The sequence below is a fragment of the Rhinatrema bivittatum genome, chromosome 4 (genome assembly GCF_901001135.1).
Source record: "Rhinatrema bivittatum chromosome 4, aRhiBiv1.1, whole genome shotgun sequence".
Classification (NCBI taxonomy): Eukaryota; Metazoa; Chordata; class Amphibia; order Gymnophiona; family Rhinatrematidae; genus Rhinatrema; species Rhinatrema bivittatum.
Genome location: NC_042618.1, coordinates 205,553,380 through 206,528,554, shown reverse-complemented (window position 1 = coordinate 206,528,554; position 975,175 = coordinate 205,553,380). Strand labels below are relative to the sequence as shown.

General features: G+C 44.0%; 5 protein-coding genes across 10 annotated transcripts; 2 read left to right on the top strand and 3 right to left on the bottom strand.

Moving 5' to 3' along the window:
- The first annotated feature begins 259 nt into the window (after positions 1-259).
- LOC115090470 (ETS domain-containing protein Elk-3-like) lies at positions 260-64,460 on the top strand. The gene is made up of 6 exons (XM_029599603.1): positions 260-401; positions 48,617-48,688; positions 48,952-49,163; positions 55,521-56,339; positions 58,477-58,578; positions 61,997-64,460. The coding sequence occupies exons 3-6, from the start codon at positions 48,960-48,962 to the stop codon at positions 62,093-62,095; spliced, it is 1,224 nt and encodes a 407-aa protein (XP_029455463.1). The 5' UTR covers positions 260-401; positions 48,617-48,688; positions 48,952-48,959; the 3' UTR covers positions 62,096-64,460.
- A 4,148-nt stretch (positions 64,461-68,608) lies between these two features.
- LOC115090469 (cyclin-dependent kinase 17-like) lies at positions 68,609-503,328 on the bottom strand. 5 transcript variants are annotated; one of them, XM_029599597.1, is made up of 18 exons: positions 503,185-503,328; positions 458,287-458,434; positions 387,603-387,764; positions 244,976-245,109; positions 232,915-233,040; positions 204,318-204,374; positions 194,633-194,747; positions 176,169-176,263; positions 162,220-162,282; positions 145,598-145,721; positions 143,592-143,712; positions 136,385-136,482; positions 135,561-135,666; positions 128,464-128,506; positions 121,888-121,978; positions 115,187-115,264; positions 78,598-78,717; positions 68,609-71,787 (listed from the first exon to the last, which is right to left on the bottom strand). In XM_029599597.1, the coding sequence occupies exons 2-17, from the start codon at positions 458,411-458,413 to the stop codon at positions 78,632-78,634; spliced, it is 1,626 nt and encodes a 541-aa protein (XP_029455457.1). In that variant the 5' UTR covers positions 458,414-458,434; positions 503,185-503,328; the 3' UTR covers positions 68,609-71,787; positions 78,598-78,631. The 5 variants fall into 5 exon arrangements, with proteins under 5 accessions (XP_029455457.1, XP_029455458.1, XP_029455459.1 ...); XM_029599598.1 differs by lacking the exon at positions 78,598-78,717; XM_029599599.1 differs by lacking the exon at positions 387,603-387,764.
- Positions 503,329-524,171: 20,843 nt separating this feature from the next.
- BORCS6 (BLOC-1 related complex subunit 6) lies at positions 524,172-557,350 on the bottom strand. Its single transcript, XM_029599595.1, has 4 exons — positions 556,861-557,350; positions 541,202-541,350; positions 532,326-532,409; positions 524,172-526,775 (listed from the first exon to the last, which is right to left on the bottom strand). The coding sequence occupies exons 1-4, from the start codon at positions 557,177-557,179 to the stop codon at positions 526,650-526,652; spliced, it is 678 nt and encodes a 225-aa protein (XP_029455455.1). The 5' UTR covers positions 557,180-557,350; the 3' UTR covers positions 524,172-526,649.
- Positions 557,351-588,137: 30,787 nt separating this feature from the next.
- LOC115090467 (semaphorin-3A-like) lies at positions 588,138-791,060 on the top strand. Its single transcript, XM_029599594.1, has 17 exons — positions 588,138-589,377; positions 657,269-657,423; positions 706,808-706,870; positions 709,189-709,308; positions 714,564-714,657; positions 721,495-721,614; positions 724,901-725,046; positions 730,164-730,278; positions 743,868-743,937; positions 750,693-750,837; positions 753,347-753,566; positions 770,384-770,472; positions 772,348-772,389; positions 773,406-773,563; positions 777,162-777,217; positions 786,644-786,786; positions 788,724-791,060. The coding sequence occupies exons 1-17, from the start codon at positions 589,260-589,262 to the stop codon at positions 789,177-789,179; spliced, it is 2,310 nt and encodes a 769-aa protein (XP_029455454.1). The 5' UTR covers positions 588,138-589,259; the 3' UTR covers positions 789,180-791,060.
- Positions 791,061-798,883: 7,823 nt separating this feature from the next.
- On the bottom strand, positions 798,884-838,140 carry LOC115090465 (5-aminolevulinate synthase, nonspecific, mitochondrial-like). 2 transcript variants are annotated; one of them, XM_029599593.1, is made up of 11 exons: positions 837,990-838,140; positions 836,656-836,867; positions 821,809-822,015; positions 819,648-819,797; positions 818,732-818,951; positions 811,250-811,434; positions 803,640-803,819; positions 803,130-803,294; positions 802,186-802,454; positions 800,895-801,057; positions 798,884-799,147 (listed from the first exon to the last, which is right to left on the bottom strand). In XM_029599593.1, the coding sequence occupies exons 2-11, from the start codon at positions 836,843-836,845 to the stop codon at positions 798,987-798,989; spliced, it is 1,890 nt and encodes a 629-aa protein (XP_029455453.1). In that variant the 5' UTR covers positions 836,846-836,867; positions 837,990-838,140; the 3' UTR covers positions 798,884-798,986. The 2 variants fall into 2 exon arrangements, with proteins under 2 accessions (XP_029455453.1, XP_029455452.1); XM_029599592.1 differs by lacking the exon at positions 837,990-838,140 and adding an exon at positions 837,842-837,864.
- Between the last annotated feature and the right edge of the window lie 137,035 nt (positions 838,141-975,175).

Below are 975,175 nucleotides of genomic sequence, written 5' to 3'. Positions count from 1 at the left end.
GCCTCCCTAGTGAGAGAAACACCTTTCCAAGGCATTGACCACAGCAGATTCTTCTGCCAGGTTTTAAAGTGTTATCTTTAATGAAGAGGGGCTGAATTACAGGAGTTCCCCTGTATTTTACAATCTGCCATCTTCTTGCTACTCAAACACTAATCTTTTCACTGTCATTTTTATTGGCAGACAATCGAGAGTAATGAGTGTGTGTGGGTGTGTGTGTTATTACGCAGGAGCCATAGTGGGTCTAGGGGAGGAGTTGGTCTTCATGTGAGCTGTGACCTCCTCATACTGTATACAGTATGGACTAAGACAGTGCTGTATGGGGACAGTGGCAGTAACATTTCTCCACATGCTGAGCAGCAGGAACCTTTCATGTACAGATGGAGAAAAGGCAAACAGCCCAGGTAAGTGACCTCTAACCTGGCAGTCTTTGGAGCTGGAGGATGATGGAGGGGAAGCATCCCAAACTGGTCTATGTGTCTCCAACTCCCTTCATTAGTAACTGAAAACCCTAAAATGGTATCAGGGTCTAATTTCTCTCTCATTAACCTTTTATTTGTCTTTGGGTGCTGTAATTAGAAGTGATTTTGAGTCCTTGTGTTAGGGATGCTGCACCAAAATTCAAACGAGTCAAAAATAGTATAAAAAGTGAACTTGAGCTAAGTGCAGTAAGAATCAACTTCTCGTCTTTTTTTTTTTTATCTGCTAGCACTGAGCATTTCCTTCCTACTGAAACCAACTCGGCGGCGGCAGCAGCTGCTCTGTGTGTCTCAGCCCTGCAACGAACAAAACTAGACAAATGAAAACTTAATGTACCAGGTCCCCAGCATTGGATCACAAGCCTTTTAACTTCATAATTCAGGCCTCAAGAGGCAGGGTATGACTGTGACCCCAAAATTATACGAATAAATTTAAAACAACAAAGGGTAAAGTGGACTGTTTTAAGGCGAAAGGGCCAGATTTTTCTCGCTCGTCCTACCATTACCCACTGATGAAATGGGCTAGAGGTAAATTACCGATTAGCTTTCTTAATTAAGCACGTTAACTGACTAACTACATTACATATGTAAATTTCAAATCAAAACCAAATCATACAAATCCAGGACAATGAGAATTTGAATTCTTAGTTCACCTTTAGGGTACCCAGATTTATGAGAGGCACTATTTAAATTGTATTTACATATTTATTTAACTTATTTGGATTTTTTTTCTCACCTTATTCAAAACAGTATTGCTCAAGGTGTGTTACAACTAAAAACGTGTAATACAACTGTGTGTATATATATATATATATATATACACACACACACACACACACACACAAAATGCCACCACTACAAGCATAAATCACATCATAAATAAGTTACTTTAAAAATTCACAAATCCTAGCCACTGCTTCACAGTAGGATAGACCTGGGTTGCTGTAGGCCATGGTCACAGTGATGTTTTGGAGTATCTCTGATTGTATTGCCCTACAACCCCTTCTTTGATGACCCTTTTTAAGGGAGAATCATGAGCATCTAGCAACAGGTTTTTGAAAGAGTATTCCTAGTCTCTTAGGCAATGGTGTGAGTCACAGCTCTGGATATAATCCAGATAGATGTCTGCTGATCTTAATATTGCATTTTATTATTTTATGATTTGGTCCAATTTATTTTATCTTGTATTCTTCATTTTATGTCTTTTATCTATTGTTTGGTTATGCACTATTGTACCCATTGTAAACTTTTGTGATAGTCTTTTTTTTTTTTTAATTTTTATTTATAGAATTTTTAACCTTCCATACAGGTAAACTTATGAGAAAAAAATACAATGGATTATGCAGTTTACAATCTTTAAACAAATAAATATTTAAGAAACAGTATTACTACATTATAGTTAAAGTGAGTTAACTGCAACATTTTTCCATGTAATATTAATGAAACGCAAGACAACTCCTATCTTGAGCGATCAAAGAAATTTAGAAATCTTATCTGTTGTAATATTGGAAATAGAGACATTAGTGGCATTTATCATTTTCAAACTGTAATTCAAGATATACCTTGATTTGGACTTACCAAGGAACCTGAGTTTAAAAAAATTTGTAACTGATCAGGTTCAAAAAATACATTCTTAACCCCTTGTTTATTCACTATACATTGGCATGGGAACCTAAGACTAAACTTGGCTCCCATGCCGATAACTTCATTTTACAATGAAAGAAATCTTTTCCTACGTTCCTGAGTGGAACGTGTAACATCTGGAAAACCCCATATGGACTGTCCCAAAAAAGGTATCTTTCTATTGCGGAAAAAAGCTTTTAATATCATTTCTCTGTCTTGTGCAAAAACACATTGTATAAACATAGTTCCTCTTTTAGTAGGTTTTATTTCCCCTGATGTTTCTAAGAATTGTGTCAGATCCAAGTCTAAATTAGGCACTTGATCAGTTGATGTTATAGAAACAGTTTTTGTCATATAAATTTTTGCCAATGTAGGCATCAATTCTTTAGGAATTTTTAATACTTCCATCAAGTATTTTTTGAACATTTCTAAAGGAGAAATCTTTTCAAATAAAGGAAAATTAAGTATACGAAGGTTCAAATATCTAATTGAATTTTCAATATTCTCTAGCTTTCTTTGCTGAATTGTGTCAGACTTAATCAGTTGTACTTGATTAGTTTGTAAAGTAGAAACCTTTTGTTCTAATTGAGCTATATTTTGCGTGTTTGTGGAAATACTTAATTCCATGGGGTGAATTTTCCCTGCCAAACTAGAGGTGACATCAACAAGAGAAGATACTGACTTTTCTAAAACCATTATTGCAGTCCATATGGAGTCCATGGTAATTTCAGTAGGTTTAGGAATAGCTGGGCGCAATATAGTAAACTCAGTTCGTTGGGTATCCACAAGATTACTTGATTCCCTTGATGTTGAAATTTTCTCTCTAGGAGTAGAGGCTATGATTTCAGGGGAAGTCGATACTTCGTTCCCCCGCATAATGCCCTCCGTGAACCCAGCAGCTCCGGGATAGAGTCGCTTATGACTAGAGAAACTTCTCTGTCATTTGTTTGTCTTTCTGGTGTTATTAATACTCCTGAGGGAAAAGGGGGGGTAGACGGCGCTCCGGGACTTAAGCTGACTTGTGTGTCCGGCGAACAATCCACACGCTCCTCTGGATTGAACGCCAAGGACTGCCGCGCAGTTATCGAAGCCACTGCTGGAAGCATGAAACCTTCAATCGTAGGTTGCAAGGTAACTGGGGTCTGGGGTCCAACCCCCAACTCCCTAATCCTTGCTTTCCTTTTCGAGTGTGGCATATGTTTTCTAAACTTATTTATTTCAAGGTTTCTACCTTCCCAGAGTCTCTTAAATCCAATAGCTGCTTATAGGAGTTGTCTAATGAGGGTACTCAGAGAGGAACAGAGAGAGAGAGTTTTTTGGTTAAGAATAGTACTTACGATTGGTGGAAAACTGAAAAACGTTTGCCGAATCTCAGGCAAAGCCGTGCGCCCCTTTGGCGCGCGTGGCTTCGGCAGCGCGCCGGCGGCAGCTGCGCACCACAGAAAGGGGCGGTTTTAAGGCCTACCGTCGCCTTTCTGATGACGTCAGAGGTAAGTCCAATCAGGCCGGGACGTATCCTCACCTTACAGAAGCAACAAATTTAATCAGGCCGGGACGTGTCCTCACCCTCGTAAGAGGCAAATTCCGCTGTTCAAACACCTCTCCGGGTCCTCTCTCTTCTCTCCTTCCCCCGAAGAAGTTACAGAAAGGGGCGGTTTTAAGGCCTACCGTCGCCTTTCTGATGACGTCAGAGGTAAGTCCAATCAGGCCGGGACGTATCCTCACCTTGCAGAAGCAACAAATTTAATCAGGCCGGGATGTGTCCTCACCCTCGTAAGAGGCAAATTCCGCTGTTCAAACACCTCTCCGGGTCCTCTCTCCTCTCTCCTTCCCCCGAAGAAGTTACAGAAAGGGGCGTTTTTAAGGCCTACCGTCGCCTTTCTAATGACGTCAGAGGTAAGTCCAATCAGGCCGGGACGTATCCTCACCTTGCAGAAGCAACAAATTTAATCAGGCCGGGACGTGTCCTCACCCTCGTAAGAGGCAAATTCCGCTGTTCAAACACCTCTCCGGGTCCTCTCTCCTCTCTCCTTCCCCCCGTGATAGTCTTTTCAGACAACAGTATATACATATTTTTTAAATAAATAATAGTGTGGAAATGTCTTATGCCATGGGTCAAAAGGGGTGAGGATAGCGCAAAAAAAGAACAGGAAGCTGCACGGCTCTCAAAACATGGCATGAAAGAGAGAAAAAAATATTATGAATCATACTGAAGTGAGATGATCATTTCATAAAGTAATATGAGTATTGTTCCATAATGCCATAATGATTCAACTCAAGATAGTCATTCGTAGCCATAAAGCTTTTGACACCATACAAGATATAAACCAATTTCAATACTATTTTACTTCCACAAAGGAAAGGATTTGGTAACAACCAACTATTGTGCATTGGCCTAAGAGTGACCTCACTTGCCAGGGCGTACCATACAGCTAGTACCCTCGTCAAACACTTAGGCCTTAACTGTTACGAACACAAAACAGCATAAGAGGCAAAGAGACATACTTTGCTTTCATGTAGAAAATTAATTCAAATCTCAGTATACTTCTTGGTTTTATACCAGCTAGTCGTAGTAATTTGAATTCGGGAAAAGTCAGGAAGTCTTTCTTTTCACAGAGAGGGTGGTGGATCCCTGGAATGCCCTCCCAGGACTTCAAAAAGTTACAGGATTAACACAGAGGATCCCTTTTGCACAAAGTGAAGGGATAGCATAAGCACAACCTGTTGACGCCACAAGCCATGCAGGAAACCTGAATGGCGTGGCAGTTAAGACCTAATTTGAGTGGTTTGGCTGTATTGGGCTTTCAAGAAGGCTTTGGGGTAACCTGCATGTGGTTAAAAGCCATAATTGGACAATGGCTTTACTCGTTTTGGTGTCTGAATTATTAGAAAACCTGGAAAAAACAAAACAAAACATGGAAAGAGACCTAGATAGATGTTAGATTTCGTATTGGTCTTATATGAATTACAGAGATAGACGCCAAGGCCTGAAGTGGCCTACCAGTGGAGATCAGCACTTTAACAGATTTTGGGCTGCTTGGGATGAATGTGGAGGGCAGTGGTTGGGAAAAAGTTGAAAGGTCACGTGAAAGACAAGCTGGGGGGAAGGGAAATGGACATTGAGTTACATATGATAATTCATATGCTTATATATCCCAAGTGGAATTATCTGAACTGGGCAAACTGGATGGGCCAAATTGGCTTTTCTGCATCGACAAGCAGGGCTGAATTAGCCATGAGATGTGGGTGACATCACCCAACAATGCCAAAAGAACCTTTTTCTCTAGCTCAGTAAAGTTTTACCACTGATCCTGCATGACAGTTCCTGCATATGCACTGACTCTTGAGCCTCTTAGTGTTTTTTTTGTTCAAGCTTCCGCACGGATGTGTATTCTTTTTTATTCTTTCTCTGTTTGTTTTTGCGGTCTGTTTTTCGTTTTTTTTCTATTTGCCTTGCTACCTCAGCAGCCCCTCAACAGAACATTTCAGTGTTACCCAAAGGAGAAAGAGAATGTCTGGTTCCAAGAAGGCCACACACCGTGGCTTCAAGGACTGTAGGTGGCCTTAAAATATCCATCACAGATGGCTACATCTGCTACAGATGCCTGGGACCTGACCACAACTCCACCAACTGCTATGATTGTGGGAGGATGTCATTTAGACCCAGCTGGTCAGGAGCTGGAGCCATTCCTTCTCAGGCTCCCTCCTGCCTGAGTTAAGCAAGGGTTCCTCAAGCAGGTGCCCCTGACTATGGTACTGGGCTCCAGATCCACTGTAACCCTAGGGTTGAGCAAGGCATGGAAGCACCAGGCACAAGAGCTGGTATGTTCCAGGGTGCACTCTGAGCCTCATCCCCTTCTTAGGACTCGTTAATACTAAAGAAGCGCCAGTTGCAGTCAACATTCCTGTGGTCCTTGGAGCTGTTAACATGACAGCCCTTGGCACAGGCAACACAAGTCTGTAGAGCAGCCAATGCCATCAATGCCAATGGTAACCCAAATTCCAAAGGGCTCTGAGGGGGATTCTTCTCAGGTGCTCTCTTCTTTTTTGGCACTTTTATTACTGTCTTCTGTTTCCTTCAATCACTGGGATTTATAGTCAGTTTCACCAATTCAAACCTCATCCATACCCAGAGAAACAAACTCATTGGGACATGGATAGAGCCACTACAGGAGAAAATGTAATTGGAAATGGCAGTCTACAAGCACTGGTCCAGAACCTGCTACAGCAAGATCACGTCGCAGACCGAGCAGTTCTGGTAGTCCTCGGCCACATGGCAATTCATGCGGCAAAGAGTCCCACAGCATAGGAACGGCCATTGAGAATGCTCGCTCTCTGGTGCCAATCAGACATACTTGCCACACAGACGGCATGTCCACGAGGCCTCACTAGGGTGGGATTATATATTCGCAATAGAGTATTAGTCCAGGGAACAGTATGTAAGGATACATTGTAAACCAATGCCACTATCTTATAGTTTATCTTTCACTGGACAGGAAGCCAGTAGAGGTCAAATAAAACAGGTGTTATGTGATCTCTTATACTGGGACCAGAAATCATTTGCACAGCTTCATTTTGCAGCAACTGCAATGCTTTTAATGTATTCATTGGCAGGCCCTCGTAAACTGAGTTACAATAATTTAATGTTGGTAATATAATGGCCTAGAAGACAAAACGAAAATCAGATGGTTGCAAGAATGGTTTGAGACCATAAACAACAGATACATTTATCAGACTAAAATCAACATCAAAATCAGACCTTATAAATACATTTTGGTAAATATCGTAAATAGCCATGTATAGTCGATGTCGTGGATAGGTGGAGGACATCTTTTGGGCCACAAAAGTAAGAAAATTGCTGTGACCCCATGGATAAGTCTAAGGTAAAACCTAGAGGGTTTATGACTCTCCCCGGTGATTCACTCCTCTCTCTCTCCCCACTGCCTATCCCTGGTGGTTTACTCCTTTCCTTCCTCCCCCATGGATATCTACAAGTCAGTGCTAGTTTCCTCCTCCCCCCTCCCCCCCATAATTATTCTGACGATAATCCCCTGTCCTCCCTCCCCAATATCAAAAACCAAAACCAGCCCCAACCAATCAAAGCCCACCACCCTTCTCAACCCCCCCAGACTCACCAAAGTCCCTAGTGGTCCAGCGGGGCCCCAGGCACAATCTGCTCCCAGGCTATCGGCGGCCCTTTGCCCTTACCATGTGATGGGGCTACTGGTGCCATTGGCCAGTCCCTGTCACATGGAACAATGGAAGGCACTTACCATGTGACGGGCCAGTCAATGGCACCAGTAGCCCCTGTAACATAGTAATGGCAAAGGGCCCCCGGTGCCATTTTGATTGCTGACAGCCAAGGGCCCAGAAGCGGGAGATCACACCCAGGCCCCCCACTGGACCACCAAGAACTTCGGTGAGTCTGGGGGGCTTCGGGAGGGAGGCAGGGATTGAATAGGGAGAGCAGCTATGGGGGGAGGGAGGGATTTACTGGTAGCTGATGGCCCGGGAGTAAGAGATCACCCTTGGGCCCCCTGCTGGACCACCACAGACTTTTGGTGAGTTTGGGGGGGGGGGGGTCAGGATGGTGGGGGGCTTTGCACAACACGCATATAGTATGCCTGTATAAGTCGAGCCAGCTAATTTTTGCCAATGTTTTGGCATGAATTTCTCAACTTATACACAAGTATATACAGTAACCAGGTTTTTCCATCGATAAGTAGGGCTGACTTCACCATGATCTGTGGGTGACGTCATCTGATGGCACTGAACAAATCTATAGGAGTTTCCCCGTGGGCATTGCCTCAGGGCCTCCTCAGTTTGTTTTTGTCCATGCTTTGCACAGAGGGTCCTTCTGTCTCTCCTCAAGTTTTTCTAAAATCTTAAAATTTTTCAACCGGCGCTGTTTCCAGTAACTCGCAACAGCACATTTAAAAGTCTTTAGGCTTTATATAAGCAAAAGAAAAGTTTTGAGGTGTTGCCTCGAACCTTCACAAACAAGGCCACTATGAAAATTATCAGCGACTTCAAATCATGTTCCTGTGACCAAATCATGTCTATAATAGATGGCCATGAACAATGTTACATCTGTCTGGATCCAGATCATGTCCCTGTGTTCTCAACGATCTCAAGCCATGAAGATTGTGAGCCTCCGACCTGAAAGCATGAGTAGGTCTACTTCCAGAAGTCACCACTCTTCTTGGAGCCAACATAGTACATCTTTGCCTGCAGCTTTGTCTCACCATGATGACCCAGACTAGACAACCCCAGGTGCGTTGAATCCTAAACATCCTCATTCAACCAGTCAGACTGCTTATTAAGGCTAAGCAATGAGACTCATTGATGCACTCTGTGTATCTGTACCAGTAATGTCAAAGAAGAAAAAATTACATGACACAACATCAGGCAAAGATTGTGCCCTCCAAGAGGACATACTCCATGGAAGACAGCAAAGCCATCAATGTTCAGTAAGCAAACTTGCTTTTTGAGATGTTTCCAAAACTTCTGATATTCTTTTTAAAATCACAAAGACAAAGAAAAGAGTTCCATAAGGAAGGAACAAAAAAGGTAAATACCATTACATGAGTATGTTAGAACAAGAACATAAGAACATGCCATACTGGGTCAGACCAAGGGTCCATCAAGCCCAGCATCCTGTTTCCAACAGTGGCCAATCCAGGCCATAAGAACCTGGCAAGTACCCAAAAACTAAGTCTATCCCATGTTACTGTTGCCAGTAATAGCAGTGGCTATTTTCTAAGTCAACTTAATTAATAGCAGGTAATGGACTTCTCCTCCAATAACTTATCCAATCCTTTTTTAAACACAGCTAATACTAACTGCATTAACCACATCCCCTGGCAACAAATTCCAGAGTTTAATTGTGCATTGAGTAAAAAAGAACTTTCTCCAAAACAATTTCTTTTGGTGAGGGGAGTTTTAATAATTCAAGCTGAGAGGACCAGAGACAACTAGTAGATTGGTATGGAGTGTTTAAATTGAAAAGATAAGATGGCGTATGAAATAAAGCTCTAAAAGTTAAAGAATCTTGAATATGAGAGAAAATGGGAAGCCAGTTACGTTTCTGAAGATGGGTAGTCACGTGGTGATACATATGTTTATCAATGATGAGTTTGGCAGCAATATTTTGCACTAATTGAAGTTAATGAATTGAATGGGAAGTCAGACCATGGAAAAGAGCATTACAGCAATCGATGCAACTAAAGGTCCATCAACACAACATCCTGTTTCCAACAGTGGCCAATCCAGGCTTTAAGTACCTCGTAAGTACCCAAAAACTAAGTCTATCCCATGTTACTGATGCTAGTAATAGCAGTGGCTATTTTCTAAGTCAACTTAATAGCAGGTAATGGACTTCTCCTCCAAGAACGTATCCAAACTGTTTTTAAAGCCAGCTATACTAACTGCACTAATCATATCCCCTGGCAACAAATTCCAGAGTTTAATTGTGCATTGAGTGAAAAAGAACTTTCTCCAATTAGTTTTAAATGTGCCTCATGCTAACTTCAGAGAGTGCCCCCTAGTCCTTCTATTATCCAAAAGAGTAAATAACTGATTCACATTTACCCATTCTAGACCTCTCATGATTTTAAACACCTCTATCATATCCCCCCTCAGCTGTCTCTTCTCCAAGCTGAAAAGTCCTAACCTCTTTAGTCTTTCCTCATAGGGGAGCTGTTCCATTCCCCTTATCATTTTAGTCGCCTTCTCTGTACCTTCTCCATCGCAACTATATATTTTTTGAGATGCAACGACCAGAATTATGCACAGTATTCAAGGTGCGGTCTCACCATGGAGCGATACAGAGGCATTATGACATTTTCCGTTTTATTCACCATTCCCTTTCTAATAATTCCCAACATTCTGTTTGCTTTTTTGACTGCCGCAGCACACTGAACCGATGATTTCAATATATTATCCACCATGATGCCTAGATCTCTTTCCTGGATGGTAGCTCCTTATATGGAACCTAACATCGTGTAACTATAGCATGGGTTATTTTTCCCTATATGCATCACCTTGTACTTATCCACATTAAATTTCATCTGCCGTTTGGATGCTCAATTTTCCAGTCTCACAAGGTCCTCCTGCAATTTATCACAATCTGCTTGTGATTTAATTACTCTGAAAAATTTTGTATTATCTGCAAATTTGATTACCTCACTCGTCATATTCCGTTCCAGATCATTTATAAATATATTGAAAAGCACGGGTCCTAGTACAGATCCCTGAGACACTCCACTACCCACCCCCCTCCACTGAGAAAATTGTCCATTTAATCCTACTCTCTATTTCCTGTCTTTTAACCAGTTTTTAATCCACGAAAGGACATCGCCACCTATCCCATGACTTTTTACTTTTCCTAGAAGCCTCTCATGAGGAACTTTGTGAAATGCCTTCTGAAAATCCAAATACACTACATCTATCGGTTTACCTTTATCCACATGTTTATTAACTCCTTCAAAAAAGTGAAGCAGATTTGTGAGGCAAGACTTGCCTTGGGTAAAGCCATGCTGACTTTGTTCCATTAAACCATGTCTTTCTATATGTTCTGTGATTTTGATGTTTAGAACACTTTCCACTATTTTTCCTGGCACTGAAGTCAGGCTAAATGGTTTGTAGTTTCCTGGATCACTCCTGGAGCCCTTTTTAAATATTGGGGTTACATTAGCCACCCTCCAGACTTCAGGTACAATGGATAATTTTAATGATAAGTTACAAATTTTTACTAATAGGTCTGAAATTTCATTTTTTAGTTTCTTCAGTTTGTCAATCAGGCCTACCACATCTTCTAGGTTCACCATGATTTGGTTCAGTCCTTCTGAATCATTACCCATGAAAACCTTCTCCGGAACGGGTATCTCCCCAACCTTCTCTTCAGTAAACACCGAAGCAAAGAAATCATTTAATCTTTCCGCGATGGCCTTATCTTCTCTAAGTGCCCCTTTAACCCCTCGATCATCTAACGGTCCAACTGACTCCCTCACGGGCTTTCTGCTTCGGATATATTTTAAAAAGATTTTACTGTGAGTTTTTGCCTCTACAGCCAACTTCTTTTCAAATTCTCTCTTAGCCTGTCTTATCAATGTCTTACATTTAACTTGCCAACGCTTATGCATTATCCTATTTTCTTCTGTTGGATCCTTCTTCCAATTTTTTAATGAAGATCTTTTGGCTAAAATATCCTCTTGCACCTCACCTTTTAACCATGCCGGTAATCGTTTTGCCTTCCTTCCACCTTTCTTAATGTGTGGAATACATCTGGACTGTGCTTCTAGGATGGTATTTTTCCAAATGGAGAAAGGTCTTTAGTGGAATGCCCCGAGGGATCTGTATCAGAACCTGCACTATTTAGCATAATTCATAAATGATCTGGAAAAGAGAATCGCAAGTGAGGTGACCAAATTTGCAGATGACACAAAATTGTTTTGAGTCGTTAAAACAGCAATGAATTGTGAGGAACTGTAGAAGGACCTTGTGAGACTAGGAGACTGGGCATCTAAATGGAAGATGCAGAGGTCACGTGATGCGGTGAGCCGGACAAGTCGTGCTCGTTTCAGCTCCAGGTGCTGCTCCCCCCAATAGCGGAAATTAAAGCGGACACAGAAGCTAAGTCCAGGAGAACAACTTCCAGCTGCAACAGATCAGTGAGTTAAAAAGAAGACATGACCTCAAAACCAGTCAAAAAAGACAAAATAAAAAGCACAGAGCAAGAGCCCAAGATGGCCGACCAGCGCGGCGGACGAACGGTGACTCGACTCACTGAATCGGTACTACAGGGGCTTGAGATTAAATTCGTTGGTATAAATGAAAATTTTCAGGCCCTTAAAGAATCGCTAGGTGATATTGGGAAGCGCATAGACATAGCGGAGGGGAGATTATCCGCAGTAGAAGAGGACATGATGGCGGTTACCATGCGGGTGTCAAGCCCTCGAAACCGCGCTTCAAACGGCGAAAATTAAACTAGAGGAGCTTGAGAACAGAGCTCGGTGTAATAATCTGAAATTTCTTGGACTTCCAGAAAGCATCAGCGATGGAGAGCTTAAGGCACTACTTGAAGAATGGCTGCCGAAAGCACTTAGCCTCCCGAGCTTAGAAGGCAAACTAACTGTGGAAAGAGCTCACCGCCTCGGCCCACGGCGAGATTCAGACCGCAGACCACGCCTAGTCATAGCAAGATTCCTGGACTGGACACAAAAATCACTGATACTAGCTGCTTTCAAGAAGCAAAGGGAGCTTAAATTCCAAGAAAATAAAATAATTCTATTCCAAGATTTTTCAGCGGCGGTGGCGGCAAAACACAAGCTCTTTTCCCCCACCTGCACAAATCTTGTCAACAAAAATATCCAGTTTAATCTCCAATTTCCAGCAACTCTGCGCATTTGGAAAGATGGGAAAGTTTTCTCATTTGATGCACCGGACCAAGCAGCGGGCTAGCTCAAGAACCTAGCTGATCAGAACTGATAAATACCCAAAGGGAACAAGATAATATATTCCAAAGTTGGTATGATTAAGGCTGGAACACTGGTGAGCAACCAGGCAGGTATACCAGTGTAAATAGCCTAGAAGACTGATATCTATGCTATTGGGAGTTTCCCCAATGTTATTGTTTCAGCTAATACAGGTTATAAGTTGCATATATAATATTGCATATATAATGTTCTCAAACTGGCTATACTTAGATGGGGGAGCAGCGCCCGAGCGCATATATTCACCGACCTCTAGCCCCGGTTCTTAGGGGCCTTCCAAATCCTTAGTGTTAAGGAGGGGAATTACTTAAGTCTCTTTCTTTTTTTTTTTTTTTTTTCTTCAGGGGAAAAGAGTTGTACTGTATGCAGGGGGGAGGAGGGAAGTTAGAGGGGATTGTTCTTAAACAAAACCACCATAGCGGAGTGATAATAAAAGGGGTTCTAGGAAGCTATCCATGTTCGCAGAATCTATGTTTATTCTTGACAAAAGTTCAGGAAGGAAAGCAGCTGGGAGTCCAGGCTGGGAGACTCTCCAGCGGGCCAAGATACAGATTGACATGCTGGAATGAGTACTTCTGGTACATGGGATAGGAAGCTTGTGATTTAGTTCTTGGCATGTGGGAGGGCTTGGAACTCCAATCAAACAACAAAAGGTATTAAGTGCACTAAATAGACAAAAAACGGACATAGTTGGGCTGCAAGAAACACACTTATCCGAGCTTGAGAGTAAAAAACTCAGACAAGGATGGGTTGGTCAGTGTTTCTATGCTCCGGCAATGGGACGTAAAGCCGGCTTGGCGATATTAATCCATAAAAATTTTCATTTTGAATTGGCAAAGCAAATCTCAGATGATGAAGGCCGAATCCTAATTATTCAAGGTAGGCTACAAGGGTGTGAGATTACCATCTGTACAGTATATGCTCCGAATGTATACTCACACCTTTTTTTTCAAAAATTGGTGGGATTACTGCTTCCTGCACAGAAGGGTCCCCTTATCCTACTTGGGGATTTTAATTGTGTACATGAACTTGGCTTAGACAAATCTCATTCAAATCTACACATGATGGATAACCAGGGCAAAGGGATTGCTTACCTATGTGCGGAACTACATCTTTTGGATATTTGGCACACCCTACATCCTACAGAAAGGGACTATACACATGTATCAAGGGCGCATGCAACCCTGTCAAGAATTGATTATATTCTTATCTCAGAATCACTGTTCCCGGGGGAGCAAAGAGAAGGGAGGAGGGGTTTGCTTACCCTCTGTGTCTGCCGGTAAAATCGCCGAGAGAAAAAGCTGAAGCAGGAAGAAATTGCCTACTCTTCCTGGGTTCCTGAACCGGCCAATCAGTGGAGGAGCCCTGACCACGTGACCCGGACCCTCAGCTGAGTGACACCAGCTGAGGAACACTGCCGATATAAAATCAGCGGCAGAGCAGCGCCCCGCAGCCGCGTCGCCTAAGTCGCGCGCGCCGAAGGGGCGCGCGGCTTGGACCGGCTTAGACTGGGGGAGACCGGGAGCCGGCTAGAATTTTTGTGTATCATCTTCAATGGGTAAGAAACGGAAGGCAAAGATCATCATTACCTCCTCCCCATTGCAGCAACAACGTATAGGCCCCATGGATCAACACGTCGTGAGGGGCAGTGACGTGTTGGAAACGCCAAAAGAGGACAGTTTGGGAGGTATGTCGTTAATCTCCCTTAGTCCTGGCGCAGGACATTTAACCCCACCACAGCCAAAGCCTTTTACATCTCCTGTAACATCCAATGAACTGGTAGGGGCAGCCCAGGGAGGTGCAGAAATTGAAATTCAAATGGCACCTCCTCGGGCCGAGAATGGAAGTATTCTTTATTTTGGTGTGCAATTATTACCTCCAGTTCATTTAGATAGTAATATTTGTTCGATGGTAGTACCCGACAATGTTACTATGGCTGACCTTGGTAGAATGATAATGAGATTAGATAATAATGTTATAAAAATGAATGAATCATTGATGACTGCTATTAATACTAATAGGAAGTTAATTGATGATCAAGTGAAAATTGTAGAAAAACATGAGAAAGATATTCAGAGTTTAACTAATAAGATCCAGTTAACTCAGAATTCTGAAAATGTATTTATACGAGATAGTATTACAATGCATAAGGAAGTAGAGTATATAGAAAACTTGTTGCGCTCTAAGAATATGAGAATTATAAATTTTCCAATCACTCAGCTGATGTCCCCTTGGGAAATGTTTAAAAAATTTCTCAAGGAGATATTGTTATATCAAGATGAGGAAATACCCAAAGTTTCAAAAATTTATTACCTAGAGAAAAAGGCCCCCAGAGTCACTGGTGAGCAGACTGGTATTGGGGAAATCCCATCTTCAGTGGGGGTGTCGACCTTCTTAGAGGAGTCAATCGACATCATTAATAAAAGAGCAACTCTCTTTATATCATTTATAGCCGAGCAGGATAAAGAAAATATATTTAAGAAGTTTTTTAGATTAAGGAATATGTTATTTTGTGGGCACAAGTTACAAATATTTCCAGATGTGGCTAGGGCCACACAAGCAAGAAGAAAATACTTTCTTTCATTAAAAATGCGGGTACTTGCAACAGGTGCCACATTCTTTTTGAAATTTCTGTGCCTATGCATAGTTAACTATCAAGGTAATAAATATGGTTTTGTGGATCCTACACATTTAGAAACATTTTTACTAGATAAAAGTCAACCTGAGGTATAGAGGGAATAATGTCCAGAAAAATAATCAATCTCCCTTCTCTTTAAATTATTTTGTATATACATATTAGAACAAATTGGTAGAATACCTTTTGTTATTATATGTAAGATTGCTTAAATATTTGAATGGTATAGATCTCCCCCAATTATGGGATATGTACTCAATGCAAATAATGATTTAATATGGGTTTTTGTAAAGTAGTTGTGTTATGTTGAAGTACACATTTTCTAATTTTCATGATGTATATAATTGTGAAAATTCAATAAAAATTAAATTAAAAAAAAAAAAAAAAAAAAAGAATCACTGTTCCCAAGAAGTAAACAAGCACACCTAGGTGATATAGCAATATCTGACCATGCTATTATATGTTTGGATATCACGGATGGGAGAGATGAAACTAGACCACGGTTATGGCGCTTCCCTAGTCAGTTAGCAGATGATCACACCTTTCAAAGCTTTCTACGAGATAAATAGAGAGACTATGAGCAACATAATCAAGCGCACAGGAAAGACCCATGTCAGTACTGGGAAGCTAGTAAAGCAGTTCTGAGGGGGGAGATTACGTCATACTTGATCGCAAAATTGAAGGCAATACATAAGAATATCATACTCCTGGAGCAGAGCCTTACACAGGCCAAAAAAACGGCTGGCTCAAAACAATACTAGTGCATGCCAAAATGAATATAATGCGATCCTTCACACCTTAAATACTATGTTACATGAAAGGGAACAAAGATATCTGAGCAGAGGAGCCCACAAGCTATTTAGATATGGCAATAAGACAGGGAAGCTACTAGCTAACTTAGTGCGTTTACAAAGAGGGAAAACTTTTATTGATAAACTGAAAGACGAAAGAGGCCTTCCTATAACGTCTAGCTATGAGGTGTGTTCCAGATTTAAGCAGTTTTATGAATTGCTCTATAAACATGACAGGATAGGGGGTAGTAATGATGAAGATGATTTTTTTGCAGGGCTCCAACTTCCACAGGTTTCTGAAGCCCAATTAACTAACTTGAATAAACCAATACAGTTAGAGGAGTTAATAGCGGCTATAAAGGAGAGTAAGCGTCATAAGGCCCTCGGACCAGATGGTATGAGTGCCGAATACTATAAAATCCTGTTACACCAGGCCTCTGAGGCCCTATTAAAATGTTTCCAAGAGGCACAAAAGAAGCGGCAGTTCCCAGAAGGGGTTACGAGAGCCTACATCACGGTATTGGAAAAACCAGGCAAGGATCTTTCCTCTCCTGGGGTGTATCGCCCTATCTCTTTGTTAAATTTTGAAGCCAAATTATTCGCAAAAATTATGGCAGATAGATTGAGTGCCGTTTTCCCCATTATAATTATGGAACAACAGGCAGGATTTGTCAAGGGACGGACTATTAGTGCGCATTTGACTAAACTTTTAATTTCTATGGAAGAATGTCAGAAGCGGGGTCAAGGTGCGTTGATTGTAGGCTTTGACTCGGAAAAGGCCTTTGATAGGGTGACATGGCCTTATCTCTTTTCAGTTATGAGCCGGTATGGTCTGAGGGGAGAGATAGTACAGAGCATTGCCATGTTATATCATTGTCCAAAATCCGCAATCATTGCGAATGGCCAGGTCTCTGAAGACTTTAGATTATACAGGGGGACTCATCAAGGATGCCCTCTTTCCCCATTACTATATATATTGTCCATCGACCCTCTTCTCCGTAAGATCGAGGTAGATCCGCAAGTACATGGATTTACTATGGGGAAGCAAGTTTTTAAAGTGTCTGCTTTTGCAGATGATGTCTTAGTCTTTCTGACCCAACCTCAAACATCACTGCAGCAGGTGCTAAATCTGCAGATGCACTTTGGCTCCTTTGCCGGTTTAAAAATCAACACTGATAAATCGGAGGCAATGGCTTTAGGAGCTGGAATTCAAGAAACCTGGGAAGGGCCATTCCCGCTGAAATGGGTAAATTCTGAAATGCGATATTTGGGAGTGCGATTGACCAAGGACGTGGCGATACTGCATAAAGCCAATATAGACCCTCTCTTAAGGAATATGGACCAAAAATTACAGACATGGTCCAAGCTCCCTTTATCTTTAACAGGAAAAATTTTCTTGCTAAAGATGATGGAACTGCCGAGATGGATGTATGTATTGCAGCAACTGCCCCTTTGGTTTACAAAACCGGAGATATTAGGAATTAATCACCTGGTACGGGCATATCTCTGGGGATCACATAGAGTTAGACTACCACTTTCTATATTAATGAAGCCTAGAGCAAAGGGGGTTTTGGCATGCCCTAATTGGAGGGAGTATAATCTAACTTGCATCTTAAGACATGTATATGACTGGGTAAATGGTACTAAAGTATGTACTCCTCTCTCTTTTGTCTGTGAATGGCTCAGTCCATATCGGCCAGGTAACATTATCCAAATTCCAAGTTCACAGATCCCAAAGCAATGTGTCAACAGCTTACTTAAGCTCTGGGAGAGAGGCGTGGAGATATTTATGCTTGACTAAGTTAGACCTGAAGAGTACTCTTACACCTTACTTAACTTTTCTGGGTAATCCACACTTTCCAAGCGGAACGTCCTCTTCTATTTTCAAGCATCGGGCATCTCTGGGACTAGACAATATTCAGCAGTTTCTAGAACCCCGCTCATATTTGATTAAAAGTTTTCAAGAGATTATGAATCAATATGGTATAGCCTCCAAAGACTTTTATCGTTATCTACAGCCACGACACTATATACAGTCAGTATTGGCAGGAAAATTGGAATCCCAGAAAGTAGAGAAATTGCATGATTTTTTCCTGCCAGTGGATCACAAAGCTAACTCTAGTGCATCCTTCTCAAAAATACTGAATAGTTTACCCGATCAGATGGCCTTGACAGTTATTAAAGAAAAATGCAATAAACAGACAAATATATCCTTAACTGAAGAGGAAGTTGCCAGGGTTCTCAACGGTTATCAAATTTCGGAAAATATTAATATGAGAGAAGTAGGATATAAAGTTTTGCATTGTATGTATATGTCCCGTGTATGGATGTATGCAGCGAAATTATGTGATTCTGATATATGTTTGAAATGTCAAGTAGGAAAAGGATCCTTTTTCCATAGCTTATGGGAGTGTGAAGTGATACAAAAATTTTGGACTGAAATATTACAGGACTTGTGGCATATCATAGAACAACAAATACCTAGAGACCCGAAAGTTTGTCTCCTTCGACTCTTCAGTGATGGACTAGAATCAATTCCTGAACCTGATCAACAGTTTCTGGGCAAGGTATTGATGACGGGTATGCAGACTATAATGGCTGGCTGGATTACGGTTGATAAGCCACAATTGGCCCATTGGAAGAACCGTCTGACTATGCTATTACAGTTTGAATTCATGACAGCGGCTGTCAAATCGGTGCAGGCAAAAAATCACTGTGAGGCAATTTGGCAGAGATACTGGCAGCAGTTACCACATTCCATGAGAGACTCCATCACGCGTCTTGTTGATACCACGTATGTAGCAACATCCCGAACAATACCAGCCTAGACTCCGAGATTATAAACTTACTCCGCTTGTTCTGGGGGGAGGGAGGGAAATCAGGCCATTAGATTGGTACTGATAGGGTGAATGCTATAGACTCTATATTTTAGTGTTGATATACCATATGTTCTATTGTGTTTGTATAACTCAAAAATCCAATAAAGAAATTTACAAAAAAAAAAAAAATGGAAGATGCAATTTAATATGGACAATTACAACGTAATGCACATAGGGAAAAATAATCCCAACTAAAGGTACACCATGCTGGGTTCTGTGTTAGTTGTCACCATCCAGGAAAGGACCTCGGAATCCATCTGGACGATACCTTGAAATCTTTGGCTGTGTGCAGCAGGGGTCAAAAAGGTAAATAGAATGTTAGGAATTATTTGGAAAAGAATAGAGAACAAAACTGAAAATATCATATAACGCCTTTGTGTAGATTTATGGTGTGACTGCACCATGAGCATTGTGTGTAGTTCTGGTTGCCCCATTTCAAAAAATAGTAATAGACATAGAAAAAGGTATAGAGAAGGGGAACACAAATGATAGTGGGGATGGAAAGGATAAACAGTTTAGAACTCGTTTGCTTGGAAAAGAGATAACTGAGAGGGGGAATAATTAAGATTTATAAAATTATGAGTGGGGTGGAATGAGTAAGTAGGAAATGGTTATTTACCCTTTCAGATAAAGCTAGGACTAGGGGACACTCCATGGAACTAACAACTGGCAGATTTAATACTAATTGTAGGGAGAACTTTAACACTCCGTGCACAATCAAGCTATGGAATCTATCATCAGAGGACAACTAATCAAGGCAACTAATATAATTGGTTCAAAAGAGGGTTGGTTGGACAGGCTTCTGAAGGAAAAGTCCATAAACAGTTATTAGCCAGGTAGGCTTGGGAAAGCCACAGTGAGGTACAAGGAATAGATCAATTATTGAGAATCTGCTGGGTATTTGTGATCTGGACTGCTCACAGTCGAAGACAGGATGCTGGGCTCAATGGATCTTGGTCTGACCCAGCATGGCACTTCATAGGTTCTTAAGCTGCATAATAACCAATTTAAAAACCAAAGCATAATTTAAAAATAATCAATAACCTTGCATAATAGAAACTATGAGTAAAAACCACTGAAAACCTATATATCTAACACAAGATATAAATTCCAGGAAAACCTTCATCCCCCAGAAAGCCTATGGCCACACACACACAAATAATAAAAAACAAAAAACAAAAAAAAAACCCAACTACAAAAACACTAAAAACTAAATACCACATCCAATAAACCACTACAGAAGCAATATCTTCCCCATCTGGTAAAACATTAACATACACATACATAAAACTACATACAAACATAAGACGGGTCATGCTGGATGGGACCAAGGTCTATTGAGTCCAGCATCCTGTCTCGGACAGTGGCCAGTCTGGGTCACAGCAAGTACTCTGCAGATCCCCAGTAGTGGATCTAGTTCTTGTGTGTCCTAGGATAAGAGCAAGCTTTTCCAAGTTTACCTGGCTAATAACTGTTTATGGACTTTCCCTTCAAGAACTTGTCCAATTCTCTTTTGAACACTATTATGTTAATTGCCTTGACTATGCCCTGTGGAACTGATTCCATTGCTTGACTGTGCGCTAAGTGAAAAAAATACTTCCTGCAGTTTGTTTTAAATTTGCCAGTTGCAAGTTTCATGGAGTGTCTGCTAATCCTAGTGTTGTTTGAAAGGAAAAATATGTGTTCCCTATTTACCTGTTCCACCCTACTCATGATTTTATTAATCTGAAATACAATATTTATTTATTTTATTTTATTTAACTTCTTTTACTATACCGACACTCAAGACCAGGTCTTATCGTACCGGTTTACATTAGAACAAGGGGAAAAAACCAATTAACGTATAAGTGGAAATGAGAAGTTACATTAAAACAGGGAGAGTAAAAACATGGATGTCAGAAGATAGGACAGAATTAAGTAATCAAACAATAAGTTAACAAAAATTCCAAACTATAAATTAACATAAAACAATAAATTAGTAGTACAGAAACATGGATTATAATCAGCGGAAATATACATGGAAATATATATATATGGAAATATATACAGCTGAAATATACATGGTATGTCAAATGGGAGGAGTGGCGGGGGTGAGGGGAAAGGGTGGGTTGAGGTTGCTGGGGGAGAAGGGAAAAAGGTTGGGAGTGCGGGGAGGGAGAAGGGTGGGTTGGAGGGTGAGAGAGAGTTGGTTAAAATGGAATCCTTCAACGATAGGCTTGTGTGAACAGCCAGGTTTTAAGTTTTTTTCTGAAGGTTAAATGGCATTGTTCCTGGCGTAAGTCTTGAGGAAGCGAATTCCAATGTAGGGGACCTGCTGTCGAAAATGCTCGCTTGTGGATGGAGTTGTGAACTGATGATTTGTTGGGAGGGGCCATGAGCTTACTTTTGTAGGCAGTTCTTATCGGTCTTGATGATGTATGTAGTTCCAGAGGGAAGGTGAGTTGGAGAGAGGATTGTTGGTAGACCGATTTGTGGATGATAGTGAGAGCTTTGAACAGTATTCTATGTTGAATAGGGAGCCAATGTAAGATTTTTAGGATAGGTGTGATGTGGTCCTTGCGCCGTGTGTTTGTAAGGATCCTGGCCGCTGCGTTTTGCAGCATCTGTAGAGGTTTGGTCGAAGAGGCGGGGAGACCGAGTAGAAGAGCGTTGCAATAGTCAATCTTTGAAAACAGTATTGCTTGAAGCACAGAATGGAAATCCTGGAAGTGTAAGAGCGGTCTTAGATGCTTCAGGACCTGTAGCTTGAAGAAACATTCTTTAGTTGTAGCGTTAATGAATTTTTTGAAATTCATTCTGGAGTCAAGGGTGGCCCCAAGGTCTCTGACATGGCTTGCTAGTGGGGTTATTGTGTTATTATTATTATTATTATTATGTTCCCTCCAAGGCCGCTCCGATTTCGGAGCGGTCTTGGAGGGAACAGGGAAAGCCATCGGGGCTCCCCTCAGGCTCGGCACACGCAAGGTGCACATGTGTGCACCCCCTTGTGCGTGCCGACCTCGGATTTTATAACATGCGTGCGGCAGCGCGTGCATGTTTTAAAATCGGGTGTAGATTTGTTCGCGCCGGGTTGTGCAAACAAATCTATGCCAGCGCATAAGATTTAAAATCTGGCCCAAGGTGCACAATTGTGCACCCCCTTCTGTGCACCGACCCCTGATTTTATAACTTGGGCACGCCTGCTCACCTTTAGTCACCTGTTTATGTATACCTTAAAAAAAAAAATCTAGTAAATTGGTAAGGTCAGACTTCCCTTTGCAAAAATCATGTTGACTCTCCCCCATTAAACCATGTCTACCTATGAGGTTGGTAATTTTGCTTTTAAGAATAGCTTCTAGGGAGGAGGCAAGATGGCCGCCGAGTAGGAGGCTGCATCAGGTCTCTCACCACAAGCTCTTTTCCTTTCTTACAAGTTTCTTCAATATGCCACATACTAAAAGAAAGGGGAAACTTAGGGGAGTGAGTGTTGGCTCACCCTCTATCGACTCCCAGCAACCTCGCATTGAAGGCTTTTTTGCAGGAGCAGCAACATCGTCACTGGAAAGCTCGGTCGCTGGGGGGGGACACGATGGAGCGTACCCTGTCCCCTCTGACCTTTGATACTACCTTGAGTCCCGGAGAACCGAACAGGCCTGCCCACCCAGGACGAGCCGACGTGCTTTCCCTAACATCGTAGGCTGTTGGAACTTCCGTAGCGTTGTTACAGGGAGAAATAAGATCAGCTGGCCGGAGTGAGAGCCCGAAGGAACGTCCGCGGTCTCGAGGAGAGGGTAGAACGAGACCCAGAGGAAGCACAGAGGAAACTGAACAAGATTTCTTGTTGGAGGAGAATCGTGCAGCAGCAACAATTTCAATGCAAGGTACTGGGGTGAGCATGAGTACCAATGTGGAATCGGGAGGAGCTCAACCTAATGTTCTGATTTCAGGCCTTAATACACTGCGACCTGAAAAAATAACTTTAGAGGGAATTTGGACAGCTTTGAAGTCAGTTGAATCCTCGATTATATCTCTGTCTCAAACAACGCTGGAAACAAAAAATCAAACTGTATTAAATACCAACTTGATTTCTACATTTATTAAGAAAGTGGAAAATTTAGAGAGCAGGATTACCACTATAGACACTGTTCAACAAAAACTTGTTCAATCAGATTTAGTTGTTAACAAAAGGTTAGAAAACATAGAGAATGCACTTAGGGGTAGATTTTATAAATTTACGCACGCGCGTACTTTTGTTCGCGCACCAGGTGCGCCTCCCGCCCCGCCCCGAAATTCGCGCTGCTCACCCGACATGCCCCCTTTGCAAAGCCCCGGGATTTACGCACGTCCCGGGGCTTGCGCGCACCGCCGAGTCTATGCAAAATAGGCTTGGCGCGCGCAGGAGCCTTTTAAGAGGGTTTCACGCATAACTTATGCGTGTAACTCTTTTAAAATCCGGCCCTTAGAGCACATAATTTTAGAGTGTTAAATTTTCCAGTAATAAGTATGATTTCCCCTCTTGAGTTGTTTAAATCATATATACAACAAATATTAAAAATACCTGAGTCAGCTATGCCGGTAATTATTAAAGCTTATTATTTACACCAGGCTGAACAAGCAGAAGAAGGAGCTGCGAGACAGATACCAACAATTAACATCTCACAGATACTGGAAATGTCACTAGATATGGAGATTAATCAAAGAAGACCATTGTTAGTTTCTTTTGCCTTCTTGTCAGACCTTAATAATATATTGAAATTCTTTTTCTATGGCCATCAGATTTGGATTTATCCAGATGTGATTAAGGCTACTCAATTATGTCGAAAAATTTTTCTAACAATGCGATCTGAAACACTCCAATTAGGTGCCTGATTTATTCTTAGATATCCGTGTAGATGTTGTATAATACATTTAAATGTCAACTATGTGTTCCTTGAGCCTGAACAACTCAGAGCATTTTTGGATGCGCATACCCGAGAAGTATCCAATAGTGGTTCGGTATAAGTTATGGGGCAGATTTTCAAAGGGGTACGCGTGTACCCCCCGAAAACCTACCCGAAGCTCCCCCTGCGCGCGCCGAGCCTATGTTGAATAGGCTCGGCGGCGCACGTAAGTCCCGGGGCTTTCCTGGGGGGCATGTCGGGGATGTGTCATGGCCAGCGCATCATCGGGGGCGTTCCAGGGGCATGGCCGCGGCCTCCTGACCAGCCCCTGGACCGGAACATGGCGCGCTGGCAACCGGCCCATGTGCGCAATTATGCCTGCTTCGGGCAGGCGTAACTTTTGGAATAAAGGTGTGGGGGGGAATTAGTTAGGGTCGGGGGGGGGGGGGCGGGTTAGTTAGGGGAAGGAAAGGAAAGATGGGGGGCGCCAGAAAGAAAGTTCCCTCCGAGGCCGCTCCGATTTCGGAGCGGCCTCGGAGGGAAAGGAGGCAGGCTGTGCGGCTCGGCGCGCGCAGGCTACCGATTTTGCGCAGCCTTGCGGGCGCAGACCCTGGATTTTAAAAGATACGTACGGCTACGCACGTATCTATTAAAATCCGGCGTACTCTTGTTTGCGCCGGGTGTGCGAACAAAAGTATGCACGCGTGTACTTTTTTAAAATCTGCCCCCATATGTTGTGTAACTACTCGATGTGACCTGTTTTTTTTTTTCTTAGTTTCTCTCTTATTTCTGCCTGTCCGTATTTCTTATATCTCAGATGCGGATAATTTCTAAAATAAGGTTTATATTTCTTTTTCTTCTATGGGATATATTTTTTTGAAAAGCATCGATTTTTTCTGTACAAGATTGTATTCTTGGGAAAAATTTAATAATTTTGAAAATAAAATATTATAAAAAAAAGAATAGCTTCTACAATTTTGCCCGGCACCAGTGTCACGCTCACCAGACTATAGTTTCCCGGATAACCTCTGAAGCTCTTTTAAAACTTGGCGCTTCATTGGTAACCCTCCACGTTTTTGGTACTATGGCTGTTTTAAATGATAGGCTGCAAATCACCAGAAACAGGTGTGCAATTTCATGTTTGAGTTCCTTTAGAATTCTAGGGTGAATACCATCCAATCCTGGTGATTTGTTATTCTTTAGTCTGTCAATCTGATTTATTACATCTTCCAGTTTCACAATGATTTTGTTTAGTTGGTCAGAGTCATCATCATCAAAAAATGTTTCTGCTGTGGGTATGACCACGAAATCTTCCTCAGTAAAGACAGAGGCAAAGAATTTGTTTTGTTTTTCTGTTATTTCCTTGTCTTCCATGACTACCCCATATCCCTCTCAGTCATCTAGCAGCCCAACTAACTCCCTCACAGGTTTTTTGCTTCAAATGTACTTGAAAAAGTTTTTATTACTTGTTTTAACCTATATAGCAAGCTTCTTTTCAAATTCTCTCTTTTCCTGCTTAATTACTTTTTAACATCTAACTTGCCAGTGTTCATACTCTTCCTTATTTTCCTCATTTCAGTCTGCCCTCCATTTTTTTGGAACGATGCCCTTTTGCCTTTAATTGCCTCTTTCAGCTCACTATTAAATCACGCCAGCAGTCATTTGGCTTTTTTTTTACTTTTTTAATGCATGAAATGCATTTTAGCTGGGTCTGAAGGATGGTAATTTTAAATACATCTCCCTCAAGTTTTTAACCTTGTGAATTGTTCCTTATAGTTTTTTTTTTTCTAACAGATTTCCTCATTTTGTCATAGTCTCCCTTTTTGTAGTTAAATACTACTGCAGTCATTTTCCTTAGTATTTACCCTCCAGGGTTTATGGCAAATTTTATTGCATTGTGATCACTGTTTCCAAGTGGATCCATCCCCTTTATCTCTTGCACCAGCTCTTGCGTTCCACAGAGAGCTAGATTTAATATTTCCCCCTCTGGTTGGAGGGGGGAAGCAGTCATTGATGGCATCTAGGATCTTTACTGCCCTTGCATGTCCTGATGTGAATGTATCCAAGCAGTACTCAGATAATTAAAGTCTCCCATTTTTAGTGTTGCCCATTTACTAGCCACTCTAATTTCTGTTAGCATTTTACAGTCTGTTTCCTCATCCTGGCCAAGTGGCCATAATATATCCACACTACTACCCTTTGAGATTTCTGTCCATAAGGATTCAGAGTGCAATTTGTTTCCTGCAAAACTGTTATCCTGTGCCATCCATAACATATAGTGCCACCCCTCCAGACAGTGTCGGAAATCCAATGGATTGCAAGATGTGAGGCAGCATGGCTTTAACAGAGTCTAAAAATCAGTGCCCCAAGTCTCAGCTGTGGCCACCACTAAATTTTATTTCAGTTCCCCCACTGCTTGTGCTCTGTTGAGATCTTACTCCCTGTCAATTGAGGAGATGAAGCTGCTGCATTGCCTTGGCCCTTGTGGTTAAAGCCACTGCATCAAATGGGCTGAATTTAATAAGAGGTTGACACATCTGCTGGTTGCGTGGCCGAAGAGAGGAAGCTGCTGCACTGCCTGGTCTTGCGTGGCCAAAGAAAGGAGGTTGCTGCTTCGGCCGGGCCTGTGCTGAACTTAAGAATAGGCTGATGTGTTGTCAGGCCACATAGCAGAAGAAAGAAAGCTCCTGCTGCCTGCAGGGCCCAAGAGAAAAGGCTGCTGCTGCCTGCGCCCTGTCTATTCCAGGGAGAGAGAAAGTATGTGTGTGTATGAGAACATGTGAGAGAGAAAACATGTGTGTGAGAGAAATAGCATGCATTTGTGTGAGCATGTGAAAGAGTATATGTATGTGTGAGAGACACTGCACAAGCCCAAGGAGGAGGCTCTTGTTGCCTGCACATTCCAGGGCGAGAGAGAGCATGTGTGAGTGTGTGAGAGAGTATGTGTATGTGTGAATGAGAGAGAGAGCATCTGTGTGTGAAAGACACATTGCATGCCCAAAGAGGAGGCCACTGCTACTTGTACGTTCTGGGGAAAGATAATATGTGAGAGAGCATGTGTGTGTGAAAGCATGTGTCTGTATGTGTGTGCAAGAGCATATATGTGTGCATGTGTGAGAGATCATGTGTGAGTAAGCAAGTATGTGTGTTGGAGAGTGTGTGTATGTAAGAGAGAAGAAAGTTTGTGCATGGCTGCCTCCCTCCCTTCTCCCAATTCCACAACAATGTCAAGGTGATTTGAAATCAAACATTCCCATGTATGGAGCGCGGGGAGTTTTTTTTAAACCTTTTTTATTTTAATTATTGCATGTCATTTGATGTGTCTGCTATTTTGAAATATTTTATTGGTGTTTGGGAAATGTTTAAACATTTTATATGAGTTTTTAATTATTGGATAGTTTTTTCATCAGTTGTTTTGAAATATTTTTTCTATGAGTGTGGTTTTACTATTATGATTTATATTTCTTGAGTTTATCATTAAGTGCTTTATGCGGAATGGTTATGTTTCTGTTTTTCCATTGTTGCATGGCATACAGAGTCTGACTTCTTGTGTTTTCTGGTTCAGTTTGTGTCTGCATGTTTCTGTTTATATTTTATCATGTCTTTATTCTGTATTTGGTGATGGTCTGTATGTCTTCTGCATGAGTGACCAAGATAAGCTACAAACTTGCAGTTTCTTTCTAGGGATCTATAGCAGCTTCATTTGTTCTGTTTTCATAATAGGAGATGTATTGGTGTTTTAGGGTCTGGGGTAATATTTGCAGTATCGCTTTTCATACAGGGGCGGTTCTATCATGAGGTAGGGTGAGGCAGCCGCTTCAGGCAGTAGAATTTTAAAGCAGCAAAAAGTGCTGCTGCCTCACCCTTGTCTCCAGAGTCAAACATCAGATCGGGCAGGGATAAACCAAACCCCTGCCCGATCTGCTCAGTAGCCACACATGACCATAATCCCGGGCAGCAAGAGTCACGTGTATCCCGACGTCATCTGCTGCATTCCCAGGGATGGAGAGCACGGCATTTTTTTTTGTCCTTGTCAGTTTTAATTATTGGATGTGATGTGTGTGCTGTTTTGAAATATTTTATTAGTGTTGGGTAATATTTTAAACATTTTTATGCATGTTTATAATTGGCTGAATTTATCAGCAGATTTGACATTCTTTTATTAATATGTTTAATGTTTTATATTTCTTGATTGTGTTTGCATTGCTTACAGAGTTTGGCTTCTTGTAATTTCCAGTTCCGTTTTTGTCTGCACGTTTCCATTTATATTTTATGTTCTCTTTATTCTGTATTTGGTGAGAGACTATCTGTGTTCTCCTTGTGTGACTGAAGCTTTAGGTATTCTGCTAGCATGTAGTTTCTGTGTAGGGATTTACAACAACCTGGCTTTAATCTGTTTTCCTAATAGGAGGTGTATTGGTGTTTAGGGCCTGATATAATATTTGCAGCATGACTTTTTCATAGGTTGAGTGCTGGCAATTATGATATGGAAAGCTGACTATACTGGAATTGTAGTTCAGTTTATTCCTGGCTTTCTGTGGGCCAAGTCCACACCCAGTGCCCTTTACCATAGGCCTGATACCATATGAGATCCAGTAAACAACCTTGATTACTATAAGAAAGGTATTTTATTAAGTCTATTAAACTATTATTATTGAAAGTGTGTTTATTTGCAGTGTATGCCTACAAAATATATATGTAGTTGTAAGTGATATTTTTACTTCAGAAGATTGTACTTTGAATGTCTATTTTCCATATGCAATCTGCCTTTTTTGGTTGGGGAAGTTAATACATTTTAAAATGGAAAAGAATGCATAAGTTTTAATTATGTAGGGAGGGGAAGAAAGGGGGAATGAAAGGCTGTAAGGTTTGTCTAGAGCATCTAATACCCTCTTAGCTCTAAGAGAGAGTGTGTGTCACAAACACACACAGACTCCCACCATTCACCGACCTCTCACACCCCCAGGGGGCAGATCCTGGAGAAGAGTGGGAGGCAGGGAATGGAGGAGTCCTATTTCTAGACCCACCCCATTAAACATTTCTCCGGCTCCCTCTAGTGCGGACACTGAAGACTGAGAACAAAAAAATAACAGGTCCAAAAACTGAGTGGTTAGAGCAGTGGACTGCAAACAAGGGAAGCCAGGGTTCAAATCCTATTGCCATTCCTTGTGACCTTGGGCAAGTCACTTCACCCTCTATTGTCTTCCCCCTGCCCTGGCCCTCATGAGGGGGGGGAGGGGGGCACCATTTCCTCCTTCTCCTCAGGCAACAGATTGCCTTGAGCCACCCTTATTTTCATAGGTAGGGTTATTACTGTTTTGAGTGCTGGCAATTAGTGCTGTTTTGGTACGGGAGGTTTACTATATTGTAATTGTAATTCATTTTTGCAGGATTCATTGTCAATTTGCTTTAAGCATCAAATTAAAGATAGCAAAATGTTTAAATGTCTAAGATACTGTAACCCAAAGGCTCTATGTAAAAGTGGCTGTGTACTGTGTTGTGTCTGGGTCCCTCAGCCAGCTGTGGGGACACCTTAACAAGAGATCAGTGAAGGATGTGGATGACTGATGCACTGATGATCTTTCTATAACTTTGGGAAAAATGAGGTGCATCCACAATAAACATGTATGCACACAATTAATGGAATGTACGTATCTGTGCAGGCCATGCTCCGTCTTTCTTATGGTGGTTCAAGTTGATTCATGAGTGCATCACTCATCATTGATGGCCTTGTTGATCCATTGGTAATTGTTTATTGCCACTGTCCTGGGGATGCAAGAACTGAAGGAACAGAGGGAGAAGAGAGAGGAGACAAGTTCAGGGGCAGTGGTGGCAAATGTATGCAAATGAGAGAAGGGGAGGGGAGAGTCCCCTGCCCTAGTCCTCAAGTGTCCAGTCCTGATCTATGGAAAAGTTGGTAGGGTGGGGGGAGAGGGGGGAGAGGGGGCAGGGGAGGAAAGAACCTGTGGGGCTCATGCCCCAAATCTTTGAAGTACCTAGCAACGCCCCTGGAGGATGAGCTTGTCAAATGAATCTGATCAATTTCTTTGATTTTATGGCCAGAGTTAGATCAGGGAGAGCGCTAGATGTAGTAATACTTTGACACAGTTCCGCATAGGCAGCTTATAAACAAACCGAGTGTGCTGCCTTTGAACATTTCCTTCCCGAGGGTCCGACTGGAGTGAGGCCCGCGATATATTTCTTGTTTTCTTTGGCGAGCCCACCTGTTGAGAGGCCCGCAGACCGCAGACAAGTGTTTTTTCCAAGCAAATGATGATTAAACATGTGAAACATTGGCCTATGTATGAGCTTGCGGGGGTTTTTTCCCCCACTTGTTTACAATAGACAAACTAAAGGGAATTAATATAGGACTCTTTGGTATTATCATTATTGTATTCGTTCAATGCCATACTTTCTAACTCTCCAGTCTTATTTTGTATACTTCAAGCATTCTCATATGGACGTTTCAATGTATTCCTTTTATTGCTGTTCATAGCCTGCTTCTTACTAGCAGTTGATTCAGATAATTTAGAATCACATTTGTCTGCTCTTCAGTTCTGTACATTTCTTTGTTTTTCGGTATTACTTTATGTACTAAAATATCTTGAGAGGTTGGTAAGATTTCATCCTGTAAGGGTGTGTCTGCATAGATAAAGAGTGAAAGCAGCCGAGGCGTGCGGGACATGGGTACATCGGTATAGCAGCTTTCTAGCACCAGGACAACATGAAAGTGACTCAGAGCAGTGGCTTGTTACTTTCTGTAAACATGCCTCCGGTGAGAGAGGGCACAGCCACAGTCTGCTTCCTGCGGGGCTTCCTGGCTGCAGGTGCTCTTCGTGGCTGGTTTATAGGTTTTACTCGCTGCAGACACAGAAGCTGAAGACAGTGCCTCAGCCATCCCCTCCTCCCCAGCTCTCCTCACTCATAGTTCACTTTTCTCTCCATCCCATGGAATTAGCACATCCAAAACGCACTTCCAATTGAGTGTGCAGTTAATAGAGCCAATCACATATAAATTCATGTAGATGAGGCTATTAGGCATTTCCCTGCAAAAAATGACCGTGCACCCAATTTGCCCTGGGTTGGCATGAAATCATTCTGCACTTAAGGGCTCAACAAAAATAATTACTTTCTGTGGTTCCCTCTACAAAGTATTGTCGTGATACTAAGTAGGAGGAACCACAGAGCCCAAAAAAATGGCTTGACAGGGAAAAAAAATGTTTTTCAGGTCACACAATATACATGAACAATATACGCAGTCCAGGCCATGTATATTGTGCGTGTATATTGTGCCGGTAGCCGGGAGAAAACAGACGTTCATATTGAGCATCCGTTTTCCTAATCCGCACTTACAGCCACCTCTCCCGGGTGCCCATTCCCGAGGAGGCACTAGGGTCACACAATTTCCCCTAGCGCCTCCTTTTTAATGCGGCAGCTAATTTCCCTATTGCATCGCGCACCTGGAAGATGGGCGCATGTTAGGAAAATGGGCGCTCAATATGAGCGCCTGTTTTTAACACGCCCACATTGCATCGGCCTATTTACGTGATTGGAAAAAGGAGTCAGTGTGCACCAGGGGTGGCCAACTCCTGTCCTCAAGAGCCACACACAAGCCTTTTTTTTTCAGGATCTCACAATGAATATGCATGAGGTATATTTGCATACAGTGGAGGCAGTGCATGGAAATCTCTCTCATGTATTTTCATTAAGGATATCCTGAAAACCAGCTGTTTGTGACCCTTGAGGGCCAGAATGTGCCATCCCCGCAGTATGTATGACTTTATCCGTAAACCGTGTCATCTGTGGAAGTCGGTCTACAAGGGCGGGCAGTAAGCAGATGGCACACACGGTGTTAAAAAGCATGCCCCGCACTATCTGCTGTGTTCTCTGTGTGATTTTCCACCTCCACACAGCACTGGTGTCTGAGTACTGAGTACTAGAGGAAGAGTACACTATATATGTTGTAAGAATAAATCCCTCTAGGCAGGCCTAGTGATTGCTTCACTACATCAAATTCCATCACGGCCCAGAGTGCAAGAGGTGGACGTACGACTCGGAACAACAATGGGAAAGGTACAGGAAAAATGTTTCCTAGAAAAGGATCTTGGGCAAGCACAAATACTAGTAGCATTACTGATCGGCATCTCTAATGTGGAATGCTCTCCCATTAGATTTACAAACTGAGCAAAGCCTGTTTTTTTAATCATGATTTTAGTTAATTTATTATTGCTGTTTTAGTAAGTGGAATTTTAAGGAGAGACTTTTGAGATATAACAACATTTTTAGAGAGGTAGATATTGGGGGTTTTTTGCAGCAATATTTTGTTTGTATTTCTATTGGTTTTTTTTTTTGTTTTCAGTATATAAAAATAAATGTATTGTTACCTTTACTGAGAAGACCAGGACTCCCATAGCAAGACAGAAACATAGAAGTGACAGCAGAAAAGGACCTAATGGCCCATCCAGTCTGCCCAGCAAGCTCCCATAGTTATCAGTTTCCCATACTTATCAGTTACTCAGTCTGCCAAGGTCAGGGCTCTTGTTGGTTACTGTTTGAGTCCAATTTCCTTTCACCCCTTGCCGTTGAAGCAGAGAGCAATGTTGGAGTTGCATCAGAAATGTAGTACCAGGCTTTTTGGTTAAGGGTAGTAACCACCGCATCAAGCAAGATATCCCCATGCTTATTTGTTTTCCCAGACTGTACAGATCAATGTCCTTGTCGGTTGCTGTCTGAATCCAATTCCTCTTTTCCTCCTGCCGATGAAGCAGCGAGCAATGATGGAGTTGCATCAACATTATATGAAGGCTTATTGGTTAAGGGTAGTAACCGCCACACCAGCAAGTTACCCACATGTTTCTTACTTCATTCATCTCTCTCTTGCCTTTATCCCATACCCTTCTGAAAACTTGCACTGTCTTTGTCTTCACCACCTCTTCCGGAAGGGTATTCCAGGTTTCCACCACCCTCTCCGTGAAGAAATATTTCCTGACATTGATTCTGAGTTGTTCTCCCCAGAGTTTCATTTCGTGACTTCTATTTCTATTGGTTTTTTTCCAGCAGAAAAAGTTTGTTGTTGATTGTGCATTATTAAAACCTTTCAAATATCTGAAGGTCTGTAACATATCTCCTCGGCTCCTCCTCTCCTCCAGGGTATACATATTTAGGTCCTTCAACCTCTCCTCATAAGTCATTTGATGGAGACCATTTTGGTCACCATTCTCTGTCTCTGTCTCCAGAACTGAACACAGTGCTCCAGGTAAGGCCTCACCAAGGACCAGTAGAAGGGGATTATCACTTTCTTTTTCTTACTAGATATTCCTCTCTCTATGCAGCCCAGCATTCTTCTAGCTTTAGCTATTGCCTTGTCACATTGCTTCACCATCTTTAGATCGCTAGACACTATCACCCTAAGGTCTCTCACGTGTTCCATGCACAGCAGCGTTTCACCCCCCCATCGCATACAGTTCCTTTGGATTACTGCATCCCAGATGCATGACTCTACACTTCTTGGCATTAAATCCCAGTTGCTATATCTTTGACCACTCTTCAAGCTTCCTTAAATCACGTCTCATCTTCTCCACTCCTTCCGGCATGTCCTCTCTGTTGCAGATCTTAGTATCATCTGAAAATAGACAAACTTTACCTTTTATCCCTTCCACACTGTCGCTCACAAAGACGTTGAACAGAGCCGGTCCCAACACTGATCCCTGCGGCACTCCAGCTAACACGTTCTCTTTTCAGAGTATGTTCCATTTACCATCACACACTGTCTTCTATCTGTCAACTAGTTTGTAATCCATGCCACCACCTTAGTGCTCACTCCCAAGCTTCTCATTCTGTTCATGAGTCTTCTATGCAGGACCGTATCAAAGGCTTTACTAAAATCCAAGTAAATCACATTGGGTGCTCTTCCCTGATCCAATTCTCTAGTCACCCAATCAAAGAAATCAATCAGATTCGTCTGACAGGACCTTCCCCTGGTGAATCTATGCTGTCTTGGATCGAGCAACCCACCAAATTGTAGGTAGTTCACTATCCTTTCTTTTAGCAGAGTCTCCATTAATTTTCCCACCACCGAGGTGAGGCTAATCAGTCTGTAATTTCTAGCCTCCTCTCTGCTCCCACTCTGGTGAAGCAGGACCACCACCGCTCTTCTCCAGTCACTTGGCACCACTCCCGTTTCCAGGGATCTATTGAACAGGTCACTCAGCGGACTCACCAGCTCATCTCTGAGCTCCTTCAGTATCCTAAGATGAATCTCATCAGGCCCCTTGTCCACTTTCAGTTTTCCTACCCTTCCCATACATTCTCTTCTGTAAACGAGCTTTCATCAAATCCACCCCCATCCACAGCTTTGTTAACCAGCGACGGTCCTTCTCCAGGGTCTTCCTTAGTGAACACCAAACTGAAGCATTTGTTTAATATTTCCATCTTTTCTTCGTCTCTTTCCCCACATTGATCCTTTTCAACTTTCAGTTTCATCATACCATTTCGGACCTTTCTCCTTTCGCTGATGTATCTGAAAAAAGTTTTGCTACCTCTCTTTACCTCTTTGGCAATCCTTTCATCCGCCAGACTTTTTGCTTTCTTGATTACTTTCTTCGTCTCTCTCAGTTTAACCAGATATTCTTCCCTGTGTTCCTCTTTATGGGATCTTGTATATTTCTTGAACGCTGTTCTTTTTAGTTTTATTTTATCAGCCATCTCCTTTGAGAACCAGAAAGATTTCATATTTCTCTTGCTTTTGTTTACTTTTCTAAAGTAAAGATTAGTTGCCTTTGTAATTGCTCCTTTTAGTTTTAGTTTGGCCCACAGTTGTTCCACCTCTCCCATTTTCTCCCAGTCTTCAAGTTCCATCTCCGGGAATTTTCCCATTTCAGCAAAGTCCATATTTTTGAAATTCAAAACTCGGATCTTGGTGTGATTCTCTGTTTCCTATTTGCAATATCAAACCCTACCATTTGATGATCACTTGTGCTAAGGTGGGCCCCCACCTGGACATTGGAGATGCCATGCCCATTTGTGAGCACTAGGTCGAGTATAACTCCCTCCCTTGTGGGCTCCATTACCATTAGTTTGAACAGGGCCCTTGCAGGGCATCCACTATCTCTCTACTTCTGGTAGATTCTGCAGAAGGGATCCACCAATCTACATTTGGCAAATTAAAATCTCCAACAATCAAGACATCTCCTTTTCTTCCCACCTTTTGGATGTCTTCAATCAGCTCTCTGTCTAGTTCTTCCATTTGAGGCCGAGGTCTGTAGACCACTCCAATAAAAATGGATGCACCATCCTCTTTTTTTTTTTTTTTAGGACGGCCCATAATGCTTCTTCTCTACCCCCTATTCCTTGCAGTTCAGTTGCCTGGATATTGTTTTTGATATAAAGAGCTACTCCTCCCCCTTTTCTGTCCTCTCTGTCCTTCCTTATCAAGTTATATCCCGGTATGGCCGTATCCCAATCATGAGATTCCACGAACCATGTCTCCGTAACAGCAACAATGTCCAAGTCCGCTTCCACCATTAGGGCTTGCAGGTCTGGGATTTTATTGCCCAGACTACGAGCATTGGTGCTCATAGCTTTCCAGTTTCTCTCAATCCATTTACTGCTTTTTTTGGTCTTGTTTTTGCCTTATTCAGCTGACTTTTGTTATCCCCTTCACCCTTTTCCCTTGTTTTTGTTGTTACTGGGGGATGACATTCCAATGTCTTCCTGCCACCCCCGTCATTTAGTTTAAATGCCTTATGGCATAAGATTTGAATTTATCCCTTATTATCCTTTTTCATGCCACAGATAGATGTAATATCAATAAACAAACCAAAAATCAGTCTAGCTCGAAATCAAAAGGATTGTATGTGATCGAACTGGGGAAACCTCATAAAGTGCCAATACAAGGCTAAATCAAATGCCTATTTGGCTGCTTATTTTGAGGGTCTAACTCCAACAATGTGGTTGTTAGATAGAGTTTATAATCATTGGAAACCCCAGCCGAAAGATGCTTAATAAATATTGTGCCATTAAGCTATCTTATTAGTCCAGTTCAAATCCACTGTTGTAGGAGTGAAATATGGTATACAGACAACTGTTATACCAATAAAACACTCACTGTTATGACACCAAGGTACTCCGTGGGAAACTTCATGCAAACAGTGTATCGATCCCGACACTGCAATGTTTCGAATAAACTATCTTCATCAGGGAATCACCTTTGAGCATGGAGTGTACTTGTATATCTCAGCTGTATAAACGCACCTGGAACAACATACAATCTTTAGAATGATGTAAAAAACATCTATTGAAGAGGCAGCAATGTTCAGAATGTTTAGGACTCACTCTGTAAATGATGGCGAGTATGCTCCTTCATTAGAGTGCTATGCGTGCACTGACGATGTAACAGTGACTTTGGTGGTCGAAGTGCTTCTTCCTCTTTAGGACTAATAAATGCATAAAATAAGAGGCATGTCCGTGGAATAACTTACATCATGTTAACAAAATTAACCTAACGTGAAAAAAACATGGATAAAATACACTCACTTGTGCGACTGCGATCCGTTCGTTTCGTTGCTGTAGCACTGACAGTCGGCGGCCTGAAAACGCTAGGCTTTAAACAGAAAGTTCCCGCCGATTCTGATAAAGAGGAAATTCTTCTGACTGACTCCTGGATCTGACCTCTGCATTGCCTGACTACGCTACTGATCTTCTTCGAGCCATGACCTCTGCATTGCCTGACTACACCTTTGCCTCTCTCTAAGCCCAGACCTCTGCATTGCCTGACTATGCCGTTGCCTCTCTCCAAGCCCAGACCTCTGTATTGCCTGACTACGCCATTGCTTCTTTCCAGTCTAGGTCCTGGACATGGCCTACTCAGGCTTCGGCCTGTTCTTACCTGGGCGCCCCCTGTCTGACTTTGCTCTATTGGCGCCCGGGTCTCTGCCTTGTCCCATACAGACTTCTCCATTCCACAGTTGCTGTCTCTGTGCTGACCTCTCTGTTCTCCCATCAACGACGACATATGAAGGCCCACCTAAGTCCAGCCAGCCCTGGTACCCAAAGGCTCAACCTGCGGGGAACGAGGGCTGGTATTAGTGAAGCACCCATCAGCCTCCGTTCTTCAGCCCACTCCGCCTGCTGACGGTGGGGACCCATAGGATCCCTCCTACAAGGTAGTGTCAACCCCGCCTCGGTCCAAGGGTCCACCTTCGGTGCAACAATATATCCAAAACTTTGTTCCTTACACCAAGTTTTGAGCCATGTCTTGAATTTATACATATGCCTTAGTCTTTCTTTCCCCTTTCCATGAACAGGTAACACTTCTGAAAAGGCAATAGTCTTTGCCATGTGACTAATATGCTTCGCCAGAGACTGGAAGTACCACTTTGATATTATCATCCATCTGGGAACCAATGACCTTGCTAGAAACACATCCATTTCAGAGTCCTTGATTTCTTCTTTGATCGCTTTGACTATTTGAATAGTGTTTCTACTGGCCAATGATTCCGGAAAGCTTTTAACTATAGTGTTCTCCTCGAAAAGAGTTCCCAGATTAGTGCCTCTGATGACTGAGTCACCCAGCACAATGAGTTTGGTCTGATGATTATTGTTTGTATTTTGGAATTTTTACGTGCATTGGGTTTCTTCTTTCTTTTCAGATGCCTCTTCGATCTCTGTCGCTTTAGCTTCTTCATTATGTAATACAGAGAAGACATTTTGAATTTGTGTCACTTGAGATGGTGTGTGTGTCTCCTCATCTCAGGTCTTACTCTGCCACAGCCCACAGTAATCCATTTGTTCCTGGGTTGCTGTTTGCTACTTGTAAGTTAGGGGGGTGGGGGGACATGTGGACTGCACACTTGTGAAGTATGGGTGTCTTTGGGACTCATGTCTTGTCCTACCTGTGCCCACTGTAAACCACTTTTTCATGGGCTTTTGAGTTCTCCTTGGAAATGGTGAAACGATTCCTGAATTATACTGCAGTGTGGGTGTGGATTTCTCGTTAGTTGCTGATATTTTCTTTATTGCAGCTAATTCAGCTTTAATGTGAGCCAATTCCTCTTTCAAGGAAGAGAGTTCTGAACAAATGGGGCAAGCCTTAAGTTTTCAAATGATTTGCCTCAAAATAAAGGCTCCACAATTGTTACACTGGATAGTCTTCATTTTGTTCAATTCATTTGATAGAGAACACCTAAGGAATTGCTACATTTCTAAAATTTCTTGTTTCCAATTCTCTATCCAGGTGGACTATATTAGAAGAATAAGCCTAGGGATGGATGGGTAGGTAGAGGGGTAGGGTGGGAGGGAGGGAATTAAACAGTGGGAACTTTAGTTTCAAATTAGATTCAAAGCACCCCCAAATCTCTTGTAGAAACTAGTATTCTGAGTTCCACAATTCAATAACAGACTTGGAAATTAGAATAACTAGCAAATTCTCACTACAAAGCACAGAACAAAAATTAAAGTAAAAACTAGCACATATCATTCCACCTTTTTTTTTTGCCTCTTGTAACTTAATACCACATACTAGTCAGCAAAGCACAGAACAGAAATTAGAGTAAAAATTAACAAATATTATTCCAAGCTAAAGAGAGATTATTTTTGGCAGGAAGAAGCCAGAAGCAGGGTCGAGCAAGAAGCTCAAATTTGGAAGAGCATCTGCCACCTGCTTCCACTGGCAGCTCTGTTCCTATGGTACATGGGCACGAGAAGTCAGAGTTAGTGGAGGGTGGCAACAGCAATGGAGGGGCAAGGGTACTAGGAGCGAAGCACCAAAAAGCATCACAATGCTAGTCAATGTTTCCTCTTGAGCACTGTCTGTGGCAGACACTGGAAGAAAGTACCGACTTTGAGAAGCCATCACATGATTCATCTGGCACAGAGAGGATAAAGAACTTGCAGTAGCTCAGGAGGGTTTGGGGAATCTAGTTATCAGCATGCTGTCCTCTAGTGAGCAGCTACAGACGGCAGAAAGCGATACTGCCTGGCCAGAAAGAGCAGGTGGTGGAGAGCGCGAGAGATGCCTTCAGCCTTCTGCCTCTTGGTCTGCCCTCAACCCCAACCTCAGCCCCAGCTGCAGCACTCGAGCACCCTGAGGAAGAGAGAAGATCCCACAGGATGTCAGAGGTGTGGAGGCACGTTAGAGTTAGGGAGGACCAGCATTTTGCAAGATGCATTTACTGTTTTAAGGCCATCAGTAAAAAAATAATGGGCCATCTTACAAACTGCAGCATGCTGGGGAGCCTATCACTTACAGCAGCAGCAGGAACCCCATAGACAAGGGGAAGTCTCCCAGGTGATGGATAACTGCCATACTTCAGTCAACATCTTAGGAGCAATAAGAAAGATGATGGAGGGCCAGCAACTAGACCAGAGAGATAGGACTGTTGGTTCCTATTTTTTTTTTTTTGTTACAAACAATGGTGCAGACATGAAAAAGGCATTGGAAAATAGGGGCTCTGATGGGAATGTTGTTTTGCACACTTTCTACAATACAGAATACCCTGGGGGGGGGGGGGGGCAAGGAGCAATATGACCGCTTAGTCCTGAAGGAACTGGTAGAGGTGTAGGGAAAATAGTGGGGCATTTTTACCGAAGGATGGACAGCAGCTGTGTAAGAAGCGGTGGGAGTGCCTCTGCACTGGCTCATTCAGAATGAATCGGCATCCTGCTCCTCTTTTGATGCCTTGGGCTGTTCATACCACAGTTGATGCCATTTGCCCCATGTTTGGAGCTATCTCTGTTAGCATGTTCCAGTTTTACTCCTCTCTTGGTGCATTGGAGTCTTTTTGTCACTGTTAGTGACTTCTACCCATCTTTTAGATCATGGGGTGTTCTTCCCATTTTTGGTGTTGCTTTGCCTCTCTCACAGTGACTTAGTCTGTTTTTGATACTGTTCATTTTGATTTGCACTGTGACAGTGCCTTCGTCTATTGACGACACTCGTATGGGTCAATTTTAAAAGCGTTGCTCATGCAAAAACGACCACATACACGCATATGTGGACCTCACATGAGCAACGCACATTTTAAGAAGCCGCGAAGTGCACACGTACGTAACTGTGCATGCGTCAAGAAGAAGGAGGTGGGTAAGGGGCAGGCATGAGCATTTCCAAGGCGGAACCAAGACTTGCACGCGCAGGTCCACATTTTTAAAAAGGTGACCATGCCGTGCACCAGCTTGTTATCTGCGTAACTTTACTTCTGGTCCTGATGAGGAGCAAAGCTGGAGATCTTGAGTTTTAGGGCATTTAGCACAGCGTGAGGGTTTGGGGTCAAGTGAGGGGCTTGCAAGATGAAGGACCAGAGGGAGCTTGAAGATCTCAATATGAACTGGTCAAACTGGTGGACTACTAGGAAAAACTGGGTTTTCCTTCATGCAAGCATGTTTTCAAATCCACGTGTACGTGAGCACAATTTAAATTTGTAGCATCTCTCTGCTCGTGCACCAAGATACATGTTTATGGGTGCACACGTGTTCCTTTTAAAATCACCCTGTTATTGGCTTGGAATGTTCTTCCTTCTGCTGCCGGTGTCTGCCTGCAAGTTTCATTAAGCTTGAATAAAACAACCTCACATTTTAAGCCCAAAATAGGATGCATTGCTTCCTCCAAGACCATATTGGAAAATGAAATACCCACATAAAAAAAAATTAATTTGAAATGAACAAAACAAATCATGGAGGCCAACAAACTGAACCAACATTTTCTTTGTACACATCCCTAATATTTGAAGGGCTGCCTATTCCTAGGTAGGTTTGTTTCTGTGTGTTTTAACATGCTGCACAGTTGATGAGTGTGTATTTTGCAGGGTTTTGTATTACTTGAAAAAATTGCTGATAGTGGAACAAGTTTGTTTCTGTGTTATAGAGGTGACTACAGAATATGTATTTTATTTTTTGTCTGGTGAGTAGTAAGGGGAAATGTCCTAGTTCTGCTCTGCACCCATTGGTGAGGTGTTTATGGACACAGAGAGGGCAATATTCAGTCACTAAGTGACCCAGCTAGTTAGCCGGATAAACATTTCTGGTTAACTAGCAGGGTATATTCAGCGGTGCAGTCACACCACTGAATATATCCAGCTATCTTAAAGTTAGCCAATTATGTATAATCAACTAACTTTAGGACACCCCTAAGGCCTGAACAGAGGTAGCTGGATAACATATCCGTCTAACTCTACTCCTTCCCAGAATGCCTCCTGCGACCCTGGAATACCCCCAACTTATCCGCCTAAATTCTAACCAGATAACTGTTTACCTGGCTAGAAATTAGCCAGATAAGTGATCAATATACCCGGTTTAGCCATTTAGAAGGATAACTTTTCAGTTATCGGTTAAATGGCTTTTGAATATCGCTCTGAGTGTGTTTAAGTCATAGCTTTTTCTATCAGACCACCATCTGTGATCTCCCTGAAGTCAGCAATGCATACAAAACAGCAGTAAGAAAGAGGACAATCGGCATCCAGGCCAGTGTCAGAGAGATCAGATGGACAGTGGCTTCCTGCTGCCTCGTTCTCCATAGAACTGATAGGGCTCCCTAGTCTATTTCCAGCAGATCTCCTCTTTGCCCTTTCTATACCCAGGTTATCATTGTTTCCAGCACTTCACTCCAGAACCCTAGAAATAACCAAGCTGCTTACCTCATTTAATACCTCACAGCATCATTGATGAAAACCAGATCTTTAAACATTTGCTGCTTTTTTAAAAGTATGATTTCTATCCAGGTATTTTGGTGGCTTTCTTTCAACTAAACTTATCACAGCCTGGTGTAATCATAAGTTCACCCCCACAGTCTACCTTTTCTTTCTTACTGTCTACAATACGCTGCTTATTTATTTATTTATTTAATATTCCACATTTCAGGCCCTTCAGAGCAGATTGCATTCAGGCACTGTAGGTACCTTCCTTGCCAACTATTTTCATAATGACTTCAGTCTGTTTACATCAGCTGTCTGCACCTTTGTTCCTCTTGGACTAACACCATCAATAGTTATCATCCGACCCTCTTTTCCTGTCATAATAAAGAAAAAGGAAAGAGTATGTCCAGGAAATGCTTTCATGCCCCATGTCAGAAGGAAGCAATACAGAGGTGCTGGCTGTCGAGCCGCAAGGCCACAGTGCCCCTACTCTGTGGCAGAAAGGAACAGTCCAGGGTATTTCTAAGTGAATGTGAGAACAAGATGTGTCATTTCTGACCTGTATGTATCACTACCCGTTTTCATTTTTTGTTAGATTTTTTAATTGCTAAAATGCCATTGACTGCTGTACAGTCATTCCCAAAGTACAACAGGCAGAGCTGTTCAAATGCTGCTGACACCTACACATAGAACAGAGGATGCTCGGTGTCTATTCCTGAGCTCTGGATTCAACGCTTAGGGTCAGATTACAAAAGGGATTTTCCCATGTGGTGTTTGTAGGGCACATGTTGTTTACCTTTAGGCCTTGAGCTGTGTACATTTTTTTGCTGATAAGTTAGTGATGTAGGTTGGAAGATGACAAACTTCTCACAGTTCATTCTGTTACATGACAAACATACTAACTCAATACATTTCTTGACTAGCTTTCAAGAGCTAAAACTCAATTCTTCAGAATTCAAATGAGCAAAATATGACAGTAACAGGAAATATGAAGTAATGTGGTTGCAACAAGTGATTCATAAAAGGCTTTCCAGTAATAGATTGAAGAAGTAGTAGTGGAGGGCAGGTCCAGATTTAGGCATAAGCAACGAAGGCAAATGGCTCCACCAGTGCCAAATCTTGCTAGGCACCAGAGCAAGCCTGCATTCCTTTCTTCTTCTGGGTCTCTTCTCTGCCGTAACAAGATCTTCCGGTAAACAAACATGCTCCCTAGCAGGCCCCATGGCGCTCCAACCCTTGCATGGGTTGCCCTAGGACCAGAAAGGAAGCCTATGCTGTAGCAGAGGGCGGAGTGCCGCAGGGTCTGCTGGGAGGTGCACGCACTATTATTAGAGGAAGATCTTGTCGCAGTGCTGATGGCTGCAACCTGGAAAGGGTTGTAGGCCCCAAGGTGAGGGGAGATGTGCTGCAGGACAGCAAGGGAGAGAAATCAGGGAAGCAAACCAATTTGGCAGTGCAATAATAATGGGAGATTTAAATTACCCCAATATTGACTGGGTAAATGTAACATCAGGACTTGCTAGAGACATAAAGTTCCTGGATGTAATAAATGATTGCTTCATGGAGCAATTGGTTCAGGAACCAACAAGAGAGGGAGCTATTTTAGATTTAATTCTTAGTGGAACGCAGGATTTGGTGAGAGAAGTAACGGTGGTGGGGCCACTTGGCAACAGTGATCATAACATGATCAAATTTAAACTAATAACTGGAAGGGGGACAATAAGTAAATCTGCAGCTCTAACACTAAATTTTAAAAAGGGAAACTTTTATAAAATGAAGAAAATAGAAAAAAACTGAAAGGTGCCGCTGCAAAGGTTAAAAGTGTTCAACAGGCTTGGACATTGTTTAAAAATACAATCCTAGAGGCGCAGTCCATATGTATTCCGCGCATTAAGAAAGGTGGAAGGAAGGCAAAACAATTACCGTCATGGTTAAAAGGGGATGTGAAAGAGGCTATTTTAGCTAAAATAAAATCCTTCAAAAATTGGAAGAAAGATCCATCTGAAGAAAATAGGATAAAACATAAGCATTGTCAAGCTAAGTGTAAAACATTGATAAGACAGGCGAAGAGAGAATTTGAAATGAAGTTGGCCATAGAGGCAAAAACTCATAATAAAAACTTTTAAAAATATATCCAAAGCAAGAAACCTGTGAGGGAGTCGGTTGGACCATTAGATGATAGAGGGGTTAAAGGGGCTCTTAGGGAAAATAAGGCCATTGCAGAAAGACTAAATGAATTCTTTGCCTCCGTGTTTACTAATGAGGATGTTGGGGAGATACCAGTTCCAGAGATGGTTTTCAGGGGTGATGAGTCAGACGAACTGAATGAAATCACTGTGAACCTGGAAGATGTAGTAGGCCAGATTGACAAACTAAAGAGTAGCAAATCACCTGGACCGGATGGTATGCATCCTAGTGTACTGAAGGAACTCAAAAATGATCTAAATCATCCATTGTACCTGAAGACTGGAGGGAGGCCAATGTAACCCCAATATTTAAAAAAAGGCTCCAGGGGCGATCCGGGTAACTAGAGACCAGTGAGCCTGACTTCAGTGCCGGGAATAATAGTGGAAACTATTCTCAAGATCAAAATCATAGCACATATAGAAAGACATGATTTAATGGGACACAGTCAACATGGATTTACCCAAGGGAAGTCTTGCCTAACAAATCTGCTTCATTTTTTTGAAGGGGTTAATAAACATGTGGATAAAGGTGAACCGGTAGATGTAGTGTATTTGGATTTTCAGAAGGCGTTTGACAAAGTCCCTCATGAGAGGCTTCTACGAAAACTAAAAAGTCATGGGATAGGAGGCGATGTCCTTTTGTGGATTACAAACTGGTTAAAAGACAGGAAACAGAGGGGCAGATTTTAAATGCCCTGCGTGCGTAAATCCGGCCGGATTTACATGCGCAGGGCCCTCGCGTGCCTATTTTGCATAGGCCGCCGGCGCGCGCAGAGCCCCAGGACGCGCGTAAGTCCCAGGGCTTCGTAAAAGGGGCGGGGAGGGGGCGTGTCGGGGGCGTTCCCGAAATGACGCGGCGTTTCGGGGGCGTTTCGGGGGCGTGGCGCCGGCCCGGGGGCGTGGTTGAGGCTTCCGGAACAGCCCCCGGGTCGGGTGATGGCGCGCCAGCAGCCCGCTAGCGCGCGCAGATTTACATCTGCTTTTAGCAGGCGTAAATCGTGCAACAGAGGTAAGGGGGGGGGGTTTAGATAGGGCCGGGGGGGTGGGTTAGGTAGGGGAAGGGAGGGGAAGGGTGAAGGAAAGTTCCCTCCGAGGCCGCTCCCTTGCGCACGCCGAAGCGAACAAAAGTACGCGATCGCGCAAATTTTTAAAATCTACCCCAGAGAGTAGGATTAAATGGTCAATTTTCTCAGTGGAAAAGAGTAAACAGTGGAGTGCCTCAGGGATCTGTACTTGGACCGGTGCTTTTCAATATATATAAATGATCTGGAAAGGAATACGACAAGTGAGGTTATCAAATTTGCGGATGATACAAAATTATTCAGAGTAGTTAAATCACAAGCAGACTGTGATACATTACAGGAGGACCTTGAAAGACTGGAAGATTGGGCATCCAAATGGCAGATGAAATTTAATGTGGACAAGTGCAAGGTGTTGCATATAGGGAAAAATAACCCTTGCTGTAGTTACACGATGTTAGGTTCCATATTAGGAGCTACCACCCAGGAAAAAGATCTAGGCATCATAGTGGATAATACTTTAAAATCGTCGGCTCAGTGTGCTGCAGCAGTCAAAAAAGCAAACAATGTTAGGAATTATTAGGACGGGAATGGGTAATAAAACGGAAAATGTTATAATGCCTCTATATCACTCCATGGTGAGACCACACCTTGAATACTGTGTACAATTCTGGTCGCCGCATCTCAAAAAAGATATAGTTGCGATAGAGAAGGTACAGAGAAGGGCAACCAAAATGATAAAGGGGATGGAACAGCTCCCCTATGAGGAAAGGCTGAAGAGGTTAGGGCTGTTCAGCTTGGAGAAGAGACGGCTGAGGGGGGATATGATAGAGGTCTTTAAGATCATGAGAGGTCTTGAACGAGTAGATGTGACTCGGTTATTTACACTTTCGAATAATAGAAGGACTAGGGGGCATTCCATGAAGTTAGCAAGTAGCACATTTAAGACTAATCAGAGAAAATTCTTTTTCATTCAACGCACAATAAAGCTCTGGAATTTGTTGCCAATTTATGTGGTTAGAGCAATTAGTGTAGCTGGGTTCAAAAAAGGTTTGGATAAGTTCTTGGAGGAGAAGTCCATTAACTGCTATTAATCAATTATACTTAGGGAATAGCCACTGCTATTAATTGCATCAGTCACTAACCAACCTCTTTCCCTTTTCAAAAATACTCCAACATGAACATGTAAGGGAATAATTATATAATACTCCAACATGTTCATGTTGGAGTATTAATTGCATCAGTAGCATGGGTTCTTCTTAGTTTTTGGGTACTTGCCAGGTTCTTATGGCCTGGATTGGCCACTGTTGGAAACAGGATGCTGGGCTTGATGGACCCTTGGTCTGACCCAGCATGGCAATTTCTTATGTTCTTATGAGAGGGCAAGATTTGGGCAGGGGCTCTGCACCCTCTAATTTAAAGTATGGGGGAAAAGAAAGATAGAGCATTCTCCCCCCATTCTGAGGATTTCTGGCAGCAAGTTCCCTCTGCCCCGTACCTTCCAGGAATTTCTGGGGGGTGGGAGAACTAACCCCTCTCAATCCGTAACCTTTAATGATTTCTGGGGGCCTATGAGTGCCTATTTTGCAAATCCACTCCTGGTGGAGGGTGAAGGGGAAGGTTTGTGTGATCAGAATGTGACAGGTAATATAATTTTAGGGTTCATAATGTATTAGGAAATCTAAGTCTTTATGGAGTCCTCTTGGCTTTCCCCAGATATTCTCACTTGCCTTCCTCTTTCTGTGATCTCTTGAAGTTTATGAATGTTAACCTTTTCCCCTTTCTCTTATAGCCACTTCCTTAGAAAACCGTAGTGATTGCCATTTCCTTTTATCTTTGTTTACTTTTCTAACAAAAAAAGCTTTGATGCCTTTACAATACCTTAAAAGTTTTTCCTCACTTTTGAATGAACCCATCCCTGGCTGTGCCCTAATACTGAACCACACCATCTGGCGATCACCCTCTTTGAGGTCAGAACTACTCTTCTCATTTGTAAGCACCAAGTCCAGTACTGCAGCCTCATGCGTGGGCTCCATTAGCAGCTGCCAGAACAATTCTTCCGGCAGAGCTTCCAGGATCTCCCCCTGCCTCTAGATGACCCGGCAGCCAGGATGTCTCCATCAACATTCAGCAGATTGAAATCACCTGGCAATAGCACCTCTCCTTTCAGAGCAATTCTGAGAAGGTTCACCATGAAATCTCTGTCCCCTTTTCTTCCGCCTGTGAAGGAGGTCCATATGTAGCACAGTTCGTGATGGCAGTTAGACCAAAATGGTCCATTCAGTCTGCCCAGCAAATTGCTTGGGATGATGACTGCCGCTCTGAACAGGTTAGCCTTATGCCTTCTGTTAAAGGTAATAATTGCTGCTCCATGCAGGCGCTCCCATGCAGAAATGTAAATTTGGGGTTTAATAGAGGTCACGCCATGTCTTCATTTCATTTCCATTCAGATCTCTGTGACTCACTTCTGTAAATGGGGTTGTATCTGCCCCACTCCCATCTGTACTCTTGCTAATTTAGCAATGGTCCTTCTCCAAGGTCTTCTTTAGTGAAATATTTGTTTAATATTTGTCTGGTTTCCTCATCTTTCTCCACACCTTGCTTATCGTCTCTTTTCTATCATACAGTGCTACCTCTGGCTTTCCTCCTTTCTCTGCTATATCTGAAAAAATGCTTTGACACCTCCTCACTTTACCTCTCTGTTCCTTTGTACTTTTTGAATGCTGATCTTTTTGCCATTTCCTCTCACTTTTATTTACTTTTTAAAAATAAATGCTCTTACCTTTATTATAGCTCCTTTTAATTTGGCCCACTGTTGTTCCACTTCCCCATCTCCTCCCAGCCTTCTAACTTCTCCTCGAGGTACATTGCCATTTTACCAAAGCCTGTGCTTTTTAAAGCCAGGACTTTGCTCTTTGTGTGACTTCTCTCTCTCTTGGCTGTTCTATGAAACCACACTGTCTGCTGATCACGGGCGCCCGGTCAGGCACCTACGCAGGCATTTGAGATACTGTCTCCTTTTGTGAGTACCCGGTCCAGTATCGCCCCCTCTTCTTGTGAGTTCCATCACCGTTCGTCTGAGCAGAGCCCCCTGAAGGGCATCCTCAATCTCTCTCCTTGCAGATTCTGCAGCAGGGATATGCCGACCCACATTCGGTAGATTAAAATCTCCATCGAGCACCTTTTGGGTGTCCTCAGCCAGATCTCTGTCCAGTTCTTCTGTCTGATTTGGAGGCCTGTAGACCACACCAGCTTAAAAGAAAGTTTCATCATCTTTCTTTCTTTTTTTTTTTTTTAAACAGCCCACAGTGCCTCTTCCTTTTCCCCACACCCCCTGCATTTCAGTGGCTCAGATATTGTTGCTGACATAAAGAGCTACTCCACCCTCATGTCACATCAATATATCTTTTCAGATTAATCCACACTGACTCCTTACCTCATACGCCTTGCAGTTCTGTTTTAATATTATTTTTAATATATAGTTACCAGCAACAGTGCAGAAATAGAGCATTTTCCAATGTAGTGCTTGTACTACGAAATGCTCTGCCAGTGAATCTATGGCAATAGGTGGACATTAAAAAGTTTAGCAAAGACCTTAAAATCATGTTGTTTCAGGAGGCATTTGGATGTTGATATTTTGACAATCATTACCGATAATTATGCTGCAGATTTATGCCATCTGTGTAATAGACTGTCTTATTGTTCTAAATGTTGTATTGTATTTTTATATTATGTATGCTGAATATGTAATGTGCACTGGATATACATTTTTATAGACGTTTGTGGAATACAAGATTTTAATAAATAAAGTGCCACTCCTTCACCCTTTGTTATCCTTCCTAGAGAGACCTTAGCCTGGTATAACCATATCCCAAGTCATGGTTCTCTGTGTACCACATCTGTTACCAGTACTGTATCCAAGTCTGCCTCTTCCATGACTGCCTCCTGATCTGGGTCTTTATTTCCCATACTCGGAGCATCACTATACATAGCTTTCCACATACTGACATTTTTTTCCCTTTGCTCTACAGGTGTTAAATGTTTTACTTACCTGAGGGCTTTGTCCACTCATCCCTGGTGATCCTAGTTTAACGTCCTCCTCGGTAGGTATTTTCTTGGGTAAGCAAATACTTATTATGCCTATAATATAACTCGCCTTAAGCCCAGGTTTGGAAGCATAAGTAATCAAATTCAAATCCTTGCACGTGCTCACTAAACAGAGCAGAGCTGCAAAAGCCCCTTGGAAAGACAATGGCAAGATCTCAATGCGCACATCCCCTGAAACTGCAGGGGATGTTCGCAAGACCTTTGTGGAGCTTCTCTAGAAAGGCAGTGTTGTGTTTTTAGCTCTCGTTTTTCTCTGCAGCTTCAATCATGGACGGCTCCATTACTCTCTGGCAGTTCCTGCGAGCGCTGCTGGATCAGAAAAAGGAAGACCTCATATGTTGGACCTCCAATGAAGGAGAGTTTAAGCTCTTGCAGGCTGAAGAAGTGGCCAAATTATGGGGCCTTAAGAAGAACAAAAGCAACATGAACTACGACAAGCTTAGCCGGGCTTTGCGGTATTACTATGAGAAGGTAAGGAGACAACGCAGATATAGCTACAAAGATTCCTGGAGCGGGAGCTTTAATTGAAACTGTCACTGACTTTCTGTGTGACCTTGAACAAATTGCGTTGGCTCAGATGTACTAAAGGGTTTTTCACATTTGGGTGTGATTCACTAAGGCTTTTCTCTTATTATGGGCCCTTAATACTAATGAGCATTAGTATTAATGCCTAAGTTAAATGCATGTTAAAGCAGGCATTAGCTAACGGGGACTTGTAATAAATGTGTCAACATGAGTTATTAGGATGTACTGCTTCCTTGGCATTAACTCATAATAAACTTTCTCTAAACCTTTCAAAAACAGAGATCATGGTGCTTGGCTGCTCCACTCCCTATAACATTCCTTCATCAGTCAATTTCCAAAACTGTTCGAAACCTTGGTGTCATTATCAACCCTATCCTGGATATGAAGGCTCAATCATCAGATCTGTCATACAGTTCCTCTTATGCTAAACTAAGGCTACTATGGCACTGTAAACCATTTCTAGAATTTCATGACTTTCACACCGTCCTACATTTGGCTTATTCTTACAGGTACTGACTACTGCAATTCTCTTTACTTTGGTCTTCCCCAAAGCACAATCAGGACTCTTCAGCTCATCCAAAACTCTGCAACCTGCTTCCTCACAAATACCAGACGTTAAGGTCACATTTCCTCACCTCTGAACTCTCTACACTGGCTTCCTGTCCAAATCTGAATTAAGACAGCCTCTATTACTCATAATCTTCTTCATAATGTCTTCATAATGTCAATAGTCCCTGGATAAGTTCTATTTTGCCCCTTTACGTCCCTGTTTGAGACCTTAGATCAGCTAAACAATTTCTAGTCACAATTCCCCTCCCCCAAGCAGGCCAGACTCTCCATGACCCATGAAAGGGCTTTCTCTATTGCTGGCCCTACAGCCCGGAACTCCTTGCCTCTTGCTATAAGAGCTATTGCCAATGCCAAGGACTTCAAAAAGGCACTAAAATCCATTCTGTTTAGACATGTCTTTCAGGATTTAGATGCTACCATCTCATCTCCTCAGTGATGACAGCCTTACTTGAGCAGTGTTCTCTGTCCTTTGATTTGTTTTTAATCTGTATGATTTTACTGTTACCTGCCCCAAACATTGGAAGATGTGTGAAAAAAATGCTTTCAAATAAATAACACTAACATGCATGTAAATGGCCAGAAGTGAAAAAAAGGTAAATTACCTCATTAGGTATTAACATTGGATTTACTAATCCAGAGTTAATACCTAAGAGACCTAATATGTCCTACTTAAGACTGCAAAAGTTAACTTTATATCAGATGAATGTCGGTGGTGCCAGTTTGATTTTGGCACCATAGACACGAAGAGGCAAAAGTGATTTCTTCCTGCTAGTGAAGATTAAGAAGATTTTAGGGGTAAGCTAGGTCTGGGGGGATGGAGGGCCTGGAGGCCTGATATTGTCTTTGGGGGATGGGATGATGCAAAAGCCCATATTTGAGTTTGGTGATTGTAAGTAAGATTGCCAACTCTGAGGATTAAACAATCCCCTCCCTTCCTCTTTTGTCTGCCTCCTCTCTTCTTGGATGCTGTCTCCATCCCTCTTCCTCCTACACTCTTCCTCATTGTCTTCCTTGTACTCTTACCTCATTCAATTCTGTGCTTGATCTTCTCTCATCTTTCTCATGTAATTCTCCTCTTTTTTTCTCTTGCTGTTTTTCACTTTCCTCTACTTTCTCTCCTACTGTCTTGTCTTTCATTTTCTCAACTCTCACCACAGCAGGTTAGCCAGGATCCAACTTGAAGGCTGCTGTTTCTTCTTGTAAATATGGATGGGGAAGACGAGCAGGACTCCCATTTCAGAAGAGCTTGTCTTCTCAAACCCCTTCCACTCATGGACATTCTTTCTTCCACAATCCCCAGTGAACCATCTCTCCTTTGCAAACCCTACAGACATTCTTTTCTCAGTAAACTCCACTGCCTATGGTACCTTCTCTTATCTACAACCCCTCATGCCTACAGACCATCTCTCTTCCACAACTACCCATAACAAATTCTCTCTTTTCCACAAACATCTACCCCACACATGTAACCCCCAACTCAGGTGAAATACAGGGAATCACTGGGCTCCCACGCAATTCCAGGGCTACGTCTCTGTCATTCCTTTCTTGTCCCAAAGGGTGGAAGAGAAACCTCCAAGGTCCAGGGTGTTCTATTCGCTTTATCTTTTAAATGCAACAAACAAGCATGGACATTTTGTTGGTATTCCCGTCATTATCCTTGGATATAATATGAAGCTTCCCTGGATAACTGGAATGGGTACTCGTACTCTTAAAGACTTCCTTTAAAATACCTGGTATCCAGTGGTTGCTCTTGAATTCTCCATACGTTCTTCTCTTCATCTCTCATGTACCTTGTAGGTACCCTCTTAGTTGTTTGCCGTTTGTGAGCAACAGATTGTAGCTCAGTTCCTTCTCTCTCCTCCTGGATTCTGGAACTGCTTGGATATCCACTCCTTCAACCAATTGCTGGATTGAGGGACACCAAGATAACTAAGAAAAATCATGTTCTCTTCATTGTTCGCCCTGGGTAGGAAGGGTTGATAAAATCTTTCTTCCAACAAAAATCACTTAAAGAGTAAACTACAAAACAAATAACAGTTATTTATCAACCAGTGGGTGGAAATTAATCTCTTCACTTTCTAAGATTCCTAAGCCAGGGCTTTGTTATATATCATCGCAACGGTTTACAAATAGGCACATAGACTAAGGTAAGTAAATGTAGGATATCTTACATTCTAACAGGTGCCAATAAAGTTCGGTTACAATTTCATAAATAAAATCATTATTTGAGTAATGTTGGTCAAGTCCAGGTATATTATTGAGTTACCATCGCTGTGAAATATTACTTCTTAAAAGTAGGATTGATTAAATTCATTCTCATCTGCATTACCTTGTACTTTCATTCTCTACCCTCCACACTCTTTAGTGAAGGCTGTTTTAAAGAGCCATGTTTTTAGATTTTTCTTAAAAGTTTTGAGATTATTCTGTAATCTGAGTTCGGGTGGCATCGTGTTCCATAGTATGGGCCCAGCCAATGATAAAGCCCTTTCTCTCACTTGGGTTAATTTTGCTGACTTTACTGAAGGGATTGTTAGTAGTGCTTTGTTTGCTGAGCGGAGTTTTCTTTGTGGAACGTGTACTTGTAAGGCTGTGTTTAGCCAGTCTGCTTCTTTATCATATATTAGTTTGTGTATGGTACATAAGGCTTTGTATTTTATCCTGTATTCGATGGGTAACCAATGTAAGTCTGCTAGAGTTTCGGTTATATGGTCCCTCCTCTTTTTTCCCGTTAGTATTCTAGCTGCAGTATTTTGAAGTATCTGGAGTGGTCTTATCGATGTGCTTGGGAGTCCTAGTAAGAGTGCGTTGCAGTAGTCAGTGCTAGAAAAGATAAGAGTTTGCAATACTGTTCTGAAGTGGGCAGGTGTGAGTAATGGTTTTAATCTTCTGAGGACCATAAGTTTTGCATAGCCTTCTCTTACTTTTATAGATATGTGTTGCTTCAGGTTGATTTCTGGGTCCATTATTACTCCCAGATTCCTTACTTTTTCGGATAGCTCAATTTTTTGGTTATTTCTTAGGGTTATCGGTGTTTGAATGATATACCCATGCCAGAACTGATATTCAAAGGTGATGAGTCAGAGGAACTGAAACAAATCTCAGTGAGCCTGGAAGATGTACTAGGGCAAATTGACAAACTAAAAAGAGTAGCAAATCACTTGGACCAGATGGTATACATACCTGAGTGTTGAAAGAACTGAGAAATTAAATTGCGAAAATGCTATTGGAAATTTGTAAACTATCATTAACATTGGGCCTCATTTTCTAAGCGGCTTGCACATGAAAAGTCCCTTATCGCGTGCGATACCAGGATGGGGGCGGAGTCAGCCCCGGAAGAGGGGCGTCACCGGGACCGACTCTCTTTTCGCTGCCTATTTCACGCCCAATAACTACACCTTCTATGGTGTAGTTATTGGGTGCGATGCCGGCAGTGATCGCACCGCGGAGGTGCGATTGCTGCTGGACCGCCCCCCCCGCTAGCGCGATTTTCTAAAGTATCGCAGGCCTGCGATACTTTAGAAAATGAGGCCCATCGTCTATGGTACCTGAAGCCTAGAGAGTTACCAATGTAATTAATTTTTAAAAAAGGGATCAAAGGATGATCCAGGAAACTACAAACCAGTGAATCTGATGTTCGTGCCAGACAAGATGATAGAAACTATCATAAAGAACAAAATTGCTGAACATATAGATAGGCATAGTTTAATGGGCCAATTCTTCCCTCAAAAATCTGATACATTTTTCTGATTGTGTAAATAAACATGTGGATAAAGGTGAGCCAGTTAATATATAGTGTATATGGATTTCCAGAAAGCATTTGATAACATACCTCTTGAAAGACGTTTTAGGAAATTAAAAAGTCATGGGATGGGGGCAGTGTCCAGAGAGTAGAATTAAATGGTAAATTTTCCCAATGGAAAAAGGTGAATAGTGGAATGCCCCAGCGATCTGTTCTGGAACCACTGTTTTTTTAAATATATTTATAAACGACCTGTAAATGGGAACAAGTGAGGTGATCAAATTTGCAGATGACACAAAATTATTCAAAGTTGCTAATCACAAGAGGATTATGAGAAATTGCAAGGGGACATTGAAAAACTGGGAGACTGGTCATGCAAATGGCAAATTAATTTTAATGTGGAGAAGTGCAAAGTGATGCACTTAGGGAAGAGTAACCCAAATATTAACTACATAATGCAAGGTTCCACATTAGGCGTTACCACTCAGGAAAAGGATCTAGGTGTCATCGGTGAAAATAGGTTGAAATCTTCTGCTCAGTGTGCAGCAGTAGCCAATAATGCAAATAGAATGCTAGGAATTATTAGGAAAGGAATGGAGAATAAAACAGAGAATATCATAATGTCTCTGATTTGCCCCATGGTGCAACCTCATCTTGACTACTGTGTGCAGTTCTGGTCACCACATCTAAAAAAGATATAGCAGCATTGGAAAAGGTATGGAGATGGCCGACCAAAATGATAAAGGGGATGGAACAATTCCTCTATGAAGAAAGGCTAATGAGGTTAGGACTCTTTAGCTTGGAGAAGAGATGGCTGAGGGGATATATGATAGAGGTCTATAAAACAATGAGTGGAATGGAATGAATAAATATTAATCAGTTTATTCTTTTGAAAAGTACAAGGACTAGGGGATACACAATGACGTTACTAGGTAATACATTTAAAACTAATAAGAGAAAATATTTTTTTATGTAACGCAAAATTAAGCTCTGGAATTCATTACCAGAGAATGTGGTGAATGTTGTTAGTATAAAAAAGATTTGGACATGTTCCTGGAGGAAAGGTCCATTAACAATTATTAAGGGAGAGTTGCAGAAATCCACTGCTTATTCTTGGGATAAGCAACTTGGAATCTATCTACCTCTTGAGATCCTGCCAGGTACTTGTGGTCTAGCTTGGCCACCGTTGGAAACAGGATACTGCGCTTGATGGACCCTTGGTCTGACCTAGTATGGCAAGTCTTATGTTGATATGTACCTCCTCCTGCTCCACTCCATGTGCTACTTTGCTCCTCTCTCTCTACCCAGTACAGCATCCCTTCCAACACCCTTCCCCTCTCCACACTCTTTTTCTCTCTCCCTTGCCCTCAGCCCCTCTCTGCTCCCTCTGGCTTTCTCTCATACACCCTTTATCACCATCCCCTTCTAGCTTTCACACACCCCTCAATCACCCCACTGTGTGTGTCTCTCTCTTCCTTCCCAGGCTCTCTCTCACCCCTCCACATCTCTGGATTTCATTATGCCCCCTCCCATCACTAAGTCTAGCTCTGTTATCCTCATTCTCTGTTATCCACCTCCCCCCCACCAATGACTCTGAAGCCTTTCATAATTCTTGTGTTTTAAGGTTACTACCTTTTTCCATGAGTGGCCTGAAGGTGGATTACAAAACAAAACGAGTCAAAGATTTAAGTTCCTGACCTCCCATCTTGAGGTTCAAGTTCTAATCCAGGGTTTGGCCAGCGATTCTCGGCAGTGCACTCTTTCGCCATAAATATACACATGCAGGAGAGGAAAAAAAGGTGCTCATCTTATCCAAGAAGACAGAGCAGTAGAGCAGAGTTTAAGAGCATATAGAATGTCCCCAGCAGGAATGGAGAAAGCATTTGTACCTCTGTGTCTATGCCATCCTTAACTTATATAACCTACTATATATGTATCTAGATAAATATGTTAATTGTTCTTCAAGCAAAACATGTTTTTGTTTTTTTACATAGAACATCATAAAGAAAGTCAGTGGGCAGAAATTTGTGTATAAATTTGTGTCTGCCCCAGACAGCATCAATCAAGAGCCTGTCCCCTGTGATGGACCAAAGCTAAGTGAAGAAGGGGCTTCCTGTGAGGCAAAGAGCTTTCAGCCCTCTACCCGCATGTCAAGCAGGAATGAATACATGCGATCAGGGCTGTACACCTCATTCACCCTCCAGTCACTGCGCGATTCGAGCATCCTGTGGCCCACGCAAAAGAAGGAAATTGCAAATCGCCTTCCGGAACCCAAAGGATACGTTTCATCAGGAAAAGAGTCTGAGAACTTCAGGACTAACTGCAGAGTGAGCCCGCAGGCAGATGATTACCCCAAAGAGCAGGGGGGAGACACCAGGGAGAAGGAAAAGACAAGGAGGAGGGGGCACAGGCAGGAATGGGAATGCAGAGACACGGGGTGCAAGGAGGAGAGGGAACGTGTCGGGGGGCTGGGACTCTGGAAGGAGACAGAGTGCGTAGGGGAACTGGGACACAGGGAAGAGGGGGCAAGCAGGAAGGAGAGGAAATATGCAGCAGAGTTAGGACACAGGGAGGAGAGAGCGTACCCAGGGGAAAGTGGGACAAATGCTGCAGAGGAATCCAAAGTCGCACATCCAATTCAACAGAACACAAGAGCTAGTCACCATCCAAAAGCTAAGAAGCCCAAAGATCTGGCACTGAAAGCTCCATGTGTGTCAGCAGAAGTGGCCGCACCTCACGCACCGGAAGCTGATGAAATGCTGGACCCTAAGGTCAGCACGGCACCCTTCACAATGATCACCCAGCACATCCAGGTAAATCTTCCCAGAGCTGCATGATCAGGGTACACAGCACTGTGCAGTTGAAAAGATTATTAAATGCAACGGGAGATAAAGGTAGAAAGATTCTTTAGTCAGAGAGCCTGCATCTCCTGGAACAGCAGAGAGAGGAAACATCAGATACATGATCATTATTTCAGGGTCATAAGTTGGATGTATAAACTCATGGTATTTATCTCAAGTTAGCGACTGTTTTCCTTGCAATTTACCTGCACATGTTGACGACCTCAGAACTCTTTACCATTTGTAGCAAAATTGTGCATGAAATTTTTCCATGCATTCCCGGCTGGGATCTGGGAACCACTGTGTGGATTTAGAGGGGCCACATGGCCCCGGTGAGCATCTCCCCAAAGTGTAACAAATTTCCTGGTGGTCATAGTGGCTCCCCCCCCCCCCCCAACCCCCGAATCCCAAGTCTCTCATGGGCCATAAAGGTTAAATTTAAGCTCCCTGCTCTCTCATCCCCCGAAATCTTTCCCCATCAAAGGGATGGTCTGCTGGGGGTAGAAGCAATCCTTACTCCCTCCTGCCCCACTGGTGCCACTTGACCTTTGACTTGTGCAAGGAGCTTCATGGAGATTTTCATGCAATTTGGGAGGAAGGGGACAGGGTGAGACTTCCCTAAGGGGTTTAACATTTACAGCCTGCAGGGGGTATGGGGATTGGACTGGAGGACCACTACGACCACCAGAGAATTTCTGATATACTTTGGGGCTGACTGGGAGGGGGTGGAGGGCTAGTGCTCACATGGCTGCGAGTCCCCTTTAATTCTGCAGAGTTTCCTGGGCCTATGTAAATGTAGTTATTTCTTTGTGAAAATGGGTCTGTCAAGTCTCTTGCATGCCTGTTTTGCAAAACTCCCCAGCAATGAGCTGCTTTGCATGATTTAGCATTGCAGCATGGGAAATTTCAGTAAACTTTCACGTATAGCAGGCCATGTATTAAAGTCCCCTACTGCAAAGCTGACTTTTGCAAAATTTTCCATTGGAGCGCACTGTTAGCCTGCGATTGGCTGCACGTTTTCGATGCGCTATTTTTACCCCTTATACAGTAAGGGGAAATAGCGTGTCAAAAACGCGCGGCCATCCCCTGTGCCAAGCCGCACATTTTACTTTCAGAATGTCTGCCGGCACTGGGAAAGTGTACAGAAAAGCAGAAAAAACTGCTTTTCTGTACATCCTCCGACTTAATATCATAGTGATATTGTCTGAGGCCCCAAAATTTAAAAAAAAATTAAAAATCGGCCCGCGGGTCGGAAGACGGACGCTCAATTTAGCCGGCGTCCATTTTCTGAACCCACGCCGGTAAAATTGAGCATCGGCTGTCAAACCCGCTGACAGCCGCTGCTTCTGTCAAAAAGGAGGTGCTAGGGACGCGCTAGTGTCCCTAGCGCCTCCTTTTACCGCGGGCTCTCATTTAAATACTTGATTGCGTGCCCAGAAGAGTGGCCTGGGTGCATGTTGGGTGAGCAGGCGCTCTCCTTGGAGCGCCGGCTCTCCCGTGGATTTTATTGTATCGGCCTGTAGGTTTGCAACCTGGCTTCATGTCCTAGGTAACTGCTAAGCCAGTTTTATTTGACTGTATGCAGGGACTTGCAATTCAGATTTTCTTAGGTAGAAAAAAATGTGGCAATCAGAGCTGCAAGTAAATGCGATATATAAATCATTTTAAATAAATAAATAAAATACATCCTTGCATGCTAAATCAGGACTGAATTTATCTGTTCCTTATGTAATGGAGCCAGGTGGCAACCTTACTCAGGTGAGGGGGGGGGGGGGGGGGTAACAAGGGTTTGATGCAGGGTAAAGTTGCCCCCTGCTGCCAAGTTTGGGGGCTGCTGTGCAGTTTATTTTATTATTAACTGCTTTGATGTATGACTACGGGCGGTATATGAAATAATGTACCTAAGTATAGGGGACCCCTGTCACCATGGACTGGGGTTCCCATTGGAGGATAGGGGCTCTCTGGTGGCATTTGATGAGCCTGATAAGGAATGAGTACCCCCAGATGCCAAGGTTTGGATTCCCTGTGGAGGACACAAGTGCCTCAGTGCCAACGTTTGGGGGTACAAATTTTGCACTGAACTTTTTTCTTCTTGCTGTTTTGCCCGCAGACTCCTCTGATTCTGACCCCAGGTGCCTTCCCGTCTGCCATTCACTTCTGGAGCACCCTGAGCCCCATCGCTCCAGGAAGTCCAGCCAAAGTCTCCTTTCAGGTGAGATGCTGAGCCAGCAGAATTTAAACCGAGTTCCTAAGGTGCAGGTTTATGTGACACGTGGAGGGATCTAATCTCATTATATACATTTTTAGTTTTCAAAATAGTGAAACAGCTGTACAGCTTATGAGAAACAAAAAATACTATTCATGTTGATCCATGGGTCCAATAACATTGAACTCCCTGACCCCATGCCATCAGAGGACTGGAATCCATTTCAGGCTTTCTAACGTCCCTTCCCATGATTCCCAAGCTCATTACATTGCTTAGTCTGAGTCAGTTACAATGGTCTGGCAATATGAATTCACTCAAGACACTAAAAGGGCAATACATTTTACTCTGTTTACTTATATTCCACTTTTCAGTCGCTTCATAATCAAACTGCCTGCATAAGTGCAAATACCATGGGTCTTTTTTATCCATGGGGTTTGAAACAACAATCAAAGCTAAATTACTGACATAATGCCCTGGGAAGTGCCTCCTGTCAATGCAGGCAAAAGTGTACACATTGTAGAATAAGGTGAATATTTTTACCCACATTGAGGGTGAGCTATTTAAAAAAAAAAAAAAAAAAAAATTACCCTGGTAAAAAGCATGTTGTCTGCAGAAATCAGCTTTCAAAATTTCCCTCTTAATTTCCTGGATGTAATGGTAAAGTCACTGCAAACACAAATACCCCCAAATCAGTCACTTCATGGGTTCCACAGAGCTGAGTTTGTTTAGGGATCAAGAATATTAACCAGCTGGATTTTTACTCAGAGTTTAAGGACTCAGAGTGTACTGATACTGCCCACATACATGACCATAGAAAGGCTACCGAAGCAGCTGTCAAATATTTGCTATGGGTGCACACTATACCAGCGTGTATCTGCTGCGGTTGTCAAATTTGAAAAATAAAATGGCCAGCCCCAAGCCTCTCTTGACTTTATCTCACTGCATTCCATATGATTTGATGCAAGTAATGATAAAATATTTGATTTCATTATTATACCCCCTTTTTTTGTTTTATTTTGAGCACCTTCGGTTGGGGTTTGGCTTCTTGTTTTTGTAGTTGTCACTTCTGATTTTACTGACATTCTCCCCTCCGGTCACTACACTGATGAGCATCCTAGAGTCAGATTTAAGAAACTTTATTGACATGACAACCAGTACACATTGCCCAAGTCATACATAAAGTGGTAAAAAGAAAGAATTACATAGTAACATAATAAACTATGGCAGATAAAGACTAAAATGGTCCATCTAGTCTGCCGTCATATGTTTAGGGTTGTAACTTCTGCCAGAGCCAGAGCCATAGCCAAGCCTATGGACAGTGGAGCCATGTCCATAGGTGACACTGTCCTAAGGGTGCTGTAATGCTGTGCCACCCCATAGGCCCAGAATTTGTTGGGATAAGGGGAAGGCAGAGGAGGGAGGAGGTGCCCCTACCCTAGACATCATGCCTCTATGGGCATCAGCAGGCTGCTGCCCCAATTCCAACGTGGCCCACGAGGTCAGAAGCACAATGCACTGCTAGCATTTCACCCACCTGATCCAAATCACATGAAGCTGACTGATCTGCCGCTGCCACCACAGCCAAAAATGTGAATCAGCTGCTGATGCTCTTTCCTCCTCATCGCCCAGCGCAAGCCAGAAGAATGGAACTGGTTCCTTTCCATCCCTCCCGCATGGTTCAGAGGCTTAAGAGATTTCTAAGGATCTCCATGTGGTTCAAATAATAAGATGCACCTCACAGTTCAAATTGCTGCTTAATCTGTGAACTATGGGGGAGGGAGGGGATGGCACCAGCTCCATTCTTCTAGCTTGAGCTGGGCCCATAGGGAGGCAGAACCGTACCTAGGGCATTTGGGGGAAAGCAGAAACTGGGGGTTTGGAAGGGGGAAGAGCAACACCTGGGGGAATAGAGAATGGGAGAGGGAAATGCAGCACCTGGGGGGAGAGTGGGGACTAGGAGATTAGTGGTGAGAGTGGAAGACTGGGATGGATGTGTTTATGGGGATGGGATGAGGGGTGAGCAAGGACTGGGAATAGCAAGACTGGCAATTAAGGCACGGGGAGGGACTGGGCGATTTATTGGGGAGAATAGCACTTGGAGTTTTCAGGTGGGGGAGCAGCAACTGGGGAGTCGGTGGCTGGAGAATTTGGCAAATGGGGGAACTGGGATGAGCTGAGGTTGGTGGAATTGGGATGTGTGGATGAGCAGGTGGTGTGAGTAGGGGATATGATTAGCAGCTTAGGGGGTGTTGGCAGTGAGGAATAAGCAAGAAATGGTGTGAAGGACTTGGATGACTAGGGTGAGGGGGGAAATGGGGGGGCTGAGGAAGGGGTGAAAGACAGGAGGAAAGGGAAGCTAAGGAGGACATAATAGATAGAAGGGACTATAGCCAGGAGAGAAAAAGCTTGAAGGGGGACAGTTAGGGCAAATGAGTAGATAATTCGAGAGTCAGCTTTGGGATGGTGAGAGGTGAGAAAGCAAAAAGGAAGTAGCAGTGGGGATAGCCGGAGATCAAGTGAGGGAGGGATAGAGGACTGAGGAGGAATGAAAGATAGAGTTGGGGAAGTGAATAGCAGGGGGGGGGGGGGGAGAACTGGAGAGGAGGGGTGAAATCTAGCTATCAGATCTGAATCTAGGCATAGGCAACTGCCTATGGCACCAAATTTTGGTAGGCACCAGAGCATTGCCTGCTGTTAAGCCTCTGTCCAGGCCTGTCTCCCAGCCATTTATCTAACATGGCAGTCTTTAACCTGCTGTTAAAGCAGCAATTAAAAAAAAATTAGCAGGGGACCTGTAGCCCCCCCCCCCTCACATGCTCAAGGCTCTACTCCCTCCTCCCACGCGGGCTTCCTGTTACTATGGAAACTCCTGCACGGAGCAGGGCTTTAGAAACATAGAAACACGACAGCGGAAAAAGATCTGGAGTATGCAACAGGTGGCTGTAGGCCCTGGATGGAATTTGTTTTTTTTAATTGCTGTTGCTGCAGGATCAGGATCCTGCTTGTTTAGGTAAACAACTGGGAGTGCCCCCCCCCCCCCAATTCAGTTGGGGGAGGGAGTGTCTGCCACCCCACCCCTGCCTATAGGTGCTGGAAGTGCAAATCCGGTCCTATGAGTGAGTAGAGAGGGAGAGAAATGAAATGAAAGGAAAAGATCAATCTTCAGGTGTAGCAGAGGAAAAGAAATAAACAGCAGAAGAGAAGAAACAGAAAATTAAAAGGACACCCTGAAAAGAAAGCTTTGCAAACATGGAAAAGAGGAAGGCACAAGAGGAAAGAAAAAAAAAACAAAAACCCCAGGACCAAAGCAGTGAGAAAAAAATAAAATGCCTTGATAGCAAAGGTAGAAAACAATGAATGTCAGCTTTGGGAAAGTGCAACACCTTCATCCTTTCTTACTCACTGCTCTCATTTTCTTTTACAGTTTCCTTCCTCAGTGAATGCTCAGATCCATATTCCCGTCACTAACCTGGATGGGTTGTCAACCCCTGTGCTGTCATCTCCTGGACTTCAGAAGCTGTAATGGCAGCGACTGTGGCATCCAGCTTACCTTTTCTCTTGGTGGTGGAGGCAATCCTCTTGCTCAGAAGTTGAGTGAAATTTGCGGGTGGAAGAATCAGAAGGAACTTCCCAGTGCCTTTCTGTACTTAATCTGAGGAGCAGCTGCTGGTTAGGTGGAGACAGATGGGCTGTATCTGGGAAACCTGTCTGTACTTCTGTTACCCTGTACGAAATAGCAGCCGGGCATACAATGCTCCTCAGTCATTTCAAGCCCTATACTCTAGAGATACTTATGTAACCGCATCCCCAGAAGCGCACTGTACTCTGATGGGACCATAAAAGAATTTGACTGTCTTTTCAGGGCTGGAACCACTCTTGGGCAGCTGATACATACAATCTCTTCCCCCCCCCAGGGTCTGGAGCCTTTATTGGTGGGAGGAAAGAATTTTCAGGGCCCAAAGTGACAAGGGTGACTCTTTTAACACTTTCTTGTCCCTGGGAGAGGGGTAATTTTCCTTCAATATGTGTGCTGTAACTGCTAAAAAAAAATAATAGATTGGAGCCACAGATTGTGTGTCCAAAAATAAATTACTGGAGATAAAACAGGTGAAATCAGTCCTCAGCAGTCCTTTTAGTTATAGTCTGTTTCCTATCTGTGCATGGGTCTTCTCTGCACCAGTACAGGGGAATCTCTCACCCTCCAGGTTTTGGCTAAGCGAAGTTCCCAAGTGGGCAGGATATCCATCCTTAGATGGGCAGGAGAAACTCTTCCAAAACTGGCAAAAAGTCTAATGTACAGAGTTCAAAATCCTCTCTCTCTCTCTCCAGGGGCAAAGACTCCAGATGGGTTTCCTCAAAGATCTCAAATGATTTCTTACTCACAGTTTGGTGATGATTTACTGTTTTCTCTCTTAACTGAATCCCGATGGGAGGGATCCTCTCAGGAACCTGCAGCTCTCGTGTTCCTCTTCAGGCAGGAAGGGGCAACAGAAACCTTTCTCCTGGATCTTACAATCAAAACCTTCCTTTTCCCCCAAAAATGAAGTTAACACCAGAGTTACTCCTTGCCATGGGTCACCACTCTACCACCTTCCTCATTAAATGTGCAGAGGGGCAGGTCTTCCCTAACCTGGACAGCCCCAGACACAGGGCTCCCTGTGCCCTGAATCCAGGTAGTAACCCAGGGTCTCAGAAGGCTCCTACCACAAAAATCCTGAAAAATAACCCAGAGGGAAGCCCAGCCAGCTAGTTAGTGGACTGGTAGGAACCACCTCCTGCCCTTGCTTAGGATCCCTAGGCAGGGTGTGCCTGGATCCTCCAAATAGGCCTGAAAATCCAACAAAATAAATGCTCCTCACTGCCACCTAACTCTCCAAAATCCTAAAAGCACTGTCCCCAGTCTCTCTGTAGAGAGCTGCTTATAAATCCTACCCAGGGGGAGCAGTCATTCTAGCACCCTCAAAGGGAGGAGTTGCATATGAATGGTGCCTCCCCACTTACCTAACCAGCACTGCACTAGCTAAGATGATCCCACAAGCGGCTTAAACAAAGAGCAGAGATGCTCAAAAAGACCGTGGGATGGTATGAAGGTCTATAAACTACTTGACTTGCACTTAATGTATAAACAATGTCATTCTGTTTAATGGGATCTGGTTCTTAAAAATTTGATCTTTTGAAATATTTGAACAAATTGATTGTTGACGTAGAGTTTACAATTATTCCATAATAGTCGTCGACTTTGAAAAAAGTGAGAGTAGTTACAATATAACTTGTGTTAACAAACATTACAAAATTACCCCCTATAAAGTCACACATTACTATATGGTCAGCTTGCTCTATGTCTGGAAACCGCTTATGCCCTCTGTGCCATGGAAAATGGAAATCTTCGTAGGCTGAGACCTTTTCTTTCAGTTACAAAGATTTCCGTTTTATCAGGACCAATAACTCTAGTAGAACTTTGCATCGCATAATTGATTTAAAGTCATTAAATATATTTTGAAGATTTTCTCATCTTATCAACTTTCTTTTTCCTTTGCTCCTCTCTTCAGAATCCTAAGAGCTGAAGATGTGCTCCATTTTGTATTTTATTTTCAGTGTGCTGTACCAGTATTAGGAACATAAGAAGTGGCTTCCTAAGTCATTGAGCTCACCATTCTGTCTCCAACAGTGGCTAGTCCAGGTCCCAAGTGCCTGGCAGATCCCCAGAATTTTATTTATTTTTTGTATCTCACTCCCAGGGATAAGCACTGGCTTTCCCAAGTCTACCTGGCTAATAACAGTTTGTGGACTTTTCCTTCAGAAACTTGTTTAACCCTCTTTTAAACCCCACTATCTTAGCTGCTTTAACCGCATCTTCAGCAACAGATTCTATAGCTTGATTGTGCGCCGAGTGAAAAAATACTTACTATGAGTTATTTTAAATCTGCCAGTTGCTAGTTTCATAGAGTGTCCCCTAGTCCTAGTGTTGTTTGAAAGAGTAAATAACCCTTCTTTGTTTTCCCACTCCAGGCCACTCATTACTTTATAAATTTCAATTATATCTCCTAAGTCATTTCTTTTCCAAACTAAAGAGTCCTAATCTGTTTAGCTTTTTTTTTTTTTCCATAAGGGAGATTTCCATTCCCTTTATCATTTTTATCACCCTTCTCTTTCTATGTCCGCTATGTCTTTTTTGAGATGGGGTGACAATACTTAAGGTATAGTTGCACCGTAGTTATACAAGGGAATTATGATATTCTCACTTCTGTTCTTTATTTCTTTCCAAATGATTCCTAACATTCTATTTACCTTTTTGACCGCTGCCACACACTGAGCCAAAGATTTCAAGGTATTGCGGTCCTTTTTCTGTGTGGTGACTCAACACAGAACCCAGCATTATGTAATTGGGATTCTTTTTCCCTATATGCATTACTTTGCACTTGTCCACATTAAGTTGCATCTGCCATTTAGAAGCCCTGCCTCTAATCTCACAAGGTCCTTCTGCAGTTCTTCACAATCTGCTGCTGTTTTAACAGTTTTGGATCTGCAAATTTGGTCACCTCATTTGTCATTCCTTTCTCCAGATCATTTATTAATAAACTAAATAGCACAGCTCCCAAATTAGACCCCTGGGGCACGCCACTAGCGACTTTTGGAAAACCGACCATTTAGTCCTACCCTCTGTTTCTTGTCTTTTATCACAGGGGTGGGCAAACCTTTTTAAAACAGGGCCACATTACTGGTGCTTAATCGGAGACGAGGTACCCTTATACCTTGGGTTGGGTGTGTATGTGTGAAGCAGTTACGGCAGCAAGTATACTTCATAGTGAGAGGACCAAAACAGCAACCATACCAATAAAAATAATTCAACACAATTAACAAATAGAATAACATCAAAAAGTTAAAAACTCAGATAAAAATGTTCCAAACACCCATAAAATATTTCAGAACAGATACATCAAATACTACCCAATTAAAACTAGTAAGGATTTTAAAAAATTCCAGATGCCCTGAGATTGTCATGGATTAGCAGGCAAAGAGGAAGGGAGGATTGTTGCACACATGTGCTCGCCTTCTCTCACCCTCACCCACATGTTCTCTCTCATCCATACATATACACACACAAATGCTTTTTCAACCACATACACACACTCTCTCTTACCAACATACACACATGCTCTCTCTTACCAACACACCCACATACACACATGCTCTCTCTTACCAACACACAATGGTCTCCCACCTACCCACATACACTCATTTCACTGGCTCCCTGACACACACACACATGCACACACTCTCATTGGCTCCCTCACATACATACGCACTCACTCTCACTTACTCCCTCACACACACACACAGCCCCAGGTGAGCTCCTGTTCATTGTATCACACACTCATAGACCCCAAGGCAGGCTCCTACTCATTCTCACACAGAGACCCCCAAGTAGGCTCCCATTCATTTTCACACCCACACCCGCAGGCAGGCTCCCATTCATTCTCACACACAGACCCCAAAGCAAACTCCCATTCATTCTTACACACACAGACCCCCAGGCAGGCTCCCATTAATTCTCACACACACACACACACAGACCTCAGGCAGACTCCCATTCATTCTCACACACACAGAGACCCGCAGGTAGGCTCCCATTCATTCTCAACCCCTCTCAGGCAGACTCCCATTCATTCTCACACCCACACACAGACCCCAGGCAGACTCCCATTCATTCTCACACCCACACACAGACCTCAGGCAGACTCCCATTCATTCTCACACACACGCACACACAGACCCCAGGCAGACTCCCATTCATTCTCACACACACAGACCCCAGGCAGACTCCCATTCATTCTTACACACACAGACCCCCAGGCAGGCTCCCATTAATTCTCACACACACACACACAGACCTCAGGCAGACTCCCATTCATTCTCACACACACAGAGACCCGCAGGTAGGCTCCCATTCATTCTCAACCCCTCTCAGGCAGACTCCCATTCATTCTCACACCCACACACAGACCCCAGGCAGACTCCCATTCATTCTCACACCCACACACAGACCTCAGGCAGACTCCCATTCATTCTCACACACACGCACACACAGACCCCAGGCAGACTCCCATTCATTCTCACACACACAGACCCCAGGCAGACTCCCATTCATTCTTACACACACAGACCCCAGACAGACTCCCATTCATTCTCACACACACAGGGACCCGCAGGTAGGCTCCCCTTCATTCTCAGCCCCTCTCAGGAAGGCTCCCATTCATTCTCACACCCACACACAGACCCCAGGCAGACTCCCATTCATTCTCACACACACATACAGACCCACAGGCAGGCTCCCCTTCATTGCCACCCCCTCTTAGGCAGGCTCCCCTTCATTCTTACACATAGACCCCCAGACAGGCACTGATTCACACACACCTCTATGGAAAGCTTCTTTTCAAATTCTTTCTTAGCCTGCTTAATTACTTTTTTATATCTAACTTGCCAGTGCTTATGCTCTTCCCTATTTTCCTCTTTTAGGTCTGCTTTCCATTTTTTGGATGCCCCTTAGGTTTTAATAGGCTTTCACATCACAATTACATGCACAGAATACATTTTGTCTGAGCCTCAAGTATGGTCATTTTAAATAATGTTCATGCCTCCTGCAAGTTTTTAACCTTGTGGAGTGCTCCTTTCAGTTTTTTCCTAACAAATTTCCTCATCAGTAATTTTTCCATAGTATTCGCTCTCCAGTGATTGTCATTATGATCACTGTTGCCAAGCGGATCCACTATCTTTATCTCTTGTACCAGATCCTGTGTTCCACTGAGAACTAGATCAAATATAGTTTCCCTTCTTGTTGAGTTCATGACCAACTGCTATATGAAGCAGTCATTGATGGCATCTAAGAACTTTACCTACCTTGCATGTCCTGATGTGCAATTTACGCAATCAGTACTCAGATAACTGGCATCTCCCATTATTATTGTGTTACCCCTTTTATTAGCCAGTCTAAATCTCTGTTAGCATTTTGCAGTCTGTTTCTTCATCCTGGCCAGGCAATCAGTAAAATATATATATATATATATATATATATATCCATCCCCATTACTATGCTCTGAAAGTCATAACAATGCTATCAGTTTTCCTACCTATGGCTAATTTCTTAGTTTTTGGTGGGACAAACAAGGCATTTTGAACATTTATTTCATTATCCCTGAAGGTACACTGATGCTCTGTATTGCTCTCCTTGACTACTCTAACTTTCTAGACCTATGATGACATTTCACTGTTCTGGTAAGCTTGGACCTGGACTAGTTTTTATTTTTATGATTTATATTTATTTTCCTGTATTTGATATATAATGTATTTTATACTGGCTGTACCTCACCTAGGGTGTTATTGCAGTATTACGAGTCTCAAATTTAAACAAAGATCCTTTCTTTTTGAAGAAAAGATGTGGCATTTACTCATTATTAAGGACATGAATACTTTACATGAAATGTCTAGTGAATTTTGCAGGTGAGGTGATAGATCTTTGTAAGTAAGCCTGAATTCTCTCTGGTTTTCACATGTTATAGAAAGTTTTGGGCATCTGGTTATGATGTTGCTCCAGACTGAAACCGGCCCCTTCCAAGGCTGCATATATATCCAGTGCTGGGTCCAACTTTGGAAATGGTGGAATTTTGGTATAGCCTGTCACTTTTGTGCTCTCAACTCCAAATGCCTACCATACTAACACTGCTGGTTTCGATGTTTGATTGTCCTGTGTTTCATTTTATAAACAAATCTGTCCAAACATTTTGGTTCCTTCCTGCAGTGCACAGGTGGGAATTCTCACTATATTCAAACATTTCTTTTTTTCACTAAAACCTTTATACACATTTCTCAAACCTGGCAAAACCACATAGTCCTAAATGGCACACAACCCATGACATCTGCCAGATTAGTCTCATCCACAGAAAAGCCAGAAAAACATGACTCCCTGTCATGTGGCAGTCTGACCCCTGTTCATACACAGAACACCACTTTTATTTGAATAAACCAAGCAAGGACAATAATCAGGTTATCCATTTATGTTTGGTACTGTATTGTAGAAAAAAATACAAGTAAAACAAAACGGATCCAAATTTAAATAGTTTGCTTTCAAAAGGAATGAACATCTTACCCCTGCATCTGTAAATGCCCTTACAAGCTCATTCCAATGATATAAAGCTATACAGGCTTTATGTGCATGTTCTGAAGTTTCAGTACGCAGCTTGGTATTCTGAAGAACAGCTGTAAACTGCTCCTCCCACAGCTCCTGTACCTTCTGCCTCACAAATGGAGGGAACTCTGAGAACTTCTCATGTGTAATACAAAGCCTGAAAGTCTATTCATTTGCTTTTCTTTTACAACTCATGAAGCACTTCACAATTTTATAGCAATTACCATAATGAATGGGGTAGATCACGTGGAGAACTGCCTGTTATGCCAATGGCTCAGTCTGAAAGGTGCCAGTTTACCTCAGGCCTGCTGCAGTGCCCATGCTATGCACCTGAAACTACTCAATAGTGACTGGAGAGCAGCAACCTAATAAAAAGCCAGCAAAACTTACCTCGAGAAATTGAACAAACAAAAAAAAAAAAATAGAAATGACTTTCCTGAAAAAAAATAAAAACTACAGAAAAAGGAAACATGGTTTGGATTTTTTTTTCTAACTTTATTTTACTTTGCTGTTGTGTGCACCTCAATAAACAGACCATCTGATTTTTTGAAGTAAATTTTCCCCCAGTTTCAGTTAAAAATATGAATGAAATAATTTGCAGCAAATTCATTTTTGAGGGTCACATTTTTTTAAATGGTAGCTTGAGGTTGACTGTTTGAGCTATCTCTGTGCATCCTTATGCCTGGGTGTCCTATGCCCAGCTATTCACAGGAGCCTGTGAGACTCTATGCCCAGGATTCTCTGGAATTCTGCACTCTGGCATCCACTGTGTATCACGTGGCTCCATATATATGTGGGTGCAGATGGGGCCCTGTGTTTGGCCACCTGTAGTGCAGTATGAGGAAGAATGGGTCGGAGAAATCTCTCTCAGTTGGATTTGCAGGTACTTAAATTTAACTAAAACCAACTTATTTACAAACCCAGTAAATCAGACAACACTCTGGTGTACTGGGACTGGTCCCTGTTGCAGGCATTCACACTTAATCCAGTATTTGCCATAGTAGCTAGCTCTGCCGCTACCTTCCCCTCTCCCATCAAAAGCATCAAACAACTTTTCTCATCCACTAATTCCTAACATATTCGGTTGTGTTTGTCATTATTTCTCAGTTGGGTGTTATTTAATAAACTTGTTCTTTCTACTTTCTTGGCATGGGAGGCGGGCTTATAAAATCGGCAGTCTGTAAAACATCTGTACATCCCCAACTTTTCAGGTTTACAAAACTGAGGCAAGACACATGTGAAGAGATTGTCTTCTGCCCTTCCTGGTCATAAAAATAAAAGAGATGCACAGAAAGTGGAAGAAAAATGCTTGTTAAAGAGATTTAGACAGTGACACAAAGTGCTGAAAGTGAGGTAAATGCGGGCTTCAGGTGCTGGCAATGTTGCATGCGCTCCTGCTCCTGTGGTTCCTGCGCCGCAGCATTGCTATGGTGTGATGAGAAGCAGAGAAGCAACATTTCAGCACAGCTCACCAAAACATCAGCCATGCACCCATGCAAATCTACAGTGTTATTAGGCAGTACTAAATATATCCTACTAGAAAGTACTTGTGCCATACTTTAGGGGAATTCTAACATGCACACAAAAAAATTGCAGGGAAAATTTCTCTATTTTAAGTAACCTTTTCCTTAGATGGGTTTACATAGCGTTATACTATCCTATCCTGCTATAGACCCGAGTCTTTTCATGGTCAATCTTTAGTTGGCCATCTTGAAACGTTGCCGCACGATGATGAAAATCTGGCAGCAAGGGATGCCTATATTTTATGTCCAGGCCACATTATGCATATCGTGTCATAGCACCACTAGTATGATTCCACATGCTATGTCAGCAGAAGGTGTGAATGAAGATGTGTGAGGTACTGTCCCCCCTGCCAATGTTATATGCATCCTTCTGGCTAGGCTACATCGCTCAGAGATGTACAAACAAGCTCACAATACACCAGGAGGAGAGTCTTGAATATTATTTCTCTCTCGTCACATTTGCAGTTATTTGACTCCTTAAATGTAATCCCATTGCCATTTTGATCCCTTGCTTTGGAAGACCGAACTAATTAATTTTGCTTCTTCTTAAAAAATACAAGGACATTCTGCTAGAAATCTTAACCTTAAGTATTACGTAAGTGTTCAAAAACCGAAGCTCAGTATTCTCCCAAGAATTCACGCTCTGCAGGAAGAGGAGGGTTATGTGAGTGGCTGCTGTGCGGCAGATGTCGGCTCTGTGAGGTATTCTGTCGCTGTCTGCTAACTGAACTGTGAGATAATACTCCATCTGATGTCAGGAGTGGCAACAATTGTCCCCTTCATTAAAAGTAACATAGTTCCAGCCGTGGAACATTACTGGCTTATTTCCATAGGACTTTTAAAATCTAACGACTCTGTGCATATTAAAACAATGGCTTTACTTGGATACAAAATAAAAAGCAAGAAAATAACCCCCTAAAGTTTTTTTTCCCCATCAGCACTTTTGAAAGTATTAATACTTTTCCGCCTCTCTGGGGTGCCGCCTTGTTCTCTGGAATACACATACCATGTCAGTGCTGAATGGGCACATGGATATGTTCTATACTGTTTCAGCATTACATTTTGCTGATTTGGAAGGTTCCTCTTGATATTGCATTTCTGCCCAAGCAGAACAGGGTATAAGACTAGGACTGTGCAAATCAGACTGGACTCAAAATGTCACAATTTGTTTTAGTGTTATGGAGCGATGTGAGCAAGCTGTCAGACACACAGCACAATGTGTTACGCTGCTGGCTGTAGTGTTAAGATAATGCGAACACTGGACCTGCACAAGGTCCTCAAACGTCACCTGCAGGTCAGCATCAGCTCCACTACATTCCATGGAGCGGCACAGGGCTTCCTCTCTCCCAGAAATGCCATGCAGTCAGCTTGATGGATCCTCCCAATAACATCGCAATAGCCTATGACGTTTCCCCACCATCTGGTCTTCGTAATCACTGGGCCAGCAGTCCGGTGGAGAGTTTCTCAAGTTTTAAAACAACATGCTCTGTCGCCTGTTCTTCCCATTGGCTGCAGAAACCAGAACAGAACATTAGAAGTGCTTCATAATAATATGTCCAAAGATACTATGTATGGTAAATTGGCATGCTCGGTTTCTGTTTTTTTGCTATGGGTTCACAAAGGGACAGAAGAGTAGAAAGATTTTATAATGGGGCCAGCACTGAAGACCTAGCTTTAACTCCTTGATGTGACTCCTACAGGGGCTGGGAGTGCTGCAGAGGCTGAGTGCGCTGTGCAGGCTTCAACTCCTGAGGCTGGGAGAGATACAGATGCTCTTGGGCTAGGAGAGGCTCCTGCTGATGGAGCTAGGAGTGCTGCAGAGCATCCCAAGGCTAGTAATACTACATAACAAATAGCATATGTTAGGAGATATGGACTAGTTGGTAAATTGTCTGCTCAATTATCGCTGCCTACAAGGCTCTAGGTAAGGATAGCTTTCAGCCTGACTGCCTCCAGGATATTGCACCATATTTAAGCTATTTTTGTCATTTATCCTTTTTGATCTTCTTCTATTCTGGGTAGATGTTTCTACATCTACCCAGAACATGTTTCTAATCCTAAACCAACAACCAGAGACCCCCTCCCCCCCAATCTCTCCCCATTCCCGTATCACATATACATAGCCTACTACAACAACAGAGAAGGACCATTAAGCTCTTTTAGTCTGCTCAGTATCATTCCTGGTGCAATGCCACAGATCCCTGTTCTTTACACTATCCTGGGTCTGTTCAAGCATGTTCAATTTCCGTCACAGTTTTGATTTCCACCACCTCTGCTGGTATGCTGTGCTATGAAAGCTCATGCTCTTGGGGCTGGCAAAGATGTGGGGGTGGGTGGGGGTGCTGAACGGGCCAAGGAGACGTCTACATCTGGGGTTGGGAGAAGGGCCGGACTGAAGATTACGGTGCCCAAAGGCAGAATACTTGGGCTGGGGGATTTCATCTCCAGATATAAAAGAGCAGTGGGGCAGTCCTAGTTTTTGGGTGCCTTCAGATTTCGGTGCCCTAGGCGCTTGCCCATGTTGCCTCTGCCTGAATCTGGCCCTGGCTGGGAGTGTTGTGGAGGCACCTGCTCTTTTGGTTGGCAGGGGCTGGGAATACTGTGGATGTTCTGGGAAATATAGAATATGACAGCAGGTAAGGACCCTAAGGCTCATCGAATTTGACTACTTTAATTCCTAGTACATGCCACAGACCCTAGCTTTTTTCTGCTGTTCCCTTTACTTATGATTCCTTGAATTCTTTTACAATTTTGGCCTCCACCACCATCACTGGGGAGCTGATGTTCAACAGATACCTGTAAAGTGGCTCTAAGGATCATTTAAACCAGGTTTTGAAAAGAGCTGCTTTTTATGCTCCTTAGATGGAAGATGACTGCTGCAGTGCCCAGACAAGAAGGTAGCAAGGCTGCCATCTGTTAAGAAATGTAAACACTACACGCGTAAAAATAATTTCAAGCCACTTTAAATGTCCTGAGGAATGAGCCTATGTCTCTGGTGTTGTGGGATCAGGATCTGCAAAGGCTGCATTACTCAGAAGTCAGGGACCATGCCTTGGTGCATAGTAAGTCCAGCTGTACACAGCAGGGCAACGATAAAACATGTGTCCCTAAAAAAAGTTAAATCTGGAACATTGTTAGTAATAAATATTTTAATTCGTTGGTAACCATGAGAGATAGTGACTAAAGAGGAGAATAACCTGGCTATCAAGGAAGGCCCCTAATGCCTCAAGTGTAGATCTCCTCCCTCCACCATAAAACAGCAGTAAAGCAGGTTTGAAGAGGACTGTGACTGGCCCAGAAACCGAGGAGTCAGAGAACATTTTGCAGAATGGACAAGAAAATTCAGCAGTTTTTAACACTGTAAATAAAAGCAGAAAAAGACCAACTGATCCATCCAGTCTGCTCAGTTATTCCTATCCTAAGAGATATTTAATATTTATTTTAGATTTAGCTTACACCTTTTCATTGGTAGCTGAAGGCAAGTTATATTCAGGTACAGTAGGTATTTTTCCCTATCCAGAGAGGGCTTACTGAGGCAACAGAGGGTAAAGACACTTGCAGCTCACAAGGAGCATCATTGGGATTTGAACCCTGGCTTCCCTGGTTCTCAGCCCATCCCAGCTGCAGCCATAATGTGTGACCACATGTAAGATTTCACTTCTTATCAAGGATAATTTTTGTCATTTTCCTTATTTGTATTTTAATATCTTGGATAGATGAGCATCCGAGATTCCCTATTTAGTTCTCACCTAGTTTGCTTCTCTTATGTCTAATAATAAAGCTTTGTAAAAATATAGCTCATGTAGCCTCATATGATCATGTATTAAACTTTCATGCTGTTCGTGCATCACAAGGAACTAATCAACTTCAGCAATGGCTGAAAGCCCAATGTACTCCTGCTTCACTGAAACCTCAGTTGAGGCAGCAGAACACGCAGTCAAAACTAAGATAAAAAAAACCCTAATCTATTGTTTTAAAAATAAAATGAATGTTTTTATTGCACCCTGAAGAATTAAGCAAGCTAGACATTTGTTGAATAAATAAATACAATGTGGTAGCTTGGTCCAAAAATGCAAGAATCTGATGCATTCCCAAGAGCTGAAGGCACTCTGAGTTTAGTCATCAGTGTGCCCCCATACATGTACAAGAACACTGGAAGTGTGACAGGCAAGATCCTCCATTCCTCCTGCATACGTTACTTATCTTGGGAAGAGACCCATTGTACAGAATGGAAGCCCACTGGAATAGTGTCTACAATCTACTTCATATGCTAGTAAGTTTGCTTCTTTGACTTAATTCAAGTCTTTCTATACTCCTTCCACAGGAATGTGCACATATGGTGCTTCTGAAATAATACATTTGAGGAGCAGAACAGCTTTGTCCTCATTCCAGATTTCAAAACAGATTAAGATAGATAAAGTGGTTTAAAGACATTAAATTAGTTCTCATACCACAAGGCTGCTCCAAAAATTCACAAGAGCTGCTCTCAAGGCTTTGGCTTAACTAACAGGTCGATACTGTAAGACCGCGGGAGAGCGGACGAACGCCCGCCTGGCGCGCGCACCGGCTCTTCGCCGGTGCGGGCGATTCAGTATTTAAATGAGGTGACGCGGGAAAAAACGGGGAAAAGGAGGCGCTAGGGACACTAGCGCGTCCCTAGCGCCTCCTTTTTGTCAGGAGCGGCGGCTGTCAGCGGGTTTGACAGCCGACGCTCAATTTTGCCGGCGTCGGTTCTCGAGCCTGCTGACAGCCACGGGCTCGGAAACCGGACGCCGGCAAAATTGAGCTTCCGGTTTTCGGCCCGACAGCCGCGGGCCGAATTCAAATTTTTATTTATTTATTTATTTATTACTTTTTTTTTACTTTTGGGGACCTCCGACTTAATATCGCTATGATATTAAGTCGGAGGGTGCACAGAAAAGCAGTTTTTACTGCTTTTCTGTGCACTTTCCTGTGCCGGAAGAAATTAGCGCCGACCTTTGGGTCGGCGCTAATTTCTTAGAGTAAAATGTGCGGCTTGGCTGCACATTTTACTTACTGGATCCCGCGCGCATACCTAATAGGGCCATCAACATGCATTTGCATGTTGAGGGCGCTATTAGGTGCTGCGGGTGGGCCGCGTGTTTTCCTCCCCTTACTGAATAAGGGGTAAGGGAAAACACGCGTCCAGAGCAGGCTGACAGTGCGCTCCGACGGAGCACACTTTACTGTATCGACCTGTAAGCAAGGATGAACTGAGCTGATTAACTGAAACAGTCATAGAGCGGTTTGTGAGGGCAGTTCTGCAATGTGGTTTAGAAAGGTGTTCTGTAACCTAGTTTATGAAGGGGGTCCTGATCTGAAAGTGGTTCTGCAGCATGTTTGATGAGAACAGCCCATATCACTGTTTATAAAGGTATCCTGCAATATGGCTGCTGAGAGCGATGTGCTGGTTCATGTCTTATGAAACTAAAGTAGATTTTTTTTAAATAGTTTCTTTCTTTTCATTCATTTCTTTAAAACGTTATTTTTCTATTGTTATAGTTTGTGATTGCTTTGTTTTTTTGGCTTCAGTAAAATGATTAGCCTGCAGTGCATTGATTTTATTGCTGTGAGGAAGTGATAGCATTGAGATGTTTGCCCCTGAATTTCAGAGAACCCTCATTCTCCAACAATGAGTGTAATGTGAATATTATGGCTACACATTTTAAGGGATATTTACAGGAATCAATAAGCCTTTTTCAATATAACTCTTTTTCAAGAGAACAAAATCACTTTTTAATTAGGTCTGGTGTATTTTGTTGTTTGCTGGATATTTATTACCCAAAAAGCTCCAGTTTGCTTAGAGGTTCTCTGATATCAGTTATATCAATTGTAATCACAGAACACATTTTCTTTCTTTACTAAAATTTGTGCCAGATTGACTGCACTGGAAACTGAAGTCTGCAATTTCTCCACAAAGCACCAGAAAGACAGTATCAGCAGTACAAGCTTTCCCTACGCAGAGACACACTGCTCCAGCATAGAACAGGTACAAACAGGCAGCAGCAGTGCAAACTTTCCTCATATACACTAGCCCCATCACTGAAAAGGTAAAGCACAGGCAGCAGCAGCACAAGCTTCCGTCACATACGCTAACCCCTTCATAAAACAGGTACAGCAGAGGCAGCAGAAGTGCAAGCTTCCCTCACTCACACACATGCTGCTCCAGCACAGAAGTAGTACATTAGGGCAGCAGCAAGGCAGTGATTCACATGCACACACACTGCCCCACTGCAGAACAAATAAAGTACAAGCAGCGGCACTGCAAGTTTGCTCAGACACACATGCTGCCGCAACACTGAACAGGGACAGCGTATACAACAGTAGTACAAGCTTCCCTCTTTACCCCACCACCGCCCTACCACAGACAAGGAACAGCATGGGCAGCTGCAGTGCAAGTTTCCTCTGCACACACACAGACGGCCCCACCACAGAACAGGGACAGCAGTGCAAGCTTCTCACACACACAGCTCACCACAGAATAGGAACAGCATGGGCAGCTGCAGTGCAAGTTTCCTCTGCACACACACAGACGGCCCCACCACAGAACACACAAGCTTCACACACACACATACTGCCCCTACCACAGAGCAGGTACAGCACAGATAGCAGCAGTGCAAGCTTTCCTCACACACATCCCCACTACAGAAGAGGGGCAGCAGTGCAAGCTTCTCATACACACGATTCAATTACAGAACATGGACAGAACAGGCAGCAACGGTGCAAAGATCTCTCATACATGTGCACACTACCCCACAACACAGCAGGGTCAGCACAGGCAGCAGCATGCAATATTCCCTTACACTGTCCCATAAATGTGCTTTAAATCCTATTCTAGAGAAACCACCTCTAGCAGAGAAGTGGGCATTCATTGTCTATGCCCATCCAGTTTGTGGCCTCTTTGATGAGACTGCCAACTTTCAGGCCGATACAGTACAGTGCGCTCTGGCAGAACGAACTGTTAGCCCGCGATTAGCCCCGTGTTTTCGATGTGCCATTTTTACCCCTTACACAGTAAGGGGTAATAGCGCGTCGAAAACGCGTGGCCAACCTCCCCGAAACTAATAGCGCCCACAACATGCAAATGCATGTTGATGGGCCTATTAGTTATTCCCGTGCCATACAGAAAATAAAATGTGCAGCCAAGCCGCACATTTTAATTTCTGCCGGCACCAGGAAAGTGTACAGAAAAGCAGAAAAAACTGCTTTTCTGTACACCCTCCAACTTAATATCATAGCAATATTAAGTCGGAGGCCCCAAAAATTTAAAAAAATTAAAATGTGCCCGTGGCCGGAAGACGGACATTCAATTATGCCAGCGTCCATTTTCTGAACCCGTGGCGGTCAGCGGGCTAGAGAACAGACACCGGAAAAATTGAGCGTCTGCTGTCAAACCCGCTGACAGCCGCCACTTCTGTCATAAAAGAGGCGCTAGGGACGTGCTAGTGTCCCTAGCTTCTGCTTTTACCGTGGGCCCTCATTTAAATACTTGATTGCGCGCCCAGGAGCGCTGGCTCTCCCACGGATTTTACTGTATCAGCCCAAATGTGCTCTAGTTACTGCTACTTTAGGGGCCAGTTTTCACACTGTATTGAAGTCAGCTCTGCACCCATTTTCAAAGTGAAAGGATGTGTCTCCTTTCACTGTGAAAATTGCTAAGGGTACAAAGAACCCAGAGACATTTCCATCTCTTTTTCTGAGGGTACTTTTCATGGAAAATATTGCATACAGATTTGAAAATGCAACCTATGTGCAGTATTTTCCTCCCTTGACATATACATGCCCCTTGAGAATGCCTCCTCTTAATACAGCTGAATGTGTGTGCACGCAGTTTCAGCCAGGTTAACAATGGTGGATGGGTACATGGCTTTTGAAAATCGCCTTCTTGCTTTTTATGCTGGAGTTAGCACTATGAACACTTGCTCATACCTAGCTGGTGAATATTATGTAGATAAGACTCTTTAAAGGGACTATTCAACCTAACAGGGAAATTAATTAGATGTAAAGAATTCCTGTACCATAATTGCTAGATACAGGAAGGGTGTCACAGAGGATTTATGCTATCTATGCCCTATTTCTTCCGCTAAGCACCTGTTGCTTGCCAATGTGGGGGCAGGTGCTAGGCTAAATGGACCCTTTGTAGTACACACTTTGGTACTACTTAGGTGATTAAGAGGAGTTCTTGGTTACCACTTTCATTGGTTCAACACAGAAACCATTACATTAATGTGAATAGCTTCCTAGCTTAAATAACCAACTTTCAACCTAAAGACTAAGAGAAGCAAGAGAGATATTTACCAGAGAAGAAGCGATATCCCTCAGTGAAGGGAGGTTAACAGAGAATGTGGTCATGATTTACTGCAATCTGAGTGCTTGTCTGCAAATACTCAGACGAGGCAGGCGCTGTCTTGTGACGGACTGAACAGAGACAAGGAAAGAGAGAAAAGGAACAAGTAAAGAATTTAAAGAGAACAGGAGTCGCAGAAGCAGCTGAGAATGCTAAAAGGGAAGAAATAAAAGTAAATGCAATCACATCAGAAAAGTGAGGCAGAAGTGAAAAGAAAAGTTAGAAATATGTCTTGCAATGAACTGAATTCTATTGATGACAAATGAGATCAGAAGAGTTTCAAATATAATAAGGTGAAAAAAATCAGATGGCAATTCTCTCAGTGCAATGCAAATTTTTGAAGGGAGAAATGTGCATGTTTATTTCTATTTCTAAATTTTAGTGCATAGCAGAAAGTTATCAGAGATGTAAAATATCATCACTGAATACAGGGCATATCACTGTGATTCTGGATTCATTCATTTCCCCTCTTGCTTATGGCGATCTTCAACATAGCACCCAGCTGCCTTGATCTCCACAACAGATTATACACACTTTGGGAAGGAACACTGAACATAAGAACATACTGGGTCAGACTGAGGGTCCATTAAGCCCAGTATCTTGTTTCTAACAGTGGCCAATCCAGGTCACAAGTATCTGGCAAGATCTCAAACAGTAATCAGATCCCATGCTGCTAACACCCAGAGATAACTAATGGCTTTCCCCAAATATACCTGATTAATAACAGTTTATGGACTTTTCCTCCAGGAACTTGTCCAAACCCTTTTTAAATCCAGCTACACTAACTAGCTTTACAACATCCTCCTGCGATGAATCCCAGAGTTTATGTACTGATTGAAAAATAAAATTCTCTAATTTGTTTTAAATGTGATACTTACAAACTTCAGTGACCCCTGGTCTTTGAAGTTTGTTTTTTTTTTTAAATGGTAAATAAATGATCCATATTTACTCATTCTATTCCCCGCATGATTTTATAGACCTCTATATCATAACCCCCTTCATCTACCTCTTCTCTAAGCTGAACAGCTCTAAATTTAGCTTTTCCTCATAGGGAAGCCATTCCATACATTTTATCATTTTGGTTACGCTTCTCTGTATTTTTCCAGTTCAATTATATCTTTTTTGAAATGTGGTGACCAGAATTGCACACAGTACTCTAGGTTTGATCTTACCATGGAACAATACAGAGAAATAAAGACATTCTCTATTTTATTCTCCACTTCTTTTCTAATAATTTCTAATATTCTGCCTGCTTTTTTTGATCACTGCCACACACTGAGCCAGGGATTTCAAAGTATTGTCCACAATGATACCCAGATCTTTTCCTGGATAACTTCTAATATGGAGCCTAACATTGTGTAACTAAAGTGTGGTGTATTAGCCATATGGAGAGAGAATGGGAAGACATCTCAGTGTTACGCAGGAGGATCCAGTAGGCTCTCCTGGAGATTTGCACCACACTATCAGGTCGATACTCTAAGGCCGCGGTAGAAAGAGTGCGGCATTGCCAGGCGCACCCTCGTTCCCTGCACGCACAGTTCTCTTCACCTAGCGCTCGATACTCTCTTCTAATTGCATGCAAATGCATGCTGCGGCTGCGAAGCCTTAGGCAAGCGTTAGGCCCGTGCAACCCATTTTACTGTATAGAGCGCCTATACAGTATCCTGGGTTCGCGGGCCTAACGCTTCACGGCCGCGCTGGTATCTGTCATTTCAAATGACATTTCAAATGACAGGTACCAGGAAGTGGACAGTTATGTTCCCCGATGCTCGGCAAACTTTCCCCCAGCCCCCGCACACCTGCCCTGGCCCCGTCCGGTCTCCGGTGCAGCCCCAGTCTGTCTCCTCCTCCCGAGGTAAAAAAAAAAACAAACCCGAAAAAGTAGCAAGGCTCGGGCCTGCTACGAATAGTCCCTTCTCCTTTCTCCTCTCCTCCCGATTTCGGCGCTCAAGGCGGCCGGGTGGGCGTGCATTCATCCAGGCAGAGGGAGCCGGCGGCGAAAGCGGCCTCCGGCTCCCTCTGCCTGGATGAATGCACGGCCCCCGCCGGCAGTGAATGAATGCCCGTGCAATTTCGGCGCTCATGCCTTGAGCGCCGAAATCGCACGGGCATTCATTCATGCATCAAATTCCTTATAGGAAAACCTCTTTCTAACAAATAAGTTGATCTCCAGCCTTTTTTTTTTTTTTTAAATCAGAAAAAGACCACTGAACCCTAGTCATAATGAAAATAACTTTGGCTCCTGAATGGGCAACCGATTAGACTGGGATAAACAGAAACAATGCCCGTGCGATTTTGGCGCTCAAGGCATGTGCGCCGAAATCGCACGGGCATTCATTCACTGCTGGCGGGGGCCGTGCATTCATCCAGGCAGAGGGAGCCGGAGGCCGCTTTCGCCGCCGGCTCCCTCTGCCTGGATGAATGCACGCCCACCCGGCCGCCTTGAGCGCCGAAATCGGGAGGAGAGGAGAAGGGAGAAGGGACTATCGTAGCAGGCCCGAGCCTTGCTACTTTTTCGGGTTTTTTTTTTTTTTACCTCGGGAGGAGGAGACAGACTGGGGCTGCACCGGAGACCGGACGGGGCCTTGAGTGCCGAAATCGCCCCCATTTTTTACACTTTATTCCCGTTTTAATTTTCTAACACCACACTAACACCAAGTAGAGGGTGGCGGTAAACTAACAGGTTAAGGACGCGGCAAAATAGCGGGTTACAAAGGAGATAATCTGAGCGCGCGTCACAGTATCGGAGGGGAATAGCTAATTCCTTCATTATACAGCTAATTCGTTCATTTACATATCATATACATGCTGCGTGCGGAAGGGGTTATGCGTCTGTTTTAAGAAGCGCTAAGGACGCGTGAAACTGGAGACTGTATCGCTGGATCGCCTTACGTGTCCGAATTGTGCGCTCCCAGCTCGTTTCAGACGGGAAATCCTCAACCGCACGTTACAGTATCGACCTGTATATTACTAGGTCTTAGGGTCTAGCAGGCTCCCATAGTATACTGCACCAAAGTATGCTATGGTCCAAAGAATATTAGGATTCAGCAGATGCCCAGGGAGAAAATATATTATGGTCCATGAGGTGCCTAGGGAGATTTACACTAAATAACTGTAATGTTTGGGACCAGATGTTAAACTGTGCACATTGTGATGTTCAGCACATAGCAGAGAATGCCAAATAGCTAAGATTCTATAGATAAGAAAATGGTGGGGTGAAACAAGAATCTACAAGGAAGGAAATTTGGCAAAAACAGACAAAAAAAGACTATGAAAAAGGAGAGGAAAATGGTATAAAAGAAATCTTGTAAATACTCCAATTTGGTATAAATGGACGTAGATGCTCAATGCATGTCTTATTCTGGCGCTGATGGTTCCCAAGGGGGCGGATTTTAAGAGCCCTGCTCGCGTAAATCCGCCCGGATTTACGCGAGCAGGGCCCTGCGCGCCGGTGCGCCTATTTTACATAGGCCTACCGGCACGCGCAGAGCCCCGGGACTCGCGTAAGTCCCGGGGTTTTCCGAGGGGGGCGTGTCGGGGGCGGCGGGCCCGATCCGCGCGGCGTTTTCGGGGCGGGACGTAGCGTTTCGGGGGCGGGTCCGAGGGCGTGGTTACGGCCCGGGGCGGTCCGGGGGCGTGGCCGCGCCCTCCGGACCTGCCCCCAAGTCGCGTCCCGGTGCGCTAGCGGCCCGCTGGCGCGCGGGGATTTACGTCTCCCTCTGGGAGGCATAAATCCCCCGACAAAGGTAAGGGGGGGGTTTAGACAGGGCCGGGGGGGTGGGTAAAAGAAAGTTCCCTCCGAGGCCGCTCCGATTTCGGAGCGGCCTCGGAGGGAATGGAGGTAGGCAGCGCGGCTCGGCGCGCGCCGGCTATACGGAATCGGTAGCCTTGCGCGCGCCGATCCAGGATTTTAGCGGCTACGCGCGTATCTACTAAAATCCAGCGTACTTTTGTTGGCGCCTGATGCGCCAACAAAAGTACGCCAAATCGCGCGTTTTGAAAATCTACCCGAAGGTGAATAACCTGACTGCTCTGCTGGATATCTAGTGGGAACGCATCCAGGAAAGTGCAGATTTAGAACTAACTGAACTGTAAGCATTATATATATATATATATGCATATACTTTTTACATCTTATTTACTCTGTGTCTATTATATTTGTAATAATATAATATATTTTGCACATCAAAGTGGATTTCATTCAGGTACTTTTTAGTTATTTCCCTATTCCCAGAAGGCTTACAGTCTAAGTTTATACCTGAGGCAACGGAGGGTAAAGTGACTTGCCCAAGATCACAAGGAGTGGCAGTGGGATTTTTAACCCTGGTCTCCCTAGTTCGTAGCTTGCTTCTCTAAACACTAGGCTACTCATTATTATTCTCATTACACATTCTCATTATTTCTCATTATACATTACCAGTTGTAGCAATACATTCTAAAATGCTATTTATATGGTGTATTTGTGTATGTGTTCATTGCAAAGAGTAAGAGTGCCACATCTACTGGTTTATTACATGTAGGTTACTTTTCCGCTATGTGCATTATTTTGCACTTGTTCACATTAAATTTCACCTGCCATTTGGATGCCCAATCTTCCAGTCTCCCAAGGTCCTCCTGCAATTTATCACAATCTGCTTGTGATTTAATAATTTGGAATAATTTTGTCTCATCTGCAAATCTGATCACCTCACTCTTCGTTCCCTTTTCTAGATCATTTATAAAAATATTAAAGAGAGACACTTAAAAATGACCTACCTTTCCCTTTTAAATAAGCACACAGCTAAAGATTAATTTACACAACAATTTCACCTCCCCCCCAAACTTTGGCTTAGATTCATCATTTTGCTATAAATTTTGCATGAATAGCGCCCACAATAAAAAAAAAAAAGAGGCGTGGTTAGGGTAATTTCTGAGTTACCAGAAAGTGTGCTATTTTACTGCTTCGCATAGGTATTTTACCACAGTGCGCATTAAATTTATTGCATCCGTGATATTTTCACTTTGCAAACTGTGAAGTGCCCAGACAAGCATTTCCATGTTTTGGGCTGCTGAGAGAGAGAGAGAGAGACAGACACTTTTTTTTTTAAGGCTCTCATATTAGTTAACTATATTTATATATAACTCTCTATCTAGTTGCTACCAAGCTAGGTGGAGAGTACATTGTAAAATTCTCATCTTTCCTCATTCCAAATCACTTCAGAGCTTCAATGATGTGTACTGTGCTGTTCATACTTCTGACTGTGCATGTAAAGTTGCCTCCCAAACCCTAGACCACCACCAAAACCTCACCTTGAGTTACTAGTTGACCCTCATACAGTGGTATATAAATAGTTGACTAATATGTGTGCCACCCCAGAGGTTCTCTCTCTCCACTCCATTCCTCCCCCTCTCTTCCGAAATTGGATTTGTGATAAATATTGCAAATCCCAGTTCAGGCATATTGCACAGCATAACGCCAGCAAAAAAGGTGTAGTTATTTCCAGTGTTAAAACGTGCAGTAACATGTATTACGCTATCACATGCAACATCAAATACCCTCATTTTCATAAACTCTGCCCAAACTCCTCCCCTTTGACTAAATTTTCAAAATTTGTATATATATCTCGTGACGCGCTATTTATCGCACGCGTTATGGTGTTATCGCGGGCATTAGGGCCCTAACATGATTTGATGAATGACCCTGTTTAAATTCTTAAATTACCCATTCTTTTCAATCACCAGCAAAATCTTCTGCTCTCAATACTCCCTCAGGACTGAGGGTTACTGAGCTTTTCCTCTGCTATATATACAGTATGTTGTGTTTATCAATTAGTTTGCTAGAGTGACCCTCTGCAATTGATCCTGTTAAAAACTTTGATACCTAGTCAAATTAATCACACTTCTCTTACACCTTTTCAATGCAAGTTACCTAGCTTTCCTTTCTTTAATCAGGTATAGACACTAAAAATTACCTAGCTTTCCTGTCTTTTAATCAGGTACACACTATGTATACTGATAAGGCAGTTGCTGGACAAAATGGTGCCCTGGGCTGTTTTTGGTTTTCACACCCCGCTTCCTGTCCAGGATCGTATGCTCACAGACTCATAGACTGACTCAAAAGGGTGATATGGCACCCGGATGATCACCCTTCTTGCCCACCCTTTGCAATGGCCCTGCTGATGTTTCAAAGTGTTCCTGTTCGGCAATTGATATATTTTAATCCTTAAAATACGTTTCATACAATCTCACACTGCTCCCTGGAGTTTATGACACCCCCCCCAAACTTGCATGAAACCATTTTCCCTTAAGGTTTATTTTGAAAAAGATTCCAGATGTTTTAGTGGGATATGGGGAATGGGATTTTTATCCTAATAGTAGCTGTAAAAGATCCATGAAACCAGTCTTGAGTGGATTTGTTTGAAAGAAATTTCTTGTGCCTGGGTTGAATTATGGTCTTTTCTGACATTTTAAAAGGGATATTCAGGAGACATATTGTTTTTTTTTTTTACATTTCCTTTTCTGCTCTAACTCTGAAACCGTAAGGTGGAAATGCTTACAATCTGACTGAAGTATCTGGGCATTTAAGAGTGAGCTGTACTACCACTTCAGCTGTGATATGGATGATCTGGATATTGTGGGGTAGGACATGCCAATATTTGGGCCAAGTTAAAAACAAATTAGTGCAAGTATGAGATGTGAGAAACACTTTATGCATGAAGAGGACAAATAAAGGTAAAGTAGTGATAGAATTTCCTAATCAACTGTAAATGGACTTTCGCAGTGGGTAAACACCCATTTTATCTGTGGAGAATTCCTTTGAAAATCATCCCCTCTGTGATGCCCACAAAGAGAGAAACATTTTCTAATTATTCTGTAATATTATGTATGAAAATTCTGAACAGAAATGGAAAAAGGACTGATCCATAAGGCACTTCACTGTTATCTTTGGATGCCATTTACCACTACCCTCAGGTGTCTATCACTCAACCATTTTTTTTTTTACCTGACAGTTTCCACTTGCTCCTCTGTACTTCCAGCTCAACTGGACCCAGAGCTGGAATCTAGTGCCATGTGCCTTCATTTGGGCCCTGAAACCTGCCTCCAGGTATCACCCCTTAAGCAATGACCATGACTCCCTTCCCCCTTGTGAATGCTGTTTCTGCAGCATCCCGGGGAACAGAAGACATGACTCAGGGATCCAACAGGGGACCTTCAGCAAGGCACCTGAGCTGTCCCACTCAACCACTTTCCAATCCTGTTTAAGGATTTAAGATCCACTCCAAGCTATTCAGCATATTTACGATTTTCCTGTGTGGAACATTACTTTTACTAAAATCTAATATACCCCATCCAGCACTCACCCCGATCTAATTCTTTGGTCACCTGATCAAAGAAATTGATCAGATCTGTATGACAGGATCTCTTTCTGGTAAAAACATACTGCCTTGGATCCTGTAATCTGTTGGAGTCAAGATCCACTATCCTTTGCTCTAGTTAGTGACACCACTAATTTCCCTACATTGAAGTCCAAAGAGGAGAATAATAATAATTGATAAAACAAAAAAGCTGCTGTCAGCTCTCTCTTCAATGTCCCCTCAGACACCAAAATGGGATACTAACATGGGAAACTGAAGTGATAACCGACACAGCTGCTTTTTTGTTTGAGAGCAGTCAAAATTGCAGTAATTGACTAATTTCAGTTGTGGGTCTCAGCATTTTGAGCATAGCAAGTTCCAGTATTTACAGAGTTGTAAGATAAGTAGAATCTGTTTTATTTGCAAACAAACGTCTTTAAAAAAAACCCAAAAAAACAAAACAGGTGTTTTGGTATAAAAAGGACCAATGATTAAGTGCTTTTAATCTCGAGTTACAGTCAGAGCCATAAGTGATGAATTTAGCCCTTCTTTATGGAATTCCTAATATGACAATATTAAGCAAATCTGATGTCACAGTGTGTTCCCTTTTAAGTATAATCTGACAAGAGTGGATTTTTTTTTAAACAGAATTATAGTATGGCAAATTGAGGAGTGTTTTGTTTTTTATTTTGTTGACAAAGAAATTACTACTTACCCGTTCATTTCCTTTTCTTTAATAAGGATAGGTGTGGGATGGCTGTAGATTGCTCATGGCCAAGTTCACCACCCATCCTAGTTCGTGTAGCAAGGAGATCACCTTGGGTGAGACCTGAAGGCTCTCTTCCAGATTCCTGGCCCAAATCAGCCAATCATCCAAGTACGGGTGAATCAGAATGCAATTCTTTCTCAACACTGTCACAACCACCACCATAACTTTGGAAAAGATTCTGGGTGCGGTGGCCAACCCAAAAGGCAGTGCTCGAAACTGATGTTGTTGCCCCATAACAGCGAAACACAGAAACTGTTGATGCTCCAGATGGATGGGAATATGAAGGTATGCCTCTGACAAATCCATTTATGTACACTGTTCCAAGTTTCATAACCTTGTTCTATGTAATGCCTTTTGGCAATTTTCATGTTCTGTTTCAATGTAAACCGATGTGATCTTTATTTCATATAGGAACACCGGTATATAAAAATCTAAAAATAAATAAATAAATCCAGGGATGTCAGAGACTTCCCCGACTGTACTGCCATTATCACTGAGCGTAAGGTTTCCATGCGAAAATGAGTCACCCTTGAGATCTAGGATGGGGTGAAAGGAGCCCTCCTACTTGGGCACAATGAAATAAATGGAATATCGGCCCATATTTTCTTGAGACCTAGCCACCAGAACTACAGCCTGCAGGCTGAGAAGTCTTGACAACGTACACTCCACTGCTTGTCTCTTCTGTGGAGAGTCGCAGCGAGTCACCATGAAGACGTCCCAAGGAACACTGAGAACCTCCAGAGCATAATCATCTCTTTATTTATTTATTTTTAATTTTTATATACCGAAGTTCTTGTGGGAATTACAAATCACTCTGGTTTACATAAAACGATGAACTGCCCAACAGCGGATGGGGGCTTTACATAGAACTGTAGAACATAAGGAACAATAAAACCGGATGTCAATTTAACATAGTAATAATAAATATAATATAATATGTATATACAATTTAACTATTTAACGTAGTAGAGATGACCTGTCAAATCTACCATATAGATACAATAAGAATAATATAGTGAACTTATGGATTCAAAAACTGATTGAGCAGTTGTGGAGTCCTGATAGTAGGAATTGGTGAGGTGTCGATAATTTAGGGATACCTAGTATTTAGGAAGTCCTCCTGTCTATCACCTCAAGAACCCACTGGTCTGATGTGATCTCGACCCACCTCCGATAAAAAAGAGAGGTGACCTCCTATCTCCTATTCCCAGGGGTGGGTCGGCACACCTTCATTGAGAGGCTAAGGGGCACAACTAGCCGAGCCTACATCCCTTCTGGGCTGCCTGGGATGAAAGGCGCAGCTACTCCTCTGTAGGGTTGAAAGCGTCTGAAACCCCTGGCATGAACTCTTGTGCCGAAGGACTGCGGCATCTGCTTCTTATCCTTTGGTAACCAAGGAACCTGGGCCTCACCCCATTTATTGGCCATTTTTTCCAGCTCTCTCTCAAACAAGAGTGATCCCTTAAAGGGCAATTTCGTCAGATTAGACTTTGAAATTGTATCAGCCAACCAATTCCTGAGCCACAGGTGACGCCTGGCCGCAATTACTGAAGCCACCCATTTTGCCAAAGTGTGAACCAGGTCACGGCCCGCATCCACCGGTTCCATCACTGCTCTGGAATTCACACCAGATTCAACAACTTCCTGAGAGAGAAATGAAAAAAAGAGCGAGCCACCAGGAAGCAACAAGAAGCTACCTGTAAATTTATTGCCATCGCTTCAAAGGACTGCTTAAGGATAGCCTCAATTCTACTATCTTGTGCATCCTTCAATGCCACTCCCTCTTCTGTGGGAGGAGTTGTCTGCTTGGTGATGGCACACAAAAGCACATCACTTTCGGAAAATGCAATTGCTCTCTCGCAGCTGGATCCAAGGGGTACAGCTCTTTCAAGGTTCGTCCCCCTTTAAAATTAGCTTCCGGGGTGTCCCATTCGAGATCAATCAATTCTTGAATAGCCTCCATAATAGGGAAGAAACAAGAGGCTTTACGCAAAGAAATCAAAATGGGATCTTTCTTTGGCTCAGACATGGAATCAGGCCACAGGATCCCCAACATCTTTAATGTCTGGGAGATCAGAGCCGGTAACTCATCTCTATGAAAGAAACAACACAGTTCTATACTGCTCTAGCCCCGGAGGATTTTCTCCATCCTCCAGGGAGTAAGGATCGGCTTCATTATCCATGCCATATGTCTCCCATTGGCAGGATCCACAGTAGGTCTAGATGTACTCCAGTGCTTACCCGCAGCACTGGTCAGGCGGGAATCCGCAGCCTACGATCCTGAATTGTTAAGAATGACTGGGGCCAACGACTGTGCCTGAAGAAAGGACTGCAGCTCTTGAAATATTTCCACCCAAGAAAAGGCAGAGAGGTCCATGCCAAATCCAGGGGGTGTCGGTCCTGCACCCTCTGAACTACCTTCCCCCACTGAAGAACCAGTTAGGGGAGTCCCAACTCCAGGCGAAACCTCTGACAACTTTTTCCATTCCCGCATCGTGCTGGGAGGACTGGGCTTAGCAAAATCAGACAGAGGCAAGTCTCCTTGAGCCTCCAAACACTGATGACACAAGTTAGATGGAATGACAGGCTGAGATGCCTGAATATAACAAGCAGTACAAAGGGTAAGGTGCTTAGGCTTTTTTGCTATCGGCGACACAGTAATTTAACAGCACCCTCTAAACAGGCATCTGAGACGTGTGCAACCAGCTGTGCTTGCAATAGGCACTTATAAAAAAAAAAAAACAGGCACTCAAAAATTAGGCGTCCAACTAGGCGCTTTTATGCGCCCAGTTAGGCACACAATTAGACGCACAGCCAGGCGTGCAAGCGTGAACCAACATACCTGAAGAGGGCAGCCTTATATGCAGAGAAAAGGCGCGCGAATGCTGCCGTGGCCTACCACATGGCGAAAAATCTAAGCCTGAGAGTGGGGCCTAGCCCAGAAGGCTGCTCAACTCGCCAAGCTGCCCGAGTCCCCCAAACTCCCCCCACGCTGAGCATGGAGACCGGAGGGGAGAGGTGTCCTTACGATCAACTCCTCCTCTTTTTATTTTAAATTTTTTTTTTTAATACTCTTTACCTGAGCTCAGCCCATCCTGGCCCGGCCGAATATGGAGTCGGTCTCCAAGTGTGGGGGGAGAGGGCATATAGCTTCACTGTGATGCTTGTCTTCCTGCACCTGCTTGTTTCTTTTCTTTTTTTTTTTTTTACAGCTAAGTCCACGCTGGCAAAAAACAGCTACAGGTCCAAGACACTTATCTGAGGGAAGAATGTGGAGAAATTATCTCAGGAAACTTGACTGCGGGATGGACCATAACATATCACTACAGGAGAGCAGGGCAATAAACTTCTTTCTTCTTTTCTCCTTCTAACTTTTAAGGCAATGCATGCACGTTCACCATCTGCTGGAGACGGAGTATACTGGTGGTCTGATGTCTGTGCAGGGTAAATATATCCCATGACGTCAATTTTGCTGCATCTCCATTTGCTAGTAGAGATGCATAACCCACTGGTCCTGGATCCACCTATCCGAATGCTAAGAAACACTAATTTCCCTACCATTGAAGTAAGGCTAATAGATCTGTACTTACAGCCTCCTTCCACTTTTGTGAACTAGGACTACTAATTGTACAGGTTATCCTACTGATAGAAACCAGAGATGTGCATTCATTGCAAATTAAATGGGACATTTTAACAAAATTTCCTGTTTTGTTTAACCTAATTTTTAAAATGAAACAAATGAAAAAACAAATGCAATTAAAAACAGAGCATCCTACCAACGAAAAGAAAAAGCCTATGAAACCCTCCCCTCAATACCTGATCCCCCTGCATCTCTGGATCTTGTTATATAGTCTTTTTTCTTTACAGGACAGGTGTGATCCCCAGTTGTTCCTCCCTTACCAGTGTTAGTTGTAAACAGCGCTAGCAGACTGAGGCCGGTACTATTAGCAATTACTTTCAGCCAAGAAATTGGCTCAGGCTGCCTGGGGTTCAACTCCTGCCCCGTGAAGACGACTTTGGGTAAGGAGATCCAGGGAGGCTGGCGGTTTTTGTTTTTCATGTCTTTTCTTTTTTCTTTTTTAACATTTTACATAAAAAAAAATGAAACAGAAAATAAAAAGATTGTGCACACACCTAGTAGAAATACTGGATTTAGATTTATATGGTTAGTGCCTATGGAACTTAGCAGCAAAATTTCTGATCCAGTATAACAAACTCAAGTATGTTTTAGACATGATCAAAGCTTTACACATAAATAAGCACACGACTGACTGTCTTTCAACTGCTATATGTAACAAAGGTAATATATTTATTGCCATCTTCAATATTATCCGAATACTTCTTCTGCATTAAGCCATAGTTCACTTTCGTCAAACCAAAATAAAATGGAAATCTTGTTTTGACTATAATTTTCTGGTTATAAGGAAAATTATCTGTAAAGTGTTACACTGATACAACCTATTCTGCACTTGTAATAAATGGCATGCTTCTGAATGGCAAACAGAGATCTGACTTCAAGGAGATTCAAAGCAACAAGTGTAATTGTACTGGTTCCATATTTAATTTCATACAAATACTCAAAAAAAAAAAAAAAAAAAGTATAGTGAGCAGACCCCTATGCTTCTTAAAGGCACCACATCTGCAAACATTTCTGTTTTTACCTCTAATTTTGAAACTGTGAGGCACATAATTGACTCATATCAGATTGGCTTTACTGGTAGAGGAAGTATGACAGGTATTAGGATTTCTGACATAATAGCAATGGATCTCATGAAGGCATATGGTCGAATTTCCTCCTATATGTATTGAAAACTTTAATTTTTTATTTGAAACATTTCTGAATCACCTACTCAACCCAAAAAAGTTACCCTATAATGTACAGTAAAAGTTCAAATCCAATAAAATTAAACATAAAATCATAAAAACAGCAGTTTTATAACTTTATAATTACTGCATGTTTTCACTAACCTAAATACTACACCACATTCTTCCTAAATACAGGCCGCATTTGTCAATTCGGATATGGCACATGCTGTTGAGCTGTATGGATATTCATTCATTCTTGTTTGCTTTTGGGGGTTTATGTACATACATTTTTTTTACATACATGAAATTCAATTTAACGTTCCCAAGTAAAACATATGCACAAAAAATTAAATTGTATGAGTGTAAAATGGCATTTACACCCATAAACATCTGAAAATGAACAGAACAAATGGGTTTTTCAGAACAAGAACCAGTAGCCTAAGGCCTGAGTCATACAAGTCTTCTAGCTCCTCATGTAGTAGTGATCTTGAAGAACTAACAAATTCATCATTCTCGACAGAATAATAAGCAGCTGTGGATTCAAGCTGTGCCACCTGCTCTCCATCAAAAAGCTGCTTTCTGCTTAATAGTGCTCTTACCACACTAATAGTGCAGATGCCATCCGCACAGATAGTGGAAGAAAAAATGTGAAGCATAATTCCTTTCGTGCAGCGCCTCCTTCCACTGGGATAGATGATTTCTTGCTCAGTGGTGAGAATCTGGTATCAACCTGTGTCTTTTGAAACAGACTTTACCTCTAAAAGGTAGAAGAGGTTACCTTGAAAATAGTATTATATGTCTATAGCCGGTCTTGAGGAAGGTCTATTCTGAAAAGAATTTAATCTCCAGATCTGCATAAAGTGGAATGGCTATGGATGCCTTCTGTGCCCCCTCTCAGAACTGAATCCCAGTTAGCAGAATTTTTCATACCTAAATTTCATACTTAAATACCTTAGTGAAAAAGATGCATTACTGAGACCTGCTATTGCTCAGAATTAATCTTTTTTTTTTTTTTTTTTTTTTACTACCTCCTCCTGATCTACAGACAGAGAGACTATTGTTTGGGGGAGATAACTATACCCTCTCAGTACCTCCTGTTACTAGATTCTTATATTTGTACTGCAGGACATGAAGACTGCATGCCATTTAACTATATATTTATCCTTTTCTTTCTTTCTTTCTTTTTAAAGAGGGAAAGGCTTTGTTTAGGATTCTTACGGATCTGGAGGAGAAAAAAACCCCAGAGGCAAGGCAGCTAGTAGTAATCATTATGCTTTTTTGTTACTTTTATCCCAGCTCATCAAGAGTTAATTATGTGCGGAACCTGCAGCAGCTGATCTCAAGATAGCAGCATTCCAAAGATAACCAAAGAAACCATTAGCTCAAAGGGTGGCCAACCTTTCATGCACCAAGAGCCAAGAAATCAGGATGCACAGTACCAAAGAGCCTTACATCTTCAAAAGATGAAGGATTGTGTGGGGTGGGCTCCCTCTTCCAACAGTCTCTCTCCCTCTCTCAATCCCGACATCAGTCTCTTTCTCAATCCCCCTATCCTGTCCCCCACCCATCTTTGTCAATCATATTCTGCTCCCCTTAAGCCTCTCACTTAATCCCCCAAGTATCTCACAAATCCTTCCAATCCACTCATCCTGTTCCCACCAGACTCTCTTCTCCCACCTTGTCCCCATCACTTTCTCTCTCAATCTTCACACCCTGTCCCCTCTTGTCTCTGACCAACATCTTTCTCTCCGCTTATGCGCTGCCCAATATCTGTCCCTCTTCCTTGTCCTCATCACTCTCTCACAGTATGCCCCAGCATAACATTCCCCAAACCTAACAAGAATGACGGGCTCAATGGATCCAAGATTAACACCTCCCTCCCACCCCCCTTCTCTCTACCACACGCATCTCCCCTCTTACACTCTCTGTCTTCCTCTGACCCCTCCCCCTTTCTCCCATACATCCTTCAATATTACCCCTTCTTGCTCTCACACACCTATCACCTCGCCCCCAAAATTCACCCCTTTTCAAGTCAATGCCCCCAGAAGTATTCATTCCTTCCTATACTTGTCTCTTTCTCAAATACTTTTCCCTCCAATCACCATCCTTGGCTCTCTTACTTCGTACCCCATCACACTTCTAACCTCCATTCTCCCCCCTGTCCCAACACTGCTTCTGGCACTGCTATCCCCTCTCCCTTTTCACCCCCTCTAGCTCTCTCTTTCTCACTCTCCTTTCCACCTTCACTACCTATGATTGTCACCCACCCTCACTCTCCCTCCCCTTTCACCCACTCTGGATCTCTCTCACACACACTCATCACCACCTCTGCCCCATCCTGACTCCATTTCTGTTTTTTCACCCTCCTCCCAATCGCCACTGCTGACTTGCCTTTCCCCTTTCTTTCAAACCCCTTCTACCCCCCATTCCTGGCTTTCTCATGCCACCTTCACGTCTCCCAAGTGACTTTCATACAACACCCTATCCTGCCCCCCCCCCCCTCTCTCTCTCCATTTCCCTCAACCAAGCCCTGGTTCCCTCACACCTGTTGGCAGGATGGACCTTGGGGAGAAATAAGATGCCAGGAAGTCCAATTTCAATGCTGACTTCAGGGAGATGGGGAAGGAAATAATATTCACCGCCCCCAATCTTCCCCACAGTATAAGCTCCTCCTCGTGTTCTCCCCTTTTCATGTCACTGCCCTTGGAACCATTCACACTTTTGGGCACCATTTCTCCTTTAAGCAGTCACTTGCTGACTGCTCCTCCAAGTATTCATTAACTACATTGACCCTGTTCTCTCCCCCTCATCCCTTTTTAGCATTCCCTCCCTTTCCCTTGCCACAAATTATTCTGGCCTGGCTGGAGCCTTGGGTGACTCCCTCCTCCCCTCTTCTGTCAGCTGAATCTCCATGTAATGGGACAATAATCAGCTGCTGGGCCTGGAGCAGTGTACACTTCAGTCCTTCCAGGCCAGAGAGGCAGACCAGAGAAGAGTCCTCTACACCGCGCAGCATGTGGTGTGGGAGTTTGGATGGGAAGTGTTGGAGCAGAGAGCTGACTGGCTCTTCTTTGCTGTCTTGTCAACTCCAACCTCACCCCCTCCCTGTCCTCCCACTGTTGCCGAATGCAGATGGAGGTGGGGCTGGGGAGAAGCAGCAGGGTGAGTAGTAGAGCAGGGGTAAGCAGAGAAAACTCTTTTGATCCACTGTCAGGTCAGGAGGGGGATGGAAAGCTGGAGCAGCATGGCTCTTCTCTGCCCTGTTCTATTGTATGTGCTTCCTGCTCCAGTGCCTGCCCTGTTATTCAGTTGCCAGAGGGCAAGAGCCACATCTTGCACATGAAAGCGCCACAGGTTGGCCACCTCTGTGGTAGCTATTCTCTCTCTGGTTATGTCTCTATGAGTTTAAAATATACTTTTGCAGTAAGTTTGGGCTAGTAAGACCCCAGATTGTAAGTTTGCTTTGTTTGATTTACACTCTGTAGTTTTATCATTGCATTTGCAAGCTGAACATTACATGGTGTAAGACGCTGCTGCCTTTTCAGGGTAACAGAGTACTCAGACATATGAGCTGGCACATGGCAATCTTCAGAAAATATCTCCTAGCCTTAGAAAACTGTTCCCAATACAAACTGAAAGTATCTTTTCCCTTTCTGGAAAAGAAAGTATCTTTTCCAGCTGAAAGCTCTGGTTCTTTTTCTGCATTTAACTAGATTAAAGGCAATTTGAAGAATTGTCATTTTTTTTTTTTATTGCTGAACCTATAACCACATTCAAGGCATGTGAGCCCTTGAGTTAGTGGGTTCGAGTACTGACAAGAGGCAGTGAGCTTTCAAACCGTCAACGGCAGGCTTTGCTGCAAGGCTTATGAATTGCAGGAGCTTTGCTTCCCCAAGCATTTCGGTTCAGAGGGTAAACAGAAAAAGGCCTGCTCAAACTACATATGTACTGCTCTACCAGAGAAAATGAACCCTATCAGATGGGTAGTGAGCTGCGTTGCTGTCCTAGCTCACCTCACTGCAGAGGACAATCCGCAGGACCTTGGCCCTTAAGATAAATTTGACTCAAAAATAGCTATAAAAATTCTCTTCAATTAAAAAAATGGGTTGAGGCTTGTCCACAACTGTCCATCGGATAGCTGGAGGCAGAGAACACTGGTTATATCTGGCTTCATGCACGAGATACATACAGTTGATGTCATCAAAAAAGAAAATAAACAGTGCCTCCAATTGCTGGATGAGGGGACTAAACCCACATGTTCTTGTTTGGTGGAGTAGGAGGAGGACAAGGAAACAGCAGTTTTATAACTAATGCAAATTTTCACTAACCCAAAGACTACACTACACTCTTCCTAAAGAAATGGCACATGCTGTTGAACTGTAGGGATATGCATTTGTTCTGTTTGTTTTCAGGGGTTTATGCGCATATATGTTTTACAGGCATAAGATTCAATTTTAAGTACACAAGTAAAACATACACACATAAAATTCAATATTATGAGCGTAAAATGGCATTTGCATGCATAAACTTCTGAAAACGAACAGAACAAATGGGAATTTCAGAACAAACATGGGAATTTTCTTTTGATCTAATAACAAATCAAAGGAACATTTTCTCCATGCACATCCCTATCGCACTGTGCAAGGGGCACAATATTTGGTGCAACTACTTTAGCACTTTGATTGCATTGGGCAATAACTGAAATAACGTAGGATGTGTTAAAATTTCATGCCCTCATTCAATGAAAAAGAATATGACCTGGAACTTGATGATTTTAAAGGCCTGATTCACAAAGTTGTAATCTTCAAAAGGATTTAAGCACGTAAATTCACTTTAAGCACAGAAACAGGCTTTTGAAAAATGCTACACTATATGCTTTTAAATCCTTTTAAAAATTACCCCCTAAGCTTTTTCTCACATTCTGTGTCTAGGGGAAAAGACCTTTATAAATTAAATCCTAAAAAGGCAGATTTTCCTCTGATTTGGGACAATGAAACAGTTTATTAATTTCTCCATCCAAACCTGTTCCTCTCAGTCTTTGGTTTATGGCAGCCAGGCTTCCCGTCTTCTGACTCCTACAACCCAAGGGGCCGATGCAATATTATTCGCGGAAAGCAGGCGCTGACTTTTCAGCGCCTGCTTTCTTAATGCATGCATGGCACCCGCAAGGGGGGGGCGCCATGCAATATGCAAATTAGGGGGTTGCGCTAGCAAGGAGGTGCTAGGGTTGCGACCTTAGCGCCTCCTTGCTTACGCGACCCAGTGGTTACTGGCGGTCTGCCGGTTATGAACACTAATGCTGATAAACTCGGCGTCGGTTTTCATTACTGCAGCCGGCCGGTTATGAAAACCGACGCCGAGCATATCGGCGTTGGTCTTCAAAGCGGCCAGCAGAGATTATTTTTTTCTTTCTTTTTTACTTTTAAAAAAGTACAGAAAAGCATTTTTTTCTGCTTTTCTGTACTTTTTTTCAGTGCGCTCAGCTATTAACGCCTGCTCCAGGCAGGCGTTAATAGCTGAGTGATAAATGTGCGTCTGAGACGCATATTTATTTTTTTGCATTTGGAGTGAATGAGTAATAGTCTCATTCACATGCATTTGCATGTGATGAGCTCTAACTCATTCACTCTGCATCAGACGCACGTTAAATAGGCGCTAATCCACCCCCTAATGCAATAAAGGAAAATTAGTTTCTTACCTGATAATTTTCGTTCCTGTAGTACCAAGGATCAGTCCAGGACACCTGGGTTGTGACTCCGCACCAGCAGATGGAGACAGACTAAAACTTGTGGGCGGAGCCATATATGCCCCTGTGCCAGTCACAGCCCCTCAGTCATACGTAATGTCAAAGTAGAAAACACAACCAGAGAACTAAAACCAAAACTAGCTATAAACCGCCAATAGAACGGGGAAAGAAAACACCCCTTCTGGAAACGTGCTCTCCCCCGAGAGAGCTAAACAAGCGGACAAGATTAACCCAGAACCGTGAGCGGACTCTCCGTTACTTCAGCGCAGCACTGCGGGCGGGATCCTGGACTGATCCTTGGTACTACAGGAACGAAAATTATCAGGTAAGAAACTAATTTTCCTTTCCCTGTACGTACCAGGATCAGTCCAGGACACCTGGGATGTACCAGAGCCAACTTACCGAGGGTGGGAAGCAGAGAGTCCCGCTCGGAGTACCCTCTCTCCAAATCCCACGGAATCGGTAGCCCGGACATCCAACCGGTAATGCCGGATAAAAGAATGCAACGACTTCCAGGTGGCCGCCCTACAAATCTCTTGAGGCTACACCTGAGAAGCTTCCGCCCAAGACGCAGCTGGAGAGCGAGTCGAGGGAGCCCGAAGACCCACGGGAAGTGGTTTTCCCCCGCACCAAGTACGCCGAACCAATGGCCTCCTTGAGCCAACGGGCGATCGTCGTGCGGGACGCTGCAACTCCTTACTTTGGACCAGAGAACAAAACAAACAGCTGAGCTGTGACCCGACATGGATAAGTGACCTCCAGACAGCGAAGGAGGGATCTCCGCACGTCAAGCTTCCGGAATTCCCTCGCTTCTGGATCAGAGGGCTCCCGGACCGCGAAAGCGGAGAGCTCAACCGATTGAAAAAAAACAAACATGGAAGGCCGACACCCCTTTCGGCAGGAAGGAAGGAACCGTCCGCAAATAAACTCCGGAATCAGAAATACACCAGAAGGGTTCCCTACAGGACAAAGCCTGTAACTCAGAAACACGCCGTGCCGAAGCAATCGCCACCAAGAACACCGTCTTCAACGGGAGATCCTGAACAGATAAGCGTTTCAAGGGTTCAAACAGCGGCGCGCATAAAGCGGAGAGAACCGAATGGAGGTTCCAAGCCGGACAGGGGAGACGCAATGGAGGACGAAGGTGTTGAGCTCCCCGAAGGAAACGGGAGATATCCGGGTGAAGAGCCAGGAAACTACCACGGACCTTACCTCGCCAACAACCAATCGCCGCCACTTGGACCCGTAGGGAACTGCAAGCCAGACCTTTGGCAAGACCTGCCTGGAGGAACGCCAGAATGTCGGAGATAGAAGCCGCAGTAGGGACCACCCCACGCTGCATGCACCATTCCTCAAAATTCACCCAGACAAGGACATAAGCCAGGGACGTCGCCTGTTTCCTGGAACGTAGCAACGTGGCTACCACCGCATCTGAGTAATCTTTTCTCTTCAGCCGATTCCTCTCAAAAACCATGCCGCGAGGCAGAAGTGATCCGCATTCTCCAAACAGACGGGGCCCTGATGGAGTAGACCCGCCATTCCCTGGAGCTGAAGGGGTGCCGCCACTGTGAGCTGAACAAGGTCTGCGAACCACGGCCGGCGCGGCCACTCCGGTGCCACCAGGAGCACGTTGGCTGGGTGCAACTCTATGTGCCGCAGAATCTTGCTGATCGGCCACGGGGAAACCACGTACAGCAGAACATCCGTCGGCCCGGGAAGCACCAACGCCTCGACGCCTTCTGCCTCCCTTTCTCGACTTCGACTGAAAACATCGCGGAGCCTTCGCGTTGTGCCACGTGTCCATCAGACCCATGTGGGGCACTCCCCACGTTTCGCAAATGAGAAGAAACGCTTCGTCCGCCAGCTCCCACTTACCGGGAGCCAGGCGATGCCGGCTGAGAATCTCCGCCTGAACGTTGTCGACTCCTGCACTGTGAGAGGCTGCTATGTTGCTGAGATGTATCCCTGACCAGATCATTAAGCGCTGAGCCTCCTCCGCCACCTGTGGGCTCCTTGTCCCGCCTTGGCGGTTGATGTAGGCCACGGTGGTCGCGTCGTCCGACAACACTCGGACCTCCTTTCCCCGCACTACCGGTAGGAAGGCTTGCAGAGCCTGACGGACCGCTCTGGTCTCTAGTCTGTTGATAGACCACTGGGCTAGCGACACTGACCATAGGCCTTGGACCGAGCTCCCTAGGCAGACCGCTCCCGGACCGGAGAGGCTGGCATCCGCGGTCACCACCGTCCAATTGGGCACCAGAAGAGACACTCCAGAGGACAGATGACTGGAATCCAGGCACCAGAACAGGCTGGACCTCGCGAGTCCCCCTAGTGGAAGCGGTAAGTGGAACTCCTCGGAAACCGGCGCCCAGCAAGATAGTAAGGACGATGGTAAAAACCGCAGATGAGCGAACGCCCAGGAAACCAGCGCAAGCGTGGAAGCCATAGAGCCCAGGACCGTAAGGCAGTCGCAGACCCGCGGCCGGCGGAGAGACAAGAAGCGCATTACTTGAGCTGGCAGCTCATATCACCGTTCACGACGTGTCGAGAACGGCTCCCAGATATTCCAAGGTCCACGAGGGTGTCCGATGACTCTTGTTGAAGTTGACCATCCATCCTAGGGACTGCCAAGGTATAGGACCCTGGTCAACTGACAACCGACATTGGTGGACTCGGGCGAAGCCCGAGGATCAATCGTCCAGGGACGGATGGACCAGGAGATCATACTGGCGCAGCCGCGCCGCCACCACGACCATCACCTACGTGAACGTGCGGGGGCTGTCGCGAGACCAACCGGGAGCGCTTGAAACTGGCAGTGCCGTCCTAGAACGCAGAACCTGAAGAAGTGCAGGAACGACGGCTGAATGCCTATGCGATGATACGCCTCCGCGAAATCCAGGGAGGACAGAAAACTCGCCGGGCCGCCCCACAGCAATTACCGACCGAATCGACTCCATTTTGAAGTGAGAAACACGAAGGCATCGGTTCACTCCACCAAGATCCAGAATAGATCTGTCCGTGCCGCCTGTCTTGGGGACAACGAAGTAAATGGAGTAACGGCCCCTGCCGTGCGGTTGACCAGAACGGAGGAGGCAGCCGAGTCTGATCACGCGGAGGACCCACTGGTCTGACGTTACACCGGCCCATCTCTCTACAACTGAAATCAACCGCGCCCCGACGTTGGGAACAGCGTGCTGTGGCTGCGGTGAGAGAGCGAGAGGCCGACCACCTTTCATTGCGAAGCTTAGGACCCCTGCGCTTGCCAGGGCTCCCTTGTTTCCCCCGAAAGGACTGCTGCTGCCATGGCGGGGTCCGGGAGGAAGAAGCCCTATACGACTGACCAGGAGACTTTGGAGGACGCGACGTCCTGGAGCACGAAAGCGGGCCCTGGCCGAAAATGAAACCGCGCCCTGAAGTTATCCTCGGGCATCATTCGATCTCCGGGAAGGGAGAGAGCTTACCCATAGCGTTCGTGACCTAGAGGTGCAAAGCCGGAGTATCCTATTCTCGATAAAGCAGGGCTGACACAGAGAGGTGAAAAGGAATGAAGCCCAGCCGAGACTACCCCCAGCGGGGTGGCGATGCTCAACCCCTCCAGGATGGCGGGAATCAGGGGCCAGCTCCTTCCTGATGAAGAGGCGGACCAAGCTCGAGTAATCCCCTTCCGAAGGCTTCGTCTGGCCCGCCGCCCCCAGCGGCAGCGTGCCATCCCCCTCAGCCCCCCTCGGAGGCGGGGAGGGCGCCTTGGAAATCTCCGGACCAGACGATTCAAACGTCGACATCTCCCTCAGCCCCCCTCGGAGGAGGGGAGGACACCTAGGAGATTACCGGATCCGATGAGTCAGAGGTAGGGACCGTGCGCAAACCAGGCGGTACGACCCGCAACAGGCGTTTGGCTATGAATCGCCCCACCGCGATCTGCGGCCGAGTACGCGTCCGGTCCTAACATGATTGGCCTCTCAGGCTCCCCGCCTGGCCAGAAGGTCGCTTGTGGGCTCTGCAGCCTTAAAGGCCCTATGCCTGGCCAAAGAAAACCAGGTACAACGAGTCCCTCAGAGTTCGTGGCGTGTCTCCCCCGGCCCTCCCCCCCCCCCCACCGCCTCCGATGGCAAACAGACCGCGGAGCCGGCGACTGGGGGGGGGGGGGGGGAACGGAAATGAGGGCAAAACCCCTGGGGCCTGCTGCGCTTGGTGTCGCGCTCGACGCCGCACCAAGATGGCCGACTTTCCCGCCAATTTCGCGCGAGAGGTCTGTGTAGATTTTTTATTTTTTATTTTTTATTTTTTTAAAATCTTTGCCCGCGGCAGGCAGAAAACTGCTTGGGGAAGGCCGCCGGACGGACCCCAACCGACCAAGGACGCCGCCAGAGAGAAATGCCGCCGCCGAACAAGCACCCCCCGAAGCAAGGCCAACGATACTGTGCCCCGCGTTTCGCCGCCTGAGGAGAGCCGAGCTCGCCAGAGGCGCGCGGTGCCGGAGCCGCAAGTCGAGCAGGCCGACCCATGCGGCCTGCTCGGAAGAGGGACGAAAAAACGCAAAATGAAAAAGAGAGAAGGGGAGGAGGAGAGAGGAAACGCCGAAAACGACCGCTGCCGAAGAGAAACAGGCGCGCTGAAAAGAAAACTGCTCCGTTTTTTTGTTTTGTTTTTTTTTTTTAATTACCTGGAGCTGTCCCTCGCAGCGGTCCGGCGGTCTGGCCGGGGCGAGGGAACCGGGCTCCCCGGTATCACCCCGGCTGGGCAGGAACTAACCCCGGATCCGCGACCCGTAGCCCAGCAAGTGCTCTAACAGGGGGGATGGTCCCCTCAGGACCTGGTAACCCCTTGGGAGCAAACGACCGAGCCGCCGGGCCGACCGAAGAAGCCACGAGGCATGCCGGCGAAATGCGGCGAACCGGAGAGCCGAGTAACAAAGGTAAAATTAAGGCGACCGACCTCCCCCCTGCCAGCAAAGGAACAGAGCCGGAAACAAAATCAACAACTTTCAATTTTTTTTTTTTTAAACAAAAAACCCTGTCACTGTCCACCGTCCTGGAGCCCTAATCCAGCAGGGGTGAGTGAACCGGGCTCCCCGGTGTCACCCCTGACGCTGCTACTGGTAAAGCCGGGTCCTCGACCCTAGCAGCGGCCTCAACCGGGGGAGGGTAGTCCCCTCAGGACCTCTCAACCCCCCTGGGAGGCAGGGCGGACGGGACGTCAGTGACAATTTAGAACGCAAAACTCAAATTCCCAAAAGAAAACACCTGTAGCCTAAAACTGGCCTAAAACTGGCCTAAAACCAAGAAAAAGAACCAACCCTGACGGAGTACCAGAACCAGGGCAGGCAGGAGCTGTGACCGCACCTGCACCATCTACTGGAGACAGAGTAAGACTGAGGGGCTGTGACTGGCACAGGGGCATATATGGCTCCGCCCACAAGTTTTAGTCTGTCTCCATCTACTGGTGCGGAGTCACAACCCAGGTGTCCTGGACTGATCCTGGTACGTACAGGGAATAGGCAATACAGTGCACAGCAGCTGACTGTGCACTGTATTGCATCGGCCCCCAAGTCTTTCCAATTTTCAGAGAGACTCCTGGGCTGTCTGCCCTCTTTCCTGCCCTAAGGTGGAGCAGAAGGCTTGGCAGCAAATAAAACAAAGCTGGAACAGTTCTGAGAGAACTGCACTCCATGTGATCAAAGTTGCTCCTTCTCCTCCTCCTCAATGCTTCTTGTGCTGTAAAAGGAAGTCCATGGAGAGAAGAGGAGAGACTGTGGGGACAGAGTGTTCGGTTCTCAAAAAATAAAAAATTGGTTATATTACTACTGCTCCATCTCCTTGTGCACCCTGAAGCCACCATACTGGCTAACTTGGTCTTGCTTCCCTTACTGTGCCCATGGATTCATGAAACCTTCTGGCAGCCATTCCAGCCACTGCAATAGTGCTCAGGCCACTGCTGGTACTCATGATACCTGCTACCAGGCCTCAGAAGAAGGCTGGCAAGAGAGAGAGACAGCAGTCAGTGAGAGAGATGGAAATGAGATGAGAGACAGGGTAACTGGAAGACCTGAAGGAATGAGAAAATAGGCAGCAGGAGGAGGGAGGGAGGACTGGGAGTAGGTAATGGAAAGAGGGGAAGAAGATGAGAGAGGGTGGGCTGGGACAGACAGGGGTGACAGACTATGAGGTAGTAGATGAAAGAATAAGACAAATGGAGGACAGAGGAATAAATAAAATATGAGATTAGGAGGAAGGAGAGATGTGAAGAGGTGTGATGGAGGAAAGTGGGGGAGAGGAAGAAAAACGATTAACATTGGAGAAGGAAGAGATGGAGAAAGGAGCAGAGGCTTAAGAAAAGTAAAAGATGAATGTAAACAAATTAAATCGTTTTTAGGTTGAGAGAGGAAAAAACATGCGTAGATTGCATTTTCAAATTTAGGCATATTATTTTCCATGGAAAATGTAGCCATAGAAAAAGCAGGTGTAAATGCCTGCGAGTACTCTGTACTCTGCAATTTTCAAAGTGAAACTACATATGCACTTTGAAATCTGATGAAAGCACCGCAAGTAAAACATATCTGTGGATATTGCAGTAATGCAGAAAATTTGAAAATTGGCATATATTTAGTTTTTTAATACCAAGTTAACTTGTCTAATTAAGAAAAACACCAGCTGCCTCTTCCCCTGCCTTGGCCTGCTAGTACTGTGCTGTCTACATCTTCAGTGGAGTGTTGTTTTTTCTTACTCTGCCCAGGTTTGGCAGGAAGCCACTTCCTTTTCCCCCACCTGGGACTCTTGTGCAGTAATGTTCAGCCTGTATGGTCCTCTCTTGCAACAGACCTAGCAAGATGAGCTGACAGGATAGGGTCTGCCACCGCATTCCTGTAGCAGTCTTCGAACCTGGTGGAATAGGTTCCACTGGGGCTCTCTCTTGCGGCCTTCTTCAGCCCCAGTGGCATGGGCTCTCTTACAGCTTTCTTTGAACCCTATGGGATGAGTTTTGCTGGGGCTCTCTTCTGACAGTCTTTGGCCTTGGCAGAATGGGCTATGTTGGGGCTCTCTTGCGATTTTCTCTAGTCTTAGTGGGATGGGCTCTGCTAGGGCTCTCTTGCAGCCTTATTCTGTCCTGGTGGAATGGACTCCACTGAAGCTCTTTTGAAGCTTTCTTTAGCTTTGGCAGAATGAGCTGCATTGTAGCTCTGGTGGTAATCTTTGGCCTTAGCTTTCTTGTGGCTTTCTTCAGCCTCATAGGATGGATTCTGCCAGGGCTGTCTTGTGGCCTTTCTTCGATTCCAGTGGGAAGATCTCTGCATGGGTTCTCTTGTAGCAGTCTTTGGCATGGGAGGGGCTTTTTGCTATGCACAATATAAAAAACCTCTTGCATTATAATTGGGCCAATATCATAGTTTTTAAGTAATGTAGCACTGTTCTATCATCATCATCTATTTATTTCACTCCTTTCCAGCCACAGAGATCAAGGCATATTGTAGATAGTATTATAGGTTACAATGTTAGGGATCATCAATATACTTATGGCAACTTAAGTATTAGAACTTTTCAACAGGAAGTTGCTACAGTTACATAACTAGAGTATAAGGTACTGAGGAATAATCAGGGGAGAATGAACCTAAATGGAATATTGCCAATACTAACGCTGAAAAGCGCTCCATCTCCATTTCAAGTATTTTAGAAAGATTCCCCACAAGTATGATTTTGACTTTTAATGATAGCAATAAATCCATACAAGCATAAATAGCCTGTTGGACCTGAACCCAAAATTGTTGCATCTTATCACAGGAAAAGAAACGATGCAGCATAGTCCCATTGTCTTGATGACATCTAGAACATACAGAAAAGGAGACCAGTTTCATGTGATATTGCCGTAGGTCTCTCCAATATGCACTGTGAAAGATCTTGAATTACATTTCTCTCAACGTCATATCAGCATATACTCTGTGCAGATCTTAAGAACATAAGAACATACTGGGGGGGTCAGACCAAGGGTCCCATCAAGCCCAGCATCCTGTTTCCAACAGTGGCCAATCCAGGCTATAAGTACCTGGCAAGTTCCCCAAAACTAACTCTATCCCATTCTACTGATGCTAGTAATAGCAGTGGCTATTTTCTAAGTCAACTTGATTAATAGCAGGTAATGGACTTCTCCTCCAATAACTTATTCAACCCTTTTTTGACACAGCTACACTAACTGCACTAACCACATCCTCTTGCAACAAATTCCAGAGTTTAATTGTGCGTTGAGTGAAAAAGAACTTTCTCTGATTAGTTTTAAATGTGCTGCATGCTGTCATAGCGTGCCCCTTAGTCCTTCTATTATTTGAAAGAGTAAATAACGGATTCACATTTACCCATTCTAGACCTCTCATGATTTTAAACGCCTCTATCTTATCCCCCCTCAGCCGTCTCTTCTCCAAGCTGAACAGTCCTAACCTCTTTAGTCTTTCCTCATAGGGGAGATGCGGCGACCAGAATTGTACACAGTATTCAAGGTGCGGTCTAACCATGGAACGATACAGAGGCATTATGACATTTTCTGTTTTATTCACCATTCCCTTCCTAATAATTCCTAACATTCTGTTTGCTTTTTTAACCGCCACAGCACACTGAGCCGACTATTTCAATGTATTATTGATTAATTTAACATCCGATTAATTTAACATCTCGCCATCATTACATAAATATCAGCCACTTCAAAGTTACTCTTTTGTAATTATCGTTAGCCATTGTTAACCTGTCCTTTATTTTTCTCTCCTCGCCCAGTTCTTACCACCCTTGTTATATGTAACTGCTTTCTTCCGCACCATAGCTCCAGTTTGAAGTTTATTATGCACCCCTGTTACACTGTGAAACAGCATGATGTGATTGCTGTCATGAATGCCGGTATATAAAAAACTTAAATAAAAAAAAATAAAAATAAATATTATCCACCATGACGCCTAGATCTCTTTCCTGAGTGGTAGCTCCAAATATGAAACCTAACATTGTGTAACTATAGCATGGGTAATTTTTTCCCTATATGCATCACCTTGCACTTATCCACATTAAATTTCATCTGCCATTTGGATGCCCAATTTTCCAGTCTTACAAGGTCCTCCCACAATTTATCATAATCTGCTTGTGATTTAATTACGCTGAATAATTTTGTATCATCTGCAAATTTGAGTACCTCATCGCATTCCTTTCCAGATCATTTATAAATATATTGAAAAGCCGGGTCCCAGTACAGATCCCTGAGGCACTCCACTGCCTACCCCCTCCACTGAGAAAATTGTCCATTTAATCATACTCTCTGTTTCCTGTCTTTTAACCAGTTTGACATATCTTCCTCATCTCCTCAGGAACAATGACTGTCTGCAGCTCAGTACTCCAAAAACTTCTCAGTTTAGATACTGCATCCGTTTGATGCTGGTGCTTGCATAGCAAAGTCCATTGAGAGACTGAATTTTTAGATTCCCCCCTATGCTTTGCATTGTGTCTGACAAAACAGATTTATAGCGAAAATCCTCCACTCCAATTTATATGAATTCCAGTAATGCAGTACTTGAAGAAATGCAAATAACTGAGTACGTGATATTTCAAATAGGCACTCCAAATCTTGAAAAGAGCAACACACCAAAAGATCATGATCAGTTACATGTGCCAACACAGAGCAGCTTTTCGCTCACTGCTAAAAAGTAGCCTTATAATCCAATCCTGGTTGAAAAGCCTTGTTGCGCAGCAAGGGAAGTAACAATGAAGCCCAGGGAGACTTCACCTCCCCCAATTACTAAACCAGCACCAAGCTTTAATAGCTGCCCATACAAGAACATTACTGGCTGCTAATTTTTCCATTGGTAAAATCATCATGCATTATATACAATGGTGACCACAGGGCCACCATGGATGCAATCATATCTTTTTCACAGAATTTATACTTGTTTGAAAGCTATTCCCCAATAAAGGCCTAGCTCACGTGGTAGTCATGTTTTAAAAATGTCGACGAGCTCTGAGTCCTTTACTGTCTCAGGCAGTCCAATTTCCCACAGGTTGTTTCTGCGACCACGGTTTTCCTGCTCTGCCTTTTGCTCCATCAGCTGGTGCTTTTGAGTTTGCAGTGGTACAACTTGCTGCTCCATCTCTGCCATTCGATCTTCATGGTCTGAGATTTTCTGCTCGGCCACATCCAACCGCTGGATCTGAACCTCAATTCTCCCCTTTATATCTTATATGCCAGCCTGTAATTTAATAAGCCTGTCATCTAGGGCAGCTGAGACTGCAGTCGATATCTGCAAAAGCTTCTCTTTTGACATGACTGTTTTCTGTAACAGCTGGTGTCACTTCTCCTGCTCACGGCTTGTCTCTAATGTTACGCCGCGTTTTTGAGCTCATATCCTCAGCTTAGTCAAGCAACGAATCTAACGTACTCACCACTGTCATGAAACACTCTCAAGGACACAATTTGCTATATTTAAAGCTAATAAAGGCAGATAATTAGCCAGAATGGAAGAATCAGCCCGGGGTTCTCTCCTCATGTGACTGATCAACCCACGGCCATAACCGGAAGTCATGGCAACATACTTACTTGGATTAAAATATTATATAATGCCCATTTGCTTATAAATCAGTGGTTCTCAATTTTTGTTTTGTGGCACACCTGCACAGGGGTCACTTCATTGTGGCACATCACCCACTTCCTCTTCTCCTCCCTCTCCCCCTACCCCTTGGTATCACCACCTTCTCCCTTCCCCCAGCATCATAATCGTGTCTCTCCCCTGGCATCATCATCTTCTTCCCTTCACCCCACCCTCATGGCATCATCATGACCACCTTCCTTCTCCCACCACCTCTTCCCCCTCCCTCACTCTCTGGCATCAACATCACCTTCTCTCTCTACCTCCTCACCTCTGGCATCATCATCACCACCTTCCCTTTCCTTCTGCCTCTCTCCCTCACTCCCTGGCATCATCATCTTCTCTATCTACCTCCTCACCCCTGACATCAACATCATCATCACTACCTTCCCTTTCCTTTTACCCCTCTTCCCACCCCTTGGCATCATCATCTTCAATTCCCTCCTCCTCACCTCTGGCATCATTATCACCTTCTTTCTCTCTCCCACCCCCTGGCATCATAATCACTTCCATCTGTCTCCATCCCTCCCCCAGGCATCACCACCACCTTTTACCCACCCACTCACATCATCACTTTCCCTCTCCCTTCACCCTCATCATCACCTTCCCTCTCCTCCTCACCCCCTGGCATCATCTCCTTCCCTCTATCCTTCTCCCTCACCCCCTTGGCATCATTACGTTCCCTCTCCCTCATCCCCAGGCATCATCATCTCCTTCTACCACCTCCTTCCCCACCCCTTGCATCATCACCACCTTCCCTCTCCCTTCACCCATCATCACCTTCCCTCTCTCCCTGACATCTCCTTCCCTCACCCGTTGGCATCATCACCTTCCCTCTGCCTCCATCCCCTGGCATCATCTCCTTCCCTCTTCCTCCACCCCTCTCCCTCACCCCCTGGCACCATCAATTTCCCTATCTCTCCATTCCCTGGCTTCATTGTTTCTCTTCCCTCTGCCTCCACTCCCCATGCCAATCACCTTCTGTTCCCTTTTCCTTCAAACCCTGGTATCACTTGCCCTCTACCTTACTTCCTGGCATCATCATCTTCCCTCTCCCTCTTCTCCTTACCCCTTGGCATCATCTTCTTCCCTCAATCCTTCTCTCTCACCCCTTGGTATCATCACCTTCCCTCTCCGTCATCTCTAGGCATCATCATCTCCTTCTACCACCTCTTCCCCATCCCTCGCATCATCACCATCTTCCCTCTCCCTTCACCCCTCATCATCTTCCCTCTTTTCCTGACAACATCTCCTCCCCTCACCCCTTGGCATCATCATCACCTTCCCTCTGCCTCCACCCCTTTCCCTCAATCCCCTGGCATCATCTCCTTCCCTCTTCCCCTCATTGCTTCATTGCTTTCTCTTCCCTCTCCGTCAACTCCCCATGCCAATCACCTTCCTTTTCCTTCAACCCCTGGTATCACTTGCCCTCTACCTCACCTCCTGGCATCATCATCTTCCCTCTCCCTCACTCTCTGGGATCATCATCTTCCCTCACTCTCCACTTCTCTCCCCCACTAACATCATCATCAATCCTCTGTTTCCCCCACTCCCTGGCATCACCATCCTTCAACCTCACTCCCTGGCATCCCTCTCTTTCCACTTGTCTCCCTCAACCCCTGGCATCATCAACTTCCCTGTCCCCCATCTCCTGGCATCATTACCTTCCCTTCCCTCCCCTCCCACACACTGTCCCTTTTCCCCACTCCATCCCCAATCCCTGAACAGCAAAAGCCTGGGAGCAGGCTTACCAAGTGCTGCTTCTTTCTCCTTTGCCAGCCTCCCTCTGCAATCTGAACTGCATGGGGCCAGCAGATCTCACAAGCCTACAGAGCCCGGTGCAGTTTCTGTTCCACAGGAGAGCCAGCAGAGGGGAAACAGGAGCAGCTGCTAATAAGCGCTGCTCTCCGATGCCCCCTGATGGCAGGAGGACATTCTGCAGGCCAGGAGGAAGGCAGGAAATGAGACTGCAGCCATGGGATACCTGCACTTTAGTCACAGCACACCGGTTGGGAAACACTGTCACAAATGACTCTGTTTCCACTGCCTTCTAGCTGTTAGGGGGAGGTTCGACAAGGTTGTCCACTTTTCCCATTATGATTTATTTTGGCAGTTGAATTCTTGGCAATTCAGTTGAGGAGATCGGGATATTGCAGGAATACAGCTAGGAAATTTGATGATAAAAATTGCCATGTTTCAGTAATCTTGAGTCCCTTTACATTTTACACTTCATACTTGCTAGACCACTGATTCGTGATCTTATTACCTACTATTTATCAATATGGTCGAGGCAACTACTATTTTAACCAATTTGATATCTACTTACATTCTTTCCATGATTACGATACAATGCCGTATCGTGGGAGAATTGCAGTTTTGATGGGCAGAGGATAAATTAAAATATTTAGGAGCATGGGTACCTTGAGACACTGGCCTTTTCTATGAATTAACATTAAAACTATTACACAAATACAATCCCAGCTAGTTACTTGGAAGGAACTTCCGCTATCTTTGATGGGGCACTGGGCCCTTTTAGTAACCTTTTGAAAATGGTTATCATATCAAAAACGCTATATAAGCTTGCTGGTTAACCCAAAAGGACCTCCTGCAGTTCATATCACTTAGTTTCAAATGGAAACCAAGCATGAGTTCTGGTAAACTGATGAAGGGCAAGGAAATGGGAGGGCTGAACATGCCTAACTTGAGATTTCACAATGCTGCCTGCCAGCTTTGTTTTCTGTGGGAGTAGCATACTGAAGTCTATGTGTATTTTCAGGAGGGGCTGGTTGACAGCATGGTCACTCCCCTGGGCTCCTGTCTCCCTATTACATGCTAAAAATGCCCAACTATCGAAACCTATGAAAGAGAATTTGTTATTATGGGCAGTCACCCAAGCCCGTAGATGGTTTAGGAAATGGGGAGAACTGTTGGTATTTCATCTGATAGCAGGCAATATGAGCTTCACTCCAGGAGTGGCAAGTAGTATTTTTCATAGTTGGCAAGCTAGGGGAACACAGTCTACTGTAGATGTGTATGGAGAAGGGGAAGTTACACTGCCATCCTTTTCTCAGTTGAGCGCTAAATTCTCCCTCCCACAACCACAATTCTTTGCATATCTACAGGTACAACACTATTTGCTTTTTTTTTTTTTTTTTTACAGTGGTCAGCGGACTCTCTTGCTAAAGAATGGAAATAGTATGAGGAGCTCCAACATTGTATTGGAATTCAAAAAAACTATTTCTAACTGGCACCATGTATGCAAACAAAATAATGGGGAAAAGAACTAACCTATTCTGTATCTGTTGTTAAAATGAAAATACTTTAAGATCCTGCAAAAGAACAATATTGAAATGAATATGAGGGAAAATCTGAATTGCTATATCATGTCTATGGATAGCGTAAAGACACCATATGGGGATAATAGCAAAACCCCTGTGCAATAAATGTACAGCTGAAGAAGGTTCAATGGTTCACAATTTTCTAATATGTTCTGTTATTAATCTCTTTCTAAGAAGTAGTACTTTTAGAGAATCAGCAATGTACTGGAGTATTGCTTTCTTGGCGAGGGGAATTAGTTTTATTAGGAGATATGTCGGATATTCAGGGGCCTGATATAGGGGTGAAAGATTGTATTGTCCTGGTGTGTTAAATGGCTTGCAAATGTATACTGACTATCGGGCCGATACAGTACTGTGCGCTCCGGCGGAACGCACTGTTAACCTGCGATTGGACGCGCGTTTTGGACGCGCTAGCTTTACCCCTTATTCAGTAAGGGGTAATAGCGCGTCCAAAACGCGCGTCCAACCTCCCCGAACCTAATAGCGCCCGCAACATGCAAATGCATGTTGATGGCCCTATTAGGTATTCCCGCGCAATACAGTAAGTAAAATGTGCAGCCAAGCTGCACATTTTACTTTAAGAAATCATAGCGATATTAAGTCGGAGGTCCTGAAAGTTAAAAAAAGTTAAAAAAAAAGTAAAAAAAAGAAAAAAAAAATTGAAATAGGCCTGCAACTCACGGGTTGAAAACCGGACGCTCAATTTTGCCAGTGTCCGGTTTCCGAACCCGTGGCTGTCAGCGGGCTCTAGAACAGACGCTGGCAAAATTGAGCGTCGGCTGTCAAACCCGCTGACAGCCATCGCTCCTGTCCAAAAAGAGGCGCTAGGGACGCGCTAGTGTCCCTAGCGCCTCTTTTTACCGCCGGCCCTAATTTTAATAAATTAAAATACTGTATCGCGCGCGCAGGAGAGTGGCCTGTGCGTGCGCCGGGAGAACGGGCGCTCGCCCGCTCTCCCGCGATTTTACTGTATTGGCCTGTATGTGGGTTGATGCTTTTCGACCTGGCAAGCAAAGATGACTGAACTCATGCAGATGGAGAGTTTAGAAGCTAAATGGTCTAAAAGGAAATTTGATGATGATTATGTAAAGGCATGGGGGATCTTTCTTTGCACATCTCAGCGGTGAAGTGCAAAAGCATTTAAAAGATTTGGGATATTCGCCACAGTGGTATTAAAAATAATGCAGGCAGACTTTCCCACTCATTTATCTTACAATATTTTTTTTCTGGTGAGGATGCATGCATGGGTGTATATGGTGGTGTAAGTGTGATGTTATGAGTTGGATGTTATAAGTATTGTTTTTATGTTTTGAAGTTTCAGTCTTTTGGAAATTGATGGCCTATGTGAATACAGGCATTACTGCTTGACAGATAATGGTCTGCTGGGTTGTTCACCTATGAGATATATATTTGTGCGGATTATTACAAAGTACATATATCTATGTATTTTGATACTTATAAACGCATGTGCTGTCATCAATAAAAAAGATTTTGAAAAAAATAAACAGCATAGGTTCTAAGTCTGGAGTTAATTGGGGGGGGGGGGAGGAAATATACAAAGATTGGCAATGTCATTCTTTACATAGAATTTTAGGGGGCAAGATACAAAGTGGGTATATGGAGACTTTCAAACAATTCTTATCAATTCAAGCTCTGTCAGCTGTTTCAGTATTGTGGTTTTAGAGGTGCATGTATCATTGATGAATACCAAATGCTTCTTCAAAAAGCCCGGTTTTCACCAGTTTCCTAAAGGGTATGAAATTAGGAGCATGTCTGATGTGGAAAGGTAGTGAGTTCCATAGTCTCAGGGCTGAGACTGCAAAGTTATTTTATTTTTCCTACTTCCAGAAAGTTTCATACTTTGAGTGATGGTAAACATGGTCGAGTTAGTGATTGCAGCGCAAGGGTGGGGATATAGAGGATCAGAGACCTCCTTGATGTAGGGTGGAGTCATATCTTTAAGTGTTTTGTAGATTAAGACAAGCAGTTTGAATTGTGGACTGTAATAAGTCAGGAGCGAATATAGGGTTTCCAGAACAGAAGTGATGTGATCAAATTTCTTTATACTTCTTAGAATGTGGACTGCAGCATTCTTTATGAGCTGCAGACGGCAGTCCAAGCTATTGGGAACTCCTGTGAAGAAGGTGTTACAGTAGTTAAAAGAATTTTAAAACTTGGGTAACGATATTGAAAGCGTTGTTGTCCAGAAAGGGTCGGAGGTGGTGAAGTTGGCATAGGTAGTAGAAAGCAATATTAGATGCTGCTTGGATGCGGGCTTTGATGTTAATTTGAGTGTTCAGGATAAAGTCTAGGCTCTGGACTTGTGAGACGAAGATTAGGAATGACTCCATTGAGGATCACTTCTGGAATGGGGTAGTTGGATTCTTTCTTCCCGATCCATAGCATCTCTGTCTTTTTCGGGTTTAGGATAAATTTGTTTTGGTTTAGCAGCTGGACATTAATACCAAACAGCTGTTGGTAATGATTGAGTCTAAGTTACTGTTAAAAGGTACCAGTAGTTCTATGTCATCAACACAGGAGCAGTATGTGATGCGACAGCCTCTGATGAGTTTGCTGAGAGGGGCCATATAGATGCTTAATAATATAAGTGAAAGGATGCAGCCTTGTGGTACTCCACAAGACAGAAATTATGGCATTGAGATGGCTGATCCTAGGGTTATAGTTTGGGTTGTTCAGAGAGGAAGGAAGTGAACCAGGACAGACTACTTCCAAGTCACTAAGTCTGGAGATGACGAGATTGTGGTTTATTGTATCAAATGCTGCTGAGAGAACCAGAAGTATTAATAATGCTCAGCGACTATGATCCAGCTTGAAGGTAGATGGTTTTGATACGTTCTAGTTCTCTTATGGTAGTATATAACAGACCTAAAAAAGTGTTCTTGAATATGGTTGCTATTGCCTTTACATGGGGTGTGGAAATAGGTATAGCTATGAGGACAAATCTGGTTGAGCAGAGGGGTATCAGCCTCAAGTGTCCAAGTTTCTGTGAGGCAAAGGATGCCTGCAGGATGACCTATTAGGCGGTCATGTAAAAGGCCAGTCTTTATGATTTTCAATTTTTTTTTCTTTTCACCAAAGTACGTAGTTGTAAAAATCAAGAGACTCCAAAAATATTCAGCAGTATTAAATGGTTGTTTTTACACAACATAGGGTACATTTTCCAAAAATGTTTGGTACTGAAAATTTACCTAAACTTAGGTACTTAAATTTAGGCCTGTAAATTATTTTTTAGACTTAGGTTTTGAGGTTGGCTACCTAGTACTGAAAAATCAATGCTAAGCACCTAACTTTTTTCCCTATCCCAACTTTGATCCTGTAGCCACCCACTTTTTAGGCATCTAAATTTAGGTGCTTAGTGATTTGGGGGGGGGGGGGGGGGGAAAGGTTAATATTCAGCCACTGGATGGCTGCAAAAATTTCCAGATAAACTTATATTATTAACTTTGACTCAGTTATATTCAGCAGTGCAACCGCACCACTGAATATAACTGAGTATCTTAAAGTTTACTGGATAAATGTATATGGCTAACTTTATGGCACGACCAGAGTCAGCTGGATAAACTCCATCTCTGTGTGCCCCATCATTACCTGGCTAAAGTTTTGCCGGATAAGTGGTGGAAATATTCAAAAGTTGGTATTTAGTTGGATAACTCTCAAATTATCCGGTTAAATGCCACGGAATATGGATCCCTTGGAGTCTCCATTTTGAAAGGGGCTAATTTAGGATGCTACCTTCTCAAGTTAGGCAACTAAACCCTTTAAAAATCGATCCCTACCTCTGGGGGTCATTTACTAAGCATTTTTCCCAAAGACACACAATAGGAGCAAACCTTTAGTAAATAGGCCCCCCTATCTCTAACCACATAGCTGGAGCCTTTTCCTTCCCCCAGAGGAAAGCTGATGTTACTAAAGAGACATACCTGTGTCTGGGAAGGAGGAAGACCTGCAACCTGGATCCTTCTGTAACTGGATCTCTTTTATAGAAAATATAGAGGCAGCTGGAAGCAAAAATGAGACGGACACAGTTCAATGAAACTAAATCTCATGATTATTGCACATCTCTCTCAGCTGTTTTTGTTTTTCCTTGTTACCAATAGGAAAATTAGTTTCTTACCTGATAATTTTCATTCCTGTAGTACCATAGATCAGTTCAGACTGCTGGGTTTTGCGCCCCCCCCCCCCCCTCCTCCAGCAGATGGAGACAGATGTTTTTAAAACAAAACTCTGCCTTATATAGGATAGTCACCAATATAATAAGGTTTCAATTAATCTAATTATCACACGTCATATAGCAAAGACATCCAGTGAATAAGTTTTGTAGGACCAATACCGAAGGGATCTGTAAAACAATCAGAACCCGTTTAGGATAGGTCACATTACTTTATTTAATATATCATTTTGAGTCTCTCAAAAGTTTTTTTGTCTCTTCTTAGGTTTATAATCCTTTCAAAAAATATTTTGCCACGGGATGAAAAATCATACTTTTGATAAAGCAAGAAACAGCTTAATGTTTAATACTTAGCTTCCAAACGGGATCAGAGTTAAAATCAGAGTTATATAGGATAGTGCCACCTACAGTCTGGCAGTATTATGTAATGTCAAAGCATGTTGGCTCCCATAAGATACCATAACTATATACAATAACTCTTGAACTAGAAAAAAATTACAACCGAGTCACTGAACTCCTCTAAGATCTGAACCTGTAGAACCACTCGAGGTTAATCAAATCAAATCTCTGTAGAAAAAAACGAGCGGACTCTCCCCCACTTGCATGACTCTGTTCGGGCGGGACTCTGGACTGATCCGTGGTACAACAGGAACGAAAATTATCAGGTAAGAAACTAATTTTCCTTTCCCTGTACGTACCCGGATCAGTCCAGACTGCTGGGATGTACCATAGCTGTTCTTACCTGGGATGGGATCCAGAGAGGCCCGCTCGCAGCACACCTTCTCCAAATCCTTCCGACTCCGCAGCTTGCACATCCAATTAGTAATGCCTTGCGAAAATATGTAGTGACTTCCACGTAGCCGCCCTATAAATCTCCTGTGGAGAAACTAAGTGACACTCTGCCCAGGACGCCGCTTGCGACCTAGTAGAGTGAGCCCAGAGCCCAACTGGGAGAGATCTACCCCATAGCAAATAAGCCGAGCTGATAGCTTCTTTCAGCCATCGAGCAATAGTAGTTTTTGAAGCTATGTGACCCCGTCGAGGACCATTCCATAGTACAAAGAGATGGTCCGACATCCGAAACTCTTTAGTAACCTCCAAATACCGCAGTAACATCCTGCGGACATCCAGCTTCCGCAATTCCCCAGACAAAGGATCCGACCGGTCCAAATCCCCGAAGGCTGGAAGCTCCACTGATTGATTGACATGAAAAGAAGACTTCACCTTCGGCAGAAAAGAAGGAACCGTCCGTAAAGAAACTCCCGAACCGGAGATCCTCAAAAAGGGTTCCCTGCAGGAAAGAGCTTGGAGTTCCGACACTCTACGAGCAGACGTAACGGCGACCAGAAAAATCACCTTCAAAGTAAGATACTTCAGTGGCGCCCTCTTTAAAGGTTCAAAGGGCGCAGCACACAAGGCCATAAGCACCAAATTCAGACTCCAAGATGGACAAGGCTGTTTGACCGGAGGACGCAAATGCTTCACTCCTCGAAGGAAACGAGCTACATCTGGATGCGTCGACAACGTTCCACCTTGCACCGAACCATGCAAACAACCAAGAGCTGCTACCTGAACTCATAAGGAACTGCACAATAAGCCCTTGGACAGACAATCTTGAAGAAAACACAGAATATCTGACACTGAAGCTCGGGTTGGCGAAACGACCCATTCTAGACAACAGGACTAAAAAACCTTCCACACTCTAACGTACGCGAGATTAGTGGATGTTTTACGTGACCAGAGGAGAGTGGAAACTACCACAGGAGAATAACCCTTGCGACTTAGGCGGCGCCATTCAAAAGCCATGCCACTAGACAGAAGCGATCGACTTCTTCCAAACAAACGGGTCCCTGGTAAAGTAGATCTGGGATCTCTGGAAACCGCAACGGACCTGCCACTGCTAGATTGAGAAGGTCTGCAAACCAAGGGTGCCTCGGCGATTCTGGCGCTACTAAAATTACTCGCGCCGTTGACGATCTATCCGCTGAAGTACTCTGCCGATCAACGGCCAAGGCAGGAATATGTAGAGAAGAATGTCGATGGGCCAGGGTAGAACCAGGGCATCTACCCCTTCCGCTCCTGGCTCTTGTCGACTAGCGTAGAACCTCGAAGCCTTGGTGTTCCGAAATGTTGCCATGAGATCTATGCTGGGACTGCCCCACGCTGCACATATGCGTTGAAAAGCATCGTCCACCAATTCCCATTTTCCGGGATCGAGATGGTGCTGACTGAGGAAATCCGCTTGCATGTCCATGCCTGCAATGTGAGACGCCGCAATGCTGACTAAATGTTGTTCCACCCAGCTGATCAACTGTCTTGCTTCCAAGGCCACCGGGTGGCTCCTGGTTCCTCCTTGGCAGTTGATGTACGCCACCGTGGTCGCATTGTCTGACAACACTCGCACTGCTCTCCCTTGTAGAAGAGGGCAGAAAGCTTGTAACGCTAACCGTATGCCCGAGTCTCCAACCGATTGATCGACCACGGAGATTCCTTGGGAGACCACAGGCCCTGTACAGATCTCCTCTGGCACACTGCTCCCCAGCCGGAGAGACTGGCACCCGTGGTGACTACCGCCCATTTGGGCACCTCCAGAGGAACCCCACGGGATAGATTGTCTGTCACCAGGCTCCAAGCTAGACTGTTCCGTGCTGCTTCCGTTAGTGGCAGAGGTAGAAGGAACAGTTTTGACACAGGGTTCCAACGGGACAGTAATGCATACTCCAAGGGTCACATATGAGCAAAAGCCCAGGGTACCAGCTCTATTGTTGAAGTCATGGACCCGAGAACCTGTAGATAATCTTGGACCCTAGGAGTACTCTTGAGCAACAAGCCTCTCACCTGGCCTTGTAACTTGGAGATGCACTCTGTGGTAAGAAAAGCTCGTCCCTGCTGAGTGTCGAAAAGAGCTCCCAAATACTCCAAGGACTGAGAGGGTATGAGCCTGCTCTTGGAGAGGTTCTCCACCCAGCCCAGCGACTGAAGAAGCTGAAGTACCCTGTGAATCGCGTCCCTGGCCAGAGAGACTGATTTTGCCTGAATCAGCCGGTCATCCAGATAGGGATGGACTAGAAGACCTTCCCTCCGGAGATGAGCTGCTACCACCACCAAAACTTTGGTGAACGTCCTGGGTGTGGTAGCCAGCCCGAAGGGTAGAGCACGAAACTGGAAATGCTGGCCCAACATGCAGAACCGAAGAAACCTTTGGTGGTCTGGATGAATGCCTATGTGAAGGTATGCTTCCATAAGATCCAGCGACGCTAGAAATTCTCTCTTTCTTACTGAAGCAATGACCGACCGTAGAGTCTCCATGCGAAAGCGAGGAACCTTTAGACATTTGTTCACGTTCTTGAGGTCTAGAATGGGACGAAAAACACCTTCTTTCTTTGGCACCACGAAGTAAATGGAGTAGCGACCCTTTCTTTGTGTCTCTGGAGGAACTGAGATGTTGGCGCATAACTGCAGAAGCCACTGCAACGTCTCCCGCACCTCTGCTCTCTTTGTGGCATACCCGCAGGGGGAGATGAGAAACTGATCTCGGGGCCACCGTGCAAAATCTAAAGCGTAGCCTTGTTTTATCACTGACAGCACCCACTGATCTGTAGTCACCTTGGCCCACTCCTCGAAAAACAGGGACAGGTCTGCCCCCTACCACCGGCACAGAGGAGTGGACCGGCGCCCCTTCATTGAGAAGACTTGGACCCTGGGGAAGGCTGAGCCGAACCAGGTCTGCTGAATCTTTGGTCCCTAAATGGCTGGGAACAATCCTGCTGCTTCGCAGGGGCAGAACGAAAGGAATAGGAGGGCGCCTTCATTGGCCAGTACCGCCGATTCCCTCTGAATCTGGCCCGAGATGAAAAAGAACCCCTCGAACGAGATCTGTCCTCTGGTAAATTATGCACCTTATTATCTCCCAGGGACTGAATCATATCTTTCAAGACCTTTCCAAAAAGCAGCTTACCCTTAAAGGGCAAAGAGCCCAATTGAACCTTAGAGGACACGTCCGCTGACCAATTTCGTAACCACAAGAGCCTCTGGGCAGAGACTGCCAATACTATGGACCTGACTGACGTCCGCAAGAAGTCGTGGAAGGCATCAGCGCAGTAAGCCACTGAGGATTCCAAACGGTTCGCCTGGGCCGTTTCCTCATCCGAGAAGCCCGCATTGGCTTGTAATTGCTGTACCCAGCGGAGCCCCGCTCTCATAGCAAAATTACTGCATATCACCACCCAAACTCCCATGACGGAGACCTCAAAAAATCCTTTTGAGCTGCACCTCCAACTTTCTGTCCTGTAGGTCCTTGAGCGCAGTCGCTCCTGTGATGGGAATCATGGTTTTCTTGGTGACAGCAGACACAGCTGCATCTACCTTAGGGACCCACAGTACCTCCAAGGCCTCCTCTGGCAGAGGATACAGCTTATCCATGGCCTTACTGACTTTTGATCCGGGGTATCCCATTCCTGGAACAACAAATCCGTAGCTGAGAAATAGAAAGGAAAAGCTGTAGCAGGACCCCTCAGGCCCAACAACACGGGATCCATCTTACCGAGTTTGGATTCCTCAGGAGGGTTGTCTATACCCAGCTTAGTAAGGATAGCTGGAATAAGCGGTGCCAATTCCTCCTTACGAAAAAGGCGTACCAGCTTAGGGTCATCACCCTCCGCAGCCTGAGAGCCTCTCTCCGCCTGTTGCGGGTCTGGATCCGGCTCATCCGCTCCATGCGGGATCTGGGTTTGGGAATCCGGATCCCCGGAATCTGTGTCCAGCCCAGAAGAATCCATATCCCCCTGCGGACCCCTTGTGTGGAGGGGACGCTTAGGTTTGACCGGCCCTGCACCTTTATGAGCTTTTGCGCGCTTGGGAGCCCGGGACTTAGGCCCTAGAGAGTCAAGCTTCCCCCCTTCCTGTAGCTTCCCTGCTTTCCTTGCTTTAAACGTTTTATGTAAAAAAATAATGAAGGAGGACTCAGAGGAGGTATCAGAAGTCCCTTCAGGACTGACCTCCGGGCCAGGAGAAGCAGGCTGTAATGATTCCCTGTCGTCAGGGAGCCTCGGCTGAGGAGAAAGCTGAGGAGGAAAAAACCCCTCTCCCATGGCTGCCTGAGTAGCAGAGCGGAACGACTGTAAAATGGCCTCTGTTCCCGCGCTTAATTGAAAAGGATCTTGTGCAGGCTGAGCAGCCCCTGCTGCCACCGAGGAGACTTGTGGTGCCCTGTTTTTTTTGCACTTTTTTTGCTTTTCCTGCACCGGAGGATCCCTCTCCCCCGTTAAAGATTCTGAGCACAAACCCTCATGTGAGAGCCACACGTGGCCGACCGCGGCATCGAAGGAGCCAGCAAGGAACTACAATTCACAAAAAAAATAAAATAAAAAAAATCAAATTTAAGCCCCCCCCAAGAGCAAAAAATGTGGCGAATCCCCCCTCCCCCCGGGATGAGAGAGAGAGAGAAGGGGAGAGACAGCCCGACCAAACCGAAAGTAAAAAACCTTTTTTTTTTTTTTTAAAATAGAGACTTGCCTGAAGTGGTCCAGGGTGCTGATCTGCCTGGGTGGAGCCGGGCTCCCCGGTATCGCACGCACGCTGCCCAAGATTAGAAATAGGGTCCCCAACCCTCGTTGGCAGCTGCCTCAAACCAGCAGGGGCTGGCCCTCTCAGAGCCTGCCAACCCTCTGGGAGGCTGACCACAGGAAAACACCTCTTTTTTTTTTTTTTTTTTTTAAGAGACAATCTCCTAAATCCAACCAGAAAATAAAAACTATCAACTAATCTGACTATCCCCAAAATTAAGATTCTGACCAGACTGTAGGTTTTGCACTTCCACCATCTGCTTGGAGACAGAGTAATACTGCCTGACTGTAGGTGGCACTCTCCTATATAAGGCAGAGTTTTGTTTAAAAACATGTCTGTCTCCTTCTGCTAGAGAGGGGGCAAAACCCAGCAGTCTGGACTGATCCGGGTATGTACAGGGAATTTTCTTTTTCTCTATACTGTTTCCTCAACAGACAGCATGCCTAGTTAGCCCAGGGGACCCTTGCTTACTCGAGATGTATCTCTTCTGCATTGCCCACTGGCAGGCAGCAGTTTTCCCTCCCTCTTTCCCTGGGCCTGAACATGCCAGTTCTGCAGTGGGCCCAGGTTCAACCGGGCTACAGCCTGAGCCATGGGACTGGCCCCCCTTGCAACTACTTTTAAAAACTGTGTATAAAATAAGTAGGCTTATGTGTGCAGTACCAATGAAACATAATTTTAAGCTGCTCTTTTAGAAATTCTTTAAGCAACAGCAAGCTTCAGAAGAACATCACATATCTAACGAGACTGGATTGTGCTTATTGCTTATTTTGTCATAAATCACATAAAAATAAGTCAACCATAGTCAACCATTCCATGTGAGGTAATTTATGACTCTATTCTGAAAAATGTAAACTGTGTAAAAGACATTAAAAAATATATACTTACTATCGGGTAACTTGAGAACTTGGTCCCCTAGACTCTTAAAATATGGATGTTTCATGGCTTCTTCTGCAGAACTTCGTTTCTTGGCTTCAAACTGTAATATGAGAGTGAGCTTGCTGTGAGTTGCTGGGCATGGTACCTGTTTGCTTATAGGCAGAGGAAGTAACCTTTTCAGAAAGATTGCCCAATGCCAGAGATTTTCTGTTTTTTATTTTACATAGTTTACCCACTTTTTACCTCTTTTTTATGTAGTGCCCCATCTTATAAGGCAACCTTAAGTAACTCAAACACCTTGTTAACAAAGATGGATGTCTACTTCAAGATTTACACTCAGTGCTGTTTCTCCTGCACGGGTTTAACTGTTCTTTTTTTTTTTCCAATTAGATTTTTATTAAACAAACAGTTATCCACATACAATGTCAAGATGTGAAAAAAAATACAAAACAGGTAAGAAATATAATGTAGATACACAAATATGGTAATAGAAAGGATCCCCTCAATGCACCCCCCCCTCAAACAGAAATGTTAATAACTTAAGCCAAAGGAAGAGATAGGATAGAGTAAGACATTATCGCGGAACCCAGCAAGTACCATAAGGAGGTACACATAGCCCTAGAACACACACAAAGTGCCTGAGTTAGAATCTGTACAGTTTTGCTTCCAGATACCAAATTGTCTCAAACGTGGTCAGAGACTTTGGCCTAACAGCAGTCAGTCTATTTAAATGTATCTTATTCAATCGTAAAATGACCTGATCCACTTTGGGAGACTCTCTCTGCCTCCAGCAGAAAACTACTTCACATCGAGCTGCCAAATAAGGGGTAGATTTTAAAAACATACGTGCGCACCTCCATGTGTGCGCGCAACCCAGCGTTATAAATTCTGGGCCAGCGCGCGGGGGGGGGGGGGGGGGTAGATTTGGCCAATTTATACGCAGCGACGAGATCAGGCCTCCCCCAGTATGCTCCCAGTCCCCTCCAATTAAGGAGGGGACTGGGAGGGAACTTTCCTACCCCCCACTACCTACCGTCCCTCCCTCTTCCCCTCTCCTCCCTGACCTCTTAAACAGGGACTACCTTTTTTTTTTCTTTATTCCAGAACTTAACGCCAGCTCCCCTCACTGTACCGGCCGCCTCCAGCTCCGCCCCTCCCCTTTTGTGAGGCCTGGCTCTTGTGTGCGTAACGGAGGTTACGCGTGTGGCCGGCCCCTTCTAAAATGTGCGCGGCATGCACAAGGCCCGGCCGTGCGCTTAACCCCTGGATTTTACACGCGGGGGAAGGGGGGTTTGAAAAAATTTGGCCGAAACTTGTAGCATCAACTGCAGCACGGAAGAAGAAAAGTCAAAATAACTAATACCCAACAAAACTAATTTAGGTGGGCAAGGCACCCTCTCCAATTACCTTCTTAATCAAACAAGAGAGGTCTTCCCAAAACTGCACAATAACAGGTCACTCCCACCAAATAAGGTAGAAAGGTAACCCTGTCCCCACAATCTCTCCAGCATGCATCAGAGACTTGTGAAAACAATTTGTGCAATTGGACTGGGGTAAGATATCATCGCAGAAGCACCTTATATATCCAGTCTCCATAAGAGACATGGATAATGAACTACTATTAGCTAAAAATGACAAATCCCATTCGGAGTCAGAAAGAGTCTCCCCTAAATCCATCTCCTACACTTTAATATGTGCAGGTTTAGTTGAGGGATCAATGTTGAGTAAAGAATACATGGTAGTAATCACCCCCTTACTCCTGTCTGCTTTTTCGCACAAAACTTCCAAATATGTCTTACCTTTTAAAAGATCGTTAAATATCCCTTTCTGTTTAGCAAAGTGCCTAACTTGGTAATAGAAAAAGCAGTCTTGCTCTGAAAGACAAATTTCTCCAGCAGAAGATCAAATGGAAGCACCGCCACTCCCCCCCAAATGTGCTGCAACCTCGCTAAAACTTTTTCCCCTTAATATTTTAGTATGCCAGGGTAGAATCCTAGGTGTAGGGGCGGGGGATCAAAGCAACAGTAAGAAAAAAATGCAGATCCGAAAAAATAGTCCTGCCTACCAACCATAACAGTCTTCCACTGAGCCCAGACCCTTAAATTATTAATAGTACAAGGTGACATCACACATATAGGTCTCCAGATTACCTTTGGCTGCCACACCATTGATTCTAATAGCATGTGACCTATAAATTCTTGTTCAATTTCCAACCATTGTTTTTCTTCTCTTGTCCTATGCCAGACTACTGTGGCACGTAAGGGTTTAACAGTTCTAAATTACAAATGATGATGTTTCATGCAGAGCAGGAACCATCAAGAGGGGCCCTTGAACCCTAAACAGCAGCATTTTTAAAATGGCTGCTTTTCCTTCTCGGCAGCCATCCCCCCCCTGGTGGGAATAAGTTGAGCTGTCAACCTTGCTGAAGCAGGACTCCCCCGGAAAAGCAATTCCAAACCCTGCCCCCTCCCCCCCCCCCCCAAAAAAAGGCACTATTGACCCTCCTTCTCCTCACACATTCTGCCCAGATGTCCTTTTGCTCCTGACAACCAGTGTGCACCACAGCTGGAGCAGAGCATGAACCTCTTTCTGTGCTCAAGGGTCAGCCACTGTTCCAACCGTCCCAATCTGGGGGGAAAAAAGGGTGAACTTGGAGAATTAAGGTAGTACTTCTCAACCTAGTCGTGACTTCCACCTGCCAGTATTCTCTAACACAGGCCTGGGGTGAGTATAAGGTTTTTCCTTAATTCAGTGCTTCTCAATCCAGTCCTTGGGGCAAACCTAGCCAGTCAGGTTTTCAGGATATCCACGAGAGGGCTTCTGCTTTTGCTCTCTTTTTTTTTCCTTGTTTTTTTTTAACTTTATAAAAAGTACAACAGGCTAAGCCAAAATAAAAAAAGGGGCAGGAAGGATCAAACTAAGTTCTCTTCTTTCTTTTTTGGGAGGAGAAATACTGTAAGGAGAGAGAAGACAGGAGAGGGTGGGCAGGGCCAACACAGAACAAGTCTGCACACCAGAGAAAAATAAAAAGAAATACTGGAAGCCCTCTGGTCCAGGGCTGTGCTCAACCAGGGCGGAGAGTACTCGACTTTCACTGCAGGAGTTGTCCTACCAAATAAATTCCTCTTTACCCAGCCTCATCTCATAGCATGGGATATGCATGCCTAGCATCTGCTGGAGTTAGAGAATACTGGCAGGTGGAGGTCAGCATGGATGCCTATAAGGGGTGATGTCAGCAAGCCTGTTAGTCTCTGTTTCCATCTGCTGGTCAGTGGGCATAACCCATTTGTCTGGACTGGTCTGACAGGATGATGAGGAAGATGATATTTATTTATTTTTATGATCATTCCAATTTTTTTCCCTCTGGCTACTACTACTGCACAGGCAGTAGTAGTGAAAGCCACTGTTCCTTTTAAGCTGTGCACGAGTGTGCGCACACGCAGGTCATGAACTCAGTGGAAGTGGCAAAACATTGTGTGCACAAGAAATTCTGATATTTGCATTATATTGGCTTGTGGCACACAAATTCAAACTTAATTTATAAAAAAAATGTCTGAGCCCATAGCGTGTCAAAAATTAGAGGAAACTGTTGAACGCTTCCCCTCACATGCTTCCCAGCACAGAAAAGGTAGAGTGCAGGTAGCAGCAGTACAAGTTTCCTTCATATACACTGTACCACCAAATACCAGAATTCCTGAAGAGATACCACAACCCACTGGGACTTTGGCTTTTGCAGACTCATAATTCTTCAAATAATAGACTAGGTACTAGGGAGATTGAAACTCATCTATATAATTCTCCTAGCTGCCTCGGCTGTAGACACTTGAGGACATCATGGCACACTGGAACTGTGGTTTCTGCCACCCCAAGCTGCTTTGATTAGTGATTTAGAAGACATGTGCCATAGGACCACAACTTGAGTTATCAACAAGACATTCTGGATACCTCAGGTCAGCACCATTTCTTTTTCTTTTTGCTTCCTATGACTCAGTACACTTCCTCTTTCTAATGCAAACCCTCCCTAATCTTATTTTCCACTGCAAGCCAATCCAAACAAGGAACCCACTGGCCTTCCTCTACAATCTTCACTCTTCTTTAGCATCAACATTTTTTTACTATCATCCAATCATCATTACTCTGCCTGTTACTGTTGTCACATATCTGCTTCACTCCTCTCTGCTAGATATATCAATCACAATTCTGGCCCTTCACGGCAACTCTAACCTCATCTGTGAACGTCAACCTGAAACCCTTCCGACATTATCCCTATCCCCTTCCTACCTCTCTTTTTCATGTTCCTTATGGAATGCCTGCTCTGTTTTCTACTTCCTTGCATATATTCATGATCTTTGACTGAAACTTGGTATTTCTCTGTGGGTTCTATGTCAGTTGCCGCTCTCTGTCTTATTTACCCCCGAATAAGTCCTTTCCTCCTTCCTCAGTGACTTTGACACTTGGTTTTCCTTTCTCCTGAAGCCATCTTCTCCATCCTTTATTTTTGGGGTCAAAGTTCCATCTGACTCTTATGTCTCAAAGCTCCTTGCTTCCTCATTTGACCTTCAACTAAACTCTACTGCCCCCACTCACCTGTATGACCTTTGTCTTATCCTCATCCTTTCCTCCAACTGCTCTCTCTCAGGCTTTTCCACCTCACTTCTTTCTCTCTTTGTACCTCATCTGATAACTTTCACCCTGAGCCATCTTACAGTCTTGTCCAGTTACCATCACAAGGCTCAAGGAACCTCCAAGCTACTGACCTTCGCATCTTCTCCACTGCTATCTCATATCTCCTTTCCAATCTTGTACTGATGATGCATGTTTTCTTACAACATTATACTTTGCTTTCTTTGGACACTCTTGCCCCACCCTTCCTCTGTTCTGCAAGGCATACCAAACCTTAACTTTGACTCACCTCCAGAGTTTGTTTTCTATATTCTTGCACCTGCGCTGGAAAAGTCTCTGATTAAAATCCTGTTCCCATGCTGATTTTCTACATTTTAAATTCATGCTGACCTTTTCCCAGTCTGCTGTTGTCACCAAGAAAGTCTACTATATTAATCTGAAAAACACCTTTGCATCCAACCCATCATTCTTTTTAAAACTGCATTTACCTTCCTCCTCAAACTATCTCCACTTTCCATCCCTTCACTCTCTATCTAGACTGTGGCTGACTTCTTCCATTACAAAGCTCACAAAGATTAATTGTTTCTCTAACAAGTCTTCTCCACCTTTCCCATTTCATTCCTCTTCCCTTTGCCCCTGCCACCCCTTTTCTTTTTTTGAAAATACAGAGAAGGAAACTCCCCATAAGTTCTATCTCCTCTGAAATCATCCCCTGCATGCCACATCCTCATGTATCACTTTCCACTGCAACTGTTTCCCACTGCCTTCAAACATGTTTTGGTAACACCATTCCCCAGAAAACTTTCATTGGACCTTCACTGCCCTTCTAAATATCATCCAACATCCCTTTCACATTGCAACTACTTGAATGTGCTGTTCACCTCCATTCCCTGGACTTTCTTGTATCTTAATTTATTCTGTATCCACTCCAATCTGCCTTTTGCTCTCTACATGCCAGGAAGACATGTTAGATTATCTTCTACTGCCATTCCATTATCGGCTGGTGAGCCTCAGGGATCTGTCCTGGGTCATCTTCTCTTAGCATTTTACACTCATTCATTTGGTGCTCAGATCTCCTCAAATGGCTTTCAGTACCATCTTTATGCTGAGTATCTCCCAGATCTACCTCTCTACACCAGGAATTTCACTAAGAATTCAGTACTAAATCTCTGCCTACTTTTCTGACATTGTTGTCAAGATGAGCCACTATTATGTTAAACTTAATATAGCTACTATGTTAATTTAACATAGCTAAAACTAAATTTCTTATCTTTTCTCAAAAACTTACTTTCCACTTCCACCTTTTTCTATCTCTATGGATAACACTGTCATCCTTCCAGTCCCTCAACTTGGATTTCTCTCATTTCTTTCTCTTCTCTTCCTTTTTAAACACAGTATTAAAACCATTATCTACTCTCTTATCACCTTCCTCTTAGACTACTGCAACCTGCTTCTTACAGGTCTCCCACTGAACCAACTATGTCTGTGGGCCTTGACTAGATTTTAAGTGCCACAAAACAGGCTCTCTTATGTGCATTTGTACAGTGCTGTGCAAGTCTAGTAGTGTTACAGAAATGACAAGTAGTAGTAGCAGCAGAAGAACAAGCTTTCCTTACACACACAGTCTCATCACAGAACAGAGACAGCATAGGCAGCAGCAGTGCAGTATTGCCTTGCACTGTGCTCAAACCCTAAACTGGAGATACCACTAAGGTGCTATTAACTGTAACAATGGCCATGGCCCAGCAGGAACTAGACTGGGGTTGGTTAGATTAAAACAGCTGTAGCTTTGTGGGAGCTAAAGAATACTAAGGATTATTACTGTTCATAATCTACATGGGAATGAAATCATTAGCTAAGAGAATGCAATGCCAAAACGTTCCATTACCTTCTTAATCCACAGAAAAATGTGAGGGAGAAGAAAAAACAGCTCTTAAAGACATCATGAAGTATTACAGTTACCTGAAGTAGTTGTGACAGTAGGTCAAGGCCATCATTGTCTAGTCTGTTAAGAAAGAAAAAGTCAAATTGTTCATGTTCTTTCTGCTGTACTTTCCTCTCTCATCAGCCCTGAGCATGAATCCCCATAACCTTACCAGCTAGTAATAAATGTGAGCTCAGGGGTTACCTGGAGCATAGGAACCAGGAACTGTCCCTGATGTTAGAAATGGTGAGGCTGGGGGGTGGGGGGCACACAATGTGTTTTCATTCCCCTCCAATATCCAGGCAAGCAGTAAGCAGTCATGTGTTTCTTCCTGAGCCCCTGCCCTAGGACAACTGCCTGGGCAATACTGGTTCACTTGCCAACCAAGGACCAGAGTCCTGCTCCTCTGAGAATTAATCATTTAGAGTGGCACTGTTGGGTTTACAGAATAGCAATTTACCCTGCCCCAAGTGCATCACCTGCCTGATAATGGACAGCAGTCTAACGCCATCCTGCTGCTTTCCTGGTTTCATCTTTCACCTTGCACTTTGAACCGCACATTTCACACAGACAGTTCAAAGTTAGAGGCAGCAAAATTGCTATTTGATGTGGGACCGGTAAAGGAACACGATGGAAGTAGGCCACTCTCTTCCTGCCATGGTCGAGGGGTTGCAGGGCACACCAGGAGTTGGATGTCCGATGCCTTAGGGCATAAGAGGGAGTGAGAGAAGTCCTGTTTTGGTGGTTCTTACTCCTTTTCATGCCAGTTCCCCCACAGCCTAAACTAACTGGCTATATTTTTCTAGAACAGAGCATGGTTGCACTGAAATGGCTGTGTTTGATTTAATGCAGCCACTTTACTTTGCAGTGTTTTGTATATAATTATTTTAATAAATCCTGTGTTAAAGTGGCATTTACCACATGCATTAAAACAAGCAGATAGTGCGTGTTTCCTGATGGCTTTAACATGCTTTAATACATAGACCCTGATGTATCAATACAGTGCTGCAACCTTGGAGAGATTCACAGCACAGTGCTCACTTGGGGACTCGCAGTCCAAGTTGCTATACCTGATGTATTCAGGAAGGCTGTATATATGCTGCTAAACCCTTATCAATCGAGAGGTAGATACTCAAAACAAAACTTTTAGGAAAGTTGGACTGATAAAACTTATCCGGCTTATCTGGGATATTCAGCAGCATGACTATGCTATGGAATATCCTGTCAAAAAGCACTACTCTGGCTAAGTTAGATCTCTCTATGGCAGGTGTAACTTATCTGATTAACTTAACTGGATAAGTATGAAAATCACTACATACTTAGTAAATAGTGCCACCCCGATCCATCCACTGCCTGCCTACTGGATATCAAGCTGACTACTTCGTTGGATAAGTGGCTTATCCGGCTACATGGTGGCTGCTGAATATAGAGGCCGCCATTTATCCGTATAAGTCGCTATTTATCCAGCTAAGTAGCATGGAATATCGGGTTCTGTGTGCCTGTGCATGGAAGAGCTCAGGAAAGTGATAAACTGTGAAGGGAAAGGGGACATACTAGGGTGATTCCTTAACTAAACAGTTCTGATCTTAAAATCCATCACAATAAGTTCTATAAAATGCCAAGATATAATTTCTCTCTTGTTTTCTCTGCCACTGCTCCCTCCCCATATAATATTCTTGATTGGCTCAGTTTTGCTAGCTTGAGGGCTGGAGGATCATCTTCTCTGAGATACACCCTTAGCAATGCTTGTTGGCAGGCAGGTCCACCTCCATAATGGCAGCTGTCTTCCCTCCCTCCCTGGGCTTGAGTTCACCAATCTCTGCAGTGTACCCAAGCTTACCCAACCCCAATGGATGGATAGGGGATTCCAGCTCAAATCTTTTGCATGACAAACTGCTACAACCTGAGCCAGCCAAGGCATCAATTTTAGGTTCTAGTGCATCACTATCATCCATTCTAATCACAGCAACAGACAGATGACTGCAGAAAAAGACCAATTGGTCCAACCAGTCTGCCCGGATATACCTGAGCACACCTCAAGAAAATAACCAGCTATACAAGTGTGACCACTTGTAGGATATTGCTCCTTATCCGAGTCAGTTTTTGTTTGCTTCCTCTTTGGTTTTTTTACCATCCTGGTTAAATGACCATACAAAATCCCATACTTAGTCTAACACTCATCTCTCCCTCAACCCCACTCCCATGTATAACCACCATACCCTGAAACAACCCAAATAGCTACCAACAATATTAAGACTGTTGCCTGAGCATCCAACTTCCTAGGATCCAATGGCCTTGTTGGACAACATCCAGCCACTACCAACATGCCAGCATGAACCTCATTTATGTCTGGGGAGTTGCAACCTGTTAGTATCAACCTGGCTACTGAAGTATTGCTTATCATGCTTCCTGTACTTGCCATTTGTTTTGTCCTTATTGCCCCCCCCCCCCCCGGTCTCTCTGCTTTTGAGGGAATGAAGGCTGAGTTGTTTGCAATATTGCAAATTCCCAACCCTGTTCCTACAACTGTAAAGGAATATGACAGTAGATAAACAGTAGGCCCATCTAGTCTCTGTCCAATTTCATTCCTGGTACAATTCACAGACCCCCTCATTTGCTTGCAACCAGGGACACACTGTATTTATCCCATATATTTTTGGATTCTGTTACTGCTTTCATCTCCACAATCTCCATAGGAGGCTATTCTAAGCAAAAAAACCTAAGGCGTTCTAAGAAATGGCTCTCCAAGAATCACTCCAATTTTCAACAATATGCAAAAATCCAGGTGCTTGCTCCATTAAAAGCTTTCATTTATTGCACTCCAAATAATTAGTTCTAGTTATACAACATCCTACCCAGAGTACCTTTCAATAATTAAAAGAATATATAACATTACATGGAAATAATTAGGGGCCTGAAAAACAGGTGGGTTAGGGACTTGGGTAAAGCTAATGTAAATAAGTCTTTCTTGAATAAGCAAGGGGTAGCGCCTCTTGGAACATCTGGTTAAAGGTTGTTAAAAAAGAGGTGGCCTAGGGATGTGTTTAACTGCTGCTCCATCCCTTGTTACATTTTTATTAAATCTCTATTGAATATGCCTGTGAAATGGAAGAGATGAGTTAGGGTTTTTCCCTTCAGAAACCTCTCACCCGTTGGGCCAGCAGTTCATTATATGTTCCAACTTCCAGTGTTGCAGGGAGCTGATGACCCTAGTGTGCCTTGCTGCGAGGGAGTGCGGCATTTGTCTGCAGAGGAAGTGTCCTTGAGCTCATTAGACCTTCGATTACTGCTGGCGCAGAGATGCAATTCTTCCTCCAGCTCCACAGCACCTACTTCTGACATGGCTGTGTGACCGCAGTGGAGGGGGCTGGTGAGATGACTGCGTTGGAACAGTCATTTTTGGGTTGGTTTCCAGGTGATGGACAAGTAGTGAGTTTAGTGGTGATTTCTCCCTCCCCTCCAGTACCTTTGGAAGTTGGGAGGTTATAAAAGATGGTGTGGGCAATTTTCCATCTGAACTGCCTTGGTTAAGTCACAGTACTCCTTCTTGTGAACTTTGCGTTATTCCAGCTTGTTCGGCAGTTGTGACACTAGATTCCCTTTGAAAATTGATGATAGGCCTTGGGAAATCCTTAAACGCTTGCAGTAATAAAACTGACTCTCTCTTTTCTAAATTTAAACAAGTAGTCACTATAAATGTAAAGGTCTCGGCTATGGAAGATAATATAAAGGTTATTCAGACTTTCAACACCATGATGGCAAAGGATTGAAATACACTTTCCAGAAGGATTGAATATTTAGAAAATCATACCAGACATTTGAATTTGTGATTTCATAATTTCCCTAAGGTTATGGGGGAAAATTTGAATGTGACTTTGAGGAAATATTTTTTTGAAGATCTGAATTTTCAACCTGACCAATTACCTACTGTGATTTGTTTACTTTTTTTTTGCTTAAAACTACCTCTGCTGCTGCTTCTCAACATATGATTTGACTGATTTCTTACAGAACTCTACTCTTGAAGTTATGGAACGTAGTACTTTATTAGTTTCATTTGTTTCATCTTTGGGTTTAAGCAACGTGATGCAGAAGTACTTTAGGAATATGTCTGTATTATATCATGGTTATATTGTCAGGACTTTCCCTGACTTAGCTAGGGTCACACAGGAGCAATGTAGAAGTTTTCTTGCCTTAAGGCAAGAAGCCATTGCTTTAGGTTGCTCCTTTATGCTTTGTTATCCAAACAAGTGTGTTTTCACAACGAATAATGATTGTTTCATTTTTGTTTCCTGAGCAACTGAAAGAGTTTTTGGATTCCAGAAGGTTTATAACAAATTCTCCAGTTTTAGGGGGCTTAGATTATTTGCTGTTAGCCACATATTTAGGGGGCTTAGCTTATTTGCTGTTAGCCACATATTAAGTCTGTTTCTATTTTGTCACTTTTCTTATTTTTCTCCCAGAGAATATTTACCGCCTCTCTCATTTTGCTTTCTATTATGAATATGGAGTTTATATGTTTTCTTTTTGCTTATTCACATAGAACATGTCTACTTAATTGTCTGTCTGGATCAAGATTCTCTTTCCCTAGTGAGAGAGAAAGCCTTTAGAGCACATAGATGACTCAGAACATAGTAATGATTTATTTTTATTTATTTTACAAATACATCATATCATATCAGTTTACAATGAACTAAGAGAAATACATCATATAGGAGAAGTACAGTGCATGGGGGGGGGGCGACAGCAACGGGGGCTAAACAATGCAAAAGGCAGATAAAGACTAATGGTCTATCTATCCGCCCAGCAAGTGACTTTTGGTAGAAACTGCCGCTTCGTGTAGGCTATCCACATATGTTCTGTTAAGGGTAGTAACTACCATTCTGTGCAGGTTACCCCCATGCCTTCTGTTAAAGGTATAGACTGCTTCTCTGTGCAGGTTACCCTCATGTGTCTGTTAAGGGTAGTAATTAAAGCTCCATGCAGGTTAGCTCCATGCAGAACTGTTACACCTAAAGTTAACATAGGTTACCCCTTTCTTTATTTCTAACCTCAAGCCTCTAGGAATCTACAGTGTTTATCCCATGTCCTTTTGAATTAATTTACTGTTCTCATCCTCACCACCTCTTCCAGGAGGTCATTCCAGGTATCCACAACCCTCTCTGTGAAGAAATATTTCCTGAGGTTGTCATCCCTCCTGGAGTTTCATAGTGTGACTCCTAGTTGTACAATTTCCTTTCCAATGGAAATGGTTTGATTGTGCATCATTAATATCTTTCAGGTATCTGAAGGTCTGTATCATATCTCCCCTGCACCTCCTCTCCTCCAGGGTTTGCATATTTAGATCCTTCAGCCTCTCTTCATAGGTCTTCTGAAACAGACCCCCATACCAGTATTTTCCCTTCCTTTGGATCGCTTCCATCCTGTCTATCCTTTTTGAGATATAGTCTTCAGAACTGAACACAGTACTCCAGGTAAGGTCTCATCAAGGATCTGTACAAGGGCATTATCACCTCCTTTTTCTTGCTATTTATTCTTCTTGCTATGCAGCCCAGCATCCTTCTGGCTTTAGCTACTGCCTTGTCACATTGCTTCACTGCCTTCTGATCACCAGGCACTATCACCCCGAGATCCCTCTCCTGATCTGTGCACATTAGTCTTCCCCCCCTCCCCCATACAGCTCTTGGATTACTGCACTCCCGGTGCATGACTCTGCACTTCTTGGCTTTAAATCCCAGCTGCCAAATCTTTGACCACTCTTCTAGCTTTCTTAAATCATTTTTCATTTTTTTTCTACTTCTTCGGCCATATCCAACTCTGTTGCAGATCTTAGTATCAGTCACAAAAAGACAAACTTTTTCTTTTGACTCCTCCGCAATGTCTCTCATGAAGATACTGAACACAATTGGTCCCAAAACTGATCCTTAAGGCACTCTACACTGTTTTCTCTTCAGAGTAGGTTCCATTTACCAATACATGCTTTCACTGTCAGTCAACCAGTTTGTAATCCACTCCACCACCTTGGCACCCACTCCCAAACTTCTCATTTTACTCATGAGCCTACTATGTGAGACTTTTTGCAGTGCCAAGTATCAGATGACACCTCACTCCGAGAAGAGGTGTAGCTTCACTGCTCTACCTCACTCTAAGGCTTCTGGCTCTTACCCAATGATGCCTTCTGCAGGGCCCCCATCTTACATACGTGGTATTGGTGAGCCTCAAGGACATCTGACAACTATATCAGCTGGTAGTGTCATGATCCAGGCCCAGACAACAATAGCAGATGGAGTGGTTGTCTAATAGACAACCATTGCCCACAAATGCAGGCCTAAAACCCACCGATTGCGTGCTTCTTGGAGTTTCTCCATTTCCTTTTTTTATTTTTTAAAAATGAAAAGTTCTGTTAAAAGTGACAAGAGAAAAAGATACAGTGAGGCAGAAAAAAATTAGGTCAAAGAAAAAAGGCCAATAAAATCATAGAGAGAGACTAAGAATATGCCTCAGATGAAGAAAGGATGAGGAGCTCATGAGACAGCATGCACATGCAGGAATTCCTGCAGATGCTTAGTAAGACTTTTACTGACCTCTGAAAGTTGGATCCATGTTGGTGCAGTTAGATGTCATCAACCGCACAATATGGCTGATTCATGCTTGTTTGTAAACCGAGAATAGGAGTGTGGAGGGACAGAATAGGGTCATGGTTACATCAAAACTTTTAAGCAGAAACAGAAAAGGGTAGGGGATGGAGTAAATAGAGAAGAAAACTAAAGATGAGAGGCGTATTGGCATATCAGAAAAGAACAAGACTAGTTTTAGAGCAGTTGAGCATGAGAAATCTAGAGCGCATTCAGGAAAACACAGTAGAGAGACGGGAGTGAAGAAGACTGGTGAGAGAAAGATTTGTCTTTATCACATCAGGATGGTAGTGGTCAACACAGCAGATGTTTAACAAATTTAAGCTGCTGAAGCCTGATAGAGATCCAGTGTTGATTATGCTATGATTTTGGTATTTTGTAGAGACATTTTTGTCATACTTGGAGGGTGATAAATGGATTATTTTAGAAAAGCAATCATCTGGATTTTTGTACACCATCTAGTACCTCATGTTTCCTGCTTTTTGACAGATAAGGCAACTTACCGAGGTGCATGGTTAATTAGAGGCTCTGGACTGTATTTGGGAAAATTATATGATTTGAACTCTTCATTTGAAGACACTACTGGCCATGTCTCTTCTGTGGGAGTTCCTACAAAGCAAGGAAACAGGAGAAAAGTATAAATGTGATCTACTGTCATCTTTCATTTCACTTCCTATGAATCTCCCTAGCTCTGTTGGTTGGTACTCATCCAGCATATTTGATGTATGCTCTGTAGGGTATGATCATACCATATTTGACCACCAGTGCTCTCTTCTCCTTCTTCCACACAGAAAGCCTTCTCATAGTGATGTCCTTAGAAGAAAGTTGCTCTCTCTAGAGCAGAGTGGAGGAGTAGCCTAGTGGTTAGAGTAACAGACTATGAACTAGGGAGACCAGGGTTCAAGTCCCACTGTTGCTCCTTGTGACCTTGGGCAAGTCACTTTACCCTCCATTGCCTCAGGTACAAACTTAGATTGTAAGCCCCTACAGAACCTGAATGTAATCCGCTTTTAAGTGCAAAAAAAAATATATCCAATGCTATGCTACAGACTGAATGGCAGCTCCTTAGACACCCAATGCCATGCTACAGCCTAGAGTTGCAGCTCCCTACAGATTGACACAATGTGATGCTACAATTAGAAATTAGATTTATCTTCCTTAAAAAAAAAAATTCTTACCCCAATCTTTGGCACAATAACCCATAGGGCTACTTCTCGGCTATTTATTAATTCACAGCCCATTAGGACTTACGATACAAGCAACAATATTTCTCACTTGACAGTATCAAAGACAAGACAATTAACAATTTGGTAGCCCTTTTTCTCACCAAGAATTTTAAATATTAGATGCAATTCATCTTCCACTGTAGAGCCAGGGAACAGGGGTCGTCCTGTTGCCATTTCAAAAAATATACAACCAACACCCCTGTGGAAAGAAGAGACAAGACAAGTGCAATCAATTAAATGTACACCAAATGACTATGAATTTTATTTTTATCTTATGCTCTCCAAATGTGATTTGTGATTTTGTGTACAAATTATTTCAAACATCGTGCCATAAACCTTTCACTCTCATAACTTCTGACAACCATCACTGACTGCAACACACTGTACATAATCAGTTCAGCATTTAAGGTCTAATAAAACAAGTCTAATAATAATTGAGAACAGTGAAAGAGGAACTAGAGTTTTCATTACAGTGCAAAACCTAGAATGGTATTCCACTTCTAGGTCAATCAGATCTGGGGGTACTATGAAGGCTGTCTCTATAGCCTCTGTGGAGAAGGAGTTGCAATCATGTTACAATACTGACACCTAGAGGCTGGATTTAGAGGCCATTACTGTAGGGTCCCAGAAGGTGGCCCCTGGGCAAGGAATTTTACGAGGATAACTGGGTTTGGTGAGTTGGGGAGGTATATAAAATGTTTGAAAAAATAATCCTTAGGTAGTTTGAATGAAGGTTCTCAGCACTGTAGACCAAAAGAATCCAGTTGTGATAAAGCTGGAAATTCAAAGAAATACAAAGAAACTGCAGCACCAAAAAAGAAACAATACAAAACAGAAATGATTTATTTTTCTCTCCTGCTACTTGTACTTCTAAAAAATTTCCCCTGTAGCTCTCAGAGTAACAGACTAACATAGTAAAAATGACAGGAATCAAGTAGTACCTTATATGCTAACCGGTTTATTAAAAACATGGCATAGTTCCCCTTTGATTACTGGTGCAAACTTTGCAAGTAAAAGTATCTGAAAAGTTTGCACCAATGTGAGCACTTTTGATTGTTCTCTTTCGGGATAATTCTGTAACTGCTGGCATTGGTGCAAAATTCACGAGTATCTTTTACTCATGGATTTGAACTAATTTTCAAAGTTAAATTACGCACATATTTTCACTTTGAAAATTACGTGGGAAAAATACCTACGCACATTTACACCTCCTAATTTGTGCAGGTAATTTTTGTGAGAAAAATTACATACACACGTCTACATTTTCAAATTATACACATACTTTTGAAAAGGCAAAAACATATATGGAAGTGTATATATCTGCCCAACTCCCCTCCCAGGAACGCCTCCTGCTACTGCAGGTAAAGTTACACATGTAGTGTTAGTATATGCACAAGTTTACCTGCATAGAGGGAAGAGAATTTTCTAAATGCACATTTCACAGGTAAAGCACTGTCTTATTCAAGAAATGGCTTTTAAATTACCTTTCATATAACTAGAAGGGAGGAGTGAGAGATATATCTAGTCTGTTTGGTCTATGATGTTATTTCTTCCACTGGCAACAGCAATTTTTATATATTTTTTTCATTTTCAGTAAGTTTACTATATAACTTATGCCATTTTTCACATTTGGTGAATACCCTTTTGTTTTTGCCAGCATACTGGGGTGGCTTTTGTCTCTCTTCAGAAAATAACCAACATGGAAAACAATATAGTGCTAGGCTGATAGGACTCCAAGCAAGACAGTCTCCTGGAAATCTGTTCTTCATTGGAAGTCTTATGTTTGAGAAGATATTCAGGAAACTTATGTCCACCAACATCTTTTGGAAGTGATTAAGCTAGCTTCCACATTTCTTTAGAATTAATGGGGGTAATTTTCATAAGGATTTACATGTATAAATGTAACTGCTATTGTAGCAATTTTCAAAAGCCATTTACTTGAGTAAAGGACACGTACGTGAGCAAATCCTATGGACAATTCATGGCATATATTGTAGCAATTTTCAAAAACCCACTTACACGAGTAAAGTGCATTTACTCGAGTAAAATCCAGTTTTAAGTGAGTAAATGCTTTTTAAAATCAAGCCCAATGGTTGTAACTTAGAAAAATTCACATGCTTACCTCAGAACTGCTTTCATCTAATGAAAGCTCCCATTCCCTTTTCCTGTATCACCCATAACGCACTTACCTAATTTCTATATGTATGACTTCACCAAAAGGCCTGCATGTTGCACTTATGTTAGCCTATACCCATGCAGTTGGGTCGAGGCAAGTTATCACCTGAGGAACATCTTCTGCGCCGCCACTCAGGCCGCTGCCTCTATTGTGGAGAGGCTGGACATGCCCTGGCTCAGTGTCCTGTGCATCCAGTAAACTCCAAGGCCTAGGTTGCACTGGGGAATTGCACCTAGGCCTGACTCTTCCAACTCCCCCACTCACACTGCCTGTGACTATCCAGATGCCTGACCAAGACTTCCACAGATTGGCCCTGGTAGACTCCGGCGCCAGGGGCAACTTTACCATGAAACACCTGGTGGAGCACCTCCGGATACCTACCTGTACTTCTACAGTTCCCCTTATACTATCCTCCATCCGAGGGGAGCCCCTACCGGGCCGAATCACCCATACCGCCGGGCCAGTCAGACTTCTTACGGGCATTCTTCATGAGCAAGTTCTGATATTTCACATTTTAGAGAAGGCCATCCATCCTATAGTCTTGGGCCTCCCTTGGCTCCAACAGCACTCTCCCCAATTTGACTGGCTGTCATTACAACTCTCCAGCTGGGGACCTTCCTGCCGTGATTCCTGCCTGAGGTCCTTACCCCAGTGATCCTGCCTAGCTACCACACTCCTTCCTTTGGGGCTTCTGCCCCAATATGTGTCTTACGTGGATGTTTTCTCTAAAGAGGGCGCGGATACCTTGCCGCCACATTGCCAATACCATAAATTTACTGCCCAGTGCAGAACCGCCCCGGGGTCGGGTCTTCCCCTTATCCTTGACCGAGACCAAAGCCATGTCTGAGTACGTGAGGGAGAACTTGTCCAAAGGCTTTATCCAGCCTTCTACATCCCCCAAAGGGCTGGGGTTCTTCTTTGTGGCTAAGAAAGACGGGACGCTATGGCCATGTATCGATTACCGTGGTCTAAATGCTATCACCCAAAAGGACCGTTACCCTCTGCCCCTCATTGTGGAGCTCTTTGACCGCTTTCAAAGGCCCGTATCTTCTCCAAATTGGATCTCCGAGGGGCGTATAATTTGAACCGTATCAAGAGGGGCGACGAGTGGAAGACGGCCTTTAACACCAGGGATGGCCATTACGAGTACTTACTCATGCCTTTTGGACTCTGTAATATGCCAGCTGTCTTTCAGAACATGATGAACGAGGTGTTTTGGGACCTGCTCTACGACTGCATGGTCATCTATCTCAACGACATCTTGATCATCTCTCGTGATCTTCAAACTCATCTTTGGGATGTTCTTCGGGTCCTTCAACGCCTCTGGGACCACCAATTATTTGCCAAGTTGGAGAAGTATTCTTTCGAAAGGGAGAGCCTGCCCTTCCTCGGCTACATCGTATCTAAACACGGATTCCAAATGAACCCAGAAAAATTCTCCAACATTCAGAAGTGGCCCCAGCTGGTCAATCTCAAGGCCCTACAAAGATTCCTTGACTTTGCCAATTACTATCAGAGCTTCATACACAACTACTCCACCTTGACTGCACCTCTGACGGCCCTGACACGTAAAGGGGAAAACCCCAGGCAATGGCTACCCGCAGCCCAGAAAGCTTTCCGTCACCTAAAAGCTGCATTCCTCAGTGAGCACTGTCTCCAGCACCCAGATCCCCAAAAGCTCTTCATCGTAGAAGTGGACGCCTCTTCTGAGGGAGTAGGGGCTGGCTTAAGTCAACACTCTTCCACCGGGACCCTGCATCTCTGCTCCTTCTTTTCGAGACGATTCCTTCCCGCGGAGAGAAATTACGGCATTAGGGACAAAGTTATTAGCCATAAAACTCACCTTGAGGAGTGGCGTCCCTGGCTGGAGGGAGCTCAACATTGCATCACAATATACTCTGACCACAAAAATTTGGAGTACCTGCACCAAGTCCAACTCCTGAATCCCCGGCAGACCTGATGGGCCCTTTTCTTCACTCGCTTCAATTTTATTTTGCGGTACCTACCTGCGACCAAAAACATCAACGCGGATGCCCTTTCCCGCTCATTTATTCCGGACGACACCCCCGAGCCACTGAGCCATATCATTGACCCCGCTCGGGTCCAGCTCATCACCACCATTATGGTACCACTTGGGAAGACTGTCGTGCCTCGCAGACTTTGCGAGAAAGTTCTCTGATGGGCCCAGGACATCCTGGGCGAGCCTGCACCTTAGCCTCTATCCAGCGGTTCTACTGGTGGCCCGCCATGAGAAGGGACGTTCAGGATTACGTGGATGCCTGTCACATATGTGCCCAACAGAAGACGCCGCCCGGTCGACCGTGGAGCTTACTGCAGACACTACCGGCTCCCAAAGAGCCCTGGATGCATATCACCACAGATTTTATTGTGGACCTGCCACTCTGAGGGCAAAACCACCATTTGGATAGTGATAGATCGTTTCTCCAAAATGGCACACTTCGTACCACTGCGAGGCCTTCTGTCCGCTCCACAACTCACGCAACTTTTTGTCCGAAACATCTTCCGCCTCCATGGGCTCCCCAAACATCTAGTCTCTGACTGTGGTACTCAATTCACAGCCAAGTTTTGAGAGCACTCTGCAAAACGTTTGATATCTCACTGGATTTCACCACCGCCTACCATCCGCAAGCAAATGGCCAATTGGAGAGAACTAACCGTACCTTGAAACAATTCCTCCGTGCTTATGTTAATCTCAAACAGAGTGATTGGGCCGCATTGTTACCTTGGGCCCAGTTCGCTCTCAACTCCGTCTCTGCCAGCACTAAATCTTCACCCTTCCAAATAGTCTATGGAAGGCAACCGCTTCCGCTGCTACCGTTACTGCTGACAGTTCCCTCACCAACAGCACAGTTAACAGTGCAGGAGTTGCATCGTCTTTGGGAACGTTGCATCGTCTTTGGGAACGTTACAAGAGGCTGGTTGCTTAGCCAAGCGGAACGCGGATGCCCATCAGAGACCCACTCCTCAATTCCGCCTGGTGACAAAGTCTGACTCAGCACGCAGTTCATTCGCTTGAAGCTTCCATCCATGCGCCTGGCTCCACACTACATCGGCCCCTTTCCGGTGCTCCGTCAGCTAGGCCTGGTGACCTACCAGCTCCGGTTACCATCATCCTTGAAAATTCACAACTCCTTCCACATCTCGCTCCTGAAGTCATTGGCCTTCTCTCCGCTACCGTTGTTTGGATTTGGACGGTGGTATTCTCTGCTCTTCTCCTTCTGCTCCACTCCGGATTCCACTTCACCTCCTGACGATTACCTTGTCATCTCCAGTCATCCCAGGGGCCCACCTAAGTCAAGCCGGCCCCGGCACCCAAGGGCTCAATCCGCGGGGAAATTGGGTTAGTAGTGGCGAAGCTCCAGCTGGCTCCTGCGTCTCTCTGGCCTCGTCTCCCGATGGTGGAGACCTGTGGGGGCTCTCCTTCTCAGGTTGCGCTAACTCCACCTCGGGCCAAGGGTCCACAATCCTATCCGGATTCATAACAGCTTTGTCATGAGAATACTGCCCTTAACTGTCACTGCACTACATGTAAGTAGTGATGATGTCATAGAAAAAGTCATGTGCTCTGTTTCCATCTGCTGGAAGGGGAACATAACCCAATCATTCTAGACTGGTGTAACAGTAATAAAGGAAAGGAAATGAACAGCTAAATTTAAATTTCTCCTTAGTCATGTATACTTTTGAAATGGACAAGGGATAAGCATTCACAACATACACACTTCAAAACACTGCCAACTGACAATTTAATTGTAAATATTAAGAATAGCCAATTAATGGGGCAGTCGTACAACTGCTGGTTGAAGCACTAGCAAGTGTTCATTCAATAAGTAATAATCTACCCCTAAATTTTTAATATCCAAAACCATTCTTAAAATACTCTATTTAAAAAGTAATTAAAAATGTTAAAAATGATGATAAAAGAAGATTACCACCAGACCCAGCACCTAACAGAAGCTGTTTTAGAAATAAGTCCTGCCTCAGGGTAAGTTATCCATTGGTATATATAGTCTTCACATTCCTTCATTATTCAACATGGCATTCAAGCAAGTGTTCAGCTGAAACAGGCCAGTTTGAAATGTTTGTTTTGTTGTCCAATTCCAATTGAACTTTTGCTTGAATGCCGTATTAAATAATGAATGAAAGTGAAGACTATTGAGGGATAACTTATTCTGAATATTTTACTGTATTTATATTTAAATTTTGGGAGTAGAGTTAAATTTTGCCCAGGTGGTTTTTCTTTTTTATGATTCTCCCTCTTTTGGAATTAAAGTGAAACATTTATCTCTTGTTATTCGAAAAGCCTATCTAGTGGGGAAGAAAGGGATTCCTTGGGTTTAGAAAGAGCAAAAATCTACTCCTCTTATTGAGCTTGGAGAAATGCACTCCATATGCTGATACAGATGAAGAACTTGGAATCATCTCAAATGCAAAAAAATGTTTCTGCCAATTTGGAACTTCTTTCTCCAATAGCTAGAAGTGAGCGTTGCGTATGTCATGTAGTGCTATAGAAATGTTAATTAGTAAAATGGTCAATTTCCCATAATATAGCAAATATCAATAATATTTTGACTTACTGAGACAACTTTAGTAAGTTTATGTAATATCCTTTGTGCTTTATAGGAAGACATAGTGGAAATAGTAATTATTTGTAGGGAAGAGGGTAGGGTTGGTTGGGTAGGAAGGGAGGGTGAATTAAGATGTGATGAGGGTTATTAATATTCTTGTATACCTTAAATTTGATTTTTATTATGTCTGGAACACTGTACAGTAGATGTTTGTTCATATTTACTTTAAAGTTTACATTTAAATTTTGGGGTAGATCAAGTATTCAGCAGACAGTTGTTTAAAATCCCCCCAATTATGTGGTAGAAGAGGGATTTGCATACACAGGCATGTCAACTTAAAACTGAGCACATGTGCGCACGGCCAGGCTATTTTATAACATGCACACATATATGCAAATATGTTATAAAATAGCTGCATCCCTGGGTGTGGGCGATGAATGTGTGCACATGTATGGAGCTTTGACAGTTACTGTCCCTGTGTTTAAAAAAAGGTGCTTACTTCTCTTAAGTCCCACCCAAGAGAGTAGCCTAACACATTATACTCACCACATATCAATTGGGGTGGAGTATTCCGTTGAACCAAGTAAGACATCTGGAGGTCGATACCACAGAGTCACTACTTCATTGGAGTATGTTTTAGTAGGTACTGACTTCGCCCTGGCCAAACCTAAAAGCATAGTACACACACAAAAAAAAGTTAACACATGCTATAAACTGAATAATGTTATTCTAGCAAGCCAGTGAGTCATAGTGAGGGGCTACTTGTGACTTTTTTTTTCCCAGACAGAAAGATGACATTTCATAGACATGCTAGAGTAATTTTGATGTTATAGAGGGTGAAGTCACTAAAGTTGAGAAAGGCAAATCTGTTTGGGACAGAGGGTGCCTGGTTTAAAATAAATGGGTCCTTGAGAAACTGGCAGGGGAGGGAACAGAAATATTGGTGGCCCTTTCTCCTGACCCCTGGGTACTGTACTGCTACGGGTATAGAAGAGGATTTGTTTTCCTCCCTATACCATGTTCTTACAGGGTTCCCTCGGATGCATTCTCTTGCTTGAACAAAATACAACACTCAAACAAGTTCACTGGAATAATTTCAAGAACAGCAAAACAGAAGCAGTTTACAAAATGTTTATCATTTCTCACATGTGAATAAATATATCTTTCCTAGTCTCTAAATTATTTGTGCGGAGGCAAAATCACTTCCCCTGCATATTTTCTTATGTATGTGTATTCTACAATGAACACAGTGTACAAAATCCCTGGCTTGTAAGGTCAGTAGAGACTAAAAAAAAGTGCCTGGCGTTGCTTGGGTTGTGTGGTCCATAACAGATCTACATTTTAAAATTGAAACAAAAGTGATAAATGATATATACTGTTGTATTTTAGTAAATAATTAACAGAAAGCATATAGAAACTTAGAGAACTTCTCTACACTGACATTTTATTAGACATCTTCTGTTGCCAGCTACCATGGGACTCCATCCTGTGGCAGCTGAAGAGACCTGGACAGCTACTGTAGTTCTCATCCTGCGGTGGCCAAAAGAGGAAAGGTGCTGCCATGGGTCCCCATCCTGCAGCAGCCAAAGAAGAAGTCAGCTGTTGTGTATCCCATCCTGTATCGGATGAAGAATGGATCTGGCAGTGGCTGAGGAAGAGTGTGAGTGTAAGTGTGAGTGTGTGTGTGTGTGAGAGAGCCTGATTATGTGTTTGTATGAGTGGGAGCCTGTATATGTGAGTCTGTGTGTGTGTGTAAGCTTGGATGTGTGAATGTGTGTGCATGGGAGCCTGTGAGTGAGAATGTGGCGTGTGGGGGAGTGTGTGTTTATGAATGTGCATGTGGGCGAACCTGTGTGTGTGAATGTGTCTACGCTTGTGTGTATGGGTATCTGTATATGGAATTGTGCCTGTGTCTGTCTACCAGATCCTGTGCCTGCTTATGCCTGTGCATGGGAGCGTGAGAGACAAGGCTTTGCAGACAGAGCATATTAGTGAAAAGTATCTGCTGTTGCTCGGGTTTTAATGTATTGCCAAATTAAGAGAAGAGCCTGACAGACAGAGCTTTGCAGATGGAGCATATTGTCTTTGCATGGTGCATCTTCTGGGTGCCACCTGGTGTCCACAGACAGACATGATAGTATGACTGACTGACCGACCATCACAAACCTTTTATAGATAGATAGAGAGAGAGAGATCAGGGGTGCCAAGTCCAGTTCTCAAGAGCCATAAACAGGCCTGGTTTTCGGCCTTTCCATAATGAATACACATGAGATATAATTGCATACAATAGGGGCAGTGCATGCAAATTTAACTAATTCATATTCACTGTGAATATCCAGAAACTATCCAGTTTGTGGCTCTTGTGGACTGGAGATGGCCACCCCTGATACAGATGATAACCTTAGTCTCTAAAGTTGCCTCAGATATGATACACTGTGTAATATATTGGGACTACTGTGGTCCCCACGGGTCTTCTGATTCCAGGTGTGGAAGTTATCAGGCTGCATCTTTCTAGAAGTGTAGAAAATAAAACAAAAAACATTTTTCCTTACCAAAGTCTGCTAGCTTTAGCTCCCCCTTTTCATTAATGAGAAGATTCTGGGGTTTGAGGTCCCGATGAAGAACTTTCCGCCTGTGGCAATAGGCTAAGCCCCGTAACAACTGGAATAAGAAGATCTGAAGACATGACAGGAGAAGAAATGTTATTAATAGGACAAAACAGTTACTACTAATGCAGAAATCTGTAAATATGCCAATTTCTTGGGTAAAAAAAAATACAGTATATACATATATATCTATAAATATTTGTGCCTTGTAAGACTTCATGCCATTGAACATTTTTCACATTCTGTTGTCTGTAAATACAAATTAAATGCATTAAAGTAAGAATTGGTTTTACTGATCTGCACAACACACACTCCACTTTCAGAATGAGAAAACAATAAAACATTCCAAATGTAATTCCTGTAATATAAAACAAAAAGTCTTGATTGCATAAGTCTTACAGCCTTTGTTGTAGCAGGCCCAAATTAGCTCTAGTTCAAAAAACTGCCTTAATAAGGCCCATAATAAATTAAATAAAGCCCGCTTATGTCTAATCACAGAGGTTGAGCTAATTTGAATACTCCTAGATGAAGAATCAAATTGCTTCTGTTGAATGAAGTGAATTAGAGCAAAGATCAAAACATGCTGAATAAGGAGCTGCCAAAAGAACTCCAGGATAACATTATTCAAAGCTACAGGTTGGGCAAGGCTCTAAGAAATGTCAATGTGTCTGAATATCCCTTTGGTCGGGTCTATCATTGTAAAGTACAAACAATTTGGCACCACCAAGAGACTGCTGTGATAAGGCTGTTTCTCCAAAGTCAGTAGCCATAAGGAAATTGCTACGGAAGATCATTACAAGGCTTATGATTATTTTAAAAGAAGTAGAGAGGTCTCTGGATGAAACTGGGGAAAACACTGAAGAAAAGCTGTTTGCTGCACAAAATGCTTGATGAAATTCAAACTACTGCTCAAAACAGCCTTGTTCAGACTTGCCTTTGATTAGCAATCTCAACCTGTCCCTTGGGCAGAAATTTACTGGCAGTAGTTTTGTTTGTCAGATGTTGTATTGCTATTCTTGTTTGTACTCTATATTATGAATGTTTAAATTGTACATTGCTTAGTACCTCATTGCAAAAGAACACTTAGGGAACACTGCATGCATGTGGAAGAAAGTTTTTGTGGTCTGATGAGATCAAAATGGAACTTTTTGGACTCAATGCTAAGTGATATGGATGCTATAAAACACACCACATATAGCCTTGTTAAAATCATCCCTACAGTAAAAGCTTAGTGGGAGAGTCATGTGATGGAGTGATAGCGTGCGGTCACACTCCTGGTTAGCTCGTCTGATAAATCATGAGAGGTCTAGAAGGGGTAGATGTGAATCGGTTATTTACTCTTTCAGATAACAGAAAGACTAGGGGGCACTCCATGAAGTTAGCATGTGGCACATTTAAAACTAATATCGGAGAAAGTTCTTTTTTACTCAACTCACAATTAAACTCTGGAATTTATTGCCAGAGGATGTGGTTAGTGCAGTTAGTATAGCTGTGTTTAAAAAAGGATTGGATAAGTTCTTGGAGGAGAAGTCCATTACCTGCTATTAATTAAGTTGACTTAGAAAATAGCCATTATTTATTTATTTATTTAGTGTTTTTCTATACCGGCATTCGCGAAAGGTATCACATCATGCCAGTTTACAAATAACAAGGGGTGTAAGATACAATAAGAACATTAACAGGTGCGGATCGAAAACGTTGCAGTTACAATAAAACAGGGAAATACACAACTGGGAGCAATGAAAAGTCGATAGGAAATTAACCGAAAGAACAAATTTACAAATGTATGGTATTTACTAAGTAATGGAGTTTCGCAATGATATTGATCATCATGTTAAGGTAAGGTCTGAAAGTGAGTTAAGGTTCAGATGGGGTCTGGAAAGGCTTTCTTAAATAACCACGTTTTGAGTCTTTTCCTGACTGTTGGAAGACAGGGTTCCTGTCGCAGATCCGGTGGAATGGAGTTCCATAGAGGTGGTCCTGCTGTGGAGAATGCCCTGTCTCTGAAAGTTATATGCCAAGAGGTTTTGGGGTGTGGTACCTGTAGAGATTCTCTATAGGACTCTCTGATGGGTCTGGAGGAGGTATGTTTTCTGAATGGGATTTGCAGGTTAAGTGGAGAGTGTTGATGGATAGCTTTGTAGATAGAGGTACTGGACTTATATATGATTCTATAGTGAATTGGCAACCAATGTAGGTCTTTGAGAATTAGAGATATGTGATCTCTTCTCCTTGTGTTTGTCAATATTCTGGCTGCCGTGTTTTGAACTGTCTGAAGAGGTTTAGTGTGAGATGAGGGTAGACCTAATAATAAAGAGTTGCAATAATCTAACTTAGAGAAGATTATTACTTGCAGGACTGTTCTGAAGTCGTGCGAGTGGAAAAGTGGTTTTATTCTTTTTAGGACATGAAGTTTATGAAAGCAGTCCTTAGTAGTTTGGTTAATAAATGATTTTAGGTTTAGCCGATTATCAATGATAGTTCCTAGGTCTCTTACTTGAGATGTCTGTAAGTTGGCTGGTGGATTTGTAGTGATGTTACTGTTTTCCGGGGATATGAGAAGGAGTTCGCTCTTTGAAGAGTTTAGAATTAAGTTTAGACTGGAGAGGAGGCTGTTGATTTCTAGAAGGCACTTTTCCCAGAATTCTAGAGTTTTTGTGAAGGATTCTTTAAGGGGAATGACTATCTGGACATCATTGGCGTATAGAAAGTGTTTTAGGTTCAGTTTGGTTAACAACTGGCAGAGAGGGAGAAGGTAAATGTTAAAGAGCGTGGGTGAGAGGGAAGAGCCCTGCGGAAATCCTAGAGATGAAGGATAACGCTGAGATTCTTTGTTATGTATTTTGACCTTGTAGCCTCTGTTCCTAAGGAATGTTTTGAACCAGGCCAGTGCCGTGCCTGTTATGCCGATGTTAGCTAACTGATTTAGGAGGATGGAGTGGTTAACCATATCAAAAGCTGCCGAGAGGTCCAGGAGGATCAGTAAGTAGGCATGACCTTTATCGAGGCCCATGATGAGGTAATCTGTCAGGGATATGAGTAGTGATTCAGTACTTAATGATTTTCGGAAGCCGTATTGAGTACGGAACAGGATTTTGTGGTCTTCGAGGTAGTCTGATACAGTTGCTATTGCTAGCAATTGTAACATGGAATAGACTTAGTTTTTGGGTACTTGCCAGGTTCGTATGGCCTGGATTGGCCACTGTTGGATGCTGGGCTTGATGGACCCTTGGTCTGACCCAGTATGGCATGTTCTTATGTTCTTAAGAAATTGCTTCTCTTGTTTTGGGGAGAATAAGCAGTATGTCCAAAGAAATTGTACAGAAAAGCCCAATCGGAAAAAATGGTCAGCGCGGAAGATATAGCGTTAGAAGATGAGGCCATCCCTGAAGCTCCCCGGCTGACTGAAATGGTCGAGGCAGTGAAGTCTGTTATGAAGCAACTGGGGGACAAAATCTATGAAAGCATAGAGGCCAAGCTGGAATCTGTCATAAACAGAGCTGGCCAATTAGTCTCTACTATGGGGGAGACGAATGCAAGACTTTATACAGTGATGGAACATATGGAAGATACAGATATGTTCCTCACCTCGGCCAGCAGGCACCTGGATGTATTGGAATGTGTTCATAAGTGGATAGTGAGGACTGGCCAAGCAATGTCCTCTAGGCTGGAACAGTTAGCACGCTGACTCCAGACAGTTCTTATACAATTTTACTTTATTATTAATTCAAACAGCAGAACAATATTCACAAATAGTGCCTACCTTGGCAGTATTCTTTCCAATTCAAACTACCCAGAGGGGGTCAGGAGCTCCTATTCCTGGAGGCACAGAGCCTCAGCTGGGCTCACAAATATTCCCCTCTATATGGTCCCGCTCTCAGAGCTCTTCCTGCTGAGCAGAGGCCTGCCCACAGAGCATTCTCTTACTAGGGGATTTAAGGTGGACCAGGCATCTAGCCTGGTCCTACACAGGTTTATAGGGGAAAATAGGGACACTCTCTCATATAGCCCTCCCCTCAGCTTGAGCCCACTGGCCCAACGGTCCTCACGCCCCCTGGAGTCTAACCAAGGAAGTGCTTTACATCGCAACTCTCCCTCATCTGGCTTCTCGCCAATTAGACTTGGGCCTGGGATTCTAGGGTCCTAAACACCCCATCTGGTAAGGTTACCCTAGTCAGCAATACAACCACCACCCAGTGTGCCATTCGCACAGTGTGTACCCCCAGTGTTTTTACTGAGTCCTTTGTTGGCTCTGGGTTCAAATTCCACCCCGACGGAACTTCTTGGACTGGCTGGAGGACATCAAGTGCTGGTTTCTCTGGTTTCAGCAGTGAGTGCTTCCTGGTATCGGGTGTCTTCTTTGCAGTGCCACTCCTTGGCTCCTCTGTAGTCCCTGTTTCTTGAGTTTCTGCAGTTCCTCCCTCTGGGGTCTCTGCAGTTTCGTCCTCTGTGATCTCCACAGCATCTCCTCCTGGGCTCTTTGTGGTTTCCTCCTCTGGGTTTTCCATAGTGCCTCTCTCTGGGGGCTCTACGGCACCTCCATCCGGGGTCTTTGCTGAGCCTCATTCTGAAGTCTCTGTGGCCCTTCCCACTGGGGTCTTGGAGGTACCTCCCTCTGGAGTCTCAGAAGAGGCTCTATCTGGTTTTTCTGCTGGACCACCCCAGGCCAATCAGTGCTGCATCCCGCAGGCCAATCTATACCACCCCCCTTCTGTTCATTCTGGATTGCCGCTTCCCAGCAAGGTTATAAAGCTCCACCATGTGCTCTCTGTTGCCTTCAACACAGTCCTTGCAGACTTTAGCCCTTGGCACTTCTCCTGCTCAGTTGCATTCTTCATTGTGGGCTCATGACCCTCTTGGTCTGCTATGGCCTGAGCTGGGTTGTTGCTTCCCAAGCTTCCTGACACGGACTCCCACTGTAGGCTTGAGCTACTGTCAGGTACATCCCTCAGCTGCTGTGCTCCTTCTGAGTTTTCTGCAGTGGCTCTCTTAGGTTGATTGCCAGTGCTTCTCTCTACTCCCAGGCAGCGCAAGCTCTCCTTTGTATAGGTGCCAAGAAGAGCATTGTGTGCTTCCAGGATCTTTTTAATTATATCCCAAGACAGCTGGCTCTGTCTGAGGCTCTCCTCATACTTTCTTTGCCCTTCCAGGAGTCTCTGAATTGCTTCTTGCAAACTTCCTTCAGTCATGCTTCCAGACTGCTGCATTCTGGTATTTTTCTTTTCTCTTCTTCTGAGCCTGAGTTTATTGCTGAAGGCCACGCCCTGTGCACACTTTAGCAGTTTCAGTTTCTGCTGGGGCCACACCTTGTTTTAGCCCTGAGCACAACTGTGGGCTTTTCTCTCTGCTACTTTTTTTTTCAAAAAGGGGGAAAAAAAAACGAAAAAAAAAAAAACCTGCATCACCAGCTCTTACTATACTTCGATTCAGGCCCTAACTTTGGCCAAAGTTTGTCTCTTTAGGCCACAGAAAATCTAAACTTGCTTCTCTCCAGGCCCCACCGGCCGCTTTAAAGGTAGTTTCACTCTTCTCTTTTCTTTTTTTCCTCTGTGTTCTGCAGTCCTAATAGCGCTGCTTGGCTTCTGTGCACTCCTTGAGCCACACCCTTTTGCCTTCCACTGCTACTGGCAGACCACACAACAAACTTTTCTTCCTTCCATCTGGAGTCTTTGGGCTTTTCTCTGCACCAGGTTTTAGAAAAGAAATCCCAAGCATGACACTTTCTGTCAGGACTGGCTAAGCAATGTCCTCTGAGCTCCAGCAGTTAGCACACTGAATCTAGCCTTTTCTTACACAATTTTACTTTATTAATTCAAACAGCAAAACAATATTCATAACAAGTGCCTACTTTGGCAGTATTCTTTCCAACTCAAACTAGCCAGAGAGGGTCAGGAGCTCCTACTCCTGGAGACACGGGGCCTCTCAATCTCAGCTGGGCTCACAAACTTATTTCCCACTATGTGGTCCCGCTTTCAGAGCCCTTCCTGCTCGGCAGGGTCCTGCCCACAAAGCATTCTCTTACTAGTGGATTTAAGGTGGGCCTGGTCCTACACAGGGCTATAGGAGAAAACAGGGTCAGTCTCTCACATGGATGGAAGAAAAATGTATGACTTAGAGAACAGGGGCAGACGCAATAATCTGCGGATTGTGGGGAATCTGGAGAAGACAGAGGGAGGAGATTCATCAGGGTTCTTAGCATGATGGATACCGGAGATGCTCGACCTGGAATGTAAAAATGGCGTGCTTAAAATTGATATCACACACTATGCCCTAGCTCCTACCCCAGCTGAAGGACAACGCCCTAGAGCACTGATACTTTAGCTTCACCGATATCACGACAAGGCCTGGGAGCTCGAGGCTTGTAGATGGAAAAAAGAAGGCTCTTACAGGCGCAAAAACTGTATTTTTTCCAGGACTTTTCATGGAAGTTCAGAAGAAATGGCAGAGTTTTGTTGATGTGAAGCAGGAGCTGCACAATTGTGGTGTCTCCTATGCTCTGCTTTACCTAGCCCGACAATGGAACATAGGGGTCCAGCCTAAATTCCTTACAGACGCAAAGGCTGTTGCTACCTTTATTCAACAAATTAAGGAATGAGAGCGAGCAGAGGCCAGTGCAGGATTTGATATGACCACACCATATATCCTTTTTGTACTTGCTCTTTTCTAAATAGGGTCTTTATAAGGCATATAAAAGGGGGGGCTGTTAAGTGCATATAATACAGGCATTTTGGGGGCTGGGGAAAAGCAGGGAGATGGAGTGGAGAGGGTCTTTCTTTTTTCTCTTCACAGAAAGTTTGTTGTTGGGCTCTTTGGGAGGAGGACAGGTGGGGGAAACTGACGGTTGAGCGGCTGTTGGCATATCCAGGGACCAGCCTGGATGTGTGTATGTGTGGGTGAGAATGGTAGCTTGAATGTGTGTGTGTGTGTGTATAAGAATGGGAGCTGTGGGGGGGGGGTTAGAGAGTAAGATCTTGTGTGTGAGTGTATTATTGAGCATGTAGAGTGAGAGCTTGTGTGTATGTGTATAGAGAATGTGAGCTTGTGGAGGGTTGAGAGATATGAGAGTGAGAACTTGTGTGTGTGAGGGAGAGAGAGAGAGAGTGTGTGTGTGTGAGAGAGAGAGAGAGAGAGGAAGGGAAGAAGACAGTAGGAGAAGAGAGACACTGAAAAGGATTTAGGAAATGAGCAACAGGGGATAACTGTGAAAAGAGACCAGAACCAACTGATTAGAAAACTACAAAGATAAGACAACAAAAGTAAAAAAAAATAAAATATATATATATTTTGAGATTTTAGCAATTTGAATATGCCATCTTTGGGAATGTGCATTTCTTATATCTTTATATTTTGTTCTTTCTTCAGTATTCTACTGTTCAGAGTCTAGTTTCTCGGGCTATTTCAGTTTTGTCTGCATGTTTCTGTTTCTAAATTATAGTTTCTAATTTGTATATTAGGTAAAGGTCGGTCTCTGTTTTGTCTGTGTGTGTATGACTGACGTGCAGTATTTCTGCTCACATGTAGTTTCTCTGGAGTAGTCCAGCTTGTTCTGTTATTCCAGCAGGTGATGTATTAATGTTCTAGGGCCTGGTGTAGTATTTGCATTGCTGCTTTTTCATAAGGTTGCTGTTATTTGAATCCTGAGAGTCAGTGCTGTGACTGTATGGAATGGCAAGATTTTAGATGTCTCTTTCTTTGCAGGAGTTTGTGTTACTTCACAAAATAGAAGTGGTGGGATAATGTTTACTGAGGTGACACCAGAATCTGAAAATTTTTTTCATGTTAGTTGTAATGTGACTTATCCTAGCTATGCTCTGCACCTACTCTGATGATTTATGATATTTTATTGTAGTTATGATGATTTCTGGCTTTCTGCAAAGAGGATTCATGAAAGAATACATACATTTTTGTTTTATTACATGATTGTTTTATTACCTGATTGTTTTTCTTTACTTTTTACCTGATATACTTGTACATTTATAACTGCAATAAATATAAAATACATTCATACAGATTAATAAGGACTTTTTAATGCTGGTAAGTGCTTGAAATAACTGAGGTAAAATATTTTAAAGTTTCATGCATGATGCATAATGGCTGTTGCAAACTACTTAGAAAACCATTGCAGGGTGCAGTATATGGCATTATTTATGAATAAGAATACAACTAGTAGGTTTCAGACCTGCATGCCCTCAGCCCACCCATGTTAACCTTGTGCCCAACGAAAAATCAATTCTGGCTATGCCACTGGGGGGAAGGGTTCTGGATGGTGGGGGAGGGAGTGGATATGTGTTTTTCGTATATTTGTTGTTTAGAAGCAAGTAAGGGTGTATATAACTATTGCAACATAGAGACTGACTGGGTCTTGGGTATTCCTCCGCCCAGTGTTACAGTGTTGGGGGAATGGGATGGAGTTTCAGGTCCGCAGTATTGACAAGGGAATGCTTAGGGGAAGTTGTGGGGGAAACCCCTTGCTTTTAAGGAAGCTGAACATTTTAGCAGGCTGCTTTGGGGAGGGAAAGTGAGTTTGGTTTAAGGGGGTAGGTTGGGTCTTGGTTCCAAATTTGTTGGTTAATAAAGTTAAAACAGGGGTGCAGTGCTGCAGGATAGTGGGTAAAGTATTGCTTTTATATGTCAAGGATGAGTAAACCTATAAATACTGTTTCCCTTAACGTGTATGGAATTGGTACCCCAACTAAAAAGAAGAGGATTTTGAACTTCCAGAAGAGACAAGGGGCTTATGATTGCCTTCTTAGAGGAAATGCACCCCTCTGACTTAGAACATACCAAACTGGTGAAGTATTGGTGGGGCAGATAGTCTTTTCTTCATTTAAAAGTAAGAGTACAGGAGTGAGTATTCTTATTCACAAGGATTGCCTGCTGGATGTCACTAAGTCTCTAACAGACCCAGATGGTCGTTTTCGTGCCCTTGAATATTCCCTTTATGGTAAGAGATTTGTGCTGGTTAATGTTTATGGGCCAAATGATGGCTGAGTTTGGAGGGGTTTTCACTGGCCCCTTACATTCCAATCCCTTTCCGCTATGAATGTCTGAAACCTTCTATGGATAGTTCCTCGGCTGGTAGAAAGGACAGGGGTCAGTTGCTCAGGGTGTAGTATTTAATGTCATCTCTGGGGCTGATTGATGTGTGGAGGGGTCAGTACCCAACCAGTAGGGTCTATACATGTTACTCTCAGCAATATGTTACCTATAGTCACATAGACTATTTTCTCTGTGCTACCGAACTGAGGGGTTTGTTTGGTACAATGGATATACTGACCTGCCAAATTTCAGAACAATACCCCATGTTGTTACCATTTAATATTCTTCAGCGCTTGAATGCTGATAGGTCCTACAGCTTTATCGCTGCTTGGTAATGAGAAAGGAAAATCGGTTCTTAACCTGTTAATTTTCGTTCCTGTAGTACCATGGCTCAGTCCAGGGTTTATGCATCCTTGCTAGCAGATGGAGAAAGTTTCACTGACACTGCTTGATAAACCCTAGTGCCACCTGCAGTTCCTCAGTATTGATCTGTACCCAAGCAATAAAAAAACAGTTGCAAAAACCAAACTAATGAAAACCTTCTTAAACTATACCAACAAAATGGCCTTCCACAATAAAAAGAACAGCTGAGCGGGTGACTCTCCACCTCCTTAAATCGGGCGGGTTCTGGACTGATCCGTGGTACTACAGGAACGAAAATTAGCAGGTTAAGAACCAATTTTCCTTTCCCTGTACGTACCCGGATCAATTCAGACTCCTGAGATGTACCAAAGCTCCCTAACTTACAGGTCAATACAGTAAAGTGCGGCCGCGGTTACCCTGCTTCTAACCCGCTTTCTACTCACTTTTCGGCCGCGTTAGTCCATCCCGCGATACACTATCCGCTTTAACCCATTCTTACCGCCTCTTTAAATCACCGGGTAACCCCTTCCACCCGCGGCATGTATATTAGATGTAAACGATCGAATTAGCTATTCCCTCCCATACAGTAACGCGCGCCCCGCACCCTATCGCTTTTTTACCCTGCCGTTTTGCCGCATGTTTAACCTGCTAACTTACCGCCTACCCTTACCCCTGCATTAGAGGCAGGGGTAAGGGTAGGCGGCAAACTTTCCCCCAGCCCCCGCTCACCTGCCCTGGCCGCGTCCATGGGTGCTGGTCTCCGGGGCAGCCCCAGTCCTCTCCCCTCCTCCCGAAGCAACGAAAGCGGAAAAAATCGAAAAAGTGAAAAAAAAATTTTTTTCGAAAAAGTGAAAAAAAAGAGTAGCAACGAAGTGGACGGTTCTCCTACGCTCGGGATTGCCAGTCCTCTCTCCCCTCCTTCCGAAGCAAGGCACGTAAAAAAGCAGCCTTGTTTCGGGAGGAGGGGAGAGAGGACTGGCAGTGTAAAGCAACGAAGCGACTTACTTTTCTTACAGCCCCCCCTCAGGAGACGGACATCGGTGGAGACGGACCGCAGCTCCCCTGCCTCCCGGAGGCAGCTGCTGGCGAAGATGGATGCCTGCATGGGTGAAAGCGGCCCCTGTGCGTGCAATTGGGCTGCTCAAGGTGTGACGTCACGACGTTTGGTGTCACGGCATGTGACGTCACGTCTTGAGTGGCCCAATTGCATGCACAGGGGCCGCTTTCGCCCGTGCAGGCATCCATCTTCGCCAGCAGCTGCCTCCGGGAGGCAGGGGAGCCGGGGTCCGTCTCCACCGATGTCCGTCTCCTGAGGGGGGGCTGTAAGAAAAGTAAGTCGCTTCGTTGCTTTACACTGCCAGTCCTCTCTCCCCTCCTCCCGAAGCAAGGCTGCTTTACGCACCTTGCTTCAGGAGGAGGGGAGAGAGGACTGGCAATCCCGAGCATAGGAGAACCGTCCACTTCCTGGTACCTGTCATTTGAAATGACATTTGAAATGACAGATACCAGCGTGTCCGTGAAGCGTTAGGCCAGCGCACCCAGGATACTGTATAGCGCTCTATACAGTAAAATGGGTTGCGCAGGCCTAACGCTTCACGGACGCTTCTTGGACGCAGCTTGCATTTGCAAGCTATTTAAATACAGTATCGAACGGTAGGTGAGCCGGACTGTGCGTGCGGCAACCGCGGATGCGCCCGGCACTAACGCAGCTCTTCCTACTGCTCCTTACTGTATCGGCCTGCCTGGGTGGGACCTGGAGAGTCCCGCTCTCAGAACACTCTTGCCAAAGGAAGTTGAACCTGAATCTCTCACATCCAAACGATAGTATCATGCAAAGGTATGTAGCGATTTCCAAGTTGCTGCCTTGCAAATTTCCTGAGGAGATACCAGCTGCGCTTCTGCCTAGGAGGCCACCTGTGAACGCAAAGAATGAGCCCGTAAGCCCTCCGGAATTTCATGACCTCCTGTAATATAAGTAGACCCAATCGCCTCTTTCCACCAACGCGCAATAGTAGCCTTAGAAGCTTTGAAACCTTGCTTCACGCCGTTCCACAAAACAAAATGTTGATCAGACCTTCTGAAATAATTTGTCACCTCGAGATAACGCAATATAGCTCACCGAACATATAACTGCTTAAGCTTCTTCACGTGTGGAGTGGATGTATCTACTGATGGAAAGGCTGGAAGCTCCACTGTCTGGTTCACATGAAATGTGGAAACTACTTTCAGCAAAAAAGAAGGCACTGTCCTCAACGAAACTCCTGAACTCGAAATTTGAAGGAAGGGGTCTCAATAGGACAAAGCTTGCAACTCCGAAATTCTTCTAGCCGAGCATCTAGCGATGAGAAACCCCACTTTGAGAGTGAAATCCTTCAGTGATGCTCTGCGCAGGGGCTCAAAAAGCGCCACACACAAACCTCGTAGGACCAGATTAAGGTTCCAGGATGGACAAACACTTCTAACTGGAGGATGCAAATTCTTTGCTCCTCTAAGGAACCTAACAACATCCAGATGAGCGGAAATAGCGGAACCCTCGATCTTACCGCGAAGGCAGCCCAAGGCCACCACCTGCACTCTAAGAGAGCTAAGAGACAAGCTTTTAGCGAAACAGTCTTGAAGAAAAGATAAAATGTCCAGATTGGAGGACTTGAGAGATCATACTTCATGAATAGAGCACCAGGAATCAAACACCTTCCATACTCTAATGTAAGCCATATTCATGGACTTTCTTCTGGCTTGCAATAAGGTGGTTATGACAGTTTTGGGATAACCTCTACTTCTTAACGTTCACCTCTCAAAAGCCATGCCACTAGACAAAATTGATGGTTTTCCCCCATTATTTCAGCTGTCTTTGGATCATTTTTACTAGACAAAAGTGAGCAGCCTGGTCAGAAAACATGCAAATCCGTCCATCCATCGCCAGGTTGATCAGATCAGCGAACCACGGACGCTGCAGCCACTCCAGCGCAACCAATACAACCTCTCTCTACGACGTTTTTCTATGCAACGGAACACCTTGCCCACACCTTGCCCGGGGGGGGGGGGGAAGACATAGAGAAGGCCCCCTTGCAGCCAAGCAGAACTAGCGCATCGACTCCTTCGGCCCTGTGCTGACATCTCCGAATGAAGAAACAAAACGCTTTGGTATTTTGATGAGTCGCCATGAGATCCACATGAGGAGATCCCCATCGATCTTGAATGAGTTGCATCATGGAATCCAATAATTCCCACTCGCCCGGGTCTAAGTTCGATTCAGGAAGTCCGCCTGAACGTTTTTGACCCCGGCTATGTGGGACACAGCTATGCGCTCCAGGTGCCCTTCTGCCCAAAGAATCAACTGTGTGCCTCCTGAGCTACTGCTTGGCTCTTGGTTCCGCTCTGCCGATTGATATAAGCCACTGTAGTCGCATTGTCTGAAAGAATCCTTACTGACTGACCTCGGACTAACGGCAGAAACTCCCGTAAGGCTAAACAGATCGCCCTGGTCTCTAACCAGTTGATAGACCAAGCAGATTCTCTTGCGGACCAAGTACCTTGGACTAAGTGCCCCTGACAAACTGCTCCCCATCCACAGAGACTGGCATCGGTAGTAACTATCATCCAATCCGGAACCTCACGGTCCATCCCTCAAACGAGATTGGAAGTCTGAAGCCACCAGGAAAGGATCTTTCTCGCTTTGCCCTCGAAGGGCAACAGCATTTGAAATTCCTCGGATATCAGCTGCCAGCGAGCCAAAAGCACCCTCTACAAGGGTCTCAGATGGGAATACGGCCACGACACCAACTCCAGGGTGGAAGTCATCGAGCCCAGGACCTGCAAATAAACTCAGACTCGGGACACATAACTGCAACAACCGGCGAACCTGACTCTGCAGTTTCAATACTCTCTCCTCTGAAAGATACACTTTGCCGACCAAGGTGTCAAACCAAGCATCCAGATACTCCGATTGTGTCAGGATCAAATGACTCTTTGCCTTGTTCACTACCCAACTGAGGGACTGGAGAAGATTGAGAACTTTGCGAACCGATTGGTGACAAAGAGCCTCCGACTTTGCTCTGATAAGCCAGTTGCCCAGATATGGGTGCACCAGAACACCTTCCCACTGCAGCGCAGCTGCTACCATCACCATCACCTTGGTGAAAGTGCGCAGGGCCGTGGCCAGACCGAAAGGAAGGGCCTGAAACCGAAAATGCTGTCCCAGAATCATGAAGCGGAGAAACATTGCAAGTCTGGATGGATGGGAATGTGGAGATAGGCCTCGGTGAGATCCAGCTAAGCCAGAAAGTCTCCCTTGTGAACCTCCGCTATCACTGACTGCAAGGTCTCCATCTGGAAGCGCGGCACCTTGAGCGCTGCTTTTACCTTTTTCAAATCGAGAATCGGATGAAACGTGAACTCCTTCTTTGGGACCACAAAATAAATGGAATATCTTCCTTTGCGAATTTCCGCCGAGGGAACTGGAATTACTGCCCTAGGCGTTGGAGACGATCTAGGGTCTCCCGTACCGCTGACTGCTTGCTCACAGGACCACAGGGGGAAATTAGAAAGTTTGCAAATGGGCCGAGCAAATTCTAAAGCGTAACAGTCTCTAACCACACTGAGAACCCACTGGTCCTGTGTAACTCTGGTCCACTCGTTGTAGAACTGAGTCTGGCGACCTCCTATAATAGGAACGATGGACAGAGACGATTTCCAGCTCCGGGGGGAGAAGGCATCTGCTGTCACCGCCGCAATTGGCCTCCTGCACCTGCTGCCTTTCAGCTGAACTAGCAGCTAAGTCCACGCCAGGAAATCCAGCTACCAGACCAAGGCACACCTTTGAAGGACCACAGAAATCGCATCAGGAATTCTCAACTGGGGGAGGGGCCTTTATGTATAACCATAGGAAAGCAGGGCTTTCTTTTCCTGAATTTATAGTTTCAAATTTCTCCCTTCAAAAAGCTCAAAGCAATCCCCATAGGGAGATGCATGTCCACCATCTGCTGGAGATGGAAAATACTGGCAAGCTGGGGTAACTGCAATGTTATATATACTGTGATGTCAGAATGCTCTGTCTCCATCTTCTGGCAGGGGAGCATAAACCCTCTGGTCCTGAGTTCATCTGTCTACACACTAGGAAAGCACCATTTTGCTGGTAGTGCCTATTATGATTGGCTAATACTTAAGGAGTCATAAACTTGTTAATGTGGGGGTTCTTATATTAGTGTTTATTGTATTTTAAAACACATTCTGCCTATAGCAGAACACCTATGCTAGGCGAATCACAGAGAAAATCTAAAAAACAAGTAATATAACTAACAAAAGAGTGAGTAACAACTGAAGTAATACCATTCAGCACACAATAACACAACTGCAAAAACCTGCACCAACTGGATCAAACTAATCAAAAATTTTCATAAACAGCAAAGTCTTAAGTTTCATCTGAAACTGAACATAGTCAGTTAGAAAACGGAGATTCTCTGGTAAGACGATCCACAAGACGGGACCTATAACTGAAAAGGTTCGATGCCACGTGTCTTTCATATTAGGAATCACCATCAAGGAAAAGGACCTTGGACTCACTGTGGACCATACACTGAAATCCTTAGTTTAGTGTGTGGTGGTGGTCAAAAAAATAAATAGAATGTTAGGAATGATTCAGAAAGGAATAGATGATACCATAATGCCTCTGTGTTTATCCATGGATTGACTACATCTTGTGTATTGTGCAGTTTTGGTTGCAACTTCTCAAAAAAGATATAGCGGAACCAGAAAAGATAAGAGATGGGCAACAATAATGATGTCGAAGATGGAACAGATTATTTATGCAGAAAGGTTAAACAGGATAGGGCACTTCAGTTTGGAAAAGAAGCAGCTGAGAGGATATATGATAAAGAGGCTTATAAAACCATGAGTGGGTTGGAACAGGTAAATAGGGAATGGTTATTTACCCTTTCAAATAGCACTAAGAGTAGCAGACACTCCAAGACACTAACAAGTAGATTAAAAAAAAAAAATTGGAGAAAATAATTTTTAACTCAACATATAATCAAGCTGTGGAATTTATTGCCAGAAGATATGGTCAAGGCATCTAGCATAGCTAAGTTTAAAAGGGTTTGGTCAAGTTTCTAGAGGAAAAGTCCGTAAACCACTATTAACTGAGTAGACTTGGGAAAACCACTACTTATCCTTGAGAATGAGCAATACGGACTAGAACAATTCCTTGAGATCTGCTGGGTACTTGTGAACCAGATTGGCCACTATTGGAGACAGGATGATGGGCTTGATGGACTTAACATGGCACAACTTATGTTCTTATGATACATATAAGGCAAGAATACAGCATAGACATCTGAAGAGCGGATCCTCGTGCCGGCATCATATGGAACAGTGCATTAAGACCATGTGGTGATTAAAGACCTGGATTTATTTTTAAAGATAAAAACTGCATTGGGCATCACAGTATGAACTCCAGCTTCAGCATAATGCTCATTATCCCCTCGAGGAAATCTTTCAATATAATGAAGTGTCAAATTAAAGTAGGCTGTGATATCAGTAGCATAAATGAGAGGCCTGCAGGAATATTTACATGTCTCTGCATTGATGCCTTCCACCTGTGCTGTAATCATGCCAGGAGTTTAAGGAAATAATTCTAAAATCAAAAAATATTTACGTTCATTTCCATGTTCTTACATTAGATTTTATAACTCAGTCTGGCACTTTCTTTAATGGTGTCAAACTGTCACTGATAACATCAATCTTGCCTCGCTTCAGAAAAACCTTCTGCAACAGCAGCAATGTCTTATCCATTGTACTTCTTTTGAACTATAAATATGCACCATGTATGAACAATATAACAGTTAATGCATGCTGTTTCACCAGGCTTCAATAAAATGAGGCATATTATACAAGACAGGGCTGATCTAATGAGTTCACTTGCAAGATCAGTCTGTATAAATAGAACAAGCAAGGGCTCTGAAGTACAAAATGATGCATGAATCACAACATTAGATAAAAATGTGGTCTTAGTGGAATGATTTTGAGATGTGTCACAAGATACAGAGCTACCTAACATTTACAGGCAAGCTGTGCAATATCCCCTATGTTTCACATACTCTTCAGCTGCATATTTATGTTCAAGTTACAGGAATTTTGTTAAGAGAAGAAAAACCCCTTCAGGCTCTCACCTTTACATTTGGAATAGCCATGATGTTTCCACAGTCGTCCATATATTGTTTCAAATCCTTTTCCTTTTGAGAGAGTCAAAATAAAAATGGGGTTTTCAAATCAGAAACAGCACAAATAATCTCTTAATACCCCCTAGCCCTGCTTTCACACAGACATCTCCTTGTTCTGTGCTCCAGAGAAATCTCTTGGCAAGCAGAGTCCTATAACTTAACCTTCAAAAACTATTTGAAATAGTTTTAAAGTAATATATTAAAATTATGGACATTCATTTTCAGTTTTTATTTTATTTTTCCTGGGAATTTCAATGTTATAACAAAAAACAAATCAGTGGAAAATTATTTTTGCACAGATTTTTCTCCTGGGTGTTATAAGACTTTTCCCACTATTTTTGGTTTTCTTATAACATTGAAATTCCTAGGAAAAATAAAATAAAAACTGAAAATGAAGGTCCCAAATTACAACGACGTGCTACAGGTAAGGACGGCTACACTCTCCAGTCCAAAACAGAATTCTGGTATATATAAATTGGTAAAAATAAACTCTGTCTTTAAGCTGGAGTAATTCATCAAATGTGGCTGAGAAAGAAAAGCCACACCACAACCAGGCTCTGTGTAAAAAATCTTGGTAAAAATAGTCTGCATCAACACTACAGAAAGAAAAGAGGACTGTTATACCTGGGAATCATGCAACTACACAGCAGTTGTGATGTGAACCACTACTATATAGCACTATACCTTCTGAAGCAGAGGTTATTTGCTCTGAGTTGCTAAATTCAGGAGGGATCACCCCTGTACTGTTTCCTCTGTAGCAATATATCTCCTGAAGCAGGGCTGATGCTAGCTTTTTTGCTGCCCTGTACAAACAATTATTGTGCTGCCCCCTACTCATTCAGGTTTTTTTTTTTTAAATCACAATTTTGTTGTTTATCCAATAACCAATACACAACAGAAACAGGCTCTGTTTCAGTCTCTTACACTTTTGCCTAGTCTCAGGCTCTATCATGGGCCCCCTTCTCTACTGAAAAAAGCCCAGCTCTCTTCAGCAGTCCAAACTTTAAAATCTGACACCCCCCTCCCCAAATTCCCATATGCCTCTGCCTACCTGCTGGTATATAAAAACGGAACTGGCTGGCCCTGTACCTCTGCACTATTGTATTGCGTACTAGCTTAGTTTAAAGAAAGTCACGAGTAAACAGAATTACAATTACAATACAGTAAACCTCCCATACCAAAACAATACTAATTAACAGAATTCAAAACAATAATAACCCTATCTATGAATAGGCAACACTGCAAATATTACACCAGGCCCTACAACACCAATACACATTCTATTATGAAAAACAGAACAAGCCAGGCTACTATAGATCCCTACACAGAAACTATACACTAGCAGAATATCTCACCTCGGTCACATATGCAGAATACAGAGAGACCCTCACCAAATACAGAACAAAGTGATCATAAAGTATGAACAGAAATGTGCAGACAACTGAACTGGAAACTGCAAGAAGCCAGACTCTGAATGCAGTGCAACAATGGAAAAACAGAAACAGTACTATCCTCATAAAACAAATAATAAAATCAAGAAATATACACCATCAATCTTAATAGTAAACTCATACTAACAAAAAAGAATATTTCAAAACAGCTGAGGAATAGAATAACATCAAATAATTAAAAATGCATAAATTTATTTTTAATTTCAAAGCAGCAGACATATCAAATATCACCCAATAATCAAAACTACTAAGGACAAAAATATTCCCCTGCTCTCCATATCTGGGAACTTTTGAGTTTGTTGCAGATTAGTAGGGAAGTTAGAGGGGTAGCATAATATTTTTCCTCTAACATACATATGCACACTTTCTCTCACACACAGACATGCGCTCTCTCGCAAACACACACATATGCTTTCTCACACAGCCAGGAGCCTCTCAGTCTCATTCCTTTGTTTCTTTGGCCGTTGGGCGGAACGAACTCTGCTGGAGGCTCATTGGAATTCTCTCTCTCTCTCTCTCTTGTGCCATGCCTAGTCTAGCAATGGTGAAGATTGCAGCACTAGAGAGCAGAGGTTGGTTGTCAGCAGCTGAAGCCTGTTTTGGTGCTCCTCTCTGTGTGCTAGCTCTATATCATGTTCAAAATTGGTGGAGCCTGCACTTCTTCTAGGTTGATCTTGTGCATCGTGAAATCAGCAGAAAGGAACTGTAAGCCACACACCAGTTTTGAATATTGCAGGGTCTGCACACAAGGAAGGAAGAGCAGTGGTGTGGTATGCGCAGCTGAGCACATGTGCAGAGCACCTTACAAGAAACACTGATTGCCACTGGCTTAAGGAGCAAAGCCTAGCCTTATTTTCGGCTGCTGGGATTCTGTCTTTTATGATGGATGGCCCTCTCCCTTTCTTCTGCCGATCTCCAGGTGTGCTGCCTTGTGCAATGACAGTTTGCACACTCAGTAGATCCAGGCCTGTCCAGAAGAGACAGACAGGCTCACAAGGTAACATAAAGGGTCCATTTTCAAAAAGCCACTTATTGACAAAGAGAGCTGGTTAATTTTAACCACTTTTTTAGCTGAATTGTCAGTTGAACCTAACTGGGTAAGTTTTCAGCTGAAAATCAGGCGGTTCAAAATTTGACCAACTATTTTTAGCACAGCTTTGTGCATCCAAACATAGCTGGTAGGGTGAAAATCAGTGCTAACCAGCCAAATTCTCTAAATAATGCCCCCCTCAGACAAGTTGTATCTACCCCCCTTCCTGGTACTCAACAGTGAAAAAAATAACACACTCAAATGTAAAAAGTTGAGACCCTCCTTTCCCATCTCCAAACTCTTCTCCATACCATTCCCCATAACACCCACCCATCAGAATCTCCCAAGTCACCAAAGGATTCACTCCTCCTTCGAACTGGCTCGGTGTCCAGTATTACTCTGATAACAAAGCTACTAGTGCCAGTGTCAGAGCAAAAGTGGACGCTGAGTTGACAAGAGGAAATAGTGAGTCCTTCAGTCAGCTTGGCTTCGAGTAATTTTAAGGGGTTCTGAGTGGCAGAAGTCTGGAGGGGAGAATTGGAGATAGATGTGAAAAAGAGGGGATTATGGCTCGGGGAATTTAAGATTTTTTTTTTTTTTTACTATAAGGTACCAGGACGTAGGGGGTGGAAGGGGGGGATTGCAAATCAGGACATTTTGGGGTTTTATTTTAGCTAGCGGGTGTCAGGAAAGGGGGAAGGTGAGTGACAGTTGGGCAGACTTAGAATGGCTATTGCAGCACTTAAATTTGTCTAGACAAATTAAGCAAGTTAGCACTGAATACTGTGCTAACAGGGTAAATGTGAAAAATTCACCCTGGGAACACCAAAACCCAGCTCCTTTTTTTGCCTGGCTAAATTTATGCGGTCTGTGAATTTGACTAGACAAATTTAGCCAATTAGAGAGGTCAAATTTTAAATGGCACAGATTTACTTGGCATACAAAAAAGGGTCCAGTACTCAAAAAATGTAACAGTCCAAACCAATCTCACAAAAGATAGACTTGAATTATAATTCTCAAATCTCAAGAGACAGAGAGTAATCTAGATTTTCCATATGAGCACATTGGTTCCACTTGGATTGAACAGAGCTAGGATGGACCATGTTTGATGATTGAATGTGTTCGTTGATGTCACAGTGCCGTCAATACAACATCTTCTATGTAAATAGATGTGTCTATAAGGGATACTTGATGCCTGGGTGGTTTATCCAAAATGGCCATGTGAGGAAGAAACATTTATTTGTGAACTGTTGCACTTTTAAGTACAGGAACCTGTACTAAGCTGACAAAGTGTAGATCTTTTTGAGAATGACTGTGTAACTTGAAATGATTAAGTTAACATCTATATAATGAGCCTTGTAGATGTATTTTTTTTTTACTTCTAGACAGCATAGGCTGGTATTTCCAATGGTGATCAAGCACCTGAAGCAGTAACCTCAAAACATGGTGTTATCTCAGGTGAAACTGATTGCACACAACATGGCTCACAAGCACACAATTGGAAAGTATTGATGTTTTCTGAACACTTAAAAAGTTAAAAAAAAAAAGTTTATATTCAGAGAGCATAAAAGTGACTGTGGGGACCGATGATTATTTATGACCAGTTAAGAGGTACAAATGTCATGTTGACTAACTAAACAGCTCGGTGTAATAATGGTCCTAAAGAAGTAAAACAAGTCCTCCATGTCTTGAGATTTGAGAATTTATTATCCAAGTGTATCTTTTGTGAGACAGATTTACTTGGCTACAGGGTTGTGGAAGCACTAGGTGAACCAAGCAGTCACCTAGAATGCCTTGGGATTCTGGGGGTGGCAGCAGGACTGGGCCAGATCAAAATCAGGCTGGCCACCGATTGGCCTCGCTGGCCAGAGACACAGTGAGTGATGGACTGGATATATCAACCAGGCTGGGCATCTATCTCCACCCCCATGTGCCAATGTCACATCTGTGTCCGAGTGATCCTCGAGTGCGCATATGGCAAGATGTGCACACATTCAAGGACTCCAGGCCAAGCAGACAGCAGGAGCAGGGCAGTGCGGGAAAGAGGAAGATGGAGACCAATTCAAGTACAGCACGCTTGCTTGTGTCCATCTTCCTTCTCAGGCCATTCATATGGAGTACTGTCTTTCCAGGCCCTCTCTTCTCTGCTCCACCTCCACCATCCTGCAGGCTGTGACTGCCAAGGAGGACTGGAAGCCAGGCTGCAGGAAGTAAGTCACTTCCTGCCTGCTGCCTGAAAAAACAAAATCAGTAGGAGTGCTGACCTATGGGGCTGGCTCGCCACATGAACTAGTGTGTTCAGCTGCTGTGTCCCATGGTGGCACTTGGCATTTAGGGTGAGAGTATGGAGGACCACTCTGTCATGGAGGAACCTTGTATAGGGTGAGTATGTGACAAGTGCTTGTAACTCACTGACCCTTCGAGCAGATGTAATGACTTCTAGGAAAAGAACTTTCCATGTAAGGAAAGTAACATCGCAGGAGTGCAAAGACTCAAATGGGGAACGCATGAGTCTTGTAAGTACTAAGTTTAGGTCCCATTCAGTAACTGGTGGCTGGAGAGGGGGCTGAAGTTGTAGTAGGCCCCTCATAAATCAACTCACAAGGGGCTGCGCTGTTATTGGGGCATCCCCATGACACAATGCAATTAGTAATTATCTTGGGACTTCTCATCCTCACACCTATAAAGCCCTCATCCCCATCATGGCTTCCCCTTTTACACAATTGCTTGGACTAACATTATTCTCATTATTTCTATTCAACGCACAATCCATCACTAAGAAAACCCCCCATTCTCAATGATCTTCTCCTAGAAGAAAATCCAGACGTTTGCGCCATAACAGAAACTTGGCTCAAATCAACAGACACTGCTCTAATTAACCAATTACCTACTCATTCATATGACTTCTTCTCCATTCCCCGACAGAAAAGAAAAGGTGGAGGAATTCTTCTTGCTACCAAAAAAGATTTGAATTTCACCCAATACTCTGTTAACTCTTCTACCAAACTGGAAACAGGCCTTTTCAAATCAAACCATCTCCAAATCCTTCTTGTATATGCTCCCCCAGGCCTTCTTGACTTAGATGCCTCTCCTCTTCTGGAACTAATAGTCTCCCACATTAATTTAGATTCTCCAGCAATTATACTTGGTGACTTCAATTTACATGTCAACAATCCATCTCTATCTACAAATGGGAAAACTTTCATTACCGCCTTGTCTGCTTTAGGTTTCAATCAGATTATCAAGAAACCCACCCATAAAGCAGGTCATATATTGGACCTTATCTTCACCAATTCTGGTATTGCTAATTCAACTCAACCGATCTGCAAACCAATACCCTGGTCGGACCACTCGCTAATCTCAACCACCATCACACTGGCACAAAAAAAACAGCACCCCCGCCCCTCCTCAACAATTCTCCTACAGGAAAATTTGTGCATCCGAGGACCTCCACAACCACCTAGTCTTAGAACTACCCCACATGGACCTTTCCTCTCCAAATTCAGCACTTCACTCATGGAATAATATTACAGAAACTGCAGCTAATAAACTCTGTCCTCTAATAACAAAAAAACTAAAACACAACATTCCAAAAAAACAACCTTGGTTTAATGAAGAACTACAAAATCTAAAACTTTCCCTCAGACGGAAAGAAAGCAAATGGCGCAAATCTCCTTCAGCGTCCACCCTTTCTACCTACAAACTTGCTCTCCACAACTACAAAAATTCCTTGCAAAAAATCAAAAGAGACTTCTATGCTCATAAGATCCATCATATGATCTTTGATGCTAAAGCCCTTTTTACCTACGTCTCTAATTTAACTCAAATCCAAACTCCTGACATTCCATTTAACAAAGCACAAGAAAAAGCAGAGGAGCTCGCTCTCTTCTTCAACAACAAAATAGCTAACCTCCTTTCTAAAAATTCGCCCAATACTTCTTCCTCACACAGCACATATATACACCATAACAAACACATCTCACTCAATTCATTTGAACCAATTACAATTTCTGAGATCCTTAGAATACTGAAAAAGATGAAACCATCGACACACCCATTAGACCAAATCCCTTCCAAATTACTCCTCCTTATTCCGGACACCATATCCAAAGCTCTGGCAGACATAATAAACTGCTCTTTATCTAAAGGACTCTACCCTGACGACCTCAAAATGGCATCAATCAAACCGCTCTTAAAAAACCCAAAGTTAGATCCAGACAACCCCTCCAACTTTCGCCCTATCTCAAACCTCCCATTCATTGCTAAAGTCATGGAAAAATTGGTTAATTCTCAATTATCAGACTACCTGGAAGACCACAAAATTCTCCACCCTTCACAATATGGCTTCAGGAAATCGTTAAGCACAGAATCTCTACTAATTTCCTTAACAGACTACCTCATCCTAGGCCTAGATAAAGGCCAGTCCTACCTTTTGATTCTCTTGGACCTCTCAGCCGCCTTTGATACTGTTAACCACTCCATGCTCCTTAACCAACTATTGAACATCGGCATAACAGGCTCTGCACTGTCCTGGTTCCACTCATTCTTGAAAAATAGAGGCTTCAAGGTAAAAATACACAGTAAAGAATCTAAATGCTACCCTTCATCTCAAGGAGTTCCCCAAGGTTCATCCCTCTCTCCCACCCTCTTTAACATCTACCTCCTCCCTCTCTGCCATCTATTAAATAATTTGAACCTTAAACACTACCTTTATGCAGATGATGTCCAGATTGTGATACCAATCAAAGAATCCATAAAAAAAACCCTCGATCTTTGGGAATATTGTCTGCAAGAAATCAACTCCCTCCTTTCCAGTATGAATTTAATCCTAAATTCCTCAAAAACAGAACTTCTTCTCATATCATCTGAAATAAGCCACACCCCCCTCAATCTTTCCAACTAATCTACAAACAATAAAAGTAAGAGATTTGGGCGCAATAATCGATAATAGGCTTAACCTAAAAGCTTTCATAAATCAAACCACTAAAGACTGCTTCCATAAACTGAATGTTCTAAAAAGAATAAGACCACTGTTCCACTTTCATGACTACAGGACTATCCTACAAGCAATAATCTTCTCCAAGCTAGACTATTGCAATTCTTTATTATTAGGTACCCCATCAGCACATACCAAACCGCTACAAATGGTTCAAAATACGGCAGCTAGAATTCTAACAAATACAAGGAGAAGAGAGCACATCACCCCGATCCTTAAAGATTTACACTGGCTGCCAATCCATTTCAGAATTCTTTATAAGTCAATCACCATAATCTATAAATCCATCCAACAAATCGCTCCTCTCAACCTACAAATCCCTTTCATAAAGCATACTTCCTCCAGACCCATAAGAGAGTACTACAAAGAGTCTCTGCAGGTACCGCCCTCCAAAACTTCCTTCCACATAACTTATAGAGATAGGGCTTTCTCCACAGCAGGACCCACTCTTTGGAACTCCATACCAACGGAACTTAGACAAGAACCCTGCTTATTGACATTCAGAAAAAGACTCAAAACATGGCTTTTCAAACAAGCCTTCCCAGACTCAGACTAAAAATAATTCTCTCTGATTTTCAAATTCCAAGCAACAATTTTCTTTTATAACCATCCTGATAATCTTCTTCTAAACTTTATAAACACCCAGTATCTTCATTACTTATGATTTCTTCTTTATTATTAAAAACTGCATTTTTGAACTGAACAACTCATTGTAAATTATACAATTAATTTTTTTTTTTTTTTTTTTTTTTTTTTTTTTTTTTAAACTTTACCTTCTACAGGTTTATACACCATGTTAAAGTTACTATCTTTTCTTCTTCTTACTCCCAGTTGCATGTTTCCTTGTTTATTGTAACTGCATTTATAATATGTATATTACATATTTGTTCTTGGTTCCGGTTATTACCCCATTGTTTATTGTAAACCGGCTTGATGTGATGTTATCACGATTGCCGGTATAGAAATTAAATAAATAAATAAATAAACCCCTGTGGTACACTGAGATGGCACTGAGGTGTACCCGTACCGAGGAAGTCTGGAGACCAGAGTCTGAAAGGTGTCAGAGATAGTCTAATAGAGATGGAGTGGGGCAGGAAAAGGGGTTGATACCTTTTTGTGTGCACCACGTGATAAATCTATTCCACTTAGAAAGATAGGATTTTCTTGTGGAAGGTTTTCGTGAAGCTACAAGCACTTGAGACCCTAGCTGAAAGGTTGACTGGTTGCAGGCTCAGTCTTTCGACATCCAGGCTGTGAGGGATAGGGTCTGAAGGTTCGGGTGGCGTAACTTGCCTTGGTTCTGAGTTATGAGATTGGGCGCTGTGCCCAGGCGAATTGGTTCTCGGATGGAGAGGTCGAGAAGCACGGGAAACCATACTTGTCGAGGCCAGTATGGGGCTATGAGTATCATTGATTCCTTGTCCTTTTGTAGTTTCACGAGAGTTTTGGCTATTAGTGGTATCGGAGGCCTGTGCTCCAGGGGCGAGCAAAGACATCCATGGCTAACGCGTTTGCTGCATGTGCAGGGAGCAGAATCTGTCCACTTTGTAATTCAGTTCGAATGCAAAGAGGTCGATGGTTGGTTGACCCCAGCGTTGGAAGATTTTGTTCACTTCGCAGGGATCCAGAGACTACTCATGGGAATGGAAACGTCGACTGAGGCGATCTGCTACTACGTTCTGTATGCCTGCCAGATAAGTGGCCCGGAGATGCATAGAGTGTGCAAGGGCCCAAGCCCAGATCTGCGCAGCTTCTTGGCAGAGGAGGTAAGAGCCTGTGCCTCCCTGTTTGTTCAAGTACCACATTGCAACTATGTTGTCTGTCTGTATGAAAACAGTCTTGTGTGAAAGGAGTCCTGGAAAACATATAGAGCATAATGTATGGCTCAAAGCTCTAGGAAGTTGATTTGAAACTGTGCTTCCAGTTGTGTCCAAGTACCTTGAGTTTGAAGGTGGTTCACGTGAGCTCCCCAACCCAAGTTGGATGCGTCCGTGGTTAAGGTCACTTGAGGAACTGGTTACTGAAAGTGTAGACCTGCCAGCAAGTTGGCTCTGTTGTCCACCAGAGAAATGATAAGTGGAGCTGATCGGTTACATGAATCCGGGATAAAAGAGGTTGAGTGGCTTGGAGCCATTGAGATTTCAAAGTCCATTGAATTACTCTCATGGATAGCCTTGCCATCGGAGTGATGAGGACGTGGATTGTGGAAGTCATGTGGCCCAGTAACGTGAGGAATTGATGGGCTGAGGTTGTTTGTATGTGCACAGAGATGTAGCCATTTTGGAGAGTATGTCCGCGCGGTCGTTGGGCAGGAAGGCTTTTGCGACTGTGGTGTCCAAATCTGCTCCGATGAAGGTAAGGAGGTGAGATGGATTGAAGTGGGATTTTTGGTAATTTATTAGAAATCCTAGCGAGTGTAGAAGATCCATAGTGAGCTTTAGAGAGTTGAGAGCTCTTTGCTTGGATTGTCATTTTATTAGCCAGTCGTCCAGGTAAGGAAACACATGTACGGTGCTTCTGCATAGATGTGCGGCAGCCACTGCCAGGCATTTTGTGAATACTCGAAGCGCTGAGGCCAGACCGAATGGCAGAACTTGGTATTGAAAATGTCTGTGACCCACTATGAAGCGCAGGTATTTGCAGTGATGTGGGGATATGGCAATATGTGCATAGGCGTCTTGAAGGTCTAGAGAACAGAGCCAATCTTCTTGCTGTAGTAAGAAAAGCATGGTGCCGAGAGACACCATCCTGAATTTTTCTTTCTGAAGGAATTTGTTGAGTTTGCGGAGGTCTAGGATGGGGCGGAGACCGCCTGATTTTTTTGGAATCAGAAAGTAACGTGAGTAGAACCCTGTGCCTCTCTGCGCCAGGGGGACAGTTTCTACAGCCCTGGTTCGCAGAAGAGTGGAAAGTTCTGACTCTAGAAGCAATGTGTGCTCTTTTCGTGCCCACAGTGGATTGGGTGGAGAGTCCGGGGGTACTGTGAGGAAGTTTAAACGGTATCCCTGGGCTATGATGGATATTACCCACTGATCTGTTGTTATGAGGTGCCAATTGTGTTGGAAGTGCTGCAGACGTCCTCCTACAGGTATTCCTAGGTTTGGGTTCATTGGCGATTGGCTACTGTTCTCTGGAAACGCATCAAAATTCGGAGGCTGGACCAGCTTGTGGGGCTGGTTGCGCTCTGGGTGCTTTGGGCTGGTGTGCATGTCCCCTTTGAGGGGCTCTGGCTGGTCTTGCTCAAGATGCAGGAGGATAGTACTTGCGTGAGCGGTAGAATGGTCCTCTAGGGTCCCTTCTCATGCTTTTGCAGAATGAGGAAGGAGCATCCACAGTGACTGTAGACATTTGACGTAGAGTTTCGTGGTGGTCCTTTAATTGAGCCACTGCATCTTTTATTTTATCTCCGAAGAGACTGTCACCAGTGCATGGGAGATCAGCAAGCTTATCTTGGACCTAAGGTCTTAAATCAGAAGCTTTCAGCCAGGCCCATCTTCTAGCACTGATTCCTGTTGCTGTCAATCGGGAAGCAGTCTCGAAGGAGTCATATACTGCTCTTACCTCATGCTCCCTTCTTTGAACCCCTTGTGGATGATGGCAGTCAGGCTTTCTTGCTGCTGTTGAGGCAAGGAGTCCGCAAAATCTTGGACTTGCTTCCATAGATTTCTTTGGTACTGGGTCATATATAGTTGGTAAGCGGCTATGCGAGATACCAACATGGAGCTTTGGAAGATTTTCCGACCCAGACCGTCCAGGAATTTCTGGTCTTTACCAGGGGGAGCTGAGGAATGCGGGCGCAATCGCTTGGCCTTCTTTTGTGCGGATTCAACTACAAAAGATTGATGAGGAAGTTGTGGGTTTTGAAGGGCATGTTGCACCAGGTATGTGGCATCTGTCTTTCTGTTAACTGGTGGGACAGTGCCAGGATGCTCCCATCCGCGATAAAGGAGATCCAATAGGACTTCATGCACTGGAATGGCCATAATTTCCTTGGGGGCATCAACAAACTATAAAACTTCCAAGGTTTTGTGACAGGTGTCCTCTTCCGTCACCAGGTTGAAGGGAATGGTTTCACACATTTCCTTAATAAAACTGGCAAAGAAAAGGTCTTCAGGAGAAGACAGCTGTCTTTCTTTGGGAGGAGAAGGCTCTGAAAGTAAGTCCTCTGACGTGGATGAATCTGTGTTCACATCCTTCCATGGATCATAGGGAATTCCTGAAGGAGGAAGAATGTCTAACCTTCCAGGGCGCATAGGCATCGATGGAGGGTGTTCTGGCATCAATGGAGGCATCGATGGAATCAATGGCATCGAGGGAAACGGAGGATGTTTTGGCCTCGAGAGTCCCGATGGACCTGGAGCTGGAGTCGGACTAGAAGTTGTGTCGTCTTCCTCTGAGGAGCCCAGAACAGGTATCGGGAGCTGCGGCGGTCACGATGGCCGACTCAGTGCCGATGGAACGGGCTGAGTCGGAAAAGCACCGATGAGGGTATTGAGTTGGTCCAGCAACGGTGCAAACATCGATGGTTCCGGGGTCTGTGTCACTATAGGGGCCGGCATCGATGGTGGCTGCAGGCTTTGGAAGGCATCGAGGCGTCCGGTTCCTCCCTGAAAGCTGGTCTGGATAGCGCAGCTACAGGGGAAGGCAGGCTAGGCGTTATTGGCCCTTCCACAGGAATTTGTGGAGGCTCAGTACCTAGCACCGATATCGGGGAACGTCTTGGGTGCAGAGGAGGATGAGGGCTCCTCTCCCCGGGCCCTCTTCGAAGGCGGCTCGATAGCCATCGATGCCGCTTCAATGTCGGTGCCGGCACCGGGCGTGGACTCACATCGGTGTCTGTGGTGATGTTTCCCTCGGTGCTCGGTCCAGTCTTTCCCCTGCATAGAGGATGATGCTATTGATGTCCTGGATGGTGTCAGTGACTGATGGTCACAGTCTCCCTGCTGCTCTTGGCAAGGTTTGTCGGTGGATGCCCATTTACTCACTGGTGATGACTGGGCCGAAGTCAATGGAGTTGGTTTTAATTTAAAAAGAGACTCCATTTTGTCAAGACGAGTCTGTCTGCCTTTCGAAGTCATTTGGGCGCAGTCAGGACACCGGCGGACATTGTGTGAAGAACCCAGGCACAGGATACACATGGTGTGCGGGTCCGTGATGGACATTGTTCGCGGACACTCTGGGCACGTTCTAAACCCAGTTGCCATGTTGAAAAAGAGCGCAAAACAGTCTGTGACGTGCGGGAACCGATTGGTAAAGCGGCAAGAACCGACCGTAGACACGGGAAAAGTACTCACCAAGCATCGGAGGGAACAGAGTGTGATGGGAGACCCCTGTTAGGGAACTTTTTAAAGAAGTAAACTTCAAATCTTTCCATGAGGAAAAAAAAAGGTGTGAGAAATCTCACAGAGCTCCTAACCTGCGAGGCAAACTGCAGCGTGGACAAAAAGAGACTGAAGGGAGACCCTTGTGGCCACAGGGATTATGGCATGCTGGGCATGCTCAGTGAGCCAGTCTAGAAACTTTGACAAAAGTGTTCTGTGACAGGGCTCTGACTGATGACATCACCCACATGTGAGGACTACCATCCTGCTTGTCCTGGGAGAACTCACTCCACCCCACAAACCTCACCCTGAGTTACTAGTGGTCCCTCTTACAGTGGTATAAATAGTTAACTTTTTTGTGATCCTCTACAGAGTCTCTCTCTCTCCATAAAAATTTAACTCGCGCTGCGAAAAATGCCTATATTTATAGCAAAATGATGAACCTAGCGTAGTTAGCTGGATAAGTCTAGCACTGCTATTTGGCAATCCTAAAGTTAGCAAGATAAATTTATCTGGCTAACTATAAGATAGTCAAGAATATTTAGTGGTGCAGCCACACTGCTTAATACCTCAGCCAAGTTAGCTGTATAAGTTTATCTAGCTAACTTGTGCAGCTGGACAGTAGCTGAATATCAGCTCCTTAAAGTATAATGCTTCACTATTGCCATGAAAATTCAGCATAACATGCCCCTTTTTCAAGGACTTCTGATCTTGTATCTCCAACCCTATTACCTTATACTTACCCACACTAAATCTTACCTATCAGTTGTCTGTTCATATGCCTAAAGTATCCAGTCCTTCTGTAAAATCAGTGGGCTATACAATATATTTACAATATGAGAGCTTGGTGTCATCTACAAAACTGGCAATATTATGTATTTCTTACTCTAAATCATTAATAAAAATATTGAACAGCAGTCCCGGCACAGTCCCTGGTAGAATCCCACATACGCCATTTACTGTGACTTTTCAGTCAGGTTCTACCTAACAATGTTATCCTTTCCCTTATATTCTGTCTGTATGGATACTACAACATGCATCCTGTACATAACAAACACTCAGCATTTCCTTCTTTACTAGTGTCATTTCATGATTCTTACCAAGTACTCAAACACCAGTGTTAGGGATTTCTCTGTGTGCACAATATCATGTAGCGTCACTATGTTGGCATGCTTCAGATCCTTTAACAAAGACACTAAAGGGAAGAGAAAACAAAAATAAAGTGAAATTGCTTACCTATAATTGTATTTCTCTAACAGCAGCAGCTCAATAGATTCACATACATGAGCCACATGACTCAGTCTTGTGCAGTGAAGGAGCATCCCAGTTGTCAATTTGGAATTTTGAAGCTTTTGAACTGGTTGCTAAGCAACCAGGTAGATAACATCTGCAACAGACCGCTCAAATCCCCAAAACCTTAAAGAACTGAGAGTGCAAGGGGAGGCAAGTGAGTTGTGTGAATCCATTGAGCTGCTGTTATTAGAGAACCACAACTACAAGTAAGCAATTTCACTTTCTCTAATAACAAGCAGCCTCTGGGACCCACACATTTGGGGGATTAAGAAACTAAGGATGTTTGCAAAAGTGTGAGGCCCATGGACATCCACAACTAAGAGGACAGCCAGGAGGAAAAAAAGAGTTGTATGCTCATTGAAGTACAATAAAAGATATTGAAAATGCAAAAACTAAATTAGAATCAAGGATATGCAAACATGATTTTATGCAAGTGCAGGTTCAGAAACCTCCTTGAACATGTCAAGCAATGAATTCAAGAGATTAACCATCAGTTTGTGGCCATAACCAAATAACACAGTTAAGAGATAACTCCATGAAGCCCAGTGAATGAATTATATAGTAATAAACAAGCATATGTATCTGTGAAGAAAGATATATATAGAGAGCAGGGGATCCAAACTATGAAGATGTGAGAGGCAAAGTAACCACAATAAACAAAGCAAAACAACACAGTGATAAATAAATAATAAATAGATGGGCACTCTAAAACCTAAATGAAAAGCTATAAAATAAAAATTTTGAAAATAGCACTCAGATATTTATTAAATATTAAAAAATATACATCAAACAAATACATAATATAATACAACCCAACACAATCATGTTTTGGCATATTGCCTGCCTCAGGGATATATATACATTTAGTTCATAAAAGGTGCTGATCCACTGTGAATGTGCCTACAAAGTAAACAGGGATATAAACCATCAAATTCATAAAACAGAAACAGAACATCCAAAATAATTTTCTACAAAAAATAAACAAATATAGCAGATATAAGAGGAACTATACTTTAAAGAAATGAAGAGGAGGTGGTGAATTTTATTCTTGAGTAAATGATACAAAAATACCTACTGTTCATAACAACAACAAAAAAAGAGTAAAAATTCAACCAAACAAAAAAAATGTGATGTATAAAATAGAACAGAAACATGAACGTACAACTCTAACCTATCTTACTGAAACAAATGAGGTCAAATTACAGTGGTAGAGTGGCAACACCTGGAACCCACCCAAGGGGTACAGCTGTGCCATAAAGGCAAGCAGTCTCAAGGTCTGGAAGTTGGAATAAAAAACTATATATATAAGGAACATAATAATATGTTTAAACAAGATAAAGATAAAAATTAATCATAATAGAAACAATAAAATGGAAATAAGAAGTTAAAAATATATATGAACAAAATAAAAATGAAATTTTTTAAATAAATACCCAGAGAGATAAAAGATAGGTACTATAAAAAACAGAAGGGGAAAAATATATAAATAAAATACCTTACACATTTTTACTACAAAATTGGTTTACTGTGTAGCTAAACCCAATACAAAAAATTGCTTCACATCCTCTCAAACACACACTAAAAAATATACAAAGGTAAAATCATGCAACTATAAAAAAACAACATACATATAAATCTTTGTAGAGTCCCTGTCAATAAGAACAACTTAAAAAAAACCCCTAAGAGCAAGACAGTACCCTCAACATTTCTTGGCTGTGATGACATATTAAAAATATATATTGCCAAAGCCAAATAGAAAAAGTCCTGTAACCATGTAAAACTGATATACCAAAAAACTATTAAAAAAGATATGTAAAATACTACAAACAAAAAACTTCTATAAATAAATTAAAAATATCACACAAAAATATATAAACATTATCAAAGAAAATAAAACTAAATAAAAATGGAAACATAAAAAATACTATCTCACCTTATAGTTTTTTATATTTAAAAAACACTGTAAAGAAAGTATAAATCAATTTGGAGAACCACTAATAAGTAAAAGAATACATAAAATACATTAATGTTTGTATTTTTAGTCCAGTGCTTCAGAGTCTGAGTACAGACAGCTTTTATTTATTTATTTTTATTTATTTATATTCTTTTATATACCGAAGTATAGCTGAGTGCCTTCACCCCGGTTTACAGTGAAACAACTTCATACAGAGAACGAGTTATACAACTTTTGTTCCTTTGTTTGACATTAAAGTTCTTTTTAATACATCAGAAAGGTTACAGTTCTCCATTCATTTTTTCTGTTCTATTTTATGCATACATCTTTTTTTGTTGTTGTATTTTTAATATTTTTTTGTTATGAACAGGTACTTTTACTCATGAATAAAATTACCTTCTTCCTCCTCATTTAAGATATGATTCCTTTTAAACCTGCCATATTTGTTATTTTTGTAGAAAATTCTTTTGGGTTTTGTTTCTGATTTATGAATATGATTGTTTGTACCCCTGCTTGCTTTATAGGCACATTCACAGTGGATCAGCACCTCATTATGAACTGAATGTATATACCCTGAGACAGGCAATACACAGAAACATTGGGTTTTAGAATATCCTTCTATTTATTTTCATTTATTCCCAAACTATGGCCTGAGAGCCAGACGCAGCCCTTGGCAGAATTTCAGCCTGCCCACTGCAGCAAAACAGGAGCTCGATGTGTCCCGCAGCAGTAGCAACAGGAGCTCTGATCTGGCCTGCAGCAGCAGCATTGCATTCCGCTATTGCCAGATCAGTTACTTGAAGCTGGGAATGCAAGTAGCTACACATCAGAGCAGTGTGGGCGGGGCCTGCCTGACTGGCTACATTATACATTACTGGCATTAGTGCTGCTTGTGCAGGTGGAGCCAACTGGGCCAAAGACAGGGAGAGAGGCTTCAGCACAGCCACAAGGAGTTTTGGCTACTGTGGAGGGTGGTGCAAGACACTTGGAGGAAGACACTGGTAGTAACAAACTGTGGGTACTGCAGAGCTGCCAGGGAAATCCAGATAAGGATGGTGGGTCCTGAAGCTCCCAAGCATGCTGCCAATCTCTTCAGAGCTGTGGGGAAGGTGGCATGAATATCAACTCTTAAGGATGTAGGCTTTAGAGATGCAGAGGCAGAAATCCTCATTATTATAATCCAGATACCAAGTTCTTGTCTTTCTCCCTGGATTAGGGTTTCCAGAGGGGTGGTTTTGCTCATATCACAAATCTGGCACATTGCAAAAGAGGGGCTGAGAAGACAGGAAAAGGGAGAAGGGGTGGGGGAAAAGGACGAGAAAGGGGAAGGAAGTAGAGAGGCAGAAAAGTATATGGGGAGGATCGAGTGAGAGTGTACACTACAAACACACAAATATCCCATCCTGCCAACCATCTACTCTCCCCACCCCTACTTCCCCCTAGGTGGTCAGATATTGGGGAAGGGAAGTAGCAGGGGACAAGATTTCTAGGGGTATGGCAGGATCATCAACTAGAAATATTGATACTATCTGCCACACTCCTGCAGGCCTGGGAATCCTATCTACTGCTCCCCCCTTCCTGAGCATTTCAAATTATTGAAAGGGCCAGACATGGTCCCCCCCGCCCCCAAACTTTCTCAATAAAGACCTCCGAGGGGCTCTCTTCCTCCCTGCCCCCCTCCCCCCAAGTTCAGCAAATTCTGAGGGGAACCCCCCCTCACCCCCCTTCTTGGCGATTTGAAATGTCCTATGTGATTCTTCTCTTGAAAAGTTTGAGGACCCTGATATAAAGGAATTATAAGCAAATTCGCAAAGAAATAGTCAGAGTTGAATAGCTTAAGTTTAAAAACACAAACATGTTGACTATGAGTAAGAAGATATGAAATACTCAAAACATAGTTGCTTCAATCAAAGGATTAGGGACTTCCTTCCTAGTTATGAGCCAGCAGCCTCTGTAGCTCATACCAGACTCTGACATCAAGGTATGAAACTGGATTTAAAGCTGCCATTGTCCAAATGAACTAATTCAGACCACTGTATTGAGTAAAATGGAATTCCAGAAAAAATCTTATATTCAGTGTTCAGAGGATTAAAACAAATCACTTTCAAAATACAAAAATGATGGAAAACAAACATTTTAAAATATTAATATTCAGCTGCAAGTGTATTCTAGGACTAAGGGCTGAATCAAAAGGATCCTGAATATAGTAAAGCAAAATTCTGCCTTAGCATTTATGAACAAAAGATGTTTAGCCTCTGATTCAGGAAGGCAAAGATGATGTCAACAACATCTTTGTCAGACTACAGTGTTAATACTTCACATTATTTGTTGAAGCACCAAGAAATTGCTCCATGTTTTGACACAGTTCACAGCTGCTAAGGGATTACTCTAAGTACAGCATTCCCATCACAGCACTGGCATAACAAAAGATTAATACAGATGTTGAAAGCCTTTTCAGGTGATAAGCCAAGCTATAGACACTGAATGACTTGTTATGGTCTTTGAAGTATACAGAAAGATTGAGATTATGGTTTCCAAATTCTGACTGTGGCAATTGGAAATCTCTGACCTCTAAGGAGAACTCCAAGGCAGGCATGCAAATGTAATGATATTCCTAGTGCCCAGGAACTCATTGCTTTTTCAATTAGTGTTCTAATGGCCTCATGGATGCTGCCTAAGAAGTGAGGAAGTATAGCTACCATGGCACACCACAAACAAAATGGAAGCCATACACAAAGTCATGAGGAAATATTATTTCTGAGAAGAGGTACAACTTATACTACCTAGGTTATGAAGTTCCTTATCCCTATGATGTAGCCTCTAAAGAAAACTAGGTGTGCGCACAGGAAAAATTGTTTCATTTTTGTTGCATTTTTAAATTTAGTTTTGTTTTGTTACTTATGCACATAAAATGCCTTTTTAATGATCAAACTCCCTCCAAATATTCTCTGAGGGGGCCACATTCCCTTACACCCTGATGTACTTGAGAATTTAGCTGTCACGATCGCCTCAAGAGATGAAAGCACTATAATGCGCTTTGAGATCTGCAAGTGTACAACACAGTTCAGAGAGCTGTAGAAGTACAATGCATCCAGACGACCGGGACTGTCATGATATATCTTATGGTCTGCAATAGCCATGACCACCCATGATGTATCTGAAGTGTCACAGCCATCATAATCAGTGATGAGTTTAGGTCTTTGTCATCTCTTCCTAGGAAGACTGGACAACAGGCAACTCAGTGGCACACTGATCAAACTGTGTATTTTTTCCATATTAAATAATGCTAATTTTATTTTACATTATAAAATAGATTTCTAATCTGGTCTGTGTGCCTGTGAAATTTATTTTGGTGTTTTTGGGTGGGAAAAAGCAGATCTCAATTAGCAGCAAAGGGAGGGATCTCAAAGTTTGGGAGAAAAGGAGAAAGGGAAGACCAGGGATGGGGAGAAGCAAAGAGAATAATAGAGGTATTGGGTGGGGAGGGGAAGTGGAAACAGGGAATTGGAGAGTGTGACCAGACTAAGCTTTTCAGCCTTTGCGGGCCACAAGGATAGGGGGCTGCGGTCAATGTTAAAGTTCTGAAAGATTGTGTGCACAAAAATGTTCTTTTTCTGCAACTTTTTATAAGCCAAGTTCAAATTTATGCACTATGAGCCAGTTGAAAGCAAACAATACCAGGATTTCTTGTGTAAAGGATCCATGACCTATGTGTGCATGCACACGTGCACAGTTTAGGGGGAACAGTGACTAGGGCCATTCAGGCTTTGGCAGGCCACATTGGAAATGGGAGGGAAGGAATGGAAGCACTGGTGGAAGCGATGGAAGTACAGGCAGCACGGCTGCACTTTCAGCCTCTGTGAGTCCATGGTCTGCCCTGAGCAGTTGGAGCTGGCAAATCTTCAACGTCATTGGCTGTCCACTGTGCATAAATTGAAAGGCATGGAAACTATGATGGGCCGCCACGATGCGTCAGGCCCTGCATGCCTCTTGGATATGACAGAATGGAAAGACTTCTAGCCTAGCAATGCTGTTAGGTTGTCATCAAAGGTATTGGTTAGTTTCTGACCTTATGGTTAGCAATATTATAGGGTTTTTGGGTGGCTATAATGTTATGTTGTTGGTTGATGATCTATGAATGATAATATTGAGCAATTTTAATATATAGAATGTTTGATATGACATAAGGTTCTTCTTTGTTGGGGACTAGCATTGCTGTGTTTCATTTTTTTGTATAATGACAGTGTCAATATTTTATTCAGGGAATTATTTGACACCAATTAATTTTATATTGATACTAAAATGGAAGGGCAAAACATCATTAAATCTGGCATACTGGAATGGGAATATCTCAGATGTGTTAACCTGAACCATCAGGTCAAATACATGGTAAACAGCAAAAGTACTACCCTGGACAATTTTGGAGTACAGGAAATCCACCTAGCATATGTAACTACTATAGACAGACTAGAAATAATTTTACATAAATAAATAAATAAACAAATAAATAAATAAATAAACAAACCAAGATGATAGCAACAAAGGTGCCTTGCCTTGCTGTTCTAGGCAGTCCTGCCCCCTTCTGCTATCATCAAGGGGCTGGTATAAGATGCACTCTAGTGTTTGTGTGTGTGGGGAGGGGGGGGGTGTCACTCTCTAAATGGCAAAAAAAAAAGAGGGTTGCCCCTTTGGGAGCTCCTTCGGGAGTGACAGGCGAGATGGTGAGCATCCATGGGAGTAAAAATTAGTTTGGGATGGGCTAGAGGTAGGGGGGTTGTGTTTTTGGTCTCTATTGTTTATGAGAGAAGGCATGGAGATAGGATTCTATTTTGATACTTTGATGATCTGTTATAATGTATTTTAAATTTTGTGAATTTTACTGTTTTTGATATTTGTGTTTCTGATGCAAGACGCGCCTTGGGTAATTTTTGGAGTAGGCTGACACATAAATGTAAAATGAAATGAAAATAAATGTATGCTGGCTGTATTGTTTATCTTTAATGTTCCAGTGGATTACAAATTGAACTAAATGAAGAGAAAAATGTTTATAAATGTGATTTTACAAAGTTGAGGAGAAAAGTTCCTTTCAGCAGTTCCAAAAAAAGAAATTAACTGGATGCTTCTGTGATGGCTGGCAACTGGTAACTGCCTGGTTTCTTTGTAAGAAATTCCAAAGCTTCAAGAACCCAAACTGTCAGCTTAAGAAGTTCCTTTAATGTAGCATAACAGAGTCACATGATAGTGCAAGTCTATTGAGGCTGCTTGTTATTAGACAATTCATAATTTCAAAATACTTAAATTATCTTCCATTAGGACAAACAAAATATAACTGTCTAAAGACAAAGTCAAGACATAAAATTCAATAGATGCCATATAAGCCAAAAAGAAAACTACCAGAAATATCTGCTACAGAACCCACCCCAGATCTCTCTCTGACTTTCATAAGAGTGGACAGGTCTATATGGACTGCTTGCAACATCCAGCTTCAGGAGGCACATTATTGTGCTTATCACACTGGACTATGATTCAGACGATATCCTCAAACATGAGTTCAAAACTCTGCCACTGACTTTTGATGTAAACTCAGATATGTCACTTTAGTTTACTGAGTCTCAGGTTTTATGAAACTAAGTTGGAAACAAGGTGTTTGCCTTATTCTGGCTTTCACAGTTAATACATTAACGTTGACTTTAAGCCCACAAGCAGCACTGAACATAAGTTGTATAAAGACAAAGTGAAAATTATCACACTCAATTTGTAATAAATGCTGGAAATGCCTATATATATATATATATATATATATATATGCATATTTACAGTAACCATTGAAAGTCTACAGTCCCATGAACATTTTTCACATTTTATTATGTCAGTTGCATATTTGCATGCATTTAAATTAGGAGTTTTTTCTACTCATTAACACACCATATCTTTCAAAGCCAAAAATCTTTTATTGGGGGACAAAGAATATGTGTATTAAAAACCCCCCAACAAATTGGATAAGTCTCCAGCCCCCTGTTAATATCTGGTGGAAACAATTTTTGGAAACAATTATAGTTGTGAGTTTGTTGGGATAGGTCTCCACCAAATCTGCACATCCAGATTTGTCAATATTAGACCTTTCTTCTTTACAAAATTATTCAAGCTTTGTCAAGTTCCTCGGGGAGCATTGAACAACAGCAATTTTCAAATCATACCACAGATTTTTAACTGGATTGAGTTCAGAGCTTCAAACTGGGCCATCTCAAGGACATTTACCTTTTTTGTTCTTAGCTACTCGAGAATAGCTTTGTCTGAGTGCTTCAGGTCGTTGTCATGCTGAAACGTGAACTTCCATCAGTTTTAGATTTAGTGTGGAGAACAGGCTTTTTCTGTACTTATCTCCATTCATTGTACCTTCTTGACCTAACAAGTGCCCCAGTCCTTGCCGATGTGAAACATCACTATAACATGACGACGCTTCACATTAGGGATGGTGTTGTCTAGGTGATGTCCTGTGTTTACACCAAACATAATGCTTTGCATTCAGGCCAAAAGGTTCTATTTTAGTTTCATTAGACCACAGAATGTTTTGCTACATGGTTACAATATCCTGAGAGTTACTTTACATACTTCGAATAGGATTCAAGGTGAACTTTCTTGTGTAATGGTTTTCTTCTAGCCACCCTACCACACAGGCAGATTTATGGAGTGCTTGGGATATTGTCACATGCATACTTTGACTAGTCTTGGCCAAGGAAGCCTGCAGTTCGTTCAAAGTTTATGCAAAGTATTCACTCAGTCATACACGGGAACTCTAAGGTGACAGATGCTACTCTAATCATAGTCTCTTCAAAGCTGCCATTGGCCTCCTCCTTGCTCAGTCATTCAGTTTGGAGGGGCAGCCTGATCTAGACATAGTAACAGTAAGTGACAGTAAAGACCAGTTGGTTCATCCAGTCTGCCCAATCTAGATTCCTCCTTTCTGTTTCTTTACCACTTTGGGTAGATAAGCATAATTATTCCCATGCTTAAAACAACACCAGCTCTGCCCCCACTCCCTCATCATACATGTCTTTTATTCAACTTCTCAACTGTTTCTACCACTGTCCTTATCTGTCCCAAGCATGTTCAAATTTGTTACAGTTCTGACCTCTACCCTTTCTGCTGATAGGCATTCAGGCAGGCCTTGTTATAGTCTTCTTTGATTCTTATAAGACCAATAATTAATCCAACACCCAGGCCCCCTTCTATGTTGTACTACCAAGTTTTATAAAAATCTACATGGCCCTCAAAATCAGTGAGGTTGTTCAAAAACACCTGGCCTTCCCATGCTCATTGTTTGGATTTTAACCATGGTTGTTCCATGTAGGTCACCCTAGCAATCTCTGATGCCTAATGTAGCTGCACTACTGCCACTAGGGCTGTAACTACTGCTCTGAGGGAATGCTTCCTACCATTGATGATATGCCAAATGCTAGATAAGGAGAGGTAATGTATGAGCATTGCACAGATAGGCTTGCAGCCGATATACTGTTACTGTAAGGGGATACTCACCCAGGCTTAAGAATAAGGTACAAAGAATGATAAAATGTTGAGAACCAAGCACAGCCATGCCTTGATTTTATCTTTTTTGCTTTGGGTTGCAGTGTCTCAGTGGTGTCATCTTGACTGTGCTTTTCAGGCAATTCAAAGCAGATTACATTCAGGTATTCCTCTGTCCCCAAAGGGATCACAATCCCAATTTGTACCTAAGGCAATGGAAGGTAAATTGACTTGCCCAAAGTCACAAGGAGTGGCAGTGGGATTTGAACCCTGGCTTCTCTGGTTTTCAGCCTGCTGCTAGGTTAATCCTCCTCCTTGGTGCCCATAGTCAGGTTTTAGTTTTGAAATGCACCATACAGCAGCAGAATCAACAGTAATTGCTGAATTTATCCTGTCATCATGTGAATCAGTACAATTTAACACAAGTGGGGACAATTCATTTGGGGTGTACTTTTAAAGATGATTGGTTACACCAGTGCTTTAAGTATTTAGGATTGCTACAGAAGGGGGTGGGGGGGGGAACTCATTCAACCAAGCTACTCTATTTTGTACTTCATTTTATAAGGAAATCTGGAAAATATTTTTCACCTGGCAGTTGTGGGATAGATGTGTGGATACATGGCACAAACACTGGTTTAATGCATTTTACTTCCAAGCTATAAGGTCGCAAAATGTAAACATTTTGGAAGAGGGTACAGACTTTTTCTAATCAACATGGCAACTGGCTGATATGCAATACAGTACAAAACAAGCAAATGCATCATTAGTTTTTTGGGAATATTTTTGGCTCCGCAGTTTTCTCTTGCCCCCTTTGCTTTCACCTCACTCAGAACCCATCTCTACTGGGCTATAGTAGCTATGAGTCTTCATTCACAACTACCCATGTTATTTTTCTCCCATATAATTTTCTCTTCCGCCTGTCTAATCACTGCAGTGACAGTCCTTGGCTAGGAGAGACAAAACATAAGACCTTCCAGAACTCAATGGGGTCGATTTTCATATATCCCAAGAACTGTCCATCAGGTATCACTGTTGTATGCTATCAGAGGATCCCCCGATCTTCCAATTCATTTCTGGTCCTCCCCCCCCCTCCGGGAGCTGTGAATGCTGCTAGAAGACAGCAAGAGCATTATTTTACCCTCTCAAACACTAGAATGTCTAATCCCATTTGAAAGGGAGATGGAGTAACAGAGCTATAAACACCTGCCTCCTGAAGGGCAGTAACCCAATATGATGCTGGTAATGACCAGCTGTTGAAGGAGCAGACATCTGCAATAGGTCTCCACTTTCAACATGCAGACATGCAATCTGTACATACTGGATGTTAGTGTATCCCAGCACATTATTAAGACTCAATATCACTCAGAGCAGTGTGTATACCAGATATTAGCATATCCCTTCACACATAACCAAAATTAAAAAACATGCAGGACATCACGTGTATACCAGATGTTAAAGTAACTCCTGGCATGTAAAACATCTTATCCAAGTAATGATTATCAAAGAAAATCAGATCAAGCACTATTACAACTGTAAAACAAAAAGTAATGAACCAAAGAATATCAAAAACAGGGAGAAAGTAAAATAAAGATTTCAAACATTTACAAGTAAGGAGCATTCATATATTATGGCTAGGATGACATGTGATTTACATGTTTTAATAATCAATTCCAATACAAATATCTGTCAATGCTTTTGTAGAAATTTTTCAAATGCAAAAATATGAGTCCCTATTAATCCAATGTGATTTAATAGAAGTGACAAAAAAGAATTGCCCAAATTCACAATTCAAGTCCTAACTAAAGTCCCATGAAATTAAAAAAATAACTTATCTAAAACTATATAGTGATTAAAGACTCAGTCTCATAATCAGCAGTACAGACCCAGTGTAAATCCTGACCCAGGTAAGTTTTAACAATCACAGCCTGCCTTGAGGAATAACAACCCACTGTAGTCTCCCAAAAACTGAGCTGAGAAAAATATGCTGAGAAAATCCTATTTTTTTTTTGTGTAAATATGACACATAGCCAACCAATCATAGCCCAGAAAGTGGCCATATGATAGTCATATGAATCAAGAGAAGTCCTAGTCACAAAAATGCTCTGAATTGTCCTCAGTGGACAAGCCGTAACTATGATTTTTTTCTTCTTTCATTGGCTCATGCAATATTACTCCCATAAATCACAGCCAATGATGCTATTGAAAAGGCATGTGGACTCTCAAAGCAGAAGTAAAAAGAAAAAAAAAAAAAAGAGACATCCAAATAATTAACCGAACTGAATAAAATTATCAGTGTCATCAGTGAGTACTATGAGTGTAAACTGACAAATTTTTCAAGCAATTCCTTTGAAAATAAATCTTTTTGACTGATTCTAAAAACAAACACAACAGAATATATCACTCAACACTGAAATGCAGTCCTGATAGCTGCACAGTATCTAACAGGAAGATCTATTTCTGTTCTAAGTAGGACAAAAGACACTCCATGTTCCCACCATGGTCAGTCACCCATGCTTGATCTAGCACAAAATAGCACACATCTTCAAAAGCTTGCTGTCTTAAACAATAACCTACCATTGGTGCTTTATAGCCAGTTTGTTCATTTGTACACAACTTATATATAATCAATCAGTCTCATAAGTAGTATTTGCTTCATCTTTCCCATACAAAAAATGAACAAGGACAATGTAGAATACACTACAAAATTAGAATTACAATCTGTTAGATGACATATTATTCCATCTGTCCTCCAAGGTTGGAATAATGACCGCACAGAGGGCTGACACCTTTGTAACCAGTTGGGAAGATCTCAGTTCAGCAGAGACTATTATGTCCCATATATTGCCACCTTGAGACAAAGCAATCAGAACAGATTCAGAAAAAACAATGTTCTCCTAGAGTATTACAGTCTTTTCTAATAATCTTGCTAAGTTTTGAGAAAAAGGTAAAACACAGGTGAACTGTGTTTTGCTAAATGCACAGGTCTGACTTTAAAGAACAGATTCTCTATTTGGTAAGAGAACTCATTTAAATGTCTGTTTCATATTATACTCAGAGTAATTCTTTTCCAAAAATCTCATTTTTAGTTATTCTGTGCTCTTTCTGTGTTCCATCGTGGAGAAGCCAAGCCTCAGTACCTTCCTGGTATGAGCTGCCACAAACAGATCATTTCAGGTATGCTTCACTCAAAAAAGATTCTGTTTATTACATTCTTATTCAAGGATTTCTCATGGAGTTTCAGGTGGTATCTGAGTCTGGCTAGACTTTTTTTTTTCTGCTGGGTACATGGCTCTAAGGGTTGTCCCATGAAAGATGACTTATTTCCACACAGATAGTTTCTAAACACTAGAGGATGGCATGTGCTCCTTTCTGTTAGTTCTGGTAGAATATGGCTACATGTTTATCTGAACAAAGACAATTTTGTTAGGCACCTGATTTCTGAAAGCCCTTAAAGTACTTAGAATTGCCTGTAGATCCACTAGATTGATGTGCAACCTTTTCTCCTGGAGTTACGAGGGGCCTTGGATGCGAAGCCTTTGTGGGTGAACTACTCAGTCTGAGCAGGAGGTATCTATAGTTAGAATAATTTGGTGAACAGGAATTTGAAAGGGTAAACCCAGAATCAAATCGAAATGTCAGAGCCGCAGGGTCCTTGGCTCAACCAGCTGCACTGCTGCAACAGAGTTTTTCTTCTTTGTTTGAACCTGAAGGGAGGTCTATATCTCTGGAGAATGCGGCACCTATACCTTTTGCTGCAACAGGAGCCCAAGTACATTCCATCCTAACTGCTACGTCTTTATCCTGTGAAACTGAGTTCTCCTTGGAAAAACCTGCAGTCTTTACACTTGAGCTATATTAGGCTATATTAGGCTTAGGCAAAGTTTTGACAAAGAAATTGCCTCTATTTCTTCGAACAATGTGATCATGGAACAAAGAATTGGAAGTTCAGAAGCATTCAGGATTGAAATTGAGAATCATCTGTCTAAGGTTGATAACTCAGTTAAATAGTTGGAGGAGTCTAGCAGGCAATCAAGAATAACGTAGTTCTTGCATCTAAGTTGGAAAATTTAGAAAATCCAGTTAGGTGCAGAAATCTATGTCTAATTAATTTTCCTCGTCTTCCTTTGGTTATTTTATTTATTATTTAAAAAGTTTTATAATCCACAATCTCCTACAATTGATTGATACAGAGTACAATATTAAATACACAGTATAGTTATACCCCTGGACATGTTTAAACGTTGTTTAAAGCTCCTTTCCACCAATTTCCAAAATATATTATTATCTGCCAGCCCTCACTAAGTGTGATGGAGTGGAACCGCACAGTGAATTAACTCCTATTTCAGAGGACAGTTTAAATTTGACTGATATTTTGGAGACGTTTGATAAAGATTTGGCAAAACCATTTACATGGATGGCAACATTTGCTTTGGACCCAGACAGAGATTGGTTATTGAGACATTTCTTTAAACATCATGGTGAACTCTTTCTTAAGTTTCGGATCAATATATTTCCAGATGTAGCTACAACTACTCAAAGAAGGAAGAAAACGTTTCTGTTAATGAGACATAGAGTTTTACAACTTGGAGCAACTTTCTCCCTTATGTTCTTATGCAAATATTTAGTTAAATATAGGAAAATTGGTTCTTACCTGCTAATTTTCATTCCTGTAGTACCACAGATCTGACCAGACTCCTGGGTTTTGCCTCCCCTCCAGCAGATGGAGACAGAGAAAGTTTTATTGACATTGCTACATAATACGAAGTACCACCTGCAGTCCCTCAGTATTGAACTGTACACTCAAGCCAGATGAAAAAACAAAAGTAATACCTTAATTAACTAACCTCTCCCGAATGAGCAGTGGGAAGAGGAAACCTGGAAACGCCAACTGTGTCGTCCCCCCCCCCCCAACCTTGTGTAGGACCAACTAAAAACCTGTGCCATTCTTCAGAGTTATCACAACAAACAGATCGAGTGGAGTCTCCAATTCACTCTTTCCTCCAGTGGGCAGGAACTGTGGACTGATGTGTGGTACTACAGGAATGAAAATTAGCAGGTAAGAACCAATTTTCCTTTCCCTGTACATACCTAGATCAGTCGAGACTCCTGGGAAGTTCCAAAGCTTCCCTAAACAGGGTGGGACTGCAAGAGTCCCGCCTCTGGGGCCTAGACATCCAAACAGTAATACCTGGCGAAGGTGTGCAATGACGTCCAAGTAGCCGCTCTACAGATCTGTGGTGAAACTTGCTGACACTCGACCCAAGAGGCCACCTGAGTAGAATGCGCCCTTAAGCCCCTCCGGAACAGGACGACCTTGACAGATATATGCAGAGCTAACAGCCTCTTTCAACCACCGTGCAATGGTGGCTCTTGATGTCTTATGACCCTTCTTTGCAACACTCCATAGCACAAAAAGATGATCCGACAAGTGGAAGTTGTTTGTAACCTTCAGGTGGTGTAATAAAGCATGCCTCACATCTAACCGTTGCAACTCTTTAGCACGAGGCATCGCAAGATCCGATGTTGAGAAGGATGGAAGGTCCACTGAATGATTCAAGTGGAATGAGGAAACCACCTTCGGCAAAAAGGACAGAACCATTCTCAAGGAAACTCCTGCATCTGAAATTCTCAAAAAAGGGCTCACTACATAAGGCCTAAAGCTCGGATATTCAGCAAGCCGAACAAATTACCACCAGGAAAACCATCTTCAAAGTGAAATCCTTCATAGTAGCTCACTTCAGGGGTTCGAACGGAGACTCACACATGCTCTTAAGGAATACATTAAGGTTCCAGGACGGACAAGGTTTCTGAACCGGAGGACGCAAATGTTTAGCTCCCCGAAGGAAATGCACAATGTTTGGATGTGCCGCCAGAGATACTCCACGAACCTTGCCACGAAGGCAGCCTAAAGCCGCCATCTGAACCTTGAGGGAATTAAAAGACAGACCTTTAACCAATCCCTCCTGCAGGAAGGCTAAAACATCCACCACCGAGGCTCATCAAGGATCCACCTTCTGCCCAGTACACCAAGACTCAAACACTTTCCATACTCTCACATATGCCAGTGAAATGGAAGTCTTTATAGGCCGCAAGAGGGTAGCGATAACCCCTTCTAAATAACCCTTAGTCCTTAATCGCTCCCTCTCAAAAGCCAAGCTGCTAGACAAAAGCGATTTACCTGATCCAAACAAACGGATCCCTAGCACAGCAGATTGGGCAGATGCACTAGTCGCAATGGACTGTCCACTGCCAGGTTGACTAAGTCCACAAATAACAGACCACTCTGGGGCAATGAGTACCACTTCACCTGGATAGACTTCTATGCGATGCAAAACCTTGCTGATCAACGTCCAAAGCGGAAAAACATACAGGAGGACCCCCTCAGCCAAGGGAGAACTAAGGCATCCACTCCTTCTGCTCCTCTTTCTCTTCACTGACTGAAGAATCATGGGGCCTTGGCATTGTGGAAAGTCGCCATTAAATCCATGCTCGGTGTGCCCCACCTTCGACAGATGATATATACCGCTTCCTCTGATAGCTCCCACTCGCCGGGATCTAGCTGATGCAAGCTCAGAAAATCTGCTTGCATATTGTCTGTGCCTGCTATGTGGGAGGCCACTAACTGCTCCAGGTGCTGTTCTGCCAAGCAAATTAACTCTCGGGCTTCCTGAGCCAATGCCAGGCTTTTGGTGCCCCCTTGTCGATTGATATAAGCCACAGTTGTCACATTGTCCAACAAGACCCTCACCGGCTCTCCTCTCACCAGGGGCAGAAATGCCTGAAGGGCTAAGTGTAGAGCTCTCGTTTCCAAGCGATTGATGGACCAATAGGCCTCCGCCAACCACGACCTTGCATAGACTAGTTCTGGCACACCGCTCCCCACCCGGAGAGACTGTCATCAGTGGTGATGATCGTCCAGGTCGGGATTTCCAAGTCCACACCCCACCTTAACTTGTCTGGCATGAGCCACCAAGAGAGACTGGATCGAGCAAACTCCGTAAGGGAAAGCAGAATCTGAAACTGCTCTGACAACGGGTCCCAGCGGAATAGTAAAGCTGACTGCAGAGGCCTCATATGAGCAAATGCCCATGGAACCAACTCCAAGGTGGAAGCCATAGACCTGAGAACTTGCAAATAATCCCATACCCTGGGTACTTGCTCCTGCAATAATCCACGAACTTGCTTTTGCAACTTGGAAATCCGGTCTTCGGTGAGGAAAACCTTCCCCACTTTGGTATCAAAACGTGCCCCCAAGAATTCCAAATCCTGGGAAGGAACCAGATGACTTTTGCTCAGATTGACTATCCAACCCAGAGAGCGCAATCAGTCGAGGACTATATCCACTGCCTTCCGACAAAGGATTTCCGACTTGGTCTGAATCAACGAGTCGTCCAGATAAGGATGGACCAGGACTCAGTCTCCGCAGTGCCACTTCCACCACGACCATAACCTTGGTAAAGGTCCTTGGCGCCGTCACCAGACCGAAAGGCAGGGCGCAAAACTGAAAATGCTCCCCCAGAATCATGAATCTCAGATGACTGGGCTGGATACGCTACTGGCAATTTTCCTGTTTATCTCCCAAGGACAGCTTTAGCGGCAATAGTGCCATGTGTGAACATGATCAGTTGGTGGAGAGTCCACTGGAGTACTAAAAGCAGAAGCACCCTTTTCATAGCCACAGCACTGCTCTCTCTGGCAGGGAAGGACCCCGGGAAACTGCATAGCTATGTCCCTTCAAAGCCGCTGCCATGCCTCTGAAGTGGCAATGTCCTGTATGACTACACAACCCTAAAGCAGCCCTATCAGCTCCACCTCAAACAGTGCCATCTACAACTCTAGGGTTGGCCTGACAGGAGAGCTGATATCTTCCACAACTCTTTGAAGATCAGAGTTGAAGGCTGTGGACTGGAGAACTGGAGACCAGCACAGTGACATCATAGTCTGGGAGACTGAGTTCACCTTCAGATGTGGCCTCTTTGGTTGTTGCAAAGCTCCTGTACCTCCATGCATTCAGAGCTGTGAAGTGAAGAAATGAAGGGCAGAGGATCGGCATACAAGAGTGGAGAGGAAGGGCATAATGCACCAATTACACCTTTTGGCTGTTCACAATCTTATAAAAACTTTGTTGTGACTAATTGCTGCAGGCTCTATGCTTTGCCCCAGCCTCACTGTCCCTTGTACTGCATGGTATCCAGGTATGAAATTTTGCTCTATATCATGCATCTCAAGATAAAAGAGAAGATGAATGTTCCATGGTAGATACAATGAATACATTAAACACAGTAAAAACTTGGAAATCTGATGTAAGTTGGTAACTGATATTTTAAATCCTTAAAAAGTGGCAATCTCAAACATGATTCTTGACCAGGAGGCTTAAAAAATATTGTATAGTTGAAAAATTGGCAGCTGGGCCATATACAACAGCACAGACCCCGCACATACCCTATGCCTCTGCAGTGCATTAGAATGCAGTTTGGAAGTACATAAAATTTCTGTAATTCAAACACCAATTTAGACTGTAAGCTCTTTTGAGGAAGGGACTTCTGTGAATTCTAATAATACTGTGAGCCACCTTGAGCATCAGTTGGAAAGGTAGGCTAAAAGTCATAAAAATTATTATTAATTACCAAAATATACATCTAATTACTATTCTACTAAGACATGTTATTTGCTATCTGGATGGATTAGGGTGTGTGTGTGTGGTGGGGGTGTAATTATGAAAGCATATACATGGTCGGAGTCATATTACCAGAACTCAAACAGCTCTGGATTAATAGTATAAGCATGTGTTACCTTCTCTGATAGCAGTGCAAGGGGCTCCTTCTTCATGCTCCAATCGAATCTCCTTCAGTGCCACCAGGTTATCAGTGAGTTTACTTTTGCCCTTATACACTGTTGCATAAGTCCCCTAAACAAAACAGGACAAATCTAATTTTTAAAAGGCAGTAGATTTCTGAAACAATACAACTCATTCATCAATAAATGCAGAAAGGATCCTTTGGCAAACTGATGAAGGGCAGTAGTTGAAATTCTGCAACACAAAATCCTGATGACAAATTTAAGAACTCATGGTTTCCCAAATAAGGATGTTCAAATAGGATTTGAAGTAAAATAAAACAAAAACAAAACAGTGCTTCCTTACTCTGTGCAGATAATGCAACATTCAGCTAGACAGCTGCTGATGTAGTGGTCTGTGGGATGCTGCTCAGAGGATTAACTGAGTAAGTCTTTGGGTTTACTTCAGATTCAGTTTAGAGTCAGGTTGCAAAGAAAGCTGCTTGATTTCTAAGAATTATATATAAACTTAAAGGGGTGATCTTGGCCAAGTCACTTCATCTTCTGCTACTTCTGATACAAACTTAAGATCTTATTTACTAAGCATTTTTCCTATAGAGATAGAATTTGGAAAAAGCTTTAGTAAATGGGGCTCTTAGAGCTGGATTTTCTAAGGTCGCAGACCTTAGAAAATCCAGCAGTAACTGGAGGCGAAGCAGGAGGCGGGCTGGCTTTCGCACCGAATAACTACATCATCAAAGGTGTAGTTATTCGTCGCGAAACTGACGGCGATAAGGGTCCTTACCTTTCGCCGCCAGCGATGTCTGCGCAGCGTCGGCCCCGGTGCCCCCCCCCCCCCCCCCCCGACTCCTCCTCTTCCGGGGCCGACTCTGTCCCAACTCTGCCCCCATTTAGTGATCGCACGCGAAAAGTCTCTTTTCGCGTGCGATCGCTTTTGAAAATGACCCCCTTAGTTTGTGAACCCTTTGAAGATAGGAAATATCTACTGTACCTGAATGTAACTCACCTTGAGATACCAATGAAAAGGAATGAGCTAAGTTTAAGAAAAAAATGTATTTATTTTTTTTAAAGTGTGAGAGCTCACTATAGGGAAAGTGATGATTGTATGAGAAGAAAGACGATGAATCCTGGATCGGCTACCTACCAGCATTCTAGTCGGATGCAAACAGTAAATGAAGTGACTGTATTCTAAGTTTGTTCTGTTCTGCTATAAAGAGAATGAATTAATGGCCCTTCCTCAGTACCACAACAGTGCTTCATAAGCAAAGGACAATTCCCCTACACCACAGACTGTTCCTTGCTTAATAAGTAAAATCTGAAGAAGAAGAAAGAAAGAAAGAAGACTAACAGCTTTGAACAGTGGGTCAAATTAAAATAATTCCGAGATGAACACTCACTAATTAATTACAGTAGTGGGTGTGGACAAATTAAAAAATACAAAATACAAAAATAGCACTCTTAATTAATTAATTTTTTAATTTTTAAATTGTCCACACGCACTACTGTAATTAATTAGTGAGTGTTCATCTCGGAATATTTCTCATTCAAGTTTTAATTCGACCCATTTTTTAGAGCTGTTATTCTTTTTTTACATTCTACTTATTATGCAAGAACAGCCCGTGATGTAGTGGAATTGTCCCTTGCTTATAAAACTTACTAAAACCCATACAAAGCTCACAAAGCTTCACGGAATCCAGATTCATTTACTCTTGGTTCAGCTGAGTATACACTGATGTCCATTAATAGCACTCTTAGTAGTTTTTTAAATATTTTTTAATTTGTCCACACCCACTACTGTAATTAATTAGTGAGTGTTCATCTCGGAATAGTTTTAATTTGACCCACTGTTCAGAGCTGTTATTCTTCTTTCCTCTTTTTTACATTTTACTTATTAAGCAGAACAGTCTGTGGTGTGGTGGAATTGTCCTTTGCTTATGAAGCACTGCTGTGGTACTTTGGACATACTTTAAGGAGGTTCGAATTTTGGCAACCACCAGTACTTTTTATTTTTTATTCAATTTATCGCTTTCATCGATTCTCTAGAGATTCTTGATATTGCACCTGAACATTTGTTTATGCTAGTTCACTAATCCACGTTCCCTAATCTCTAGGCACTTACAGCCACAGTTGCAAGGGTTGTAATAAATAATGTAGTTACACTTTGCGCATCCCGATATAATTTATTTTTATTATTCTTGCTCTTCACTGGGGTCTAAGGAAGTACATATAAGCATAGATCCTCTATTTAGATAGTACTTGATCAGTACCCAATTAAAGAATCGAGACTAGGTTATTGATAGCTCCCACTGGTTTTGTTATTATTTTTTGTTTTTTTATCTGTTGCACATCCATTTATATAAAACTAGCAACTGTACCCGTTCTACACCCGGGCGGCGAGCCTTTTTATTGGCACATATGCTCTTGTATGGAAGCGTTAGCTGAAAAGGAAAAACAAAATTGTTTTCACCCAGGGCAAGGGACGTGGAGGCACATTTGCTAAAGCCAGGGCTGGCAAAAGTTTATTTACCAAGCTGTCTCTCGTACTCCCCCACACCCACATTCTCTCTCACCGGCATCCCCCTCCCCTCATATAGGCTCCCTCTCTCTGAAACCCACACTCAAGCATCTCCCCACTCACCCTCTCTTACCTCCCATGCTCTCTCTCACACCCTTCCCACCCCCCCCTCTTACCAACCATGCTCTCTGTCACCCCCCGTCTCTCACACACACATTCTTTCTCACCGACATCCCCCCATGCTCTCTCTCACACCCTCCTGCTCTCTCTCACCCTCCCCGTTACACATTCTCTCTCACCGGCATGCTGCGGGACCCGCGCTGTTCGTGGTGAAGATGAAGGCCCAGTGCGCCATTCGCAGCGAAGATGAAGGCCCCGCACGCCGTTGGTGGCACACGGGGGCTTTCCATTTTCATCTTGAACAGAAAATAGCAGCGGAGACCTCAGCATGCCGCAAACGGAGCGCGTCCCGCGGCACATGCTCCGTTCGCAGCGAAGATGAAGGCCCAGGCACGGTGATCGCGGCACACGGGGGCCTTCCCTTTTCGCTGCGAATGGAGCACTACGCCTTCATCTTCGCCGCGAACGGAGTGTGTGCCGCGGGACGTGCTCCGTTCGCTGCATGCTGGGGTCTACGCTGCAGTTTTCTGTTCAAGGCGAAAATGGAAGGCCCCCGTGTGCCGCCAATGGTGCGCCGGGCCTTCATCTTCGCTGCAAATGGCTATTTTCTGCCTGTCCCACGATGGCCGCTGCCCTTCCGGTTTTGAATAGTCTTCCAGCGAGGGAGGAAATCGGCGAGGTGAGGGAGTAAATCTGCGGGAAGGAGGAATTCTGCACAAAATCTGCATTCCGCAGTAGCGCTGAATTCCCCCAGGAGTACCTCTTGAGGCTGGTGTTGTGACATGGTCGCTGTACGGCGTGTTTGAGCCTCCAAGGCGGCCAGGGAGCCGTCTGCGCGAGCACTGACGGACACACTACCAAGCCCGAAATATTATGGATTTATATAATTTTTAAAGAATTTGCTAAGTAAGAAAATTTCAGTAAATATATTTATTATTGATTCACTTCAAGTATGTAATATATATTTATAATTGCCCACGGGTTACTTTATTGTAGAATACAAGCCCCCAGTGTTATCTTATCTGGTTCTACTTGGATATATGTATGATTTTGACACATGACAAAATGGTGGCAATTTTAATTTTAAATATCAATTATTAAATTGCTTTATAAGCTACCGGAGGAAAGTGCTGTTTAACACCCAGATCTAGTGTTACTATATACATGGATACTTTAGTCTTGACAATATTTTTCTTGATGATGTTTATGCCGACATCTTTGTTCCTTTTTTATGTATATTAATTAAGGTAAAAGATTGAATTTGTGGATTGTTCTATGAAAACGCACAAGACAGAATTAAGGAGACTGCCTTAAAAGTCGTATTTACCATTATAGGTTTACCCTCTCTCTTAACTAATCAAGGCTGTTACCCACCTATCTTTGCAGAACCTTTTGTCTCATTTTTTATGCGTGTATCTCTGTATTCTATAAATTTGGTCTGAATGGTCTATTGATTTAATATTTATGAATTTATTTATTTGTCGAACATGTATCTTATGATTTTATATTATTTACATTATTGTGGAATGTAAACAAGTTATTCATGTTTTATATGTTTAACTTTTATGTATTATGTTTTATTGATTTATATTCACAATAGCCCCTGAAGCAGTTCGATATAAGAGCGAAACTCGGCCTGAGTTGGGCTTTTTACGACGTTTTGTGTTAATAAAGAATCCCTGGTGTTGTACCCATCTTCTACTTCTGGTCCCGACTTGGATCGGCTTCTGTTTTGTTTCTTGGGACCTTCCTCAGAGGGCCTCGATTTGACACCCATATACATAATAGAGATATCAATAGAGCTGTCCAGGCAGAAGGCTAAAATTCACCACAGAGATAGCAAAATTGCTTACCTGTAACAGGTGTTCTCAGAGGACAGCAGGATGTTAGTCCTCACACATGGGTGACATCATCAGATGGAGCCTTGATGTGGAAAACATATATCAAAGTTTCTATAACGTTGACTAGGCACACTGAGCATGCCCATCATGCCCATGCATCCATGCGGGGTCCCTCTTCAGTCTTGTAACATAGATTTAAGATTAAAAATAAAAATAGGAGAAACCCAACTCCGCAGGGTGGCAGGCGTGTTTTGTGAGGACTAACATCCTGCTGTTCTTGGAGAATACCTGCTACAGGTAAGCAACTCTGCTTTCTCCGAGGACAAGCAGAATGGTAGTCCTCACACATAGGTGAATCCCTAGCTATAGGCTGCACCTAACACAAAAAGGGGACCAACAGACACCTCTGTTACCTCTGTTACCAACAGCACCGGTGCTGTTGGTAACAGAGGGGGAGACAGCCTGAACCCAAACGGGCCATAGGTTGGGAGAGTTGGGTTCTACACCTCAACAAGTTCTGAAGGACAGACTGGCCAAACCAACTGTCATGTTGGCTGTCCCTATCCAAACAGTAATGAAATGTGAATGTGTGGAGCCTTGCAGATCTCCTCCCACAGGAATTGCATGCAAGTGGGCCACTGTCACCACACTTCCAGGTCCCCCGCTGACCCAGCTGCTCCACCTACCCAAGTGAAATAGGTCCTCCGCCCGGGCTTAATGCTGACAGCCCGGGCAGAATGCAGCAGAACAGCTAGAGTCAGCGGCACTAGCAAGCATGTGTGTTTGACATCCTGTGTGTGTGTGTGAGATAGCATGTACGTGAATGATTGAGAGTCTGTATATGTGAAAGAGAGTATGTGTGTGAGAGATAGCATGAATGTAAGTTTGTGTATTGAGAACCTGTATGTGTAAGTTTGTGATTGAAAACCTGTTTGTGTGAAAAAGTATATGTGCGTGATTGAGATCCTTTGTTTGTGAGAGAGGTCATGTGTATGTATGATTACGAGCCTGTGTGTATAAGTAAGAGAGAGAGCATGTGTGTCTGTGTGAGATTGAGAGCTGGTTTAGGTGAGGGAGCATGTGAGTATGTGATTGAGAGCATGTGTGAAAGTGAGAGAAAGAGAGAGAGAGCATATTTTTTTGACTTTTTTGACTTTTTTGACTGGGTAACCAAGGAATTGGATCGAGGAAGAGCGCTTGATATCATATACTTGGATTTCAGCAAAGCTTTTGATACGGTTCCGCACAGGAGACTGGTGAATAAAACCAGAAGCTTAGGAGTGAGGGCCGAGGTGGTGACCTGGATTGCAAATTGGCTGACAGACAGAAGACAATGTGTGATGGTAAATGGAACCTTCTCTGAAGAGAGAGCGGTTTTAAGTGGTGTACCGCAAGGATCGGTGTTGGGACCGGTCCTGTTCAATATCTTTGTGAGCGACATTGCGGACGGGATAGAAGGTAAGGTTTGTCTTTTTGCGGATGACACGAAGATCAGCAACAGAGTGGACACGCCGGAAGGAGTGGAGAGAATGAGATGGGATCTAAGGAAACTGGAAGAGTGGTCGAAGATATGGCAGCTCAGATTCAATGCCAAGAAGTGCAAAGTCATGCATATGGGGAGTGGAAATCCGAATGAACTGTATTCGATGGGGGGGGAAAAGCTGATGTGCACGGAGCAGGAGAGGGACCTTGGGGTGATAGTGTCTAATGATATGAAGTCTGCGAAACAATGCGACAAGGCGATAGCAAAAGCCAGAAGAATGCTGGGCTGCATAGAGAGAGGAATATCGAGTAAGAAAAGGGAAGTGATTATTCCCTTGTACAGGTCCTTGGTGAGGCCTCACCTGGAGTACTGTGTTCAGTTCTGGAGACCGTATCTACAAAAAGACAAAGACAAGATGGAAGCGGTACAGAGAAGGGCGACCAGGAAGGTGGAGGATCTTCATCGCATGACGTACGAGGAGAGATTGAAGAATCTAAATATGTACACCCTGGAGGAAAGGAGGAGCAGAGGTGATATGATACAGACTTTCAGATACTTGAAAGGTTTTAATGATCCAAAGACAACGACAAACCTGTTCCGTAGGAAAAAAATCAGCAGAACCAGGGGTCACGATTTGAAGCTCCAGGGAGGAAGATTCAGAACCAATGTCAGGAAGTTTTTCTTCACGGAGAGGGTGGTGGACGCCTGGAATGCCCTTCCGGAGGATGTGGTGAAGACCAGAACTGTGAAGGACTTCAAAGGGGCGTGGGATAAACACTGTGGATCCATAAAGTCAAGAGGCCGCCAATGAAGAGTGGGTGACTCACCAGAATGACAGCTACTGCCTGGAGACAATACCCTTATTCAATAAACATACACATGCTTACTGTGACTCCAACATCGCTCTAAGCTTCAACAGTAAGAGGAAATGTGGAAAAATGGATTTACACTCACAAAGAGGGGAGTAGCTGGCTTGTTACGGCGGTTACTACCCCAAACCAAATAAGCCTGATACTTCACCTTCAATGCATATACAGCATAGTTCTCTGCTTCAACGACAGGGGAGAAGAAAAAAGGGTTCGCACTCACAAAGCGGGGAGTAGCTGGCTTGTTACGGCGGTTACTACCCCAAACCAAATAAGCCTGATACTTCACCTTCAATGCATATACAGCATAGTTCTCTGCTTCAACGACAGGGGAGAAGAAAAAAGGGTTCGCACTCACAAAGCGGGGAGTAGCTGGCTTGTTACGGCGGTTACTACCCCAACCAAATGTGTCTGATACTTCACTTTCGGTGCATATCCAGCATGGCTCTCTGCTTCAACGGCATGGGAGAGGACTGATACATCACGCATTTCCAGCATAGCTCCCTGCATTTCCAGCATAGCTCCCTGCTTCAACAGCAGGGGAGAAGAAAAACAACCAATAAGGACTGTATAACATAGTCTGGGTAAAACAAATAAGCATGGGTGTAGCTTGCTTATTGCGGCGGTTACTACCCCTACTACCCCTAACTAATCAAGCTAGATATTTCAATGGTGGGGGAGGAAGGTAAATAGAACCAAGAGCTAAGAGAAACAGATAAGTATGAGAGAAAAATGTGTGAAGCTTGCTGGGCAGACTGGATGGGCCGTTTGGTCTTCTTCTGCCGTCATTTCTATGTTTCTATGTTTCTATATTTGTAAGCATGTGAATAATAGTCTGTGTGTGAGAGAAAAAGACAGCATGTATGTGTGTGATTGAAAGCCTGTGAAAAGCGTGAAAAGATAGACAGCATGTGTGTAAATTTGTAATTAAGAGCCTATATAAGTGAGAGAGAAAAAGCATGTGTATATGTGAGCGATTGAGAGCCAGTGAGAGAGAGAAAGAGAGAGGGGAAAGTTGCAAGCAAACCATTCCTCCTCCTGCTAATTCAAAACAATCTCAGGGCACATGGATATCAAACGTTCCCAGGTATGCAGAGCAAAAAATGTTTTGTATCCTTATTATTTTTCATTACTGGGTCTTTGTGTCTGCTATTTTGAAATATTTTATTGGTATCTAGCTGTTTTGAAATAATTTGTTCTTTTTGTTAGTATGGTTTTGCTGCTATTGATTTTATATTTTTTGATTTGTTTTAAAGGACTGGTGATGTTTCTTTTTTTCCTTTATTACACTGCATACAGAGATTCTGGCTTGTTGCAGTTTCCAATTCAGTTTTTGTCTGCATGCTTCTAGTTATGCGTTTTGGTCTCTTTATTCTTTGTTAGGTGAGGGTCAGCACATGTGATTCAGGTGAGGTTTTCTGCTGGCGTGTAGTTTGTGTAGGGCTCTATAGCAGCTTGACTTGGTCCATTTTCCTAATAGGAGATGTATTGGTGTCTTAAGGCCTGGTGTAATATTTTCAGCGTTGCCTTTACTTAGGTAAGGTGGTTACTGTTTAAGTGCTGTAAATTTGTACTGTTTTGGTGTGGGCTGTTTACTATTTATGCAATTTCTGTTCAGACAGAATACGTATCTTTTATTCTTAACAATAAAAATAATACTGGACCTTTATTTTTTATTTCCACCTTGAATTGTAATGAGCAGTGTGTCACACATGTGAGCGTGGTCTGTCAGATGTGTCACGATGGGAAAAAGGTTGAGAACCACTGCATTACGTTATTTAGCTCCCGGACAGAACATATTTAAATCAGCTGATCAGCATGAAAATGCATTCTTAATCAGCTCATCCATACCCTAAACTAAGCAAATCAAATAACACAAATTGCTTGAAAAACTGCAAGCCACGTTATGTGAATGGAAGTTAGTTACAACTCAAGATTGGTTCCTGATAATGACGGTGGTATATTTAAATGCTTTACAATGCTCTGTACATAGGAGATTATTTGTAGAGAAAGGCAGAGAAAGAAACTCAGAGATTGATGCAGAGAAGGACCTGTGTCTGAGTGTTTGTAGTAGCCGTTCTTATTTGCAAATTGAAAAATAATAGAAAAACAAATTGTGAGATTGTTGAACCAGTGATTATACTACGGAACTAATATAAGGCTATTGAAGGCAAGTGTCGGGTGATTCCATATTTTGTATAATGGTCCTTAACAGGAATAGCATTTCCTGTAAAACTAGGTATTATAACTATGAAATCTGTGGTATGGATCTTTAGTATAATTATTTCTGTTCTTCCTTAGTTGGATTATTTTTAGTATTATTTTTACCATATCTACCATGCCACAATTGCACAATGGCTGAAAAAATTCTTGAAGTTGCTCCTTGAAGACAAAAATGTTCTTCATTTCAATATATGGTTTCTGTGATTTTGTTCTGCTGATCTTTTCTTCTATAGTCTCTTTCTTTACTTATTCTCCATTAGGTAGCTAGAATGCACAGATTCTAGTAAGCACCATTTTTTTCATATCTGCCCACATAAAAATCAAGGACTGAAATGCCATCTTACAGCTGACAAGGTAGGAAAACAACTGTCTCTGGAAGGGTTTTCTTGCCCATCACTTAATGTTGACACAGAGATAGAACTGGTAATCCTTCCCCCAGGTTAAAGCCTTCCAAGGGTGAATCAGCTCTAGGAGGAGGGGACATGAGTCAGTCCTCTTGTATGACTGTACTGAGCACTAGAGATATCCAGTTGACTGACTTAGCTCTTAATAATTCAACTGACATGTACACACTTATTGCAATATGGACAGGATCTGTATCCATCTAGAATCAAGAAATTAAATAAAATCTTACCTCGCCTAATTTATCCAGCTTGATGTAAGTCTCTAGTTTTCCAAACCCAATTTCTGACTGCAACAAGAACAAGTTTTAAAAAATTGTTAGAAAATTGTTCAGAATCTTATGATTTTTTTTAAAACTAAAAACAGGTAAAGATGTAATTTTTTTAATTCTAATGCTAGATCAAACTTTGCAAAAGGAGATGTTTAAGCAAACAACATTCAAGTCACAGTAAAGCATTCAAACTGCTGTACCTGTGAGAAACTAGAACTTGACCAAACACTAGAATAAATCCTTCTCCAAGGTTTAAAGGTGGCAGAATACTATACTGTGTGAATGACCTAATGAAGGGATACTGAACTTGAGAGAGATGGTGGATGCGGTCAGAATCTGAGCCAAAAGAAAGATCATTAGCAAATTAATACTATCCCAAGGACACAACTGCTAATTCAAACCAGGACAGCAAAACCAAATCAAATTCAATCTTTGCTGCTCTTTATCGAGCCCTTTCTCCTGCATTAATGACAGGTTAAACCTGCAGTCTCACAGTTAGGCTATTCTGCCTGTCTGGTGTCCTGAACCTGAATTTCTGATCTCTTGACACTGTGGTGAGGCGATCACACCAGTTGGATATTCTTTCCAACATGGTTTCCAGACACTATTTAAAAGGATAGTCTTACATCTTTTAATACTGTGTCTGATGTTAAAGTCTGCAAGGTACCAAGGGAGACAGAGAGCCACACCAACTCACTGTTTAGGGCTATGGAATGGAAATGTGAACAAAGGGAAACACATGTAAAAAAGTGATTTGAAATAAAAAAAACCCACTGATATTTAGCACTAATTATATGGATAAATAAGGACTTATCCAGCTAAGTGGCAGTTTCTAAATATCAGACTATGTTCAGCGGCTACTACTTAGCTGGATAAGTATTTATCTGGCTGAGTAGCTAGCCGGATATCTTGGGGCAGGCAATGAGCAGATCAAGGCAGGGCAACTTATCCTGTTATCCTAGTCAGATAAATACCTATATTCAATTTTATCCAGTTAAGTTAACCAGATAAGTTAGATCTGCTCAATAGCAGGTCTAACGTTATCTGGAAATAACTTATCTGATTAACTAGAACTTATCCAGTTATATTCAGCAGCATTGCTGTGTAGCTGAATATTCCTAAGTTAGCTGGATAAGTTATATCCAGATAATTTACATAATTGGATATCTTTGAATATTGGGCCTAGAATGTTTCCAAATTGAATCTGGATTTTTTTTGTAGATTGTGAAAAGTTTTATGGGACTAATGTTAAGAATGATGCTAAAATTATGCTATACATGTGCAAGACAGACCACAAAAGTGTCCCTTCTTCATATGTGACCAATGTGGTTTTAAATGTTCAAGTGCATAATTATCTTTGGATCATTCTTACACTGCTCCAATAAAAGGTAACAACCTACAAAAGCATCCTATTTTTCCAGAACTAATAGTGTTACTAGAACTGTATACTCATAGAATGGAAAATGCAATCTTTACCATGTTTGTTACTAGTAATCTGTAAACTATCATTTAAAACAGCCATGACACCTGAAGACTGGAAGTGGTAAATGCGTTGCCAATTTTTAAAAAGAGCTCCATGTGTGATTTGGGAAACTACAGACCAATTAGCCTGCTATTGGTGCCAGGCAAAATAGTAGACGTCATTCTTAAAAACAAAGTAACTGGCCTTATTGATAGATATGGCTTACTGGGAAGAGTCCACAAATACCACAAAGGAGCAGGAGCTGCACTCAGCAATATAAGTGTACACAAGAAAAGTGCAGAAAACACTTGTAGGTCCGAAGATTTATCAATTCAAACATCAAATTTATTAGTAATTCTTATATGGCAACTCCACTGGGTTTATAACAACATTTCAGCGGGTCCCCCGACACAGACCCGTGTTTCACTATCAGGCTGCGTCGGGAGGGACAGACATCTTTAAACAAGCATTCGTATGCTTTTGTATATCAATACGGCGAAACACGGGTCCGTGTCGGGGGACCCGCTGAAATGTTATTATAAACCCAGTAGAGTTGCCATATAAGAATTACTAATAAATTTGCTGTCTAAATTGATAAATCTTCGGACCTACAAGTGTTTTCTGCACTTTTCTTGTGTACACTTAATGGGAAGAGCCAACATCATTTTAGCAAAGGGAAGTCTTGTCTTACCAATCTTTTGGAGTTTTTTTGAAGGTGTAAATAAAAATGTAGATAAAGGCAAGCTGGTTAATATAATGTTTTTGATTTTCAAAATGAGAGATTCCTCAAAAAATTAAAAAGTCATGGGATAGTAGGCAATGTCCTACTGTGGACTGGTAACTGGTTAAAAGACCAGAAACAGAGGGCAGGACTAAATGGTCATTTTTCCAAATGGAAGAAAAAGTCCTTAGTGGAATATCACAGGAATCAGTACATGGACCTGTACTGTTTAACATATTCATATATGATCTGGAAAAGTGAACAACAACTGAGATGATCAAATTTGCAGATGACACAAAATTATTGAAAGTTGTTAACACAACAGCAGATTGAGCGGTACTGCAGAACATAAGACCATAAAACATAACATAATGGATCAGACCAAAGGTCCATCAAGCCCAGTATCCTGTTTCCAACAGTGGCCAAGCCAGGTCACAAGTACAAACATAGCAGATTCCAAGCTACTTATCCCAAGAATAAGTAGTGGATTTCTGCAACTCCACCTTAATAATGGTTAAAGCAGAGTTGCTTACCCGATCAGGTGTTCTCAGAGGACAGCAGGATGTTAGTCCTCACATGTGTGACTTCATCGGATAGAACCCCGATAGGGCAAACTTATGTCAAAGTTTCTAGACTTTGACTTGGCACACCGAGCATTCACAGCATGCCCTAAACCACGCATCCACAAGGGGTCCCCTCTCCAGGCTTATAACATAGAATTATATAAAAACAAAAAAAGGAGAAATGGAGAAATTACTTCCCTGATAATTTCGTTTTCCTTAGTGTAGACAGATGGACTCAGGACCAATGGGTATAGGGTGCTCCTGATAGCAGTTGGAGACAGAGTCAGATTTCAATCTGACATCAGCACTACATATACCCCTGCAGGAAGCTCTGCTCTTCAGTATTCTCCTTGAAAAGCAATTGTGGATATATGTGTGTTTGAATAACTTGATTAACTTAATTAACTTGAACTGGTTGACATGAATTTTAGCTGGAAACCGCCACTGCACTCAACCGAGAAATGCCGACACCCGGTAACTATGGGTGTCCTAACTAGAGGTAAAGAGTGGCTTACCCGTGCTTGTCTTGCTCTCGGGGATTGTCACCCAAGGCTTCCGTATTCTGAGGCAGCCGTGGGCAGGATACTGAGTCCATCTGTCTACACTAAGGAAAACGAAATTATCAGGTAATTTCTCCATTTCCTAGCGTGTAGCAGATGGACTCAGGACCAATGGGATGTACAAAAGCTACTCCCGAACCGGGCGGGAGGCTGGCCATGGCCCACTTAGTACTGCCCTTGCAAATGCTGTGTCCTCCCGGGCCTGAACATCCAGGCAGTAGAACCTCGAGAAGGTGTGAATGGAGGACCATGTCGCCGCCTGACAGATCTCGGCGGGTGACAGCATCTTGGTTTCTGCCCAGGACACTGCCTGGGCTCTGGTGGAATGGGCCTTGACTTGTAGAGGTGGAGGCTTGCCTGCCTCTATGTAGGCTGCCTTGATTACTTATTTGATCCAGCGGGCTATGGTTGCCCACGAGGCCGCTTCCCCTTGTTTCTTCCCGCTAAGAAGGACGAATAGGTGGTCCGTCTTTCGTACTGATTCCGATCTTTCCTGGTATCGGACTAGGAGTCTGCCGACGTTAAGATGGCGAAGGAGACATGAGTCTTCCGAGTCCTTATGCTCGTCTGGAGTTGGCAGCGAGATGGTTTGGGTGGAAATGAGAAACCACCTTTGGAAGGAAGGAGAGGACAGTGCGTAGCTGTATGGATCTCGGTGTCAATCTGAGGAACGGTTCCTGACAGGATAATGCTTGAAGTTCGGAGATGCGACGGGCTGAACATATTGCCATTAGGAATGCAGTCTTCAAGGTCAGGAGCTGTAGGGACAGACCATGTGAAGGTCTAAAAGAGGCTCCCGCTAGGAAGTCGAGTACTAGATTGAGATTCCATAGGGGTACCGGCCACTTTAGAGGTGGTCGGATTTGCTTGACCCCTCTCAGGAAACAGGAGACATCTGGATGGGAAGATAGACTGATGCCGTCCACTTTGGCTCTGAAGCAGGCTAGTGCGGCCAGGTGAACCTTGATGGAGTTGAGACACAACCCCTTCTTCAAGCTGTCCTGCAGAAATTCCAGGATCATGGGAATTTTGACTGTCCGCAGAAGGATGCCATGGTCTTCACACCAGGCTTCGAATATTCTCCATATTCATATGTAGGTTAAAGATGTGGAAAACCTGCATGCTCGGAGCAAGGTGTCAATCACTGCCCCCGAGTATCTGCTTTTTTTCAGGCGAGTCCTCTCAATGGCCAGACTGTAAGCGAGAATCAAGTTGGGTCTTCGTGGAGGATCGGTCCTTGCTGGAGCAGGTCCTTGTGTGGAGGTAGACGCAGAGGATTCCCCTCCAGAAGTCTTCGCATGTCTGCGTACCACTAGCTCCCTGTGGTGTTCTATCTTGCGGATGATCCCGCCCAATAGTGGCCATGGCGGAAAGGCATACAGCAGGTCTTCCTGTGGCCAGGTCTGGACCAGGGCGTCGATCCCCTGGGATTGTGGTTCTCATCTGCGGCTGAAAAACTTGGGGACTTGGGCGTTGGACCGGGTTGCCAGAAGATCCATGGCTGGAGTTTCCCAGTGGTCTATTATTAGCTGGAAGGCTGTGGTTGACAGTCTCCACTCCCCTGGGTCTAGACTTTCCCTGCTGAGGTAATCCGCAGCGACATTGTCTTTTCCTTTGATGTGGGCGGCAGAGATCCCTTGCAGGTTTGCTTCTGTCCACGCCATTAGGGGGTCTATTTCCAGGGACACCTGTTGGCTTCTGGTTCCTCCCTGTCGATTGATGTAGGCCACTGTTATGGCGTTGTACGACATGACTGACAGATTCGCCAAGGAACCCAGTGATGCTGTGAGACCCGGATGGGGACCCGGAAGCCCTGCAGGCTGAAAGTGCTAGCGAGGAGAGCCGGCTAGGGAGTTTTCCATCAGGAGAAAGTGGCATGGAAGAACAGCCCGGAGGGCATGAAGCTAACTTTGGCAGCCCAGACAGAGGCGAATTGGAGCTGAGTCAACCGGGGAGCACATCCATGCCTCAGCAGTTAAGTTTAAAAATTTCCTCTTATTGTCCACAAAGACCAGGACAAATAACTCTAGAATCACTATGGGAAACTATGGTTGAGCTTGAGAACCTGATGATAAAACAGATTGAGCCACTTAAAATTAAAATTGACGACCATGAAGCTCAAATTAAATCTTTAGAAAATACGGTGAAAGTTATTAATCGTCATGAAACTGAGAAGTACTACTTGATTCTGTGAAATATAAGCAAGAACACATGGTTAAAGATAATTTGGTTTTGCTAAATAAAATTGAGAATATGGAGAACTTATTAAAAAACAAGAATCTTCGAATAATTAATTTCCCTAAAGTCTCTCACATAATACCAAGAGACACGTTTAACAAATATTTACAGGAAAATTTGAAAGTATCTTCAGACCAAATTCCACCAATCACACGAGCATTTTATGTTCCTGTGAGAGATGTTTTAAGAAAGGCGTCTGGTGAGACTCCTGGTCCTATGAAGGAACCAGGTAAAGAAAAAAATGGAGCTGTAGGTTTGAACCTTACAGACTTTTTGGAAACATCAGATCAAACCCATACTGAACCAGCTACCTTGATAGTTAATTTTGCTTTGGAAATGGACAAGGAATGGATTTTGAAGTTATTTTTTAAACATCATTCCGAAAAATGTATGGGTATGCAAGTCAGGATATTTCCAGACGTGTCTAAATCCACGCAGAAAATGAGGAAGAAGTTTATGATATTAAGGCCCCAGAATTTACAGATGGGAGCAACTTTCACATTAAGATTTCCTTGCAGATGTTTAATTAAGTTTAAAGATAAATATTTCCTCTTTTTCTTGCCATCCCAATTAACACAGTTTTTGTGTGATAATTCTGAAACATAGCGTGTTTGAGCACTCATGACTTAGCTTCAATGCCTTGATAATGTCTGAGTTAGTCCCACCTCATATTATTTAGATAAGCTCCTGCCGTTGCTAAGTTTAAAAATTTAACATATGATTATGATTTAAGATGACCACTTGGATCCCATATTGTGGACTTGAAATGTTTACATAAGATGTTGAAATTTCTTTTTATTTTTCTTTATGATAAGTTACAAAAGTATGCATTTGATTTATTGTCAAGAGAATTATCTTGATATATTTGTTAAAAATTAATAAAGATTAAATTAAAAAAAAACTAATATATACCTGCAAAAATGAGTCATTTTTTTTTCAACTGATTTTCTCCTTTTTGTTCTTGTCATAATAAACCCTGCTAAATTCCTAGGAAAAAATAAAGAACAATTAAAACCAAAAATGAAGGTCCCTACCAATGAGGAATGCTAAAGAGATTAGGGCTGTTTAGCTTTCAGAAGAGACAACTGAGGAGGAATATGATAGAGGTCTATAAATCATGAATGGAATAGAGCAGGTAAATGTGAATCAGTTATTTATTTTTTCAAAAAATTCAAGAACTATGGGCATGCTATGAAGTTAGTATGAGCACATTTAAAACAAATCAGATAAAATTTGTTTTCACTCAATTCGCAATTAAGCGCTGAAATCCATTGTTGGAGGATGTGATACAGGCAGTTAGCATAGCTAGGTTTAAAAAAGGTTTGGACAAGTTCCTGGAAAAGTCAATTAAGTGTTATTAACAAGATAGACTTGGGGAATGCCACTACTTATCCCTGGGCTTTAGTAGCATGGGATCTATCTACTGTTTGGGATCCTGCCAGTGGCTGGATAGGTCACTGTTGGAAACAGGATTCTGGACTTGATAGACTCTCAGTCTGACCCTGTATGGCAATTCTTTATGCTCTTATGTAGAAACTTAGGATGTGTGCGCAGAGCCACCCTATTATGGAAAAACTTGGTATAAGCAGATAAGTCATTATTGCCTGGAGCTCACTGATTCTGCATGCTTATGTGACTGCAACCAGAATATGATTTTCCAGATAAAGTACTTCAGCACACGGGAGTCTAGCAGCTCAAAGACAGCTTTCATCAGCTGGGTCAATACTATAATGACACAGTGGGAGGCTTCAAATGAATACCATAGCCACAAAAAATGTCACAATATCATTATATATATCTTTATTAACAAGCTTATTATTAATTATAATGTATATGTCGCATGTGTTATCTGGATTAGATATAAATTATAATGTGTATGTCGCATATGTTGGGTTAAGCATATTTTATATTTGTATAAAATAAGCTTGTTAATAAAGATATATATAATGATATTGTGACATTTTTTGTGGTTATGGTATCTATATGATATTTGTGCCCCATATTGTTACCTTTGGTGTTATATTACCGTAAAGGCTTCAAATGAAGCCAGCCCCACATGAATTGGACAACTAAAGGCTGTGCAGAGATGGGTGTACCTTCTACAATGTGGCAATAAGCATCAACTGCATTAAGATTAAGTTTGACTTGATCTTAAGACTTCACTCTGAAAGATGTAGAATGTAAACAAGAAATTTTTGTGTAAGCAACAAAAAGGATCTAAGGCTTTTTTCTAACACTAAAAGGGATCCACTTTGACCTATAGAACTTCCTTATGGAGTCCTTCCTGGAATCCAGAACACCACAAGACACATCCTCAGTAAGAGATTGTAGATTACCTTCTCAATATCCAGCCTGTGAGGGACAAAGATCTAACGATGGGATGGCCCAATCGCCCTTGATCTTGAGCGATGAGAGTTGGCAGATTCCCAGCCTGACTGGATCCCAGATGGACATCTCTGGTAGGTGTGGGGTCCAGATCTGACTTGGCAAAAAAGGGGCTATGAGGATGATAGTCCCCTGGTCTCTTCTCAGTTTCACAAGGTCTTTGTAAAGAGAAGAATTGGAGGATATGGGTACACTATACTCTGCCCACAATTCAGGGTAAAGTTTGCCTTGAGTCCCTATCCTGGAGCAGAAGAGTGGGTCCTTGTGGTTCACAGGTAATGCAAACAGAACTGTGGCAGATGTGCTCCACTCGTGGAGCATCTGGTTTGCTACCCCACTGTCCAAGGGTTCCAGGATTCAATAGGGTGTCCCCCAGAACATTCTGCTCACCTGCTAGATATGTGGCTCTGAAGACCATTCCCTGAGAGGTGATCCAGTCCCACTCGTGGAACATCTGGTTTGCTACCCCACTGTCCAGGGGTTCCAGGATTCAATAGTGTGTCCCCCAGAACATTCTGCTCAACTGCTAGATATGTGGCTCTGAAGACCATTCCCTGAGAGGTGACCCAGTCCCACATCTGGACAGCCTCCTGATACAGGAGGTACACAATCCTGTTCCTCCCTGCTTGCTCATGTAAACATCACTTCTTGGTTGTTATATTTTGGACAAGAATAACATTGATGATCCACCAGTCTTTGAAAGCCCTGAGAGCATTCCAAATAGTCTGAAGCTCTAGGATGTTTACCAGATGACGCTTTTCCTAAGCTGACTAGAGACCTTGGGTGCGGAGCCCCTCTACATGGGCTCTCCATCCCAGTTTGGATGCATTCAAGGTTAGGAAAATTTGGACTGAAGGAATTTGGAAGGGTATACCCCTGGCCAGATTGAAATGAATCAGCCACCAGAACAGAGTCCTTTAAAGGCTGGGTGATTTGGATGCTATCCCAAAGATCCTATGTGGTTTGATCATATTGGGGTTAAAGGATCCATTGGGCTCTTCTAAATGAAGGCATGCCAAGGAAAAAAACGGACTGTGGATGACAGCTGACTCAATTGTATCTTCTCCACTAAAGAAAATGTGATAATACTCTCCTGTGGGAGGAAGACACTTGCTCAAACCATGGCATCTCCCTGAGATGTGTTCTTGACCAACCAATTGCCCAAGCAAGGGAACAAATGCACCTCCAATTTGCATAGATATGCTATTACCACTGCAAGACATTTTATGAAAACACATGGGGAAAATGCTAGGCTGAAAGGCAGCACATGATACTGTAGGTGGTGATCCCCTACAGTATCATGTGCAGTTTACCTACCACAAATCTAAGATATTGCATGTGACCTTGAAATAGCTGTATGTGGATATAAGCATCCTTTATATCTAGAGACCAGAGCCAGTCTTTTTTAAAAAAGGGAATCAAGGTTCTCAGGGAAATCTTCTATTTTTCCCTCTTGAGGAACTTGTTCAAGGTCCTTAGGTCTAGGATGGAGTCCCACTGTTTTCTTTGGGATCAGGAAACAGGATCCCTGTTCTCTTTCCCTTGATGAAAAAGGCTCAACTGCATTGGTCTCTAAGAGTAAGTAGAGCTCCAGTTGCAGCAGTTCCTGATGCTGAAACATCCCCCAAGTGTGTGCTGGTGGGCAATTTGGATCAATGTACCAATAGGTGTAGTCTGAACCTTTTTTATATAATGTGTCCAAAGTTAGACTGGGTCAAAAGTTTACACAAAATCCCAGTACCTGTTCCTGAAGGCCTTCCTGCCACAGGAAGATACTCCGGCACCGGTACTGGCATTTTGATCATGCTCTCTATGATCCTGTCAAAACCACGTACCAGGTTTTGGCTGAGATGCCAGCTGTGGCTTGGGGGTTCTTTGCTGCCTAGGGCAAGCAGGACCCTGCTGTTGACAGAGGGAGGAAAACATCTTCTTAGCTGATAGAAATGTCGCTTCAGCACCCCGCTCAGGTACCTTCTGGTTGAGGAGGGTGGATCTAGAGTGGCAATGGATAGGGTTTGGAATGCTGCACAGAGGTCTTTTACTTGAGTTGCTGCTTCCCTTCACCTTATCTCCAAAGAGATTCACTCCATTGCATGGCACATCTGCAAGTCTTTCCTAGATGTCTGGTTGGATGTTTGAGGCCCACAGCCAGGAAAGTCTGCAGGCACCATCACCCACTACAGAGATTCTAAATGCCATCTCCAAAATATCAAAGGTCAATCTAATCATAAATTTCCACACTCTATATCCTTGTCCATTAGTGACTCAAAGTCACTTGCTAAATGTACTACAGACTGTACAAAACTCTGCAACATATTTAACAACAGGTTGTCCCTTAAGACATATTTCATCCAAACTTCAAGAGCTTCATTGGTTGCCCTTGGCCTTCAGGCTTAAGTTTAAACTAGTTTCCTTTATATTCAAGGCATTACATAATGCTGCACCCAGCTATTTAATTAACTTTGTTTCCAAATATTTATTTAGATATTTTACATACTGCTGTTCCATGTATAGATCACAATGTGCTTTGCGCCCCCAGCACAAACATTATCTATTCCAACCATAAAGCAAATCTGTTTCAGTCACTGGTCCAATTTTATGGAATTTACTCCCAGATTATGTATGGGAAATTTTAAATTACAAAAATTTTAGGAAGTCAAAGCTGTTTATTTTACACAGATTTTTAATGTAGTTACCTAAAGTGAATCTTAGCTGTTTTAAATGTATCTGGCATTTTTTAATTTTTAAACCTGATTTAATATGTTTTATTTTTTTTCAATTTTCTTCTTGTTTTTATTTGATGTCTTGTTTTGTATTTATTTTATGTTACCTACTATGTATGTTGAGTCTGTTATCCGCCCAGAACAAGATTTATTGGATTGCTATAACCATTCTTAAATAAACAAACTCACTCATCATGCTGCTTCTGAGGAAGCTGCTCTGCTGCTTCTTTCACAGAATGTCCTGCATATTGATATATGAAGAGCTGACAGGATGCTATATTGGCACTGAGCATAGCTTTCTGAAACACTTTGCTTCCAAGAGTGTGAAAGTTATAAGCATCCTTCCCCGTAGGCATAGAGGAGCAAAACCTGGACCTCGTAGCCTTCTTGGGAGTGGATTTGACTACCACAGATTGGTTCAGTAGCTGCTGCTTTTTAAACTTATGAGCTTTCTGGACACGATATATCACATCCACCTTCTTACTTACTGGAGCCACAGACTCCGACATCATCATCTGATGATCTTGTAGGATCTTGTACACTGGAACTGTCACAATATCTTTAGGATGGTCTGTGAACTGCACAATGTCCAACATCTTGGTTCTAGACCCTTGCTTCCCCTGTAAGATAAATGGAATGGCTTCCACCATTCTCTGAACAAAGCCAGCAAAGAGGAGGTCCTCAGGTGGAGACTGTCTCTGTTCCTGTGGAGGGGGTCAGAGGGGAGACCAGTCAATTCCACCTGATCGGAGAAGTCTTCAGATCCACAGATACCCCCAGAAATATTCCCAATCTGAGCCCAACTGGTAGGCTGGGGCAGTGGATTTGGATCTTGTACAGCTAGTAGACAAGGCCTCAGAGAGGAGAGTTTTTGCTGGTGGACCTAGACCCTGACAAACGTCTGCTTCTCAGGAAAGCTTTCTCCACCAATGAGCTAGAAATTACCATCGGTGTGGTGGCTTCCAATGTCGATAGATGAAGCCTGAGGTTTTTTCACAGCAGGGGAGATGAAAATTTGCAACCCTTGTGCTCCACATAAACTAAAGAGGCACTACAGAGATGCATGAAGGCATAGTATGCTGCATATACTCAGCAGCGCTTGCTCAAAGTTTATAGAAACTCTGATATCAAATTTCCGTGCCATGCTCTATATGATGACGTCACTTGTGTGAGGAGTGTCATCCTGGAGAATGAAAGTACAGGTTCCTCTGAGGTACAAGTCCTTGTAACTAATAATATGAGTAACATGAAAGCTGCAGGGCAAAAATTAAAGACAAATTATTCTCACTTAATAGTATTTGTTTGTCTTGTTTATGAGTTGAATTTTCTGGGAAAGGACACTAAGTGTAAATAAGATGAAGCCAATATAGGCAAACTGCAAAGCAACTGTGAAGGTATTAAACAATCATCGTATTGTTAATCAGACTTTGAAGAAATAACAGAAAGAGAAACAGGGGAAGAAAAGTACACTTATTGCCAAGTAGATGAGGCTCTGCTACAAAGTATATACATAGAGGCTGATGTAATAAGACCCATGGTGATACCAGCGCTTTCAGTGCGTAAAACAAATATATGCGCAGATAAGCGTGCTACAACGCGTGTTGAAGGTCCTATGTAATAAACTGCGCATAAACCCACATTAATGTGGTGACCTGTGATTGATTCTTTCATAAGACAGTAGTGAGTTAGTGGTCTGGGAGTGGGGCTGAAGGCGGGTAGAGCAATGTCTAACCCCTTTATAATCCATCACCGACCGCATGGGACCTATAATGGCATTCAGCATTTCTGACCTATGCCTGTTTTCTCTCAGACCTCTCTTTTGGCTTCTGCCACTTAATTTTTCTACTTACAGACAGGCGTTTACATTAACTCCTGCCCTGCCCTAGGCGCTAAAAAAAAACCCATTTAAAAAAACCCGCACTAATGCCAGCGCGGCTCTCTGCATTGCCCATGAATAGTTAATTGCCTCCTTTGCATGGCATTAGAATAGACTCTTGCTAAACCAGCCGCGGCTTTTTGAGTGGGTTTGTGCTTACATTTTTCCCCGCGCTAACCGCATTACATACACATGTAAGATTAGTGCAGAAAAATATGCATAATACCAGGCGCAAAAGCCCACTGCAGATCTACCACAGCATATTACATTGGCACCATAGTTTGCTGTGTATGACAGTTATCAAAAAATTCCTGTGAATATTTGGGAAAGTGGATTCTTGACAACCATATATTCTGGGTTTGAAACTGGAAGACAGTAAGACACAGCAAGCTAGACTGAAGTTAACAAATAAGTTCTTTTGACTCTGCTTGCAAATTTTTTTTTTTGACCCAGGAGTTTCCTACTACTCTCTTGTACTTCCACCTCAGTCGGAACCAAGGCTTGAATCTGGAACCATAAGCATTCAATCACAACTATCCATAGATTTTTCCCCTATTTTATACCTCCCCCAACATACTTAGTCTGGTTGTTGCAGTGACAATTCTGGACCAGAGGCCATGTACCAGGGTTCCTTCCAGAACCCTGAAATCATGAGTCCAGAATCTGGCACTAGGTGTTATCCTTAAGCAATGGCTATGGCTCCCCTCCCCTGCCGACTGTGAACTCTGTCCCCACAGCATCTTCAGCCCTAATTGACCAGAAGAGCAGAAGACTCGACTCAGGGAAACCCGCTTCTTTTCATCAGGTTTTGATCCATGTGCTGTAGCCAGCTTATCAGAAAAAGATAAGCTTATCATCTAAATTCTTGAACTTCTCCTTTACTACACTGACTCTGTTTCTTGCCAAGTCACTGATCCCCAACTGGACTAAGACAGGGATTCCCAACCTTTCAAGAAATACGGACCACTTTTCAGCTTCAAAAAGTTTTACGGATCCACACACACATTTCTCTTTCATTTTTTTCATGGCATAACAAAATAAACAGATATGCATAATGTATAAAGTTCATTCATAATATGTAAAGCTTTGATCTAAATTGAAAATGTAGGAAAGGCAATTTCCAAAGCTATTTAAAAATTGCCCTTATAATTGAAGATTGAAATCATTCCACCTTCCAGTCCAGCTGCAATGGGGAAAAGGAGAAATTACTACTTACCTGATAATTTCCTTTTCCTTAGTACAGACAGGTGAATCCAAAACCAGGGGGTTATGCACCTCTACCAGCAGACAGAGACGGAGCAAAGCTGACATCACAGTATATACACCCCTGAAGTAACATCAGCCCACCAGTATATTCTGCAAAAGCCAACTATGGACAAACTAACAAAACTTGATTATTAACAGATAACCATTCCAGCACTCGGCCAACAAGAAAATACTGAGCTCAGATAAGGAGTGAAATAAGATTAGTCTAGGGACTAGACTGACACCAGTACTCCCTGGAATACACCGCCACACAGGAGGGCAATAGAACAACCCGCCTGCAGCCAACAGCAGAAAGGTGGATTCACCTGTCTGTATTAAAGAAAAGGAAATGATCAGGTAAGTAGTAATTTCTCCTGTCTTAGCATTCAGACAGGTAAATCCAAAACCAGCGTGATATACCAAAGCTACTCTCAAATAGGGCAGGAGGCTGCCCGCGTCCAGCCAAAACCACACTTGCAAAGACTGCATCCTCCCAGGCCTGCACATCCAGGCGATAATGCCTGAAAAAGGTGAGTAAAGAGGACCATGTCGCAGCTTGGCAAATGTCGACGGGAGACAACAATATAACCTCCCCCCATGACACTGCCTGAGCCCTAGTAGAACGAGCCATGCACATACGTGGCCGTGACTACCTACTTAATCCAGCGGGCTATTGTTGCCCGTGACACCAGCTCACCCTGTTTACTCCCATTATGGAGTATAAACAGCTGGCCCCAACTTCTTGAGAGGTTAAGAAACCTCCAAATACATCAAAATATGCCTTTGACATCCAAGGGCCATTACAGGCTATATTCCTCCGTATCTCTTTCCCTGTCCAGAGATGGCAGGGAAACTGATTGTTTCAAGTGAAAATCTGAGACAACTTTTGGCAAAAAAGAAGCAACAGTATGCAGTTGTATCGCACCTGGAGGCAATTGTAGAAAAGGATCCCGGCAAGTCAAGGCCTGCAGTTCGGATACTCAATGTGCAGAACAAATTGCCAGAAGAAACACCGTTTTCAAGGTCAGTAGCCTCAAGGAAAGGTTATGCATTGGTTGAAAGGTAGAGCCCACTAAAAATTCCAAAACTAGATTAAGACTCCATGAGAGTACCGGTAATTGCAAGGGAGGATGAAGATGCTTCACTCCTTTCAAGAAACGGGTCACATCTAGATGAGCTGACAAGGATCCACCATTCACCTGACCTCAGAAACAGGCAAGAGCCGCCACCTGTACCTTTAATGAATTAAGGGCCAACCCTTTACTCAATCCATCCTGCAAAAATTCCAAAATGAGTGGATCTTAACCGAATGAGGGAGAACCCCTCGATCTTCACACCAAGCCTCAAACAGTCACCAAATCCACACATAGGCTAAGGAAGTGGAGAACTTTCTCACTCGTAACAAGGTGGCAATCACCGCAGTAGAATATCCATGCTTCAGGAACCAAGCTCTCTCAAGGACCATAAAAGCAAGAAAAAATCGAGTTGGATCTTCATGAAGAACAGGCCCCTGATGTAGCAGATCCCTGTACACCGGAAACCGGAGGGGAGAGTCCACCAGGAGTTTTCGAAAATTTGCATACCATGGTCTCCTGGGCCAATCTGGTGCCACCAGAAGCACCATCCCCTTGTGATACTCAATCTTCCAAATCATTTTGCCCAACATGGGCCACAAGGGAAAAAGCATACAGCAGCTTGCCCTCTGGACACTCCTGCATGAGAGCATTGTTGCCTGAGGACTTTGGATGAAGAAGCAAGGAACCTTTGCACTGCGAGAAGTCGCCAGCAGATCCAGAAACAGAAGACGAGCAATCCACTATTAGCTGAAAGTCAGCTCTTACATTGTCTTTCCTGCAATGTGCGAGGCTGAGATCTCTTGAAGATCCATTCTATAAGTTGGGCTATTTCCAGCGACACTTGCTCTTTCTTGGTTCCTCCCTGCCGATTGATATAAACCACTGTTGTTGCATTGTCCGATATTAGCTGGACTGCTCGACCCTGCAATCTGTCACCGAATGCAAGCATGCCAACTGGACCACATGGGCTTCCAGCCGATTGATGTTCCAGAGAGACTCTTCTGCACTCCAGCCCCCTGAGCTGTCAGCTCCTGACAGTGAGTTCCCCAACCCTGGAGGCTCACATCTGTTGTGAGTACTAGCCAGTCCGGTGATCTTGGGGAACTCCCTTACTTAGATGATCTGCTTTTAACCACCAACGCAGTTGAGTGCAATCTTCCATTGGCAGGTGGAGTCTTGAGACTGTGGGCTCCAACGAGACAGCAGAGTGCGCCCTCACCCACGGCACCACCTCCAAGGTCCACCCACCCACGGCACTACCCTCGGCACCACCTCCAAGGTCGCCACCATCAATCCAATCACCTGTAGATAGAACCGCACTGTTAGGCAGTTTGTGTTTGTCAATAGATGCACCTGTGCCATCAGCTTCTGAATATGGCCCTCTAGCAGGAACACCCTGCCCTGTTTCCGCTGAACTGAACACTGAGATACACTGTGATGAAAAATGAAATTTCAGACCTATTAGTAAAAATTTGTAACCTATCATTAAAATCATCCATTGTACCTGAAGACTGGAGGATAGCAAATGTAACCCCAATATTTAAAAAGGGCTCCAGTGGCGATCTGGGAAACTACAGACCGGTTAGCCTGACTTCAGTGCCAGGAAAAATAGTGGAAAGTGTTCTAAACAACAAAATCACAGAACTTATAGAAAGACATGGTTTAATGGAACAAAGTCAGCATGGCTTTACCCAAGGCAAGTCTTGCCTCACAAATCTGCTTCACTTTTTTGACGGCGTTAATAAACATGTGGATAAAGGTGAACCGGTAGATGTAGTATACTTGGATTTTCAGAAGGCGTTTGACAAAGTTCCTCATGAGAGGCTTCTAGGAAAAGTAAAAAGTCATGGAATAGGTGGCGATGTCCTTTCGTGGATTACAAACTGGCTAAAAGACAGGAAACAGAGAGTAGGAGCAAATGGACAATTTTCTCAGTGGAAGGGAGTGGACAGTGGAGTGCCTCAGGGATCTGTATTGGGACCCTTACTTTTCAATATATTTATAAATGATCTGGAAAGAAATACGACGAGTGAGATAATCAAATTTGCAGATGACACAAAATTGTTCAGAGTAGTTAAATCACAAGCGGATTGTGATAAATTGCAGGAAGACCTTGTGAGACTGGAAAATTGGGCATCCAAATGGCAGATGAAATTTAATGTGGATAAGTGCAAGGTGATGCATATAGGGAAAAATAACCCATGCTATAATTACACAATGTTGGGTTCCATATTAGGTGCTACAACCCAAGAAAGAGATCTAGACGTTATAGTGGATAACACATTGAAATCGTCGGTTCAGTGTGCTGCAGCAGTCAAAAAAGCAAACAGAATGTTGGGAGTTATTAGAAAGGGCATGGTGAATAAAACAGAAAATATCATAATGCTTCTGTATTGCTCCATGGTGAGACCGCACCTTGAATACTGTGTACAATTCTGGTCGCCGCATCTCAAAAAAGATATAATTGCGACGGAGAAGGTACAGAGAAGGGCTACCAAAATGATAAGGGGACTGGAACAGCTCCCCTATGAGGAAAGACTAAAGAGGTTAGGACTTTTCAGCTTGGAGAAGAGACGGCTGAGGGACGATATGTTAGAGTGTTCAAAAACATGAGAGGTCTAGAACGGGTAGATGTGAATCGGTTATTTACACTTTCGGATAATAGAAAGACTAGGGGGCACGCCATGAAGTTAGCATGTGGCACATTTAAAACTAATCGGAGAAAGTTCTTTTTTACTCAACGCACAATTAAACTCTGGAATTTTTTGCCAGAGGATGTGGTTAGTGCAGTTAGTATAGCTGTGTTTAAAAAAGGATTGGATAAGTTCTTGGAGGAGAAGTCCATTACCTGGTATTAAGTTCACTTAGAGAATAGCCACTGCCATTAGCAATGGTAACATGGAATAGACTTAGTTTTGGGGTACTTGCCAGGTTCTTATGGCCTGGATTGGCCACTGTTGGAAACAGGATGCTGGGCTTGATGGACCCTTGGTCTGACCCAGTATGGCATGTTCTTATGTTCTTATGTGATGGTTGGAGATTGCTCTTGGCCAGGTTCACGATCCAACCTAAACATAGAAACATACAGAAACATAGAAATGACGGCAGAAGAAGACCAAACGGTCCATCCAGTCTGTCCAGCAAGCTTTCACACTTATTTTTTTTTCATACTTTTCTGTTACTCTTGCCCCTTTAAATAACTTTTTTTGTTCTATTTCCCTTCCACCCCCGCCATCGAAGATAGCAGTGCTGGAGCTGCATCTAAGTGAAGTATCTAGCTAATTGGTTTGGGGTAGTAACCGCCGTAATAAGCAAGCTACTCCCACGCTTGTTTACCCAGCCTATGCAACTCAGTCCTTGTTGGTTGTTTGAATACAAATCCTCTTCATACCCCCTGCCGCTGAAGCAGTGAGCTGCGCTGGATATGCATTGAAAGTGAAGTATCAGGTATTTTTGGTTTGGGGTAGTAACCGCCGTAACAAGCAAGCTACACCCCTGCTTTTATGTGGATGCGAATCCTTTTTTCTACATTTCCTCTTGCCGTTGAAGCATAGAGCAATGTTGGAGTTGCATTAAACGTGTGTAGGTTTATTGAATAAGGATATTAATCTCCAGGTAGCAGCAGTAATTCCCGCAAGCCACCCCCATGCCTCTTCTCTTCATTCACATCCTCTAGACTTTATGGATCCACAGTATTTATCCCACCCCCTTTGAAATCCTTCACAGTTTTGGTCTTCACCACTTCCTTCACCACTTCCTGCAACAAGGAGATCACCTTGCGCAAGACATGGCGGCTCTCTTCTAGACTCTTGTCCTGAATCAGCCAGTCATCCAAGAATAGGTGAACCAGGATCCCATCTTTTCTCAACTTCACCGCCGCCACCACCATAACCTTGGAAAAAGTTCTGGGCTTGGTGACCAAAGCAAAAGGTAGTGCTCGAAACATGATGATGCCCTAAACCGCGAAATGCAGAAATCATTGATGTTCTAGTCAGATGGGAAAATGCAGGTATGCCTCGGACAAATCGAGAGACATCAGGAACTCCCCCAATTGTACTGCCATTATCACTAAGCGAAAGATTTCCATATGAAAATGAGTCACACGCAAATGACAGTTCACTCCTTTGAGATCCAAAATGGGATGAAAAGAGCCCTCCTTCTTGGGCACAACTAAATACATAGAATATAGGCCTGTATTTTTGTGAGACATGGGAACTGGAACCACAGACCGCAGGCTGAGGAGTCTTGACAACATATATTCCAGTGCATGTCTCTTCTGCGGAGAACTGCAGAGAGACACCATAAACACGTCCTGAGGAACACTGTGAAACTCCAGTGCATAGTCATCTCGTATTGCCTCCAGAACTCACTGGTCTGTTGTGACCTAGACCCACCTCTGATAAAATAGAGAGGCGACCTCCTAGCTCCTGTTCCCAGAGGTGGGTCAGCACATCTTCATTGGGAGGCTTGGGATGCTCCACTACCGGAGCCTGCACCCTGTCTGGGGTGCTTGGGACGAAAGGACTGAGACCTACCCAAAGGTCGAGTCTTCTCAAAGGCCGCTCCTCTGTAGGGTCGAAAACTTCTGAACCCCTTTGTGCAACCTTTTGTGCTGAAGGATCACGGAGTCTGTTTTTTTATCTTCCGTTAATCGAGGAACCGGGAACTCATTCCACTTATTGCCAGTTTTCTCCAGCTCACTCCCAAACAAGAGAGCGCCTTTAAAGGGTAACTTCGTAAGGTTAGACTTCGAGGTTGTATTGGCTAACCAATTTCTCAGACATAGCTGCTGCCTAGCCACTATTACCAAAGCCACCCCTCTGGCCAAAGCGCGGACCAAATCACAGGCACATCTGCCAAAAAAAGCAGTTGTTGGTTCCATCACTGCCCAAGAATTTACACCAGCTTCATCATTCTCCTGGGAACGTAGTAGACAAGAACGAGCCACCAGGGAACAACAGGAAACTATCTGCAAAGTCATTGTTATTGCTTCAAAGGCCTGCTTAAGGATAGCCTCAATTCTCCTATCCTGTGCATCCTTCAACGCCGCACCCCCTTCGATGGGAATACTTGTCCGCTTGGTAAAGACACACACAAGAGCATCCATCTTCGGAAAACTCAACTGCTCTCTCGCAATTGGGTCCAGGGGGTACTGTCCGACCAAGACTCCTCCTTTAAAATTAGCTTCTGGGGCACCCCATTCAAGATCAATTAATTATTGAATGGTCTCCATAATATTTATTTATTTATTTTATTTATTTAGCATTTTTTATATACCGAGGTATAGCAGAGTTGCCTTCACTCCGGTTTACATACAGAAACAACTTGTTACATAGAACGATGTATGAAGATTACAATTTAAAATTAACGATAGTAAATACAACAGGAGAATGTATAACAAGATAACACAGGATAGAACCCTGAATAGATGTACATATATCTCATGAAGCATTGAAGGGCATCTGTGTCATTGTAACAGGGAGAATGAAAAATGGCAGAATATATAAAAGAATTTTAGAGTCATTGAGTGCTATCTTTAAAAGATTGGCTGAGAAGCCAGGGTTTTAAGTCTTTTTTGAAGGATTTTAAGTTATCTTGATTGGTGAGGCAATGAGGAAGCGAGTTCCAGAGCTTAGGGCCGATGATGGAAAAGGCTCTGTTTCTGGTGGAGGATAATTTAGCCTGTGGAAGAGAGGGAATCACTAGATTAATTTTGCTGGCGGTTCGTGTAGTACGTTGGGAGCAATGGATGTGAATGATGTCATCAAAGGCGGAATAGTCGGCATTGTATATTGCTTTGTGGAGTATGGTGAGGACTTTGAATTCTGCTCTTTTTTCAATAGGGAGCCACTGTAATTGGTTGAGAACAGGTGTAATGTGATCAGCTTTTCTTGTACCTGTTAGAACTCTGGCTGCAGCATTCTGAAGGAGCTGCAAGGGTCTCAAGGAAGATTTTGGAAGGCCGATCAATAGGGAGTTGCAGTAATCCAAACCTGAAAAAATGAGGGCTTGAAGGACAGTTTTGAAATAGGGAATATATAGGGAATAATAGGGAAGAATAATAGGAAATAGGGAAGAATAATAGGAAATAGGGAATAATAGGGAAGAAACAAGAAGATTTACGCAAGTAAACCAGAATGGGATTTTTCTTTGCCTCAGACATGGATTCAGCACCAGGTACTCCCAGTATCTTCAATGTCTGTAGAGATGAGCCAATAACTCATCTCTATGAAAGAACCTCAACATAGTTCTATACAGCTCCAATACCAGAGGAATTTCCCCATCCTCCAGGGCGTAAATATCGGTCTCATCATCTATGCCATCTGTGTCCCTATCGGGAAGAACATCTCCAGGCATATCCTGATGCTTACCCAGAGCACCAGTCTTGCGGGATTTCACTGCCTGTGATGCTGACTGATTAAGATAGGCTGGGGTCGAGGACTGCACATGAAGGAAGGACTGTAGTCCTTGAAAAAATTCTAGCCAAAAAAAAGCAGAAGGATCCATGCCAAAAACAGGGGACAGCACACTCGAACGTCGCCAGGATAACAGTCCTAGCAAAACCAGGCCGCGATCCCTCCTTGTGTGGCTGTTATCGACCCTTATCCCTAATTAATCAGGATCTTAAAATATTAGCTAGAATTCTGGTGTATGATTGAATAGATATATGTCACAGCTGGTCCAATCAGATCAGGTGGGATTTATTCCCCAACGCATGGCAGCTGATAATGTTAGGAAACTGTCAACTTGATCTGGTGGGTCAATAAGGAACACATTCCCCTCAGTGCTATTGTCAATTGACGCGGAAAAGGCCTTTGACTTAGTGCACTGGTCTTTCTTATTTTCAACTTTAGAGCATATGGGTTTTGGACCTTACTTTATGCAATGGCTTCGGAAACTTTATGATTCCCCCCGGGCTAAAGTGAAAGTCAACGAGAGCTATGGACCAGATTTCTCAATAGGCAAAGGGACCAGACAAGGCTGCCCTCTTTCCCCTTTACTATTCGCTATATTCCTAGAACCCTTCGCTACTAGGATCTGGAATACTACCAACATCCACAGCATAAATATAACTCCTTTTAATTTTAAGTTATCCCTATTCGCTGATGACATTTTACTTACTTTAAGCAACCTGACCACTTCCCTTCAGACAGTAGATGCTGAATTAAAGGTTTTTAGCAATGTCTCAGGATTCAAAGTTAACTTCCAGAAATCAGAGATCCTCAATATAAATTTGCAAGCCTCAGAGGTAGCTACAATAAAAAAACGTTTCCTCGAAACTCCTGGCTACAAGTCCAAAACTTCCCTTATTCTACTCGCACAACTCTATTGGTATGAGGTCGATGGAAAGCAAAATTAGTGGGAGTCTACTCTTACTATTATCAATCTTCTCTATTTTCTAACTCCAATTTTCCAACTGGCTATCAAACTTTGCTTTTCTCCCTTTGGAAAGAGGCCGGAATATCTACCATAGGGCAATTATTATATCAAGGGAAGCCTCTATCAATGGAAGAAATTGAATACACTTATAAGGTTACCCCCATAAATTTCTTGGCCTTTGCTCAAATACAACACTTCCTGCAATCCTCATTGATGTCCTCATTGCTACAAGAGGGGCGTTTCCTCTTTGAAAACTATTTTCTGCATAGTAACCACTTAAAAGGGATCATTTCTAAGGTGTATAGATTACTCTCCAGCTATGATCCCAAACCATACCCTCATATCACTAAATGGGAAAAGGTCTTGGGATGCACATTAGGCTCTAAACTGTGGTTAAGAATTTCTTTATTAGCCAGTAAATGCTTAATTTCAGCTCAATTACAAGAGCACTGTTATAAGATGCTATTTCGCTGGCATCTCTCCCCAGATAAAATTCACAGAATATTTCCTGCTCAATCCCCGCTATGCTGGAGACAATATGGTGATAAGGGGACCTTTTTCCCACATGTGGTGGCAATGCAATAAAAACTCACCCTACTGGAATAAGGTCTTTGATTGGTTGAGCATGGCACTGGGTACTTCACGTTTACCTTCAGTGAAAGTGGCCTTGCTTAACTTGCCATTGACGGTCTCAATAATCATCAAAACAAATTTAGCATCCAGGTATTTATTGCAGCTTGGATAGTTATTGCTTCTCACTGGAAAAGCAACCAGATGCCACCTTTCTCGCAAGTCTTGGATTTATTACATGGTCATTATAAATTAGCCTCACTTATGGCTGTCAAGCAGAATAGGATCTTTTCATAATGTATGGTCATTCTATACAAAATTATATTCTCAAGGTGTTTAAGCTCTTTTCATAATATAGAAATATGCTGTCACAGTGCCTTTATAATTAATCAACTGTGGAAGCTTGCATGAATGGATAGCATTTAATCTAATTTATGCAAATTTGACTCACTTTTATTTTAATATGGGACACAACAATGTGTATTTTGTGTTTACTGTATGCTTGAGAAGCTTGCATTTTGGGTAACCCATATGTTAGGGGTTGGGGTGGTGGGGATGTGGGGAGGCATGTTTGTAGTTTCTGTTTATGCGATGTTATACGCTGTGGCCAAGAGTCTAATACTGTTCTGTGCTTTGAAACACTAATAAAACGTTAACAACAAAACAAGGGGGCAGGTGATCTGTGCTCACTGAACTACCTTCCCCCACTGATGAACCAGTTAGGGGAGCTCCAAAATCAGGCGACCCTTCTGGCAGCTTTTTTTCCATTACCGCACCAGGCTGGGAAGAATCAGACTTAGTAAAATCAAACGGAGGCAATTCTCCCCGAGCCTCCAAAGGGCGCTGCCATAAGTTAGAGGGTACGCCAGACTGAGATGCCTGAATATGACAAGCAATGCATAGGGCAAGGCGCTTAGGCTTCTTCGCTATGGGCGCCATCAGCCTGTAAATACACCCTAACAGGTGTCTGACAATAGGGCACCTAAAATATTAGGTATTCACAAATAAGGCGCACCACACTGTGCCTATGTAAAACTGAGCTCCCCCAGGATGCTCAGATAATGAGCGCAAAAATGGCACTTGCCTGTTTGTGTGTGCCCAAGTGTGCGCCCTGGTAGGTGCTCCTATGTGCCCAACTAGGCACACAAGCATGTCCCGACGGAAACTGAAGAGGGCATTCTTTGGCGCACAAAAATGCTGCTGAGACCTACCAAGCGGCGAACCAGACGAACCTTAGTGCAGGGTCTAGCCGCATGGGCTGCTCAACCTGCCAGGCTGCTTCCGTCCCCTGAACTCCACTGGAGGCGGGAACAACCGTCAGATCGCACATCAAGCACGGAGACTGGGAAAGGGGAGAGGAATCCCTATTCAACTCCCCTTCTCTTTATTATTCTCTCTCTCTTTTTTTTTTTTTTTAGATTACTCTTTACCTGAGCTCAGGCCATCCCGGCTGAGTACAAGGTTGGTCTCTGGCTACGGGGGAGGGGGGGGGAGGGTATAAACCTTCACCGCCACACTCTGCTTCCTGCACCCACTTGCCTTTCAGCAGTTTTTTGTTTTTTTTTATAGTTAAGTCTCGCCAGTTGAAAAAACAGCTACCGGACCAAGGTACTTATCTGAGGGACCATGGAAATAACCTCAGGAATTCTCAACTGAGGGAGGGCCATATGGTATCACCACAGGAAAGCAGGTCGAATAATCCATCTTTTCTCTTTTTTTTTTTTTACGCAATCCCCAGTAGGGAGATGCACATTCACCATCTGCTGGAGATGAAGAATGCTGGCGGGCTGATGTCACTGCAGGGATATATATATATACTGTGATGTTAGCTTTGCTCCGCTCCATCTGCTGGAAGAGGTGCATAGCCCACTGGTTTTGGATTCACCTGTCTGAACACTAAGAAAGTGAGCAAGTTCAAAGAAGTTCCAGGTTGGCAACTCAGAATGGCCTGGCAGAAAGTCATCCTTGGTACATGCAGATTCATAATCTAATTTTCAAAAGGAAAATGCCTGTGGAGTTTCCTTTTGAAAACTTGGGTTGTGGGGGAAAGCCAATACTTTGGTTCCTGTGTACTTTTTATCTGCTTTGAAGCAGGCACAAAGTACATGTGTGAAAGTATGCACTAAGACTTCAAAATTAAATCTCTACATTTACTTTCCCTCCCCAACCTAGCCCTGCTCCTCCACAGGTAAAAATATGTATGCTATTCATAGCATAGCTACTTTAATCCTCAGTGGTAGGGAATAGCAAATTTCAAAGGTAAACAATTGTTTATCCTTATAAAAAGCTCTTAAACTTTATCCTCCCTGAAAATGGACTCCCTTTTAGCCTACTCTTATTTTATACTTTATTATTTTATGATTCTTAAAGGCACAGACAGAAAATGAGTCACAACATAATGTAGATTTTAGATAAAGCAAAATAATAGCCTGCTTTTCAATAGGAAGAAAGCTAATGAGATCTCTATGTCTGTCTGTGTATTCCCATAAATAACTTTGGTGTTTAATGTCATATCCGCACCTGGCTGTTGTCTTGTCCTCCTACCTCCTAGATCCCTGGTGGTCATTTTCCCTTCTTTCCTCCAGGACTATGGTGATCCAGTCCCTCCCTCTCTACCTCTGTCCAGCATGATTTCAGGGGGTCCTCTTCTTTTCTCCCTTAACCAGGTCAATCATGATTCTTGTCCCCCTCATCATGCTCCCTTTCTTCATTCCTGTCTCATTCTTTCTTTCCTCTGTCTTTCCCCTCATACTGTAAACCCCAGTCCCATTTCATCCTTTCTTCCTTTGAGCCATTCTTCTCACTTTTTTGGTGCAGTGCACCTGTCCTCTCTCTCTTGTCAGGCCAGTGGCAGAACATGTGGCAGTAGTGGGAAATGTTCCTCACCACTGTGATAACCCAGCTTTCCTCTGCATGCAGCAGAGACTGGCAAAGGTTCTTGGCCTCTCTTTTCTCCACCTTCGCTACACATGTGGCAGTAGAGTTTAAGGCTTTTAATGGGTGCCCTTCTCTGACCCTCCCTCCTCCTGGTCTGCAGCATTTGGGGCCATAATACACCCCACTCTCCTAGTTTGTGGCAGTAACTCAACTATTTACAGGTGACAGCAGCCTGCTCATTTTCTTCCTAGCTAAACTTTCTTGCATCCCTTCTGGAGGATCCTCTGGGATGGTCTCACAGACCCCAGGTTGGGAATTACTGGACTAAGACATCAACTTCAGAATGGTTTTTTTTCTCTATGCTGATAATACAAAAATCTGGTTTGTATTTCTGCTAGATGACGACTTTGGTAGGCATTTAATCTTTCTTGTTTCCTGTTCCAAAGTTAATGCCTTCACTAACAGAGTCCCCCTGGAGAGGGAACTTTCAGTTCTTATAGGATCTTTTGACAATGCCTTTGGCTTTCGTGTACAGTGGGTGTACTTTTTTTGGAGTATTTGGTATAGCGGGAGGGTGTTTGTATCACTGGTCTTATCCTACCAGAACACACTGTAATCCCTTTATGCCTGTTTTTCCAGATCCTTTGTGGGAGGGGAGGCAGATTTTCTGTATGCTGTGTATGGAGGGAGGCAATTCTAATTTTAGCCAATTCCTACTCAAGCTGTCGACTTTTTCTAGTTTGCAGAAATCTACAGACAGATGGTGCAAGATTTAAACCTACAGATAGTCTGCCCATGGACTAGAGCCCCACAGTTATTACATACTTTATGATTATAATCCATGTTTTCTGTATTATTAATTTATTGTTTTATGTTAATTTATAGTTTGTAATTTTGTTAACTTATTGTTCAATTACTTAATTCTGTCCTATCTTCCGACATCCATGTTTTTACTCTCCCTGTTTTAATGTAACTTCTCTTTTCCACTTATACGTTAATTGATTTTTCCCCTTGTTCTAATGTAAACCGGTACGATAAGACCTGGTCTTGAGTGTCGGTATAGTAAAAGAAGTTAAATAAAAAAAATAAAAATAAATACTGAATACCATTGTGTGAAAGCTTTCTATGTGGAATACTTGAATTTCTGCAAGCCACAAAATCCCTGAGATTATCAATTTATTAAATTAAGCAAAGTTCCATGAAATTTGACCTTTGCACTTAGAAGACTATATAAAAAATAAATCAGGCACTGGGGTAGGTAGGTGTGGAGTAGGATGGGTTGGACTCGATGCAGCAAACCACCCTTCTTAACCAGACTAACTTTTGAGGTAATCAAATTAAACTACACAACTGAGCCATGGCAGAAATTTACTAGAGAAAAAGCAGAAGTACACAAACCTGAAAATTATTTTAGCAAATACAGTTTTAAAGGCCAGAAAATAACATTTGCAAACACTATCTTTCTAATATCTACCAAATCCTACGGATGAATTTGAAAATAATTAACATCTAAAAAAAAATTAAGTGACAAAATGTCTAAGGGGCGGATTTTCAGAGCCCTGCTCGCCTAAATCCGCCCAAAACCGGGCGGATTTAGGCGAGCAGGGCCCTGCGCGCCGGGAAGCCTATTTTACATAGGCCTCCCGGCGCGCGCAGAGCCCCGGGACTCGCGTAAGTCCCGGGGTTCTCGGAGGGGGGCGTGTCGGGGGCGTGTCGGGGGGCGGGGCCCGGTCGTCGCGGCGTTCCGGGGGCGTGTCGGCAGCGTTTTGGGGGCGGGTACGGGGCGTGGCTACGGCCCGGGGGCGTGGCCGCGCCCTCCGTACCCGCCCCCAGGTCGCGGCCCGGCGCGCAGCAGGCCCGCTGGCGCGCGGGGATTTACGTCTCCCTCCGGGAGGCGTAAATCCCCCGACAAAGGTAAGGGGGGGGTGTGTAGACAGGGCCGGGCGGGTGGGTTAGGTAGGGGAAGGGAGGGGAAGGTGAGGGGAGGGCAAAGGAAAGTTCCCTCCGAGGCCGCTCCGATTTCGGAGCGGCCTTGGAGGGAACGGGGGGAGGCAGCGCGGCTCGGCGCGCGCAGGCTATACAAAATCGATAGCCTTGCGCGCGCCGATCCAGGATTTTAGTGGATACGCGCGGCTCCGCGCGTATCTACTAAAATCCAGCGTACTTTTGCTTGAGTCTGATGCGCAAGCAAAAGTAGGCTGATCGCGCTTCTTTTAAAATCTACCCCTAACTGAATTAGGAAGGACTTTAACTGAATGCTATCCTGTTAGCATTCGGTTAAAGTGCCTGCTCATTCAGTTTCACTGTCACTTTATTTTTTTTAGATGTTATTTTCAAATTCAATAAATAAATATTCCTCACAACACACATCAAAAATGAAAAAATGTTAATATTTTTAAGAACATGGTTTTGATTATTTTTAGATTGATTATAATTTATAGTTTTCAGCTGGGGTATTATAATAATGAATTCCAATGGTTAAGACACTGTTTAGTATTAGTGGACCTGATGCAAAGACATTACCACAAAAAGCACTTTCTGTCAGTCACCATGACTCGGAAGAAATCTGTACCATTCTGTATTCTATGCAATATTTCAAAAGCACATAGAATAAGTAAGAGTACCTACACTATATGAGTTAACAGTTTTATTGCTAAGTCATTATTTCTCAAATTCATGCAGCTGCTCTCTTGCAATGTCCTGAAAACCTTTAATTAGCTATGTTTAGATCAGTGACATATTATCTCACTTAGAATGGCATCTTATTGGTTCATATGATCTCTGTTACTGTATATCATAGTCTGAATCAACTGAATATTAGGGAGTGGCTGCTCCCAGCATTGACATTAACATTTTAAATTGACATGGGGAAATTAACTTACCAAAGAGGCCCTTCGAAGTCGTCGGCTCATGGGTTTGTCAAAAGGTGGACTATTCATGGCAAACTTTTCTAAGTACCCCTCAGGTAACCTGATATCAGCAGGAAGAGAAAGTCGTTTGTTGATATCCTGAAGGACAAAAAATTAACAGATTTTAAGAAGTCCACAGCAATGCTTATCTCCCAAAGAATATATTAAATGAAAAAGTATATTTGAATCACAATAAGCCTTTAGTTTGGATTTTCTGCACATAAGCGGCATTAATTTGCAGTCTCTGGAATTTTTGCTCTCTTCACCCTGTCACACTGTGTTCTTCACCTGTGAGAAGTAATGTAACTCTGCTACAATTATGCCTGTGCATAGCAAAATCAGAGCAAGGGAGTTTGGTTAGTGTCCCTCCTCTTACTCATTGCACAGTTACTCAGAACAGAGATTGGGCATTGAATTGAATTGAAGCAACAGGTGGATACATGGTTTGCAAAAATATTACCAGAATAATATCACAGCACTGCGTATGTTGTGTAGCACTGTAGAAATGTTAAGTAGTAGATACTAAGGGGAGAAGGAATCTAAGGATTTCATCAGACTGCTGCCTTCTATCATGTGGCAAGTGCTGACACAAGGCATAACCCTTTATATTCTTCCTTTTCAGATGTTTATTCCATTTCCTAGATTACACAAGAACAAAGGAAGTGCCATGTTGGGTCAGACCAAAGGCCCATCAATAGCAGCCATTCTGGGTTACTTGGAAGGACCTGGAGGATTCTAAAGGAGAGATACAGCCCCTGTTAACAACCCCCATGCATACAGTGTATTTATTTCTATTATTCCTTTTTTACAACTATTCTAGTGTTTTAAATTAATCTGTGAAAAATTAGAATTATTTAACACATCTCAACTTGCACTTTGCATGCCTTACTAGATCTAACCAGAACAATTCATACAAAGATTAAGAAATTGCAGTATGAAGGTGAACCAGATGGCTGACATCTTCATCCAACATCCTGATGTCAGTTTGCACTAGCAGTTTAACAGATATAATACATACATACAGTCTTGTACCCATATGTGCCAACAGCAGTTATTTTTCTGGCTAGTACATAAGTAAATGCTACTGCTATAGACTAATTCAGGGGTTCTCAACCCAGTCCTTGGGACACACCTAGCCAGGCTTTCAAGATATCCACAATGAATATGCATAATATAGATTTGCATACAAATCTTATACATATTCATTGTGGATATCCTGAAAACCTGACTGGCTAAGTATGTCCTGAGTATTGGGTTGAGAACCTCTGGACTAATCTACTTGTCAAAATGCAGGTTTAGAACACCAACATTTTTATGGTAAATGAAAAAAGAAATCTTTCAAAGTTGCCATTCCTTCACAAGTAATTTAATTTTTTCCAGATTCTCTGCTCTTGCCATGCTTGGCTAGGTAAGTCCCATCACATTATGTTATCTATCACTGTGGTGTGACCAATGTCAGCCTGATCCATTGTTGCAAAGCAGCCAATTAACTAGTATGCTTCTGCTTCACTACATAGGTCAGAGCTTTCCAAACTTTTCATGTTGATGACACACTTTTTAGACATCAATCACACAACAAAACCCTCCCACACCAACTGGTGTACTCTAGTACACACCAATGTCAACAACAAAAAAATACACCGTGTACTAGTTAAACAATTAACATAACACCCAGAAACGCCAAACAAATTTTGTAAGACCCTCTATTCACGAGTAGACATATAATGTGTTCAACTCGTTTCTCATAGGGGTCACTATTACTTTAATCATTTATATACTCAATTTTTGTTATGTTTTTCAAAGTTTTTTTCAAAGTTCCTCAAAAACTTTTCAAACAATCTTTAGGCACTTGCCAATCAAAGTAAAAATGGGTACTTATCCGCACTGAAAAGGTCCCAGGTAACCCGACATGGCCATGTTTCGGACCGCTGTCCTGCTTCAGGGGAAAAGAAGGCAACCGATTCAGATACTTGTAGAAAACTTCTTCTTGCGGCGTCTTTATTCTGTGCCGGTCAATTTCTTCCAAACAGGCTGCATTTCAGCCCGCTGTGCTGCAGCGGGCTGAAAATTTTTGAGGAACTTTGAAAAAAACTTTGAAAAACATAACAAAAATTGAGTATATAAATGATTAAAGTAATAGTGACCCCTATGAGAAACGAGTTGAACACATTATATGTCTACTCGTGAATAGAGGGTCTTACAAAATTTGTTTGGCGTTTCTGGGTGTTATGTTAATTGTTTAACTAGTACACGGTGTAGTTTTTTGTTGTTGACACTTTTTAGACAAACATAATTTCGGGACACAGTAATTCAGTCTACTAGCAAACCGGAGGTTAAAGGTTAAACGAACAAAATGTATTTCGACAATTTATGTATGTTTCCTTAAATATATACATAATAAAATGTTTCACGACATAACCTATCTTGTGAAAATCTTTCATTTATATTAAAAATATATAATATTCCAAGATTAATGTTATTGTTATAATTTATGAGTAACAATAATAAAACAAAGTTATTGTGTTATTCAATTTACCTCTTTAATGAGATATATGAGCTTGATGGGATGAGCACAGCTTTTGAATATTTGGTGTTAATAAGAAAGTCCAAAGGGTCTTCTGCGTAATTTTAAAAAGCTGGCCAGTTTCACACTATAAAATTATTTGATAGCCTCCTTCAACTAATTCTATTTGGCTATGAGAGTGAAGACTGGAATTTATAGGAAGGGACAGAATGTCAATATAAATCCTGCACCTCCAGTTCTGTAACTCTGTGCATCCACTGAAATTCCCCCAAACAATGGAGCTTGAACGTTTCCCTTACAGCTCATCATACTAAAGATGTTTTCAAATTCTGGTGTCACCTCACAGTAACAGCAGCACAAACACCTTCCACTGCCAGGCACATTGTGAACGAAAATAAAACCTCGCAAAAAAAAAAAAGACACTCAAAATCTATACTGCAATCCCATCATAACATAACAGTAATAACACCAAGGACTCAAACAACAATAACCCTACCTGTGAAAAAGCAAGGGTAAATATTATACTGGGTCCTAGAATACCAATACACCACCTACTGAGGAAACAAAACAAACCCGATTGCTATAGATCCCTATGCTAGTGAATTTCTCATCATGGTCACACACACAGAGCAGAGACAGACCCTCACCAAATACAGAATACAAAATAAAGGAGCACAAATTAGACAAAACCTGAAATGGAAACCCCAAGAAGCCAGACTCTGTGTATTAATAATGGAAAAACAGAACCACCATTCCTCATAAAACAAATAAAATCAAGAAACATAAAGCATCAGTTATAATAGTAAACCATACTAATAAAAGAATATTCAATATTCTTGGAGACAATATTCAATTGTCTCCAAGTTCATTTTCTTGTTCCATGTAAGACTCGCATGTTAAGTCACTCCAATGTTATATGTAAACCGAAATGATTAGCAACATTGTTACTAGAATTTCGGTATATAAAAAATGTTAAATAAATAAATAAATTCTAGCAACATTGTTGCTAGAATTTCGGTATATAAAAAATGTTAAATAAATAAATAAATAAAATAAATATTTTAAAACTACTGATAAATAGAATTTCTATTCATTAAAATCATATACATTTTTTACAATTTCCTAAACACCAATAAAATATTTCAAAACAGCACATATATCAAATAACACCCAATAATTAAAACTAATAAGGATTTTAAAAAGCCCCTGCTGTCCATACGTGGGAGCTCTTGATTTCCAGTCACCCTGATATTGTCAAGGATTAGGAGGTTATCCTCTCTCTCTCACACATACTCACATTTCCATTCTCTCTCACACATATACTGTCACATACATACACATTCATGCTCTTATACCCGCCATAACCTCTCGCTCTCACAGACACTGACACACTCTCAAGCTCTAAGACACTCTCTCTCCCTCCACACACACACCCCCCACACAAACTCTTACTCCCCTGGATTTTCTCATACATACTCTGTCTGGCTCCCTCACATACACACAAACACACACACCCAGGCAAGCTCCCAGTCATTCTCACACACTGAAACTGACTCCCAGGCAGGCTTCCATTCAATTTCACACCACTCCCTCAGGCATGCACACATTCATTCTCACACACACAGACCCCCAGGCAGGCACCAATTCATTCTCACACACACACACATACACCACACACAGGCCGGCACCTATTCTCACACATACAAACCCCAGGAAGACACCCATACATTCTCATACACAGACACACCCTCAGGCAGGCACACACTAAAGGCAAACCCCCTCTCTTTCTTTTGCCAGCAACCTCGGAGCCTCTCTCATTCCTCTGCTGCCACTGTCACTGCTGCCGCATGGCTATTGGGGAGGCGCTGATTGCTGCTATTGGCACTGAAGCCCATTCTGCTGCCTCCTCTGTGCAGGCCCCGTGGGTTTCCACTTCCTCCATGTTGATCTCGTACATTGTGAAATCAGCATAGAGAAAGTGCTACTCTTGCACATTACCAAAGATTACATGTGCCAATCAGTAAAAAGTAATTTATTTCTTTTTTTATACCTTTGCTGTCTGATCTTAGTTTTCTAATCGGTTGGTCACAGGCTTTTTTGTTCCACCTCCCCTTTCTTATTTTTTTGCCAATTCCTTTCATATTGTCTTTTTTTCTATTTCTTTTCTCTCCATCTATCTTCTTCCCTCAAACATTCAGTCAGGTTCTCATTCTCACATGCTTTCTCTCTCTCACACACTCACAGGCTCTCTCTCATACAATCATTCATACAGTCTCTCCCTTGCACATGCTGTCTGACTCTCACACACCCAGGCTCTCTCTCACACCCACATGTTGTCTTGCTCAAGCACAGGCTCTCACTGTCACATGCTCTCTCTCATACAATCATTCATACACAGTCTCTCTCTTGCACATGCTGTCTGACTCTCACACACCCAGGCTCTCTCTCACTCCCACATGCTGTCTTGCTCAAGCACAGACTCTCACTGTCACATGCTCTCTCTCATACAATCATTCATACACACAGGCTCTCACTGTCACATGCTGTCTCTCTCACACACACACACAGGCTCTCTCACATGCTGTCTCTGCAAACATTCAGGTCCTCACTCCCACACACAATCTCTCAACTCACCTCATACACACACACAATCGCTCAACTCACCTCATTCACTCACAATCTCTCAACTCAGCTCACAGACGCACACAATCTCTCAACTCAGCTCACAGACGCACACAATCGCTCAACTCAGCTCACAGACGCAAACAATCTCTCAACTCAGCTCACAGACGCACACAATCGCTCAACTCAGCTCACAGATGTACACAATCGCTCAACTCAGCTCACAGACGCACACAATCTCTCAACTCAGCTCACAGACGCACACAATCGCTCAACTCACCTCACACATGCACTCTACGGGCCCTCAGCCTCTCTCTTACCTCTGGGCCTCCTCTTCATGGGTCGCTGCAGGATGGGCTCTGCAGCGGCCCTGATCTTCTCGGGCCGATCCGCGGTGGGGACCCTGCTACCGGGCCTCCTCCTCTTCTCTCCCCGCTGCAACAACGCTGCTGCTCCTCTTCTGCACGCGGCTGACGCTCCTCCCCCTTTCTGCCCATGTGGCTCCGGCAACATTTTTCTTCCGGGGCCGCATGGGCAGGAAGGAGGAGGAGCACCTGCACGTTTCGACGTGACCTTTTTCTTCTTCGGGCCGTGGTGAGGTGAGCTCCACCACGGCCATGCCGATCTTCCTGCTGTGTCCACAGCGATATTTCACTGCTCAGCCGCCAGTGGGATGAGCTCCACCGGCGGCTGCATTGGCTCCCACTTGCCGGTGTGTCACGTGCACCGGGCTTGCGCGACACACCGGCACACCTCAGGCGACACACTAAAGTGTCGCGACACACACTTTGGAAAGCTCTGACATGGGTGCTCCATTCTTTAGTGTAGTAAAGCTCTACTAATAAAACACCTGCCTTACTTAGCGGACACCACTTACATACAATCCTTTCTTCCACAAAACTATTCCTTTAAGTCTTTTTCTTTATTAGAACATGGAATTTGGGAATGAAGCAATCTGTTTGGCTACTGTTTAGTCAAAGCTATATAATTGTAGCTGAACAGATATTGTATCATAACCCTCAGTCCTAGATTATATAGTTCTATGACTTAAAAAAAAAAAAAGGTATAGTGCAGTTCAAAACAACAAAAGCACAGACATTCAACTGTTGATAATCTGATAATGGAGGCCTACAAGACCACATTCAGATTTCAAGAGTCAACCTTCAGCCTTGGGTCTCTGCACTACAGTGTGCTGAAATTCAGCAGTTTTTTTTAACCCACATAATAAACAAAAAAATTAACTCTGGATGCATTATGCTAATGCATAGGAAGTTGAAAGAGCACTTTAATCTAAATTAAAATATGCGCTGAGCCTTTTGTATACCCTGAGCACACATTTTAACTCAGGGGAAAAGGAGTCTCCACAGATCATGATTTATGTTAATATGTTAATAAGATCAAAAAATACATTACAACCTTTACAAATGTTACAAAACGCAGCTGCCCGCATACTCACCAACACACACCGCCACAATCACATCACTCCCGCACTTCAGTCCCTACACTGGCTACCCATTGCTTCCAGGATTATATACAAATCCATCACACTAATACACAAGGCCTTACATAACCAAAACATGCAGTGGTTCTCCGAATACTTGTATATCAAAAAGACAAACTGACCAACAAGAACTCAGCACCAGGCCAAACTGTGGATACCCTCTCCTAAACTTACCAAACGTGTATCCACAAAGGAACGCTCATGCATCATAGCAGAATCCACAATATGGAACAGTATGCCCACTGACCTACGCCAGGAACCTTGCCACAGAAAATGTAAACAAAACCTAAAAACCTGGCCGTTCAAAAAAGCATACCGATGACTGACTGGGCCCTTTACCTGCCGCATACATAACCCCCTATTCCCTTCCCTGACCCCCCTGTCCCGTCCTAACCAGCACTTGCTCACCAGAAAAAATCTATCAACTGTAGATTTCCTAAACGTATATCAATTTTGGTTCCTCTACCAAATGCTGCTGTAATCCTTGTTACGTGTACGTTAATGATATTTCATTTTAAAAACTGGTTCTAGTTCCAAATTTTGACTGTAAAACCTGTTGCATGTATTGCTTTGTTTAACATTTTATTGTAAAGCCTGTTGCTGCATTACTGTTTAATGTAAACTGAGGTGATGTTCTGAACGTGCCGCGGTATATAAAAATCTCTAAATAAATAAATAAAATAAATGTGCAAAAAAAAATCATATTACGAGCACATAAATGGTAAATTTACAGAGCTGCTGGCTGGTGCGGAGCTGGGTGACAGCTCTGAGGATACATCTTGCTCAGATCCCAAGGAGTGAGAAAGACCTTCCTCCTCTGACATCCTGGGACACAAGAACTTCCCACTCCTCAGCCTCAATTGGGCGGGAGTCATGGACAGAGGCGGCAGCACAGAGTTTCAAGAGCTCCCCAGGTGGGATGTACCAGCATTACACAGGTGGTAGGTCAGGGCTGGGTGTTTACTGTTCCTTGGGTGGATGGAGAAAGAGAGGGGGCAGAGATCCTGGCTGGGAGGTGAAGCAGCACTGGGAGGAAGATCACCAGAGCATGAGCAACACCAGCAGCAGCACAACTGGGCAAGGAGTGGCGCTCTCTGACCATTGGAGATCCCAATTAGTAGTTGCTGAACCCAAGCTGCAACTCTCTCCTCCACCACTTCCCCACACCTCTTAAATCCCTTCAGCTCTTTCCAAACTATGCTTTTATTTCCTCCTTTTTAGTGATTTTCTTGAGTTTTTTGCTCCTATTCTTGCAGGAAAAGAAAATAAGAGGGAGGAGTGCATGGGTAACACACACCAGAGCAGGCCCAGCCACTGATCAGCCCCATACACTAGCACCATAAGTTTTACTCCACCCATGGACCTCTAATTTCAAGCATACGTAGAAGATGAGTTAAGTCTACATACCTCTCTGCATTGGGGGGTAACAATGTCCTCATTACCATTAAATTTATATCGGAGGGCACTAACCTGTATGCATGTATATTGTACACAAAACTCCTTGGTGATTTGGTATTAAAGTTTGTGCACAAAAAATGTGCACACAACTGCCGATTAAATTGTATGCTCTGCTGATTATATCAGCCTCTCAGGCAGGGAAGGACATGCTAAAAATATATCACTGTCACTGTTCATTCAAGTGATTATTCCATCTAAAAACTGTTACTTTATAACAGAATGCCATTGCTTTTCACACTGGTATAGAGAAAGCTCTTTTCTTTAATAGGTCTATTCTATTAATTCAGCATTTTCCATTCCATCTTTTTGTAAGCTCATGAAAAGGCTTTTAAACAGCAGGTTCATGGCATTTATTTTAAACATTTATATATTGCTACTCTGGCTTCGTAAAAAGTTTTCTAAAGCAGTGTACAATGTAATTGCAACTTACAAAAATGCAAACAAGCTATAAGTCTCAGACTACAAAACAACACCAAACTGTTCAAAAAACTACTCAAAACATGGCTCTTCAAGCAAGCATACAAGGACGGAATAGGTTAACCAATGACTCTAATAATTACCTACATCCCTACTTCTCCTCTTGCCCTAAATACCACATTTCCCCTCCCTCTTCCTTAATCTCCCCCTCCAGACCCAACTTCTCTTCTTCCCCTCAGCTCATCCCCCTACCCAATACCTATCCAATCAACTCATTTCCTAATCATCTTAATCTTCATATCACTTGATAATGTATCGCTAACCCACTGTCTGTATTGCCCCCAAGAGTTTTTTACTTACTCTTGTTTATATCTGATATATTTGTAAATATGTTAAAATATGTCTATGTTTCTAACAGTTCTGACATACTTAGACCTTTAACAAGTGTGTGTATATATTCTTTATAACTTTAACTCTGTTACAGCTGTTCATCTGACTTCAATGTATAGCGTTGTTATAAATGTAAACCGGAGTGAAGGCCCCCGCCAATACTTCGGTATATAAAAATGTATGTATAAATAAATAAATAAATAAATAAATAAATAAATAAGCAGAGTTGCTTACCTGTAACAGGTATTCTCTGAGAATAGCAGGTTGTCAGTCCTTACACATGGGTGACATCATCCAAGGGAGCCCAGCTCAGAACTTTTATGTCACAGTTTCTAGAACTCTGATTGTGCCTCACTGGGCATGTTCAGCATGCCAACAAAGTCATGCATCCACGTGGCAGCTCCTTTAGTCTTGTACCTTAGCAATTAAAGCTGAAGCCAACTCCAAGCAAAGGCAGATGGGTTTTGTGAGGACTGACATCCTATCCTTTGGTACAGCCTATACTTGTCCATTTCATGCAGGGTCTGTTTCATTTAAAGCCTCCCTTAATTCCTCAAGCTGTGTATTGGTACCTCAACGGTGTTTTAGCTCAGCTGATGAAAGCTCCTTTTAAATCACTGTGTTCCTGTGACCTGAAGTACCTGACCTGGAAGGTCGTATGTTTGGTGCTGGTCACTTCAGCATGTAGAGTCAGTGAGCTCCAGGAATTAGTGACTTATCCACCTTACACCAAGTGTTTTAATGATAGGGTGGTCCTTTTGAACACACCCTAAGTTCCTGCTTGAGATGGTGTCAGACATCCATGTCAAGCAGCCAATCGTACTTCCAACATTTTTTCCCAGGTCTCAAGCTCGCCAAGGTGAACAAGCCCTGCACACTTTGGATCCAAGAGAGCCTTAGCCTTCTATGTGGAGCCATCAGAAGCCCATAGACAGTCCACCTGTTTTTTTTATCAGAGCATGATGGGGATTTCCATTACCAAACATAAACTATCCAATTAGCTAGCAGACTGCATCTTCTTCTGTTATGCCCAGGCGGGATTCCATCTTGGGGGTCATGTCAAGGCTCACTCTGTCCAAGCCATGGCAGCATTGATGGCCCACTTGAAAGCAGTCCAAATGGAAGAGATTTGCAAGGCTGCAAAGTGGATTCTGTCCACTCATTCACATCACACTACTGTTTGGACATGGATGGCCAACATGACAACAGGTATGGCCAATCTTTTTTTCGGAACTTATTTGAAGTGTAGAACCCAACTCTGTTCCCACCTAGGGCCCATTGTCTTTGTTCAGGCAGGCCCTTCTCTTCTATATACAAAAAAAGCCTGGTGCCAACACAAATACAGTTGTTGGTCCCTGTCTGCAGTGGTTGTCCCCCTTTTTATTGGGGGACCGCCTGTATCTAGGGATTCACCCATGTGAATGGCTCTTCAAAAATGTGTATGATTAACATAAAACGACAATTTGCAGAAAATTTCATTATTAACACCACAGATTTTGTTAGATAAATGAGCGATAATTATTAAGAGATGTAAAGGGGTAAATTTTCAAAAATTAACGCACATGGCTGGGCTTATGCACGCCGGGCCAATTTTCTTAGGCCTGGCCAAGCACGTAAGTCCCGGGGCCTCGGTAAAGGGGCGAGGCAGGGCTAGCGGCCATTTGCCACTGTGCTGGGGGATTGTGTGCCGGCAAGAGCAAACCGTAAGATAAGAATTGGGGGGGGGGGGGGGGGATTAGGATAGGGCTAGGGCCAGCAATGTTAGGGAAAGGGGTAGGAAGGTTAGTAGAGGGGATAGGGAAATTCCCTCCCAGGCCGCTCCTAAATTGGTGCGGACTGGGAGGGAACTGCGGAAGGCCGCGGTTGTCGGCACGCGCAGGTTGCACAAATGTGCACCCCCTTGCGCATGCCAACCCCCGATTTTATAACATGCGTGCACATGTTATAAAATTGCGTGTCCATATGTGCGCGCCGGGTAGCGCACGCAAGTTTTTAAAATCTACCCCAAAATGTATTAACACAACTTTCTGACTAATATGTGAAGGTAATTGAAAAGGGACTTATGTATCACAAATTACTATATTAACAATCTAATTAACATGTTCTGATGTGTTGACCCAAAATGTGAATGTTGCTTCTGTAAAACGTTGTGATCTTCTTTTGGAATGACGGTATATAAAATGACTAAAAAATAAATGTATGAGGTCTGGCATCCTGCTTGTCCTTGGAGAAAGCAGAGTTGCTTACCTGTAACAGGTGGTCTCTGAGGACAGCAGGATGTCAGTCTTCTTGAAACCCACCCACCTCCCAATGGAGCTAGGTCCCCACTTTGTGGGTTTTTTCTTATAATTCTATGTTATTAGACTGATGGGATCCACTTGGACATGTAGAATAATACATGCGTAGAGAGGCTCAGTCAAAGTTCTAGAAACTTTGACATAAGTTTTCCGTGCCAGGCTCCATCAGATGACATCACCCATGTGTGAGGTCTGACATCTGCTGTCCTCGAAGAACACTTGTTACAGGTACACAACTCTGCTGTATTCATACTATTTGGCCCCCATAGCTACCACATAAACAGCAGGTGCAAAGTATGAGTGATTTTAATGTGCGTACATTGTGACTGCTAATTTTTAAAGGGAAACAACAGGGTACGTTCCCTTTAAATACTGGCTACAATGTGTGTGCGCTAAAAGTCCACGCATAGATTATAAACAGCATGAGCAATTCAACATTACCTCTGTGTATAGAGCTGTATTCTTGGTTCATCATCAACACTTTATAGCTGGGCTGTAACAGAAAGCTTGTAGCTGATAAATCTTCATTATGAGTTGGTTTTTTTTTAAACCTTAAAAAGGTGTTTTTAGGTAGCCTGTATATTTATCTGTCCTACAAGAGAAAAACATACTGCAAGGCATCTGTTGCCTTGAAGGACAGTATATATGGACTTCTTCTGGTAGAGGGGTGTCCATATATATATATCGCATAAGATAATATTCTGAATGAGTGTTAACTGTTTATACAGATGGAATCAAAATTTGTGACCCAATCAGTATAAAAACAATTTACCTATTTTCAAAGTGCAATAATAAATCTGGCTTGAACCTGAAGACCTTACTCACCTCTGTTGAGATCCGTCGATGATGGTGGTTCCGCATACGGACTCGGACAGGTGATTGCACCTCATCAGAAGAGGTCCCTGAGGCTTGGTCACTCTCTCCATCAGACCCCATCTTCACATTCTCATGGACAATGCCTGAAAGAAGACACATTGCTTTAATATTTTTAGAACCAAAATCAGCACAAATGAAAATATTAAGCATAAATCCTTCAGAAAAAGTACCTAGCACATTACAGAGCAAGGAAGCTGTCAAACCAGGGTAGCTATGCTCTCATTCCCCAAAGTACCTCAAGAGGTTTACACTATATTCTGATCAGCTGAGTATAGATTATTCAGTTCTTCTAAGCAAACATTGGCAGCGTTGCTCACTGCAGGGATAGCTAACTCCAGGTCACAAGAGCCCTAGACACGCCTCAGCTTTTCAGAACATATGAAAAGCCATACTGGGTCAGACCAATTGTACATTAAGCCCTATATACCAACAGGGACCAATCTGGGTCGCATGGAAGAAGTACCAAATAGATCATAAAGGGGAGACCCACTCACTTAATGTTCACTCCCAGCAGTAAGAGGTTGGGTTACCCAATCCTACATAGTTAATAGTTGTTAATGGACCTATCCTCCAGAAATTTATCCAAGTCTTTTTTAAACCTGGTAATACTACTGGTCCAGACCATAACTTCCAGCAACAAATTCAGCAACTTAATTGTGTGTTGACTGAAAAAATACTCTTGTAAATTTGTTTTAAATCTACCAGTTAGTTTCATAAAGAGATGTTATAATATTCTCAGTTTTATTCTCCATCCCTTTCCAAATAATTCTTAACATTGTTTGCTTTTTGGAATGCTATTACACACTGAGCATAAGATTTCAATATATTGTCCACAATGACTTCAATATCCTTTTGTTGAGTGGTAATTCCTAATGTGGAATCCAGTTTTGGGTAACTATAGTTAAGATTATTTTTCCCTATGTGCATCACTTTGCACTTGTCCATATTACATTTAATCTGCCATTTATGTCAATTCAACAATCTCGCAGAAGCTTTCTGCAATTCCTCAATCTATTCATGTTTCAACTACTCTGAATAAAGCAGGGTTCTCCATAGACAGTAGAATGAAATAGTCATTATGTGTGGGTGACATTCAGACCCAGCTCTCAAGAGCTCAGTAAAAACTTTACGGAGCATGAGTTCCAACTCTTAGTCTCTTCCACAGTCAGCTTTAGTGAGGCAGTCAACTCTTCAGGGAGGACAGTGGATATTAAGTATGATTAATTCATCCTGCTGCCTACGGAGAACTCTGTTTACAGGTAAGCAAACTTGCTTTCTCTGATGACAAGCAAGCATGAAGTAGCAGTTACACTAGGGGAATCACAAGCTGAGGGTTCAGAGCACAGCAATTACCGAAACAAGCAACATGGACCCTATCAGTGGAGAATGGACTGCTGGAGGAACGGGCTGTGCAAAACTCCTTGTCCAAAGTTACAGACCCTTTGAGACATGTTGTCAAGACAGTAGTGGGATGTGAAGATGTGAACTGATGACCAAGCAGCTCTTTTGCAAATGTCTTCAAGGGAAGTGTCCTTGAGATGAGTCATCATGGATCTCACTTGATAAACCTTGACAGAATCTGTAATCTGCAAGGCAGTCATCTCATAACAGCATGCAGTACAGTCCACTAGCCAATTAGACAGATTTTTCTTGGCAATCTGTTGGGATCAAAGGAAACAAATATCCGAGAAGCTCAATGATGAGACTGATCACTAGAGCTCTCCTACAGTCCAAGAAGCAAAAAGCCCTCTCTCTTCTGTGTGTATGAATGTGCGGAAGATCTTAGCCTCTTTGGAATCTTGTTATTGGCAAGAACTCCCATCTATGCTCATCAGTTTTGATACTGAGAAAGCATTTGATCAGGTTAGTTGATTTTTCATGTTTGTAACTTTAGCCAAGATGGGAATTGGTGGATAATTCCAAAGAGTATTGGAGGTTCTTTAACATCAACCTTCAACCTCGATGTTAATTAATGGAATACCCTCTGCCACCTTGAGCTCCAAAGGGGAACAAGACTGGGATGTCCTCTGTCGCCATTAATTTTTTCTTATTACTTTGGAGCCTTTATTAAATAGAATTAGAGGCAATGTTAATATTAAAAGAATCGCCATAAGGCCTGAAGAGGCAGCCCCATTCAAACTGGTTTATTTCCGGATGATATCCTAGTTCATACTGGTGTCCTGGAGGAGTCTTGGGCAGCGTTGATGGGGGAATTTCTCACATATCGGGAGGTTGCAGGGTTAAAGCTGAATTTGGGGAAATCTAAAGTCATGTTCACTAAACCGGAAATGCAGACGTAGTTAAGGGAAGATTTCCTGGTCCCTAGATTTGAAGATTTCTTACCATATTTAGGAATCCTAATTCCTCAGATCCCTACCAGGATACAATCGTTAAATTATGGGGTTACCTGGATGAAGACGAGTAATCAGCTAAAAACTGGATGGATTTACTGATTTCACTGCCTGGGAGGGTGGCGCTATATCAGATGATGATTCTTCCTCAGTGGCTATATGTAATGTGGTTGGTTCCCACATATTGGTCTAGGAAGGAGTTGATGGGTATAGAAAAGCAAATGTGGAGATTTTTATGGAAAAGTTTTGAAACCTCGTATAGTTCTGGCCTAATTACGGTGTCTTAAAATGCAAGGGGGGGTTAGGATTGGCAGATATAAGAATGTAAAACATTACTTGCAATTTACGACATATAGGACACTGGATTATGGATACTAGTTATTACACTCCATTACACATAGAAAAACTTAAGAGTTAAACCCCTGCAACTACATTTTATTTTGCATAAAACAAAGCAGGTCTTTTATATCCCTCCAGAGTACAGTAAGATCTGCACATCTTAGCGAAGTGAGGGACTGGGCCATTTCGATCGCAGGGCCAAAACTGTGGAATAGTTTACCAGTAGATCTTAGAGTGCAGGACAATCTGAAAAAATTCAAGAAAGACTTAAAACCATGGTGCTTTCAACAAGCATACAGAATTGAAACCTGAGAGCTGTTGGCTAAGATAGAAGTTATCCGTGGATTCTATTTATCTTTCTTAACTATACTTTATCTTGTTTTAATGTGTAGATTTTAACTATCGTACTATTTCTTTTGAATTTTTATTGTATTTATTCCTGTTTCTAACTTTTTTATTGAATTTTATCATGTAAACCGAAAAAATAGAATTTTTGTATTCTGTGACACGGTATATAAAAGTTGCATAAATAAATAAATAAAAATAGTGTTCTGCACCTCATTTTGAGTGCGTGGCGGTGGTTTTGCCACACAATGGGACTTACTCCCCAGATTACCCATTTTTTTACCATTGCTGGGAAATAAAGATTTTAGTCCTAGGATGCACAACAAGGTGTTTTGAGACTGGTATGATAAGGGTATTCGATCTATACTTCAAGTAGTGGATGATACAAAACAGGTGCATCTATTTCAAGCACTTAATGATGATATGGCCTTAATCCAAAGCAATTTTAGCCTATTTCAAGTGTGGCCCTACATTCACTCTCTGACCTTGCCTGACCGACATAACCATGCTTGGGAACTCCTCTCAGATTTTTTAGATTTGAAAGATCCCAGTAGGCACAAGATATCTTTTTGGAACAAATTAATATGTAAGCATAGGCCTACTCCATGATGGGATGCTCTAGCAGAGGGTTGGAATAAGGAATTGTGGACTAAATTGACCTCAGCATATTACAAGGTGTGTTTCACAAGGGCTCAATCTTTATCCATTAATACTCCTCTTTTGGAACTCCAATTTAAATTCCTACACAGTAAGTTGAGAATCCCGAGATCTGGCCAGTGCCCTAAATGTGAAAATGTTAATTAGTACATTAGGTCACTAGTTTTGGACATGTCCTGTACTGAGCCGCTTTTGGATTAATGTTCATGGTTATCTTATGCGAATGAGTGGTTTCCTTTTCTTTCACGGTGAACATATTTTTATGGAATGATTTGCGGGGAGTTCCCTTTTCTAACAAATATGTTAAATGGTGGTGCAGAGTGGCGCTGTTAATAGCCAAGAAATGTATACTGCAGAAGTGGATATCCACCGACTTTGACACAACTCAGAAACCTTGTTCTTCAAACATGTGTACTGAACAAATATATTGACAAAATTGAATGGTTCAAGAAAGAGGGATTTTGTGAAATGATAGGAGATATATTTGAACTCTCTCCTTTTGCACGTGGGTTGCTTCTCAATGATTTGCCCACAGGACGATCTTAGGTGGTACTCTTCTAATATATGAGTGAACGTGATATTATATATTATATATCCATCTCAACACGGTTTTCGAAAGCACTACAGCACCGAGACACTACTTCTGTCGCTAACAGATAACATTCTAAGAGGTTTTGATAATAGTGCCAGACTTATCAGCAGCCTTCGACACAGTAAACCATAAAATACTACTAAATAGACTAAAAGAAATCGGATTACACGGCAAAACAATAAACTGGTTCAGTTCATACCTAAATAACAGTTTTTTCCAAGTTCAGATCAACAACACATTATCAGAAAAAATCAATCTCAAAACAGGAGTACCGCAGGGATCAGCCCTGTCTGCAACCCTCTTTAACATATACATGCTGCCCTTATGCCATCAGCTTGCAGGACTAGGAATCACACATTACATTTATGCAGATGATATTCAACTAATTCTACCTATAGAAGACACATTAGAGAAAACACTAAACCTGGCTAACATGTACCTAGACATTATAAGACAACTACTAAACCAAATGGAACTTGTGATTAATATTGATAAAACAGAATTTCTACACTTAGAATGGAAAAATACTGAAATCAGCCAAACACCAATAACCCTCAATAACAACCAGACAATTGAACTAGCTGAAAAAGTACGAAACCTTGGAATAATAATGGACCCTGAAATCAATCTAAAACAGCACATATCACTGAAAGTAAAGGAAGGCTATGCTAAACTCATGGTACTCAGAAAACTAAAACCACTACTAACACTAACTAATTTCCGAACAGTTCTACAGGCACTACGTTTCTCCAGCACAGACTACTGTAATGCCCTTCTATTAGGACTCCCAAACACAACATTAAGACCACTTCAAATACTTCAAAACACAGCAGCTAGAATACTGACCGGAAAAAGGAGGAGGGACTATATAACTGAAACCCTGGCGGAACTACATTGATTACCTATCGAACACAGAATTAAATACAAAACCCTATGTACCATACATAAACTAATACATGATGAGAAATCGGATTGGCTAAACACAGCATTAAGAGTACACGTCCCACACAGAAACCTTCGATCTGAAATAAAGCACTCTTAACCATTCCTTCAGTAAAAACGGCAAGACTAACCCAAGTGAGGGAAAGGGCCTTATCACTAGCAGGCCCCATACTTTGGAACACAATGCCTCTAGAGATCAGATTGCAAAGAGATCTCAAAACATTTAAGAAAAGTTTAAAAACATGGCTTTTCAAACAAGCATTTTATAAAGAGACAGGAGAATAGAAAATATTTAGAAACAGGCAAAAGAACGCCGGCGCATAGCACTTAGGTTTGTACAGTAGAGTGGTCCATGAACTCTACATCACTATAAACATAATTGTAACACTATGAATAGTGAATTTTACTGGTACAATTGGTCATGACCTAGTCCACTAAACAATTGATTGTCTTTAATGATATATTGTAACTGAACCTTTAGCGGCACCTGTTAGAATGTACTATTGTATGCCCTCACCTACATTAATTTATGTGCCTACATGTAAACCGTTGCGATGGTATATGACTTAGCAACGGTATAGAAAAGATTTTAAATAAAATAAAATAAATACTTTTATTAGTTCAGATGAGGTGGTTCAGGATCTTATAAGGATGGGGGGGGGGGGGGGGGGGGAGGGAGGGTTGGTAGGCTTGGGGATTTTCTGATTGTGTATTTCTTATTATGTTTTTCTTAAGCCTGAAGGTTTGTAGAACTCCTTTCCGACAGGCAACTGATGTTTATGACACAAATATCTGAAGAGAAATACACTGAGTTCAACAGTTATAAGATTGTTATGTGGAGCAAAAAAGAAAGAAAAAGAGCAAAATGTTATGAGTCCATGGCAGGATTATTGTGCCTGCTCTGGGCTCTCTTTTATTGTATTTTTATATGTTTTTTTTCAATAAACAGATTTAAACATTAAAAAAATCTGATAGAGGATGGAAAAGTAGAGTCTGAAGCAACAAATTCCATACGTATTACTCATTGTAAGACCATGAGCAAGTCATTCAACCTGCATGTGCTCAGATACAAAATTCACCAGAGCATGAATCATATGACTGTGCAATTTCTCTTATTTATTTTAGTATTTCTATTGCACACTAAACCAGGATGCTGTACATAAATTACAATGGTATAAGAATTATGGAACACGACTTAGTATAAGTACAGCGAATTTGAGGCAGAAACAGAAAAATATTTAGAATGCTTAAGGTGTCCATCAAAAATTTGCCAAAGAAATTTTATGTATTTTTTCTCACTTTTTAAAAAATGTTTTTGTTCTTTTGCTTAACTTTAGTTTTTCTTTTCTTAATTTGAATTGTATTGGGTTTCTTTTTCATCTTAAACTTTAACTTTATGTTCAAGGTTTGCTTATCTTTACTCTCCCTTCCTCTCTCTCCACTAGGCATTCTATTCCTTTTTCCAGGCTCTACCTCATCTCTTCCACCTTATGCTTCCAATCACTCTCCTTTCACCTCCGTCTCCTGTCAAACCATCTCCCTCCCAGCTTCTTGGCATTCTACCCTCCTTCCCTTCCTGTTTCTTTACCTCCTTCCAGTCTCTCTCCTCCTATGTAGCCTAGAAGCAGAGGGCAGACCCAGGTCACAGTGTCTCACACTGGATGAGAGTCCTGCCAGCTGGGCAGCAGGCACATTTGTCCCCAGGCTCCTGCAGCAGCAACCACATCGTTCCCTGCGCATGGACACTGCTAACAGTGGCAATAGCCATGTCTCTCCCTGTGCCCTGAAGGAAACGGTATCTTTTCCCAAACTCAGGCCCTGCCAGCAGAGGCAGCCACCATGTCTCATCCCAGGCCTGATATACCAGGAGCAGTGCCCTCAGCTGGCAGCAGAAATAGCTCTTCCTGGTCCAGCATTGGGTGCTGAATTTTAGGCATGCAGTTGACATGCACCCGAGATTTTTCCAGTCCTGTATTAAGGGATGAAAAATAAACAGTGTCAATTCCCTGTCCTCAGAGGGCTTACAATTTAGGGGGCCCCATTTACTTAGCTACAATAAAAAAGAGGTATTAACACAGAATTTTGTAAAAATAATGCATATTACTACAGACCTTTACTGTGACATTCACAAAAGCTAAAGAAGCATAGCTATGAAAGTACCACAACGTGCAGTGTTTCCTTGTACTATAAAAGCCTGTCTCCTGAAGCTATTCTTTTGAGGGTTGATCAAGTGTTTGAGAAAGAAACTAAAGGTGAGAGGAGAGAAGTTTTTCATTGATTACTTGAGTGCTTCATCTTGTATCTAATCGTTTTTCCAGTGTTTACCTTTCTCACTGTCTGTTGTCTATATCTGTGTGAAAGAAGAGTGTGTGTGCTTGTTGTGGCAGTCTTTTTTGTGTGTCCTTTCTTGTTTAGACTATGAAAGAGTACTGTGCATGCGTGCTAGGAATGAGGATGGCAAGTGGCAGGGGCATGATATGCATATGTGTGGGGTGAGTGAGGATGTGGAGGACAGGAGAGAAGAGTAGGGACAAGTGAGGAGGGCAGCCTAGAGGTGAGCCAAGGAGGAGGAGGAGGGCCAGAGTTTTAGTGGGTCCAGAAATAGTAGGTGGCAGCAGGAGAGGCACAGATTCAGGGAGGAGGGCCAGAGTTTTAGTGGGTCCAGAAGGAACAGGGAGCAGCAGAAGAGGCACAGATTCAGGAGGCATAGGAATATTAGCGGGAGGAGGGAGACAGTGAAGGGAAGGCAGGAGAGTGAGGAGGGTGGAGGAAGGCAGGAGAGGGCAAGAAAGTGGGGGTGAGAGCACACTCAGCAGAGGAGGAGGAGGAGAAAGAAGGGATGGGAGCTATGAATGGAGGTGAGAGTCAGGAAGATAGGGAACTGGCCACCCAGAAGTGGCAATCCAGCCAGGAGGCAGAGGCACTGAAGATAGGCAGTGGCTATGTGCCCACAAGATTTTCTATGAGGAAAATAAATTACTATGAGCAGCTCTTTGGGCAGCAAGCAGCCAAAACATCACAGGCCACAAAGAACCACACCTGGAGCAAATTTCCAAGATTTTCCAGCCAAGTTGGAGGCAGATTCAGAGACATGAAGGCTAGCCTGAAGACCAAGACATCTAAATATGAGCGACAGACTGGAGGAAATGCAGCATGCTCCATCACCCTCACACTTTTGGAGCTGTACTTAAACCGACTGTGTTTGAGGAAGGGGCACAGAATCTCACCAAGCTGATGAGGTGGCAGGTAAGCCTTTGGGGGGGGGGGGGGGGGTTGTCTGGGGATCAGACATTTATGACAAGTAATAAGAGTTTCACCTTTTGTAATAGAAAAGTGAGAATCTTATGATATATGAAGTTTAATAGTGTTGGCCGCTTGACTTATAAAGTCTTTTGCTTCCTTTCACAGGACCCAGCACAAAGGAAACAGTGCTGGGTGACCTGCAGAATCTTAGAGAAGAGGCAGACATTGGCGAGCTGTCTTTTCAAGTCTGCTTTCTGATCTGCCCTGGAATCCTGACAGTCCTCTAATAGCGTCAACTATCAGCACATCATGTCATGTGCAGCTGGAGGAATCCTAGTCAGGAGGAGGGACAGAAGGGGCAGCAGCCAACCTTCTGCAGCCTATACAGCGCACACCATGACACTAAGGCCCCCACCAGCTTTACAAACAGCTCGCCTGAAACCATAAGAATCCACACAGCCAGATGTCAGAATGGCCAGGTTACGGGATGACATCCATGTGCATCATGACTTGCGCAACATATGCCATGAGATACTAAGGCTATGTCAAAAACCCAGCAGCAATAAACAGCCACACTCTCACAGGGCCTGAACAATATTATGGCAGTTGTAAGTAATCTGAATTATCACAATTGTGTAGATAGTTCCAGCAGGCAATCCCCGTCCAGCATCTTCCTCAACTACCACAGCCAGGAGTAGTTCCAGGCTTTAGGTCCAAGGCCATAGCAGAGGAGCCCCCCAGGCAAGAGGCCCAGACAAAGCTGCAATCCTTGAATACTCCTCAGGAGAGATGCCATTCGACGAGTTTACTGGACAAAGCCACGCTAGCAGCTGGGCCTACCCTGGTGAAGAGCCCAAAAGGCAGTAATGGAAGACTGCCTGTTGGACCTACCCTGGCTGAAATCCCTTGTGCCTGGGGTTTTTTGAGATCCATCCTGAGGTCATACCAACCTCATGCAAGAGAAGGGTCCAATGTGCTGCCTTCTGGACCTTGCTCGACCTGGCAGAGAAGCTGATAGTAATGACTGAAAGACTGTGGTGCAGTGGACAATAGCTTTCACAAACTGTCATCCTTCTGAGTACACAGGCCTTCCTGAAGTAGGCGGTAGTAGAAGTACACTGTATGAAGCTCCCGTTTCTTGCTTCCAATCTCTTGGGACCGGCTTTTGGCCTCTGGTCTTTTTGTCTCTGTTGGGCCTCGTCTTTTCCAAATGCCTTCCCATATACATCTGCCTATACTGCCATCAGAACTTGGCAGCTTGCCCTATACGTCTGGACTGTATTGGGGTTTTTAATCACTTGGCTGCATTCAGCACACCTCTGAACTGTATTGGGGTGTTTCTCACTTAGCAGCCTGCCCCACACCTCTGGACTGTATTGGTATGTTTGTCACTTGACCTCCTGTTAACTAGATGGATGTTGGGGGTTAGATATCTTGACCTATGGACTAGTACCGTCATCTGGTCATGGTGCTTGTGGTCTATTAAATGGGTTTGCCACTTCTGCTCAGTGCTCATTGTTTTGTATTCACCTGTATACTCAAGGATAAGATGACATTTGCTATGTAACAATTGTTTGGGGGCCTACTGCTGTTGCCTGTTATCTATGGCTTCAAACCTATAATGCTTACAACAAATATTGGTTTTTGTCATTTTTCTTTTATCTACATAAGAACAGACCAAGGGTCCATAGTATCCTGTTTCCAACAGTGGCCAATGCAAGTCACAAGTACTTGGCAAGTACCCAAACATCAAATAGATCCTTTGCTACTAATGCCAGCTACTAACAATGGCTATTTCCCATTGATAAATAGCAGTTTATGGACTTCTCCTCCAAGAACTTTCCAAACCTTTTTTAAACCACATCCTCTGACAAAGAATGCGAGAGATTAATTGTTCCAGTGAGTCAAAAAAAAATGTTCTCTGATTTGATTTAAATGTGCTACTTGCTAACTTCATGGAGTGCCCCCTAATCCTTGTATTATCCAAAAGAGTACATAACCGATTCACATTTACCCATTCAAGTCCTTTCATGATTTTATAGACCTCTATCATATGCCCCCCTCCTGAGCAGTCTCTTCTCCAAGCTGAACAGCCCTGACTACTTTAGACTTTCCTCATAGGGGTGCCATTCCATGCCCTTTATAATTTTGGTCACCCTTCTCTGTACTTTCGCTGCAGTGATGAGAATTGCACCCAGTATTCAAAGTGTGGTCTCACCATGGAGCGTTACAGAGACATTACGATATTCTCCGTTTTATTTGCCATTCCCTTCCTAATAATTCCTAACAGTCTGATGGCTTTTCTGACTGCTGCAGCACACTGAGCCGATTTCAATGTAATATCAACTATGACACCCTGATCTTTTTCCTGGGTGGTATCTCCTAATATTTATTTATTTATTTGTCGAGTTTTATATATCGTCATTCGGTATCGCCATCACAACGGTTTACAAAGGATCGATTTCCACAAACATAAAATCATGCAGCAGTTTATAAGAAAAATTTTGTCATGTTAGTAAATATTCTTTCTAAGAGTCATTCAGTCATATGTATGTATGATCTGGAATAGCCGTTTGAGGATAGTGTCATTCGGGGTTTCGGTAGGCTTTAGTGAACAACCATGTTTTTAGATCTTTTTTGAAGGTTTTAAGGAACCTTGCACTTGTCTGGTTTTAAGGAACCTTGCACTTGTCTGGATTAAATTTCAACTGCCATTTGGATGCCCAATCTTCCAGTCTCACAAGGTCCTCCTACAATTTATCACAATCTGCTTATGATTTAACTACTCTGAATAATTTTGTATCATCTGCAAATCTGATCACCTCACTCATCATACCCCTTTCCAGATCATTTATAAATATATTAAAAAGCACCGGTCCAAGTACAGATCCCTCAGGCACTCTACTGTTTACCTTTTTTCCACTGTGAAAACAGACCATTTAATCCTTCTCTCTGTTTCCTGTCTTTTAACCAGTTTGCAATTCACAAAAGATCATCTCCTATCCCATGACTTTTTAGTTTTCTTAGAAGCCTCTCATGAGGGACTTTGTCAAATGCCTTCTGAAAATCCAAATACACCTGTATTAGACAACCACCAACAATGTGAAAAATCTCGGTGTCATGGGGCCAGGGCCAGTTAGGCTCCCGAAGAATTGAACCACTGACTGAGTTGTATAAATAGTGAATATATACTTTATTAAGCTTTTTGCTTCTCTTTAGTGTTAAATTCTGTCTTCTCTGAAACCTATAGGTCACTTTCCACGGAACTTTTTGAGCCAGCACCTGGCTGGGCCCCTCTGCCCTAGAACTGGAATGAATGGGAAAGGAAAGGGTAAACAGCATGATTTATGACTGAATACTGGCAGGAAAAATCAGATAAAGAACAAGATACTCTATATAAATCACCTCAAAAGACTAATACCTTTGCAATGGTGGTAATGGAAGATATTCAAAACTATATGCCACGACCAGCTAGCTGAGTCCCTGGAGTCGCTGACTGTTCTATGGCTGAGATTCATGGGACAATCTCAGGGAAGTGAGATTTGGTTTCATTATATATATATATATATATATATATATATATATATATATATATATATATATATATATTCATTCTCTGGCTTTGATTTACTTGTTCTGTGCATATAATTTCTTGTATCTTACCTTCTATTACATTTGTAGTTTTTCCCATATTTACATTATATCTTATTATGTGCATTTAGGACTAATGAGTGCAGTCAATAGTATGTAATTCATTAGGGAACTGTGCCACTGCATATAAATCTGTCTTGCCTCTGTCTTGTAAATCTGATGTGATCACGAAGGTGGCAGCGCATGACTCAAAGCATCTGGTGCAAGGACCTGAAAAAGTATTCTTGGGACAAGCCCCCTACTATGCTGACAGTTGTTTGAAAAAAGCCAGAAACCATGAAATTCAGGGGGCTCATCAAATTCACAAGGCTTGGTATGGCATGGGACCTCATTATGACAGGATCTAATTCAGCTTTGAGCTCCTCATATAAAGGCATAATGTTTATGGAGCTCAAATGGTGCCTCCTGATCATCTCTGGAAGACCCAGCAATCTGGTATAGGTATGAAAGATTCGCTCCCAGCATGCCCTTCTATGTGGTAATACTACCCAACCCCTAATGGACACAGCTAAACCTGCTCCCCATCTGCCACCTGCATTGGCCCTGGCATTGGGGACATTTTTGCTTTCCTTCCCTCTCACTGCTGCTGGTTTGCAACCTGAAGCATCCAGTGCGAATTAACATTTTGCCTGGAAGAAACATAGCCTGACAGAAAGGCAATGTAATAACCCTAGAGCTAGGTAGGTGTCTGGAAGGTTTGGACAAAAAAAATATTGTGTGGAAATGGCTGATTTTGCATGATATTTTAGGCCAAAACAAAAAACTTCAAAGTTGTAGTTATTTTTTTCAATTTTAGTAATATTTTGTCTGTTTGCACGTATTTTACCACGAGAAGCAGAGGAACTCCCTTATCTGCATGATTAGCATGAGATTTCCTATCTGCATAAAAATTAGCGTTAAAAACGTTTACCATGCAATATTGCAAATACCGCATGGTACAATAAGATACTGCGTATTGTATGGCTTTTTCCATAAGGCCATTTAATATTAGGAAATGCCCTAACGCAACTAAGTAAATGAGGTCCTAAGTTTGTACCTAAGACAAAGGAGAGTGAAGTGACTTGCACAAGGTCACAAAGAGTAGCAGGATTTGAACTCTGGCTTCCATGGTTTGCAGCATACTACTCTAACCATTAGGCTACTCCTCCAGTCCAATTTATTTTATGTTCTCCAGTGAATAACTTTGAAATGGTAATGACTACCAAACTGTCAGATGTGAACTGGCTCTATAACAAAAGACTCTCTAGGCCAATCCACTAACTAGGAAGTCTCTGTTTATTTCACAATATGCTGCAGATATTGATGATGTTCTATAAATGCTTATTATCGCAAAGAGGAGCTCTGTGAATACAAGTCAGCATGTGAACATGATACTTTCAGACTGTGTATACTTTAGTAGTAGTTTATTAGTCCAGGTGTATTTATACTATATACTTTTCAAGTTATAACACTGTTAGCCATTTTGAGCATTCCTGGAAAAGCAGAATATAAATAAAGCTGGTCTGGAATGAAGTGGATACTTGATCTAAATATCAAATCTTTACACATAAATTACTGAGCATTTAAAAATGCTCAGTATTTAGAAAGCTCAACATACACAAAGACAGAAACCTCTAAGGCAGCGATTCTCAACCAGTGTGTCATGACACACCAGTGTGTGCCGCCAAGTAGTGGCAGGTGTGTTGCGTGCTACTGGTCTCCCACTGCTCTTCCCTCCTCTTCCTTCACCGAGCGAGAGAGGGACGATCTTACACTGCTGCCATTGCCGCCCGGGCTATCAGCACGTTCAAGCCCGAATGGGAACAGCAGCAGTGTTAGTGGAGGCTGGCAGCTGGGCCTTTTCTTCTTCCTGCACCTGCCCCCCTTGACACGGAACAGGAAGTGATGTGCAGTGGGGTGCCCGGGAAGAAAAGCCATGCTGTACGAAAAAGTAGCGGTGGCAGCATAGGCCCAGAGCAGTAGCATGGGCCCGAAGCAAAATCCGAAGCAGCCAGAAATCAGGACAGGAGACAGAAGAATTAGCCTCCCGTGGCCAATGAGATTCTTCTTTATTGGCCAGCAGGGGCTAGAGGAGGAGGCTGCTGCAGCTACCATTTGTGCTGGGGGGGGGGGAGGGGTGTGTGTGTGTGTGTGCAGGAAATGAGAGAAAGAAGACAGCCAGCCAGCTGTCTGTAAGTGAGAGAATATATGTGATCGAGAGTGTGCATGTGTAACTGTGATTGAGAGCCTGTGTGTAAGTGAGAGCATTTGATTGAGATCATCTATGTAAAGTGTGTGAGAGAAAGCATGTGAGCAATTGAGAGAAACTGGTCAGAGGTGATGTGTGTATATAGGAGAGACAATGGAAGTGACTGGTCAGGGAGATGACTGGAGTGTGTGTGTGTGTGTGAGAGAAAGTGATTGTGGGAATGAGAAGCCTGTGCATGTGGAGAGACCTAGCATAGGAGTGAGAAACCTGGGTGAGTGTGAGACACAGCATGGAAGTGGGAAGCCTGTGCGTGTGTACATGAGAGAGAGAGAGAGAGAGAGACTGTTTGGGAAGGTGACTGGTGTGTGTGTAAGAGAAAGACTGGCCGGGAGATGATTGGTGTATGAAAGACAGAAACTGGTCATGGGGGTGTAACTGGTATGTGTGTGTGAGAGAGACAGAGAGACTGGTCGTGGGCCCTAAGGAAGAGGACCATGAGTACAGAGCTTCAGCCACTACTGCTTATGGTGTGTGCTACTGGCCTGCATGGAAGAGGAGTAGGAGAGCTGCTGGAGAGGGTTAGTAAAGGTGGCTTTTTAAGTTTATTTTTCTTGATTGACTGCCATTTTAATTACTGAATATTATGTGATGTGTCTGCTGTTTTGAAATATTTTATTGGTGTTTGGAGAATTTTAAATAATTTTTATGAGTTTTTAATTGTTGGATATTATTCTGTTCATAGTTGCTGTGAAACATTTATTCTGCTTATTAGTATAGTTATACAATTATTTCTGTGTTGGGATCTATAGCTGCTTGGCTAGTTGTTTTCCTAATTAGAGGTGTATTGGTGTTTAGGGCCTGATTTAATATTTGTAGTGTTGCCTTTTCATAGATAGGGCTGTTACTGGTTGAGTGCATTCCATATACAGGTGTAACTGTGTGCGGATTAGTTTATGTGCATTACTACAGATCCTGGGAATATGTTAGGTCGGTTCTGTGTCTGTTACCGAGATGAGATATTTTACTAGCATGTAAGTGTTTGTATCAGTCTTATTTGTTGTATTTTCTCAAGAGGATATGCATTGGTGATAAACTGCTGTCTTTTCATAAGTAGGGCTATTGAGCCCGGTAGAAGGAGTTTGTGTTGCTGTTACTGAGATGATACTAGAACCAGAATATCTTTTTTGTAGGGTGAGTTGTACGGGGAATGCCATAATTCTGCTTTACATCCATAATTGTGGGTCAGGGGGGTTCTTGTGGATGCAAACTATACTTTTACATTTAGCCCTAAAATGGTCATGTGTTCAGTGTGTCACGCATGTGAGAACCATCTGTCAGGTGTATCCCAACAGAAAAAAGGTTGAGAACCACTGCTCTAAGGAATGAGAGGGATCAGTAACACTAATCCCTGGACTTCGCTAAAATGGCCCTTTTTATGTTCAGTTTAATCCAACAACCTTATTTTAAAGTGTAAGAAAAAAGTGAATAACATGAACATCTTAATTCACTTAAATGTGTTACCAAATTAAGATGAATTGGTAAAATATCAGCTTACCTTTAAACCATTTTTCCTTCTTTTTCCTACAATTTGCTCTGCTGCAGCAGTATTAGTTTCCTCTCTCTACAAGAAACAGCCAGTGGGGAGGAAACAAGTGTTCCTTTAGTACAAACCCAACACACTACTAAAGGAGGGCCAATAAGAATTGGCAAATAGCCAGCATTTTATAGTACCAGAATGACCACCTCCCCCCTTTCCCCAGCACGACATAAGAACTCTGCATCAGCAGGGAGATGACATCATCACATTCACACTAGACATGCAGATAGTATATCAAGGCATTTAAATTTTGCAGACTCAAAAAATTGGCTAAGTTGTAATGACCCTTTGCATGGCACTAAAATATAGCAATTGTTGCTTACCTGTAACAGGTGTTCTCACAGGACAGCGGGATGTTAGTCCGCACATATGGGTGACATCACAGGATGGAGCCCAATCATGGAACACTTTTGTCAAACTTTCCAGAACTTTGACTGGCCCCTACTGGGCATGGCCAGCATGGCACTAACGCTGCAGCCAGCAGGGGTCCCCCTTCAGTTTTATTTAAAAGCTACAAGTAGTGCCGAAAAATAAAATAATAAAACGTTCGAACCCAACACCACGGGGCGGCGGGTGGGTTTCGTGGGACTAACATCCTGCTGTCCTGTGAGAACACCTGTTACAGGTAAGCAACATTTGCTTTCTCACAGAACAAGCAGGATGGTAGTCCTCACATATGGGTGAGTACTGAGCTGAGGATGTCCAAACATGCACAAAATGTACCCAAAGGCGTGCAACAAGCACAACAACTGGGATGGAATTTGGTAGAGGGCATCCTGAACCCCAACGGGCAGGCGGAAGGGTGTTGGTACGTCATGTTGTAAACAGGTTACGAAGGACAGACTGGCCGAAGATGGAATCTTGTCTTTCGGCTTTGTCCAAGCAATAGTGGTCTGCAAAGGTGTGGAAAGAACTCCAGGTGGCAGCCCTGCAGATGTCAGGAAGCGGCACCGATCAGAGGTGTGCTACTGAAGTCGCCATGGCCCTCACAGAGTGTGCTTTAACACAGTCTTGAAATGGAATGCCCGCTTGCTGATAGCAAAAGGATATGCAGTCCGCCAACCAGGAGGAGAGAGTCTGCTTACCCACAGACTGCCCTAATTTGTTAGGATGGAAAGAGACGAACAATTGAGTGCTCTTCCTGTGGGCAGCTGTACAGTCTAGATAGAAGGCTAGAGCCCGTTACAGTCAAGGGTATGCAGAGCCTGCTCTCCTGGATTGGAATGGGGCCTGGGAAAAAAGATTGAGGTGAAAATCCGAAACTACCTTAGGTAAGAATTTAGGGTGAGTGCGGAGTACCGCCCGGTCCTGCAGAAGTTTAGTATAAGGCGGATAGGTAACTAAGGCCTGTAATTCACTAACTCTGCGAGCTGAAGTGATTGCCAAAAGGAAAATCACTTTCCATATGAGATATTGAAGGTCAAAGGAGTGAAGACGCTCGAATGGTGATTTCATAGCTGACCCAAAACTAGATTTAAGGTCCCAAGAAGTGGCCGGAGGACGCAGTGAAGGCTTGAGGTGAAGCAAGCCCTTCAGAAAACGTGTGACAAGGGGGTTATACTGAGATAGGAACATCCCCGACACCTTTATGGAAGGCGGCTACCGCAATGACATGCATTCCGATAGAGGATGTTTTTAGACCTGACTCTGATAAGTGCCAGAGATAGTCCAAAAACTTCGTGATTGGACAGGTAAAGGGGTCAAGGGACTGAGAAGAGCACCATGACTTAAATCTGTTCCATTTGTAAGAGTAAGATTTTCTCGTGGAAGGCTTCCGCGAAGCAATCAGGACACGGGAAACTGGTTCAGAAAGGTTAAGTGGTTGTAGGATTAACCTTTCAACATCCATGCTGTCAGGGACAAGGCGTGAAGATTGGGATGGCGTAGGCACCCTTCGTTTTGAGTGATCAGAAGCGGGTCCTTTCCCAAGGGAATGCGCCTGTGAATGGAGAGATCTTGCAGTACTGGAAACCACAAGTGGCGAGGCCAGTGAAGTGCTATCAGGATCATGGTTCCCTTGTCCTGACATAACTTCACGAGAGTCTTTGAGAGAAGAGGAAGTGGAGGGAATGCATAAAGTGGACTCTGGACTCCGCAGCTATAATACTAGGAGATTTCAACCTGCACATAGACAACCCTACACTCTCAATGAGGCTTTGCTCACCGCCATGTCAGCCATGGGCTTCAATCAGATCGTCAATAAACCTACCCATAAAGCCGGCCACACTCTGGACCTCATCTTCATAAACTCTGGTATCAATCATTCATCTCACCCTGTATGCAAGCAGGTCCCTTGGTCATACCACGCATTAATCTCAGCCACCTTCACCCTGACAAAATCAAATAACATACACCACCCTCAACCATCAGTTATCTACAGAAAGCCCTGCTCTTCCAACGACTTCAGCAACCAGCTGGCTTCAGAACTCCCACACATAAACCTCTCTGATCCCAATTCAGCCCTCATCTCCTGGAGCAACATCACAGAGGCTATAGCAAATAAACTATGTCCACTATCTACAAAAAAATTCAATCCCAACTCTTCTAAAAAACAACAACCCTGGTTCAACAATGACCTTAGACAATTCAAACAGAACTTAAGACAGAAAGAGAGTAAATGGCGCAAAATCCCCTGCCCCAACACGCTCGCTGCCTATAAATTAGCGCTCCACCACTACAGGAACTCCACCTTAAAATCAAAAAGGGATTTCTACGAGCACAAGATCCATGACATTATCTTTGATGCAAAAGCCCTTTTCACCTATGTATCCAATCTAACACAAACCAACGCAGAAGATATTCCTAGCAACCAAGCACAATCCAAAGCTGACGAATTAGCTCTGTTCTTCCAAAGTAAAATCTCCAACCTCCTAATGCGACTGCCGACTAGCACTTCCTCTCCCACAAATACATATCATCTCCTAAACAAAGGCATCTCTCTCGAATCGTTTGATCCCATCACCATTTCAGAAATCCAAATGGTACTAAAGAAAATGAAACCTTCCACCCATCCATTCGACCAAATCCCTACTAAACTTCTCCTGCTAATTCCTGACACCATCTCCAAAACAGTGGCTGACATCATAAACTGTTCACTATCTCAGGGTATCTTTCCTGATGACCTTAAACTGGCCTCTCTGAAACCCCTCCTAAAAAAACCAAATTTGGATCCTAAAAATCCCACTAACTTCCGCCCGATCTCCAACCTCCCATTTATAGCAAAGATCATGGCTTCCTATTCAATATAGAATTCTGTTCAAAGCTCTCACTATCATCCACAAATCGGTCTACCAACAATCCACTCTCCAACTCACCTTCCCTCTGGAACTACATACATCCTCAAGACCAATAAGAACTGCCTACAAAAGTAAGCTCAAGGCCCCTCCCAACAAATCATCAATCCACAACTCCATTCACAAGCGAGCACTTTCGACAGCAGGTCCGCTACATTGGAATTCGCTTCCTCAAGACTTACGCCAGGAACAATGCCACTTAACCTTCAGAAAAAAACTTAAAACCTGGCTGTTCACACAAGCCTACCGTTGAAGGAATCCATTCAACCAACTCTGTCTCTCACCCTTCAACCCACCCTTTTTCCCTCCCCTCACTCCCAACCTTCTCCCTTTCCCCCTCAACCCCAACCCACACTTTTTCCCTCACCCCCCTCATCCCCCGCCACTCCTCCCATCAGACATACCATGTATATATCCGCTGATTATAATCCATGTTTCTGCATTACTAATTTATTGTTTTGTGTTAATGTATAGTTTAATTTTGTTAACTTATTGTTTGATTACTCGATCTCCAATTTCTGTTATAGTTTAATTCTGTCCTATCTTCCGACATCCATGTTTTTACTCTCCCTGTTTTAATGTAACTTCTCATTTCTACTTATACGTTAATTGGTTTCCCCATGTTCTAATGTAAACCAGTACAATAAGACCTGGTCTTGAGTGTCGGTATAGTAAAAGAAGTTAAATAAAATAAATAAATAAATCATGGAAAAATTAGTCAATACGCAGCTATTCGACTACATCGAAGAGCACAAAATTCTTTACCCCACTCAATTCAAGTTCCGTAAAGCCTTAAGCATTGAAACCCTACTCATATCCCTGAGAGACCACCTCATCATGGAACTTGATAAAGGCCAATCCTTCTTACTGATTCTCCTTGACCTCTCAGCAGCATTTGACACCGTTAACCATTCCATCCTCCTCAATCAGTTGTTAGTAATCGGAATAACAGGAACTGCATTGGCTTGGTTCAAATCATTCCTCAGTAACAGAGACTTCAAGGTCAGAATTCACAATAAAGAATCCCCCTGTTACAACTCCTCCCTAGGAGCTCCTCAGAGTTCCTCTCTATCCCCTACGCTCTTTTGCTTCTTCCACTTTGCTACTTGTAACCAACCTGAAACTAACACATTTCTTATACGCCGACAATGTACAAATTTTGATCCCCATTAAAGAATCTATTACTAAAATACTTGAATAGTGGGAAAACTGCCTTCGAGAAATCAACTGCCTCCTCACTAGCCTAAACCTGATTCTAAATCCTTCTAAGACTGAACTCCTTCTCATCTCCACGGAAAATAGTAACATCTCTCTAAACCCTCCAACCAACCCTCTCGTCACCCAAGTAAGGGACTTAGGAGTAATCATAGACAATCACCTTAATCTAAAATCTTTCGTCAACCAGACTACTAAGGTCTGCTTTTATAAACTACAAGTACTGAAAAGAATCAAACCCCTCCTCCACTTTCAAGATTTTCGGACGGTCCTTCAAGCAATAATCTTTTCAAAAATAGACTGTTGTAACTCTATCTTACTAGGTCTCCCTGCCTCCTCCACCAAACCCCTCCAGATGCTCCAAAATGCAGCAGCCAGAATACTGACCAACTCCAGGAGAAGAGACCACATCACTCCCATTCTCAAAAACTTACACTGGCTGCCAATACATTTCAGGATTATTCATAAGTCCATCACCATTAACTATAAAGCCATCCATCATCACGCTCCTCTTAACCTACAAATCCCGCTTAGACAATTTACCTCCTCCAGACCCATTAGAGAAGCTTACAGAGGATCACTACATGTACCACAAACCAAATCCACACATTATCGAGCACATAGAGACTGGGCTTTCTCTACAGCGGGACCTTCGATATGGAACTCCATTCCCCCTGATCTGAGACAAGAACCTTGCCTTCTGACATTTAGAAAAAGGCTTAAGACTTGGTTGTTTAAACAAGCCTTTCCAGACCCTAACTGATTCTTAGCATCAACCATAGAAAGACACTTCAGTATACTGTAAATAATTATACCTCTGCTGTTAATTTACTATAGCTTTGTTTCTTCTTCCCCCAGTTGAACAGCCTTGTTTATTGTAACTGCATTGTCTCTCTTCACTTGTTCAAGGTTCAAAATTATCACTCCCCCTGTTATTTTGTAAACCAGCATGATATGATTGTATCATGAATGCCGGTATAGAAAAACTCTAAATAAATAAATAAATAAAGTAGACCGGTTGCCCACGAGAGGGAGAATGCATCTCTGGGCTGAAAGTGGTTGCTGTGAATTAGAGAGCAGAAGTTGTCTACTTTGTGATTTTGAGCAGACGCAAAGAGGTCTATCTGAGGATATCCCCATTGTTGGAAGATGGAGTTCGCTACTGAGGGGTTGAGAGACCAATCGTGAGGTTGAAAGATGCGACTCAGCTTGTCTGCTAAGACATTGTCCACTCCCGGCAACCAGGTGGCCCTGAGGTACATCGAATGGGAGAGAGCTTCCGCCCATATCTGTGCAGCTTCCTGACACAGAAGGAAGGAGTCCTTGGCTCCTTGTTTGTTGATGTATCACATGGCCACCTGGTTGTCAGTCTGGATCAGGATGACTTGATTGGAGAAGCGATCCTGAAATGCCCTGACAGCATATCTGATTGCTCGAAGCTCCAGGAAATTTATTTGGTGTTTAGCTTCCTCTGGAAACCAAGATCCTTGTGTCTGCAGATTGGCCACATGGGCTCCCCATCTGAGGTCGGAAGCATCGGTGGTGAGAGTTATTTGAGGGTCTGGAGCCTGGAAGGGCAAGCCTTAGAGGAGATTGTTCTGATTTTTCCACCAGGCAAGAGATTGACAGAGTGAGATGGTTACGTGGACAATGGTCGACAGGGGCTGAATGCTTTGAGTCCATTGTGACCGTAGAGTCCACTGCATGACTCTCATGGCCAAAAGGGCCATTGGTGTGACTTGAACTGAGGACGCCATGTGTCCCAGGAGGATGAGGAAGTGGCGTGCAGTTGCGGAGTGTTGGGACTGCAGCTGGTGTGCCAGAGACACGAGCGTGAGAGCTCGCTGTCGAGGCAGAAATGCCTTTGCCTGCAAGGTGTCCAAGTCTGCCCCAATGAACGATAAGTTTGAGATGGGTCTAAGTAGGATTTACCGTAGTTGACGAGAAATCCTAATGAAATTAGAGTATGTAAGGTTAGATTGAGGGACGACTGAGCAGCTTGCTGAGTGGGAGCCCTAATTAACCAATCGTCTAGATAGGGGTAGACGTGAACACCTTGAGTTCTTAGGAAGGCTGCAACCACTACGAGGCATTTCGTGAAGACTCGTGGCGCAGACGCTAGGCCGAATGGAAGCACTCTGTATTGATAGTGCTTGGGGCCTACTAGAAATCTCAGGTATTTGCGATGAGATGGAGTTATCGCAATATGAGTGCATGCGTCCTGGATGTCTAGAGAGCAGAACCAGTCTCCTTTTTGTAAGAGAGGAAGAAGCGAGCCTAAGGTTACCATTTTGAATTTCTCTCACTGGAGGTACTTGTTGAGGGCCCGTAGGTCCAGAATAGGACGAACACCTCCTGATTTTTTGGGGATTAGAAAGTACTGGGAATAGAACCCTAGGCCATGCTGAGAGTAGGGTATGGGTTCTATTGCCCTGGACTGGAGGAGGAGGGAACCCTCCTGTTCCAGAAGGATGGAGTGATTGGATGTTCTCCACACTGGCAGAGGTGGGGAGTCCGGTGGTACGGAGAGAAAGTTCAGATGGTAACCCTGGGCAATTATCGCCAGTACCCATTGGTCTGAGGATTGAGTGCCATATGTTGTTGAAATGGCACAGTCAGCCTCCCACTGGTATGTGAGGCAATAGTGGCTGGCTGCTGCTCTCTAGGTGGAAGTCAAAAACCTGAAGCAGGACCTGGTTGAGGAGCTGCTTGCGGCTTTTGTTTCCGTGTTTGACGAGACTGGGCTTTTTGAAAAGGTCTCGTGGCACGGGATCTGGTTGGTGGCGGATAGGACTTCTTCGGCCGGAAGGACTTCTTAGAGTCCTTTCAGAAGGGCTGTTTTGAAGAGTAGTTAGAAGGTATCAGAGAGAGCTGTCTGAGAGTCTCATGATGGTCCTTAAGTTCCGCCACTGTCCATTGAATCTGTTCCCCAAATAGGTTATCACCTACACAGGGTAGGTCAGATAACCTGTCTTGTACCTCAGGGCGAAGGTCGGAAGACTTGAGCTAGGCCCATCTCCTTGCCAAAATAGCTGCTGCAGATACTCTGGTAGCAGTATCAAGGATTTCATAGGATGATCTGATCTCATGCTTGCCTGCCTCAAAACCCTTGTTTACTAGGGTTTGAAGCTGATCTTGGAATTGTTGAGGCAGGGTATCTGTCAAATCTTGTATCTGCTTAAAAAGACCCTATTATATAGGGTCATATAAAGCTGATAAGCAGCAATCCAGGAGATGAGCATTGAGCCTTGGAATACTCGGCGGCCAATGGCATCTAGAAACTTTTGTTCCTTGCCAGGGGGAAAAGAAGTGTGAGGCTCTGATCTCTTTGCTCTTTTTTGTGCGGATTCAATAACTACAGATTGGTGATCCAATTGAGTTTTCTGAAAACCAGGAGCTGCCTGCACCAGGTAGGTAGTGTCAGTTTTTCTATGCACTGGAGCAATGGAGCCAGGATGTTCCCAGTTTTTCTTGAGGAGATCCAGAAGAACCTGGTGGATAGGGATCGAGGTTATTTCCTTGGGAGCGTCCAAGAAAATGAGCAACTCCATCATCATGTAATCCTCAGACCAATGGGATGTCTGTAATCCTGTTCAGTCTGCAATTGGAAGGGAACCAATTCAGGCATTTCCTTCACAAAATTTATAAAGGAGAGGTCCACTGGAGGAGAACGCTTCCTACTTTCAGTGGGTGAAGATGTTGAAGGTAAATCATCAGTGTCTAGAGAGGAATCATCAGTCCAGGTGTGGTAGGGATCAGCACCTGTCCCTCTAGGAACTAGAGGGGGACGGGATGGTGGGATACCTGAAGGTCCTTGGTCTAGGCGCCAAAGGAATCGGAGAAATTATCAGAGGCACCGATGAAGGCATCGAAGGCTCCGGCACAGGCATCGAGGGTATCAATGGATGGCTCAGTGGCGCCAACGGACGTATCGGCACCGACGGCTGAGGCAGAACTCCCGATGGAGGGATGCGGAACGGTGTTTCTCCTCCCGATGACAATGTAAGCGGGGAGGGCACCGGAGCCATCGGAGACCCGGGGTCCATCGGTGGAAAAGCAGCAATGAGCGCTTCCATCCTGGAGAGCAGCGGTGCCAATGCTGCTGGAATCGGGTCGGTGGACGGTTCCACAATCGGTACCGGTGTCGGTGCCGGAGGAACCTGGAGTGGTTGCATTGCCTTGTCGATGGCCTCCTGAACCATCCGGTCCAGTTCTTCTCGGAGACCTGGAGCAAGCAGCCCCGGCTCCGGAACAGAAGAAGGAGGCAGATGCATAGCCGGAGGGACCACTGTTAAAGGCGGAATCGCGGCTCCAGATCCCCTGTCGGGTGAGGGTTGCCTTGGTGACCCGGTCGCCAAAAAGGTCGGTGCCTTTTCTGGACGGGGTTTCTTCGACGGCAGCTCGGACGATGGCGAGGTCGAGACTTACGGTGTCGGTGGCGATGTTTGTCTCTACGATCCCCTCAGTCCTGAGGGGGAGTAGAGAGTGTTGATGGCCGAGATGTCGTCGATGCCAGACGGTCACCGGCCAGTGGTCGATGCTGGCGAGAAGTTGACGATGCCGGTTCTGACGACGTCGATGCAATGGACGGAGTCGGGGTTTGAGCACGGAAGAGAAGTTCCATCTTCTCCATTCTGGCCTTGCGACCTTTTGGTGTCATTAGGGCACATTTGGTGCAGGTCAAGACATTGTGCTTGCGTCCTAGACACATAACACCGACTTTATGGGGGTCTGTGATGGACATGGTGCGATTACAGTCCGGGCACAGATGGAACCCCGATGCCATGGCAAAAATCGAGCCGCAAGGGCCAAACTCGACAGTAATCGACAGAAAACGGGTAAAAACTTACCGGAGTACCGCGGTCTGAAAAAAGTTAAAGGAGGGACCCCTGTGGGGCAAATTAACTTTTAGCAATTCCGTGAGGAAAATTCCTGTCAGGAATCTCTGCAGAGCTCCTTTACTGCGAGGCTACTGCTGCACAGAAAAAAGAAGACTGAAGGGGGACCCCTACTGGCTGCAGGGTTAGTGCCATGCTAGAGTTAAGTAACACCAATCTTATAGCGGAGTTAGAAAAAACTAGACATGACTTATAACACTCACCAAATAGTATTATTATGATATTATGTTACAGTATATTTGATGGCACCTGTTTAAGAGTTAGAATTCTAAACACTTTATACAGCATAGTTTTTGTGCCTTATTGTGAACCGTTGTGATGGCACCCGCTTAACGACGGTATAGAAAAGATTTTAAATATATAAATAAACAAACAAACAAATAAATAAATAAATAGGGGCCAGTCAAAGTTCTGGAAACTTTGACAAAAGTGTTCCCTGATTGGGCTCCATCATGTGATGTCACCCATGTGTGAGGACTACCATCCTGCTGTGTAAAAGATAAGAACTGTAAAGTGCATAAGAGTCTGTTCCTGGAGGGGAGGGGCATGCAGTTGTACTGAGCCTTTGTCTTAGCTGCATCTTGCTGGCAATAAAAGTCTATCTTTACGGATCAGTTGTCTGGACCTCCTTACTGACTAAAAAGAGACGGTTACACTGTGAGAAAGCATTATACATCCTGAAAGGAGAAAATAACTTTTTCCCCAGCTGCTTCTTCCATTTCAATCAGAACCTGCCCTTAACTGAACTACTACAGGTTTCTCATGTTCTATTGCTTCTCCTTCCTCCCATTTAGCTCAGTCATTATAGTAATAGTCTTCTAGACTGTGGCTCTCTCTGGAGTCCAATACAATTATGCCTTTCAATAAGCCACTAGGTGTTGCCATTGAGTGATAGCTGGGCTACCTTTCTCTGAAGCAGAGGTGCATATCCTTGGTGCTCAAGGTCTGCAAACAGATCTACTCTTCCAAGTAACCAAGCTATGTAAATTAATGAGATTACATATATGTACATGTACCCCATGAATACTTATTGTGCATATCCTGAAAATCAGGTTCATTTGTGAGCCCTCACAGATCAGGGTTATGCAACCTCTGGCTGGCTTGAGGAGTAGGAAGAGTGTTCAGAAGCTGAACTTCGAGTCTCCCGCACAGCAGCATGTTACTGCCGAGTCACTCAACCATACCCCAGTAATTTCAGGCTCTATATCCCAGGTCGGTGACACTCAAATTCCCTCTAAAAACTCTTGCTAAGTCTAGCATGGAGCTGCTATGGGTCCTCAGAAGACACCAATAACCTCAGAGGAGTGCTGAAGCACACCCCCTGGGAAGGAAACAAGATTTCCTTTGGAACAAGCCCAATACTCTATTAACTAGTTTTCTTCTTCTTTTGGAGGTATACAGCACTACAGTGCAGACCACTAAACAAAAGCAGATTTCTGAGGAAATCTATGGGTGACTTCATGTAAACGTAATGGAGCAGAAATCTTTCAGCATCCCACACAATCTATATTATGGTATCATAAATCCTTCTAGGGGCTTTCAAATTTAGTTGACTTAAGTCCAAGTTGAAATTATTTTCTGATTTAAACAAAAAAGAAAGATAACATAATTAAATCTAGTTATTTCTGATAATTATTAAATCATCAGCACGGATTTGGATTTTAGATTTAATTACTCACATCAAGGCGATTTACAACTTTAGATGTAAATCGCCTCTGTCACACAGGTCTTACATGTTTGTACCTGACAATGGCGGGTGAGGTGACTTGCCTAAGATCACAAGGAGCGTACATAGGTAAAGCAGGATATGAACCTGGCGTCTCCGAGTCTCAGTCCACTGCTGTAACCACTAGGCTACTCGTCTCCACTTGCTATATCCTATATAGCAGTATACATTGTTGCTTTGGAAGTAGCAGGTGCATAACTTGATGACATCACAATTATGTCATAATCCTGCTGATGCAGCATTTCTGTGACACGTTGGGGGTCTGGAGCTATAAAGCCCTGGACATTTTTAGCTGGTCTTCATTTAGCAGTGAGACCAATAGTAATGAACAGAACAACTAATGGAAAAAAAATGATCTTTTTTTTACCAAGTTGATGCAATGTATTTTTGAAGATGATTATTTGATTTCAGATGTTCACATTTGGAATATGGAAAATGGAAAATAAACAAGACCGACCAAAATTTGTACTTTGCATCTCTAAAAAAAAAAAAAAAGACAAATCTAGCAAAATTGTTCCATGCAAATGTGACTTTCCTGAGAAAGAGGTGTCAGCAAGCCTGATGGTGGCAATATACAACTGACCACACAGTCTACTGTGAAAACAATTCCATACCACAATTAAAACGTATAACATCTTAAAGATAAAAAAATATTTTTAAAAGTCTAAACTAATCTCAGTTCAAAAACTCCCAAGGAAAAAAACTACTAGTGTCTAAAATATATCAAAAAAGTGTAGTCCTAATGTAATCCCTGCAGAGCATGACAGCACACATTCAAATAAGTTGTTCCTCTTTCTTTATCTGGTCATGGGTCTGTGTGTATCTGTGTCTGTCTGGACATGAGGTACCTGTTTCTGTCTGGGTGTGGGGGTGTGTGCCTCGCTGTGTCCATGTTTGCGTGCAGGTGTGTGCTTGCTCTTGTCAGCAACTTGAAGAGAAACAAAATGCGGGTTTTGAGCCACTGTTTTGTTTTTTTTACTATCCACATGAGTATGTTGGTTGCCCTGGCTAACAGGCCATACCCAGTGTTATTTTTGCATTGCCTGATTTACAATAAAACTGCAAGTTTATATTATACGTCACTACTGTACTTTTCCCATTTAATATTCTGGTTGGATTTACTATCTACTTACACAATATTAGTAAAAGGGTTAATTACTCTTTTATTTTGGTGTGATAATTTTATCTGGTCTGTGGTGCCACAAGTGAGAGGTTGTTTGGGAAGGGCACAGAATTGTGGTATCAAGGTGACTGGGACACTGTCTTATCACCCACTCAGGAAGATAAATCATAATAGTGAATATAATTTCTCATGTAGTACTTCCCACCCCAAGCATAGGGGTAATTCATAGTCTGGATCAAGTGGGAGCCAAACAAGCTTTCAAGATTATTAAATTCTGATGATTTTCAGAAGTGCAAATTCTAAATTAGTCTTCCATCCAACAGGCCAATGCAACAAGGATTTTTGCGTGCAGAAAACATGTACTTCCAATGGCAGTACTGCTTAGCACTCTCACATGGAATTCCCATTGAAATGAGGGTATGAAGAATTACCTGTATGGCAGTTCAAAAAAGATATTGAAAATATATACATCATTTTTGATCTGCCAGAGGAAAAGGGAATTGATATTTAAGAGTGATGTATACAATAGATCAAATTCTTTAAAAGATTTTAGAAGATTATCTTTTTAGAAATGCTTTCCAAATCACTGATTGATTGCTAAGTATTGGTTTATGTAATTTTTTGAACACATTAGAATTTCCTTTTTTTTCTAATAATAAAGTGTAAAAAAATGTTTTCAGAATGTGAACTATTGATAAATACGAACTGTTCTAGTGAATGGTGATTTTCATACTGTGAGGAACAGTTGTGGTTCTACTAGTAGGTTCTCAATATTGGCCAAAAGGACTGTTTTCAGTTGATAGCTCAGAATTTACCATTGACCTTAGCCAAAAACAAGTTGAGTAGCTGCTGCAATCCCAGTTGGATTTGATGTATTATACAAACACAAATTAGCAAGGGTGGAAAACATTTGAAAACTAGGTACCAGCCAAAATTTTTAGAAGCCAGGGAAACTGCTCTTCTGTACACCCTCCGACTTAATATCATAGCGATATTAAGTCGGAGGCTCCAAAAATAAAAAAAATAAAAATCTTATTTAAAAAAAAAAAAAAATCTGCCCGCGGCCCGGAAAACGGAGGCTTAATTTTGCCACCGTCCGTGTTCCGAACCCATGGCTGTCAGCGGGTTTGACAACCGACGCCGGTAAAATTAAGCGTCGGCTGTCAAACCCGTTGACAGCCGCCGCCTCATTATCACGGGCCCTAATTTAAATACTGAATCGCACACCCAGGAATAGTGCCTGGGTGCGCGTTGGGAGAGCGGGCGCTTGCCTCGGTGCGCCGGTTCTCCCGCGCAGTTTACTGTATGGGCCTATTTGTCTGGAAATTGTCATGCTATATGGAGCCTAGAGTGCATGCCCTGACATCAGAGGTGGCTGCATATCTGTTTCTCAACTAGTGTGATTTTACACCATATTGGAAATCAGGTATGGAAGAAAGGAGCTATACAAATCCCCCAACTAATAGGAGAAATAATTCTTCAGCATTACTAAAAAAAAAATTCTCTAACTGCTTTCAAAAATATTACTATGTTCTTGAATGTAAATAAAAGAAATACAAATCTAATTTTTGATGTTCATGAGCTTTCACCATAGCTGACAGATTTATAGTGGAGATAATTGTGTCAGTGATCTGAGCTGCTTCAGTACTGATGTTTCCTGATTCTGTTGTAAGAATCAAAAATAGAACAGAGTAACATTTCTTTAAGATCATTTGTCATTCCTCTTAGATCAATGGAAAATTATTAGCAGTAACTTTTCAGTGATATGTGATACTTTTGACTTCCAGCTTACTGCAATACAAAAATACCTAAAAAAAAAATATGGAAACTTATACGTTTGACCCTATCGCTCAGATGTAGCAGTTTGCAGTCCAAGGGTACATTAGGGCTCAGCCATGCTGCAGAGGTGAGGGAAGATGGATGCCACCAATGTGGCAACCCCTGCCAGTCATAGATAATTTTGGAGGAGACTTCCTTAGGCCCAGCAAGAGTACTAGAATTGCATGGGCATGCTGTATAGGATGTGGAGCTTAAATGAGGAGAAAATATTAAAACAAAAATAAAACGGAGGCTTATATTGGAGGTGACCTAGTATTCTTACATCACTTGAAACAACCTAAAACAAGACAAAACATCCTTAAAAATGGCAAAAAACTTTTTTTAAAAAATCCTTTTTTTTTTTCAATCTTTATCAGAAATTGCTTTTCACAATTTGGGTGAGCCAAATTTAAAATCTGAAAGAATGTTTGCTATTTTGATTGATGGCTTTTTTGACCAGTAAGATTTTTCTTTTCTTATATGAATAAAGTATGATGATGAAACAAAAGAAGCAGCTTCAAACTACACAGCTGTAAAGAAAAACCTCTTGGAAAATCTAAAAATTCTCATCTAACATTTTATAGAAGGTTGTAGTGTTACCAGGCTTTTCTGCAGCTGTTATAAGATTAGATTAAATCATCAGAATGCCAAGGTGCCATTACAGCCTTTTTACCATTACTTTATATCATTTCTAGCGTAAACATCTAACACTAAACCTCTGGGCGGTGGCAGACGTGTCTGCTTCACCAGCATGATACTGTCTTGTCACTTTGGGTTTGTGGCCTCTGACCACCCTTTCTGCTTCATCCCCCTGAGACTATGACTGGTGCCCACCACAGGACAGGATGAAAACCTAAGATTTGCACCAGATTTCTGACATTGCTCCCAGGAATTTTTCTGATTGTGCTAAAAGGTAAGTAATGCTAGGATTCAGTCATGAGACCTTTAATAAATGAGGTTCAGAACTGATCACAATATTCCCATTGGGGTTCTACTGCATAATTACATAATCTAAATAAAAGCAGTTATGTAACATTTGCATAACTTGTCTACTTTTGTTAAAATGCTTTTATTAGAATAATTTACCACCCTCCTGTCATCTTTAATTGCTTTTACACATCATCCTACACATTTTAGCAAGAAATTTTCACTTTAATGCCAGGCTCCATTTCAAAGCCTGTCCTTTAGTTCATATGTTGTGTACTGACTTTATTATTCTACCTACAGAGCATCACTTAACTCTGAAAAACTCTACACGACTTACTAGATGTCATTGCAGCTACACAGAAAAGCTAATGACTTTAATGTTACTTGCTCCAACTCAAAGCTCACCAACTGAAACCCAGCATACCCACTACAGCAGACATAGTTTCCAGCCTTTCAAATGTGTGTGCATTCAGATCAATAAATTCAGTATTTGGGCAAGTTACTTCTCTCTCCATTGCCTCAGGTGCAAACTTAGAGCCTGATTTACTAAGGCTTTTCTCCCATTCTGCATCTATGAGAAAAATGTTTAATAAATCATGCCCTTAGATTACAAACCCACTGGGAACAAGGAAATAACTTTGGATGCAATCTGTTTTAAAGGACTAGACACAAAAGGCAGAATATAAATAAAAAATCAAATCAAATAAAAAATTGGCTGATTTTTACCCAAACACTTCCAGTAATATATTTTTTTATAAAGAATTTTGTTTTCCTTTGTTGCACATATTTTTTAGCTACTTCCACCATGTCTCTGAGATTCCAATTAAGTCTATGTCATCATTCACTGCTATACATTCTAATTCTCCCATCTTACTTCTTAGACTTTTGGCATTAGCATACAAACATTTCAAAGTGTGTTTTTTGTTTGTATTTTCATTCTGCTTTTTAATTGATAGGGATAAGTTAGAATTTTTTTAGTTCAGGTGAGTTTTTAGCTACAGGCACAACGAATGGGACAGTGCTATACCGGGGTACAAATTATATCGCAATGACAGAGAGGAGTACCCGGGAGGCGGTGTAGCGTTTTATGTCCGGGATTGCATAGAGTCCAACAGGATAAACATCCTGCATGAGACTAAATGCACAATTGAATCTTTATGGGTAGAAATCCCTTGTGTGTCGGGGAAGACTATAGTGATAGGAATATACTACTGTCCACCTGGTCAAGATGGTGAGACGGATAGTGAAATGCTAAGAGAAATTAGGGAAGCTAACCAAATTGGTAGTGTGGAAATAATGGGAGATTTCAATTACCCCAATATTGACTGGGTAAATGTATCATCGGTACATGCTAGAGATATAAAGTTCCTGGATGGAATAAATGACATTTTTATGGAGCAATTGGTTCAGGAACAGACAAGAGAGGGAACAATTTTAGATCTAATCCTCAGTAGACCACAGGATTTGGTGAGAGAGGTAACGGTGGTGGGGCCGCTTGGCAATAGTGATCATAATATGATCAAATTTTGAATTAATATATGGAAGGGGGACAGTAAGAAAATCCACAGCTCTCTTGCTAAACTTTCAAAAGGGAAACTTTGACAAAATTTATTTAACAACTTTTATATACCGGTATTAGTAGGGACATCATACCGGTTCACATTTGAACAACAGGTCTGAAAATACATTATACAGGGGGGCATAACTGGGAGGGGGAAAAACTTAAGAGCAGATTGGAAGGATAGGTTAATACAACAAGAGGTAACTCAGTAGAGACTTATGATACAGACTTGAGGAGGCGGAGTCAGGCGGCACGGGGGGAAGGTGCTATTCTGGGTAGGCACGTTTGAATAACCAGGTTTTTAACTTCTTTTTGAATTTGAAGGAGCAAGGCTCGAGTCGTAGGGAGGGGGGAAGAGTGTTCCATAGTGAGGGGCCAGCAATTGAAAAGGCACGGTCCCGTGTGGAAGAGAGGCAGGCTGTTTTGAGCGGGGGAACAATTAGGGTGCCTTTATTGGCTGTTCTGTTGGGTTTCGAGGACTGGGGTGGGTTAAAAGGCAGGTCGAGCCATTTGGAGTTGTAGACATGGAGAGATTTGTGTACAATGGTCAGCGTTTTGTAGTGGATGTGGGAAAGGATTGGGAGCCAGGGCAGCTCTTTGAGGATAGGGGTGATGTGCTCACCCTTGCGGGTATTTGAGAGAATTCGTGCTGTAGCATTTTGCAGCATCTGTAGCGGTTTTATCGTGGAGTAAGGGAGCCCAAGGAAGAAAGCGTTACAGTAGTCTAGCTTGGAAGGGACAGTTAGAAAAAAACTGAAAGGAGCAGCTACAAAGGTAAAAGGTGTGCAAGAAGCGTGGTCATTGTTAAAAAATACCATCCTAGAAGCACAGTCCAGATGTATTCCACACATTAAAAAAAGGTAGAAAGAAGGCAAAACCTCTCCTTCACTTTAATGATTTTCGCCTTGTCCTACAATCCATTATTTTTTCAAAACTCGACTACTGCAACGCAATCCTGCTTGGCCTCCCCGCTAACAGTATCAAACCCCTTCAGATGGTACAGAACGCCGCCGCCAGAATCCTAACAAACACCAATAAAAAAGAACATATCTCCCCTATCCTGAGCAACCTCCACTGGCTACCCATCAAACAGAGAATCCTATTTAAAACCCTTACCATTATTCACAAATCAATAAACAACATCGCCCCTATATCTCTCCAAACGCAACTTCGTCCACACCTATCCTCCAGACCCATCAGAAGCGCCTACAGAGGCACACTGTTCGCCCTACCAGCAACATCTTTACTAAGAAAAAGAGCACTCTCAACCGCAGGACCACACCATTGGAATGCTCTCCCCCCAGACCTACGCCTTGAACCCAGTCTGCCAGAGTTCAAAAAAAAGTTAAAAACCTGGCTCTTCAGACAAGCGTTCCAATTTACAGAATCCAACTAAGCACCTTATCCTGATTGAACCTTAAATTTATTGTTTTATATAGTTAACAATATTCAACATATATATATGCAATATTTAACTTTTTAATTATTTTAATTTAATTTAGGTCACGAAAACATTCAATGTTTAATTGTTAATTGTTATTTTTCAATGTTATTTTTCAATGTTATTTTTCAATGTTCAATGTTCAATGTTATTTTTCAATGTTCGATGTAATCAACCCCGGTCTGACCTCCCAGACTGGGGCAATCTTTTCGTTTACTGTAAACCGGACTGATTTGTATTGTATACAGGAATTCCGGTATATAAAAATTAAAAATAAATAAATAAATAAATAAAACGATTAAAAGGGGAGGTGAAAGAAGCTATTTTAGCCAAAAGATCTTCATTCAAAAATTGGAAGAAGGATCCAACAGAAGAAAATAGGATAATGCATAAGCGTTGGCAAGTTAAATGTAAGACATTGATAAGACAGTCTAAGAGAGAATTTGAAAAGAAGTTGGCCGTAGAGGCAAAAACTCACAGTAAAAACTTTTTAAAATATATCCGAAGCAGAAAGCCTGTGAGGGAATCAGTTGGACCGTTAGATGATCGAGGGGTTAAAGGGGCACTTAGAGAAGATAAGGCCAGCACGGAAAGATTAAATGATTTCTTTGCTTCGGTGTTTACTGAAGAGGATGTTAGGGAGATCCCCGTACCGGAGAAGGTTTTCATGGGTAATGATTCAGATGGACTGAACCAAATCACGGTGAACCTAGAAGATGTTGTAGGCCTGATTGACAAACTGAAGGGTAGTAAATCACATGGACCGGATGGTATATACTCCAGGGTTCTGAAGGAACTAAAAAATGAAATTTCAGACCTATTAGTAAAAATTTGTAACCTATCATTAAAATCATCCATTATACCTGAAGACTGGAGGATAGCTAATGTAACCCCAATATTTAAAAAGGGCTCCAGGGGCGATCCGGGAAACTACAGACCGGTTAGCCTGACTTCAGTGCCAGGAAAAATAGTGGAAAGTGTTCTAAATATCAAAATCACATAACATATAGAAAGAAATGGTTTAATGGAACAAAGTCAGCATGGCTTTACCCAAGGCAAGTCTTGCCTCACAAATCTGCTTCACTTTTTTGAAGGCATTAATAAACATGTAGATAAAGGTGAACCGGTAGATGTAGTGTACTTAGATTTTCATAAGGCGTTTGACAAAGTTCCTCATGAGAGGCTTCTAGGAAAAGTAAAAATTCATGGGATAGGAGGCGATGTCCTTTCGTGGATTACAAACTGGCTAAAAGACAGGAAACAGAGAGTAGGATTTAAATGAACAATTTTCTCAGTGGAAGGGAGTGGGCAGTGGAGTGCCTCAGGGATCTGTATTGGGATCCTTACTTTTCAATATATTTATAAATGATCTAGAAAGGAATACGATGAGTGAGGTTATCAAATTTGTGGATGATACAAAATTATTCAGAGTAGTTAAATCACAAGCAGATTGTGATAAATTGCAGGAAGACCTTCTGAGACTGGAAAATTGGGCATCGAAATGGCAGATGAAATTTAATGTGGATAAGTGCAAGGTGATGCATATAGGGAAAAATAACCAATGCTATAGTTACACAATGTTAGGTTCCATATTAGGTGCTACCACCCAAGAAAGAGATCTAGGCGTCATAGTGGATAACGCATTGAAATCATCGGTTCAGTGTGCTGCGGCAGTCAAAAAAGCAAACAGAATGTTGGGAATTATTAGAAAGGGAATGGTGAATAAAACGGAAAATGTCATAATGCCTTTGTATCGCTCCATGGTGAGACTCCACCTTGACTACTGTGTACAATTCTGGTCGCTGCAGCTCAAAAAAGATATAGTTGCGATGGAGAAGGTATGGAGAAGGGCGACCAAAATGATAAGGGGAATGGAACAGCTCCCCTACGAGGAAAGACTAAAGAGGTTAGGACTTTTCAGCTTGGAGAAGAGACAGTTGAGGGGGGATATGATAGAGGTGTTTAAAATCAAGAGAGGTCTAGAACAGGTAGATGTGAATCAGTTATTTACTCTTTCAGATAATAGAAAGACAGGGGGGGCACTCCATGAAGTTAGCATGTGGCACATTTAAAACTAATCGGAGAAAGTTCTTTTTCACTCAACGCACAATTAAACTCTGGAATTTGTTGTCAGACGATGTGGTTAGTGCAGTTAGTGTAGCTGTGTTTAAAAAAGGATTGGATAAGTTCTTGGAGGAGAAGTCCATTACCTGTTATTAATTAAGTTGACTTAGAAAATAGCCACTGCTATTACTAGCAACAGTAACATGGAATAGACTTAGTTTTTGGGTACTTGTCAGGTTCTTATGGCCTGGATTGGCCACTGTTGGAAAAAGGATGCTGGCTTGATGGACCCTTGGTCTGACCCAGTATGGCATGTTCTTATGTTTTTACTGTGCGAGACAAATATTTAGTCAAGCACAAGTTTAAATATTAAGGATAAAGTGCTGGTAGATATTTGCAATGTTTCTGTACTTCTGTTTGTAGATAAAAATTTCCAAAGCTTGACCACACACAAACACACAACCAGACAACATGATATGCAAATGTCATCTTTACAGACTCACAGCAGCAGATGTGCATTCTGGGCCCAACAGTTTCTTCCTACCCCTCTGTAGAAAAAAGAAATAGCAGCAGAAAAAGGCCACTTGGTCCATCAAGTCTGCCTATTTGTAATTGCTTATTGTACTGTCACAGGTCCTCCCCTCTGTCCCTAAGGTCCTTTTGTGTTTGTCCTATATGTGCTTAAATTCTGCTTCCGTTTTAGCTCTTACCATCTCCTCTGGTCATTTGTTCCAGGAGTCCACCACCCTCTCGTGCAAAAGTATTTTCTGACAATCCTCGCTGAGTGCTTCTCATTCTATGAAAAATACTGCCTTCTGGTACTTTATTAAAATGTGATAGATCTTTGAATGTTTCTATCTTTCCTTTCATTTCTCTTCTTCTAAAGTATATATTTAGCTCCTTTAATCTCTCTGGACCTGGCTTACGATGTAGAATATGCACCATTATGGTAACCCTTCTTTGAATTGTTTCCACCTTGTCAATATATTTCTCTAGACGAGGTCCCCAGATCTCAAGATGGAGTCTCAGCAGAGCCTTGTAGCAAGACAATATTGCTTCTCTTTCGATTGATACCACTCTTTATGCCCACAAATATGCTACCAACTTTCTCAATTACTTTGCTATACTAAGAGATTACCTTGAAATCAGAGTTGGTAATTGCTATTTCTTCACCTTCATAAAGGTATTTGGCCCTTGGATTACTGCATTTTTTGGATTAAAGTATAGTTGTCATAGCTTTGAACATTTTTCCAATATGTTACTTTTGAAATACATTTTCACCTATCTCCTCTGGGATGTCTATTCTCTTACAAATTTACATGTCATCTGCCAATAGGTACACCTTCCCTTCTACTCCTTCCCTAGTGTCATTTATAAAAACATTGAAAAGGCCTTGACCTAGCAGTAAAGCTTGTGGCACCTTGCTGGTCACTTTCCCATCATCAGAAGAGACCCGATTGACTACCACTTTCCGAGTCCTGTTGCTCAATCAATTTCTCACCTGGTTTATAATTTTTCTTCCAACTCCCAGATTGGCTAATTTGTTCATCAGTTTTCTACGTGAAATAGTAAACACTTTACTAAAATCAGGATAGGTTAGATGCACCCTTTATGATCTACTATTCTATTTCAACAGAGAAATTAATAAGACTTGCTGAGCAAGATTTCCCCTTTGTGAACCCACATTGCCAACCAACTTCAAGGTATTGCATCACTCAGTAGTGCTTCCCTTCCCTTACCCACTATTGATATTAAACTAACAAATCTATAGTTTTCAGCTTCCTCTTTGTTCCCTACTTTGTGGAGTAAAACTAATTCTAATTTTTTCCAATCTTTTGAAACTTCTCCTCTTTCAAATGATGAACACTGCAAAGGGTACAGTCATTTCCTCATTCAGTATTCTAGGATGTACCCCATCGGGTCTCATAGCCTTGTTTACTATCAATTGTGCAAGTACACTGAATACCTCTTCAGTAAAGAGTAATGCATTCACTCAATCTTTTATGACCTCACATTTGGTCTATAACCCCTCCTTCTAGTGTGCATACTGAGCAAAAGGATTTGCTTAAGATACTTGATTTCTCATCTATCTTTTTAATTCTTCCTATTCCCCTTTTGATCTTCCTCTTTTCACTAAATTATTTCCTGCCTTTACTGACTGTGAGAAGGCATGACCTAATGGTTACAGCAATGAGTTGAGAACTAGGGAAACCAGAGTTCAAATCCCATTTACCTACTGATATTCCTTATAACTTTGGGCAAGTCACTTTATCTCCTGTTGCTTCAGGTACCCACTGGATTGTAAACTCGTACAGGAAGGGACTTACTGTACTTGAATTACTCATAATGCTACACGCTGCCTTGAACATTATTTGGAAAGTCAGGCTAGAAATCCAAGAATTATTATAATTATTGGACAATATTTTCCTTCATTTGAGCATGTCTCTATGTAATTGTACTTCCTGTCCCCTTTGTTTCTCCTGGTATTTTTCCCTGTCCCCCTCCTCCCTCCTGTATCTATTTCCTGAATTTCCTTTATGTTTCCAAATTAATGAGAATTATCCCTTTGAACTCAGGTTTGGTAAGGCAAGTAATTAAATCCCAAAAACCAAATCCAAGAATTAGCCTCTACTTATTTATTTATTGTATAATTTATATTCTGCTAATCTGGGGAGCCCAGCTCTTGCTGGAAACCAATATAAAAACAAATACTAAAAAATGAGTGCCTGACAAATTAACAAGGTCTACACAAAAAAAGCATTAATAAAAATCAGGGATAAAAGACCATATTACAGGTGGAACTCAAGATCTGGCAGAGAACATCAGCGGTGCCAATCCACCTCATACAAAAGACAAAGGGCACTAAACCCCAAAGGCTTGTTAAAAAAAAAAAAAAAAAGATACGCTTTGGCCTTTTTTCCCTGAAAGAGTAGATAATATTTTTCAAGCTAAAGCTCCACACAAAGAGCATTCTAGAGGCTTGGACCTGCAACCTAAAGGGCTCTATCATGTTTCTGCTAGCTGTTCATTATTTAAGAGAAGGAAGGACAAGCATGGCCTTAACCACAGGCAATGCAATATCAACTCACATAAAACGGGTGCTCATGATTGAGCGCCTGCTCTTCTAACTCGTGCCCAGCCACCTCTCCTGGGTGCGCAATGCATTATTTAAATGAGGGAGTCATGCTAAAAAAGGAGGCGCTAGGAAAAACTGTGCGTCCCTAGCGCCTCCTCGGTATCAGGCACACAGGACAGGAGGCTGTCAGTGAGGGTTGGGGAAAAAGGACACTCAATACGAGTGTCCATTTTCCCCCGGCCTGGACCTTGTGCATCTATATTGGGCACCCAGAATTTTTTTTCCCCAAGACTTTTATTTTTATTTCAATCTGTTTTCTGTGGTTCCTCCTACTTAGTATTGCAACTATACTAAGTGGAGGAATCACAGAAAGCAGGAATTTTTCTTTTTCCAGTGAGCCCTTGAGAGCGGCATATCTTTTATGCCAGCCCTAGGCAGGTGTAAAATTTGCCCTGTTGCAATGGGCGCATTGTCTGCGCAGGAAATTTTTTGAATCGCGGGGATTAGCTAATAGCCTCATCTACATGGAACTTACATGTGATGAGCGCTATTAGTTCTGCACGTTTCAGACGCACTAATCCCTGTATTGCTTCGGGGGTTATGGACGTGCATCCAAAATGCACGTTCAATCGCATGTTAAGCCGTGCGCTGGCCACAGTGCACGGTATTGCATCGGCCTGCCAGTGAGCAAAGGAGGAGTGAACACAGATCTTCAAAACAGCTTACATATAGAGGGGCTATCCTCATATAGGGTCTTGAAGATGAGAACTTCGAACTTAACTCTTCAGGGGATGAGCAGCCAATGGAAGTTACTTAGGCCTAGATTTATCAAATTGCTGTAAATATCGCATGTGGTAGAAAAAGGGGTGTGTTTTATGGTAATTTCCTAATTATCATAATGTGCACTATGTTAGCACTTTGCATAGGTATTACCGCAAAGTGCGTTAACTTTTCGCACTTTGCAGTAATACCTACATAATTGCCTTTGCCTAGCTGCAAAGTGCTCATTTCACCACTGAGAGGGCGAGAGGGAGAAGGGAAGAGAGAGAGAGAATGACTTATCTACAAGGCCCTTGTAGTAGTTAGTTATTTATATCTCTATAGCACACTGCCTCTGGCCACAAGGTGTTGCGCCTCTGCAATGTTTAGGACATCTTCCTCCCCCTCCACCCCCCCATACAAGGACTATGGTACACTGCCTCTATAGCTTCCCCATCCCTGGCCAGCCTCAGAAGCAGAAGCTGGACTCAGGAATTGAAACCAGGTCTCCGGTAAGGCAGTGTGCAATACTATTGTGTACAATGATTATTGAATGTCTGCACCCCCTTTACAACAAAATGTGAAAAATGTGCATCATTACATCAGACTTGCATTTAAACAAAGATTTTTTTCCATGTAGCAACACATCATACGCCACATCTTTCAGGGCTATAAATGTTTTATTCTGGAACAAAATATTTATATATCCAAAAAACAAAACAATGCCAACAACTGGATAAGTCTCAACCTCCCTAAGTCAAGCACCTCTGGAAGCAATTACAGCTGCGAGTCTGTTGGGATAGATCTCCACAAACTTTGCATATCTAGTTTTTTTTCAATATTAAAACATTTTTCTTCACCAATTTGTTCAAGTGCTGTCAAGTTGCTTGGGGAGCATTGATGGACAGCAATCTTCAAATCATACTACAGATTTTTGATTGAAGTGAGGTTGTCGCTCTGATTGGACCACTCCAGGACATGTATCTTTTTGTTCCTTAGCCACTCCAGTGTAGCTTTGGCTGTGTGCCTCAGGTTGTTGTCATGCTGAAAGGTGAACTTCTGTCCCAGTTTCAGCTTTCTTGAAGAGGGCAGCAGATTTTCCTCAAGGACTTTTCTGTACATTCATTTCCATTCTATACTGACAAGTGCCCCAGTTCCTACCAATGAGAAATATCCCCATAATATGAAGCTGCCAGTACCATACTTCAAATAAGAATGTGTTTCCTGGGTGATGTGCTGTGTTGGGTCTGTTCCAAATGTAACACCACATTCAGATCAAAACGTTCCTCTTAAATATTATCATACTCCATATGTTTTAGTTTGCATATTTCAAACAGGATTCAAGATGGGCTTTCTTAAGCAATGGCCTCCTTCTTGCCTCCCAAACATACAGGCCAGATTTGTGGAGTGTTTGGGATATAATTGTCACATGTACACTTTGACCAGTCTTGGCTAAGAAATCCTGTAGCTCTTTCAAAACTGCCACTGGTTTTCTTGGTTGCCTGATCAGTCTCCTCTCCTTGCTAGGTCATCCAGTTTGGAGGGACGGCCTTCCACGTCCTAATACTTGCCTTGAATGTGGCTCCAAAGGATATTCAAGGACTTTGCAATTCATTTATACCATCCCCAGATTTGTGCCTTTCCACAACTTTGTCCTGGGATTCTTTAGACAGCTTCTGGATGCTCAAGATTTGAAATTCACTACCCAGCAAAGAGCACCAACAGGAACTGCTAAATGTATCCTGCCATCATGTGAATCAGTACAATTTAACACAGATGCGGCCAATTCACTTGGTGAATGCTTTTGAAGGTGATTGGTTTACACCAGAGCTTTGTGTATTTAGGTTTTCTACAAAAGTACAACAGGGATGGACACTTATTCACCCAAGATATCCCATGTTTTTATTTCTTCTTCATATTACAGAATTCCTTTGAAAATATTTTCAACTTGGCAGTTCTAGAGTAGGATGTGCGGATACATGGAACACACACTAGTTTAATTTAATTTACTTCTAGGCTATACGGCAACAAAAGGTGAATATTTTGGAAAGGGTATAGATATTCTATAGCCACTGTAGGTAAGTCCTAAGCTTTAAATCCAAATCTATATTTTGTTCTGTAAAATGTTAAAACATTCTATGGTGTAAAAAGTCAAACTGAGGGTCTTAGGGAACTGCAGGTTAAATATCAGGGTTTTACAATGCTGTGGGTCATAGCTGTTACACTTGTATCGCAACTACATCAATGAGAATATAAAAGTGAGTATTTGCCTCCACGTTATACAACCATTTCAACACTTATAACTCAACATAGCCATCAACCAGAAGAAAATAGTCTCAAAGCTTTATTCCAAATGCATGACAATTATGAAATACAGTCAAAATGTTTGCTACATATCGATTTGATTCTCATCTTTTTCCTCAAACATAGCAGTCAAACATTATCAGAATTAGAAGAATCCATAATAAACTAAATGAAAGGGAAAATAAATTGGAGGTAGTGAAATGATGGGTGTCTAAGTATTTTCTTTCATTTATTTATTTTATGTATTTATTTAAAAGCTTTTTTATACCGGTATTAGTGTGAACATCATATCGGTTTACATCAAAACTGAAGATGGAAATTACATAGAACAAGGGTGGGATAACTGGGGCAGGGGGAGAAAACTAAATATCTAGTTATGAAAAGGCAGAAGGAGAGTAACAAAGAATGCGTAGTAAATAAGATTATATCGTTACATGGTAGGGTCAAAGACAAATGCAAAGTAAATAACATTTTTTTTTTTAAAAATAAAATTTCCAAGGTATTAGGGGCAGACGCGAGCAGTGGTATCCGGAGGGGAGCCAATGCCCCCGGGCACAAGGAGGCTCATGCGGCCGCTGAGCCTCCTTGCCCGAAGAAAAAGATCGTGTTCAAACGTGCTGATGCTCTTCCTCCTTCCTGCCCGTGCGCCCCGGAAGTAAACGTTGCCGGAGCCGCGTGGGCAGGAAGGAGGAAGAGCATCAGCGCGTGCAGAGGAGGAGCCGCCGCCGTGGGCTGCTGCGAATCCCAAGTCGCAGCGGCCCAAGAAGAGGAAGAGGAAGAGGCCCGGTAGCAGAGCTGCCGCGGCCCGAGAAGTTCAGGGCCGCTGCAGAGCCCATCCTGCGGCGACCCGCGAAGAGGAGGCCCAGAGGTGAGAGAGAGGCTGAGGGTCTGTAGAGGGTGTGTGCGTGCGTGTATGAGATGAGTTGAGAGATTGTGTGTGGGAGTGAGGATCTGAATGTTTGCAGAGGCAGCATGTGAGAGCCTCTGTGTGTGTGAGAGAGACAGTGTGTGACAGTGAGAGCCTATGCTTGAGTAAGACAGCATGTGGAAGTGAGAGAGAGCCTGGGTATGTGAGAGTCAGACAGCATGTGCCAGTGAGAGACTGTGTGTATGAATGATTGTATGAGAGACAGCATGTGACAGTGAGAGCCTGTGTGTGTGTGTGTGTGTGTGTGTGTGAGAGAGAGAGAAATGCATGTGAGAATGAGAACCTGACTGTGTTTGAGGGAAGAAGATGGAGAGAAAAGAAATACGGAAGAAAAAAGGACAATATAAAAGGAATTGGCAAAAAAATAAGAAAGGGAAGGTGGGGAAAAAAAAAGCCTGTGATCAACCGATTAGAAAACTAACATCAGCCAGCAAAGGTAAAAAAATAAATAAATTACTTTTTAGTGTTTGGCACATGTAATCTTTGGGAATGTGCAAGAATAGCACTTTCTCTATGCAGATCTCACAATGTACGAGATCAGCATGGAGAAAGTGGAAGCCCACGGGGCCTGCACAGAAGAGGCAGCAGAATGGGCTTCAGTGTCAGTAGCAGCAATCGGCGCCTCCCCAATAGCCATGTGGCAGCAGTGACAGTGGCAGCAAGATTACTGACATCTGGGGATGGTGGCAGTACCAGTCGGGGGACCCCTTCCAAGCAGTGTGCAGAGGTTCAAAAGCAGCAGAGTCAGCCCAAGCTGACTACCATGAATGCTGCACACTCCTACCTCTCTCTGACAGCACACTGGTGAGGCATGGCTGACGCAGGGGCAGCCAGCAGCTCAACGGTATTAGACATCCCCTGAAAATAAGGCCTAGTGCATCTTTGGTAGCAAAAATTAATATAAGACACTGTCTTATTTTCGGGGAAACAGGGTAACAGACCTCCCAACATGTGTATTTTATTATATTCTTCATCTGAAAATATGCATCCAAAATGCAGTATGTGTCTGGGACTCTATCCCTGTGACTTCTCACAGAAAAACAGCGCTAATACTCCTCTTACTTCTGCCCCTGTTAAGCTTCAGTAAGTTCTCCGCCTCATAAGAATCCAAACCATTCTTAGACTGAATAATTCTGGGCCAGCCATTCTGCCAATGTTCTTAACATTTCTACAGACTTCCTTAACCCACTTTATCACCCTATTTGTCTCCTTGGCTCCAGGCTGAATCAGATTATTGCAGTCTTTCCTCATAGTTTTCACATTAAACCAGTCACCCATAGTTTGCACCATTCACTGAGCAACATTAGCTGCAAATTGTCCAAAGAAATGTTTTCTTCTTTCGTACTCTATATTTAAGTATTCATGCAATTTAATTCTTCAATGTTTAAAAAAAAAAACAAAACACACAACAAAACAGCTGGGAAGAAATGAAAGGGCAATAATGCTAATGAATGTATACAGATGCAAGCATTGCCTTCTTCCAGTAAGGTGCTTAAATTACAGCTGAAGTTCCTAATATGAGGAAATTATTGTGGTAGCCATGTTAGTTTACCTGAATATGTAGAATTAAGTTTTAAACAGATACATTGTAAGTGATACCATTTTATATATACAATATATTTGTGACTATCTTTTGTGACTTAAGAAACAACATAGTTCAATAAAGGAAATTCAAGAGTTGGAGAGGGGCGGACCTGGGGATTGAGAAAGATGACCATAAAGCTTTACAGTTCAAATTGCCTGTATCTGATAGTGGGTGAGAAAGACAATGTCCGTATTAAGCCCTTCTATGTGTTTCAAACTGTCCGATCATCTTAATCTCAAATGTTTTGCTTCTTGTGTACTCCTAAAATTCTCTTTAGTACTTGGATTGTGAGGTTATTAAGAGTGAACTTTCTTTGAAAAATGTTCATCTACTGAGCTGTCACTCTACTCTTCCTTGTAATGTTATTTTATGTCTGTTAAAATGTATTATTGTCCTTAATTTTTGGCTTGTTTTACAGATTTAGCAGCCTTCAAGTTTTTTTTGTTTTTACATTGGATCATGTATGCTACATTCATACGGAAACATGAATGTCAATTCTCTATTTTGAATACACTTCCTATATGTTTAGTAATGGGTTCCTGTGATAATGACGGACTATCAGCGGTTTAGAAAGAAATTAAAAACGTGTTTATTTAATGCAGCCCATAATACCTTTTGGTTTTGATTATATGCTATTCTTGTTTTATGATTCATTTAAGAAATTGATTTCGGACAGAACTCAGCTGCTAAATTACATTTTAAATTGTTTAATTGATGCACTATTGTTGATAGTTTTGAGTGTTGTGTACTTCTAGTGTATTTTATTCATGTGGAATATGAATGTATTGATCTGCACCACCTACAGATGCTAGATAAGAACATAAGAACTAAGAAATTGCCATGCTGGGTCAGACCAAGGGTCCATCAAGCCCAGCATGCTGTTTCCAACAGAGGCCAAACCATGCCACAGGAACCTGGCAATTACCCAAACACTAAGAAGATTCCATGCTACTGATGCAATTAATAGCAGTGGCTATTCCCTAAGTAAACTTGATTAATAGCAGTTAATGGACTTCTCTCCTCCAAGAACTTATCCAAACCTTTTTTGAACCCAGCTACACTAATTGCACTAACCACATCCTCTGGCAACAAATTCCAGAGCTTTATTGAGCGTTGAGTGAAAAAGAATTTTTTCCGATTAGTCTTAAATGTGCTACTTGCTAACTTCATGGAATGCCCCCTAGTCTGGCTATTATCCTAAAGTATAAATAACCGATTCACATCTACTCGTTCAAGACCTCTCGTGATCTTAAAGACCTCTATCATATCCTCCCCTCAGCCGTCTCTTCTCCAAGCTGAACAGCCCTAACCTCTTCAGTCTTTCCTCATAGGGGAGCTGTTCCATCCCCTTTATCATTTTGGTTGCCCTTCTCTGTACCTTCTCCATCGCAACTATATTTTTTTTGAGATTCGGCGACAGAATTGAACACAGAATTCAAGGTGTGGTCTCACCATGGAGCAATATAGAAGCATTATGACATTTTCCATTTTATTAACCATTCCCTTCCTAATAATTCCTAACATTCTGTTTGCTTCTGCAGCACACTGAGCCGACGATTTTAAAGTATTATCCACTATGATGCATAGATCTTTTTCCTCGGTTGTAGCTCCTAATATGGAACCTAACATCGTGTATATAGGGTTATTTTTCCCTATATGCAACACTTGTCCACATTAAATTTCATCTGCCATTTGGATGCCCAATCTTCCAGTCTTGCAAGGTCCTCCTGTAATGTATCACAATCCGCTTGTGATTTTGTATCATCCGCAAATTTGATAACCTCACTCGTCATATTCCTTTCCAGATCATTTATATATATATTGAAAAGCACCGGTCCAAGTACAGATCCCTGAGGCACTCCACTGTTTACCCTTTTCCACTGAGAAAATTGACCATTTAATCCTACTGTTTCCTGTCTTTTAACCAGTTTGTAATCCACGAAAGGAAGTCGCCTCCTATCCCATGACTTTTTAGTTTTCTTAGAAGGGACTTTGTCAAACGCCTTCTGAAAATAAAAATACACTACATCTACCAGTTCACCTTTATCCAATTGTTTATTAACCCCTTCAAAAAAATGAAGCAGATTTATTAGGAAGAATTCCCTTGGGTAAATCCATGTTGACTGTGTTCTATTAAACAATGTCTTTCTATATGCTCTACAATTTTGATCTTGAGAATAGTTTCCACTATTTTTCCGGGTACTGAAGTCAGGCTCACTGGTCTATAGTTACCAGGATTGCCCCTGGAGCCTTTTTTTTAAATATTGGGGTTACATTGGCCACCCTCCAGTCTTCAGGTACAATGGATTTTAATGATAGGTTACAAATTTTAACTAATAGATCAGAAATTTCATGTTTTAGTTCCTTCAGTACCCTAGGATGCATACCATCCGGTCCAGGTGATTTGCTTCTCTTTAGTTTGTCAATCTGGACTACCACATCTTCCAGGTTTCACAGTGATTTTGTTCAGTTCATCTGACTCATCATCCCTGAAAACCATCTCCGGAACTGGTATCTCCCCAACATCCTCATTAGTAAACACGGAAGCAAAGAATTAATTTAGTCTTTCTGCAATGGCCTTATTTTCCCTAGGAGTGGACATGACAGAAAAGTTTATAAAACAGGAGTGGGGTGGAACAGGTAAATAAAGGAGAATTGTTTACGCTTTTAAATACTACTAACACAAGGGGACACTCCATAAAACTAAAAACCAGCAGATTCAAAACAGATCATAGAAAATACTTTTTCACTCAGGGTACAGAATCTGTTACCAGGGATGTGATCAAGGTGACTAGTATAGTGAGATTTAAAAGAAGTTTGGACAAATTCCTGGAAGAAACATCCATAACATATTAGCCAGATAAACAAAAGAAAGCTATTGTATTCCTGGGAGTGAGTAACTGGAATTAAATCTACTTTATGGGATCTGCCAGGTACTTGTGACCTGGACTGGTCACTTCTGGAGACAAGATATTGGGCTCAATGAACCTTGGCAATTCTTATGCTCTTATAGAGACTTTTGAGTCTATGCAACTCACCATTGATTGCATCCCAGAAGCCTTCCAAAGTGACCATCTTAGGTCTTGGCAGAACAGGAAAAAATAATGAATCTGGAAGACGTGCAACAGACTTTGAAACACCTTCTTCAACCAGTGGGGCAGATCGTCACCATAACATACTCCCTTCTTGCATCTCAGTCGATAGGCATGCGTCTGGAAGACTTCCAAGCATACAACATGCCAATTTATCTCCTACAACTTCAGCTCCAGACTGATCATTATTTGAGCATGTTGACAAACCTGGATGTTGAGGGGTGCCTCACTCGCACCATCGAGCTGGGGCGGTGGCTCACGTTGCTCTGGAGCAAGAGAAACATTAGCGTCTGAGTAGACCGCAATGATATTTTCCTCGCTCGCGGCTCCTGATCGCACATTGGAACGATCCTGAGGCAGAATAAACACTGTCCACACAACGAAGTGATCCATCGAGCCTGATGGGGAAAACGCTGATTCTTCTACTGGCTTTCCCCTTTCTTTTGCCCATGGTAGGAGGAAAATAAACAGAGGCAAGTGGACCAGCATCAGCAGCACTTGACTCTACCAAGACACTACATTTTTGATAGACATGGAGAATAAAACAGAGAATAGCATAATGTATCTTATCACTCCATAGTATTGTGTACCGTTCTGGTTGCCTCATCTCAAAAAAGACAGTGGAACTAGAAAAGGTACAGAAAAGAGCAACAAAAATGATAAAAGGGGTGGTACAGTTTGTAGTGAATCTGCTAGGGGGTTAGCAATCTGTTACGGATGAGCTCCCTTGATGGGAGGAGTCAGCAATCTTGTAATGAATCAGCTCCCTAGGTGGGAGGAGTCAGCAATCTGTTATGGACTGACTCCCGGAGAAGGGAGGAGTTAGCAATCTTGTAGGTATAGGCTGCGGAGTTAGTAATCTTGTAGTGAATCTACTCCTGTGGAAGGAGGAGTCAGCAATCTGATATGCTCATTTCCTGTAAAGGGAGTAGATAACAATCTATTATGAACTGTTGCTGAAGCCCCTGATGGGAAAGAGTAGCAATCTGTACCAGCGGAGTGCTTGGAGAGGGCACTCGGCTGTAGAGGAAAGTAGATAGGTGAATCCTTGGGCCGAAGGAGGATGACAGTGCTCCCAGGAGGATATCCTGAGCGGGATCACCGGCTAGGCTTGGTTATGGAGATAGACACAGATAGTTCTTTTATTAGACAGGTAAGTGGAACCACCAGAGGTGGCAGTAGTGAGCTGATATGCCTGGCAGGGCTGAAGTCCCTCAGGTACTGGAACAGCGATCCCAGGGTTGCTGAGCTGTAGAGAAACTATAGATAGTGAGTAGACAGGGTATGCAAAGTACATAGCCAGTACTGGAATACAAACTCACGTATGGTCTTACAGAAGCTCAGTAGCTGGAAAGGGTTAGGCCCTCGAGGAGCGAGTACCTGGTTCTAGGGAAAGCTCTGAGAGTGCGGTGGTAACTCACAAATGCCTGTATCTACAATAGCTTCCAGACAGTAGAGAATCTTCAGAGGGTTCAGGAACTTGGGCCCTCGAGGAGCGAGTACCAGTTCCCATCTGCAATCTGAAATAAAGAAAAGAGAGCGAGGCCCCTGAGGGGAGGGTACCCCTGGTAAGTCCGAGGAGGCAGAGGAGCTTGGACAATTGGTATCCTTGCTAACTCGATCTGTTAGCGTTTACTGCGACCTTTTATATTGGAAGCGGATGACGTCAGTTCAGGGGACGCCAGAGGTTCGCGCCCTTGCTGGTACAATAGTTGGAGCGCGTGCACCCTACACGTCATCAGGCAACATGGCGGATCCGCAGCGTCGAGCCGGTCCCGGGACGCCGGAGGGAGACGGCATGGAGACGCCGTGGCAGCGAACCGTCCATCAGACCCGGAGGGAGTCACCACAGAGGTAGAGAGGGAGGAGTGAGGGCGTCGAGCAGCGACGGACGCAACACAATTCCCTTATGAAGAAAAGCTAGACAGGTTAGGGCTCTTCAGTTTGGAAGAGAGACAACTGAGAGGGGATTATTTACCCTTTCAACTAATACTAAAACAAGGGGACACGCTATGAAACTAACTAGCAGATTTAAAACAATTTGTAGAAAGTATTTTTTTTATTCAGTGCACCCTCAAGCTGTGGAATCTGTTGCTGGAGGATGTGATCAAGTCAACTAGCATAGCAAAGTTTAAGAGAGATTTGGACAGCATAGTAACAGTTACTGAAAGCAGATAATGATCCAAATAGTCTATTTAGTCTGCCCAGCAGTTTGCCTAGGGTAGTAACTGCCACTCTATGCAGGTTATCCCATGCCTTCTGTTAAGGGTAGTATCTGCTGCTCTATGCTCCCGTGCAAAAATGTTTCAGTCACTCTCTGGTCAGGTTCAAGACAATCAGAGATCTATAGCTACAATTCAGCAAAAAACTATAGAGCTAGAAAGGACTGTTTCAGCAGTACAAGATTTGGGGAATTCCTTAATGGTTGGGCAGTCCCAGGCTCAGTCTAAGATGGAAGCATTGGAAAATTCTTTCAGACAAAAGAATTTACATCTAGTCAATTTTCCTAAACAAAAATTCACATCTAGTCAATTTTCCTAAACAAAAATTCTTTCAGACAAAAGAATTTACATCTAGTCAATTTTCCTAAACAAAAATTTGTGACACCTTTGGAAATATTTAAGTGATATCTTTTGGAGATTTTGAATGTCCCTGAAAATCTACCCTTAACCATTAAGCCTTATGATTCACCTTTGATGCAACTCCAACATTACTCTCTGCATCAACGACAGGGGTTTGGCAAGGAAATTAGAGTCATTACCAACAAGGGCCCTGAACTTGGTGGTCAGTGAAACAGATAAGTATGGGAAAATAAGTGTGGGAGCTTGCTGGGCAGACTGGATGGGCCATTTGGTCTTTTTCTGCTGTCATTTCTATGTTTCTAGGTTATCTGTTTCCAGAATATATTATATACCACCAGATAAGAAGGCGGATGGGGTGGTGTATCAGGAACTCAAACCTCATTGGACTTTTCTCTTCTAACCACTATCTTTGAAAATACAAGTGAAGAAGAAATAACATCCTCAACATTTAATTGTTAGTTTTCTTTATGATTCAGATGGAGACTATCTTATGAAATTATTTTTTTCAAAAGATGAATGCTCTGTTTTGTAATTTAAAGATTGCTATGTACCCAGATGTAACTAAGGTTACTCAGTTTAGGAGGAAGCAGTTTCTTTTTTTTTAAGACCTGCAGTTCAACAGATCGGTGGCCTCTTCTGGCTTAATTTTCCTTGTAAATGTGTCGTTAAATTGGATGCTGTTAAAAATGTTTTTTTATGAGCCTTCACATGTCACAATTTATTAGTGATTCATTAGTATCCAGGTGGGCCAGTATAACTTCTTCCTCAGTAGGATCTCCTCCTCTTATTTGAATATTACTCCTGGATTTCACGTTTATAATAAGAGGCAAGAGTCAGCAGTATGTTGTGCTTTTTTCTCATTAAGCTTTTATTCTGGGTATTTGATAATTTCACCCATTGTGGAGTAAAGTAACCTTGTTTACACATGACACACTGTAATGTAATATGTGTATTTTCCTTGGTATGCTTTCTTACTATTTCTTGATAGGTCTGGATTGTCTCAAACAATTCTATAAATAAGTTTTAAAAAAGTAATGTTATCTGCTTCATATAATTAGGCTTTTCTTTCATAAGCTTTTCCTGTAGCCTGGGTAATATAAGATAGAACACTTGCTCCTATTATGAAGCTTTTTAAGTAGCTCCCTTTTCTGCTGAATCAAGCGCCCACATCTCCTTCCTTTCACTACTGGACTTTTCTCTGAAGAAATGTGGTTCTTTGACAGTGGACTCACTCATTTTCTTCTTTGACACTTTTTCTGCTGGGCTCATCACTGCCAAAAACACTGGGAAAGAAGGGAAGCAATGATGCCAATCTGCGATGGCTATATCAGCTATACATGGTTTGTGAGCAAGGCAAGAATGAGGCTGATATGCTGTTTATGACATCTGTGGGCACCCAAATTCCAGAAAATAGACATTTATAAGATTAATGAATCATGGCCTACAGACCAGGATTTTTTTCAGCTAATGCGAGTTTCTGGTTGATGGCGTTTGAGACAAAAGGTGCTCTACTGTGCTAAACCCAGCATTAAACTTAGATACCTTTTTGTGTGTTAGCAATAAAACAGCTTTCTCACACCACCCACTCTGCTCTAGCAAGTCTCACATAATCACCCCCTCCCCTAAGCAAACTAATACTGTAATTGTGTGAATGTTCTAACTGGTAGGTGTAAAATTTGACATTGATAGCAGAGGCAAAAATTACATTTTCTTCTTATCTTCAGTTCACATATAAAAAATTTCTATCAATGCTACCTCAACTTATCAGTTTAACTATATGGACCACAGTCAATTTTTTTCATTTTTGAGGTCAGATGCACTAAGGTAGGGGTGGCCCACTCCAGTCCTCGAGAGCCACAAACGGGCCAGGTTTTCAGGATATCCACAATGAATATGCATAAGGTAAATGTGCACGCACTTCCTCCACTGTGTGCAAATCTCTCTCATGCATATTCATTGTGGATATCCTAAAACCTGGGCTGTTTGTAGCTCTTGAGGAACCGTAGTTCGCCACCCTGCACTAAGGAATTCTCTCATTTTGGGTTCATGGGAAAATGCTTAGTGCAGTGATCTTGAATATAAAAAAAAAAAAAAAAAAAAAGAATAAAAATAGCAGCTCAGAAGATAATGCAATTGTACACTACAACAAAAGATTATGGATGATGACAATGTGAGCTAATATCCACAAAACTGGATGGAACACAAAAGAAGCCATCAAAGCCAGAGAGACCATAGAATGGCTAATGAATGATATAACAATCCTTTGCACTACAGAGCGCCTTTTATCAAAATGATCCTATAAATACAGCCAACCACTTCTGATGTGGATAGTCAGTCAGCCATTTCTGGCCAGTTTCCAAATGAGGGGCTTCCCACAGTGAATCACAGGCTTGCCAGCACTTGGTAATATAATTTACAATATTAGTATTCCCACTTACTAGCAATAAATTTCAACTCACTTAAAGACATACATATGATATTCATATTATTAACCACATCATCCATGCTCACAGACTCCAATGGTGGCATCCACCTCAAATATTATACCTCATCATGACTACTGAAAATTACAAAACCTCACTGATTAGTGAAGGGGAAAAGACATTTCAGTATCATTTATTTCTAATTTTAGAAAGACATTACAGATATTGGGGCAGATTTTCAAAAGGATATGCGCATACCCCCCAAAAACCTGCCTCAAGCTCCCCCTGCGCGTGCTGAGCCTATGTTGAATAGGCTGCCTGCGAGCGCAAAGTCCCGGGGCTTTCCTGGGGGGGAGGATGTCGCGGCTGGCACATCATCGGGGGCGTGTCGCGGCCTCCGGACCAGCCCCCGGACCGGACCATGGCACGCCGGCAGCCGGCCCAGTGCGCGCAAGTTACGCCTGCCTTGGGCAGGCGTAACTTTCGCGATAAAGGTAGGGGGGGGAATTAGTTAGGGCTGGGGGGCGAGTTAGTGAGGGGAAGGGAGGGGAAGGTGCAGGGGGAGGAGTGGAAGTAAAGTTCCCTCCGAGGCCGCTCCGATTTCGGAGCGGCTTCGGAGGGAACAGAGGCAGGCTGCGCGGCGCACGCAGGCTGCCGATTTTGCGCAGCCTTGCGCGCGCCGACCCCGGATTTTTGTTTGTGCCTGGTGCGCGGGCGAACTTTTATAAAATCTCCCCATTGTGAGTAGGAAATACCTACAGTACTTGAATATAATTCACTTTGAAGTGCATGAAATATAGAACATAAAATGCATAAATAAACTCTCAGATGTTTTTATCAATTACTATTTGTAGGAGGTCTTTAAACTCCCTTTAATTTGGTGTTTGCCAGTTTAAAGTACCTGTCAAGTAAGATAACTCCATCAAACAAGTTCCTTCTAGGGTTTTTGTGTCATAATGGCCAAAGTTACTTCCTGTGATTCTTACTCATCAGCTCCTCGCATGCAAAAATAATAAGAATTAGTATTAGGAGACACAATGGTCCAGCAGCACTGCCATGTAGGATGCCAGACTCCTGCTCATCAGCCAACAGAAACAGTAACCACAGGCATCAGAGAGATGGGATTCCCAGATATTATAGAACAGTGATACCTACTGACTGGATTACTTTTTATGTTTTTTTTATTCTTAGGCGTTTATATTTTTTCAAACAATTTTCATATTGAAAACTGTGTACAAAAACTTAGTTCTCAATAATTACCCCTGCAGATAAAAAGAGGCATCGAGGCGGCGTTCCAAGAGACAGGGCTAAACTTTAGCTAGTGAGTGCACATATTCAGTGGTATCTGGATAAAGTTATGTACACAAGTCTGGTTGGAAAATTCGCCATCCTATCTTTATCTAAAAGTATGCTGTATTCAGCAGACTTGTGTGTGTATATTCCACTGAATATCCGGGAAACGTTAGGCAGCTATTTGTCAGCTCTCTAGTTTTATTTAAAAGGCTTGTATACTGTTCTCTACTACAAAAAGCACGAGGCGGTTTACATAAAAACATTGTCAGCAAAACAACATACATAGTATAGACAAAATCAGCAATGGCAAAAGACTGGACTTTATCAGGGAGTTTCCATCTATAACAGTGCTCAGAAGACAGCAAGATGTGTTTCAGTTATGTGACAGCTATTGAACCCACTAAAAGATACTGCTATTGGGTAACCTCCAATATTGCCCCCTTCTATTTTTTTTTTTATTTTTTTTTTAAACAAGGTGTGAAAAATTTAAATGTAGCCACTACCAGTGTGTGTGTTTTTATATTTCCTAGTTTGAGTTCACTCTTCAGTTGCTTGTATCATATGCCTCTGTCCACAATGTATCTGAGTGATGGCTGCATGTGGCTCTAATGAGGATTGGCACAGTATTTCCTGATCTACTTAGACTCGTAACTGTGATAGTGGCTAAACAGAATACAGTTTCAAAGAATATAAATATCAGTTTATCTTCAAAAATGAAATAATCAACATAAGTAAGTTGGAAGGGCTATATACACGAGAGTAATGTTCTTTCCCTTTAACGCCTCCCCCCCTTCCTGGCTGCATACATTCCTGGCTTCAGAGCTCTGGATACCACTACCTGCTTTTCAATACCATAATTCCCTCTAGGTGTAGCTGTCCTTGGCCTGCCCTATGTATGCGGCTGACCGCTGGCTCCAGCACTAACATTGCCATGCCACAGTGCTCTCCAGCATCTCAACTAGCTTGTACAGCCACCTTTGTTCACCTGATGGCTCCAGGACCACGGCCCTCATGATATATGCAGCCGATCACCAGCTCCAGGACCATGGCTGCTGGCACTGACATTGCAAGTGCCATGTAGCATCTCCTCGGCTGTGATGCATGTGGACACCTGAGTCTGAGCAACGGCCCCATGGCCCTAGCTGCCTTCTGTCTTTCTTGGCACAGTGCCAAACATCACATCCCAGAATACTACACTAAGGAGGTCAAGGACAAATAGATGGACAAACAGGACCAGGAAATAAGGTGGGTTTTTTTTCTTTCAGAAAAAATGACTACAAAAGAAATCTGATTTTTTGAGTTTTGTCAATTATATTATTTAACACGTTGGTTGTACTTCAGGTTTAAAATATCAAAAGTGATCCCAGGATATAAAATATGTATTTAAAGACAGGAAACAGGATATTGGTTCTGTCATCAAAGAAGATCAATAGGAGGTCTATGAATACCAACTCACTAAAAAGAATGAGAGAAGTTAAGGCAAAGTTAATACAATTCAAAATATATAACCAGTTGTATTGGACGGTTCAATTCCATAATCATGCAAGTGGATCTCTGGTATATGTACTACATGACATGTGTCTCTAGACAGTCCTTTCAGGAGTTAAGTCAATCCAACTCTTGGAGTTTTAGAATTTGTATTCTGCAAGATTTCTCAGGAATCCAGTGTTGAACAAGCCTCAGAAAAATATGGTTGTCAACTGTATTAGTTCTGGTAATGAGAATTAAAATGAGCCTTTGGAAATCAAAGCAGAACCCTCAGACAGGCTTAAAAAATTGACAACCACCTCCTATAAGACAGTACTCTATAAAATCAATAATGACCACCACTTTTGAAGAGATCTGGACTCCTTTCATGCATTATTCTTGAATAGTCTTCAATGGCATCCTCCCTTTCCCCTCTACCCTCCACTCCTTTCTTATCTATCTTCTCTTTTATTATTCTTACTTTCACTGATTCAATCTTGTTCAGCAGCAACAATAGACTATTAATAGAAACCTAAGGTTGCATGCCTGTGGGGGGGGGATCTGTACACAGGGTATTCTACTGTTCAAGTTGGGGAAATTTTTGGATATTGTGATTATACATGTTTTGCTTATATTAAGATCAGTAAAAATTAATATTACAAAAAAAGGTAAAAGATCAGCAAAACATAGGACCTTTACCACTCCCTCTGTAGTTTTCTGTTTCTAGATCTACATCGCCAGTTGCTTGGCTTCCTTATGACACCTGCCCTCTGCTCGCCTTAATGCATTCAGAAGAGCAATGACTTCAGTCAGCATTTTCAGATGCTAGGTACAGAACAAAGGCAATTGAAACCTGTAACTCAACATTCTGGTTGAAACAGGAAACTAGTGCAAAGTCCCAGCAGCTGCTAGATGCAAACTAAAACCTTATATGGTTATCATCTCAGACAATAAATGTTTTTCAAATGGCAGCAGAAGATAAAATTGCCAAAAGAATGAAAACAAACTGTGAATGGTACAGCTTTGTCAAAGTAAATGAAAACGCAATATTTTTTAGTTTCTAAATATGTAATGAAACTCTATATCTGTAGAAATAGAAGAAATAATTCCAAATATAGTCTATAGGATAAACAAAACTGATCTCAATAAATCAGAGGCTGCTGTACTGATCCTCATCAATATCCCATGCAGACCTTGCAATAATATGTTGTTATAATTCTAAGTAACCTCACTTCAGGGTATTTGCTAAACTTTGCAAGGGGCATAATAAATCCCAGGGATAAGTTTGTTATAAAGTCACCAGATCTTTTGCCCTGGGGTGTGGGTTCTTGTCTAATGGGGAGATGGTTAACCTTCAAGGCCAAAGGCATATAGGTGGAATTTTCTCTCTCTGTGTTACTAGAAATATTTTGGGATAGGTACACTGAACAGAACAGGCTGGACTCACTGGTGTTCCAAATTCAAAGTTTACTTTGATTTGGTTCAAAATAATCAATTTGCATCAAACATGAAGTTCCCAGTTGTATATATATAAGTCAGACCTTTCTATTGGATCAAATGTTTTTCATATCACTTTTTCTATAGAAGTGTCATTCAGTACTGAGTCCTAAGATTGGCTTACCTTCCAGGGAGTGGAAAGATAAGTGACTCAGGTGGGCTGGGGTATCCTATGTGTGGAGGGATCTCTTTCCCAAACAGTACCTGAGGTCCCAGTTGAACTTCAGATCTCCAAAAGCCAGTCAGTCCTGTGTCCTGGGCTGAAGACTCTAGTGGGGGGTCTCCAAATGACTTGACTCTCCTACTTAAGCTTTCCTCTCCCAAATGCTCTGTTGGACCTATCTGTGGGAAAGGCTTTTTGCTGGGAAAATCAGTTTTCCTCTTTCCCAGTCTGTGGGCAAAGAAGGGTGGCTCAAAAACTTTCTCCCATACAGAAGAAAATATAAAACCCCCTAATCTTCTTAACTCCAAGGAAACTCACTTTCTTATGGAGAGTCACCACTGTTCGTCCATGGATGGTAAGAGAGGCTCAGCAGGTCTTCTCTAACCTGGCCTCACGAGGCAGAGCCTATCCCTCCTCCAGCCAGAACCAGGGATCCATAAAAGAAGAAAAAATTTCAAAACTGACTTCACTCAAAACCTGAGACAATCCTTCCAAGGCAGGAAGTGCACAGGTAAAAGGGAAAAAAAATCTCACTCAAAATGGTTAGGCTGGGAGGGGTCAAAAAAAAAAGCAGGAGAAAACAAACAGCTCTTTTCGCCTCAAACTCCAAAACAAAATGTCACACTGCTCTCTCTACTCTCACTCCTTTATGCAACTTGGAGCTCACCACTCCAGCAAGCCTCAGAAGAGATGCTGTTTAGAATGGTATGCCCTTCTCCTAACTCTCTAACCAAAGGCTTGGACTAGGACCAACTAATACAGAACTAGAGGATTTCTACATATATAAGACAGCTCATAGTGTTGGTTAAACAGCCTTCCTGAACCTGGTCACAGAAGTTCTAAAGAAAATTAGACAAGAACTGCCATGTAGATTCTACACCTAATCAATAGCCACACAAATGTTTGACACCTATTAACAGAGGTGGTAATTTTCAAAAGGATTTACATGCTTAAACTGGGTTTTACACATGTAAATGAACATGTAAGTGGACTTTTAAAATTGCTACAACAAATACCATTGAACTGTCAACAGGTTTTACATGTTTAAGTGCACTTTAAGTATGTAAATGGACTTTTGAAAATTGCTATACTAATATGTTACATTTATTTATTTAAGAACTTTTCTATACCGATGTTCATAGACATATCACATCGGTTTACAGACAACATGGGTAATAATAACATGAACCAAATGGGAAGAATAAAGTTACATTAAACAGGAAATAAGTGAACTTGGGCGGTAGGAGAAAATTAGTAAAGTGTTACGGTACATAAGAACATAAGAAAATGCCATACTGGGTCAGACCAAGGGTCCATCAAGCCCAGCATCCTGTTTCCAACAGTGGCCAATCCAGGCCATAAGAACCTGGCAAATACCCAAAAACTAAGTCTATTCCATGTAACCATTGCTAATGGCAGTGGCTATTCTCTAAGGGGCGGATTTTAAAAGGAGCGCGAATAGGCCTACTTTTGTTTGCGCTCCAGGCGCAAACAAAAGTACGCTGGATTTTAGTAGATACGCGCGGAGCCGCGCGTATCTACTAAAAAACCTGGATCGGCGCGCGCAAGGCTATCGATTTTGTATAGCCGGCGCGCGCCGAGCCGCGCAGCCTACCCCCGTTCCCTCCGAGGCCGCTCCGAAATCGGAGCGGCCTCGGAGGGAATCCTCTAACACCCTCCCCTCACCTTCCCCTCCCTTCCCCTACCTAACCCACCCACCCGGCCCTGTCTAAGCCCCCCCCTTACCTTTGTCGGGACGCGACCTGGGGGCAGGTCCGGAGGGCGCGGCCACGCCCCCGGGCCGCCCCAGACCGTAACCACGCCTCCGGGTCCGCCGCCGAAACGCTCCCGGCACGCCCCCTAAACGCCGCGCGATTCGGGCCCGCCCCCGACACGCCCCTGACACGCCCCCCTCGGAGAACCCCGGGACTTACGCGAGTCCCGGGGCTCTGCGCGCGCCAGTAGGTCTATGTAAAATAGGCTCACCGGCGCGCCCAAAACCGGGCGGATTTAGGCGAGCAGGGCTCTGAAAATCCGCCCCTAAGTGAACTTAATAGCAGGTAATGGACTTCTCCTCCAAGAACTTATCCAATCCTTTTTTAAACACAGCTATACTAACTGCACGAACCACATTCTCTGGCAACAAATTCCAGAGTTTAATTGTGCGTTGAGTAAAAAAGAACTTTCTCCGATTAGTTTTAAATGTGCCCCATGCTAACTTCATGGAGTGTCCCCTAGTCTTTCTACTATCCGAAAGAGTAAATAACCGATTCACATCTACCCGATCTAGACCTCTCATGATTTTAAACACCTCTATCATATCCCCCCTCAGTCGTCTCTTCTCCAAGCTGAAAAGTCCTAACCTCTTTAGTCTTTCCTCATAGGGGAGTTGTTCCATTCCCCTTATCATTTTGGTAGCCCTTCTCTGTACCTTCTCCATCGCAATTATATCTTTTTTGAGATGCGGCGACCAGAATTGTACACAGAATTCAAGGTGCGGTCTCACCATGGAGCGATACAGAGGCATTATGACATTTTCCGTTTTATTCATCATTCCTTTTCTAATAATTCCCAACATTCTGTTTGCTTTTTTGACTACCGCAGCACACTGAACCGACGATTTCAATGTGTTATCCACTATGACACCTAGATCTCTTTCTTGGGTTGTAGCACCTAATATGGAACCCAACATCGTGTAATTATAGCATGGGTTATTTTTCCCTATATGCATCACCTTGCACTTATCCACATTAAATTTCATCTGCCATTTGGATGCCCAATTTTCCAGTCTCACAAGGTCTTCCTGCAATTTATCACAATCTGCTTGTGATTTAACTACTCTGAACAATTTTGTGTCATCTGCAAATTTGATTATCTCACTCGTCGTATTTCTTTCCAGATCATTTATAAATATATTGAACAGTAAGGGTCCCAATACAGATCCCTGAGGCACTCCACTGTCCACTCCCTTCCACTGAGAAAATTGTCCATTTAATCCTACTCTCTGTTTCCTGTCTTTTAGCCAGTTTGCAATCCACGAAAGGATATCGCCACCTATCCCATGACTTTTTACTTTTCCTAGAAGCCTCTCATGAGGAACTTTGTCAAACGCCTTCTGAAAATCCAAGTATACTATATCTACCGGTTCACCTTTATCCACATGTTTATTAACTCCTTCAAAAAAGTGAAGCAGATTTGTGAGGCAAGACTTGCCCTGGGTAAAGCCATGCTAAGAGCCTAAGAGCAGGTTTTTTTCAACAAATAGCAACATAGAAACAAGTAACTATAGTACAGATGTAGTAGCTTGTGGACATCAGGGTGGGGGGAATTGTAGGGGAGTACTAAGGCGGAGTTAGAAGGATGGTGGGATATGGCAGCGTGGGAGTACTTCAGGTGTAGGTTTGTTCAAACAGCCAAGTCTTTAGTTTTTTTTTTAAGGTGGCAGTGCAGTGTTCCTGTTGGAGATCCAGAGGAATGGAGTTCCATAAAGTTGGTCCCGCTAAGGATACAGCACGTTTTTTTGTGGATATGAGTTGAGAGAGATTGGAGGTAGGAGTGACTAAGGATCCTTTGTAAGCGGTTCTGATGGGTCTGTTGGGGGTATGGTATTGGAAGGCGTCGTTAAGCCAATGAATGTCATTATTGTGCAGGGTTTTAGGGATAATGGTGAGGCTCTTATGGAGAATTCTAGATGAGATAGGGAGCCAATGGAGATCTTTGAGGATTGGGGTGATGTGGTCAGATCTGCATGAGTTAGTTAGGACTCTTGCTGCTGCATTTTGCAGCATTTGGAGGAGTTTGATTGATGATGCTGGACGGCCTAAGAGAAGCGAATTGCAGTAGTCTATCTTTGTAAAGAGGGTAGCATGGAGGACTGTTCGGAAGTCAGTATGGTGTAGTAATGGTCTTAGTTTCTTTAGAACCTGTAGTTTGTAAAAACCAACTTTGGTCGTGTTGTTGATGTGTTTTTGGAGACTGAGATGGTTATCGAAGGTGAAACCTAGGTCTCTGACATGTTGGGAGAAGGAATAGGGATGTACAGAAGGGGGTGGATTGAGGCGAGCTGGGGAAATATAAAGGAGCTCTGTTTTTGCTGTATTTAAGGCCAGCTTGAGGTTGGTGAGGAGGGAATTAATTGAAGAGAGGCAGTTGTTCCAGGTTGTCAGAGCGTTGGGTACTGAGTCTGTGATAGGGATGAGAATCTGTACATCATCTGCATAGATGAAGTGCATAAGTCCCAGGTCGGCCAGGAGTTAGCATAAGGGCATGAGGTAGATGTTGAAAAGAGTAAGGGAGAGGGAAGAACCTTGTAATTTGCCGTGTGTTAGATTAATGGGGTTCGATTCATGGTTACCAATTTTAATTTTATTTACTCACTTAACTTCTTTGAAAATTAACTGCATACTTTGCTGGGTTGTCATAATTCCAAAAAATGATACATAGAAACATGATTGCAGAACCCCCCCCCCCCCCTACAGACTATCTAGTTTGCCTATCCATACAACTGCTCAGTCCTACAATCCCTACCACTCTCTCAGAGAGCCCCCTCCCTATGCCTGTACCATGCTTTCTTTAATTCAAATGTCCTTTGTCCACTGGGATGCTATTCCATGAATCCACTACCCTTTCTGTAAAGAAATACTTCCTTACATTATTGCTCAGTCTACTCCTTTTCACCCTCATCCCGTGACCTCTTCTTTTAGAGTTTCCTTTCCATTGAAAGAATCCCATATCCTGTGCATTAATAGCTCTGAGGTATTTAAATGTCTATCATATCTCCTACATCTTGCTTTTCTTCTTTGGTATACATGTTTAGATCTTTAAGTCTATCCGCATATGCTTTGTTGTGAAGATCACTAACTATTTTAGTAGCTACTATCTGGACTGACTCCATACTGTTTATATCCTTTTGAAGGTGCACACAGTATTTCAAACAAGGTCTCATCAGGATCTTATACATGGGAAATATCACCTCCTTTTTTCTGCAGATCATTTATCTCACTATGCATCCAAACATTTTTCTGGCTTTTGCTGTCACTTTATCCACCTGTTTGGCAACCTTGAGATCATCAGATACAATAACTCCCAGGTCCCACTCCAATTTCGTGCATAGAAGAATTTCATCCCCCTAGACTGTAACACTTCTTGGATTTTTGCAGCCCAAATGCATGACTGCATATTTTAGCATAAACCTTAGCTGCCAGACTCTAAATTATTCCTGAAGTTTTGCTTGATCCCACCTCAAGATTTCCACATCTTCCTGGCTGTCTACATCTTCTCTGGACTTTCTCCATCCTTACTTTGTCCTGCTTGAGATATGGAGTCCAGAATTGAACAGAGTCCTCCAAGTGAAACTTCACCAAGGACCTTTACAAGGGCATTATCATCTCCTTTTTCTTACTAGTTATTCCTCTTTCTATGCAGCCCAGTATTCTTCTGGCATTAGCTATCGCCTTGTCACATTGCTTCACCATCTTCAGATCTCTAGACACTATTATGTTAAGATCCCTCTCGATCTGTGCATATCAATTTTTCACCCCTCCATCATGTACAGCTCTTTTTACTGTACCCCAGATGCATGATTCTGTACTTTTTGGCATTGAATGCCAGCTGCCAAATCTTCAACCACTCTTCCAGCTTTCTTAAATCCCTTTTCATTCTTTCTACTCCTTCAGGCATGTCCACTCTATTGCAGATCTTAGTATCATCCACAAATAGACAAATTTTACCTTCCATCCCTTCCACAATGTCGCTCACAAAGATACTGAACAGAACTGGTCCCAAAACCAAACCTTGTGGCACTCCCCTTAATACGTTTTTTTCTTCAGAGTAGGTTCCATTTACCATCATAATCTGTCTCCTATTAGTCAGCCAGTTTATAATCCGCATCACCTCCTTGACATTTACTCCCAAAATTCTCATTTTATTCATAAACCTCTGTGTGGGCCCGAATCAAAAGCTTTTCTGAAATCCAAGTAGATCACATTGAGTGCTCTTCCTCAATCCAATTCTCTATTCACCCAATCAAAAAAATAAATATTTGTCTGACAGGACCTTCCCCTGGTGAATCCATGCTGCCTTGGGTCCAGCAACCCACCATATTTTAGATAGTTCACTATCCTTTCCTTCAGCAGTCTCCATTAATCTTTCCACCACTGAGATGAGGCTAACCAGTCTGTAGTTTCTGGGCTCCTCTCTGTTACCACTCTTGTGAAGCGGGACCACCACCGCTCTTCTCCAATCCCGCGGCACCCCTCCTGTTTCCAGGGATCATTGAACAGGTCCTTCAGCAGACCCACCAACACATCCCTGAGCTCTCTCAGTATCCCGAGGTGTATCTCATCTGGCCCCATAGCCTTGTTCACTTTGTTTGCCTGGCTCCTCCCATACCTTCTCTTCCGTAAATGGAGTTTCGTCTACTCCATGCCCATCTACAGTCTTATTAACCAGGAACTTGTCCACACCTCTTTTAAACCCAGCTATGCTAGTCACTTTGACCATGTCCTCTGGTAACAGATTCAACAGCTTGATTGTGTGCTGAGTGACAAAATTCTTTCTACGACTTGTTTTAAATCTGCTGGTTGTCAGTTTCATGGAGTGAGACCTTATTTTACTACTATTTGAAAAGGTAAATAACAGTTATTTAGTTGGCTCTACCCCACTCATGATTTTATAAACTATCATGTCTCCTCTCAGCTGTCTCTCTTCCAGTTCAAAAACCCTAAACTGTGTAGAGTTTAATCATAGAGGAGGTGTTCCATCCTCTCTATCATTTTTGTCTCTCAATATTTTCATGAACAACATAGCAGAAGGACTGTAGGAAAGGTTTATCTTTTTGGAAATAATACCAAAATCCAGGAATTTGTGGAAAACATGAGGAGGGATCTAGCAAAGCTCAAGGAATGGTCTAGAGTCTGGCAGCTAAGATTTAATGCTAAAAAATGCAGAGTAATGTATTTAGGCTGCAAAAACCCAAGGGAGAGGTACAATATTGGAGGTGAAATTCTTCTAATCATGAAAGAAGAGGGGGACCTGGGTGTCATCATATCTGATCATCTTAAGGTGGTCAAACACAAATAAAGCAGCAGCAAAAGCCAGAAAGATGCTTGGCTACACAGGGAAAGAAATGGTAAGCAGAAAAAAAAAGGCAATATTGCCCCTGTATAGTTCACTGGTGAGATCTCATTTGGAATACTGTTAGAATTCTGGAGACTGCACCTTCAAAAGGATATAAACCAACTGGAGTTGGTCCAAATGGTGGCTAATGAAAAGGTCAGTGGGCTTTATTCTAAAGCATATACAGATAGACTTAAGATCCAAATATGCATACCCTAGAACAGGGGTGGGCAATTAATTTTCCCATGGGGCCGCATGAGAAATTGGGATGGTTTTAGAGGGCCGGACTAATATAATTAACTCAGTTCTCAATAGCCCTACTTATGAAGAGACAGCAGTTTACCACCAATGCATGTCCTCTGAGAAAACACAACAAATAAGACCGATACAAACGCTTACATGCTAGCAAAATATCTCATCTCGGTAACAGACACAGAACCGACCTAACATACTCCCAGGATCTGTAGTAATGCACATAAACTAATCCGCACACAGTTACACCTGTATTATGGAATACACTCAAACAGGAGCAACCCTATCTATGAAAAGGCAACACTACAAATATTAAATCAGGTCCTAAAAACCAATACACCTCTTATTAGGAAAACAGAACTAGCAAGCAGCTATAGATCCCCACACAGAAATAATTGTAAAACTATACTAATAAGCAGAATAAATGTTTCAAAACAGCTATGAACAGAATAACATCCAACAATTAAAAACTCATAAAAACTATTAAACATTCTCCAAACACCAATAAAATATTTCAAAAAAGCAGACATCACACAATTAAAATGGCAGTCAAGAAAAATAAACTTAAAGCCACCTTTACTTACCCCCTCCAGCAGCTCTCCTACTCCCCTTCCCTGCAGGCCGTGGCACACACCAGAAGCAGCAGTAGAAGCTAAGCTCTATACTTATGGTCCTCTTCCTTAGTGCCCATGTCTCTCACACACACACACACCATACCAGTCATGCCCCCATGACCAGTTTCTGTCTCTCACACACCAATCATCTCCCAAACAGTCTTTGGCACACACACACCAGTCACCTTCCTGAACAGTTTCTCTCATGCCATACACACACACACACACAGGCTTCCCACTCCCGTGTTCTACTTACATATATGGTCTTCTCACTCTCATAATCACTTTCTCTGTCTCTCTCTCTCACACACACACTCACCAGTCTCTCACTCCCATGCTTGTTCTCTCCACATGCACAGGCTTCTCATTCCCAAAATCACTTTCTTTCTCTCTCACACACACACACACACACACCAGTCTCTCACTCCCATGTTCTCTTTCAGATATACAGGCTTCTCCCTCCCATGATGTGTCTCACACACACCCGGGTTTCTCACTCCCATGCTCACTCTTCACATGCACAGGCTTCTCATTCCCATAATCACTTTTTCTCTCTCTCTCTCACACACACACACACCAGTCACCTGATCTCACTCATGCATACACACACACACAGGCTTCCCACTCCCAAGTTCTTTTTCAGATATACATGCTTCTCCCTCCCATGCTGTGTCTCACACACACCCAGGTTTCTCACTCTCATGCTCACTCTCTTCACATGCACAGGCTTCTCATTCCCATAATCACTTTCTCTCTGTTACACACACACCAGTCTCTCTAATTTCCATGCTCACTCTCCACGTGCACAGGCTTCTCATTCCCTGAATCACATTCTCTCACATTCACACACACCAGTCTTTTTCTCTCACACACACACAGTCTCCTTACCAAGCAGTCTCTCTCTCTCATGCATGCACACTCACCCAGGTTTCTCACTCCCACAACTCCAGGCTTCTTACGCTCATGCTTTCCCACATACCCAGACTTCTCACTTCCATGCTTTTTCTCTCACACACACACACACATCAGTCACCTCCCTGACTAATGTCTCACACTCTCACATACACATCAGTCATCTCCCTGAGCAATCACTTTCATTGTCTCTCACATACATACACACACACATCAGCTCTCTGACCAGTTTCTCTCACTCACACACATGCTCTCAATCACACGCAGGCTGGCTGCTTCTCACTCTTTCTTACTCACTTCCTCTTCCCCCCCCCCCCCCCCCCCCCGAGCACAAATGGGAGCTGCAGCAGCCCCCGCAGGCCAAGAAAGAAGAATCCCATCGGCCGCGGGAGGCTCATGCTGCTGACTCCTTTCTCGATTACTGGCTGCTTCAATTGCTCGGGGACCGACGCTGCAGCCGACGCGGCACGGCTCTTTCTCCTTCCCGCGCACCGCTCCGAGTATCACTTCCTGTTCCGGGTCACGGGAGGGGGGTGCAGGCGCCGGAAGAAGAAAAGGCCAGCCGCGGGTGCCACACTTCTAACACCGCTGCCGTTACCACTGGGCTTGAACGTGCTGACAGCCCAGCGGCAACGGCAGCGGAAGAGACCGGGAGACCGCGGACCGGAAAAAACTCCCGCGGACCGGTGGTTGGGGATCCCTGAAAAAAGACCACGAAAGGCGGAACTGTGACATACCGGTATGTAGGAAAGAAACTCGAGCGAAGGCACGCTGCCCGATTGGCCGGTGCTGGGCAAGGCTTGCCCAGCACCGGCCAATCGGGCAGCGCGCCTTCGCTCGAGTCACTCCCTCCCCCCACCGGACGCTGTAAAAAAAAAAAAAACAGTTCATTCTCCGCTCCCTCGCTCCCCGATTGGCCGGCAGCTCCCTCGCTCCCCGATTGGCCGGCAGCAGTTCATTCTCCGCTCCCTCGCTCCCCGATTGGCCGGCCAATCGGGGAGCGAGGGAGCGGAGAATGAACTGCTGCCTTCCCTCTGCAAGGGAAGGCAGCGTGCCTCATTCCCCGTCTGCTCTCAGCAGTGGGCGGGCCAGATTCAGACTGTAGGCGGGCCGGATTCAGCCCGCGGGCCGCCCCTTGCCCAGGTCTGCCCTAGAAGAAAGGTGAGTTAGGATAGCTATGATAGAGACATTTACAGATATCAAAATTTTCCATGCACAGCAGGTGACTCTTTTTCAACAGAAAAGAGGCTCTAGAACAAGGGGACATGGGATGAGAGTGAAAGGGGGTAGACTCAGGAGTAATCTTAGGAACTATTTCTTTACAGAAGCATGGAACAGCCCCCAGTGGAGGTTATGGAGACAAAATCAGTACTGTATATAAACTCAAGAAAGCATGATATAAAAACAGGGGATCTCTGAGGGAGTGCTGGGAATTGTAAAACTAATTTAGTTGGGCAGATGAGCAGGCTAGATAGGCCATATAGTCTTTTTCTGCCACTATGTTCTATGTTTGTATTTTCTAGCTCTCCTGTATGTTTGTTTTTTTTTCTATGCACCTCATAAAGACTGCTCCCATGACGAAATTTTATATTGAACCAGTCTAAAGCCTGATCCCTGTGAGACACCACTATTAATGCCTCTTTCCTCGGGGTGAGCTCCATGTACCACAACTCTTTATAGCCTTCCACTCAACCAGTTTCTAATCCTGTAAGTTACTTTAGGGCCCATACCAAAGGAACTCAGTTTATAAGTCAACTATGCAGAACTATGTTTTGTAAATTAAATGAAATGAAAATATAGCGAATAATGACCAAAATGGTCCATCTGGTCTGCCCAGAGGAAGGTGTTTAGGAGTATAAATGCAGATCCGTGTAGGTTACTCCCATGCAGAAATGTTACACCAAAAGTTACCACAGGTTACCCCATATCTTCATTTCCATTTTCTAGCTATTAGCGATGTTCTGGGTTTATCCCAAATCCTTTCAAATTCCATACCCATTCTTGTTTTCACCACCACTTCTGAGAGGGCATTCCATATATCTACCATCCTTTTCATGAAGAAATATTTCCTGTGTCAAAGGTCTTACTGAAATCCAGTGCTCTCCTCTGATCCAACTGTCTGGTCACTCAGCAAAAAAAATTAATCAGATTTTTCTGACAAGACCTACCTCTGGAAAAACTATTCTGCCTTAGATCTTGTAATCATTTGGATTCCAGAAACTGCATTATCTTCTGTTTCAGCAGAAATTCCATTCATTCCCTTACCACTGAGATCAGACTAACTGGCTTGTAGTTCCCAGTCTCCTCCTTACTTTCACTTTAGTGATGAGAAACCACATTTATATGTCCCTAGTCTTCTGGAACTACTCCTACCTCCAAAGGAACATTGAAAAGGTCAACTAGTGGAATGTCCAGAACTTATCTAAGTTCCCTTAAAACCCTCAGATGTATTCCATCTGGCCACATCGCTTTATCTACTAAGTTTAGCTAGCAACTCGTGAACAAACTTTTCAGAAAATTGTTTGAGGTTTACCTCACTTCCAATGTTGTGTGTGTCCATTTTCTGCAGTCCTGTTCCTGGAAGGCATTCTTCACATCCATCACTCTTTTCATGAAAATATACTTCCTGAAGTTGCTCCTGAATCTACTTGCTTTGGAGCTTCATATTTATTTACAAACATTTGATATTCCACTTTTTTCCAAGAATGGTCTCAAAGCAGATTACAATAAGCTTAAACTAGACTAACAGCTAGATTAATAGTAGCATATTTTATAGTGTTGCGTGCAGCCAGTCTTGCATAATATCCCAGCATATTGGATCTAATAGGCTGAGAAAAGGCTTAGTTAAACAGCTACGCTTTTGCTTTTTTTCTGGAAAGTGAGGTAGCATGCTTCATGGTAAAGGAATCTGAGTACCTTGATCCAGATTTTGGGGTCATAGCAACTGAAAGCCAGCAGTCTTGTGCAGTTCAGTTTTGTCAATGACAAAGGTGGGGAGGATAGAAAGGCCGTTTGTAAAGTCTCTAGGGGTGTGTAAAACCAAAGAAAAAGGGAGATGTACTCAGGAGCCTGTCTATTCATGCATTTGAAGATGAAGAAGAGGGTTTTGACTTTTGTTTAGGTTTCTACTGGAAGCCAGTGCAATTTGGGTAGGATGGGACCAATGTGGTCGGTTGCTTTGGAACCTACCAGAATTTTGGCAGAAGTGTTTTGCGGGAGTTGAAGGTGTTTCAAACTGTAATGAGAGATGCCATTCAATTCAATTGGTGATTAGCGCATGGATTTCGGTAGCCAGATTGTGCTATCTGAGGAAATTCGATAGTTGTCGAACATGACAAAGATATATGAAGGAGGTTCTTACTACCATTGAGAGATTTTGGACAAGTAGCACCCGAGGGTTTGTACCAATTTTTTGGCTGGAGAGGGTTCCTGACAGAGATAGTAGGGGATGCCCTCGGTGGCTAAGGCAGAGGAGTTCAGGTTTGGAGGGGTTAAATTTAAGTGTGTGCTTGCTTAGTCATTAGACCACTGCGGTAAGACAGATATTGAGATTGGTGATAGAAGAGGCTTGATCGGATCCTATCTTGAATCAAAGTTGAATGTGATCCACAAACAGGTAGCATTCGATGTTGAAAGATTGTATAAGGTCACAGATCCAAATATAGCTAATCAAGGAGAGAACAGAACCCTGAGACACTCCATAAGTGAATTTTTTATTTGAAAAAGAAAGAAAATGTGCTTGTCCATGAGATGAACTGAGTTCTGTTGGATAGAAAAGATTCAAACTATCTGAGGGCAGTATCCCATTACCAATACTTCCTAAGACCTGAAGTAGGAGACTATGATCAACTATGTCAAAGGCTGCAGAAAGATTTAATAAGAGGATGAGTCACCCCTTGGTCTGCGTATAGATAAATGCTGCTAATGATGGCTAAATGATGGATTCAGTTCCATGGCCTTTCCCAAAGCCAGAATGGTGAGGGTGCAATATATTGCCTTCTTCAAGGAAGTCTAGAAGTTGAAGTAGACCATGTTTTTTTTACTAGATTGGAAAGAAAGGGGAGGGTAAAGACTAGGCGTTAGTGGTCAATTATTTTAGGATCAGAGCATGGTTCCTTCAAAATAGGTTTAATTAGCACCTTTTTAAGTGAATTAGATAAGGAACCTTGTGATAAGATGACATTAGTTACGGTGGTTAGCCAAGGGGCTAGGTCTTGTTTAAGAATGCAGATGAATCTTGGGGGAATTGGGTCTAATAGGCTCGCAGATTAGCTGATTCTTGGAGTATCTTCTCTATTTCTAGTAGAATGATGGCTCTAAATTCAGAGAAGTGTTGTCAGGACAGAGTAATGTTGGTCCTTAAAGGGAGAAGGAGTGATTGTGTCAACTGAAGTGGGGTGAGAAGCATCAAAAGTAGAGGGATAGATTTTCAAACCGCGCGATTTGGCGTACTTTTGCTGGCGCATCAGGCGCAAGCAAAAGTACGCGGGATTTTAGTAGATACGCGCGTAGCCGCGCGTATCCGCTAAAATCCTGGATCGGCGCGCGCAAGGCTATCAATTCCGTACAGCCGGCGCGCGCCGAGCCGCGCAGCCTACCCCCGTTCCCTCCGAGGCCGCTCCGAAATCGGAGTGGCCTCGGAGGGAACTTTCTTTTGCCCTCCCCTCACCTTCCCCTCCCTTCCCCTACCTAACCCACCCGCCCGGCCCTGTCTAAACCCTCCCCCTTACCTTTGTCGGGGGATTTACGCCTCCAGGAGGGAGACGTAAATCCCCGCGCGCCAGCGGGCTGATAGCGCGCCGGGACGCGACCTGGGGGCGGGTCCGAAGGGCGCGGCCATGCCCCCGGACTGCCCCGGGCCGTAGCCATGCCCCCGGGCCCGCCCCCGGAACGCTCCCGACACGCCCCGAAAACGCCGCACGGTTCGGGCCCGCTCCCGACACGCCCCCCTCAGAAAACCCCGGGACTTACGCGAGTCCCGGGGCTCTGCGCGCGCCGGTAGGCCTATGTAAAATAGGCTCACCAGTGCGCAGGGCCCTGCTCGCCTAAATCCGCCCGGATTTGGGCGGATTTAGGCGAGCAGGGCTCTTAAAATCCGCCCCAGAGTGCATAGCCTAGATTTTATCCATGAAGAATTTCACAAAGTCTTCTGCTGTGTGATCACATGTAGTTGTAGTGATTCGTGATTTGATTGGAAAGCTTGTGTACTATGTTAAAGTTTTTACTCAGATGGTTCATCATTAATTCTAGTTGCTTGGAGATGTAGTCTTTTCTGGCCTGTTGAATGGCTGCTTTATATCATGAGCCCTAGCTCTACAACTTCCTTTCCAATTAAAAAGATTTACATCTTGTGCATTACTTACACCTTTCAGGGTTCTTGCCAGGTTCTTATGGCCTGGATTGGCCACTATTGGAAATAGGATGCTGGGCTTGATGGACCCTTGGTCTGACCCAGTATGGCATGTTCTTATCTCTCTTCTCCTCTAGGATATGCATATTTAGGTCCTTAAGTTTCATCTCATATAGTTTTTGTTTGCCTCTCTTTGGACTGCATCCAGCTTGTCTATAAATTTTCAGGAGTATGGCCCTCAGAACTGGACACAATATTCTAGGAGAGGTACAGAGGAATTATTACTGTCCCTTTTCTTGTGGTTATAACTCTCCCTGTGCAACCTGTCCTTCCTCTAGTTCTAGCCACTGCCTTATCACATTGTTTTGTTACCATCAGATATATTACTCTGAGGTTTCTCTCCTGACTGATGGACATCAAAGTCCCACTCCACCCCTCAACTGCCCACTGTGTATTGCTCACTCATATTTCTGCACACCAAAAGCTTGACTGCACATTTTCTGCAGTGAGCTACAATTTCTCTTCCCTCAGAGTGAATTCCATTTACCACAACCCTCTGTTGTCTATCACGCAACCATTTGCTAATCCAGTCCACCATTTTGGGACCTACCCTTAGGAAGTTGATAGATTTTTTGTTCTTTTAAGGTAGATAAATTATGAATTTTTATGAGAGATGAATGAATGTGTGTAGCAGATGGAGTTGAATTCTTTACAATTGGTGCCAGCCCTCACAAATTTCAAACTTGTAGTAATCCAATTGTTTGGTGTGTATTATCAACTGTAAAATCAGAGGAATTAATTCATTTAGGAAATATAAATATCCTGTTCTTCCTTGATGTTGGATAGATCTCTATAGACAGAGGAAGCCTCAAAAGCCATTCTCCTTGCCCATGTCTTCATTCACAGTAGCAGCCTCGTTCTTTTCCAGTGCTGCTTTTCAGGAACTCAAGTAGCACCAGCTACAAACAGCTAGACTGCACAAATCTCAGAGAGAGGATACACACACCATACAAAGTTTGAGTGGCAATTATGGATTTTTCTAACTCGTAAGTGCACATGATGCAAGAGATATTCAACAGCTCCAATGGATCTAAATTGGTCACAGAGTTGTTCCTCATTCAGTTTTTTGTATCAAAAACAAATGTGACTTCCAAAAGTACTGCAATGAAAATCTTTTAAATGTTGGGAGGCCATATTGTTTACCTAAGCTTTATTTTCTTTGGCTGGTAACTCACTATTTATTTATTCTTGCTGCTGTCAATTTGGGGGTGGGGGGAAGCTAATGTTCACGGTTGCTGTATATACTGGGGAGATAAGGAATGGAATCTCCTCAGTCTTGTTGTATTGTTATTGGAAAATTAATAAAAACCGTTTAAACATAAATGTTGGGAGGCCAAAATACTGATGAAAATTTGTAGCCACAGCAAATTTTCTGCTTACCAATGGACCAGAGGCAGCATGGATTCACCAGGGGAAGATCCTGTCAGACAAATCTGATTGACTTTTTCGACTGGGTAACCAAGGAATTGGATCAAGGAAGAGCGCTAGATGTCATCTACTTGGATTTCAGCAAAGCTTTTGATACGGTTCCGCACAGGAGACTGGTGAATAAAACAAAAAGCTTGGGAGTGAGTGCCGAAGTGGTGACCTGGATTGCAAACTGGTTGACGGACAGAAGACAATGCGTGATGGTAAATGGAACTTTCTCTGAAGAGAGAGCGGTTTTAAGTGGTGTACCGCAAGGATCGGTGTTGGGACCGGTCCTGTTCAATATCTTTGTGAGCGACATTGCGGACGGGATAGAAGGTAAGGTTTGTCTTTTTGCGGACGACACTAAGATCTGCAACAGAGTGGACACGCCGGAAGGAGTGGAGAGAATGAGACGGGATTTAAGGAAGCTGGAAGAGTGGTCGAAGATATGGCAGCTGAAATTCAATGCCAAGAAGTGCAAAGTCATGCATTTGGGGAGTGGAAATCCGAATGAACTGTATTCGATGGGGGGGGAAAGGCTGATGTGCACGGAGCAGGAGAGAGACCTTGGGGTGATAGTGTCTAATGATATGAAGTCGGCGAAACAATGCGACAAGGCGATTGCAAAAGCCAGAAGAATGCTGGGATGCATAGAGAGAGGAATATCGAGTAAGAAAAGGGAAGTGATAATCCCCTTGTACAGGTCCTTGGTGAGGCCTCACCTGGAGTACTGTGTTCAGTTCTGGAGACCGTATCTACAAAGAGACAAGGACAAGTTGGAGGCGGTACAGAGAAGGGCGACCAGGAAGGTGGAGGGTCTTCATCGGTTGACATACGAGGAGAGATTGAAGAATCTAAATATGTACACCCTGGAGGAAAGGAGGAGCAGGGGTGATATGATTCAAACTTTCAGATACTTGAAAAACTTTAACGATCCAAAGACAATGACAAACCTTTTCCAACAGAAAAAAATCAGCAGAACCAGAGGTCACGAGCTGAGGCTCCAAGGAGGAAGACTAAGAACCAATGTCAGGAAGAATTTCTTCACGGAGAGAGTGGTGGATGCCTGGAATGCCCTTCCGGAGGAAGTGGTGAAGTCCAAAACTGTGAAGCACTTCAAAGGGGCATGGGATAAATATTGTGGATCCATCAGGTCCAGAGGACGCATATAAAGAGCAGGTAGTAAAATACTGCACGGAGCGGCAGTAGCCACAGAGGCATTCACGGAGCGGGATGCCAGTGGCCAGTGGTAGGTGTCCACCTTCATGGAGCGGAAGGATGTAGGGCTGTCATCTCCCAATTAAATAAAAAACAAAAACAAAAAACAAAACAGGGATGGGATCCATCAGGTCTAGAGGACACATATAAAGAGCAGGTAGTAAAATACTGCACGGAGCGGCAGTAGCCACAGAGGCATTCACGGAGCGGGATGCCAGTGGCCAGTGGTAGGTGTCCATATAAAGAGCAGGTAGTAAAATACTGCACAGAGCGGCAGTAGCCACAGAGGCATTCACGGAGCGGGATGCCAGTGGCCAGTGGTAGGTGTCCACCTTCACGGAGCGGAAGGATGGAGGGCTGTCATCTCCCAATTAAATAAATAATAAAAAAAACCCAGGGATGGGATCCATCAGTTCTAGAGGACGCATATAAAGAGCAGGTAGTAAAACACTGCATGGAGCGGCAGTAGCCACAGAGGCATTAACGGAGCGGGATGCCAGTGGCCGGTGGTAGGTGTCCACCTTCACAGAGTAGAAGGATGAAGGGCATCCATCTCCCAATTAAAAAAAGAAAAGAAAAAAAGAAAAAAAAACAGGGATGGGTTCATGGGCTTATAGGTATTACCAATTATTAGGCTTTTCAATATTTGATGATAGTTAATGTGACTTTCAAGGCATTCTTCACTTTCGGTGCATGTCCGGCATGACTCCTTGCTTCAATGACAGGGGAAAAGAAAAACTGATACTTCACACATTTCCAGCATTGCCCTCTGCTTCATGGCAGAGAGCTATGCTGCCGCTTACCCAACTAATCAAACTTAATATTTCACTTGGAAGCAGCTCCAGCACTGCTCTCTACATTAATGGTGGGGGTGAAAAGGGAATTAGAACATAAGGTTACTAAGAGCCAAGAGAAACAGTTAAGTATGAGAACAAATGTGTGAAGCTTGCTGGGCAGACTGGATGGACCGGTTGGTCTTCTTCTGCCGTCATTTCTATGTTTCTATGTTTCTATGTTTCTTTCTGAAGGGTCTCCACAAATCACTCTGTTTCCATTGTTCTGTCTCATAATTGTTGAGGTCTACAGACTGATTATAGCAACAGAGAACATGAAGGCAGTTAAACACCACAAGGCCTCTTTTTGCTGACGTATTGCAGAGCCACCCAGCTTCTGGCTTTATCTTTATGCCTTCTGTATGCTTAACCCATGCCTTCTTAATTTTTACAAGTTTTTTTTTTCCTACCCCACCTCCACTGGGAGGCTCTTCCATATATCTACACCCCTTTTCTGAGGAGAAATATTTCCTTATGTTATACCAGAGTCTATCCCCTTTGAGTCTCATACCCCTTGTTCTATAACTTCCTATTTGCTGAAAAATGCTTGCTTCTTGTGCATTATTTAGATCTTTCATATTTATCATATCTCCCTCTCAATTTTGGTACACATATTTAAGGTCCTGAAGTCTCATTTCAAAAGTCTTATGATTTAGAGGTTTTGTGGGATTCCCGTAATAATGGGATTAATACATGATATTTACCTGACATCTTGAATATTTAGTAATAGTTGGAGATACTAATTGGCAGTCATTAATTAGCTCAGTTGCTAGCTGAAATTTGCCCATCTTAAACAATCTTCTTAAACGAAGGAGTCTTAATATGTTGTAATAACCTTTTTAAAAGAAAGCAAACTCCCCAATACAACTGAATACAAAAAAAATACTGAGTACTTAAGATGATCATAAAAGTAGATATCTTTGAAAAGTCCAATAAAAAAAATTCCAGAATATGAGCTTTTAAAACCATACAGGTCCCTTCTTTAAATGACAAGGTAAGTAAGTAAATAAATCAAAGAAACATCGTAAGTTTTCAGATCTGATCTAGGTTTCCTATTTTGACACAGAAGATACCTTTCTCTGGTTATAAGAATACATATCTTCTAAATATTTACTCTACTTGCTCTCCTTTGTACAGCATACTGTCTGAGGATGGGAGGGGGTTTACATCAAACAAATTTATTTTAAGATATTTCACCAATGTTTTAAGGCATTAACAAACATATCGACACAACACCTCAATAGCAAGTATAATGCCCAATTAAATATACTATCCTCCTCACACTAAAAAGTATCTTGGATTACAGCTTCTTTGTCAGAGTATTGTTCATTTCAGATATTTATTTAGACTTCTCTGAAGCAAAGCAGTTTATTTTGTAACTTTGCAATCTACAGTGCATTACTGTTATTAGAATCCTAACTGCCAAGGAAAAAAAGGGGATACACCCTGCATTAACACATTTTGTAAACTTTAGAATGAAACAAGGCTCAGCACTCTTCTTGACAAGGTAACAAACACCAGGGACACTGCCCTAGTAAGCGACAGCAAGGTTTCCTTGTAAATCACTGAAACAAGTACTGTGAATAGAAAGCATCCCAAAATCTTTTCTTTGGTTAAAAAAACCAAGTTAATATTATGACCTAGCAATTAACATTTATACTTTTTAATCAACTGTTTCCAGTCCGAGATTGCATGGTCTTATATTTAGCCAAAAAGTTTGTTTTTTTAATTATCTGTTCTTCTCCAATTTTTTTTTAATTAAGTAACCTGGTAACATTTAATTTTAAAATCAGCATAATTTATAAGAGACTTCTTACCTATTTTGCTTACAACAGGCCTACAATTCTCCAGCATTTTCAGCATTCGAAATGGAGAAAGTCTCTGCTTTTCTCGATTAGAAGTCATATTTTACCATGGACAAAAGGCCGTTGCCTAACGGGCTATAAAAATAGGAAAACCACAAATTCCTAGCAGTGCCGTTTTCAATCTGATGCAGCCCGTGTCCATTGGAACAAAGCACACAGCCCGTCTTCGGCAACTAAAAGAATTCAAAAGAAGGCTGCTTGCCCACAAAAATCCTCTGTACATTCCATCAGTGTATCCGGGCTTCAGATCCTGCACAACAAATGAGATGCTGCAGCACGAATCTTCTGAACAATATCAAACGCTAACGCTGAGAGAGAGAAAGTGTAAATGCCTGCAATGTAAGTATTACAGTACATGAAGGGCTGGAAAGGCTCCTGGCTTTTGTAGACCTGATATCAGCCTCAGGGTGAAATTGAAGTCGCTTGAAAGGATTCACAAAGAAAGAGCATCACAAATTCAATTTAATGCAAGGCAGTCCCAGACCTTAATGTTATTCTTTTGTTACAGGTCCAGCTGATAGCAATTAGGTATTGTTAAAAGGTATAAATCTCAGATGTGGCCCAGTCAGGCTTATATTTCAGCATCCCTGCCCCAGAGGACAGACAGAAATTATTATTTATTCACCGACAGGCATCCTTGGCTGCACAGAATAATCAAGCCGAGAGGCAGGGCTACTTCTTAAGGAGGATCCGTGTAGTAATTTTCCAGCAATGAAGTGAACTACAAAAACAATTCCTTAAAATTTGATAGAAAAAATGATTGTTGCTTAAAGAAACATTCAACTCTTTTATACAGTCCATATCAGTTCATGGCAGATATGTTAATGAATTACTCTTGAATAAAAGCAAGCAAGAAAATAAACTCCAAATCATTAACCAAGACATGGCACTGTATTAGACCCCGTTTTATTGGGGATCTGTAAGAACATAAGAACATGCCATACTGGGTCAGACCAAGGGTCCATTAAGCCCAGCATCCTGTTTCCAACAGTGGCTAATCCAGGCCATAACAAGTACCCAAAAACTAAGTCTATTCCATGTTACTGTTGCTAGTAATAGCAGTGGCTATTTTCTAAGTCAACTTAATTAATAGCAGGTAATGGACTTCTCCTCCAAGAACTTATCCAATCCTTTTTTAAACCCAGCTACACTAACTGCACTAACCACATCCTCTGGCAACAAATTCCAGAGTTTAATTGTGCGTTGAGCGAAAAAGAACTTTCTCCGATTAGTTTTAAATGTGCCACAAGCTAACTTCATGGAGTGCCCCCTAGACTTTCTATTATTCGAAAGTGTAATTAACCGACTCACATCTACCCGTTCTAGACCTCTCATGATTTTAAACACCTCTATCATATCCCCCCCTCAGCAGACTCTTCTCCAAGCTGAAAAGTCTTAACCTCTTTAGTCTTTCCTCATAGGGGAGCTGTTCCATTCCCCATATCATTTTGGTTGCCCTTCTCTTTACCATCTCCATCGCAATTATATCTTTTTTGAGATGCGACGACCAGAATTGTACACAGTATTCAAGGTGCGATCTCACCATGGAGCGATACAGAAGCATTATGACATTTTCCATTTTATTCACCATTCCCTTTCTAATAATTCCCAACATTCTGTTTGCTCTTTTGACTGCCGCAGCACACTGAGCCTACGATTTCAATGTGTTATCCACTATGACGCAGGTAAGTCAGAGTTAATTCTCAAGGTCATGAAATCCTACTTGGTAATTTTCTATTCTTTACTAATGTGCTGAAAGATGGGCTGTTTCAAATGCCATTCTCCTGACTTAGAACATTTCTGCTTTGCCAATCTGCATGAAAGTTCAACCTTCTTGCTGCATGTACTTCAGTCAGCCTGTGGTTATTCTCTACAGTACCTGGCATCTTACTAGATCTCAAGTCCCAGCTGGCTTGTCTAGTATGTTACACATATAATTTTCCAACATTATCCCAGACATCCCAACAGTGAACCTGGGGATAATTTGCAGGATGGTCATATAGAGGTACTGTGCTTGGGCCAGAGGCCCTGAACTGAAAATTCTCATCTCCTTCTTGGAGATGAAAATTCACTCTTGAGCACCTGAAGGCATGCTTGTATTCAAACTCCCTTCTTAGAGCACTAGGAAAACGAACTTTTTGTGATCAAAGAAAGCTAGACACAACCTGTCTTCCAGTGCCATTATCAGCCTTACCTGTTCCATTAGAACAGGAATCTTGTTTTCTGGGAATCTGCCCAACCTCACTAGTCAAACTTTGCGCACAAGTGACACAGGTCCTGTGTGCAGTTTAGACAAGATGACCCAATTGGTGATCCAGTTATGTATCTGCAAGGTCTTTACCACCCTCTCTCTTACCACAATGGCTTCCTAGAATGAGAAATTCCTGATCAGTAAGTCTTATTTATTTATAAAAATGTATTAATCACTTTCCAGCTTTTACAATAAAATCTGTAAATGTGTCCATCTCTTTGAAAAACAAATATTCATTAAAAATCTAATTAAATAAAACAAATTTCTAAAACGCATCAACAGATCATAGCCTCCCTATCAGGTGACCTAAGTAAAACAATCATAGTAGGCGATTTTAACTTACATATTACACGTCCCTCACCTACAGTAAATGCCTTCCTGGACGCCATGTCAGGCCTGGGCTGGGAACAACTCATTCAGTCCCCCACACATGCTAAAGGTCAAACTCTAGACCTAGTCTTTATTAATTCTAGCTTCGCTTCCAATATTCCAGAAAAAACCAAGGTTACTGCAATACCATGGTCGGACCACTATCTTATTAATTTTTCTCTTAATATCTCCTATCCAAAAACATTAAACAAGAAGGACTCACAATCTATAGTTAAACGTAAATTTATCACCACAGATTCTTTCCTTGATACAGTAAGACCCAATCTGCCAGTTGCATTAGCTACTAACATTCAGGATACTATTGATAAATGGAACACTATTTCCTCCTCATTAAATGCAATTGCCCCATTAAGAACAATAAAAATACAACCAAATAAAAAAAACAAAACAAATGCCCCATGGTATACAAAAACGCTACACTCATTAAAAACCTCACTTAGAAATCTTGAGCGCAGATGGAGGAAGAACAAAACCTCTGAAACAAAAAATGCCTACTATTCCTTACTACGTCAGTACAATAAAAACATAAACTTAGCAAAAAAATCTTACTATGCAAACCAGATTGCCAAAGCAAATGGAAACCCCAATATACTATTCAATATAGTAAAAACCCTAACGACCACCCAAAAAGAATGCTCTACCAGTTTTGAGACAGCCTTATGTAATAAAATTGCTAACTACTTCAAATCAAAAGTTACAGACATTTCAAATCAATTCTCAAAATTACCATTACCCTCTTATAATAACCTTGAATTTACTTATACATGGTCTGAATTTACACCGGTTTCTGAAAATACTACACAAACCATTATTAGAAAACAAAATCCCTCCAACTCACCTGACAATTCTTGCCCTGGTACTTTCTTTAAAGCCTTAGGTCCTCACTCTAGCAATTTCTTAGCACTATTAGTAAATCAATCCTTAGAAAACGGTCTTTTCCCGTCTTCCCTCAAAAAAACCTCCATACTTCCCATCTTAAAAAACAAATCAAAGGAAGATTTCGATCTTAACAATTTTAGACCCATTGCAACATTAACATCCCTGGCTAAGCTGATTGAATCAGTAGTGTTATCTCAATTATCAAACTACCTATCAGAAAACGATATACTACATACAAATCAACATGGATTCCGCAAAGGTCACGCCACTGAAATTCTTCTACTGACATCATTTGACACTATATTTCGGGCCTTCGACTCTTACACAGACCACATTATTGTCTTCTTGGATATTTCTGCGGCCTTCGATACCGTTGATCACCAAATTCTTATTGCTATTCTTAAATCCATAGGTATCTCAGGTGTTGTATTACAATGGTCTATTTCATGTCGCATCCAACAAGTCAATATAAATAATCATTCTTCTGAACCATACTCTATTGCATCAGGTGTTCCACAGGGTTCTTTCTCTATCTCCTATTCTTTTCAATATTTATCTGATACCTCTCTGCCGTATCCTAGCCTCACTAAACATACAATTTAAAATCTATGCCGACGATATACAGTTTATGGTACCATACAACACCTCCTGGACCCATACATTATCTTTAGTATCTCTATATCTCACAACTATAGACACCTGGCTTTCCCATAATCGTCTGAAACTAAATCCAAAAAAACCAGAAATAGTCCACCTCTCATCAATTACTGATTCATCCATAGGTCCCCCACCCCAACTTGTATTTAATGGAACTACTATCCCTATCTCTAAAACAGCTAAAAACTTAGGTATAACCATCAATTCAGATCTCTCACTAAAGCAACACATATCCATGATTACTAGGAACTCATTCTACAAGCTTCAACTCCTGAAACGACTCCGCCCTCTACTTTTCTTTCACGACTTTCGGACTATCCTTCAATCACTCATCTTTTCTGGGCTTGATTACTATAATTCTCTTTACATAGGTATCCCAGACAACACACTTCATTCACTCCAACTGATCCAAAATGCAGCAGCACGTATTCTTACAAACTCTTCAATAAAAAATCATATTACTCCGATACTTCAATCCTTACACTGGCTACCAGTTAAATACAGAATACAATTCAAGATTCTGCCCATTATACACTCTCTCATTTACACTCCTAATTCTGTTAATTTATGTTCTATTCTTCAAATATACAAACCTGCTAGGCACTTAAGATCACTGGACAAAAGCCTTCTAGATATTCCATCACCGCGACAAGCCCGTCTTGATATCACCAGAAAAAGAGCATTCTCAGTCATTGGTCCAATCCTATGGAACGCACTACCGGATTCCCTAAGATCCATATCCAATTCTAAACATTTCAAAAAATCCTTAAAAACACATCTGTTTCAAACTGCATTCCATATATCACTTACTAAATAACATAATCTCTTTTTTCCCATGCTTACAAATAAAAAGGCGCGACATTATTATAAATTGATTTGTCTTATATTAACTAATTATTATTTTTAGATATTTATTTTCAATTGACTATTTTTGTAATTTTTATGCTTTATTATAATTTTATGTTTTTTAATTTCTTTTGTTTGTGTATATTTTATTTACTTATGTAAACCGTTTTGATTAAACATTGTTTGTAAAGACGGTATACAAATACTTTTAAATAAATAAAATAAAATAAACAGAGCCATCAAGGTTGCTCCTTCCTTGAACTAATTTGCCAAAGATTCCATTAACCAGGTTTTCACCTTATGCCTAAACTGCTTTAGATCCAACTCTTCTCTGATAATGGTGGAAGATCATTCCATATTTTGGGTACTAACATTGTAAATGAGTGGTTCTGCAGTTTAGCATGTCGATAAGTTTTAGCTGGTGGAAGCTGGAGTTGATGACAATACTAAGATCGTTTATGTCTGGAAGTCATGTAGGTATGGATGCAGAAAAATTTCTGGTGTTGCACAATCACTATCTGTCTCAGTAGGATTTTGGCAGATGCTAACCCATAAAGCAGACTGATATATATGTTTTATTTTAAGACTCCTGTACTAAAAAGGGCCAGCTATATTAAAGGAATTTCTACCCAACTGTAAAATTATGTGAATGAATTGGTAATTAGAGAACACAGATGCTAGAAAGAAAAGTGGGGAAATGGAACTCAAGTGAGGAAAGCAGAAAAGGGAACTGTGAAGAGAGAGATACTGGAAGAGAGACTAAAAGGACAGAAAGCTTAAAGAGAGTGACCTGATTTGCAAGTAGAGAAAATGAACTACTGTGAATAATGGAAGCCTGGAAGGCAAAACACAAGGGGGTATGAAATCTTGTCTTATCTAAACGTGAAGCAGATATACCAGATATATGTCAGATATTAATTCATGTAATGAAGCATGGTGTTTGAATCACCATCCAGGCCCACCTTGAATTATTATAAGAATGTTTTCAATTGGCCACACTTTTCTTCATCTTGCAATATATGCATAATAAACACTTAAAGTAGAAGAGCATATGACATAACATTTTGAATTCCTACAACATTCTCATGTCCTTGGAAATAGAGCTTGAACTATAGACCATATAAACAGTGAAATTATTTTACTTTACAAACGTTCTGAAGTGTATAATTCAAGAACATTTGATAAAGCAAGTTTTGTTACTGTAAACAGTGTTCTCCAAAGACAGCAGGATGAATTAGCCATGACATGTGGGGGCGATGTCATCCAGCGACACCAAATGGACCCATCTCCCCAAGCTTGTAAGATGTTTTGCTCTTCTGAGTTTGTGTGGGAATTCCCACATGGGCATTGCCTTGTAAGCCCCTTCAGGTGACATTAGACTAGCTAAGTAGTCACCTCTCCAGGAGGTGGGTATTTAGCATGGCTAATTCATCCTGTCTATGGAGAACACTGTTTACAGTAACCAGTTTTCTCCATCAACAAGCAGGGTTGAATTAGCCAAGACATGTGGGGAGTCCCAAGATAAAGGATGCAGTGGAGCACTTACTGAAAATGCAACTTGGGACCCACCCTCCCACATGTAAATATAGACTACATTTGAGTACAACTATATATATATATACAGTAGTTCATTCTATACAATTAACATTATTGACATCCATAGGCACAGCTGGAGCAGTTCCAAAATGGTTTAACTCAGATCACACACAGCGAATTAGACTAGGTTCTTCCCACTCCTCCTGGTTAGTATTACTTCAGGAGTCCTTCAGGGCTCTGTACTCTCTTTCACATTGCTCAACATCTATTTTGCTCCTTTATGTAAATTACTTTCATGTTTAGGTGTCAATTATAATTTATATGCACATGACATTCAGTTTTTCATCTCGTATTTTTTTTATCATGGTCTAATATGATGGAACATGTTACATTGGCTACCTGTTGCATGGAGGTCACAATATAAAGTCCTCAACCTCATTCACAAACTTTTAAATTAAGAATCCTCCAATTAGCTTGCATCAACACTTTGTTTATATAAGCCTACTCATCAATTCCCCTCAGCAAAAAAAAACCTTCTGGAAATTCCAACCCCAAAATTAGTATGCTGGACATCACAAGAAATCAAGCCTTCTCAGTAGCAAGCCCATGCCTCTGGAACTCTAAGTCTATTTGTACAACTACATCTCACAAATCTTTTAAGAAAGCATTAAAGACTTACCTACTCTTGCAGGCTTACCAAACCAACATAAGTCCAATTTGACTTAATTTGTCATTTTAATGTTTTTACTGCTGTTATATTTTAAATTTTGTACATGTGTGTGAAACTAAGGGTAGGCATAAACGACACAAGGTGGGTGGCACCTTATAAACTAACAAATTTATCGAAGTATGTGCTTTGCAGGGCAGATCACGTCATGCATCTGATGAAGTGCAAGTATAGAGGTAGGTAAAAAATATATGGGGATGGGGGGAATTCAGAACAAAGAAAAGACATTATATTAAGCAGGCGGGGTTTGGAAACAAAGTGATAATAAGGTTACGCATGTGCTGTTGTAAATCGCCATGTACTATCTATGAATGTGAGCACTAAAAATGTTAATAAATTAATAAATAAATTGAGCAGAAAAACATCTTGAATGGATCTGAGTTTGCAGGGAAGAATGGAACAAAACCTTTCTAGTTTTCTGTTTTGTTACGATGCAAAGAGTTCAATCGCTGGAAGTTCCCATAGACTGTTGGCTGTTGATTGTTGCAGAGACCATCATGTGGATGAAAAACTCTGTTAATATGTTGGAGATCCTTGAAACGTAGGTTGCTTGCAGGACTGTTTGCCTGCCCATTCTTATATCTTTATGGATTCTTGGCAAAGAGTCTAAAAGCCTGTCTCTCCCTTTTTCACACAGAATATGTCTACTGGGCTATCAGTTTGAATGAGGATGCTTTTCCCCTGGAGGAGATGAGTGAAAGTTGTTAGAGCATTTCTGATTGCTTGCAATTCTAGGAGATTGATCTGAAATCATCATTCTATGAATGGCGAAGCTCCTTGAGATTGAAAAGGGCCCATGTAGACTCCCCCAATCCTCTTTGGAGACATCTGTCACCAATGTTACTTGGTGAAGAAATAGGCAGAGTGATGCTCCCTCCTGAAGGGGTCTAGCCACCAGCATAATTCCTGCTTCATTTTTTGCAAAATGTCAGGGGTTCAGTTAGTTGGTTACATTGGGATCAGAGGCCCCATTGCACGCATTGTATATGAAGGTGGATTAGTGAAACCATATGAATTGTCACCACCATGAGGCCCAGAAGGACCCATACTTCCCTAGTCATCAACTGATCTATGTTCAACAGTCTGTACACAAGGGACCTGAGAGCGCTCACCCAATCTGACAGAAAGAAAGCTCCCTCGTGTACAGAATCTATCCATACTCCATTGAATTTTATTTTCTGGAGAGAATCAGAGTCAATGTCTCAAAATTCATCAGAAACCTTGGCAACAGGAGTTGAATTGACTTTTGTAGGGAGGTTATTTACATCTTCCTGTGAGGTCACCTTCACAAACCAGTCTTCCAGGTAAGGGAAGATCTGGATGTTGTATTGTTGCAGATATGAAAACCCTTCAAGCCAGTGATAGCCAAACAGGAGTACTTTGTACCAATAGTGGGAAGAGTCTACTAGAAAACGCGGGCAATGTTAGTGGGAGGAATGGATGGGTATATGAGCGTAAGCATCTTTTAGATCTAGAGCACACATCTATTCCCCCCTCTTGATGAAGGGGAGAATCGTGTGGAGAGAATTCATTTTTAATTTCTCCTGGAGTATATATTTGTTCAGGCTTCTTAAAGCCAGCATGGGTCTCAATCCCCCAATTTTCTTGGGGATGATGTAGCAATAGTAGAACCTCTGGCCATGATGGTGGGGTGGAACCTCTGGCCATGATGGTGGGGTGGAGCCTGCTGCCTGAGGAGTGATGCCATCAACAAATGGAGTGTCAAGTGAGACGGATCTGAATTGAAGGCTGAGCAAAGAGGAGAAATAGGAAGTCGGAAAAAACACAAGCGGTATTCAGATTTCACAATTTTGAGAATCCAGCTATCTTTGGTAACGATGTGTCATTTTTCTAGGTAGTGCTGGATTCTTCCCAGAAGGATGGCTGCTGGGTTTATAAGGTGGTCAAAAATTTGGTTCAGGTTTAGGTTAGACCTGTTGCGTTTCTTCTTGTTGGCAGCGCTCACATGGATAAGCATGAGCCAGAAGTTGCTACTGTTACACAAGTAGATGTGGGACCCAGCAACACTGGAATTGCTGGAAGGGACATCTCTGGAAATACAGCCTTTTAAAAGCATAGTAAGAGTGCCTCGCAGAAGACTACTGCTCCAATCCCATGGAGCAGGACTGGACCACCATATGTTGTTACTTTATCTGAACCACCATTTCTCTGAGCTTTTCTCCCAAGAGGCGATCAATCACCTAGTCAACGAATGTCTGCCAATTTGTCATGATCATCATTGCACAAGCTACAGGCTCTCAACCAAGCGATGCGACATGCTCTGATGGAGGCCAATGGAGTGTGTGCCATGGTTTTGAAATCTTCATAAAAAGATCAAATAAGATGTCGTATACACTCTTCGGCATCCAAGAGTGGTTGAGGGTATGCTTTCACCTGGAAGAAGGAAAGGCTGTAGTTTTTGTATGCAATCATGTTAGTATTGAATCATGTAGATTTGGTGAGCAGAAATATGTTCATTAAGCATGGGGCTCTGGAATACATTCTTACCAAAATAGTCCAATAGTCTGGGATCTTTCCCTGGTGGAGTATTTGAGAATATTCTTGTTTGCTTTTTTAAGCAGCGATTCCACTACAACTGATTGTTGATATAGTTGCACTATCCCAAATCCAAGGGAATTTTGCACTCTGTATTTGCGATCAAGTTTTCTTGCAACTGGGGCTGCTGGCCATTCCAATCCATGTTTCTAAAATTTGGAGAAGGTAAAGGCCTTTACATAAGAATCCTTGTCCTTACGCACAGTGACTCTTAAGTGCTTTGCTCAATATATCCAGAAATGTGAAGCAAGACAGGTCTCCAGGCAGACACGAGTATTCTGGAAGATCCAGTAGGGGATCATAAGATATTCCCATCAAACTAATCCAGGACCCCAGTGAGGAAAATGATTCAGGAAGGGTTCTGGTGTACATCCTCTGACTGGCTGGACACCACTGCAATGGAGAGCTTTGAGCTATAAGATGGATATCTTTATGCACTGGGGATACTGGACTCCTTTCTCCAGGTAGTAAACCTGATATTCTATAAAGAAAAAATGGGAAGGTACCTTCCTTAACCTTAGCTGCTAGAGAGGTAAAGAAATCCTTCACCAATTCCGCCACCTGGTCTAAGGACTGACGTACCTTCTGGCCTGGTGTTGGTAGTTAAACATCCTCTTCTGATACCAGAATGGATTCATGCATATATTCTGGGCTCTGCAGAATTTGTATTGGGGGGTCGAGTAGATATGAGTGGTACCAGAGAACAAATGGAGTCTGGAGTCTTCAGATGTAATCCTTGTGCCAGTAGTTTTGTTGGCGAATGTGCTCTGGTGATTGGTGAGGGCAGATGAAGCATGTACCCTTCTGCCCCTGGCACAATTCTTGGTATGTCTGCATGCAGCTGCATTGGAAGTACTGTTGCATGATGCATGAATGATGGAGCAGTGTGTTCTGTCATCACTGGCATCGAGATCCAATGCATCCTGTGCTGCAGGGCTCAATGCGTTAAATGTGCCAAATGAGTTGAGGATGTAATGCTTCAATGGTTCTGATGCAATAAAAGTCTACGGCACCAACGTCTTATGCATTGATGGTGCACCTGTGGCTCCCCCAAGTGAAGCTTCTTTTTCTTTGAAGCATTTCATTTGTTTACTTGACCCCAAAAACTCAGCTTGTTCTTCCAAAGTGGGTGATATTTTGGAGGAGCTTCTGCTCAACTCCATACCCACAGAGGCAGACAAGGCTGTACTCCAGGAAGAGGATCTACTGTGGCTTCTGAGAGATGTATGCAGTTCCTCCATTTTCCAGGCCCTCACCTTCTGAGAATGTGCATAGATCAAGCCACACTGGTAACAGCTGGCCTGAGGTAGTGGTAACAAACTTCATGTCCATTAATAATACATATTTTTCTACAGCATATGCAGTCTTTAAAGCCACTCACTGAGGGCTCTTTCTTACTGGACAAGCTGAAGAAAAAAATCTTCTAAACATCTTTATTGATAAGAAAAAAAACCAAGATGATACATTAGAACAGTTGCAATTCTTCAATTTGCATATTCCCCTTCACCCCCCACCCAAACCTCACAAGGTACAATTTACAAAGTATACCATTATACATACAATGAAAATTAAAAGAATAGGATCTACTATGAAACAAAGACTCGAGTCCAATTATGAAATCACCTGATTAACAAGTCATGGGCTAGGAATCCATCAGGGGATATAGGCGCTGACTGTCCTCTGAAAGCGATTTGTGAAAGTGCCCCCAGATATTCCGAAAAAGAGCACATCTTTTCTTAGATTTAAATCGCTGTAAGTCTTCATCGAATGACTTATGAGGAGAGATTGAAGAATCTAAATATGTACACCCTGGAGGAAAGGAGGAGCAGAGGTGATATGATACAGACTTTCAGATACTTGAAAGGTTTAAATGATCCAAAGACAACGACAAACCTTTTCCGTCAGAAAAAAATCAACAGAACCAGGGGTCACGATTTGAAGCTCCAGGGAGGAAGACTCAGAACCAATGTCAGGAAGTATTTCTTCACGGAGAGGGTGATGGATGCCTGGAATGCCCTTCCGGAGGAAGTGGTGAAGACCAGAACTGTGAAGGACTTCAAAGAGGCATGGGATAAACACTATGGATCCATAAAGTCTAGAGGACGTGAATGAAGAGTGGGTGACTCGCTGGAATGACGGCTACTACCTGGAGATAATACCCTTATTCAATAAATATACACACGGTTAATGCAACTCCAACATTGCTCTAAGCTTCAACGGCAAGAGGAAATGTGGAAAAAAGGATCTGCATTCACAAAAAAACGGGGAGTAGCTTGCTTGTTACGGTGGTTACTACCCCAAACCAAATAAGCCTGATATTTCACTTTCAATGCATATCCAGCATAGCTCTCTGCTTCAACGGCAGGGGAGGAAGACCGATACTTCACGCATATCCAGCATAGCTCTCTGCTTCAACGGCAGGGGAGGAAGACAGATACTTCACGCATATCCAGCATAGCTCTCTGCTTCAACGGCAGGGGAGGAAGACATATCCAGCATAGCTCTCTGCTTCAACGGCAGGGGAGGAAGACATATCCAGCATAGCTCTCTGCTTCAACAGCAGGGGAGGAAGACCGATACTTCACGCATATCCAGCATAGCTCTCTGCTTCAACGGCAGGGGAGGAAGACATATCCAGCATAGCTCTCTGCTTCAACGGCAGGGGAGGAAGACATATCCAGCATAGCTCTCTGCTTCAACAGCAGGGGAGAAAGACTGCTACTTCACGCATATCCAGCATAGCTCTCTGCTTCAATGGCAGGGGGAATGAAGAAAAGTGGATCTATATACAGACAACAACCAACAAGGACTGAATTACATAGTCTGGGTAAACAAATAAGCATGGGTGTAGCTTGCTTACTGCGGCGGTTACTACCCCTAACTAAGCTAGATATTTCACTTAGATGCAGTTCCAACACTGCTCTCTACATTAATGGTGGGGGTGGAAGGGAAATAGAAACAAAAGGTTACTAAGAGCCAAGAGAAACAGATAAGTATGAGAAAAAAAAAGTGTGAAGCTTGCTGGGCAGACTGGATGGGCCGTTTGGTCTTCTTCTGCCGTCATTTCTATGTTTCTATGTATATTCCATGATGAACAGATCAAACATTTGTACTTTCCATATTCCCAGGGTAGGAGGTATATCATCCAACCAACGACAAGTTATGCAATGCTTCGCAATACAACAGGCTTTAATCAGAAATTGGTGTAAACTTAACCTCCAAAATTGTCCAGGAATATTATAATTCAATAAAGCGAAAGCTGGAGTTAAGCGAACAGGTTCATTAATCATTAAGAATAAAGCATGCAACACTTTCCCAGAAGCGTACAATCTTAGAACATGACCAAAAACAATGGAACAAATTTGCACCTGTAGAACAGCATTTACGACACTGAGATGAACAAATGATACACATATGGAATGCTTGGACTGGAGAGATCAGAGCTCTATGTGCAATTCAATATTGTAATTCCCTTAAATTTACATTTATCAACATTTTGTACATTTGTGTTATGGCTTCCATAAAATACTTTTTCTCCATTAAAAAGCCTAAATCTGACTGCCATGTTTGTGTTAAATAACTTGACATTTGATAGCCTTAATGCAAATGTAAAAGTTTATAAAGATGAGACACCAATCCTTTTGGACACTTAAACAGCCTCATCAAGGCTGCAAAAGCAGGTGATGAAATGGGATGTGCGATATCCTGATTGACCAACTTGTGGAAATATCTAATATGTAGATAGAGTAGTCTATTGCCCAAAGGTTCAGTTGATCTCTACATTGCTGAAAAGATAATAACTGAAATGTATCAGCGATAATAAAATCTTTCAACAGCCACTGTTTATTCAGCTGAATATGGGAGCTTCCTAAGGTAATGCCTCTAGTTCTAAAATACTGATTATCTGTCAGTAGTAAAAAGGGAGAATCATCTACTTGAAGGTTCATCCATTCCCTCACCATATGCCACCCCTTTATCATAGGGCAAATTAGCATGGATGATTTCAAGCTAGGAGATAATTAACTTAGATCTCTCTCTTTTAAATTCCAAGGAGAGGTGATATCCTCATCAATTTGTAAATCAGTAAAATGATTACGATTAAGCAACCAGTCACCCAAGATCCGCAAGGGAATATAATTGAAAATTTGGAACTCTCAGGCCGCCTTGTGCCTGAAGGGCCATTAAGGTCTTATACGCTATCCTGGCCCTCTTCCCATAAGAGGCATGGGCAACATTTGTATAAGATACAATAGTTGCAGGGCCAGCATCATCTTAACTACAGCAATCTTACCATGAAACGAAACTGGGAGAAATTTCCAACTCTCTAGTTTATTCTGGGGCCTCTTAATCATTGGGCTATAATTAAGCTCATACCATTTCCTTGGAAATCAGTGTATGTTAAGTCCTAAATATCGTAATTGCTCCTTTGCCCATTTAAGTGGAAACTGAACCCACTTATCTTCCAGATGTCCCAGGTTATCCAATGCCTCTGTCTTATCTGTTAAGTTTGAAGCCTGAAATTGTCTCATATTTGAGGAACAAGTCCAGAACCACAGGCAGTGACTTCGTAGCATTTGAAAGCACTAAGAAAATATTATCAGCAAAAAGAAGTGAAGTAATCATTGTCTTACCCACTTTAAACCTGATATATCAAGGTTACTCTTAAGTTTACTTATGAAAGGTTCCACGGAAAATAAAATTAATAATGGGGAGAGAGGGCATCCCTGTCTTGTCTCTCTGTATAAATAATATTGCTCAGAACTCCTCCCATTTATACTAATTCGAGCAGCAGGATTGGAATATGATGGACAAATATATTCCAAAATTCTACCAGCAAAACCAAACATCTTTAGACTTTCAAATAGCTACAGTCATGCAACTCTGTCAAATTTATTTTTAATGTTGCAGCTTACCAATTGGATCTTTGATTTTAACCTCATGGCACTGTGACAGAAAGGCATATACCCTTCGAATATTAACGGAGGAGTGCCTACCAAATACAAATCCCGCTTAATCTGTACTGATCAGTTTAGGGAGAATATATTTTTAATCTGTTGGCTAGAATCACCACAAAGATTTTAATGTCGAGATTTAGTAGTGATACGGGTCTATATGATGCTGGTGAAAGTGGATCTTTACCGGCTTTTGGAATCACTACTTTAACAGCTTCCTTTAGAGAGCAAGGCATATATTCATCATCACTCATTTTTTCATAAAGAGCTCTCAATGGATTGGAAATCATCTCCCCTAATGATTTGTAGAAACATGCATTAAGCCCGTCAGGGCCAGGTGATTTTTGATTGGGAAAGGCTTGGATAGCTTCGAGAACTTCCAACACTGTAAAAGGGATATTTAATCTGTCAAGATCCTTGTGATCTAGAGTCAGTATAGAAATATTGTGAAAAGGGTCAGCAAAGATATCCGAATCAATAGGGTCTATTTTGTAAAGATTTAGCTAGAAGTCCCCAAAGACTTATGAAATCTCTTTGGAGGTATTAATTATGTCCCCTTCACTGTTCCTCAGGGCACCTAAAAGTTTGAAGCGCAGGGTTGGCATACCACATTAGCCAACATCCTGCCTGTTTTATTCACAAAACAATGCAATTTAAAGCTAATGTATTGAATCGATTTATAGCTTTTTGATGCAGTAAATCATGCATAACATTTTGGAGCTCAGTATATTTTTGTCTCAGCTCCGCTGAGGGTTGAGCATTTAAAGCTACTTTACATTGCGTCAGTTGAGTGGCAAGATGGAAAATTTTGGCATTAATCCTTTTTCATTTTGATTTCACATAGCTAATTATTTCCCCTCTTAAGACCACCTTTGCAGTTTCCCAAAAAAGGACTGGATCAGTCCTGTGTTGATCCTGTGTTGATCATACATCCTTATATAGTCAATCATTATGTCATATACATTGTTCATGGCATTGCTTATATTTGTTCTCCTGTTTCTTGTCAAACGCAACTTAAGCATAGTTTATTGTTTACTGTTAACCGATGTGATATCATTGATGAATGTCGGTATATAAAACTATTAAATAAATAAATAAATAGATATATCCCTTTGGAACTCAGAAAATGAAGCATCTTGTGAGAGTTCTGGTAACATATGCCAAACTTTTAAGAAATTCTCTTTTTGTGTCCAATTCACTATACAGAGAACCAGAGCATGGTTTGATAACACCAGATTTTCTATAACGGATTTAGACATTAAGGGAAATAGTTTTTCTGATACTAAGATGTAGTCTATAAGTATAGAAGTAGAATGTGCCCTTCCGTGATGGGTATAATCCTTTACATTGGGATTGAGTAACCTCCATATGTCTATTATTTTTACATACTTACAGAGAAATGGTATTCCTTTCCTGGAGATCTTTGGGGCTTGAGAACTAGCGGGGTATCGATCAATGCTGGGATCAGTTATACAATTCAGATCTTCCCCTAGGAAAATTGGGGCACTACCCACCTCCAATAATTTGACCACTATGGTAGAGAAGAAAGCATGATCATAGGAGTTGGGGCCATATACTGAAGCCAGAATGACATCCTTCCCCATCAATTTACCTAGCAAAATTATATATCATCCCCCAGGATCTTTAATTTATTTATGTAACCTAAAATCTATGGCTTTATGTATTAGAATCGCAACCTCGCAACTTTTAGATGAGCTAGAAGCAGCAAAGATGTGTCCCACCCATTTACGTCGTAATTTAAGATGCTCCTTATCAGGCATGTGTGTTTCTTGCAAACAAACATCACTATTAAGACTGTTAAGATGTAAGAGAATTTTTTCTCGCTTAACAGGCATTCCTAGACCCGCCACACTTCAAGTATTCACTCTAAGGTTTCATGTTAAAATAATAGAGTATCTAGTTATATATCTAAACCTAACATTAGGTGGGGACTACCTGTCCCACTCCAAGCAGTAGAATGCCCTAAAAAAACTATCTTGGTTATTCAAAGCACTCTGAGAAGTATCTGAAAGATCCTAAAAGATACAGTATAAAAATCATTATCCCCTTTAAATTCCCCCCCCCCCCCTTATTCCTTTCAGAATTGTTGTACCCACCATACCATCCTCTTACACTCTAACCTGAGCCTCGAGGTCACAAGCACATTCGGGAGCCATCCCTATAGTATCAAGATAATGAAAAGTTGGAACTCAATTGTTGTATGAACTACAGATCATGCTTCGTATTCTATAACTTTGAAAAACATATCATATTGAATGCTGAAAGTGAATAACCCTCTCGTAATGCAAAATGTAGGATTTCCAGCTTAGAGGCCCAGTTGGCTTAATACTCAAACCTCTGATGAGAAACATAAAATTGCTTACCCATAGTCACCCCTCCTTAGATGCAGATTCCGGCAAGTCACACAGAATCTTTTCTGCTTTTTCTGGGGAGTTTGCTTGTGTAGGTTTCCCGTTAACCCACACTTTCAAGTGAGTAGGGAACAATAGAGAAAAACGAATGTTCTTTCTCACCAACTCAGAGCATATGTTTTAAAAGGTTCTGTGCCTTGTCACCACCTCTGCAGAGATATCTTGAAACATCAGCATTTTCCCATTATTATATGTTACTTCTTTCCTTCTCCTGAGTGCCTGCAGAATTTGAAATCTGTGAGTGAAGTTCAGAAAACATGCGATTACCACCCGTGGGCGACTTTGCTGCATAAGCTTAGGGCCGATGCGGTGAGCTTGCTCTATAACCTGTTTCCCCTTGAAGGAATCCACAGCAACTGCCTGAAGCAGCCAGGCCTCTAAAACAGCAGGCAGGTAGGACTCTGGCAAGCCCAAAAACCTCAGGTTATTCCTCATGGACTGATTCTCGAGGACATCAATTTTTTCTGATTGATACGATAATAGACACCTAGCCTCCTGTAACTGCATCACCAGCTCAGTGATACCATCCTCCAACACAGAGATTCTAGTCTCTGTCACCTGCTTCTCAATATCAAGCAAAGAGTCTTTAACTTCAGCCAAGTTTTCATCTATCTTAGAAAAGCGATTGTCCAGCACTAACACTACTGCCGCAGTAAGTTCTGTGATCAAGTTCTCCAGCAGTTTCTTTCCCTTCTCCTCTCCCCTGTCCACCATTTTGTCCTCAGGTGCTCTTGATTTTTCTTTCTCCTTGAACTTACTTTGGCACATCACCATCGTCTGTGGCTGTTTTGATTTATATACTTGTCGATCGAATCCTTCACCGGGGGCAAGTTATCTTTAGACATTTTGTGAGAGAGATCGTTGTAAAACTCTTAAAGTTATAGGGATGGCACTCTGAGATCTCGTGAAAGTGTCCTCCTGCTCTCAATGCAAAGTGACCTCTTACTTAAAAAAAAAAAAAAAAAAGTAGCACTGAAAAGTGCTATCTGGGGACTGCTGAGGCAGCGAGACAACTATGAAGAAAAAAGATCTTAAGAAATTTACAGAAGCTTGAAGAAAAAATATAAAGAGATAGGGTACACATCCGTGCTGGAGCTCAGATGAAAAAAGACTGGGGGAGGGGCTGTTCAGGCAATTCCCGCACATGCTCAGCAGAGCAAACGCTCTGTTCAGTGCCACCAGATTACAACACCCACATATGCCATGGCTTGTCAATGGAGAAGATAAATGAATCAACTTGGTAAAGGTTGAATATCAAATAACAAGCTGAGTTTTTGAGGTCAATTAAACATATGAAATGTCTCAAAGAAAGTAAGCTTTAAAGAAAACAAAAGGTTTCATCATATAAATAAACGTAAAAATCTTGCAATGTAGCTAAACAAAAAAATAGAAAACAGCTTACTTCCTATATAATACACAAATAAGAGATCCTATTCCAGAAATAATAGTGCTACACAGCATATTATATATAACGTAAAGGAAATATCTGGGGCAGTGAATATTTTCTGATACCCGGGTTCCTTTGAAAACATTTCAGTGGAGCGAAGACCTCTCGTTATAGTAAAGAAGCCACTACAAAAAAAATTTCCTGATACAATCGAGACAGTTTCCATCACCAGCCAGCACTATTTCTTATGGCATCCCTGTGTTCGTTGGAGGTCTAAACTGTAGCAATCTGTAGCACAATAGGAGCCAACACAGTGACATAATTCAAGAATGCCTGGAACAACATCAAGACCTTAATGTTATAGCAAGAGAGACTTGTGACAGCACAACTGGCAAGCACAAACAGGCAGACTGGATAGACCAAGTGGTCCTTTTCTGCCATCATCATTTATGATTCTAAGCACTGGAAGGATCACTGAATGGATACATGTACTCACTGATAAAACCAAACAATTCCCAAAAAAAGCAGGGCATATTCTCAGCCAGTAGGACAACTAAGATTCCAACAGACAGCAGAATTATTTCAGCATTAGCTAAGAGACTTAAAAATCTGAGCATCTTATTTCTGCTTCTTCTGAAACATGTTTTTTTCTTACAAGTGATATATTACAAAAAAAACACCTACACTGGAGAACTGATATGCTATCAAACAGAAGAGCACCTCTAAAAGCAGGAGAAAGCTTATTATTTCATTCCATCCACATGGTAAGTGTATTTTAAAATTAAAATCCATTCACACTCTCTCTCTCTTCAGAAGCAGGGTTGGTTTTTTTTTCTTTTTCGCATCTTCTTGTCTCAACTTCACAAGCCTGACAATACCTATGAACTCAAAGCTATTCAGACTATAACAATAATGATCTTCAAAATGTTTGGCTATGCTATGTACCTTCTCTATTGCATTTCTCTTACATGGTTTCCCTTGAATAAGAAATCAACATACTGAGCAGTTCTGACAGATAAAGCCTTTAGCAGGACTCTTTTTGGATTATTACTGATTACTTTAATGAGATTCTGAGACAACTGACTGATGACTATCATCAGACAAACTAAATAGGTTTTATGTTTATGAGCAGGCCTATGGAATAGACATAGCTTAAGAAGATTAGGGTAATATGTCATCTACTAGAGAAGAATTTCCTGAGGACAGTTAGCTGTACTCCCCAAAGGAAGCAGAATTCAAACATGTTGGAGTTATTCTTTAACCCTTGTGCAGCTATGTTGCTTGCTGTAATAAAATGCCAAAATAAAAATCCTTTTCAGGAAGAATTGGATACAGCATGAATAAAAGTTAATCTGACTTTGGTGAGCGCTAGAATCCTCATCCAAACAACCACCATGTCTGACCCTTCTTCAGAGATCACAGAGGACATGGACCCAATCCATCTGGCTGCAAGCTAAAATACTGGGCAAATTGCTCTCTCCAATTACAGTGAATTTGTTTATCCCCATGTTTTCCCTCTTTGTACACCCCCAGATGGTATACAGGATTGACAAGTGCCTTCACCAGCCAGGAAGGCTAGAGGGAAGTCTCCTTTGAGACGTATCCTTATTGCCATGCTTTTAATTAAAAGGGGTTACCACAAGAACAGGCATCTCTGACAGCCCCAATGGACAGGAGAATTGAACTTAAGTCTCTTGTGCCACAATGTTACGTCTGAGCAACAGTTACCAAAGCCATAGAAATTAATTTTAAGATAAAACTTTACAAACCTTTCTATGGTGTATACAAATTCCAAATTTAAGTACTGAGCATTCAGTTTTAAAGTCATAAAATCCACTCTCTACAGCAACAGGGTTTATTAAAGTTTACACCTCAGAAGCCAAAAAATTCACAGTTTGGAAATAAAAATCAGATTCCAAATGTTGAACAAATAATATTTTTAGAAGAGAAATCAAAATGTTAAACTACTAATACATTTGGAAGTGAAAATGATCTGAAGTCAGATTAAAAATTGTCTGACAGCATCTCTGTATTTTCTTCCCCCTCTGTATTATCATAAGAATTTATGGCCCTGTCAGTGTAGCTTGAGCCTACCAACATTATTTACTAAATATATATATATATATATATATATATATATATATATATATATATATATATATACTTAGAAAACAATTCCACTACAGTATTTTAATTTGCAGGGGGTTGTCATACATCATACATGCAGGTCATCCGTTCATATGGTTTGCTATATACAGAATAGGCAACCATCTAATACTGAAAAATATAGCCTCATATACCATGATTTACTCCCACAAATCTCACGGCTAAGTTATTAGTGAGAAGGATTTCAATAGTTTCCATAATTAAACAAATCTGATAGTGAAGCTATTCATTTCTACAAGAGTGATTCTTGGGGAAGACTACTGTTTTAATGAAGGTGTGATCCTGAAAATAAGGACAAGCAAACACCACATTCTGCAACACAACAGTGTGCATCACATTAGTGGCTTGTGAAACATTCTCTCCCTTTAGTACATTCAACCAACAGGAAGAAAACATCGCCCAGTAATCTCAAATTTTAAGAATGTGCACAGGGTGCTAGGAGCAGAGAACAGAACAGTACCTCAGTACATCACTGCATTATTGGATTATTGGGCTTGCTGCCTTGAAAAAGCAAATGTTGCTTACCTGTAACAGGTGTTCTCACAGGAAAGCAGGATGTTAGTCCTCACATATGGGTGACATCACAGGATGGAGCCCAATCACGGAACACTTTTGTCAAAGTTTCCAGAACTTTGACTGGCCCCTACTGGGAATGCCCAGCATGGCACTAACCCTGCAGCCAGCAGGGGTCCCCCTTCAGTCTTATTTAAAAGCTACAGGCAGTGCCGAAAAATAAAATAATAAAACGTTACAAACCCAACACCGCGGGGCGGCAGGCGGGTTTCGTGAGGACTAACATCCTGCTGTCCTGTGAGAGCACCTGTTACAGGTAAGCAACATTTGCTTTCTCACAGGACAAGCAGGATGGTAGTCCTCCCATATAGGTGAGTACCGAGCTGAGGATGTCTGAGCATGAACCAAATGTACCCAGGTGAGCAAAGCACTAGTGAGGTTATCAAATTTGCAGATGATACAAAATTATTCAGAGTAGTTAAATCACAAGCAGACTGTGATACATTACAGAAGGACCTTGCAAGACTGGAAGATTGGGCATCCAAATGGCAGATGAAATTTAATGTGGACAAGTGCAAGGTGTTGCATATAGGGAAAAATAACCCTTGCTGTAGTTACACGATGTTAGGTTCCATATTAGGAGCTACCACCCAGGAAAAAGATCTAGGCATCATAGTGGATAATACTTTAAAACCGTCGGCTCCGTGTGCTGCAGCAGTCAAAAAAGCAAATAGAATGTTAGGAATTATTAGGAAGGGAATGGTTAATAAAACGGAAAATGTCATAATGCCTCTATATCGCTCCATGGCGAGACTGCACCTTGAATACTGTGTACAATTCTGGTCCCCGCATCTCAAAAAAGATATAGTTGCGATGAAGAAGGTACAGAGAAGGGCAACCAAAATGATATCGGAGAAACACGGTAAAATACCTCACCTCGGTCACACACAAAGCCGACCTTCACCAAGGACAGAAAGACCACAAATTATAAATATGGAGACAGAAACTGGAATGGAAAACCAAAAAAAGTCACTCTGCATGCAGTGCAAACCTGGAGAAATGGAAACAAATATAGCACCTAACATAGTCCCAGGATCTGCAATAATGCACACAAACTAATCTGCACAAAGTCACACCTGCATTATGGCATGCACTCCAACAGTAACAACCCTATCTATGAAAAGGTAACACTACAAATATTAAACCAGGCCCTATTCACCAATATACTTCCTATTAGGAAAACAGAATAAGCCAAGCTGCTATAAAACCCTACACAGAAATAATTCTAAAACTATACTAATAAATGTTACAAAACAGCTGATGAACAGAATAACATCGAACAATTAAAAACTAAAAAATTATTTTTAAATTGTCCAAATGTCTATTAAATATTTCAAAACAGACAGATTACATAATACCCAATAATTAAAATGGCAGTCAATCAAGAAAAATAAACTTAAAAAGACACCTTTACTTACCATCTCCAGCAACTCTCCTACTCTTTTCTCTTGCAGGCCACTAGCACTCACCAGAAGCAGCAGTGACTGCTGAATTCTGTCCTCACGATCCTCTTCTTAGGGCCCACAACCAGTCACTCACTCACACACACCCCAAATTAGACCCCATGACCAGTCTTGGTCTCTCACGCACACACCAGTCATCTTCCTGACCAGTCTCTCTCTCTCTCACCCAGAAACACGTCACCTCCCTGACCAGTCTCTCTCTCAATCACACACATGCTCTCTCTTATATATAAGCTCAAAATCACACACAAATGCTCTCACACCCATTCACACCCACATACACCAGTACACACCCATTCACACCCACCAGCATGCACCGACTCACACCAGCACTCACCCAGGCACACCAGCCCTCACCAGGGCACCCATTCACACCCACACACATCAGCCCTCAACCCAGGCACCCATTCACACCCTCACACACCAGCACTCACCCAGGCTCCCATTCACACCGAAGCTCCCATTCTCACTTGCATACACTGGGCCTCACCGCCAAACCTCTTCTTCCTTTGCTACAGGGATGGACTCCAGTTCCGCCGCGGCTTTACTCCAGCGGGACTTCTTTTTCGCCGCCACAGGGATAGGCTCCCATGACAGCCTTGCTTGGCCAGGATCAGGCTTCCTCTTCACCACCATGGGGATGGGATCCCATGGTGGCCTTGCTTCATCGGGTCGGGCTTCTTCTCTGCCACGGGGATGAGCTCCCGTGGCGGCCTCGCTTCAACACTGCCACTGCTCTCAACCCCCCCACCCCCGGCCTATGCTATGTCCCTTCTTCCTGCCTCACTAGCCAATCAGAAGCTTCTTCCTACTCCCATCGGCAGGTAGAAGGGAGGAGGCTTCCAATTGGCCTGCATGGGGCAGGAAGAATGGAGGATGCTTGCCATTGGCCTGTGGGGGCAGGGAACAAGAAAGCACAACCGGGGCAGTGGGACACCGGGAGCTTCGACACACTTGTCGGTGTTTGGCAACAGACTGGTGTGTCGCGACACACCGGTTGAGAATTGCTGCTTTAGATAATAGCCAAGGTCCTTTTGCAGTCATAAGAACATAAGATTTGCCATATTGGGTCACACCAAAGATCCATCAAGCCTAGTATCCTGTTTCCAACAGTGGCCAATCCAGGTCACAAGTACCTGGCAGGATCCCAAGGGGGAGATAGATTCCATGCTGCTTATCTCAGGGATAAGCAGGACATTTCTGAAATTCCACCTTAATAATGCTAACAGGTTTCACCACATACTCTGACAAGAAATTCCAGAGCTTAATTATGCATTGAGTAAAAAAAATATTTTTCCTAATTAGTTTTAAATGTATCACCTAGTAACTTCATTATATGTCCCCGAGTCTCTGTACTTTTTGAAAGAGTAAACAACCGATTCACATTTACTCATTCCACTCCACTGATTATTTTACAGACCTCTATCTTATCTCCCCCTCAGCTGTCTCTTCTCGGAGCTGGAGTCCTAACCGCTTTAGCCTTTCCTCATAAGGAATTGTTCCATCCCCTTTATCATTTTGGTCACCCTTCTCTGTATTTTTTCTAATTCTGCTAGATATTTTTTGAGATGTGGTGACCAGAACTGCACACAATACTCAAGATAAGGTTGCACACCTTGGAGTGATACAGAAGCATTATGAACTTCTCTGTTTTATTCTCCATTTGCTTCCTACTAATCCCTAGCATTCTATTTAAGTGGTGTAGTAGCCTAGTGGTTAGAGCAGCAGGCTATGGCCCAGGAAACCAGATTTCAAATCCTACTGTCGCTCCTTGTGACCTTGGGCAAGTCACTTTACCCTTTGTTGCCTCAGGTACAAGATTAGATTGTAAACCCTGTGGGGATAGGGAAATACCTATAGTACCTGAACGTAATCCGCTTTGATGTATACTGTGAAGTGCCCGAAAAGCAGAATATAAAAATCTAAATAAAAATAAAATAAAAAATTTGCTTTCTCGACTGTGCTTCACACTGAGCAAAAGACTTCAACATATATCATCAACAACGAAGCCTAGATCCTTTTCCTGAATGCAGGTTCCTAATGTGGAACCTTGCATTGTGTAGTTACAATTTGGGGTTCTCTTCCCTAAGTGCATCACTTGGCACTGGTCCACATTACATTTCATCTGCATTACCAGTTTTCCAGTTCTTTATGTTTCTCTTGCAATTTCTCACAAATCTCTTGTGATTTAACAACTTTGAATAATTTTGAGTCATTGGCAAATGTGATCATCTGATTCACTGTTCCCATTTCCAGGTTGTTTATAAACATGTTAAAAGACAGTGGTCCCAGAACACTCCACTATTCACCTTTCTCCATTGGGAAGCCCTACTCTCTGTTTTCTATCTTTTAACCAGTTCCAAATCCACAAAAGGACACTGCCCCCTATCCCATTACTTTTTAATTTCCTAAGAAGTCTCTCATGAGAGACTTTGTCAAATGCTTTCTGGAAATCTAGATAATACTATATGACCTGGCTTACCTTTACCCTTTATTTATATTCTCAAATAAATGTAGCAGATGGGTCAGTTAAGACTTCTCTTGGCTAAATCCATGTTGGCTTTGTCTTATTAAACTATACCTTTGAATATGTTCCATAATTCTTTTCTTTTTAATAGTTTCTACCATTTTTCTAGCACAGACTCACTGGTCTGTAGTTTTCTGCATAACCCATTGATCCCATTTTAAAATTGGCATTACTTTGACAACCCTCTAGTCTTCAGTTACTAAAGAAGATTTTAATAATAGTTTACAAATTACTAATAGCAGGTCCACATTTTCATTTTTTAGTTATTTCAGTGCTCTGGGATGTATACCAACTTCTCCAGGTGATTTGCTACTCTTTAGTTTGTCAAATTGCCTGATTATATCTTCCAGGTACAATGACATGTGTTTCAGTTCCTCTGAATAGTCACCTTTGAATATCATTTCTGGCATGAGTCTTTCTCTTACATCTTTCCTTAGTGAAGACTGAAGCAAACAATTAGTTTAGTCTCTCTGCTATGGCTTTGTCATCTCTAAGTGCCCCTTTTACCTCTTGATCATCTAATGGTCTGACTCCCTGCAGGCTTTTAACTTCAAATGCACCTGAAAAGGTTTTTATTATGAGTTTCTGCTTCCACAGCAAGCTTCTTTTCAAATTCTTTCTATGCCTTCCTTATCAATGCTTTGCATCTAACTTGCCAGTGCTTATGCTGTTTCCTGTTTTCATCATTCGGATCCCTTTTCCATTATTTGAAAGATGTTCTTTTAGCTATTATATCCTCTCTCATCTCACCTTTTAATTATGTTGGTAGTCGTTTAGGCTTCCTTCCGCCTTTTCTAACACATGGAATACATCTTTGCTTTAAAAATGGTACTTTTAAACTACTTTTAAACTACTTCCATGCCTGATGTAAACTCTCAACCTTTGCAGCTGTTCTTTTCAGTTTTTTCCTAACCATTTTCCTCATTTTATCATAGCTACCTTTTTGAAAGTTAAATGCTGTCGTAGTATATTTCTTTAGTGTCCTCCCTCCAGTTCTTAAGTCAAATTTGATCATGTGTGATCACTATTGCCAAATGGCTCCATTACTGTTACCTCTCATACCAAATCCTGTGTTCCACTTGTTCTGGGTCAGGCAGACATCTGAGTTTGCCATCCAGGCAGCTAAACTTTTTCTCCAATCAGTCCTCAAGACAAAGATTCTTTAAGTTTGAAATTATTTACTGTACAGGCAGATTCCATTTACAATTGTTGCATCTCAAACGTAAGCCCCAAGGCAAAGATCTTTGGTAACTGGAGACGGGGTAGCAGGAGGGAGAAGGAGGTCTTTATGTTGCAGGAGTCGGTTTATGGTAGAGGTAGGAAGCATGAGGGATATGATTTAGTCTTCAGAAGAAGGCAGTAAGAGAAAATGTAAAAACTTGATCGTTTCAGGGAGTTTTACAGAGTGCTGCTGGCTCGGAAGGAAGCGCGGGGTGAACTGAGCTCTGCTGCTAGAGGAAATGCCTCCACAAGCTAGGGGCAGGGGCACATGGTCCAATGGCAGCGAGCCTAAGAACCATGTGACGCAGGGGAAGCATGAAGGGCAGTCCCTTGAGCCTATAAGGTACCTAGGAAGACAAGTTAGATTGAGGGGCATTCAAGCTCTTCCAATAGTGAGAGAAAGTGGAGGGGGGGGGGGAAGCTTAAGGGCAAAGGCTCCTCTTAAAGGCAAGGCTCAGAGACCTTTATCATGGGTTACAAAAAGTGTTTCAGTATCAAGAATCCTCAGAAGGGAAGACTGCACTAAACACAGTTAAACTGCAGTATATACAGATACAAACAAGTGCCCACTGCTGGGGACAAAACACCACTAAGGACGCGGTCTAAAATTATTTCTCCTCTTGTTGCTTCTTGTACCAGCTGCTCCTTAAAGCAGTCATTTATTTCATCTAGGAACTTTACCTCTTTATCATGTCCTGATGTGACATTCACCCAGTCATTTCTAGTATAATAAAAATCACTCATTAATGTGCTGCAGATTTTGTTAGCTTCCCTAATTTCTTTTAGCATTTCATTGTCTGTTTATTCATTCTGGCCAGGTGGATGGTAATACACTCCCATTGCTATTTTATTCCCTTTTTCACTAGGAATTTCTATCCTGCAGAATTTTTATGCTGTTTGACTCAATGCCCTTTAATATATAGTGAGCCCCCTCCACCAATTTGATCCATCCTATCATTTCGATATAATTTGTACCCTGGTATCACAATGTCCCACTGGTTATCCTCCTTCCACCAGGTCTCTGAGATGCCAAATATATCTACCTCTTCATTCAGTGCTATCCATTCTAACTCTCCCATCTTATTTTTTTAAACTTCTATCATTTGTATACATTTCAAAATATGGTTTTTTTTTGTTTATATTAACAACCTGCTTATCAGTTGACAGGGGTAATTTGAAATCTTTCTTCTCTGAGTGCTCTTATTTAAAGGCACCTAGGCCACTTTAGCATTTGAAACTTCTCTACTGTGATGCCCTAACTTTCCTGTTCTGTTAGTATCCTTCAAACATACATCATTCTGAACCATGCGCTTCTGAGCGACAGTCGGCTTTCCCCCATCATCTATTTTAATGAAGAGCCTTCTCCCCTTTATGTGCATGAGGTCTTAGAGAGAACATGGACAAAATAATAGCTTGATTTAGATGAAAGGCTGAAACTACTTTTGGCAGAAATGTGGGGTGAATGTGGAGCACTGCTTTTCTGTGGAAAAACTGTAGGTATGAAGAAGAATGAACTAATAATTGCAGTTTACTGACTCTTCTAGCCAAAGTGATGGAAACTATAAACACCATTTTCCAACTGAGGATGCTAATGGTTCATAGGATGGCTTGATCAGTTGTGCCAAGACAACAATGAGATCCCATGCCACTAGTGGTGGTAAATAGAGGTTTCAGATGCCACAAGCCTTTCATGAACTTCAAAACTAGAGGATGTATGGAGATTGGCTTACCATCCTCTTGAGTGTGGTAAGCAGCAAAGGCACTGAGATGCATTTTGACATACTGAGGTCTAATGAGGAGAGCTGAAGACTGAAGCAGAGCAGAAGACTGGAACGGGCTGACAGCTTGAGCAAGACTGGAACGGGCTGACAGCTTGAGCAAGACAAACAGGAACCAGGAGACCTTGCTAAAGCAAAGGCTGGACATCCGAAGAACCCTTTTATAGGGCAAGAGCTATGACGTCATCTGAGGGCGCAGTGAGCTTATCCCGCTGCAGGACCCTTAAAAAAAATCTAAGTCACATGCGTGCGCGCCTAGGGAAGTGCACAGCAGGAGCAGCGGCGTCTGCCACGAGTCAGTGGCATCCAGCTGCATGGGATCACTGATGGTGTCTCCCTGTCGCAACAAGCAATAGAATCTGGCTAGCATTGGGGTAAGTGAAACCACTTGCGGGGCTCTCCCTTGAGTGGTGACCGTATCACATACACAGCGCTAACAAGTACATTTTAAAAGGCCCACGCACGTAAGATTGGGGGGTTACACGCATGGTCAGGGCCTTGCACACACTGTGTGCATTTTACAAAGGACCCGGCCACACACATAACCCGCATTATGCGCCGAAGAGCTGAATCCAAAGAAAGAGGCGGCATGGAGGGACGTGATCTGGGTGGGGCAGCGGTGGGGCAGGAAGCGAGCCAGGACAGCGCCATTCGACACTGTCCCTGGGAAGCGCACACAAGCAGCCGGCCAGCACATGGAGATTACTCCTGCTCCAGAGGAGCAGTAAGTCCAAAAAAAAATAATTTAGGGATTAGTTAGGGTAAATTAGAAAGTGGGGAGGAGAGGGGAAGAGGAAGGATAGGCTTAGGTAAGTTCCCTCCCAGTCCGCTCCTTATTTGGAGCGGATTGGGGACCGGCTGATCGTATTGCTACACATAGGTTATTGAATTCTTCCCTGCGTGTGCAAGTTGAGGGCCGCCCGCACAGATTTTAAAATCTGGCTCACATGTGCGTGCGGCCATCGGATTTTCTAACATGCGTGTGGAACCGTGCACACAGACTCACTTGTACGGGTCTTAAAATCGATCCCTAAGTGCGCAATGTGCCTTGTGTCAGGCACACCAATGCACTGTGCACTGTCTGATACCATATACGTCTGTGCCTGTTGCTTATCAATGGAAAGAGTCAGTCCCAGAGTTTTACACAGGGCCATCCTATGTTTGTATTGGGGCCGCTAGCCTCCATCAGCACAATGCTGAGAATTCAAATGATGAGCAGTGGGAATGAGATTGAGAATGTGTTTTTAATACACAATAGAAGTTTTAAATGTGATCCGTGCAGCCTTTTTCCTTGGAAGGGAAAGTAATCCTCTGGTAATATTAGCCATCACTTTATAAACACAGATCCCAGATTTCACATATGAGGTAAGTACGTGCTAGTAAATAATTTAGTGCAGCCAAAAGATGGCTTGATAACTAGATACCCTTTAGTAACAGGTATTCTGAAAAAGCTTCACTGGATCCTTGAAATAAGTGACAGAGGATTCCACTTTTGTTTGGGGCCGTATACATATAAAACACACACAAAAAAATTACAATAAATGAATGCATTTCTTCTATGTTCCCATAAACTTGCATTTTTATTACAAGACACTGTCTAATCACACTAGCTCCATTCCTCCATTTGCCCACTGCCAACCTTCTATTTGCACAAAAGCAGCAAGCTCAGAGAGCTGAGCCTATTGATTGCTCTTTTCCTCATGAATAATGGATGAGACAGAAACCTGATGCAGTATCGCATGCTGCACATTATATGCAGTACATTGTTTCTTAAATATTATTTTAAATTTATGCTACCTAATTCATGATTATATACTTCTAACAAAAGACTAGGGCCCCTAATTTCCCAGGATTCCATGCTCACAGCAACTGATGCAGGGCTGAAGAAAAGACAGGCTGCTCCCTACCTGCCTGTCTCTGCAGGAAATACTGAAAAGGGGCAAGGAAAGGGAGGTAAGAACAGAAAGGAGGGCCCTTTGGAGGAACAGGATGGGTTATAACGAGAAAAGGGAGAGTAAAAGATGAGAGACGAAAGGAAGGCAGAGAAATAAAATGGAATGAGAAGTAAAAACAAAAAAAAATGCAAAGTAAAAACTGAAAAGAGAAAGGAAATAAAATAAATAAGCATATCCAAAGGTTGGAAAAACTTTTAATTTAAGGAAAATACGCAATGATTTTAAATCAAACATATGTGAACATTTCATAATTCTTAGTTTCATTCTTTGTTACAGAAGATTGCATATGGTTTTGACTATTAACCAATGGCAGGACAGCTTCCAAAATGCTTGAAGAAATCACAACTTGTCTGATCTCCTTGAGATTTCAGCTGAAATGGTCAATTTCCCAGTAAGAAAGAAAAAGAACAGGAACTAAGTATGTGTGAGAGGGAAGGAAACACAGGAACATGAAAATTGAGTCAGGAGCACGGGGCTCTATCATTTGAATGAATGGATCAAACGTTATGGGGGAATACAGACAAGATGATCTTATGACAGATTCTTTGTAGGAAACTTGGCTAAAAGAAGCTATTTTTGCTTATATAAACAAAAGCAAATTTATTTAAACATACTGCAGAGCCTCTAAAGTGCCGCAAAATTGTCTAGCTCGCAAATAATCAAAGGACAGAAAATTCTGAATTGTCGTTTCCACAGCAATCACAGCATAGCAGCACCCTTTATGTCAAAAGCAATATCCACACGGTAAATACAACACCAGGGAAATATTTTCACTCGTTCTCTCGAGTCACTACACAATATACACAATGAGAGAATCTGCTATGCATTATAATCATATCATGCAAAACATATTTTTTATTGTTCATATAAAAACATGATTCTCACTAGACAGAGTTAAAACTGACTAATCGCATTCACTCACTCCATGCACACCATTAAAAGATAAACATCAAAACAATGTGACACACTAGATATTACAATGTAACATAGTATGTTCTTCTCACCCGATTTTTCTCTAATTTGGAGTATTCCCACAGTGTACCAACAATTTTTTCACAGTACACCATCAGTTTCTATATAATTTTTTCAAAAAATGTAACTTTATACATCCTTGTTTTCTTATATTATTCTGTATGGCGATACATCAATCCTATTGCTTCACAAAGAATTGTATAAATTTTTCATTCAACATCACACTATGTACTGGAACCGTCCCGTTTCTTCACAGGGACTAAATAACCTTCATTCTTCAACATACACTGTATCCTAAATCTGTCCTGTAACTCCACAGGGACTGGATTCGCCTTCACTCTTCAACATGCGCTATGTCCAACAACGGCGCCTTGTTTCACCCCCACTGGGGCTTCATCAGGGACTCATCAAAACAACAAATAGCATAATTTTCTATATCTGTCAAAAGAACGTAATGTGCTTAATGGTCTGTTACCATCTATAACTAACTTCAATCGTTAAATCATAGAGCACTTTAAACAATCTACTAACCTTCACAAGACTCACTCCCACGCAAGGTTATCAAGACTCAATCTAATGTGAAATCAACAAACAATTTAAGCGTAACTCACATCCTTCAATTTACTGTTCCAATCTCAGAAATTCAAAAGACAAAATCTCAAAGTTAAGGTTCAACAATACTGCGTCGCAGTATCTGAAAACAGGCAGCTAAAAATAGACAGCTAAACGGTAGAAAATAGACCAGAGCTTAAACAAACCAACTACCAGTATCCTACCTTTACCGGGTATATCTCCCTCTTCCACGACAACGGAAGTCACATGTCAAACAAACGTAAAGGACGTAACTTCATCTCTTCCAGCTTATATATCTTGGGCTGGATGCTCAATGAATAACACCTGCAAAATCCTCAACCCATGTGTAAAAATGCCTCCCATTCAATCGGACCATTGAGTCCACCCGGGGCCACTGTACCCCATTTAAAAATAAAGCGTTGTTCAAGTCTCTTAAGCGCCGCTGACAAATCACCTCCATTTGGTAAATATAATTTAGTTAACACAAAGAATTTTATATCATCTATCGTGTGGGATTGTTCCACCCAATGTTCAACCAGGGGTGGGTTGGTTTTCAAAGATTTAATATGGCTTCTATGTTCTATGATACGAGAACAAATCATTCTGCACGTTTGGCCAATATAAATCAAACCACATGGGCATAATATTGCATACACAACCCCTCTCGAGTCACATGAGAAGGTACCAGACAATCGGTATGGATATTTTAAACTAGAATGATAAAATTCTTTTATTACCAAAACATGTTTACATACAGAACATGTACCACAAATGATTTGGCCACACACTTGCTCCACCCATTCCTTTGATTTACGATGTTTCAAATATCCCCCCAAATTCTGTCTTTTTTTAATGGCAAAGATAGGATTTTCACCAAACGTAGGATTAGATGTTAACATCTGCCAATGTTTCAAAATGCTATCTTTAATTTCCTTAGTCCTAGATGAGTACGGGATAGTACATACTATTCTTGCAGGGGTTTGTTTTTCATATTGTACAAGGAGATTATCCCTGTTTGCATATAAAGCTCTTTTATATGCTTTCTTAACAACAGATGGCTTATAACCCCTAGCAATAAACCGATCTCTTAGTTTCTGGGACTCATTTTATATTCATCAATTGATGTACATAATCTTCTATATCGAAGAAATTGGCCAATGGGTATATTTTCTCGTAACTGCTTCGGATGGAAGCTGTCAAAGTGGAGTAAGGTGTTCCTATCAGTGGTCTTCCGGTACACTGTAGTTACTAATTTATGATTTTGTACACACACAATCATGTCCAAAAAGGTCACAGAGCGTGTAAGTTGTACGCGTGGCTGTGCCGTAGATATGCGCTTGGCTATGTGCGTGCAAGTTATGCGCGCAAGGATTTATGCGCACTTAAGTCTATGCGCACAAGTGCTTTGTGCGCCTGGCTCGGAGATGTGCGCTCGAGCGAACGGCGCGGCGAGTAGGTCAAGATGGTGACAGCGAGCATGCGGGCAATATGGCGACCCCCTCGGAGAGTCTCCACGTAGGCAGACTCTTGGACTAGCCGGGGCCTGGCCCTGCTAGGGCGGATCAACCCAGTGGCACTGGTCCTGGTTGGTGACCCGTGCTCGTCCTCGATTCTCAGAGACCGGATTCGAGTAGAAGATTTCTACCTTACCTTGTCTTCAGCGCTTCCCGGTTTCGTCCCGGGCGGTCTCCGGTTGCGGGGGGAGAGGGCAAATACCTTCACAGCCGCGCTCGAGGGTGCACCCGCTGCCTCTCAGCCGCGCCCGAAGGATCAGGGGCTAGGTCCTCGCCGCGATTCGGCCGCTGGACCGAGGCTCACCTCAGAGGGACCACGGAAATCACCTCGGGAATCTCAACTGGGGGAGGGACCTGAGGGTATCACCACAGGAGAGCGGGGCTCATCTTCAGGTGGGTTTTCTTCTTTAAATTTGATCTAACGCTTGAGAGCGTGCAGATAGTCCCTAACTGCTATGGAGACGGAAAATACTGAAGAGCTGCACTTCCTGCAGGGGTATATGTATTAGGGGCTGACGTCAGATTGAAATCTGATCCGTCTCCAACTGCTAGCAGGAGTACACTATACCCATTGGTCCTGAGTCCATCTGCTACACGCTAGGAAAGAACCAATTTTTAATTCTTACCGCCCCCCTTCTATCTGTTCTTTCTTGATGAAAAAAGGAATATAACCTTTAGGGCAGTTTAGATTCAGTAGAGGTTCATCAGTTTTGGAGAACCATGTCTCTTTTAATAGTAGTATGTAAAGATTACCACCCAACAGATATCCTACTATAATATCTAACTTTGGTCATAAAGCAGAAACGTTTACATATAAAACTTTCTGGCTCAACATACAGGCTTTAACTTCTAGAATTACAGGCACTCGAGGAGGAATTCACAAACAACGATAAATAGGTTTGGTAGCTTTAAATATAAAAGACAAGGGCCCATATTTACCTTGACCTGTAACTACTGAAATCTTACTTACAGATGCCATACCAAACCTAAGAGGCGAGAGCAAGAAACCAAATGCAAAGTTGCAAATGAAGAGGCAAACAAAGGGGCTCTAGGCTCTTTGTTGCGGCCCTTCTGCAGCGCTATTTTAATCCACCCTGTGGGCGGTCACTGATATCGTCCGCTTTAGAGAGCTTCTCCACTCCTCGGTCTTGCTGACATCTAGGTGGGAGAGAAAGGCCAGAGTCAGGAGAAAATGATACAGTTTAGCTCAGAGAAGCTGCAGGGCTAAAGTGCAGCATGCAGTGATGGTAGCAGAAGGTAGACTGGGTAACTGAGCTGCTAACTGCCAAAGCTGTTTTCCTAGAGTGATCTTCAAGTTTTCAGAAGATAAAGTTTAGTGTTGTAGTCTATTTGAAGAGCAGTTTCCTAACCAATGTGTTGAAAAAAAGAGAAAAACAACAGCTGCCTATGAATGTAATAAAGGACATAGAGGCATTTATAGAATATCTGTGACTTTATAATGTAACTGTGAATTACAGTTATAATTAGATATTGGAACAGATGAAAAAGCTTCAGTAAAGACTATATATTCATTTGAAGCCATATTTCAACATAAATACATCTATTTAACTCAGTTCTATTCAACATGTCACTGATAATCAAAGAGTCACATTCCTTTATCCTTTAAATTTTAAGAGGAAATTCAGCCTAGCATACTAGGCTGAAACATTTCTTGAGGGTATATAGTGCTATAATATAGTGCTATGCAGCTCTCAAAAAGAGAACTTGATAGCCCCAGCATCAAGTTAAAACATTTTCAGAGAAGGAATTAAGAGTTTCTGGCATGCACAAAGTCACAAATCCGTAAGGGTACTTATTGTCACCTCCTAAGGGTATAAGGTAATGTAGAGATTACTTACCTGATAATCTCCTTTTCCTTAGTGTATGCAGATGGACTCAAAACAAGTGGGTATAGTGTGCTCGTGCTAGCAGTTGGAGACGGATCTGACGTCAGCACGGGTACATATACCCCCACAGGAAGTGTAGCAATTCAGTAATCTTCCTTGCAAAAGCTTTATGGATATATGTGTGACTGACCGATCGATTAAATGAACAGGATTACCCTGACCAATTGATAGTAGCTGGAGACCGCCAGTGTTCTCAGTCGGAAGGCGTCGACACCCGGCAGGGTGGATGCCCTATATAAGAAAAACATGGCTTACCGTGAGTCGGTGAATCCCCATGTATACCGGCAGCCGGGCGGGATGCTGAGTCCATCTGCATACACTAAGGAAAAGGAGATTATCAGGTAAGTAATCTCGACATTTCCTAGCGTGTAGCAGATGGACTCAAAACAAGTGGGATGTACAAAAGCCTCTCCCGGACTGGGAGGGAGGCTGCCCGAGGTCCGTTTAGGATTGCCCTCGCAAATGCTGTGTCCTCCCTGGCCTGAACGTCCAGACGGTAGAATCTGGAGAAGGTATGGAGGGAGGACCACGTCGCCGCTTTACATATCTCTGCAGGCGACAGCATCCTAGTTTCTGCCCAACAGGCCGCTTGCGCTCTGGTAGAATGAGCCTTGACCTGTAGAGGCGGTGGCTTCCAGCCTCTACATAGACTGCCTTGATAACTTCTTTGATCCAGCGGGCGATGGTTGGCCGAGAGGCCGCTTCCCCTTGCTTCTTCCCGCTGTGAAGGACGAACAGGTGGTCCGTCTTTCGCCCTGCTTCTGACATTTCCAAGTATCTGGCCAGCATTCTGCCGATGTCGAGATGACGCAGTATTCGACCTTCTTCTGACTTCTTCAAACCTTCCGTAGATGGCAAGGATATGGTTTGGTTGAGGTGAAAGTGTGAGACTACTTTGGGTAAGAAGGAAGGAACCGTGCGAAGATGGATAGCTTCTGGAGTGATTCTGAGAAACGGATCACGGCAGGACAGTCTTCAGTAGGTTTCTTCCAGGAATTTAGTCTTTGTAGAATTTGGAAACATGCTCAGCGAGCGTGAGGTAGCTCCAAACTGCTTTGTAGACGGAAATTACTGAATTGCTACACTTCCTGTGGGGGTATATGTACCCGTGCTGACGTCAGATTCGTCTCCAACTGCTAGCACGAGCACACTATACCCACTTGTTTTGCGTCCATCTGCTACGCGCTAGGAAATATATTTCTTTTTAGTTAAAAGTTCTGCATTATGAAAAAAAAATCACACTGAGGACCCTCCTACAATGTATCATGCACGCTCCAGAAAAAAATATAGTCTTCTATATATAATAAGTCACACATGACCCGGCTGGCATTTTGTCCATCCTACAAAAAAAAAGAATTGCCTACCCGGATCAGACCAAAAGTCCATCTAAACCAATATCTCATCACCAGCAGAGAAAATCATAGAATTCTACATCCACTGTCATAGCTGTCCAGTGTTTGGCACACAGGATGTCATTGGGATTTATGTGCTACATGAGCTTATCCTTATCATAGTGCAGTTGAGAACAGTGAAGAAGAGAGAAACCAACTGAGGCTTACATAGGAAATACCCTCGTGAATAAAGTTAATTTTGTTTCCAAAGGGTACAAAAGGCCATAAATTTCATTATTTCAATATGCTCAATTCATTCATGCTCAAATCAGTGCTTTCTCAAAGACCCCAACATTGAAGCTCAGAGAGAGGTAACAATCACACGTTTGCTATTCAAATACTGGCTAGAAGATGGAAACACTTACCCAACCTAATAAATGCCTCCATTATTTTTTTACAAATCCCCTTGTTTTAGTTTTCCCTAATTCTCAACCATTATTTCCTTAATTTTCTTTTGAGTATTCAAATACTCTTAAGATGCTAGAGCAGAAATGTGGCTTCTTAGTGGGCATGTTCAAGTACTGCTGCCAGGGCTTTAAAATGTTCATGAAACACACTTTACGATCAAAACACTGATGTGCTCATTCCACAGAGCAACAGGAAATACATCAGAAGAGACAAGTGTGCACAGTTTTACTCAGGTTTGTTCACTGATTTGTGTGTATACAGCTATACTCCTGATTTTATAAGGCATTTAATATACAAAAAAATGTGCACACATGCATAAAACTACAGAAACATAGAAATGACGGCAGAAGAAGACCAAATGGTCCATCAAGTCTGCCCAGCAAGCTTTCACACTTTTATTTTCATACTTTTATTTATTTATTTATTTAGGTCTTTTTTATACCGACACTCATGATACCAATCATATCGTATCGGTTTACAATAAACAGTGGTGCAATAACATTAAAATTAACAACTTCGTGAACAATAGGCTAGGAGAGAGGGAGAGAGTGAAAAGTTACAATAAACAGGGGTACTTGAACTGGGAGGAGGAAAAGCCAGAGTAGTGGCTAGCATAGAAATAGGTAGTATTTAGTCTCAGAAATAAATAAATACTCTTGTCCCTTTAAATACTTTTTTTGGTTCTATTTCCCTTCCCCCGCCATCGTAGATAGCAGTGCTGGAGCTGCATCTAAGTGAAGTATCCAGCTAATTGGTTTGGGGTAGTAACCGCCGTAATAAGCAAGCTACTCCCACGCTTGTTTACCCAGCCTGTGCAATTCAGTCCTTGTTGGTTGTTTGAATATAAATCCTCTTTTCTTCATTTCCCCCTGCCGTTGAAGCAGTGAGCTGTGCTGTATATGTATTCTAAGTGAAGTATCAGGCTTGATTTGGGGTAGTAACCGCCGTAACAAGCAAGCTACACCCATGCTTATTTGTTTTACCCAGACTATGTAATTCAGCATAGAGCTATGCTGGATATGCATTGAAAGTGAAGTATCGGGCATTTTTGGTTTGGGGTAGTAACCGCCGTAACAAGCCAGCTACTCCCCTGCTTTTTTGTGGATGCAAATCCTTTTTTCTACATTTCCTCTTGCTGTTGAAGCATAGAGCAATGTTGGAGTTGCATTAACCGTGTGTATGTTTATTGAATAAGGATATTCATCTCCAGGTAGTAGCCATCATTCCCGCAAGCCACCCCCATACCTCTTCTCTTCATTCACTTCCTCTAGACTTTTTGGATCCACAGTATTTATCCCATGCCCCTTTGAAATCCTTCACAGTTTTGGTCTTCACTACTTCCTCCAGAAGGGCATTCCAGGCATCCACCACCCTCTCCGTGAAGAAATACTTCCTGACACTGGTTCTGAGTCTTCCTCCCAGGAGTTTTAAATCATGACCCCTGGTTCTGCTGATTTTTTTGCAACGGAAAAGGTTTGTCGTCTTTGGATCATTAAAACCTTTCAAATATCTGAAAGTCTGTATCATATCACCCCTGCTCCTCCTTTCCTCCAGGGTTTACATATTTAGATTCTTCAATCTCTCCTCATAAGTCATTTGATGAAGACTCTCCACCTTTTGGTCGCCCTTCTCTGGACCGTCTCCATCCTGTCTCTGTCCCTTCGGAGATACGGTCTCCAGAACTGAACACAGTATTCCAGGTGAGGCCTCACCAAGGACCTGTACAAGGGGATAATCACTTCCCTTTTCTTACTCTATATTCCTCTCTCTATGCAGCCCAGCATTCTTCTGGCTTTAGCTATCGTCTTGTCACACTGTTTCGCCGACTTCAGATCATTAGACATTATCACCCCAAGGTCTCTCTCCTGCCCCGTGCACATCAGCCCTTCTCCCCCCATTGAATACAGTTCTTTCGGATTTCCACACCCCATATGCATGACTCTGCACTTCTTGGCATTGAATCTCAGCTGCCATATCTTCGACCACTCTTCCAGTTTCCTTAAATCCCGTCTCATTCTCTCCACTCCTTCCGGCATGACCACTCTGTTGCAGATCTTAGTGTCATCCGCAAAAAGACAAACCTTACCTTCTATCCCATCCGCAATGTCGCTGACAAAGATATTGAACAGGACTGGTCCCAACACAGACCCTTGCGGCACTCCGCTCCACACCGCTCTCTCTTCAGAGTAAGTTCCATTTACTATCACACATTGTCTTCTGTCCATCAACCAGTTTGCAATCCAGGCTACCACCTTGGCACTCACTCCTAAGCTTCTTATTTTATTCACCAGTCTCCTGTGTGGAACCGTATCAAAAGCTTTGCTGAAGTCCAAGTAGATGACATTGAGTGCTCTTCTTTGATCTAATTTCTTGGTTACCCAGTCAAAAAAGTCTAGCAGATTTGTCTGACAGGATCTTCCCCTGGTGAATCCATGCTGCCTCTGGTCCAGCAATTCTTCCGACTGTAGATAGTTCACTATTCCTTCTTTTAACAGCGACTCCGTTACTTTTCCCACCACCGAGGTGAGGCTAACCGGTCTGTAGTTACCAGCCTCTTCTCTGTTTCCACTCTTGTGAAGCGGGATCACCACCGCTCTTCTCCAATCACTCAGCACCACTCCCGTTTCTAGGGATCTACTGAACATTTCACACAGTGGACCCGCCAGAACATCTCTGAGCTCCCTCAGTATCCTGGGATGAACCTCATCAGGCCCCATGGCTTTGTCCATTTTCAGTTTCCCCAGCTCTTCCCATACATTCTCTACTGTAAATGGAGTTAAATCTACTCCATTCCCCTCTAGTTTCTTGCTTACTAGTGACAGTCCTTCTCCAGGGTCTTCTTTAGTGAACACAGAACTGAAGTATTCGTTTAATATTTCTGCCATTTCTTCGTCTCTCTCCAGACATTGATCCTTTTCACCTTTCAATTTCACTATACCACTTTGAACTTTTCTCCTTTCACTGATGTATCTGAAAAATGTTTTGTCACCTCTCTTTACCTATTTGGCAATTCATTCTTCCGCTTGACTTTTTGCTGTCTTGATTACTTTCTTTGTCTCCTTCAGTTCTACCAGATATTCTTCTTTGTGCTCCTCCCTTTGGGATCCTTTATATTTCATGAATGCTGTTCTTTTAGCCTTTATTTTGTCAGCCACCTCCTTGGAGAACCAGATAGGTTTCATTTTTCTTTTGCTTTTCTTTACTTTTCTAACATATAGATTCGATGCCTTGGTAATTGCTCCTTTTAGTTTGGTCCACTGTTGTTTCACATCTCTCTCGTTCTCCCAGCCTACTAGTTCTTCCTCCAGAACTTCCCCATTTCATCAAAGTCCGTGTTTTTGAACTGCAAAACTCGGGTCCATGTGCTTCTTTTCCGTATCCTTTTGTGATATTAAACCATACCGTTTGATGATCACTGGTGCTGAGGTGGGCGCCCACCTGGACATCAGGGACATTATCTCCATTAGTGAGCACTAAATCGAGTATAGCTCCCTCTCTTGTGGGTTCCGTTACCATTTGTACTCAAATACTATGTGCTCAAATTAGCATGTTTCCATATAAATCCCATGTTAATGAAGATATTACCTATTACATCCCATTGCAGAGAGGTGCACAGACTTAACCCATGTTTTCTTAGTGATGGAAATTTAACTCCTGATCAGAGTGCAGTTTGTGGTACAAGTCATGTACTTTGGATTTATGTGCATATAACACAATTTGTATACAAAGCTTGCTCTCTTTGCATAAATCATGTTTTATGTACATAAAACACAATGTGTGTGTATAAACAAGTTTGCTTACCTGTCATGGGGTTCTCTGTAGACAGCAGGATAAATCAGCCATAACCAAGGGGTGATGTCATCCAAGTGTTTCTGAGCATGTGCGGGATTTCACACTCACAGTGAGCCCTTCAGTCTCTTCCAGAGCTTAAGCATTGCAGTGAATTCTACAGAGCAGAGGGCAGGTTGATTTATCCTGCTGTCCATGGAGAACCCCCATTATAGGTAGACAACCTTGCTTCCTCCATTGACAAGCAGGATTAAATCAGCCAGACAGTGGACTTTGCAGGAGCCACTTATGTTTATAAACAACTGAGACCCTGCATGGTGGAAAGTAGACTACTGGGTGAACAGACTGTGCAAAACCACTTGTCCAAAGGAACTGTCTCGTTGGGACATACTATACTATTCATATTAGTGGGCCGTGAAGGTGTGAATGGATAACCAAGTAGCAACTTTGCAAATATCTTCAATGGAAGTTGCCCTAAGATAAGCCAGTGAGATTGCCATGGTTCATAACTGATGAGCCTTGACAGAGTCTGTAAACTGTAATCCAGTTAAAATGCACCAGTATGTGATATAGTCTACTAGCTAATTTGAAAGAGTTCTTTTGGCCACTACTCTTTCCAATATGTTGGGATCAAAAGAAACAACTGAAATGCATGGCAATGAGGTTGATCCTCTGCAAGTAATATGCCAGGACTCTCTAAATCAAAGGAGTGAAGAGTCTATTCCCTTTTGTGTGTATGATGTCTTGGAAAGAATGTGGGCAACACTATTGCTAGGTTAATCTGAAATGCAGACATCACCCTCAGGAGAAATTTAGGATGTGTGAGAATAACTCATGAAAGAACTGCAGGTAAGGAGAATAGGGAACAAGAGCTTATAGTTTTCTCTCTCTTCAGGGTGAAGTAATGGCCACAAGGAATAGCAGCTTTCAGGTAAGAAACGCCAGGTCCACTGACTAGGGAGGTTTCATGAGCCGAGCCATAACCAAATTTAGATCCCATGGCATGGTTTCATGAGCTGAGCCATAACCAAATTTAGATCCCATGGCACAGTCAGCTTACTGACCAGAAGGCTTGGTATGCCACAATCTTTTCATAAATTTGGAAATCGTAGAAACTGCTATAAAGAATAGAATCCTGGTTCAGTTCATCTGAATTATCATCCTTGAAAACCATCTCTGTAACGGGTATCTCCCCAACATCTGCTTCAGTAAACACCGAAGCAAAGAATTTGTCTAGTCTTTCTGCGATGGCCTTTTCTTCCCTAAGTGCCTCTTTAACCCTCTATCATTTAACAGTCCAACTGACACTTTTGCAGGCTTTCTGCTTCAGATTTTTTTTTTTTTAAGTTTTTATGATGAATTTTTGCCTCTCTGACCAACTTCTTCTCAAATTCTCTTAGCCTGTCATATTAATGCCAATGCTTTATCTTATTTTCTTCTGATGGATCCTTCTTCCAATTTTTGAATGAAGATCTTTTGGCTAAAATAGCTTCTTTCGCCTCACTTTTTAACCATGATGGCAATCATTTGGCCTTCCTTCCATCTTTCTTAATGCATGGAATACATCTAGACTGTGCTTCTAATTATTATATTATATATTTTTTAAACAATGTCCATGCCCATTGCACACTCAAACCTTTTAGCTGCAGCTTTCAGGTTTTTTTTGTTTTGGTTTTTTTTTGTTTGTTTTTTAACAGAATAGATGGGTACTTTCTGAATGGAGAATGTACTACTCCAGAATTCAGCAGCTCGCCTTATTTCAGGCATTAAAATGAAAGATATATTTCCTCAGTTTTAAAAAATCTGCATTGGTTACTAATTCAGCAGCATATTTTATATAAAATCATAGTCATGGTACATAATCTTTTGAAACTTGACTCATTTCCATGGGCAAATTCATTACTGAAAATGTATGTCCCTACTCAGAATCTTAAATTGGTTCAGAGGGGCCTATTGGATGTCCCTTCTTTTAAAATGGCCAGACTTGACATCACATATGAAACAGCGTTTTCTGTTGCTGCTCCCAAATTATGAAACAGCTTATGAGTTAAGAATGTCTTGTTCAAAACAATTTAAATCCATGTTGAAGACCCATTAGCTTTGGCTTGAGGTTGGGATTTTTTTTTTTTTTGCACTGGTGATAAATTTTAATAGCCTTGGTTTGCAGTTGGGCCTTTTATGTGAGTTTTGTTCTTAAAGCTGTATGTTTTAGTTTTGACTTGCATTTTAAAATATTTTGTTTTTACTTTATTGTATTTTTTACTATTTTATTTTGTGTGTTTAGGTTTTGTGTTTTTGTGTTTATGCTGATTTTATTATGAATGTTATTACTGTAAATCACCTACAGCCTTGGCAACTGGCGATCCATAAATGTGAAATAAAGATAAAGAGAGAAGAATCATCATCTCACATTTTGGCTTTTCAGCCCCGCTCCCTCCCTTTCTCCAAATTGGAGTCCTTCCCACAAGTATGAGCGTTTCTTCAGCAAACTACAGAATGTCAAGGATATAAAGATTTGTTTGCATTCTCCATTTTTTTTCTCCCTAATCCTGTAATATGCAGAGTTCTAGAGCCGTACTGGTGCTGAAGAAAACAGGAAACTCTATAGGCTGGGCCACCTTGAAAAGGACCATAAAAAAAAGAAATAGTGGTATATGAGCATCTTCTTCAGGTGATGATGACAAGGGCAAATGCTAACATTCATACATTATGCAGTATGTTATATGCTTCATAACAAACTGTAAGGTTTAACATAAATCCCAGAAATGTGTGTATACATCGTATATTAAAAGAAAATAGAACAGGATAATCTGAACTGTTGTAGAAAGTAACAGGAAATTGTCTGTAATAAAAATTCCTTCTCTGTTATAGTCCTTAACACTGATCTAGTAAAATATGCTCTAATGAAATCAGAAGGAAGCTTGTGAGCTCTCTTGTAGGCTTGAGAAACACAAAATATTGCTTTGACAAAGCAGAGTTGCTTACCTGTAACAGGTGTTCTCACAGGACAGCAGGATGTTAGTCCTCACATATGGGTGACATCATCAGGATGGAGCCCAATCACGGAACACTTTTGTCAAAGTTCTAGAACTTTGACTGGCACCACTGAGCATGCCCAGCATGGTACCAACCTGCATCCAGCAGGGGTCTCCCTTCAGTTTCGAGTATAGCAAAAAGTATGTGCGAAAAATAAAACAACAAATCGCAAGCGTACCCAACTCTGCGGGGTAGCGGATGGGTTTCGTGAGGACACCTGTTACAGGTAAGCAACTCTGCTTTCTCACAGGGCAAGCAGGATGGTAGTCCTCACATATGGGTGAATAGCGAGCTGAGGATGCCCGAGCCATGTACCAAAAGCACCCAAAGACATGCAACAGGCACAACAACAGGGGTGATTTTGGATAATGGGCAGCCTGAAATTCCCAGCGGGCTGTTGGAAGGAAGTTGGGTATTAAGCTGAGAATAAATTGCGCAGAACAGACTGGCTAAAAATAAAATCTTGTGTGCCAGCCTTGTCTAGGGAATAATGGGCTGCAAAGGTATGGAGAGAACTCCAAGTAGCAGCTCTGCAGATGTCAGTAAGAGGTACAGACCGAAGGTGTGCTACCAACGTTGCGCTTTGACATGTTCCTGTAGCGGAAGTCCTGCTTGCTGGTAGCAGAAGGAAATACAGTCCGCCAGCCAAGAGGATAGGGTCTGCTTTCCCACCGGGATTCCCAATTTAATTTTATCAAAGGAGACAAATAGCTGGGTTGACTTCCTATGGCCTGTGTTCTAAATAAAAGGCTAGCGCACGCTTGTAGTCCAAGGAATGCAGAGCCCGCTCACCTGGATGTGAGTGGGGTTCTGGAAAGAAAGTAGGCAAAACTATAGATTGATTTAAATGGAACTCAGAAACTACTTTTGGCAGAAATTTAGGATGAGTGCAAAGGACCACCCGATCATGAAGAAATTTTGTGTAAGGGGGGTAAGTACCCAGTGCCTGCAGCTCACTGACTCTGCGAGCAGAAGTCAAAGCAAGAAGGAAGAGCACCTTCCACATGCCATAACTCGCAGTAATGCAGAGGCTCAAACGGAGGTTTCATGAGTCTCGCTAACACCACATTAAGGTCCCAAGCAGGGGCCGGGGGACGGAGAGGGTGCTTGAGATGAAATAAGCCCTTCATAAAGTGCACTACTAAGGGTTGTGTCAAAATAGAGACATCCCCTGTACCCTTATGGAAGGCGGCCACCGCACTGACATGTACTCTAATGGAGGAAGTTTGTAGACCCGACTCCAAGAGGTGCCAGAGGTAGTCTAAAAACTCCGTTGTGGGGCAGGTAAAGGGATAACTCCTTTGAAGTGCACCATAATGAAAATATTTTCCATTTAAAATTATAAGATCTTCTAGTAGAAGGCTTTCGTGAAGCCAACAGGACCTGGGATACAGAGTCCGAGAGGTTGAGAGGCCGCAAGATTAGCCTTTCAACATCCAAGCTGTCAGTGACAGGGCCTGAAGGTTGGGATGGCGCAGCTATCCATTCTTCTGACATATCAGAGACGGAACTGTGCACAGGCGAATTTGCGAACGGACTGAGAGGTCGCGAAGGATGGGAAACCATACCTGACGCAGCCAGTAGGGGGCTATGAGAATCATGAGACCCTTGTCCCGGCATAGCTTCACGAGAGTCTTGCTGATGAGACAAGTGGTCGGTAGGCACAGAGGAGACCTGCTGACCAAGAGAGGCCGAAGGCTTTCATCGGTGAGCTTTGTGACTGTGATGTAAGGAGAAGAAGCTCTCTACCTTGCAATTGTGAAGCGACGCAAAGAGGTCGATGTTGGGATACCCCCACTTCCGAAATATCTGATCCGCCACCGCGGGGTTTAGGGACCACTCATGGGGATGAAATGCACAACTGAGTTTGTCTGCTAGAACATTGTCCACGCCCGCCATGTAGACCGCTCTCAGTTGCATGGAATGAGAGAGAGCTAAAGCCCAAATTTGCGCTACTTCCTGACATAGGAGGTAGGAACCGGTTGCCCCCTGCTTCTTGATGTATCACATCGCTCTTTGATTGTCTGTTTGGATTAGGATTGTCTTGTTGGATAAGCAATCCTGGAAGGCTAGAACGGCATATCTTATTGCCCTGAGCTCCAGAAAGTTTATTTGATGTTGCGCTTCTGCTGCAGACTAGGTTCCCTGAGTTTGCAGGTGGTTTACACGCGCTCCCAAACCGAAAGTGGAAGCATCGGCTGTCAGAATTATCTGAGGTTCTGGAGCCTGAAACGGTAGCCCCTTGAGCAGGTGGGACTCTTGGATCCACCAAGCCAGTGAGATACGAAGCTGCCTGGTGACATGGACAATGTTGGACATTGAATGGTGTACCTGGGACCACTGGGATCTTAATGTCCACTGAGTTACTCACATGGCAAGTCGAGCCATTGGGGTAACATGGACCGAGGATGCCATATGTCCCAACAAGACGAGGACATGATGCACAGTCGTGGTTCAGCAAGACTGTACAGTGCGCACAAGCACTGCCAGCATATGAGCTCGGTCCTTGGGAAGGAAACTTTCACCTGGATAGTGTCGAGATCCGCTCCGATAAAGGAGAGGGATTGAGACGGAATCAGATTGGACTTCTGATAGTTGATTAGAAATCCCAAGGACAGTAGGAGCCGCACGGTGAGATGGAGGGAGTGAAGAGCCGCCTCCGGAGACTGAGCACTCAGTAACCAGTTGTCTAGATAAAGATAGACGTGAGTGCCTGGTCGTCTTAAGTATGCAGCTACTGCCAGGCATTTCGTGAAGACACGAGGAGCTGATGCCAGGCCGAACGAAGTACTCGGTACTGGAAGTGCTGGTTTCCGACGAGGAACCGGAGGTACTTTCTCTGAGACAGGGTAACTGCTATGTGCATGTACGCGTCCTTTAGATCTAGAGAGCAAAGCCAATCCCCCTGTTGGAGAAGAGGTAGTAAAGAGCCTAAGGTTATCATCCTGAACTTCTCCCTTTGAAGATGCTTATTTAGGGCACGAAGGTCTAATATGGGGCGAATGCCTCCCGTATTTTTTGGTATTAAGAAGTATCGGGAGTAGAAACCCTGTCCCCTTTGGAAAGGAGGAACTGGTTCTATGGCATTGGCTTGCAGGAGGGAAGTTATCTCCCCCTGCAGGAGTAGAAAGTGGTCGGAGGAAGTCCACCCCGGCCGAGGTGGAGAGTTCGACGGTATGGAGAGGAAGTTTAGATGGTAACCTTGAGCTACGACTGACTGGACCCACTGGTCCGTGGTGACCTTGAGCTAACATGGTGGTAAAGTGGCAGAGCCGGCCGCCGACCAGCAGGGATGGCAGAGGGGGAAAACGACAATCGCTCTCTAGGGGGGAGTCAAAACCCCGAGGCAGGACCGGGTTGTGCAGGTGGCTGTGCTTTCTGAGGCCTGGGATGTCGAGGTGGAGGCTTTATCTTCGTGCTTTGTAAGCAGTTTTCGCCTCTCTCCTGAACGGCCGTTTAGAAAAGGTAGAGAAGTCAGCATGTACAGCGGAAAGCTGCCGCAGCGTCTCGTTATGATCTTTGAGTTGTGCGACAGTTTCTTGGGTTTTTTCTCCAAACAGATTGCCCCCTATACAGGGAAGGTCCGCTAAGCGGTCTTGTACTTCTGGGCGCAAATCTGAGGATTTTAGCCAGGCCCACCTCTGTGCACTTATTCCAGCTGCTGATAACCTGGACGCCGTATCAAAAATGTCATAAGCTGACCTGACTTCATGCTTACCTGCATCAAAGCCCTTTTTTATGATGGAGTTCAGTTGGTCTTGGAACTGATCTGGGAGAGACTCAGAAAATTCCTGTAATTGCTTGAATAAATTCCTGTTGTTTTGGGTCATATAAAGTTGATATGCCGCAATACGAGAAATTAACATTGAGCCATGGAAAACTCTTTGCCCAAAAGCATCAAGGAATTTTTGCTCTTTCCCAGGAGGTGCCGAAGAATGAGGCCTTGGTCTCTTGGCCTTTTTCTGGGCAGACTCTATGACCACTGAATGATGAGCCAATTGCGTCTTTTGGAAACCAGGCGCTGACTGGACTAGATAGGTGACATCAGTCTTGCGGTTGACCGGAGGGACCATACCAGGATACTTCCAGTTGCGCTGCAGAAGATCAAGCAGGACATCATGAACCGGGATGGTCATTATTTCTTTTGGTGCATCAACAAACTGAAGGACTTCCAGCATTTTGTGACTAGAGTCTTCTTCAGTTTGCAGGGTAAAAGGGATAGTCTCCGACATTTCCTTAATTAAATTAATGAAGGAGAGGTCCTCCGGTGGAGACTTGCATCTCTCTTCAGGTGGCGAAGGCTCAGGTGGGATATTTCCCGTGTCCTGGGAATCATATGAGTCATCGGTCCATGGTTGGTAAGGCTGATCCCCAAATGGTGGGTCAGATGGTAGAAAGGGACCTTCCCAAGCCGGAGGAGGTCTGGGCACAGAGGGTATCGGAGTTGGCATAGACGGCCTCGGGTGCGGCATCGGTGAAGGACGAAGGGGCACCGATGGCATCGGTGACCTCGGTGGAAACGATCCAGAAAGCCCTAGAACCTGTTCCGGCCTCAATGAACTCTCCTCGTCCGAGGAGAGATGAATGGGCATTGAGGGATTGAAGGGTATCGGTGCTTTCCCCAGTGCCACTGGCAGAGCACTGATGAGGACGTCCAGCCTGTCAAGGAGCGGAATAAGCATCGGTGGCATCGGTTCCGGAGCTGGCATGGGAACCGGTATTGGCGATGGCTTCAGAAGGCCCTGGATGGCCTATACCACCTCCTCTTGCACCATCCGGTGCAATTCCTCATGGGACGCTGGTGCGGCTAACACCAGGTCCAGAGTAGGAGGCATGGAGGACATTGCCGGAGGGTCCACTGGTCCCAGTGGAGTCTCGGCTGCCGCGCCCATGGAAGGCGGGGAACGCCTTGGTGCACCCAGCTCAGAGGAGGTTCGGGGCTCCTCAGCACGGGGCTTCTTCTTTGGTGGCTCGAGAGACTTGGAAGTTGAAGGCACCAGTGCATCTGGTGTCGATGGAATAGACTTGCAATACCCTATGCTTCTCTCGATGCTCAGCCTTACCTGTGTCTGGCACAGAGGACGGTGAAGTAGCAGACTTCGACATCAACCAAGAGTCATCGGTATCCGACCAATGGCGTGATTTCGTCGGCGACTGTGCCGATGTTGCAGAAGCTTGGGATGGTGGACGCTGCTTTGTGTGGAACAACAAAGCCATTTTTTTCCAGCTGAGCCCAGCAGCCCTCCGGGGTCATTTGGGCGCAGTCATGTGTTGGGCCCAAACTACACAGACCTGGTGAGGGTCTATTTATTTATTTTTTTATTTAACATTTTGTATACCGTGTATTCGGTTTTGCCATCATAACAGTTTACATGACAAAAAATATTAGGAGAATAACAGAGTTTTAACAAAGAATTTCATAGATAAAGATGGGTAACATTGGGGAGGTAGTAGTGGGGTTAGTTTTATATAGGAAAAAAGTTCTTAGATGACTATTGTAGATTTCGTGGTTGTGTTGATCTTTCATGAAAATATGATAGACATTGTCCTAGGACAATCAGGGCACTGACAAAAACCTGTCGCCATCGCTGCCGTCAAAAATTTAGGCCGGTCGCGGTCAGTGCCTGTGAGGCCTATACCGGTCCCCGACGGGAACCGACCAAAAAAACGGGTAAAAACTTGCCATAGGGATGTGGCTATCGACGACGGAGAAGGAAGACCCCAAGTGGGTATAAACTCTTGCAATTTGCAAAGAAATTCCTGAGGGAAAAAACTCCTGTCAGGAACTTGTGAGAGAGCTCCTAAGTCCGCGTGGCAAAAGCTGCGCGGAAAAAAGAGACTGAAGGGAGACCCCTGCTGGATGCAGGGTTGGTACCATGCTGGGCATGCTCAGTGGTACCAGTCAAAGTTCTAGAAACTTTGAAAAAAGTGTTCTGTGATTGGGCTCCATCCTGATGTCACCCATATGTGAGGACTACCATCCTGCTTGTCCTGTGAGAACATAAGTATTAAAAGCTGGCTAGCACTCCTTTATCATCCCCAAATATATAAATAATTTGCTCCATCAGTCTGAAGAATTTTATTTTTTTGAAGCAGAAAATTAATACCCTTTCAACATCAAAGCAGCCAAACTTTCTTTCCTGAACAATTTTTAGGCTCAGGACACAATGTAAAAAAACTTTCCTGATTTATACTCTGTTTACATCAGGAACAAACCTTGAAAGAGTCCTTAAGACAACACTGTCTTAGACAAAAATGGTGCTGAGCTTCAATTAACTGTTCTTCATAAGCAAATTGCAATTAAAAATACTATTTAATACAGCAAAGTTAAGTTCATGAGCTAAGACAGATGCTCCAAAACGATGTTTAGTACAATATTCAAAATCCACCAAAACCTTGGGCCACAAAACAGCTGCTGCTTTAATGAACTTTATTACATCTGAATAAAATTAAATGAATAGACTTAATATTCTGTTGACATCAGAGATAGTGAATTAATGCTAAAACTTGGATTTAGTATTTGAAATAAAACAAAATAAAATCAGAATATGGCTTACCAAAGTTTCCGATGCTCTTTGTACCAGTCAGTAAATCATATCCAGACTGAGAGGCCATGCTCCATTAATGGAGCCTTTCTAGCCTTTTGCACGCCTGAAATCAAAATACTGCCTTATTCTTTAAGGCCTTCTTTCCACCTTTCATGTCATCAGCTTCAGACCAAAAGATAGAAAACCTTTATTTATATCTTCTGTGCTGGAAGCCACAGAAGCCTGGGCCAGTAAGGGGTCGCTAAGTATATTTCTGCCTTACTAATCTTAGATACCTTTCTGTAAAGCATTATGGAGGAAAAATATACAGGGCATCTGAGTCAGAGCATCAGTAGCTATGGCTTGATCCCTCTTTTCAGTGGCTAAAGCACCTTGGCAACAATTTTGCAAGTCAAGGCCACTAAATATACTGTGAGTTGGCCCCAATGGAAGCAGATCACCTTGGTCTTCAGCTCCTATTTTCTGGTCTTATAGATGTTCAATTTGACCAGACTCCTGGGACATTTATATATGAATCACTGGAAAGCTTACACAGTTAATCTCTCTCCAGCTGGGAACTACAGAAACCTGCAGCAGCATACAGTCGCTATTTGTTCCCCCTTCCTTATTTTGCTTTTTATTTGCCAGGCAGTTTGCTCCTGCTCCTTTGGGCTTCCAGCTCAAATGTAATTGGCCTCTACTAGGCTATGGCTCCATAAGTTTCATTTACAACGTCTTACATTTTTTCTCCCGTTCTATAACCTTCCAACTTGTTCTCATCTTGCCAAGTCATTGTAGCAAGAGTCCTTGGCCAGAGACTACAGCTCTTTCCAGAACATAGTCCGCATACATCCTAAGTCTCTAGGTGTTGCCACTGTACAGCAATTGGGGCTAGGAACCCTGTCAGAAGCAGATGCCAGTCTCAGGAATCAAATCCAGGTTTCCTGCATGATCATGTATAGCACTGCTATAGAGTCAGTACTGTTGCCCCTCATTTGTTCAAACATGTCACTGTGGCCAAACAGTGTGACTTCATTTCCTAGTTCCTGGCAAGTTCTTACAATGAAATCAGGACTGGGAGCACATTTCTCATTTCCAACATATTCATGTGATGCAATTTTTTCTTTTGAGACCATAAAACCTGGGCTGAATGATGGTGAAGAATGGCTCATCCCTTCTCTTCTCCTGAGACTTGTATCTTTTGCAATATGGATCTAATTTAGGAAGCTTACATTTTTTCTATTCTCTAAATTTCTACTTTATAACCGTCAATTCAAGGAATCCTTTTCTTGAAGGTAACTCCAGCTTGTACTGCAGATCAGCTCCCAGAAAACTGCCTCAATCTGCACTGTTTGAGGTGAACTTTCAAAATGTTTAAGGTGTAAAAATTAGCATATATGTGCCTAAGTAGCATCTATTCATGTATTCTGTATTTTAAAAAAAGAGGAAAATACATACATATTTTCACTTTCATGCACAAATATACATATGTAAAAAAGGGGCAGCCTAGGGGGTATTCCTGGGCAGAGTCAGCACTTATGCCCGTAAGTTCCTATTTTAAAAGTTACTTACGTGTGTACATTTGCCAACTTGCTTATTTTTACACCTAATTATCTAGCATGATACTAAATGTTTTAATGTGTACTACTGACTGGGTAGGAGGTATAGGTGAACTGGGGGGGGGGGGGGGGGTGGAATTCAGGCTGAAGAACCAGGATGGCCTGGAGAAAGAATGGGCAAAGTGGTGAACTAGTTGGTAAACTGGTAAATTGTATTTATGCACACCTTTTAAAATTGGCCAATTTACATAAGTAAGTTCTATTTCCCTTTCATGCGTAAAAACCACACATTTATAATTTTTTAAAACAGGTAGGAAAAGTACACGTGTTCAATGGATTGATATACGGGGTTTCAGTGCATTGCATGTATTAATGCATAAGCCTACATACTCACGTATTCTGCGGGGTAGAGATGCACATTTTATAAAACGCAAGTATATCATACAAACGAGTTATAAAATACTTACGTAAATCTACTCATGGCCATATATGCGCATATATGCCGCCCCGCACATTTGTTTGAAAGCTGTCTGAAACCTGATCTAAGATACCTTCTTTACCACCGAATTCATTAGGCCTATGATTCAAAAGCACAAGTCTGCGGTCATTTTGCTTTGCAACTTTCAACATACTGATTTCATTTATTTTTTATTTTTAAAACTTTATAGTCCACACAATCCTACATTTTCAGCAGAGACAACTGATTGATTTTGTACTCTGGTAAAAGTACCAGTTTTATTATAGTGCAGAATCTATACCCCCAAGTGAAGGGAATCTATGGAATACTTTTCCTAAATTATATGCCATCTATGCACCCTTAGGTAGGAGAGAACTCATTTTTTGGCACCTCTGTGTTCCTGGTATGATCAGACTCTGATTAAGAATGTCATTAAGATATTGACAAGCAAAAATTCTCTCTGAGCATTGTTTAAAAAAAAAAAAAAAAGTAACTTGTTGAAGACTTAAGCTAAGGCAAGAAATTAACATGTAAATTTCTTATGAAGAACTTAAGGAACTTCCAATGATACTTCACTATTAGAATATATATAGGCAAGGCTCCTACAAGTACAGTGAACAAAGACAATCTTCTTCCTTATTTGGACCTGCCAATTTCCTCCTGCTCCTCCAGCTCAGTCGGAAACCAAAAATGGGATTCTAGTGTCATGAGCCTTCCCTTTGCTACAACCCAGGGATTTTTCCCCAATTTTATGTTCCCCCTCCCCCCGCACACACACATCTGTTCTGGTCATTGCAGCATTGGCTGTAGAGATTACACATCAGGGCTCCTTTCAGAACCCTGCAATTTTAAGTCCTGAATACAGCCACTAGGGGTCACCCTTGCATAAATACTTCCTCCATCCTTGGAAGCAGCTGTGAACTTTACCTCTGGAGCATTCCCATTCCCAGCTCGCTCAAGGCACTCAAAACCTGAATCGGCCCCAGGGTTTGATCTGGATTTCCACATGGCAGTGCACAGTTCTGCTACTGATATACTGGGCCCGCCCAGTCAGTATTTTTAGGGATGTTATTCTGAAGCGATAAATACTGAAGAAAATGTTAACCTCTTTAGCGCTAGTATAGGCCAGAAGTCTTTGGGTATCTTTAGAACAAGCAGTAGCTGAAATAAATCCCTGAATATATCTTTTCCAGAGGCTCTGCATAGAGTCTGCATTTTCATTAGTGCTGCACAATTCGGAATAAAATAGCAACCTTGCCTCTTGCCTGTGGAATTGAGGACATGAGAATTTTATGAGATAATCTTCTTTGACACTACTTAGGACCCATGAGTCTGTCACTGACTGAATCCGGGCAAACTATTTTTTTTTCCTCCTACTTTTCTCCCCTTCATAAGTCCTGGTTATCAAAGTTTATTTCTTTGATTTTGTTCCACCCCAATATCCTCCTCTGCCTCTGGGATTGCACCCTGATGAGGAATTGTTAGAGATGAACTGAGAGCTATTGTTTGCATCAGAATCTTAGCTGGGGGATTTGAAGATGAACTCTTTCTTGTTTCACTTGTCCCGATGAAGACAGGTATTTCTGCTGGACACCAGATCCCTGACAATTCTATTCAACTAACACTAGATCAGATTGCTCCCTCAAAATCAATGCCCAACAAATGGCAATTAAAAGCTGTGGACCTGCTTTATAGCCACAGTCCCCTCTCTTGATCATTTATATTTATAGACCATGACTCTGACAAACAAAGACTTAATGTCATACCCTGAATCAGCAATAAACTTAAGAGGACAAACACTGCAGAAAAGGAAGTGGGCAGCAATTGCACATAATCTGCGACAGTCTGCTGACAGTACTTTTCCAGCTTCTGAACATATCCAACACCAAGGAGGAACAAGGCTGTTAAAAGAGGAGACTGGAAAAAAACAGCACCCATCTCAAAACTCTTCTTGAAAGACAGGCCCATGACTCTTGTTAGATTTTCTTTTTTGATAATCTTCATTTTTAGGTGTCCTTTACAGTACATATTGCAGAAAAGCCTTATATGACTAACCAGTTGTTTTCCTGTATTATTTTTTTCTTTTGCACAGAAAATTACACACATGTTTAACACAGAGATGGACAAGAGGAGGAGCTGGGAGCAGGAACAGCATGGGTAGCGGGTTCCCTAGCCCTGTCAGCCGAAGACATGAGGAAAGAGCCGAAGACCACATTAGCTGGGCTGGAGGGGTTCTCCAGGCCAGCCAAAGACAAGAGTAAGGCGCGAGACTGGAAGGGCACCCCAAACCCCAAGAGGAGGAGGAGGATCTCGCCACAAACAGGATCCAGCAGACAACAATAGCAGAGGGACTGGGAGGAAAAAGAGATGACTCTTTGGCACTGACAGGCATGGAAGTCAGAAAAGCTAGCAAGGTTGGGGGGAGTGGATGCCAGGGCTACATCAGGATTAGAGGAGAGAGGGGATGACAAAAACAAAAATGCCCTTAAAGTGGAGGGAAGGGAAATATGCACCAAAAAGAAGCCCTTGGGGAGGTTCCTGCAGGAACAGAGACTTACTGGGAGAGGAGCACAGAAAGCGCCTTTGGAATTTGTGTTTCTCCATGGCGTACACCAATTCCAGTCTTGTAGAAATGGCTTTCAGAATTGACCCTTATCTATCAATGTGGATCGTTTCCTTTTAAATGAATTCTACTTCAAAGAACCTGGTTTCCCTTCAGCTATGATTCAAGGAAGGTGTCTGTTGGGCTGTCTTAGTTTCTTCGGAAAATGTCAGATTTACAAAACCCTGAAATCTCTGAACAGAGAATTGAAAGTTGGACTCCCCCCTTCAGGCTCCAAGTCAGAGGAGTCAGAATGAAATTGAGAAAGCCCTCCCAAAAAATGTATGTGTGTAGAGGGAGGAAAGGGGGTCTGGGATAGGAAGAGAAAGAATCCAGAAAGGACACACTAAGAGGTTTCTCTCCGTTAGGGATTTTTGGCTTTATATAAGATTTGAGGAGGAAGCCTCTCTAGTTACAGACAAGGGAAGGAATCACTGGAACTGGGAAGGGGCCAATATTGCCTGTCTGAGGGATGGTCTAATAAGTTGTTCTAGGCTGTATGCATATGCTAATGAGCAGCTGTGCATACATTTTTCTGTGCAAAGCTTTACTCCTGAATTCAACAAGGAGTTTTGCGTGCACAACCACACACTAGCATATGCTCGCAAATTAGTTCTGCTCTATACAAATCCCATATTAATGAGAGCATTAACTATTACCCGGCAATGCAGAGAGGCTCATAGACTTAACTCATATTTTCTTAACACTCAAAACTTAACTTCTAATCAGAGATGGAGTAAAATTCCTGTGGCCAATATTAATCCACGAGGCTGAACATGGTGGTCATGGTGAGGATGTCCTGCACTAGAGATTTATATGGAAAACCTGATTTGTGCACAAATCTTGTTGTCTGCATAAAAACTGGATTTTATATACAGAAAACAGGATGAGTGTGCAGTAATTATGCTTTGTCCACAAATCAGATTTTCTGCACAGTTAAAAGGTGAGCTTGGCCAATGCAAAAGGATTTCTATACACATTTTAAACTACCAATACATTAGCATAGCACTAGCTTACTGCATTAGGTTTTAACTTTTTTTTAGCTTGTGCCTTAAAATGAGTGCTGACTTTCAGTGCACAGTTTTAACGAACAGTTTATTACATCGGCCCCTGAGATATGTCTTCGTTGCCATGGGGGTCAATTACAGATTTTTCAATCCCGGATAAGAGGCAAAACTAGTCAGTTTCTGAAGTCTGAATTCACAGTTTATGTAGTCTCCTTCTCCTAGAAAGCTTCCACTTGTTGTTCACCATATTCCACCCTGGGTCCAGCACTTCATAGGAATGCAGAGGTAGTGCAACAATGATGGTGCTACAGAGTGATCTGGGAGGCTTAAGTTTCCAAACTACCCGGGTTTGATCAGAATACGTGGCTGTAGGACTTTAAACAAGCAGATCTGACCTGGAATTCCCAAGAAAAAGAATCTAGATGGTGTCTGCAGGGCCTTCAGCCTCTCTCCGGCTTTCTGGCAGCACATACTGAAAAGGAAGGGCTTGGCAGTGTTGGCAGTGCTTCATTCTGCTGCAGTGTATGCTCCATGAAGCACGTTCTTAAAACTGCAGACTCTCTAGGTACTGAGAATGATTTTTTTTTTTTTTAACCTTAAAAATGGCCAGAGCATGAGAAATGTCATTCTTTCCTACAAAAATCAGTATGAAAACTAGAAGGGAAGGAGAAGGAAGGACACAAAGTTTGAGAAACAGAAACTCTCCAGCCATGGCTTGGCCTACTACATTCCCTGAGCAAAGAGCACCCACTGAAACTGTTGAAAGCTGACACTGAAAGATTTAAAAGAAAGATGTTTTAATTGTGCAAATGAACCCACAGGATTTTTCAGTTTGTCATTTTTGCCACATCAAGCACCTCCTGCGTGAAGACTTGTTTTTCATCCAATCCAAGAGGAGCACCTCCTGATAAATCTCCTTCCTCCTGTCTCAACAATTTTGATTCCTGGCTTTCCCTCTTCATTGACCCATACTACCCCTACTACCCCCTAACTAATCAAGCTAGATATTTCACTTGGATGCAGCTCCATCACTGCTCTCTACATTAATGGTGGGGGAGGAAGGGAAATAGAACCAAGAGCTAAAAGAAACAGATAAGTATGAGAGAAAAAAATGTGTGAAGCTTGCTGGGCAGACTGGATGGGCCGTTTGGTCTTCTTCTGCCGTCATTTCTATGTTTCTATGTTTCATCCTCCCCTTCTCTTATCCTTGATGACTTTAACCTCCATATTGCTGACTCCTAACACTTATACCTCAAAACTCCTTTCCTTAACCTCATTTGATCTCCAGTTCTGGTCTACTGCTCCTACTCACCGGCATGGCCACTGCCTTGATCTAGTCCTTTTTTCGAACTGCTGTCATTCAGACTTATCCATCTTCCTATCTCAGACCATCTGATAACTTTCACATTAAACTATGCTCCCCACAGACTTGTCCAGTCACCACCTACACCTTCATGAATCTCTAAACTGTTGACCCTTGTTCTTCTCCGCTACTGCTTTCTCTCTCAGGTCTTCCACTACATTGTCTGAGTCCGTTGACAAAGCAGTTTCTTCTTACAACATTATACTCTCTTCAGGCTTAGACACTCTTGCTCCTCTTCTTAACCATCCTGTAAGGCACACCAAACCCCAGCCTTGGCTTACCCCTAGAATCTGCTACCTACATTCCTTTGCCTGTTCTGCAGAATGTCTCTGTCTAAAATCCCATTCCCATATAAATTTCATACATTTCAAATTCATGCTGATCACTTTCCAGTCTGCTATTGCACTTGTCAAGCAAGACTACTACGTTCATCTGACAAACTTTCTTGCATCCAACCCTCACCATCTCTTTGTCACACTCAATTCATTCCTCAAACTTCCCTCACCTCCCTTCACTTTCTACCCAGACTATGGCTCACTATTCCATGACAAGATTCACAAAATTAGCCTTGGGTTCTCAACCATGTCACCTTTACCTCCCTCTATCCCACTTTTTTCCTCTATCCTTCCACTAGCCTCCACCACTCTCTCCTCCTTTCCTGAAGTCACAGTGGAGGAAACTGCCCATCTTTTCTCTACCTCCAAGCTCACTACTTGTTCCTCTGACCCTATTCCTACCCAGTTCCTCAGATCTATCTCCACTGCAGTCATCCCTTCTATCTGTCACATCCTCAATCTATCACTCTCCACTGCTACTGTTCCTGCTGCCTTCAAACAAGCTGTGATCATATCACTCTTCAAAAAAAAGTCCTTCCAACTATCATCCCATTTCCATCCTTGCTTTTGCTTCCTAATTACTTTAATGTGCTTTTTACTGCCACTGCCTTGACTTTCCTGTATCTCAACACTTTGTTGATCCCCTCCAGTCTGGTATTTGTTCTCTACATTCAATTGAAACAGTCATTGCCAAAGTCTCCAATGACCTGTTTATGGCAAAAGGCAAAGATCTTTACTCAGTCCTTAACCTCCTTGACCTATCTGCTTGATTTTTACACTGTTGATTACCACCTACTCCTTGATACTCTGTCCTCACTTAGATTTCAGGTTACCTCTCCCATTGCACTTTTAGTATTTCCTCTGGTGGATCCTCCTCTTCTGCCATCCCACTATCAATTTCTGTGCCTCAGAATTCTGTCCTAAGCCCTTCTCCTCTACTAATTTCTTTGGTACTCTGATTTCCTCTCATGGCTTTCAATACCATTTTTATGCTGATGATTCCCAGATTTACTTCTCTAGACTAGAAATTTCATCAGAAATCCAGTCACAAATCTCAGCCTCCTTGTCTGACATTGCTGCCTGGATGTCCCACTGCCACCTTAAACTCAACATGGCCAAGACAGCGCTCCTTATCCTCCCCCCCACATCCACCTTCCCTCTTCCTCCTTTCTCTATTTCTGTGGATAACATAAGTCAACCTTCCAAGTCCCTTCAACCCGTAACCTAGGAGTCATCTTTGACTATTCTCTCCTTCTCCACACATATCCCAAACTCTGTTAAAACGTGGTTTCTTTTCCCATAACATCGCAAAACATGTCCCTTTCTTTCTGAACACAGTACCAGAACCCTTATCCGACCTTTCCTCTCCTCCCACTTAGACTATTGCAGCCTGCTTCTCACAGGTCTAACAGCGAGCCATCTCGTTCCACTACAATCTATTCTAAATTCAGCTGTGCAACTTATCTTTCACCAAAGTTGCTCGCCCATATTATACCTCTCTGTAGTCACTGCATTTTCTCTCTATCCATTCCCGCATACGGTTCAAACTCCTCTTACTCACCAACAAGTGCCTTCATTCTGTAGCTCCTTATCTCTCTTTACACCCCTTTGTGCATTCCACCCATCAGATAAGTCACTATCTATGCCCTTCTCTTCTATTGCCAATTCTTGATTCTGTGCTTGCCACCATGCTTGGAACAGACTTCCTGAGTTAATGCATCATGCTCCCTCTCTCATCTTGTTTAAATCCCACCTTTTTTCAGGCTGCTTTTAAATTTTAACCCTGTTGGTCCACTTTCAGCCTAATTAACTAATTTTAACAATTGTCTTACTATATGAAATTCCCCAAGTCTCTTCTGCCCTATTTATTTGTCTTAATTAGATTATAAGCTCTATTGATCAAGGACTGTCTCTTATATGTTGTTTGTACAGCACTGCATATGTCAAGTAATAGTAGTAGTAAGAATAACTGTTTGTTCCACTGAAACCACTGATGCAACAAATCTGGAAACTAACATACATCAATGAGCAGAAGGTTTAACACACAAGAAGCAAGAGCACAGGTCTAAATAGAGTTTGCTTACATAAACTGGATTCTCCATAGACAGCAAGATGAATTAGCCATGACAAATTGTGCATCATCATTAGACAACACCAAAGGGACCCACCTCTCTCTAGCTCACTAAATTTTAATACTGAGCATGCATGGGAGTTCCCACCCATGCGCTGACTCGTGAGCTCTTCAGTCATAGTAATGTAGTAAATGATGGTAGAAAAAGAGCCAAGTGGTCCATCAAAGTCTGCTCTGTGTAAGCTACCCCATACCATACAGTCAACTGTAGAGCTTAGTTTTAGTTAGGTAGTTCACTTTCCAGGGAGGTGAGTGGGTATAAAACATGGCAAATTCATCCTGCTCTCTACAGAGAATCCCATTTACAGTAAGCAAATTTGCTTTCTCCATCAACAATCAGGGCTGAATTAGCCATTATATGTGGGAAATCCCAAGCTGAGGGTAGCATAGCAGGCACTTAATGAAAGAGCAATCTGGCTCCCCAACGGAAGAATAGATTACCGAGTGAACAGGCTGTGCAAAATTGCTTGTCCAAAGTTATTGTCACTTGTAGAAACATTCTCCAAACAGTAGTGGGATGTAAAGGTATGTACAGACCATGTTGCAACTTTGCGAATGTCAATCAAAACTGTCCTTAAGAGAGCAACTAAAGCAGCCACAGCTCTTAATTGATGAGTCTTGATGGAATCTGTAATCTGAAGACCAGCCTCTGTGGGATGCAGCCTGCCAACCAGTTTAATAGAGTAAGTATGGACAATGCTACTCTCTCTGTTAGGATCATAAGATATAAACAGCTGAGAAGCCTGACACAGTGGTTAAGTGCTCTTCAGGGAATAGGCTAGAGCCCTTTTGCAGTCTGGCATAACAAAAGTCTTTTCTCCTTTTTTCACATGCAGCTTCAGGAAGAACATAAGCAAAACAATAGCACAATTTAAGTGAAAGGCAGAAACTACTTTTGGCAGAAACTTTGGGTGGGTGTGGAGCACCACCCTGCTATGGAAGATAAGACGAGTATGAAACCAAGGCTAGCTCTTCTACACTAACTCTTCTAGCCAAAGTGATGGCAACTAAAAATACCACCTTCAAGAAAGCCAACGCCAGTGGTTTGTAAGGCAATTTCATTAGCTGTGCTAAGACAACACTGTGATTCCATAGTACAAGTTTTGAAATGGGGGTGTCTTGTATGCCACAAACGTCATGAACTTTGATACCCAGGGATGAAGGGAAATAGGTTTCCCTCCAGCTGGAGATGGTAAGTGGCAATGGCACTAAGGTGTATTTTCACTGATAAAGTACTCAGGCCTAATAAAGAATGGGAGAAGAAGAACTGAAGCAGATCCCTGGGATTCCAGGTGAAAGGGTCTAGAGCCCAAATAATACCAAAATGAAAATCTCTTCCACTTGAAAACATACAGGCTTCTTATCAGTGGCTTCCTTGCTGAAATACAATGTCCTCCATCTCCTTTGATAGCACCAGAAAGGAAATCACTGAGTGCTCAATATCCATGTTGTCCAGTTTAGGGAAAGGAGTGAGACACGGATCACCTTCTTCCTGCTTAAGTAATGATGAGTTGACTCCCGGGGAAAAGGAGAGAGAATCAACAGCAAGACAAGATAAGAAAACTAGAGAACAAGTCTCATTCAAATTTGAGTACCATGTGGACCATCCTGGACACTAACAGAAGTGATGAAAATACATACAGTAGATCAGGATACTTTTTCAGCAGAAAAGTGTCTAGAATGGACCTGAACTTGCTTGGAAGAAAGGTGCAAAAACCTTTGGACCTTCCTGCTGCTTTCCCTTGCAAATAGGTCCTTTGCTGGGCAACCTTACAGATCAAACAGTCAGTCTGCCACCTCCTGGTCCAGCAACCACTCATGTGGACAAAAACCCTGCTGAGAGGATTCACTAATATGTTCAATACCCCAGGAAGGTAGACTACTTGCAGGAAGGCCTTGTGTCTGATGGCTCAGTTCCAGATTCTTTGAGATTCGTGGCACAGCATCCAGGACCCAGTACCTCCTTGCTTGTTCATAAAGAACATTGCTACCTAATTGTCCATATGGATCAAAACTCTCCTTCCCTGTAGGATGTGAGAGAACACTTCCAGGGCATACAGAATAGCATGTAGCTCCAAGAGGTTTATTTGAAAAAGATGCTCCACTGCTGACATGTTCCCAGAGTCTGAAAGGAGCATGTAAGGGCACCCCACACTTTTGTGGATGCAACTGTGACCAGAATTATCTAATGAGGAAGACTTTGAAGAACAGAGCCCACATTCAAGATCAATAGGCTCAGCCACCAGTGGAGGGATGTTCTCATCTCCAGGGTTACTAGAACAAAATGGAACAGTGGCTGTCACAACTGGTCTCATTGAAAGTGAAGTCTTCACTGTAATCCCCTTATGTGCAGATATGTCAGAGAAGCCAATATACTGCTGCTGCCATATACTCCAGAGTAATTAGCACAGACCTGGCTGAGGTCTGAGTACATTGTAAGAACGTTTGAACCGAATTTTGCAAATGTTCCATTCTATCTTCTGGGAGAAATGCTTTATCCATGCTTTTATGAACTGTATCCTCTGTACCAGTACTAGATTTGATTTGGCAAAATTGATAATAAATCTCAGTGACTGGAGGAGCTGGATAGTCGTCTCCAGAGATTCCATGATGCTCGCACAGGAAGAACCCAATACAGATCCTTCTCCAACAGAGATGGGCAGCCATCACTGCCAGGTACTTCGTGAAAACCACTGGGGGACACCAAGAGGCTGAAGAGCAAAACTTTACATTAAAAGTGGCAACCCTCCACTATAAACTGGAGTTATTTTCAGTGCAATCAGTGAATTGGAATATGAGCACATACATCCTTCAGGTGCAGGGTGCACATCCCAATCCCATAGAAGAATAAATGGAAGAATCAAGTGGAGAGAGTTTATCTTGAATTTCTCCCAAGTTAGGTTCCCATTTAATCTTCGTAAATCCAAGATCAATCCAAACTCTCCCGTCTTCTTTTGGATTAGAAAGTAGTGGGAATAGAATTTCTGGCCACATTCCCCAGAAGGAATTTCAGCCATCACCTCCTGTTGGAGAACCTGGATCGAATGAGACAGGTCTGAATTGAAGAGGCCGTAATAATGGATCAAAAGAGTTTAGGAAAACTGCAAGCAGTAACCACACTCCTATTTGTAGGACCCCAATAGTTCTTAGTGATCTTCCTTCAGAAACCACTGGACTTTTTCACCAACTGCAGGAGTCGAGGAATCAGATCCATCAAAAAGCCTGACCCATTTGGCTGGGGACTGCTGTTGGACCTTAGGCTGGCATCTTTCCCAAGTTCAATCCTGGGATGGAAGCTGTAGCTATTGTTGAAGCACAATAGGCATTTAATAGTGTTGAAGTGTAGAAAGGTCATTACTGAAGTACTAATATCTGGATTGAAGAACCTGTTCTGACGTCCCCATCGACTAAGACTGGAGAGCCTTATGCTGTTCCTTGATCTGTGAGATAGTCTATCAAACCTTCTTCCCAAACAGATTGTCTCCTGTATATGGGACATTCACCAGTCTGACAATCACAGCCTCTTTGTCAGTACTGACCCTCAACTAAGCTGTTCTGTGTGCCCCAATAGCTCCCACCAATGCTCTGGCTGCAATGTCGAAGGACTCAAGCCATAAAGATGAGGTGTCTTTAACATTCTTCCAGCTCTGAAACCACTCTCTTGAACTCAGATCAGGGTTTACTATCTCCACAAAAGGGTTGATCCTTTTGATGCAGTCATGCAAACACTACACCAAATATAATTAGTGTGCAGCAATGAAGGTACTTAGTATTGAAATCTGGAAGCTCTTCCTCCCAAACAAGTCCAAAAGCTTCTGATCCTTCTCAGGTGAGAGTTTCAAAATGATTTGTGTTTTTTGGCCTGCTTCATGGCCGATTCTATTATTACTGACTAGTGTGGAGTTAAACCATACAAAACTTAGCACATGCTGTACTCTGTACTTTAAGTCCAACTTTCTAGCCAGTGGTAGACACGAAACTAGGTTGTCCCACATACATGATAGTAAATCCCTCAGCAACTGAACAGGAATTGCAGCCTTCTTGTCTGAGAACTCCAAAGTTGGAGACCATGGATCTCCTTCTTTGGATCCTTCTCCTTCCAGATATTTATGTCCACTCTCTTTGCCAGTTTATCCAGGAAAGATACTCTGACAGAGAAGACTATTCTGGTATATCAGGCAGAGGATTTGATTGGATTCCTTTAGAGCCCTCCTCAGAGACCAGGCATTGGGGAATGCTTTTCCAAGATCCAGGAGAGGAGGAAGGGCACATGCATGAAGAATGGTATCTGGAAGATGCTAACTCCAACTGAAGGGTCCAGTCGGTTTCCTCTCCTGTCTCAAGTAAAGATTCCCTTTCAGAGGGTGAAGATTATTTCCCAGAAGGGGAAGGAGGTGGTCCTACAAGGGACAACGTTTGAGGAGTACAGGATGGTGAGGTAGGAGAGGCCTCTTCTGATTACAATACAAGTTCTCCCCATCCTAGCCAGAAGAGGATGGAGCATAGTTTGCTTTTCAGTTGTGGATAAGGACATGGAGGAGTTCTCGACCAGCACTTTTATCTGGATAATCAACTATTGAGATTTCTCAGCTGGAGTTGGAGAGGTGGTGTCCTCCACTGAAGCATAAATAAGATCCTTCTCCTACATGGTAATGAGGGCATCAATGTGACCAGTCTCCAAGATTGGGTTCCTGAGGGTTGCACTAGAATCATCTCCATTGCTGGGAGCATCCAAATTGAGGTCTCTGATAGCGTTCTAGATGGCTTAAGGCCTGGGCAGATAAGATAAGAAAGGGCCAGGTACGCTTTACGAACCAAAAGAAGGTGGCACTTGTGCTGGCATTGATGCAGATGGCATTGAGGAAGCCTGGCATTTCCTATGCGCCATCACCTGCTGCGCCAAAGATGGTGCCATGATGATGCCATACTCAGCACCATCAATGTCTTCAGCAATGAGGGTTTCAGTACTGATGATGGAGCAGACTTTGGCACCAATGAAGTTCCCTTCTTTTTTTTCAGCACTACGTAATATCCCAAAAATTGAGCCAGGGACCACACCAATTTAGAGGTCTGGCACTTTCGAGACATGCTCAAACCCATTTCCACGCTGGGTCTGGAGACTGGTGCCATGGAAGGAGAAGCTTTACCTCCAGAATGAATAGAAGCTGGGCTCCTGTGTGAATGGCTCCAGTGAGAGTGTGAAGATCATAAAAAGGAAGAACCTTACTTGATTTGAGCTTCTTCCTGTACTCCCTCTGAAGTTCCTCTATCTTCCAGGCCTGGTATCGTTTGGTCCTGGAGGATATGGCTGCAGTGGAAGGAGTTGAAGGAATCATGTGACGGCCACAGGTACTTATAACAAAGATCATGGCCATCCAAGATAAACATATGATGGCTGCACATACAATCCTTGAAGACACTCCAAACATGCTTCCTGGAACCAGACATGCTGAGTACTAAAATGTGTTTTTGAAGGACTGTCAAAGCAGCAAGAAAAAATACAAGACAGTAAAGGGAAATGCCAAAAAAAAAGAGAGAGAGAGAGAGAGAGAGGGTAGCATCTGTGTGATAGCTCAGACAAAAACAGACTAAGAGGCTCTTGAGGCAGCACACGCGCAAGGACCCCTGCACATGCTCAGTATTAAAATTTACTGAGCAAGAGAAAGAAGGGTTCATTCAGTGCCACTGGATGACATCATCCCACATCATAGCTAATTTAGCCCTGTTTGTCGATGGAGAAACCAAGAACGTCAAGGCTGTCCCTCAGATTTCACAAAAACTCTACATGCCAGACAAAATTAAATCCAAAAAGAAATCCTGCAAGGATAACAAAGAGAAAATTAGGAACTAACTTTTTATAACTGAAATTCTGAAGCATTTTCCTTTGACAGAAATGCAACACCACAACATAAACGTAAAAAATAATACAGCATATTCACCCAGTGTACTTTTCCTGGTCAAGGACAGGTAAGAGCTAACGCTGGCTCCACTCACGCTGCGAGGCCGCCAGAGCGGGGCGGGTTTGAAAGAGCCTGTGCATTGGTGGAAGAAGGAATGCATGCTGAGGGAGGAAGGAGGCTTGCCGGTCTTCACGATGGGCTCTATTCAGCACGAAGAGAAAATTCCCAGAGCAGCAATTTAAAGTAGAGAAAGAAACAGAAAGAAATGATACAAGGAGGAAACTAAAAAAAGGCATTTATAACACAGAATTAAATTCATTTGAAGTTCAGGTGGCCATTTTGATCCACTTAAACTCGTAATCAGAATCTGAGCGGTGTAACCAGTTTTCTTTAGGACTTTGCTTCCAGACATTATTCAAACTAAGCTGTTTTGTACAACCAAGCCTAATGCTGAATTAAGCAAGGCCTCACCATGTGATATATTAGAGTAGCATTTTTTATATGTGCCTCTAAAAACCAACCACTAACATGCCTTTTTACATCAGCCAAACTTCCAAGAATTGCCAAAAATGATTTGATGTATAAATTTTAAAGCAGCATCACATACTGGCTAAGTGAAAAGCTCAGTCAAAAACAGACACTGCTATAACAGAGAGCTGTACACCAAATGGAAGAAAAAAGTTTTTAAAAGGTCATTTCTTCATACATTTTGGCTGATTTTTCTGTGGCCAGCTGGTCTCTGACCCCTTATGCTCTGTCAAAATATACAACACAGGGATTAACTAGACTCTACATGGCTTTCAGAGACTTGTATCTTCTGTATACTGTGTACTCCCTATACTACTATGAAAATATCACTAGTATGTCATTTTTTACTTTCTCTAAGCAGTTTCATGGAAATTTTCCTAGTGATGTAAAGAAGTTTCAATCATTACACAACAAATAAAAGACATCATCAGATGGAGCCCTGCTGCAGAAAACGTATGTCAAACTTTCTAGAACTTTGACTGCCACACTGCCCAGCATGCCCTATACCATGCAGGGTCCCTCTCCAGTCTTATAACACAGAATTACTATTAAATAAAAAATAGGAGAAACCCAACTCCCGGGGGTGGCAGACGTATTTTGTGAGGACTACCATCCTGCTGTCCTCAGAGAACATGTTACAAGTGAGCAACTCTGCTTTCTCTGAGGAAAAGCAGGATGGTAGTCCTCACACATGGGTGAATCCCTAGTCTTTAAGCTGCTCCCCAATACAAAAAGGGGACCAACAGACATCCAAGCAGGTGCCAATGCGCACAACAACAGTGCTGTTGGTAACAGAGGGGGAAATAGCCTGAACCCAAACAACAGGCCCTAGGCAGGGAAAGTTGGGTTCTACACCTCAAACAGGTTCTGAAGGACAAACTGGTCAAATCTATTGTCACGTCAGCTATACCTATCCAGACAACTGTTGAGACGTAAACGTGTGGAGAGAACTTCACATCTCAGACTTGCAGATCTCCTGCATGGGAACTGCTCGCAAGTGAACCACTGATGCTGTCATGGTTCTAACAGAATGAGCCTTGACATGACCCCCCCCAGATGCAGCCCTGCCAGGGCATAACAGAAGGAAATGCATCTGCTAGCCAACTGGATAGTGTCTGTTTGGCAATGGCCATCACCCAACCTATTCCTATCAAAAGAAATAAAAAGTTGGATGGACTGTCTATGGGCTTCTGTCCGCTTCAGATAGAAGGCTAAGGCTTGCTTGCAGTCCAAACTGTGCCGTGCTCGTTTGCCTTGATGTGAATGGGGTCTGGGAAAGAATGTTAGCAGGACAATGGACTGGTTTAGATGCAAATTCAACACCACCTTAGGTAGGAACTTAGGGAGAGTATGCAAGACCACCCTGTCATGATAAAACTTAATGTAAGGTGGATAAGTCACTAAGGCCTGGAGCTCACTGACCCTGTGTGCTGAGGTGACTATCACCAAAAATATGACTTCCAGGTCAGGTACTTCAGGTTACAGGGGCGCAGCAGCTCAAAAGGAGCTTTCATCAGCTGAGCTAACACCACGTTGAGGTCCAAAGACACAGCAGGAGGCCTTAAGAGAAGCTTCAATTGAAGCAGGCCCTGCATGAAAGTACAACTACAGGCTGTACAGAAAAGGGTGTGCCATCTACATCTTGGTGGTATGTGCTAATTTCACTGACATGAACTCTAACAGAGTTGGTTTTTAAGCCAACTTCCGATAGGTGTAGAACGTAATCAAGCAGTTTTTATGGGACAGGAGAATGGATCTAGGGCCATCTGCTCACACCACATGGAAAACCTCCTCCACTTCAGTCCATAGGACTTAAGTGGAAGGCTTTTTGGAAGCCACCAGGCCCACACCTATGTGCCTAGACACATCCTCAGAAAGATCAAGCAGCTGCAAGATCAACCTCTCAACATCCAGGCTGAGAGCGACAGAGGCCTGGAGGTTGGGATGCTGCAGTCTGCCTTGATCTTGCGCAATGAGATCTGGGGAAGTCCCCAGACTGATCAGTCTCCGGATGGACAACTCCTATAGGAGTGGAAATCAGACCTATCTCAGCCAATGAGGGACTATGAGGATCATAGTATTCCTGTCCTCGTGAAGCTTCAAGAGAGTCTTGACCACTAAGGGAATTGGAGGAAACACATACAGAAGACCCTTGCCCCAGTGATGGGCAAGGGCGTCCGATCTGATTTGCTGTCTGTCCTGTACAGGGAGCAAAACCAACACACCTTCCCTGTTGCAGGGGGATGCGAACAGATCTACATCCGGGCTCCCCCAGCAGCAAAATATCTGATTCTCTACCCCCTGGTCCAGGGACCACTCGTGGGGTCTGAAGGCTCAACTCAACCTGTCCGCTACCACGTTCTCCGCCCCAGCCAGTTACATGGTCATGAATATCGTTCTGTGGGATAGGGCCCACGACCAGATCTGAACCGCTTCTTGGCACAGGAGGTAAAATTCTGTGCCTTCCTGCTGGTTGTATATTTGGATCAGGACAACTTTGTTGGACAACCGATCTCAAAGCCCACAGCTCCATGAAGTTGATCTGACAAGAACGTTTCTGAGTAGGCCAGAAACCCTGGGTGCTAAGCCCATCTACATGAGCTCTGCACCCCAGGGTGGATGCATCTGTGATTAGGACAATTTGGGGAGAGGGACTTCAAAAAGAGATACCCCATTCCAGATTTGCCACCAGGACAGTGAGTCCTGGAGAGATGGGGTGACTTGGATGCAATCCTGGAGACTCTGTGTGGCCTGGCGACACTGTGACCTCAGGGTCCTTTGGGTTCTGCACATGTGTAGACGTGCCAAGGGAATGAAATGGATGGTTGCAGCCATATGGCCCAACAGCCTCAATAAGTGCCAGGCTGACACCTGCTGGCTCTGCTGAATCTCCATCGTGATGGTCGTCAAGATGATGGCCCTTTGACGAGGCAGGAAGACCTTGGCCTGAGCCATGTCCAGAAGGGCTCCTATGAAGTCCAATTGAAGTGACAGGCTGAAATGGGACTTTGGTAGTTGAGAATCAACCCTAGTGACTCCAACACCCAGACAGTCAAGCTCATGGACCTGGTGTGGCCCTTGCCTGACATGTGATTTTACCAGCCAATAATCCAGATAAGGGAAAACATGCTCTCCCCATTGCGGAGGTGCACCGCCGCCACCATGGCCAGGTACTTTGTGAAGACTCGTGGGGCTGATACTAGCCCAAATGGCAACCCCCGGTACTGGAAGTGCTGTTTTCCCTCCACGAATCAGTTACTTCCTGTGGCACAGGAAGATCTCGATATAACTGTATGTATCCTTTAGATCGAGGGAGCATAGCCAGTCCCCTTTTTGTAAAAGGGGAAACAAGGTGCCCAGGAAAACCATCTTAAAACTTTCTTTTTTTTAGATACTTGTTCAAGGCCCTTAGGTCTAGGATGGGACAGAGTCCTCCTGTTCTCTTTGAAATCAGCAAGTACCTAGAATAGAATCCCTGCCCTCTTTGCCCTGGTGGTACGGGGTCAACGACCCTGTCATTAAGAGGGAGGAGAGCTCCGCTAGTAGTACCACCTGATGTGTTACCAGCCCCCAAAATGGGCACAGAGGGCAATTTGGCGGAACACCCAATAGATTCAATTGGTATCCTTCACAGACAATGGAAAGGATCCACTGGTCCGAGGTTATACTGGGCTACTGATTCACAAAGAACTGCAACCTGCCCCTGACTGGAGGGTCCACCATCCCCGGGTACAGACGACTGGCCTACACTCCCTATGACCCATTCAAAACCCCATCCCTGGAGTTGACTGAGGTGCCAGCTGGGGATTGGAGGCTCTCTGCTGCCTGGGGTGGCCACGGGAGCCCTGATGGTGTTGTCAGGAGCAGGGGGCAGAGGATAGTGGTTCCTCTGGCAAAAGAAAGACTTCCTTGGCACCAGTCTCACCGAGCAGATCCAGAGTGCTGGCAGAGAATTGTTGGAGAGTATCATGGTTGTCCCGAAGTTGGGCCACTGCATCCCTCACCCTATCTCCGAAGAGATTCTCCCCAATACATATGTCAGCGAGTCATTCCTGTACCTCTTGCTGGAGATCCAAGGCCCACACCTATGCCATTCTATGGGCACTGATTCCTGATTACCGCTGTAGAGACTCTCAGAGGAACCGGTAACTACATTATTGATAGGGGGAGGCCTCGGTGCCCCAGGAACTGATGCAAGCTGGGTCAGTAATGCACCGATAAGCACGTTGAGCTTCTCCAGAAGTAGTATGAGGATGGGCGGCACCAGGTCTGGAGCCATAGGACCGAAGTCCGAGAGCACTCTGTCCACCGCCAGCTGGACTCTGCTCCAGCTCCTCCTTGAACATTGCTGATGCCAACACCAACTGGGAGGAAGGAACGGTGGCCAGATCTTCTTTGGACCCTCAAGTTGAATCGGTGACTGGCATCAGGACCAGTGGAGACAGTTGTAGACCCCCAGCACCGATGGAGGATTGGCACTTTTCGCTGCGGGATCACTTTATAGGCATCACAACAAAAGGCAATGCATCCCCATGCCTGGCACTGTGCACCGATGGGGACCAATGATCAAAGCTTGGCCCGGTCTTTCCCCGGTGCCAAGGCAGATGACGAGGAACCCGACCTTGGCACTGACGGTCCTGCCAATGTTGATGGCTCAATGTCCATCGGTGTGGCTCCTTGGTCCTTCGACGCCGCCAATGCCGATGGCTTGGACTTCTTTGACCCGAAGAGCTGATCCATCCTGTTGATTTGAAGCTCACATCCTTTTGGACACATAAGTGGCAACCCCGGACATCATGCTATGCCCCCAGGCAGAGGACATATATTTCATGCAGATCCATGATAGACATGGTCCTTGGGCACAGCCGAAAACCGGAGACAAGGCCATATCGGATGAAACAAAAGGGGCACAAAGTGTAAACGATGGTGGTGGGGGGTTGTTGGCCGGCCGGCACCGATGCACCACCGCCATGGGGGAATCAATCGTGAAAGGAAACTTACCCAGAGACAGAAAAGCATTGGAAAAAAATGCCACAAACTTGAGAAAAAGGAAAATTGTCCACAAGGCCAAAAGCAGCCAAAGTGAGCTTACTGACACCGCGAGGCTTACAGCTCCCCAGAGAGAGATAGACTGGAGAGGGACCCCAGGTGGACGCATGTTATAGGGCATGCTGGGCATGCTCAGTGTGCCTAGTCAAAGTTCTAGAAACTTTGACTTAAGTTTTCCACATCTGGGCTCCATCTGATGATGTAACCCATGTGCGAAAACTACTATCCTGCTTGTCCTCAGAGAAAGCAGCACAGCATCACTGAGTGTCCCAGCAGGTGGTCAGAAAACACAGAGCACAGTGTCAGCAACTATCCCAGCAGGGGTCAGAGAGCAGCCCAGCGCCAGTGAACCTCCCAGTAGGGGTGAGAGAGCAGCATAGAGCATAGCATCATCGACTGTCCTAACAGAGGGCCTATGGGCAGCACAGAGCACAGCATCACTGACTGACCTTTGAAGGGGTGAGAGTAGCACAGAGCATAACATTATTGACTGTCCCTGCAGGGGGTCAGAAAGCAACACAGAACACAGTGACATCAACTTTCCCAGCAGGGGCTCAGAAAGAAGCACAGAGCTCAGCATCACTGTCTGACCCAGCAGGGAGTCAGAGAGCATTGCAGAGCACAGCATCACAGACTGTCCCAACAAGGGGTCAGAGAGCAGAACACTGACTGTCCCAGCCAGGAGTCTGAGGGCAGCACAGAGCACAGCATCACCAACTGTCCTATCAGGAGGTCTGAGGGTGCACAAACATAGCATTAGCAGTTGTCTCAGCAGGAAGTCAAAGGATAGCACAGAACGCAGCATCACCAATTGTCCTAGCAAGGAATTCAAAAGCAGCACACAGCTAATTACAAACTGTTCCAGCATGAGTTCAGAGTGCAGCAGAGCACAGCACCACCAACTGACCCTGCAGGGAGGTAAGAAGGCAGCACAGCATTAATGACTGTCTGAGCAGGGGTTAGAAAGCAGCAGAGTGCAGTATCCATGACTAACTTAGCAGAGGCAACATGGAGTCTGAGACTGAACCAGAAGGGTGACACAAGAACTAGGTCATGCTGGAATGCGGTCACTTACTATCCTCTCTCTAATTTCACGATTTTCGTCTCAATAAGGTGCACAGCTCTTTTATAAAACAATGATACTGCTGCAATGTCAATGTTTAACATTCTTATGTATGTTAAACTACTAGTTAAATTCACAAAATAAATAATAATAATCATCTAGGCAATCCACAGAAACAGCAAAGGATCCCAATACATGTTCTGGCTGCATTTGTGGCAAGCTTTGCCTCTCTTGTTTAGGATAATTGATATTCTGAAATGTTTGTGTGGTAGGTTTCTGTAGCACACAGCTTCCCACTGCAATTACAGAGAATATATCAGAGAGGCATACTGTTCACAGCAGGTCTCCAATTCCATCCCTTCCAGCTTCCAAATCCATATAGGATATATTAAAACAAGTCCAAAAGAAAACATGTGTAGGTAATAGATATATTTTAAACCATTTCCCCTGCCTAAGAAGGCATAAAATGGCTTTGTTTCAATCAATTTAATGAGTAAAGTGAAGCGCATGCAAAGGAAGAAGCTGAAAATAAAGAAAGTCAAGCAGGAAAATGTCAATGAGCTGGAGTTAGATGACAGGTTAGAATAATGTATTCAGTGTGGAAGAGACTGCAATGCTGCAAGAGTAGGCTTCCCAGGACAGCATCACACAGCAACTCAAAAGAAGCCAAGCACTGCTGCTGAATGCTGCTTTTTTCAACCTCGAGAAACTGAAGGAGAAAACAGGGAAAAGGAAAACTGCTTCCAGCTTACAGTGTGTGAATAGGACCCATTCAAACAAAACAAATTCAAAATGTGTTTGGTCAGCTACTACCGGGACTGCAGAATTTTTTATTGCTTCATCACCCATTCATCAAGGAAATAGGGACTGGGGACTGACACACCCCAAGGGGTTTCCTCTTCCTGAAGAGATGCCTACAGAAAACAAGAACACACCTGAAGGAGGGATTCATGCAATCATTTCATACTCTTTCTTACATAAACCAGAGAAGTAAAGCTGGCTGCAGGCATCTAAACACCTAAACTCCTTCAACTCTGCTTTTCCTATTCACACTGCTTCCTGGTCTTTACTATGCCCTTGGATGAATCAGTCTCATCATGAAGCACATGAGAACAGAATGATGGATGGATCAGTTATCAAGCACAGAACCTGAGAATTTTATTTCATCTAACAAGGTACCAGTAAACATACAAACCCCATAAAACAGGTTATTACCCATTCATATTTGTGTGAAATAAGGATATCAGGCAGTGCTACTTTATAAAATCACAGAGTTTCAGAAAAGCTGGGATTAGAACCCAGGAATCTGGATTTCCACTCCCTTGTTCCGAAAAGACCAAACCCTTCTTCCATTCTTACTTCTTGATGACAATATTTACTTAGTGCCACCCTCAAGCTATCATTCGATAAGGGGGTCTACAAACTATTATTTGTAAAGAAAGCCATCCTAACACTGAGTTCCAAGTGGAGGCTTGCCGAAAACCCTACCTCTAAACTACCATTCTGAGTCTGACAGGTAGACCATATCATCATGTGGCACATGGTCAGCGTGCCTGTGACATAGGATTAATTTGGTTCCTAGTGGGCTGGTGACCACATCTTGAAAAAGTCTCTCTGCTGAGACTGATTTTCAAGATGTGGTCACCAGTCCACTAAGAACCAAATTAATCCCAACTTCACAGGCACACTGACCATGTGCCACATGACATCATGGTCAGTGGACCATGATATTACTGGACATAGAAAAACACATCTTATTTCCAGAGCTTGGATTGTCTGGCCTAGAACATTTTAGTATCTTACCTAGGTGCATTGTGCAACGCAAGACAAAAGCAGAATTACCCAAACACTTAAGTTTTATATCTTCAGGTAAGACATTAAATGGAATCCCTTCATGCTGTTATAAACATTAAAATACATATGAAAGGTTTTTAAAAATGTTCTGCTACTTTTTGATGTCACACTAGACCTTTCATTTTATTACTAACAAGTATGAAACTGCAAAGTAGTTACATTAACCCATTACACAACAGCTTTCATATGTCAGCATCTAAGGTATGATGCTACTGGATTACATGAAACACTATGAACTAAAACAAATGCTGATTAGCATAGACTATTACTAAAAAATTCTTGTTTGCTCTTTAGTACTTTTATGCAATTGGAGACTGCTAATGGAGGAAAGAAAGTTCAATCCAATGGCCTCATCTACATTAGAAGCATCAATCATCACTAATGACGATTGATTCCACTCATCGGCAAAAAGCAGGGTCATACCACAATTTATTTGCTCGTCTTGAATGTTAACTGCATTTCAGTGTTTCACCAAAGAGCTTGTTATACTGAAACATACTGGTATAGATGCACATTTCCAGTATTTAATGGAATATGCCTGTTAAAAATAACTTTAAAAGGTGGGGGGCACTGATGAACGTCAATAACAACAAATGCTTCTTTTTGAGTTTTTGCTGGTGGCTTAGCTTTTGTCTCTTCCTTTATGCTAAACTATTGCATAACTGATGGAGAAATTCTGCTCAAGCCTCAGAAATGGTGACTAAATCAGGAAGTACTCACCAGTCATCTTAAATCACTATTATAAACACTTTAGAGAGGCAGCAGATCTTGAGGAAGCAATAGCAAAATTATCATATGAAACTTCTGCTCCACAGCCAATTGCAGCCACTGCTAACAAATCTTGCCAGTCAGAGGTGCTTACATGAAATAAAATTATTAAAAGAATGCAGTTGAAGTTACAGTGATCAATAGGCTAACTGAAAATCTTTATTAAAATTGGATATCATCAGCCGTCACATAACAGAGGTTGAGAAGAATGTAGGACATATGTCCAACATGAAAAAGACAAGTCTCCTGGTTCACAGAGAAATTACCATAGTTGAATTAGAGAACAGATGTAAGAGAGGAAATTTATGAGGTTATGAATGAAAGCCCAAGCACGCTGTTTTCTGTCTGGTCTTTCTCAGAGACAATTTGAAAGCCAGCAAAGGAGCTCCCCTCCCTGGATATGAACAGGACCAAGCACACACCATAATTAAATGGGGAGGGAAAGAGAAAACCGTTCTCAGTCAAACCTGGTCAAGTTTCATGGCTTCCAAGATAAAGAGTGGGTATTGAAGAGAGCTAGGAAGCTTGGTGCTTGAGACTATTTGTGTTTTCAGGTTCTAGTGCTAACGCTCAAAAGCAGCAGTCCATATCTGGGATCATTAAAAAGAGAGTGTTTAAGATACTTCATATACCCTGTGTGATGATTATTATAGTCCCCTAACTACTCAAAGGAGGCAGGAGGTAAGGAAAGCCTGGGAAATAGGGCCAGAAAAAAAGGGAGTGAGAACAGGAGGGAGATTTCAATTCCCATGAGGCACAGGGGCTCTAGAGGGGGAAGGACCGCACAAGCCTTATAGCACCAAGTGGCTGATGCATCAACCACGCTGCCTTTTCTTCTCTCATATATGACAGAGTTACCTCATTCCTCCCAGGGTGCAACGGCTATTTATTTTGATCCCTTCACCCAGACTGGTGAGCTGGCTTAAACAGACACTGTTTAAGCATCTGTTGCTAGTATAATAAAGCCCCTCTTTCAGCAATATACAGTCTCACTGATTCCTCCACAGCGGGTTCTGTGAGCCTGGTTCTGAGGGGACCAGGCCTTACTGCCACCTCCCACCATAGCCTGTAACTGAGATTTAGACTTTCTCTTTTTCCTCTCTGGCTGCAGATGTATTCACCCACAGCAGTGTTCCCAAAAAGCTCCTAACCAGCAATGCTCTTTGAAATATCCTCTTCATGAGGAGGTTTCCACCACTGGTCTCCTAGGTCCATTGGCTCAGGCTCTTCTTTGGGACCGTTGCTCACCTCCACCTCTTATGCCGGTTCTAAAAGAGTATCTTCCTTTTCCTGTCCCGCCCCTCCATCTGGAAAATCATCAACCTGATCCCAACGTGTTTGTACTCCCTTCTCCCCTTGGTGATGTAAAGCTTGTGCAGTCCCTCCCTCTCCAGAGCACCTGTGCCTTATGGGAATTGACATTTCCCTCCTGTTTTAACTCCTTTTCCTTTCTAGCCCTGTTTACCAGGTTTTTCTTACCACCTGCCTCCTTTGACTGGCCAGGGGTTCCCATTGGGAAGGGAACAAATTATTCAGGGTGCCTCGCACAAAGCTGAGTATGCTATAGGTTTAGTGTTTGTTAATAAATCTAAAATAAATTTGTGTCCTGGAGAGATAGAGATGAAGGCAGTACCCTGGTTGGCCCATAATTTGATATGGTTTGGGTTTTCATAGCTGAGTGAAAGGAGGTGTTTAAATAGGAAAGAGCCCATTGCCAAGAGGGAAAAGGAGCACAGAGGGATTAAAAAATTGACTGACAGTATCTTTGCCGCAGATTTATTATTCCTCAGTGGCTACATCATTTGGGGATTGGGATCAGTTGGTAATGACCTTAGTTGATGAATTGACACCTGTCCAGTCATGTTATGTATAGAAACAAGATGGAAAAAGACAACCTTAGTACAGCTCGATGTTGAAAAAACAAAAAATAAATCTCCAACATGTAGAAAGGATCTGGAGAAAGGACATGTTTCCATATTTGAAGAACTATAAGGATCAACTTGAAAGGTAGGGGGAAACTTAAGTCAACCAAAAAGTTGTAATTCTCAAAAAAAAAAAAAAAATTCCATGAGGTAACTTCTAATAGCAAGCTTCTTTATGTATAATCATTTAATTAAACAACAAATCACAAATCACTTGGCATACCTAAAGCTCTGAAGTATACCAAGCAATATAATGAAGTTTTACATTTTCCAAATGCAATAGCAACATATTCAAAGAAGGAAGGAAGAAAAACGAAAGCATTAAATCACATGATGCTGACAACAAATTACAAATACAGCATTTTAAGTCTTCCCACCTTTGAAAACTCTTAACTGCTTAAAATAAGACTACAAACTACGTGAGATAAAGTTTGAATACAGGTTCCCCAAATGGACATAAATTGCTGCTGATGTTTAAATGATTGGCAAGATAAGAAATTATCCATCTGCATCATTTTATGCAAAAGATTTTGCCAATGCCAAAAAGATGGCGCTTCGGGGTTTCGCCAATTCAATAAAATTAGTTTTTTCCCTAACACACATGCTTTCCTAACCAAAAGGTGATGCCTTGGCCCCGAAAGTCAGAGCTGGGAACATAGCAAAGAACACTTTCAATGGGGTTAAGGGAATTGACATCTTTAGCAAATGTTCGAGATAAGTAATAATCTTGCCCCAAAAGCACTGGATTAGTGTGCATTCCCAGAAAGCATGAGATAGATGGTTAACATTTATTACATTTACTACAAATACTGGTACAAGACAATTTGGCTCTGAAAGCCAGTTGTTGGGTAACGTAAGTTCATCTAAGGAACTTGTATTGCATTTCCCGATAATACATTTGGACTAACACTTGACAAATATTGAAAATTATACTGTAAATCCCTTGACTGAACCTGAAACACCCCATCCTTATCCGCCTATCTCTGAAATTTGGTAGGTATCAATCTCTGCAAGTTTCAAAAGAGCTTTATATAATTTAAATAAGGATAAACAGTGAACATCCTCAAAAAAAGAAATCATCGTATCGGTCAACAATGAATGACTGTAATGGGAATTAGGAAGTGACCTTATATAATGTCTGAGTTGAATATATGAGAAATAGTGGGTGCCATCCAAGTCAAAACAATTCATCAATTTTTCTAAATATAATACCTGACCTTTGGCATCTAACAAGTGAGACAGTTCCAGTGGGAACACTCAGAGGAGAGGATCACCTTGCTGGTGGCTGAAAGGAATCAGTAAGTTTTTGCTTGGGACATTGTCTTTTTTAAAAGTACTGGGGCAAAGTTAACTATTTGGGAATATTACTTAGTGTGTGTGTGTGTGTGTGTGTGTGTGTGTGTGCTTTTAATAGTCAGAAAGGCAGTGAATAAACAAGTTAGACTGTATTTTTAAATAGTCAGTGTGTTTATTTTTAAAAGTCTGCAGAGCTGAGTGTTCTGCAGACTTTTAAAGAACTGAGTGTTTGTATTTAATACAAACTCAGTGTTTGTATTGGGAAAAAAAACCCAAAAAAAAAAACCAAAACCCCCAAAAAGTTGCCAGAAGCTAGAAATAAGCTAGGAGCAGTGTTATCCCCTTGTACAGGTCCTTGGTGAGGCCTCACCTGGAGTATTGTGTTTAGTTCTGGAGACCGTATCTACAAAGAGACAGAGACAAGATGGAAGCGGTACAAAGAAGGGCGACCAGAAAGGTGGAGGGTCTTCATCGAATGACATATGAGGAGAGATTGAAGAATCTAAATATATACACCCTGGAGGAAAGGAGAAGCAGGGGTGATATGATTCACTTTCAGATAGTTGAAAGGCTTTAACGATCCTAAGACAACGACAAACCTTTTCCATCAGAAAAAAATCAGCAGAACCAGAGGTCACGAGCTGAGGCTCCAGGGAGGAAGACTAAGAACCAATGTCAGGAAGTATTTCTTCACAGAGAGAGTGATGGATGCCTGGAATGCCCTTCCGGAGGAAGTGGTGAAGACAAAAACTGTTAGGGACTTCAAAGGGGCATGGGATAAACACTGTGGATCCATCAAGTCTAGAGGACGTGAATAAAGTGGGGGTGGCTCGCATACAGAATGCTGAACAAGCAGCAGCCCTCAAGATAGAAGGGCTCAGAATAGAAGAACAGGAAGCCGCTGCTGCCACAGCTGCTGCCGAAGTGCGCAGAAAGGCTGAGCCATCGATCGCCTCAGACCTATAGCAGTAAAAGGGAAAAGCAGCAGCCCTTGAAGCCCTAATTAAAGGTCTTGTTTGGGGGGGGGGGGGGGAGTTGTCACAGCCATGAAAAGTAGCAGACGCAGGGATCAATAACCGGGGTCCGCAAGCCCGAAGGTGGAAGGAGGCGGCAGAACACTGCACGGAGCGGCAGTAGCCACAGAGGCATTCACGGAGCAGGATGCCAGTGGTTGGTGTTCCACCTTCACAGAGCGGAAGGATGGAGTGGCATTCACGGAGTAAGATGCCAATATTATACCAATGGTATACCACCTTCATGGAGCAGAAGGATGGAGGGCTGCCATCTCCAAAAAAAAAAACAAAACAGGGGTGGGTAAGAGTATGTAAAATTACCGGTGAGGTCATAGGCTATAGGTATTGCCAATTATCAGTCTTGTTCAATATTTGTTGTTTGTTAATGTGGCTCGCGGTAATGGGGGCTACTACCTGGAGATAATACCCTTGCTCAGTGTACATACACATGATTGAGACTCCATCATTGCTCTGGGCTTCAGCGGCAAGAGGTAATGTGGAAGAAAAAAAAATTTGTATTCACAGGGAAGCGAGGTGTAGCTGGGCAGATACTTTACTTTCAATGCATGTCCAGCGTGGATCTCTGCTTCAACGGCAGGGGAGAAAGTCTAATACTTCTCTTTCAACGCATAGCTCTCTGCTTCAACAGCAGGGGGAATGAGGAAGGGAGGATCTGTATGTGGATTGCATAGTCTGGGTGGACTGGGGCAGGGGTGTGGCCTGCTTATTGCGGCGGTTACTACCCCAAATTGAGCTGGATATTCACTTGGATGCAGTTCCCGCGCTGCTCTCTACATTGATAGTGGGGTGGAGGAGAAATAGAACTAGAGAGTACTAGAAGCCAAGCGTAACAAGTATGAGAGAGAAGAAGAAGAAAAAAAAAAAAGTACACAGCTTGCTGGGCAGACTGGATGGGCTGTTTGGTCTTCTTCTGCCGTCATTTCTATGTTTCTATACCTAAGTAAAAAGGTTAAATAGTTCGGCTCAGTTACTCACCTTGGAAAGGTGTTGAGGTAGTGTGATTGGGTTTGAATAGGTACCAACATTTGTTAATCAAGAGAGCAGTGAGTCACTCTGGCTGACTAACTGAAGTTAGACTGTTTGTATTCCTGGATGGAATAAATGATAGCTTTATGGAGCAATTGGTTCAGGAACCGACAAGAGAGAAAGCAATTTTAGATCTAATTCTCAGTGGAGCACAGGACTTGGTGAGAGAGGTAACGGTGGTGGGGCCACTTGGCAATAGTGATCATAATATGATCAAATTTGATTTAATGACTGGAAAAGGAATAGTGTGCAAATCCAAGGCTCTCGTGCTAAACTTTCAAAAGGGAAACTTTGATAAAATGAGAAAAATTCTTAGAAAAAACTGAAAGGAGCAGCTACAAAAGTAAAAAATGTCCAAGAGGCGTGGTCATTGTTAAAAAATACCATTCTAGAAGAACAGTCCAGATGTATTCCACACATTAAGAAAGGTGGAAAAAAGGCAAAACGATTACCGGCATGGTTAAAAGGGGAGGTGAAAGAAGCTATTTTAGCCAAAAGATCTTCATTCAAAAATTGGAAGAAGGATCCAACAGAAGAAAATAGGATAAAGCATAAACGTTGGCAAGTTAAATGTAAGACATTGATAAGACAGGCTAAGAGAGAATTTGAAAAGAAGTTGGCTGTAGAGGCAAAAACTCACAGTAAAAACATTTTTAAATATATCCGAAGCAGAAAGCCTGTGACGGAGTCAGTTGGACCGTTAGATGATCGAGGGGTTAAAGGGGCACTTAGAGAAGATAAGGCCATCGCAGAAAGATTAAATGATTTCTTTGCTTCGGTGTTTACTGAAGAGGATGATGGGGAGGTTCCCGTAATGGAGAAGGTTTTCATGGGTAATGATTCAGATGGACTGAATCAAATCTTCTTGGTCAGAGTGCTTTTTCTGGATTGGCATATCCATATAGCCCAATTTTCTCTTAGAGAAAAAGCACTCTGACCAAGAAGATATAATCACTGCGACATTTTCAGTGTCAGCACAGCACTCAATGTGAAGGAGCAAATTTTGCCATCACCTAAAGAGCACATTTTCACAGCTGAGTCATAGAGGTATATTCCATGCTTAAGAGTCACTCCCTGATGAAGAGGATTTACTCGAAACACTGCACTGTCGGGATTACAATACTTATTGCATGAAGTTATGTATACAATATCTTGGCGTCATAACTGTGAGTCTTGTATGGTATAACATTTAATTTTTGTATACCACCACAGCTGACTCGCACTGGACTATCAAGTTAGCCAACAGAATAATAGATTGAGCAACTTGTACATTCTGGGGTTTTCCAATGATTATAAATAACTTTTCTCTAACAACCACTAAGTTGGAGCTAGAGTCTCGTTAGTAGCCATTGGGCATATCCATATAGCCCAATTTAGGCACTTTATGAGGTTTCCCCAGTTCAAACATATACAATCCATTTCCAGCCAGACTATTAATATTTTTTGTTGAGTCTTTAAGTAATTACATTTTAAAGTATTACAGAAAAAAGTTATTAAAAGTTGCAGAATTTTAAATATTTTGAGCAGAATTTCCCTAGAAATTCACTGAAAGAATGTCCCTTCCACATATACACACCCTCATACAGGCTCCCTCACTCTCTCACATAGACATCCCCTCATACAGGGCCCTCTCTCTTGCATTCACACCCACACAAGCTCCCTTTCTCTTTCACACATACATCCTCACACAGGCTACCTATGTCTCGCTCTCAGGCAGCCCTTCACACAGGCTCTGTCTCACACATACACAATCCCTTCACACAGGCTAGTACTCTCACATACACACGATCCCTTTTTCATACACACGAGCTCCTAATCTCTCACACACATACACACTCCTTTCACAATCTCCTCATATAGGCTCCCTCTCTCTGAAACCCACACTCAAGCATCCCCCCCACCCACTCTCTCTTACCTCCCATGCTCTCTCTCACACCCTCCTACTCTGTCACCCTCCCCTCATATAGGTTCCCTCTCTGAAACCCACACTCAAGCATCCCCCCCACTCCCCCTCTTACCAACCAAGCTGTCTCTCACCCTCCCCCACACCCCCTCTCCTCTCACACACACACATTCTCTCTCACCGGCATCCCCCTCCCCTCATATAGGATCCCTCTCTCTGAAACCCACACTCAAGCATCCCCCCCCCACCCACACTCTCACACCCTCCTGCTCTCTCTCACCCTCCCCACCCCCTTCTTACCAACCATGCTCTCTGTCATCCTCCCCTCTCTCACACACAGATTCTCTCTCACCGGCACCCCCCCCCAATGCTCTCTCTCACCCTCCCCTCCCCTCTCTGACACACATTCTCTCTCACTGGCATGCCGCGGGATGCGCTCTGTTCACGGCGAAGATGAAGGCCCGGCGCGCCGATCGCGGCGAAAAGGGAAGGCCCCTGTGTGCCGCAGGATGCGCTCTGATCGCGGCAAAGATGAAGGCCCATTGTGCCATTCGCGGCACACTGGGGCCTTCCCTTTTCGCCACGATCAGCGCGCCAGGCCTTCATCTTTGCCACGAACGGAACATGTGCCACAGAACACGCTCCGTTTGCAGCATGCCAGGGTCTCCTCTGCTATTTTCTGCGCAGAATTTGGCAATTCTGCACAGGGGGAGAATTCTGCGCAAATTCTGCTTCCGCAGTAGTGCAGAATTCCCCCAGGAGAAACACTCTTCTGCATCCAAGAGTGGCTAAAGGTGTGCGATTCCGCCTTCACCGGCCAGAAGAAAAGATTTCAGTTTTTGTATACAATCGTGTAAGTATTGAACTATGCAGAATTGGTGAGCAGAAATCCATGCATTGGAGGTTTGGAACACCTTTTTACTGAAATTGTCCAGTCGCCTGAGATCCTTCCTTCATGAAATATTAGAGTATTTTATTATTTATTTATTTTTAATTTTTATAGACCGAAGTTCTTGTAGGAACTACAAATCAATCCGGTTTACATACAACTTTTAAATGCCCAAAAAGAGTAGTGGGCTTTACATAGAACAGTTGAACAATAAAACAGGTAACAATAGAACTAACAATAAATTATGGAACAAATAGAATAGATAACCAATTAAACATAGTAATGTAGTAATAAATATTATATAGAAAAAAAAAAAAAAGAGTATATGCTTGTTTTCTTTGCTCTTTTAAGAGCAGATTCTATCACAACTGAATGATGTCATAAGCTGCACTATTCCAAACCCTGGGGATTTTTGCATCTTATATTTGAGACCTACAGTGCATTCAGAAAGTATTCAGACCCCCTTCACTTTTTCCACATATTGTTACATTACAGCCTTATTCTAAAATGGATAATATGTATTTTTTCTTTCCTCAAGCTATACACAATACCCATAAAGACAAAATGAAATCAGGTTTGTAGAAATTTGTGCAAATTAATTAAAATAAAAAACTAAAATATCACATTTATATAAGTATTCAGACCCTTTGCTAAGATACTCAAAGTTGAGCTCAGATGCATCCTGTTTCCAATGATCATCCTTGAGACAGAGACAGAGCATGATACACCAGTTCAGGAAGTCTATTCCAAGCACACAGCACAGACAGGTGGAAAGCATGGCGTCTGGAATTGGCAGTAGAGAAGGGTTCAAATAAGAGTGACTTATCTGACGAGCGGAGTGCTCGACGAGGGGTGTAGAGAGAGATGCACACCTTATTACTGGCTGGACTCCACTGCAAGCAAATCCAGTGGGTGAGATCCATCTCGTGGAGGTTCTGATGGCATATCCATACAAACCAGAGATTTAGAGAATCCTTCTAGTGACAGGAAATCTGATATTCTTGAAAGGAGAGGTTCAAAGGTACCCTTCTTAGCCACTAAAGATGTAAAAAAAATCTTTCACCAACTCCACTATTTGGTTGAGGGGCTGATGTGCCTTCTGTCCTGGTGTGGGCGGTGAAACATCCTGTTTCCATTGATCATCCTTGAGATGATTCTCCAAATTGACTGGAGTCCACCGGTAGTAAATTCAATTGATTGGACATGATTTGGAAAGGCACATACCTGTCTATGTACGGTCCTACAATTGGCAGTGTATATCTGAATACACTGTAGTTTCCTTGAAACTGGGGCACAGAAAATAGGATTTTCCCACTTTCTCGTTTTCAATTCTTGCAGGAAATCATGGATCGGGATAGCTGCTGGTTCCACTGGTATTTTCAGAATTTGGAGGCCAAAGACGTTTGCACAAAGATCTATATAGTTGTATATAGTTATGTTTATAGTTTGTGGTATCCATTTATTGATTTATTGATATTGCTTTGCCTAGTCAGTATTATCCACTCCCCCTGTTTAGTGTATTTATTCGGTTATATGTAAGGGCTCCGCCCAAAAGTTCTTGTTTTTTGTGAACCGATGCGATGTGCGAATGGATATCGGTATAAAAGAGACTTTAAATAAATAAATAAATAAATAAATAAATAAACAAACAAACATATTAGCTCAAGTGCTTTCCCCAAGTAGTCCACAAATCTGGAGTAGGAAAGATCTAACAGCGGAGATGAGTGCTCCGGGGGTGATCCTCATCAATCCCTCATCAGAGCCTGGAGGTGAGTTTAAATACTTATCAGTGATCCCAATAACGAAGAAAGTGACTGAGGTGAAGTCCTTGGTCACCTTGGAAGGGTATACTCCCAATGCTGCTGTTACTACTACTACTACTTAACATTTCTAGAACGCTACACAACATACACAGTGTTGTACAAACACATAAAAAGAAAGCTGCTGCTCAATAGAGCTTCCAATCTAATAAGACAAACATATAGGACAAGAGACTTGGGACATTTCATAAAGCAAGACAATGGTTAAAAAAAAAAAAAAATTAGTTAAGACTAAAAGCAGACAAATCAGGCATAAGATTTAAAAGCGGTTTCAAAAAGGTGGGTTTTTAGATGGGATTTAAACATGGCAAGAGACAGAGCATGACACACCAGTTCAGGAAGTCTATTCCAAGCACATTTATTTATTTATTTAAGGATTTTTATATACCGCGGCTCGTTAGCAAACATCACCTCGGTTTACAAAGAACATTAAATTAGCAACAAGCTTTACAATCCAACAGGTAAAAGTAATGATATATAGCTGATAGCATAGAACTTACAATAATTGAAATAAATCAAGCTAGAAATTAGCTAGGGGTATAAGACTGGAGGATCAACTTAATAGTACATTATTAACAATACAGAAATTTTCAGATCAGAATAAGATCGGAGATAATTACAATATTAATCATATTGCAGGTAAATAGGACACCATAGTGTGTTTAGTGTAATTAATAGTAACTGATTGGAATGAGAAGATAGCATTATATAAATGTCATGTTAAATTTTTTTTTTTTATTCTGAAGAGAAAGGTTCACAAATTGTAGGCTTGTTTGAACAGCCATGTTTTTAAATTCTGTTTGAATTTCTTGTGGCAGGGTTCCAGGCGTAGATCAGTGGGAAGTTTGTTCCACATGTTAATTCCAGCTATCGTAAATGTTCGTTCTCTCGTTGTGACATATCTTATCTGTTTAAGCGTTGGAGTATTTAGCTTAGCCTGGTGCATTTTTCTAATTGGTCTGTCCGATGTATGGAATATAAAGAACTCGGAATACCAATGCATGTCTTGGTTATATAATGTCTTGTATATAAGGGTGAGAACTTTGAATATTATCCTATATGCAATCGGAAGCCAGTGTAGGAGTTGTAGAGCTGGAGTAATGTGTTTGTGGCGGCGTGTGTTAGTAATCAAGCATGCAGCTGCATTCTGTAGCATTTGAAGTGGTTGTATTGAATTATTTGGTAGACCTAGTACTAAGGAGTTACAGTAGTCCAATTTAGATAATATAGTAGCCTGTAGTACAGTCCGGAAGTCATTTGGGTGTAGTAGTGGTTTTATCCTTTTCAAGGTCTGAAGTTTGTGGAAACCATTTTTTATAGTGGATGTGATGAATTTTTTTAGCGTAAAATGTTTGTCAATTATGACACCAAGACTGCGGACTTGTTGTATAGTGTGAAGGTCAGGTAGAGATTGTATAGTAGGGCTAGCAAGGTTGTCATTTTGTGAATAAATGATGAGCAGTTCTGTTTTGTTGGTATTTATTGCCAATGAATTTTCAGTTAGTAGACTCTCAATTTCCACTAGTGCAGAATTCCAGATTTTGAGTGCATTGGGTAGGGAGTCATTGATAGGGATTAGGATCTGCACATCATCTGCATATATAAAGTGCGGGAGACCCAGTTTAATTAACAGTTGACAGAGTGGAGTGAGGTATATATTGAAAAGTGTGGAGGATAGAGAAGAGCCTTGAGGTACTCCTTGTAGCAGATTTTTTGGTTTGGATTCCTGCCGGCCAATTTTTACACTGTATTTCCTGTCGTTCAGAAAAGATTTGAGCCAACCTAGCGCAGTGCCAGTAATGCCAATTTGAGAGAGGCGAGTTAGAAGGATATTGTGGTTGACTGTGTCGAATGCCGAGGAAATGTCCAGCAGGGCAAGTATATAGGATTGACCAGCGTCTAATGCTTTTAGGATAGTATCGGAGAGTGTTAAAAGGAGAGTTTCAGTGCTATGGTACTTGCGGAATCCAAATTGGAATGGAGAGAGTAGTTGATTTTCATCCAGGAATTCAGTGAGTTGCTTGTTGATAACTTTCTCTTATATTTTGGAGAGGAAAGGTAAGTTAGAAACTGGGCGAAAGTTTGCTGGTTCTGTCAGGTTTAAATCTTGTTTCTTCAGAGTTGGTTTTATTATGGCGTGTTTGAGTTGGGTAGGTACAATTCCTGATGAGATAGATTTGTTAAGAATCTTTGTTATAGGTATTGCAATTCTTGACGGGATGGCGAGGAGTGTTTTTGTAGGCATGATGTCATATGGGTGCGTTGCTGGTTTGGCTTTTTTGAGTATACCTTCAATTTCTAATGTCGTTGTGGTTTCAAATTTTGTAAGTGAGGCTGAGCAGAGACTGTGTGTATTTGAATTGATAATGTGTGGTATGTGTGTATAGGGAATAGAGGGAGAGGTAGAGTTTGTAAGGAGATTGGAAGGGGAGGAAGAAGAGATGCGGTTCATGATAGCGTTGATTTTGTCATGAAAGTAGGATGCAAGTGTTTCACATCTATTCTTATCATCATTATCTGAATTGAAGTTTGTTGGTGGGGTGATGATGGAAAAGACATATTGGAAGAGAGCTCGTGGATTGAATTGGTATTGGTGGATCTTCATGGCATAGTAGATTTTCTTGGTTTCTTCTGTCGTTTTCCGGTATTCATGAAGGAGTGACTTAAACTTCTGTAGTAAAATAGGTGATTGGTTTTTACGCCATTTCTTTTCCATTTTAGGGAGCTCAAGTTTCAATTTTCTAAGATCCGGGGTGTACCAGGGCTTTTTATCTTTCTTCTCTGTGTTGATTTCTTTAGTCTGTAGAGGGCAAAGCTCATTTGCTACGTTACTAGTGATGTGATACCAAGAAGAGCAGGCCGAGTTGGCATCAGAGAGGTCTAATTTGATGAGTTCTTCTGAAAGTGCTTCAGCGATGTCTTCGGATTTGCATTGTTTTCTGAAGGTGATGGATCTGTTTTTGGTGTGAGGAGAGATGTGGTTGCATGTTTGGTGTGAGGAGAGATGTGGTTGCATGTGGTTGCATGCTTTCCACATGGCACAGCCAGGTGGAAAGCATGGCGTCTGGAATTGGCAGTAGAGAAGGGCTCAAATAAGAGTGACTTATCTGACGAGCGGAGTGCTCGACAAGGGGTGTAAATAGAGATGCACACCTTATTACTGGATGGACTCCACTGCAAGCAAATCCAGTGGGCGAGATCCATCTCGTGGAGGTTCTAATGGCATATCCATACAAACCAGAGATTTTGAGAATCCTTCTAGTGACAGGAAATCTGATATTCTTGAAAGGAGAGGTTCAAAGGTACCCTTCTTAGCCACTAAAGATGTAAAAAAAAAATCTTTCACCAACTCCACTATTTGGTTGAGGGGCTGATGTGCCTTCTGTCCTGGTGTGGGCGGTGGAACATTCTAATACAAGAATGGAATCTTGCACATCTGGGCTCTGCAAAATTTGAATTGGAGGCTGATTAGATGTGGTATTTCTAGATGTGGCCTTTGTTCCATTAATTCTGATAATGTAAGGGCTCCTTTAATTGGCAGGGTTAGGGGTATCATATCACCTTCTGCCCCTGACAAAATTTTGTGCAGTCCAGTATACAACTGCGTTAGAAGCACAGCAGTATGATGTGTCAGTTATGGAGCAACTTGCTGATACCAAAGGTGTTGAGGATCGATGAATTTCATGCTACAAACATTGATGTGCTGAAGATTTTTGTTTCGACGGTGTCAGAACCTTGTGCATCGGCAGTGCCAGGACTTCATGCGTTGATGGTTCCAATGCCCATGAAAACGTCGATGCACTGGGAAGTGCATTTACTGAGCAGAGACTTGTTTTTTGGCACCAGCTGCACTGGTGGCTTTGCAGAGTAGCACCTCTTTTTCTTCAACACATTACATTTATGTTTACTTAATTCCAATGATTTGGCCTGTTCCACCAAAAGAGAAGAAATTCTTGAGAAGGTCTTGCTCAACTCCATTCCCGAGGAGGCAGATGAGGCTGTGCTTTGAGAAGAGGACAGACTGAGGCTTCTCAGATACTTATTTATTTATTTAAAGTCTTTTCTATACCGTCGTTAAGCAGGTGCCATCACAACGGTTCACAATAGGGCACAACAACTATGTGTTAAATCCAGTATCTGGAATTCTAAACTCTTAAACAGGTGCCATTAATTTACTGTAACATAGTTTCATAAAAAATATTATTTGGTGAGTGTTATAAGTCATGTCCAGTTTCCTCTTACTCGGTTATGAGATATCGTACTACTTTATTTTGGTTCTTTGTTGTTTAAAAAGAAGGAATAGTTTAGGATACAGTAATGAGAGCCACACACTTAAAGAAGCAAGGTGTGTGAGTGTGAGCTAGACTGACTGCAACTTACACAGATCCTCTATTTACCAAGCCTTTGACTTTTCGGAACATGGGAACATCCAGACACAATCAAAACAATCAGCCTGGCCATGGTCCAGACCCAGGTGGCGGTAACACAGGTCACGTCCATCAGTAATGGACATTTTCCTATCACAAATGCAGTCCTTAAAACCACTCATGGCAGCTTTCTTCTTGCTGGACATCCTAAAGAAAAGTCTTTTTTTTTTTTTTTTTTTTTTTTTAAATAACACTGAAAAGTGCTGCTTGAGAATGCTGAGGCAGCAAGACAACTTTAAAGAAAAGAAATTTATAGAAAAATCAGAAAGAAAGAGGTGCATGTCCATGCTGGATGAAAAACAGAATGAGGCGACTCATGAGGCAATATCCACTCAGTAATTCCCACACATGCTCAGCAGAACAAAAGCTCTACAAGCTAAAAGAGAGGGGTAAATTCGGTGCTGCAAGGTATCACCACCCACGTCATGGCTAATTCAGCCCTGCCTATTGATGGAGAAAGCCAAAACTACTTTTGATAGAAACTTGAGATGAGGGAGGACCACCATGCTGTTATGGAAAAACTGCATGTATGGTGAGTAATGAACCAAATGCCTGAAGCTCACTTTCTCTTCTAGCAGACATAATAGTGACTAGGAATACTGCTTTATGGGTGAGGAACTTTATAGTAACATAGTAAATGATCCAAATAGTTCATCCAGTCTACCAAGCAAGCTGCTTGGGTCATAACTGCCATTCGATACAGGTTACCCCCTGTGCCTTCTGTTAAGGTTACCAACTGTCGCTCCGTGCAGGATACCCCCTTCAGAAATGTTACATCTAAAAGTAAGCAATGGGTAACCCCTTTTCTCATTTCCATGCTTTAGTCATTAGGGTTTCCTCTGTGTTTATTGCATGCCCTTTTGAATTCTATTACCATTCTTGCCTTCACCCTCTCTTCAGGGAGGGCATTCCATGCATCTACCACACTTTCTGTGAAGAAATATTTCCTTTATACTTCTTTAAATCGCTTCAAATTCAGTGCAACTACTTATACTCGCAGTTTTTTCAACATTACCATGTTTCTACAATCTTAAATAATAAGGGGAGCACATCATATCAGATTCCCGCACTTAACTATTCGTGCTGTTCCCCTCCTTTTTAATCATTTGGCTCCCTGAAAACTCATACCTTTGCTTATTTTTTATTACATATTTTTCAATTGTTCAAATAAAATCTTATAAAGACACAGCAGCTAATGATCACAATTACTGCCTATATCCTGGCAATCGTAAGCCCTCACAGCTTTTATATTAACATGACAAACAAAATCCTCATTCCACATTCCACAATAACTAGAAAAATGAAAACGTTAACATTTATCTCCTTAAAATATTACAGGTGTTACCATGTCCAGGACTATCTAACACTAGCTGTATTTCGAAGCTTTTCTTCATCATGGGTACCAACAAATTTGCTGCTAGCTTACATCAAGACCTCCATGATGTAAGTTAGCAGCAAATGTTTTGAATACCCCTGATGAAGAAAAGCTTCAAAACGCAGCCAGATAGCCCTGGATGTGGTAACATCTGTAATATTTCAAGGAGATAAATGACATTTGCATTTTTCTATATAAATTATTGTGGCATGAGTGAGCTCAGTGTATGACGGTGGTCAATAAAGCAAACAATGTCCTGTGTGGATGTATGATGCAACTGCATCTTGAGTATCGTGTGCAGTTCTGGTTGCCCCATCTCAAAAAAAAAAAAAGACATAGCTTGGAGAAGAGAGGACTGATATATGTAAGCTAGCAGCAAATTTGTTGGTACCCATGATGAAGAAAAGCGTCGAAATACAGCCAGTGTTAGATAGTAAATCATGAGTAGGCTGGAATTTTAAAACAAACTGGAGAAAGTATTTTTTTTTTTCAACCAAAGTACAATCAAGCTGTGGAATTTTTTTTTTTTTACTCGAGGATGTGGTCAAGACTTCTAGCATAGCTGGGTTTAAACAAGTTCCTGGACGAAAGATCCATAAACCATGATTAATCAGGCAGATTTGGGAAACTTACCACTTACCCCTGGAAGTGAGCAACAAGGAATGGATCTAGTCTTTGGGATCTGCCAGGTATTTGTGACCCAGATTGGCCACTGTCAGAGACAGGATGCTGAGCTAGATGGACCTTTGGTCTGAATCAGCATGGCATATCTTATGATCCTGAAACATGACAGTACAAAAAAATCCTATTAAGGAAAAGAAAATACTGCTATTTCTTAAACAAATAAAAGTTGTTTGGCTTTTTTTGGTAGGAGACGCATGTACCTATGAGGGAACATTAATGATTTAAAGAACATTGGGTCGTAAATGCTATAGTTTATTCCATGGGAGAATTTAAAATAAAAAGCAGAGCCTTTATCCTTATTGCTACTGGTGTGAATTTTATATGTAAAAAATAGTTACTGATTGATATGGATCATATTTATTTATTTATTTGTTTGGGGTTTTTATATACCGACATTCATCTGGGATATCACATCGGTTTACAATAAACGTTAAAATTGCACAAGATGTGCGCTTGACATATAACAAAATATGATATTGGATCATAAACTGGACAAAGAATGACCGCATCATAACATGTGTGAAAGGAAAGTCTCTCTAAATGTTACAATTAAAGTTTAAATGAAATGAAGCTTGTGGAAATCTGTAAGGCATTATACAACCTCATACTTGAATTATTTTCCAATTCAAGCCTCTTTTTCCTGACTAGATTTGTGGAGAAGTAGATCTAGTTTAACTGGCCATTCTAGGATATCTGACCATGATCCTGTATCTCTGGAACTACTTCTGGAAGGGGACACTGAAAAAATTAGGAGAGAGAATCAATGTGTCTGAACCTAGGCTCTGTCAAAGATGGACTGATAAATGGGAGGTGTGAGGATGACTGAGTAAATCTTGTGGGCTGGAGCAAGAATCACGCTGACTCTACCCTTTTCGCATGCAACTTCAACTTTTATTAATAATAAACAGCAAAACAACATAACAGTAGACTGTACTCACAACACAAGCTTCCAGAGAGGGTCAGGAGCTCCCACTCCTGAAAACACAGGGCCCCCTTGATTCCAGCTGGGCTTGTACTCTTATCCCTCTCCCAGCAGGGCCCCGCCCACAGAGCTCTCTCTTTCTCTGTAGGATTTAAGGTGAACCAGGCTAAATGCCTGGTCCCACACAAGTTAGAGGGAAAATAGGGTCACTCTTTCACAGGAGGAATGTTGCACATTCAGTGATCACAATTATTCAGATCTAAATTGACCACTACATGGAATAATTCTGGGGAGTAGCCTTAACTAAATAAAGGGGAACCTGGTGAAGACAGACCGGAAAGTGGAAGAGAAAAAACAGATGATATCAGCTTAGGAGGATAAATTGTCTTATTTATTTGTGACGCGCTTTGGGGGTTCACTGAATGATAGCCAAGAAATCAAGAATGACCAAATAAATAAAGAAATAAGGCAATTCCATACCTGATTAAAGAGAAAATAGAGCTGAGACAACATCAGGACATTATGGAAAATATGATCCACAGAAACAATATAAGAATCTTCTGCATTCCTGAAGGAGATGAAAAAGGAAAGACACTACACTGAATATTCAACCTGAATGAAACCTCAAATGACTAGTCCAAAACATAAAGATGGTGACCTCCCATGTGGATTAGTGATGCATTTCTTAATTTCTAAACAAAAGAAACAGTTCTTAAATGTGCAATAGGCTTGGGCTAGATAAGTATAAATCCCAGGCTGTGTACTTTGATAATTACTAGTCTGCTGATCAGCAAAAGAGTCAAAATACATTTTGGAGCCATCCCCAGGGAACTAAAGAGAAAGGCATAAAATTCTTGACTCCATACCCAGCTCAGCTGAGTGTACAGCAAGAAGATGGAAAGAGATATTTCACAACCTTCTGAAGGTGATATCAATTCTCTGTAAATTGGGGGTTAAAATACAGGAGGCCAAAAAGGCTCAATTACAAAACAACCTCACAGAGTGCATGAATCTCAGTCCTCAAGAAAGAAATGGAAATCCAGTGGATTTGACAGAGCCAACCTGATATCCCTAATGGGGGAGAGAAAGGGAACAACACAGAAAAATGAAATGTTTATGAAATAAAGGAACGGTCACCTGAGCTGGCATAACCTGGCTTGCACAGACATCAGGGTTGTAGTAGTTGTACATAAAAACTTGTGATGAGCAGTTCAACTTTACAAATTGTTTCTTTGAATGTAAATGGTATTAATTGCCCTATAAAGCATACAAAACTTCTATTCTACCTTACACCTCTGTGGATGCTGCCATGTTTTGGGAACTCATTCAATCACAGCACAACATGAAAACTAAAGCAGAGATGGGTTAAGATTTTTCAATTCCTTATCACAAAAGCAATAAGCAGTGTCAATATTGATATGTAAAGCGCTTTCTGCAGAATTGCCTATTTGCCTATGATGACTGTGAATTTAATGAAGTCCTAGACCAGTTCTTGGACAGATCAAGGAAGAAAGATGATAAATTTGAAAAAACAGATTTATTCATAAAAAGATGCAAAATGTTAAACTGCTGGTTGTTACATTCTACAACAGATTCTCAGACAGGTATAAACATTTTTCTAGGCCTGGTTTTTCCTGTTGTCCAGAAATTTAATTCAAAAAATTGGGAAAATGCAAATTGCGCCTCTAGATAACTATTCTGACATTTAATTTCCAGGCAGTACAGGCTGCAGCCAGCAGATGGCGCTTAAATACTAATCTCTTGAAAGATGAGGAGGATAAGGAAGATACTGAGTCAGAAATTAAGTAATATTTTGCTGAGAACAGTAATGGACAGCCTTCACCACAGATAGTGTGGAATGCTGAGAAAGCAGTCCTTAGTGGGACAATCAATTCAAGAGTTTCTGCAGTTAAACCAGAGAAATAATATAGTGTTACACCAGGAAATCAAAACAGACAGAGAAATATTTAGACATGCAGACATTTCTTTTTTGTTTCTAATTTGCAAACTATGCTTAAAGCATTTTCTAAAAAAAAAAACAAAAACAAAAACCCCAAAACCCCCAACAAGTCAATGCATCAAAAAATAAATGTAAGTTCTATATTCATGGGGAAAAAAAGTAGTCATATGCAGGCTTATCTGCTTACATAAGAACATAAGAAACGCCATATTGGGTCAGACCAAAGATACATCAAGCCTAGCATCCTGTGTCCAAAAGAGGCCAATCTAGGTCATAACTATCCGGTAGGATGACAAAGAATAGGTCCAATCCTTCTTGCTCACAACCAGAGATAATCTGTGGCTTTCCCAAGTCTATATGATTAAAAGTTGTTATGCACTTTTCCTCCAGAACTTGTCTAAACCCTTTTTAAACCCAGCTATGCTAACTGCTTTCACCACATCTTCTGGCAACACATTTCACAGTTTAATTATTTGCTGAGTGAAAAAATACTATCTCCGATTTGTTTTTAAAGTGCAACCTACTTCATGGACTATCCCCCTAGTCCTGGTAGTGTTGGGAAAAAAGTAAATAACCATACCTATTTAAAGTTTTACTGATTGATTTATAAATAAATTCTTATATTCCGCAACTTCCAATACAATAATTGATCAGGACGGAGCACAAGATAACATGCATAATATTGAGAAATTACTACTTACCTATTCATTTCCTTTTCTTGAGGACAGTCAAATGAATCCAGAACAAGTGGGTTATGCACTTCTATCAGCAGATGGAGACAGAGCAAACTGACATCACAGTATATACCCCTGCAGTGACATCAGCCTCCGGTAGTCTCTTCAAAAGCAACTGAGGACAGACTAACAAAAACTTGATTTAAAAACAGATAAACATTTCAATACTCAGCCAAAGGCAACACTGAGCTCAGACAAGAATGTATTAACACTAGTCTAGGGACTGGACTAACACTTACCAGTAATCCCTGTAACACATGGCCATGCAGGAGGAACACACTACAACCATTCAGCAGCCAAGGGAGAGAAGCTGGATTCATCTGACCATCCTAAAGAAAACGAAATTATCAGGTAAGTAGTAAATTCTCATTTCTTAGCATCCACTCAGATGAATACAGAACAAGTGGGATGTACAAGCTACTCCCAAATAGGGCGAGAGGCTGCCCGCAGTTCAGTCAAAAGTGCATGTGCAAAGGCTGCATCCTCCCAGTTTACACATCCAGACAATAATACCTGGAAAAAGTGTGTAATGAGGACCATGTTGCAGCTCAGCAAATGTCGATGGGATACAACAATCTAACTTCCGCCCAAGACACTGCCTGAGCCTTGGTGGATTGAGTCCTGAACTGACTATGTAACTGTTTCCCAGCATCAATGTGTGCAGCTGGAACTATCTCCTTAATCCATGAGGCCAGCTCTCCCTGCCTAGTACCACCATGAAGGACAAACAGGCGATCAGTCTTCCGTAAGGCTTAGTGACCTCCATATACCTGACAATATGTCTCTTGACATCCAAGGATCACAACAGACGATATACCTCTACATCTCTCTTTCTTTGTCCAGAGATGGCAAGGAGATGAACTAATTCAAGTGAAAGTCAGTGACCACCTTCAATAAAAAAAATAAGGAACAATACATAGCTGTACCACCCCTGGAATCATCAGGAGGAAAGGTTCCCGGCAAGACAAGGCCTGCAGTTCAGAAACCCTACACGCAGAACAAATTGCCCTAAGACAAAAACGTTTTCAAGTCAGTTACCACAAGGACAAGGTACGCAGCAGACTAAACATAGGGTCCGCCAAGAAAACCAACACCAAATTAAGACTCCATAAGGACATCAGAAACCGCAAAGGAGGACAAGCATATTTCACTCCTTACAGGAAATGGGCCACATCAGGATGAGCCAAGGAAACTCCATTCACCTGACTCCATGAATTTAGGCTAAGGACCTACTTGTACCTTTAAGCAATTGAAGACCAAGCCTTTATTCAAACCATTCTGCAAAAATTCCAAAATGAACGGGATTTTTTCCGAACCAGGAAGAGCACCTCGATCTTCACACCAGGCCTCAAATACCTGCCAAACCTGCACATAGGCCAAGAAAGTGAATAACTTTCTAGCTCTTAGCAAGGTAGAAAACACTGCTGCCAAGTATCCACATTTCAGCAAACAAGCCCTTTAAAGGGCCAAACTGGAAGACAAAATTGAGTCGGATCTTCAGGAAGATCCAGTCCCTGTCGCAACAGGTTCCTATGCACCGGAAATCAAACAGGCAAGTCCACAGATCCGCATACCACGGTGTCCTAGGCCAATCCAGAGCACCATCCCTCTGTGGCGTTTGATTTTTTTTAATCAATCTTCCCAACATGGGCCATGGAGAAAAGGCATGCAGCAACTTGTCTTCCGGCCACTTCTGCACAAGGGCATCGATCCCCAATGACTTTGGGATCTCTCCTGCGACTAAAGAATCGAGAAGTTGTCAAGAGGTCTAGGAATGGGAGGCCCCAGCGATCCAGAATCAGCTGAAACACCTAGTCTGACAATACCCATTCTCCTGGGTCCAGACTCTCCCCCTACTGAGACATCTGCTCTTACATTATCTTTTCCTGCTCTATGCAAGGCTGAGATCATCTGAAGATGCACTTCTGCCCACTCCATAAGTTAATCTATTTCCTGAGACACTTGATGGCTCTCGATTCCTCCCTGCTGATTGATGCAAGCCACAATCATTGCATTGTCCAACATTATCCGGACTGCTCGACCCTGCAGTCTGTTGTGAGCTGCAACCCCAACCATGGAGGCTCTCATCTATCATCAGTACTAGCCAGTCCGGTGGTACTAGGAAATTCCCTTCCTTAAATGATCCGGCTGCGCAGCGAGGAGGAGACCTCCATCGGCAGGTGCAGCCGAATTGAATAGTCCAGAGACTGCAGGAACCACTGAGACAACAGAGAGCACTAAAGAGGACGCATATGTGCTCTCACCCACGGTACCACTTCCAGGGTTTGCCGCCATCAAACCAAGTACCTGGGGATAGGACCATACGGTCAGGCGCAGTGTGTTCATCAAAAGACGTAGCTGTGCCATCAACTTCTGAATACAAGCTTCCAGCAGGAAAACCTTGCTCTGCTTTGTGACAAACTGAACCCCAAGGTATTCCAACGACTGAGTAGGCTGAAGACTGCTTTTGGCCAGGTTCATCATCCAGCTGAGCTCCTGCAACAGGGAGATCACCTTGCGGGTTACCAGGCGGCTCTCTTCCAGCGACTTGGCTTGAATCAGTCAGTCATCCAAATACGGGTATACTAGGATCTCATCCACTCTCAGTTCTGCCGCAAATACCACCATTACACCTTGGAAAGGGTTCTGGGAGCCATGGCCAGACCAAAAGGCAGTGCCTGAAACTGATAATGGCATCCCAGAACTGCGAACCGCAGAAAGCATTGTTGCTCTAGTTGAATGAGAATGTAAAGATACACTTCAGACAAGTCCAAAGAGGTCAGAAAGTCCCCTGACTGCACAGCCATTATCACTGAGCTCAAGGCCTCTATCGAAAATGCATCACTTGCAGATGATGGTCGACACCTTTGAGATCCAGGATGGGACAAAAGGAACCCTCTTTTCTTGGGCTCAAAGAAATAAATTGAATATCACCCCATAATTTCTTGAGACGTGGTACCGGAATCACAGCCCTCAAACCGAGGAGCCTTGCCAATGTATCCTCCACTGCCTGCTTCTTCTGCGGGGAGTGGCAGGGAGACACCATGAACACATCCCGAGGAATACTGCAAACGTCCATCGCATATCATTCTCGTATCACCTCCAGGACCCATTGATCCGAGGTGATCTCGACCCACCTCTGATAGAAGAGAGAGAGGCGTTCCCCTGTTCCCAGGGATGGGTCATCAAACCTTCATTGGAAGGCTCAGAAGGATCCACTACCCGAACCTGCGCCCCTTCTGGGCTGTGTGGGACGAAAGGACTGAGACCTACCAAAAGGTCGAGTCTTCTGAAAGGTCACTCCTCTATAGGGTCGAAAACACTTCGATCCCTAGCACAACCTCTCATGCTAAAGGTGCGTGGCGTCTGCTTCTTATCCTCCGGTAATCAAAGAACTGGTGATTCGCCCCACTTACTAGCCATTTTTTTCCCAACTCACTCCCAAACAAGAACAAGCCTTTAAAGGGCAATTTCGTGAGGTTAGTCTTGGAGGTCACATCAGCCGACCAATTTCTCAACCATAACTGACGCCTGGCCGCTATTACTGAAGCCACTCTGGCTGAAGTGCGGACCAAATCGCAGCCTGCATTTGCCAAAAAGGCAGCCGCTGGCTCCTTAACTGCCCTGGAAATCACCCCAAAGTCAACAACCTCTCTAGAGAGAAGTAATGCACCACGTACTTACACTTACCGAACTTCAAACCTTCAAATTGCACTGAAGCTCTAAATCATTAACAGCTATATTACCGGCAGCCAGTATCCAACATTCAAATGATATTTTCAAAAAATATTACCGCAGCCTAGCCGAGTGCACTGCTGCTACCGCCCTTCCAAAAGCACAGCTACCTAACCGCGAAAAACGCCAACTTTTAAATTACCTCCATCCTATCATATGGCACCTTATTTCGACGTGCCTTGTGCGTACCTGACGTTCCTTTTGCGTACCTGACGTTCTTTCTCCTCCAATCAGAATACATCTATCGTTTAGCCCAACTAAACGTACTAGCTCCTATATCAAATCGTCCTACCTTAGTGACATTACATAGTTAAATCTCACATATGTTAATATTACTCACTTTATAACAACCAAGGGGGTCTCAATAAACTGACCATACCCCGCAAGCCTTACAGGGTTCCACCAGAGGAATTTCTGCCATGTTCCTCCTGCAAAAAAGGGCATATAACTACCCCCGGAAGAAAAAAGGTGCTGCCACTCAGCCCTGGTAACTCCCACCATAAACGCCGTGAAAATCGGCCCCAGGAACACTGGGGAGCCGTGTGGGAGGTCGAAACAGAAAAAACAAAATGGCCACCGCGGTAAAAATAGCTCCGGAGCTGGCGCTAAAAATGAGGCAGTGTTATAATTAGTGAGGTTTGGGTGGACCCTTGGACACTGTGGCAGCTGACCACGCCCACGGGGGAAGTCCCGTGAGGGGCCACAGGTCAGGCTCAGCTTAGGACACACAAACACAGAGATTGATCTTTTATTAGACAACGTGATGAAGCCACCAGAGGTGGAAGTGGTGAGCAGCAGAAATAGCCCAGCTGGGCTAGTATTCCTCAGGCGCTGGAACAGCGACTCCTCCGGTAGCAGTGCTGTAGTGGAAAGAACTGAGAATAATGAGTACAGTGGAATATGCACAAAGCCCCAGTATGGAGAACCCCAGGATAGGGAGAGCAGGCCCTCGAGGAGTGAGTACCTGATCCCTGAGAGCTGAGAGGCTTGAAGGTAATGTACTCACACAGCGGTTCCACGTAGGAGATGGCACTAAGGCTGGAACAGAGTCAGGCCCTCAAGGAGCGAGTACCTGGTTCCAGAGAACAGCTCTGAGGTGAAGATGGTAGTACTCACTGGTGTTGAAGATAGCGAATCCTTCCAGGCAGAAGAGAAGGTAGGAGCAGGCAGCGAGTCAGGGAACATGGGCCCTCGAGGAGCAAGTACTGGTTTCCTGATAGCGACCTGAAAAGCAAGTGAGGCCCCCGAGGAGCGGGTACCCCATTAGCGTTAAGAGTCCAATGGAAGATTGGAGAGGCAGAGTAGCTGGGTACGGAGAGCGAATCCCATCCGTAAGAATCCCCCTTGCTAACTCAAAGGCTAGCAAACATCGTAGGCTTTAAATATCCAGGCAGCATGACATCATCACAGGGGGACACCCCTGAGGTTCGCGCCAAGTAGGAAATAAGAGTGAGGGCCACGCGACGAGCGCGCCCTAAGGTACCAGCAGAGCATAGCGGGAGGCAGTGCCCAAGCCGGTCCGGGGACGCCGGAGAGGATGGCAGGCAGATGCCGCGGCAGCCAGGCGTCCATCCATAGTGAGGGGAGGTGCAAAGAAAGAAAGGTAGGTGGAGTGAAGCCTTCGGGAAGGGACAGTTGCAACAGGCAGGGAGCCTAAAAACATCCTCGGAGGTTCTTACCAGGGCTGAAACACTCTCCCCTCCTCTTCAGGGGTCTGCCTGGCTCTGCACCACCGAGCAGATTGATTTACCCCGGGAGCTGCAGTGAACAGGGAACTTGGAGGTGGGGGTTTTTTGGGGTTGGTTTTTTGGGTTTTTTTACACAAAAACTTTAACGTCTAGTAACAGAAAAAAATAAAGCCTAAGCTAAGAATAACAGAAAAAAAATCCCCAAAGGGGCTACTTCCCTGTACCGCAGACACTGAGGGGGAGCCTTCGGGTCGCTGAGGGAGCCAGTCCCCTGGCTATCAGGGGACCCAGAACCACCCAGCTCTATCTGAGGGATGGCCCAGACACTGAACCTAGCACTTCAGGGAGAAGGAAAAATCCATCTCACACAGAGCTGCAGGTATACACGACCACCATCTGCTGGAGTCAGATAAATACTGATGAGCTGCAGGTGGCACACTTGGGATACCAATGCCTCGAAGCTTTGCTCTCTGACTCCATATGCTGGTGAGAGTGCATAAACCAGTGGTCTGGACTGATCTGGGTATGTACATGAAACAGTTTTTTTGTGCAAACGTTTATTGTAATCTTTTTCTTCCTCCCATGATTCATAGGAGGAAAAATATTTCCCCCCTCTAAGTTTGTCTTCTGCCATCCACGGATAAATATATCCTTTTGTATAATCCGTTTGATCACAATGGAATTTTTTCATTTTAACAGATTTAAGATCTGACCGAAAAACTTCTAATTGTTCTTTATATTGATTTAACTTAATATCTAATTGTTCTTGCCTTGATCCCTCCTTAAGTGTTCTCAACTGTTTCTCCAAATCTTGACCTAATAATATCAATAACTCTTTAATTGTTTCCACAATTAAAACTATTAAATCCTAGGAACATTTATTAAGAAAAAGTCCTTAAACCATTATTAGCCAGATAGACTTGGAAAAGCTACCACTTATCTCTAGGAATGAGTAATTAAGAATTGATCTATTCTTTGAGATCTGCTGAGTAACTTATGACCCGGATTCACCACTATCAGAGACAGGATGCTGTGTTCGATGGACCTTTGGTCTAACTCAGCATGGCATATCTTATATTCTTATGTTCTAGGGATCATATATGAAAGTATATTTTACATTATAGGGGTTATAAAAATCAGTGAATGGATCTTAAATAACATAAGGAGGTAATGCAATTGGGGAGATTGCGAGTTCAACCTTGGAAATTCTTGGGAGGTAATAAAGGAAAGCCTTAATGTTAATAGGAGTAAACCAAATGTAGTAAGTTACATGCCAAGATATATTGAAATTCTGGGATCTCAGAGAGGTGGTACAGTTTAAATATGAAATTTGCAATAATGGTTTATGTTTATTTTGGAGAATGATACATAATCAGTTCAGGGATGTGGGCACAGAAAATGGTTCAAAATATAGAGTAGGCTAGTTAAAATGAGTGAATGGGATTAAATGAATAGATGGATGTTCAAAGGAAGGGAAGGAAAATTGGAGATTTGTCTGGCACAAGTGAGATGACAAAACTGGAAAATGAATAAGTGGAAGAGAAATGATGGCAGGTCAGATTTCTTAAGGACTATTTCCAATACATATAGTATTAGATCACTGTTTTCCATAGAAAATAAAGGAGGTGGGAAGAAAAGGCTGAACAGCAAATTCTTCTTACAGCTCTTCTGAATGCAACTCATGGCATCAAATGTTTGTTCTAGGGTAATTACTGTTCATAGTTTGTTCTGGGAGGTTTCAGCTGCACGAACTGCAAGTTTTGTTGTATTAATGATGATACTAAAACAATGTTGAATAGACTTCAATTTCAATTGTCTGGGATAAAATTTGATTTAAATATGGATGCATGGAAATTGAGAACTATAAGTTTGTGTGGGAATGATGCCTGCATCTAAATTAAAACTGGTATTTCTAAATATAAATGGGATGAATCACCAAAATAAAAAGATTTAAAATTTTATTAATAAGAATCTTGGAGTAATATTACAAGAAAACCAATTCACATAAAAAAAATTTATTCTATTCTTTCAGCCTTATACTACTAGCATACATTCTCTGATAACTGGATAAGGGACAATCATACTCAGGACATACTGTTACGCTCTCCTCCTCCAGAGGGGAGGAGTTAGCAATCTGCTGTCGCTCACCCCGCCAGGAGGGCGGAGTTAGCAAGCTGCTCTGCTGTTCTCCTGAAAGGGGAAGGAGTAGCGATATGACATGACCTGCTCCTCCAGAGGGGAGGAGTTAGCTATCTGTAGATCTGTTAGCGAACTGCTGTTAGATGTTCCTGTAAGGAAAGGAAGTAGCACTCTGTTACTAATCTGTTAAGGAGTAGCAATCTGCTATGGATCAACTCTCCAAGGAAGAGGAGTTGGCAAACTTGTATAATGATACTCTTCTGAGGAGAGGAGCTAACAATAGGTATAAGGTACTTTGCTACTGAGATAGCAATCTTGTTATGCCCCCGCTATGGAGTAGCAATCTGTATATATATATATATATATATATATATATATATATATATATATATATATATATATATATATATAAGCTGCTGGCAAGTCTTAGAGAAAGAGGAGTAGCTGTCTATATAATACTTCCGTGAGTGGAGTTAGTGGTCTGTAGTGGTTGGCTCCCACAAGGTGACAATAGTGAAAGGAATGACCACTTGGAGGAAATGGTGAATCCATGGGCCGATGGCAGATGACAGCGCCCCCAGGAGGAGATCCTGAGAGGAACCACCGGCTAGGCTAGAATATGAGATAAACACAATAGTTCTTTATTAGACTGGAAGCTGGACCACCAGGGGTGGCAGTAGTGAATCGCTGTGTCCAGAAAGGCTGAAGTCCTTCTGAGACTGGAATATAATCTCTGGGTCGCTGAGCTGTAGAGAGAGACTAGAGATAGTGAGTAGACAGTGTATACTGGATGCAAGATGGTACACTCACAATAGTAGATGTCTGCAATGGTCTCTATGCCACAGAGTGTCCTTCAGTACATTCAGGAACAGGAGCCGTAGGCAAGCACTGGTTCCCACAAACAGTCTGCAATAAGAACTCACAATTGCTGTATATGAAATGGCTTCTAGAGTAGAAGAGAGTCTGTATAAGATTCTAGGAACATGGGCCCTCGTGGAGCGAGTACTGGTTCCTATCTGTAATCTTCCCAATGTAACTCTTGATCTCTGTACCTTCAATAACATCTTGGACGGAAGGGAGTCTTCAGAGCAAATAGGAATGTAGGCCCTCGTGGAGCGAGTACCGATTCCTAAGTAATAGAACTCACTGTGTTCACGTCCGCGATCGCTTCTAGGCAATGAGGAGTCTTCCAAGTATTCTGGCAATCTGAAATCAAGAAGAGAGTGCGGAGCCCCCGTGGAGCGGGTACTCCTGGTAAGTTTGAAAAGGTCAAGCAGTGGGGAAGGCTTCCCCTCGCTGACTCGAATCGTTGTTGCAAGTATCGTGGACTGCCGAAGCAAGTCCTGTTGGAGTTCCTTGCTAACTCGTTAGAGGTTAGCAAACAAAGACCTTTTAAAGTGCAAATGGATGACGTCACTACGCGGGAACGCCCCAGAGGTTCACGCCCTTGCTGGTACAAGTCTGGAGCACGCGTGCGCCCTTACGTCATCGGAAACATGGTGGATCCGTAGCATCAGGCCAGCCCGGGGGAACCAGGACCAAGGAGGCGGAGAGAAGCCGTGGCCACATCTGTCCGTCAGAGCCGAAGGGAGTCGTATCCCAGGTAGAGAGGGTGGAGCGAGGAGGCGAGAAGAGGCACGAACGCAACACATATCAATGGTTTTGTAACTATCATCCCATTTTTATTTTTTATTTTCAGAGGGAAATATAGCTACTCTTTACATATTGTGTCCCTTGCTCTGGATCCTGAGAGAGATTGGTTAAAGATTTTAAAAGTTTGATTGTAAATTAGTGAGCTTTAATTGGGATTTATTAACACAAATAAGAGGATTTACATGGTTATTTATATTACAAGAAGCACATCTTATTTTTAAAGACTCTCTCAAGTTGAATCAAGGGTAAGTCAAGGAACATGCCACTTCACTAATGGTGAGGAAGAACACAGGAATTGCTCTCTCTTAAATAAACCCTCAACCCTTAAACTGATTTCTCAAACACTGAATACTGAAAGAAGGTAGATTACAGATGTTGCATCTCTGGATACAGAAAAATACTTTTTACAGATATCCGTAACACTGGGTTGACCATGGTCACCTCGCACAGCCAGTCAACACTTACCCCAGGACACTTTCAGATTAGGATACTGCCATCACTCTTTCCTCTAGGTGCGCACACGTGCAAGTTATTGTCTTATAGGGAATTTCACAGCGATGCCTTCGGATGATGTCACCTCCCAGGATCTTTAAAAAGCCAGCTGTGTAGCAAGATGCCACCTCGGCATCCAGTCCTCCTGCCTTACAGTGTTCATTGCTCATGACCTGTTCCCTTGCCTTGTCTCACCTCATCTTGCTCCTTGTCTTGTCCTGTTCCTTTCCATATCTAGCTCCTTGTCTTGTGCCTGTCCTAGCCTGTTCTCATCTCCTCCTAGCCTATCTTGCCCCAGTCCTTGTCTTATCTCCCTCCAGTCCTCATCCCATCTCTCTTGTCTCTTCCTCAGCCTGATTCTTAGTGCCTTGACCTAAGTCTGGACCCCCAACTCTGCTTGACTGCAGACTGCCTTGACTCCTGCTTGAACTCTGTCGCCCGCTGCCTGTCCTGACCTGTGGATCATTCTTCCTGCTATGGACCTTTGTCTAAGTCCTACCAGCCTCAGAACCCAAGGCTCATCCTGCAGGGGAAGAGGCTGGTATAGGTGAAGCATCTCCTATCCAAGCCAGTGGTGGGCCTGCCTGCTGTCTGCATGAATCCAGCCCATGGTCACATGTTGGGTAGCATCAACCATGCCACAGTCAAGGGATTCACATACCGTGACAACACCCTGACAATGGCTTCCTCCTTCAGGGGATATACCTGTTATAGGAGGGGACATCGATCAAGTTCTAGATTTATCTTTAGATAGGTGGTCTAAATATCAAGGTGAACATACTAAATTTATAAAGGAGATTACATCGCTGATCAGGAAGGGAGGGACTAGACCTACTGAAAATCTTACACCCTAGAAATCTAGATTATGAGTTTTTCTCCTTTCCTCAAACATGTACTTGATAAAACAAACTGCTTATGTCTTAAGTAGATCAGTCTGAGATTTATAGTATCATTTACTTAGTTTATTTTTATTACACACCAGAGACTCAGAGCAAGTCACTTCATTCCAAAAAATGGAGTTAATAATCAATGTTTTTTATACACATATCAAATAATACATTTAATCAAATAGTAGAGAAATAAAAACAAACCCCCTCCCCCAGCAACATTTCATTCAAACCCATCCATCCTCTCTAAAAAGATCAATCATACTCTTAGCCACTAAATCCTCAGGCTCCTATTCATTTTACATCAGCTATCTTCCCTAGAAAAAAAAGCCAAGTCTTCAGCTTTTTCAGAACTTATGGTAATTCAATTCCACTCAAATTCACTGGCAATGTAGTCCACATATAAAGCCCAAAGTAAGTGAATGCCTGATTCCTAATAGAAGTAAGCTTTACCTCAGAAAGAGTTGGCAAAGACAGTAAAATTTGATCTTATCACCTGATTATACTGGAATCTCTAATTTTAGGCTGGGGAAAGTGTAAGTTTTCCAATTCAATTAAGCACTTGAACACTAGGTTTCTGGAGGAACTGGATTTGGTAGATCAGGTTAACAAGGCAATTGTGTAATATTTTTTGTGTAATAATTCATGCAATATTTTGTTCACTATTAAACAGGATGTTTTAAAATAACTCTTAAGGGGAGTCAATATGAACTTTAGTGCTGGAAAGAACAAGCTAGATCAATTTGCATGGTTATTGCTGGATGCCAAAAAAACATTCAACAGAGTGGAATGGCCTTATTGGACTGTGTGCTAAGTAAATTTACCTTTGGATCAAGATAATATATAGAAACCCCTGTGCTAGGCTGATTGTTAATGCAGTTGTCTTTAATCCATTTAAATTGAAGCAGAGGTAACCAGACACTGCAATGCCCAGTCAAAGATGCTTGCATGGCCATGGGACAGCCTCTGAAATGTGCTGGCTGCAAACAGCCAATCCAAGCATGGATGGCATGACGCATCAGTCCTCCAATCAGCTGCCTGTTCTTTGTCTCAGGCAGCTTACACAGCCACAGGAGGTGGTGCAGGAGGGAGACATGTGCAGAATCTGTGCTTGCACGCCAGAGTTGAAGCCCCAGTTATTTCTCACTGCTTCTACTTTCCTGCAGCTTAATTAGTCAAACTGCCATGTCACTGTCCTTTCCCTTTCCAGACGGCTGGGACTTGCACCACCTGCCACCATAGCTCTCCTTTGCCACTATGGCTCAGCCCACCAAAACTGCAGTCTCATCTTCTTATCTCACTGCAGCTGCCTGCGAAGTTGCTCTGCTGGAGGCTGCCTGCCTGCTACATAAGATGCTATACTGGGTTAGACCAAGGGTCCATCAAGCCCAGTATCCTGTCTCCAATAGTGGCCAATCCAAGTCACATGTACCTGGCAAGTACCCAAACATTAAATAAATTCCCCCAGTTTGTCTTGATTAGACTGTAAACTCTAGTGATCAGGGACAGTCTCTTATGTGTGGTTTTTTTTTAGAACAGCACTGTATAGAATGAGTATTTATTTATATTCTGCTTTTCAGGTACTTCAAAGCAGTTTACATTCGGGTACTATAGGTATTTACCTGTTCCCAGAGGGCTCAATCTAAATTTGTACCTGAGGTAATGGAGAGTGAACTGACTTGCCCACAGTCACAAACAGCAAGCAAGATCTGAATACTGGCTTCTCTGGTCTGCAGCCTGCCACTCCAACCGTTGGGTTAGTCCTCCATTACACTAAAGGTTGTGCCTTTTTCCCTCCCTCTGGCCTCAACTCTGCCTGGCCGCTTTAGCCTCCCATTGCTCTGGGCTGGAAGCCCGCTTCCCCCTTGCCTGTTTTCTTGCTTTCTGTTCTACTTCCTCTGTTGGCACTCCTCTCCCCAACCCCTCCCTACCCCCCCATCCATCCAAAGGCAGGCCATTTCCTTTTCTAGTGACTGCTGCTGCCACCAGAGCCAGCCATTCCAAGTAAACAGCAATTCTTTGTAATGTTAAAAAAAACAAAAGCCCAGAAACCACCTTAACTTGTCCCTTAGCAAATTGGAATTACCTGTAGTTAAACAAAAAACATGTAGTGGCACTGCAGTGACACCCCCCCCCCCCCCCATCTAGTCCTGCCTGTACCCCTTTTTGGCCCCCTCCTCCCCAGTATACTCTCCATTCCCCTTCTCCCTGTCCAGCATCCCCTACCCTAACCACAGTCTCCGACATCCCTGCCTAGTACGCCCCTGTTTCCCTCAGACTTGTTTGATGCTGGGCTGCCTAGTGCCCCAGGCAGTCCTGGGGAGCATGACTAGTCATGGAGGTGTTGTGCTTCCTAAGATGACCTGACTGGCCAGCTGAGAAAGCAGCTGCACAGGGAGTAAGGAGGGCTCATGCTATTACAGTGATTGCATGCAATGCTAGTACCCAGTTCCCTGATGAGAGGCATCAATGTCCACCCCCCTCCCCCCGCATCCTCCTCCTGACAGTCCTGGTTCCCTCTCTTTTCCCCCTCTCTGCCCAACATCCCGCTGACTTTCTGTGTGTGTGTGTGTGTGTGTGAAAGAAAGGGAGCATGTGTATGAGAGAATGAATGTGTGTGTATATGAAAGAGAGGAAAAGGTTTGTGTGACCCCCCCCCCCCCTCCAATAATTCACAACAATCTCTGGGTAACTGGAAAACAAAAGGTTTCCAGGTATGGAGGACAGGGGATTTTTAAAAATCCTTCTTAGTTTTAATCATTGGGTGTTATTTGATATGTCTGCTGTTTTGAAACATTGTATGGGTGTTTGGGCAATTTTAAACCATTTTATATGAATTTTTAATTATTGGATATTCTATTATCAGCTGTTTTGAAATATTTGTTCTATTTGTATGGTTTTACTATTATGATTGTTTTATATTTCTTGATTTTGTTGTGAAATGAGGCATGGTGATATTTCTATATTTCCATTGTTGCAATGCATACAGAGTTTGACTTGTTGTGGTTTGTATGTTGCTATTTAGACTTTTATGGTCTCTTTATTCTGTATTTCGTGCGGGTCTGTCTGTGTTCTGCATGTGTGACCAAGGTGAGGTATTCTGCTAGTGTAGTTTCTGAGTAGGGTTCTATAACAGTCTGTCCCATGGAGCTGAGCTAATGAGATACGAAATGAGGAGTAGTTGAGTGGCAGGGGCCCCCTTTCATTGCTATGAGAGGCTGGAAGGTAGTTCACAAGCAGGATTAAAAATGTATTCAAATGTATAGAAATATGGGCTCCCCCCAAGCCCTCAAGGGTCCAGACCTGGTCTGTGGAAAAGTTGGCAACCCTACTCTCTGCTGTAAAGAAATAATTCCTAAAGTTATTCCTGAGTCTACCCCTTATCACCCTCATCCCATGACCCTAGAGTCTTGTTTCCATTGAAAGAGGACTGCCTCCTGCGCATGGATACCTTTGATATTTAAATGTCTCTCATATCTCCTCCTATCTTGCCTATCCTCCAATATCAAGGTATTAGAAAATATTTAATACATATATGTATATTTGCAGATGGTACTAAACTTGGAACACAGTAGACAGGCTAGAAGGGGTGGATAAAATGAAAAGGCTCTTGAAAAAAAAAAAAAGGAAAAATGGTCAAGTGTTTGTAAAATATGCTTTTGGAACTCAAAAATTTCATTTTTATTTATTGTTCTTAATATCTTGCTTGTTAAGCATGCTATCCAAGCGGTGGTGTTACAATTCAAAATTACATACATAAAATCCAATATAAAATTAATTATACTAATAATAAAAAGTTAAAATATTGTTATGTAGCCTAATCAAACCTCAAATTCTAAAACAACTGAAACATATAACAAATAATGACCATATATTACACAAAACTAACAGTACATCACAAAATTATAACAATCTAACAAGCTGCTTAACAAACTGAGTAACACCTCTGTACTGAATGCTTAAGTATTCTCAAATCTTTGCCAAAAAACAGGTCTTCACTGCCTTCCTAACGTTTATGTAATTTAAAACAGAACGGATGTCAATGGAAGAGAATTCCAAAGTAAGGGTGCCTGATAAGTAAATGTAGTCTCTCTGGTAGAGTCCAACCGGACTACTGGTGGTGGTGGTGGAACAAAAAGGAGCCCTGCCTAAGATAAGCATAGTGAATGAGAAGGAATATAAGGCACTAACAGTTTAAACAAATAAAAAGGAAAACCAACTGAAAGAGAGTGAAAAGCAACACTCAGCATTTTGAATCTGATTCTATAACTGACAGGCAGCCAATATAACTGCTTCAGAGCAGGGGAAATATGATCATATTTCTGAAGGCCAAAGATCAGCCTAGCAGCTGTGTTTTGTAGTATTTATTTATTTATTTATTTCAGATTTTTATATACCGGCATTCGAGACAGCAGTCACATCGTGCTGGTTCACATAAAACAGGGGTGCATAGTAAACATAACTATAACAATGGTGTTGAAAAGGAAGAGAAAGGAAAAGTTATTAAATTCACACAGGTACAACGATAGAAGATAAGGATGACCATGGTGTAGTTGGAGATTAGTTAACCATGTTGGAGATTAGTTAACCATGGTATAGTTGGAGATTAGGGGTGGCTTGGAGGTGTTCGATCAATTGGCGTCCGGGAAAGCTTGTGTGAATATCCAGGTCTTTAGTCTTTTTTTGAAAGTTGAGCTGCAGATGCTTCAGCTGTGTATTTGGAATACCTAATAATCCAGTTTTGAAATGACAAAAGCATATACTAAAGCTTCAAGGTCTTTTTCCTCTAATAGTGAACACATTTTCCTAATATACCTCAGTGAACAGAATGATTTCTGGATAGTAGCTAAAATAAAACTAGACATAGTCAGCTGAATCTAACTGGACACCTAATGAGGTCATTACTGGCTTTAAAGAAATGGGGTTCCAACAACATCGGAGACATATCCAGAACAGTCAATCTAATGTTAAACCAGATTGCCTCTGATTTAAAAGGATTCACCTGTAAGTTATGATTTATGAGCCAGTTATCAACCCTGTCCAGACAATTATTGAAATAAGACAAGTTTATAGTACATGTCACATTAAAAAATGTAGTGATTTGTACATCATCAGCATACCCAGATCCTGAATGAGAGAGGCCAGAGGTGAAATAAATATGTTAAATAACGGAGACAAAATGGAGCCTTGTGGGACTTCATATGGAAGATTAACCATCCTAGAAGTTTGATTATTCCAGTTTACTTGAAAAGAGCAATCTGAGAGAAATGAGGAAAACCAATCCATGGCTTCATCAACAAGACTACTATCAACTGGAAGAACAAGAAATGGAAACTGTCAAACAAGAGAGATATTTGGGAGTAATCTCACATGATCTCAGAATCAATGTGATAAAGTACCTGGAAAACCTAACAGCATGCTCAGATGCATAGAGAAAGGTATTATCAGCAGCAAACAAAAAGAGGTATTGCCCTTGTATAGGACCAAGTCACCAGTAAACCTCATCTCTCAATGTCTTTCAGAGGATGGAGCCAGTCAGAGAGGGGACAACTAAAATTATACAAGGCCCGCAAACCATACCAAGAAAGGCTTAAAGCACTTAAATGTACCCACAAAAGGAAAGAAGGAAAGGGGGAAGACAGAAACTTTTAAATACTTGAGAGGCTTTAATAAAGCATAGGAAGACAAAATTTGCCATAGAAAAAGAAATTCAAGGGCAAGGGGTCATGATATAAAAAGTATCACGGAGGAAGGTACAAAGGAAACATGAGAAAATAGTTCTTTACTGAGAGAGTGCTGGATGCCTGAAATAGCCTACCAGGAGAGGTAGCAGCAGTGGCAGCCAAAGCTATGACAAAATGTAAACCTACTTGAAACACACAGAACACAGTGGTAGGGGCAGATGGAAGATTGAATGTTTGCTCAGGCATATGAAATTTGAAAGGTCAAAGAGGGAAACACACAGACCTCTCCACTTTGTATTTTGCCAACCACTGCTGATCCCACTGCATCATTGGGCCTGGTAGGGGAAATGGCAGTGGCGCTCTTTCAGATCCAGCTGTGGGAAAGTAGGCAGTGGCACTACACCAAATCCAGCATGGGAAAGAAGGTAGTGGCACACTGCCAAGTCCTATGAGGAAAAGGAGACATCAGTGCCCTAGCAAAGGGAGGAAGGAGACAGTGCTGCAAGTTCTGCAAGTTCTTGACATGGGTTTAACATATGTGGCATATAATAACCATGATCCATTTAACTGTAGGATTTCTTTATATCGCTTTATTAGGAAACCTCAAATTAAGCTATTTTGCACAGAGAATAACATATCTCCGGATGACACTTCTATTGTCCGCCCGAAATCGAAATGGACCCCTTCTGGTCCCTTGGACCACCATATAGCTACATTTCAGGATCTCATGTTGCATGATTTTGAAACATTGGAAGCTTCCAAGCCTAATAACTTTATTAATTTTTCTTCCCGAATGAAATCAGCATTGAAATCCCTGTCGGAAAATTGTGAAATAATAATAAAGCCAGCAGACAAGGGTGGAAGCACAGTTATTCAGGACAAAACAGAATATAAACAAAATCTCCAGAATCAATTGAATGACACTAAATACTATCGTTTGTTGGAGGACGATCCCACAGCAACATTACAAGATCAGATTCAAGCCGTCTTGGTCGAAGCCAAAACACCATTTCTTACCAGAAAAGAACAGCAATTTCTTACTGTACTCCATCCAAGAGTACCACTGCTGTATGGAGTTCCTAAAGTCCATAAAGCACTCAATAATCCACACTTGAGACCTATTATCTCTAGCAATGTTTCGCTTCTCGAACCTTTAGCTATTTTTTTGGACAAGTTTCTCCAACCGTATGTTAAAGCTACTCTTTCTTTTGTTCAGGATACTACACATGTCCTGAGAAGACTTTCTGAGGTAAAATTACCATCAGATCGAGTTCAGCTAGTCTCTATGGATGTTGTTTCACTTTACACAAATGTGTCTCATGCGGTTGCCATCGATGTGGTGCAAGAAACTTTATCTACTTTGGTTCACGCATATCAACCTCATTTTTGTTAAAACTAACTGTTAGTTTTAAAACAATTATTTTTCCTTCAGTGACAAGTTTTTTCTTCAAATACACGGCATAACGATGGGGTCCTCAGTTGCCCCTGCGGTGGCTAACCTCGTTATGAACCATCTAGAGACACGGATGATTTATAAATCTCCTTTTTTTCAAGAAGTGTGCCTGTGGATACGCTATATCGTTGATCTTCTCTTTTTTTGGAAATCAGATAAATTACATCTGCAGCGATTTCTTATATGGTTGAATAAGATAGATAGTGACTTGAAATTTACATCTAAAGTTGCTGACCAACAACTTCCTTTTTTGGACATTATGATAAACAAAAATGGCATAACAATTCAGACCACCTTGTATCGAAAAGATATTGATAAGAACAACTTTTTGAGATACCAAAGTTTCCACCCTAGAGCCTTTAAAAATGGCCTCCTGGTTGGTCCGTTTTTTCGACTTCGGCGCCTCTGTTCTTCATTGAAAGATTTTAAATATCAAGCCTATGATTTAGCCAAGTGATTTTTTGAAAGAGGGTATCCTTTTGGAACTATTAGATCGGCCTATAAAAGAGCATTATACTCTCCTAGAGAATCTTTTCTTATGTACCAAAATAGGAAAACCATCTCCCAGGATGTTTATGTATTTCAATTTACAAATGGTGCATCAGATATTGTTAAAAGTATACATAAACACTGGCATGTACTTCAACTTCATCCAATGTTCACTGAACCACCTCTTATCTCATTCCAGAGAGGATCGAGTATTAAGAATCACCTTGTGAGGGCAGCGTTACCAACCCCTCCGCACCCACATCCAATCGGTCTCCAAACTACTTGCAGTAGTTGTGACAGGTGTCACAATGCTATGACTGGAGAAATTTGGAAAGATCCAATCACCAATACTGATAAAAGAAGAAATTTGCAACTGACTAACTCTCATCATGTTGTGTATTTAATACAATGCAATTGTCCCTTGCTCGACGTTGGTCGGACATCCAGGCCAATCAAAATTCAATTGAGAGAACACAGGAGCAGACTTAACATAGGCAATATTAAGAACATAAGAACATAAGAAAATGCCATACTGGGTAAGACCAAGGGTCCATCAAGCCCAGCATCCTGTTTCCAACAGTGGCCAATCCAGGCCATAAGAACCTGGCAAGTACCCAAAAACTAAGTCTATTCCATGTAACCATTGCTAATGTTAGTGGCTATTCTCTAAGTGAACTTAATAGCAGGTAATGGACTTCTCCTCCAAGAACTTATCCAATCCTTTTTTAAACACAGCTATACTAACTGCACGAACCACATTCTCTGGCAACAAATTCCAGAGTTTAATTGTGCGTTGAGTAAAAAAGAACTTTCTCCGATTAGTTTTAAATGTGCCCCATGCTAACTTCATGGAGTGTCCCCTAGTCCTTCTACTATCCGAAAGAGTAAATAACCGATTCACATCTACCCGTTCTAGACCTCTCATGATTTTAAACACCTCTATCATATCCCCCCTCAGTCGTCTCTTCTCCAAGCTGAAAAGTCCTAACCTCTTTAGTCTTTCCTCATAGGGGAGTTGTTCCATTCCCCTTATCATTTTGGTAGCCCTTCTCTGTACCTTCTCCATCGCAATTATATCTTTTTTGAGATGCGGCGACCAGAATTGTACACAGTATTCAAGGTGCGGTCTCACCATGGAGCGATACAGAGGCATTATGACATTTTCCGTTTTATTCATCATTCCTTTTCTAATAATTCCCAACATTCTGTTTGCTTTTTTGACTGCCGCCGCACACTGAACCGACGATTTCAATGTGTTATCCACTATGACACCTAGATCTCTTTCTTGGGTTGTAGCACCTAATATGGAACCCAACATCGTGTAATTATAGCATGGGTTATTTTTCCCTATATGCATCACCTTGCACTTATCCACATTAAATTTCATCTGCCATTTGGATGCCCAATTTTCCAGTCTCACAAGGTCTTCCTGCAATTTATCACAATCTGCTTGTGATTTAACTACTCTGCACAATTTTGTGTCATCTGCAAATTTGATTATCTCACTCGTCGTATTTCTTTCCAGATCATTTATAAATATATTGAACAGTAAGGGTCCCAATACAGATCCCTGAGGCACTCCACTTCCACTGAGAAAATTGCCCATTTAATCCTACTCTCTGTTTCCTGTCTTTTAGCCAGTTTGCAATCCACGAAAGGACATCGCCACCTATCCCATGACTTTTTACTTTTCCTAGAAGCACCAATTGTAAAGCACTGCCTATCAGAAAGTCACAGTTTCTCTGACTTACAATGGACCATTCTAGACATGATCCCGGTGAACACCAGAGAAGGAAATATTCACTCTCTCCTTAATTACAGAGAGCAAAGATGGATTTTTAAACTCTCCACGGAATTTCCCCGGGGCATGAATGACGTCATCGAATGGTCTTCACTAATTTAAAGGGCTTAATTTTAACCTTTTAATAGTACATTCCGATTTTTCTGCTCTTTGTTTTGATTGGTCGTTTTTTAATCTGCACGTAGGCTTTAAAAACGTCGGTTTAAAGATGGCGGGTCCTTCATTATGCCGCATAGATTATCTGTTCTCCAACTCTAGCTGTGTAAGCTTACATTACTAGAACTGTTTGATTTGGATGTCGGCATTTTTGTACTAAATATGTTCTTTATTCCAACTTCCAGTGTTTAAAGCCCCAGAAGAAGAAGCCTTCGAAACACCAGCTGTGTCGGGCGTTCGGCGGAGCAGAGCTGACGAGCTCTGGGCTCTAGTCCGTTTTTTGGAAAAGATAAGTTTTCTATTCCACTAATGTTTTTCTACCAAGTTGGAGTTGATGTTGCAAACCTTTAATGGGTTAAAAAAAATTTAACAAAAAATCCTCAAAAAAAGTTTTTTCTGCTTTAAAGAGTGGCACATCTCAACGTAATTGAAAAGGGTTACCCCATGATTAAGTTAAATGAGCAGGCACACTTGCAATAAGTGTACAAAAGTTAAAACACTGTTTCAGCAGACGTGTACAATAGCTCATATATGAGTGTGTACCTATTTCAATAATCTACGTTGAATATATGTGATTTCCCTGGCCTGTTGATATTTTCATCACATATTCTACCAGTTTTTTTCTATATTGCATTGCCAGATCTGGCAAGGGTAAAAAGACAATAGCGCAGCACTGGAATAGTGAACCCAGCTTTATTTTCGGTTTGGAAATTGCCTCCTATTAATCTTTGGGAAGAAATTGTGCAAATACCGTCACATAGATATAAAAACATTCATTCTTTAATCAATAAGATACCTATGTGAAGTGAAGAGAGAACTACCCCAGATCTGTTAACTTATGCTACATCTTGAAATAGCTTAATTGCAATTTACCCAATAAGCACAAATCCATTATTTTGCAACTGTTAAAACACAAACTTGGTGCTGTATGTCACACTGTCTCAGACTATGGGGCCAATGCAATAAAGTGCGCCCAGCCTAGCACATAGGTTTACATGAAGTTGGATGCATGTTTTGGCACATTATACTAGCACCTGATGCAATAAGGAGAATAGCGCATCCAAAACACGCACCCAAATACATGCATAGCTGATAGCACCCATCACATGTAAATTCCATGTAGATTAGGCTATTAGCTATTATACCCCGATGCAGAAAATCGTTAGGCACCCAACATACACTTTTTAATGCAGCAAATTTAACTCCAGCCTCAGAAGTGGCGTAAAGTCAATCCGCGAGTCAAGGGCTCATGAGAAATTAAAAAATAGGGTCCTCTGTGATTCCTCCTACTAAGTATCATTGTGACACTTAAATTTACTGCTTGTGGTGTTGAAAATTAAATGTATATTAGCTTGATATAAAAAAAAATCTTTTGGATGCACAATTTAGATGCCCATGGCAAGGGGCGCTTAGCTATGAGCATCTTCAGAACCTCAGCAAAATTGGACAGAAGAAGTGGGATAAAAATAGACGCTAGTATGAGCGCCCATTGCATTTGAGCGCCAGGGACACACAATTTTCCCCTAGCATGTCCTTTTTCATTTAGCCCCTCATTTAAATACTACATCCGGCGCCCAGAGATGTTGCTGCGTGCACATTAGGAAAACGGGCGCTCATACAAGCCCATGTTTTCAACGTGCGTCTTATTGCATCAGCCCCCACATGTGCACAATGGCACGGTAATGTCATCAAGTACTGGTAAAAATGGTTAATGTTAGGCACAGATACACATATGGTACTATTTCCATGCTGTCCAGAGCACAAAATGTTCCAAGCAGCACAAAGCACACTAAGGCTCAGAAAGAAGAAAAACAATTTTAAGAAACCCAAATTTTAATTAGTATATTACTAGTATAAAGGAGTCATCAAATGTGTCCTTTACTAGTTGGTTCCAGAGACTCAGCAGACCCTGTATATGTGAGGTTAGAGATTAGGAAAGGTAGAGAAGTTTAGCATTCCCCAATGGGAGTGGTCATTGAGAGTGGAGTGCTTAAAGCCAGTGAGAATGCAGGCCTGGGTTTCTGTCTTTTCCAGGCCTCCCTTTTCAGAGAGAGGTTTGCTATCCTGTCTTCGGGAAGTGTCTGGGGCCCAAGGTCAGGATATCCAGGCCTTAAGGATGGAGAAAGCTTTGTCTTTGGGTCCAAGGGGGAACACAGAGAAAATCTAAAGAACCAGAGGTAGTCTCAAGTAGGAGCAGGGTATTTCCCTACTCATCAGTCCAAGGAGATTGCTTCCAGTTGTGTAAAGAATAGAATTTCAAGCTGGAGTTAAGGGAGGATTGACTGACTTGGAGATCTGCTACCAAGGTGCTGTCTGAGAAAAGAATCAGGCAGATGCTCATTTCTCTGTCTCTGAAAGAAAGCAGAGTTGTTCTCAGAGGACAGCAGGATGTCAGTCCTCACATATGGAGCCCAGGACGGAAAACCTATGTTAAAGTTTCTAGAAAGTTGACTGAGCCTCTCTGAGCATGCCCAGTATGCCATTATACCACACTGGGTCCCTTCAGACTTCTGACATAGAATTGAGGAACCAAATTAAATTAAGAACAATACCCACGAAGTGAAACCCAACTCCACAGGGTGGAGGGCGGGTTTCTTGACAACTAGCATCCTGCTAACCTCAGAGAACATCTGTAACAAATAAGCAACTCTGCCTTCTCTGAGGACAAGCAGGATGGCAGTCCTCACACAAGGGTGAATCCCTAGCTACAGGATGCCCCCTAACATAAAAGGGGACCCACAAAACAAGTGCCAAAGGCACAGCAACAACAAGTTTTGTTGGCAACGAGGGGAGGCAGCCTGAACAAAAAGAATGGGCCCTAGACGGGAACTGAGTTGGGTTCTATATCTCAAACAGGTTTCGAAAGACAGTTTGGCCAAACCTGCTGTTGCGTTGGCCATCCCTAACCAAACAGTAATGCATGTGAATGAGTGGATGGAACTCCACATTGCAGCTCTGCAGATCTCCTCCATGGGGACTGCTCGCAAGTGGGCCATTGACACTGCCATGGCTCAGACAGCCATGGGTATAACAGTAAGAGATGTAGTCTGCTAATCAATTAGAAAGCATCTGCTTGGAAATGGCGATCCCCAACTTGTTCTGATTAGAAAAAAACAAAAAATAGGGTGGACTATCTATGGGCTTCTATCTACTCCAGATAGAAGGCTAAGGCTTTTTTGCAGTCCAAACTGTGCAGGGCTCGTTCACCTTGGTGTGAATGGGGCCTGGGAAAAAAATGCTGGTAGGACAATGGACTGGTTAAGATTGAAGTCCAATACCACCTTAGGTAGGAACTTAGGGTGAGTATGTAAGACCACCCTATCGTGGAAAAACTTTGTATAAAGTGGATATAAGTGACTAAGGCCTGGAGCTCACTGACCCTGCAAGCTGAAGTGACCTCCATCAAATTTATGACCTTCCAGGTCAGGTACTTTAGGTCACAGGAGCCCAGTGGCTCAAAGGGAGCTTTCATCATCTCAGGTAAAAATCACACTGATTCCAGGACACTGCGGGGAGGTTGCAGGGGAGGTTTCAACTGAAGCAGACCTCTCATAAATCATACAACTATAGGCTGTACAGAGATGTGCTTACCTTATACACCATGGTGGATTGCACCAATCGCACACAGATGGACCCTAACAGAATTGGTCTTCAGACCAGTCTCCAAAAGGCACAGAAGATAAGTCAAGCAGCTTTAGTGTGGGATAGCAGAAGGGATCTAGGACCTTTTGTTCACACCACACTGAAAACCTCCTCAACTTCAGTGCATAGGACTTTCTAGTGCAAGGCTTTCTAGAAGCCACCAGGACCAGAGACACACCATCCAAGAGAACGAGCAGTTGTAGGATCAGCCTCTCACCATCCAGGCAGAGCGACAGGCCTTGGAGGTTTGGATGCCACAACCGGCCTTGATCCTGGGTGATGAGATCTAGGGAAGTTCTTAAATTGATCGGTTTCCTGATGGACATCTCCTGAAGGAATGGAAACCAGACCTGTCTTGGTCAGTGAGGGGCTATGAGGATCACAGTCCCTTTGCGCTCGCGAAGCTTCAACAAAGTCTTCGACACCAGTGGAGTTGGAGGATACGTATACAGGAGGTCTTCACCCCAATGCTGAGTAAAGGCATCTGATGCTGGCTTCTGTGTGACCTGTACAGGGAATAGAACTCAGGAACCTTTCTGTTCCAAAACACTGCAAACAGATCCACCTCCAGGCTTCCCCACAGGAGATAAGAGCCCATGCCACCCTGCTTGTTGACAAACTGCATTGCCATTTCATTGTTGGTTTGCATCAATACAAATCTGTTGGAGAGCCAATCTCTGAAAGCCCACAGAGTATATCTGATCACCCGGAGCTCCAGGAAGTTGATTTGACACAACTGTTCCTGGACGGACCAAAGACCTGGGTGCTGTAGTTAGGACAATTTGAACCCAAGGACTCTGGAAGGGAACCCCCCCCCTATTCCAGACTAGAATTGCCCCGCTACCAGGACAAGGAGTCCCGGAGGGTAGGGATGACTCAGATGCTGTCCCAAAGTGGTATAATGGCATGCTAGGCATGCTCAGAAAGGCTCAAAGTTCTAGAAACTTTGACATAAGTTTTCCGTTCAGGGCTCCAATCGATAATGTCACTCACGTGTGAGGACTGCTATCCTGCTTGCCCTTGAAGAATTCTATAGTCACAGTCATCTGGAGTAACAGAGACCTGCACTTCAGAGACAAATAGAGAGAGGAAGAAGCCCAGGAAAGTTTCCTTGTGTCTTTTAGCTGATGGGGGAAGATATTCCCCTAGCCTGTAATCAAACTGCCTGGACTGAATATCTAATTTTGATTTGCTGTGAAGATTATTGTTCCACAAGTGCTCCTGATGCCCATGTCCTTGTGTTTGCTGAGTACCCAGTAAAGGATTTATTTTTATTTGAACAGCAGCAACTGTGTTCCTGTGTATTTTTCTGCTAGACTTGTGTAATAAAAAAAAAAACCTTCAGTAAACTCAGAGGGCCTTAAAAATACTACTCCTTTCTCCTCTGTGTAGCAAGAATTCAGAAACATGAGCTGACATGATCCATGATCTTCTCTGTGAGCATCTGCTGCCAAGGAAGAGTTGACAGCAGGGACTACAATTTTTTTTTTTTATTTAAAATCTTTTTTATCATTATGAATTAGCATGAACCATATATACAAACACCAATGCAAAACAAAAATTCTGCTCATTCTATTACAACCACTTCTTTCTTATCAAGGGACTTTTGGTTCTGAACGCTGAAATACTAAAGATTTACACATCAGCCTTTGGAACTGTAAAACGGATTCTCTCCTTTTGAAGATGAGGATTTATGTACAGGGTCTTCAGTCTTTTTGGAGTTTGGGCCTCTGCAGCTTTGATAAGACTATTCAGAGAATGCAGCATTATCAAAGAAAACCCACTACCAGCACAAGCAGCACTGCCGACAGAAAAACGAAACCAGGCCCAGGTGGAGCGTGAGACACACAGACGGTTTTGTTCTTTTCTATAGTTTAAAAAAAAAAAAAAAAGCTTGGGAGGAAGAACATGCTTAATGAGTATTTCAGGCAATGTGATCTAGACAACATGAAGCACAATGTGAAAACAGAAAAGTGCACATTAAAGTTGTTATAGCAGAGTTAAGTTTGATTTCGAAAAATGCAGTATCTTCAAAACACTGAAAAACAGTGTACCTATAAACTAGTAAGGACTGCAGATTTGAAAGTACAGAGAAAAGCATGCATGTGCAAAACCTAGGAATGTTGAGTGACTGGACAAACTGCCTGCAGGATGATCTAATTTTAAACTGCAAAATACAAGTTTGACACAGCACATTCACAGTAAATTTCATTGTGTCTGAGGCAGCATTTGTTTAATAAGCTAAACAGAAGTTGTCCTTCATCACCTTTCTATAAACTTCAATAAGATGATAGGGCACTTTCCATGTTTGTGAGTTTAATAGATGAGTACAAGAGAGCGCCCCTGACTCGCTCTTTCAGCTGTTGCGCCTCCAATTACCACCTCTATAAGCACTTCCTTGGATAACTCAAGATGACTAAAAAAAAATCTTAAAAATAGGAGAGATTAGCACATATTCCCATCCATATTTCTTCCCAAAACTGGAAACCTTGAGCCACAAAATAACTACTACTTTAATGGACCATATTATGACTGAAGAAAACAAAATGGATAGTCCTCTGCCCATTCCTCTGAAACCAGAAATAATAGCACCATCTCAGGGTATTAATGTTGAAACTTAAATTTAGGATTGAAAAAAAAAATGAACATGTGGTTTGTCAAGGTTTCTGATGCTTATGACTTTGTACTAATGAGCAAAGTGTTCCAGACTGAATAATGGAGCCTTTTCAGAGCTTTTATCCTTCAGGATCTTCCCTTCAAACCTTCATACCATCAGATCCAGATTGAGGAATAGGAAACCTTACTGCACCTTTACTTATTTGAGGCTTGAGGCTTCCAGTCCACTCTTACTAAGCCTCATGGTTATAGTTATTTTATCATTCTCTGTAAGGCCGCATTATTGAAACTGGGCACTAAGGTTGGTCTTTCTAGGTCACAGGGTCAGTCTAGTGCAGTGAAGGTGAACTTCAGTCCTCGAGTGCCACAAACGGGCCAAGTTTTCAGAATATCTACAATGAATATGCATGAGAAATATCTGCATGCACTGCCTCCATCGTATGCAAATCTACCTCATGCATACTCTTTGTGGATATCCTGAAAACCTGGCCTGTTTGTGGCACTCGAGGACTGAAGTTTGCCATCACTGGTCTAGTGGGTCCAGTTTATGAGTACGGAATGGATGACAGGAACTGGCTGGAAAACAGCTCAAAACTATGAAAAATGCAAAAAAGAGAGAGAGAGACTCAATTGCCCGCGACCATGAGGCTCTGCAGAAAAAAAAAAAAAGAGACTGAAGGGACCCTGCATGATGCATGGTATAACGGCATGCTGGGCATGCTCAGAAAGGCTCAGTCAAAGTTCTAGAAATTTTGACAGGCAGGCACCAGGGACATCAGCAAAATAAAGCTTACCGAAACGACAAGAAACCCGAGCTCCATCCGATGATGTCACCCATGTGTGAGGACCGCCATCCTGCTTGCCTTCAGAGAATTAGATATCCTTAATTGCTCTGATTCAATGACCAAGTATGACCTTTTTATCAGTAGCACTCAGTTAATTGTCGCATTCCACAACACTGAAGTAACCACCTAAAACTGTGGGTGTTAGCACAGTTTATATCATCAAAGGAGATTAAAATCTCCTACTATTAATAGAAGAGAAAACTGCAAAAGTAAATCATTAATTCTCTTCTGCAATTCATCAAGAGACCCTGGCTCAAAACTGAGGGGCAATAAACCAACAAAATCTCACCCAAATATCCAACTCCAGTCTATTCCATCCACAAATGCCTCATGAAATCTTAACTATCTAATACAAAAATTAAAAAAATTTCAAGACAGAAGGTCAAAGGCTTTTTCAATATCAAAACTAATAAGAGATTATTCCTTAGTGGTATGTGCTTTTTCCACCACAGCAAACACCTTTCAAATATTAATCATAACATTCCTCCCCTGCACAAATCCTATTTGTTCTTTAGAAATCAAGCTGGAAACACTATAGCCAATGTTAGCCAAAATCTCCAATAAATTTTAACATCCACAATTAATATGGAAATAGGTCTATACACTGAGGGAAGCTCCAAATCCCTCCCTTTACTGGTAAAATTGAAATAAATGCCTTTTTTAATGACAAAGGAAGGTCTCCTGACCAGATTCCTAAAACATTCTATACATGGGCCCCACTATCTGCATTTTCAATAATTTATAAAATTCCATGAGGTACCCATCTGGTCTTCATGTTTTATGAATTTTGGGGACTTGTAACATTCCAGATATTTCCTCCTCAGTTATGGATCTATTGAACATTTCCAATTTCTCTGAACTTATTGAGGGCAAAATCAAATCTTTAAAAAAACTCATCCTGCCCTGCAACATCTTCCACACCTACAGATTATAAATCTTTATAAAATTGTTGAAAAATCCTTAAAATCTCCTTGTTAGTTTGGTATCTCATGCCATCACTACCTTTCAAAATGCGGATACATCAAGACCCGCCCATAGCATTAACTACCCTTGCTAAACTCTTCCCTACCTTATTGCCAAATTTAAATACCCTATGTTTTTTATTCCAACTCCAGTTTAATAAGCAAACATTCACAGCCCACGAAACTGAAAAACAGGAGCTGCACAATAGGTAAAGAATCTTAAACATAAATCTTACACCTCCAACTTTCCTCTATTCCCTGGCTTAATGCATAAATGAAAAACAAGAAGGGCATATTTATGAAACAGTAATTTCTTTCACATTAGACAACCAGGTTTCTTAAATAAAAAGCACATCTAAATGTAAATCTTGTACAAAATCAAAATTTAAAAAACCCTCAATTTCTTACATATTGATCTAGCATTAAATAAACAATTTAAAAACACATTTTCCAACCCATTCTCAAATTCACACCCCACAATCTGAACCAGATATACCAAATTATTCCAGGTAACTTGCAGGGTGCTACTAATAAAATGAATATTAGCTAAATGGCCATAGTGTTCATAGCCAGTAACTACTAGAATCCTAAGCCCCCCCCCCCCCGCCCAGCTGAATATCCCTTAAAGCATATATTTAAATTCAATCTACCAAGCCACATCACAAAAAAAAGCAAACAAAAACAAACTATACTCCTCATGAATGAAGGAGCAACTCCTTTGTTGAGCTCCTTTGTGTTGCAGCTTCTCTGGTGTCATTCCCCGGCTTATCACCCTTCCTAATTTCACTGGGAGAGGAGGCATGGCTCACTCAGCAAAATCTCAGATTCACAGTGGTAATGCAAGGCTTGAGGCACATACATAACAGCAGGTTACGCAGCTGCTTCAGATGTCCCGGATGTGTTCTCTCAGCTAAGCAGAGAAAACAAATGCAGGGGCTAGTTGTTAAAACTTCTCCTCCAGCCTCATTTCCTACCACCTCTACTTCCAGTGATGTCACTGGAGGGTTTGGCTCAGTCAGCAACATCTCATTCATAATAGCAATGCAAAACCTGAAGCTCAAACAGCAGCAGGTTACTCAGCTGCTATAGATGTCTGGATGTGTGCTCTCAGCTGGGTAGAACAGACAAATGCAGGGGGCTAATTGATAAATGACAAAAGTCTTAGACTCGCACACTGGAGGGTTAAATCCATGCATCTTGGGCTTTTTGGAACTGTGGCGAGAGCAAATTCAACTACCATATTCTGATATAGGAGCTGGATACAATCAAATCTTGGAGATGCCTGGACTTAGCATTTCATGTCTGCTTTCTTATTAAAGGGAAGTACTGTGCTCAAGTGTTCCCATATCCTCTGCTGGGTGTTTTGGAGAAGAGGATCAATGAAGTGACCAACTTAGGTTTTTGCTGCCCCTGGACAAGTTGGTGCTGTCATGCCCCCTCCCCACACTCTGAAGAGCTAGACAACAAGGAGTAGATGGTTTAAAGCACACCTATTTCCTGCAGCAGCTCAGGCGTACACTCTGCAGCAAGACTTTGAAAATTATGAAACACACTGGCAAACATGTTCATCTTTAATATTACCTTACAAAACAATAGTTTTCCAACTTTGTTTGCACCTATATAATTTACTTTTGTTTTTATTGGGTAAGGAAAATAACATCTGAAGTATCAGCACAAGAAAAAGATCTCAGGGATGGGGAGAAGAGAAGAAAAGGGCAAAATGACCAAGGATGAAGAAAAGACTGGGGATGGGGAAATGGGAGATGGAAAAAAATCAAGGAAGGAGGGATGATCACAAATCTGAGAGGAGAGGAGGGAGGGAGGGGGATCAGAGGAAGCAGGAACTGGAATCACCTAGCCCCTCCTACCCCTCCCAAAATTACCTCCTTCACTCCCCTCAGTCCCTCCTTATCACCACCCCCTGCTGATCCCCCTCTTCTCCCCCCACTATAATAAACCCTCTCTCATACCTTCCTCTCTACTTTCCCTACTACCATCCCCAGCTCATATCTCCATTGCTGCTGCTGATCTATGACAACGAGGGGGGGGGGGGGGTAAGTGTGGTGCCTCAAACTGCATCTTCCTTTTCCACCCCGAGCCTGAATCTTGCTTTACACCATGCAGCATTATACAGTCCCATGTGTTTCAAAGCAGGAGTAGGGCTCTGGGCAGCAGAAGTCGATAACATGACCCAAAGCAATGCTGTTGCTCTCCTCCTCCTGTCAGCCTGGATCAGCAGCAATGACAGTTATCATAAGGATGGTCAATGGGACTAAGGTCTTCAGCCCCCATGGTCACATACAGGAGGAGAGAGTAGACAGAGGGTGATGCAGGCTTCAGCCCTTTGCAAGCAACATCAGGAAGGGCAGGGGGTGGCAGAACTGGCAATCAGAAGCATTCTTGGTATATAAAATACTATAGGCTCAGGCCCATAGGAGCCTGCCCTGAGATTTTAATAATTAAACTCAACAATCATAACAAGCTCCTCTTCCCCACTACACCCAGAGAACAATCCTTTAAAAACTCTTAACAAAAGTGTAATTGAGATCTTGCTGGCCTTACAATGTGCACCACTGCAGGCAAACCACTGGAAGAGCCAAGAACTAGAGATGTGTGAAGCCCGCCACAAGGAATTTCGTATTTCCTGCGGTTCAGGCCTTTTAAATTCGGGGGGACCCGAATTTCGGTTTAGTGCGCACTAACGGGGTTAGCTGATGCAGATGTGCCGCCACTGGGGCCAGGCATTTGATGAAGATGTGAGGTGCGGAGGCGAGGCCATTCGGCAGCAGTCTGTACTAAAAATGCCTGGAGCCCACTAGGAAGCGGAGATATCTCCAATGACTTCGTGAGACCTCTATGTGCACGTACACATCCTTGAGATCGAGGGAGCAAAGCCAGTCTTCCCCCCTGCAAGAGGGGGATCAGAGTGCCAAGGGAGACCACCTTGAACTTCTCCTGCTTGAGAAAACGATTGAGAGCCCTCAAATCCAAAATGGGACGGAGTCCACCAGTCCTTTTTGGAATCAGGAAATATCGGAACTAAAAGCACGCTCCCTGCTGCCCTTGAGGAACTGGCTCGACTCCTCTGGAAAACAGGAGAGCAGAAAGCTCGTACAGCAGAACCTCCTGGTGGAGAGACTGACTCCAGGAGGGGTATGGTGGAGTGTCCCTGGGCACACTCACGAAATTCAAGCGATAACCTCGGCAAATGATGGAGAAGACCAACTGATCTGACGTGATCTCTAACCAGCGATGCAGAAAGAGAAAGGGAGCCCCCCACTGGTGGATCTGGCTCTGGGGGCATGGAGACTGGACTTATACTCCCTCCCCACCAGTAAAAACCTCAAAGCAGGGCTTGGCTGAGGCACTGCTGGGGCTTAGGCATCCGCGGCCGCCTTGAGTGGCCCCTGGAAGGGACCCGCTGTGAGCATCCACTAGTGGTAAAAGGATCGTCAAGTCCCTTGCTTCGCTGACCTTCTGACAGCACTAGCAGAAAGAAGCTGGAGGGTCTCATGGTGGTACTTCAACTGGGCTACGGCATAAGAACTTAAGAAATGCCATACTGAGTCAGACCAAAGGTCCATCAAGCCCAGTATCCTGTTTCCAACAGTGGCCAATCCAAGTCACATGTACCTGGAAAGTACCCAGTCATTGGATAGTTCAAAAGCTACTATTGCTTATTAATTACCATAATAGTAGTTTATGGATTTAACCTCTAGGAACTTATCCAAACCTTTTTTAAACTCAGTTAACACTAACTGCTGAAACCACATCCCCTGGCAACAAATTCCAGAGTTTAACTATGCGCTGAGTGAAAAATAATTTTCTTTGATTTGTTTTAAATGAGCTACTTGCTAACTTCATGGAGTGCCCCCTGATCCTTCTATTATCAGAGAAAGTAAATAACAGACTTACATTAACTTGTTCAAGTCCTTTCATGATTTTGTAAGCTTATATCATATCTCCCCTCAGTTGTCTTCTCCAAACTGAACAGCCCTAACTTCTTTAGCCTTTCCTCATAGCGCAGCCGTTCCATGCCCCATATCATTTCGGTTGCCCTTCTCTGCACTTTCTCCAGTGCAGCTCTATCCTTTTTGAGATGCAGTGACCAAAATTACACACAGTATTCAAGGTGCAGTCTTCACCATGGAGCAATATAGAGGCATTATGACATCCTCCGTTTTATTTTCCATTCCCTTCCTAATAATTCCTAACATTCTGTTTGCTTTTGATCGCCACAGCACACTGGGCCGGGATTTCAATGTATTATCCACTATGATGCCTAGATCTCTTTCCTGGGTGGACCTTATCCACAAAGAGGTTCTCTCCTGTACAGGGGAGGTCCGCAAGCCTATCTTGAACCTCTGGCCGGAGATCCAAGGCTAGACCATCCTGCGGGCTCTGATGCCCACTGCAGCCACTCGGGCTGACGTCTCAAACACGTCATATGTGGAATATACCTTGTAATTCCCACATTCCAAATCCTGTTGGATGAGTGTCAAGAATGCATCCTGCTGCTGTTGAAGGAGGCGTTTCACCAGCTCCTGGACCTTCTTCCCAAGGTTCCGGAGTATTTTGTCATATGTAACTGGAGGAGGCGATACAGGCTATTAACCTCGCCCCCTGGTACACTTTCCTACCAAGCGCATCCCATTCCTTCTGGTCTCGGCCTGGCGGGACAGAGGCATGGGTCCTGGAACGCTTTGCCTTCTTGAGGGCAGACTCTCACACCACCAACTGGTGGGGGAGGTGACGACGCTCAAACCCCAAGGACTTTTAGACCAGGTAAACGGCATTGGCTTCCTGTTTACTAGGGACACAGAGATGGGGTACTCCCAAATGCGCAGGAGCAACAACTTGAAGATGTCATGCACAGGCACAGCTACCACCTCTTTCGGAGCATCCACAAACTGGAACACCTACAGTACGAGGTGCCTAGCATCCTCTTCCATAAGCAGCTTAAACAAAATAGACTCTGCCATGGTGTGTACAAAACCTACAAAGGTTATGTCCTCAGGAGGGGACCGACGCCGTTCCTCCAGGGCAGATGGCTCCGAAAGAACATCCTACGAAACATCAGAGGAGGACTCGGCGTTATCGTCGCCCCAGGAGTCGTACAGAGCTGCTTCCTCGCTAAGATCACCAGGGTAGGTGAGCGGAGGACCCGTGCTGGCCTGGGCCCCAGGAGCATCAGGGGAACCAAAGGCACTGAGGGCATCAATGACATTGAAGGCAGCAGGGCACCCAAAGGGCCCGGTGCTGGAGCCAGTAGCAGTAAGATAGTTATCAGAGACCCCGAAGGCCCCAGAAGCAATGAGCCTTCCTCCTCAGAGGAGCCTGGAATCGGTATAGCCCCCAAGGGGAGAGGCATCGAAGGCCACTGGGGGACAGAGGAGTCCCAGGGCACGGGCATAGGGAAGACACCGAGTAAGGCATCGAGGCTTTTCAGCAGCGGTGCCAGGATCAAGGCACCGCTGCTGTAGAAAGGGCAGCTGGAGGAGGAGCAGGTGCCACCGGGTCTCCTTCGGAATAAGGGGGACCAGTGCCCGGCACAGACATGGGGATCAGTGGGGACCACCTTGGACTCCTGGGAACGACCAAGGATGAAGCCTGGTCTCCGTGGGGCCACTTTGGGGGCAATACTACTGATGCCTGCGCTGACCCAGAACCGGAGCTGGCCCCAGAAGCACATGGCAGGGTACAGGGGGTTCCAGTGGTGCGGAAGGCACAGTCCTTGGGGACTTCCCCAAAGAATTCCCCAAGGACTGGTTCAGGCACCTTACGCTTCAGTGTCCGCCAGGCCACCGAGGAATCGTGGGGTGCTGGTAACAACTGTGTCAGGATACCGAGGACATCGAGACGATCCAACAACGGTTCCAAGCCGGATACCACAGGCATCAACACTGGCGCAGGCATCGGTACGGGCACCAGCATCGGTACAGGCATCTGTGATAACACCGGAGTCGGGGAAGGCACTGGCATCAGTGGTGGGAGCTTCATCTCCCTGTCGCGCAAAGCGCATTCCACCGCCAGGGCACCCGACACTCCAGCTCCGCCTCAAAAGCCTCCACTGAAAAGGCAGCCTGAGAAGGGAGAGGAGAGGCCAGCTCCTCCTCGGATCGCCAAGGAATTCAATGCCTAACACTAGGATCGGTGTGGATTACTTTAAGCCACTGGACTCGAGGGAGGATGGGCCTCCTCTTGCCAGGGTCGCTTTGGGGGCAAGGCAGCAAGCGCCGAGGCCAGCCCAAGACCAGCACCATGTGAGGACGGAGACTGGTGGTGGTGTTTCTGAGACTTCCCATGGTGCTTGGCCTGGTCTTTCCCTTGCGCCGAGGACGATGATCCAGAGGTATGCGACTTCAAGGAGACCGACATGGGTCAATCCCCAGAGCCTTTCTTCTCCAAAACTCTCGAGGAAGGAGTGGCCACTGAAGGATCAATGACGAAGGGTTCCCCTCCCGGTCCTTGGGCGTCGATGGCATCGATGCTGGGGTGGAGGGGTTGGACTTACCCGAACCAAAAACCCTCTCCATCTTATCCAGCCTGGCTTGTCGGCCCTTTGGTGACATCTGCACGTACAGATCGCAGCCCCGAACATCATGCAATGCCCCCAGGCACAGGATGCACACTTCATGAGGATCCATTAAGGACATAGTCCAGGGGCACTGGGTGCACCCATGGAAGCCCGACCGCCATGGGACGCACAGAAGACCGCACGGGCACGACAACCGGCAGTCACCAAAGGTTAGGAAAAAACTCAACAATTTAAGAGAAAAACAGACGGGGAACCGGAGAGAGGCCTAGCTCAGAGCAAAAAACAAACTTTATGGAACTTTTACCACAAAAAAAGAGCAAGAGCTCCACTACCACGAGGCAGTAGCTCCACGGAAAAGAAGAGACTGAAGAGAGACCCCGCAAGGACGCATGGATAGTGGCATGTTGGGCATGCTCCGTGTGCCAGTCAAAGTTTCTAGAAAATTTGACAGAAGTTTTCCAAGCTGGACTCCATATGATGATGTCACCCACATGTGAGATCTATCATCCTGCTTGTCCTAGGAGAACATCTATGTAGGAAAATAATGATTTGCCTCCCCCCACCAAACAACCTCTGTATCAGGCAACAGCTGCTACCTGCACTTTCAAATATTCTCTAGACTCTCATGTACGCCAGAGAAGTAGAATCCTTCCTGACTCGCAGAAAGGTATTCACAAACTCCTGAGAATAACCACTCTTAACTAGCCAATCCCTCTCAAGGGCTGGGCTATAAAACAAAACCAATACAGCTTTTTGTGAATCCCTAGACCCTGAGGCAATACTAACAGATTTCCCTTCAACAGTCTCACCACATATGCATACCAGGGCCAACTGGAAGCTACCAGAATCATAAGACCTTGATGTTCAGAAATCCTGCCCACCAAAAGTCAAAGAGAAAATCCCATACCAGCAGCTTCTGAATCAGAGCATCCAATCCTGATGATCCCTGTTCCTTTCTTTGGCTAAAAAAGAATTTATCTTGGCATTCCTGCTGGATGCCATCAAATCTATTACCAGCACTCCCCATGTGGCCACTGAGAGTGCAAGCCTCCTCTGACAGAGTCCACTCTCCTGTTTCCAGAGTGTTTTAGCTGAGAAGACCTGGTTGCAAATGTTATGCTCCCAAAATGTGTGCCACAGAGTATTATAAGATGCCTCTCTGCCCAATCTAAAAACTGCTCTGCTTCTTGCGCCACCTGAGGACCTCTGGTCCACCCCCTGCTCCCCCTCCAATGATTCACACGCATCTCCGCCATAGCATTGTCCAAAAGAATGCCAAAAGAAGAGGAGTAATGCCTTTCTTATTGTCCTTGTCTCCAAGCAACTGATCGACCACAGACTCCTCCAGAGAGCAAGTTCCTTTAGCCACCTGGCCCTGACAATATGCTCACCAACCAAGAAGACCAGCATCGTTCATCACCATCATACAAAAGAGAGATTTGAAATCCATTCCTTGGACCTCAGTCACCAAGCTAAGCTCTTCCTGACCTGGTCTAGCAACAGGAGTCTCCTGGAATAACCTTGTGACTGGAGAGACCATCTTAACAACAAGGTTCTCTGCAAAGGTCTCTCATGTACACCCTCACCCAAGGAACCAAATCCAACGATGCCACCATAAATCACATCACCTGCAGGTAACTCAAGGCAGTTGGACTTCTAAAGCTTAACAAGGCTCTCACTTGATCCTACAGCTTCTGAACCACACATTACCTTCGTGCTGAAGCATACTCCCAGATATTTCAATGTCTGGGAGGGCAATAATTTGCTCTTGGCAAAATTCACAACTCAGCTTAACTAGCTGTGGCCATCTCATTTTCCTGAGCAGACTTTGCTTATATCAACCAATTGTCCAAATAGGATGAACTAAAATTCCCTCAATGTAGAGCTGCCACCACCACCATGGAAAAAGTTCTTGGAGTAGTGACCAGTCCAAATGGCAGAGCCTGAAGCTGGAAGTGATTGCCCAGCACTGCAAACTGATGTTCTAATGTTCTTCCCTAATTGAAATATACAGATATGCTTCAACCCAATCTGTGCCTAATAAAAGACGGTCCCAACATTTTCCATACGCTAAGACAAGGATACGCTAAGACAAGGAAATCCAGCCCTAAGCCACAATCCCGCTGCACACTGCCGCTCAAAGAGCCAGACTGGATGCTTCAAAAGCCTGCTTAAGCACAGCCTCAATTTTTCTCTCTTGCACATTGTTGAAGGATACATCCCTTATGCTGGAATTGTGATTCTCTTAGTGACAGCACAAACCAGTGCATCCACCTTAGAAGCCTTCAGCTTCAACTTTTCCTGCACAGTCACAGGATAAAGCCCTGCCATAGTGCTGCTCCTTTTAAAACTGGCCTCTGGAGAATCCCATTCCACAGAAATAAACTCCTTGATCTATCTATACAAAGGAAAGATTTTGGTGGTTTGCACCATGATAGGATCCTATGCTGAATTCGCTTCTTTTCCTTTTTCCTTCTGAATAATCAGAATCCATAAGGACTGCAAAATCAAAAGAGAGAGCTCCTCCTTATAAAACAGCTAAATTATAGGAGAATCACCCTCCGCCCTGGGAGAATACTCTCCCAACTCTCCATCACTGCCACTGCCTCTTGCTTCCTTGAAGGTCAGTAAGGAAGTTTCTGACCTTGAGGATTTCCCATCTTCCAGTTCTTCTTCCTCCTCCTTTTCTAATCCTCTTACAATTAGAATTGGAAGGTAAAACTTCTTGAGGTGACAACACAAATGGAGACAACTCTAGAGCAGAATTCTGCCCCATACTAAAAGCCTGTTGAAGGCACTTTAAAAATTCAGGGGAAAAAGCTGACCATGATGGACCAGGACACTGCTCTACTCGGCAGCAAGGGACACCCAGCTGTTTTAAATGCTGCAGAAATCAAAGTTCCAGAAGGACCTGCACCCACATCCAAAACAGTGGGAATTCGTGAGGGAGGCCCAGTTCCATGTTCTCTCCTTACCATGGATCCAAAATGACTGATGTTCCCACCATGACAACAAGCACGTCGGCAGGAACAGACTGGCTGGCCAACGCCACCAAAATGGCCCTCTCCAAAACAGCTGCCTCCCTGATTGGGTCTCTCTGACTCTCCTCCCCACAGGCCTGGCAGAAGCTTCAACCCCCTAACACAGCCCGTTAAGTTCCACATGAGCTACAGAATAGCAGCTATAGCCTCCCCTTCTGCTATTCCTACACCATAGCTAAAAGGAAAACTGACCAGCAAAAGCCTGGTTTTCGAACCTATCTAAGATCAGAGTTTGAAAGCCTGAAAGGATGACTTCTTTTTAGTCTAAATTTTTTTTTAACTTTATTCACCGGTGCAAGATAGAGTAGTAGAAAAAGGAGAGGGGAGGGAGGAAGAGAAAGAAAATATTCTATTTCTTTTTTTGGGGGGGGGGACCTGCAAGGCAGTGAGGCTGAAAAATACAGAGAGAAAGAATAGGCAGGAAGGGGTGGGAGGGGGAGGAAAATTCCACAGTACAAAATGGAAAAATCCTGTTCCAATCACGTGGTCAAAAGGCTAAGCTCAACTGGGGAAGGAAATCCAAGGACTATCATTCCATGAGCAGACCAATCCACACCAGCTTCTTTTTCACTCAGCCTAAACCAGGACTCCGTCACAGAATGGGATGCTTGCCTACCATCTGCTGGAGACAGAAGTGCAGCATGGAACTCTTATAAGGGATGATAACAAACCTGTTCTCTGTCACCATCTGCTGGTTGGGGAGCATACCCATGTATATCAGCACCTAAAAGTTGACTCCTCCAATGAAACTTCCAATATCCAGCGTCCAGATAACGATTCAGGACTGTCCACTGGACTCCTCCAACAAGCGATCCTTGTTTCACCAGAAGTTTCATTGGAGGAGTCAACTTTTAGGTGCTGATATACATTACCGATCCAGTGGTCCATAATCAGTCCTGGTGAATATGATTGATTAGAATATTTTTGTTGAGAGTTATTAAAATATTTGCACATGATATCATTTACAAAATTGGTGGGATTTAATGTATTGTGAGTCCGTGTATATTTTTGATGAACATATAATTAATTGTTTGTGAATATTAAACAATGTCATGTTTTTACTGTGATGATTGAATGGTGTGAATGTGTTGGATGTTGAGCTAGATAGTATTTTCTGTCTAGTTAGAATTTTTACTGTGTGGTCTCATTAATAATAATAAAAAATGTTTACACAGATTCATGTTTGATGTGATATAAGTTCTGTGGGTTTGCTTAAGTAGTGAATATTGTATAGATATAGGGAACCTATTGTATAGTTTACCCTCAGTGAGTATTACATTGTAGGGAAAATAACATTTTAATCAAAAATCAATTTTTATCACTCATGGGTAGTGTACAAGCACAAAATTCAGTTAAACCAAGTCATCTGAATCTGCCCTCCTCATTTGCTTCTATAATGCACTGACTACAAAACAATATTTAAGAGGACAAATTTTAAAGTAATTTATGTCAGTAAATTTTATATCTGAAAATTGTCCTACCTCAATACAGCTAAATGTATATGCTGTATTTAGGGGAGGCGTTCCAGGGGGCATGTTTTGGGTGCACTCGGAAAAAAATGCAGGTAGATTGTATTTTCAAGTCTATGGAAGAAATTTGACCTCATATAAAGTAGGTGCAAATGTCTGTGGGAAAACTTCAAAAGTCCACAGGTAAAAAGATTCCCATAGATTTTATCCTAATGCATACAGTTTGAAAACTGTTCGCCTACCGAGTTAGTTGGTGATTGTGTGTGTAAAATCAGGATGTATGCACATATTGAACCCTTGTGCGAGGTAAGCACATTTTCAGAAGGTAGGAAGTACACACATACTTACCACTTCACTCAAAATGTTATGCAAATAAAAACAAGGGCATTCCAGGGCGGGGATTAAAAGAGCAAGTACAAGTAAATATTTTGTGAGCAGCATACTCTCAACTTACATGCTAGCTTCTAAATTTGCTATTCAAGTCACAGAAATTAAATCACACTTGTCTTTCACTTGCAATTTTTAGATGAGACGTAGGGGTGAAGAGGTGGAGGTGCTGGCCAACTGATGATTAAATGTTGGCGCACAAGTATTTTCATAAACAGAATACTCGCATACATTATAAAATACCTGCCTCCATGCATAAGGTTACAATGATTTCCTGCATTAAATATATATGCACATTTTTATAAAATAGGTGTACAAACTATGTGAATCCCTCCATTAAACACCCGTACACACATTGACACATACATGTGTACTTTTGAGTCAGAGATAGACGGTATTTTATAAACTGTCTGACTGCCACCAGACTTAATTTTAGATGCACCTACTTATGCACATTATTTAAAATAATCCTTTAAGTATTTTATTTTGCTTTTAGGTAAATTTAGAATTTAATTTTGATTTAGATTCAGCCTTTTGTGACTAATCAGCTACTTCAAAGCAAATTACATTCAGATACCAGAGATATTTACCTGTCCCCAGAGGGCTTACAATCAAAGGGTCTCCTTTACTAAGCATTTTTCCTATAAACACAGGATAGGAGGAAAACTTTAGTAAATCAGGCCCTAAGTTTATACCTAAGGCAATGGCGGGAGAAGGGATTTGCTCAAGGTCACAAGTGCCTGCAGACACATTAAGAAAAACACCTTGGTCATAACACAGGACTTACATATAGGGGAGGATGTCATAAATCACAAAACATAAATCAAAACATATCTTCTTCAATCCAAGTCAAATCCTCAGTCATAACAGGGAGGGAGACTAGGCAAAAAGTTATTCAGAGAAAGTTCACACCAAAATATCAAGCCCAAATATAAAAATACAGTGCTGCACCACAATTACCGGACAGATTTAATTGCAGAATGCAGAACAGCAGCAACAACTACATTTCTCTCTCACCCAAATTCCAATAAAGCCAGCTGATATCCTGTAGGCAGCAGAATAATTTTAAAAACCTATTGGTATCCTCGTTAATTTGTATTCCACAACAAAAACTGTGTGCTTCTATTAAAATAGTAGTACTACAAAATGGTTCTAGTTAATTCAGTATGATTAAGAATAGCCGAGCTGGGTCACGGCAGTGGTCCATTTAACCCAGCTTACTGCCTTTGACAGTAGCCAGAGTCACTAGTAACACCCAACAGATGAAATCAGAGTTCATCTAAGTACTCCCTATAGATATATGAATGTTAAGCAACTTAGCTTCTTGTCCTTGTTGTCCAGAAACACATCCAGACCCCTCTTAAATTCTGCTATGCTGCTTGCTGTGACTACATCTAGCCACAGCAGATTCCACAATTTAACTACTTATGGACTAAAGAAATATTTTCTTGCATTAGTCTTGAAACTGCTAACTTTTAGCTTCATTGGATATACCCTGGTCCTGGTATTTTTTGTCACGGTAAACAATTGCAGCTAAAGAAAGCTGGGAAATCATAGGAAGGTATTTTGATTCCTTGGGTCCAGTCTCTAGAAAGTGATGTGCCTAGATGTTAACATGCAATCCATCGTGCCAGTGTAAACAATGATTATGTTACAGCATGTTAATCATGTGCTTTCTCCAAAGCTGAACCATTAGAGATTAAAGCCTCAATTAAAGGCCATGCAGATGGCATTACAATGAAGCTGGCATATCAGTACCAGCGGTATGAAGCCAAAGCTGCAGAGTACTTACCATTGTCCTTCACGCTGTTCTCATCCAAATTTATCTGCTCAGCCAGTTCCGATAAGGAGTCATCCACAGGCCGGCTGCTTCGCAAGGTCATGGAGAGCCTCCTCTTGATGATCTTCATTCTATCCATTCAATGCTATCGGTAAAAGGCCTGAAAGAAGAACATAACAGGTTGGAATGCTTCCTTCACCAGCACAAAGATGGCATCTGAGCAATTTACCATATTATGCTTTAACATGGAAACCAATATGGAAATCGAACATGACCTCTGGCACAGTGCTTTTCTGATTCATGCACATGCATTAATGTTATGTACAGCAGCCCAAATTATTAACCATCACATAAAAAAGTAAAGTACTTCCATGGGGAGAGCAACACACAAACCCTCTCCTTCTCCTCCTCATACCCAGCAAGGAAGCTTATATGCCTTGGGATTTCTCCAAGAGAGAATGGCCAAATGGTTAGAGTATTGGGCTAAGAACAGAAAACCTGGGTCCCAATCCTGCTTCTTCCACTGGCAGCTACTGTGACCTTGGACAAGTCACTCTGTCTCCCACTGCTCCAGGCACCCATTTAGACTAAGCTCTTTAGGTCAGGTAATCTCTGCATCTATATGAAATTAAATGTAAAGGGCCATAATCTAGGGTTGCTATTTAATGCCAAAATAAGCAAATAAAGCATCGGACCTCAATCTAGCTGCCAATAAGTATAGAAGACAGATTCCATAGTTTTTATTTTATACTTGTTTTAAATATGAGCTACACAAAACAAAAATGCAAGCTATCTAGTATGGGCCAGAAGTTTATTGCTACATGATAAGTGTGGGACCCAGCTTTGATTTTCACCGTAAGGTTCTTGCAGCAAAAGCTTCTCAGGGCTGGCGTGCCATGCAGTGAAGGATCTCAGGCTCTTGTAGTGATACCTGCTGCTTGCTTCAAACACTGATGAAGTGACACTATGCTTATAAGCTGGAGATCATTGTAATAGCCAGCTATACTTCCATATGAGAGGAAGAGAACACTACAATCTATACATGAAATTCTGAGGCTTCACACCCAGGGTCCCTGACCCTGAGGAAGGTCTTATGACGCATCCTACAGTTGGGCCCCAAATTTCAGAAGACAATCTCAAAATGGACAAAATGGTAAAAGCAGCCATGCTTGAAAAGTCACAGATCAGGTAGAAAGAAAATGCGGGATGAGCATACTAGCCCTCACAAAAAACAAACAAGTTTGCAAAATGAGTTGTAAATTTATTGCAAGAGGCTCCTATTGTCCCCCAACATGGTCCCGTGTTTTGCCAGAATGCTGCATCGGGAGAGACAAAGCATAAAGTAGTTCAAAAACTTACAGAAAAAAAAGACACAAATGAAGTTGTTTACCAAACAAACAGATTTTATTCAGACAGCAGTTCAACAGTGTCACATATGGATGTCATCTGCCAACTCCAATCGCATATCCAGGGCTTTCTAAGAAAACCCAAAAGACCTTCTGAACATTCATAGCAATTAGCAAATTTCCAAAGCTATGCAGTGTACATGAGTTCTGTAATTAAGATCATGAGCTCAGCTCCAGAAGGGGAGAAAAAGGGTATTGTGTGAATGGTGAACTGATGTGGTCAGAGAACACCTGTTACAGGTAAACAACATTGCTTTCTCTGAAAGCAGAATTGCTTAACTGTAACAGGATGTTAGTCCTCACACATAGGTAACATGATCCGAAGGAGCCCAGCACGGAAAACATTTGTCAAAGTTTCTAGCATGCCCTGAGCATGCTGCTAACCACACGTCCACACGAGATCCCTCTTCAGTCTTACAACAAAGTTTGCGAAAAAATAAAATAGCAAATTGATAAAAATCCAACGCCACATGGTGGCAGGTGAATTTCGTGACGACTAACATCCTGCTGTCCTGGGAGAACACCTGTTACAGGTAAGCAACTCTGCTTTCTCCCAGGACAAGCAGGATGGTAGTCCTCACACATAGGTGATTAAGTAGTTTCAGGCTGCTCCCACCATGTGCAGCAGAGAACAGGTGCCAACATGCACAACAACTAGTGCTGCAATAATCAGGGGAGCAGTCCTGCACCCAAAGACAGGGCCCACGGAGGGAGAGTTGGGTTTTCTTGGCTGGAAGAGATTACGGAGGACGGACTGTCCAAAACGACTGTCCTGCCAGCCATTCTTGTCCAGGCAATAATGGGAGGCAAACTCCAAGTCGCCTCTCTGCAAATCTCATGAATGGGAACTGCACGCAAGTGAGCCACCGAGACGGACATGGCCTGATTGGAGTGAGTCCTGACGTGACCGTCAAGCTGTAAGCCCGCTTCTGCGTAGCAGAAGGCAATGCAGTCAGTCAGCCAATGGGATAAGGTCTGCTTAGAGACAGCGACCCCTAATCTGTTTTTGTTGAAGGAGTCAAAAAGTTGAGTGGAAAGGCAGTGAGGCACCATCCATGCCAAGTAAAAGGCCAGTGCCCTCTTGCAATCTAGTGTGAGCAGAGCGAATGAGGCCTTGGGAAATAAAGAAAGCAATACAATGGACTGGTTGAGATGGAACTCTGAAACCACCTTGGGAAGGAACTTCAGGTGCATCTGCAGGACCACCTTGTCATGACAAAACTTTGTATAAGGAGAGTATGATACCAGGGCTTGCAGTTCACCAACCCTGCGAGCTGATATAACCGCAACCAAGAAGACAACTTTCCAGGAGAGGTACTTCAGGTCGCAAGATTGCATTGGTTCAAACAGAGATTTCATGAGTTGTGACAGGATGAAATTGAGATCCCAATAAACCGCCGGAGGGCAACTGGGGGGCTTTAGTTGTAATAAGTCCCTCATAAACTGCCCCACGAGCGGATGAGAAGAGATTGCGGTACCATCCGTACCCCAATGGTATGCCCTAATAGCACTCAAGTGAACCCTCACCGATTGTGGTCCTGCAGGCCAGATTCAGAGAGGAACAACAGGTAGTCTAAGAGCGCTGGTGGGGAGCAAAAGAAGGGATCCAGACTGCATCCTTGCACCAAGTTGAAAACCTCTTCCACTTCAGATTGTAAGATTTCCTGGTGGAGGGTTTTCTGGACTCAGAATAACACACGATACCCCTTTTGAAAGGCCAAGGGCCTGCACAGTCCCCCGTCAACATCCAAGCCATGAGAGCCAGGGCTTGGAGGTTGGGGTGACAGAGCCTGCCTCATCCTGGGCGATTAGGTCCGGAGCCGTCCCCAACCGGATTGGGGGGCACAAGGCCAGGTCCCGAAGGATGGAAATCATACCTGATGGGGCCAAAAGGGGATGATCAGGATCATGGAGCCCTGATCCTGCTGAAGCTTCTGGAGTGTTTTCGAGATGAGAGGAAGGGGAAGGTAAGCGTTCAGCAGCCCAGTGCCCTAGTGAATCAAAAAAGCATCTGCCATCGATCTGCTGCTCCTCCAGCCTAGGGAGCAGAAGCAGTCCACCTTCCTGTTTTTCAAGGAGGTGAAAAAGTCTATGTCCAGGGTCCCCCAGGAGCGAAAGATCCTGTTCGCTACCTCTTGACTGAGGGACCACTCATGAGGTCGGAAGGCACGGCTCAAGGAGTCTGCTAGGGTGTTGTCCACCACCTGGGAGGTGCACTGCCCTGAAGAGGATGCTATTGTCGATGGCCCAAGACCAAATGTGGACTGCCTCCTGAGAGAGGGTGAAGGACCCCGTTCCCTCCTGTTTATTCAGATACCACATAACTACCTGTCAGTCTGAACAAGAACCATGTGGATAAAGGCGAACCGGTAGATGTAGTGTATTTGGATTTTCAGAAGGCGTTTGACAAAGTCCCTCATGAGAGGCTTCTTCGAAAACTAAAAAGTCCTGGGATAGGAGGCGATGTCCTTTCGTGGATTACAAACTGGTTAAAAGACAGGAAACAGAGAGTAGGATTAAATGGTCAATTTTCTCAGTGGAAAAGGGTAAACAGTGGAGTGCCTCAGGGATCTGTACTTGGACCGGTACTTTTCAATATATATATATATAAATGATCTGGAAAGGAATACGACGAGTGAGGTTATCAAATTGCTGATGATAGAAAATTATTCAGAGTAGTTAAATCACAAGCAGACTGTGATACATTACAGGAGGACCTTGCAAGACTGGAAGACTGGGCATCCAAATGGCAGATGAAATTTAATGTGGACAAGTGCAAGGTGTTGCATATAGGGAAAAATAACCCTTGCTGTAGTTACACGATGTTAGGTTCCACATTAGGAGCTACCACCCAGGAAAAAGATCTAGACATCATAGTGGATAATACTTTAAAATCGTCGGCTCAGTGTGCTGCAGCAGTCAAAAAAGCAAATAGAATGTTAGGAATTATTAGGAAGGGAATGGTTAATAGAACGGAAAATGTCATATGCCTCTGTATCGCTCTATGGTGAGACCGCACCTTGAATACTGTGTACAATTCTGGTCGCCGCATCTCAAAAAAGAAGGTACAGAGAAGGGCAGAGAAGGGCAACCAAAATGATAAAGGGGATGGAACAGCTCCCCTATGAAGAAAGGCTGAAGAGGTTAGGGCTGTTCAGCTTGGAGAAGAGACGGCTGAGGGGGGATATGATAGAGGTCTTTAAGATCATGAGAGGTCTTGAACGAGTAGATGTGACTCTGTTATTTACACTTTCGAATAATAGAAGGACTAGAGGGCATTCCATGAAGCTAGCAAGTAGCACATTTAAGACTAATCGGAGAAAATTCTTTTTCACTCAACGCACAATAAAGCTCTGGAATTTGTTGCCAGAGGATGTGGTTAGTGCAGTTAGTGTAGCTGGGTTCAAAAACGGTTTGGATAAGTTCTTGGAGGTGTAGTCCATTAATGGCTATTAATCAATTTTACTTAGGGAATAGCCACTGCTATTAATTGCATCAGTAGCATGGGTTCTTCTTAGTGTTTGGGTAATTGCCAGGTTCTTGTGGCCTGGTTTTGGCCTCTGTTGGAAACAGGATGCTGGGCTTGATGGACCCTTGGTCTGACCCAGCATGGCAATTTCTTATGTTCTTATGTTCTTAAAAGCATCGACGGATCCAACGGTGTCAGGAAGAGTGGGGGAATGGAAGGCACCAACGGCACTGACCCTGATGGCACTGGGGGAGCCAGGAGGTGGCGGAGCACGTGTCCCCTAGATACCACCAAACCCGATGGCCCTTCCTCCTCTAAGTCGCTCACCGGGATGGGGCCCGGTGGCAGTGGCAGCAATGCTCCCTTCGGTAGAACACCGAGCAGCATATCGAGCCGTTCCAATAATGGCACAAACACCAGTGGAGTTGGCTCCTGCGGCGGTGGTGATCCCAATGGAACCGGAGACTCGTAGACCTGCAGGGCCCGGCTGACCGCCAACCGTATATGCCTCCCTAACTCCTCCTCAAAGGCAGCCGAGGATAAAACGGCTTGAGGAGGGGAAGCTGGAATCGGGATGTCCCCTGGAGCATTGGGGGGCACAGAGCCCTCCACCGGTGTCGGTGGAGGCCACCTGGAGGCGGAGGGAATCACTTCCTCCGCCCGAGACTGCTCATAGGTGGCACCGACGCCGATGCCTGTACATGGTCTGGCTTAGAAGATGATGATCAATGTCGATGTTTCTTCAATTTTTCTCAATGGTCACCAAAGTCTTTGCCCGGAACCAATGGCGACAGCAAGGAACCCGACCAGGAACAGGACTACAAAGACTGCAGCAGGCTCCTAACTCGAGGCTGGGGACTGGTTGAGGCGGTGACCCAAACGGGGTCGAGACTGGGACCTCCTTACAAAGCAGGATAGAGGTACCTGAGGCCGAGGACGGATCCGATCTTTTGGACCTGAATAATTTTTCCATCTTATCAAGACGTGCCCTACAGCCCTTAGGGGTCATCTGGCACAGAGGTCAAAACCACGGACATCGTGGGGGCAGAAGAGACAGACCTTGTGGGGGTCTGTGAAGGTCTTAGTCTGGGGGCACTGGCGAAAGCCGGTCGATGCCATCTCAAAAAGTAAGTTGCGCACGGTCAATGGTCAGTGGACACCGGGTGAGGAAGAAAATGTTCAAAGGATGCCTGTAGGGCAGCGGTTCTCAACCTATGGGTCGCGACCCCGGCGGGGGTCGAACGCCCAAAACACAGGGGTCGCCTTGTGTCGCGCGCTCCCGGTCTCTCCCGCTGCCGTTGGGCTGTCAGCACGTTCAAGCCCAGCGGGAACGGCAGCGGCGCTAGAAGAAGCTGTGCACCCGTGGCTGGGCCTTTTCTTCTTCCTGCGCCTGCCCCCCCCCCCCCCCGTGACCCAGAACAGGAAGTGAATCGCGGTGCGCGGGAAGGAGAGAGAGCTGCGCCGCGCGAAAAAGTAGCAGCAGCGGCTGCAGCATCGGTCCTCGAGCAATAGAAGCAGCCGGTAATGGAGAAAGGAGACAGCAGCATGAGCCTCCCGCGGCCGATGGGATTCTTCTTTCTTGGCCAGCGGAGGCTGCTGCAGCTCCCATTTGTGCTGGGGGGGGGGGGGGGGGAAGGAAGTGAGTGAGAGAAAGAGAGAGAAGCAGCCAGCCAGCCTGTGTGATTGACTGGTCAGAGAGCTGATGTGTGTGTGTATGTGAGAGACAATGAAAGTGATTGCTCAGGGAGATGACTGATGTGTATGTGAGAGTGTGAGACATTAGTCAGGGAGGTGACTGATGTGTGTGTGTGAGAGAGAGAAAAAGCATGGAAGTGAGAAGTCTGGGTATGTGAGAAAGCATGGGCGTAAGAAGCCTGGTGTTGTGGGGGTGAAAGAAAGCATGGGAGTGAGAAACCTGGGTGAGTGTGCATGCATGAGAGAGAGAGACTGCTTGGTAAGGTGATGGTGCGTGTGAGAGAAAAAGACTGGTGTGTGTGTGTGAATATGAGAGAATGTGATTCAGGGAATGAGAAGCCTGTGCACGTGGAGAGAACAAGCATGGGAGTGAGAGACTGGTGAGTGAGTGAGTGAGTGAGAGTGTGTGTGTGTGTGTGTGAGAGAGAGAGAGAGACAGAGAAAGTGATTATGAGAGTGAGAAGCCCATATATGTAAGTAGAACACGGGAGTTGGGAAGCCTGTGTGTGTGTGTGTGTATGGCATGAAGAGAAACTGTTCAGGAAGGTGACTGGTGTGTGTGTGTGTGTGAGAAAGTGATTATGAGAGTGAGAAGCCCGTATATGTAAGTAGAACACGGGAGTGGGAAGCCTGTGTGTGTGTGTGTGTGTATGGCATGAGAGAAACCGTTCAGGAAGGTGACTGGTGTGTGTGTGCCAAAGACTGTTTGGGAGATGATTGGTGTGTGAGAGACAGAAACTGATCATGGGGGCATGACTGGTATGGTGTGTGTGTGTGAGAGAGACATGGGCACTAAGGAAGAGGACCATAAGTATAGAGCTTAGCTTCTACTGCTGCTTCTGGTGAGTGCCACGGCCTGCAGGGAAGGGGAGTAGGAGAGCTGCTGGAGGGGGTAAGTAAAGGTGGCTTTTTAAGTTTATTTTTCTTGACTGCCATTTTAATTATGTGATGTCTGCTTTTTTGAAATATTTTATTGGTGTTTGGAGAATGTTTAATAGTTTTTATGAGTTTTTAATTGTTGGATGTTCATAGCTGTTTTGAAACATTTATTCTGCTTATTAGTATAGTTTTACAATTATTTCTGTGTGGGGATATATAGGTGCTTGCTAGTTCTGTTTTCCTAATAAGAGGTGTATTGGTTTTTAGGACCTGATTTAATATTTGTAGTGTTGCCTTTACATAGATAGGGTTGCTTCTGTTTGAGTGTATTCCATAATACAGGTGTAACTGTATGTGGATTAGTTTATGTGCATTACTACAGATCCTGGGAGTATGTTAGGTCGGTTCTGTGTCTGTTACCGAGATGAGATATTTTGCTAGCATGTAAGTGTTTGTATCGGTCTTATTTGTTGTGTTTTCTCAGAGGACATGCATTGGTGGTAAACTGCTGTCTTTTCATAAGTAGGGCTATTGAGCCTGGAAATAGAAGGAGTTTGAGTTGCTGTTACTGAGATGTCACTAGAACCAGAATATCTTTTTTGTAGGGTGAGTTGTATGGGGAATGTCATAATTCTGCTTTACATCCATTATTGTGGGTCAGGGGGGTTCCTGTGGATACAAACTGTACTTTTACATCTAGCCCCGTGACGATCATGGGTCAGTGTGCCATGCATGTGAGAACCTATGGTGAGTTGAGTTACATTCACATTATAAATGTTCATAATTAAATGATAAGTGTGCACTAAAATCCAACCCCAGCCATAACCCCGCCCCCATATGACCAAAGACCCCGCCCTCCCCCACCCTCAGGGGGCGAGGGCGGGGCGAGGGGTCACCGCAACATGAGGAACTGTATTGCGGGGTCACGGCATTAGAAAGGTTGAGAACCACTGCTGTAGGGGCACAGGAACTATGCCCCTTGGGTTTCAGGGACTCCATATCGGTCATAGTTCTTAGGAGGGATGGATCGTGTCTCCTGTATTATAAAATGAAGTGATTACCTGTGGGTTTCAACCGCTTTACTGTATTTTCTGAAGTTGTCTGTACTGTTTCTAAGGTGGAACTGCTATTAAGTGTATCACTCAATAAAATGTTTTGAACGCAAATGTTCGAAGGACTTACCAGATCGCAGACAGAGAACCTGAAAAAAAATGCGAGGGACCCTATGAAATGCGGGAAGAGAAAACCATCAAAAAATTGTAAAAGGAAGTGCGAGCTTCACGACCGCAAGGCAACAGCTTCGCAGAAAGGAAGAGACTGAAGAGGGACCCCACATGGACGCGTGGTTAGCGGCATGCTGGGCAGTCAAAGTTTCTAGAAACTTTGACAAACGTTTTCTGTGTCGGGATCCATCGGATGATGTCACCCATGTGTGAGGACTACCATCCTGCTTGTCCTTGGAGAAAAGACAAGCTCTTTGACTCTCTAAAATGAATTTACTGCTACCAAATATCAACCTTCTAGGTCAAGTACTATAGCCCACAAGAGTTAAGAGGCTCCAAAATGCATTCATCAGCTGCGTTACCACCACACTGAGGTTCCATGACACTGCATGTACTTCAAATGAAGCCCCACAAATTTTACAACGAAGGGTTGTACAGAAATCTGTCTTCCTTCTACAGTAAGATGGTACATGCCAACTGCAAAGCAGTGCTTCCTAACAGAGTTGGTTTTGAGTCCAGACTCTGAGATATATAGAAGGTATTCAAGCAGCTTTTCTGTGGGGCAGAAAAAGGATCTAGGGACTTGACTCACAGCAAACAGCAAACCTCCTTCATTTGCAGTCATATGGCCTTCTAGTAGATTCCTTCTTAGAAGTCAGAAATACTTGATATACTTCTCAGAAAGACCACGGGAATATATAACTTTGTTCTCAACATCCAGGCCATGAGGTTGAGGGATTGGAGATTGGCATGAAGTATTGTATCCTGGCTCTGTGATATTAGAAATGGAAAGACATCTAATTAAATTCATTTCCTAATGGATAAATCTTGAAGGATAGAAACCAAGAGGGAGAGATTACTCCACTCCCATCTGAGTTTTAAGGATTTTGACATTTTCGCTAGAGATACTGGAGGATATGCTTACAGAAGACATTCCCCAATACAGGGAGAAGACATCCGACACTAGTTTGCTTTATGAACTCTTTCTGAACCAGAAATCTTCCACCTTCCCCTTTAGTACTGTTGTGAAGAGATCTCTAGAATTCTGCAGAGTGAAGATGATATACACTATAGCCTGGTCCAGGGACCATTCGTGAGGATCTAGCTGGCAACTCAGTTTGGCTGCCAGAATATTTTCTGACCCTGCCAGATAAATGGCCTTTAGCGTTATCCTGTTGGAAATGGCCCAGCTTCCAACCCAGCAGGAAGAATCATGTTCATCCATGCTTGTTCAGGTAGAACATGGCTATCTAAATGTTCATATGGATCTGAAAAGTTTGGTTGGCCACCTGATTTCTGAAAATCTTTACAGCATAATAAATTGCCCTTAGCTCCAGATGACTGATATGTAGTCTTGTTTTCTGGAGAATCATGAGCCCTGGGTGTGAAGTTCATGTCAATGAACTCCTCAGCCTAGGTGAAGTTATACCCTTGGTCAAACTAGAATGAGAGAATCACCAAGTCAGAGAGTCACTGATTTTCTCTGCATTCCTGGAGTCTTTTGAGTGACTTGATTTCCCTGGAACAAAGTCCACTGAGCATGTTATGAGAAGGAGAAGCAGTCTAATGGTTAGAGCAGCATGCTGAGAACCAGAGAAGCCAAGGTTCAAAGCCCACTGACACTCCTTGGGAGCTTGGGCAAATCAATTCACCCTCCATTGCCTCAAGTATAAACTTAGGGCCTGATTTACAAAGGCTTTTCTCCCATTCTTTATCTATGGGAAAAATGCTTAGTAAATGAAACACTTAGATTGTAAACCTTCTGGGGACAGAGAAATATCTACTGTACCCGAATACAACTCATCTCGATATAGCAATGAAAAGGTGGGAGTTAAATCTAAATAAATAAAAAAGGAGATGTGCCATGGGAATTATGTGAAATATTGAGGCCATAATACCCAACATCCTCAGCATCGTCCAGGTTGACGTCTGCTGACTTGGCTGCACATCCTCTGCTGCAGACACTAGATCTAATATTTATTTTATTTTAATAATTTATATGCTGCATATATAATTAAAGCTCAAAGCAGCGTACAAAGCTAAAAAAAAAACAGAACACACATGATGCAAAAATTAAACAAACCAGACAACAAAACAAATAATCCAAAACATCATACAATCAAATGTCACTCACAAAAGCTGATCCAACTGAACCTAGACAAATATAGACTAGGCAAATGCCTGCTAAAAGAAATGTTTTCAATAATTTCTTTGGCCTATATTCATCAATAACGCATGCGTTATCAAAACTGGGGCATGTTTATGGAATTTGGTAAGTTACTGCACCACGCAGTAACTTACCGCTTCGTATCGGTATTATCGCAAGGTGCTTTTCGCATCCTGCACTGGGAGAGAGGGGGCGAGAGAGAGAGAGAGAGAGAGAAAGAACTCTGTAACAGGGTACCATCAAGCTAGGGTGAGAGAACATAGTACAAAATTTCATCTTTGTAAGACTTTCCTCACTCCAAATGACATCAAACCTTCAGCAAGGTATACTGTGCTGTTCGTATGTCTAACTCTACATGTCAAACTGGTCCATAAACCCTAAACCACCACTAACACCTCACCTCAACCTATCAGGTGGCCCTCCTTTAGAGATATAAATAGGTGCACACAGTGAGGCCCTCCCCAGAGTCTCTCTCTCTCCCCCCCCCCCCCAAGCCCAGAAATGGCCAAAATACAATTCAAAAAATTTATCGCAAATTGCGTTATGGCCATTTCAGGCATAAGCGCACAGCTTAATGCCAGGGAAAAAGGTGTAGCTATTTCTGGCGTTAAAATCGTGTGACAGCATGCGTTATACTATCGCAGAATGCGATATAGCCTCTAATTTAACTAATTCCTGCCCAAAACTCCTCCCCGATCCCGCTCCTCCCCCCCCTGAAAATTTACATTCGCACTATGTGCTACAGCTTTTTTCACTTGGGTCTCCTAGGACAATGGAAGGGATCCTTAATTCCAATAAAGCATAGACCTTTGGTTGAGCACTTCCTTCTTGCAACATGCTTTACTATAGCAAGCTTTTGGAAAATGTGCCCTAATATGGACTACTGACGTGCTCAAGTAAGGCAAATTTCTGATATCGAGAGAATTTGAATTGACCTTAAATATGGGGTTATATAACCAATATTACCAAGAGGTATAAGTTGATATCTGTTGTTCTTCTTAAGTATTTTGTTTTTGTTTATTATTTTAAAAATATATTTGTTTTTATAACAAACCCAGTATAGTGGTTGGTACTTCTACATCACGAATCACACTTAGCTGTTAGTGTTGAAGTTGAATGTGTGTACAGCTGTTTACTCTGAATGATCTCTTTCTTGTATGCCATGAAAATTTTATTTATTTTATTTATCATGTTTTGTATACCGTCATTCGGTTTCACCATCAGAAAGGTTTACAGTTATCAGGAAATGTGTTAGATAAACATCACAACGAATTTTTATTTTAAAATCTTTATTTAATAAAATTTGTAGCCTGCTGAATCCACCGAGCTAAGTGGGTAACAGTTAAACGTACATAATAAAACCAAAATATGTTACAGTATAATACAATAAAATCAACACAAAAACACAAGGCAGTAAACAGCACATTACAAAACAGGTGTATCTGAGCCTGTACCCCAAACCCAACCCAGAGAAAGCCTAGCATTATCTTCCACAGGAAAAATCATAGAAACCAAAAGAAGTACTTAAAGAGTATTGCTAGTTATTTGAAGGGAAAGCCTCAGAAAAAAGGTATGTTATAAGCAGTTTACGTAATAAATCAGACTCAGATCTGAGCCTCTCTGGTATTTGGTTCCGTAAGGAAAAGCCTACAATACTAAAAATTCTGAAACGTGGGATTTCCAAGTGGGTTTCCTTAAAAGTTGGAATGACTAGTTGGCTGTTGGCTGCAAGGTTCATGTCGTCAATAAAAAGCTGGCCTCAGTAAAGAGTTGCAAATAAATAAATAAAAGAAAATGCCCTCGCATATTTTCACACAACAAGATCAGGAAGAGAAAACATGCAATGAACCTCACTGTGATGACCTAAGAGCCCGAGGAGGATTCTAGATATGAAATATTGCATTCATTCAAGGCAGAGCACTATCACCAAGCATTTTATGTACCATCAATGACATTTTATATTTAATATGCCATAATACTGGCAACCAATGCAATTCATATGGCACAGGTGTAATACAGGCTCATAAACCCTGATCAGAAATAATCCAGGCAACTGCATTCTGTAGGATGTGAACCAGCTGGCATTCCTACAAAAACCAAATTATAATAAACCATGCCAGAAAACAACATGGTCTGAAGCACTAAACGAAACTCAGGAGGATTAAGCAAAGGTTTTAGCCTCCGTATAAACCTCATCTTAAAGAAACCAGATTTAACAATTGCTTTCAGGTGTCCCTGCAAGAATAAACTTGGATCCAACACCACTCCTAAACTTTTCACCTATGAAGAAATGGGAATCACAGTATCCTTGAACCTAAATGGAATAAGAGCAGATAACTTAGTAGAATGATACAAAACAATCTTAATCATACTTACATTCAGGGCAAGTCTACTGTGAAATGTTATCTTGTACATCACCTAGGCCTTTCAATGTTAGGCAATTCATAAATACTCAATAAATGTAAAAATGTAAATGTAAAAAGGCACTGCTTCACAGCCGATAAACAGATAGAATGCGTGTCAAAAGTAGCAGACAATGTTTCCTTAACAGGTATAAGCAAGTTTGCTTACCGTAAACGGTGTTTCCGTAGATAGCAGGATGAATTAGCCATGCTGTTATGGGAGCTGTCTTCAGGTCCCCAGGAGGCGGAGCTTCCCCAAGCAGCGGTCAGAGCTTGCTTCCTCTGCGGGCACGCAGGAAAGTATCAGATTCTCCTCAGTCTGTAATAAAGCTTGTGTTATCGTTAAAGGATCGACTAACCAGGGAGGAGGGTGGGTCAGCATGGCTAATTCATCCTGCTATCTACGGAAACACCGTTTACAGTAAGCAAACTTGCTTTATCTTTCTATCCAAACTTCCCGGGTCTTCCGGTAACAAAAAGGACTATATCCAGCTGGATTACCCAATGTATTCAATTCTGCTATGGAAAGCAAAACTTACCACTACCCTCTCACCCAAACGCTCATCAAGTGCGAGCGGTGGCTACCTCAATTGCACATCTATGTCAAGTCCAACCTGCAGACATTTGCAAGGCAGCTACGTGGTCTTCTCTACACACTTTCACATCCCATTACTGTCTAGACCAACAGTAAAGTGAGGATGCCACACTGGGAAGAGCAATCCTCACATTATTAAGGACAGATTTTGGTCGACAACCACCACATTCAGATCACGCTTAACAGACAAATTACTAACAGAGCGTGATCGACAGCTTGGGACTCCCATAACAGCATGGCTAATTCAGCCCTGCTATCGATGGGGGGAAACAAACAACTGTGAAGCACAGTTATCCAATCTTGTTCTCTCTTTATAATAAGCAAGAGCTCTCTTGCAGTCTAATGAATGAAGTAAGCATTCTCTATCATTGTGATGTGGTTTGGGCAAAAATGTGGGCAACTCTATTGTTTGATTTAAATGAAATTGTGAGACTACTTTTGGAAGGAAAGGGGGATGTATGTGGAGTACTGCTTTGTGGTGATAAAACTGCAGGTACGGTGGGTAATGAACTAAGGCTTGTAGTTCACTAACTCGGCGAGCTGATGTTACTGCCACCAGGAAAACTACCTTCCATGTGAGATATTTTATGTGAGAAGAGTGCATAGGTTCGAATGGAGAATGCATGAGTTGTTCCAAATCTGCATTTAGGTTCCAAGGCACTGGTGGTTTTGCGACTTGTGGTCGAATATGAAGAAATCCTTTTAGGAAACGAGATAGCAAGGGATGCATGGAAATTGACTGACCGTTTAACGGTCAGTGATATGCTGCTATGCCACTAAGAGGTACCCTAATTGATGCTGTCGTTAACCCCAATGTATGGAGGGAGTGAAGGTAATCTAAAAGCAGCTCCGGTGAACATTCTATCGGTGAAATGTCCTTGGTTGTGCACCAGGATGGAGTAACGTTTCCACTTAAAACTGTAATTCTTTCTGGTTGATTGCTTTCTGGATTGTAATATCACATCCTGTGCAGCAATTGAAATTCCTTGTTCTGATAGAAGGAACCGTTCAATCTCCAGGCTGTTAAATGTAGGGACGAATGAAGCGGGTGAAGGAGAGTTCCCTTCTGTTGTAAGAGAAGATCCGGTCTGTCCGGTAAGGTTATCAGGTCTTTGATGGAGCGTTGTAACAGGTAGCTGTACCATGGTTGTCTGGGCCAGGCTGGAGCTACTAGTATGAGTTGAGCTGAGTCTGCGATACATTTTTGTATCGTCCTTGTGATGAGATGTATGGGAGGAAAGGCATACATCAATCGTTCTGTCCATCTTGTCAGAAACGCGTCTTGTGCTATTCTTATTTGGCTGGGCCATACCAAGCAGAAGCGTGGAACTTGTGTGTTTTCTTCTGTGGCAAATAGATCCATTGTTGGAAGCCCCCATATAGTGAATATGTTCTGAGCTACTTCCCAATTGAGAGACCACTCGTGTGGATGGAATATTCGGCTCAGACTGTCTGCCCTGGTGTTCATCACTCCGGGAAGGTAAGTTGCCTGAAAATGAATCGAATGTTGATGTCCGTGTTGAAATATCTGGAGAGCTTCTTTGCAGAGGGACCATGAACCGGACTCTCCTTATTTGTTTATGTAATACATGGCTACTTGATTATCCGTGTAGATCATCAGTCGTCAGCCTCTTAGGTGAGTTTGAAAGGTTTTCAGAGCAAGTTGGATCGCTCTGAGTTCCAGTAAGTTTATTTGTAAGCATTATTCTTGTGGAGACCACCGTCCTTGCGTTTCTAAGAGGTCCAGATGTGCTCCCCATCCCTTGCGAGAGGCATCTGTGGTGAGGACTGCATTGTGAGGGGGAAGGCTGAACAGCATTCCCTTGGAGAGAATGGAGTCATTGAGCCATCAGTTTGCATCCCTCGTCATTTTGGAGGTGAGGATAAGGGGTTTTGTTAACGGTTGGACATGTTGCTTCCATTGCCATTTTAGTCCCCACTGTAGTCGACGCATGTGTAGCCTGGTATTGGGTGACAATAAAATTGGCTGCCGCCATATGTCCCAAAATTCTGAGTATATGTCGCGCTGTCGGCCTGTGCATAGTGATCAGATCGCGAAGAAGTCGTGTCATCTCTTGCTTTCTGTCTTCTGGAAGGAACGCTCTGCAACGAATCCTGTCCAGCCACGCTCCTATAAATTGTAGAATCTGTGTGGGTTTTAACATTGACTTCTGAAAATGTATTACTAGGCCCAATTTGTCCAGGCATTCGATTATCTCATGAAGGTGATTTAGTAATATAGCAGTGGTCGAGGCTACTATAAGTCAGTCGTATGGAAAGATATGTATGCCTTTCTTTCTGAGATGTGCCACCACCACCACCACCATGCATTTGGTGAAGACTCTTGGGGCTGCCGAAAGGAAGAACTTTGTACTGATAACTCTGCTTCTTGTATTGGAAGCATAGGTATTTCCAGGAAGATCGATGGATAGGAATGTGTGTGTATGCATCCTTCAAATCTATTGAGCACATCCAGTCGTTCCACTGAAGGAGAGGCAGAATTGATTTGAGTGATACCATTTTGAATTTCTCTTTGCTGAGACATTTGTTGAGCTCGCGAAGATCTAAGATCGGTCGAAGGCCACTGGATTTCTTTGGAATGAGGAAATAGGGAGAGTAAAACCCTTTGATGTGGGCTGTTTGCGAAATATGACGGATCGCTCCTTGTCGTTTAAGTGAGATGATCTCTTGTTTGAGTTGAGGATGAGACATCTTGTTTGTTTGTACCGGTGGATGAGGCAGTAAGGGAGGTGTTAGGAATTGTAATTAGTAACCCCTTTGTACAATGTCCAGGACCCAGCAATCTGATGTTATCTCTTTCCACGCCTGGAAACGAGCCTTAATTCTTCCCAGGAGCGTTTGATGTGGAGGTGGTGGCAGAGAAGTTAAAAAGACTGATTGTTGAGATTGTGTACATGGAGCTCTTGGTTTCCCTCTTCTGCTCAACTGTTGTTGTTGCTGCTGTTAAGGGCGCTGGTAAGGTTGGTAAGTAGTGGTTCTGTATGGTTGACAAGATCTATATGGTCGGCGTGGGTATTGAAGTTGATGTGAGGGACCAAAGGTGCGCCATAAGGTTGAGTATTGAGAAGGACCCGTCAGAGATTGAACAGCAACTGCTTGATCTTTTATTTTCATTACTGTTTCTTGAAAACAGTCTCCGAAAAAGTTGTCATCCGTGCAGGGAAGATTAGCTAGTTTTTCATGAAGATCTTCCCGTATGGCGCTGGCTTTTAGCCAGCGCCATACGCAGCGTCATCGCAGCCAGACGTATGGCATGGCTTTTAGCCATGCCATACGTCTGGCTGCGATCGCCATAGCAGAGGCCCTTGATGTATTTTCGAATCCTTCGTAAATAGAACGAAGCAAATGTCTGGTACACTCTTCCATGTCTTGAAGAGGACGAGGTACAGAATCTGCTGCGGAGACCAGCATGCCTTTGGTTGCTTGGATGCACTCATAAAGGTATTGCACCATATAGAATTGGTGGTGTTGTAATCTACTGGTGAGCATGGCATTCTGGTATATCTTTTTTGCGAAGTCATCCAAGCACTTGTTATCGCGACCAGGTGGGGCAGATGCATGCAATTTTGATTTCTTTGCCCGCTGCATCGCCGACTCTACCACGATAGATGTGTGTGGGAGTTGCGGTGTTGAATAACACGATGTTTTCTGCATTTTGTATTTGAGCTGTTTTCCTGGCCATGGCTGGTATAGAAAAAGGGGTTTCCCAAGATTTCTCCCTTACTTTGTCAAGAACTGGTTGTGGAGGAAGTGAGGTTGGCTTGTTTTTGGGTCTCTAGATGTAGAATTGCTCCCATCTTATCTAAAAACTTAGGATAAGATAGGTCTTCAGGAGGTGAGTATAGCTCCTGAGGTTGATCTGGCGGGTCAGATGGAAACCCCGTAGAAGAGGACGGTGAGGAAGATGGTGAGTCCGTGTCCCATGGTGAATCGGGGACGTCAACAGGTATAGGAGAGTGACGTGAAGCAGGAGACCTTGAGGGGGATCGGAGATGGTTGTTTTGTAGGCTGTGGAGATTCTGGAGAAGTGGTAGGCGATTCGGATGGCATTGCGAAATTTGTTTGCAAGGTATCAAAAAATCCTGATAGTGCCTGAGACAACTGAAAAAAGGCTTCACGTGTCGGAGGTGGCATGAGCAAGCAATTAGGAGGAAGAATTGGTTCCTGCAAGGGTATTTTGTCGGCTTGCAGGTGAGCTGGTTCCTTCACCTTCTTTGGAGTCGTCTCTCTTTCCTCTAAGGGAATTAGATGTTGGTGGTGTGAGGAATGGGAACGAGATCTGAATGAACTGTCAGATTGACTCCGAGAAGACCTAGTTGAGGGTGGCAAGTGTATCACTTCCGTCTTGTTGCTGATGACATAGGACTCTGAATAAAAAGGCAGAGTCCGTTTATCAACAGGTGGCTTCACTGTTTCCCTGTGTTTATGGGAAATATGATGCCTTTTATGTTTAGAACCCGGTTCTGACAATTCCGATGGACTTTGTGGAGTCGTGAGGTTGCTTTGCTTCGGTGTAGATGTCTGCGTCGCATGCTTCCTCTTATGCGCGAGTGTATTTTCTGTTGCGTCGAAAGTCAACAGAGGTGACCCGTGTGCGTCCACTGATAATACTTGCGTCAATGTCGACGTCGAACATGTTGATTTCGGCGCAAGATGCGTCGACTTGGGGGTTCCATGCGTCGATCTCGACTTCCGCGTTGACGTCAACTCTTCATATGTCAGTAGCGACGCTCCATGCGTCGATTTGTGCGTCGGAGTCAAGGATCCCGGCTTCGACGCCAAGTGCATCCGCACCTCTTTTGCCACTGCTCCCGAGGCTGCATCGGCCCTTTTTGATGTCGACAAACTCTGCGCAGATATGGAAGTTATCCTGTCTCCTTTATGTGCCGAGGGGCTTGGAGAGAACTATCTGCCCCATGCCGACATTTTCGAGCGGGCCTCTTTTTTCATGATGGATCTTTCCTTTTCTCCATCCATCGAGGCCGCTCGTTTTATCGACAATGCCTGTCTCTTCTCCAGTCCCGGAGAGGATTGAGTATCCGAACAGGGGGGGGGGGGGGGGAGGGGGCGTAACAGCCCTCTCTTATCGACTTTAAGTCCCGGATTTTTTAAGCCTGTTGTCGCTGGGCCCTCGGTGACATCGTCCCACAATGATGGTAGTCTGCCTGGATGGGGTCGAGATGTAAGCACCTGTAACATAAATCATGTCCATCTGTTATGGACATGATTTTGCCACATACATAAGGCTTAAACCCCGGTTGCATGCTCTGTTTTTTGGACATCTTTTTGAAAAAAAGAAAAAATCTTCTGAGATCAGAAGCTCTGCGTGCGATCCTGCGCGTGGAAAAAACAGACTGAGGAGAATCTGTTACTTTCCTGCGTGGGAACCCACGCACAGCCGCAGAGCAAGAAAGCTCTGACCTCTGCTTGGGGAAGCTCCGCCTCCCGTGGACCTGAAGAAAGCTCCCATAACAGCATGGCTAATTCAGACCTACTATCGACGTGAAAAAAATATTCTGAAGCAGGAACAAAAGCCATGGCTTCAGTCAGGTCAGAGAGGCTCTAGCAATCCCTCTATTGAGGTGTCAGACTCTGTGTGACAAATCCTAGTAACTCCAGTACCAGGATCATGTTGTGTACATGGATTGATTCACCTCTGCATATCCACTCCCAACTTGCATAAAAATGTCACAGCGACAGAAAGACATTTAATAACACCAATAGAATTAAAGCTAGGTCAAAGTCAAATGGCAGTACATAGCAGCGAAGGTGGTGCTCCCACAATGAATCTGAGATATATACAAGTCACAAGAAGTATCGCTATGTGGTTGCAAGTTTTCTTTAACTCCAGAGAACACAGCCAATCTCCCTGGTTTAAAAGGAGACTTAAGGTGCTTAAGGTAAGCACTTAGAACTTTTCCATTTCAGATATTTTCTCAAGGCCCTTAGGTTAGGATGGGATGGAGTCCCATTATTTTCTTTGGAACCAAGAAATTCCTGAAATAAAATCTCCCCTGTAGTGAGACAGTTTTGACTGCCTTGGTTTCCAAGAGGGATATTTCCAACTTGAGTAGTTCCTGGCACTTATAACAACATATTTTACATAAAAAAGGACAAAGTACAGTCTTCAGGTCATAATATCACTTACAGCAATATTTATATTTACATGTACTGCTATGGTGTCAACCAGAAAATACTGCAAAAAAGTGAAACACTTGGAACCAGTATGATATTAGACCTACTGTAACATGTTTTGGATGTAAACTTGGCCCTCAGAAAGCCTTGAGTAAGCTGAATTACAATTACAACATAGCAAAACTCCAATACCAAAACAACACTAACTGCCAACACTCAAACAGTAACAACCATACCTATGAAAAGGCAATGCTGTAAATATTACACCAGGTCCTAAAAAACTAATACACCTCCTTTTAGGAAAACCGAACAAGCCAGGCTGCTACAGATACCTACACAGAAACTAAACATTAGCAGAATACCTCAACTCGGTCACACATGCAGAACGCAAAGACCCTCACCAAATACAGAATACCAAGACCATAAAATATAAACAGAAATGTGCAGACAAAAACCGAATTGTAAATCGCAAAAAGCCAGAATCTGTATGTGGTGACAGAAATATTACATTCCTCATAAAACAATCAAGAAAAGCAAGTTTGCTTACCGTAAACGGTGTTTCCGTAGTTAGCAGGATGAATTAGCCATGTTGTCATGGGAACTGCCAATCAGGGCCCAGGAGGCGGAGCTTATTAAGCAGAGTGTAGATTTTTTCAGTCTCTGCGGCTGCGCGTATGTTCCCGCGCAGGAAAGTAACATTCTCCTCAGTTTGTATTTAAGCTTGAGCGTAGCTGATGAAAGTGCGACTACCAGGGAGGAGGGAGGGTCCGCATTGGCTAATTCATCCTGCTATCTACGGAAACACCGTTTACGGTAAGCAAACTTGCTTTTTCCCGTTGATAGCAGGGCTGAATTAGCCATGCTGTCATGGGAGTCCCAAGCTCCCAGTCACGCCTAATTAATAATCTACTGCACGATGTCGACCTGTGGTAGTCACTGGGTTTTTAAATAGGCAATGTGTGCAGAATCGCCTGTCCCAGCTTCGCATCCCCTGCTGACTGTTTGTCTATGCAGTAATGAGAAGTGAAGGTATGAAGTGAGGACCAAGTGGCCGCCTTGCAGATGTCCACTGGTTGCACATTTCTAAGATGTGCTATGGAGGTAGCCATGGCTCGAACCTGATGAGCTCATGGAAGAGAAGGGAGGCGTAAGTTTTGCTTGTTGTAGCAAAACTGAATACACTGTACAGTCCAGCTGGAAATGGTTCTTTTAGCCACCGGCAACCCCGGGGCATTTGGGTTGAAGGAGAGGAACAGCTGAGATACACGATTTGTAGAGTGTGTTCTTCGCTTGTAATATGCCAACGCTCGCTTACAGTCTAGCGTGTGTAACAAACGCTCCCTGTCGTGAGACTGAGGCTTTGGGAAAAAGGTGAGCAGCTCTATTGACTGATTGAGGTGAAATGCTGAAATTACCTTTGGAAGAAAGGTTGGATGAGGTCAGAGGATCACCTTATTGTGAAAGAATTGTAGATACGGGTCATAGTGCACTAGTGCTTGTAGCTCACTAACCCTACGTGCGGATGTTATTGCTACCAAAAAGACCACTTTCCAGGGGAGGTATTTTATATGTGCAGAATCCATGGGTTCGAAAGGTGGTAGCATTATTTGTTCAAGTAGTAAGTTAAGGTTCCATGGAACTGATGGCTTAGCTACCACCGGTGGTCGAAGATGCATTACGGGTACCTCCCCAACATCCTCTTCAGATGGTCGCCGCATCTCAAAAAAGATATAATTGCGATGGAGAAGGTACAGAGAAGGGCTACCAAAATGATAAGGGGAATGGAACAACTCCCCTATGAGGAAAGACTAAAGAGATTAGGACTTTTCAGCTTGGAGAAGAGACGACTGAGGGGGGATATGATAGAGGTGTTTAAAATCATGAGAGGTCTAGAACGGGTAGATGTGAATCGGTTATTTACTCTTTCAGATAGTAGAAGGACTAGGGGACACTCCATGAAGTTAGCATGGGGCACATTTAAAACTAATCGGAGAAAGTTCTTTTTTACTCAACGCACAATTAAACTCTGGAATTTGTTGCCAGAGAATGTGGTTCGTGCAGGTAGTATAGCTGTGTTTAAAAAAGGATTGGATAAGTTCTTGGAGGAGAAGTCCATTACCTGCTATTAGGTTCACTTAGAGAATAGCCACTGCCATTAGCAATGGTTACATGGAATAGACTTAGTTTTTGGGTACTTGCCAGGTTCTTATGGCCTGGATTGGCCACTGTTGGAAACAGGATGCTGGGCTTGATGGACCCTTGGTCTGACCCAGTATGGCATTTTCTTATGTTCTTATGTTCTTAAACCCTTGATGAATCTGGATAACAAGGGATGTTCAGCAATGGAGTGATTATTAATCGGTCTGTGATATGCCGAAATCGCACTGAGATGCACTCGGATGGATGATGTTGCTAACCCGGACAGGTACAGGGAATGGAGATAATCCCTTAAAAGGGTTGGCAAACAGTCTATTGGTGGAATACGATTTGCTGTACACCAGTTGGAGTAGCGCTTCCATTTAAAGGTATAACTTCGTCTGGTCGATGGCTTCCTGGATTCTAGAAGGATTGCTTGGGCTACTGCAGAGACCCCTTGTGCAGTTAATAGTGTCCGCTCAATCTCCATACAGTCAGAAGGAGGGAGGAATGGAGAGGATGAATGAGCACTCCCCGTTCCTGAAGTAGAAGATCTGGACGGTCTGGTAATCGAATTGGAGGTGCGATCGAAAGACGTAAGAGATAACTGTACCACGGTTGCTGGGCCAGGCTGGAGCAATGAGGATCAATTGGCTGTTGTCCAATATGCATTTTTTAATTGTCCTGGTGATTAGTAGAATCGGTGAAAAGACATATAGGAGATTGGACGTCCATTGTATGAGGAAGGCGTCCTGAGTGAGTCGTGAGAGGCTTGGTCAAATCGAGCAGAACTGTGGAAGTTGCATTTTTGTTTCTGTGGCAAACAGATCTATCGTCAGAGTTCCCCAACGAGTGAAGATAGTCTGCACCACTTCTGGGTTGAGCGACCATTCGTGCGGGTGAAATATGCGACTTAATCTGTCCGCTCTGGTGTTTGCTACTCCCGGCAGGTAAGTTGCTTGTAAGTGTATGGAGTGTCTGTGTGCATGGTGAAAGATCTGTAGGGCTTCCCTGCAGAGGGGCCATGAACTGGACCCGCCTTGCTTGTTTATGTAAAACATTGCCACCTGGTTGTCCATGTATATCATGACCCTGCGACCTTGAAGATACTTCTGAAAGGTTTGTAGGGCATTGTGTATCGCTCTGAGCTCCAGGAGATTGATTGCAGGGTCTGTTCTGCTATTGACCAGAGGCCTTGGGTTTCCCACATATCGAGATGTGCTCCCCATGCCTTCCTTGATGCATCTGTGGTGAGGACTGCATTGTGTTGCGGAGGGCTGAACAAGGCTCCTTTGTCCAGTGTGGGTGCAAGGAGCCACCAGTCGATATCCTTTTTCATCTGAGCCGTCAATGTTATACGGTTCTCCAACGGATGTGAATGCTGTTTCCACTGGCGTTTCAGACCCCACTGCAAGAGACTCATGTGAAGTTTTGTGTAGGGCACCGTAAAATTCGCTGCCGCCATGTGACCTAAGGCTATTAAAATGTTTCGAGCCGTTGGACACTGTCTTTCCCACAGGGATCGAAGCAGAGAACGCATTGCCAGTTTCCTGTCTTCCGGAAGGAATGCTCTGGTGCGAATGGTGTCCAGACGAGCTCCTATAAATTGCAGAACTTGCGTAGGTTGCAGGGTTGATTTTGGATAGTTGATGATCAACCCCAGTTCCTGGAGGCAATTGATTGCTCTGGAGAGATGATCCCTCAATAGGATTGGGTCCAAAGCTACTATTAACCAGTCGTCCAGGTATGGAAAGGTCGTCATACCATGTTGACGAAGGTGGGCCACCACCACCACCATACATTTGGTGAACACCCTGGGTGCTGCTGAGAGGCCAAAGGACAGGACCTTGTATTGGTAATGCTGTTGGTGGTATTGAAAACATAGGTATTGCCAAGAGGACTAATGGACTGGAATGTGTGTGTAGGCATCCTTCAGATCTATGGAGCACATCCAGTCCTTGGGCTGTAATAGGGGAAGAATGGACTTCAGGGAAACCATCTTGAATTTTTCCTGAACTATCCATTTGTTCAAGTCCCGGAGTTCCAGAATAGGTCGGTAGCCCCCTGATTTCTTGGAAATTAGGAAATGTGGGGAGTAGAAGCCCTTGCAACGGCCCGCCCGAGGGATATATCTGATAGCCCTTTGATGTCGAAGTAGGGCAATCTCTTGGGCGAGCTGGGGGTGTAGTGTTTTCGATCCCCGAGTTGCTAGATGTGGAATTTGGGGCTTGGTTATAAACTGGAGTGGATATCCATTCTTTACTATTTCCAGAACCCACTGATCCAATGTTATGGCCTCCCAGGCGGTAAAGCAAGCTGTGATTCGTCCGGGAGGGGCTTCTGTCGGGGGAGGTGGTGGCCTGACACCTAAAAAGACTGAGTTTTTCCACTGGAGCCGCTGCTTGCTGCGGTTGTTGTCTTTGCGACCGTGGTTTCCCCCCTTCTCTGCTGTTGTTGCTGAGGTGGGTGCGTTTGCTGTCTTTGATACGCAGGATAAGACTGTGTTCTGAATGGTTGATAGGTACAGTAAGGTCTGCGAGAGAATTGTTGTCTACAAGATGAATGAAAATATCGTTTCGAAGATGTTGTAGTCGTTAACGATTGGACTGCGAGAGCCTGATCTTTTAGTTTATTAACCGTGTCGTGGAATCGCTCTCCAAACAGGTCATCTCCCGTGCATGGGAGATTGGCCAGCTTATCGTGTAACTCCTCTTGTATGGCACTGGCCTTCAGTCAAGCTAACCTGCGTGCCGCTATCGCTGTTGCTCAAGAGGAATTTTCGAATCCTTCGTATACCGCTCGTGGCAGATAGCGGGAGCATTCTTACATATCCAAAATAGGAGAAGGAATGTTGTCCCCTGTCGAGGTGAACATTCCCTTGGTTGCCTGGATGCACTCATATATATACTGCACCATATAGAATTGGTGATGATGAATGCGTGCTGTTAGCATTGCGTTCTGGTATACCCATTTAGCAAAATCATCCAGGCATTTATTATCTTTGCCAGGGGGATTGGAAGCATGCTTTTTCGACTTCTTTGATCTTTGTAATGCTGATTCCACCACTATGAACTCATGTGGTAATTGTGGAGTGGAATACGTGGAAGGCTTCTGCATTTTAAATCCATTTTCCTAGAAACTACTGACAATGTGAAAGGGGTTTCCCATGATTTTTGAAGGACGCTGTGCAACACACTGTGTGGCGGAAGCGATGTAGGTTCCCCTGGCATCTCAAAGATCTTTCCGGACACAGAATGAATCTTAACTCACCACTAACCAACCTCCAGTCATTACCCTTATGCAGAAAACTATAGGCCTAGGCCTCCCCAAATCCACTACCAAACCACTGCAGATGTTACAAAACGCGGCTGCGAGATTGCTGACCAGTACCAGACGCAGCGAACACATCTCTCCCATCCTCAGGAACCTACACTGGTTACCAGTCAATTTCAGAATTTTATACAAATCGATCACAGTAATTCATAAAGCTATCCATCATCAGCTTCAACTCGACCTGGAAATCCCATTCAAACTCTACTCTTCCAACAGACCAACCAGAGATACTCTCAAAGGCACTCTGAAATTCCCTCCTACTAAAGCCTCACGCCTCTCGATGACAAAGGACAGAGCTTTTTCAATAGCTGGCCCATCTATTTGGAATAGCATCCCATCAAGCCTCAGAGTAGAGCCTTGCCTGTTAACTTTTAGAAAACGACTTAAAACCTGGCTCTTTCACCAAGCCTTCGCCGACCCACCAGACAAGCACTAGTTGTCCTCACGCTTACCCGTCACGGTGTTTATTCTTACAAATGGACTCTGACTCTTCCAGATTAAAGCACCATTAAGCTTTAACCCGTACGCACTATGTTATCACTTTGTTATTACTTATTTCCTGCCTTGTCTTCCTTCCAGCTTCCTGCAAGCTTCCAAGTTCCCTTACCCTGTTGATTGTAACTTTGACTCATTCCTACCTATTGTTTACCTTTTTGTTCACTTGAATTGTGACCCCAGTTATATTCTTGTTTATTGTGAACCGATCTGATATGGTTATTTACTATGAAGGTCGGTATATAAAACTGTTAAATAAATAAATAAATAAACATTGCAAATGACATAACCTAGCAAATTCCATAAATTCTGTAAATGCTTTCTGTTAAAGTTTGGTAAATGTATTCTGTTAAATTCCTATCGCCTTTCTCTGCTCCTGGTTGTACATTTCCCTGTTTTATTGTAACTGCAATTGTATTCGCTCAGCACTTGTTACTTGTTCTTTTTATTGTAACCTATTAACACACACCCCTCTTTATTGTAAACCGGCATGATGTGATTCTTATCACGAATGCCGGTATAGAAAAAACTCAAATACATAAATAAATAAATAAATCTTTAGTAGGCCCAACGTTTCAGCCCTGGGTTCTGGTAATTTTTGTACCTCCAACCGCAAAATAGTTCCCATCTTATCTATGAACTCTGGATAAGAAAGATTCTCTGGGGAGAATACGGTTCAGGTGGTTGATCCGGCGGATCCGAAGGATAGCCAGTAGAGAAAGCAGGTGAAGAGTGAGATGATACAGAATCCCTCCGAGAAGAGTGTGAGTGGACTGGTGATGAGGGCTCCAAGGGTACCGGTAATGGTGCTGGTTCCACCGGGAGCGATTCTGGCCGCCTAGTCGGTTCCTTAGAACTGGACGGGGATTCCGGCGGCAAAGTGAAAGATGACTGCAGAGTTTCAAAAAACCCTACTAGGGACTGTGAGAGATCCCAAAAGGCCTGTTGCGTCTGTGGCGGCATTGGAGGGCGTCCCTGATGTGCACCTAGCAGTAACGGCTCATCCAGGTTTATGTTGGGATGATCCGACTGCGGGGTACGACCCCGTGAACTTCTGTCTGCATCCGAGGGGTTAGTGTCACGCCCCAACTGATGCCTGGAGGATTCTTTTGTGCCATTTGACGTGGAGATAGAGTGGGAGGATATAGATGATGGTACATGTATTATCTCCCTCCCAGAAAGGCCTGAAGCTCCCGATAGCCCAGTATGATGGGAGGAGGTTGAGGCTGATGGCTTGCCCTCAAATGGTGAAGCTCTGGAGTGTTTGGAATGATGGCGTTCATGTTTATGTACATGGCTACGTCTCCGTGATGAGGAAGATGAGCTTCTGTGATGACGCCTAGAAACCTTATGGCATGTACGGTCTGAGAGTTGGCTGCAACGTGGAGAAAACTCCCCCGAAATGGATCGTTTCGAGGATGTATGCCTCCTCAGTTGAGATGCTTGTCGCTTGTTTGTATGCCCCAATCTCAATAGGATATTATGGGGAGTCACTGGTGAAGTGTCTCTCGGCCGCTGTGTCTTCCCTTGCAGCACTCGGGCCGACTTTGGTTCTATTTGCTACGTTCTCGGCGCCATCTGCGTCAATAAGGGCTCCGAATGCTTCATAATGTCCCGGCGCCGGGCGCACCAACTCAGGCTGCTTCGTGCACGGCGCCAGTCGCAGGTTTTTCGGCTCCAGTTGCTTCGTCCCCAGCCCCACGTGCTTTCTCATCGGCACCGTAAGCTTCGGCTGTCTTCTCGGTTCCGGTTGGGAAGCTGCCGGCTCCGGATGCATCAGTTCAGGCCGCGGCTCTCTCGGAGCCGATGGATCCTTGTGCGCCCGTCAATGCAAATCGTAATACCGCCGGCGCTTTTTGGAAGAGGATGGCGGTGATTGCGCCCTCGAGGCCCTCCATTTGGACGCGGGGGCTTGAGTATGGTCGGCGCTATGCGTCCCAGATCCCTGGGGTTCGCCCGGGTCATTGCGACACCTGCCCTCCCTACCTCCAGTCCTGGAAGTCTGTGGGTCCCACAAAGAGGTTCGTTTCTTCGGGGGTGGCGCCAGCATCGTCGGCCCCGGTGAGGAATGCGCTGTCGACGGCCTGTAGACAGCTTTTAACTCCTGCATTTTGTAGGCCCTGTAACGCCGGGCTCGCGGGGACATCCGTCGACAAAAATCACAATCTTTTTTATTGTGGTCCGGTCCCAAGCAGCGGTAGCAACGATCATATCCGTCGGTGACTGACATGATCTTACTGCAGGGACACGGTTTGAAGCTGGAGGGCTTCTTCGACATTTGTCAGTTTTTGAAGAAAAAATTTGAGGAGAATTCAACTCCGCGTGCACTCCTGTGCGCAGAAAAAAAACAGACTTGAGGAGAATCTGTTACTTTCCTGCGTGGGAACACACGCACAGCTGCAGAGACTGAAAAAATCTACACTCTGCTAAATAAGCTCCATCTTCCGGGGCTGATTGGCAGTTCCCATGACAGCATGGCTAATTCAGCCCTGCTATCAATGGGAAAATATAAAACATCAATCATAATAGTAAAACCATACTGATAAAAAAATATTTCTAAACAGCTAACAGAATAACATCCAATAATTAAAAACTCATAAAAATTTTAAAAAATTTCCCATACCCCAATAAATATTAGATAACAGCTGTCACATCAAATAACACCCAATAACTAAAACTAAGATCCCCTGCTCTCCATACCTGAGAACTTATTTCTAGTCATCCTGAGACAGACATGGTTAAATATGTGTGTGGTGGCGGGAGGGAGGGGGTGCACAGAAACTTTCTCCTCTTTCACACACACACACACACTCCCCCTCTCTCAGCATGCTCTCTCACAAATACACACATGCACTTCCTTTCTCTCACACATTCACTCCCCCTCTTTCACACATGCTCCCTCTCACCCACACATACACTCTCTTACAAACACAAATATACACACATATACTCCCTCTCTCACACATGCTCTCTTACTTAGACATATATACAAATGCTCCCTCTCTGCATGCTTTCTCACACATATACACACAGACTCCCTCTCTCTCTCATTCAGCAGGGCTTCTCTGTTTGAAGTCTTTGTTCAAGCGGTGGGTTAGGCTCAGCCAGTGATCCTGCGCCAATCATTTCTCTTTCTCTACAGTCTTCAGCAGTGTTGGGCCTCTCCCTCTCTCTGCAGTCTTCAGTCACATGTAGCCCCATAATGGGCTCCTCTCTTTCTGTAATCTTCAGCAGCTGGTGGGTTGGGCTCAGCCAGTGATCCCATGCTGATCCTTTCCCTCTTTTTGCAGTCTTCAGCTGGGCCCAGCTGGGCTTCTCCTTCTCTCTGCAGTCTTCAATGGTGCCTGGCCACTGCTTATTCTGCAGTTTTCAGTGGTGCCAGGCCTCTCCTTTTCTCCATAGTCTTCAACCACCCGAGCCTCTCCTTCTCTGTGCCATCCTCAGCTGTGCCAGCCCATGCATCTCCTCTCTACAATCTTCTGCCATGCCAGGCCTCTCTTCTCTACAGTCCTTCAATCATAGACTGGCCCTTCCTGTAACCTTCAGCCATCAGTGGGTTGGCTCCTCCCGCAGCCCCATGCCGATCCTCTCCCACTCTTCTGTGCTGCCGCTGCCGCCCCCCCCCCCCCCCCCCCCAATGTGCTACCTCATGCAGCTGCATGGTTTGCATACCCGGTAATACTATAGTTCGGTGTGGAGAGAAGGGAGCATATGTGCTAGCTACTGCACCATCCAAATCCCCCAAGAGCAGTGGTTTTCAGCCTTTTTCCCATCGTGACACACCTGACAGACCACGCTCATGTGTGACACACTTCTCATTACAATTTATGGTGGAAATAAAAAAAAAAGGTCCAGTATTATTTTTATTGGTAAGAATGACACACAGGAAAGATAAGTACTCTATCTGAACAGAAATTGAATAAATAGTAACCATCTCATACCAAAACAGCACCAATTTCCAGCACTCAAACAGTAACCACCTTACCTAAGAAAAGGCAACACTGAAAATATTACACCAGGCCTTAAGACACCAATACACCTCCTATTAGGAAAGTGGACCAAGCCAGACTGCTATACAGCCCTAGACAAACTGCACGCCAGCAGAATACCTCGCCTCAGTCACATGTGCAGAACCTCACCCAACAAAGAATAAAGAGACCATAAAGCATAAATAGAAACATGCAGACAAAAACTGAACAGGAAACTGCAACAAGCCAGAGAGACTGTATGCAGTGTAACAATGGAAAAAGATAAACTTCACTAGTCCTCAAAACAAATCAAGAAATATAAAATCAATAGCAGTATAACCATACTAACAAAAAGAACAGATTTCAACAAAACAGGTGATGAATGGAATATCCAAAAATTAAAAACTCATATAAAAAATGTCTAGATACCAATAAAATATTTCAAAATAGCAGTCACAAAGTCCCAATAATGAAAAATAAGGATAAAAAAAATGTGCTGCTCTGCTTACCTGGGAATGTTCGATATCCAGGTGCCCTGACATTATTTTGAATTTGCAGGAGGAGGTATGGTTTGCTTGCAACGTTCTCCTGTCACACACAAGCGCTCTCTCTCACACTGGCTCTCAATCACACATATATACTCATTCTTTTTCTCTCTAACTTATATAGGCTCTTAATCACACATTTACACACATGCTGTCTCTTTCTCTCTCACACACAGATTCTCATTCACACACTTATACACATCCTCTCTCTTTCTCTCACTTACACACCGGCTCTCAATCACAAAGACACACATGCTCTCTATTTTACTTATACACACAAGTTCTTAATCATACCTACACATGACCTCTCTCACTTACACATACAGGTTCTCAATCATACACTTACAGTCATGCTCTCTCTCTCACACACAAAGGATCTCAGTCACACACAGACTCTGATCTGATCTGATCTATTAGTTAAAATTTGTAAACTATCATTAAAATCATCCATAGTACCTGAAGACTGGAGGGTGGCCAATGTAACCCCAATATTTAAAAAAGGCTCCAGGGGTGATCCGGGTAACTATAGACCAGTGAGCCGGACTTCAGTGCCGGGAAAAATAGTGGAAACTTTTCTCAAGTGCTTTTCTGCACTTTTGTTAAATGGTAAAGTTTCACCCTTGTTTCTTGTGAACCAGCATGATGGGACCACCGTCTTGAATGTTGGTATATAAAAAACTTAAATAAATAAATAAATAAATAAATAAATAAATAAATAAGATCAAAATCATAGAGCATATAGAAAGAAATGGTTTAATGGAACATAGTCAACATGGATTTACCCAAGGGAAGTCTTGCCTAACAAATCTGCTTCATTTTTTTGAAGGGGTTAATAAACATGTGGATAAAGGTGAACCGGTAGATGTAGTGTATTTGGATTTTCAGAAGGCATTTGACAAAGTCCCTCATGAGAGGCTTCTAAGAAAACTAAAAAGTCATGGGATAGGAGGCGATGTCCTTTCGTGGATTACAAACTGGTTAAAAGACAGGAAACAGAGAGTAGGATTAAATGGTCAATTTTCTCAGTGGAAAAGGGTAAACAGTGGAGTGCCTCAGGGATCTGTACTTGGACCGGTGCTTTTCAATATATATATATAAATGATCTGGAAAGGAATACGAGTGAGGTTATCAAATTTGCGGATTATACAAAATTATTCAGAGTAGTTAAATCACAAGCGGATTGTGATACATTACAGGAGGACCTTGCAAGACTGGAAGATTGGGCATCCAAATGGCAGATGAAATTTAATGTGGACAAGTGCAAGGTGTTGCATATAGGGAAAAGTAACCCTTGCTGTAGTTACACGATGTTAGGTTCCATATTAGGAGCTACCACCCAGGAAAAAGATCTAGGCATCATAGTGGATAATACTTTAAAATCGTCGGCTCAGTGTGCTGCAGCAGTCAAAAAAGCAAACAATGTTAGGAATTTTTAGGAAGGGAATGGTTAATAAAACGGAAAATGTCATAATGCCTCTATATCGCTCCATGGTGAGACCGCACCTGGAATACTGTGTACAATTCTGGTCGCCACATCTCAAAAAAGATATAGTCGCGATGGAGAAGGTACAGAGAAGAGCAACCAAAATAATAAAGGGGATGGAACAGCTCCCCTATGAGGAAAGGCTGATGAGGTTAGGGCTGTTCAGCTTGGAGAAGAGACGACTGAGGGGGGATATGATAGAGGTCGTTAAGATCATGAGAGGTCTTGAACGAGTAGATGTGAATCGATTATTTACACTTTCTAATAATAGAAGGACTAGGGGGCATTCCATGAAGTTAGCAAGTAGCATATTTAAGACTAATTGGAGAAAATTCTTTTTCACTCAATGCACAATAAAGCTCTGGAATTTGTTGCCAGGGGATGTGGTTAGTGCACTTAGTGTAGCTGGGTTCAAAAAAGGTTTGGATAAGTTCTTGGAGGAGAAGTCCATTAACGGCTATTAATCAAATTTACTTAGGGAATAGCCACTGCTATTAATAATTGCATCAGTGGCATGGGATCTTCTTAGTGTTTGGGTAATTGCCAAGTTCTTGTGGCCTGGTTTGGCCTCTGTTGGAAACAGGATGCTGGGTTTGATGGACCCTTGGTCTGACTCAGCATGGCAATTTCTCATGTTCTTATGTTCTCAATCACACACACATACTCTCTTTCACACAAATAGGTTTTCAATCACACACTTACACGTACAGGCTCTCAGTCATTCACTTACATACATGCTGTCACACACACACACACACATACATAGGATCTCAAACACATATGCTTTCTCACTCATTCACTCTCTCTCCCCCCACTGAACTAGCAACAGCAGCAGTAGCCTCCTCCACTTCCAGCCCTCATAGCCTCGAGAAAGGACTCCCATCCACCGCAGGTGCTGATGTTGTGCCTCTTTTTCACGCCGATGCTATGCACAATAGCATGGCTCTCTTCTTCCCGCGCACGTGGGCCACAGGGGGGGAACAGACCATGCTGCTGCCGCTGACTCCAGCTCTCCTACTGCATTCCGCCCAGGCTATCAGCATTTTAAACCCAGACGGAGGATGAATTCCTATTTCTCTGGGGCAAAGGGAGCAGCTGGGTCAGCGGAGGACCAGGAAGTGTGGCGACACACCAGTTGAGAACCATTGACCCAGAGTATGACCCTAGATTAGATTACCCAAAGTAAAGAAGGAAGTGCAATGGACTATATTTCCCAGGTTCCATAGCAACCTGGATGTATGGGACTCTGGAGTAGTCTCTGAGAATAGAGAGGGTGGAGACCCTACACTCACCAGGTGTACAGGTAAGTTAAATTGGAGAGAACTGGATTCTCAAAGGAAGGAGGGGAAGCAGTTGCAGCAATAATTTGTGGATGAGCTAGGATAAAGATATTCATACTTCCTGAGCCCAAGAAATTGGATGCAGCAGAATTAGCAGATGAACAGGAGAAGATGGAGGTAGACTGAAGCTTTACTGATTCCCACTGAGCTTACTGTTATTTATTTTTTGCTGCATGCTTTTGTTGCAAGGGAGGGGCAGTTTAACTTCAGAGATTATGGACTGTGGCTACTGAGAAAACTGCAGGGTTTAATTGTGAGGGAAAGAAAGAAAGAGCAATACTGAGAGAAAAGCCTTTATTTTTGCTACAGGAAAGGGAACAGTTTAACCACAGCAAATGCTGCGAAGGAAACTGTTTATTATAAAGGTTGGCATGGACCAGTACAGGGAGCAACAGACAGAAGATGTAAGCCTAGGCTAAGCCACTTGTTACAACTGGCAGATAGGCTCTGCTCTTGGGGCACTTGTGTTTGCACAGATTACAGAAACACCCGCTGAGAGTCAGCAATTAAAAGAGAAAGACAAGACTCCTGCAGATGGTACCTATCTGTCGAAACTGTACCAGTGGCCTTCGGCTCAACAGACCTCCGTATTTGGATTATTCTTTCTTATATGCACCACTTTGCACTTGTCCATGTTGAATTTCACCTGCCATTTAGAGCTCAATCCCCCAATTTCCTCTTCCAATTCCTCACAATTGGCTCGTGATTTAACTACTTTAAATTTGCAGATGATACAAAATTATTCAATCACCTCACTTGTCACTCCCTTTACCAGATCATTTATAAACATATTAAAAAGCACCGGTCCCAGTACAGATCCTTACAATACTCCAATATTTACCTTTCTCCTTTGAGAGAAATCCATGTTGGCTCTGCCCCATTAATCTGTGTCTTTCCAGACTGAAGTAATTTGGTCTTCAGAATAGTTTCTACCATTTTGCTCATCTTCTCTCTTACACTTCCTGTTTAGACTACTGCAACCTGCTCTTTGTGGGTGTTCTATTGAATCATGTTGCTCCCTTACAATCCACCCAAAATTCAACTGCATGACTTCCTTCAATGTGGCTACTCCCATATAACCTCTTCTCAAGTCATTATATTGGCTTACCATCCGCTTCTGCATACAGTTCAAAATTCTCTAACTCACCTACAAATGCATTCACTCTCAGTCTAGCTCCTCATTATCTATCTTCTCTCTCCCTACACTCCTCATCAACTCTGTTCATCTTATTTGGGTCCTTCTCCTCCAGCACCAATTCCCAGTTCTGCGCTTTCCACCTTGCTGTGCCATACGTGTGGAATAGACTCAGAGTTGGTGAATCATGCTCCATATCTGGCCATATTCAAATCCAAAGAAACAAAAACACACATCCGCCAGACCCATCAGGGAATCTTACAAAGAATCTCTTCAGGTACCTCACACAAAAACCATCCATCATAAGTCTCTCAGTGCCAGAGCGTTCTCAACAGCAGGTCCACCATTATGGAACTCCATTCCAGCGGACCTGAGACAAGAACCCTGCCTACCAACATTTAGGAAAAGGCTGAAAACTTGGCTTTTTAAAAAAGCCTTTCCAATCCCTGACTGAGACCTACACCCGACATCTCAATCACATTATCAAAAATGGATTTAAATAACAAACTATGTCCTTCGCTGTCATCACCTTCACATTGTTATCAATGTCATCTACTATACAAATCTCATTTTATCGGATTCAATCTTGTTACCTTGTAAATAATTTGCTGTCAGTTAACTGCCCCTCTTCTCTCCTCCAGCTCCCAGTTATTTATTTCCCTGTTTTATTTTAACTGTCACTCTCCTTACAATGCTCTTGTTCCAGTTGTTTGAGTTCTCTCTTACCTTGCACACTTTGTTAAATGTAAACCGGTTTGATGTGATTCATGTCATGAAAGCCGGTATAGTAAAAATAATAAATAAATAATAAATGATGGCACAAAGAATGAATGCCCCCATCTAGTCTGCCCAATCTAAAAACTCACCTTTTTAAGCTACTTTTTAAATCTTAACCACACCACTATAAATCAATACATTTCCAGTAGACTTTTGTTCATCATGCATGTTTGTCAAGTAGATAATAAGCTTCATGGAGCAGGACGGTCTCTTGTGTGTATTTGTACAGTACTGCATACATCTAGGAACACTATCAAAATAGTGTAATAGTAGTAGGGAAAATGTATAAAATTTAATAGTGCACCCAGTGCTCCCCAGCTCACACTTTTCAAATGCCCCCGACACACAACACTTAAAATTCCTGTTTGTATTTTTACCTTAGTTTCCTACAGGGAAACAGGCCAGTTCAACTGAAATCACAAGAAGATCAGAGCACGCTGTAATGTCACTGAGCATTTTAATTGTTGCTCTGTCATTGATTAGTAGTCAAAACCATATGCAAATTTCCATACCATACAAGAAATAAAAGGTCAAACAAGCTGAGGGTGAGCCTTTGTTACTGGACTAACTTTACATATTTCTGACTGACTTAAGAGCTGTGCCTCTTTCGTCAGTTAAAAATAAAAGTTGACTAACACAGCATCCGCATTGTTTGTATTAATGAAGATTAAATTATGCTTTCCTGATAATTTTCTTTCCTTGAGTCCTGTACACCAGCCAATATTTTAGGGATGTCCCCCTCTTTCCCAGGTGACGGATACAGAGGCACACTCCTTTTATGATCTCTGGGCTAATATGGGATGTGTAGTCCTGGTGCTATCCCTGTAGTCTTCTCCCAAAGCATTGTGACCAATCAAGAACCCTTTTGTTACCCAATTCTGGTATCCCATTATGTGGTGACTGTAGACTGCTCCTAGTGAGATCACAGGGTATGAGAGGGGGAATATAGACAGATAAAGAGTGTGGGAAGTGTTCTCAGACTGATTCACAAGATGTTCTCAGGTCCCTGATCCTGAGTGTCCTTGTCTTCCAGGGTGGGATCTGGACTGGTCTAACAGGACTCAAGGAAAAGCAAGTTTGATTACTGTAAATGGTGTTTTCCATCGATAGCAGGATGAATTAGCCATGCTGTCTGGGATGTCCCTCCAGGGCGGCTAGGTGGAGCTTCTCAAAAATGACAAAGTTTCGCATCCTTTCCCACGCAGCTCCATTTTCTCCTCAGTCTATTCCAAAGCATGTCTGCGAAGTGTGAAGAGACTGTCCAGGGTGGTGAGCGGGTCAGCATGGCTAATTCATCCTATCTATGGAAAACACCGTTTACTGCAAGCAAACTTGCTTTTTTCTCCTGCAGATAAGCAGGCTGAATTAGCCATGCTGTCTTGGAGTCCCCAGCTGAAGGTTGTGAGGAGCAAAATGAAGGGTCCCTGTGGGAATGTAGCGCAGTTCCCAAGGCTGAGTATGATGTGTTGCACCTAACCTGGTTCAGAGTAGTAGACAGTCTCCTTATGTGGTCCCTGATTGGAGTATGGATCTGCCCATCACCGTATCTGCAATGGCTTGCTGGTCGAGAAAGTAATGGGAAGTGGAAGTCTGGAGCGAGGACCACGTAGCGGCTTTACATATGTCCATTATAGGAACCTCCCATAGGTGAGCTAGCAATGCTGCCATCGCTCTCACCTCATGGGCTTTTAGCAAACTGGTTAGGGTCTCTGATCTTTTATTGTAACAGAACTGAGGGCACAGTGAAATCCAAGACGAGAGTCCCCTCTTGGAGACCAGCAGACTCAGAGCATTCGGGTTGAAGGAAACAAATAGTTGTGAGGTTCTAGATTCAGAGTGCGTTCTACGCTTATAATAGGCCAAGGACCGCTTGCAGTCCAGCGTGTAGAGCCACTTCTCACCCTCGTTTTTGTGCAGCTTTGGAAAGAAGGTTGGCAAGGTAACGGTTTGGTTAATGTGGAAAGCCGAAACTACTTTGGGTAAGAATGAGGGGTATGTCCACAAAGTCACCTTGTCATGATGAAATTCAAGATATGGTGAATGGTCAGAGCCTGCAACTCGCTGACTCTTCTTGCAGAGGTCAGGGCGACCAAAAAACAGAATTTTCCAAGATAGATATCTCATATGACTACTTTCCAGAGGTTCAAAGGGGGAAATGTCAGCTGTTCCGGAACTAGGTTGAGGTCCCACCGAACAGGCGGTCTGTGAACCGGTGGTTGCAGTCGTAGAATGTCCTTCATGAACCAGGAAATTAGTGGGTGGTTTGACACCGGTAGGACTGTAGGCTGCAATGGCACTGACGTGGACCCTCACCAAAGCTGTTGCCAATCCCGCTTGATAAAGGGAATGGAGATACTCTAAAAGTAGTTCCAGTGAGCAGGAGAAGGGGTCTATTCCCTTGATGTCACACCACGCCAAGTATCTAAGCCACTTGCCCTGATAGTTCCTTCTGGTAGAAGATTTTCTGGATGACATTAGGACCTCTTGGATCTCCAAAGGCAAGCGTAGGTGACTTAATGCTGTCCTTTCAACCTCCTCGCTGTGAGATGCAGCGAGGAATGCATGGGAAGAAGCAGGGTGCCACCATCCTGCGTCAGCAGATTGGCACTGTGGCCGAGAGGAATAGGTGGTTCGATGGAAAGACGCACTAGATAGGCGTACCACGGCTGTCTGGGCCAAGCCAGAGCTATCAGGATGAGGTTGGCAACGTCCGCGATACACTGTCATATAGTTCTCGAGATGAGCAGGATCAGGGGGTAAGTGTAGAGAAACCCTTCCGTCCATGCGTCCTGTGCGAGTCGTTTCTTGCTGGAGCAGAATGCATGTCCCTTCCTGTTGCGTTCCGTAGCAAAAAGATCCATGGGTGGAAATCCCCAAGCTTGGAAGAGGTCCTCCGCCACGTCCTGTCAAAGCTCCCATCCTGCTTAGTTTGTCTGCTTTGGAGTTCTCCACCCCGGGAAGTAGGTCGCCTGAAGGATGACGAGCACTCCTCCGTCCATTCCAGGATGCATTCCACTTCCCTGCACAACATCCAGGAATTAGACCTTCTTTCCTTGTTTATGTAGAACATAGCAACCCGATTGTCCGTGTGGACCATGATGGTTCTCCCTCGTAGTAACCACGCGAACGTGCGTATGGCATTCCCAATCACTCGGAGCTCTAGGAGGTTTATCTGTTGGACTCTCTCCAGCCAGACCAGAGTCCTTGTGTCCATACTTGGTCCAAATGGGCTCCCCACCCCTTGCTTGAGGCATCTGTGAGGAGGATCAGCTGATCAGTTGGGGGGGGGGGGTGAAGCGGTGCCCTGACTGAAAGAGCTGTGGGGCACAACCACCAGTCTAAGTCCGCTCTCATGCTCCTGGTCAGATTTTTTCACTGGGACAGCGGATGTGAGAGCTGTGACCATTGCACCTTCAGTCCCCACTGCAGGCGCCAAATGTGTAAATGGGTACGCAGCACCACAGATGGCCACTGCCATGTGGCCCAGCAGGATTAAGATCTGGTGGGCCGAGGTGTGAGTACAGTCTCTCGGTTGAATGGCCAGGGTGCACAGCATATGAGCCCTGTCCACCAGAAGGAATGCTCTGCCCTGCACGGTACTTATACGGGCCCAATAAACTGCAGGTTCTGCGTTGGCTGAACACTGGACTTCTTGTAATTGATAACCCAGCCGAGCCCCTCCAGGCATTGGATTGTAGCTTGTAAGTTGCTCTGAAGAGTTGCCGGTTGCGGTGCCACTATCAACCAGTCGTTGAGGTAAGGGAACAACTGGATTCCCTGCTTCCTGAGGTGGGCCACTGCTACCGCTAGACACTTGGTGAAGAATCTCAGGGCAGACGAGAGACCAAAAGAAGCACCTTGTACTGGAAGTGGCACTTGTTGACCTGAAAACACATCCTTGAAGTCCAGCAAACACATCTAATCATTGGGTTGTAGAAAGGGAACAAGAAATTGCCATGCTGGGTCAGACCAAGGGTCCATCAAGCCCAGCATCCTGTTTCCAACAGAGGCCAAAATCAGGCCACAAGAACCTGGCAATTACCCGAAGGATGGACTGAAAGATGTCATCTTGAATTTCTCCCTTTTCAGGAATTTGTTGAGAATCTGTAAGTCCAGGATTGGGCGGAGTCCTCCCAATCTTTTGGGAACGAGGAAGAATTGAGAGTAGAATTCCTGGTTCAGCTGTCTGCTGGGAACCTGCTGGATAGAATATTGGTGGAGTAGTTTGGCGACTTCCTCTTGCAGCTGGCGACGGTTCTCTGAGGTGGGCCAATGCGGCCTTACTCAATGGGGAAGATCTGGTGTGTTCTTGAAGTTCAGGGGATACCCCTCTCTGATAATACTGAGCCCCCAACAGTCTAAAGTGATCGCTTCCCAAGAGTGGTAGAAGCGGGAAATTCTCCCTCCTACTTGTAGCAGTGGCTCAGATACCTCTACAAACCCTGCTGGGTTTTCATGTTGTTATTTGGGGGCAGGTGCTGCTGTCTTTGGTTCAGCTGCCTGTTGTTGTGGTGGCTGTGCCCAGGTTTGCTGATACAGCAGCGCCCGGTAAGAAATAGGTCATCCTGTATGACGGGAAATACTTCTTGCCCAAGGATTGCTCAGTGGGAGACGCCACAGACAAGCCCACTATGTTCTGCTCCTTTAATTGGGCCACGCAGCTTGTCTCCAAAGAGGTTGTCCAGGAGAGAGGGGAAGTCGGCCAATTTCTCGTGGACGTCCTCTCAAATGGCGCTGGCCCAAAGCCACACCATCCGAAGAGCAGCTATGGCTCCTGCTGTGGTATGAGCGGAGGTTTCGAAGGTCTCATATATTATATGCAATAGATGTCTTAGTCCCTCCTCCAGGTCATGAAATTGCTGTGGTGGGGCCCCATCCAGGGAAGCAGTGGTAAAGTGGGGCTTGAGCGACTGTAGGTACTCATATAGATACTGAGTGATATAGAATTGGTGCTGCTGGATCTTCACGTTCAGCCTATCCAACTGGAATGCTCTATTGCCAAAGTCGTCCAGGTATTTATAGTCGCGCCCTGGAGGCGCATTTGAATGAAGACATGATTTCTTAGCCCTCTTCATGGCCAACTCGACCACTACGGAGGCATGTGGGTGTTGGACCATGCTGTAGAATGGAGATTGACGCATCTGGAATTTGAGATCTGTTTTCCGTGAGGTCGCTTGCCCAGAAAAGGGGGATTCCCAAGCCTTCATCGTGACTGTGTCTAGCACCACATGAGGAGGCAAAGCGGTTGATTTGGCTGGTGCTTCGAAAATCTTTAGGATCCTTAAAACCTCAGCATGCAGGTCTGGCACCTTTTGTGTTTCAATGCTAAGTCTAGTGCCCACCTTCTCCACAAATTTTGAATAGGTGAGGTTGGCTCAGGTTATTCCTCCGGTGGGTCAGATGGGAACCCATCGAGGAACTTGGCGACTAGGAGGTGAGAGCTGCAGGGAGACATTAGGCTGTGGAGAGTGCCCAGGAGCCGGGCTGCTGGACCAAGGCTCTGGACTAATGTCCCCTTGCGGAGGTGAAGGTGGTCTGCCCTGGGGGGAGTCTTTGTGGGAATAGGGCAGGACTTGTTGCTTCCCTGATGCTAAGCGTGAGGAGAGAAACTGGGTCAAGATCTTGGAAATTTGAGACATTGCCTGTGAGGCCAAGACCCCATGCCCAGACAAGATGACAAGTCCTCTGCCAGGAGATTCCTTGGTGGCAGTGTCATGACAGGATGTCTGAGTCAGGACCTCTGGGCCGGACTTTCATCTGTTCCGTTGAGGAAGACTCTTTTGCCGCTTTCAGAGGGGCTCCTGCAACTGCCCCGCCAACCTCTTCTGTCTGGAAACTGAAGACAAACTGGAGTAGACACACTTCGAGGAGTGAGAGGAGCCCATGGATTCATCTTCAGATGTCAGCTCATCATCAGAAAAGACGAGGTCCGCTAAGTCAGGGGTGAAGGCCCCTTGCGGTTCCACAGACAGAGGTGGTTTCTGGGAAGACTTCCCAGTCAAGGGGCTGAAGGCAGGTGGATCCCAGCAACTCTTGGATGCTTTTTGCGTTGAGGTGCACAACGCAGAGTGGGCATGTGTCGACATCCATGTCGACGGGCTGTCCCACATCAATCCCAATGACTTTCGACAACACTGCATCAAGCGGTGACTCTTCCTTGCACTTCGATGCATTCATCAACAGTGCTTCATGTGTGGCGTATCGGGACGGTGCAGTACTTCGGCCGGCTGTGTCGGGGCTTTGACTCCGGACAACACCAATTGCCTCAGTGGTTGGGCCAGTGCATCCCACGACATGCTGCGTGCCTGGATGGTCTGGGGGCGCTAAGGGATGGAGGGGGGGGCTGGCCCACCTGACCCTGATGTTTGTCCAGCGGTCCCACGGAGGAGGCCCTCTTTGATTTCTTAGAGCGATCCAGATGCAGCCCTGGAGATGAATGGGCCGACAGGCGCTCCGAGCTGGGGGCATAGGACCCTGAGTTTCCTTCTCGCAGCTGGGCGATCTTGGCGGCATGTTGACACTGGGTCCAGGGGGACATACGGCCACAATCCCTGCATGCCGCCTCGTCATGGTCCGGGCTGAGGCATAAATAACAGTAATTATCCCATCAGTGGTGGACATAATCTTACCGCAATGGCAGAATTTGAAGCCAGGGGTCTCGGAGGTATTTTACTTTTTATTTTTTTTAACCTAACAGTGCTCTCTGAAGAGAGAAAGCTCTGCATGCAGTCTGCAATGCAGAAAGAACAGACTGAGGTGAAAATGGAGCCATGTGGGAAAGGATGCGCAGAAGCACACAGAGCAAAGCTCTGTCATCTTTGAGAAGCTCCGCCTAGCCGCACCGGAGGAACATCCCAGACAGCATGGCTAATTCAGCCTGCTTATCTGCGGGGGAAAAGAAAATTATCAGGTAAGCATAATTTACCTATTCTTACTTTTCTGCAGCCTCCCATCATATCCTCTTTTGTCAGGTTCCGCTCTGCCAATGTTTCAAACTCCTCCTACCTTTTTTTTTTTTTTTTTGAGGTGGTGGGGGACAGTTAGGCCATCTCCATCTCTAGGCCACGATGTAAAAAGCTTCATACTGGAGCAAGGAGCCACCCTACTCCCCCCACCACCACCCCTTTGCCAGCAAACAAAAAAATCAATTCTTTTGGGGGTGTGTGGTCTGATGAATATTCACACTTGTTACTGCCACGGTGATTAGCTTGGAATAGGGTGCCCTCCCTCCAGGCTGCAGAGCACATGCCCTGGAATTTCTTTTCTCCCTCTCTCAGTGATTTTTCCCACAGGACAAAGAAGCTGACATACTGCCCAAGCCTCCCTCTCCAGACACTTGACTTAACTTAATGCAGTCCTGTTTGCAGAGCAGTTTTAGGAGTGACCCGGAATGGGGAGAATGGGAAGGAGCGAGAGAGGGTAAGAAAGTGAGAGAGGTAGGTGGTAGAGTGGTGCACAGCCCTACCTCACTTCCTGGTTCCCTGTCCTCTAATGGGGAGGAGAGGGAAGCCACCCTGCATAGGTAATCACCATGTCAACTGTGAGGGTACCCAAGGGACTCACTGGGTTGTTTCTCTCTAACAAAGATTTTTTAAATTTAAAATTAACCCAGGAGATGACTGCCATGGGGGGAGTCAACCCCAAAAGCTGGTAGCCTGGGAGTCAGGGGCTCAGCCAGGGTGAGGCTGACCAAGGTTCTGGGAGCTGAAACGTATTATCTCTCATGACTGCAAGAGACAGAACTACTGGGATAGCACCAGGACCACACCTCCCTTATAAGCCCAGAGCGAGGTCATAAAAGAGGTGTGTCTCTGTCTCCATCAGCTGTGAAGGCAGGGAAAATGCCTAACACACTGACTGGTCTAGCAGGAAGATAAGGAAGAAAACTTTGCATCATGAAACATTAACATATTGCTGTATCAGCGACATGATCCAGTGAGGTTAATACCCACTGAATTTCACTGCTGATTGTCACTGCAGCCCATTGCTTCAAATATAAAACAGCAAGCTTTGTGCTTTGGTGAGCAAACCGAGGGGGCTTGAACAATCCTGACGGGAGGTAGGCTGTTGAATTAAGAAAGAAAAAAATGGTTATGCTGTCAAGTCTTGGTGGAGGTACTGCAAGCTCAGAAGGGAGGAGCTACCAGAACATAGCAACATCATCTCTTTCAGTGGACCAGGGAAAGGCAGGCCAGCAGGGATGAGCCAATTATTCTGAGGCAGAACTGGACATGGGAACAACCATCGCAGTGTTCCACAACCCAGGAAGACCTGCCACCCTCAGACATCAGCCCAGGAGGCGTTCCTGCTGCTGCCAGGGCCCTACCCAGGGAGAGAGGGATCATAGCTGTTGCCCACCAGAGGGAAAGAAGTGTTGAGATGGGAAGGGGAATAGGAAAAGAGACCAGAGAGAATGAGGAGGTAGAAGGGAAATAGGGAGGTGGGAAAAGGAGAATAAAGGCAAAAAGTGTAAAATAAGCAAGTCAAAATATGAGAAAATAAAAAAGGATGAGCAAACTTAGAAAAATAAGACAAAAGCGTGAAACAGTCAAAAAGTAAAAAATAGTTGGGCAGGGTGGGATGAATTTTTTTCTCAGCTAAAAAATGTTGGCTAGCACCTAAGTTTTTAAAAAAAAAAATTCCAGCTTTTACCATCGTGGTGCGGTCTGGGCTGTGTCTCGCTCTATGTCAGTCTGTGCTTTTCTGTCTAGCTGTGGTATGTTTGTCTGTGTCTCTGTGATCGACTGGGTCTCTCTGTGGGGTGTCTGTATATGGGTTTGGGGTGTTTTGGTCTCTCTGTGTCTATCTGGGTATGGGGTAACTATGTCTGTGTGTGGGATCTCTGTGTCTGTCTGAATATCTCTTTTGCTCTCCGTTGGTCTGGATGTCTGTCTGTCTGGGTATGAGGTATTTGTTTCTCTCTGGGTACAGATGTCTGCATGTGTGTGAGTTTACTCCTTTCAGCAACTTGAAGAGAAACAAAATGGGAGCTTTGAACCACTGGTTGGCAAAGTGACTGCTTCTTGAATATCCTTCATGTATGTATATATATACACATACATACACACACACATATATACATAGTAATGGAATGGGAGCCGTGGATCAAAAAGTTTGCTCACCCATGGCTTAGGAAGCAGCAGCACTGATGTGCCACTCCCAGAGCCCAGGAGAAGCAAAAGGCAAACTCCTACCCCGGGCATCCACCCTCAGCCACTCCCAGAGCCCAGGGGAAGCAAAGGGCAACCCCCTGCCACTCCTAGAGCCCACGGGAAGCAAAGCACAACTCCCATCACTGGGCACCCACTCCCAGAGCCCGGGCGAAGCAAAGGGCAACCCCAGCCACTCCCAGAGTCCAGGAGAAGGAAAAGGCAACCCCCAGACACTCCCAGAGCCCAATAGAAGGAAAGGGCAGCCCGGAGCACTCAACCCCCAGCAACTCCCAGAGCACAGGGGAAGAAAAGCGCAACCCTCAGCTCCTTCCATTCGGATATTTCTCCTGTTAGACCTCTCAGCAGCTTCTCTTCTGAGTCTAAAGCCCTGCGACGCCAGGACGGAACCCCCCCCCCAACTCCATAATCAAAAAGGCAGAGAAAGGCCCCGAGCCCCAGAGAAGGAGCTCTGCCCGGCTCCGGATATTCTCAGGCCGCAGACACTGGGACTCCGTCCCGGCCCGAGCTTTGGCACTCAGGGCTCGGTCTCTTACCTCAGTGCCGGAGGCAGAGACGAGTCTTGTCCGGTTCCGACCTGCAGCTGCGGCCCCTGCGCGTCCTCAGGCCGCTTCCTCCATCCGAGCGGCGACAAACGAGAACGGGGGCGCCGGCGCCACCTGCCGGGCAGCGAGCGCGTCGCAGGCTCCTCTCTGCGCCGGCGCCCCCTGCCGGACACCGACTTCCAGGTCTCTGCCGAGGCCTTTCTTTCGTCTATGCTCACGGATTCATGAATGAGTTCTGCATTCTGTATATTTTAGATTGTGTTTCAGTATAAAAATTAACTAAGACAATTTATGTTATGAATTATCTTCCACGACTGATTAACCAATGGTACCTGTATGATGAAATGGTACATATTTACTATTCAACTATCCTCCACCTATGGATGGAGACTGGAAAGCATGATTGGGATTGCTTGATCAATCCTAGACTCTATGCTCTTAGAAACTGAACCCACTGATGGATTTAGGAGTTTGCTGCCTCTAAGCAGTGTGCCATCACCCTCACACAAAAGTCAGAATACAGGAAGCAGAAGGTTTAAAACAGTGGTTCTTAACCTTTTCCCCATCCTGACACACCAGAATATGGTCACCAGTGACATATTGCTCATTACAATCCACAGCAGAAATTTTAAAAAGTCTAAGTATTATTTTATTATTAAGAATGACACAAGGGGAAAATAACTACTACTAAGAGAAATTAGGGAAAGTATAATTCTAATAAATAATAATACTAAATAGTAAATCTCCCATACCAAAATAGCACTGACTTCCAGCACTCCAATAGTATCAACAATGAAAAGGCAACACTGCAAATATTACACCAGGCCCTAAAACACCAATACACCTCATATTAGGAAAACAGATCAAATCAGTCTGCTATAGAGCCCTGCACAGAAACTACATGCTAGAAGAATACTACACCTCAGTCACAGGTGCAGAACACAAACAAACCCTCAACTAATACAGAATAAAGAGATCATAAAGTATAAATAGAAATGTGCAGACAAAAAATGAACTGGAAACTACAAGTTAGTCTCTGTATGTAGGACAACAATGGAAAAACAGAAACATCACCAGGTCTCATAAAAAAATCAAGAAATATAAAATAAATAGTAGTAAAATCATACTAATAAAAAGAGCAAATTATTTCAAACAGCTGATGAATATAACATCCAATAATTTAAAACTCATAAAAAATCTCCAGACACCAATAAAATATTTAATAATAGACACAAAGACCCAATAATTTAAAAATCCTCTGCTCTCCATACCTGGTACGTTGGATAATTGGGAATTACCAGGAGGAGCGGAAGGGGGTTTTGCCGGTAAACTTTTTCCTCTCACTCCCTCACACACACATACACATGCTCTCAATCATGAACACATTCTCATTTACACACACGCACTCCCAATTGCACAAATGCTCTCAATCTCACACACTGTCTCACTTCCACAAACCCTCTCACTTCCACATGCACTCTCAATCACACGTCTCTCACACACACGTTCTCACTTACACACCCTCTTACACACATGCTCTCAATCACATACATGCTATCTCTTAATTACACACATTCTCTCAATTGCACATGCTCTCAGACACACCCTCTCTCTCACTTACACATAAGCTCTCACATACAAGCTCTCAATCACATAAGAACATGAGAAGTTGCCATACTGGTTCAGACTAAAGGGCCATCAAGCCCAGTATCCTGTTTCCAACATACACACTCTCTCTCACTTACACACACACTTTCAATCACACACACACACACTCTTACATATTTGCTCTCAATCAAAAACATTCTCTCTCACTTACACGCATCCTCTCAATCACACACATGCTCTCACTCTCCCCCCACCCTTCAAAGTATAAAAGGCAGCAGCAGCCTCCTCCAGGCCCCCATCAGTTGCTGTCTCCTATTGCTAATCACCGACTCCTCCTCTTTTTTTCCCTACCTGCACTGCTCCTCCTGCTGCTGGTAAGAACATAAGAAATTGCCATGCTGGGTCAGACCAAGGGTCCATCAAGCCCAGCATCCTGTTTCCAACAGAGGCCAAACCAGGCCACAAGAACCTGGCAATTACCCAAACACTAAGAAGATCCCATGCTACTGATGCAATTAATAGCACTGGCTATTCCCTAAGTAAACTTGATTAATAGCCGTTAATGGACTTCTCCAAGAACTTATCCAATCCTTTTTTAAACACAGCTATGCTATCTGCACTAACCACCTCCTCTGGCAACAAATTCCAGAGCTTTATTGTGCATTGAGTGAAAAAGAATTTTCTACGATTAGTCTTAAATGTGTTACTTGCTAACTTCATGGAATGCCCCCTAGTCCTTCTATTATTCGAAAGTGTAAATAACAGAGTCACATCTACTCGTTCAAGACCTCTCATGATCTTAAAGACCTCTATCATATCCCCCCTCAGCCGTCTCTTCTCCAAGCTGAACATCCCTAACCTCTTCAGCCTTTCCTCATAGGGGAGCTGTTCCATCCCCTTATCATTTTGGTTGCCCTTCTCTGTACCTTCTCCATCGCAACTATATCTTTTTTGAGATGCGGCAATCAGAATTGTACACAGTATTCAAGGTGCGGTCTCACCATGGAGCGATATAGAGACATTAGGACATTTTCCGTTCTATTAACGATTCCCTTCCTAATAATTCCTAATATTCTATTTGCTTTTTTGACTGCTGCAGCACACTGAGCCGACGATTTTAAAGTATTATCCACTATGATGCCTAGATCTTTTTCCTGGGTGGTAGCTCCTAATATGGAACCTAACATCGTGTAACTACAGCAAGGGTTATTTTTCTCTATATGCAACACCTTGCACTTGTCCACATTAAATTTCATCTGCCATTTGGATGCCCAATCTTCCAGTCTTGCAAGGTCCTCCTGTAATGTATCACAGTCTGCTTGTGATTTAACTACTCTGAATAATTTTGTATCATCCGCAAATTTGATAACCTCACTTGTCGTATTCCTTTCCAGATCATTTATATATATATATATATATATATATATATATTGAAAAGCACCGGCCCAAGTACAGATCCCTGAGGCACTCCACTGTCTACCCTTTTCCACTGAGAAAATTGACCATTTAATCCTAATCTCTGTTTCCTGTCTTTTAACCAGTTTGTAATCCACGAAAGGACATCGTCTCCTATCCCATGACTTTTTAGTTTTCGTAGAAGCCTCTCATGAGGGACTTTGTCAAATGCCTTCTGAAAATCCAAATACACTACATCTACCGGTTCACCTTTATCCACATGTTTATTAACCCCTTCAAAAAAATGAAGCAGATTTGTTAGGCAAGACTTCCCTTGGGTAAATCCATGTTGACTGTGTCCCATTAAATCATGTCTTTCTATATGCTCTACGATTTTGATCTTGAGAATAGTTTCCACTGAATGCCTAATTGAAGCTGCCATCAGAGACTTAACAAAAGCTGTGTCGGCTGCAGTCACTAAACAACTTAAGAAACTACGGTCATCGGTTGATGAACTTAAGGAGAAATTTGAATCAATTTTGGAGATGTCTGAGAAGGTAACTGCGCACGAGATGCGTTTCAAAACTATTGATAACAGTGTAGCTACCTAAAGGCTCAAAATAAGAACATAGCCAAAAAAAATCAACAAATTAGAAAATAGAAGCTGAAGGAATAATTTATGAATTGTAGGTGTCTCAGATAAAAATTACAAAATGGGGGCCTACTGAATTTGTTTTACGTCATTTCCTGTTCTGCTTTAAATCCTTTCCGTTGCCTCCATATTTTACAGCGTTGATTCAAATGCTGAAAGGACAGACTTTCAGTGAGCAGTGCTAAGAATGTTACAAGCCCCTGATGCAGACATCACTCAAAACAAGGATCCTTGTCGAAGGGTCGGTAATTCAATAACCTGTAAACTAAAGTTAGGATTATTTTTATCCCGATCAATTATTGGCAGAATTGGTCAAACCATGGACCCCAATAAATTTGCTGCGTTGTTCACAGCCTAAAAAATTGTTGGATCGATGGGGTTTCTGGTTTACATCGATTTACAAGGCCTAGAAGTGGTGGAGAAATACTTCTAAGATGTCTTCTTATGTATCCCCATTTTTGTCTTTGATGGGTAACCCTGACTTTCCTTGCAGCTTGGATTATGGCGTGAACAGAGAATGGAAAAACAAGGGATTGTACGGTGTAAGGCAAATGGTGGATTCTAATACTCCAAAAACTGAAAGAAGCATGGGATATTCCAAAAGAAAATAGTTATGCTTATTTACAATCTTGGCATTATTGTTTTTCATTAGGGAAAACTGGTTCACAACCTCTTTCATTTACAGATTCAGAAGAAACCTTTTCTGATACCACCCCAAAATTAAATAAATTTGGTATATGGATGATGCATATCAAAGAAGGATTACCTGATATTGCTATGCCTAAATTAGCCAGGTTATGGAGTGAGTGCTTTTACTGGGTTTGCCTCTGTTATCCATTAGACCAAAACGCAGCCGCCAGAGTTTTGACTGGGATTAAAAAAATGTGATCATATCACACCTATTTTAAAAGAACTTCACTGACTTCCCATAATTTACAGAGTACAATACAAAGCAATATGTATAATCCATAAATCTCTGAATAATAAGAATATAGAATAGTTAAATGCATTATTACACATTCATGTTCTGCAAAGAAACCTCCAATTGGGGCAGAAAGGACATTTAACCATCCCATCCTTGAAAACGGCGAGACTCAATAAAGTACGAGAGAGAGCTTTATCTCTAGATGGGCCGAAATTATGGAATTTGATGCCAATCGAGTTAAGATTGGAACCCATTTATTTAACTTAAAAAAAAAAAAATTAAAACATGGCTGTTCAGACAAGCATTTGGAGAAGAAGACGGGAGTGTAACATAATTGGCCAAGCAAGCAGTTAGAGAAAGAATACAGTTTTAAATAATAAAAATGATTGACAAAAAAAAATTAAGAAGATGTGCAACATATAGTCAAAATAGTAACCTACAAAATACATGGATAGCAAAAGAGACAAGAAATGGTACATCGCAAGAACTAAATCTGCGGCTGTGCCCCTCCCACCGCCATGCCTCATGGAAAGCGCAATGCAAATCTTCAATTTTTAAATCAAACTCCCATCCCCAGACTTACTCACTGAGCAGTCCAGTGACTGTTCAGTCAGACATCCATCCATTCAATCCTTCCAACCCATACAACCCAGTCATCCCCACATTCATCCACATCCTGCCCCCTCCCCTTTCCCTTTGAGACCAACGAGCCTTTGCAGAGCACATGAACACACAATACTGATATAATGTATTGAAACGACAAACAGGTAGGGTAACCTCTACATTTCCAGACTGCCTACTGTGTTTGGGCTATAACCTGTTTCACAAGTAAGAGTTACATTCCACATACGCCCAAGGTACCGCAAGTACCGATTATATCCAATTCGGCTGACAGCCGACCGCCAGCAGGCTGGTTTGTATGTCTGCAGGCAAGAGATTATAACACATGAACCAACATTCACAGTATCTTTTATCTGGCTTCCTACATCTCCTCGTGCTGTCCATCCACTCCATTTGCATGGCAGTTGCCATCCAATGGTGCCGTGCTGCCACTTGAGGTAGCATGAAGGGGTCAACTCAGCGCCAGAACCTTTTGGCATGCTAATAAAATGGCAAATCATCCAAAATGGTCGTGGGAAGTTATACATGGTGTTACGACCTCTCTCAGACCTGACATGAGAAGTCTGCCCAACTTCGGGAATTGTCTATTAATGCACCTCGAGTGAACTCTAATATTGTAGACCAAAAGGGCTTGAGGCATGGGCAGGTAAAGAGTCGATGAATCATAGTGCCATTCTCTCGCACACATTTGATACACAGCGGCGATGGTAAGCAGCCCATTTTGAATCTGCGATCATCGCCGCATATTGTGTGTTACAGGATCCGGAACTGCAATTCCCACATCCCTAGATCAGGAATGTGACCATGCAAAGTCTTAAAACAGAGTTTTAAGTAGGATTTTGTAATTGGCTCCTGCCACACCTCTGACCAGTAAACAAGTGAGTCCAAGTGATCTGTTGCTGCGGATTGTTTGTTCAAAGTGCTCCATCCCTTTATAGAGTTGTGAGAGTACGCGGTGTCAAAGTTACTCTTAGCAAAAGGGGATTCTTGTTGAAACGCCTCCCTTGTCCAATGAAAAGAGTGGAGATAGTGTTGTACTTGCAAGTACGCAAAAAAGTGTCTCGCTGGTATCCGATATGTTTGGACTATGGAGGCAAACTCCTGTACAACTGGGCCGTCCGCTTCATACAGATGAAAAATAAATGGCAGTCCGTTACGAGCCCAGACATTAAATATGGCACTGCAACTAAGTCCGGGCAGGAAGTCTTTCTTGCCCACTAGCGGTAACAACAGAGAGTAAGAGCCCTCCATGTTTCTCTGGCATCATAGCCATATCCAAGCATGCCAGCAGGGATGAAGCAGCACTGTTGGAATGTCCAGATTCCAAAGCATCATAGGGCGCGCTCGTAGTAGATATAGGGGAGACCATGGGGCAGTCATGCTTGCAACCAAGCCCTGCTTACAGTAAGAATAGGAGTCAAGAAGCCATTCCCCCACAAAACGCATCTGACAGACAACGTTGTACCGCCGGAAGTCTGGGAGTCCAAGACCCCCCACGTCCTTGGGGAAGATAAGGGTCTGGCACTTTATTCACGCCCTCTTTCCTGCCCACAAAAACGTTTGGAAAGCTGATTGTAATCATTTCAAATCTGCATTAGACAGCCAACTAGGGAGCATGTGTAATTTATATAATAGTTTAGGAACGATCACCATTTTCAAAAGGGCACAGCATCCAAAAAATAGCAGGGGAAGTGAGTGCCACGCCACCAACTGGGCTCCTATATTCGTGATCGTTTCCTGTATATTCAGTGCATGGAGAGCAGTTAAATCTCTGGGTATCCAAACTCCCAAATACTTAAGTTTCCCAGGGACCCAAAAGAAGGGAAAACTCCGAGCCAAGTTGCCTGCAGTTGCGGATCTAGGGCTAGCACCTCGGACTTAGAGAAATTGATTTGTAAACCCACAATATCTTGGAATTGTGAAAAAAGCAAAACTATGGCGGGAATGCTCCCCTGGGGGCGACCCACAAACAAAAGGATATCATCAGCAAACATTGCCACTTTTAGCAAATGATTTCCAATGCTAAGGCCCCAAAATTCCTTGTCACATCTAAATTTTTCAGCTAGGGGTTCTATCGCTAGGACAAATAGCAAGGGAGAGAGCCGGCACCTCTGACGCACCCTACAGTGCGAAGAGAAAGGCATTGATAGCAAACCATTGATTAATAATCGAGTGCTTGGGTTATGATAAAGCACCTTTTGTTACGAGCGCGACCTCCGTTGGCCGTCACGCTCTGAGGCACCGAGGCGCGGTCGTCTCTAAACAGGGTTGTGAGCCCTTGGGCCACGGCATGACCCAGGGAGGAGCCCCAAGCCAAACCGTGGGAGGTGAGCTGCTGCAAGCATGGGTACATGGCAAGACATGGCAGACGCAAGGACTAGGATACAGGATCTCACCCTCAACCGGACCTGCACACCCCGGACAGCCAACAATGCAATGTTGATTGATGAACAGTCCTCCGACCGTTCCAAGCCCTTTCGGACCTGCCGCTGGGTACGGCAATGGGCGACAGGCCGGAATGAGGATGAGACCAGACGGAGTCCTTGGAACATAGAAGGCTTGAGACTATGACTGATGCAAAGACATCACAGACGAGGGCCTGATGCAATGGCATCATAGGTGAAGGCATCACAGGCGAGGGCTTGATGCAACGGCATCCCAAACAAGACGAGGAACTGGGAGGGTAGACATTGGCACTGTCTCTCAGGGCACCCTACACAACCCACCTTCACGGGTGGACCCAATGGGCTGGTCACGGACCACACTGGGAGCGGGACAAGCGCAGGGAAGAATCCAGCCGAGGCAGAACTTCAACGACGGAGCCAGATGTCATCCGGAGCTCCACAAAGGCTGGCAGGTCATGAAGCTCAGGAGTGCAGGGACCGGAGTCCACTGCCGGCATCTCCCAAGATGGAGAAGTGCCACCTGGAGATGCACGCCCGGCAGAACAGAAGGCTCAAGAGCACAGGGACAAGACAACCGGAAAGGCTGGAACATCAGGAAGGCTGAGACATGAGGAAGCCTGGATGAGGGACCTCTGGAACATGAAGACATGGAACATCAGGTACTAGGAACTTGAAGACATCTGAAGATAGGGACAGGAGATGTCAGGAACCTGAAGACGCTGAAGAGCTGGACAAGGAACATCTGAAACATGGAAACAGCTGAAGACACGGACATCTGGACTCGAGCAACACCAGGACTGGGAACAAGGAACATGAAGACACTGAACACAAAGCCATCAAAGCAAGGAGACCATGGAGGACCTGGACCGGTCTGAAGACACAGGCAACTGTGGAACCCGATCCGAAGGCCAACATCAGGACTGAGGACAAGGAACATGAAGACACTGAACATGAAGCCATCAAAGAAAGGAGACCATGGAGGACCTGGACCGGTCTGAAGACACAGGCAACTGTGGAACCCGATCCGAAGGGAATGAGAGACTGACGAAGAATCCCTTTTATAGGGCTGGAGCAGGAAGTCATCATGAAGTGGAGCCAACAACACTTCCTGTGGCTAGCCCTTTAAATCCTGTGAAGAGGTGCACGCTGGCGCCTAAGAGAAGGCTGAAACAGAAGAAGCAGGACCACGGACAGCGGCGCTCTCCTGCGCTCTGCAGCGGCAGAGCAGGGAAGGCAGATGGAACGCAGGCAGGCCCCGGGACAGCCTCCAGGCTGCCGACCGAGGACCCCAGACATAACGATGCGGCTCCCTGCCGCGTAGGCCAACCTGGGGCAGCACCAGGCCGCGAAGAAGAGGCGGGCAGGCAGGGCCTCCAAGCCGCGGGTCTCGGTGGCGGCACAGGCCGCAGCAAGATGGCGGTGGCAACGGTCCTGCCGCGAGGGACCCGGCGTGGGCATCAGCAGCTGCTCAGCGGGGGCGGCCCTGCCGTGCAGAGACAAAGATGGCCACGGCCTCCAGGCTGCGGCGAACAAGGTCGGCGGCGGCCTGCCGCTTCAGGGAGACCAGCAGGTAGGGAATCTGTCCGCGGAAGCGGGCAGATTCACAACACCTTTAACCATTACATGAACTCTCCTTCAAACCCATATCGTTGAAGGGCCCAGAACAGATAGTTCCAAGACAAGGAGTCAAATGATTTTTCTGTATCTAAACTTAGGATCAATGCGTCAGCCTGGGGATGGTAGCTGAGAGTGGCTATTAATCGGCGTATATTTTGTACACCGTCTACCCTTAACGGGTAGACGGGGTACATTGTTCCTCCTATTTCTTTTTTCCTGGTCTTCCAGCCTTTCTAGAAAAGTGGCCTGTTGTGCATTTAAAACTTAAACTTGCCTTTCCGCTGTAACCAGTTTGTCCTCCTGATCAGAGATGCACTGTTCTGCCAGGTCCATGTGTCTGGCTTGCCCTTCCACCACGCTTTTTATTTCCTCCATACATGCCTGGATTTTGATCAGCCGGTCATCAAGCGCAGTGGCGACACTTGCTGAAATTTGGAGGAGTGCTTCCTCTGAGAAAGCCGTAAGCTGTTTGCCGCCGTCAGCCACGGCAGCCATCTTAGCTATGTTGCTTCTTGTCCCAGGAAGGCCCCATGTGTGTCTGTGGCTCATAACGTGCCTTCTTGCCATCGGATCGATTCAAAAAAAATGGGCGATCTCACTGTGCACTCATCTGATAGTTCCGTCGGGACTCTGGGAGCCGATCGAGCAGGGGATGTCGCCAGATTTAAGAAGGGGGGGGGGGGGGGGGGCATCAGAGCTGCCTGTTCAAGCTGCCGACCCTGATGACATCATACCCAGAAGCAAATATGATTTTAAAGATTTTTTTTTTTTTTTTTTACTGTATATTAGCTTATTCTATTGACTATTTTATAAGGTATTTTGTGTTTTATATTGTATTTTAAGCTGCAATATTTATTGATGTAAACTGCTGTGATTGATCCACCGGTATATAAAACCAAACAAATCTCCTTGAACACTCATGATATACTTACATTTTTTTGCAGCAATTTACCAATATTTAAAACCAGTTGCCCTGAGAGAAGTACAATTCAAATTTCTCCACAGAATTTATATTTCTAGATCTTAAAGAGTTCCAATGAAATTGTGGGCATCAGATGTATGCTTAAAATTAAATAGTACAAGGGGCAATCTGTGCCATATGTTTACAGGTTATTCTAAATTATGCGATTTCTGGTACCATATCCACACTTCATTAGGTATAGCACTAAAAAGTAATTTGTATTGACTATTCTCGAGCACTGCCAGCAGGTGGCGCCAAGTTGCTCAGTATTACATTGACCCTAGCTAAAATAAAAGAGACATGAATTGGCATGAAGAAATGCCTAATTTCAATATCTGAAAATTGGAAAAATTGTCAGGAGGATTATAGTGGAAACCCTGCCTTCCTCTTAAAACAGAGAAATTATTTTCAGTTGTGGTCCAGATTGCCACAATTGCTATGAAAAATGGACAACTGTATATATTATTGATGAATCCATACTTCAATCATTATGGTATACTGCACTAAAGTATTTACGTGGATGGATAAATGGGTGTGGATGAGATGAACAGGTAGCTTTAATGAGATAAAAAGAAAATGAGGCAAGGAAACTTACTTTATTCTGCTATATTTTTATGTATTTATTTACAAGATTTATACTCGCCTATCCTCACTTCTAGGCAGTTTACAAAATACATGGGAGAAGGCAACCAGAACTGCATGCAATACTCAATGTGCGGTCACACCATGGCTCAGTACAGAGGCAAATGTCTGTTTTATCCTCCATTCCTTTTCGGCTCATTCCTAATATTCTGTTGGCTTTTATGACCGCCACTGCACATTGGAGCAAATTAGGCTTGAATTTAGTCTTCCTAACAGGTCAGAGCTGCCTAACAATGATTAATTATTCTTTAGATTTCTGTGAGACTGATCTAATTGCTGCCACAACCCTAAAACCATCACAGACTGCTGCAAGGCACAGTTCAGTCACCATGGGATTCTCACTCTGTGGGCCACAATCTGTAAGTGATGGATTTTTGCAGTTTACTAATGGATGATGTAGGGTTTTGGACCAGCCAGCCAGTTTTTATTCATGCAGTGCAGCATCCGGTCTGGTCTGGCACAGCAGACTGGTCTGGATCTGTCAGGGGGACTCCTCTTCCCCCACAGCACTTCCTGGTTACAGAAAGGAAGAACAGCCAGCACCTCTCAACAGAGCTCTGTGCTGTACCCCACCACTTCCCCCCCCCCCCCCCTTTCCTGCACTGTGATTGGATGCCATTAGGGGGATGAGGCAGGGCACAGCAAAGCCCTCAGCTCCCACAGATCTCCAGCAGGGACAGCCCCCCCTGGGTCTCGCCCCGTCCCTGACTGTGGGCTGGACAGCATGCAGCTGAGCTTTGGGTGAGAGGCAGGCTCAGAGAGGAGGAGGGGAGAGACAGACAGTACAGTATAAGGAATTTAGCACATAGGAAGGGACCATAAAACCGAGCAGGAGATGTGGAAGGGCTGTAGGGTTTTTATCTTTCATTGGGGCCGATGTAATAAGATCCGCAGCAATGCAGGCGCTCGTTATGTGCGTGGGTTTTGAACACTGTGCACGGCTGAAGCTGCTGCTTCTGCGGGATGTAAAAAAAAACAGAAATTATGCAAATGATTTGCATACAGAAATCTGCATATGTACGGAAAAATGCACGTACCTAAGCGTGGTACAGGGCCTATGTAATAAGAGGCCACATCCGCGCTCAAAACCCGCGCTGATAATCCACGCATAAAAGCGAGTGAGCAAGTGGGTCTTCCTATTAAGTGACAGTATGACCCTGGAAAGTATTTTTAATATTTCCAATAACTGTGCTGAGGAAAAAAAATATTTTCATGGATGCTAATTCACAACAATCTCTCCGCCCAGGGAAGTGCCTACCTTGGATGCCGTGAAAAGCGCTTTGCTAAGCTGGCCACTCTGAAGTAGAGATAGGCATTCAGCCAGGCGTTTATCAGGCTGCTCGTGCTCTTCTGTTCGTGGCAGAAAAATCTGCACGATTGGCCACCCAGAAAGGCGCCTAGCTAATTTTGCCGTTTGGGTGCTGAGCTAGGTGCTTAACAGGCTGCTCGTGCTCTGTTTGTGGCAGAAAAATCTATACAATTGGGCACCAAGAAAGGTGCCTAGCTAATCTTGCTGCTCAGGCGCTCTTCTGGCCATGTATCTGGCCGCTTGGGCACTGAGCTAGGTGCTCAGCTCAGCACCTAGGGAAGCACCTAACTAAGCTGGCCGTTCCGACGCCCAGAAAAGCACCTAGCTAAGCTGGTCACTCGGACACCGAGATAGGCGCTCAGCAAGGTAGTTTTCATGATGATCAGATGCCGACATAGGCTCCCCCAAGTCAACGCTGACACTTAACGTGTGCCCTGACCATGGCAGTAAAAAGCCCGCATTGAGAAACCCGCACTACCATTAGCGCGGCTCCCTGCATTGCCTATGATTAGCTAATCACTTCCTTTGCATGCATTCGTGCAGGAAAAACCACAGGTCTGTAAGCACGTTCGTATGCGCTTTTTTCCCCGCGCACAAAATCTTATTACATCCTCGTATAGGGCTTTGCATGGGAAAACACACATACATCCACACACAAACCTGCAGCAGCTTCAGTGCACCTTATTACAACGGCCCCATAGAGAGCCCCTGTGTTTGTCCCTTGGTTTCTTCAATTACGATAACCGCCCTTGCCTTCATGGGAAGGTTGTTCCATATGTTCACCACCCTCTCTGTAAAGAAATATTTCCTTATATTACGCCTTAGTCTTCCCCTTTTCACCCTCATCCCAGACCCTCCTTTCCTTCGAAAGAGACCTGCCTCTTGTGCATTTATTCCTTGGAGATATTTAAATATTTCTGACATATCTTCCCTTTCCTCCAGGAGGCTATGGAGGCAGTACATGCACATTTATCTCATGCATGTTCATTGTGGATATACTGAAAACCTGACTGGATTACCTGACCAGATTTTGATCCAGTGTTTACTTAAAAATTGCAGCTATTTATTACAGCAAATAAAGGAGTAGCACCCATGGCAAACCAACATAGTGCCCTTGATTTTCACTGCTAGTGAGACAATAACGCCATCACCACCAACAGCAGAAGAACCCGAAGACAGAGAGACTCTTAAGCCAATCATGGAGCAGATGCCACCAATACCAGGCCATTCACCGTCTTAAATAAAAATGCCACCAAGATTTAAGGACTATGTGGGGACTCCCTGGTTGCCCACTAGATGGCCCTAGAGCCCTTTAAGAGGAGTTAGACAGCAGTGAGGGAGAGTCCCATCCTTTCAGCACCTCCCCCAGAGGATGTCTGAGAAGGTTGGATTGCCTTCCTAGAAATGGGGGCTAGGAGTAGGCGCAGGCCTTCCCCGATCTGCCACGATCGGGGAAGGCCTGCGCAACCGGCGCCGAGCCCCGCCGGGGGAAGGTCTGGGCTTCACTCTCCCCACCCGGGGGAACCCGGCGACGATAACGCGGCAAAAGACAGATAAGTAAAGATTGCATCTTTTAAAAACCTAAAGACGCATCTAAACAATACAAAAACCGCGCCGAAAGGGAGCCCCGCCCCCGATCCAGCTCCACCAATAGGAGCCAGCCCTGAGGGGCTTTAAATCAGCATTACGTCCGGCGTCGCGCGCCGAAGGAGCGCAACAAAGGGGCAAGCCCCTTTGTTTCGCCCCTTCGTACAGCCCCGAGGAAGTCCCAAGCCATTCCCGCGGAAGAATCTATTGCCATATATATCATTTCGGCGGCCTACATCCCGGCGCCCACCTGCACCCAACCGCTTCCTCCTCCCCCCTGCCGAGGCTTGCGCGATCGGTGCGGCCCATCCGGGGCAAAAGCCTGCTCACCAGACACTCGAGGTGAGACGTGCAGGAGAGACGGGGGGCAAAGAACAAAGATACCTAAAACGAAACTAAAACTAATTAGCCACTCCAGCAGCACTCATTCAGCCTCCAGCAGCACATCCAGTCTCCAGCAGCACTCATTCAGCCTCCAGCAGCACATCCAGTCTCCAGCAGCACTCATTCAGCCTCCAGCAGCACATCCAGTCTCCAGCAGCACATCCAGTCTCCAGCAGCACATCCAGTCTCCAGCAGCACATTCAGCCTCCAGCAGCACATTCAGCCTCCAGCAGCACTCATTCAATCTCCAGCAGCACATCCAGTCTCCAGCAGCACTCATTCAGCCTCCAGCAGCACATCCAGTCTCCAGCAGCACTCATCCAGTCTCCAGCAGCACTCATCCAGTCTCCAGCAGCACTCATCCAGTCTCCAGCAGCACTCATCCAGTCTCCAGCAGCACATTCAGCCTCCAGCAGCACTCATTCAATCTCCAGCAGCACTCATCCAGTCTCCAGCAACCAGCATTCGTCCAGTCACTCCAGCAACCAGCATTCGTCCAGTCACTCCACCATCCCTCTAGCAATCTTCTAGTCACCCCAGCATCCAGCATTCTTCCAGTCAATCCAGCATCTAGCACTCATCAAGCCACTCCAACACCCAGTAGTCATCCAACAATCTTATCCACCTGCAATTTCTTCGTAAAAAGACAGCATGCTACAAACTTTCCCCATTCAGATCATCCCTCACCTACTCACCCACAGAGCGAATACACCCGTGCTCAATCCACGATCAAAGAGATCCCTGATTCCAATCATGATCTCCCCTCTAACACAATTCCTAGGATTATCTCTAATCACCTTAACCCTTTTCAACTCCCAGTCGCTCTCAAAAAAATCTCATTTGCTCAACGACCTCCTCCTGGACACCCAACCGGACATCTGTGCCATTACAGAAACATGGCTAAAAAACACAGACACCGCCATTATTAACCAGTTGCCAACACAACAATATGACATCTTCTCTATCCCCAGACCATGTTGACTCCCCTACCCTATCATCTAATTGCGAAGCCCTTCTCCTTTCTCTCCAGGCTATGGGATTCAAACAAATTATAAACAACCCCACACACAAGGCAGGCCACACGCTTGACCTGATATTCACTAACGAAACCATCTCGCCCATCACCCCTCCTTCCTGCTCTCCCATCCCCTGGTCAGATCACTCAATGATAACTACAAAATTATATATAAAACAAAAATTGACCCCTATTGTTACTAAATCCTCGATCCAGTTCAGGAAACCCTGTTCCATGGACACTCTCAACAACAGCCTGGCCGAAGAACTAATTAAACTGGACTTCTCAGATGCGGATACCGCTATGAACTCCTGGCAAACTATTACACACTCAGTAGCTAACAGAATTTGCCCTGTAACAACAAAAGTTATCAACCCAGCCCGCACGAACAAGAAACCCTGGTTCTCAACCGAACTAAGGAAACTCAAACAGGATCTACAACACAAAGAACAACGCTGGCGGAAAGATTCCTCCCCTTCCTCACTTGCTTCGTACAAAACTGCAATGAGCTACTATAGGACATCCATTACCTGCACCAAACGAGATTTCTACGCCAAAAAAAATACACGGCTTCTTATATGACCCTAAAACTCTGTTCTCATATGTAGCTGCCCTTACCACACCTATGCCCCTCACCATCCCAGAAGAAGAAGCCCAGAACAAATCTACAGAGTTGGCTATCTTTTTTGATAACAAAATCAAAAACCTTCTTGCCCCCCTGGCTTCAACTAACATGGCTCCAAACCCTTCGCAACCATTAAGCCTCGCAACTAATAACCCTCCACCAAATATCCACAGACCGTCACTAGAAATTCTTGAACAGACATCCTCCCTGGAAATTGAATCAATAATCAAGAAAATGAAACCTTCCACTCATCCTCTGGACCAAATACCGACCAAACTACTTCTCACCATCCCTAACACCATTGCTAAACCGCTGGCAGACATCATAAATTGCTCCCTCAATCAAGGATCGGTCCCGGACTCCTTAAAAATTGCTTCACTTAAACCCTTACTTAAAAAACCCAACCTGGACCCAGCCGACCCTGCAAACTTCCGCCCCATTGCAAACCTACCTTTTATAGCCAAGCTAATGGAAAAGCTTGTCAACATCCGACTCACAGACTACCTTGACTCCCACAATATTCTCTACCCCTCTCAATTCGGATTCAGGAAACGCCTAAACACAGAATCCCTCCTTCTTTCTCTAACGGACAACATCCTGATGGGCCTTGACAAGGGACAATCTTACCTGCTAGCCCTTCTCGACATCTCTGCCGCGTTCGACACGGTAAACCACACTATCCTCATAAACCGCTTAATGGAAATAGGCATATCCGGCTCGGCACTGCTCTGGTTCACATCCTTTCTGAACAACAGACACTACAAAGTCAAAATAAATGACAAAGAATCTCACTCCATTCCATCAAACCAAGGTGTACCTCAGGGTTCGTCTCTTTTCCCTACCCTGTTCAATATATATCTACTCCCTTTATGCCAGCTACTCAATAGTCTCAATCTCACCCACTTTATATACGCGGACGATGTACAAATCATAATCCCCATCTCAGACCCCATCTCTACTCTAAATTTCTGGAACAACTGCTTACACGCCATCAACCTTCTGCTCTCGAGTCTCAATTTGGTCCTAAATACTTCCAAAACGGAACTACTGGTTATCTCCCCTTGTGACAACAACCCCCTCGCAAATAATGCTAGCATCCCATTAGCAAACCAGGTCAGAGATCTTGGGGCCACCCTTGACTCTAGAATGAATTTCAAAAAATTCATTAACGCCACAACCAAAGAATGCTTCTTCAAGCTACAGGTCCTGAAGCAACTTAGACCGCTCTTACACTTCAAGGATTTCCGTTCGGTGCTTCAAGCCATACTGTTTTCAAAGATCGACTATTGTAACGCTCTATTACTTGGTCTGCCCGCTTCGTCCACCAAACCTCTTCAGATGCTGCAAAACGCAGCAGCTAGGATCCTTACAAACACTCGTCGCAAGGACCATATCACACCAATACTAAAAATTCTACACTGGCTGCCCATTCAATATAGAATACTTTTCAAGGCTCTCACCATCATCCACAAATCAGTCTACCAGCAATCCACTCTCCAACTCACCTTCCCACTTGAATTACATACTTCCGCAAGACCGATCAGAACTGCCTACAAAGGTTCGCTCAAGGCCCCCCCCAACAAATCATCGGTCCACAACACTATTCACAAGCGAGCTCTTTCAACAGCAGGTCCACTACATTGGAATTCACTTCCACAAGACTTACGCCAAGAACAATGCCATTCAACTTTCAGAAAGAAATTGAAAACCTGGCTGTTCGCAGAAGCCTACCGCTGAAGGATCTCCTCAACCATCACTGACTCTCACTCCCCCACCCCTCCCCAATCCCTTCCCCCCACCCAACCTCACCCTTTCCTTCTCCCTCTGGACATACCAGGCTAATAACTGCCTAGGATAAACCTATGTTTTTGTATCTTACAGTTTTTGTTGATTTATATATTTATCTCTCTCTAATTGTTTCTTAGTTTAAACTCTGTACTGTCTTCCATTGCCCAGGTTTTATGCTCCCTGTTTAATGTAACTTTACTTTCTACCTTGATGTTAATTGGTTTCCCCTCAGTTACATTGTAAACCGGTACGATAAGACCTAGTCTTGAGCATCGGTATAGGAAAAGAAATTAAATAAATAAATAAATAAATAAGTAAGTAAGTAAGTAAGTAAGTAGGGTCGTCTGCGTTAGCTCTTAAGGAGTAAGGAGCTCACAGAACATCAACCAAGTGATAGAGACACTCACACAGCATGGAAAGAAATCACACCACTGCCTGGGCCATGAAGTTCTGCCTTCACCCCCAGAGAAAGGACCCATATCTTGGGACAAGCAGGAGGGGACAAGTATTAGTGAAGACAGCCCCAGATCTAAATAATTTTTGTGTGGAATCAGCTTACTCCATGGAAAAAGGATTACAACTATATTTAACTCGGAATTGAGTCACTCTGATAGAAGCCTGGGTAGATTCATATTTTGATGTAATAAGCAGAGGACTCTGTTATGGCATCTGTTGCCACAGGCTAATCAATGCAGGTTACTAACCCTTTGGTGAGAGGAAGGCAGGTTAGGGGACACAGTATTTACCACTATTGAAAAGAGGAGAATATTACAAGATGCTCTTATCAGCATCTTATAATATTGATTATATGCACTCTTGTACATAATGTATATAACATACAATTTTGATATTATCTAACATGATATATACCAATAGTTACTTATATTAAGAACCTCTCGCCAGTTACGCTGTATTTCTATGCTTTCCTTGCGTGCACCCTGCCCTTACCATGTTGTACCCCTGTTAAATGTATTTTCTAAGCATTTTGTTATGGTGTAAACAGATGTGATGTACACATTAACACCGGTATAGAAAAGGTATTAAATAAATCAGTGCTGCCACTTAGTGACTGCTGGAGGCAGCAAAGATCAAGTTATTTGTCTTATGTTTATTTTGTTTAATAAAGCTTCTTGTTTTGCAAGGTTTCCTAGTCAAACTGCATTAACTAATCCAGTCGCCAAAGGGACTGTGTGTGAACATAGTATGGGCTGAGCTAACACCTTACTGGCCTAATTAAGGTCTTATTGCTAAGGGTGTGCACAGAGGTTTTTTTTGTTTTGTTTTTGTTTCCTTTTGTTCTGTTTCGTCCTTGGGAGGGATTTTGTATTATTTTAGGGTCCTACTCCTGGCCCAAGAAATGTGCCATTTTAAAAACATCAAGCCATCTGATTTTAAAAGTGCAGCCATATTTCAAAATGGCACTGGCTTTAGGTCATCTGGTACCATTTTGAAGTACAAAATTGGCAGGGCAGGAGTGATTAGGGATTGCTCTTGATCCTCTTTGGGTCCCAGAAAGGTTACAGGTGAGTGGAGGGATTAGAAAGAGGGTAGAAGAAATCCATCAAAGGGGGGGGGGGGCTGGGTTTTTTTTTTGTTTAGAATTTTCTAAAATGGCAGCATGTTTTGTTTGTTGGGGGGGACCCCAAAATGAAAGAAAACAAAAAAATCTTTTTCTTTTAATTTTAAAATGAAATAGGAAATATCACCAAGATTTCCTATTTTATTTCACACAAATGCACATCCCTACTTATTGCTTTTATAAATCAGTTTGCAACTGAAAAAAAAAAAAGTTTAGCTATTTTAATTTTTCATTGAAACCTGATTTATAACAGCCAAGTAGACCCACAGAAATAGCCAAGCAAGGCTGTTAATAGGTCTCAGCTTCATTCCATGCTACCTTCTTTACTGGGTCTATTGACACCTGAATGGCCAAACTTTTAGATCAGGGGTGGCCAACTCTGGTCTTTAAGAGCCACAAACAGGCCTGGATTTGAGGAAATCCACAATTAATATGCACGAGATAGATTTGCATTCAGAGGAGGCAGGGCATTCAAATCTATTTAATGCAGTGGTTCCCAACCCTATCCTGGGGTTGCCCCAACCAGTTGGGATTTCAGGATATCCACAATGAATATGCATGAGAGAAAGTTTGTATGCACTGCCTTCATAACATGCAAATTTCCTCTCATGCATATTCATTGTGGATATCCTGAAACCCGACTGGCTGGGGGATCCCTAGGACAGGGTTGGGAACCACCGATTTAATACATATTCATTGTGCATATCCTGAAAACAGGGCCTATCTGTAGCTCTCAAGGACTGGAGTTGGCCACCCCTGTTTTAGACTAGTGGTCCCCAACCCTGTCCTGGGGGCCCCCCCCCCAGCCAGGTTTTCAGGATATCCACAAGGAATATGAGAGAACTTGCATGAAATTCTCTCTAATGCATAGGAATAGTTAGTTGCTTTCCAGCAAAGCTGCATCTCTGTGAGTCCTTGATTAGTCTAAATACAATATGGTCTAATCCTAACAATTAGCAACCCTTGCCATGGTCTAAAACTGTGGTCCTCAAACTCCTTGTTGCATCGGCAATAAAGTACCTTCACAAAAAAATGTTCACATAACTGAGGGTTGGCTTATGAGGAGAGGCTGAAGGATCTGAATATGTATATCCTGGAAGGGAAGAGGTGCAGGGGAAATATAATACAGACCTTCAGATATCTTAAAGGTTTTAAGGATGCACATGTGTCAAACCTTTTCTGACGGAAAGAAATCAGTAGAACTAAGGGGGTCATGAAACTCCAGGGAGGACGACTCAGCCAATATCAGGAAATATTTCTTCACGGAGAGGGTGGTGGATGCCTGGAATGCCCTTCCTTCGGAGGTGGCGAACACAAAAATAGTGAAAGAATTCAAAAGGGGCATGAGATAAATGCTGTGGACCCCTAAAGACTAGAGGATGGAAATAAAGAAAAGAGTGCATGGAGATAACTTGCTGGTGTGGTGGTTACTACCCTTAACCAATAAGCCTTGATGCAACTCCATCATTGCTCTCTGCTTCAACATTTGGGGGGGGGGGGGGGGGGGGGGCTGGCAGGAAAGAGGAATTGGATTCAGAGATAATCAACACAAGTCCTGACTTTTTCTTTTTAAACACTGGCTGAGGTACTGATGCACAGACAGAAGAGAAAAAAAAATCCAGGACTGCTTCTATGGCCAAGTCCATAAGCAAAGCAGAAATGTCTGAATTTTTAAGGCGGTTCATAACTCAGCCCTTAAGAGAAACATGGGGGTAACCTGCCCAACGTGGCAGATGCTACTTTAAGAAGCTTGCTGGGCAGACTGGATGGACCATTTGGTTCTTTTCTGCCATCATTTCTATGATTCTACCAAGTGCACCTTATTACACCAACCCCTGTGAATAGAAGAGACCAGTATTTCAAACAGCTGTTTAAGCAATTTTATTGTAAAATGTTAATTTGCAACAAATATTCTAAATAAAAAAGTACATTGTTTCAAGTCAGTCTGTACACAGCAAATGAAAAGCCAACAGGAATAAACACCAGGAGATAAAGTGCCAAGGTCATTTTCTGGTTTACAGTATTATGTTATAAGCTTATTTTAAGCAAAAATCCAGACAGCAGCTCTTACTTCATAAAAGCTGATTTCACTGTATTAGCTGAAAGCAAGGAAAGCCTGGGGATCTACTGCAGTTTATTGTCCCCCATCCCTTCTCAAGTGGCACAAGAGACTATCTTGGCAAGTCTGGATAAACTTCATGGAGTTGGTGTCCAAACTGTTTCTGCTGTCTCCTGGGTTACACAGCTCACCCTGAAGCAGGTACTGCCTCCCCAGAAAGGGCACAGGCCCCTGCACCTGAAGAGCTACAATCTGCTCTAGATCTCATGTGCTCCCCAAGGCATGTTTCTTTCGTCAGCTGGCAATGCTAGTTATTCTGAGCAGAAACTGAAACTCAAATATCATAGGGTGCATTATCTGAAGATTAAAAGGGACACCGCTTCCATGTTAGCAGGAAATGTATTATTTATATGGTCATAACTTGATTGTTAGATGCCTTCATAAATCGGTACCAGCAATTCCTCTGCAGTGTCTCTTCGAGAGTAGTAAAAACAGCACTCTGCCACTGCAATCTGGCATATGATAACTGTTTAAGAAACATTTTTAGGCCAGGAATGTCTCTTTGGTGTGAACCAGGTAGACAGGTAACAGTCAGACTGGCCCAGCTACTCTCCTTGCTATAACCACCACAGAAAAACCCACATGCACCACACATATGTATGGAATATGCCAGGGATAGGCAACTTCTAGTCCTCATGGTCACCAATCCACTTGGATGTTCAGGATATCCCAAATGAATACATGTTACAGATTTGCATGCACACTACGTCAACTGTATGCTAATATAGCTCATACATATTCATTTATGATATCCTAAAAACCCAAGTGGAGTGGCATTCACAAGGATAGAGGTTTGACTAACCCTGGAATAAGCAATTGGAGAGATCAGCCAAGAATGATTCTATCAATCATGCACACAAACCTATGGCCAAAATAGTGATTCTGCTGCTGAGATGGAAAAGTGCATTTTCGACACAGCATATTATCCACCTTTTTTGGGTCATGGTTAACTGTCATTAGATGTGGATAATGAAATTAAACTGAGGCAGCTATATAAGCCTTTGAGGCATAGTCAAACCTGTATTTCTCTCTGCTGGGTTCTGCTAGAGACCCTGCACAGGCTGCTCTTATTCAGGCAGTATAGTAGGCAGGATACAGTGCTGGTGCAGGGCCTGTAAACAACCAACACCACTGCAGAGGGAGAGCCATACTCCAAGGAGTTACCATAAAATTAGGGAGAAACTGCATTTTTTTTTTTTTTAATAATCCACCAACAATGGTGACAGGCCACAGAGGGCAATGAGTATTAACATGCATTTCATGTCCTTTCAACATCTTAATGCACCTTTTTATAAGGCTGAAGATTCTATTCTTGACTTGATGATTTATTGGCATGCACTTATCACCGCATTCTCCCAGCCAAAGTCCTGCCCAGCCTCTATGCCATCTTTTGCCAGTACCCTTCCCACCAGTGCCCACAGTCAATACTCATGTAACTGAAGCTGTCCTCACTACAGCAGCTCCACTGAGATCAGATGCAGCTTGGGAGGGGTAGAAATTTGAAAACCACTGTAAGGTCAATTTTCAAAGAGTTTAGGTTGCCTAACCTTTGGATATGCCCTTTGAAAACTAAGGCTAAGTACCTAAATTTAGGATCCTAAAAAGTATCTGGCTGCAGCTGTGCAGTTAGGCTAGGGAAAAGTTAGGTGCTTAATACTGATTTTCAGCACTAGGTACCTAAATATACCATACCCAAATTAAGAATATTTTAGCTGAAAACCAGTTCCTAAATTTGGTTGAAAATCTGCCATGTTGTCAGTGCATAAAACTTAGGCACCTAAGTAAAACACTGAGCAATTTTTGAAAATTGACCCTATAGTTTGAGTACATTTATTCTCCTTTATTTCATATTAACCCATTGGAAATCTGGCCTGCTCTCACTAAAAGGAACCATTTCTAACTGGAAGTAAAGTGGCCAGTGAACGGAAGTGCATGAGAGCTGAAGCAGATTCATCACTCCCCTAGTAGCACTGAGAAAATGCAGTTCTAGAAGCAATCACACTTACTGCAAGAAATGGCTGAATTTAACTTTGCAAAACCATTTCTGGCTAAGATAATCAGTCGTTTTAAATCTTCAGCACAGGCATCTCTGAAAGGGCTGCAGAGAACCATCAGTAAGCTTCACTTCCACTACGCTAAAATGAGTTACTTTCAGTTTAGTGCTGGGGGAGGCCTTTGCTTCCTGGCACCAGTTAAGAGGCATCCAATGTGTCCCCATTGTTGGCTATTTGCATAGAGTTTCTAACATTTCCAAGGTCCGCTTAATTTCCCGGATCTGTTTTGCCAAGGCATGAATGGACTGCATGGATCCATCCAACTCTTCACACCGTGTCATCAGGGTGTACATCCCCTTGGGAAAAAAGAAAAGCAGAATGTTAAGAGCAGCAGTAACTGAAGCCAGACATTCACACTATGTTAAATTTTCCTCTTTCTTGCATCTCATACCCCTTGCCAGTTTCTGGGCTTTTTGATCCCATTCCTTGCATATAGTTTCACACTTCTTAATAAAAGATATATACAGTGGCTTGCAAACATATTTGACCCTCTAAAATGTCAGATGTGTGGATTGCAAATGACTCTATACACAGATCGTTCCAGACAAAGTGTTTATCGCAAACCAGTATGTTCTTAAAATAATTTTTCAAAGTCACAATGCATTCTCTGCATTTTTTGTAAAATAGAATTTAAAACTGAAAAATGCCCGCGCAAGCTCTGAGGGGGAGGATATTTGAAGCGGTGTATAAGCAGAACACATTAAGGTCCAGCTAGCTAGTCTAGTCCACCTTAAGAGATATTCAAGGTAGGAAACCTGATCAGAGGGCATTTCCCTAAGGGGAGGGGGAATTGAAACCCAGCCCAAGAAAGAGCATTAGGCCCAGAAAGCAAGGAAGGAGCTTTACATTTGAGACTTATGAATCACCTAACACTAAAATAGGCCTAGGCATAATAAAATACAGATAGTTAAAATTATATATATAAGACATACAGAATATAGAGAAACTAAAAACACAAGAAAATCTAACACATAATAATACTAAAAACTTAAAAATAAATCAGTATGAACAAAAAAGTTTTGAGGGATTTTCTGAAGCTCTTAAATCGAGTCACATTGACGCAATTCTATTGGAAAAGAGTTCCAAAGAGTGGGACAGACTACCAAGAAGAAGCACTCACGAGACATGTTATCATGCAAATCTTGGACATGGGATATTCAAAAAATCTTGCTGAAAGGAACATAAAGTTCTTGACAGTTGATAAAACTTTAGAATAGTATTTTCCCATGGACAACTTTGGTCATAAATCAGCTTGAAAATTGTCATACCGATTTTATATTTTATTCTTTCGCCAACCGGAAGCCAGTGTAAAATCAATCAATATTGGGGTAATGTGATCAACACACCTTAAGCCAGCAACCAATCGAGCAAAGGAATCCAGCAATTACTGTAAAGGTCGAAGTGTGGTGAGAGGCAGACCAAGATATAGACTATTGCAGTAGTCAATAAAAGGAAATATCAAAGCTTGCAAAACAGTGCAAAATTCAGAAGAAAATAGTAATTTTTTGAGACCGGAAATGACACGAAGTCTAAAGAATCCTTGTTTAACAACTTGTTTGATTTGGGAACGGAAAGAGATAGTATTGTCTAAGACTATGCCAAGACTTAACTTGTTTCTTTAATGGAAAAACAAAAGTTGTTTCTAAAGAAATAGACTTTTCAGAAAAAGTTGAGAAAATCCAGTTTTGGACATATTAAATGAAAGCTTTTTATATATTGAAGCCAGTTTTTAAGAATAGTGAAACAAATATTGAGAAGCTCAATGGTATCTTGCCGAGTAGATCGTATACACAGAACGAACTGAATATCATCTGTATATACTTTATAGCAATCTGTCAGGGTAGAAAGAATTTTGCAGATAGGAGAGAGATATATATTGAATACGGAAGACAAAGCAGAACCTTGAGGAACACCAGTTTTGATATGGCTGCAGGATGAAATTTCTTTGTTAAATGAATGATTGAAAGCGATAAGAAAGGTATGATTGAAACCAGTCTAACACTTTACCACATAAGCCACATTCTTGTTGTAAACAATAGCTGAGGTAAGCTGGCTCTGCATATTTTGATTCTGTATATAATAAAAGTTTTTTTTTGCTGGAGTCTAGCTGTTTCCTGTTCTCTAGCCCCTCCTGGCCACTGAAGCCCAACACCATACACCATATTATCGCACAAATACGTCCTAACATATATTGCAGTCCTGGGCATTAATCTCACAAGTTGGCGTCAATGCTGCAGTTCATCATGTTGGCCTTGAGGAAGTACCTGAAGCATTTTCTCTGCCCTCTTAAAGGCCATATGCCTTAACTGAGCTAGGAGAATGAAATTTGCTTTGAAAGTCTGGAGTCAGACATCTGGATTTTACTAGCCCAGTGAAGCTGGTATTGAATAATCATTGCTTTAATGCTCAAGGTGTTTGCTTGTGAGAGAATACTAATGTTGGTACAAATGTCTTCGGACTGGATTTACATAAGAAATGACATTCTTCCATCCAAGCCCAATATTCTGTCTCTGACAGTGGTCAATCCAAGCCCTAAGTACCTGGCTTGATCCCAAAGAATAGATCCAATCCTTCTTGCTCATAACCAGGGATAAGCAGGAGCTTTCCCATGTCTATATTGTTAAAGATGATTTATGGACTTTTCCTCCAGCAATTGGTTGAAACCCTTTTTAAACCCAGCTACACAGACTGCTTTCACCATATCCTCTGGAAACAAATTCCACAGGGTGAAAAATTATTTTCTCCAATTGTTTTAAATGTGCCACCCATTTGCGTCATGAAAATGTCCCCTAGGCCAGTACTACTTGAAAGGGTAAATAACCATTTTCCATTTTCTTGTTCCACCCCATTCAAGATTTGAGAGACCACTATCATATCTCCTCTCAGCCATCTCTTCTCTAGGCTAAAGAGCTCTAACAGCTTTAGCTTTTACTCAAAGTGGAACCTAACTCATTTATCATTTCAGTTGTCTTTCTCTGTACCTTTTCTAGTTCCACTATAAGAAACACAAGAGGATTTTACTCAGGAAGTGTCAATACTTCTCCTGTATCTTAAAGGCATTGCCCAGGTTTCAGCTCTGTACACTAACATGGAAATCACTGGTGCCAGATAAACTATGAACTTGGTTTCAGAGATGTCACAGTTATCAAGCACCTGCTTCCTCAGGCAACTAAAGGTTGCACTTGCACACTTGAGATAAATGTTGAACTTCCTCACTGATGTCAGTCATCTATGAAAGAGCTTTTGAGATACAGGAAAATGCCCAATATTCTCCAGAGTTATACTATGCAGCTGGGAATGATGCACTGTGAGCTTGTTGCTAGAGGACCCTGAAGAGAGGATAGAGGTGATATTATAGAGTTTTACAAAAGTATGTATGATGTGGAACAAGTTACTAGGAAATATTTTCTCTTTCAAATACTACTAGGGGACAATCCATGAAATTAGTAGAAGATTTAAAACAAATTTAAGAAAGTATTTTTTCACTCAATGCACAATTAAGCTATGGAATTTGTTTACAAAGAATATGTCAAGGCTAGCAGTATAGACTAGTTTTATTATTACATACTTGATTAGTTGATTACTTGATTAGTTGCATGTCCTATAGTTATAACCTATGAAAGCAAAAACTTAAATCATAGAACATTAAATTAAAACAAGAAACATTTTCAAGTAAAATAAGCATAAGTAAATAAAAATAGTCACAAATAATGTATTAATATGTTAATCCAAGACAGATAATAAACAGGTCCTCTCACAAGCAAGGTAAAAAATAGGGTAAAACAAACAATGGATAAATTACAAAATAAAACCAATAAGCATTAAAACGAGAAAACAAAATCTCAATACAGCCGTCAATATATAAGATCTTGCATAGTAAGGCATGACTGCGATATAAAAATCTGACTAGTTAGAAGGGAAGGCTTGCAGGGAAAAAAAAAAAAGGCTGTCTTGAATTTAAAATAGTCTTTTCCTAAGCGCAAATCTAAAGGAAAAGAATTCCAAAGATTCGGAGCAAGACAGGAAAAACTGACTTTTCTAGTTCTCTCAAACCTAATATTTCTTGGAGAAGGTAAAACTAGTAATTCTTGTTGTGATGTACACAATAGCTGCCCTGATCAGCGAGGAACAATTAAAGATAGAAAGATACAAAGGGGTTACCCAGTGCGAGGCTTGAAAGTCAAACATCCAGTTTTAAGGTGAATTCTCAGAGAGTTATTGGATGCCAATGCAAGTCTTGCAATAGAGGAGTGACATGATTGTATTTTCTTTTGCCAAAAATTAAATTTGGTGCCGTGTTTAAAAAAAAAAAAGTTTAAACAAGCTTCTGGAGGATAGCTCTATAATTATTAGCCAGATAGATTTGAGTGTCTCCGCCTTTTACTTCTGATAGTGAGCAACATGGAACAAATTTCCCATTAGGATCTCAAGTACTTCCAAGCGGCCTAGATCTGCCATCACTGGAGACTGATGCTTGGCTCAATGGACCATTGATCTGCCCCAGCATGGCACTTCTCATATTCTTAGTCTTTTTGAGTGTTACGCATCATTCCTACTGGTAAAGTTGTCAACTGCCTGAAGCGAGCACAGCATCATCGGTGTACTAGAAGTCAATGATTGAGAACAGGTTGGTCTTGGTTCTGGATGGAAGCTAGCTGAGGTTAAAAAGCTTACTAATTTGATAGTTTAGCTTCAATGACTGGAAATTTGCCAGTGGTCAAATGTCACATCACACAAAGGAATATTGAGAGTGAGGGGGTTACGAATCAACCTTGCTCAAGTCCTGAATTAATCTATAAAAGGCTTTGTAATAGATTCATTCATTAGAATCACCACTCACATACTTGTATGAATAATTTTGATCACAGTAAAGTTGGTCCCACTGGACATGATTATGTGGTCAGAAAAAGGCAAGACCGGAGGAATGACGTCATTGGAGTTGTCGGTCACTTAATCGGGAGCTGCTCCATCTAGCGGGCAATCTGAAGCTATATCTCAGATATCCGCGATTCTTTATCTTCCCAACTTTCATCAGCTATCCATTGTAGACTTTAGATGCAAAACCTGGTGGATTTTAGCCAGTTCTCCTAGCAGAAATTGGACACTATTAAGGAGGCAGACTCTACCAAGATGGCAGTGACCGATGGCACATTGGCGGGGGCTGATCAGGTTTATTATGTCACAATACCATCCAAGGATATACGTGTTTTTAGAAAGGAAAGCACTGTCATTTTCTGAAAACAGTGTATCCCCATAGGGTGGTGGTGCTGCCACTTGGTTCACAAGCGCTTAATCAGAGTTGCTCCTTTTTCACACGTAACCTTCTATAATCTGCCACTCTGTTTATACCGATTGTGTATGAATGTAAGAAACTTGCACTGCTGCAGTCTGTGCTGTACCTCTTCAGGTATGCAGCAGAATGCATATTTTAAAGCCAAGTACTCAGTTGTGCAGTTCTGAGGTCTCTTTGTAGTGTACATTACAATTAGCGCAGATCTTTCTTCTATAGGGAAATAACTACAGTACCTAAATGTAATTTGCTTTGAAATGCTGAAAAAAGTGCAAAAAGTGAAATATAAAAATCTAAAAAAAAACCCCTCTATTGTGGCATACAGGATGTTACAAGCATTATTCAGTGCCACATAGTTAATGGTAGGGGCTGGAACTGGTGTATCAGGCTGCAGGAGGTCAGTGCTCTTAACTATAAGGCTACACTGCCAGCACATTTCTGGGAAACAAAAATATATTGTATATATTCTTTACTCTGGAAAGTTTCAAATTAATTTAAAGTAAATAATGCTCTAAACCACAGAAATCTCAATTAACTTTTGAGTGACTTCTCTTACTTTGATACTCATATCTACAGATTCTCCAAGACTATCCACCGAATCTCTGTAAGTCTGAATATAGCCAACACTCAGTGCTGTCATCTGCAAAGGAAAGGAAAAGCATGTTAAAATCATAACAAATTTAACTAGCTAGTCACTGTTGAATACAGCACACGTGGCCAATGCCATGTGTATGCAGAACAGATGCACTAACACAGATAAATCAACATTACAGGCAGACACTTCCTGTATAGACCCGCATACTAGACTTGCATTTGGACAATGAGCAACTTGCAATCTATAGCGTTCAATTCAGAATAATTTACAGGGAGACTGGATGGCTCAGGGATAGATGCAGAGTTAAAGGTATCACCATTATGTCATTGGTGCACATTTAGCACAGACTGACAGAGATAAAAATCATTCCAACCTGAAAATCACATTGTGCTGTATGCAAAGTGAGCTGCTGGTCTTAGGACAGCTCCCAGGGAACAAAAAACACCATTACAACTTCTCACTAAGTGGCATCATTGTTGGCAGTCTCAGAGTGCACACATACTGAACAGAGAGACTGATTTATAGACTCATCCCTAGAGGTGGCTCCTCCGCTATAAGGCTGAGGTTCATTGGTATAGCAGTATGAAGAAGAAACATTCATTATTGCTGCTGCCAATGTCATCACTGTTCTGTGGTGGGGCTGTGTATGCATAAAACCTACACTGTTTCTGCCCATGCTGTACCTGTTTCTCTGGCAGGGGTGTGGGGGAGGGGGGGGGAGGAAGTTTGTTGTAGGTACGCAAGGAAAGCTTGCACTGCTGCATCATTAATGCCGATGCCACAGTTCCAACATCATTAGTCCTTCATTGTTAGTTTGCTTTTAACTCTCAGCTGCCTTTTACCTTCTCTCAGAGTTGGTCCTAGGTTTTTTCTCCATCTAGCTGTTTATGCTGTCTCTGGCAGTTTGCTCTCGTCACCATTTACTTCAGTGTTACAAAATCCTTACATTTATAGGTATTCTTTTGCAAAGGAACACCTTATGGCCTGGTTATGCCCGAGTGTCTACGATGCTCTTTGCTGCAATATTCCAAGCTATAACACACACACAATCACTGTGCAGGAAAACTAGCGAAGGCAGCCAGGGGCTTGCAGCAGTTGCTCAGACAGAAGTGCCCTCATGATCTGAACAAGCAGACGCTAGAGGGCACTATGGTGGGGAAAATGGCTGGCAGCCAGAGCCCTGGAACCAGTAGTCAGACATGTATCATTAGAGTCCAGGAAAGCTACTACGAGAGGGCACTCTGGTGTGAGAAGACAGCTAATGGCAGTCTGAGCCAAGAAGCCCAAGTCTGCCACAGAGAGATGGCCAGTTCAGAGGGTTTTTGACTGGAAATCAAGAGAGGGAGAGAACACAGCAGAGCCACAAGAGTGAAAGAATACAGATTTCATCTGTACAACCCACAAGTGTGTAGCCTTTTCAACTTCTTGTTACAGTAAAGATATGAGTTTATATTCATCTTCTAAAGCAGGCCAGGACTAAACGTTGCATTAAGAGTTTTCAATATATTTATACAGAAATAAAGGTGATATCCTTTTATTGGACTAATTTAAAACATTTCTCAATTAGCTTTTAAGAGTTGGCTCTCCCTTCATTAGGTCCAAACAAAATAAGCAAGTTAGAGCACATGATGAAGCCTGAACATAAGTGAATTATAGGTTACATTACAATGGTAGTGTGAAGGAGAAGGGGGCTTTGATGTCATAAGAGTGATAATTCTACGCCTCTCTGTCGGCAGTGGAGTTAAAAACTCAGGTCTATCAATTCCTTTTGTGCTTCATGGAGCAGCTGGTGCTAAAACCTACCAGAGGCAGTTACTTTAGATCTAGTCCTCAATGGAACATACAACCTGGTGCAAGGAGTTACTGTGATGGGGCTGCTAAGCAACCATGATCATAATGCAATCAAATTTGGCATCATCACTGGAGAGAAGACATTAAATAGAACTACTACAGTAGTATATAACACTTTAAAAAGGGAAACTATGAGAAAATGAGGAAATTAGAAAAAACACTAAAAGGAGCAGATGCAAGGGTTAAAAGTTTGCATGAGGCGTGGACATATACTAGTTATACAAGCCAAGAGAGATTCTGAGAAAAAGCTTGCCAGTGAGACAAAAACTAATAAAACCTTTTTCAAGTACATTTGAAGCAAAAAGCCTGAGTGTCAGCTGAGCCACTAGATGACAAAGGGGCAAAAGAGGTGCTATGGGTGGACAAGGAAATAGCAGAAAAGGAAAATTTGTTCTTACCTGCTAATTTTCGTTCCTGTAGTACCAAGGATCAGTCCAGACCGTTGGGTTGTGTCTCCCTTCCAGCAGATGGAGTCGGAGTATAATCCATACCATAGCAGAATGAAACATATCATAACCTCAACATAGGTGTAACCGTCTCTTTTTAGTCAGTAGGTACCAATGGCTATATCAAACCACCTAATCAAAAAACTGCATAACTTCTGGAACTTATGTACATGAAGGGAGTACTTCCATATGCAACGTGAATGCTGTCCACTTGAGAATATTCTGCAGAATGAAAACGAAACCGAACGAACGGACTCTCCTGATTCCATGGGCGGGCGTCTGGACTGATCCTTGGTACTACAGGAACGAAAATTAGCAGATAAGAACCAATTTTCCTTTCCCTGTATGTATCAGGATCAGTCCACACCGCTGGGATGTACCCAAGCTGCCTTAAATGGGGTGGGATCTGGAGAGTCCCACTTGAAGAACACTACTGCCAAAACAGTCGCTATCTGGAGCATGGACGTCCAAAGGTAATGCTTAGCAAAAGTGTGTAAAGATTTTCAAGTAGCCGCTCTGTAAATTTCCTGCGGCGAAACAAACCGACTCTCCACCCAAGATGCTGCCTAAGAATGGATTGAATGCGCTTTCAAACCATCCAGTACTGCGCGCCCAAGACATATATATGTCGAAGTAATGGCTTCCTTCAACCATCGGGCAATAGTGGCTTTAGTTGCCTTATGTTCCTTCTTAGTACCACTCCATAAGACAAACAGATGATCAGAAACGAAAAGCATTAGTGACCTCCAGATAGTGAAGCAGAATCTGCACATCTATTCTTTGCAAGTCGCAAGCTTGAGGCGAATTCCGATCCAAATCCGTGAAGGCAGGCAACTCCACAGTCTGATTCAAATGAAACTCCAACACGATCTTCGGTAGAAAGGATGGCACCGGCCTAAGGGACACCCCTGAATCCGAAATCCTGAGAAAAGGCTCCCTACAGGACAACACTTAAAACTCAGAGATGCTCCGTGCCGAAGTGATAGCCACCAGGAAAAATCGCCTTAAGTGTCAAGTCTTTCAAGGTGGCCAGTTTCAAAGGTTCAAACGGAAGACCGCACAAGCCACGGAGAACCAGATTCAAACTCCAAGAAGGACACGTTGGACGAGCCGGAGAGTTCAAATGTTTAGCATCTCTCAGGAAACACGTTACATCCGGATGAGCTGCCAAGGATGTCCCATCAATCTTTCCCTGCAAACATCCCAGGGCTGCTATTTGAACCCTGAGAGAACTGCACACCAAGCCTTTCTTCAGACCCTCCTGTAAGAACGCCAGAATATGGACAATTGAAGCGTGTCGTGGGGACACATTCAACCCGCTACACCAGGAATCGAAAACCTTCCAGACTTGAACATAGGTGAGTGAAGTAGACGTTTTTTGCGCCTGCAGAAGGGTGGAAATAACCAAATCCATATAACCTTTCTTCCTCAACTGCCACCTCATAAGCCAAGCTTCCATATGCAATATACATATATTCCATATGCAATATACGCTATACAAAAGTGATCCACTTAATTGAAAAATACTGGACCTTGTCGAAGAAGATTCGGTAGATGATCGAGCCGAAGAGGACCATCCACTGCTAAGTTGATCAGATCTGCACCACAGCCACTGTGGCCACTCCAGAGCCACGAGAACGACAGCCTGTGTGAGCCTATATCCTTCGCAAGACTTTGCCCACCAACGGCCAGGGAGGAAAGACGTACAGCAGAATGTCGCAAGGCCACGGCAAGACCAGAGTGTCGACACCTTCCGCCCCGTGTTCCCTTCTGCGACTGAAGAACCGAGCCTCCTTCGCATTTCTCTGAGTCGCCATCAGGTACAGGCAAGGAACACCCCACCGACGAGTCACGAGATGCATCGCCTCCTCGGAAAGTTCCCACTCTCCAGGATCTAGATGCTGGCGACCGAGAAAATCCGACTGAACGTTGTCGACCATGGCTATGTGAGAAGCTGCTAGACGGAACAGATGGCGCTCCGCCCAGAGCATTAGCCGGTCAGTCTCCAATGCCACTGGACGACTTCTGGTTCCTCCCTGACGATTGATGTAAGCCACCGTTGTCGCATTGTCAGACAATACTTGCACTGATCGATGGCTCACCAGGGGGAGGAAACTGCGCATCACCAGACGTACTGCCCTGGTTTCCAAGCGATTTATGGACCATTTCGCCTGCTGCTCTGTCCATCGGCCCTGTGCTGCCCTCGATTGGCAAACCGCACCCCAGCCGGAGAGGCTGGAGTCTGTCGTCACGATCACCCACTGGGGCTCCTCCAGGTCCATCCCGCGCTGCACGTGGGCCAGAATCAATCACCAATGGAGACTGGACCTGGCAGGTTCCAAGAGCGGCAATCGCATCTGGAACTCTAACTCTTCCGACTTCGGGACTCAACGAGAAAGTAATGCCCTCTGCAAGGGTCTCATATGAGCAAAGGCCCAAGGGACTAACTCTAGAGTTTGCGCCATAGAACCAAGCACCTGCAAGTAATCCCAAACCCGGGGTAGCGGTAGAGATAACAGCTGCCGGATCTGCGCTGTTAACTTGTCGATTCGCTCCTGTGTGAGAAAGACCTTGCCGACCGTTGTGTCGAACTGAGCACCCAAGAAGTTCAGCACCTGGGATGGGACTAATTGGCTCTTGGCAAAATTGTCGACCCAACCGAGGGATTGAAGCTGGTCCACTACTGACTGAACCGCTGCCCTGCAAAGCTCCTATGACTTTGTGTGGATGAGCCAATCATCCAGACAGGGATGAACCAAAATCCCCTCCTGCCTGAGAGCCGCAGCTACTACCACCATTACTTTGGTGAAGACGCGGGGAGCTGTCGCCAATCCGAACGGGAGCGCCTGAAACTGATAATGCTTGCCCAGAATCATGAACCTGAGAAACCTCTTCCGTCAGGTCTAAAGAAGCCAAATATTCGCCGAGTGGACGGCCGCAATGACTGAGCGGGGAGTTTCCATGCGAAAACGGGTTACCTGAAGCGCTTTGTTCACCTTCTTCAGATCCAAGATCGGGCGGAAGGAGCCCTCCATGAAATATATGGAGTATCTGCCAGTACTGAACTCCTTCGGCGGGACCGGGACAATGGCTCCCAGCGCTTTCAACCGGCCCAGAATTTGAGTCACCGCTGTCCGCAGGGCGACAACAAGAACAGGTCCCGCAACGGGCGTGCAAAATCCAAAGTGTAGCTGTGTTCGATGATGCTTATAACCACTGGTCAGACGTAATCTTGACAGGCGGCTGAGACGGCTGAGGGGGGATATGATAGAGGTGTTTAAAATCATGAGAGGTCTAGAACGGGTAGATGTGAATCGGTTATTTATTCTTTCGGATAATAGAAAGACTAGGGGGCACTCCATGAAGTTAGCATGAGGCACATTTAAAACTAATCAGAGAAAGTTCTTTTTTACTCAACGCACAATTAAACTCTGGAATTTGTTGCCAGAGGATGTGGTTAGTGCAGTTAGTATAGCTGTGTTTAAAAAAGGATTGGATAAGTTCTTGGAGGAGAAGTCCATTACCTGCTATTAAGTTGACTTAGAAAATAGCCACTGCTATTACTAGCAACGATAACATGGAATAGACTTAGTTTTTGGGTACTTGCCAGGTTCTTATGGCCTGGATTGGCCACTGTTGGAAACAGGATGCTGGGCTTGATGGACCCTTGGTCTGACCCAGTATGGCATGTTCTTATGTTCTTATGACCGGAACAGAGGAGTGGGCCAGGATGCCTTCATTGGGAGGACTTGCCCCCAGAAGATACCTGAGGATTCCTGTCGTGGAGAGGCCTGCGGCCGCGAAAGGAATGACACCAATCCTGAGACCTCATCGACGGCTGATGTGGAGTGAAGGCCAGAGCCCTGCCCGGCCGAAACTTGCGCTGTCCTCAGAACAGAGGGCGCGCCGACCCAAAAGCCCTGGAGGTTTGAGGCTTGTCCTCCGGCAACTTGTACACCTTATTGTCCCCTAGGGATTTGATGAGGGCTTCCAGATCATCCCCGAACAAGAATTTCCCTTTAGCTGGGCCTTGGAGGAAACATCAGCCTTCTATCCGAGACCACAGAAGCCATAGTGTGCGAGGACGCCCGAAAAAGATCATACACGGCATCCGCAGTGTAAGCCACAGCTGCCTCCATGCGATCTGCCTGCTCCACTTCTGCTGGAGGCAACTCCTGCGTGGTGAGCAACTGTTGCACCCAACGAAGAGTCGCCCTCTGCATGAGGCTACTGCAAAGTGCCAAGACCTCAAAAATCCTCTTAAGAAGGACCTCCAGCTTCCTATCCTGAAGAGCCTTAAGAGCGGCAGCCCCTGCAACCGGAATGATTGTCCACTTAGTGATGGCTGAAACGGCCGTGTCCACTTTTGGGACCCTAAGAACGGCCAAGGACTCGTCTGGCAGTGGGTAGAGCTTCTCCATGGCTCGCCCCACATGAAGGCTGGCCTCGGGAGCCTCCCATTCTCAGGTCACGAGTTGTAGTAGCATAGGGTGAAAAGGAAAAGCTTTAGGATGGGCCCGAAGCCCCGAGAGAACAGGGTCCTCCTTGGTAGTTTCCGAGCTCGGGTGTGGCGCCTCAATACTGAGCTCTGTCAGAACATGAGGGATTAAATGATCAAGCTCCTCCCTCAGAAATAATCCGAGGACCCTCAGGTCATCCCTCTCAACTGGGGTGGGCTCATCAACATCCCTGTCAATATCCACAAGGAGAGGATCCAGCGAAGGGGGATCCGGTGGATCGGAGGCCGGGGTCCCGGAGAATCCAAATCCGCACGACCCGTCCTTCTGGAGGAATCCGAACCCCCAGAAAGCCTAGCCACCTTCGCAGGTGGAGGCTCCTCAGCTTCGGCCTCCAAAAACGCCTTGTGCAATAAAAGCACAAATTTGGAAGAAAAGGGAAGCTGCCCCTTTAAGGGGGGTCAAACGGAAAATTGACCGATGAGCCACATCAGTGCTGGGCAAAATGGTAGAAGCCGTTCTTAAAAACAAAATCACTGGCCATAATCAGACATGCTTAATGGGAGAAGAATCAACATTGTTTTAACAAGGGGAAGTCTTATCTTACCAATCTTTTAGATTTTTTTGTGAAGGTGTAAATAAACATGCAGATAAAAGTGAGCTGGTTGAGATTTTCAGAAGATATTTGACAAAATCCCCTATGAGAGACTCCTCCAGAAATTTCAGAGATATGGGATAGAAGGCAGCATTCTATTGTGGATTGGTATCTGGTGAAAAGACTGGAAACAGAGGGTAGGACTAAATGGTGAGTTTCCCAAATGGAGAAAGGTTGTTAGTGGAGTGCCATAGGGATCGGTATTGGGATCTGTGCTATTTAACATGTTCATAAATGATCTGGAAAAGGGAATGAGTGAGGTGATCAAATCTGCAGATGATACAAAGTTATTCAAATTTGTTAAAACAGAAGGAACTGCAGAAGGACTTTGTGAGACTAGGAGACTGGACAAGTGAATGGCAGATGAAATTTAATGTGGGAAAAAAATGCAAAATGATGCACATTGGGAAAAAATAATCCCTACAGGTACAAGATCAAGGTTCTGTATTAGGAGCTATTATCAGGAACAAACATTGGATTCTTTGAGGACAATATGTTGAAATCCTCAGCTCAGTGCATAGCGGCAATCAAAAAAGCAAACAAAATGTTAGGAATGATCCATAAAGGAATATATCATATTGCTTCTGTACCAAGCCATGGTGTGATTGCACCTTGAGTACTGTGTGCAGTCCTGGTCACCCCATCTCAAGAAAGACATAGCAGAAAAGGTGCAGGGGAGAGCAACAAAAATGATCAAGGGAATGGAAAATCTTTCCTATGATGAGAGGCTATGCAGACTAGGGCTCTTCAGCTTAGGAGAAAGACAGCCAAGGGGGCTTATGACAGATGATTATAAAATTATGATTGGTGTGGAACAGGTAAATAAGGGATGGTCATTTACCCTTTCAAATAATACTAAAACAAGGGGAAACTACATGAAACTAACAACTTGGCAGATTCAAAACAAATTGTAGAAAGTACTTTTTTACTCAATGCACAATCAAGTGGTGGAATCTGTTGTCAGAGGTTGTGATTAAGACAACCAGCACAGCAGGGTTTAAAAGAGGTTTGGGCAAGTTCCTGGAGGAAAAATCCATAACACATTAGCAGCCAGGTAGACTAGAGAAAGCTATTGCTATCCCTGGGAGCGAGTAACACGACACAGATCTACTTTTAGGGATCTGCCAGTACTTGTGACCTGGATTGGCCACTGTCAGAGACAGGATGCTGGGCTCGATGGACCATGGTCTGGACCCAGTATAACACTTTTTATGTTCTTAAATGAAACAAAAAAAAAATGCAAAGTGATATTTTTTAAAAACTTGTTTTGTAAGCGTTTGGTCAAATGATAATGAAACATTTTATTTTAAGGAATAAAGGCATGAAGTTAAAGAAACTATGGAACCACAAGTTTTTTTTGTCCATGGGCTGGTCTTCCCCTTCCCTTTCAAAATGACAGAATTTCAGCCCACTTTTGCTGGGACTCACATTCTGGATGGTACCGTTTAAACTTTTCATCATCTGATCGACTTTATGAGCTATATCCTCAGTGTGTCTTTCCAAGTCCTTCAGCACCTCAGGGTCTATGGGTGGGATGTCCGCTTTATTTCTTTGTAGAAATCGAACTGAATTGTCAGCTGAAAAACAAAAACAAGGCAAATAATGTTACATGAGTAGACTGTGAATTGATTTCAAGTTCAGAGTTAGACTCAAATCTTTAATCTTGCAAGCTGCCTTGAATAAAATTACACGGTTATATGAGAAACTGAGGGACATGGGTAATGGAAATGGCTCCACTTACCCAGCAGTGAAAAAGCTGCAAACAAATGTAAAAAGTAATAATGCTGTCAAACACCACAAGAGTGAAAAGGATGAAGGGCTGGCCTTAAAAGTAGCCAATTTTGAAATGCTGGTGTAGAGTATACAAGAATTCATATAAAGCTGCACAACCTTTGGTATGGGCTGGTGTTGGCAGTGGTTCCACTGATTGTACTTTGCTACAGCAGTTTCACAGATGCTGTATTCTATTTGCTAAATTTATCTACATTTGGTGAGGCAGCAGGGAAAGCAAATAGCAGGATGGCAAGTATGGTCTTTTCTTCACCCCATGCACTCTTTCTGTTTGGAAATCCAGGAGGCTCAGAACAGCCTGAATTGGTTTGATTTTTATTACAGTACCCCCAAGCCCAGAAGTTACACGCTCTGTCCAGGTTCCTGCATGCCCTGCATTTCCTTGCCCTCTGACCTACTTCTCATTCCTGACATGGCCTTAGATATTGTTTCTGCTTAAACTCTTGTCAGCCCTGACCAATGCTTGACTTGGCTACTGCCTTTTGTGTACTGATAGAAAAGTCCTGGCATCCATCGGAACCTGCAGGCTCAACCCACAGTGGGAAGTAGCTGGGAAGGCAGAAGACCCTGCCCTGCTCTGCATTTCAGGCCTGCGCTGCTCCTGCCAGCCTGCACACAACCGTGATAGGCAAATAAAACTGGCAACACAATAATAATGTCTCATCAGATTTATTTTATTTTAAAGCTTTTCTATACCGTCGTCTAGTAATGCACCATCACAACGGTTTACAGTTAGGCACAAAATATGTCTGGTTTCTAAGTTATCTATACAGTGCCAGTTTTATACAGTAACATAGTTCAATAATATACTCTAAGTTAGAAGTGGGATGGATTTTTTTATTTATCTGATTATTGGGATAATCATATTATGTATATACTGTTTTTAAATTAATATTGAATTGTGAGAAAATAATAAAAGTACTAAAAGAATAAAAATAATACATACTGCTATTTTACAGGTGACTTTCAGCTATATGTATTTGTTGTTATTCAGTGACCTCACTGTGAAATGCTTTTTTGTAGAGCCAGGTTTTTAAGCTTTTTTTTTTGAAGAGTTTTAATTCTTTCATTAGTCTTAGCTCGAGTGGTAATGTGTTCCTCAATAATGGTCCTGCCAAAGATAGTGCTCTCTCTCTGACTTGGGTCAACTTTGCTGTTTTGACTGATGGTATGGTTAGTAGTGCTTTATTGGCGGACCTGAGATTTCTTTGAGGGACATGTAATCGTAGTGCAGTGTTTAGCCAGTCAGTGTTTTCGTCATTTATTAGTTTATGAATTGTGCATAGTGTTTTGAATTGCACTCTTTGATCTATTGGAAGCCAGTGTAACTCCGCAAGTGTTTGTGTGATATGATCTCTTCTGCCTTTTCCAGTAAGTATTCTGGCAGCCGAGTTTTGTAGTATCTGCATTGGTCTGATCGTAGTATATGGTAATCCTAGGAACAGTGTGTTGCAATAGTCCGTGCTAGCAAATATTAGTGCTTGGAGTATTGTACGAAAGTTAGTGCTTGGAGTATTGTACGAAAGTTAGATGTTAGTTAGGGAAGTAAAGTTTCCGAATGCCATAAATGACTGCTTCATGGAGCAGCTGTTCCTGGAACCAACGAGAAGGGGACCTATTTTAGATCTAGTCCTCAGTGGCATACAGAACCTATGCAAGGGCTAATGGTGGTAAGGCCGCTAAGTAATAGTGATCATAACCAAATCAAATTTGACATGATCACTGACTCCCTATATTCAATCTTTGCCCCAGAGAGCCCCCAGTCTTATTTTGAATGATTTACAGATGGAAAACTATTTTAAAATTACCTTTTCTTTTTCTAGACCCTATAATATTGCCTTCGGTTTTGTGTTCTCTTGCTTGCTCATGACATTATAGAATGTATTGTTGGGTAGGAGGGTGCGGGGGTCTACTTTGAATGTTTTCTGTATAATTTACAGGGCTTAAGAACATAAGAAATTGCCATGCTGGGTCAGACCAAGGGTCCATCAAGCCCAGTATCCTGTTTCCAACAGAGGCCAAACCAGGCTGTTACCAGTTCTCTTTTTTGTGCCATTGTCTATTCTTCTCATGGTCAATAAAAAGATTTCATACAAGAAAAATGAAAACTTATGATAGAATAAGAAAATTAGAAAAAAAAAAAGTGTGATTACAAAAGGTAAAACGTTTGTGTGAGGCATGGACATTGATTTTTAAACAATAAAAAGTGATACCACATCATTTAAAGTTGTGGTATCAGAAGAGTAATAAGGTCATACTAGGCATTCCCAGCTGATAGCGCCTAGTATGACAGTCATTCTTCTGATACTACATCCTTAAATGATCTGGTATAGAATTTTGATTGATGTGGTGCTTTAGAAGCCCCTTTTGGTATTGCTTAAAAACAACATGGAACCACCAATTTCAAAAGTAGTGAGGTCCTCCTTCATGTATCTGTGTCAGATCCACCACCTACATAATTTCCTTGATTAACACAATCTTGCTACTGTAATCTATACGTTAATCACCATCCAAATCAATTACTGCAATTCCTAATACATCATCATCTCACAATACAGTCTGAAGCACCTCCAGCTCCTACAAAAGTACTGCCATGAGAATTTTGGTAGGTAGAAAAGCAACTGATCATTTCAAGCCTATTATATGTCATCTTCACAGACTCCCTGTAGAAAACAGGATAAAATTTAAAATTCTCTGCTTTGGCTACAAATGCTTGAATAAACAGACCCGACCCCTGAAAACGTCTCTCCCCTTACATGCACTCAAGGGAACTCTGGTCTGCTAGAGCTCCAAGCCTCTTCTTTCCCCCCCTTCCTAGGGAACTTCAAGAGGAAACTGCCCCGTCCCACTAGAGGAACTCCAACGGGACCCTCCAACTCCCCTGTTAAAAAATGGATGCCAGTAACACGGCCCACTCAAAGAAAGTTTGCCCACCCCTGCCTTAGAAGATACCCCACTTCGAACCATATGCTTCTGAGTGACTGTCAACTTTCCTCCATTATTTAGTTTAAAATTGCTCTCTCTCCTTTTTAAACGTTAATACCAGCAACCGGATTCCAACCTAGTTAATGTGGAACCCACTCAGTCAAAACGGGATCCCCTTTCTATCAAATCTAAAGCCTTCTTCCCTACACCACTGACTCATCCACACATTAAGACTCTGGAACTTAGCATTCCTTTCAGGGTCCTGCATACAGAATGGGAGCACTTCTGAGAATGCAACACCCTGGTAGCTTTGTGTATCAACTTCCTACGTAAAAGCCTAAAATTTGGCTTCCAGAAGATCCCTCCTTCACCTTCCTGTGCTATTGGCACTCATATGTACCAATATATCCATCTCATCCCCAAAGAAAATCCCCATAATCACCGACCTATTCAATGACTCAAAACTAGACTTCAAAGCTACCACTGAAACATGGATAAAAAACATGGACAGTGCTCTACTCAACTAAATAAACTCCACCTATAAAACCTTCTCAATGCCCAGACCAAAAAAACAAAAACAAACCAACCCTACAGTTGAATCTTATCCATACAAAAATCTCCTCCATTTGAAATCACCCTTTTCGACTCAGCAAAACTTCAAATCTGCCTAGTACACTGCCCACCTAGCTCCCTAAACCAAAACTGCTCCCCATTAATAGAATTTATGATCACCAAACACTAAACAAACCCATCATTATTTTAGGGGACTTCAACATCCACATGGACACCCTCCCCCACACAGCCACATGTACAACAATAATAGACACACTATCAACCCTAGGCCTAAAACAAATCATCTCCACACCAACACACAAAGCGGGTCACACCCTTGACCTCGTATTCATCAACACCGACACTTGGGCAACACACTGAACTAATATAACTGAAATTCCCTGGTCTGATCACTCTCTAATTCAGTCCTTCCTTACTCTCAACTCCCACATCTTCCCACAGCAAAAGAACTAACTTTTACAAACTTAAATACAGAATAACTTTAGCCCTCAATTTTTCTTAACACTTTATAGACATGCAGAATACATTTTAACCCTCTTTTTTGCATGTTTTAAACACACACTTTCATCAGCAAACCAATACACAAGTCCTGCTCTCCCCCACCCCCCGGCAGATGTTGCTTCTATCATCACTCCCTCAGACTTGCTAGGGACGCTGGTGTTATTATACTTTGAATTGACAAGTTCACTGCTCCCTAATCACTTGTCTCACTAAGCTTACAGTACTGTTCCTGGGCTAGAGAATGATGCTGTTATTTTTAACAGGAGGACTTCGCTTCTGAGTGGCAATTTGAGAGGAAATTTGAGAGGAGATCCTCAGATTCCACCATTTCTTTTCAGAATTAAGGTACAGAAACCAGGTTATACTTTAAACTTAGGAAGGGGGATACCAAAATTGCTAATATACTAACTGGTGAGAACAATTAAAGAGAAATGCACTGAAAGCTTGAAAAACAAAATGCAAAAGCTAACCTGGTTTTGTCATCACAGCCATCTTTGCCTCTGGCAGGCATGGAGAATAGCAGCTGTAGCAAGCTACAAACAGGCTCAGAGATGAAATTAAATATATTAAAATGAGATCCACAACTGGAACAGAGAGAATATCACTAAGGTGGTTAGAGAGCTGGCTTGAGGCATATCAGCAACAGGGGTCAGAGGCAGCAGTCAAGTGAGTGAGTTAGTAAACAACTAAACTGGCTGATAAAAACAGCTGGGCACAACTGTGGCTTACATATGAGAGAAGGCAAAGGACAGGGAGAACCGAGATAGAAGTAAGATTTGAGAATATTTGGTACAGCAGATGGAGAAGAATTATCAAATCCAACAGCTTTCGCTGGAACATTTCTGACTGTTTCCTGACAGAAACAGAGCTGCCCAAGTACAAGACACTGAGTGGGCTCACAGGGAAACATATTCAAGATTGGAGGATGGAGATAAAGCATGGGGGATAATTATGCAACTGCTGCAGTATCAGGATAGAGAAAAGATTGGCAAAGTTACATACAAAGGTTGGAATACTTTTACCTTTCTGGGCCTGATCAGAGAATATGCAGAAGGAAACTGTCCGTGTTTAAGAGTAGGACCGGTATATGGCATCCCACAATACTTATTTTCATGGAAAATGGATCATTTTGTGGACCCGTTTAAAAGTTAAATCATTTATTAAAACAATGCCTGTGAAAATGAGAAAATAGAAGAAGAATCAAGAGGCGGCTTGTCAAAAAGCAGCTCAGGAGAATAGGAGACCCCTTTGAAAATGTGAGCAGTATGGGGAAATATAAAACAGAGTGGGAGGCCGAGGGCGCATTAGAGGGAATCAGCAGCCAGCTGATACTGGCATCAGGAAGCAGCACAGGATGGAGTGATCAGCTGCCACCTGCAGCAATCAGGACGCGCCCCGCTTCCACAGCGAGTCAAGATGGAGAGCATCACCAGACAGATTCCTACTGCAAAGGACCTGACAGAAATAGACAGGGCAAAGTACAGATTAGACTTTAAATACGTGGTGTGAAAGAGACTGTGGAAGGAATGAAGTTGAAGTGGTATTCGTGATGTGAAAAGAAAGACAGCACACAGAGTGAAAATGTATCCAAAATCACCACAAAGGATGCAAAAGAAAGCAACCAACATGGGCCCCTTTTACGGTCTGGGGGTACTGACACGCAGAGATAAGGAAATAAGCACTAGACTACATCTACGGCCAAGTCCAAAAGCAAAACAAGCCAGCACTGCTGGAATTTTCAGGAAGGCAGTCATTTTATGGGTTTGACAGTTGCTTGGTTTTTGATTATAAATATTACCACCCTTATCATAAGCGTGGACTAAGCTTAAGAGAAACCTGGGTATGACCTGCATGGCACAGTTGATAATACCATAAGAAGCTTGCTGGGTAGACTGGATGGACCATTTGGTCCTTTTCTGCTATCATTACTATGTTAGAAATTGTCAAACCTCAGGACATGAACTTGGCTAACAAATCCAGATGATCACAAAACGCAATAAGCTCAAATTTCATCTCACCTGTCGTCACTACATAGACTATTTCTTCCTTACTTGGGCTGGGACTGATGCTCAGTTCTTCATGTTTCTGAATTAGTTAGATTCCTGCGACTCTTATTTGCGGTTTGTTCACATCCTATATCCTTTTCAGGTTACCTTTCTGGACATCCTTATTTCTATTCAAGATGGTAAATTTGTTAAATTTTTTTTTTTTTTTTAAGAAACCCATTGATAAAACACCTTATGGCAGTCATCTTAGATGACGTCAGGACAATATTCTTGCTGGACAATTTTTCAGACTCTGTCATCTTTGCTTCTCTTGGTTAGAATACATCAAGAAGGTTGTCAAGTGGCACAAAACGTTTTTCACTGTGGTTTCATTAATTTCGCTTTGCTATTCTCTCCATGTCTTGTCACCAATTGTGAAAGACTGGAATGCGTCTTTCCAAACGATGGAAATGCCTGATGTGCCATTGTTAGACAGCACTAATTGGATCTGGCTCCGCATCCTGTTTTTCATACTGCTCCTTGTTTTGCTTTTCAATGTAGTTGTAATCTACAACTCATTTTGCTCTCCTTGGATATGCACCCTGTCAAAACACATGATTTGCCCTCCTCTGCTTTGGGTCATGGCCCTTGTGGCCATTGTCAGGCTTGTGTCGTCACCTTTTTTTGTGCACCCCACCTCATTGAAGCAGTTACCAGAATATCTTGTCTGAATATGTAGTACCTTAAAGATTTATGATGCTATTACATGTCCCTCTCCCTTTCTATATATTGGTGAAACACCATGCGCAATTACGAGGGTCTTTGAACACTGCAATAACATTAGGCCTGTTTGCCCTGAAGCTACCTTTGTTTCTCATTGGCTGGAGCAGAATCATCCAGAATCGGTTCTTCAAATTTTTATTATCAAAAGTTGTTCACCACATATTCATAGTGGCGATTATTCTCTATATTTGATCTGTCATGAACATTGGATTTTTCACCTCTATTCTTTACACCCCACTGGTCTCACTCTAGAATCTAAGTGGGATTCTTGTCTTTAATTTCATAGTTATACTGTTCTGTTCCTTTGTATTTGTTGTGATATTATGCTGGAGCTCTATGTTTTTGTCTATTCGGCTTTTACTTTTTCTCCCCTTCCCCTTGTTTTATGTTTTGGAGTGTTTGATCTTTCTTCCAACCATTTGATTGTTTGGCACCTTTTTTCAAGTTATCAAACTCATTCTTTTGTTAAGGTATCTGAAGGCTTTTCTTATGTTGCTCTAATTGGGGAACTGATAATCCTATTTTATGATGTCTGATTTATTTTACTATCTAAGGACGTTGCTTTAATAGTATTTCTTTTACTTTTTAGATATCTATTAACCCTCTTCCTGTGAAATATGACTTGTGTTGGGAGCATGTTGGTATGCTGTATATTTTCTCAAAACAATGTCTTTTCTGCATGAAATATTTTTTCATTGAGTTATGATCTCACTGTGATTTGGCTCACCTGACTTTGTTAGCCAAATTCAACACATCCTGAGATTTCACAGTTTCTACAAGAGCTCAGGCTCATTATTAAAAGACTTTCATTTGAATTCTTTGTGGTGATCTTGGACAATACTATTCACTTCTATCTCCCCTTTATTTGGACGTTTTATGAGAAGGTTGGTAGCATTTACATGCCTCCACTTATTTCCGCTTTACACAAGCTGAAGAAACATGGAGGGAGTGGCTGCCATGTGTGTTCATCAAGTCGAGACATGGGACGTACTGCTTCTTTGGCAAGTCAAAAGAAAAGATTCTTCTCATGCAGTAACTGTCAGAAAGAGAAAAGGTGGCCCAGAATGGATTAATTATGGGGTGATGTACATGGAAATGCAGAAAGACTGGGAGATGTGTGGTCTGAGTATTGGAACACAAAGTAACTGGGCAAGGGAGAAGTAAAATGTAATACCGATAACATTTACGGTACAGTAGTGCGAAAAAGACTAGATGTGCTAGCAGTTTGAATGTCAATTATTTCTATGGGAGAAATAAATGATACAAATGGAGGATTGGTGGTTAGAAGAGGCAGCAGAGCCATTGAAAATGGCTGGCCCCTGCAGATCTTACAGATTAGAGTGGAAAAAAATGATGGATTTTGATATAAACTAGTCTTAAGAGGGCTCATCTGTTCTAAGATAAGATACATATGAAAATAAAAGGAAAATGGGGATACACATGGAAGGGCCAGAAAATACCTAGATAGGGAATGATTTTAGTCTATGTACGGTATATTTACAGTGATGTATAAAACACAGAAAGAAATGTTGAATAGGAGGACACAGGAAGTTTGTGTTTGGGGATAAACTGATCTGACCTTCTCACCTAAATTATTTTAAGTAAGGCACTCATAAGGTATGGTTCTTTTTGGGAGCCTTTTTCAGGAGTTCACCCTGGGGTTGCTACCGCGACACACAGACGAGATGACACGAGATAAAGTGGAAGGTGGAGGGAAGCAGTCTGAGGGAAGAAAGCAGAGAAGAGACTGGAATGAGGAGGCAGCTAAAGGGGAGGGAAGGCGGGGGGGGGGGGGGTAGAATAAAGTATAGCAAACTAAAATAAAAGATCAGCGAAAAGATCTCCAAAAGTTAAATAAGGAAGCAACTTTTTTGCCCTGGCTCCTAACAATTTTCACCACCACCCATGTTTTCAAAATATTTTTCCACCCCCTCGGCTTGCAGGAGAGTTAGTGCCAGAAACACTCGATGCCTGCAGCCTGCCTGTGTGGAAGAATCACTGCTATGGTCAGTAGAGAGGATAAAGGGGAGGTGGGGTGGCAAGTAGCAACTGGAGAGAGAGAAAAATAAGCGCCAGATGAAAAGGTGATCAAAGTCAAAAGCAGGAAAAAATAATGCTAGGCGAACATTTCTTTGGCCATACCTCTCTCATATCTCTCAGCAATCACCTCTTTTCCAAGCTGAAAAAAGTCTTACATTTTGGAATCTCTCTTCAAACCTGAAGCATCTTTGGGGCCTTTCTCCATACATATTCTATGTGTATATTATGTCTTCTGAGATGGGAAGCCTAAAACTGCATATAGGATTCTCGATGTGGACACTACCATATGTTTGGATAAAAGTTCTGACCAACACTGCTCACTGGGCCAATATTTCTAGACAATTACCCACAAGGACTCCCAAGCTGAAGAGGAAAAATATTTACAAACCTTGGGTGCCAGCCCAGAATTTTTAGAAAAAAGTAATTTCCTCAAATTGTTTTTACCTTTTCACTTTTGTCTTTTTTTTTGCTAGGTTTTTTTTTTTTTTTAGTATGTCTAACCCATGACAACTTTAGTTTCATAAAGAACTTTTCATAAAAGGCCTTATATAAAGTCTTTGGGAAACCTGAATCCCCCACATCAGATTAAATGACACATGAACCCTCTCAGACACACAAATTCTACTGCAAGTGAATATTTTATCTGACACTGCAGAGAACAAAGCTAAACCTAGTCAACACTCAACCTTTTGTTTCCTGAAACCTCATCTGAACAGGAATCAGCTATTCACATACACTGCAGAAAAGTAACCAGAAGGAACATGGTGGGGCAATGAAAAGAAAAGGCCACTAAATCAGAAAACTGTATTAGAGCTACATATTATGTTAGCAAGAGCTTCAGAAAATGTATTTTGGGCAGCAGTAACTGCGACCCAAACTCTGTGTCAGATTTCTTCCTAAGCCCTGCAAACCTCCTATCAATGTGCAACATTCAAGCGCTACCTTATGGTTTCATACATGGTGGGAACAGGGTGATCTCCTGGTCATGAAGAACAAGCACGTCACTCCTGGATCTGAGGCCCTGCCTCTAAACCTTTTCCATAGTGAATAATTCCCAGAATACTTTAAACAAGGAGTTGAAAAAGTAAGCTTGACTCATCTGTTCCTGACATGGGTTTAGTTGCTCAATGCTGAAAAAACATCTTACTTTGTTGGGCATCTCCTTACAACCTGCCCCTCCCCTCAAAACTCCTCCTTCCTCTAAGATACAAAACATATAGCCAGCACGTCCCAAACCTGGGGACCCTACCGTTATACATGTATTCACAATAAATATGATTCAGATAACTTTATTGGCATGACAATTTTACATCTGTTGCCAAAGTAATATACAGAATGATTAAAATAAAAGGATAAGAAAAAATAGAAAATGGTATTAAATCAAGTACAGGTACAGATTACGACAAGTATAGCATCAGGGACACGTCTCCGGTTTTGGGGCTGGTCCATTTTGTCCCTGATCAGGTTTCATTTCTAGCCTAATGGCAAGACCTCACATATTTTACTGCTATAGCTACTGTTTCTCCCCTTTCCCCCAAGATTATAAAGAATTTTTTCTTGCTCATTCTTTTGCGATAAGTCTTGAATTTCCTCCATTGGCTTTGGGAAACGTGCATCTCTAATATCTTTGTATTTTACACAAAACAGAAGAAATGCATTTCTGTTTCTATTTCTCCAGTGTTGCATTGCATACAGAGTGTCATCTTAGGGTTTCCAGTTTTTATCTGCATCTTTCTATTTCTAGCCTATGATCAATTATTCTGTATTTGGTGAGAGGTGCCTTTTTTTTTTTTTTTTTACACTACTGAGGAATACTGCGAGTGTGTATTTACTATGTAGGGATTTGTAGCTGTCCAGCTTGTTTTGTTTTCCAGTTTGCTCCTAACAGATGTAGTATAGGTGTTCTAGGGCCCATTACAATTTTTGCTTTGCTGCCTTTTTGTAGACCGGGTTGTAGTAGTTTGTTAGTGCAGGCTTGGCATTTATTTATTTATTTTAGTTTTTTCTATACCGGCATTTGTGAGAGTATCACATCATGCCGGTTTACAATAAACAAGGGTGTGATGAAAGGTATAGTAAACGAAGTAAATAACAGGTGCTGACAGTTGCAGTTACAATAAAACCGGGATAAGTACAACTTGGAGCAGAGAAGAGATAGGAACTTTAACATAATATATTAACCAACTTTGACGAGGTACATTTACAAAGATTTGGCGAGGTACATTAAAAAGATTATGGTATTTGCTGGGTATTGTCCATCTGAACTTATTGTAGCTTTTTTACGTGGAGGTAGTGCTAGGCAGTAATGGTTTTCTGCATATGGGTAGTTATTAGTACATTTACAAAGATTTGGCAAGGTACATTAAAAAGAGATTATGGTATTTGATGGGTATTGTCCATCTGAACTTACTGTAGATTTTTTACATGGAGGTAGTGCTAGGAAGTATTGGTATTCTGCATATGGGTAGTTATTGGAAGATGGTTAGAGGTGAGTTATGATTTAATCCGAGTCTGGGAAAGCTTTTTTGAATAGCCACGTTTTGAGTCTTTTCCTGAAAGTTGGAAGACAAGGTTCCTGCCGTAGCTCCGGTGGGATGGAGTTCCAGAGAGGAGGTCCTGCTGTGGAGAAAGCCCTGTCTCTGAAGGTTATATGAATGGAGGATTTGGAGTGAGGTACCTGAAGAGATTCCTTATAGTACTCTCTTATAGGTCTGGAGGATGTGTGTTTTTTGAAAGGGATTTGAAGGTTGAGCGGTGCGAGTTGTTGGATAGCTTTGTATATTGTGGTGATGGACTTGTATAATATTCTATAATGAATCGGCAGCCAGTGTAGGTCTTTGAGGATAGGGGAGATGTGATCTCTTCTCCTTGTGTTTGTAAGTATTCTGGCTGCCGTGTTTTGCACCATCTGGAGAGGTTTGGTATGCGATGATGGGAGACCTAATAGTAAAGAGTTGCAATAGTCTAACTTAGAGAAGACTATTGCTTGTAAAATTGTCCTGTAGTCATGGTTGTGGAACAGTGGTTTTCTTCTTTTTAGGACGTGCAGTTTATGAAAGTAGTCCTTGGTAGTTTGGTTTATAAACGCTTTTAGGTTTAGCCGATTATCAATGATCGCTCCTAGATCTCTCACTTGGGCTGTTTGTAGGTTTGCTGAAAGGTTTGTGGGAATGTAGCTGTTCTCCGTGGATATGAGAAGGAGTTCCGTTTTTGAGGAATTTAGGATTAAATTCAGGCTGGAGAGGAGGGAGTTAATTTCTTGAAGGCATGACAGATCACTACATAGTTACTGTTTTCTTTGCAGGGTTTCATGTTCCTTCTCAGGGTGCCTGGTAGTGGAGGGAATCTGTCTCATGTTATTAAGATTACACCAGGATTTGAATAAAGAGAAGCATCCTAATTCTGCTTTGCATCCATTATTAGGGTGTTTCTGTGCACATGGAGTTTCTTTTGCAGAACTGGAGGTGAAGGATTTCTATCAGGTTTCTAGTCATATGCTGTATAGTTTGGGGTTAACGAAAGACCTCAGACTTCAGTTCCATATAAAAGAACTGGTTGAATAATGCTATCAAATAGCCTGAATAGTAGTTTCACTGGGGGTTTTTATTTATCCAGAAGTTTCTTTGATGAAAATAGGGTTTACAGCTTTTTCTTGTCAATTTAAAACTCCCAGATGCATGTAGTCTCAAACCAAGGTTTGTATTCTCTAGTGTATGCTCAACTTCTTATTTAGGAAGAATATGAGTTGGAGACTTGTTTGGCCTTTTCTTCAGGTTTACTTATAGGGCCCATGATTTGCAGTAACTCTCTAGCAAGGTGTTCTCAACCTTGTTCTTGGGACACACTTAGCCAGTCAGGCTTTCAGGATATCCACAATGAATATACATGCAATAGATTACCATGCACTGCCTCCACTATAGGCATGTTATCTCACTGTGGATCTCCTGAAAACTATGACCGGTTAATTGTGCTCAGAGGACTGGGTTGAGAACCCTTGCTGTAGCAGATTCAGATTCTCTTGTAGACTTTCTGTAACGGGGGACAAAATAACCAAATCATCGGCATACAGCAAGCAATTAACTTCCGAGACAGCTTTTGCTCTGCAGCTAATATACAGGTCGATCCAGTAAGGCCGCGGTAGAAACAGTGCGGCAGTGTCAGGCGCACCCTTCCTCCCCGCACCCACAGTTCTCTTCACTAACTCCCCGATACTCTCCTCTAATCGCATGCAAATGCATGCCGCGGCTTTAAAGCGGTAGGGAAGGGTTATGGCCGCGTAACCCATTTTACTGTATAGGCGCTGTATTAAGCGCCTATACAGTAACCAGGGTGCGACGGTACCTGTCATTTCAAATGTCATTTCAAATGGCATTTGGAATGACAGGAACCAGGAAGTGTAAAAAAACACGAAAAGTCTTTGTTGCTTCGTCGCTGTGTCTCTCCTCCCGGAGCAGGGCGCGAAAGCAGCCTTGCTCCGGGAGGAGGTGAGGCACAGCGGCGAAGACAGACGGGAGAGGAGAAAAAGCAGAGCCGAGCAAAGCGAAAGCGTGCAGCAAGCCGGCGAAATAGACCTGCGAGCAGAGGCAATAGCAGCGGTTCGGTAAGCCTGGCACCCTCCTTGATGTAGTACGTCCCGGATGCCCCCCCCCTCCCCAGCGTGCCCGCCACTACCCCTTTCATCAGCTGCATCCACTGCGACCCGGCAGTCCCGTGAGGCCTACAAAAAAAAAAAAAAATCCCCGGCTCCCGCGCCCCCGCACTGGCCCGCCGACTAAACCCCCCCCCCCTCCTCCCGATCGGGCATGTAGGCGGCGGCGACGAAAACCAAAGCAATTTTTTTTTTTCAAAAAGCAACATCACACATTGCATAAAATAATTTCTCCAGCCTTAAAGCGACTTACTTTTGGGATCTGTCAAGTAAGTCGCAAAAGTAACTTACTTTTCTGAAGCCATCACGATTGTAGCTCAAGACGAAGATGGCCGCCTGCACGGGGGAAAGCGTGCAATTGGCCGCTGAAGACGTGAGGTCACGTCTTCAGCGGCCAATTGCACGCTTTCCCCGTGCAGGCGGCCATCTTCGTCTTCGTCCGGAGGAGCTAAGATCATGTTCCTGATGGCTTCAGAAAAGTAAGTTACTTTTGCGACTTACTTTTGGGATCTTGACAGATCCCAAACGTAAGTCGCTTTAAGGCTGGAGAAATTATTTTATGCAATGTGTGATGTTGCTTTTTGAAAAAAAAAAATTGCTTTGGTTTTCGTCGCCGCCGCCGCCTCCTTGCCCAATCGGGAGGAGGGGGGGGGGGGGGGGGGAAGAGTCGGCGGGCCAGTGCGGGGGCGCGGGAGCCGGGGATTTTTTTTTTTTTTTGTAGGCCTCACGGGACTGCCGGGTCGCAGTGGATGCAGCTGATGAAAGGGGTAGTGGCGGGCGCGCTGGGGGGGGGGCATCCGGGACGTACTACATCAAGGAGGGTGCTAGGCTTACCGAACCGCTGCTATTGCCTCTGCTCGCAGGTCTATTTCGCCGGCTTGCTGCACGCTTTTGCTTTGCTCGGCTCTGCTTTTTCTCCTCTCCCGTCTGTCTTCGCCGCTGTGCCTCACCTCCTCCGGGTCGCAGTGGTAGCATGGCGCTGTGAGGGGGGCGAAAGGGTATATACCCATGAACGGATTTGAGTGGGAGCGCTCTGTGAAGCGGGACATGCCCGTGAGGGGCATAATGGGTGGATGCAGCTGATGAAAGGGGTAGTGGCGGGCGCGCTGGGGAGGGGGGGGGGGGGCGCATCCGGGACGTACTACATCAAGGAAGGTGCCAGGCTTATTGTTTTATTGTGTTTGAGTATCTTAAGCGGTGTCGATGGATTTGTTACACAGTCCTAACTCCTACTAGGGGGAGGTGGTAAACTAACAGGTTAAGGCCGCGGCAAAACAGCGCGTTCCTAAGGAGATAATATCAGCGCCCGTTACAGTATCGGAGGGGAATAGCTAATTCCTTCATTATACAGCTTTTTCGTTCATTTACATGCTGGGTGCGGAAAGGGTTAGGTGTTTATTTTAGGAAGCGCTAAGGACGCGTGAAACTGGAGACTGTATGGCTGGACGGCCTTACTCATCTGTATTGTGCGCTCCCAGCACGTTACAGACGGGCAATCTTTAACTGCACGTTACTGGATCGACCTGATACTCAGGAAATACAAGAGATCAACTTACATCTCTTAAGCATATAACCTATACCAATTAAGTCATACATATTTATTGTGAAGAACCTAAAAACGCGGCTCTTAAGATCATCAGGATACGTTTCGGAAGCCCCATCCTATACTCTCTCCCAGAATTTCTCATCACAGAACATGCCTTTCAACCCTTCTACATACATGACATCCACCTTTCCACCCCTCAACATATATAGATCCGCCTAGCTCCCTTGACCCCTACCCCACAATTGCTCCTTTGGACCTTTCTCTCCGAATACAGGATCCCTAATTCATTACTCACAATCCAGACTCTGTCGGGAGCTCATCTTGATCTTCAGCTGCAAGTTGTTGGCTACGAAGTGCGTCGCATCACCCTCATGGCTGACAGTGCCCTCCAGTTCTAGGGCACTAGATATAGTGGCTCTACGGCCCTCGGCCTTGGCCTCCCGGCTCCTGGCGGCTCCGTACACCTGACTGATCCCGTCTAGGCTCCGGCTGTCCTGTAGGCGACCGGCAATCCTGTCCCGAGCTGCAGCCTCCAAAGGAGCCGGCCGTCGCGCCTCCGAGCTCTGCACGCGTACTTCGGCCATCACGTGCTGCGAGACAGCGCTAGCATCCATGCTACGGCCCGCTCGCTAAGTCGCCCCATGGGGACGGGACGAGCACAGCACCGCAGCTCCAGCCCCTTTCCACCTCAAGCCTTAGCCGGAAACATCACATCTGGGGATTGACTGGGACGGGACCTGGCACTTCCGCTCAGCATCTAAACCGGAAGTGGGACGGGAGGTTGTCTCAAGGAAATGAACGGCTCTCAAAACTAGGCGTGGCTTCATTTGTACCGGAAGCGGAAGTGCTCGTCTCCGAGATCCTGCTACAACTGGAGGTCACGTAGTATCAGACAAACTGAGATATGGAGTATAGCGCTCGGACTGGCTTGCAATTTAACTAACGTCTGAGAGATGGAAGACATAATGTATAGGAATAAATCTTTGGGACAGGCATCTAAATATCTCCCCCTACCAGTAGCTTGAATATCGTTAGTTGCAGCATTTCCAGATATTTGGCCATTAAAGGGGATAGGGTGAGTGGCCCTGGTGGATGGGAAGGTTAGGTAGGATGGTTTAATGGAACTGATTTCAGATAGAAAGGGGACTAATAGGAACTCTTCAGCACTAGCTTGCAACACCTGTCCAAATGGCCCCATGACCGGTTGGGGTTTCAGGATACTAGCAATGAACTTGCCCATATGAGGCAAGTTAACAGCACAAGTGTAATAGACCGATACTATTCTCTATAAAGTAAAGAGGTTAAGCTTCAAAAATATTTTTTAAAAAGCACTGAGAATAACCTGAATTCTTAGGAAAAGTTAGAAGAGCAAAGGCTCAAAAGGTAGAAATCCTTAGTCACTAAATCCATAACCATTAAAAAAAAAAAAAGATTAAGCCAAAGGGAGAAATTGAGATTAACAAAAGGACTAATAAAAGGCAGAAATGTTAAAATCATGTTGCTGTGTATTTACAGAAAAAAGGGGGAGGTAGTGGATCTAAGGTGAGGTATAACTGATAATTGTGAAATGATTATCAACCATTTTTAATTTAGATTTTTATATTCTGCTTTTTGCACTTTTTTATAGCACCTCAAAGCAGATTACATTCAGGTACGTAGGTATTTCCCTATACCCAGAGGGCTTACGTGAGGCAATGGAGGGTAAAGTGACTTGGACAAGGAGCAATGCATTTTTGTAAAGAAGGGGGTATTTAGAGGTATAAGTTCATAAGTAATACCACATTCGCTCACTCCTAAATCTATCATCTTATCCTTCGCTGATGCCAGTTGAGATCACAAGATCTCAAAAAGGACGTGAAGTACTTATACAAACAAGAGTGGAGAAGGTAATGGAACCCGTTGGTGTACAGCCCGAGATACTAAATTAACTCAAGCATGTGTTGAGAGCACCTCTTACAGCTCTATGCACCTTGTCCTTGAAGATGGAGGTGGGTCTGAAGGCGTGGAAGAGGGTTCCACTACACCAGAGATTTCCAAACCTGTCCTACAAGGACCCTCAGCCAGGTGGATTTTCAGGATATCCATAATGAATATACATGAAATAAATCAGACTGAGTCTCCCTGCTATGCAAATTTATCTCATGCATATTCATTATGGATATCCTGAAAACCTGACTAGCTGTGGGTCCTCCAGGACTTTTGGGAACCCGTGCAGTACTCAAATGTGGCAACTCCAGAGAAAAGATGAAAAAAAATGAAAGGGGACTTGAAAAAAAAACTAGAAGAATGGGAAAAGGTTTGGAAAATGAGCTTCAGTGTGAAAAAATAGAAAATCTTGTATTTGGGATGCAAAAAGTTCATTGATAGTTTTATTAATTAGAATAGGGGTAGCCAACTCCAGTCTTGAAGAGCCAGAAACAGGCCAGGTTTTCAAGATATCCACAATGAATACGCATGTGAAAAATGTGCATGCACTGCCTTCATTGTATGCAAATCCATCATGGATATTCTAGAAACCTGGCCTGTTTGTGGCTCTCCAGGACTGGAGTTGGCCACCCCTGAATCAGGAAGACAAGAATTGGAAACAGTCAAAACAAGAAAGGAATCTTAGCATAAAGTTTCACATGACTTTTAGGTAGTCAGTCAATGTAATAAAGCTACTCAGAAAGTTAACAATTAGGCTAGGAGCATAATTAGATGTCAGCAGGATAAAGGAGGTAGTATTGCCTCTGTAGGTCATTTGTAAAACCCCATCCTGAGTACTGTGTTTAGTTCTGAAGGCCAGACCATCATAAGGGCATTGAGGATATAGAAACAGTACAGAGAAATAATGCAAGGCTGCAACAAAACCCTCAAAAGCGTAAATCAGCTGGTTGCACGTCTTCGGTTGCCTGTTAAGCATACTGACGAACTAAAGGCGCCATATACCAAGAAACCTAAGCGCCTTTCTCTCCGTGTTGCCTGTCATATTCGGGCATCTCAACCTGAAGTGCCTTCGATCGTGTTAGCGCTGCTTAGAGGCTCAGGGAGCATTATCTTCCTCTGATTTTACTAAGCCTGGTTCTTCCCAGCCTGATGATGACCTGGTTAAGGACTTGTCCGGAGGAACGCCTGACCTTGGAATTCCTTTGACTGGTTCCTCAGCAGGGAATGGTAGCTCAGTAGCGCTCCCCCCCCCCCCCCCCCAAAGGCCTTCTGATTTTGGCATGGATCCTTCTGCCTTTTCTTAAGTAGAATTTTTTCATGGATTGCAATCCTTTTTACAGGAGCAAACCTCCGCCCCATCCAATCCTGTCAGATCCTCAGGCGGTGGCTTCTCCCTCTTCCAGTACTACATTTAAACGCAGAAGCACTCCTTGGTTAGCTGTGGGTATTCCCAACAGGAATCCAGGTGGCACTGATGATGAGGCAGATCCTGAGTCTCTCTGGAGGATGGGGAAATTCCTCTGGTACTGAAACGGTATAAGACTTTGTTGCGGTTCTTTCATAGAGATGAACTGCTGGCCCTGATTTCCCAGACTTTGAAGATGCTGGTAATACCTGGGGCAGATTCTATGAGAGTCAAAGAAAAATCCCATTTTGGTTTCCATGTGTAAAGCCTCTTTTTTTAAAATCTCCTTTATTTTCCTTTTCAATAACACTTGTACAGATCAGAAAACATCATTCCATTGAACACAGGCATACCTCCATCCTTCCCTCTCCACCCTAATGACAATTGATAATACTACCAGTATTAATAACTGTAACATGTAACCTCCCTAAAACCCTATTCAGAGTTCCAGTTAGAGGCAAATTCTCCAGAGTTGGCTGTAGCTACATGAAAGCAAGTCCAACGTCATGGGTTCCAGCTACTATTATAGAATTCACTTTTACTTATAACTTCTAGATATATTCACTTTTAGTTGTAACTCCTACATATAGAATAGAATAGTTATTGAATTCTCTGTGTGATAGTGAACATTCTGGCTGGAGATCCTGAAAGCTGCATATTGAGCCCCACTCCTCCTGAACAAACTGGTACAAATAAGTCAAACTCTTATAGGCCCATTGTTGAAAAACTACATCGGTGAGGCCTGAAGTAAACCTAGGATGGCCCATTATAGTCAACATAGGGGATATCATCCAAGGGAGTTGTAGCTTGGCACAGAGTACTTTCCAGGCTTGTCTACACGTCTCCTACTGGGTTGTTCTGAATTTCCCGGTACATGTAATAGACTTCCAATTTGTAAAAAAAAAAAAAAAAGGTCGAGGGGAAAAAGTCTCAGAGCCCTATAACCAATCAGACATGCCGCAGTAAATAAGCAACATTGTACAGCTGCAGGTTTGGACAGTTCAGTCCCCCAGCTTCCCAAGACAATTACAATTTGGAAAGGGCTAACTTAGCTTGTTTCTTGTCCCACAAGAGACTACGAAGCGCCCTATCCAGCTCCAATATATGTTTAAGGCGGAACAGTTATTGTTATTGACCGCGGTGGATCACGGGCTCTGAGGATTGTCAGACATCTTAGGTTCCCCCGGCTTGCCGGAACCTCTCTCTCTCTCGTTGATGCTTCGCTGCCATAGTTCCTGCGTCTGAGCAAAAAAACCTTCTATGGATATCTGGGAAGCCATGGGGGGGGGAAAGGCTTGAGATCACGTGACCCGATAAGCGAGTGAGCAGCACAACCCGCTTGCTGCTGGTGCTCCCTTCCAAAAACATGGCTTAAATCCTCAATTTTGGGCTCCTGCCGAAATCAACCTTCACCCATGGTGAACCTAGCCAAGAGTAGCCTTCAGCCATCTCAGTCACTGAAGTATCTGGGTGTTCGGTTCGACACAAGGCAGGGCAAATTTTTCCTGCCCAAAGTCTCAGGCCAATTCTATTCGGCTCCACTTGCCCATGGAAATCTGCTGTCACCTCCAGTAATGGTTGCAGGTGGATCATCTGAGAAAGGGAGTTTCCCTGACAACACCGTACTGGTTGGTACTCATGACAGATGTGAATCTCCAGGATTGGGGAACTCACTGTCAGGAGCTAATGGTGCAAGGATGCTGGAATACAGAAGAGTCTCTCTGGAGCATCGATCACCTGGAAGCCCGGGAAGTCCATTTGGCGTGCTTGCAATTCAGCGGCAGACTGCAGGATCGAGAGGTCTGAGTAATGTTGGACAACACAATGACAGTGGCTTACATCAATTGACAGGGAAGAATCAAGAGCCAGCAACTGTCACAGGAAATAGACCAACTTATGGAAGGGCAGCTCCAGGAGATGTCGGCCTCTCATATTGCAGGAAAAGACAACATAAGAGCAGACTTTCTCAGCAGGGAGAGTCTGGACGCAGGAGAATGGGTATTGTTGGACAAGGCATTTCAACTGATTAGCAGATCAATGGGGCCTTCCTTTTCTAGATCTGTTGTCGACTTCTCGCAATGCAAAGGTTCCTCAATTCTTCAGTCTCAGGAGAGATCCGAGGCCCTTGTGTATTGATGCCCTCATGCAAGTCTGGCAAGGAGGATAAGCTTCTGAACATCTTTTCTTCGTGGCCCATGTTAGGCAGAATAGTTTGGAGGGCCGAAAATCACAGGGGCACAGGTGCTTCTAGTAGCATCGGATTGGCTCAGGAGACCATGGTATGCAGATTTGCGAAGACTCTCCCCTTCGTCTTCCGGCACACAGGACTGTTGTAGCAGGGACTGGTCCTTCACGAAGATCCAACTCTGTTTTGGCTTATAGTATGGCACTTGAGAGGGCTTGCTTGTTGAAGTGTGGTTATTCCACGGCAGTGATTGCCACTAGGGATGTGAATCGTTTTTTGACGATTTAAAATATCGTCCGATATATTTTAAATCGTCAAAAATCGTTAGAGCCGCGATACAATAACAATTCCCCCGATTTATCGTCAAAAAATCGTAAATCTGGGGAAGGGGGGAAAACAGGCACACTAAAACAACCCTAAAACCCACCCCGACCCTTTAAAATAAATCCCCCACCCTCCCAAAATGCCTTAAATTACCTGGGGTCCAACCTCCTGCAGTCGAATCGTGTTGCCGTACGGCCGGCGCCATTTTGCGCAAAATGGCGCCGGCCGTACGGCAACACGATTCGACTGCAGGAGGTCGTTCCGGACCCCCGCTGGACTTTTGGCAAGTCTTGTGGGGGTCAGGAGGCCCCCCCAAGCTGGCCAAAAGTCCCTGGGGGTCCGGAACGACCTCCTGCAGTCGAATCGTTTTTCCGTACGGAAAATGGCGCCGGCCATACACCGTATTGCCGGCACCATTTTCCATACAGAAAAACAATCGCGGTAGGAGATCGCTCCCGGACCCCCGCTGGACTTTTGGCAAGTCTTGTGGGGGTCAGGAGGCCCCCCCCCCAAGCTGGCCAAAAGTCCCCGGGGGTCCGGGAGCGATCTCCTATGCTCCTGATGTCGGGGGACAAAAAACAAAATGGCGCCGGTGCCATTTCTACAACGCACGGAGGTCCGAGAGTAAAAGATCACACTGGGACCCTTCCTCTGGACCCCAGGTAATTTAAGGCATTTTGGGAGGGTGGGGGATTTATTTTAAAGGGTCGGGGTGGGTTTTAGGGTTGTTTTAGTGTGCCGGTTTTCCCGCCCTCCCCCCCCACTGAACCCCAGGTAATTTTAAGGCATTTTGGGGGGTTCGGGAGGGTGGGGGATTTATTTTAAAGGCTCGGGGTGGGTTTTAGGGATGTTTTAGTGTGCCGGTTTTCGATTTACACGATATTTAAAAAACCCAAACTGCGACGATCCGATTCCCTCCCTCTCCCAGCCGAAATCGATCGTTAAGACGATCGAGCACATGATTCACATCTCTAATTGCCACCTTGCTATGCACATGAAAATTTTCCACTTCCTTAACCTATGTATGGGTTTGGCCAGTGTTTGAGGCTTGCTGTGAGAATCAGGGAGTGTTTCCTCATTTGGTTAGGATCCTGCTCATTTTGGAATTTTTGTAGGATGGGTTGAATAAAGGGCTGGCCCTTAATTCCTTGAAGGTACAAGTAGCGGCTCTTGCCTGTTTCAGGAGTCAAGTGAATGGTGAATCCTTGTCTCATTCTGATGTGGCCTGTTTCTTGAAGGGAGTGAAACATCCTCATCCTCCCTTGCAGTTACTGGTACCCTTGTGGAGTCTTAATCTAGTTTTGGACTTTTTGGCGGGTCTTATGTTTCAATTGATGCGCTCCCTTTCCTTGTGCTTAATGACCTTGAAAATGGTGTTTCTGGTGACAATATGTTCCACGTGTCAAGTTTCCAAGCTGCAGGGCTTGTCTTGTCGGGAACCATTCTTTCGGGTGAATCCAGGAGTGATTTAACTGCATTCTATTCCTTCTTTCTTGCCTAAAGGGGTCTGAGATTTTCACTTGACTCATCCAGAGAAGGCAAGGAAATGGACTAAGGAAAGAGATGCGTAGGAATGTTGTCTGTTGCATCCCTTGGATGTCAAGAGACATGTTCTTTTTTTTTTAATTTTTTATTTATTACATTTTAAAAATATATACAAGCATCCACTTGTCAAAGAAATCTCAAGTACAATTAAAGTAATACAAAAATGAAAATTTCCATTATCATTTAACCAATAGGCTTCACTGTACTCGATATTAATAAAAGAAATACGGGAGAGCTATGGAAACAAGGAGCGATAGATACACTATCTGAAATAAACAAAAACAATTGGTCGTCCTGCATAAACCTCCACCTTATTACATTCACACACACCTAAGCTGTAAGCTTAAATGAGGTTGGTATGAGTATCCAAAAAGGATCTTAACTGAGATGGTTCTAAAAATATGTATCTCTGCTCCCCACTCGTTACGTGACACTTGCAAGGGAATTGTAATTTGAAAGTTCCCCCCTTCTGGAGAACTTCCATTCTCATGTTAAGGAATAATTTCCTCCGCTGTTGTGTCTGCTTAACCAAGTCCGGGTAGCACCATATCTTTTGTCCAAAGAATAACGTTTGGTTATTTCAGAAAAACTGCTTAAAGACGTTATTTTTGCCATTAAAAATGCAAAAGAAACTAATAGTGGCCTCCTTTGGGAAACCACCATTTCTTGCGATGAGTCCAGAAGGGTTGTTTAAATCAGGTAATGATATTTCTTCCAAATTGCCTTGATTAGTTCCACCAGGAAATAAGTAATAAGCTTTTGTTAATAGGCTTAATTCTTCAGGAATTTTCAATACCTGAGAAACATACAGTTTAAAAAGATCCAGTGGTGAAATATTTCTAAAGACTGGAAAATTAATAAATCTCAAGTTATGAGCTTTTAAATTATTTTCTATCCTTTCCAGTCTCTTATTTACTTCTGTTTCACTCTGTACCAAATTTATCTGTATTTTCTCAACAGCATCAATCCGTTCTTCTATTTTTCCCATTTTCTCTTTTTGATTAGCCAGTTCAGTAGCATTTTGTTTAGTTTGAGCTTTAATATCTCGCACCTCACTTGTCAATCCCACTATAGCCATCTCCAAAGATTTGAGAGCTGCCCAGATCATGGAAAGCGTTATTTCCCCTTGGGGAGACATTAATGCAACGCTTTTAGCTTCTTGGACCACAACTTCCCTTCCCCCACTTGCTGCTTCACCGACGCCATTGCTCACTCCCAACGGGCTGGGTCCTAGAGCAAGCTCCAGACCCACTCCTTCTCCACCTCCACTCGGATCCGGGTTACTTTGCTCCATGTTCGTAAGTCCCAAAGTTGTTTCTCTGTGTGCTACCGACTCTACCCCTCCGCTGCTCTCCTCGGAGGGGAAGGTAGCATCCGACTGCCTCTGATTTTCTCCACAGCCCGGCAGTCTCCTCGGTGAGCCGGGACTCAAAGATAACTCGGTCAGAGGGGAAAGTCCTCGCTCCTCGACTGACCCCGCAGCGACCTGGTCTCCCGGCGTTGGTGGGGGGAAGCGTGGTGAAGAAACTGCCTATCCGTGGCTAGGAAGCTTCGGTCGGTGTGGAGGAACTTTCTCCACATCGCACCCTGGCTTTCCGCTTTGTATGTGGCATATTGGAAAGAGGTTAGAGGAAAAATTCGGGAGCTTTCTGCCACGTCCGTTCAGGACGCCATCTTGAAAGCTCTCCAAGAGATATGTTCTGAAGTATCTGGAGGTTTCTAAGCCTTTCCAAAAGATGGATCACCTGTTTGTTCTTCACGATGGAAGTAAACAGGGCGAGCTGGCCTCACAGACTACAATAGCTCACTGGATTAAGGAGGTAATCATGGCTGCTGAAAAGCAGTTGTCTACTCAGGCTCATTCCACTAGGGCTCAGGCAGTGTCATGGGTGGAGGTTAGATTGTTGTCCCCCATAGACATTTGCTGAGCTATGACGTAGTCCTCCTTACACACCTTTTCCAGGTATCATCTGGATGTGCAAGCCCGGGAGGACGCAGCCTTTGCACAGGCAGTTTTGACTGGACAGCGGCCATCCTTCCACCCTATCTGGGTGTAGCTTTGGTACATCCCACTGGTCCTGAACCCATCTGTCTATGTGCTGGGAAATGAGAAATTACTACTTACCCAATAATTTTTTTTCCTTAAATATAGACAGATGGGTTCAGCTTCCCGCCCGTCTCTGCTGTATGCTTGTTATAATCCTCCTGGTTGACTGTGTGTTCCAGGGATTATTCATAAGTGTTCCTCCAGTCCCTAACCTAGTGTTAATGTATTTCTTCTCTGAGCTCAGTTATTCATGTTGGCTGAATATTGAAATGGTTAATATATTTTTTAATCAAGTTTTTTGCTAGTCTGTCCATGGGTGCTTTTGAAGAGAACACTGGCAGGCTGACGTCACTGCATGAATATATATATATATATATATATATATATATATATATATATATATATATTGTCACGATCAGGTCCCTCCGCTCAGCATGCTGTGGGGCTTTGCTGGGCTTCAGGCCTCTGGCTTCGCTCCTATGACACGTCTTGTCCCCTTGCACAGCTCAGGCATAGCGCTGCTATGGACTCCTCACAGCCTCTAGTCAGAGTGCCAGGCCCAGTCCTGGCACTCCCAAGCAGTACACAGAAAAAGGATCTTAATCAATAAGGAGTTTAATGTGGTGCTGTAGCTCAGCGGCTGCAGCCTTATATTAATGCGGGGTTGTCCTTACAAGCCCCAGGGTACACAGCATTTAAAACACAATTCCCTTCCCGCCTGTCTCATACATCCATACAGCAATACAGGATTTACCATCCCCCAACCTCCTGGTTATTCCACCTCCATAGAGGAACAGCTGGAGCTTTCCTCTCCCCAGCTTACCTCCATCTCCTCCTCCAGAGACTCTGAGGAGCCGGGCTTTTGTGGCCAGGTCCACCATGGAGGCACGCCCTCTTCCTCAGCCTCCATAGATTCTGCTGAGTCATAGGGATCAGTCCCAATTTCCTCCACCTGTTCCTGCTCAGGCTCCAGCCAGGGGTCAGGTGTTGGTTCGGGGAACCTGGGAAGTGTAGTCTTTGCTACCTTCCTCAGCGCCCTCCGGTGGCTAAGTTTGGTACCACTAGCTTCTGCTCGGCTGTGTCTCAGCTGTTTCTGCCCCGGGCCAGGTCGTACTGCATCACAATATATATATATATTTACACTGTGACATCAGTTTGCTCTGCCTCCATCTGCTGGTAGAGATGCATAATCCATTGGTCTTGAACCTGTCTGTCTATATTAAAAAAGGAAATTATTAGGTAATTAGTAATTTCTCAGTGGCAACAGGTAGAAGAAATGAAGGAAAGCAGAGTTGCTCACCTGTAACAGGTGTTCTCCCAGGACAGCAGTATGTAGTCCTCACACATGGGTGACATCATCAGGCAGAGCCCTATTACGGAACACTGAGCACGCCATGATCCCTGTGTCCAGGGGTCTCCCTTCAGTCTCGTTTGTAGCAAAAAGCACAAGCGAAAAAATAAAATAATAAACGTAAGCAGACCCAACTCTATGGGGTGGCTGGTGCGTTTCGTGAGGACTACATCCTACTGTCCTGGGAGAACACCTGTTACAGGTAAGCAACTCTGCTTTCTCCCAGGACAAGCAGGATGGTAGTCCTCACATATGGATGATTAGCAAGCTACAGGCTGTAACTGGGAGGAGTTAGCTTTTTACTTAGCTGGCTAAGTTAACTGCAAAATTCAGAGTTAGCCAGATGACTTAGCTGGCTAAGTCTGCTCAGGCCAAAGAGCTATCCTAAAGTTAGCCAGCTAACTTTGCCACCTAAATTTGGTTGTGCATCTATACTATTGAATATACCTCCAAAGTTAGCTAGATAAGTTTATCTGGTTAACTTTGCTATTCAGACTGAATATGGACCTCAAAATTCTCAGAAATGAAGTAAAGAGGTAACCTATGTTAACTTTAGGTGTAACATTTCTGCATGAGATTAACCTGCACAGAACAGCAGCTACTACCCTTAAGAGAACGCATTAGGATAACCTGCACCATAAGCCACTTGTTGGGAAAACTGGATGGACTGTTTGGTCTTTATTTGCTGTTAAGAACATGCCATACTGGGTCAGACCACTAACCACATCCCCTTGCAACAAATTCCAGAGTTTAATTGTGCGTTGAGTGAAAAAGAACTTTCTCCGATTAGTTTTACATGTGCCACATGCTAACTTCATGGAATGTTCCCTAGTCCTATTATCTGAAAGAGTAAGTTACCGATTCACATTTACCCATTCTAGACCTCTCATGATTTTAAAGACCTCTATTATATCCCCCCCTCAGCCGTCTCTTCTCCAAGCTGAACAGCCCTAACCTCTTCAGCCTTTCCTCATAGGGGATCTGTTCCATCCCCTTTATCATTTTGGTCGCCTTTAACTGTTCCTACAAACCAAACACAAAAATACTGGTATCATTCAGCAACTCACTTCTGCGGTTCACTGATCATCCATGGATAAAAGGCTAAAAATTAAAGTTTAAGAATAAAGAGGTACAATGAATTAGAAAAAGATGTAACGTTTGGACAACCAGGAAAAATGAAAAGGTATTCGTCAAGTCGCTCATGTGTCTGCAGCAGCAAGACTAGTTGATATAGCAGCTGCTGCAACAGATCCTGCGCCATCAGGATCTGCTCAGTGATCAAGTCAGAGAAACACAGATGCTCATTAACTGTTATCCGCATAATCAACTCCAAAGAGAGACTGGGGGCAGGGATGGAACACTGCATAAGGAACACTTGGTTGACTCTGCTGATGGATGTGGTCATTGACCAGACGATGATCCTGAAGTATTCTTAACCAATTCTGAACAATCCCGTGATAAGCAGTTCGGTTAGCCCCATCTCTTGCCTGGAGAGGCACAAGCTGCCTATAGAGCTTTAAACAGGAATCAGGCAATGGACTATTTCAAAGTTAAAAGAGACTACTGAAGATAGGTTGGGTTTAATAGGGAAGGCATACCAAAAGAAATTTAGAGAAAGACGTTATGAGAGACCCTGAGCAGTAGCACAACAGTTTAAGTAAGCTCATCTGGTGGCTGAGGCCAGATGCACAAATCAGTCAATAAATGTTGAAGATGGTGGTCCAAGAAGAATACCTGAGTGTTTTTCCTCATAAAATGAGGAGTTGGGTCACCAAGCAAAGGCCTGACAACCTACAGGAATCCATTGGTCTCAGTGAAAATTTCTTTGAGGATGGAAGAAGTTGGGGGTAGGGAGTATCAGAAATAACGCTTCAGATCAAGTCCAGTTACCAGGAGAGGGTGGCACCACATGCAAAGGGAACAGAACTGGATGGGCTAACAAAAGAACTCCAACCCTGAACATTCCCCATGAGGTGGCTAGACCCTTAAGACAGACCAAACTTGTGGATTCCATCTCCCTTCAAGATAGAGGGAACAAGAGGGCAATGACAGGACCAGTGACCCTACATTGATCATGGGAACCAAAACCACCTCTGTTCTTCAGTTGCAGAGAGGCCATTTTACCACAGAATGTCTCAGGACTGATGAAAATGCCATAGACCTCAACCTAATGACACCCCACTTTTGCAAATCTGTTGACATTCTCCATCTGGGAATTGGTATCTTTGTGGTCCTGGTTGAGATGGATGGGTCCTCCACTCAAGTCCTGATAGATTTTGTATGTGTAAAGGCCTTCATCCAGAGGGAATTAAGAGAACAAAAATCAATTATGGACAGATGGTGATTCTGAGCTGCATCCATTGGGACCATTGACAAAGGTGGCTGGTTTAGGCAAAGCTTCAGTCTTGCTATAGGGCTCATCCACCAGTATGGGCCTAGTGAGCTTGCTCACTAGGCTGAGCCAACCAAACCATCACACCAGGGGGTCCACCATTACTGACGGCATTACACTGGAGAGTTAGAATGTATGGCGCTAAAGGAAGTTATAGACATAATCAGAGATCACGGTTTCCTGCAGCAGATTTCTCAAGATTCTGTGGCAATTCTGTGGTAAATATGTATAATTTTGCATATATTTGCAATTCAAATGTGGGTTGTTTTTTTTAACTTTATACAAAAAGTCATTTTCTGACATTTTGCCAGTAATTTACTTGGTATCAGAGGGGAAAAAGGATCTTAATGATTGGGGCTATGGAGGAAGAGATCTGGGAATGAGAAGGAGAAATTACTATTTACCTGATAATTTCATTTTCTTTAATGAAGACAGGTTAATCCACACCAGTGGGTTATGCACCTCTACTAACAGATGGAAACTGAGCAAGGCTGATGTCACAGTATATATGCCCCTGGACAGGCATCAGCCTGCCAGTATTCTCTGCAAAAGCCAAATTGTGTACAACTAAACAATACAGGAACTTAACTATTAACAGACAACAGGAAAACATTGAGCTCAGACAAGGAGTGTAATATCACTAATCTAGGGACTGGATCTGACACTTACTAGTAATCCCCGGAAGCGTTGCCACACAGGAGGACAATAGCACCACCATTCGGCAGCCAAGGGCGGGAAGATGAATTAACCTGTCTTCATTAAAGAAAAATAAATTATCAGGTAAGTAGTAATTTCTCCTCTCTTAGCATTCAGACAGGTTAATCCTCACTAGTGGGATGTAGCAAAGCTACACCCGAACAGGAAACTGCCCACGATCCGCTCAACACCACATGTACGAAGATTGTGTCCTCCTGGGCCTGCATATCCAGGCATAATGCCTGAAAAAGGTGTATATGGAAGATCACGTCACAGATTTGTCACTTGACAAGTTTCGATGGGAGACAATCTAATTTCCACTCCTGACACTGCCTGAGTCTTAGTGGAATGAGCCCTAACCTGACTAGACAACGGCTGCTCAGCATGCACATACACAGTCATTTTAACCTCCTTAATCCAGCGGGCTATTGCACCCCATAACGCTGGCTCACCCTGTTTACTCCCATCGTGGAATATAAACAGCCAGTCTGTCTTCCTGAGAGATTTAGAAACCTCCAGATACCTCATGACATCCAAGGTCCATTACAGGCGATATTCATCCACATCTCTTTTCCTGTCCATTGTCAGCAGGGAAATTGATTGATTCAAGTGAAAATCCGAGGCCACCTTTGGCAAAAAGGATGGACCAGTTTGCAGCTATATCACCCTCGAAGTCACTTTCAGAAACAGTTCCCAGCAAGACAAGACCTGTAGTTCAGAAACTCTTTGAAAAGAACAAATTGCCACAAGAAACACCGTTTTCAAAGTAACCTCAAGGAGAGGCTTTGCAGTGGTCGTAAAAGTGGGTGGGACCCACCAGAAAATCCGGAACCAGATTAAGACTCCACAAGAGCACCAGCAACTGCAAGGGAGGACGAAGTTGCTTCACCCCTTTTAAGAACCGGGCCAATTCCAGATGGGCTGACAAGGGTTCACCATTAATCTTACCTTGGAAATAGGCAAGAGCCACTACCTGTACCTTCAAGGAATTAAGAGCAAAACCCTTAATCAACTCTTCCTGCAAAAAAAAAAAAAAAAATTTTCCAAAATGAGCAGGATCTTAACTGAACGAGGATGAGCCACTCTTTCCTCACACCGAGCCTCAAACACTTGCCAAACCTGAACATAGGCTAACGAAGTGGAAAAAACTCTCGCTCAAAGCAAGGTAGAAATCACAGCAGTGTAGTATCCACGCTTCACCAACCGAGCCCTCTCAAGTGCCATATTGTAAGACAAAACTGAGTTGAATCTTCATGAAGAATAGGTTCCTGCTGCAGCAGATCCCTGTGAACCAGTAATCTGAGAGGAGAGTCCACCAGAAGCCTCCGCAGATCTGTATACCATGGCCTTCTGTTCAAATCTGGCGCCACTAGAAACACCATCCCCATGTGTGTCTCTATCCTCTGAATCACTCTGCCCAACACAGGCCATGGGGGAAAGGAAATATGGAAGCTTGCCTTCCAGCCACTCCTGCACGAGGGCATCAATGCCCAAAGACTTCAGATCTCTCCTGCGACTAAGAAGTGAGAAACTTTTGCATTGTGTGATGTCACCAGCAAGTCTAGAAACAGGAGGCCCCAGCGGCCCACTATGAGCTGGAACACTTTTGTTCGACAAATTCCCATTCTCCCGGATCCAGACTGTCTGCTGAGAAAGTTGGCTCTTACATTGTCTTTTCCTGCAATGTCTGAGGCTGAGATCTCCTGAAGATGTACTTTCCTCATATTCCATGAACTGGGTTATTTCCTCCAATACTTGCTGGCTCTTGTTCCTCTCTGGTGATTGATGTAAGCCACTGTCGGTCACATAAGAACATAAGAAAATGCCATACTGGGTCAGACCAAGGGTCCATCAAGCCCAGCATCCTGTTTCCAACAGTGGCCAATCCAGGCCATAAGAACCTGGCAAGTACCCAAAAACTAAGTCTATTCCATGTAACCATTGCTAATGGCAGTGGCTATTCACTAAGTGAACTTAATAGCAGGTAATGGACTTCTCCTCCAAGAACTTATCCAATCCTTTTTTAAACACAGCTGTACTAACTGCACTAACCACATCCTCTGGCAACAAATTCCAGAGTTTAATTGTGCGTTGAGTAAAAAAGAACTTTCTCCGATTAGTTTTAAATGTGCCCCATGCTAACTTCATGGAGTGCCCCCTAGTCTTTCTACTATCCGAAAGAGTAAATAACCGATTTACATCTACCCGATTCACATTGACTGACATTACTTGGACCTCTTGACCCTGCAAGCATGCCAACCAAACAGCATGGGCTTCCAGCCAATTGATGCTCCAGAGAGACTCTTCTGTACTCAAACTCCCTGTGATGTCAACTAACAGTGAGCCCCCTAACCCAGGAGGCTCGCATCTGTCATGAGTACTAGCCAATCCAGTGTTTGTAGGGGGAACGCCCGTCTTAGGTGATCCGCTTGCAACCACCACTGCAGTTGAAGGCTGATCTCCACCAGTAGGTGAAGCTGTATCGAGTAGTCCTGATACTGTGGACTCCAACATGTAAGCAGTGTGTGCTGAAGAGGATGCATATGCACCCTTGCCCATGGAACTACCTCTAGGGTTGCTGCTATCAATCCGAGCACCTATAGATAAGACCATAGAGTCGGGCGTATTGTTTGTCAATAGTCGCACCTGCATCATCAGTTTCTAAATGCAGTTCTCCAGTAGGAACACCCTGCCTTGCTTCATGTCAAAACGAACACAGAGATACTCCAGTGTCTGGGATGGCAGCAGATTGCTCTTGGACAAATTCACCACCCCACCTAGTTCCTGGAGCAAGGAGATCACCTTGTGCGAGACTTGAAGACTCTCTTTCATACTCTTGGCCCAAATTAGCCAATCATCTAAGTACAGGTGGACCAGAATGCCATCCTCTCTCAACACCACTATTACCACCACCATGCCCTTGGAGAAGGTTCAGGGCACAGTGGCCAAATCGAAGGGTAGCACTCAAAACTGATAATATCGCCCCAAAACAGCGAAATGCAGAAACCATTGATGCTTCAGCCGGATGGAAATATGCAAGTACGCCTCTGACAAATCCAGTGCTGTAAGAAACTCCCCTGACTGTACTGTCATTATCACAGAGGTTTCCATGCTGAAATGAGTTACATGCAAATGATGGTTTACTCCTTTGAGATCCAGGATGGGGCGAAAGGAAACTTTGTTCTTTGGTACAATTAAATAAATGGAATATCAGCTTGTATTTTCTTGTGACATGGGTACTGAGATCACAGCCCGCAGGCTGAGGAGCCTTGACAACGTATACTCCACTGAATGTCTTCTGCGAAGAGCTGCAGGGAGAGACCATGAAAATGTCCCAAGGAATGCTGAGAAACTCCAGAGCATAGCCATCTCTTATTACCTCCAGAACCCACTGGTCTGACATGATCTCGACCCACCTCCGATAAAACAGAGAGAGGCAACCCTCTATCTCCTGTTCCCAGGGGAGGGTCGGCACATCTTCATTGAGGGGGTTCGGGTGGCTCTGCCGTTCGAGCCTGTGCCCTGTCTGGGCTGCCTGGAACGAAAGGACTGAGACCTACCCAAAAGGTCGAGCCCTCTGAGAAGTTGCTCCTCTGTAGGGTCGAAAGTATTTGAAACCCTTACCATGACATATCGTGCCAAACAAATGCAGCATCTTGATTTTATCCTCTGGTAGTCGAGGAACCTGGGACTCACCCAACTTATTGGCCACTTTTTCAAACCCACTCCCAAACAAGAGTGATTCTTTAAAGGGCAATTTCGTAAGATTAGACTTTGAAATTGTATAAGCCGATCAATTCCTCAGCCATAGCCGATGCCTGACTTATCACCGAAGGCACTCCTCTGGCTGAAATACAGAACAGGTCACAGTCCGCATCTGCCAAAAAAGCGGCTGCCAGTTCCATCACTGCCCTGGAATTCAAACCAGGTTCATCAATTTCCTGAGAGAGAAGCAAGCAAGTGCGAACCACCAGGGAGCAGCAAGAGGCTATCTGCAAATTCGTTGCCTTAAAGGCCTGCTTAAGGATAGCCTCAATTCTCCTATCCTGCACATCCTTCAATGCCGCGCCCCCTTCTACAGGGATAGTCGCCCGCTTGGTGATAGCACACACCAGCGCATATGCTCTCTTGCTGCCGGATCCAGAGAGCACAGTGCTTCCAAGGCTCGTACCCCTTTAAAATTAGCTTCCGGGATGCTCCATTCAAAATCAATCAATTTTTGAATAGCATCCATAATGGGAAAGAAACATGATGCCCTACGCAAAGAAATTAAAATGGGATTTCTTTGGCTCAAACATGGTATCAGCACCTTCAATGTCAGAGATCAGAGCCAGCAACTCATCTCTATGAAAGAAACGCAACATTGTTCTATACAGCTCCAACTCCAGAGGAATTTTCCCATCTTCTAGGGAGTAAGGATCGCCTTCATCATCTGTGCCATCTAGGTTCCTATCAGCGTGACCTGTAGCAGGTCTAAATGTACTCTGACACGTCCCATGGCACCAGGCGTACGGAATCCACAGTCCGCAATCCTGAACGTTTAGGTTTGGACGGGGCCACCAACTGCGCCTGAAGAAAGGACTGCAGCCCTTGAAAGAATTTCACCCAAGAAAAGGCAGACGGATCCATGCCAAAACCAGGGGGCGTTGATCCTGCACCCACTGAGTTGCCTTCCTCTGCTGTCGAACTAGTTAGGGGAGCCCCAAAACCAGGTGAAACCTCTGGTAGTTCCCCCTCCGGTCTGCTTCCTGCATCAAGCTGGGAAGAACCAGGCTCAGTCGGAGACAATTCTCCCTGAGCCTCCAAGCAGAATTATCACAAGTTAGAGGGGTCGGTCAGGCTGTGATGCCCAAATATGGCAAACAGCACAAAGAGTAAGGTGCTTAGGGTTCTTTGTTACTGGCACCATGGATAAACACCTGCTAGCAGCACGCTCCCAAAGGCATCTGCAAATTGTGTGCTCAGCTGCGCACCCAAACAAGAGAGCCTGAACAGGGTGCCCAAAAACAAGCTCTGTCCAATAAGCGCATACTATGGATGCCCAAAACATAGGTGCCCAATATGCGGTCCAGGCAGACACCCATCTGAGCGTTCACTCAGGCACACAAGCGTGAACCGAATCAGACACTGTTTCGTGGCAGATATGTGCATAGAAAAGAGCGTGAACACCGCCATGGCCTACCATGTGGCATCTAAACAAAGCCTGAGAGTGGGGCCTAGCCAAAAAGGTTGCTCAACCTGCCATGATTCTCCAAGTTCCCCCGGCGATGGGAATGGACATCGGATTGGCATGCCAAGTTCAGAAACCAGAAGGGGAATGGAATCCCTAAAATTTAACTCCCCTTCTTTTTCATATATATATATATATGGGATGGGGTGGAGAAGGAGGGAAGGAAGCCACAACCCTGCCCCCATCACACCTTATCTGCTCTTTTCCTTATCCCCCCTTTCAAAGCTCCTTTGATCCTCCCACTCATTTCCTCCTCCCACCCGATTCCATCATTCATCCTGACTCCCTCTCTTCTATTCATCCACTTACCCTAGGTCACTCCTCCCCACCTCACAAAACCATCACCCTGGTTCACTCCCCCCATCCCCAGCTCACCCTCCTCCCTCTGCAATCTCCATTCAGAGGAGAAAGAATGGGTACTGGCGGGGGTAAAGCGGGGGAAGAATAGGGCTGTCACTTGGGAATGGGGGAGAGCAGGAACTGGATGAGCGAGCAGGGGAAGATCAGGGATTTGGGGAGACAGAAAAGAAAGAATGGGAATTCACTAACAGATGGGGAGAGTGAAGACTTGGGGGGGCAGGGAATCACAGAGTGTGAAAGTGGAGAATGGGGGAGCAGAGCAGGGACTCAGTCACTGAGTAGAGATTTGGGGCAGACAGTAGGGAATTTTCAATTTGGTGGGTAAGAGTGGGGTGTATTAGATGGGCTGGGGAAGGTATGAGTGAAGGTTGCGGCCTTCACCAAGGACAGAGACAAGGTACAGAGCCTGGGCAGGAGCATACCTTAGTCTGGAGATGATGTCTTCGCCTAAAGCAGTTGTGGTTCCCTGCAGGTAGGTACAGGCAACCACCAGGACTTACCAGGTGGAGTGGAAACCAGAAATAGAGCAGGATCCAGGATCAAAGCTGAAGACCAGGAATGAAGCAGATGTTAGGATCCAACAGCCACTAGGAACATACAGAAAAAAAAGCCCAGGCAACACAGTATTATGGAGCAAACCTTATGAGGAGTATTAGACCAGCAAAGATGTGTCAGGCTAGGGCTCCTTATAGACAGCTTTCAATTTGGGACACACCTGCTGCTAGTCCAATATGGAGTCTCTGGAGGTGGTTCCTAATGCTGTTTTAGCTTCATGATTTCAAGAGGTTGTTTGCTGAACCAGAGTCCCTGTGACTTCAATACCCAGGCCTGCAGGTATAATCTCCACTGCCCATGATAGGGAGTGAATGACCTGGAGTACTGGAGAAAGTTTGAAAGGCAGTAGAAAGGGAATTGGGTGCTGTGAGGTGGAGAGAGGTAGGAATGGGTGACAAGGAAGGAGCTGGGGAGAGGATGAGAAGCAGAGGACAGTAGATGAGGGTTAGGGAGGGTGTGAGTACAGAGGGTAGAAATGGAGAACTAAGAAGTGGGTGAAAATAGAGGGGGAATAGGAGGCTGGGGAATGCTTGAGAGAGCAGAAGAGGAAGGAGTGAGAGTGGAAGATAGGTGAGTAGTGAAAAGAGGGAGATTAACCCTCCAGTACTCAGAGGGGGGAAAACAAAAAAAAAAAAAAAGGTGAAATTTAGCTATGAGTGGGTAGAAAGGCAGAGGACAGAAATGGAGAAAAAAGATGAAAGGGAAAGATCAATGTCAAAAATAGATGAAGGGAAGCAGAGATATGAAATGAAAAATGGAAAAGAGATTCTGGAAAATAGCTTAGGAGAAGACCAAAGAGAGAGAGAGAAACTGGACCAAATAAAATGCCCACACAACAAAGGTAGAAAAGTATTTTATTTTCATTTTTTAGAAAGAGGAAAATGTCAACTTTGGGAATGTGCATTTCTTTTATCTTCGTATTTTGCTCAGTATAGGTGGGAATGTATTTCTATTTCTCTTTCCCCTGTGTGGCACTACTCAGAGTCTGGCTGTCCATTTCAGTTTTTGTCAGCATGTTTCTGTTTCTAATGTATTAGGTAAGTGTCAGCCTGTGTTTTCTGTATGACTGTGGTGAGGGATACTGCAGGTTTGCCATAAAAGGTTCCGAGTGCGTTTCTGGGAGGGTTTTGTGGAGCATCACAATGTGCCTAAGGATGGACAGAGATTGAGAAATTACTACTTACCTGATAATTTCCTTTTATTTAGAACAGATGAATCCAGAACAAGTGGGTTATGCACCTCTACCAGCAGATGGAGACTGAGCAACTGACATCACAGTCTATACTCCTGCAGTGACATCAGCCTGCCAGTATTCTCTTCAAAAGCAACTGTGGACAGACTAGCAAAATGTGATTAAACAGATAACCAAGTCAATAATCAGTCTACAGATAATACATTCTTGTCTGAGTTCAGTCTTAACACTAGTATAGGGACTGGACTAACACCAGCAATCCCTATAACCCATAGCCATGGAGGACGACCATAATACAACCATTTGGCAGCCAAGGGAGGGAAGTTGGATTCATCTGACTTTGCTAAAGAAAAGGAAATTATTAGTAATTTCTCATTTCTTAGCATTCAGTCAGATGAATCCAGAATAAGTAGGATGAACCCAAGCTACTCCTAAATAGGGCAGGAGGCTGCCTGCGGTCCAGTCAAAACTGCATGTACAAAGGCTGAGTCCTCCCAGGCTTGCACATCCAGACAATAATACCTGGAAAAAGTATGTAATGAAGACCATGAAGCAATTCAGCAAATGTCGACAGGAGACAATTTCACTTCCACTCATGAGACTGCCTGAGCCCTAGTGGAATGAGCCCTGACCTGACTAGGTAATGGCTTCCCAGCATCAACGTATGCAGCCATGACTACCTCCTTAATCTAGCGAGCTACGGTAAGCCTGCAAGGCTGGCTCTCCCTGCCTAGTACCGCCATGAAGGACAAACAGGCGATCTGTTTTCCGTAAAGGCTTAGTAACCTCCAGATACCTGATATTTTGTCTCTTGACATCCAAGGTTGCAACAGATTATACTCCTCTACATCTCTTTCTCTGTCCAGAGACAGCAGGGAGATAGACTGATTCAAGTGAAAGTCAGTGACCACCTTTGGTAGAAAAGAAGGAACATTACACAATTGCACCGCCCTTGGAGTCACCCGGAGGAATGGCTCTCGGCAAGACAAAGCCTGCAGTTTGGAAACCCTACATGCAGAACAAATTGCCACAAGAAACACGGTTTTCAAGGTCAGTAACCGCAGGGTCAAGTTACGCATCAGTCTAAACGTAGGGCATGCTAAGAAATCCAATATCAAGTTAAGACTTTAAGGGCACTGGAAACCGCAAAGGAGGACGAAAATGTTTCACTCCTTTCGGGAAACTGGCCTCATCAGGATGAGCCAACAAGGATCTCATTCACCTGACCTCTGAAACAGGCGAGAGTCGCTACTTGTACCTTTTAAGGAATTAAGGACCAAGCTTTTATTCAAGCCATCCTGCAAAAATTCCAAAATGAGCAGGATCTTGATTGAACAAGGAAGAGAACCTTGATCTCCACACCAGGCCTCCAACACTCTCCAAACCCGCACATAGGCCAAGGAAGTGGAGAACTTTCTTGCTCTAAGCAAGGTGGAAATCACTGCCGCCGAGTATCCACATTTCAGCAAGTAAGCCTTTTCAAGGGCCATATTGTAAGACAAAATAGAGTCGGATCTTCATTTATTTATTTATTTATTTATAGTTTTTATATACCGGGAGTTCCTGTATACAATACATATCACTCTGGTTTACAAATAACAGTAAGAACTACTGCCGGGGGCAGTTTACATGGAACAAATCAGAACACTTGATCTAAACAAATAGTAAAAGAACAAAGCTGCCAGGGGCAGTTTACATGGAACAAATCTTGGAACAAATCAGAACATGAAGACAGGGCCCTGCCGCAACAGATCCCTGTGTCCTGGAAGCCGAAGGGGCGATTCTGCCCAGAACCGCTGCAGATCCACATACCATGGACTCCTGGGCCAATTTGGAGCAACCAAGAGCATCATCCTTCTATGGCACTCGATCCTTTGGATTAATCTGCCCAACATGGGCCATGGAGGAAAGGCATACAGCAACTTGTCTTTCGGCCACTTCTGCACCAAGGCATCAGTCCCCAATGACTTCGGCTCTCTCCTGTGACTGAAGAATCGCTGAACTTTTGATTGCGAGAAATTGCCTGCAGGTCTAGAAACAAGACCCCAGCGATCCAGAATCAGCTTAAAACGCGTTTGATAACGCCCATTCTCCTGGGTCAGGACTCTCTGCTGAGAAAGTCTGCTCTTACATGTCTTTTCCTGCTAGATGTGAGGCTGAGATCATCTGGAGATGTAATTCGGCCCATTCCATAAGTTGAATCTATTTCCTGCAACACTTGTTGGCTCTTGTTTCCTCCCTGATGATTTATATAAGCTACAGTCGTTGTGTTGTCTGTTATTACCTGGACCGCTCGAACCTGCAGCCTGTCGATGAACTGCAAATGTGCCAGCCGGACTGCCCTGGCTTCCAAACGATTGATGTTCCAGAGAGATTCTTCTGCATCCCAGCACCCTTGCACTGTTAGTGTCTGACAGTGATATCCCCAACCATGGAGGCTTGCATCTATCATTACTAGCCAATCCAGTGGTGCTAGGGAAATTCCCTTTCTTAGATGATCCGGCTGTAGTCACCACTGCAGTCAGGAGGAGTCCTCCATTGGCAGGTGGAGCTGAATCAAATAATCCAGAGGCTGTGGGTTCCACTGAGACTACAGGGAGCATTGAAGAGGACATACATGCACCCTCACCCTCTGTACCACTTCTAGGGTTGCCGCCATTAAACAAAGTACCTGCAGGTAGCACCATATGGTCGGGCACAGAATGTTCAGACGTAGCTGTGCCGTCAGCTTCTGACTACGAGCTTCTGGCAGGAAAACCTTGCCCTGCTTTGTGTCGAACCATTCCCAAGGTATTCCAACAACTGAGCAGGCTAATGCTTTTAGCCAAGTTCACCATCCAGCTGGACTCCTGCAACATGGAGATCACCTTGCTGGTCACCAGGCAGCTCTCTTCCAGCAACTTGGCTCGAATCAGCCAGTCGTCCAAATACAGGAGTACTAGGATCCCATCCTCTCTCAATTGCCTTGGAAAAGGTCGTGGGAGCGGTGGCCAGACCAAAAGGCAGTGCCCGAAACCGATAATGGCATCCCAGAACTGCAAACCGCAGAAAGTGTTAATGCTATAGTTGAATGGAAATGTGAAATATGCCTCAGACAGGTCCAAAGAGGTCAGAAACTCCCCCAACTGCATAGCCATTATCACATAGTGCAAGGTCTCCATGCGAAAATACGTCACCCACAGATGACGGTTGATACCTTTGAGATCCAGGATGGAATGAAAGGATCCCTTTTTCTTGGGCACAACGAAATAAATTGAATATCACCCCATATTTTCTTGAGATGTGGGTACTGGTATCTCAGCCCTCAGAATGAGGAGCCATGCCAATGTAGCCTCCACTGCCTGCTTCTTTTGCGGGAAATGGCAGGGAGAGACCATGAACACGTCCCGAGGATCACTGTTAAACTCCATCACATTTCCTTCTTGTTTCACCACAGGACCCACTGATCTGATGTGATCTCGACCCACCTCTGATAGAAGGGAGAGGCGTCCCCCATCTCCTGTTCCCGGGGGTGGGTTGGCAAACCTTCATTGGGAAGCTCGGGAGGTTCAACTACCTGAGCCCCTGCCCCTTCTGGGCTGTCTGGGATGAAAGGACTAAGACCTACCAAAAGGTCGAGTGCTCTGAAGCGTCACTTCTTTATAGGGTTGAAAACACTTGGATCCCCTAGCACGACCTCTCATGCTAAAGGAGCATGGCGTCTGCTTCTTATCCTACGGTAATCGAGGACCTGGTGATTTGCCCTAATTACTAGTCAGTTTCTCCAACTCGCTCCCAAACAAGAGCGAGCCTTTAAAGGGCAATTTCATGAAGTTAACCTTGGAGGTCACATCGGCCGACCAATTTTTCAGCCATAACTGATGCCTGGCCGCTATTACCGAAGCCACCCCTCTGGCTGAGGTGCAGACCAAATTGCAGCCTGCATTTGCCAAGAAGGCAGTCGCTGGCTCCATAACTGCCCTGACATTCACCCCCAAGTCATCAACCTCCTAAGAGAGGAGTAAACAAGAGCGAGCCACTAGGGAACAACAAGAAGCTATTTGCAAAGACATTGCCACTGCTTCAAATGCCTGCTTAAGGATAGTTTCAATCCTCCCATCGTGTACATCCTTCAAGGCCGCTCCTCCCTACGGGGATAGTCGTCCGCTTAGAGACTGCACATGCAATTGCATCCACCCTTGGAAAATGTAAACATTCTCTCACCTCCGGATCCAAAGAGTACAAGCCTTCCAAACCCGAGCTCCTTTAAAATTAACTTCTAGGGTGCCCCACTCAAGATCAATCAATTCTTGAATGGCCTCCATTACAGGGAAAAAACAAGAGGCTTTACGCAGAGAAACCAAAATAGGATTTTTCCTTGGCTTAGACATGGAATCTACCCCAGGTACTCCTAGCATATTAAACTGCTGGCCCTGATTTCCCAGACCTTGATCTCTATGGAAGAACTGTAGCATAGTCTATATGGTTCTAATCCCAGAGAAGGAGAAGGAGGTAAGAACTAAAGAGGAGAGCACCAGGGGCAGGGAGATTAGATGGAGCAATTGATGGAGGGAAGAGAGTCAGGGATGCAGAGATTCAGGGAGGGTGATCGATGTTAAAGCCCTCCATTTTTTCCTAATTCTCCTTCCCTTAATCATATCATCCTCAATTTTCTCTTCTCAGACTCCCCTAATCTTTCCAGATTCTTCCTCCATCAATCACCCCTTCTGACTCTTCCTCCCTGAATCTCCCCCATCACTGGATTCTCTTCCTTCCATCAATCGCTCCATCTAATCTCCCCACCCCTGCTGCTCTCCTCTTAGTTCTTCCCTCCTTCTCCTTCCCTCTGCTTTGCACATTCTTTGGCTTGCCCTTCTTTGATTCTTCCCTTCAATTTCTCTTCCAGTCTTAATTAAGCCTTCTCTCACGATCAGTGATGTGGAATATGGAGTGCTGCTTACTGTCTTCATCCTCCTTTCCTGGCACATGCACTTCCATTCGCACAGGAGAGGATGCCAGTACCCATGGGACAATCAGTGAATAGTGTTGTCTTTTAAGCGGCTGTTTTAAATAGCCTGCAAGGCTATAAGTATGCATACTTTACACTAATTTTCAGAAAGAAACTACCCCGATTGCTGCTTTTTGAAAATGAGCATAAAGTACATGGGTACTTTACACCTATTTTCTGCAGGTAGTCAATCGGAATGAAATGGTGCACACAATTTTAAAGTGTCATATCCATGTGCTATTTCCCTCCCTGGCCCAAGTACATTTCTGGGTTATTTTCCCTCCCTGCCCTAAGTACATTTCTGGGTTATTTTCTCGCAACACCACCTGCTATTACTACCAGTACAATTTAAAAAAATTGTTTAAGAACATGCTTTTCAAATTTTCTTAAACTGTCTCATGAGCACATGCTCTCATAGAATGGCAACACGTGTAAAATTGTCTGCTGGGGACCTTGCTGCTTAATGACTATCAGAAGTATCACAGTTTCTTTTTCTGTACTTAATATTTTTATTATTTATTTAGTGCTTTTTTATACCGACATTCATGATACAGATCATATCATAATCGGTTTACAAGGAACAGGGGGTTATAACATTAACAGAGGAGAAAGGCAAAAGTTACAATAAAACAAGGGTAATGGAACTAGGGAGAAGAAGAAGCCAGTAGCAGAAGGTAACTCGGTAACTATAACAAATCATTTACAATGTCTGAAATGGAGTGCACTGAATAGAAGGCATTAGTGTATGAACTGTGGCATAGCTGAGATGGGCCTGAGTTAGGGGAAGGCTTGTTAAAACAGCCAGGTCTTGAGTTTTTTCATGAACGTCAACAGGCAGGGTTCCTGTCTGAGATCAGGGGGAATAGCATTCCAGATGGCTGGTCCCGCTGTCGAGAAGGCCCGTTCTCTAGTGGCTGAATGATGGGTGGATTTGGTTGAAGGGGCGTGCAGAGATCCTTTGTAAGCTTCTCTGATAGGTCTTGAAGAGGTGTGGAGTCTGAGTGGGAATTGAAGGTCGATGGGGACATGGTTGTGAATGGTTTTATGAATGATGGTGAGGGACTTGTGTAGGATTCTAAAGCTTATTGGTAGCCAGTGCAGATTTCTGAGGATGGGTGTGATGTGATCTCTTCTGTTGGTATTTGTTAGGATTCTAGCGGCCGCATTTTGAAACATCTGAAGAGGTTTGGTGGAGGAGGCAGGGAGACCTAGCAGAATAGAGTTGCAATAGTCTATCTTGGAGAATAGAATGGCCTGGAGGACAGTTCTGAAGTCGTGAAAGTGCAGAAGAGGTTTAAGTCTTTTTAGCACCTGTAGTTTATAGAAGCAGTCCTTGGTTGTGTGATTGATGAACTTCTTTAAATTCAGATGGTTGTCAATTATTACTCCAAGATCTCTTGCTTGGGTGACCAGGGTGTTGGGGTGGGTCAGCTGAAGGATATCGCTGTCTCATGAGATATGAGGAGGAGTTCCGTCTTGGCTGAGTTAAGTACCAGGTTTAGGCTGATGAGGAGGAGGTTGATAGCTTGGAGGTAGTTGTCCCAGAACTTAAGTGTTTTCACAAGGGATTCAGTTATAGGGATCAGGATTTGTAAGTCATTGGCATAAAGATAGTGTTTTAGTTTTAGGCTTGTTAGCAGCTGGCAGAGGGGAAGGAAGTAAATATTGAAGAGAGTGGGGACAGGGAAGAGCCCTGAGGTACTCCTCATGAAGAATTGATGCGTGGGGACTCTTTGTTGTTGATTTTGACTTTTATAGCCTCTATTACTGAGAAAAGAATCGAACCATCTGAAGGCTGTTCCTGTTATCCCAATGTCGGATAGTCGATTTAGGAGGATGGCGTGGTTCACCATGTCGAAAGCCGCCGAGATGTCGAGAAGTACTAGTAGGAAGGAGTGTCCTTTGTCCAAGCCCATGATGAGGTGGTCTGTGAGGGAAATGAGGAGGGTTTCAGTGCTTAGCGATTTGCGGAATCCGTATTGAGTTGGGTGGAGTATTTTATGGTCTTCAAGATAATCTGACAGTTGGGTATTGACTAGTTTTTCCATAATCTTGGCGACAAAAGGCAGATTGGAGATAGGGCGGAAATTGTTGGGTTCCCTGGGGTCTAGGTTCGGTTTCTTAAGAAGGGGTTTGAGAGTGGCGAGTTTTTTTTTTTCAGTTAAGACAAAAAACTTGGTGTTGGATCCAGTTGCCAAAAACTCCCAAACTTTCTACAGAATAAGGAAACAAATATCTGCATATGTAAGGAGATTAACACACAAGGCTGGTGCTTCCATTAGGCAAGCAAGACGGTCACCAAGTGCGCCAAACGTATGGGGGCAGCAAAACCCTGTCAGCCCAAGGCTTAAAGGAGTGCTGTGCTAGAGCCAATACCACTAAAGAAGGGAGTGCTGTGCTACAGCTCCTGCTGCCCATAGGAGGAAGTGCTGTGCTGCAGGTAAATTGGGGGAAGGGAAGTGTATGACTGAATGCTCCCCTAGAGTGCCAAATCTTGCACCAGCCCTGTTAACACAGTAAATGTTACTTCATTCAGGAGAGAGACAAACCTTATACCTGCACTAGTAAATGTTATGCCTTGACAATGACCTCTGCTATCTTTCTGGATCAAGTACATACTTTAAGTACTATCTCTGCTATAAAAAAAATAAATAAATAAAAAATGGATGTTTAGACTGATTGAGAGAACTGGCTCTGTTCTGCAGACAAATGCAAAATAGTTTGCAGTCCTCCAGATTTCAAAGAATTGAGGCAATCAATACTTTATAGTCTTTCCTTCCCGACCCTTCATTACCTTCCCTTCTGCTCTTCTTTGCTTCCTCTGCACTAAAATTTCTATTTTCCCATTCTTAACACATGACTGTCTTGCTGATTTCTGACAAGCAGTCTAGGTCTGCCCTCTTGTGGGCCCTCCCCTGCCAGATCTTCCTGCCTCATATACAGCAGGAGCCCAGGCTCACCCAAAAAAGAAGGCAAAGCAGCAGCACAACAGAGAGAGTAGGAGCCGCATGGTGGAGACACTGGGACGACCATGTTGAGAGTCATTCTGTGCTAAAAATCTGCAGGCTTTCGCAGAACTTCACATTAAGATCTGCCAGGCTGCCTGGATTCTTCAGTTCCTATGCACTCTTATTTTATTTAAATATCCCTTTTGTCCCTGCTTTTAGCCTCCACAGGCTGGCTGCCTGGGTGACTAAACAGCAACCTTTGCCAGCCTCAGGAGCTTCCTCAATGCTGGTTGGTTGGCCGGCAGGGAGCCACCACTGTTGTGATGACTGCCTTCCCATCCTCAGCCCTAGCACACTACCTCTGCAGCACCCCAGGTCTGAGACCAGCATGGGACAGGATCTGAACCCAGATCCTCTGCACCACAGTGGGGCTGGGCCATTCATATGTACTTTTACTGCAATTTTCAGCACAAAATGAACATATCTGCATGTTTTCTTTCCTTTTATTGTTTTATGAGCACTTTCAAAATAATTCTCTTCCTCCTAGGTACAAGTAGCCAATCTCTTCATAAAATATTGGAATTACAGAGATTAATGGTTCAATCCAGTTAGTGATTTTACACCAAATGCTTCTACAGTATATAAATGCTTTGTTAGGAATAACTTCCACTATGTCTCATGTGATTTGCCACTGTCACCAAAATATACTGCTGTGGATTTTTGTTGATGGTTCTCTCTCTGCAGTCTGTATTGGTTCTGGAGAGAGCCAGATTCTCTGCAGGCTATGATATTTTTTTTATTGGTCCACTGAAAGTGATTCCAAAACTAGCTAATACCCTGAAGTCTCCTATTCACTCACATGCTGCCCAGCCAGATCCCATCATCTCTATCCCATGCATATCCACACCCTCCTCTCCAGGCCTGGTTCTCGCTCCAGTCCAGCACTGTCATCCTTCCTCTCCATCCTACATGATCTAAATCCAACATTCTCATCCTCCACTTAACCTCAGCCAACGCTCTCAACCCTCCCTATCGCTTACCCTACCCAGTATACAACCCAGCACAATCAGACCTCCCTTCACCCTCACTTAAACCTGGCAGGCTCCTCTCCCCCACTTGACGTCAGCACTTGTACCCTGCCCTCCCCTCCCCCATCTGATCCAAACCTCACACGCTGACTTTGTCCTTCCCATACCTGACTTGCATCTAATGCTCTCATCCCTCCTTCCCACTTTCAGTCTGACCTAAACCCAGCACAATTCTCTCTCCCTTCCCTACACCCCAGTCAGTAATCCTTCCCTCCTTCCTTTTCCCCCACCTCACCCCTCCCTTTCCCCTCCTTCCCCTGCCAAATTTAATCCAACCAGTCCTACCCCTTTCCTCAGTCTGTCTCAAACTCTCTCTGATCCTTGGGCCCCGTGAATTTCCAAGCTGCCCACCTCTAGAATTTCTGGACCAGTGGCCCTGTGGCATATGCAGGGCTAGCGTAAGGGAATTAGGCACCCTTGGCGAAACTTACAGCCTTGCACCCTCCCATCCTCCTCCTCACACAAAAATTATAAGTTTACAGTAGATTTAACATGCAAAAGGTGATTCTCAGGTAAAAATAGTCACAACATATATATTATATTTATATGCACTACTGTGGTACCAACCAGAAAACCCTGGAAAAAGGATGCTTGGGATTCATATGGATTATTTTTCAATTTATATTCTGCCTTTCAGACACTCCAAAACAGATTACATTCAGGTACTGTAAGTATTTTCCTGTCCCCAGAGGGCTCAAAATCTAAGTTTGTACCTGAGGCAATGGAGAGTGAAGTGACTTGCCCAAGGTCACAAGGAGTATGTATGCACCCTAAGTTTGGCCAGAAGGTCTCACTATTGAGCAATGACTGGAATGCTCTCTCCCTTTCCTGGGGATGTGAATGCTGATTCTGCAACCTCCCCAGTCTGTCTAATGCTTCCCCCTGCCCCCCAGCTATGCCTCCCATCTTTTCTTCAAGGTCCCACCTCCCCATTTTGTCTGGCACCCAGCTTGTGCGTCTCCCCCCACCCCTCTGTGAGCGTGTTTTGCGGAGATAGCATCTCTGTCTTGCAGCAGGACGTACGCCCCATATGTGCGTAGGTCAGCGAGCACGTGCACAGAATCCGAGCTACGCGCTATGCTTCTCGGCAGTCAGGGCGATGCGCACACTTGCACGTCCCAACAGTTACAGACAGACTCAGCTTTGGGAAGGAGCATAGAAGATAAATAGATAGACAGATGTGGAGTAGGTGCTTTCAAGACCAACCGGTCCCTTCAGATTTCATCCGATCAATGTCATCCCCTAAAAGCTCCTTTAAGGCTCTCATTTGGTAACAAAAAAAAAAAAAAAATCACCTGTCATAAATTCCCAGGAAATGGCATTATAAGTAGAAACCGAGTGGGTTGATCCCAAAGTATATTGAGACTCACTTGCATTCTATAGAATAGTTTAAATGGTCTGCAGTGCAGTTTGGAAAATGGACTAGAAAGATGGTGATTGTAGGAAAACAGCATCTGCTGCCGCCGCCGCCCCACCCCCGAAAACATTTCGTTAGCACGCTAAGAGCAGGCTGCCCAATACTTTCCACTACGATCTGCAGCTCAGTGATTAATACCGTCAGGCGGAACTATACGGTGGACTGTTGGATGTCGTTGACCCCCTTGCTATCCCCCTCTCTGCTGCTGAACTTAGTCATGTCTTGGAAGTGCTGTGTCCAAACTGGAGCAGCCGCTGCCCGAGTGCTGAGCAGCAGTCCTCCAGCCCGTCCCAGGTCCAGCTCTGACATCTGCAAGTCCAAAGAGGGCAAATGAAACCAAGGCCCATCTGTGAGATCTGACAAAAAGAAAACCTGGACATCATTTCAAGCGTTTTCACCTTGCGGCTACAGGAATCTCCGATGCACAGGACATCCACCTGTAACCTCTGTGGTTCAGCAAGGACGTAAGAAGGGGGCATTAGAGTTCTTTGCACTTCTCATTGCAGGATCTGCTTTCTCCAGCCTGCGCAGCAGCCGGGACTGCTGTGAAGGGAAGCCTCTGCCCGGACAGCCTCTGCTCTGTTGTTAGGGGACGTTGGCAGGAAGCTGCTTTCTTCGCTTACTTCTCCAGAGTCGGTCAGCAGATCAGGGCAGAGGCAGCAGCCGGCCAACTGGGGATCAGCAGGTCAGGCTCCAGCCGGCGTTTCGGTGGGTGAAATGGTTGGACATCTTAGGAAAGAGAAGTGGATAGGCTGGTAGATCTCTGGGTGAAGTATCCATCCAGGCTTGGAGGATCAGTGGGTTATTGAAAGGCGTTTATCAGTGGAGGAATACATCTTTCTGGGGTGGGATTCCATCTCTGCCGTTGTGCGACATTCCTTTGACAAGAAGATTTCTGTTTCCTGGAGTGGGAGAGGACAGCGTCTCCCCAACCCCAAAGCCTCACAGAACATTAGTGCCTAAAAACCCACGTCTGCCAACTGACCTCTAGGGATCGGAGTCAGAGCCTGGGAGAGGCAAAGACACTGCTCTAGAGGTTACCAGAGATGTCAGGTTTCCTTGCTGTGAAAGTCCTGCTGCTGCTGCTTTGCACCTTGGGAGGATACCTGCCCCCAACCCTTTCCAGGAGGGGCGTGTTACCGCGGCTGCAACTTAGGTTTCAAGGTAAGGGAGACAAGATCATTTGAACTAAGTTCATAATTATACTGACTTTCTGGGCTCCGGGACTAAGCTTGACTTCAGCTTTAAAAACCTTGCTAGTACCACAGTGCTCATTCAATGTAACATTTTTTCATCAGCTGTAAATACAACACTAAAGTATTCCTCTTTTGTTAAAAGTCACTACTGTGTGAAATGGTTTGCCTGTGCATAGCACTTCTGTAATGTTCAGCTTACCTTGACCCAGTGTGTTAGTTACGTTCTTTTTGCATATAGGAAGCCCAATTTTATAACAGCGTGCAAATTTGAAGGTACACTTGTAAATGATTTCACCACCCTGGAACACCTCATCACAGTACGCAGCAAAGTGCAAGCAAAATCGATTCTGTGCATTCAAGCCACTGGGTAATTTTCAAAAAGACTTTTTCCACAGGTTAAATCACATTTTATGTGTGTAAATGCTTTTGAAAATTACCCTCAATGTCTCCAAAGTGAAATTAGCAGGCAAAGCTCGGGATATGTTCTTTCTGACTCAATTGTCATCAGACCATAGGCCAGAGCTTGTCTAATGACATCAGCTGATTATCTAATGACATCACTGTAGCAAGCACAGAGCCAGAGCTGTGTATTTCAGCTTTACTGAGTAATAACCAACATGTGATTTTAGCTGGTGAATTGATATAAACTGGAAGACATAGGAAAACTGACATGTTTTATAATCAGAGGAACACTTTAAGTGGTGTGAGCGTGAGCCCTGTCCACCAGCTTTTAATTTATTTGGTGTATGTAAAAGCTTAAACATAACCTCCCAGATTCATATCCATCATATGTCACTGACTCACTAACCCATTTTAAATTCATTCTCAAGCCTGCTGATCCTGTGGGCCTCACAGACTTCAATGGCATTTTGGTATATTAGAATACATACATCATTATTTCATCTTTGGGTCCTATTATTGCTATTAGATGTTGATAATTTGTGTCATAAACATTTTTGCCAGGACTTAAATTTGTTGTTTGGATCATTCTCTGGATTTAGAGCGTCTTTAGTTTGTTTAGTATTTGGGCTAGAATGAATTTTTAGGATCTTGATCCTTTTGTATTTTTTACATTTTTTTGTTTTGTTTCTTTTGTTGTAATTTTTTTAAATGACAATATATTGTGATATGTTCATTTTATTGTTTTTATTATTATTGTTTATGACTGCATAGAAATATAGAACATGACAGCAGATAAAGACCATATAGCCATCTAGTCCGCCTGTCTACATCTCCTGCTTAGCTTTATGGTCCCTTTCTCTCTCTCTCAGTGATTCCCTGTGCTTGTCCCATGTTTTCTTAAATTCTGATATGGTCCTCGTCTCCACCACCTCCACAGGTAGGCTGTTTCATGAATCCATCACCCTTTCTGTAAAGAAATATTTCCTTAGATTACTCCTGAGTCTACCTACCCCCTTTTACCCTCATTTCATGCCCCCTCATTCCAGAGTCTCCTTTGAAAGAGGCCCATCTTCTCTGCATTTATTCCTTAAAGGAATCTTTCCAGCATGTTTCCTCTTTCCTGCAGGGTAGACGATTAAATGTTTAAGTCTGTCTCTATATGCATTGGGGCAGATTTTCAAAGGGTTACGTGTGTAAGATACGCGTGTAATCCCCGAAAAGCTGCCCTGATAGGCTCGGCGGCACGCAAGCCCCGGGACGCACATATGTCCCGGGGCTTGCAAAAAGGGGCGGGGCATGGGCAGTCTGGGGGTGTGGCGTGGCCTGAGCCTCCAGGCACAGCAGCCATTTGCCTCTGTGCCTGGGATCGCGGGCCGGCCGTTGGCCAGCGCACGTAAGTTACACCTGCCAGGAGGCAGGCGTAACTTCTTCAACAAAGGTAAGGGGGGGGTTCTAGGTAGGGCTAGGGGGCGGGTTAGGTAGGGGAAGGGAGGGGAAGGTGCGGGGGGGGGGGGGGGCAGAGGGAACGGAGGCAGGCTGCGCGGCTTGGCGCATGCAAGTTGCATAATTGTGCACCCCGTTGCGCGCACCGACCCTGGATTTTATAACATGTGCACGGCTGCGCACGCATGTTATAAAATCTGGCGTAGATTTGTTCGCGCCGGATTGCGCGAACAAATCTGCGCCCGCGCTCAGGTTTTAAAATCTGCCCCTTTATGATGAAGATGGTTGACCATTTTGGTACCTGCCCTCTGGGCCAGCTCTATTTGGTTTATATCCTTTTGAAGTTGTGGTCTCCAGAACTGTGCAGAACACTCCGAATGAGGTCTCACCAGAGACTTATACAGAGGCATTACCACCTCCTCTTTCCTGTACCCCTTCCTATGCACCTTCAGCCGTTGCCTTATCCATGTGTTTGGCCACCATCAGATATGATCACACCCAGATCCTGCTCTTGTTACATGCACAGAAGTACTTCACCCCCTATACTGTACCACCTCCTTGATTTTTGGCAGCCCAAATGGGAGACCCTGCATTTTTTAGCATTACATTTTAGCTGCCAAACTCTGGACCAGCACTTCCCAAACATTTGGTCAATGTGACTCCATTTTAGCATTTGAAAATTTGACTGACCCCAGAGTATGAACAAAATTAATTAGCAGGGGTGTAGTCCCCCTCCAACAATCACTACTTCTCACCCTCCCTGTGCTCCAGTTAATTCCCTCTCTCATCTTCTATTCCCTCCAGAGGGCTTCCTCCTCCCAGCAGACCTCCTCTTTCAATCTCCACTCCCCTCACTCCCCAGCCCATGCAGCCTTTTTTGTACCCCCCCAGCCCCTTCTTATAATCCCCAGCTGATCTTGTCATCTCCTCCCTCTCCTTCCAGCCCTCATTCCCTCCTCACTCTCAGCCCCATCCCCTCTCTCACCTCCCAGCATCACTTCCTCCCCCTGACTCTTCTCTCACATTCCATCCATCTTATCCCCTCTTACCATCCACCTTTTCTTACATTCCACGGGTGATCTTCTGTCATTCCCCTCCACAGCCAATCCTCTTCATCTTATCCAACCTTCAAATCTCTCCTGCTTCTCATCTAGTTCTCCAAACAACCCCTTCTCCAAACATCCCCCTGGCAAGGGTCAATGGCCATATTTTCTTTTGGGTCTTAGGGCAAAGGTGAATGACAACTGGTAGACATAGAGGGCAGGAAACATTTTACTCTTTGGTAGGATTCAGTAGTGGCTGAGAAAAATGGTTGATCCCAAGCTGACTAGTCACCATAGGGCCTGTGAGCTAGTGCAAGTTCACAGGGCCTCCAGTAGCCCTGATCCCTCCTCATGCAGGGTTTTCTGTTACTACAGAAATTCATGCAAGGGCAGTGCTACTTCAGGGCCTGTGAGCATGTGCTCGTTCACAGGCCTCATGCTGACTTGCATTAATAGAGCTGGAGGCACCTGAAGAGTGCTGACATTTGAGGCACTTGTGCCCCCAGTAGGGGTCTCGACCCACAGTTTGGGAGGCCCTGCCCTTGACCCTTCCTCAAGCTTCACTAGATCCCTCCTCATATTTTTGACACCTTCCAGGGTATCTACCTGCTGCAGATTTTGGTATCATCTGCATAAAGTCTAACTTTTCCCAATAACTATTCCTCTAGATCATCGACAAAAATGTTGAAGAGAACAGGACTGAGGAGCAGTCCCTGTGGCACAGCACTGGTAATCTCAAATTCGACTGAGAAGACCTACCTATGCTGAAACCATGCTTCCATGGATTCCAGAAATTGCACTATCCTTTGTTTTAGCAGTGATTCCTTTAATTTGCTCCCACAGAGGACAGACTAACTAGCCTGTAGTTCCCAGCCCCTTCCTTATTTCCACTTTTGTGAAAAGTAACTAAATCCACCTGTTTCCAGTCCTCCAGAACTATACCAGTCTCTAAAAAAACCATTGGAAGGGTCAGCCAGTGGAGCTAGCAGAACTTCTCTAAGGTCTCTTAACACCCTTGGATCTATCCCATCCAGCCCCGTTGCTTTACCTATTTTTAGTTTGGCTAGCTCCTCGCGAGCACAGCCTTCTGAAAATTGTTTGAGGTCTCCTTCTCTTCCAGTTCTATTTTGGCAGTATTCTGTGGTCCTTCCTCAGGGGACACTAAACACAAATATTTGTTAAGCAAATTCTGCTTTTTTCCTTGACAGCCTTCACCTATTCCCCCACTTTGAGTTTTACAGTCCCATTTCTGCACTTCCTCCTGTCAGTAATACATCTAAAAAAAAAAGTCCTGTTGCCTTCTTTTACTGTATTAGATATTTTTTCTTCTATTCTTGCCTTTGTTTTACCAATTACTTTCCCAGTTTCTCTTAGCTTCTCCAGATATTTTTGCCTGTCTTCCTCTTTCTGTGATCTCTTGTGGTTTATGAATGCTAACCTTTTTCCATACCTTTTCTGTAACTTCTTTAGAAAACTACTGTGGCTTCTTTTTCCTCTTCCCTTTATTTACCTTCCTAACAAAAAGGTTTGTTGCCCTTACAGTTTTGCCCATTGCTCATCTAATTTTCCTAGCTTATCCCATCCAGGTAACGCCTCATTGGAGGTACTCGCCCGTCTTAAGAAAGTTAGTTTTACTGACGTCCAGGACTTCTTCCTTGGAATGAACCATCACCTCCTGCACAATACTGAACCACATCATCCCAAGTGATCCCACACTGTGACATCAGAAACACTCTTTCCATTTGTAAGCACCAGGGCCAATATTGCCTGCCTGCTGCTTACAAATGGGGAGAGTATTTCTGATTGCACATTTTTGTTCTGTTTTCTGTTTTTGAATTATGTTGTACCACAGCAGCAGCAACTCGGGCGAAAGAAAATTCAGCTCTGGGCCTCCTGTCAGCATCAGGTTTTCACAGGCTCCGTGGTACCCCACTGCTCGCATGAGTTTTCATGGTGATACAAAGCCCATGCAGGAGGAAAGGGCAGAGCATTGCAGAGCCTGTGATTACATAACGGCTTGAAGGATGCCCTATACTGAATTTTCTTTCCCTGTGGGGGCCAACGCTGTTGTACAGGACATGTGGTGCAGTTGCTTGGAAGTGAGGGGGGATTCCCTGAGAGGGGACGATTTGGGCATGGGTGATTGGGGGAGGTCATTCCTCCCTCCCCCCGCACCTCTGATGACATTTGGAAGGGACATCCCTCCATTGCCTATGAGTGCATGCAGTTTAAATCTAGCCCTACACTGTTTGGTCTTTCCCTTGAGACACAAGATGGTATAGGGTTTTAATTTAAATTCTTTGTCATTATTGCTTACTTGGGTCAGTTCTGGGGCACATAGCTAAGTGCTGGTCTCCTGCTCAATAGGGTCTGGATTCCTCTCAGCTTGTTGGCTTGAGGGAAGGATTAAGATGCCTATAGTAAAGGTGATCACTGCTGGAGGAAGAGTGTTCAGCCTTAGAGGAGATTTCCCTTCCAGCACTTCTGGCAAAAGTTTGTCTCTTATCTCTTGGTGCATCTGTTGAGGTGGCGTGGGATGGATGGAGAGGTATGAGGTGGGTAGGACGTTATTTGAGGAGGTGTAATATGGTTTTAGGCATCTATTGAAGGAAATGTGATGTGGGCAAGGCATCCATTTGAGTAGGTGTGAGGTGGGTGATGCATCCACTGGAGGAAGTTTGAGGTAAATGGGGTATCTATTGGGTGAAATGTGGATGTGGCATCCACTGAAGCAGGTGTGAGGTGGATGGGGGCGTCCATTTGAGAAGGTGTGAGATGGGTGGGGCATCCACTGGAGGAAGTTTGAGGTAAGTAGGGTATCTATTGGAGGAGGTGTAATGTGGCTGGGGCATCCACTGAAGCAGGTGTCAAGTGGGTAGGGCATCTATTTGAGAAGGTGGGAAGTGGGTGTGGCATCCACTGAAGGAGATGTAAGTTGGGCAGCGTATCCATTGGAGAAGGTATGAAGTGGGTGGGACAGCTGTTAGTGTTCGTGGTAGTTGTGGGTGGATCCTTGGGCCAAATGCAGATGACCACGCCCCCGAGGGAAGAGCCCAAGAGGGGCCACCGGTCAGGCTGAGAGTATGAAGACAGACACAAAATAGTTATTTTATTAAACAGTATATTGAACCACCAGAGGTGGCAGTAGTGAGCTGGAAGTGCCCGGCTGGGCTGTAGTCCCTCAGATACTGGAACAGCGATCCTGGATACTGAGCTGTAGAGAAACTGAGATAGTGAGTAGGCAGGGTATGCAGAGTTCAGGAACAGAACCTTGATGGTAACTCTCACACAATAGTCTCTTAGAAGCAGCCCAGGAGCTGGAATGAAATAGGCCCTCGAGGAGCGAGTACCTGGCTCCAGGGAACGCTCTGAGAGAGAGATGGTAACTCACTGGTGTTGTAGGCAGCGATGACTTCCTGGCAGAAGTGGTATTCAAGACCAAGTCAGGGAACGTAGGCCCTCGAGGAGCGAGTACCGGTTCCAGACTGCGATCTGAAAAGCAAAAGAGAAAGCGAGGTCCCCGAGGAGCGGGTACACCTGGTAAGTCCAAGGAGACAGAGTAGCTAGGAGAGTAACCTAGTCCGTATTCAACTCCTTGCTAACTCGATACATTAGCGTTTACAGAGACCTTAAATATCCGGTGAAGATGACGTCACCTCAGGGGGACGCCCCTGAGGTTTGCGCCACAGCTGGTACTTGAGTCGGGGCCGAGCCGCACGCGTGCCCTTAGGCTGCTGGGAAACATGGCAGAGTGCAGCGTCTAGCCGGTCCGGGGACGCCGGAGGGGAGTGGCAAGAGGACGCCACGGCAGCCAAACTTCCAACAGGCAAAGAAGGAGTCGCCAAAGAGGTAAGGTGGGCATAGTGGAGACGTCGGGCAGCGACGGTCGCAACAACAGCCATTAGGAGAGGAGTGGAGTAGGTATTGAGCAACTTCAAGGGGAGGTGCTGTGTGTTGCATGAAGAGAGGGAGTGACTAAAAGAACTGCTTACCCATAATTAGAGATTAATTAATTTTTAAATTTGATTTATTCTAGTCTGTTTAGATTGTGATTTTTGAGAATTCTCTGTCTAATATGCACAGGAACATTTCCAGTAGGATGATTATTTCAGCTTTGCAAGGTTAAGGTTTTGAGTTCTTGGCATCTTTCTGAGTTTTTTCTAAACTTGATTGTTACCACCAAGTTTCTTTCTTTAGCATATTGTAATAGTTACGATCCTTTGTGGATGCTAAATAACATCAAATGCCTGATTCATCAAGGTCTTGTCCCTTGAACAAACAATGGGAGTGAATCAGGCACTTAATGCTGTGCAGGAGACTGGTGCTGCAGGCTGTGCTGTAAAATGTTCAGGAGCCTGAGCTTCAGGGGTGAAGGTTCACTCAGATTTTTCTATGCTTTGACTTATATGCTGCAGTGAGCACTGCTCTGGTGGGATGTTCTAAGAACATAAGACGTGCCCAGTGATTCATCGAGCCCAGCATCCTGCCTCTGCCACTGGCCAGTTCGAATCACAGGTACCCAGCAGACCCCAAATAGTTGGTCCATTTTATTTTCAGGGATATCGCAAGTCTACCTGGCGAATAACTGTTTATGGACTTTTACTTCAGGAACTTGTCCCGTCCTCTTTTGTGTCCCACTATATTAGTTGCCTTGACTATGTCCTCGGGCAACAGATTCCATAGCTTGATTGTGTGCTGAGTGAAAAAATATTTCCTATGATTTGTTTTAAAACTGCCGGAGGTCACGTGATATGGTGGGCCTGATCAGTCACACAGCTTGGAGCTCCGGGAACCACCTCTCTTTCTTCCTTTATATTTCTCTTTAGTCTGAGTTCTGGTGGCAGAAGAGAAGTCAGTGCGGGGCGGGCCGGCCCTGAGGTAGGAGGAGGGACCGGGGCACGGCCCGGTCCCGTAACAGTACCCCCACTCCGGGGGTCCGGGCTTAGCAGGATGAGCCAAGTGGAACTGACGGAGGAGAGACTTGTCCAGGATATGGGAAGAAGGCTCCCAGGAATTCTCCTCCGGGCCATACCCCTCCCACGAGAGGAGGTATTCCCACCGGCGATGGTGGAACTGAGCGTCCAGAACATCCCTCACCGTATAGGTGACGTTGGTTTCGTCTTCAGTGGTGGTAGGTTCCAGAGGTTTGTCATGAAAGGTGGAGAGCAGCACAGGCTTAAGCAGAGACATGTGGAACACGTTATGGATCCTCAGGGTGGACGGCAGACGTAACCGGTAGGAGACTTCCCCTACTCGCTCCACTACCGGGAGTGGACCAATGTACCTGGGGGCCAGGCACATAGAGGGAGTCCGTAAGTGGATGTTCCTGGTACTCAAACATATTTCTGCCCTGGCAGGAAGGCCGGGGCAGGCCGCTGTGACCTGTCTGCATATCTTTTAGCCTTGGCTGCCGTCAGAAGGAGTTTCTCCTGGTTGGCTCTCCAGAGGTTGTGCAACTATCGTGCCGTCAGTTGAACTGCAGGCGACGGTACCGTCGAAGGCAATGGCAGAGGAGGCCTCAGGGTCTTTCCATAGACCAACTGGAACGGGGATTGGTTGGTTGCAGAATGCTTATGGCGGTTATAAGAGAACTCTGCCCACAGTAGGAAGGTGACCCAATCATCCTGGAGGTCCCCCACGAAGGACTGGAGGAACGCCTTCAAGGTCCTATTAGTGTGCTCGGCTTGCCCATTGCCTTGGTGATGGAAGGCTGTTGTTAAGTCGAATTGCACACCAAACTTCCTGGAAAGGGCCTTCCAATATTTTGCAGTAAACTGTGGACCACGGTCAGAGGCTATGTGCAAAGGGAGTCCATGTAGACGAAAGATATGTTGCGTAAAGAGGGTAGCTAATTCTGGTGCCGAAGGCAGTTTAGCGAGAGGCACGAAGTGAGCCATCTTCGAGAAACGGTCGACCGTGACCCAGATCACGGTCTTCCCATCTGAAATGGGCAAATCTACAATAAAATTGGTGGAAAGATGAGTCCAGGGCTCAGTAGGAATGGGTAGCGGCTGAAGGAGCCCCCAGGGGTGTCCGTGCAAGGGTTTCTTCCGGGCACAGGTAGGACATGACTGCACATAGAGTCGGACGTCCCTCTTGACCTGTGGCCACCAGTAGAACTCTGTCAGATGTTCCAGGGTCCTGGCTGTTCCTGGATGTCCAGCGGTCAAGGAGTCGTGGGCCCACGCTAACACTCTCTTGCGGGAACGAGAGGGCACCACAGTCTTTCCCGTGGGGGCCACCTCGGATGCTGCCAGAAGAACTTTGGCCGTGTCCAGGATGTACTGAGGCGGGTTGGTAATATCTTCTGTCTCCGTCGTGCGAGAGAGAGCATCCGCTAGAACAGGGGTCGGGAACCCATGGCTCGCGAGCCAGATATGGCTCTTTTGAGGGCTGCATCTGGCTCGCAGACACGTGTCGCCATACTTCGCGGTTCCCCGCTGACCCAGCTGCTCCCCGGTCCTCCGCCGCCCGGGCTTAAAATGCTGTCAGCCCGGGCGGAACGCGGCAGGACAGCTGGAGTCAGCGGCACCGGCGTGCTCTCTTCTCCTCCCCCCCCCCCCCCGCGGCCCGGAAGAGGAAGTGGAGAGCATCGGGTGCCTGCGCGGGAAGAAGAGACCACACTAGCGTGGTCTCTTCTTCCGCGCAGGCACCCGATGCTCACCACTTCCTCTTCCGGGCCGCGGGGGGGAGGAGAAGAGAGCACGCCGACTGGAGTCATCCGGGTGCCTGCGCGGGAGTCATCGGGTGTCAGCCGGGTGCCAGCGCTGGAGTCATCGGGTGTCTGCGCGGGTCTTCCCGCGCAGGCACCCGATGCTCTCCACTTCCTCTTCCGGGCCGCGGGAAGAAGAGAGCACGCCGGTGCTCTCTTCTTCCCGCGGCCCGGAAGAGGAAGTGGAGAGCATCGGGTGCCTGCGCGGGAAGAAGACTGCAGCGCGGCTCGGAGGAAAATGAAAATCTTCAACCGCGGCCGATGGGACTCCGCCTTCGCCTCCGCGAGGGCTGAAAATGAAGGAGGTTAGCGTTGGGAGGTGGCTGCTGCTGCCGCGAGTTCCCGGGGGGGGGGGGAGAGAGAGAGGGAATGAGCGAGCAAGCATGTGTGTTTGAGATCCTGTGTGTGTGAGTGAGAGATTGCATGTATGTGAATGATTGAGAGCCTGTATATGTGAAAGAGAGTATGTCTGTGATTGAGATCCTGCCTGTGAGAGAGAGAGCATGAATGTAAGTTTACCATTGGGAACCTGTATGTGTAAGTTTGTAATTGAAAACCTGTTTGTTTGAAAGAGTATGTGTGTATGATTGAGATCCTTTGTGTGTGAGAGAGATCATGTGTATGTATGATTAAGAGCCTGTGTGTATAAGTAAGAGAGAGATCATGTGTGTCTGTGTCTGATTGACAGCTGGTTTAGGTGATGGAGCATGTGAGTATGTGATTGAGAGCCTGTGTTTAAATGAGAGAGAGAGACCATGTGTGTCTGTGTGATTGAGAGCTGATTTAGGTGAGGGAGCATGTGAGTATGTGATTGAGAGCCTGTGTTTAAATGAGAGAGAGAGACCATGTGTGTCTGTGTGTGATTGAGAGCTGATTTAGGTGAGGGAGCATGTGAGTATGTGATTGAGAGCCTGTGTGTAAATGAGAGAAAGAGAGGACATGTTTGTAAGCATGTGAATGAGAGTCTGTGTGTGAGAGAAAAAGACAGCATGTATTTATGTGATTGAAAGCCTGTGTGTGTGTAAGCGTGAAAAGATAGACAGCATGTGTGTAAATGTGTAATTAAGAGCCTATATAAGTGAGAGAGAAAAAACATTTGTATATGTGAGTGACTGAGAGCATGTGTGTATAGGTGTGTCATTGAGAGCCAGTGTGAGAGAGAGCGCTGGTATGTGACTGAGAGAGGAGAAAGTTCCAAGCAAACCACCCCACCTCCTGCTAATTCAGAACAATCTCAGGACACCTGGATATCAAACGTTCCCAGGTATGCAGAGCAAAAAAAATTTTGTATCCTTATTATTTTTCATTACTGGATCTTTGTGTCTGCTATTTTGAAATATTTTGTTGGTATCTGGAAATGTTTTATATGAGTTTTTAATTATTGGATATTCCACTCATCAGCTGTTTCGAAATATGTTCTTTTTGTTAGTACAGTTTTACTGCTGATGATTTTATATTTCTTGATTTGTTTTATAAGGATGTGTGATGTTTCTTTTTTCCTTTGTTACACTGCATACAGAGACTCTGGCTTGTTGCAGTTTCCAATTCAGTTTTTGTCTGCATGCTTCTTGTTATGCATTTTGGTCTCTTTATTCTATGTTAGGTGAGGGACAGCACGTGATTCAGGTGAGGTTTTCTGCTGGCGTGTAGTTTCTGTGTAGGACTCTATAGCAGCCTGACTTGGTCCGTTTTCCTAATAGGAGATGTATTGGTGTCTTAAGGCCTGGTGTAATATTTTCAGAGACTTATTGTACTTTAAAAGTGTGATCTTACATAAAATGCACACATTTACTTGTATTTAGTTTTAAACATATTGTATGGCTCTCATGGAATTACATTTTAAAATATGTGGCGTTTATGGCTCTCTCAGCCAAAAAGGTTCCTGACCCCTGCGCTAGAACGTTCTTGAACGCCGGTCGGTAACTGAGGGAAAAGTTAAAATGGCTGAAGAAGAGTGACCTGCGCGCCTGCTGTGGGTTAAGGCGCTGGGCGCGGCACAAATACTCTAAGTTCTTATGGTCTGTGTAAATGATTACTGGGTGCTGGGCCCCTCCAACCATTGGTGCCATTCCTCGAATGCAAGTTTGATGGCCAGTAGCTCTTTATCCCCTATGCCGTAGTTACTCTCGGCAGGCGAGAAATTGCGTGAGTAGTAGGAACACGGCAGGGATTTGCCTCCATTGGACAACTGGCTTAGAATGGCCCCGACAGCTTTGTCAGAGGCGTCGACCTCCACGATGAACTGGCGTTGAGGGTCATGGTGGCGGAGGCAGGTGTCTTGGAGGAATGCGTTCTGCAATTCCTGAAAGGCTTGTAGGGCTGTCGGCAGCCATTTCTTAGCATTGGCGCCCTTTCTGGTAAGGGCCATCAGCGGGGCCACCATCTGGGAATAGTGTGGGATAAATTGCCGGTAGAAATTGGCGAACCCCAGGAACCGTTGGAGTGCCTTCACTCTCACTGGTTGCGGCCAATCCTTGATCGCCGCGACCTTCTCCGGATCCATAAGGAATCCTGTGGAGTATACAATGTACCCAAGGAAGGGTAGTGATTCCTGCTCGAAGAGACACTTCTCGAACTTTGTGTAAAGTCGATTGTCTCGCAGTTTCTGTAGTACTCGTCGGACATCGTGGCGGTGCGTCTCCAAGTCCCTGGATTATATTAGCACATCATCGAGGTAAATAATTACCGAGGTATGTAACATGTCTCTTAGAACCTCGTTCATGAGGTTTTGAAAAACTGTCGGGGCATTGCAGAGACTGAAGGGCATGACCAGGTATTCGTAGTGGCCATCTCTTGTATTAAATGCGGTTTTCCATTCGTCGCCTGGACGAATCCTTACTAGGTTATACGCCCCACGGAGATCCAGTTTCGTGAACACCTTGGCCCCCTGTATTCTGTCCAGAAGTTCCGGGATCAAAGGCAAAGGATACCGATCCCGCCGGGTAATGCTGTTCAGGCCACGGTAATCTATGCAGGGTCGGAAGGACCCGTCCTTCTTCGTTACGAAGAAGAACCCTGCTGCAGCTGGGGATTTGGATGGTCGAATGAACCCTCGGTCCAGGTTCTCCCGGATGTATGCGGACATGGCCTGTGTCTTGGGAAGGGACAACGGGTAGACCCGTCCTCGTGGCGGCGTGGTACCCGGGAACAAGTTGATCGCACAGTTGAAGGGCGGTGCTCCAGGAGGATCTCAGCTTTCTCTTTAGAAAAGCATCGAGGTAGTCTTGGTAGTGGGGTGGCAATGCCAAGGAAGTCGTCAGCAGAGGTACCGGTGGTCGAGGGACAGCGGCCAGACAGGAGTCGAAGCACGAGGGCCCCCAGGACGCCACCTGGAGGGTATCCCACGAGATTACAGGAAAGTGCTTCCGCAGCCAAGATAGCCCCAGGATGACCGGATGCATGGACTTTTCCAGGATGAGGAACGAAATTTCCTCCACATGCAGAATACCAGTGCGTAGCGTGAGAGGCTTGGTACAAGTAGCGATGGTCCCTGGAAGCAGTTTCCCCTGAATAGAAGACACACAGAGAGGGGGTCTTTGGGATTGAACCCCAATCTGGAGTTGCTGGACCAAGTCTTTGAGGATGAAGTTCCCCCCGGTTCCAGAGTCAATCAGGGCTAGCGTATCAAACTCTCCTTCGGGAAGAAGTAAGGTCACTGGGACGGTGCACGGGGAGACAGACGTGGTGTGACCTAGGGTTAGCTCCCCGACTGTCCCTAGGTCCGAGCGTTTCCTCGGAAATACAGGCACAGGCCCAGGGACCGACGTCTCCACCTTTCTTCTTAAGAGATAGGCCCCCGGCCCACCTGCATGGGTTCGGGTTCTTGAGCCCCCGTAGAAGCAGAAGGGGAGTGCCTGTTTCGGGAAGATGTGGTTCCAGAGCTTCCGGGTCTGTGAACAGTCCTCTTCTCCCGGAACTGGCGTTGGATACGGCGGTCCACGCAGCCCGCTAGATCAATGAGATTGTTCAAGTCATCTGGGAGATCTCTGGCCACCAACTCATCCTGAAGTCTTGGGGAGAGACTTTCCAAAAAGATGCTGTGCAGGCTATCACTTCCCCAGTTCAATTCGGCGGCAAGAGTCTGAAAGTCCACGGCATGTTCAGCCAAAGGCCGGTTACCCTGACGCAGCTGAAGCAGTTCAGATGCGGCAGTAGGTCTGCGGGAGGACTCATCGAAGACCCGGGTCAGAAGACAGAAGAGACGATCCAGGATCCAAAGCACCACTAGAAACTCAGTGAACTGAGAGAATCTCGTTGCAAGGCCCTGTCCTAGTGAAGCTGCAGGATTTAAATACCCTGCAGCATCTGACGTCATCCAGGGTGTCCTCTTTGATTTTCCCGCGCTGGCCCCTTTAAAGCTTCGGTCCCTGGGCGTGTGCGCGCGCCTAGGGGGCGGGGCCAAGCGTGTCAGGTTGGTTGCGTCTCCCTCGGACAGGGAGAGCCGCAGCAGGCTGCAAAGCGGGCCTACGCGGCCGAAGAGAAGTCCGTGTGGGCCAGGCCGGCCCCGAGGTAGGAGGAGGGACAGGGGCACGGCCCGGTCCCGTAACAGTTTCATGCTCTTTCCAGCTATGCGATTGGGCCTCCTTCTTCCTGCCTGCATGGGCCCAAGTTCCACTTCCTCTTCTAGTTGCTGTGAGTGGGAAAAAGAAGGCCCAATCGCTACAGTACTGCATCAGGGAGTGTTTCTTCCAAATCCTAAGCAGGGTTGGTGAAAACACTAGACCACCACCCCCAAACATGTGGCGCTCTAGGCTGCCACCTAGTTTGCCTAGTGATTCCACTGGCCCTGTGCCTCCTGCAAGTTTTTAAGCTTGTAAATTGCTCCTTTTAGTATTTTCTAACAAATTTACTTATTGTGTACGTCTCCCTTTTATAGTTAAATGCTACTGCAGTTGATTTCCTGAAAGAACTGAGAAATGAAATTGCAGATCTGCTATTGGAAATTTTTAAACTATCAATAACATCATCTATGATACCTGAAGACTAGAAAGTTGCCAATGTAACGCCATCTGGATGAAGGACGTCGGGACACCAGGACATCTGGGACTCAGAACAGGCGGACTTCGGGACATCGAGACATTGGAGCGTCAGGGACATCTAAGAATAGATGAGCGATCCTGAGGCTTGTGTAAGGAAAGCCTGAGGCTGGACCATACCACGAGATTGGATGATGACAGGGAAGACCTGGACGTTAGACGAAGACATCACAAAGAAGACATCACGAAGAGAGAAGACTTGAAGATGAAGTCTTCTGGACAGGAGCTTGAAGATATCCACGTTGGAACAGTGGAATTCCGATGATGGAACTCTCTGGAGGATGTTGATCCTGGAGGGTGTTACTCCATCTGAAGGCACTGAAGGAATGAAGCAGCGCTTTTTATAGGACAGAAGCAGGAAGAGCCCTGAAGACATCATTTGGGAGGGCTGAAGATAAACTTCCTGCTTTGTCCCTTTAAATAGGAAGAAGAGCTGTGCGGGCAGCCCCTAGAGGGAGCCCTGGAGCACAGGGGGCGGAGCCAAGGCCTGCAGCGACGCTGGAACGCTGGAGAAGGTAAGTGGAGGCCTTGGAGTGTCTCCTGCCGCTGAAGAGGAGCTGCGCTGAGCCTGACAATGGCCCTGAAGAGGAAAAGACTCTGGCGGCTCCCTGCCGTGAAGAGGAGACTCCAGTGGCGGCACTCGGGCCGCGAAGAGGGGATTCCTGGCAGGGAATTCCCCTGCAGCTGAGAGGCTCCGGCAGCAGAGCTAGGGCCGCGAAAGAGAGGGGAATCCCTGTGAGGGGATTTCCCCGACGGAAGCATTGTTGGCACGGCTCCAGCCGCGCAAGAGGCAGCAGTACGACAGTGGCCACGAAGAAGGAGGCAACGCGGCTCGGTGGCAGACCGGGCCGCAGAGGTGAGGCCCTGCCCATGGAACAGCCGCGGGCAGGAGCGTAACACTTGCTCTGGTTCCCCTCCTCCAGTTCACGCTTACCTGCATCCAGTATCACGTTTAACTGCACGCTGTTCCTGTATGTTACGTATGTGGAACCTTGAGCCGAGACGAGGTTGATACTGCCTGCACTGCCTCGTCTTCGGGAGGTGGTGCAGGCTGAGAAGACCCAACAGGAGCTTCACCTTTACCAGCCCACGTTCCCTGCAGGTTGAGCCCTTGGGTGCCGGGGCCGACAGGACTTAGGTGCGGGTGTCTCACATCGGAGTCCAAAGGAGAAGACAGCACGGAGTCAGGAAGGCAAGGGTCGAGGCAGGCGGCGGATAGACGAAACCAGGAGCAGGCCAAAGGTCGGGATGGGCAGCAGGCAGGCAAGACGAAGAGACAAGCTGGAGGTCAGGGCAAGAGGAGGTCAAGTGAAGTCGGAGTACCAAGCAAGGATCAAGCAGGCGGAGGCGAGATACCAGGCAGAAGTCCAAAACCAGGGAGTCAGTCCAAGGGCAGGAACAGGAGCAGGACCGGAATGCAGGATCAGGAAGGCAAGGCAGGAACGCAGGATCAGGAAGGCAAGGCTGGAACGCAGGATCAGGAACAATGCAGACTATGCACTCAAGATCTGAGCAGGACCCGTTCTGAGGCAAAGTGCAGAAGTCAGAGCTGGGTTTAAATATCCGTTTGAGGTGATTTCATCTCCCAGGGCTGCAGCGAAGTTTCCCTCCATGGGCCCTTTAAAAGAAGGAGAACAGCAATCGCACGCGCCTAGAGAGGTGGGTGCCAAGGCTGAGCTGGCGGCGGGTTATGCCATGTGGGCAGGCCACTGCCGCAGGATTTGGGGCCTGGCCACCCCGCGCGGTGGAGGAGAGGGCCAGAACAGGATGCATGCTGGAGCAGGTAAGGGGGCCCGACTGCGGGTGGCCACGGCCAGGAATCCTAACACTGTATTCTGTTTTTACCCATACCTATACTCAGTTCCAGTGTAACAGTTCACGCTTACCTGCATTCACATCCAGGCATATCCACTTTCTACTCCAGTGTTTCCTGAAGTTCACCTTTACCACCACGCACCCAGCTCTGGAGACCCTTCTCAGCCTGCACCCAGCTCCAGAGACCTTTCTCAGCCTGCACCCAGCTCCAGTGATTCCTCTCAGCCTGCACCCAGCTCTAGAGACTCCTCTCAGCTTGCACCCAGCTCCAGAGACTCCGCTCAGCCTGCACTTAGCTCCAGGCACCCAGCTCCAGAGACTCTACCCAGCCTCACCAGATCACCTGCAATTGCTCCTGTCCTCCACATCAGGCTACAGCCCAAAACCGCAACATAATGTAGACAAATGTAAAGTGATGCACTTAGGGAAGAGTAACCCAAATTATAGTTACAAAATGCAAGGTTTCACATTAGGAGTCACTACTCAGGAAAAGGATCTAGGTGTCATCATTTAAAATACGTTGAAATCTTCTTCTCGGTGTGCAGCAGCCAAGAAAGCAAATTATTATTATTATTAGGAAAGGAATGGAGAATACAATAGAGAATAACATAATGCCTCTGTATCACTCCATGATGCGACCTCATCTTGAGTATTGTGTTCAGTTCTGGTCACCATATCTCAAGAAAGATATAGGAGAATTAGAAAAGGTACAAAGAAGGGTGACCAAGATGATAAAGGGGATGGAATGAGTCCCCTATGAAGAAAGACTAAAGAGGTTAGGACTCTTCAACTTAAAGAAGAGATGGCTGAGGGGAGATATGATATAGGTCTATAAAATAATGAGTGGAACGGAACGAGTAATCGTTAATCAGTTATTTACTCTTTCGAAAAGTACAAAGACCAGGAGACACACAATGAAAATACTGGGTAATACATTTAAAACTAATAAGAGAAAATATTTTTTATTCAATGCATAATTAAGCTCTGGAATTCATTGCCAGAGGATGTGGTGAAAGCTTTTAGTATAGCTGTATTTAAAAAGGTTTTGGATAAGTTCCAGGAGAAAAAGTTGATTAACAATTATTAAGGGAGAATTGCAGAAATCCCCTGCTTATTCTTGGGATAAGCAGCTTTGGGATCCTGCCAGATACTTGTGACCTGGTTTGGCCACTGCTGGAAACAGGATACTGGACTTGATGGACCCTTGGTCTGACCCAGTATGGTAACCTTATGTTCTTATTTGCCCTCCATTGATTATGTCAAATTTAATCACATTATGATCACTATTGCTAAGCGGATCATCACCTTTATCTCTTGCACCATGTCATGCATTCCACTGAGAATTAGATCTAATGTGGTTCCATGACCAACTGCTGCATGAAGCAGTCATTGATAACATTTAGGAGCTTTACCTCCCTTGTGTGTCCTGATGTGACATTTACCCAATCAATACTTGGGTGATTATTATTGTGTAGCTCATTTTACTTGCCAGTCTAATATCTGTTAGCATTTTAGAGTCTATTTCCTCATCCTGGTCAGATGGGTCAAATTATATCCCTACTATTATACTTTTCATTTTATCCTTAGAATTTCAGTTCATAAGGATTCCATGGTATAGTTTGTTTCCTGCAAAACTTTTATCCTACTTGACACTATGCGATTTTTAACATATAGTGCCACCCTTCCATCAGTTTTATCTGTTCTGTCATGTCAATATAATTTGTATCACAGTGTCCCATTGATTATCCTCCTTCTAGGTCTCTGAGATTCCTATTATGTCTATATATTCCTTTAGCGCCATACATTCTAACTCTCCACTCTTATTTTTCAGACTTCTGGCATTCACAAACAGACATTTTAACTTAGGTTTATTTGTATTTGTACCCACAACCTGCTTATTATCAAATGACACAGGCAGTGTCTGCATGCTCTATATTTAAATATGTAACTTACTTGGTGTGCCAGTTTGAAGGTATCTCCCCAACACCATGTGCTGCTGAGTAACTGTTGGTTTTCCTCCATGTTCTAATTTAAAAGCTTCTCTATCTCCTTCCCCAAAATATTCACCCAACAAATCTAAAGCCGTCTTGCCTGCCCCATCGTCTCAGCCGTTCATTGAGCAACGGTGCAATGAAGAGAGTTCTAGAGTTACAGTACTCAGTCACTGCTGGGAATCTTTGAATTGAGGCCAGTCCAGTGCATGGTAAATGTTTCCTTTCTTACCCTGATCTTGCTCTGTGTAGAGCGCACACACGCATTTAACAGTGTGAGCAGCATAGTTAGTTTATACTGCCATTAGACAAGTATTTCATCAATAAGACTTGTCAGTAGCAACATAAGCTAACTTCCAGCTGTGGGATCTATGGTTTGTCAGGCACTGATTATGACTGCAGGAAGCTTAATTGCTCACCCATAAATTTTTAGCTTTGTAGTTTATGATAAACACAGAGTAATGCTGAGAAGGAGCTCCTGATCTCCCTGCCAAGGTCACGATACAGAACTGTAGAGAGACTGCATTATTATACTTAATAGGTTACAGGAGTCATATCCCTGTAATTATTATACAGGGAGAATTCAGCCGCTGCCGTTATTATACAGCTGAATCTCATCTCCTTCGTTTTCTGTATAACAAGAGTTCATCTCCGGGGAAAACTCAGTCCCTACTCTTATTATAAAGTGGGAGCTTGGTCCCTGACCTTATTATACAGTGAGAGCTCAGTCCCTGCCCCGTTGCACAGTGGGACCTCAGTCACTGTCCTTATTATACAATGAAAGCTTGATCCTTGTCCTTATTGTATAATGGGGACTTAGTTCCTGTGCTTATTATTCAGGGGAGCTCTGCTCCTGATCTTTCTGTATAGTGAGATCTCAGTTCCTGTTCTGATTATATAGTGAGATCTCGGTCCCTGGCCTTATACATCAGGATCTTGGCCCCTGTTCTAATTATGAAGAGGGAACTATACAGGGAAAGCTCAGCCCCTGTATTCATTATACAGCGGGAATTTGGTTCCTTCCCTTATTATACGCTGAGGAAAAATAATTGCAGCCTGTCCCTACAGAAAATTAAATGAAAATTTCTCCAAAGTAGTCTGTGACACCACAGTTTATAAGTAGCATGGAATCTGTCATCGTTTTGGGATTCTACCAGTTACTTGTGACCTGGATTAGCTACTTTTGGAAACAGGATATTGGGCTTGATGGAAATTTGGTCTGACCCAGTATGGCAAGTTTTATGTTCTTATTCCTTGGCAAAGGAGAGAATTGGTGATAAAATGATGCATGCATGTGAGCAAACTGTTTGCAGATTTTCCAAATCTGGTTTCTGGTTTAAAACATATAGCAAGAAAATGAAAAAAATGCCCTCAAAAACACACAATAAATCACTTTGAACAGGAGGCAAAACTTCAGAAGCCTGAACTCGGCAATAACTGCCTGTAATCAAGAAATTTTAGGCACCATCATTAGTAAAAAAAAAACAAAAAACCAACCTCCTTAATGCAAGTGGAATATGTGATTTTTTAATTTTTTTCTTTTTTATCTTTTTTTGTGAACAGCATAAAACCTTTGAAACACAGCTTAATTTAAGCCCAATGTTGGCCAAAAATTTTAAGTTAAAGGACTTAACTTGAATTTAAATGTCATTGTGACGGTTCAGCTTCAACTCCTGGCATCCGACGTTGTCAGCGTTTCGCCCCAGTGAGGCTGCGTCAGGGAAAAACTCTCAAAATGAACTTTGATATCTTTGAATTAAACAAAAAACAGTTAAAATAGTCTCTAAACTTCATAATTTCTCTTAGATAATGCCTCTTACCCAATTGTGCACACTTCTAAAAAGTGCGTTTCTTACTTTGTGCTTTTTTGCACTGTTTTTCTCCTTTGTTTTAATATACAGCCCCAAAACAAAATGCGTCTGGGATTATTGTGAGTGCTGGCTAATGTATACTAAAAGTTAACATAAAAAGGGAGGGAAACACTCCAGACGCTGCAGTGTACAAGGCAGGAAGAGCTGAGATAATGCTGCTGTACATCACTGTCTCGTTTACTCACACCTTCTCGGAAAAAAGTCACCCTACCAAGCAGAGCCTTCACCTTATTATATACTTCACTGCCAACAATGCAGTGTGCACACCCCCTCAGTCCACTAGGTAGCTGACTGCTAGTTAAGCAGTGATATTTACTGCAGGTTTGGTCTGAATTAGTAGTGTCAAATCAAAGTACTTTGAAAGGCCGACCGGATCGCAGTGTCCGGTCGGCCGGGGTAATGTGGGCCCAGGCCCACGAATTAAGGCGGGTCCTGGCCGAGTCAGAGTGCCCGGTGGGCACCGAGAGGCCAGGATGCGGGGGGGGGGGGGGGGGGGGGGGGGTCAGCAGGAGGTCGCGAGGCGGCGCCAGCTAGGCGGGGGGTAGGGGCACGGGCCGCGTGCGGGCGCACGTGCGCACGGGCCGCGTGCGAGCGCACGTGCGCACGAGCGCGCGTGCGCTCGGTCCGGGAGGCAGGGGAGTTTAATTGGCTGGGGGGGGGGGGCGGGACAAAGCAGTTTGGCAGGCAGGGATTGGTGCTGCAAGGGTTTCCGGGGGAGGGGTTAGTGTGGGTGTGGAGCCGGCTAGCTCAGTTGCTCTAGGCATCTGAGCGGCAGGTTTTGTTTTCCCTCCCTCCCTCCCTGTTATTTATGTTCATTATGTTGTTGTTTGTTCACTTTATTGGGGGTTTGTCGTCGCAGCGGGGTGGGGTTCTTGCGGATGGCCCGAGCCAATGCAAGTCAATATTGTTATGTAAGGCTGGTCGTCATTTAAGGGGGGGGCAACTGGGGGCTGTTGTCCGGGGAGAAGGCCCCTTGCTAGGAGAAGGCGGGGGGCCTCATTGGCCTGATTCCTTGCTCGCCAGCGGCGGGAGTCCACCGGATTAACCTCTTGCTTAATGGCGGCGGAGGTCTGATCTTGGTGTAGAGCCGGGGGGGTGTTTGAGTCGGTTGGCTGGTTCTGACCGCCTGGCTGAAAGGCGGCGGTCAATGGGGGGATGTTTGGATAAGTTATTGTTAAGCGTTAACTGTTGTAAGGCTCGGGTCTCCTGGTTAATAAAGCTGCGGCCCTGTTTTACCCAATCTTTTGTAGTGTCATTTTGTAATGTAGGCGGTTGTGAATGAGTGAGGTCCTGGATGCTCATATTATGCAATGCATTAACATTTCCATTGCTGGATACATTGTGGTTCAGTTTGCACTAAAGCAGCAGCAGTATTAGCAAAAACTGTTTAGTCAATTCAACTGGCAACTGAAGAAAGCTCCATAAGATTTCCCTTGGGTTTTACGTTTTATTTCACTCTTGAAGAAGCTCCTTATAGAAACATAGAACATGCCAGCAGATGAAGACTGTATGGTCCATACAGTCTCTCCATCCACATCTCCTGCTGAGCTTTACAATCCTTACCTCCCCCTCAGAAATTCTCTGTGCTTGTGTAGCGCTTGCTTGAATTCGGACACTACCCTTGTCTCCACCACCTCCACAGGGAGGCTGTTCCATGCACCTACCATCCTCTGTGCAAAGAAATATTTCCTTAGACTACTCCTGAGTCTACCCACTTTCACCCTCATCCCATGACCCCGCATTCTAGAACCTCCTTTCTTCTGTGCATATATTCCTGAATGTATCTAAATCTCTCTCTCATATCTCCCCTTTCCCTCCTGGTGAACTGGATTAGACATTGGTTGACTGATAGATGACAGAAAGGGTTCACTCTGAGGAGAGAGAGAGGTGGAATTCTTCAGGGATCGATTCTGGGACTGGTTCTGTTCTGTACGCTTGTGAGGGATATTGCGAGGGGTTAGAAGGAAAAATTTGTCTTTTTGCGAATGACACTAAGATCTGCAACAGAGTAGACGCCCGTGAAGTAGTAGATAGAATGAGGAGTAATCTAAGAAAGCTTGAGGAGTGGTTGAATGCTTGGCAGTTAACTTTCAGTGCCAAAAGGGAAGTGTTTTGTACTTATACTCCCCGATTTGCCCACAGTGTTTGATACACTCAATCACCAAGCCTTGCTTTCACCGGTTCCAAGAATGTGGAACTGCTGACACTGTCCTAAAATGGTTTCGCTTCTCCATAAACAACAGGTTAGAATGGGTCTCTCAACTTCATCAAGGTGGAACATTAGTACTGGCGTTCCGTGGTGTTCGTCATTATCAGCCACCCTTTTCAATATATATCTTGCACCCATATGTAAGCTATTGGCCCGTCTCTCTGTGTACACTGTCGTGTGTACACCGATGGCATCCAATATTTCTTTCAGGTCACCCCAATCCGGTCTGAAACAGCTGGAATAGTTGCCCTGTGTTTGTCTTCCGTGAAAGCCTGGTTAAAACATAATAAACTCACTTTAAATATAGATAAAACTGAGATTATGATCCTTAGTATTATTCCTGCTTCTGATCAACCTCCATTTTTTTTAACTTTGAGGGCATTCAGAACCCCAATGTCTTCCAGGAATCTAGGGGCTTTAATTGATTCAACACTATCAAAGAGATCACAAATCAATGCAGTTACAAAAGCAATTTTTTCAAAATGAAAATTCTTAAACTGTTGAAACCCTTGCTTGATACCAATACCTTTAGGACTGAGCTTCAGGCCCTCCTTTGTACAGGCTTTGACTATTGCAATGCTCTCTACTTAGGAACTCCATTAACTACACTTAGACCATTACAGATTGCTCAAAACACATCTGCTCGCTTATTGACAGGTTCAAGCAAAAGAGAACACATTACCACGGTATTATGTAACTACAAAACAAAAGCATCACATATTCAATATAAAATAATCAGTACAATTCACAAGCTTCTTGACAGTCCTGAATAACCTTGGAACAATGCATTACTGAAAATCTACATTCCAACTACTTTGTTTCGCTCATCACAAGCTAGACTTCTGTCTATCCCAGCCTTAAAAATGGCATGTCCCTCTGAGACAAGAGAATGTGGTTTTTTGGTTGCCAATTCTGCCACATGGAACTCCCTGCCTTCTGCACTCAATAATATTACCTCTCATAAAACATTCAAGAAGGCATTAAAAACTTGTCATTTTAAATTTATCTTTATAACCTTGAAGGTAAATGAAGATCAGAATTGATTTTGTCTTCCACCCTTAAAGGGATGAAGTTCTGAGTTGACTCTGTCTTCAGTTTTAAAGTATTGAAGGTCCTGTCGATATGGTCCCCTCCTCGGGATCTTACGAATTTTTTTTTGTTTTAACCCTTTTGTTTTCTTATATTTTACAATGTTTTATATTTAATTATTAGCCGTCATTGTGATTGATTTGTATGCTTCACTGTAAACTGCCTCGAACCTATTGTCTAGGCAGTATAGAAACTTTTTAAATAAATAAATTAAAAGTGCAGAGTCATGCATCAAGAACATAAAAATCCTAAGGAGCTGTAGGTAATGGGGGGGTGAGAGACTGATGTTCATGGACTGGGTGAGAGACTGCGGGGTGATAGTATCTGATGATCTGAAGTGGGGACAGATTGCAGGAAAATATCATCCCATTGGATTTTTTTCAAAACCAGCCCACAGGTTATCTGTTCGACTCCTTCGTGTGCTTTCCCTGCAGCATGTGCTCCCAAAAGCAGACAAAGACAGTCATGTAACCTGGAGCCTGACAGAATACAACCAAAACGATCTCCAAAATAGATTTTAACTTTTTTCCTAAAAAACTACAAAGTAGAGCATACCCTATACCAGGGATGTGGATGTCAAAACAAAGCTGCAGTCCCCCCTTCTATTCATTGCAATTATTTGGGTTCCCTGCAAGTTTGGTTACATCTTATCTATTTATCTATCTGTCTATCTCCTAGATTCCTCATCTGGTGTTAAAGTCTCTTGCTAACCAATCAGCTCACACACTGTATCAGAAACATTCTCTCGTACATAGACACATACTCATCACACAGACAGATTTTCATATTGAGGAAGCTTTATTGATACACTCAGACACACATACACTTTCGGAGCGAGAGAGTATGTATGTGTGTTTCCTTCTCTGACACAAAACACACCCCACACTGATAACAAGTGTGTGCCTCTGTGTGTGTGTGTATATTTGTGTCAGAGAAACACCCATATGCACACTTTGTATCTGTCTAACGGGCCGATACAGTAAACCACGCGGGAGAGCTCCCAGCGCGCGCGCAGGCCACTCTCCTGTGCCCGCGATTCAGTAACTTAATTTATTGAAATTAGGGCCCATGGTAAAAAGAGGCGCTAGGGACACTAGCGCGTCCCTAGTGCCTCTTTTTTGACGGAAGCGGCCGCTGTCAGCGAGTTTGACAGCCGACGCTCAATTTTGCCAGCGTCGGTTCTCAAACCCGCTGACAGCCACGGGTTCGGAAACTGGACGCCGGCAAAATTGAGCGTCTGGTTTTCAAGCCACGGGTCCATTTTAAATTTTTATTTTTAGCTTTTTTTAACTTTGGGGGCCTCCGACTTAATATCGCCATGATATTAAGTCGGAAGGTGCACAGAAAAGCAGTTTTTACTGCTTTTCTGTGCACTTCCGTGGCCCGGCAGAAATTAACACCTACCTTTGGGTAGGCGCTAATTTCTTAAAGTAAATCAGGCCGATACAGTACAGTGCTCTCCGGTGGAGCACACTGTTAACCGGCATTTGGAAGTGCTTTTTCGACGCGCTAGATTTACCCCTTATTCAGTAAGGGATAATAGCGCGTCGAAAACGAGCGTCCAACCCCCCCGAGACTAATAGTGCCCGCAACATGCAAATGCACGTTGATGGCCCTATTAGTCATTCCCGCGCGATACAGTAAGTAAAATGTGCAGCCAAGCCACACATTTTACTTTCAGAAATTTGCGCCTACCCAAAGGTAGGCGTTAATTTCTGCCGGCGCCGGGGAAGTGCACAGAAAAGCAGTAAAAACTGCTTTTCTGTGCACCCTCCGACTTAATATCATGGCGATATTAAGGCGGAGGTCTCAAAAGTTAAAAAAAGTAAAAAAATAAATAAATTTAAAAGCAGCTCGCGGGTTGAAAACCGGACACTCAATTTTGCCAGCATCCGGTTTACGAACCCGTGGCTGTCAGAGTGTTATGAAAAGTCTGTTTAGTGAACCCTTGGCCCGGCTGTCTGGATAGTGGAAACCAGACGATGGAAAAGGAGCCGGGAGGCGGTACGGATCTGGCGGGTAGGAGCAAGTGTTCGCCCTGGAAACCCGAGACCCCCCCAGGAGGAGCCCGTAGGGGTCCGGGTCGCTGGGACTTAGGAGGTCCGGTAGTCAGGGCTGGCTGAAGACGAGAAAGGTCAAGCAGAAGTCCGAAGGTCAAGGCCGGCTGAAGACGAGAAGGGTCAAGCAGAAGTCCGAAGGTCAGGGCTGGCTGAAGACAAGATGGGTCAAGCAGAAGTCCGAAGGTCAAGGCTGGCTGAAGACGAAAAGCTGGAAAACCTGGAGCTGACCACGGGAACAAGGACAGGAGCAAAGAGGAACGGATCCTCAGGAACAAGGACTGGAACAAGCAGGAACGGAGCACGGCAGGAACCACAGGAACAAGGACTGGAACAAGCAGGAACGGAGCACGGCAGGATCCAGGGAAGCAACTAAGTACTCACAGGAGCGACCTCGTTGCAAGGCAAGGTAAGAGAGACTGAAGCTGGTTTATATAGCCAGCCAGCCTCTGACGTCAGGAAAGGGGCGGTTCAGCACTTCCGGGTGCTGGACCTACAAATGCTGTCCCCTCGCGCGCGCGCGCGTACCTCGGCAGGGGGGAGGAGTTAGAATCGGCCTCGACGGCGTCTCCACGAGGGAGACGCCGCTGCCATGCGGCTGCACAGGCCTGAAACCCCGGCAGAGCGCGACACGAGCGGGGGCCTCGGCACGGAGGTAAGCGCCCGGTCGCTAGTCTGGCGACCGGGATAGCAACAGTACCCCCTCTCTTACGCCCCCTCTTCAAAGGACCAGGCTTTTCAGGGTGATCCAAGTGGAACTGTCGCAGGAGAGACTTGTCTAGGATGTTGCGAGCTGGTTCCCACGTATTGTCTGCATCTCCACAACCCTCCCATGCTAGCAAATACTCCCAATGTCTGTTGACAAAGCGAGTGTCCAGTACTTCACGCACTTGAAAGGTGGGATCTTCCACTGTAGATGCCGGGGTAGCATCAGGGGGTCTAGGATGGAATCTTGAGAGTATGACTGGCTTCAGAAGAGAAACGTGAAAAACGTTGTGAATGCGCAGGGAAGTGGGTAGTCGTAAGCGGTAAGAAACCATGCCCACTCTCTCTGCTACGCGGAAAGGACCGCAGAATTTGGGTGCCAACTTCTTAGATGGTTGTCTGAGATGGAGGTGTTTGGTACTGAGCCATACTTTGTCCCCTGGGAGAAACAGTGGTGCGGCCTTTCGATGCCGGTCGGCAAATCGTTTAGAAGCTAGTGCCACCTTTTGTAGTCGGTGCTGCGTAGAAACCCAAAGTCTATCCAGTTGGTTAGCGGTTGACTGAGCGGCAGGAGAGGAGACTGGTATTGGTAGCGGCAAGGGAGGTTTAAGCTGTTTCCCGTATACAATCTGGAAAGGAGATCTTCCGGTTGCGGCGTGCACTTGATTGTTGTAGGCAAATTCTGCCCAAGGTAACAAATCTACCCAATTGTCCTGTTTGTGATTGATAAAAGCTCTCAAGAACAACTTCAATGAACGATTCATGCGTTCCGTTTGGCCATTGCTCTGTGGGTGGAACGCAGTGGAGAAACTTAACTGTATCTTGAATTTTTTGCATAGTGCTCTCCAGTACCTGGCGGTGAACTGGGGGCCACGGTCAGAGACAATATCATGAGGTAGCCCATGGATGCGAAAAATATGGTGGACGAACAAGAAAGCCAGTTCCGTAGCGGAGGGAAGTTTGGGTAAAGGCACAAAATGGGCCATTTTAGAAAATCGGTCCACGGTGACCCAAACCACCGTCTTGCCTTGAGAAGGCGGAAGTTCTACTACAAAGTCTGTAGCAATATGTGTCCAAGGTTCCGCTGGGATCGGTAATGGCTGTAAGAGCCCCCTTTTGGAACCAGTTAGGGGTTTTTGTAGAGCGCAGGTAGGACAGGAGTTAACAAAAAGGGAAACATCCCTCCGAAGTCCAGGCCACCAATAGAAGCGACCTATAAGATCCAGTGTTCTTTGTACTCCCGCGTGCCCTCCGGTCAAGGAATCATGCCCCCAGATTAAGACCTTTCTGCGAAGTCTTTTGGGTACAGGAGTCTTAATAGTGCTGTCCAGCGGAGTGAGGTTCAGTTGTATGCTTGCTGGGTCCAAAATGTGCTGCAAAGCCTCCTCCTCTTCAGGTTGAGTGGTCCGAGATAGAGCGTCTGCCCGAACATTCTTTTCCGCAGGTCGGTATTTAAGAATAAAATTGAAGCGACTAAAAAACAGTGACCACCTTGCTTGACGAGGGTTCAACCGTTGGGCTTGAGCCAAGTACTGCAAATTCTTATGATCTGTATATACGGTCACTGGATGATTGGCTCCCTCAAGCCACTGTCTCCATTCTTCGAGGGCGAGTTTGATAGCCAGGAGCTCTTTGTCTCCGATACCGTAATTACATTCGGCCGATGAAAATTTCTTTGAGAAGTAAGAGCAAGGCATTAACTTGCCGGAGGCATCGTGCTGACTGAGGACGGCCCCAACCGCCAAACTGGAAGCATCCACTTCCACAATGAAGGGGCGCTGCGGATCTGGGTGGCGCAAGCAAGAGTCTTGTAAAAAGGCTTTTTTTAGTTCCTCAAAGGCGAGACAAGCAGAAGTGGACCAGTCATGAGTGTTGGAACCCTTGCGGGTGAGTGCAGTAAGCGGGGCCACTTTTTGAGAGTAGTGTGGTATAAAGTGTCTGTAAAAGTTGGCAAAACCAAGAAAACGTTGAAGAGCCTTCAACCCCACCGGTCGGGGCCAATTAGAGATAGCAGCGACCTTCTCTGGGTCCATTTGGAAGCCACTGGACGAAACGATGTAACCCAAGAAAGGAAGTGTCTCGCACTCAAACTGGCACTTTTCCAGCTTGGCATACAGTTGATTGTCTCTTAAGGCGTGTAACACCCGTCGGACGTGATGACGATGAGAAACAAGGTTCGGAGAGTAGATCAAGACATCGTCAAGATACACGATAACGAATGAGTGGAGCATCTCACGGAGTACCTCATTCATTAAATTCTGGAAAACAGCTGGGGCGTTACATAATCCGAAAGGCATTACAAGATATTCGTAATGACCGTCCCGGGTGTTGAAGGCCGTCTTCCACTCGTCCCCGGGACGGATACGGACTAGATTGTAAGCCCCACGCAAGTCAAGTTTCGTAAAAACCTTGGCTCCTTGGAGTCTGTCCAATAGCTCAGGTATTAATGGAAGCGGGTACCGATCCTTCTTGGTGATAGTATTTAATCCACGATAATCAATACATGGCCTGAGGGTACCATCCTTCTTGGCCACAAAAAAGAAACCTGCCCCAGCTGGCGAGTGCGAAGGACGGATAAAGCCCTTGGCAAGGTTTTCAGTAATATAGTCCGACATCGCCCGAGTCTCAGGTATAGACAAGGGATAGACCCTGCCTCGCGGAGGAGTGGTGCCGGGAAGCAGGTCGATGGCACAATCAAATGGTCGATGAACAGGGAGGAGTTCCGCCTTCTGTTTAGAGAATACATCCGCGAAATCCTGATAGGGGACTGGAAGTTCCAAGGCGGCCTGACAGAGCGGAACAGCTGGTCTCTGAGGCAAGTTCAAACAGTTCTGGAAACAATAGGCGCTCCACTGGGCGATTTGAAGAGAATCCCAATGAATGATCGGAGCATGCTGTTGCAGCCATGGAAGACCTAGGACTATAGGATGCACTGATTTTTCCAATAGCATGAAAGAAAGTCTCTCAGTATGGAGGGTCCCGGTCCGAAGAGTGAGGGGTCCAGTGACCTCCGAGATGTCTCCCGGTAACGGAGTTCCTTGAATCGAGGTGACTCGGAGCGGAGGCTCCCGGGGTAATGTGGGAAGCCCCAGTTGATTGACCAGTTCCTTCAAGATAAAATTCCCTCCAGCTCCAGAATCGATAAATGCTAGAGTCTGGAAGGAGCCTCCTGGGTAATCCAGGGTGACAGGTACCGTACATTGAGGAGCAGGATTAAGACAACCTAGAGAGATCTCCTCCTTCTTCTCTAGGTTCAAGCGTTTTCCGGCCTCACGGGGCACTGGGCCAACAAATGACCCTTGGTACCACAGTACAGACACAGTCCTAGGGTGCGGCGTCGCCTCCTCTCCTCGTCGGTTAGCGGCGTTCGCCCAATTTGCATGGGCTCCTCGGAGGAGATATGACTGGGAGTGGATTGTGTCTTATGGGCCGAGGTCAGAGGCCGTGAAAAGGTGGGAGCCAGAGCGACCGGTCGCCTAATAGTTCGGTCCTCCTTGGCTCGCTGCTGAAGGCGTCGGTCGATCCTCCCCGCCAAATCTATCACTTCGTTCAAGGTAGTGGGAATGTCCCGAGTCATCAGTTCGTCTTTTATACGTCCTGCGAGACCTTCCAAGAAAATGCCTCGCAAGCAATTATCTTGCCACCCAAGCTCCATAGCCAGGGTGCGAAATTCAATGGCGTAGTCCGCTAACGAGCGGCTCCCTTGTTTCAATTGAAGAATTTCAGTAGTGGCGGTAGACTGGCGAGCTGGTTCGTCAAAAGTCTGTTTGAAGTGATCCACAAACCTTTGCAGGTCTTGTAGTAAAGAATCTTGATGTTCCCAGAGGGGCGAAGCCCATATCATGGCCTTCCCATCAAGCAGGGACAAGATGTAGGCGACCTTGACAGCATCAGAAGGAAATTGCCCCGGCAGCAAGGAGAAGCGGATGAAGCACTGATTCAGGAAGGCCCTACAAGTCTTGGCATCCCCTGAGTAACGCGTAGGAGCCGGAAGTTGGGTCTGCACGGACGGCTGAGGTACTAGTGCTGGGAGTGACGGCTGTACCACCACGTCACGCGGCTGAGCGTCCAGGCGATTCGCCAGGCGGTCTACCGTGGCAGCCAATACTTCTAAACATTGTTGCTGTTGCTGGATTCTTTGAGCCATTCCCGGAATGGCCTGCAGACCGGAAGTGTCCGCCGGGTCCATGGCCTTGCAAACTGTTATGAAAAGTCTGTTTAGTGAACCCTTGGCCCGGCTGTCTGGATAGTGGAAACCAGACGATGGAAAAGGAGCCGGGAGGCGGTACGGATCTGGCGGGTAGGAGCAAGTGTTCGCCCTGGAAACCCGAGCCCCCCCAGGAGGAGCCCGTAGGGGTCCGGGTCGCTGGGACTTAGGAGGTCCGGTAGTCAGGGCTGGCTGAAGACGAGAAAGGTCAAGCAGAAGTCCGAAGGTCAAGGCCGGCTGAAGACGAGAAGGGTCAAGCAGAAGTCCGAAGGTCAGGGCTGGCTGAAGACAAGATGGGTCAAGCAGAAGTCCGAAGGTCAAGGCTGGCTGAAGACGAAAAGCTGGAAAACCTGGAGCGGACCACGGGAACAAGGACAGGAGAAAACAGGAACGGATCCTCAGGAACAAGGACTGGAACAAGCAGGAACGGAGCACGGCAGGAACCACAGGAACAAGGACTGGAACAAGCAGGAACGGAGCACGGCAGGATCCAGGGAAGCAACTAAGTACTCACAGGAGCGACCTCGTTGCAAGGCAAGGTAAGAGAGACTGAAGCTGGTTTATATAGCCAGCCAGCCTCTGACGTCAGGAAAGGGGCGGTTCAGCACTTCCGGGTGCTGGACCTACAAATGCTGTCCCCTCGCGCGCGCGCGTACCTCGGCAGGGGGGAGGAGTTAGAATCGGCCTCGACAGCGTCTCCACGAGGGAGACGCCGCTGCCATGCGGCTGCACAGGCCTGAAACCCCGGCGGAGCGCAACACGAGCGGGGGCCTCGGCACGGAGGTAAACGCCCGGTCGCTAGTCTGGCGACCGGGATAGCAACACAGAGGGCTTGAGAACCGACGCTGGCAAAATTGAGAGTCGGCTGTCAAACCCGCTGACAGCCACCACTTCTGTCGAAAAAGAGGTGCTAGGGACGCGCTAGCGCCTCCTTTTTACCGCGGGCCCTAATTTAAATATTTTAGTTTACTGAATCGCGCGCACAGGACACTGGCCTGTGCGTGCGCTCTCCCACGAACTTTACTGTTTTGACCCGAATGTGCGGCTTGGCTGCACATTTTACTTACTGTATCGCGCAGGAATGACTAATAGGGCAATCAACGTGCATTTGCATGTTGCGGGCGCTATTAGTCTCGGGGGGGGGGGGGGGGGGGGGTTGGACGCGCGTTTTCGACGCGCTATTACCCCTTACTGAATAAGGGGTAAAGCTAGAGCGTCGAAACGCGCGTCCAAATGCCGGTTGGTGGAGCACACTGTACTGTATCGGCCTGTAAGAGAGTGAATGTTTGTGTGTGGGGTGTGTGTGTGTGTGTGTGTGTGAGGGTGGTGTTTTTCTGACACATAGATGCTCACACACACTCTCTTGCTTTCATTGTGTGAGTGTTTACATTTGTGTCTGAGAGTGAGAAAGACAGAATGGGTGTCTTTGTGTCAGAGAAACACCCACACACACGCTCTCAAACATAAATTGTGTTTGTCTGTCTCTCTGACACAGACATACACACACACTCTGCTGTTGTATTTCTGTTCATTCGCTCACACAGTGAGTTCCCCATGTCCTAGCACTGCTGCATCATTATGTAAAGTTCTTGCTTTCTGCGAATCCTTCTGCATCATGCAGCAGCCTGATGCGTTTGGCTGGTCGCAGGTCGGTCCTGCAATCAGCTGCTCTTACCTTCTGCCTCGGACCAGAGGGGGGCTGCTGACACAGTGGCAGGTCCCTGAGCAAAGACGCAGCAGGCCTCCACACAGGCCGGACAATGCTATGCTAGGGATGCCACTCGGCTGAGTGGGGTGTCCCTAAGTGCTCGCGTGACTCAGCTCTATTTAAAGGGCCTGAGAGGGAAAACCACCGTGGCACCCACTGATGACATCACAGGCTCTCCACTATTAAAGTCCGGCTCAGACCGGCCTCAGAAGCCTCGGCAGTAGGTCGAACTCTCCTGAGTAGCTGATTGCCTTGTTGCTCCTGGTTCCTTCCTGTGGCTTCAGAGTTCCTGCGTTCCTGTCTTGTGGTTCCTCATCCTTCCTCTGTGTCTTTCTGCTTCCCGCCTTTCCTCCTTCCCCTTGGATTGACTTCTCGGCTTGACCTCGATTCAGATCCCTGGGTTTGTCTTTGTTTGGATTCCTGGCTCGACCTCAGATTGCTTCTCGACCATGTTGCCTTCTGCCTGTCATGTGACTTCTGCTTGCTCCTCGTCTTGCCATACTCCAACTGCCCCTGACCTTGGCCCGCTCTCATCTCTGCTATCTGCTGCCTGCCCTGATCTCTGCTTGGACTGACTTCGCTTTCTGCCTGCTGGCCACAACCTCTTCTGCGAAGGATTCTTCTCTGCACAGAGGCCTGCACCCAAGTCCAGCCAGTCCCGGCACCCGAGGGCTCAACCTAAGGGGAACGAGGGCTGGTATTGGTGAAGTTCCTGTTGGGCCTCTGCTCCAGCCAGCTCCTTCTGCTTACAGTGAGGACCTGCAGGGCTCCTCCCTGTGGTTAGCGTCAACCTCACCTCAGTCCAGGGGTCCACTTCCACAACACAGCCCCCTTCCTTTCCCATTTTCAAACTTTCTCAGCAACCCCAGTCTCCAGGAGACACTCACTAGTTCAGAAAGCCAGATGCCCCTCTCAGAGTTCAGCCCAGTCATTTCAGACAAAGCTCAACAACACTACACAGGCACTTCCTCTCCACACACAATTCAAAATTAAGCATTTATAATAACATATTTTACATAGAAAAGGACATTCAAAGTAAAGTCTTCTGAGGTAAAAAATCACTTAAACAAGTATATAATATTTATATGCACTGTTATAGTGCCAACCAGAAAACCCTAAAAAAAAATACTTGGAGCCCATATGGTATTAGGCCTATTGTAATGTAATGTATGTTGGATGTGGGCTTGGCTCTCAGAAAGTCATGAGTAAAATATATAGTAAACCTTCCATACAAAAACAGCTTTAACTGCCATCACTTAAACAGTAACAAGCCTATCAATGAAAAGGCAACACTGCAAACATTACACCAAGCTCTAAAACACTAATATTTATTTTTATTTTATTTATTTATTTCATTTTTCTATACCGGTGTTTGGAAAGGACCGTCACATCGGTTTACAATCTTCACAAAAACATTAAATTACAGCTGATACGAATAAAATAAAATAGACATAAAAACTTGGTATTTTAACTTTAGCTATTCCTATTACAATTTTAAAATAAACATATACAATTAATAAATAAAATGAATAACAGACAATAACATTCAGTTTGTTGCCGTCCACTTCAAATTGTAAAATGCATGCATAATGTACTGCCTATTAGGAAAACAGAAAAAGACAAGCTCTATAGATCCCTACACAGAAATTATACAATAGCAGAACATAGATAGACACTCACATAAACAGAATTAAGAGACAATAAAGTGTAAGTAGAAACATACAGACAAAGGAAACTGCAAGCAACATAAAGCATCAAGCAATAAAATTAAGAAATATAAACAATCATAATAGTTAAACCATACTAATAAAAAGAATACATATTTCAAAACAGTGACAATTAGAACATCCAATAATTAAAAACTCATAAACATTTCTAAAAATTTCCCAAACACCAATTAAATATTTCAAAACAGCAGACATATCAAATAACACTCACTAATTAAAACTAAAGATAAAAAAATCCCCCACTCTCCATACTGGAAACTTTTGATTCCTGTTACCCTGAGATTGTTGTGAATTAGTTGGGGGTGGGGGTTATGCACAAACTTTCTTCTTTCTCTCATATATATGAATACATATTGCTCACTGGCTCATTCGCACACTCATGCTTACTCAGAAATGCTCTCTCTCATGCTCTCATTCATGTTCACACTCACATGCATCCTTATGCATGCTCTCACTTACACACACACATGCTCACTTATGCTTTCTTTCATGTTCACACATGCTAGTGTATGTTGTCATGCTCACACACATGCTCATACATACATATATGCTCATTTGCACATACATACATGCTCACTTGCACACACACACACACACACACACACACATGCTTACTGGTTCACTTGCACAGTCACACTGATTCATGTTCTCAGACACATGCTCTTATGCTCTCATTCACACATACACATGCTCACTTGCACACTCAAGCTTACACACATACTCATACATGCATGCTTACTTGTACCCTCACTCTAACATGCACTCATGCTCTCACACACATATTCTTACTGGCTCACTTACACACATACATATGCTCTCAATCACGCTGTCATTCACACACACACACACACACACACACACACACATGTTTAGTGGCTCACTCATGCTAACACACATATATATACTGCCTCTCACACTCATTCTAATCTCTCTCCACCTGTGACTATGTTAGAAAAAGTGTTTTTATTTACACTGGTAATCGGCAGGACTGTCCATTGATGCTCTGAGTGAGAGGTCCCTTGCTAAAAGAAGGCGTGGACTAGAAGAATACAGAATGAAAACCGCTCAAGTGTGGAGAAAGATATTTTAAACAAGAGATGTGGCCACTATAAATAGTGTGAGAATATTCAAATAATTCTTTATTTTAGGAGGAAAAAAAAGCAAGAATTAGGAATAAAATCAAAAGAGGATGCAATACTCCTAAAACAGTCAAGCGGGTATTCTGGAGAATTTGGCCTGTGCTGTTGCTTTGAAGTGCTGTGGTGTGTAGGAGCATTTTTAAGTTACTTCTAATGCATGGCCATGGTGCTCTTAATGTCAGTGGAAAAAATGACATTTTTCCGGGGAAATATATTCGTTCTTGTTATAAACACTGATAAATTCATGGAAACAAGATTAACTGATTCAGAATTCACAGTGTTGTACAAGACACATAGAGGTTGATATTCAGCCAGGGAGTGGCTAGTTAAGTTCAGTAGCGTGGTTGTGCTGCTGAATATCCCTGACTATCTTAAAGTTAACCGGACAAGTATATCCAGCCAACTTTTGGACAGTGTTACGGCATGACCAGAGTTAACCGCTTAACTTATGCGGCTAACTCTGGCCTGCCCGGAAACGCCTTCCGCCTGCCTCTGGAATGCCCCCGCTTAACTTGTGCGACTAGAATTTAGCTGCATACGGCTTTAAATGTAGCCGGCTAGCCATTTAGATGGATAACTTTTCAGTCTGAGCACAAGCAAGTTTAAGTGGCTTGCTCAAGGTCACGCAAGATCGTAATAAGGATGTGCAGCAGGGGCACAGATCAGGCTGTCAGAGAGGATACACAGCAGCAGAACTGTGACTGCCTGCAACAGTGCACTCAGTTCTCTTGCTGTAGTACAGGAGTTACACAGAGGAATGGAGGTGATGTTATGAACCTGCCTGCGAGGAGCGCAGGCAGGTCCCTTACCTCCCGCAGCCAGTCGGGCCGCTGGCGCTGCTTCCTTCGCGGTGGGCGTGCCGCCATCGCCGGGCTCCTCGCCAGCTGCCTCCGGCCCTGCGAGGTGGGGTCCGGCCACCGGGGGCTCTCCCTCGCGGCCGGGACAGCCACTGCCGCTCCTGTTTCTCCCGATGCGGCTAGGACCGTCTTTGGGGTCCTCGGACGTCGGACGGCAGGGAGTCGTCCTCACCGATGCCGGGGTCTTCAGCCGGCAGGGAAGCCGTCCCTGCCGGTGCCTGTAGCTTCCTGCTCTTCCTGCAGCCTGCCATCTCTCTACCTTCATGGCAGGGCTGCCCCGCTGCCTGCCATGCTTCTCCTTGGGCCTTCCACGTGGCTAGGGACGCCACCAGCCTGTCCTTTCTTCTCCCAGCTCTCCTTAGGCGTGGGCGCACTCCTCTCTCCTGCTCTTCAAGGGCCAGCCAGGTGTGGCCCCCTGCTGGCTCCTCCCTGGGCGTTGTCCTCTTCAGCCCTACAAAAGGGCTCAGCATCCATTCCAGTGTTGCCTTCGCAAGGAGTTAGACGCTCCTGGGATCTTCCTGTCCTTCGCTCCAGGAGTCGTCCCTGTTCCAGCTCTTCTTCAAGGTCCTGTGTTTCCTGTTCTTCGTTGGAGCTCCTCGTCTTGTCCAGTTGTCCATGTTCCAGTCCAGATGTCTGCCTGCTGTTCCTGATACCCATGGTCAGTCTTGTTGTCTGTCTTCCAGTTCCTGCAATCCGTGATCCAGTCCAGATGTTTGTCTCCTGTTCCTGATGTCCGTGATGTTCTTCTCCTGTTCCTGAAGTCCGTGTTCCAGTCCAGATGTCCTGAACCCCAGGTTCCTCGTTGTCACCCTTCTTGACGTGCCACGTCGTGGTCCGCGACCAGTCCCACGGGCGGGCTGTGTGGGGCGCCTCGTAGTGCAATGCCTTCCTCACTTCAGCACAAGCCTCCGGGAGACTTTCGCTTGTATCCTTGTCCCTGGTCTACGGAGTCCCTTGTGCTTGCTTCGTCCATGCCAAAGACTCTTCTAGTATGTGTGCTGTCCCAGCATGGGCCGTGACCAGCCACTGGCGGCTGTGTAGGGCGCGCCCCGGTGCAGGCCTCTACAGCTTCTGAGACATGCTCCGTTCATTACTCCACTTCTTGTCTAGAGGCTATTTCGAGTCCAGTGTGGTCTGTGACCAGTCCCGCAGGTGGACTGTGTAGGGAGTGCTGCATCGCAGTCTCAACCCAGTACTTTGATTGACTCTCCTGCATACCTTGAACCTTGCTTGACTCTCCTGAATACATTGAACCTTGCTTGAGTCTCCTGAATACCTTGAACCTTGCCTGAGTCTTCTGAATACCAAGTACCTTGTTCCTGAGTCTCGTCTGTGCATCTAAGTACCTTGTTCCTGGGTCTCATCTGTGCATCCAAGTACCTTGTTCCTGGGTCTTCGTCTGAATCTCCATGTTCTGGTCTTTGTTACCCTGGCCTCCATCCAGCCTGCCGCTTCTTGCCGTTACCCAGCAGCAGGTCCAAAAGGGCTTGGAACGGTCGGAGGACTGTTCATAAGACTACAATTGCATTGATGGTCTTTCTGAAGTGTGCAGGTCCGGAGGAGGGTCAGTATCTTCAGCCATCCTTATCTCCGGTCCAGCCTCGCTCCTGTCCAGCCCATGCTTGGGCATGCCTCGCCTGCCGCAGCATCTCTTCGGAGTTCCTCTGGGGTCGAGTCGTGGTCCAAGAACACACAAACCCCTGGAAAGTGGAACCGCTGTCCTAGCGCTTCCTAACAGGTGAGCTCTCCAGCTTCACAGCACAGTTCTCCAAGTATTCTGCTTTTATAACTGGTTCTTAATTATTTTCAGAATGAAAACAGGATTTTAGAAACATTTGAGGGGATAAGTAATCAAAATATATTTTTAGAAGAAAGCTTGATTATTGCCCTTTAGTAATAGATTGGAGTCCTATTAATGTCATCTGCTGTCTGCCAGTGATAAATTACTATATTAAGCAAAATGCAGCCTTAATCAGAGCTAATGATGGATGATGAAACCTTTGAGTTTCTGAAAGATTTGGGGGGAAACTCGATAAAAACTCAGTAGCATAAATGTGTATACCAGTGAATGTTTCAATAAAACTTGAAAACGAAGAGCTGGGTGTGTATGACACAGGAGCGCGTTTGCACTGTGGTCACATTGCATGGACAGTCAGCTCATTTTTTTTCCTCTTTTATTTGTAATGGACAATGTCTGTTCCTGTTTAGTGGTAAAATCCTCTGGTGGTTATGTATTTTATGACACCATGAACCATGTCAAAGCCCTCCCTAGCTATGTAATGAGCTGACATTCCTTTAAGGATAACCCTTCATTTAGCTGTCTGACCTTTTCTCTACACAATTATTTTTTCTGCAGTTAAAACCAAGCTTTAATCCCTTGATAAACTAGCTAAAGACAACAAAATGTTATTTTTGCAGGTGAAAACTCAGTGTGAATTTCAGTGGAAATGGAAAGCATTTTTCAGGCTAAAAAAAAAAAAAGCCTGTAGGAATGTCAAGTCTGGTAAGAATTAAAATATATCTCAGAATTTAGGCATGAGATAGAGAAAATAGCAGGAAATGGTAGTATCCGTCTGCATTTTAAAGCAAGGTTCTTTGTTCCTGTTTATCCTCCTCTACAGCACACAGACTTTTCTCAGCAAAACATGATGCCACAGCAGACTGGATAAATTATCTGGATAATTTTATCCAGATAGCTTAAACTGGACATTCACACTGTATATTGGCTATATTCGGCTGCACTGCCGAATATAGCCAGTTAAATCAAAGCTATCCAGATAACTTTCAAGACTGCTTTGCAGCAAGACCAGACTGACCCAGATAACTCTGACTAATCCTAATGTGTTATCTGACTAAATATGGCCTGCCTGGAACACCCCCGGACGCCCCGATATATCTGGCTAAAAATGTACCCAGATAAACTGGACTCGGTCAGCATGATGGTGTTTTCCAATCCCACAGTTTGTCTGGATATGCCCCTAATTTACCCAGACAAACCATCTGAATGTGGACTGTTTTATTTCTATTTTGTACAACATCTCTTGGCAAACATAAGCCAAGGACTGCAGTAACTTCTGGTGTCCAAGAACAGGAGGCGCTCTCGATACTGCTCGACCTGCTAGCAGGTGCTTCTGATGGAGACCTACAGAGCCACGTCTTACTCCCAGTAGCTCTGAGTGCTATTAGTTGCACTCAGTCACAGCCAGCACACAGAGATGGTGGCGCAAGGCACCCTAGGCAAACCTTATAGCCTTGTGTCCTGCCCTCCTCCCCATGGATCTCTCCACACACAAAAATTTTATAATAACAGATTTTACATGAGTAAGGACATTCAAAGTATACTCTTTTGAGGTAAAAAAAAATATCCCAACAACATATACTGTATATTATATTTTCATGCACTGCTGTGGTGGCAAACAAAAAGCCCTGCAAAAAAAAAAAAAAAGACACTTAGAACCCATATGGTATTAGACCTTTTATAATGCATTTTGGGTGTGGGCTTGGCCCTCAGAAAGCCATGAGTAAACAAAATTACAATTACAATATAGTAAACCTCCCATACCCAAACAGCATTAACTGCCAGCACTCAAATAGTAACAAGACTACCTAGGAAAAGGCAACACTGCAAATATTACAACAGGCACTAAACCACCAACATACCTCCTTTTAGGAAAACAAGCATACCAGGCTGCTATCAATCCCTACACAGAAACTGCATGCTAGCAGAATACTTCACTTCAGTCATATATGCAGAACACAGACTGACCCTCACCAAACATAGAATAAAGAGATCATAAAGTATAAATATATAGACAAAAACTGAACTGGAATCTGAAATGTCAGACTGTATACAGTGCAACAATAGAAAAACAAAACTATCACCATCACTCTTAAAACATGTACCGTAACAATAAAATACAATATAAAACATCAATCATAATAGTAAAACCAAATAAATATTTCAAAACAGCTGATGAATAGAACATTCAAGAATTAAAAACTCATATACAAATTTGTAAACATTTCCCAAACTCCAATAAAATATTTCAAAAGAGCAGACACATCAAATAACTCTCAATAAATACAACTAATAAACATAAAACAATCTCCTGCTCTCCATAACTGCAAACTTTTGATTTCCAGTCCCCCTGAGATTGTTGTAGATTAATGGTAGGGGGGAGGTGACGCTCACAAACTTTCTCTTCTCTCTCATATACACACAATCTCTAACACACGTGTTCATTCCCTTACACACTTGCTCACTCTCTCACAAACACACACACTTCCTGTCTCTCACACATGCTCCCTCTCTCTTACACACACTTTCTCTCATACTCATACAGACACACATACTTTCATTTTCTCTCACACACATATGCTCTCACTTTCATTTTCTCTCTCTCTCTCTCTCTCACATACACACACACACACACACACCCCCCCCCCCAAATCTCTCACTCATTCACACACACTCTCTCACTCATGCTGGGGCCTCTCTCTCTCTCTCCTTCCATTCCTCGGTGGCTGGTAGGATGGGCCACTTTTTTACCTTCCTTTCTTTGGCCACTAGCAAGATGGGTCCCACCAGAGTCCTTCTCTTATCTTCCTTTCTTTGGCTCCCAGCAGTCCCGCAGTGGCCTTTCACATTTGTTTCTTTAGGTTCCTTTTTTCCACCGCCACCACCCACCAGGTGTGCTGACCTGTGCAACGGCATGGTTTGCACATCCAATAGTGCCAGAGCCTGCTAAGAAAAGGAGCAGGACCAGAAATGGAGCCCAAGTATCTTTCTTAGTACAGCTAAGTAGTGACTGCTGATTCATTGGGCTGCCTCCAATGGGATGAACTATTTTAGAAGGAACTGGAGAGAGAACTCCTGAGGGTGGAAAACAAACCAATTACATAAATTATAAAACAGTAAATTACAACAAAGCCTATAACAACATAATCCTTTCACAAGAGATTTCTGGCCAGTTCTGCCTTTAGATATTCTGGGCCTGATTTACTAGACCTTTATCCCATAAACACAGAATGGGGAGAAAAACCCTTAGTATATCAGGCCCTCTGTTAAGTATCTTCTTTTTATCTTACATTTGGTTAGGCATTAGATGGAAAAACACACTAACATTTTCTGATTGACTTCCCCCAGGTACCGTGATTGGATACAGGTGGTCTCTATTTAACTTATTATGGTCTTTCTTAAGGCAGTTTTTGAACTGGAGCTAATTTGCTATGACAAAGGGTGTGAAGACTTTATGTAATCAAGACTTTTTTTTTTTTAATTATTAATTAATTATTTTTTGAATACTTCAAGAATTGTTCTTTCACAATGAAAGTGTAGAGTACGTTATGTAGATCAGTGAAACAAACTCCTACTTAAATGCATTTTGATCTGAGTATTTTTTTCGCCGCAGAATGCCATCCCAGGGACCATCCACACAACACAACACTGACTTCTTCAGCTAGCATAGATAATAACTGGCTGCTCCCTGGGACCTTCTCTTATGAATAACAATTAGCACTCATATTGTCCTTTCAAGAGATTGTGCTCAGCTTTAACGCTTTGTTCAGATTTCCCAGTGCAGGATCTCTCTACCCTGTTATAAGGATAATTTGACAGTTCCCTTAAGAATTCATTTGGCTATTGACACTCCTTTGGATTGTATAAATCTTTCTCTTTTTAGAATATATGCGTGATTGGTTGATTTTACTCTCGTTTGTCATTCGGGATGGTTTTTTTTTTTTCTTTTTTCCCTTCTTTTATTGAACTCCCATAGACTGACAGCTGGACTTTAATCTCTTATTTAGCAAGACTATAATAAATGTTTCTAAACTTTTTCTGGGGTGGGGATGGGCGTTCTCTTGAAAATGGAGAAACATGGTTTACATTATATGGGTGTTACAGTACAATAAATAATCCATTGAAAAGAAAATAAAAAACAAGAATTTGCTTTGGGTCAAGCTGCTTCCAGCAAGCTCTGCTACTTCACAGCGTCTTTTGCTAGCAACAGATGTTCTTCTAGGTTTTCATTAGCAGAGTTTCTTGTCCTTTTGTTTGTCATCTCCTGGAGTCCGGTCTTGTGTTGCATAACCTATAGCAGTCCATGGGCCCCGCTTTGTATAAATAATTAGAGGACTGTCTAAATTATTTCGCAAAGTACTGAAGCTGACGAGTTATATAAAACTTAACCCATTTTGGCCAGCAAATGTTATTCAGTTAAAGCAACCTGGGTCTTGAAAACATCACATTACGAAAGACAAGACTGTTGGTCCCTTCAGTGTCAGACTTAGGGGTAGATTTTAAAAGGTGCGCGCAGGCGCGTCCATGTGCACATGCTTCCCGGCGTGCACACACGGACGCGCTGATTTTATAACATGTGCATACTGGCGCGCATGTTAGAAAATCCGGGGGGCACACGCACCTGCGCGCCAGATTTTATAATCCGCGCACGCCTGTGCAGGCGGTGCGCCCAGGGGGGGCCTAATTTTATAAAGGTACGTGTGGCGACGAGATCGGGCCTCTCCCAGTTCCCTCCCAGTTCACTCCAATTAAGGAGCGGACTGGGAGGGAACTTCCCTACCCCTCTGCCCATACTCCCTCTCTCTTCCCCTGTCCTTCCCACCCCCTAAATCCTTTATCCTACCTTTCCCTTTTTTTGTTATATTGCTTACTGCTTCGTTGGAGCAGAAGCAACTTGCGCGTGCCGGCCCACTGCCGGTACGCGCTTTCCCAGCACAGCAGCAAATGGCTGCTGTACCGGCCACTTCAAGCCCTGCCCCTTCCTGCCCTTTCCTGCCCCTCGGACCACCCCTTTCTGTGGGCCCAGCACTTCTGCATGTAACAGGGGTTACGCGCGTGGCTGGGACTCTTTAAAAATGCGCGCAGTGCGCGCAAGGCCCAGCCACACATGTAACCAACGTTTTTTACACGTGCGGCCGATTAAAAATTCGGCCGTTACCATCTAACTCCAAAGCTTTATTTATTTATTTGTTTAAAAACTCTTCTATACTGTCGTTAGGTAACCATCACAACGGTTTACATATAGGCATGATAAAAAATATGAGTGGTATAGGTTACAAATTAAGCACGTGCCATCATAGTACGGTAACAATATAGTACACTAAGCTATTTGTTTAAAATGAGTTTATCTGTATGGTAAGAAATTGTATAAGCGGTTCAAATTTAACATTAAAGTACACTTGTAGGTTTAAAAAAAAAATAACAACTGTTTTTTCGGTGCGTCCTTATCACTTCAGGGTTGGTCTAGGCCAATCCTGAGGGTTTTTGTTTTTTTTTATCTCCCTTCTCCATGCATTCTGGGATTGGAAGTGCTGCTTTTCCCGGTGCTTCCAGCAAAATGATAAATGCCAGCATCAGTGTTTAGCAATGAAGGTCAAGGGCTCCAGCACTGGTTTACGTCTTCCTCTGGACACAGTACTTGTGAAATGCCTTTTCCCCTGTGACTTTACTGGGCTGTAGAAATGTTACTGTTTCTGCAATAGTTTGCCATGAAGCCCGCTATTTGTCCAGCGGTTCCTGCCTCTTGTCTGCTGGCTCATAAGCAGGCAGCAGCTTTTGCAAGCTGACCATTCTTCTGGAAGTATTATTACAACTGCATTATAGCTTCTTTGGGGGCGAGACCAAATATTGTGATCAAAGGCCAGTATTTCTTTTGAGAAATGACCTAAGGACAGTTGCGGGGGAGGGCGGAGGAAAGAGGGAAATCTCCCTTCAGCCCTAGCAGATAAGATAGTGAATTCTACAAAGGCCGTGCTTTGGTGTTAGTGTACAGTGCAATCACTGAAGAGTTGTTCTTTCATTTGATTCCAGAATTTCTCTATATTTGCAGAAGATAACAAAGTTCACACATTGTTCTGCAACTGTATCTATAATGTCAAACTCAGATTTCCCTATTAAGGAAGACAAACAAGTCTTATGCTTCCATTGTCTGTAATATTCAGCACTCTTAAAATCAGTGGGCCTACCCCAGGGCTGGATTTAGGAATAGGCAACACAGGCACATGCCTATGGCACTAAATTCTGTGACTTACTCTGCTGCTCTTTGATTTCCAGGGACAAAACCCCCTACCCACAGTCCGCTTGCCTGTGGGTATCCTAATCTTAAATCTGGCCCTGGTCTACTCTTGTTGGATTCAACCTTGCTGATTGTCTGGATTATTACAAAATTTTGATGTAGAAGGAAGTCAAGGTGTTGGACTTATAAGAAGGAAAGTTGAAGATGGCAAGGTCTGAAATGGCCTACTAGCAGTGGAGGCCATCACTGTAACAGATTTTTAGCATGTTTGGGACAGATATGGAGAGGAGTGGTAGGAAAAGGTAGGAGAGGTCAGGTAAAAGACGCATGGGACCTCTACCTAAAGTAGGCAGATCTCAACTGGGAAGAATGGATGGGACATTTTGGTCTTTAGCTGCCATCATTTACTACGTTATGTAACCTTCTCTTCAGGGGTTTCCTGGGAAGCAAGGGCACACTGTTGTCACTGGGGCTACTTTCTCGTTCCTCACACCAAACACAGTCCACTGCCCCAGGGTGCTGGCGGGGAGGAGGATTCAACCTCCGGGGCCCTAGGCTCACATGGGTGAGTCTCTCAATTCCTTTAAGTTTCCTTTCTCCACAGTCCCCACACTTACGGGCTGATTCAGTAAAGACGTGGGAGAGTGGACGAACGCCCGCTCTCCCGGCGCGCGCACTGGCCCCTCGCTGGTACGCGCGATTCAGTATGTAAATTAGGTGGTGTGGTAGAAACGGGCAAAAGGAGGCGCTAGGGACACTAGCGCATCCCTAGCGCCTCCTTTTGACCCAGAGCGGCGGCTGTCAGCGGGTTTGACAGCCGACGCTCAATTTTGCCGGCGTCGGCTCTCGAGCCCACTGACAGCCACGGGCTCGGAAACCAGACGCTGGCAAAATTGAGCGTCCAGTTTTCGGCCCGACAGCCGCCGGCCCAATTTAAATCTTTTTTCTTTTTTTACTTTTTACACCCTTCTGGACTTCCGACTTAATATCGCCTTGATATTAAGTCGGAGGGTGCACAGAAAAGCAGTTTTTACTGCTTTTCTGTGCACTTTCCCGGTGCCGGCAGAAACTAGCGCCTACCCAAAGGTAGGCGCTAATTTCTTAGAGTAAAATGTGCGGCTTGGCCGCACATTTTACTTACTGTATCCCGCGTGCATACCTAATAGGGCCATCAACATGCATTTGCATGTTGAGGGCACTATTAGGTGCCGAGGGTTGGACGCGCGTTTTCCGCCCCTTACTGAATAAGGGGTAAGGGAAAACGCGCTCCGTTGGAGCGCACTGTACTATATCGGCCTATTAGGATGTTCTTGCTTTAGGGCACCTCTGACTCTTAATGAATACGCTGGACACTCTGGTGGGATGTTCAACAAAATTATTGCTGCCATAAATTCTTGAAATCCAATTCACAACAGAATTCTCCAATTTATCTTCTCACATAAATAAACAGTCCAAAGGTAGCTATTTCCTCAGTTCTCACAGCTGAGTCAGTGTCCCTAAGGTGACAGACGCTAGGCAAGATCCAACCTTCCAGATATTAGAAAGTGGGCTCCCAATGGGGGCTTGGATCTCCTTATTGCTCTCTGTGATGGAATGACTTGGATTTCTGGCAATAGAAAGTTCCAAAAAGTGTTCAAAATCCAAAATCTCTCCTCCTCCTCAGTGGGCAGGAACTGGTGGCAAAAGAATTCCTTCCAAAAAAAAAAAGACACAAAAACAAAACTCTTGGCAAAAATACTTTTATCTTTTTCTCTGTCAGGTCACTGTTGTCCCTCCTTAGCTGAGCAGTAGGGAATCACAGCACCTTATCCTGACTTCCCAAGGCAGGAGTGAAAATCCTCCTTAGGCAGGACCAGGCTCTCAAAAAGCAAGAGTTTTAGAAAAAAAAATCAACAGCCCTCCCAAAACTCTTCTTCCACAGTCACCAGGATAATCCCTTCCGGACCTGCGGGGTCCCTGGTCATAGCCGAGTCCCTTCCCCTGGATCAGGGTGGGGATGCACAAAATTCAGAAACAAAACGTGCAACTCCTCCTCTGCAACATGCAAACTCAAAAACCAAACCAAACCACCGCGTCTCCTCGTGCGCAGCCTGCTTTTAAGGAGCCTGCTGACAAATCCAGGCAAGCCTCTGGGAAAGCGCCTGCAAGGGACGGTCTGCAAACTATTGAATCCAAGCCTAAGCTAGGGACAATTTAGCTAGTGAGGGAACTAGGTGGTCCCTGGCATTCCTATTAATGGATGTCATGATTTTAGATTCCAAAGATATGCCGTCACAGTTATTGAAAGTGGTATCCAGGCATTTCATACCAAGAATACAGCCCTATTGAAAGTGGTACGCTAAGGAAGGGGGAGGGTCCTAGTGGTTAGATCGTTGCCCTTTGATTCAAGAGAGGTCCTGCGAGATGAGCTCAACACTCACCTCCGCAATTGTCCTGCTGGGTGACCTGGGGCAAGTAATTTCCAGTATGCAGAGCAATAGACGATGTATGAAGCACAATGTGTTCAGGCTCCCCAAAAAGGGGAGACTTTGGGGTGATAGCGTCTGAAGTTAAAGAATAATGTGACAAGGTGGTGGCTAGAGCTAGAGGGATGCTCAGTTGCACAAAGAGGAAAAGGGGAAAGGAGGTGATAATGCCCCTGAACAGGCCTCGCCTGCAGTACTTTTTTCAGTTCTGGAGACCATATCTCAAAAAGGATAGGGACAGGATGGTAAGACAACCAAAATGGTGTGTGATCTACTCCAAAAAGCTTATGAGATAAGACTGAAGGACATGAATATGTGAACCCTGGAGGAGAGGAGGGAAAAGGGAAAATAATAATATGATGCAGACTTTTACATTCCTGAGAAATAGTAAAGATGTGCAAAACTCAAACCTTTTCTGATGGAAAGGAAGTTGTAGAACCAGTGGTCATGATATGAAACTCCAAGGGGAAAGACTCAGAAACAACATCAGGAAATACTTCTGAATGGAAAGGGAGGTAGATGCATGGAATGCCCTCCCAGAAGAGGTGACGAAGACAAGATAGTAACAGAATTCAAAAGGGCACGGGATGAACACAGAGGATCCCTAGTGGTTAAAGGAGGGAAATAAAGAATGAGGTAACCTGCACAGAGTGGCAGTTCCTACCCTTAACAGAATGCATGGGGGTAACCTGCACAGAGCGGCAGTTCCTACCCTTAACAGAATGCATGGGGGCTAACCTGCACAGAGCTTAGAGTTTCCAACTGGCTCCAGACTTTCAGAACAGGTTGATCCAATCCTGGTTTTATTCCCCTGCACGCAGATACTTGGTCTTGCTTTTATTAGGGAATGCAATAGGAAAATCAGAATAAGTCCCAGCATGCAATGGGGTAAAACTAGGACTGGATCTACCTGTCCTGAAAATCTGGAGCCAGTTGGCAACCCTAACAAAGCAGCAGTTATTTAACAGAAAGCATGGAGGATAATCTGCACGGAGCGGCAGTTACTACCCTTAACAAAATGCATGGGGGGGTAACCTGCACAGAGTGGCAGTTACTACCCTTAACAGAACACATGGGGGTAACCTGCACGGAGCGGCGGTTACTACCCTTAACGGAATGCATGGGGGGTAATCTGCACGGAGTGGCAGTTACTACCCTTAACAGAATGCATGGGGGGTAACCTGCACAGAGCAGCAGTTACTACCCTTAACAGAACGCATGGGGGTAATCTGCACGGAGTGGCAGTTACTACCCTTAACAAAATGCATGGGGGGTAACCTGCACAGAGCAGCAGTTACTACCCTTAACAGAACGCATGGGGGTAACCTGCACGGAGCAACGGTTACTACCCTTAACGGAATGCATGGGGGGTAATCTGCACGGAGTGGCAGTTACTACCCTTAACAGAATGCATGGGGGGTAACCTGCACAGAGCGGCAGTTACTACCCTTAACAGAACGCATGGGGGTAACCTGCACGGAGCAACGGTTACTACCCTTAACAGAATGCATGGGGGGTAATCTGCACGGAGTGGCAGTTACTACCCTTAACAGAATGCATGGGGGGTAACCTGCACAGAGCGGCAGTTACTACCCTTAACAGAACGCATGGGGGTAACCTGCACGGAGCGGCAGTTACTACCCTTAACAGAATGCATGGGGGGTAATCTGCACGGAGTGGCAGTTACTACCCTTAACAGAATGCATGGGGGGTAACCTACACAGAGCGGCATTTACCCTTAACAGAAAGGATGGGGGGTAACCTGTATGGAGCAGCAGTTACTATCCTTAACAAAATGCATGGGGGGTAACCTGCACAGAGTGGCAGTTACTACCCTTAACAGAACACATGGGGGTAACCTGCACAGAGCGGCAGTTACTACCCTTAACAGAACACATGGGGGGGGGTAACCTGCACAGAGCGGCAGTTACCACCCTTAACAGAATGCATGGGGGGTAACCCTCACGGAGCGGCAGTTACTATCCTTAACAAAATGCATGGGGGTGGGATAAGAACCCATGGGGGGTAACCTTCACGGAGCGGCAGTTACTATCCTTAACAGAACACATGGGGGGGGGGGTAACCTGCACAGAGTGGCATTTACTACCCTTAACAAAATGCATAGGGAGGGGGGGGGGGGTAACCTGAACAGTGTGGCAGTTTCTACCCTTAGCAGAAGGCATGGGGGGTAACCTTCACGGAGTGGCAGTTACTACCTTAACAGAATGCATGGGGGGGGGGGGGGTAACCTGCACAGAGCGGCAGTTACTACCCTTAACAGAACACATGGAAGTAACCTTCATGGTGCGGCAATTTCTACAATTAGCAGAAGGCATGGGGGGTAACCTTCACGGAGCGGCAGTTACTACCCTTAGCAGAAGGCATGGGGGGTAACCTTCATGGAGTGACAGAACATGAACAACTTGCTGGGCAGACTGGATGGATCATTTTGGTCTTTATTTGCTGCCATTAATTCTATTACTACATGGGGAGTCTATCTCTCGCTTGCTGTGATTAAATACCAATCCCAGAGTACAATCTCACTACTGGAAAGCTTTCAAGGGTATATGCATCCATTTCTGAAGAGGCATCTCAGAGCCACTATCCTGTTTCTGCCTCAAGTCACCTCAGCAGTCAGAGTCATGAGGCTGCTACTCAGGAACAGAATGAGTGTGTGTCACCTTGATGATGTCTCAGGGAAGAAGCTGTATCCAGTGTTTCTGTAGTAAAGTATCCAGGGACATCATCCATTCTGTGTCTATGGTAAAACATGTAAATAATAGCACCCCTCCCCCCAAAAGAGTGTAATGGAAAAAAGAAGCATCAACTTTGAAAGCAAGGTATTATAGAACTGGTAAAACAAACTAGAATAGTTTAGAAGCGAAGTACTTAATCAATACAAGGAGGGTATCTGGATGTAGTGTGTACTTTGAAAGTCCTGCACAGTACACATCAAGGACAAGTTAAAATATAAAAAACAAATGTCCTAGATCTTTACAATGTATTTGCAACCTCCCCAGGCTTCCCAAATTGAATTATATACATTAAGCATAACGTTTCCAGAGGTTCTTATTATGGCAGTGTAGGGCTTTTGTTCCCCCTTGGTGTCTGGGAAAGAATAACACAGATTTCTTACACAATGCTGGGTCACCCCCCTGGAAAAGGACCTTACAGCCCAACATGTTGGAATCCTCAGCTCACTGTGCGGCGATGGTCAAAAAGCAAATAGAATGTTGGGCAAGATCCGAAAAAGAATGGAGAATAAAATGGAAAATACGATTATGCCTCTATATCCAGCCAGAGTGCTACCACACCTTGAGTACTGTGTGCAGTTCTGGTCGCCCCACCTAAAAAAAAACCACATAGCTGAAGTAGAAAAGATGAAGAGCAGGGCAACGGAAATGATAAAGGGGATGAAACGGTCCTCCTGTGATGAGAGGATACACAGGTCTGCATGGATGGACTTGACCATTCATGCAAGAGGGTAGTGCACTCTCCTCTAGCCTTGGATGGGTGATTAGAGGGCCAATAACCCTTATTGCCCGGGGGCCCAGATCACTGTCGATCCGCCCCTGCAGGCTTAGAAAAGAGATGGCTGAGAAGGGGACATCCGCAAAGGTCAATATACAAAAGACAAACATGGTTTCACCACAGGAAATTACAATCATAAACAATATAACAACAACCTGTGTGTATATTTTTATAAAGATTTATTTAAACAGATTGTATCAAAAATTCATTTAAAATATTGAATACATACAAAACAGTATATATTATTACTCATACACTCTCCACATTCATACTCAATACAGATTTATCACATATAAATTACACATCAAAATTATTAGAATAATGTGTTAAACACGCCCCCTTTCAATGTTTTTAGTTCTTATATATCTATCTTCCACAGTGGTACCCTCAATTTCTTTTCATTTCTTCTCATTCTATTTCAATATAAATTCTTCACAACATTTTCCTCTTCCTCTATTAATCTGTGGCATCTGTTGCCAGAGAATGTGATCAAGGCATAGTGGGGTGTTAAAGAGGTTTGAACAAATCCCTGGAAGAAAAGTCCATAACACATTATTAACCAGGCAGACTAGAGAAAGCTGTTGCTATCCCTGGGAGTGAGTAACAGGAAGTAGATCTACTTTTTATGGTTCTGCCAGGATGCTGAGCTCAATGGACCTTGTCCAGCATGGCATTTCTTAGGTTCTTGTGTTTTATTCTCCTATTTCTGAGTGGCTCTGAGATGCCCTGCAATTCCGTGGGAAACCTTATAATCACATAAAATTATCCCAAAGTGCCCAGCAGTAGCAAATATATGTAGATGTGATAAAATGTTACAATGAAGGTCAAAGGACCACGGCTCTGCTCGGGGCTGGATAGAGATGGCAGGGGTTGTGTTGATAAGGAACAGACAAGTCAACAAGGAGCTGGAATCCTCACTGGAAATGCTACTGAAAGTGTTTATCCCAGGCCCATATCATCAGGAGGGGTTTTTCTTCCAGTCTTATGCAACCAGTGGTCAGGGGGAATGTCCTGAATGGTCTTAAGGATCCTTTTAACTTGCGGTTACTCAGATGGTATCGTGGACTACAAGTGAAAGCGGGCCTGACCTTAGGAGGGTGCGAGGCCCAGGGTGAATCGAACACTGACTGACAGGAAAGCATAGTGTCCAGGATGGGGCTACCATGGCAGTGCTGAGCACAGGGTGGTCACCCCTGTTCGTCCCCACTCCCCGAGGACGGCCCTGGGTGAAAGCACTCAAAGTTTATAATGACCTCTCTTCTTTATGTAGCACAGTTTTCTTTAGTCAGAAGCTGAAGTACTGACAGACAGCTCTAAATCTGTGGCTCCACATACTTCTCACAAATCTGTGCTGAACATTAAGACTAAGCATTTCACAATTCATACTGAGAGATTCCTGAAATTACTGAGTAAGCCACCAAATATCTTCTGTTTAGACATTAATGCACAAGGATTTTATAGGTGTACTGCCTATGCCTGATCCTCTCTTGAGAATTCCAGGATCCCTCTCTTTTTTTTCTCCATTCCAGGTTTATTCCCTCTTCTAGAAGAACTCGCAGTGGGAATTACATTTCCTTAGTGTGAGCTTAGGAGGATTCCGTTTTGCTCACTCACAGGCCGATACAGAATGGTGTGCTCGGCTGATCGCACCATTTATCCCCCATTTGGCCGCGGGTTTTAGATGCTGTTTTAGATACTGTAAGGGGTAATAGAATGTGGAAAACGCGCAGCCAAACCCCCCCCCCCAAAACTAATAGCGCTCATCGCATGCAAATGCATGTTGATGAGCCTATTAGTTAGTCGCCCGAAATACAGAAAGTAAAATGGGCGGCCAAGCCGCCCATTTTACTCTCAGAATTTGGGCAGGCGATAAAGTTCTAAGCGACCCTTAAAAGTGTACAGAAAAGCAGAAAATACTGCTTTTCTGTTCACCCTCCTTAATATCCTAGTGATATGAAGTTGGAGGCACAAAAAAAAAAAAAATCTGCCCGCTGGTCAGCAGGTTAGAAAAATGGATGCGTCCGTTTTTCTAACCTGTAGCTGTCAGCAGGTTCGAAAACTGACGCCGGTAAAATTAAGCGTCAGTTGTCGGACCCGCTGACAGCCGTCTCTTCCGCTAATAAGGTGGCGCTAGGGATGCGCTATTGTCCCTAGCTCCTCCTTATTAGCGCCCGGCCTCATTTAAATAAAGAATCGGGTGCCCAGGAGAGGTGCCTGGGCATACGTCAGGACAGCGGGCGCTCAACTCGGAGTGCCGGCTCTCCCGTACCTTTTATTGAATTGGCCTGTCATTATGTTGCTCACTGACTGGAAGTGTTTCACAGATGGAGCTGAATATTCCTCCTAGGAGCTCACGGCCTCATCAGGAGCTGAGGATTTCTTTTTCTATTTCGGTTCCTGTCTTTACAAGTTGCTTCACACATTACACTATTTCACTTCAACTCTAGACATTTCCTTCTAGAGCATGCTTACAGAACTCTATGGGGCATTACCACTAGGGTGCAAAGACATACCATGTTGTTGTCACAGATACTATATTTACAGGGGACCTTAGGGTGATAGAAAATCAGGGCTGACCGAAATCCTAATAGCCAAAGGAATTAGGTTGGAACAAAGCAGAGGATGCTGGGGCTTGGGTAGACATTAAGAAGCTCCACGTCAACAGAGACGGGCGTTACCCCACTGCATCTATAGATTGTGATGGGGTAAAGCAAGGAATGGCTCAGCTTGTCTCTGTGATTATCGAACTTGTTGGACATTCTACTAGGTTAGGGGTTCTGAGTGAGGTCACAGTCAGGCTTTAATTTTCAAGATATTCACAGTGAATGTTCATCAGATGTAGAACAAGCTAATTTGCAAAGCTTTGTTATCCTCAAGGTCTGGAATAGAAAATCCCTGTACTAAGAACATAAATGGTGAGTCAGACCAAGGGTGCATTGAATCCAGCATCGACTTCGTTAGTGGCCAATCTGGATCTCTAGGAAATACCTGGCAGATCCCAAAGAGTAGATCCAACACCTTGTTGCATACTCCCAGGGATAAGCAGTGGCTTTCCAAAATCTACCTGGCTAATAATGTTTTGTTTTTTTCTTCCTCCAGGAACTTGTCCAAACCCCTTTTAATCCCCCTTTTCTGCCAGAAACCTTGACCACATCCTCTGGCAACAAATTCCACTAAGTAGTGTTGCCCCTTTGTTTCTGCTCCTGCCCTTTATGACATGGTTTGTGCTGGAGTTTGATATGAGGTTTCCAACCCTTGTTTGTTCTCTGTCTGGACGATCCCACTGAGGAGTTCCTTATGAGCCTTCAGCTTTTCCTACCTTCTTTATCTTTTATCTTTAGTAAGGCAGCTGTGCATGGTCCACACTGCTGGACTGCGATAAGTCAAACAGAGCTGCTCTTTCCCCATCTGTGAGACTTTATTTAGAAGAGATAACATTAGCCCTGAAGTGTTTACATGTTGAATATGAAAGCTTCTTTTTCTGTTTCTTACTTGATGTGGCACAGCTGAATCATGATTCTTTGCCATTTGTGTAAAAATTTACAAATATTATTTGATCTAATTAATAGTCAGTGAGGAAGAGAATGTGAACACATATAAAAACCTGCTGGGAACTCCTTTGTGACATCAACTACTCAGCTGATGAACTGGAAAACAGCTTACAATGCCCCCTGCTGACTGTATGTAAGCATGACACCCTTTTGGTGTCTGTTTCTGTCTTTCCTGTGACTTCATACCTTCTGTACTTTAGGGCCTGACTCACCAAGGTCTGTTCTCATAGACATAGAATGAGAGAAAAACCTCAGTTCCTCCTGAAGAGCTCATTCCTTTCCCCAGGCTGTGTTCTTCTCTGGGTCAGGATAGGGATTAGCTCCCATGGTACAAGCAACATGGGATAGAGGAGTAGTTCTTTCCCTAGGCCCATGAAAGAATCAGGAATAAGAAACACCGAAGGTAGGACAGAACCATAAAACAGACAGATTTGGAAGACCCACCTCAGATAGCTCAATGCCTTTAAGACGCCATTAGACATTCACCGCAACCAGGGACCAGAGTATTCCTACTGTTAAGATGTCAGAGGAACATGATGAGACAAGGCATCAAATTAATTATAGTTTTGTACATAAATAAAAACCTTGTGATGCATGCTGCAAAAAACAACAACCGTTATCCATTCTTAAAAGGAAAATATTTAAGAGCATCAACCCAAGTCCAAGTCATCATGAGAGCAGAATCCAGGCCCATCCCAAAACAGCCTTGTAAAATCAGAACTACAAGATCCAGAATTATCAGAGTACAAGCTAAAAAACTAAGATGTCATGATGAAATAAAGAAACACAGAAGATGTGGACAGACAAGGACCACTTAGTTTACCTGGAGGATTTCTGGGAAGAAGGACGAGTGAGAGAATAAGAGAGTGAAAGGACATGGTGGGAAAGAGAGAAATAAAGGGAAAGAAGAAATAGAAAAGGAGGAATAGGAAGAAAGAGGAGAAAGTAATCAAGTGAGAAAAGGTACTAAGAATTGAATAGGAAAACTGAAAGACTCTGAGAAGAGGTAGTGGCACTAGGCAGAATAAGTGATGAAGAGTAGTATGGTATTAGAATAGCATATACAGTAAGGAAACTAAAAAAGTGACAACAAAAGTGAAAAGGAAAACTATATTAAAAAAAAAATGATAAAAAATGCAAATGAGTAACTTTTTCCAGAGTGAGATAGGAGTCAAAATTACCACCTTCCATCTGTGTGTTGGCAAAAATCAAGTGTTGCTAGGTAAATATATCTGGCCATCGTAGGTGAGTCTGGGTCAAATCCTCCCCCTTACGCTCCACCCCATGCTCCCAGCTCAGTCCTGCCCCAGACACAGAAGCTAAGCTCCTGGTACAAATTCAGGCTCCCACAGATCCTGGATTCAGAGGCCAACCCATCACCTTATGTCACGTGTAACACTTTATGCAGCTTAAAGCCAAAACATACGATATTGGTTTGACACAAAAGAGACCACAGTCCACATTCTTAACATGTCTGATTTCAGGTTTCTGCCTGCTTCACAGGAACTAACAGAAAGACAATCCTTTGTGCCAGGATCACCAGCAGTGCAAAATACCCACAGCCTGCAAGACTGGAAGGATGGGGGCAACTGGGATTGGGTTACTGGCACAGCACATTTTACATACTTCTGCATCCAAAATATAGTTAATCGCCACAAAAAGCAGTTCACCCATGAAGGGGGTAAGACAGTTAAGAATGCGCATAATAGGAGCAAAGAAAGCAAATGGCAGAAAGTGCAAGTGATGTGATGCTAAAGACCCAGGCCAGAACTGAAAAATGAAAAGAACTTTGATACACAGTGTAGCTGGTCTAATGTAGACACTGGATGTGAAGGAGATAGTTACCTTCGGTCATATCACTGTGAGCTCTGCTCCTGGGGGGTCTCAGATGCAAGGGTTGGCCTAAGCCAGTTCTTGAATGTGAGTGAGATCCCCAGGGAGCCCTGGCTGCTTGGCCTCTTCTAGGTATTATTATTTGTTTCAATTTCTGTTTAATTTCTTAGGAGATGCTAATGGGGGGGGTCTTGGTCTCCCCTTCGTTCCATCTATTCAAACAGTGTTTGGGGTGGGGAATAATGAGATTGAGATGATGATTATGTTGGCCAGTCCACTAATCAATACAGGGGCATACGCATGGCTAGTGCCTGAATCTCAGGCACAGAAAATAGCTGTTATGTTTACTGCTCTAGCCCATCCTCCCCAGGAAACAGGAAGAGAGAGAATGGAGAAGGGAGCAGAGCAAATGTTTTCTTCTGCTCCAGTCTCTCCAACTGGAGGTGATGGGAGAACATAAGAGGAATGGAGTGAAATGAAATGATTGAGAAAGAGTGATAAAGTCAGTGCAAAGATGTTAGGAAGTGGTGAGAGAGAGAGAGAGTGGCTGTTGAGGGAGAAGGAAGCCAAATAGCAGGAAATTGATGGGGGAAACAACCCAGTGAGAGGAAGATGGAGAGCTGAGTCAGATAATAGAGGGAAGAGGTTGTAAGTGAAGGGTTGGGAAAGGGAGAACTAGGGTGAGAGGTGAAGGATAGGAGTGAAGGAGATGGAGGAATGAGATCCAGGTATGAGAGCATACAGAGAATAAAGTGATTGTGATATAAGAAAGACAGAGAGAGAAGAGGGAAATGAAAGAAAATGAGATGAAGGGGGAACAAGAGATATCAGAGGAGGGGAGGGGATGATAAAGACAGAAAAAAAATAAAATGGAAAGGAGAACCTGGAAAAATATTTAGGAGAAGATAGACAAGAGAAAATGTAAAAAGACTGAGGCCAATGCAAAAAAAATAAAAGCAACAAATCAAGCTCTCACCTAGATAAAAATTGTAGAAGATTGTATATTATTTTCAATTTAGTGACTGGAATATGTAGCTCCTTAAAACTAATACATAGCACTATCACTCCAACAATCACAGATTTTATCGAACAATCTCTCTTGGAAGATCTAGTCCCAGACAGGGCGAAACAAGCAGTGATAAAACCTATCCTAAACAATAAATCCAGCAGTTCTGACAATTATGAAAATTATCGGCCCATATCTAACATGCCTTTTTATCTAAAATTCTTGAAAAAGCCATTTTATCACAACTAGAAGACTGTCTCGATGACTATCACATTCTACATCCAAACCAATTCGGATTCAGAAAAAATCGCTCAACTGAGACCTTACTCGTATCCTTAATGGACCCCATATTACAGGGATTTAACAATGACAAATCTTATTTCCTGGTACTAATTGACCTAACAGCAGCCTTTGACACTGTTGACCATACACTTCTATGCCATCAGCTGAGAAGAATCGGAATTGTCAGTGATGTATTAAAATGGTTCACCTCCTTCCTATCAAAAAGGACATTCCAAGTCAAACTGGACAACCCTATGTCTGACATCTTCCTGATCGAGGTAGGTGTCCCTCAGGGTTCAGCACTATCCGCAACTCTATTCAATATCTTCATGCTTCCCCTATGTAAACACAACCCCCCGCCCCTGAAATCATCTGTTAAGAAGAAATCCACCTATAGCGACGCCACAGATTCTAGAACTGGGCAACTTCAACTTCAATATTACAACCTCAGACCCAAGTGCCTGACCTAGGAATACAGATTGACGAGAACCTATCAGTGCTCATAAACAAATTAATCAAATCAGGCTATGCTAAACTGCACGTACTACATAGACTGAAACCATTGCTGACTCGTGCAGACTTCTGCACGATTCTGCAAACCCTTGTTTTTTCAAACCTGGACTACTGCAACTCACTTCCACTCGGAGTACCTAACAGCCTTCTAAAAAACTATAACTATTACAAAATGCTGCAGCTAGACTCTTAACAGGATCCAGGAAATTCGATCACATCTCACAGTCACTGATAGTGCTTCATTAGCTACCTGTGCAATCCCGAATCTATTACAAGGTCCTAACACCAATACATTCTGCCCTCCACTCTATCACTGGTCTGGTTGGGGTAGCGTTACAACCATACAAGCCTCAGAGACCATTAAGATCTCAAAACAAAGGATTACTAGCTGCGCTATCATTACAGAATATGCATCTATTAAAAATAAGAGACCATGTGTTCTCCACTGCAGGCCCGAGACTCTCTACCTGAGACCTTACGACTGACTCTAGAAACAAAGAAATTCAAACGGGATCTAAAAACATGGTTATTTCAGAATTCCTATAACCCAAATTAAACTTTTCTGATCTCAATACTTACCCCTATATGGGTAAATCCATTAAGAACCTAACTAATGAATGAACTCAATATCACAGAAATTTTCAATCCTCATTATCACATCACTTCCCCCCCTCCCCCCCCCCCCAATAAATTAACCTGAAACTGAAACCTTTTTCTTTTCCACCACCCTCATATCCCACCAGTACACTGAGTTAAAAATGCTTGCTCATCCCTGCATGTCTTCTCACCCCCGAAAACTAGTCAACGTATGTGCCCCTGAGATCTTTAATCATTGTATGTGTCTATCTCTACACTATATGAACACACTAAGTGATTGTATTTGTCAATTCATATTATGTATGTCATGATGTAAACCGTTGTGATCTTTTATTTGGAACGACGGTATATAAAATGGCTAAATAAATAAACTCAGTGATTTAGTAGCTATATAGCCCCTGAATTAAACTGGATTCTCTGTACACTGTGATGGCTTTTAGTGGCTGAATGTAAATATTATCCAAAACGGTTGTATATGAACTATTGACACCACATACACTAGGTTCATTCTTGACTGTAACGAAGCCCCAAAACTGCCCCTTCTTAGATGACATTAGTGGTCTCAACAGACCCCTGGATATAGTGTATGATGTCAGAGCAAGAGTAGGTGTGTTAGAAGAGATTGAGATTCATGGGTCCTTGTGATTCACGGGTCCTCCTATTCTCTCTTTCCAAGAGAGAGGGTCTTTAGATCTCTCCCTCCAAAGGGAGGGATCCTTCAAAGGGTATCGTTCTCAACAGAGAGCTGCTGGAGGGTGCTTCCTGTCCTGGGAAGGTGACTGGGGCCAAGGACAGAGTGCCAAGGTCTTGTGATGGGGCCCCATCATGATTCCTGTTATTTTTGCTGAGGTTTTCTAAGTTTATTGACGATCCATGTTAGAGGGATTTCTTCAGATGTTGGAGAAAGAGGATTGGCCTTTGTGACCAAACCTGCCTAACAAGGGAAGGTCCTAGGAGTTGCTGACTGGAAACAAAAAAAAAGAATTAGCCAGAGACTTATCTGCTTGAGAGTATTGGAAAAGCAAAAGTAAAGAGAGAGAAAGCGAGCTGCATCTAGGGAACAGATAACAGGAAGAGCCCAGAAAGAAGTGTTCCTTTTCCTCAGAACTTACCTACCAGGGTGTGCATCATGTGCTGCTATCAGAAATTGTGTTTCTTTTTTACGCTTTTTTTCTGTACTGCTTGATGTACTAAGCCAGGATGTTCTGTGGATTTTTGTTTCCCTGCAATCAGTCTCCCAGCAAAGGATTTTACTTTTGAATAACAGCAATAATGTGGAGTGGTTGGGTTTTTTTGGTTTTTTTTTTATGGACTGTGTTTACAGAGGAGCTCCAGGCACAAGAAAAATCCTTAAGGGCCTTGAAAGTAACTCTTTCCCCCTGTGCGAGAAGAATCTGGGAGCATGGGTGTTGCTGTGGCCCATGACCTCCATCATGAGCCTCTTCATGCCAGGAAAAATTAGGGAAGAGGCTACATGAATGTCTCTGATATGATATCTAAAGAAGGGACATCCATGATTTTAAAAGCTCATGTACAATATTTTTAGATAATTTGTATGCTGACTGGGTAAAAGATTTCAGAATTCCATGACTGGAATGTAATTTTCAGAGTTAAGTTACTCTATATTCTATCTTCAATTCATGTATTGTTATTTGGAGAGAGGTGGCGGAGGGTTAAATAATTTTGTGGAAAGGAGTGTCTCACCAAGTGGAACAGAGCTATTGAGAGCACCTGGATAAGAAACTGGCAGCAGATCACTGATTAGTGTAAGAATCAACTAATAAGCATATCCCAGGCCTGCAGGCCGAATCCAGACTGAGAAGCATGTCTTTCTGGTACAACAAACTTTCAATGTCCATGGCCAGAACAACTCGTGGAGCTAGATTTACTTTTTTTTTTTTTTTCAGCCTACATGTAGCAGGGGGCAGCAGCACAACCACCTCCCTGGCAGAAAGGAAAAGACCCACGCAACAGCATATTAAGTGGTGTGTTGGTAGGGTTCCCATCCCTAGCCATCAGGAAGACCCCCTAGTGAGGTGACGGAAAGAGGGTGAGAGGAGACGGAATGGTAGAGGTGTGTGAGTGAGAACTGAGGGGGGATAGGGGCATAAGTGAAGGGAAGGGGGAGAAGGGCTATGAACAAGAGGAGGAGGGGGTGTGAGTGGGATGGGTGAGGGTAATAAGAGAAAAAGAAGGGAAAAGGCAGAGGAAAAGGGTAAAGGGGAAGGAAGTAGAGAGAGCGCAAGATTGTATGGAGGGTGTGAATGGGAGAGAATGTGCCATCCTGATTCATACTAGTGTTAGCTCAAGGGGAGGCCAGGCCCCACCAGGGTAACAGGGGGGGGAGTGAGTGAGCGGAAGGGAGGGAATGAGAGGGAGGGGTGATTGAGAGTGAAGTGAAAGGAGGGGAGGGGTGAAAGATGGGAGGGAAGGAAAGAAGGAGGAGGGGGTGAGTGACATGAAGTGGGTGAATGAGAGGGATCAGAGTGAGTGTGAGGAGTTAGTGAAAGGAGGGGAGGGAAAGGTAGGGCGTGAATGAGGGGTAAGTGAAGTGAAAGGATGGGAGTGGGGGATGGGAAGGGAGTGAATGAGAGGGGCGAGTAAAGTGAAAGGAGGGGAAAGGTGAGAGAGGAGGAGGAGGGAATGCGACACATATACACCTCGGGGTGGGGAAGGCAGAGAGCAGGGTTCCCAGGGGTGTGACAGGGTTTCTAACTTCTGAGAAATCTAGAAATATTATTACTGGTATGTTATCTACCACACTCTTGGGAACCCCTGTCATCTCCCTTTGCCAGCATTTCAAATCATCCAGTGGGTCAGATATCACATCACAACCTGTACCCCCCACCTCAGAAAACTCCAAGAGGGACCCCCCCCCCCCAGCCTTCTTGGTGATTTGAAATGCCCTATGTGGCTCTTCCCTTGAAAATACTGGAGGAACCCTGGTGTATCCTCTTGGCAGGGCCAGCCCCTAATGGCGCTGACCATTAGGGGGCGTGAGCCATGTGGGGCCGCGAGTGGCAGCGCCATCGCTCGCGGTCCCGCATGGCTCGCGCCCCCTAATGGCGGTGGCGGCGCGACCGGGGGTTGGGGTGGCACAACTGGGTGGGAGTGGAGCAACGAGGGGGGAGGCGGGCGCAAGGCAGAAGGTGCCTAGAGCACCCAATCCCCTTGCACCGGCCCTGCCTCTTGGCTTTTCCAGTGTATTTGCTCTTCCTGATTTTCAAAATTGTCCTTATAGATCCAACAAAATCTCAGTAACACTAGTGTCCTGTTTTTTTACAGCTTAATTCTCAGAAAGGGGGGGAAGAGCTGATTGTTATTGTTGAATATAATTATTAAAATCTTGGGATGGGCGAGGGGGTTGACCATATGGGCCCGAGTCCTTTCAGTGCCTCTGCATCAGAAGTTGGGCACCAGTGCCAAGTAAAGCTGGCGTTCGACAAGGAGTTTTCAAAGCTATCTGTGCAAGGCGCAGACTGTTTTAGTACTGTGGAGCACCAAGTTCTAGTCTAGAATTAAAAACTATAGGTTTGTGTGAATTCTTTTTGTCCTAGAGGAGCCTTCTTTACATGTCCATTTGCACCCAGCTGGACCCCCTTGTTTGATTCATACTGCACTGCTCAAGAGAGTTGGCGAGCTTGGAGTTCTTGACTTGCCTGTTTATTTCTGGATGGTTCGTGAGCTAAAGCAAATGGTGCAGAATACGAAGGAAAGCCCACAACTATTCACATATTAAATTTATTCACATGAAAATGTTTAACCATCTATTGTGGCTGTCATTGCCTTACGGTTATTCACAGGCCAATGTTCATTTAAAAAAAATTATTTTTTGCAGTTTAAAATACACTTATCTTAGTTGTGTATGAAGATTATTCCTTAATGGAAAAAATTTAAGAGTATAATGATTGGTTCATGAGCCAATCATATGGATCAGCTCTTACTTTCGCTTCTATGGTGCCATCATTTGTGAATTTGGGAAATTTCCTCGTTTAGCCCAGCCACACTGTGCTACTGGGTGCTGCTGTGCAGAAGACCTGGTTTTGATTTCTGGGCCGGTTGGAGCTGGGGATGCTGCAGAGGGGAGGAAGTCTCAGCCATTACGCAGCAGTGACACCTACTGGCCACCTACTGGTAGGGTGCAGCATTATCAGGTTCTGGAGGTTGCTGCTGTCTGTAGCCCCCGGCCAGGGACCATCACTGCAGTAGCTGGGCTAGGTGTGTGCGGGGGGTGGGGGAGGGAGGTATAAAATCAGGATATAACCCTGAGTAATTGCAAATGAAGGCCCATGGTGCTGAAGCCCAACAGAGACGGATTCCAAATGAACTAAAAGATCAAAGGAGCAGGAGGAAATTGCTGTAAATAAATAAAAAAGAAGAAAACCCCAATCACTAGCTGGTAATCACATCTCACACTCACCTGGTCTTTAAATTCCTCCTTTTCTGATTCTGCCTCCACTGAAGGGTACAGAATCAATACAGGTTTGAATTATAGAAAGATCTCAACCCTAGGATCTGTTTTCTAAAGCCATACACTAGGTGCTCAGTGTCAGTGCTGCCTACTGCTATGCAGGAGACCAAGTTTCAATCCCTGAGCCCCACTCATGACGCTCCAGCCAGCAGGCGCTGGGAAGTATTGTTCACAGCCCCTACTAGCCAGGTGCAGGGTGCATGCAGATCAGCTTCTATGGCCCCTGAGCAAGTATTGTTGTTGTAATGCCAGGGTTAGATGAGAGTGGGGAGAGGATGAAACACCGGGAAAAATGAGTTGCAAAGAAAGCTCCATGGTGCCTTAGCTCCAGCAGGAGCCAGTTTTAAGCGAGCTGGCAGCCCAGAGGAGCACAAGACACATGCTAAGATTAGACGTCTATGTGTCTGACACTTCTTTCAGAACTCAAAAATTGAAGTTGCCTCATTGTTTGAGTTTTCAGAGCAAAAAAAAAAAAAAAAAAAATCGGGTTTTAGAGAAAAATCTGGAAAAGATATCAGCCTAACCTATGCCCAAAGGTTGCTGGGAACTCTTTCGCTGTCTTCCACCCTGGAACCAATAAGTCCTTGCAAGGAGAAGAATGCTTTCAAGTGGCCGTCTCCGGACTGGAGACCCCCGAGGAGTATAAGCTGTCTGGTTTGGAGCAGCCTTGCTTTGCCATACACAGGGCCACTCACCAAATATTGCATTAACAGGCCTGCCTCAGGAAGTCACAGATCAGAGCAGACAAGAAGGATAAACTCAGAACCAAAACAGCATAAACATACAACGAACCAAGAGGGTGGGCACGAGGAGCTTGTGAAAAGGATGAACCTGAAAGGATGCCAAGTCTGCAAATGCATCTAAGAGGAGATTTAAAACACCAAACTGACCGGATCAGGGAAAGCTCCACACTTCCACACAGTCTGATACCAATAAATTGATGTCCCGTCCACAGACGCGCAAGCGCGATTATTATTGATTACCTGACAGGCATGAACGCGTCATGCAGCACACGCGCTCAGATTGTAGTGTACATACTTGGGATTAAGCACACTGTACTCTGTTTTTGTCTCGTGGGTGCCTGAACACCTCATTTCTAGCTCCCCCTCTTCACAGTGTTGAGGAACACATGGTACAAACAATGACAGAATTAACTAACAGCCGGGTCTGTCTGGCAATCTGCAAGCGCAGTAAAGACTAGAAGTCCTAGTGGAAATGCAGACAACTCACATAGCTGGGTCTGCCTGGCAGGCAGCAAGCGCAGTAATAACTACAAGTTCTACCAGGAAAGCAGCTGGGTTTGTGTGATGGGCTGCACACTCCTCGTACTGACCGGGTCAGTGGGGCAGGTTGTTGGTGATGGACCCACAGGGACCTAGGAGGCTGGGTGTTCGGCAACACCTGTGCTAGTATTGTTGGCTGTTTGGGTTGTTGCAGGGATTTGTGGCTGGAGAGGGGAGGGGAGCTGGGGGATATAATAAGACATGAGTAAAAGTTGTGCTGAACTTCAGCACACGTTTTCTTTACTCATACACTAAAAAAGGATTCATTCCTGATGGAAGTAAACTAATGGTATGCTTATGCACTGGAAATTTAAAAAGCATTCTAACCCAGAAATGTGTGCACAAAAATATGTTTACCTTCCACAAAACGTGGATTATGCACATTGCTTTGTGCAGAAAACATGATCTATGCTTCCAAAACTACGCACAAAAAAATGAAGTAGGAGCACAAAAGTTATCCCCCCAAAAGTTATATGCATAAAACGTGAGATAAGATTGTAAACGCTTTGCTCCTAAATCGTGTACACAAAAAACATAAGAGGAGTGCAAAACATGTTTTATGAGGATAAATTGTAAGTCCAGGACCTTGCACCATTGACTTCAGGTTCAGTCCTATAGACTAACACTAGCTCCAGAAACTACATCTCTGACCAGAAGTTAAATTTTCAACTAGACTTGAGTGAAGCCTTTGAACCTCTCTGCATTGGGGAGTAATAGGTAATGTCTTGAATAACATGGGATTTACAAGGAGTGCTCATTTGTGTGCACATTTTTACTCATATTTGTGTGCACATTTTCTGTGCATCAAACAATCTGATAAATTGGGAGTTAAGCTGTATGCACAAAAATGTGCTCAGCCGAGCACATCTTCTTACATCGGGGTCTAAATAAGGGATCATGTGCACTTATTTACCCAAGAGTGTGGAGTACAAAGGAGAAACATAAGAACATGAGAAAGGCCATACTGGATCTGAACAAAGGTCCATCTAGCCCAGCATCCTATCTCCAGCAATGGCAAATCCCGGTCTCAAGTATACAGTTGGATCCCAAATGCTCATAGCCAGTCCTTCATGCTCATAGCCAGGGATAAGCAGTGGATTTCCCAAGTCTACATGGCTAATAATGATTTATAGACTTTTCCTCCAGGAACTTGTATAAACCCCACGCTAACTGCTTTCATCACATCTTCTGGCAACAAGTTATTTGTGTTCTGAGTGGAAAAAATACTTCCTTTGATTTGTTATAAATGTGCTACCTATTAGCTTCATGGACTGTCCATTAGACCTAGTACTATTGAAAAGAGTACATAATAGGGACATGTAGCCTCAAAATTTTCAGTTTGGTTATTTATTTATTTGTATTTCTTCAATTCATTTTTTTTTTTTTTCCAGTTTGTGTGAAGGGTGACATGGGTGTGAGCCCTTTATGCTGCTGCGTAGTTGATGTAGTCTCGTAGATAACCCTACAAGGCCTAAGCCAGCAGCTGGCAGATGTGCTCTGTAGTGGGACAGACTGGAGCTGTTGCAGGGTTAGCTGTGGACCCTTGGGCCAGTCCTGCAGAGTGAGGTGGAAGAGTAAGATACTCTGCGGAGAGGAAGAAGACTGGTGGGCGGTGTCAGGTTACACGGAGATCCAGAGTCTTCACCCTGGAAGCCTGTGGGCCCCCCGAGAGGAGCTCGTGTGGTCCCAGACCGCTGGGACTTAGAAGATCACTGGAACCAGTAGAGACTTCACCCTGGAAGCCTGCGGACCCCCCGAGAGGAGCTTGTGAGGTCCCAGACCGCTGGGACTTAGGAGATCAAGTGTGGAGAAGAGAAACAGTCCGAGGTCGAGGCAGGTGGCGAAAGAAGAAACCAGGAGCAAGCCAGAGTAGGAGCCAGGAAGTCCAATCGAAGAGAGCAGGAACGAAGGTGTGGAAGGTAGGAGTAGCAGGAGCAGGAGCAAGGTTACCGGGAGCGGAAGCAGGACCGGAAGCCGGGAGCTGGATCAGGAGCAAGACGACTGAAGCAGAACCAGGAGTCCAAGGATCAGGAACTGGAACAGGAACGTAGCAGCAACTAGAACTCATGAAGAGGAACCTCGTTGCAAGGCACAGGAAGGATGCAGACACCGGCTTTTATCTTAGCCAGCGTCTGACGTCATCAAAAGGGGCGGTCCGGCGGGAAAAGCCCTTGAAATTGGGCTTCCTCGCGCATGCCTAGAGGGGGAGAAGCCGGCTTGAGAGGCTCGGCGGCGTCTCCCTCAAGGAGACGCCGCTGTGAGAAGGCCCGATCCAGGCCTGCTGACCGCGCGTCCCGCTGCTGGGCCTCCGGAGAGCCCGAACAGACCCGACGCCCCCGCGGACACCACCGGGCGGCGGAAGGTAAGGATCCGGTCGCAAGGCTTGCAACCGGGACTGCAACAGTACCCCCCCCTTTTAGGCCCCCTCTTAGAAGGCCCGGGTTTACCTGGTTGGTCAAGGTGGAATTGATGAAGCAGAGATTTGTCTAAGATGTGCCGAGCAGGTTCCCAAGTGTTGTCCTTGGGACCACATCCCTCCCAGGCTAACAGGTACTCCCATCGTCGCTGGTGGAAATGGACATCAAGAACCTCCCGGACTTGAAAGACGGGATCTGCCGGTACGTCCAGGTCGGCCGGCTCTGGAATCCTAGGGTGATATCTTGAGAGAATGAGAGGTTTCAACAAGGAAATATGGAATACATTATGTATGTGCATGGACGAAGGGAGACGTAATCGGTAGGATACTGAACCCACTCTTTCGGCCACATGAAATGGACCGCAAAGAACACTTCCCTTGTATGTCTTCCCTCTATAAGAGAGTGTCCTTGAAAAACCTGGAAGGCTGTGAGGTTGGGGACCCTAAAAGAACCAGCTGATTCGCTCTTCGCTCTTTTGGATCATCCAAATAAAATGGGCAAATGCAATTCCTTATATATACCTCTGCAAGTTAGGTGTTTCAATTTGCACTTTATCCAGGAAGGTATTTCAGTACTAGTCTTTGATCTTCCCATTTGTTAAGAGACACCAACTGTCTTAACTCATTATCAGCTCATTGGTATCGGTACTAGTCTTTAGTATTTGATCTTCCCAGGTGTTAAGAGACACCAGATGTCTTAGTTTTTGATCTCTCCAGTTGTGACCAATAATCATCAATCATTAGAGCCTGTTCTTCTAGGGATCTAGCTAAAATGCCTAAAATTATCTTCTTACACTTTGCTATCTGGACAATGAGGGGCGGATTTTAAGAGCCCTGCTCGCGTAAATCCGCCCGGATTTACGCGAGCAGGGCCTTGCGCGCCGGTGCGCCTATTTTACATAGGCCTGCCGGCGCGCGCAGAGCCCCGGGACTCGCATAAGTCCCAGGGTTTTTTGAGGGGGGCGTGTCGGGGGCGGGGCCGATCGGCACGGCGTTTTCGGGGCGGGACGCACCGTTTTGGGGGCGGGCCCAGGGGCGTGGTTTCGGCCCGGGGCGGTCCGGGGGCGTGGCCGCACCCTCCGGAACCGCCCCTGGGTTGTGTCTAGGTGCGCCAGCGGCCCGCTGGCGCGCAGGGATTTACTTCTCCCTCTGGGAGGCGTAAATCCCCCGACAAAGGAAGGGGGGGGTTTAGACAGGGCCGGGGGGGTGGGTTAGGTAGAGAAAGGGAGGGGAAGGTGAGGGGAGGGCGAAAGCGAATTCCCTCCGAGGCCGCTCCGATTTCGGAGCGGCCTCGGAGGGAATGGAGGTAGGCTGCGCGGCTCGGTGCGCGCCGGCTACACGAAATCGGCAGCCTTGCGCGCGCCGATCCGGGATTTTAGCAGATACGCGCGGCTACGCGCGTATCTACTAAAATCCAGCGTACTTTTGTTTGCGCCTGATGCGCCTACAAAAGTACGCGAGGGCGCCCTTTTTTAAAATCTACCCCTGAATGAATATGGACTCAATATGTATTCCTGAGGTATGGCTTGTGTCCTCTGTCTATGCCCTCACAGGGACATTAAAGCTGATTGTGTGTGCAGTCTCAGCAAGATTGTAGTCATATTGCACTGATTTCACCCCAGGATTCACATTGCATGTGCAAATACAATATGAGGTCACTGAAAATGGATAGCATATGTACAATAAGATGAATATGAACTTTTAGAAGGGTGGAAGCAAAATAATGATAGGCCAAAGAGGAAGTCTTTGTCATAGAGAAAGACAGTAAGCAACTCTGTGCTAATCTTCGTGTTTGAAAGGGCAACTAGTGGGAATTGTATCATAAAGTTTCCAGGATGGTAATGTGTAATTATGTTCTTTCTTTCAGACCTTGTGCAAAGTAAAAGGATGGTCTTCCTTCCCATCAATGCCTCTGATTTACACTCCGTGATTCTAGATGAAGACAGGAGGAGGATTTATGTAGCAATGGATGACAATCTTCTCTCTGCTAACCTGGATAAAATCACTACTCAAGTGAAAAAGGTAAAGTTAATTTAACTTAGTCAAGTGCATTACTAAAACAATGGGTCCCATGCCGGCCTGTAAAAATTATTTAGAGAGCCTGATCCTAGAGACTTGACATTGGTTGTAAATTTTGTATATTGTTTATTGCTTATTGTAACAGTCTATATATTGCTAATACTGATTAACAATCTGTTCTAAGTGACAAATTACTTCTTCTTTGTAGCACTAACAAATACATAGTAATATAGCAGATGACAGCAGACCATCCTGCCCATCCAGTCTGTCAGCCACGAGTATGACCAGCCACAGGTTTTCTCCTTATCTCTTTCAAGGGATATTCATTAACATGGCTATGCTGCTGAATATTCTCATACTTGCCACTACTTAGCTGGCCAAGTCTTATCCGGCTAAGTTTAGACTTGCTATGGAGCAGGTCTAATTTATCTGGTTAGCTTAACTGGATGTCTGAATATCGCTAATTAGTTAGCCAAATAAGTAGCGTTACTCAGTTACGCCTACTGCCTGCCCACTGACTATCTGGTTAACTTCTTAACCTAATAAGTGGCAACCGCTGAACCTAGCCGGATATTCAGCAACCAACCACCACTTAGCAATTCCACCTAGTGGAGTCCTGGTTACCCCAATAGGATTCAATATTTCCTTGGAGCTTATTATCCATGCCTCTTCCTTATCTCATTCCATTGCAATGGAGTCTAGCAGATTGGAGGGTGTGGATCGTCCAGCGCTGCCTCCTTTCCTGGCTTTAGAACAACTAAAGTTGCCTTCTTCTTTGTTGCTCTCCTGGGTGAGTGACCCTGTTCCTTTTGGGTAGGACGAGGGTTCGATAGGCATACTTTCTGATCCATTGCTCGAGCCACTGAACCATACTTTGCCTCCAGAAGACCTCTCTTACTCAAAATTCATTGAAAAAATGGGATTGGCCCTAGGAGTCCATGTTTGTAAAAACAAAGAACCATGTTCGGAGCTTCTAGGGCTCTTAGACATTCTTGATATACCTTCTGAATCAGTAGCACTGCCTGTTCATGCCATTCTTAACACCTTACAGATGAGAATGTGGGAAATGCCCATTTCAGGCACATTGACAGCAAGAAAACTGGACCTTAAGTACAGAGTTCACCAATCTCCAAGTTTCAGAGTTGTGCAATTGCCGCACACCTCAGTATTATTTGAGGCATCTATGAAAAAGGCAAAGAAAACATGGATACATTCAAATTCACCACCAGGTAAGGACCAGAAGTTCCTTGACCATTTTGACAAGAAAGTTTTTCAAGCTTCCCTGCAGTCTGCATGTATTATTATTCACCAGTTCTACATGGTACAATATATTAATGGCTGTCTCCAGAAATTAAAACCTTTTCTCCAGCTTGAGGAAGGATCATCACCCTATCCTAATTATTTCTGAACACACAAGACGGCATCTGCCACCTTCTCCTTTCAGTTTATAAGACCTTTTACTCCATTTCTAGGGCCTCTGCATTATTGTTTGGAGCCCGCCACATGGCATGGCTTGAGCCTGCAGCATAAGGGAGGACATACATGAAAAACTAGTGTATCTCCCTTGTCTTGGAGATAATCTCTTTGGAGAAAAGCTTTGAGAAACAATGATGTAAATAAAGAATCAAAATGTCGAGGTTCAATCCCTCTTGATAGGTCTCAAACAACTGATTGTGGCATAAAGGCCCTTCTATCATTATAAGTGTCTCTACCTTCACAGACAATTCTTAAATTTGTATCATCACAACCTCTTTCAGGTCAACGTCAGCAGCCTTTTATCAACAGGCCTAGATAAAGGGAGTGACATCAATTGAAGATGACTCAGCTGGCCCTCCCAAAGCCGGGACCCAGTTTTTGATCCCTTCAACCAATCCCTAGTTATCTGTTCCAGTCAGAACAGAATTACATTTTTCCTGGACAGGTGGCACTACATAACTAAGAACCCTTGGGTCCTCCAAATTGCACAATCTTGGTATCAGTTGCATTTCTCCCGAATACCGCGTCTGCCACATTGTTTGGGGCTTCAGCTGGACATGTCACATCTACCACAACTTCGCCTAGAGGTTCAGATGCTTCTACAGTAGTGGGTGATAGAGCCCCTGCTTGTATCACAACATGCTCAGGGTTTCTCCTCCAGGTATTTCCTCATTATCAAAGGTTGGGGGGATTGCGGTCTATTCTGGATCTGAGGCATATGAACAAGTACTTCTTTCAAGAGAAATTCAAAATGAACTTCCTCAGCTCAATTCTACCATACATTTGGAGAGGAGAATGGATGTGCATTTTGGACACCATTCACAATGTCACTTCCTTCAGTTCAAAGTGGATTCTTCCCACTATCAATACAGCATTCTCCCATTCGGCCTGGCGGTTGTCTCAAGAATATTTACCAAATGTTTCATTGTAGTACTAGCATATTTGCAACATCAGAGGATTTGTGTCTCCCCCTGTCTGAACAACTGGCTAAATACATCACAGTCTCAAACCAACCTCATCAAAGCTCTGCACGAAATAATCTCACTTCTACAGAGCTTAGGCTTCCTCATCAACTTTGAAAAGTTGCACTTAGTCCTCACTCAGAGACTAAAGTTTATTGGAGTATGGATAGATTTCATGCAAAAGAGAGCATTTCTACCTTCAGATTGAGCAACGACCATGATCTACCAATTGCTTACTTCCCAGTGGACAGGAACAAGGTCCCTTCTAATCATGTTGAGACATATGGCGGCTGCAGTAAATGTGGTCCTGCTGACTCAACTTCATTTTTGTTACCTTCAATGAGGTCTGTGTTTCCGATGGGATCAGCTCATTCAACTACTGTCCAAGGTGGTCAAGATTTTCTGGGTCATGGTTCAGATGGTTGAGTTGTGGCTACAGCCTCATATCCTTCAGGAGAGTGCTCCTCTTTGTCAACTTCCCTACAGAATAATATTAACAGACACCTCCACAATGGGATGGGGTGCTCAGTTCAGATCATGTTGAATCCAGGGCACTTGTTCTCCTGAGGAAAATCAATATCAAGTCAACCAGCTAAAGTTGCGAGCAATAAGGAATGTGCTGATTGTGTTCATGTACCTTCTTCAAGGACAGAGTGTAGTGATCCAGACAAACAAACAAGCGCCATGTTTTATGTCAACAAACAAGAAGGAACAGAATCATAGCCCCTTCTATGAAGCCCTCAGAATCTGGCGTTAGGTGGACAGGAATCGAGCCAACTTACACCTTACTCCTATCTGCAGGAATCTTCAACACGTTGGCAGAATGCATCAGCCAAATCATTCACCCACACGAGTGGTCTCTGCAGCTATCTGTAGCAGACAGAATTTTCAAATTGTGGGGTCGGCCACTGATAGATCTGTTCGCTTCTCAGGAAAACAGCAAACTAGATTGATTCTGCTCAATTCTTCCAAGCAATCTCAGACTGGCTCAGGACCCCTTCCTCCTTGATTGGAGAACAAACCTCATTTAGGCTTTTCCACCGATACTGCTCATCACAAAACAGTGAAAAAGATATTTCAAGATCATGCTTGCCTGCTCCTTATAGCTCCAGCATGGCCCAGGCAAGCATGGTATGCATATCTTATACAACTTTCCAGCAATCCTCTCATAGCACTGGAATTGGATTCAGCTTTGCTAACTCAAGAGGACGAGTCGATTTACTATCCCAATTTCTCCACTCTCAACCTAACAGCCTGAATTTTGAACACTCTGTGATTGCTGATCTCTATTTACTGACAGACATTGTGGATATATTGATTTAATCTAGGAAACCATCAACTGTTGTGATCCCCCACCTACCTTCCTCAAATGCGGCCAGCCAGGCCGCTGCTGATGCCATCCCTTGGCAGGCCGAGCCATAACGCTCCTGGCTCCCCCATGGTCCTAGTGCCGCCGCCGAGAGTCTCCTCTCCACAGCGCCGAGCCGCTCCTGCTGCCTGCTTCATCTCTTCACGTCAGGGCTGTTGCCACCAATGCTGTTGTTCACCAGGCCTCCCATGCGGCAGGAACACCACCGATGTATCCACTTCCTGCTTCAGTATAGGCGCAAGTGCGCACCTCTCTCTTGCTTTTAAAGGGCCAGAGGCGGGAAAAGCCCCACGACCCTCAATGATGACATCATCACTCTTCGCTGGATCAGCCCTATAAAAGGGCTCTTCATCTGTCCCTCAGTGCCTTCGCAAGGAGCCAGTCTGCTCCTGGATGTTCCAGTCCACCAATCCAGGAGGCTTCTGAGGTCCATCGCTTCTTCAGAGTTCTATGTTTCTCATTGGAGCTCCTTTGTCTTCGTCTGTGGTTCTGTTCCTGAAAATCCTGATGTTCCTTGTCCTGATGATCCAGATGTCTTGATGTTCTGTGGTTCCGTTCCTGAGTCCTGATGTTCCGTGTTCCTGATGTGCTGGTCCTGATGTCTTCGTCTTCACCTCTGCAACCAGTTCCCAGATTCCTTGCGACCACCTTTCCTGGCGTGCCACTGTCGTGGTCATTGACCAGCCCATGGGGGGCTGTGTAGGGCACTTCATGTACAAGGTCTGCTTCTCGTCTGCAGCGCAAGCCTCCAAGAGATTTCTGTTTTTAATGCCTTGTTTCTGAGAATCCTGAGTCTTGAATCCTGTCCTGGTCTTTGGCGTCCCCTTGTGCCTGCTTCCATTCATGCCTAAGACTCTGCCAGAACCTGCTTCGCTTCAGCGTGGTCCGCAACCAGCCACAGGCGGCTGTGTAGGGCGCACCCCGGTGCAGGCCTCTACTGAATCTTCATCATGTTCCAGTCTCAAGTTCCATTACCTCGTCTGGACTCTGCTTCGCGTTCAGCGTGGTCCGCGACCAGCCATGGGCGGCTGTGTAGGGTGCACTGTGATGCAGTTCTCACCCAGTACTTTCGCCTGAGTCCTGAATCCTTGCCTGAGACCTCCAAGTAACCTGAATCCTTGTCCGAGTCTTCTGAGTAATCTGAATCTTCATCTGAGTCTTCTGAATAACCTGAATCTTTGTCCGAGTCTTCTGAGTATCCTGAGTCTTCGTCCGAATCTTCCAAGTTCCTGAGTTCCTGCTTTGTCTTGTTCCTGCCTTCAGCCTCTCTCTGACCTCACGCACTCGTCATTCCCAAGTGGCAGGTCCAAAAGGGCTATCGAGTAGCCGGAGGGCTACTCTTGTGACCAGCATTGTGTTGCTGGGTCACACTGGTGCGTGTAGGTCCAGCGGTGGGCTGACCCTGCCTTGTTCCTGCTCTGAATTTCCTTGCCTTAGTTCCAGTCCTGTTTGTTCCTGCTCCGCCTGTGCTTGCATGCTCTCACCTCCCACGGTATGCCTCGGGGCTCCTCCCTGAGTCATGCCGAGGTCGAGGGGCTCACGCTCTCCCATGAGCTAGCGACTGCACTTCCACACTCTCAACACCAGCCTTAGGCCGCGCATCGGGACCCGCAGGACTCGTGGTCGCAACACAACTAGAAGAAATTATGCTAGCAAGTGGAAAAGATATTCCAAGTAGTGCCTTTTCCATGTGCATCCCAGCATCTATTGTGGTATCTCCTCCACCTTTTCAACTCAGGGCTTGTGACTACTTTGGTGCAAGTGCACCTCTGCGCCTTAATGGCATTCCATAATACATTGAGCTAGGCATCATAGTGGATTATATATTGAAATCATCAGCTTAGTGTGCTGTGGCAGTCAAAAAAGAAAACAGAATGTTAGGAATTATTAGGAAGGGAATGGTGAATAAAATGGAAAATGTCATAATGCCTCTGTGTCACTCCATGGTGAGACTTCACCTTGAGTACTGTGTACAATTCTGGTCGCCGCATCGCAAAAAAGATATAGTTGCAGTGGAAAAGGTACAGAGAAGAGCAACTAAAATGATAAAGGGGATGGAACAGCTCCTCTATGAGGAAAGGTTAAAGAGGTTAGGGCTGTTCAGCTTGGAGAAGAGACGACTGAGAGGGGGATATAATAGAGGTCTTTAAGATCATGAGAGGTCTTGAATGGGTAAATGTGAATCAGTTATTTACTCTTTTGGATAATAGAAGGACTTGGGGCACTATATGAAGATGGCACATTTAAAACAAATTGGAGAAAATTATTTTTCACTCAACGCTTAATTAAGCTGTGGACTTCATTGCCAGAGGATGTGGTTAAGGCAGTTAGTTTAGCTGGGTTTAAAAAAGGTTTGGACAAGTTCTTGGAGGAGAAGAACATAAACTTTTATTACTCATCTCCTCTTCTCAACTCTATTAGTAGCTTCCTAGCTACGATTAAGTTAATGTTAATTTACCCTTGTTCGATGTGAACCAATGTGATATGACAGGCGTCATGAATGTTGGTATAGAAAATAATTAAATAAATAAATAAATAATCAAGTTGACTTAGGAAATAGCCACTGCTTATTACCGGCATTAGAAGAATGGGATTTATTTAATGTTTGGGTACTTGCCAGGTACTTGCAATCTGGATTGGCCACTGTTTGAAACAGGATGCTGGGCTTGATGATCCCTTGGTCTGACCCACTATGGCAACTTCTTATGTTCTTATACCTATTTCCATTTATCCCTTAGTATTACATTTCATGAAAGGACTGTGGCACATCCAACTAGCAGTTCAAAAACCTCCTGTGCCATGGGTTTTAAATGTAGTTCTTTCTCAAATGATGAACCTTCCATTTGAGCCTCTGGAATCAGCTTCTCTGAAATTTTTGATTTGGAAGGTGATTTTTCTGTTTGCAATCAACTCTGCTAATCAAGTCAGTGAACTCCAGGCTCTTGTCCACTATTGTCCCTATCTGCAATTTTTTCACAACAGAGTGGTTCTTCGAACTCACAGTTTCTTCCAAAAGTGATTTCAGATTTCCATATCAATCAATCCGTGGTACTGCCTGCATTCTTTCTGTTGCGCTGGAGGTGGACCCTTGGCCTGACACAGGATTGGTATGGCCCTCTAGGGGGACCCAGAGGGTGCCTGCTGCCAGGAGGCGGAGCACACAAGGAGACAGAGTCTAGCTGGAACTTCACCAATAACGGCCTGGGAGCTCTGCGGGTTGAGCCCTTAGATTCCCAGACTGCCTGGGCTTAGGTGGGCCTCTGGGGGTCTCCCGGAGAGCTGATGGAAAGGTGTGCCCACGAAGAGTAGAGGTGCATGGCTGACGGTGAACAGGCGAGCTAGACTGGAACAGAGAGTACCAGAGACCACGGGTAAGAGGCAGGAACTGAAGGTCCTCTGGGCAGGGTAGGCAGTGCCTAGTGGTCTAGCTCGAGGAAGGCCGCGGGCAGCGTCAAGGCAGGCGGACCTAGTGGTCACCGGAGAAGCGAAGAGAGTGTCCGAATGGAGCGCAAGGTTCAAAGCCAGGGTATCCGTCCGAGGATGGTCAGCCAAAGCAAGGGTCAGTTCCAGATATCAGTCCAAGTGTGGTCAGGGGCAAGCAGAGGTCAGTTCCAGGTATCAGTCCAAGCGTGGTCAAAAGGCAAACGAAGGTCAGTTCCGGGTATCAGTCCAAGTGTAGTCAGAGGCAAGCCGACGTCAGTACCAGGTATCAGTCCAAGAAAGGTACAATCTGGGTTGCGGAATGTGAAACAAGACTCAGGAACCAAGGAACACAGGAACAGGCGCTGGAACACAGGAAGGACCATGGGAACACAGGAGCAAACGCAGGAACACTGGAACGAGAACAGGAACACAGGAACAGACACAGGAACACTGGAACAAGCAAGGAACACTGGAACAAGCACAGGAACACAGGAACTCTGGAACAAGCACAGGAATGCAGGAACAAGGACGGCAACTAGCTCACACAATGGTGCGACCCGTTTGCCAAGGCGAAGAACTGGGGAAAGGGCCTCGCCTTAAGTAGTCGATTTAGGTGACGTCATCCCCGTGCGCTGCGGAGTGAGTTCCCACCATGGACCCTTTAAAGGGCCGTGGGATCCGCGCACGCGCACCTAGGGGCATGGTCCCGGCGAGGGAGGGTGCCGAGGGCCTGCGAGATGCTTGCAGGGTGACCTGGGAGGTTGAGGGCCCGGATGGAGCAGGAGATGCTGACGATGAGCACCGGGGATGGCAGCGACTGGCTGTGGCTGTGGGAGTAGCTGAACCAGGGCCTGTTGGAGAGCGAGCATGGTGAGCAGGGCCATCCGCGGTGGGGCCATGGACGGAGCACGCAACATTTCCAAAATCACATGTTCAAGAGGCAAAAAAGCCCACACTCTGGATTGCAAACAGGCCTTGGCATACTACAAAATACAAACTCAGCCACACTTTTCATCTCCCATGACCCAAATCATTTGGGAATGGCAGTCTCCAAGCACACCTTATCTAATTGGTTGGCTTATTGCATTCATCACTACTACACCTTTGCAGGACTACAAATCACAGACTCTGTTAAAGCTCATCAACTGAGAGCTGTAACCTCCTGTGTTGCTCATCTTTGAGAACTGCACATAGAAGATATCTGCAAAGCTGCAACTTAGTCTTCAGTTCATACCTTCACCTTGTACTACTGTCTTGATAACATCTGAAAGATTGACAGTAAATTTGGACAAGCAGTTTTGCACAATCAGTTGATGCTATAGTCCATTCTCCACAGTGAGGTCTGGGTTGCTTATTAAGTAAACGTTCCGCTGCAACCTCATCTTAGAATTCCCCACATGTAATGGCCAACTCAACCTGCATATTGACGGAAAAAGCAATTTTGCTTTCTGTAAATGATGTTTTCGAATGTAGAAGGATGAATTAGTAATGGAATGCCCACCCGCTTCCTTGGAAAGTTGACTACATACCTAGCTTAGCTCTGGCACTGACCTGAGGAGGCACACAAGGAAACGCCTGTACAGGAATTCCCGCACATGCTCAGTAGAGCTCAAAGCTCTACTAGCTTGGAGAGACAAGTCCATTTGTTGCCACTGGATGATGTCAGCCCCATGTATTGGCTAATTCATTTTGCTATCTATGGAAAACACACAGTAAGCAAACTTTCTACCCATCCACATCAACTATTCAGCTTTAAAATCCCTAGTATACCCTTAGAGATCCTCTGTGTTTATCCCTTGCTTTCTTGAATTCAGATACTGTTCTTGTCTCCAACACCTCCATAGGAAGGCTGTTCCATGCATCCACTCCCTCTATGTAAATAAATATTTCATTAATTACTCCTGAATCTACCCCTTTTCACCCTCATCCCATGACCCTTCATTCTAGAGCTTCCTTTCCTTTGAAAGAGACTTGCCCACTCTTCATGGATACCTTGGAGGTATTTAAATATCTCTTTCATATCTCCCCTATTCCTCCTTTCCTTTAGGGTTTACATGTTTAGATCTTTAAGTCTGTCCCCATATGCTTTAAAAAGAAGACCACTGACCATTTTAGTAGCCCTCTCTGGACCCACTCCAACTGGTTTATATGCTTTTGAAGGTGCGGTCCCCAGAATTGTACATAGTATGTTAAATGAGGTCTCATCAGGGTCTCATAAAGGGGCAATATCACCTCCTTTTTTCTGCTGACCATTCCTTTCCCTATGTACCCAAACATTTTTCTGGCTTTTGCCATTGCTTTATCTACCTGTTTGGCAACCTAAGATCATAAGAACATAAGATATGCCATACAGGGTCAGACCAAGGGTCCATCAAGCCCAGTATCCTGTTTCCAACATTGGCCAATCCAAGTCACAAGAACCTGGAAAGTAAGTACCCAAACATTAGATAGATCACAAGCTGCTATTTCTTATTAATTACCGTCATAGCAGTTTATGGATTTATCCTCTAGGAATTTATCCAAACCTTTTTTAAATCCAGTTACACTAACTGCTATAACCACATCCTCTGGCAATGAATTCCAGAGCTTAACTATGCACTGAGTGAAAAATAATTTTCTTTGATTTGTTTTAAATGAACTACTTGCTAACTTCATGGAGTGCCTCCTGATCCTTCTATTATTTGAGAGAATAAATAACCAGTTTACATTAACATGTTCCAGACCTTTCATGATTTTGTAGACTTCTGTCATATCCCCCCTCAGTTGTCTCTTCTCCAAAACTGAACAGCCCTAACTTCTTTAGCCTTTCCTCATGGGGCAGCTGTTCCATGCCCCTTATCATTTTAGTTGCTCTTCTTCACTTTCTCCAGTGCAGCTATATCCTTTTTGAGATGAGGTGACCAGAACGGCACACAGTATTCAAGTTGCAGTCTTACCATGGAGCAATACAGAGGCATTATGACATCCTCTGTTTTATTTTCCATTCCATTCTTAATAATTCCTAACATTCTGGGCTGACGATTTCAATGTATTATCTAATATGACGCCTAGATTTCTTTCCTGGATGGTAACTCCTAAGATAGAGCCTAACATTGTGTAACTACAGCAAGGGATATTTTTCCTTATATGCATCACTTTGCACTTGTCCACTTTAAATTTCATCTGCCATTTGGAAGCCCAGACTTCCAGACTTGCAAGGTCCTCCTGCAATTCATCACAGTCTGCTTGAGATTTAACTACTCTGCATACTTTTGTTATCTGCAAATTTGATCAGCTTGCTCACTGTACCCCTTTCCAGATCATTTATAAATATATTAAAAAGCACCAGTCCAAGTAGTGATCCTTGAGGCACGCCACTGTTTACCTTTTTCCACTGTGGAAACTGACTATTTAATCCTACTCTCTGTTTCCTGTCTTTTAACCAACTTGCAATCCACAAAAGGACATCACCTCCTATCCCATGATTTTTTAGTTTTCTTAGAAGCCTCTCATGCTTGACTTTGTTGAACGCCTTCTGAAAATCCAAATTCACCACATCTACTGGTTCACCTTTGTCCACATATTTTTTTACCCCTTCAAAAAAATGTAGGAGATTTGTCATCACCCTCAGATTCCACTCTTCTATCATGCATAGAAGTGCACTCCCTATACTGTACCTCTCCCTTATGTTTTTGCAGTCTGACAGGCCGATGCAATAAAACGTGTAGAAAATGTGCTCTGCAATTGAACACCTATTTTCCTAACGCATGCACAGCCATGTCCCCTATGTGCCTGATGTATTCAAATGATATTTCAATCGGAGAGGTGTAAAAAAGGACACACTGTGGGAAACATGTGTATTTCTGGCACTCAAATTGCATCAGGCCTCTTTATTGCATCGGGCATCTAAATTGTGCGTTCATAACAAGAGTGCTTCTTTTTGGATATATTGCTGAAGTTTATAGGTTTGCTGATATTAATGTTGGAAAATACGTTTTGAAAACCATGCTTTCACCCCTACATGGTGCTGGGAGCCTGCAGGTTATATAAAGGGTGCAGGGATACAAAGCCTTTAAATCAGGCCCTTAGCCTGTGGTTACCTTTTTCTCATACTATACCTTTAGAAATCCTTCAGGTTTGCTAAAACACAGTTTTAAAACCAGGCTGAAATCAAATTCATGGACTTTGATATACAGGTAAAATGAAAACTCCCTTCAACTTCATATGAGCTTCCACATTCTAGAAAGTTCATTTTGTCTTCAGCACGTTGCCTTCGAGGGCAGAGTGGAGTTTTTGCTATCATATGACATTCTCTTTCCAATGTATGAAAGAGTACATGAGAATCTGTTTCTATCTAGCAATCAGTAGACCATTTTTTCATCTCTCTTTTGATGTTTATTTTGAGAAATCTGACTGCCTGCCTCTCATAGGTTGCTAATTAGAACATGCACTAGGGCCTGGCCACAGTATTTTCTGGAATTTGCACTCTGCAAAAATATACTTCGCAATGTTTTTTAACACAAGTAGTGGATCTTGAAGCGCTTATTAAATTAGTTGCAAGAAAAACAAAGTGGATAAAAAATATATATTATTTGCTGCAAAATATATGTATATATTGACTTGATCAGGGAAACCAGAGAAGCAGTAAATTCAGTCTTCATTTTCTAGACTCAGGTTAGATTAAACCTCATCCAACCACTCGCAGAATAAGGACGCTTAATCCTCTCGCAGCCTCTCCCAGACCACCAGGACACACAGCTCTTCACAGTGCCAACGTCAACTCCCCAGAATTGCCACCCCAGGATTCCCACCCTAACCCCTTCGCTCCAATAAACAGACATTCAACCAAAACCCGTCCAGCCTGAACACAAGGGGAGCATGACACAAGGCTACCCGATTCCCATCCTCCACCACAGCGCCCTTACCAGGGAAATATCTCTCTCATTACCCCGGACACGCACTACTAGATCCCTTATCCCCATCATGATCTCACCTCTCACCCAACTACTGGGTCTTGCACTACTCTCAGTATCTCTATTTAATGCTCAATCGATCACAAAAAAATCACACATCCTAAATGATTATCTCCTCGACGCCAACTCAGACATCTGCGCCATAACAGAAACCTGGCTTAAACCTACAGATACAGCTCTGATAAACCAACTACCTATACATCACTACGATGTCTTTTCTCTTCCCAGACAGAAAAAAAGAGGCAGTGGCCTGCTCCTAGCGGCCAAAAAGGAACTTAGGCTAACACTTCAACCAATTAAGTCAGCCTCTAAATTAGAATTAGGCCTGTTTAAATCCGATCATCTTCAAATCCTCCTTATCTATGCTCCACCTGGTCTCCTGAGCACAGATGCCTCCCCCATAATTGAAATCATAGCCAAACATATCAACCTAGATGCCCCTGCCTTGATTTTAGGGGACTTCAACCTCCATGTCGATTCAATCCCGCTCTCTACTAACTGCGAAGCATTCCTCACCTCTCTCAAGGCCATGGGCTTCTCACAAATCATCAACAAGCCCACCCATAAAGCAGGGCATATTCTCGACCTCGTCTTCATCAACTCCAGTTTGTCACCCTCTACCCCCCCGGAATGCACACCAGTCCCATGGTCTGACCACTCGCTGATCACCACAACCCTCACAAGCAAGGAAAACCCCAAAGCACAACCCACTCATTCTACAATACATTACAGGAGATCCTGCTCCCCAGAAGTCCTCAGCGAGCATCTAACTAAGGAACTCCACAAACTAGAAGTCTCTGACCCCAATTCGGCACTCCACTCATGGCTTAGCATCACAGAATCAATAGCGAACAAAGTATGCCCCTGGGCAGCCAGAAAAATCAAGCAGACGCTAGGGATGTGCAGACAAAAAGTTTAAGTTCATAAGTCCATAAGTCGAAAAGGGGGGTCAATTTCGGTCAATATGGACATATGGAGAATTCCATAAGTTGAGTCTATGTCCATACGTGCACCGGTTCCCTAAATAAAAATTTAAACCCCTCACCCTCCTTAATCCCCCCCCTAAGACTTACCAAAATTCCCTGGTGGTCCAGCGGGGAGTCAGGAAGCCACTCCTCTATTCCTTTGCGAGGAGCACGTGACGTCCGCGTCACGTCGGAGTGACGCGGCCGTCACGTGGTCCACCGCGGTTCCGCTCCCGGACCCCTCGTTGGACACAAACGGAACTTATGGCCAGCTTGGGGGGGCCTCAGGAGGCCCCCCCAAGCTGGCCAAAAGTTCCGTTTGTGTCCAACGAGGGGTCCGGGAGAGGAACCGCGGTGGACCACGTGACGGCCGCGTCACGTCGGAGTGACGCGGCCGTCATGTGATCCTCGCAAAGGAATAGAGGAGTGGCTTCCTGACTCCCCGCTGGACCACCAGGGAATTTTGGTAAGTCTTGGGGGGATTAAGGAGGGTGAGGGGTTTAAATTTTTATTTAGGATCAACGATCGCGATTTCCAACGTATTCAACATAGCTATGTTGAATACGTTGGAAATCCGATCGTTTTCGCCTCATCACTTTTTTAAGTTACAAAAAAAAAAAAAGTAGCGTTTTACATATAAGTTCAAAACGAATGCACACCCCTAGCAGACGCCTAATAGGAAACAACCTTGGTTCTCCGATGAACTCAGAGAACTTAAACGAAACCTCAGACAAAAAGAAAACAAATGGCGTAAGACCCCATGCCCGAGCACAATAAACGCATACAAATCAACCTTACACTTATACAGAAACGCCACCCTCCGAGCGAAAAAAGATTTCTACGGTCACAGAATACATGACCTTGTCTTTGACCCTAAGACTCTATTCTCCTACATATCAGAGCTCACAAAAACCTCCAGACGAACAGGCACAAGCACAAGCAAAGGCAAACTAACTGGCAACTTTTTTCCACAACAAAATATCTAAATTACTAACACTCTGCCTTCCAATTCGACCTCCGCTCGCATCTCCAGCTCCCCCCCCCCCCCCTCAAATTTCGGACCCTCACTGGAATTTTTTGAACTCACCTCTACTCTGGAAATTGAATCTCTAATAAAGAAAATGAAACCCTCTCACCACCCACTCGACCAAATCCCAACCAAGCTTCTTCTATCGGTACCAGACTCCATCTCCAAGTACGTAGCGGACATCGTAAATTGCTCACTATCTCAAGGAATCTTCCCGGATGTCCTAAAAATAGCCACCCTCAAACCCCTTCTCAAGAAAGCAAATCTAGACCCCAAAGAACCCAATAACTTCCGCCCCATCTCCAACCTTCCTTTTCTGGCAAAGATCACAGAAAAAATAGTCAACACCCAATTATCAGAATACCTGGAAGATAACAATATTCTCCACTCATCGCAATACGGATTTCGCAAAGCACTAAACACCGAATCCCTCCTCATCTCCTTCACAGATCATTTCATCATGGGTATGGACTCTGGTCACACCTTCCTTCTAATACTCCTCGACATCTCGGCAGCATTCGACACGGTGAATCACTCCACTCTCCTTAAACGACTTTCAGACATTGGAATAAAAAGTACTGCCTTCAAAGGTTTCGACTCCTTTCTCACGAACAGAGGCTACAAAGTAAAGATCAACAATAAGGAATCTCCGCTCATCAACACCACAAGAGGTGTTCCACAGGGCTCCTCTCTGTCTCCTACACTATTCAACCTATACCTTCTTCCCCTTTGCCAGCTGCTTACAAATCTTAAACTCAAACACTATCTCTATGCCGACGATGTCCAAATCCTGATCCCAATAACCGAATCCCTAACAAAAACACTGAAGTTCTGGGACAAATGTCTCCAAGATATCAACGACCTCCTTACTACCTTAAACCTTGTTCTTAACAAGTCTAAGACAGAAATGCTCTTTATATCTCTCAACCACAATGATAACCCACATTCAATCCACACCAACACCTTGGCCAGCCAAGCAAGAGACCTCGGAGTTATAATTGATAACCAGTTAAATTTAAAAAAGTTCATCACCAACACAACCAAAGACTGCTTCTTGAAACTTCAGGTACTAAAAAGACTCAAACCACTCCTGTACTTTCAAGACTTCAGATCGGTACTCCAGGCCATTATATTCTCCAAATTAGACTACTGTAATTCTATTCTGCTAGGCCTTCCCGCCTCTATCACCAAACCACTCCAGATGCTACAAAATTCGGCCGCCAGAATTTTAACAAATTCCAACAGAAGAGACCACATCACACCCATCCTGAAAAACCTGCACTGGCTCCCTGTAAACTTTAGAATTCTACACAAATGTCTCACCATCATCCATAAAGCCATATACAACAGAACACCCATCGATATACACTACCCACTCACGCTGCACTCCTCTTCTAGACCCATCAGAGAAGCCTACAAGGGCTCGCTACACCCCCCCCCCCCCCTGCCAAATCCACACATCTCTTATCCACCAAAGATCGAGCCTTCTCGACAGCGGCGCCAACCATCTGGAACGCCATGCCCCCCGACCTTAGACAAGAACCTTGCATTCTGTCATTCAGAAAGAAACTCAAGACATGGCTATTTCTACAAGCCTTCCTGGAGCTATGACCTCCCCAACCACAATAACTCGCCATGTTCCTCCAGTCAATGTACCCCAGCCCTGACATGGCCTCTGACTCCATATTAGTTAGTTCTGAGTTCTAAGACCTGATACTATTCAGTCTTGAATATACAATATTATTACAGTCCTGTATATATGATCTTATTTATATATTTGATAGTATTCAGCCCTAAGCTCATATTATTATTTTAATCCTGAGTATTACCAGATATTATTTATCTCTGAGTTACCCATGCCTTTGACTCTTCCTCCTCCCAGTTCGAGTGCCCCTGTTTTATTGTAACTTTTATCACTTTTCACCTATTGTTCAGGTTGATGTTAATGTTATTGCACCATTGTTTCTTGTAAACCGATATGATATGATTGGGATCATGAATGTCGGTATAAAAAAAGCTCTAAATAAATACATAAATAAATAATTAAATATTTACTGTAAAATATGTTTATTCCCTGAAAGGGAAACAATTAATATTACAGAAGCAAGAAACATTTTTATGTTCCCATCATGTTTATACAATACTGGTATGTCAGGATAATACTAAGGAGGAGGACACATTTATCGTGACATAGAAGACCAATTTTTTAATGTTGTTTTATGAGCCCTTGACTGTGCGTAAACTTTCCACCACTTCCAGAGCTGGAGTTAAATTTCCCATATAAAAAAAAAAATGTGCATTGGGCCTTTGAGCGCACGTCTCTGCATTGGACAGCATTAGGAAATCTCTTCATTTACATGGAATGTACATGTGCGGGTGCTATCTGGTATTTGCTTGTTGGAACGTGTGTTTTAGGCATGTTAATCTCTTTGCTGCATTGGCAGTTATTATTATGTGCACAAAGTGCATGCCCAACAGCAAATAAAACTGTACACTCAGCTGGTCGCACCTTATTGCATTGGCCTATGAATGCATAACTACATTTTTTAGCATTACATCTTAGCTGCCATACCCTAGACTATTCCTTGAGCTTCACTAGATCCCTCCTCATGTTTTCCACACCTTCCTGGCTATCTACTCTGTTGTAGATTTTGGTATCAGCAGCAAAAGACAAACCTTTCCCAATAACCATTCCACAATATTGCTCATGAAAATGTTGAAATGAACTGATCCAAGGACAGATCCGTCCTCCGAATGAGCCCCGTTTACCACTACCCTTTGTCGCTTCCCACTCAAGCAGTTTATAACATATAGGCCGATACAGAAAAATGCGCGGGAGAGCAGGCGAGCGCCTGCTCTCCCAGCACGCGCACAGGCCACTCTCCTGGGCGCGCGATTCAGGAGGGTGGCCTATGCAAATTAGGGCCCGCGGTAAATGGAGCGGTGGCTGTCAGCGGGTTTGACAGCCGATGCTCAATTTTTCTGGCGTCGGTTCTCAAACCCGCTGACAGCCACGGGTTCAGAAAATGGACGCCGGCATAATTGAGCATCCGTCTTCCGACCCGTGGGCCGCAGGCCGATTTTTACTTTTTTTTTTACTTTTTACTTTTTTTTTTATTTTTGGGGCCTCCGACTTAATATCGCTATGATATTATGTCAGAGGGTGTAGAGAAAAGCAGTTTTTTCTGCTTTTCTGTACCCTTCCCTGCTGCCGGCCGAAATTAACACCAGCCTTTGGGCAGGCGTTACTTTCTGTATTGCGCAGGAATAACTAATAGGGCCATCAACATGCATTTGCATGTTGCAGGCGCTATTAGTTTCGGGGGGGTTTTCGACGCGATAGCTTTACTCCTTATACAGTAAGGGGTAATAGTGCATCGAAAATGCGCGTCCAACCCCCCCCCCCCCCGAAACTAATAGCGTCCGCAACATGAAAATGCATGTTGATGGCCCTATTAGTTATTCCCACGCGATACAGAAAGTAAAATGTGCAGCCAAGCCTCACATTTTACTTTCAGAAATTAACGCTCGCCCAAAAACTGGCGTTAATTTCGGCCAGCACCGGGGAAGTGTACAGAAAAGCAGAAAAAACTGCTTTGCTGTACACCCTCCGACTTAATATCATGGCGATATTAAGTCGGAGGCCCCTTACTGTATAAGGGGTAAAGCTAGCGCGTCGAAAACGCACGTCCAAACCTGGGCTAACAGTGCGCTCCACCGGACTGTACTGTACTGTATCGGCCTGCCAGTAAGTTACTTTAGGGCCCATACCAAGGGCCCTCAATTTATTTAAAAGTCACCTATAAGGCACCATAGTGTACTTGGATTTCCATAAGACCTTTGACATTTGAGTGATGTCCTCTTGTCAGTAATGATCTGATTGATTAAACTTTCATGTTCATCAGCAGAGAACTGCCATAGATCGAGTGTCACAGATTTAATAGGGTGGAATCCTTGATACAGCCTAGAAGGATTTGCGATTACCTTTAATAAAAATGCATCTCTATATACAGTATATTTGTGTGCTTGTGCTTGGCTTGGGGCTTTAGTTCAGCTTTAAGTCTCCAGCTCACTGCAGCTGGACCCAAGGAGGTGGCTTGTATGCTGGAAGGAGAGGAAAGGTTAGATATGGTACAAGGCAATTCAGCTAGAACAATGTGATGTTCGTTAGGCACAATTTTCCTGTCTAAGGTAAATACTTAGAGCTAAGTTTTAATTTTTACTTTCATCCCTGGGATCCCACACAGCACTGCTTCCAGACCTCCCGAAATGATTCACAGATGAACGGGCCTCAATTTAAGGCGGTTAAAATACTTGATCAAATATTTGATTGTGGATTTGCAGATAGCTTTGTAATTATTCTTTTATGCAGCCTGCTGGTGGAGGCATATTGTCTTGTATCCTGCCTCGAGTCGCCATTAAGGATGGAAAGGCTGTTTATAAATCAATACATTAAATTAAATTACTGCGTTAACAGGCGGATTTTAAAAGCCCTGCTCGCGTAAATCCGCCCGGATTTACGCGAGCAGGGCCTTGCGCGCCGGCGCGCCTATTTTCCATAGGCCGTTGGCGCGCGCAGGTCCCGGGGTTTTCGGAAGGGGGCGTGTCGGGGGCGTGGCCAAACGACACAGCGTTTTGGGGCGGGATGCGGCATTTTGGGGGCGGGCCCGGGGGCGTGGTTTCGGCCCAGGGCGTTCCGGGGGCGTGGCCGCGCCCTCCGGAACCGCCCCCGGGTCGGGTCTCGGCACGCCAACAGCCTGCTGGCGCGCGTGGATTTACGTCTCCTTCGGGGAGGCGTAAATCCATGGATAAAGGTAGGGGGGGGGGTTAGGTAGAGGAAGGGAGGGGAAGGTGAGGGAAGGGCGAAAGAGAGTTCCCTCCGAGGCCGCTCCGATTTCGGAGCGGCCTCGGAGGGAACCGAGGCAGGCGCGCGCCGGCTGCCCAAAATCGGCAGCCTTGCGCGCGCTGATCCAGGATTTTAGAGGATACGCGCGGCTACGCGCGTATCTTATAAAATCCAGCGTACTTTGTTTGCGCCTGCTGCGCAAACAAAAGTACGCGATCGCGCAGTTTTTAAAAATCTACCCCTAAGAGTCTAAAACCCTTCAAATTTGGTTTTGTGAAAATCAAGTTTTTCATTGTCTCCTCAGGCATTTTGGCATTCTAAGTAATGACAGCAATCTTTTTTTATTGAAATTAATGTTTTATCTGGGGGTGCCAAGTTTATTTTGTTTTCTCTAGTTGTCTAATAGCGCACATATTCCATGGATCTTGCAGAGTGAGTCTGACTTCTCATGCTGGCTGAAGGCGAGAAGTCCACACCAAGAATAAACCCTTCAGTGCCATTCTGATACTACTCTTGTGCCTGAGACCAGTGAGACCATTCTCTCTACCCCTAGGGCTCTAGCACATCTCGTCTCTGGGGTGCCCAAACCATGATAGCTCAATGGACACCAGACTTGAACCTGGGTTTCTTATGGTACTATCACTGAGATGCAGCCGACCTCAGTGTTGTACAGCAGCACTATTCCTGGTCATGTTCTTCTTTAACAGCAGCTGAGATAAGTGAGCTGACAAGGTTTTTGTATAGCAATGTCTGTAGCACTATCACTGAGAGAGAATGAGTTGGCCAGACTCTTATGTAGCAATGTCTGTAGCACTGTCTCTAAGACCCAGCATCAGCCAGGCTCTTGTATAGCAACACCTATGGCACTATCTCTGAGACACAGTGCCAGCCAGTTTTGAGGTAAATTTTCAAAGCCTTAGTCAAGAAGTACGGGGGTAAAAACAAGGGGGCTCATATTCAGCCGCGGAGCAGCTAGTTAAGTTAGCTGGATATAGCTTTCCAGCTAACTTAACAGGGATATTCAACGTCTAACTTTAGGACAGTCCTATGGTGTGACCAAAGTTAGCCGCATTGGTTAAGTGGCTAACTCTGAATTAGAATTTAGCCACATATGGCTTAAAATGTAGCTGGCTAGCCATTTAGACGTATAGTTTTTCAGTTATCCATCTAAATGGCTTTTGAATAGCGATCTCAAGGATTACATGGATAGAACAGCTGAATCTGTTTTAGTGGATTATCAGATGACTAAATGTTTGCATGAAGTTTTATAATGCAGTCCTGGGTCATATCTTAAGTAGGAGAAAAAACAATATGCATGCATTGAAGTTTAAAATATGTACATGCACAATCAACCAGCATACTTTACACTCTGATTGGAGCAGTGGTTGATTTTCTTCCAGGTCATGCCAGGTCACCAACCTGGAACACTTCTAAAGATGGAGATTGCTGTTGGCCCTGACCAGCTGCCTTTTCCTATTTAGAAAATTACTATTGCATGGAGATGACTTAAAGTACACACATAAATTTTATCTGCATAACTGCATACCATTTTTGCTTCAGACTGTGAGGGTAGTTTGTATTGAAGATTATGAAGTCTGTGTAGAGTGCAGACTGAAAAGTACATATGAGACATGAACTTCACTGAGAATCACAAAATATTTTTCGCCTTATTTAATAAAAATAATGAAATTCTGAGGATAATATTCAGTCACTGGCCAGTTTGCAAAGTTAGCCAGATAAAATTATTTGGCTATTTCTGGAGGGATGTTCTGTGGTAGAGATGTGAATCGTTTCCGGAATCGTTTCCGGGATCGTGTTTGTAGAACCGTGGGAAATTTTCGTTCTGATCTTAAAAAATGGCGCGGGCCATCCATTGCTCCTACCATGTGATAGGGGCCGGCCAATGGCACCGATAGCCCCTGTCACATGGTAAGGGCAAAGGGCCATCTGTGCCATTTTGATTAGTGGCAACCGACGGTCCGAGAGCGGGAGATCGCTCCTGGGACCCCCGCTGGACCACCAAGTACTTTAGGAAAGTTTTTGGGGGGTCGGGAGGGTGGGGGATTCTAAATAATTAGATTTAAAGGGTCGGGTGGGTTTGGGGTTTTTTTTCTTTCCCCCCAAAACAATAAGAAAACACACAAAAATTTTGTGGAGTTTTCCTATTGCTTTCAGGGACTCCCTGATACTTGACGGATTAGAAAATATCGTACGATATTTTCATCCATCAGAAAAACGATGCACATCCCTATTCTGTGGTATGGCCACACAATTGAATATAGCTGGCTATCTTTTAAATATAGCCAGATAAGTTTATCCGGCTAACTTGCCGAGTCGCACAGCGGCTAAATATGAACCTGTCAGTAAGGGATGACTATAGGAGCCTCACACACATAAAGTGGGGGAAGAGTAGAAAGAGAATGCCAGTTAGCTGTTCCCCATCTTCACAGGGGGAAGGACAAAAAGTAATGGGCTTCCACAGCAGCAGTAGGGATTTAGGTTACATGTTAGGAAGAATTGAGTCTACCCTCTTTTATCTTCATCCCATGGTCCCTCATTCTAGACCTCCTATGCATGGAAACCTTGCAGGTATTTAAATATCTCTCATCAGGTCTCCTCTAGAGAACGTTTCCATTAGAAAGGAAACAGTAGAACTAGGGGTCATGAAATGAAACTTCAGGGAGGAATACTCAGAACCAACGTCAGGAAATATTTCTTCACAGAGAGGGTTGTAGATACCTGGAATGCCCTTCCGGAGGAGGTGGTGAAGACAAAATCAGTGAAAGAATTCAAAGGGGCATAGGATAAACACTGTGGAGCCCTAAAGGCTAGAGGATGGGAATGAAGGAAAGGGAGCATGGGGGTAACTTGCCGGTGCGGCAGTTACTACCCTTAGTAGAAGCACAGGGATTACTACCCTCAACCAATAAGCTTTGATACTTGTGACGCAACTTCAACATCACTCACCACTTTGATGGTGGGGGGGGGGGGGGGTTGGGGGGGTGGGGTGGGGGAAGGGGAATTGGATTCAAATGGCAATGAATGGACCCTGACGTTTATAGTCTGGGGGTATTGATATGCAGACCTAAAGGAAAAAACACAGGACTGCTTCTATGGCCATATCCAAAAGCAAAGCACGTCAGCATTGCTGGAATTTTCAGGAAGGCTCCTCACCCAGTAAAAATGTTGCTAGCAATAATTTTTTATGGGTTTGACAGTTGCTTGGTTTTTGATTGTAAATATTACTACTCTTTTCATAGGGATTGGTGGATAACAGCACAGATTACCCTTAAGAGAAACCTGGGAGTGGCCTACATGGCACGGTAGATATTACCATGAGAAGCTTGCTGGGCAGAATGGATGGACCATTTGGTCCTTTTCTGCCATCATCACTGTTATTATGTTACTGTGTTTGTCTTTTCTCTAGAACAGTGGGAGAAGTGAAATGGTGAGCTCCTCTGATATAAAACTCTAACCACCATTGTACTCTGTGGAAAGTTTTAGTGACCTTTACAGGGGCAGCATGCTTCTGTTTTGATTTTGTTGAAGGGGCTAACTTTGCTTATATATTCAGTGGCGCAGTCACACCAGCTATCCTTAAGTTAGTTGGATAAGTTTATCAAGCTAACTTTAGGGCAGGTCTTATCAGATAAGTTAAACAGCTAATTCTGATTATCAGAGTTAGCCAGATCTCAGCTATTTCCAGTTATGCCTCCGGAATGCCCTTAACTTATCCGGCCAAATTTTAGCTGGATAAAAAGTTATCCAGCTACAATTTAGCTGGATATGTTCACAAATATTAATTTAGCTGGGTCACTTCTGAGTTATCCAGCTAAATGCTTCTGTATATGGACCTCTGAGACCATAATCATTTTTTTGCTTAGGTTTTCTGCTTCCCAGTATATTATACTAATTAGCGAATGCTACATCTGATAGAGCAGGGAAGAGGGAAGAATTTACTTGCAGCTCGATACAGTAAAGTTCAGTTGAAGATTTCTCGTCTGTAACGAGCTCGCTGCGCACAATTCGGACGCGTAAGGCAAACCAGCGATACAGTCTCCAGTTTTGCGCGTCCGTAGCGCTTCTTAAAACAGATGCGTAACCCTTCCCGCACCCGGCATGTAAATGAACGAATTAGCTGTATAATGAAGGAATTAGCTGTTCCCCTCCGATACCGTAACGGGCACTCAGGTTCTCTCATTAGTAACGCACTGTTTTGCCGCGGCCGTAACGTGTTAGTTTACCGCCTCCCCCTAGTAGGAGTTAGGACTGTGAGTCTAGTAACAAATCCATCGACACCGCTTAAGATACTCAAAAACAATAAAACACAATTTAAAAAAAAAGCCATACAGAGATGATCGAGAAAATGTAATGATGTGGGACACATAAAACCTGTCAGAAGAAAAAATAAAAATTTTTAAATACCTGTCGGAGGGCCGCGTGGGTCGAGGCGGCCTGCGGCGGTGGGAGCCGGGTGGTCGCGTGTTAAATCTAGGCCGCGGGCGGGTGGGCGCCTGTTCCAGGTGGCGGTGGCAGCGGCAGCGGCGGTGGGGGGACACGCGTTAGTTCGAGACGGCCGGCGGGCGGCGGGTGGTCGCGTGTTAAATCTAGGCCGGGTCCGCACAGGCCGCGGCGGGTGGTTGCGTGTTAAATCTAGGCCGGGTCCGCACAGGCGCACATTCATTCATTCATCCAGGCGGAGGAGCCGGCTGCTTTCGCCACCGGCTCCTCCGCCTGGATGAATGAATGCGCGCCTGTGCGACCCCTGCGATTCGGCGCTCAAGGCAGTCACATGCCGTGACGTCACGCCATGAGCGCCGAATCGCAGGGGTCGCACAGGCGCGCATTCATTCAGTGCCGGAGGCAGCCCCCACCGGCAGTGAATGAATGCGCGCCTGTGCGGACCCGGCCTAGATTTAACACGCGACCACCCGCCGCCCGCCGGCCGTCTCGAACTAACGCGTGTCCCCCCGCCGCCGCCTGGAACAGGCGCCCACCCGCCCGCGGCCTAGATTTAACACGCGACCACCCGGCGCACGCGGCCGTCTGAAACTAACGCGCGTCCACCCGCCGCCTGGAACAGGCGCCCACCCGCCCGCGGCCTAGATTTAACACGCGACCACCGGCCCCCCGGATCCCGCCGACCGCCTGGACCCACGCGGCCCTCCGACAGGTATTTAAAAATTTTGATTTTTACACTTCCTGGTGCCTGTCATTTCAAATGTCATTTGAAATGACAGGTACCAGCGCACCCAGGTTACTGTATAGGCGCTGTATTAAGCGCCTATACAGTAAAATGGGTTACGCGGGCATAACCCTTCCCTACCGCTTTAAAGCCGCGGCATGCATTTGCATGCGATTAGAGGAGAGTATCGGGGAGTTAGTGAAGAGAACTGTGCGTGCGGGGAGGAAGGGTGCGCCTGACACTACCTCACTGTTTCTACCTCGACCTTACTGTATCGACCTGTTGGTTTGTGGAGTTTACCAGTGAGAGGAACAATATTGTCAAGAGGTGAGAATATATGGAGAAGAAGACCCTCAAGAGCAGAGCTGCACTGGAATAGCCTTGATAACATTATAGCTGTGATAATGATTTTCTGTCTGTCTGCCATTGCTTTTTTAACTGCTGAGAAAGTTGTGTTCTGATTCTGAATCTAAGCTCAGATTCTTCCCTTGTACACCCTATGTAGTTGCTGAGTTGGCTGGCTCAGTGCCTTTTATGTGAAAGCATTTCCCAGTCTCCAGTTACCTCTCTCCCTAAAGCATTCATCCCTGAAATCAATGCACTTTGGGAATCTGAGGAGCCATGTTATAATCTTACAGATATCACTCTTTTCCTAGTTTTGACAGGGTGGTTAATAACACCTTCATCTTTAGGATAACCCAAAGATAACCAGCCTCTGTCCTGCAGACTTCAAAGGTATCGCCCTGATAAACAACAAAGGTATGGAATCTCTGGGTCTGAAGGTTCCCAGTCTCCACCTCAGTGTCACAGTGATTCAGTGATTAGAAGCTTTCCTGCCAGTTGGGCTAGGTTTCCAGGTCCCCTGCATGAAGAGAAATGTCACCTGAATGTCCATTAACCCCTTCATGTCTAAAAACTTCACATTTCTACCATTATCAAGTTTTATAGAGGGTAAGTTTGAACAGAGTGCTTAAGTCAGCACATATGTGCATGAATTTGATGTGACTAAAATTATGACAGCATTTTATAAACCGTGTGCAGTAGCCACACGGTTTATAAAATATCATGTATCTCTGACCAGAAGTACACGTGTATGTTTCCGTGCATGTACGTTTTTGTAATGCAGGAAAATATATACTTTCTATATCCATTTTATAAATGTACATACATATATTTTGTGCTTGAAATAATTGTACAATACTCCTCACTTATTGGTGAAGGCAGGTATTTTATAAAATAGATGCATATTCTGCTTATAAAAATTCTTACTCGTGCATGAACTTTTAATTACCAGTTTGCTGACACCTCTACCAGTCCATTAGTTCACCTAGACCAGTGTTGGTGAACTCCAGTCCTCGAGTGCCACAAACAGGCCAGGTTTTCAGGATATCCACAATGAATATGCATGAGAAAGATTTGCATGCACTACCTCCATCGAGGACTGGAGTTTGCCATCACTGACCTAGACCCTCCAGCACTTTACCCTGACTCCCCCACCACTTAACCCAGACCCCCCACCTAAAAACTGCAGACAAAAGACTCTGGGGCAGATTTTTAAACGAGCGCGCGGGGGGTACATTTGTGCACGTTACCCGGCACGCACAAATGTACACCTGATTTTATAACATGCACGCGCTGCCGCGTGCATGTTGTAAAATCCAGGGTAAGCGCACGCAAGGGGGTGCACACTTGTGCACCTTGCACACGCCGAGCCCTAGGGGAGCCTGCTCCCCCCACCTTCCCCTCCTTTCCCCTATCTAATCCACCCCCCCAGCCCTACCTAAATCCCCCCCCACCTTATTTCAAGGAGTTACGCTTGGCCTCGGTTCCGCCTCAGGACCGCCCCCGGACCAGTGCCCCACCCCCTTCCCGCCCCTTTTTCAAAACCCCGGGACATATGCGCATCCCGGGGCTTGCACTCGGCGCGCGCAGAGGGGGTTTAAAGGGTTACGCGCGTATATTATGCTCGTAACCCTTTGAAAATCTACCCCTGTGATTTCATTTCTGCCACTCATTTATCAGATGTAAAAGCATGTGGACAAGTTTGGTAATAAGCATTTGTATATCACTTATAAAATACTAACTTGGACATGAATTTCTGAACCCCACCCCGGAATGCCCCTAAACGTGCCCCTTCTTTGCTTATATCTGTGGACCCTTGGGCTGTGGTGAGATTGACTAAACCTGCGGGAAGGGGCCCCACAGGTTCATACCGCCAGTAGGAAGACCCTGATGTGGCAGAGACCGGAGTGAGGCTTCACCTTTACCAGCCTCCGTTCCCCTCGGGTTGAGCCTTTGGGTGCCGGGGCTGGCAGGAGTAGGCGAGGTAGCAGGGTCCAGGGCCACGCTAGGGTCAAGGCGAGCGGCTAACAGATGAGACGGGGTCCAGCCAGGAGTCGAAGGCAGGTGGCTATAAGGCGAGACGAGGAGCCAAACAGAGGTCAATGGCAGACGGCTATCAGGCGAGATGAGGGTCCAAGCAGAGGTCAGTACCGGGTATCCGTCCAAGGCATTAGGAGAGTGGGAGGCGGAGCAGGAATGGATCAAACAGGGCTGAAGAGGCAGGAATAGGCTGGGCAAACGAGGCAGGATTAGGCTGGCAACCTGCACTACAGAGTAGCTGGACCTGTTGCTGAGGCATTGGAAGGGAGTGAGGGCCAATGTAGGGAGAGAGATTGATGCCATTTCAGGGTGACGCAGGGGTTTTCCCGCCATGGGCCCTTTAAGAATCTGAGTGTCAGCACGTGTATGTGCTAATGGAAGCCAACGGCATCCTGCACGCCAGCGGCATTCTACCGCAGTGGCGGCGTCAGGGTGAGTAGCATGGCTCGCGCGGGTTTAGCTGTGAAACGCAACATCTTTTCCTTCAAGAGTTACATGTGGCACTGCTAGTACACGGATTCTTCAGGCTTTTGCAAAATAGAACTTACGTGCGTACATGCTACTTAGAGGCGTAACTTCCATTGTTAGGTCTTTTGAAAATTCATCCTGTAGTGTTTAGCTAATTTTTAAAGTCTTTTAAATTTACAATAATATATTTAGCAAAACCTGCACAGTGTCAGAGTACATAAAACCACCTCTACACTGGCAGTGCTTATCAGATGAGAGGTGGAAGAACCCTGGGAGAAGTCCTGGTCAAAAGGAAAATAAGGTTTGCTGGTCATGTACTCAGATGATCTGGTGTCAAATCAGCTGATCTAATACTGGAGGGCACGATAGAAGGGAAAAGAGATAGAAGAAAGCAAAGTGAAGTCTGGAGTGATGACATAAAAAAATAGTCATGATCTGGAAAAATGGGTGAAAGAAAGAGTAAAGCAGAACACAGAGAGAATCAGCGCACAACTTCTCCACCTTTGTATTGAAGACGGTGCTTGACGAGGTTGCTGCTGCTGCCAGTAGCTTCATTTTAGTGTATCTTTCCAGAAGAAAGCCACCGCCCTTCTGGCTGTATGTATTAAGTGAGTATGGAGTTTCTTTTTTTTTTTTTTTTAATGTATTCATTTTTAATCAAAAGATACATATAATATACTGTGGAATAATCTAAAAGAAAAGCAAAACAATTATATCTTGTACCCCCATCAGTCCACAAAAAAAAGGGGAGATGTCAAATGCGAATTCCCAAAGAAATACAACAAATACAATAATGAAGAATTGGGCAGTCAATAGCTGCAATCAAGCCCCTTCCCCTTCTCAAAATGCATGAAATCAGTCTCCAGGAGAGGGGGTAGCCTCCGGCCAAGGGAAATCAAAAAGGCCCATCAGCAGGGCTCCCTCATTAATACATGTAGTAAGTTGAGATAGTTCATAAAAAAACATCTTTTAAACCACTAAACCTAATCACGCATTTGCAAGGAAAATTCATCCACGTTAAAGCACTTAGCTTTAAAACAGCTGGTCTCATTAGTAGAAATCTTTTCATCCTATATTGCATATACTTAGTAGCATCTGAGAACAGAAATACATTTCAGTTGAAAAGGAATTCTCAAGGTACAAAAAAAAACCTTAAATAAACAATCTTTGAATCAATTTCCAAGGTTATTGTAAGCATGGGTGGAATCACGTCATCTGTAGATTTATCCAAAAATGAGGTTAAATTCAGTACAATTCGATCAGAATCAGAGAATTCTAATATGGTGACTGTTTCCACGTGGTCGATAGCATATGTGCTGCAATATTGGACCAAGATTTGCAGGATGCTGAGCTACCCCAGGTGAAGTTAGATCGGGCGCACGGATCACTGGGGACTCCCTGAGGAAAACTGCCCAGAGACATAGTTGTGTGCTTTCCTGACTTTCCTATAAAGGAGAAAGTGATGGCAGTGGCTCAGAAGAATGGTTCAATCATGTGGAGAGGCCATAAAGTAGAGATCTTTCAGGATCTTTCTATGATCACTGTTCGGGAGCAGAGGGAGTTCAAGGAGGTCATAGAGGTCATGAGGCAGCAGAATATTAAATATTGCTGGCTATTCCCATTTGGTCTTAGTTTCACTATAGAAGGAGTTACTTCCCGGGTGCACTTAGTACCTGAAGCAGCGAAGATCACGAAAGCAGCTGGTCTAGAGGTTCCTAAGGCTGCTGGAAGTAGTTGGGAGATTCGGCCTGAGTGTGTGGTGGCGACTCCATTCAGATGGCAGTGTTTGTTAAATGGAGGAAGGAGATTGAAGTGCCAGTCCGGGAATTCTTTTTCTTATCTCTCATCTTCTAGACTAGAGAAAACCCCAGCTTGAGAGATAGTAGGCTAATTGTGAATTTTTCTCAGAATTTGGGACAAGATACAGGCACAGGGAAGCCTGTAGTTTCATGGTCTTTATGATGCAATGATAGGATATATATTCTCTGATGAGGAGATGATTATGTATTTCATGGTTTCTGTTGGTTAATGTACATGTTCTAAATAGATATTAAAAGCACGTTCAATTTTTTGTTCATGAGGAATTAGGCAGGCGTCGTAGGAGGGGGGATTATGGGGAGCTGGCGATGGTGTCATTCCTCAATGAGGAGGGAATCCATTGCGGGGGATTGGTAAATGTTTGGGGAAGGGTGGGGGAAGGTGAGGAGGGTCGGAGGTGAGTAATGGTGGGCATAAGGTGGTTGTAGTTAGGAGGGGCTGGGAGATCTTTTGGCCGAAGAAGGGATAATGGCATAATGCTTTTGGTAGAGGGGTTCTTTTGGTGATAAGAGCTGGGTTTGGGAAGGATTGGTTGGGAAGGGGGAGTTATTTCATTATGACTGTGTTTACTAACTCCGGTATACAAAAGACTTTAAAAAAAATAAATAAATAAATAAATAAGAAATACTTTAAAAATCAATTCTCTGAATACTAAAGGCCTAAATTCCCATGGTAAAAGGTGTCTTTTTTTCAAGAAGCTGAGCATTTAAAGACCTCTGTCATTTTTTGCTAGGAGACACATCTTAGGAGACGTAATGAAGGAGTGTTAAGGTCCCCACGTTTCCCACAACAATATTTGACATTGTGACTGTGAGGCACAAACACAGTAGGATAGGAATTCTATTCTCTAGACATCTAGCTATGGATGTTAAAGCATCCTTGAGGGATGTTGAGGGTAGATATGTGGGGGTGAAAATGATGGTAAATACACTTTAGACTCTAATAAACATATATGCTCCCATATATGTTCCCAATATGGGGCAGGATCCTTTTTTATATAAAATCTCAGCGGAAAGGCACCTTATAGTAGGTGGCAACTTCAACCTTACCCGATACCTATATTTGGATAACTCCAAGAAAGAGGTGACTGGCTCCCAGGTAATTTGAAATGCACTAAAAAATTTGCTTTCAGACAGAGGGCTGGTGGACATATGCCATCTGAAGTATCCTTCAGATTGTAATTACTCTTTTTACTCATAGGTTCACCAGTTCTATTCTAGGCTAGATTATTTTTTGTTTGATAAAACACTGGTGGACAAGACAATGGAGGCAGGATTGGGTACCATTGGCTGGCCCCTGTCACATGGTAGGAGCACTGGATGGCCCGCGCAATTTTTAAAGACGGCACCGGCCATCCAGTGCTCCCTCCATGTGACAGGGGCCGGCCAATGGCACGGAAACCCTGTCAAATGGTAAGGACAAAGGGCCATCGGCGCCATTTTGATTAGTGGCAGCCGACGGCCCGGGAGCGGGAGATCGCTCCCGGGACCCCCACTAGACCACCAGGTACCTGTAAAAAGTTTTTGGGGGGGTCGGGAGGGTGGGGGAAGCTAAGGGATTAGTTTTAAAGGGTCAGGGTGGGTTTAGGGGTTATTTTTGTGTGCCATTTTTCCCGCCCTCCCCCAAAATGATAAGAGAACCCCCACGAACAATATCGTGGGGTTTTCCTAACATTTTGGGGGAGCCCCCGATTTCTGACAATTTTGAAAATATCGTATGATATTTTTAATCGTCTGAAGCCCGATTCACATCCCTATTGTAAATCGTTTGACTATTCATGTAAACTGTTGTTATACCTGTAAACCGGAGTGAAGGCCAGTGCTAAACTTCGGTATATAAAAACATACAAATAAATAAAATAAAATAAATAAATAAAATTTAAAGGGAAAAAAAAGAATTAGAGGATTATTTTTAAAGGGTGTGTGAAGGAATGGCCTTATTACCCCTCTTTAACCTGTGCAGGACCGGTCTAGATGCCTGGTCCACCTTAAAGCTCCACAATGGGAGAGAGCTCTGTGGGCGGGATACTAATGGACAGGAAGAGCTCTGAGGTCTGGACCCTGCTGGGGACATTGAGTCAAAGCCCAGCTGGGAACAGGATGTCCCATGTCTCTAAGAGATGGTAATTCCTAGATACATTTCTGACCTAACTAAGTGGGTGATGGATCAAGCCGTGTTAGTGCTCTAACGTGCATTATATCCCGTTTATCGCGCAATATACGCTATATTTTGCATCTCCTCACCCAGATATCCTACCTCTATACAATGACCTTCTTTGCATGCAATTCGCTTGCACGAATAATGCAAATGCATGTAATAAGGTCATTACTAGTCAATTTGATGTAAATATTTTATTGTGGCCAGGTGATGAAATAACAACACCTATGTGAGGCAGTACCTCCATGTTCCCCCGTAAACCGGTACAGGATCAGGTTAGGCGAGAGAGAGCTCTATGGGCAGGGCCCAGCAGGGGAGGAATAAGAGCTGGGATTCAGGTGGGGATAGTCAGACCTAGCCCGGGTCTCCAGGAGGAAGACAACTCCTGTAGAATATTGCTGTCCAAACACTGAGCTGTAATGAAGCTACATGAGTACTGAGGGAAGCAGTACTAACTGTGAGTAAATGGAGTACACTGTCTTGAAGGTGAAGGCAGTCTACTAATGTGTATGTGTTAAAGTGGCACATAAAGATAAAAGTGTTTTAAGAAAGGCTGGAGTCAGTTCAGGTTTGTGTCAGGGGATCACCGCTCAGTCCCACATATGGTGTCATGCATGCCTTCAAAGAAAGTTTGGTGTATTTGTGGCCTGCCAGAAGCAGTTTGGAGGCCAAACGTTTGCAGAAGAGAGAAGAAAAGTGTCTGTTTGGAGTACAGAGAGTTGTGAAGGGGACCTTTGATTCTAAAATGAAGTACAGAACACAGGGGGCCTGTGGCTCTAAAACAAAGTACAGAGTGCAGGGGTGCACAGACCTCAGTGGCTTGTAAAAGGGTATGGCTCAGAAGCTGCACTGAAGAAAAAAAAAGTTTCAGGTAAAAAATAAAACTGTGAGTGGGCCTGGTTGCAGGGACAGCCAGATAGTGGTAGGTTTAAGCTGGCTAAAGAGAGAAGATGTACTGGAGGTAGTCCGAGATTCAAAAATGATTCATTTATTGCTGGTTATGCAGACTTTTTTTTTTTACCTTTTTTTTTCGCCTTGGAAAAGAAAATGGGAGTGAACAACTGCTGCAGCAAGGCTGTGCTGAGCAGGATGTGGCCCTGGAAGAGCTTCCATACAGGCCGATACAGTAAAAGTCGCGGGAGAGCGGGCGAGCAACCGCTGTCCCGGCGCACGCACAGGCCATTCTCCTGTGCGCGCGATTCAGTAAAATAAAAATATTCAAATTAGGGCCCGCTGTAAAAAGAGGCACTAGGGACACTAGCGTGACCCTAGCACCTCTTTTTTGACAGGAGCGGCGGCTGTCAGCAAGTTTGACAGCTGACGCTCAATTTTGCCAGCATCAGTTCTCAAACCCGCTGACAGCCACGGGTTTGGAAACCGGACAGTTCCAGTGACCCAATCGAATTGAGGCATATGCTGTTGTAGCCAAGGTAGTCCCAGTACTATGGGGTGCATAGCCTTCTCTAAAACAAAGAAGGAGATGGTCTCCGTATGGAGAGCACCGGTTCGTAGACACACTGTTTCGGTACGTAGTGTTACTTCTCCAGGCAAGGGTTTCTCCATGGATGGATTGAAAGAAGTAGTGGAGGCGACAAGGTGGAAGTGGGGATCCGTAGATGCTCCCACTATTTGTTGAAGAATAAAGTTGCCTCCTGCCCCTGAGTCCACTACGGCAAGAGTCTGCTACTGTAGAGGACTGCAGATGAGAGATTACAGGAAGAGAGAGTGGAGGAGAAGGAGTGGTGAGATCTAAGAAGAGTCCTCCCACAGGACTTAGGTCTGCCTGTTTCCCGGACCTATAGGGCAGTTTTGGACAGCATGGCCAGCTTGTCCACAATACATACACAGCTCTAATTTCTTCTGCGTTCTTCTCTCTTTTGATGTCAGGTGTCTGCGGCCTAATTGCATCGGTTCCTCTTCGCTGGCTGCTGGGCCCATAGGGGTAGCCCTGGATTGCAGTCTTGACTCGGGACTTCACTCAGAAGAAGGTCTCCTGGAAGTCTTGGTTTCTTGAACTTTGTCTCGAAGCCAGCGATCGATTCTGGTTGCCAGTTTCACTAGTTCAGCCAAGGTTTCAGGCATCTCTTAGCTAAGAGTTCATCCTTCAGGCGAGTGTTCAGTCCTTCAAAGAACAGCATCTTCAGGCATCTTGGGTCCCAGGATAATTCAGATGCTAGTGTCTTGAATTCGATAGCAAAGTCAGCTAGGGTCTTGTTCCCTTGCTTCAGGTGAACCAAAGAAGATCCTGCAACAGAATATCGGGCAGGGTCATCAAAAATTGATTTAAACAGTTCAAGGAATCCTTCAATGTTGTGAAGGTTTGGGTCCTCGTGTTCCCACAGCGAAGATGCCCAGGACAGGGCTCATCCATCTAGGTATGACAGGATATACGTAGTCTTCGCATAAGCTGTGGGGAAATGTCCAGGTTGTAATGCAAAGTGCATGCAGCACTGGTTAATGAAGCCTCTGTATCTCCATACTTCTCCCGAGAAGCGGGTAGGAGCTGCTAGAGGTACAGTTGTCTTGACTGTCACCTCTGACTGTTTAGCCTCTTTACCTGAGGTGGAAGGTGAGTTAATCTGTTTGTGTAACAAATTAATGCAGTGGTCAGTCCTTCCAGCGCAGTCTGCTGTTTGGCGATCCGCTGGGCCAGGCCTGGAATGGCCTGCAATGCTGTGAGCTGAGCCGGATCCATGGAGTTGGCAATCTGTTATTATTATGTGTGTTTTAGTGGATCCTTGGGTGCTGTGAAGATGACCACACCCATGGGGAGGAGCCCCGTGAGGAGCCACAGCACTGGGCTACACTCTGATACACAAATCACTGGAATTTGAACTCTTTTATTATACAGCTTGAAGTAGCCACCAGGTGGCAGTGGTGAGTTGTAGTCTCCGGGACCCCGGCAGAGGGATCCCTTCTCTCCTAGATGACATCAAGAGGTTCCGCAGCAGGTTACCCAGCAAGGAGTTACTGTGGATGAGACAGATGAGAGATTAGAGTACTTACTCGGTGTTAGCTGTTATGGATGCGATTCCACCAGATAGTTGTAGAAGGTACAGGCACTGAGGCAGGGAGAGCAGGTCCTCGAGGAGCGAGTATCTGTTCCCTGAATGGCACCTGAAATAGAACAGAGGGCCCCCAAGGAGCGGGTACCCAAGTTAGTAGTAAACCCCAAAGGGCAGAGGTAGAGCTTCCTGCAGGCAGCAGGGAAGTGGCAGAGTAGCGCAGACAGGAACAGTTTAAGTCCATTCGAGTCTTTGCCAACTCAATGAGCTAGCAATCTTGAGTAGTAGATATACCCGGATGGCGTGACGTCAGATGAGGGAACGCCCTTGAGGTTTGCGCCACTGGGCGTACATAGATGTGGATTGCGCGCGCACCCTAGCAGGTACCTGGGAGGAGCAATGGTGTACGGCTGCACTATAGCCATTCCGGAGACGCCAGAGAGGTCGGCATGACGACGCTGCGGTAGCCATCTTGCCCAGGTAAGCAGGAGGAGCCGAGATACAGGTGCAACAAGCAGAGCAAAGCCGTCAAAGACCGACAGACGCAACACCTACTATTAGTAATCTGTAAACTAGCATGAAAATCAGTTACAGTTCGTGAAGATTGGAGTTTGGCCCATGTATCACCAGTTTTTAAAAAGTATTTCAAGGGTGATCCAGGAAACTACAGACCGGTAAGCCTGGCATCAGTGCTGAGAAAAATGGCTGAACTATTATAAAAAACAAAATTATTGAACATATAGATAGACATAGTTTAATGGGAGTAAGTAAACATAGATTTAGCCAAGGGAATTCTTGCCTCACTAATGTCAAGGTTCAGTGGGCTGGAGTCAACAATCACCCCCACAGAAGCAGCACAGGGCTGCAGGACAGGACTGTACCTGGTCTTCTGCCTAACTAGCCCTCTCCCCCGCTGGTTGAGCCCTTGGGTTCTGGGGGCCAATAGGGTTTGTCTTCTGCAGAACATCATAGTTGAAGCTGGATTCAGACACAGGCTGGGAGCTGGATATAGGCTGGGCTGGAGGCTAGACTGGTACTGAGGGCAGGCAAAAACTAGATATAGGCAGGACTGATACAGGCTTGAAGCTGGCACATGGTACAGGCTGGGAGCTGGAACATGGTACAGACTGGGGGCTGGAATATGGTACAGGCTGGGGGCTTTGAACAAGAACTGAACTGGACAGGACAAGGACAACCAAGAACAGGATTGGACAAGGACCAGGAAAGGACTAGACAGAACAGGCAACAATAAACAGGAACGCCCAACAGAGCACAAGGCTGGCTAAGCGAACCTAGAAGCCCCAAAGGCCACAAGGCTGGACAGGAAAGCCCAAGAGGACACTGAGCATGGCAGAGTAAGGCCAGGACTGGAAAGGCATAGAGCAAGGCAAATAGGCCTGGACTACAAAGAACAAGGCCAGAAAGCCTGGAAAAGCACAGAGCAAGGCAAAAGGCCAAGGTAGGCCACAAAGTAAAAAGCAAGGCAGAAGCCCTAGGTAGGCCACAAGTCAAGGTAGAAGGCCTGGGTAGGCCACAAGGTAAGGCAGAAGGCCTGGGTAGGCCTCAAGGCAAGGTAGGATAACAAGGCAAGGCTGGCCAGGTCAGAGAGCCGAGGTGACTCAATGAAGAGGCATTGACGGAGTGGACAGGCTGGGTTAAGTAGGGCTAGAACCGAGGTATCATATGATCAACAAGGAGATAACTTGTGCAGCTGTGAGTGAGGCTTGCTGAGGACCCCTGGTAAAGGGGAGGCTGTGCAGCAGGTGTAATGTATCAACTAATATGCTACATTTTTTTGAAAGCATGAATAAACATGTAGATAATGGTGTATCTGGATTTTCAGAAAGTGTTTGACAAAATACATCATGAGAGATTCTTGAGGAAATTAAAAAGTCATGGGATAAGAGGCATTGTTCTATTGTAACTTGAGTATTGGTACAGAGAGTAGGTCTAAATGGTCAATTTTCTCAATGGAGAAAGATGAATAGTGCATCAGGGATCTGTACTGGGGCCACTGCTTTTTAACATATTTATAAATGATCTAGAGATGGGAACAGTGAGTAAGTTGATCAGATTTGCTGATGACACAAAATTATTCAAAGTTGTTAAATCACAAGAGGATTATGAGAAATTACAAGAGGACCTTGTGAGACTGGGAGACTGGGCATCGAAATGGCAGATGACAGTTAATGTGGACAAGTGCAAAGTGAAGCAACTCAAATTATAGCTACAGAGTGCAAGCTTCTGCATTGGGAGTCACCAGGAAAAGAATCTTTTGTTCAATGTGTGGTGGTCACCAAGAAAGCAAATAGAATGGTAGGAATTATTAGGAAAGGAATGGCGAATAAAACAGAGAATAGCATGATGCCCCTGTATCTTTCCATGGTTTCACTGTACCTTGAGTGTTGTGTGCAATTCTGGTCACCACGTTTCAAGAAAGATATAGCGGAATTAGAAAAGGTACAGAGAAGTGCAACCAAAATGATAAAGGGGATGAAATGATTCCCCTCTAAGGAAAGGCTGAAGCGGTAAGGGCTCTTCTGCGTGGAGAAGAGATGGCGGGGGAGAGATATGATAGAGGTCTATAAAATAATGAGTGGAGTGGAATGGGTAATCGTGAATCGTTTTTATAATCTTTCTAAAAGTACAAAGACTAGGGGACATGTAACGAAGTTACTAGGTAATACAATTAAGACAAATAGGAGAAAATATATTTTTTTTACTCTATGCTTAATTAAACTCTGGAATTTGTTGCCGGCAGATGTGATAAAAGCTGTTAGTATAACTGGATTTAAAAAAGGTTTGGACAAACTCCTGGAATAAAAGTCCATAAACCATTATTAAGGTGGACATGGGGATATCCACTGCTTATCCCTGGGATAAGCACATGTAATCTATCGACACTATGGAATCCTGCCAAGGACTTATGACCTGGATTGGCCACTGTTGGAAACAGGATACTGAGCTTGATGGACCCTCATTCTGACCAAGCATAACAATACTTATGTTTTTGTGTGTGTTCTTGTGAAGGTACAGGCCTTCCCTTTCCATTTCCCCATGGAATAAGTCCAGAAAGAGGTACTTAAACAATAACTAAGGATTAGATACAGAATGGGGAAAAGCCTTAGTAAATCAGATCCTTAGACTAAAAACCCTGTGGGGTAGGGAATTTGGTCTAGAGAGGGCTATAAATATTTAAAATAAAGAAAAATAAATTAATACTTTTTGTATCTAATTTGTCAATTGAGCTTGTCTTGTAAAGGCAAGTTTTAAAATCTAAATGATGCCCTTTCTGGAACAAATGCGTGGATGGATATAGAAGGGATATTTCTGAATAAAGAAAGTGGGATATGGGGATATTTAAAGTGTCTGTCTAAATTCTCAATGTATGGGAAATTATAGGACTATGCCTACATATCTGTCTTTTTATTGGGAAATTAGCTGAAATATCTAGAAGAGATGCAAATGTATGCCCTCTCAACTAAAAGGACTCCAGTAAAAGTTGGGGAGTTGGACCCTATCCTTTTCAGACCCGAAAACAGGCTGGTTTGGATGCCCAAGAATACATTTTTAAAGTAGGTATGGCCATAAGAACATCAGATTGTTGTGTTTTTGTAAGAATGTGAACCCTGGGCTGAGATGAGAGGTGTCTCCACCCACAGGGAGGAGCCCTGTGAGCCTCACCGTCAGCAGGTGTAGTCTCAGTGGCGTGGGACACAGCTAGAAGTAGAGACTTTATTATGAAGGAAGGAGAAAATAATGTCCATAGAGTTGGAGATGTAATAATACAGTCCTGAGCAATAGGGAATACCCAGAGCGAGGCCACAGATGAGAAGATCCGGTAGTGACCTGCGGAGCGGGGTACGCCGGGGATCCCCTCTGACGAGTGTAGGCACCTCAGGAATACAGATGCGGTCGTGATCCGCGGAGCAGGGAATGCCGAGGAAGTCTGTGCAGTAGATGTTGAAGAACTGGTAGAGATGCCAGAACCCGGAAGTGGCTCCCGTAGTTGGTGTGTCAATGCTCTGCAGCGCAGGAAATCTGAATAGCTTCGACTGAAGAAAGGCGGTAGTGGCCCGAGATTCGGGGTACACCGTGGGGAATCCTCAATACAGTTCGTATAGTAGAAGTCAGTAGAGGTACTCACAATAGATGGTTCCTGGAGAGAGAGAGAGAGAGACCTAAGAAGCAGGTCTAGTAGCAGTCAGGCACATAGGTCCTCCGAAGAGCGGATAGCTGGGAATGCAGGGGAGCCCCCGAGGAGCAGGTACTCAGAGCGTTAGATGCCAAGACCAAAGTCAGGAACAGGAAGTCCTTGAGTAAGGTGGATTCAGCAAGACGAAACTCCTTGCTTACTCGAAGAAGGCAAGGGCAGGTCAGATTAAATACACTAGCGGATTGACGTCATCGGGAGGGGATGCCCCCGAGGTTCCCACCATGACGTGTTCAAAGGAGGCCCTTGCGCACGCACCTAAGTAATTTCGGGTCCAAGATGGCAGTTGGCAGCACCCTCGCTGTCCTGGGAACGCCGGAGATGTCGGCAGGGATTAGCAGAGACCGCCATTCTTCCCAGACTTGACAGTGCAGGGGAAAAAGAGGTGAGCATGAGAGGTCGTAGCCATTTGCAACCAACAGGCGTAACACAGATATGCAATGTTGACTCAGACCAAAGGTCCATCAAGCCGAACATTCTGTCTGTGACATTGGCCAATCCGTGTTACAAGTTATTTGGCAGATCCTAAAGAATAGGAAGCCAATTTCACTCAATACACAATCAAGCTTTGTTGCCAGAAGATGTGAGCAAGGCATCTAACAAAGCTGGGCTTAGGGGTTTGGACAAATTCGTGGAGGAAAAGTCTCTAAACAAATATTAGTTATTTTTTGGGAAAGCCACTGCTTATCACTGGGAGTCAGTAACAAGGAATTTATCTTAACGTCGATATTCAGTGTCACTTAGCCAATTAAGTTCCGATTTAGCCAATTTAGTGGCACTGTCTGAATATTCGACCATGCTCAGCAGCTGCACTTAGCCAGCTATTTATCTGGCCAACCAGTTAGCTGGATAGGTGAGGGATGGGATGGGAATGTACCAGGGTGGAACTAGTTATCAGGTAACATAGCCAGATAAATGCTGATATTCAGCTTTATCTGGATTAGTTTATCGGATAAGTCTAGTACAGCTATTTGGCTGTTCTCTAGTTAGCTGGATAAAGTTATTCAGCTAACCTAGCTGAGATGTAAGTAGTGTGGCCATGCTGCTGAATATACGCAGCTATCTTATAGTTAGCCGGATTAGTTTATCTGACTAACTAGAGATTCCTTAGCTGTTAAAACAACCTTGTTTAGTAGCATCAGGCACAATCTCTCAAATCTGATTTTCAAGGGATTGTGTGGAATCTATCAAAGCCTTCTTGTAATTTGATAAAGCACTTCCCCAACATATTACTGGTGATCCTCAATCACCACTCCACCTCCCTTGTCAACTGGCTTCACTGCTAATGAAGAATCATGAGATAACTGGGTAAAAGCCTGTTAGAAGATTGTTTCTGCTTATTTGTAGGGTTATAAGCACATACTTGCCTCCTAACCTTTAGAAAAAGACTCAAGACTTGGCTGTTTATGCAAGCTTTCCCGGACTTAAATTAATGCATCTCGCCATCAACATATCCAACACAGCAGCTGTACCTCATCTCCTTGTATATAATTTAGTCTCTGCTAAACTATCTTTATTTCCTCTGATCCCAGTTCAATAGTCCTTGTTAATTGTAACTGCTTTCTTTGACACGTTATTTCTGTTTTGATGTATTTATTGCACCCCTGTTTATTTGTAAACCAGCATGATGTGATTGCTTCATGAATGCCGGTATATAAAAACCTTAAATAAATAAATAAATACTTTGTATGCTTGCCAGCAGATGGGTCGTTGAATTTATAAACAGTAACCATTCATGTTTGTAGGTGTTTTTTATGCCACTAATGATTATGGGGCCGATTTTAAAAGTAACATGCGCGGCGCACAAATGTACACTCGATTTTATAACATGCGCACGCATGTTATAAACTCCAGGGTCGGCGCGCACAAGGGGGTGCACACTTGTGCACCTTGCGCGCGCCGAGCCCTAGGGGAGGTCCGATGGCTTTCCCGTTCCCTCCCATCCCCACCTAAATCCCCCCCCTACCTTATCTCGATGAGTTACGCCTGCCTCTGGCAGGCGTAACTTGCGCGCGCTGGCTCGCCATCCCTGGCACAGGCCCCGCCCCTTAACCACCGCCCCGCCCCCCAGCCCCGCCTCCAGCCCACCCATTTTTTAAAGCCCCGGGACATACATGCGTCCCGGGGCTTGCGCGCGCCGAGCCTATGCAAAATAGGCTCGGCGCGCGCAGGGGTAGGTTTTCGGGGGTTATGCGCGTATCTTACGCCCGTAACCCTTTGAAAATCTACCCCCATATGTATAAAACCGTTCATTAGTAGTAGAACAGATTTTTGGTATGAACTGGCTTTTTCACCCATTTCTTTTCATACTCTTTTCTATGTGTTGATAGTTTGATATAAATATTAAAAGAAATATATAGAGATGTGAAATTAGATTGGTAAAAAGTATGATTTTTTAACATTTAGGGGTTTCTATTTTGCTTTACCTTAGAGGAGAGTTAGGATGGGGAGATATTTTAGAGATATTTAAATATGTCCAAGGAATAAATACACAGGAGGTGGGCCTTTTTCATTGAAAAAGGGAATCTAAAATGAGGGGTCATGGGATGAGGGTGAAAGGGTTTAGACTCAGGAGTAATCTAAGGAAATATTTCTTTACAGAAAGGTTGATGGATATTTTGAATAGCTCCCAGTGGAGGTAGTGGAGATGACAGTATCTGAATTCAAGAAAGCATGGAACAAGCACAAGGAATCTGTGAAGAGCGGCCTGGGAGGGAACGGGGAAGGCAGCGTGGTTTGGCGCAGGCTTGGTGCATGCAAGGTGCACAATTGTGCGCCCCCTTGAGCACGCTGACCCCTGATTTTATAACATGCACGTGCTTGCGTGCGCATATTATAAAATTGCATATCCATGTGCGTGCGTGCGTTGCGTAGTGCACGCACATGGACGCACTCGCACTGGTTTGAAAATCTACCCCTTACTGTGGAGTCCATTTCCAAAAAACATTGGGGTAGATTTTCCAAATATTTAACTGGCTAACTTCAGGAGTTAAATTTGACTAGTTAACATTTCTCCCTTCTTACTGGCCAAATGTAACTGATAAATACTCCAGGTGCAAAACCTTTGTTGGTTAAAAAATGGGTGTGGCCAGAGACGTGGGTAGGCTGAGGGACGGAATTTATCTGCTTAGCACTGATTGCTATCGCCTAGGGCCAAAGATGCACCTTCTTCTGATCGGCCGGCAGGCTCTGGGGAGCCCTTCCAGCCATTGGCTCCTCCTGCCAGACCTTTTTGCCTATCTATTTTAAACTTCTGCCTGGGACTTTCCTGTTACCCACCTAAGATTCTGTTGCCAGAAAATTAACTTCTGTTAGTTTCTGCATATGTGCATATGAAAAAATTGCACAGACAGACAAATCATCAAGCACATAAGACATTCTTACAGTATTTCACTGTAAAGAAATCCTAAAAATTGAGTTAGAGCAACTTTATCTTGAAACCAATTTGAAATCAATTAATTTTAGTTAATTAAATTCATGTTGGTCCTAATGCATTTTTCTAGGGTGAAATCGGTGACCCTGAATACGGAAAGATTAATAGCCCTCTCATCCTAGCTAGTGCCTGCAGTTGTCTGTGTTGTTATTTAGAATTCCAATGCCCAGTTGGATGGTGGCTGTTGATATTTGCTTGGGGTTCTCAGGAATGAGTGCACCTGGCATGGGTTGTATCTGAGTTCATGTCCTGCAAACACTCATTGCCTCATTCCAAACATTCCTGCTACCTGGGAAGAAAGCTGCAGCTTTGGAAAAGATTAGAGCAGCACTTCTCAGACCTTTTTCCAATGTGACCTTATTTTAACACTTGAAAGTTCACACGGCCCCAGACACAACCAAAACAAAATAGCACACCTCTGTGCCTCCATTCCTGCTTTACTCCCACTCTCCCAAAGCAGAAAAGCAGCAGTTAGCCCAGGGCCTGTGAGTCTATGTAGTCACAGGATCCTGGCCTGTGCATGGGGTTTCCAGAGATGCAAGGATGATTCATACCAAAAAAATGAGATTTATCACCTCAGTGCGAGAGGATGAAGGTCAAATGTGAGATTTTTCAGGCAGTGTGGTCAGAGCATAAATCTAGAATGATTAAATATCAGATTGCTTTGGAAATTAAAATAGTAACACACAATGATATTTAGCTTTGTTTGATGCCTCTGAAATCCTCTGTTTAGTTACAGATCAGGTTATATCCTGACCTACTAATGTGTCCTGACTCTACTTTCAAAGGACCACCTTTGAAGTGTAGGTGTGGTAACGTGGCAAGTCGTGATTTAGGAAACAGCCAAGAGGAATAAGGAGGCAGACTCTGACTGTTTCCTTAGGTACAAAGCACTCAGTCATTAAACATAGCAGGTTTTTGCATAAACTGAGTTCCTGCCTGCTTCCCAGGCCTCCCTAACCCTTCTGGGCCCTGACTCCTTATAGTATGGTGAGGGAAGCCTCCCTTCACCCAGAATCCCTTGCAGGGCTGATCCTTAAGGAGGACTAGGCCAGATAGCTGTGGCTGGTCCCTAAAGGTGGCTTGAGAAAGTTTCCTGTACACTGTCTCACAGAGGGGAACTGAATCTCCATGCATATGTAGGGCTCACCTGGGATTCCTACTAAGGAGTGTAAGAACATAAGAACATAAGAAAATGCCATACTGGGTCAGACTAAGGGTCCATCAAGCCCAGCATCCTGTTTCCAACAGTGGCCAATCAGGCCATAAGAACCTGGCAAGTACCCAAAAACTAAGTCTATTCCGTGTTACCATTGCTAATGGCAGTGGCTATTCTCTAAGTGAACTTAATAGCAGGTAATGGACTTCTCCTCCAAGAACTTATCCAATCCTTTTTTAAACACAGCTACATTAACTGCACTAACCACATCCTCTGGCAACAAATTCCAGAGTTTAATTGTGTGTTGAGTAAAAAAGAACTTTCTCCGATTAGTTTTAAATGTGCCCCATGCTAACTTCATGGTGTGCCCTCTAGTCTTTCTACTATCCGAAAGAGTAAATAACCGATTCACATCTACCCGTTCTAGACCTCTCATGATTTTAAACACCTCTATCATATCCCCCCTCAATCGTCTCTTCTCCAAGTTGAAAAGTCCTAACCTCTTTAGTCTTTCCTCATAGGGGAGTTCCATTCCCCTTATCATTTTGGTAACCCTTCTCCGTACCTTCTCCATTGCAATTATATCTTTTTTGAGATGCGGCGACCAGAATTGTACACAGTATTCAAGGTGCGGTCTCACCATGGAGCGATACAGAGGCATTATGACATTTTCCGTTTTATTCACCATTCCCTTTCTAATAATTCCCAACATTCTGTTTGCTTTCTTGACTGCCGCAGCACACTGTACCGACGATTTCAATGTGTTATCCACTATGACACCTAGATCTCTTTCTTGGGTTGTAGCACCTAATATGGAACCCAACATTGTGTAATTAATTATAGCATGGGTTATTTTTCCCTATATGCATCACTTTGCACTTATCCACATTAAATTTCATCTGCCATTTGGATGCCCAATTTTCCAGTCTCACAAGGTCTTCCTGCAATTTATCACAATCTGCTTGTGATTTAACTACTCTGAACAATTTTGTGTCATCTGCAAATTTGATTATCTCACTCGTATTTCTTTCCAGATCATTTATAAATATATTGAAAAGTAGCTAGGTCACAGTGTAAAGTGGATGAATGTACCATCTTTGCCACGGCACCCCACTAGAGGCTGCTGCAATGGTTGATTCCAGCTTACATATATGCAAGTGTCCCCTGATGTCTGTGTGGATTTGTAGTATGAATTTTGAGAGGAGCTGTTCTTTAGAAGTTTATAAAGTAAAGCCTCAAAGCAGTGGCTCCTTCCAGAGATTGGGCCTCAGGACTTGACCCAACTGGAAATAAAATGGTCTGCGGAGTAGGGAGCAGGGGAAGAGGCTTAGGAAACGTCTCTGCTGGCTGTGGTGCAGCATGCAGTACAGTATGAGCAGGTGCAGAGCAGCTCCTCAAACTCCTGTGTAAGGGAACTCTACAAAAGAGGATTGTTCTATTTGTAGCAGGCTTGGAGGAGCTGAGGCAGACAGAGAGGTACATTGATGAGACCTTCAGGGACATAGTAGCCAAGTCCCAAATCCAGTCTGGCAGCCCCAGTTCTACCTTGGATCAGAAAGGTCTCCCAGTAGGAGAACATCACCCTGGTGTAGTAGGAAGTGATCCTGTAGCAAGGGCTTGCTCTCCAGGTGATGTATTGACTTCTCACACTGAGGACAAGTCTCCCAGGGCTAATGCCCAGGAGGGAAGGGTTAGGCTGGCCATCATAGTTGGGGATTCAATTATTAGAAATGTAGATAGCAGGGTGGCTGGTGGATGTGAGGACTACCTGGTAACTTGCCTGCCTGGTGCGAAGGTGGCAGACCTCACGCATCACCTAGATAGGATTATAGACAGTGCTGGGTAGGAGCCGGCTGTCATGGTACATGTGGTCACCAACAACATAAGAAAATGTGGGAGAGAGGTTCTGGAAGCCAAATTTAAGATTTTAGGTAGAAAGCTGAAATCCAGAACCTCAAGGGTTGCATTCTCTGAAATGCTTCCTGTTCCACGTGCAGATCACCAGAGGCAGGTAGAGCTCCAGAGTTTCAATGCATGGATGAGACGATGGTGCAGGGAAGAAGGATTTAATTTTGTAAGGAACTGGGGAAACTTTTGGGGAAGTGGGAGACTTTTCTGAAAGGATGGGCTCCACCTTAACCAGAGTGGAACCAAGCTGCTGGCACTAACTTTCAAAAAGGAGATAAGAACATAAGAAATTGCCATGCTGGGTCAGACCAAGGGTCCATCAAGCCCAGCATCCTGTTTCCAACAGAGGCCAAACCAGGTCACAAGAACTGGTAAGTACCCAAACACCAAGAAGATCCCATGCTACTGATGCAATTAATAGCAGTGGCTATTAGCTAAGTAAACTTGATTGATAGCAGTTAATGGACTTCTCCTGCAAGAACTTATCCAAACCTTTTTTGAACCCAGCTACACTAACTGCACTAACCACGTCCTCTGGCAACAAATTCCAGAGCTTAATTGTGCGTTGAGTGAAAAAGAATTTTCTCCAATTAGTCTTAAATGTGCTACTTGCTAATTTCATGGAATGCCCCCTGGTCTTTCCATTATCTGAAAGTGTAAATAACCGATTCACATCTACTCATTCAAGACCTCTCATGATCTTAAAGATCTCTATCATATCCCCCCTCAGCCATCTCTTCTCCAAGCTGAACAGCCCCAACTTCTTCAGCCTTTCCTCATAGGGGAGCTGTTCCATTCCCTTTATCATTTTGGTTGCCCTTCTCTGTACTTTCTCCATCGCAACTATATCTTTTTTGAGATGCGGCGACCAGAATTGTACACAGTATTCAAGATGTGGTCTCACCATGGAGCGATACAGAGGCATTATGACATTTTCCGTTCTATTAACCATTCCCTTCCTAATAATTCCTAACATTCTATTTGCTTTTTTGACTGCTGCAGCACACTGAGCCAACAATTTCAAAGTATTATCCACTATGATGCCTAGATCTTTTTCCTGAGTGGTAGCTCCTAATATGGAACCTAACATCATGTAACTACAGCAAGGGTTATTTTTCACTATATGCAACACCTTTCACTTGTCCACATTAAATTTCATCTGCCATTTGGATGCCCAATTTTCCAGTCTTGCAAGGTCCTCCTGTAATGTATCACAATCCTCTTGTGATTTAACTACTCTGAATAATTTTGTATCATCCTCAAATTTGATAACCTCACTCGTAGTATTCCTTTCCAGATCATTTATATACATATATTGAAAAGCACCAGTCCAAGTGGTTTGTTATTGTAGTGAGAAGTGGATTCAGGGTTGATTATTGTTTTGTGACATTTGTTTTCAATCAGAGGGCTGTTCTGGTTGGGCTGGTATCTAATTTTAGAAGCTATTCTATTTGTTAATTTATACCAAATAGGCTTTTGCGTTTCAGTAGTACAATGTTGTCCTTTAGGCATGTATCTTTAAATGTTAAGGCTTTGAATTCCTCTTACAAAAGGAATATGTTATTTCAGGAGGTCAGACGCCTGAGAACTGGGATATTTTTTGTTTAGGAAACTCATTTGAGGAAAAAGGGCAAGGGGTTATTTCATTGTAAATTGTTTCCAACTGTACTTCTTACTTCTAGATCTAATCAAAATAAATATGGAGGTGTGGGCATATTGTTTCTAAAGATCTTTGTGCTGATTTGAAGGTAATGTGTAGGGACATGGATTTTGGTTAAAATGGTTATTGGTCCTGAAATTTACCCTACTAAATATTTACAGTCCAAACTTGAATCAGGGTTTTTTCTTTAAACTACTTAGTGAGGTGCTGTCGGAAGAGGCTGAAGGACAAGTCATTCTTAGTGGGGACTTCAGGATAAACCTGGTTTTGGTTCATTTTCAGCTTAAGACCTTTATGGAAAGATGGGCTTCATGGATATTTGGAAGGTTATGCACCCTGCAGATCCTAATTATACCTTTTATTCAAAACCTTACAACTCTTACTCCAGAATTGACTTGTTCTTGATAGATAAGACCTTGGGTACTAGGGTTGTGCCCACCAAAAAATTTAATTTAGTTTCTTATGCCATTTCATTTGAATGTTTTTCTCTTTTTAAAAGTTTTGCCAAAGCCTGACTGGCATGCTTAGAACCACATCTCTAAGTTCCCTTAGTACCCTCAGATGTATCCCATCTGGCCCCATCGCCTTATCTACTTTAAGTTAAGTTAGCTCCTCATAAACACACTATTGTGGAAATCGATTGAGGTTTACCTCACCTCCAATTTTATTTATGTTTGTTTTAGGTGGTCCTGCTCCAGGCCCTTCCACAGTGGACATCGAACAGAAATATTTGTTAAACAATTTTGCTTTTTCCTCATCAGCCTATACATATTCCTCCCCTTCACCTTTGAGTCTCACAATACCAAGTTTGTGTAAAATGATAGAGGCAAGCGATTCTGGAGGGTTATTTAATTACTGTGATCTTTGTAAACAATTGAAATCTCCAGTTGCTATCTGGGACTGTCTTAGGGCCTCATTTTCGTATCGCAGGTCTGCGATACTTTAAAAGATGAGGGGCGGGGGGCCGAAACGGGGGGAGGGGCCTGTACTAACTGGCAGCGATCGCACCGTCGCGGTGCGATCGCTGCCGGTTTCGCACCCAATAGCGCCACCATAGGAGGTGTAGCTATTGGGAGCGAAAGCTGCCGTGAAAAGGCACTTACCGTTTTGCTGTCTGCGGCGTCGGCGCAGAGTCCGCCCCAATTCCACCCCCATCCTGGTATCGCGTGTGAGCAGTGTGGAAAATGAGGCCCTTAAAGTTGTTATACAAGGGAGATTGATTTCTTAGTCCTCCTACAAGAAAAGAGAGAGAGAAAAAGCTAGGTTAGCTTTGGAGTACTCTATACGAGAGTTGGAGCGTTTACATAAAATGAAGCCTAATACTAAAACCCTTTCTGAGTTAGAGGAGGCTAGAAACAAACTGCGTTCGCTAAACTGAAGAAATTTCTCATTATTTGGACCTGACTAAACAAAAATATTTTTAGTTTGGTAATAAAGTCAGCAGGTTACTAGCACAGAAACTTAAAGATCAAACTTCCTAAAGCCAGATCATTAAAACCAGACAGAATGGGGAATTATGTTTTAGATACTGGTGAAATAAGAGAAAGCTTTAATCAGTTTTATGAAGATTTATATCAGACTGATATTTCCATTAGCAATGTTGATAGAGAATTATTTGGCTGGAGTTGACCTTCCTTCTTTAAGCTGTGAGATACAACAGTGTTAAATAAGGAAATGCTGGTCTCTGAGATAATTAAAGCAATTAAGGATTTGAAACTGGGCAAAGTCTCAGGAATCGACAGTTATTCGGCTAAATCTTCTAAAACATTTTGAAATCTATTCGTAGGTCCTCTTGCACCTATGTTTAATTTTCTTTTGGAGGGGGAATGTTGTCCATATCCTCAAATGTGGCAGGTATTACAGACCTGGCCAAGCCGGGGAAAGGTGCCACTTTATAAAGTTCATATAGGTCAAGGATCTGAAGCTGTAAAATGCTTTGTAAATAACAAGGACTTGTAACTTAATATTTTCACCAAATTTCCATCTTTAATCAATAAATGTTAAGTTGGAATCCAGCAGTTGCTTCCAGCATGATTATTAGTGCTGTATACATGAGATTTTAATGCATGGATTAAGACTTAAACAATGCTCAGGGCCTTCAATAGGGAATCTTGAGCTTCAGAGAGGCTTAAAAGCACGTAAAGGAAAGTTACACATTTAAACCCATAACTTGAGATGTGGTCTATGGAGCCCTGAGATGGGACAGTAGCCCAGGGGTTACACCTGCAATGAGCATTGCTCTGCAGACCAGCAGAAATGGACCGAGGGTTGAGAAACACTGGGCTAGAGGATGGAAATGAAGAAACGGTGTGATCTGTGATAACTTTAGGTGAAACGTTTCTGCATTTGGGGGTAACCTGCATGGAGCAGCAGTTACTACCATAAACAACTTGTTGGACAGACTGGATGGACCAGTTGAGTCTTTATCTGCCGTCATTTACGATGCTACTATGCTCTGGAACCTTACACCAGGACTGATGTGTTGTTATGAAAATTTTTACCAGTGTGTGTACGTCCTGGCACCAGTTTGCCAACACCTCCACTGGTTGCTTCAAAACCTCCACTTCTTGATCCATTCCCTCTACCAGTTCATTCACACTCTTTGCCACTAGCCCCAGACTGCCTCACCCAAAAACTGCAGAGAACTGAGAAGTCATACTTAACTTCTATGACTGGAGCAGCAGGTGTAAAAGCATCTGTGATGATGTATGCGTGTGAGTGTGATTTCCGACCCTGCCCTGGAATGCCCTCACAAAACCTTATAAATGCCCTCTTTTTCCACAAATCCTTTTCTGCAGCAAAAGTACATGCATACTTGTGGCATTCTGGAAATTCACTTCGCAAACACAAAGGCTACTTACTTACTTATAACATGATTTTACCTGCACATACCCATGTAAATCTGTGAAAATTTACCCCTATGTAGAATAATCCTTAAGAAGCTAGATAAAAGATCTAACTATTCTGCTCTTTTGATAGCTGCACTGGCCTGCTACCCATGAGCATATAGAAGAATGTAAGATGGCTGGGAAGGATCCAAAGGTATGTGTAATTTTTATTCTAGCAAGCTGAAGTTCGCATTGTCTGGAAAGTTTTGCATTAGCCTTAACTCGCTGTTTTGACTCATGCACAGTAGAATAAAGTCAGAAAGTTGCTAACCTCTAAATTTGGGTCATGGACATGATCATAAGTCTAAATTCACTTTATTTGACTTTTAGCCAAAGACGTTCCAGGTACTGAGCTCTTTGAAGGGTCACTATCTGTACTATGCCATTTGGAATACCAAGCTTCAAATTTAAGGTGGCTCGTTGACCAGCCAGCCAGCATTTATCCAGTTAAATTCTAGCTGGCTATTAAGTTTATCCAGCTAAGGGGTGGATTTATCAAAATGCGGTAAGTACCGCATGTGATAGCAAAAGGGGCATGTTTTATGCAAATTGAGAGAGAGAGAGAGTCTGGCCATAATTTTATTTATTTATTTATTTAAACAAATTTATATACCGTTTTCCAGTAAGGCTTACTGACCAAAGCAGTTTACAACAATAGATAACCTTAAACAATTAAAAGGTTAAAATAAATTAGTACTAAATAAAACTTAAAGAAGTAAAATAAGTATGAATAAAAATACAACATATTACGTAATCAATAAAAATAATGGTGACTAAACAAAGAATGGCCAATTACATTTAAAAATTTAAAAGCAGGAATAAGTAAAGTAATATAGTATGATACAAACATATTTAATCTTATTTACTTAGCTAAGGTATTTCTAAATCTTTAAAAGCTTCCTGAAAGAAACAGGTGTTTAAAGCCTTCTTAAATTCCTTCTGGCTACTTATTAACCTAAGTGGGTCTGGCAATGCGTTCCACAAAATGGGGCCAGCAACCGAGAAAGCTCTATTCCTTGTTATACTCAATGCCGCATTCTTCACTGAGGGAATTTCCCAGTAAAGTTTTTACCTGTAGATCTTAGTTCTCTCTGTGGTTTGTAGATATGTAATGTGAAGCACATCCAAGTGGAGTCAATATTGTTCAACAGAGAGTGGATTAACATGATGATTTTGTAGCGAATTCTATATTTAACTGGAAGCCAGTGTAATTTGTGCAGGATTGGTGAGATGTGATGTTTTAATGGAAGTACCGGTATAAGAAGTCTAGCTGCCGAGTTCAGTATCAATTGTAAAGGCTTAATAGTAGAATCAAGGCAGTCCTAAGTTCAAGCCGGGGGTACAATAGTCTAGACCAGACAGAATCAGTGCTTGTAGCACTGAACGATAATCATGGAAAAATAAAAGGGGGCGCAATCGTTTTAGAACATGCAATTTGAAAAACAAAGTTTTTACCACTTTCGAAATGTGTTGCTTTAATGATAAGTTAGTATCATGGCCTATAGGTAGGTATTTGTATCCCTATGGTAGGCCCACCTAGTAACTCGAGGTGGGGATTAGGTAAGAGTGTAGGGGGTTAGGGGCCACTTTGACATTCTACGTGACACCTACGAACAGAACAGTGGTCTCTTGTGAAGATTTGCTGGCCTTCTGAGTGAGGAAACTCACTCCAAGATGAGATTTGGGCAATGTTCTCTCAACCTAGCTTGATGTTACCCAGGTAGAGAGTCCATCAAGCTAGGTTGAGAGAACCTTGCCCAAATCTCATCTTGGAGTGAGTTTCCTCACTCCGAAGGCCAGCAAATCTGCACAAGAGACCACTGTTCTGTTCGTAGGTGTCACGTAGAATGTCAAAGTGGCCCCTAACCCCCTACACTCTTACCTAATCCCCACCTCGAGTTCCTAGGTGGGCCTACCATAGGGATACAAATACCTACCTATGGGCCATGATATTATGGCCAGGCTTGGGCGAGAGTAAAGTTATCCAGCTAACTTAGTCTATTTGAGTTGCAACCGGCTAAGTTGTTTGCTCACTGACTTACTGAAGATGGACCTCTATTAGCATATGTGAGTAACATTTCATCCATGGCTCAACTGTCCTCTTCAGTGCTAGGACTGCTGCTGAAATAGCAACTTAACACTTGTGGGGTAGCTTAAACTCTCTCTTAGGGTGACCCTTAGTGAATGATAAAACAACAGCAAACATTGCTGGAAGGAGCTGTATCCTATTCAGTCACGTTGTCCTGCTCAGCCACAGGAGAGGTCTGCTGTATGTGGCAATTATATAGGAAAGGGTGTAGACGGAAACAGGAAAAGTGCTGCAGGTTGTACATGATAGCTTTCTGATGAGAGCAAGTTGAAAAGAGGCAAGAAGGGGCACCTTGCAGGAGAGAATAAACTGTAAACTGGAAAGGAAGCCTGATAAAACCTTGCAGCTGTTCTTGAAGTGATTCTGAGCTTTCACATTTTCAGATGGATTGTGCCAATTTTCTCCGTGTTCTGCACATCTTCAACCAAACCCATCTCTATGTGTGCGGAACAGGTGCATTCCACCCCAGCTGCGCCTTCATTCATACCAGCGTCTTCTACAAGGTAAGTCACACATCCTGCTCTTCAGTTGTTCGAGAAGTTATTGCTGGGCTCATAAGCAGCCAAACAGAAACTGAACCAGAATCATATTTTTCTTCTACGGATGACAGAAGCCCATTGAATTAGGCACCGTGGATTGCCTAACACTAGCTATCTTACCATATGTGAAAAAAAATGTAAGCAAAAGTCATCGTCATCATCATTTATTTATATCATGCTTTTCCAACTGGAGAGTTCAAAGCATATTACAATCGGTTAGAGTTACAATGGGTACAGAGAGGGGTCAAATTGCAATGGGCATAGTAGATATGGGAAACGGTGGTACAAGTGCAGTGGTTAAGATGCAGCAGGGTCATCAAGCAGTTAAACACTGGTCAACTAGGAGGAAGCCGGTAGAGTTTTAGTAATCATTTGAGAGGTGTCATCTGAACATTTAGGGCAGTGATAATGAATGGGAATAGAGCAGTATAATAAGAGCATGGGTCTTGAATAAATAAATAAATAGAATATGAGCCATGAGTATAACAAATTCTTTACGGGTACAGTAAAGTCACCCTCAAAGGGGAAAGGGTTGTTTCCTGGAGAGTCAGGTAATTGTTTCCTCGGAGTGCCTATTTCTTGGTGTAATTCCATTGAGGAGCTTGGGTTACATCTTTGGCCCAGAGGCTGATTCAGAGAGCCAGGTTTTCAACAGCTTCCTGAAGGTTTGTTGGGGGGGGGCGTCATGTGCGAGCCTGATGTTGGATGGCTGTGAGGTCCAAATGGTTGGGGCTGTTCCTGAGAAAGATTTGTTCCTGCTACTGGTGCGGCACATTTCCTTGGGGGCTGGCACGACGAGGCTGGCTTGTGCCTCTGAGCATAGAAGGCAGGATAGTGCATGCATAGGGTGAGATACTTATTCAGGGACGCAGCCTTCGATACAAAACTTTTTGAACTTGGTGCAGTAAAGAGTTGGGAGCCAGAATAGGATTTTTAGGATGGCCACGATCCTGGTGAATTTATTAACATTTTGCATCATTCCCGCTGCAGCATTCTGGATGAGCTGTAGGCACTGGTTTAGTTTGTTTGGGATTCTGATGTAAAGTGCATTACAGAAAGGAGATGATACAGGTTCAGATTGTCAGGGCGAAGATAGGGCAATTGAAAAGCTGGCAGAGGTAGCAAAGTTGGCAGAGGTGGAAGAACGCAGAGCTTGTCACTGTTTGGACATTGACTTCAATTGTTAGTTTAGAAGCTAGCAGGAAGTCAAGACTCCAGGCTTGGGCTATGAAGGGGAGTCCTGTTCCTTCGATGATCACCTTTGAGTGTAAGTTACTGGGGGTCTTTCTTCTCATAGCACTTCTGTTTTCTGTGGATTCAGTCTTAGTTTATTTAGGCACAGCCAGATTGATATTTCTTCCAGTTACATGTTGAGGTTGGAAATTGTTTCATCTGGTTCTGGGACAAGGGGGATCAGCGGTTGAATGTCGTCTGCTTAGAAATGATAGGTAACCGGATGAGTTTGCCAAAAGGGGCCATGTAGGTGTTAAATAGTGTTGATGACAGGATGGATCCTTGTGGCACTCCACAGGAGAGGCAATGGGGGTTTGATAGTGCTGATCTAAGTGACACTGTTTGGATATGGTTTTGGAAAAAGGAGGAGAGCCAGGTTGGTACTTGTCCTACTAGTCCTAGTTGTTTTCAGTCAGGTGATTAGTATTCCATGATCGACTGTGTCAAATGCTGCAGAAAGGTCAAAGAGTACCCATAACACTAATTGACCTCAGTCTAGGCAGACTCAGAGCTTATCAGTACTGTTTCTGTCCTGTGGTGAGGCTGGATTGAAATGGGTCTAGATTGTTTGTTGCTTCTAGGAATATTAATACTTGAAGAAGTACCGCTTTTTCAATGATCCTGCCTAGGAAAGGAAGGTTAGAGATTGTGTGGTAGCTGTTAAGATCATTTGGTCCAAGTTAGATTTTTTTTAGTTTTGGATGCGCAATTACTTTTTTATTAAGCAGCCAGGTTAGAGGCCTTCTTTAAGAGAGATGTTTTGATGGATTTGATGTGTTCAAGTAGATTCGGTTTTCCTTGTTTGATTATCCAGGAGGGGGCAATGGTCCTCTAGACAAGCGGTGGCTTTGAAGGCGGTGAGAAGGTTGTTACATCTTCTTCCTGTAGGGGGCGGAAAGTGGTGAGAGTGTGGCAAGATTTAGGCTGTTCCATATGTAGTAGGTCGCTTCCTAGATTTGTGTCCTTAAATAATGTATCAAAATTACCAATACAATGTATCCTTTCCTTTATGCCATCTCTGAACAATCTGGCATCCTCATTAGTTACCCTCATTTGAGCCAGGTTGTTGAGCTGAAATGTTGGGCTACTCAACCTAGGCAGTAAAGCATAATTACTACAGCAATCATCAGAAAGGACTTGCGAAGGACCTTAAAGCTAATCTCTGCTCCCAGCAATGACTCTCTGTCTATATAGATCAGGGGTGGCCAAATCCAATCCTCAAGAGCCAGTGGAAAAGGGGGCTCCTGGGTTTGGTGGTGCCGTTGGTTGGCATGTAATGATGGTGGGCCCAGATGACAGTAAACAGGGGCACCTAGGTCTGGTGTACCGGGGCCTAGGTGCCAAAAAAGGGGTGCCTGGGTCTGGTGGTGCCAGTAGTTGGCAGGTAATGATGGGCGTTTCCAAGTACCAGTTAAAGGGACTGTCTGGGTCTGGAGATGGGGGGTCTAGGCACGAGAAAAAGGGGGCTCCCCGGTCTGGTGGTGTCATTGGTTGGCATGTAATGATGGGGGGCCCAGATGCCAGTAAATGGGGCACCTAGGTCTGGTGTACTGGGGCCCAGGTGCCAAAAAAGGGATGCCTGGGTCTGGTGGTGCCAGTAGTTGGCAGGTAATGATGAGGGGTTCCCAAGTGCCCGTTAAAGGGGCTGCCTGGGTTTGACGATGGGGGGCTCAGGCACCAGAAAAAAGGGGGGTGCCTGGGTCTAGTGGTGCCAGTTGGCAGGTGTCATCAGCCCTGTGAAAAGGTGGGCTAAATGCAATGCCAAGACCATGGTATGGGTGGTCTTGGGAGGCCTAAAGAAGGCCAGGTCAAGCCACAGAAAAGGTGGCCTTACAGGCTGCAAGGGTGGCCAGGGGTAGGTGAGGTGAAAGCACACTCCACAGGGTGCCATTCGCCATACTCGCCTCAGCGGCATTCATGGAGCGGAATGCAGCCAGTGGTCAACTTTCATGGAATAGAAAGTTGGAGGACAACCTTCTCACCTATGTGTCAGTTATAGTTGGGGCTTTAACTAAGGAGTGTGCTAGATGGTGCAGATGGGGGCATAGGTTAACATGGTGTTCCGAGTTCATCATTATTAGGCACTTGGCTTTAAATGTGTTTACAAATGCTATGTTTAAGTTGTTAAGGCTGTGACCGTTTTCATCCACTCAATAAAGATGCATTTCTGGAATTGAAAGGAAAGGTGTCATGATTGGTGAAGTGAGGGAAGCTGGAAAAGGAGAGAGTGGAGGAGAGGGGTAATAGCAGTGAAAGGTACAGCATGCCCCAGTTATGGGCTGATACACACATCTCTTCTATCAGTGGAAAATAAAAGGCAAGCCACAGGGCGATTGTGCCCATGCAACCCACATTATGGCCAATAGAATGACACAGAGTAACAGATTTATTGAGGTATAAGCTTTCAAGGACAAGAGTACACTTCATCAGACTCTTGTCCTCTAAAGCTTATGTCTCAATAAACCTCTCTAAGGATATTTTTCAGCCAAGGCTAAGTACCCTTCTAAGTAGCCAAATAGGTGAATTTTCAGCCAAAAATCTAGGTTTGGCTGAAAGTTCATCTAAATCTAGGTGGACAAAATTTGACAGGTTAGATTTCGCATGCTGAGTCTTGGCTGAAAATAGGCACCTAAATTCACCTTTTTCCCCACCAGCTTGGATGCCTTCCCTCTCTCTTGCTGAATTGAAAAGTAAAGCCAGGGGACCCACAGTTTCCTCAGCACCCCACTTTCTGCTTGCTGAATATAAACAGTAAAGTTGAGGGGGCTGCCAACAGCCCTGGCAACTCTTTTCTCTTGCAGCTGTATTCCAATGTCAAACTGTGGGACCACGAACCTCCCTCTTCCTGGCAACTTCCCTTCTTCCTACTGCTTCCAAAATGTGGTGCTGGGGGGCTGACAGCCTTTCCCTAGCATCCCCCCTTCCGCCATCCTTCTAAGCTCCCACAAACCCAAGCTAAGCCAAGTCTTACCTCTTCCCGGCTTGACATCCCTTATTGCTCTAATAATGACACTTACCTGTCTTAAAATTTCTTAAAATTCTGTATAACACCCTCCTCTCTCCCCTCTGCTTTTGCTGAGGGTCACTTTCGGCAACTGCAAGGGTGGTGGAAGCCTGCCTGCAGCCCCAGAACCAGGGTTCCCTCCACTGGGGAATAGCAAAATGCTATGGGGCCCAAGCAAAAAAAAGCAATGTCCCCACTTAATTTGTGTTCCAAATCAGTAAAAAAGGGATTTATTTAAAGTTAAAAAATAAAAACAGTCCCAGAAAAAGTAGGAAAACCGGCACACAGTCCAAAAGCTCCAAAAACAGGGGGAGAACATCTTCTAGACAGAATCTCAGATTTTCAAGTAGTTAAGTTACGTCTCAGTCACTTGAGTACAGCCCAAAGCAAAGACTCTTCCCGCTCAAGTCCTCACTGAGGCTTTTCCCCTCCTTTCAGCCCCAATGAAGAGCAGGAAGAACTCAGGCCGAGGGCTTCCCCCGGGTAAGATGGTGTCCCTTTATTATGAGCGTCCTTATTCTCCTAGCTGACTCTCCTGACTGTACTGAAGGGAGCTCTCTTTGCTCCTCCATCAAATCCACAACTTCCGTGCTTCAGCCCCTTAGTACCTTGAACCAAATGGATGAAGACCTCCCTAACTTTTCTGCAGCTCACGTTCTCTCTTGCTCTGCACCCTGAGTCTCGTGGGAAGCTCCTTTTTGTATCATCGCCGACCCCCATCCCTTTGGGGGAAGGCTCCCACCATCAGTTGGTGTCCTCCTCAAACCTCTCCATGTTAACAATAGCTCCTTCCTAGTGAACCCTAGATGGCGGTCGCATCTGTGCCTATGCATAGAAGCCAAACTCTTCAGGCAAGTGGTGGGGGCTCTATTTGGCCAGGTCCATTGATTCAAATCCAGAGTTTAAGATGATGAAGATGTCACCATTGCTAGGAATGCTGAGTGCTGACCACTGTTTTTTGTTTTTTTCTTGCTGGTTATAGGAGGAGCCGCTGGTCCTGCAGCAGGAGCAGACAGAATGTGGGAAGGGCAAGTGTCCATATGACCCTCACCAGCAGGTTGCTTCTGCCCTTATTGGTAAGTCAGTTGGTACTTAGTAAGGCAGGGTCGTGTTTTAGCCAATCAAATGCTGCATATTATCGTAAAGCACAGAAAGATGGTTAAACAGGCAAAGTGCCCAGCTTGGAGTTAGGGGCAGCTAATGTTTGCAAGCATGTGTAATGAAAGCACAAAATGGGAACCACAGCTACGTTAGATCCAGAACAGATCCCAGTCTGTGATGTGGTCACATAGTTGTTTAAACTGAAAAAAATGCCATTTATCTAATTAACATAGGCATTTGTGCTTCTTGGCTTCTGCTGCTCCCTCAACACCTATCTTTGTACACCATAGTCAATAATTAAGTCGTAGATGGCAATAAAGGCCACAGCTTTATTTAGAATTTACTATAAATAACAGGTAATATGTGAGCCAAGTGCCTACCTATATTGTCTGACTTCTCACCACAGGTTGGCTAGGCAGCCAGTAGTTTTTACACTTGCCAACTTGCTCTAATGTGAGCTAGGCTGCATCCCAGCAAGTCCCTTTGATGTTGCTAAGTTTCTAAGCTAGGATGCTGTCTACTTGTGGCTTCCCGAAATACCCTGGGTAGTGAGCCAAGCTGCCCAGCCAATAGCTGTGAGGCTTTGCCTCAACTGCAAATCTATTCAACCCAAAGTGTAGCTCCTAGGAGAGGATGCCTGCCCCTTACAGGATAGGGACTGGTCCCAGGAAAGGCATTGCACATGGCACCTCTGACTTCCCACCTAAACCCTCCTCTTGGCTCCGGTACCCCATCACATGCCTGTGGTAGTTGTACACTTGCCCCAGTTCCCTAAAAATTAAGTCTGATTCCTAAAAATGACTTGAAGTGCTTCTTGGAGAGAATTATTAAAAGGTCCTGTCCGATGTCAAATATATGAACCTTGTTGTTGTGGTACAGGTCATTTTAGACAACTAAAGCATAGTTGTGCCAATTGACAGCCACACACCCATACAGATGCCCCAGAGGCCAATCTACTCTTTCAGCCTCTGTAGTCCACAGTTCCACTACCTAAGGTATGTGAATCATAGTCGGAATAATGTCTGACCAAAATATGCATGTTTGTGACAGCAACATCCTGTCTGCCAAAGCAGATTTAATGACAGCAAGGTTGTTACCCCCAAAATGTAGCAAAAGAGCATCAGGCTAAGTATACATGTTTATTTGCTGTCAGACTGGATCCCAAATGAGTGGTGGATTAAATATAAAATCGCCCTGTTAATCCATAAATTGTTAAATCATAATTTGATGCCCTGGATTAACTTGACCTTACGTGTATATATGTTCCCACTCAAGCCCTGAGATTTGCTCATGGAGGCCTCTTGGAAATACCATCTTCTTGGATTGTTCACTTATCCGACCGAACCTCATGATCAAGCTTTTTTGGAAGCAGGCCCATCCTTTTGGAAGACACTTCCTGAGCATCTGTGAATTATGTTGTGTACACAAATGTTTCAAAAATCTTTAAAGATTTTCCTTTTTGAGCAGGTTTTTGACTTGTAATTGGGTGTTGGATCCAGGTTGAGCAATTTTTTAAATCTGGGTTGTTTTTTGCATTTTTATATTAGTGTTAAGTCTGGCACGGTATTTTTTAGCTTTTGTGATATCTGTATAATTTTAATGTATTATTTTTTAGCATGGAGGAACTGTTGAAGCGGTTACTGGTTGGCTTCGGCCTACAAGAGTTCAAAAGATTTTTATTGTCTCTAAGCGGCAGCTATCAATCCAATTTTAGGGAGCTCTATGATGTTATCTTTGCTTTTATATTATGGATATTTTTATGATGTGATCCGCCATGAACAATGGATGTGAGTGTTGTCATCCATTGTTCATGGCGGAATATAAATTAAAAAAAATAAATACACTGGAGCCAACTGACTCCTTTTATCTCGTGCCCACCCATCCACAGGACATGTGGTAAGGGCAGTTAGTGTGGATGAGTTTGAAAGGGGTTTGGACAGGGTCTTGGAGGAGAAGACCATAAATCATTATTAGCCAGGTAGACTTGGTGTCAGAGAACTAGCAGCCAGGGCTGGTCTCTGGGGGAAGCCCTCCAGCCACACCGAAGGCCCTTTTGGACCACAGATATGCATGAACCCTGGTGCTATGACACAATTTGCACAACCCCAGGGCTGTCCATGGTCCACGCCGCAGATGGGTAAGCTCATCCAGGCAAGAGCTTGTCATAATCCGCTATGTTGATGGGAGGAGCAATCAGATAGGAGTAGCAATCTGATGTATTCCGTAGGCGGAGTAGCAATCTGTTGTTATAGACTGCTGGAGATAGTAGTGGGTGGATCCTTGGCCTGGTGGCAGATGACCACGCCCCCGGGGAAAGATCCTGAGAGGGACCACCAGCTAGGCTTAGAGTATGGAGACAGACACACACTAGTTCTTTTATTAAACAGGTCTTGAAACAACCAGAGGTGGCAGTAGTGAGCTGAAGTGCCCAGCAGGGCTGAAGTCCCTCAGATAATGGAACAGCGATCCCTGGATGGCTGAGCTGTTGAGAAACTGTAGACAGTGAGTAGGCAGGGTATGCAGAGTTCATGAACAGAACTTAGATGACAACACTCACATATTGGTCTCAGGGAGCTCAGGAGCTGGAAAGGATAGGCCCTCAAGGAGCGAGTACCTGGTTCCAGGGAAAGCTCTGAGAGAGCGATGGTAACTCACAATGATGTAGACAGTGATGGCTTCCAGGCAGAAGAGAATCAGCAGATAGTCAGGAACGAGGGCCCTCGAGGAACGAGTACTGGTTCCTGTCTGTAACCTGAAAAGTAAAGAGAGAGCGAGGCCCCCGAGGAGCGGGTACCTCTGGTAAGTCCAAGGAGGCAGAGTAGCATAGGCAGGGTAACCTGAGTAAACCTTGTCCTAACCCGTCCGTTGCTAACTCGGTTTGTCAGCGATGGAAGCGGATGACGTCACTTGGAGTGCGCGCGCCCTTGGCTTCAGGCAACATGGCGGACCTGCAGCGTCGAGCCGGTCTAGGGATGCCAGAGAGAGACAGCAGAGAGATGCCACGGCAGCCAGCCATCCTTCAGACCTGGAGGGAGTCGCCACAGAGGTAAAGAGGGCGGAGTGGAGACGGGTGGCGACGGTCGCAACAGAGCTAGGTTGAAGACACAGAGTCCAAGCAAGATGAGTCACCAAGCAAAGACTGAAGACAAGGAATCCCAGCACGGCAAAGAACCAGATGAAGATTGAAGACAAGGACCAACAGACCCAGGTGGGACCAAGGCTCCAGAAGATAAGGCAGGGGAACTCAGGACTCAAGATCAGAACTCAGGAGCTCAGAAGACTATGATCAAGACCAGCATCTCAGGACTCTGAAGGCTTGGATCCAGACTCTGGTCTGAAGGCTGAAGACAACAGATGCTGGAACAAGGCGAAGACCACTGGAACCAGATGTAGACCAGGACACTGAAGCAGGCTGAAGACACCAGACGCTGGGACAAGGCTAAGACACTGGAACAAGATGAAGACCATAGGAGACCTTGCAGGACTGGAGACTTGGCATCAGGAACAAAGACAAGGAATCCACAGGGCCAGGACAAGAAACTGGAGACCTTGCGAAGGCCAGGAACAAAGAATGGGATGATGTAATCAGAGAGCACCACGGCCTTTCCCACCGCGGGTCCTTTAAAATTTGAACAAAGGTATGCGCACGCGCATAGGAGACGCTGGGGAGTGCTGTAATCGGCTGTGTTCAGGCGGCATAGGGGACAGCAGCGCTTCAGCCATGCAGGACAGCATCAGCGGTATCTCCAGCCACAAAGAGCAGTGGTACACAGGTAGTGCCGGGAGCATAGCCGACAACCGGCCGGTGGTGGTAATAAAGCTGCTGGCAGGAGCCTCCCGCGAGCAGTAAATATAACACTTGGGGAAGCCACTGCTTATCCCTGGGCATTAGCAGCATGGGATCTATTTACTTTTTGGGATCCTGCCAGGTACTTGTGACCTGGATTGGCCACTAATGGAAACAGGATACTGGGCTTGATGGACCCTCGGTCTGACCCAGTATGACAATTCTTATGTTCTTATGAATCCTGGTTGCAGCTTCACCCAGGTGATTCCCATACAGTCTTGCCACCATCTTGCTTGCCCCCAAAAATCTGAGTGCCCAATGATCCATACCATTCTTTGAAAATGGGTAAGCTTGAAACAAATCAAGGAATTCATAATTAGTCTGCTAGTGCTCTCAACTTTGGCTCTAATATATAACTCACAAATGTATTCAATTTCCACCAATTTCTGAATTATAGGTTCATGAAAGCCAGATTGGACTGTACTGGTTGCTGATACTATATGGAATGAATGTGTGACAAAATCTTTTGGGTTGATAATGATGGATGCTGTGGCGTATATGAGTATAGTGGAGAACAGATAACAAGTGAGGACTTTGGGTTTGTGTAGTATGAAGGAGCTAAATCCCTACCTAGTCTCAGTGCAGAGCATTCTTGAATGGGATATGTTACTAATGGAGGGAAGCAGAATTTGGTAAAACATTCTGACCTCTCTCCTTCTGGTTCATAATGAAATAGTACCATGCTAGATGAGAAAAGGGCCAACTATCCCCAGGCTGCCCGGTTATTCCTACCCATGCTGCTTAGAATATATATCCCAGCTGCCAGTCATAGAGCATGACTACTTGGATATCACTCCTTATCCAAGACCATTTTTATCATCGTCCTCCTTTGTATTCCACCCTCTTGGGTAGATTTGCCTGCAAGATCCCCTATTTAGTTTAATCCCAGAACTCCTCCCGTCCCATGTCTAATTACAGAACTATGCAATAATCTAAATAGCTACCAGCCTGGTTGTTGGAATGGGGTGGGGCACACGGGCTATGGCCTAACCAACATTCATAATGGCAGCATCCCAATAAGCAGGGATTCAGCTTGAGAAGGGCCACATAATTAGTTTCTTGCCACTGGAGATAGGGGGCCGGGTTAAGCTGCAGTGTCAGTCTTACATCTCTCCCTTATCCACCAACTGCTGAATCGGGCATATAAATCTACAAGTAGCAGCAGCAGCTCCTTGGGTCCTTCCTCTTCCCCTGCATATGGGCCAGAGTGTTGCACTTGTAACCGAGCAGGGGAAGAGGAAGGGCCCGAGAATCCACTGCTGCTACTGATAGATTGGCATGCCTAGATCGGCAACCGGTGGGGAGGGGGAGAGATGCACTGGCCAATGGACAGCAAGGTGTGGGAATAGAGGATTGGAGACGAGGCGGCCCGGTGAATGAGGTGACAGAGGAGTTGTGGGCTCTGATTGTGTGTGTTGAGGGGAATCGGAGGGGGCATGGAATGTATGTCTGACTGAGTGAGGAGATGGGGAGCTCATGGGGGTGTGAGGAAATCGCAGGAAATGTCAGAAGAATGAATGAATGAGGGACCTGGAGGAGGTGTGGATGAGTGCATGTGTGTAAGTGAAGGAACTGGCATTAGGAAGACAGGTGTGAGATGAATCCCCTTCCTTCTCCTGGATCCCCCTTCTTTCTCCTCCCCTCCATTCCACCTCCCTTTCTTCCCTCTGCCCTGAAATCCCTTTTTTTTAATCTCCCTCGTCCAAGATCCTTCTTTCTCCTCGCCTCATTATCCTCCAGAACCCTTCCCCTACCAATATTCTGTATGGCCCCTCCTCCCTTCTCAGCACCAATCACTAAAACTAGCTGGATAAAAAAGAGGCATTCTGGGAAGGTCCTAAGTTATCCAGGTACCTTAGCTGATTTTTGTTTTTATCTAGTTAAGGGGGTCATTTTTCAAAATGCGGTAAGGCGTTTTCGCATGCGTTAAGGCTTATCGCATGCCTTAGAGCAGGTCTAAAGTTATCCGGCCTTGTGTAGCCAGATAACTTAAGACTTAACCGGCTATAATGAAAACATTATAGCTGGTTAAGTGGCACTGAATATATATATATTTTTTTAAAAAAGTGTGTTGCGGACCCGCGGCTCAATAACCACCTCCCTCCAATATTTTATAACTAGCCCTGCCAGGCTGAGCACCCCCACCCCACCAAACCCCATAGAGTTTAAAAAAAAAATGGGGGGGTCACAGATCAGCCCCCCCATTCTCCTTCCCTATTGTTTTACATTTCATAATAAGGCTCCTTTCCACCCCCTCCCCGATCTCTACCCTCCAACAATCTCAGGCACAGGATCCCCCCAACGTCCTGGAGCCTGAAACCCACAGCAGGGAGTGGTTAAAAGAATACCTTGCTCTTGGCTGGGGTTCCCGGGGTCCGGGAGGTTGGGGTGAGGATTCCGGTGCCTGAGGTTGCACAAAAAACATATCAGATTTTAAAGCTAGTATATCCACACGATGACCATGTTTGAACACTGAACACGTGTAAAGCTCCTGAGGCAACCACGGTGTGGCGACACTCTGCCGGAGTCGGGCTACTTTTATTTAATTTTTTATCAATACATTTTTAGACACACTTGGACATCAGGCATCTATTTTATTTTTTTACAGCCTGACGGCTTTTATAGATCGCCTTCCTTTTTGTTTTTTTGGGTCCCTTGGACATGTGACAGACTTTCCCTTCTCCTCTGGTTCTGGTTCCTCAGACAGATCCCCTTGTACATTTGGCTCACACCGTCCTGTCCCTGCCTCTGGGGTTCTGATTCCTCAGATGCATTCTGTGACTCACGTTATCCCTTCCCCTGTGGTTCTGGTGCTGTGGCAGATCCTATAGCTGCACACGGCTCATACTGTCCTTTCCTCTGTGGTTCTGGTTCCTCAGACGGATCCCTTGGATGCATGGCTCACATACTGTTTCTGGTTCCTCAGACGGATTTCATGGCTCACATGTTCTCTGTTTTCTTGCAGATGGAGAACTGTATGCTGGCATTTCCTCAGACTTCATGAGCAGGGACACGGGCTTCTTCCGAGCACTGGGCCATCGTAATGTCATCAGGACAGAGCAGTACAACTCCAGGTGGCTGCAAGGTTGGTTTCTTTTCACAACACATAACAGTGCATGTTAATCCATTTCACACACATTCTCTTGTATCCTTCCTCCTTTTGGCTGTGCCAAACAGCCTCCTGCTCCAAGCTGGAAGAGAATTTTGAGACTGGATTTTGCAATGCTGCTGTTGCTTAAGCTGCCTTTCTGGAAAGGTACAGTGTGCGCTGTATAAAGGATATGTTGTGTATGGCGTGCATGCTATGTGTGTACATTTTGTATGCTGTACACAGTGTGTTTCTGATACAGTGTGTGCTGTGTACAGTGCATGGCATGCATATGTTATATGTATGGTGTGTGTATTGTATGTGTACCATGTGTGTACACTGTATACATATATGTGAACAGCATGTGCTGTATGTGGGTTATTTGATAATGAGTGCTCCTAGCAGTGTGAGACCTGCTATGGCTACCTTTACCGCTACCTGCTATGGCTACCTTTACCAGTCAAAGACGTGGTAAAGGTAGCCATAGCAGGTCTCACACTGCTAGGAGCACTCATTATCAAATAACCCGCATTTGCAACGCGTCATGCTGACCATCTCCCAAAGAGCTATTATAGGCTATTTGAAGCTGATATAATTTACTTGAGTCATCCTGAAGCTCCCTGAAGAAGGAGTGTAATCTACTCCGAAAACCTGCAGAGTCGGAGGATCAACTTCAGGACTACAATAATCAAGATAAGTGCACATTACATGTTGTTCAAACGAGCACTATCTTATGTTATTTATAACTACAGTCATCTATAGCCACTATAAGGACAGCGTATGGAATGACCAATGATTAATCTGGAGATTGTGCTCTAAGGCTATACCATTTCAGCCTGTTGCACCACAAATACCAGGTCTCTGTGCCAAATAGGCTCTACTAACATAGCCATTGACCCAACAAGACATATATGATGGTCATTCACACCTCTGATGTATGATATCATATGAGCCACAACTAGCAGAATTTCTTATTTATTGTTTTATTCTAAAGTTTCTGCTTTGCATAGGGGTTCCTATAATTCTTATTTCATAAAACAAGCATATATCTTACTCAAGGGTTGTAAAATACTAGTGTAGGTCTGCTTGCAGCCACATATGTGTGAATATGCCACCATGTGTATTTGTTTGAAAGTTATCCTCACTGTGTGCTTTGTACAGAGTGCTGTTTGTCCAGTATGCATGCTGTTTGCACGCTCTGAGTGTATTGTATCAGTGTGGGCTGCATGCTGTGTGTGCAGTGTGTGAGCTGCTCGTGGAAAATATGGATGTGGAGTCTGTGCTATATGCTTGCACCTTGCATGTTAAGTGTGTTCAAGTGTGCTGAATGCATGCAGAGTGCATGCTGTGTGGGCTGTGCATGCTTTGGGTGGGCTGATTATATGCTTGAATGTGCTGTACGTATGTGGGTTGTGTTAGCTGTGTATATGTGGCATGTCAGCTGTATGTGTGAGGCATGTAAGGCATGTACATGGAAGTGGAGGCATAGCCTAATGGTAGAGTAGTAGGCTAAGAACCAGGAAAGCCAGTGTTCAAATCTTGCTTCTCTCATAGATCCTCCTTGTGACTTTGGGCAAGTCACTTTACCCTCTATTGCCTCATTTACAAACTTAGGGAATTTATTGCACAGGCTAATTTTTTTAAAACTCCTGACAGAGTAAGCTAATGATATGCTAAAGCATCAGGAGTTAAAAAAATGTACAGCACACAGCAAAACATGATTTATGTGCACAAATCATGCTTCCTGCATATTTATGTAAATCACATTTTATGCATCAAAAATATGCTTTTTGTGCATAAAGCAAATGTTTTCTGTACATAAAATTCTGACCTAAGGTCCCAAAAGAAGAACTCTTGCTTCTATCCATAAAATGCCCTGGAAACTTTACTCCACCTCGGACTAGGAGTTAAGTTTCCAGCACTAAGAAAACATGAGGTAAGCCAGTACACCTCTCTGCATTGGGGTTGATAGCTAATGCCATCATTAGCATAGGATTTCCTTGCAAAGGCGCTAAGCAGTGCATATGGTTCTAATCACACATTTTTTGAATACAAAATTCTTTGCTGCACCCAGAGTAATGTTTGCGCACAAAAAATGTATGCATAACTGCTAAGTGCACCTTATTATATCAGGACTTTAGATTGTAAGCCCTCTGGGGACAGAGACATATCTGCTTTACCTGAGTGTAAGTCGCCTTGGGCTACGAATGAAAAGGCTTGAGTTAAATTTAAATAAAATTTAAAAAAATACATAAAATAAATTATGAGAGCTGTGTACATGAGGTATGTGAGCTGTATGTGAGGGACATGCGAGCTATATACGTGAGGTGTGCGAGCTGTATGTGAGGGAAGTGTGAGCTGTGTATGTGAGGTATGAGAGCTCTATGTAAGGGACACACGAGCTGTGCGAGCTGTATGTGAGGAAAGAGTGAGCTGTGTTCGTGAGGTATGATAACTCTGTGTGAGGGACATGCAAGCTGTTTACGTGTGTGCGAGTTGTATGTGAGGGAAGTGCAAGCTGTATGCTCACATTCCTGACTCCTGCTCGACTCATGCCTATTGACCTCTGAAAGTCTGGGGAGAGAGCATGCTCGAGACGAGATGGAGCAGGAGAAACAGACATGGCGAGGTGGAAGGGTGTAATCCCTCCTATTTTTTTTTTTTTTTTATATTTCCTGGTTGCATACACTTTTCAAATACCTCAAAGTAAACCGAGGTTATAGAAATGTTGATGGTGGCAGATGAGAACCTCTTGATTCACCCAGTCTGCCTATTGGTAGCAGCCTGTTGTTATCTCCTTACATGCCCCTCATTACTAAGGCTTCTTTGTGTCTGCCCCATGCATGCTTGAATTCTGCCACTGTCTTGGCTCCTATAACCTCCACTGCAGTCTGATCCAGGCGTCCCCCCACCCTCTCGGAGAAAAAGTATTTTCTGAGACTTCTTGTGATCCTCCCTCCCTTATGGTTCATAAGATGGCTCCTCGCCTGTTATACATTCGAATGCCTCTGTCCTGTCTCCTCTTTCTTTTTTTCTTGAGATTATATCTTTAGCTCCTAAGGCTGCACAAGGCTCTCTTGCTTACCTCTCCCCCTTGGTAAATCTTGTGATGCTTTGCACAGAGGGTGTAGCTCCTTGTTATTCTGAAACATGCATATTTGTAAACCATCTTTCGCTAACGCCTTAGGAGGTGATTGGAGCGGAGTGGGGATGGGAGAGTTTATACTCGACATGCCAGGAGAAGTCTGGGATGCATGACCTGAGCCTGTTTTCTTCTTTACAGACCCTCAGTTTGTGAAAGTTGCTGCACTGGCGGATGGTGAGAATGGGGATGATGACAAAGTGTACCTGTTCTTCACGGAGCGTGCACAGGAGGCAGAGGCCAGTGGGGGAAAAGTCCTCTACTCCCGGGTCGCTCGTGTCTGTAAGGTAAAGGCCTCCAATCTCTGCCATAGGAAGTGATGGGGGCATCAGTCAATCAGGTACCCTCATCTCCTTGGGCAGGAGACCCTCCGACCTCTAGAAGATCTCATGCACAAGTTACTGATGGCACAGGTGATGGTTGGGTGAAAAATTACAAAATCGTTTTTATTGCCAAAAAATGTGCCCTCTATGGCATATTTTGAAATGCAGTCTATTCCTGTTAGAGTTGTCTCCTATGCCACCTTTATAAAATAACCCTTTTCATTATAATAGTAAATTGGATTTAAATAGCAAATTTAATTGAACCTGAATCTCGGCACACTTTACAGTTCCATACGTCAGAAAATGAGGAGGTCGATATTCAGGGCCACGTAAGTAGATAAGTAAGGACTTATCTAGTTAATTGGTGGTGTTTGAACATCTAGCCATGTTTAGCAACTGCCACTTATCTTTGTGGGTGGAAAATGGACAGTTTAGGGAGAAGTTACTCAGATGGTTAACTTAGCTGGATAAGTATCGAAATTATGTTAACTTAACCAGATAAGTTGGACCTGCTCAACAGCAGGTCTAAATTTAGCTGGACTTATTCAGCTAACTAGTGACTTTTACAGAGATATTCAGCAGCATATTCATGCTGCTGCATATTCCTTATAAGTTAGCCGGATAAGTCTTATCCGACTAACTTACTTAGCCATTTAATTATGAATATCTACCTTACAGAAGTTAACATTCAGAAAAGCGGCAAGTGGACCCGTTATCCAGTGGAAGTTAGCCAGATAAACATGTCACAGATATTCAGCAGGACAAGTCTCTTGTTGATTATATTTTCCTAAAGTTAACTGGGTAATGTTACTTGGATAACTTTCAGACTTAATTGGCTATGTTTGAATACACATACACAAATAACTTTAGGGATACTTTCTTAATGATCAGACTTAGCCGAATAGCACTGATATTCATAGATCCATATTCAAATGTTATCCAGCTAGGTAAGTTAGGTGGATAAACATATCCAGCTAATTCAGCAGGGATATTCAGTGGCACGGCCACACCTCTGACTATACTAGGATAACTTTTAGTTAGCCAAATAAGTTTATTTGGATAACTTTAATCCTGTTCATTAGCAGGTCTAACTTATCTGGCTAACTTAAATATCTCTGATTATCCAACTATGGTAAATAGCTCTTCCACATTATGCCCCATCCTACCCACCGCTTAACCAGATAACCATTTAGCCAGATAAATAATTATCCTGCTAAGTGGCGGCTGCTGAACATGGCCAGATATTCAGATGCCATCATTTAGCCGTATAAGTCAGAATTTATCCAGCTAAGTGGTGCTGAATATTGGGTCCTCAGAGCTATATGACTAAGTTTAAGCCCCGCCCCCATAACATCAGCTAAACTTATCCAGTTGGCAGGGAAACACCCAGTTGTGGCATGCTTCTTTAAGGAAATAAAGCACATGAGTCCCCTAGTATGTCACCTAATGCAAATAAGAGACCAAATGTTTTCCATAGTGGACACCAAGCTGTGGAACTCTCTTCCACAGTCTTTACATCATATAATAGATAGAAAGAGTTTCAAGCGAAAACTGAAAACTTGGCTCTTTAGAAATGCATACGATTTAACGTAAAATACCAAAATGTTGATACCACCAACATCAGTATCAGAGACAAAAGCAGTGGAGTGAACAACAAGTAATGTTCGATGTAAAGTGTAATGTTAGCAGAATCAGAAATGGGATTTGTGTCGACCAAAACAAAATGATTAAATATGAACTAGATTCTATAGTTATTAAGGCGATGTCCTAGAATATATATGATTATGATCTAGAATATGTATTTGTTATGGTGCTAACCTAGAATGTGAATATCCTCACACAGTATGTGATTGTTGATCAAGAATATGAAATTGATAATGTAAACTGTTGTGATCTTCTTTTGGAACGACGGTATATAAAATGCTTAAATAAATAAATAAACTTGGGATCTGAAGCAGATGCTGAGAGCTCTGACAAAGTCTCCCTTTGAGCCACTGAATAAAATATCAGGTAAGGACCAGACATTGAAGACAGTTTTTCTAATAGCGATTTGCTCAGCTAGAAGGATCTCAGAACTTCAGGCATTATCATGCAGAGATCCCTATTTGATGTTTCATAAGGACAATGTCGTGATCCGCCCACTCCCTTCCTTTTTGCTAAAGGTGGTATCGGAGTTCCAACTGAACCAAGCAACATCATTGCCCGTGTTTAGGAAAACGGAGTGTATTGACTTGAAACGGGTTTACATTTCCTGAATGTGCGTAGGATACTGCTTTGGTACTTGAAGTTCATGAACAGTCATACAGAATTTTTGTTCTGTTTGGGGGCCATTGGAAGGGACAAGGTGGATTAAAAGAGCGATGGCCTATATCAGAAAAGGAAGACAGGTACCAGTCAGTTTAAGAGCACACTTGATGAAGGCTCAGGTCCTGTCCTGAGTGGAATACAGACAATTTTTTCACAGACATTTGCAGGGCAGCGACTTGGTCCTCATTACACTCATTTGTGAAACAGTATAAGTTGGATCAGCAGGCAAGGGAGGAGTAAATTTTGGAGGCTAGAGTTTTTGAAACTGCAGTGGCTTTAACCTGCATGGGTAGGCACTTTTCGGGCTCATCCCACTTGTCTGGACTGGTCTGGCAGGACAAAGAAGAAGGTGAAATTTGAACATACCAGTTAATTTCTTTCCTTGAGGAGGAACACAAAGGTAATTTTTTTTTTTTTGCTTCAAACACCTCTGTCTCCTCTCTCTGTTCACTTAAAAAAAGTTGATCATTGAATGAAAAAAAGCATAAAGAATAAGAGGAAAGTCATGCCTTTATCCCCCTCTGAGCAGAAGGAAAAGAAAATTCCAGAGAAGGAAGAACAGAAGGTCCTGTTCACATAATTTGGATTAATATACAAAACTACTTCCCCCCACACTTGGCATGTTGCGATCCCCCCTGCTGCTGCGCTACAGGAGGTCTCTTACCTTCCTCCAGAGGCCGCTCTGAAGCCTGGGCCTCGCCTGTGTTCCATCCGGGACTTGCTCCAGGGCCTGAGAGGCCTAGCTGTGCCTGTGGCTTGCTTGCCAGCGTTTGGACTTCCTGTTTGGCGACGCCCTTCTCCTAGGGGCTGGCCCGCAGCTCTCCACCTGACTTATAGGACCAGCGGTGGGCGGTCCTGGCAAGCTCCTCCCAGGGAGTTGCCTTCTACCTCCTGTACTTAAGGACTTTCTGTTCACTTGCAACTGGCCTTTGGATCGGGCTCTACAGTCGTCTGTAACCCTGCCGATCCAGGTCCCCCGGTTTCGCCTATGCCTTGATGGGTTCCTGTCCTGTGTCCCTGCCTAGATGTATGCTCCTGTTCCTGCCAGCCGTAAGGACTTCGGATGTGAGTATCCCAGCATCGGAGTTCCTGTTCGCCTGGGTCTTCCCCGCACCCTCCTTCTCAGCGTGGTCCGCGACCAGCCTTCCTGGGCTGTGTAGGGCGCGTCTGGGACAGGGTGGTCCGCGACTCAGTCCCACGGGTGGGCTGAGTAGGGCGCCCTGATGGACAGTGCAATGTTTCCGTCCAGCCTTGTCTACAGTATCTGCTTCAGCCCTTGCCCGGATGTATTCCTGTCTCTGCCTTGACCTACGTCCTCGTCTGGTTCCTGAGCCTTCTGTCCTGTTGGGCCCTGGAGTGGCCAACAGGAGGGATTCGTCCCACGGGCTCTTGAGCTTCTGCCAGCCGAGGGGGCTTCGGATGTGAGTATCCCAGCATCGGAGTTCCTGCTCGCCTGGATCTTTCCTGTGTCTCGCTTCAGCCCTTGTCCTGATGTCTCCGTCTTGCTTCAGCCTGCTTCTGCCCCGTCTGATGTCTTCTGTTTAAGGACTCTGTCTGCCCTCGCCTCTGTCCGGCCTGCTGCCCATTGCCATTCCCTGCGGCAGGTCCGAAAGGGCCGGGAACAGTCGGAGGACCGTTCATTAGTCAACTTCCCCGTGTTGGCTACCATGGGCATGCAGGTCCGGCTGAGGGTTGGACTCCCTGCTTCTGTTCCTGCCTGCCTCGCTCACCATGCCTGCTCAGCTCACCTCCCACGGTGTGGCTTGGGGCTCCTCCTTGAGTCCTGCCGTGGCCCAAGGGCTCACCACCACCCGCTTACGATGACCGTGCCCGCGCGCGCTCGTAACATGGCAATTTGGGGGGTAGGGGATGGGATACAGAAAACTGAAATAGGAGCTAAGCTTGGGCAAAGAGGCTACTGACTTCTTATTCTGCTGTGCCAGAATATGTAGGCATACATGACATCAGAAAGGAAGATGTTCTCTGCCTCCATCTGCTGGCAAGCAGGCATAAATCACTTGTTTAGACTAGTCTGTCAGGACTCAAGGAAAGGAAATTAACAGAAATTGTATTTATTTAAAAAGACTTGCTTTCTGTCTTTCTCAATAGCAGCTGTTCAAGGCAGATTATAACAAGCACATAAAACAATTCTTCACATAAAACATTTAGCCAGATAAGTGCATGCAATATTGAAAAGTTGTCATTTAGCTGAATAACTTACAAGTTATAAGTTTAAATTTCACCTTAGCTATCCAAAATATAATGTAATCTGTGGCTCACCAATTACAGGTCATAAGGAACAGGTAAGTCATTCCAGATTTTCACCTCCTTTCACAATAAAATTCCCTGAATGCTTTGCAGCAGGAGCTGATAACAAGGACTCCCGTTCTCTATGTCTTGGAGCCAGGGACTCAGTTTACTTGTACCCATATAACTGGTGTCCTGAGATACTTATTAGATACTGATTTATGGAGGAGAGCCACTGTCTTCAAAGGATTTATATCAGGGCTTCCCAAACCTGTTCCCACAGGCAGTCAGGTTTTCAGGATATCCACAATGAATATCCATGAGATAAATTTGAATACATTGGAAACCCAAGACTGGATATGCAAATTCCTCTTATGCATATTAATTGTGGATATCCTAAAACCTGATTGGCTGTGGGAACAGGTTTGGGAAGCCCTGATGTATACTTATGTACAGGAGAAAGGAGAGTGATGTGTGGTGCATCTACCAGTTTCTAACCCTTCTCCCTCGGACTCTCTTTGGAACAGAATGACATCGGGGGACAGCGCAGTTTGGTGAATAAATGGAGTACGTTTCTCAAGGCTCGTCTGGTGTGCTCCATCACTGGACCTGATGCTATTGAAACTCATTTTGATGTGTTGAGTAAGTACAGAGCTAATGGGAAGACCTACTCTTAAAGGGCCATTTCAGGCTGGAAATGCCAAACACATATCCACTGATTTTGTCTTGTTTATATAGTGAGGCGCCAAAGGACTCAGTTTCTTAAGGAAGACTTTTAGGCTGCTCCTGACTTTTTCACACATTCTTTTGTGGTGCATTATGATACCTGCACTGCTAGTTTCCAGAGGAAGAAGGTGGACTTACAAATACCACAGTACAAGGGGGGTTGTAAGTTCAAAAGCTAGGACTGGCCCATGAACGTCCTCAAGAGCAGAGTCCCTTGGAAGTTGTGTATGGACAATCTTTACATTTATAGTTGATGCTATCCTTAAAATAAAACCTCAAAAGGAAAAACTGATGACAGAAAAAAACAAAACTACTTAGGTGCAAACAATACTAGTCAAAAGAATAACCAAGGGTAACAGAGCTTATAAAGAGACCATCATATTATGGGTACATCTATTCGCTAAAGGACAGTTTTGCCTAACATAGCTGGACCAGCCAATGTAAATTATTTTCCCCTGTTTTTCCTAATCATAGGTCTCAAAAGATGTCCACAGCACCAAATCAATTATAGATATATAAAGACATTTTTTTTATATTTTCTTTTTCTATTGTCTATTATTTATTATATGTTAGTTAAATCTTTAAAGAAGCAATCACTTATCTTTGCAAAAACGCCAATATAGTTCATCCACTTATTTCTTTTCCTTTCGAAGTAGAAAGGCTAACAGTAACTGCTGATATTATGCCATGAAAAATGCCCTTCATCAGGGGCATCAAATGGTTCTTCAAAAAATAAAACAAGAACATATAATATAAGTAACCAGTATAGTTCCCACTTTTGACATTCAAAAAGTTAGCTAGAATACTGGCATTACAAGTTCCGCTACTTTTCTTCTTATAAACAAAAATGGCGTCTGCAGTATAACCGCAAGCTCTTCCGTGTTTTATTACAAAACAAAAAACAATCAGAATAGGATACTTCAAGAACAGTCAATCAAAAAACCTTTTCATTTTTTGACCAATCACAAGAGGAAATTCAAATCAAGGTATACCAGTCAATGACCTCATTCATTTCCGATGGAACAATTGTATTTAATTTAAAAATCCACTGCTGTTCAGAATTCTCTCCTTGTATTTACTACTAAATCGATAACTTTCTAGTGTAAATCTTCAAAAAGATGATTAAATTGAAGACAATACTTTACAATCGGGGCTTCCACTTTCTTTGAACGAAGATGGCTATGATGTTCTCTTATTCGTATCTTTAAAGAACGTGAAGTCCTACCAATATACAATAGTGGACAACTGCATTTAAATATATCACATTTGATGTATTACAATCTGTAAAATGTGTATGTTTGAAGATTGCCTTTGATTGTGGATCTTCCCATGTTTCACCCATCAAAGAGTTTAAACAAATATCACAGTTATTAGTGCGGAGTAAGGAATACTAGCGGACAAGAAAGAGAACTCCGACACACTGTTAAAAATCATCAAATAGCAGTTATCCCTCCTTTATTATTTTTTCTCATACCTAAAGATTAATTTAAGAGTACAGTATTCTCACATATGGATATCCTATTATTCATATGAATGGAATTTCCAATCCACGATCCAGATAGCGTATATTATTTGAATCATGTAACCGAAACTTTATTGGCACCTACTAGCTAATTTATAATCCTAACCAGACTTATTTATGTGCCTATCTATAAACCGTTGTGATGGTGTACTACTAAACGACGGTATAGAAAAGTTTTTAAATAAAATAAATAAATAAAGTATTATAAGTAGCATGATCAATGCATATATCTTGTTGATCTTTATTAATCTGTCTATGTAAATCAGCTCGAATAACCAAATTCTTAATATTTCTTCCCCTTTTGTATGTTATTAGGGGAGCCTCTAAAAAATAGTGTATAAAGACATAATCCCCTAGTGCCGTCTTATACTTGAAGCCACCAAAGCAAATTTGTAGAGTGCGGCAAAAAACACGTAAATTATGGAGGCTCAGATTTATCACGATATTGGAGTAAAGAACAATGATCAGAATATAAGGCTCTTCGATAGGCTGACTTAATTACCAGCTGGAGATAACCAACAAGGGAAACCTAACAAGGACAAACAGCAGCATAGCAAAGCTGTCAGCAGAGGTGCCAGAGCTACAGCTGTGAGGTGCCAGGGCATCTGGGTTGTGCTGCATGCTGCATCTGCTTTATTCCTCCAAAATGCAAATCTCAGGTTAAGACACCTCAGCTGGCTTCTAGATGTTGCCCCAAATAAAAAGAAGAGTTTTAAAAGTTTAATAGAGATTAATTGAGCCTATAGTGGGGCCACAGTGTGACAGACATACTGCATGGGTCATGGCCAACGTAAGATCTCATTTATGATGAGTTTAGGGTTATCACTGACCCAGATCAGCTCTCACGGGCTGATCTAATTCTGGTTTTGCCCCATTGCACTTTGGACTTGTAATTCCAATTTCTTTAGGAAAGGCAGGACTACAAATCCATTGATGCAGTGGTGCAGAGCCAGGACTGGCTCAGCCTATCAGGTGGTGATAACTCTAGATTCAGTTCCATGGCTTCTGCCAGTAATTCAGAGAGTAATAACAGCAAAAACGAATAAGTCTGTAGGTAGCAGTTGCTGAGTTTCACAGTTAAAGTGATAAGGCCCCTGATTGGGTGAGGGCTTCATCACATTCTAGGATGGAATTTTTTTATCCTTCCATAGTCGGCTGATGTGTGGAGATGTTCTAATCCTGTTGACATCCCTGGGAACTTCTGATTTCCAGTCAACCTGAGAATCTGTTTGGGGGGGGAGGGAAGGGCATGAAAACTAGATTTCTCCTCACTCATAAACACATACTCTAACATACTCATATGTTCACTCTCCCACCCACACGCTCACTTTCATTTCTCTCATTCTCCCCCACACACAAACCCAATCACACACACACACACACACACACACACACACACACACACACACACACATACCCATTTATGCTCTTGCTCTCTCTCAGCCCCTAACCACTACCTGGCAACTGCCTCCTTCTTCAAGTCCATATGGCTGACAGAGCTCCTCCTCTTTCTTCTAGCCGCACAGGCCAATGCTTTACCTGTTCCTTCTCCTGAGCTTTACCCTGCTGCCTCTGCTGGCCGACACAACCGTTGCTGCTACTTCTGGCTGCATGAGCCAACACTAATGCGGCTGCTACATGTGGCTGATGGAACTCCTCTTCTCCTTTCAGCCACATGTCAGTGCTCCTTGTTCTGCCTGCCCACATGGGCCCTGGTGACTTCCTCTTCCGGGGTCCAGGCAGGCCATCTTAGCTATGCAGTCTGAGATTTCCTGGGTTTTCATATGGAATTATGGAGTCTCCAGGTTAAATCTGGAGAATTCCCAGGTATGGCGAGAACCCTACTGACTATGCAGCTGTTTTGATCAGCTCTGGAGGTTTCCCTGAGCCTCGGAATGAGGGTAGAAGCCTTAAAGATGAATCAATTCCCCAAACAAGGGAGCGAGCAGACTGACTGAGAATCTCATCCTGGATGACTCCATGCTGACAGAGCTGAGAGTGAAGGGATGAACGTAATACTTCACTTTGATGCAGCTCCAACACTGCTCTCTGCATCAATGGCGGGGGTGGAAGGAAATTGGAATCAAAAAGTTACCAATAAGGGCCCTGACCTCAGCAGTCAGAGTAACAGATAAGTATGGGAAAATAAGTGTGAGAGCTTGCTGGGCAGACTGGATGGACCTGTTGGTCTTCTTCTGCCATCATTTCTATGTTTCTATGTATAGAGAGTCTGGATTCCGGCACTTGCCTGCATTTGGCAGTAGATGGAGAAGGGGAAAACTTACAGGTTCATTGCATGCTTGGCCAATCTTTTAATTTCATTTTTGTTCTCTTGCAGTATTTCAGCCAAGTCATGAGGGAGAGAACATACCTGGGAACTTTTCAGTGTAGTCACCTTGAGATTGTTGTTGATTAGCAGGGAGGGTTGGTAGGGGGAAGGTAAGAGAAAGAAATAATGCATATTATAGAAACATGACGTGTGACGGCCTATCTAGTCTGCCCATCCTCACCGACTACTCAGCTGTACAATCCCTACCATTCCCTCAGAAATCATCTGTGTTTATCTTTTGTTTCTTGAATTCAGATACTGTCCTCATCTCTACCACCTCCACTGGGAGGCTGGTCCATGCATCTGCCAGCCTCTCTGTAAAGAAATATTTTCTTAGATTACTTCGGAGTCTATTTATTTCCCCTTTCACACTTCTCCCATCAACTTTCTCTGTGCCACCTCATCTCTGCTAATCCACATCCCTTCTCCAGGATTGACCCCCAGCATTCTTTCCCTTCCTCCTTCCCTGATCCTAGCAGTCTTTACTCCCACCTCCCTATAAGTCACATCTTACAAACTTGTGCACCCTTACTCTACTCTTGGCGTAGTCCAAAAGTCCTGGCTGCAGTTTCTCCCCACATGCTGCCTGCAGTGTGTGCGCTCTAGGTTTACCCCTTCTCTACCTGCAGGCTTACTGAAGGGGAGTGGCTGGAGCAGTAAACAGAAGGGCCCTGAGCTTTTTAGTTTTTCCCTGGACACCTGGCAATCTGGCAATTGATGCAAATTTCCTGAGTCTCAGGGGGATATCCGTAGAGTTCCCAGGTATGCCTGTTGATAACTGTTCCGCTGAATGCTCTAACGGAGTTGACAATGGCAGTCATCTCCCATTCCTCTTGCATCCAGAGTCTCAATGCATCATCTCCATTCTATGCCTGCACGACATGAGACCCTATGGACAGGAGAATTGTCTCTTGTCTCCCAGCCATGGAGATGACTTCATCACAGTTAGCATAGCACAAGATACTACAGCTGGTTCAATTTACAGTATCTGAATGGAAGCATTCTGTTATTGGCCTTGTAATAATTCATATTCCTAGAATCAATTACATTTCTCCTAACTTTAACTGACTTTTCTTTTTGGAACAATGGATACTTCAAGCTGCATGCTGTCACCAGCTCATGCTGTCTCTGGTGCCCTGATACCCCAGTTCTCTGATACTCCAGTCCCCCTGCCCCATGAGATGGGTCATCCGTGATAGCTATCACCACTAGACCATCCCCACAGAACTACTTGTCTGAAGCACACATGCTATACACCGTGCAATGCACATATACTGCACACCTCTGAGGTACACACTGTGCGATGCACAAATGCTGCATGCTTGTAGTATACACATTGTACTATGCATACATATTGCACACCTGTAAGATACAGTCTATGTGATGCACACATGCTGCATGAGTAGTCTATGGGTACACTGTCACTCAAAACTGACATCAGCCAATCAGTGTTCACTTCTGGTCTACGCCCCACCCACTCCCTGCGCCCAAACCCCACCCCTCTCAACCCTGACCATGCCCTTACCTCTGCCCTAACCCCTGCCCATGCACATCCCACCCCATAGAAGTGAATGGAGTAGCCCCTCCTCTGCCCTGCCAAACCCTCTATGATGTCACTGGTAGGACATCACCGGAAGTCCAGCCCTCACCAAACCTCCAAAAATATGCCCCCTAGAACATAATCAGAAAAGGCCCTGTCGCTTTTTAATGTTGATAGAATTAATGGACTCTGTCTGTTCTTGATGATCTCATTGGAAGTACAACACAAACTCAACCAACACCCAAAAATGCGCCCCCCCTAGAACATCATCAGAAATGTCCCCTGTCACTTTTAATGATGACAGAGCCAGAAGCAGGTTTATTTTTCTAGCCCCTCTGTTTTAAAAGTTACTAGCTGTGATGTGGCAGGAAGCTTTCTCTCTTTCTGTACACAGTGACAGGATGAATCTCCGCCTTCCCTCATCCCCTCATAGATATGCATGCCAAGTCTCAAAAGACTAACCACAAGGCTAAGAAGAGAAACCTCTCCACCAGAAAGCAAGATATATTCTAAAGCACTATGGCTTTTGTACATTAGGGGTCTGAAGAATGCTTGAAATCAGAATTGGATCTGTTTCAACTGGTCCCCAACACAAACCAGCATAGAAAAAAGTGTTTATGTGGAGATTTCACCATTATCTGCCTTGTCAGAAACAGCCCCTTTAGAGTTTTATATAGCTGGACATGGCGAGGATTACATGGATTTAAACAACACGTTGCTGTACTTGATGTGTAAAATTGTGAAAGAAGATGGGGCCGATCTTGATGTAGGGGCCAAAGTAGTTTTCGTGAACTATCCAGCAGCCTCTATTTTTAGCCAGCTGGATGTCACTCTCGGAGACAGACTCATTAGTCAGAGCAACAACTGTTACCCTTACAGAGCCCTCATAGAGCTGCTTCCCAATTATGGTGAGGGACCTCTCAAAACACAGTTTACAAGCGGTCTGTTTTATAAAGACACAGCCGGAAACCATGAAGTGAGAGACTTGGGGCCCCATAATTCTGGTTTTACCGAAAGAGCTTTTTTCTTACAATAGCTAGCCATAAAGTAGAGCTTCTGGGTTATTTACACGGTGATCTGTTTTTTCAAGAAAAGCTGCTCATATATGGCGTGGATGTGAAAATTAAACTAAAGCGGAACAAAGATACGTTCTGCTTAATGAGCGGCGATGCTGATGAGAACTACAAGCTCCTCATTTTATCTGCAGCCTTCTTTGTAAGGAGAGTGAAAGTGTCCCCAGGAATGCATTTGGGGCATGCAGAAGCTCTACTGAGAACCAATGCCAAGTATACGATGGACCATGTAGGGCAGAAAGTCTCTAGCATACCTGCTGGTGCCCGTGTGACTAACCAGGAAAACCTCTTTTGGGGACAATTAGCTTATTCTTCCCTAACAGTATTATGAACTTTTTCAGTAAACATTGTGAGGATGTTTCATACCACAACAGACAATTGCAACATCCACTATCTACTGCCTGTGGTTATCACGGGGGGGATTTTCAGTGCTGTAAAGGGCTGTCTTTTGAAAATATTTTAAAATTGTATTCTGAAGAACCATTGCAAAAGGACAAAATGGTCTTACAATTTGTAAAAAACAACAAACGGAGAACAGATTGTATGTCTAGATCTTTTTGCTGTCTGTTTCATAATCCCCAGATGTGTGTACCGTACTAAGAATATTGTGCTAATCCTAAATAAAAGCACCCCTCTCTTGAGGGATTTGGAAAAATGAACCAAATGTCCATTATCTTTTTTTTAAGTATTTTTTTTTATGAAAAAGGTATCTTTACAAATTCAGCCATCTGTATGTGTCAAGCACTTTACGCCTTTTACAGGGAAGGGGTCTTTGTGCTTTACAGTCTTTTTGGACATTTCAGCAGTTGTCACAGAGATTTTCCTTGAGTCGTACCAACAGATCCCTGTTGGATGGGTTACCCCTGACCATGGAGGACAGGTTTTGTTCTGCCAGGGTTTGCATGACCTCTCCCAACCTTTGGGTATCCTCTGCTGTGAAAGAGCTTAGGTCTGTGTAGCTCCATGAACCAGGTCTAATAGGTAGAGCCACTTACAGGCTTTCCCTTGTATACAAAAGTCCCATTACTCTCCCAGGATGCATTGTCCTTATTCTTTGACAGTTTATTGAGCAGTACTTCTGCATTTTTTCTATAGCACATGCTGATGCTATTTAACACTTCCTGCAGGATGAGGTCTGGAGGGCTATTGTGTTCTAGAAATACAGACGTTGCTGTATCATCCTGTAGGGGTAGATACAGATTTATTTTTTCTTTTTCCATTTCGCCATGTGTGTTAAGTACCAGATAGCTTGTAACACTTCTGAATAATGTTTGGTTTTCTCATATTTGGACATACAGAACTTTGAGGTATACCTTTCATTTCTTCATCTAGTCTTTGAGCCACAGTGGGTCTAATATTTTCCTCTAGAACAGAAGGACTTCTCATGTTGTTGACTTGGCACTAAATACTGCATTAGTGCTTAGCTCAAAAGGCCTGTGATGAAGGGCAATGTAAAACCTAGGAGAGGCCCGATAAACTCCTTCCCCAGTCTGCTTCACCATTTTCTTTTTAAGTGGTGTACCCTTTTATCACCCAGAATCCTTATGGCTTGATGTTTCCTTTTCAAGATGTTTATCTGCTGTTGTGATAATATATATTCACTTCTTTTGTGGGGAGCTGTGATTTTTCACAGTATACCGTGGTCCATTCTGGTGGAAAGATGTTTGTCCTCAGTCTTTAACACTCCAGGATCATAGCATTTAAATCCACAATGAGATATCCATATGGCTTTCTGGTAGCATCCTCAAAGGCTTCTAAAAAGAAGTGTGATTTACCAGGGTACATCTGTCTGCTAAAACAGTGATTTGCAACTTATCTCTAGGATTCTTAAAGATCACCATATATTTGGTATTTAAAGCTATAGTTTTGCTTGTTTTGCCTTGACAGAAAACATTTTGTATAATATATAATAATACTCAGATTTCTGTGATGCACGTATTGTGTGAAGGCTTTCTTGATTTCATCACTTTTATAAGCAGAGGTCATCAAATCGTCTACAATAACCTTGTTTATTTTATTGGTTGGAAACAATTGATCATCGTTGAAAGTATCAGGCAAATAATCCATAAATGTAATAAAAGGATATTTACACAACATTTCTTTATACGGAGGTTGCCAGCAACTACAACACCACACAATATTGCTAGGCATGTCAGTCAGCACACGTTCCGTGTGCTCTAATAGCTTTTTAACAAAGAAACCTTTGCCGCTGTTTGACAGTCCAGCTAAAATACATGAAAAGAGATGCCTCCAGTGCACATCCACAACATCAATATCCATAGGGCAGCATGTTAAATCCCTCTTTTTCACCCTTTTATTGTATACAAACTTTTGTGTTCTCTTAAGCAGGCCATTCTCTATCGACCAGGTCTTTTTGCTTCTTATGATCCCGGATTGTTGTACCTGTATCTTTTTTAGGACTTTTGTCCACTGCCTCAGGTTTATATTAAAAGACGAGATCTTTCAAATTAGTTAAACTGATCATTTTACAATTTTCTACATTTAACTTAATCCCTTTCACTTTCATACAGGTCTTTCCGCTTGACAGTTTGTAGCCGTATGTTTTGGGCCCAACCGATACAAACTCTGTGAAATGCTTATCTGTGGGTATCTCTCTCATCAGCTCACCTAAATAATCTCCTAAAGGGGGGTTCATTGTTACCCTCATGACTCACAAATATCACAGAGGTTGTATGATGGTACAGTCAATGTTCTTGCGAACTGTCAAGCAGGTTTACAGTTCTAAACGAGCATAAACTATTGTGAAACAAGCAATGAAGATATCTGTAGTACCTAACAACATGCTGCGGTCTTTTGAGTGCTTCCATGTCACACTGGATGATGAAACCTCATATTCGGGTGAAAACAAATACTTATAGAAATCATCAGGATCTCTCTCAATACTTGTTTTGGGTAGATTTGTTCTTTGGCCAAACTTCCCCCACAAAGAGTTTAAGAAAAGCTTAGCAATTTGGCATTTTGCGGAGTTTATACTAACCTGCTTTGGCCGTAAAGCCACACCTTCTTTTTTGTAAAATTCAGATATATACATATTTTGTACACCACTGAGGGTACCCAGAGACTTCCTGATTTTGATGGAGATGCATTTTTAATTATTCAGAAAACAGACTATCAAATTTACATTCAGAGTGCCATATCTACAATATAAATGAGCTCTGACCGATGGCCCGCAAATGCGCAGTAGAGAACAGCTGCGCATGCGCGGAACAGATCTGATCGACGTGCTGACGTTACGCGCAAGGAAGAGAGATCGGACCAGGTCTCACAGAGGGGAGGAGGAAAGGGCAGACGAGTTGCCGCTCTGAGAAACAGCCTGAGCCCATCCCTCCGCTGCAGGAGAAGGGGAGAGGGAGTAGGGACGGCCGGACCGTCTCGCATAGGGACAGGAGGAGGAAAGGGCAGAAAAGTCACTGAGCCTGTCTGTCTGCTGCCGGGGAAGGGAGGAGTTGGGACGGCCGGAGCAGAGCTAAATCTCGCCCATTTTAACCGTGACGCAAAGGGACAACAGCCGGCCCTGTAAAAGAGAAAAAGAGGGAGTGGAGGAGGGCTAAGGGAGAGGGAAGGGGTTGTGGATGAGGTGAGAGGGGAAGGAAAGGGTAGATGAGAGGGGATGGAAGGCAAAGGGAAGAGGATATGAGTGAGTAAGTGGAAAGGGTAAGAAGTTGTGGAGAAGAGAGCGGCTCTGACCGACGTGTCGGTCTGACCGACGGAATCTCGCCCGTTTGAACCGGCCTAACGGCTTGTTTCACATATTTCAGCAACCACATACACTTTTGCAACAGCAACATCCATCTCCATAGTGCACCAAGTCCCTACGAGGGCTTTCTCCTCATCTAAGTGGGTGCACATTTCTTGCTGACTGTTGTCAGCACATGTACGATACAGTGGGAACATGAGCTTACCACCCACACGGACTGGTAACACAAGGAAAAAGATCTTTCGTGGTGGATGCACTTTGGGTTTAACAAATCCAAAATAGTCTGAGGGGGGCCCAAAATTGTCATAAACGATTTGTGGGTGGCTAATTGGATATTCCTTGGTTTTCTTGAGAAATGGATATATAGACTGGTAAAATCATAGTAATGTATTTTTTCACCAGGCCTGGCTTTATAGTACAAGCAAACAGCATTGGTTCTGCCACCAAAAAGGGCATCTCTGGGTACTAATGGCTGCGGTAGTGCAGATTTAACCAGAAAGTCTGCACAACCCTTGATATTTTCTTTTACCATTCTCTGTTTAGATCTTGAGTCTAGACAACTCCCCCTGGTCTAGGTCATTGCAATGTCAATTCCTTAATTAATTAATGAAATGGTTGCTGATTCAGCCATTTTACCATCTGTACATTGTTATCAACGAGACTTAATAAAGCTATAAGCAATACTTGCTATACATATTGTTTGTGTGTGGGTGGGGGGGGGGAGCCACTTTGTAGCCCCCAAAACCTTCCATAGATCCTTAAATCACACTTGAAACATTTGTTAATTCAGCTATATATTTGTTTATTAGTTGTTTTTATATGTTTCTTTATTACTAATTTATATACATGACAAAATTTATTAAATATCAATATACACTTTTTTCTCTTCTCAAGATATTTCATGTTCAATACGCACTTCTGAAAATACAGACAAGAAAAAACATTGCTAGCAAATATTGGTTGTTTTTTTTATTATACATTTTTTTAAAAAGGACTGGTGCTTTCTCCCAGAGATGATGGCATTTAAATATATTTCATCATTCAAATCTCATCTGTAGGCCTAAGTATACTGTTCAGCTTTTCTACAGGATTTAGAGCACTTTTCACACTATAAGGTAAATGATCAGATTCAAATCATCATTTTTTTAGACTTAATACACCTCTTTTATATGCTGCTTATACAATAAGATTCAAAACATGTTTTAGGCACAACCTGGTACAAACGGTCCTTAATTTTTCCTGGATGTCAAAGGCATTCCACTGAAGACAGTCATGATTTTTCTGGCTCGGATCATCTATAATACAACCATAGCAGTCATCATGATGAATGCCAGCCAAAGAATGCTGTACACGGCCACCCTTATGATTGATCTAAATGTCATTTTTCGAAAACGACCATATACCTGCACAGGTTTTGGAAATCCTATACACCCCTATCAGCTGAAATCGGGTGCATCTTCAGGCTTGAATTTTTTTTTTAATACCTTCTGAATCTGATGGTTCTTTGATGTTTGGACAAAAACAGCAGAAACAGGTCATATTGATATCTGGTATGTACCCATATTCTTCTGTTTGTGAAGATTCTTCATTTTTGTATAAAACTTAATGTTAACATTAAATTAAAAATCTCTTCTAAACAAGGCCCCTATTATAGATATCTCTCAACCCCAAAAATGCTTAATCACAATGAAAGATATTTTCTTACTTTTAAACCCTCAAGATTTTCCAGCAAATAATCTGCTTCAGCGTCTAATGTGATTTGGTGTAGCTCTATATCTGTAGAGTCCATAGCATTTTCATTGACAAAGGCTGGATCCTCCGAAACAAAAGGCTTTTGTCCCAACGGAAGTTAATCAAATTCTGTCTCTGTCATTTCATCTGTACTCCTCTCCCTGCAATCTTTCGCAAACAATTTTCGCACTGTTGTATCAACTTCTGTTTCAGCATCCTTCAGAAAGACTCGTCCCTTACAGTCCCTCTTTAATTTTGTTGCTTTCCATTTCCAACTGTTTAGGTGTCTCATTCAAATCCATTATTTTATTTTCAGGATCACAAAGCTAAAGCTTTTTATGAACAGTTACTGCCCTTCTATCTGGAGATTATATTCTCACATGACCTCTATCATGTGCTTACTTCTACATCTGGTTGTACCAGTCTGGGCATGCCCATGCAAATTCTATTGCATGCAGCCCATCATAGTAACCCTCCCACCCCCCACACGCACACACAACCTTCTGTGTCCTAGCAGGACTCTGTAACAAGTAAGCATCTTGATCTTACAATCTGTAAGCCATTCAGTTACTTGTTTTCTGGTCACTGTTTCATTACATGTTTTAGCAGCCTGAAAAAGAGGATTTATCCCACCTAAAGTTCCTATAGCGCTTGGTTTATAATAAATTTTGGTTGTTTTGTATGGCTATAAACACAGAGGTCTGTTTTTTAAAAAAAAAACTAAATCCTTATTTTATTCACTTTTGCAGTCCTCCAACCTCCAACAGCCAACACCCTGTTAATTATTCTTTTAGTATACTACAAAGGATCTGCTCAAATTTCACTCTGCAAGGATAGGGGCCATTGGGCATGCATATCTACAGTCAGGGGAGGAAGGAAGGGGAAGATTCTCCCTGACACTGTGTACAGAATGAGAGAAAGCTTCCTGCCACATCACAGCTAGAAACTTTTAAAACAGAGGAGCTAGAAAAAAACACTGCTTCCGGCTCTGTCATCATTCAAAAGTGACAGGGAACATTTCTGATGACGTTCTAGGGGAGCACATTTTTGGGTGTGGGGTTTGTGTTGTACTTCCAGTGAGGTCATAAAAAATGGGCAGAGTCCATTAATTCTGTTGAATTAAAAAGTGACAGGGTCTTTTCTGATGACGTTCTAGGGGGCATATTTTTGGGGGTGTGCTGAGGGTTGGACTTCCAGTGATGTCATACCAGCAACATCATAGGGGGTTTGGTTTAGGGCAGGGTGTGGGAGGGGCCACTCCATTCACTTCTAAGGGGTGGGAGGAGCATGGGCATGGTTAAGGGTGGAGCAGGGAGTGGGCAGGAAGTAGGCAGGGCTTAGACTAGAAGTTAACGCTGATTGACTGATGTTAGTTTTGAGTGACAGTGTACCTATAGACTACTTATATGCTTGTACACTGGATGCATACATATTGCACACCTGTAGGGTGTGTACTGTGTGATGCACATATGTTGCATACCTGTAGAACATGCACAGTGCTCTCTATTTATGTATGTTTCTGTAGGGCATAAGACCTTTTCTGGAGGCTGCTTTTATTTCACAATAAATTTAATTTTGTATTTGTTTTTCAGAAGACATCTTTATTTTAAATGAGAAAGATGGAAAAAAGCCTTTAATTTATGGAGTTTTCAGCACATCCAGGTACATTTTCTTTCTGTTTTGATGGTAGGCTAGACCAGCTGTACCCACACTTCCTGTGCACCCTTCAGCCTTGCTTTCTTGATTTCAGCTTTTTCTATCCAGCCTCAGGGTCACTGTGTAACAAGATAGACCCGTATCAGCCCCTGTGGAGCAGTGATCACATACCCCTTCAGTTCCCACAGAGGGTAAAACACTTTAACACAAAATCCCAAAGTTATATTATTCGAAGAAAGCAAATAAAAACATTTTGCTGAAATGGTAATGATTGGTAGGTAAACGGATACTGAGTGTAGCACCTGTACAGCATTTGTATAATGTCCATGTAACCTCCTCTCTGGCAGAGGATATATCATGTAGGGGCTACAGCAGAGTCCCAGGGCTGTCTTTATTCTCCCAGATCTCCAAAACAGTCTTGCACCAAATTTGAGCTCTGAAGGCTTCTCTGTGACTTCCAGATTACATTTTCTCAGAATGTTTGGAAAAATACTGCACGGGGCACCTGGAATTCAGAACTTGGGAGGTGCTCAGTCTGCATTTGGTGGAGAGTCCTGGAACCTGCAGTTTTGTATTCAGTTTCACTCTGCATCAACTCTGTGTGCAAGGGAGGGATGCAAAAATGGTGCAGATGAGGTGTGAAAGTCACAAAGAGGGTACTAGTCAATGGCCTTTGTGGGTAAATATGTATTGTATCCACCGAGTTGGGGGCATTGAATATTGTTCATTCTGTCACTTAGTTCCCATTCCACACCCTGATGAGTCACACAATCTTCATACTAGCAGCTCTATTTGGACTCATAACCCCAAGGTCCCCTTACCTGAAGCACAGGAATAGACAACTCACACACCAAAAGAATAAATTAAAATTTTACTTTGGGAATTATTGAATAACGCAACAGTAGAGTCTATACCTTTTTTACAAAGGCAAGAAGGCCCCCCGAGAAGTGGGTACCCAGAGCGTTTCACGCCAAATGTGCAGGAACTGGAATGGGAAGGCTGTAGTGAGCGAAGCGGATTCAGCAATGAGGGAACTCGTTGCCAAGTCATCAGTAGGCAGGACCTGTTGGCTTAAGTATCCTGGAGTGATGACGTCATCCGGAGGGGACACCCCTGAGGTTCCCGCCATGACGTGCTTAAGACTAGCCCGTGCCTAAGTGATTCAGAGGGCAAGATGGCGGTCGGTAGCACCCACGCCATCCCGAGAACGCCAGGCAGGTCAGCAATAGCTGGCAGAGGCCGCCACTGTCCCCAAATAGGGTCAATACAGCAAAGAAAGAGGTGAGCATCAGCGGTCACAGCCATCTGTGACCGACGGGTGCAACACATCTCAAAAAAGAAAATAACAGAGCACCTCTGTTGTGAGCGTGGAGGCGCGGTTGCTTCTTGAGGAGGATTGTGAGCCCTTGGATCACATTGCGGCTCAGGGAGGAACCCCAAGACATACTGCGAGAGGTGAACAAGTACAAGCACGGGCAGAGGAGGAGCAAGGCTGGACTGAAGACAAGGCAAGGAACATCTGGAGCAAGAACAAGGCAGGCTCTGCCCTCCACTGGACCTACATGCACCAATGAGACCCAGCAACGCAATGCTGGTCTCGCGAGTAGCCCTCCAGCCACTCGATAGCCCTTCCAGACCCGCCGCATGGGAACGACGAGTGCGTGAGGCCAGACACAAGAAGACTCAGATGTAGACTCAGGATATTCAGAAGATACAGATGAAGACTCAGGTTACACAAAGGACTCAAGATACTCGGCGGACTTAGACAAGGTTTCAGGTACTCAGAAGAATCAGACAATGTTTCAGGATGCTTGGAGGTCTCAGGCAAGGATTCAGGAGAAAGTACTGGGTGAGTTCTGCAGTGCAGTGTGCCCTACTCAGCCGCCCATGACTGGCTGTGGACCACGCCAAAGGCGAAGCAGACTCCAGACGAAGCAGTGGAACTTGAAGCCAGGACATGATGAAGATTCAGGAGAGGCCTGCATCGGGGCGCGCCCTACACAGCCGCCTGTGGCTGGTTGCGGACCATGCTGGAGCGGAGCAGGTTCTGGCAGAGTCTTGGGCATGGATGGAAGCAGGCATAAGGGACTCCGAAGACTGGGACAGGATTCAAGACTCAGGAACTTGGCATTAAAAATAGGAACCTTCTGGATGCTTGCGCTGCAGATGAGAAGGTAGGCCTTGTGCCACGAGGCGCCCTACACAGCCCCCCATGGGCTGGTCACGGACCACGACAGTGGCACACCAGAAAAGGTGAACAGATGAGGATCCGGATCCGAAGGCCTGAGGGAATGAAGCAGAGCCCTTTTATAGGGCTGATCCAGGGAACACAGTGATGACATCATCCAGTGGGGTCGTGGGCTTTTCCTGCCGCTTGTCCTTTAAATACTGAAGAAGAGGCGCGCGCCTGCGCCTAGAGAGTCCAGGAGGCAGGCTGCATCAGCGGCATCCCTGCCGCGTGGGAAAGGAGGCAGGCAGCGGCGTCAGCAGCCTCCTGCCGCTTGACGAGGGGATGTCCTAGCGGCGGCACTATGCCGCGAAGATCAGAGGAGGTCCCAGCGGCGGCACACATGCTGCTTAGGTGGAGTCAGCGGCGGCTTCCTGCCACGGTGAGGATCACGACGGCATCCTCTCTGCCGCAAGAGTGGAAGCAGCAGCAGGGCTCAGAATGGGAACAGCATGGCAATCAAGGCTGCGCTGAGGCAGAGTACAGTGGTGTCAGGCCGCAAAACGGTGAGTGATCGTAACAACCTCTGGTTGTTATCTATAGCTCCCAGTTGAAACCACTGAATCATATAATCAAGAATCTACAACCCATTCTAGACAATGATGCTACCCTTTCACAGGCATGAGTGGCAAACCTATCCTGGTGTACTATCAGCCCTCCAATCTCAAAAGGATACCCACCAGCAACCACGAATTGTACAACAATGACACCAACTCAGGAACAAGACCTTGCCAGAAACCCAGATGCCAACTCTGTCCACACATACAGGCAACATCATCACTGGACCCAAGAGAATCAACTACAACATCCGGGGCTTATTCCCCAGCTCGTCTTCCAATGTAATTTATGCTATCACCTGCCAGCAATGTCCATCTGCTGTCTACACAGGACAAACAGGTCAATCCCTATGGAAATGAATAAATGCATATAAATATGCCATTAGAAATGGCGACATTCAGAAAACAGTAGGAGAAAATTTCAACCTTCCAGGACATTCTCTGTCTGATCTTAAGGTTGCTATACTCCAAACAGGAACTTCAAAGGGACACTCCAGCAAGAAACTGCTGAATTGGAACTCATCAAAAATTAATACCATCATTCCAGGACTGAAATGAGACAATGGCTTCATGGCACACTACAAATATTTTTTAACTTAACTATTCTTGGATTATTCTGTCTTTTTCATGCTTACCTCAGTTGTCAATAGGCTGGACTATAGTACTATTATCACTGACTGTTTTGTTTAGTTATCCATCTAAATGGCTCATCTGGCTATATTTAGCCCTTATCCAGCTAAATTCTAGCCAGGCAACTAGTTATCCGGCTAGAATTCAGCTGGATAAGAAGGAGGCATTCTGTGAGCTGGCATGAGGCATTCCAAGGAGGAGCAGAGTTAGCAGCTGCTAACTCTGATAATTGGAGTTAGCCATTTAACTTATGCAGCTAACTCTGGTCAGTCCGTAGGGCTGTTCTAATGTTAGCCGGTTAGACATAACCGGCTAAGTTTAAAATAGCCGGGTCTATTCAGTGGCATGACTGCACCAGGATATATACAGCTAGTTATCTGTATATGTTTATCCGGCTAACTAGCTGAGCCTCATAACGGCTGAAAATGGACCCCACTGTTTCCACACCCTGCCTGCCTAATTCACTGCCTTCTCTTTGTTCTGTATCCTTCCTTCCCCCCCCCCCCCCCAATTTCCATATATATTATCTATTGCCTATACTACACTGTTGCGTTCGGTGGTCCGTGGCATGCAGCTGCAGACCGCCGCACTTACCTCTGGCACCGAACCTGAGCTGATGCCAGCAGATGCCGAGGGAGACTTTCTGACACACACTCGGCAGCCTGCCATGAGCTGTCTGTCTCCTCCGCTCATGGGAGATCTGATGCTGATGTCCCCTGCTGGTGCGGCACGCCGCCTCACTCAGCCAGCCTCCAACACTGCATCAGTCCTGGGTGCTCCTAGGCGTGCATGCGCACCAAAATTGCCCTTCTTAAAGGGCCAATGGCGGAAAACCAGGGCCGATGCTGCCTGATGACATCACTGCTGGAGGAATATGTAAGGCCACTCTTGCAGTTGCTCCTTGCCTCGGCAATAGGTCGATTCCATTGGTGTAGCAGTTTGCCTCTGCGTGTTCCTGATCTTGGTTTCTGGCTGTGCATCTTTCCCGATTGTGTTCCCGAGTTCCATTTCCTGTTCCTGGTTCCTGAGTGGCAGTCCAGTCTGAGTTCTTGTCTACTTCATGGCCACTCTTCCCCCTCGTCTATCTTCAGCGTCTTCTCCCTGCGTGTGGCCCTCGTCGTCCTGCTCCCTCTTTGCTCCTCACCTCTTTGGGTGGACCTCTGGCTCTGACTTCGGATTGGATCTTGACGCTGTTTGACCTCTACCTTCTATTGACCACTGCCTGCGTTCCCTTTTCTGACGTGACCTTCGCCTGCCTCTGACCGCTGCCTGAACCTGACCCTGATTGCCTGACCTTGACCGCTGCTGGCCTCTGACTTCACTCCTCTTCCGTGTGCTGGCATGCACATCTTGACAGATCTTCACCCCCGCCTAAATCCAGCTGGCCCCAGCACCCAAGGGCTCAACCTAAGGGGAACATGGGCGGGTATTGGTGAAGCTCCAGTTGGGTCTCTGATTCAACCAGCTCCGCCTGCTGATGGTGGAGACCTGCAGGGTTCCTCCCTGCAGGTGGCACCAACTCCACCTCGGCCTAAAGGTCCATGCCTGCAACATAACTGGTCATGCATCTGACAAAGTGGACTCTGTCCTTGAAAGTTCATGCCTTAATAAATTAGTTAATCTGTAAGGTACAACCCGCCTCATGTCACTTTTCTCTTAGGAACAGTCTCTCGTAACATAAACCCAAGAAGTACTGGCAATAGATAGATATTTGCAAGCTTAACAATGATTTAAACCCTCAGCCCAGTCTCTTAATTCAGAACTTAATGCAAACCTCATCCCAACTAGTGAATTTCAGGTGGATTTTAGTCCCCAACCCAGAAGGAAACTGTTATCCAACATTAAGTATTATGCATAACAAAAAAAACCCAAAACTCCTCAGTGTTTTCACTGGGGACCCCTTTGGAGGTGATTATCTTTATGATTAGAACTGGTGAAATGCACTGGGTACATTTCTGCAAAACCTTAAGAGCAAAAGCAATGACCATAAGTCTGAAGGAAAACAAAACAGTCAGTACCCCCCTTTCTAAGTTAGACCTTGAATTGTTGGCTCCATTTACTCTCTGTCCCTAAATACTAACAAGAACTCAGCTGGGGCACAATTCGCCTCTCTGGGATGAAGGACGTTTTGGAAACTCTAGTGTTGCACTCCACCAAAATACAAAAGAGTCTGCTCCCAACTGCTTGGGTCCAGGGCAGCATTTCTCCTGGACTCTGCACTTCCCTGGAAGCATGCACTGTCCAGACCTAGATCAAAGAAATAGTCCCCTGGCTGGCTCCTCAGCTCTCTCTCCCTCTGCAAACTGCCCAGGCCATGTCCTCTTTCTTCTTTCAGAGCCAAGCTTGTGTCCCTTGCAGAAATCTGTGAGGGTGGGAACAGAAAAATACCACAAGTAGAAAGTGCCAGCTCCATTGGCTCTGAGGCATGTACTCAGCTGATTGGTGCAGAACAGGTCAGCAGGGATCCTGGAGGTTGAGCATGCTCACTGTCCTTCAGTAGTCGCTCAGCCTAAAGATTAACTCTGTAAAGGCAAGGCTACAGCAAGCTTGGCTACAGCCAACTGATTTTAGCAAGTAAGTACAGTACCAATGCTTTTGATTTGCAGGCACCACTGTAGCAATTTAGTATCTCATGCCCAAAAGCACGTTGCCTTAATTACTCATACTGAACAGGTATTTATTCAGGTTTTAATGTTACTTGTAGGAGTTAATATCCTAGTAGAGGGGAATCAGAGTCCAACAATTTATCATTGCCCCTTACAGAAGTTTTTATAGGTAATGACTATGCAGCACGTGGACTTCACCATGCATGCTTTGGAATGGGAGTTTTAAAATGTGTTTTATAGCTCCACCCCCTCCTCTGCCTCCCAAGTGATTTGGGTCTCTCCACTGGTTGAGGATTGGAAGGAAGCTGCTTTTGAGGCTGAACCTTTTAGTACTGATTATCTGCCCCCGCTGATCTCACCCCTTATATCTTTCCTGGTCTTCTACACATTATACCCATAACACCCAGGGCTGTCACAAGGGGGAGGGTAAGAAGGGCAACTGCCCTGGGCAGCAAGCCAGGGAAGGGAGGGTGCCACCCTTCCCTTTTGAGACAGTCTGTGAGTTGGTGAGCACCTGAAAAGAAGGGAGTGCCGAAAGCAGTTCTCATTCAGAGCACTGGTTTGTCCAGTGACTGCTCTGATGGTGCGTCTTCACTTCACCATCCCTGATGCCAGATCTCAGCTCAGGCCTGGTCCCAGCATTAGAACAAAATACTCCAGAACCAGGCCTGGTTACTCTTCCTCCCGACGATGTCCCAACCACCTTGCTAGCCTCACACTGTGCTTCTTTCCTTCTCACAGTAACATTTTGAATGGCTCTGCAGTTTGTGTCTATAAGATGGAAGACATAGCAGCCACTTTCAGAGGCTCGTATGCCCACAAGGAGGGGCCAGAATATAAATGGCTGCCATATATGGGACGTGTTCCCGTCCCTCGACCTGGAATGGTAAGAGAGTTTTTAATGAGCTTATTTAGATATATTCCCCTCAAAACATTCAGAACTAGTATTTTATACAATTGTTTCCATTAGGCTCAGACTCGGAGACATCAAGGTCCTTATGTTTATTCAGTTTTCTTGCAAACTATGGGTTGATTTATGAGTTTTTTTCTTCCATTCTGTGTCTATGGGTAAAAAAAAAAAAGAAGCTTAGTAAATCAGGCCCTTTATGTTTACTGATTGATTCTAGAGAAGCTATATGTATGTCAAATAGAGCATGAGCAAAACGGACAGACACATTTGACAGTCTGTAAGGGCAATACAAAGATCAGAAGAACAATAGGTATGGTAACAAGAAAATGGACTAGGACAACTCATCTAGGCTCTTATGAGGTAAACTGAATAGAGCTCAAACTTCCTATCACATATATATTAATCAACATTAATTAAATTGGATTAAAGGATACAAGAGATGTGATTGTTTAATGTATTTACTCAGCTTTCTAACTATTTATGCTTTATCTTCTCATGGCTAGCTCAGCTCCCCTCTGGGTTCCTTACTGTTTGTGATACCATCAAATAATTTCAGGCCCTTTATCTGCCCATGTCATGAGCAAAAAGATGTATAGTCCAGTTAGTGTACTTAACAGGAGTTCCTGCTCAATCTTATTTTAGGATTGATCAGACACAGAATGCTTTACCAATATCTAAGGCATAATGTGAGATAGAAAATTCAATTCAATTTAATTTTTTACATTTTATGCCTTTTACCTTCCGTATCTCTGCTAACCCTGTCCCTCCCAAGATGATCTTGCTCAGGCAGCCCTCTAAAGCAGCGGTTCTCAACCAGTGTGTCGTGACACACCAGTGTGTTGCCAAGCACTCGCAGATGTGTCACCACACTTCCCAGTCCCCCGCTGACCCAGCTGCTCCCCCTGTCCCAGCGAAATAGCCCTGGCGGAACGTGGCAGAAGAGCTGGAGTCAGCAGCACCGGCATGGTCTCTTCTTCCCACCTCCTGAGCCCAGAAGAGGAAGTGGAGTGCAGCGGCCTTGCGCGTGGGAAGAAGAGACCATACTAGTGCGGGCTGCATCGGCTCAAAGAAGAGAGGTGCGGCCTGAAGAAGAGCAGCGCGGCGTGGAGCATCATCAATCCCCTGGCTGATGGGACTCCTTTCTCGAGGCCACAAGGGCTGGAAGTGGAGGAGGCTGCTGCTAGCGCTAAGGCTGGAAGTGGAGGAGGCTGCTGCTGCCACTAGTTCGGTGGAAAGAGAGTGAGTGGGCAAGCATATGTTTTTGAGATCATGTGTGTGTGTCAGTCTGTCTGTCTTTCTGTGTGTGACAGCATGTATGTAAGTGATTGAGAGCCTGTATGTGTGTGTGTGACAGCATGTACGCGAGTGATTGAGAGCCTGTATGTGTAAGTGTGTAATTGAAAACCTGTTTGTGTGAAAGAGAGTATGTGTGTGATTGAGATCCTTTGTGTGTGAGAGAGATAGCATGAATGTAAGCAAAAGACTGAGAACCTGTATGTATGTGAGAGAGATCATGTATATGTATGATTAAGAGCCTGTGTGTATAAGTAAGAGAGAGAGAGCATGTGTGTCTGTGTGAATGAGAGTCTATGTGTGTGAGAGAAAGAGACAGCATGTGTATATGTGTATGATTGAGAGCTTGTGTGTGAGAGAGAAGAGAAAATTGCAAGCAAACCATCCCTCCTCCTGCTAATTCAAAACAACCTCAGGGCACCTGGATATCAAACATTCCCAGATATGCAGAGCAAAACATTTTTTTATCCTTATTATTTTTCATTATTGGGTCTTTGTGCCTGCTATTTTAAAATATTTTATTGGTATCTAGAAATTTTTTACAAGAGTTTTTAATTATTGGATATTCCATTCATCAGCTGTTTCAAAATAATCTGTTCTTTTTAGGATGGTTTTACTGCTATTGATTTTATATTTCTTGATTTGTTTTAGGACACTGGTGATGTTTCTCTTTTTCCTTTGTTACACTGCATACAGTCTCTCTGGCTTGTTGCAGTTTCCAATTCAGTTTTTGTCTGCATGTTTCTAGTTATGCTTTATGGCCTCTTTATTCTTTGTTAGGTGAGGATCTGTACATGTGACTGGTCCAGAAGTGTCTCTCTTATGGCTAGACAGTTGCTTCCTATTTTCTGGGCTTAAAGCCCACTTGGAACAACAGAGATTTAAGGCGGAGATACCCAACACCTTGGTTTGTAATCAGTAGGTGTCACTAATGAAAGATGATTGTGAACACTACTTCCGCAGCATCCCCAAGCTTGAATGGGATGAGAAGAAGGAACCTAATGTGAGGAACGAACCTGGGTGTCCCACCTGCTAGCGCTTTGTGCTGCCACTGGGCCATTGGACCAGCCCTGGCATGGAGTGACTCATTATCCAGGCCTTGTGATATGACAAAAGCTAACCCAGAAACCAAACATATTGTAGCTTTCAAGCACCAGTACACATAGCTATAGTGTAATATCATGTCTTGCAGTGTCCCAGTGCTTCTGATGGAAATTATCGATCCACCCGTGATTATCCTGATGATGTCATATTCTTCAGCCGCATTCACCCACTCATGTACAGTGCCGTGTACCCCATCAATCAGCAGCCACTTCTTGTTCGTGTGGGGATGGATTATAAGTTTACCAGAATAGTGATTGACCGAGTGGAGGCTGTGGATGGGCAGTATGATGTCCTCTTTATTGGGACAGGTGAGTGACAAAATTATTCATAATCTTAATCAGACTCACTTTAAAAGTGATAGGAGGGGCCAAACTGCTGACTCAGTGGTAGTGCTACACCCTGCCATGCTGGTGGACCTGGGTTTGATTCCTGGGTCAGGTGGGCAAGAAAGACTCCTACCTGGAGCACCCAGCAAGGGGAACTGGAAGATGGAGGCAAGCCATGTACCTCTTGGCCCCCTTCCAAAACCTCTCCCCACCCTCAGACATGTCCGCACACCCCCCAAGTTGACCAATAGCAGCCCAGGGTGCCTCAACATAGGGATAGGCCATGGGATCCACACAACCAGCTAGAGGAAGTAAGTGCTGCAGGAGAGAAGAGCACTGACATGAGCCCTTGCCCAGACACCATTTTCTCTGGCAACTGTCCTAATTCTGCTCCCTAGTTTGGCCAGGGCTGGCAATGTTACAGAGGCAGCATTCACAGCCTCTGGTGGGGAGATAGTCATGCTTATCACACAACTGCATGGCTGGATTTAGGGCCATGATTGCAAGGTTCTGGAAGGATCCCTGATACATAGCCCCCATTTAAGGATTGTTTCTGCAGTGACAGGGCTAAGTAAGTTGGGAGGAGATATAAAATTTGGAAAAAATTCATGGACAGGTGTGAATTAAGAATTATGGTGTCAGATCCCAGCTTCGTTTCCAACTGAGCTAGAAGCCCAAAGGGGCAGGAGGAAAATGAAAACACCCCTCTTTCTCCCCCAAAAAGGAGATTGATTTAACTCAGCTAATAATCTTTGCATCATTGGTGTGTGATTAAGAAAATCAGTGAATTCCTAACAGACCCAGCCACACAGTGACTGACACATAGAGCAGCCATGGCGGCTGCTATTTATTTATTTAACAGCTTTTATATACCGGTGTTCGTGCGGGCACATCACGCCGGTTTACAGTAAAACTTGCGAAAGGAGGAAAGTTACAAAAAACAGGGCGCGGGTATGGGAGCAGGCTAGAAAATACGGGGTGGGTGTGGGGGGAAAGGAAAGGGGAGGAAAGTAAAGAAGCTGTGAAAAGTAAAGGAACGTAGCCATAGGTATGGTGGAGAAGTTTACAGCAAGGGGGCTGCGGGGGTGTGATAACTTTGTATTTGACGTCTCTTATCTCTCTAGAGTTGCTTCTTCATCTAGGTCATCCCAAACAAGCTGCTCCAGTCTTGACTTTGCCTTACTCATGCATGGCGATATAATCCTACTTTTCCCAAGGAAATCAGAAGTACAACTCCATGCACACATTGGGTAAAATCAGAAATGGATTAATCTGGGTGAAGTAGCAACCCTGCATTTCTCCTGCACTCTGTCTCTGCCACTGCTTCTCTTCTCCTACACACTTGTTTTTAAACAAGAAGGACAGGGGAAAGGGGAGGAATAACTGCAGGTGTCTTCCTGCTCCTATCAACAGGCCTCCTTTTGCTGTTACCACTGCTCTGAGGCTGTCTTCTCATGGTACCAATGGCATCATGTGGCCCCCTTCTTCTATGGCAGGGAGCCAGGGCAATGGCAAAGAAATTCCAGGGAGAGAGAGATTGGTGGGAGAGCCTGGGAAGAGAGAGAAATCAGTGGAACAGCATGGGAGAAATGGTAGAGAGAGCCCAGCAGGTGAGTGAGGGAACAACAGCAGAGAAGAGCACAGTGGGAGAGCGAAAGAGAAGTGGTAGAGAGTTGCTGGCTGTAGCACATAAGGTTCTTCACACCATGAACTGGTGCACAGCACTGTGGATGATTGTCCAAGTTTTTCCTCTGTCTTACTCCTTTTACCATTGTCCCCCTGTGCATTGGTCCTTGGGAGCTGTAAAACCTTGGGTGGATTTCATTTTGCTGGTTGCTTAAAAATACCATCTTGAAAGTCCAGATAAAATATGTTCCATGCATTAAAAACTTTTTTGAAGAAAGACCAAACAATTGCCACCATGGTTAATGGGTGAGATGAAAGATGCAATTAAAGTCACAAGGTCATCTTTCATAAAATGGAAAGCAGATTCAAATGAGGAAAATAAGAAAGAACATAAGCATTGGCAAGTCATATGTAAAACATTGATAAGGCAGGCCAAGAAAGTATTTTTAAAAGAAGCTTGCCATAGAGACAAAAACTAATAATAAAACATTTTTCAAGTACATTCAAAGTAAGAAGCCTGTGTTGGAATCAATTGGGTCACTAGATGACCAAGGAGTAAGAGGGACACTCAAGGAGGATAAGGCAACAGCAGAAAACTGAATTAATTCTTTGCTTTGGTCTTTATTGATGTGGATATTGGAGAGAAAACTACACCAAAAGTGTTCTTTGGTGGTGACAATTCAGAGGAACTAAAGCAAATCACTGTGAAAATGGAAGATATAACCAAACAAATTGACAAATTAAAGAGTAACATCATTAGGACTGAATGGTATTCACTCCAGTTGACAGAACTCAAATATGAGACCTATTACTAGTAACCTTTAACCTACCATTAAAAACAACCAAAATGCTCGGAGTGTGGCCAATTTAATGCCAGTTTTTAAAAAGGGCTCCAGAGGTGCTCTGTAAAACTATAGACCAGTGTACCTGACATCAGTGCTAGGAAAAGTGGTAGAAGCTATTTTTGAAAACAAAATTTCTGGCCATATAGATAGACATGATATTAAGCCATTTAGAATATTGTAGTACGTTATTGGTTGACTTACCAGGCACATTTCTATGGGCCTTGCAGTCAATACAACACGCAACTGCCAGACCTTATTACTGGAGCATCACGGTTTTGCCTGTTTCACAGGCTCTCTGTGCCCTGTTGTGCAGCCTCCCCTCCACCAGGGGTCTTCAGCGAGCCTCATCTTCAGCCTTGCCAAGCTCCTCCTTGCTGTTCAAACCACACCCAAACTCCAGCCCCATTTAACCTTTTCTTTTTTGCTAGAACCTAGATTCTTCTTCATAGAGTCATTCTTGTCTTGCTCCATGCCTTGTGGCCTCCGTCCTTATTTCTGCTTGTACCTTGCTGTGTAGCCTACTCAGGCCTTACCTTACCTTGTGGCCTCCAGGCCTACTCTTACCTTAGAACTTGCTCTGTGGATTACTCAGGCCTCTCCTCGCCTAGTGGCCTCTGGGCCTTCTATATTGCTGCCTTCGGGCCTCAGTGTTCTTTGTTCTGTGTTGTCTTGTCTAATCCTTGTCCGGTCCTTTCCTGATCGGTTTTATCTTGCCCTGCCCAGTCCAGTTCCTAGTATCTATTGCCTACCTTGCTATTGCCTTGCCCCAGTCTGTATTTAGTCCCAGTCTCTACTCAGTATCCTGCCCCATTCCTTGCTTAGTGTCCAGTCCAAGGCTATGTCTGTATCCTCACCCCTGCTTAGTATCTTGTCCAGTCTTGTCCACCTGTTCTAGTATCCAATCTCAGCTCCTTGCCTGTTCCATACTCAAACCTCTCCTTCCAGTATGTCTGCCCTGTGCGAGACCTTAGTTCCAGCTTGTGCCTTCCCTGCCTTGTGCAGCCTGTCTAACCTGTCCCATCCTGTCCAGTCTTTTCCAGGTAAGCCCTACTAGTCCCCAGAAGCCAAGGGCTCAATCTGTGGGGGAGGCTAGGCAGAAGACCAGCCTCACTTTCAGCCGTGACCAGCCATATTGCCCCCTATTGGGGGGGGGGGGAGCAATATGGCCTGGCTTTGGCAGCAGAACGGCCATATTGGCCTTCCTGTGGGGAGGGGGCTGACTAGGCAGAAGACCAGCCCTAATCCAACCCTGCAGTCCTGTGCCACACCTGTAGGGGTGTATCCAAACCCCAGCTAGGCAACCCATGACAGAATGAAGAGACTGCAATCCCTCTACAGGAGTGGAGGCAGGACTCTTTGCCAAGATACATAATCAGGTACTGATTCTAATTTTTTTTCTATGAATGTTCCCTGTGATGTATCTGCCTCTGTATCTCAATACACCTTTGACCCTGCATGATGTTTCATCTGTACGGTCTGCCAGATTCTGAATCCAGTGCATTAGAGTGCACTTCTTGCCACTTTCCTAAGTTTTAAAATGTGGGACTGTTCAAAGTGTTGGGCTGCTAATTCTGCCTCTGCTAATTCCTGTGTTAGACTCCAATCCAATCCCAAACTAAGAATACCCTTGCCTGATGATACAATCTCTCCTCAGACCCCAGCCTATTAGGAATGTAATAAATGCATGACAAAAAATGTTCTATTATTTCCTGAGTGATTGGGGATATGGCTCCACTAACCCAAGCTGGTGTGGAATGTCAGGGTACTCCCAGGTACATACCTCCAGATAGAACCTGTCCATTTTGCTCTGCATCCAAGCCATTTTCAAAGAAAACCATGCAGCACCCAGGCATAAGAAACTGCAGCCAGCAAAATCCTAACCTTCCCTCTGTAGAGGCAAAACCTGTTCCCAGATCCATTCCAGGTTTTTTGAAACCCACAGTTGCTAAACCGATGCCTGCCAGGCAGATTCTAGATTCTGTCAACACAGGAGCTGCCTCTTCAAAGTTATCCAGCTTGGTCTCCCTGGAAAGGGTAGCTAACTCCTTTACAGCCTCAGCTAAGAAAGAGAAAACCTGTACAAATAGTTAAAACCAGCATGAGTGGACATAAAATCTGTTTTAATTCCTAACACAGTATCTGTAAGGAGCACCACTCACATAGATTCAATTAATCAAGGGAACTTTAAATTCTCACCAGCAAGCGTAAACTCTGCCTCATTGCAGCTTTTCTGCTAGTCTTCTGCTTCAGCATCAGATGGCAGAAACTTGGAAAAAGGAAAAACCAATCAATCTTGCTTCTGAATCACTGCCTCAGCACAATGAAGTATTGCCACAGAAAAAGCTGACTGAGGCTGTCCGTCTGACATCCTCACCTGCAAGCAACCAGCAATTAATGAGCTCAACCTCATTTCCCAGGAGAGTAGCCCCTAGCTTTCTCAGCCCTGTTGCTCCTGAATCTTTCCTAAAGGAGCAAACCTCAGTGATTAGCTCCACTCCTGCAGCACAGAATCTTCTTCAGTTTTCCATTCCCACCACAGCCGCAGGTTTGTTGTCCAGGGAAGTCCCAGGAAGAATTGTCTTCTACTCCATTACAAGAGAAAAACAGCTCAACGGAGTTTTTATTGAGAGACTCCAAACCAGCTGTGCCTCGACTCCAGAGGAAACCCAGTTCACCTTCAGGTGGAACCTAGTCTTGTTGGTCCATTTCTGGAAGAGCCTGCAGATACAGCCTTGCTTCAGAGGGGGTCTGCCTCTTCAGTCTTACCCTCCCAGGAACTTCAGTCCTCTAACCAAGTGCCTAGAGGGGAGACCCTGTTCCAGAAGCTCAGCTACCACAGGGAGGCACTGTTCCAGATCCCCAGCACCAGAAGGGAAGTGCTCCAGATACTAAGCACCAGGGAGGAGGCACTGGTCCAGATGCTCAGCATCCAGTGAGAGGCGCTGTTCCAGAGGTTAAGTGCCCCCAAGGAGGTACTGGCCCAGATGCCAAGTACCAGGAAGGAGGTGCTGTTCCAGATACTCAGCGCCCACGAGGAGATCCTGTGCCAGATGCCAAGTGCCTGGAAGGAGGCAATTCTCCTGATACTCATTGCCCACAGGGAGGCACTGTTCCAGATGCCAAGTGCTATAAGTGAGGCACTGTTTCAGATACCAAGTGTCAGGAAGGTGGCACGGTTCCAGATACTCAGCGCCCACAGGGAGGTGCTGTTTCAGATGACAGGCGCCAGAAAGGAGGTGCTGTTCCAGATGCTGAGCACCCAGAATGGGGCGCTGTTCTAGACACTGAGCACCTACAGAGTGGCCTATTTTAGATGCCTAGCTTCAGAGAGATCCTGAGCTAGCCACCCAATGCCTGAGTGACACCATCCAGCACTAGGAAAGTGCTAGCTCGGCTATCCAATCCTTGAATAACCCTGAGTCAGTGGTTCCACTATTCAGATGCTCTGAGCGACTGAGACAACCCCCCCCCCCCACCACCCCATGCCAGAGGTCCAGTTCCAGCGAGATGCCCTATGCCCGAGGCCCAGTTCCAGAAAAATACAATGTTTATTTATTTATTTGAAAAGTTTTATATACCATTATTCGGAAAAGCCATCATAACGGTTTACATAGTGAATAAACATATCCAAGGAAAATTGAAATATTATAACAAAGTGAACATTACAGTAAAAAACATGAGTTAGATAGTAAATTATAGTTCTTAGTTCATTTGAGAGGTGGTATGAGCAGATTAATGGGGGTCCGTGAAACATTTGCGAAACAGTAAAGTTTTGAGGTCTTTTTTGAAGGTTTTTATATTATGTTGAGTTCTCAGGTCTTCAGGTAGAGTGTTCCAAAGATTGGGGGATGCGATGGAGAAAGCTCTCTCTCTTGTTGATGTTAGATGAGCATCTTTGATGGTGGGGATTAATAGGTAGTTTGAGTTATTGGATCGTAGATTTCTTGAGGAGTTTTGAAGAGTTATGTTAAGGGAGTTTAGGCCTTGATGATCGTTGTTAAGGATTTTGTGGATGATAGTCATGGATTTGTATGCAATTCGTGCAGTAATAGGGAGCCAGTGACGTGAGGATAAAATGGGTGTGATATGGTCATTTCTTTTTGTTCCAGTTAGGACTCTAGCAGCAGAGTTCTGAAGTATTTGGAGTGGTTTGAGGGAAGAGAAGGGTATTCCCATTAGTAGGGAGTTACAATAGTCGAAGGTGGAGAAGATAAGAAGCTGAAGGACGGTTCTGAAGTCATCAGTGTTTAGAAATGGTTTAAGACGTCTTAGGGTAAGGAGTCTGTGGTATCCTTCTTTGGTTTTATTTGAGATGTGGTAGAGATTCTGCTCCAGTGAGACACCAAATCCGCAGTCCAGCATCGGGGAGAGTCTGAGACCTCAGTCCAGGACAGGCTCTAACCCTGCCACCCAACCTCAAAGGAATCCGGAACCCACTCCCCAGTCTCCCAGTGAAACCATCATGACCACCCAGCACCAAAGGCATTTTGGTCCAGCCCTGCAGCTGGGCACTTGATTCTAGGTCCAAGAAATCTTCACTTAGCAGTTCCATGCCTCAAGAAACTTGATTCTGCACCTCCAGGCCAATTAAGAGCTGGTCCAAAACAATGGCCCCAGAAAGACTGTTCAGAACACTGTTTCATGGAGACTCCAGTATAGTACCCCTGTGCTCAGGCCCTTCAGTTTCCAGGAAAATCCAGACTCCTCTGACTACCAGCGAATGCAATCAAGGACCTGCTGGCCGTAACCCCTATAGAAAATAGGACCCAGGAGGAGGGGGTCTTAAAGGGGGTGGATACTGTCATGGTTTCACCTGTTTCACAGGCTCTCTGTGCCCTAGTTCAACTTGTTGTACAGCCTCCTCTCCACAAGGGGTCCTCAGCAAGCCTCACCTCCAGCCTTGCCAAGCTCCTCCATGTTGCTCACACCCACTCCCATTTAACCCTGCCTTGCCAGACCCCAGATACCTCTTCATGGAGTCTCTCTTGGCTCTCTGACTTGGCCACTCTTATCTTATTCCATGCCTTGTGGCCTCCGGGCCTTCTGTTATGTTGCTCCTATTTGTGCGGCCTATCTAGGACTCTCCTTATCTTGTGGACTCCGAGTCTTCTTGTAGCTTGTTCCTTGTCTTGCGGCCTATCCAGGCCTCAGTTTGCCTTGTGGCCTCTGGGCTTTGTACCTTGATCTGTGGCCTACTTGCCTTGCCTTATACCCTTTGGGCCTTCTGTCAACTTATACCTTGCTCTGTGGCCAACTCAGGCCTTACCTTGCCTTGTTGCCTCTAGGCCTGCTCTTACCTTAGACCTTTCTCTGTGGATTACTCAGGCCTCCTGGCCTTAAGTTTAGCGACCTACAGGCCTTCTATATTGCTGCCTTCGGGCCTCAGTATTCTTTGTTCTATGTTGTTTTATCTAGTCCTTGTCCGGTCCTATCCTGGCCTGTTTTGTCTAGACCTGCCCTTGTCTGGTCTTGTCCTGCCCCGTCCAGTCCAGTTCCTAGTATTCATTCCCTGCGGGGGAGGGGGCTGGCTAGGCAGAAGACCAGCTCTAGTCTAGCCCTGAAGTCCTATAGCAAACCCATGGGGGTGTATCCTAAGCCCATCAGGCATCCCATGACATGGAGTAAAATATTTTGTGCATATTTCACCGAATATAAAGTCATTACATTGGCTCCCAGTTAAATGTAGATTTCGTTTTATAATTTAGTAGTGGTTCATGTTGCTGAAGTGGACCCTTAGGCCAAGGTGGAGTTGGCTCACCCTGCAGGGAGGATCCCTGATAAGAGACTAGCTGCTGAGTTTTGAATTATCTGGAGTCTCTGCACATTTTTATTGGAAAGGGCCCATCACAATAATCTGACCTAGAGACTATGAGTGGAGGAGTAGCCTAATGGTTAAAGCAGCAAGCTATGAACCAGGGTTCAAAGTCAACTGCTGCACCTTGTGACCTTGGGCCTTCATCCTTCATTCCCTCAGGGCCTGATTTACCAAGGCTTTTTCTCCCATTCTGTCTCTATGGGGAAAAATGCTTAGTAAATGAGCCCCTTAGATTGTGAGCCCTCTGGGAATAGAGAACTACATAAAGTACCAGAATGTAATCCGCTTTGAAATGCCTAAAAAGCGGAATATAAATAATAATTAAAAAAAAAAAGTAAATGAGAACATGGCTCACTGAGACAAAGTCCAGTTGTGATAGAAAAGGCTGGCACTGTCTAATGTGGCAAAATTGGGGGGGGGAGGGGGGGGGAAAAGGCTTTTCACACGGAAGAAATGTGCACCTCCATTATTAACAGAGAAGCTGATATTACAACACCATTTGGCTAAGTATGGACTTGACTAGACAAATGGCGGAATTTTAAAATCCCACTGCGCTAACCAGCCCTGAGATAGCTGGGTAATATGTTATCCAACACCTTATCCAGCTAGTCTGAGGGTGGGGCAGGGGAGTTCTGGAGCCCAGACAGTTAGTTAAGTTATCCAGATAAATGCTGATTTTCAGGATTATCCAGCTAACACAGCACATAACTTCAGGATTGGTCAATAGCGATTCTAAAGTTAACGGGATAAACTCCTCTGGCTAACTTCAAGATAGCTGAGTTTATTCAGCAGTGCGTGCTGCTGAATATCCTAACAAAGATTGTCTGGCTAACTTTGCTGGCCAGACAGTCGCTGAAAATGGACTCCATAGAGTTAATTTGAACACACAAACTACGTTCATGTAGATTTATAGGCAGCGTTAAACCATTTCTAATGTATGTTTTCAGTGCCATAAGTTCATTTTCTTGTTCATATCCGGATCAGTCCAGACTCCTGGGTTTTGCCTCCCTTCCAGCAGATGGAGACAGAAAAAGTTTTACTGACACTTTCATCTAACCTGGTGTACACCAATTTATGAAAAATAATCCTCTCTTGATCAACGAGTCAAAAGGTTATTCCAAAAAACATTGATTACAAATTCTAATAAATTCAGTAATATACTCTCATTCAATTTTTAGAATCCCAGTCATCATATACATATTTTTTCACATACATTCAGAATTCTCTTATTTTTTTCCCTGAAATGCAGAAGGCAGGTGTTTTTCTGCCCAGCGTTGTATGTGTGAGTATTAGGCGCAGTGTTGCAGAGGGTCCTGGAACTTGCCTGCGGGTGCTGGGGGCATAGGGGCTGCAGGATGCTCCATCCCAGGTGCAGTAGGGGTCCCTGGCCAGGCAGCACTCGGCACAGCCCTTCCCATACACCTCACATTGGTGCAGAGCGACCTGTATCACACCACTCTTAGAGGCAACATAAAGCCAAGGCTAGGGGGAAAAAAACCACCCAAACAGAGTCACCTCTAGCTTTCCCAGACAACAGAGCAGCCTCCACCCAACCCCACCTTCACTCTTTCAAAATTTGGAAAGATTATGGACTGTAGGACCAATGATTAAAGATGACCCCGAAGCGGTAAAAATATTGAGTAACATTGCTTTCTATCCGCAGGGTATTTATGAAGGTCCGTGAAAAAAAAAATAAAAATATGTATATGGTGACTGGGATTCTAAAAATTGAATGAGAGTATATTACTGAATTTATTAGATTTTGTAATCAACGTTTTTTTGGAATATAACCTGGTGTGCCACCTGCAGACCCTAAGTCAGGGCTTCCCAAACCTGTCCTGGGGACCCCACATCCACAAGGAATATGCATGAGATACATTTGCATACCATGGAGCCTCAGTTTATGCAAATTTAGTTCATGCATATTCATTGTGGATATCCTGAAAACCAGACTGGCTGTGGAGTCCCCAGGACAGGTTTGGGAAGCCCTGCCCTAAGTATTTCTCTGTCTCCAGCAGATAGTAAAGGTGCAATCCCTACAGTCTGAAAAGAAAAAAATAGAGAAATAGGAAAGGGAATTTGGAAAGTCCTCCCGGAAGGTTGCTAGGCCCTGGTGGGGCTATTCCTCCTGGTATTGAGGAGAACAAGCAGGGGGTTGGGGACCTTTGCCTGGCTCGGTCTTTTGCCACTGGGGGGTGTATAGTTAGTGGGGGCCAGTCCCCCCCCCCAGGAGAACAGTTTGATTCACACAGCTCTTCAGCCTCAGGGAAGTTACCCTTGGTTTTTGATTAAAGTTTAAAAAAAAAAAAATGTAGGAAAGTGTCAAAGTTTGTAGCAGTCGGGAGGCTGTGTGGGGCCCTTGTTTTGCTCATTAGCTGCTGGGAAGGGAGTTCTCGGGCGGCAGAGCAGGTTGACTATGCCTCGCAGCGGCGCATATGTTTACCACGCAGTCTGGCCTTGTTTTAGTGTCGACAAGACATTGGTGCAGATGGTGCACGGTGGTGTTTGCCACTTGTGTGGCAATGCACACGTGCAGCTTTCAGTCTCCGGGCTGTGCTCCCGTTACCTTTCTGGTGGAGAGGGCAGGTCAGGGCTGGCAGAAGCTGCATTAGAGCAGCTGCCTAAACAAAGACAGGTGCGGGAGCACCTTTGAAGTCAGCCGCCCCTCCTCCAATGGGCGTAGGAAAGGCAGCCATGTTGTCAGGAGCTGCAGGCTCTTCGGGGCTGTCTTCGGGGGTGTGAGGATCTCCCCCCCCCCCCCCCCCCCGTTGTCTCTGTTAGGGCAGGGTTCTGACAACAGGAGGGAGCCTGATTCTGATGACGAGGGGGATCCTTCTGGGGATGGCGGACCCTGCAATGTTTTCTTTGGAGTTCGTCCTCCTCATGCATGAGATGTATTTGGTGCAAAAGGTGAAGGTCCAGTTGGGTCTTCTCTTCTGGAACTGCCTCCCAGCAATGAGGACCAACAGGGGTCTTCCCCTGGCGGTAGCAACAACCTCATCTCGGCTCAAGGGTCCACCTTCTTACACAGCCCTTTTGAGGGGGCAGAAAACCATGCAGAGAAGATCTCAACCAGGGCTCTGGCAGAGCAAAGTCCTCATAATGAAGCGAGGATGGGCCACTCCTCTCTTCCTCCTATTGGAGGGCATCTGAATCTTTTTTTATGAGGAGTGGACCAAAATCACAACAGACTAGTGGTTCTTCAGTGTGATAAGAGACAATTACGCATTAGAATTCTCTTGTCCGCTGCATGACTTGTTTTTGGTCTCCCCTTGCGCTCTATTAGCAAGAGAAAGGTGGTCTAAGGCACTGTGGAGCAGTTGTAAGAGGTGGGGGCCAGAGTTCCAGTTCCTCTGGGGGAACAGAGGAAGGGAAGGTATTCCATATATTTCGTGGTGCCAAAGAAAGAAGGGTCCTTCCGTACAATTTTGGATTTAAAGAAGGTGAATGTGGCTCTCAGGGTTCCCCATTTTTGAGTGGAAACTCTGCGTTCAGTGATTGCAGCAGTACACAAAGGAGAATTCCTGGCTTCTCTAGACTTGACTGAGGCATACCTGCATATACCAATCCACCCAGATCATCAGCAGTTTCTGCGCTTCATGGACCTGGGGAGACATTTTCAGTTTTGTGCCTTGCCATTCGGTCTGGCAATGGTGCCATGTACATTTACCAAGGTGATGGTGGTTGTGACAGCGACGCTCAGGAAGAAGGGCATCTTGGTACATCCATATCTGGACGATTGACTTATTCGGGCAAAGTCGGAAACCCTCTGTACTCAAGTGGTGGCTCAGGTTGTACAGTAGTTGAGGTCTCTAGGCTGGGTAGTGAATCTAGCAAAGAGGCATCTCACCCCGTCGCAGGTTCTGGAGTTCTTGGGAGCGCGCTTTGACACCAGGCTAGTGAAGGTTTTTCTTACAGAATGTCACATTCTCAAACTGCAGAAGCAGGTATGCAGGCTGTTGGATACAGCGGTGCTCAGTGTCTGGGATTACCTGCAAGTGTTGGGTCTATGGCCTCAACATTAGAGCTAATCCCTTGGGCCTTTGCGCACATGAGGCCTCTGCAGAGATCTCTCCTTTCTAGTTGGGATCTTTATTGGAACAGTTTACTCTTCAGCTGTCGCTCGAGGAGCCTGCCAGTCCAGTCTTTTATGGTGGCTTGGTCAGGATCATCTGAGTCACAGAGTGGACTTGGAGGTCCCAGACTGGGTGGAAGTTACCACCAATGCCAGTCTTTTTGGCTGGGGGGCAGTGTGCCAGAATCAATCGGCCCAGGGGCAATGGTCCAAGGAGGAGACGCCCTGGCCTATCAATCGTTTGGAGATGAGGGCGGTGCAGTTCGCATTACTTGCCTTTCTGCCTCTGTTAAGTGGCCACTCAGTGCGCATCTTGTCGGTTAACGCAACCACAGTGGCTTATATTGACCAACAAGGGGGGACCAGGAGTCAAGCAGTGGCCCAGGAAACTCAGAAGTTGTGTCTCTGGGCGGAACAGCATCTAGCGTCACTAGTGGCATCTCACATAGCTGGAGTGGCAATGTTCAAGCGGATTTTCTGTCTCCCAAAGCTGGACCCCGGGGAGTGGGAGCTGTCAGAGGAGACGATGACTCTTCTATGTCACAGGTGGGGTACTCCCCACCTGGACTTGATGGTGTCGCAGAGGAACACCAAGGCGCCCTGTTTCTTCAATTGCAGAAGAGAGCACAGAGCAGAAGGGGTTGATACCTTGGTCCAAGGGATCCTTCTTTACGTATTTCATCCGTGGCCTCTGGTAGAAAAGTGATACGGTGAATAGAAGGTCATCCTGGAGAGGTAGCACTGGGTGACTGCGGCACCAGTGGTTTGCAGACCTAGTCAACCTGGCAGTGAACGGTCCACTTTGGCTTGCCCATTTGCCGAAGCTTCTTCCTCAGGGTCCATATTTTCGGATCAGGCGGTTTGCTTTTGTCTCATGGGTTGGCTTTTGAGAAGAGGAGTTTAAGAGAGAGAGGATATCTGGAGGCTGTCATTTCCACTTTGTTGCAGGCTAGAAAGACTTCCACTTCTTTGTCCTATGTGAGGATCCAGAAAGTCTTCGAGTCCTGGTGAATGGGTTAGGGAGTAAGTTCTACCCAGGCCTTAATAGCTCACATCTTAGCCATTTTGCAGAAAGGATTAGTGAAAGGCTTGGCTTTTAACTCTCTTAAGGTTCAGGTTGCGGCCTTGGACTGCCTTCGGGGCAAGGTACATGGAATGTCTTTGGCTGCTCATCCGGATGTGGTTCGCTTCCTTTGGGGGGCGAAACATAAACATCCTATCACCTCAAGGTCTCTCTCCTGCTCCATGCACATCAGCCCTTCACCTCCCATCAAATACAGTTCTTTCGGATTTCCACACCCCATATGCATGACTCTGCATTTCTTGGCATTGAATGCATATGGGGTGTGGAAATCCGAAAGAACTGTATTTGATGGGGGGTGAAGGGCTGATGTGCACGGAGCAGGAGAGAGACCTTGGGGTGATTGTTTCACCAACTTCAGATCGTTAGACACTATGTGACAAGGCAATAGCTAAAGCCAGAAGAATGCTGGGCTGCATAGAGAGAGGAATATCTAGTAAGAGAAAGCTAGTGATGATCCCTTATACAGGGCCTTGGTGAGGCTTCACCTGGAGTACTGTGTTCAGTTCTGGAGACTGTATCTCCAAAGGGACAGAGACAGGATGGAAGCCGTCCAGAGAAGGGCGACCAAAAAGGTGGATGGTCTTCATAAAATGACTTATGAGGAGAGATTGAAGAATCTAAATATGTATACCCTGGAGGAGAGGAGGCGCAGGGATGATATGATACAGACTTTCAGATATTTGAAAGGTTTTAATGATCCATGGTAAACAACAAACCTTTTCCGTTGGAAAAATCAGTAGAACTAGGGGTCACGATTTGAAACTCCAGGGAGGAAGACTCAGAACCAGTGTCAGGAAGTATTTCCTCATGGAGAGGGTGGTGGATGCCTGGAATGCCCTTCCGGAGGAAGTGGTGAAGACTAAAACTGTGAAGGATTTCAAAGGGGCATGGGATAAACACTGTGGATCCATAAAGGCTAGAGGATGGAAATGAAGAGAAGAGCCATGGGGGTGGCTTGCTGGAATGGAGGCAACTACCTGGTGATTACTACCCTTACTTAATAAACCTTTGCACGGTTAAGGCAACTCCAACATTGCTCTCTGCTTCAACGGCAAGGGGAAATGTGGAAAAGAGGATTTGCATTCAGACAGTAACCAACAAGGACTGAACTACACAGTCTGGGTAAACAAATAAGCGTGGGGGTAGCTTGTTTATTGTGGTAGATACTACCCTAAATCAATTAAGCCTGATACTTCACTTTGAATGCATATACAGCGTTGCTTTCTGCTTCAATGGCAGGGGGAAATGTGGAAAAGAGGATTTGCATTCAGACAGTAACCAACAAGGACTGAACTACACAGTCTGGGTAAACAAATAAGCGTGGGGGTAGCTTGTTTATTGTGGTAGATACTACCCTAAACCAATTAAGCCTGATACTTCACTTTGAATGCATATACAGCGTTGCTCTCTGCTTCAATGGCAGGGGGAAATGTGGAAAAGAGGATTTGCATTCAGACAACAACCAACAAGGCATTGATCTGTGCAGTCTGGGTAAACAAGCATCGGGGTAATTTGCTTGATGCGGCGGTTACTACCCTTAACCATTAAGCCTTATGCTCACCTTTAGATGCAACTCCAACATTACTCTCTGCATCAATGGCAGGGGATGGCAGGAAATTTGAATCAAACAGTTACCAACAAGGGCCCTGAACTTGGTGGTCAGTGAAACAGCTAAGTATGGGAAAATAAGAGTGGGAGCTTGCTGGGCAGACTGGATGGGCGATTGGTCTTTTTCTGCTGTCATTTCTGTGTTTTTATGTTCTATGTTTCTATGTCCTCCAGTGCGGAAAATATGTCCCTCATGGAATCTTAATTTAGTCCTCAGATGGAAGTGTGTGGCACATTTTGAGCCTTTAAAAAGGGCAACTGTAAAGGATCTCACTTTGAAGGTGGTTTTTCTGGTAGCAATTTGTTTGGCCAGAAGAATTTCTGAGCTACAAGCATTGTCGTGTAGAGAGCTTTTTCTGAAGATCTCGGATTCCGGGATCTCTTTGCAGAAGGTGCCCTCTTTTCTACCAAAGTTTATGTCAGCTTTCCATCTGAATCAGATGGTAAAACTGCTGGCTTTCCCAGATTTGGACACGTCGATTCTGCATGCTAGAGACCTGTGATGTTTGGATGTGAATAACTTCAGGTTGCCTGACCATCTTTTTGTGCTGTGGAGTGGACCTAAGAAAGGGCAGAAGGCTTCAAAATCCACGATAGCAAGGTGGTTGAAGGAGACAATAAGCTTGGCTTATATCTGTAAGGGGCGTCCTATCCTGGTGGGATTGAGGGCTTACTTGATTTGGTCACAGGCGGCTTCTTGGGCTGAGTGCCAGCAGGTTTTGCAGCAGGAAATTTGTTAGGCGGCTACTTGGAAGTTGTTGCACACTTTCACCAGACATTATCGTTTGGATGTCCAGGCCCCAGAGGCCAGGAGTTTTGGTGAGAGTGTTCTTTGAGCAGGACTCTCACAGTCCTACTCTAATTAGGGAGGCTTGGGCACATCCCAGGAGTCTGGACTGATCTGGGTATGAAAAGGAAAGGAAAATTGGTTCTTACCTGCTAATTTTCGTTCCTGGAATACCACGGATCAGTCCAGAGTCCCACCCTGCGCGAGGAAGAGAATCCGCTCATATTCCTATTGTACATAGGCTGCAGAGCTGCTCTGGATTTCAGGTTTGTTCTTTTGGTTTGGAGTTGCAAAGAAAAGACTTTTTTTTCCAGGGCAAGATTCCGCCTTTTCTCCTGCTCATTGAGGGAGGTTGTTGTTTATTTCATTAAAATTATTGTAGGATGAATCTTGGTTTGGGTACAGGTCAATACTGAGGGACTGCAGGTGGCACACCAGGTTATATGCCAGTGTCAGTGAAACTTCCTCTCTCTCCATCTGCTGGAAGGGAGGCAAAACCCAGGAATCTGGACTGATCCATGGTATTCCAGGAACAAATTAGCAGGTAAGAACCAATTTTCCTTTATATGGGCATAATTTGGGACAGATGGGGTGGGAGAGGAGTAAGAGGCAAATATCTCTGTCTCACACATGTTATCCTACCAGAACCCACCAGAATGCATCTGCTCCTGGCTCTTTAGATCTTTTGTGGGAGTGGAGGCAGATTTTCTGGATGCTGTATATGGAGGGAGACAATTCTAATTGCAGCCAATTCCTTCTTAAGCTGAGTCAGCTCCTTCTAAATTGCAGAGAGGTGGTGTAAGCTCTAAGCCTCCAGATGGACTAGAACTGTCCTTGTGTCAAATCTTTTATTGTATGGAACACCTGTATCTTTATAAAGAATCCCCAACATCCCTTAGATTATCATTTAATTTGACTGAACAAGGTTTCAGAAAACATAACATTATATTTCTGTACAGATAAAGGAGTGGTTTTAAAAACAACCCTCAGTACCAAAGCTAATCAGGAGCCAGAAGAAGTCTTTTTAGAAGAACTTGAAGTATTCCAGGTAAAAACCTCTTCTTTGCTTAGGAAATAAGTTGGTTTATGCTATATATGTAGGCTTACTTGCCAGCATAGAAAATCTCTTTATTTGAATGACCATTAAATAAACTTTCAGGAACCATGCATTTCCTTGTGATTTTTTTTTAAATCATTTATTTATAACAATTTTCAAACAGATTAATCCAAGTAATACACTAGTTTGAAACAGCATAGGAAAAAAAGAAAACACAAAGGGGCAGATTTTAAAACCTGCACGCAGGGGCAGATTTTAAAACCTGCGTGCTGGCGCAGATTTGTTCGCGCAACCCGGCCAAAGAAATGTACGCCCGATTTTATAACATGCGCGCGCTGCCGCGCGCATGTTATAAAATCCAGGGTCAGCGCGCGCAAGGGGGTGCACAATTGTGCAACTTGCGCGCGCCAAGCCGCGCAGGCTGCCTCCGTTCCTTCCGAGGCCGCTGCAAAATTGGAGCGGCCTCGGAGGGAACTTTTCTACCGCTTCCCCCCCCCCACCTTCCCCTCCCTTCCCCTATCTAACCCACCACCCAGCCCTAACTAGATCCCCCCCTACCTTTGTTTCAGAAGTTACGCCTGCTCGAGGCAGGCGTTCCCCAGCACAGGCCGCTGTGCCGGAGAACTCAGGACCGTCCTCGGACCCGCCCCGGGACATACGTGCATCCCGGGGCTTGCGCGTGTCGCCGAGCCTATGCAAAATAGGCTTGGCGCGTGCAGGGGCAGATTTTCTCGGGTTACGTGCGTAGCCTTTGAAAATCTGCCCCAAAGTGTTGAATAATTGAAACATATAGGAAATAATTATAGCCCCTATGCCCTATCAATCCACAAGTAGGTAGAAGATCATCTTTTGATCAAGGAAAAGTAAAGAAATTATACTTTACATATCATAAATAATAGCAGTACACTGATAGGACCCCTTTTATAATATACTATAGCGTTTAAATGGTTGGAGAAGATGTGGCTTCAAGAATAGAAATCTCAGAGCCATTCCTCTGTTATTGCCTCTCATGCAAGAAAATTTGTGATTAAAATGTTAATCCCAGCACTGGAACTGAAATAAAAACATAAGAACAAAGGATTTGCCATACTGGGTCAGACCAAAGGTCCATCAAGCCCAGTATCCTGTTTCTAACAGTGGCTAATCCAGGTCACAAGTACCTGGCAGGATCCCTAAAGGTTGATAGATTCCAAGCTGCTTATCCCAGGGATAAGCAATGGATATTCCTGAGTCCACCTAAATAATGGTTCATGGACATTTCTTCTAGGAACTTGTTCAAACCTTTTTAAACCCAGCTACACAAAACAGCTTTTACCATATCCTCTGGCAAGGAATTCCAGAGTTTAATGTAGAATGTAGTGATGTAACAAGCTTCCCTTGATTAGTCAGAGGAAACTGCGGATCTCACAGTGTCAGCTACTGTTACTGTAGCTAATGAAAACCCAAGAACCTGAAACAGTTATGTAAGGAGTAACTATGACATCTTTTTTTTTTTTTTAACACCATGGCCATTCATTAATGGAACAAAGATAACATGTTGCCCATTAGATAAAAGATTGTACTTTGCTCGTGTGCAATGGCTTTTCCAGTGCTTAGATGGATCAGACTGTGGCTTAGACTCATCATGTATACTGTATGATGTAAAAAATACATGCTAATAAACAGGCCATCGCTTGTTCAAACACCGAGAAGTCACTCCTAAAATGAGGCATCTCCTCAGAGTCACGCGATAATATGTATCCATAATATGTAATATGTATCCAGCCTGGGACCTGACTAAGAATTCTCAGTTGTTTCTCGAAGCCACTATACTGTGACTTATTTGTGTGTCTCCTCATTAAAGTGAAACCATATTCTGTTTTTCAGGAGAAATCACCTATCACATCTTTATCATTATCACGACAAAAGGTAATGGTCATGTGCTAATGGAGTCCTACACACTTTTGCCCTTTCTATGGTTTGCCATATAGAAGGCTACAATAACACATCAAATTTTTTCTTATGAGATCTCATCAAATCACAAGGCCAGAGCCCACAATCTACCCTGATTGGAGTAAAGGCTTAGGGGGTCATTTACCATGATGCTATTTTATCGTGGGAGGGGAGAAATATTGCGGGGGGTGTTTCTGCAATATTTGGCCACTCCCCGGTAAAATATCGCCGCTGTTTCCCTCTAATATTATTTATTGCGGGAAAAATCCCATGATAAAATATATCATGGGGAAGGGTGAAAATACAATGGCAGCTCCCTTTGCATGGCTGCCATCTTCTAAAAAGGCCAGCATCAGCCCTAACCTGCTCCCCCCCCCACCAATGTGCAAAAAGACCCCCCTCCGCCGTCTTTAGAGGTGGCTTAAAAGAAAAAAAATCACAATCTGCAAGTTTAAAATTGTGCAACTATGCCTTGCCCCCCCTACATAAAACCCTCCCCTTTCCGAAAAACTCCCCTCTGCAGGTCTTCTAAGAGTCATCTCAGAGACATCAGGATGCCCCTGGGATGTTATCTACAATTGCTTTCATTAAAGTAACGTGGCATGCTTTTTTTTTGAGGCACACCGCATTATTTTGTTTGCATTGGGTTACCTATGCTTTGCATTCATTACGGGCCTAACAAAACTAGGTGCCTACATTTTGGTACTCAGTCCTAGTCAGTTTTGAAAAGGACCAATTTAGGAGCCTATCTTCAAAAGTTAGGAGCCTAAATGCCTTGAACATTGACCCCCATTATTTTTTTCATATTCTGTATTATAATACTGAAGTCTAGGGTTAGTATCTCTTTAATTCAATGTATCAAAGTGCGGGTGGAGGCCTATTATGAAAACTCCCTATGTGTCAGAGAGTGAAGGTGGGGTTGGGTGGAGGCTGCTCTGTTGTCTGGGAAAGCTAGTGGTGACTATGTTTTTGTGTGGTTTTTTCCCCCCTAGCCTTGGCTTTATGTTGCCTCTAAGAGTGGTGTGATACAGCTCGCTCTGCACCAATGTGAGGTGTATGGGAAGGGCTGTGCCGAGTGCTGCCTGGCCAGGGACCCCTACTGCACCTGGGACGGAGCATCCTGCAGCCCCTATTCCCCCAGCACCCGCAGGCAAGTTCCAGGACCCTCTGCAACACTGCGCCTAATGCTCACACATACAACGCTGGGCAGAAAAACACCCGCCTTCTGCATTTCAGGGAAAAAAATAAGAGAATTCTGAATGTATGTGAAAATTAAATTCTGCTCTCTAATTTTTTTTTTTTAAATATCTTCTGATGTCACAGCTCCTGAAAGAAATCTTTGCTTTCTATTGCAGTATACTGGAAGATCATTGTAAATAAAGTCACTGTGAGGTCGATATTCAAAGCCATTGTGTGTATAACTTTTCAAATCTTGTGCACAAAAGCTGAGTTTTGAAATTTTATACCTGCTGACCCCATACATTTTGTGCACACAAAAGTTATCCATACAAAATGTAATGGAGGCATTCCAGGGGCATGGCTAAACTTTAACTGGCACGTGCACATATTGGGCATGCTCTGACTAAAATTACATTCACAAGTCACTTGGAAAAAGAAGAGAGGGGCCAGTAAGATCCAATTCTCCCTCTGCTTAGACAAAAATAAAGGAGAGAGAAGATGAAAAGGTATCTGTATGTCAGCTTAGTCTGTGTACCTGTCAGGCTCACGCCTCTAATTAAACTCACCTTCATATTTTATTCTACTAACATCCATTACCTTGTGGAACTTAACTCGGAACCAGCAGAGTTCATCTGAGATCCTTGCCTCACACATCAACCTGAGAGAGAGAGAACTGTTCAGAGATACAGAGGGAACAAGCACCTGACACTGGGTGGGGACTCATCTGGGTTATCCTGACAGGCAGAACCAAGGCCATTCTGGATATAAAAAAAACTAGCTGACACAGCTCCACAGACTCTAACTAAAATCATAAACCTATCCCTTAGCGAAGGAACAATGCCAGGAATACTTAAAGGGGCAATAATCAAACTGAGATTAAAGAAAAAAAAACAGCGACCCAAATATATTAAGTAACTACAGACCAGTCTTTAACCTACCCCTACTTGCTAAATGAATTGAAAAAATGGTACAAAAACAACTAGCTGAACATCTAGACAACAATAACATATTTTATCCCTCACAACACGGCTTTAGAAAACATAGCACAGAAACATTACTAATTTCCCTAACAGATAATGTACTGCGAGGATTTGATAGTGGAAAACACTACATTATGATACTACTAGATTTGTCAGCAGCATTCGACACAGTAAATCATACAATTCTACTAAAAAGATTGGATGAAATAGGACTTCAAAACAAAACAATTGAATGGTTCAGATCCTATCTAAGCAATAGATTTTTTCATGTACAGATAAAGAACACAATATCGGACAAAATTGAACTAAAAACAGGAGTACCTCAAGGATCAGCACTCTCGGCAACACTATTTAACATCTATCTGCTATCCTTATGCCACCTCCTAGCAGGACTAGCAGTAACACATTACTTATACGCAGATGACATTCAACTAATTTTACCCATAGAAGAAACAATTGAAAAAACATTAAACCTTGCAATGATGTACCTAGATATAATTAAACAACTGCTAAACCAAATGGAGCTAGTGATCAGCATCGAAAAAACAGAATTTATACACCTCGAACGAAAAAACATGGAGTTGATTCAAAACCCCATCAAACTTAAAAATGATCAGGAAGTGGAACTAGTTGATAAAGTTCGAAACCTAGGAGTTATAATAGACACAGAACTCAGCCTTAAGCATCACATATCACTGAAAGTTAGAAAAGGTTACGCCAAACTTATGGTCCTCAGGAGGCTAAAACCCTTGCTAACCCAAGCACACTTTTGAACAGTGCTACAGGCAGTTATTTTTGCTAGCAGAAATTACTGTAACACACTATTTCTAGGTTTACCATACTCAACAATAAGACCGCTACAAATCTTACAAAATTCTGCTGCCAGAATACTTACAGGTAAAAGCAAAAAAGATCACATCACCCAAACACTTGCCGAATTACACTGGCTGCCAATAGAATAAAAAACACTCTGCACAATTCACAAACTAATCAACGAGGAAAAAGCTGATTGGTTAAACACAGCACTACACTTATATGGCCCCCAAAGAAATCTTAGGTCAGCCAATACAGCCCTTCTAACCATCCCTTCTGTCAAAACAGCGAGACTGACCCAAGTTAGAGAGCAAGCGCTATCCTTAGCCGGACCAACATTATGGAACACAATGCCACTCAAAACAAGATTACAAAGAGATTTAAAATTATTCAAAAAAAGTTTTAAAACATGGCTGTTCAAAAAAGCATTTTACAGTGAGAATGGAGAATAAGAAAGATAAATGAACAGGCGATTGAACATCAACACACAGCGTAAAGGCACCAAGACGCATAAATGCATTTGTATTTTTTATCAAACTTTACCGCTGTCAGAGAAACTCAGTTTAAAGCACAATACGTGTATATTTACACTATTATTCATATAAATGGACCAGATCCATGTCACTGATCATATACCTTATTTTATGAAAACTTGTAACTGAAACATTATGGGCACTTTTAGAATAGTATATACAAGCTTAAATATTTGTGCCTCCCTGTAAACCGTTGTGATGGTACTTAACTAAACGACGGTATAGAAAAGATTGTAAATAAATAAATAAGGAATTTTTCTAGATATTGGAAGTTCCAGATAATGGGAATTTTCCAATAAAAGAATTTCAGATAATGGGAGTTCTTCTGGATAATGGATTACATAAAGCCAACCAATTTTCAGATAATTTAAGGTTTTTCTGGATAAAAGATCATGGCCAAGTAACTGATTTTTTTTCCAGATAATAAGAGTTTCTGGTTAATAGATCTTGAGATAAATGGTGAGCTTCTGTGTAAATACCTGAGTTATATTTTCACATGTTGGGCTTTCCTGCAGATTGTAGGCAAAAATCTGGGCCTAGCAATAGAAACAAAACCAATGAACTAAAGTTTTCATGCATGTTAACTAACAGGAATGGCATGACATGAAACATTCAAGAAATAAATTGCTTAAACATAAATAGTTTTTGCTTTTTAAATTACTTTATTAGTTTTATAAAATGGTTCTTGCTGCTACAATAGTTATAATATTATTGGAAGTTATTGACAGATGTATTCATATTCATGTCTGTGTGACTTATCAGGGCTAGGCTAACAATGGTTGCCCCCGATGGAAGGTGCATACCTGGAGAGGCTAGGCCTAAGGCATGAGAGTGGAGTCCTGAGGCTGGATAAGAGCCAGGAGAGAGGTGTGAAGCACAAGCAGTGGAACAGGGTCAGGATCAGAGGCCAGACAAATATCACTTCTGCAGGGCAGTTGCTGAGAAGGCTGTTGGGCCAGCACCTGTGGTCCTGTTGGGACTGCCTTATATTTTGTTCTCAATTTGGGGCAAACCCAGTGCTAGTCCAATCGGACTGCTGCAGAGGCGTGTCTGGCTTGCTCTAGTGTAGAGGGTGAAAATGCTAGGATTCCCTGGCAAGCAAGCAGCTCAGCAAGTAGCTCAGCAGCAGGTTTACAGTCTATAGCTCCAAGCACTCTGGTACTACAACTAGCTATCAATAAAGATAAAACAAAATTAAGGAAAAAAATAGACAGTGATTAATTTGTTTCCCCTTTCTCCACAGGAGAAATGTTCGAGATTTAATTGGAGACCCTTTAATGCAGTGCTTCAAGGAAGGAGGTAAAAGCACTTGGGAGCTGCTCTAAGTAATAGTAACCATCTTGCATGGATCTCACACTCACTCTCCCTCTTGTGGCTCCCATTCAGAATGGCTTCACTCATGACCTCTGTGTGCCTTCCATATTATCTTACTGGTGGCTCTCATACCCCTTCAGAATGGATTTGGATTTAGCTCAGACTGAGGAGCCATCAACCCCAGTATCCTGTTTCCAACAGTGGCCAATTCAGATCACATCATTGGTAGCTCAAGGCGGGTTACATTCAGGTATTGTAGGTATTTCCCTGCCCGGGAGGGCTCACAACCTAAACCTCTACCGTGGCAATGGAGGGAGAAGTGACTTGCCCAAGGTCTTAAAGAGCAGCAGTGGGATTTAAACCTTGGCTTCTGCTAACCACTAGGTTACTCCTCCACTCTATGATCTCACTTGTGGCTCCCATGGCATGTCCTAATGATCTAACTTGTGGCTTCCAAACCGCTTCATAATGATTCCACTCGCAGCCAGTGTTCCTTTGAATCTTCATTGTGGCAACTATCTGGCTCCTATATCTCTTCAGAATGATCTCACTCTTGATTCCTTTGTTTCTTTCAAATTATCTTACTTGTGGCTCCCATACCCTTCAGAATTGCATAAGCCTTCAAAACTGTCTTTTTATTGATTCTCATGCCCCTTCATGCTCTCACGCTGTCTTATTGGTGGATCTCAAGTCCCTTCATTACCACAGTGGGTACTTATACACAGAATGATGAATTTTTATAAATGCACTACTCTGCACTGCTGAGTAGTGATGTGTTTCCTTCTAAAGGAAACACATCACTACTCAGCAGTGCAGAGTAATGCATTTAGGATGCAAAATACCAAGGGAAAGGTATATTATTGGAGGTGAAATTCTTCTAAGCACAAAAGAAGAGCAGGATCTGGCGGTAATTATATCTGATGATCTTAAGGTAGATAAAGCGATTGTAAAATCCAGAAAGATGCTTGACTGCATAGGGAGAGGAATAATCAGCAGAAAAAGGGAGGTGATATTGCCCCTGTATAGGTCCCTGGTGAGACCCCACTTGGAATACTGTCTACAATTCTGGAGACCACACCTTCAAAGGGATATAAGCAGGACGGAGTTGGTCCACAGGGTGGTTACTAAAATGGTCAGTGGTCTTTGTTCTAAAGTATATGGAAATAGTTTTAAAAATCTAAACATGTATACCCTAGAGGAAAGACGAGATAGGAGAGATATGATAGAGACATTCAAATATCTCAAATGTCTCCATACACAGGAAGCCAGGCATTTTTCAATGGAAAGGAGGCTATAGACCAAGAGGTCAGGAGATGAGGTTGAAAGGGGTAGACTCAGGAATAATCTTAGGAAATATTTCTTTACAGAGAGGATGGTGAATGCTTTGAACAGTCTTCCGGTGGAGACAAAAATAGTATCTGAATTCAAGAAAGCATGGAATAAATACAGGGGATCTCTAAGGAAGTGTTATCAATGCTGCTCCCCCAAGGGGAGGAGCTAGCAATTTATAATACTCCCTAGGCGGAGTTAATGATCTATTGTGGGTTGATTCCCACAGAGTGGCCGTCTGTATGATATCGCTCAGCAGTGTAGGGAATAAACACTTTAATGTAAACTGGTGAATCCTTGGGCCGATGGCAGATGACAGCGCCCCCACGAGGATATCCTGAGAGGGACCACCGGCTAGGCTGGAGTATGGAGACAAACACAGATAGTTCTTTATTAGACCGGAAATAGAATCACCAGAGGTGGCAGCAGTGAGCTAATGTGCCCGGCAGGGCTGAAGTCCCTCAGATACTGGAATTGTGATCTCTGGGTTGCTGAGCTGTAGAGAAAGACTATAGGTAGTGAGTAAACAGGGTATGCTGGATACGACCAGTAGTAGATGATACACTCACAATTGTAGATATCTATAATGGCTTCTATGCAACAGAGAGTCTTCAGTACATTCAGGAACAGGAGCCTTAGGCGAGTATTGATTCCCATATGCAGTCTGGAATAAGAACTCACAATCTCCGTACCTGCGATAACATCTTAGACAGAAGGGCGTCTTCTGAGCATTCAGGGGCGTAGGCCTTCGAGGAGTGAGAACCGAATCCCGTCTTAGCAATCTGAAATCAAGAAGAGAGAGCGAGGCCCCCGAGGAGCGGGTATCCGCCGGCGCCATTTTCCGTATGGAAAATGGCGCCGGCAGGAGATCGACTGCAGGAGGTCGTTCAGCGAGGCGCCCTCGCTGAACGACCTCCTGCAGTCGATCTCCTGCCGGCGCCATTTTCCGTACGAAACGATTCGCGGCGGGAAATCGCTCCCTGACCCCGCTGGACCTCCAGGAACTTTTGGCCAGCTTGTGGGGGGCCTCCTGACCCCCACGAGACTTGCCAAAAGTCCAGCGGGGGTCCGGAAGGACCTCCTGCCGTCCAATCTTTTTCGTCTATGGCCGCCGCCATTTTTCGGCGCCATTTTGGAAAATGGCGCCGGCTGAAGACGACAAGATTCAGGAGCAGGAGCCCGTTCCGGACCGCCGCCGTTCCGGACCGCCGCTGGACCCGCAGGTTATTTAAGTTATTGGGGGGGGGTTCGGGAGGGTGGGGGATTTAATTTAAAGGGTCGGGGGTGGGTTTTAGGGGGTTTTAGTGTGCCAGTTTTTCGATTTTTCGATTTTTAACGATTTTTTAACGATTTTTTCACGATATTTTACCCCCCCAAACGGCAACAATACGATTCCCTCCCCCTCCCAGCCGAAATCGATCGTTAAGACGATCGAGGACACGATTCACATCCCTAAAGGAGAGTATGATTCGAGTCCTTGCTAACTCGATTCATAGTTGCAAGCAAAAGTCCTTTTAAGTTGGAAGCGGATGATGTCACTACGGGAGGACGCCCCCAAGGTTCGTGCCCTTGCCGGTACAAACTCTGGAGCTCGCGTGCCCTTACGTCATCAGGAACATGGCGGATCCGCAGCGTCAGGCCAGCCCAGGGATTCCAGGGAGAAGCGGCAAGGAGAAGCCGTGGCAGCATCTGTCCGTCAGACCCGAAGGGAGTCGCGACTAAGGTAGAGAGGGTGGAGCGAGGGCGAGAACAGGCACGAACGCAACAGGAAGTGATGCTAAATTAATTTGACGAATGGGCAGATTGGATGAGCCATAAGGTCCTTTTCTGCTGTCTTGTTTCTAAAGTTTGAGACTTTTGTCATTTTCCCTTTTTTTTGATCTCGCTTCCATCCCCCTCACGCACATCTTGATGGCTGCTCCTCAGCGTCCTGAGCTCCATGTTGTTGACTTATAGCTGGCATGAAGCTGACATAACATGTTTCTGTTTCTTCTCGTTGGCTCTGTTTCTGTTCACAGGAGTGGGGGAGTAATCTAGTGGCTAGCATGGCAGGCTGTGAATCAAGGAAGCCAGGATTCAAATCCCACTGCTGGTCCTTATGATTTTGGGCAAGACATTTCACCTTTCATTGCCTTAGCTAAAAACTTAAAGATTATAAATCCCCTGGGGCTAGATAGGGAAATACATACAGTACCTGAATGTAATCCACTTTGAAGTTCCTGAAAAGTATAAAATAAATTTAGGCACCAAAGTACATATAAGCAGTAAACTCCTTTAACTTGGCATTAAGAAAAGTAAACACTTTCATATTTTACAGTAATATTAAAATTGGATATTGGAGAAATTACTACTTACTTGATAATTTCATTTTCCTTAGTATAGACAGATGGACTCAGGACCAGTGGATTATGCTTGTCTGCCAGCAGATGGAACCAGAGCAAGCTGTAGTGATACCAGCCTGCCAGTATTCTCTTCAAAAGGCAACTGTGGACAGACTAGCAAAAAACTTGATAAAAAAAACAGTCAATCATAACTGTATTAAACCAACAAGAAACACTGAACTCAAGTAAGAACGTAGGTACCCCAGTCTAGGGACTGGATGAACACTTACCAGTAATCCCCTGGGACCCAGAGCCCCCACAGGAGAACCATTGACACAATCATTCGGCAGCTGAGTCCATCTGTCTACACTAAGGAAAATTAAATTATCAGGTAAGTAATAATTTCTCCATTTCCTAAACATGTAGACAGATGGACTCAGGACCAGTGGGATGTACTAAAGCTACTCCTCAGTAGGGCGGGAGTTTGCCCACGGTCCAGTTAACGCAGCACGTGCAAAGGCTGCGTCCTCCTGGGCCTGCACATCCAGACAATAAAACCTGGAAAAAAGTGTGTAAGGAGGACCACATTGCAGCTCGGCAAATGTTGATGGGAGACAACAATCTAACCTCCGCCCATGACACTGCCTGAGCCTTACTGGAATGAGCCCTAACCTGAGTAGGCAATGGCTTTTCAGCATCTACATACGCGGCCGTGACCACGTATGTAGATCACGGCCGCTATTGTAGCCCGTGAAGCTGACTTGCCCTGATTGGCCACTGTTGGAAACAAGATGCTGGGCTTGATGGACCCTTGGTCTGACACAGTATGGCAATTTCTTATATTCTTATGTTTTAACAAGGGCCACAGAGGAAAGACTTAAAGCAACTTGTCTTCTCGCCAGACCTGTACAAGAGCATCTATGGCCAGAGATCACGGATCTCTCCTGCAACTGAAGAAGCGAGGAACCTTTGCATTACGAGAAGTTGCCAGCAGGTCCAAGAATGGAAGGCCACAGCGATCCACTATAAGCTGAAACGCCTAGTCCAACAACACCCATTCTCCTGGGTCGAGACTCTCCCTGCTGAGAAAGTCTGCTGTTACGTTGTCTTTTATTGCAATGTGAGAGACTGATATCATCTGTAGATGTACTTCTAATCATTCCATAAGATGACCTATTTCCTGCAACATTTGCTTGCTCTTAGTTCCTCCCTGTCAATTGATGTAGGCCAAAGTTGTTACATTGTCAGACATCACTCGGCCTTCTTGACCCTGCAGTCTGTGGCTGAACTGAAAGCATGTCAACCGTATCATCCAGGCGATTGATGTTCTAGGGGGACTCTTCGGCATTCCAACACCCTTGGGCCATCAAGCTCTTGCCAGTGAGCTCCCCAACCCTGGAGACTTGCATCTGTTGTGAGTATTAACCATTTCGGGGAGGTCAAGGAAACACCCCTTCTCAGATGAGCCTCCTGCAACCACCACTGGAGGCGAGAGCAGATTTCCATCAGCAAGTGGAGCCAAACCGAATAATCCTGAGACTGCGGGTTTCAACAAGCCAGCAGTGAGCACTGAAGAGGACGCATATGTGCCCTTGCCAATGGCACCACTTCCAGTTGCCACCATCAAACCGAGCACCTGGAAACAGGACCACACCATCGGGCATATAGTGCTCACCAACTGATGCACCTGTGATATCAAGTTCTGAATCCTAACCTCTGGCAGGAAAACCTTGTCCTGTCTCATGTTGAATCGAACAACCAGATACTCCAAGGACTAAGATGGCTGAAGATTGCTCTTGACCAGGTTCCCCACACAATTGAGTTCCTGCAACAAAGAGATCACCTTGCGGGTCACTTTGCGGCTCTCTTCCTGAAACTTGGCTCGAATCAACCAGTCGTCCAAGTACCGATGCACCAGGATCCCATCTCTTCTCAACACCACCGCTACTACCACCAAAATCTTGGAAAACTTTCTGGGAGTGGTAGCTACATCAAAAAGCAGCATCCAAAACTGATAATGGCACCCCAACACCGCAAAATGCAGAAAACATTGGTGTTCCAAACAGGAATATGAAGGTAGGCCTCAGAAAGATCCAAGAAAGTCAGAAATTACCCCAACTTCACAGCCATTATCAATGTGTAAGGTTTCCATGCGAAAATGAGTCACCCTCAAATGACGGTTGACACTTTTGAGATCTAGGATGGGACAAAAGGAGCCCTCCTCCTTCTTGGGCACCACAAAATAAATGGAATATTGCACCATACTTTCTTGAGACGTAGGCATTGCAACCACAGCCCTCAGCTTGAGGATCCTTAGAAGCGTAGATTCCACTGCCTGCTTCTTCTGTGGGGAATGGCAAGGAGATACCATGAATGCATCCCAAGGAATACTGCAAAATTCCAGTGCATATCCTTCTCGTATTATCTCCAGGGCCCAGTGATCCGATGTGGCCCTGGAGATAATACCTTTGATAAAAGAAAGAGAGGTGTCCCCCTATCTCTTGTTCCCAAAGGTGGGTCAACAAACCTTCATTGGAAAGCTCGGGAGGGTCCACCTCTCAAGTCCACTCCTCTCTTGGGCTGTCGGGGATGAAAGGATGGAGACCTACCAAAAGGCCAAGCCCTCTGAAAGGCCGATCTTCTATAGGGACGAAAGCGCTTGGAACCACAGAGACGAATCCGCATACCAGAGGGGCGCTGCAATTGCTTCTTATCCTCCGGCAACTGAGGGATCGGAGATTCGTACCATTTACTGGCCAATTTCTCCAACTTGCTCTTAAACAAGAGGGAGCCTTTAAAAGGCTTCTTTGTAAAATTAGCTTTGGAGGCTGCTTCAAGCTGACCAATTTCGCAACCATAGTTGATGCCTGGCCGCTACCACCAAAGCCTCGCCTTTGGCCGAGGTACGGACCAAATCGCAGCCCGCATCAGCTAAAATGGCAGCAGCAGGTTCTTTAACCGCTCTGGAATTCACTCCAGAATCATCAACTTCCTGAGAGGGAAGCAGACAAGGTCGTGCCACTAGGGTGCAACAAGAAGCTATCTGTAAAGTCATCGCCACTGCTTCAAAGGCTTGCTTAAGGATAGCCTCAGTCTGCCTATGATGCACATCCTTCAGGGCTGCTTGGCCCTCCAAGGGGATAGTCATCCACTTAGAGGTGGCACAGACCAGCACATCCATTTTGGGAAAACGCAAATCTCCTTCACCACTAGATCCAGGGGGTACAGGCCTTCCAATGTCTGACCCGCTTTGAAAGTTACCTCTGGGGTGCCCCATTCAAGATCAGTCAGTTCCTGAATGGTGTCCATAACAGGGCAATAACAAGAGGCTTTGAGCAAAGAAACCAAAATAGGGTTCTTCTTCGGTTCAGACATGGAACCCACACCAGGAACACCCAACATCTTTAAGGTCTGGGAAATCAGGGCCGGCAGTTCATCTCTATGAAAGAACCACAACATGGTCCGATACGGTTCCAGCCCTGGAGGAATTTCCCCATCTTCCAGGGAATCAGGATCTGCATCATCATCATCAGTGCCATCCGGATTCCTGTCGGGATTATCCACAGTGAACCGAGGCATGCTCCGGCGCTTAAAGATAGGACTGGAAGAGGGAGGGACCACTAGCTGACAATCCGACCTTACAGGTGTGGGCGAAGCTGAGGACTGTGCCTGAAGAAAGAATTGTAAACCTTTAAAAAAAACTCCACCCAAGAAAAAGCAACCGGATCCATGCCAAACCCAGAAGGAATTGGAGCGGAGCCCACTGAACTGCCATTACCTGCAGAGGAGCCAGTCAAGGAAGTTACAAGATCCGGCATAACTCTAGACAGATTCTTAACCAGACCATCAACAGGATGGGAGTATCCAGTCTTAGCAAAATCAGAGGAAGATAACTCTCCCTGAGCCTCTAAACAATGCTGACACATGTTAGAAGACCTGTCAGGCTGAAATGCCTGAATATGACAGGCAACACAGAGAGAAAGGCGCTTAGGTTTCTTGCTCGCTGGCGCCATCAGTGCCCAGGCGGCAGAGAATGTGCGTCCAGCCGGCTCACACTGAAAAAATTTCAAGTGCACAAAATTTATGCGCACAAAAATTAGGTGCCCCAAAAAGCACATTCACAAAATGGGTGCCAAAGCCTGGGCACACCACCAACACTTAAAAACTTGTGCAAGGTGCGCCCAAAACTGAGCACACAGCACGTGCACGAGGCCAACGCACTGCGCACACTGACATCATGTAGAGGTCAGTAAAACGCGCACAGAAGCGTGCAAAAATGCAGCCGAGGCCTACCATGCAGTGCGCAGGCAAAAAGCCTATCTGAGGGTTGAGCGGCCTAACCCACCCAACCCTCCAGGCTGCCCAGTTCCCCTAACCCCCACTGGAGTGGGAATGAATTTCGGAACAGTGCTCTGAGCACAGAGACCGGAGGAAGTTCTGCAACCTCTCTACACTGTCTCTGTCTTTACTATCTATCTATCTATCTATCTATCTATCTAACACTTACCCAAGTTCAACCTTACCGGCTGAGAACAGAACGGTCTCCGGCTACGGGGGGAGAGGGCATGTGCCGTAACCGCTGCGCTTAGCCACCTGAACCCACTGCCTTTAAACTGTACAATCAGCTAAGTCCACGCCGGGAAACCCAGCTACCAGACCAAGGCACAATTCTGAGGGACCACGGAAATCATCTCAGGAATTCTCAACTGGGGGAGGGGTCCATCTGGTATCACCACAGAAGAGCAGGGCTTTCCTTATTCAGTTTTAAATTCTCCTTCCAAAATCTGAAGCAATCCCCATAGGGAGATGCACGTCCACCATCTGCTGGAGGTGGAGAATACTGGCAGGCTGGTGTTACTGCATGAGTATATATACTGTGACGTCAGCTTGCTCCATCTCCATCTGCTGGCAAGGGAGCATCATAACCCACTGGTCCTGAGTCCATCTGTCTACTTACTAGGAAATATAAAATTAGACATCTATGTAAGTATATTCTTTAATAATTTTATCTCTAAAACTATACTTTTTCACTGCTTTTTTTCTGATGTGTAAATTTCAATTTAATCAATTAAAAAATATTAAATACTACTGTTAATACTACTACTATTTAACATTTCTAAAGTGCTACTAGACATATGCAACATCATACAGATGCACATAAGAGACAGTCCCTGAAGTATTTCACATCCAGAATCAGGCTAAAAGCTTTCCCTTTTGACTGAATACTGCTGGTATACCTCTAAGCAGTGTGCTGATACTGTGTTGTGCGTGTACCATTTTTGTCCATTTTAAATATGATTGTGTGGTGGAATTAAATAAGGATACCAGTCTTTTGCTGAAAGTAAGCTTCCTTAAAACTCAACAAACTCAGCTGAACTGAAACTTCAGTATCTGAAAAGAGTTTTTCGTACTTTGTTTTTATTACATTTTATTTCAGAATTTGAAACTTAGGTCAGCTCATCACATGTGTCTCAAATCATCATATCCAGAACACAGATAAGATACATTTTCTGATTTTTATACAATTCTTATGTCTTCTCCACAGATTGGCAAAAAAAAGTTTGGATTAAGCATATCACAGAAATAGTAATAACAGGGGAAAAATGTATTCAGTTGAGCCAAAATCTGTGCACGTAGATATACGAATAGCTGAAACCAAGCCAGCATGGATTCACTTTCTGCAAAAGCTTCAGTGGCTCTCCCAGTAGTTCTTGGCTTCATAGGAGACTTGTTAACATTTTTCTTGCATTGTTTGACACAGCTCTACTACAAGTGAAAGCTGAAGAAAAGGAGATTTTAGTGGCTGAGGGGAATGGGACCTACCTTGAATGCCTGCCCAAAGCCCATCATGCCTCAGTGACCTGGCTCAGAGTCATTAATGAAAGCAGCTGGGAGCTACAGAAGGTAATCTAACAGCTTTTATAAAAATTGGAAAATGAAATCCACCCTTTACCCCAAAGGTGGGAAAAGCTGGGGAAATAGTTGACACTCTATGTGCCCCATGTTGCAAAGAGAGGAGAGGTCAAATTCCATGTCTACTCGCACCCTTTACCTTGCTGGAAAAAAGGTAGCAGAAGAAAATTTCCACTCAGACTGCAAAAGGTTAATTTCTCTCTTTGCAGTTTATTCAGCCCTACAGGGAAGTGGGAGAGTTGCCTAGCAACCTAGGACATGTTAATCACTTTTTGCGTAGTGACCTGCCATATGAGTAGCTTCCTTTCCTGTCTGCTGATTCATTATGTTTAGCTGTCCCCACTGTAACACACCCATTATGTTCTTTCTTGTTTTATCATAAGCTCTGTAGTAATTTGTAGGGATGTGAATCGTTTTTTGACTATTTAAAATATCGTCCGATATTTTTTAAATCGTCAAAAATCGTTAAAGAGTGCGATACAATAGAAATTTCTCCGATTTATCGTGAAAAATCGTTAATCTGGTTTGTGTCCACTAACGGGAGTTATTTGGGGGGAGGGCGGGAAAACCGGCACACCAAAACAACCGCTAAACCCACCCCGACCTTTTAAAACTAATCCCTTACCTTCCCCCACCCTCCCAAACCCCCCCCCCAAAACGTTTTAAAATCACCTGGTGGTCCAGTGGAAGCCCCGGGACCGATTTCCCGCTCTCGGGCCGTCGGCTGCCACTAATAAAAATGGCGCCGATGACCAGATTAAAAAAACCCCACCCCGACCCTTTAAAACTGACCCCTTAGCCTCCACCCTCCCGACCCCCCCAAAAATGTTTTAAAATTACCTGGTGGTCCAGTGGGGCACCGGGAGCGATCTCCCACTCTCGGGCCGTCGGCTGCCACTAATAAAAATGGCGCCGATGGCCCTTTGCCCTTACCATGTGACAGGGTATCCGTGCCATTGGCCGGCCCCTGTCCCATGGTAGGAGCGCCGGCCATCTTTCCTGCGAGCCATGCCCGCGCAGGAAAGGCCAAAATCTTTTTCTACTACTCTCTTTCCAAATCCACCCCTCATGTGTGGAAAAAAATGCTAGAAGGGCTCAGCCAGATTCAGAGTTCCTGACTTCTCCCAGTGCCAAGGCAGGGCATCCTTCCATTGTAGCGGAGGTAATAATGAGATGAGGTAGTACCTTCTCCTAGTGCACAGGCCCCTGTCCTCAAGTCCCACGGCGAAGCAGTTAAGACCTGACTTCTTTTACATGGTAGTAACTTCTACTGCTTCCTCCCGCCGCAGCAGTGTCTGAGGCCCGGAAGTAACATTGTGGTAATGGCAGTACCTTCTTTCAATGCCCAGGCTCCTATATCCTCCCATGACAGCTGCAGCTGAGGCCTAAAGATCACACTGAGGCAAGCCAGTAACTTCTGACACAGTGGTCAGGCTCTTGCATCCTCACACGACAGCAACAGCTATACACAGTGAGATGAGGCAGTAGCTTCTCTCAGTGCACGGGCCCGTGCATCCTCCCATCGCAACAGCAGTTGAGGCCTGAAAGTCACACTGAGAATGGGTACAAACCTCTCCCATGGTGGCTGTGCGTGTGTCTTTCCACAGCAACAGCTGCTCTTAAATTACTGCACCACTACAATATTAAGTCTATAGCTGTTCAACATTTCCCTAGTACCTGCCTACTCCTGTAAGATGGAAAGTCTATTACGTTTTGTTCAGCTCTGTTTTCTCCATTTTTATTATATCTGTAAACCTGCAGGCTCTTTCTGTTTTTTTTTTCAGTTTTGGATTAAGGTAATCCTTATCTCTTGCTTTCTAGCACTGTGCCCTAACTGCAGCAAGAGACAGATGGTTCTTGATTTTTGTTAAAATGTTCTTGTAGATCTCAGAAAAGTATATTAACCTGCTGAGCTGTTTCTTTTTCAGGTTACAGCAGGAAATCAGATTCTCCTACTTGACCAAGGCTTAGTGATTCGGCAGGTCCAGCAGCATCATGCAGGAACATATTATTGTCAAACCGAAGAACATGGCTACCAGTGGACACTGCTGAAACTCCAGCTTGTGGTCATTGTAGGAGAGCAAATCCAAAATCCAAAACATGAGAAAGTTCAGAGTCACTTAAATGATCCTGTCCCACTTTCCAGCAGCAGCCGCCATCCCTGGTACAAAGACATCATGAACCTCATTTATTACCCATCCAAAATGAACTATTATTGTGAGCAGGTGTGGCAGCGCAGCCAGAAGAAGAAGAGCCACTCCCATCCAAGGGCAGGTGTTCATAAAGTGGGAGCCGACGCAGATAATACCAGCGTAACAATGGGAATCAAACGCGGGAAACATAAGCTACACGCAAAGGCCCTCCGGCTACCTCGCAGCACATGACTGCATCAGTGTCTGGGATTACCTAACTCTCAGGGTCAGACTAAGCAACATGTAGCCAGACAACTCCCTAATGTTAGGACTGGTTTCCAACTGGTATAGATGCTTTTGGGGGGGGTATAGGGTGAAAAAGAAGTGCTTACACTCATGTTTGCCCCTGCCCCACAAGACCTAGAGCTGGTGAGTTTTTGAGCTGTACTGGGTGCTTAAGCTGCTCAATCATTTGTGCTACTGCTGCCATCTGCCAATGTGCCTACAGTCAAGAGCCAGAACTTTCCTCTCCTATACTACAGAGCTCCAAGGCCAAGAAGTACTATCTGCTCTACTCAGATACCACAGCATTATTCAAGTTTGGCTCCAGCAGGCGACACCTGTTGCTGATAAAAGTTTAACACACAAAATGAGTGCCTGATGCAGGCATCTTACTAGAAAGAGAAAGGCGGCCTACTAGCACCAAATGGCACCAGTGACCCACCTTCCCCACTTCTCAATAACTCTTTAACAAAAATAATTGGGGTTTACAGTACATTTTGTTGAAACAGAATGCCAGCACACTTCACAGCTGAATACATCAAAAACACAGCCCCAAACAGGGACAGACTAGATTAGCAAAACATTTCACACACACTAACTGCATTATTAACTAGTTATTGCTGGGCAAACAGAGGCAGAGTGAAAAAGGGATTTCTTACAGCAACACCCAGTCCAACTCACAGCTTTTAACTATAGACCAGATCCCCGTCTGTCCTCTAGAAAAGCTTGGGGGAAGACACTAGCATGTAGCCTCTATGCAAATCTATTTTTCCATGTTGGTTGAAAGAAGTGTTGCTGTGTTGTGTGTTGATACCAAGGATGTGAATTCTTCTCAGTTTTACCTTGTTTTCTGAACTTAAAGTAGCTGCATTGCATTCCTGTACGGGCAGCTGTCTATTTCAGTGTGCCCACCTGATCAGCAGTATCATTAACAGATAGGCACTCAGCTATGCAAAGGTTTGTCTCTCAAAAGTGGAACAAGGAAAGATGTTTTCTTTTCATACAAAATTTACATTCCTGCTACAATATTTTAACCTATTTATATTTGTTGCATAAAAGTTCAATTGATAAATTAAAATGCTTTATTCCAGAGGTGGTTGGACAGCAGGATTCTCTCAGCCGCAGGGCATGGGGCTTGGAAAGGGCCAATGAGTTGAGATTAAACTAGAATGTAGTGGCGGAAGTAGAAAGACTCGCGCAGCATGTTTTAAAAATATTTTACTCAACTTTATGTCCACAGGAAACACTTTTTATATAAGGCAGCCCAGAGTGTGATGGGACATGATAGAAAGGCATAAAACCAAAAGGCATCACTGGTGGTGGTATAAAGATCGCTGCTATGCTAAATTATCAGCAAAATATTTTATAAGATATGGTTCTCATGGGCGCTATTTTGCAGCAAAGGGATGTTAAAGCAGCTGGAAGCAGAGCGCAGGTAGGAATCCAACCTCACCCATCTCATCAGGGAATAGTGAGATGCAAATAGATATATATATATTGTGTAAAAAAAAAAAAGTCAGTCCTTTTAATGATGAAAAAAGTAGAGCCAGTTCTTAATCGCCCATGCTTGTGTGAGATAGTGTTTTAACTGACACTATAATAGAGTGGATTGCATGTCCCTGACCAGTCAATAAGGAGAAATTACAGCTTAGCTGAATTTTCTTTCCTTGAAACTAGTCAGACCAGTCCAGACCAATGCATTATTCACCCTGACCAGCAGATAAGAGGACAATAGACTAGCGGCTGTCACTCCTATCTGCATCTGTGCTGACCTCAGCCTACCACTATTATCTGTAACAAGTTAATTGTGGACAACATAAATATTAAATTTAAAAAAAATATTTAACTGTAGCAGAATCAGAGACACAACTCTGAAAACAATTGTCGTACATAATGCCACATAAACTGACAACATAATAAGCGCACAATGAAAGATATGACTGCTAACAATTTTTTTAGTTAAATTATATCCCCACCCCCAAATGCCACCCCAGGGCCACAATACCCACAGCATAAACAAGACAGGCTGAATGGGTGACATAATCAGAGGGGGAAACCCCAGAAGAGAATGAACATAATGAAAACAAGCAAAAGTGAAAGGGAATAGAAATCCCCAGAACATATATAAATTGATCAAGGAACAGGTGAGCGCACCTGCAGAGGTAATATTAAGGGAGCCAGTGGTACCAGCGAAGAAATGGCTGCCAAACCTGGACATTAATAGACACCTTGCCCTTTCCAACAGCAGACAGATAAGATAAATTATGGAGATTCCAAAGCAGACGAAGAATCGAAGTAGAAGAGGGCACAGCCTCCCATTTTCTAAAAGCTGCCACTTCCTGCCGTGCCGCACCCAATAAATAGGTGATCATGCTCCTTTCAACATACGACCAACTATATGGGTATTGTGAAAGGAGATAGATCTTAGAATCAAACCTAATGGCCAGGGCAGTCAGTGCACATAGTAAAGAATCCATTTCCAAAAAGGAAGAACTTTTGGACAGGGCCACCAGATACGGTAAAAAAACTTGGTTAGCCCACATATTCTCTAACACTTGTCAGAGTAGGTAGGAAAAAATGTATGCATTGGGTGAAGTACCAACTATACAAAATGTTATAGTTTCTACAATTGTAGCTGAGATGGAACTCTTAGCTATAGCCATGCAACACTTCTCCCACTGCTCAAGGGACCAACAACTCCCCCAATTAGATTCCCAACCAAGCACATGTTTAAATGGTGGACTATGTTTGGGAAATAGCATAATATGCAATTTGGAAATAAGCCACTTAGTAACACGTTGTTGAAAGCATAACTCTTCAAAATCAGATAACTCTAGCAGCATGAGTTTTAAGAAATGATGAAGTGAGACAATTAGATAATTGTACATAATTGATAATATTCAGAATCTAAGAGATTAAACTGAAGCTGTAAATCAGCAAGAGTTACTATCTTAGAATCATGGAATAATTACCCGCAACACCATATCCCCTTCTGAATCCACTGGGAAAATAGAGACAAAGAATCAGACTATAAACCCCTTTATACATGCCGAAAGGTAGCAATGGAGAATAATATTGGAGACCCGTCAAATGCTTCCTACAATAGCGCCATAACTTCAATGACAACAATGAAAAGGGATTGGTATTAGTAGGATGCCTGCCTAATCCTGGCAAACCCCAAATTCTACAATATAATGAACTTTGGTGGAGAGTAGCATGCGCTATATAAATCCATTACTTATGGGCTGATTGGGCAGACCATTCATAAACAGCTTGCAAATGGGCTGTAGCAAAATATTTCATAAAGTCAGGGACAGCCAGCCCACCCCTACTTTTGGGAAGAAAAAGTACCCGTTTAGACACCCAAGTTGGTCATCCCTTCCAGATAAAATGAAAAACTTTCTTATGAATTGAGAGCAGAAAAGCATGGAGGACTTCAATAGTGAGAGACTGAAAGAAATAAAGCCATCTGGGCAGGACAGTCATTTTGATAACAGCTATGTGACCCAACCAGGAAAAATTATAGGGAGACCAAATATCCAAATCTTTAGAGGTCTTGTCTAAGAGAGGGGAGTAATTCATAAATAGTCTCTTCCAATACGGCCCCAACTGAATACCTAAATAACGAATCCCATGAGTACCTCATTTAAAACAAAAATGTTTTGTTAAGGGAATCCAATTGGGTATCATTAAGGGAGACATTCAACAATTCCGATTTACTCATATTAACCTTGAAACCAGATACCTTGCAAAATCTATGGATTTCATGAACTAATACGGGTAAAGTCAGATGTGGTTGGGCATAGTAAATAAAATATCATCCACAAATAAAGATATCTTGAATTGAACATAGCCAACTAGGATACCTTTAATATCCCCATTTTGCTTAATCATTCTCATCAGTGGTTCCATCACTAAAACAAATAATAAAGGTGACAACGGGCACCCCTGCCTGGTACCCCTACCTAACTCAAAAATATCGGAGTAAGATCCATTGACCTTTATACGCACCTTCAGGGATGAATATATAGCATATAACTAGGTCAAGAAATTGTGACCCATCCCAATCTTCCGTAATACTTTAAATATAAAGGCCCAGGCATAGATAGCTAATAGAACCAATGTATGGCCCCCGCTCTCGCATGCCAGATCAAGTTCACAATTTTATGATTATCATTGAATTTCCTTACAAATGCTCTTATTAGTCAGCAATGAATCATTTAACCTCTAGAATGGCTGACCTTTATCATTCTGTAATAACCAAAAATTCCCATAAATGGGTGCATGGTCCAACCAGGGAATTGGACCTATGCTGCACAAAGTGCACCCTTGGACCCAAAATTTATCTCCAAATGGCTCTTACTCCAGAATAGACGTGTTATGTACTCTGGAATAGAAGGTATAATCTCTCCCCGAGAGATTCAAAATCCACCAAAGATCTTGGAGGCCCCACGACTCTTGAAAACATCTATTTCTTTGTGCCTTTAGACCATCCTTATGTAAGGATGAGTTATCAACATGAGGACTGGTGAGAGACTAAAGTCTCCACCCACCAATATGTGACCCTGAATAAAATCACTTAAGTCTTGTTCAAGTCTCCCAAAAAATGCTCCTTGGGTGACATTAGGGGCATACACATTTATTAAAGTTACTAGGGTGGAGTCTATCTTAACCAGTAATGCTAATTATCTCTCCTCCCTATCTTTCCTGCTATCCAAGACTTAGACTTTTAAATCTTTAGAAAACATTATACATACACCCCCTTTTTCTTTTGCAAAGTATTGGAGGCTAAGAATATGTGTGGAAAAGATCTATTCTTCAATAATCATTCATCTTTTTAAATAAAATGTGTCTCTTGAAAAAAAACAAAACAAAACAAAAAACAAAACAAATAAAAAACAAGAGGCATGACTATGCCTAGTCTCCTCAAATAATTGCTTCTTCCGAGGGATATTTTGCCCTTTCACATTTAATGATACAATTTTAATATCAGCCATACCAAGAAAATAATCTATAAAGAAAACTATATCAGCTAACCCGCTGGACAAATTAAATAGAGCCTAGAACACATTAGGCCCTCTTTGCCCCACCCCCCAATCCAAAATAACCCCAGTGAAGAAGCAAAAAAATGTGTGATAACAAATGCATCACATCAAGCAAGAGGAATGTCATCTACGGTTATGGCATATCGATCACAAACAGTTGCTATGGAAATACAATGACCATATTAAAATCAGCAGATAAAGAAAATAAAGAGCATATTTGACACAATTTGAACTAAAACCAGGAACATGCTGGAAACAAAAGTCAGGTTCCATTTATTGGGTGAGGGATCCCTGCTAGAATTCCTCAGCAGGCGTTTGCCCCCTTTGCCAATCTGCGGCCATCGGTTCATGTCCTTACGAGGGCCATGATGAGGGTCCACACTGGCCTCCTTGATATCAATATCCTTCTGATGCAGAAAGCCTTCTGTAGTTTCTGGTGTGTGGGCAGTATAGGATTGTCCACTGATGGTAAAAGAAATGCCAAATGGGTACAACCACTTATATTGGATGTTATCAGCATGCAAAGAATCTATAATATACTTCATGTGACATTGTCATTGTAGGGTAATAGCAGAAATATCATTGAAGATCTGTAGCCTCAGACCTTACCATGAACTCACTCCTATATTTCTTGCTTTCTGCATTATTTTGTTTTTTATGAGAAAATCATACAGGCAGGCTATAATATCCCTAGGTCGATTATTTGGTGCTCTCCCCAGGGATCTATAAGCCCTATCAATCTGCACTGCTGGTACATCTGGATCAGAGGATTCAAAATATGTTTGCAGATACCTTGAACCAGCATACGATAATTAGGAGAACCTTCCTCTTCTTTAAAATCTCTAATCCTAATGTTCCTGTAGGAATGATTTTCCAAATCCTCCATGTTATCAGTAAGTTCCTCTTTCAATTGCTTTAACTGTTGAATGTGTTTGGATTGCTGCATCACATCTTCTGAGGGCTCATCCAGCTTTTGTTCAATCTCTGACACTCTCTGGCCCAGGTCATCAACATCGTGCCGCAAGTCCCCCACAGCGTCCTGAATTTCTTTAACAGCCGCGATATTGTTTAGGCTTTAAACCAGGCAGAGAATTCTGCTCTGGTAGGTCCTGCCAGGCCACTGTCCTTCTCCGCGCTGACTTCAGGCATGTCTGTCTTTCTTGAGCAGAGCACCACCAGCCACATCGAGCTTAGTTTCCTTCAGGTAAGCCACAGCCCTGGGGAAGGAGAATTCTTTTAAATCCACGGTTCTCAGATGGGTCGCCATCGATGAAAGAGCAATTTTGCCAAAAAAACAAGGCGCAAAGAATGTTGAATCATGTATGAAAGCCACTTTTAAAGTTGCACCATACAGGCCATAAGCTTCAAGCACCCATATTGAGCAGCTGATGTCACTTCCTCAGATCCATATAAATCTCATATCATACCAAAACCAGTACAATTAAATTTTTTTTTGTAAATCAAAAGGCTTCCAAACCAGAAGTAACAAAATAGAAAAGAACAGATCTGTTCATAAATGTACACTGGAAAAGAAGATCCGATTGTTCAAATAATTCTTGAGTGTAACATGTCATACGAAAATTTAAATCAGAGATTGGCAGCATATGGAGGGTTCTGGACTGATCCAAATAATTTCAAGGAAAGGAACTTATCAGGTAAGGTGTATCTCTCCTTTCTCTTCAACCATTCAGACCAGTCCAGACAGATGGGAAGTACCCAGGCTACTCTAAAATAGGGTGGGATGCTGCCAAGCTCATCCTCAGCAGCAATGAAAGCTTCCTGTTTAGCCCCCATAACCAAGCAATAATACTTGGCAAAGGAATAGAGAGAAGACCATCACCACCGTGCAGATTTCCATTGGGGAAATCAAGAACTATTGCACCCAGGACAGAGCCTGAGTTCCCATAGAATGAGCCCTAATTTGCTTGGGCAAAGAACTACCACCATCTACATACTCTGCAGTAATCACATCCTTAATCCACCACATTTGAAGCCTTCAAAGCAGCCTCCCCACGTCATTCACCAACAGGCAAAACAAAAACAGTCCATTTTCCTGAAATCATTAGTAACCTTAAGATACTGCACAAGCAAACATCGCACATCAAGGCAACAACGTTAGTGATAAGTGGTCTCATCAGTACACTTGCAAAACAAAGGCAAAGCAGAAACCACCTTCAGAAGAAAGAACAATATTATGCAAATTTTGACTACATCCTAAAAAAAAAATACTCTAAGAAGGATAAGGTCTGAAGCTCCAAGACCCTTGGTGCAGAACAAATTGCTACCAGAAAAACAGTCCTCAAGGTGAGTAACTGAATCGAGATTTCTTTAAGTGGTTCAAAACGTGGACCTACTAAGAAGGATAATACCAAATTAAGACCCTAGGAAGTAACCAAAGGCCTTACGGGGGGACTAATATGTTTTACTCTTCACAGAAAGCACGAGACAACCTGGTGAGAAGACAAAGGCTTTCCTAAAATCCACCCCCTGTATCAGGTGATAGCTGTCACCTGCACCTACAAGGAGTTCAAGGCCAAACCTCTCTCAGACCCTCCTGGAAACAATCCAGAATCCCTGGAATCAAAGTTTCCTTTCAGAACGCCAATGCTCAAAAATCCTTTAGACCTGAATGTATGCCACTGAATGTATGCTACTTACCATCACTTCCCTCTTCCAGCCACCATCACCCACTCCCTTGCAATAGACTTAATTTGCTCTGGCATTTCAGGGTGCTTCTAAGCAGTAGCCTGCTCCCTTATAAGGCAAATTGGGCTAGGAGTATAAAAATGTAATACTTTACTCAGACATCATTTTGTTCCTAGAATTATTGTGCTTCCTTACTTTGCTATACATTTTACAAAGCTTACCTTGGGGAAAAAAAAATGTTTCACGTTCTCAGTTTTGATACACTTAACAGGATGAAGGGCTGATGCTGGAGTGGACTACTCCTCCAAAATAACTGTAGGGAAAGGCCATTCATTTGTTAAACTAGGCACAATGGAATACAAGTAGCATCAGCCGGGTTGTGGCCTCTCTCTCAAATGTATCTAAGCCATTTGAGCTCTTATGTCATGGCAGGCTCCTTTCAATGACAGGAGGTAACAAGTTTGGCAGAATCTGTCCCACTGTTTTAAACTGACTTCTTGTTACAGACTCTCATACTTACAAGTCCTGCTTCTTTAAGTCACTTTTCTGATTGTCAATTTCCATTAAAATCTTTCATCTCATCTGAATTCAAATATGCTTTATACTTCAATGCTACTAACTATATTTCTGTAGTGCTATCCAGGCTGCCATGCAGGCACCTAACAGGCCGATACAGTAAAAGTCGCGGGAGACACGCGCACAGGCCAAAAAAGAGGCTCTTTTTTGGCAATCGCAGCGGCTGTCAGCGAGTTTGACAGCAGACGCTCAATTTTGCTGGTGTCTGTTCTCAAACCCGCTGACAGCCACGGGTTCAGAAACCGGACGCCGGCAAAATTGAGAGTCCGGTTTTCAACCCGCGAGCTGATTTTAAAAGTATCTTTTTTTAAATTTTTAATTATTTTTTACTTTTGGGACCTCCGACTTAATATTGCTATGAAATGTATTTCCTCTGCAATACCCTATCCCAGTTCTCTTTGTTTAACCCCATTTCGTTGGATCCAAGTTTTGTTCTCCCCTGTTTAATGTAATGCATACTTTTGCAATGTTTTTGTTATAATGTAAACCGAGGTGATTTGTAACTTGTTACATGAATATCAGTATATAAAAGTGCCAAATAAATAAATAAATGATATTAAGTCGGAGGGTGTACAGAAAAGCAGTTTTTACTGCTTTTCTGTGCACTTTCCCTGTGCCGGCAGAAATTAACGCCTACCTTTGGGTAGGCGCTAATTTCTGAGAGTAAAATGTGCGGCTTGGCTGCACATTTTACTTACTGAATCGTGCTGGAATAACTAATAGGGCCATCAACATGCATTTGCATGTTGCGGGTGCTATTAGTTTCGGGGGGGTTGGCCACGCGTTTTCGACTCGCTATTACCCCCTTACTGAATAAGGGGTAAAGCTAGCGCGTCCAAACGCGGGTTAACTGTGCTCCACCGGATACAGGCCAATACAGTACAGTGCGCTCCAGTGCGCACTGTACTGTATTGGCCTGAATGGCAGAAAAAGACCAAATGCTCCATCCAGTCTGCCCAGCAAGATTCCCTAGGTAGCAACTGCCACTCCTTGCAGGCTAGTCCCATGTTTCTTTTAAGGGTAATAACTTCTGCTCCATGCAGTTATCCCAAGCTTTATGATATCCTATAAAAATTTTCTGCTGGCAGCATATTTTATGGGTGAGGACTGCTGCTTAACACACATTGCTTATGGACTGTGCCCTAGCAGCAGTCCTGTGCTTTTTCCCTTATGCCTGCATATCAATACGCCAGGCCTTAGAAGTCGGGGGTCCTCCTGGTTATTGCCTGAAACCAATTCCCCTTTTGCCCCTCCCTACCTCTAGGATTCATGGCCTGGCTGCATTTTTATGTTACCTGATGAAGCTTCCAACACGAGAAGAACCTGAAAAAGTATTTGATCAATCACCTACAGCAACCTCCAGTCTTTCATGGAAGATCACCAATATTAACCATACACAGTCTTGAATACAAAGCAAAAACCAATGTGTGTTAAAAGTTTAATTTTAACTCATACATCTGACTAATTTCTCCATGAGATACACTTATTCTAAAAGCTTGAGAGGGTACCGTCAAGCACTGGCTGTCACCACTTTGCTCAGGCCCCTGAAGTAGGCTTTCTCTCTCTCGCTCATCACTTCAAAGTGCAGAGGCCTGTGACAGAAGTTACATTCAGCCGACGAGTGTGGCTTTAGCTCCAAGCCCACATGCCGCCAGGTAGCCAATAACTTTTCTGTAAAGACAGGCAAAAGACGACATAAAACACAAAATACTGCTGGCTGCTGAAGAGACCTGAGCTTAAAGCAGACAGGTGTGGAGAAAAGGAGACCTTCAGAGTGGCCATCTAGTGTTGTTCAGTCACTTCCCCCCTAGGTCATGCAAATCTTGAAACATTACATGTTATGTTCAGTTGCTTTTCACCCAAGCAATTTCTATTAAAGCTATGGGACCTCCAAAGTGTAAGGAAGAAAAGAAAAAATAGCCTAAAATAGAGATGTTTCTCTCTAAATTAAGCACATTTTTCATCTCTCTGAATGCACTCACAGCTTTTTGAGTTAAAGAGAGAGGTGTCACTGGGTAATTTGGCTTTGTAAGGGATGCTGTTTACTTGACTTTTACTGTACTTACTTTCCAAGAGAAATTCCTAAAACCTACAGCACTAATGTTCAAAAGATCATCTAGTCTGTGGCCTGCTTCCATGGCTTCCCCATTTCCCCCCCAAGACATCCAATTGTATGTATACATGTATCTGGAATAAAAGGTGTGGCCCTTATTTCAGAAAAACCCTCTTTTTAAAACTCTTTCTTTTGTCCACTCTTCAGCTATTTGTACTGGAATGCCTCAAGTTGTATTTATTTTTGTGAGATTGGCTCTCTGGCTCATTTCAGAAAAACAAAACCCCTTTTAAAAACATGACAATGTCCTATTCATAAAACATTTAGGGGTCAAAACCCTCCATCTTTCACCCATCACTCCACCCCCATTTCCCCTGGCCTCTCCCGCCCCTCTACGGCGCTTTCTTTTGCCCCAGCTCTGTCCACTGCAAGCCCTCCAATATCACTGCTTCCCAACCTGCTGCAATGAAAAGTTTGCTTGCCCTTCTAGTCCAGCGGCAACACCCGCTGTCCCCTCTCCTCTCTATGCATGGCCCAAGAAGAGAAGCCAAGCTCTTAGGCCTTATTGGTTGCACTCTGCTCACAGGGAGAGTAGGTGTAGCACAGCTTGAAAAAATGCAGTCCTGCATGGCAGAGAAGAAACACTTGCTCCTATGTCCCCATCTTAAACAAACTGTGCGGCATGCAGGGAAGAGTCACAGAAATTCCACCACCTACAACGAAAGGTGCTGTCATATCAATATAGTAATATGAACTGATACTCCATGCACACTGCCTGATCAGCCTTCTGGTTTATGTACATCTAGCAAACACTGATATAGCAATCGTTACATACGTTTCAATTTCATGTATCTCTCCCACTTCATAAATGATTTGGGGAAATTGTGCTTTATAAAAAAAATAAACCACTTAAACTACCAGGGATATTATGAATATTTGCTGCCCAGAGAGAACACATGTGTTTTCTTGTGAAATACAATATTTGTGAACGTTAGTCTTAGGTAGGTTAGACGTGATCTAGATAACTAGCATTCCTCTCTATCATAAATTTGAAGACTATACAGAATAGATTCTACAACTGATCCACAGCACTCCCAGCCTCGGTCGTCCCCCTCCAGCACTGCCACTGATCCATCAGGCCAGCCACTCTTGTTATCTTTAAAGCCAGTCGCACATTCTAAGAAAACCCTGCTGTTCTAGCACAGGATTAACAAGAGCAGCACCATGCTGATTAGGGCACATCTGGTCTCCTTCCATGCACACTTTTCAGCCACTGGCTTCGTGCCTGACAGAACACAATGCGTGTAACTCATGGGCCGTTATCCCGCAGTGTAGCAGGCTCAGACCAGGATCAGCTGCACTCACCAAGGAAGTAGCTCATTAGCTGCGGGGTGTGGTGCGGAGTGGGAGCGATACGCAGGAGCTCCTCCCCTCGGGGGACCGTGGGGTAGTTGATTGCTTGTACATAGATGTTATGCTTGCTCATCAGTTCATTGCAGATCTCAGTATTTTTAGCTGCATCTGCAACCTACAAGAATAAAAAACCTAAGTGTAGAAATAGCTATGAATCGTGTATACACGCGAGTAACCAGACATTGGCTTCTCAGACATCATTCTGCAAAACCTGCTGCTATGTACAAACTGAAAACTTGTCACCATTAGGTTGCAGGTCCAAATCCAGCCCAGGTGAACAACGCCTGAAAGACCAGTGGCCTTGTGGCAACTCCCAGTGAACACATCTTCATAATTAAAAACACCACCATTATTAAGGATACCTTAAATTGAAATCTTTGCAGAAAGACAAGCAGTGAATTGGCTAAGCAAAGCAGTTGGGGCGCAATCCCTTCAGGACAAGCTCTTTTCTGCTCAGATGCGACAATAAGAAAGGTTTCATTGTAGCAATGAGCAGTGGAAGAGCCAACATACAGAAAAGTGAAGCACCAGGATTGGACAGACCAGCAGCTACCAAGGTAAGGAACAAGCAGGGCAACAAACAACTAGAAGAGCAAATACGAAACTAAGTAACACCTATATGGGTATTTCAGGACAAAAGCAGCCGCCCTAAGAAGAGTGGCTTTGTAAAAATGCGACCTCCTGGTTGCCTGCATCAGGCTATTCTGCAACTCATAGCTCATATTTGCTTATGGCATTGCTTAAATATGGACTTTTGAAAAAATCTTTCCATATTATATCACTGTGAATTATATGGGAAAGCAGTTGGTTGTTTTTTTTTTTTCCCAGAAAACGAATCCACATTGCACTGCAGTGGCTTATTGTTAAAGAGCTACTTTAAAGTTACAGCCTCAGTAAGTTTGGCATGGATCTCTTACCCAGAAATGTTTTAGGAAACTTGAAAACTATCACACAGTAACTCTTTACTGAGAGAAGTGACTGGAAGATTGTTCCAGGAAGACACAGATGATGTCCAGTGATGTTAGCTCCTAAAACACATACCCTCTCTCAGGATATGATTGCTGCCCAGTAACATACTTTTGACGTAAGCCTTCTACAACATACATATGACTGAACCTCCCACCAGTCTTATTTTACTCCCTAGAGATCTACACCAAGGCTGAAATACTTTCAGATATAAACGTCCATGAAGTGCTATTCCAGCTGGAAGGGTATGAGTGGGATAGCAAGGACAGATCATTACCCTGATTGGAATGATATGACTGGGGCAGTGCACCACAGGAAGCCCAGCATCCATCAGCATCTGCCTCAGGAGTTTGACATTGCGCTGGTGCTGACGTCGCAGAGTCTGGCCCTCCCCGCTCTTCAGGACCCTGATGGATTCCAGTGCACCGCTTAACAGCATAGGAGGTAGGGAGGTGGTGAAAATGAAGCCAGCAGCGTAGGAACGAACAGTGTCTATCAAAGAGCTGGTGCTTGCCACGTAGCCTCCAACACAACCAAAAGCTTTGCCTGGGAATCCAAAGAGAAAACCATAAACACACGTTTTTAATCTTGGTGGCGGATTACTGGAGAAAATGATTTAGGATAAACATCCATAAAATTATCTTGAGGAAAGCTAGCATTCATGACACAAACACAGACATGTAAGTAAGATCCCAAGGCATTACAGCATGATCCTGGGTTTAGACAATCTGTGTGCTCTCTGTGCTCACCGGAAGCGGTACTAAGGCCAAGCTCATGGGGATGGAGGGAGGTAACGTGCCATCTGCGACACCTGCCAGCATCAAAGCAAGGAGGAGGGGCATGCCATTTTTTTTAACCTGCCAGTATTAGGGGAGAGAGGTGTGGCTTGCAGTCTTTGACACCTGTCTGCATAGTTGTGGGTGGGGATCGCCATGTGTGATGCCTACCATCAATGGGGAGTGGGGGGAAGGGGCATGCATTCTACAACACCTGCTGGTGTGTGGCAGAAGAAGACACTAAAGATATACCTTAATCTAGCAGACTCAAACATTGTATTTGCATTTTTTAAAAAAATGATTAGAACATATCTGGTAGATAACTGGCTAAGATAAATGTTTACTGTTTAAACAGGTTTACCATCAAGAGCACAGTGGGCTATGTTCACTCAACCTACTTGCTATAGGTTGCTAACAGATAAGAAGGATACAAGCATGCGTATACCCAGTGTTCCAGAAATGACGTCCATTTTAGGCATGACACCATCACGATCTCCTATCCCACCCCCTCGGCTCCCGTACAGTCCTACGGCGTGCACTTCATCCACAAAGGTGATGGCGCCATACTTGTGGGCCACGTCACACATTTCTTCCAATGGACACACAGCACCTGTGACAAAATACAGCCAAGCAACACCTTCTGACTCCAGACACAAGAATCCCACATCACAAAACTCTTTCCAAACAAAGATGACCTGCTAGCAATATACAACTGCATAATGCAGAATTAATGGGTGGCCACATTCATTGCACAGCAGAGTTTATACAAGAAACTCAAACAAAAATACATTGGCTAAAAGAAAAAATTAGGATATTTACAAAAAAGATTAGCAAAACCCTGAAAACCAGCTGGAAATATTGCTGAGATCATCAGTCAACTCTCCAGCATCAGTTACAGAAAAAAGTATTCCTCCATTTATCTGAAAAAGTTGGGTGTCCTTTGCCTGGGGCCTACCATCCATGGAGTGGACCGTCTCAAAGGCTACAATCTTTGGGACACATGGATCAGAATTCTTCAGGAGTTCCTGGAGATGGCCGACGTCATTATGCCGGAAGATATACTTGGGGACTCTGCTGTTGCGAATACCCTGGATCATGGAAGCGTGGTTTCCAGAATCTGAATAAATTTCACAACCTACATGGGAGAAAAGAACCAAAGAAAAGAGGGAATAAACATCATGATTCCAGCACAGGATCGATGGACAAAAGCTCTGTGGTGCCTATATCAAACTGTGTATCTAGGACACAAACACTGTAGAGAAAGGGTGCAGCCTCATTAAGTATATACATATATACACACATACATATAGATAGATAGAAATATGTTTGTGTGTGTATGACTCAGGAGTAGCATCATAATATATTTGGGGGCAATACTCAGTGAATGGCCGGCTTTCTCAGTTAGCCAGATGGCATGGCTGGGGATGGTGGAGAGGATAGACTGTGTGTATGTGGGGGAAAAAAAAAAAAAAAAAAAATCAGCTTCTTTAGTCTCCCTTCCCCTGCCCCATTATCATCCTCTCCACCACTCCCAGCCATGCTAGCGGGAACAGAGCAGCACTACTTAACCTGCCTCCTCCTGTAGTCTCATGGGATTCCACTGCCTCATGTGGTTCAGACTTCAAACTAAGCTGGCAAAGGAGGCAACAGCCACACTAACAAGTGCTGCACTCCTGCTTATGAGAGAAGGCAGCGGATCAAACTGTGGAACCCTCAATTTGCCCCTCCCTAGGGCTGACTCATCTGCTTCAGCAGTACTCACAGCTCATGATAGAGGAAAAGTCCAGCACTGGGCAGAAAGCCATGATATTAGTGGTCAAGAAACGCACATCATACAAAACCACGAGTGCTGTCCTAGACCACAGAGCATTGACCCTGCTCTATAGACAACGCCCAGTTTCCTGCAGCAACTGATAGATACATTCTGAGGCTAGGGACAGAAAATTCTGTCATACAGTTACATAAACCTGCATAAAAAGACTACATGCAAATCCAAAATCTTTTATGGAAAATCTATCATCAAGTTGTAAAAATGTTCCTTTAAAACAAAAACATTTTTCTGTTTTCCATTTCATTTCGTTTTCATTTTCTAGAAAGGGTAGTAAAGTGGAAGAGTAGCCTAGTGGTCAGAGCAGCAGGCTATAAACCAGGGTTCAAATCCCACCACAGCTCCTAATGGTACAAATCTACATTGTAAACCCTCTGGGGATAGGGAAATACCTACAGTACCTGAATATAATCTACTCTGAGGTGCTGAAAAGTGAAATATGAATCTGGAAAAAAAATAAAAAAGTATCTGGAATTCAGCAGGCTGCAGAATCCGAGGTAGCATGGCTTTACAAGTGAGACAGTATCAAACATGATCAATTTCTTCGATCAGGTGATGAGAATTAGATCATGTGCTGGATGCAATTTACTTAGATTTTGGCAAAGATTTCCATGCTGTCTGGCACAGGAGGCTCAAACTGCGCAGCCTGGTGGTGCATCCCAAACTGGCAGAGTGACAGAGGGTAAGGGTGAATAAAATTCACTCCGAGAAAGGCGATAAGCGGAGCATCGCAGGGATTTGTCCTGGATCCAGTTCTGCTCAGATGCAGGTAGGGCTGTCGGAAGAGGAGGGCGAGACAAGGGCTGCTCTGTCACAGAACTCAGCTTCTGTGCTGCTGTGTCATTAGAAAGAGGCTGCGGCAGGCTATGTCACCAGAAGGGTTCTTCCTCCCTCCATCCCCTCCCTGGCCCTCGTCAGCAACGATACTGGAGCAGGAGAACCCCTCCAAGTTGCAGCACTGCAGAGGGAGGTCTCCCCACCCCCTAAGGTGACAGTCCTAACTGCAGGTGGATTAGAAGGGAAAAAGCCCATCTCTTTTTGCAGATGACACTAAATTCTGCAATACAGTGGATACCCCTTTAGGAACAAACAGAATGAAAAGTGACCTAACAACTTGAGGTGTGGGCAAATGCAGTTAAGATTCAATGCAAAAAAAAATAAAAATTAATAAAAATGCAAAATCATATTTTGGATGCAGAAATTCAAGGGCATGGTAACACAATAAGGGGCAAAGAGGGTAGTGAGATACGGCTTACCTGAACCTTGGGGTGATCACAGTTAAATATATGATGGCAAAGACTCAAAATGGTCCATCAGGTTTGCTCAGCAAGTTGTTTAGGGGCAGGTTACTGATATGCAGAGATCTTACACCTAAAGATAACAAAGGTTGCCCCTTTTCTTCATTTCCATCCTCTAGCCACTAGGGATCCTCTGGTGTAGATATTCAAAGCTGGCCATGAAGTAACTTAGCCGGTTAGAACTTAACACTGAATACATTGGGCTAACTTTGGAGGAATAGTTAGTGGTGCAGTCACACTACTGAATATAGCCAGTTATCTTAAAGCACTCTTAGGCATGACCAGAGTTAAGTTATCATGCTAACTCTGAACATTGGATTTAGCCAGATAACTTACCTCTGCCTCAGAATGCCCTGATGTTATCCAGCTAAATTTTAGACTCCTAAGTTTTCTATATAGATTTCCAACCCTTTGCTAACAACCATACTTGCACTCTCTAGAAAGGATGGCGCATTCATTTCTAAGAGATAACAATACCTTTTTCATATACATTTTTCTTACCACCAAGCAGGTTTACCATACACTGAAGGGGAATCTGCATTAATAAGAAATAGGTCAGATAAGAACTAAAGTGCCTTGCTGAGTCCGACCATGGTCCGTCGAGCCCAGCATTCTGTCTCCGACAGTGGCCAGTCCGGGTCACAGGCAAGCACAAGATCCTTGGATGTGAAGAAGTGAGAGGAAAGCCAAGGATCAGCTGGGGTCTATGACATTGCACTGGGAATGACGCTGGGCACAGCAGATGGGCCTCCTGTTCCTCATCTGCAGCACATTAGATTTCTTTCAAACCTTTGTCTTTTGGATTTTTTTTTTTTTTGTATCATCGTTCTAAATTTCACAATAAGATATACAAGTAAACTTGCTCCACAAAGAAAACTATCACCACCATTTGTATCAAGGAAAATCATTCCATACAGGCAGTATAATTAGAACAGCAAATAATTTTTGGCTTATAAAGCTCCTTAACAGAAGAAAAATAGCCATGGCATGAATCAAAGGCATGAAAACAGTTCCTCGATGTGTATACTGAACTTGGTTGTTTTCATGTCTTCATGTTTTTAGCAGTAAAAAAAAAAAAAGTAAATAAAACTGAACACATTTTGAGCATACATACAACAAAAGCTTCACAACATACATACTCTCAGGCAGAAAAAGTTTCATGCCTGCAATTAAGGTGCACTGGATAGTAAATGGTTTTTGGCACACTTCAAAAAAGGCCTCTAAATATACTCGAAGGGCATTAAATTATTTTTAACTAGAGCAGATAAGCATTCGCCACACCTCTGCATAGAACGTTGGTATGTGCAACACGTCAGCTCTGCACGCGTGCATACGTGCACAACCTACTAAGCGCAGAATACAGGTAAAGCCAGGGTGCATGAGCTGTGTGCCTCGCCGTGTCCTGCCTAGGCGCCTGAAATCTGTGCGCATAAAATTTTAAGCCTGAGCCAATAGGACACTATTCAAGTGTCCTGCAAAAATTCCAGAATTAAAGGTTTGACCCTTACCTTCTTGAAGGTCCAGGTAGCGGCTTCTCTCCAGTTTCAGGGGAGAGGTGAACGGGACCCACCTGTCGGCTCATCCGGATGTAGCCCATTTTTTGTAAGGGGTGAAGCACCCCCCCTACAGTGACGGATTCCCTTGTGGAATCTTAATCTAGAATTAGAATTTTTGGCAGGGCCCTCCTTTTGGCCGCTTCGCAGTCTTTCCCTGCATGGTTATATGCTCAGCACATTGCATCTCTGAACTACAGGCACTGTCGCGTCAGGAACAGTTCCTCCGGATGACTCCAGGAGCGTTACAGCTTCGTACCGTTCCATCCTTCTTGCCCAAGGTAGTCTCGGAGTTTCATTTGAATCAGACCATTTCGTTGTCATCCCTAGTTCCCTGTACATACCCGGATCAGTTCTGACTCCTGGGTTTATGCATCCCTGCCAGCAGATGGAGACAGATACATTTTCACTGACACTGCGTCACAATCCCTGGTGCCACCTGCAGTTCCCTCAGCATTTCTCTGTCTCCAGCAGATGGTGGCTGGTGCAAAAACCTGCAGTTCTGCAGTCTGGCGAGTTCTTTATTTTTGTGAGCCTTCCTCCCAATGGTTTTTTTTGAGTCCTGGGAGATCCTTCCCTGTTTGGTTGAGGTGGACGAGCTGGAGGTTGGGGGACTTTTTTGTACGCTCATTCCGTTGATCCGTGGGGTGTAAATCTGGTGGTCCAGATCCCTCCTCTTCATTAGGCTGCTTAGGCAACTGTTGGCTTAGGGCAGCTGGGGTTTTGTTCCTCAGTTTGCCTCTCCTTTTTTGAACTTCTGGCTATTTTTTTGGTTTCACCTTCCTCTCCTTCTTTAAGTTTGGCTGATTTGAGCTGGACAGCTCTGTTTTCCAGCCTTAGGAGAGGGAGGGTTGTTGCCAGTTTGATTAAAGTTGTTAAAAACAAACAAATAAGGCACAACAGGAGAGGATCTGGAACACTTGATGAAACAGCTGGGTGAGAATAAGGTGCACAAGTTGCCAGAGGACAAGCCTAAGAGCAAGCGGTCTTTTCAGTCTTGTTTGTGGTTTCAGGAAGGCAGAAGGTTTCGTCAAGCGAGAGGAGCCCCAGCTTCGCAGAAGCAGTTCACACCGAGGTCAGTCCTTTCGAGGCAGTCAAAGGTCCTTCAGAGCTTCCACAGGAGGTTGGGCTACAGGGGCTAAATCCTCACAATGAGGCAAGGCCAGTCCACTCCGTCATTCCTTGTATAAGGGGTTGTCTAGCACGATTTTACGGGGAGTGGGCCAAGATCATTCAGGATCAGTGGGACCTCAGCATAATAAGAGATGGTTACGCATTAGAATTCGCTCGTCCCGTTCGCAATCTGTTTCTAGTCTCCCCCACGGGTCATTAGAAAAGCGTCGGGCGGTTCGAGAGTCTTTAGACAGGTTGCAGAGATTAAAGGCTGTGATTCCGGTTCCTCTGGACGAACGGGGCAGAGGTCAACAATTTACTTCGTGGTTCCAAAGAAAGAAGGCACTTTCCGCCCGATTCTGGACTTGAAACTGATAGATACGGCGTTAAATGTTCCGAGATTTCAAATGGAGACCCTGTGGTTGGTAATTGTGGCGGTGCGCAATCGGGAGTTCCTGGCTTAGAGGCGTACCTACATATCCCCATTTGATGGGATCACCAGCGTTTTCTGAGGTTTATGGTACTAGGTCAGCATGTCCAAGTTTCAGGCTCTCCCTTTTGGGCTGGCCACGGCACCATGCACCTTCACCAAGGTAATGGTGGTGGTGACGGCGGCTCTACGGCGCAAGGGGGTACTGGTACACCCTTATCTAGACCACTGGCTCTTCAGGGCAAAGTCGGAGGACGACTGTCGCACCTCGGTGCAGAAGGTGATTCATACACTGGAACCTCTAGGCTGGGTGATGAATTTGGCAAACAGCCACCTAATTCAGTCTCGGACTCTCGACTATCTGGGAGCTCAGTTCGACATGAAAGACCAGGTGTTTCTGACAGAGAAGAATGTGCAAGTTATACAGGCAATTTTGGTGCTTGTTGACGCTGCCAGTGCCCAGAGCCTGGGATTTTTTGCAGGTTCTGGGTTCGATGGCTTCAATGCTGGAGTTGGTACTGTGAGCCTTTGCGCATATGAGACCGCTACAGAGGGCTCTGTTGGCACAGGGGAATTCATTATCAGAGGAACTTCATCGGCCTGTGCCTCTCAAGGGTTATGCGCAGGACAGTCTGTCTTGGTTGGTGCTAACGTCCAATCTAGTACATGGAGTCGATCTGAAGGTCCCAGATTGGGTAATTCTTACTACCGATGCTTGTCTTTCTGGTTGGGGAGCAGTATGCCAGCGACAGTCGGCCCAGGAAACTTAGTCAGTGGAAGAAGCCTCTAAGTCTATCAATCGCTTAGAGACCAGGGTAATGAGGTTAGCGTTATTTGCCTTTCTGCCTTTGGTTCGAGGCTGGTCGATGAGGAGTCTGGTTTAATCCCCTAGATCAGGACATCTATATTCTTACTGGGGTTTAGTTTATGATTGATTGAGTACAGTTACAGTTTTAAATCAAGTTTTTCCAATAGTATGTCCACAGTGATCTTTGAAGAGAATACTGAAGGGCTGAGGTCACTGCAGGGATGTATCTAGGGTGACGTCAGCTTTGAAATCTGACTCCATCTCCATCTCCTGGCAGGGGAGCACAAACCATTGTCCTGAGTCCATCTGTCTACACTAAGGAAAACAAAATTATCAGGTAAGTAATTTCTCCATTATGCTTGTATATTTGTAAACCACCCAAATCTTGGAGAGTGCGGTCATTAAATTCTTTTAAATAAATAAAAATAAAATACAGAACTGCAGGTTTTGCACCTCCTTCATCTGCTGTAGACAGAAATACTGTGGGACTGAAATGGCACATTGGGTTGTATGGCAGTGTCAGTAAAACTTTCTCTGTCTCCATCTGCTGGAAGGGAGGCAAAATGCAGGCGTCTGGTCTGATATGGGTACGTACAGGGAATGGATGACTACATAGTATAAAAAATTAAATAAATAAAGTTAATCATTAATTAATAACTGGAGCTGAAAAAGTGGGAGAGAGAGGAAGCTATGAGAAGGTGAAATAGGGAGGTAGGCAAGTAAAGAAGATGGAGAGAGGAGAGATTAAAGTAAGAAGGGTGAAAGAGACCTGCCTGCTGTGACAGGCTTCAAGCTTCTCAGTCAGCAGCAGAGGATCTTGTATAGTCTCTGCCTCAAATCAGTCGCAGCCTGGCTACTAGAATACATCGATTTCTTCTGAACAGAGGTCCTCCAATCACAGAACAGCCAAACTAGAATCTACAACAGAACGGAGGACATTAACTTTGGGGTTCAAAAGAGGATTAGACAAGCTCGTGAAGGAAAAGTCCATAAACCGTTATTACCCAGGTAGACTTGGGAAAGCTAGCGCTTATCCCTAGGAGATACAAGAAATAGATCAATTATTGGGGTTCTGCTGCTACTTGTGACCAAGACAGAAACAGAATGCTGGGCTCTATGGACTTTGGCGACTTAGCATGGCACATTTTATGTTTTTATCTATTTCTCATTAATACAGGTTCTCCTTCAGTGTATGATAAACCTGCTTGGTGGTAAGAAAAATGTACATTAAAAAGGTATTGCTATCTCTTAAGAAATTAATGCCCCATCCTTTCTATACAGCGCAAGCACGATTGTCAGCATAGGCCAGACAGCTTTAATACAATATTAACACCAAATATTACCAATAGGATTGATACTTAAAACTTGGAATTGTAGGACTAAAATATTAGTTCTATTTATTTTCAAATATTTTCATTACTGTAATGGGATGCAGGACTCTCCATCATAATGACACCTGCCCCTACCCAATCCCATCACAGAACAGCCTTAGCTTCGTAGCATGAGCTGAGCAATTGCAGCTTACATCCCATTACCTGGTAACATCTTGGCTAGTGTGAAAAGAGTGGAATCATTGGCCACAAAGCAGGATGAAAACAGCAATGCCGCATCCTTCCCGTGCAGGTCTGCCAATTCATGTTCCAAATCCACGTGGAATTTGCTGGTCCCAGAGATGTTCCTGGTGCCCCCAGCCCCAGCACCATGCTGTTTTAGTGTCTCCCTAGGAGACAATATGGAAAAAGAGTGTGAAGACCTGTCTTTAGCCCTCCACAGCAGAAAACACTTGGACAGCAGCGCACAGAGGACCCTTCAGTTCTGAAAGGAAAGGCAACAGATTTAGCTTTGGAATTGTCTGCACTTCAGGAAGGCTGGTGTAGATCTCTTTAATTGACTTGTGCTTTGAATATCACATTTATGCAAGACCATTTATGCACTGGATTTAGAGGCAGGCAAACCCCCCTCCCCCCCCCAAAAAAAAAAATCCCAATATCATTCTTCCCCCCACCATGCCCCCCTAGTTTAGAGTGACAGAACCCAATCCCCACTGCTGCCAGTAGATGTGCTGGCTCTTACAGTACAAGATGCTCTCCTGGTTGGCACTTTTAGAAGTTCCATACCTGCATGTCCCATGCTGCTCGATGGGAAGTGCGAGAGCATGAAGCAGAGCGAAGGGAGAGAGTGGAGGCCTTTGATGACCAAGTGATGTAGTTGTCCCTCTCCTGCACCAAAGTAGGCCCTCACTTCATATTAGTAGAGGGCTCTGGTTCAGAAAATATGTAGCACACAAAAAATGAGATTTCCCTTTTTTGCAATACGATACCAAACTTCTGCACCTTGGTTATGAACTATGTAGTGCACGCCCAATCAACCAGAATGCATGACTTCCTAGGACCAATTTATCCCAGTTAGGGGAGAGCTGCTTGCAATTCTGTGAAATGGAAAAGGCAACTGCAACCCAGCTAAAAATCTTTTCACTTTTACAAGACTTTAGATTACACTATATATAATCTGACTAACCTGTAAAAAATACTAACATATATTGCTTTTCACTTCAGTACAGGGTAATTAAAACAAATGTTCTATCTTACCACAGTACACATGCACACAGAAAGTAAAGGAAGCAACATGAGCAAAAGTAAACACACAGACAGGAGAATGTGCCACTGTTAATAATCACCACTAAACAAAACCGCCTCACATTGTGTGAAAGAAGATAACAAGCTGGTGAAGCAGACTGCATGATGCAGTTAATGCCTTTAAATGGATGATTACAGCCTGTGCAACAGATTCTCCTTCAAAAGCAGAATATGATTCAGAATTTATACAGAAAAATTGGTTCTTACCTGCTAATTTTCGTTCCTGTAGTACCACAGATCAGTCCAGACTCCTGGGTTTTGCCTCCCTTCCAGCAGATGGAGACATAGAAAGTCTTACTGACACTGCTACTTAACTACATGTGCTACTTGCAGTTCCTCCGTACTAATCTATACCCAAGCTAATCACAACAAATTTTCAAAAATGTCCAAACTTCCAAGTCACTGCTCTGTAATTCTCCTGTGGAGAAACAAGCTGAGCTTCCGCCCACGAGGCCGTCTGAGAATGCATAGAATGAGCAAGCAATCCCTCCAGAACTGGATGACCACGAATAATGCAAGTGGAACCAATAGCATCCTTAACCCAATGAGCAATAGGAGCCTTAGAAGCCTGAAAGCCCCTCTTCGGTCCGCTCCACAGAACAAAAAGGTGATCTGACCTCCTGAAGTCATTAGTTACCTTGAGATACCTCAACAAAGCTCTTCTTACATCTCACAACTTGAGCTCCCTTGCATGAGAAGCGGACGCATCCACTGTGGGAAAGGCTGGGAGCTCCACTGTCTGATTCATGCGAAACGCTGAAACCACTTTCGGCAAAAAGGAAGGTACTGTCCTCAACAAGACCCGCGAAATCGAAAGGAATGGGTCCTGACACGACAGCCTGCAACTCAGAAATCCTCCTAGCCGAACATATGGCCACCAGAAAAACAACCTTAAGAGTCAAGTCCTTCAGCTTCGCTCTCCAGAGTGGTTCAAAAAGAGCCTCACATAAACCCCTGAGGACAAGATTAAGATTTCAGGATGGACAAACCAGAAGTGGAGGACGCAAATTCTTTGTCCCCCTAAGCAATTGAATAACATCCAGATGTACAGATATAGAGGATCTATTTTGCCACGAAGACAACCTAGAGCTGCCACTTGAATTTTAAGTGAGCTGAGAGACAAGCCTTTGGCGAAACCTTTCAGAAAGAACAAAATTTCAGAGACTGACACCCTGAGAAGGCGAACACCTTTAGCGGAGCACCAGGACTCAAAATCCCTCCATACCCGTATGTAGGAAATATTAGTAGACTTCCTCCTGACTTCCAATAAATTAGTAATGACCGCCTCTGGATAACCCCTACGTCTCAAAACGCCATGCCGCTAGACAAAAGTGAGCAACCTGGCTGGACAATATGGATCCCTGACACAGAAGACCCTCCAGATGACCAAAGCAAATCAGTCCGGCCACAGCCAAGTTGACCAGATCCACGAACCACGGATGCCACGGTCATTCCGGTGCCACCAAGACCACTTCTCCCTGATGCTTTTCTATGCGACGTAACACCTTGCTCACAAGCGCCCAGGGAGGAAAGACAAATTAGAACCCCCCCGCAGCCAAGGTAATACCAGAGCATCAACGCCCTTGGCCCTCGCCTCCAAATGAAAAATCGAAAGGCCTTGGCATTCAGACGAGTAGCCATTAAGTCCACATGGGGGAAGCCCCACCGCTCTCGTGAATGAGCTGTATCGTGGACTCCAACAATTCCCACATGTCCGGATCCAGCACCGCCCAACTCAAGCAATCTGCTTGAACATTTTTGACCCCAGCTATGTGGGATGCCACTATTCACTCCAGATGCTGCTCTGACCAAAGAACTAACTCTTGCACCTCCTGGGCTACTGCTTGACTCTTGGTTCCGCCCTGGTGATTGATATAAGCCAACATCATTGCATTGTCCGAGAGAACCCTCACTGATCGACCTCTCACTATTTATTTATTTAAAAAGTTTTCTATACCGTCGCTAAGTTATATACCATCGCAACGGTTTGCAAATAGGCACATAGACTAAGGTTAGTAAATCTAGGATATCGTACATTCAAACAGGTGCCAATAAAGTTCGGCTACAATTTCATAAACAAAATCATTATTTGAGTAATGTTGGTCAAGTCCAGGTATATTATTGAGTTACTATCTCTTTGAGATGTTACTTCTTAAATGTAGGATTGAGTAAATTCATTCTCATCTGCATTACTCTGTACTTTCTTTCTCTACCCTCCACACTCTTTAGTGAAGGCTTTTTTTAAAGAGCCATGTTTTTAAATTTTTCTTAAAAGTTTTGAGATTATTCAGTAATTTGAGTTCAGGGGGCATAGTGTTCCATAGTATGGGCCCAGCCAATGATAAAGCCCTTTCTCTCACTTGGGTTAATTTTGCTGACTTTACTGAAGGGATTGTTAGTAGTGCTTTGTTTGCTGAGCGGAGGTTTCTTTGTGGAACGTGTACTCGTAAGGCTGTGTTTAGCCAGTCTGCTTCTTTATCATATATTAGTTTGTGTATGGTACATAAGGGCCTTGCATTTTATCCTGTATTCGATGGGTAACCAATGTAAGTTTGCTAGCGTTTCGGTTATATGGTCCCTCCTCTTTTTTCCCGTCAGTATTCTGGCTGCAGTATTTTGAAGTATCTGGAGTGGTCTTATCGATGTGCTTGGGAGTCCTAGTAAGAGTGCATTGCAGTAGTCAGTGCTGGAAAAGATAAGTGTTTGCAATACTGTTCTGAAGTGGGCAGGTGTGAGTAATGGTTTCAATCTTCTGAGGACCATAAGTTTTGCGTAGCCTTCTCTAACTTTTATAGATATGTGTTGCTTCAGGTTGATTTCTGGGTCCATTATTACTCCCAGATTCCTTACTTTTTCGGCTAGCTCAATTTTTTGGTAGAAATCCTTGCAAGGCTCAGCAGACTGCTCTAGTCTCTAGCCGGCAGACAGACCACGCAGACTCTTTCATGGACCAGCCACTCTGAGTTGATTGGTGCTGACTGCTCCCCAACCAGAAAAGGCTGGCATCGATAGTAACTACCACCCAATCCGGGACTTTAAGATCCACACCCTGGACGAGATTGCAAGTTAGAAGCCAGCAGGAAAAGCTCTCCCGTGCGACGCCCTCGAGTGGTAATGGAAGTTGAAGCTCCTCTGAGACCGGGTTCCACTGAGCCAAAAGTGCTCTCTGCAACTGTCTCATGTGAGCAAAAGCCCACGGCACTACATCCAGGGTCGAGGCCATAAAGCCCAGAACTTGCAAATAATCCCATACCATGATCACCTATAATTGCAACAACCACCGAATCTGCCCCTGCAGCTTCAGCACGCGCTTCTCTGAGAGATACACCTTGCCGACTAGAGTGTTAAATAGAGCTCCCAGATACTCTAAGTCGGTGGTTCTCAACCATGTCCTGGGGACCCCCTCAGCCAGTCGGGTTTTCAGGCTATCCACAATGAATATGCATGAGAGAAAATTTGCATGTTATGGAGGCAGTGTATGCAAATTCTCTCATGCATATTCATTGTGGATAGCCTGAAAACCCGACTGGCTGGGGGGGTCCCCAGGACAGGGTTGAGAACCACTGCTCTAAGGACTGCGTCGGTAACAGGTGACTTTGCGATATTCACCACCCAACCTAGTGACTGGAGGACATAGAGAACATTTTGAACTGACAGGTGACAAAGAACCCCCGACTTTGCCCGATAAGCCAGACCATATACAGATGCACCAAAATCCATTCCTTCCGGAGCGCCGCTGCCACCACCACCACCTTGGTGAAGGTGTGTGGTGCCATGGACAATCCAAAAGGAAGGGCCTGAAACTGAACATGTTGCCCCAGAATCATGAATTGCAGGAAACGCTGAGAGTCCTGATGAATGGGGGATGTGCAGATAGGCCTCTGTTAGAGCCAGAGACACCAGAAACTTTCCTTTGCGAATCACCACAATCACCGACCTTAAGGTTTCCATCAAAAAATGCGGAACCTTTAGTGCTGCATTTACTTTCTTTAAATCTAAAATCAGGAAGAAAGTCCCTTCTTTGGGACCACAAAGTAAATGGAATATCTTCCCCTGCAAAACTCTTCGCGGGGAACCAGAATCACTGTCGCCAGGTGACACAGCCATTCCAGCGTCTCTCAAACCGCTACTTATTTGTCAAAGGAGCCGCACGGGGAAACTAGAAACAAATTGCAGACGGGTCAAGCAAATTCTAAAGCGTAGCCGTCCTTTATCATGCTGAGCACCCACTGGTCCTGAGAAATTCTGGCCCACTCCTCGTAAAACCGTGACAGGCAACCTCCTCTAATAGGAACGACGGAGTGGACCAGCCTCGCCTCATTGCGAAGACTTAAGCCCAGATGCACTCCCGCCCCAAGCGGCGCCTCAGAATGGTCTCCATCTGCTGGTAGGGATGAACAAAACCCGCTTGTCTGGACTGATCTGGAAGGATTGACTCCAGGACTGCACCGAAAGGGGAAACTGTCTTTAAGGCCCAGCAGCAACCTTTGCCGGATAAGTCCTTCTATCTAACCGAAAATGAGAACGTACCTGAAAAAACCTCTTGCCCTTAGGCTTATCCTCCGGCAACCTAAGGACCTTATTATCCCCAAGAGAATGCATCAACTGCTCGAGGTCCTCACCAAATAAGTCAACCCATGAAAGGCAGCAAGCCTAACAATGCCTTGGAGAAGACGCCCGCCGCCCAGTTTTGCAGCCAGATCAAGCTTCTGGCGGAAACCATAAATACCATAATCCGAGATGAGGTACAAACCAAATCATACAGAGCATCTGCTCCGTAGGCAACCGCTGCCTCAACTCGCTCAGCCCTGTCGGCCTCCTCGTCTGACTTCGGCAGGTTTTCTTGCATCAGCTGCACCCGGCGGAGACAAGCATGTTGCATAAAACTCATACAAATAGCAGCATGTAAACCCAGAGCAGAGACCTCAAAAATCCTCTCGAGGTGCACCTCCAACTTACGATCCTGAATATCCTTCAACGCTGCAGAGACTACCACAGGGATAGTCACCCTCTTAGTAACCATCGAAACCGCAGCATTGCCTTTATGGAGAGCAAAAAGTTCCAAAGCCTGTTCAGGCAATGGATAAAGCTTTGCCATGGCCCTTCCTACCTTTAACCAGGAATTGGGAGCTCCCCATTCTGCTTCCACTAGCTTCTTTACAGACTTGTAATATGGGAAGGCTTTTGGGGGACCCCACATCCCATCCAGGACCGGATCTTCCCCCTCCAAATCAGAGTCCTCCTAAGGGATCTTGACCCCTAGAACCTGAAAAGCCAGAGGTAGCAAGGCATCAAGCTCTTCTCTTCTAAAAAGTCAGACTACCTTCGGGTTTTCCCCTTGACCCGCACCCTCCGGCCACCAGATCCATTGGATCATCCAAGTCAGGAGCCTCCCTCTGATCACGACTGAACGGGCTGGAGACAAGCATGGGGGCATCCCCCCGGCAGCACGGGAACAGCTGAAAGCGAATCCAAGATGGCCACTATTCCCGCGCTAATCGGGAAAGGATTAGCACCTCGGCCAGGGCCCCGGAGCGACACCAAAACCGAAGCAGGGGACTTTAGATGTTTCCTGGCTGCCGGACGAGTCCTCCCCGCCCTCGAAACACCCGGCTCACAGCCCGAGCCGACAAAGCCATGACATGAGCCACAGCCCATCGCACCCAGGGAGAAGCCGACTGACATTCAAGAAGGAGAAAACCAAGAACAAAATAAACATACTTCAGCCGCTTTAAACAGTGAAGAGGAAGCCGTCCACACAGCTGAGTTGTGCAACTGCCTTCAGTTCCTTGAAATTGGTCTGTCTCCGCCTGCTGGAGGGGAGGTAAAACCCAGGAGTCTGGGCTGATCCGGGTATGTACAGGGAATAAAGGATATCTGAAGCCTGCAGCTGCCTGAGCGGGCTTGTGAAGGGGAGGAATCTGGACCACCAGATTTACACTCCACGGGTGCACGGTAGGAGCACACACAAGGGTCACCAACCCCCGGCTCATCTGCCTCAACCGGACAGGGAAGAACCCACCAGGATTCTAAAACCCCTGGGAGGAAGGCTCAAAGCGGAAAAAAATTGCCTAGACTGCAGAACTGCAGGTTTTGCACCCATCTACCATCTGCTGGAGACCGAGAAATACTGAGGAACTGCAGGTGGCACGTTTGGTTAAGTAGCAGTGTCAGCAAAACTTTCTCTTGTCTCAATCTACTGGAAAAAGAAGCAAAACCCAGGAGACTGGACTGATCTGGGTACGTACAGGGAAACTGACATTCTGTGGTCTGCAGCACTAGATCTGCATGCAATGTGAATGCTGTCGTGTCCATGAAAGCATGGTGCTACCACGTTTGTACATCAATACACACACACACAGGAAACAGAGAAAAACTCACATTACAGCCCCAACAACTCGAGGGTGGCGGCTCATCCCCAAGTAGTCATTGCTGCACCAGACTGACACTTGCTTTTTGCTAACAGAGTCTGAATAGTCATCAGCCATTGGGAAGAGGTGTGCCCTTCGATTCACAGTCTTAAATACACGGTATGTATGGTCGGCTTTTTTTTCATCAATTTGCTTCTCAAAGAATTGGTCGTACTGGAAAGAGTTAACAGCTAGAAAGAGAGTGAGAGACAGCTATAATACGGATATTAGATAAATATCAAAAACAAGAAAAAAAAAAGAAAACACATCAAAATCAAAATTACAGTCCTTCATGTTGAAAGGTAGAGATGCTCTGGAAACTAAGGGTGCCAAGAACTAGAAATCACACTCTGTTACATGTGAAGACGAAAGGAAAGCAGCAACATTCTGCAGCACCCTCAGACAGAGAGCCAGGATGAGGCTGATTAAGATAAAAGCACAATGGGAGTAGGAACCACGCATGCTGATAACAGTCTGCCATGCTCTCAGGCATCCTGCCCACCAGGACACAATTAGCAGCATACTCATTTGTTGCAGACTAAGGCAATGCTCCTAACAGAGGCATACATTTAATACTGCATGACCAAAAGCCAACATCCCAAGCCGAACAGTCCACATTCTACAGTATGGCCCGATGTGGGCCTTTTATGCAGTGAAAGTGGGATGGCAAGAGGTCAACCCTGACTTCATGGTTATATGAGCAGAAAAGCAGAAGTCACTTTGAATGTGGATGGTCTCATGGAAAACTGATTAAGTTTTGCCTGAAAATGTCTCATGGTTGCTACTAGTTAATGGATTTCAGTATCTGAGATACTGATCTAGAACAGCAGAAAGTCACTCCATATGGGAACCAACTGTTCCCATTCAGCATAGAAACTAGTTGTTACATTTTGGCATGTTATCCTGCAGCAGGTGGGACACCCTTTCTGGTCTCTCCTTCAGCTTGGCATCGTGGAATTTTCTGAAGAAGTCACTCTGCTCCTGTCCATCAGTCTTAATGTTAATCACACTGGGATTCACTGGCGTTTCAGCCAACTCTGTTAAAAGAAAAGGCAAATTAAACTGAGTGAGTATTTGGTTCCTATCAGATCATTTCAATAAAAGGTTATGAACTTAAGGGACAAGGTTTCTCAAAGTTTTGCTCTGGTTTTGTACTGGCATATGGTAGAAGAAGAATGATTTTTGCATTGAAGGAAAACTAAATAATCTCACCTTACATAGTCTGTGCACAGAAATGATGGCAGTCAGCTGCACACTTAAAAGCACAAAGCTATGAATGTGAAAACCCCAGCTGCAATCCCTGCATAGATGCACAGAAGTCAGACTTACAATGAAAGCTCATTTTTCTAGGAACCTTAAGGTAGACTTGGCAATGCAAGATGGAGAATCCAGGCTTAATTCCTGGTCAGATTTTCCATTCCCTGGGCCAGTGGATGGAGCAACAGCAACAACTAATGGCTGGACTTGAAGCCTACAGTGCAAGGTGCTTGAGAGCCCTGATGCATGGCCCCCCCAGCTGAGGACTCATTGTAATGAGTGGACTAAGCAAATTAGCAGAGGTGAGACAACCTAGAATAGGTGTGAGTAAAGGCTTACGGCACCATAGTCCATAGCAGGTCTGTTCTCATTGATTTGGAAGCCCAAAGCAGGAGAAGGACTCTGTTCCTGTCCTTCCTCCCTTGAATAGATTTATCCATTCTCGCTGCCCTCCAGCCCCCCACTCAAATTGCACTTCTCTCTTCCTCCATATCCCAGTTCTCTTCCCCCTCCCCATCCCCCAGCACCCCAAGGCTTCAATTCAACCCTACTCCTCTATGCCACAGCTTCTCAAACCTTTCTTGAGGATCGAGGTTTCAGACTATCCATATGCACAAGATAAATGAGAATATACTAGGTTTCCAATATATGCAAATTTCTCTCATACATATTCTTTGTGGACAACTTCAAAACCCATCTGGCTGTGGAGTTTCTGGACAGGTTTGGGAAACCCTGCTCTAAACCCCCATACTTTGCCGCCTCCACTCCCAAAGGCCTTCATCCAAGCACCCAACTGCCTACTCCTCCCTCCAGGCCAACTCCTCTCCCTTCTGTGCTGTGGCTGCCTTATTCCTGTACCTCCTTCCCGTAGCTCCAGTCGGGGAAGGAGGGAAACCTTCCCACAGCTCCTCAAAGAACATCAGAAGGGTGGGAGGAGCGGAGGAAGCAGACACTGGTGCGGGTAGGATGGATGCAGATGGTGGCTTGTCAGGCAGGAAGGCTCCTCTTGGGTGATGCTTCCCCGCTCGACACCACCAAAGAGATTCTGGTTGCCAACGTGACTGTTTTGGAGCCCTGGGGAACCTTATAACCATGTACACAATGACATTACTGAAAATGTATTAAAACCTAGTGATTTTAACAAAGTTGATCTGTGATCAGATTAGACACTTTCCTTATTTATTTGAAGCTTTGCCCGGTTTTCTTCTCAGTCTCTTCGAGAGCCAACAAAATCTCAATACATAAAAACTTGTTTATAAATGTAAATGGCTCTTTTCAACAAGGGGTTTTCAAAACCTTTCAAGCCATCTCTCGATAAATGGCTATAGATGAGAAAGCTGTCTCTCACTTCCCAAACTTGGCCAAGGATAGAGGCACAGAGACAGCGCTCAAAGGCTTGAGAAGAGGCTTCAGAAACTAATACCCATGCAGCAGTGAGCAGCTGTCCAAGAGGCACAGACACAGTGCCCGAGGGGCTGCTTTCTCTCCTCGTGGTCACTGAGATGCCGAAAATAGAAGAGTTAATTGGGTAGGGACCATGAGAGAGGAAAATCCTCAGCTTCGTATGTGAATGCCCCAAAGAGTACCAATGCACCTCGGCTGTGGTAAGGGTGTTGGCGGCTGACAAAGCAAACGAGGTTGTAGGCAAGTTTTTCATGCAGGAGTACCAAAAACAGCAAGAAGGAGAAAAAAAAAACAACTTTGGGGACTACACAAGAATGCTTCAAGACAATACAAATTACAGTCATTTCTTCCTCCTCCTCAAGGAACATTCTGTGAAGAAGCACATACCTTTCCTCACAGCCTGTATCTCCTGCACATCCTCCTGCAGCTCAATGCTGGCTTTGCAGAATACGTTACTGCTCTCCTGACTCATCTGTGCTGCCAGGAAAGGACACTTGGGAGCAGTGTTCTGGAAAGCAGCTGGTGCCGGGTGGCCTGATGGCAGTTGGGGCATAAGAGAGCTCTGCTGGAACCCAGTTTTGGCATCAATGGCCTCTTTATATTTAAAAAAAAAGAAAAAAAGAAGTTCTGTTTCATTTACGTTACAAATTAGCTCGCAGCCGTTTGTTGAAAGGGGGTGCGAGAAGATGGTGTAGATTCCTGCACATAACTCATCTTTATTAACATACTAAGGCTCTGCTGGGATTTTCTCTTGTCTATAAGCAAGGACCCCGATTTCTTATGGCAACTCGGCGGCAAGTTCTACGCCAAGGTTTAGAACAAAGGTAGGCAACTCCGGTCCTGGGGGGCCACAAACAGCTCTGATTTCCAAGACATCCACAATGATTATGCATGAAATATTTGCATACAATGGAGGCAATGCCTGCAAATATACCTCATGCAAATTCATTGTGGATATCCTGAAAGCCAGACTTGTTTGTGGCACTCCAGGATTGGCGTTACCTACTCCTGGGTTATAAAGTTTGGCATCAATTCTACTGCATATGTTCTTGCATTTAATTGTACATTTCTTAGGCTCTAATGTAATAAAACTTGGGCTAAAACAGAGTTAAATTTTAGTGTGGGTTTTAGTTAACGTGCCCAGTAGAAACCAACAGTATCCCAGGTTGCAGTAAGCCAACAGGAGGCAAATCAAGCAGGAGTAAAAAAGAAAAAAAAAGCAGGCTAAAATGCAAGTTTACCTGACAATCTGCATTGGTGCTTTAAAACGGGAGTAGGGAGGTAATTGCTTAAACGGGAAGGAGTGTGGCCAAAATGATCTTGCATGCAAGAGACCTTACACCCTTTCATTTCGCTTGGCATGCCTTGCCCAAATGACAATCAGGCCGATGCAATATTGGCATATGTTAAACGGGCGCTCATGAAACGCATGTCGATCCACTCTCCCGAGCACCCAATTTTATATTTAAATGGGCTGCTGTGGTAAAAAGGAGGCGCTAGGGAAAAAAAGTTTGCATCCCTAGCACCTCCTCGGCATCGGGTGCCCAGGAGAGGTGGCTGTCAGCGGGTTAGGAAAACGGAATCTCAATTATACAAGCGTCCATTTTCCTATGATATGGGCACATGAATGTCTGTATATAAAAACTATTAAATAAATAAATAACCTGTGCACAGCCTTGGGCTAGGGAGCTGGATGCTCTATAATTGAGAATCCCTTTTCCTAATCTGACCACTATAGAAAAGCAGCATTTTCTCTTTTTCTGTAAAACTTTGGGGCTCCTCGAGAATTATTGCCTGCTCCGGGGCAGGTGTTCATTTTTGAGAGTAAGAATGTGTGCGTTGGGCACACTTTTTTTTGTTGCGCATTGGGGGACAGATTTTTAAAATTATGCGCGCATGTTATAAAATCCGGGGTTGGGTCGCGCAAGGGGGTGCACACATGTGCACCTTGCAAGCGCCGAGCCCTAGGGGATGGCTTTCCCCGTTTCGGAGCGGCTTTGGAGGGAACTTTTTTTTTTTTGTTCCCTCCCACCTTTCCCTCCCTTCCCCTATCTAACCCAGCCCCCAGCCTTACCTAAATCCCCCCCCCACCTTATTTTGTTGAGTTACGCATGCCGGCTGTCTGCCGGCACGGCAGGCCCCAACACAGGCCGATGTGTCAGGGCACTCGGCCACGCCCTCGTACCGCCGCCATGTCCCCGGGCTGCGGCCCCGCCCACGGCCCGCCCATGTTTGCAAGCCCTGGGACATACGCGCGTCCAGGGGCTTGCGCGCGCTGCCGAGCCTATGCAAAATAGGCTCGGCGCACGCAAGGGTTTTTTTTAAGGGTTACGCGCATAACCCTTTTAAAATCCGCCCCTGGGTGTAATAGTTAAGTAGCCTCATCAACATGAATTTACATGTGATGAGCGCTATTACCTACGCGCTCGATTGGACGTGCTAACCCCTGTTTTGCATTGGGGGTTACGTATGCATGTCCAATTGTGTGTTGAGCTATGCACTGGCTGCAGCGCACGGTATTGCATCAGCCTGTTTGTATGCAAAATTGTGCCCAAGTCAGGATGCAATCTTGCACTGGGCACAGCAACAGAATAACGTGACCGCCAGAAATGCGAGTTAAGAGTTTTACTCCTCCTCAGCCCCAGGAGTTAAATTTCCAGTGTTGGGAACGCGTGCCTTAAGCGATCTGTTCTTTAATGCACGTCCCTACATTACTGGGAAATAGTTAATGCCCCTTTTACACGGGATTTGCATGCACCCACACTAGTTTCAGCAATGGTTTTTACTCCTGTTTTACTGCACATTTTTTGGAGTTAATAACCCTGTTAAATACCAGAGTTATCTTACTACAGGAAATGAGGAAAAATACAATATAAAAACAGGAGTTAAAACTTGCACTAAGGTCAGTGAAGCTTATTAAATTAGCCCCTTAATGTGTACAGAAAGTCAATTTCATTAAAAATCCAATCTACAATATTTCATTAATTCTAACCTTTGCATAAGTCAGAATAAATGAAATAAGAAAAATGAAAGGGGAAAAAAAAAAAAGGTTATTTTATGTTTCATTCCTCCACCTCCTTACTGCTTTCTTCTTACCCCACCCTCACACACTACAATCTGCTTCTCGCCTACCACAGGTTGCTCATTTTATTCTACCTGCTTTAACTTCCCATCAGTCCTATTCTCTTCCAGCTTTTCCTTCCATCATCACTTATACCTCCTCCACATTCCACCTTAACTAATTCATCCTACATAGGATTTTAGACAGTGCTGGGGAGAAGACAGCTGACATGGTACATGTAGGCACCAATGACATAGGAAAATGTGGGAGGGAGGTTCTGGAAGCCAAATTGGAGAAATTACTTACCTGATAATTTTGTTTTCCTTACTGTAGACAGATGGACTCAGGACCAATGAGTTGTGCTCCTGTGCTAGCAGATGGAGACGGAGTCAGGTTTCAAAGCTGACATCACCCTAGATACATCCCTGCAGTGACCTCAGCCCTTCACTATTCTCTTCAAAAGCCATTGTGGACATACTATTGAAAAACTTGAATACAATTTAAGAACTTGATTAAGAACTGGATTAAAAACTTGATTAAAACTGGTGACCATAACTGCACTCAAACAAACATAAGTGCTGAATCCCAGCAATATTACAGATGTCCAAATCTATGGATAGGGTGATGGCTTACCCGTAGCCTCTTTGGGATTGAGATTCATGTGCGATTCCTTGGCACTGTTCATGGGCAGCCATGGGCGGGATGCTGAGTCCATCTGTCTACACTAAGGAAAACAAAATTATCAGATAAGTAATTTCTCCATTTCCTAGCATGTAGCCAGATGGATTCTGGACTAATGGGATGTACAAAAGCTACCCCCAAACGGGGCGGGAGGCTGCCCGTGGTCCAGTTAGCACGGCACTCGCAAAGGCTGCGTCTTTTCGGTTTTGGACGCCCAGGCGATAGAACCTGGAGAAGGTGCGCAAGGAAGACCATGTCACCGCTTGCCAGATGTCAACAGGAGACAGTAGCTTAGCTTCCGCCCAGGATACTGCCTGGGCCCTAGTGGAATGAGCTTTAATCTGAAGGGATAAAGGCTTCCCTGCCTCTACATAAGATCCGGGATCACTTCCTTGATCCAGCGAGCTATGGTAGCTCGCAAAGCTGCTTTGCCTTGTTTATTTCCACTGTGAAGAACAAACAAACGGTCCGTCTTGAGCACCAGTTCTGTACGTTCTAGATACCGTACAATCAGCCTACTGACGTTTAGGTGGCATAGGAGACTGTAGTCTTCCGAGTCCTTGCATCTATCTAGGGACGATAAGGAAATGGACTGGTTCAGGTGAAACTCCAAGACTACCATTGGCAAGAAGGAAGGGACATTGCGAAGCTGCAATGTTCCTGGATTCAACCAGAGGAACAGCTCCTGACATGACAGCACCTTAGTTCAGAGATGCAACAAGCCAAGCATATCGCTACCAAGAATACAGTCTTCAGTGTTAACAGGCATAGAGACAGAGCACACAGCGGCCGAAAGGAAGGCCCTGCTAAGAAGTCCAATACTAGATGGAGGTTCCATAGCGGGACCGGCCACCTTAAGGGTGGTCGGAGATGTTTAACTTATTTTAGGAAATGGGCCAAGTCTGGATGTGTCGACAGGTGGATTCCATTCACCTTGCCTCAAACAGGAGAGAGCTGCCACCTGGACCTTCAAGGAGTTGAGGGACAGTTCTTTGTTCAGGCCATCCTCTAAGAATTCCAGAATCATGGGAATCTTGGTCATCCGAGGGGGCACCCCGTGTTCCTCGCACAAGGCCTCAAATATTCTCCAGATCCGCACATATGACAGGGATGTCGAGAACTTCCACACACGGAGCAAGGAGGTGAATACAGCCGCCGAATATCCATGCTTCGTCAGGTGAGCCCTCTCAAGGGCCAGACCGTAAGACAAAACCAAGTTGGGTCCTCGTAAAGGATCGGACCTTGTTGAAAAAGGTCCCTGTGTGTGTGTGGGGGGGGGGGGGGGGGGGGGGGGCAGAGGGGGCTCTCCACCAGAAGCCTCCGCATGTCTGCATACCATGGGTGTTTGGGCCAATTCAGGGCCACCAGAAGGACTAATCCTCTGTGGTGTTCGATCTTGCGAATGACCTTGCCCAGCAGAGGCCACAAAGGGAAGGCATACAGGTCCTGCCAGGTCTAGACAAGGGTGTCAATCCCTTGGGAGCGCTGATCTCTTCTGCGACTGAAGAATTGGGGGACTTTCGCATTGTGAGATGTAGCCAGTAGGTCGATGGATGGGAGGTCCCAGCGATCTATTAGGAGCTGGAAGGCTCTGGTCAACAACGCCCATTCCCCTGGACCCAGACTCTCCTTGCTGAGAAAGTCTGCTCTAATGTTGTCTTTTCCTGCGATGTGGGAGGCAGAGATCCCTTGTAGACTTAACTCCGCCCATTCCTTAAGGGGGGTCTATCTCTAGAAACACTTGGTGACTTTTGGTTCCTCCCTGGTAGTTGATGTAGGCTACCATTGTTGCGTTGTCCGACATCACACGGACTGTTTGCCCCTGGAGCCTGTGGCTGAATTGCATACATGCTAATCTGACAGCTTGGGCTTCCAGGTGGTTTATGTTCCAGTGCGCCTCTTCCCTGGTCTATCGCCCCTGGGCTGTCAATTCCTGATAGTGTGCTCCCCACCCTTGGAGTCTCGCATCAGTCGTGAGGACAGGCTTACATCCTTGCTTAGATGCACTTCCTGTAGTCACCATCAAGTAGTCTTGAGGCAGTCGGTTCCAACATAAGAGCAGGGAGCTTTGAAGTGGCTGCATGTGTGCATTGCCCACAGTACTACCTCTAGGGTTGATGCCATCAGGCGAGGACCTAGAGGTAGCTCCACCCCCTGGGGCGCATTGTGTTCGTCAACCGACGCACAGGGCACATCAGTTTCCTTATCCTCAAGGGAGGGAGGAAGACCTTGTCCTGCTTGGTGTCGAACCAGACTCCCAGGCACTCTAAGGACTGGAAGAGCTCGAGACTGCTCTTGTCATGTTCACGACCCAACCAAATTTCTGAAGCAGGGGGACCTTGATCCTTCTGGTCAACTGGAGGCTCTCTTCAAATGACTTCGCCCTGATCAGCCAGTCTTCTCAGTAGGGGTGCATAAGGATCCCTTCTTTCCTCAGTGCCGTTGCTACGACCACCATAATTTTGGAGAATGTTCTGGGGGCAGTTGCCAGGCCGAAGGGCAACACCGGGAACAGATAATGGCAGCACAGTACCGCAAAGCGTAGGAAATGCTGGTGGTCTTGACAAATTGGGATATGAAGGTAGGCCTCCGAGAAGTCCAGGGATGTTAAGAACTCTCCTGACTGTATGGCCATTATGACGGAGTGAAGAGTTTCCATGCGGAAATGAATTACCCGCAGATGACGATTGACACTCTTGAGATTCAGGCTGGAGCGAAATGAACCCTCCTTCTTGGGTATGATGAAATAGATGGAATCACGCCCCATATTTTCCTGGGGTGTAGGTACCGGGGTTATAACCCTCAAACTGAGGAGCCTTATCACATGGATTCCACTGTCAGTTTTTTATGTTGGGAATGACAAGGTGATCTCATGAACATGTCCCGAGGGATGCTGCGAAATTCTAGAGTGCATCCTTCTCGTATGATGTCCAATACCCATGTGTCCGAAATGATCTCGACCCATCTATGATAGAAGAGGAACAGTCAGCCCCTACCTCCTCATCTCCTGGATGGGTCGGCCAAACTTCATTGGGAAGTTCGGGTCGAACCTGAGCCCGAACCAGTTCCTCTATTTGGTTGTCTGCTCCAAATGGACTTAGACCTTCCCAAGGGCCGAGATGTCTGAAATGACAAGTTTCTGTAGGGCCTGAAGTGCTAGGAGCCCCTGGGGCTCCTAGCACTTCAGGGGCTCCTAGCACTCATGGGTAAGGAGCGCTGTGACCTCTTTTTCTTATCTTCCGGTAGCCGAGGCAGTGCTGACACAAAAAAGATTCTAGGTCAAACTGTGCAGCCCTAATATGGCAAGCAGCACAAAGGGAGTGTCGCTTGTGCTTCTTTGTTGCCAGAGCCATAGTTAACTGTAGCTTGTGCATTCAGCCGGTTAGCGCCCGAGCGCACACATATCTGCCCCGATACATGTAAGTATATGCATCCAGTTGTGCGTGAATGAATGCGTGTACTTATATGCGCACAACAGGGTTGGCCTGAACCACGCATACCGATGGTCAATGGGGGAAAATGGCACTGCCGCGGCCTGCCATGTAGCGGGCCCACAGAGCCTGAAGCAGGACCTAGCCCATCGGGGGTCGCTCAGAAACCCCCTTCCCTTGCCCTAAAGCGATCGGGAATGTCGTCAATCAGTGGAACTACTGTCCTTTTTCAAGTTTGGATGCTACGGTGTCTCATGCTAGAGAGTTAAAATGCTTTGGTGTTAAGCGTGCTTTGTTGAGGTACCTTGAGGTCACTAACAGTTTTGGCTAATGGATTACTTTTTTGTGCTATGGAGTGGTGTGCAAAAAAAAAAAATAAAATAAAAATTTGTAAAGCTTCGAAGACAACGATTGCACGGTGGTTAAAGGATGCTTTTGGTTCGGCGTACATCTGTCAGGGTTGTCCTGTTCTGTTCTGGAGGGATTACGGGCTCATTTGACTCGTTCTCCAGTAGCAACCTGAGCTCAATGTTAACAAGTGTCACCCCAGGAGATTTGTAGGGTGGCTACTTGGAAGAATTTGTACCTGTTTGCGAGGCATTATCGTTTGAATGCCCAGGCCCCAGAGTCAGTGGTTTTTGGGAAAGTGTGCTTCGAGCAGGACACTCACTCTCTTCCTCTCTCTCATTCGATTTTCAGACGCACCCGGATCCGGAAGAGTGACCAAGCCCCTCCCCTTTGGCTGACGCTCCCGACGTGCTGATGTCGGTAGAGCGCGTCAAAAGGGAGTTAAAAAAGTGGGCCCGAGACCGGAGGCGTCGTGCGCCGAAGGTGTATGCCCCTTCGTACACCCGAAGTACATCTGGAGAGCAGAGACCAACGGATTACACACCAAATCTAGACAATATGGAAACTGTAAGAGAAGGAGGTGACCAGACAACACATAGAATAGAAATCTGTCTAAACAAAAAGGTAAAAACAGCAACAATTACATAAGGAAACCAAGAAAAATACAAATCAGTAGAAGCAAGGAATACAAACTTAAGTAACCTCATCCAAGTAAAAAAGACGAAAAATTCAAACACCCTAAATATAAATAAATTAGTAACATTAACATTTTTACTAGTTAAAACCCAATCGATAACCAAGAAATTCCCAATAATTACTGACCTACTGTATGATACTAAACCAAGTTCTCTCTCAATCACTGAATCATCGTTAAAAAAAAAAAAAGAAATGGACATTATCCTAAAAAACCAAATAGCACACAGAAACTACGATGTATTTTCAATTCCCAGAGCAAATAAATGAGGAGGCGGCCTAGTTCTAATTACTGAAAAAAAATTCAGGTGTAAAATAGTACCTACAACACCCCCTAGAAACCATGAAATTGCAATCTTTGATACCGAATATATACAAATATGTCTTATTTATTGCCCACCCAGCCTGCTTGAACTAAACATCTCCCCACTAATCGAATACATCACGGTAAACCTAAACACTTTTAAACCAACCATTGTGCTCGGAGACTTTAACCTTCACATGGATGTTCACCCATTAACAAATACATGACAGACATTCAACCATATCATGACAGCATTAGGGTTCACACTAATTGCAGATAGACCCACACACAAAGCAGGGCACTCACTGGACCTGATATATCAACCATAGCTTCTTGAACACATGAACACCAAATATAATCAAATTCCATGGTCAGACCATTTTCTAATTCAATCTACTATAAAATGCCTAAAGCTGAAAGAAATACATAAAAATGAACCATTAGAGTTCAAGTATCATCCTTCATTTAATACTGAAATGCTAAAAATCAAATTAGAAGAAACAGTATCAAACTTTGATCACAAAGACTGCAAAGATGCAACATCAGCATGGCTGACAACCATGAATAAATTAGCAGATGAGGTAAACCCCCACAAAGCTAACACAAATCAATAAGTCTAAACAAATAAACCTGTGGTATAATGAGAAGATAAAGGATGTCAAAAGAAATCTGAGGAAAAAGAAAAAGAATGGATAAAATATAAAACAGAAAGTTTGACTAAATTCAGGAAACTAGCTTATTACAAAAAAATAATTTGACGCAAAAAAACTATTCTTCAGTTCAAAAATTGAAAAATTTGCAAACAATCCAAGAACACAATTTAACATAGTAGCAAATCTGACAAATGATAAAACAAAGGCACCCCAAATCCCACTAGAGAATAAATGTAACGAAATAGCACACTATTTCATAGACAAAATCACAATCCTAAAAACTAAGATACCGAAATCAACAAAACAGGAGATTAAGATGCACAAAAGAGATGTGACACAATGGTCCACATTTGACGACATAGTCTAGAGGAGGTGAATGAATGTGGAAAAAAGGATTTGCATTCACAAAAAGCAGGGGGTAGCTTGCTTATTGCGGCGGTTACTACCCCTAACTAATTAAGCTAAATATTTCACATAGATGCAGTTCCAACGCTGCTCTCTGCATTAATGGTGGGGGTGGAAGGGAAATAGAACCAAAAGGTTACTAAGAGCCAAGAGTAACAGATAAGTATGAGAAAAAAATGTGCAAAGCTTGCTGGGCAGACTAGAAGGGCCGCTTGGTCTTCTTCTGCCGTCATTTCTATGTTTCTATGACGTCTCAAATAGCGAAGTTGAATCCATGCTAAAAAATTTAAACCCTGCCCCACATATATTCGACTCCATTCCTTCCTTGGAGATACAAAAAAAAAACCAAAAACAAACTAGCTGACATAGCTTCACAGACTAACTAAAATCATAAGCCTATCCCTTAGCGAAGGAACAATGCCAGACATGCTTAAAGGGGCAATAATCAAACAGATATTAAAGAAAAAAAAAAAAACCAGCGACCCAAATATATTAAGTAACTACAGACCAGTTGCTAACCTACCCCTACTTGCTAAATTAATTGAAAAAACGGTACAAAAACTAGCTGAACATCTAGACAACAGTAACATCCTTTATCCCTCACAACACGGCTTTAGAAAACATTATAGCAGAGAAACATTACTAATCTCCCTAACAGATAATGTACTGTGAGGATTCGCTAGTGGAAAACACTACATTATGATACTATTAGATTTGTCAGCAGCATTTGACACAGTAAACTATACAATTCTACTAAAAAGACTGGATGAAATAGGGCTTCAAAACAAAACAACTGAATGGTTCAGATCCTACTTAAGCAATAGATTTTTTCAGGTACAGATAAAGAACACAATATCGGACAAAACTGAACTAAAAACAGGAGTACCCCCAAGGATCAGCACTCTCGGCGACACTGTTTAACATCTACCTGCTACCCCATGCCACCTCCTAGCAGGACTAGGTGTAACACATAACTTATACGCGGACGACATTCAACTAATTTTACCTGTAGAGGAAACAAAAAAAAAAACATTAAACCTAGCAATGATGTACCTAGATATAATTAAACTGCTAAACCAAATGGAGCTAATGATCAACATAAAAACGGAATTTATACACCTTGAATGAAAAAACATTGAGTTGATTCAAAACACAATCTGACTTCAAAATAATCAGATAGTGGACCTAACCGATAAAGCTTAAAACCTAGGAGTAATAACTGACACAGAACTCAGCCTTAAGCATCACATACAACTGAAAGTTAGAAACATAGAAGTGACAGCAGAAGAAGACCAAACGGCCCATCCAGTCTGCCCAGCAAGCTTTCAGACCTAATTGTTTTCATACTTATCTGTTACTCTGACCGTTGAAGTCAGGGCCCTTATTGGTACTTTTTGGTTCCAATTCCCTTCCACCCCCACCATTGATGTAGAGAGCAGTGCTGGAGCTGCGTCTAAGTGAACTATCTAGCTAATTGGTTTGGGGTAGTAACCGCCGTAATAAGCAAGCTACTCCCACGCTTGTTTACCCTGCCTGTGCAATTCAGTCCTTGTTGGTTGTCTGAATATAAATCCTCTTTACTTCATTCCCCCCTGCCATTGAAGCAGTGAACTGTGCCGGATATGTATTCCAAGTATCAGGCTTAATTGATTCGGGGTAGTAACCGCCGTAATAAGCATGCTTATTTGTTTAACCAGAGTATGTATTTCATTCCTTGTTGGTTGTTGTCTGAATATAAATTGTCTTTTCTTCATTCTCCATTAGAGAAGGCTACGCCAAACTCATGGTCCTCAGGAGGCTAAAACCCTTGCTAACCCAAGCACACTTTCGAAAGGTGCTACAGGCACTTATTTTTGCTAGCAAAGATTACTGTAGCACACTATTTCTAGGATTACCATACTCAACAATAAGACCGCTACAAATCTTACAAAACTCTGCTGCCAGAGTACTTACAGGTAAAAGCAAAAGAGAACACATCACCCAAACACTTGCCGAATTACACTGGCTGCCAATAGAACAAAGAATTCAATATAAAACACTCTGCACAATTCACAAACTAATCAACGAAGAAAAAGCTGATTGGTTAAACACGGCGCTACGCTTACATGTCCCGCAAAGAAATCTTAGGTCAGCCAATACAGCCCTTCTAACCATCCCTTCTGTCAAAACAGTGAGACTGACCCAAGTTAGAGAGCAAGCGCTATCCTTAGCCGGACCTATATTGTGGAATACAATGCCAATCGAAACAAGATTGCAAAGAGATTTAAAACTATTCAGAAAAAGTTTAAAAACATGGCTGTTCAAAAAAGCATTTTACAGCGAGAATGGAGAACAAGAAAGATAAACAAACATCAACACACAGCATAAAGTCACCTAGACGTGTAAGTGTATTTTATTATTTTTAATCAAACTTTACCACTAATGTTAGAGAAACTCAGTATAAAGTACAATACTTGTTTGATTACCTTATTCATATAAATGGATGAGATCCATGTCACTTATCATATACATTATTTTATGAAAACTTGTAACTGAAACCTTTATGTGCACTCCTGTTAGAATAGTATACACAAACTTAAATATTTGTGCCTCCCTGTAAACCGTTGTGATGGTACATAACTAAACGACGGTATAGAAAATGTTTTAAATAAATGTCTTCTCATATCTAACACCCTCTGATCTGATGTGATCTTGCCCCACCCCTCGTAGAGAGTCAACCCCGACCCCCTTGAGTGGACTGGCCTCTCAGCATTGGGTAGACTTGGATCCACCACTTCCCTGGCTAGAGCCATCCCTATTTGATCTGCACCTGCGAAAGGAATGATTCCAGGATGACTGCCATCTGACAGACTGGCTCTGGGTGCCCCCGATAGCCCCACTGGGCCGCAAACATCTATTGCCTTTGAAAATGACACAAAGGTAAAGACCCTTTCCCTTTAAGTTTATCTTCAGGCAATTTATGACCTTTATTCTCTCTGAGAAGCTTGATCATGTCTTCTAAGTCTTGTCCAAAAAGCAGCTTCCCTTCAAAAGGCAAAGCTCCCAGCTGAGACTTAGATGACACCTCCGCCAACCTGTTCCTCAACCAGAGGAGTCTCCTAGCCGAAACCGCTGACATCAGTGTCCTCGAAAAAGTTCGACTGAGGTCGTATAGTGCACAGACTCCATAGGCTACCAGCCACTCAGCCTGCTTAGCCTCAAGTTCAGACATGGTCCTGTCCATCTGCAACTGCTGAACCAGTGGAGACCTGCCCTTAGCGTAACACTGCTGCACCCCGCAACCTGTATGCCAAGGGCAGATACCTCAAAAACTTTCTTGAGGTGAACCTCCCTCCAGCTCCCTATCCTGAAGGTCGTTTAGTGCTGTAGTCCTGGGCACTGGAATGGTGTTCTTCTTTTTAAACAGCCAAAACTGTGGCATCCACCTTCAGTACCCTGGAGTTCCAGAGTATCCTCCGGCAAGGGGTACAATTTGTCCATTGCTCTGTGTACCTCCAGGCCCGTCTCAGGAGTATCCCATTCCCTGAAACCAACTTCTTGACAAACTTATGGAAAGGAAAGGCACTCCCAGACCTTGAAGACCCTTCATGACTGGGTCCACTCCTTCCTGATCCGAATCTTTCTGTGGAAGCTCTATCCCCAATTCTTCCAGAACATGGGGTATCAGGGGGCCCCAACTATTCCCTGTTAAACAGACGAACCACTTTTGATCATCCCCCTCCACTGCCAGGCCACTCCCCGGCGCTTCTTTCGCATCCTGGCCAACATAGTGACATCCGACCCCAGCAGGGCTTGTGCCTGTGGGTCCTCATTGTCCTCAGAAAACTCGAGATGGGTGGCCTAGGGACTCTCCAAACCCTTGTGGCCTCCACCTCCTTAGCGGGTCCAGCCCTCTTCGCCGAACGTGGGTGCGCCGGGGACCCCTGGCCAGCCTTGCGCAGCCCCGTGGCCTTTCTGGCCAAGAACGCCTCGTGCATCAAAAGCACAAAGTTAGTAGTGGGGACTCTGGGCCAGCCTTGTGCTCCGCGGCTTTCCTGGCCAAGAATGCCTCATGCATCAAAAGCACAAGGACAGTAGAACAAAATCTGAGGCAACATCCAAAGCTCCCCCTCCTGCCTGTTGACCTCCCCCGGAGGCCCTATGAGCTGGAGAAAGAGACAAGAGGGATTCCCCCTCCCCCTCATGACCCCCAGAACACACGATAATCAACAACCGCCAGAGCGACCCACCGGGGAAACTGGCAGCAACAACCACCGAAGGACTGAAGGACAAGGAGAACCATTCAATCAGCCTCAAAAAAAGAAAGCAGTATTTTTTTTTTGTAAACTTTAATGAGGCTGCCAATCCAATAAAGAAAGACTACTTCCCTTTAAAGAAGATTGTCTGCAGGCTCTGACTGTCCTCCTGCAGGCGACGGAACTGGGCCCCCCAATTACCTGTCTGTGCTGGCGATCAAGGACTAAGCACTAAGGATTAACAACCCGCTGCTCGTCTGCCTCAAAATCAAGGAGAATGGCCCCATCAGGACCTAACAACATCCTGAGAGGCTAGTTCCAATTTCCTTTTTTTTTTTTTTTTTTTTTTTAAAAGACAGACTGCAGGTTTTACACCTCCATCATCTGCTGGAGATAGAGAAATATTGAGGGACTGCAGGTGGCACCTCAGGTTATGTTGCAGTGTCAATAAAACTTTCTCTGTCTCCATCTGCTGGAGGGGAGGGACTGCAGGTGGCACCTCAGGTTATGTTGCAGTGTCAATAAAACTTTCTCTGTCTCCATCTGCTGGAGGGGAGGCAAAACCCAGGAGTCTGGACTGATCTAGGTACGTACAGGGAACAGAGATTATAAAAATGTTCTGTGTCCAATTTTTGTAATTGGACTTATACATTATTAAAAAAGGTAGAATATAAATGTTTAAATAAGTTGAATAGCCTGCTGGTAGATGTAGTGACAACCAAAACTATGAGAGAATTTGAAACATACTTGGTACACACAAAGTGCAGTGGTTCGGGCAGGAAGAAGTAAGAAAAGAAATGAAGAAGGGGCTTCAGTGTTACTCAGATATATGAAACTTTTGTGAAGAGGTGGGAATGCATGCCAGTATGACTGCATCAAGCTTACAAGATGGTGGGTGTAACCTGTTCAGAACGGTCATGATTACAACCCTATTAAAAGCCAAGGTGCAGCTGAAAGTTTGGACAACAGTCTCACTAGCTTTGGCAGCAGTTTGCATTACTATAAAATTTGGTGATACAACATGGGAGGGGGATGGGTATTATTTTAAGCATGAGACTTGTGAGAACCAAAGAGGAAGACAATGCTTGGAGTGGTCTACTGGCATAACTGGTGGAAACCAGCACGGTGGTGGAATTTGAACATGAAGGGCAGTGACAGGAACAGAATTGAGAAGTGGAGTAAAAGTCATGGGGTGGGGACTTGAGCTGGTGTCAATTTAGGAATTGGAATCTATATGCTCATGCAGCTAAAGTGGTAGAGAACCAGAGGGGAAGCCAACAGGGCAGATGTGTGGACCAACTGGCCCTTGTGTTACCTACTATGTTAAAATAGGGAAAACAATGCCTCCTCTTCCTTCCCACCCCCAACCCAATTACAGCTGGCCTTGTTAGTGACTCCATCTACGCTGATGGTTGGTTCTTACTGTGGTTGCCTGGAGTGTCATCCTTAGTCTCCTGGCAGAGGGCAGATGATGTCCCCAGGGCTTTTGCAATGGGTTCCCTCATCATCACTGGGCAGTTCTGAGCATAGAAGAGCAGGGACTTTCCAGCCTTCTGCAGGAATGCCTGGGACACCCGGGACAAGAATGGACAGCGCCGCATCACTGTGTCCATGCTCAGCAGCTTTTTATTTAACCTGCAGGGGATAAAAATGAAAAACCAGAATAGGGCTGATAAGACCCAAAGTGCCTGACTAGTTCACATACTTACCCTGGTCTCGCCACTCGACCCAACTCACACCTTTCTCCTGCCCCAGTTCACAAAATAGTTGCTGACAATGTGACTAAGAATAAGGCCTGGCCTTTTTTCTTTTTATTTCCTTCCCCCTCATATATCCTTTCAACCCAAACGGCATACACAAAGTGAGTCAGGTACCCTCGCCAGACAAAACAATTGAAGAGTCCTCTCCTTTTAAACTTACTCTCAGCACCATTCCTTTAACCAGCAGGCCCTGCCACAGTAACAGCAACTATCCAGGAATAAGCCCTCTCAGACACAGGGAGAGTAACTTTACAAAATCGTGGATAACTTATGCAGCAGCTTCATGCATAAATTACACCAATTTCCAAAGCAAACTTGTGTACATAAATTCGCTTTGAAAATTAGGCAAAAGTGCAAGCGCAAAGTCACCCCAAAAAGTTACACCAGCTCTCTGCAACATGTATCTTGTGCATTTTATTTATTTTAAAAAGCATATGCATAAATTATGTGCATAAATTCAAACTCCAACCCTAGATCATCTATTTTTGGGGAGGCGGGGGTCACGCAAGTGCATGTGTGAAATCAAGTTATGGACATACTTTTACAGGCACAAACCCCTGGCAGTTTTATAACGAGCTATTAACACACAAACTTGTGCTTTATGCACGTAAATGGCTTTGAAAAGCCACCCCAAAACCTGAACCCGAGTCTCCTGAGTTGGCGCATTGGACTGAACCTGTCCAGACTATTATTTTTTTTAATCAAAACCAGAATTGTAATCTTAATTCATTCTTTTCACATGCTCCCTACAGTCATCCTTCTCGCCCTCTACCCGGACGAACTCTCCCCCATGCATCCCCTCGCAACCTTATTCTCCTTCCGTAGCGCTCGTCCCATCCTAGAACTCACATCCTTTTTCCACGCCCTGGGCTTACTCATTCCTATTCTTCCTCCTCCTCCAGAATCCTACGTCACCCTGGGCTCATAACCTTTTCCTTCTCTTTCTCTCCCAGATCACAGATTCACACACACTTCCGTCCCGCTGCAGGCTGCTCACCTGCAGGTATATCAAACAGCGTTTACTCCGGTCCGATTTCTCCCTTCAATATAATTGCTACCTTTCACTTCATTAATACCCTACAGCAGATCACACCGACCTCCGAGACAGAGGAAGTGACGTAAGAACAACCAGCTGATGAGAGAAAACGAAGGGGTGCGCACAGAGCAGACGAACTAGAAGGTGATTGGATGACACATGTCACATTGCAGGGGAGAAAGAATGTATATCGTAGTCTTGAGTCCTGCCCTTACCACGTGATTGGGGACTAGATAGCCATTTTTAGTTCGGGAAAGATGTTGATTTTTCAGGTCGGCCAGAGCTTTGTGGTAGTAGGTTATTATTTTTATGTAAGCTTGGTGTTTAGCTTAATAAATAAATGAAATACTTACAAATAGCCTCACTGCAAGTGCGATTTTGATAATGTAAGTGACTTAATGAGAAGAAAGATTCGCCTCAAAGAAAGGAGTTTAGTTTTTCAGTTCTAACATTTTCCATATTGAGGGCTCTTCAGAAAATTGTGAAATGGTACTTTATGAAAGAAACTTAAGTAACCTGTTCTATTACTGCAAGTCAGGTGAAAATGGGTCAAAAGTTGATGCCAATATATAAAGGAAAATTTGGCCCATTTAAAATAACTTTGTACTCTGCTCTTAACTCTGAAGATAATTGGCCCATTTGAGGTCGAGAGGCACTAATGCAGTGGTGTTCACTAGAAACCTACAACCAGGGTCATCCTTTGGGGAGGGATCAAATTGGGGTAACTGCCAGAGGCCCTGCAGTTCAGGAAAAGGAGGGGTATGCCCCAAGCATCAAACCTCTCTCTGGCCTGTAGTAAGAGAACAGCGCTTCTTACCTGTGTCTGCCAGTGTCAATCTTGTCTGAACCATGTAGGACCTCCTAGTTTTGTGGGACTTGCCTGGCCTGCATGGTTCAGTTTTAAGAATATAAGAATGACCAAACTGAATCAGACCAATGGCTCATCTAGCCCAGCATCTTGTTTCTGATAGTGGCCCCAGAGTTATTAATACCCAACAGACACAAATCAGAATTCTTCAAACTAAGCATGGGCAAACTACAGACTGGGCCAGAACTGAACCAACACTTTATCTAATTCAGCTTGCCTACCTTCTGCCAGAAATCTATTGTTTCCAGCCGGCCAATACAAAGAATTGTCATCTTCCTCGATGGCCTCTCATTGTGAGCATTATGTGGGCCTCTGTTAATGACAGTGTGGGCAGCAACAGCGTTACTGGCTGATTTATTTATTTACAATTTTTTTCATGGACCGTCATTCGGTAGGTTCCATCACAACGGTTCACAACATTTGTATAAAATTTCTAATCCAGTTTCATTTCCTACATTCATACATAAAATACAATAAAGGAAAAGGAATAAAATATAAATAAAATTCATTGCAAATAAAAATGTGCTTCAAGTATAATAATAAATTAAATAAGAACAGTAGTTAATATCAGGAATAAAAATAAAAAAAGGTCAAATAAAATTTCTTTATAAAACTAGTAAAACAGATCAGTATTGAAATTAATAAAATAATTCAATGATAAAGTGAGTAGCTTATGGTATATGTTGTAAATAATTATTTGAGCAGGTAATTAATGATCTTTTTGCTGATCATCCTGTGCTTCCAGCGATCGACATGGAGTAATGAGTAGGAGGATGGTGTCAGCTGACAATATCACAGGTGCTTATTTTTTCCTCCGGAACACAATGGTAGGGAACAGATATAGGTTAAAGAGCACAAAGAATGGCTATTGCAGAAAAAACATCAGGAGGTCCATATTTAAAAGTCATTTAGATGGGTTACTTAAAAGTTATCAACCTAAATGACAAAGTTTTGAATATTCAGCCCCTGCTTCAGAGCAGGTTTAAAAGCCTTCCAACCTTGTGTGGCTGGATAACTAGCTACTTACTCGGATATTTTGAAAAGATAATTTGATAAGTAACACACCTTTTGAAAAGGAAAAAAAACGAAACTGTGGGCCTGCAGGTTTTAAACACCCGAGCTCCAAAGGCTTGGCCCTGCTGGACTGTACTTGCTATCATCCGCCAAAGTGTTCTGCATCGCATAAGATTCGAAATATAAGGGCTCAGGTCTGTGCCGGTTGCTCCCCTTGCTTTTTTTTTTTCAAAGTTTCTGTCTCCAGGCCACCTTTTTTTCTCCCATCCCAACCCTTCCACCGTCTTTATCTTGAGCCTGGACTGCGGTAGCCTCCTAGCGTGACCTGGGCTCGACGTTTCTGAGTTAGCTAAGCAGCTATGATGAAAGTGCAGACTTTCACCATAGTGCTTATAGGAGCTATGCAAAAAGCCTTTGCTTCTCTCAGCTGCTTATCTACCCCAGAAGCATTGGGCCTGAGTTGCGGTAGGAAGCTACCGTGATCTGGATTGAAGATAAAAAAAAAAAAAATAAGGCACTGTGCGGGTGGGAAATTAAGGGTTGGAGTGGAGTCGACGCCCTGGTCTGCGCCACCACAAAGCACACTACCATACCAGTCGAGGGAGGAGCTTCACTCAAGTATGCCAATGACAGACGGCAGGAATCCATCCTCAAGCAGTCTTATCAGCTATGACCTTACAGATCGCTGCTTGCTGCACCGTGGTATCTTGCGCCTGCCTGGCTATGGCCAGGGTCGCAACTACGCCAATGTCTGGAAGCAGCAGCGGCCTATGTGGTGGATGCCCTATATGACCTGATCAGAATATCTTTGAGGATTATGATGTCTGCGGTTTTGGCCATAAGGCTCCTTTGATTAAGGAACTGGTCAGTGGATGTGTGGTCTAAGTCTCGGTTGGGAGTCTTACAGTTCAAGGGAAAGCTCCTATTTGGTGAGAACTTAGAGAAGCTCGTAAAGCGTCTTGGAGAGACCAAAGGGCATAGGCTGCCAGAAGACAGGCCCAAAAGTAACAAAGCTTTTTTTCAGGGTGGTCCCGGTTTTGACCAAACAGGTGGTTTCGTTCTGGTAGGCCCTTGGCGGGGGTTCAGAGGCAAGGCACCAGGAGGCAGCAATCCTGGAACCAGTCCTTTCGAGGGGGCAGGAAGCAAGGCAGAGAAGGTCTTGGACAGGGCTCTGGTGAAGCCACGTCCACCCAATGAAGTGAGGCCGGTCCACGCCTCTCTTCCTCCTATTGGAGGGCATCTGACTCTCTCTTATGAGTAGTGGACTAATATCATGTCAGAACAGTGGGTCTTCAGCGTGATAAGAGACGGTTACGTTTTAGAGTTCTCTTGCCTGCTGTAGGACTTATTCATAGTGTGCCCTTGCTTTTCATTCCCAAAGAAAAGGGTAGTTCAGGAAACCATGGAGCGGTTACAAGCGTTGAGAGCCATGGTTCCAGTTCTGGTGAAGAAACAAAGGATGGGTGTTGTGTTTGAGGCATTGTGGACCCTTGGTCGCAATGGAGATGGACACGCCCACGGGGAGGAGCCCCATGGGGAATCACTGCGATAGGCTGACACAGTTAGCAGACACAGAATGGATAGAGTCTTTATTGTACTGCTGTAATAGTGTTGCTTTCGTGCCTGTTCTCGCCCTCGCTCCATCCTCTCTACCTTAGTGATGACTCCCTTCGGGTCTGATGGACAGATGCTGCCGCAGTTTCTCCTTGCTGTACTTCCTGGAATCCCGGGGCTGGCCTGACACTGCGGATCCGCCATGTTCCTGATGACGTAAAGGCGCGTGCGCACGCTCCAGAGTTTGTACCGGCAAGGGCGCGAACCTCGGGGGCGTCCCCCCAAAGTGACGTCATCCGCTTCCACTTTAAAAGGTCTTTGCTTGCAACTACGAATCGAGTTAGCAAGGGGAATTCTTTCTCCGCTGCTCTGCCTCCACCACCTTACCAGGGGTACCCGCTCCTCGGGGGCCCTGCTCTCTCTTCTTGTTTCAGATTGCTAAGACGGGATCTGGTGCTCGCTCCTCGAGGGTCTACATTCCTGAATGCTCAAAAGACTCCTGACTACCTGGAAGTGATCGCAGACGTGAACACAGTGAGTTCTATTACAGATAGAAACCGGTACTCGCTCCCAAGGCCCTATGTTCCTAATCTCCAAGACTCCCTTCTGTCTAAGACGTTATCGCAGGTACGGAGATCGTGAGTCATTATTGTGGATTGCAGATAGGAAACGGTACTCGCTCCATGAGAGCCATTGTTCCTAAGCCCCTTCTCAACTCTCTTCTATTTCAGAAGCTATTATATACCTATATCTTGTGCATTACTATTATAGATTGCAGATAGGAACCGGTACTCGCTCCACGAGGGCCTATGTTCCTAAAACCCTCCAAAGACTCTCTTCTATTCCATAAGCCATCTCATACACAGATATTGTGAGTTCTCATTTCAGACTGCTTATGGGAACCAGCACTCGCCTACGGCTCCTGTTCCTGAATATACTGAAGACTCTGTTGCATAGAAGCCATTACAGATCTCTACAATTGTGAGTGTATCATCTACTACTGGTTATGTATCCAGCATACCCTGTCTACTCACTACCTATAGTCTCTCTCTACAGCTCAGCAACCCAGAGACCGCAATTCCAGTATCTGAGGGACATCAGCCCTGCCGGGCACATCAGCTCACTACTGCCACCTCTGGTGGTTCTACTTCCTGTCTAAATAAATAACTATCTGTGTTTGCCTCCATACTCCAGCCTAGCCGGTGGTCCCTCTCAGGATGTCCTCCTGGAGGCGCTGTCATCTACCATCGGCCCAGGGATTCACCAATTTACCTCAAGTGATCATTCCTTACACTACTAGAGCAGTATTATACGACTGCCACTCTGTGGGAAGCCAATCCACCACAGATCATTAACTCCGCCTACGGAGTATTACAATTGTTAGCTCTTCCCCTTGCAGGGTGATCCATAATCGATTGCTAACTCCCTGGCGGACTTATAACAGATTGCTATGCATAGCAGCAGGGACTAACAGATTGTTAACTCCTCTCTCTCCAGGAGGAGATCCATATCAGACTGCTAACTCCTCCTCCTACAGAAGGAGCTCGATAATAGATAGCTAACTCCGAGCAGCAGAATTATAATAGATTGCTAACTCCTCCTCTCTGGAGGAGCAGATCTACAACAGATTGCTAACTCTGCAGTCTAATCCACAACAGAGTGCTAACTCCTCCCTTCTTGAGGAGTAGATCATAACAGATTGCTAACTCCTCCCTTCTTGAGGAGTCAAGCCTAACAAATAGATGGTAAGCAGGAAGGTAAGGCACTGATCCATGAGGTGCCAATAAGCTCAACAGGATCAGAAGTGTAGTCTCACCCAGATGTTCACGATAGGCAGGAGCCTGCAGTGCGGGTAACGCCGCGGCTAGTGGGTGGAGTTGGAGCGCAGGTTCGTAGAGGTACTCACAGAGTGAAGGCATCTTCCTGATGGTAGAATGGTTGGACCGAAGGTCGGTGGTGCAGGATATGAAGTAGATAGGGCCCTCGAGGAGCGAGTACCCAATGGTCCAATATCCTGGAAATGAAATAAGAGAAAAGACCCCCGAGGAGCGGTTGTCTAGGTTAGTGAGGACCCCGAAGGGAAGTTGGAAGCGAGAGACCCCGAGGAGCGGATGTCTAGAGCTTCTGGTGGAGCAAGGCCCTTAGCGAAAGGAAGCATCTAAGCTAGCAGCTTAGAGCAGGCAGAGTAGCGAAGCGAAGTCTTTGCTAACTCAAATTGGTAGCGGAAGCGGAGGCTAGTTATTCCTGGAGGTACTGACGTCATGCAGTGGGGCCGCCCCCGAGGTTCCCGCCATGACGTATATTTGAGCGTCAGAGATGTGCGCGCTCGCGCCCTAGGAGGCCACAGGAGTGAGCATGGCGGATGGGGACTCCCATGCTGGTCTGAGAAAGCCGAGGCCCGCAGCACTCGGCACCGGAGACAGCCATCTTGCCCAAAGAGAGGGAAAGGGGAGAAAAAGAGGTAAGGCAGAGCGGTCGCAGCCATCTGCGACCGATGGATGCAACAATGGGAAGGTATTCCATATATTTCGTGGTTCCGAAAAAGGAGGGGGGTCCTTCCGTCCAGTTTTGGATTTAAAAAAAGTGAATGTCGCTTTCAAGGTTCCTCATTTTCGAATGGAAACGCTGCTCTTGGTGATCACAGCAGTGCGCAAGGGAGTGTTTCTAGTGTCTCTAGACTTGACTGAAGCTTATCTACATATTCTGATTCATCCAGATTACCAGAGATTTCTCCGCTTCATGATTCTCGGCAAGCATTTTCAGTTTTGTGCCTTTCTGTTCGGCTTGGCAACAGCACCACAGACGTTCACCAAGGTGATGGTGGTGTGGCAGCAGTGCTTAGAAGAAGGGGCATCTTAGTTCATCCATATCTGGATGACTGGTTCATCCAAGCAAAGTCAGAAGATCTTGCTGTTCAGGTGGTGGCTCAAGTCTTGCAGCATCTGGAGGCACTGGGGTGGGTGGTGAATCGGGCGAAGAGTCATCTCATCCCCTCTCAGGTTCTGGAGTTCTTGGGAGTACGCTTCGACACCAGGGCAGGAAGAGTTTTCCTGACAGAGGGTCATATTCTCATGTTGCAGAGTCAGGTGTGCAGCCTGTTAGATGCAGAGGTGCCCAGGGTCTGGGATTACCTCCAGGTGTTGGGGTCTATGGCCTAGATTTTAGAGCTAGTTCCTTGGGCCTTTGCACTATGTGGCTGCTACAGCGGGCGCTCCTTTCCCAGTGGGATCCTTTGTCGGAGACGTTTCATCTTCCGCTGTCTCTCGAGGAGCCTGCCAGGTCCAGTCTTTCGTGGTGGCTTGGTCAGGAGCATTTGCGGCGCGGAGAGGACTTAGTGGTCCCAGACTGGATAGTGGATACCATGGATGCCAGTCTCTTCAGCTGGGAAGCTGTATGCCAGAATCAGTTGGCGCAGGGACAGTGGTCTGAGGAAGAGAAGTCATGGTCTATCAATCATTTGGAGAACAGAGCATTACGTTATACATTGGTTGTGTTTCTGCCTCTGTTGAGCGGTCACGTGGTGCGTATCTTGTCGGACAATGCGACCACTGTGGCTTATATCATTTGACAAGGGTGAACCAGGAGTTGAGCAGTGGCCCAGGAAGCTCAGGAGTTGTTTCTTTGGGCAGAACAGCATCTAGCTCTGCCAGCAGTCTCTCACATTGCCAGAGTGGACAATGTACAAGAGAACTTTCTCAGCCACCAAAAGCTGGATCCCGGAGAATGGGAGCTGTCGGAAGAGGCAATGGCTCTGATTTGTCGCTGGTGGGGTACTCCCCGCCTGGACTTGATGATGTTGTGGAAGAACGCCAAAGCATCTCGGTTCTTCAGTCACAGAAGAGAACATCGAGTGGAGGGACTAGATGCTCTAGTGCTCCCTTGGCCCCAAGGGATTCTTCTTTATGTGTTCTCTCTGTGGCCTCTGGTAGGAAAATTAATAAGACAAATAGAAAATCACCCCGGCGAGGTGATTCTGGTGGTGCTAGAGTGGTCACGGTGACTGTGGTTTGCTCACCTGGTTAACATGGCAGTGGATGGTCCACTGAGACTCGCACATTTACCAAAACTTCTGTGGCAGGTCCAATATTTTCAGACAGGGCGGATCACTTTTGTCTTGCAGCTTGGCTTTTGAGAGGAGACGTTTGTGAGAGAAAGGATATCCAGAGGATGTCATTTCCACTCTGCTGCAGACTAGAAAGACTTCCACTTCTTTATCATATGTAAGGGTCTGGAAGGTCTTTGAGGCCTGGTGCATGTGACAAGGGATAGTCTTGACTCAGGCCTCGATAGCTCACATCTTGGCGTTTTTGCAAAAAGGTTTGGTAAAAGGCTTGGCCTTTAGCTCTCTTAAGGTTCAGATTGCGGCCTTGGGCTGCCTGCGAGGCAAAGTACATGGACAGTCGGCTACTCACCTGGATATGGTTCATTTCCTTCGGGGGGTAAAGCACTTGTATTCTCCTGTGCGGAAGATATGTCCTACTTGGAACCTCAATTTAGTCCTTAGAGGTGTGATGCCCTTGGAGCGGTCTATGACTGGGGTAGGCTGCAGAACAGACCAGGCTGGAGAATGGTCTGCTTTTCATCGGTTTATTTACAAAATTATATAATAGAAGAGAAGCAAATGGCTGCTTACCTCAGACTGACAAGCAAAGAAAATGTCCAGAACAAACACAGCATTGGATTACAGCTTACTTCTTCTCCCTGGGGCCTCTCTAATTCTCTCAGGGCCTCACCTTTGTATCCCTTACCTCAGGGAAATGCCCCACCCGAGGATCTCTTTCCTGTCTGTCTTAAGGTGGACCAGGCCAGATAGCTGGAGCCAGTCCATTAAGGCAGTCTGAGGCTTTCTGTCATATATTCTATCACATTCCCTCCCCCTCAGCTCAATCTTCCTTAGTTGAGCGCCTGCCTGTACAAGGGAGACTTCCCTAGAAAGGAAGTCTGAATTTATATTCGCTTTCCCTGCTCTGTGTCGGACTTTAAAGTCAAATGGCGTGCCAGAAACCACCTCATTACTCGGCCATTGTACTCCTTATTCCGAGCGACCCAGACAAGGGGTTGGTGATTTGTTACCAGCGTGAACTGGCGGCCCAGTAGATAATAATGAAAAGCCTCCAAGGCCCATTTGACAGCTAAGGCCTCTTTCTCTATCATTGAAAACTTCCTGCTAATGAAGGCTACTGGGTGTTCTTCGTTTTCTCTCTCTTGTGTGAGGACGGCTCCTAGCCCCACCTGTGATGCGTCTGTCTGTACTATAAAGGGCTTAGTAAAGTCCGGACTTAGCAGAACAGGTTCTGAGCATATGTCTTTCTTTAAACCCTCTACAGACCATCTAACCTTCTCTGGGGCTCTCTTTTGTAATAGGCATGTGAGGGGCTCCGCTTTTTCTGAAAAGTTTGGTATGAACCGTCGATAGTAACCAATGAGACCTAAAAAGGCTCTCACCTTACACTTTGTCTGTGGAACCTGACTCGGGTAATTGCTTCTATTTTCCACGCCTGCGGGTGGACTTTTCCTCTCCCAAGGGAGTATCCCAGATATTGTACTTCTTGACCCCCTAATTTACATTTCTTGGAGTTGGCTGTCAGTCCAGCCCTTTGTAGACTTGTAAGTACTGCCTGTAATTGCCTTAGGTGTGTCTCCCAGTCTCCACTGTAAATAACGATGTCGTCAAGATAGGCCGCTGTATAATACTGATGTGGGTGTAGCAAGCGGTTTACCAAGCTCTGGAAGGTAGCTGGAGCCCCATGAAGTCCGAACGGCAGGACCGTAAACTGGAAGTGTTCTTCCGGTGTTGAGAAAGCTGTCTTCTCCTTCGCAGTTGGTGCCAGGGGGACTTGCCAGTATCCCTTTGTCAAATCAAGTGTGGAGATGAACTGGGCAGTTCCCAAGTGTTCAATGAGTTCATCCACGCGGGGCATTGGGTATGCGTCCAGCTTCGAAGCCTCATTGACCTTCCGGAAGTCAATACAGAACTGGATACTACCATCCTGTTTAGGTACCAGTAACAATGGGCGAGGAACAATCGCTATTGGATTCCTCTATTATTCCAAGTCAAAGCATTTCTTTCACCTCAGCTTCTACAACCTGCCTCCTGGCTTTGGGAATCCGGTAGGGCCGTTGTTTAATTATTACTCCTGGGTTTGTAATAATGTCGTGACAAGTTAAGTGAGTTCTCCCGGGCATAGTCAAGAAGATATCTTTATTCCAAGTCACCAGTTTATCTAGGTCCACTTTCTGCATTGTGGAGAGTTGGTCCCCATATGGGATCATCTGGGGCCCAGAAGTTTGTGAAACGTCTGGACCAAAGTCTTCTTCTTGGACCAGACTGCAAGTTGGAGCAACCCATTTTTTTTAGTAGATTCATGTGGAAGATCTGGGCCTTTTTCCATTTATCGGGTTGGGCCATTTTATAATCCACCGGGCCCATCTTCTTCAGTACCTCATATGGACCTTGCCAATGGGACAGCAATTTACTTTCTGAAGTCGGTAGTAACACTAGTATGCGGTCTCCCAGCTAGAAGACTGTTAGGATCCAACTCCTCAAGAAGGGAGGAGTTAGCAATCTGTTAGGATCCAACTCCTCAAGAAGGGAGGAGTTAGCAATCTTGTTATAGATCTGATGCCGGATGGGCGGAGACATCAGATAGGAGTTAGCAATCTGATAAGGAAAACTCTGTGTTAGAGCTAGGAGTAGCAATCTGTTGTGGACTAGTTCCAGAAGGAGATGGAGTTAGCAAGCTGTATGAATCTGTTGCTGAAGACTCCTGGTAGGAAGGAGTAGCCATCTGTACCAGCGGAGTGCTTGGAGAGGTCACAAAGGTTGTAAACCCTGAGCGGGGAATGTCCACAAATGAGCAGGCTTGCATTATTTGTTGTTTATGTGACCAATTTAATTCCTTGGCTATTACAATATGTGGTCGGGTCTCCCCTGAATTCTTGTCACTTAATCCGTGGGCCTTTCAATTTTCACTGTTTCCTGTATGTCTGCCAAATCCAGGGCCCCAGACAGCCATTTTTCTAAAAAGCTCTCTAGGTTCTGGTCTTCAGTATTTTCAGGGAGCCCCACCAACCGAATGTTGGTCTGGTTAGATCTGTTCTCAAGATTTTCTATTTTCTCTTCCTGCACTCCCATTTTTTTTTCTAACTCTGTGGCTTTGGAAGTAAGATCATTTGAATCATCTTCTAGCCGTGACATTCTCTCTTCTTCTGCCTGAATCCTTGGACTTAGTTCAGCAAGCTTGCCCTTCAGCTGTGTGATTTGTCCTGATATGGTATTTAGTCTGCTGTCCATAGCTGCCATTATCTTTGAAGTTAAAACCACGATTACTTCACTACTTAAAGGCGGGGCAATCAGCCTCTCCGGATCCAGGGCCATCTCGTCTGAAACAACCTTTGGTTTTTATTTCTCTTTTTATCCCCCTTTCAAGAGCATACCGATAGGCGATTTCTGCATGTACTTATCAATCGACATATGCCTTTTTCACCTATCTGAAAAACAATCAATTTGTATCTCTGATGTAGCTGATGCCATTCAGTGATAGGGGGATGGTGCCTGAAGCACACCTCTGCCCAGGCTCACCATATCATGTGACCCTAGATTTTCTTTTTAAAGTTGTATTGCTGCTACTGCTGGAGCTGGGGAAGATGAAAGAGATGACTTTGGTGTGGCGGTGGGAGTCGGACCCCTCTTCCCCTCACTGCCTATGGGCACTCGATATATAAATCCAGCCCTAGGATGGAGGGGGACTGCACAGGCTGCCTGCACCTACCATGGGTCAGCCCTGCCTACAATTTCAGGGCTGTGACAAGGTCTGATTTTCATAGTAATTAAATTATGGAACTTATTCTGATACTTAGATCACATATTTGCAGATACAGTGCCATCACACCCTTATACATTTTTCAGTCTACTGTCTAAAAAATAAAAATCTAAATGTATTAAAGTAGGAGTTTTTCATTGATCTACACAACATACTCCACACTTTCATCATGAAAGAACAATTCTAGAAATATTTTAAAAGTAAGAAAAAATAAAAAGTCTTGCCCTTGTTGCTTTCTAATATGTTGTACCCTGCCTTGGGTGAATTCCTTATTGAAAAAGGCAGGTAATAAATCCAGTTATTTATTTATTTCTGTTTGATTTTCCGCACCAGGCATATTACAAAGAAAGAGGTGAACTGCAATACATATGTCAAGGAGGAGAAAGCAACTAATTGCAAGGTCTCACAATAATTCAGTGACTGAGGTACAGGGAGATCAAGGGGAGAATTTTCAGGTTGTCTGCAGGTACCTTTTACTCCTGGGCTTTGCACCCATTTTCAAAAAGAACATATGTTCACTTTGAAACTTGTAGACTTTTGCACCTTTTTCTGCAAATACTTTTTCCATGGAAAACAACAGGCATAGTTTCGAAAATGCAAACTTTGCTGTGATTGATACTAATTATGCGCCTTTGATGTCCGTATCCTATTTATCTGTTTTATATGTTGAGTAATTGTCTTTTTATGAATGTCAAGATTGACCCTGTTTTTTATTATTTAAATGTTTTTTCATTATTTAAATTATAATTTATGTGGGAATTTTATTATTATATATGTTTTTAATATGTTTTTGGATGTTATTTCAAAATATGTCTACGTTTTTGTAGCCCCTGAAGCAGCCCCCCCTGTAAGTGGGAGAAACGCGACCACAGTCGCGACCACAGTCGGGCAATTATTGGGCAACTTGTCTTCGCTATAATAAAGAATTTTAAGGACTTCTGGATCTATCCTCTTTTTCTTATCCTCATGGCTTTGATAGATCATCTTTCTTGTTATTTAATACATTTTAGGATCACATCTCCTAATATCTTTTCTCACCATTTTTCACTGCATTATAAATTTTATTTAAAAAAATGCTTCATATATCATCAAATGCTAAGTAATACCTCTCGGGAAACCAGTAGATGAGCGTCTACAGATACAATACTAGATTAAATTATATGCTTTATTAAACAGAAGGCTTTTCACCAGTTTCCTAAACTTTAGCAGGGAAGTCTCTTTCTTGACCTCCACAGGTAAGGTGTTCCAGAGCAAAGGGCTCTATACCATAAACAGGCGTTCATGTGACTCATCACATTTTACATATCTAAAAGAAGGAACATTTAATAGTAATTGAGAGGAAGATCGTAGTGGCTGTGAAGGTTGGTAAAATTTTAAGGCTGAGTTAAAAAGGAAATTACAAGCCCATGTAAACCTTTAAAAACAAATAACAAAATCGGAAATTTAATTCTCCAATCCATGGGTAGCCAGTGGTATCATACCAACACAGTTTTGCACTGTTCAATTCTCAGTTTATATGCTCTTTATTCATTCTCCTATGCCTCACTTTTACCTATAGTTGGATTGTAATAATAATATTGTCCCCTGAGCCCACTCACTGCAAACTGTTAAACAGACCAGGTGCAGGGCACTCCACTCCAGATGTTTCTGACATACTCTAATGTAATGTGCATAGGACTGGTATTAGCTGATTATTATCTTGTATCCTGCCACAAGTTATTTGAAATTAAAGTGAACAGATATTTCAATACAAACATAAGAGCACTTAGTGGGTGAGGAAACCCATGTCCCTATTAGTAGATATAATCCGGTTTCCTTCTTGCCACTCTAACACATCACCTGCCCCCTTTCCTCCTTCCCTCCTTCATACCACTTTTCTAAAGTTATTTATTTATTAGGCATTCTATATACTGTTATTCCATGTGTAGATCATAACAGTGTACAAATTGACATTCATAATTATAACACAACAAACATCTGTGAATTATTTGTATATTCAGACATCCCTTGCCTTTACCTGCTCATTTTGTTTGAACCTGATGAAGAAAGTATAGCTATTGATAGCTAGCCAAGAAATGTATCAAGTTAGTCCAATAAAAAGGTATCATCTTATATCTTTTGTTGACCTTTTTTATGAGTAGAGAAGGGTTTAAATGAAACCTCAGATGTCATTTTTCTAGCTCACCACTTGGTGGTGCTGTTTAATACATTTTGAACAAAGATTTTCCCATAGTTTTTAATTAACAATTTCAGGTCAAAGCTTCTAGAAGGCCACTTTACAAATCTTTTGCATGCCTCTCTCTGAACAGTATGTAATGGCAGTGGCCTAATGTAACAGAGTTCCAGCTGTACACTTTAACTGTTTTCCCAAGCACAACAGCCAGGAGTCAAATGAGAAACTGAAAACTTGGAGAAAGCATCTGCCATATTGCAGACAGTTATAGCTTGGATTGTTGAGTTCAGGGAGCCACAAGTTAGGGAATGGGGGATGGAAGGTGAGGAATTGAGAAAAGAGAGAAAGGGCTACAGTATGTGATGCCCCCTCCTGCTTGTCCTACCAAAAACATGCTAAATAGTGCAGGAGCAGTGCCTCCTGGCAGCTGTTATACGTAGGGCCAGATGTATGAAGTGTTGCTTCTGTATACAGAAAACAGGAAACATGCTTTAATACAACTCACCCCTTTACGACCTGAGCCCAATGCCACTATTGAAGTGTAGCTAATTTTCAATCAAATAATGTGGCTTGCCAATTTTGAGGCAAGCTGCATTATTTGTGTTGCGTTAGATTTTACTATGCATGAGCTAATTTGCATACATTGCATGCAAATCAGCTAATTTCAATGCTAGGAAAGATAATGTGCAGTTATTTCTGTATTAGGGCATTTACTATGCTGAATAGTTGTAAAGTCTAACTCTGCTTAGTAAATGATCCCCAGTGTTTATCCACCAAGTTTCTTTCAAGTGTAAGGCACCATGTTCCTCTCACCGTGCTTCTCTCAGCTGAAGCCTCCAACTATCTGACATTTATCCCTTTCCTCCTGTGGATCTTTCACATTCCTCTCTTATTATGTGGGTAAGAACATAAGAACATGCCATACTGGGTCAGACCAAGGGTCCATCAAGCCCAGCATCCTGTTTCCAACAGTGGCCAATCCAGGCCATAAGAACCTGGCAAGTACACAAAAACTAAGTCTATTCCATGTAACCATTGCTAGTAATAGCAGTGGCTATTTTCTAAGTCAACTTAATTAATTGCAGATAATGGACTTCTCCAAGAACTTATCCAATCCTTTTTTAAACACAGCTATACTAACTGCACTAACCACATCCTCTGGCAACAAATTCCAGAGTTTAATTGTGCGTTGAGTAAAAAAGAACTTTCTCTGATTAGTTTTAAATGTGCCACACGCTAACTTCATAGACTGCCCCCTAGTCTTTCTATTATCTGAAAGAGTAAATAACTGATTCACATCTACCCGTTCTAGACCTCTCATGATTTTAAACATCTCCATTATATCCCCCCTTAGCCGTCTCTTCTCCAAAGAGCCTCAAGCTTCTTTCTCTCAATCCTCTACAGCCTCAGGATCAGTTATTTGGGAAGGGCAAGCACCATGAGAGACTCCCTTGGTGAAACTGAGTAATGTCATTGAGGCACAGTTGTATTTATTCTTTGGCTTTATAAACCACGTGTACTATGAAGGCTCAATGTAGTGTACAAAAAATGTACAAATATAATATCAAATCATAAAATCAATAAATACATACATTATAAAAAGTAATATGAGTATCTACCTCACAAAATCATGCAATAGAAAAATAAATATACAGTAAAAGTCAAATACAAGGATATACTTAATATAAAAGAAATAATATACCAAAATACAACAGAATATACTCTGCATCAGAATCCAACAGTCTACTGACGCACACTGCAGAAAAGCCATACGAAAAGCTTCGAAATACATAAAGATCACTAATATTTCTTAGCTGTGCTGGAAGAGAATTCCAAAATTTAAGAGCAGCCACAGAAAAGGTACGGGCACGTCTCTATGCAAATCTAATTTTTTGAAACCCAAGAACACAAATAAAGTCCACTTGAGACAATTTTAACAATCAGGACAGAGAACAACCCCAGCTTCAAAATAAATAAAAGGACAATGCGTTGGAAATCATGGCTTGAGAAAGGTGTATGGGTGCTAGGCCATCTAGTGCATGGGAATAGCTGGCATTCATTCTGCCAGTTGCAAGACGGTTTTGGGATATCAGATTAACAATACTTTAGTTGGTTACAAATGAAGCCTTGGTTTACTTCTTTAAGAATGGATGTATGAGGTTTGACTGAGGTATTGGATGTCCAATCACTTTGTTCACACAGTTCCACAGTCTGGAATTTGTTGCCAGAGGAATTTGGTTAGTGCAGTTAGTGTAGCTGGGTTCAAAAAAGGTTTGGAAAAGTTCTTGGAGGAGAAGTCCATTAACGGCTATTAATCAAGTTTACTTAGGGAATAGCCACTGCTATTAATTGCATCAGTAGTATGGGATCTTCTTAGTGTTTGGGTACTTGCCAGGTTCTTGTGGCCTGGTTTGGCCTCTGTTGGAAACAGGATGCTGGGCTTGATGGACCCTTGGTCTGACCCAGCATGGCAATTTCTTATGTTCTTCCACAAGGCAGGTTTCAGGATTTTATATTGCCTTTAAATTGTCTATATCTTCCAGATGTGTGGGTACAGAAGAAACATGGGAGCAAGATCTTGAATGGAACTGGACCTGAAATCTTGGGATACATTTTGAGGCAAGTCAGTCACCCAGTCTTTATTTGTTTTATCACCCATTGTGCGATTTGGAGTCCAATCAAAGTTGCTAAAGTGTCACATAATGACGAGGTTCAATGCTGATCATGCAAGAGGGAAGGGGGACTTTATCACATAAGCTGTGCTTTTGTGCTAACTTATCCATATTTGCCAGTGAGTGTGGGACCATATTTGTGAAGTACGTCACTTTCAAGAACCTTTAACTTTTCAAATTATTATTTGGAAACCCTTGGCATTACAATCCCTATTGCTTAATAGAGAAAGAAAACCTGTAGATTTTTTAATTTCAATTACTTTAAAATTGATCTTTCTTCATTAGGACAACACAGTGTTGAATATCAGTATGTGTTGGAATATAGTCTGTAAATTTTCTGAATTTGAGTTAGCTGCTGCTGATAGGACTGGCACCGCGCTCACTTGCAGAAAGATTTGGGATCCATTGATAAGCTTTTCACTCTCATAACTGATATTTCTTATGCTTTATATAACACTGTCTTGTCTCTGGTTGATTTTCTGTTATCTTCATGTTTGCTGTTTTTAATTATGCTATGTCGTATGGTTTTATATTTTCTTCTGTACTTCAATAAACAATTTTGAACACACAAAAAAATAGGATGGAGAATAATGGACAATCCTGTCTGTTGAATAAGAGGAGGCTTTAAATAAAATTGCCAACTTAAATTGCAGACACCAAAGGTTAGAAAGCCAGTGAAGTTGCTGCAGCACTGGTAAACATTCATTGCCTTTCAGCCCACCTATAAACCTCGCCTCATTGTTCTATATCAATTATAAATGGCATAAAACCTTCTTTAGTAATCCCAAGAGGGTCATGTTGCAATAATCTAGCCTAGATAATATTAAAGCCTGTGCTATTAAAACACCTGGAAACATCCAAGTTACACATTTCTTTACCACAGGAGAGTTCCTGTCCGTTCAACAGAAAGGCAAAATCAGGATGTAATTCAGTACAGCCTACCCACAACATTACAAGGGACTGGGGTGTTTGGATTAAGTTTAAATTTAAGACCACTTGTCTAGCACCAAGGAAAAATTTCAGCCAAACAGTAGTTAATCCTCTGTTGTTCTAACCATTGGATTCAATTAAAAATAAAAGTTGCTCATCATCAGTGTAAACAAAACATGTGTCCCAAAGGATTTCAGCAATTTGTAAAAAAAAAAAAAAAGATGACAAAAATATTGAACAAGGCGGGAGAGATTATTATGCTGGCACATATTTAAATTGTAATCTACACCGGAGATCACGTGACACCTAGACGAGAGAGGATGTGATCTCCCGTCGCGGAGCTTGGGCCTATGATCCCAGACCCATCCTACCTCATCGGCGACCGCGTTGGCACTCGGGTTCTTGGCGATTGCTTTGCTGAACTCTCTCTCCGTCGACCGAGCGGTAAATGGCGACGCGAGCCGGGAAAAAAGAAAAAGATAAGGAGAAAGAAAAAGAACGGGCCCGCACGCCTGACCCAAGCCCAGAAGTGGGGGCGGAGTCGTCTGAGGCCGGCATGCCCGCTACCAGCACTGCCGCGGAGTTAACAGCGGCGGTACTCGCTGCGCTTACGCCGGAGCTCAAAAAAAAATCTCTGACCAATTGCAGGAAATAAATACCAGCATGGTGGCATTTGATCGCCGGTTTGCCGAGCTGGAGGCAAGGGTATCTGCAAACCAAGATGGCCTCCACGCGACTCAGGCGGACGTGGTGCAGCTAAAAGCGGCGGTGGAAAAACAGGCCCTCAGGATAGAGGACCTGGAAAACCGCTCGAGAAGAGCAAATCTGAGGTTCGTGGGGCTGCCGGAAAGTCTGCCTGAGGCTCAACTGCCTACTTTCCTTGAAGAATGGCTACCGCAGGCCTTAAAGCTTACAGGTCTGCCGGGCCCTCTCCGAGTGGAGCGGGCACATCGCTTGGGCCCTAAACGGGAGGGGCAGACGAAACCGAGGGTAATAATTGCAAAAATTCTTAATTATTCCCACAAAGCAGCGATCATCCGGGCTTTCCAGAGGGGAAATAAGCCCAGCTATGAGAACCAACAGATCTTAATTTTTCAGGATTTCTCATATGCGGTTTCACAACAGCGGAAGTTATTGGCACCTTTCTGCACACAGCTTTACCAGCGGGGCATCCGTGCTGTTCTAGTTTACCCAGCGAAGATGAGGATACAGTCTGCGGAGGGGGTCCGTTGGATCACTGAGGTGGAGGCAGCACGACGATATCTGCAAGCACTACCCCCGCAGAATGCCCCACTTTCCTGACTTGGAGGACAGTGATGCTTACTCTGCACGTTGTGGGGACAGACATTCTGCGGGGCTTTCAGTTTCCACACCCTTGGCGGTTCCGCAGTCCCGGTGGATGGACCGAACTGCCACATTTCTCCCTTTGGGACTCTGGGGGTGATTGCTATGACCTATTGAGCTAAGACTATGTTTTGTGGGTGCCTCTGCCTTGTTTGGGAGCTCCTGCGTTTTCCAGGATCTGGTTTTGGGAAAAAAAAAACAAAAAAACAAAAAAACAAAAAAAAAACCCAGAAAGGAAAAGCAGAGTTTATAACATCCTGCTGGCTGTTTTCTTTGGATGTTGGTGTTGTATAAGCTAATTGACTGGTTGCTTATCTTAATGGTCAAAATGTGTTTTCTGTTTGGAAGTGTTTCACGAGGGATGGGCGGGGGAGGGGGGCCGAGCTAGTTCACTGTGATCTCCACTCACTGTCCACGGATGGTGAGTCTGGGGGCGTTAGGTCTGAGGGGTTGGGAGGGGGGGTATTGGATGGAGGAGGGGTTGGGGAACGGGGGGGGTGGGTCGAAGATGGGGAAGGGAGACCTGGTTTGGGTTCACGGGGGACCCCATACATTTTCCCAGACACTCCGGCTTCTGGTTTCAGGGGGGAGGGGCTACGCTGGGAGGCCCCTGGCTCCAAATGTTTAGATGTGTATTGTGTTTCACTTGTTTCGCAATCTTTGAGCCACCATGAGCCTGAGCACTTTTCGCTATTTTTCCTGGAATGTAGGGGGCATTAACTCTCCTATGAAACGCACCAAGATTTTGCAGGCCTTACAAAGGAAGAAGGCCGAGGTAGCTTTTCTGCAGGAAACCCACCTACTGGACGAGGAGCATGAGAAGTTGCGGCAGCGCTGGGTGGGTACGGTGCATTACGCCTCGGTTAGTTCCAAATCGGCGGGAGTGGCTATTTTAATTAGGAAATCCTTCCCGTTTAGGGTTATCACCGAATTCAAAGACCCAAAGGGCAGATACATCATTCTGGTGGGGGAGTACAATCAAGCGCCCCTTATCCTATGCAATATTTATGCCCCCAATGTCTATCAGGCCTCCTTTTATCAGGAGCTATGTGCTATCCTCATTCCACATATTGAGGATCTGATTATTGTAGGAGGGGATTTCAATGCCGTAAAAGATCCCACTTTGGACAGGTCCTCGGAGGCAAAAACTCCAAGCCGCCCCAGTAAAGGGATATCCCTCCTAGAGACCACTTTGCACTTGACTGATGTGTGGCGCACCTTACACCCTCAAGAACGTGCGTTCACACATATCTCTAGGGCACATGCCACTCATTCCAGACTGGATTATTTTTTGGTTAGCACGAATGGGTTTTCTCAGGTGCGAGGTGCTGGAATCGAGGACGTTGTGATTTCGGATCACGCGCAGATCTGGATTGAGGTCACAAACCCGTTCTCTGCCTCTGCTACTAAAGTATGGAGGTATCCCTTTTTCTTAGCTGATGATGTAGCTTTTCAAACCTATTTGAAGGAATGTTGGGAAGCTTTCGCTCTCTCCAATGCACAGCACAAAGATGACCCTGTTCTTTTTTGGAACACGGCCAAGGTTGTGCTCCGAGGGGATATCATTTCCTATGTTTCACACAGGAAAAAAAGTCTTGGATAAACGCCTTCTTACTTTGAGTACCCAACTCCAAAAGGCTAGGAGGGCTTTACTGCACAGTAATACTTTAGCCAACAGGGAATATTACCTTTCTTTGCAGACTGCTATCAACTCCCTTATCCATCAGCGGACAAAAAAAAGCTTATTGTTTTATCAATATAACCTTTTTCGATTTGGGCAGAAGTCTGGGAAATTATTGTCCAACCTGATTAAATCGGCTAGGGGACCGAGACACATCCCGGCTATCAAAACCTCTGGACAACGGGTGGTAACTGAGGCGGCGGCCATTAGGTCGGTTTTCCACACATACTATGCTAGCCTGTACCAGTCTGGGGGTTGGGATGTGTCCCAATGGGAGACATTTCACGACAGGATACAGTTGCCCAGCATAACGGTGGCGCAAAGCCGGTGTTTAAACGCACCAATATCTGAGGACGAAGTCCGGCGGGTGATACAGCAGATGAGCAAATTGAAAGCCCCGGGGCCGGACGGGTATAGTGCGGAATTCTATAAGTGCATGGTGGATTCGGTTGTCCAAGTTCTACCGAAGGTTTATCACTCACTCATTGAGACAGGGGCCTTTCCACAGGGGGGCAATATGGCACATGTCACTCTCATCCCGAAACCGGGCAAGGATCCCCTATTGCCAGGGTCTTATAGACCTATATCCCTCTTAAATGTTGACCACAAGATTTTGGCGAAAGTCTTGGCGGATCGTCTGGGATGTCTGTTACCATCATTGATACAGCGTATCGGATTTATTAAACAACGTTATGCCCTGCGTAATATTCGGCAAGTGGTCACTGCCATGGCTCTTTGTCAGCGGATAAATGACCCATATTTGGTGGTGAGTTTAGACGCTGAGAAAGCGTTTGATAGGGTGGAATGGGGCTATTTGTTCCGGATCCTGCCCATGATGGGGATTGGGGGGTTTTTTCTCCAAGCACTTGAACTTTTGTATAGTGCCCCGCGGGCCTGTTTATGGGTCAATGGGGGTTTGACGGAACCTTTTGAGGTGTGGCGTGGCACCCGCCAGGGATGTCCATTATCACCACTCCTTTTTTTATTAAGTCTGGAACCCTTTTTGCTGGCCATACAGGCCACTGCTTCTATTAGGGGTATACAATTTCAAGAGGGGGAGTCATCCGAAATTTTTAAGTACGCAGCATTTGCGGATGACATCCTGCTTTTTCTGACTACCCCGTCTCGGTCCCTACAAGCACTACTTGATTTATTTCAACATTACGCTGCATTTTCGGGAATGCGTATAAATTGGACTAAGTCGGAGGCCCTGGCTTTTCCGGACTCACTTAGGGACTGTTGGGGAGATACATTTCCCTTGCATTGGGCGGGAGACTCCCTCAAGTATTTGGGGATTGTTCTCACCACAGATCTCACCCGCATATATTACCATAACATATCCCGGTTACTGCAGGCCACTCAGGAGAAATTAACAGCTTGGCAGGATTTGCCACTCTCTCTGGGGGGACGAATCAATTTGTTTAAAATGGTGGTGTTACCCAAATGGTTATATATATTGCAAAACTTCCCCCTGTTATTGTTGTCCCGGGATTTGACTCGAGTGGATCAACTCTTACGCCGGTTTATCTGGCGCGGCAAAAAGGCAAGAATACCATTACACCAGTTACAAAATCCATGGCGTAGGGGTGGTATGAGTGTCCCCAATTTGTTTCACTATGGGTTGGCAGCTAATTCCCTCTTGATTAGGGGTTGGCTGTTGGGGAAGTCCCCTTTCCTCAATATCACTGCCGAGGCTACGTTTACTAGGCCGATAGCGTTGAGCTACATTCTTATGAACCCTCATACTAAGCTCCCACCAACGTTAGCTAGCCACCCGCTTGTTAAGCCTCTACGAACCACGTGGCGGCATTTAACTCGCGTTATGGGACTTCCCAACCATTGTACTTGTTTTACCCCTATCAGGGGGAATCTTGATTTTACTCCTGGGGCTACCACTTCCTACTTTAAGATATGGGAACAGAAAGGAGTAATATATCTGGGACATGCTTTGGATGAGGAGGGGCAGCTCTTGTCGTTTACCAGAATGCGCGAATTGTATGGTTTGCCCGAAACCAATCTGTTTGGGTATTTGCAACTGGGTCATTATCTGCGAAGTCTGGGTCCGCCAGCTCAACATATGGCAGTGTTCAAAGCTTTGAATGGGTTTTTCCAATTTGACCACCTTAAGGAACCCTCTCTTTCTTTTTACTATAGCAAGCTTACCCGGTGCTCCCAAAGGGAGTTCAGCACCCTTTCGGTGGAGCGCTGGAATCGTGATGGAGTATTTTTGATGACCTCCCGCATTTTCTCGTACAGCTTACGAAGTGTCCTCCAGGTTACTGGAAACATGTACTTTAGGGAGATGCATCTCAAATTTTTGAGTCGGGCGTACCTGGCTCCGCAGAGGGCTTACAAAGCGGGGCTAGTCAGCACCGCCCAATGTATACGCTGCCGGGGGGGGCTGGGGACCCTGGCTCATGTCTTTTGGGGGTGTCCTCTGATAGTAAACTATTGGGAAAAAATTGCTCAGTACTTAGGGGTTTTAGTGGGAATTCAGTTACCACTGTCCCCATATCTTTGGTTACTACATTGTATTACTAGATACTTGGTGGCGGCACCTGGCTCTCGACTGTTGCTCCAAAAGGCGGGCCTGGTGGGGAAGAAGGTTATCCTGTTACACTGGTGCGCTCCGGAACCACCCTCATTCTGGGCATGGAGGATTCATTTCCACAAACTGATGCAGATGGAGGCGTGTCATGCTCGGTCTTCACCTAACAGACGGAGGATTTTCCTGCTAACCTGGGAGACTTATCTACAAGCTTTGCCCCATCGTGCTCGCAGCCTGGCGCTTAATGACGGACTGGGATCTTGAGCAGTGTCTGGACAGTCTTTGTTTTCGATCATGGTCTCGGGGGGGGGGGGGGGGGGAAGGGGTAGGGGTAGAGGGGATCGAGAAAGGATCTTGTTGGGGAAATGTTGGGTTTATTCTGAAAAGAGTGTTCAGCGGTTTCCTGGAACTTTACTGAGCGCTTAGAGTGTGATTCTTTATGGTTTGTTTGGTTCCTTAAAGTGTACAATTGTATTGTGTGCAAATCACTCAATAAAATATATTGAACATAAATTGTAATCTACACCAATTATATATTTTTTCTTATTGTGCCTTTATGTAAACTGTTGTGATGGTGAATTAACGACAGTATAGAAGAGTTTTTAAATAAATAAAATAAATAAATAAAATAAATATTGAACCCCATGGAACTCCAGAAGAGGGCAGTCAAGGGTCAGACATAAATTCATCCACAACAACTACTTGGGAATGATCAACAAGATTATGAATGAAACCACTGTAAAACATTACCATTAATCCCAGCTGTCTCCAAATGGCTGATCAACAAACAGTGGTCAGGTCAGCTGAATCAAAGGCAGCAGAAAAATCATCCAATGAATCTTATAAATCATCTAACAAAGCAGTCAAACTGACTGATAATTGTCCCAGGAAAGCAGTAGAAGTTGAAACGTCCTACAGTTATAATGCGCTGGGCATAAATCCAATTTAGAATAAATGGGACGAATTTGCCCTAATATCAGTTTTAAAGATTGAAGATCCACTAAATTAAGAACATCCCATTTACAGCCTATATTTATAAGATTATTATTATTAAATCATTTGACACTGTAGTTCATTAAAGTGATTAACAAAAGAAAAACCATAAAATCATTTCATACTATGCAATACATCTGAATAGTAAAAGCAAACATAATATACTGTATATACAAATGTTGCGCTTCCCGGCCACGTCTGCTCCGCGGCCGGTCCTGCTCACCTGGCCCTGAGACCCTGCGCTGCTTGGCTGTGGCGTTCACGAGCATCCCTGGCTCCCTCGCGGCCTTCTTCCTCGCTGCTGTCCTGTGCCGGGGCTCAGCGTGCTCGGCATCAGCCCCGGCCTCTAGCGTGCGCGCGCGGAGCTCTCCTCCACTTAAAGGGCCCAGCGCAGGAAAACCTCGGGCAGCGCCCAAGTCTGACGTCAAATGAGCAGGGTATATAACCAGCACATCTAGCCCTAGCTCATTGCCTTGGCAATCGGGTCGTACACTCCGGTGTGTCTAGTTTGCCTTCCAGCGTTTCCTGTTCCAGCATCTCCTGTTCCAGCATCTCCGGTGTCTCCTGTTCCAGTGTCTCCTGTTCCAGCATCTCCTGTATCTCCTGTTTCATTGTCTTCTGTTCCTTTGTCTCTCCATCCTTGGTAGTACTGTTCAGACTGATCTCAAGGTACTGACCATTGCTTGCTCCTGACTATTCTTGATCGCCACCTGGACCTGACCTCTGCCTGAACACTGACCATTCTTGGCCGCTGCCTGGAACTGACCTCTGCCTGGACACTGACCATTCTTGACCGCTGCCTGGAACTGATGTCTGCCTGGACACTGACTACTTCCGGTTTGAACTCAGGTACTGACCCCTGCTTCGGCTGACCATTCTGATCATCTACCCTGGCCTTGATCCTCGCTACTCATTCGGACTCTCTGTTCTGGCCTTCTGTGACCACTGGACATTCTGGTGTTGACCTCAACCGCGCACTCTTGTTCATGGTGGGCACTCCTCTACACTTCCTCTCCCGGAGATCCTGTGAGGCCCACCTTTAAGGGACCGGGCGGTCCGCGCACGCGCGCGCCTACGGGCGGCGCCAATACCACGGAGGATGCCGAGCCCCGCCGTGAGGCCTGGTCCGGAGCGGGAGCGCAGGGGGACCGGAGATGCCGCGAGCTGGAAGCGGCCATGGAGGGGATGTGCCCAGAGCTGGTGGAAGGTATAGTGAGGTGAGCAGGCCCGGCTGCAGAGCGTACGCGGCCGGGAAGCGCAACAAGTATTTCATTATCAACTTTTTATTTCTTTTATGTCTCCATATTTTTCACATACATTTTTCTAAAACACACATCAAAATAGAAGAACAATTGCTTGCTACACAATACAAAAATTCTTCTAAAATCATTCAGTGCACTATTCTTTTAAGAATCCATCACTCTGAAAACTTATTTCTTCACAGATATTGCTGAAAAAATAAGCTCTTTGATACATATGATGTTCCCATTCATATAAATAACGCAATAAATTCACAACCCGATGTTCTTACAACTGTAAGTTCGTCACGATGTTTCCACAAATGCAAATTTCTTAATTCACACCCCGATGTTTTTCACAAATGCACGTTTTCTCAAAGCTCTTTCACAGGTCTCCATACATTCTCATACCCCAATACGGAGGCTTCGATGTTTCACCACCCAAATGGCTTCATCAGGGGGATGTTAAACATTCTCTTTTTAACGTCTTCAAAACAAAAACAATATACAAATTCAAGAACCTTTTGCATACTACCCCATAATTCCCACATATTTAATGTGGACAAAACATTTGAAAAAACTGCGTCGTCTCTGTCAACATACATGAAGGCCATACAACAAAAACTTTCCTAACTAAAACTAACTCTAAACCCCAAAAAAACTGAAATAGTGTGGTTAAGAAGAGATACGACGATAATCAAACCGACAACCCTAGACCTAGGAGTTATTAATATTACTCCCTCAGATCAACTACTGAACCTAGGAATATCGATCGATGAGAACTTCACTATGAAAAAGCATATAAGCAAATGAATCAAAACAGGATACTCCAAGCTAAGAATATTATATCGGCTGAAACATTTACTAACAATACAGGACTTCCGCTGTTATATCGACCTAGAAAATGTATGAATGTGTACTAGATTTATATCTGCCGATGTGTTGACCTAGAAAATGAATGATTATGAACCAGATTATATATTTACTGATATGCTGACCTAGAATATCTATGAATATGAACTAGAATATGTTGCGCTCGGGGGTGGACCCTTGTCCTAGAGCTGTGGAGAACGGCTCCCTGGTAGGGACCAGGAAGCAACCGCCCCCAGGGGGCGGAGCACTGGAGGAGACAGAGGCTACGATGAGCTTCACCACTGGAAGCCCGAGGTCCCCCCGGGAGGAGCCTGTAAGGACCCAGGCCGCTTGGACTTAGGTGGGCCTCGCAGGGTCTCCTGGAAGGATGGAAGTCCAGCGTACCCACAGACAGCAGGGGAGCGCGGTCAGGTTCGAGACTGGAGGTCAGATGGAACGAGGAAGACCAGAATAGCGTAGGTGATGACAAGGCTAGGAACAGAGCCAGAATCTAGAGACGTGGTCAAGCAAGCAGAGGTCAGATTCCAGAGGTCAGTCCGAGAAGTAGTCAGCAAAGCAGAGGTCAGGTTCCGGAGGTCAGACGAGGTCACAGGCAGGCCGAGGTCAGAAGGCAGGCAGCAGGCAGACGAGTCTAGGAACAGACCGGAGTCAGAAGGCAGGTGGCAGGCAGGGAAGTCGAAGAACAGACTGGAGTCAGAAGGCAGGCAGCAGGCAGGCAGGAGAAGGAGCAAGTCAAGGTCAGTACCAGTTAGACAGTCCAGAGGTACTACCTGGGGAGACGGACAGACGGATGCTGGAGTACTAGGAAGCAGGAACAAGGCAGGAACAGAACTGGAACAGAAGGATCCTGGAATGAGACTTGGAACAAGGTTCAGATGCAGAGACAATCTAGCTGTTGCGTCCGTCGGTCGCAGACGGCTGCGACCGCTCTGCCTTACCTCTTTTTCTTCCCTTTCACTCTCTTTGGGCAAGATGGCTGCCTCCGGTGCCTTCTGAAATACTGTCCAGGAGAGAAGAACACCCGGGCTGATGCCCTATCACGCTCCTTCTCACCTCAGGATGTGCCGGATGAACCCCGTCATATCATCGATCCCGAAAGAGTGGTTCTCGCAGCCACCTACATGGTACCTGCCGGGAAGACAGTGGTGGCCAGAAGTTTAAGAAAAAGACTGTTGAAATGTGTACACAATTCCCGTCTGGCAGGCCATCCAGGACAGAGTCGTACCTTAGCAATGTTGCAAAGATACTATTGGTGGCCAACCATGAAAAAGGACGTACAAGCGTACGTGGGTTCCTGTGCTGTCTATGCCAAGCAAAAGCCACCACCTGGGCGTCCCTGGGGCCTATTACAGCCTCTACCATCACCGGATGAACTATGGACCCATATCGCCACCAATTTTGTAGTGGACCTGCCATTATCCAACGGCAATAACACCATATAGATTACGGTTGACCGTTTCTCTAAAATGGCACACTTTGTAGCATTACCAGGATTACCCTCTGCTACTGAATTAGCAAAACTCTTCATTAAACACATCTTCCATCTTCATAAACATATCCTATCCGACAGAGGAGTGCAATTTATTGCAAAGTTTTAGAGAGCATTATGCCTACCATCCTCAGTCTAACGTTCAGACTGAGAAGATGAATAGGACGCTGAAACAATTTCTGCGATCTTATGTGAACTCTAGACAGAACGACTGGGCTGAATTACTGCCTTGGGCAGAATTTGCCATCAATTCACATCCTGCTTCTTCAACGGGGTCTTCCCCTTTCCAGCTTGCCTTCGGGAGACAACCATTACCTCCGCTGCCAATTCCATTGTCAGTAGTCTCTCCTGCTGCCCAGGCTACCGCAACAGAATTATCCCAACTTTGGAGAGAGATGAAGGAGCTCCTCCTTAAAGCAGAACAAAAGGCAAAGAGAACTATGATGCTCATCATCAAAAGGCACTCCAGTTTCAGCCTGGAGACAAGGTTTGGTTAAGCACCAAGTACCTCTGACTTAAGCTTCCTTCTGCAAGATTTGCTCCTTGCTTTATGGGACCTTTGCCATCCTTTGGCGATTAGGAAATCTAACATGCAGTCTAAAACTGCCTCCATCAATGAAGATACACAATGCGTTTCATGTATCTCTACTAAAGCCAGTGATACTCTCCGAGTTCTCCAGGAAAGAACCAGAGCCTACCAGCCTGGATACAGAAGATGACATTGAATATGCCGTAGACGATATCTTTGATGTACGTAAAAGAAGCAAGACTTGGGAATACCTCATCTCTTGGAAGAACTATGGCCCAGAGGAAAACTCCTTGGAACCACTGGCCAATATTACAGACAAGGAGATGGTACATCAATTTCACCTGGCACACCCACGCAAACCCAGACCACCTGGAAGAGGTCTTGGAGGGGGCCCTTTGAAGGGGGGTACTGTTGCGTCTGTTGGTCGCAGGCGGCTGTGACCGCTCTGCCTTACCTCTTTTTCTCCCCTTTCACTCTCTTTGGGCAAGATGGCTGCCTCCAGTGCTGAGTGCCGAGGGTCTCAGCGTTTCCAAACCAGTATGGGCGTCCCCATCCGCCATGCTCACTCCCGTGGCCTCCTAGGGCGCGAGCGCACACATCTCCTATGCTCAAATACACGTCATGGTGGGAACCTTGAGGGCAGCCCCACCACAAGACATCAGTACCTCCGGGTATATCTAGCCTCCGCTACCACCTTGAGTTAGCAAAGACTTCGCTTCGCTACTCTGACTGCTCTAAGCTGCTTGCTTAGACGCCGCTTTCACTCTAAGGGCCTCGCTTCAGCAAGAAGCTCTAGACACCCGTTCCTCGGGGGTCTCTCGTTTCCAACTTCCCTTCGGGGCTCCTCACTAACTAAGACAACCGCTCCTCGGGAGTCTTTCTCTCTATTCTACTTTCAGGATATTGGACCTTTGGATACTCTCTCCTCGAGGGCCTATCTACCTTTATATCCTGCACCACGGACCTTCGGTCCCACCATTCTACCCCTAGGAAGACGCCTTCATTCTGTGAGTACCTCTATGATCCAGCACTCCAACTCCACTCACCAGCTGTGGCGTTTCCTGCATTGAGGGCTCCCGCCTATCATGAACATCTGGGTGAGACTATACTTCTGAGCCTGTTGAAAGTACTGGCACTTCGTAGATCAGTGCCTTACCTTCTTGCTTTCACAATAAAGACTCTATTCTTACTGTGTCTGCTAAGCCTATCGCAGTGGTTCCCCATGGGGCTCCTCCCTGTGGGCGGAGTCATCTCCATTGTGACCAAGGGTCCATAATGTCACAAACACAACACTAGCAAGACACAAACCCGATTGCCAAGGCAAGAAAGTACAAGCAGGGACTTCCTTATATCCAGGAATCAATCAGGGCGCGCCATGGAGCTAGGACCCACCCTTGGCCCTACAAGAGGCCGGGTGGTCCGCGTGTGCGTGTGTAGGGGCATGGCCAACACAGCCAAGGACGCCGAGCTCCAGCATGAGGCCTGGTAAGCAGTAGAAGGCCCAGCAACTGCCGCTGGGGGACGCTGAGGCTTGTAAGAGCTTGCAGCTGCCGCTAGGGAGGCCGACCCAGGACCTTCCTTGGAATCATGGAGGTGAGCAGGCCCGTGTGCAGGCCGGGCACGGATGGGGTGTGTAACAGAATATGCATTTGCTGTTGTGTTGACCTAGAATATGATTGTTGACAAAGTATGTGAATGTCGACCAAGAATTGTATTGCTGACTTTGTAAACCATTGTGATCTTCTCTAGGAATGACGGTATATAAAACGCCTAAATAAGTAAATAAATAAATAAATAAGCGCAAAGTGATGCATTTAGTGTCACAATTGCTTGTATCTGGCTCTTCCGCCAAGCCTGGCTCTTCCGCCAAGCCTGGCTCTTCCACCAAGGCTTCCCAGACACTTAATGCTGTCTTACTAAAGATTCTTCCCTTATTAATGATATTGGGTTCAATTGTTTCTTGTAACTTTACTATGTTCAATTTATACTTAGTTCATTTGTTCTATGTAAAGCCCCCCCCCCCCCTTTTTTTGGGCGTTTCACCATTTTATGTAAACCGGAGTGATTTGTATTTCATACAAGAACCTCGGTATATAAAAATAATAAATAAATAAATATCTGGGTAAGCCACCCCAGAAGCAGTACAGGACTACAATGGAGGACACTGTGCTAGACAAGGGCTGGTCTTCCGCCTAGCCAGCCCCCTCCCCTGCAGGTTGAGCCCTTGTGTTCTGGGGCCCAGTAGGTCTTTGCAGTGGCAGTACATCATGGTGAGCCTAGACAGGCTGGAGCAAGGCTGAACAGGCTACAGTAAGGTTGAGCAAGGCTGGCGCAGAGAGCAGGAACTGGAACAGGATGCAAGCGCAGATGGAGACAGGCATACAGGCAAGGCAAGTAATAGTAAGACTGGACTGGGCAGGACAAGGCAGACTGGATGGACCGGATAAGGAGTGGGCAAGACAGCACAGAACAAAGAACGTAAAAGCCCAAAGGCAGCAAGCTTGGAGGCCCAAAGGCTCTTAAGTACAGAGATGCTAGAAGGCCGCAAGGCAGGATGCAAGACTAGAGCAGGCCTGGAGACCACAAAGCAAGGCAAGGCCTAGAGTAGGCCACAAGGAATGGTCTAGACAGGCCACAAGGCAAGGTACAAGACAAGAATGGCCAGGTCAGAGAGCCAAGGGTGACCTCATGAAGAGATAGAGGTGCACTGGCAAGGCTGGGTTACATAGGCTGGGACTTGGGTATGGCATGAACAGTGAGAGGAGCTTAGCAAGGAGAAGTTTACAAGCCAAGGAAGAGACATAGCAGGCAAGACCAAGGCACAGAGATGCTGCAAAGCAGGCAAATCCATGACACTTAGGAAAGAGTAACACAAATTATAGCAAGGTTCCACATTAGAAGTCACCATTCAGGAAAAGGATCTAAGTGTCATCATTGATAATATATTGAAGTCTTCTGCTTAGTGTGCAGCAGCAGCCAAGAAAGCAAATAAAATGCTAGGAATTATTAGGGACATACAGGGGTAAAAAAATTGTTTTGTTTTTTGGTTCATTTTTGAGGAGGGGGTTTCAGCGCTGTGGCTGAAGAGAGGTGGACCCCATCCCACGGGTGAGTGAAGAAAAAAGAGAAGCCCACGAGGCAATTGGTGGACCCCATCCTACCAGTGGTTGAAGAAAGATGAGGCCTGCAAGGCTGCTGGTGGACCCCACCCCACCAGTGGGCGAAGAAAGAAAAGAAGCCTATGAGGCTGCTGGTGGACTCCATCGCATGTTATAAAATTGGGTGTACATGTGTGCGCACGCGCTTCTTTTAAAATCTATCCCTTTGCTTTCATCACCCTATAAAACTCCATTCCAAAACCATCCAATCCTGGGGCTTTCCCCAATTTTAACTGCTTAATAAAATCAAACTCAATTTTAGTAATTGGCATATCTAGGCTGGCTCTGTAAATCAGTAAGATGGAGCAACTGTACTTCTTCCAAAAAGTATCCTTAGCACCATCTAATGAAAGATGCTCTGAATAAAGGTGTTGATAATATTCCAAACAATTAGGGTCATTTATCAAATCGCTTTATGGTGTTTTCGCATGTGTTAATGCCATAACGCATGGTGCGATGCAAATTTTTAAAAGAGAAGGAACTGGGGAGGAGTCTGGGGTGGGATTTCTGAAAAAGTGAGCTGGCTTCGCAAGTAACAGAGAGAGAGAGAGAGTACCTCTGGGGTGGCATCATAGTAAGCAGCTATTTATGCTACTATAGGAGACCCACCTAGTAACTCTAGGTGAGGTTTAGGTAGTAGTGTAGGGGTTAGAGGCCACTTTTACATGCAGAGTGAGATGTACGAAGAGAAAGTACACTCTTGTGAAGATTTGATGTCCTTCAGAGTGAGGAAATTCACACAAAGATGAGATTTGTACAATGTTCTCTCACCCTAGCTTGATGGACTTCACAAGAGTGTACTTTCTCTTCGTACATCTCACTCTGCATTTAAAAGTGGCCTCTAACCCCTACACTACTACCTAAACCCCACCTTGAGTTACTAGGTGGGCCTCCTATAAAGATAAAAATAGCTAGCTACTATAAGGGCCTTGTAGATAGTCTCAGTCTCTCTCTCTCTCTCTCTCTCTCTCAATACTGTTGCGTTCATGCCTATTCTCGCCCTCGCTCCACCCTCTCTACCTTTGTGGTGACTCCCTTCGGCTCAGATGGACAGATGCAGCAACGGCTTCTCCCCTCCTCTTGGTCCCGGTATCCCCGGGCTGGCCTGACGCCACAGATCCACCATGTTCCTGATGACGTAAAGGCGCGCGCACTCCAGACTTTGTACCAGCGAGGGCGCGAAACTCGAGGGCGTCCCCCAGTAGTGACGTCATCCATTTTCAATTTAAAAGGTCTTTGTTTGCTAACTGCAAACGAGTTAGCAAGGAACTCCAACGGGACTTGCTTCGGCAGTCCACGCTACTTGCAACAACGATCCGAGTCAGCAAGGGGAAATCTTTCTCCACTGCTTGGCCTTTTCAAACTTACCAGGAGTACCCGCTCCTCAGGGGCTCTGCTCTCTCTCTTCTTGATTTCAGATTGTTGGACGGGATCCGGTACTCGCTCCTCGAGGGCCTGCGTTCCCAAAGACTCAGAAGACTCCTATTGCCTGGAGGCGATCGCAGATGTGAACACAGTGAGTCCTATTACAGACAGGAACCTTTACTCGTTCCACGAGGGCCCTTGTACCTAATCTCTAAGACTCCCTTCAGTCTAAGACGTTGTCGCAGGTACGGAGATTGTGAGTTACCATTGCAGATTGCAGATAGGAACCAGTACTCGCTCCACGAGGGCCTATGTTCCTAATACCTTTCTCAGACTCTCTTCTTCTTCAGAAGATATCGCATACCTATATCTTATGGATTACTATTACAGATTAACAGATAGGAACCGGTACTCGCTCCACGAGGGCCTATGTTCCTAAATCTCTCCTAGCCTCTCTTCTATTCCAGAAGCCATCCCATACACAGTTATTGTGAGTTCTATTTCAGACTGCCTATAGGAACCTGTACTCGCCTGCGGCTCCTGTTCCTGAATATTGAAGACTCTCTGTTGCATAAGAAGACATGGCAGGATGAAGAACCAGAGTGTTCTGGATGACCTCGAGATAGACTGGGCAAGCTGGTGGACTACTTGGTAAAACTGGGAATGTCCTTCGCACGAGCATGTTTTAAAATCTGCTTACCTGTGTGCGTTAAAGCCAACAAAGTCTTAAGGAAGATACATGAAGTATATTTGCTTGAGTAATGGATTTAAATTAGGAGCACATTTAAACATTTTAAAATTACCATCCCTCTCCCCCTAGCTTTATGGAACCCTGTTATAGAGTCCAACAAGCTAGGGTGAGAGAACATAGTACAAAATTTCATGTTTTTGAGACTTTCCTCACTCCAAATGACATCAAATCTTCACCAAGGTGTACTGTGCTGTTCATTCATCTCATTATAAATACGAAACTGGCCCCTAAACCCTAATCCACCACTAACACCTTATCTCGTCCTATTAGGTGGCCCTACTATAGAGATATAAATACTGTGTATAAGTATAACTGGGGCCAAAATTTTTTAAACCCCACGCAAATCCCTCCCCTTTCCCTCAATTAAGGTTTATTGTCGCAATGCGGTCCTTATCGCATGCGATAAGGCCTATCGCGTTTTGAAAAATGAGCATATGAGTGAGTATAGGACTATTTCTTCCTCTTTTCGCCTCAATGGAGAGCTAGGAGCAAAAAATGGAAGAGTGGCTAAATTAACCAACTTGGCCTGCTCTCTCTCTAAACCCAGCCACGAAACATCCCCATCTTTTAACCACTCATGCATCCCAACTAGTCTGGCTGCCCAATAATATAGGCGTACATCTGGTAGCGCCATACCACCCTGTGCCTTGGGAAGCCACAGCGTACTCAGTTTCAATCTTACTCTCTGCTGCTTCCAAATGAATTTGGCCATAACTCTATGCAGATCAACAAAAACCTGGGCAAGGACATTGCACAGGAGATGTTGGAACAAATATAGTAGCTTAGGCAATATAGTTATTTTAAGTAAGTTAATCCTGCTTGCCCATGAGATCGATAAGTGTTCCCATGCAGCCAGGTCCTGTTTGATATAATTCAATATAGGACCATAGTTTTGGAACAGAAGTCTCTAAAGTTTTTAGTAATTTGTATAGCTAGATACTTAAAGCCACCATCAACCCTGTGGAAGACAGACAAACATTCCAGTAAAGGAAATTTGCTATTAAAGAGAAACAATTCTGATGTGTCAGAATTGGTCTTTTACCCAGAGAGTCTCCCAAATTCTTGAAGGAGGTCTAACAACTCAGGGCCAGACACCCGAGGCGCTGTTAAGTATATCAGCACATCGTCCCCCAAGGCGAATACCTGGAATCAAATGATTCTGTCGAATTGACCTAGCCAGGGGTTCAATAGCCAAGTTAAAAAGAATTGGAGATAATGGGCACCCCTGTTTAGTACCTCATCCAATCTTAAAGAAAGGAGAGAGACAGCCATTGATCAACAACCTCGCCCTGGGTGTCCTATACATAGCAAGAATCCAAGCAATGAATCTGTCCAGAATGCCTACCTGGGTCATTACCTCATAAAGAAAAGGCCATGACAGCCTATCAAAGGCCTTTTCTGCATCCAATAACATGAGACCGAGCATACCTTTTTGCTTGGCCAAGTGAAGGATATTGAATAGCTTTCTCGTGTTAGAGGTAGACACCCGCACTTTAACGAATCCAGTCTGATCACTATGAATAAACTAGGTAGTTCTTGTTCCAGTCTCAACTACAGAACTTTAGCCAATATTGGTATATCAGAATTTAGGAGGATAATAGGATGGTAAGAGCCACATTCCCTGGTATCCTTCCCAGGCTTATGTATTAAAACAATATTAGCATCTGCCATATTTCTCAAGGAACCCTCCATCCCAACAGAATTGTATATCGGATGCAGAAACTGCGCTATGTTGGGAAGACATTTTGAAAAATTCTATTGGATATCCATCCGGGCCCAGACATTTCCCTCTAGGTAATTTAGAAATAGCCATTTGAATTTCTTGCAATGTGATGGGAGCCAACAACTCCTTGGCCTTATCTGCCAGAAGCTTAGGCATGTCTAACCTCCTGAGAAAATACTGTATGTCTTCCTTGGAGGCTAAAGGCGAATCAGAATATAACAGTGAGAAAAATTGAACAAAAGCATGTTCGATTTCTTTGGGATCATATGTGACAGAACATCAGATTTCGTAATTTTGGAGATAAAAGACTTGCCAGCTTTTTTCTTTACAGTTCTGGCCAAATGTGCCCCTGACCTATTGCCATGCTTGTAACATTTGACTCGTATTAGGCCCGATTACAGTAACAAGAGTAAAATTAACAGAGTCCATGGTGTAGTCAAGAAAAACATATCTCTCATCTGGATCACTTAAAGATCTGTTAACTATCAGCAGTAGATTTTTGTCAATGAGTATACAAACTCCAAGGCTACATGAATTGTAAGATGAATAATAAATAGACCCCACAATTGTCCATTTTTTTAAACGCAGTGACACTAACAGCTTTCTCCATATCCTCCGGCAACAAATACCAGAGTTCAATTATGCGTTGAGTATAAAATATATTTTCTCTTATTAGATTTAAATATATCACCTAGTAACTTTATTGTGTGTCCCCTAATCTGTAGTTTTTGAGAGAGTAAACAACCGATTAAAGTTTATTTGTTCCACTGAGCTTGAAAATTCGAGTAGTAATGCCCTTACACAGAAAAACAATATAACAAAGCTCAATGTCATGAAGAACAGAAAAGGAAATCAAGTCTCGGATATCAGTGGACCTCATTTATGCTCTGTCATAGTCACAGAAAGGAGAATCGCATGCTGCAACTAACAACTCCCATTATAAGCTGTTAGCACTTTATATGTGTCTTTTTTTATTAGCGCATCATAGTTTAAATGTTTCTAGTAACTTTAGTGTTTTCTGAAAGGTTCAAGACTGATTGTACTGAAAATAAGTCTTCCACTTAATCATAGTCCAGCCTGGGCAGCAGTGATGCAAACTTCCGACGCGATTGCTGGGAAAAGGTCAAGAAGTGTAAAGAAGCAGAAATAGGAAAAGTGCTAATCAGGTATGGGTATGGGGCAATAACAGTGGATCTATTGGGGCACTGGGTTGTGAAGGATGTATTCCGTTGTAAAGTACATGAAGGAGATCTGTCTGTATGCAGGGGGAACTGGAGGATGGGAGAAAGATAGAAAGGGGTGATGGGCCTCCAGCAGGACAAAAGGGTATGTGAGAGATACACATTTAAGGAAGGAGGGGGAAGAAGGATGGAACCAAATGTGAGTTACGAGTTAGGGGAAAACTGAAGCAAAAAAGGGGATAAGGAAGGAGAGCATCTAGAGTATCAGGTGAGTGGAGAGCAGCAGGTGGGGAAGGCATTATGACAGTGAGTGGGGGTAAATACCAAGGAAAAATGGCAGTAAGGAGAGAAAGATGTGGCATGACAAAGATAGGATGAGAGAAAAGGAAAGAGGGAAAATAGGATGCAGAGAAGGGGAAATGTGTGAGAAGAATATGTGTATGAATGGGAGAGGTTCCCATTTACTTCAAACAGAGCTGTACACCAATATACAGGGGAAGGAAATGGGGTGGGGGAGAAGAGTGGAGGGTTTAATTGATTTATTCTTATCTGTTTAGTCCTCTCTTCACTAATAAGTGCCTGTGATCGGTAGAAGGCATCTCTCATGACCTCCTGAACTTTGTGGAGCATAGAAAGTTTTGGCTTTGCTTTGCTCCCCTAAATGTTTCCAAATCCTTGTTAAACACTGACTCTGACAAGAAGAGAGATGCCTAATACTGACCATGTACATTTGTTAAAGGAAAAGGTCAAAGGTCATGCACGGGTAGCCTGAGAACTCTCTACTCCTCAAATTCTTGAAGGGGTTGTTGCTGACTGTATGAGGTTATTGAGCTTTGTATACAAGTCTGACCGGAGACTTTGCAACAATAGCCCGTATTGTGAGGGGAGATGATGGCATTTTGGAAGCCCAGTAGTGCTCTGAGATGGGGGTGGGAGGGTTATTGTGCTCTTTTACTTGGATGACAGCCACCTGACCAAACAAAAGACATTTGTCTTCCACTGGGGCTGCTAGACTGATCCTGAGAGAGACTGAGTGGCTGCGGAGTAGGCTGAATTATTAAAACATTCAGTAATAGGGGAAGGTGCCAGCAAGTCATTGAGGAGGACGGTCACTTAAGTTTCTTAATTTCTTTCCTTTACTCCAACAAATGCTAATTTATATGGATCCCCCCAAAAAAACCCTGTGCCATGTTTTATGGCTAAAGGACTATTTACTTTTGAAAATCTGTCAACCAAATTGCGACTGCAGGGAAAAGATCAATTGTTGCAGCCCAGGTAGTGGCATGTGGTCAGGCCCTTCTAGGAATTCATTGAATCCCCAAGAGGTTCAGTCCCTAATGCAGAGTTTCCCGACCAGTAAATCTTTCCACAGGTCAGGCAGCACCACTGGCAGTGAGAAGAGTTGGGGTGGGCCAGAGTCTTCTCTTCTAACCCCCAGCCTCAGCCTGCACTATCCCCTCCAGTCAGCAGGGTGTGTTGTCAGACTTTTCTTACCTGCTGCTGCTTCATGCTCTTCCAGCTTCCTTCTGCAGTCAGAATTGTGCAGGGTACTGTAGTCTCATGAGATTATGGCGCCTCATGAGGAAGCAGCAGCACCTAATTACTGCTTGCTGACTCCACCCTAACCATTGGAAGAGATCTGGGGGGGGGGGGGGGGGGGGGGGAGTGTAAGATGAATACCCAAGGGGGAGGGAAAAGGGCAGATGATGAGTGAGGAGGAGGTAAGACGATTACCCCAGGGGGGTTGGCGGGAAATGATTGTACCAGAGGGGTTGGGGGTGAGGGAGATGGAAGGGAAGATGATTATGCTAGGGATGTGGGAGGCGGGGAAGAGGAAAAGAAAGATGATTATGCCAGGGAGTGGGGAGGAAAGAAAGTGATGGTGTGCATTTTCACTATGAATGTCACCACATGCCACAGAGCCCAGGGACTAAAGCAGAATTGGGAATGGAGAGGAAAATGAAGCTACCGCATGGTAAAAATACAGGCCAATCTGACCGCAATGGCTTTATTTGCTCAGAGAGGGATAACAGTAGAGTGGGTAAGCAGCATTATATACTGTTTATAGAGATATCAGTGTTCTGAAAAGAAATGATGACAATGAGATGCAGATAAGCACTGCTGGCCAGGGTTCAGAATGACTGGTTGCAGTGCTGCTTAGAGGGAGCTAGACATGCATCAGCTGGTCAGAAGAACCATGGGGTGAAGTTATCCTGTGTGTTGTTAAACCTCTAGTGACAGTGGGAGGTTGGGTTTGACACTTTCCTTTGGGCTTCTTGCTGAAATGGAACCAGGGCTGTGATCCGGCATTATTCACAAATAATCATGCATCTTTTATTTATTTATTTATTTATTTACTTTTATGTCGGAATTGTCCCAAAAGGCAGGTGGAATGCATGGCCTACTTTTAGGAGCTACTCAGAGTTGCTCTTCAACTGATGGCCATGCACCCATTGTTACATGCGCCGGCCATGGCAGATCCGCGGCTTGGCCCCCTCACCTCTCTCAAAGTGATCCAGCACCTGGTCCCTCGTCTCTGGCGGCTGTTGGCCGCCGGCTCCATCCTCGGGCCACCCCTGGGGCCTCTGGCTCTGCTATAGTTCCTGATGCTCCGCGTCGGGCCTCTCCGTGTGGCCCGCGGAGAAATGCCGTCCCGACCAACGCTGCGCCCCTCCCTAGGCACGTGTGCGCACACAGCTGATCCTTTAATAGGGCCTGCGGCGGGAACCTGGCTGCGGCCCCGGATGATGACATCGGCTAAGCTCCGGTATATAAGGCCGGGCTCCGCTCTCTCAAATTGCCTTTGCAACAGGTCCCCTCGCTAGTTGAGTGCTCGTTGCTTCTTCTCTTCCTGGTTCCTGATCCTGATTGCCTTCGTTCCTGTTTCCTTGTTTCCTGAGTTCCTGTTCCTTCGACTCTCCTTCGGATTGCTAGCTTGTTTGACCTCTGCATCGCCTGATTACTCCGTTGCCTCTCTCCAGGCCCAGACCTCTGCATTGCCTGACTGCTCCGTCGCCTTTCTCCAGCCCCGGACCTCTGCATTGCCTGACTACTCCGTTGCCTCTCTCCAGCCCCGGACCTCTGCATTGCCTGACTACTCCATTGTCTCTCTCCAACCCCGGACCTCTGCATCGCCTGACTACTCCGTTGCCTCTCTCCAGCCCCGGACCTCTGCATTGCCTGACTACTCCATTGTCTCTCTCCAACCCCGGACCTCTGCATCGCCTGATTACTCCGTTGCCTCTCTCCAGGCCCAGACCTCTGCATTGCCTGACTGCTCCGTCGCCTTTCTCCAGCCCCGGACCTCTGCATCGCCTGACTACTCCGTTGCCTCTCTCCAGCCCCGGACCTCTGCATTGCCTGACTACTCCATTGTCTCTCTCCAACCCCGGACCTCTGCATTGCCTGACTACTCCATTGTCTCTCTCCAGCCCCGGACCTCTGCATCGCCTGACTACTCCATTGCCTCTCTCCAGCCCAAAGGCTCAATCTGCAGGGAACGAGGGATGGTATTGGTGAAGCCCTCTCTGCCTGCCGATGGTGGGGACCCGTAGGAACCCTCCTACGGGTGGCGTCAACCCCACCTTGGCCCAAGGGTCCACCTCTGGCGCAACACCCATCACCTAAGCAACCACTTCCTCAAACCTAGTAGGAGGATCTCCTCCTTAGGTTCCTGGGTCCTTTTCATGTAAACAATTTTCTCCCTAGACCTTCCTTTTCCTTCCCCATTTTTACATACTGCTGTTTATATTTTTTTTTGGTAAAAAATTTGAAAACGTAATCACTCACACACACACAATATATATATATATATATATATATATATATATATATATACTAGCCATTAAGCCTGTAACAACGGGCTTCATTTAAAAAAAAATTTTCGGTCCATTTCCTTCCCACTTCCTCCCCCCTCTAGTCTCCCTCCCCCCCCCCCTCACTCTCCCCTCCCTCCCCCCCTCCACCTCACTCTCTCCTCCCTCCCCCCACCTCACTCTCTCCTCCCTCCCCTCACTCTCTCCTCCCTACCCCACCTCACTCTCTCCTCCCTCCCTCCCCCACCTCACTCTCCCCTCCCTCCTCCCCCTCCCCCCCACCTCCCTCTCACCTCCCTCCCTCTCCTCCCCCACCTCACTCTCACCTCCCTCCCCCCACCTCCCTCTCACCTCCCTCCCCCTCCCCCACTCTCTCCCCCTCCCCCACTCTCTCCTCCCTCCCCTCCCCCACTCTCTCCTTCCTCCCCTCACTCACTCCCCCTCTCTCAATCCCCTCCCCTTTCAGCTCATCCACACCCGGCAGACAGGGGGGTGGAGTGTAAGGCTGTATGGCCCATCAGTTTGCCTCCATTGAGAGATGATCTGCCATGCCTCAAAGGCTTTCCAAAACCTACAGCAACACACCCAGAAATAGTTAATTGAAACTGTCCTCATAAAATCCCACACCCACCAAATAAAGTCTGCACAACTACAGTGTTGCATCCCCCCCCCAATGAGTTGTGCAGAGTTTATTTGTGTATGTATATATATATATTGTGTGTGTGTGTGAGTGTTTCGAATCTGAATTCTTCGTCAGGGAATCACTTATAAGCATGGAACATGCACATGAATCTTGGCTGTTATAAATACCTGAAACATTAAATAGATACAATCCTTGAAGTGATGTAATGACATCTACTAATAGACAGCAAAGAACTGTAACAAGACACTCACTCAGATAGTTGTGGTCAATGCGCTCCCATGGTGAAGACTCTTTGCGCGCTACAAGGATAACATGAAAGACTTAGACGCAGTGTCAACAAATCAAAGAATGATATTTGGTTGCAGAGTCCTTTAAAAACTTACGTATACGATCTCCGTCTGCACGTCCGGCTGGTTTGACATTGACAGTCGGCATCCCGGGAACGCTAAACTTTTAAAGCAAAATATCCCGCCAATTTCGCATTGAGGGAAGTGACGTACATGGCCAAATAAGGACCTCTACGTCATGCGGGGGCCATTTTGGAATTAATGGGAATCCCCTAGTGTCCAGAAATGGACTTGTACATCATTGAACGGCCATATTATATACTTAATATGGCTAAGCCCATCAATTTGAATATGAGCGTCATATTTTTGCTGAATGGCAACGTTAAGTTTTTGAAACAAATAATCCTGCCGATTTTGCACCACAGGAAGTGACGTATGTGACCAAACAAGGACCTCCACGTCATGCAGGGGCCATTTTGAAGTTAGTGAAAATCCCCTAATGTAAAAAAAAAATGGACTTGTGCATCATCAGGCGGTCATATTATGTACCAGTTGAAGCTGAGTATGTGTGTCTAAATTTATGCTTAGTAATTAAATGATAATTATTATTTACAATGCCCTGTGAAATGAAAAATCTAGCTTAACATGTGAACTTAAAAACAAACTAGTTTGTAATGCTAAAATGGCTGAAGAATACTTGAGACTGTCAAGAAATCATAAAGTGGTAACAACCACTGAGAACAATATTGTTGTTAGATTAACAAGAACCATTCAACATTCTCATTGAGTCCAAAGGGTTCTATACTATGGAGCCAGAAAATCCATTGGTTTTCTTTATAATTGAGGATTGATAGTCTGTTCCCCCCACACCAGGTCTGTGGTACATGTTCTATTATCAACCATCGTAGATCTTCAAATGCGTGGTTGTGGGTTAAACAATGCATCACTATCGGTGCTTTCGTGTCTTTATTTTTGAGACTTTTGTGCTCAGTTAATATGATCTTAATTTTACGTTTTGTGCGCCCTACATATATCAATTGTCAGGGACATATAAGACCGTATATCACAAAATTCGTATTGCAGTTTACTGATTGTCTTCTGTAAACGATAATTCCACTTTTGGGATCTTTCCAATTAATGCCTGTTAATGCTTGTGCGCAGAAACTGCATTTTTCATATCGGATCTGGCCATCAGGATTGGTGAATGGTTGAACAGAGGGGGCAGCTCTGACTATATGCTGTTTAATATTGACTCCCATTGAATATGAAAACATTGGGGTTGACTGAAAAATTTGATGTGGACTAAGAACATGCCAATTTTGTAATATCGCCCGTTTAATATTGGGAGTAGATACAGTGTGTGGTAGAACACTTATTAGGTTAGTTTCTTGTGATCTGTTTCTGTATTGAAGTAATTGATGTCGATCTGAAAACTTGGCACGTTTGTATGCCTTTTTAATGCTATAATTGGGATATCCTCTGTCCAAAAACCGTTGTCGAAGATCCTCTGTGTTACGATTCCCCCTGTTGCTGCGCTACAGGAGGTATCTCACCTTCTCCTCCAGAGGCCGCTCCGAAGCCAGGGCCTCGCCTGTGTACCATCCAGGATTTGCTCCAGGGCCTGGGAGGCCTAGCTGTTCTTGAGACCTGCCTGTGGCTTGCTTGTGCTGGCTTGGACTTCCTGGTTTGGCCACGCCCTTCTCCCTAGGAGCCGGCCCGCAGCTCTCCACCTCAGTTATAGGGCCAGCGAGGGGCGGTCCAAGTGAACTCCTCCCAGGGAGTTGCCTGCATACTGCAGTATAAAAGGACTTTCATTCCACTTCCTGTGGCCTTCGGATTGGCTTTGCACATTGCTGTGTTCTGTCTGCTGAGCCAGGTCCTCCGTGGTCGTCTGTGCTTCGATGGCTCCATGTCTGGTCCTGTCTCTGAAGTTGCCTTGATGTCTGTTCCTGATGTTGCCTTGACGTTTGTACCTGTTCCAGTTCCTGATCCAGTTCCGGATGTTCTGCCCTATGTCTTCGTCTGGCTCCTGAGCCTTCTGTCCTGTTGGGCCCTGGAGTGGCCAACAGGAGGGATTCGTCCCTGTGCTCTGGAGCTTCCCTTCCTGCCAGCCGATGGGGCTTCGGATGTCATTGGTCCCGGCATCGGAGTTCCTTCTCGCCTGGATCTTCCCTGCGCTCTCCTGTTCTCAGTGTGGTCCGCGACCAGCCTTCCTGGGCTGTGTAGGGCACGTATGGGACGGGGTGGTCTGCGACTCAGTCCCGTGGGTGGGCTGAGTAGGGCGCCCTGAGGGACAGTGCCCATGTCTCCCTTTCCAGCCTCGTCTCTGATGTCTCTGCACCAGCCCTTGTCTATGATGTCTGCACCAGCCCTCGTCTAAAATGTCTTCCATGTACTAAGGTCTCTGTCTGCCCTCGTTCTCTGTCCGGCCTGCCGCCCTTTGCCGTTACCCAGCGGCAGGTCCGAAAGGGCTTGAACAGTCGGAGGACCGTTCATCAACCAACATTGCGTTGCTGGTTGCCATGGGTGTGCAGGTCCGGCTGAGGGTCAGACTCCACTCCTTAACCCCTGCTTCAGTACCCACCTGGCTCTCCATGCCTGCATCAGCTCACCTCCCGCGGTGTGGCTTGGGGCTCCTCCCTAGGTCTCGCCGTGGCCCAAGGGCTCACACCACCTGCTCTAGAGACGGCCGCTCTCCTCGCGCCTACGGTAGTACCCGAGGGCCTACAATAGTACCCGAGGCTGACGGGCCTCCAAACCCTCGGCCCGTCAGCGACGAGGTGGACGCGCCCGTAACACCTCTGCTTGTGTGTGAAAATCTTGTGTATCAGAACACAATCTTCGAATGCGAAAAAACTGTCCGACTGGTAATCCTTCTTTAAAGCGATGTGGATGGTGACTCTCAAATTGGAGAAAGTTGTTCCTATCCGTGGATTTGCGATACAATGTGGTGTGGATGTCAGTAGATGATTTTGTGATGAGGATGTCAAGAAATGCTAATTGATTGTGATGATATGATAAGTACCACAAGGCTCATCCCTTTCTTCAACCCTTTTTAATATATACCTCCTTCCCCTCTGCCAACTTCTTTCTAAACTGGGTATCCAGCACTTCATATATGCTGACGACGTACAGATACTCATCCCTATATCTGACTCCATCACAAATGCAATGAAGATCTGGAACTCTGCTCTGTCTGAAATAAACAAAGTACTCACTAACAATTTCCTAGCACTCAACACCAACAAAACAGAGCTTCTCATTCTTTCTCCCCCTAACAACCCCTTGCACAATCTTCCCCCCACCCTCTCTCTACCCGGCCACCCTCCTACACAACAAGTCCGCAACCTTGGCATAATGATAGACAACCAATTCAACCTCAAAAAATTCATCTCTGCCACTATAAAAAGCGGATTCTTTAAGCTCCACACCCTGAAGAGAATCAAACCTCTTCTCCACACCTCCGACTTCCGCACAGTGCTGCAAGCCATGATTCTGTCCAAACTCGACTACTGCAATGCCATCCTACTAGGCTTACCAAAAAGTACCTTACAACCGCTACAGTTACTACAAAACGCTGCTGCCCGCATCCTCATCAATACTCACCGTCATGAACATATTACTCCAGTTCTTCAGTCACTACACTGGCTCCCCGTATCCTCCAGGATAATATATAAATCACTCACACTCATACACAAAGCCATTCACAACCAAAACATGCAATGGTTCCCAGAATATTTCTCACTCCACATTCCGACTAGACCAACAAGAATGCAACACCAGGCCAAACTCCAAACACCCTCTCCTAAACTCATGAAGCATGTCACGTTTAGAGAGCGCTCATTCATTATAGCAGGAACCTCCCACTGGAATAAAATGCCTCCCCATTTACGCCAGGAACCCTGCCACAAAAAATTCAAACACAATCTCAAACCTGGCTGTTCAAACTAGCGTACCCCGACTAACCAACGGACTCCCCGCCAAAGCTACGATATGACCACCCGACTGATTTACGCCCAATTATATCTATTCTCCCTCCTCCCCACTTCTTGTGGATCTCCCTCTCCTCCTCCTTCTTACTCCTAATACCCCACCCACCCCCCTTCAACTACCTAACTGCTTTGATTAACTCTATTGTTAAAAAAAAAAAAAAAAAAATGTACATATGTATATAATCCACGTATTATCTCCACCACCCCCTGTTTACCGACTCCTTGTTAAAAATTTATATTATTGTAAAGCTTGTTGCTAGGTTATGTTACATTGTGAACCGAGGTGATGTTTTGCAAACGTGCCTCGGTATATAAAAAACCCTTAAATAAATAAATAAATAAATAATGTGAATTTTAGACGTGAATGGACTTGATTGAGCCAGGCATGGAATTGTAATAAATGATCTTCTGTGCTTTTCCAAATAAAAAATATATTGTCTGAATATCTTGACCATTGGAGACAAATAAGTTAGCAACATCAGGGGCTACCGGAGAACCCATGGCTACATCATGTATCTGTAAAAAGTATTCTTGTTGGAATGCAAAAAAATTATTAAAGAGCACCAGTTGTGTAAGTGATAGTAAAAACTCCGTTGGGATTTGTTGAGGTAGTTGTCTACTTGATAAAACTTCTTTGACTAACTCTAGTGCTGCCTCTTGTGGAACATTTGTATATAAAGCTTCTACATCTAGGCTAACCAGCAGAGTGCCCGGAGGCATAGGATTTAACTGAGAAAGCTTCTGCAACATGTTGGAGGTTTTTGTGTATTTTCACAATGGCATTTATGCACATATCTGGGTGGCTTTTAAAATCAGATCGGTGTGCACGAGCCTGACATATTCACACATCCCCTAATTTCAGTGCGAGTCGGGCTTTTAAAATTCACCTTTTTATTTATTTATTTAAAAGCTTTTCTATACTGTCGTTCATAATCACAACGCAAGGTGTACAATATGTTTAACTCTATAAAATTATTTACTTCTCCTGCTCAACCTATTATAGTCCCTTCCATACTCTTTAAGTACTGCTTTGCTGCCTTCACATCTCCAGACACTATTACCCCAAAGTCACTCTCCTGGTCCATGCATATTAGTCTTTCACCCCTCATCACATAGACTAATGTGTATAGACCAGGAGGGGGGGCCTGATTCCACAAACAATTGAATGCATCTACTACAGCACAATTGTCATCTCATTCCATTTTCTTCTCCCAACCCTAAATCCATTTTGATGAATTAAAATCTGTAGTATTGGAGCAATTGACCCCTAGCTGGCGTGGAGGAGATTTCAATATGCAGCTGTTACGCGCTGAACAATGCTGGATACATCGTTTAAATACAGTGGAGCCTCACGGCCTGAATTCAGCATTAGAATATCAAGTTTTCTTGTAAACAAATAACAGTGATCCATTTTTCACATATCCTCTGTTTCAATGCAACTTCTTTGATTTTGCCACATCAATTCTCAATAAAGTCATCACGTCAGTCTTCTGTTCATAGCTCTATCTCACAGCTGTTTGTGTTGCTATGGCAACGATTCTTTAATGACGCTTTGACGTCATTACGTGCTTGAAACCGCGGGCTTTTTAAAGGGTGGGTCTTTTCAGTGTTACTCTGTCCCGCTGAAATTTACTGATAGGAGAGACGGAATCGTCCGGGATAAAGGTTTGCGAGCTGTGACACCTCAGTTAAGTACTTTTCAAGATTTCATTCTTTTCATGCTAAGATTTCATTATTATCTTTACACAGCATCTGTTCTACGATATTGCAATTGACTCCTGAAGAAGCGATACCGATCGCGAAACACCGGCCGCTGTCGGGCTCATGAATTGTTTATAGGTGAACAGATAACGTTTAGATATAAAAACTTACCAACGCCGCAAATGACGAGAGGTCCGGACGGCAAGTGTTTTCACGGCCGTCGTCAGGCTTGCTGATGCGGTTTCACAATACTTTATAAAGCTTTTTTCAGCACTTATACCAGGTGTACACAAACTGATATTAGAGATTTCAGTCTTTTTTTGTTGAATAGCATTTTAAGAGAACATGTGTGATCAGACAAAACATGTCTGTTATTTTTAATGTGTTTCAAATTAAACTATTATAGATTATAGAATAGCACAATCATTAAACATGTCATAGCAATAAAGGAAATAATAAAATAGTTCTGTTCAAAAGTTTGTATACCCTGGAATGTTTGGGCTGATAATATACACTTAAGTTGACACACACAGGTTGAGATGGCACATCTTTGCTTTGTTTGATTCTAATTAGTGTTTGTGTATAAATAGTCAATGAGTTTCTTAGCTCTTGAGTAACCCTTGTTCATTTCATCTAGGGCTGCATTGATTTTTTTGGTTATTGAAGCATGGGGAAAGCAAAAGAACTGTCAAAGGATCTGCGAGCAAAAGTAGTTCAACTTTATAAATCAAGAAAAGAATATAAAAAGATATTAAAAAATGTGAAAATGTGAATTAGTACTATTCAAACTTTGATCAAGAAATGGAAAATTATAGGTTCTGTTAATACCAAGCAACGGTCAGGTACACCAAGAAAGATTTCAGACACAACTGCCAGGAAAAATTGTCAGGATGCAAAGAAAAAGCACAAGTAACTTCTACTGAAATACAGGCTTCTCTGAAATAAAGTGATATGGGTGTTTCAGCATGAACAATAAGGAGATACTTGAACAAAAATGGGCTGCATGGTAGAGTTGGCAGAAAAAAAGCCATTGCTGCACCAAAGTTACAAAACAGCGCACTTACAATATACCAAACAACACTTAGAGAAGCTTCAAAACTTCTGGAACAAAATAATTTGGAGTGATGAGACCAAAATTAAACTTCATGGTCATAACTATAAACGCTATGTTTGGAGAGGAGTCAACAAGGCCTATGAAGAGAAGCACAACATTACTTCCATGAAGCATGGAGGTGGATCTCTGCTGTTTTTGGGGGGGGAGGGGGGAGGGATGGGGGTGTGAGCTACATCAGAACAGGGAATGTAGCCAAAATTGATGGCAGGATGAATGCAGCATCTTATTAGAAAATATTGGAGGAGAATTTGCATTCATCAGTCAGGAATCTGCGCATGGGGCACACTTGGACTTTCTCACATGACAATCTGAAACATTAGGCCAAGTTGACCCTTCAGTGGTTGCAGCAGAAGAAGTTCTGGAGAGGCCATTGCAGTGTTGTGAGTGACATAAGCTTTAGTCCCTCTTGTGTGGCGCAATTGTTGCAACCTCATGGGCAGGGCCCTAAGTTTTGTGCTGATGGTGGGCAAGCAATTCTTGGCATGGGCCAGGCTATGACAGAGTCCAAGAGGCTGTGGCTATGGTCAGATCCAATGGGCAGGCAAGGACTGGGGAGCAGACAAGGCTGAAGTTGAAGACGGATGTGGAGCAAGACTGAGGCTGAAGCTGAAGACAGATGCGGCGCAAAGCTGAGGCTGAAGCTAAAGACGGATGTGGAGCAAGGCTAAGGCTGAAGACTGGAGCGGGACAGGCTGACAAGACACCTTTTGCTTAGGCAACCTGTGTTGCACAGCCGGGGTTTAAATACCCGGCCGTGTGATGTCATCAGAGGGCACCGAGAGCATAGTTTCCTGCCGTGGAGCCTTCATAGCTTGGCGTGCGCCTAGGAGAGGGACAGGATTGATGGCATTTCCCTGCCATGGGGAGCATCAGTCTTTGGCTGGCAGTGTCGGGGTGAGTGAAGCTGCTTGCAGGGCTGTCCCGTGAGCGGTAAATGTAACACATAGTCTCCTGACTTCAACATCATTGAGCCATTTTGGCGAGAACTGAAATATGTAGTTCATGCTAGACAACCAAAGAATTTATTGGATCTGGAGGCTTTTTTCGAAGAGGAATGGGCAGCTTTACCAAATGAGAAAATAAAGGGCCTCATTCACAACAGGCTGCAAGCCATCATTGATGCAAAAGGCGCAATATATGATATTAAGAACTAAGGGTACGCAGACCATTTTATTATTGTCTTTATTGCTATGATTTGTATAATGATCGTGCTATTCTGTGATGCACGATAGTTTAATTTGAAACACATTAAAAATAACGGACATGTTTTCTCTGATCACTCATGTTTTCTTAAAATGCTACACATCTTACAAATTCTGCCAGGGGTATGTGAACTTATGAGCACAATTGTATAATCCTATGCTCCTATATCCAAAGTGCAGGTGCAAACCTGTGAGTTTTTTGTTTTTTTTTATTTGAAAATTATATTGAACTATACAATTTACAGCAAAAAAAGGGTTATAACCATTTATGCACATCATAATACATTAACAATAATATTTACATAAGGACTGATATTCAGCCATTACCCAGCAGCACAAGTTAGCCAGATAAACTTATCCTGCTAACTTAGCCAAGATATTCAGTCTTAGACTTATCCAGCTAACAGGGTCATTTATCAAATTGCTATAAGGTGTTTTCGCATGCGTTAAGCCCATTTAAGTCCATCAAGCTAGGTTGAGAGAACATTGCACAAATCTTGTCTTTGGGTGAGTTTCCTCACGCCGAAGGTCATCAAATCTTCACAAGAGAGCACTGTTCTGTTCATACATCTCACTTTGAATGTCAAAGTGGCTCCTAACCCCTACACTAATACCTAAACCTCACCTCGAGTGACTAGGTAGCCCTCATATAGAGGTATAAATACCTACCTAGTATGAGGGCATTATGGCTAGTCTCTCTCTCTTCCTCTCCCCTTTTCCTATCGCATGCGATATTTAATGCATTTTGATAAATCCAGGCCTTAACCAGCTAAGTGGCCCTGAATATTGGTACAATAAAATATATTGTTGCATCGGTCGGAGTCAGACGGCTTCATCCCAATGCCTCACCTCAATGTTCGCTTTCTCCACCAGCCTCGGGAAAATGGCAACCGCCGCGTCTGCTTGCTGCACTCCCTGGCATCCCGGAACGGCTATGGCAAGGCATTCCGCCATGATACACCTGAGGGCCTCCTAGGGTGCGCGCACGCAAGCGTCACCCACGTCTTTATTCCAGCGTTGGCGCGAACCTCGGGGGCATCCCCCTCAAGTGACGTCATACCATCCGGGTATTTAGCCTGCCCATTTGCTGACTGAGTTAGCAAGGATTGGATTCATCCAGTCTAAGCTGCTCTGCCACTTCTTGCTGCTGCTGGAAGCTCTCTCTGCCCTCCGGGGTTCTTCTAACTTGGGTACCCACTCTTCGGGGGCCCTATGCTTCTTTCCAGGTGCCTATCCAGTATCCAGGTACTCACTCCTCAAGGGCCGGAGTTGTCTACCTTGTTGCCTGCTACCATTACTTCTACCTGCTGGGAACTCTACCATTACAGCTACAAGTGTGTGAGTAATCTAACATCTACTAGTCTGTCTCACCTACAACTCCTCATTTAAAACCTGCATCGGAGCTCCCTACACCACCATTGTGGGACGGGTCTCCTCAGCCGAGGACCCAAGACTGCTGTTGCAGGAATCTACTCACTACTGCCACCTCTGGTGAACTCTACAAGCTGTATAATAAAAACTCTCTCTGTGTTTGTGCATCTGAGTCTAGCCTGATACTGCAGTTTCCCGCGGGGCTCCTCCCCGTGGGAGTGGCCATCACTGCAGCACCTAAGAATCCAAACACCTCAAAACCATAACATATATGTTTTAGTTCAGAACATTTTTTATTACTCCACCTCCTTACCTGCAACTCTTCACAATATGTCTCAGAAAAAAGAATAACAAAGGGAAATGATAACAAATAGAACACTTAGATCCATTTTTAATCATAACGCATTCCATACCTCATAAGGCTGCCAAATAGATATAAACTGCTGTAACTTATCTCTTAATAGTAATTAACTTCCAGATACAGTACACATTCCAAATGCGTTTATTAAAGATTTCATTCAGGGAAGCTGAACTGTTTTCCAAGCTGCTGCAATTCTATAGCGTACTGCAATGATAATTTGAGATATTAGCTTCATCTCCTTTACAGACACCACTGACACAGGGAGAGAGAGTAAGAACATTCCTGGATCTTTGGGAAGCTTAACTTTAATCACTTCCTCCATTAGACTAATTATCCTCTCCCAATAATCTTGGATACCCTTACAATCCCACCTCATTACCACATTTACACTAACAAAGACCATCCATACACGGATAAATCTTATGTAATTTATCCAGTGTAAGAGACCATCTATAAAGGAGCTCATATCTATTCTCCATGATATTAGCAGACACAGAGGAATGGCCCACTCATTCAAAGCATTCATCCCATTGATCTTCATAAAGACTATTAAAAAGAACCCTTTTCCAGGCTATAATATGCTTTGGTTTATTTGTCAGTTCCATATTTCAAATGCAGATTTTCCCCTTATCAGGGCTTGTTTAACCTCAGTTTTCTCCATGAAGTGCTTAACCTGTATATAGGGATGTCTGTCTTTGTACAGAAGTTGGTATTTCTCATGTAAAGTTTCACAACTGCAAATTGTTTTATTTTCCCATAGCTGACCCAAACAGCAGAGTCTATTATCCTCCTGCCTCTTAAAATCCTTGGAATGCACTCCTGGAAGAAAATCTGTATTATACCCAATGGGCGTTAATGGAGAATAAACACATCCAGACTCTAAACATGTCCTACAGACATACCATACTTTCACAGACAATTTAGTAAAGGGATTCTTTAGCAAATTGGGAAAGCTTAACAATTTTGGTAACTTCAATGGGGTTAAACCTAAATTCAATTGTTCTAATCCCACCCATTGCTTATCATTGGCCCAGCATACTACTCTAATAAGGTCTAACGTTGTGCAGCTAAAGTGATTTATATTGAGCATTCCTACACTTCCTTTAGAGTTTGCCTGAAATAATACACTGCATGCAACCTGTGGAAATCTGCACTTCATATAAAGCTAAACATTTTCTCTTAAAAGGACCTAAGGACTTTTTCTCATATGTCCATAGAAAGAGCCCTAAATAAATAATGAAGCTTAGATAATAATGTAATTTTCACTGATGCAGTGCTACCAAACCAAAAAGAAATCAAGGTGAGACCACCTCTCTAACTCTTGCCCCTAATTCAAAATCAAAGAGGAATAATTTAGCTGAATGAGTCTGCTCTGGTTTATTCTTATTTTAACTCCTAAATAATTCAAATGATCAGTTGCCCATTTAAAAGAAAATTTTCTCTTCAGACTACTCACTAGAGTTTAAGAAATATTTCTATTTAATATCTCAGACATTCATATTTGCTTTAAATCCAGAAACTTTCCCCAAATTCTCTAGATCTCTGACCAGCATAGGCAAGGAAATGCTTGGATTTCCCAATGTAAAAACATGATGTCATGCACAAAAAGCAAAATTTTTTGTTCTGCCTTACCCTTATAAACATTTTTAATTTCTCCATTGCATCTAATCTTTTTTACTAAAGGCTCCATTACCAAAGCAAATAATATTTATTTATTTATTTATTTAAATGATTTATATACCGGAGGTTCCTGTATAATATACATATCACCCCGGTTCACAAGGAACAATAACTGTCGCTACATTTAGCGGTTTACATAGAACAGAATAAGAATAAAACAGGAGTTTTTACAATTGAACATTGAAAATTAAGTAAACAAGTTTTAACATTGTACAGATTAATCGAAGTAGGTTACATTTTCTTCAACGTGTTCTTAGCTCTAGGGGAAAGCTTGTTTGAACAGCCAAGTCTTAAGTTTCTTTTTAAATGTAGGGTGGCATGGTTCAAGACGAAGGTCTGGAGGTAGCGAGTTCCAAAGTGAAGGGCCTGCTGTGGATAATGCACGTTTCCTCAGAACGGATATCGCCGGTTGAGTGATTAGTCTGTTCTGATAGGCGCTTCTGGTTGGTTTCACGGATGTGTGTAGTTGAATTTGAAATGTTAGGTTGAGAGGTGCGATGTTGTGTAAGGCCTTATGTATCATCATTAAAGACTTGAACTGGATCCTGAATTTAATCGGAAGCCAGTGGAGATGGTGGAGGATTGGGGTGATATGATCTCTTTTTTTGGCATTTGATAGAATTCTTGCAGAGGCGTTCAGGACCATCTGAAGTGGTTTGATGGTGCATGCTGGTAGGCCTAGGAAGAGAGAATTACAGTAATCCAGCTTAGTGAGAATGATGGCTTGTAGAACCATGCGGAAGTCTCTGTATAGGAGGAGTGGTTTAAGTTTCTTTAATGTTTGAAGTTTAAAGAAACATTCTTTTGTTGTGTTGTTGACGAATTTGTTGAAATTGAGTCTGCTGTCTATGATGACTCCCAGGTCTCTAACTTGTTGCGTGGTGGAGAGCCCTGCAGTGTCCGGATGTTGATTAGTGTTATAATGTGAGGAGGGGGTATAGTTTTCCGGTGCTATAATGAGGATTTCAGTTTTGTTTTTGTTTAGAACCAGGTTGATGCTGGCGAGTAGATTGTTGATAGCTGATAGACATTTATTCCAGTATGATAAAGCTTTGTGTAGGGAATCTTCTATAGGGATGAGGATTTGAATATCATCCGCGTATAGGTAATGTCTTAGCTTAAGGTTGGTGAGAAGTTGACAGAGTGGGAGCAGATAAATGTTGAAAAGAGTCGGGGAGAGGGATGATCCTTGTGGTACCCCCCTCTTGGATTCGATGGTATGAGACTCTTTGTTATTTATCTTGACCTTGTATGATCTGTTCTCCAAAAACGATTTGAACCAGTTAAAAGCTACTCCTGTAATGCCGATGTCTATTAGGCGTTGCAGGAGGCATGAGTGGTTTACGGTATCAAACGCTGATGAGAGATCCAAGAGAGCGAGGAGGCAAGGTTGGCCCTTTTCTAGGTTGAAAATGATAGTGTCGGATAGTGATGTTAATAATGATTCGGTGTTCATAGTTTTACGAAAGCCAAATTGGTTTGAGGCGAGGATATTGTTTTCGTTAAGGTATTCAGTAAGTTGTTTGTTTACAACTTTCTCCATGACTTTGGAAATGAAAGGGAGGTTTGCTATGGGTCTAAAGTTAGCTGGGTCTGTGGTAGGTAAGTTAGGTTTTTTGAGGATCGGCTTGAGCATGGCTAACTTGAGTTGGTTCGGGACATGTCCTTGGGTGAAGGAGCAGTTAATGATGTCTGCTAAAGGTTTGGCTATGGTGTTGGTGATCAGACTCAATTTGTTGGATGGAATATGGTCTGATGGATGGGAGGATGGTTTTATCTTTTTGAGAATATTCTCTATTTCTAAAGAGGATGTGAGTTCAAAAGTGTTGAGCACTGGTAGTGAAGTGTTAGGTTGTTTGACATTTGGGTGTGATGGTTGTTGATCTGTTGGGAGTGGTGGTTGTTGAGCAGTTGAGTGTGGTGTTTGTTGGGCGGTTGGTAGCGATGATTGGGGGCTGAGGTTGATTACATGTATTGGATGTGTAGATGGTCCCTTGAGAGGGGCTAGGAGTGAGGTGATTTTGTTGTCGAAGAAGTCTGCCAGTTCGTTCGCTTTATTGAGTGCTTGATCGTCTGGAATGGTAGGTGCCGGGGGTTTTGTGAGGGTTGATACAAAGGAGAAAAGAGCTCTTGAATCAAAAATGAGGTGGTGGATTTTTTTGGAGAAGAATATTCTCTTTCTTGTGTTGATGTTGTTTCTGTATGAGTTAAGGCATGATTTGTAGATGAGGAGGGTGGTTGAAGATGGGTTTTTTCGCCAGTTTTGTTCCTTGCATCTCAACTCGTGTTTATGATTTTTTAGCTCCGGTGTGAACCAGGGTCTCCTGTTGTCTTTGTTTGGATTGATGGATTTAGTTGTCATGGGGCAAATTTGATCTGCAACCTTTTTAGTGATGTTGGTCCATGATGAAGTTGCTGAATTTATGTCGGAAAGGAATAGGTGTTCAAGTTCCTTGGCCAGGTGTTCACTGAGTTGGTCTCCTGAGCATTGTTTCCTAAACGATATAGTTATTGGTTGTGTGGATTGTGGTGGAAGATCTTTTATTTTTAATACCGATGATATAATTCTATGGTCTGACCAAGGTATTGGAGTGCAAGTTGGAGTGGTGTGGGTTGTGATACCTTCATTTATGAATATAAGGTCCAGCGTATGGCCTGCTTTGTGGGTAGGTTCAGTCACTATTTGTCTGAAACCCATATTGTTGAGAGAGGAGAGAAGAGTTTTACAGTTGGTAGAATGAGGTTGGATATCAACGTGCAGATTAAAATCTCCCATGAGGATGGTAGGTTTTCTGGAATTTAGGTGTTTTGCTGTAAGTTCTATGATGGATGATGGGTCTGCTTCCAGTATTCCGGGGGGAGCATAAATTAGGCCGACAGTCAGATGTTTTGAGTTGAATAGGGCAAATTCAATCTTTGATATGTTGTTGGAAGTCTGTAATGTCAGACCCAGTGTTTTTTTGGCTGCGAGGAGAAGTCCACCTCCTCTTTTTTTAGGTCTGGGAATAGAGAGAACATCGTATTCCTGTATGGGTAGCTGATTTATTAGTGCAGTGTCGGAGGGTTTTAACCAGGTTTCTGTGATAGCACAGATGTCAGGTTTTGTATCGGATAGGTAGTCGTTGAATATATGACTTTTCTTGGCGATTGATTGTGCATTAATCAAAGTGAGTGAGAAAAGAGTTAGTCCAAGGAATTGAGTGACAGGTGTCAGCAAGATGGGCCTGAGCCTCTGTTGACGATTGTGATGAGGGGGGGTAGGGGGCTTTGGTATTCTCCATTTGGGATTGTGGATGATGGGAATTGTGAGGGGGTGCATGTTGGGATGTAATTGGTTGAGTGGCAGACTGTAGGAATTGTTACGGTCAGAAAGGAGTGTTAGGAGAATGTTGACTGGAGAGAGCTGGACGAATGCGGTTTGAAGAGTGCTGGGCGAATAATGTTAGAAGCGTGCTGGATGTATGATGGGCGTGTGTTGGGCGAGTGCAGTCCAGAGAGTGATGGGCGAGTGCAGTCCAGGGAGTGATGGGCGAGTGTAGTCCGGAGAATGATGGGCGAATGTTAAGCGGCAGCAGACCTGGTGGCGTTGGGAGGATGTATAATAAGATGTTTTAAAGTTCCTCAGAGAGGTTTGCTGGCAATTCTGGAAATGCCACGAGCTTTCGTTGTACAGTTGGCTTGGTAACTGGGGTTTGAATATTAAAGCCGTTCTTTGGTGATGTTTGTGTTTTGAATTATTGGTGCTGATGCTATGTTGTATGAACTAATAGCAGCAATAATGAGCATCCTGATGTGTTCCTCTCCCCAAGCTGAATATATCTGAATAGATCCCATTGATTTTTATGCAAGCTTCAGAAGAGGAATACAACAACTTTGAATTAATTTCTTAAAACTAGTTTCCATACCTTTATCATAAAACTCCAGTGAACCCTATCAAATGCTTTTTCGGTGTCAATAGTAAGCAGAATTGCTGATATATATGACCCTTTTGAGCTGTCCAAATCAGATTCAACAGCCTTCTAATATCATCTGCCTGCCCTCCAGGTATAAACCAGACTAGTCTTCATGGATAAAATCTGGAGCCACATTACCCAGCCATGTTGCCAGAATTTTGCTAAAATGTTAACATCTATGCTGTAAACGGTGGACCCGATCTTCGGACACAATATGGCTTGCTCCCGAGGCCCCTGAAGCAGGCAGAGCACTGCCGAAACATGGCCAATGTCGGGTGGGTGGATCCGTACCCAAGCGAGTGGCACTAAATGACTGTTAGACCTCACGCTGTCAGATAAGTACCAGAAGAGAAGTGATAAATATAGGGTGGGTCGGATAAAATGCCAGGGAGAGAAATGAAGCACACTAAAACAAAACAAAAATTTCCAAAAGCAATACAATTATAGAAACGTGTTTGAATAAAATGATTAAAGAGTAAACAACGGTGGCTAAGAAATAGGATAGTCACAAAGGGGCTATCCTTGGAAATAGCCACTGCACATTTACCATGTATCAAGGAATTCCCTTGATGATTGGTTGTGGAGGATTTCTGGAATAGAAGGAACGAGGTTTGTTGGTAATTAGTGTAAAGTGAAATAGGCCTATATAAACCAGACAGTATTATCCTTACCTTACTGTGATTCTAGCCAATCTCACAGTGGCTGAGATAGTACCTTCTCCCAGTAAGGAATTAAACAGCTTAAGAACATAAGAAATTGCCATGCTGGGTCAGACCAAGGGTCAATCAAGCCCAGCATCCTGTTTCCAACCTAGGCCAAACCAGGCCACAAGAACCTGGCAAGTACCCAAACACCAAGTAAATCCCATGCTACTGATGCAATTAATAGCAGTGGCTATTCCCTAAGTAAACTTGATTAATAGCAGTTAATGAACTTCTCCTCCAAGAACTTATCCAAACCTTTTTGAACCCAGCTACACTAACTACACTAACCACATCCTCTGGCAACAAATTCCAAAGCTTAATTGTGCGTTGAGTGAAAAAGAATTTTCTCTGATTAGTCTTAAATGTGCTACTTGCTAACTTCATGGAATGCCCCCTAGTCCTCCTGTTATCCGAAAGTGTAAATAACCACTTCACATCTACTCATTCAAGACCTCTCATGATCTTAAAGACCTCTAACATTTCCCCCTTCAGCCGTCTCTTCTCCAAGCTGAACAGCCCTAACCTCTTCAGCCTTTCCTCATGGGGAGCTGTTAGATCCCCTTTATCATTTTGGTTGCCCTTCTCTGTACCTTCTCCATTGCAACTATATCTTTTTTGAGATGCGGAGACCAGAATTGTACACAGTATTCCAGGTGCGGTCTCACCATAGAGCGATACAGAGGCATTATGACATTTTCCGTTTTATTAACCATTCCCTTCCTAATTGTAGAGTATGGAGGCAAAGAAGACACTTGAGGCAGCTTTCATCGCAGGCAGCAAAAAAGGACTGGAGCACACTTCGGCGCTCTCTTTTATTGTACATTCATACAAAGGCAGATGATGTATCATTACATGATTGGCTACTTTCCCATAGCAACAGACGAGTCCTTACACTATTGGCTTTGGCTCAGGGGGTGTGCACGGATCATTTCATTGGCTGCTGAAATCTATACCTCCTGACTTTTGTCCTGCCTCTGACTAGGGAACACCCAGCCCTACTTTCAGGCTATCAGGAATAATTATAAGCCAGAGAAATACATGAAGTCAGGTATCCTCTCCTTGGCAGAGACTTAAGCACAAGTGATGCTTTTATTCAGGCAAAGGTCAGGGAGAAGGGAAGTTAGTGTTTAAACCTGATGAAATGGCTTGCTGGCAAGCGCATATTTCCCACACTAATAATTCCTAACATTCTATTTGCTTTTTTGACTGCTGCAGCACACTGAGCTGACAATTTTAAAGTATTATCCACTATGATGCCTAGATCGTTTTCCTGGGTGGTAGCTCCTAATATAGAACCTAACATTGTGTAACTACAGCAAGGGTTATTTTCCCTATATGGAACACCTTGCACTTGTCCACATTAAATTTCATCTGCCATTTGGATGCCCAATCTTCCAGTCTTGCAAGTGTTAGGGCCGCCGGCTGCGGCCTCCCGCACCCGGTCGCCCCCTCCTACCGGCACAGCGAGGCATCCACTAGCTCCAGGTTACCTGCTGCGGCGACCAGCCACTCTTGTGGCGCTTCCTCGGGCTCTCTGCTCCCAGCGCGCCAGCAGGCCCGTTCACCCAGGCCTCTCTGATGCGCTGCCGTCCCTGATGCAGGCCCCGCTTCCTCTGACCCTCTAAGCCTGCGCGCGCGTTCCTCTATAAGATTTAAAGGGACCACGGCAGGAAATTGCCGCAGCCTCTCCTCTTTGCTCTGCCCAGCTTTTTCCTATTTATGGCAAGGTCTGGCTCTCAGACTTTGCCTTGGCTTCTGCTCTAGCTCCTGTTCCTGGTTCTTCTTTGGAAGATCGCTTCTGCTTCTGCTTCGGTGGCATCTGGTATCCTGGTTCCTGTTCCTGTTCCTTGAGTCCGTTCCTGCCTCCAGAGTCCTGTTCCTGTACTCTGTGTCTTCTTCCTGCTCCAGTCCCATCCTTGGTCTCCTTCGGATGGACTTCCTGGCTTCTGACTCTGGACTGGATATCGACGACTCTCTCGCTTCTGACTTCGGACTGGCTATCGGTGACCCTTGGGCTTCTGATCTTGGACGATTCCACTGACGTTTCCACTCTCTTCACAGAGGCCCACCTAAGACCAGCCAGCCCCGAACCCAAGGGCTCAACCTGTGGGGAACGGGGTTGGTGTTGGCGAAGCTCCAGCCGGCCCTCTGTACCAGCCCGGCCTCACCTTCCCACGGTGGGGACCTACGGGGGTTTGCCCTCACAGGTAGTGCCAACTCCACCTTGGGCAAGGGGTCCACCAGCCTCGTCACAACAGCAAGGTCCTCCAGTAATGTATCACAATCCACCTGTGAATTAACTACTCTGAATAATTTTGTATCATCCGCAAATTTGATAACCTCACTCGTCATATTCCTTTCCAGATCATTTATAAATATATTGAAAAGCACCCAAAATTTTTATAAAAATGTTTATAAAATTTATTTCTTAATTCTTTTAGACCGCTCACTCAGAGACAACTCTGGAGATTAAATGATTGAATGATATACAGATTTGTCAGAGTACTGAGATGGACATTCAAGAATATTCACAATTTAATGATAATGATGACGCTTCCCCTGAAATGGTTTGGGATTGTCTTAAAGCTGTAACCAGAGGCAAATTTATCACTTGGGCTATTTAAAAAGAAAAGAGAGAATAGATCTGTGATAAACTACAGAGGTTGATTCAACAGGCTGAAGAATTATATAAAGTTTGTGATGAAACAGAGGCTTCACACAGACAGAAGCAGCCTTTGATTGGAAAAGCTTGATAACAGGTGATGATATCCCTTGGTGCATCCTTATGCGCGTCCCATCAACACCCAATGCACCCGTTCAGCTTTTATTTTAAGGCCTGAAATAAAGGCATTGTGTTACAAGCGCGACCTCTGGCAGCTGTAACGAGCACGGAGGCGCGGTCATTTCTAAAGCAGGTGATGTGAGCCCTTGGGCCATGGCATGACTTAGGGAGGAGCCCCAAAATACACCGCAGGAGGTTAGCCGGTGCAAGCACGGGTAACGAAGAGCAGGACAAGGCTGAAGCGGAGACAATGATACAAGGTCTGACCCTCTACCAGACCTGCACGCCCCAGGATGACCAACAACGCAATGTTGATCGATGAACAGTCCTCCGACCGTTCCAAGCCCTTTCGGACCTGCCGCTGGGTACGGCAAGAGGCGGCAGGTTGGACAGAGGATGAGGGCAGATGGAGTCCTTGGAACACAGAAGACTTGGGACAAAGACTCAGGCGAAGACATTGTAGATGAGGACTTAGGCGAGGACACTGTAGACGAGGACTGAAGCAAGGACACTGTAGACAAAGGCAAGGATCAAAGCGCTGGGTCGAGACTGCGATGCAGCGTGCCCTACACAGTCCACCCGTGGGACTGGTCGCAGACCACGCTGGGCTCGAAGTAGACTCCAGGAGGAATAGTGGAAGCTGATACCGGAACATGATGAAGATACTGAAGAGGCCTGCACCGGGGCGAGCCCTACACAGTCCACCCGTAGGACTGGTCGCGGACCACGCTGGTGTGGAGCAGGTTCGAACAGAGTCTTGACATGGACAGACGCAGTTTGCAATAGGCTCCGAAGACTGGGACAAGACAAGCACAGGATTCGATTCTCAAGGAGTAAAACTTAGGTCTGAAGCAGAAGTCTTCCGGAGGGTTGCACTGCGGAGATGAGGATGGCCCTTGTACCGTGAGGCGCCATACACAGCCCGCCCATGGGCTGGTCGCGGACCATGACAACAGCACGCCAGGAAAATGGACATCAAGGAACCAAGGCATGGAAGCAGAGGCGAAGACAAAGGCATTAGGAAGGACATCGGACATCAGGAGGTACAAGCAAAGGACATCAGGAACACGAAGACATCTGAAGACACAGACGAAGGACATCAGGAACATGAAGATGACTGGAGACCTGGACAAAGGACATCAGGAACATGAAGATGACTGGAGACCTGGATGAAGGACATCAGGAACATGAAGATGACTGGAGACCTGGACGAAGGACATCAGGAACATGAAGATGACTGAAGACCTGGACGAAGGACATCAGGAACAAGAAGACAAAGCCATCAAAGCAGAAGAAGACCACTGTGGAATCTGATCCGAAGGCCACGAGTGACTGAAGAAAGGCCCTTTTATAGGGATGAAGCAGGAAGACGTCATCAGGTGGGGCCAGCAGCTCTTCCTGTCGCTGGCTCTTTAAATACTGTGAAGAGGCGCGTGCCAGCGCCTAAGGGAAGGCCCTGAAGAGAAGCAGGATCCTGGACAGTGGCATCCTTCGGTGCAGGAGCAGAAGAGAAGCAGGCAGGCTTCGGGGCCGCCTCCAGGCCGCAAGATCGCGTCAGAGCGGCAGCGGCCTCCCGCTGTCACTCAGGCAGGACCTCGGTGGCAGCACAGGCTGCAACAAGGAGCTGGTAGGTGCGGCTTCCGGCCGAATGAAGATGGCGTCGGCAGCGGCACTTAGGCCGTGGAGAGGAGTGCGGCCACAGCGGCTCCCGGCGGGGATAGCCCTGCTGTGCAGGGCTGAAGATGGGCGCGGCCTCCAGGCCATGGAGGACGAGTCAGCGGCGTCCTGCCGCGTGAAGAACAGGTAGGTGGAGGGGCCGCCCGCGGCTCACCGCGGGTGGGCCCATAACACATTGTTCATCACCAACACAGTGGCACTTTTTTTGGCACAATCTAAAAATTTGATGGATTCTAGTACTCCATGAAAGCATAGGTTCCCCCAGCATAACTGATTTTCTACATCATCAATCTTATCTGAGCAATTAGCATTCACTTTCTGTAATACCTGGTAGTTTTTTGGTAGTTTTGTTAGCATTTTCCTCTGATCCTCCAGCTTTTGTTCAATGTCTTCCAGCCGTTTGACTAGAGGATGGAAATGAAGAAATGGGGTAACTGTAAACTGTAGGTAAAACATTTCTGTATGGGAGTAACCTGCATTGAGCAGCAGCTTCTACTTTTAAAAGAAGGCATGGAGGTAACCTGCATGGAATGGCAGTTACAGCTCTAATCAAATTGCTGGGCAGACCGGATGGACCATTTGGGCCATTATCTGATGTCATTTACCTTTACCATGTTACTATCACCTTGTTTGTAATTCCACTAGTGTCTATAATTTCTTCTTTTACAGTGGCAATATCATTTTTAAGTCCTGGAACAAAGCTTTAAATTCTGGTGTTCCTGGGCCTTTTTTTTTTGTTTGTTTGTTTTAATGTAAATATTTAATTCCCTCAATTTCAGAGTTAGCTGGATAACTTAGCTGGCTAAACTAACTCCTCCCAGAAAAGCCACTGTAATCCCCCAGAGTTATCCGGCTAAATGTTAGCTCGATAATGCGACAGCCGGCTAAGGTTTAGCTAGATAGGTGGGGGAAATATTCTAAAGTCAGCATTTAGCTGCATAACTTGTCAGTTATCTGGCTGAAAGTCTCTGAATAAGGATGTGGCCCCTGTATGCCACAGAAAAGATTGCAAACTGTATAATGTTGAGAGTTTGTTTCCTCCTAAAGGAAATTGATAAAGTGATGATGAAAGGGGAAAGGTTCCAAAAAGTGTGGGGTCATCTAATGGTCAGAGCGAGTATATTAACACGCTGACTGACAGACTGGTTGAGCCCCTAAGGGCTGGGTTTGGAAAGGGCATATTACCCTAGTTGGAGCGTGGGTGGGGTCTCCCCCAGAGTCACCAAGCCAAGAGAAGGATACCAGGGAATAGATTTAGCGGAGATTCTCCAATAGTGTCTCAGGGAGCCTGAGTAAGAAATTGGAAACTGGATCTAAGAGTAAAAAGTACATAAAAAGAAAGGAACTGTGAAGGGACCAATTGGGGACCAGAAAAGAAAAACCCTGTGCCCGGTTGGATTCTGGAAACAAGGTTGAGAGTTTCCTGTTTCCTCCGACAATAAAGGGAAATGAGTAGCTTGAAGCCATCCAAGAGTTAAAGTGAGTATTGATTTTGAGGCTATCTAGAAGACTGAAAGCAAACAATTGCTGGATTTGCTGTGAAGTTGTGATTTATACTCTTCCTATACTATTTTTATATTTATTTTGGATTTTTTATATACCGACATTCATGTGGTAGATTACATATCATATCGGTTTTCACTGTACTAGCTGAAGATACTTCTAATAAACTGTCTTTTCATTTGGAGCACAGTCTTTGAAGTGGACAGTGTTTTTTGAAAGTACCTGTGTGTGTCCCATGCCCAGTTTGGCCCTGCAGAATATCTGCCCCCAGCTGAGATTTATTTTCCTAACTTTGGATGTTACCCCAGGCTTCCCAAAGCAGAGAAGGTGACCCCCCATGGACAGCTGGTTACATGGACCTACACAATTTCAATTCAGCTGATGATTTGTAGACCTCCTTGTCTCAGGTGTGATGTTGGTTTATCTGTAATGAGTTACATGCAGGTATGCTTATTTAGTATTGCCATGCTCAGCTCATTCCTCAGGGGTTCTGGATATTAAAAGAGTCTTGTTTGTATAATGAAAGTGAGGAATTTGCCCTGAAATGGAACTCAATACTAAATAAGTGCATTTTGGATCTAATGATCTTTAATATTTAACAGCACATAATACCACAGAAGACTTACATAAAGAAGTCTGTGATTTAGAGGCTCAGTTATATTCTTCTATTGTTTTTGGTACATTTTCTGAGCAACTTAAGTTACTATAAGGTAACTTTGAAACTTTTTGGAAAGAGATTAAGAAGATCAAATGTGATAAATTTTTACACAACAAACAGGATTATTCACTTTGGCCAGTATACCCTTGGATGTAGGCTACAAATATTAAAGCATCTAGATGTTGGGTCACCTTCAACTCGTCTGGAGATGATTCATCTGGTGAGGAGGACTCTTAGAATAATTCCAGATAATTCCCATGACCTTCATAAGATTTCACTGTCCCAGAAGAAAACCTATTTCAACTTATCCTGTATAAATGGCAAGCCATTATTAAATTCCAGTCTTCATACAATATTATCATTAAACTGGCTGATAAAGGCAGTGCTATTGTGATTTGGACCATGATAAGTATTCTAATGAGGTCTACTGCCAGCTTTCTGATGTGACTTATTATTGCTCTGTAGATACTGACCAAACAGTGACTTTGAAGATTCTCATCTAAATGAAGTTTAGGCTGCTTTTACAATTGGCTACATCAGCTTGGAGAAGAGATGGCTGAGGGGGGATATGATAGAGGTGTTTAAAATCATGAGAGGTCTAGAACGGGTAGATGTGAATCGGTTATTTAGTCTTTCAGATAATAGAAAGACTAGGGGGCACTCCATGAAGTTATCATGTGGCACATTTAAAACTAATCAGAGAAAGTTCTTCTTCACTCAACGCACAATTAAACTCTGGAATTTGTTGCCAGAGGACGTGGTTAGTGCAGTTAGTATAGCTGTGTTTAAAAAAGGATTGGATAAGTTCTTGGAGAAGTCCATTACCTGCTATTAATTAAGTTGACTTAGAAAATAGCCACTGCTATTACTAGCAACGGTAACATGAAATAGACCTAGTTTTTGGGTACTTGCCAGGTTCTTATGGCCTGGATTGGCCACTGTTGGAAACAGGATGCTGGGCTCGATGGACCCTTGGTCTGACCCAGTACGGCATGTTCTTATTCAGAAAGAGTGCCTTTTCGGTTAAGGAACATCTGCGAGTACCTATTTAAGTACTTCCCAAAATTTACAAGAATATGATTGTGTTATGTTCGTGGACCCTTGGGCCGGCTGAGACTGGATGTTATCCTGTGGGAACCCACAGGGAGGGTCACAGCCGGGAGGCGGTGCTGAAGAGACTCTGGAGAAGACTTCACCACTGGAAGTCCGAGGTCCCCCCAGGAGGAGCCCATAGGAACCCGGACCTCTTGGACTTAGGCGACCAAGGTGACCAAGGATCCGGGCAGCGGCCGAAGAGATGGACGAAGAGGACAGCTGGGGCCCAGGAGGCTGGAAGAATCTTCACCCTCAGAAGCCTGCGGCTCCCCCGGGAGGAGCCCATGAGAGCTCGAGCTGCTGGATCCTCTGGGCCAGCAAGTACTGGATACCTGAGGTGGTGGAAGTGGCTGAAGTCGGACTCCAAGAACGAAGCCGGGTCAGAAGCCAGAAGTCAGAGGTCCGAAGCCAGAGCCAGGGGCGGAAGCTGGAATCAGAGTCGTGGGACGGAGCCGGGTCGCAAGCCAGAAGTCAGAATTCAAAACCAAAACCAGGGGCGGAAGCTAAAGACAAAGTCAGGAGACAAAGCCGGGTCAGAAGCCAGAAGACGAAGAGATGATCCAAGATCCAAACGCAGCAACTAGTAACTCAGGGGACTGAGTGAACCTCGTTGCAAGGCACTGAAGATGTCCAGAAGCAGGATTTAAATACCCTGATAGCGTCTGATGTCATCCGAGGCAGGGCTTGAGTTTCCCGTGCTGGCCCCTTTAAGAGGGACTCCTCCCAGCGCGCACGCATCTAGGGGGCAGGGCCAGCCGCTGCGGATCGTCGGCATCTCTCCCAGGGAGGGAGAGACGTGCTGGAGGCCATGCAGGCCCAAGGAGGCCTTGAAACAGCCCGGGCCGTCCCTGAGGTAGATGGAGGGACCGGGGCACGGCCCAGGACCGTAACAGTGCCTCCTCCCCTACGCCCCCTTCTCGGGGGTCTGGGTTTAGCCGGGTGGTCCAGATGGAACTGGTGGAGAAGACTTTTGTCCAGGATATGGGATGAAGGTTCCCATGAATTCTCCTCTGGACCGTACCCCTCCCACGAGAGGAGGTACTCCCACCGGTGACGGTGGAACCGAATGTCCAGGACATCTTTCACGGTGTAAGTAACATCTTGGTTGGCAGTGGCGATGGCGGGCTTGGGAGGCTTGGCATGAAATGCGGAGAGAACCACCGGTTTGAGCAGAGACACGTGGAAAACATTGTGGATCCTCAGGGTGGACGGCAGTCGTAGCCGATAGGACATTGCCCTGATGCGCTCTGCTACTGTGAAAGGACCGATGTAGCGGGGAGCCAGCCGCATAGAGGGAATCCGTAACTGAATGTTTTTAGTACTTAACCATACTTAACCATACCTTCTCTCCCGTATTCTCTGCGTATTCTTTAGCCTTGGTGGCTGTCCAACGAAGTTTCTCCTGGGTGGACCGCCAGAGGTTGTGCAATTGTCGTGCCGTAAGTTGCGCTGCAGGTGATGGTACTGTCAGCAGCGAAGGCAATGAAGGCCTAGGGCTCTTTCCGTAGACCAAATGAAAAGGAGACAGGTTAGTTGCAGAGTGTTTGTGGCGGTTATATGAGAACTCTGCCCAGGGTAACAAGGTGACCCAGTCATCTTGGTGGTCTCCGACGAAGGCCTGAAGGAAGGCCTTTAGAGTTCGGTTGGTCCGTTCGGCCTGGCCGTTGCCCTGGGGGTGAAAGGCGGTTGTCAGGTCCAGTTTCACCCCAAATTTCCTGCAGAGGGCCTTCCAATACTTTGCCATAAACTGGGGACCATGGTCTGAGGCGATGTGCAAAGGGAGTCCATGTAGTCAGAAGATGTTCTGTAAAAAGAGATTAGCCAACTCTGGCGCTGAAGGCAGTTTGGCGAGAGGCACGAAGTGGGCCATCTTCGAGAAACGGTCGACTGTGACCCAGATCACGGTCTTCCCATCAGAAACAGGCAAATCTACAATAAAATCTGTGGACAGATGAGTCCAGGGCTCAGTGGGAATGGGTAGCGGCTGAAGGAGCCCCCAGGGGCATCCATGTAAGGGTTTCTGCCGGGCACAGGTAGGACACGACTGAACATAGAGTCGGACGTCTTTCTTGACCTGCGGCCACCAGTAGAACTCTGTCACAAGTTCCAGGATCCTGGCTGTTCCTGGATGCCCGGCGGTCAGGGAATCATGGGCCCACACTAACACTCTCCTACGGGAATGAGAGGGCACCACAGTCTTACCCGCGGGGGCCACCTCGGATGCGGCCAGAAGAACTTTGGCCGGGTCCAGAATGTACTGAGGCGGGTTGATTGTATCTTCTGTCTCCGTCGTGCGGGAGAGAGCATCCGCAAGGATGTTCTTGGATGCTAGTCGGTAATGGAGGGAAAAATTGAAACGGCTGAAAAAGGGTGACCAGCGCGCCTACCGTGGATTAAGACGCTGGACACGGGACAGATACTCCAGGTTCTTATGGTCTGTGTAAACGACTACTGGGTGCTGGGCCCCCTCCAACCATTGGCGACATTCTTCGAAAGCCAGTTTGATGGCCAGCAGCTCTTTATCCCCTATGCCGTTGCAAGGCACTGAAGATGTCTAGAAGCAGGGTTTAAATACCCTGATAGTGTCTGACGTCATCCGAGGCAGAGCTTGAGTTTCCCGCGCTGGCCCCTTTAAGAGGGACTCCTCCATGCTCGTGCGCATCTAGGGGGTGGGGCCAGCAGCGGCGGATCGTCGGTATCTCTCCCGGGGAGGGAGAGACGCGCTGGAGGCCGTGCAGGCCCGAGGAGGCCTCGAAACGGCCCGGGCCGTCCCCGAGGTAGGTGGAGGGACCAGGGCACGGCCCGGGACTGTAACAGACTGATCCTCTAGGGAGACCAATAGTTTCTGGTAGAGATTCTTTATTGGAATCTTTGATTGTCTTTGACTGATTTTTAGCATCTTTTGTTCCCTTACTGGACTCTTATGCCAGAGATTCCCATGACATACTTTGTCAGTTGGATTCCTTATGATGTGATACTTTGGATTTGAGTCTATGTAAGCCAATTTCCCCCAACAAGGAACTCTGTTAGTGGTTTTTGATAGGTTGCAGTGGAGGATTCATCTTTATCATGTACCACATCTTTTTTGGTCTGTTTGGCCAAAATTGATTTAACACAAAATTTTTTGCATTTGATCAGCATTATTTTTTTTTGCTAGATTTGTGGCACTACGATGGATGCAACCATGGCCCTGGAACTTGCTGACTTATACATTGGCACCTTTGAAGATTCATGGCACAATTCACACAGTTTCTTAGAGCATGTTTTTGTTTGAAAATGTTATGCTGATAAGATTTCTTTTACTTTGGAAGGGCACGAGAGCATCTTTGGATTAATTTTTTATGACTTAATACATGGGATCTACACTTCCTTTCATATTGCTTTTTAATTATTATTTTCCTTGATTTAAGGATTACTAAGATTTCTGGGGCTTTGTCACCACTTTATTTTACAAACCTATGGACCAAATCTATGCCTAAGATTTTGGCAGGTATATGTAACATGCATATCCTCTAAACATCCATAAGGTAATATCCCACAAAACAGAGGCAATTAGAAACAAAGTGTCCCAATAATCATTTATTCGCAACTTGTTTTACAACTTACAATTTTTTTATTTATAGCGACCCAACCTTGTACTATCAATTTACATACACTTTATTGATACATTCTTAAACCACTAACTCCAACATTTAGAAATGTAATTCCCAATAGCCCCATTCATACAAAACCCTCATCCACAACTCATACATACATCACCCACCATATTACCATCCCCACATTTAAAACATATATTAAAAAATTCCTGATCTCAAAATGCCAGATATTATATATCTCTTAAACATATAGGGGTAGATTTTAAAAGGGTTACACGCGTAACTCCGAAAACCTGCCCCTGCGCGCGCCGAGCCTATTTTGCATAGGTTTGGTGGCGCGTGCAAGTCCCGGGGCTTTGAAAAAGGGGCGGGGGAAGGGGGCGGGGTCATGGGCGTGGCACCGATCCGGGGGCAGTCCGGGGGCGGGACCGAGGCCTCTGGCACAGTGGCTGTGCTGGGGGTTGGTGCGCCGGCAGCTGGCCGGCGCGCGCAAGATACACCTGACAGAGGCAGGCGTAAAAAGTTAAACAAGGTGGGGGGCGGGATTTAGGTAGGGCTGGGGGTGGGTTAGGTAGGGGAAGGTGGGGGGGAGCGGAAGAAAAGTTCCCTCCAAAGCCGCTCTGAAATCGATTTAAGAACGTGTTCACAATGGGGAAAGCCATCGGGCCACCCCAGGGCTTGGCGCGTGCAAGGTGCACAAGTGTGCACCCCCTTGCGTGTGCCTACCCTGGATTTTATAACATGCGCGCGGGTAGCATAAATGTACCCCGTGCGCGCTTCTCTTAAAATCTACCCCATATTTTATATCATTCAAACATATGTAACTTTTCCTTCACTTTGCATATAATTTTGTTTCTTATTTACACACAATTTTATCCTTAAACATAGATACATTTTCTTTCACTTTACATACGATATTATTTCCTCCTTTTATTCTCAAATACGGGTAAATTTTCTTTCACTTTACATACAATATTATTTCCTCCTTTATCCTCAAACGCTGATCTATTTTCTTTCACTTTGCATGCGATCTTATTTCCTCCCAATCTTATTTCCTTCTTTCACTTTACATATGATCTTATTTCCTCCAACGAGAGCCTTGTTTTGCCTTGTACCACAAGGCTTCTTCAGAGAGATTCAATAAACCAACCCTCTTTTTTCACAAATCACCCCCGTATTCTCTTCTTAATATCCTTAATTCTTAAACATGCTCCAGGTCGCAAAATTCCACCTATATTAGAAGCAAATTAAATCCATTTTTAACCACTTTTATAATCATTTTACCATTCTCATAGGAGCTGACAATAACTCCTATACTTCTAAATATTTTACTATATGTAATACTAGTGCAGCAACACTGCACTAGTATTACACTGCATTACCTTGTAATGAAATTACTAGGTAATACATTAAAAACTAATACAAGAAAATATTTTTTTTACTCAAAACATAATTAAGCTCTGGAATTCATTGCCAGAGGATGTGGTAAAAGCTATTAGAGTAGCTGTGTTTAAAAAAGGTTTGGACAAGTTCCTGGAGGAAAAGTTCATGAACCATTATTAAGGTAGAGTTGCAGAAATCCACTGCTTATTCTTGAGATAAGCAGCTTAGCATATATATTTACCCCTTGGGATCCTGCCAGGTACTTGTGACCTGGCTTGGCCACTGTTGAAAACAGGATATTGAGCTTGATGGACCTTTGATCTGACCCAGTATGGCAAATCTTATGTTTTTATGACAGCTTTTCACTGAAGGCATGGATACAGGGATACAGAGTCTGTCACTTCTAAATTGGAAGGCTCTAGACTCAGGGGATTGGCACTGGGATAGAGCCTTTCACCTCTAAACTGGATGGCTCAGGGAATGAGCACAATGAGAGCCTTTCACCTCTAGAGAGGCACAATGATACAGACTGGCACAATGGGGAATGGTATAATGAGAGAGACTGGAACATTGATGCAGAGCCTTTTACCTTTACACTGGATGACTGAGGGAATTGCCATTGGGATAGAGATTATCACCTTTAGAAATGGATGGTTTAGGGGATTAGCAAAAGGAGGCAATGCTTGTTACTTCTAGGACTGTCTATATCGTAGTAGATTGTCTCAAAGAAACAGAGATCTACATCTGTAGGACTGGATGGTTCAGGGGATTGGCACAGGGATACAGAGCTTTTCACCTCAAAAATAATGTTTAAATTATATCCATACCTGGAAACTTAGTTGTGCTCACTCTGAGATTGCTATTGATTATCAGGATGTATGTATGTATTAGGGATGTGAATCGTTTTTCAACGATTAAAATTATCATCCGATAATTTTAATATCGTCTTAAATCGTTATAGAACACAATACAATAGAAATTCTAACGATTTATCGTTAAAAATCGTTAAATCGTGTTAGTGCGCACTAACGGGAGTTAGTGCGCACTAACTCCCGTTAGTGCGCACTAACAGAAAATGATACAAATTGACACTTTCCAGGTCAGTAAAGGTCAGTTAGGAATGAATATGTGTTCCTATTGGCTGGCTGCCCTCTTATCTATTGATGTTACCAAGGTTTCCACTGAGGTGATGGTTGGGGGGATGGGAAATGGAACTGGAAACTCACGAACACCAACAGAAAATGAAACAAAGTGTTGACACTTCCCAGGTCAGTAAAGGGTCACTTAGGAATGAATATGTATTCCTATTGGCTGGCTGTGCTCTTATCTATTGATGTTACCAAAATTCCCACTGAGGTAATGGTTGGGGGGATGTGAAATGGAAACAGTTGGAAGCTTGACAAAAAAAGTAATGTGATGATCATCACTCATGTGACTTGAACTTGTTTGTTTATTATTTTTGTTAGCAGGCATGTGAAATGCTAGTGCATGTTGAATTTGCCAATCACTGTGCATTTTAGAAAGGTGGTCCTGGCTGGAACTATTATACACAGTTCAAATATATGTGGTAATTGATTGTTGGTAATTGTATTTTTTAAGTAGCCACACTGGCCACCAGTATGTTTACTTTTCCTCCTACTTAACTCACTAGCTCAACTTTATAAGAAGGGCTTCTCTGCTTGTGTGTTGCTTTTGTTTGGTGTGAGGAGAGCAGAAACATCAGATCTTTATTCAATCTACTACAGTCAGGCAGCTCCCCCCTGTCTGTGAAGCCAGCCTCTCACTAGTAATGCAGGCGGGATAGGGCACTGCATGCAGGAAGATCACAACACCCCTGGTGTCAGGGTTAGGGCACTGTGTGCAGGAAGATCACAACACTCCTGGTATTAATAGGGATAGGGCACTGTGTGTACATGAAGATCACAACACCCCTGGTATCAGGGTTAGGGCACAAGTTCTAGTCACATTGACTGATCACATTACTTTTTTTGTCAAGCTACCAACTGTTTCCATTTCCCATCCCCCATATACTTCAGTGGGAACCTTGGTAACATGAATAAATAAGAGGGCAGCCAATAGGAATACATATTCATTCCTAAACTGACCTTAACTGACCTGGCTACCGGTCCATATTGTCTTAACGATTGAAATCATGTGGCAGGAGAAGAAAATCGTGTTTGGCACGATTATTTCGTTGAAAAATCGTTAAAAATCGTTTTTTCCGATTAGTGCGCACTTTATTTTTCAACGAAATAATCGTGCCAAACACGATTTTCTTCTCCTGCCACAAGATTTCAATCGTTAAGACGATATGGCACACGATTCACATCCCTAGTATGTATATCAATTTTCTCTCTCTCTTCTCCCCTCCAGAAATGACCCCAGCACTCTCTTCATTCCCCTCTCCCACTCCGCACTCTTACTTGTGCTTCAGAGTGTCTCCTTCCTTCTCCCCAACTCTGCTGTCAGCTGAGTCCCAGGATTACAGAGAGCTGCAGGCTGGGCTGTATCTGCTCAATACCCTCCTCACATGCAGCTGGTTAATACAGGAGGGGGAGGGGGGAGAGCAGTGAGGCTAGAGTGGATACATCAGAGCAGAAAACAATTACTCTGTTACCTTCTCCAGCCCCTCCTCTCCTGTTTTCTGTGTACCGCCTGAAAGGGCAGGGCTGGACCAATAAAAAGGAAGGACCCTGCCATGAGCTTTCTAGTATTTCCCCAGACACCATTTGTTTCCCTAGAGATATGGCAATTTTTGCAAATTCCATGAGTTTCTGTGTAAAACCCAGAGTTCCCAGGTATGTCCTTATCAATTCAGTTTTAGATAGGAAGGCAGACTTGATTCTTAACTTCCAAAACATTTATTGAAACAACAACTGAAGTACATAGAGCTCAATGCATGATGACATTAAGAGTAACTGTCCCATTGTCTCTGAACTGTTACAGGCAGCTGTAATGAGTTGAGTTCTTAGAATATGTCTGCTGAATTAGTAGATAAAAAGAAATGCCTTCCGTAGGCTCTGCGGGGAGAGACAGATAAAACCAGGGGGTGCAGACCATTCTGAGAGCTGCTGAAGAAGACTGAGGGACCTCACACTCAGAAGCAAATTGTCTAGAACTAGGGTTGCCAACCTTTCCATGGAGCAGGACTGGACACTTTGGGGGGGGGGGGGGGGGCAGCCGGCTGGCCAGCCAGCCACCACCCCTTTTCTCCTTTCAAATCAAGCATTGGGTTTTTTTTTTCCTAGGCTCGGGTTTGACTCTCCTCTTCCTCTTCCTCTGCGACTCCCAAGAGGAGAGCCCGAAGCACAACAAGTGTAGGAGAGGTGGAGAGTCAAACCGAGCCCTGAAAACAGGTATGTGATTGGACCGCAGCCAGGCTGCCACCACTGATTGGCCCCCGACCTTGCCAGACTGTACAACAGGCTGGAAAACCGGGCAGTCCGGTCCAAAACCGGGCAGTTGGTCACCATATCTATAACTTCCTAATTCCTGCCCAATCAGGTTACACAATTCTTAGGAAAAGCACATGGTTTATAAATATAAATAAATGTTGATGCCTTTTTTTTTTTTTTATCACCCCTAGGTTGTAGCATAACATGTAAACAAAGTCTGAACATACAGAACGTAAATATAATATGAATTAGTGAAGACAGCACAAGCTATAGATTAGCAAGAGTATAATGATATCATCATCACACATGTATCTGATTCATGTATTTATGAGAACACATCTGGTGGCAACCATTCAGATTTCTTGTGTGTGAAGTCTTTGTGGATTTGGATTTTGTATTTAATTACCTTTCTAAAGCCGAGATCAAGGCGACATTCTTCCAGTCATGGCTGCTCTGAGGGATTCTGGAAAGTTCAGGGGAGCAGCTTAATGAATGTTACGTCTAACTTCTTAAAAATAGCCTATTTATTTGTTAAAAACTGGAATTACTGCTTTCCATATGGACTTGTGAAGTACTGACCCAGCACATGGTACCTCGTTATTTGGCAGGGTTATCACCTGCAGGGGGCGGTGCATCCACTTCCCACACGGCACTTTGTCTTCAGAGTTTTTCATGATGCAACAAGATGAAAAGAATTCTGTGGCTTTATAAGCTGAAAGCTTTTAATTTAATCTTGTTAAGGCCCTTTTTACAGCTAATACCAGTCGGGACCGGATACAAACTGTGGTTTTGAGGGCAGTGGAGGAGGAGGGCAAAGGGTGAAAGGTTGGTGAGTCACAGTGACCTCAGTACTTACTACGGCTTTGCTCTCATGCAGGGGATTGAATGAAAAGGCAGGACATCCTTTCATAACCAGCCCAAACAATACAGCACAGCTTCATACAATCCACTGAATTCACCAACACTCAATAAAAGAAGTCTCTCTTGTCTTCATCACATTGGGAGTTTATAAAACAGTCTGATTTGGAGAATATTTCATATGACTGATGTGATAAGTATCTGTTATTTGTGAGGTACTCTTTAAATAATAGCCCTAGCAATTCACCTTAACTCCCAGCAGAGGGCAACACATGCAAAATATAGACTTAACACAGCATGCATTCCCTATAAGTTTGTGCATTGGTAGTATGTGATTCCTTGTAAAGAATCAGCAAAAATGATGTTTTAGTACATGAACTTTTGAGACCACATTGTCTGAGAAGCCCCATAGAGAGAATGATTTACCAGGTTGAAAGCATAAAATAGATAATTTATTATTGATTTGTTTGTCTTACAAAACAAAGATTAATGATAATCCTAGATATTACTACTTCTGGTGCTGCTACATTGGAGACTCATATACCTTCCCCTTTATCTACATTCTCGGTAAGGACCATGGTGCCCCATTCCAAGACAGGAAATTGGTATTTGCATTTTCTTTTCCTGACCAATGCCAATGTCAAATTTCAAATTTGTATTGCTGCAGTATTATATACCAATACATGATCAGGGGTTTTGTGTCCTTCATGAACTGCAGCCATTGAAGAGTGGCATGGTTTGTTAGCAATTTGAAGATCTTGCCTTGAAAGTAATATCTCAGGCTTTCTCTTGCTCACTTGATAGCCAGGCACTCCTTTTCTACTATCAAATAATTCTTCTCCTGGGGAAATAACTTTCTGCTCAGATAAAGAACTGTGTGCTCATCTCCTTTTGATACCTGGACCAAGTTCTTTGATGTGTCTGTAATAAAAATTCCTCTGCATTCAGGCAGGCCAATTCCTACCAGTGGGTTATGCACCTCTGCCAGCAGATGGAGATGGAGTAAGAAGCTGATGTCACAGATATATAGTTCTGCCTCGACATCAGCTCGCCAGTATTCTCCATCTCCAACAGATGATGGACATGCATTTCCTTACTGGGAATTGCCTGTAAAAAATAAAAATAAAAAAATGAAGGAGAAATAGAAGAAAATGGAAAATAGACAGGCTGATTAATATAGCACCGCTTGTCTCCTGAGCTGATACCATTGGGTCCCTCTTTCAGTTGAGAACCTTAGTCCGGTAGCCCTGTTCTGGCGTGAACTAAAGAAAGATTTAGCGGTTGCAAGCTCGATGGTGAAGGCTTTCTCCTTCTCACCCCCCCCCCCCCCCCCCCCCGTAGTCGGGAAGCTGTTCCTGCTCTCAGCCAGTGAGGGCTCAGGTAAAAATGATTATTTAAAATAAAAATAGGAAGAATGGAGTTAGTGAAGCTACTTCCTACCAAGTACTCCTCAGTGCTCAGCTTTTCTCGCTCATGTCTCTGGGGAGTTTTATGAATGTGGTGGCAGCTCAGGCATGACGGTTTGAGCAGCCTTTTGTCTAGGCCCTGCTCTCAGGCTTCCTTCCTGGGCTGCATGGTAGGGCGCAGCAGTTCCTTGGTGCGTTTTTGTTTGTGACGTCGGCACGTGTCTGCATGTCTTATTGGGCACCTAAAACTGTGTCCCCTATTGTACGCGTACTTTGTGCGTATATTGGGGTAGATTTTCAAAGGGACACGCGCGTACCCCCCGAAAACCTACCGCCTAGCCTATTTTGCATAGGCTCGGCGGCGTGCGCAAGTCCCGGGACTTGCATGGAGAGGCGTGCCGGGGGCGTGGCGGTCGTGACACGGCATTTCGGGGACATGGTGCGGGTGACGCAATGTTTCGGGGGCGGCGCCGCGGGTGTGGTTTCGGCCCGGGGGAGTTCCGGGGGCATGGCCGCGCCCTCCGGAACAGCCCCCAGGTCGGGTGATGGCGCGCCAGCAGCCCGCTGGCGCGCGCAGATTTACACCTGCCTCTGGCAGGCGTAAATCCGGCGATAAAGGTAGGGGGGGGGTTTAGATAGGGCCGAGGGGGTGGGTTAGGTAGGGGAAGGGAGGGAAAGGTGAGGGGAGGGTGAAAGAAAGTTCCCTCCGAGGCTGCTTCGATTTCGGACGGCCTCGGAGGGAACGGAGGGAGGCTGCGCGGCTCGGTGAAATCCCGCGTACTCTTGTTTGCGCCTGGTGCGCGAACAAAAGTATGCGTTCGCGCTAAATTATAAAATCTACCTCATTGTGCTTATGGTTAAGCTCATCGCTGAGCATGTTTTGCACACGTTTACCTGTACGTTTTCTGTGTGCATATTTCAGCAGGTTTTGTGCATTTTCTTAAGCGCATAACTGTGCGTGTAGTTAACCCATACTTGCCTGTGCATTTTCTGTGCACTTATTTCAGCGTGTTTTCTGCGTTTTGCTAAGCGAATAACTGTGGGCGTAGTTAAGTGTGTACCTGCTGCTAAATGTGTATTGAGCACATACTAACTATGGTGCCAAAGATGTAAAAGTGCTTAGCTATTTGTGCTGCATGTCATATAAGGGCGATATAGCCAGAGCTTTCTACAAGCCTGTGTCAGCACTGCCTGGATGCTTGAGGAGATTTGCTTCCTTCTGATTTTGCCGACAATGGACCATCCCCTTGGTCTGAAGGGAGTGGGGCCGAGGATGACATGACAAGGGTGTCCCCTTTTTCGGTTGATCCACTGGCTGAGTTGTCTTCAGGGGAGTGTCGCCCTCAGGATGTCAGGTTTGGGTCTATGGGGCCTGGTATGGAGCCATCTTCTTTTTCCTGGGTTGGATTCTTCCAGGGAATACAGACCTGTCTACGGGACATCCTTCTCAGTCAGCAATACTGTCTAAACCAGGAGCTGCTTCCTACCGAGTACTCCTCAGTGCTCGAAGTTCCCCTGCATCTGCCACCACGGCCAATCGCCGTGGTGCTGCATATCCTTGCAGTCTTCAAGTTGATGTGGATCAGGATGACACTAATGATGATTTGGGTGGCTCCTCCCTTGAGGAAGGGGAGATTCCCCTGGATTTGAAGCCACATAGAACTCTTCTCCATTTCTTTCATAGAGATGAGTTGTCAAGTCTGATCTATCATACTCTGAAGACCCTTGGAGTGTTTGGGAGTGACTCTTCGGATGTGCAGAAACAGAGACCCATATTGGTCACTCCACGCAAGGTTTCATGTTTTTTTCTTCTCTTGGATGCTATTCAAGAGTTGATTTATCTTGAATGGAGTGCACCAGAGGCGACCTTTAAAGGGGGGCATGCCTTGACTTGTTTATACCCCTTGGATCCACAGGCCAGAGAGCAGTTGGGTTTCACAAAAGTTAATGCGTTGGTGTGTTCGGTTACTAAGCGAATCACTATCCTGGTGGAAGAAGGGGCAGTTCTAAAGGATGCTCAAGAAAGGAGGATTGAAGCTATCCTTAAGCAAGCTTTTGAGGCCGTGGTGATGAATTTGCAGATTGCTTCTTGTTATGCCTTAGTGGCTTGAGCTATCTTTGGTCTTTCGCAAGACTCTGGCAGTGCCCTTTCAGTGATAGAACTGGGGGCTGTCTTCTTGGTTGATGTGGGATGTGACCTATTTCACACAGTCTCCAAAGGATTTGCTTCTGTAATAGTGACTAGACAGCAGCTGTGGCTGCATAATTTTTCGGCTGACACTGTGTCTAAATCCAATCTCACCAAGCTGCCCTTTTGTTTGGCAGTGATTTGGAAAAGATGAAAAATAGATAGGGGAAGCCCAGATCCCTTGTTTGCTGGGGGATAAGAAGCTGGCTTCTCGGCCCCTTCAGGCAAGTGACTGTTCTTGTGACTATAGGAAATTTTGTCCTTAAAGGGGATCTTCATCTCAGAGATTCCATCCCTTCAGTAGGTCTCAGTCCTTTCACCCCAGAAGGCCTTGGAAAGATGTGGGGTCCAGAGATGGAGCCTCTTGATCTGCTCAATGAAGATTTGCAGGTTCACCTGTTGGTGCAGGAGATAGGCAGGTGCTTATCTTGCTTTTATCACAGGTGGGTCCAGATAACATCGGATCAATGGGTCCTCAAAGTGATTCTGGATGGCTATACTCTAGAATTTCTTTGCATTCCTCCAGATGCCTTTATGATATCTCCATGCAACTTCCCTCAGAAGAGGGTAGCAGTGGATACTACACTGAGAAGTCTGTTAGCCCCGAAGGCCATGATTCCTGTTCTCGAATCGCAGCAAAATATGGGCTGCTATTCCATCTATTTTGTCTTACCCAAGAAAGAGGGGTCCTTTTGACCCACCCTGGATCTCAAGGGAGTCAGTCGTCATTTGTGGGTTACTCATTTCCAAATGAAAACTGTATGCTTCATCATAATTACAGTACATTCAGAGAAATACCTCACATCTCTGGATCTGATGGAGGCATATCTGCATATTCCCATTCGTCAGGAACAGCAACAGTTCCTACGATTTGCCATTCTGGGTTGCCATTACCAGATCCAGGTCTTGTCCTTCAGGCTGGTCACTGCACCCAGGACCTTCTCCAAGATCATGATGGTGGTAGTGGCATTCTTGCGCAAGGACAGCATTCTGGTGCACCCATATCTGGATGATTGTTTGATTTGTGCCAAGAAGCAGAAGAAAGACTCTGGGTTTCTCGCAAGGTAGTCCCCCTCACTTTTGGCTCAGTCCCCACCCTTAGCAGCCGACTTATGTCCCATCTGAGTTAGTCCCTTAAAGACTAAGAGTTAGAGGACCTGGAGACAATGGAATCATTGCTAGTTAGAGTGACCATCTGCCTGGTTTTGGACCAGATTGCCTTGTTTTCCAGCCTGTTGTACAATGTCCGGTTACAAGAGAAATTGGACACTGTAATATCTGGTCCAAAAAGATTTGCTAGCCAAATGGAGCAAGCTTGGCAGTGATGATCCAATCAGGTGCCTGTTCCTTTAGATGCAGCTGCAGAACAAAGTATGAGAGAGGAGACACATGCAGGAGCTTGGACTGCACAGCATTTTCTTAGAGCCGCTGCTTGCCACTCTTTCTATGGATCTGCAGGGTTGGAAGTGCTATGCTGCTACTGTCTTCTGCTACTGGTTTCTCCCCTTGACCCCCATCTTACTCATACCATGAGCTGCACCATTTCTTCCCAAGTTCTGTCACTTTTGCTTGCCTCCTTGCCTCCCTAGTGGTGGTGTTCCTGCCTGCCTCTTTTTGCAACTACACTACTATGGCAACTACTTATGCTGTATGCCTTTCTCTCTTGACCTGGCATCCTGCCATCCCAGGCCCATGCCAGTGTCAGAGCGACATCCCCAGTCTTTGGTTGCATAACAAGTGGAGAGATAGAGGGGCCTGGTGGCTGCCAGCGGAGCCCATCTTACTGGCAGTTGAAGATGACAGGGGAGAAAAGCAGGACCCAGCATAAGTCATAAATTAAATATGAGTGATTGTGTGTGTAAGTGAGAGAGAAGGGATGAGTGGGTGTGTGAGAGACAAGCATGTGTGTGTGTGTCAGGAAGGGCATGTATATGTATCTGAACACATGTGTGAATGAGAGAGCATGCAAAAGCATATGTGAGAGACAGTGTGTGTGAGTGAGAGAGCATGTGAGTATATGTGAGAAAAAGCAAGAGTGTGTGTGTGAGTATAAGTGAGAGAGGGGGGTAGGTGGGTATGTGAGTGAGAGGCAGAGCATATGAGAGCATATGTGAGAGAGGCAGCGTGTGTGTGTGTGAGTGTGTGCATGCGTGCAAGAAGGAGGAGCATTTTTTGTGGCCCCTTCGCCTCCCCCTCACTCCAATAATCCATGACAATCGAAGGGTGACTGGAAATCAAAAGTTCCCAGGTATGGAGAGCAAGAGATTTTTTAAAAATCCTTATTAGTTTTAATTATTGAGTGCTATTTGATAAGTCGGCTATTTTGAAATATTTTATTGGTGTTTGGAAAAATTATAAATATTTTTATATGAATTTGTAAGAACATAAGAAATTGCCATGCTGGGTCAGACCAAGGGTCCTTCAAGCTCAGCATCCTGTTTCCAACAGAGGCCAAAACCAGGCCACAAGAACCTGGCAATTACCCAAACACTAAGAAGATCCCATGCTACTGATGCAATTAATAGCAGTGGCTATTCCCTAAGTAAAATTGATTAATAACCATTAATGGACTTCTCCTCCAAGAACTTATCCAACCCTTTTTTGAACCCAGCTACACTAACTGCACTAACCACATCCTCTGGCAACAAATTCCAGAGCTTTATTGTGTGTTGAGTGAAAAAGAATTTTCTCTGATTAGTCTTAAATGTGCTACTTGCTAACTTCATGGAATGCCTCCTAATCCTTCTATTATTCGAAAGTATAAATAATCGATGTTCTGTTCATCAGCTGATTTGAAATGTTTATTCTTTTTATTAGTTTGATGTTTTACATTTCTTGATTGTACTGTTTGATGAGGAATGGTGATAATCATTATTGCACTGCATACAGAGTCTGACTTGGTGTAATATTTTCAGCGTTTCCTTTTCATAGGTTGGGTTGTTACTGTTTGAGTGCTGGCAGTTAATGCTGTTTTGATATGGGAGGTTTACTGTATTGTATTTCAGTTTACTCATGGCTTTTTAAGGACCACGCCCACACCCAACATGAGTTATAGTAGGCATGATACCATATGGGTTCCGAGTGGCAGGATCTGGAATATATGCAAATTTATGAAAATGTAACCCCTGGGCTGATAGTCTTAGATTAAGATCCCAGGAGCTACACCTCAAACACAATTCGCTTAAGATCTATCTTCCCAGGATGTTATACTATCTGAGTGTCCATAATTCCGGGGGGCAGATGGAAGCCCTGTGCAGTGCTTTAAGTCAAATCCCAAATTAAAGTAAATTGTAAGCAGCACTAACGGTCTTAGCAGCAATAATCACACTGGAAGCATTAGATAGTTTCCAACATAACTTTTCCGATGAATGTTGAAACTGATGAAAGTTCTTTACAGCTTTAGTTGTTTGAAAGAATATGATGTTACAAAATAAAGTCTTTAAGTTGATTTGTGAGCTTCTCTCTGTCCAATCCAATTGATATTAATAGATCACTTCACATGCTAATGAATAAATGTAAAGTCTCTTCCATCCAATCAGTTTGTAAGCTCCTTCCTAATTGATAGGGGATAACCTTATTGTCCAATTTAGTCAAAGTCCATACAGAAAAATCCCAATTACTCTTACTTCTCCTGTAGTTCTTCCTCTTACTCACAGTACAGATTGAGCAACTTTATATGCTTCTTGAATATCCTTGAGATGATATTGAACATATTGTTAGTTCTTTCTCTCACTTCACTCCTTCCTCCAGGAATGGATGAAAACCCACTCCTCTGTTTACCTGTGTTCTCTGGCTGAGAAACACTACTCCTTTAGGTTACACACAATGAGTCTCTAGTTGAATGCTCATACATGTAAAAAAACAAAAGACTCAAAGGAGGAAAACAAAACCTCAGAATAGGAGGGTGAGAAAAACTTCTACCTCAGGAAATATAAAACATTAACAGGTTTCCACACATAGTCTGCAAAGCTTCAGACTTGTTGCGTCTGGGGCTGGACCCTTGTCCTGAAGCAGTGGAGAACGGCTCCCTGGTAGGGACCAGGAAGCACCTGCCCCCAGGGGGCGGAGCACTGGAGGAGACAGAGGCTAAGATAAGCTTCACCACTGGAAGCCCGCAGGGACCTGGGCCGCTTGGACTTAGGTGGGCCTCGCAGGGTCTCCTGGAGAGGTGGTAGACAGGCGTGCCCACGGACAGCAAGGGAGCGCGGTCGGACTTGAGACTGAGGTTCAGATGGAGCAAGGAAGACCAGAAACTTCAATCGGATATGATGTACCCTTGGGCTAGACATGTAAAAATGTGAGGCCATCAAAGTCTTTCTATTTACTTTTGACAGGTAATTATTTATCCCCTTCCTCTCAATCCCTTAAAAGTTCAGAAATGCTTGGTCTGGATGGAAGCCTATTTACATAATTGCTCTTCAGCAGCATTGTATAAAGAAGCTGCCTTAACTACAGAAGGAGGCTCATGAATAAAGACAGAAGCCTGGGAGTGTGTCCCAAGGTGGTGGAATGGATTACACATTGGCTGACGGATGGACGTTAGTGGGTAGTGGTAAATGGGACCTACTCTGTGGAAAGAAGAGTGATAAGTGGAGTTCCTCAAGAACTCACCCTAATAAGGCTGAACTGAGGGGGAAAGGTATGTGAGGGATTGTATAGGAAACTCCCTTAGAACACCCTTAAAGGACCATCCACAGCTATCTGTCCCGGTCTTTCTTAAGAGCCAATCCAGCAAGGGATTCTAGGCTCAGGGAGACTCTCTTTAGCACAGGATAAGAAGGCAGGGCCCAGAAGGGTTGAGGAGGCGTCCGGAAGGAAGCAGGAAACCAGTGTATGCTAAGACTTTTTAAACTTTTGACTGCTACAAGAACTGCTGAGGTAAGCAGCCTTTATTCTGTTGGTGTTCTGTAAATAAAGGTTGAGTGAAGAACCAGCTTTGTCCTCCTGGCTGCTTCCTAAAGCCATGTCTGCTCCTCGTTACTACAGCACCTTTGACTTTGGGCCCTAGCACCTTCTCTGGACCAGACTGTAGACTGTCATGCTTCCCCAGAATTCCTTCTCTGGATAATAGACCAATTCCATCTGCCTATTCACCTTACTACCTCTCCAGGTAGCTGTCATTTATTGACCCCCCTGATAAATCCCCATCCTCCTTTCTCACCAACTTTGATTCCTGGCTTTTCTTCCTCATGAACTGTCTTTCCTTTCTCTTATTCTTGGGGACTTTAACCTCCACACTGACGACCCCTCTAACTCTTATGCCTCAAAACTCTTTGCTTTAATCTCTTCATCTAATCTCCAGCTCTACTCTACTGCCCCTGCTCACAAGCATGACCACTGCCTTGACCTAGAACTTTCTTCCAACTGCTTTCTCTCAGATTTCTCCACCTCAGTTCTTCCCTTCTCAGACCATCATCTGATAACTTTCACACAAAACTTCCCTCCCCTATAACCCTATCCATTCTCGATCAACACCTTCAGGAATCTCCAGGCTGGTGATTTGTTTAGCATTTCTATTTTTTCATGTTCCCCTCCATGCATTTCTCTTCATCTCCTCTCCATAGATGTCACTATAGGGTGTCAAGAGGTGGTAAGTGCCCCCTCAAAAATCATTTGCCACCCAAATCTTGGCCTTCACCTATAATCCAGTGCGGCTGCTGCTTCTGCTTCTTGCTTTGAGCCTCTTCCTTCCCTCCTCCTGCACCCACATGGTAGAAACATGAGCTGTTTGAACTACAGGAGCTCTTGAATCTATTGAGTCCCATGGTTAAAATGATTCATGTTTATATCATTCAGCCCTCGAGAGGTGAGAAGGGAAGAGGCCTTAAGCAAGCAGCACAAGCTGCAGCTGCAATGGATTAGGGGTGTTAGGCTGCAGGATAGTGAGAAGCTCCTTGGAGAGGGGGAAGAGCGAGATTGAGGGAAAGCAGGGGACGAAAGGGTACTCGGGCAGGGGAAGGAGAGTAGGGAAGAACCGGTAATGGGGCCGGAAGAGAGCCTGGAGAGTGGAGTCGAGTCTGAGAAACTGGGAACTTGGGGATGTAGGGGGAGAGTAGGTAAAAAAATAGTACTCTAGAACTGGGAGGAGAGCAGAGGAAGAATTGGAATGAACAGAGGCTCAGGGACTGGGTGAGAGTCTGGAAGACCACAGACTCAGAGGGAGAGCAGGGAAAGAATGGGGACTGAGAGGGAACCCGGGAAAGCAGGGGAAGAATAGGAACTGGGTGAGAATTTGGAAAAAATTAGACTTGGGGACTCAGGAATTGGGGGGAGGGGACGACAATGCAAAAATGGGGATTCAGAAACAGGGGGAAGCAGTGAAAAAATGGGGAATAACTGGGTGAGACTCTGAGATTGGGTGGGAGAATGGGGACTTGAAGATAGAGTGGGGGGCAGAGCAGGGGTTTGGAGGAACAGTGGGAACTCAGCAGTTGTGTGGATGTGGGTACAGGTGTGTTAGGTTGGGGTGGTGTGGTGTGAGATGGGGTAAAAAGAAGAGGCTTAAGATTGGTGTGAATAATCCAAAAGACTGGAGAGAGAGTAAAAAGAAATGGTGTTTTCTAGGGATGGGAGAGAGGAAGGGGATAGGTCTGTGAAGGGGTTAGAGAGGGTGAGAATGGGAGTAGGGAGGCAGTGTAAGAGGGCTAATAGGAGGCCGGGCAGGAGATAAGAGACGGGAGGCCAGGAAAGGAGCTGGAGCTGAGGGAATGAGAGGAAGAGAAAGGTAGATGAAAGTTGGTAAGAGGGTGAGTTTAGAGCATGGAAATGGAGGACTAGGGAGTGAGTGAAAGGCAGAGGGGGTATAAGAGCATGGGGAGGGGTGAAAGTGGGACACAGAAAACTTGTAGGTAGGTAAAAGTGAAAAGAGGGAGACTGAGGACTAGATGATTAAATAGGGGGAGAAAGATGGGTGAAATTTTAGCTATGAATGAATTGAGAGGCAGAGAAGAGAGAAATGCAGGAAAAAAATGAAAGGGAAAGATCAGGGCCAAAGACAGTTGTAGGGAAAGAAAGGAAGAAAACAAGACAAAAGAAATGTAAGATGCAAAGGAGACTCTGGAAGAGAATATAAAAGACTATAAAGAGAGCCCAGGACCAAGCCAATTTAAAAATAAAATGCCCAGACAACAAAGGTAAAAAAGAAAATATTTTATTTTCATTTTTTAGAAAGTTGAATATATCAGCTTTGGGAATGTGCATTTCAATTCTTATATCTATTTATTATGCTCAGTGGAGGAGGGAATGCATTTGTTTCTTTTTCTCAGACGTTGCACTGCATGCAGAGTCTGGCTTCTAGGGGATTTCCATTTCAGTTTTTGTCTGCATTCTTGATTCTAATTTATGCTCATTTATTTTGTATTAAGTAAGGGTCAATCTGTATTCCACATGTGTGACTGCAGTGAGGGATTCTGCAGGCCTGTAGTGTCGGTGTGGGGATCTATAGCAGTCTGGCTGGTGTATTGGGGTTCTAGGGCCTGTAATAATATTTGCATTGCTGTCCTTTCTCAGAAAGGGTTGCTGCTCTTTGAGTCCTGGAAGTTCAAGTTAGTGCCGTTATGATATGACAGGTTTCCTGCATAGGTTCTATACCTTTTCTACATGGTTTGTATTACTTCACAAAGTAGCAGTGGAAGATGTTTGTGTTTCTGTTACTGGGATTACAATTATATTCAAATTCTAAAGTTATTTCTATGGTGAGTTATAAGTGGAAAATGTTTTACTTCCATTGTGGGGGAATTTCTATGGAAGCAGAGCTTGCTTTACAGGATTTATATTGAGATTCTCTCCATTCCTGTATAAACTCCAGACTTCACTCCCATATTCATCTAGAAGAAGTAGTTGAATGTAGCTATCAAATATCTTGTAATGGTAGTTTTTACTGGGAAGTTGAAACTGGCAGGGGTTGGGTTAATTGCACAGATGGTCTGTGGGTCTTGTTTTTATTATTTATTTATTTATTTATTTGGATTTTTCAGCATTTTTATGTCTTTTTTTTTTTTGTACAATTTAAGGTTTATTGAATTTTGTGAAATTATACAAACAATGGCCTTAAACACAGGCCACACAATGATATTGAATCTTAAGTCTCATTCCCCCCCCCCCCCCAAAGTCCTTTGAAAACACAAGATCCTCGGGTTCCAATAATCAAGCATTTAAACGCTCGGTATAATCATACAGACTTAAACATACTGACACAAGACCAGTTACAAAAGGAGAGCAAACAGAAGGAGAGACCAAAAAATACATATAAATAAATAAATATTTAAATACAAGGGATTATCTCTTGGTAACCACGACTCCCATCTAGTGGAAAAGTGGGTAAGGTGAACCTATTACAATCATAATTATTACAGACAAAAATTCATAAAGGGCTTCCATATTAGTAGCAAAGAGAGCATCCGTTTATGTTTAAGTGCAGTTAGGGAGGCTAATCGGTAATTTACATGTAATTTTTGGTGTATTCACTTTTCCATCTGGAGGCTATAACACCACACGCTGCAATGACAACCTGAGCACAGAATTTCTGCTGGTGTTTGTTCAACTCTACAGAAGGCAGATTAAGCAGGGCTAATTCTGGGGAAGGAGTTATCATAACTTTCATCACCTCACTAAGCCATTCAAGCACCTTGTTCCAGAGGGAGGATATCCGCTGGCAGCTCCACCATATGTGGAAATATGATCCCAATTCTCTACAATGTCGCCAGCACCAATTTGGAAGATCAGGGTAAATTATGTGAAGTTTGTCGGGGGTTAAGTACCATCTATATATCATTTTATAACAGTTCTCCTGTAAACAAGCAGAAATTGAACATTTACCAGCCATGCGTAAGATTGTTTCCCATTCTTTCCCTTCAGTTTCCCGTCCTAGATCCGCTTCCCATTTTTCAAAATGTGAAAAAGATTATGGCTCTGTGTCAAACAGTAACTTATAAATTTTAGATATAGAGCCTCGAATGGAATCGGTATTAGCAAACATATGCTCAAAAAGAGACCTACTGCTACGTAGAATTTTTGCCTTCCTTTGTGAGTTTATAAAATGCCTGGCTTGGGCAAAAGCCAAAAAGTTTGTAGGGTCAAGCTGATAAATACGCTCAAAATCCGCCCATGTTAAAAGATTACCCCTCGACATTAGATGCCAAATTGCAATGATTGCCTTATTGTGCCACTGATGAAAAAGCTTTGTTTGATACCCCACTGGGAAGTGCAAATTATGGAATAAAAATGATTGGTAAAAATATTGAAAGTCCCCTGTTTGTATTTTTTTTCCAATGGGTCCAAACTTTTAAAGTGGTGCTAGTTGTCCAAGGTAAATTTACTAGAGGGTGCCAGGATGCCCGTGGCTGGATTTGGCCCATCTGAAGGGGAAAGCCTCTTTAATCGCCTGGACCTCAAAGGAAGGCAGATTAATATTAAGCAGTTCCGATTTCTCAAAGTTTAACTTGAAACCAGATACTTTATTAAAAGACTTTAGCTCGTGCTCAACTCCCTTCAGAGTCTGCCTCGGACTTGTAAGGGTAAATATTACATCGTCTGCAATCAGTGATAATTTAAAGTTATTAGAACCTAAACTCACACCTTGAATAAGGGAAGCCGAACGAATCCTGGCTGCAAAGGGCTCAAGAAACATAGCAAAGAGTAAAGGGGATAGTGGGCAGCCTTGCCGAGTGCCCCTGCCTACATCAAAGGCAGCCCCATAACCCCCATTGTCTTTGACCCTGGCTTTTGGATTATTGTACAATTTCTGGATCCATTGAAGGAAGAAAGGACTAAATGACATTTTTCTGAGTGTTTGGAATAAAAAAGGCCAATGGACTAGGTCAAATGCCTTTTCAGCATCGATGGAGAGTAGTGCTGCAGGTAGCTGCTTTTTATGGACCCACCAAATCAAATCAATAATCATCCTGACATTATCAGCCGCTATGCGCTGTGGGACAAATCCTACTTGGTCAGAGTGTACCAAATCTAGCAGATATCGATTAAGCCTCAGAGCTAGCACTCTAGCCAGGATCTTTAGATCTAAATTTATGAGAGAAATGGGTCTATAAGATCTGCATTGTGTTTGGTCTCTTCCTGGTTTCGCATTAAAGATGAGTTAGCGCTCGGGAGCTTCCGGATGATCTTGAGGTGCTCATTGAATTGGCAGGTCAGATCGATCGGCACATGGTTCCCCTGGCTCCTTCCTTCTCTCGCCCCGTGGTCACCACAATGGCTTTTGAATCTTCATCAGAATGTAGGGAGGAGCCTATGCAGTTAGGCCGGAGCCGCCTGACTGCTGAGGAAAAACAGCGCCAAAGGAGGCTTGGATTGTCTCTCTACTGCGGTGGCAAGGGACATCTGTTGGCTCAATGTCCTGAACGTCCGGGAAACTCCCGGGCCTAGGTGTCATTGGGGAGCTAACCCTAGGTAGTATCAACCCCGCTCCTCAATGTACTGTCCCTGTCACACTCCAGTTCTCTGAAGGATCCTTCACGACCCTGGCCCTCATCGACTCCGGGGCTGGGGGAAACTTCATCTTAGCAGAATTGGTCTGCCAGCTCCAACTTCCAGTGTTTCCTCGCAGTCCACCATTGCTCATCTCATCCATCCAAGGGGAACCACTCACTGGTCAGGTTATCTCTTGCACAGCTCGAGTGACCCTCCATACTGGAGTTCTTCACAAAGAGGAGATATCCTTCTTTATCCTAGAAAAGGCTGTCCACCCAGTCGTACTGGGCCTCCCTTGGTTACAGAAACACTTGCCTACCATTGACTGGAGAACTCTTCAAATCATGGCCTGGGGCCCCGAATGTTTTGTGACCTGCCTGTATCAGAAGCCGCAACTGCAAGTTCAACTTGCCACAACTACCCTCCACCTACCTCCCCAGTACGCCGACTTTTCAGACGTTTTTTCCAAGGAGGAGGCAAAGACCCTTCCAATGCATTGCCCCTTCGACTCTGCCATTGATCTGCTACCTGATATGGTTCCACCCAGAGAACGGGTATATCCGCTGTCCTTGCCAGAGACTCAAGCTATGTCTAAATATATAAAAGAGAATCTGGACTGGTGGTTCATTCACCCTTCTTAATCTCCAGCTGGTGCCAGGTTCTTCTTTGTAGCCAAAAAGGATGGGTCATTAAGACCCTGCATAGATTACTGGGGGCTCAACGCCATCACCCACAAGGATTAATATCCTCTCCCTTTGATTCCTGAGCTCTTGGACCGCTTCCACAGAGCCAGAGCATTTACTAAGTTAGACTTGCATGGCGCTTACAACTTGGTTCGGATCAAGCCAGGGGACGAATGGAAAACCGCGTTTAACACTCGCAACGGTCATTACGAGTATCTTGTGATGCCATTTGGACTGTGTGACGCACCCGCAGTCTTTCAGAATTTAATGAACAAAATATTTTGGGACATGCTACACAAGGGAGTGATTGTCTATCTTGATGACGGTCTAATCTATTCCAAGGATCTAGCCACCCATTGCTCTGATGTCCGCCAGGTTCTCCAATGCCTCAGAGAGAACCGCTTATTTGCAAAATCCGAGAAGTGCCTTTTTGAACAACAGTCACTACCCTTCTTGGGCTTTATTGTTTCTTCCACCAGTTTCTGAATGAACCCGGATAAACTAGTCAGCATTTGGGAGGGGCTGCAACCGGTGGGACTTCACTCAATACAACACTTTCTTGGTTTTGCCAACTTTTACGGGAACTTCATTCCACACTACTCTCATATCGTAGCCCCAATTACAGCTCTGACTAAGAAAGGTGCGGATCCCAAGCATTGGCCCAGTGAGGCTGTTCAAGCATTCGAAGAACTCAAAGCCACATTTCTACAAGAACCGTGTCTCCATCAACCAGACACAATGCGGCCTCTGACATCGCAGTGGGGGGATGTCCTTAGTCAGCATTCTGACCAAGGGACCCTACTTCCCTGTTCCTATTTCTCTCGCAAGTGTTCGTTGGCAGAGAAAAACTATGGAATTGGCGATAAGGAGTTGCTGGCGATAAAGATGGCTTTTGAAGAATGGAGGCAGTAGCTGGAGTGGGCACAACACAACATCATGACCACAAAAATTTGGAGTATCTCAGCAAAGCACAGCAACTAAACCCACTCCAAGCCCACTGGTCCCTGTTCTTTAGCCGTTTTGATTTCATACTTTGTTACCGCCCTGCGACGAAAATTGCCCGAGCAGATGCTCTCTCCAGACTGTATGAGTCTAAGGACTCGCAAGATCCACCTAGCTATATCCTGGACCCAGCTAAAGTCCTATTAGCCATCACTGATACTGTGCCACCAGGGAGGACAGTGGTCCTACTCCATCTTCGTGCCAAAGTCTTATCTTGGGCGCACGGCTCCCTCACTGGGGGGCATCCAAGGAGGGCGCGAATCTTAGAACTGTTGTCCCGCTACTACTGGTGGCCTCACATGACGCAAGATGTTCGTGCCTATGTTAGCTCTTGCCCAACCTGCGCCCGCAAAAACCACTACCTGGCTGACCTTGGGGCCTCCTTCAACCTCTGCCACACCACGAGAACCTTGGACTCATATATCCACGGATTTTGTGGTAGATCTGCCCATGTCCTCAGGGAACCAAGTAATATGGGTCGTGGTCGACAGGTTCTCTAAAATGGCGCACTTCGTCCCGTTGCCCAAGCTGCCATCAGCCCCCAAACTGGCGCGTCTGCTCACCCTACATGTGTTCCGGCTACATGGTCTCCCACTGCACATAACGTCGGACCGGGGCCCTCAGTTCACAGCTAAATATTGGGGGGCACTATGTAAAAAGTTCGTAGTATAGTTGGACTTCACCACAGCCTTCCATCCCCAGGGGAATGGACAAGCAGAACACGTCAACAGGGGATTGAAGACGTTCATCCGCTCATTTGTGAACTGTCGCCAAGACGATTGGGCTACATTCCTGCAATGGGCAGAATTCTCGCATAATTCCCATGTTCACTCCACTACCGGGAATTCTCCGTTCCAAATTGTATATGGCAAGCTTCTGAGACCAGCACTTACATTGCCACTTTCTGTAGCCTCTCCGGTGGCTCAACTTATGGCTGAATCTACTAACTCCAACTTACTACAAGCTGCCAACTCTGCCAAGCGGATGGTGGATAAACACTGTCGACCGGCTCCACTGTTCAACACAGGAGACCGTGTGTGGCTCAGTACCCGCCACATTCGCCTGAGGGTCCCTTCCATGAGGCTCGCTCCCAGGTATATCAGACCCTTTTCAATCAGCGAACTCCTGGGACCTGTAACCTATCGCTTATGGCTTCCCACAAACCTCTGGATACATAATTCCTTCCATGTATCACTATTAAAACTGGTAGTACTTTCTCCTTTCCATGCTGCTCCGTCTAAACCAATTGATGTAGAGTCTGAGGAAGACCCTATCTATCAGGTTTGGGAGATCCTTGATGTGTGCCGGCACCATAAACACTAGGAATATTTGATTGACTGGGATGACTTTGGTGCTAAAGAAAACTCCTGGGAGCTATCATCCAACATTCTCGATAAAACTTTGCTTCAGCACTTTCATCAAACACACCCTGGCAAGCCTGGCCCTTCTCGGAGGGGGCGTAAGAGGGGGGGTACCGTTGCGGCTTGTGGCCACGGCAACCCTCGATGGGACTCCCTTACCGGCTCCGCTGGCTTGGCACGGCACGCTCCATACTGCGGCAGGTCTCCCACAGCCTGCCGCATAGCTGCCAAAGTCATCCTGCTCTCCCTGACAGGGCTTCCCCCTAGACGCGCGGGCAAGTTCCGCCCCTTAAAGAGGCAGTGGCACGAAAGCCAGCCCGGCCCCGGAGGATGATGTCATCGAGGAGGAGTATTTAAACCCCACAGCTGCTATGAAGAATGCCTTTGCAACGGGTCGTCTCTGCTTAGTCCTTAGTTGCTGTTCCTGCTCTGTGCCTTGTTCCTGCTTCGGCTCCTGTATCCAGTCCTCGACTTGATTCTTTGATGATGATGCCGGGGTCCAAGCCAAAGAGTCAATCCGGAGGGAGGAAGGCAAGGCAGGACAGCAAGGGGAGAAGGTGGACAAGGAATCACCAGACGAGGACACAGGACCACCAAAGACATAGGAACAAGAACCAGGAATCGAAGACAGGAGCAGGAACCAGGAGCAGCGAGGTAATCAGCTACTCTTAGGAGTTTTACCTATTGCCGAGGCATCTGAAGTGGGGCAGAGCAGGCCTTAAATAGTAGCAGGCCTGTGATGTCATCTGGAGGCACTGTGGAAGTTTTCCCACTGTGGGCCCTTTAAGGCTGGCTCAGATGCATGCGCACCTAGGGATATATAGGGAGCTATCTCATGTTTTAGCACTGAATTACCAAAAATGAATCATAATAGCCAAAGATGTGTACAGGCCCCAAACACTGTCACAGCAAGAGAAAGAACTTACCCAGGTCTCAGTGGAAACAAGAGCCCTTGCCCTGATACACTGAAGGATATCTTATTAAGATGTGCCTGTTTACATGTTCCTTTGTCAATAGAAGCAAAGCAGACAGAGAGATAACAACTTAAGCCCCTAAGCAGGGCTTAAATTGAGCCATGAATGAGCCAAGCAAGCAAAGGTCAGAAAGACCCCTCTTCTTGGTGGGGGGCAATCGGAGGCGGAGAAAAATGCTGACTCTGGCAGACAGCTTGACATACAGATATGGCAGTTATCCCCTGCACCCCTAAACTTGCTTATAGTCGCTCGCTCAGCTGAGTGGTGTCCCTCGCGGGCTGCGTTGGGCCTGCCTGGTGGTCAGCCGCTTTTGCTGGTTGGTGCCCCGTGAAGCCTCTCCTGGTCTGGGGTCAGGAGGGGCTTCACAGGACAAATGCAACAATACCTCCGGCAGCAGTTGGCCTATACATTTTGCACAGCGGCAGGCTTTGGATAGAGGCTGGTGGTTGGCTCCTGAGGTCATCAATTGCCAACACCTTCTCTAGCTTTAGTGCTATACACAGAGCTGATGATTGATAGTTTATAAGCACACGTGCCTTGGTCGCTGTATCCACAAATTCGAATAGTCACAAAAACCATGTGAAGAAGTGTATAGGAAACTCCCTCAGTCTATCTTAAAGGACCGGGCACAGCTATCTCGCCTGGTCCTCCTTAACTTAGAGACCCGCAGGGAATCCTGGGTAAAGGGAGGAGCCCTTCCCCAGAGCATAAGACCAGAGGTCCTAGAAGGGTTAGACAGGCCCCGGGAGCTGACAGAGTCCCAGCATATGCCAAGACTTGCTACATCTGAGGTTGATAAAGACTTCTCTGTTTAAAGAATTTGTATTGCCTGAGACTAAGGTGAACTGTTGAAGTCTTATGCTTTTCACTTGCACTGCCTGTTTGGCATTACCTGCTATTTTGTTTCTGAGTTTCATTTTACTGTAAATAAAGAGCACTGAACCAACATCCAGAGTCTACTTGTGGTTTCCTCTGGCAGTGCCCAGGCCGCCGATTGCACAACTTACCACACACCACATGAGACACATCCTATGGGACAGCAACTCTTCATTGTTGGCCATAAGTCATGGCAACCATGTGGATAAGCAAAGCACTCAAACCAGGAAACACCTGAAGGGTAGCAACTCACCTTGGAAAATTACCATTCTACAAGCTCCTCTCCCCTGCAGTCCTCAGTTTAAGTGCTTTAAGGGTGGCCACAGATAGAATAAGGAGTAAAACTGATAGTAGCAATTGAAACAAACAAATTAGTCTGCATATTTTTTATGTACATACAACATGACTAGCCCTGAGCTGGAAGGCTAAGGGCTTTGCAGCACCATGAAATCTCCATATTTGAGAGGTCTAGAATGGGTAAATGTGAATCGGTTATTTACTCTTTTGGATAATAGGACTAGGGGGCACTCCATGAAGTTTGCAAGTAGCATATTTAAAACTAATTGGATAAAATTCTTTTTTACTCAACGCACAATTAACAGACCACATCATTATGGGATTAGACAAAGGCTACTCCTTTCTTCTAGTTCTCCTAGACATCTCGGCGGCATTCGATACCGTCAACCACTCCATCCTCTTGACTCGCCTAGCAGACATAGGTATAGCCGGATCAGCCCTCAGTTGGTTCACATCATTCCTTAGTAATAGAAGCTTCAAAGTAAGAATTAACAATAAAGAATCTCCATCGACAAGTTCCTCACTTGGTGTTCCTCAAGGATCCTCTTTATCACCCACGCTCTTCAACGTCTACCTCCTCCCTCTCTGCCAGCTTCTAACAGACCTTAACCTAACACATTACCTATATGCTGATGACATGCAGATTCTGATTCCGATAACAGAATCCATCACAAAATCACTCACCCACTGGAATAACTGCCTAAAACTAATCACCAGCCTTCTCAACAGTCTTAATTTGGTCCTTAACGCATCTAAGACTGAACTCCTCCTCATCTCCTCCAATCAAGACAACCCTCCTCCACAGACCATCCTCAACACCTAGCTCACGCACACCCATGTAAGAGATCTCGGGGTTCTACTCGACAACCGCCTAAACCTAAAGAAAATGATCAACACTACAACCAAAGATTGTTTCTAAAGACTCCAGGTTCTAAAAAGACTCAAACCTCTTCTATTCTTCCAAGACTTCAGGACAGTTCTGCAAGCCTTACTATTTGCTAAAATAGACTACTGCAGCGCTCTACTCCTGGGTCTCCCCAGCTCATCCACCAAACCCCTACAATTGATACAGAACGCCGCGGCAAGAATTCTGACTAACACCAACTCCACCCATACTCCATAACTTACAGTGGCTCCCGGTGAAATACAGAATCCTTTACAAATCACTCACCTTAATTCATAAAGCCATCTACAATCATCTGCATCTGGACCTCAAATTCCCTCTCAATCTCCATATCACCAACAGACCGACCAGAGAAGTATATAAAGGAACCCTTCAAGCCCCACCTACAAAAGCCACACGCCTCACCTCGTCCAAAGACCGATCCTTTTCTACAGCAGGCCCAGCTATCTGGAACAATATCCCATCCGACCTTAGACGGGAACCCTGCCTCTTAACATTTAGAAAAAAACTCAAGACCTGGCTTTTCCGCCAGGCCTTCTCCGATCCCTTAGACACACATTAGACGACCGAAAATCCATCATGAACAATGGATCTATTGACTATCTCTAAGTTATGTATAAGAGCCTACCCTGACTCTTTAACTGTTGTTTTTTATCCTTAAGCACTACGTTCCTTTAGACCTTTCTTTCTAGCAGTCTTGCTTCCAAGTTTTCCACCCTTGTTGAATGTAACTTTGTTCTTCCTGTTTTATCTACGGTTTTGTTACAGTTCCCCCTTTTGATGTAAACTGATCTGATATGGTCCCAACCATGAAGGTCGGTATAGAAAAAGTGTTAAATAAATAAATAAATAAATTAAGCTCTGGAATTTGTTGCCAGAGGATGTGGTTAGTGCAGTTAGTGTAGCTGGGTTTAAAAAAGGTTTGGATAAGTTCATGGAGGAGAAGTCCATTAACTGCTATTAATCAAGTTGTCTTAGAGAATAGCCACTGCTGTTACTGGCATCAGTAGCATGGGATCTACTTAGTGTTTGGGAACTTGCCAGGATTGGCCACCTTTGGAAACAGAATGCTGGGCTTGATGGACCCTTGGTCTGTTCCAGAATGGCAATTTCTTATGTTCTTATGTTCTTTGACAAAGACTACCTGTGACATGTCAGGCTAGGCAAATAGCTTCTAACACACCTTTGTCTTGGGTTCAATGAGGTGAACCTTTTCTTAGGGGACATGCGGGTGCTCTTAGAGTCATTATAAAACATACTCCGACCTACACGTTTCAGAGATAACTTTGAAATACAAGTGAAGGCATGACACCATCCTATTCCCTATCCAACCTTCACACAGTCTAACCAGCATCCTTGTCTAGGCTCCCCGAGCAGCTTACATAACCATCTGTATATGAGAGTTGACAGTTTGCCTAGGTAGGTATAGCAGAGTCTAGCTCTGCATGGGTGTATGCAACCCCAATGAGGTATGCTAGCTTGCAATGATCTGTGAGCACTTCAGGAATGCCACGATCTTTGACATGCGCTTTCCTAAAGGCTGTAAGTGAAACCATGCTAGGTTAGCACTCTGATGTCAGTACTGCCTCTGAAACAGCTGAGGCAGTGCTGTTATCTGTGACTTTTCAGGCACAATGCATCCAATGTACAGGTGCATATTTTCAGTTGCACATGGATGTCAGCTAGGGAATGTGGCTGTAAAATGTTGACTCTTTGATACTTTTAACTGTCAACTTATAGCTTTAGGTTGTGCCTTTATGCTGCTGAGCTATTTATGATTTATATGATTTCTATAGCAGTTGGGCTCCATGTTCAAGGCCTTGCTGGAGTTCCATCATACCTATGCCACTATGTCGCCCACACATGAGTGCTAGGACAGGATCCAAGGTGTAGGGCCACCAAGCAAGAAGGCGAAGCTAGGGCAAGTTAAGTACACTTTGTTGGCGTCCTACATGAACACTATTGCGAGACATGGCTCTTTTAGACCCACTATCAGTCATAAAACATTAAGCCAGCCACATGTCTTTGGTGTAATATTTAATTTGAGTATACTTTTTAGACTATACTTTATTGCTCCATTGTCAAGATGTAGCCTACCTAGGCCCAAGTGGTTTCTGTTGCACACTGACCCAGACAGAGGACCAGTGAGTAAAAGCAAGATAGAGAGGAGAGCAGTTGGAAACACTCTGCTAGTCTATCTTACATTAAGGGGAAGGGGTAGTTGAGGGCTGATCTGCAAAGTAATGTTGTATGATGCTTTGCCGAAGCTGGCTGCCAGTAAGCGTGGTTTCTTTGGCTTGGGACGGTGGACATGGGGGATCTTCAGGTAGATCTGGAAATATGTCTATTGGGATACCATGGCAAACAGCGATATTATGGAGACACAGAAGTGCTGCACTGTCTCCACAATTGTGGGTGAAGCATACATTAAAGCTTCCCCTGTTTTGTTTAAGCAGAAAAATCTACTTTTGAGAACTCCGAAGGTGTGTTCTATGACACAGCGGGTATAACATAATGCCTCGTTGTACCTCATCTCCACCAGCGTGTTGGGAATAGCAACGAGGGTTAGAAGCCAGGTCCTGCAAACGTATCCCAAATCTCCTGTGGCAAAGAGAGAATGGCTGCGTCACTCACACCACTGTGACTTTGTGAAATCGCTGCCAAACCACAGTGTGCTATAAGACAGTAGACATTAAACTCTAGCTTAGCATGAGCCTTAAAAGGCTCTTTCCTAATTCAAAGTCCATGGTGCCTTTTTCTGTGACATTACATGGACATTATAACACTTGCTTATGCTGTGTCAGAACTTCCAGAATGGGAAACTGCATCTGGGATTCCTAACAAATGGATGCATGTCACTCACAATCAAGCTACACTACTCGTTTCGAGCACTGGTCTAACACTGAAGCAGTACATCACAGCTGCTACACATGTCATAGCAGAAAAACATCAACTTCGTGGTATGATTGTGCATGTCCCTGGCTGTTCTGCAATATGTCCTCCAGAGATACACATTTGTGTGACCTGACATAATAAATATGCTAGGGCCATCATGCACAGCCCCCAGCTTCTGTTTTACTTGTGTGATGGTCAAGACAAACTGTGGCTGATTTCCTGGCCGACCAATCACTAACAGGCATTTCTGATCTGAATAAGAAGTGAGATTTCAACTGCTCCAAATTGGAGGATCTGAAATGGCAATTGTTTAAAGTGAACCCGTAGAAAGTGTGTAGTGGCTGATCACACACAAAGCTTTGTGGCAAGTGCATTGTTTGGACATGCAACATTAGCAGGCCTCTCCAGCATGGAGAGAAAAAGCCGGGCTCTGGCTCAATGGCTAGTAGACCTAACTGTACAAGCCACTTGTCATGTAACCGATGCTGTCACATCTGTGACAGGCCCCCCCCCCCCCCCACCCCCGTGTAAGTGCCGTTTCCTTGAAACACATAGCCGGTGAGGGAATAGAGAAAGAAGCATCGCTCTTACCTACAAGCCATCTTCACCATAGAGGCCGTAATCAAAATTGTCAACCAAGGATGATTGCCAAAGTGTATATATATATATATATATATATATATATATATATATATATATGACTCATGCACCGCTCCCGGCTACCTGGCCTCCAGGTCAAGGATGCGCATTCAAGCATCACACACCACTTGCACATTGATGGAGTAGAAGAGCTTTCTGTTGCGGTAGATCTCCTCCCTGTCACAGGGTGGGATGATGGCTAGGTGAGTGCAGCCAATAGCTCCCAGAAAATTAGGAAAGTTGGCAATGGCATAAAACCCTTGCTTCAATTCCAACAAGTCGTGCCTGTCATGAGAGAATGCTATGTAGCAATTAATGCGGTCACGTACAACTATTATGACCTGAGCCAGACAGCGGGAAAAAGAGGTTTAGGACATTCCCCTTATGACCCCAACTGTCATTTGGAAGGAGACAGATGCCATGAAATGCAGGGTGGACCACAGTTTGATGAGGCCTGGTATAGTGTGGGATCTTTCCATGACCAGATCCCCTTTGAGTTCCTCATATAATTCCATGATAGCCTGAGAGTTGAGGCAATATCTGCTAACCACATGTTCCTCTGGCATGCCCAGCAATATGGTTTGTGCAGGAAAGATGCACTCCCTGTATCGGCGCCATGCCCTCCATGTGGCAAGTACTGCTGTGGGCCCCGCTGCTCTCCCGGCAGGGTCAGTGGCTATGGCGTCGATGCAGGGACTTCCCTAGGAGGGGTTTGAACTTCCCTTGCCTGCTGTTGTGGTTGTTACTTTTGTTGTTGGCGCCGAGCATCCTGAAGCAGCCAATATCCCACTACAAATAAACTTCCCCCTCACATTGTAGCTTTAGGAAGGCAGGTCAGGTAAGAAAAGGTATTTTTATTGGTCCAGGAGGGCTTGGTTGGTGTGTCCGATGGAAGGCCTCATTTTATCGCATGTGATAATAGCCACAGTAATAGCCGCAATCTATGATAACGGCTCCTCTAACGTAAAAAAAAAAGGTGTTGTTATTTCCGACGTTAAATCCTGCCTTATTGTGCATTAAATCGCTGCAAAATGCAGTAGGAGATCCTAATTTGCATTAACTCATCCCATTTGCATTCACATAATAACATGTACATGCTTACTTGGACACGATATCGCGCATTAGATGCCATTTAGCACGTGTTAGGTTCTCAACGCGATTTGAAAAATGACCCTTTAAGTTTGTCCCTGAGGCAATGGAGAGTGAAAGTGACTCACCCAGGGTCACAAGGAGCAACAATGGGGTTTGAGCCCTGGTTTCCCTGGTTCATAGCCTGCTGCTCTAACCACTAGGTTGCTCCATTGTGTCTATGTTGGGATGCCCAGTGCCAATCTCACATGCAAGGCCACTTTGCCAAATAATATCAAAGGGTAAGCTGTCTGGAACAGGCAACTACAGCCATTTAAGATGCACAGCACCAATATGCATACTGTTCAGCTGTAGTGAGAGCTTACCCTTTGAATTCACTTGGCATGCCTTGCCCATCTTATCATCTTATATGAGTGAATAAATAAATACATTTAGATTTATATTCCGCCTTTCAAACACTTCAAAGTACCCAAATGATCTTTGTAAGCCCTCTGGGGATAGGGAAATACCTACAGTACCTGAATGTAAACCGATGTGATATCTCAGATTGAATGTCGGTATAAATAAATAAATTGAAATTGAAATTGTATGTGAGATTGTGCCCAAGTCAGGATGTCCAGTGTCAATCTTGCATGCAAGGTAATTTTGGTCACCCTCCTTCCCTACTTTTTAATGCACTTTTCTGCATTAGTGCAGATTTCTCAGGTTAACTCACATTTTAGAGTGCTTTTTTTGTTTAGTGTGCTTTTGTTTTACTTCTGTTTGATTTGCATCCCATTAGCTTACTGCATCCCATGGGGACCCTTGTTTTTAATGTGCACAGTAAGTAAAACCCACACTAAAATTTAACTCCAGAGAAAGCAAAGTTTGGTAACACAGTGCTGTGAGTGGTGTAAGCCAGGCACCCTTCCTCTCTGGAAGCCATGGCCCAGGCTGGGTCAAGGGCCACCTGAGAGTGCAGGGTCATGGTTGTATAAGAAGTCTGAAGCATGGCAGTGGCATTCATACTCATTATGTACAGACAAAAGTTCAGCGTCGGCAATGAAGGAAGCAAGACACATGCCAGCCTGACAGTCTGGTAAAAAGCCTGCAGTTTGTAGAATTTCCTGATATGACCTGCAAATAGCACATTGTTCCATGATGTGATGCCATGAGCAGGGAGAACAAAGCCTGGCCCTTACAGGCCACTTTCACTATGCAGCAGCAGCAAAGAAATGTGATTTCTAACCATTTAACTAATCAGAAAGTACCTGACCAAAAACACATGCTGCCTTTAGGTCTTATTTTTACGGTTGCTTTTATCAGCATAACTGACTTTAGTGTTGTAGATCTGCATCTGTTTTAGTTTTCTTTGGCAGTATGTTATAAAAGGAGAGGTTTATTTTAAACTTTGGATAAGGGCCAGTACTTTTTATCTTTAAGGCATTTGGAAGGCAGATGGGTGAGCTCCGAGAATCCCATCAGAGCCACACCTGCAATCCAAACAGTGAGCTCAGCTCCTGCCACCCTAACAGTAGAGGAGACTATTACGTGGACAGAAAAGAAGCTGACAGCGTGACAGGCTGGAGAGGTCAAGGTCAAGCTAGAGCCTTACCGGAGCCCAGTCAGTGGCTCATATCTACAAATAGGTGAACGAAGCTGGGAAAGAGATTTAGGTTGAGTTAGGAAAATAGCAGTGCCAAGTGTGAAGGACTCGGCACTGGGAAAGCTGGGGGTGCTGCAGGACAGAACTGGGGTGCACTGGCAGAGTTGTGGGTGTGGGTCTCAATACAGGAATAGCAGGGGATTCTGTAGCGCAGGACTGAGATGAATTAGTAGAACTGGATTTGGGGGTCTCACTACTGGAAAGCAGGGGTGTTCCAGGTCATGTGGGTGTAAATTTCTGATTACGTCTAACCGTGAAAGTGGGAGGAACCTGGGTCAGCAAGAAATCTAAATCCTGAATCTGGCTCTTCATAAGGTCATACAGCAATGGTTTAATGCATTCAAGTGTTTTGGGGTTTTTTTTAGATAATCTTTTCCCAGAAAAATATCCTGCTCAAAACAGAGAACAATAAAATACATTAAACAATTTTCGACATAAAACAAAGACCAACAATACTCAAAAAATAATGCCCTTATTAAAAATTCAGACAGGACTTTACCAATTCATTGGAAAACAATCGAAACAAGATTATAAAACCATCTCTCACTATACATAGTAGTTTTGGAGTGGTAAAACAAAAACTGTCATCTTGATTTAGCCCGAGTATGAAACCGCTCATCCCCATATAGAAACAGCCCATATTCCTGCTCTTTAAACAACCAGGTTTTCTGATTCCATCTGAACTCTGTCAGATTCTTTAATAGCCTAATCTCTTGTGGGAGTTTACTCCATAACTGGGAGAGCTTGCAAGAAAATGAACTGTCATGTTTCTACATTAATTTTCCCTTCTTTGCTGATGGTACACAAAACAAGGAACACTTATTGCAAGGCTTTGGGAGTTATATGTGTGGGAGGGGAGGAAAGACTCCCTATTGTTGCTTTATTTTTCCAAAAGCTGGGAAAAAAGTTTATAACCCAGAAACAATCCTACCCCCCATTCATCCATACCACCAATGGGAGGAGTCAGCAGGGCCAGTGCAAGCACATTTGGTGCCCTAGGCAAACCGTTGGTCATTCACTCCCTCCCCCAACTTAACTATTGGTAGCCGTTGCTCAGCACAGTGCCCCCTTCTTTGATAGCATTAGCTCTGGTGCAGCAGCCCCTCTGGAACTCGTGCTGGCAAGATTTTGCCAGCCCCCAAAGTTGGAAGCACCGGCCCTGGCAGTCAGGAGAGTCCCCGTAGTTTGAGGGTGTCAGAGTTGCTGAAGGTAGGAAAAAGTAGCCCAGACTGTGTGCAGACACTCCAAAGCAGATTATGTTCAGGTGTTGTAGCTTTTTCCCTATCCCCAGAGGGTGTACAATCAAGTTTGTACCCGAGGCAATCAAGGGTAAAGTGATTTGCCCAACATCACAAGGAGTGGCCGTGGGATTTGAGCCCTGATTTGCAGGCTGCTGCTCTCACCACTAGGCTACTCTTCCACAAAGGCCAATACACATTCCGATTAGATGGAGCCCTGTCAAAGGAGGTCTACAGCTACTGTCTCACAGTAAGGTGCAGATGCTGTGAATCAAGTTCCTCAATGCAGGCTCTCTCATCCCCTCTTGATCCCATCGCTCTGTTTTCTAGAAATTACCTGCTTCCCTATACTTTCAAATCACAGCAGTTTGTATTGTGTACTGGAGTTATGCCTCACTGACTGGGTGAGTGGGAACAGACTTAAAGGTGAATTTTAAAAGGGGCTTGCGCCAAGATCACTATATGTGTGCATATCCAGCATATGGACACGTCCACCCGATTTTATAAGGTGCCCAGATGTATGCACAAGTGCTGATGCGCAAATATCATGCATCAGAGGAAAAAGGGGTGTGGTGTGGGTGGAGCCAAAAGGTGGGCAGGTAAGTACCTACGCGCCTGGGCACATGCCTAGGTCCAGTGCCGCATAACTTTACTTCTGCTAAGGATGAGGTGTAAGTTAAAAAAAAAAAAAAAGTTAAAGACATCTGTGAGGGGCTTGAAGAGCTTGGGCTAACTGGGGGAGAGTACAGGCTGGTTGGAGGGCCTAGCTGTAGGCTGGACAAACTGGTGAAATTGGTCATGGCGTGGATGCACACCTGCTATAAAATTCCCTCACTCGCATGGCTGAAGCCAACAATACGCAGCTGTGCACACGCACTTGTAAAATTAAGCCACACATATACACACGCCACAGCTATTTTATGTCATATGTGCTGCTTATGTGTGCGCATAAAATGTCCATAATCTGGGCGCTCACTGACACACGCGTATATGTGTGCCCACGTGCCCATTTGAAAGTTACCGTCTTTGTGTCTTTGATAGTTTTTTTTGTCTCCGCTTGCAGTCATTCATATTAAACAAAATGATTTTTTTGTAGGTTCTTTTCTGGTAACTGCATCAGCAAGCATCACTTTGTCCAAATTCTGTCACAGTTCAGCAACCTTTGTAAAGCAGGCATGCAAGTCTCTGCTGTAAATCGCTGGCTTCAGCCCTTCTGAGCTCCCCTGGGGTTTGTCTGCTTCAGCAGGGACTCAGAGCGGTCTGTTCAGGTTCACTCACACATGTACTCCCAACATTATTTCAACTCTGAACATTATCACAGAAAAGGAGTTTAATAATTCCACTTATTAATTTTGTTTCTCAGGACCTGACCTGTCTCATATTATAAGAGAGTCCTCAGGTCTTTCAGCGTCACTGTTTCCAGTCAATAAATGTCCGGTTTACCTTGCCTCCAAGCAATTCAGTCATAGGCCTATTTGTTCCTCACTCTTCTCTTGTAGAACTCTTGCTATGATTATTTTCTGGAGAGCAACTTCTAATCTTTGCCAAATCTTCCCTGTGTCTCGCTTTCTTTCATTTGTCTGGTATATGTTTTTTCTTCCATGATATCACATAGCCACAAATTTTCTTAGCTCAGCTACCAGCTCCACTTAAAGAGACGGTAGCAGCCACTTGCTCCAGTACATAAATACACAGTAAAACAGTTTGCCTCAATTTTTTTTTAACATTTCCCAATTTTAATCTCTGATTACACTAGCATGAATAAGTAGGTGTTGACAGCAAACAGACGTAACATGTTCGTCATGTGAGGTTATCTTGAAAGCTAAGTTGTACATGTGCAAAGTTTCTGTGCCTCACGTTTAGGCTGCCAATCTGCTTAAAAGTTCCTTCTCAGTAGAACTTACTGTGCAAAGAAGGTCTACCTAGAGTGCACTAGAGAACTTGTTGACTTAGAATATTGTAGCATTTGTTTAATATCAATAACACTGTAAGAGGGATACTCTGTAGTAAGGTCTGAAAAGCTGCCTCCCCAACATGTGAAACACAGCTCTGTGGCCTCCTTCTAACACCTCCATGCACAACTCGCAAAGACTTGTAGCAGGGAAAGGCAGTGAAGAGAGATGGCATCAGATGACACAAAAATGATAGCTGTTCTGTTCCACGTTTTTCAATTTTTTCAAGTCCTATGTCAGAAAGGCATTAAACAGAGACAGAAAGAAAATAGGCATGTAAGTATTTTAATCAGTAACCATCCACTTTCCTGGGGCACCTGAGATTGCTGTTAATTAGCGGGGGGGATTGGGGAAGGTAAGAGGAAGGAATAGTGCATATCATACAAATGTGACAGCCTATCTAGTCTGCCCATCCACAATCCCTACCATTCTCTCAGAGATCCCCGAGTTTATCCCATGCTTTCTTAAATTCACATATTGTTCTTGTCTCTACCACCTCCATGAGGAGGCAGTTCCATGCATCCACTATCCTTTCTGTATACAAATGTTTTCTTAGATTAGTCCCGGGTCTATCCACTTTCACCCTCATACCATCAACTTTTGTCTGTCCCACCTCCTTCTTGCTAATCCACACTTTCTTTCTCTGCCACCACCCAACCACTTTTCCCCCTTCCAGGGATGACCCCAGAATTTATAGAAACATAGAAAAGATGGCAGAAAAGCACCAAAATGGTCCACCCAGTCTGCCCAGCAAGCTTATGGTAGTATCTGCCATGCCTTACAGGTTACCCCAGGGTAGCAACTGCTGCTTTGTGCAGTTATCTTGAGCCTTATGATAAGCCATAAAAATGAACTGTTACTACTAGCAACATTTTAATTGGGTTTGTACTAGCTATTTAAAAGTGTCCTATACCAATCGAAATTTGTAAACCATTGTGATGGTGAAACCGAATGACGGTATATAAAACTCAATAAATAAATAAATAAATGAAATAAAACTGTTTTGGTTTTCGCCACTTCCTCCTTAGCACTCTCCTTGCTCCTATCCCCTTATAAGTCACAGCTCACAAACCTGTGCAACCTTACTCTACCCTCAGCTGAGTCCTAAGTCCTGGAATCACAGCTGCAATTTCTCCCCATGTGATGCCTGCACTGCGTGTGCTCAAGGCTTACTCCTCGCCTACCTGTAAGCTTACTGAAGGGGAAGGCTGTAGTAGTAAACAGAGAAGCCCAGAGCTTTTTAGTGTTTTCCTGGAGACCTGGCAATATATGCACATTTCCTGAGTATCCAGGGGAAATCCAGAGAATTCCCAGGTCTAGTCATCTGTCGCCATTCCTCCCAACCTCAAAATGTAAAAAAATTGCTGATTGCCACAGGATATAGTCATCATTTATGGCTGCTGAGAACATGGTGATTACATTGAGGATGCACACGCTACATGCACATTGAGAAAGTGGAAAAGCTTGCAATTCCAGTAGAACTGTTCCATCTCACAACATGGCATGAGAGCCACATAGGTAGGTACAGTTTATAGCACCAAATATATCTGGGAACTGGCCACTGCATAGAAATCTATCTTCAGTGTCTGCAGTTCTTGCCTCTGTGTAGGAAATCTGATGTGATTATGAACGTGGCAGCGCATGACTCACAGCACCTGGTGCAAGGACCTGGAAAAGGATGCTTGGGACATGCTGCCTACTACTCTGACTGACGTTTGGAAGGATCCAGAAGCCATGAAATGCAGGGAGCTCAGCAGTTTCACAAGGTCTGGTCTGGCATGGGGCCTGGTTATGACAGGAACCAGTTCAGCTTTGAGCTCCTCATATAAAGCCATAATGGCCATGGAGCGTAAGCAAAACCTTTTTCATCACCTCTTCCTCTGGAAGACCGAGCAATGTGGTATGGACATGAAAGATGCGCTCTTGGCAGGCCCTGTGTTGCCTCCTATGTGGTGATACTACCTGAACTTCTAGCGGATCCACCTGTACCAGCTCCCTATCTTCCTCCTACACTGGCTCTGGCATTGGTGCCATTTCTGCTTCTTTCCCTCTTGCTGCTGCTGGTTTGCAGCCTGAAGTATCCAGTGTGCCAAAAACATACTACAGTGACCAAACATTTTGCCAGAAAGTAACACGGTCTACTAGGAAGGCTAGTTGATAGGTCTAGAGCTAGGTAGTTGTGTCTGGAGGGTGTGGACAAAATATATTGCAAGAAAATGGTTGATTTCTTATGTCATTTTAGGTCTAAACCCAAATAACTACAACTTTTGAGTTGTGGTTATTGTTCCACAAAATCTGTGCTATTTTCTGTTTCAGCACAATATTTTTCTGTGAGAAGCTGGGGAACTCCCTCATTTGCATAATTTTCATGAGATTTTCCTATTTGCATGAAAATTAGTGGAAAAATTAATACTGCACAGTGCAAAAAATTATTGCATGGTATTGAGCTTTTACTGCAAGATATGGCTGGTTATGGCATGGAAATGTTCTAATGCACTTAGGTAAATGAAGCCCTTTGACAGTCAAGACTGAGTTATGATAATAGAGCTGCTGTGAATCTCAGTACTGAAAAAGCAGGAAGTGCTGCAGATAGGGTCAACTCTATTCGTTCTTCCTTTTATCCCACCACTTCCATCTCAACATCCCTGGCACCACCCAACCCATTAATGCAACAATCACACAGGCAAATTCTGTTCAACTCCCTCCAAACTTGAACCCTTTGTCCAACTTCAGGGCAATCATTCCACAAGAAATTATAATGATCCTCCAGCGAATCAATTGGTCTGTAAGCCCATTAGATCCAATTCCCCCAAGATTCATCAGTAACCTGAAACATGACCTAGCCCCCAGGCTAAACACAAGACTTGCTACCCATCTCACTCAAAAAGGCTGTTATTAGAACCATCCTATAAAAACTTGGTGTTGATCCTAAAGTATGTGACAAATGTTGTCCAAATGTTGTCCAGCTTTCTTAACAAAGGTGATGAAAATACCTCTGAGGCAAATAAATTTGCCTCAGGGAAATAAAGGGAACCAAATCCCACAGGAGAGATTTCAACAGGAGGAAGTGAAAGTAGGAACATCTATAAAAGAAGTTGATCCAACATTGAATTTGTCTGAGTTTTTGCAGAGCTCACAGGAGAAGGAAATAATAAATAGAGGAACTTTATTGGTTTAATTTACATTTCAATCAGCTAGAGATAATATCTCAATTATTTTTCAGATCTCGATCATCGCTTTTCTATGGTCAAAAGGTATAGGTTTTCCCAGACCTCACTAGGGTCACACAAAATAGGAGGAAGAAATTCCTTGCATTATGACCTGAAGTTTTGGCTAAAGGTGGACATTTTATTCTATGTTATTCATGTGGATGCTTAGCGAATTATAAGAATGCCAGATATATTTTTCAAGAACCAGATCAGCTGAGGATGTTGTTAGAATCCACCAGTTAACCAGTTAAGTAGATAGAGGTGGGAGTTAAATGTTCAATGGTTTACAAGTATTATTACATAATATGTACGCTCTGTTTTCTGCTTCTCCCCCCTTTACGTTTGTAAAATTTGTGGGTCTCATGATTTGATTCATGTTTAATACTAGAAGAATGTTATTTATTTATTTCATGTAAGAGTTGCATTGAAACCCATATTACAAATGCAAGATTTTCTTGTAAAATGTTAAACTGCAATAAAAAGAAAAAAAAGAAAAAAACAAGAAAATGCCTCTGACTCTTAGGAATACAGTATCAGTCCAGGTTCAGGAAAGGTCATGGAACAGAATCGGTTCTGTTGGTCATTGCAAACACTACCCATCTCCATGTGGATCAAGGTAGTGACTCCCTCTTTGTCCTACTTGATCTCTCAGCCACCTTCACCATTTCCTGATCCAGTGAGTCAAGGACATTGGCATCAATGGCACTACCCTAAAGTGGTTTGAATTATTCCTTGCCAACAGAACTCAATCGCTTACATGGGCCAACAAACTGTCCTCCCCTAGAGAGCTCACCTGTGGAGTGCTTCAGGGCTCAGTCCTCTCCTCAATTCTTTTCAGTATCTACATGCAACCTCATTCAATCCTTCAATATCAAGTGCCACCTATTTACACATGATATCCAACTCTGCATAAAATTGGGATCTGACTAAACTTCATCCATTACCAATCGGAATAACTTTCTTATAGGACTAGCCCAAAGGCTTATTAACACACAAACTCAGACTAAATCCATCTAAATCGGAACTCCTCTGGATCAGCTGCCATGGTCACCCCCTAAAATTGCTTACCTCACTAGCAGGTACTGCCTTATATCCTAAGGATAAATCACACCACAAATCAGAGGTCCTAAAATCAATCTCTATATTTAATCATCATTTATTGACAAAATATTTCCCATAAATACACTCAATATGGCTGTTCTTTATGTTACCTACTCGGACCCTTACCTGAACACTCTAAAATCATACTCATGCTTTACCCTTAAATACCTTCATTCAGGTACAGGTACAGAGAAGGGCAACCAAAATGATAAAGGGGATGGAACAACTCCCCTATGAGGAAAGGCTGAAGAGGTTAGGGCTGTTCAGCTTGGAGAAGAAACGGCTGAGGGAGGATATGATAGAGGTCTTTAAGATCATGAGAGGTCTTGAACGAGTAGATGTGACTCTGTTATTTACACTTTCGAATAATAGAAGGACTAGGGGACATTCCATGAAGTTAGCAAGTAACACATTTAAGACTAATCGGAGAAAATTCTTTCACTCAATGCACAATAAAGCTCTGGAATTTGTTGCCAGAGAAGGTAGTTAGTGCAGCTGGGTTCAAAAAAGGTTTGGATAAGTTATTGGAGGAGAAGTCCATTAATGGCTATTAATCAATTATACTTAGGGAATAGCCACTGCTATTAATTGCATCAGTAGCTTGGGTTCTTCTTAGTGTTTGGGTAATTGCCAGGTTCTTGTGGCCTGGCTTTTGGCCTCTGTGGGAAACAGGATGCTGGGCTTGATGGACCCTTGGTCTGTCCCAGCATGGCAATTTCTTGTGTTCTTACCATACACATCTCATTCATTCCCCACTCATTCTATACATAAAATATATAAAGTGCTAGAAATTCCTTTGCATCCAATGCAATTACAATGCTAAATACATCATTTTTTAATCCTTATGTAACACACTTGTACCCCCTATACTTTTAAACATTTGATGTTAATTACTCTTATACTACTATGGATTAGTTAAGTCCTGCTGAAAATTAATCTTCTCCAACGAGAGCCTCGTTTCGTCCTAATACTTAGAGCTTCTTCAGGGACGTAGTATCTTTTAAAATCTGGTATGCATGTTCATACAGAATGGGTCCATTGCAATGGTATTATATCATTTCATACGTCTGAAAAACAATAAATTTCATAACAACAACTCTATATCTCATGTAGTTATATAATTGAAATACATACATTATATATCAATCCACATAGTACCCCAATATACCATTGCAAAAATGTTTTGTCTAATCATACCATGGATTTTCACAGTCACTCTCATTACTGCTCACTCCATTCATATGTCAGCTTAGCAGTAGTCCTCAGGTCTCTCCAATATAGAACCGTTTCCCAATGGTGGATATGACACTTTAATGTACATATGCCTGCTCGACTGTTTTCACGCATCTGCAGGACAACAGTATAAAACCATGATTTCAACACTATATCCTGCCTCCAATATCTGATGTTATGTGTCTAAAGATCCGCCCCCGTCTTCATTCTACATTCAATATTCATTTTAGTATCAAATAAAACGAGGACTCACTACATTTCCACCATACCAATACTGTTCATACCTGTCTGAATAAGTAACTTTTACTGAATACTAACTATTAGTTTCCTCCTACACCCTCAACTTACAAATTGTTAAAACACACAATAATTTCCAAAGATTGTGACCAACTTGCTTAAATCAGCATCTAAGCTCACAAACATTTCTCACTAACTGCTACCTCTCATCTGCATCTTTTTCAACAATCCACCACACTTTAAAATGCCCAAACACCAACAATAAAATGAGAATTACTCAAAGTAATACCCTTACCTTAACACACACTCTGACTCCATCTCAAAATTTTTTCACAACCGAAACAGATTTCCCCTATTCAAACTGTTCCAGCGTTTCTCTGAGGCACAGCCCCCGCGTTTGCACTGCACTTATATCCTAAGGAGTCAGTACAAACTCTAGGGGTTCAACTCAACTAAAATCTCAAAATGGAACCCCAGATTTTTAAAGCAGTAAGAGAATTCTTCATGTTTCTGCATCAGATCTACCAACTACGTAATTTCCTTAATAAACGCAATCTTGCTATTGTAATCCATTGTTAATCACCAGCTGAATTGATTACTGCATTTCCTTATACAACAGCATCTCACAATACAGGGTGAAGCACCTTCAGTTCCTACAAAGTACTGCTATGAGAATTTTGGTAAGTGCAAAAGCAACTGATCATATCAAGCCTATTCTACATCATCTTCACTAGTACCCAGTAGAAAGCAGGATAAAGTTTAAAACTCTTTATCTTGTCTACAAATGCTTGAATGAACAGGCCCCTGAATACTTCTCTCCCCTTATACTCTGTCAAGGGAACTCTGGTCTGCTGAAATGGCTCATCTTTCCCCTCCTCCCTTGACTGTTGCCAGATTGTCCTACACAAGACTCCATGCTTTCAGCTGTTACGCACCAACATTTGGAACAAAGTACCACTAACTCTGTGTTTGGAGCCTATGCTACCTTAAGCTGAGGGAAAAAGCCAAGGCATGGCTTTTCAGCCAGGTCTTCCCCTAAGCCACATCTTCGATCCAACTTCCTGAACTCTCAAATGGGCCGATTCAGTAAAAGTTGCGGGACAGCGGGCGAATGCCCGCTCTCCCAGCGCGCGCACAGGCCACTCTTCTGTGCGCGCGATTCAGGGGGGGAAGAAGATGCAAATTAGGGCCCGCGGTAAAAAGAGGCGCTAGGGACACTAATGCGTCCCTAGCGCCTCCTTTTTGACAGGAGCGGCAGCTGTCAGTGGGTTTGACAGCCGACGCTCAATTTTGCCGGCGTCGCTTCTCAAAACCCGACAGCCACGGGGTCGGAAAACAGACACCAGCATAACTGAGGATCCGTCTTCCGACCCGCGGGCTGATTTAAAAAATGTTTTTAAATTTTATTTTTTTTTAATTTTGGGGCCTCCGGAGGGTGTACAGAAAAGCAGTTTTCTGCTTTTCTGTACACTTTCCCGGCGCTGGCAGAAATTAACGCCAGCCTTTCTGTATTGCACGGGAATAACTAATAGGGCCATCAACATGCATTTGCATGTTGCGGGCGCTATTAGTTTCGGGGGGAGGGGGGTTGGATGCCTGTTTGACGCGCTATTACCCTTTACTGTATAAGGGGTAATAGCGCGTCGAAAACGCGAGTCCAAACCCGGGCTAACAGTGCGCTCCACCGGAGCACACTGTACTGTATCAGCCCGTATGAAGGGACACAACTGGGTCTTGAAACTATTCACAAATGGGATTTCCTATACTGGATCCCAATGCTTCATTAATTCTGATTTGACTGTAAGCTGTTCTATTGCCTTTGTTCATTTAAATTTATTATAATTCACCTCAAGACCAACTGTGGGAAAAGGCAAAATATCAAGTGTTCATAAATAAATAGGTAATAAGCTAACCGGTGCCCTATATGTAAAATTGGCACCTCCCCATGACTCCTGTGAAAAATACCAGCCTCACTTGCATCACCCCAACCCACCTCTAGACTTTTTATGGATCTCTCCAACCCACACCCTTCTGATCTATATACAATCCTCCCCTTAATCTTTTCCTCATCATTTCTATCTTTCACCTCTCATCTCTTCCACAGTCCCCAGTTTCTTTCCACTGCCTCTCACCCTGTCCCCAGCCCTCCAGGTCCTTCACTCATCTATCAACCCTTCCCCATCCGCCAGCTCTCCCTCTATTCTGTGAATCCCTGCTATACTCCCAACCCCAAATCCCCACTCAATCCCCAGTCCCAGCTCTCTCCCTCACCCATATCCAGTTCCTATTTTCCCATCCCCCTCAGAGCTTCAAAACTTCTCCTCTTGCCTTCCAGGAACTCTGTCCCTTTCCATTCATGACCCTTACCTTCCAATACCTCCACTCTTTCTACTTCTATTATATCATCTTCCTCCCCTTCTATCCTTCCCCTTCTCCTCACTCTCACTTTTACCCTTTCCTCTCCCCTTCTACCCTCTCCCTATTCTCGTTCTTTGTCTTCTATACCTTTAATCTGCCTTCTACTTTCCCTTACCATCCATCCACCTACTTCTCTCCCTACCTTCCCCTTTCGCCCCCCTCAACTTCCATCCTTATCTTCCACCTTCCATACTCTTCCTGCCCTTTTCTTCTTCACCTTCCATCTCCCTGCCCCTCCTTCACCTTCCTCCCTGTGTCCAGCTACCAGCAGGGTGATGCTTGGACCGGGTGTACCTAACCTCCTCTTGCCATTGGATTCTCTCCTGCGTGATTCAAATCAGTCATTTTTGAACTACATGGGAGGGGAGGTGCCAGCAGCAAGAGAAGGAGATTAGAAGCACAGATAGTGGTGAAACAGCTATTCTTTGGCCCCACAGGCCATTTTAAGAGGGATAATAGCAGCGCTTTGGCACTGCAGGCAATTTGAGATTGGAGAGGGGAGGAGAAGTGGGCTAGCAGGAGTAGTAGCTCTTCAGGCCACCTGGGCTGTATCATGAGGGTGCAGTGACTCTTTTTTGGCCCAGCAGCCTCCTCTGGAGGGAGGGGTGGCACACCCTACTCAAAGCTGTAGCCAGGCTATTTAGCACCTATGACCAAATGAAAAAATGCACCCTCATCCTGAATACAATACGAGCTGTTAAATGTAGGGGATTTTTATTGTGACCCAGAAGTTCTCCTGCTCCTTTGGGCTTCCAACTCAGATGGAACCAACATAGAGATCCTGGCACCATGTGTTACAGTCCCGGGCCGTGCCCCGGGACCTCCTCTTACCTCGCGGCCAGCCTGGGCCGCTGGAAACCTCCTTCGGCCATCTAGGCCCGACCTGGCTCCTGCCGCAGGGGCTCGAACTTTTAAAGGGGCCAGCGCGGGAAGAGGGAAGACAGTCCTCAGATGATGTCAGATGCTCCAGGGTATTTAAAACCTACTTCTCTCCCTCACCTTATTTAAACCCTGCAGCTTGGCCTAAACCTCACCTTGCAACGAGGTTCACTCAGTTTGAGTTTCTAGTTGCTGCATCTGGATCCCTGATAGTCTTCAGCTTCAGACTTCTGGATTCCGACCCTGCTTCGTCCACTGACTCCGGCTTCAGCTTCTGTCCCTGGCTTTGTCTTCGGCATCTGACTCCCGGCTTCCGACCTTGGCTCGTCCCTGGACTCCAGTTTCAGCCCTCTCTCCTCTTCCTCAGTTATCCTGTTCTTCACTCGCCTGGAGGTTTCGCCCAAGTCCCAGCGGCTCAGGCTCTCATGGGATCCTCCTGGGGGAACCACGGGCTTCCAAGGGTGAAGTCTCTTCAGACCTCCTGGGCTCGGCCGCGTCGCTGGACCACCTCTTCGGGCTTCTCTTCTGGTCCTCGGTCGCAGAGGATTGCACCTAAGTCCAAGAGGCCCAGATCCCTACGGGCTCCTCCTGGGGGGACCTCGGGCTTCCAGTGGTGAAGCCTTCTCAGGACAACCTTTTCAGTGCTGCCTCCTGGCTGCAACGTCCACTGTGGGCTCCCCACAATGCAACACCATCTGTCTCAGCCGGCTCAAGGTTCCACATTCCTAACACCATGAGCCTTCAATCACAATTACCGGGGATCTTTTTATTCCCCTCCCAACTTTTTTTACTCTTAAGGTTTATTAATTTTTTATACCGTCATCTCGGTAAAACCATCATAACGGTGTACAATGTATCCAAACCATGGGAATACAATAAAAGGCAATCAATAAAAACAAAACTAAATATAACAATAGAAGCATTGTAATAGTTAACATAAAATATAATTATAATCAAATAATTTAAAAAATAAGTTAGAAATAAGATCAATAAAATAGATAAAGTGACAACAGTGCTTGGTTAAGGCTATCCTTGTTTTCTTTATCATTGCGATTCTGCATATACACACTTATTGCAGTGTTAGTTCTGAGCTGAGGGCCCTGCACCAAGGCCCCATTCAGAACCCTGGAATCATGGGTCCCCAATACAATCACTAGGTGTCACCATACTCCCGGTCACACCCTCTCCATACACAATTAAAAATTATGCATCTATAATACTAGATTTTACATGAAAAGGACATTTAGGTTAAAAAAAAAAAATCACTTACAAAACCATGTATATTATTTTAACACACGCGAAAAGAAAACTTCTCAATTTCCACTTGCTGAACAATGTCCTCCAAAAAGGAAATGTCTGCTGAAAATCATTCAAATATGTCACTCACCAAAAATATTAAATTTTTAAGTATATAGCCACATCAAGCCTGACAGCATGCTCCCTGTGTATTCAAAATGGGGGCCGTCCGGTCTTCTAATCATCTGTGGTCAGTTTTTTCTATTTTTCTCTTTTTTATTTTTCATTCAAAATAGTTCTTGTATATATTCTTGCATGTCTTCAATTCTCGATTTCACTCATTTCTTGTGTATATATATAGTCACTGTTTGCAGTTCTCAAATCAGCTCTATATAGTTACTATTTACAATTCTCAAATCAGCTCGACAACCGGCTGATGTTTTGCAGAAAAGACTGCTTCATCAGGAGCTGCAGTTAGTGAAAATCTCTTAATAGCACGTTCCATGCAAAAATAACACTGTTCCGTATATTCTCATTCCAATGTATCTGTCAAATCATTTCCTATATAGAGAAAAGGCAATGACAAATAACATATCTTGTGACTATGCTTATGTTACTTATCTTGGGTTGGCATGAAGTCAAACCTTCTAGCAGGACAACCATCGTCTTGAAATCTGTTTAGACAGAAGGAACAGAGACTATCTCTACGTCAGCTTATATCCAAGCCGTATCCAATCACAGTAAGGAAAACGTCATTGCTCACTATGATGCAATCAAGTTTTCTTCACAAAAAATACATTCAATTCAAGTTCAGCGTTCAGACCTCTGGGATGTAAAGTGTCTAAAAAATGTATCCATCTTTGTTCGGCCTGAATTAGTTTCTTATTCATGTCTCCTCTGCACCAGTGTGGTAAAACTTGTTCTACAACACAAAATCGTAATTCAGCAAATGTATGTCTTCTCAAGGCAATGAGTGACTATGGGCACATTTAAACGCTGTGTAGTTAAGCTGGAGCGATGTTCAATCACTCTTGTTCGCAATTGTCGTGTAGTTTTTTCCCCACGGACATTGAATATATACTAGTCCCTTTGATTTACATGTGGTATGTCGCTTCAGCTTAAAACCAAGTTTCTCTCCTTCTCACACAAGATCTTCAATTTCTTTTGATAAAAATATTGTGCCTTATGTGGGAATAGAAACATGCAGACAAAAACCGAACTGGAAACCACAACAAGCAGATTCCATATGCAGTGCAACCAAGGAAAAACAGAAACATTACCATTCCTTTTAAATCAAACTATAACAAAGAAATATAAATCATAATAGTAAAACCATACTAATGAAAATTATAAATATTTTAAAAACTGACAAATAGAACATTCAATAATTAAAACTCATGTCTCTATTCATTTCCAAATGTCAATAAAATATTTCAAAACAGCTGATACATCAAACATTCAATAATTAAAACAATAAAGATTAAAAAAAAAATACACTGCTATCCAAACCTGGGAAATTTTGATTTCCAGATGACCTGAGATTGTCATGGATTAGCAGGGAGAGGGATGGGGGTTGTTGTATACAAATTCTCTCTCATGCTTGCTCAGTCATTTACATACACACTCTCTAACATGCTCAATCACACACACATGCTTGTTCGCTCTCTCATGCCTAATACATAATATACCCACAAGCAGAGGACCTACAACAAATTTTTTTATTAAATGTATACATACAATATCTCAACCTCTCCTAATACATAAGACCATCTAAGCGGTATTGACCTTTATATTAAAACTCCATAGTCCATGCATTACCCTCCATTCAAACTCTACTCAAACTCACCATCCCTAAAAATAACCAACATGATCAGTTATATATAATCTTACACAAATTAACTTTTCATAATGTGTAGTCACGCTACCTCCACATATTTTTTCAATAATTATTAATTACAACAAATACCAATCAGATGAACACTAGAATACCCCATAAAACGGAGTACAGACGAGCTCATAGCAACAGAACCATCTACCAACACACATCTGGGATAACATCTAAACCACAAGTTAAAAGAACATGTGTAGAAATTGGGAAGGAGAACAGTTTCAAATATTTTCTCTATTTACTTTCTTTTCACTATTTTTCAATGCTACATTATAAAAGGTGACAAAATCCAACTTTAAAGTGACAACTTCAGAAAAGATGACCCAATACAATACATAAACTAAGAGCAAACGAGATAAGGGGGAAAACAGGCAACCATTGCTCTAAATAGAAAATTGATTTTAAAGACCCTTTAACCTGCCTTTTAAAGTGAACGTATCTGTAAAAATATGTTCACTTTATACATTTTCAGAGACAATGAGAAAGGATGCACTTCAAACAATCAGAGCTGGTGCACAGCTCCTGCACAGAAATAATTACAACAATGCACACAAAATAGTTGCTTTCACATAAAGATTTGATAACAGATGTGTGCATTGTTGTAATTATTGAAAAAATATGTGGAGGTAGCGTGACTACACATTATGAAAAGTTAATTTGTGTAAGATTATATATAATAACTGATCATGTTGGTTATTTTTAGGGATGGTGAGTTTGAGGTTTGGGTATGAATGAGTAGAGTTTGAATGGAGGGTAATGCATGGACTATGGAGTTTTAATATAAAGGTCAATACCGCTTAGATGGTCTTATGTATTAGGATATATGTATGTATATTGTATGTACAATACCCCCTATTACATAAAACCCCTCTGTGAATTTTACACTGATATATTGTTATGAACGCATTATGTCCGCTGATTTTGTACTGTGCACTCTTATGTATATAGTTATAGTTTACAGTTCTATTTCATTACATCTACTCATTGATGTTTGTTATATGTAAGGGCTCCTCCCAAAAGTTAATTGTATTTTTCTAGTTCACTAAGTTATCTGTTATATGTAAGGGCCCTGCCCAAAAGTTTTTGTTTATTGTGAACCGATGCGATGTGCGAACGGATATCGGTATAAAAAGAGATGTTAAATATACATTTAATAAACATTTTTTTGTAGATTTATAAGTTGTAGGCCCTCTGGTTGTGGGTATATTACATATTTGCTGACAGAGGCCGTGCACTATCATTATTTACCTAATAAATACACACATGCACTCGTTCACTTGCTCTCTCTCATGATCAATCATATACACACACATTCTTGCTCATTCAGACTCTCTCATGCTCAGTCACACACACATGCTCATACACTCTTTTACCTGCTCAGTCATTCACACATTCTCATATGCTGTCTCTAACACATGCTCAATCATATATACACACACGCTTGTTCACTCTCATGCTCAGCTATATACACACACACTCGTTCTTGCTCTCATGCTGAACCATATACATACACGCACTCATTCTCTCATATGTTCAATCATACATGCTCATACGCTCACACGCTCACTTACTACATCCGGTCTTCGACGGCTTCACCCCGCCTACCTCTCTCTACTTGTGGCTCCTCCCGCTCACTTTGGACTGATGGCCGCCGCGGCGTCTGTTTGCCGACCTCTCCGGTGTCCCCGGACTGGCTTTGATGCTGCCTCCCACCATGCTCCTTCAAGGTACCTCTAGGGCACGTGTGCGCATGCCGCCCTCATCTATGTTTCCACGTTGGTGCGAACCTCAGGGGCATCCCCCTGTTCTGACATCATAACTCCAGGGTATATCTGCCTACTATATTTGCTAGCTTGTTGAGTTAGCAACGGAACTCTTATGATCAGAATTCGTACGGATGGGATTCGCTCTCCGTTCCTAAGCTACTCTGCCACTCCAGCTCTACTGGAACTTACTACCCTTCGGGGTCACTAACGGGGTACCTGCTCCTCGGGGGCCTCTCTGCTTCTTTCAGGTGCTATCAGGAAACCGGTACTCGCTCCGAGGACCCATGTTCCCTGTGTCGCTGCCTGCAACCTCTACCCTTCTACTTGGAAGAACTAACTGCACTCACCATCTGTGAGTACAGAAACATCTCTACAGTACCGCTTCACCGGAATCAAGTACTCTCTCCGAGGGCCTACCCGCTGCCAGACCTCTCGTCTAGTGGAATCTCTGCTACTGCTAGTGAGTACAACGCTACCGAGTCTCTCTGCTCTAAGAGATCAGGTACTCGCTCCTCCAGGGCCTGCTCTCCCTGTCTCAGAGCTCTCCTATTCTACTTGGGACTCTGAATGCTAATTCTACTGTGTGCTCATAACTCTGTCTCTTTCCACTATAGCACTGCTTACAGAGGATCCATTTCCAGCATTCTGTGAGAGACGTGCCCAGCCGGGCTCTACAACCACTACTCACTACTGCTACCTCTGGTGGTTCTATATACTGTTTAATAAAAGATTCAAATCTGTATTTGTCTGTCCGGAGCTTAGCCTGACACTGTGGTCCCTCATGGGACTGCCCCCCCATGGGTGTGGTCAGCTGCCACAGTGTCCAAGGATCCACCCAAACACCAATAACCATAACAATTATTCATGCACGTTTGTACATGCTCACATGCCCAATCATACACACACATGCTCATACATTGTTTCTCACAAGTTAAATCATGCATATACATACTCACATGTTTAGTACACACATGCTCATATGCCGTCTCACTTACTCAATAATATACACACACAAACCTCTCACATGCTTAGTCATACACACATAATCATATGCTCCCACATGCTCACATGTTCAATCATACACATTTTATCCACCAATGTTAAATTATACACATGCATTTTCATATGCTTTCACATGTTCAGTAATACACACATGCACAAACACATGCTCATACTTCTCTCTCTCTCATTTAACCTCCAGGTGTGCTGCAGCATGGGGAAGAAGGCCAATGCTTCTTGGCATCGGGAGGGCCATACTGCTCTTCATTGCTGCTCGTTGATGCCCCGTTGCGCTACTCCTCACTTCTGGCCTGGGAGAGGGAAGAGGAGAAGGCCAATGCATTTTGCGGCCACACTGCTCTGCACTATCAGCGTGACAAGGAGGGAAGAGGAGGAAGCTGATATTTTTCACAGCCTGCAGGCTGTGCTGCGCTTCAATACTGGGGCATGGAGGGATCAGGAAGGTGGGCTGTGCTGCTCTGCACTATGAGGGCAGGGAGAAGGATACCGAAGTTTTTTGTGATGCTGATCTTAATTGCCGGGGGGGTGAGGAGAGATCAAGAGTATGGACCATGCTGTTCTTCATTGCTGGGGCAGCATGAGGGAAATGCAGATTGATAGTTTTTGCGGCCCCGCAAACTGCGCTACTCTTTACTGGCAGGGCAGGGGGAGGGAAGAGGAGGCCAATAGTTTTCACATGATGGTGCCACTGGTGGATGGCACCTATGCCAAGACCCTATCAGCAATAGGTTAGCTAAGGCTCTGCCCCTACTACATGTCTCCCCTCACAACTGCACATGTCGCACACCCCCAAATGCCAGCCCTGGTTGTAGGTCAGGATTAAGGTACATTTGTGCTCATAAGTTTACATACTCCTGGCAGAATATATAAGATTTATAACATTTTAAGAAAACATAGGTGATCAGACAAAATACATCTGTTATTTTTAATGTTTCCAATTAAACTATTATGCATCACAGAATAGCACAGTCGTTAAACCATAGCAATAAGGGAAATAATAAAATGATCCTATTCAAAATTTTACATACCCTTGAATGTTTGGGCTGATAATATACACTCAAATTGACACATACAGGTTGAGATGGAAATGAAGGGTAGGTATCCTCACCTGTGCCTTGTTTGATTGCAATTAGTATCATTGTACAAATAGTCAAATGAGTTTCTTAGCTCTTGAGAAACCCTTTTGCATTTTATCCAGGGCTGCACCGACTTTGGTGATTACAGAAGCATGGGGAAAGCAAAAGAACTGTCAAAGGATCTGCGAGCAAAAGTAGTTCAACTTTATAAATCGGGTAAAAGAATATAAATAGATATCCAAAGATTTGATAATGTGAATCAGTACTGTTCAAACTGATCAAGAAGTTGAAAATTATGGGTTCTGTTAATACCAAGGTAGACCAATAAATATTTCTGACATAACCACCAGGAAAATTTGTCAGGATCCAAAGAGAAACCCACAAGCAACTTCTACTGAAATACAGGCTTCTCTGAAACAAAGTGGTGTGGTGTTTCAAATACACAATAAGGACATACTTGAACAAAATTGGGCTGCATGATAAAGTTGCCAGAAGAAAGTCATTGCTGCACCAATGCCACAAAACAAACTGCTTACAATATGCCAAACAGCCTCAAAACCTCTGGAACAAAATAATTTGGAGTGATGAGTCAAAATTGAAATTTATGGTCACAACCATAAACACTATGATAAGAAGCATACCATTCCTACCATGAAGCATGGAGGTGGATTTACAGGTGTGAGCTACAGTGGCACAGGGAATTGTTAAAATTGATGGCAAAATGAATGCAGCATCTTACAGAAAATATTGAGAAGAATTTGCTTTCATTAGCCAGGAAGCTGTGCATGTGGCACACTTGGACTTTCCAACATGTAATCCACTTTGAAGTGCTGAAAAAAGTGAGAAAAGCAGAATATAAATCTAAATAAATAAAATAAATAAAAAACACAACAATGATCCAAAACATAAGGACAAGTTGACCATTCGGTGGCAGCAGCAGAAGAAGGTGAAGGTTCTGGAGTGGCTATCACAGTCTCTTGACCTCAACATCATTGAGCCACTTTGGGGAGAACTCAAATATGCATATCATGTGTTGTGTCCGTCGCTGCTCGATGCCCTCACTCCGCCCTTTTTACCTCTGTGGCGACTCCCTCCGGGTCTGATGGACGGTTAGCTGCCGCAGCGTCTTCATACCGGCTTTCTCCGGCGTCCCCAGACCAGCACGATGCTGCGGATCCGCCATGCTCCTGATGACGTAGGGCACATGCGCTCCGATTGATGTACCAGCAAGGGCGCGAACCTTGGGGGCGTCCCCTGAGATGACGTCATCCGCTTCCAGTATAAAAGGTCTCAGTATTTGCTAACAAATCGAGTTAGCAAGGACAAGGACAAGGAATCGCTTATGGGATTCGTACAAGCTACTCTGCCTCCTCGCACTTACCAGGGGTACCCGCTACTCGGGGGCCTCGCTCTCTTTTCTTTATTTCAGTTTGCAGATAGGAACCGGTACTCGCTTCTCGAGGGCCCATGTTCCTGAGCACTCTGAAGATTCTCTACTGCCTGGAAGTGATCGCAGATACAGACATTTGTGAGTTACCATCGCTCTCTCAGAGCTTTCCCTGGAACCAGGTACTCGCTCCTTGAGGACTAACCCTTTCCAGCTACTGAGCTTCTTTAAGACCCTATGTGAGTTTTGTCATCTAGTTCTGGCTATGAACACAGCATACCCTGTCTACTCACTATATATAGTTTCTCTACAGCTCAGCAACCCTGGGATCGCTGTTCCATTTCCTGAGGGACTTCAGCCCTGCCGGGCATATCAGCTCACTACTGCCACCTCTGGTGGTTCTACTAACTTGTCTAATAAAATAACTATCTGTGTTTCTCCATACCCAAGCCTAGCCGGTGGTTCCTCTCAGGATATCTTCCTGGGGGCGCTGTCATCTGCCATCGGCCCAAGGATCCACCTATCTACTTTCCTTTACAGCCGAGTGCTCTCCCCAAGTACTCCACTGGTAACAGATTGCTAACTCCTCACAGAGTCTCTAACAGATTGCTAACTCCTCCCTTCTACAGGAGTCGAGGCATAACAAGATTGCTAACTCCTCCCTCTACAGGAGCAGTTCATAACAAGATTGCTAACTCCTCCTTCCACAGGAGATGAACCATAACATCATGCTAGACAACCAAAGAATTTACAGGCTCTGGAGGCTTTTTGCCAATAGGAACGGGCAGCTTTCCACATGAAAAAATAAAGGGACTCATTCACAACTATCACAAAAGACTGCAAGTCATCATTGATGCAAAAGGGGGCAATACACGATATTAAGATCTAAGGGTATGTAAACATTTGTACAGGACAGTTTTATTATATCCCTTATTGTTATGGTTTGTTTAATGATTGTGCTATTCTGTGATGCATAATAGTTTTAATTTTAAACATTAAAAATAAGAGATGTGTTTTGTTTGATTACTCACATTTTCTTAAGACACTACATATCTTACAAATTTTGCCAGGGGTATTGTGACACTTTCACCGGTCTGCACTGCATTAATTGTGTCCAATCCCTGAATGAGCTACCCTGGTCACTCAGGAACTCAAATAGTAGTTAAAGTTACTTTTCTTTACAAAGTCCTCAGGTGGGGTTTGAACCTTCTCCACCTGGATAGGAGGCAGATGCCTTCCCCACTGAGCTAGCAACTCAGTTTCTGAAGTTTGGCTTCAAAAGTCCATCTTTAAACAACAAATCCAATGTTCAAAAGTCTGGCCTTGCTGGGCCTAACTGCCACCACCCACCGTATCTCTTGGGATGGTTTTTCTCATCCCAGGATTCAGCCACCCGCTTGGCAGTTCTCTAGGTAAAGTGTCTTTATCGTAAGTCCAAATCAACAGAAGTCCCCACGCTCACCTTCCTTGTGATAGTGGTTGCAGTCCTTCACACCATCAGGGATATCCAGTGTCCAAGTTTCCCAGAGCAGCCAGGCAGCCCATTCCTTCCTCCTCAGTCCCCAGCAGGAGACAGACTGCTCTCCCAGGGCGTCCTTTTTATCCTCCAGAGACTCCTCCTCCACTCGCAGCTGGTTGGCTCAGAACGGCCCCTCCTCACTTTGGCCCTCCCCCTGAAGCCATGGATTGGCCTCACCAGCTCCACCCTTAATTTCCCACACCTGTGGCTCCTCTGGACCTACAACCTCTGGGGGAAGGAACCAAGGGACGGCTCTAGCCTGGTGTTGCCTTATTTTTCTTCCCCCCTTCTCCTGAATCTTTGGTTCCTGGGTTTTTAACTGACGTTTCTGGTTTGGGACATAGACCCCATCACAGGTATGTAAACTTATGAGCATAACTGTATATTTAAATAGTTGTGTGTGGATTTCAGTACTGAAATAGCAAAGGGTGCTGCAGATCAGGACTAAGGTTCATTGGTAGAATGTGCATGGATCTCAGTACTGGAATAGCAAGGGGTGCTGCAGGTCAGGACTGAGGTACATTGGTAGAATGTGCATGGATCTCAGTACTGAAATAGCAAAGGGTGCTGCAGATCAGGACTAAGGTTCATTGGTAGAATGTGCATGGATCTCAGTACTGAAATAGCAAAGGGTGCTGCAGATCAGGACTAAGGTTCATTGGTAGAATGTGCATGGATCTCAGTACTGGAATAGCAAGGGGTGCTGCAGGTCAGGGCTGAGGTACATTGGTAGAGCTGTGTTTGTGGATCTTAGTACTGGAATACAGGGCCAGCCTTTGGGTAGGGCAAGCTGGCAATTGCCCAGGATGCCAGGATGCCTGAGCACTATTAGTATCACTCATCGGGCTGGGAAGCAGCTGTGCTGCTCAGACTACAAATATTAGCTCCAAAGAGTTCACCCTCTTAAAGGCTCAGGTGTTCCCAGGTCAGCAGCACTGAAATCACTGCCAGTCTATGAGTCCCTGTACCTTTAAGGAGGTAGACTTGGATGCTACTTTTTTACTGTTATAGGCATTTGTCCTCTTTATCTGTGACTGTGTGACTTTCTGATGAGCTGTTTGATCCATGCAGGTGCAGAACAAAGAGAAGAGGTGCTAGAACCACAGAGGAAGGAGCAGCCATGTTCAAAGCAACAGCCAGGTAACAAAAGTTGGGTGATGTCTTCCAAACTGTTGAGTTTGACTGCCTGCAGGTACTGTGGAGCACTTTATTATTCCTTGCTGTCATCCCTGGCTCTACATAAGCTTGTTGAGCAGCAGGAGAGAGGATAACTCATGAATATTCTATAGCAGGGGGTGGCCCACAAACAGGCCTGGCTTTCAGGATATCTATAATGGATATGCTTTTGATAGCTTTGCCTACAATTGGGGCAGTGCATGCAAATCTCTCTCATGCATATTCATTATGGTTATCCTGAAAACCCGGCCTATTTGTGGCTTTTGAAGACTGGAGTTGACCACTCCTGTCCAGGTAACTTTAGGTCAGCTATTTACCAGGACAGAGTTACTTGGGTAACTTTGTCCCAGCATTGCTGCCCAGACAAAAAGTGAAACCAGGCCCCAAGAACAGCTCCAATGTTGCCTTTTTTGTGCGAGTGAATTTAGCTGAAAAGCAGGGGAAAAATTTAAATCTTGGGGGTTGTCTTGCTATCTCCAAAAGTTTGCCAGACAAACCATTTGAATAGTGACAGCTTTTCCAAGTAAGCTAAATTCTTTAAAAGAAATCTCCATATGAAAGTGGAAAAACCTGTTAAAATACAGTTACCTGTAGTGAAGATATTTTTGGTGAGTTTTTGTTTTACTTGGATGATGCTTGCTTGAAGCTCTTGGTAGAGCAATGACAGAAGGGGAGACTGGAGACTAAGGGACAGCAGGGATGGGAGACTAGGTGGGGGAGAGAATGGTACTTGGATTGTAGAGAAAGAAGAGAGAGTGTGGAGAATCAGAGATTGTTGGGGGGGGTAGAGCTGAGACTTGGAGACTGAGCAAGGATTGGGGGGAATTCAGGGCTTGAGTGCAGAGTGTTAGATTGGCTGGGGGTATGAGGAGGTTATGTGAGGGTCAGTTGCCAAAAGTTTGCTTGGGGCTTCATAAGTGGTTAAAACAGCCCTGGATCCAGGACAGGAGGAGCACTGGATACAAGTGAGGAGGAGCAGGGTAGCCAGGCCTGGACTGACAGGATGGAGGGGGAAAGAATCATAACTTATAGTATCATTTGGGACTTAGAATGTTAAAAAGACAAGTCTGCCGCCATGAACGTCTATAGCATAAAGATAGAACAATAAATAAGAAAAAATGGAGTGAAGCTAATATGTTGTACCAGGCTGCTGTTTTAGCTACCAAGAGTTTCTCTCTAACAAACTTGCATCAGTTAAGAACATAAGAAATTGCCATACTGGGTCAGAACAAGCCCAGTATCCTGTGTCCAACAGTGGCCAATCCAAGCCACAAGTACATGGCAAGTACCCAGACATTAAATAGATCCCATGCTTCGAATGCCGACAACAAGCAATGGCTAATTCCCTATTGATTAATAGCAGTTTATAGACTTCTCCTCCAGGAACTTATCCAAAACCTATTTTAAACCCAGCTACACTAGCTTCCTTAACCACATCCTCTGGCATCGAATTCCAGAGCTTAATTGTGCGTTGAGTGAAAAAGAATTTTCTCCGATTTGTCTTAAAGGTGCTACTTGCTAAATTCATGCAATGCCCTCTAGTACTTGTATTATCCGAAAGAGTAAATAACCTATTCACATTTACCCGTTCAAGTCCTTTCATGATTTTGTAGACCTTTTTCATATTCCCCGTCAGCTGTTCAAGACAGTTATTTCGAATAGTCGCCACAATATCTAATCAGCTGCCCCCACTTTCCCCAGATTTATCCATTTGTTCAGCTGACAAATTTGCTTCATTTTTCTTTGACAAAATCAATCTAATTCATAATAATTTTTCTTCTTCATCTTTACATACTGATATTGATCCTGGATCAAATCAACCAGCTGGTCCTTCAGCACAATTATCTGCATTCAACCTTATTTCTATGATTGGTGTTAATTTTCTTTTGAAATCACTTCATCTGACTATCTCTAAATTCATGAATCCTGCACTAGACTTAGCATCCCCCCCCAATAACTACAATGATGAATAGCTTGTTGTTACCAGGGTACGTGGAACCAGATCGATTAACGCCTACCTTGTGCTGAGAAGCTCTTCGGTTGGAGCGAAGTAGGAACTTGATCCTCCCAGGTCCAGGCAGATGATCACAAGTTTGATCCAATGTGCAGTCAGGATCAAAGCCGGTAGCACAGCAAGTAATCCAAAGTCCAATCCGAGGTCGGGGTAACCAGCACAGTAGGATAATCCAAGGTACGGTCCAAGATCAGGGCAGGCAGCACAGCAGGGTAATCCAAAATACAGTCCAAGATCAGGGCAGGCAGCACAGCAGGGTAATCCAGAATCCGGTCCGAGGTCAGGCAGCCAACACAGCAGGGTGATCCAAAATACAGTCCAAGATCAGGGCAGGCAGCACAGCAGGGTAATCCAGAATCCGGTCCGAGGTCAGGCAGCCACACAGCAGGGTGATCCAAAATACAGTCCAAGATCAGGGCAGGCAGCACAGCAGGGTAATCCAGAATCCGGTCCGAGGTCAGGTAATCCAAACAGAAGCTAGACGAAAATAGCAGCACAGCAGCAAGGAAACTGGTGTGTGGCCGAAGCAGTAGGCGTGGGAGAAGGCTCTGCTTAAGAAGCCAATCTCCCGCGCAAACCAAGCCCGGTCGGCGTCTGACGTCAGGGGGCGTGTCGCAGCCCCCGATCGCAAGGGATAGGCTGCAGGCACAGGAAGGAGGATCCCTGGGCGTCACTTGACGTCCTAGTCCCGATTCGAGACGGCCCGACGTCTCTGACGGAGGGAGGAGCCCGAGCCCCTCCGAGCGGACCTGCCCAGAACTGCGCGGACGCGCAGCGTCGAAGTGGGGGATGAAACTCCGGCGCCCTTGCCCAAGGTAACACTTGTTATGTATGGGAAGTCTTCCTCAGCCTCTGAAAATGGCCATGTTGCAGCCGTTACAAAAAAAAAAAAAAAAGAGTCTTTGGATCCCATGGAGGTATCTAATTATAGACCTGTGTCTAATCTTCTTATCTTATCAAAGATAATTGAAAAGGTGGTATTTAACCAAATGAGTGACTTCATCTGCAGGACTAATGTTTGTTTTACATCCCTCTCAATCGGGCTTCCAAAAGGCGCATAGCACATAAACAGCCCTTCTTGCATTCACTAACACCATCATGATGGGTTTGTGGAATATTGTGGACTCTTGGTCGAAGTGGCAATGACTCCTCCCAAGGAGAGGGGCCCCATGGGGAACCACAGCGATAGGCTAGATTCTAGTAAGCAGACACTGAGGGAAGAAAGCTTTATTGTACTGCTGATGTAAGCTGAATCTTGCTTCAAGGAAGGGATAGTACTGTAGCCCAGCGATATCACAGTAAGCTCAGACAGTCTCTATAGATGATGGTCTCACCCGGATGTAGCAAGGTTGGGTAGTGTTCCGCAGCGCGGGATAAGCCGAACCTGAAGGGTGGAATAAGGAGAGCTGGAACGTAGCGATACTCACAGAGTGGTAGTGCTGGTAACTTCCTTGGTAGAAGAATGGAGAGAGGGACCTGAGGTTCGAGGTGCAGGATACACTGAGCAGGCTAGGCCCTCGAGGAGCGAGTACCTAGGAACGCCGAAGGATTCTGGAAGAAAGTAGATAGGACCCCCGAGGAGTGGGTGGACTTACATGCTATGCTTGTAAGTCCTAAAACAAAAAAAAATATAGGAATGTCAGCAGGATTTTAAGGGTTGGGGTTAAGAGGAGAAAAGGAAGGCTATTTAAATAGGGGGCTTAGGAAGTCCTATTCCTTACCTGGGGAGCTGGGAACAAAGTGGTTTAATTGGTAATTACATCAGCGCACAGCTGTAGAACAATTACACTGGTTACCGGTTACTTATCGGATCAGATTCAAAATCTTATGTATTGCATTTCGAGCCTTGTCTTCAGGCCTTCCACACTATCTTTCTAAATTGTTAGTTCCTTATAGCCCTTTATGAAACCTACACTTTTCGCAAATGGGGCTCCTTCATGTTCCACCACTGTCTGTCATTCATCTGAACTCTAGCAGAGAAATGTCTTTTAGTTTTCAGGCACCATCTGTTATGTGCCCGACCCGCGGAGGTCCGCGGGCCGGTCCCCCACTTACCCCGGGGCATCTTGCGGCCGCGGCAGCATGGCTGAAGACTAGTCGGGCCCGCGGCCTCCTTCGCGGCGTTCCCTCAGCAAGGGAGACGCTGCCGACTTCGGTGCAGGCCCCGCCCCTAGGTGCGCGTGCACACAGGGGCTCGGCCATTTAAAGGGACCAGCGTGGGAATACCCTGCCCTGCCTCAGGACGTGACGTAAGACGCTGGCAGTATTTAAACTGGCTTGACAAGCATCTCAGTGCCGTGCAACAAGGTTCACTCTTGTTGAGAGTTACTAGTTGCTACTTCTGACTACTGGCTTCTGACTTCGGTTTTTTCCACTGGCTTCTGACTTCGGCTCCTCCACTGGCTTCTGACTCCAGCTCTCGTCCACTGGTTCCTGACTCCGGCTTTCATCCAGGAGGCCTCGCCTAAGTCCAAGTGGCTCGGGTCCTCATGAGCTCCTCTCGGGGGGACCACGGGCTTCAAGTGGTGAAGTTCCAGTTGGCCTCCTGGCTTCAGCTATTCTTCGCTATCCTCTGGAACTCTTCTTCAGTCATCGACCCACAGGAGACCACACGTAAATCCAAGCGGCTCGGGTCCTCATGGGCTCCTCCTGGGGGAGACCTCGGGCTTCCAGTGGTGAAGATCCCTCCGGTCTCCTGCCCTGTGCCGCCTCCCGGCTTCGACTTCCACTGTGGGTCTTCCCACGATGCGTCATCATCTGTCCCACCCGGCTCAAGGGTCCACGAATCCAACACCATCTCTCTGCCCCAGGACATTTGATCTATTACTGATTACTTAAAATTTAGGAAAACAGTAAAGGCATGGGTTTTCAGTAAGGCATTTGCCACCACCTAACCAATTATGCAGTAATAAATGGTTATAATCTTATTTTATTTTAAAGCTGTTTTATTTTACATATGTTTAACTAGAATTTGTTTGATTGTTAGTTTTGTTAATTATATGTTGGATTCAAGTGTGTCATTTTTTATTGTATTGACACTTGGGTAACACGCTTTACAGCTAGATTATTAAATTTTACTAAATGAGAATATCTAGAGGGAGAGGAAATGCCTGGAGGAAAGAGGAGAAGAGTGAGAGAATGTTGAGGGAGGGAGAGGGGCATAGAATGGATAGAAGGAGGGAAGAGGCGGAGAATGCTGGAGGGGAGGGGGAGAGAGCTTGCAGGGAGGAAGAGGGGAGAGAATGGATGGGGGAATGGAAGAAATAATGGATGTCAGAAGAAAGGGGGAATAAAGCTGAGGGAGGGGGATGGAGAGGGAAAGAGAATGCCATGAGGGAGCAGGAGGGATAGAATGTTTGGGGGGGGGGGGGGGGGGTGCCATTTGCCTTAGATCCAACTCTGCTGGAATAATAGGGAATGCTGCAGGTCAGGTCCAAGGTACATTGGCAGAGCTGTGTGGGGGTTTCTGTGTTGATGTAGCAGAGGCTGCTCAGGACTTAGGTGGCGCATTGGTGGAGCTGTGTGTGAGGGAAGCACTAGCCTGCACTATTTGTGGATTTGGCCAGTTCTAAAAAAAAATAATCTTCCCCCAAATCTTGTCTGATAAATTGACAGGAAATAGATCTCCTTGCCAGGCAGGCTGCTTATTCATCTGCTTATCATTGCACTATTATCCCTCACCAGTCTGTCACCCCCTTCCTTCTGCACCCCGTCTGTGCATCAGGACTCGGAAGGGAGATCTGAGAAGAAAGAATTTCATTATCCAGAATAAAATCAGAAAGCTGTGGACGGGAAAAGAGGCTGGTGGGTATGGGTGTGTGTGTGTGCGTGTGCGTGTGCGTATCTGTGGGAATCAGGACTCTGGATTTCTAATACTCATTCCAAACATTTCTGAACGGTCTGCTGCTGATTTAGGATGCAGTCCTGTGCTGCTGTCATCAACATAGGACCTTCAAAGCCCCTGCTCATCACTGCACAGCTAGCTTATTGGCAGGAAGACCGAGCAGCAGACACTTCACTCTCACAGCCGGGACTGTCTTTATGAAATCAGTGCCGTATACTGTAACGTGTATCCTGCTGACAGACTAAGGACCAGGCATTCTGTCTCTAACATAAGGCTGCACATTAGAAACAATGTCTGAAGTTAGAAATCTAGTTATAAAGGGATACTTATAAGAACACAAGAGGTGCCAAACTGGGTCAGACTAATGGTTCATTGAGCCCAGCATCCTGTCTCTGACTGTAGCCAATTCGGACCAGGAACAAGGAACCAGCAGATGCTAAGGGGGAAGTCCGTTTCTTGCTGCTCACTCCCAGAAGGAAGGACATTTCCAAAGTCTGCCTGTCAAAAACTTTTAATAGTCTGCACAAAAACTAACTGTGAGGACTGTCTTCAATTATCTTATATAGGTTCTCTGTTAAAAGTAACCTTTATTTAACAACGGTATAAATTTCCCAAATTTTCTTAAAAATGTTAATTTTAACCCTGTTTATAATTTTTAACTTATTTAAACATTTTTTGGGCAAGAGACACAGACCTCAGATCTGGCAAAAAGAGGCTTGAATGTCCTCTAATTTCCTGGCCAGTAAAATCAATCACCGGTCTGTAATGTCTCTTTATTTCTTTTTTTATTAAAATAAAATAATTTTTATTTTTTTACTTCAGCAAGGTAATTGAGCCACTATCATGGATTGACTATCACTCTTCATTAATTTTTTACTGTAACTGTTTTTTCATGTCCAACTTCAACAGGGTGATTAAGCCGCTGTCGCGGATTGAATATCACTCTCCATCGATTTTGACTACAACAGACATAAAGTCTTAATGTTGGAAGTTATCATTGTCCTTTTTGCTACAGCAACCTGAATAACTTAATTTCTGTTAATGAAATGTTACGATAACATGAAGACAACGTAAGCCCATCAATATGCTGTATAATAAAGGCATATGAAATTTCCACCTTTATAAAACATTTGCCCAACTTTGTAGAAAAAGCACTTATCTTGTGACTTGTTATGATTCTTTCTTTTTAAACAAGTCAGTGCAATGCCGACACTGCCAACGTTAACGTTTCGCTTGACGCTTCATCAGGGCGGATTCTAGAAAAAGTAATCGACATGCCCTGGTTTCAGGCACAGTAATAGGACAGATTGTTTTCTGAAGGCCCTTTGACCATTGAGTTGAAGCACTATGACAAGAGCACTGATAAGTAGCAACCCTGTCTTGTTCTTCTACTAACATTGAAGCCATCTGAGAGACTAGCCATGCTAGTCCTGGCCATTTGGTGCCATGTGCATTGACAGGTTCATGCTCAGCTGCTTCTACCCAAAGCCCAATTCCCTGCAAACAGTGAAAAGTTATCTTCACTCCACCCAATCAAATGTCTGATCAATATCAAAAGAAGTAGCAAGATGTGCATTTGTTGACTTAGAGGAACAGAGAATACGAAATACTCTCTTGATACCATTCTTGGTATACTATTTATTTATTTAAAATCTTTTCTATACTGTCGTTTAGTAATGCACCATCACAACGGTTTACATAGAGGCACATATATTTAGTTTGGTTCAAAAAGTATCTATGAAAGTGCCATTACAGTGTCGATACATGTTTATATAATATAAGGTATAAGATAAGTGACATGGATCTAGTCCATTTATATGATTAATAGGGTAATCATACAAGAATTGTGTTTAAACCGGAGTTCTCTAATTTGTGCTGAAGAAGCCTGGACATGTTTCCAAAAACTTCATATCCCTAATAAGCAATGATACAGGTTTGTGTGAGGCTTCTTCAGACAATTGTTTCTCTATTAGGATGGTATGTGTGAAAATGCATGGTGAGTTAAAATTATTCCCTCAAAATCTATATTACTTGATTCTCTAACACAGAGAGACAGTCACACAACCCTGAGAAACGAATAGGCATGTACGGAGGTTAGGAGCCCGGGCTTTAATTATTGAAAGGCAATGACTTGATCTCTGATTGCATCTCTTAGTACTTGAGAATCTTCTCTCTCTCTCCATACATTCTAGTCACTTGGCATTGATACTTCTGTTGATAATTTTTAAAGCCATTTCTATGCCAGGTTTGATGCACGTAAATTATGGCTGCACTAAAATAGCCCATGGCTGAGTGCATGTAAAAGTTACAGAGGGTGAAGTTGGAGCAGAGTCGGCATTTAGGGGCATACTTTTTGATTTAAAGTACCCTCCGAAGCAGAATGGAAGGATTTCTTATTTCTATAACTCCTCTCAGGAGCATATGTACGAGACAGTGTGAAAGTGATTGTGTGGGAGAGAGGATTGAGTGCAAGTGAGCATGCATGTGGGTGTGAGAGAGTGAGCATGTGAGTGTGTTAAGAGAGTGTGTGTGTGTGTGTGTGTGAAAGGACAAAGTTTATATGCAACCCTTCCTCTTCCCCCCCCCCCCCCCCACCGCTAATCCACAACAATGTCAGGGTCATTGGAAATAAAAAATTCCAAGCTATGACTGGAAGTACAAGGGCTAGCCCATAAACTTGGCTACAGGTTTCCAAGTTTGACCTTCTTTTCCTCTCAGTCATTTTCTCCATCGGTTTTCTGTACATTGAACTCAGAAACTAGAGAACACTCTGATCTATGTGTGTACAAGATCCAGGCATGCAAAGTACACATGAAGAAACCTACAGTGCAAGTGCAGTTTCACTGGTATAGGTGACTTAAAAAACTACAGGGCTCATATATCATGGTTTTGAAAATAATGGGGTTGATATTAAAAAGAGCGTGCACGCGTTTCCCGGTGCGTGCACATGCATGTGCTGATTCCCCAGCATCAGTGTCAGACTCATGGTTCTACAGTTATGCATAGTTTCCCTGGAGTCTTTTTAAAAACTTGATGTTATGTTGGTCACCCGCAGAGTTCAGATACTGTGGCTGTTTTAATGATAGGTTACAAATTACTAGTAACAAGTTTGACATTTCATATTTGAGTTCTTTCAGAACCCTGTATTGATAACCAGGTGTCACTTTCACATAAAAAAATAATTTTTTAAAAATCTGCCTTTTAACTTAAACTCAGAAATTCCCCACACTTTATCAAGAGTTTGATCATTCCTTTGTAGGTCCCTACCAGATACATAGGGGTAGATTTTAAAAGGGTTACGCGCATAAGTTATGAGCGTAACCCTTTCAAAACCCCCCCTGTGCGTGCCGAGCCTATTTTGCATAGGCTCGGCGGCGTGCGCAAGCCCCGGGACGTGCGTAAGTCCCGGGGCTTTCCTGCAGGGGGGGTGTCGCGTATTTCGGGGGCATTCCGGGGGTGTGGCCATGGGCGTGGTTCTGGCCTGGGGGCGTTTCGGGGGCATGGCCGAGGCCTCCGAAATCGCTCCCGGGCCGGGGAATCGCACGGCGGCAGCCGACCAGCATGCGCGAGTTACGCCTGCCTGGGGCAGGCGTAACTTTCGCAATAAAGGTAGGGGGGGTGTAGATAGGGCTGGGGGGGTGGGTTAGGTAGGGGAAGGAAGGGGAAGGTGGGGGGAGGCCGAAGGAAAGTTCCCTCCGAGGCTGCTCCGATTTCAGAGCGGCCTCGGAGGGAACGGGCAGCACGCGCAGGGCTCGGCGCGCGCAAGGTGCACAAATGTGCACCCCCTTGCATGTGCCCACCCCGGATTTTATAAGATACGCGCGGTTACACGCGTATCTTATAAAATCCGGCGTACTTTTGTTTGCGCCTTGTGCGCGAACAAAAGTACACGCGGGTGTAGTTTTATAAAATCTACCCCATAATGAATACACTAATACATTTAACCCACTGAATATCTAGGACAAGCTATCCGGCTAACTTTAGCTGGATAATTTGTCCACACCAGTTTACTAAATATGGACCTCCTCATCAATAGTAGTAAAACTACACAAATAAAAAAAGATAATTCAAAACAGCTAATGAATAGAATAACATCCAATAATTAAAATCTCATATAAGCATTTTCTGAACACTAATACAATATTTCAAAACAGACACATCAAATGACACCCAATAATTAAATAATTAAAACTAATAAGGATTTTAAAAATGTTCCCCACTTTCCATACCTGGGAACATTTGATTTCCAGATTCCCTGAGATTGTCATGGATTAACAGGCAGAAAGGACAGGGGGGGGAGGGGGGAGTTGTTGCCCAAACATACACATATGTTCTCTCTCTCTCACACACACACACACACACACACATGCTCTCATTCTCTCTCACACACACAAACACACGCTCTCTCTCCTTTTTTCCCCTCTTGCAGCAACAGTAGCAATTTCCTTCTTCAGCCCTCCTGACCAATGTGATGACTTATTCGTGGAGCCGTGGGGGCTGACCCAGCTCTGACCTAGTGTTCCTTCCTGCAGAGCAGGCAGCACTGCTCCCCCTCTTCCCACTGCCCCACTGAATGCTGGCCATGCTGCTGATTCTGGCGAGGCCGCGCTGCTCCTGATGGCAGCAGTAGGGGACGTCACCAGCAGCACATGGCGTCCTTTGGGTAGCGGTGCCTATGGCTGAGGTCATATTGGTCATAGGTACACACTATGGTTCTGCCAATAAAAAAAAATGTTTGGAAAAGAGAGAGAGAGAACAGGAAAGAGAGCATGAAATGAAAACTTTAACAATCCCCAACTCTTTTAAAATACTTTTAAATGTTTTGTGAAACTCAAAGCTTGATTGCATTCTCCATTACATACTTCCACTGGGATATTAATCTTTTGCTTTCCAGCATATACAAATAAAAAGTACTTTGGAGGGAAATATCTGTGGGTTTTTCCATTGGATTGCTATACAAGTGGAGCTGAGGCACCTGGCAGCAGAAAACACAAACACAGGAGCATCACAGGCCCAGAAAATGAGGCATGCAAGGGAAAGTGCTGAGTCAGTAAATTCCTGCTGCTCTCACAGGCCACACAAACCCACAGTCAAAAGTATTAAGAGGTAGCTTGCTGTTATAAGAAGGGAGAGTCAATGACAGAATTCCCCCACATCAACATTTAATAAAGGTTGCATGAAGGACTTCTACTGTTACTATGATTGGTTTTATTTAATATGTTTGATCTATATAAGCCTATGAACCTCCTTTGATTCAGGTGCTTAGCTGGGAAGTAAATGTGACCAGCCAAAAGTAGAGTGGAGGAAAGGGGAAAGAATGTGAAATAATTATTGGGTTTAAAGAAGAAAGTTATCAAAGTTTTAGAAATGCCCTAGGAGGATGTGCCACTGCACACAGGGCAATACTTGTAGCATTTATATTCTTAGCAATAGGACAGAACTGGACAACTCGGTGTTTAAGGAGGTGGAGAATGGTTGACATGGAGCGAAAAGCTTCAAAGCTCTAACAAAGACTCATAATAAAGTTATATAGAGATATATATTCAACCTCTGGCTGACCTGGAAAATTAGCTGGGTAAGCTTATCCAGCTAATATAGGTATGCCACTGAATATATCCAGCTCTCTTAAAGTTAGCCTGTAACTTTATCTAGCAAACTTTAGGACAGATATTCAACTGGATAACACTGAAATTCAGAGTTATCTAGCTAACTTAGGGGCCGATGCAATATGGTGCGCTGAGCCGAGCGCACTGTTAATGAGCAGTTAGACGCGGGTAAAATAGGCACTAATCAATCCCCTAATGCAATAAGGGGATTAGTGTCTATTTAACGCGCGTCCTGAGTGGAGTGAATGCAATAGCGCTCTTCACATGCATTCACTGGCATTCACTCCTGATGCAAAAAGAAAAATGTGCATCTTCGACGCACATTTAACGGTCATCTATTAGTGCCTACCAGGAACAGGGGTTAATAGATGTGCGCATCGAAAAAAGAATAAAAATAAAAGAAATAAAAGTAAAAAAAAAAAAATTGACGATCGGGCTCATCACAAAAACCGACGCCGAGTTTATCAGCGTTGGTTTTCGTGGCTGTCCGCCACTAAGGAAAACCGACGCTGATAAACCCGGCATTGGTTTTCGTGATGGGCCCGATCGTCACTTCCTCCTACCTCGCTCTTTCCAGAGCAGCAGCGCCTGCTCTCCCCGACTTCTCTTGCAATGGCGATTTCCTGCTATCCGGGGCTTCCTGTTAACTTCAGACAGGGGGACCGTCGGTGCGGAAAAAAAAGCAGGGTCTTTGCAGCTGTCGTAAGTGAAAAGGGTTGAACGCCGGGTTTATTGGCGTCGACGCCGATAAACCCGGTGTTGACCCTGCCTCCGGGGCCCTTCTCCGTGTTCAGTTTGATCGAGTCGAGCCTGGTGGGGAGCCCTTACTTGGGGGACTACGGGCACTTGATCGTTTTGACCTGCTGGGTGTGCTTAGAGGACAAGCAGATCAAGCTGCTTCTGTGCTGCAAGAAGGCAGTGTGCGAGGAATGCCTGAAGAGGTACCTGAGCTCTCAGGTAAGGTTTGGTTCTGTGCACTCTCGGGGGCCAGATGTGCCTCATTCAAAAAGAAAACCCTTTCTTTTCCCCCCATTCTCTGCCTGTTCCTTTTGTGTATTGCTACGATGCTGCGTGACCAATGCTGGGTTTATCAGCGTCGATTTCCCTGACGTGACCCTCTAATTTAAATATTGTATGGCACCCCCCCCCTTTGGGGCACCATATGCGCGTTAAGAGAGCGGGCACTGACTGTTTAGTGCCCGCTTTCTACGTACCTTTATTGCTTCGGCCCCTTAGCCAAATAAGACAAAACCTATTAAGCTGACAAAACCTATTAAGCTTTTAGTTGAATAACAAGTTACCTGGTTATTTCATAAGAGCATAAGAACATAAGAAATTGCCATGCTGGGTCAGACCAAGGGTCCATCAAGCCCAGCATCCTGTTTCCAACAGAGGCCAAACCAGGCCACATGAACCTGGCAAGTACCCAAACACTAAGAAGATCCCATGCTACTGATGTCAGTAATAGCAGAGGCCATTCCCTAAGTCAAGTTGATTAATAGCAGTTAATGGACTTCTCCTCCAAGAACTTATCCAAACCTTTTTTAAACCCAGCTACACTAACTGCACTAACCACTGTTGTAATTATGTGTGTTTGTGGATCCTTGGGTGCTGTGGAGGTGACCACGCCCACGGGGATGAGCCCCGTGAGGAGCCACAGCACTGGGCTAGACTCGTACTACACAACCACAAGAGTTCTTTTATTGCACAGCTTGAAGAGAACCACCAGAGGTGGCAGTAGTGAGGCAGTCTCGTAGTTGCAGTCTCAGGGACTTCGGCAGAGGGAGCCCTTCTCTCCTTGATGACATCAGGAGGTTCTACAACAGGTCTCCCAGTGAGGAGATACTGTGGATGAGATAGACTGAGAGTTAAAGTACTCACTAGGTGTTTGCTGTTGATATGCGATTCCATCAGATCTGTTGTAGAAGGTACAGGCACCGAGGCAGGGAGAGCAGGTCCTCGAGGAGCGAGTACCTGTTACCTGTAAGGCACCTGAAATAAAGCAGAGGGCCCCCGAGGAGTGGGTACCCAGGTTAGCATATACCCTGAAGGGCAGAGAGAGAGAGCTTCCTGCGGCAGCACGGAAGCGGCAGAGTAGCATAACCAAGAACGGATTTGAATCCTTGCTAACTCGGGGAGCTAGTAAATGAGTGAAGGTAATATACCCGGATGGCGTGACATCAGCATGAGGGAACGCCCTGGAGGTTTGCGCCAAGGGTGGTACAAAGACATGGGTTGCGCGCGCGCACCCTAGTAGGTACCTTAGAGGAGCAATGGCGGGAGGCTG

Bases quoted from the DNA above. Each gene is read 5' to 3' on its own strand.
- LOC115090467 (XM_029599594.1), top strand. From the start codon at position 589,260: ATGTCAGGTTTCCTTGCTGTGAAAGTCCTGCTGCTGCTGCTTTGCACC. The intron at 657,424-706,807 runs GTAAAGTTAATT...CTCTTTTGATAG, and splicing joins TCACTACTCAAGTGAAAAAG to CTGCACTGGCCTGCTACCCA. The intron at 750,838-753,346 runs GTAAGAGAGTTT...CATGTCTTGCAG, and splicing joins CCGTCCCTCGACCTGGAATG to TGTCCCAGTGCTTCTGATGG.
- LOC115090469 (XM_029599597.1), bottom strand. From the start codon at position 458,413: ATGGATAGAATGAAGATCATCAAGAGGAGGCTCTCCATGACCTTGCGA. The intron at 136,483-143,591 runs GTGAGTATAATG...TTCTTTCCACAG, and splicing joins TCCACCCCAATTGATATGTG to GGGTGTTGGTTGTATATTTT. The intron at 128,507-135,560 runs GTAAGTTGCCTT...CTTTCTTAACAG, and splicing joins CTAATTAACCATGCACCTCG to ACTAGACAATGATGGCCTTG.
- BORCS6 (XM_029599595.1), bottom strand. From the start codon at position 557,179: ATGGATGCTAGCGCTGTCTCGCAGCACGTGATGGCCGAAGTACGCGTG. The intron at 532,410-541,201 runs GTGAGTCCCAGC...TTTCCTTTGCAG, and splicing joins TAAACGGTACCATCCAGAAT to ATGACAGCACTGAGTGTTGG. The intron at 526,776-532,325 runs GTAAGAGAAGTC...TTTTTTCCCAAG, and splicing joins CTGTAGATATGAGTATCAAA to GGGATGTACACCCTGATGAC.
- LOC115090470 (XM_029599603.1), top strand. From the start codon at position 48,960: ATGGACGGCTCCATTACTCTCTGGCAGTTCCTGCGAGCGCTGCTGGAT. The intron at 49,164-55,520 runs GTAAGGAGACAA...TTTTTTACATAG, and splicing joins TGCGGTATTACTATGAGAAG to AACATCATAAAGAAAGTCAG. The intron at 58,579-61,996 runs GTGAGATGCTGA...TTTCTTTTACAG, and splicing joins CAGCCAAAGTCTCCTTTCAG to TTTCCTTCCTCAGTGAATGC.
- LOC115090465 (XM_029599592.1), bottom strand. The intron at 818,952-819,647 runs GTAACAACTAGT...CTCTCTTTCTAG, and splicing joins GCAGGATAACATGCCAAAAT to CTGTTAACTCTTTCCAGTAC. The intron at 802,455-803,129 runs GTATACGCATGC...TTGGATTCCCAG, and splicing joins CGTCATTTCTGGAACACTGG to GCAAAGCTTTTGGTTGTGTT.